Consider the following 1,153,433-nt stretch of genomic DNA (forward strand, 5'->3'; position numbering starts at 1 on the left):
GGTGATCAGGGTCCCATAACAGGTTCCCGCCAGTCTCGAGATCTGGTCTCGGAAGCACAGGTCAGCACCAAACCAAATCCCAAGGTTCTTAGCAACTCCACAGTTTCCAGGTGGGCAGGGCAGTCCAATGGGCCAGATGGAATCCCTGAATCCCACCGGGAATTGGCCATACAGGAGGATCTCCGACTTGTCCTCGTTACACTTGAGCTCCGCCTTGGCTAGCCAAGCAAATACTGAGGACAAGCAGGATTGGACTCTCAACGAGTCAAGGTTGTTCTTGTCCCAAGTGAAGAGAAGCTGGGTGTCATCGGCATAGGCCATTATTTTGGCACCCAGACTCTCTGCAAGATATACCAGGGGGGTCAGATATACATTGAAGAGCAGGGGGCTTAGAGTCGACCCTTGGGGGACCCCAGTGTCCACCCCGCTAATCGATGACTGGTAGGGAGGGAGCCAGATTTGTTGAGAGCGGTCCGTGAGGAAGGATTTAACCCACGTGAGAGCGGCACCAGTAATGCCAATATCCTCTAGTCTAGAGATTAGCTGGGCATGTGGGACCGTGTCGAACGCGGCAGAGAGGTCCAATAAAATTAGGGCCGCTCTGCCGCCTCCGTCCAAACAATCCCTAATGGCCTCGGTGACCTCCACCAGCGCGGTCTCAGTGCTGAAGGTGGAGCGAAAACCTGACTGGGCTGAGTGTAATGCCCCCGTAGACTCCACAAACCTCTCGAGCTGACGGAATGCCACTTTCTCACATACTTTGGCTATTGCTGGAAGCAGGGAGATGGGTCTGTAGTTAGATGCATCCAGGGGGTCTGCGGAGGTTTTTTTAAAAGTGGAAGAAGTTTGGCTTGCTTCCACTGAGATGGTACGTTACTTGTAGTAAGGGATTTGTTAACCAGATCAGTAACAATCGGTGCAATGACTTCCGCCACTCCGCTCAACACTCTGGCCGGACAGGGGTCCGCCGGAGAGCCTGATTTAAGTGCCTTTAGAATGGCCAGTACATCCTTCACCTCAACCTCTGCGAAAGCGCACATTACTTCTTTCGTTTTTGTGATGATGGTATGAGTGGGGGGGAGGTGGGAGGTAATCTGTTCATAAGTAGCTTGGGCAGGTGGGAGTTGGGCGGGGCTACTAGTCTTAAGGCTGGCCTGAATTTTCTTTATTTTGTCAGAAAAATGAGTGGACAATTTTTCACACCATTCCACCGAAGGGGGGGCTACTTGGATTTCTGCCACCGGTGAAGTGAAGCTCTTGACAATGGCAAATATTTCTTTGCTATTATTTTTCGCCTTAAGGATCTTATCTGCATAGTAGTTTCCCTTGGCTATTTTAATAGCAGCGTGATAGTCTTTTTGCCCAGCTCGTAGTTTTGATTTAGCCAAGGGGCAGTACTCCCTTCGCCACAATCTTTCCAACATTTTACAGTGTATTTTTTGATTTTTAAGCTGTTCAGTATACCATGGGGATGCCGGAATGGCTCGTGGGCGGATCTTAGCTTTGGTATGCGATATCTGACTTGCGGAGGAACGGATCCATGCCGAGAAATTCTCGACCGCTTCTTCGAGGTTTCCCGAATTCTCTGGCAGACTATGGGATAGAACGGTTGCCAGGGCAGGAATACTGATCCTAGGGGGCAAGGGGGTCTGTTGTTTATCTGCTGTGGCATGGGTCCTATCCATAGTCCAGGAAAAGTTTACCATGAAATGGTCCGACCATGTAACTGGGAGGGGAGTTTTGAAGATGACATCAAAATTGGAATATACCAAGTCGAGGCAGTGGCCTCCGCTGTGAGTGATATTCGGCTCTTGCATTTTTAACTGTGCTAAAGCACCTAGTTCCACAAGGTCACTGACCCCAGGGGCTGTGGGGACATCCATATGTATGTTCAGGTCCCCCAGGAGCAAGAACCTAGGGAATCTCAGTGCTCTCTGGACCACTAATTCCTCCAATGTTGGAATAAAGGAGCCCAAAGTGCCCGGTGGTCGGTAAACAAGGAGCCCGCCCAGGGTGAAATTAGGCGAGAGGGCAATTGAAAATTCCAATACTTCCCCGTCCTTGATGGCCCCAGTGCTTTCCTTGGTTAGAGACCATTTGTCTCTATATATAACTGCCAGACCTCCACCCCTACCAGAGCTGCGATCTGCCCTCGAGATTTTAAAGCCCCTGGGGACGGCTAGCTCAATAGTAGGGGCACAGTGAATGTGCAGCCAGGTCTCGGTCACAAACAAGAGGTCAAGCGAGTTGTCAAGTATCATCTCGCGGACCTCTTCTGTGTGTTTAACTAGGGACCGGGCGTTAATGAGAGCCGCTCGAATTAAGGTATCTCCCTCTTTTTCCCCCAGATTGGATGGGGAGGGGAGGACCGGTTTAAAATGAAACTGGCAGGACTTATGCTTATTGTCAGGGTGTTGGCGCTCCCATACCTTGCCTGCTTCGCAGGTGATGTTGTTAAGGGATATAAGGGCCTCCCTACTATACCTTATGTAAGGAGTCGCCTGCTGGGGCATAAACCGAGAGGTCTCTCTGGCCCTGCGCGCTGCCGGGGCGCGGACGGGCGCAGACGGGCTTACCTTAGGCGCACCTTCGGCGCGCCATCGTCGCGTCCGCTGCGCTCCCGGAGGCACATCTGCTTTTATGCCCAGCCTCCCCAAGAAGCGCTAGACCGCTAACTCCGGTCAGGCTTCGATGGAAACTCAGCCCAAGATGGCGCCTCGCCCTCCACACAAACAGCACTGTCAGCTGCGGTGGAACGGGGCGAGGGAGGCCTTAGGAAGGGTGCAAATATACAAAATATGCAGCGGAAAGTGGGCGCTATAAAATCAGTGCTCCAACAAAGTAAGTGACAATTTTAAATGCGAATTTTAAAATGCGGTATTCACAGACATCACAATCATGCCTGCGTGCATACAGAGGTCTGACACGTTTTAAAAATGACAATTGCGACAATTTAAAAATAACAATTGCGAGCTAGTGGGTCGAAGATCCGCTCGTTCTCACACTGAATCTCTCAAGTGAGCCTCAGGCACTGCCACTGACCTGAAAGCTCACAGAGAGCACAGCCTTGCGTGTCTTTTTATGCCCAGCCTCCCCAAGAAGCGCTAGACCGCTAACTCCGGTCAGGCTTCGATGGAAACTCAGCCCAAGATGGCGCCTCGCCCTCCACACAAACAGCACTGTCAGCTGCGGTGGAACGGGGCGAGGGAGGCCTTAGGAAGGGTGCAAATATACAAAATATGCAGCGGAAAGTGGGCGCTATAAAATCAGTGCTCCAACAGACGAAAGAGACAGTTGGAATACAGATTAGGCTGCTTTGATATGTGCAGTGGGCTCCTAATAGAACCTTTCAACCCCTGTACTTTTTTTTAAATTATAGAAACACGTTTTTTTTTTCCCCCTCACAAACCAAACACTGGCTGCAAGGCTTCAGAGTCTTGTAACGCCCATGACATCTGAAGAACATGCAACCTCAAAAAAACATTTCCTCTGAACTTTAGGGGTTGGCTCTGCTGTTAAATGCCCACCATAGGATTATTGAGGCATTACCTAGCCACTGTACCTGAAATTGCAATGGCAAAGCCAGTCCATTTTACAGTATCTAAAATCGCAATGGTAAAGCCTGACCATAGCACGTTTCCATTACAAGCGTAGGCCACCAGCTTCCAACGCGCTATGCCATTAAGGCTTATGATTACATTGTGTTGCAGACAAATCCTACAAGTAATTCCAAATACAGAAATGCCATGAATACATTTTCAATTATCTTTATTTCACAGCGGTACCTTCCTCCTAATTACAAAGGCATATTCTTCCTGCAGCAGATAAATAATTGTCTTAACCCATGTGCCAGGAATTCCCAATGTCTCTAACTTGCATGTCTTACTTAATAGAATAAGGAAAGGGAAGCTAACTGACCACACAAAAACTAGCGCACACAACTGTCGCACAATTCATATAAAATCAGGAAGAGCAATTTTAAATCGCAAAACTTGAGGAGAGTAGGTGAAGAGCTGCCAAAGATGTTCTCTCAGGAGGCCTAGTAGAGGCTGTTTTTTCAGGGGGTTCTTATCTAAGTATTGCAGTAGCAATCAAGGCAATATTGTTCTAGTTGGTTGCAGTAGAGGCACTTCTTTGGGACGTGCTCCTATGGACCTGGGGAACCAGCCTGTTCTCAGCAGTTCTTAAAAGGGTGTCTGTTACAGACTAGACTGTATCAGTACTAGGTTCAAAGAGTTCTCTTCTCATGATTCTCAGTAAATGAAGGCCTACTGAAAGTCCACAAAGGGGCAGCTCAATCAAGAGTCCCTACAAAGACCCTGACCTGACTGAAAACCCCAGTCTCTCCCCCACCCAGACAAGATTGTTCCCAGGTGTCCTTGCAGAGGCAACTCTTTCAGAAGTTTGACTCTGAGGTCACTTTCTCAGAAATCATTATCGCTGTCGTCAAGAATTTCAGATTTCTGAGTACGGCGGGTTGGTTTGGAAGGTGCAACTTCAATACTTCGGTTATCGTTCCTTCCTTCTTCGTCATCTTCCTCATCATCATCATCTCCTTCATCATCCATGTCTATTTCGCTGTCCATTGAATCATCCTAGTCAAGCAAGAAGTGAAAAAGAAATTAGTGGTTTCACAAACATGCATGTCCTTAAGCAAAAGTGTCAGTCTATGGCAATTGTTTTGCAACGCGCAAAAGTAAGACTTTCTGTGTGTTGACCTTGAACATAGTGTATTCTAAGAAAGGATGACAGGCGAATTTGATAGACAATGATTGCATATGCCAGCATGCACTGAGAATGGAAGACATAGATTTTACTTTGACATCCACTAGACAATGGATTATTCAGTTATCAGGAATCTAATAACCAACATGCACTGGAGAAGGGGCACAAATCGGTGCTAAAACGGAGATTACAATTACCAGCATGCACTGGGAAAGTAGAAAATGAATTGGGGGAACTGTGGGAACAATTACTTAAATGTACTAAAAGAATGGCTCTGAATCTTGGATAAAAGCTAAGTATGTACAGGAAGCGTTTATACTGGATCCTGGGCTGAAATATTAAGGAATAGGAAGTGAATATTAGCAAAATTTGTGTTTGCCTCAGCTCATTACTCCTATGAACGATCTGGGGTTATTAGTTAGTTGTGGCAGTCAATTTAATAGCATTCTATGATCACTTAAGTGTCTCTTTAACTAATTTTCCTAGTTTATACTGTAATCTCAAGTAGTTAATGGGTTGTGATAAAGAGACAAAGCAATAGTAATTAATTAACAATAAACGACCTAAGTGTCCAAAACCCCCTGATAATCATACAGTTGAAAATAAGGTATTTATGCAGATCCTGGGAGAGTACAGTCTTCATACTATACTATAGAAAATAATTATGCCTGCTTGTCTTCCCTTCAGTCACCTGAACAGGCCCTCTTTTCTTCGACAGAGAGAAGATAAAGCTACATGCCTTGCTGCAGAGAGGAAAAGGACCTTCAAAAAATGGCCTTGGGAGCAGTCATGCTTTTAAAGAGCCTCCTCTCAGGAAAAACACAGATCAGAGAAGAAACGACGTTGTCTGCTTCTCCAGCATAAAAAAGAGAGCAGATCCCTGAATGTTCCCCTTCAGCGCCAAGGTCGACATCGGAAAACATACAAGGCATGCAACGACGTCGAGGGACAGATCGCCATCGAAGTGGTCACAGCCTCCGCCGTCAAAACGTAAGTCGTTGTCGAGACATTTAACTCCGTGCTCGGAGTATGTCAGACATAAGCTGACGGCAAAGCCGGGCTCAACGTCGAAGAATCTCCCTCATCGTCAGGCACCAACATCGAGGCACCATTCAACGTCCAGATCTCTGCCACCGTCGCAGGAAGTAGGGTCGGCCTTGAGAGTGTCGATGTCAAGGACCCTGCAACAGTCACATAGGCGGTTGACGGGAAAAGAATGTCCAATACATCAGCATCCTACATGAAGGTGGCTTGTGCCTCAGCACTTCTGGGGAGGTATGACAGGTCTTTGTTTGACTTGTGGCGAGATTCACAGAGAAGCTGCCCAAGGAAGACCAGCAAGACTTTCATGACATTTTGCAGGAAGGTGATCTTGTTGCAAATCTGGTCATTAGTACAGCTGCAGATGCATCAGATTTGGCAGGACATGGTTATTCCCATGGTATTTGTGCAAGATGAATGGCCTGGTTACGGCTCACTGGCTTCAAACCGGAAGCACAATTAAGGATTATGAATCTTCCTTTTCACAGCATCTCCTTGTTTGGCAGTCATGCCGTTGAAGAGATGTCCAAGATGAATTCGGAGCTGGATACACTAAGGGCGGTCGGCCTTGAGAAGCTGAAGGACTTTAGACGCAAGTACAGACCATACGATCATCGGTTTTTCCAACAGAGGATTGGCTCAACAGAAACAATCCAGGTCGCATTATCATCAGAGTAGACCATGTCGAGGAAGGGGAGTTTCAAGAAAGACACCTTTCTCAACAAAGCAACCTGTTAAACAGTGAGACCGGGCTTCCCCCATCTCTGTTACTCACTTCAGTGGGGGGAAAGTATAATGTTTCACCTGGACGAGTGGATAAAAATCACAAAAGACAAGTGGGTACTCAATATTGCACAGAATGGTTACTTGCTAAGATTCAAATCTCCACCTCCATCAGTACCACCTCGGGGAAGGTACGCCCAACCGCACCACTTGTTACACGCGGAGGTGAACACCCTACTAAAGAAAGATGCTATAGAAGTAGTTCCTACTCCTCAGAAAGGATGGGGAATTTATTCCTGCTACTTTCTGGTATGCAAACGAGGCCCTATCCATGAGTACAGACCAATACTTGATCTGAGGCATTTGAACAAGTTCATCCGCAAAGAGAAATTTCGGATGTTGGCTCTGCACCAGATTTTTCCCCAGCTACACCAAGGGGACTGGATGTGCTCAATAGATCTGCAGAACGCTTATTTCCAAGTGTAGATTTCCAGAAAATGTCGGAAATTCCTGTGTTTTCAGATAGCACCTCAACATTTCCAGTTCAAAATCCTCCTGTTTGGTCTCATATCAGCCCCCTGCACGTTCTCGAAATGCATGGCAGTAGTAGATGCCTTTCTTTGCAAGCAAAAGATCTTTGTCTATCTGTATCCTGGACGACTGGTTGCTGAAAAGCTCGTCACCCACTCTGCTTCAGAATCACCTCTCATTCTGCATACAAGTGCTAAGCAATCTGGGCCTGCAAACCAACTACAAAAAGTCGATTTTCAATGTGACTCAAAAGATCCACTACCTAGGTGCTTCTCTGAATACCGTAAGTGCAAGCGTGCGTCCTTCTGAAGCGAGGTTATCCTCAATACACGACAAGTGCTGCACTCTCCTCGGTTCTCGCCATCCCATGGTCAGGCAAGTCTCTTCACTTCTGGGCTCAACTGCAAGATTTTGTGGTTCTTCCTCAGTCAGCAAAGGATTCAATCAAATGGTGGATAAAACGATTGCATCTGCTGAAGGGAGTTCCTTTCCATCAGGATCTTCCCAGTCAGACAATCTTCACAGATGCTTCCCTAAGGGGAATGGGGGGCTCACATGGGTCCTCTTCAAGTACAGGGACTTTGGTCAGAGACAGAGCAGGGTTACCACAACAACCTTTTAGAGCTGAGAGTGGTACATCTGGCACTCAAAGTAATTGCTCCCTTCCTTCCACACACAATTCAGATGGACAACACCACAACCATGTATTTTCTGAACAAACAGGGAGGAACCAGGTCGAGAACCCTCACACAGGAGGCGCAGACCATCTGCAAGTGGCTTCTCACAAGAAATATGACCATTTCGTCAATTCACCTCTCAGGTACTCTGAACGTCAAGGCAGACTCCCGAGGTCGGGACTTCATCGAAGCTCAAGACTGGGAGCTAAACAACGACGTCGCACAGGACATATTTTATCGATGGGGTGTTCCGGACAGACCTGTTTGCAGTCGCAACATACGCAAAATGATTTGTCTTCACATCCAGGTTTCAACAACCAGGTTCCAGAGGGAATGTGTTTTTGATAAAATGGTCGCAGGCATTACTTTAGGTTTTTCCTCCAATTCCACTGATTCCCCTGGTGATCAATAAGTTCTACCGGGCCAAGACCAGAATGATACTGATCGCACCAGAGTGGCCTTGCCAGTGGTGGTATCCGGATCTTCTTCAACTATCAGAGATCCCACAGAGGAGATTACCATGTCGACCGGACTTACTATCCAAGCACGGTGGGGAGGTGTTCCACCCCAACCTTTCATCTCTAAGATTAATTGCATGGCTCCTGAGGTCCTCCACTAAGGACATTTAGATCTGCCACAGACTGTATGAACATTGTTAAAAAAGAGAGAAGACCATCCACCAGAAAGTCGTTTGCTTACAAATGGAAGTGTTTTTACTTATGGTTCTTTAACAATGATCATGATCCCATCCGGGGTCAAGAGCAGGTGATTTTACCATACCTACTGTACTTGGCAGAGTCAAGCCTTCAGTTTTCTTCTATAAAGGTCCATTTAGCGGCTATTAAAGCATACAGAAAATCTCTTAGGCAGGTTTCCTTTTCTTCAGCTACCGGTGTTTAAAGGCTTCATTGAGGGGTTAAAAAAAGTCTATCCACCGATCAGATCCCTGTCCCCTGCATTATAACTTAACATTACTCTTGCTAGGTTGATGGGGGCCCCATTTGAACCTTTTCATAAAGCCTCTCCACAACACTTGTCATGGAAAGCTGTTTTTTTAGTGGCCATCACTTCTGCTCGCAGAGTGAGTGAGATACAAGCTCATCTCATCTTTCATGCAAACAGGGTGGTCCTTGGAACTCATCCGAGTTTTCTACCTAAAGTTGTCTCAGATTTTCATATCAATCAAACTATCACTATCCGTATCTTCTTTTCTAATCCTTCGAATCCTCAGGAAAAGGTCTTGCATTCACTAGACCTCAAGAAGTTTCTGAAATTCTACCTAGATATGACCAAGGCATTGAGAAAATCAGGCTGCCTGTTCGTTAACTATGGTTCCAAGAATACCGGTTGTTCAGCTTCCAAACAGTCCAACTCAAGATGGATAGTCTCATGAATCAATCTTACTAGTTGGCCAACAAACTTCTCCCTGGCAAACCAAAGGCTCATTCTACCAGTGGAAAGGCCTCTACCACAGCTCACCTTAAAATGTACCTATTTCAGAGATGTGTAAAGCTGTCACATGGCAATCAGTGCATACATTTACTTGCCATTATTGTTTAGACTCTGACACCCAGGCGGATGCTCAGTTCGGGTACGCCTCTTTAAGAAATGTGTTTGGATGATTTACCCTTATTGTATTTCTTTTTCATTGCTGTAACTATACAGATATTCGTCCACAGTATAGTGGGTATGGGCTTGCTATTCTATTCAGTGCTTATAACTATTGATGAGTATCCCCTGGAAGAGAAGGATAACTTACTAATCAGTAATCCTAGTTCTTTTCCAGGGGTATACTCTATGGGTCTTTTGGCCAAAAGAGCCTGAACTTCCTGGCATAATAAGGACAGGTAGTCCTCTGACAGTCATTCCACTGTTGGTAGCAGTTCGAAAAAGAGCGGCAGGGCGTGTCTCAGTTGGACAATCTGCAGGACCTTTTTGTCGATGTGATGTTTTGCCATTCCTGCAGGAAGTGGCTGATCCTGCCTCACACTGGTTGGCAGTGTGTTGCTAAGGGTGCACTAAATAGGTTTGGTGGCTGTGGCCAGAAGGGCAGAAGACTGAGAGGAATGCTGTCCCTCATAGTTAGGCCACTGCCTGCCAGACCCTCAGTCCCAACCTTGAAAGGGCTGGGAAGCCTGCTGTGTAGGCGGTGGCGGCTGATGCTGTTGATATGCTAGCCCCTGGCATATCACCAAACATGATGAAATGGTTGTAGAGACTGCCATTCTGGAGCTGAGAGGTGCTGTTAGACCTGGCATCATTTGGTGTGGTTTCCCTTGTCTTTTTGCTTCTGACCTCCTGTTTCTAACTCTGATGAACTTCGTTTTTGCTGGTTTTAGGTCCCTTGGCACTTTACCACTGCTGACCAGTGCTAAAGTGCATGCGCCTAGGGTCTAAAATGTAATGGCATCTGGTTTCTTCATGATTGGCATATTTGATTTACGGGTAAGTCCCTAGTACAGTGCACTACATATGCCCAGGGCCTGAAAATCAAATTCTGCTAGTGGTCCTGCAACACTGATTATGCGACCCACGAGTAGCCCTTCAAACATGCCGCAGGCCTACCACTGCAGAGCCTGTTTGTGCAGTTTTAAACTGCCATGTCCACCTGGCAAGTTCACCTACTTGCCAGGCCCAAACCTTCCCTTTTATTGCATGTAAGGCACCCCTAAAGCAAGTCCTAAGTAGCCCTGTGGGCAGAACACAGTGTATTTGAAAGGTAGGAGTGGTACATTTGAGTTTTACATGCCCTGGTAATGAAAAACGACAACAATTTGTTTTTCACTACAGCAAGGCCTATCTTTCCCATAGGTTAGCATTGGAGCTGCCTTGTAACATTTTACCAGTGTATCTGCCAATTGGGAGCAGATAAAATATTGGAGTTTGGTGTCTCTGGACACATCATCTAGGGCCCGATGTAGGTAAATCTAATTTACCACTTCTAAAATACTGAATCATACCGATTCGGTATTTAAGAAGTGGTAAATTAGAGGGGGGGGAATGTAGGTAATTCTGAATCGGTAAATACCGAATCTGTAAGATTCGGTATTTACCGATTCTGTAAATACCGAATCGGTATCCCCCATTGATTCCTATGGGCCTTGAAGCCCATAGGAATCAATGTGGAATACCGAATCGGTATTTACCGATTCGGTAATTATCTATTCTTGCAAGGGTGCAGGGGGTGTCACTTTGACAACCTCTAGCACCCCAATTACAGGCTTGTGTGCCATGTGGCACACATACATGCCCTAAGGGCATGTCTGTGTGTCACATGGCACAGGTGTGCATGCACAGATGTGCATGCACACCTGCATTCGGTATTTTACCACTCAACTGGATTGGGTGGTAAAATACCGACTCCTGAAGACCTGTGGCACTCTTCAGAGTGCCACCTACATCTCTATTTACCGATTCTGTACATTTACTGATTCGGTAAATGTACAGAATCGGTAAAATTACAGATTCTGTTCTTATGTAGCCCCCTACATAAGAAAACAGTAATACCGGTCGGAAACAGCCGAATTCGGCCGTTTCCGACCGGTATTAGGGCTCCTACATCGGGCCCCTAGTGAAGTGTTTTTCAAATTGCAGGTCTGAAAATGCCACTTTTAGAAAGCTGACATTTTCTTACTTTAATGATTCTGTGCCTCTGCCTGCCCGTAGAATACACCTCTGGGTTAGACGGCAGTTGGGCTTTGTGAATTTACTCTGGACAGTCACACACAAAATAAGCTGAGGTGTGTTCTGTATATCCTGATGGTCCATCACCATGCTGATGGGTCTTCCTGAGCTAGAGTGGTGGGGGGAGTTGACACTTGCACCTGAGTAGGGTTGTGCCTGTCCCAACCCAAAGAGCTGCATACCCCCCTGTAGTGTGTCTGGAGTCAGGGCCAGGTCCTGAGCACTACAAAGACCTTTCTTTGAAGTCCCCCCTACTTCAAAGGCTAACATGGATATAAGTACTGGACCTCTCACACAATATACTCAAAACACTTCTGGACTGCGGGCATTCTTCCAGGAAGAAGAGCTGTTGTACTGCCAGGAAGGACTTCCTCACCTCCCCCGTGCCTTGCACTATCTTTGTTTCTCAGAGTATCCAAAGTACTGTACTGGTGTCAGTGCGACTCCATAGCTGACCTGTGCTCCATCGCGGTCAGCCCTAACTTGTGGATTCGACTCCATCAAGCACATCAAGATTAAGGACACTTGAACGTCCCTGTACAAGCCGGTGGACCTCATTCAGGCATGGCACCGAAGAACCACACTAGTTTCTTTGGTCTTCATGGACAATCTGTGGATTTCAGGCCCGAGCGGATAACAAATTTGCCCTAATCCTGACCCTCTTGAATGGTTTGGGCTAGTTTACGTTTTAGGTCTCCTGGGACCGCAAGTAGTATCTCACTCACCATGAAGCAATGTGTGTAGGTATAATGGCCCAGAATGCAACCCGCTTTAACTGACCTGAGGCCAAGACTGCCCGAAAATAACATATGCTTGCCAAAAGTGTCCACTCAATTTAACTCCATGTCAGGTGGAGTGGCTGGGAAAGCATCAGGATTTACTTTAATGCTGCATGCCTGTAACACCAAGCTCTCCGTGTGCGGTTTGCTGGGTCAACAGATGTGGGTGACCTGGAGCAGGTCTATATATAGGAACGGGTGACTTAACAGTTTAAAGTGCCAGAGAATGGCTTAGCCCAAGTGTTCAAGAGTGTGCCAGTAAGGGCTTCATTAAAGGGTAAAAGAGGTTCAGTTGGAACCTGGCTGTGCTGTAAGACCTCTATGTGAATGTTCATTTTAAGATCTACAGTTGGGAGGTGACAGTCAAGGACCATAGCAGTCCTTAAAATGACTGTGGCAAATGAAGCACTCTCCTCTGTTGCTGGTCCGGGTGGTGTAGACCAACATAGTAACAGTTGAGGTGTTCAGTCCATTATTTTCCTATAATTCCATCTACAAGCTGTCTGCATCATAAGGAGAGGAAAGTTCTTCCGTCGCCTACATTGTCACCTCCATATGGCTGCCTCTGATCTGAGTTTCAACCAAAAAGCTGGAGCAATATATTTGCGTGACTACTAATAAGTGGGAATATATCTTAATCTGATGGGTTCCGTATAAGCAGTGGCATGTTCAAATATGGATGTGGCCTCGGTCTAGCTGAAGCTGGCTCCGAGTTGTACAGAACAATGGGTTGGCAGGCCTCCTACTCTAGCAATGGCATCAATGAATGAGAGGCTGGAACAGGTTTTAACTCGGAGCCCATTACAGGTACTGAACTTGAGGTGTATTCAAGAGGTCCAGATGGAACCGAGGACAAACCCACTGATGATCCCAACTGGAGGGGTCTGCGGATCCATGGGGCCCATAGGCACAGCTTAGGGACTGGAAGCGTGTCAAAGATGTGCAGCTTAGCCTCACAAAAGGCTTCCGCTTGCAGCAAGGGCGCCGATGTGCCCGGGGTGCATCAGAACCAAAGATGGAATTGGCTCCTCAGTGGAACTAGAGCGAGCAGAGAGGCAAAGTGACACCATCATGCTTTCTGCCCAGAGGGGTGGGAAGTGGCTGAGTTCTGCATGAACTTCCTGTGTTTCTTCTTTGACATACCTAGACTTTGACTGCACACAAGAATGATCGGCCTCGGGAATTACAGCAGGACCGGGAGCACGTTCACGCTCTGGATTTTGATTTGCAGAGGGATCCGTGCAGAGCTTTTCTGGTGCTTTGCCTTGAAGAGCCTTGAAGAGCTTTGCCTTACGATCTCGGACGACTTTCAGGTCCACCTGGAGACAGTTGTTTCAGGCTTTGAAATCTTGAAACAAACACAGGCACCAGACGCACACAACTCGTGGAGATTTGTCACAGACATCTGTTCGTGCCAGTCCATATAAGGCTTAATAACGTCAATGCGGAGTTGCATGGTCCTATCTGCTGGCACACAGGAGCAGTGCTTTGAATTTTCCGAATCTAGTCTGGTACCTGGGGATAGTCACAAGGTGAGGAATCTGAAGTTATAAGTATCCATCAGAAACAGTTTACACTCAGGTTGGGTAGCTACTTCAAAAAGATGGGCTTTGAGTAAAATGTTACACCAGGCAAGCGTGGTTGTTCTTATATGGACAGAATTTCCTTCCATCATTTTGGTTTAAAGCAGAACAAATGAGCAAAACATTTGGAGTAGCATACCTAGAAGATATTGGGAAGCAGAGCGAAGAGATTGGGCAGGAGTATAAACAAGCACTGGTGTTGCCAATAGGTCTCGCAGTAGGAAAGTTTGAGCTATTGGTCTTGTAAATGACAATTTTTTTTATTTATGTGTTGGTTTTGAAAATAGCTAAATTAATCGCTTTGTCATTTACAATGCCAATAGTTATAACTTTCGCAAATGTGACACCTATAGTATTTGTAATGCAACATGAAAAAGGCCTGACCTATATTTTGTATTCAGAGTAGTACAGGAGCGGATTTCAATGAATTACAACATGGGAACGCTGTTCCAGTAGATTCTACTAACTTCGCCCTCTGATTAACTTGTGTGCAAATGTACAATATGTAGATATATGAAACGCCTAGGAGTAAATGGAATTTACAGAATTATTCCAAGATGGCTCCTGGGAACCTGCCTATGACTGCCACAGCTTCCCATGCAAACTCCTGAGATGAGGAAATTACTCCAGGTGAAGGAGGCATCCTATGGAACTCTGTTTCTGAATTTTTAAAATAAATTTGACAAAATCATCAACACGTTAAGTTATTCAAACTGTTCGCAAAAGTGTACGATTTGTAGATTCAGATTTTTTTGTGAATCAGGCAGATACTGTACAGAAATAATATATTTCGTATGAGAACATCCTATTAGCCCCACTCTGAATGTGAGAACTGTCCATCGAAAGTGTGTATTTATGCATAAATTGCTGCCATCAAGTGTCACCGAGCTGCAATATTACAGAGTGTTGTGTATGCAGTGAACAGGTTTACTTCTAGTCTGTCCTGCTTTAGCGCACGTGAAAGGTGGTGTGAAGAAGCGATGGTAACCTTGGACGCACAAGCCGCAGCCACGGTATTACAAGGTAATTGCAAGTATTAAATGGTAATTACAAAGTAATTATATGGTACTCAAAGCGAGATGGTATCATGGCTGTTTTCTGGAAGGCGTTGCTAATGCAGCGTTTATACAGTCGGATTGTACTGATGCATTCATTGGACTTAGGTGGTAAAGTGGCGGGGTCTTCTCTTTTTATCACAGGCTTGCTAGTAGTACTGGTGCTTGAATCTGAACATTAATATGCGCCCTCTTCTCTGAAAATAACTATTTTTTGTTATCAACATGTAGGTTGTGGCACAAAACTTTCTTCCAACAGTAACTTTGGCTTACCCGTGAAAATCACTGAGTAAGTAAGTAGTTAGGAGTAAGTGAAGCCTACTCACAGAAACATCTTTGGGGTTGAGGCCCTTTATTTTGAAGAAATACCTTTCCAACAGCATCTGCGTATGCATTTCGCTCCGTTTCAAACACTGAGTATTTGAATGGTCTTTTGGTCTGCAGCGTCCCTGGGCGTTTATGCGTTGGAAAAGGGGTGAGCTTCTTCTTCACGCTTACTGCTTCATTTGGCTGATATGAGCGCGTGAAGAAGTGGCGTGCCTCCGTCACAGTTGAGGTGGAGCGCGCGAGGGCAGTGACGCATGAACCGCGCGCCGCAAGGAAGTGGACGCATTGTTTGTTGGTACCATGGATCAAATACCTCGTACATTGACTATTTAAGTGCTCTCAGAGGATGGGTCCATTCATATAGGACCAAAAGGGTGTGGAGGTGATATAAAGGTAAAATCATCTTTTCACCTGATTCCGTCAGTAGGTGGCAGTCTAATACAACAATCAAGCATTTGATGCACACAGCAAATGGGGGAGAGATAAAAGAGCGGCCGGGAAACTGAAAGTACGGCCGGCCAGCCATGATTAATTAGGGGAGGAGAAGCCGCAGAGCACACGCTGGGCGAAGCCCTTTGATGTGCTGTGCGGCCGTTAAAAAATGCAATTAGGAGGGGGGGAGGCTGATGCGCTTGCTTGTTTGGTCACGTGATTCACGTGAACTTAAAAAAAAACGCACCAAGAAGCCCTTGGTTTGACGAGGATTTTGAGCAGTTAAATTCTCGCTCCGCTCAATGCGCTTGCGCGCATTGATAGGTCGCGAGACCTAAAAAACGGCATTACCATTTAGCAAATTGGAGTAAGTAAGGGAAACATTTCAAAACAAGGCTCAAAAAGAGCAACCTAAATTGAAGACAGATGGGGAGCCAGAAAAGTTGAGCAAGATAGGGAGAGATATAAAAAGGATGATGAATTTAGATTAATTAAAAAAGGAATACTAGAATAATGAATCATCTGAAGAGAAGCAGTGACATAGTTTGTGAGACCGAAGCAACAAGATCAGGAAAGTGAGGCAATTTGCGATGCGAATTTTGACGGATATATCTTCGTAAAAAAAATGAAATGCAGTTAATTTTAGTGAATAATAAAGGCTCAAGGGGTTACAGATATTCGATAAAACACCCAGAAAATGAATGGTAAACATTTGTAAACAAAAATATTGACAAAAGTGGCAAATTAGCCTGCAGACTGACAGAGGTGGTGGGTCAGGCTTTTAGAAGAAGAAACTTCATGAAAACATATGCACCTACAACCATAGATCACCGAATCTTGTGGCCTAAGCAGTTTATCTCTTTTTGAAATTTACTGCTGTCAAAAAGCGGGACCATTAAGAACTAGCACATCTCCCTACATTCTATTATCCCACATTTATCCCACATATTGGTTGATGGGGCTCACCAGGAGCACATTATTGTTTTCCCATAAAGGCTTTTGAATAACTAACTAAGGGCCCGATTTAGGTAATCCCAGATTACCGATTCGGTATTTAAGAAAAGGCAATCGGGATGTAGGTAAAAAATTACGGAATCGGTGAGTTTCGGTAATTACCGAATCGGGCCTTGAGGCCCATAGGAATCAGTGGCAATTACTGAATCGGTAAATACCGATTCGGTAAAATTACCCAGTAGTCAAGGGTGGCAGGGTGTCACTTTGACACCCTGTTACACCCCTGATTCAGGCTTGTGTGCCATGTGACACACATACATGCCCTTAGGGCATGTATGTGTGCCACATGGCACAGGTGTACATGCACAGATTTGCATGTACACAGGTATTTGTTATTTACCACCAACTAATAGTTGGTGGTAAATAACGAATCCTTAAGGCCCTGTGGCACTGTTATCAGTGCCACGTACATCTCGAATTACCGATTCGGTAAATATACCAATTCGCTAATTTACAGAATCAGTAAATGTACAGACTCGGTAAATATACCGATTCGCTAATTTACAGAATCAGTAAATTTACAGACTCGGTAAAGTTAAGCCCAAATACCGGTCGGTAACAGCCGAAATCGACCGTTACCGACCGGTATTTGGCAACCTACATCTCGCCCTAAAAGAGGTAGAAATGCCAGTCCACAGTCCATTATCAAGCCAAAACCCAACGTATCTAAATGCTTCAGCACAAAGTGTAGCTAACGTCAGCTGAAAGTGATAAAATCATAAGGAAAACTATTGAGTGAAAAAGTACCTTCACAACAGCAGATGCAAGATGAAACCATGCAAAAAAAACTGAATGTGTGTTTTTCCACGACTGTTTGCTTATTCTTTGGCTATCTTATTATTAGCACGAATTTCTATTTAGATAGTTGAGCATTTCAGATGAAGTGAAACGACTTCCAGCCCAATCTATATTGGATTTTATATATGCAAGACGGGATATGCAGTCTGTTAATATGAAATCAATCCGCTTTATTCGAGCAAATGAAATATTTCCACGCCCTTAAATTTTCAGTCTGCAATTCCTCCTAAAAGCACCGGAGGTTGAAGTTAAATTAATTTAACTGTTGCCTTTGGAGACAGGAATCAAGGGCTAGGCTATCTTGCCCATGCGTGGCAAAGATCAGGGATCCAGTGCCTCTAAAGATGAGATGAAAATACCAACAACCAAAGAAACACAATGTCATTAGATATTAGAGAAGTATTCTAGCTAGGGAAGATGTTTTTCAGTTAGCTCGCCCAGATAAAAAAAGGGCAGGGAAGGATTTTGAGTTGTTTGTTAGGCCAGATTTCTGCCATTTCACTGTAGAGAATTGTTGGCAGCTACGCCAGCTTATTCTATTGTTTCAAGCTAAAGGGGTATTTTTACTGAACCCAGCTAAACTTAAAGTGATTTTTCAGGATCGCACCTGTTTTTTTTCTACAGAGGTCTCCGCAAAAGAGTTTTTAAAATCCTTGTAAGATTTTCTAGAGTAGTGGTATAGCTGGTGGGGACGGATAATATCACTTAGTTGGATGATAATAATGATAATGTATTGGTAATGTATTTGATCTGTTTTATCTTTGCCCGTTGGAAGGTTGGAGCAGAGTTTGTCTGCGGGAGAGGTATATCCCGCCCCTTATGTCAGGCTATTTTTTCCATTTTTTTCTCAGTTCTATGTTTATATATCCTACTCCCAGGCATGAGAGGGAAGAGCACTCGTCTTCTCTACTTGCCTGAGATGGGGTTTGCGGGCAACGGCATCAGGTGACTGGAAGCTTGTCATCTTAAGGACCTTGGGTCCCAAAGCCTTGTTGAAGGGGGGTTGGGGGAGTTAGAGGTCTTGGGTGGGAGGGGACTCAGGAGGGGAGGGGTAAAATCAATCAAATATTCCACAGTACCAGTCTCGGAAAAACTCTTGAAAATGGAAGATGTGGGGCAGTGTTCAAGACTGTAGTAAGGATTAGTCCATTTTTTGTCTCATTTTTGTCTAATGGCTAGCAGGGGGGGTTAAAATATGCTCCCTCAATGTTTGTGGCCTCAATAATTATAGTAAGAGAAAGAGGGTTGCTGCTGAACTACGCTTAATCCAACCTGATTTTCTATGTATTCAAGAGATGCCTATTCCGTGGGGGAGTCGGAAAATGTTGGCAGACTTAGGGTTTGTACTCGTAGTTGCTTCACAACAACGCTCAATGACACGGGGTGTTGCAATACTTGCTAAACCTGCCACTCAGACTACCGGTCATTATTTAGCCGATAAGCTGGGGCCGTGGGTAATTGCTGAAGTAGTCTTGGGGAGTACAAAATTTACACTATGTACCATTTATGGGTCTAACCTTGATGAATCGCTAGTTCTGGAAGAATAAACAATGAACTTGCATCATGGTCGGACCCTTTGGTATTGTGTGGAGACTTCAATAGTAATCTGGTTAAGAAAGAATTACAAGGTGGGACACAAGGATATGCGGGTCGGAAACCTAGAGTTTTTAAAGCATTATATAATATGTTAAAAGACCATGGATTATCAGATGTTTGGGATAGTCTTCATCCATCAGTGCCTGGGTACATGTTCTACTCTTTCCCTCACCAGAACCTGGTACATCTTTTATTTTTTTTTATCTTCTGCATTTCTTATGGGGGCACAGGTGCCTTTATTCCCTAGGATCACTTCTGATCATGCTCTAATAGCTGTAGAAATTCCTGCACTCTCTGTAGGTTATTCCCCAAGAACTTTTACATTTGAGAGGAAATTACTTTTTGATAACAGCTTTAAAGAGCATATGCGGAGATGGATTAAGGATTTCTTTAATCACAACAGACAATCAGTTCACGTAGCAGTTCTTTGGTATACTTTTAAAGCCTGTTTTAGAGGGAAAGTATTGAGTTTTGGTATACATTATCAAAAGACAGCTAAAATAGAATTACCGGAACTATACTCTAAATTAAGAGTGGCTGAGGAAAAACTGTCACAGGCAATTTCACAAGGCAAAGATATTGCAGATCTGATAATCATTGCAGTGAAATGTTGGGCAAATATCAATACTCTTTGGAATAAGGAAAATGCTAGGAGGTATTTGATTTATAAAAGGGAGTGCCATGAATATGGTGAGGCGGTTGGTCGTTGCTTAGCGCTACAGTTACGGATGAAGGAAGCTTCCCAGAGAATTGTTAGTCTTAGAGATAATGCAGGAGTAATTACTCATGACCCTCGAGGGATTCTTGCAATCTTGCATCAGTTTTACACAGATCTATACACCAAGCAGAAGTCACACAAACTAAATGCGTTTTCTATTGTAGGGGATTTAATGCAGGTGGATCGGGAGGAGGCGGAGGTTTTAGAAAGTTTAATTACAATGGAGGAGTTAGAGATGGTTATTAACAATTTGCCGACCGGAAAAGCTGCTGGCCCGGATAAGCTCCCAGGGGAGGTTTATAGGGTCTTTTTTCATGATATTAATACGGAGATGTTGGCTACTATTCGAGCTGCACAAAATGGGCATGCACCTAAGTCATGAGATGAGGCCACTATTGTGGCTTTTAAGAAGAAGGGGAAACCACCAGAAATGCTGGGATCTTACCAACCGTTTTTATTGGTCAATTGTGACGGGAAAGTTTACGCTAAAACATTGGCAAATCGGTTGGCAAAAGTTATTGCTCGGTTACTTTCCCTGCACCGGCATTGCTTCATCCTTGGTCGAGGGACCATGTGAATATGGTGAGGCTCCATGTGAACAAAGTTGTGACTTTATTAGATATTGCCCAGGCCGGAGGGGGAGATTTGGGGTTAAAATTGCTAGACACTGAGAAAGCGTTCGATTGCGTTGCCTGGGATTATCTGTGGAACATCATGGATCGGGCGGGATTTGGATATGGGTTTATTCAGGCTTTACAAGTCTTATATAAGGCACCGGTCGCTAGGATATATGCAATGGGTATAGTGTCAGAAACGGTTAAAATAATTAGAGGAACCCAGCAAGGGTGCCCCTGCTGCCCTCTGCTATTTGCTCTCTATATCAATCCTTTTGTTAAGATGTTGGGGAAAAGTCCCCTAATTAAACCGTTTATTGTCCATGAGATTTCGTATTCTGTCTTCGCTTATATGGATGATATTGCTATTACTATGGCAGATCCCGCCGCAGCTATTGTAGAGGTGGATCGTTTAGTGCAAGAATTTGGCCAGATATCAGGCTATAAGCTTAATATATCAAAAACGCAAAGATTATGTACAAACAACATTATACCTGATAATCTAAGAGCTGTTAACGAAGTGATATACTTAGGGATTAAAATTCGGGTATCTATGAAAGAGCTAGTGGAAGTCAATTGGGTGGATATAACGACTAGGATTAAAGAATCCTTAGAAAGATGAGGGCGACTTCATCTTACGCTGGTGGGCAGAGGTAACATCTTAAAAATGAATATACTTCCCAGGGTTTTATATTTTTTTAGATCTGTTCCATTAGAGTTGGTCCAGGCTGAACTTCAACAATTACAATCCCTCTGTGCTAAATTTCTTTGGGTTCCGGGTAAACCTAGATGTGCCACACGGTTTATGACTCTACCTAGGGAAAGGGGTGGCTGGTCGATTTTACATTTAATTACTATGTATGTTTCTTGTCTAAAATGCGGATATTACTGACTGGAGAAGAGGGTAGTAATATAGCAGAAGCTCCGTAAATTTTTCAAATGTTGCTTGGGGCGGAGGTTAATAACTGTTTGTTTAAAGAAGTTGATGGCAGCTCTTACAAGTGGACACATTTCAAAGTAATTGATGCCGTCTTTAAAGTGTGGAAAGCTATTCAGACAAAACTCTCCCTTGAGGGGATAACATATTACACACCAACAAATGCCTCAAAGATTCGTCCATCTATTTTTTGAGACTATGTAGCTAGAAGTTGGAGAAGTAAGGGTATTTTACAAATTGGTGATTTTTATGAGGCTGGGGGGCTCTTCCCTACGTTCTTGCATTCTGCAAGACAATATCATTTACCCAGGATGCAGTTTTTTAAGTTTCTTCAAATTCTGGATTTTTTGGGTAGGAAAAACTTAGCGCCTGCACCGCACTCATTAATTGAAGCCATTAGGCGACAGGAGAAAATAGGGGCTCTTTATAAAATTATTTTATTCTCGAGGACAGACGATTTGGAGAAACATAATGCTAAATGGGCTAATATTTTGAGAGAATACAAACTATCTTTAGAGAAAGCTATTATAATGTCAATGGACCCCTTCTATCAGCAAATTTAAAGACTCAATTTTTTTACACGGTTTTTAATTTATATTATACGCCCGCAAAGATGTTGAAATGGGGGGCAGGCAGGATGGTAAATGTTTTCGTTGTGGGAGTGATAATGCTGATAGTTTGCATTTTTTTTATTCTTGCGGCAAGTTGCTTTGTTACATTACTGGTATTGAAAAGTTTTTTCAGAGATTACTGGGATGCCAATTAAAATTACTGCTGCTATGATGTTAGTAGGAATTGGTCAGGATTTAGAGCCTGGAAAGCCCATGTTTAACCATTGTTACCTACTGTTTATGGCTATGGCAGTTGCTCGTCTCTGTATCACTGCCTCTTGGCTTCAGTCTAAGGCCCCCTGTTTTGAAAGGTGGCGATCCAGAATGTATAATGTATTTAATTTAGAATTTAGTTTGTACTCAGCAAAAGGCTCAAGGAAACAAAAGACTGGTATTTATATTTGGGGAGGGGGGTTTCTCTGAGCATATGAATGTTTGAAGTATGATGTAATATGCTGATACTGTGGAACAATAATAAAAATTAAAAAAAGATTTAGCAAGGTTGCATTGATGGATCTCCCTGTAAGATCCTTACATGGTCCCACACCGTGGAATAGAAGAACAATATAACCACGGTCCATCTGTAAAAATGCATTTTTGAAATTGTAATTCTTGAGATAATGTCATTTTTATCTGGGGAGGGTCTAATTTTTAAGGACCAGGACATGTATCTTAGTCGAAGATGCCAGATAATATAAATATGGCCGCTACTGGATAGCTAGTGAAAGTCTTTGAAACCTCAAAGAAAACCCAAGATTAAATGCTTTCAAGATCAATGATTCCCAGGTGAACAGAAGCTATATTTTAGAGACGAAGGAATGGTGGACATTCCCACAATGCCAACGTATTTGTCAACATTGCTACCCATGGGATATTTGAAATTACAAGTTGGAAGCAGTTGTGCCAAAAGTAGCTCCTCTGCGAGGACCTTTGCTTCTGATAACATGAATTATTAAGATCAATGATTTTGAACTACGTCCTAGAACCAAACAATCAGAATGAAAATCTTTTTCATCAATGGTTTCACAGCAAGTTGCAAAGGAAGATCTATCACCTGGAAATCCAACACACCCAGATAGTTCAACACACAACAAAACCAGATAGCTCAACACACAACAAACATTCGAATGTGGATTGTTCTAAAACAAAGGGTTTTCATTCTCTGGATAATAATATGTATCTAGAGGTTCTGCAGGATTATTTACTGTATTTTCTATTTCATAGGAAAGGCAATACTTTCGGGGCTACTGTAGATATTTTGCAAATAAAGATCGAGTGATATTTTCATAGAATGCTCACATAATATGTATCATGGAAGTTACATCTTTAGAATGTAGAATTTCAATTGCATCGAAAGCATCCATTGCATAACGTAGAGGTTATGCTCCTACCATGCATAAAGGAGACACTTCGGGGTACACATAATGTTAACCTAATTTGGGGAGAGTTGAAGTCAGTTCCTAATTACTTGATGATAATCTTATCAACCAGCAAACTGCATCACAGCAAGCCAAAAAAGCAACTTGGGAAAAGTTATTCTTATGAGAAGATAATTTGTGATGAGGAGAGGCTAGAAATGTTGATAGTCCAGTGAGTTAGTTACTCATCTTGTGTGAACTTAACCAGCAAGAACAAACTCATGTATGCTATTGTATTATCAACGTTCAGTACAAATCTTATCACGTAAATAATTACAGAGAAATACACTTTTCACTCTCTGGGATGCCTATTCTTCAAAATGTTGCCATTAGTTAAATAAGACAGAGCAGACAAATATGAAAGGAGAAATGGGATCTCCATTCTGCATATTAGAACTAGCATGTTCTTAGAAGAGGCGTGGAAACTTGGGCTCTAGGTAAAGCTTCACTAACGGAAGTACACAATCATGGATGCAATCTCAAATAAGGCATAAAATGGGGACATCAGATACATGTAATAATCAACCTGCATAGGTAGTTTGGGGACCCTGGATCTTATTTAAAAAAAAAATGGGTGAACAAGAGATAAAGAAGCGATAGACATTTGGAATAGCACATCATTTATCGAGACAACAGTAAACAAAAGTGATTCAAACAAGATGTTGAAACAGAGAGGGAAATTTTTGGGGACAAATGCTAAAAGACCCTAAACCAGAAGAGAGATTTGGTAATGCAGAACAGTTAATAGATTGTGTTTGCATATTTGTTCCTAACACCCAGTCATGGGGGAGAGAGTGTGATGTCCCCACATCGTGGCGAGTGCTGTTCAAGTGGGATTGAAATAAGAATCTTAGGATGCAATGGGCATGTAGACCTAACTCCGTACTTATCCCTTGTTGGCCTCTCAACGTTTGAATGCTTCTGTAAATATATTTTCATTCATTCTACTGGTAATGCCCACCAGGAAAACCTGTACTGGTACCTAACTCTCACTTTCTGAAATAGAGTTGCGCTACTTGGAAGCGCTGTTCGTTTAGCACCTTTGTAAAATTCTAAAGCCCCAGTTCAGAAATGAAAGATTAAAATTCAGAACATCTATATCCTCCTTAATACTGGTCCAGATAGTTTACTTTAGATCTCTAAAGCCGCATTTCATGGTCAGCAGACTGTCTGGTTAAGGTGGATGCAAACCATTTACAAATTATACCAAGTGGGTTTCCTGGTGGAACCAGATCACCGAGATTCAAAGATAACAGATTTCGGTAATCAAGAGCCAACCCTCCATGGCATTGCATGGATTTTATATACCATACAATCTGAAATGCTTAAGGACTGCACTTGGTGACATGCTGCCTGTCATGGGAATGGAGAATAATGATATATAATATTGCAAGTTTGGGATTTAACAAACTTCCAACACAAATGAGACTCTTGCTTACGAAAATTGAGCTAGCCTTTCGCAAAAGCTATTACTTCCAACAACTAGATTGCTCAAAGAGTAAAATGTAATTTCAAACAATATGATTATTTACTTTGTTCTGTTTGCGAGAATGTTCACAGAGTGGGAATTACTTTGCATAATCGCTACACATGGCCAAGGAATGGCAAAGATAACTCGACTGAGCACACACCAACCTGATTTCTGCTGCCGGAGAACTGGTCTTTACTTATATGTACACGAGTGGATCTTGCCTTCGCAGACAGCAATAGTGGAAACAAAAGTAAAGAAAATGGAATGTGCAAAGCCAGAAAACCACAATCATCATCCAAGCCAGGGATCACAATGCAAGCAGCAAAAGCGAAAGCAACCAGTTAAAAAAGTTAAGACAGTGTGATATCAGTTGGGATAAAGAGGTAGTTAGTCAGATTGACTTGGACGTGAAGCCTCGCCTGTCCGCTAGTTTCCCTGTAGCACAGAGTCACCCTGTTCATTCCTTCATCAGCTTTCACCCTCAGAATCATTCTCTTCCACATGTAATAAAGACATTCCACTTTCAAATGAATCAAGCTGGTGAGTTCCCTCATAAGTCCAGTCAAGGAACACCTCGCAAGATGTTCAACACATTAAACTTTCTGAAGACTTATGATTTCTCATTCATTCAATGAGTGGGTAGTAGCCATGTTCCCCCTCAGTATATCCCGCCTCTCACGTGTCAAGTCATGTAGTCTCTTCTTCCACATCCAATAATTAATTTGCTGCCCCCTTTACACTACTAAAGTAAGCACAGAATCTCTCCTTTAGTCCCATCAAAGGCATTCTGTCGCCAGGCACTGCCTCAGTGGACATGCGATTCTCTTTACTCCAAGACCAATGGGTTGATCGACTCTCCCGAGGCAGACTAGCATTCTCCCCTCACAATTTCATAGAAATCGTGGCAGGCCCTTCTCCCAAAACAGACAGCCATCCTTCTTTCCAGGGACTCATATTCTCCCTTTCTCTTTCTTTTAACGGACTGTCTCCTCCCCAAGAGTCTTTCTGTTACTCCAAGGCAACCAGTCTCCTTGAGGTCATATCATAACTTCGATAGCTTTGTTGCTTACTACTATTACGCTACCATATGTCTGCATGCCCTCTCTCCAATTAGAAGGAAGATTAGTGTTATTATAAATACACACTAAGATTAGTTCTTGTAACATGATTTGCTTTTAACAGATGTGTAGATTCCTTCATATTATGGCCAATGTTACCACCACTACCCTCCCCCTGCCCAAAGCCAATACTAACCTGTGAAGGCCAAGAATACAAATCATAAACACAAAAAATAACATTTTTTCAGAAAGATACACCTAATATCTGGGAAAAGGCAAGTAGAATAGATAGCTCCTCGTTCGTGAAAAGCCAAGGCAAGGTTTGGAGATACAAATGTAGACTCAGGAGGATTATTTCACACCTGCGAACCAGTCTGTAAAACACTTTACCTGCTCAACACAACAAAGCTGACAGAAAGGCTTTTTATGACCAAATATGTGCACGGCTCAAGTGTAGCTTTGGCTAGTCCTGCCTGATGATACAGAAAGCTCACTGTTGACCAGGACCCCTCACAAGAGGGAAAAGATTAGGGAAAAAGCCAGACAGGTGCATAGTACATAAAAACTACGTATGGGCTTTTGAGACGTGTTTTTGAAATGCTAAATTAAACAGCGTTGAATGCCTCCACTACCATTGTCCTATGTATGAACTTTGTTTAGCTTAACCTTCTCTTTCAGACAGATTATTGCTATCTCAATTAGGCTTCCTTTATGATTATTGAGGTTATTCTACCACTATTTCAGCCTGATTTAGCAAAATGTGCCTCTATAACTATAAGAAAAGGCATTTTACATTGTGGCTTTAACTCGTTATATTACTGAATAACAGAAAAAGAGACATAACATTGGTATTGCAGGTCAAGCTGTTGGCTTCAAAAGCTCTGATTTAGATTATAGCTCTTGGCTCCTGGGCTAGATGGCTGCGTGCAACACGGGGATTACAAGATCTGTTTTTCTGGTATTCGGTAACTCTCTGGGAAAAATGAAGTGTGACACGAAGCATGGCGATGTGTACAGCAGTGAAGACATTTTCGTTTTTATCATCGGAATGATTACATCACTAAAAGGATATGGACGGCAACAGCATAGTAATCTTCCTGGTTTAAAGGTAAGTACAAATGGTCAGGATGGTGATAAAAAGTTGAAGAATGGTGGATAACAAAACAGCATTTTCCTCAATGTTAAAACACCATCACACATAAGAAAAGGGGAAATTTGAGCCCTTGCAGGCATACAGGTAACATCTTGAATTCTTTAGTCCACCTAATAACCTACGATAATCAAAATTAGCTAACTGGTGAGGCAGTCAGTATACCTCAAAGGATGACCAAAGAAGTTGAGGTAAACCATACTTTGTTCATTATGATCAGTCCAGACAGAAGGCTACCCACCTAGCTTAATGGAGAACACACCTAACTGGGGAAAGGCTTAACCACTGGAAACTAAGTGCTAAAGTTGGACAATGTTCTTACAGAAGGATGCAGAATTCTTCCCTTTTACTGGAAAGGAGGCCTGTTACCTTAGGGAAGCAGGTGTATTCCCCTTTGTCCAAGAAGCAAGCCTGATGGGTTCAGGTTTTGGTTACTGGAATGAAAGTACTTGAACCAGAGAAGTTGGATGTAAGGAATGTGGGAACCACTTCGTCCAATCCAACATCAGACTGATCCTCAGGAATCTGGGTCCCCGGATCATCAAAGATATGAAGTGCTCAAGCAGGGGGATTTGTGGGCCGCAAAGGGATCAATAGCTGGATCGTAAAGGCCTGGAGGCCTGGAAGATGGGGTTGGGAAAGCCTAACAGAGGTTCGATTCTATGGGAGAGTGGGGGTACCTGATAAGGTTGTCAACATCTCCTTTGTGGACTCCTTGATTAAGTCCATTATAGTCCATAGAAAGGCCAAGCTGGAAAGGATCTTAAAAACCATGGCCAGATTGGGCACACCTGATCAAAAGTGAAGAATTATATTTTTAATGTGACTGACATCCTTTTAATACTATGAGCTCAACTGTTACTTTTAAGCTGAGTTGAGCATCATGTAGACAAAGGGTACACAGCGGTTTAATGATGCTCTGAGCATCTCGGGTGCTGACTGAGGCATCAGTAATGTGTTCATATTAGGTGTGTGTGTGGGAGTGGCTGAGTCTCTGGAAAGAACCAGATACTCCTTTGCCAGTTTCACCAAGGGAGACCCAATTTCAATGGGGACAATGGAGAAACGAATTCAACATTATTTGACAAACCGCTAGAGGGACTAACGTGAGGAGGACTGGAAAAGAAACTGTTGTGCGCTGTCTTGGGCTAGAGGGCATGGAGTGAATGAAAACCTATCAGAAGAAGAACAAGGAGCTCAGGAGTACAAGTTTGAACAGACGCAACCTCTCCATTAGGACAGAGGAGCGTCATACCACTCATTAAAATGCTGCAAATTTGAAAAATACAATGGTATTAACATTCATTTATCATTTTATTTTTCACTGCTCCCAGCAAGAGCGATTGTCAAGGTGGGGCCATTGCTGCTGATTGGTAGCAGCAGGGAGGAGTGGTGGGCACTTCAGTTTAAAGTGTGCATGCCACTTTGGCCCGCTGTCCTGCAACGGCCAACCTGACATGCACACTTCAAACCTCTGCAACCCAAGCAGACAGCTGGGTGGAGAGTAAGCACAGGCCCCCAGTGCCTGAGGGAAGGTCGAGCCAGCCTTCACCAACCAATACTGGCGCTTCTCTCATGCTGTTTAGCATTATCAGCAGCATGAAAGCAGTGTCTGAAGTGGTTAAGGTTGTTGGCTCTGAAAAAAACCATGTGCTCTCTAATGGACTGAAGAACACCAAGGAGGACAAGAGGAGGCGAGCCAATAGGTAAGTACATATTTCCTTTTTAATGTTATGACCCACTGACAGGCACTGTGAAAAACTCACACTGCCTTCAGCCTTAACTCCAGAGCTCTCAGTCGTGCTCCATTATAAACACTGTTTATAACAAGCCATGATTGAGAGCTTTGGCATTGACACTAAAGGCATTCTCATATCCCACAGTGCCTGTCAGTGGGTCAAAATGAGTGATTTCTGTTCTCCACCACTTACGCCTTCTTTCAGTGCCACTGGTTTGAAGTATGTATTATAAGATTAGATGTCTATCATAGCTTCAAAGTGAGAGTATGATTTTCTCTGCACAGTGTTTATAGTAGATGACTGTGATGTCTTGTGATCAGATGGAGTTGACGAGTGGTGCTGTGTATATGTTGAAAAGAGTGGGGATGAGGGATACCTGTGGGCACCGCATTTTAGCTTCTTGGTCTCTGATGTGAAGTGTGGCAGCCTGTCCCTTTGGGTTCTTCCCCTGAGTAAGGAACAGATCCATTTGAGAGCATATCTTTGTTTGCAAATCTTGTACTCTTCAGATGAGGTTGTTGTGGGAGACAATGTCGAAGACCCCACAGGAGTCGAGCAGGATGAGGGCCATTGTTGCTTCTCTGTCCAGGATGTTTCAAATGTCATCAGTGGCCTCGATGAGTGCTGTGGTTTTTCTGAATTCTGATTGTGTGTTGTCTAGAAGATGATGAATTTAGAAGTGGGTTGTGAGTTGCTTGTTAATGGTCTTGTCAATCACTTTGGCTGGATAGGGGAGAAAGGAGTTGGGCCGGAAGTTGTTGAGTTGATTCGGGTCAGTAGTGGGTTCTGAGGAGGGCGTTGATTTCTAAATGTTTCCATTCATCAGGGAAAGTGGCGGACGTGATGGAGGTTTGGATGATGTGGGTCAGGGTGGTGCTGCTTGAGTATGTTCCCAGGTTGTAGATGTGATGGGGCATGGGTCTGTTGGGGCCCCTGAGTAGATAGTCTACATGACTGCCGCTGCGTCGTTTCTGGTAAGGGTTGTCCATGCGGTCAGGTGCCCATCTTGGTTTGGTGGTGGATAGGTTAGCAGTGAGTTCTCTCGGGTTGGGTTAGTGTGCAAAACTGCTGGAGATGTTTATGGTTTTGCTGTGGAAGTAGGTGGATAGGTTGTCACAGAGTTGTTGGGAGGAAGCAATGTTGTTGACAGTAGCTGAGGGCGAGAGGAAATCCTTGAGGTTCGTGAAGATCTTGCAGACGCTGGAGCTTACTTTGATGCAGTCCACTAGTGCTTTTTTTCTTGCAGACTAATTTGCTGGTGATAGCATCTGAATGCAGTCTTGTAGGTAGTTCTGTCGGTGGTGTTGTGGCTGGCTCTCCATTTCCTTTCTAGCTGCTTACAGTATTGCTTGGTGTCTCCAAAGTCTTCTGAATACAGCTAGCCTGCTTATTTGATCTACTATGCTTGTTGGGTTTGATAAGTTCAAGGACATCCGCGTAGTTCTTAGTCCAATAGTTGATGTCCTTGTCAAAGATGTCTGTGTGGTTAAGCAGATCAGTACTGAGAGCGCTGAGCCAGTTTGCTTTTGTGATTTAGCCCCAGCTGTGGCTTGGAGTGCTGAACCTGGTAGTGGTGTTGACTTAAGGTGTGTTGATTTGGAAGTGGATGATGGAGTGGTCAGTCCATGTGAGCCGGGTGGTGGAGCCAGTGATGAGGTTGGTAGTGTTGGCTTGTGGTCTGGGTGGTCGGTAGGCTAGGGTTCCGTTCAGGGTGAATTTTTCTGAGATTTGCAGCTTGTCAGGTGTCCACATGAATGGGGTGGTATTCTCTGTGGATGTTCTGCATTTGATGGATTCCTTGTAGATGACTGTGAGCCCTCCACCTGACTTGAAAAGGCGATCCAGTTGAGCGATCTTGTAGCCCGCTGGGACTGCCATAGCAAAGTTAGGACCCAATGAAGGGGTGAACCAGGTCTCTGTGATGAAGAGGATATTAGTATGTCGCTGCTCAGAAGGTCCTATATTTCGGCTTTGTGCTTGCTGAGTGATCATGAGTTGAGAAGCATGCATGCAAGTGGGTGTTGACATGAGCGTTTGCTGGGGCGTGTTGTGCAGGGTGGGAGAGTAGGCATTGGTCATGTCTATGTGTGTTGGGAGGGGGTGAAGAGGACGTTGTTAGTATTTGCATGGGGGTGTAGGTGGGTGGCTGCTGGAGAACCGGCAGTGGGTATAGTTGAAAGCTCCTTCTGTAGTATGAGGTACAGCGTGGCAAAAGTTGGGGGAACAGTGTGCAGGCTCTAGCGACCTAAGGAGTGCTGCAGAGTATTGCTGGGCGGTGATCGAACCATGGTTCCTAGTGCTGGGCGCAGGCGGTCAAGGCTTGAACAGGCACAGACCGACTTGTCTTTGGCGTGCCTTCAATGGGCCAGCACACGTCTGCTGCATATCCGTGTTGCAGCTGTCCTTAAGAAGGCCCTGGGAGGGGGAGGAGTCCAGGGTGCCATGATGTCATTTCTTGTGCTGCTGGGTGATGGGAAATTAAGTCCTATTTCTTGGTTTTTTCTTTGAAAGGCAATTAATGTCACTTCCTGTTGGGGTGGGCGATGGGTGATCCAGTGACATCACTTTCTGTGCTAATGGGTGGTGGGAAATGAAGTCCTCTTGCTTGGCTCCTCCTTCTAAAAGTTGTTTTGGCAGGAAAAATAGTAATGTCCCTTCCTGACTAGTTGGATGATGGGAAATTCAGTGATGTAACTTCCTGTGAAGGTAGATGATAGGAGATCCAGTGGTGTCACTTACTTCCTGTGCTGAGGAGTGGTGGGAAATGAAGTCCTCTTGCTAGGCTTCTTCTTTTAAAGACAGATTTGGTGAGTAAACCAGTAATGTCACTTCCTGCCCAGATGGATGATGAAAAATTCAGTGATGTCCATTCCCGTGCAGGTGGATGAAGAGAGATCCAATGATGTTACTTCCTGTGCTGTTGAATGGTGGGAAATTAAATCTGTGTGGAGAATGACTTATTTGCTTCATGGGCACGAGTCACGACAAGAGCGTTGAGATACACATGGGGGCGTGGCTAGCCAGCCAGCATGGCAGAAGCGAGTTGCTAGCGCTCCGGCCGATATCCCCCGTTTATCCTGTGAATAATCCTGCTAAGGTGCCATCCGTGCCCAAATTGCACAGGACGGGTGCGGTAAAGCGGAGAGGCGTCTAAGAAGCCGGACAAATTGAGGATTGCTGGGCACTGGATCGGGGTTGTGGCTCGGGAGAGCAGCGAGGCCCAGGAGGGTAAGGCGCGCAGAGGGACACCACGCGTTGACGGCCGTCGCCGACATCAGAAGATACATCCTTGGCGCTGCCTGCTTTGGGCGATTGCTGAGGGAGGAGTGTGAACCCGGTATTACAGTGATTCCGCAGAGGAGTGAACCCCGAACTGGGTACCTGAGCGGAGAGCTGCCGTGACCCGCAGCGCACGGGAGAACCAGACTGATCGAGGTTAATTACGGGGCCCATGCAAGGTGCGGGCCTGCAGCGGTAGTGAGGCTTGTGTGGTGGCAGTCTGGGTGACTGCTCGAGTGGCTTGTCGCTCCGGAGGAAAGGAGCGGCGGGCACCGGAGGAGACGTGACCGCAAAGTGCGGGACTGTACAAGGTGGGAGCACAATGCGGGGGCAATATCGGAGGATCGTTTCCCACCGGGGAAGACAATTGATAGAGTACTGCAGAGCGCGAGACTGGGTGTGCCAGAGCAGTACCGCGGGCAGGGGCCCTCCCCAACGAGGAGGAAGTTTAGGTGAAGGTACGCCTGGTGTGGCACGGAGAAAGTGAAAGCCGGATGTGAGAGGACGAGACGCGACCACTACAGTGGCCTGAGAGCCAGAGACTTGGTGAGGCGGAGGGTGAGGGCACCATTTTAGGGGGCGCGCCATTTTGTGTGGAGGAAAGGCCCAGGTGGAGCGTCCCTGACACACGCAGCAGGCCCAGGAGCACGGGACGAGTCAGGGGGGTGCTCCCCAGAGATTGGCAGTGTGGCACTCACAAGACACTAAGGGATAAAAGGCCTGGAAGGTGCTATACTCACACGGAGCAACAGGGGAACTCAGGGTGACCGCCAGCAGATCGGAGTGTTGCTAGGAGCCGGCCTGTGGAGCTGGGAACAAGGCCCTTACGAAGCGCAGACTGGTGGTAATGGCACGGAGGGGGGGGGGGGTCAGAGCTGTAGCAGGTGATGCTTAAACATGACTGGTGATGGATTAAACCCAGATCAGTTGACTGGGGGTGAGTGTTTGATTTGCTCAAACGCTCCGTCCATCATCCCCTTTTGTTTCGCTTTGTTCGCCCTAAGTTGGCAGGGTATGCTCAGACGTGAGTCCCTTGCTCACTTGGCCACTGGAATCAAGATAGCCTGGCTGATGAGGATTATGAATCCGAAACCGGTCCCAGGATGCTTGTTTCCGGTCCAGGGAAGACATGGCTTGACAGTTCAGTCTGGACTGTTCCCATGAGGCACAGGGTCAGACTGATTTGCATATGGCCATGTCTGAACTGGGGTGGCTGAGTGAGCTAAAGAAAGGTGATGGATTAAACCCAGATCAGTTGACTGGGGGGCGAGTGTTTGATTTGCTCAAACGCTCCGTCCATCATCCCTTTTTGTTTCGCTTTAAACATGACTGTGTGGCACCCGCTAAGGGTGTCCCGGAGAGAAGTGGTGTCCAGTGACCCCATACCCACCTTGAAGATAGACGGACATATATCCTCTGTGGTTGGCGTGATCGCGTCACGCCTGTGCTGACTGCATCAGACAACAATTGTGCACACCACGAGCGGACACAATAATGCAGAAGCCAAAACTGTAAGGGCAGTAGTGCGGCACTATTGGGCCAGTAGGGGGGACTGATGGGATACCCACACTGAGCCCGGAGAGCAGACTACACGTAGTAGCCAGAGGGTTACTCACACAGCAGCTACAGTTGGTGCGGAATAGGCGATCTTCCCCACAGCTGCAAGGACAGGAGACACGCCCATTGAGTGCCGGGCCCCAGAATCAAGTCGTCACTTATAGGGAGGATTGCCGTTTCTATATATTTCTAGCCGAGTGACACAAGGGATTTTTGAATACAAGTGAGCCCAGAGCATCCTGGGGGCCGAGATCAGTGGCCTATTGTAGGGAGGAGCTTCTCCACACAGTGGACTGCCTGCGAATGCCAACGGCACAGCAGCTTGCGATGGGCCGACTGCGGGACACATCGCAAAAGGGACAGGCAGGGGCGGGAAGTCTGGAACCCCCGCAGGCGCGTCAAGGTGGAAATATGGAGCCACAAGCGGTGGCTCTCGCGGCCAAGATGGATTCAGAGCTTGCAGCAGTGGAAAAGATTGGCACCACTCTGGAACATACTAAGGAGTCACTGGAAACGGGAATCGATACGGTCACATCGGATTTCACTCTCTTCCACGCGGATCATCGTAAACTGGCAGAGAAGGTCGCGTGCACGGCCAATCAATCCAAGAGCGTCAGCCTGTCACCCAGAGCCACACTGCCGCACTACAAGACATGATCGACTGTGTTCATGCACTTGAAGACCGAATAGAAGATGCGGAAGGGCGCTCTTGCCGCAACAACATTCGCGTGGTGGGCCTTCCGGAGGGAGAGGAAGGCAGACACCCGGAGCAATACATCGAGCGCCGGGTGCGAGACCTGCTGCCTCAGGGAGCGTTATCACAGCAGTTAGTAGTGGAGAGAGCACATAGAGTGCCAGCAGAGAAGCCCAGACCGGGAGCAAGGCCCAGACCGTTCCTCTTCAAACTCCTCAATTACAGGGATCGGGACGTGGTGCTGCGCAAAACACGGAAGCTGGGTGATCTGAACGTGGGGAGTAGTCGAGTCATGTTCTTCCTGGACTACACTGCAACTGTGCAGCGGCGCAGAAGCAACTACATGGCAGTGAAGCGTCAACTTAGGGAGCTAGAGTTGCCTTTTTTCAAGGCTAAACCCGGCCCGATTGAGAGTGGTCTCGAAAGAAGGGACTCGCTTCTTCGACTCCCCAACTGAAGTGTGGGACTGGTTGGAGGAGTCGGGTCTGTGGACAGGAACGCGACCTTCGGGTTTGGACACTGGTGGCTTGCTGGAGCGGAGACCTCGACGCCGAAGGTGGCGCAGGATATCTCAGTCTGCGAGGCCGGGTCCAGTCGCGCCCAGTCCGAAGAAAATCAGGATGGAACGTCAGGAAGCCTTGGAGGCGGTAGCAACTCTTGGGACTGTGTACAGCAGCGACAGCATGGAGGCCTACATGAGAAGTGCTACAGGAACTAGTGGCTCATCCTCTTCGTCCACTGCAATCTCTGAGGACTTGAACCTACCAGTGGTGACCCCACAGACTGCTGATCAGATTATGTGATATTATGATGCTGTGCTGATCTTAGATGTGGTCGACGTACGCAAGTAGAGACTTCTGTTTTTTCTTATCTCTTCATGCATGTGGTTCAGATACGCTGTGCACTAGGGGTGACATCAGGATCCAGGGAGGTAAATGTGTGACTTCGAGGGTTGGCCTGACAAACACGAGTCAGGCTGTGCTGTGCTTTAGCGTTGCGTTAGCTTGTAGTTACACACAATCCGCCGTGGCCCGTACCAGACACACACGCTATTCTAGATTACTGCACATCTATGCACCTTCCATACTCATCGGAGGACATGGGGGGAGATAGTGCGGATGAGACATCGTCACTGCCCACACCCCACCAGGCACTACACTGGACTAGCTCACGCTCAACTGTTGTTACTGAGGTTTGGACGGATGCCCCATCAGGGACACACCCCAACTGTTATATTGTTTGCAGTTGTTATGTTGTTTTTGTTGCAGCACACCGATACGCTCCCCCCTGATCATGGCACCGGCACGCCGGTGCAACCCCCGCTCTCCAAGATGCGACTGACTAACCAGCTTAGCAATGACGCGTACTAACATCGCGACCTGGAATATAGGCGGTATGCTCAGACCCTAGAGACATTACTCTATCTTTTCCTACCTCCAACGACAATCAGTGAATATTGCCCTTTTGCAGGAAACACACCCAGACGAAGCTTGACAGGCTTTGTAGGCTTTGGAGAGGGCAAATATATGGCACCATCTTTTCAGCGCAGGCACGAGGTACACTGATCTGGGTACGGACGTGCACTCCTTTCATTTGCGAAGAGGTGATAGTGGATTGGGAGGGCAGGAATACCCTAGTGCTTGGGAAATTCAATGGTCTAACGATACTGCTGGGGTCGCTATATGCCCCTAACATAGATCAACCGTCATTTCTAACACAGCTGTCGCAGGTATTGACCCCCTATGCTGGACTCCCTTGGCTACTAGGCGAGGATTTTAATATGGTGCTCAATGTTCACTTGGACATGGGGGTGTGGCCAGCAGCATGCAGGACTAGACGTGTCTCCCGGGAGCTCCCGGCCGACGTCTACATATCCGACAAATTACAAATCACCACTAGGCAAAAATCACCCACGGACTGTCGGGGGACGCCTGGAGAGGGACGAGCGAGCCAAAGTCCGAAACCAAAGCCTCCAGAGTGAGTTCAGCCGAACTTTACACGGCGCCCGTGGTGGAGGAGTAACGGCCGGACAAGATGGCGGCTCGGTGAAAGGTCCGGGACCGAGCAACACATCCCTCTGGGCGCAGGAGATTACCGGTGAGGAGAGAGGCACAAACGGGCACTGACACCAGACGAGTCCGGAGTGCCATACAAGCCCTGGTGCCTACCGGACCGCCCGCCGGGCGCAGAGTCGAAGTACAGCGGAGGCGCGCGGGTGAAGCGACGGCTGCATGGGAGCGGACTGCAGAGGAGCCAGAGTCGGAGGCGCCCTGTGGGACAGCTTCTTCGCCTGGGCCTGAGAGGGACGCCGGGCCACGAGCTGAGTGGACCGGGAGCAGCGGGTCCCGCCGGGACTCGAGACGCCCTTACACAACATGGCGGCCGCAACCCCCGACTGACGACCGGAGGAGAGCCCAGAGGCGCCAGCGGCAAGAGACAGGGTTCCCCTGCCCACACCGGCTACAGCGACGGCCCAGATGAGGTAAACAGGGTGCGGCCAGAGCGGGGGAGACGCGGACGCCGAGAGCCCGGAGGCAGCCCACCTTCACCAACATGGCGGCCGCGACCTCAGCCACACGCGGTGAGTGAGCTGTGCGAGGCCAGGCAGCCCTACACAGCCGAGTGCACGGGAGCCGGCAGTGGGGTGAGAAAGACTTGCAACGTGGGGATACCACCCCCCCCCAACCCCACTCCGCACGCTCTCACCGCCAACCCACGGAGGTGAGCTCACAGGCAGCACCAGAGACAGCCACGCATCGGCGGCCACACGAACACGAGAGAGGCGCCCTCTGACCACGCCGGGGTCACACTATTGAGGCAGACCGCTGGCACTGGGAGGGGAGGCCCTGTGAGGGCGCAGGAGTAGCACAGCGCAAGGTTGGAGCGCCGGGGAACACAGCAATGGCAAAGGGCCTGGTGGTAGGCTGAGACTGCAACCTGCGCCAGAGCAGCCGGGGGCATCCATAGGAATATCTCTAGACGTGCCACTACATAGAGTGGGGCCGCCACAGCTACATTTGAGGGGCGACGTCGCACACCGCATAGAGCAGCTCCACGGCGTGGTGGGACAGGCAGCGCAGATGGTCACTAGGAGACACACAGCCGGAATAGCCACTACCAGATAGACGGGGAGGGAAAGGGTGCGCCAAACCGGCACACCATCCTGGACGGTCATACAGAGGTACTAACGGTGGGGCTGCTCCGTGACGGATTGGTTCAGGAGATCTGACATACGGTAGGCAGTGCCCGGCTACACTAGATCCCTGTTGGGCACACTACGAGGAGGCAGCCAAAACCAATCTACCTACATCCTTCATCGCTGGGCCCACCACTGAATCAGTGAAGATGGGGAAGAGGGACCCCCCACCAAAGCATCCCAAACAAGGCACTCTGGAACTCTTTGCGGCGCCAAGACCTTCCAAAGACAGCACAGGCCAGGCAGCGGAGGGGGCCACTGACACGGATAGGTTACTTGCAGCAATCCAGGTGTCGAGATCGGACATACAGGAATCCCGATCAGCGTTGGAGGGCAAAATTGGGGAAGTGGGCGCGGAGGTCACACTCCTGCGCCAAGATTTCAAGAACCTCTCCGCCAGAGTGACCGAGACTGAAACGCGCATTGGAGAGGCTGAGGACTCGATAACGACACTTCGAAGAGAAATGGCGGAGCTTCAGGCGTCACATAGACAGCTACTCTGGAAGGTGGATGACGCCGAAAACAGGGCAAGACGAAACAACCTCCGATTCGTAGGATTTAGAGAGGGAATCGAGGGGACCAATATGACGTAATTCCTGCACAAGTGGCTCACGGACACTTTCCCAGGAGCCCGTTTCTCCTCATGCTTTGTGATCGAAAGAGCGCACAGGGCGCTCCTTGCGAAACCTCCGGAGGGCGCAAGACCCAGGCCAGTAATCACGCGCTTCCTAAACTTCGCTGACAGAGACTTAATATTGCGGGAAGTGAGGAAGATGGGCGAAATCCGAGTGGAGAACACCAACATAATGATCTTTCCGGACTATAGTCAAGAGGTCCAGAAGCAGCGGCGCTCCTTTGACTCGGTGAAAGTCAAATTGAGATCATTGAACATTACGTATATGTTGCTCTTCCCGGCAAAACTCAAAGTCATCTACAAGGATAAGGCGCACTTCTTCAGCCATCCGGAGGATGCATGGCAATGGCTGGAAGAGAGACCGATCTTCAATGGTCGGGAAACGGCAGGGAGAGAGGAGCTGGTAAGGGCAGCACAGGAAAAGGCGCGGTGGGGTTCGCCAAAACAGCAGAGGAGGAGATCCAGGAGACTATACTCGAGATACACAGGAACCCCATACCGTTCACGCACATCAGCAGGATCCAGGAGAGGTAGATCTGAATCACCGGGGACGTCGAGAACGGCACACATGCCACAGGAGGGGTCACGAGACCAGGCTTGTTCGGAAGGAGAAGGGGAACACCTCAGGGACTCGGATGTGGAGGACGAGGTGTAAGACAGTGACCAGAGCTCCTTACACCCACTGGAAACAGAGATCCAGCAGTTGGAACAGGACGTATCCGACAAGAACTGCAGCACAGTACCGACAACACAAGACTCACACTCGTGAACCTGGAAGAAGTGGATGATTTGATTGTCGGCCGGGACACGGACATGACACGCAAGTGGCCACCACCCTTTTAGTTGTTGTTTCTTTTTCTTTCGTTAAACCTTTTTGTGTTTTCAGGTGAAGTTTACTTGTTAGTTTAATAGTTTTTTCACAGTCTTGACACGAGCTCAGGAGTGGTGCATACCCTTGGCGGGGGTACAAGCCCGACAGGGGGGATACACCACAGGTTAATATAGGCGGCTCTTGAGGGTCATAATTCTATAGAGGGGGGAGTGGGGGGGTGACAGACCGACTTCTACTGACAGCTTGAACCTTGATGGGGACGAGTCTGGAGGGGAAGAGAGGTGGGGCGGGGGGCGGGAGAGGGCACTGGGGAGTTTCAACAAGTTGGGGTAGTTGGGGGGGGAGTTGGACGTGGGAACGCACAATGAGACATAGTCAGAAGAATAAGAGTCAACGTTGTCACACACAGCCGCTATGGTCTCCTACTGACCTCCAGAAGAACTACACAGTATGGCAGGTACACTAACAACCACAGAAAGAATACACAAGGGGATCTCCATTTTGACTTGGAATGTTAATGGATTGGGGTCCAAAATAAAGAGGGGATTGGTGAATTCATACATAAAGAGGACCGCCCCGGACCTCATCCTTCTGCAGGAAACTCACCTTAGGGCGGGAAAATGTACATTCATAGCGAGGGGGAGATACAAAGTCTTGAATCACGCTGGCTACATGTCGGGCGCCAGGGGAGTCGCAATACTAATTAACAAAATGCACCCCTTTACCGTAACACGCACATGGAGCGATCCACAGGGTACATATGTGGGAGTACAGGGATCGTGGAACAGAATACGCATTACAGTTATCTCAGTATATGCCCCGCCAAAACTCCAACCACGCACGTTCAGAGAGGTAGCGTCCATCCTACTGGAAACGGCAGACATGATGCAAATAGTGGGGGGGGACTTCAATGACGTCATGTCGGAGGAATTGGATCGTTCGGGAGCAACGCGCAGAGGGGGGACACAAACAGCCCTTGCGAAATTCGTGGCAGACATGGGACTCACTGACGCGTGGCGATGGCGACACCCGACGCAGGAGACGTTCTCCTTTTACTCAGGGGCCCATAAAACATTCTCCAGGCTGGACTATATTTTTGTTGCAAGGCAGTACCTGTCGGAGGGAGATGAGTTCACGTACAAGGCAAGGGGAATATCAGATCACTCACCCCTATATGCGATATTAGGGAAGAACACGGAAAGTCGAGAGACGGAATGGCGCTTGGCGGCCTGGGATATTCAAACCCCTGAGATAGTACGGGGTCTGAGGGCAGACATAAAAGTATACGTAGCGGAGAACAAGGGTTCAGTGGACTCCAACATTATCTTCTGGGAGGCCATGAAGCCTGTGTTGAGAGATAGACTTAGAGGGAGACTGAGAGACGAGCGACGCAAACAGCACAGGGAGGCAACAGCGTTAGAACTTGAAATCCTGACCCTAGAAAGGCACTACCTTGTAAACCAAGAGGAAGGTATACTACGGCAGTTGCATGACAAACAAAGGGAGTATAGGGAATTGGTCTCTAATGAGGCAAAGACGCAAGCGCTAGCGACGTTACACCGCCTATATGATGTAGGCGACAAGTCAGGCAAGCTCCTGGCATGGCTTAGCAGGAAAGAACGAGCTGCAAGGTGGGTGGAAAGAATCAGGAAGGATGGGGGAGGCCTGGAAACTACCGACAGGGGCATAGCAGAAGCCTTCGCATTTCACTATGAGAACTTCTATAGAGGCAGAGACCTCGGGTCAGTAGACGAGGCCTTACAATATATGGAAAATGTGGACATCCCAGTATTAGATGAAGAACTCAGCACCCCACTAGAGGCGGGAAACACACTGGAGGAGATCTCCACAGCCATCAATAAATTAAAAACGGGGAAAACACCAGGGCCCAACGGGTTCCCGGCAGAATTCTTTAAAAAGACGGCCGACCTATTGACGCCTCACCTATTGGCTCTATATGTTGAAGCCTACGAGCTAGGGAGACTCCCACGAGAGCTAGCATTAGCAACCATAGTGCCGATATACAAACAGGGCAAGCCGGAGGAGGATTGTGCCTCGTACCGCCCCATCTCACTCCTGAATATGGAGGTGAAAGTACTGGCCACAATTCTAGCGGCGCGCCTACCGACAGTAGTTCCAGACCTTATACACACAGACCAATCCGGGTTTTTGCCGGACAGAGCGACAAAGCTCAACCTCCGACGGACACACAACTGGCTTCAAGAAATACAAGGTAGAACGGAGCCGCACTGGTTCCTGTCCTTGGACGCTGAAAAAGCGTTCGACGCGGTACATTGGCCTTTTCTCATGGCAGTGTTGCGGCGGTTTGGTTTTGGTCCACACTTTCAGAAATGGATAGGGCTGCTATACGCTGCACCGAAGGCGCGGATACGAGTGAATGGGTGCTTATCACGCGAATACCGTGTGGAGAGGGGCACCAGACAAGGATGCCCGCTGTCCCCTCTACTCTTCACTCTCACCATAGAAATACTGGCGGCCAAAATTCGACAGAACCCAGAGATCCATGGCTTCACGTGTACTGAGTCAGGGGATACTCAGGAAAAAGTTTCATTATATGCCGACGATGTACTGTTGTATATTACAAACCCCGAGGTCTCCGTAGGGACGTTGTTCAGAGAGTTAGAGGGCTTTGGGGCAATGGCAGGCCACACCATCAACTGGCATAAATCAGTATTGTATACGCCGAGGGGAGCAGTGCAGGGAGTAGCGTTGCCAGACCGTCTACTCACCACCTCGGAGGGGTTCCAGTACCTCGGGATCTATGTCACTCTGGACAAAAAGCTCTCGTTCCAGAGAAATGTGGAACGAATAATGAAAGAGGCAGTAGAAGACATGACGAGATGGAGACAGTTGCCGCTCACCCTACTGGGAAGGGTGGCGATGTATAAGATGATTACCCTGCCCAAATTCCTCTACACACTTCAAAATGAGTACTATCCGCTCCCGGCTAACACTATCACCAGAATCCACGCAGACCTACGATCCTTCCTATGGCTAGGCAAACAACCACGCATTGCGCTCCAAACACTCCAACAACATCAATATAGTGGAGGGATTTCATTACCGAACCTGGAGGCATACTATTGGGCGGAACACCTGACCCCCATTAATGACTGGTTACACGCCCCAGCAGACCACCCGACATATGCATTAGAAAGGCATAAATTGTCCGCGCACAACGTACTTCACTATCTGTATGGGGGGAAGGCAGGGAGAACGCTCTTGCCCGCTACTATGATTACGATTCGTGCATGGACACGAGCCACGAGATCCACGGGGTGGGAAGGGAGGCCAACACGTCAGTCACCACTATGGCACTGCAAATGGTTCACGGAACTCCAAAAACTGAAAGGCTTCCAAAGATGGGATGACATAGGGATTTCCACTATTGGGGATGTGATTAGGATAGGTGAGCTGAAGACATTCGCGATGCTACAGGCAGAGTTTGGATTACACCACACACAACGATACAAACACCTGCAGCTAGTACATGCCTGGAATGCGCAGCAGATATCACTACAGGACATACCGGAATATTCACCTCTAGAAGGGAGACTCCTACAGGAGCAGACGGTACACCAGGCAGTGTCTCTCACATATAAAACCCTCACAAACAATATGTTGGGAAATTTGGCGAAACTCAGAGTTGTGGCCGAGAAGTGGCCATTAAGTCACGGCTGAGGCTGATCCAACTAAATGTGCTACACAGGACATACTTCGATCGGAGGCGTCTCCTCAAGATGGGTAGGATAGCAGACGCCACGTGTCTTCGGTGCAATTCTGAACAGGGGGATTTTTACCACACTATATGGTCCTGTGAAAAGATTCAAACGTATTGGTCTCACATCTTCACGGAATTGGGGGAGGTGCTGGGAACGGAGCTAACACTAGACCCGAAACTGGCATTACTAGGAATGGTGACCGAAGTAGACCTGCCGCGACCACATATCATTTTCCTGGTGTTGGCATTGGTGGTAGCGAAAAGGGACATTGCGAAATATTGGGGGGTGGCGGAGAGGCCTGAGATAGAGGAATGGAGGAGAGGTCTGGACCTCTATATGGCAGCAGAACGAGTGACATACAAAGCTAGAGGCTGTCCCAAAAAATTCAGAAGGATATGGAGTAAATGGAGACAATACCATGGCCTAGAAGTGGGGCACATAGGAGGCGACACATAGAGGGGTAGACGGCGGGGGTGGGAGAAGGAGACCACCTGATAACGACGAGTGCCCGTACAAGGCAGAGACAGGGAATCATTCAGAGACTCCGCACATATGAGATGCTATATGGTGGCGTGGGAGGGGGGACAAGCATCAGTATATTATGCACGAATGAAACTGATGGATTAGTGACACATAGATTGATGGACATGTGAGTTGACTAACACCCCTTGAGGGGGACATGCTACCAGTTTTGTAGGAAGGTGTGGGGGGGGGAGTTGTGGGAGAAAACGACAAAAGCAGGATTGTGGGGTTCCATGTGGAGCTCGTAAAACTGGAAATGATTGCAAACTACTGGAAGAGAACTGTGTTGCCGCCCGGCCCCAGGGTTGTGGGCATAATGGCTGTGGATCAGTAACACGATGTAAGTTTGACGAGCTGGTGTGGGCTTGGCACACCGTATTCTTTTCATGCCTGCACAAAAATAAAGTTTATAAAAAAAAAAAAATGTTCACTTGGACATATCTTTCCCCCCCCCTCCGAGCGACAACGGCGGTGTCCAATGCGCAGGCGCTCGAGACTGACTCTCGAATTGGGCGTTACAAGATCTGTGGCACACCCTCCACCCGACTGACAGAATCTACTCCTATTACTCAGCAGTCCAAGACCTGCATGTTCGGTTGGATCAGGTGGTGGGTTCTCAGTCTTTGCTCCCGCTTGTTGCGCAATCAGAGTACTTGGGGTGGACACACTCCGACCATAACCCCCTATGGTTCCGGATTAGCTGGGAAGCGGATCGCCCGCCTGTGCTCACATGGCGCCTCCAGCCGTGCGCTCTGGAGGTCTTAGAGTATCGCTCCTCCCTGGGTACGGCTATTCTAACATATTTTGATATTAATGAAGGGACGGCAAGCAACGCACTAGTAGAATGGGACGCCCACAAGGTAGCTGTCTGGGGACATTGCCTGGGGGCCATGTGGAATATACGTAAGACTCTATCAACCTCCCTTACACGCTTAGAAGATGAACTATTACAATGTGAACGTGAAAGAGAAGGGGAGGGCAGACATTTGGGTCTGCTGGGGGACCTTCGCGCCCAACATGCAGAACTTCTGGAACATTTGCGATGCCATAACTACATGGAGCACGCGGCCCGAACCCACACCAGGGCTGAGCGGGCCACCTGCTGGCCTGGTTGCTACGGCTAGAGGGAAGTCACACCCTGATAGGAGCAATTTTCATTCCAGAGGGGACACTGGTGTACACACAGCTCGAGATATACCAAGTTCTAACTGACCACTATACGCAATTATACAGAGCCCGAGGAATTGGCCCCAGGCATATCTTGGAGGGATTCTTGGACTCCATCCAACTGCCCACAGTTTCAGAAGCAAACAAAACAGGTGATGGACAGAATGTGGATCAATGTCACACATTCACCCCAGTCCAAAGATCTGGGCCCAAATCCATCGTTTTTTTGCACTCCACACCACCCTGGGTTAGACAATGGTGATATGCAAATCAGCTCTGACCCTGTGCCCCATGGGAACAGTCCAGTCCAAACTACAAAAGCCATGTCCTTCCCAGAACGGAATCAATCATCCGAGGACCGGACCGGTTTCGAGGTAACACCTCTCATCAGCCCGGCTAGCTTGACTCCAGTGGTGTCGAGTGCCTGGGACCCACGTCTGAGCATCCCCAGCGCACTTATGGCGGTAATTGCAAACAAAACAGGTGATGGACAGAATGTGGATCAATGTCACACATTCACCCCAGTCCAAAGATCTGGGCCCAAATCCATCGTTTTTTTGCACTCCACACCACCCTGGGTTAGACAATGGCGATATGCAAATCAGCTCTGACCCTGTGCCCCATGGGAACAGTCCAGTCCGAACTACAAAAGCCATGTCCTTCCCAGAACGGAATCAAGCATCCGAGGACCGGACCGGTTTCGAGGTAACACCTCTCATCAGCCCGGCTAGCTTGACTCCAGTGGTGTGGAGTGCCTGGGACCCACGTCTGAGCATCCCCAGCGCACTTATGGCGGCAATTGCAAACAAAACAGGTGATGGACAGAATGTGGATCAATGTCACACATTCACCCCAGTCCAAAGATCTGGGCCCAAATCCATCGTTTTTTTGCACTCCACATCACCCTGGGTTAGACAATGGCGATATGCAAATCAGCTCTGACCCTGTGCCCCATGGGAACAGTCCAGTCCGAACTACAAAAGCCATGTCCTTCCCAGAACGGAATCAAGCATCCGAGGACCGGACCAGTTTCGAGATAACACCTCTCATCAGCCCGGCTAGCTTGACTCCAGTGGTGTGGAGTGCCTGGGACCCACGTCTGAGCATCCCCAGCGCACTTATGGCGGCAATTGCAAACAAAACAGGTGAGAAGAGCAAAAGGCGGCACTTAATGGGCCTCTATCCTAGGAGGAAATTGGGGAGGCGATCAACTCCATGGCTTCTGGGAAGACGCCGGGGCCGGATGGTCTGCCTGCTGAGTACTACAAAGCGTACCGTGAGTCCCTGACGCAATTACTCTACACGTTGTATAGCACGGCAATAGAGGAGGGCACATTACCCCTGTCGATGTGGGAAGCATTCCTGGTCTCCCGCCTGAAACCAGATAGGGACCCCACAGCTTTAGGATCATATAGACCCCTGGCGATACTTAACGTAGATTACAAAATCCTAGCAAACGTTTTGGCGGAACGACCGGCGCCGGTGGTCTCACATCTAGTTCACACTGACCAGAATGGGTTTGTCCCTGCGAGCTGCACGTCGCTGAACTTACGGAGATACTTCAGGGTGGCAGCTGAAGCCACACAAGAGTGGCCCCGGGCGGGATGTCTCATCCTCGAATGGAGAATGCATTTGACTGCTTAGCATGGGGCTACTTGTCGGGGGTGTTGCTGCGATACGGGTTGGACATGGGGTTCCTCCAAATGGTCGAACTACTATACAAAAACCTCACTGTCCATATACGGCTAGGCCCATATGTCTCTAATGCCATACCAGTGGGACGAGGCACCAGGCAGGGGTGCCCTTTGTCCCCTTTACTGATCACAGTTGCAATCGAGCCCCTAGCCTCTACTATGCATGAGACTTTGGGGGATGGCATACCGCTGGGGGACGCGGTTCACCAAGTTTCGCTTTACGCAAACCTGAAGGACATAGGGAGCATACCTGAACAGTTAGCCCAACTGCTTAAGACCTTCGCCACCATCTCGGGACTCGGAGTGAATGCGGGTAAATCCTGCCTTTATGCTTTTGGGGAGGGGAATGTCGACCTAGGGTACTCTCTTGGAGGTACACAAGTCCAGTGGAGGGAGGGTACCTTCCGTTACCTGGGAATACAGATCTACCGCCAACCAAGTGACCTGTTTGATGGGAACCCGGGGAGGGCAGTTACGGCACTTAAATCGCAGGTGAGCTTCTGGAACACGCTTCCGCTGTCGACCATGGGCAGGGTGGCGCTCGCCAAAATGGTCATGCTCCCTCGTCTCCTGTACTGCTTCGTTAACCTGCCCCTATTTATTCCGGCGGCCTTCTTCACCATGCTCACTAGGCTCTTAAGGGACTTTATCTGAGGCACCGCTAGGCATAGACTGGCACTAGCGAAGCTATATTTGCCAACGGATCAGAGGGGCCTGGCTGCACCTTGCTTTGAACACTATTGTCTTGCCGCCCAGCTGCAGTGGGTCGCTCGCTGGCTAGCAGACAGAGGTAGAGATGACACAGCTACAATACTGCCGCCATACTCGCTATAACAAATAACAAGACTTTTTCACCCTGCCGCTAGTGTCGTGCGGCAGATGCCGCTCCTCTTGGCGGTGGCATACAAATGTTACCGGAGGGCCCTATACCTCACTAAAAACATCGTCCCTTACGCACCTGCCATACCTCTGGAAGGATCTCCTAGTGGCCAAGGGGTGCTTACAGCTCCTGCACTTGCAGAATGGCGAGAGGCTGATGTTCACACACTCAGGATTTATACCGGGATGGTGCGCTCATACCATACGAGTCCCTGGTGGCAGAGGAGGGCTACCATCGGGAGGTTTTTAGAGCATCGCTCCCTGATAGCGAAGCTGGCTGCCAAATGGGGGGATATGTCTATGGAGCCCGGTCAACATCTAACCATACAGTGCCTACACGTTATGGGGAAAGGCAGGCACTTGGTCCGCTGGCTTGTAGCGTCGCTAAGGATGCAAGCGGCCTTAAACTTGGACCCGCTCCGCCGTAAATGGGAATTGGATCTTGGGCGACAATTGGCCGATAAGGAGTGGGAAAGGATGTTTAAAAGCCCTGTGTCTATTCTTAGAAACATGAGGTTCCGCCAAATCCAGCTACTGATCGTCCATAGGGCATACCTCACACCCGAACTGATCAACAGGTACTTTCATCGTAATGATACCCTGTGCCCTAGGTGTAGCGAGCAGGGGGTGGGATTTTTACATAGGCTATGGAGTTGCCCCAGGCTAGGTACATACTGGCGTGCAATCAATGGGCTGCTGCAGGGTTGCACAGGTCGCAACATACCCTTTGACTGGCCCGAGCACCTGCTACACCACTTTAGGAGGATTCCGAAGGACAAGCTAACGTCCAGGTTCCTAGATCTGGGACTAGTGGTTGCAGAACGCCTCCTCACAAAGAGGTGGAAGGCGCATGACCCACCACACTCGAGGGCGTGGAGCTCCTCACTTCAGGCATGGGGTAGGGCAGATGGGATTGTCATCCGAAGGGAGGAAACACTGGGGCTGCGGAAGGAGCCTATGCGGCTCATTGGGAGCGGATACTTGGTGCGCTTCAGCAAATAGAATGGGAGGGATGCGGGAGACACTCTGAGGGAACGGATAACGTTCACACAAACAGAGGCACGCCATCTATTAATGCACCACCATGATATTCCAGTAAACTTAAACCTTGTTCTAGCTCTTGTACGAGTGCAGTGACGTTAATGCGGTAACAGCCATGAAACACATAAGGGGCCCCTGGGGGGGTGGGATGTGGGGGAGGGGGGAGGGGGGAGGGGGGCGGGGGGCGGGAGTTAAATGTACATGCACTGGTTTATGCTGCTAATGTTATGGTTCTTTTGTTTCATACGTACGCCAACTGTTTAAATGTCCAAGGTGAATGGCCAGTACAGAACCGCACATACTGTCAGGAGGATAACAAACTGCTCCTATACTGTAAATTCAGAGACTGCATCACGACTTTTGGAACTAAGTTACATTTGCTCCTGCGTGAGCGTTCCTCTTGCAACTTACAGTACAGTCAGAATGAATGCGAAGCCTATGTTGTTACACATCCAAATATTGGCAAGCAGCTTATACACGATTGTAAGTTTACAGAAGAGATGTCTGGCATAACTATGTGAAAATTGTAACCAATAAAAACAGATTTAACCAAATAAATAAGAGCGTTGAGATACACATTGGAAGAAAGATTGCAAGATCAATATATGCCTCATTTCTGGGACTGCAAGTAGGAGATGGTCTTTGGTTGAAAGGGGAATCGGTTCCTCTAGGATTGCAAAGCAAGTGATGATCTTTGGTTGAAAAGGGGATCGGTTCCTATAGGAATATTTCGAGACAGCAAGAAGAGTTGAGCACACAATGGCTTGTGTGAAGTAACTCGAAGGTTAGAGCTTGAATAATGGTGATATTTTGTACAAAACATGGTGAACGGTGAATGAGAAACAAAAAATTGTTCACCCTCTGATCATTGGAAATGTCAGAAACAAGAGAAGCCGGATTATGCTGAGCAACAGCGACCTTCTTTATCAAGAACAGAACATCCCATTCAAGAGCTCCAGGAGGATCACATTTGTAACTGAGGATAAAATGAAGGAGACTTCTTTCTCTGGGATGAACGTACAAAAAAATCTGTTGTCTGTTGTCACCTATTATTCCTGAAGGGAAAGATATGCAACATCCTTGGCAGCAGGGAAAGCCAATAAAGGCTTGGTTTACTGCTTGCTTTACACAAATAAACTCCACCACTGCTGTGAATGAATAGTGAACATATCAAGTTTGGGATGTGTGCACCTTTGCATTGTATAGAATGAGCCTCCTCGTTCTTTCTCCCTTTATTGCATCTCTAGATGTTATGTAGTTACTCCAGTTAAAACCAACAAACAAGTCCTCAAGGGGATGGTTTGATGACCAGGATGAGGAGGGACACACCTAAGCTAACTGCCAAATGGGCCACAAGCTCTGGAGGAAACAGTGGAATCTGAAGTGCCCTGGTCAGAGGAGGGACCAATGGATCTGTGAGGCATTGGCAAACCTTGGCCCTTCATTTTACAGGTCTGCTTTAACAACCCACAGGCTCGATACGATGACTGTATTCAAAGTAAAGCCCTTCAAAGCTATTGATGTCCACAAATGCCTATAAAGGAGATTAAAAATAGATAGACTCTCGTGTGAGATTCCTTCAACAAAAAACTGCCAGTTGTTTTCCAAAAGGAAGAGATTACTTTGTGGAGTATCAGAGGCAGATGCAAAGAAGGGTCAAGGGATTCATAATGAAGTTACCAAGGAGGGAGACAGGGAATTTCTAGCTCAATGCAATAGTGTTCTTGGCAAATAATTAAAGTGTCCACTTACCTCGTCGTCACTCATGCTGCCATGCATTGTCCCCACAACGTGCACACCACTACGCCCTGAGGATTGAGAGCAAAAATGATTGTGTGACAAATATGTTCAACGACCTCTAAGCCAGTTTCATCTCTTGACAAATTTACATTCATAATAAATCTTATGAAAGAGAAGAAATTACTTACCTACAATTTCAATTATCCAGAGTTGGAATCTTTTATATATTCACAAGCTGGAATCATTCTACATCTAAAAACGTGCTTTTAAAATAGCAATGAATAGTCCATAGGGCCAACACCAGTGTTTTTAGCAGTACATCCACTTCATTTAAAACATCGGCAAACTTCGGCGAATTAGGTTGAGGTACTGAGCAAACCCTCTAATCTACCCACCAGAGACCACAGTAGTTCAGATTTTGTAGCAATAGTGAGAAAGATACACAGAATAGGGAGTGAATCTCTGATTAAGGAGAGGGGCATGTCATATGGGAATCTATGAAAGATACAAATGCAGTAGAACTGGAAGTACCTGTAAGTAACTTAAATCTTCTCAAGGACTGGATCTTTCATAGGAGCAGTATATTATATGTAAAGAAAAATGGAAGCAGACTCACCTTTAGCGAAACAGGTTGAGTATAACTGCTTGGTCAACTGAAGAGTTGGCTGCTGCATTAAAATCAAGGCAGCAGAACACCCTCACAGTGCCCTAGAGTGGATGATTAGCTTTAGTGCAGAAAGTGATGCAGGCTGACAGCCAATGGGCGAGGCCCTTTTTAAACTCTGATTCCCTAACTTACATCCAAAGAATGTACGAAGCGTTCTGCTAACATGGATAGATTTGGAAACCAGGGGTTGAAAACGATGTCTGTTTAATTGGAAGTTCGATAGAGCCTTGGACTTGAGCATAGGGTTGGTGCACAAAATGACAATATCTTGTGAAGCAAATATATGACTCCTTGATTATGAAACCCTGGTGTCTTCAAACTCTCCTTGCTGAAGTGAAAGTCAGCAGTAGAAACTATTTCCATAAGAGGTTCTTGAGATGTGCCTTAAAGTGAAGCTCGAAGGGTAACTCCAGCAGTTTACCGAGTGCTATCTCGATTGCACCAGTACAGGAGGGCATCTTACGTATAGGAAATACCAAAAAAGGCCCTTCATGAACTGTTTGGCGATTCTCTTTGAAAACAATGATTAAGTACCTTCAAGTTGTGATGAAGGACTTTGCTTTTGCACATGGAGAGGAGCTTGGGGTGGTTCCTGGACTGATTAGGTTGGAATCAGGAAAGGTGCCACAGGTCATTCGACCAGAATTGACATGGCCTTGTAGGGGCAAACAGTATCAATGAACAGTAATCTGCCTAGGCTGTCCTGATCACTCTGTGAATGAGGGAACAACAATAGAAAAGCTTAAGCAAAAATGTACAATTATGTCGGAAAAGGCAGTGCCTTTCGTCTACTTTTGCCAGTACCTGTTCGCATAATACAGCCATTTCTTGTTCTGTAGCTTGACAAATGGGTCTATAGTCAGTTGACCTCACTATAGGAAGACATGCTGCAGCTGATCTTGGTGGAGCTCCTACTCATGGCAATCTGATAGGTACGACTGATTGTGTATGGTCATTGTGGTCGGGTAGAAGCTGTTGTACGGAAAAGTCCACTTTTTTCACTGTAGCCCTGTCCCATAGCATCGGTGAAGACCTGAAAGAAAACAAGACCTTGTGCTTCCCGGCTTGGCAATATAGTATCCCAAGGTCATGTCTGTCTTGTTCAAGAATGGTGGTTCATCAGTTTCGGCAGGAACACTCGTAGACCAAGCCGGTTAGCTCATAGTTCACAGATGTTTATGTTGAGTGACCTCTCCTCATCAGACCAGACGCCTCTTATGAACAGCTCCTGCATGTGCACCCCCCAGCCTTCCATAGAACATCTGTTGTCACAATAATCATGTCTATAGCAGGATGAAAATGAAGACTTGCATTGAGGTTATCCAAGTAGATTCACCATACAAGAGCTTCTTGGACGCATATGAATACCACCTTGTATTCTGTCACTATTGGTGGTCTAGCTTTTGCTCAATCAGCATATGCCGAAGGCAGCAGAAAGGCACCTGTCTTACGCAGAATGACATTAGGCCCAATTTTTAGGTGCTGACCAGAACTTATTATTTGCAACAGATGCTAGTATCTGTTTTAGTACTTTCCAAGCCATCATCCACAAACTTCCAAACAAAGTGGACCCATTGAAAGGCACATCATGTATTTTTGTACTTATGCTTGCACCTCGGCACAGAAAGAATAGGTGGATTTGAGCAGGCCCGGAGTCCTGCGGCTCCTGTAAAGAATTAGAAACCAGTATTAGAGACATTCACGAGTGTACTAATTATGGCAGCCAGGGCATTGGGCCCTTCTTTCACAATGGCTTTAGCCTTCTTTCTTCTGAGATTAAGTCTATCAGAGGTGACTTATCGTGCCACATCAGGTTGTTGTATTGGTCTAAGATGGTAAGTGCATTTGTCGTATTTATGTATGTGGTTACCATGGAAATGGCTCTGTAGGCCTAGTTATCTATACTCCTACCATCCCAATCTGAGGGACAGAACTTGGAGTGATTGGATTTCTGATGCCCTCTGAGCCTCTGCTGAAATAACAGTGTATGGCTTTGGTGGCCGTTTAAATAAGTTGATGCTGTGTAGGGTTCCCTGTATTTGTTCTCAAAGCGTGGAACTACTACTTGTCCAGTGGGTAGTGACTGCATATGTTTCAGCCCTTTCTGTAAGATATGATGTACAATAGGGATGTGTTTCAACTTCTTTCTGGTTGTTCTTTCAATTCACAGAAATAAACACTTCTGCGGGACTGAAAACATAGGAGGACTGACCTATTTGCCGTGTTTTCTAACAAAACTTAAAAGCTGTGTCATCCGGTGTAGTGTATGGTTGGTGGGGTGTCTTGTCTCCTTATTGGAACAGGATGAAATCCTTCCATTCTTGGTCATATTTGTCATCACCATCATCCTCCTGCTCTTCTTCCACGAACCCCCGTTCATCCTCATCAGGATCTGCGTCCTGATCACTATCAGGGAGACTTCATCCCCCACACTGCTTGGTATTGGGGTACTGACTGAAGCACTGAAGGCTGTTTCGGTGGCAATGGCTGAGGTGATCTGCAGCACAGGAATCTGCAGCTGTTGTAAAGGCCGAACATGAGGCTGCAGGAGTCCTGTTAGAGCCCTAAGTGGAGATTGGCGGGTGTAATGATTATGCGGTTGAGGCACCAGCCTCTGAAAGGCTTCCATCATGTGATGTACTGTAGCTAATAAAGAAACCATCACTTGCATCACAGAGGGTTTTACTATAAGGATGTCTGGGTCATAGGAAGGTCCATATCCTCTTCTTTAGCCTTCAAATGGACATTCCTGGGATAATACTCGTAACCTTTCAGCTGAAACTCAGGGTGTCTTCCTTCCAACTTATAATTACCCTTCTCATACTCTAGAATGCAGTATACATCCAACTGTGCAGGGATATAATAAGCTGTATCTCTGGCCTGTTTTAATCACTTACATCACCCTCTAACTCAAAGTCAAGGATCTGCACTGGCAAGTGAGCAAAAACATTCAGTGGTGAACGAGAATAGGGTAGTGGTGTCACACAGATGGTAATATGGCAAACCCTCAGTCATCTACACCCTTGCTGGCATTGTATATGCAGCTATAGTTGCAGGGGATGTGGAGATGTGGCCATTGAAGTGGTCATCATCAACGCAGTTACTGACAAGGGTTATATGACTGAACAAGTTTTTGACAAGTTTTTGTGGGTCGTCATCAATGGGATCGTCTTTGATTCCAATATGATGGATTTAGGCAACTAAGCTGTTGTTGGCAGAAGGCTCATTGGTCACAGTTGCTCCTGCAGAGCTGATGGTAGAGTTGTGGTCAACGGTTTAGATGGAATAGTTGACAGGACATCAGCACAGCTGGATTTCCATGCAATTTTGGGCATAGGCTGATTATTTGTCTTTTTCAATGCTTTATCTGATGAATTCCTGGTTTTGTCCTTCATGAAGGCAGATGCAGCTGCTCCGGTTGCAAATTCCAGCTGAGGACCTCCTCATGATTCTTTTGCGCAGTCTTCAAGAAAGTGCCTGGAGAAGCACTTTTCACAGAATGATCCACAGATAAAGGGCAATCCCTTTAAGAAGGGGAGTTCTTCTTCCATGCAAGAAGATACCACACCAGCCCCTCTCTTTATCCTAGAGTACTTTTGAAGGAAAGATCCTGCAGATATCACTGCAAGAAGATCTGTCAGATGGATAAGGATAATAAATGCACTGATTGTGTGGATCATCCATATAAATCTTCCTTTGTTCGCAATTTCAGCAAGCCTTGAAGAAACAAAGACCTTTTCTCGTTCTCTATAACTGGGGAAGTTGGAGGTTCTCCAGTGGGTCAGAAGATCTAAGGATCAAAATCCTAGAATCAACTTCTTGTTGAATCTGAATTTAGAGCTGGAGGAAGCCCAAGGTGAAGGCACGATCTAGTACCTGTAAGGTTTGAGATAGGTAAGAGCACAGCTTTGTCCAGGCACTCACTCACACATGCCATACAGTACACATCTGAGCTATGGTGTCCTCTAGGGGTAGTAGAGAGCACATCACCTCCAATTCATTGGCTGAAGCATGGGTTGTTTCAAATGTGGTGGGTGTACTACTAAATAAACACCGTTGTTGGGCTCATGGCCATTATAACACAGTGTATTGCTAGTTGAAAAATACTGGGGATTGCAATCATGACACCAGGGGATTATTCAAGCATGTGAATCAATGAACGCTCCAAGACTGAAGAACATTAAGACTCTCTCATTGCAACAAATGAACAACATAGCCACATTCTTTATTTTGCAGGAAGAAAACGTTATGGAGTTTGTCCTCTAAAAATGAATGCATCTGACTGCATGACTCATAGATTCGTGCTCTAAGGATGCACATTATTCATGTTGGTATCAGTTTATTCTTGGTTACTAATTTTTACACAATCCGCAATCCTAGTAGGGAGTGAATGTTTCCTTCTTTTCAATCATGTTTCAGTTTTTTCATTATTGAAGCCTCCACGACTTAGTAGTATTTTTTAATAGATTTCATGAAGGCCATTTTTCACGAGGACTGCCAGCATAATGCTACTTTAAGGACTAGTGTCTCAGCAAACAAAAGCTAAGACACGCAAAATGAGTGCCCTCTCAGAGTGGAGTTGAATATTTTAAATTTAGCAATTCTTCATTTGAAATGGTTTGCAGAAGTCTCAATGCAGTTTGAGAGCGGAAAGAACTAGCGGCCACATGCATCAACCTATTTAGGAAGTGCAAACGGTGCGAATCGGTAAATTCGGCCGTTTGCGATTCCTAAATAGGTTTTTGGGATGCATCAAACATTTTTGGAAAAATCGCTATTTTTAGCGAATTCCAAAAATGCGATTGCTTTTAAGGAATCGCAAATTTGCGATTCCTTAAAAGCAATGCATGATTACTTTTAAAATTGCGAATTCGCAATTAGGGAGTGCAAATTACCACGAGGGTGAACCTTGTGGTAATTTGCGAAAATGTATTAAAATGCTCAAAATTGCATTTTAAAACACTGTCATGTTACAGACACACATGTCCTTAGGACATGTGTGTGAAACATGCACTTCAAAATACATTTCAGGGGTGCAAGGGGGGGTCCAAAGGACCCCCCCCTGCACTCATGGAATGCATTAACATTTTGCGAATCGCTAATTGAAATTCGCAAAATTTCAATGCCTTCCCATTGATTCCTATGGGCCTTTTGGCCCATAGGAATCAATGGGAATTGTGAAATCGCAAATTAGAATTCGCATAATATTTGCGATTCTGTAAAAATTCGATTTTTACCGAATCGCAAATATTATGCGATTTAAATCATGCATCCCATTTTGCGATTCCTTATTTGCGATTCCCTAAAAATCGCAAATAAGGAATCGCAAAACCGGACTTTGATGCATGTGGCCGATAGTTGCTAATTTGTAACTACAATTCTGCTATATTATGTCCCCCAACTACATGCATTAAATAAGTACATTCCCCATATCTAGAATCCTCACTGCACCGTAGCACAAAAATATTAAAAACAATGAATAAAGTAGATTATTCAGCTCTTTTGGTCCCTTTTGGTTCAGCTTATGAAGCAGAGAAGTTGTCTGCCTCATCAGTATTCTCTATATATAACGCTAATGTGTACTCATCAATGAAGAGGGTGACACTATTGATTTATACTAAAGAATGAAGGAAAAGGTGAATGTGTCAGATGACCCTGAGGGCGGTAAGTAAGATGCAAGAGTTTTCCTAATGGCCATTTGATGTCAGCGTTCGGTGTGGAATGTGGATGGACAAGAATTCTCAAAAATCAGTAGGGAGGGGTATAGGAGTAACAGAGTCCTTGCAAAAAAAGGTAATTCGAGAGTTCGGTGCTCAAGTGCAGCACCACAGTTGGATTTAGTTTTAATACAGCCTCTTTTAAGTTGCCACAACGGTTCACTTCCCTTTGGTACTGTCTCGTCTAACATATGACTTTTAAAAAAAACATACGCAGTTCAGAAAAAATAAGGGCAGTGAAATGTAAATCATGAAATCTTCATAACAAAAAATTGAAGAAATCAAATATATTAGCTACATTCTCCTCTACAATTATAAATGGATGGTCCTCTGTGCTCGTAGCTTGTTCTGTATAATCTGTTCTTCTATGTGATGAACTCTGCTACCCATTCATTGAGGTGACCCTGCTAGTAGATACTCAAAGGTCTACCTCATCTGATAAATGTACTTGATATTCTCGATTCAGTTGTTATCTGACCAATCCAGGATCTACACAGCCCATTCACTGATGTTGTACATGATGCTGAAGACCCACCATGAAACATTACATCCACAAATGGCTTTAGACACCAGTAGAAACTGCTTCAAATGTGGTAGGCCATTCGCTGGATGGAATGCTTCTGAAACCCCCAAGCAGCAACAGTTGAGAGGTTTTCTTACCTACAAACCAACCCCACACAATCCAGTGGCAAGAGATGCTCTCTGAAAGGAGCATGATTGGCTGGAGCCAAACTGCTTCCTGATTAAACAGCTACCCCCAGGGCAGGACCTAAAGTAATTCCAGACGATTTTTTCCAGGTATAAAACTAGAGAATATCTCAGGAATGAAGAAAGGGTTTTGGCTACTCATGCCTTACCACTGCTGACAATCCTTGCTACCATCCGCAGTGACCTAGGAGACCTTTCTTGCCGTAGGAGAGGAGTCTGTTTTATCAGCCAATGCTGCCACAACTCACTTATATCATGATACAAAGACAACCACTCGCATTCCTGAATAAATCTTCTGAATGAAGTATTTCTCTGTGCTGCTTTACCTCGATAAGATTACCACTAAGGCCATCTTGATGAACTCACCCAAGGATGTCTGACCTTTAAGACCCTCCCACACCCGGAGCAGGAAAGTGCAGCCACCTCAGCACTGTTTCTTGGGACGCTAGAACGTAGCCTGTAGAAAACGATCCCAATTCCCAAATGATCTGTTTCCAGCTCTGCAGGGAGAGCAGGGAATGTACGAAAAGACAAGTGGTTTTGCTTTGAAAGGAGGTTCCAAAGAGGGCAAATATTACCACAATTCAAGTTAGCCACACATCTGTTAACTCGTTGTTCAAAGCCACGTCAAAATTCATCATCTTAGATAGAAATCCCAACTTTTATGTTCATGCCCAACCTCAGATTATTTTTAATTTATAAATGCTTAACCGTAGATTAACTGCTTTTGACTGTGATTTGATGGTGGTTAAGAGTGTTACGCTAGACGTATAGTCCAGCCGAAAAAACACCCCTCGTCAGGCATTGACATTCATTTGATACATGCATATACATCATTTTGGACAGAGGTAGAATCCCAGCTTCACGCAGCAAACATATTAATGGAAATATGCAGCCAAAACCAAGCCATTGTTAAGGGGTGCTGTACTGTACACTGTATACTATCAGAAGCAGCAACTTCGTGCGCACTGCTTAACTTGTGCCAGTGGTTGCAGGTGTTGGGCACTGGTACTCGTTCTGAGGAAACAGAAAATTTTGTGTGATCAATGTGTCCCCCACTCGCACCCTATCCACGTACCCATGCTCCATGTATGTCCATGTTATCGTGCAATTCTTTTCCGTGCCTGTCATGATGATGCCCCTGCATTTCCGTCTAATATTAACATGTCAGTTATTAGGCCTTCCATGAATGAAACGTTAATTCTGCACTAAGGCCTGCATTGCCAATGCATTTACATGGTACACGTTTAAATAACGCGAAGCACACGTTTTTGTGGCCCAGCCGAGCCAGGCCCTGAATTCAGGCTCCGAGCCTCTTCTGTCTCCGAAAGCTGCAGTTTTGCATCCCTGACCTCTCCCTTACTCCCTGCCCAGCCGAGAGGTGCCCGGCCTGGCCTGCCTGCCAAGACGGTATTTTGCCTACAGTTATCTGCTCAGCCTCTGCAAAAACACATTCCAGTCTAGTGAAATAGGTAAATACTTTCCGCCTGCAGAGCATAGGGCCTAGCCTTCCTGTCTCCATGCAAGTGATCTACTGAGCCCGTTGCCATAGTAGGCCCATGCCCCCACGTAATGCACGAAGAAAAATATGCACACTCTAGCATTTAGTGATGAACGACTTCTGCTCGAGAGACCTTTACTTCAGACAATACATCCTCCAAACACAAGATATCAGATATGCCAAAGGTGCAGGTCGTTCTGACATCCCAGACTCCAGACTGGTTCTCTTCTAGTGCTAAAGGCAACCCCCCAGCTTCTAGTGCTAAAGGCAACCCCCCAGCTCTCCCCAGTTACACGTCAATTTCACGTCATGATCAGTTGCGCGCACATGTCGGGTAAAGGTTTCTGCTGACCCTGCAGACCTCCTCTATGCAACACACCCATCTATGACACTCCTATGACTCATCGAGTGAACACCCACGTGTATGCCTCTTTACACGCCTTCTTTTACGCCCATATGTTCTTATCTCTCTCTTTTCACTTGCTCCGCCTGGAGTGTTACGCCTACTGTATTCATTGCAATTATGTGATTTTACTATATATAATGTGTGATGTTAATAAAACGTTAGATATCCCTTCCTGAACCTTAGTGGTGATGGAACCCGATTCTCCCCTGGCTCGAGCCATTGAAATAAAGCCCTTTTGACTCAGATACCACGGACTCTGCCTCTCATTATATGAGCTATTCCTATTGTTATTAATGTATAGAAAAATGTCCAGGTAATTTTATTTACCACATTCTGGCGCCCGAATAGGTACTAGTCCCCTTCCCCACGCGCCGGCGATGTAAGCGCAGCCCCCTGACCCCTTCTATAGCCGTGACGGACCCAAACTGTGCACATCCGCGGGTTTTCCTGCTAACTCCCTCAGGCCCACGGAGGAGACGGAGACTGCGACCAGGCATCCACACGAGGCGGTGAGGATTGTAGACTGTCCCGACCAGAGCCCAAGCCGAGAGAGCAAGGTCCGAGGTATCCAGAGGCCCACCTGTTCCGAGGCGCATGCGCAGCGAGAAGCCGTAGCAGTCCAGTCCAGTATCGAGTTTCCGAGGCCTTCAGTTTTGCTTCCCGGTGAGTACCGTTGTTGGGAACGCATATAGACGGGTTCATTTATTTGAGCCCGGTCAAGACGGGTCTGGGTACACAGATCCGGTATAGACGTGTCCATTTAGGTGGATGCGGTATGACGTGTCTCTTTATGGGACAGGTATGACTGTACTGTTCTAGCAGTGCATCCAGTATAGTATTGTATTTTAGGATTGTTAAAATTGTGTTATTCTATGTACTAGTTAGTATCTGTTTCAAATGTTTTAATGTCGTGGTACGAATGATTGTTTGCAGTCTATTATTGTGCCTATTGTGTTTTTGTTCAAACTAGTTTAAACATGCCGCTGTTTTCGAAATTACGTCAGATAGGAACCAGGAAAGGGATACTCGAAGAGGCAGTTCCCGTCCCGCCTAGGGACACTCCCGGACATTTTATGTACCACAAACATGGCCCAGATGCCATACTGTACTTAGATTTATGGGTTGATTACACGAAAGATCTGGAAGAGAAATATAGATGGCCTGTCTCAGGGACATGGGATGCTGATTGCATCATGAGAGTAGAGGAAGCATTGTGGAAAAAGAAAGCCAGACAATCCCAGAAAGATGCCATAGAGTTATGGCGTAAGGAAGCGCATAGAAGAACAGAGAAAGAAATTAAGAAAGCAGAGAGAAGTAGAGAAGCATCAGAAAAAGCCAAAGAAAAATAACTACTAGAAGAAGGTGAACGGGTTAAAGCAGAACAATTAAACAGACAAAGAAATGCCCTTATTAAAGGCATGTATCCCCTCCTCGCCGAGGGCCTACCTAAAGTGACCCCGGAAGTACCCAGTAACTTGCCGCCACCACTGATTCCGACTAAACTCCGTAGTCATAAACAGACCGCAGCAGACATTTTTCTTTCCTCCTATTTAGATGACGCTGCTCCAGAATAAGTAAATGTAAATGCACCTCCTACTAATGCACCTCCTACTAATCCTCCTCCTAATCCTCCTGCCACCGACTCCACCAATCCTTTTCACACACCACCCGTAGTACAAGATCAACCCACATTACCAGCGACAACGCTGACAGCGACAGCGCTGCCAATAAAAGCCGATTCAAGCCCAGGCGACTCAAGTCTAGGAGCAGCGGGAGGGGGCCCCTCCACCCGCCACCACTAAAACGAACATCACTACGAGATTTAGCACTACAACACACGCCAAAAGCAGCGACATACGCAACCCTTAGACAGTACCTTACTGATTGTATATATGATCCAGTACCAGGTGAGGGTTCAATGCTCATTTACTCAGTACGTTTAAGACGTGTTGCAGACTATTTGATCATTTTACCAGGCATGAGGGAGCATCTAGACAGAATATACCACTTCATTAGAACGGGGGAGGGACCAGACAGTATACATGAAGCCATGGCACATAGAAAGGTGGAGACTCAACGCATGATCTTACAGTTTTTGGTTAATTGTTTGATCAGGGAACAGGACCAGCCAAATAAAGAAGTAACTAAAGGTATGATGGCGTGGAGTGACAACATAGCGGTCGGTAAACATGATAAACAGAGTTGTGTAGAAGCAATGTACAGGAAAATTCGTAAAGAAATTCTTGAAATACATAAGAGAGAACAGGCCAAAAAGGAAGCCGCCGAGAAAGAGGACGACGAAGTCTCAGAGGACGATGATGTAGAACCAGAGGACACAAGTAGAATACATTACGTAGGTAGGGCAAGACCGTTTGATAGACCCATACGCCTAGAATACAAGAAACGTTCTCTCTCTCCCATACCAGAACAATATTCCCTTGAACACATATTCCAAGCCACTGACCAAGCACTGAGAAAACGAGTAGGAAGTAGTGAACTTAGTACTATGCATGAACAGGAACTAGCCCGGTCAGCAGTTCAATGGGCTAGCAATTCTAACATATATAAAGATGACATAGTAGCGCAAACATTTTTGAGTCTTCCCCCAGAAGAACAGCGTTTAGATGGTATTTACATGATTCAACACCTCATCACACTATACGAGAGTCAGCATTCTGATCCAGGTCCCTTGTATAACTTATTGGACGATTTACTCCTAGCAAGATGGAGAGGCCTAGGCACCGAATTAATTAATAAAATTCTAGAGCAACGACATAAATACATGACTTTCCTAACTCCGCACTTTGTTCCTGTCCCTCACCGAGAAAGAAAGACTTTTTACATAGACAGACAGAATCCCCTACGAGAGGTTCATCCCGTTCGGACTACAGGGGGTGAGCTTGAACGAGTATACGTTTACACACCCTTAACGAAAATGGAATTATTGGAAATGAAAAAATTACTGCCCTGTCATGATAAAGACCCAGGGGGGTTCCACTGTGAATTAAAAGACATGCTCCGCATGGGGGAGTATACATACGCCGATATAATTAAAATGTTGAAAGTATTGTTGCCAGCAGGCATTTACGAAAAACTTAAAGAAAAAGAGTGGGAGGTGGGAGAGAAAAAGATTAACTGGGCAGAATTAGAAAACGAAGATAATACACGAACCCCTGGTACTGGTCTCGGGGATAAAGTTAAAGAATTACCCGAGCTATTGATACAGGTTTTGCCGAGATTATTGACTACCAAAAAGGAAGACTGGGATGCTATCTCAGCCTGCAAACAGAAACAAGACGAAGACACTAGTGATTTTTACTCTAGATTTGAGAAATGTTTTCTTATTAATAGTGGCCTGAAGACAAGTAGTGAATCATACCCACACCTTTTTGTGACCAAATTAGTAGAGAATTCCTTACCCCAGATTAAAAATAGAGTACTGAAGGTTGAGAGTACCTGGCAAGCAAATAGCCCTTCCCAAATGTTACAAATGTTACAGTACCACCAGAACCGAATTAGAGAAGAACACGAACATGAACAGAGTCGCATGAAAGACACGAAAATGAAAGTACTAGTTGCTCAATCAGTTCCAGCCGATGGTCAGAAAAGGGGTACGGCACCTCCCGGTCATTCAGCAGCTCCTGTTAAAGGGAACTGCAACTATTGCAAACAGCCAGGTCACTATATAAACGAATGTGCTGTCCTGAAACACAATATAGCTACAGGCAAGACGAAAGAAAGACCGCGTCCTCCTAGACAAGAACACATTCCTCAAAATACCCCGCAGAACACGCAACCTCCACAGAACGCACAACAGACAGTAGCTGTACCCCAACCCATTGCTGCCACACAACATGTCACGCAACAAATGTACCAGTATGCACAGTCAGACTACCCAGACTATCAACAGTACTCATGAAACAGCCTAGAGAGGGAGGTTGGCTTGCCCCTTATTGAGGTTCCTGTAGATCAAGAGGGTCCCTATGTACATAGTCGTGTATTGGGAAAAGACAGAAATTTTTTGATTGACACAGGGGCGAGCAGAACTACCATCAGTCATGACGAGGTTCCAGGGGCACCCCTCTCAGGCTCACAGAATATTTCCCTGGGATTTTCAGGAAAGCCTATAGTTAACGAAGTGTCAAAGCCAGTTCCCCTAGGAGTTGGTCCATTGTCCCGCACTACAGACTTGTTGCTTACGAAATCATGTCCAGAAAACTTGCTTGGTATAAAAACGTTGAAAGAACTAGGAGCAGTGATTTGTTGTTCTCCGGAAGGAGTGAGATTGTTTTTACGTGATTTTAAAGGACATTATGTATTAAGAGATTTTGACCCCAGACTTCAGAATGTACCTCAGCATTTATGGGCGCAAGGTCCGACTGATGTAGGTTACATGCACATTACACCATACCGTGTCACACTCAAGAAAGGAGTTGTACTGCCACGAATCCGACAATACAAATTACCACCTGATGCTGTAGTAGCCTTAATGAAAATTGTTGACGAGCTCATTGCACAAGGAGTGGTTGTAGAAACTGACTCCAATGTATGTAATTCTCCTATCATTCCGATTCTTAAACGAACTGACCCGAATGCACCACCGGTCTACAGACTAGTGATTGACCTCCAGGAATTGAACAAATGCATAATACCCCAGTACCCAGTGGTCCCAGACATTTCTTCACTATTGACTGCAATTGACTCCGAAGCAGCGTTCTTCACTGTGATAGATCTCAAGAATGCCTTCTTTAGTGTCCCAATCCATCCAGAGAGCCAATACCTTTTCGGATTCTGTTTAAATGGCCGAAGCTTCAAATTTGCGAGAGCTCCTCAAGGATTCACAGAAAGCCCTAGTATTTACAGTCAAGCATTGAAAAGACAACTAGACAGTATTCACATGCCTACTGACACTGCACTGCTCCAATACGTTGATGATCTTTTGATCACAGCACGAACAGAACGAGACTGCGAACGTGCATCACTGACAGTCTTATGCTTCCTGGCGGAAAAGGGGCACAAAGTGTCCCCTTCTAAGCTGCAATTCTGTGCCCAGCAAGTGGTATACCTTGGACACTTGCTGTCCAAGAGGGGTAGACAGTTAACACCTGACCGCATTCAGTTAATTGCACATCTTCCACAGCCCAAGACACAAAAGGAAGTACGGGCCTTCATTGGCCTCACTTCTTACTGCAGACAATGGATTCCTCAGTACGCATATCTAGCCAAACCACTCATACAGTTGACAACACAGGAGGCAGCGACTTCGACTGTCCTCCCTTGGACTCAGGAACATACACTTGCTTTTGATGAACTGAAGAAAGCTCTATGTCAAGCACCTGTTCTAGCGACACCACGTTACAGCAAACCTTTTACACTTTTTGTCACTGAACGTGATGACACAGCATTATCTGTTCTCACACAAGATCAGGCAGGAAAACACAAGCCTTGTGCTTACTTTTCTAGTACACTGGATCCAGTGGCCCAGGCTCTGCCTGCGTGCCTGAAATCAGTTGCAGCAACAGCTCTAGCAATCAGACAAAGCGATTCCATAGTGTTAGGACATCCCCTGACAGTACAAGTTCCACACTCAGTGGAAGTTCTCCTGAACCGGACACAGACACAGCACTTGACCATAGCAAGACTGACAGGATATGAATTGACACTGTTCCAGCCACACATAGAGATCAGACGTTGCAATACATTAAACCCTGCTACACTTTTACCTTCGAGCACAACAGACCCTGCACCACATGACTGTGTGGAAGTAATTAACACTGTAACGAAACCAAGACAAGACTTGACAGACATTGCATTGTCCGACCCAGACCTGACACTTTATGTGGATGGTTCATGCATGAGAACAAGCACAGGAGAGTTAGTGGCCGCATATGCCGTGACCACTGATACCGAAGTTATAGAAACACATCGAATTGACACCCTGTCTGCCCAAGCAGCAGAGCTCATTGCTCTGACCCAAGCCTGTATACGAGCCAAGAACCTAAAAGTAAACATATACACAGATTCACAGTACGCATTCGGAGTCGTTCACGACTTCGGTGTCCTCTGGCAAGAGAGAGGTTTTCTGACCTCCCATGGAGCCAAAATACAGCATGGTCCCCTCATTCAAGCTCTGTTAGATGCAATACACTTGCCTACGGCAATAGCAATCATGAAGTGCAAAGCACATACGAAAGTCACTGACACTATTTCCCAGGGTAACGACCTGGCAGATCGAACAGCTAAACTTACAGCTCAGACTCAAACAGACATTCCGACTGACACGACTAAGACTGATGTATCATCATTGACAAATTGTATGACAGTCAGGGATCCCTCACAAGATGTACTCGACATACAGACACATGCCACTCCAGACGAAATCAAGAAATGGACTGAACAAGGAGGGGTCCAGACAGATCAGGGATGGATGACGAAAGGCAAAGCCACATGGTTTCTCCCTGACTCCATGGTTCAAGTTATCATAAATACGGCACATAGTCCAGCACACTTAGGAGAAAAAGCCATGTTAGACAGTATACAGAACATCTGGCTCAACAAGCATTTACATGCAGCAGCGAAACAGAAAGTGCGTACCTGTATGATCTGTTGTCAGTTCAATCCAGGCAAAGGCATTCCCGTGGAACAAGGTGGATTTCATCCTCCTGACCACCCTTTCGAAGTACTCCAGATGGATTATATTCAGATGGACAGATGTCGAGGATTCAAGTATGTCCTCGTAGTTGTATTTGCCCTTTCTAGATGGACAGAAGCATACCCAGTCCCAAATTACACTGCTGTGACCACTGCCAAGCAGTTGGTCCGTGAATTTTTCCCACGATACGGCTTGCCCCGTGTTGTGTACTCAGATAATGGACAGCCATTCTCTTCTGAATTGATGAAACAAGTATCACTCCTGTTAGGGTACCAGTGGAAATTCCATTGCGTACGACACCCAGAGGCAGCTGGTCTCGTAGAGAGACACAATCAGACTCTAAAAACACGACTAGCGAAGGTCTGTGCAGAAAAGGCGTGGACTGGATGGTAGCCTTACCGGTTGCCCTCTTTTACATGCGTATGGTAGCTCATTCCAGAACCGGATTGTCCCCATACGAAGTGGTTTTTGGTAGACCGCCGAATATGTGGGGTACGCCTATGCCGCGCAACATAACTGATGTTGACAGTAATATGCTGACAGATTACCTGGCTTCCTTGATGTCTGCACTACTTTCTTGTCGTTCACAGGTCGCAGCTGCCTTCCCGGACAATACCCTGGTGAAAACGCATGAAATTGTTCCGGGTGATTTCGTCTGTATTCGCAATTTCGACCGTTCAAGCCCTCTGGAGCCCAGGTGGCGTGAGCCGAAGTTGGTATTTCTGACCACGAGGACCGCCGTCAAGGTCGAGGGCCAGAAGGGCTGGCTGCATGCCCACCACGTGAAAAGATTCCATGGACTTGGCCTGGTGAAGATTTCTGAGAACTGTTCCGACACTGACACTAAACTCCCTTTGCTAGAAAAGACTCCGCAACAGGAGTACAGGTCTAAATTACGGTCTAGTAAGTCAGACAGCGTTTAATTGTTTAAGTCCCCCTCGGGTGAAGCGGTTAGACAGGTTCCTGACATGTATAAGACTGTAGACCCAAATAGTGAGAGAGATAGACAGAAAGAAATGAAAGACAAATACTGCAAAAACCTACGTAGTCGATGCATAATAACCCTGATCATTATGTTTTTTCTAAGTATATCGATTATATGTATAAGCTTGACGCTACATGTTTTCTTTCCTCCTCTTGGTTCACATGTACATTCTTCTTTCAATGACACTTTAGAGCACACATTCAGTGACCTGCCACCTCACGAACTATCCTATCGACTAGCACTGCGCAACAACACTTTCATTCGTATGTTACACCATTCTCATCAGACCAGCAATGTCACGAATTGCTGGGTATGTGGCCGACTCCCACCTTATCAGAAATTGAAGGGAGCTCTGCCCCTCTTTCCCTATCCGTTTACACACAATGGTTCGTGAGGAGCATGGTTTGCTTTAATGTCATCACTAGACAGTAAATCCTCAGTTTCCCAGGGCGATTGGATATGGGGAGACCTGAATACAGTTATGAATAAAGCATGTTTCCCAGACGAAGACGGTCTTCCCCAAAGGAAAGGGACCGATCTAGAAAATGAAGTGTACGAATTAGGCAATTTTTCCCTCAACCTCATGATTCTGAACGTCCAGTCCAAGACCAATACAGGTTCACCGTTTATTACAGTTTTACCAGTGAAAGGTGAATTATGCGTCAGAAAAAATGGTTCAGTACACCTAGGACACAGTGATTGTAATACTGTGGTCGAATTCAGTGATAAAGGAAAGTCTACTTTCAAAGCTTCCCGCCATTCCTATTTTATTTGTGGTCAGACAGCTTATGTACGTCTTCCCTTGGATTGGGGTGGAACGTGTTATATCGCGTTCCTATTGCCACCTGTTTTCCTAGCCCCATCCGATTATCATCGGAATTCCCAGCTCGTACATGTAAGACATAAAAGGGAGATCGAGTCCCCAATTGTCGATCAGACTGAGACAACGTGGGAACAATATACGGATTTCAATAAAGGATTCTTTTTCTTTATAGGTCCCGTCCAAAACAGTAAATTAATACGCAAATTAACCAGAACGTTGGAAGCAGTAGTGAATGAGACTACTTCTGCCTTAGGTAACCTGACCGAGGAACAGTCTGCTATGAGACTTGTTGTTCTTCAGAACCGCCTTGTTCTTGACGTCATCCTGGCCGATAGGGGTGGAGCTTGTAGAGTGATCGGCTCCAGTTGTTGTGTGTTTATTCCTAATAACGCACCGTCAGTATATGCAGCAATAACAAGGCTCCATAAGATAGCTCACCAGATACACCAGAATCCAGGCACCTGGACTTGGTCCGGTTGGCTCTGGAGTGTGATATCAGCCTGGGGATGGAAAGTGTTATCCTTTCTAGGGATAGTACTGCTCATAGTATTCAGTTGCTGTCTCTGTCTGCAATGTGGCCCAGCGATTTGCGGCTTGTGTGCCACTGCTTGTATTCCCCGTCCACGTTCACGTTCCCGTGCTCGAATGAAAAAAGACGAGCAAATGATACTATATGAATAGGCTGTCCGGAATTCGGTTTAAACTGACTGTAACTGACAGTATACTACCGTAGGAAAATCAGCTGACCCGGTTGAAACCGAGTGTCACTGATTTTCCTAGTTGTTGCGCCACTTGGCCACTTGATGGCGCCAAAGCATTGGCCTGCCTGTGGTCGCCTGGCACAGAGGTGTCAGGGGGAAACACTGCTTCACTGCTTCTGCACCCAGGGAGCCGAGGTGTGAATGGCTCAAGGGCCAGAGCAACACCAGCAGGTGCGACTGCTGCCTTTGGGCGTAGGGGCTGCGCCCTTCCAAGTTTCTTGCCTTATTTATTATCACAAATGTCAATTTGGATGGCACATAAAGCTTTTATGTACCATCCGGATCCACATTTATGATATGAACAAATTGCAGTACACATCGTGTGACAAAGTTAACATTTTTTCCGGTTCCTTGCTGGCATGCTCCGATCATTACTTTATGAGGGTCAGGCAGTAACGTGACACTTTACACAGACGTGCGCTAGGGCGCATGTGCTAACCATCGCAGAGGCCGACGGGCTTACCTTACACCAACCCTAGGCTTCCACGATCAGGTGTCTTTGTTGTCCACCCCCATATGATGCACGTAAGCATTACTTTTTAAGGCAGCCCGAGCGTTTTCAACAACAGCCCGGAAACGCCACTGGCAGCTTGTCAATCATTGCTGTCTCTGACCCTTTCCTAAGTAATCACAGGGTGGGGAGGTCAAGTGTTATAAGCAAACATCACTGACCCCACCCTGTGATGAATTACAAAGGGTGGGATTACAGTGAACGCTTGGGGGACGCCTATGTGGAGGTGGTAGGCAGAGACACTTTAGAAAGCGATTCGACGAAGGCAAAGCAGGAGCAGGTCTCTCTAAATTGCAGAGATTCCACTTTGAAATTCGGATATTCCCTCCGAGGACGAGCAGCCTTACTAGAAGCAAACAACCGGCGTTTCACAGCAGGAATGCGAGAGGAAGTGTGGTGTAACGGCCAGAGCTTAATTCTTTGCAGCAGGAAATCAGGTTTGAATCTCGGCGCCCCCTCAACATACTGTGATTCCAGGCAAATGAGTTAATTTCGCCATGCCTAAAAACAAAAAAATGTGTGTGGCCTTGTACAATGTAACTGGTGGCACTCCAATTCCTTTAGGTCGAATCAGCACTTCATAAACATTATCGGACTCAAAACTCAGCACCTGTTGTATGACACATTTTCAGTGCAAAGTCAGCGTCAGCATCCAAGCGGAAAAGGACACAACACAATATTCTACAGCTATTTTGTTACCCTTTCACTTCTAGGTTAAACATTCAAAACAAATACCGAAAATGAAAAGTACATGCAATTTAAAAAAATAGCATCTGGAATTTCTGCTGTCAGTTAATGTGACCAGTGCACACGAATGAATAATCAGACAGTCTCAGAATGTAATCCTGTGTTGCCCAGATTGGGAATAAATAATGACATGCATATATATATAGTGCTACACCAGGCCCCCTGCTTGGCTCACGTGGGGGGGAAGGGAGAGGAGCTGTTGTGGTCTGCCGTCTGTCTTATGACGGCCGCACCTGAGTACTTCACAGGTCTTTAAATAGACCATTTACTTAACAAGATGTTATTAAAGGAGTGGGCGCCGGGGCACAGGCACTGGAGAAAGAGGTGGCACCCACGTTTCTTGTTTAAATGTGCTGTGTGTTTGCTATTATCTCAAAATTCAAGCTTCCATGACATATTCTGCCTATAAATAATGGTGGCGCGGGGTACTGATTTGTTCTTTCTGAGAAGTTGGGATCTGGCAGTGTTTGTCATATGGGCATATTTTTACGACCATGCTGCAAGCTCATTCCTTGGAGGAAGAAGAGACTGGCGGGTGAGCGATCTTGAAACCCCACCAGGGCTGATACTGCCAACTCAGGGTGAGTGAGCTTTGCTGCCCTACAATGGAAGTCGCTCACTCCATCAAGGAACGGACTATTGCAGAGAACAGCCTGATAATACTGCTGCAAGCGCGCAACACCCATTGGCCTCACCGGCCATCAGCCCCCCCCACCGAAAATCCCCCCCCCACCCCGTCGTGTGTGGCAGCCCGGGATGAGACAGATCCCGAGCACACACAGAGCCACACCCGAACGTTTCACAGGTCTTTTAAAGACCATTTGAATGTTAATTAGGCATTGTTATTGTTTCAGCCCTTCTAAGAGCCCCTGCAGCTCCACTCTGCCTATGGATTAAAGGTTCAGCCCCCCCCCCCCCAACATTTTTTCCGCTATCATTAAAAGGGCCTTATTTGTAAACTTTTCTTAAAATCAAAAGAGCAGAATCTATTTCCCTTGTTCTTTTTGTTAGATTTTGATATGAATATATTTGTTTAAGGAGGCACTCTATGTATGCAACACATTCCCCGCAGTTATGTAATCACAGCATTTTTTTCCTTAGTGCAATTAATTTCTCTTCTCCCATTGACAGGCTGACCTCGAGTCATAAAACCATTTGCTTGCGCGCTCTTGGCCGTGTTTGTGTGAACACTATAAATATTCACGTTCCTAGCTCAGTGGTTGAAACAATACCTGGGCTGTTCAGCTTGGTGACTATAAACAGCTATCTGACATCCTCCTGCACTGTACATTCCGGGCATACACATTTACACAACCCCCCTGAAAAAATACAGATGTCTCACAAGCCACACTCTAACCCTGTGTAAACAGTGACCTGTGGGCAGGGGGAGTGTGGCTTGTACCGTGGACAGAAAGCACAAGGCGAGGGGATCACAGCCTTAGGCAAGTTATAGAGGACTAGGCTGTAGCGTCTTTCCTTTAAAACTAATAGGGAGATACCTCGCGGGGTCAGAGTTCAGAGCTTTACTATTGATAACAAATCACAGGATCAACGGGTGCATTCTTGAGCACCTCAGCAGGTTGAGCACCGCTGGACTAGGCTGTAGCGTCTTTCCTTTAAAACTAATAGGGAGATACCTCGCGGGGTCAGAGTTCAGAGCTTTACTATTGATAACAAATCACAGGATCAACGGGTGCATTCTTGAGCACCTCAGCAGGTTGAGCACCGCTTCCAGAGAAACGTGGTGACAAAGAGGTATGTATTGCTGCAGGGCAAACCTAACTATTGCGTCGAGTAATGTTATTTATAAAGGGCAAGAAGACAATTCAGTGTGTTTTGTGCACACACATATAGTCCTTTTTGATTAATATTGTTTTAGGAGAATGCATGTGAAAAGGAGCTTCTTTGGAGAAAATTGGTTTTACCTTTGACCGTTTTTAGGGTTTATGGTCTTGGATAAGTGTTTTTTTCTTTGTGTAATGACTGTGCAGCTTTTCAGAGTCTGCGACGCAGCATTTCTGTGGGAATTACACTTCTATGCTGAACTGTAGAAAGTACTAAGCAACTCCCACCCTCTTTTGGAGGGAATCCCACTTCTTGGATTCATCTTCGCCATCCAAAACGAGCAAATTGCCGCCCATCAATTTCATTGACCTCACCTGACCTGGTAACCTTCGGCACATTACATAAATTAGTCCATCCTCCATGATTTCAGTATGCTCTTTCGAGTCTTAGGGCGAAGAGGAGTGCGGAGGTAGACGAAATCGATAGAGCGGTGAGGGTGTACAAATGCGCAGCAGGTGCCAAAGCTAATTCCACGAAAATTGTGAAAATCCATCCGCTTTCATTGTATTGCTGTAGAATTAACAACCTATGAGGAATTATACACAGTTCAAAATCCTACAAACATCTATATGTTCTCCATGCGTCTCTGCATTAACTGTAAACTAATATGGTAATACACTGCCTCTTCCTCCCCATCATACTGATGTCTTTTATTTTTGTTTTCGTTTTTAAAACATAAATAAAAGGCTTTATCATTTACAATCCCAATAGCTTAAACTCGCATAAATGCGAGACCTATTGCATTGCAAATGCTCGTTAAATCTGAGATGCACAATCAAAGGACAATGGAAAATATTTCATGACTTTATTAAGCTTATGTAGAGCAGTATATAATTTCTGAAGAAAAATTGAAAAAGCAATCATAAAAGCAAAGCGTCCCATAAACACCGGCAAAACACTGTTTCAGTTGTTGTTTGTGGCGCGAAAATGAGTAAACACTGAAAAGCACTGTTTTTTTGAGGTATGGAAATCACTGGAAAACACTGAAAAAACACCACCAGAATTTACCAAAAATAGAAACTGAAAACAGGAAAGCCTATATATGAACAAATAGATGGTCTCATGAAAATAGACATATCATAAAGGGCGCAGTAGGGGCCAAGGAGGGAATGAGGAAACAGAAAATTTTGTGTGATCAATGTGTCCCCCACTCGCACCCTATCCACGTACCCATGCTCCATGTATGTCCATGTTATCGTGTAATTCTTTTCCGTGCCTGTCATGATGATGCCCCTGCATTTCCGTCTAATATTAACATGTCAGTTATTAGGCCTTCCATGAATGAAACGTTAATTCTGCACTAAGGCCTGCATTGCCAATGCATTTACATGGTACACGTTTAAATAACGCGAAGCACACGTTTTTGTGGCCCAGCCGAGCCAGGCCCTGAATTCAGGCTCCGAGCCTCTTCTGTCTCCGAAAGCAGCAGTTTTGCATCCCTGACCTCTCCCTTACTCCCTGCCCAGCCGAGAGGTGCCCGGCCTGGCCTGCCTGCCAAGACGGTATTTTGCCTACAGTTATCTGCTCAGCCTCTGCAAAAACACATTCCAGTCTAGTGAAATAGGTAAATACTTTCCGCCTGCAGAGCATAGGGCCTAGCATTCCTGTCTCCATGCAAGTGATCTACTGAACCCGTTGCCATAGTAGGCCCATGCCCCCACGTAATGCACGAAGAAAAATATGCACACTCTAGCATTTAGTGATGAACGACTTCTGCTCGAGAGACCTTTACTTCAGACAATACATCCTCCAAACACAAGATATCAGATATGCCAAAGGTGCAGGTCGTTCTGACATCCCAGACTCCAGACTCCTCTTCTAGTGCTAAAGGCAACCCCCCCAGCTCTCCCCAGTTACACGTCAATTTCACGTCATGATCAGTTGCGCGCACATGTCGGGTAAAGGTTTCTGCTGACCCTGCAGACCTCCTCTATGCAACACACCCATCTATGACACTCCTATGACTCATCGAGTGAACACCCACGTGTACGCCTCTTTACACGCCTTCTTTTACGCCCATATGTTCTTATCTCTCTCTTTTCACTTGCTCCGCCTGGAGTGTTACGCCTACTGTATTCATTGCAATTATGTGATTTTACTATATATAATGTGTGATGTTAATAAAACGTTAGATATCCCTTCCTGAACCTTAGTGGTGATGGAACCCGATTCTCCCCTGGCTCGAGCCATTGAAATAAAGCCCTTTTGACTCAGATACCACGGACTCTGCCTCTCATTATATGAGCTATTCCTATTGTTATTAATGTATAGAAAAATGTCCAGGTAATTTTATTTACCACAGTTCTTGAGGAGAGGACTATCATTAGACTTTACATAGGGCAAAAGAGAGAAAATCAGAAAAGTGGGGGGAAGGCAGACTTACTTTCTATTATTAGACTTAAACATAGGGCAAGGGAGAGGAAGGCAGAAATGGGAGAGGTGGGAGAGGCAGAAAACAATGACGAAGGGAGAAAGCAGGAATTAAAATGAAAAAAAAACCTGCAAAAATGAGATAACAACACATTAAGTATGGTGTTGATACAAATAGGTTTTAGATGGAATGAAAACTAGGAAAACTTGGTTATCAGCAACAGTGGTATTCGGCAGCACCAACGGGCATCAAAGAAAAACCTTGTGCCCTGCACATAATCTTTTTATAAATGAAGCGCTTGCTATCTTTGTCCGCTCCTGGATCTTGTGGCACTATTCTCACAAAACATCTCCAAAACATAAAACAAACTTCAGAATGTCTAGCATGATAGTCGTGAGTATCTGCTAATGTGGAAGGTTGCAGATCATGGTCATAGAAAAGGATGATGCAGGATGGATACCCGTAATGCACATAGTGTGTCTTGTGTTTTGGCTAGAAAATGGAGTAGATTGAATCTGTACAAACGTGGGCAAAGGTTGTGGTGGCCAGGTTCAGTTAGGAGCAGCGGCACTGCGTGGGTTGCCAGCACATGGGGCAAGGCAAGTATCCGTCCACTTTTCATTAAAAAAAATTCCCCCCTAAAAATGACACTAAGAATTTTGCACCCTGGGCAACTGCCCCTGTGGCCCTGCCCACGCTACTGGTTAGGAGTGAAAGAAAAAGGAAGTAACTGTGACAACATACATTGGGGTGAATGAGAAATCCGAATTACAATGCGGTTAGGAAAATAATTATACCTGGGCAATGTGTTGAAGGCGAAAAGGGTACAAAACGCTAGAAAGATGAGTTCTAGAACATGGCCGAATATTAATAACCTCTACGATAAGTGGATATCGCTCTACCTTCAAGGATTAAAGTACTGGGCTTTTTTATACAGCAGTAAAAAGAACAGGCTCGGAATCCAATTGGACCACTGATGTAAATCTGCACTGCCCAAAGGGTTCGGATACTAGAATTGGGCAGTACTAAAGCAGACTGAGGGCCTCATTACGTGTTCAGTGGAGCAGCATCCCAGGAGGGATACCGCCATGACTGATTCTGAGTTTTAGCGGGTGGATACCACTGTTTAAGAGATGCTCCCAGATCAGAGTCAACCTGAGGAAAAAGTGACAGAATATATGCATCAGTGAACCTTAAGCTACAAAGAGAGAGTACAAAGCAAAAAGCACACGTCATCCCCGGAGCTAGAGGGTTTCTAATCATTGCTCATCTACACCTCAATTATTTTCAGATGGCCTCCACGGGTCGCAAACGAATGACTTTCCTGCAATTGTTTACAGAGCTGGTTCTGCATGAAGATCACACATTTATAGTTCAGACACAAATCTTCCGCTGCCTGGGATTGCCAAGTAGCCACTTGCCCCCACTGCCGCAATCTTCTCAAGAGCTGGATGGAAATCAATGGCAGGGATGCAGATGTGATATGCTCTGGACAGCAGGTCCACTTTATTCTGTCATTTCTCGGCACCGAATCGAATGGTCTTAAGTGCCCATACACCCACTTCAAGTTTGATTCTGAAGGAATCAATGAGGAACAGGCAGGGGTAGGGAGGAGAGCAAATCAATGTTCGCTGAGGCGACATGTTTAGATTCGGTGGACTAACTGGACAAGTGGGAAGAGAAGGAAATCTATTAAACTGCAATATACACCTGGCACAGTGAGAGAGAATGGGACCCAATGACAGAAATAGGCTAAACACAAATTCAACACCTTAGGAAGCAGTACATTTTACAACGTTTTTTAAAAAGTTCTCTTTGGAGTCAAGAATCAGCTCTCAACTGTGAGAACCAGTCTTCTTTGACACTTAAAAATGCCCCAGCCATTTATTCATGGTTTTCTATACCGTGGACTAGGCCCAGTCCTTAACGCAAGGCCAACCTGACAGTTAATGGCTACAAACAAAACTACACGAATACCATAAAACAAGAAGAGTAACATAATATCCTAACAACTACGCACGACACATAATATTGATGCAAAAGTCTGGTGGCGTGCTACAGACTATTTAAAGATATTATGTACCAATATGTGAATAAATCAATCATAGTTACAGAAAGAAAACTTCCTAGAGACTACGGAATTACTGTATGCTAAGGGAACCTCCATCCATTCATTCATCCGGTATTTGTAAAGCACGAACTATTCACCCCTTATGGGCTCAAGGCGCTGGGGGATGCTATTGCCCAGAGTCACATAGGCCGTGAGCCCCTAGTTCAGAAGTCAGCCGCTCTGGTCGCTGACAGCTGGCTCTGAAACAGCAAGCATTTTAATTCTTTCCTAAATGTACCACGTGTAGGAAGGGTGGAGTGCTAAAGCCCATGGGACGCGCCCAGAGAATATTACTTCAGTGGCGTAACAAAACTTAGAGGAGGTTTTCTGCAAGGTATGTTGTTGGGCCCATGTGACACCCCTTTTCTCGAAAAATGAGGGAGTGCAGGGACTACCTGCACTGTTTCCAAAGGCACTCCAGTGGGAGAATGAATTCCTGAATTATGGTTTCATCATGAGGTTTCACACATTACAAACAAGCGTAGTCAATCGTAATCCTTTTTATGAAAGTTCATTTAATCGATGGCTCACATATTATTTCATCATAGTGACTTGTTTGTGGAGTAATATGTCAATTGTGCTTTTTAATAACATCCATTGATCAATGCATCATCCCTATGCATTTCGGGCGGGGCCCTTCGTCAGGGGATAGCAAAAGATCTGCAAATAAACATACTAGTATCAGGAAGGGGAGCTCGCAACCACGAGGTGTACAATATGGTCAAGAAAATGAAATTAACCCAAACATGCATATTCCGACGCTGAAAGGAAACTGGAGGAGTTGAAGAAAGTATCTGGATAGTCAAGTGCGCGGTGAAAATGAAAAAAACTGAGTCAATGGTGAGAGGATTATCGCAAAAACACCCATTGAGTGCATACTGAACTCAGACTGAAGCTTAAGTGGACCGGCAAAACGGGAAAGTCTGCCGTGTGTGATATCCCATACTAGCGTGCATTGGAGAAGAAGCGATAACATGCTTAGTTAAATAAACGTGAAAGTAGCAGTCAGTAGAGCTCTAAAAGAAGGCTTACCAGATGTTAAATGCAGCAACGCACGACATGCGGGGCTGCCGAGGGTTAGTATGCGGTCAGGTAAACGCGGAAGTAAATACGCGGTTAAAGAAATAAAAATAGAAAACGGACTTCCGTGCATGTTAGTAACACAAGGGACGTGCCGATAATTTAGAGATAGACTAGGGGAACATTCAAATCATGATATTGGCCGTGGCCTAATATTATACTCCACCATCAGAGTCTACATACAGTACACAAACCGATAAATATGTTTGTCTGCGCATATCAACAAAAAACGTTAAGGATCAATGGTAGCGGCCATCTTGGAATGGTCAATCACGATATTCAATAATAGTAGGTACCATCACAAACCTAAGAAGCCATCAAGTTACGGACCAACGCTACCTGTGATTCCAAAAACGTAGTATATCTACTTAAATGTCCCTGCGGACTGCCTTATGTAGGCAAAACTGAACGAAAAATCAAAGTTCGCTTGACCGAACACAAAAGCACAATCAGAAACAGATCAACCAAAGCACCTTTGGCAGCTCACTTCATTACACATCAACATAACGTGAGTCAACTACGGTTCCTTGTATTGGAGGTTGTCCCACTGAGAACTGGCGTTGACAACAGAAAAATACTACTCCAGAGGGAAACCGTTTCGATCAAGAGACTTGATGCTTGCCAGCCTAAAGGCCTTAATGACAGACTTGAATATAGTTGTTTCCTATAATGAGTTGTTGTCCCAATGTATATATTTCCTTATCCCTCTTTCTGTACCTACATGTCAATACTCCGTACTCTTGTTCTAGATCCAGTGCCTAATCACCCCACGTCTTACAACCTTTTTGTTTACCTATCTAATCTGTTTTCTTTTATTCTTTACCCTCCCTTACTTGGTATTACCTCTTTTTCCCACGTTTCGGTCCCTACCTATTCACCATCTTTTCGGTAACCCTTTTCCCCACCTTTGGTTCCCATCTATTTACTTTTCCCCCAGTGTTCATTTTTAGTTCCCTTCACTATCACAAATTTCCGTTTTAGTTTCCTCACTATTCATGATATACATTCGATTTATTCTTAGGTTTGTGATGGTACCTACTATTATTGAATATCGTGATTGACCATTCCAAGATGGCCGCTACCATTGATCCTTAACGTTTTTTGTTGATATGCGCAGACAAACATATTTATCGGTTTGTGTACTGTATGTAGACTCTGATGGTGGAGTATAATATTAGGCCACGGCCAATATCATGATTTGAATGTTCCCCTAGTCTATCTCTAAATTATCGGCACGTCCCTTGTGTTACTAACATGCACGGAAGTCCGTTTTCTATTTTTATTTCTTTAACCGCGTATTTACTTCCGCGTTTACCTGACCGCATACTAACCCTCGGCAGCCCCGCATGTCGTGCGTTGCTGCATTTAACATCTGGTAAGCCTTCTTTTAGAGCTCTACTGACTGCTACTTTCACGTTTATTTAACTAAGCATGTTATCGCTTCTTCTCCAATGCACGCTAGTATGGGATATCACACACGGCAGACTGTCCCGTTTTGCCGGTCCACTTAAGCTTCAGTCTGAGTTCAGTATGCACTCAATGGGTGTTTTTGCGATAATCCTCTCACCATTGACTCGGTTTTTTTCATTTTCACCGCGCACTTGACTATCCAGATACTTTCTTCAACTCCTCCAGTTTCCTTTCAGCGTCGGAATATGCATGTTTGGGTTAATTTCATTTTCTTGACCATATTGTACACCTCGTGGTTGCGAGCTCCCCTTCCTGATACTAGTATGTTTATTTGCAGATCTTTTGCTATCCCCTGACGAAGGGCCCCGCCCGAAATGCATAGGGATGATGCATTGATCAATGGATGTTATTCAAAAGCACAATTGACATATTACTCCACAAACAAGTCACTATGATGAAATAATATGTGACCCATCGATTAAATGAACTTTCATAAAAAGGATTACGATTGACTACGCTTGTTTGTAATGTGTGAAACCTCATGATGAAACCATAATTCAGGAGTTCATTCTCCCACTGGAGTGCCTTTGGAAACAGTGCAGGTAGTCCCTGCACTCCCTCATTTTTCAGCACAAGTAACAGTCCCCACCGGCCGGAAGGGACTATTTCCTGGCACCCTAAAATACTAACAACCCTGTTTACATTATTCAAATTGGTGAACATTTTCTACCACGAGTGCCGCCATCTCTATATAGTTTTTGATTTTCAACGTACCTCTGGCCCTTTTTGGCGGGCACCGAACCTTAATCATGTCTTATGAAGAAATCGCCAGTACCACAGCCAATCGGGCTGATACATTTGGGTTTACCCAAGAAGAAACCAATCGCATTTATGCTTTGATTCAGGAAGTAGACCCCTCTTCCACGAGCACCTTCTCCAATCCAAGTATGTTGAGACAACTACTCTACACCTCTAAGAGAATTATCAACCAACGCCTACACGCTGGAACTTTAATCAGATACCATAAAGACAAACGTATCCCGAGAGGTTTACGCATCGCCTTGAAGCCAACTCTCTGTCGGAACAACCCGAAATTCACGGAACGATGGTACGCCATCCTCAACCGATGTTCATTGGACTTAATTTTACTCATAGTTGAAGAACTCTCAAAAGTCATCGATGATTTGGATAAAGAAATCACACAAATTTCCCGCAATTTTGAAAATAACATGCCCAAAGAAGATCTTGATAAAGCTCTTGCTGACATCAATATCCAACTCGACAAATATACTAAAGAGATAAATGACAGAAAAATCAGAAAATACAAACGTGACACCATGGACTATAAACTGAGGGAGGTTTACAGTTGGGCAGAGGTCTATGCCCAACGCAGACAACAAAAACCTTATAGTAACCCGTCTTCAGATGAAGGGAGTTCCACTGATGGCTCCTCTTCACAAAGAGGCAACACCAACCATGGAAGACCATTCAGGAGTACTGTACCACCTAAACCATCTGACAACGTTCCCCAAACTGCGTCTTCAACATCTGGTGTTCCTTTTTTAGAAACAGGCCAAACTGTCAACGTCGAACCAGGCGGAGCAGAAGCCGAAAAAGAAAAAACAACACCGATCGCCCAGGCAACCAGGAGCAAAAAACCCTTGTGATCAACATATCCAAAACGAATTTATCTCAATTACAACTGTCTACTCTTGAACGTGGAACTACTTTTGTTCCAACATACAACACCTCTGAATTGGAAACCGAGATAAGCTTATATAAGTTTATGCGGACCTTAAGACTTCGACACTTCTTCACCAACGTGTGTCCCCCCACAAGTACGCCTGTACAACATGTATGTAAAGACCTAAGAAGCAAAAGCACATTTGTGGCTCCAGTAAGTCACAAAATATTTGACTCTTTTGAAACAATCACTTTGAACTCCATCAGAGAAAGTTTAAAAAAACCCAACCCCAAGTACAACAACTTTAAACTCAAGGAATCGAGAGCACTAAATCAAATCGTCAACAATCCAGACATCACTTGCAGTAAAGCGGACAAGGGGGGTGCACTTGTTGTCATGGACAGCGATTTCTACAACACAAGTGCAAGTGACCATGTCAGCGACATGAACCTATACATGAAACTACCAAGTGATCCAACTGGAGTTTTTGCCAGCACACTCAAAGCCATTCTTGATAAAGCACTAACAATGGGAACGATTACGGACAAGGATCACAAATATCTTACACAATCCCATCCAAAATGTCCAAGCATACACATGCTTCCAAAAATTCATAAAAATTTGAACCGTCCACCGTTCCGTCCCATAGTTTCAACTAAAAACTCCATTCACGAGCCCACTGGTAAGTTCATTGATCTATACTTACAAGACATTGTCAAATCCATGTCAACCTACCTACGTGATACAACAGACTTCCTGAACCGCCTCAAAGAGGTCACCATTGAACCAGGCAACCTACACACTTTGGTAACCATTGATGTATGTGCTCTGTACACGTCGATTCCACATAACAGGGGCATTGAAGCCATTGAATCTTTCTTACTTAACCATCCGATCGATGACGATTTGAAAGTTCTGATACTTGAACTCATACAGTTCACCCTATACCACAGTTATTTTTCCTTCAACAATGAATACTATCTTCAACTCGTTGGAACATCAATGGGAAATTGTGCTGCTCCCAGCTATGCGAACTTGTTCATGCACCGTATGGAACTTGATCACATCCTGAACCACAACAAATGGACTAATAACATCTTGACCCTTGGGAGATACATTGATGACATTTTCCTTATTTGGATTGGTCAATCTGATGAAATTCCAGAATTTTTGAAATACATAAACACTCTGGATGATCACATAAAGTTCACACACACCATCAGTCCCCACAGCTTACCATTTCTGGATGTACAGGTGACACTACTGGACAACAAACTCACAACCAAACTATTCGTTAAAGCGACGGATAGAAACAATGCTTTACTGTTTACCAGCTGTCATCCCACCCCGCTCAAAACACATTTGCCATACTCTCAACTATTAAGGGCGAAAAGGATTTGTTCAGAATCAGAAGCCTATGAAAGATCGGAAGAAAAGATACTTCAAAGATACAGAGACAGGAAATATCCTGAGGTTACACTACAAGCAGCCAAAAATCGTGTAGCCCCTAAAACTCGATTGGATCTCCTAACCACACACACCAGACCCACTGGTGAGCAGAGACCAGTCTTTGTATCTAAATATTCGACAAGAAGCAAGGCAATCAAGAGCATCATCCTAAAGAGTTGGGATATGATACGTTTTGAACCACACTTTCAGGGCATTTTCAACAGCAGACCACTTTTTGCATACCAGAGAGCTAAAAACATCAAAAACATTCTTGAGACTAAACCCGTGGATCTTTCTGCACACTATTCAGGCACAATACCGTGCCTCAACTGTAGCCATTGCCACAACATCATTTCAGGTAACATCTTAAACCGTCCAGCATCAGGGAAAGCCATCAAGTTACGGACCAACGCTACCTGTGATTCCAAAAACGTAGTATATCTACTTAAATGTCCCTGCGGACTGCCTTATGTAGGCAAAACCGAACGAAAAATCAAAGTTCGCTTGACCGAACACAAAAGCACAATCAGAAACAGATCAACCAAAGCACCTTTGGCAGCTCACTTCATTACACATCAACATAACGTGAGTCAACTACGGTTCCTTGTATTGGAGGTTGTCCCACTGAGAACTGGCGTTGACAACAGAAAAATACTACTCCAGAGGGAAACCGTTTGGATCAAGAGACTTGATGCTTGCCAGCCTAAAGGCCTTAATGACAGACTTGAATATAGTTGTTTCCTATAATGAGTTGTTGTCCCAATGTATATATTTCCTTATCCCTCTTTCTGTACCTACATGTCAATACTCCGTACTCTTGTTCTAGATCCAGTGCCTAATCACCCCACGTCTTACAACCTTTTTGTTTACCTATCTAATCTGTTTTCTTTTATTCTTTACCCTCCCTTACTTGGTATTACCTCTTTTTCCCACGTTTCGGTCCCTACCTATTCACCATCTTTTCGGTAACCCTTTTCCCCACCTTTGGTTCCCATCTATTTACCTTTCCCCCAGTGTTCATTTTTAGTTCCCTTCACTATCACAAATTTCCGTTTCAGTTTCCTCACTATTCATGATATACATTCGATTTATTCTTAGGTTTGTGATGGTACCTACTATTATTGAATATCGTGATTGACCATTCCAAGATGGCCGCTACCATTGATCCTTAACGTTTTTTGTTGATATGCGCAGACAAACATATTTATCGGTTTGTGTACTGTATGTAGACTCTGATGGTGGAGTAAAATATTAGGCCACGGCCAATATCATGATTTGAATGTTCCCCTAGTCTATCTCTAAATTATCGGCACGTCCCTTGTGTTACTAACATGCACGGAAGTCCGTTTTCTATTTTTATTTCTTTAACCGCGTATTTACTTCCGCGTTTACCTGACCGCATACTAACCCTCGGCAGCCCCGCATGTCGTGCGTTGCTGCATTTAACATCTGGTAAGCCTTCTTTTAGAGCTATACTGACTGCTACTTTCACGTTTATTTAACTAAGCATGTTATAGCTTCTTCTCCAATGCACGCTAGTATGGGATATCACACACGGCAGACTGTCCCGTTTTGCCGGTCCACTTAAGCTTCAGTCTGAGTTCAGTATGCACTCAATGGGTGTTTTTGCGATAATCCTCTCACCATTGACTCGGTTTTTTTCATTTTCACCGCGCACTTGACTATCCAGATACTTTCTTCAACTCCTCCAGTTTCCTTTCAGCGTCGGAATATGCATGTTTGGGTTAATTTCATTTTCTTGACCATATTGTACACCTCGTGGTTGCGAGCTCCCCTTCCTGATACTAGTATGTTTATTTGCAGATCTTTTGCTATCCCCTGACGAAGGGCCCCGCCCGAAATGCATAGGGATGATGCATTGATCAATGGATGTTATTAAAAAGCACAATTGACATATTACTCCACAAACAAGTCACTATGGTGAAATAATATGTGACCCATCGATTAAATGAACTTTCATAAAAAGGATTACGATTGACTACGCTTGTTTGTAATGTGTGAAACCTCATGATGAAACCATAATTCAGGAGTTCATTCTCCCACTGGAGTGCCTTTGGAAACAGTGCAGGTAGTCCCTGCACTCCCTCATTTTTCAGCACAAGTAACAGTCCCCACCGGCCGGAAGGGACTATTTCCTGGCACCCTAAAATACTAACAACCCTGTTTACATTATTCACATTGGTGAACATTTTCTACCACGAGTGCCGCCATCTCTATATAGTTTTTGATTTTCAACACCCCTTTTCTCCCCACCTCAAAAAATCCAATATGCACACATATCATTTGTAGCTCATCTGAAAGGCAAACATGTTATCAAGCACTATAGAAAACACATACTCTTATTATTAGATTGATGTACAGCGCCTGAGAGAAGAGGCTGACCCTATGTCCCAAACTCTCAGAAAACTGAAGGCCAAAGGTGACCTGAAGCACAAAGTACGAGTTTGATTGCTTACACTGAATGTTATTCTGTTGACCAAAACAATTATCCATCATCGCATTTTTCTCCTACAATTCTAACTTGCTGCAATGCAGTAAAACAGGTCCCATAACATCAAATGTGTTATGGCTCGCCACTCAAATAAACCTGAAGATCAAGCAGCAGCCACTGTTCACCAAATGTTCATTTACATTTACATTTACATTTACAAGCAGCAGCCACTGTTCACCAAGGTGATTGTGCAGAGATCCACATTTGAACACATTGAATGATCCGGTGCAAATCGGTTCGACTCGCTGAGGTCAGTGTTTCTTATCTTCCACAATAGAATGCAAGACGTTCAATGTAGCAAGCACTTTAATCCACTGAGGTACTTTAGTAGGATTCTAAACGCGTGCACACAGAATCAAGGAACTAGTCAGAAAATAAAAATGCCCCCACTTTGAATTAAATCTCTGGTGGCAACAAGCAAACAAAGCACATGCGCCCTACCTTCCCTACAATAGCTCCCTTGTCTCTTCCATCCAAGTATCTATCCATTCATCGTTCCATCCACCCGTTCGCTCCATCATTACACCCTTCCATCCACTATTCACCAATGACCTTCTGTCATTCATTCATTCGTTCCCTATTCCATCAATACACTCTGTTATCCATCCTTTCTTCCTTCCATTCATCCATTCATCCACTCTGCCCTCCATCCTTCCATCCATCCACTCTGCCATCCTTGCATCCATGCACTCTGCCACCCACCCATTCTGCCGTCAATCAATCCTTCCATACTTCCACTCTGCCATCAATCCATTGTTCCACTCTGCCATCAATCCTTCCACCATTCCACTCTGCCATCCAGCCAACAATCCACTCTATCTGTCCACCCATACACTCTGTATTGCATCCATCTATCCACTCCGTCATCCATCCTTCCATGCACTCTGCCATCTTTCCTTCCATCCATTCACTCTGCCATCCATCCATCCACCCATTCTGCCATCAATCGATCCTCCCACCCTGCAACCCATCCATCCATCTATCTGCTCTGCCATCCATCCATCCACTCAGCCATCAATTGATCCTTCCACCCTGCCATCCATCCACTCTGCGTTTGATCTACCCTTCCAGCCATTCATCCATCCAACCTTCAATCCACCCATCCATCCAACCAACCAACAATCCACTCTGCTATTTATCTGTCCATCGATACTCTGCCTTGCATCCATTTATCCATGCTGTCATCCATACTTCCATGGTCTATGCCATCCACTCTGCCGTCCATCTACTCTGCCATGCATCCACCCACCCACTCTGCCAACCATCTATCCATCCATACACTCTCATATGCATCTATCCACTCTGCCATCCATCCACCCTGTCATCCCATACATCCACCCATTCATACATCAACCCATCATCCACCCATCGACTCTGCTGTCCATTCACTCATCCTTTCATCTAGTCATGCATACATCCTTTTACTTTGCCATCCTTTCCCCTGTCCAGGCACCCATCAATTCCTTTACTCTGCCATCCTTTCACCTGTCTATTCACTCCTTTACTCTACCATTATATTACCTGTCCATTCACTCACTCATCCATTCATCGCTTTATTCTGCTATCCGTTCACCTGGCCATCCACCTAACCATTCACTCACTCACACATCCATCCATCCATCCCTTTACTCTGCCATCCTTTTCACCAGTCTATTCACCTATCCATTCACTCATCTTTTCACCCACTCATCAATGCATCCTTCCTTTCACCCTTCCTTCGATTCAGTATTCCTTCTATCCTTTCCTGTTCCATTTAACCATCTTTTCTGCTCCTGCTTGCTCTTCTATTGACGCTGTATTCCTTTATATAGTTGATTAATGTCTGTCGAGCTGCAGGCAGAAGAGGCCCATGAAAACCCCCACCTCCACTGTAACTTCGAAAGCGGGGACTTTACCGCGCTCCTGCACATACTCACACACCTCACTCATTTGACTAGCCATGCCATTTCCCATAAAAGGTCTCCCGATATTTCCTCTTATGATAACGAAGCCTCTGGCTCAAAAACACTTGTATGATGACCTACAGGAAGACTATTTGCCAAGTTTTGGAATGAATCCTCAACACATCACAGATAACACGAAATAAAGAGTGAATGTTTCTAGTTGAAAAGCACAACTGTCCAGTATCAGCAGCCTGTAGGTGCCGGATGAGTCAGGACATTCCTTCCCTGAGCCTATCACCAGCACTAGTCTGTTACACTTGGATAGCTGCAGCAGGTGTATTAGCACTCCGATTCCGTCTGCTTTACCTACACAGGACCCTGTAATATGGTATTTACACACACATTTCCGTATCAGATGCAAGAACATATTTAGTTATTGCAGTTCTGGTTCCTGCTCAAATAGCCTTTAAAAGCACGTGCCTCGTGGCGTGGTCAATAGACTTCATGAAGGGGTATGCTATCAAATGAAAGACAGAGAAGCTTATCACTTTATGGCATACTGACATTTTTGCACTTCCAAAGGAAATCTTTAATGCCCACATGCATCATTATTGGTATTTGCGATTCCTAAATTGCGAAAATTAAGGAATCGCAATTTAGGAATCGCAAATACCTATGCATTAAAAATTCGCATATATTTCTGCGATTTCTTATTTTTCCTTATTTGCGATTTCAAATTTTGCGAATCGCAAATAAGGAATCCCTTTACATTGATTCCTATGGGCCTAGAGGCCCATAGGAAATAATGGGAAGGCATTCTCATTTTGCGATTCGCAATTAAGGAATCGCAAAATGAGAATGCAATTTCTAGGGTGTAGGGGGGGTCCAAAGGACCCCTCCTGCACCCCTGAAATGTAACATGCAGTACATTTTTCACACATACATGCCCAAGGGCATGTGTGAGTGTAAAATGAAAGTGTCAAAAATGCACTTTTGTGCATTTTTGAAACTTTTCTAAAATTACCATGAAGGTTGACTTCATGCTAATTTAACACTTCTAATCTGCAAATTCGCAAATTTTTCCCGATGATGCATTGCATTTAAGAAATCACAAAATTGCGATTTCTTAAATGCAATCGCAATTTAAGAAATCGCAAATAAATTGCGATTTCTTAAATTGCGAAAAAGCCAAAAAGGTTAATGCATCCCAAAACAAAGATTAGCACTCGCAAACGGCCGAACTTTGCGATTCGCACCGTTTGCGAATGCAAATCACTTTGATGCATGTGGGCGTAAGTGTACTCCTGTACATTTTTTGGGGAGAGGGGAATTTTAGCCAGAAATCACGAGTAAACCTGATAATGCTTAAGCATCACCAGTCAAGGAAGGTTTGGGACATTTTTAACGAACTGCAATGGAGAGTATTTGTAAGCACTATGGGTCACTCACACTGCTGATGACATGAGAGCGTTTATATCCATCTTTATAGCTGTAACTAGGGAAGGGGTTCAGTATATTGTGTTGCAAAGTAAGCCTTGCAAAGGTAGAGGTGATGCAGGTCCTACTTACTTAGCATTAGGTCTTTCAATCTCAAGTCTCTCTCACTTCTGTAGACGGAGCGACACATATGCCCAATCACACAAGGACTCACTAATGCTTGTACAGAGGTTTGCTCACACCTGCATACCTAGTCCACACTTCATACACAGTTGTTTCTCAGAAACAATCTCTTGCTATTCCAGATGCAAACTAATACATACAAACACCCGCACACCCACTCAAAGAAGAGCACGTGGCAGAGTAAGGTGGGCCAAGAGGAACAAGGGAACGGTGGAAGTAGGCAGATGAAGAGTAGAGACTGGTATGGTCTAAGAGGAGGTGGGGAGAAGAGTATATAAACTTCGCTCACAGACACTGCCACGTGCTACGTCTGTTCCTGATTCCCTCTGCGAGGAGGGATGTCCAACTTGAGACCATGTCAAGCCTCTGAAGACACTTACCCTCAGGTAATGAGGAGTCAGATCATCCAGTAGGATATTTTGGCAGGCCCCCGCCCCAGGCAACTAGGTTAGGGAGCTAACAGTAGGAGTACACTATACAAAGTACTTATATGCTAGCATATATACACTGAATTAGCACAATGGTGGAACCGTCTATCCTTTTCACTATTCTCGTGATTCTAATAATTCATTTTTTTCCATCTATTAATCATTGCAGCACACATTTTTTATACAAGAATCGCAATGCTTCAATAAATATTGAAAACGCCTAGTTATGTATGGTGCAGAGACAGAATATCGAATCAAAAACATTGATTTACACAAATATCGAGTTAAAAATATCGTGGGTCAGAAATATCGACAGACAAATTCTCGTGGTCAAGAATATCGAATTTAGGTAAGTAATATCGATGTTAAAAATATCGAAGTGTGAAATATTATTTGCAAAAATATAGTGTTAAAATAATGGTATGTATTTTGGTATATATATTTTATATGTATGTGATGTATTTTTTTGTATAAGATTTATTTGTATTTTTAATATATGTGCTACATTTTTAGCAGTTATTTTTTTTAACTTGATGTTTGCGTTTTTAGTTCCATAGCAGGTTGTGGGTTTATAGGGGAATAGGGTGGGAAGTAATTTATTATATTAAATGTATTGAACATTTTTTAATATTATTTGTTTAATTGAGATGTTATAGTGTTAAATGGGTAAAGTAATTTACTATTAATTCATTCATAATTGGTTGTTAATTAATTTAAATTACTTATGTTGGTAATTATGGTAACAGTGTAATTAATGTTAGGTGTGTATTGTGGTGTTTATAGGTGTAAAGGGTGGGAAGTAATGAATTATAAATTGGTTGCGAATTAATTTTAATTAATTAGTAATAAATTATGGTAATTGTGTAATTATTTTAGGTGTGTGTTGTGGTGTTTATAGGAGTAAAGGGTGCTATTTTGTGTTTAATTAATTATTATATAGTTGTTAATTAATGTTAATTATTTGATATTCATTTTGTGTAACTTTCTTTTTGTGGGTGTTGTTTTTAATTTTAAAGGGGTAAAAGGTGGGTATTAAATACAGTTTTAAATATTTAATTATTAGTTGTTAATAGTAATAGTTTTTCTTTTAAAAATAATATTTCATTGTGTTTTATTATTGAATAGTTTAATTTAGGTGTGTTTTGTAGATATTATAGTGTTATAGCATGTGTACTCAATGAATGTTTATTATTTTTTAATAATAAGATTTTTTAATTGATTATTAATAATGTTAATTATGGAATACATTTAATTAAAATTGTTGAAGTGTTTTGTTATTGGTGTGGTGTTATAGGGTAGGAAATAAAAGACATACATTTATGTTTTAAATAATTTTTTGTTTGTTAATATTTGTTACTTTTAAATAATTATTGTTTATAAATGTTTTATTAATCTATTTTATATATTTTTAGATTTTTGTTATATGTAATTAATATTATAAAATGTGTTCTTTTGATATGTTTAATATATTTAATTTTATATATTTAAAATATTGTTTATTTATTTTCATGATTTTTAAACTTTTGTAATTTATTTTGGTTTTTTTTCAATTGTTTAATTGTTATTAGGATTTTTGTTTCTCTGCTATCCAACACTTTCCTAATGTTGCAATTACTGGAGTGGGAATAGTCATTTTTACCTCTCAGCTATCCAGCACTTTCCCTACTGTGGCACTCACTGGAGTGGGAATAGCAAATGCTACCTCTCAGCTATCCAACACTTTCCCTACTGTTGCACTCACTGGAGTGGTAATAGTAATTTTTGCTCCTCCGCTATCTAACACTTTTCCCTCTGTTGCTTTCACTGGAGTGGGAATAGTAATTGTTACCCCTCCGCTATTCAACACTTTCCCTACTGTTGCACTCACTGGAGTTGGAATACTAAACGTAATTTTTCCGCTATCCAACACTATCCCTACTGTTGCACTTATTGTATTGGGAAATATACGTTTAATTTCTTTTTTAACAGTTTTAAATGCTACTCCGAGAAACATACCAAGTGATCAAATAATTAACTATCCTGCATGCGAACATGTACATTTACTGCAGAAAATGCTGGCTGCGTAAGTCAATTAAAGGTTCCAGTGCTTTGAAAGAGAGAACAAGAATCACAGGTGCTCCTCGTGAGGGTGAGTGAATAAACAGACAAGAGCAGTGAGAGGGAGAGAAGGGGAGAAAAGTGAGAGAGGTGGTGAGAAGGTGAGAGGTAGGAGAGTGTGAGACATACAACAAAGTTCAAGAGTGCCTGCCATTATGAAGACTTTGGGCCTCATTATGAGTCGGGTGGAGCGACATCTTTGCAGAGAATACCTCTCCAAAACCCAGCCCTCACTTTCCTGGACCCCAACTCAGATTTACCACTTGCCTAAACCAGGTGGTAAATCTGAGGGGATTTATTTCCAAGATCAGGTATAGCCATGTAGAAAGGAAGCATGGTTAATCTCTTTTCTGGGGCCAGGAAAATGTGATGGCTGGATTTAGGCCAGACAATGGATGCTAACATTGGTCATTTCAGGCTCGGTATCTCCGCTACCTATATCGGGACATATGATAGGGCCTTTTATCAGAAGATAAAGAATCCAGAATTGAGTGGAAGTTAGGGAGACCATGTGGAGGGGAAGAAAAGAGGATACTCACGTTGTAAGGCAGCCAAAAGCATACATTAGTGTAGCCACAGTAAAAGGAATGGTGCCAGGGCCCAGAGATGTGTGGGGCCCATTTCCCCTCCAATATATTTGTCTTTTATTCCCCAAAAGGAGCAGGACTGCCTATTTACATTTTTCATATAGGAAGGCCTCCCCAGTAAAATCTAGCATGCAATTATTCGAGGGTAAGATATTATACATCTTGCTTCTCTTAAGCCATGGGAGGATGGCGATGGTTACTTGTTTTCTTTAGGCCTCGGCAGAATCTCAATTACGCCAGCGTAATCTGAGTAATGTTCCTAATTCCACGTTTCTCTTTGACGTGGTATTAACGATAACACATTACTCCCACTAGCATAACTAAGAGTAATTTGGGGAAAAACACCCTACTGCGTGTAATAACCGACTTTTCCGACCCTTTTTAGAAGGAGGGTGATGGACAATGACTCCAGCCTATTACCCTTGTAGTACAGGGATTAGGACTATAAGTAGGACCTATCCATAAGGCACAGTAGTGCATTTTCGTACCCTTTTCCTTAGATCAGGGCTTATAAACTTAAGCTAGGGGATAGATATATAAGTATTAGTCATGATCCGTCCTTTTGTAAGAGTATTAGTATACCTTCTATGGAGTTATGCATATTTTGGGCCTTGCAGGCCTTAAACGGGACAGACTCCATCTTGCCCTCTGCCTGGTAGCTGGAGAGGCTTTTTAGGTCAAGTGTAATGTTTTAGTTTCAAGGTGTTGTTCGCTTGGAGAGAACCGGTTCAGGCTGGCCCTTATCGAAAGACTGTATTTTTCTCCACTCCGAAGACACAACTTCAGGCCGGCCGGCTGGGAACGTGTCCTTGGTACGGGGAGGTACAAGAATTTGGTGGGCGGCAGGCTACTGGCCGTAACTTTCCATGAAGGGACAGCTTCCATATTAGCGAAAGTGTTAGGCAATGAGTGAGTCAGTCCGTAGGCGGCAGCTAGCCGTTAGCATCTATGCCATTAATTATTTCTGCGGCAGACAATCGCCATTTTGAAGTCCGAGAAAGATTCCGAAACCGAGACTCTCTGAGAAAAAGACTGAAGGAGAAATAGTGCAGAGTGCACAAAGTCAGAGAGAGAGAGAGAGAGACGGTAGCTAATAACGAGCAAGGTTCCAGTGACTTGGAGGGAAGCAGAGGAGGTTGAGCCTAGCGGTGCAGACGTGTACTTGTGACGGCTGAGGTGGGACCCCGAGACGAGCCAAGACACAGAGAGAGACGAGACGAGAACCTAGATGACTGCCGAGCCCAGACTTCATATTAACCAGGTGATCTCTGCCCCTTCCCTTGTGAAGCGTGCACCTTAACCTTTACTTTTCTTTGCGGCATATATACGTATAGATATATATTGTGTAGTATTGTGTTTATTTTCTTTTATTGTAATAAATGCCCCCATTTTTGGTGAACCGACATGTGCCTTGTATTCCTGTTCAATCATAGTAATCTAGTTCTCCTAGTCAGACGTTGTTTGCATGAACGGATGTGAATCCCGGTCAGGTAAGGAGTGACTGAATAAGTAGGGAGATAGGGAACATTTGATGCCAAGAGCAGAAGGTACATATTGTAATTCGAACACTATACTAATTTCCATTGCCGTAGTTATACCCTGAATAGATAACTACAGATTTCATCCCTAAGGATTCATAGGAAAGTGATCGTCGTTGGTACACGGCGTTAATGAGAGCGCCTAAGATAGATGGTGTGTAGGTCTGCTGGATTGTAGACCGTGTGTAAATGAGAGCACCGGAGGGATACGGTGTGGAGGCCTGCCAGATTGTAGGCTGTGTGTAAGTGAGAGCACCCAAGATAGAGGGGTGTGTAGGTCTGCCGGATTGCAGACCGGGTACAAATGAGAGCACTGGGACTGCAGGCCCACGTGTGTAGACGCGCCGGATCGCGTGTCAAGTGAATAAAGTGCGAAATGGTACATTATCAGACCTGCCCCAGGGTAGACTAGTCTGGGCTTACGTGGCCGCGAGACTAATAGGTGTGAATAGGATATTGTAGAACCAATGCTTGTTTATTGCTACTTTCCCCATCCTTAGGTACGAGATGTCCATACATATACCCATATCCATTGTAAATACGTTCTAAGGAGGGAGTTGTTTACGTTCCGGCTGGGTTAGAGGGGCTCCTAGGAGCGGATTCCATCTGGTCCAAAAATCTGGTCGGTACACCGCGGGAGCACATTTACAGAGTGTGAGCACCTGCTTGTGCTGATGTTTATGATATGTAGCATTTAAAGCTATTTTCTTAGCGCAAAGTGAATCCTTGTGTCCATTTTGGATAAAAGCATTTATTATGCACTAATTAACTAGAGATACATGCCGGGAGTACGTTGGAAGAAAATCCTACCCAAGTGTACATTAAGCGAGCGCGCGTGTCTGCTCGCTATTCATGTAATGTTGCATTTAGTGCTATTTCTTAATGCAAAATGCATCCTGGAGTCCATTTTGGATGCAAGGGGGCATTTGTGCTTTAAGATAAAAGAACTAAATGCAGAGTTAGGCTTTATGCATAATATCGCAGAATTACTTGGTAAGTTTGTGTGATTATGCTACATTTTATGTTATGTTATGAGTTCTCTTCTTCCTGCCTGCTGTTATGAGATTTTGTTAAGCACACACTTCACCCGAAGGTCTCAAAGCGCTAGCCTATCCCGAGAAACAGTGGAAGAGAAAGAAAGAGAGTAGGTAGGAAGACGAGAACTCAGAACAGCCAGGTTTTGAGAGCCTTACAAAATGTTCTATGGTTGGTCGCCATACGTAGATGTAGAGGAAGTGAGTTCCATAGGGTGGGGGCAAGATGTGAAAAGGTTCTCCGGCCATTTTGGGCGGTGCTGATCTTGAATGGATGGGAAAAGAAGATGTTTGTTGGAGGATTGGAGAGTTCTGGCGGGGTTATACCTGATCAATTTATTTGCAAGATAATGTGGACCATGCCCACAGATGGTTTTGTGGACCAGACAATTAATCTTAAATGTCATGTGTTTTCTGATGGGAGGCCAGTGGAGAGCTCAGAGACTTGGTATCGAGGGAGATCGGGACGGTAGATTTAATAACAGTCTGGCAGCTGTGTTTTGAAGGACATGTAGTTTGGTGAGGAACTCTTCGTTGATGGATGCTATTAGGGCATTTTTATAGTCTAGCCGACTGATAATTAATCCTTGAACCAGCGGCATTTGGGATGACAATGGAACCCATTTGAAAATCTTACGAAGCCTGCGCATTAATCTGTAACAAATACTAGCCAAATGATGGACAAGATCAGTCATGGAGAGGTGATTATCTATCGGCACTCCTAGGTTACAAACTACCAGCTTGTGTGAAGGACATGTGCCGATATTGGGAGACCACCAGTCATTTGACCACAAAGCTTGTGCATTGTGGAAGAGGATGATTTCAGTCTTGCTGGCATTAAGTTGCAAATGATTGTTTTGCATCCAGATATGAATATCAGACATACACTTCTTCCTGAATCGAAGTTTGGTATCAGTTGGGTCTGGTCCTAACGTGATTAGTAGCTGCGTATCGTCGGCGTACAATACTGTGTCACAGTCATGTGATTTAATCAGACTGGCTACATACAGGTTGAAGAGTGTGGGGCTCAAGATAAAGCTTTGGGGGACACCCTTGTAATGGATTGGCTGCTGGAGACTAAAGTACCCACACTTTCGAGGTTCGGTCTGTCAGGTACTCCTGTGCCAGTTCAATATGGTGCCCCTGACACCCATCTCCCACAGACGATTCACAATAGTGCTGTGGGAGATGGTGTCGAGGGCGGCTGACAGATCGAGTAGAACCAAGATGGCTGATTGTCTAGCATGAAGGGAAAGTCTTATATGTTATCAACTACCTCGAGCAAAGCGGTTTTAAGCGCTGTGTGAGACCTGGAACCAGGATCGAGAAAGGTTCAGTAGATTGTTACTTTCCAGGAAGGTAGTGAGTTGTTTATTAACTAGTGACTCTAGGACCTTCCCAAAAAAAGGGAGAACGGAGATGGGCCAATAGTTGTTTTGCTCCTTGGGGTCCAGGGTAGGCTTCTTTAATATGTGCTTGACCATGGACGCTTTCCACCTTGTTGGAACAGTTGAGTGCCGTAAGGGTAGGTTAAAAAGCTTGCTGAGGCCTGAGAAGGGCTGGCTCAATTATGGACGAGACATGAGGGGAGACTGGGTACATGGAATTACACAAGTTACGCTTACCCCTAGTTCTCTTCACTTAAATCAACAAAGAATCATCTTAACTCAACAGTCGGGTAATGTCACTTGCCAAAGACAGCGAATTGCTCAATGGCTTACACTGCTTAAGGCAGAGCCCCCAACGTAAACCTAGAAGGAAGGGTTGATGTCAGATTTTCAGGATAACCACTGACTAGGCAGAAGATTCCAACAAAGTCATTGTATGTACATTTATGAGGCTATTTTGTAAGTCTGCCATGAATTTGGCCATCCCGGACCTACATTTGACAATACTAGGTTAAGGTGTGACTAGTTAAAGTGCATGAAAGATAGCACAATTACGACACGTCATGGCATAGAAGATACCAATATAACCTGGGCTGGTGACTTTCTGAATGAGCATGGGCTCTAGAGAGGGTCTTTTATGCAGTGCAGAGAGTAATTAAAACAATGCAATTTTATTACCATATCGATGTCAAAAACCATATCCATCAAGCAACAGAGTATTACTCAAACTGTCCACAACAGGCATTTCGAATTTGATCTCATGCCACTTTCATGTTCTCTGCTGCAGAATATATTTACGGATTAAATCTGACCGGTTTCTTACAGAGGACACTTTCACTAAGAGGTTCCTTTTAATTCTGGTAGGCCGAAACAGTAGTTAACTGGTCCATGGGAATTTGAGACCTGTAGAACACTACATATCTGTTTTGTTTCAACCTGCAGCAAAGGAAGAAGTGCAATTCCCCAAGTAAGCCCTAATTTCAAATGGCACCTATATGGGCCTAACTTGTAATGCCCTTTAACTTACACCCCCACCAGAGTTACCAATTGAGCAGTATTAGTAAATCAGTGGCAAAGTTGTCAGGCATATCAATACCAACTTCATAATGAGGCCCTAAGTGTTAAAGGACCTGCTTGACAAACAAGTTACTTACCCTCGTAACGCCTTATCTGGTAGAGACTCTATCTAGCCACAGATTCCATACCTCAGAATTATCCCCAGATGACAGACTAGATCCAGAAACTGTGTGTGAGCAGTACTCCTGCACACAAGTAGGAGGTGTTATTCTGCTCCACATGGCGTAATCCGTGCCAGAAGTGATGTTCATGGTGCCTAGTTCCTTTTCGGGACTTTCCACGCCAGAAGCGTGGAGCCATGAAGAACGCTGATTACTGGTGTGTGATACTAGGGCCCTTACAAGGGAACCAGCCCTTAACTCTTAATTGGTTTACAGAGAGGGGAGCATGTGTGGGACGTAACAAATCTGCGGATAGACAGTCTCTACCATAGAAGGCATTACCAAAGGTAAGTAACATATTCATCTGATAGAGACCTCTAGCCGCAGATTCCTTACCTTAGAATAGATACCCAAGCAATACCTACCCGGAGGTGGGACTGCGACACAGATTATACTAGAAAGTCCTGTAGGACTAAAAGTGCAAAATGCTCATCTTGATGGACCTCTCTGTCAAGGCAGTAGTGCTTTGTAAACTTATGCAGGGAAGCCTACATTGCTGCCTGATAGATATCCAGGATGGGTATTCATTGAGCTAACACAGTGGTCGCAATATTGACTCTGGTAGAGTGAGCTCGCAAACCTTCAGGAGGTTGCTCTATGGCCAATGCATAGCAGATTTTGATGCAGAGCACTATCCATCGTGAGATGGTCCATTTTTGCACCGCCTTTACTTTTTTTTTTGCTCTGACATACCCAATGACTTGATTGTCCACCCGGAACTCTTTAGTGCAGTCAAAGTAGAACGACAATGTTCTTTTTGGGTCCGGTCAATGGAGTATCTCTTATTCTTTAGAGGGGTGAGGCAGAGCGTAAAAAGTAGGGTATGTGATGGACTGACCTACATGAAAGGGAGTGACCACCTTCAGTAGAAAGGATGCCCTAGTCCGAAGAAACAGCTTGTCAGGGTAGATGGTAAGGTACGGAGGCTGAGATGACAAAGCCTGTAGCTCACTGACACTCCAGATAGATGTTATTGCCACTAGAAAGGCTGTTTATTGAGGAGATTGGTAGGGCAGTTGTGTATCGGCTCGAAAGGAGCACACATGGGAAAAGTTAGGTCTAAATTAAGGTCCCACTGAGGCATAATGAAAGGTGAAGGAGGGAACATGTGGTGGAAACCTTTCAAAAACCTATGTAACATAGGGGACTTGAACAGAGATGGCTGATCTGGCAAAAGGTAGCCTTTTAAGGTGCCCGAAGCAGTGCCCTGCTGAGTGCTGAGTAAGAACAAAGAGAAGAACCTGGGACAGGGGTAAAGCTAGGGGGTAAACTTGCTTATCTGTACACCATGCCATGAACTTCCTCAAACGGCAGACGATACCGTCTTGGTGGAGGGAAGTGTGGCTGCCAAGATAATATTGCAGACGTTGGGCGGAAGGTCCAAATCTGTCAACTTTTGTAGCTCAATTTCCACTCGTGAATCGCTGTCAAGCTCGGGTGCAGAACCCTGTCCTGTTGAGGCAACAGAATATCCTCCAGCAGGACCCGTGCTCATACGCAACAGCTCGGGATACCAGGTTCTCTGTGCCCAATCCACAGCCACAAGAATTACTTGAGCCCAGTCATTCTGAACTTCTTGAGAACACTCTGGGCAGGAGTGGGTTTGGCGGAAAGGCATACAGGAGACCTGAACTCCACTTGAGATAAAACGCATCTCCGAGTGAGAGACACCTCGGACATTCCATCGTGCAAAACTGCTGACACTGCGCGTTCTCGACGGAGGCAAACAGATTCAACCAAGGCTCTCCCCATTCTTGGAGAAGACCTTGAGCCACCTCCAGATGGAGACGCCATTTGTGATCCACTAGGCATCGACAGCTGAGTTTGTCTGCCCTGATGATCAGAGAGCCCACCAGGCATTAAACCACCTGGGATATGCCCCGATGTTCCAGCCATATTCAGAGGCCCAGAGCCTCTTGACAGTGTCCACGACCCCACCTAGCCCTGTTTGTTGCAGTACCACATAGTGGTGGTGTTGTCCGTGAACAACTTAAATATCCTCTTGCCAAATGAAGGAAGGAAGACTTTCAATGCAAGTTGGATCGCCCGGACCTCCAACAGGTTGATGTGGAGTTCAGCTTCTGCTGAAAACCAGAGTCCTCTAATCTTTACCATTCCCAGATGGCCGCACCAGCTCAGAAGTGATGTAGTTGTCACCACAGTTAGCTCTGGGTGTAGAAGGGAGAGGGTTTGTTACTGACCCAATCGGGGTTCGTTAGCCACCACTGAAGGTATTTTGCAGTTCAATCCGAGATCTGTACCATGTCAAAGAGATTCACCTGATGCTGTGCCCACTGAAACTTCAGGTCCCATTGCAGACTCTCATATGCCCTTGCTCACTTTGCCACTGGATTCAAGCTAGCCTGGCTAATGATGGCTGATTAGCCAGAAACCGGTCCCAGGATGCTTGTTTCCGGTCCAGGAAATACATGGCTTGGCAGTTCGGGCTGAACTGTTCCCTTGAGGCACAGGGTCAGCCTGATTTGCATATGGCCATGTCTGAACTGGGGTGGTGGAGTGAGCTAAAGAATGATGATGGATTAAACCCAGATCGGTTGACTGGGGGTGAGTGTTCGATTTGTTCAAGCGCTCCGTCCATCATCCCCTTTGGTATCGCTTTGTTCACCCTAAGTTGGCAGGGTAAACTTTATGAATACAATAAATAAATAAATAAATGAATGCCCAGATGTGGGTCCCTTGCTCACTTTGCCACTGGATTCAAGCTAGCCTGGCTGATGACGGCTGATTAGCCAGAAACCGGTCCCAGGATGCTTGTTTCCGGCTCAGGGAAGACATGGCTTGGCAGTTCGGGCTGGACTGTTCCCATGAGGCACAGGGTCAGACTGATTTGCATATGGCCATGTCTCAACTGGGGAGGTGGAGTGAGCTAAAGAATTATGATGGATAAAACCCAGATTGGTTGACTGGGGGTGAGTGTTTGATTCGCTCAAGCGCTCCGGTCATCATCCCCTTTGGTATCGCTTTGTTCACCCTAAGTTGGCAGGGTAAACTTTATAAATAAAATAAAAAATAAATGCCCTTGGTCACTTTGTCACTTGATTCAAGCTAGCCTGGCTGATTAGCCAGAAACCGGTCCCAGGATGCTTGTTTCCAGTCCAGGGAAGACATGGCTTGGCAGTTCGGGCTGGACTGTTCCCATGAGGCACAGGGTCAGACTGATTTGCATATGGCCATGTCTGAACTGGGGTGGTGGAGTGAGCTAAAGAATGATGATGGATTTAACCCAGATCGGTTGACTGGGGGTGAGTGTTTGACTTGCTCAAGCGCTCCGTCCATCATTCCCTTTAGTATCGCTTTGTTCGCCCTAAGTTGGCAGGGTTTGCCCAGACGAGGGTCCCTTGCTCACTTTGCCACTGGATTCAAGCTAGCCTGGCTGATGAGGGCTGATTAGCCAGAAACCGGTCCCAGGATGCTTGTTTCCGGTCCAGGGAAGACATGGCTTGGCAGTTTGGGGTGGACTGTTCCCATGAGGCACAGGGTCAGACTGATTTGCATACGGCCATGTCTGAACTGGGGTGGTGGAGTGAGCTAAAGAATGATGATGGATTAAACCCAGATCGGTTGACTGGGGGTGAGTGTTCGATTTGTTCAAGCGCTCCATCCATCATCCCCTTTGGTATCGCTTTGTTCACCCTAAGTTGGCAGGGTAAACTTTATAAATAAAATAAATAAATAAATGCCCTTGGTCACTTTGAGGAAATATAAATTTTGGTCGAATTGTGTTCCCTAGCGCGTACCCCACCGTCTCCATGTACGAGTTAAAGTGCATGTAACTTCCCTCCTGTGCCAGCTATGAAGACGCAAATACATTTGCGTCCAACGTTAACATGTCCTCTTTCAGACCCACCCTGAATGGGTTGGATAGTCCGTTCCTAAGTATGTTATGCCAACGTCTTTTTGTAGTGTACTCTACATGTTTTTTCAGCTCTGGCAAAGTAGGCCCAGAATTTCTGCCATCGAGCCTTTTTCTTCCTCCTGACTCTGAAAGCCTCAGCCCAGGCTGCCTCTGTACCCGTGAACTCTGACTTACTTCCAGCGCGGCCCACCGCGCTTAGCTCAGCCTGCTGCCTGCCAAGACTGACTTCAACCTTCGAGTTATCTGTTCCGCTCCTCGAAAATACATTCCTGCCTACTAGCTTCAGTAAACATCCCCCTCAGCTGCAGAGCCAAAGGACCTGCCTGTCTCCGTGCAAGTAATTCAAGTAATTCATAGCCTCTGTTACCATGCTCCCATGGAAGGCCCATGCCCCCACGCTTCTCATGCAGACACTCAGGCGCTTATACACGCACTCACAGTCAGTATAGAATAGCTTCTGCCCCAGAGACCTTTCCGCCCAGATAGCTCAGTTCCTAAACACCAGATATCAGATATGATAGAAGCACAAGTTGATCTGACATGCTAGACTTCTGTCTCTTTCCGTCAGTGCAAATGTCAAGCCCCTGCACCCTCCAGTTTCACGTCAATCACACGTCATGCAGCTGCGCGCGCATCCAAGCCTCTGATTTCTGCTGACATTGCAACTTTCTGCTTAGTGCCGCCCCTTTGTGACACCTATCTGTGACGTTTCTAGCACACACCTCCAGTTATGCCTAGTCCACGCCTTCTGATTACGCACTAGTAACACGTGGATGCTGTTATCTTGTCTACTCTCAGCTGTTACGCCTACTCTATTACTTCCTATGATGTAAATTAAGTATATAAGCTATGTATTGTCAATAAAACATTGCTCTATCCCTTCTTCCACCCCTGCGGTGGGAAGAACATGATATCCTGGTCTTGACCATTCCATTTTAAGGAATAAAACCCCTAAGAACTCTAACACCACGGACTCTGGTTCTTTCTTTCCGATTTGAGTTATTATTGATTAAGTACTTACCTGCATAGAAATTACGACGGTAAATTATATATTTACATCATTTTGGCGCCCGAACAGGGACCCCTCCCCCACCTCACGCGCCGGTTGGTGCGTTGTAAGCTCTGTCCCCTGCCATCAGCTAGAAGGAAACTACGCGTACCGGCAGGATTTCCTGTATCTCCCTCTGGCCCATGGAGGTGACGAAGATTACGATCAGTACCCAGACGAGGCGGTGAGGAGTGCGGAGGATCCCGACCAGAGCCTAGCCGAAAGAAGCAAGGTCCGAGGTGTCAAGAGGCCCACCAGTTTTCCGAGGTTTTCCGAAGTTTTTCCGAAGTTTTCCGAAGTGTCCAGTCGAGTCCAGTCGAGTTTTCCGAGGCCTTCTGTTTCCGTGCTTCCCGGTGAGTACCATTGCTGGGACGTATCTAGACGGGTTTGGGTACACAAGTCCGGTCTGCACTGTTTTTAGACAGTGTATCTGTACTGTTTAGCAGTACATCCGTTATTTCAAGTTTCTGCACCGCTTTAGCAGTGTATCTGTGCTGTTTAGCAGTACATCCAGTATAGGGGGTAGTCATATATGTTTCAAAAATGTCTTTTCATGTGATTAATGTCGTGGTATGAGTGTGATTGTTTCTAATGTGCATTAATGTGTTCTTGTATAACTAGCTGTATTCAGTATTAAGTAGTAAGGATTGAGCATTCAGTATTAAGTAAACAAGATGCCGTTTTTCAACAAGTTAAAACAGATAGGAACTAGAAAAGGGATACTAGAGGAAGAAATTCCTATCCCCCCTAGGGACACCCCAGGTAATTTTATGTACCATAAGCATGGCATAGATGCCATATTATATCTAGATTTATGGGCTGACTATACTAAACATCTAGACGAAAGACACAGATGGCCCGTTACCGGAACATGGGATGCCGAGTGCATCATGAAGGTAGAGGAAGCACTATGGAAAAAGAAAGCCAGACAATCTCAGAAAGACGCCATTGAGTTTTGGCGTAAGGAATCACATAAGCGTGCTGAAAGAGCACTACGTAGAGAAGACAGACTTAAAGAATCAGACAAGGCCCAAGAAAACAAGTTAGTTACCGAGGGGATCCGAGTAAAATCAGAGCAAGTAGACCGCGCACGAAATAACCTCGTAAACGGTATGTATCTCGCGGCTGAGGGTTCGCCTGAGGCCATTTCAGAAATACCGAAAAACCTGCCGTCACCATTGGTTCCAACTAAAGTAACTCATAGGACCACTAAAGACATATTCCTGAATTCCTATCTAGAGGATGTAGCACCCGCTTACACCAACCTGCCTGTTCGCGCCCTGCCTACCGACGGGGACGGGGGTGGTAACCCGCCCCAAGATCATATTCTGCCAGTATCACGACAGGTTTCCCCTGTTCCACCAGCTCCACCACTTCCCGTACCTAAAGTTGATCTACCGAAACCACGTCTACCTGATCCCACTAAAAGACAAATTCAAGTTCAGGTACAGACTCCACAAAGAGATAATGTTCAAGCTTCCGCCTCAGGGGGTGCGACCGGGGGTTTTCACACCCCGCCATCGACACGCAGGTTACAGCTAGGGGACTTGCGGAATCCTTTTTCGTTCAAGTCACCCCGCCTTGACATATTCAAAGAAAACCTTTCGGTTTGCAGATATGATCCAGTACCCGGCAAAGACGATATAATGATGATGGCATCACTACGGTTAAGATCTGCTACTGATTTCCTGCTGTGCTATGCAGGAATGAAGGAGCGCCTAGATAGTATATATGAGTTTGTTCAGACTGGGAAGGACCCCGACAGTATTAAGGATGCCATGGAGCATCAGAAAGTTGACGTTCAAGCACAGATACTACGTTTTTTTATAAATTGCCTAATAAGAGAACGAGATAGGCCTGGGACCGATCAGAGTGAATTAGATGCACTAAACAAGTGGGGTCAAAATATATCTGAAGGAAAACACGACAAGGGGACTTGCATAGCCAGTATGTACAAGAAAATTAGAAAAGCAGTGATAGAAATACACCAAAAAGAGAAAGAAAAGGCTTCCTCCGAGGGGGAAGAAGAACATGAAGAACCAGAAAAAACTGCAGACACTATAGCATATGTAGGTAAAGGAACTTACCTTAGGAAAGGCATCCGTCCAGAAAGCAAGAGAGTCCTTTTCTCTGCCTTAACAAACCCGAATTCTGCTGAACATCAGTTCCAGGAAACTGATAAAAAGCTTCGAGATCGAGTAGGGTACCATGTACTCAGTTCTATGGATGAACAAGAACTAGCCCGGTCAGCCATATCATGGACCGAAAATCCAGACATATATAATGATGACACCGTAGCGCAGACATTTCTGAACCTCTCCCCAGACGAGCAGAAATTAGCAGGTGTATACATGATCCAGCACCTCCTCACAAAGTACAGAAACCAGCATTCTGACCCAGGTCCCTTACCCGAAATATTAGAAGCACTACTCATGGATAGATGGAGAGGTTTAAGTACCAAATTAATTCAAATAATTCTAGAACAACGTCATAGATATGACACTTTCATAAGCTCCGAATATGTCCCCGCCCCGCCCCCAGAAAGGAAAATGTATCATATGGAACGTCGGCATGGCATTGAAAGTCAGAACCCCTTACGAGAAGTACATCCAGTTATGGGTGAAGATCGTACCTTGAAACGCGTGTATGTACACACGCCACTGACTAAGTTAGAACTGCTAGAAATGAAGAAACTAGTACCCTGCCATGATAAAGACCCTGCAGGTTTTCACAGAGAGCTTAAAGACATGTTACTGATGGGAGATTATACGTACGAAGATATCATGAAAATGTTAAAAGTATTACTGCCCACGGGCATCTACGAGAAATTAAAGGAAAAAGAATGGGAGGTGGGAGACAAAAAGATTGCATGGGCAGAAATAGAAGATGAAGAGAACAAACGGGTCCCAGGGGTAGGCCTTGGGGAGAAAACTAAAGCACTACCAGGTCTGATAGTACAGGTTCTGCCAAGATTATTGACAACTAGAAAAGAAGACTGGGATGCAATATCAGCATGTAAACAGAAACCCGACGAAGATACTAGTGACTTCTATTCAAGATTCGAGAAATGTTTTATTATTAATAGTGGTCTTAAACCAAGTAGCGAGTCGTACCCGCATCTTTTTGTATCCAAGTTAGTTGAGAATTCCCTGTTAGCAGTTAAGAATCGTGTATACAAGGTTGAGAGTACATGGCAAGCAAATACGCCGTCACAGATGTTACAAATGTTACAATACCATCAGAACAGAATTAGAGAAGAACAGGATCAGGAACAGAAACGTATGAAAGACACGAAAATGAAAATGTTAGTAGCCCAGTCGGTCCATACCGACGGAAATAGAAAGGGTACGACCCAGACAGGTCACGCCGCAGCTCCCGTAAAAGGGACATGCAACTATTGCAAGCAGCCAGGTCACTACGTACACGAATGCCCAGTTCTGAAACATAACATAGCGACAGGTAAAACTAAAGAAAGACCGCATCCGCCTAGACAAGACCATAACCAGCATCAGTCTTCACAGAATATGCAGCCCATGCAGAATACACAGCCTACGCATGCTTCCTCACCTACAGCACAGACAGTAGCGATATCACAGCCGCAGCCCATTGCCGCGTCTCAGCAAGTTTCACAACAGATGTACCAGTATGCCCAGTCCGCTTACCCCGATTATCCACGATATACATGAAACAGCCTAGAGAGGGAGGGTGGCTTGCCTCTTATTGAAATTCCTGTAGATCAAGAAGGTCCTTATGTACACAGTCAAGTATTGGGAAAAGACAGAAAGTTTTAATTGATACAGGGGCAGGTCGTACCACAATCAGTCATGAGGAAGTTCCAGGGGCACCCCTCTCAGGCTCACAGAATGTTTCCCTTGGTTTTTCAGGAAAGCCCATTGTAAATGAGGTATCAGAACCAGTCCCCCTGGCTGTGGGTCCATTATCACGTGTTACAGACTTGTTACTTACGAAATCATGTCCAGAAAATCTGTTAGGAATTAAAACATTGAAGGCTCTAGGAGCCATAATTTGCTGTTCTCCGGAGGGAGTTAGACTCTTTCTGCGGGATTTCAAGGGTCATTATATGTTGCGTGAGTTTGATGTCAGATTGAAAAACATACCAGACCACCTGTGGGCAAAAGGCCCAACTGATGTAGGTTGTATGCACATTACCCCATACCGTGTTACACTCAGACAAGGTGTAGTTCTACCTCGAATCAGACAATACAAATTACCGCCCGATGCTGTAGTGGCTTTACTGGAAATCATTGAAGAGCTCATTACCCAGGGAGTGGTCGTAGAGACCGACTCCAATATCTGTAATTCACCCATCATTCCGATTCTTAAACGTACTGATCCCAATGCACCGCCAGTATATCGGCTGGTGATTGATCTTAGAGAACTGAACAAATGCATTATTCCACAGTACCCTGTGGTTCCCGACATCTCATCCTTATTGACTGCTATTGATTCAGAAGCAACGTTCTTTACTGTAATTGACCTCAAGAACGCCTTCTTCAGCGTGCCTATTGATCCAGAGAGCCAATATCTCTTCGGATTCAGTTTAAATGGACGCAGTTTCAAATTTTCACGCGCACCTCAAGGATTCACAGAAAGCCCCAGCATCTATAGCCAAGCACTGAAAAGACAACTTGATTGTATCACAATGCCAGTTAACACCGCTTTACTGCAATACGTCGATGATCTGCTGATCACCGCACGAAGTGAGCCCGAATGTGAACAAGCATCACTGACAGTTTTACATTTTCTGGCAGACAAGGGACACAAGGTGTCTCCTTCGAAGCTACAATTCTGTGTTCAGCAAGTTGTGTACTTGGGTCACTTGCTGTCCAAAGTGGGGAGACAGCTCACTCCCGATCGCATTCAGTTAATTGCAAATATGCCACAACCCCAGACACAAAAGGAAGTGCGGGCCTCCATAGGCCTCACCTCGTACTGCAGACAATGGATTCCTCAGTATGCATTTCTAGCTAAACCACTCATTCAGTTAACAACGCAGGAGGCAGCGACTTCGACTGTCCTTCCCTGGACTCAGGAACATACACAAGCCTTTGAGGAATTAAAGAAAGCATTATGTCAAGCACCAGTTTTAGCGACACCATGTTACAGCAAACCGTTTACACTTTTTGTTACAGAACGTGATGGTACAGCATTGTCTGTCCTCACTCAAGACCAAGCAGGTTCACATAAGCCTTGTGCTTATTTTTCAAGTACGTTGGATTCAGTAGCCCAGGCACTCCCTGCGTGCTTAAAATCAGTAGCAGCAACAGCATTAGCAATCAGACAGAGAGATTCAATTGTATTAGGACATCCATTAACAGTTCAAGTTCCACATTCTGTAGAGGTTCTTTTAAACAGAACCCAGACTCAACACCTGACTATAGCACGACTGACAGGTTATGAATTAACGCTATTCCAGCCACACATAGAAATCAGACGCTGCAGCATTCTGAACCCCGCAACACTGTTACCTACAATTATGACAGATCCAGCCCCGCATGATTGTATAGAAATCATTAATGCAGTAACAAAGCCACGACGAGACTTAACAGATGTCCCACTGACAAATCCAGACCTGACACTTTATGTGGATGGTTCATGTATGCGAACAAGTACAGGAGAGTTAGTGGCCGCATATGCAGTGACCACTGAAACCGAAGTTAAAGAAACACATCGTATTGACACACTGTCTGCTCAAGCGGCGGAGCTCATTGCTCTCACCCGAGCCTGTATACTAGCCAAGAACAGAAATGTTAACATATACACTGATTCCCGTTATGCGTTCGGAGTCGTACACGACTTCGGAATGTTATGGCAAGAACGAGGTTTCTTGACCTCTCATGGTGTCAAGATACAACACGGTCCCCTCATTCAAGCACTGTTAGAAGCAATACATCTGCCCTCAGGCATATCAGTCATGAAGTGTAAAGCACATACTAAAGTTACAGATTCTGTTTCCCAGGGTAACGACCTGGCAGACCAGACAGCAAAACATACAGCATTGACTCACACTCAGACAACTGACATGACAAAGACAAAAGGACCGACAAATTGTATGACAGTCAGGGATCCCACACTAGATGTTATCGATATTCAGACACATGCTACCCCAGATGAAATAAAGAAATGGATTGAACTAGGAGGGATCCAGACAGATCAAGGTTGGATGACGAAGGGAAAATGTACATGGTTTCTCCCTGACTCTATGGTTCAAGTCATAATTAATACAGCACATAGTCCAGCACATCTAGGAGAAAAAGCGATGTTAGACAGTTTACAGAATCTCTGGAGCAATAAACACTTACGAGCAGCAGCAAAACAGAAAGTGCGTACTTGCATGATCTGTTGTCAGTTCAATCCAGGTAAAAGCGTCCCTGTAGAGCAAGGTGGATTTCATCCTCCCGATCATCCTTTTGAAGTCCTCCAGATGGATTATATCCAGATGGACCGTTGTCGAGGATTTAAATATGTCCTCGTAGTTGTTTGTGCACTCTCTCGTTGGACCGAAGCATACCCAGTCCCAGACTACACTGCTCCGACCACTGCCAAGCAGCTGGTTCGTGAATTCTTCCCACGGTACGGCATGCCTCGTGTCGTGTACTCAGATAACGGTCAGCCATTCTCATCTGAATTAATGAAGCAGGTTTCCTTGCTGCTAGGATATCAATGGAAATTCCATTGTGTCCGACATCCCGAAGCCGCAGGCCTTGTAGAAAGACATAATCAGACACTAAAGACACGCCTTGCTAAAATATGTCAAGAGAAAGGGGTCGACTGGATAGTCGCCCTGCCAGTGGCACTGTTCTATATGAGAATGGTCGCCCATTCGAGATCAGGACTATCCCCGTACGAGGTGGTCTTTGGTAGACCACCGAATATGTGGGGGACGCCCATTCCTAAGAAAATTACTGATGTTGATTGCAATATGTTGACAGATTACCTTGCCTCCTTGATGTCTGCACTCCAATCATGTCGTTCACAGGTTGCCGCAGCCTTCCCTGACAACACTGATGTAAAGCCGCATGATGTCAGTCCAGGCGACCTGATTCTCATAAGGAACTTTGACAGGAAAAGTCCGCTGGAGCCCCGCTGGAAATCGCCGAAGACCGTTCTACTTACTACAAGGACAGCGGTGAAAGTTGAGGGCCGAAAGGGGTGGATTCACATGAGCCATGTTAAATTATGCAATGAACTGAAATCCGACCCAGGCTCGTCCACCCCTTCCAAAGACTGTATCGAGCCCAGTGACTTTAAAGTTTCCAAACGAGAGAAAACTCCCCAAGAGGAGTATAAACTCAAGCTTCGATCTAGCAAGTCAGACAGTTTAATTGTTTAAGTCCTCCCCTAGGTGAATCGGTTAAATAGTTTCTGACATGTATCCCCTAGATCGAGATAGAGAGAGAGAGAGAGAATTCAAGAAACATACATACTGCAAATCACTGCGTAGTCACTGTATAGTGACATTATTAATCATGTTTTTTCTAAGTATTCTGATAATTGTTGCAAGTGTACTTCTCCCAATCTATTGCCCTATTTTCAAGCGTGAACAATCTGCTTACAACGTTTCTGCTGAACATTCTTTTAGCGAGTTACCTCCACATGAACTTTCTTACAGACTTGCGCTGCGCAACAACACATTCATTAGTATGTTACACCACTCCCATCAGACTAATAACGCTACAAACTGCTGGATATGTGGCCGACTCCCTCCCTACCAGAATTACAAGGGAGCTCTGCCCCTCTTTCCGTACCCGTTCACTCACAACGGCTCCTGTGGTGCATGGTTCAAAATAATTAATTCCTTAGATCCTGATATTGCTGTCCTCGACGGGAGCTGGGTTTGGGGAAACCTGAACTTAGTCCTGCTCAACGTCTGTTACCCTGATAAGGAGGGACTCCCCATTAGAATAGGAACTGACCTAGAAAATGAAGTATATGGACTAAGTAATTACACAATTAGCCTTATGATTCTTACTGTTGAATCCGAAGCTGCACCAGTCCTGCCCGCTATACCAGTATTACCAGTCACTGGTGAATTATGTGTCAGAAAGAAAGGTTCAGTACACTTAGGTCATAGTAAATGTACTACTGTGGTCGAATTCAGTGATCATGGTAAATCATCCTTTAAAGTTACCCGTCATTCTTATTTTGTTTGTGGTCATACCGCATACATACGTCTGCCTCCAGATTGGGATGGTACCTGTTATATTGCATTCCTTCTGCCACCTGTTTTTCTAGCCCCTCCTGATTACCACAGAAACACAAATCTAGTAAAGAATAGAATCCGAAGAGATCTCCCGCTTGTCGACTATACAGAAACGGCATGGGAACAATACACCGATTTTAATAAAGGATTCTTTTTCTTTTTAGGCCCCGTCCAAAACAGTAAATTAATACGTAGATTAACTAGAACCCTTGAAGCTGTAGTACATGAAACTGCCTCCGCCTTAGGTAACCTAACAGAGGAGCAATCTGCCATGCGGGTTGTTGTCCTTCAGAATCGTCTTGTTATTGACGTCATCTTGGCAGATAGAGGTGGAGCCTGTAAGGTCATCGGGTCAAGTTGCTGTGTTTTCATTCCACAAAACGCGCCATCCGTATATCAAGCTATTACACGTCTGCATAAAATTGCAAATCAGATACATCAGAATCCAGGCACCTGGACTTGGTCCGGTTGGTTCTGGACAACGTTAACTGCTTGGGGATGGAAGATCCTATCCTTCCTAGGCTTTGGCCTTGTCATAGTATTCAGCTGCTGCCTGTGCCTACAGTGTGGGCCGGCGATATGTGGACTATGTGCCACATCGTGCATTGAACATTCCAGTTTTCTCTCAAACAGACAACGGAAGAGAGACGAACAAATTATGTTACAAGAACAAACTGATCAATTTATGATGATCGATATATCATGAAGGGTCCGTAGGGAACAAGGAGGGAATGAGGAAATATAAATTTTGGTCGAATTGTGTTCCCTAGCGCGTACCCCACCGTCTCCATGTACGAGTTAAAGTGCATGTAACTTCCCTCCTGTGCCAGCTATGAAGACGCAAATACATTTGCGTCCAACGTTAACATGTCCTCTTTCAGACCCACCCTGAATGGGTTGGATAGTCCGTTCCTAAGTATGTTATGCCAACGTCTTTTTGTAGTGTACTCTACATGTTTTTTCAGCTCTGGCAAAGTAGGCCCAGAATTTCTGCCATCGAGCCTTTTTCTTCCTCCTGACTCTGAAAGCCTCAGCCCAGGCTGCCTCTGTACCCGTGAACTCTGACTTACTTCCAGCGCGGCCCACCGCGCTTAGCTCAGCCTGCTGCCTGCCAAGACTGACTTCAACCTTCGAGTTATCTGTTCCGCTCCTCGAAAATACATTCCTGCCTACTAGCTTCAGTAAACATCCCCCTCAGCTGCAGAGCCAAAGGACCTGCCTGTCTCCGTGCAAGTAATTCAAGTAATTCATAGCCTCTGTTACCATGCTCCCATGGAAGGCCCATGCCCCCACGCTTCTCATGCAGACACTCAGGCGCTTATACACGCACTCACAGTCAGTATAGAATAGCTTCTGCCCCAGAGACCTTTCCGCCCAGATAGCTCAGTTCCTAAACACCAGATATCAGATATGATAGAAGCACAAGTTGATCTGACATGCTAGACTTCTGTCTCTTTCCGTCAGTGCAAATGTCAAGCCCCTGCACCCTCCAGTTTCACGTCAATCACACGTCATGCAGCTGCGCGCGCATCCAAGCCTCTGATTTCTGCTGACATTGCAACTTTCTGCTTAGTGCCGCCCCTTTGTGACACCTATCTGTGACGTTTCTAGCACACACCTCCAGTTACGCCTAGTCCACGCCTTCTGATTACGCACTAGTAACACGTGGATGCTGTTATCTTGTCTACTCTCAGCTGTTACGCCTACTCTATTACTTCCTATGATGTAAATTAAGTATATAAGCTATGTATTGTCAATAAAACATTGCTCTATCCCTTCTTCCACCCCTGCGGTGGGAAGAACATGATATCCTGGTCTTGACCATTCCATTTTAAGGAATAAAACCCCTAAGAACTCTAACACCACGGACTCTGGTTCTTTCTTTCCGATTTGAGTTATTATTGATTAAGTACTTACCTGCATAGAAATTACGACGGTAAATTATATATTTACATCAACTTTGTCACTTGATTCAAGCTAGCCTGGCTGATTAGCCAGAAACCGGTCCCAGGATGCTTGTTTCCAGTCCAGGGAAGACATGGCTTGGCAGTTCGGGCTGGACTGTTCCCATGAGGCACAGGGTCAGACTGATTTGCATATGGCCATGTCTGAACTGGGGTGGTGGAGTGAGCTAAAGAATGATGATGGATTTAACCCAGATCGGTTGACTGGGGGTGAATGTTTGACTTGCTCAAGCGCTCCGTCCATCATTCCCTTTAGTATCGCTTTGTTCGCCCTAAGTTGGCAGGGTTTGCCCAGACGTGGGTCCCTTGCTCACTTTGCCACTGGATTCAAGCTAGCCTGGCTGATGAGGGCTGATTAGCCAGAAACCGGTCCCAGGATGCTTGTTTCCGGTCCAGGGAAGACATGGCTTGGCAGTTTGGGGTGGACTGTTCCCATGAGGCACAGGGTCAGACTGATTTGCATACGGCCATGTCTGAACTGGGGTGGTGGAGTGAGCTAAAGAATGATGATGGATTAAACCCAGATCGGTTGACTGGGGGTGAGTGTTTTATTTGCTCAAGCGCTCTGTCCATCATCCCCTTTGGTATTGCTTTGTTCACCCTAAGTTGGCGGGGTATGCCCAGACGTGGGTCCCTTGCTCACTTTGCCACTGGATTCAAGATAGCCTGGCTGATGACAGCTGATTAGCCAGAAACCGGTCCCAGGATGCTTGTTTCCGGTCCAGGGAAGACATGGCTTGGAAGTTCGGGCTGGACTGTTCCCATGAGGCACAGGGTCAGACGGATTTGCATATGACCATGTTTGAACTGGAGTGATGGAGTGAGCTAAAGAATGATGATGGAGTCAAACCAGATCAGTTGACTGGGGGTGAGTGTTTGATTTGCTCAAGCACTCCGTCCATCATCCCCTTTGGTATCGCTTTGTTCACCCTAAGTTGGAAGGGTATGCCCAGACGTGGGTCCCTTGCTCACTTTGCCACTGGATTCAAGCTAGCATGGCTGATGATGGCTGATTAGCCAGAAACCGGTCCCAGGATGCTTGTTTCCGGTCCAGGGAAGACATGGCTTGGCAGTTTAGGGAGGACTGTTCCCATGAGGCACAGGGTCAGACTGATTTGCATATGGCCATGTCTGAACTGGGTTGGTGGAGTGAGCTAAAGAATGATGATGGATTAAACCCAGATCGGTTGACCGGGGGTGAGTGTTTGATTTGCTCAAGCACTCCGTCCATCATACCCTTTGGTATCGCTTTGTTGGCCCTAAGTTGGCAGGGTATGCCCAGACATGGGTCCCTTGCTCACTTTGCCACTGGATTCAAGCTAGCATGGCTGATGATGGCTGATTAGCCAGAAACAGGTCCCGGGATGCTTGTTTCCGGTACAGGGAAGACATGGCTTGGCAGTTCGGGTTGGACTGTTCCCATGAGGCACAGGGTCAGACTGATTTGCATATGGCCATGTCTGAGCTGGGGTGGTGGGGAGTGAGCTAAAGAATGATGATGGATTAAACCCAGATCGGTTGACTGGGGGTGAGTGTTTGATTTTCTCAAGCGCTCCGTCCATCATCCCCTTTGGTATCGCTTTGTTCGCCCTATGTTGGTAGGGTATGCCCAGACGTGGGTCCCTTGCTCACTTTGCCACTGGATTCAAGCTAGCCTGGCTGATGACGACTGATTAGCCAGAAACCGGTCCCAGAATGCTTGTTTCCGGTCCAGGGAAGACATGGCTTGGCAGTTTGTGGTGGACTGTTCCCATGAGGCACAGGGTCAGACTGATTTGCATATGGCCATGTCTGAACTGGGGTGGTGGAGTGAGCTAAAGAATGATGATGGATTAAATCCAGATCGGTTGACTTGGGGTGAGTGTTTGATTTGCTTTAGCGCTCCGTCCACCATCCCCTTTGGTATCGGTTTGTTCGCCCTAAGTTGGCATGGTATGCCTAGACGTGGGTTGCTTGTTAACTTTGCCACTAGATTCAAGCTAGCCTGGCTGATGACGGCTGATTAGCCAGAAACCGGTCCCAGGATACTTGTTTCAGTTCCAGGGAAGACATGGCTTGGAAGTTCGAGCTGGACTGTTCCCATGAGGCACAGGGTCAGACTGATTTGCATATGGCCATGTTTGAACTGGGGTGGTGGAGTGAGCTAAAGAATGATGATGGATTCAACCCAGATTGGTTGACTGGGGATGAGTGTTTGATTTGCTCAAGCGCTCTGTCCATCATCCCCTTTGGTATCGCTTTGTTCGCCTTAAGTTGGCAGGGTATGCCCAGACGTGGGTCCCTTGCTCACTTTGCCACTGGATTAAAGTTAGCCTGGCTGATGACGGCTGATTAGCCAGAAACCGGTCCCAAGATGCTTGTTTCCGGACCAGGGAAGACATGGCTAAGCAGTTCGGGTTGGACTGTTCCCATGAGGCACAGGGTCAGACTGATTTGCATATGGCCATGTTTGAACTGGGGTGGAGGAGTGAGCTAAAGAATGATGATGGATTCAACCCAGATCGGTTGACTGGGGTTAGTGTTTGATATGCTTAAGCGCTCCGTCCACTATCCCCTTTGGTATCGTGTTGTTCGCCCTAAGTTGGCCTGGTATGCCCAGACGTGGGTCCCTTGCTCACTTTGCCATTGGATTCAAGCTAGCCTGGCTGATTACAGCTGATTAGCCAGAAACCAGTCCCAGGATGCTTGTTTCCGGTCCAGGGAAGACTTGGCTTGGCAATTCGGGCTGGACTGTTCCCATGAGGCACAGGGTCAGACTGATTTGCATATGGCCATGTCTGAACTGGGGTGATGGAGTGAGCTAAAGAATGATGATGGATTCAACCCAGATCAGTTGACTGGGGGTGAGCATTTGATTTTCTCAAGCGCTCCGTCCATCATTCCCTTTGGTATCGCCTCATATGCCAACGGGCAGGTGTCAGAAGAAGGATGCAAGAGACCATGCAGCCCAACAGCCTCAGAGCCAGTCTCATCAAAATCCAGGATAAAGGCTGAAACATCTGTATCCTACCCTGAATATCCTGGAATCGCTGCTCTGGAGGATAGGCCAGAAACTGCACTATACCCAGAACAACTCCAATGTAAGAGTGCGTCTTGAAGGGAGTCAGGTGTGACTGTGGCATGTTGATAGTGAACCCCAGCCAATGCAGAATGTTTGCCATAGTCTGGCGATGGGAAACTACTGCCTGGGGTGAGCCCGCCTTCAACAGTCAATTGCTCAGTTAGACCTCTGCAGATGAGCTGCAACCACTGCCATTACTTTTGTGAACACCCAAGGAGCACTTTAAGCCATACTCGTGCCGACACCCACCCGGTAAACTGTGCCATGGAAAAATATAAATAAATATGCCAAGTATTCGTAGCAACAGCAACCTGGTTCAGCCGTGGAATTTTTGAGGCCCTGGCGCAGGCGGCTAAGCTGTATGACAAGCGGAGGGTCTCAGCCCACTGACAGAGGCCAGTAAATGCTTTTATCAGGGCGTTAAATGCATAGAAAGCTCACAGCTCACAGGCTGATGCAGAAGACTCGCCTGAAAGGGATGACAAGAGGACACAGTTTCATTCTTCATACCATAAATGATTCACTTTTCGAGTGCTGGCATAAACACAGGCTTTGGAATGAAAGCAAGGGACTGACAGCTTCTGCTTTATACATTCCCACCATCTACTCAGATGTTGTTGCTTTGGCAATATGTAACTTGTGGTGTAATTGTAAGACAGCAATTGAAGCTTGCAGTTCAAATCATAGCGGACTTACCCAACCTTTCATTTTTCTGAGGTATTTATTTATTGACTATTGTATGGCTCTACGTGTTGCCCTTTGACTTTAGAGCATGGTCAGATAAAAGGCATACAGTCATTGTTGGTGAGGGAATAATAGCATCCATTCAGAAGAGAGGTATACCAAGTTCTATATTCTACTGCATTGCCCTCGTTCCTGAATAATCTTATTTGAAGGTTAGACAGAAATGTTTCATTTTGTATGTGTTCTCTGAACTTCATTAAATGCAATCAATTTCGTGATGGTAGCTGTTATCTACAGCATAACAAACGTGCAATTCTGTGGTAGCAAGTGCTTGGAAATAAACAAGTTTTAGTTATTTTATGATGTTTTCCAATATTTCATACCACCAGTGTTTTGAAATGGAAATATAGAAGTGCATGTACTCAATCTTTAGAGTACTTGTTTGCCCCTAAGAAGTCCTGGTAGGATTTGTGTTTTCTTTCACCCCTTCCCTTCTCCCCACTCATTTTTTTGTGTCTCCCCTGATATGTTCCTGTGAATGAACCTATTTGCAGAACATTCACAGCGCATTAAACTGCCTTTTCGACTCCTAATCAAAAAAATAAAAAATACGCTATGACGCTGCCAGCATTGGCCTTGTCATAGCACTTTTATTGCTTACTTTAAGTCCTGTTACACACCAACTCAACTGCTGTGCAACATGTGAAAAAACAATGAAAAAGAAAATAGATTTTGCGTAGGTGAAACCTATTGGCGTTGCCAATGCTTGTTCAGGAAGAGATTGAAAAGGCGCAGATATAAAATAGTACGAAGTCCTCCGCCCAACGTAGGCGCCAGAAAGTAGAGGGAATGGCAACCACAGCCTTTTCTGTAGCTCCCTTGGCCAAAAAAGTAATACCTCCTGACAGTAAAGAGAGGTGGACCTCCGTCAGCTTGTCACAAGTATGTGGCAAGGGTGGGGGGAGGGAGTAGCCCCTTTGGAAGAGCTACAAAACCCAATGGTCGGAGGTTATTGACCTCTAGTGGTGCAGGTGATGGCATACAATACCCCCCACTGGATGCCTGTGATGGTCGGAGGGCATACTAAACGGCTTGGGAGGCTGAAGTTGCTGGGAGCCATCACAAAGCATATCAATGAAATAAAAAAAAAAAATAAAAAAAAACCAAAGCATATCAATGAGAGAGACCTGGACATTCCCCGAAAAGCCAGTGGTTCTCAGCCAGGCTTGGCGCCAAAGAGCCTCTGATGATAAAATCGCTTTGCCCAGCGAGTCCGTCGCATCCAGCCCACATTGTATGGTGAACTTGGCTGCATCCCTCCCATCAGCAATTGCTTAAGAGAGTACAGTTCGGGCCTCCTTTGAGACTATAGGCACCACTTGTGCAACCGGATCCCAGATGGTATGGGAGTATCGGCCCAAGAGGGATGAGGTGTTCACCAACCTCAGTGACAGTCTGGCGAAACAGAACATCCTCTTCCTGAAGGTATCCAAGCATTCTGGATTCCCTGTCTGGTGGAGTGGAATGCACCTGGGTTAACTTTGGAGGTAGAGACCTGAACCATCATGCTCTATAGGGTAGGGTGCTGGGTGATGAAACTGTGGTCCCCTGGGGCAGGGCGATGGAGGCAGGTAATTGTCCTATGCATAGCAGCTCCTGTGCAGGTCTTGGACCAGACCCTGAGTCGGACATCCATTAAAGCTTCATTTAATGGGAGAAATGGTTCTGTGGGGGCTACTCCTGGTTGAAGCACCTCCGTCAAAATGCTTGTCTTGAATGCCACTGAGGGCAGTGTAAAGTTCAGGGCCTCAGCTTCTCTTTGCACTACTATTGCAAAAGAGGCACCATCCTCCATAGTCACGGTAGGGGGAGAGACCAGGCCAGTGTCTGGAGAGGTGTCCGGTCCACTGGCATCAACCAGATCCTCATACCAGTTGTCCTCTGTCTCTTAACTGGTATCCATAATGGGTCAACTGACCCCTTCCATTCATCCCCAAATCCAGGCCTTGCATATGAAAAAGGCACTGGCTCTGTCATGGGGAGTCTACCCCCCATCGGCGTCGAAGCCGGGAATTGAATGACGCCTATACGGCTCTGTGTTGGAGTCGGGAATCATGATGGGGATGGTGGGGCCAGCACTGGAGCAGGTGCCTGGGCAGGTTGAGGTGGCTCGGGTCTGTCATGGATCCAAGGGGTTTGACTGGCACCGGTGGCGAACCAGCCGGCAGAAGACCAATAAAGGGCCCCTCCCAAGCCCACGGGGCCTGAAGACCCTCCAACGGGGATCAGTCACTCAAATATGAGGTGCATGGACTCATAAAATGTACGTCGCTGAGTGGAGGTTGCTCCTGCTCCTAGAAACTCCGGGCGACGCGGAGACAGATCAGGCACAAGCTCCACCAGAGAGCTAGTCCTTACACATAAGGGTGAAACAGCTCATCTGCGAACACCGCAGTAATATCAGGTGTCGCAAGTCAACAACTAAAATGAGCGAACATTTCCTCCAACAGAATCATTCGCCTAATGACCATCGCTGGACTATCATCGAACAGATCACCACGGAAAGAAATACTGCCAGTGTTCTTTTTGAGAAAGAACAACGCTGGGTATACAGATTGGGAACTCATAACAACGGACTGAATGACCAAATACCCTGGTCTTCAGTGCTCAAACGATAATGAACCACCAAAAGAGTTCTGCTAACCCCTCCTTCTTTATGAACCAAAACTCCTAAACCCTACCGTTGAACAGTTTTGGCCTTTGATGTATTCTACGCAACCACTGCAGTAGTTTGCATAGTCTATAATTGAACTTCCCCATTTAAACAACTAAATATATTAGAGATATACCCCTCTGCCGAATTTAGTATCAGCCATCCTTATCCTCGGTCTTCCGTCCTTCTTAATACATGACAACAGATCAATGGCTTATTGTTCTAGCCTGGCCCACGCTGTATTCATGTGACAACACAGCCTCTTTCAACGCCTCATCCGCGTTAGCACATTGCGGATGCGGTAACAACTAAGCGAGGGCTTGTATTCCAAGCCTCGCTTTCAATCTCCCCGGTGATTGGAGGCCCACACGCGAACGTCACATCACGCTTGTTTCGCCTCACTCTCAACAATTGGCCGCTCCCACGGCCCAGCCACGCCCACTGCCCCGCCGGCAATCCTCATTACCGCTACTCCGCTTCCGGGACCCAATCCACGGGGTCCGGTCAAAGGAGTTGCTAGGTGCCGAGCGGGTGTTTGGCGTTGCGAAAGTAAGACCATATCTCTCAGACCAGCGTTCAGTTAAGTAACCTGTAACCTGTGTTTCTCCTTCTTCGTGCATCTAACCGCCATGTCCCTTTCCAGGGTGTGCCATTGTCGCTACCACCCCCCTCCCAAGGGAGTGGATCTTTTAAGTAACAAGTGAGAATTCCTTTACTTATTTTAATCTTTTGATTACAGTTAAACCATCATTACTTCACCACCATCCCCCGCATTCGGGCACATTGATTGCTGTACCACGAGTGATGTTCAATTAACTATCCTGTCAGTCGGCGATCTCTCTTTGCCTTAGTGCATGCCCCCGACTGCCTGTATTCCAAGACAGCGTTTCAGGCACTAATATAGAATTATATGGCACCACGGGCACGCATATTGACTAGCCCAAGCACAGTGCTCAGAGACCAGTTGTTGCAAAATACGTTCCAGACGTATTATATTAACTTCATGTTGTTGTTTTCTTTGTGTGTTTGTCATTTTCTTTTAGACCACAGGTTCCTCTAATCCGAAGGAACATTCACGGTTTGTTCTTTTGGCACTCATTTTTACACAGAATTTTAACTTTCACGTCCTCTGGTAAGGGTGGGCCTTAGCGTGCCCACACCACCGAGGTACATTGTTATACGGTCCTGATGAAAGCCCAGTAAAATTTACAAATAGATGGGCAGAAACATGTTGACCCCACTTTAAGTGGTAATACCCAACACATTAGTTGGTAAATTTCCCGACACATGTATTTTAATTAATGTCTGGCTGACCACAGAATAACATTTTTTTTGCTCGGTACAGCTTATTGACATTTTTTAATCCACATTTTTTTCACACTATAGTCACAAAAAACCAGCTTCGCAGTAATCTGGCGTTGTAGCACACCAGGGAAGCATTCGGCTTCTCCTGGTGGGCCCGATGATGAAGCATGTCACCACCCAGGGTTGTGAGTGAGGGCTTCTAAAGAAATCCCTAAATGACTTCCATTGCGAACTAATAGGTTGATTTCATCATTCTCTAAAACTGTGCTTAACAAGACTTTACTTTTACGACACTCTTTTGTTGTTTGACATACACCTACATGGGGGACTGAGAGTGTCTCTTCCCTCTCTCTCAAGTTGTTGAACCCCTTCCATTCATCCCCAAATCCAGGCCTCTCATATGAAAAGGGCACTGGCTCCGTCATGGGGAGTCTACCCCCCATCGGCGTCGAAGCCGGGAATTGAATGACGCCTATACGGCTCTGTGTTGGAGTCGGGAATCATGATGGGGATGGTGGGGCCAGCACTGGAGCAGGTGCCTGGGCAGGTTGAGGTGGCTCGGTTCTGTCATGGATCCAAGGGGTTTGACTGGCACCAGTGGCGAACCAGCCGGCAGAAGACCAATAAAGGGCCCCTCCCAAGCCCACGGGGCCTGAAGACCCTCCAACGGGGATCAGTCACCCAAATACGAGGTGCATGGACTCATAAAATGTACGTAGCTGAGTGGAGGTTGCTCTTGCTCCTAGAAACTCCGGGAGACGCGGAGACAGATCAGGCACAAGCTCCACCAGAGAGCTAGTCCTCACACAAAAGGGCACCCACCAAAATATAATTTAAGGTTCGGGTAAGGGGGGAGAACAAAAGTAATCAATAATGATACTTCTTGCTTAAACTATGTTCATCAATGGACTTAATCTCATGTGGAAAGACTCCAAACAAATTCATTTACAGATTTATTTGATTTTACATAGTTTATTTTGTAATAATTTTTCTTATTTACATTTTAGCATAGACTTTTTCATAAATATGGAGCTTAGAACTGATACATAGATTCACAAACAGTACTACAATTAATATGAAAATCACAACAATACAATATGGATCAATATGACATGGAGTCACCCCACTCACCAATCACTATATATAACTCACACAACACTCCCATGCACTCCATGTACACAAATCTTTAAAACACTCATTACAAAAATCTTGAACAAACAGCAAAGAGACCATTCTTCTTTAGCCTTCTATTGGTATGACATGAACTGGGTATGTTCCCGAAAATTGACCAACGCACGTTTCAGTGGAACATATATACTTTAGGCCACCTTTTTCAGGTGTTTTTTATTTCACCCAATCCGACAAGGGGGAATCGCCAATAAAATGGAAACATATGGGTCACAATCACATTTCCAATTGAGCATAGCTTCAGAAAAAAACTTTATATGGGAGCTCTAAACCACACCTCATCGAGTTGTGAGAAATAGAAAGGATAAGAAACATTGTGAGAAGACAGTTTTATCCTTTAGGCCAACCAAGGTGAGGAGAGTTAAAGAGATGGAAAGAATGGGATGAATGACTACTTCCACCTTCCCAGTTCACCTGTCCTGCACATTTTAGATACAAAACTTAGTGCCATTAGTGAAGAACCAAATCACCATCATACACCCCTAGGAGATTTACATCCAGAGTAAATAGATATTACACTCACAGTCACCTAGGTCATGTTTATAGACTATATCTGCATTAATGAGATTTCCAAATAATTCATATGTAACTGTTGTGGCCCGCTCTGGCCAAATAGTGCATCCTAATGGAGGAAATGATAAGGTCACATGAGAGATTTTTACTGGCTTCCCAAGAGACAACATTTGAGATGTGTCTGACTGGGATTACATGTACCTCACTAGCAGTCCATTATCTGGTGCTAGGATACATGTAGATGGCAGGGTACAAACAGCAATAACACCCTTGTTGGGGCTAATCCCACACACCACCTGAGGGGTACCTTAAGAAGAGGTAAAAAGACAGTGCATCAATAACACATGCTTCTTTCTACAATAACATGATCATACCGATGTCCCAAGATGACATGCCTGTAACCAAACTCTATTAAGTCATTGCGATTAAACTTTCAACACAGGCTCAGAAGTTTGAGAGTTGTACACCACCATCAACTTCTAATACTTATCTCTCCGAATGAGAGACATACTTTGAAATCAAGGTTTCGTCATGACTACTTGACTGCACTCGCCGCACATAGAGAGTCAAAGATCACACAGCCCCGGATCTATCAAAAACGGTCTCTCATCTAAATCCTGACTACTGAGTGGTCCTAACCATGCTAGTTTCACTCCTTAAGGCACTATTCCTGGTACGTTTGTAATAACATCAAGTATAAGACTGCTGCACTCTCCATAACTACATATCATGTAAAGCACATCACGAGTGACATTTTACATTCAAATCAAGGTCTCTATGGCCCTTCACTTTGTAGGCCTTGGTTATTTTGCAAAGCAACTCTTCATTCAGAAGTTGAGACAATACACTTTGAGATCTTTTTTTTTTTTTAAACAGATTTTATTAGATGGATTGCACATATAGTGCAGCGCCCCGAACTCCGGAGTCCACTGCCAATCATACACATGTTATCACTGAATTAGCAATCTTTACATCATTTTTAGCCGGCAATAGCATCAACTTTGAACAATGCTGGTCCCCCCACCCCTCCCAAACCATCCAACTCCCCCCCCCTGGATCCCACTCCCCCAGTCACACGACTCCGTCTCCTCTGTTCTACAAAGCAGTTCCAAGTCCAGAGTAAGCCTACACCTTTCATTAAAGCTCTTTATCCAGTTTCTAGAGTAGTCTCCTGGCCCACCGGAGGGTCTAGCCACAGGCCCCGATAGTCAGCCCATCTCTTCCATATCTTATAATGCTTAAGCGGACAGCCGCGGGCCTCGAAGATTGGCTGCTCCAGCCCCATACAAAAATCTAGTCCCTTCTTCCACACCGGAACAGAAGGAGCCCTGGGGTCTTTCCATGCCTTACCTACATCTCTCTTGGCAGTGGTCAGGCCTAGTAGCAATAGATGTCTCTTATATCTGTTCCCCCCTACCCCATCCATCACGTGCAACAGACCCAAGCGTGACGTGCGCGGGAGGTCCCACCCCAAGACCTCAGCCAAGCAATCCCATACTCCTTTCCAGAACCTAGCCAGTAAACCACAACTCCATACAGTGTGCATCAGCGACCCCACTTCCCTCTCGCATCTAAGACAATTTGGGGATGCAATGAGGCCTGCCCGCCACATTCTTTCCCTGGTATAATAAATCCTATGTAAGTATTTAAATTGGGTAAGCCGCACCGCATCGCTATGGCTGCCCCTCTAGGGGCCTCCAATGCCTCCCGCCAATCCTCTTCCTCTAACTCCCCAACATCCCTCTCCCATGCCTCTCGGAGCTTCTGTAGTGTTGTGGAGCACTGTGTTACTAGTGTTTGGTAAATGCGGGATATTTTCCTATCTCCTAGGTCCCCCATAAAGACCTTGGCCTCTAACGGACTAAATTCTGGGAGTGATTCCAAACCCTCTATGCTCGGGGTGATCGCATGGCGAAATTGCAAGTATCGGAAAAATTGGGACCGGGGTATGTCATATTCTGCTCGTAAGTCTTGGAAGGATTTAAGTGTTGTTCCCGACATCACATCCCCCAGGGTCGAAATTCCTATAGCATCCCAACCCCATAAGACCTGAAGCGACTCCAAGGCCGGGAAGCGTCCATTGTTCCACAGTGGGGTCTCCTCGGTCAGCGTACCCTACCATCCCATGCAATGCCCGCCTCCACATCTGGAAGACCAGTTGAGTAGCCGGCAGCAACCTCTTTCGCAGCTGTGCTGCGTACAATATCACATGTAGGGAATTAGAGCCCATCAGATGTCGTTTCAGTGCATATGCAGGGTCTCCCCTATCCCCATACCACCATTCATTCAGAACTAGGAGATGAGAGGCTTGATAGTAGGAGAGAATATCAGAGGTCGCCAAACCACCACAGTAAGGTGAGAGGAAACATGTCCGCAGTGCCACCCTCACCGCTCCTCCAGCCCAGAGAAACTGCCCCAGCGCTGAATCCACCGGGCGGAACCACTGGGTTGCTATTGGATAAGGATGATTTTGTAATTGATAAAGCAATCGAGGGAGGGCCACCATTTTAAATATGGCCGATCTGCCATACATAGTGAGGGGCATCAAGGACCAAGTCTTCATTTCGGTCCGAGACCTATCCCAGACTGGCACCAGGTTACGTTCCCATGAGATCGCGGGGACTTCCGAGAGAAATACTCCTAGGTATTTGAGACCCCAACTGCCACCTGTAGTGCAGATGCCCAATCTCCCACCCCGGTTTGCGCCCTGAGTACCCATAGGGCGGATTTACGAGGATTGAGATATAGACCCAAGGTTTCACCGAATATTTGCATTATCTTAAGTATACGTGGCCCCGATCTGTTAAGGTTGGTAAGAAAGAACAGGACATCATCCGCGTACAGAGCAATTCTATCCGACTGGCCCCTCCCCCATTCAAGACCTCTAAGCTGTGCATCTATTCGCACCCATGCCGCCAGCGGCTCCATAGCCAGGGCAAATCAATCAATCGATCAATCGAAGCATTTGTATAGCGCGCTACTCACCCGGAGGGGTTCAAGGCGCTTCGGGGGGGGGGGGGGGGGGGCGGGGGGGTCTGCTACTGCTCGAACAGCCAGGTCTTGAGTTGTTTCCTGAAGGAGAGGTGGTCTTGGGTCAGGCGGAGGTGGATGGGGAGGGAGTTCCACGTCTTGGCAGCCAGGTAGGAGAAGGATCTTCCTCCCGTAGTGGCTCTTCGGATGCGGGGAACGGCGGCGAGGGCGTGGCTGGTTGATCGTAGCTGGCGGGTGGGAGTGTAGAAGGTCAGGCGGTCGTTGAGGTATATGGGGCCTTGGTTGTGGAGAGCTTTGTGTGCGTGGGTGAGGAGTCGGAACGTGATTCTCTTGCTGACAAGGGAGCCAGTGCAAGTCTCTCAGGTGTCCGGAGATGTGGCTGTGTCGGGGGATGTCCAGGATGAGTCTTGCTGAGTCGTTCTGAATGCGCTGGAGCCTTTTCTGAAGTTTGGCCGTGGTTCCGGCGTAGAGGGCATTGCCGTAGTCCAGTCGGCTGGTGATGAGTGCTTGGATAACGGTCTTCCTGGTTTCTGTGGGAATCCATCTGAAGATCTTGCGGAGCATGCGCAGGGTGTTGAAGCATGATGAGGAGATGCGTTGACTTGTCTGGTCATCGAGAGGGAGGAGTCCAGGATGAAGCCCAGGTTACGTGCGTGGTCCGTTGGTTTGGGTGCGCTGCCCAGGGCGGGGGGCCACCAGGAGTCGTCCCAGGCGGAGGGTGATGATCCCAGGATGAGGACTTCCGTCTTATCTGAGTTCAGTTTTAGGCGGCTGTTCATCATCCACTCGGCAACGTCTTTCATCCCTTCGTGTAGGTTGGCTCTGGCGGTGGCGGGGTCGTTGGTGAGGACGAGAATCAGCTGGGTGTCGTCGGCGTAGGAGATGATGTTGAGGTTGTGTTGGCGTGCGATGACCGCGAGGGGGCTCATGTAGATGTTGAAGAGGGTGGGGCTGAGAGATGATCCTTGTGGTACGCCGCAGACGACTTCGGTGGCCTCTGATCTGAACGGGGGGAGGCGGACTCTCTGGGTTCTTCCGGCGAGATGATCCACTCCAGTGCCTTCTCTTAGATTCCGATGTTGCTGAGGCGCTGCACTAGGGTGCGGTGGCAGACAGTGTCAAACGCTGCGGAGAGGTCCAGGAGGATGAGGGCCGCCGTTTCCCCGTTGTCGAGCAGGGCTCGGATGTCGTCGGTGGCTGCGATGAGGGCGGTCTCTGTGCTGTGGTTGGCTCTGAAACTGGACTGCGAGTGGTCTTCGTCTCGAGGAAGGCGGCCAGCTGTCTGTTGACGGTCTTCTCGATGACTTTGGCAGGAAAAGAAAGGAGCGAGATGGGGCGGTAGTTTTTGAGTTCGGTGGGGTCCGCTGAAGGTTTCTTCAATAGGGCGCTGAGTTCGGCTTGCTTCCAGCTCTCTGGGAAGGTGGCAGTGTCGAAGGAGGCGTTGTTGATGTCCCGGAGATGGGGTGCGATGATGGAGTCGGCCTTGTTGAAGACCTGGTGAGGGCAGGGGTCGGTTGGTGATCCGGAGTGGATGGAGTTCATCATGCGGATGGTGTCTTCGGTGTTGATCGGGGGTCCAGGCGAGGAGGGTGGTGGTGGGGGGCGTTGGTGCGGTCGTAGGGAGCGTCGGCTGTGTGCTGAAGCTGTTGTGTATATCTGCGATCTTGCTGTGGAAGAACGAGGCGAGCGAGTTGCAGAGGTCTTGCGATGGGGTGATGTCATTGTTTCCGGCGCTGGCGTTCGAGAGCTCTTTGACGATGTTGAAGAGTTCCTTGGTGTTGTGGGCGTTGTTGTCTCGTCGTTCCTTAAATGCGGTTTTCTTGGTGGTGTGGATCAGCTGGTGGTGTTTTCGGGTGGCGTGCTTGAGGGTGGTCATGTTGTCTGTAGTCCGTTCTCTGCGCCAGGCTTTCTCGAGGGCACGGCAGTTCTTCTTGGAGCTCTTGAGTTCGTCAGTGAACCAGGATGCTTTCTTATTTCCGGGTCTGACGGGGGGGGGGGGGGGGGGGGGTCTTCCGTGGAGCAAGGTCGTCTGCGCAGTTGGTGATCCAACTTGTGAGGTTGTTGGCGGTTTGGTTGGGGTTCGCTGAGCTGGCGGGAGGGTTCTGGCTCAGGGATGTGGCGAGCTGGTCGGTGGTGATCTTGTTCCAGCATCTGCGAGGAGCCTGTTGCGGGTGGTGGTGGAGCGTGGTCCTTCTGAAGCTGAAGTGAACGCAGCTGTGGTCTGTCCAGTGGAGTCCGGTGGCGTGGCTGAAGGAGATGTCCTTGCTGGAGCAGAAGACGGGGTCAAGCGTGTGGCGGGCGTAGTGGGTGGGGGTGGTCACCAGTTGCTTTAGTTCGAGGTTGGCGAGGTTGTCCAGCAGGGTGGTGGTGTTGCTGTCGTTGTTGTTCTCTAGGTGGAAGTTGAGGTCCCCTAGGAGGATGTAGTCAGCGGAGGGGAGGGCGTGCGGGCTGATGAAGTCGGCGATGTCTTCGCTGAAGTGTGTGCGCGGTCCCGGGGGTCTGTAGATGAGGGTGCCTCTGAGGGTGGTCTTGGGGTCGGTGTGTATCTGGAAGTGCAGGTGTTCGGCGGCTGTGAGGGTGTCGTCGGAGTTGGTCATGATGCGGATGGTGTTCTTGTGGACGATGGCGATGGCTCCTCCTGTTTGGTTGACGCGGTCCCTCCGGGTGATCTTGTATCCGTCCGGGATGGCGATGTCGGGCGCTGAGGAGGCGTTCATCCAGGTTTCCGTGAGGAAGGCGACGTCTGGAGATGTGGAGTCGAGTGGCTTCCAGAGCTCCACGGCGTGTCTGTGGACGGAGCGGGTGTTGAGCAGAATAGATATGGTGAGAGGGGGCAGCCCTGCCTAGTGCCTTGCCCAATCGAAAATTTAGAGGAAATTGCGCCTGCCACCCTAACCGATGCCGTCAAGTCCGTTTACAGAAGTTTCAGATAGGACAAGAACCGAGGCCCCAGATTGAGCCGAGGCAGCAATGCAAACAGGTAGACCCAGCTCAGGGAGTCAAAGGCTCTGTCGATATCTGCTGGAGAAGTGCCGCCTGTACTCCAGTACCCTGATTTTCCACCACTGCTACGTGGGCCCTGCGAATATTGTGCCTGGTAGCCCTATAGGGCATAAATTCAGCCTGGTGCGGGTGAACGAGTTCCGCAATGTGGGGTAGAAGACGATTAGCCAGTGCCTTAGCTAGTATTTTAGCCTCGACATTTAGTAGAGATATAGGCCTGTATGATGCATGCAGTTCCAGGGGTCCGCCCGGCTTATGGAACACCACTACCTCAGCATGTCTCCCACGGACCCTTCACCTGCCAAGCCTGCAAATTCACCTGCTTCCGGACCTGCACCGCACCCGCCAAGCCGAGCACCAGCAGCAACCACTTCAAGTGCATCCTGCTCAACACCCGCTCCGTCCACAGACACGCCGTCGAACTCTGGAACCTGCTCGACACTACATCACCAGATGTCGCCTTCCTGACAGAAACCTGGATGAACGCCTCCTCAGCGCCCGACATCGCCATCGCAATTCGGACGGATACAAGATCACCCGGAGGGACCGCGTCAACCAGACTGGAGGAGGCATCGCCATCGTACACAAGAACACCATCCGCATCACGGCCATCTCCGACGACACCTTCACCGCCGCCGAACACCTCCACTTCCAGATACACACCGACCCCAAGACCACACTCAGAGACACCCTCATCTAGAGACCCCCGGGACCACGCACACAATTCAGCGAAGACATCACGGACTTCATCAGCCAGCACGCCCTCCCCTCCGCCGACTACAACCTCCTAGGGGACCTCAACTTCCACCTGGAGAACAACAGGGACAGCAACACCACCACCCTGCTGGACAACCTCGCCAACCTCGGTCTCAAGCAACTGGTGAACACCCCCACCCACTACACCGGCCACACGCTTGACCCAGTCTTCTCCTCCAGCAAGTACATCGCCTTCAGCCACTCCACTGGACTTCATTGGACTGACCACAGCTGCATCCACTTCAGCTTCAGAAGAACCACGACCCACCACCACCCGCAACAGGTCCCTCGCAGGAACTGGATCAAGATCACCACCGACCAACTCACCGCCTCCCTCAGCCAGAACCTTCCCGCCAGCACAACTGACCCCAATGAAGCGGCCAGCAACCTTACACAGTGGATCACCAACTGAGCAGACAACCTCACACCACTGAAGACCCCTCCCAGCAGACACAGCAGCAAGAAAGGGTCCTGGTTCACCGACGAACTTATGAACTCCAAGAAGAACTGCCGCACCCTCGAGAAAGCCTGGCGCATCGACCAGACCACAGACAACATGACTTCCCTCAAGCACGCCACCCGCAAACACCACCAGCTGATCCGCACCACCAAGAAGACAGCATTCAAAGAACGACTGGACAACAACGCCCACAACAGCAAGGAACTCTTCAGCATCGTCAAAGAGCTCTCCAACCCCAGCGCCGGAAACAACGACATCACTCCCTCGCAAGACCTCTGCGACTCACTCGCCTCGTTCTTCCATCGCAAGATCGCCGAAATACACAACAGCTTTGGCGCACCAACCACGCACCCAACCACCGAACCAACGCCCCCCACCACCACCCTCTGCGCCTGGACCCCGGTCAGCACCGAAGACACCACCCGCACGATGAACACCATCCACTCCGGATCCCCTATCGACCTCTGCCCCCACCACGTCTTCAACAAGGCCGACTCCGTCATCGCACTTCAACTCCGGGACATCATCAACGCCTCCTTCAACCCCGCCACCTTCCCGGAAAGCTGGAAGCACGCCAAGATCAGCGCCCTCCTGGAGAAACCAACAGCGGACCCCTCCGACCTCAAGAACTTCCGCCCCATCTCGCTCCTTCCTTTCCCTGCCAAAGTCATCGAGAAGACCGTCAACAGACAGCTTGCCGCCTTCCTTGAGACAAACGGATCCCTCGACCACACACAGTCCGGCTTCCGAGTCAACCACAGCACCGAGACCGCCCTCATCGCAGCCACTGACGACATCAGATCCCTGCTCGACAATGGGGAAACAGCGGCCCTCGTCCTCATGGACCTCTCCGCAGTGTTCGACACTGTCTGCCACAGCACCCTAGTACAGCGCCTCAGCAACACCGGAATCCAAGATAAGGCACTGGAGTGGATCATCTCGTTCCTCGCCGGAAGAACCCAGAGAGTCCGCCTCCCGCCGTTCACATCCGAGGCCACCGAAGTAATCTGCGGCGTACCACAGGGATCATCGCACAGCCCCACCCTCTTCAACATCTACATAAGCCCCCTCGCAGCCATCGCACGCCAACACAACCTCAACATCATATCCTACACCGACGACACCCAGCTGATCCTCTCCCTCACCAACGACCCAGCCACCGCCAGAACCAACCTACACGAAGGGATGAAAGACGTCGCCGAGTGGATGAAAAGCAGCCACCTGAAACTGAACTCAGGCAAGATGCAAGTCCTCATGCTAGGATCATCGCCCTCCGCCTGGGACTACTCCTGGTGGCCCCCCGCCCTGGGCACCACTCCGAGCCAACGGACCACACACGAAACCTGGGCTTCATCCTGGACTCCTCCCTCTCGATGACCAGACAAGTCAACGCCGTCTCATCATCGTGCTTCAACACCCTGCGCATGCTCCGCAAGATCTTCCGATGGATCCCCACCGAAACCAGAAAGACGGTCACCCAGGCTCTCGTCACCAGCCGACTGGACTATGGAAACACCCTCTACGCCGGAACCACAGCCAAACTTCAGGAAAGACTCCAGTGCATCCAGAATGCCTCCACTCGACTCATCCTGGACATCCCCCGACGCAGCCACATCTCCGGCCACCTGAGAGACCTGCACTGGCTCCCCGTCAGCAAGAGGATCACGTTCAGACTCCTCACCCACGCACACAAGGCTCTCCACGACTTGGGCCCCAAATACCTCAACAACTGGCTGACCTTCTACACGCCCACACGCCAGCTACGGTCGACCAGCCTTGCCCTCGCCACCGTTCCACGCATTCGCAGAGCCACCGCCGGGGGACGATCCTTCTCCTACCTGGCAGCCAAGACATGGAACTCCCTCCTCATCCACCTTCGGCTCACCCAGAACCATCTCTCCTTCAGGAAGCAACTCAAGACCTGGCTTTTCGAGCAGTAACGGACCCCTTCCCCCCAGCGCCTTGAGACCCTTACGGGTGAGTAGCGCGCTATACAAATGCCATGATTGATTGATTGATTGATTGATTGATTGTCTCCAGTCCTCAGGGAGGCAGCCTCGCTCCCTGGCTTCCTCCAATGCCGCCCTGTAATGTGTGCTGAGTTGGAGATGATATTTTTTGTAAAATTTGCTTGGGAACCCATTGGGTCCCGGAGCCTTTCTGGTGTTGAGGTCTCTCAGAGCTTTCCCCAGTTCTTCGGCCGTCAGAGGGAGCTCCAGGCGCTCGCGCACCTCGTCCGGTACCGCACGTGGCGGCAGGTCTGCCAGAAATTTGTCTACCATATCAGCCGGGAGGCATTCACTCGGGGCGTATTGGGTCGCGTAATATGTCGCAAAACGTTCTGCTAGTACCTTTGGGTCTGCAATCGGGTCTCCCGCAGCATCGAGGATCCCTGGTAGGGTCTGAGCTTGGAACGTGCCCTGGCAAAGTCGGTGCAGCATCGTCCCTGACTTATTCCCCCATTGACAGATTCTGCTGCGTGTCGCTAGCCACGCCTGGCACGCCTCATCTAGAAGCAGGGATGTGTAAGTTTGCTGTGCCAGTAGGAGTTGCCCCACCATTTGACTTACCCCGGCTATACTACTGCGACGCTCCAGAGCCTCAATATCTGCCGCGGCACGGATTAAGTCCGCTTTGCGCCGTCGCCGCGCACCACGTAATATCTACTCCCTGCAGCGTGGGCATCAGGGCTTCCCACACTGTCCCGGCACTGGTGCCCGAACCCACATTTTCTACCAAGAAATGTGCAATGGCTTTGCCCATATGTCTTTGGTAGTCTTCGTTTTGCATATGCCATGTAGAAAGACGCCACCGAAATGGCTGCCGCCTTCTACCGATCATTAACTCTATACTGATGGGAGAGTGGTCCGACAGTCCCCTCGGCAAGATAGCCGCCGACCCCACTCTGCCAATAATCACTTGCGGGACAAAGATATAATCCAACCTAGAGAAGGATTTGTGGACTGCAGACAGGTATGTGTATTTCCTCCCCAGTGCATGGAGGTACCGCTATGTGTCAACCCAATCTAAACTTCTGACCATGTCACCCAATTTGGTAGATGCTGTGGCTAACCGCCCACCACCAGGCCTACATCGGTCCACCAGTCTGTCCATGACATCGTTCCAATCTCCCTCAACTACCGCCGGTGTCTCAGGAATGTCAGCCCAAACGGCAAAGAGTTTCTCAACTAAAGACCACTGCAAGGGAGGTGGAGCATATATACTACCCAGTACCAGGGTCTCCTCCCCAATGCTACCCCTAATAAAGATGTACCTGCCCTGCGTGTCGACCCATTGAGTGGCATGAACATAGGAGAGTCTGCGGTCCACTAATATGGCCACCCCCCTGGAGCCTCTAGTAAATCCTGCATGGTAGACCTGCTGGTAGCCAAATCGCTGCAGACAGAGCGCTTTATTGCCTAATAAATGTGCTTCTTGTAACAATAGGATATCAGCGCGCTCCCTCGTAACACCGCTCCCCTCTTAATTTTGTCTAGCATACCTCTCACGTTCCAACTTAGAATTCGAAGGGACGCTCTGGGATTCACTGTTATAACCTCTGAGCTTGCCATCTGGTAATCATGAAGAGTATTGCCCAGGTGCCGGGCCATTGAGGTTTATGCAAGTATATCAAGGATGTGAGAAGTTGGCCTGATATGTAGTGCTCCCTATTCTAGTGATCACGGTGTATCATTCCAAACGACCCTTATTGATGATTGGTTGTAAGTCAACCGTTAGACCAGCTATCCTAGTAGCATGGACAAGAGCAGTCTTTAGGCTAAACTCTAGAGGGCGTGTTAAGCCAGCTGTTATACCATCACATATACCCCTTGAACACCAAGTGAAAGGACACCACACAAGTTGTTATGAGAATAAAAGGATATTTATTTAGAACACAACAGCCCTGGACTCTTTATGAGGACAGGGTGCTAAGCACAATACAAAGCTCTTTAGAAAATACGCAAAGTCGCACAATTTACACAAATGCCCGAGGGGCACAAAAAACCATATACTCTAAAAGTGAAATGCGAAATTACTAGCAGGTAAGTACAACGCTAATAGGCTTTGGGATCGCTAGGACTGGACTACTGAACCTTCAGATTACTAGCAGGAGGCCTAGGGAGATCGGGTGCAGAGTGTGCACTCTCAAGCAGGATGCGGGACAAAGTCTATGAATGCTAGATTTCGTAAAGTTAGTGTTATCGGACGAATCCGACTAGGTAGAGCTGAAACGAAAAAGGATCTGGACCTTTGGATAGCAAAGCTATGCTGGAGCACCGACATGCTGAGTTTACCTAGCCCAGGGGCTGCGGATGCATAGGTCTGGAAAGACGTCGGGAATCCTCGTTGCAGTCTATGGAGCCTGAAAGAAGAAATTGCTGGCAGGCGACCAGTGAAGAGATTCGGAGGGATCCAAGCCTGGATCGATGATGGAGGATACCTGTAAGCAGAGGGGACCAAGTCCTGAATCACTAGCCAGTGATCAGATGGGCACCAGGATGGCACCGGATGGAGTCACCTCGACCAGGTGAGTGGGCGACGCTGGGCTCTGCAGTCTCACGGACCAGGAGGCGTTGTCGGCGACCAGGATGGAGGTGCGAGCTGTCCCACGAAGGTATCTGCTGTCGACGTCACTGGACCCAGGACTGGGGCAACAAGTCTTGGCAAATGCAAGCCCACGCGGTGGACTTAAAATGGCGTCTGGAGTGGACCAGGAGGGTCCGGGGTGCTCCTCTGTTGGAGGGGAGCAAGGGCCAGTCTGGAGCAACCAGACCAGCGGTGTTGATGTCGTCGTTCGTCGTCGGGAAGGCCACAAGCCAGCGGGCTAGTAGCCAGACAACGCGGTGAGCAGCAAAGAGCAGAAGGGCCCCACGCAGATCTCGTGGAGGCTGGGAGGCTGAACTTCGGTGCTGGAGCTGCTCAGGGTTGGGGCTTCTCACACCCCAAAGCACTCACTCGAGGATCCCTCGGCGGTCGTGCTGGGCAAGCGTCGTGCAGTCCTGAAGATGGCCGGTCCCTCGAGGTCTCGTCACACCCACGGATCTCAGCTGAGCTGAAGATGTAGGTAGAGGTCAGAGGTGCCAGGGAAGCCGGTTCTCGTCGAGCTGGGCAGTCTTGATCCGGAGGAGAGACTTACAGCAGACCGCGATGCTTGGATGGTGCCTGCGGATGCAGGGTGACTACTCCTTAGTCACAAGGGAGAAATCTTGAGAAGAAGTCGAGAGTTCCTTTCGTAGAAAGTAGTTTCAGGATTCAAAGATGATCTAATTTGGAAGGGGGCCCGCTCCTATCTTTATACTAGGAAAAGGGGCTGGCACGCGACTAGGTCCTGCCCATGGGTGGGACCAGGAAGGGGGGTGGTTACACCCCTCTCCCATGCCGGACTTTCCCCAGCTCAGGGGCTGGTGTGCCCCTGGAACTGGTTCTAGCCGGCAGATGCATAGTGAGCACCGGGGTGCCACTTGCAGTCACCTTCCTCTAAAGCCCTGTCTACCCAGGATACACAAAACCCTGTCTAGGATGGTGCTAGCACTGCCCCTGACAGGAAACCCTTTGTCCAAGCCTCCCTCGCTGGAAGGACTCCCAGCAGCAGGAGGTCAGACTTGTGTCTGTGGTGGCAGCATCCATTTTGTGATGCTGAGGCTCGAGTTAACTTTAACCGGGGTTCACAGTTACATACATATCATGTCCCTCTAGAAGGGTGGAATGCTAACCCCGTCGCCAGAATTGGCGAGGGGTTAGTATTCCAATTCGTATGACACCTTACTCGACATGTTTTGATAAAGCGATACCAGAGTTGGCATATAACTGCGAGGATTATAATGCACTTAAGAGTATATGGTATGCGTTATCATGGAACAGCTATTAGGACTTGGTTCCGCAAGCTGCAAACGGACTCAGCTCATGCCAGAGCACCATCTCACACGATTCCAAGCACTCTGCCTTCAGGATTGTCAAGGCCTGCCATAGGAGTGACTGATAGGAATACGGGTGTCCATTTTAGGGTTAGATATAGGTATACTATATCTAAAGCAAAGGGTGGTTACACCATTTTGCCCCAGCTGTCGTGCAGCCAGTTGTGTCAGATTTAGATGGCCAGCCAGGGGTGGCATAATACATGCTGCAGCCCCAGGTAGGCCCTGGGTACACCTATGCCCTGAGTTACAGGGTCTGATAAGGTGGCCCAGTACCAATTGGTAAATGCACCTAAGGTACACGTGTCAATTTAGTGAGAGAACAGCAAGGCTGTGGGTCTGATTAGCAGGCCCACAGCCAGAGAAGTCGTAAACCAGTGAAGCAAAATGCAAAAATCTGGGGTGATCATAGGATTGCAGACCCTACTCTCCTACAAAGGAAACGTCCCAATAATCGTGTGACCCACCCCCAACTACCCCCCACTGTAGAACAAACTGCTGCCCCCCCCCAACTCCCGGATCCCACCCACATACCTCAAGAACACTGAAGTACCTGTCACGGTATAGGTAACCCTAGGCAAAAACATCGGGCCTGAGCCTGACTACACCAATGGATCCCCCCTAAACTACCCATAGACCGACTTCCCCCCGGAAAAGTCCCAAACAAGGGGAATGACCCGACCCTCGTATATCTCCGCTACTTCACAGATAACATCCTCCACATGTACTAAGAGTCTCTCTGGCCCCGGCTCCCAGTCAGGGCTACACCCTCCCTGTATCGTATTTGTAAAGAAAAGGAGTTTGGTCCTGGGATGCAGGGGAAGCTGGACCAGTGAAATATGAACAATAAAGAATTTGCTAACCCCCACGTAAATACTTATGTAAAATTTTTAGAAAAACACAAACAAAGAAATTATCTTCTGCTTGTGCAGGTATTTTATTTAAACCTGTTTCAATTTTTTACCAAGTTTCTTTTTATGTTTTCATGGAAGAGAAAGATACTTATAAACCACATTTATACATATATACAACTATTATACAACAAACATATATACAAATATAGACAGTTTTTAAACAATCTTCTTTTTCAAAAGCTGCATTTTCACAAATAGTAACTCTTTGTGAAATATATCTCGCTTATAATTACCACAAAATGAAACAAGAAAAGGCAACCAAATTATTATAAGAAAGATCAAATATCAATTTTGAGGAAAAGATCAAAGCAATTGGTAATGCGATTAACAATAAATTCCTGTTCACTTTCTTTAAGTGCCTGCCGACGCGTTTCGAATCTGAGGTTAAGTAGCAGATTCTCATCAGGGCTCTTTCATTGGGGGTAATCTGAATAGAGAATGCAAAAGAAGATCATTCAGTAGCTAGATCTGAATAAGAGTAACTTATCCTCCCCTTTGTAAAAGACTGATGTCACAAAGCCTGTTACCTTAAGCTGTGGGTAACGCGGTCCCGCGGGTCCAATATATGTAACGAAGCTAATGACTTCCTGGGTCCTTTTGCTGTGACTGTGGACCTAATATACGGAATGAGGGATATTTACTATTTACATCAATGACCAATCAGAGGACAGTCTGTTTCACAGACAGAAAAGCAACAAAGTCCATACCTATAATGGTGTAGGCAGCGTGTTTTTTTTTTTCTTTTTTTGAGTTTTTGATCACTTATAATTACCACAAAATGAAACAAGAAAAGGCAACCAAATTATTATAAGAAAGATCAAATATCAATTTTGAGGAAAAGATCAAAGCAATTGTAATGCGATTAACAATAAATTCCTGTTCACTTTCTTTAAGTGCCTGCCGACGCGTTTCGAATCTGAGGTTAAGTAGCAGATTCTCATCAGGGCTCTTTCATTGGGGGTAATCTGAATAGAGAATGCAAAAGAAGATCATTCAGTAGCTAGATCTGAATAAGAGTAACTTATCCTCCCCTTTGTAAAAGACTGATGTCACAAAGCCTGTTACCTTAAGCTGTGGGCAACACGGTCCCGCGGGTCCAATATATGTAACGAAGCTAATGACTTCCTGGGTCCTTTTGCTGTGACTGTGGACCTAATATACGGAATGAGGGATATTTACTATTTACATCAATGACCAATCAGAGGACAGTCTGTTTCACAGACAGAAAAGCAACAAAGTCCATACCTATAATGGTGTAGGCAGCGTGGGTTTTTTTTTCTTTTTTTGAGTTTTTGATGGTGTCCTCCGCACTCACACGGGGATTCCAAATTCCTGCAAGGTGCAAAGAATAGCGCTTGTGAAAGCCCATTCTTTTTTTTTTTTTTTGCCCAGGGAAAAATGGGAAAGGAGAGTGGGTGCAATAGTCTCGGGGTGCGAATCATGTCTTGAGCCCTTATCCAAATAAGTGGACTTCTTCCTTAAGCCATTTGTGACTAAAGTGAAAGCGTATTTGAGAGACACAACAGACTTTTTGACAAAAGTTGAAAGAACCCTGTTTGATCAAACCACCCAACTGATGGTGACCATGGACGTCACTTCACTTTATACGCAGATCCCACAGGATGAGGCGTTGGAAGTGATAGAACTCTATCTGGACTCTAGAGAAAGACCTCATAGAGTCCCCACGTCCTTTATCCTTAAACTAGCAGAAATCACATTGAAAAGGAACTACTTTCGTTTTAATGACAAATTTTTCATGCAAATTAAGGGCACCGCGATGGGGTGCCCTTATGCACCTGAGATGGCCGTACTGTTTATGGCCGAGTACGAGAAAAAATACGTGGAAGAAAACAATCCCTTTCAACATCACATAATTCAGTGGTACAGATATATCGACGACGTGTGGCTCCTGTGGCAGGGGAGCCACACCGAATTGATTGACTTTCACAACTGGCTCAATGCTAGACATAAGGACATTAAGTTCTCTGTAGATTCAAGCAATTTGAAAATGACATTTTTGGATGTCGAAATATCAAATACGGACGGCAGACTGAGTTCCTCCTTACATAAGAAAGCAACCGATAAAAATGCCATCCTCCACTATAGGAGTTCGCATCCAAGGAATCTAAGGGCGAATGTCCCATATGGACAACTTCTTCGCATTAGAAGAAATTGCTCAGAAATAAAACACTTCGACCAACATGGACAGATCTTCTGTGAGGAAATGTGCCAAAGGGGTTACCCCAGTAAGCTACTAAAACACTCATACAAAAGAGCACGCTATACCCCCAGAGAGTGTCTCTTTGAAACTAAAGCAAAACGGGACCTAGAGAATCTGGTGTGCGTCACTACCTTCTGCGCAGAAACACATAACATAAGACAAATGGTGCTCAAACATTGGCATCTTCTTGAAGAACTTGAAGTACCCTTTCCACGCCCGATTTTTGCGTACAAGAAAAATCAAAGTATTGGACAACAGATTGTCCGTGCAGACATAAGGCTAACCAAACCCAAAAGTGACTTATTATCACAATGGGGTTTAAAACCCATTGGAGGCCACCACAGATGTGGGAATTGTGTGGCATGTGATTCCACCATTGAGGGTAACACCTTCCAACACGCAAACCTTAGTTGGCCACACACTGGCTTCTCGAAGTGCAGGACTAAAAATGTTGTGTACGCCATTGTTTGTCCCTGTCCAAAAGTGTATATAGGGAAAACGACCCAACAAGTGAATGCACGCATGACACAACATCGATCACGTCTCAAAAATAAAGTTCAGACTGCACCCCTTGTACAACACTTCATTGAGAAAAATCATGCGGACAATGAATTCCAGTGGACTGTCTTGTACAGTATGAATCAAATGAAACCCGGCATTAATATAGAACAAGTGTTGCTTAGAAAGGAGGTTTATTTGATTTTAAAATTCAATAGCGCCCAAAAAGGCTTGAATTCGCTGTCTGAGATTTCGAGGCTGTAAGGCACTTGGAATCTCCACAACGACCCGTAAACTACAGGTACCATAATGCTTAGCGGCGGCTTAATATAGTGGAAGAGCCAATCCGTGGCCACGGTATTGTGGATGGTTCACAATGAGAGGAATCCATAGTGAGAGGAAGGTGAGTGTCAATGGGGGAGACCGCTTTGTTGTAAACCCATATTTCAGCTCCCACTAAAATCGTAATAACTCCTTGCAGGTGTACAGCGCGATTTGAAACGCTGTTTCCAACACCGTGGAGGACGCTGAATTACGGTCCCACGCGGTGGAATTGAAACAACAGAGGCGTGCGAGATCTGAGAAGATCAGAACACGTTCCCTGCAGTAAAAGAAAACAGCGCAGGTACGTTTGGCTTTGCTGCGAACATTATCGAGTAGAAAGTAAAAAACAAAACAAAAAAAAAAAAAACAAAGAATGGGCTTTCACAAGCGCTATTCTTTGCACCTTGCAGGAATTTGGAATCCCCGTGTGAGTGCGGAGGACACCATCAAAAACTCAAAAAAAGAAAAAAAAAAACACGCTGCCTACACCATTATAGGTATGGACTTTGTTGCTTTTCTGTCTGTGAAACAGACTGTCCTCTGATTGGTCATTGATGTAAATAGTAAATATCCCTCATTCCGTATATTAGGTCCACAGTCACAGCAAAAGGACCCAGGAAGTCATTAGCTTCGTTACATATATTGGACCCGCGGGACCGCGTTGCCCACAGCTTAAGGTAACAGGCTTTGTGACATCAGTCTTTTACAAAGGGGAGGATAAGTTACTCTTATTCAGATCTAGCTACTGAATGATCTTCTTTTGCATTCTCTATTCAGATTACCCCCAATGAAAGAGCCCTGATGAGAATCTGCTACTTAACCTCAGATTCGAAACGCGTCGGCAGGCACTTAAAGAAAGTGAACAGGAATTTATTGTTAATCGCATTACCAATTGCTTTGATCTTTTCCTCAAAATTGATATTTGATCTTTCTTATAATAATTTGGTTGCCTTTTCTTGTTTCATTTTGTGGTAATTTTAAGTGATCAAAAACTCAAAAAAAGAAAAAAAAATCACGCTGCCTACACCATTATAGGTCCACAGTCACAGCAAAAGGACCCAGGAAGTCATTTGCTTCGTTACATGTATTGGACCCGCGGGACCGCGTTGCCCACAGCTTAAGATTACCCCCAATGAAAGAGCCCTGATGAGAATCTGCTACTTAACCTCAGATTCGAAACGCGTCGGCAGGCACTTAAAGAAAGTGAACAGGAATTTATTGTTAATCGCATTACCAATTGCTTTGATCTTTTCCTCAAAATTGATATTTGATCTTTCTTATAATAATTTGGTTGCCTTTTCTTGTTTCATTTTGTGGTAATTATAAGTGAGATATATTTCACAAACAGTTACTATTTGTGAAAACGCAGCTTTTGAAAAAGAAGATTGTTTAAAAACTGTCTATATTTGTATATATGTTTGTTGTATAATAGTTGTATATATGTATAAATGTGGTTTATAAGTATCTTTCTCTTCCATGAAAACATAAAAAGAAACTTGGTAAAAAATTGAAACAGGTTTCAATAAAATACCTGCACAAGCAGAAGATAATTTCTTTGTTTGTGTTTTTCTAAAAATTTTACATAAGTATTTACGTGGGGGTTAGCAAATTCTTTATTGTTCATACTCCCTGTATCGTAGACATATCAGTTGCAATACAGTGTCAGGTATGCTCAAGTCCCCCTTACCAACAGGACTGGCGATCAAGGATCTACTACAGGTGGATCAGAGACACCCCTGGACCCCCCTTCGCCCCCCCCCCGACTCGGAGCGCCTTCTGGACGTGGAGCGCCAATTCCCTTTGTTCCGCACTCCTTCTCATCCTGAAATTTTACATGAAGTTGAGAAGGCCTGCGGGCCGGACTAAACAACCCATCATCTTCAGATTCCTCCTAAAATTGACTAGGAGGCAAAGGAGAGATGTATGATGGATCTTAGTAAAATCCACTTGATGACGGGATCGTCAACGAGAATCTAGAGGACAAGACTGGAGTGAATTGAAATGAAGATGACCTCTTTTGTTGCGGTGTTGACAAAATCCTCATCAACGGTGAAACAGACACTGTCGCTGTAGAAAAGAAAGTGGTCAATGACGGTGTAGTCATCGTCGATGCCGTCGACTGCAAAACTACTGCTGAAGAAGAAGTCGTCGTCGATGAAGTAGTTGTTGTCGACGATGGAAGTGCTGTTGACTATGGAAGTGCCGTCGATGTTGGAAGTGCTGTTGACGGTAGAGATGCCGACGGTGGTAGAGGTGTCATTGTTAGAGGCACAGTCGGCAGTGCAGGTGCCGACGACATAATGGCTGTCGTCGACAACGGTAAAGTCTTCGTCGAAGCTTACGTCGAGGATGCAAGTGCCAACGAGAAAGCGGAGGTACAAAATCCAACTGTCGTTTTGTCATCGACAAAGTCTTTTTCGACGACTAAGAGGTATTGACAGACTCTGACTGAGTCTTAGGCTGTTTAGAGGCAGTTTTTGAAGAAGATTTTTCCTCAGAAGGGAATGGAAGCTTCCTTTATTTGAGGTAGTATGCTCAGACTCATGATGGGTCTTTTTTTTATAAGCTTTCTTATATCCCTCAGGGGGTTCTGCAGATCTGTCTCTTTTTTCTTAGAAAGGTGGGTTGAAGCTTGGGAACCAACACTGCCTTCCTCATCAGATAGAACAAAGGTTTTTGATTTCAGCCTTTCCAGCCAGATAAGCTTTCCCTGTCCTTAAGAGTCTTAAAGAAGAAGGTTCTACATATTATGCAATCCTTTACCTTGTGAAGAGGGTACCGGCAATAAACACAATCCTTGTGGGGATCTTCAAAATGCAGACCCACAAGGCCTGAAGAGTCCTTAATTAGAAGATTTGGAGACCTTATACTCACAGAAATATAAATAAAAAGAAAAACTGAGCAGAGCTCAGGGAGACTCCCTGTCACAACGAAGGGCGGTAGAAAATCTGAGGGTCTTGCCTCTCTGGGGAGTGTTCTAGAGGGTGCTGGTGACTGATTGTATGTGTTTCAACTTTGGTTCTTTTTTACAAAAATACATGGATGGGCTACTTCAATGACTGTGAAAACCACAGCCTATGATGATATGAATTACTACTATTGTTATTATTATTATTTTACCGTGAGACTCCCACCTCGACTGCGGGGATGATTCAAGCATGTGAATCTGTGAAAGATCCAATTCTGGATAAAGGAGGTTGCAAAAGAAGCATGGGAGCCAACTGGGTATCATCGGCATATGAGATGATTTGACATTCAAAAGGCTCCACCACAGAGGCCAATGGGGACATGAAGAAATTAAAAAGGGTGGGTCTGAGAGAAGAGCCCTGAGACACCCCTTGCTTGACTGTTTTAACTTCAGATAAAAAGGAGCAAGCTAAACCGACTGGCCTCTGAAGTTCAAACAGGAATTACATGAGTCCCACACAATACCCCCCACACCAAAGAAAGACAGCTGGTGCAGGAGGATAGAGTGTGGAACGGTGTCAAAGGCGGCGGACAAATCAAGAAGGATCCGAATCTCATATTATCCTGCATCCAATGACCATTTATTATGGTCAGATATCTCCATAACAGCCGACTCCCTATTATGACAGGAACGAAAGCCGGATTGACTAGAATGAAGCAGCTTTCCTAGCTTGAGATACTACAGGAGCTTCGAGTTTCCCAATTTTTTTAGCATGTTAGTGAAGGCTGGGAGAAGCGATATTGGCCTGTAATTACAGAAGATGTTAGGATCTAAGGCCGGCTTTTCTAGCAGGGAGACCACTTTGGCCAGTTTGCAAGTGGCAGGGAGAACCACCAAAGCAAGAGACTGATTAAAAACGGAGTTGATCCGCGGGTTGATGACATCTACCACCACAGGTAGCATCGAAGGAGGGCAAACATTTAACAGGGAGTCCGATTTACATTTCAGGATGCTTCTCTCAATTTGCTATGGATACAGACCTAAACTGGGTCAGCCTGCAGCTATGGCTGTTTAGGGCCAGGACTCCAACAGGAGGAGAGTTCTCCTAGAGAGCGGGGAAAGAACTCTGAATATCAAAGATTTTGGTCTCGAACAAGGTAGCTAGACCAATACACAACACTTGAGATGGGGCAGTTGCCCTGTAACAGGGCTGCAGTGAGAGAAAGGTTTTCAGGATCTTAAAAATTACTTGAGGGGTGTGTTCAGCCGTGTTAATTTTGTCCGCAAAGAACATACTTTGAGTCTGTTCAAAAGAAGCATGGTAAGCTCTAAGTGGAGTGTTACAATTCTCTTTACTGTTAGGGGAATAACTCTTCCGCCAAGTGCGTTCAAGCTTTTTACAAGATTTGCATTCTGCGGCCAAGGAGTCAGAATACCTGGTTGCTGGGAGCCCCCTATTTCTTCTTCTGCCTTGTAGAATGGCCAGCTCATCCGCTGCCCCTACTAACCAACAGTTGACAGCCCCAACATCAGAATCAACTTCAATGGTCAGGCGGAGGTGGGTACTGTCGAGTAAATTCACCCATTCCGCACTAACCTTAGTTGCTTAGTTAACGTTGGGCTGAATAAAGGACATGATTTTGAAATATACTTTGCTTGGTCAGCGTGTACTTTCTTTTTCAGGTGAATTTTCAAGGTTTCATTAGCTAGAGAAAGGATTAATGTTGTCTGTATTAGTTTCGTGATAGTAAGATCTGAGAAGAGAAATCTTGGCAAGAAACATGAAGACCAAATGAGCAGAAGAAGCCTCCTATTCATTGTATATCAGGAACGGAGGGATATTCAAGGTTGCACTACTTGTCCAAGTTCTGTAGGATGGGAAACTCAGGGGATGTTGCAAATGCACACCACGAGAAATGAAATGATTGGTTCCTGGTAGGGTGGGAACAGATACGATTGTTTCAGAAGTTTGTTGTTTTAATTAATGTTCACTCTGTTAGGAGTTAGAGCAGATTTTCCTTAGACTTTGAGGGGCACAGACATCTCTGCTTCCGTTTATTTTTGAAAGTTTGAAGGTTTATGCTAAACATTTGTTTCAATTCTGGAAGACTCCTACTGGTGTCTTCACTATGCTGACACCTTCTCCCATTTTCAAATTTCCTTGAGAGTCCAATCTAGAAACCATCCTTATTCTAAACTTAGAACCTTGATTAGATGATTTTAGAACTTATTTGTGCTTAGGAGAGAGAATCAGAGATCTTTAAGGAACACACGTTTCTAATTCTTAGCTTGTGTATTGCTGTGGCTGTGATGAAATTATATCTTTTTATACTGAGATTGAACTGAATCAACTGTGATATTCCAGCTTGCCAGCTGTAATTCTGTATCTTTTTTAATAGTCTCCTGACATGCTTATATATATTGGATTGACTATTAATTGTAAATAAACATCCTTAACTTACATCAATGATTCGTGGTCTTAATTGTGTGGCCAAATAGACTACATGAAGATTGAATTGTTTTATTATTGCTAACTCCAGTGGCATCTTTGTCAACTTAAAAAACATCCATCAGACGAGAGATTGTAAATCGTGCACCTACGCTCTCTCAAGTGTGATACTAGCTTGACCAGTCTGAGAAAAGGGCCCTGTTGACTCACAAACTGATGGGTCTTCATTAATGTAGATGCAAAGTACATTGAATTTGAGAGTCCCCGCAGTTTCCTAATCAATCGCTTAATCTGCCGCTGCTGCAGTCAGGAAGAGGTTTCTCATGAGCCTGCTGAATGTGCCTTCAGGGGAGCTTGCAAATGTTCTTTCAAAGATTCCCACGATGAGTAAAGCTTGTAAACTAATCACTCGCGATGCACATTTAACAGCTGATGAAACTACGAGCAAAAAAGAGAAGTATTCATACGCTGTAGCGGTTCATAGGAAAAATACAGGACCCGACTAATACCCAACTTTAGATAGAACATTCCCCATGTTTTAGTCAATAATCATCGAAATTTTGCGTTTTTTATGCTAGTCATTTTTCAGTCAGTGGCATTCAATAGGAATACTTCCTAATCTGCATTCCCTCTCTGAGAAAAAGCGCAGAAGAAGGCTCTTAAAACAATACCTGAGAATGTCAAAATACTATTTTCACTTGATTTCTTTAGAAAACAAGCATTTGCAATGCAATAGGTCTCGCATTTGCAAAGGTTTGAGCTATTGGCATTGTAAATGACAAACCTTTTATCTATGTGTTGGTTTTGAAAACAGATAAATCAATGGCATTGTCATTTACACTGCCGATAGCTTAAACTCTCGCATTGTAAATGAGAATGCCTTTTTCAAGATGTTAGGGTTGTTACTATTACTTTTAAGTTGAGGCTGGCACAAATTTTCTTTTAGGCAGCAAACACCACTAACAGAACACATTAAACAGAACACTGAAAACATATCAAACTCAGATGCAATATACCATATAGCTAGGTATCACTGGCCAGGGCACCTCCTGCTCTCCCTTTCAGCTGCTCAACTTCATTTAACTTAAGCCCATGTTCTCGCACATACAGTACCACTTTTCCACAATTGAGAGCAGTTATAACTCAGCAGACACCATTAAGTAATGACACACCTCCTTCACGAAAGTTAGAGAGAAAGACAAGAAAAGAGTTCGCTGCGACAGTGACACCCAATGAGCCTGATCCTCCACCACAACACACACGGGCCGAGGGTATTTGTGAGTCCTGCTCCATAGCCCCTGGCAAGAGTGGTTTGCAGGCAGCGATAAGTTTGGAAAAAATAATATTTTCGGGCACACTCCTATATGGGAAAGCCGGAATGGGGGCGGGGGGAGACAGAGGAGAGGGTGGGGGGAAAACATTGGAGAGAGCAAGGACCTGGGCAGAGCAGGTGAACGGGGCACTGGGAGTAGGCACGAGAGGGCATAGAAAGGAAGGTGGTGGGGGGGGGGGGGGCTACAGGAAGCTGCTTTTAGCTTTTGCTGCCGGTGTTAGGGCAAATACAAATCGGTAAAACGGAAAGCTACTGTTAATTTTAAAGTCTAATGGTATGGGCTAGAATGGAATAAATCCCTTGAAACAATATAAAAAAGACAGGCAGCTTTAAAGACAATGTCCTTTTCAGACCCGCCCGGAAAACAAATTAACATTATGATTTATTTCGATTTTTTGAGTCTTTAGGTATTTTGTGGAATTATTTAGATCATTCAAAATTGCCCTTTTCGTAACCCAGAGTACTATGGCGCGTAATGCAACATAACTCGGCATATAAAATAACATAACACCATACAAACTAACATAACATCACGCATTGACCCTGTAACCATGACAGCTATGGTTGATTACCTAAACTATATACAATTGTCTGTTTTGCAGTTTTGTATAGCGCTAACTTGACCCGGAGGGTTTGGAGCGCTTTACATAAGCACCAGTTACATTACACAAGGACTCATTCATACACATTCTGAAAATCATTACGTTCACTTGGAAATGTTAAATATTATTTCGTCCCCAATCTTTTCTAAGCAGTCATACACTTGTGCGGCTGACGGAAGTTACTTACCGGACCCAGGACATGGTTGTCTTGTCACTTCTTAAGTCTCAGAGGTCGCATCTGCGGTTCTTGCTCTTTAACCGAGGGACTGACCGGCTTTAAGCCGCAGCTGGTATATTCCTCTAGTCTACCTCTACGGTTTCCATGGTTCGAGCAGTATCTAAAAGCCCGAAGAGCGAGGCGCCGTCGCGAACACCAACTGGGACCTCTTGAGCCGGGAAGCGCACACACCATTAAGTGATGTGAAGGCACAAAATCCATGAGTTATTCCCCCAAAACTCGTAATAGGCAACAATCATATCACGTGTAAATTAACGTAACCTGGTATATCATTATTTATGAGCTGTGATAAATAGCACCTTCACTCAGGCCCCTACTTGTATCCAAATGGGGAAATGTAAGAACATGGTAAAACTGAAGAAGAACCAAATGAGTGTGGAAACAAATGATTTTTCTGTATGTGCTAAGAGGAATATTGACAAAATTAAAAGGATTTGTTAACGAAATAGCACTTAAGAATGAGCTAGTATGAATGGTTTATAAAGACAGATTTCTATTTATATAAGTGGACAAAGAATTTTCCAAATTTGAAAAGCTGTATATCATTGAGCCCGTATAAACTTCTATATGGATTGTCAACCCATGCTGAAACCATAAAAGTGATGGGTTGTTTGTGCATAGACCTGAGTGAATTTAATAATAAAATACAGGTCTCTAGGTGCCTTCCTACAACAACAAAAAGTTATCATAGGTAAAATGTCCAACTCTGTTTAGCACTATTGAGTGGTTCCACTGCACTAAGAGTTCAGACCATTTAAGGGATTAATTACACCCTTTGGATGTTATCAGTTTAAAAGAATGCCTTTTGGTCTGGTCTCGGCTGCAGCTGTGTTCAAACACATTCTGCATAGGCCGTCCAGGAATATGACAGCGGTAAAATAATTCCAAAATAACATATTTGTGGTAGACAGTAAAAAAGAAGAACAAACCAAGGCACCTATAAAACAAATGAGAAACGTTTTAGGTGAACTCATCGATTTGGTTTTTAACTGTGGAGGATACAAAATGCAAAACTAAGATACGCAATGTGACACATATTTAGAACAGAAACCTGAGTGAAGATGACCAAATATCAATTGAGCGGATCAAAGAAGAGATTTATAACACTAAATAATTAAAGGGATTTACCTAAATTTGAAAACAGTAATCTCAACCTGATGCAAGTGACAAAGGCCAGGATGTTGTAGTGTCACAAAAAAAGGACGGAGAAAGCATATTTGCATGAATATGAATGCGAGTGAGATGGGGCGTGGCTTGGACGCCGATGGCGATGGTCGCCTGAGAGCTCGGCTCCGGGACTGAGCCCGCTTTTATCCTGCAGATCGAGGATTTTGGGGCACCCCGACCCCCACAAATCGAAGATCGGGTTGAGGCCGACCTGGTGAGGCACCCGGAGACACCCGAAAACTGGGTGTTCTGACGGAAAAGCGAAGTTGCGGAGGAAACGGAGCGGAGCCCAAGATGGCGCCCGGACCCTCTCGATAGCCTTGCCGAGACCCCTGGCCCGGAGAAGTCTTTCAGATCTGCATGAATCTTCTCCACGTCTCATCTTCCCGAGAAGCGACCATCCGGCTGACGGTTTGGGAATGTCTGGGCACAGTGATCATCCCTGGACTGATTGTTAGTCGCTTTTCTCGGCGCAGGCTGGTCACGAACGGCCGGAGGCCTTGAGCGGAACGACAATACCACTCGAAACGATCGGCTGCCTCCCGCCGCGCACCTGACTTCGCCGGATCCCTGGGAACTTTATGGGTGGCACGGCGACTTGGCACCATAGGGATTCCGGCCATACTGGTAACTATAATTCGAGGTCTTCCTCGACCCGACGGGCCTCCCCCTTGGTGGCCTCCGGGGTCTCAGCGGTGGTACGTCCCGAAAGATCGGAGAAGTGGTAGGACTTGGCGAGGACGATCGAAGGCCCTCTTCAATACGACCAGACAACAAGAGAACTACAGCCGACGCCTACACCTGGTAGAGAGCCTGCCGAGCTTTCTCCCGCGAGGCACATCCGCCATGGGAAAACCAAGGGGGCCTAAAGGAACCACCCCGGCCGCCTCGGACACGGAGGCACCGGACAAGGACGATCGAGTTGACCCGGAGTGCTCTGGGGGTCCCCACCTACCGCAGCAATTTGACCGGGTCCTGGAGGCGATCGCAAATACGCGATCTGCCCTACAGCAAGACATCGCCCAGGTTGCGACGAGTTTGGGCCTCCTCAGGGCAGACCACGGTAAGCTCTCGGACAGAGTCAAAGAGGTGGAGAGCACAGTGAAGGTCCTGGAGCCGGCACAGAAGACTCTGGCTGCAACGATGAAGGATGCCCTGTCCCGGATCGATGCCTTGGAGAGACGGGCAGAGGACGCTGAAGGGCGTAACAGGCGGAACAATATTCGTGTGGTGGGCCTACCGGAAAAGATCGAAGATGGCGACATGGTGGCCTATCTAGAAGCTTGGCTCCGGAAGGCGGTGGCCCCGGAAGGTCTGTCCTCCTTCTATACCCTGGAACGTGCACACAGAGTGCCGGCGAGGCCACCGCAGCAAGGTCGCTCCCCACGCCCGGTGGCGGCGCGCTTATTGCATTTTCGGGACAGGGACCTGCTCCTCAACGCTGCCAGGCACAATGGCCCTTATCAGGTGGAGAATAGCCAGGTGAACATTTTTCCGGACTATACTTATGAGACCCAACGAAAACGGACCTCTTTCCTGGCGGTCAAGCGTGAACTCCGGAGCGAGGGTATCCAATACTCGCTCCTCTTTCCTGCGAGGCTCCGCATTATCCTTGACGATAAGACCCAGTTCTTTGATACCCCGGAGGACGTCTGTACTTGGCTCGAACTATATAGGGCTGGCAAGGATGGTTTCAGCTCTTCCTCCCAGTCGACTACGGAACCCGGACAGCAACGACGTTCCAAGAGACTTCGGAGCCGCCGCGGCAAACCGGGCAAACCTTCGACTGTAGAGACTATGGCGGAGCGGCGGGGAGTGCTGGAAATGGTTTCTAATCTGTCTGGTTCACAAGGCGGCCCCATTGTTGAAGAATCGGAACCGGGCGGCGAGGGGGCTCATACGGACACGGAGGAATCAGAGACTGATAGTGTTCATTTGCCAGTGGTTACTCCGGACTCGGCTGAGGGCATACTGGATGGGCAGGGATGAACTCGGGTGAGCTGATTCCATTTGGACGGGGGTTTGCCGGGGGGATGTGGAGGATGCGGTTCATGCCATGACCCATTGGTGGGGTTGGGGGGCCCTGTTCTGGCTGACACTTTTGACTTGGGGCTCGACTTAGTCTCGGTAGACCGAGACTCGATGGCCCATTACTGGCGCCCGGCCCGCACCTAGCCCTTAAGGCTTCCCTGCGGTGGCGACCGCAGGATTAGTCGGGGAACGGGGGGTTTCCGGGGACACGGTTTGGATGGGAACTAGATGGTGCTATTTGGGTCCTATTCTGGGGTGGGTGGGGAGGGGTTTGTTTCAGACGGGTGTTGGGTTGTTGTTGGGGGGGATGGCCGCCATTAGTGTTGACTTGATTGTTGCTTGTTTTTTGATTGAGCGTTGTTGGGAGAGCCCGGGAATGACTATGTGGGACAATGGCTAAGATCGCAAATGTAAAATGCATCACTTGGAATGTACGGGGGCTCCACACTATGTCCAGACGTCACAAGGTTTACGCTTATCTAGTGCGTAGAGGGGTGCAAATAGCGCTGCTGCAGGAGACACATCTCACCAAGGCGGAAGGGGCCGCGCTGCAGCGTAGGTGGAGAGGGCAGGTCTACTGCACTTCATACTCAGCTTACGCGAGGGGGGCGCTAATATGGATAAGAGCTGGGGTTCCCCTGCAGGTTTCAAAATCGGTGGTGGATCCGGAGGGCCGCTATGTAGCTATCTCTGGTACATTGGGGGGTAGGGACCTGAATATTTGTTGTGTTTATGCACCTAATGTGGACCAGCTCGCCTTCCTCTCCGGGTTGTCGGGCTCCTTGGCTCATTTTCTCTCGGGAACCCTCTTGCTAGGTGGTGATTTTAACTCGGTGGTGGATGTGGACGCCGACCGCTCACATCCCCCCCTCCCAGACTCCCCGGTCCGGCGGGTGGCTAAAGGTAGGAAGGAATGGCAGACGCACTGGGGGCTGACGGATATCTGGCGAGCGCAACACCCCGACACTAGAGACTACTCATTTTTTTCTGGCCTGCACGAATTACATGTGCGGCTAGACGGATTTCTAGGGTCGGCGGAGTTGGTGTCCGCAGCGGTGCGCTCTGAATATTTGGCTAGGACCATCTCTGATCACAACCCCCTCCTAGCGGACTTCCGTTGGTTCCCCGGGACCCCTAGTGTACCTACTTGGAAACTGCGCCCAGAGATATTAGAGGATATAGTCTTCAGGGCGGACCTGGAGGACAAAATTTCTGATTATTCTGCGACCAATGGGGGCACTGCTGGATCGAGAGCGTCAGAGTGGGATGCGTTTAAGGTAGTGGTCAGGGGCTATTGTATCTCTAAGAAAGTGGGAATGCGACGTGTCATCCTTGAGGACTTGACCACGGCTGACCGGAAGCTCCGCGAGATGGAACTTCGCCGCCCCGGCCATCCGGAACTTCAAGAGCGTACTGCCACGGCGAGAGAGGCGGTGGCAGCGGAGGTCGAAAGACTGCGCTGTTTCGATTATAAGGCCTACACTACCAGGTCGCTCACGGAGGGGGATAAATCGGGCGCACTTTTGGCTTGGTTGGCCAATCCCAAGCGCCGGACCTCCCTGACGACGTCCATGCGCACCGCGGAGGGTCTTGAGGTGTACACCCAACCGGAGATATTGGGTTGCTACCAGCGCTACTATGAACGGCTGTACCGCAGCAACCCGACCTGAGACCCCACCCTGATTGATGATTATCTGCAACCCTTAGAGATTCCCGCGCTGGAGCCTGACGTGGCGAAGGCCCTGGGCACCGACATTGAACTGGGGGAAATCCGTAGTGCCATAAAGGGGATGGCGAGAAATAAGACCCCGGGCCTTGACGGGCTCCCGGTCGAATTTTACTCCACCTATGTAGACCTATTGGCGCCCCGACTGCTGATAGTCTACAGAGAGGCGAAGCACTTGGGACGACTCCCCAGCTCGATGTGTGAGGCCTTAGTAGTTCCCCTCCTCAAACCTGGCAGGAAGTCTGCTGACCCGGCGTCTTACCGACCGTTATCAATGTTAACGGTCGATTATAAGATCCTAAGCAGCATATTAGCATCGAGGCTGCTAGGGCACATGCGCTCCTTGGTGCACGAGGACCAGGCAGGATTCATACCGAAACGTAACACGACCATGAATATTCACAGGTTGTTTCGCTTGCTAGAGGAACCGCACACGGAGGCCCTGTGCCCGTTGGTCCTTTCGGTCGATCTGGAAAAGGCTTTTGATAGCCTAGAATGGGATTATCTGCGCAGAGTGCTGCTGAGCTTTGGTCTGGGGGAGGGCTTTATCAGGTGGACCACGGTGCTTTATGCCTCGGCGTCGGCCAGGGTGAGGGCAGGCCCGCTGATCTCCCAACAGTACCCAGTGAAACGAGGCACGAGGCAGGGATGCTCGTTATCCCCATTGCTCTTCGCGTTAGCGGTGGAGCCACTGGCGCTGTCACTCCGGTCCGGAGTTTCTTTCGGCGGATTGCGGACCTTATCTGGTCAGCACTATATCTCACTGTATGCTGATGACCTGCTGCTCTTCCTTGAGAATTCGGATACTGCTTTGGATGGGGCTGCTGAGGCTCTGACATCCTTTGGGGAGGTCTCGGGCCTTCGGGTGAATTGGGCCAAGACCTGCCTGTTCCCGGTTCGTAAAGGAGAACCCAGACCCGACACCAGCAGAGAGATTAGGTGGGAACCTAGCTGCCTCAAATACCTGGGGGTATACATATACCATGACCCCGCCGACCTTCTAGACGGTAATATAGCCCGCTGTACTCGCGCGTTGCGAGGTAACATGGATTTTTGGGCTACCCTGCCACTTTCAGTGGCGGGGCGGATTGCACTGTTGAAAATGGTAGCACTTCCCCGGTTGATATACTACTTTAGAGCGCTTCCGATTTGGATCCCGCCGGCCACCTTTCGGCTTCTGAGATCCATGGTGGTGGGGTTCCTCTGGGGATCGGGCCGCCGGAGAGTGGCTCTCAAGACTCTGATGAGACCTAAGTCGGAAGGGGGCCTTGCGGTGCCAGACTTTGAGAAATATTATTTGGCAGCCCAATTACAGACCTTCACCCAGGAGATAGCGAGAGAGTTTCGTGGCCCGGAGGATGGGAGGGGTAGGGGAATGCCCAGGCATGTTATTTCCTTCATCGCACTGCGCCAGCGTTTGGCCCTGCAGGACCTGACGCTCGAAGAAAAGACTATTCGGTTATGCTGGAATCGCGCCCACGCCCGGGGGGAGCTGCGGCTCCCATATGCACCGGAAATACCGCTGGGGATGTTAACAGCCTTACTGCACGGGGGAGACTGGTCGCGACTAGGACAGTGGGAAGATGCAGGATTGCAATTGGTGGGGGACCTTTATGAGGACGGGGTGTTACTGCCCTTCCAGGAGATCCTAGACCGTTTCGATGTTCCCCGAGGCGATTTCCTCCTGCACACGGCTCTGGTTAGAGCAATTCAGACGCACTGGAAAAGTGGTCTGGAGGAACCGCCTACGTCTCCGGTGTGCCAATACGTTATGATGTCCGCGGGGACTGTCAAGGCAGTCACATGCTTTTACAATAGATTGATTAACGAGGGTTTGCCCCCGCTCACCACGCTGCGGACCCGTTGGGAGGCTGACATAGGGAAGGAGATACCGGAGACGGCGTGGTCACAACTCATGCGTCGAGCCTGGAAGGGAGCACGCCATGCCCGGTTTCAACTGGTCCATTTTTATATACTCCACAGGGCCTATTTGACCCCGGCGAAAATTCAGCAATACTTCGCCACGGACACAGCGGATTGCCCCAGATGCCGAGCGTCTGAGGCGGACCTCATTCACATGCTGTGGTCCTGCCCGGCGCTGTCCTCATACTGGCTTTTGATCGAGGACACTCTTAATAGGGTTACTGGGAGAACCTTGACGGTCGACGCGGCGGTGGGGATTCTACAGTCGTTCCCGCACACCCCTAAAAATAAAATTTCGAGCAAATTTATTGATTTAGGGCTCGTTCTCGCTAAACGAGAGATAACCAGGAATTGGAAGGCAAGGGTTGGTCCAACAGGAGCTAAATGGCACAACGAACTTCTGAAGTGGGCCACAGGGGAGAGCACGCTGCGATACCAACTGGCAAGGCGGCAGCAAAACGAGAGGGCGCTAGAAACAGCATTGGAATGGGAGACAATAGTGCAGGCCCTTAGAGATTACTGCGCTTCCAGCGATTCCGAGGGTGATGATGCAGCACAACTTGAGTCCCGTTAGACGACCACGACACTAATCTCTATCCAGTCACCTAGGGTTTCTTCCCACAAGCTCATTCCACACGAACTACTACACACTGATGGCGGTTTGGGTGGGGGGAGGGAGCGGAACCAAGAGACTGTTGGGGGGGTTTCTGTTAGGTTGATCTAGAAAAGCAGATGAGTGCCGTTGGATTATCAGGATCAGCTTCGACGTTATCCCGGATCCCCACCTGTGTTCTTTGTAAGAAGACGCCGCCCGACCCTCGGGTTGTGGGCTGAATGGCTGTGTACTCAAGATGTTTTCTCATGGGGTCGGATGTTGCTACCTTATTCGCCTTGCAGATATGATGCTGATCTGACATGTAACTTTGGCTAATTCCTGCAATAAAAATATATTTAAAAAAAAAAAAAAAAATGAATGCGAGTGAGATGGGAAGAAAACAGTAGTGCGAAGGTTAGATATAATGCATGTAGGAATATGTTGCGGCTATCATACCAATTAAAGCATGTGCGGCCTTGTCCTACATGTAATGGGGTTAGTGTTTTGTGAGATGATGTCTTTTTGGACATGAAATGGTTTATTTTGAATGAGGGCGCTCGATTCTTACAGCAGGCACAATGCCATGACTGCACCACCTTTCTGTGAAGCAGCTGTTCTTCAGGAGCGTCTTGTCTTCGGGGGAGGCCTTCTTTGGGTCATAGTTTTAAAAGTGCAGCAAGCACGTGACCTACAGTGATGTTGCGCAAATGACAGAGATGCGGTGGGGCAAAAAGTATGCTTCAACTCAGGCAGACACACATTTAAAAGCAGAAAGAATCTGACCCAGAGCGTTGAGGGATGTCGCAGAGGAAATAGCACCACGTACAGTGAGCACCGACTATCACGATCGACAAAGACACGCCCCCCTGCAAGGAAACATCATTATTTTTGACTTATGAAACCCGACACATTAAGAAGGCATCAGACCGAAGAGAAAACCGCGATTTTGCCAAGAGACCTGGCTTAGATTTCGCTTCGCTCGCTGCACCTTCCGGTAATATGAAATATTGGCATTCGCCCCAGAGAACAGGACGTGCTGTGACAAACACAGGGAAACACCTGGCATGAGAGCAGGCTGCCGCAAAGTCAGAAGGGATCTCATGAGTGCCAGTGTCTGGCCCGCGTTGCATCCTCAAATTAAAGGTCCGCAATGAGAAAACAAGCAAACTCACCGCCACAGCCCGGCTTTAACAGGAAGCCAGGCAACCTTTGTTGGGGGTGGGGCGGGGCCGGACAAAAACAGGAAGCAGACGCTCCTGTACCCGCCGGAGGATTTCCGTGTTAGCTAGCGGGGCTCCCGTGCTCGTGGAGAGCCCCGCGGCCCCCGCCTGTTAACCGGAATGACCCGCTGGCTGCCGAGGGACACACAAGAAGAACCTGGTGAGTGGGGTGTGAGGGGGATGTGTGCGCGTGCGTGTGTGTGTGCGCACGTGTGTGTGTGTCTCTGGTGAGGTAAGCGGGGGAGCGTGTGTGTATGCAGTGTGTGTATGCAGTGTGTGTGTGTGTGCGCGCGTGTGTGTATGCGACGGCGGGGGTGGGTTCTCTGTATGTATGGGTGCGTGCATGGGCGCTTGTGTGTCTCTGTGTATGCGCATGCGTGTGTGGTGCCGTGCTCGCCCTCGAGGAGGAATCTGAGACAGCAAGGCTCGTGCCTGAACGCTGTCTCACATTCCTCCTAACACGCCAACAAAAGGTCAATCGCTACGCTTCGCTAGCTCGACCTTATCAATCGCTACGCTTCGCTAGCTCGACCTAAAGAGAAGAGGAAATATATTTTCTATTTTATTTTACAACCATAACTGATTGGATCGATTGTTAAACCAATCAACAATTAAAAAAAGATTCAATACTGAACTCTTAGACTTTGTTCTGTCTCCTTCCGGACTGGTTAGGATCTGCCTGCAGTACCCCCAAAACTGGGAAAGAAACCTGTCACTGACAATTACCACTGGAACTATGGTTTTTGTGAGCATCGATTAGAAGGCCCAGGCCCAGCACCCACTTCTGCATCATCAATCGTATTGTAAAGATGAGGTCTGCACACCTTTAGTTCTCAATATATATTATTTGTTTGTTCAGAAAACAACTCCAGCTAGTCATCCTCTCAGCTTCCCAGCTTCTCTCCCGATTCTACTCTGATGTCATTAGCCTCATCACATTCTATATTCCTTGAAAATTCCTCTATGTTATCACCACACATCTCCCCCCTTATATTATTCTGATCTTCTTGTTTAAATAACACTTACAATACAATTCACACTATATTATCACAACAGTAACAGGCAACACCTTATAATATATTTATGATAACACAATGTATACACATATGGGACATCTTCACATATATTTTCAATCCACATGTATACTTCCATTATTCTCTAACTTTACATACATCCCCCATACTCCATGTAGTTCCATCTTCTAATATTACTATATTCTGTTTGGGTTCTTTAACTTTGCACAGAGTAGAATACTTACTATGTTCATTATGGACACAACCCCCTTTTCTTACAAGAACCCAATCGCTACTGTGTACATAACATCTCTTCACACCTCTCATTTTGTTATAATGAAGTAGATTTTTCACTTGTGATTCTTTAGACTCTTTTCTTCACTTCTTCATGATCAACATTTACATTTACTCTTCCACTCAATCATATGGTGCATTCCTTCCTGCCAGGTTTCCTTCCTTTCAAGGATACAAAATGTAACACCCCCTTCACAGCATGAGGAGCTGTCCTATGTGCCCAAATCATTCTTCTTAACTCTTTTCTCCATGAAGATGATTGGCCGAAAGATAGCTGGATATTTTCCATTATCAAGTGATTCACCCTCTATACTAACCGATTGGTCTGCGGTCTGAAGAGAGCTACCCTCTCTAGGACTATTCCCATCCTGGAATCATAACTGGTTAATTCCCTAGAAACAACTTGCACCCATTATCCCTACACAATAGTTTTATGTACTCCCTCTTCCGTGAAAACATCGTCAAAAAAGTCAACGACCCCAGCCATGTTCACTTCTGTCCCCTGCAGTTCTCCTCATCGCCAATGTAAAGATGAGATCTGCGCTCCTTTAGTTCTCAATATCATTTATTTGGCCAACTCACACACACTTAGATGAATGAAGTAGTGAAAAACATCTGCAGGAAAGCATAATGCAGGGAGATATTAAAGCCTAAAAACAATAGGTTTCCATTTCCAACAGGAGGATTGTGTGTGAAGTGTATCACAAGTTAAATCAACTAAGATAAAACTTATGGTTGAAAGGTAAATAAAAAGTATTTTCTAACTTTTTCTTTTATTTAAAGTGGCCAGAAGGCAGAGCGTCCTTCATTTGTTTCCACCATTGCACGAGGATCCTCTTCCAAAGTCTCACAGTGATATTGCCCAACAGTGTCAAAGTAATGAACGACTGGTTGAATCAATTAGATGATGGATAGAAATCATTTTCGAAATACCAATTATGGTAGCTCCAAATAAAACTCTGTCCTCAACGAAGTAAACGTTCTGTACCTCAGTGACTCTGTTCACAAATTGTTGGAGTAGGAACTGTTGATAGTTCATACAGGTCGTCGTAAAAGGCATAGTCTTTTCTTTCCAACCGAGCGAACAAACAGATCACTTTACCTCTGTATGGAGAGGTAACACAAGTGAGTATCTTTTATGCTGAATTACCTAGGGATACTAATAGTTACCTTTACTACTTGGTGTCTCATCTTCTAGTCATCGATGACTGGCTTAATGGGGGAGGCGGACCCTGCTTATGTTATGTTAGAAGATTTATACAGCGCATGGCTGCCCCAGCGACGGGGTGTCCCATTGCTAAAAAAAACAGGAATCAAGCATTTCAGGATGATGAGCATATAGGTTAGTGCTTTGAAAGAGCGACTCCTGGCTCGTACTCCATTGACTCGGGGGATGCATGCTAACTGCAGGTTCGTTAAGCACAACGTGTGTTGCGGTGAGTATGGCACAACGAGGCCGGAGAGAATAGAAGGGGCTTGCATAGTGAGAATTTTATGAGCAAAGCTTAGGGTCTTAAAATATATTCTTTTATCGTTTGTCAGCCAATGCAAATTGGTTAGGTGTTTTGATACCAAGCAAAATGTAAGAAGACCAAGAAGGGATCGTGCGGTAGGGTTTTGTACCCTCTGTAAGCGTTGAATTCCGGCTTTATTTGCGTCTAAATAAAGAGAGTTGCAGTAATCCAGTCTCGATAAAATCGTCATTTGGATAATGATCTGGCGGGTTTGTGGATCAAAGAACCCTAAGAGGGGCTTGATTCCACGTTGAAGCCTAAAGCAGGCCCCTGCAACCACTTTTGTTTGGGTTTCAAAGGACGGAAGGCTATCCGCCCAGACACCCACTAGACTGTGGCTGATCCAAACATTATCTGTATTATGCCTACCTCTCTTCAGCTCGATTGCAACGGGGAGATCTTCATCATGGTCCCTGCTGCCCCCACTGTGGGGTGGACTCAGCAGACTTTCAACATATGGTGTGGTTCTGCTCTGAAATTAAAACCTACTGAACCGTGTTAATCCAGTTTTAACAGATGTCCTTGGATGAGAGGTTCCAATCTACCCATAGGATGATATTACTTGCTATTTTCAAGGGGTCTGGAGGCACAAGAGCTGAGCGGTCATTTCTTTGTACGACCGTCTGGTCGCCAAATGTGATATTGCTGCTCAATTTATGTCCCCTGGTCCTCCCACCCTGTTGTTGTGGCAGGGATGTTGGCTGGTGTGCTCAACAAGCACGGCCAGTATATAAAGCAAGAGGCTGCCCCCATAAGCATGGGCGGATATGGGGAATATGGTTGGGCCAACTGGGCTAAGATTGTAACGAATGGGAAGATGTAGTTGGTGATTTTTATAGCTATAATGTAGTACTTGAATGTTGTTGATTTGTCTAAATGCTGCCTCTTTTATTTTATCAACATATCAGTGTGTCATTTGTTCTACTTTATCACCCGCGGTGGTTTAAAATCAATCAAATCTGTTCAAAAAAAAAAATTAGACCCTTTTTTGGACACCAGATAGGCTCAAATTAATTAGTGAATTTCGGACCCACTGGTTTTTAGGGCGTCAGAATATGCATATCACTGCAAGATCTTTACAATAAAAAATTCAGAAAGTACTTGGTATCTGCCCACAGATATTTGAGACATAGTATGGAATACAAAAAATCCCCGTCTTTCATAGTGTGTCTATTATGCAAGGGACATTTCATTTGTGATGCTGTGCTTGACATACTGTGTTGCTGGTAATCCATGACAGTGGAGGACAGTCACTGGCTACAGTTGGTGCGGTTATCCGCTACCTCTGATGTACATTCCAGGCAAACAGTGGACAGGACATACCTACCATACAATGGTGCAACTGCCTTAGTGTTTTTCCCCAGTATATGGGGTGGAAGCCGTACTCTACACCTGACATAAAGTGACCATCACTGTTGTCTGGTGGTCATGGCAGGCATTAGAAGACAATCTGTGGCATAAGGTGTCCATCTCTGTCAATTATGGGGAACCCATACCGTTCTTGGCAGCACATGTGCAAGTGAGGCTAGATTTGGCTTTATAATAGGTGGATGGCCGTATGAAGCTATGCATAGTAACGGACCCGTATATGCTGGCCTGTTGCAAACCAGTGTACTTGATGAAAATAACAAGCTGATGCTTGCTGGAAACACTATATTATGGTGATTAATAGCTCAACATTAAAAAGCTGTTGCGTGGTATCAGTCAGTATGTTCCAGGAAAAATAACAAGATAATGTTAAAGCACATTTAATTCAAGTATTTACCAATAGATTGAAAGTTGGAATTTTTGGGAATAGAAGAGAATGGTCTATTTTCAGTAAAATAAGGCGATGTTTAGGGATGAAATAAGTGCATTTTCAAAACATATTTAAAGATGATATTATTACAGCTAGGGACAGCTACTGAAGTGTATGGATCATTTGCTTGATAGCAGAAGGCATTTGGAGTCATTTCAAGATCTAAATTGATAGCTTGTTTTGACATTATTAACACTATTTCAATTTCGTATTGTATTTTAAAATAGGTATGCAATCATATTATGTGACAATTATTAGGAAGCGATGGATAACAAAATCAAAGACAGTACAAAACAGAAGTGAAGAAAGGATCCTCATTCATTAAAAAAAATTACAAAGAGAAAAAAGCAATTGGTATGACCAGATTACGTAAACTGCCGGTAAAACTGTGCTGTAGTAGTTTAAAAAAAACATTTTCAAACCTTTTGTTGATATGGAGAAAGGAACCAGCCCAAATGCCGTTGTGGCAGACTTACTTATAAGACCATTTATTATTACCACATTTCACAAGTGTCCCTTTATAGCTGCTTGGAAAATCCATGGTTTTCCAAACTTTGTTTCATAAATTTTCTACAAGGTATGCCATTTGCACAATCGTTTAACATTTTCTTGATGGCAGGGGGAGTGCTCAAGATCACTACCCTCCCCCCAACCTCAGACACTCGGGACCTGCACCCTTTATCTTTTTTGGGGTTTAGTTGGACTTGCTCCTCCACTGGGTGCAATTTGAGACGTATAGCCCACCAGTTCATCTGTTTTTACTAGACTCATAATAAACTACAGCACACAGAGTTGGATGGAGATGGGAAAACTTGAGCTATCAAATTCACTAAGGGCTAGGAGTAGTAAAATGATTATATGAGCCTTGTTTAAAGCTAGAAACACATTTTTAGTGTTGTGATTTGATAACAATAATTCTGATCTAGATGAGGTTATGTTAAGAGTATTTGTATAATACATTCCCAACAACTGTATGGTCTCAACGTGGTTTTGGAAACTTGCGCTCTTTAAGCGAAATATGTACAGGTGATCCCACGCATATATCCGTTGCCTACTGCCAATTTTTTTGCTGAATTCTGGCAAGAGACGTACCAACAGCAAATTATACAGATGCTTCTTGGAATGCATATTAGAAATATGACCTTTTATGGATGTGCAAGCAAATAAAGAGATGATTCCTATCCTGCCGTGGTCGAGTGAACAAAAGACTCATACTCTATTGACTTAAATACGAATTATTATGCAACTGAGGAGTCACAGTATTTATTAAAATAACTAAGTTTTATAACAAACAAACTTGAAAGCAACAAACCACAGTGAATTAACCAAGGTGTGCCTGAAAAGAGGCAGCGGTGTACATACATTGTCAATACAGAAAAGGTATTTAATTAAGCATAAACTACAGGCCCAATTTGTTAAGATGTCTTTCTTTGAGTGGGTGGACTTACAATAGACTCAAAACAAGATTTGCAATATAAACCATCTGATATGGGTTAGCTAAAATTGATTGAAGGGTGTGATTTTAGGAGGTACCTTGCATCCTCATGTTTCTAGCAGTCCGTGGCTTCAATGGTTGTCGATCTTCTACATCGCTGTCAGACCCATCATCATCTTGGATCTCCATGTCAGAATCCTCATTGCTATCTGAATAAACACACAGAAGGAAAAAGATGTTTTTATGTTGTTTCCGCATCATTACTTTTGGACTTGGCCCTTTCTGTTTTCCGAAACTGGTTTTTTTCACATTTTGGACTCTGCGCATTTTACAGCTGCTAACTAGTGCTAAAGTGTTTGTGTTCTCTCTTTTAAACATGATATTTTTGGCTTACACCCAATAGGCACAGTACATTTACTTGTGGTACTACATGTATCCAGGGCCCAGTAACTTAAATCCTACTAATGGGCCTGCAGCACTAATTGTGCGACTCACTTAAGTAGCCTTTTAAACGTGTTTTAGGTCAGCCATTTTAGCCGGTGTGTGCAGTTTTAAACTGTCATTTCGACATGGCAAAATAAACCTTGTGCCCGGGTTAAACCTTCCTTTTTAAAACATTGAATGTGTACTTTTAAATTTTACATATCATGGTAGTGAAAAACTCAATTTGTTTTCAATAATGTGAGGCCTACCTCTCCCATACGATAACATTGGGTTACCTCATTACATTTGATACAGCCTCATAGCCTGAAACCGAGTTATAGGCCCAAGCAGCAGGCGAGGGCCTATAATGAGGGGGAGGGCCTTTTACAATTGGTATAGCCCGAGCAGGAGGGCTATATGGCTATTTGAACATTCCACCCATAATGGGTAGAATGTTCTAAATTAAAAAGAGAGAAACATAAAGAGAAACATTGGAATGTTGGAGCAGGAGGCTCATACAAGCCATTATAACCCGGAGCTACTCCATTGTCTTCAATGGAGCTCTCAACATTCCAGTGTTCTAATATAGCCTTAGAGCCCGGTAGCGGGCTCTACCGGCCCTTAAAGGCCCGGTCCAGCATTAAAGGTCCGAGCTGAAGGCACGGTCCTTTAACAAGGGAGCAGGCCTTTAATGGCCGGTAGAGCCAGCTAGGGAGGGCTCTAAGGCTGTTAGAACACTCCGCCACTAGAGGTCAGAATGCTCTACTTTGTAAAAGAAAGGCCTCACGGAGCCCAAGGGGGCTAAAATACCCTCGAGCTCCGTGAGGCCTTTGTTCACAGCAACAGCTGTGAATAAACATTGGAATGTTGATGCTCCAGGCTTCTACCGACCATTAGAAACCCAAGGCACTCCATTGTCTTCAATGGAGCGCTCAACAGTCTAATGTTCTAGTAAGTGATCATTTTCAATTGTGGGCAAGGGAGAATGTTGAGTTTGTTGTCTACAGAATTGTAATTTAAAACCCTCTTTAATGGTAAAATTGGATTTTAAGTCACAATTCTAGAAAGGCCACTTTTAGAAAATTGGCATTTTCTTGCCTCAGACATTTGCTGGAGCCAGGACAGGGAGGCAGTAAATTACAAACACCTCTGGGGGTGTAAACATCCAGAACGTTCTCCTACTTCGAAGCTGGCACCGAGTATATTGTTTCCTCAGACCCAACTCTTCACCTTTGGACCTGTGAAAGACTCAGGAAGGATTGCTATGCTGTCAGAAGGACTGCTGCTCTGCAGCCCTGCTGCTTGATTGAGAAGGATTGGACCTGCCTCTTAACCCCAGAACCACCATAATGATAACAATTGCTAGTTGGGGCATCCCCCGATCAGAAAAGGCTAAAACTACCATGAACCAGCATTGGGAGTCTGTCTGTGTGAGTCTTGCCCCTAAGTGGTGCAATCCCAGTCATGAACCCTTAGAAGTGGGCAGGAAGGTGCTCTGCCAGCCCAGCTGTGGTCTCTTGGGCAGAACCGATGCAGCGAGATGCATCTCCTCGCAGTCCTGCTTTGAAACTGCTGCTGTGCGACACATTCCCACAGAAGCAGGACTTTGCATCCTAGACCCTCGAAACTGCAGCTGAGCAGCGCATTCCCGATGCAGGACCATGCATTGAAAGCCGCGTCTATGACTCATCAGAAGCGCCGCTGTGCGACCCTCCCATCACAACCCATCGTCTCCAGGAACAGCAGCTTAGGGATGCATCCTAGATGCAGGATCTCATAACGCTCCATGAAGAGTATTTAAGGCACTTCGTTCAGGGGCCTAACTTTATCCCTGTATCCAGCCCACGCTCCTTGGCGGTCGGCCAGAACTTGTGACTTTGTCTCAGTCCGACACGACTAGATAACCACAGTTGGCGTTTTGTGCTGCTAAGCACTGTTTTTCACTGAAATCTTTAACATTGCATATCTTCGGTTCTACTAATTGGATTTTTGTCGTTTTGGTCACAAATAATTTATTAAATGTAACTCTATTTTTCTAAACTGGTGTGGGATTGTTCTTGAGCTGTGTTTTCACTTTATTAGTGTTTGAAGTGCTGCATAAATATGTTACACATTGCCTCTAACTTATGCCTGACTGCTTTGTGCCAAGCTACCAGAGGGTTAAGAACAGGTTAATTTGGGGTTTGCTTGTGTTTCGCCCGGACAATAATTGTGGTTGCTGCTTGAGTAGGGTTTTACTCCTGTCAACCAGTAACCCAATTTCCTACATTGTTGCTCAGCTGGGAGATTTGGACTTGTGTTTGTGCAGTACCATTCAGTGATTTTGGGTTACACTAAAAACCTTTATAAATAACTAGCAGCCCGCCCGCCCCAGCGTTGCCTGGGGCAGAAGGGGGCTGGGGGCAGCATTTCAGGCTTGCGTGCACTCCCGCCCCGGCCCCCGCCCACCACGACATTGTCTGTGTCCCGGACAATGTCGTGGCAGGCGGGGGCCGGGGCGGGAGTGCACGCAAGCCTGAAATGCTGCCCCCAGACCCTGAGCCTTACTGCAGTTGTTCCGGGCCAACCTCGCGCACCGGGTCCCTCCCGTCCCGTGTCCCAGAGCCTTACCTGAGCCGCCGCTCCTCCCTGAGCTCCTCACTTCACTGCCGCTGCTCCTCGTCATCACGTACGTTGCGGCCAGCGCCACGTCGTGGCCGTCAGCATCGCGGCTGGCGCTACTTTCAGGACACTACTTTTTTTTAAAGTTTTATTTTTAAATTTACGTTTTTTTTTTTCTATAGCCTATGTCCATCTGCACACCCTGAGGATTACAACAATGTATTGGGTGTGTGGATTGGTGCTGTGGTTCCCGAGTTTACCTTGCCAAAAGCTTTGTGTTCTCTCTTTATAATAGTAGTATAGATTGTATACCAATTCAAGGATTTTAAATTCTCCTTGATTGAGCCTGTCTGTTTTTCCCAAATTTACCCTCAATCTACTTTCCTGTCTGTGACCTTACCTGCAGTAATGGAATACGAACTCATCAAACTGGAGTGCTTCACTGTGGAGAAGCTCAAGGAGTTCTGTAAGTAAGAAACTAGGACTTCCAACCAAAAAGGGAACCACAACCTTGGAGCTTCAGAAAGCTCTGAGGGCCTGGGTGGAGGCTCGCCAGTACCTGACAGCAACAGATGACTAGGATGAGGAAGATGATATGGAGGGGCAAGGAGAGGACCTTGGTGCAGGTCCTAGATGCAGCACACAGGGGAGAGGGATGAGTTGTTTCCTGAATTGGAGATCCCTCCCAGAGCAGAAATTATTGTGTCCATGTACAGCCTGTCCACGGAGGTGCTGGCAGATCGGAAGACTGACATGGAGTTTAGGCTGCAAATGGCCATGCTTAAGTTGGAGGAGAAGAAACTGGAGATGGAGGTGGAGGAGAGATAAATGGCTCATGAGAGAAGCCTCAGAGTGCTGGACATAAGAGCTAGGCAAGCAGAGTCCAGAAACAATGGTGGCAGAATACCCGCAGTGTCTGAGGGGAACAAGAAGGTTCACATACCTAAAGATCTGGTGCCTAGCTATGTGGTAGGGTATTATACTGAACAGTGGTTTTCTGCCCATGAGGTGGCTCCTAAAATACACATGGTCCCAGAAGAGTTTTGGGGGGCATCACTCTGGAAACACATGCCTACAGTGGGAGGGATACCTTACTTACATTGGAGGTGGAGGACCAGAAAAGCACACCCCATGAAAAACAACTCACCCCAGAGAAGACCCGCATTAGGTTCATGTATAGCTAAAAGATGCAGAACCAGACTTGGGTGAAGTTTCTGGATTACGCCCCAAGGCACTGATTGATTGGGTGTGGGACAGCAAAGTTAATGATTTTACTGGGTTGTACAATCTTGTTTGGAGAGAGCACATGCTCAGTACATGTTTTGTGGAGCTGCACCAGCACCTGTTAGACAGCAAGTTCACTGACCCCCAGAGAACTTGCAAAGGAGGCAAACCTCTGGATCAATACCACGGAGTCCAAGAAGGTACCTGGGAGTAATCCCAAGAAGGGAGATTCAGATTCCACCCAGCAGAGCGAAGGGGCGGTCAAAAAAGAAACTGTCCAAAATAAGGTGGGGGGGGGGGGCAGAGTTCCCATATCCCTTCTATGAAATCTGGTGGGCAGTGGCTCAGGGCTGCTCATTTCCAACTCCACTTCTTTGACTACAAGGGGATTTTGTCTGTCCTAAGATACCTTCCTGACAATTCTACAGCAGTGGTCAGTGTGGCTTTAGGGTGAAGTAGTCCCCAGAGGCAGGTGATAGACCATGCCATGATCACCCTTAGCTGGAAGATAGATTCTGAGGGTGAACTGGTGATCCTGGAGGGTGGAGGTCATCACTTCCACTAGATGAAGATGAATGGGACCCCTGCCAGATCATGGTTGTGGAATGGCTGGTTTCTCCAGAGCAGTACACCGGTCAGGTTTGTAGGGTAACTTGGGTCCATGGGATAGGGATAGTGTCAGAAGAGTTGGGAGGGGCGGATGGCCTGACAGTTCAGTTTTCTGTGGGCATCACTCCCAAGCGGAGGGTATGGGAGCCCAGATGGAGGGCCAATGAGAGGGAGGATTCACCCGTCACCTGTTCAGCCTCAAGGTATGGACCCTGGGCTGAAAAGCCAGTCTCAGGCTACCAACCTGGGACTGGTGCCCCCCACTCTAAGAAACCGGAGAAGTCAGAGTACCCTCAGGAGCCCATAGAGAACTCCTTGCCTGCCCCCAGGTTGGAAGAGAGGCCTACCCATTGTCCTTGCTTGCAGCTTCCGCCTGGCAGAGTATGGCCAAGGGCCTGGCTCTTGACAATGATAGCTGCCAGTGGCATCTGTTCGTTGCTGTCTTTTTGGGCAGAGTTTTACTTGGGTTGGGGACAGACGTCTGATCCAAGGCGAAGAATGGGCCACATCACTTTGTTGGCCATGGTAATTATGACTGCCTACTGGGCTGCATCTGTGAGCATGGTATGTTTAGCAGCTAAACAGATGAGGTCCACAGATGAGGAGCAGGGTCCCCCAGGGGTTAGTCCAGTGGGCACAGAAGAGTGTAGACAGAGAAATCCAACTGAGTTACAAGAGGCGTACAACTGACAAGTGCCCCTGCATAACAGGGCCTTCGTCCAGGTTTGATATCTATGGCATTGATCTGTCTACCCTTACTTTTGGCTGGAAGGGGTCAGGGTGGAGTTGACTCTTTCTGCAGGGACATCCCCTAACCTTTTGCTTTTACCCACCTGCTTTCTGCATTCATTTTTTGTTGGCTTTTAGGACTCTGAGCATTTTACCATTGCTATCCAGTGCTAAAGTGCTTGTGCTCTCTCCTTTAAACATGGTAAAACTGGTTTACATCCAATTGGCACATTTAATTTACTTTTAGCAAGGGTCTATAATTTAAATGCTCCTAGTGGGCCTGTAGCACAGATTGTTCCACTCACTTAAACAGCCTTTTAAACATGTCTCAGGCCTCAAATGCAGCTTGTGTGTGAAGTTTTAAAACTGCCATTTCAACCTGGCAAAGAAAACCTTTTGCAAGGGAAAACTCTTTTTTTTAACACACATAGGTTACCCCAAGGGGAAGGGTGCAGTGTATTTAAAAAGTTGACGACATACCTTTAATTGTTACATGTCCTGTAAGTGGAAAACTCATACATTTGTTTTTTACCACTGTGAGGCCTACTTTCCCGTTATTACATTAAATACGGGAAAGCTTTCAATTGGAAACAAGTAGGAATGTTGAGTTTGGGGTCTATAGACCTGTACTTTAAAACCCTCATTACTGGTAAAGCCGGATTTTAAATCACAATTCTAAAACTGTTGCTGTTAGAAAGTTGGAATTTTATAATCCCAACCATTTGGTGTTTGCAGCCTGTGTCCTGGGTCATATGGCTAGATTTAGTGGGCAGCTGGTCTTTGTGTATTGCTCCCAAGCAGTGAGACAAAGGGTGAATAGGTGTTGGTAGGATAGGCCATCTCTGATTTGAAGAGGGGGCAAGCAGTAACCTACCACACTTGCACATCACAAAAGGCTCGCCTCAGCACGCTCACAAAGTGTTTCACAAAAGTCTCCAGGGCCCAGGGCAGGGAGACAGGAAATTCCAAAGACCCCTGGGGGTGGAAACCTTGAGAACCTCTTCTACTTCAAAGCTGGCAACAAGTTTAAATATAGGACCCTCAGACCCAACTCTTCAGTACACCTCTGGACATGTGGAATACTCAGAAGGACTTCTGTGCTGTCAGAAGGACTGCTGCTCTGCTGCTGGAGGTAGAAGGACTGGGCCCACATCTTGAACCCAGGACCATGAGAGTGACTATAAGGATTAGTTGGCTGGCCTTCTGATCAGAGCCTCATGGACAGAAAATGATACAACCACCTACACAATCTAACATCTAGACTCTGTCTGGTGTGAGTCTTACCCCCAAAGTTGTGCCATCCCAGTCTTGGACCCTTAGAAATGGGCCTGAAAATGCTCTGCCAGCCCAGCTGAAGTCTCTTGGAGAAAACAAACGCAGTGCGATGCATCTCCTCACAGCCCTGCATCAGAACCGCCACTGCGCAATGCATCCCTAACTTAGGACCTCACATCACAGCTCGTCTAAAGCGCCACTGCATGATGCATCCTCTGTGCAGACTTCACATTGCAAACCCTTGTCAACAGCATCCTAGGTGCTGCCGATGCAAGACCTCACATCGCAACCTGCAGCCTCTTGGGACCACCGCTGCACAATGCATCCTCAACATGGGATCTCTCAACGCTCCGCAACTAGGATTTAATGTACTTTGATCAACTGCCCTTACTTTGTCCTTGTTTCAGGCCCGAGCTCCATTTCGGTCAGTTTGAACGTGTGACTTTGTCCCAGTATGGCGCGACCAGATAACCACAGTTGACGCTTTGTGCTTCTAAGCACTGTTTGTCACTGAAATCTTTAAAACTGCATATCTCAGGTTCATTTTGGTCTCAATTAATTTATTATGTTTTGCTCTGTTTTTCTACACTGATGTGGAATTGTTCTTGATTTGTATTTTCACTGTATTACTGTTTGAAGCGCTGCATAAATACAGTTGCGGCCGGTGAGTTCACAGAGTGGCGGAGCGGGGGGAGGGGTGCTTTGGGGGTAATTGGGGGGGACACAATAATAAAAAATACCTGCTTGCTGTGTCGTGCTTCTCACTTCTCCAGGTACAGGGTCCCAGAGTGCACTCTGGTCAATCCTGATGCTGCTTTAGATTGGCCTGAGCACCAATGATTTGCGCACCCACACAGCCTGTGCCTGCTCTCTGCAACCCCGCCATGCAGCTGGTGTTGGAGAGAGCTTCACTGCGCATGTGGGTTTGGCTGGCCTGAGATGACCGGCCAAACCCACATACGCATTGAAGGCAGTGCCCAACACTTCCCCCCCAGCCTGTCACCACCTTGGCCCTGCCCCAAGCCTCAGCTCAGAGAGAAAATAAAACAAAAATGAATAAGAGTACATTATCGTTTCATTTTCCATTTTTTCGACTGCTGGCGGTAGGGCGACTGCTACATAAATTCCTTACTTATTGCCTCTAAGTGAATAAGCCTGAGTGCTTTTGTGCCAAGCTACCAGAGGATCAAGCACAGGGTAATTTGGGGTTTGCTTGTGTCTCACTCCGATGGGAATTGTGGTTTCTGCTTGAGTAGTGTTTCACGTCCCTCAGCTAGTAACTCAATTTTAGACATTATACAAGCATGGATAATTTGATCTTTTTTTCATATTAGCAGTTCTGGTGATCAGGAAAAATGTATACCGTCAGAAGACAAAGAAATGCTCCTCCTTGCTCTGATTTTCTTATATTTACCTCATAACATTATAACAGACTTTTCTTGTACTTTTATTGCACCCCAAGTAAAGCCACAGAGTTAATCCTTAATCCAGAAGATTTAACAAAACATCTCCCAAAGATGGGTATGGTAATTACCTTAATGTTAGGAACAGCTGCTCCTCTTTACAATTGCTCGGACGGACTACAAATGCTTCTAATGTAATGTTCTCAGACCTTGGATGTGGATTCCCATTGACTTGATTTTCTAACTAGTTATGTGAGATACATACAGTTTTATCACTTGCTGTTTGTTTGCTGACTATCATTACTGTTTTTTCATTGTTTCCCATTTTCTCATCATTCTCTAGGTTAGCACTTTTTTACCATTTCATCTCCATCATCAAGTTGTTTGTGTACTTACTATGTTACTTTTACCTTAAACTGTTTTAATAAATAATGTACCCACTAATGTAACCCCACGCTTAAGCTTTTACCCATAACCTAACAATGTTACGCTCTTAACTCTCAACTAAGTGTGGGCCGAAAATTCATTCCGCTCGTGAATTTGCGGTTTTTCTGCGATTTCGCGATCCGTGAATCTCGCGAGATCGCAGAAAAATCAGCGAATCCGCGAGCGGGACAAATTTTCCTTGAAGCACTTACAGGGTTACAGCAGCAGGTGCCCAAGTTGAAGCTAATTTCTTTGTAACCATTTACAATTCGGTTACAAAGAAATTAACTTCAACTTGGGCACCTGCTGTAACCCTGTAAGTGCTTCCTGAGCGGCGCCTCGTTGCCTACTTGCAACTATTCTCTGACCCTGCTCTGACCCTCGAAGCAGGGTCAGAGAATAGTTATAAGTAGGCAACAAGGCTCCTGTCCCAGACAATAAACCTCAGCAGGAAGCACTTACAGATACAAATAAAGCAGGTGCCCTAGTTGAAGCTCAGAGTCAGTAACGTTTTAATCAGCCCAAAACATTAGCACGGTCGAGGCTGGGCAAGTGTGCTTTAACCCCATATCTGCCGTCGAAAATGAGCTGTAATACTCGAGGGAGGTCTTTGCATCCATGAGTTTCTCGAGCGTGATCCCCGTTCCTGTTACCAGGAGGCTGCTTTCTACTCACCTGCTGCCCTGCTCGCTCTCTGACCCTTTATAAACAAGAGGCATATTTACACGCATAGAAGCCCCGCACCACACACTAGCGGTATCAAACGTCTTCCCACCCTTTCGCAACTATAATGGACAGCTAACTCAAGGGACCTTTGGCGCGGTGGCAAAGTTACAGGCACAGAGGGTAACTGAAGGCAAATCTTCTGGCCCTTTATGCAGCTGCAGTGTAGGAAAAGCAAAACCCAACAAGGTAGCACTTACTCATTAGACAGTAGAAAGTACTCCAGTTGAGTATAAGGCAAATTCCAAAAACATCTGCGATTTCGCGGGGAAATCCGCGAATTCGCTGATTTTTTTGCAATTTCGCGCGAATTTGCGGACCGCAGATCCGCTAAATTCGCTCATACTTACTCTCAACACAGTTAATTTGGACTTTGCTTGTGTTTCACTCTGACAAGAACTGTGGTTGCTGATTCAGCAGGCGTTTATCTACCTCAACCAGTTATCCAATTTCCCACCACTACCATAAAACAAAACAAAATGTGTTATATTAATCAACAGTGAGGCTTTATAAATTGTCATGCAGTCCCATCACCCAGAGTGGGAGATGAATCAGCTTTAGCTGCCGATTTTGAGAACAAACATAATGAGGGTAAATGGAATAAACTAATGACTGATTCCTGCCACAGTAACCATTATCTCCACAAATAAATTTGTAGCTCCACTCTTATTGTTTGGACACACTTCAGTCAACCCTCACGAGTAGTGAAAAGCATGCGTTTTTAAACAGTGGATAGTTACTTACTTTCTCCATTATTGAAATTAAGACGGATCAAAATACTACTTGCCCCACCCAGTTCATGGTGGGTGACCAATATTCCATATGTATAACAAACAAAACAAAACATTTATTAGCATGACTTTCTTAACTGTCATTCCTGATTTACAAATCATTCTTAATCTTGCGGTTAAGTACACTCTCCCCTTTAAAGTGGTTTTGCAAAGGGTGCAACAGCCCCTCGTGAGTTGGTGAATAGGGTAAAACTTTTCTCAAATGGGAAGTCCTAATATAGCCAATTAACTGCCCCCACACCAACACTTTTATAAATGACCCAGGAAAATGCTAATCACTCCAAGAGCTCACTAGAATTCAGTGAATCATACATTGTAAGGGAACAAACGCCGATCAGAGCATGGGTTATCGCCATAAAAGTACATTGTATCAACAGATTTTCACTTACAAAGGACATTGGTCATTCCAGCAACAGATCTGAAAATCATGCAATCTGAGAGTTCTTCATCCTCAGACAGGAAGCTTCTTTCTGTTACATAGGAACAGTTATGCCTGAGGTGAATCTACAATTTTTACATCATAATCTATAGATTGCACAGGAATTAAGGAGAGCAACAAGGCAGAATGTAGGTAAGAATCGATCTCTCTGTCTACATATACGGGCATGGAGACAAAAGCACTACTATGGACTACATGGATACTGACATCCCGAAGGTGATCTCATGTCCATCTTGCTGGAAATAATGAGCAGAAGCCACTAGATATAGTGTTTAGGGCACTCTCTCCAAGCAGCATGCTGTGTCTTCACTCTCCCACGGACAAACGCATGCGCACACATCTGCAAAAACTCTAATTCTCTCTCTAGCTCCGATTTGCCCTCTCTTTTAGGCCCAGGTGAATTTGCTTTTACATAGGTGAAATCTTGAAAAGTACATGACATACAAATTTCACAAGATATTTGGAAGTGAAATTTCTTTTAGTGATTTTAGTCCATGAGGGACTAGCTTGAGTAGAAATTCTATCATGCAAGCAGTGAAACCTCTGCTGGGACACATTTTCTCCTTGACGCAGTCATTTTCTCCTTGACGCAGTCTATTGATGGTTGAGTGGTGGTTATCCAAGAAGCAGTGGCAGGCGAACTTGTAATTTCTTTTGTGAAATGTCATGATAATACACAAAATTTCATTAAATGTACTTACGAGTATGTTGTGCCAAAAATTGAATGCGGGGCATATCTTGCTTTCAGAAATTACAGATGTGTAATTTCTGAAAGCAAGATATGCCTTCAATTCAATTTTTGGCACAACATACTCGTAAGTACATTTAATGAAATTTTGTGTATTATCATGACATTTCACAAAAGAAATTACAAGTTCGCCTGCCACTGCTTCTTGGATAACCACCTCTCAACCAGCAATACCTGTCAACTACGCAAAATATACAGGCGCATTACGCTTCCATAGGGCCAGACTATATGCAGTGATACCGCAATACTTGGGACTACCCGACTGTTTACAAGAACTGAATATTTAAAATGACTGGTAGCTACAGCTACAGCCACTGACTACAGGGAACATCTTCAGTACCCAGATTGCATGACATTTTAATAAAGGGAACTTATGAACTAGAAAGCAACTTTGAATGCTTCTGCTATTTGTGAATCAATGTTCAAATTCGTGGGCATAAAGGACTCTCTATTTATGTCACTTACTTCCAGTTTTCAACAGTCGTTTCTCCTCTTCTTTCAGCTTGTTCTGCATCAAACGCAGTGTATTTTCTGCTTCCTACAAAGAGGGCAAAGCAAACAGTTAATTCTGGCTTGAGGAATGTGCAAGCTTCGGTAGTTTAATGATGAAACTAGGATTCCACCGAAAAGGAGCTACAGAGCAGTGGAGAGAGCCCACGCAAACGTTAGTATTTTATTTTAAATCTTGCAATGAGTATTATGGCCCCATCCCCACATCTAGCAATGTGCAAGGCAGGTAGAGAAAACAAACACCATCTAAGACATTTGACTGAAGGCACCACAACTGAATCGCAAAATCTGGCACATCCATACAAGTTTCAGGAAATAGGCAAAGACTTAAATTCAAGAGTTAGGGTTTCCGCTCTGTATTGTTGTATTGTGAGCTAGACCCTCAAAGTCAAAGTCAGCTTTATTCGAGCTAGACACTCAAATTTGACTTTGCTGCAGTTTAACTACATTGTTGTTACTATGCTTCAACCTAAAAAAATTAGGTAACGTTTCATTATTCAAAACTTTTACCTATAAATCATCCCAAATATTCTCAGACACTTGATAATCAGCAAACTGAGAATACCATGGTATTTTTCCAGTCTTCTGACACATCAATTAGCTCTAACATTATACCCGTGAGTATCTACTTCTTTAACGGCAGCCCCCGCTTGACGCTTTCTCTAGCTTTGACCACCGCACTTTTAATAGTTTTAAGTGGTTGATGCAGTGAATATATGGAGGCTTTTGCTCACAAACCATCCACCATTGTCAGTACAGTGGCCTAGAACAAGAACTGATATAATTTCCAAAGCCTGACGTGGAAGGTGGAGGATATGGTGCATGGATCACAGTAGGCTTCAAAGCCACCTAGGAAATAACACAATTGGAGCATTTAGCAATTTTCATGTACTCTTTATTGTCTAACTATGTGATCTTTTGTAAAGGGATAGTTCCTATATCCGTGCTTTCGTACTTAAATTGATTTTACATACAATTGCATCACTTTGCTCTCTACATTAAATGCATCTTTGCTGCAGGTTAATTTTGCCTGTATGTTTAAAATAGGCCAGTCATACCAAGAAAAAGAAAAACAACACCCTGCTACCCAGATCTTGACAACTTTGACTCTATTTATTTCAATTTCCCAAAGAAGAGTCTTGAGGTGCCCAAAGCACTCCAATGACATCATTTTCTCACGTTCAGACCCCTCTCTTGGTAATCATGCTTCCAGGCTATCACATTACCAACACGCCTTTCTTTCAGATACGGGACAACGATATGAGGCGGCTGCACAGTAGGTCCACTCCCTTGTTCACAGAGGGCATCCATCGGTGGATGGTGGCACCCATGCAGTTTAACCTCATCTGGACACATTGGGGAACCTGGTGTTTGGCTCAATCAATCTAACCGCCTGTTCCCAGCCAACACTTCGCTTTATCTGAAGGTGTCAATGCTGGATGGTGTCCCCTTCCAGAAGGACATCTTAGTGTGATCTTTGTCCATACAGGTAGCAAACAAACTGATGCTCATGAATTGCATAGGCCAAAGCATTAGAACTTATCAGTTGGGAAAGCCTTGGGATGTTCAAAATGTATACTTATTCATTGCCAACACTTCAACTAACATTTTAGTGACGGGTATGTTAAAACCATGCTCAAGATTTTGAAAGACAATCTTATTCTTCATTCTAACATACTGTGATCCACGGAAGTCTGAATAACTGGCTCATAATTTGACATTTTCTTTTGTGGCTTGGGGAAGACAATCAATATAGAAGTAAGCTAGCTGAAGAATACTTTTGAAACTCCAGAGCCTAAAGATCTAATAATAACACACCGTGTCCTATGGATGTCTTGGACTTCCAGGGTCTTAGTTTGTTATTTTGTTCCCTTAAAAATACCAAAAGTTCTTCACTGGACCACTGATCACTGGAAATGAAATCAGGTCGAGGATGCCGCCATGGCCAGCCTGGAAAACAAGGCTGGTTTGCAGGCTACAAGGCTGCCTTCAAAGATGGATGGACTGCTCATCCATGCCAGCGGCAACATCACACAATTACCTGAACGGCTATTTGTAATGTGGTTTTTGTTATTGACAGCTGTCAATAACAAAAACCACACCATAATGTGCTGTGCCACGTCACGTGTATGATTGCAGATATGGTGGCTTTCTAGGTTAGGCATGTGGATGGTGTACATGGAAATGAAGCTTTTGACAGACCGGATGAATGTGTGACGGGTAAAAAAGTGATACATATGTGCATAAGGTCAGGCTGGTAGGTTTACCATATGCCAAGCAACACAGCACTAATGCACCGGACAGCACCTGAAGCGCCACACCAGCCTGGTGAGCCGTGCAAAGGGCTGCAATGTCGTTGGTAAGGAAGTGCTGGAGGAAATCGGAAGATAGGTGGCCGGAATAAGTGTTTCACACCTGCACTGCATTGGTGCTCGAACAATTTTCAGAGTCTGGGTGCAGCCATCAGTGTTACATCACTGAAGTTATAGGAAATGTAAATGTTAGACCTGACATCGTTGGCGTGGTTTTTCCCCCATCTTTTTGCCTCTGACTCATGTATTTTTGATGCTGTGCTGGATTTCGTTTTTGCTGGTTTAGATGCTTGGGACCCTCTGCCACTGCTGATCAGTGTCAGAGGGTAAGTGCTCCCTCTGTAAATTGTCATATTGATTGGGTATACCTGATTGGCATATTTGTGTCACCATGAAGTCCCTAGTAAAGTGCACTGTGTGTGCCAGGGCTGGTGATGACAGATGCTACTAGTGGGCCTGCAGCGCAGATTGCGCCACCCACATGAGTAGCCCTAAAATGATGTCTCAGGCCTGCCAGCGCAGGGCAGGGCCTGTGTGCAGTCAGTGGACTGCCATGTCCGCCTGGCCAGTGTCCCCACTGGCTGGGCCTAACCCTTCCCTGTCTGTGCACACCAGTCACCCCTATGGAAGGCTCAAGGTACCCCCCTGGGCAGGGTGCAGTTCATGGATAAGGTAGAGCATGTACTAGTGCAGGTAACATGCTCTGGTAGTGAGCAGCAGCCATTTTGGGTGCTCACTGCTGTAAGGCTATCTTGCTCCATAGAGCAACATGGGGGAGGCTGGTCCCATTGGATCCCAGCCTATCTTCCCATAGGAACACGATGGGACATAAGTGAAAGATATCCCTGAACTCAGAATTTAATAACACATCTTTTAGTAAAGGTTGTTTTTAAATTCTGTGTTTGAGAATGGCACTTTTAGAAAGTGGCTGTTCTCTTGTCTAAACCTTTCTGTGTGCCTGGGACTGTTTGTGGATTGACTGTCTGGGTTGAGGATGACAGGGTCTGCAGAGCCCCAGGGGGTTATCTGAGCCAGCCCCATGGATGAAAGGCAGCATCTGCTGCCAGGGAAGTGGGAGGAGATAGCACCTGATAGTGAAGGGCTGTGCCTGCCTAACCACAAAGCTGGCGCCACCTCCTGCTGGGCGACTGTCACCTCTGTCCCTGGGACAGGGAGGAAGAAGGAAACCAGAAACACCCCAGACCCCCAGAACTGGTTTGGATCGGGCTCAGGGCCCCCTTTGCACAAAGACTTCAAAAGACTTCAAAGGACTTCAAAGCCTTTTTGGGGTATAAGAGAAGGACCCCTGACTACAGAAAATCAGATTCTACAATCAAGAGGAACCTCTGCCAGAAGAAGGACTGCTGAAGGAGCTGATGGAAGGTTGCCTTGCTGTGTGCTTTAAGGGCTGACCTATCCTGCTATCCAACTGAAGGAGAGGAGAAGAAAGGGACTTTGCTGTGAGCTGTGACCCTGCCTGCTTGAAACTGCTAAGACTTTGCTGTGTGCTGTGTCTGTAACTTGAATCTCCAAGGGCCTGAGAAGAGCTGGCTCCCTGTCTGCAACCCAGGACTACAAAGGTTGCCCAAGTAAAGAAGCTGCTGTATTGCTCAAAATCTGCTGAGAGACCTGAAGCTACTGCGCCTCCTGAAGCTGCTGTGGGCTGTGAGGATCGTGAATAACCATCTGCCCATGAAGCGCGCTGGCTGCTCTCTGCACGGCCTGAGAGCGCCGCGCTGGGAGGCCCTGCTAGCACTCTGCGGTGACCGGTGTTCGGCGTGCTCGTCGGCACGCGTGGAGTGGAGGCGCGAAGCTATTGGTGGCCCCAGGGTTAAGTAACCCTATGCGCAAGTCCTGAAACAGCTATCCTGCCCTGTGACCCCGGGCGCTGTAAATCTCCGTGTCCAGAATCATCCCCGCAAAAATCGGCGTCTGGCCGGAGCCGCCGAGGGCGAGAACCGAAGGAGCAGAGCCCTGATTGGCCCGGAGTGCCGAGCCCCCTCACCAAACGCCGCGCTGGGATTGGCTCCCTAGCGGCAGCGTCATCGCCTGGTTTGAGCTATCATTGGCGGAAAGGAGGAAGGAGTCGCGTCGTCATAGGAGGGCTCGCCGGTGGAGCCGCGCTGTGAGTGGTCACCCCCTCGAGGAGTGCCTACGTCACGCAGGGGGCTCGCCGAGTGAGCCGCGCACCGATTGGACGAGCGGAGAAGCACCGCGTTTGAGCCCGTGAACAAGAGCCGACCTCGCCGAGGGAGTTTAACAGCGCCCCGCAACCCTGGCCAGCCGTCCCTCCAAGGTGAGCAGCACCGCCTCCCCCGCCGCTCGTTGGATTGTCGAGAGCGGGCGGGAGAGGAAAGGGGACCGGCCGGGGCGGGGGCGAGCGAGATCTGCTTGGCGCGGTGCGCCGTAGGCTCTCTAGAGTGCGAGGCTGTGCCGGGGAGAAGAGAGAGTCCCTGGACCCTGCGGGAAAGCGCATTGGCAGCGCTGAAGGCCACGTACAAAAAAGAACGTGGGCATTGTGATTATTGCTCGTTTTGAGAGCAACCCCAATAACGATTAGTGGCATTTTTTTTTTGATCACTGATTAGAGAGACTAGAGACTATATTCGTTTCTTTAGAAGAAGCTTCCTGATGCCAACAAGTGCAAACCTTAAGAATTAAGTGCAACCACTAAGATTATGTGCAACATTTACCTGAAGAAGTAATTAATGTATATTGATGATTCTTGCTGCTGAAACTAGATAAAGTTATATATATTTTTATAAAATATACTTCCCTGTGTGGTCTCAGTTTGTGGTGGATTGGGGATTATTGTTGTGTTGAGTGCAAATATTATACACATTGCCTTGGGGATAAGCCTGCCTGCTCGCGCCAAGCTACCTAGAGGAGAGCGGAGGTTATCTACTGTGTGTATTCCTTCACCCTGACTAGAAGCAAGGGTCCCTACTTGGTCTAAGGTACTTACCTCTGCCAACTAGAGACCCCCAGATCTAACATTGTTGGACAGCGGTGCGGATTCTGAACTAATAATTGCACTTGACCTGCAGTGATCTCTTGTACATCACTAGTCTAGTTTAGCAGCACAGGTTGAGCAAGATTTTTTTCTTTTTGGTGAAACCTTTTGTTGAAAAGGTTAGGAAGCATCATGTCTGTGAAAGCGGCAAGCGTGAGAGTAGAATTGGAATTCGAAATTCAGGAGTTGTACAACTACAGAAAGGATATCCTGAAACAATTCTGCAAACAGCTTGGATGCCCAGTGAAGGGCAGCGCAAACAAGGAAGAGCTACAGAAAGCTCTGAGGGCCTGGTGGGAGGCCAAACATGTCTCAGAAGAAGCTACTGAAGTGGAAGGTGCACCGGAGAATGTTTTTTTACTCAGTGATTTGCCAGCGCGGTCAGCATCTAAGGTTGGCAGCAACCACTTCCGTAGGGTTATTTCTCCAGAGGAGCTGGAGGATAATCAGAGAGCTAGGGCTCATGAGATTGAGCTTTTTAAACTCAAGGCCCAAGCAGAGGAGAGGAAACTACGCCTTGAAACTGAGAAGGCGGCGGAAGAGAGAAGACATGCTCTCGCTTTGGAGGAGAAGAAACTCCAATTAACTCATGAGAGGAACATGAGGGAGCTGGACATCAAAGAAAAACAAGGGAGGTCCAGCTCTAATGGTGGCAGCGCACAACCAGTACAGGCGGGTAAGGTATACATACCAAAGGATCTGGTGCAGAATTATCAGAGGGGTGAGGATATTTATGCGTGGTTTAGAGCGTATGAACTAGCCCTAAAGATGAATGAAGTGCCTGAGAAAAGTTGGGGGGCAGGTTTATGGAAGCACTTTGAGGCCTCTGGGAGGGATGTCTTGGCACCCTTAGAAGCAACAGGGACTTTAGCCTACCCCTCCATGAAGGAGGCTTTATGCCTCAGGTATGGGCTCACTGCAGAACAGTACCGCCAGAAGTTTAGGAACTTCAAGAAGCTTGATTCAAGTACTTGGGTGGAGTGTGTGAGTATGTACACGCGTGCACTGGAAGGTTGGATAAAGGGCAGCAAAGTTACTGATTATGTGGGGTTGTGTCACTTGATTAGTTGGGAGCACTTAAGTAGTTTATGTGTTCCAGAGCTGCGCCAGCATCTTTTAGACAGCAAGTTAACTGATCCCAGTGAGCTTGCTAAAGAGGCGGACCGCTGGACTAGCACCAGGGTCCACAAGGGGGTGGTAAGTACCCCAGCCAAGGGTGGACAGGGTCCCCAGCAGAAGAGTGGGGGGGACACGGGTAATCAAAAGGAGTCTTCTAAAGGGCACCAAAATAGTTCCCAGGAGAAAGTGTCTCAGCCCCCCAAGTCTAAGAAGTCCTGGCCCCGTAAAGGCAAACAGGACAACAGGCCCTCGCCTACTTGCTTTACATGTGGGGAGGTGGGGCACATTGCCCCCAAATGTCCAAAGAAACCTCCAGCACCCACTGGTGCTCCAACACCGGCATTAGCTAGTGTAGCTCTGGGAGGGGATTTGATTTCTAGTGGGGAGGAGGGGTTAGCAGTAATGACCCTTGTCTCCTTAGGAGACCAAGAGATGGCCCAGGAAACCTTGCTGCCCTTAAACACTAAGAAATATGGGCAGAAGATGACCATCAATGGAAAAGAGATCGAAGCTCTGAGAGACACAGGGGCCAGTGTGACATCTGTTAGGTGTCAATGGGTGTCTGAAGAGCAGATCATTCCCAAGGTACTCCGTCCTGTGGTGGCAGCTGACAGTTCAGTGCGCCTCTGCAAGTTGGCAAGTGTTCCATTTGAGTGGGGAGGAGTCTCCGGTACATTGGAAGTTGTTGTAAGTGATGCCTTGCCTGTAGATTGTCTATTAGGTAATGACATGGAGAGCTCTCCATGGAAAGATGTAGAGCACAGGACTCACTTGGAAATGTTGGGCTTGCCTGCGTGGATCTGTGTGACCACACGTGCAAAGGCAGCAGTAAGGGTGGATTAGCAGAACTGGAGCCTGGAACAATGGCCCAGGGACCTGTCAAGAGAGGAAGGGGCAGAGGGCGCGGGAAACCAGCCCCCACTGTTCCCATGGTCCAGGAGGAAGCAGAACCTGAGGGGGATGCCCTGGAACTTACAGGGGAACAGGTGGCCGAACTAGGGGAATTGCCTGAGCTGTCCCAGTGGCAGCAAGATGGTGGTCCCTCCAGGGAGGAATTCTGCCAAGCTCAAAAGGAGTGCCCTTCCCTCATTGGTGTGCGGCAGCAGGCTGCAGACCAGGCAGCAGGCCTGGGGTCCAAGGAACATTTGATCTACTGGGAGGATGACTTACTTTATAGTGAGCCTAAGTTCGCTGAGCCCGGTGCAGCCCGTGTGCTGGTGGTACCCGAGCGCTTCAGGAACTTCCTACTGGGTCTGGCTCATGGCGTGCCTCTCGCAGGACATCTGGGGCAAGACAAGACCTATTACAGGCTTGTCACCCACTTCTACTGGCCCCAGATGAAGAAGCACGTCGCTGCCTTTTGTAAGTCTTGCCAAACTTGTCAGGCCAGTGGCAAGAGCGGAGGGAAGTGCGTGGCACCCCTCCAACCCTTTCCTGTGGTGAGCACCCCTTTTGAGAGGGTGGGCATTGACATCGTGGGGCTCCTGGACCCCAAGACAGCCGTAGGCAACAGGTTTATCCTGGTCTTGGTGGACCATGCCACCCGATACCGTGAAGCAGTCCCTCTCAGGACAGTCACAGCCCCTGTGGTGGGCCGTGCCTTAATGGGGATCTTTTCCCTTGTGGGATTCCCCAGAGAGGTGGTTTCTGACAGGGGTACACACTTCATCTCTAGGTACATGAAGTCTCTGTGGGAGGTGTGTGGAGTGACATATAAGTTCACCACACCTTACCATCCTCAAGGAAATGGGTTGGTTGAAAGATTCAACCGCACCCTGAAGGGCATGATTATGGCCTAGAGGAGCCCATGAGGCGGAAGTGGGACGTCTTGTTACCATGCCTGTTATTTGCATACAGGGAGGTGCCTCAGAAATCCTTAGGGTTCAGCCCCTTTGAGTTACTGTATGGCCACCCTGTCAGAGGACCTCTCACTTTGGTGAAGGAGGGGTGGGGGAAATCCCGTGGGAAAACCCCTCAGGATGTGTTCAGCTATGTGCCGGCCATCCGCAATCAGACCAAGCGCTTCAGGAAGCTCGCTCAAGAGAACCTGGAGGCTAGCCAGGAGGAAATGAAGAGATGGTATGATCAGAACACCTCTCTTGTGGAGTTCCAACCTGGGCAGAAAGTGTGGGTGATGGAGCCAGTGGAGCCTTGTGCACACCGTGACAAGTGGTTTGGGCCATATGAGGTGGTGGAGCGCAAGAGCGAGGTTACCTACTTGGTTAACCTGAAGACTCCCAGGCAGCCCCTGAGAGTGTTGCATGTAAACCGCCTCAAACCCCACTTTGAGAGGTCAGCAGTGACTTTGCTCATGGCTACAGATACAGGAGGGGAGGAGGATAGTGATCCTCTCCCTGACCTCCTGGCAACCAAGGAGCAAGATGGGTCAGTTGATGGGGTGATACTCTCACCCACCCTGACCCCAGAGCAGCAACAGGACTGTCGCCAAGTCTTGGGTCAGTTCGCCCCCCTGTTTTCCCTGACCCCAGGTGTCACTGACTGGTGTGTCCACGATGTGGACACTGGTGACAACCTGCCTGTGAAAGAGAAGTTTTACAGAGTGGCTGACAAGGTCAGGGCTAGCATCAAAGAAGAGGTTTCTAAGATGTTAGCGCTAGGGGTCATTGAGCCTCCAGCAGCCCCTGGGCTAGCCCATTGGTCTTAGTGCCTAAGAAAGCTGCTACACCTGGTGGCCCCCAGGAACTCCGTTTCTGCGTGGACTACCGTGGGCTCAATGCGGTCACCAAGACTGACGCGCACCCCATCCCCAGAGCTGATGAGCTGTTGGATCGGTTGGGAGCTGCCCGGTACCTGAGCACCTTTGATTTGACTTCAGGTTACTGGCAGATTGCCTTAACTGAGGGGGCCAAGGAAAGATCAGCATTTTCAACACCAGAGGGGCACTTCCAGTTTCGTGTCATGCCCTTTGGGTTGAAAAATGCCCCTGCCACATTCCAGAGACTGGTCAACCAGGTATTAGCAGGGCTGGAGGAATTCAGCGCAGCATACCTGGATGACATTGCTGTGTTCAGCTCCACTTGGGAGGAACACTTGCAACACCTCTGCGCAGTGTTGAAGGCTCTGCAGAAGGCAGGCCTCACTATCAAGGCCAGTAAGTGCCAGATAGGGCAGGGATCTGTGGTGTACTTGGGACACCAGGTGGGGAGCGGCCAGGTGGTGCCCCTACAGGCAAAGATTGATACCATTCTGGCTTGGGAACCCCCCAAGACCCAGACTGAGGTGAGAGCCTTTTTAGGTCTCACCGGGTATTACAGACGGTTTGTCAAAGGTTATGGCACCATTGTAGCCCCTTTGACAGAGCTGACATATAGAAATCAGCCCAGGAAAGTGAATTGGACTGAGGCCTGTCAAACTGCTTTTGACACCCTCAAAACTGCCATGTGCACAGCACCGGTGCTTAAGGCACCTGACTTTTCAAGTGAGTTCATTGTGCAAACTGACGCTTCAGAGCAAGGCGTGGGAGCAGTACTCTCACAGATCAATGAGGAGGGTGAAGACCAACCGGTGGCTTTCATTAGTAGGAGGCTACTCCCCAGGGAACAGAGATGGAGTGCAATCGAAAGGGAAGCTTTCGCTGTGGTCTGGGCTCTGGAGAAGCTGAGGCCCTACCTGTTTGGGACTCACTTCCGTGTTCAGACCGAACACAGGCCCCTCAGATGGTTAATGCATATGAGGGGTGAGAATCCAAAACTGTTGAGGTGGTCCATTTCCCTACAGGGGATGGACTTCACGGTGGAGCACCGCCCTTTTACAGAACACGCCAATGCTGATGGTCTGTCCAGATTCTTCCGCCTTAGTGATGAGGACTCCCAAGAGGTTGGGTAGTTCTCCCCACTTTCAGCTGGAGGGGACACGTGTTAGACCTGACATCCTTGGCGTGGTTTTTCCCCCATCTTTTTGCCTCTGACTCATGTATTTTTGATGCTGTGCTGGATTTCGTTTTTGCTGGTTTAGATGCTTGGGACCCTCTGCCACTGCTGATCAGTGTCAGAGGGTAAGTGCTCCCTCTGTAAATTGTCATATTGATTGGGTATACCTGATTGGCATATTTGTGTCACCATGAAGTCCCTAGTAAAGTGCACTGTGTGTGCCAGGGCTGGTGATGACAGATGCTACTAGTGGGCCTGCAGCGCAGATTGCGCCACCCACATGAGTAGCCCTAAAATGATGTCTCAGGCCTGCCAGCGCAGGGCCTGTGTGCAGTCAGTGGACTGCCATGTCCGCCTGGCCAGTGTCCCCACTGGCTGGGCCTAACCCTTCCCTGTCTGTGCACACCAGTCACCCCTATGGAAGGCTCAAGGTACCCCCCTGGGCAGGGTGCAGTGCATGGATAAGGTAGAGCATGTACTAGAGCAGGTAACATGCTCTGGTAGTGAGCAGCAGCCATTTTGGGTGCTCACTGCTGTAAGGCTATCTTGCTCCATAGAGTAACATGGGGGAGGCTGGTCCCATTGGATCCCAGCCTATCTTCCCATAGGAACAAGATGGGACATAAGTGAAAGATATCCCTGAACTCAGAATGTAATAACACATCTTTTAGTAAAGGTTGTTTTTAAATTCTGTGTTTGAGAATGGCACTTTTAGAAAGGGGCTGTTCTCTTGTCTAAACCTTTCTGTGTGCCTGGGACTGTTTGTGGATTGACTGTCTGGGTTGAGGATGACAGGGTCTGCAGAGCCCCAGGGGGTTATCTGAGCCAGCCCCATGGATGAAAGGCAGCATCTGCTGCCAGGGAAGTGGGAGGAGATAGCACCTGATAGTGAAGGGCTGTGCCTGCCTAACCACAAAGCTGGCTCCACCTCCTGCTGGGCGACTGTCACCTCTGTCCCTGGGACAGGGAGGAAGAAGGAAACCAGAAACACCCCAGACCCCCAGAACTGGTTTGGACCGGGCTCAGGGCCCCCTTTGCACAAAGACTTCAAAAGACTTCAAAGGACTTCAAAGCCTTTTTGGGGTATAAGAGAAGGACCCCTGACTACAGAAAATCAGATTCTACAATCAAGAGGAACCTCTGCCAGAAGAAGGACTGCTGAAGGAGCTGATGGAAGATTGCCTTGCTGTGTGCTTTAAGGGCTGACCTATCCTGCTATCCAACTGAAGGAGAGGAGAAGAAAGGGACTTTGCTGTGAGCTGTGACCCTGCCTGCTTGAAACTGCTAAGACTTTGCTGTGTGCTGTGTCTGCAACTTGAATCTCCAAGGGCCTGAGAAGAGCTGGCTCCCTGTCTGCAACCCAGGACTACAAAGGTTGCCCAAGTAAAGAAGCTGCTGTATTGCTCAAAATCTGCTGAGAGACCTGAAGCTACTGCGCCTCCTGAAGCTGCTGTGGGCTGTGAGGATCGTGAATAACCATCTGCCCGTGAAGCGCGCTGGCTGCTCTCTGCGCGGCCTGAGAGCGCCGCGCTGGGAGGCCCTGCTAGCACTCTGCCGTGACCGGTGTTCGGCGTGCTCATCGGCACGCGTGGAGTGGAGGCGCGTAGCTATTGGTGGCCCCAGGGTTAAGTAACCCTATGCGCAAGTCCTGAAACAGCTATCCTTCCCTGTGACCCCGGGCGCTGTAAATCTCTGTGTCCAGAATCATCCCCGCAAAAATCGGCATCTGGCCGGGGCCGCCGAGGGCGAGAACCGAAGGAGCAGAGCCCTGATTGGCCCGGAGTGCCGAGCCCCCTCACCAAACGCCGCGCTGGGATTGGCTCCCTAGCGGCAGCGTCATCGCCTGGTTTGAGCTATCATTGGCGGAAAGGAGGAAGGAGTCGCGTCGTCATAGGAGGGCTCGCCGGTGGAGCCGCTCTGTGAGTGGTCACCCCCTCGAGGAGTGCCTACGTCATGCAGGGGGCTCGCCGAGTGAGCCGCGCACCGATTGGACGAGCGGAGAAGCACCGCGTTTGAGCCCGTGAACAAGAGCCGACCTTGCCGAGGGAGTTTAACAGCGCCCCGCACCCCTGGCCAGCTGTTCCTCCAAGGTGAGCAGCACCGCCTCCCCCGCCGCTCGTTGGATTGTCGAGAGCGGGCAGGAGAGGAAAGGGGACCGGCCGGGGCGGGGGTGAGCGAGATCTGCTTGGCACGGTGCGCCGTAGAGAAGAGAGAGTCCCTGGACCCTGCGGGAAAGCGCATTGGCAGCGCTGAAGGCCACGTACAAAAACGTACGTGGGCATTGTGATTATTGCTCGTTTTGAGAGCAACCCCAATAACGATTAGTGGCATTTTTTTTTTTGATCACTGATTAGAGAGACTAGAGACTATATTCGTTTCTTTAGAAGAAGCTTCCTGATGCCAACAAGTGCAAACCTTAAGAATTAAGTGCAACCACTAAGATTATGTGCAACATTTACCTGAAGAAGTAATTAATGTATATTGATGATTCTTGCTGCTGAAACTAGATAAAGTTATATATATTTTTATAAAATATACTTCCCTGTGTGGTCTCAGTTTGTGGTGGATTGGGGATTATTGTTGTGTTGAGTGCAAATATTATACACATTGCCTTGGGGATAAGCCTGCCTGCTCGCGCCAAGCTACCTAGAGGAGAGCGGAGGTTATCTACTGTGTGTATTCCTTCACCCTGACTAGAAGCAAGGGTCCCTACTTGGTCTAAGGTACTTACCTCTGCCAACTAGAGACCCCCGGATCTAACAGTAAACAAATCCACAGGTTTCACAAATAACAAGTATAGCAATGAGCCACACCAATTCAGCAACAGAGTGGTAAAGGTGTGGTATGTAGCCAGTGATTTGTTTTGCAGTACACTATTGCAAATATATTTCTAAAACATGGTGTGGTAGTTCACAGTCATTTACAGACAGCATGTAGTCCATTGAAATGGCCACAACATTTGTACTGATAATGCGGTTTTACTGACACAACTATATAGTTCACAGATGATATGTGTGGAAATCAGATTCGCAAATATTCATCATTTTCATATCACCAACTAATGTCTTATTTACTTATACATTTTGAAATATTTATAACGTTAGTTTACAGGTATTTAAAATGTGCTGTGTTAGAAAAAACTGACATACTAAAGCATTTCCTTTCACACTTCCTGTACTGCAGCAAGATTGTCACATAGTTCACTTTACAAAATCATTTGACTTTGCAGTGATCAAAAGAAAAATGAACAGTAATCACCATATTAAAAGATTATGCAGCAATTTGTCAAAAGACAACCTGACATTTGACCTTTGTCTATAAACACACAGCAAATGTAAGAAGATAAAAACAAAATTAAAAGGCATCTTTATTGTTCAGGGACATCTTACGGATTTGTTTGGGCCCTGAGACAAAAGTATTTTGGGGCCCTTGTTTGGAACAGATTTGAATTTATGATCCGATTTCAGCTCTATCATGCCCTGTTTGCTCAGGTCACTGACAGTGCACAGACACACTCACCCAAATTCTAAATGTGTTTAGATCTAATATTCAGGGATGGTGATGTGAATTTTCAATATTGTAACACAGCAGCAGTTCACTAATATTACTCTAAATAATCTCTGTGAAACCCTCCTATTTCTCATAATAGAGGTCCTGTTTTGATCTAAAAGAAACTTTTTTATGGATGTTGCATGAAACACAGACATAACATTTCTCTGTAATAGACTCTCACATATCACCCACATTAAAAGTAAATGAAAGGAAAACGGTGTTTAAAACAATCTGTTTAAGGTCATTAGGGAAAGACTGCAGAACACCGCTGGCTCTACCAGGTAGCCCCCTGAAAGGCTGGAAACCAGGGCCAGAGCCCACTTTGCCCCTGCCTCAAAACGTCTTGCCTCACTCCTCTTAGGAACTCCAGCATTGGTATACCCTTAAGTCCAGCGCATATGCTGCATCCAAAGTGAGGGTGCTTTCAATTCTGGGAGTATGGCCAGTTTTCCCCAGCTTCCTTAATCCATTACGTTTACCAAGCATCTAAAAGGTAACTATATCTTGTTGAATTTCGAACCATTTATACCTCGCAATTCTTTTGGTTCTGGTGACGTCATAAACTTTGAGGTCAAAGGCCAAGCGATTCGCATAAATCACCGGAGCCAAGATGGCAATATCGGACCATGGGCCATATGTATCATAGTTCCGTTTTGCGATTCCTAAATAGCGATTTTTAAGGAATCGCTATTTAGGAATCGCAAAATGGTATGTATGAAGAAAATCGCTTTTTTTTAGCGATTCCTTAATCTTCCTTATTTGCAAATTCGCATTTTGCAAAATCGCAAATAAGGAATAATTTCCAATGCATTCCTATGGGCCAGGAGGCCCATAGGAATGATTGCGAATAATTCTCAAATTGCGAATTCGAAATTTGAACATTTTTTCAAGGGTGCAGGGGTGTCTCAAAGACACCCTGCTGCACCCCTGAAATGTACATGAGTGTGCATATGGCACACATACATGCCCTATTGGCATGTGTGTGCATCACATGCCACCTTCAAAAATGCCAAATTGTGCATTTCTTTAAGAATTCGCAAGTTACCATCAACTACAAGTTGGTGGTAATTTGCGAATTCCTACCCATAATTTGCAGCCCAAAAATGCTACATACATAGCATTTAAGGAATCGCAAAATTGCGATTCCTTAAATGCTATGGCAAAATAAGGAATCGCAAATCTTTGCTATTCCTTATTTTGCGAATGTTTCATACATACCAAAACATGCAAAACGGCCTCTGTGATTCGGAAAGGATTAGTTACTTACCTGTAATCCTAGTTCTCTTCCAGGGGTATACTCATTAAAGTCATAAGCACTGAATTATCTCCGCCCATGAGCGGGGACCGGGAACACAAAAACAATATACATATATATGTGTAAATATAACCAAAAGTACAAAGTACTAAGTAATTATACACATATACATGTATAATAACATAATATGCAGCCTAACCTTAACACATAGGCTAATCAAACCAAAACCTTACACGTTCTGAAGCATGAAAATATGCTGTATATAAATGCAATAAACAGGCATGAGCCTAAAATGCATTTCATAGCCATGAAAAACCTTTTATTTTCATCAAAGAACCTGTAGTAAACAGTTATTAGCCTAAAAGGGCTGCATATGAAAAAATGTCTGTGTACAGAAAATCAGACTGGCACCCTGCCTTTAAGGCCCCAGAGAATCTGCACACTTTGCCTTTAAGGCCTCTAGGAAAACTCTGTTCCCATCATGCCCCACAGGTGACAGTTAGGTCAGTTCTTTTGTACGGTACAGTAAACTTAAGCAGGAATCTGCACTTAAACATATTGAAAACTTTAAACCTTAATGCTACTGCTCGCCCGGGGAGGCGGGAGGGTGCTTATGACTTTAATGAGTATACCCCTGGAAGAGAACTAGGATTACAGGTAAGTAACTAATCCTTCTCTTCCAGGGGATACTCATTAATAGTCATAAGCACTGAATAGAGTAGCAAGCTCATACCCACAGAAGCGGGCGAACAGATTAAAGCATAGTCATACTTTAAAATCACAGTGTTTAACTAGTATTAGCAAACAAATTTCTGAGTGATGCTTGTCCCACTTGTGCATCAGTCTGAGCATCAGAATCCAAACAGTAATGGCGTGTAAACGTATGAACTGAACGCCAAGTAGCTGCTTTACATATCTCTGACATAGCCACATTCCTAAGGAGAGCTGTGGTAGAAGCTTTTCCCCTCGTAGAATGAGCCCTAGGTCTACCTGGCAAAGACTTGTGGGCTAGCTGATAAGCCAGTAAGATGCATGACACTATCCACCTAGAAATGGATCTCTTGGATGCTGCCAACCCAGTATTTGTAGGACCATAATTCACAAACAGACGGTCCGTCTGTCTCAAAGACTTAGTCTTATCTAAGTAAAATTTCAAAACCCTTTTTAGATCTAATGAATGTAAAGTCCGTTCTGCCGGACTTGAAGGGTTCGGAAAGAAAGTAGGCAATGTTATGGATTGGTTAATATGAAAATCCGACACCACCTTAGGTAGGAAAGCAGGATGAGTCCTGAGCACCACTCTGTTTCCATGAAAAACTGTGTATGGTTCATTGCAACACAAAGCCTGGATTTCGCTCACTCTACGAGCAGAAGTGATGGCCACCAGGAACGCTACTTTCCACGTCAGGTGTTGCAAAGAAGCTTTATGTATCGGCTCAAATGGGGGACCCATTAATTTAGTCAATACCACATTAAGCTCCCAAGGTGGAGACGGAGACCTGACTGGAGGATAAACCTTTCTTAATCCCTCTAGAAAATCCTTCACCACAGGCATTCGAAAGAAAGATATCTGTGTTGGCGATTTTCTATAAGCAGTTATTGCAGCAAGATGGACTTTGATGGAATTAAACTGCAAACCAGATTCAGCAAGGTAAAGAAGATAAGGCAAGACCACCTGCTGTTGACCATGAATAGGGTCCAGACCCTTACTCTGACACCAAAGGTAAAAGCGTTTCCACTTAAATCCGTAGGATTGTCTCGTAGAAGGCCGCTTTGCTTCCTTAAGGATGTTCATACACTCCGGATTCAGCTGTAAGTGCCCGTACTGGATGACTTCAGGAGCCATGCTGCCAAGCGCAGGGAGGGCAGATTGGGATGAAACACTTGCCCCTTCTGCTTGGACAGAAGATCCGGGCGACACGGCAATCTCCTGTGCGGTGTTATTGACAACTGGAGGAGATCTGGGAACCACCACTGGCGTGGCCACTCTGGGCAAATCAGTATCATTCTGGAGTGAGTCTTGTACAGCCGATTGATCACTGCTGGTATCAACGGTGTCGGTGGGAAGGCGTACAGCAAATTTTGACACCAATCTATCAAAAGGGCATTCCCTTGAGACCCTTTCTGGTAGAACCTGGACGCGAAGACGGGGCATTTTGCGTTTGCCGCGTCTGCGAACAGATCTATGTCTGGTGTTCCCCAATCCTGGAAAATGCTGTGCGCGACGTCTTCGTTGAGAACCCAGTCGTGCGCTTCGACGAAGTCTCTGCTGAGGTCGTCCGCCTGTGTGTTGAGACTCCCCGGCAGGTGAATTGCCGTTATGGACAGGTCTCGCGCCAGTAACCAATGCCAGATGGTCTGGGCTTCTATGGAAAGAGTCCTGGATCTGGTACCCCCCTGCTTGTTTAAGTAATACATTGTAGTTGTATTGTCTGTTTGTACCAGGAGGGACCGAGTCTGTAGCGATGGCGCCAGGGACTTGAGAGCAAGATGGACCGCTCTGAGCTCGAGAAGATTGATGTGATATCCTTTCTCGAAGTCTGACCATTGCCCTTGTACCTGCAGAGGGCCCATATGCGCCCCCCAGCCTTGGAGAGAAGCATCTGTTATCAGAGTCTGCTTTGGTGGGTCCTGATGAAAAGGGACTCCCTTCATCACGTGTACCTTCTTCATCCACCACCGGATGGAATCTTTTGCAGACTGTTGGAGATAAATCCGGTCCTCCCAGCATCCCGTCCTCTGTTGCCATTGATCTTCCAGACACTGTTGTAGAGGACGCATCTGCAAACGTGCGTTTGGCACGATGAAAATGCACGACGCCATTGAGCCCAGGAGAGAGGACACTTGCCGAACTGTCGGACGTGCAGTTTGAAGGAGAAGCAGACACTTCGCTCTGATGGATGACCACCTCTCCTCCGAAGGACACACGTTTTCTACTTCTGTATCCAGCTGAGCACCCAGGTAGTGGATCTTCTGGGTGGGGTTCATTATCGACTTCTTGTAGTTGACTTGCAGACCCAACTTGTACATGAGCTGAAGACAAATCGAAAGATGTTCCTCTAGAAGCGATGGGGATGAACTCTTCAGAAGCCAGTCGTCTAAGTACGGATATATGAATATCCGACTCTTTCGAAGACAAGCCGCCACTACAGCCATACATTTTGAAAATGTTCTGGGGGCTGATCTCAGGCCAAAAGGGAGCACTGCGTACTGATAATGACGAGCCGCCACTTGAAACCTGAGAAATTTGCGATGTTTTCTGGATACCTGAATATGAAAATACGCGTCCTTTAGATCGATGGAGCACATCCAATCCCCTTGGTGTAATTGAGGGAAGATCTGGTGAAGAGCCAGCATTCGGAATCTCTCCTTCCGAATGAATTTGTTCAGTCGCCTCAAATCCAGAATGGGTCTGAACTCTGTGACTGGACCTTTTTTCTGCACAAGAAAGAATCGAGAATACAGGCCTTGACCTCTCTGCTGGAAAGGGACTGGTTCTATGGCCTTCTTCTTCAGGAGAACGTTCGCCTCCTGTTGCAAGTGCTTTATATTCCACTGTACCATCTTTAGAGGGCGCATGCCAGTGGGTGCCTTCTTGAACCTCAAAAGGTACCCGTTCTGAACGACATCCAGCACCCATCTGTCCTTCGTGATCTGTTTCCACTCGTCCAGATAACGCACAATACTTCCTCCAACCGGAGTGGGACACGGTTGTAGAGGAAGCATCCATTCATTGTTTCTGAGGCTGCTTGGCAGCTGATGACTGCTGCCTATTTCCATTGCCTCTGCCTCGTCCAGGCCGCCTCTGCTGGAATTGCGATCTTTGTTGATTCTGGCCTTGATTTTGCGAAGACCAATTCGTTTGTTGACTCCTTTGCTGAAAAGATCTCTTGTCATAGGGACGAAAAGTACCCCGACGTTTAAATTCTTTTTTCTTTTCAAGGCCTACGGCCTTAAGAGTGTCCAACTCCACCTTCATCTTAGACATCTCGTCATCTGCATGGGATCCAAACAGAGTTGATCCATTAAAAGGTAAATTGACCATTTTCCTCTGTGCCTCCGGCTTCAGCCCCGTAAGGCGAAGCCAGGCTGTACGTCTTGCGCAAACACCGTGTGCATAGCCATGAGCCGACAAGTCCGCAGCATCAGCCGCCGCGCTAATGCTCTGGTTAGCCACCAAACCACCTTCCTCCACTATTTCCAGGAAGTCTTTCTGATCCTCTTTAGGGAGTTTATCTGCAAAACGAGCCACTGAGTCCCAGAGCAGACGGTCATAGCGGCCCAATAGAGCCGACGCACTGGCCACTCGCATGACCGATCCTGAGGTATTGCACATCCTTCGCCCCAGGGAATCCATACTCTTACTGTCCTTTTCAGGTGGAGCAGAAGAGGTAGATGCTGCCGAATGCGCCTTTCTGACTGCCGCTACAATCAGGGAGTCTGGTGGTGGGTCAGACCGCAAAAATATTGGGTCTTCCTCTGGAGCCTTGTATTTTTTCGCAATCCTAGAAGGACCTGAGCCCACCGTGGCCGGAGTTAGAAAAGTCCTCATTGCTGGTTCAATCAATCCGGGCACTAACGGTAGGAGAGGCCTGCCAGTCGTCTTGTGATGTAAGGTTTCGAAGATGACTGAGGTTGCTACCTGGGGAACTGCCATTTTGATGCTGAATTTACTCGCTCCACGACATAACACATCATTAAATGTGCTTAGATCGTCTACTGGAGACACCCTGGAAGGAGGAGTAGAAGATATAGTCGGAGAATAGTCCCTATACGAAGATCTTGACGAGGACGAAGATGATGTAGAAGATGGAGTAGGAGTTCTACGTCTTCTTTGAGGAGTTGCCGATCGTTGCCTCCTACGCTCCCTTGAACGAGATTTCTCTCTCACTAAGGATCTTGAGCGTGATCTTCTATGCAGTTCCTTCCGAGGGACTGGAGTTCTCTCCCCCATTATCGGACGCATCTTCCAGTGCCTTAAACTTTCCAACCACCTCGGTGACAAGTTAATAGGCCGCTCTGTATGCTCAGGTGAAGCTTCAGGTGACACCTGCACAATATTCAGCTCTGCGGAAGACTTCGAAGCTCTCGACGCTGCACTGTGTTCAGAGACCAATGAACCAGACGGGGTCCGCTGTCTGGGCACCAACTGTCTGTCATCTGGCACCTGCCCTGAGGACGAGCCCGAATGAGCCACCACAGAAGAGTCCTGGTGCACTATCCCTTGCCCCACTGCAGATCTGTTGTCTTGCTGATCATGCGGGGAACCTTCCACTCCAGGTTCGGGACTTATTTCTGACCTCGACAAAGACCTAATTGAGGTCCGAGAGGCTGGTCTTGATAGTCTCGACTCCGACCTATGCACAGGTGGGGGAGACCTAGACACTCCATGCTTCGAGCCCGAAGCATGCTTCGACGTCGACTTACGTCGCGATGGAGACCTTGACCTTCTCTTTTTAGGTCTCGACGTCGAATCCCTCGACGTCATCTCTCTCGACGTCGATCTTTTCCTCGACGACGTATGTCTCCCTCTCGACGTCGACCGATGACTCTTCCTCGACGTCGACCCTTTATCCTTCGGCGTCGACCCTTTATCCTTCGACGCCGACCCTTTATCCTTCGACGGCCAACCTTTTTCCTTCGACGTCGATACACGATCCTTCGACGTCGGACATCTCCTGTCCCTCGACGTCGACCTCATACGATCCTTCGACGTCGAGCGTTGCACTCCCGACGTCGTCCTCACTGCAATCGACACCAATTGCCTCGACGTCGACAAGGATTTCGACGGCGACTGCCTCACCGGCGATGTCCTCGACGTCGATGGAGCTCTCTTCGACGTCGACGGTGATCTTCTCGACGTCGAGCACACCTTTTTTGACGGTGACGCTCCCTGGAGTCGATGCTTCTTAGTTCTACCTTCAGGAGACGCTGATCTTCGACGTTTGGGCTGAGAAGAAGGCCTGGCAGATGATAATAGGCCTTTAGAACTCTTCTCACCACGGTTTTCTCTCTCCAGAAGGCCCAGCAACCTCATGTTCTCTCTTTCCTTTAAAGTTCTATTTGAAAGATTGAGGCAGTGATAACATTCTTCCACCTTATGAGAAGCTGGAAGACACACCACACAAACAGAGTGTGGGTCAGTTTTCGACATCTTCTTCCCACAGGAAGGACATTTGTAAAATAAAGGTGGCATTCTGACAAAAAAACACCAACAGCTTAGTCAGGAAAAGGTAACAACCCACCACCAAAGATATATTTTGCCAAGAAAAGGCAAGAAAAACCAATTTCTGACAGAAAATACTTCAAAAGAGCAGAGCTCAAGTTCCAGGTTCCTCACAGAACAAGCCGGAAAAAAGAACTGACCTAACTGTCACCTGTGGGGCATGATGGGAACAGAGTTCTCCTAGAGGCCTTAAAGGCAAAGTGTGCAGATTCTCTGGGGCCTTAAAGGCAGGGTGCCAGTCTGATTTTCTGTACACAGACATTTTTTCATATGCAGCCCTTTTAGGCTAATAACTGTTTACTACAGGTTCTTTGATGAAAATAAAAGGTTTTTCATGGCTATGAAATGCATTTTAGGCTCATGCCGGTTTATTGCATTTATATACAGCATATTTTCATGCTTCAGAACGTGTAAGGTTTTGGTTTGATTAGCCTATGTGTTAAGGTTAGGCTGCATATTATGTTATTATACATGTATATGTGTATAATTACTTAGTACTTTGTACTTTTGGTTATATTTACACATATATATGTATATTGTTTTTGTGTTCCGGGTCCCCGCTCATGGGCGGAGATAATTCAGTGCTTATGACTATTAATGAGTATCCCCTGGAAGAGAAAGGCTTGATACATATGGCCCCATGTTACACATGCCACCAAATATGTCATTTTTCCAGTATGTTTATTATGGTACACTGGGCATAACACATTGTTTTTTCCAAGTAAGGAAATATATATTGACAAAGGGAGGTGAAATAACGGAAAATATTGTTTAATTGAATGTAGTTAAGGGAAAAATGATTATGCATTTACAAATGCAAAGTTTTAGCAACAATGCTTTTTTTGTTTTTGTTTATTAATCATATTCTATATAAAGAACCCAGGGTCTGATTATGAGTTTGGTGGTCCCAGTCTAGCAGTCCACCCACCATATTACGAATACGGCAGTGGGACCGCCGCAGGACTGCTGCGACCGCTGGGGATCTTGAATCCCGCAGCAGTGGTGTGGCGGACCAGAGGCCCTAATATGCTGGCGGTGCCGCTGCAGCACCGCCAAGCGTATTAGGAGTTTTCTCACTGCCACAGTTTTCATGGTGGTGAGGTCGCCATGAAAACTGTGGTGGTGAGGAAACAAAGGGGAGCTTACAGGGCCCCCTGTTATCTCAGAGCTATGGAGTGCATGCAGGGGGCATATGTTGTGCCCCCTTTGTGTAGTCACCCCCTTTCCTGCACGGCATGAACTTTACAGTCCATGCTGTGCAGGAACAGTTGTTGGCGCTCCCATTACGATGCCTTTTTAATTGGCACCGCCGTAGGAACACTAAAGGACCGCCCACCAGACCACAAGAGTACGCGTAATCTGGCGGCCGGCCAGCAGTCGAGTTTGGAGGTCTTGGAGCAGGGCGCTGGCATGGCGGGCCTCCCCATGACCGCCAAACACATAATCAGGCCCTAAGAGAGACTGAAGCAGCTGCGTGCAAGTTTCAGTTAACAATGGACACTGAGTACAATTAGAATGTTTATATTTTCCTTAGATATCATGAATGGAATACTAATGAAATAAAAGGCAATGGTGGAGCTCTGCGGAGGGCTTTGGGGATGTCATTATATTAATCAGGTTTCTCCAACGAGTAGCTCGTGAGCTACTTGTAGCTCTCCTGTGTGCAGCCTAATCTACAAAATCAGAAGCTTTACCTTAGTTGACCTATACGTGTATACCAAAATTTGAAAAGCATGTAGATGAGATGAAAATGTGTGTATTTACAAAAGTCATAAGCTGACATTTTGAGAGAAATGGTTGAATTTCCAAAATATATTTAAAGTTGATAATTGAGTGATAAAACTCAAAAGGTGTTGGGGAGACTCATTCCCAATAATATATTCTTGGTGCTAGGGTCATTGCAGCAATCACTCAAGTATTGTCCCTATAAAGGCATTCCACATTGGCCAACCATTTTTACACTACTGCTGGCAACAATGCTTGACGCACTGGAGTGCTCATTGCTCGTAATCTTTGCACAGGGTACCCACTTCTGTAATCTTGTCTGATGTGATCATTATTACATTGCTCATAATACTAGTAGCTCAGGGAGATTTTCATTTAACATAAATAGCTCTTGTTACTGAAAAGGTTGGAGAATCTGGATATAAATATACTGACATTCTTAGAAAATGAATTAACTGGAAGGAAAGAAATCAGATGGAGGCGAGGACTGGATGAAAACCCCGTTTCAGAGGAATCTTGTTAAATACATGAAATAATATCACATCCGTGCTAAATATGGGTTAATAAACTAATAAACCAACTAAAACCAGCACCCTTGCCTTAAGAGGCAGTTAAGAATCTCGGTGTTTGGTTTGACAATGGTCTCTCTTTTGATACCCAATCAAAGTCAGCAGCAAGGACCTGTTTTGGGATCCTGCGAGGACTAAAACCTTTACTTGGCTTCTTTGATTCTAAAATTTGTCAGACCATTGTGCAGGCTACAATCTTATCTAGATTGGACTACGGCAACTCTCTTTATTTAGGCACCAATAAGTCCAGCACTCGACGTTTGCAGAGAATACAGAACGCAGCAGTGCGTATTCTCTTGGCACTCCCTAAATCCTACTCTGTGTCTAAATTTCTACCCAAACTCCATTGGTTGCCAGTGGAGAAAAAAGTTTAGTTCAACACACTATGGGCCAGATGTAGGAAGGCTATTACCGGTCGGTAATGGCCGAAATTAACAAATTTCGGCCGTTACCGACCGGTAATAGGCTTTTCTGATGTAGGGGGCCGAAATTAAGGATTCGGTAATTTACCGAATTGGTAATTTACCGAATCAGTAAATTACCGATTTCTTAAATACCGACTCTGTAAATTACTGAATTCCTAATGTAGGGAGAACTTAAATGAGTGCTTATCCCATGTTAGGATTCGTTATTTACCACCAACTATATGTTTGTGGTAAATAACGAAAAAAAAAGAAGCTATTTTATGCAAATTGCTTCAGTGCCATGTTGCAGACATACATGTATGTCTGCAAAATGTGCATCCATACACAATTGAAGGGTGCAACAGGGTGTCAAAGTGACACCCTGCCACCCTTCAATGTTTTCCCCCTGTTACCGAATCGGTATTTACCGATTCGGAAATTGACATTCATTCCTATGGGGCCCAGGCCCATAGGAATGAATGGCAATTACCGAATCGGTAAATACCGATTCGGTAAATACCGAATCTTAAGTATTCTTTAATTTTACCGACTTTTCAACTACATAGCATTTACCGATTTGAAAATACCGAATCGGTAAAATTCTGTATTTTCGAATCAGTAAATTTCAATTACCTACATCTAGCCCTAAGGGCTGCAACATGGCACTGAAGCAATTTGCATAAAATTGCTTTTTTTCCCATTATTTACCACCAACTTGTAGTTGGTGGTAAATAACGAATCATAACATGGGATAAGCACTCATTTAAGTGCTCCCTACATCAGAAAGGCCTATTACCGGTCGGTAACAGCCGAAATTCGTTAATTTTGGCCGTTACCGACCAGTAATAGCCTTCCTACATCTGGCCCTAAGTGTGGTCCAGAGGATTCTAATTCAGCAAAGCACCTTCGGGGTTGGCTGACCTATTAGCTCTCTATGTTCCTAGACGTTCTTTACACTCAGCTGATCAAGGGCTAGCGTGTGGTTCCCCGATTTTTAAGAGCCAGAGCTGGTGGCCTCTCTTTTTGAGTGCTTGCGGCCAGACTATGGAATTCACTTCCTGCCTCAATCAGAGGGACTCAGAATCATCTTGCCTTTCGCAAAGCCATAAAGACCAGGCTTTTCCCAGCCTAAAGCCCTTTCAACCTGTCACAGTCTTGAGTATTTGGTTGCGCTGGGAAGCCCAGTTGCTGGGGCAGCCATGGCCATTACAAATCCGACAATAATAATAATAATAATATTTTTTGTTTACCAGAAGCAAACAAACATGCCAATAACGGTTGCTATGCCGATGTTGAAAGTGTAATATGCCATTAATTACCAATGTTGAGTGTGGGTAGGGGCCATGATTCACAGGAGTTGACGCCCCGAGTTCGCTCTGATACACCTCCCCTCCGCCCCACTCCCTTAACGGTTGGTGCTGATGTCCCTCCATTCCCTTAACAGATATTGGCTACAATTCTGTACTTCCGGGCAATTTTCAGCTAGGACCAGTGCTTTAAACTGGCCGGTACTGTGCACAGGCACTTTTTTATTTTGAGGGGGAGACTACCAGCACTTCTTGAGAGAAATGTAACACTTTTAATTGGAGAGTACTGGCACTTCTCGAGAGAAATGTAACACTTTTAATTAGAGAGTACCGGCCCTTCTCAGAAACAAGCAGGTACTCTAGTAGTATTTTTCAATTTAAAGCACAGGCTAGGACCATTGCTTCTATTAAACCGCGCAAAGCCACCACGACACGCATCATGAATACACTAAATAAAGGCAGAATTGAAACAATCGGTGATGCATATGTTATTATTTTATATACTTTCCGCACCACAAATGCTCTTCCCTTAACAGTAGAATACACTGACAGCCCCCCTGAGAGAGAAAGCCAACCTATCCCTCAGAGCTCAGCGAGTATGGTTCAAGCCTCAGCGCCAACGCTCTTCCCTATTTATAAAGGTCGCTTTTAAACTTGACTGAGAGAGGCAAATGAAATAAAGAATAAGGTGATCAGAAGGGCCAAGTTCTTATTGTCAGTCGCAGAGGGAGATACGGCCTGCCAGCTCTTTAGCCTGAGGTGATTTGAGGAGCCTTTCTTTCTTTCCTTGTTTTTGATGGTTCTTTAGCCGGAAGGCTTGGCTGTGATCCACTGCTGTCTGATCTCGCGAGATTCTTTCAAAGAATGAACTAAGACGCTGGGTTCCCGAGTTCTGCTGAGATTTCAAATGACTTGTTTTTTTTACGTATTGTATCTTTACCAAGGCCCTCACTGGAATGCCTGAAACCTCTTTGGAATCAAGACGTATTTTGTATGCCAGATAAAAAGGCTACCCACAGTTATGTTCAGAATGGCTAACACAACCCATTTAAGTGGACTCCAAACGGAGTCCACTTCTTTGTCAAATACATTGATCTGAAATAATCCATAAAGAATGACTTGTAACTCGTCTTTTACAACCTCTGCCACCCCAACCTCCTGCGCCCATTTATCAGCAATATAGAGTCTGTGGTAAACGAGAACTGATTTGTTCCTGGAATAGGGACGCCTCATACAGATTTGAGCCCAGAAATTCTGAACCTGCATGTAAGTGCCACATTAGGGGGTCAACATTCACAAGAATTAGTGGGGAGGACACTGGATGCAAATATTAATCCGGCCACCTGGTTTCTCCGCACATAAAGCCTGCTAATATGCAATCAGGGCCAAAGTAGCCAAATGCTGGAAAGCGCTACCAGATCATTTGTGTAGTCCAGCTTTTTAGACTTCCATTCATGTGAACGTTCTACCCAACCATAGGGTAATCTGATGAGCATCTTGATCCAAAGACTGTTTAGAAAGCCACTCGGGCCCCGATTATGAATTAATTTCATGGGGTTGAGGTATTTACCAGTTTAACAAGTTTTGATTCCAAAATATGGCATAATGTATCAAATTTACTACCACACAAAATTCTGCATGCAATTACCGAGCGCTTTTCCCTGGTAAATTTCGAAAGGATTGATGCTTATTGCACCAAGAATTACCAAATCAGATGAACTCTGCAGGTTTTGGAATTCTGATCACTGCACATACCGCAGGTTGCATAGGAATCGTAATATTGCCCCATTCTTAATTGGGGCCTTGATTTCAAAGGCAACATACTCGATTTTTTTTTAAATTGAAATTTCTTTTCATACTGCCTAGTTCACCAAAAGGAGCACTGGATTGAAAAGTAGTACTGGGAGATTAATGTATAAAATAATATCTAGATCATTTCATTCGAATTTCACTGAGCTGGACATTTCACTCAACTGGACATACCTTTGGCGAAGTCTTCTCTCTTCTCGTACTCATCTCCGTAACAAAAAGCATTCCCACTGTCCAGAGTGACCACCACCTCTTCTTCGATGCCTGCCTACGAACTATTACAACAACTCTGATCAACAAGACTACACGGAGACATTGGAATAAGCTCAGCTTCACTGCACTCGACTCCAACCAGCCAAATAAAAATGAGAAGTTCGCAATCCTGTGGCAGGCTTTCAGATGGCTGTGGCAGGCTGGTAACCCTATGACCATAGACCCCATTACGCAACAAAGAAATAAAAGAGCTAAAGGCAGGAATCAGTGCAATATACAGTCAAAAGAAGAAATAAGCAACCAAAATTTCGAAATATAATTCCAATGACAGACCAGGTTCTACAAATAATCGATCAAGAAGGGAAAAATACTCTACTATTCTCAGCGGATTTCAAAGACAAATTACCTTCATGGAACTACAAAGAATCTTTGCAGAATTATGCAAACGAGGCTTCACTGCCACACAACCCCCCCATCCCATGCTTTCAGTAATGCCATTGTCAAAATTCTCTAAACTCAGGAACCTATCCCCACTAAACTCAAGACCTCATACATCAGGCTGATCATCAATAAGAAGAACCTTGATCCAGCAGACCCAGGCAGCAACTGACCAAACTCCAATAGCACTTTCTGAGGAAAAATGATTGAGAAAACTACCTTTGCTCATTTCAACCAATCTCATGTAAGCAAAAACCTACCCTCCTCGCATTAAACGGATTTCCACTGTCTAACATTCTAATTCCACCCGGATCCCCAAATGAAAAGACCTAAAAACAACTGTGCACAGAAAAATAGTTAATGCCCTGCTACTGCTTGACCTTTCTGACGCCTTTGACAAAGTCCACTACCCCTCGATCACCTCTCCACTGCTCTTCAGCACCTACCACAGATGCATCCCCCCCGCCATGGACCTCATCAAGACCTTCAACTCAACTCTCTACTACTACATCAATGACAACTTTTATCCTGCAACTAGAAACCCCAAAACCTAGCCCTAGGCTATCTTTGTGCTGCCAACCTCTGGACACTAAGGCACCATCTGAAACTCAGCTTCTCCAAAACAGTTGACTTAACCTGCAGTCAATGGAACAACTACACACCTACATCAAACCGGCCACATGAACTCAGCTCAGCCATCCTCCGGTCTACGGGAAATAAGATACCTAGGTTGGATCTGGATAAGATCTCTTGGTTGGGAAGATACTTAGGTTGCATGTGGTAGAAGAACCAGATCTTCAGGTACGGAAATTAGTATCACTGACAGACGTAGCAGCATGCTGAAAAGAGATACATATATGCCCTCTCACTTTCCAAAACTCAGGCCTTGCCTGGTGTAATTATATCTTCTTATTTCAGCCAGAGCTTGCACAGCTCGGGCACTCAGCAAATTTTTTCCCTACTGTCTCAACTTCGAAACTCCATGACTTTCCTCTATTCATTAAAATTACATGTTTATCTAATCTTATTTTTTTTAAATCTCACATTGTTAAGTTTATGCAATCTTTATAGAACATGCTTGTACAGGACAGCATTTTTTCTAATACAGGCACATTTTTACTCCACCATCGAGTAGTTATCTTTTTCAGACCCGACGGTGTCAATCTTTTATTGACAGATCTCACTTCCTGTACATTCCTCCTCCTCAAGGCGACTCTACTCTGCAGTATGCCTGATAAGCAGTGTTTGCAACTCTTTCATTACTCTCAATTACTTGGCCTTTACTGGTTGGCCTTCTTTACCTATTAGATTTTAAATTGGGCTCTTTAACGTTGAGTCCCCAAGCAACCTACATAACGCAATAAACCTTCAGACCCCTGGTGGTTCTGTCGCTACTGGTAGCAGTACACAAATAGAGCTATTATGCATCCTTGTTTCTATAGAGATCCTCATTTACTTGTTTTCTATAACGGTAAAATGAAATGATAATTTTATTCCTATGTAGACATATTGTGTCCCCAACCATATTTTGTTAAATTAAAGAACGATGCAATTTATTCAATTTTGTACAGCCCCACAATGTTACTAGTTAAGTCTTTAGTTTACTGAAACATTTTTAATAAAGAAGCCGGAAGAGAAAAAGAAAAATTGGGCTTTGAGGAGAGTAAGTAAGAACCCAGGGGGTAGCAACAGGTGCCTACATATAGAAGAAGGCTCACGGCATTGAAGCAGGAAGCACAAGTAGGGGCCCGGGAAGGTGAAGCAGGACATCGGGGAGAGGAAGCAAGAGCCCAGGAAGCAGAGGAAGAACGCAGGGACTGGGGAGCAGGAAGTAAGACCATTGGGTGTAGAAGGAGGGTATTGTGGAGAGAAGGTACCAAGGACAGAGGGCACTTTGTCATTGTCAGGGAGCAATATCAAGATGCCTGGAAAGGGGAGCAGTAACTCAGGGATAGATAAATAATGCCTCTCATATGTAATAAGAAATCATGGAAAGGAAGTAGATCGTCATGGGATGGATGAAAATTGTCAGGTGAGAGAAAGCAGGGCTCTGAAAATAGGGAGCAGGATGTCATTGGGAGAATCTGAACATAGGAGACAGAAATGAATTAATGAGGGAAGAATAAGATGCTAGTGGAGACAGCAAGAAACCCTGGAAGAAGACTAGCTAAGTGCATCACAAACTTTTGGTCACTGGAGGGACTGGGACTTTGGACTTTGGAGTCCCTGGAAGAGCATGTGCTCTCAGTATGTTCGAGCTGTAAAACAATGCACAGAACAACGCTTAGAAAACAGTAATCTTGAGAGCTGATGGGCCTTGTGCGATTGTCAATCAGAGGTAGACTAAATTTAAAAAGCAAGCACAGCGTGCTGTTCCTATAGGACCTGAGATGTCTCTTTTATTCATGTTTCATTCAAATCCCTAGATCAACACATATTCCTGCGTGCTTCTCGGTATCCTGGGAATCTCCTCCTCTGTTACATTTCCTTATCATCAGACAGGGGATTGTGTGATTGTCATCTTGGACTACTTCAACACAGTTTATATGGGCTACCTCCCTTTCAGATCCAATAACCTCAGTGCATAAAGGCTCCAACGATTATCTCATCTGTGCCCTTGAACATCTTGACTTCATCTCCAGTTCCTGTTGGAATTTTACTGGCCTAAAGTTCACACCCATACCACCTTTGACACTCACCACGCTGTGTTGTCATCCTGGCCTTCGCTTCCACAAACACTTGCTCCCCTAGCCTCCAAGCCCATTGCTCTGCCAAAGCCCGCCTTTCTTCATACTTGTCCAGGCCGCTCTTTGTCTGTTCTTGGCCCCAAATCTGGAACTCGCTTCCAATATACATTCATCCAATCTCTAACATCCATTCCTTCCACAATACTACTAAAAGTTTGTGCTAACTTCTTCATTTTCATTAGGTGTTAGTGCCAAGAAGCCTCTGGTGTAAGTGTTCCATACACTTCTTTTCATTTACTGACATGTTGCAAATTGTATGTGTGCAGTTACAAAGAGGACAGGAGAAGTATAATTGTATATATTTAATTTAAATATTTGTTTAATCACATGGGCAACAAAGTGCTTCACATGAAACCAGGAAGTTCAGCACAATACAACCATTGGAGTCAAACACATAAAACAATTCATGGAGAATCGAAGTTGAAGGGCGCAGCTTCACAAACCAGGCAACTTGGCGTTTTACATGACATCTGGTAATTCTTCTATGCGACACTTAGGCTACATTCAGGATGGGAGGGAAGTTAGCTCTGAGTAGGTTGTTTTTCATGTCACATATATTCATGGTTGTATGCCACTTCAAGGATATGGAGCTGGGCAGCACTGCCACATGCAATAGTCAGTGCTGCACAGTTCTTCACCCTCTGAATGAGATGAGAGGAATGCAGTTGGGTCTCAGATCAGTGAAATTAACTATGGAGAATGTTTTGAAGCAGTACCAGCCTTTTACCATTGCCTGGTAAACATGGACTTTACACATATAAACAAAATGCATCCCAACATATTGCAATGCTATCAAAAATATTTTCCCTTTCAATCTTTCGGAAAGGGTGCAGCTCTCGCGGAAGAAGGAGAGGATGTGGTCGTACGGCTAGAGCTGCCGACTTTGGAGTTGGGGAACCAGGTTTGAGACTCGGCGTCGGCTCAACATCCTGTGATTCTGGGCAAATCGCTTAATCTCCCCGTGCCGACCATAAATGCATGCGTCTTTGTGTAACGTAACTGGTGCTCATGTAAAGCGCTCCGATACCTTCGGGTCAAGTTCGCGCTAAATAAATCTGCAAAAAAAGGCAGACGAACTGAAGCATACACGGTTTCCCTTTGCAGAGGCTTTAAGTGCCCAAATGAGCTCTCTAGGCGGCTGGCTGTTTCTTCTCCTTGAGCTACTTCTGGAATTTCCCTATGCGCTAAGCTTTCCAACTGACATTAGTGGACAGTTGCCAGCACTCAAATGTCCTGGAAGATTAGCGTCATCTGACTATTTGCAGCATAAGTCGCTCCAAGTCAGATGATGCATCACATCTTTGCTGATCTTTTACCGCACAGCAGGAAGGATACAAATAAAGAAGACAGCCAAGGGCATAACAGAGAGATTTCAGCTAATTTGGAAGCTGCCGGTAACACCATGGGTCGTGAGAAGGAAAGAGTGAGGTCTACGGCTTGCAGCTACCTCAAAAGAACAATAAACTCAGGTTCTGTGTTTGATGAGAGATATAATTTGAAAGGAGTCTCCAACCTTTTCTGTAGTAAGAGCTACTTAAATTCAATGAAAATAACCCCGAGCTGCTAATATTGATGATGTAATAGTTACCACCCCATCCAAGATTGTCAGCAGAGATCACATCAGTGCATTAGGCAAGGTTGTGAGCAGTAAAGTAAAAAAAGAAATGCCAATTTGGAATGCCTCTCCATGGGTAATACGTAACAGGTATAGCTGTAATCCAAGTACCACCCCCAGGTAATAGTAGAGAGTTCGATGTCTCTCCAAAATCACATGATTTTTCACTCAAATAACTGTAAATACATTTTGAACATTCAACCATTTTTCTCTGAACATCAGCTTATGAGTTCTGAAAATGTACACATTTTTGTCTCAAATATGCACTTTTTAATTTTGCTACACATACATCAATTCAACCTAGCAAATGTTTCTACATTGGTAGGCTGGGCTGACCACAGGAGAGCTACTTTACAAGTAGCTCGAGAGCTACTGGTAGCTCACGAGCTACTCGATAGAGACACCCGAATTAGACACTAAAGTGTGGATGAATGGTTTTAGCCATGCAGCACACCATTCCTAATACTTTGCCACATAACAATAGAATGTAAAAAAAAAATTAAAAAAAAAGCATCCACTTTTTTTAGCTACAGATCAGAGTTGGAGCTCTAACTAAAAAAAACTAGCAAAAAGCAATCTTTCTTTTTAAGCAGGTGGACCAAAAAACATATGGGGGCGGGTGTAGGAGGAAGCGACTAGGGGACGAGGGGTGGAAGCAGTGGATGTCAGAAGCAAAACAGGGACGAGGAGTAGAAGCAACAATGGGCCACAGGAGGGGGCAAGCTACACTGGGGGGCACAGGTTGGGGGGATTAAAGGGGCAACAAGAGCACTGTGAAGCATTGTGAAGCTGGCTGGGTGAAAGCACATGGGCAAAAAGGCAGTGGGAGGAGAAGAACATGGGGTCTCACCACTGTGACCTATTGGCTTTGTAATACCTTTTGGCCATGCTTTACAGCTTCCAGGCTTTTCTTAATGATGTGCATCATCAGAAAAAGAAAATAAAAAAAGGCGCAATGATGCAACCACAATAGGCGATGTCATCATTCCACTGCTGCATGTGTTAGAACATATGCACATGCCAGCCGAATGACGACAGAAGCCAAGATGAGGTTTGCCACTTGCATTAGTAAATTATAAAAATATTTGAGCACAAAGGAGCAAAGTTAAAAAAAAAATGTTTTAAAGAACCACAGGTGCTGGAGGGTAAGTGAGGAGCGTATTGGGGTAGAAGCTGGCAGTGCTGACAGGAAAGCTTGCAAAAGGGAGAGAACGACACAGAAGGACGGGGAGAAGGACACGTGGAGAGAAGAACATAGAGCATGGTGAAAGAAGAAAACAGTGTGGGAGTTGGGGATATATGAGAGAAAGAAGCGCAAAAAAGTGACTAACACAAAAAGCAGGGAGAAGCACACAAGAGCGAGAACTCTTATGAAAATACTTTAAGTCGCACAATTTACACAAATGCCCGAGGGGCACGAAAAACCATATACACTAAAAGTGAAATGCGAAATACTAGCAGGTAAGTAACAAGATCCAGAGGCTTCAGGATCGCTAGGACTACACTACTGAACCCTAAGATTAGGAGCAGGAGGCCTAGGGAGATCGGGTGCAGAGTGTGCACTCTCACGCGGGATGCGGGACAAAGTCTATGGATGCTAGTGTTTCTTAAGTTACAGTTATCGGACGAATCCGACTGGATAGACTAAAAACGACAAAGGATCTGGACACTTAGATAGTGAACCTACGTTGGAGCAGCGAAATGCTCAGGTTACCTAGCCCAGGGGCTGCGGCTGCATAGGGTTCAAAAGACGTCGGGAATCCTCGTTGTAGTCTATGGAGCCTGAAAGAAGAAGTTGCTGGCAGGCGACCAGTGAAGATGTTCGGAGTGATCAAAGCCTGGATCGGTGATGGAGATGACCTGAAAGCAGAGGGGACTCAGTTCTTAATCACTAGCCAGTGATTGTGTGGGCACCAGGATGGCACCGGATGAAGTCACCTCAACTAGGTGAGTGGGCGACGCTGGACTCTGCTTTCCCTCGGACCAGGAGGCGTTGTCGGCGACCAGGCTGGAGGTGCGAGCTGTCCCACGAAGGTGTCTGCTGTCGGCGATGCTGGGACCAGGATTGGAGCAATAAGCCTTGGCAAAGGCAAGCCCACGCAGTGGAGTCAAGATGGCGTCTGGAGTGGACCAGGAGGGTCCGGGGTGCTCCTCGTTTGGTGGGGAGCAAGGGCCAGTCTGGAGCAACCAGACCAGCGATGAAATCATCGTGGTACGTCGTCAGGAGGGCCACTAGCCAGCAGGCAAGTGGCCGGACAACGCGGTGAGGAGCAAAGAGCAGAAGGGCCCCACGCAGATCTTGTGGATGCTGGGGGGCTGGACTTCGGTGCTGGAGCTGCTCAGGGTTAGGGCTTCTCAAACCCCAAAGCACTCACTCGAGGATCCCTCGGCGGTTGTGCTTGTTAAGCGTCGTGCAGTTTTGAAGATGGCCGGTCCCTCAGGTCTCGTCACACCCACGAATCTCAGCTGGGCTGATGATGCAGGTAGAGGTCAGAGATGCCAGGGAATCCGGGTCTCGTCGAGCTGGGCAGTCTTGATCCGGAGGATGGACTTACAGCAAACCGCGATGCTTAGATGGTGCCTGCGGGTGCAGGGTGGCTACTCCTTAGCCACAAGGGAGAGTCTTCAGAAAAAGTCAAGAGTTCCTTTCGTGGCAAGTAGTCAAGATTCAGAATTATCTAATTTGGGAAGGGGGCCTGCTCCTACCTTTATTCTAAAAAAAGGGGCTGGCACGCGACTAGGTCCTGCCCATGGGTGGGACCAGGAGGGGGGTGGTTACACCCCTCTCCCTTGTCCGGACTTTCCCCAGCTCAGGGGCTGGTGTGCCCCTGGAACTGGTTCAAGCCGGCATATGCACATTGAGCACCGGGGTGCCACTTGCAGTCACCTTCCTCTCAGCCCTGCCTACCGGGGATACACAAAACCCTGTCTGGGATGGTGCTAGCACCGCCCCTGACAGGAAACCCTTTGTCCAAGCTCTCCTCGCTGGAAGGACTCCCAGCAGCAGGAGGTCAGACTTGTGTCTGTGGTGGCAGCATCCATTTTGTGATGCTGAGGCTCGAGTTAGCTTTAACCGGGGTTCACAGTTACATACATGTCGTGTCCCTCTAGAAGGGTGGAATGCTAACCCCGTCGCCAGAATTGGCGAGGGGTTAGTATTCCAATTCGTATGACACCTTACTCGACATGTTTTGATAAAGCGATACCAAAGTTGGCAAATAACCGCGAGGATTATAATGCACTTAAGAGTATATGGTACGCGTTATCATGGAACAGCTATTAGAACTTGGTTCCGCAAGCTGCAAACGGGCTCAGCTCATGCCAGAGCACCATCTCACATAATTCCAAGCACTCTGCCTTCAGGATTGATAAGGCCTGCCATAGGAGTGACTGATCGGAATACATGTGTCCATTTTAGGGTTAGATATAGGAATACTATATCTAAAGCAAAGGGTGATTACACCACCTTGCCCCAGCTGTCGTGCAGCCAGTTGTGTCAGATTTGGATGGCCAGCCAGGGGTGGCATAATACATGCTGCAGCCCCTGGTAGGCCCTGGGAACACCTATGCCCTGGGTACCTAAGGTACACTGTACAGGGACTGATAAGGTGACTCAGTATCCAATTAGATATGTACCTAAGGTACATGGAATCCATTTTACTGAGAGAGCAGTGGGCCTGGGGCCCTGAATAGCAGGGTCCCAGGCCAACTAAGTCGAAAAACCAGCAAAACACCAGGCAAAAAGTTGGGGGCAACCATAGTCAGATATCCACCTTCCTACAGGCACTGCTTAATAAGTCAATAGTTTAAGAATTTTGATTCTGTCTGGCCGGTCTGTTAAAGACATTAAATAGGTACAAATTTGCTTTGGTATTGGTAATGGCACCTAGACAAACGGTAAGTATAGCAGATGAATTTATATTGTTAATGATATTTCCTATTTTCAGAGGGATTTTAAACCAGATTACAGGCTTCCTTGAGCGCCTGCCTTACGGGGATGGAATGACATTTTTATAGTATGGTTTTATCCTAACTTTAATGGTGGAGTTATCAGCCATGTCTCCTGGAAGAGGCAGAGATCGAATTGTTGAATATATCCTAATCTGGTTCCTCAAGTTTGTGTTTTACACCTGCAACATCCCATGAGACTATGGCTAAGGATGTATGTCCTTCAGCCAATACTTTATGGGTGTTAAGGGGTCCTTCTAGATCTGTTTCTGCATCCTTAATTTCATTCTGTTCCTCACTTCCTAGGTTCCTTATTGAATATCCCTATGTGTCTTCCTCGTTCGAGATCATGTGCCCCCATGGTTACCTTCCTGGTATAGATGCTTATCTGTCCTCGGGGCTCCTTTCACATCTGCTATTCACTCAGCATGTGTCATCTTGCCAAGGGCTGCCCCCCAGGGTCGCGCAGTCAGAATGTCCGTCACCCCGCGATCGTCCCTTCTGGTATGATCCGAGGTGCCCTGCTCTACCTTCGGCCCCGCCCGTCCCGCCCCTCCCTTTCCTAATTGACAAGACGAATCACCCCCCCTCCATACAGACCGCAACCACTAAGATTGCACCGGCTGCTCGCCGCTCCGGGTTAATCTCCTAGCTTCCGGATGTACTTGCAGGAAGTACTTCAGGAACACCCACCCTGGTAAGTCCGGCAGGGACCAGGTAGGTCAATTGCCGTTCAGCTCTTCAACATGGTAAGTGACATTCCTCCCTGCCCCCTTCCCCTTTTATCCCCTCACTGGTGGCGCTCCGGTGGCAGTCCATGCCGCTTTGGTACTTCGGACTCCTGGCTACCGATCTATTGCCACTTATCCGCACGGCATATATCCTGTTTACCTTATTATCTTCTTATTTCTTTTGCCCCCATAGCATTGACGGTACGCTCTTGAGCGTACACCTTGTCCTGTCCGATTGGGGCTGTTGCTTCCCGTATTCACGGGTAAGTTCCCATCCTCGCTGATGAGTTTCACTCAGATGAGCTCCCTTTACCTCCCCCAACACACCCGGTGGGGGGGTGGGGCGCCCCCATGCATGTGTAAGGTTGCGCTGGATGGTTACTGCTACGCCACACTGTGTTCTTGGCGAGGGGTACTGTCAGTGAGGAAGTTCTCCTCACTTGTCCAGCCCTTAGGGTAATTCATGCAATCTGCAGTTCTTAGTATCACTAGTGAAATGGGTGGTCAACTAGATTGCGATCACTATTGATTAAATCACATGTGATGAGCAAAACCTCGACTTGCAGCTTACCTGTATCTGTATTCTTTGATCAATCAAACCATCAGTGACACTGGTCTGTACATGTCAGCTCATACAAGAATGCATGTGACTATCATGCATTATTACTCCATGAAGTCCTATTATCATTGTACTGGTAGTTCCCCTTTTTAACTGGATTGTTATATGATCATGAACGCCTGTTCTTAATGTCGTCTCTGTACTCTGTTGATCCCCTCTATCTAGTTCTACCCCCAGGAGATGTTCTACATGTCGATGTAAAGTATACATGGCATACTTTGAATGTCTGTTTTAAAAATTCACAGGGTATGCTGCACACATTTTATTGTTATTAAAACTTTGTTTCCTGTTCGGATCCCTTTAGTCATTTTTAATACACTTCACTGTTCACTCATGCAACATACATCAGCTAAAAAGAGAAGATCTCCGGTAAAGTGCCCCTTCGAGGGGCCTGTTGGGCATAACCCTCGCATGTGCCTATTCCGTGGAGACCCAAGCATACACACTTACCGGCACCCGCTTCCTGCTGTTGCCAATGGTGGGAAATAATGTCAGCCAACAATAACTGGTATTAGTGGTGGTCGTTGTTGGCCGCAGTTTATTAATAACCAAATACATATTAATAACACAAACTGGTTTTAAGCAATCTTCCATTTTGCGAACAGTAATCATCAATCATACATGTCATATTACAAATTATGACACCGTCTTGTGATAACAGGTGTCAGTCTTTTTGTGCCCTCCTTAGTTCGAAAATGGGACTTGTACACAATCCAGTTTGTTGCCAGTCTATTGGTGCTCCAGTGGTTGGTTGCCCACGCCTTCTGCGTGTTGCGGAGGGGAGCTTACCTGTCGGGAGTTAGGTCCCCAGCTCGCTACCATTTGCGCCCTGCCGTCTGGCCGGGTCTGGGCCGCGAGTGCCGTCTCCTCCTGTTACTCCCCTCCTTTATGCCGCCACGTCACCCTGCCGTGCGGCATTCAAAAGTGAGTGGCCATCCTCTTACACACCGCCCGCCGGTGTGTTTTCTTAGCCAACCAGTGTAGGATTTCCGCTAACGCCCCTTCCCTTATCCAGCACTGCAACTTTGCTGTTCCTTAGGTGTGGGTGGGTGGGCTTCAGTCGTTGTTGCTGTCGCGCCGTTCTCCCAGCTCCTCGAAGGCGTTGTGCTTCTGCTGGGAGGGCGGCGGCGCTTAAATCCTCTTGAGCCCTCCATGAAGGCCTCAGGTGAGTCCCCCTGATTGGGGGGTTCAAATAACGCCAGGTTGGCCATTGGGCGCCCTTTGGGGGCGCCCAGGTCAAAAGGTCACTTCCGGTCGGGTGGCTGGTGCGCACCCTGCTTCCGCTGGTTCCTGGGCGCATCAAGGCGCCCAGAACCAGTTTACCCCACTGGTGGCACCACGAGGATTATGGCGCCGGCCTTCAAGCCTCCCCCCCCCTACGGGGGGTGCGGCGGCCTCTGCAATAACCCTCGCATGTGCCTATTCCGTGGAGACCCAAGCATACACACTTACCGGCACCCGCTTCCTGCTGTTGCCAATGGTGGGAAATAATGTCAGCCAACAATAACTGGTATTAGTGGTGGTCGTTGTTGGCCGCAGTTTATTAATAACCAAAAACATATTAATAACACAAACTGGTTTTAAGCAATCTTCCATTTTGCGAACAGTAATCATCAATCATACATGTCATATTACAAATTATGACACCATCTTGTGATAACAGGTGTCAGTCTTTTTGTGCCCTCCTTAGTTCGAAAATGGGACTTGTACACAAACCAGTTTGTTGCCAGTCTATTGGTGCTCCAGTGGTTGGTTGCCCACGCCTTCTGCGTGTTGCGGAGGGGAGCTTACCTGTCGGGAGTTAGGTCCCCAGCTCGCTACCATTTGCGCCCTGCCGTCCGGCCGGGTCTGGGCTGCGAGTGGCGTCTCCTCCTGTTACTCCCCTCCTTTATGCCGCCACGTCACCCTGCCGTGCGGCATTCAAAAGTGAGTGGCCATCCTCTTACACACCGCCCGCCGGTGTGTTTTCTTAGCCAACCAGTGTAGGATTTCCGCCACACCGCAGGGAGGCTCACGTCTTACTGCGGCTCCCCCCCTGCACCTGGTTCGTGGCTCCCACCTTTTTCCACGTTATTATATATATATATATATTTTTTTTTTAATTGCAACCTGCGAGTGTCATTGCACCCCACAAGTTATCCCAGAACACCTTCATTCCCTTTTTGGAGAGGTGCACCTTGTCTTGCCCATAAAGTTCCGGGCGGCCCGGGTGGATGAGGCCGTGCCGGATTGATTCCAGGCCATTGGCGTAGCAAAACTTGTGCATCGCGATATTTAACTTCCTCCTTGCGTTATCGACGGCCTTGTTGGAATCAGCACCTCTCCAATGTTTCCTGCTGATCATTTCGGACCAGACTACCGTTGTGGGGCCCAGCCACGCTGCTGCTTTGATGAGATCCTTTTGGATGGCCTGCCCGACTGCTTTTCGCCCTAGCCGGGTCAGGTCGTTGCCCCCAAGGTGGATGATCAGGACGTCGGGCAGCCAGGCCGAATCTGCCATGAGGCCGTCCAGCGTCGGCAGTAGCTGCTCCCATCTCATACCTGGTTGCCCTATCCAGCGGATGTACGTTGATTTGGGCCTGCTTGTGCTGTGACCCAATTGCCGCCACCAAGACTCCATTCGGGACACGAATGAATGTCCCACCACCCAGACCAGCCGCGGGCGTCCCCCTGTCGAGAGAAAGCATTCTGTTAAGGTGGCCTTCTGCGCACCGGGTGTGGTTGAGTGACTACCTCCCCTTCTCCCCCCTTGGGTTTTTCTTCTCTTTTTTTTTTTTTTTTTTTATACGAGGTAAGGGCGTATGTATGACTTGTATGCCCCGGAGCGCCATCTGCCCACCGCCTGGATCCTGTCCTCTGGCATGCCATGCTGCGCTGCCGAGGTCGCTGCGCCGATCCTGAATGAGTGAGAGGCAAACGATGCCGCGCGATACCCGGCTTTACCAAGGCCTTGGCGCATTATGGCCGTGAACTGGAACTTACTCAGGTTCCTTCCATCCTTATGTATAAAGAGGGGGCCCTCGCCAGCCAGGCGAGCCCCCATGTACTTAAATAGCCAGCATACCGCGCAGAGCCCAGCCTCTGGGATGCAATGGAGACGTATCGTCGTCCCCCTCCTTGCCCTGTCTGTCTTGGACTGTCTCAGTGTTAATTCCACAGCCTTCACCATTGGTTTGATGTCTCTTGCCTGCAGGCATTGCTGCGCTGGGCCCGATTTGTTGGGAGCTACTAATTCGCTGATTCGGAATGCTCCGAAGAAGGCCGTGGTGAATGCCGCCCTAAATAATAGCAGCTCGTATTTATCTGATATTATGCCTGCGAGGGCTCCTAGGAGCTGCCCTAGCTTGCCGAAATCGATGGGACGCCTGTTGTCCTTCTTTTTTCCTTCAACCCTTCTCCAACCTTTTAAGGCTGTCTTTAGATAGGCCGAGGTAGTGGGGTCCTCGCCTGTGTAAAGCCTGGCAAAGTGGGCGATGGCGGACAAGTGCGCCTGGGCCCACGATCTCGTTTTCTTCGAGTTGAATGCCCATTGTACGAATTTTTCGACTGCTGTGCGAGTTTCTGCCCTGTCTTCCAGCGATTTTATGCCCCCAACTCTCATTACCGTGCTCGCGTAGGTCCTGTATCTTCTGTTCGCCTCTGCGGTAAGTGAGTGCTCTATTAGCCAGGACAAGTCTACTCCCCCAGGTCCCAAAGGCACAGTGGAAAGGGGGTCATCTCCCTGTCCGCCCCGGGTACCAGTTCTCTGAACCGCTTCATTTGGGACCGGGAAAGTGCATCTGCTGCCGTGTTCTCTGCCCCTGGCACGTGGCGTGCCTTCAGCTCCAGATTCCCCTCCAGCTGTAATTTAATTAACCGCCGCATTAGCCTCAACATGTCAGGGCATCTCGCTGCGCCTCTGTTAATGGCCTGCACTACTCCCATGTTATCTGACCAAAGCGTGAGTTTCAGGTTTTTTATATTTTCCTTCCAGATGGTCAGTGCCACAATTATCGGGAACAGCTCGAGAAACGTGATGTTCCTAGTGAGCCCCTGCGCATGCCACTTGTCCGGCCACTGGCTGGCGCACCACCTGTTTCCCAGGACCGCGCCGAACCCCAGGCTTCCGGCTGCGTCCGTGTAAAGAGCTATCTGTTCGGCCGTCACCCACCCCTCTCTCCAAATCCGCACCCCATTGAAATCCTGTAGGAACTCGTTCCACACCTGCAGGTCCTGTTTCACGCCTGCACTCAGCCGGATGCGGTGGTGTTTGTGGGTGACGCCGGCCGTTAGCCCTGTTAGGCGCCTAGAAAATACCCTGGCGGGAGGGATTACCCGAGCCGTGAAGTTAAGTCTACCTATTACTCCTTGGATATCCCTCAGGGTGGCTTTCTTCCGACCCTGTAGCTTCGACACTTCTTCGCGAAACTCCTTTACTTTGTTTGGAGGCAGCCTGGCCGTTCCTGCTATAGAATCCAATTCTGACACGTAGCCCACTGAGCAAGCTTCGGGGTCAATACCGTCGTTCACGGAGGAACCTTCCGGAAATGATAGGTGATGTATCAGCCTGAATTGCCCTTTTTCTTTCTTGGGGACCACGCCCAGCGGGGAGACGACTATGCCTCCGTGCAACTCCTTTGGGAGGGGGCCCTCGACTCTACCCAGGTTCAATTCTTTCTCTATCTTAGCGCTAACAACTTCGGGGTGTTGCCTTGCTGACTTCAAGTTGCTCGCCCCCGCTAAGGGGAGTGGGCCCTGGAATGGGATAACAAAGCCTTCCTCAAAGCCATCCACCAGTAACCTGGCATCTGCTCTGTTCGGATATTTGTTCGCCAATCTGCGCAGCTGTTGTGTAATAATGGGTGATCTGGCCAGCTGGCACTTACGAATGTCCACCAGATCCCCTCCTCTCCCTGCTTGGGGCTAACGCTTCTTGCTCTTCTCTTTCTTTTCCCCTTTTGACTCGCGCTTGGAACCTTTGCATGCAACGGTAGCGTGCCTGCCCCCGCAGCTAGCGAATGCGTGCTGGAACTTACAAGAAGATCCCCATGAGCAATCCCCCGCCTCGTATCTCCAACAGATCGCCTTAGTTGCGGTTGGGGAGTAAGATCTCCCGGTAGACCGCCTCTGATATGTACTATTCTTCCCCTTTTGGTACGAGCTCCGAAAGGGCTGGCCGCTTTTGCCCGCCCAGGCCCTAACCTCTTTGGCTGTAAGCATCTTGTGGATGAACCCCGAGACATCTTCCTCATTCCACTCCATTTCGGGGTGCCTCTGCATTTTTAATCTAAACCCTTTATCGTACTCTAACCAGGCATCCCCAGGGAACTGCCTCTGTGCTAGGTGGATGTTGGCCTCGTACAGCCACAAATCAGCAGCGCGATGGGGGAACCTTTCCACTATAATGCATGCCATGATTCTGAATGCATCTAACCAATTGTCGAAGGTGCGCTCCTTTCTGGCCCCGCGCCTTTCTCTCCTGTCCTCATCCTTCCTGTCGCACGTGGTTAGATCGAGCCCCTCTAGCTGTATTTCCAGTAGTGAAAATATGTCTATGAATTCCTTGCGCCATATCCTCTCTTTAACCGCAAGGGGGATGAGACATGCTAAGCCGGTGGCTTTCGTAGTCAGGGAAGCCGGGCCAGGGGATGGCCTGATGTAAGGATCGTTGACTAGCCCGCCCGGAGGTGGGCTTCCCGACACGGGGCCGTAACCCCACCCGGGTAGCGGGGAAATTTGTTCACCTTGGGCGGACAAGCCTACCTGCTCTTGCACTCTTGTCTGCCGGGCCCACCCCGGGTCGACCATATGCCAAGTCAGACCTGCTGCTTCTTCTGCGCGCTGCTCCCTAGGCCCTGCTAATACTTGCCCTGTGCCATTAAGTAACCCCGGCGCCAGCGATTTCAAGCATTCTTTTATGATATTGCTAATATGCTCACCCTTTTTCTTTTTGCCGGTCGTCTCACCCTGGTCGCCACCCTCCGGTCCCGACGGAAGAGGTTTCTGACGAACTTTCCTCGGAGGGTTCCTCTTGGATGTTCTTTTCATCGGCATGCTCTTGGGCTTCTTGGGTGCGGAAGGCCCTGGTTCTTCGTCTGCCTGGTCCACTGGTCTGTTCTCCTTCCCTTTACCCAAGTGAGGGTGGAGCCAGTCGTCACCGTGGATGGCCGATAATTCGCGGATCTTCTTCAGTACCTCTGCCATCTCGTCTGGCTGGCCTTCCGACATGTCGTGAGCCTCTGCGCACTTTGTGTGGCTTCTTGGTTTTTTCGCGTCTGCGTCAGGCCGTCGGCTGGGGCACAGTCGAATGCGTGTGCTCACCCCGGGCTTTGCGCTTGCTGCCGCTTTACCTGATGCGATATGGCGCCTTCGAGACCTTCGCGCTAATTCTTGCTTCGGGGGAGCTGGCACGGCGCGCCGTACTCCACGAGGTGTCCTCGGCGATGATGACCTGGATCTCCGACAGGGCCTCGCCTTCTTCAGCTTCGTCCTCCGCCGCGTCGACTCCTTCCCTTCAGTCGTTGTTGCTGTCGAGCCGTTCTCCCAGCTCCTCGAAGGCGTTGTGCTTCTGCTGGGAGGGCGGCGGCGCTTAAATCCTCTTGAGCCCTCCATGAAGGCCTCAGGTGAGTCCCCCTGACTGGGGGGGTTCAAATAACGCCAGGTTGGCCATTGGGCGCCCTTTGGGGGCGCCCAGGTCAAAAGGTCACTTCCGGTCGGGTGGCTGGTGCACACCCCGCTTCCGCTGGTTCCTGGGCGCATCAAGGCACCCAGAACCAGTTTACCCCACTGGTGGCACCACGAGGATTATGGCGCCGGCCTTCAAGCCTCCCCCCCCCTACGGGGGGGGTGTGGCGGCCTCTGCAATTGCAGCGCTTGCCCAACGAGGAGCTGCCCGAAGATGAAGCCTAACACCTCTAAGGGTGTAGGAGGGCCCTTAATCCTACAAGGAGCACTCTCCTCCACTTAGCATCTGCTAGCTAGACCAAGTTATCCACATACGAACAGTACACTCTGTATTCTCACAACTGCAGGGGGCCCACGTGCTGGACCTTACAAAAGCCCCAGTCCCTCTACTCTTGCTTTTGTGTTCAAAACACTGCTGTGAAAGAGTAAAGACAAACATGAGAACTCTTTCTCTAACATTACAACACTGGTAGCTACGTTTTCTCCTTCCCTATATGGCAATCAGCACTCTGATTTCTAACGGTAATGTGCTCCTACAAATCTTTTCTAAGAACATCTACATCATATTTTGACTCAATGCGCCGCACCATTGACGGCACACCTAATAAAAGCGCATGAACTAAAGGGAGCAAACCTCTGAAAAAGTGGTGCCACTGTCAGAACAATGGAGAGGCACCGCTAAACTAAAATGATCACAACATACAGTTGAAAGTGAGACAAGCAAAATGGAAAAATACCCAAGACACATTAGCATTTATACAAGGGGGGCGTACCATCTTTAAATTTGCCCAGGTTCAAACGGAAGTGTCTGATCTGTAACTGTGGTTTTAATTACGCTTTAGGTCTCAACCCCAGACTTTGCACATCAGAAGACTATGGATAAGTAACCCATGTCAATGGTTCGCGACGATCGATAAGTCAGCAACTCCTTGTGTGGTTGTCTAATCCCATTGGCTTCTTTTACACAGTATGGGATACTCCTTCTAAGTAGATCGTGATCTTTAAGTAGTTACTCAAAGAGGCACTCAAATGAAGAAGAGTTTATTCAGAAAAAATATTGATATAAATTGTGAAAGCGGATGAGAGGGTACTGCTATTGGATGTAGACAGGAAGCAAACTGAGGAGCATGGCATAGGAGACATGCAGGTAGAAAATTGTAGGTGCTTTACAGAGCCCCATAACATGACAATGACAATGAATGGAGAGAGGGAAGGCCTAAGACCTATGAAGAGCACTTCCCCTTATTGCCCCTTACATTTAAGATAAGAGTAGAAATTCACCAATTTTCATAACTAGAGTCAGAGAAAGAAAGTCGGTAATGCCAAATTAGAAACAATTGTGTCATTCTTTCACAACGCGGCTAGGTAGGTACATTTGTGAGTGCCGACAGGACTGGTTCCTAAAGCAACCTAAAGAGTCTGCTATGTGCAAATCTTCAAATAACAAGGGAACAAGGCAAAGACTGACCAGTATGTTGGGTCTATCGCAGTCTGTGATACCCATTATAAAGAACGCAGAAGAAAACAACCACCGGTAAGTGGATGACCCCCAACCATACACAATGGTATGTAACTAGAAAACTGATTACATCTGATCACAAACATATGCAAAACCCAGAATATTCACATCTATAAAAGAATCTGGCTGCTACAGCATTATTATTTCTGCCACAGCATTATTATTTTGTTGGGATGATTTTGAAAGTTTGGCAGGAAGTCTGTTTAAAAACAAGGAACTGCTCAGATACATTATAGGGAATTGTGATTAGTTCTTAACTTGACCACATTCTCAGACCAGCTTTCAGTTCAAGCCCCCTACATGGGTGCCAGTTCTGAAAAAAATATTTAGCAGCAGTGACCTCCTACCAAGTCTACCAGAGGTCAGAGGTCAGACGTTCCTCTCTCTCAGAGGGTTCTCCATGCATTCCAGCATGAAAGAGATAAGAAGTGCTAGGGCTGAGTTGATGTCAACATGCTCCGGGGGTGCTATTGCAGGAAACTTATCCTAAACCGAGACCTATGCCTGAACTCCATTCATAGCACCTTGACCATATAAGTGTACGTTTAGTTGTTTGCGGAAGAGGTCTTTCTCTACCGACAATCTTTGTAATGGGAGTTGATCTAAATTTCTTCCCATCTAACTTGTGAGTTAATACAACCATAAACTTAGTTAACACCTCGCTGGAATTAGGTATAGTACCGCAAGACTGGAAGTTGGCCATGGTCAGGGCCCTGTTGAAAAAACCAAATCTCGACCCTGACGATTTTTCCAACTACCGCCCCATTTCCCTTCTTCCTGGCATCAGTAAGCTTACCGAAAAATGGGTGAATAAACAGCTGGCATCTTATTTGGAGACCTATGATTTGCTACACCCTACTCAAACAGGATTCCGGAGAGGACAGGGAACCGAGACAGCTCTGTTGAGGGTGGTTGAGGTTTCCAGGAGGATTTTGGACGCAGGTGGCAGCGCGGCCATTATCCTCTTGGCCCTCAGCGCCGTCTTCGACACGGTTAACCACTGTGTCCTTCTATCTCGCCTTGAAAGGATTGGAGTCACGGGCAAGGCCCTTATGTGGCTCGAGTCTTTTCTCAGCGACAGAGTTTTTAAGGTTTTCTCAGAGACCAGCTGCTCCCTTCCAGTGCCATTACAGTGAGGGGTACCACAGGGTATCTCCCTTAGCCCCACACTGTTTAATGTGTACATGGCGCCTCTGGCAGAGGTAGTGGCCCCCTTTGGAATCCAGTTAGTAAGTTATGCTGATGACACTCAGCTAGTTGTCTCCTTAAATCAGGTGGAACCCCTTCCGACCAACATTTGCAGCTGGATGGATGCGTCCCATCTGAAGCCGGGAGTACAAAAGGGTACATGTACCAGCATTCCCTCTGTTTTCTTTTTTTCTGTCATTCTGACAGAGGAGATTGAAGCGCGAGGAGCTCGGAGCTCCCGCGCTGGACTTACTTGGACGTTGTCGTCTGGATACTTTCTGCCTCTACCCCCTGCCGGGCTTGGGGGGAGTGGCGTGGGGGCTGTTTCGCGCTGGTATGGCCGCGCGTGGATGGTGTTCCGCGTGGTCCAGCGCTTGCCCGATGGTCGCCCCTCCCGGTCTGCCTGGCTTTCTGGGGGGCGTGGCCTCCTGCTCGAAGCCGGCTTGGCTGTGGTGTGATGACGCCTTCCGGTTTCCTCGGCCTGACTTCCGTCCTCATGGAGGTCAGAAGCTCCTGTCCCGGGCTAATTGTTTGGTGCTTAAATGGCGGGGCAGTGGTGAGTACCGCGTAGCGGTTTTTGGCGATTCCTGCTTCTTGCTTCTTTCTGTTTGCTGTGCTGTGCTTCTTTGGCCGTTTTCTGATGATGGGCAAGTGTTCTAAGAAGCGACGCCATAGGGAGAGGTCGTCTTCCTCTTCCTCGAGTTCATCTCGTTCTCCTTCTCCTAGGGCAAAGTCCAGGCGCCCTGATGGGGGTGATGATTAAGGAGACCATTGCTGAGATGGGTGCTGGCGGTTCACGCAGCAGGGGGGCGGCTTCTGCTCCTGTTTCTTCGGACTCCTCTGGGGAAGAGTCTGTGGTGGCAGGGGACTCTGACCTCAAGGGGAAGTATTCTGACAAGGACGCTCTGCCGGAAATTTTGCGTCATGTCAGGAGAACATGGGCTTCGCTGATGTGGCTACCCCCAGTACTTCTGGTAGTTCTTTGCTGTGGCAGTTCCAGAGTTCTGATGAATGTGGTGGTGTGCACACCAGACTTTTCACAATAATCCTTAATCCTCATGAGCACTTTAAAGAGGGGACTTGAAAATACAGAAATATCTATTTTTATATTTAAAGATTGTGCCATTTTTTATATATGCAAAACCATCGACTTACGGACTGTGCGCACAAAGCTTACGGTGTAATCAAGATGCACTATGGGATTATGAGTTGGGCGGGCACATTTTGGTGAATTGCAGGTTGCTAATTGATTGCACGTGAGAGGGAGGAGCTGAAGTATTTGATAAAGTTAGCGGCGAAGGGGAATACACCCAGGAGCTCAAGAGGAACTTGGATTTTAAATTAGGAAGATACGTAAGCAGGTACGCAAGGCGCACAGAGAGAATCAGCAAGTTCTAGAAATGTAGAACACAGTTTCAGCTTAAATATGTAAACCGATAAAGCCACCGGCGTACATGAATGTGAAAAAACTGGTCCGTGTTGGAAACAGATGAAGTGGATTTATACCAGGGAGATCTACAACTGACCATGTGCAAAGAGTTATATCCCTCTTTGACTGCACGGGAACGACAGGAGACCCTATGGCGCTTATACTGCTCGACGCAGAGAAGGCGTTTGATAGGGTCTCCTGGAAGTTCCTGTGGGCCGCCATGCGAAACTGTGGCATAGGTAAGAAATATATTACAGTGATCCAACAGATATATGTTGATCCCAGTGCTAGGGTATTGATTAACGGGGAGTTAACCGACAATTTTAAAATTAACAGGGGGACACGACAGGGGTGCCCTTGTTCGCCCCTCCTTTTTGCCATCTACATAGAAGGGTTCATACACAGGCTCGAAAAAAACGTGTTAATTGCCCCTATAAGTGTGCGCGGTTTAGAAACAAAATGCTTAGCGTATGCTGACGATATTGCTATTGTCACAGGGGATCCTACAACTGCTATGAATCTCATTGAAAATGAAGCACAGAACTTCGGTAGAGCTTCGGGGTACAAGCTAAATTCCAGCAAGACACTGCTCGTGCTTAATACTAAGATTGTGATGAGAGACCCGAGAATAACTGATAAAGCAACATACTTGGGTGTTAGCATTAGTGCCAATGTTGAGAATATTGTAAATAACAATCTGGAGCCACTTATGCTACACACTAAGAGAGAATTGTCACGGTTAGATAACCTACATCTGTCTATCGGAGGTAGAACAAATTTAGTGAAGATGGGTTTTTTTCCTAAGTTTTTATATTTTTTTAGGGCAATTTGCTTGGAATTCTCACCACATGTATTTAAGAAAATAGATTCAATGTTCTCACAATTTTTATGGGGTTATAGTAAACCTCGGAGAGCACTAAAATGGATCACACTACCTAGAGAGCGTGGGGGGTGGGCGTTACCTAATTTCATGCTTTATTATTGGGCTACAGTTATGAATTACAGCACAAGATTGTTAAAATCTAACCCAGATGATCTGAGTATTCCTACACCACAAGAACTTATCCTAGGGAATGGGAGTACTGGCTGTCTCTGGCGGCACGTTAATGATGATCACCTTAAAAGGGTGAAATTCAAAACCATCAACAATGTGGTCAAAGTCTGGAGACAGGTCAAGAAATTACTTGGTCTTGGGCGATATTCACATTACACACCGGTTCTTCAGAATTCAGATCTTCCAGAAATATTTCATGACTCTTATATACAGAGCTGGTGTACACTAGGGATAGAGCAACTCGGATGTTTCTACTCTACTCAGGGATTGAAATCATTTGATGAATTAAAAAAAGACTACAACATCCCCAACAGGGATTTCTTTAAATATCTTCAAGTGAGAGACTTCCTGCTAAAAAAAGGGGGTGGTCGTATTAAATTTCAAATATGCCAAATCATAGAAAATATGCGCAAGAACACGCCCCCAAGAATTGGTGAGATTTATGAAAACTTTAATACCTTGCTCCCAGATGATGTGGACAAACATGGGGCGGAATGGCAAATTAAACTAGAAGTTCCACCTAGCATTCCACTTATGGCATATGACCTGTCACTTACTTACTTAATGTCCTTAAAATTACAGGCACAATTCTATAAAACATACTTTTCGCTGTATTATACACCGTATAAAATTGCTAAATGGGGGCCAGGTAAGGGCACTACTTGCCCGCGATGTGCATTTCCTGCTGCAGACATTGTGCATATGTTCGCCACATGTAATACTCTATCAAACGTTATAAATGAAATATCTGGGTTTCTTGCTGATATCACCGGGGCTGGGATTAACATAACAACTGAAGAGATTATACTGGGCATCACTAATAAAGATCGGCCTAGACAAGTTCAAGGGGTGATCTTCGTGGCAATGGCAATCTTTCGACTATGTGTCGCATCAGCCTGGCTCGATCCCACTCCACCATCCTTTTCCCAATGGAAGGCTAGATTACTTGCGACATGTAGCCTCGAGGTAGCCATTTATAAACAAAAGGGGCGTAATATTCGGCAGAGAGGCATGAAAATCTGGGCACCTTTGCTAGATTGGATACAGGCGCATTGAATATAGGATTCAAAAATGCCTTGGATAAATGCTAAAAAATTTCATCCACCAAATAACGTAACTGAACCTCATTGAGAATACCAATACCTGTCTCATTAAATCATCGCAAAATGAAATGTATGATCAATAGTGTATTGGGTTTTGATGTTAATATGTTTTTTTTTTTATTCTGTTCTCTGTTACCCCCTCTTTAGGAATTTGTATTTGTGTAATGTAAATCTCTGTGTAAATAATATTAGAAATACCTGTCCTCATGGGGGGTGGGGGGTGGGAACCAAGGGCTTTAAATAACATGTTGTAAAAATCTGAATAAAAAAGGTTTAAAAAAAAAAAAAATGAAACAGATGAAGTGGTAGCATTTTAAGGCGGAAAGTGTAGCTATGGCGTAATGAACAAGTGTATAACAACCAAGTAGGTTATGAGAGTGGGTGTATACCTATATATAAAAAAGAAGGATAAAATGACAGATAGCTTCGTTGCACAGTATCTCGATTCTGAAATGGCTGGGTAGTCATTTAGCTTCGGTAAAACACTAGGAGAGAAGTTCAAAGTGAACGTATTTTGATGTAATTAAACCATGCAATGAAATCATTCTGATCACCATGTCTGCACTAAACTGTATTTTGAGTTTAATGAGGTGTCTTGATTATTAATGCAAAGCTTGTGATGTTGTATTACAGCTACCCCTGACGAAGAGCAAGTAATTGCTCGAAAAGCATTGGGTTGTAAATAAAGGATGCTGCTGAGAACTACTTTTCGTGTATGAATCATATTTACAAGGAAGCTTGGATGGGCACCTGTGAATACTTAAAGTTTCAAAAAACACGCAATTTGATGGATATGTGGAACGGATGGAAATATTGAAAAGAATATGTTAAAGTTAAAACATGGACGAATCAGTATCAGAAAAAATGGATGAGTTTAAGGGGGATCTAGTATCCTTTAAATAAAATGCTGTGCACCAGGGTGTGGAACGTTAATGTTGCGTTCCCCACTAATAGTTCCAGAGTTCTGCCACGGTGGATGTCCCGGTGCACCCCTTTATTAAGGATGTTTTGAAGCGGGAGTGGGCTGATCCGGATCGTATTCTGGTTCCGCGTTTTATGGCCCGGCTTTACCCCCTGCAGATTATGGCTTCGGAGCTCCCGGATTCGATCCCCATTAACTCTTTTGTGGCAAGTTTGGTGGGTCGCACTTCATTGTCGGAGGACGCTGTGCTGAAGGATCCTGTGGAAAGAAGGCTGACGTTGCTCTCCGGAAAGTGTATTCTAGCTCCCATCTGGCCTTGAGGGCTGGTGTCTATGGTACTTACGTGTCGCAGTCCTTGCTGTGTGACATTAAGTCTCTCTATCAGTCTATGGATGATGCCACGGACTGTTCCACTCTTCTTGGACACATAGAGCGTCAGGTGGAGCTGCTTTCTGATGTCTCTTTTGACGTGGTGCTGGCAGCTGCCCTCTCCGGCGGTGCTTGTGGGGCGGCTCGTCGCAGTCTTGTGCTGAAGGACTGGAAGACGGACTCTGTGCAGAAGTCTTGTGCTCTGCGTATGCCCTTCCAGGGTTCTATGCTGTTTGGGGGGGGGAGTTGGAAGACAAATTGCACAAGCTATTTAAGGAAAAGAAGCACTCTTCTTCTTTTAAGGCTTCTTCTGCTGCCCCTGCTCCCCTTAAGCCTAGGCCTTTCTTCCGCCCTTCTTCTCGTAGGCAGTTTTGGGAGGGCCAGGGGAGGTTTTCTTCTGGTCAGGGTCGGGATCGTAAGGCTAGGTCCCCTCCTCCTGCTAAGCCTCGTTCCTGACTCTTTGGCTGTGGTTCCTGGGTTGTTGGTAGGAGGGCGGCTGCACTTCTTCCTGGATGCCTGGGTTACGTCCTGTTCCGAAGCTTGGGTGTTGAACGTCCTGCGCGAGGGTTATGTGGTGGAGTTCTCTGTTCCCCCTTCAGACGCCGGTGTCCGCCCGACTCCCTGGCCTGCTTGCTGGTCCAAAAGAGGTCATCTCTCTCAAGGGGTGGAGGTTCTTCTTCTGAAGGGGGCCATTCAGGAGGTCCCTCCGGCGGAGGTGGGGTCGGGCTTTTATTCCCTGATATTTCTTGTGCCCAAGGTTACGGGGGTTACCGCCTGGTTCTGGATTTGAGAGTTATGAACCAGTGGGTTCTAAAGATTCCCTTTTGCATGGAAACTCTGCAGCAGGTGATTCCTTTGGTGCTTGCGGGTCACTTCATGTGTACCCTGGATTTGCAGGATGCCTGCTACCACGTCCCGGTGCATCCTCGGTCCCGTCGCTTCCTGAGGTTTTGTGTTCAGGGGCTTCACTTCCAGTTTCGTGTGTTGCCCTTTGGTCTGCGGTCTGCCCCGAGGGTTTTTACGAAGGTGGTGGCTCCCTTGGTGGCTTGGCTTCATCTTCAGGGGGTGATGGTGTACCCCTACTTAGACGACTCGTTGATTCATGCTCCATCCTGGGTCCTGTTGTTGGAGGCGCAGGAGTTGGTTTGCTCCGCGTTGTGTCAGCACGGGTTCCTGATCAACATCCCGAAGTGTCAGTTGTCCCCGTCTCAGGACTTGGTGTTCATTGGGGCCCGGTTTCGTACGGACCTCAACCGTGTGTTCCTGCCTGTCCCTCGTGTCCTGACCCAGGTTTCCCTGGCTCGGCTGTTTCGGGCAGGGGGTTGTTTTCCGGTCCCCCTCTGGTTGAGGCTTATGGGTCTGATGGCGACGACTGTCTTTACGGTGGCTTGGGCTCGGTTCCGCCTGCGCCCCCTGTGGAGTTATCTTCTGTCCCATTGGGATCCTGTGTCTGGGAATTTGGAGTTCCTTCTGCCTGTGTCTCCCGTGGTCCTCCCAACTCTTGTTTGGTGGTCGACCGGGTTCCATCTGTCTCGGGGTCTCCCTCTGCAGCCTTCCCCTTCTCTGGTTTTGACTACAGATGCGAGCTCCCTGGGGTGGGGGGTGACCTTGGGGTCTCAGTCCCTTCAGGGTCGTTGGTCCGTCCTGGAGTATCGCCGCTCCTCCAACTGGATGGAACTGATGGCGGTTTGTCGGGCTGTGATGGGGTTTCGTGCCCCGCTCCTGGGTCGGAACGTTCTGGTGCGTTCCGACAATGTGGTGACTGTGGCGTATCTGAACCATCAAGGGGGGGTCCGTTCGGACTCTCTGAACGCTGTGGTTGTTCCCCTGTTCTGTTGGGCGGAGGGTCACCTTCTGTCTCTGACGGCGATTCACATTCGGGGAGTGGACAACTTTGTGGCGGATGCCCTGAGTCGTTGCTTTCCAGGGTCATTGGAGTTGTCTCTCACCCAGGTTGCGTTTCGGCTTGTGTGCGTGAGGTTTGGGCGTCCCTTTCTGGACCTCTTTGCCTCCCGGCAGAATGCACAGCTGTCTCGCTTCTGCTCCCGTTTCCAGCAGGAAGGCTGTTGGGGGGAGGATGCCCTGTCGGTTCCTTGGCCTCCGCGCCTGATTTATGCCTTTCCTCCCCTGGTGCTGATTCCTCGGATTCTGGCGCGCTTGTGTCTGGAGTCTCAGGATGTGGTTGTGGTCCTGCCCTTTTGGCCTCGGAGGTCTGGTTTCCAACGGTTTGTCTGTTGGCGATCCGGGGCCCTTGGTTTCTCCCCCTGTCCCCATCTCCCCTGCGTTCGTCCCCGTCCCTGTCTCTTCTCCGGTTGCGGCTGTCGGTGTGGAGGTTGAGAGGCAGGGGTGGCGGAGACGTGGCTTTCCTGAGCATTTAGCTGTAGCTCTTCAGGGTTCCCGTAGACCTTCTACCCTCCGTTCTTTTGATCGTCATTGGAGTAATTTCAGTCGTTGGTGTGCGGGGTTGGGCCTTTCCCCTTTGCTGTGTTCCTTGCAGACTGTGCTTCAATTTTTGTGGGAAGGTTTCAAAAGGGGTTGGGCTGTGTCCACTTTGCGTGCTCAGTGGGCGGCTGTGAGGGCTTTTCGTTCCCTGTGGGGGACCCTGTCGAATGATGGGCACTTGGTTTCTCATCTTCTCCGTGGGTTTTCCCTTTCTCGTCCTGTGTCCAGGCCTTCCTTTCCCTTGTGGGATTTGCCTTTGGTCCTTCGGGCTTTGCTGGATCCTCCTTTTGAGCCCTTGTCGGACGTGGACTTGAAGTTTGTTACCTTGAAGGTGGTGTTTCTGGTGGCCATCACCTCTGCTCGCCGCCTTGGTGAGTTGAGGGCCTTGATGGCGCGTGAACCTTTCTTGTCCTTTTCGGAGGGGGCGGTGGTTCTTCGCCTTGATTCTGCTTTCGTGCCTAAGGTCGCTTCTCAGTTTCCCCGGGCCCAGGAGTTGGTCTTGCTTGCTTTGGGCCCTGATTTTGATTCCCCGGGGGGTCCTTGTTGGTCCTTGCTGGATGTGTGCAGGGCTCGGCGTGTGTATCTGGCGCACACTTCTGCCTTTCATGTTTTGGATTCCCTTTTTGTCTCCTTTGGGGCTGCTTCCCGTGGCCGCAAGGCTTCCTCTGTCTCGATTAGTAGATGGCTGAAGCAGGTCATTTCTTTGGCCTACTCTATTTCTGGTTCCCCTCCTCCTGTGGGTGTCCAGGGTCGTTCTACTAGAGGGGTGGCGGCGTCTTGGGCTGAGGTCCGGGGTGTTCCTCTCTCTGAGATTTGTAGGGCGGCCACTTGGGCTTCTCCCAATACTTTCATCCAGCATTATCGCCTTCCCAATTTGCTGGGTGTGGAGGGCGGTTTTGCTTTGGGGGTGTTGGGTTGTGCTCGCCCTTGATTTCTGTGTTTTCAATAAATCTCTGGGTTTCTGTGCTGTCCTGGTGGTTTGTTGTGTTTTTTCTTGTGGATGAATGCCGGGTTGCTGCTTGGTAGGTCTCATTTGTAGACGAAGGTGTCGAGGACGGAGGGACCTGGGGGTAATGTCCTATTACATATGGTAATCTTCATTACTCCGGGTCCCGTAGTCCTCGACACCTTCGTGACTTCCCTCCCTCCCTCCCTTTGTGTGCCGGCCTTCATCTTGGGCTTGGTATTTCAGAGGGAATGCTGGGACATGTACCCTTTTGTACTCCCGGCGGGAGGGGAAGGTGGGGGTAAGTCCAGCATTCCTTCTTTCTTTTTTTTCTGTCGGAGATAGAATTATCTCATTTGTAGACGAAGGTGTCGAGGACTACGGGACCCGGAGTAATGAAGATTACCATACGTAATAAGACATTAAATCACATACTTAACCCTTTCGATGCTCATGACGAGCTCAGCTCGTCATGATGCACAGTTGAGCTGTGCTGATGACGAGCTGAGCTCGTCATGAATAAAGCCAAAGTGCAGTTTCCAGCACAGGAGGGGAAAACACCTAGCAGCCAAGGTGTTAAAAGGTGAGGCCTCACCTGATCAGAGGGTAGAGGGAAATCGAATACAGCGTGCTGATCCAAGCAAATTGAACATGCCTCTGACAACACAAGGTTTAAAATGGACTAGTTTAATTATGTCTATAGGACATATCTATTGCCTCAAAACATTCACTTAGAGAAGGCCCTAAGCAGTAGGTGATAGAGGTTAGGGTATTACACAACATGATCCAGCCCTCTGCTTCAAGAATTTTCGACAATGTATCTGAATGTATTGCATCCAAGCCAAGGGGGATTACAAGCCAAAAAACAGATGCATTGTTTGCTGGGAATAACCCCCCAATCCCAAGGTAGGAAAGATGCATTTCAAATATGTTGCTTTGGACACCATACTAGAGGAATGTTGTCATGCAATATACAACATGAAGCGTAAAACCCAGAAGACAGACAGATGGGTGAAGCATGTCATTTATTGGCATTTATGGATCAGACTAATCGTGCTTTATGAATCTTCACCAAACCACTAACCCAACAGGACACCAGTGTTTGTTTCTGCCAACCTCTTATTCAGTACTTAACTAGTTATGGTGTGAAAGTATGAGAATGAAATGTCATGTATTATGTAACTGCTTGTGAAGATGATATGTTTTAGTTAGGTGGATCTGTGAATTGTCCATGAGTCTGAGAATGTCAGGTTATGCGATTGTCCAACTGTGCTGTGACTCTGTGATTATCACGTTGCCTGAATGTGTGGTGTCTACATGAGAAGAAATGAAGTATGTTCCTGTAACTACAGTTCTCCAGCACTGGTATCTTTCATAGATTCTCTGGACTCTGGTTATCGGAATGTGTAACTGCTCAATAAGAATGAGATGTTCAGTTATTTGTATTGTGACTGCTATGTGAGAATGAGATATTAAAAGTGTGTGCTTCTGTAACTGCTAGATCGATGAGACATTGAGGTCCACTGTACTTTTGAAAGAGGTGCTTAGGTAATCTTTATGTGTGAACTCTTACCGACAGTGAAACATTCAGATTACGTGGTTTTGTAACAGTTCTGTGATAGTGAGATCATCACGTTGTGTTGATGTGCAGCTCATTTGCGAGAAAAAACTACTTAAGTTCTCTGTACGCCTGACTGTTCAGTCACAAAGTGGTATTATGGTGATGTGAATCGTTGTCCTGATTCAACAATTCTGGGATGAAATTACCACACTCATAAATGAAGTAAAGGGCAAAAAGGCTGGTACCAAACCCATTGCTTTGTCTGCTAGGGTACATGCATAAAATCAAGGGCACAAAACAAATTTGAGGTTCACTGAGTTAGCGCTAGTAATCGGCAGAAGAAACATAGCAGTCAACCAGAATAGAAGTAGGGCCACATACACCAAAACAAGGCTACAGGGTAAGAAAAATGTAGTCTAGCCTAATTGACAACACTCACAGCTCAGCAACAACAGCAGGGATGAGGCGCAGCTACCAACGACTGGGATGCCTGGCTATCACAACTAAGTGTGTATTGGCCTGATGGTGAGTCATCTATGTTTGAAGTTTAACCATGCTCTAGTTTCGAATTCTTTTTGTGACATCAACAAAGAACTCGCCTACAATACTTCAGTTGATGCTTAGATGTGGACACACTCGTTATCCAATGTACCACTGTTCAGCTACCAGAAAACTCAACAAAGAGAAATAATAAAAATAAAAAAGAAGTGTATGTGCATCAATGATCTGTTTGATGAGAATGAGACGCTGCGATCATGTCTATTTTTGTCTGCTGCTTGAGAGCGAAATGGTTAGATCCTGTCTGTGCGACTATTCAATGACAATGAAATGTTCCGCAATGTGCCTATGCTGCTGCTTGTGAAAAAATGTATGTTAAAATTACGCACCTATGTGACTGCCAGAGGGAGCAGGACATCTGACCTCGGCCAGGGACCTCCGCTGCTGTGCTATGCCTCTGCCCTTGGCAGGACTTAGTGCAGGTGAGGTTTGAGCCTCGGCTCCAGATTAGTTTGCGCCCGTTTTTCAGTTACTCCGTTGTCTTTTTTCTTTTTTGTATCACTCGTTGTGCCTCTCTTTATTGAACCACTTGTTGTGCCTCTCTTTCTGTACCACTTATTGTGCCTTTTTGTACTACTATTTTGCCATTGCTTTCTCGCTCCCTCAGCCCATTTTCCCACTTCCCCATCCAACGCTGCTGCCCCGGCGGCCCCTCCCCTGCCGATTTTTGCTCCCGCCTCCCAGCTGTGCCTCCCTCCCCACCTATATAATGGCGGCCGCGTGCAGTGGGCGCACCTCTGGTGCTCCGAAGGCACGCCAACGGCAAGCTCATCTGCGCCCATCCACGAACCGACTGCGACCAGCACCAGGAACCCTGGATCTCCGACCGTCCACCGCTAGAATTCAATCACCCTCCTTGCACTCAACCCGGGAAGGAGCAACAACTGCCAGATGTCCACACCGAGCACTACCCATGGACCGTTCTCCTGCCGCCGAACCTTCACCACCGTTTGTACCCCCACGGCCACCGCCCTCACACCAAACGCCAACACCCCTGAAGAACTGAAGGAAGTGCATCCTCCTCAACATGAGCTCCCTACACAGACTCACCGTAGAGATCTTGGACCTCCTCAACACCCTCTCACCAGACGTCGCCTTCTTCACAGGAACATGGACCAACACCTCCTCCGCCTTCGACATCACCAACGCCTTCCCTGAGGGATACAAGATCCAGAGGAAGGATCGCCCCAACCGCCCAGGAGGACGACTCGCCATCATACACAAGAGCTCCTTCCAATTCTAAACCTCTACTATGAATTACCCTTTCTCCTCCACTGAACACCTCCATTTGCAGATCCAGACCAGCCCTAGAACCACGCTTCAAGGCAACCTCGCCTACAGACCCCAGGACCTCGGGCCACTTTCGCCACTATCATGGCAGACCTCATGGCGCCCCACGCCATCGCCTCCAAGGACTACATACTCATCAGAGACCAGGGCCGGACTGAGAATCAAAACCGGCCCTGGCAAAGTGCTCGGCCGGCCCCCTGGTGGTCCGACCGAGCTCTTTGTCGTGCCGGATTTCGGCCGATTTTGTTACGGCCCTGTAACAAAAACGGCCCCTTGGACCCAAAATCAGCCCCACCCTTGCGGCACACCGGGGGATTGCCCGGTGCCCGCTACGGCTAGTCCGGGCCTGTCGGAGACCTGACCTTCCACCTCGACAACCCCAGCTACCCCAACTCCACCAACCTCCTGGACCACCTCGCCAACACAGGACTGCGACAGCTCGTCACCACGCCCAACCACAAGGCAGGACACACCCTCAACCCCATCTTCGCAGAAGGCAACAACATCCACACCACACAACCCCCATGGACGGACCACCACTGCATACACTTCCATGACGACAAACCCATACCGCCCAAACCTGCACCACGCCCTCCACGAAGGAACTGGAGCAAAATCACGGAGGAGCAGCTCAACTTCACCCTCAACTGCGACACCCCACCACCTCGACAGACGCCAACCTCGTAGCCAAAGAACTCTACAGATAGATCTCCAACTGCACAGAAAAGCTCGCTCCCCTGCGCAACTCCTACAGATAGCGCCCCAGAAAGGCCAACTGGTTCACCACCAACCTCCAAGAATCCAGACGCACCAGCAGACGTCTCGAGAAGAACTGGAGGAACAGGAAAACGTCAGAAGATTACACCGAACGGTGAGTTATGCGCTATACAAAAATAAATACATACATACATACACCTACAAAGACTCCATGACAGAATACCACGAACTCATCACATCCACCAAAATGGCCATCATCCAGAGCAAGATCCTTGCAACTTCAGCAACTCCAAGGAACTCTTCAGCGTCATCCCAGAATTCACCAAGCCCCCCAGCGAAACCACGGACATCACCCCCTCCCAGGACCTCTGCAACAAGCCTGGATCCTCCTTCAATCTAAAAATCAAGGGCCTCTACGATCATTTCAACTACCAGACACCTGACTCCTAAACAACTTCCCTCGCCAACAACGTCAGCCAGCCCCCCATCTCCTCCTAGACCCCAGTTACCACCGTAGACACTACCTCAACCATGAAAGGCATCCACCCAGGAGCCCCCACAGACGCCTGCCGCTGCACACCTTTCACCGAGCCGCCAACGCGCCAGAACTATGACACACCATCAACGCCACGTTCAAGACCGACATCTTCCCTGATGACTGGAAATGCGCAGAAGTCAGACCCCAGCTCAAGAAGCCCTCAGCCGATCCCATAATCTCAAGGACAACCGGCCCATCTCCCTTCTCTCTTTCGTGGCCAAAGTCACAGAGAAGACCGTTAATACCCAGCTAACAAAATTCATCGAAGAAAACTCCATCCTTGACCCCTCCCAATCCGGATTCCGCAGCAACCACAGCACCGAAACCGCCCTAATCACCGCCACAGACGACATCCGTACCCTCCTCGACCAAGGACACTGATCCTACTCGACCTCTCGGCAGCATTCAACACCGTCTCCCACCGTACTCACTGCCAGACTCCATTATGCCAGCATACAGGGAACTGCCCTCGACTGGATCTGCTCCTTCCTCACTGGCAGAACCCAACGAGTCAGACTGCCTCCCTTCCTCTCCGAACCCATGGAAATGAACTGCGGTGTACCCCAAGGATCGTCTCTCAGTCCCACGCTCTTCAACATCTACATGGCCCCCCTCGCCGCTATCGTCTGACAGCACGGACTCAGCTTCGTAAGATTCGCCGACGACACTCAGCTCATTCTCTACCTCACCAAGGACCCCATGACCACCAGACTCAGCTTCCAGGAAGGTATGAAGGACGTTGCATCCTGGATGAGCAGCAGCTGCCTGAAACTCAACTCGGAGAAGACAGTGGTCCTCGTCCTCGGACCCTTCCCCTCTGCATGGGACAACACCTAGTGGCACACCCACCTCGCCAGCCCTACAACCCCCACAGACTACGCTCAAAACCTCGGCATCGTTCTCGACTCGTCCCTCTTCATGACCTGACAGGTCAACGCCATCACTGACAGCTGTTTCAACACCCTCTGCATCCTCCGGAAGACCTTCAAATCGATCCCCCAGGAATCAAGAAAGACAGTCACCCACGTCCTCTTAACCAACATGCTGGACTACGGAAATGTCTTCTATGCCGGGATCAACAAGTCCCTGCTCCACAAACTCCAGACCATACAGAACACCGCCGCCAGACTGGTCCTCGGCATCCCTTGACACAAACACATCACCCAATACCTGAGGAACCTCCACTGGCTCCCCGTCGAGAAGAGAGTCACTTTCTAGATACTCACCCGCGCCTACAAATGCCTCCACAACACCGGACCCCAATACCTCAAAGAGAGAATCTTCTTCCACGTACCCACTAGAAACCTCAGATCCGCCGACCTCGCCCTAAGCCTGTGCATCCACAGAGCCAGAACAGGTGGAAGAGCCTTCTCCCACATCGCAGCCAAGACCTGGAACGAGCTCCCTATCAATATCAGACACACCCCCTCACTGAACCTTTTCAGGAAGGCACTCAAGACCTGGATCTTTGACTGAGCGGAGATGCCCCCCACCCTCCCCAGCGCCTTGAGACCCTCACGGGCGACTAGCATGCTTATATTATAATCCTTCTGCTTGATTGATTGATGACAGTGATGTGTTCAGCTAAGTGTGTAAGTGACTGATCAATGAGATTTAATTGGTCATGCAGGTTATGTGTATGTGTGACATGTGAAAGTGGGATTTCCCGAAATGTTCGTATGATCACAATGTGGAAGTGTATGCTACTGTTTTTGTCCGGCTGAACTGCTGGGTTTCCAGAGTAAGCTGTTCTCTGACAACCAAATCTGATTTGCTGTTACCAATTGTAACTAATCAGAAACCATCTTCATACATGCACTCACAAAGATGCATACCAGTAAGGATTGGAAATAGATCTCAGCTCTGCTTTAAGTCCCTGCTCTCCTCAGCTCTGAATCATCATGCATCCAACCTATACACTATCTTTCCAGTTCCTCCTAGCACATACTAAGGTGACACCGCTTTGGCTCCAGTTCTGGCTGCTGGCACTCTACTTTCTTGGCCCACTGGTCACAGACATAGTGTGACAGACAGTGGAGCCTACATGTTTAATCTCCTTGTGGATACATATGATCACATTACTGGCCCCACAGGCCAACACAGTTGGTGTTGTGTCTTATCATGAGGCTCTTTCTTTACTGTGGCTTGCGTCCAAGCTAAGGGTCTTGAGATGATCAGCGCTGTCTTGATTAATGTGCACAAACCCTCTAAATGATGTACTGGGATGAGATTAACTTTGGAGAGCGACCAAAAGGGTGTCTGCGAGCTACCAATAGTTGACGAGCTGCAGGTTGGAGTCCTGTGGGCGAAAGACTGCTCTGATCTCGTGATGAATATTTTACAGATGGAAAGCTTACACACCGATGATGATTGATTGCAATCCACAAAAGTGTTTGACTTTCTTCGAGATTGTGCTTCTACTCAGTGCGGACATATGTTTGCGTACATTTTGGACTACCATTTGTATTTGTACTTCAGTAACGTTTTGATTATCAATCTTAGTCGCAACATCTACCGCAATGCGGCTAAGCAAAAGATGTTTCCTACCCCTTTTGTCTCTCAACCCTCCCTTGGTTTTTCACAAGTTCAAATGCTTACTTCAAATGGTATTTTAAATTAGAATTACATTATAACAGTATGTCACTTTTTAGGGCAGCAGTGTGCATTTCAAAAATATCTTAAATAATGTGCCCAGCTCCAGTAATTGACTGTTTACCAGCCTCCTCCTACAGCCACCACCGTGGCTTCTGCTCGATGTTTGATGGAGTGTGCAGAGCCGAGGTACAGTTGGGTTCTGAAACAGGCCCAGTAATTGTATTCATGTTTTCCATTTCCATGATAATGAGATGCAAATGACAGAGGCCTCTTCAAAGTCCTGCATTCATTCATATAATGGAGATACTGTAACGGGTGGCAATATACAAAATTAGCTGCTCAGTTTAGCATCCGAGGGGAATACCCAGGAGCCTGTTCTGACTTCTGATAGTGCACTTCTGTTTCCTGCCCCAGGGTCTCAATCTATGGAATGATTATTAGTATGCCTCCATCTCCACCTATCTACAATGCAGACACCCTTGGCCTGGCTGAAGCCTATTGCTGGACTCCAGCTACACTAAAGGCCCATTTTGGTCTGTGTTCAGCCAAGCACCCAAACCGCTACCATTCAAGTCCTCCCCATGCAAAAACAATTAATCGGTTACCATGCCTTTAAGGAGTTGGTAACCTTTTCAAAGGTTTGTTACAGAAATTGCAGTTGGAAACTATTGATACATTGAGAATCGAATGTTTTATCTGATGCCCTAAACTCACCCTTACAAATTGTGATTTGTTATGCATTTCTAAACTCATTTCCGGTAATCATTTGTAGAGTTGCATAGTGGCTTTAGTACATTGTACATTTAGTAGTCATAATCCCCACGATTTGGAAAATAAAGGGCTTACAATTGCTACCTGGTTCGCACTTTTGGCCCTTCATCTCGTAATTCTCTGTACCTAGCACAAAATAAATCACATAACGGGTCAGCAGGTTAGGAAGTTAGAATGTGTACTGTAAGTGGGGGGAAACCAGCCATTGCCCTTCTAACATGAAATCACTCAGCAGCTGGACATGCATAAATTATAACACTCTGGCATGAGGTGAGAAGTGTAAGAACATTCAGGAACACTAGCATTTGTAATGCTGCAAATTGAACAGAAGAAGGTAAGCTACTTAAAGTAATTGGTGGAAGATGTAATTAGATTTGGTGCTGGCCAGGACCTTTTTGATTTTCTTTAAATTATATACATGCTTACTTAAGTGGGCTTTCAGCGAGCCCTTTTCATCCATTGTTCGGTTGCTGTGTCATTCCCATATTTTTTCAACCCATCACAGCATACAGCGTGGATAAATGGAACCGCTCACCAGCCAATTGGTAATTTCACTGCGAGTGACAGCATTCTGTCCTTTCATAAGGAGCACTTATTCTCACAAACTAGGTCCATTTAGGGACAAGGAATATTTTAATAGTGCATGCTTTTTTAGATCAAATAACATACATTTGTTTTAACATTTTTTTTCTATATTGGCCAGAGCGCTGCAGATCCTCCGAAAATAATACTTTACAAAACCAGGGGAGTAACATAGGCCCCCGCATCCCCCGCAGTGCCGGGGGCCATCAAGCTCAAGGGGGCCCCTCAGCACTGCACTACGGCCTGAGAGCTCCTAATAGAGTCCGGAGGGGGGCTTCCACGTACCTGGCAGGGGGCCCCCTCAATTATCGTCGCGCCACTGTACAAAACCATGGCAAAAAACACGCACTGCGAAGCCAAAAGACTGGTAGCCGATGCTAAACCTCTTGGGTTAGTCAGTGCTTGTTTTAAACCTTGTAACCACAGCACTAAAAGCGCTGACATTTGTTACTGCAATAAGAAAAGCCAAGCGCAATTGCTTTTGGCAGGATACATCACTGGGGTTCAGACTGCCCATAAGGTAGCTGTGTCACAGGCTCTCCACATATATTATTATCCTGCAAATCATCTTTATCAACTAAGAAAACACTACAACGAATTCAGAACTCTGCTACCAGACTACTCCTACATGTAAAGCCACAAGCCCACATCTCCCCTGCCTTGAGGGCCCTACAATGGTTACCGGTTGCCAGAAGATCCATCTAATTCAAGCTGCTTTGTATCACCTACAAAGCAATACATGAACAGGACCACTTTTTCTCAGGAATAAAATCACCAAATACATACAACAAAGGAACCTCCGCTAAAGATTGGCACCTCGCCTCAAAACTAAAGCGTACAAACAAAATATGGGTGGTACATCTTACTCTGTTCAAGCAGCCAAACTATGGAATTCATTACCCCATACATAAGAGTCATAGATAACTATTTTCCCTTCATAAGACTACTCAAGAGCTGTTTCTTCCCTATGTGACCACCACACTCAAACACAAAGAATTTGATTATATGTATGTATTTAGATGTGTGCATTTCTTTTGAACAAAAAGTATACTACTTATGGTTTAAAAATATCTAGATATTCTTTAGGTCTGCCTAACACATGTATATATTAATGATGGTCATATATATATATATATATATATATATATATATATATATATATATATATATATATATATATATATATATATATATATATATATATATATATATATATATATATATATATATATATATATATATATATATATATATATATATATATATATATATATATATATATATATATATATATATATATATATATATATATATATATATATATATATATATATATATATATATATATATATATATATATATATATATATATATATCAATACGCAAAGTGATCCAGAAGCCAAACGAGAGCGCTCCGCAGTGTGTGCTCCGCCCAGGGGTCGGATCCTGACCCAAGGACATTTTTGTATACAAAGGAGGCGGCACAACCAGGATACTTTTAAGCGTTCTTTATTAAGACTTCACCCCACCAACGCGTTTCAGCCACAACTGGCCTTGCTCACGTTCGGTTAGTCCCTCCACAGTGTTGCTTTTTATACTTTCCCATAGTAAGCCGATTATGAGGCATTATGGGAATTGTAGTTACATTTTTTAAAATTAAAATTAAAAATAAAACAAAAGAAAGACAGTGTGCTTTTCAATTACTACACTTATGTGACTGATAGTTCACTGTGGCTTTATCAGTAAAGCAATTATTGGGTATAGTACCCTTAGTCTTTAGTTGCAGTTCTTAATAATGTTCTTAGTCTCAAAGTACGGGGTATAGTACCCATTTTATTTTAAGAACATATCATTCCAGATTAATGTGCAGATCCTCTCCGAAATTCATGCCTTTCGGATGCTTCGTTCTGAGTATGATTATCATCCGCAACTCAATTTGACGTAATTTTCGAACTACATCTCCACCTCTTTCCAATTTGTCAAGCATTTTTGCCCCGTAGAATTGCATTTGTCTCCAGTCTCCATTTTGACATAAGCTCATGTGCTTTGCAGTGGCATATTGCATGTTTGAGTTTTTTACCGCCCGGATATGTTCCAAGATCCGTTTTCTTAGCATGCAAGTTGTACATCCCACGTACTTCATTCCGCATTTACATTCCACAATGTATACTACGTTTTTTGAAGAACAGGTGATTTGTTGATCAATTTTCATTATTTTGCCGTCTGGTTCTTCAATTACTTTCATGCTTTTGCCGATTTTGCATGCTTTGCAGGAGTTACATGGTTGAAAACCTTTTCGCTGATTTTGTAACCAGTTTGATTTCGGTTTTTCTTGAAAATAACTTCTGACCAGTAAGTCCTTTAGGGATGTGTTCTTTTTGTATGTTATTAACGGTGCTTCACCGAGGGTGGTTCCAATGTCAGGATCCCCTGACAGAAGGTGCCAGTATTTTTTTCATTATACGAGCAATGTTACCACTTTCTTTACTGAATGTCGTTATGAATCATACAAAAAGAACACATCCCTAAAGGACTTACTGGTCAGAAGTAAAAGTTAAAGCATGAAAGTAATTGAAGAACCAGACGGCAAAATAATGAAAATTGATCAACAAATCACCTGTTCTTCAAAAAACGTAGTATACATTGTGGAATGTAAATGCGGAATGAAGTACGTGGGATGTACAACTTGCATGCTAAGAAAACGGATCTTGGAACATATCCGGGCGGTAAAAATCTCAAACATGCAATATGCCACTGCAAAGCACATGAGCTTATGTCAAAATGGAGACTGGAGACAAATGCAATTCTACGGGGCAAAAATGCTTGACAAATTGGAAAGAGGTGGAGATGTAGTTCGAAAATTACGTCAAATTGAGTCGCGGATGATAATCAAACTCAGAACGAAGCATCCGAAAGGCATGAATTTCGGAGAGGATCTGCACATTCATCTGGAATGATATGTTCTTAAAATAAAATGGGTACTATACCCCGTACTTTGAGACTAAGAACATTATTAAGAACTGCAACTAAAGACTAAGGGTACTATACCCAATAATTGCTTTACTGATAAAGCCACAGTGAACTATCAGTCACATAAGTGTAGTAATTGAAAAGCACACAATGTCTTTCTTTTGTTTTATTTTTATTTTTAATTTAAAAAAATGTAACTACAATTCCCATAATGCCTCATAATCGGCTTACTATGGGAAAGTATAAAAAGCAACACTGTGGAGGGACTAACCGACCGTGAGCAAGGCCAGTTGTGGCTGAAACGCGTTGGTGGGGTGAAGTCTTAATAAAGAAGGCTTAAAAGTATCCTGGTTGTGCCGCCTCCTTTGTATACAAAAAAAAAATATATATATATATACACACATATATATACACACACATTATTTGATTAGATGCGTTATAACACATATACTCTTTCTATGTAGTTATGTATCTATACATTTTATTATTTTACTCCTACTGTTAAAAGAAAAAAAGAACCTTCACCTCTCTCCAATGCACTACTCTGTCTCACCATACACCACTATCAATATATCCTCTACCTGCACTCTCTGACTCATCCCAACCCTCATTCTACTATTATGATCTCCCTAAGATCCTTTCTTTACTCCTTCCTCCTCTATCCCTCCTTGACTCACCCCAAACCTCAGTCTACTACTGTGATCTCCTATATAATCCTTACTAGACTCTTCCCAAATCTTATCCCAACTTGACCCACCCCAAACCCCATTTTACCACTATGATCTCCAAAATAATACTTCCTAGACACTTCCCTCCTAGATCCCTTTTTAGACTCACCCCAAACCTCATTTTCCTACTTTGATCTCCATAATAACCCTTTCTAGACTCTCCCCTCCTTTGACTCAAACCATCAAATTATGATTAATTCGGATTAATCACATCCTTAACCCCTTCCATGCACATGACGGAACGGTTCCGTCATGAGCGTCGGTTGAGCTGTGCTCATGACGGAACCGTTCCGTCATGAGCCGAGCCGATAGGCTCAGTAGAACCTTCAGCACAGCGCGAAAATTCGCGCCGCGCTGAAGGGGTTAAAAATATCATCAAAAATAAAACAAAGGAAGTACAATATATAAAGTAAGCAACATCACCGGGTTCATAACAATTAAAACATCACAGCTTGTGTAAGCATAAAATAAGACACATACAATCATTATTATATAACAGAAATAGAGAACGAGCCATTCTCAAATTTAAAAGAACATCCACTAAATTATTATCATTATTAGCACCAATCCATTCACAGTTAACATGTGAAGGGTAGTCTGTACCACTTATCATGATTTGTATAAGGTACAACGTAACAACGTACAGTAGTCATACTCAGGACCACCACAAATTATAAGAAGCATTACAACAAAATCTAATCAGTTATAGGCCACCGAATTCGTAGCAGCTTCACTGTTGGTTCCATTCTCAGAGAAACAATTCCTAAAATCAAAGTTTAAAAAGGTGCAAATGGACCAATTCAGAGGCCATGATGTTCTAAGATTAGAGGCAGAAACAATACATTATTGGCACCAGACCATACACTATTGACATGAACTTTAATCTACAGCACAGTTTTCACTCTTATATATAACAGCTCAACTAGCAGAGGCATTCGCTATATAGCAACATGCATAGTCATTGTTAACACCACACTGTTAAAGATGGCAAATCCTTGGTCGAGCAGCACATCTTCATGTGCAAAGTGAGGCTGCAAAAATTAATCTTAGCACTGCAAAGCTACTAGATGGAGTAGGTGCTTTAAAACTAGGTAAGAACAAAATATGCATACAGTACAAATCGTCTAAACAACCACTCGGGCTTTACGTCTAATGGTCTACATCCAGCCCAGAAACTTCGCCATGGTACATGCATATAGAGCTCTAGGATCAGACTGACAAACTGGCCTGAACCAGGTCTGTCTTGGATGAGAATTTGCTGTACAAACAAACAAAACATGGGCTGCATTTTCTGTGTACCTTTTTCCACCAGGGCAAATCAGTGAGAACTCAGATTACAATGTCCATTTCACAGTAAACATTTTAAGTGGTAAAGAGCCTAACCTGAACTAAACATATCATTTCCTATCTAATGGATTAGTAATGCAGACCAGATATTTTTCATACATAGGACTTGACTTGAACCACACAAAGTTCATATTAAGAGACCCTGGGGAGCCGGTATCAAACTCTTTTTGAGCCACCCAATGGCAGTATAATTTCTTGATTTGTTTTATCGAAGGGATCAGCTCAGACATCGTAAACTCTCAATAATTCAGCAGGCCTAGCGAGGACAGTATTGTTCTGATGTTTTTACACCACTCGATTTTATGGAATCTATCTAGCCTAATTACACCATGAAGGGCTACTGCATAGTTAGCCAATTCGGGAGTAGGTCTAAGTCTCTGCCAAAACAAGTCTGGTCTGAGTCCTGCTTTGTCTGTAATTTGTTTCCTGCCTATGTCGGGTGGATAAGAAAGTGTGCCAGTGTTCAGATTTGGTCATGTTGGAAAGCTTACAAACTCCCCATAATTCTATGTCAGGACCGGAGGCTTCAGATTATGCTTTTCTCTCTTCGCTGTTTATTAACATCACATCGCACAGCAGCCAGAAAAGCATCAAAACTTGAAAAAAAATGTTGTATTCCCAACATAGGAACATCAGAAAACATTGTAATAACATCGTTTAATAACTACAAAGCCCATGAGATGAACATTTAGGCAGTCCTTCTTTAGTGTCCATAAACCCCAATATAAGGCGTCCAACCAACGAACTCCTCCTCTTTTTTCGCTGCTTCGCAGCCAGTTAAGTGCTATTATCCCTCTCTTGCACTTTTGTGTTTGTTGAGGTTTTTCTGTGTTTTCTTCTATTCTATTTGCATTGATTGTTGCTTTGGGGGGCCTGTGGGGTTTTTCTTCCCTTTCAGAGCCCCTTCCATCGCGGGGACGCCTTCGCCCCTTACGCGATGTCCCCGTGTATTCCGCGGTGTTGAGTCACCGCTAGAGGGCACCGTTGCGTCTCGCCTGCCCGCGCACAGTTTTCGTCTCATTGATTGGAGCTGCGCTGGGGAGTCGACATCGCAGGTGCCCTGCTGCCGCCTAATCCTGACGCCCTCTTGGGTTGTACTGTCCCGTGTTGAACGCCCCGGTGGGGTCTGTATAGTGGTTGTACCCACGTTGAAGCCTGCGGGCGATTTCAGCACCTTTTTCTGCAACAGCTTCCGCTGGGGTGTTCCCCGCTCGAGCGCGCTGGGAGGCGGTGCGGCCCTGTCTCTGGAGAGAGGGTCGGCGCGCTGTAAAGGCTGGTGCTGCCTTTTAATTGTCCGGTTCCACCGGCCTACAACTTTTGCCAACCTTCGGTCGGCCCACACGTGGCAGTCTGTGTACGCCATCGGAACGCTCAGTTTCACTTTCTTATCTACTGCGTAGCGCCATGGCTGAGGGGTACTACGTCGGGGAGGAGGAGGAGTCTCACTAATACCTCCAGGACGACGAGTTCTATGCGGCTGTGGACCAGTCGATTTACCGGTGTGTGCAGGAAATCGTTGGGCCTATGGAGGACAGACTTTCAGCCCGCATTGTCTTGAAATGTGCAAAGTTGGCACCGGCCCCAGGGGGTTCCCCCGCCAACGATCCTGGCCAGCCTCAGGCGGCCAAAAAGTCACGCGGGGACGCGGGTCCCAGTGGTTCGCAAGGTGTGGACAAGGACGCTTTTGAGCGCCTACGCGACGCTTTCCTGGCTAAAGCGTCTGGGTCGACCCCCGAGGCGCCTCCGCCTCAGACACCTTCTACACCGGCGAACGTTGTCCCGGCCTCCCCGGGGGGGCTTCCCCCGCGGATACGGACGACGACGACGAGGACTCCGTGCGGTCATGGCGACCGTCGTCCAATTCGACGGAGCTGCCCAAAGACACCTCGGGCATGCTGGACCCGGACGAGATCATGCACCCGCGGTCAGCCGCCTGGGCGCCTGGCGATAAGGTGGCGCAGTTCGTGGGGGGCCGCCTCCGCAAGCCCTTGGAGAAGGAGGCGCGCAGCTGTCTGAGGGGCGAATGCCCTCACCCGACTTTGGAGGGGAAGGTGGCCATGACGCCGGAACTTGATGGGAAAATGGCCACCTTCATGGCGAAGTTCGTCAAGGACCCCCGGAAGGGGATCGACCGTTCCTGGCGCTCCTGCCAGGACAAGCTCTTGGACACCATTGGCCCCCTCACCAAGATTCTCAATATGGCCGAAGAAGCCAAGGTGTCGGGCAGCGCCATTTGCCCGGAAGTATTGTCCAATTGGGCGCAGCGGGCGGTTGTCTTCTTGGGGAATGCCAACTGTGCCCTGTCAACCGAGCGGCGTCGGTCGCTCCTGATAAAATAGGATCCCAAGTTGGGCGATTTGGCTTCGTCGGAAGCTGGCGCTGTCGCCCAAGGTGGTCTCTTTGGTGAGCCGTTCATTAAAGAACTGGGGAAGTTCGTTTCCACCTTCACCTCCCTGGATAAGGCCCAGTCGACCATCAAGCGGGTCTTCCACCAGCGTTTTTTCCCGGGGGGCTGGTCGTGGTAGGGGCCTCACGACCGGCCGTGGTGGTCAGCAACAGCCCGGAAAGGGGCATGGCTCCGGCAGGGGAGGCTACAACTCCTCCGCGAATTATAACAACTTCTACCCCACCAGAGGTCAGCGTTTCAGAGGACGCGGAACCTTCCGGAATGACTCCGGCGGCAACAGTTCACACGGTGAGTGTTATTCCTGCAGATCAGGTGGTTATTGGGGGGAGGTTGGCGTGTTTTCCCCAAGCGTGGGAGGCTATTACAACGGACGCATGGGTCCTTCAAACCGTGCGGGGGTTCCGCATAGAGTTTTACGACCAGCCGTACCAGGCGGAGCCTCCCCGGGCCATAACGTTTTCTCAATCGGACGCGCTCTTGATCGACGAAGAAGTCTCGGCGCTGCTGCGCAAGGGGGCTATTTGTCGAACAACGCGCCACCCCCGGGGTTTCCTGAGCAATATTTTTCTTGTGGAAAAAGTGGACGCGGGCAGACGACCAGTCATCAACCTCAGGGAGTTCAATGGCTGGGTGGTGTACAACCACTTCAAGATGGAGGGCATCCATCTTTTGAGGGACGTTTTGCTCCCGAACGACTGGATGGTCCGTCTGGACCTCAAGGATGCGTATCTGGTGGTTCCGATTTACCCCCGCATCGTCGTTTCCTTCAGTTTTGCTGGAAAGACATGGTGTTCGAGTTCAAGGCCCTTCCGTTCGGTCTTTCCTTGGCCCCTTGGTGCTTTACAAAAATTCTGCACCCGGCCATCGAAACCCTGCGGAGTCAGGGGATTCGGCTTATCGTCTATCTGGACGACATCTTGCTGTTGGGCCAGGACCCGAGCAAGTTGGCCGCCCATCTGTCTCAGACAGTCTCCTTGTTACAAGGTCTGGGGTTTATTGTCAACAGGGAGAAGTCGGTTTTCACCCCCGCCCAGCAAATGGTGTTTCTGGGCTTTGTGGTGGACTCGGTGAAATCGACTCTCAGTTTGCAGTCCAGAAAGATGGCCAAAATAAAGCATCTGCTTCGGCAAACTATCTCAAAATCGCACACCTCCCTCCAGCAGGTGGCCAGAGTAGTAGGCCTTCTCTCATCGTCCATTCAGGCGATATTCCCGGGCCCTCTTCACTATCGGGCCCTTCAGCGACTGAAAGCGCACCATTTGCGCAGAGGGCTATCCTACGATCACTTGATTCCCCTATCGGTGGAGGTCAAGGAGGAAATGTATTGGTGGCTAGCCCACATGGAAGCGTGGAACGGCCGCGCGATTTTCGGGTCCGTTCCGGACTTGGTGATAGAGTCCGACGCCAGCAGGTCTGGCTGGGGCGCCCGCTGCGGGGATTTCTCCACAGGAGGCGCTTGGTCGTCAGACGAACAGCGACTTCACATCAACTGCTTGGAACTTCTAGCAGGTTCGTTCGCCGTCCGTTGCTGGACGAGGGACTCGTGAAGTCATGCGTCCTTCTGCGGATGGACAATGTCTCAGCGGTTCGGTATGTGAACCACTTAGGTGGTCCGCGGTCAAGAGCCCTTGCGGACCTGGCGAAAGACTTTTGGGATTATTGTCTCGCTCATCAAGTCTCGGTTCAGGCGGAATTCCTGCCGGGTCGGGCCAATCAGGTGGCGGATTGGCACTCGAGATATCTCCGAGACTCCAGCCTGTGGAAGCTGGATGTTCAAGTGTTCCGCTGGCTGGCGGCATGCTGGGGTCCGTTTTCCATAGACCTGTTTGCGTCCCGTCTGGACTTCCAGCTTCCGAGGTTCTTCAGCTGGAGACCGGATCCTTTGGCGGAAGCGACGGATGCGTTCCTCCAAGACTGGAGTCAGGAACGGCCGTATGCCTTCCCGCCTTTCTTCATGATAGTACGGGCCGCGGCCCAGACTCGCCGGCAGGTGACGGACGTGGTGATGGTGACGCCCGTGTGGAGGTCGCAAGTGTGGTTTCCAGTTCTTCTGAACTTTCCTGGGATTCTCCAATCCTACTCCCCCGGCTTCCTCGTCTTTTCCTCAATCCAGACGGGGTCCCTCACCATCTCCTCCAGGGTTCTCTCCGCCTCATGGCATGGAGGCTTTCAGGCGACGTTGGTCGCTCCCTGGCCTTTCGAACTCAGCTCAGCACTTTTTGTCCAAGGCCTGGGCGGGCAGCACTGCCAAGAGGTATAGATCAGCTTGGACCAGGTGGGTTCGTTGGTGTCTTCGACGGGGTTTGGATCCCATGGTCGCAGGCCTCGTTCCTATCCTGAATTTTCTTGCAGAACTCTCTACCGCCGGCTCGGCATACCGGACGATTAATACGATACGTTCCGCCATATCAGCGGCTCATGTGCAGATTGATGGAGCGGCGGTTGGGGAGCATCCCCTGGTATGTCGACTCCTTACAGGAGTGCGTCTGGCTTTACCGCCGGAGCCACGGTATTCCGTCCTGTGGGATGTTAACGTGGTGTTGAACCTTTTTCTTTCCTGGCAGCCTAACAAGTATCTTTCCTTAAAAGAACTGTCAGCTAAACTGGCGATGCTCTTGTGTTTAGTATCTTGTTGCAGAGTGTCTGATGTGCGTGCCCTGGATGTCACGGCGAGAGCGTTCTCCCCGGATGGGGTGACCTTTACCGTGGGTCGACGCACAAAATCGGCTACGAGGTCTATTTCCTATCCGGCATTTGCAGATGCCCCCAAGTTGTGTGTGGTACAGTATTTGAAAACCTATGAGGATGTTACAATGGAACTTCGCCCTCCGGGCGAACGGCAGTTGCTGATTGCGCTGCGCAAGCCGCACAAGGCTGTCTCTTCCCCCACTATAGCCCGGTGGGTGCGTTGGGTAATGCAGGAAGCTGGTATTGATACGAGGCAGTTCGGAGCTCACTCAGCAAGAGGGGCCATGGCCTCGAAATCTTTTGCCCTTGGGGCGCGATTAGAAGACCTCATGCGCGCGGCGTATTGGTCTTCGGATTCCACCTTCAAACGGTTCTATTTTAAGCCTGTGGTGGATATTGCTAGTTTGGTGGTGAACAAGCTTTAAACAAGCATAATCTGAAGCCTCCGGTCCTGACATAGAATCGAAATTTGCCTAGTGTAGTAACGGTAAGTTTCAATTCTATTAAGGACACGGAGGCGAGGATTATCCCACCCATACCTCCTGCGGAGATCCCGTCCGTACTGGAGTAAGTAATCCGTTTTCCGACTTGCAGTATGGTCACTGTTTTCTTGGGTTGCATGTCGATGACTTGAGACTCTGCTTTGTTGATTTGCCTTCAGGCTTAAGTGGTATGGTTTAGCTCACGCTGTTCTTTTTTCCGCCAGGGAATGATGGTGCGAAAAGAGATGCTTGAGACTTTGGCTGACTCGCCACGAAGAAAGAGGAGGAGTTCGTTGGTTGGACGCCTTATATTGGGGTTTATGGACACTAAAGAAGGACTGCCTAAATGTTCATCTCATGGGATTTGTAGTTATTAAACGATGTTATTACAATGTTTTCTGATATTCCTATGTTGGGAATACTAAAAAAAAATTCAAGTTTTGATGCTTTTCTGGCTGCTGTGCGATGTGATGTTAATAAACAGCGAAGAGAGAAAAGCATAATCCTCGCCTCCGTGTCCTTAATAGAATTGAAACTTACCGTTACTACACTAGGCAAATTTCGATTCCGCACAATACAATGCCACAGCCATAGCTTTGCAATCATAAATCTGCAAGGGGGGGGGGGCGCAATAGGTTTACTATATGAGGCATTATGCTTCTTCAAGATGAAGCCTGATAATTGTTTGTATTTAAGGTTTGCTTTGTCAATATGATGTTTCTATGAAATGCTAGATGACAATTTGATGACCAAATTCTCAAAAGTGTCCACTCTTTCAAGTCCCCACCCACCCAAGTACATTTTCCCTCTATATAATTTGTATTGGTTTATTGACATAAATGTTGTCTTGGTTGCAATAACCTCAAGACCTTTTACCGAGCAAAACTCCTCGAAGTATGATAATAACGTCTGCAGCCCTTTGGGTGTTTGAGACACAAGCTGGATATCATCGGCAAAAATAGAGCGGATATCTTCACATTGGCCAGGGACAGGGATCTGCGAGTACAGTCAAAAGAAAATGCACTGCTTCCAGAGGGTGAACAGGGTAGGGGAAAGTATGCATCCATGCGAGACTCCCTTCCTGATCAGAACTGGATTCATAAGCTGCCCCTGTTCCTCCCCAGGGAACACTGGGATTATTATCCTCATGAAGCTAAACAATGATTGATAGTATTAAGGAAGGCATTCTCATCTGTCGTAACACTTGCTGCAGCTTTTGCAGAGGGACTAAATACAATCGAAACTTCAGGTCGACAATGGCCACACATAAGTGACCCTTGCCGATGAGCACTGTTTTCCAGTACAATAAAAGAAAGCGAAATACCTGGTCCACCTTGCTATTTTTTTCCCTGAAGCCTGCTTGAAAGGGGAAGAGTATCTGCCCTTCTATCCATATGTGAATATTGTCTAAAACATCCGGCAAAAGACCTTCTGTATTGAGTCAATCAGACTAATCGGTCTATAGCTGGATGGTAAGCTACAGTCTCCTGTTAAGGTCTCGCGTGGCGTACTGCACACATGCGCAGTCGAGCTCGCAAGATTTTATGTTTCAGAGTGAACTTCACTAGCAAGGGTTAAGCCACGCCCCTCTTCTCCATTGGCTGGCCACCTAAACGGTGGCCAGCCATTGGGGAAGAGGTCCTAGTGATGTTCTTCTTTCTCTTAAGACCCATCCTTTTCAGATTGGGTTCCTTGACTTACTGCTGAAGTAAAAGGTTTCTTATCTTCTTTATGGGTCCAGATGGCCCCATAAAGAAGATAAGGAACCTTTTACCCCAGCAGGAAGTTGGGCGCCCAGTCTGAAAAGGAGGGGCATACAGACAAAAGGCTGTGTCATGGAGAGTGCTTGTTAGGATTTGCAATCGCAGCCTGCCTCTAAACCTCTTTTTAACTGGATCATAACGCTGAAGAGAACATGCACCATCGTGTCTTCGGGCCTGTTGACAAAGAAAATGCAGCAAATGAGAAAGGCTGCCACTGTCTACCTCTGTCACTCATAGATCGTCATCGCCTGTCACCAAAGTGGTCAACTCATCGGCGGGAGAGGCGGGTGGGGGGGTACAGCACTTGTTCATTTTACGGTGGCCCATGTAGTTAGGTGACCCGGTGTCCGCGGGAACGGGCCTGGAGCGGCAGGTTGTCAGTGCCTTACATTCCTCCTGACCCCTCACCCCAGTCGGTTTCTCCTGCTCTTCAACATCCTGCCTCCTTAATTCTCCCACATTATGCCTCCTGCTCCCAAATCTCCCGTTCTCTTTCCGAGGTGCGGCTCCTCGTGCCTGTACAGCGCCGCCCTAGAGTCTCCACCAGCCTTCAGTGAGCAGGCCTTGGCGGTGCCAGTGCGCACAATATGACTCTATGAATTGCAATAGCCTGGCATCCAGAATGGCACAGCTGGAAGGGGCTCCTAAGGGCCTTGTGGGATTGCAGTGTGTAGATCATGAGAGCTGCTGGCAGAGGGTAGGGGGCAGCTCAGTGGGCAGACGCCTGATGCAGGGTGGCGGGAGGATGGGTCACTGGGCAGATCGTCAGCTCTGGAGAGGCTCCTACGAACAGCAGCTACAGCTTGGCCATGACCTATCCCCGCACCCCACTTTATGATATCAAGGTGATCATTGGCTGCAGTCTGTGAGGTTCTAAGGAGAGAAAAAAGATGGAAAGTCTGTGTCAATGAAAGTCAAACATATGATGCCCCGAAGTGTCAGGGTGCAGGGGCACGGTGCCAGAGTGCGAGCGCGTGACAAGAGGGATGCCCCGTGAATCAAAGATGGGGTCAGCTTAATTTGAGCACGAGATTATAAGCCATATGCTCTTCCTATGTGTGCACCAACAGCATGCCGTGCTAAGGGGCGCTGGAGCTAAAGAGCTTTAAGACGCTACTCGTGCACATGGCTTGGGGGATGAGGGGCCTGAATCCAGCTCAGCTCTGGGTCTTCTTTCAGGAGATTTATTTTTGGAGTTTTTGTATAGCGCGAACTCGGCCCGAGTATACCGGAGTGCTTTTTCCGCCTACATTGAGGAGAATCATCTTCTGGCCTCCCACCAGGCGGGTTTTCGTCCTGGCCACTCCACGGAGGGAGTGGTCCTCGCGGTCCTGGATGAACTTAAGGGCAAGGCCGATAGCAACCTCCCCCAGGCCCTGGTCCTTTTGGACTTGTCCGCTGCGTTTGACACGGTCGATCATGCCATCCTTCTCGACCGTGTCAGCGCAGCGGGCATCCAAGGCACTGCCTTCTCCTGGATCGCGTCCTTCCTCCAAGGCAGATCACAGGCAGTCCACCTTTCTGATTTTTCTGCTCCCCCACTCCCGGTCACCTGTGGGGTCCCTCAAGGTTCTTCCCTTTCCCCTCTTCTCTTCAATATTTACATCCGCCCTCTCATCTCCTCTCTTCTCGAGCTGGGGGTCTCTGTGTATAATTACGCAGACGACCTCCAGCTCGTCTTCGATCTCTCTTCCCCAGCTGACTCTCTCCCTAAGTTTTGTTCTACCCTTCTTTTCATTTCTCAGTGGATGAGCTTCAATCATTTGAAGCTCAATCCCGACAAAACAGAGCTCGTCCTTACTGGCGGCTCGTCCAATCCCTGGTCCTCTGCTCACTGGCCCCTTTCTTTTGGTCCTCCCCCCTCCCCTGTCTCCTCAGTCCGGACTTTGGGCATCAAGATCAGCAATGATCTGTCCATCCACGCCCAAATCAGTTCCGTTGTGTCCTCTTGTTTTTCCTCCCTCCGCCTTATTCGCAAGATCTCCCGGTTCTTTTCTGCTGATGCCCTTAAAACCATTATCACGGCCCTTATTACATCCCGCCTGGATTATGGCAACGGCTTGTACGTAGGCATCCCTGCCTACGAAACTCGCCGTCTCCAGGCCATCCAAAACCAGGCGGCCCGCCTTATCCTTCGCCTTCCCAAATCCTCCCACATCACCCCGGCCCTCAAATCCCTCCACTGGCTCCCGGTTCTCTTCAGGTCCCGGTTTAAACTAGCCTGTCTGGCTTTCCGGGCGCACGCTCGTTCTGCCCCTCTTTTCATTAACTCTCTTATCTCCTCCCACGCTCCCAGTCGCTCTCTCCGCTCTTCTTCTCTTTCTCTCCTTCATGTCCCCCGCTTCCGCAAATCCCGAACCGGGGGCACTCGATTTTCTGTCTTGGCCCCCCAGATTTGGAACAATCTCCCTCTCTCCATCCGCTCTATCCCCATTTTTTCCCACTTTCGTAAAGCCCTCAAAACTTTTCTCTTTCTTCAGGCATTTCCCGGTTAACCTCTCATGGGACCCTCTGTAGATACTGTTGTGCTCCTCAGCGCCAGGAAGCCGCTTGGCCGCAGTGCGCTTTAGAAATTTCTTTTTCATTTCATTTCATTTCATTTGCTTTACGTGAGCATCAGATTACATTACACAGGGTCAGATACATTTTTTTGGGACTGTTCCCGCGTATGGATAATGCTGGCATGGGCTAGCGAGACACATGTCATACCTGGCACTACCGGACACATCACTGTCACCAGGGTCGGACTGGGAACCAAAACCGGCCCTGGAAAAGTGCTCAGCTCCCCCCCCCTCCCTGGGAGGTTTGGAGGTGTGACCGCGCTCTTTGCCAGGGCGGGTTTTCGGACGATTTTGTTACAGGGCCGTTTTTGTAGCTGTGCTGCAAAACGGCCCTGTAACAAAAACGGACCCCACAGGCCCAAAAACGGCCCACACCCATGCGGCCCCCCTGGGGATTGCCCGGTTCCCGCAACGGCCATTCCGGGCCTGACGGTCACAGGAGAGGCACAAATTAACCCAAGACACTTACTGGGCATATTGCGCTGCTGGAAGACGACACTGAACTGCGGCCACTGTCTGCATGTCACGACAGCTGTGGTCATTTCTAGAAACTATTCAGCTGCATGCCATGAGCACTGGGGAGGCACGGAGCTAACCCAGGGTATTGGGACCCCAATGGCCCAGGGTGGGCGCTAAGCAGTGCCAGACACTGTGCCAGACATTGCAGTGTATGACACGGGCAATGCTGAAACACCACAAAAAAGTCCTTGGGCGCTGTTGGAAAAAAAGCTTTGTCAAACATCAAACAACACAAAGCATTCACACATGGGCTAAACCCCATGTACACTAGCAGGCTCATTTCCATGTACCTACCCGACCCTGTGACAAGGTGGACCCGACAACAGGGGTGCGATGTGGGGGTGGGGCTGTTGTAGTTGGAGACAATCTCATGCCCATTGGGGCCGGCAGTCCGCGCCTTTCTTTCTTTTCTGTAGTTAATCATTAGTTTTGTTTATGTTTAATTGTCGGCACTCACTGCAGGGCCCATTTCAGCAGCTCCCTGATGTTTAGAGATAGGTGGATGATTGTCAAAGGCTCCGCATTTCACACGGCCTGTCCCTTTAAGAGGAGGCTGGGCGCCTCCCTCCTTGGTTTGCCAAAGGGATCTTTCTCGACTTCTGAAAGAGGCTGAGATAAGAGACCTGAGGAGATTATCAGCCTTTTTAGGGGGTCAATTGAGCGTGCCCCATCCAGAGGACTAGTCCGGACACACCCCCGGCAGCCATTACACCAGAGCGAGCTAGAGGGGTGCCCTGCACTCACCCGGAACCCCCCAACCTCTCCTCCGACTAAGTGACCGCCGGAAAGCCTCGCCCCGCCTCTGTGTGTGTGTGTGTGTGGCTCTATGTGTGTGTAGCTCTGTGTGTATGTGGCTCTGTGTGTGTGTGGCTCTGTGTGTGTGTGGCTCTGTGTGTGTGTGTGGCTCTGCGTGTTTGTGTGTGTGGCTGTGGCTCTGTATGTGTGTGTGTGTGGCTCTGTGTGTGTGTGTGTGTGTGTGGCTGTGTGTGTGTGGCTCTGTGTGTGTGTGTGGCTCTTTGTGTGTGTGGCGCTCTTGTGTGTGTGTGGCTCTGTGTGTGTGTGGCTCTGCGTGTTTGTGTGTGTGGCTGTGTGTGTGTGTGTGTGTGTGTGTGTGTGTGTGGCTCTGTGTGTGTGTGGCTCTGTGTGTGTGTGGCTCTGTGTGTGTGTGTGGCTCTGTATGTGTGTGTGTGGCTGTGTGTGGCTGTGTGTGTGTGTGTGTGGCTCTCTCTGTGTGTGGGTGCAAATGTAATAGGTCTCGCATTTGCGACAGATTAAGCTATTGGCATTGTAAATGACAATGCCATTTATTTATCTGTTTTCAAAACCAACACATAAATAAAAATGTTGTCATTTACAATTCCAATAGCTCTAACTTTTGCAAAGGCGAGACTGTTGCATTGTAAATGCTTGTTTATAGATGGGTCACACCTAAGAGCCTTTCCATGACTTTGGTATTGGCGCTTCCTCACCCACGCACACAAAGCACTCCACAACGCCGGACCAGCCTACCTGAACAGCAGAGTCAGCTTCTACACCCCCACCCGCCAGCTCCGCTCCGCCAGCTTCGCCACCGCCGCTGTCCCCTGCATCCAACCAAAGACTTCGGTGGCAGATCTTTCTCCTACCTCGCCGCCAAGACCTGGAACACCCTCCCGACCCACCTATGTCAGACCCAAGACCTATTCACCTTCAGAAGGCTCCTCAAGACCTGGCTCTTAGAGCAGTAGAAACTCCCCCCTCCCCTCAGCACCTTGAGACCCTCCCGGGTAAGTAGTGCGCTTTACAAGTACTTTGATTGAATGATTGATTGATTATAGCGTTGCTCAAGAGTATAATGTACTCAGCCGATTTTACTTCCCAAAAGGACAGAGATCACTGAGGCTATCATCTGGATTGGGGGGTTTTCTTCTGTGCAATAGCACCTATGGCAAGTTGTACGTCCTGGAGATCAAATGACTGCACAAGGTCTGTCTGATCTATATTAGTAAAGACCTGAACTTCTCTAGTACTATCTGTCAGGTCATCATCATGCAACATTTGAAAGTACTTGTTCCACACGAAGGGCGAAATATGATTTACTGGTTGAGATACTACATCAACTCTTCTCCATGTAATTAGAGAGCAGAATTTTGTCATATCTCTCTCATGAAAATAGATAAGAGACCCCACCACCTTTGTCTTCCTGATCCTGCTTGGCTTTTAACTGGGCATGTTTATAGGGTTTACACAAAATGCGAGCTTGGTTTATGCTCTTATTCTTAATGGCTAGTGTGAGTTTTTTAATTTACTGCACTCAGCGTTGCACCAGGATGTAGTTTTATGCATTATTTTTCTATTTATGCTGGGCACAAGGAACTGAGCTATTAGCTGTTTAAAGAAACTTGAATTGATATTTATAACTTCCAGCAGGTTATCCCTGGGAACCATGTCAGCTTCAAATCTGCTATTGTGCTCGACAGCTCATTTTCGATAGAGGATAAAACATACTCTCACGCTGCTAACTGGCTCCATTTAAGGTGACGTCTATATTTAGCTGACTGAACATCCTTGGTAACACAATGTGACTGGAGATCAGAAGTAAGTTTCTCCCAAAAAGAACTTATAGAAAGACATAGGGGGTCATGATCGCTTTCCGCTCTACTTTCCACAGCCATATCATCTACACAATGCCACAACCTTAGATCAACTAATATGTAGTCATCAGAGCTCTCGTGGTAACGTTTATTACAGGTGGCTGCCTCTCTACAGTTAGAACGAGGTCTACTATTTAGAGCCTTTAGTCCACGTTCTAATGTAAGGGCTTTAAGCTGAAGAGCAGCTTCTGTCCACTTTTTAACTGGGAGAAGATCAAGCTGAGGAACAGCCCTTCTTTCTTCCTTGTCTCCGGCAACCATTGCATCTTCCCTGTATAGAGGTTCAAATGTGGTGTTAAAATCACCAGCTGCAATAATATATGCAGAGCTATTTCTAGTTTCCAAACATTTTCCAACTTCAATATTGTATCCGACAGCCTGCCTCCTTGCATCCCCCTCGCATATACATTATACATTTCAATATTTGGATTCTTGTCTGTACCTAAAGGAAGCCCTAAGATATCGGGAGAATCTATCTCAATTTTGCAATTGAGTGAGAGCCTCACCCACACTCTTACTCCACAGGAAGGATGCTCACGCAGACTAGTAGTAGCTGGTATAAAAAAGTTTAGATACCCAACCCTAAATATGAGAGTGGTACACCACGTCTCCTGAAATAGGCAGATATCAAACCCATCAACAAAAGAGCTCCAGTTGGATAGGCTCACTTTGGAGATTCGGACTGCCATATATATGTCTATTCCCCCGACCAGCTACTAGCATATCTGATTTCAAAATTGTACCCATTGCTGGTCTTTTAGCTAATTCCCCAGCTTCACCTAGGGAACTCAATCTCGCTTTTGGCCTCTCACAATCAATCTCCTCCACCCTTCCCATATTAGTGCTTTTAAACTCTACAGATCCCCCAGCAGTCGTTTCACCAAACCTGACAATAGCAGGACCAAATTTTTGCGTTTCCCCATTTGATCTTTTTAAACTCTTTAGACACGATAAATTAGTATAGTAGAGGTAATGTAGTGATAAAGATAGTTGACTTTGTTTAGAAGACTTTTTTTACGGACAATGCTCACACACGTAGGCACCCCAGACAATGAGACCATCAGCAATAAACTCTGAGCAGAGAAATAATAGGAGGCAAAAAGAATTTCAACATAGACCATAAGAAGTCCTACTACAGACAATTCGTGAAATTGCAACCAGTTCATTCAAAGTTCATAGACGTCTAGGCTGGAGAGATAACCTAATGCCTCTAGGACGTATTAGTCTTAATGTAATATGAAGAAAAATAGGGCTTCAAAGCTTCTTTGCAATGAGCAATGGGGCCAGATAAGATTGTTAGGGCCACCTCTTTAATTCAATAAAATGCAGAAATAATGCTCGCCCCAATCCAAGCTAGCAATGGGGGCAAAAAGATTTCAAAGATGAATGATATGCTACTGTATAAAAAGGCTGGTCATACCAGAATGATAGGTGACACTCTGATGGAGAGCCATAAGGGGTGGCCCTCCCCTGGCTCTTTCTGGCACTGACGGGCCCTCCCTTTACCCGGGCTTTGCCCGGGCACTTCCAAAGCCGCAGGCATGGGAGTTGCACTATAACCACTAGCTGGTGTCTGCCCCCTAGGATCACGGCAGAAGTGCTAAGGAATCTGGGACTTGGTGTCCCTGAAGCAAAGCACATGTCCCACGCCGCGGGTATAGGGGTTGTGCTATAGCTCTAGCTGGTGTCCGCCCCCTAACATCACAGCAGGAGCATCCGTGGGCCAAGAAATCTTAGACCCGTAGTAAATCACACTGTGTCCTGGGCCACGGGTATGGGGTTGCGCTATAAGTGCTAGCTGGTGTTTGCCCCAAGGATCACAGCTGGACCATCCTGACACTAAGGAATCTGGGACCTGGAGTCCCTGGAGTAAAGCACACGTTGCCCGCGTCACGAGTGTGGGGGTCGCGCTATATGTGCTAGCTGTTGTCCGCCCCAAAGGATCACGGCAGACGCCCTTTGACGCTAAGGAATCTGGTACCCGGAGACCCTGGAGCAAAGCAAATGGTGTCATCCCAAACTTCATCTAACTAAAATAACACTGTCTAGACTCTTTCCCCCTATATCCCTTCTTTATCCTATTCAATCAAAATAACAGACTTAAATGTCCACCGCTCAGATTAGCAATTTATAGTTTCCTATACTAATCCACCACTAATCCTTTGGTTTTGGAGTATCGTACTACTTGCAGAGAAGTGCTTAAATGCCTCGCCACGGATAGTAAGCTCTATATAAATACCATTAAAATATTTTTTAAATTACAGTGTTATGTTCAGATGTCACATTTCACCTATACAGTAATAATATAATTGTTTATTTAATTACAGGCCTTTGGAATACTCTGATGCTAAATGTTTTGGAAAATTGCAGACATTTTCCCACATTTCCTGCCCATCAAAAGCAATGGCTGGATCTCTACAAATCAGCAATAGAGCTTTTTTTGCAAAGATATGTATACAGCAGCCACGTTGGCAAATGATCTGTAAGCATGTCTGCCAATTGAATGCTACTGCTGCCTGATGTTATAGAAAAGGTATTGATTTGAAAGACAACCTGACAGCCATTTAGCAGACATCAGAAGTAGTGATCAGTCTCGTTGTCAAAGGCTCAAGAATGGTCTCTGCAGCATCGCTATTTGGCTCTTGTGATAGATTGGTATATTTAATTTATTCTCATATTTCTATGCAAAGAACACCGAAGACAATGCAGCTAACAATACTTGTAAACTATGTATAATAAACTTGTAGAAACAAGAGGATATGGAATATTCTCTGAAACTGCTCGACTGGATTTAAATTGAGTTAAGAATCAAATTCAGCACACTCTGCACCTTAAGTATTGCCTGGTAGAAGGGTCCAGGGCCCATATCACAGATAGTCTGTGCTTGGACACACCTTTAACCAAGTACACCGGGCATAGACCGGATCAGTGTGCCACATCACAATGAATAGCTGTCCACAGGGCAGCTGCAAACTTGCACTAGGAGCAGTCTACTAGTGAAAGGCGGACAGGATGTTTCAAGCAGCTGGCCTGCTTTCACTGAGCATGCGCAACCGGCATACCTATCTAAGGGGGGACAAATATCACTCTGCTGGTTAGGGCAGTGAGTGACTGCAAACAACAGCAGGGGGATATTTGAGGGTGTTAATAGGACTGTCTTTCTTCCATTCCAAGGGGCATACTCACTTTGTGTCACTTCTTTGTGACACACAATCAATGTACCTTCTGACATAAAAGTTACTTACCTTCGGTAACGCTATATCTGGTGGAGACACAGTCTAGACGCATATTCCTGAACTTTGAATTCTCCCCAGGCGCCAGACTGGATCTAGAAATTTTTCAGCAGTACCTCTGCGTGTCAGGGGGATGTTGTCGTACGGCTCCGCAGTGACCTCGTCTCTGGATATGACGTCAGTGGAGCCATATAAGTCCCCTTTGGCGCGCTGACGTCAGTTTCTTCTGTGAAACCTTCCATGCTAGAATGTGGAGCCACTACTGAAACTGGTTGTGGAAACAGTATGCCAAAAAAGATCAAAAATCTTTGAAACGGTAATAAAGAAGAAACATCAAAGGATTTTAAAGAAAAAATAACAATAAAATCAACAAAACACATGGCTACATGAAACGCTGAACTCTGGTGAATAACCATCATATGAGGGAAGGGACCATACACTCTATTGACCATTCAGCAATGGGAATGAACTGCACCGCAATAGCCAAAAACAACCTACAACATCAACACCAGGCTGCTTGTTGAACCACTCCATTAAATGATATATTGACAGTACCGATGTCAAGGTTTGATGATACCAAGAAGACTTTCATATAGAGAACAAATAAATTAATACTGCTTACTGGTGTGTCATCCAGAGTGAAACAGAAAACATACCTCCACTCTATTAACCACACGCATTTGGAAATGGATGGTGTTGCAATATCTAAATAAAAACTAAGTGGCCAGGCCAAACGGTTTGTTTAGACACAACATAGATTGAGAGAGTATATATAAACCCAATATTGAAAGTGTATAACCTTTACCTCAAAGGTCATTCGCAGAGCATGGAGGATGGGTAGGGTGTTAAGGAATCTGTTGCTAGTTTGTGTCTCTACCAGATACAGCGTAAGTAACTTTTACATCTGATAGAGACATTTAGCCACAGATTTCTTAAATTTGAATTAAATACCATAGGTATAACCCACTGGAGGAGGGTCTGTGAACTAACCCTACAAAAGTTCTCAGAGAGAAGAAGCCGGTCATATTCATCCTATGCATAAATTGCATAACATCCTGCCACAAAGATTCATATATAGAGACATAAATATATATGCAAACATAAATGTGTCATCAGATACTCCGAATGATCCAGCAATTCACAGAATTTCACTGGCCAATAACTACTGTTAGAACAGAAGAACGTATAAAGCTTGCCTGCGTACGGTCTTCAGTGCCATATTACGACAGACGGAACAACTTGGAGCCCTGAAAAAGCTCAAACATCAAGGCAAGCGAGGAAAGAGAATTAACCGCATCCTTGATTAAAAGCTTTTTCTTTTCTCCCTTTTTTTTCGTTAAAAAAACAAATATGTGTAACACATATTATACAGTCATGTATAGTCTGTATACATAAGAACTAACTAGACCTGAAAAACCTGTTTGAAAAAGTGCTATTCAATAATATTAAATAAAGTGACGCACCTAAAAGTGCAGTTCCAAAATATCTTATAGAATAAAACCTTGTCCACAACAGACACATGTTACACCTGTGACACAAGACAATATATGATCTTTACTGTCATTAGAGGGTCAAGCCTCAAGCATCCATGTGAGCATCAAAATAAAGTACAAAAGAGTTTTACATTCATAATGACCTGGCTGTTTGATGGTCAATAGTGTGCCTCACCCATAGTACAACAACAAAAAGCTGGTGAATATTACATACCTGACTAGAGAGATAAAAATTGTTGTTGTCCTGAAGAAGGTGGTTCTTATTTATTCACCAAAACGAATCAACACCCTTTGTTGCTGTTAAATTTGAGGAACGACAAACTATTTTTTTTAAAAAGAGTGTTCAGATATTTCAAATAGTTGATTCCCTCAAATTAACTAGCATTTCAATGGCAAATGTGTATGTCTTATTTGTGATGTCTCTCCCGATATAAGATTTTATTAATATACGTGCAATGTCTTTTTATTAAATATTTAGATTAAGATGATTTTTATAATTGTATATTTGGTTTTATTATATGTTTCATTAAACCAGATTTTGTATAATTACCTCTTGGGTCCTTTTAAGACTGACAGTGAGAAGTATTTGGTTAAGAAGACAGTGGAGTGTGACTTGTCTGTTTGTTAATTTCTCCAAGAAATCCCTTTTTTGTTGATACATTGTTGTATAAGTAACCCTGTTTCTTGGACTAGGGGGGCTGCTCTCTGGTTTCTGGGAAGGAACGGGAGGAACCAGCAACAATGTCATGACTTTGCGAGGCTGAAGACATCTGTGACCTCGAACCCTTACGATGGAATTTCCAGGACTTGGAAGAGCGACGCCCACAGGAACAGCTCCTTGAACAGCCCTGCACAGGAACTTCAGTGCGGGAAGGAAATCGGACTCGCTTGGATTCCGAGGCAGAGAGCAGCACCGTCAGCAACTTCATTTGCCTTCCCACAAGGACTTAGGCTTCAGCCTTTTATATGCGTTGCATTCCTCAGAGTCGTGCTACACTCCTAAGCACCAAATACAGATGGAATGCGGATCCGTAGCCGATATATCTGTCGAGTACATGTCTCGCATGTCTTAAAACCCAAAGGCATGGGCACACTGTTCCCAGATGCAACAAGCATTAGAAATGCAATCGGGGGGAGGAGCCAAGATGGCGACCGGAGCGGACGTGTAGTCACCCGGCTCCACCGGCCCTTCCTGATCCCGATCCATCCTGATCGATCCCGGTGGCGGAACGTGTGTGACGATGCGCGGATTATTCCGGTCCTTTCCCGACATTTCAGCCTGCCCGGATGCCGGAGATAACCGTGATAGTGTCCCCCGCCCTGGACCCTCGCCTGCAATGCTGCTCGTCACTGGCTCTTGGAGGCTTGGTAATGGCCGTACCAGCGGCGTAGCGCCGAGGACTTAGACGCGGCACTATTTCACGAGACGCAGTCATCACCGCGCCAATGCCGATGTCCACCGCAAGCTGCGCCTGTGATGTGCTGACCAAGTATGAAAGCCCCGAGGGAGCGGATTCCCTGTTCTGAGCTGGAGGTGTGCGGCGTAGGGGACCCGGCGGCCCGGCTCAACGCTGGCTGACGGCTCTTTCATCCGGTGCCCAGCCTGATGCGAAGCGGTTCTATGGGTCGGGCGCTCGACTGCTTTCGACCCTGGTAGCATCGGTGTCCTGGAGCGGGGCTTGATTGTGCCACACCCTCCCCGGCTACTATACCGCACTACCGGAATCATGGCCTCGTTTGACCACCCCTGGCTTGGGGGAGTTCGCCCACCCCTGCCCGTGGACTGTTTCACCCTGCCTGAGTTGTGCACCGGCTTGCCAGCATCGGCTCTGGAAACTGCTACGAGGGAGTTGCAGCCTCCACCAACTTGTCGATCCATCCTGGCCGCCCTGCGTGAATTCCACTCGGAGATGCGTAATAGCCTCCAGTCACTGGGTGAGCGATTTGATAACATGAGGTCTGATGTGGGTCGCGAACGCAACGTCTGCCTCCAGCGAGGTGTGGATCTGCCTTTGCCGATTTATGGAGATACAATGTTTATCTGCGATTATGGGGACTCTGTGCTTTCTTCTGACTCTATTGACTCCGACGGCCGGCTGCCCTCCAGCCCCGCGTCTGCTACATTGTCTCCCCTTCCCTCGGAACCTGACTCCTTGTTGCCTGAAGCATCGCGCTTGTCAATGGATCCAGCTGCGCAACTTTTGGCCCCCGTGTTGGCTTTTATGTTGTGGCCTTCGCCTCTTCCCCTGCGGAACCTCTATCTTCCAGATGCCCTGTTGGAACTATGTATGGAGGACAAAGGACTTTTTCACGATTGTCGGCGGCCATTTTGTGCTCCTGGTTTGTTTTCTTCTTCCAAGCGGCCATACTGTCCTTTTGTGCACCGGGGGGTGGGCTCTCATGTGGTGGTATGCTTAGGGTTACATCCGCGATCGGGTCAGGGCTAGGCTGTTTCTTTTGCTGCTACTGATTTGCGGGCTGACGGGGATGGGATTGAAACTGTTTATGTATGTCATGGGCACGCATCGTACGATGACTTCTTCCATCTGCATTGATATTGTTAATTGATACTGTACTGGCGCTTTTGCGATGGAAGATATATATGGTGTGGGAGTTTGTGAATGGCCGGGGACTCCGGGTGACCTGTTATCGAGTGGGCTCCTCCCCCCCCACCTTCTTCTTTTTGGGAGTCTAGATTAGTTTATTCTTTTCTCACTCCCTATATTATAGGTGTTACTGTTATTCTTCTTTCCTTCATTCTCCTCCTTCCTTTCTTGTCTATATTTCGGGTTCTTTAAAGGGCGACAGGCACTCTGTTGGGGGGGGCAGGCCGTAGCCTCCACAATGGTGCAGGGTGGGGGGGGTAATTTGGTATTCCTTAGTTCTATGGGCCTTATTTTTCTGTTCTCTGCGCTTTCTTAATCTGGTTCGATTCTGGGTCCGGGTTGGGGTTGGCAGGGAGGGGGCGGCGCTGAATGGGGAGCGTAAATACTGGATGAAGACTTGCTGTTGTTTTGCACCGCCATTTTGTACTGATTGTTCACTTCTACTGTTGTTTTAGCTATAACGCCGCTTGCCCATGTCGTGAAGCCATAGTGTGGACTCGAATCTTCTTAGTTCTTACTCTTCACTGACTTACCTTATGATGGAAACGCATAAAAAACCTTAAAAAAATTAACCTTCAATTCTTCTCTTCCCCGGCGATATGACTTTTCCCAGTGTAACGCACGTTGATTGTTGACATTTTACCTGTTGCTGCTGGGGAATGTAATGCTTGCACCTGTGCTAACGAAGTATAGTGGCCGGCCTGACGGTTGTAGGCCCGTATTTGTTCTTTTATTCATGCACAATAAAGGTTTTCAAAAATTAAAAAAAAAAAAAAAAGAAATGCAATCGGGCTCGGATTTATTTGAGTTTGAGCTAATGGCATTGTAAATGGTGATGTATTTTTGCTAAGTGTTATGGAGTGTGTTAATGTGGTGGTGGTGGTAGTGGTAGTACTGGTGGTGGTGGTACTAGTAGTACTGGGGGTGGTGGTAGTACTGTTGTTGGTGGTAGTGGTAGTACTGGTGGGTGTAGTAGTGGTAGTACTGGTGGCTGTAGTAGTGGTAGTACTGGTGGTAGTAGTACTGGTAGTACTGATGGTGGTAGTACTGGTGATGGTGGTGGTTCTGGTAGTGGTAGTACTGGTGGTGGTGGTACTGGTAGTGGTAGTACTGGTGGTGGTGGTACTGGTAGTACTGGTGGTGGTAGTGGTAGTAGTGGTAGTACTGGAGGTGGTGGTACTGGTAATGGTAGTACTGGTGGTGGTAGTACTGGTGGTGGTAGTACTGGTAGTGGTGGTACTGGTGGTGGTGGTACTGGTAGCGGGAGTACTGGTGGTGGTGGTACTGGTAGCAGTAGCATTGGTGGTGGTGTTACTGCTGCCCGTAATACTGTTAGTGGTAGTACTGGTGGTGGTAGTGGTACTGGTGGTGGTAGTACTGGTGGTGGTAGTACTGGTGGTGGTAGTGGTACTGGTTGTGGTAGTACTGCTACTGGTAGTACTGGTGGTGGTGGTAGTACTGTTGGTGGTGGTACTGGTAGTACTGGTGGCTGTAGTACTGGTAGTACTAGTGGCTGTAGTACTTGTAGTACTGGTGGCGGTAGTACTGGTAGTACTGGTGGCGGTAGTACTGGTAGTACTGGTGGCGGTAGTACTGGTGGTACTGGTGGTGGTAGTACTGGTAGTACTGGCCACTCTGCACTCACCGCCACTCTGCACTCACCGCCACTCTGCACTCACCGCCACTCTGCACTCACCGCCACTCTGCACTCTGCACTCACCGCCACTCAGCACTCTGCACTCACCGCCACTCTGCACTCACCACCACTCTGCACTCCCCGCCACTCTGCACTCCCCGCCACTCTGCACTCACCGCCGCCCGCCACTCTGCACTCACCGCCGCCCGCCACTCTGCACTCACCGCCGCCCACCACTCTGCACTCACCGCCACTCTGCACTCACCGCCACTCTGCACTCACCGCCACTCTGCACTCACCGCCACTCTGCACTCACTACTTTACTCACTACTCTACTCCTGTGTCAGTTTTCTGATGTTAGTGTGAGCCTCCCTTCTATGTCAGTGTACCAGCCTTAGAGCCCCATGTGATGTGATTGTCTCCTTATAAACTGCTTATTACATACTAAGTAAGCTTAGAAGAAGTAACAATATGGATGACCACTGGGGGTTGGGGAGAAGGGGTAAAGGATAAAGATGGAGAGTCTGGTGATCTAAAAAATGGACCAGGGGTGATGAATATTTTAGGTAAGAAACTTGAAAAAAAGTTGAAAGTAAAGGGCAAATTTACTAAATGTTAGCGCAACTGATCCCAGCAATCAATGTTTCTGTGTGCGTGGTTCAATTGAGAGAGAAATATTGGCGAGCTATATTTACTAAAAAAGGCCTGTTCCTGCATTCTCCCACTGCACTGCTCCATGATGCACAAGCAGGCACCATTGTGCAAAGGTGTGTGTGTGTGTGTGTGTACGTGTGTGCGTGTGCGTGTGTGTGTGTGATGGTGTGAAAACTAGATCTGATGCATGTGATTCTCTACATTGCTGGCCGGCTGTTCATGCGCGCACAGAGCGGAAGGGAAAAAAAACACAGCAGTGCACACGCTCCCAGCACCATCTGCCTTCAATTACCGGCACCTCGGACAGCTGGTAATTGAGGATTTATGTATTCTTCTGCGCGTGTTTCTTAAAAAGTACTGTGACTGCCCTTGAAGCTACAGGAAACTTCTTTCAATTATCTCCGCCGTGAACGCGGCACTCTGACAGCTCCTGCAATGGTGAACGCGCTCCCACCATCTGCATTGCATTACACGGGCACTCTGACAGCTCCTAATTAAGATTAATAAGTCTTCTGTGCACGTAACCGCACACTTTATGCCATGAAACTGAAATAAATGACGGACGAAAAGTAAATATAGCCTCTCACGTCAAGGCTACTAAATAGACAGCACAGCGAAGACGAATCACTAGGCAGATGCCATAAAAAACGCGGCACGCACTAAGGAATGTGCCAGCCCGGAACCCTAATGAAACTTTTTTTTTTTTTTATACCATAAGAGCTCGAAGCTCCGCCTCCCCTGCTGACGCAGGGTTGACGTAGGCCGAGCCCTAAAAAGGGATCGCGGTAGGCCCAAAAACAGAAGGCCAAAGGAACTGATTCTCCAGATCCGCGGTGCAGCACGGAAAAGAAGAGACTGACATCTGCGTGCCGGAAGGGACTTATATGGCTCCACTGATGTCATATTAGGAGAGGAGGTTACTTCGGAGATGAACAACACTGTAACCTGGCGTGCAGAAGTACTGCTGAAATATTTCCACATCAAAGTTAAGGAATTTGCGCCTAGATGTCTTTATCAGATGGCCTCTTTACCTGCATCTATTTTATGGCACAGGCATAAACGCAAAATAATTCCTCATTTGCATAAGAATGTGACCCTATACAAATAAGGTACGCCCCCTTGAGACTGAGTCAGCACTACATGCTAACAGATGAAATTCATATTACAAAAGAGGCCCCACAAAGTCTGAAAACCCTTTTGTAACACCACAGTGCCTAAGTGCACAAAATGCAACAAACGCATTGCCAAATCCAGATGGACTACATTTATTTTCGTGTCTCCCGAAGCAATCACAAACCACCGCAATTTATGTTTCTACTCTGTCTATCAAGTTTATTACACATAATCCTATGTTATCTCATTTTGTATTCTCTTCCAAACCAAGTTAATTAATACTTATAAGAGGCACGAAATATTGTTCTTCATAGGTATTACTTGACAAGAGGGTAGTGGCGGCAAAGTCAAACATTTTGGCTTCCCTTTCAAACGTTTTTTTTTCAAGCCTCAGTAAGGTCAGGTCTAAGGTGGTCTGTAGCAGTACACGTTTTCTGTGACGCATAGGCACAGAATAGGCAGCAGCACAAGCATCACATAAACAGATCAGGTGCAAGTTACACTCACACCGAAAAGCCAAATGGGATTTTGGTTTGCTTTGCAGGGAATCTGTGACTCTTGTTGACAAGGTTTTAGCGGTGGACATGTGGGTAAGGGGACGCATGTGTCACACAGAATAAGAGATATGGAGTCAGAGCCCAGTAAGAGTGAATGGAGCTGGCAAAGGTTGTTGTTAGACCTGTGAGCCTTAGAGGGATCTTTCCCCAAACGTTTTGCCTTACTCCTCCATAATTTTCTGATCTTTTTGTTGACCTTAGGACTTTGTGTACTTTGCCACTGCTAGCCAGTTTTATAGTGCATGTACTCCTTAAAACATGCTAACACTGGATTGTCCCCAATTGGCATAATTAATGTAATTATAAGTCCCTAGTAAGTGGTACTACATGTACCCAGGGCCTGCAAAGTAAATGCTACTATTGGCCGCTTAGGTATCCATTTAAAACATGTCTATGGCTTGCCATTGAAGCCTGTGAATGCAGGGTTAAACTGCCATTTTGACCTGGCAAAATAAACCTTTGCCAGGCTCAAACCTGCCTTTTTAATACATGTAAGTCATCCCTATGTGAGGCTCCAAACAGGCCACAGGGAAAGATGTAATGTATTTAAAAAGTAAGACATGTAGTGTTAAGTTTTTTGTTTCCTGGTAGTGAAAACCTCTTACATACATTTTTTACTACTGCAAGGCCTGCTTCTCCCATAGGATACCACTGGAGTTATCTTATCATTTTTAATAAGTTGTAACTTTCAAATAGAAACATTTGAACAGTTCATGTTTTGTGTCTTTGGAATTGTAATGAAAAATCCTCTTTTATGGTAAAGTTGGATTTTCAATTAATATTTTTAATATTACACTTTAGACAGTTGTCATTTTCCTGCCTTAGCCATTTAGTACTTGCAGCCTGTCTCTGCGTCACATGACTTGTGTAGTTGGCAGCAGATTTTTGTATATTCCTCCTAGACAGCCAGTGAGCTTAGGTATGCCTGGATGGGCCTTCACTGGCAGAATTTGAGGGCGGAGTTAGGCACAGCCCCACTTACACCTGAATAGGTTTATCCCGCCTTCAGATAAAGGATTGCATACCCCTGCAGTTAGTCTGGAGCCAGGGCAGTGTGGGCAGAACACCTATGCACTTCAAATGGAAGCCTCTAGAAGGTTCTCCCACTTCATAAGAGGAACCAGGTATAAATACTGGACCTCCGACACCAACTCTTTAGTACACTTCTGGACCTGTGGAAGACTCTGCCAGGAAGGACAGCTGTGCTGCTGAAAGAACTGCTACTCTGCTGGATTGCTGGACTGCTGCCCTGAAGGACTTACCAGGATGAGAAGGACTGGACCTGCAAGTTGTGCCATGACCACCAGAGCGACTTGAAGAATCAGTCTCTTGTAACCAACACCTGGACTCTACAACTGTAAGTTCTACCCTACTAAGTGTGGCCACCCCAGTCCTGGACCCTTGGAAGTGGGTCTGAAGAAGCTATATCAGCCTACCAGTGGATCAAGCTGAACCAACACATCTCCCCTGCTGTGAGGATTATGACAGCACAAGGATTCCACATCGACCTGGCAGCCCACAGGCTCATCATAACTGCTGCCTGTGCAACGCATCCCCAACACCGGTTCTCGCATTGCAAGCCCCTCATCAACGGCAGCCTTGGCGACAATGCAGGACCTTGCATTGCAGCCGGGCAGCTTCCCTGGAACCAAATCTGCGCAGTACATCTCCGACCCAAGCCTTGCATTGCCCATGCTGTGTGACAGGGGAACTTGCGGAGTTCCGCAACTAGGATTTAAGATACTCTTGCTCAGTGGTCCTGCCTGGGTCCCTGTAGCCAGCCCGCGCTCCACCGCAGGCGGCCTGAACTTGTGACTTCATCCCAGTCCCATACACCTAGATAACCACTGTTGCCGCTTTGTGCCTTTTGGTGCTATTTTCAATCTTGAAAATTGCATATCTTCGGTTCTACTGATTGTTCAGTTCAGTAATTCTTTATTCGATGATTAGAAAAACATCATAAAAGTACAATATATTTACAGAGTTAAAATAGGATTAAATTACAGCTGAAAATCATCTGGAATTACCAATACAAACAGATAAAAGAGTAAAAGGAATACATACTTAAAAACCACGTAATTTTAGCTAACTCCTCTTGTATTTCTTAGCCTCATGGCAAGCCTCAAATAATTCATAATACAATAGAGTGTTCATGGGTCATTAGCTCTTTGCAGATAGAGTAAAGCCATTTTAGCGTGCCAAAATTTTTCTTTCTTTAAAATTTGTACCAAATATTTACACCGGGGATATTTAAAAAAGGGGCACACAAGTACAAAATGAAGGGTGTCTTGCGGAGACCTGTTGTTGCAGCCTCAAGCACCCTTCTGCGCAATTGTTGGTGAAAATCCAGCAGGATCCGCTAATAGGTGTGGTAGTAGGTTAAACCTAAGGCAGGTCATTAGAAATCTATCATGTGTATTATGTACCAGGTACAGGTATGGCTCCATGCCCTCATTTTGTATAAGACTGAGGGCAGCTACAGATTGGTTGTTTCCCCTACTTATCTGTGTTTCACATAGTGATCGGATAACAATTTTTAAATTTTTAATTTGTCCGAGGGTAAAATGAGCTTAGGGTTGATAAACAAATCCTTCCGGTCAATACTTTCCAGGGTGATCTTAACATAATTTAACCAGGGGATATGTAATCCTTTATCCCTCTGCAGGCAGTCTTCCAAAATTTGTCTACCTAAGACTGCCTCAGGATTTGACCAGGTGTTCAACCATGCCAATATGGGTCTTGACTTGATCTGGCCTCAATAAATGGACTCCCCAGTTCACTATGTACAATTGCGGCTGAGGTACATTGAGGGACTTTTAAGTTTCTTCCGCATGTATTAATTTTCCTCAACTTGCAATTGCTCCACATTCACATAACCCCAGACTTCCGACCCATACGTTACTCTTGCACAACCTATCGATCTGTAAAGGTTCAAAACCTGTTCAGGAGACCAACGACCCAGCCTACGTCCGTAATTTGCTATGACACCATTTGTGGATTAGTTTTGAGCAACGTTCCTCCACTAAGGATCTAAATTTGAGTGCCCCGTCAAACAATAACCCTGAATAGGAAAAAGGCTTCACCTTCTCTAATGTGTGGTTCCCTATCCTATATGAGAACCTTTTACACGGTTTGGTACCATCTAGCATCACAAAGGATTTACTCAAGGTTACCGACAGATCCAGAGTCCCCATTAACTTTACGAAACCATTGATTAAGCATTACAAGCCCCTCGGTGTGCGTGCTAGCAGGACCGCGTCATCCGCGTACAAAAGTACCGGAATATGACGCAATCCTACTTTTGACCAGTCCGAGTTTAAAGCCAGCAGCGCCTGCTCTAGGTTATTGATGTAGAGCGAAAACAGAAAGGGTGCTAGAATGCAACCCTGTCGCACTCCACTGGTGCAGGGAAATGAATCCGTGTTACACCCCTCCGTGTTATAACGTACCCTAGCTGTTGTGTCCTGGTGAAGTTCGCTCAAGATGTTGATCAGGCCTGAGTCAATTCCCATGTCCCTCATCAGGCCCCATAACTTGTTCCTATTTACATGATCAAAGGCTGCAGCCAGATCCATGAAGCCCAGATACATAGCCTCATTGCTGGCTTTGGTGTATTTAGCAATCAGCAAATACAAATTAAGACATTGATCGCGTGTGGACCTTCCTGTTCTGAAACCGTACTGGATATCTGTAATTAGATGGTGTTCCTCAGTCCAGTCCATAAGCCTTTGCAGAATTACCCGGCCCAAAACTTTTGCTGAGACATCGATCAGAGAAATTGGTCTATAACATTGCGGGTTGTCCCTATTACCGTTCTTAAAGATAGGGACAATAACCGCTGTAGACCAAGAGCGGGGCAAACCAAGCTGAACTGCAGTATTTAACACTCTTGTGAGGATGGGGACCCAGAGGTCTACTTTACTCAAGTATAAATCAGGTGGAGATCCATCAGGGCCCGGCACATTATTGCGTGTAAGGCCTTGGATTCCTGCTGTTTTTTCTGCAAGGGTGAACTCAATACCTGGTCCCTGTTGAGCGTCCACCCCCCAGTCCATTTTTGTATCCTGATTATGGTTATATAATCCCTTGAAGTGTGAGACCCATTGTTCTGGTAGAATACTCGACCCGATCTCAGGGGTATTGCTATCCTGGAAACAGGGATTCTACTGATTGGATTTTTGCCATTCTGGTCTTGTTTTATTTATTACAAATCACTCTGTTTCTATTCTGGTGAGGAATCCTTTTTGTGGTGTGTTTTCACATTGTTAGTGTTGAAGTGTTGCGCAAACACTTTACATATTGCCTCCGAGTTAAGCTTCAATACTCTGTGCCAAGCTACCTGAAGATAGAGCACAGGTTCATTTTGTGTTTGCTTTTGACTTCACCTTGACAAGGATTGTGGTTCCTGCTTTAGTAGGGTTTTACCCACCTCTGCTAGCAACCCAATTTCTTACAGGGGAAAGCACAGTCAAGGAGTTATAGAAGTGGGGCACGCAAGGAAGTGTGGAAAAATGAGGAAGGAGGTGCAGAGGAATGAAGGTGTAGGAGTACAGACATGTAGGTAGGAAGGTACAGAAGTACAGGACGTGGGTAGGCAGAAGATAAAGGAGGCAAGGAGGAATGTAATCCCTGTGGTGGGCAGATGGTTTGAACAGAAAAGTGAGGGAGGTCAGGAGGCTCCTGGAATGAGGAATGTAAAGGATACAACAGTGCAAGTGATGAGGGAGGAGCCCAGGATGAATATGGTAAGTGGAGTGCAGAAGCGCGCAAAGCTTTGTCAGTAATAGGGGTGGGTGTAGAGAGGCCATGGGCAGGGAAGCATTGATAAACAAATATGGTGTCATCCATTGGGCACAGGCATTTTGGGCAGGGATAGGGAAGCACATGGAATACAGGAGGCGCTGAGTGCCAAAAAGTCACAATGGGGACACACGAGGACATGGATGGTAGGAGCTTAGTAGTCACAAGAGGCAGAAGGGGCAGTGGAGCGCAGGAACAGATATATATGCGGATGGATAGGGAGAAATCAGGTAGGGTCTCATGGAGGGCTATGGAGACACAGGCGCTAGAGGGGAAGGAAGCAGTTAAGGAAGGGACAGTGTGTGCACTGGGAAGTCACAGCCGGATGCAAATGGCGGTGCACGGGGTGACACAAGGGTGTGCTAAAGCACCACTGCACAAAAAGTGTTAGTACATAAAGGGAAACCTACTAATTCTAGCCACTGTAGATGCTGCCTGACCCGCGGAGCACTGGGTGGAGGCCGGAGCGGGGGCTCAGAGCGGAGCGGAGTGGAGCCGTGCACCGAACAGCATCGGTAAGGACGGGAACTTCCTACTGCATGGACAGTGTTTACTGGTAGACTCCCTGTTCACCTCCTATTGCCGCCAGAGCTGAAGGCGCCAAACTTTTCCTTTTTCCGCCGGAGCCGCCTTGCATTTCCCTCGCGGCTGGTGCCGAGTGCTGCGGGACATCTCCTCTTGCGGCCAGAGCCGCCAAGTATTTCCCTCGCGGTCAGAGCCGCCAAAAACATTTATTTCACGGCCGGAGCTGCCAAGTATTTCCTCCGTGGCCGGAGCCGCCAAAAAACATTTTTTTTTCGCGGCCGGAGCCGCTAAAATATTTACAACGCGGCCGGTGCCACAAACGCCTATAACGCGGCCAGAGCCGCCAAGCATTTCCCTCACGGCCGGGGCCACCAAGACACTTCTTATGCGGCCGGGGCCACCAAGACACTTCCTTTGCGGCCGGAGCCGCCAAGACACTTCCTTTGCGGCCGGAGCCGCCAAACGTTTCCTTCGTGGCTGGAGCCGCTAAAACATTTACAACGCGGCTGGAGCCGTCTAACATTTCCCTCGCGGCTGGAGCCGCCAAACACTTTTCTCGCAGCTGGAGTCCACAAACATTCCACAAACGCGGCCAAAGCCTTCAATTGGAAGCAGTAGTAAGCAGCAGTAACAGCCGCTCACTGACCTGCTCCTGTGTGTCCAACAAAGGAACTGCTGCTTTCATCTCCTAAACCGCATTCCCTGAGGCTGAGGTCGGCTGGTGGGAGCGCGACTGCAATCGGCAGTCCTTCATCCCGCTCTCAGCGCGACCCGCCCAGGTAGCAGTGCGTTGTCTGAGGCCAGGAAAAAGCCTACCGGGGGACTGCGAGGCCCAGAAAACACCGCTCCTTGTAGCCGGCGCCTCTTCCCCCGGCGGCCACGCCCACTGTATCGAACGCTGCTTTAAAACCCTTTGCGACACCCGCTGCGCGGGTGCCGCTCACTGACCTGCTCCTGTGTGTCCAACAAAGGAACTGCTGCTTTCATCTCCTAAACCGCATTCCCTGAGGCTGAGGTCGGCTGGTGGGAGCGCGACTGCAATCGGCAGTCCTTCATCCCGCTCTCAGCGCGACCCGCCCAGGTAGCAGTGCGTTGTCTGAGGCCAGGAAAAAGCCTACCGGGGGACTGCGAGGCCCAGAAAACACCGCTCCTTGTAGCCGGCGCCTCTTCCCCCGGCGGCCACGCCCACTGTATCGAACGCTGCTTTAAAACCCTTTGCGACACCCGCTGCGCGGGTGCCGCTCACTGACCTGCTCCTGTGTGTCCAACAAAGGAACTGCTGCTTTCATCTCCTAAACCGCATTCCCTGAGGCTGAGGTCGGCTGGTGGGAGCGCGACTGCAATCGGCAGTCCTTCATCCCGCTCTCAGCGCGACCCGCCCAGGTAGCAGTGCGTTGTCTGAGGCCAGGAAAAAGCCTACCGGGGGACTGCGAGGCCCAGAAAACACCGCTCCTTGTAGCCGGCGCCTCTTCCCCCGGCGGCCACGCCCCCCTTCCTTCCTCCATATCCACGCAGCCTCTAACGCGCCGCGGGTCGCAGCCCGGGGCGAAGACCCGGGCAAAGACTGGGCCGTTCTAGGCCGTTAGAGGCTGGTAGAGACTGGACTGGGCCACCCCCCCTGATTTTTAAATATTTATTGGACTTTCCCTCTTAGCAATATCTTTACTAATCACCTTATCCCCACAACAAGAATAGCAATGGTCCTCACGCGAGGGAATAAAACTAAAACTAAAGTCCCTAGCGCAGCAGGTAAATTGCTTGGTCCCATGGATGATTTCCTGGCGAAGGCAAACACCCTTATAGACGAAAGCATAACACTCATTGAGGAAAGGGTCTCATTAGATCTAGCATTTGCAAAAAGATCCTCATTAGGCATCCTGGCGGAAGCCAGATCCCCAGCTGTAGGCGTCCCAAACGCAGAGCTGATTCCAACTAGAGAGAGACGCAGCCTACCAAATACAGTAGATCTGTCGGTATCCCAGCTAGCGGACTCTCAACTCAGCTTTGACCTCGAAAAAACTCCCGAATTACTTCCAACAACGCCTGTAGAAATTTCCTCGGCAGAAAAAAGACTAGAAAGGGGGAAGAGGGAAGGAGCAATCAGCAAGAAAAGGGCATCAAAAAACCCAACCACCCCAGTAAACCTGGCATTAACACCAACCATCCCACAAACCCAAGATGATAGGGCGACACATGTTGAGATCTTAGTGTCAGCTCATCAGGGGGAGAAGGAGTCATCTCCCCTGATAGTCTTGGACTCTTACTCCACAAAACAAACTCCGGTGGAGTCGATTGTGGTCGAGGCCCAGGAATTAACACTCTCTAGCATAGCTAGCGTAGTCAAAAATGCCCTACAACCCCTAGAACATCGGCTAGCAACCATAGAATTTCACATTTCCAAGCTTCTAAAAAACCACCAGTCATTTTTATCACCATGTCCTCAAAAATCATTACAAAACAATAACAAAAAACCAGTAAACACCAATGCATCAACCGTTAATCCACCCGTACCCAATCCACAACAAAAGACCCTCCGGATAACTACCCCAAATCCCCCGACCAATAAAAACACTTTAAACCCAACCAAAACAACAAAAACCGTAGTAGCCCAAAGCTCTACTAGCAACCTACAACAGACTACCGCTATGATTTCCCCAGCTGTGTCTGCTACAGCGGTACCTGCAACTACTGCCGCAATTCCGACGGCACCGAGCAGTACAGCTAATAAAACCTCAGGGAAAACCACGCAAAATGCAATTATAAAAACCTTACCCCCTCCACCCGTACTTTCAAAAACACCCGTGGGCAGGCCCAAGAGAAACACTGCGGGGAATCCTGGTCCTCCAAGACGCCCAGCAGATTTCCCTCCAGAGGCCTCACCCTACGTGGCAGTTATGGCTGGAGTGCCAGAACCAACAGACCCTACCCCAGAACCGGTTTGGTCCCTAAAAAAAATAAAGTTCAGCACTGGCTCCAGACTAACCGCCCAATTCCATCCTCTTGGAGCGGAAGAATCAGATCTGTAGCCAGGGTCCCATGGGTGGGTAACACCCGAAAAACCATTCCTGGGGACTGCATCACAATCACGTTCGATGATCCTCGAATAGCGGACTATGTGTGTGCCTGGGAAGACATCACCCCAAATGGAGGAATTAAGATCAAGTCCCTCCCCTTTTTTTATCCCTTCAGGCAATTAGACAGCTATACACAGGAACAAGAGCCCCCTTGGTCCGTCCCATTCCCCAGGCAGGATGATTTTCCAAACATCAGCTATAATGGCCCCCACAATCAATACGAGCCAGACTACTCCTGGCACCCAGTGAGACAACGCCGTCAGGGAGGAAGGTGGGATGAGAGAAGACCTTATCCTCATTGGCCCCCACATAGAGAGCAACCACGATGGGACCCATGGCAAAACATCCCACTAAGTAATAGATTCAGCGGCCTAGATATGGTCGACTGACCATCAACAGCAGCTTCTCCCATCGAGGTCCAACTAGCCCCCTCTCTGCAGCCCAACACCATTGCCTCACCTACCAGCAACAAAGACACGACAACCCCAGATGTAGAATTGGCCGATGACTCTTCATTCCTTATAGCTTCTTTTTGGAACATCGCGGGCCTCCGAAGTAAAATAGAGGATGGCTCTGCGCAGAAGTTTTTAGCCCCCTACCAAATAATTTGTCTCCAGGAGACATGGTCCGTAGAAGTACTTCATTTACAAGGTTACAAAACTTATAATGTTCCAGCCCTACCCAGTACAATGGGCAGACCAAAAGGTGGGTTAACAACGTATATCTCAAATTCCTTACCCCTCAAGAAAGTGGCCACACTTTCCCAGGATGATAATCATCAAATCTTATCACTTATCTTTCCAAACAAAGATATTATTATTCTGACCAACATATACAATAACCTATCGGAAGACAACTTTATAATTCTTCTCACCACCATAACTGATAAATTAAAACAAATACTCTATCAGAGCCCTGCAGATAAAGCAACCCAATTAATCTGGGGAGGCGACTTTAATCTTCATCCCTGCACAGCTCCTAACCTAACGTGTTGTGGGATTGTAGATGAACTTAATGCTCCACTACCACACCTCGCACACTCTAAACTAGGAAATTTAATTAACATCGCCCTATCAGATCTGGATCTCCAGATTGCCAATCATGGAAAAGCAGACCCAAATGATTTTATACCAACCTATGTGGGTAGAGGACACAAGACAACAGTAGACTTCATATTTCTTTCCCAAACCCTAATGTCAAAATGTAAAGACTTCGAAGTCATTGTCACTCCCTTTAGCGATCATGCAGCCCTAATACTAACAATGTTCATGCCTGCCAACTCTTCCCATAAATTAGAGATGGCGACTGCTCTCAGGCAGAACAAGATTGAGATCAGTAAACGAAATGGACTAACAATCAGATGGGCTAAAATTAACCCATCTGATATAATGAAAAAATTAATAACGCGGTCCTACCCAAACATAATGAAATGCCTGGACCTTACAACTAGCCACAAAGAAGTCTTGAGAAATTTTAACTTAATATTAGATGCTATAAAAGACCTGCTTACCACAAAACCTAAAATAAACCGCCCCACAAAACCAAAGTGGTTTAATCATAACTGCACAGTGGCTCTATCAAAGCTGAAATCCGCACTCAAAAATAACCCACGTGATGCGGCCCAGATCCAGTCGCTCAGGCGACAATACGTAGGGGAAAGAAAGCTGAGAACTGCCCAACTAAAGCAGAAGCTATGGGATGATCTTCACCATGGCGCAGTCTCACAAAATAGCGAGCTTTTCTGGCGCACGGTCAGAACCCCATATCTCACAGAAAGAGATACCCCAAAAATAGAAGTCGCTATCGATGAAAATACCTGGGTTTCTCACTTTGAGGAAATCTTTAAGAACACTTCTCCAACAGAATCCCCTCCTCCCAAGGTAAATTACCCTATTCTGGTCCCGTTTGATATTCCAGACCTTATAGACGCTCTGCAGAATAGCAAAACAGGCAAGGCACCAGGACCCGACGGGGTCCCGGTGGACCTTTTTAAAAGCAATCAAGACCTCTGGGCCCCCATCTTAACTAGAGTATGTACAGCAGCAGCAAGTGAGGGAATCCTAACATCTTGGACAAAATCAATAATGGTTCCCATCTTTAAAAAGGGGGACCGACAAGATGTAAAATGCTACCGGCCCATTTCACTGCTGGATTCGCTCGGGAAAGTAGTGGGGAGAGTCATTCTAGAGCGTCTCCAGCAGTGGACCGAGGACCGGGGCATAATTTCGGATATCCAATTTGGATTCCGAGAAGGATTTGGTACCCTAGAGCAGGTCCTCAATCTTACACTAATAATGGGGAAGTATACACAGGCCATCCCCACCAAGATATATATGGTCTTTGTCGACCTCTCCGCAGCTTTCGACTGCGTGTCGCATAGGAAGCTGTGGAGGGTCTTAGCCCAATTGGGAATAGATCCACCCCTTTTAGACTTTCTCAAAGAACTCTACACCGGGGCTACAGCCAGAGTACGCTTTGGTGTCAATGGTGAGTTGACGTCTCCGTTTAGCGTAGGGCGTGGGGTCAGGCAGGGATGTGTCCTGGCCCCCTTCCTCTTCTCACTCTACACCAATGGTTTGGAGAGGGAGATGTTGGGGGGGGCCCAGGACCTCCCACGCATAAACCGCCGCCTGATCCTAGCCCTGCTCTACGCGGACGACGCCGTCATCTTAGCACGAACACCCAAAGAGCTCCAAAAAGCAGTAAATAGATATACGTCCTTTATGGGCAATTTAGATCTAAAGGTGAACGTAAAAAAAACGTTCGTAATGACAGTTGGCAGACATCGAAAAAGAACCTATCCTATAGTCCTCAATAACCAAAAGCTTGAACCTACCCCACACTATCCTTACTTGGGGGTTGTAATAGATGATCAACTCTCTTGGAAGCAAGCAGTGAGCACAAGGGCACTTTTATTTAGGAGATCAATTGCAGCACTAAAAACTTTCTCTCGGAAACTAGGCAAGAGACCACCAACAGAGCTACTTAAGATCTATAATGCCAAATGCCAGGCTATAGCAACATATGGTGCAGGAGTCTGGGGGTATACAGATGTTAGTCCTATTCAAAGGGTGGAAAACACCTTCTTAAGATTCTTATTAGCTACCCCCAAAGGCACCTCAATCTATGCAATGCACCTAGAATTAGCCATACCCTACTTAGAGGACTTAATTAAAATTGAACCTCTGATGTTGTGGCGACGCATCTGGAAATCAAGCAAAAATGTTTTGACCCAAGCCATTATCACAGATGCAATGAATATGGACAACTCCGTAAAAATAAAGTGGCTCCTATATGTCAGGAACTTTCTTACTGATTTAGGCCTTGAGAGCTACTATTTAGACCCGACAACCATAACGGACATCCCAAAAAAAGATCTGAAACGCCAAGCATTATGCCATTTGGAAACGTTAAGACTCACATCCAACTCCACAAAAACGGCAGTGATCCATTCAAATATGATCCAAATAGCCTTTGTCATTCACCCGTACTTAGAACTTCAAATACCAACTTACGAGAGAATGCTTATTACAAGATTTAGGCTAAATATGTTCTTTAGAATGGTCACCTTCCCGTCACAAAATTGTTGGGACGCCTTACTCCCGCCTTGTCCTTGTGACGGTATATCAATGCAGTCGAATCTGCACGTAATCCTGCTCTGTAAATACCATCAAGCCCACAGAAAGATCTGGCTTTTACCGATACTGAAATCTTGGGGATTGAGACAGTGCAGACCTGCCCTTTTAAGACTGCAAATGTTGGAAACACCGAATGTCTGTTATTTTATTAGTAGTTTCTTAAAATGTATTGTGAAACACAGAAAGAATCTTTAAAAACCTTGCCACACCGACCATAAGCGGTATTTTTCACATTTCCTGATTAACTTTTCTCTTTTTAACTGCGATATGAATTTTATCGGAATCAAATGTAACATGCTTACTTTTACTGTGTTTTGACATCTTGTGTACTTTTATGGTTTTTCCATTGTGAATAAGCCGAATAAAGATTTATTATTATTATTACTAATTCTAGGCTTAATACAATTTGAACAGAATAAAACCCTCTAATAAGGAACTGGATGAACCTGTTGTGATGTTGACAACCTTGTGATCTGTGTTCACTTGGTCTGAGCTTCAACCAGGTCCTCTCTCAATAGCCCGGCTGACTTGGGCTGGAATTCTCACATGGGACACTCAGTTACCTATCCAAACATTAGGTTTGGTCAGACTGCCCTCATATCATACTACTGGGGTCTTCCAAAAATTGAGGATACTCTCTCACTAATGATCTCCATATGATGTAGCCCTTAACTCTTGAAATTAAAATAATGATCCAACCTGACTTTCTAGTGCAGTGCACTTGACTGAAGAGATTATATGAGTGATCACCGAGGGAACTTGGTACACGTTTGGTTTAAAAAATGTATGTAAAATGTTGCTCTGCTCTTCTTAATAAGTGAACATTTAGGGCACTACGATGAAGTCCCTGTTTCTTCAAGACATGTTCAACTATTTAAACTTTTAATAAGGCTTCAGCAACATTGAAACGCTGATCCAATTTGCAGCTTCCAATTAAATGCATTGGACTAAAGGAATAATCTAGGTCACCGCAGTAGGAAAAGAAAAATCAAAATACAATTATAACTGTGACGTCCAAAGGAGGGTTGTTCAGGAGGTAACTTTGTTTCCTAGTAATGGTGGTGGTTAAGATATAAAAGTTGCTTACCTGTAATCCTAGATCTCTTCCAGGGAAATCCTCACCAAACTAATACAAAGCTCCCCCCATTTGGAAGGAGACACCCAGTTGCACAGCTTGAAACATAGACAAGATTGTCTATAAACAGTTCATCAAAGTTGATTCCACCACATGTTAGGGTTCCAAGAGTATTTAATACTTCATCATAAGTTCAACATAATTCCAAAGTTCATAAACTTCATCCAACGCAAAAATCATCCAGTCATAAATCCTCCCCAATGCATTTCGGGCAGATGACAAGCCCTTCCTCAGGGGACAACTCTACAAAAAAGGAAAATACCATAATATCACTATGTATGTCAAAAATTGTACCTCTACAATCACCTAATTGTGTCATTAGCCACATGTAGTAAAATCAGCCTTAAAGGTGAACACAGGACTGTAAAATGAAGATCCTCACTCAAGTACCACATGAACAGTGCATGTTATTGTCGTGCTCATCGCTCAACCCTCATCCTAAACAACATAAATGAATTGTATGTGAACGTGATTCCTCTAAGTGCAAAAATGAAAAAAACAACGTGACGTGCATAACCGGCCACCAAACTGTGAATGAAACTCCAAAGTGCCCGTGAAATAATACTCTCGTGAGACCAATACTCACGGACGGCTTTAATCAGTGACTCCTGGATCGCGATATCTGAGAAAACGTAACACAATAATGAAAATGCGGTTCGGAATTGTATCAGGCACGTGTGCCGAGAAAGTAACGTGGTCCCCAGGGTGGAGTACTTACAAAGTGATGCAGCTGTTCAGGAGCGAAACCATATCTGTCTCGGGAACCCCCCCAGTGATCAAGCCAGGCGGCGATTAATACCGGCTTGTAGCGAATGCATGCGAAAGTGAAAACGGACTAAATGAAAAAAGGTTGCCGCCATGTTTAGTAAGGAAAGTGAAGCGAAACGGGTAAAGGGTTTAAATCTAACGCGGTCAATAGGAATGAAAGAAAAGATATGTACAGTGAAAGAGCCATCAGTGCAGAACTAGAGTACACGTGAGGTAATTGCAAATGCATAAAAATAACACAAAAAGACTATAGATAGATACAATGCTGAGTACATGCGTATATCATCAAAAGAGTCACAGATAACATAAAAATTCCATACGGTCATTAAGGCCGTGTGGCTGCATCGATGCCATATAGCGAATCCAGAAATTTTCTCTCTTAAGCAAGGTCTGCTTATTGTTGTGTGTGGGGGTGATTTGTTCAAGTACCAGGTATTTAAGTTGGGCTACAGAGTGTTTGTGTTCAATAAAATGTGAAGCAACAGTGGATTTCATGTTCCCAGTCCTTATGTTGCTTTTGTGTTCGAGTAGACGGGTTCTGATCTTTCTTTCAGTATGACCAACGTAGCACTTCCCACAAGGGCATTTTAGCATGTAGATTAGATTGGCCGAGTTACAGGTGGCGTTAACTCTCAGTTTGATGGGATGGCCCTTCATTGGATGGCTGATGACATTTCCTTGGATGCAGTTATTGCAATTGCTGCAATTATAACAAGGCCGGAGACCTTTGAACGTTGTGGGTTCACTTTGTTTATTGGCTTTCTTCAAGGTTTCTTTGAGGTTGTGTCCCCTTGTGTACGCAAACATCGGTGGCTGGCTGAAGATGCCTTGGAAGTCAGGTTCTAGACTCAGCAGAGACCAGTGTTTACAAATGATGTTTTTGAATTGGTTACTCAGAATGGTGTATTTAGAGACCACCACCATCCGGGTATTCTCTGGTTTGACTCTGGTTTGCAACAGTTCTTCACGCTTCATTCCTCCAATGCGGATGACTGCTGTATCCAAAATTTGTTGAGGGTAACCCCGTATCTTGAATCTGTCAACCATGTTGATGATTTCCTGCTGGCATCTCTCTTCAGAGGAAACTATCTGTTTCACTCGCATTAGTTGGGACAGTGGAAGATTGCGTTTCAATCCTGGTCTGTGAAAGCTCTGATGATGTAAAAGTGAATTCCGGTCGGTAGGTTTTCGGAAAATAGTTGTATTCCAATTCCCATTGTCACATTCTATCTTAACATCCAAAAAATGTATGCAGACTCTATCCATGTTCCAAGTAAATTGAACTTGTTCGTTGATCCCATTCCATGTGGTTAAAAAATCCTTCAACTCAATCTCTGTTCCCTTCCATAAGATGAAAATGTCATCTATAAATCTCAAAAAGAGTTTGCCATGTTTGAGCCAAGCACTATGGCTGAGAATATGTTTTTCCTCAAACGCTTTCATGAAAATGTTAGCGTATGACGGCGCTGCACAATTTCCCATGGCAGTTCCACACAACTGGTGGAACCATTGGTTGAAAACAGTAAAATAACTGTGGAAAAGTGTGAAGATCATTAATTCCATGATCAAAAGTTGCATGTCTGAATCCAGATCAGAGTTCGCCAGTTCATGTTCAATGGCAGCCATGCCCATGTCATGTGGTATTGATGTGTAGAGCGAACAGACGTCCACTGTACACAACAATAACTCTTCATTGCGTGATGTTTTGGTGACTTCTTCAAGTTTGATGAGGAAATCAGTCGTGTCTTTAATAAGTGATCTGGTGTTAAGCACAAAAGGCTGAAGGTATCTGTCCAGAAATTTGCCGACATGTTCATGGATAGACCCTTTGGTGGATACAATGGGCCTAAATGGTGGTCTAGTAGGATGCTTGTGAATCTTAGGCAACATGTATAAAGTTGGTGGTCTGGGATTCTCAGGTGTTAGATACCGTCGAGTTCGATCATTGATAGTTCCATTCACATGATCACATGTAGTACAGTCAAAAATTCATCTGTAGGGTCGGCCATCAGGGAGGCATAGGTGTTAGTGTCACTGGTGTGAGCTAATACTTGTTCTTCATAGAATTTGGCATCCATGATGACCAGGGCGCCACCTTTGTCTGCTGTCTGACACACTATGGTGGGATTGTTTGCATGTTGGAAGATGTGAATATGCAGCTCGAGAAACACACACGAGAAACCCAAGAACGGAAGTTACGTAAATATAAGAGAGATACCATTGATTACAAGCTCGGCGAGGTGTACACTTGGGCAGATTGTACGCCCGCCGACGCCCTAATCGTCCTTACAATCCTTACTCTGAGAACGAAACATCCTCCTCAGACGGCGAGAGCAGAACTTCCAAAACCACCAGAGCCACAACCGTTGCTACGCCCGCAGAACAACAACCCAGCACTTCTACCACTGCGGTTCATTTTTTAGAGGAGGGTCAAAATCAATCCACCGATCCAGGCGGGGCAAAACCTGCAGAGGTAGAAAAAGAACAACCAAAAGTCAAGAAGCCCTATCGTCGCAGGTGAGCACCTACGACAACCTTGTGATTAACATCTCATCAACTTCTATGTCTGACGAAGAATTACAAGTGTTGCAGAAAGGCCAAACATTTGTACCTACCACGTAAACCAACACGCTAGAACTTGAAGTGAGTACGTTCAAACTGGTTCGGAACATCAGACTGCGACATTATTTTCATAATATAGTGACACCACCAAGCACAGATGATGACATGTTACGAGGACTTCGTCCACGCAGTACCTTTCTGGCTCCTGTGAGTCACAAGATTATTGACATGTTCGAGAGTATGGTCAAAAGGGATCTAGTGAAAATGCCATTTCAAGCTAGGGCAAGACGTGAGAATCTTACCATCGCTGAAAAAAACACTTTACTGAAGATTGCAAACAATCCCACCATAGTGTGTCAGACAGCAGACAAAGGTGGCGCCCTGGTCATCATGGACGCCAAATTCTATGAAGAACAAGTATTAGCTCACACCAGTGACACTAACACCTATGCCTCCCTGATGGCCTACCCTACAGATGAATTTTTGACTGTACTACATGTGATCATCAAACAAGCATTTGAGAATGGAACTATCAATGATCGAATTCGACGGTATCTAACACCTGAGAATCCCAGACCACCAACTTTATACATGTTGCCTAAGATGCACAAGCATCCTACTAGACCACCATTTAGGCCCATTGTATCCACCACAGCGTCTATCCATGAACATGTCGGCATATTTCTGGACAGATACCTTCAGCCTTTTGTGCTTAACACCAGATCACTTATTAAAGACACAACTGATTTCCTCATCAAACTTGAAGAAGTCACCAAAACATCACGCAATGAAGAGTTATTGTTGTGTACAGTGGACGTCTGTTCACTCTACACATCAATACCACATGACATGGGCATGGCTGCCATTGAACATGAACTGGCGAACTCTGATCTGGATTCAGACATGCAACTTTTGATCATAGAATTAATGATCTTCACACTTTTCCACAGTTATTTTACTGTTTTCAACCAATGGTTCCACCAGTTGTGTGGAACTGCCATGGGAAATTGTGCAGCGCCGTCATACGCTAACATTTTCATGAAAGCGTTTGAGGAAAAACATATTCTCAGCCATAGTGCTTGGCTCAAACATGGCAAACTCTTTTTGAGATTTATAGATGACATTTTCATCTTATGGAAGGGAACAGAGATTGAGTTGACGGATTTTTTAACCACATGGAATGGGATCAACGAACGAGTTCAATTTACTTGGAACATGGATAGAGTCTGCATACATTTTTTGGATGTTAAGATAGAATGTGACAATGGGAATTGGAATACAACTATTTTCCGAAAACCTACCGACCGGAATTCACTTTTACATCATCAGAGCTTTCACAGACCAGGATTGAAACGCAATCTTCCACTGTCCCAACTAATGCGAGTGAAACAGATAGTTTCCTCTGAAGAGAGATGCCAGCAGGAAATCATCAACATGGTTGACAGATTCAAGATACGGGGTTACCCTCAACAAATTTTGGATACAGCAGTCATCCGCATTGGAGGAATGAAGCGTGAAGAACTGTTGCAAACCAGAGTCAAACCAGAGAATACCCGGATGGTGGTGGTCTCTAAATACACCATTCTGAGTAACCAATTCAAAAACATCATTTGTAAACACTGGTCTCTGCTGAGTCTAGAACCTGACTTCCAAGGCATCTTCAGCCAGCCACCGATGTTTGCGTACACAAGGGGACGCAACCTCAAAGAAATCTTGAAGAAAGCCAATAAACAAAGTGAACCCACAACGTTCAAAGGTCTCTGGCCTTGTTATAATTGCAGCAATTGCAATAACTGCATCCAAGGAAATGTCATCAGCCATCCAATGAAGGGCCATCCCATCAAACTGAGAGTTAACGCCACCTGTAACTCGGCCAATCTAATCTACATGCTAAAATGCCCTTGTGGGAAGTGCTACGTTGGTCATACTGAAAGAAAGATCAGAACCCGTCTACTCGAACACAAAAGCAACATAAGGACTGGGAACATGAAATCCACTGTTGCTTCACATTTTGTTGAACACAAACACTCTGTAGCCCAACTTAAATACCTGGTACTTGAACAAATCACCCCCACACACAACAATAAGCAGACCTTGCTTAAGAGAGAAAATTTCTGGATTCGCTATATGGCATTGATGCAGCCACACGGCCTTAATGACCGTATGGAATTTTTATGTTATCTGTGACTCTTTTGATGATATACGCATGTACTCAGCATTGTATCTATCTATAGTCTTTTTGTGTTATTTTTATGCATTTGCAATTACCTCACGTGTACTCTAGTTCTGCACTGATGGCTCTTTCACTGTACATATCTTTTCTTTCATTCCTATTGACCGCGTTAGATTTAAACCCTTTACCCGTTTTGCTTCACTTTCCTTACTAAACATGGCGGCAACCTTTTTTCATTTAGTCCGTTTTCACTTTCGCATGCATTCGCTACAAGCCGGTATTAATCGCCGCCTGGCTTGATCACTCGTGGGGTTCCCGAGACAGATATGGTTTTGCTCCTGAACAGCCGCATCACTTTGTAAGTACTCCGCCCTGGGGACCACGTTACTTTCTCGGCACACGTGCCTGATACAATTCCGAACCGCATTTTCATTATTGTGTTATGTTTTCTCAGATATCGCGACCCAGGAGTCACTGATTAAAGCCGTCCGTGAGTATTGGTCTCACGAGAGTATTATTTCACGGGCACTTTGGAGTTTCATTCACAGTTTGGTGGCCGGTTATGCACGTCACGTTGTTTTTTTCATTTTTGCACTTAGAGGAATCACGTTCACATACAATTCATTTATGTTGTTTTGGATGAGGGTTGAGCGATGAGCACGACAATAACATGCACTGTTCATGTGGTACTTGAGTGAGGATCTTCATTGTACAGTCCTGTGTTCACCTTTAAGGCTGATTTTACTACATGTGGCTAATGACACAATTAGGTGATTGTAGAGGTGCAATTTTTGACATACATAGTGATATTATGGTATTTTCCTTTTTTGTAGAGTTGTCCCCTGAGGAAGGGCTTGTTATCTGCCCGAAATGCATTGGGGAGGATTTATGACTGGATGATTTTTGCGTTGGATGAAGTTTATGAACATTGGAATTATGTTGAACTTATGATGAAGTATTAAATACTCTTGGAACCCTAACATGTGGTGGAATCAACTTTGATGAACTGTTTATAGACAATCTTGTCTATGTTTCAAGCTGTGCAACTGGGTGTCTCCTTCCAAATGGGGGGAGCTTTGTATTAGTTCATAGATTTACGCTGTGAGGTACAGACAGCGCATTACCCCGTTAGCACGCCACAAAATTATCATTTGGATTTAACTATTGAACTATCCCGCTGTGCAAGTCCCTCCCTTACTGCTTAAATCCTCACCAAAGCCATAAGCACTGAATAGTCCCGCCCATGTGCAGGGACCATGGAGCACTTCTCAATATGAGATATGCACCCAAATAGATAATTAAAAAAATGTCTATGGAAAATCTTATCACAAACCTTTATTAAAAGGAAAAGGAAAGGAAATATGGGACATTGTTAGCCAATAGGCTGCTATTCAAAACAAAACTAAAGAAAACTGGCACCGTGCCGTTAAGAGCCTCACAGTACCCCCTGTATTCAATCATGCCCCATAGGTGACAGTTTGGTCCGGTCATTTTACAGCGATCAGGACTCCTGGGTGAAGTATTTGTTGAGAGTTGTAACAATTTCTGTCCAGGGAGGTCTCTTGATGACCCAGCAATTCCTCTTTCTTGAAGACCATGGACTCTGATCTTCTCTCTATACTTAATAGTGCACCTGGATAACTTCTGACGGTGACCACAGGTCTCAGAACGATGGGACTCTGGGAGGCAGACAATACGTACTGAATGAGGGTAAGTCTGTGCCTTGTTCTTCTCACAGAAAGGGCACTTCACCAAAAGTGAAAGCATTATTGAGAGAAAAATTAAACCTTTTCTGTCAGAAAAAAGGTTCTCTGCACTCTTGGTATTGAGAAATGTCAAATTCTAAAGGATTTAGAAAGATTTGACTGACTTGAGTGCCAAAAAGGCATATTTCACTGCTCCAGGGTCCTAACAGTAGGAGTCGGAAAAATGAACTGACCTGTCACCTGTGGGGCATGATGGGATACAGGGGGTACTGTGAGGCTCCTAAAGGCATGGTGACAGTTTTCCTTGCATATGCTTTGAATAGCGGCCTATTGTCTAACAAGATCTCATATTCCCTTTCCATTTAATAAAAGGTTTGTAAAAAGATTTTCTATTGTCAATTTTTTTTTACATTAATGACATTACTTTTTATGATTGAGTTTTCATTTGAAAAAAACACCCAATGTAATCGGCCCATTTTAGCTGCTCGTTAGGATGCTGATGTGTGTGTATACTTACATACACATATATACATACAAACATACATACGTATATTTATGATTTTACATATATATGTACCATATTGAGAAGTATTCTGGGGTGCATGCACGTGGGCAGGACGATTCAATGCTTATGACTATTGATAAGGATATCCTGGAAAATAAGTATTTTTCCAATGAACACTTTGAACAAGATTCATGCATATTGAGGGTACAGAGCAGAGCGTTCAGGCTGGTATATATGAGGTACAGAATGGAGCTAGGCAGCCCATGGACATGAGGGTCATTTGGCATCTGTTTAAAAAGCCATGGAGTGTGTCCACAAAGGGTTTCTCTGTTTGCCTGGGAGAGAATCATGACAGCACCCACCAACAATGGAGAGGCACCGTACATCCTTTGAAAGACCCAAACAGTCTGAAGGGTGATCAACAATAGACAGGTCAACACTTCCCTAGGCTACAACCATCTAAGCCCACCCCGGCCCCGGTTAGCACCACTACATACTAGAGTGCCCTACCGACAGACTACCTCATGTTAAGAATCCTGATCACGTGCTGCACCTCTTGGTAAACACTTTTTGTGGCTTTCGGCCACTAATAGACCCAAAGCCCCAATTCAAGGGACCACCGTGTTACACATGTAGAAGTGTGTAGTCCCATGCAGAAAACAGAAAGCAAAGTTTGTTACCATCAGTACACTGTATAAGGGGTAACATCTTTACCGACCGATCCTACTTGCACATGTCAATCATCACAGGCACAAAAGCCAAAGAGCATGGCTGTCAATCACTTTCTTCAGTCACGAGGGTCATATTTATTGGGCCAATACTTGCCATTCCAACATGACCAGCTTGCTTCTTGGAAAGCAAGTCCACGCAAGAGATCAATACGCAATGAGAGCTGACATGAAGCACTATGCTAATCACACTTTTTGCCTACGAAGACAGAAAAGGATACCTTGAGGGATGACATATCTTTCTTCTGTTAAAAAGTGTTTATTTCCAGCACATTATACCAAAACGAGCAAATTCACCCCAAAAGCCAAATAGAGCAGAGTAGGAAAGTAGGGTCTGCTTTCATGTTTACCCACAATTTTTGCTGGTATTATTCTGTTTTATGACTAGTCTGATTGGGATCCTGCTAATCATGACCCCAGTCAATGTGCTTTGCCCCTAAATTCGACAGTGTTAAGTACTTTTGTACCTTCCCAATTAGCTACTGGTGTACTCATGTAAGTCCCTGGTATATGGTGCAGCGGTATCCAGGGCATAGGTATATCAGGGGTCTACCATGGGCTGCAGCATGTATTATGCCACCCATGAGAGACCACTCAAACTGTGACCTCAGACCTGCCATTGCAGCTTGTGTGAGTTGGTGCTAGCACCACTTACAACAGATATAAGTTTCTTTATATCTGAGGTCACTACACTTAAAACCTATAAGTCACCCCCAAGACAGGCATTTCGATCTTGAAGGCAGGGTGCTAAGTTATAAGTGTGAGGGTGCCTTGCATGAGCAGGACACCCCCTGCAAACCCCGGAATTGATTCTCCAGGCTTTGTAAGTGGGGTCAGCCATGTTGACACATATGGTGGCAATGCGTCATTAGGCGATGGCTAACTATATATTGGCTGTGCAGAACCTGGGCATGTTTGGTATCATACATGTTGGAATCATACCCAAAAAACGTTACCGGTGTTGGAGGTATAAGTCCATACACCGAGGGGCTTCTCCGGGTAGCCCCCAGTACTTCTGGTAACACCTTTCCAGGGTCTGCCAGCAAGCAGGTTAGTGCTGCTGCCAACCCCAGACATGATTTTGCCCTCCTGGTGCTGAGCTGAGCTCGAGCAGGGCAAGGTAGAACAATAGGTTTCCTATCACAGGGAGGTGTGGCCACAGGAATTAGTGTATTGGGCTGGGGGCACTTCCCAGCGCCACCAGACTGCTTTGAAGGACACATTTGGTGCCCTCCTTGCATACTCCAGTTTGAGCCAGTTCAGGGAGCCCTTGGCTCCCGTTCTGGTGAAAAACTGGACAAAGGACATGAGAGTATCCTCTCCTCTGTACAGCCCCTCCTCTGGGAGGGACACTTGAACAGTTCCAACCCTTTCCCTAAGGTACTTTAGGCTACTTAAGGGCTTACCTGTAGGTGGCTCTTCAGACTCATCGTAGGACAAGATTCAAACCTGAAACCACTTCAACTTTGACCATCTGGGCATCTGGACTTCGTTGGACTTCGCCTGGAACCGAGACTGCACCAAGGAAGACTCCTGCTGATCCTGGTCTCGCTGTTCTGCAAGTCTTCTTCGTCAACTGTGCCTGTGGTTCTTCCAGGTTCCTCTCCAGGGCTGTGGGCATTAAGGACACCCAAAGTAATCTCCCTTGGAGTGAAGAAGTTACATCCCTGCATCTGCAGGCATCGCAACTTAGCTGACCGGTCCCTCCTGAAGTCCCACGGACTGCGACAGGCTCAGCAAAACAGGTGATGGTTCTGCAACTCCTTTGAGGTCTGACCTGTCCTCTCAGCAAGTCTGAGGCCAGTATCCCTCATCGAAACCACTGGAACAGAACCCCTGTACACCGAGTCAACTTGCTGTTGCCAAGGCATGTCGGGCTACAAAATGCACCAGGGTCCAGCTTCTCTTCCTGCCAAGATCTTCATCCTCACCGCTATCCTCAACACCGTGGGCCTGCATCTTTGGTGAGCTGTTTGAGGTCCTCTGGCGACTCAAGTGCCTTCGGCCTGTGAGTCCCCTTGAGGGTCTTCTTTGGCTTCAGTGGGCTACTCTTTTTGCTCTGGCCTGCTCTGACTCTCATGCAATTGGTGAGTCCCTTGGGCCTAGCTGGTCTCAATGTTGCTCCTTTTTCTTTTATCATGTCTGTTGTTGCTGCCAAGACTTGTTGGTGCTTCCGCCAGACTCGGACCTCCTGGTTCTTGACTTCCGACGTGGGCCAGCTTGTGAACCGCTCAAGGTCTTCAACTGCATTGCCTGGTCCTTACAGCTGCAGCAACAAGGTCACCATCAACACTCCTGCATTTCCGTCATCTGTGGTCATTGCTCTTCTGTGCATCCTGGTCATCTCTGAGTAGCATAGACTCTGTCCCCTCTGCTAGCAGGTTCTTCTCTTCAAGCATCTTTCCTGGTGTCCTCCATTGTTGTCTACGACGGTTTCCGACATCACTTCGCAACTATGCACCAGGATTCCTGGTGTAGGTATCCTGGTTCCTGGGATATCCACAGGCGGGGCGACTCTCCAGCCTTCTGTCTTCCACAGGGTTTCTTCTGGGTCCACTGGGACGGGTCCTTCTTCTTGAAAACTGCAACCGCGACTTTCTCATTTACTTGCATCAATCACGCGGCTTCCTGGGTACTTACCTCAGGTGGGTCCTTGTGTCCCCAGCTTTTCTGGTCCAAATCCCGACTTCAGTCACAGTTCACATTCCACTTCTTTAGTATATGGTTTGTCTCCCCCTGGAGATCACTGTGTATTAGCACTTACTTACATGCCAATAATTGAAGTATTGTGTTGATATCTCCGGTAAGGAAATATACTGATTTGATAGTGAGTGTGTATAATAAATATACCTACACTGTGTGCTTCTTTTCGGTTAACCTCCACTATATGATTAGTTCTGGTAAAACAAGCTGCTTAACATTCCTTCTGGACTAAGCCTGAATGCTGCTCACCACAGCTACCACTTTGAGAGCTTTCTATGGTTGTCTAAGACCACTAAAATCACCATCAGGGTTGTCTGGATTAGTGCAAGGTGCTTCACTTAAATAAGTGTTCACCACATACTAAGCCAACCTCCTACAAGCAGTAACTGTGAAACTCACTTACCCCAACCGCACCCTCTCTAACCAGTTACTTGTAGTTTGCAAAGCTTGGCTATTCCTATATGCAAGTACAGTGCTACAAGAGCTACATCCGATACCATGAAGGCATATGTCTGCGACTGTCAAGGTGGCTGCACATGAGACTTATCCTCCAACGCCAGTAAAATCCTGCCCCAAGAGTCCACATGCTGTCCTTTAAAGTTTATCCTGCTCAAAGCCTTCAGCATGCCACTTCAGCACAAGAACATTTCACTACATCTTGCAGCCACTTCCAAACATAAGGAGCGTGTTTTGCTTTCCAACCCACTGTAATATTTCTATTAGCGATTATGAATGCCACATTAACAAAGTAATTTAACTGGCTCGTGGTTTTAGGCCTACGGATCTGACCCATCAATCACTGCAATGGTCCTAGTGGCACCACCAGACCCGTGACCTTGTTTAATATCTCTAATATCTCTCCTCAGAACTACTGAATGTGTCAACCCTCAGAAATCGTGTTAAAAGTGAGCTTGCGCCTGCACACACCAAGGGCATGTGTAGTCAGCTCCCTGATACATTTTAGCGATCCAAAACCCAATTTCTTACAGAATCAAATTAGCGAATGGGACCTCAATGGTGACACTGAAAAGGAAAATTAAGACAAAGCACCACTTTCATCGCTTTCAGACATGCAAGATAGGTTTTAGCAAACGATGCTGCCTTGATTTAAGAAACAAATGAATACATTTATAAAACAATTAAATAAATCATTTTACAGGCCACAATAAAATACCAAGAGGATTAAAGATCTGCTTAAGCAACAAATAGTTTGAGAGAAAGTTGTGCTGTCCCATCAGACATGTACTGAAGACTATCTTTTAAAATGCAACCATGGAAGGACCATAAATTGTTGGAACCTGAGGGACAAGGCCCTGAATACTCAATATACTAAAGTGTGAAAGCAGCCTCTTCCAGCACTCACGAAAGGCAGCAACTGTAGCAACCAACAAAGGCACTAAACTAAGAGACTTTGATTACAACCCTGATCCATTGTTCGAGAGATAGCGCTGTGCTATGGAACAGATCCCTTATCAAATGCTTTATGAATGTGCAAGGATATCTAACTTTTAGTACTATTTTATTAAGTGGGATTCAGACCACAGCCAGTCCGCAGGGTTTGCAATTAAAGCAGATTTTGGCAGTGATAGCACAATATGGTAGAATTAGTTTTATGAATAATTGGGGTTTTAGTGAATAGAGAACATCATTAAGGATAGTCTTAATGTCTAGTATCCTATCAGTAGGAAGTATCATAAACACTGAGCATAATTTGTGTATATATATATATATATATAAAACGAATGGTGGAGTAAGAGGAGTACATCGCGGCGCCCCCCCAAGCAGAGGTATTCTCTAATTGGTGTGTATCTGCGCGAGGGGAGAGAGGAGGCGGCATCAAGCTACCTGATAAGGGCTCTAATGAAGGTATTGGCCAGACCATTATACCCAGGACCCCTGAGGTGGAATGCAGAAAGCGCCAAGAAATTGACGGCATTAATTTGAGTCTGTGTCCCATACATCTGTATGCGGGACCTCGTGAACTGCAACATCCACAATGCAGTGCTCTTGGGCGTGCAGCGCAATTAAGACACTCACCTGTGGGAGGAGGAGTCGAGAGACTGCTGTTAAGGGAGTGGTCTCTGGAGCCCACGAATTTTCACTTGCCTGTGGGACCAGCACTGATGACGGCCATTCCGGACAGAAACGCGTCTGCCACAGCGTTTCACAGACTACAGGAGTGCGTGTACGTTTAGCCAAATAAATCCTTCATTTGAGCCTGGAGAATGTGTCCCGCTGATTTCTTCCTGAGGTCAGCATTGGTGGTTTATATATCATGTGATCAAGGCTCTGTGCCGAAACCTTATGGCGACAGCTGAATAAAATCTAACCAGCATCTGAAATTCTGGTCCGTGTCTGTGTCCACAGCGTGATCGTGGTGAGAGCGATTGCGGGAGGAGACGGTGGTTGTCCGATTATATATATACACACAAACACACCCAGGTAAACGATTTGCAGTGATTTATTTCATCAGTGTACCATAAGCCGCCATGACGCATTTAGGGCCCGATGAGCCCTTAATCACATGACGTTAGTCAAAAAAGCCCCAACATTTAAAGTGCAACAGTGTATACCACGTGACCACCATGCCAATGGACAAAAAAACAGATCATCAAACAACGCTTAAAATGCTGTATGAGACATTGTCAATCTATACAATTTAGGCAAATAAAAAAAGAATCAGGAAACAGTGCAAATAAATAGCATAGTGCAATTTTTAAGAATATGTGCAAATCACGCCAGGGTTGTGCAAATATCGCTACAAAAACATGTAATAGTACAAATTTCATGTAAATGTGCAAAATATGCCAAGGCTGTGCAAAACCTGCAATATCACTAGTCCCAATGTCTGCCTTGCACATAGTGTACGGTTGAAACTCAGAAACACATAATCCACATTCTAAGGAGATCATAATTATGCTACATGCTTAATGCATGCGACCTGGGGCATTTGCGAATTATTTTACAGAAAAAAAGCAGTAGTAATCTACTTATCCAGACTTATTGACTAGAAGCACAATTATATATTGAATAGCTGCTAACATTGCTCGCTCGTGCCTGATTACCCTGTAGTATAGTCACCTAATAGTGTCTAAAGCTACACAAGCATCCACTTTAGTGTTTGGGATATCATTGTATAACCCTCCTAGTGAGGTATCCCACCCGGGTAGCAATGAGAATGTGGAATGATTATATGATAAACCATGCCAGACAAGTTATTGGTTAGTCACTTTCCTGTTTCTATAGCCTGTAAAAAGTAATAAGCAATGACTGATCTCAAAATAGAATAGCAGCTGAAAATTTCTACCAAGTTTGATGTCCCTTGTTATAATGTATCCATCCACACAATGGGTTGGATATTGACATGCATTTAAAAACAATACAATACAGCCCATGTGGGCAACATATGGTGCCAATCACAGTAGTATGTCCAATCTGCCCTTTGAAGTGGTCACTAAAAATGTATATGATAATACCTGAACAACAAAGAAAAGGAAAATGTGTAGTGCAAGTGGGTCATAAAGACCATCCCATGTGTGACAAGTGTAAAATATGAAAATATCTAAAAAACATTCTCACGTACAGCCGACTCTGTAGGTACGAAGATCAGATCTTTAATGAAAAAAGCTGCTATAAAAAAAGAGAAAAATATGGATAGGTAAACTATTGACCCTGAGGTGTTAGAAGAAGAAATTCATAAACAGGTGTACATGTCCTCACTGGAGTTTAATCCATTTGGTGTTTTAGAATCAAACTCAAGGATGTATCTTGTTTCAAGTTTTCTAAGCTGCGCCTCGTGGTCTCCCCCGCGGCGCAGATGTGGAACCATGTCCACTACAAAGAAACTCAAAAATTCCAGACTACTCCCAAGGGCCAACTTAAAGTGCCTAGCAACAGGATAGGTCTCATCATTGTTGCGGATGGTACGCATGTGCTGGAGTATACGTTTGTGAACCTGCAATTTGGTACTACCAACGTAGTGCAGGCCACACATACACTAAAGCACATATACCGCAAACTCGAATTTGCATGTCAGTTTCTTAGTTATGGGAACTGGTACATCACTGAAAGGTGTGATGTATGACGTTTTATTTCTGCCCAGCTTGCAGGCTTTGCAGGTAGCACATTTGAAGAAACCTTAGTGGTTTGCAGCCATGAACTGTTGGTGCAAACCTCTGAGCTGCTCTTCACGAGCATGTCGCTCATAGAGCATGCCCTGCGAAAAGTAATTACAGGGGATTTAGGTACTGTGCCACCTATAACTGGATCACCCTGCGCAATCGACCAATTCTTGTGTATGATACTACGCAATTGTTTGTGTTGCCAACTGTATGTTGTTATTAACCTGGGTTGATAAGATGTTAAACTAGGTGTACCACTTCACTAGAGTGCGACTGTGGAGTGCAGGAATGATCGGCTCCCCCGAGTGTCTCCGGTGTGGGACAAATGAGGGCACACTTATACATACAGTCTGGGGCTGTCTTGCGCTGCATAGATTTTGGAGGGGGGTGTTCTCCTGTCTGTCGAAGGTGTTGGCATGGGAGCTTCTGCGCACGCCGCGATTGGCCTTGCTGCATGTGATGGAGGGTATCGGGGGCAATAGATATAAACGTAATTTGTTGATGTCAGGTCTCACGCTGGCAAAGAGGGAAATAGCCAGGGCCTGAAAGGCGCCCGAGCTCCGCCGCTGGCTGCATGGAGGTCTGGGATGGACTTCTGCATGGGGCTTGAGCTACCGATTTTCATTGCCAGGGGATGCCCCGTAAACATTTTAAGATTTGGAAAAGGTGGGCGGACTACCGGGGGCTGGAGCTTGACCAGCCGCTGGAGGAGGTCACTCTTGTGCCTGTCTGATTAGAGGATGGAGATGGGGATTTGCAGGGTGCTGGTTGGACTCAGTGTGCTGCTTTGGAAATGTAATCCTTTGGCTGTGGAGGCATATTCGCAATCGGGGGTGGTGGGGGGTTAGTTTTTGTTATAAAAGTCAACGGCACTATTGTTGATTCTTTGATGTGTGCAGTAGTCTCCGGGTTGCGGAGCTAAGCAGTATATTTGACCTGTGACAAATAAAATCTGTTTAAAAAAAAATAAAATAGGTGTACCAGGCAGTATGGCAAGATTCTGGCCTAGTGCTGACTTGCGAGGTATCAAGTTGGCTTTGTTGATATCTCTGTCTAACATATTTGCCAAGTAGCCCCTGGCTAGAAATCTTCCCTTGCTTTTCAGTTTGGCCTGTGTACATTCATTGTCTGTACTGCAGATGTGTCTGATGCGCAGCATCTCCCCATAACGGATGCTGCGGATCAAATGATCGGGATGGTGGCTGGTGGCGTGTAGAACTGTGCTTCCTGCTGTACTCTTGCAGTGTAATCTGGTCTCCAGTTTGTTATCCTCTATGTAAACTTCTACATCTAAGAAATTCACAGAAACCCTGCTCATGTGACCTGTGAATTTGAGATTATGATTATTCACATTAATCTCTTCAATAAAACTACTAGCTGCCAATTCAGAGCCCCTCCAGATAATAAACAGATCATCTACGTAGCAGTACCATGCTAAAATATGATAGATATAGAGATATATAGATATATATATATTATAATAGATAGATAGATAGATAGATAGATAGATAGATAGATAGATAGATAGATAGATAGATGAGCCCTGCTTCAAGTGCAGAATTTCCTTTCAATCATAAAAGGGGAATGGGAAGGTGTAGAAGAAGGGGATTAAAAGGGTCAGACAATTGATAAAGGTAGCTCTAGAAAAGACTGGCTCATTATGACTTGGGGAACAGGTTGCCAAAACATTGGGGGATGGAAGACTTTTAGTAGCCCATCTACCACAATCTAAATTACCTACAAAGTATTTTTACCTACAGTGCCCACGCATGACAGACCTCGACAGGAAAATTCAGCATTTGGAGATTTGCGCTAAATAGGGCAGAGCTTCTGATGTTGTGAACCTTGTGGTCACCGTGGCAGACAGGGTCTCGAATGGTGCAGCCGGCAGAGGCTCCACTGTTGGAAACCAATAGGTTTCCCCATCACTCAATAAGGTGAGGGGACCTCAAGTTGGCGGAATGGAAGATATACCAACTTATGGCACTTGTCCCATTCCGCCAATAGTTAAGGACCCATATACCTGGCCTCTGTAATTGTATATGAATGAACTTGCCCTCCTGCAGCAGCTGATACTCTGCATTCAATTTGGAGCGTTAGGAAAAGCAAGGTCCAAGCTCAGCCAAGCTATTCTGGCAGAACTTTCATTTCTATATCTGAACTGCTTGTCCTTTCTGTTCAATGATAAACTCGTCTTTATCGAGGGGTTATAGGCTTCAAAAACATTTAGTCAAAAGTACAACTGACTGAACTCACTGGAAACAAAGCTGAGCAACATCGATCACTGAGCTTCCTAGACAAGTAAGGTACCCTTAGCAAAGCCTCCACAGAGATGTGGGAAGCTGATGGTATTCAAATCGCACAGTGAGAGTCATTTACTAGACTTCTCGCCATAGGGCATAGAGAAAGTGCACCCGGCACAAACCATTCCTCATGCAGAGTACAAACACTCTTCCCATACCAAGGACAGTCTTTCGTCACTAGCGGCGGTAACTACTATCAGTGCTACACGCTAGGAACACCGAGCTTGCAGCTCGCCTCATAAGGAGTGACGTATTTCCGTAACACATTCGGAGGCAGGTCTCCTCAGCACTAGCCACACTTCCATTTCACGACCACATCCACAACACAGTTTCACCCTTCTGAGTACAGAATGCATTCTCGCGCTGAGAGGAGAAACAGCAAATTAAATTCACTTTAATTACCGATGACGTTTGAAGCATTGAGCAGCCGACAGGGGCATATGGATCCCCCGATAGTGTCTGGTGTAAAGGGCCTAAGAAACGAGTCAAGATAAAGGGTAGCAAGTAAACAGAAAAAACCAGGCAATGTAGACTGAATCCAGAATATCAGACATTTCATTAGCACAATCTCGCAAGTGTTTGCATTGACAGAGTGAGGCGCAGATCAGCTCACGCCACTCAAGATGGCAATGAGTGGCCCAGGGGTTACTGAAACGAGCCCACTTGATCAGCAAGGTTAAGAGCTACTGTTCTTTAGCTATTTCTTTTTTTTCAGTACCAGCTACAACAGTTTCTAACCTGTACTCCACTAAGAAACAGACAAGAAACCTTGAAAAACACTTTGCCACACAATACTATCTTTCTTTAAGGCACTAGCCACACAATGCTATTCTTCTTGAAAGCAATAGCACTCAAATTAGTAGGAAATCGATGGGGTCTTCAGTAAGAATGATTACGCAGTTTTGTGCATACCCATGCTGCGCTGCTCTTATTTACATGCCCACGCATTGCCAGGGACTAGTACAAATCACCCCTACCTGAAGATAAATGTTCAAAAACTTGAGCCAAGCTGATTAACAAGCACTGGCGTTGCCAATAGGTTTCGCATTGGAAAGTTGGAGTTATTGGTTTTGTAAATGACATTTTATATTTATATATCGTTATTGGCATTGTTAATAACAATATATAAATATACAATGTCCTTTACAAAGCCAATAGCTCCAACTTTCCAATGCGAAACCTATTGGCAACGCCAGTGCTTGTTTAATTTGTCAGACAGATACCTCGAAACCTGATATGCCATAAGCATTAGAACGGGATTTGATCTTTGTTTCTGCAAGCAAGTACGCCTAATCCATGACAATATTTTAGGGCGATACAATTTACTATTTGTAATATTGATTTACCGGTGCTTATGCACGCAAATACATCTAAACCAAGGCACTAGTTCCAGAAAAATATAGCTTTTACTATTTGTATGCTGTGACTGGTATTTACCTCCCACGTTGGGTGAAGTCGACAACACTCGCTCATTCTGTGCTTTCACAGGCGGTGCTATCTGCTTCTGCACCCCTTATATATAGTCAGAAGTCGAACTGAACGGAATGTATGAAGAACTATGTTTCCAGTCATTTTTAATGTTATGAAAAAAATACCCATACTTCTTGTCAAAAAAGAACTGTTCCGGCAGAGTCAATGGTGACCTTGTGTTACCTCAGGCTGAAAGGAAAGACGTGGGTCTCCTGCACTTTAAAGATTAGCTGCATTATATTGTATATGCAGTTACTCTCTGTGGAAGTCCAACAATGTAGCCTTTTTTAGTAATCTGACCTCTCCTCGACTCTCACGGACGCTGCACCCAGTGTGCTCAGGATCAAAGTCCCCATACTTTCTTATTGGCCTTGAATGCTGTATATACTGTATTTTAACATGCATAAAATATGAGGCGCTCTGACCAACTCGGAAGCCTTGTTCGCGGCGTATAGTTTCCTGAATAAATAAATGTTCAGCCGGATACGATATGCTTTGAAGGCCATTGCTCCGTGGATTCGGTCCACTGGAAGGGTCCCTGTTTAACCTGTAAATCACAGGCACTGAGCCAGAGCCAGCTCGGGTGGCTAATGCACCAGCAGGCGAGAATGGCGCATGGCCCGCAGATCACAGGTGTCAATGTTTGCGTTTTTGCTCACTGAAAGGATGCTGCGGCTGCTAAGATTTGTTTGGGTAACCAGCAGGTCACAGGTTTGAATGCTGACACAATGCAGACTAGCAGGGGCGTGAGAGCCATTTTCCCCCACCCCACCCCACACTTCATCACTGACCTCAAAAGAAGCAGCCAGGCGGGTTGCAAAAAAAGGGGGCAGGGAAGCACTTTACATCTGCTTTTCGCTTCCTGTGTCCCTAGCCCTCCTCCCCCTCCTGCATGGGGGCTCCTCTTGAGAATAGGTGGGTGGGGACAGACAAAGCGAGGAGGGGAGAAAGGAGGGGGCAGCAGGGGGAGTTAGTGGTAAAACTGGATAGGTGAATCGGCGGGGGCAGATGGGGGACAGATGTGGTCAAACTGGAAAAGTGCAGAGGGGTATCAGTGCGTTTCTTTGTGACCTCGGCTCCGTTTTATATTTTGGGGTCCCGTGTCTAAAGCTCCCTTGTACCATTGCCACTGCTTCTGCGTCCTGCCAAGGCTGAATCAAAGTTGCGGCATGAAGCTTCAGAATTGGCGATCAACCAAACAAGGGGGTGGGGTGGGGATTGGAGATTGAGAAAGGGAGTAGCGCCGATGTAGAGACAAGCGAAACAGGCAAAGCGATTCATTTCATACAAGAGAAGTGAACAGACAGAGTTACTCACCAGGGTCATGCACATAGAGCGACCTGAAAGCACTTGGGTAGATTCCGGCTAATGTGGTTAGAAACATTCGCCGGGGAAGCCGGGCATCAGTCATGGTAGGGGGGTAGGAGCAGAGGCTCAGAAACTTGAGCTCTTCGTCCACAGGACAGCCAACGCGCCACCTGGGAGTCTGCAGCATGGCACTGGGCAGACATGGTGTGTGGGTTACATCAGTCTATGGGCCGCGTGCACGCTTTAGGAGGTATTGCCATCGCCTCAGAGAAGAGAGAAGGACTCAAGCAAAAACACAGTGGAATGGAACTCCTTTTGTAATGAATGTTGCCAGTTACAACGTGGGAACAGTAATGCATTATGCGATGTGGCATTTAAGTTGAAAACGTCATGTTCCAAATAGAGAGTAGATGGAGTGCTGGGGGGAAGTGAAACGAGCAGTGAGGTGCGGGTGAGGTGAAGCAACAGAGGGCGTGGGTAGGTAGGAGAAGCAATGGGTGAAAGAGCAGTGTAGAGCGGGTGGGGGAGAAGGACGCTGACAACAGAGCAACATGTAAAGTAGATTGGGAGAGAGGGGCACATGAAACAAGAAAACGATGGGAATAGGGGAGAAGTGTGGCAGTCAGATGGCTGCGCGGAGGGAATCCGGATGGGGACGGGAGAGCCTGGTGGGGGGCGGGAAGGTATAGAATGACGAGAAAACTATGGGAATCGAAAAATAGAAGCTAAAACCGGGAAAGCAAGACTATTCCGCCATGCTCGGCTCAAAAAAGCAAATGGCCGGTTGGGGGCGGGAGAGCCTGGTGGGGGGGCGGGAATGCGTGCGAGGGGAGAAGTGTGATAGGCAGATGGGCCGGATGGGGGCGGGAGAGCCTGGTGGCAGATGGGCCGGATGGGGGCGGGAGAGCCTGGTGGGGGGGGCAGGAATGCGTGCGAGGGGAGAAGTGTGATAGGCAGATGCGCGGAGGGAAGCCGGATGGGGGCGGGAGAGCCTGGTGGGGGCAGGCGGATTAGGGAGATGCTCGTGCGTGTGTGGTCACGTGACCCGCTTTTGTGGTCACGTGACCTCACATGCACTGTAAAGAAACCGCAGTGGAAACCGCAGTGGTTTGACTATTCGATCGAGCCCATGAATTTTCGCCATTCCATTCGCAAGCGAATGGTAATAGGCGAAACCTAAAAAACCTGTAGCGTAGGTGTGATCAGCACATAAAATAACCCATGGAAGGAACTAGAGACGTATTATCCCTCCAGCTATCTAAATTGTCGCCAAAATTTAATGAAATACAAAGAATGCCCATTCCAGCTCTTTTCAGGTACGTTTTAGTCTATAGACAAAGAATAACTTTCAAGCTGCTCACGCACACCTACAAGGCCTTCCACAACATTGGACCCCAACACCTCAACAACCGCCTCTCCTTCCGTACCCCCAAGAGAAACCTCAGCCTAGATGACCTCGCCCTGGCCACCGTCCCACGGTTCTACAGGAACACAGCAGGTGGAAGGTCGTTCTCCTACCTCACAGCCAAGACCTGGAACGATATCCCCCTTCACCTCCGGCGAAACCCAACACTGCACCAATTCAGTTGGAGCAGTGTTGGGAGTTGCACCCCACCCACCCCCCAGCGCCTTGAGACCCTAACGGGTAAGTACAGCGCGTTACAAACCCCTGATTAATTGAGAATCACCCAATCTTAACTGCCAAAGTATGGAGCGTTCCCTATGTCATATGTGCAATGTTGTCTATGTTAGCGCGGTCTTGGCCTTGCTGAGAAGGCCAGATAATGTATGACAGTATGATTATTCCCTCCAATAAGTCGAAGAGCACAGGTATGAAGAGGTGTATAAGGGCCTGTCGAAAGGTGGTGTTAGCTTTAGCTTTATTGTATCCAAAGCAAAGTCTTGCAAACAGCCTCAATGAACATGAAAAGGATAAGGAAGCTGGTGGGTTACACCGAAAACAGAGAAGAATGCACTTGTGGCAAAAACAGATTGTAGGAAGGTAGGATCCTTCTGCATGGTTACCCCCACTTTTTGACTGGTGCTAAGCTGTATTTTGACTAGTCTGACTGAGATCCTGCTAGTCAGGACCCCATTCTATCTGCTTTCTTCCTAATTGTTGTGTTGAGTACTTAGGTACACTCCAGATTGAATACGGGGGTACCCTTATCAGTCCCTAGTATATGGTACTAAGGTACTCAGGGTATAGGTACCCCAGAGGGCTCCCATGGGCTGAAGAATACATTATGCCACCTATAGGAGACCATGCAAAATGTGGATCCACAGGCCTGCCATTTCAGCCTGTGTGAGTTGGTGCCTGCACCACTTACTTAAGATATAGGTTTACTATATCTAAGGGCCACTACACTTAAAACCTATAGGTCACCCCTATAGTAGGCCTTTGCAATCCTGAAGGCAAGGTGCTTGGTTCAAAGTGAAAGGGTCCCCCTGCATGTAAAGGACAACCCTGCAGCCTAAGAAATCCATTCTCCCAGGTTGTCAGTGAAGCTGCCATATACTATATAAAAAGGGCACCTCATAATTACGCAATGACCATCTCAAAAACCGCTGCAACAAATACGGGAGAGGTCTTTGTTGCCCTGAATGCAGAAGTACTGCAATGATGTCATAGTGGGGGGTGTGTATGAATTTCAAAAGCATGCACATAGGGTTGCTTCCGGGTGCTTATACAATGGTCCTGGGAGGCGCTTGCTGATGTTTATTCATTTAAATGTCTGGAGGCAGGCAGACCGATAGGAACAATGATACAAGTAAGGGCAGGCTGTAGGAAGAGACCAGTGGCTCCTCCAGTAAGCTTCGGTACCAGAACGTGTGTTTTTTTCACGTCTTTTACTGGCATTTCAAATGGAAGAGTTATGGTGCTGCTGCTCATAGTGCTCCAGCCTCTCTCTCTTTGTTTTTTGCAGCACTAGTCTACTGGCAGGGAGAAGACTGGGTGCACCAGACAGATGAACAGAAGACACACTGACACACTCGATTTACGCAGACTTGATTAGTGTTCCCATGACCGGAAACAGCTTTTGGCAAAGTTAACAGTTCCTCCTGAAAAAAATAGCAGTTTGAGGCACCTGCTGTACAGCAAGGAAGCAAGAGACAGGTAGGCGGGGGGGGGGGGGGGGGGGGGGGGGAGGGAGTTGGCTATCTTCCAAGGGTGCAGCAGGTGTAGTGGCACTGGAGCCCAGAAGCCTCAGAGGCCTACTGAATCGTGATTATTGCTACATTTTATAGTTGAAAGAACAATCAGGGAGTCTATTTCCTAACTTGCACTAGGACTGTGACCAGAGGTGCCGTTATCTCCTTGCACTCTTTCCCTCTATCAGTGCTGCTTTGAGATTAGCGGCTTTGCCAACAGACTTCCTAAAGGAGCCAGGACGAGCCAACCCTGGCAGCAGAGGACATCATAGACCCCACCATGATGCACTTATTGGAGTCCAGAGCCTGGTTTGCAGGTAAAGACACCTATGTTATGTTATTGGAATTTTTAGAGCGCGACTGTTACCCTAAGGTGTCTTGGCGCTGAGCACTGCCTAATAGTTTCCTAGTAGTAGGAAGAGACTATTCCAGAAAAAAACTGGTTTTCGACCCTTTCCTAAAGGTAAGGAGGTCGGTGGCATTCCTCAAGTGAAAGGGTAGATTATTCCAATTTTTTTGTGGCACATGTGATAAAGCTCCTGTCGACCCAGCTAGCTTTTTTAGTAGGGGGAACAATCATGTTGTGTCCTATGAAGATAGACACCAGGAGACAGGATGTATATTTAAGTCTACTTTATTCAGTTTTCAGTTCAGGTTACATCTGTCTTGACTCCAGCCAGCCTAGTGTGGTACCAGCCCCACCAGGAGCAGCCTGCCTAGCTGCTCAGCCCATCTCTAACTGCCACATTCATCCCACTCTAACAAATCACTTGTCTGGCTTCCATAGAGCATAGAGACCTTCCAGGAATGTACTAATTGAACCTATTATGCATATTGGAGGTGGAGGGGTATGCGGAGAAGGTAGAAAGAACAAAGCGCTAGGGAGCATGTGCCTCTCAAATGATCCTTCTGTGAGTGTCTGTGCAGTATGCACCACTAGTCCAATCGTTCCAAATCTATGAGTGAATACCTTACATGGTACCTAGGCATAGGCCCCATTCAACAGTTCCATACACTACTTGTCTGCCTGCCTTATTCCACAGCTATAGAGGGAGGGGGAAGCAGGCATCTGAGCAGAGGGAAGACGTGAGAAGCAGATGAGTATGCACATGGCTCCCATAAAACAATTGTAGTGTGTAAGGTGTCAGAAGAGTGTAGGAGTATCACCTGTTTCCATGGCTCTTGCATAGCAGAAGTGCATATCTATGGCCCCTAGAATGCAGGGCAAAGAAGTGTCAGAAGTGTGAGGTTGTTGAGCAGGTGTGTGGTAAATGTGTGTTTTCAGGGCTTAAGTGACTTATATATCACAGTATATCACATGTAGGATGTATACAAGGGATAAGAACCTACTGTAGCTGTTTGTGTGCTCCTTTTTATCATCATATAAGAGTATCTCTTGTGGGTGTCTCTGCCCTACCTGCTCTCAAGTGAACCCTATATGGGATTCTTTGCCTCCATCGCTGTATTTTCCACCCAACCTACTCCCTCTCCATCAACATACCCGACTTTTCACCCCAAACCTTTTTCAGTTTGGGCTCACTTGCTGTGCTTGCTTGAGAATATACGTGGGTATGACATTTTCACCACACCACTTTTAAAATGCACCACTTTTAAAATCCACCAGCCACCACTGTAATTTTTAGCAATGTATTCAGGTGTTAGGAAAATAATCTGCAGCATTTTGTTTACCTTTAATTGTTACCAGCATGCATTGGGCTTATGCATGCATAGAGGTGATTTAGTTAATGTATTCCAATTTTCTAATTCAACACCTATCTCGGAGTCTCTGAAAGGTTAGATTAAACAGCAGAGAAAAAATTGAACTGAGAACACATATCCACACAAATGAGGGCAGAGACAGTAATTCCACCAAGTCAAAGGTCTAATATAATCGCAAGCAAGGTCAGCGCTATCTATGAGTGAATACCTTTCTGACAATTATCAATTTTCATCCATGACTCAAACATAATCGGGGGAAAAGTAAAGGGTGACCCCATGCGCTGGAATGTGAAATATCAGCGCAGAGGAATCCACAACTGACAATTTTTATGAAACTACACACCACCACTCTAATGTGTGCTGGGCTGGGATCCACAATATGCTTAACAAGGTAAGATGCGACTATTGTACCAATGTCCCTGAAGCTAACTCCAGATACAGCTGGAAGGCAATGCTCAATCTTTTTGGACTCGCTTTATGTCCACCATTCCTCCAAAAGCCCATACCAGATTTGAGTTTAATTGGCATAAGCTATCCAGAGGAGCATCCTGGAACTGCAAGAGTGTTACCAGAAAAGACCCCAAACTTCCCAGTCTCATCATAAAGAGACACTTCTTTGATCTGATGCTAATCTAACCACAACAAACGTGTTCCATCCGTTCTAGGGTACCATATACTATTGTTTTTTTGTCACCTCTCACACCAGTTCCTCAACTTTACATGTGGGATAAAGTTCCCCTATCTGATGTTATAAGGATATAGCTAGTCTCTGAGGAGATCTGTGAACATATAGAGGAATGGGGAAGAAGGCAGAGTTATTTTATAGGGTGACAGAACTCCGAGGTGACTTGCAATATCCGTTTAATGTAAAGCAGAGAGCATTTTATTTATTTTGATACATGGTCACGCCATCAAACTTCCCACAAACCGCCTAAATCCTTGGTGTCTTGCACTTTCAAATGAAAGAGATGGTGTGGTTGCAGACTTGAAGAATAAAAGCATAAAATGTAGGGTGAAATTAAGCACACTAAAAAACAGTAATTTGCTGGATTTATGCACCAATTTAGAGTCAAATTACATTATAGGGTTGACTAAAGAATGTGGCAAAGAAAAGCAAATTGTGGGGAAAATTAAACGATCAAAGGCAAATCAGGCAACACAGTTGGTGGCATTATTTCCTTGTTAATTGGACATTATACCACACTTCGATATATAACGGAAACCAGCTGTTTACAAAAGAATACACATTCAGCAGATCCTATTCAAAATGTTAGTCCCCAACAATTAGCTATTTTGCGATGCATCTGAGGATTGAATACTGTTTTATTAAGTCTGTCATTTTTTACTCCTAAGGGTAAAAACAGAATGAGAAACAAGCACTGGCAACGCCAATAGGTCTCGCATATGAGAGCTATTGGCTCTGACAGGTAAGTATCACAGTTTACAATGCATGACTGCATGTAATTGATTGGCTTTGACAATTGTTTTATAGTCATGCTCTACAGCAGCGTGGATGCTCTCTAGTGTGGCTAAAACTAATTTAAGAAACTGCTATGATGCAACCAGGGCACACAATCTGTTTTATTTTTTTAATTCTTTAGCGCTAGATGAATCATCGTCTTTTTTATTATTAAGTTTAACCATGCCGTACAGCACACACCCTACTGAACCGCATGGCTACAAACCATTGCCAAAGTCGGTAACGCCCATGCTGTACAGCATGTATAAAGGCAATGGCAGAGCCAAAAGTCTCAAAGGGGAGGTCTATTGGCTTGGCAAATGCTTGTTAGGTCTCTGCACAACACACCAGTGATTCCAAGCAAATCAGTTAATCTTCACATGCGTAAAAAATATATTTTAAAAATTACATTTCAAAATAAATCCTATCACATAAGGAAAGCGATTAAGCCCACATCCAATTCTTGGTAAAATTATAGTTGGAAGCAGGTAACATCCGTTGTCACAATAAAAGCAGATCACATCTTTTGTTACAGTAAACAACGACTTCAAAGGAGAAAAGGGCTTCTTTGAAGCACCAGTAGCACAGTAAAACATAGCTACAAATGGCAAGGGGATAACAACAAGTTACTTGCCTTCGGTAAAGATATATATGTAAGAGACATATATAAGTTATGGATTCCTTATCTTAGAATTATTCCCAGGCATCAGGCTGGATCCGGAGATTTTTTCTTCAGCAGTAATCCTGCGCATTGGTAGGTGGAGTTGGTCAACTCTGCATTCGTCGTTGTTGTCGTGATCACCGGAATGACGTCGCAGTATCTACTTAGACACCGCCCCTGCACACTGACGTCAGTTCTTTACACAACATTCCATGCCAGAAGTGCAGAGCCAATCAATATACTGACCACTGATGCATACAACTAGGGCCCTGAAAGGGAGTCCCTTACTATAGAAGTCAGTTTGCAGAACGGGAAGAATGTGTGGGGTGGTAAGGAATTCATAACTTAAATATGTCTCTTACAGATATATTGTTACCAAAGGTAAGTAACTTGTTCATCTGAAAGAGACCAATAGTTATGGATTCCTTACCTTAGCATGGATACCCCAGCAATACCAACCCCGGAGGCGGGTCTGCAAACCAAGTTCACACCAGGAAGCCCTGAAGAACGGAGCGGCCAAAGAAGATGTCTCTCCGGACATGGCTGTCCAGGCAGTAATGTTTAGTGAACGTGTGCAATGAAGCCCACGTGGCTGCTTGGCAGATGTCATGAAGGGGGACTCCATGTCCCAAAGCTGCAGTGGCTGCCGTCGCCCTGGTGCGCAACCCCACTGGAGGTTCCTTTTTCGACAAGGAATAACAGATTTAAATGCAAAGAACAATCCATTGAGAGATGGTTTGGTTTTCCACGGCCTGACCTTTCTTGGCGCCCACATAACAACAAAGCGCTGATCATCCACCCGGAATTGTTTTGTACGATCCAAATAAAATTAGAGCACACGTTTTGGGCCCAGACGGTGGAGCCTCTGCTCTTCTTTAGAAGGTTGCGAGGGCGGGAAGAAGGTAGGCAAAGTGATGGCCTGCCCTTTGTGGAAAGAGGTAACCACTTTGGGAAGAAAAGAAGGTCGAGTTTGAAGGACAACCTTGTCCGGATGAACAGCAGGGAAAGGAGGCTTAGAAGAAAAGGCCTGAAGCTCACTCACCCTGCGAGTAGAGGTGATGGCAACCAGAAAAGCAGTCTTTAAGGTCAATGAGAGGACAATTAAGCAGCGGCTCGAAAGGAGAGCACATAAGGTACGTTAGAACAAGGTTCAAGTCCCACTGGGGCACTATGAAAGGAATAGGAGGAAACAGGTCAGTAATGCCCTTAAGGAAACGATTTACAATAGGAGACTTGAAAAGAGAAGGTTTATCAGGAAGGCGAAGAAAGGCCGAAAGAGAGCATTTGAGGGTGCCCAGAGCAGAGCCCTGCTGGGCCAAAGAAAGCAAGAATAGGAGAACCTCAGAAAGGGGGGCAGAAAGGGGATCCACATCCTTTTCTGCACACCATGCCACAAATGTATTCCATCTACAGGCATATACTATTTTAGTAGAGGGACACCTGGCTGGCAAGATAACATTACAGACTTCAGGAGGAAGGTCGAAGGCTGTCAACAGTCACCGCTCTATCTCCATGCAAGGAGGTGGAGGCTCTGACAAGTTCGGTTGGAGGACCGCCCCCTGCGGCTGCAACAGAAGATCCTCCCGAAGGGGCAGTCTGATCGGAGGATCGATGGCCATGTTCAAGAGCTCGGGATACCAGATTCTTCGTGCCCAGTCCGGAGCCACAAGAATCACTTGGGCCCGGTCGCGCTTGATCTTCTTCAGCACTCTGGGTAGAAGTAGTATAGGTGGAAAGGCGTATAGAAGACTGCAATTCCACTAGTGATGAAAAGCGTTGCACAGTGAGTGCCGACTTGGGAATTCCAACACGCAGAACTGCTGACATAGTGCATTCTCTTTGGTGGCGAATAGATCTAACCAAGGCTTTCCCCACTGCTGAAAGAGACCTTTCACCACCTCCGAGTGAAGGCGCCAATCGTGATCCATCAAGCAACGGCAGCTGAGTTTGTCTGAACTGGTGCTCAGGGAACCTGCCAGGTGTTGAACCACAAGGGACATGTCCTGATGTTCCAGCCAATTCCAGAGACAAAGGGCCTCCTGACAGAGGGTCCACTACCCCACTCCGCCCTGTTTGTTGCAATACCACATGGCAGAAGTGTTGTCTGTGAGCACCTGCACTACTCTTCCTTTGACAGAAAATTGGAATGCCTTCAGTGCTAAATGAATCACCCAGAGCTCCAGAAGGTTGATGTGGAGCCCGGCCTCCGCCGGAGACCAGAGGCCTCTGATTTCCGCCTCTCCCATGTGGCCGTCTCATCCCATGAGAGACGCATCTGTCACAACTGTGAAATACTGGTTCAGTGGCGTAACGAAACTTGAGGGGGCCCCCCTGCAAACTACATGGAAGGGCCCCCATCCCATTCTCCGTGCCAGTCTGGAGCTCTCAGGCCAGCGACCGCCATACTGCAGGGGATGCGGGGCTATTGTTACGCCACTGTCACCAATCCAGCCGTTGTAACTAGTAACACTGAATGGTGGAGTTAAAGGTAGGGCGTCGTCTGCCAGCAGGCTATCATAGGTGGCGGTCCATTCATTACAGGGTCCCTGCCATCAGTACGACGGGGAAGTTTGCCCAATTTTAGGTGGGTTTCCTGATGCAGACTCCTGTCATGATATACAACATCGGGCCCACTCAACGTTCAGTTTTGACAAAAGTGCATCCACTGCTCGTTCTTGTTTCCATTTTAAAACATTAGACAATGCGGCAATGCAGTATTTCAAAAGCAGATGTAACTACAAAGAGCACATTTTGATAATACATTTTTGCTAGTAGACAATAGCAATCTTAAGAGGCATTGCATAGCTTCATACACACTGTGACCCCAATTCCATCACATTCTCTCTCTCTTTCTCTCGCTCGCTCTCTCTCTCTCTCTCTCTCTCTCTCAGTGAGTCAGTCTCTCTCTCTCTGTCACTGTCATTCAGTCTCTCTCTGTCAGTCAATCTGTCAGTCAGTCAGTCTGTCAGTCTCTCTCTCTCTCTCTCTCTCTCTCTGTCAGTCTGTCAGTCAGTCAGTCGGTCTCTCTCTCTGTCAGTCTCTCTATCTCTCTCTTTCTGTCAGTCAGTCAGTCTCTCTCTCTCAATCAGTCAGTCTCTCTCAGTCAGTTTCTCAGCCAGTCAGTCTTTTGGTCAGTCAGTATTCAGTCTGTGAGTCAGTCAGTCTCTACTCTCTCTCCACTCGTATCTTTCTCTCTCCATTCTCTCTCTCAACTCTGCCCACTCTATCTCCACTGTCTCTCTCTCCACTCTCTCTCCACTCTCTCTCCACTTTCTCTCTCTCTACTCTCTCTCCTCTCTCTCTCTCTCGCTCTCTCTCTCTCTCTCTCTCTCTCCACTCTCTGTCCACTGTCTCCATCCACTGTCTCCCTTCACTCTCTCTATTCTCCCTTTCTCCTTTCTCTCTCTACTCTCTCTCCACTCTCTCTCTCCACTCCCTCTCTCCACTCTTTCTCCACTCCCTCTTCTTTCTCTCTCCACTCTCTCTCTCTCTCTCTCTACTCTCTCTCCACTCCCTCTCTCTCCAATCTCTCCACACTCTCTCCACTCTCGCCACTCTCTCTCTCTCTCCACTGTCTCTCTCCACTGTCTCTCTATCCTCTCTCTCCACTCTCTCTCGCTCACTCTCTCCACTGTCCCTCCACGCTCTCTCCACTCTCTCTCTCTCCACTGTCTATCTCCACTCTCTCTCCACTCCCTCTTCTTTCTCTCTCCACTCTCTCTCTCTCCATTCTCTCTCTCTCTCTCTCTCTACTCTCTCTCCACTCCCTCTCTCTCCAATCTCTCCACTCTCTCTCTCCACTCTCGCCACTCTCTCTCTCTCTCCACTGTCTCTCTCCACTCTCTCTCTCTACTCTCTCGCGCTCACTCTCTCCACTGTCCCTCCACGCTCTCTCCACTCTCTCTCTCTCTCCACTGTTTATCTCCACTCTCTCTCCACTCTATCTCTCTACTCTGTCTCCACTCTCTCTCTCTCCACTGTCTCTCCCCACTCTCTCTCTCTCCACTCTCTCTACTCTCTCCACTGTCCCTCTCCACTCCCTCTCAACTCTCTCTCCACTCTCTGTCCACTCTCTGTCCACTCTCTGTCCACTCTCTGTCCACTCTCTGTCCACTCTCTGTCCACTCTCTCTCTCTCTCTCTCTCTCCACTCTATCTCTCTCTCCACTCTCTCTGCACTGTCTTCCTCCACTCTCTCTCTCCACCCTCTCTCTCTCTCTCTACTCTCTCTCTCCACTGGCTCTCCTCACTCTCTCTCTCTCTCACTCCACTCTCTGTCCACTTTCTCCCACTCTCTCTCACAAAGTAGTGTGCGTTGCCATGGGAGTCCGCAGAAATGTTTCCAGGGGCATCACATTTTTAACTTCATCACCATCCCCCTTGCACCCTTCTTCCCTCTGCCTTGCACCCTTCTCGCCCTCCCCCTTGCACCCTTCTCCCCTTCCCCTTGCACCCTTCTCCCCTCCGCCTTGCACCCTTTTCTACCTTGCACCATTCTCTCCTCTGCCTAGCACCATTCTCCCCTCTACCTTGCACCATTCTACCCTCTGCCTTGCACCCTTCTCCCCTCTGCCTTGCACCCTTCTCCCCTCTGCCTTGCACTCTTCTCCCCTCTGCCTTGCACCCTTCTCCCCTCTGCCTTGCACCCTTCTCCCCTCTGCCTTGCACCCTTCTCCCCTCTGCCTTGCACCCTTCTCCCCTCTGCCTTGCACTCTTCTTTCCTCTGCCTTGCACCCTTCTCTCCTCTGCCTTGCACCCTTCTCTCCTCTGCCTTGCACTTGCACCCTTCTCTCCTCTGCCTTGCACCCTTCTCCTCTCTGCCTTGCACCCTTCTCTCCTCTGCCTTGCACCCTTCTCCCCTCTGCCTTGAACTCTTCTTTCCTCTGCCTTGCACCCTTCTCTCCTCTGCCTTGCACCCTTCTCTCCTCTGCTTGCACCCTTCTCCCCTCTGCCTTGCACCCTTCTCCCCTCTGCCTTGCACTCTTCTTTCCTCTGCCTTGCACCCTTCTCTCCTCTGCCTTGCACCCTTCTCTCCTCTGCCTTGCACTTGCACCCTTCTCTCCTCTGCCTTGCACCCTTCTCTCCTCTGCTGTGCACCCTTCTCTTCTCTGCCTTGCACCCTTCTCTCCTCTGCCTTGCACCCTTCTCCCCACTGCCTTCCACCCTTCTCCTCTCTACCTTGCACCCGTCTCCCCTCTGCCTTGCACCCGTCTCCCCTCTGCCTTGCACCCTTCTCCTCTCTGCCTTGCACCCTTCTCCTCTCTGCCTTGCACCCTTCTCCCCTCTGCCTTGCACCCTTCTCCCCTCTGCCTTGCACCCTTCTCTACCTTGCACCCTTCTCCCCTCTGCCTTGCACCCTTCTCCCCACTGCTTTGCACCCTTCTCCCCTCTGCCTTGCATCCTTCTCCCCTCTGCCTTGCACCCTTCTCCCCTCTGCCTTGCACCCTTCTCCCCTCTGCCTTGCACCCTTCTCCCCTCTGCCTTGCACCCTTCTCCCCTCTGCCTTGCACTCTTCTCTCCTCTGCCTTGCACCCAATTCTCTTCTGCCTTGCACCCTTCTCCTCTCTGCCTTGCAACCTTCTCTCCTCTGCCTTGCACCCTTCTCTCCTCTGCCTTGCAGGGGGGGGGGGGGGGTCCATTGCACCCTTCTCTCCTCTGCCTTGCACCCTTCTCCCCACTGCCTTGCACCCTTCTCCCCTCTGCCTTGCGCCCTTCTCCCCTCTGCCTTGCACCCTTCTCCCCTCTGCCTTGCACCCTTCTCCCCTCTGCCTTGCACCCTACTCCCCTCTGCCTTGCACTCTTCTCTCCTCTGCCTTGCACCCTTCTCTCCTCTGCCTTGCACCCTTCTCTCCTCTGCCTTGCACTTGCACCCTTCTCTCCTCTGCCCTGCACCCTTCTCCTCTCTGCCTTGCACCCTTCTCTCCTCTGCCTTGCACCCTTCTCTCCTCTGCCTTGCACCCTTCTCTCCTCTGCCTTGCACCCTTCTCTCCTCTGCCTTGCACTTGCACCCTTCTCCCCTCTGCCTTGCACCCTTCTCCCCTCTGCCTTGCACCCTTTTCTACCTTGCACCATTCTCCCGACATTTTTATTGCTGCCTGAAATCTGGTCGCACAGGGAACTCTGCATCAAATGCTTTTACATCCTAAGTTATTGCTAAACACAGCGCCCCACCTTCCAGGTTGGTGCCCAGGGCGGCCGCACTGGTCGCACTGATCTAAAACCAGTCCTGACCTTTAAAAGAGAGTTGAAATCTTTTCTGTTCCAACGTCACTTCCTCTGGGGACCCGTTCCAAAATTCCGGGTTCTTTCCACAATGTACTTATTCTACAGGTACTACTACATCTGTTGGGAGGAACACTCTGCATTTCTGTGTATAAATAGCTTTTCTTGCCAGTTATATATATACTTTTTTGTAAAAATCATACAATTAATTCGCATCGTAATGCCTTTGTATATCCAGCATACATTTGTCTATCTTATAAAAGCGCTCTGCCACTCGCTGCGTTAAGTCCACGGTATAAAATCGCAAATAAATTAATATATCTGACTGAGAATACAGTCAAAGTAGTTGCCTGCCAGTGGCGGTGGAATTGAATCAAGTTCCTGAGGGATGTGTGTGTGGGAGGGGGGGGGGGGGTCCATTGCACTGAAGAGCTGGAGATAAAGCCTGCATTACTCTCTGATTGGAGTGAGTACCTTAGGTGAATGTACAAGCAGGCACTCAGGAGTGAGGAATGTGCCTGTGACAGTCCAAGGGGCGGGTGAAGGGGACATGACCCCAGTGTGTTACAGGCAGAAATGACAGCGCCAAACCAAAAGGAGGTGTTTTAATACTGTTTGCATGACATCACCCTCCGCAGGGAGTGGAACTGACTCCTCCCTCTGGGGAGAGAGGGCCAGAGAAGAAAGTCACCCCCTCCTGGACGGGTACAACTACCATCTACATACCAAATAGAGAGCATATTGAATTATCTGCGGGTGCCTCACTGATATGTGATGATTCTGCAAGTCAGTGGTGCTCGTTTTACCTACTTCACTCGAAACTGTCACTTACAAGGGCTAGGCATGGAACTCTGCAGCAGGCACTTTAGCAGCTGAGCTATCTTTCTTTAATCTCCTAGCCGCTATTTTGAATACTGATTCATAATAGATCTGGGAGAGGGAGTGCTCTTGTCCGTTTCCTGTGTGTGCTTTGTCATTCCCAGTGCCTCCTGCTCTCCAGGACCCTACCTCAGCGCTCTAACTGAAGAGAAACAATTTAACTTGATACATTGTTTCTCTTCAGTCAGAGGGAGGGGACGAGAGCTCAGAGCGGGCTGCAGACAGCCTGCACCTGCTTTGGAGGGAGAGGGGCTTGCTTCAGCGCAAGCCTCTCTCACTGAAGAGCTGAGGGGGGCCCGTGGCCCCCTTAATTATCTGTAGAGAGTGTGGCCTCCCGCACTGCGGGGGCGTTTGTTACGCCCCTGATCAGGTTGGGGAAGGGAGAGGGATCTGCCGTTGACCCAATCCTGGTTCGTGAGCCACCACTGCAACTGATGTGCAGTCCCCACCGAGATCTGGACGACATCGGACAGATTCCCTGGATGCTGCGCCCACTGGAACTTCAGGTCCCACTGCATAGCCCGCATATGCCATCTGGGATGAACCACCAGTAGGAGGCAGGAGGCCATGAGACCCAGCAGCCTCAGGATCATCCGCACTGAAATCCGTGATAGAGGCTGGAACATCGGTATCATAGACAGAATATCCTGGACTTGCTATTAGGGAGGATAGGCCTGAAACCACGCTGTGTCCAGAACCGCTCCTGGGAAAAGGAGCTTCTGAGAAGAGTGAATGCGCGACTTTGGCACGTTGACTATGAATCCCACGAATGCAGGAGGTCCGATGTGGTCTGGAGGTAGCCGACGACAGCCTGGGGCGAGCTTGCCTTCAACAACCATCGTTGAGACAGGGGAAGACTGGAACCCCTGATCTGCGCAGATTAGCTGCGACCACCGCCATCACTTTTGTGAACACCCGAGGGGCGCTGGTAAGTCCAAAGGGGAGCACAGTAAACTGAAAATGCTCGTAGCCTAACGTGAATCATAGGTAATGCCTGTGGGCCAGCAGGAAGGGATGTGGAAATAAGCGTCCTACAAGTCCAACGCTACGATCCAGTCCCCATGGTCGAAGGCAGACAGGACGTGAGCTAATATCAACATTTTGAACTTCTTCTGGAGGAAGCGGTTGACATCCCTGAGGTCCAAGATAGGACGCAGGCCTTTGTCCTTCTTGGGCACCAGATAGTAGTGGGAGTAACAGAAATGACCTACTTCCGGCACAGGGATTCGCTTGATGGCTCCCTTGGACAAGAGAGACGCAAATTCCTGATGGAGAAGGGCCAAGTGATCCTCCAACATGCGATGGAATGCAGATGGCATGGAGGGAGGGGTAGTCTCGAAGGGGAGGGAGTAGCCCCTTCTTACTATCTGCAAAACTCACCTGTTCAACGTGATGCTATGCCAGTGGGGGAGGTGATGGCAGAGCCTGCAGCCCACTGGCAACTGGTGGCCCTAAAAAGTCGGACTAGGAAGGTTTGGAGGCTGCTGCAGCGGGGGCACTGGTGGACTGGCCTGCCCGCTGGACCCCAGACCCACGACAGTGGGTCCCACGTGCCCAGCCCCGCAAAGGCTGGACAGCCTGTGTGGCCTGTGGCTATGGGCAGGACGTGGTGGGGCACCCCTTCCGTAGCCACGAAATGGGCTAAAAGCAGAATGCGCGGGGCAAGCGGAGGGCTTCGTAAAAGCTACGAACTTAGGCAAGGGTCCCCCGGATCCTGGGAAGGGAGGGAAGCTTGGAGTCAACCCAACAGGCTCCGCAGGCGGAGCCGGATGCCTACCTACTGTGTCCTGCGTCGCTTCGGCTGACGGACTGGGACAAGGTGAAGAGCCACGGTGCTTCTTCACCTTCTGCTTGTGCTTCGACTTACTCAAAGATGAAGACTTCGAAGAGGAGTTATTGTGGTGACTCCACGACCAGTCCCATGACCTCCCTCTCAACCAGGCTCGCCGGGCATTGAGAAGCTTTTGCGACCGCTCCTGCAAAGACTTCGGGTTCATTGCACAGCAGTCCGAGTACGACTTCGGGTCCTGGTCGCTTTCCAGGCACCAGAGGCATGTGGTGCCTCCGTGGCCGACATCAACTTGTGACAGGAGTCACAAGGTTTGAAGCCGGTCCGTCGATGTGACATCTCTTGCGCCAGGAGTTAAACGACTCGAAAAAAGAAGTCAACGAAAGTAAAAAAAACTCTAGTCAAAAAAGACTAATGGTACTTCTGCCTCCAAATCTGCGCTGGCAGGTGCAGAAAAAGAAAGAACTGATGCCAGCGCGCATGGGCGGTGTCTAAGTAGATACTGTAACGTAATTCCGGCGATCACAAAGCCAACGACGAATGCGGACTCGATCGACGCCATCTACTGACACACAGGGGTACTGCTGATGAAAAATTCGCTGGATTCAGTCTGACACCTGGGGGTAATTCTAAGGTAAGGAATCCATAACCAATAGTCTCTCTCAGATAAGGATGACCGGAAAGAAGAAAAAAAGCATTGGCATAGCGAATAGGTCTCGCCTTTGGGACCTTATAAGTATTTAGCCATGTAGCATATTATCCTGGGTGCTACAATACATACTGTTCTTTAACATGGAAGCTTTGACAGCAATAGGCATATTAAAGCACTGCATTGAGAAGTGCTTTCATATGCGATAATGAAGAAAAACAGAGATTTAGTGAAATAAAAAATTTGCCTGCTAACACAATTTAAGCGAGGAAGGCACAATGCATCCACGTTTTCTGGTTTCACTTTGTACAAATCAGCTAATAAATTGGTATCAATGTGTCTTTCTTTACGCTACTGTGTGTTTTTATATTAGTGCACTTTTCACAGTACAGGGCAAATTCGACCGGAAGATTATTGGAGCACTTTACATGAGCACCAGTTTCATTACATAATGCCACATGCAAAACCAATGCAGACCTTGGTGTGACCTGTGCCATGAGAGCCCTGACTCTGGTCAGTGCTGTTGCTAATAGTGCTGGCTGTAGTGGAGCACGTTTTTTAACTGGTCATTTACCTCCACAGGCTTTCCTTGTTCTACCATTCACTCTTTACAGTGTTAGCAACAGCACTTAAGAAAATGCTTTTCTTTCCTTCGCTGCTGCCACTCACCATGACCAATCACGTGCCACTAACATCCTGTTACAGAGCTTCTGTTTTGACTGCCCCTGATTTCACAACACCAGCGTGCCTTATTCCAGCAACATTTCAATGCTTTGATAAAGAGATGATAACTGTTAAGCCACACAGACATACAGCAGCGTTTTAACAGCACAATAAATTACACGTTCAAGATTATGAAAAGGCAAATTGTTCATAGAAGCAATACTAAAGTAGACGTGCTATTTCTGGTGCGTCTATGGCTGCCAATCGGTGACAGGCATAAGGCAAAACAATACTGTATGCATTTTGCGAATTAAATGCAATCAAGTGATTTATAAAATCAGTGACACTGACCCTGAATTCTGAAACGAATCTGCTTGCATTTCATTTGTAAAATGTTTTCTATTGATTCGTTCAAACGGTGATTGCACTGAAATGCCAACAAGCAGTGCCTACCCTGGTGCCTTGTATTTTGTTGGAGCTCTTTGCTGAAGTAGTTAGAGCAGGTGTAAGGTCCGGTCTGTGAGTGATCGTCTGCTCAGGCCACCAGCAGCAGCCTCGTCACTGACCGTTATGAGGAAGAAAAGCTGAGATCCCTTGGGACACTCACCACTGATGGGGGCCTCCTCGACTCACAATTCCTGGTGTATGCAGCATTGACACGCCCCCTGCAGGTGCTGTGGAATGCAGGCCGCAAAGAGCTACTGACACACAAGGTACTGCAGGTCATTCTCACATTTGGAGAAGGTCGAAAATGAGTCTCTTTGATTTACAAATCAGCCTTACATATGACCAAAGCAGACCTAACACAACTCAGGCAGAGTGGGAAGTCAGGATAGGCCATGTAGTGCGGGACAGATATTGGATAGAATTCTGCAACATACACATACTGACTTCCAAAACACCAGATGCCAATACAATCTGTTTAATTACTTAGAAATGTCATACCTCACACCACGTAAGTTAAACAGAATCCGTGGGAGAGAAAATATGTCATGTCAAGATGTAACATATCCATTGGTGACTTTTTTGCATATGAATTGGACTTGCCCTCAGATAACGCAATTCTGGTAGGAAGTAAAAGATGAACTAGAATAAACCTTAAGCCGTACTGAGCTCCTGAAACTGGAAACATGCTTGTTAGGTCTATACCCTATTCCCCTAACGCTGAGAGTGGCAATAACATTCTTAATTCTAGCCTCAGTCCTCGCTAACAGTGCAATTGCAATGCACTGGAGATCACCCGGGGCCCGCCTCATTGCAGTTGGAAGGGAGTGGGTGAGCGCTGGGCGCTGGCAGAAGAGTCTGCTCTCAGAGACAAGGAAAACAGGGCTATACCCGCCTCAAAGAGGATAACTGGGCTGCTGCCCTGGCAACCTTTGTGAGAGAGGAAGAAACCAATCCAGCATCTCCATAATATATGGTTGAGATAGCTCAGGGGCCCTAGAGGCACTTAGGAAGACAGAGAGAGGGGGGTTGAAAGTGGTGACCATTTCATTGTTGAAGCTTGAATAATTTGTCCAGTAAATGTTAAGGAATATTGTTGGTAAAATGAACCACGTTGGTCTTATATTACATTGTCAAATCACAACACGCAACAAAACGGACGATCCCTGTAGATCACCAACTGACAGAAGGGTGTCAACCATGGGTAATCTACTCCGATCTTTGTCCCTGCTGCTTGATTCCAAATGCCCTGGCTGTATGTTGAACTGAATGCAATGTTCATGCTTAAGGTGTATCACTATTGTTGAAAGGTTTGAAAATCAATAAAAAGCATTTTTTTTAAAACGGGTACCTCAAACATTAAAATGTGGGTAGTGTTGCTTCATGTGAACAGAAATGTTCACATAACTTGTTTACCTCCAGGACACTGAGAGAGCTAATTCAGATATGTACATTGTTTAAAACCTCTTGCTTGTCTAAATTGAGTTATTTATAAGACAATGTTTGGTTTTGACGTGGAACTGTCCCCTAATGTCAACACTCGTAGGAAGTGTCTTACTAAAATAATATGAAGACATGCTGGTCACAATGTGCAGACCCGTGTCCTTAAAGGCAGATCAGGCTGGTGGTCTGGGGCTATTTCCCACTATGGTGTCTAATATAATAACCAGAAAGAAGAACTTGTTTTAAAAATATAGGAATTATATGAACCTCGATGAAGGATTTCTATGGAATAGGCAACTTTTAAGGATTTGGCTACAAAAAAGGGGGTGGGGTCGCACACTACTCACACACCAGCGTAAGTTGCCCCTAAGGACTCTGGTCATTGTAGTAGAGTGTTCGCGATGCATCATCTTTCGATCTTGCTATCTTCGCTGTCTTCGCCATCCCTGGACACGTGTTTCGGGTTTTCAACCCTCGTCAGCAGGGATAGGCAGTGTTCTGGGGTCGCCGATGGCCACTGCTTCTCCCGAGTGGCAATTTTATCTAGTGTTGCGCTCCCTAGACATAATAAACACAAGTCTCCTAGCACACGCAATGTTAAATTATGAGCCAGGACAATGCACACGCCGAGACTGTGGCTGAGGATTAGCCGACCCGTACACGGGCTGATAGCAGAAAGATTTTACCAGGCACCACAGGTCCGTACCCGGGCCCGGAAGATGCCAAAGCAAGACAAGAAAAGTAACCCGAATTGATAAATCTGCATACGTGAAGCAAACTTCTGCTTGAGATAAATATTATGGAACACAGCCCTGAGGAAGTCATAGGGTGACATACCCATTGATGAAACGTGTTGGCTGGCAGAAGAATTCAAATTCACTGAAAGTAAAGATTGAAGAACATAAGAATAATGGAATGACTCATAATTGTGTTTATATAACTTTGCGTGTGCTAGGAGTCCTATGTTTATGTTTTTCTTCTGTATTAGGGATGCAGGGATGACATTCTTTCTCTTTTAGCACCACACCAATATAACACGTTACAGCGATTTTGTGCACCTTGTCTCGAAGCGCCAAATTCCTTTAATGTCCCCCCAGTAGACAATCCCTAGTGATAATGTCACTGTCCACTGCAGACCATGATACAGCTGACCACTGAAAAGTGCTGCTGCTCTCAGATGAAATTCTTGCTGCTTCTCAATTAATGTGTTGAGCACCACACTGAGAGTGTTGTTGTTCCCCACCGAAAATACCACTGCTCTTTAAGGTAAAGGGGACTTGGACGAGCTGCTCCTCCATCACTTGTAGACTGATAGCCTAAAACATTTACCTGGCTACCTTTAAGCTAGGCATACTGAGCGAGGGCGTTGCTCCATCAATCCTTGATAGATTTCCTAGACAATTTACCCTGGCTGTATGTAATTAGAGCATTCCTTGGCAGTTCCTCCTTTATCACTCATAACCACCCAAGAAGTATAACCTACAACCTACCAAGTATCTTATACAATATCACATGCAAATCTATCTCTCATTTTACCTCATTCCCCTTCAGGCACACGCAAAGCCAGCAAAACAAAACACAGTGTATTTTAAGGTAGGCGATGTAGGTACATGCAAACATGACTCTACCCTTCTAACATCTATGCTTCCCACCATGCTTGAGTGAAGCTACAAGTTGGCTGCAACATGTTTGGCGCACACCTCTGATCATCCTACTGAAGCCACGAGTAAAATGTGTGCAGAAACGGCTTCCTACTCTGGCAAAACTTTTGGAACTTAGAGTCCAGAATTACTGGGTCCAAGATGTATTCCCCACTCCGACCGAAGACTTGTGAGGCCCAGTGATTGATGGAAGACACCAACCAATATGGTTAACTCAATCCCTGGTATACCCCCCTCTGACTACCAAGCATCTCGTAATGAAGACCTTGATGGCGGAGGAGTATGAAATGCACGGAAGTCCCTGACAGATTTGTAACCCCAACTGGCTACTCCATCTTGTTTCCCATATGAGACAACATGGTCAATCTAAAGCTGAATAAATAGGGAAAGCTTCGTTCACCATTAAAACCACTTTTCAAAAAGGATGTGTCATGGTGGCTATTCTTTTTACCGTGTTTTTAAACTTCTTGTTTCAACCCAGATAATAAAAAGGTTTCAAACCACAAAAAGTGCGACCTTTTCAGCATCTGTCTTTGTGGATGGAGATAAAAGTACTAGCTGGAAGAACTTCTAAGCAGCAGCATTCCTTGGTCCAGAATTCTAATTTTTGGGATGGACTGTGCGAAACACACAATTAGTTGAACCCTACATAACACAAATCTGCTTTTGAATGATTCAGTAGTCATGTGTGCAGTTTTCAGATATTCTTCGTCTTGGGAGAAAATGCTATCAACTGCCCTGATTAATTTCAGGACAATGTGTCGTTTGGAGGGTGGGAGCTTAATTAGGGCAATGGCTGTCATTAAAGTCTATCCCAGGTCGCTGACAGGGGCTTATTTAGGGGCCTAACAAATTTCGCAAGGCACATACAGAAACTGCAGCCTGAAAGGCTCAAGTCCTACGGATTGTCTTATGAATAACCTGCCCTAACCAGTAATCCATATCAAATCCAGTGCCAGAAGAAATAACTAAAGCTCACAAAATCATAGACTTATACTTGACAGGTCGTAAGGGCAGCGACAGGACTCAAAGTTACTTTAAAAAAAAAAAACTTCACAGGCAGCAGAAACATTCACTTAATACATGGAGTTTTTGTTGCTCTGACAGAAAACTGACCTTGATGTCAGGCAAACCAGCAAAGCCTTCGCTACTGTGAGCAATACTTGATCACCACCTCAAATTTCACAACAACATCTACTCTCCTTTGTTATGGATAAGCAATTAACTGTGAATTATACTCAAGATGGGTGTAGTGGAGGTACTCAGACGGATAGGGTATGTCGAGGTGACATCTCAGCAATTAAAATCAATTTAAATCGCGCAGCATTTTCTCCATTTTAGTTCTCGCTCTCGAGACCTATTGTCGCCGAGTTCGCTCTCAAGGGAGATACACTGGTGCACGAGCTTCCTGGGGTCTGTGGACATGCTTACGCTATTAACGGCTCGTGCAATCACAGCGTACTTAGGCCGGCCGAAGACACACACATGCGCGCGCACACATACACATACATACATACATACATACACACACACACACACACACGCACGCACGCACACACACGCGCACACACACACACACACACACATACAGAGACCCCCCCACTCCACTCAACGCATCGGCGGCGCCACTCCGGACTGCTGCAGCCTCCGCGGCTGCTCTCCCTCGGGCGTTGGAGCCGCGGGCTTCAGAACACGGAAGTCCCGCCCCACAACAGCATGACGTTCCCGAACTTCCGGTACATCTCATCGCAGCTTGTTCTTAGCCGGCTCACACGTGTAGTTTTGCTCTACTCGTTTTAAAAGCAACATTCTGGCTCAGCACGCAGATAAAAAAAAGCATTAAAATCCGGCCGTGTGAGCTTTAAGTCACACTAAAAATGGGGCAAGTACACGCTTTCTGAATACACCGCACTTCGTGTTGTGCCCGGGATGACGCAGGTGCCTTTGCTGGGGAGTTGGACGTGTGTCTGTCCCTGTTTAGGGCGTCTGTGCTCGCACTCCCGCCCTCTCTGAGCTCACAGCCTGCCGTTGCACAATCCCTGCCCACACACAACCTTGGCTGCCGCCTCTGTGTGTACAGGTGAGCTCTGGGAGTGAACCTGCCAAAAGATGAAATCATGAAACCCGGGCCTCCCAGTGCCCCGTCTGATGGCGGGCCCCCAGTGACGTCACTAACCTGCGAGAAGGGACAGTATAGGAGCAGCAGCCCGGAGCCAGCAGCACGCAGCCGGGCTCGGGAGACACAGCCAGCTGCAGGAGAGCAGGGGGAAAGCGGAAGGCTCACCTGCCAGGGCCGCCCGAATAACCACAGCCCAGGAGCACCGGCAGAGGTGAGAGCGCAGGTCCGGGCATGGGGGCCGCACGGACGGAGGAGCGGAAATACTGCCGAAAGGGGCGCAGGCACCAGCAGATTCCCGAGGCTCACGCTGCGGCCTCCGCTCTCAGTCGGGCCCGGTACTCCCCCGCCCCCTCCTCTCTGCTGTCAGGCAGGCTGACCACCGGTTCCCGGAGGCACAATGTACGGCTGAGTGCACCTCCCCTGTGCGGCGGTCTCCACGCTGGACGCCATGGAGAGGGGGAGGCGGCCACTGTCTACAATTATCAGCCATAGCAGATAATCCTCCCCCAATCCTGGGATATGTCGTGAGAAGGGAGGTTTGTCCAGGGCCAGGCACACAGCACAGGAATGATGTATCATTCTTGGTATATTTCCATTTGATGTGATCCTGGCCCAGAGTCTGCTTTGGATAACTGACTGCAGTGATACGTTTTGTGCATTTTCTTCATAAGCGCATGGGATTTGAAGGATCTCTGTACTCTTTGCTCATTCGCGGTGTATTAGGGTCCCTCTCTGTGCAGCTCCGGGTGTTTCAGTGCTGTAAGGTTTTGTATACAGTGACTCCGTATAATAAATACATAATAAAGGGAGCTCGTGAATGTTTACGCATTACGTTTCTGAGCTGTTGTATATATCCCACAGCTTTTATGCCAAGGTCTCTCGTATAATTTTCTCCCCTCGTGACATGGGAGTGCCGGTGGGCTCATGCCCAATTGCTCTCTTCGGAATATAAATTAACTTGCTTTTTCTGTGGCCTTTCATTGGATTGAGAGCGCATGTGTATTTTGCCTTGTTTAAACTTTGCAGTTGCTGTACGAATACAGAAGCCAGTATTGTCTTAAGTAGTTAACAAACTCCAACAACTTTGGATAACTTTGCAGGCCAATGTTTACTTTTGGCCACTGTTAGAATCAAGGCGGAGTTCCTCTGTGTACAGCGGCTTCACGGATTATTAGGAAACATTCTAATGCTCCGTGAGCCGGGAGGCTCCTGCACGCAGTTGTGGATTTGGGGGAATAGTTGGGAGAGACAGTGTGCTATCGGGGCTGTGATTGCTGGGGAAGGTGTTTTCAACGCCTCTCAAGTGTCAAGGAGCGCTGAGTACATTTGGTGAAGAGAAGGCACAGAGCTCCCCCTGGAGGTGCTGTAGTTATTACATAGAGGACTAGTAGCAGTTAGTAGCATTTGCCCCCTCAGTGTCCTCCACAAACGCAGACGCGTTCCTAAGCCTTACTAAGGAGCGAATGCTTAGTTGGCGCTGGGTGAAATGAGTCAACGCAGCAGGAAAGGGTGTGATCTTGTTCAATTTGTGTCCGATGTGGTGTTTTACTCAAGCCTTTTGCTTTCAAAGATGCTCGCGATTCATGGATGTGGGGCGCCGAGCAATTTACAGAGAAACGCTCTTTTTTTTCGCACGCTACACACCACCCTTGCTGTCTGGCGTTAATTGTGTTGCTTAGGATTTAGCGATGCATCAGAAAGGCCGACACGTCTGGGTAAGAGTCAGCCACACCCAGCTTTGTAAGACCAAGAGGAAAAGGTCTCACTTCACTGTTAGCTTTGCAGGCCCCAGGGGGTGGGGGCCCCTGGATCTCGCTGCCAGGACACAGCGAGGGAAGCCAGGCCCAAAGCCTTTGCTACAGAGTCTGCGAGTGGCGTGTGCCTTCTTTTCTTCTATTTGTGTGTGTGTGATTAGAGGTGGTGCGCCTTGTGCAGGGCAGATTGTCTCTTAGGGAGATCTCGCCACGAAGCTCTGCCCCCCCTTTCCCCTTCACACAGTGACATTTTATAAACAGATTGGCAGGTCTAAGATCTGTATGAATTGTGCCATTAGTAGGAGATGAGGCAAACAGTGCGCTTGTGTTTCCTAGAACTCGCAGGTATTCAGAGGGTAGGAGGCTTCTGAGTTTCTAAAAGCACTTTGCACTTCAGGAGGTATAGCCCACACAAGAACAGTCACCCCCCTTGAAACTCATCCTTCATGTGCTGAAACGCGACTCTCCAGTTCAGGCGTGTGTGCTCTCTAGGGCCCTAGCATGATTAATTGTTGGCAAACTGGCCTGACCCCTACATAGGTTAGTGACCTCTCTGTGGCAAAGACTACCAGATCCTGTACACCTGTACTGGCATACATTCAGTTCATAGTGGGCACTTCACACACACTCACTGCACCCTCTCACACACACTGTACACACTGCACCCTCACACACACTGTGCCCTCTCTCTCTCTCACACACACACACACACACACACACACACACACACACACACACTGCACACACTGCACCCTCTCACACACACACACACACACTGCACACACACTGCAACACTGCCCCACACACACTGCATATACTGCACCCTCACACACACTGCACCCTAACACCCACTGCACCCTCACACACCCTGCACCCTCACACACTATGCGCACCCTCACACTCTACGCACCCTCACACTCTGCGCACCCTCACACTCTGCGCACCCTCACACTCTGCGCACCCTCACACTCTGCGCACCCTGCGCACCCTCACACCCTGCGCACCCTCACACCCTGCACACCCTCACACCCTGCGCACCCTCACACTCTTCACACCCTGCACACCCTCACACTCTGCACACCCTCACACTCTGCACACCCTCACACTCACACACTCTGCAATGGAACATACACTCCAAATACCACTCAGTGCCACATAATTACACTCCACATACTTACACTGCAATCAATGCAACATACACTCCAAATACCACTCAGTGCCACATAATTACACGCCACATAATTACACTGCACTCAAAGCCACATACACACCAAATACCACTCAGTGCCACATAATTACACGCCACATAATTACACTGCACTCAATGCAACATACACTCCAAATCCCACTCAGTGCCACATAACTACACGCCACATAATTACACAGCACTCAATACAACAAACACTCCAAATACCACTCCGTGCCACATAATTATACGCCACATAATTACACTGCACTCAAAGCCACATACACTCCAAATATCACTCAGTGCCACATAATTACTCGCCACATAATTACTTTGCACTCAATGCAACATACACTCCAAATCCCACTCAGTGCCACATAATTACATGCCACATAATTACACAGCACTCAATGCAACATACACTCAGTGCCACATATTTATATGCTACATAATTACACTGCACTCAATGCAACATACACTCAAAATACCACTCAGTGCCACATAATTCTACTGAATACAACATACACTCCACTGAATACAACATACACTCCCCATATTACCACTCAGTGCCACATAATTACACTCTTCTCAATGCAACGTAAATACACTCCACATAATACCACTCAGTGCCATATAATTACACACCTCATACTTACACTCTACTCAATGCAACATAGATACACTTTATCTATCTTTCTATTTATCTATGGCCCTCACTCTGTCTATCTATCTCCATCACTCTATCTATCAATCGCCCTCCCTCTATCTATCTATTGCCCTCCCTCTATCTATCTATCTATCGCCCTCACTCTATCTATCTATCGCATCACCACAGCATCACTCAGCACCACCACAGAATCACTCAGGGGCACCACAACATCACTATGCGCTACCACAGCATCATTGTACACCACAGCATCATTCATCGCCACCACAGCATCATTCATCGCCACCACAACATCACTCCGCGCCACCACAGCATCAATCTGTTTAACCATTCATCAACAACTGGTTCAAATATGTTCTCTCAATGTTTCAAGCTTTACTACAAATGTCACAAAAAGATGTTAATATTTCACTTCTGTTCTTGGATTTTCGCCGCAATAAAATACAATGAACATAATCTTCACAAAAGTTATTTACAAAAGCTATTGCCATTATAAATTACAATAACTTTTATTTAAGTATTAATTATTTTAAAAAAGCCATTTTTATTTGTAATATCAATACATCTAAGTCACGTAAATACAACACATATTGCATTACAAATGCTATAGGTGTCACATTTGCGAAAGTTAAAACTATTGGCATTGTAAATGACAAAGCTATTAATTTCGCTATTTTCAAAACCAACACATAAATAAAAGATTTGTTATTTACAATACCAATAGCTCAAACTTTCCTAATGCGAGACCTATTGCATTGCAAATGCTTCTTTGTTTTTCTTTTCAACTTAATGACAAGTTCTTCAGAAAACTCTTATTTTCAAGCCGAGTCCTTCGGCATGCAAAGATCAATCTGGCTAAGTACTTAGTGGTTCACAGTTGAGGGATATTTATCCACGAGAACACATGCATGCTTTCAAATGAGGGCTTAAAAGCAATATATGAACATTATTTCAGCTGCACTGAACATCTAATGTTAACTGGAAAAACGTAAGTCAAGGTAATGTTTAGGGTTTTTTTTTAACAATACAATTTTATTATGAAATTACAAGATAAAAAGGAATTACATTTTATTAAGCGAAAGCAGATATCACTAGAGGAAATGATGTATAATCTATGAATGAGAATCAGTTTTACAATGAATCAGGAATACAGCAAAATCAGCACAAGTAAAACCTTACTACACTGATTAGAGTGAGGCAGATGAGGCAAGAAGCCTCTGAGCGCACTGTAGTAGGGCAGTCTACACTAACCTACTCAGATTTACAGAGAAACGCTATAAGGGAGATCTTATGGACTGAATCTGAGAAGAAAATGTCAGAAAGCTGTAGAGAGACTGAAGAGAGTTCAGGTTTTTTGCACTTAAGGCCAAAATAGCAAACCCTGCCTCAGGAACTGTGTGATGAGCATCGATTCTAGAATCAACCGAGTGTGGCCCTTGAAGGTCTGGTCAGAATAAGGGGCGGCTCCTCCGTTAGAGCTGAGGAGCGTTGCCCCACTTAGAAATCCACCCAATTAATAACCATTTTATTTTTCTTCCCCCGTCCCGAACCGAGCGTTAGGACGGGGGTTGGGCCACTGATGAGTGACAGCAGCATGTCACTCAGCGAGGAGGAGGAGGGTGGGCTGATTGGCAGGGCCGGCGCTAGGCATGGGCAGCCTGGGCAGCTGCCCAGGGCCTCGCACTCAGCCCACCAGCATGGGGCCACGCACTGGTGATGTGTCCTGTCAGTTCCCTGGCGATCCATTTCAAAGAAAGGTGTGACCTTTCCTTGAAATGTAGGTGTTGTAAATAAAACAGCGATAATGTTAAGCATTCGCTGAAGACATGCTATCATGTCTTCATTCTAGTTTTCCCGCTTGTACTTGAAATACGGCCAGACTCCATTTTGTTTTCTGGCGTTCATCTTGTATGCTACACATCGCCATGTGCTCACCACGAGGCAAGTCCTACCTCGCTGATTGTCACCCCTGAAGTTTGCCCAGCAACAGGCTATAAATAGTTCCAGCTTGCCTGGCGCATGCCCAGTACATGTAACATCTGTTTCTGCTTAGAGGGGATTGGAATGTGCATTCAGCGGGCTTCATGAACCGTTAACTCCACCCATGTATCGATCATGTTTAAGAAATGTCCATATATGGTTGTAAATCATGTTTTGAGCTGTAACCGCCCACTTATGAGCCCCTTCTTTGTGTATAAAAGGGGACCGCATGTCCGAGTTCTTTGTGCTACCTTGTACAATACTGTAGAGTGTTGTGTGGGCTGTAGTACCACCTTTAAAGGTTTATTAAACTATGTTTTTGTATTTCCAGTTTCCGTGCCAATTTCTTATGTAAGTCTGAGGACTCTGTGTACAGAAGGGCGAATCCTTTCGCACTCGCAGGCCTTGCGGAGGCCTGTACTCATCAGAGGGGCCCCCCTCCCTTGGCCTCTCAGGGATGGTATCTGGATACCTAAGGGAGGGAGACGCTCCCTTCAATTGAAAGGAGACCCATTCACAGACACTGTAGGAGGCCCATTGTCCATCATTTTGGCGCCTCCATAGTTTTAACTTTTAGCCCACAAGCAATTCTCACACCTATCGGACTGAAGGTGTGAGAAATGCTTGTGGGCTCAAAGTTAAAACTATGGGGGGCGACAAAATGCTGGACAATAGGCCTCCCACAGTGTCTGTGAATGGTCTCCTTGCAAGGGGCCACTTATCTACAGTAGAGGGGTGAGAGAGCGCAAACTGAACAAAATGCATGAGTGCATCATAAATACAAGTTAGTCGCACAATTATAACAGAAGTGCCTGTAAGCGTTGAAGATATATTCACCTATACTTAGACGTGTGTAGTTAACATAGAAAATTCATATAGAAGTGGTACTGACGCAGAAATGTGTGGAAAATGTATTCTTATTAGACGTGATTAATCATGATCCATGTTATGTAGCTGCTAATGGAGGAATGTCATGCTGCAAAGCATGGGAGGGAGCAGGCCTCATGGCCAGGGCAGAAGGGTTTGGAAAGGTACACTCATACATAAACATGGATTGCACTAATGTTATAGTAATTCTGTTTATTCGTTAGATTTATATTCCATAGAAGTGTTTCGCATAACAAAAGAACAAAGTGTTAAACATGTTATTTTAATTCACGAAAGGATTTGAAGAGAATAAAACCTCTGCGAGAAGGGTTGTAGGCCTGAAGAGAGAAAAAGGGTTTTTCTAATTTGCACGTGCTGATACATGTCGAGTTGTATTGAGACATAAGTTGCAAACTCCTGTTAAAAGTCTATGAGAATGGGATTCAAGCTGCGGATGTCTGTCTGCAGGTGCGAGGGGGTTTCGATTAAAAGTTTAATGAATAGAGCTCTGTTCGAGTAGACTGGTACAGACATGGAGGAGGATTCAGGAATGTTTAGGGGGTATCAGCGGGCCGGAGAAGAGCCTGAGAAGCAAGGTCAACGCTAAGCACGAGGCCCGGAGGAAGATCATCATGGAAAAAGCCAGAATCGACACCACGTGAGGGGCGTCTCATGAGGGGCGTTTCAACTGTAATTGGGGTTTTGTATTAGGGACCGCACCCCTGGGTGGAGTTAGAGCAGATGCCTGAGGACCCTTCAGAGAGCGGATGGGTAGGCAGAGAGGGGTCAAGACTGGAGATCATAGGTTTTCACCTAAAGACTAAGAGTGGGTGATCTTCTTAGGAAGACATTCACAGCTGACACCTTTGGTAGGTTGGGACCTTGTTAAGTAGGGATACCATCTAGTACAGGGTAGGGACAGCCTAACCTGATTCCTTCCTTCCTTTGTAAATGACGGATAGATCACAATTCGTGTCTATGCTTGCAGCCCTGCTGATATTGGAACTAGTCCTAGTAGTGTTCTTTGCTCGCCTAAGAGCTTTCAGAGAACATATGTTTGTATTAGTGCCTCTGTATCTTTTGAATCTCATTTTGAGATGCCTGTACTTGCAGTTATCAATGACTTTGTAATAAACCTTTAAAACTTAGAAGTAGTATGTGGTTTTTCAGAGTCGAGCCCATTATTGATCGAACTAACCTGGTATTGGATGCACTTTCTTTCCTCAATGACAGGCAATAAAGATTCAGTCGACCAGAACGGGGTTTAGATCTAGAGTGATAAGATAGAGATCAAAAATCCCGCCCTCCCAGTTGGTAGCAGAGGATGGTTGCCTTCTTGAGGAAGGTGATCTAGGTCAGGTTAGATTACCCCAAGGCCCCTAGACATCGATGATCGGAAGAACCGCCCGCCGAAGAGGGTGCTGACGGCGCGAGAAAGAAAAGCAGCAGTAACGGTCGAGAGTGAGTATAAAGGGTCATGCGTGTTAGATTGCGGTGATTTTATGTTGCATCTATGTTGTAATGTCATGCGGAGTTGAATGCCTGTAGAGTGACTGTGGAACAGGTTGTGAGCGCGCGCAACCGGTGCAAATCTTAAGTTCAGAAGAGAGCTTAAGTGGTTCGGGTGTATCGGACATCCAGAGTAATTGTCAACCAAGAGTGAAGGGGGTCATGATGTACCATTGATCGCCCGCAGGACCGAGATAGGGGGAACGTAAGAGTGAGTGCGTGAGTAACGGACGCTGGTCGGAAGTTACTGTGTGTATGCAACCTATCAGAGAGACGATTGCCCGAAAAGGCATTTCGTCAGTTGTGGTGACAATTACAGATAGACTGTGGACGTACAGTCAAGAAAAGTGATCGCTTGGTCGGAAGTAGTCATTTTTCGGTGTATGAATGGGACGCATGCGTGACCGGGAGACGAGCTGAGAAAGGAGGGGAACTGCTGCGAGAGGGGAGACGAGTGACGTCAGACAGTGCCGCGCTGGGATTGACCGGTACGGGTGAGACTGCGCCGTGAGACGAGTGACGTCAGAAAGTGCAGCGCTGGGATTGGCCGGTACGGGTGAGACCGTGCTGTGATAGGCCAGCTAGAAAAGCCGCGCTAGGATTGGTGGATTGTCACCAGGAAGTAAACAGAATAGCGAAGCAGGAAATTGTGCGTTTAATCATGAAATGTTTTAAATGGTTAAGAGCGGCGTTTAAGAGAGAGAGGCGGAGATCTTATGATGGGGAAGAAGCCCCGCCGGAGGGTACTCCGGCAAATTATATGGCGACAAATGTTGGGTTGCACACTATATTGTGGATTTCAAATTGGTGTAAGATTACAGAAGGGAATGAGGAACTGACGTTTCCAAAGTACGGGACGTTTAGATTAGAGGTATTACATCGATTAAAAGCAGTTATGACCTCAATGAGACCTCTGCCTAGACCGACCCAGTTTGAAGCCCTCAATGCATGGATTAGGGCGGCGCACGATAGAAACCAGAATAGGCGCCAAGAAAGGGTGAAAAGATCGGTAAGAGCAGTGCAGGATGCCAAATGGGATGCGGATGCTAAAAGATGGAGAGTGCATAACCTTGAAGTAAACAAATTGTACCCTGTGATAGAGGTGGCGGAAAACAGGAGCCCCTTAGAGGAAGATGATGAGAGCGAGACAGAGGACAGCCTGATAAATAGGTTGCTAACAGATAGGCCACCCCCGCACAACAGAGAGACAGAAAATGCCGAGACAAGCAGAGGAGGGGGGCTGAGATAGGGGAGTATAGACCGCTTCCCATCACAGATTGGGACTCCACTGCAAGTAAAGAATTGCCTCAACTTAGTCCGGTGCAGAAGGTAGTCGGAAGGTTTGTGGTACAAAAGGTGCCAGAAACGGAGCGTGCAACATCCTATGCACTACCAGACGCTCTGCAAGTACCTGTTACTATAGGTCCTATAGTATCGATTTATGACCCGGAAAGAGCCAGAGGGGAGGAACAGGTACGACTGGACAGGGAGAGAGCAGAAATGGTGAGGAGGAACGATACGATTAATTCCCCAAGACAGTTGCCAGGACCAAGAGATTGGAGTACCCCAATACATACAGCAGTAGATCCCACAGGAGATCAGGGGGGCCCGAGATGGCCGATGGATCTGAGGGGATCAGGGCCGAAATCCTTCCAGGAGTTAAGAGAGTACCTGAAGGAATGGGATGCGGCAGTGGAGGCTCACAAGAGCCTGATACCAGCGGAAGCTGGAAGGGAAAGCCAAGATAGCAGGATCCGGACTCACTGCGGGGCTGATGAAAGCAGTCCGGAGTGGGACGGGAGGAGTCAAGAAAATAGAGAAGATACTTGTCGTACCAGAACTGGAGGTAGATCAGTACTGGAGAACAGGAGTACAGGCCCTGAGTGTGGGGGGGTGTCCCGCCCCATTCACAGTGAAGGGGATAGGAGAACGCAGTACAGGGACAGCTTTAAGTGCACTCACTATGCATCTGGCAATAGTGGACAAAACGACAGTTGCGAGAGGTCTCGCCATGACCCCTGTGATCACGGACATGAGCGGAATCCGGGGGACATGGGGAGCCGAGAAGGAGCTTACCAAATACTGAGTGACACTAGGCAAAGAGGGAATAGCGACAGGGTGGAGAATAGCAGAGAGTCCTATCATGGGGCCAAGGAGAACAGGCAGGATGGACAAAGTGAAATTGGGGGAAACAGGGCAGTGTTTCACCACCCCCCAAGAGAAGATGGCCGAGCATGGGACTTAGAAAGATGGGAACAAGGGAGGACTCTCCTTAACGCCCCTGAGCCTAGGCGTAGGACTCGGAGCTGGGATGGGAGAGATACCAATGAACACCCTAAGAAAGACATACTGCGAGCCGAGATAAAAGCAAAGAGACTTGATTTCACCAGTTTTAGATCAGATCTGGATGACATGGTAGATGGCACTTTGCCTTTGGAGAGAATGGACATGTATGAGCAAGATGAGATACTGTTCATGGCAAAGGACGTCACTAGGAAAGCGAGAGCAGCACATGAGAAATTAGTCGAACTGGCTGGAAAATACATGGTAGACTTGTCAAGGACCAAAGCATTACAGGGTAACCACAGGCTACATTATTCAGATCAGGACCTAGATGAGAGAAGAACAATAGGATTAAAAACGCACATAAGGGAATTGATCACTGGAATAAGGACATGGAGAGCACTGGATAAATGGGAAGAAAGATGGTCCAAGAAAGGGACCGTCAGGAGAAGCATGCTTGGAATGTCCCCAGAGGGAGGGCTGCAGAAGATAGAGGCATACCCTTTGCGTGAGGTTGCAAACGGGAGCTATGTGCATGTGCCCTGGAGTAGGGGGGACTTGGCGGCCTTTACCAATTCCTTTCCTAAATTGAGGGAGAATCCAGTGGAATGGTACAAGCAGGTAGAGAGGTTCGTAAAAATCTCCAAAGTACTATGGATTGACCTGAACACCCTGTTTGACATTGTGGTGCCAGGAGATTTGTGGTCAGCATGTAAGGTTAGTGCTGAATGGCCCACAGCAGAACCCGAGAGGGATGCACGGAACAATGGACCGTCCGAGACAGTCATGACAAAATATGAGAGAGTGATGACTTGGCTGAAAGAAAAGGTGCCGATGCAGGACATAGATTGGGTCAAAATAGATCGAACTAGGCAGGAACCCAAGGAGACAGTTCATGAATATTATGAGAGATTGTTGAAGGCGTTTAAACAATATAGCGGGTTGGACGTAATGGATCCTAAAGACATAGGGCAGTTTGTGTCTAAATTCGTTTTGGGTTTAAGACCGGATATTTGTTTAATGATTCAGCAACAATTGATTTGTTGGCAGAATAAACCTTTAGACGAAATTCTGAGATATGCTAGGTACTGCAGTGATGAGATAGATTCGAAAGCCAAAAAGCTAAAAGAAAAACTGATGGTGGTCCAGATGCAGTCAGCTGGCAAGGGTGGACAACAGCAACAGGGAACAGGGACCGGGGGCAGGAGACAGAATAACCAGAACAAAGGTAATGAAGAGAACTCCAACTTCAAACCTAGGGTAGATATTGCGGCATTGAAAAAGACGACCCGGTGCCATCAATGTAACGAGGTGGGACATTGGAAACGCGAGTGTCCCTACAATGTTGAAATTGGAGAACTAGAGATAGAGGAGGAAGAGGTCCAAAACCCTCCAGGAAAAGGGGCAACAGCATACCAAGGAAAGGTGGTCAAAGGGGGGACCCCAGCTCCACGAGCCCAGTTCCCTCAACCACCCCGAATAGCGACAGGGGGAAATACCTATAGACAGATGCCTCTTTTCGTAGGAGGAGAGGAGTGTTACTACGTTGATCCCCTAACGGGACAGAGAGTGGAGAGAGAAGACTGTACCCTCGGGGCAGTATTAGAGGTGGACCAAAGGGGACCGTACGTTGAGGCCGAAGTGGCAGGGTGTCCCACGACTTTCTTAGTAGACACAGGGGCTACTCGATCCACGATAAGATCAGCCGTAGTTCCAGGTCTGCCCATGTCCGGAGAAACGATTCAAGTGGTGGGGGTCGCAAACAGGAGAATGACAAGCCCATTGACAGAACGAGTGCTAGTGAAAATAGGAAAATACAGCGATGAGCATCAGTTTGTGGTTTGTGATTCTAGTCCTGTATGTCTATTGGGAAGGGATTTATTGTGCAAGTTAAATTGTACAATATACTGCACGCCGCAGGGAGTGGAGGTACTGACTAATGATGATGACGCTGACTTTAAGGTCGCAAACTCAAGAACGTGCGTGGAGCTGTATCCCACTCTGACAGTGGATGAGCTCCTCGGGGATTTAAGGGAGACCGTGGCACCAGAAGTGTGGGATTTCACTGGGGAAGAGATTGGACTAGTCAAGGAAGTGGACCCAGTGAAAATCATAGTAAAACCGAATGCTGAGTTTCCGAGAACACCCCAATACAAATTGACAACAGAAACGATTGCAGGTATAAAACCCGTGATCGAGTCCATGATTAAGCAGGGAATACTGAAAGAAATCGTGGGTAGTCCATGTAACTCCCCGATTATGGGTTTGCAGAAACCAAGTGGGAAATTCAGAATAGTGCAGGACCTTCGAAAAATCAATAACATAGTTGTCTCATGTTGTCCAGTGGTACCGAATCCATCAGTGATATTGTTTCAGATACCGTTCCAAGCCGAATGGTTCACAGTGATAGATCTTTGTCAGGCTTTCTTTTCGATCCCTTTGGACGAGGATAGCCACTTTCTTTTCGCTTTTAAGCTGGAAGGTCGCGTATTAACATGGTGTCGTATCCCACAGGGGTATACACAGAGCCCATCGATCTTTAACCAGCTTTTGAAGAAAAATCTTGAAAGTCTACTGCTGCCCCAGAATTCGGTTCTGGTCCAGTACATAGACGACCTGCTTGTCGCGTCAGAAACTGAAGAAGCTTGCAAGGAGGACTCCATTGCATTGCTGAATCACCTAGCTGTAAACGGGCACAAGGTGTCTCCGAGCAAATTGCAGTACTGCCTGACAGAAGTGCAGTATTTGGGGCACAGAATCGAAAAAGGAAAACGGAAGGAGTCACCAGACAGAATAGAGGCGATCATGAAAATGAACGCACCTAAAACACAGAGAGAGGTCAGGATGTTCCTAGGGATGGTGGGTTATTGCCGACAGTGGATAGCGAACTTTTCACTGAAAGCAAAACCCTTGCAAAAACTGACGCACAAGGAGGTGAGTGATCCGGTACCATGGGACAAAGATTGTTTTATGGCGTTCCTACAGCTGAGAGAGGACCTGTGTCGGGCTCCTGCTCTGGGAATGCCAGATTACGAAAAACCATTCTTGCTTTACTGTTGTGAAAGAGAGGGTTGTGCTTTGTGAGTCCTGGTCCAAATCCATGGGAATGCCCGTAGACCAGTCGCCTACTTTTCGGCTACCTTAGACCCAGTAGCCGCAGCGTTGCCCGGATGTCTCAAATCCGTTGCCGCAACGGGTGTCAGCATTGAAAGGTGCGAGAATATCGTTATGGGGCACCAGTTAGAGGTGTATGTGCCCCATTCTGTTGAACTGTTGATGACCAGGACCAAAACACAGCATCTGACCAATAGCAAGCTCACGCGCTATGAGCAAGTCATTCTTGCTGCAGAGAACGTGACCCTCAAGAGATGCTCTGTTTTGAACCCTGCTACATTGATGCCACTCCCAAGTGACATTGACGATGATGAATGTACAGATCATGATTGCCTTGATGTGACTGAACTATGCACCAAACCGAGACCCGACATCGTGGATGAGCCACTGACTGTCCCTGATGAAGTTTTCTTTGTTGATGGCTCATGTGTAAGAGACGATGTTGGGCAGTTGAGAGCAGCCTATGCTGTTTGTACAATTACTGGAGTAGTGGAAGCCGCATGCCTGGAAGGAGTACACTCCGCTCAGGTAGCTGAAATTATTGCATTGACGCGTGCCTGCCTGGCAAGCAACCAAATTCGAGTCACCATATACACCGATAGCCAATACGGTTTCGGGGTAGTTCATGATTACGGGCAATTATGGTCTCAAAGGGGTTACATGACCTCTTCAGGTTCCCCCATTCGCAATGGAGAGTTTGTACGCTTATTGTTGGAAGCCTTGCAATGTCCGGCAGCTATTGCCGTTGTGAAATGTACCGCACACACAAGAAACCAAGACTTTGTGTCACAGGGCAATAGATACGCGGACGAAGTGGCACGATACTGTGCCGAGCAGGGATACTCTTTCACGGAGGTGGAAGTGGGTGGAATAAATGCAAGGACTGAATTAGCTATGATATTGGAAACCGTAGATACTTGGGACGAGTTAAAATGTGTACAAGAAAATGCACCAGATTTTGAAAAAAGAACATGGGAAACTGCAGGATGTGTGATAGGCGAGACAGACATTTGGGTATCAGCAGATGGAAGGGCAGTGTTGCCAAATGAGTTGGTGAGCCCAATGGCGAGGCAAATTCATGGTCCAGTACACCTAGGGAGAGACGCTATGCTGAGAGTATTCAGACAAACCTGGTACAACCCCAAGTTCAGAGTAGCAGCAGAAGCAGTGTGCCAGCGTTGTGTGACTTGTCAGCAGCTGAACATAGGGAAAATAACACCAGTTGCATTGAGTCACATAGGGAGGTCTGGAGGTCCATTCAATCGAATGCAAATTGATTTCATTGAAATGCCAAGGTGCAACCGCCTTCGATACGTGCTGGTGGTTGTTTGCATATTTTCCAGATGGGTCGAGGCATACCCTACACGCAGGTGTGACACCCTCACAGTAGCCAAGTTATTGCTTAGGGAGCTCATTCCGTGCTTCGAGGTACCGGCCTCTTTGGAATCAGATAGGGGAACGCATTTCAACATCGAGCTTGTGAAGATGATTTGTGCGGCCCTGAACATAGACCAGAAATTGCATTGTAGCTATCGACCAGAAGCTTCGGGAATTGTGGAGCAGATAAACGGCACCATAAAATCTCGAATTGCCAAAATGTGTTCATCAACGTCTCTGAGTTGTCCTGATGCCTTGCCACTAGTTCTTATGAGCATCCGTAGTACCCCAGACAGAAGAACGGGACTATCGCCACACGAGGTGTTAATGGGGAGGGCAATGAGATTGCCATCAGTACCGACTGCAGCCTTGTTGAATATCACAGATGATATGATCCTGGACTATTGTAAGGGTCTGTCTGACGCCATTCATTCTGTGTCCCTTCAGGTGCAGGCTGCCGAGGTCCCATCGTGCCAGGACTTGTGTCACAACCTGTGCCCTGGAGATTGGGAACTGGTCAAAAAGCACGTCAGAAGAAGCTGCCTAGATGTTCGTTGGCGTGGGCCCTACCAGATCATCCTAATATCGAACACTGCTGTGAAAGTGGGAGGTCTGCCCAACTGGATCCACGCGTCTCACACGCGGAGAGTTCCAGCACCTCTGGAAGAAACAGCTCCTCTCTCGGATGTAAGTCCAGCTGCGGACAGAGAAGCCACAGAGGGGGCCAGCCAAGCTGTAGAGGTGCAAGAAGAAGCTGGGAGTGTGTCTGACCAAGCTGAGGACGGTCAGTACAATAGTGAAACGGACGACGCCACAGAAGGAGGAAGTAGCTGGGAGTACGAATCAGACGCTGGCCAAGCTGACAGTGAGCCCGAGCGAAGCAGAAGGACAAGGAGCGGAGGGGCAAGGCGTAGAGAGGCTAGCTGGCCGCAGAGGAGAAGGTCAAGTCTGAGATCAACTCCAGAGAGGACCCTTGCTCCAATATCCGAAGACTCAGATCCGGACGAAGGTGTTCTGGGCGCTGAAGCAGCAGGTCCAAGAAGGTCAAGGAGAGTACGTGTGCCTAACAGAAGATACGCCACCCCTGAGTGGACGTATCTGGAGACAGATGTCTTGGGAACGAGTCACAGGGAGAATAAGGGCGGTGATAGTGACCAGCACTGATCCCATCATCAACGTAGAAGTACAGCTGTTGGTGCCTGGAGTCGAAACAGAAGGGACACTAACGTTCAAAATCCCCAACCCTCCCTACCTGAGCAAGCTAAAGCACATGTTTTTCACCGAATTGCAATTCCCCGACTTTGGAACAACGATAACAAGTCATGAAGAGCACATCCTTCGTTTGGAAATATTGAACTACGCTATCCAAGCCGCTGGTTCCAGCCTCATTGTAGATGCTTAAAGACTTTGTAAATAAGCAAGAGTAAGAAGATAACCTAGCACCTAGGAATGCAGAGAAAACTTAGGGGTTTCCTTTAAGTTGACGGAGAAGGGCTAGGGTTGTCTGAGATAAAGTTCGAAAAGACTTTTGCAAAAAGAGATTGCCAGCTTCCGATTGTGTGGTTCTAAAGACTGAAGTCGAGATAAGAGAGACTGTAAAGGAACTCAAGAGAAAGAACTTTGTGTTGAAAGAGAGAAAGGAACCGTACTGTCTGAAGAACATGGAGGCCGGTAATCCAAACCGCAGAGCCAAATGTATGATAGGCACACTTATAGTGGGAGTGATACTTCTTATAGCTTTAGTAGTTACTGTATCATATGTGATGGGACACGAGAGTGAGGCAGGGGTACCAGACACAAAATCTGTAGTGACACCAAAGCCCACCGCTGCTGGTAAGAAAGGTGAAACCGAACAGGAGAAAGCGTTATTAGCAGCAGAAGCCCGTAGGTTACACATGGATGAGTCCCAAGGCGACTATAGGTCAAATGCTTATGCCAAACTGTTATACGAATACGTGGATGCCATGGAGGTCAAAGACTGTTATGTGTGTATGCAACTGCCTGCGTCTGTAGATGAAGGCATTAGATATCATCACCTACCACTGACTTATGGCATTACATGTAGCTTATTGCTTAGCATATTTTATGGTAGAGATAGTTTTGAGTATTATTTTTCTAATTACGATGCAGTGTTACCAGAAGTCCCAAATTATAAGCAAATGAATAAGTGGGACTATTATAAGAGTGAAGACAGATTGGCAAAGTTCTTCATTCCTTGGGATACCTTAGATACTTCACATGCCCGCAGAAATAATCTGACTTGCAAAGTGTCAGAAGTCGAGAAAAAGTTTATAGGGCAAGTGGATGATCGTTATGGAAGGCAAAAGATTCTGAAGAAATCAGGACAGTGGAAGACAGATTGGACCGAAGAGGAGAAGGCACACAAAAAGAAGGGTAGTAGTGGTCCAATAGCTTTGGATCGAACACAGAGAGGGAAGTTATGCCTTCACAGAAGCAAAACGTACTACGAAAATGTATTCGTAGGGGAGGTCAGTTGCGAACATGCTTTTAGATTAGAATACTACACAAAGGACTTTTTGAAAGGAATGCAAGTCATTCCAAATGTATATTTTGTATGTGGAAGAAATGCCTACGTGAGACTACCCGATAACTGGTACGGATCATGCTATTTGGCCATTGTCTTCCCCAAAATATATCACGCTCAAGATTTGGAGATCATAGAGGGTAAGGTCTCAACCAGAGGGAGAAGAGACCTAGGGGATGCAGAATTAGTTGGAGACGTATTTGGAGCTGCATTTCCTATTTTAGGACAGATCCTCAACGATGTCAAAATTAGGAGACTGGCAACAGTCGTAGACAGATTGTCTGCCAGTACTGCTCCATCCATAATGCTGGTGGAAGGAGAGATGCAATCGATAAGGGCCATGGTGCTTCAGAACCGTCTTGCGTTAGACGTTCTGCTAGCAAAAGAGGGCGGAGTCTGTAAGGCTTTGAAGGTCCAGGAATGCTGCACTTACATTCCGGACAATTCAAAGCCTCTGGAGAAAGTTATCATGAACATAACTAACATTCACAAAGAGATCGAAGACCTGACTAAAGTAAATGTTTGGGAAAAGGTGGGTCATGGAATGGGTGAAGTTGGAGGTTGGTTCGCCAACATAGGGAAGAGCCTTGTATGGTACATACTGAAACCTATCCTCATAATAGTGATCTGCGTGATCATGTTGTGGGGATTGGTGAGGTCGTATCAATGGTACAGATCAAATAGGTTGGAGAGATCCAGGAGAGAACAGGAACGGAGATTAGCTGCCATGCAGGACAATCAGTACAAGAGTCTGAGGGCTCTCAAAATGCTGAAACGAGGGGGGATGGCAACTAGTTCAGTTTGAATTTTGGTGATGACCACAAGAGGTCATCAAAGGGGGGAACTGAGAGAGCGCAAACTGAACAAAATGCATGAGTGCATCATAAATACAAGTTAGTCGCACAATTATAACAGAAGTGCCTGTAAGTGTTGAAGATATATTCACCTATACTTAGACGTGTGTAGTTAACATAGAAAATTCATATAGAAGTGGTACTGACGCAGAAATGTGTGGAAAATGTATTCTTATTAGACGTGATTAATCATGATCTATGTTATGTAGCTGCTAATGGAGGAATGTCATGCTGCAAAGCATGGGAGGGAGCAGGCCTCATGGCCAGGGCAGAAGGGTTTGGAAAGGTACACTCATACATAAACATGGATTGCACTAATGTTATAGTAATTCTGTTTATTCGTTAGATTTATATTCCATAGAAGTGTTTCGCATAACAAAAGAACAAAGTGTTAAACATGTTATTTTAATTCACGAAAGGATTTGAAGAGAATAAAACCTCTGCGAGAAGGGTTGTAGGCCTGAAGAGAGAAAAAGGGTTTTTCTAATTTGCACGTGCTGATACATGTCGAGTTGTATTGAGACATAAGTTGCAAACTCCTGTTAAAAGTCTATGAGAATGGGATTCAAGCTGCGGATGTCTGTCTGCAGGTGCGAGGGGGTTTCCATTAAAAGTTTAATGAATAGAGCTCTGTTCGAGTAGACTGGTACAGACATGGAGGAGGATTCAGGAATGTTTAGGGGGTATCAGCGGGCCGGAGAAGAGCCTGAGAAGCAAGGTCAACGCTAAGCACGAGGCCCAGAGGAAGATCATCATGGAAAAAGCCAGAATCGACACCACGTGAGGGGCGTCTCGTGAGGGGCGTTTCAACTGTAATTGGGGTTTTGTATTAGGGACAGCACCCCTGCGTGGAGTTAGAGCAGATGCCTGAGGACCCTTCAGAGAGCGGATGGGTAGGCAGAGAGGGGTCAAGACTGGAGATCATAGGTTTTCACCTAAAGACTAAGAGTGGGTGATCTTCTTAGGAAGACATTCACAGCTGACACCTTTGGTAGGTTGGGACCTTGTTAAGTAGGGATACCATCTAGTACAGGGTAGGGACAGCCTAACCTGATTCCTTCCTTCCTTTGTAAATGACGGATAGATCACAATTCGTGTCTATGCTTGCAGCCCTGCTGATATTGGAACTAGTCCTAGTAGTGTTCTTTGCTCGCCTAAGAGCTTTCAGAGAACATATGTTTGTATTAGTGCCTCTGTATCTTTTGAATCTCATTTTGAGATGCCTGTACTTGCAGTTATCAATGACTTTGTAATAAACCTTTAAAACTTAGAAGTAGTATGTGGTTTTTCAGAGTCGAGCCCATTATTGATCGAACTAACCTGGTATTGGATGCACTTTCTTTCCTCAATGACAGGCAATAAAGATTCAGTCGACCAGAACGGGGTTTAGATCTAGAGTGATAAGATAGAGATCAAAAATCCCGCCCTCCCAGTGGCCTTGCACATTCCCTTTTAGCCCAGGGCCTCGCAAATCCTAGAACCGGCCCTGCTGACTGGACACTGTTTAAAGTGTGCATGTCTTTTGGGCCAGCGGTCTTCAGATGGCCAGCCACGGTGTACAGACAAAATATCGACTCCAAAATATCGACTGGACATAATATCGAGTTTTAAATATAGACTGGACAAAATATCGACTGGACATAATATCGACTACAAAAATATCGTTTTTCAGGTAAGTGAAGTAATATCGACTGTATAAAATATAGATAGCAAAAATATCGAATTTTTAATAATATATAATATTTTATAGTGTATTTTTATGTAATAATATGTGTGAATAGTGTGTATTAATGTTATAAAATATTTTATTAAATGAATTTTGTTTTTATAATAATTGCGTAATGTAATTCTGTAGCGGGTTGTGGGTTTATAGGGGAATAGGGTGGGAAGTAATTTAATAATAATTAATTAATTAATATATGTTTGTTAATTTTTTTAATTAATAATTAATTGATAATTAATTAATATTAATTAGTTAATTGATTAATATGATTTTGAACATATTTTGTATTAGTAATTAATTGTTAATTAATTAATTGTAATTAGTTAATTACATTAATTAGAGTAAATTTTTAATATATATAATTTTGTGTTATTTTTAAGTAATTAATTTGGAAAAAATAATAATAATTATTAAAATAATTACAGCTAATGTTCTAATATATTTACTTTATTGTTATTGTTAATTAATAATTAATTGGTAATTAAATAATATTGATACATTTTGGGTAAAGGAGAATTTTTAGGGTTCAGGGTCAGTTTTCAGTTTTAGGGTAAAGGGGTATTTTTGGGGTTCAGGGTCAGTTTTCAGTTTTTGGGTAAAGGGGCATTTTTAGGGTTCAGGGTCAGTTTTCAGTTTTAGGGTAAAGGGGTATTTTTAGGGTTCAGGGTCAGTTTTCAGTTCATGGGTAAAGGGGTATTTTTAGGGTTCAGGGTCAGTTTTCAGTTCATGGGTAAAGGGCTATTTTTAGGGTTCAGGGTCAGTTTTCAGTTCTTGGGTAAAGGGGTATTTTTAGGGTTCAGGGTCAGTTTTCAGTTTTTGGGTAAAGGGGCATTTTTAGGGTTCAGGGTCAGTTTTCAGTTTTTGGGTAAAGGGGTATTTTTAGGGTTCAGGGTCAGTTTTGGGTTTTTGGGTAAAGGGGTATTTTTAGGGTTCAGGGTCAACAAATAAGATTGTAAAAAATTATTTTTATTATTTTCATTTATTATTTAATTATTATAATTTAATTTAAGTAGTTTTAAGTATATTTTAGTAATTAAAATTTAATATTAATTTAATTTAACACTGTTTTTAATAAAGTCGATATTTTTTACATCTATATTATTGTTAACGATATTTTGTACTCGATATTTTTGTACTTACCTGTTTGTAGATACAAACTCGATATTTTGACTGTCGATATTTTGTCCACGATATTTTGGCAAGTCGATATTTTGTCCCTCGATATTATTTCAGTGATCCGGCCAGCCACACGTGCGCATTTTAAACCTCTCAACCCAATTGTCTTAAGATAGCTGGGTTAAGACAGAGCAGGGCTCGAGGGCGCTATGGCGCGCCGAGTGAGGCGGCTACCATCAATCCTGGCACTGAGCATGTGCTGCATGTGAGCAGCGCCAGGATTAGGCAAGGGAGTTCCAGCATCCGGTTGCAGTGATGGAGAGGTCCGGAGCGAGGACCTTGTGTCGAGTCCGGTAAGTTTTATTTATTGTTTAAAAATAATATTTCCCCCAAGTGCACGCTTCCGTCCCCTTCATTCCGATAGATCTCAGCTGCCACTGGTCAGAATAAAGAACGTGTTGTGGCAGCCGGAAGAGAGATTTGTGGATACGGTGAAATTGGAAATGGTGACTAAAACAATGGTGGCTTGACCATGCTAGGTTAAGTTACTCAAGCAGAGGTGAATGATGACTTGTCGATTAAATGAGGCTTAGCCAGTCTGGGTGATGGCAAAGCCCTGTGCTAAACAATTTTTTTGTTGGGTAGATTCAGGTCTTTAAGTGGGCCGGGTCTCAGTGGATCTGAGCACCGACAGTTTTTTAAAGGGGGCCTCGAAACGGGTCTCTATCGGGCTCTGTTTTGGGCCCTGGCACAGGTGGTCCGTTTTTTCCCGAACTGCAGTGACAGCAGGCACATCGATGTGCGCGGCTCACACTGCTCACTTCTCACTAGTGTGCACGTGCTTTCACTGCTCATTTCTCACAGTGGAGAAGTTACGGCATCACGTCATGCCATGTGAGAGTTGTAGGGGAAGGGAAATCCTTTAAACAGAGTCATTGTCTCTCTGGATTTCCCTTCTCTTTTTGAAACTCAGGAGCAGCAACATTGTCATGGTGTCACCAGGGCTCTAAGTGGAAGCTTTTTCAATATTATATACAAGCCATAGTTCCTGCTTATTTATCTTATGCAACTAAAAACTTTGACAAAGCCAATAGTCCTGACTTGTTGTAGGTATGACATTACTTGGTGTATTATAAATCTGAAAGCAATGACAGAAACAGAAAAATACAAGTTGGGCGGCACACTATGCTAAGTACAGATTTTTAGCTTACGTGTTTTTAAGCCACGGCCTCAATTACACTGGCCACGCCCCTTTGAGAGACCCCACAGTTCTTTCATTCCCACTTAAAGCCCTGTGTAGGTTTATATAGAGTGGCTCATCACCCGGGAGGGTATCCGGCGCTGTCCATGGGCACGGTGAGATTAAGTGATCTGCCCAGAATGAGAGGATGTTGAGCTGCATTCGATTCCGGATCTTCCGCTACAGAGTTGGCAGCTCTGGTCGCTGCGCCACATCCTCTCCCTCACACAGAAGCATACTGCTTTCTTTTAGAACACTGTGGATGGACAAGGAATAAAGCTGTCCTAGAAAAAAAGATAGCTACTGGAAGCCTGAAACGACACCATCTTGCCAGTGAGAGTTCCCATCTTGCAGGTGACATTCATCACACAGCTGGCAGCTTCTGTTTTGTGACATCAGAAGATCACTTTTTTAGCGCAATAAAAATACCTTGTGTTTGTTTATTGGTATCTGATATAAATGCTATACTGGATTCGTTTATGTTATAAAAGTCAGTTTGAAAAGCTTTGTAGATATTGTCAGATGAAAAATTCTACCACAAGACTGGACATGTGTGTGTGAAATGATGGGGACAACACAAAAAGAGGAGAAACATATCACTTCTGGCTGACTCCTGTCCAGACAAAAAGAAGAAAAAAAGAACAAGTATTGCACTTTTCAGTTGGTGGGATCTGAATGTGGAATTATTGAATGTTGCTAGGGATAAGCATCCTGAAATTCCCCTTATACTGCACTCTATAAATATATATATATATATATATATATATATATATATATATATATATATATATATATATATATATATATATATATATATATATATATATATATAAGCAAAGCTCTACTTATCCTCTCTTCAAGTTCATTACAAGATATCTCTATATAGCCGCAAAATCTATTTATATACTCACTGCATTGCACGTGAACACCATTGTTTAGGACTCACGGTTTTAATGACACGTATTAAACCACATCTTGCTAGTCGGTCTCAGCATAGTGTGGACATAAGCCCTGAAGGCACCTACCCTCCAAAGAAAGCCTAAGCCAATGAGAAAAGTTGGGTGAGAATGGGGGTAAAACAAAAGTCCAAAAATGTGTGTATGCTGACAGGCCACCACTTCCAGTCCCATGACTACCATTGGCATATCATAACTTTTGGTCCGTTTTATCATTCTGAAAAATACCTCAAATCTCTCTTGCTCTGTTCTGTGATAATCGTCAAGCTGCTGTTCTAGGTAGGACAAGTTACGGAATTTCTCCAGGTACGTGCTGTATTGTTTCTGCAGTTCTTCTTCAATTTTCTCATACTCGTCCATGAAAGCTGGCCTGCAAATTCAAGTAAGCAAAGTAGGTGGAAAGTTAGAGAATGCTGAACTTTTCGATGAAGAGAAATCCGGCAACAACAGACATATACAACTGTAAAAGGATTTATTTGACCTCGACAAAGCTGCTGGGAATACAAGTAGTAGAAGGGCAGCAGGCATGTGATCCTGTGTGGAGCTGGATTGGAGTTTTGTGGGGGCTATAATTGCTGGGAATGTAGGAAATTGAAGTGCTACACAGGACAGACTGAGTTTACAGTATAATAATGGTGATGGATGATTTCATAGCATGGGAACCTTTGAATAGGGCTGTCTGCACTACCAATTTTGGACCTGTGGACTGAGAGAACAAGTGACATATTTGACAGGAGTTATTGATTGTGTCTGGCGCAACAAGCCATACTCAAAGAGGTTGATGTGCTACAACTTTAAAGAGGTCGGCTAAGACAGTAAATAATAAAGCAAAGAAACCTATGCTTGAATACATCTGAAGTAAACAATGACAACATAACTAGGAGAAGACACAACCAAACAGAGAAGAAGGAGCGAAGCCACATAATCTCAGACGGCCTCGAATGAGGTGTGACTGACAAGACCACACAAAGCGAAACTAGGCAACAAATGACCGGCTCAGGCCAGGCACATCAACAATGTGAATCCACATAGTGCAAAATAAATATGCATTTACAAGCAGGTGACCGCCTTAGGTATTTCATACCTGATGTATTTAGATATGGATGATGATACACGACTTACTCTGCAGGGCAATATTGAGGGTCGATTTTAAACGTGTCTCGAATGTTTATGTTGCGAACAGAACAGTGGTATATCTGGCTAAAATGACAATTTGGTTAACAGATGTATAATGTGGAAAAACAGAAACTTATGTCTGAATGGTCAAATATAAGCTTAGTCTGTACAATCTAAACTTGAAATACAATACTGGAATGGCAAAGAATGCTGCAAAAAGAAGGTGCTAAAGAGTGAGTGGTATTAGGGATTCTAGACGTGTACTAGAATGGCGGGGTAAGAGACAGCGCAGACACAAGGAGATGATGGACGGAACGCTGAAACTTTTCAGACACTTTACCCCAAGTCACAGATTTGGTTTGAATCCATCATCGCTCCTTAGCTCACTTTGCCACCCCAGTTCAGACCCAGCCATATGCAAATCAGTCTTGACCCTGTTCCTCATGGGAACAGTGCAGCCCGAACTGCCAAGCCAGGTCTTCGCTGGACCGGAAACAAGCATCCTGGGGCTGGTTTTGGGGTACCACGCCTCATCAGCCAGGCTAGCATGAATCCAGTGGCAAAGTGAACAAGGGACCCACGTCTGGGCAGACCCTGCCAACTTAGGGCGAACAGAGCAAACACAATGAGATGATAGAAGGACCGCTGAAACTCTTCAGACACTCACACTCAGTCATAGTTCTGGGTTGAATTCATCATCGTTCTTTAGCTCACTTCGCCACTCAGTTCAGACCCAGCCACAAGCAAATCAGTCCTGACCCCGTTCTTCATGGGAACAGTCCAGCACGAACTGCCAAGCCAGGTCTTTGCTGGTTCGGAAAAATGCATCCTGAGACAAGTTTCGGTGTAACATCCCTCATCAGCCGGGCTAGCTTGAATTCTTTGACAAAGTGAGCAAGGGACCCACATCTGGGCCTACCCTGCCAACTTAGGGCAAACAAAGCAAACACAAGGAGATGATCGACAGAGCACTGAAACTTTTCAGACACTTTACCCCAGTCACAGATTTGGGTTGAATCCATCATCGTTCTTTAGCTCACTACGCCACCCCAATTCAGACCCAGAAATATGCAAATCAGTCTTGACCCTGTGCCTCATGGGAATAGTCCAGCCAGAACTGCCAAGCCATATCTTCCCTGGACCGGATACAAGAATGCTGGGACCGGTTTCGGGTTAACACCCCTCATCAGCCAGGCTAGCTTGACTCCAGTGGCAAAGTGAGCAAGGGACCCACGTCTGGGTATACCCTGCCAACTTAGGGCAAACAAAGCCAAGGCGCTCTATAGATGCAGAATTAAATAAAAGCAAACACAAGGAGATGATGGACGGAGGTCTGAAACTTTTCAGACACTCACCCCCAGTCAAAGATTTAGGTTGAATCCATCATTGTTCTTTAGCTCACTTCGCCACCCCAGTTCAGAGGCAGCAATATTCAAATCAGTCTTGACCCTGTTCCACAGGACATGCTACTTCCGCACAGGTGTTTTGGGGTTTAGAGAATTGGAATAGAAGGGCACGCTGGAAGGCTGGGCATTTATATAATGCTGTATAATTCTTTAATAAACATCCATACTGGTGCAGATACATTAGCATGATGTTCTCAAACAAATTTGTATTTTCCAGCCATTTCTTCTTAGTCTTATAAAACAGTCTGCTCGAAGCAATAACACAGGTAAATGGCTGAAGTGACAATCCATAACGCAACACTGTTCGAAAACCCGAGTGCTTCAGAATATGTCCACAGAGCTCCTTTTACTCACTATACAAAGGCAGCAAAATCCATGCAGCGAGTGGAGAAACATCAACCTTCACCCATTCCCTCTGTAAAAAGTAAAGGATGGGCAGGGTAGCGGGTTAGTAACTTTCAGCAGTGCTTCAATCCATCTAGTCGGTGTCTCTACCCTGGGCGCCAGTAATTTGCCTCTTTCTCAGCCTCTTTCTCTTACCCCACTGTTTCAACTCCCTTCATCATATTCTGTTGCTTCACTCTTTCTCCCACCCATATCGATCATCTGACTCTGCATCGTAAAATGGCCATGTTTGTGTAGATCTCAAAGAGAAACTATGTTTTGTATAAGGTTTTGTGGCACTGGATCAATTTCCCCCAAGGGGCTGCGTAGGTAACATTAAACTTTTGGTTGCATTTTGTCTCCTATTAAATTGCTCTTTCCACAAGGAGTAATAGTTTCAAGTTCTTCTTTCCTTTCTCTTCCTTCCAAACAACACTTATTGAGGGCTCCACATAACACTGCAGCTCCAAAATCACTGCCCTCTACCAACTTATATTTTTTCCTGTAAATATTCAATTTACATTTCCCTCAGCTCTGGCTCTCTCCTTCTCACTTTTGGTTTTAATTACATTTTGCTTGTCTAGGTTTCTTCCCAAATTCTCTCACTATTGTTACCCCTTCCAAAAACTGCTTTGTCAGCGGGTGTCTCAAAGAACAACAAAAATAATATGACAAGACTCTTAAAAGGGATAGCCATGGATTTCCAAAGACCAATGAGCAGATATGCATTAACAATAAATATTGTCAACTACTGAAGCCAAATCCCCCATTTACCAAGTTTTGGGGGATTAAGAAACTCTAACTCCTATGAAGACATGTCACACCGCAAACATTGCGCACTTGACTCTAGAGGAATTTGTACTCACCGTACACTCTGAAGAGTCTGCAGTCGCTTTTGATTTCTTTCCAGTTCCAGCTTTCTCTTTTCAATCTTGGCCTCTAAATTGGCCTCATCTGAGGCTACGTTATTCAGCATATCTTTCATCTTCTGCACCTGTTCCTGTAGGAAGAAAACCTGAGGTCTGAGTACAGCCTGACTGAATGAGCATTAAAAGTCCATCAAACATTACTCCTTATAAGATAACTTATTTCCTATCCCATAGAACTGTGCTTTATTCATGGAATTTTATTAATAACGTTTTGTTAGACCCATACATTAGGGTTTTGTAAATGAATATGAATTCCACAATCACACTGGGCAGGTACAATTGGAATAGGGAGGAGTGTGGAGGTAGCTGCGGGTGTACAATGTTCGCATGCTGAGAGTTCTTAATCCTAACACAATAGATTACTCTTAATCAGAAGACCACCACAGAACTTGTGCTATAAAGATTGTTCCAATATCTAGCCTGTACCCTGGGATATCAAATAATCCATATTATAAATGTCTACAACCTACATCCCTAGATGACCAACTTGAAGACAGTACACTTGCGGCTTGTTGGAACTTTTAATTGCTATCTTTTTTTGTGCATCTGCTTCATCATTATAATGATATCTCTCTTTTGACAGTGCAACATGAGCCAAGAATCACCTTAAGTCAGGGTATTCTTTGTCTTCAATTTAAAAGATTGGCGCTCCTGGTTTCTTTAAAGACTGTTCCAAATGATAGATTATCAAGGAAGTATATTCTCTTCCTATACCAACAGCGGTGCAAAGCTGTTGCTGAACTAACTTTCCCAGGCCTGTGGTGCACCATGCTCACTTAAAAGTAAAGCTAAACTTACGATTTAAAAATACAGAAAGTGGTTCGGATTGTTAGATTTGCTACTGAGCTTGCTGCTAGGTATCAGTGAAATTTGGAGGTGAGGTGCGGTGGTTTAGGAACTTTAATGCTTCCTATTGCTCCTCTGAATCTTCATTTAATCTTCTTGAAATTGTTGGAAGCGGAGTATATTTTAAATCTAGGTTCATGGCTTATGTATGCATGCTTTTTATGTTCTTAATTTCATAGGCATGATTGGGGTGGTAGAAGGGTTAGAATGAGTTTCTTCTGCCTCAATATATGCATCTTCGATAACTGGTAGACCTTGGTTGTAGAAGGATCTGGATGGGTGGAGGGTTTGGGGAGGATGGGTCAAGATAGCCTGGGAACAAAACGCGTGGCTTTACCTATAAAGGAGCAAAAAAGGGGGAGGAGAGTAGAGATTCACCTGGACCTTGAAAGGATTAATGCCTAGCAGAGTGTTTTTTAGTTGTCTATGAAGGTTGCGAGAAACTTGTTTTGAAAGGAAACAGCAGAGGTCTAGTCTTCAACTAAAGCTGAATCACTATTTAATAAGGCAATATGAGAATAGCAACATTAAATAATAATGGTCTTCAAAGCACTAATAAACTCCTGGATAGAGGCTCCATATGTTAAACCTTTGCAGAAAGATCATATCATTTTGGTATATACACATCTCATTCATAGGCACAGGAATGTTTTGTAAAATGTGGAACAAACTGGTTTTGGGTCACAACCTGGAACACTAAGATTACATTATTTTCTTTATTTAGTTTTCAACTTGGAGATGGAAGTTAGCCATGCAATGACCAACTGTGGTTGTCACTGGATTCTTCTGGGGTATACCTACTCTAGGGATAGCTTCATGCTGTTCAAGGGCTAAATCATGTCTAGATATCGATTTGGAATAGTCTTGCATCAAACCCACACACTCTCATGACCCAATTAAAGGGGAGAGTGCAATGTTGGTGTAATGTTAGTCCCCACTATTCAGACAGGCTACTGACTACAGTTGGCAAGAGCAAACACCAAGGACTAAACTTGAGAAGTTGATGAGGGCCTTTGTGTTAGTAGATGTTTGGCTCTAGGAAATCACGTTATAGCATCCACATTCCACTTACAATTATTATTGTGTGTCTCCTCCATTGTGAAACCAGCTAGCCACTCTGGCAAATATCACATCCATGTGTTGCACCATTTTAATTTCACATATATAAAGCTTTCTACCCATGACAGGGCAATGAAGCATGTTACGCAAGGCATCACACTGCTTTAGAACCAAAGGTTCATTGTTAGCCCAGTGTAATTGGCTATTGTTGGTTATAGGGATTAGTCTTGTGATTTCAAACAAACCATTCCATGCATTCATTCCAGTTTCTTTGAGGTAGATTAAAGCAATAGTAGTTAGGTGTGGTCATCATTATGGAAAGGGAGATATAGGCGTTCATGCAGATGTTTGGTGGGGTTAATAGATGAGTCAGAGGACAATAGGCAATGTTAAATTCCAGGGGTATACCTTTCCAAAAGAGAATTAGTAGTAATCTTTTAGAGCAGCTGTAGACAGTTTGCAGAAATACAATAACAGAGATTAGGAACAAACACATTTGCCTTCGAGAAATATGTGCTCAGAGAGAAATAGAATGCAGACGATGGAAAGGAAAGAGGATGTCATTTGAAAGGAAAAAGAGGTACCATCAGAAGTTTTTTAAGTAAAGATCATCTTTTCATGCTAAAGGTTGGGAATATTGGGGACCTATTTTCAAAAAGCATGCAATTTGAGAATGCAAGACTGTAAAAAGAAACATGATTTGCCTATGAAAATAGTACTATATAAGATACAGTCTGCCAACTGCTAGGTTACTACTTGACTACCGTTTGAACAAGGGGTGCTGATCAGCTCAGGGGTTGAAAGCATTCAGTAATAGCTGGACGCAAACACTGAAAGGAGATTCTTCAAATGCTGGAGTGGATATTTATTAATTATTGTTCCTCTTCTGGTTTGGATCACAGTATTAATTAGAAACAAAAATTGGTTCCATTACGGATGCCTCTAGTTTGACATGGCACAAGATGGAAAGTGATTACAGGTTACCCAGACCGTAGAAGTTTAGTGCCTGCATTCCTGAAGGTGGGGACCCAGACACTGAGGTGAGGAGGCTCCCTTTAAACTTTAAATTTGCTAATATAAATTCATTTGTAGCATTTAGGTAATAGACTGAAGCAAACTTGGCAAAGCAATAGTGAAGGGGGTGTTTGCATTTCATGGAATAAGAATAGAAAAAGAAAAACCTGGGATTTAAAAGAGGGGAATTCTACGGAGGGCCTGATTCCAAACAGCCTAAAAATAACGACTGAACATGTGTATTTGTTCTTCCTCACTCTATTTATGTCTTAATCTTAAACAAACTATTTCGTATTAAGCGTAACGTGATTACATTTGTTTTGCTGTTATCTAGAACTGATTGAATTTTATGTGACCAGGCCGATGTGAACCCAAAATACTTTTTTTCTTACTCAATCTTAGCCAGCCAATCCTGAATCCTTTAGTAAACAATAGCCAGATGTTTTTTATTCCAATAAATGTGGGTAGGACTAATCTTATAAATGTCTGGCAATCAATGAACGCTATAGAATAATGAGTTGTATGCTATGGTAAATATAATACGAAGGACAAAAGGCACTACTGAACTTCCATAATGGGCATTTTCATCTAATCCATTCAAAAGGCCCAATGACCATTCAAGTGAACGAAGCATTAACAGCAACTAAATCTAGAATCTTTACAAACACTAAAGAAAGGATTTGATATAATCAACAATCCATCAGAGCAAAGTCATAAGGTCAACAATGCTATGTAGGCCAAACGTTGACTAGATAAACCAGGTACAAAACAATATCGGCAGCATCATGACCACTTGAATGTCAAAACGTTGTTATGAAAAATTAGGACACACTGTTGCCAAAACAATATATGTTAACCATTTAGAAGAGAAGGAACTTCTGAACCACATTGTTAGGGCACGAAAAAAAGATGGATGAGAGGTTGCACAGTAATGCCTTGGGCAACTGCATGTAGTCACATCTGGTGCCGGAGTGGATTCTAGGTCAGAACTACAATAGTGCCTCGTAGTCACTGGGGAACTATTAGTATGTGAGAAGTGTTCAGAATACAATCTTGTGCCTGGAGAATAATCAGAGACAAGCACTCTGCATTAAGAAGGGCCCTTCAGAAGGAGCAGTCAACCAATCAAAGTACAGCACTTAGACAAGAGACCCAGAATACCTTGGGTTTTAAACAAGGAGCCAATCATGCTGGCCTAATCATACAGGAATACATGGGCTGCAGTTCAAGGAGGATTGCTCCTTATGGACCTGAGCCAATACTGGTTTAGATATGGTTTCTTCTATGGTGTTACAGAAAAGCTTAAAAAATATATTGAAGAATAATATGTAAAACAAGCATTTGCAATGCAAAAGGTCTCGTATTAGGAAAGTTTGAGCTATTGGTACTGTAAATGACACATTTTTTATTTATGTGTTGGTTTGGAAAATAGTGAAATTAATAGCTTTGTCATTTACAATGCCAATAGTTTTAACTTTAGCAAATGTGACACCCATAGCATTTGTAATGCAATATGTGTTGTATTTACACGACTTAGATGTATTGATATTACAAATAAAAATGTTTTTTTTTTAATACTTAAATAAAAGTTATTGTAATTTATAATGGCAATAGCTTTTGTAAATAACTTTTGTGAAGATTATGTTCGTTGTATTTTGTGACGAAAATCCAAGAACAGAAGTGAACTATTAACATATTTTTGTGACATTTGTAATAAAGCTTGAAACATTGAGAGAACATATTTGAACTAGTTGTTGTTGAGTGGTTGCACAGATTGATGCTGTGGTGGCTCTGAGTGATGTTATGGTGGTGATGAGTGATGCTGTGGAGTTCAGTGAGTCTGTGGTAGCGCATAGTGATGTTGTGGTGCCCCTGAGTGATGCAGTGGTGGTGCTCAGTGATGCTGTGGTGGTGCGAAAGATAGAGTGAGTGGCACTGAGTGGTATTATGTGGAGTGTATTTACGTTGCATTGAGAAGAGTGCAATTATGTGGCTTGTAATTATGTGGCACTGAGTGGTAATATGGAAAGAGTATGTTGTATTCAGTAGAGTGTAATTTTGTGGCGTGTAATTATGTGGCACTGAGTGGTATTTGGAGTGTATGTTGCATTGAGTGCAGTGTAATTATGTAGCATATAATTATGTGGCACTGAGTGGTATTGTTTGGAGTGTATGTTGCATTGAGTGCAGTGTAATTATGTAGCATATAATTATGTGGCACTGATTGGTATTGTGTAGAGTGTGTGTTGCATTCAGCAGAGTGTAATTATGTGGTGTGTAATTATCTTGCACTGAGTAGTATTTGGAGTGTCTGTTGAGTGCAGTGTAATTATGTTGCATATAATTATGTGGCACTGAGTGGTATTATGGGGAGGTTATGTTGTATTCGGTAGAGTGTAATTGTGTGGCATGTAATTATGTGGCACTGAGTGGTATTGTTTGGAGTGTATGTTGCATTGAGTGCAGTGAAATTATGTAGCATATAATTATATGGCACTGAGTGTTATTGTGTGGAGTGTGTGTTGCATTCAGTAGAGTGTAATTATGTGGTGTTTAATTATGTGGTACTGAGTGGTATTTGGAGTGTATGTTGCATTGAGTGCGGTGTAATTATGTTGTATATAACTATGTGGCACTGAGTGATATTTGGAGTGTATGTTGCATTGATTGCAGTGTGTGTACTTATGGGGTGTGTAATTATGTGGCACTGAGTGGGATTTGGAGTGTATGTTGCATTGAGCGCAGTGTAATTATGTGGCGTGTAACTATGTGGCACTGAGTGGTATTTGGAGTGTATGTTGCATTGAGTGCAGTGTAATTATGTGGTGTGTAATTATGTGGCACTGAGTGGTATTTGGAGTGTATGTTGCATTGAGTGCAGTGTAATTATGTGGCGAGTAATTATGTGGCACTGAGTGGTATTTGGAGTGATTGTTGCATTGAGTGCAGTGATGTGGTGTGTAATTATGTGGCATGGAGTGGTATTTGGAGTGTATGTGGCATTGAGTGCAGTGTAATTATGTGGTGTGTAATTATGTGGCACTGAGTGGTATATGGAGTGTATGTTGCATTGAGTGCTGTGAAATTATGTAGCATATAATTATGTGGCACTGAGTGTTATTGTGTGGAGTGTGTGTTGTATTCAGTAGAGTGTAATTATGTGGTGTTTAATTATGTGGCACTGAGTGGTATTTGGAGTGTATGTTGCATTGAGGGCAGTGTAATTATGTTGTATATAACTATGTGGCACTGAGTGATATTTGGAATGTATGTTGCATTGAGTGCTGTGTAATTATGTGGCGTGCAATTATGTGGAACTAAGTGGGATTTGGAGTGTATGTTGCACTGAGTGCAGTGTAATTATGTGGCGTGTAATTATGTGGCACTGAGTGATATTTGGAGTGTATGTTGCATTGAGTGTAGTGTAATTATGTGGCGTGTAATTATGTGGCACGGAGTGGTATTTGGAATGTATGTTGCATTGATTGCAGTGTGTGTAATTATGTGGAGTGTAATTATGTGGCACTGAGTGGTATTTGGAATGTATGTTGCATTGAGTGCAGTGTAATTATGTAGCGTGTAATTAAGTGGCACTGAGTGGTATTTGGAATGTATGTTGCATTGAACGCAGTGTAATTATGTGGCATGTAATTATGTGGCACTGAGTGGTATTTGGAATGTATGTTGCATTGATTGCAGTTTGTGTACTTATGTGGCGTGTAATTATGTGGCACTGAGTGGGATTTGGAGTGTATGTTGCATTGAGTGCAGTGTAATTATGTGACATGTAATTGTGGCACTGAGTGGTATTCGGAGTGTATGTTGCGTTGAGCGCAGTGTAATTATGTAGCATATGATTATGTGGCACTGAGTGGTATTGTGTGGAGTGTGTTGCATTCAGTAGAGTGTAATTATGTGGTGTGTAATTATGCGGTACTGAGTGTTATTTGGCGTGTATGTTGCATTGTGTGCAGTGTAATTATGTTGCATATAACTATGTGGCACTGAGTGGTATTTGGAGTGTAAGTTGCATTGAGTGCAGTGGTGTGTAATTATGTGGCATTGAGTGGTATTTGGAGTGTATGTGACATTGAGTGCAGTGTAATTATGTGGTGTGTAATTATGTGGCACTGAGTGGTATATGGAGTGTATGTTGCATTGAGTGCTGTGTAATTATTTGGCATTGAGTGGTATTTGGAGTGATTGTTGCATTGAGTGCAGTGATGTGGTGTGTAATTATGTGGCATTGAGTGGTATTTGGAGTATATGTGACATTGAGTGCAATGTAATTATGTGGTGTGTAATTATGTGGCACTGAGTGGTATATGGAGTGTATGTTGCATTGAGTGCTGTGTAATTATGTGGCACTGAGTGGGATTTGGAGTGTATGTTGCATTGAGCGCAGTGTAATTATGTGGCGTGTAATTATGTGGCACTGAGTGGGATTTGGAGTGTAGTAATTACGTGGCACTGAGTGGTATTTGGAGTGTATGGTGCATTGAGTGCAGTGTAATTATGTGGAGTGTAATTATGTGGCACTAAGTGGTATTTGGAGTTTATGTTGCATTGAGTGCAGTGTAATTATGTGGCACTGAGTGGTATTTGGAGTGTATGTTGCATTGAGTGCAGTGTAATTATGTGGTGTGTAATTATGTGGCACTGAGTGGTATTTTGAGTGTATATTGCGTTGAGCGCAGTGTGAATATGTAGCATATAATTATGTGGCACTGAGTGGTATTGTGTGGAGTGTGTGTTGCACTGAGTAGAGTGTAATTATGTGGCACTGAGTGGTATTTGGAGTGTATGTTGCATTGAGTGCAGTGTAATTATGTTGCATATAACTTATGTGGCACTGAGTGGTATTTGGAGTGTATGTTGCATTAGAGTGCTGTGTAATTATGTGGGCGTGCACATCTAAAACAACCATGTCTTTAGCAGTCTCTCGAAGCTGGTTGGCTGGTAGCCGGGTGCCGCTCGTGAAGGAGACCTTGCTGTTTGTCTCCGTGCTGCTGCCAGGAGCTCCGTAGGGCAAAGCATCTGTGTGCCAGGAGCCCCGCTGGGCGTTCGGATCAACGAGGGGAGTTGCCATCAAAGAGGTCGGGACTGCGAGGGCCAGCAGGCTGTGCGCGTTCCAGCCAGCACACCTGCCGCCTCTTCCCGTGTCTCCGCCCCCTGCTGGACTGTTCAAAACTCCTCGCGGCCCCCGCTCCGCGGGAGCCGCTCGTGAAGGAGACCTTGCTGTTTGTCTCCGTGCTGCTGCCAGGAGCCCCGTAGGGCAAAGCATCTGTGTGCCAGGAGCCCCGCTGGGCGTTCGGATCAACGAGGGGAGTTGCCATCAAAGAGGTCGGGACTGCGAGGGCCAGCAGGCTGTGCGCGTTCCAGCCAGCACACCTGCCGCCTCTTCCCGTGACTCCGCCCCCTCCATTCACAGTCGATTTATAAACCAAAGACCCGCGCGTTAGCGGGACGCGTGTGCGGGACATCACCCGGGACGAAGCCCGGACTAAGGGCGGACAGTCTTAGACAGTCCGAGACAGGCTGAGACTGGACTGGACACGCCACTCTGCCCTTACTGTCTTCGCTTTGTTTGGTTTGCAGTAAGACTATTCATACTTGTTTTACATCATGGATATACCGTCATTCAGTATAACATTGTTGTTATTTGGTTATCATTACTGGTTTAAGAAAAATGCCCAAAAAGAATTTAGCAGCGGGGGGTAATTCTATAGAAAACTATATGATACAAGTAGTCTCTAAGATTAATAATGAGAGACGCGAATCCTTAGGCCTTAGTCTGTCCCCTAATTTATCTCCCCTAAGTCCCTCACCTGACTCACCCTGGATTGATATACCTTCCCAGGTTGAGGGAAGTGTAGTTTTAGACTCTGATACTTTAGAAAATGGAATTTCAAACCTGAGTACTCATACAACACAGGGACAAGACATAGCTCGGGCTAATGACTCGGAATGTCAGGTAGTTGATACTGATCAAGATCAAGATCAAATTGTGCAGGAGAGTGAGCAGCCAAATAATGAAGTTGATCCCCCAGTTCAAGATCATGTGCCACGTGCCATCAGAAAATGTAGAAAAACCCAATTACATCGTGGTGGTGTTCATTTAGGGAAGAAGAGGGCTGCGTCACCCGTGAGAAGTAGGGATAAAAGCAGGGGGAAAGTAGAAGAACCCGAGAAGTATAATGTGGATGAGGAGTTATTATCAAGGTTAGCTGATTTAATTGACACTAAACTTAAAATCTTAATTAAACCAGTAGTGACCAAACTGGACAAGCTAACTGCAGATATAAAGAAATTAGGTGCTGATCAAAAAAAGTTAGCAGAAGCTGTGTCTAATATATCTGACACAGTTACCAGCCTAGTTCTACCCGTAAAAGAGGCTTTTTTTCCCTCATCTGAGGGAGGCTCTAGTTCAAACACTATACATGCAAATTTGCAGGAACAGCCCTCAATTACAGTGACACATCACTTGTTGCCAGGGGATACTTTACCCCCAACTCCGACTGTAATACCTGCACCTAGCATAGAAGAAGTCACCGTTCAGTTTCTGGAAGATGCGGCCCCATTAGTGTTGGTATTGGCTAATGTCCCACCACTAGCCCCGGACCAATTAGAATCCCGCCCGGCATTAACAAGTAAGGCCCTGCACTGGTTATCAGGTAATATGCAGTTGGCCCCGTGGGGGAAACAACAGCTAGCTGGTGACATTAAATCAGCCAGAAGGGTCCCATGGATAGGTCAAAACCCCAAAAAATTCAAGGGTGATTGCATTATTATAAATTTTGCCAATTCTGCAGTTTTACCAAACATCCTGCCAAATATTTTGCCGCCGCAGCGCAGAAGAGGTACCATCATTCCCCTCACCCTAGAATTTTTCGGCAAAAAACAGCGGAGCATGATCTATCCTAAGTCTACTCATAATTTTACCAGGCCTACTTGGCCAGCTACACCTCATGGCTGGGGTTTCGAAGTACCAACTAATAACTGGGGCTATAGTCAGGATAGAAGGGAACGTCCAATACGGCCACCCCCTCCAGATCAATATTACCCTACTCATTTTAATAATCACTTTAACATCCCCATCTCCAATAGGTACGGCATCTTCTCAGATGAGGGGGGACTGGATGGGGTGGAATGACTACCTGACACACCTTCTAATACAGACATAGGAGATACTCTTCAAGTGTTAGAACCGCAAGGCTGCAAGGATGGGGGTTCGGGTGGTATGAATCAAACTGATATACCAGGTTTACCCATTGATATAAACCCAGCCTCTCCTCTAGTTTGTACTTCGGCTAATCCTGGGATAGATCGGGTACGCTGCCGTACAGGCTTAACATCTATCATTCAAACTGCACGAGAAAATGTGGTTACAACACAACACGAACCAATTAAATATAAGGAGGGGCTATTATCCTGGAACATAGCTGGACTGCAGGATAAATTGATTAATATAGATTGGTTATCTTTTGTTAAAGATTACCCCGTTATATGCCTCCAAGAAACCTGGGTAGTGGGGAAAAATATACATATTGACGGTTATGAGAGTTTTATAATCTCGGCAGTTCCTTCACCTAGTGGTAGAGCTAAAGGGGGTCTGGCAATCTTTGTTAATCTGTCACTTATATGCCTTAAATTTGAACACCACTCTGGCAATAACAATATTCAGGTTGTCGAATTTAAGAGGGGTAGCACAAGTTTTGTTCTGATCAATTTCTATAATGCAGTGAGTCAGTCAGGTGAATGCAATATTGAGTCATTACGTGAATTCCTAAGGGCCAAAGATGATTCCCTTCCCCGCCTTAAGATAATAGCGGGTGATTTCAACACACATTTATGTGGGAACCCTAGCCTGAGTCCTGTTGGTCAATTGGGATGTAACAATCTGGAAGGAATTCACTTTGATCACTCGCGGAGGGGTTCTTATTTAAACGACCTAATGAATGAATACAACCTTTTCACTGCTATGTCAATAGTTGAGGAACAAACTGTTTTTCCAACCCCTACTTTTAAAGGTCACGCAACAGGGTCATATATAGACCATATCCTATTATCGGCAGAGTTTGTTAATAATGTTGGGGATTTTTCGATTATCTCAAGCATTTACAGTGACCATAATCCCATATGCATTATTATGGGGGTGAATTTACTCGAAAAACATAACCCTCGAGAGGATTGCGGTACTACTAAATGTATTAATGGTAAGCGACGCTTAAAGTGGTCAATGGTGGACTGTAAACAATTTTACTCCTCCATTAACAATGTATGCCAACATGATCTGATAATATGCACATCTACTGCTTCAGCACCTTCACAAATTTTGACGTCTTTTAATGAGATTGCTAAAAAGGTGGAGTCATTTTTAATGTTACCTGCCAAGAGGATAGCTAACACATCCAATAACCCGAAATGGTTTGATAGCATCTGTTCGAAGGCCAGTCGCAAGCTTAAGAAAGCTTTAAAAACAAAACCAAGAGATCCTTCAACCATCAGGGTGTTGCGGGCTGAGTACAAGAAGTCTCTTGCCATTCGCAAATGTGCTGTCAAGAAAAGTGTTTGGGAGTCCTTGCTAGACCCAGAGATATTAAAAAATAGCTCAAAGTTCTGGGAGATCATTAATAAGCCCTTATTTGATCACCCCAGTATCTCAAGTACGGGCACCAATATCTCAGAAGAAGTTTGGATTAACCACTTCAGTTCCATTTTTAAAGGTAATGGTTCCCAGGTACAATGCAGTCCAAAAGAAATCAGAGAAAATTCCTTGTTATTCACAATTGATGAGGTAATAAAGGGCATAGAAGGCCTATCTAACAACAAGGCCCCAGGACCTGACGGTCTCCCCCCTGATCTTTTTAAATCTTGTATAACACTCTGGGCACCGGTCCTTACAGCTGTACTCAATGCTGCTGTGGTATGTGGATGCCCAAAATCATGGGGGGCATCCACTATCGTGCCTATTTTTAAGAAAGGAGACCGTAGCAGTCCTGCCTGCTATCGACCAATATCTTTAATTAACTCCGTGGTAAAAGTTGTGGGAGGAGTAATATTGAATAGATTGGTCAGATGGTCAGAAGAAAATAATATAATATCTTCAATCCAGTATGGATTCAGGCCTGGACATTCTACGATTTCTTAATGTTTAAACTTATACCTCATTATTGGGAAGTATACTAAGGCTCGAAGAGGAACGATCCATATGGCGTTCATGGATCTTTCCTCGGCTTTCGATTGCGTGAGTCGGGGGAAGCTCTGGGACGCCATGCTAAGAATGGGTGTGGATCCAAACCTAGTCGATTTGTTAGATGATATGCACTCGGACACCAATGCAAATGTCAGATTCACCCAAGACCTAAATGTGACCAAAGACTTTGGGGTGCATCGTGGTGTCCGACAAGGCTGCATCCTGGCCCCATTCCTTTTTAATTTATATATTAATGATCTGGAAGAGCACCTTTTAAGCACCAATACGGATTATCCATATATTGGCCGTAGGGGGCTGCCAGTCCTTTTATATGCGGACGACGCAGTTCTCCTATCAAGAACAGCAAACGGACTCCAAATCTTACTAGACTCCTTCCATTCTTTTATGACCTCAAGAGAGTTAAGTATTAATAACTCCAAATCTTATATAATGAAGGTCGGACAGGGATATAAAAAAGTAAACTGCCTAAATGTAAATGGAGTACGTATTCCTACTACACATACATTTTCCTATCTCGGGGTCCTCTTTGACAGTCAATTAAATTGGGGACCCGTGATTGAAAAAAAGAAGGGAGAGGTCACTAGGGTAAACGCGGCAATAATGGACTTTTCTAGGAAAGTGGGTAATAGTCCAGTTGCCGCCTTACTCCAACTTTACCAAGCAAAAAGTGTATCCACAGCGTGCTACGGCAGTGAAATTTGGGGCTATGTTCCTCCGGATCCCCTACAGACGGTTGAAAATAATTTTTTGAAACAAGTTTTAAGGGTTCCTAGGGGTACGGCCAACTTCTCTGTGCACGAGGAACTGGGGGTTCCCTTCGTAAGTGACAAGATTGCTGTTAATCCCATGTTATGCTGGATGAACTGCTGGTTAAATGACAACATTCCACTCACCCAGCTTATTTTAAGAGAATCACTCACATGGGATAACAGGATGAAGGTTCCTTGGTTAAAGTATCTTTATAAGTGCTTTGCTGATTTAGGTCGCCCTGAACTCTTTTTATTCCCTGAATCGATCACTAAACAGGATGTTACAACGGTCAAGAAAGCTTTGATCGATTTTAGAATTCAAGATAGGGAATCATGTGAGCTAAAAAAAGAAAGTGTTCGTAATCATGTACTAGTAAAAAGCACCTTGCTCATGGAACCCTATTTATCCTGGCAACTGTCCAGTTATGACCGTTTTTTACTGATCAGGTTCAGGCTTAACTTGTTTCATTTTTTGCTGGCTGTACCAAGGGGAGCTCATCGTGGACAAGTGTTGCCGGCTTGCGGCTGCGACGATATGTCTCCGCAAGACCTGGCACACTTTCTCTTTTTTTGTCCCTTTTATGCTGTACCGAGGAACCTATATTTAAAACCCTGTCTGAAAAAACTAAATTTTATACAATACCGTCCTGCACTGCACTTTCTACAGCTATTAAGTTGTGATTACACCTTGTATATATGCAGTTTTTTAAAATTGGCAGTAAAATTTAGAAATAGTATGGAAGGATAAAAATAATATATGAATTGCTATTACCTCTTTTTTAAAATGGACCTCACAAAATACCTTGAATGCTTGTTGTATATTTGTCTTCTCCTTGCTGATATCACAACTGTATTTTATTCTTATTGTATAAATGTGTTCTTTTTAATTGTAGTGTAAATGCTTTTATGGTTGTCAATTCGCACAACCGAATAAAGTTTATTGACTTGACTTGACTTGGTTGGCTCACCGCAGGCCCTAATGTTCTGTACAATTAGTTTGGAAAAGTGGCAACAGCGTTGCCATATACGAGGCATGAGAACCAGAAAAGAACACAGATTGGCACATGTCACAGGGGTTTCACTCCCATATAAGCCTTTCGAAATCATACACACACACAACAGATATAGGAGTCAAAGTGGGTGGTGACCTTCTGGCCTAATGTCAAGAAGGATGGTGGTGGGGTCAAGCCGGCGAGGAGAGATATATATTATATATATGAGAGAGAGAATTGTCAAGCAGCTTACAAGACATTTTACCAGCAGACAGGTAAAGAAAACGACAAAACAAACTGGGAATTCAAGTAAACTTAGGTCGGGGGCTGGAAAGAATATGGCACAAATTACCGAGATATGCAGAAAAGAAACATCCGATTGGGATGCAGCACTTTCTAAAAGGGTAATTACTGTACAGTACAGCCTTTTCGGTCCCATTACAGGAGAACAGTCCGAGGACTCAAACAGGATACAACCAATAAGAGAACAATGCAGCCACTAACGTCGATTGCTCCTAAAAGGTGGACAGCATCTCCTAGCCATGAGCAGGTATTCCCGACTCGATATTCAAAGGCATGGCAGTAGGAGGAAGACGACGAAACAACTGCCTAACAATGCAAGTTTTATAAAGTAACGGTAGAAACAGACACGGTATTTGTACACAAGTAGGTCGACACCATTAATGAAGAATAGAGGTTACAAAACTCTAACAATAATGTTCACGCAATAAAAAGTTTCATTTTTCCGGTATCTCCTGGTATAATGTAAGGGTCACTGTGTAAACATCTTACTGCAGTCTCACAAAACCTCGATCTGCACCAACACAAAGCTGCACGTGGTACAAAGACAAGCACACCGCCCTTGAACAAATAATTATAACAGTGGAAGCACTGCAAAGAATCCGAAAAACATGGGCTCAGTTTATTGAAAGACCCATAGACGATAGGCCCTGGTACCTTGCCGATCTTATTATCCACAACTTCTTTTCAGACACTTTTTTTGGTTCGAGTAAGCCACACTATCACCTTTACGATTCTACCGCCCATGACCCAGAGGCCTCGGCTCATCGAAGACTTCCCCACTTTGGAACTCAGTAGTAACAAGGATTAAAGCAAGCTGTATAATTAAGACAGTCCCAGTAATCATAAAATAAAAGCACAAACGATTTACTTCTGTAAATAAAGTATAATAAAAAAGAAACCTTAGATGACATGTTTCCCAAACTGCAACACTTCTTTAATGACTCAGTGCATCTAAAACAAGCTGGAGGCGGCTCTGGCGCAGCACGTCGTCTTCTGGAGACGTGCGGGTTCACAGAGCATAATCGGCTCGTGCACAGGCCAGTAGCCGCTCGTTCACAGCTCTATCTCCCTTGCCAGTTAGCACAGTGACTATAGAACTCGCGCTGGCGGGAGCGCTTCGCGCTCCAACACCAGCTCGACCTAAAAAATGAAATGGCTAAGAATCAATCGCCATTTTTTGTTTTGTTAGTGGGCATTCTAAGGCGAAGTACTATTCACAGAGATGGAACCTCAATTCACTGTCCCCATGGAACCAAAGTTCCACCTCATCACTGAGGTCCTTTAAGGGCACGGCATACCTGGGGTTGCTAATTTCCCCATGCAGAGCTGACATAATCTATGATTTGGGATAGCAATGCTTCTTTTGTGGTAAAGACAAGACTGATTTACATAAGGAACATGTTTGCAATGTTACTAAAACAGTAAGTAATAGAATGTGCAGTGGTGAGAGCCTACATGGTTTAGGTTCTGCAACGAGGTTTACACTTCTCAACAACAACCAATGACTCTGGTGTTTTGAGTATCATTACTTAACTCGGACAAAAAATACAAAAAATACGCATAGTGCATGCCAACCAACCATCCTCTTTCTTTTCTTCTCCTGGGAAGGTGGTCATATCGTGGGAATAGTGACAAGAAATGTACACTGTATATGTGTTGACATTTGGAGGAGAGATGCATACAGAGGATAGAAAGTTTTTTATGCTTTTGAACTGTTTGGGTGGATGACTATATTACTGTACTAAGGGGGTTGAATGTCAATAGTATATTCACATGAGACTTGGACAAAGACTGTTAGGATCAACTGATGTTGAAAAAATGAGAGAGAGTTTATGGAGGAAGGCAAGAGATTCAAAACTCAAATAAGCTATCCCTCTCGCCCAGGGGATTGAGATGGGCACAAGATGTACCATGATAATGTATGAATAGAGATATGAGGAAGTAAATGTAGAGAATCAAGAAGAGATGAAAGAGAGTATATGAGAGATGGTAAAGTCAATGCTGATGTAAGTATCAGGTTCTTAAAGAGTAATTACACACATACGACAAGGTTTAAGGAAATTTATTACAGGTGTGGTAATTGCATGTGCATGGCCAATGATAAAGAATGTCCAGATTGGAAGAGTGATCTCAGAAAATGTGGTCGTAGGGGGGATTTGGATAAAGCATGTTGTAATGTCATGATATTTAAACCAGAAGTTAGCTGTATAAATGGAAAAGGTGAACGCAGAAGTATAACAAGAAACTGTAAATGTTCTTAAGGATTTTATATTTTCTGTGGGGGGGAGTCGGTATGTGTGGATAATGAGGAGAGGGTGGCTCCCCACCCAAATGTGAATTCGATATTGATGATGTTTGCACACAGGCATATGCGGTTTCTGGTCGTCCTTATACTATTTTGTCACCGGAGGTATATATAATTTTATTGATGGGTAGCTTAGATGATTTCAGTCCATCCGACATATGTTCTCGAAGTTATGGGTTTGTTCACATTCTCTTGTGGGGTTACAAATTAGGCAAAATCAAATTTAAGAATCGAGAGAGCGTTGGAAAAATGTATGTTGCCAAGTGGGGTAACATGCTGTTGGGCTGGAGACATCAAGCAAAATTAGGCATTGTGCAGTAGTCTGGGAACCAGGACCCCATGTTGCAAGTTTTGGGGGTTTATCAGTGGAATGTGTGGGGGATATGTACCCTAAAGCATTCAGAAACTGACTGGGCAAGTTAAAAGAGTTCAAAACATTGCATTTTAGTTTGTAAGGGTCTTGCACTAGCTGTGAAAAAGGGTCATAAGATTCCCATAACTACGATGGGGCAAAGAAAGGAAGAGAAGGATAAGCTGCTAGAGTTTGGGGAGTTGAGCCTTTCGAGACATCAGAACTGCCGAACCACATTGTAAAAACACAAAATAAGAATAACTTGATATGGATCTGTTTGGGTTTGAAGGATATTAATGCAGCTACATGGGTAGATAGGCAGTCCATGCCCAATATTGCGGTATGTTGATAACCTTGGAGAAATCATAATGGTTTAGTGGGATAGATGTGTCATCAGTATATCACCAAATTGAGTTGGAAAAGCAGCTTAGAAACATTACATCATTCAGTACACCATTGAAGGCATTTAAATGTACGTGAATTTTATTTGATTTGGCATATGTGTCTGCTGTGTTATAGTGTTTTGTTAACAATTTGCTTGGTAAAACAAATAGAACTGTGTGTTTCTAAGATGAAATTCGCATTAGCGCTAAAACATAGTGTTTTACATGATGAATTAATGCACCATATTTTTTGTAAGTTGAAAGAGTGTTGTCTCACTGCGAAAAAATTAAAGTGTAAGATCAAGGTAAATTATGTAGCTTACTTAGGGCACACAGTGTACTTAAGAAAGTGTGAGACTGAGGGTTGCTTTGGTGTCAGCAATGTTTAGTATGCCTGCCCTGCAGAAAAGAGAGCAGTCAAGGTCCTTTAAAGGCCTCTTCTTTGAGAAATAAGTGAAATACATGGGTGCTTATGAATAGGAATGAGTAGAAGTAGAGTGCAGAATGTCAAAAAACCTTTGACTTACTTAAAATTCTGATAAGTACTACACCCTCCTTGAGTACCTATGGCATTAAATGTAAGGCGATTCTTATTCAGTGACAATGGGAAGGGGTTGTTGTCTCAAAAGGTACTTTAAATGATGCTGAAAAAGGTACTATGTGGTGGAATGGGAAGCCTTGGCATGGTGGTGGGTGTCAAACAACGTCAGCCACTTTTTGGAGAGAGTTCCTTTTGTGTTATAAGCAAATCACCGACCGATGTTACAACTATTATCGACTAAGGGCTTTGTTGGTGCCACAATACCCATTACAAGATGGACCATGATGTTACAAGTGTACAATTTCCAGGGAGTGTGTGGAACAGTGACATAATGTAGTGGCAGATTATTTATAAATCCTTTGTGGAGATCACTTGTCAAGACGCTGTGGACCTTGTGGGAGCTGAGGTTGTGGGATACAAAAGCGTGGTTGAACATGCCGTGACGAAGCAGGAATGGATGGATGCTGAGAACAAAGATGACGAAATGGCTACAGTGAAGTTTTGTGAAGTTAGGTTGTCTTTAGAACTTACCCTGGGTAAAGGATTAGGGACACTGAAGGAAGTGCTATATTTGGAAACAGTGGGGCAGTGGAGGAGTGGCAGGTTGGGCCAGCCACTTGGTTTAAGGAGATGATTGACTGATACAGCACATGAAAGTCAGATGGGCAGAATTGTTACCAAGAGGGAAATATTCTGGTGGCCTGGGATGGATGAAACGGTGGAGGACTTGATGAAGCGTGTTTGATGGGTACAGTGAGCGATATAGGGCGTAAGTGGGAGCATGGTGCTTGAGGAGTTTGTGTTTTGTGGGGTCAAGGGAGGTAGATTTATGTTGTGACTTGTCATCCTTGCATAGTTTCTCTGAATGTTGTGTGTCAACAAGGGGTTTTAGAGCATTGCCTAGCATTGGGTCTTATGTTACTGGGAATTCTTATTTCAGTTTCTGTAGAGGTTACTAGAGCGTCAGTCGAGGTGCCAATCTTCCAATAAACGTCTGTGTCTGTACATGTACTGTTTAGCTATATTTACAAAAAATGCTAAGCAGAACAATTTCCAGTAGGTAGGGAGTGTTAGAGCAAGAATTTGTATCCATCACATTTTGTTGCCTCATTGAGAACTGGGATACAGAATACAAAGAACTGTGATGCTCAGATGGCTAGGGGCCAGATGTAGGTAGGACTCAGTTACCGATTCTTAATTACCGAATTTTACCGATTCGGTAATTAAGAATCGGTAAATAAGAAGGGGGGGTATGTAGGAACATCCAGATGTTCCTTTTACCGAATCGGTAAAAATCGGTATTTACCGATTCGGTAAATACCGACCGGTAATGCTCCATTCATTCCTATGGGCTTTGAAGCCCATAGGAATGAATGGGGCATTACCGGTCGGTATTTACCGAATCGGTAAATACCGATTTTGACAAGGGTGCAGGGGGTGTCACTTTGACACCCTCTAGCACCCCCAAAAAAGGTTCGGGGGCCATGTGGCAGGCATACCTGCCCTAAGGGCAGGTCTGCCTGTCATATGGCACAGGTGTGCATGCACACATGTGCATGCACACCGGAATCGGTATTTTACCATCAAATATATTTGATGGTAAAATACCGATTCGGTAAGGGTTTTGGGACTCAGAAGAGTCCCACCTACATATCAAATTTACCGAATCAGTAAAAATACCGATTCGGTATTTTACCGATTCGGTAACTTTACCGATTCGGTAAATTTACCGAATCGGTAAAATACAGGGCCCTACCCCCCACATGCATCAATCTAGGATTTTGCATTTCTTAAATAGCGAAAATTAAGGAATCGCTATTTAAGAAATGCAAAATGCTATGCATCAAGAAATCCTAAAAGTTTTTAGGATTTCTTAATTTTCGGAAATTGCGATTCCTTAATTGCGAAGTGCAATTAAGGAATGGCATTACATTGATTCCTATGGGCCTAGAGGCCCATAGGAATCAATGTAGTCAATTGGAAGGCAGTAGCAAATTGCGAGTGGCACTTAGAAAATTTCATGGGTGCAGGGGGGGGGTCCAAAGGACCCCCCCCTGCACCCCTGAAATGCAATTTAAAGTGCATGTTTCACACACACATGTCCTAAGGACATGTGTGTCTGTAACTGGACAGTTTAAAAAATGCATTTTCAAGCATTTTTAAACAATTTCGCAAATTACCACGAGGTTGAACCTCGTGGTAATTTGCACTTCCAATTTGAATAATCGCAATTTTTTTTTTAATGATGCATTGCTTTTAAGGAATTGCAAATTTGCAATTCCTTAAAAGCAATCGCATTTTTGGAATTCGGTAAAAATACCGAATTACTCAAAAATGCTTGATGCATCCCAAACACATATTTAGGAAGTGCAAACGGCCGAATTTACCGATTCGCACCGTTTGCACTTCCTAAATAGGTTGATGCATGTGCCCCCATATCTCAGATTGCATTTACCGGTCGGTAACGGCCGAATTCGGCCGTTACCGACCGGTAAATGCCTACCTACATCTGGCCCCTAGTCTCAATGAAAATTAAATGGACTTGTCTGCATCCAATCACTTGCTGAATGACCTGGACCCAAAGCAAAATTAGAGAAATGGCTCTTGCCAATCAAAAATCAATGAAACTTTGGGGGTTTACTTGATCATTTCATCACTATGAATGCATGAAAACACCAACATAGACCTGGAATCAAAAATGTGGTTATCCCTAAAGCCACTAAACTGTGCTCTGAAAGAGAAGGTCCATAGTCCCAAAACAGAACGGTTTCAAACAGTAAGACTCTAGAGCAGAACCTGAGACCAAGAGCTGAGGCAATCCAGGAAAGGGGCATGACATGAAAAAGCAGGAGAGGATGTAGAATTTAAAGGGGTCAGCATACATTGTTGCACTGGCTTTACAAACAGTAACACAGACTCCATCTTGCCAGCAAGTGTTGTTACCTGATGGAGGAGTAGATACACCTATCTAAATATAGTATTTACTAGAGGTGACTGTTATTACCTCCACATGTTTCAAAATAACATGGTGGATGGATGGGTCAATAGAAAAATATTTTGTTATGTTTATATTGTAGAGACAAACCTACAACCGCTTCATGCAGCAGAGTCTATGGGTACAACTCTTAAGTCTGCTATATTTCAGGTTTTTACAATTTAGTTTATTCCCCAAGATAGGGTGATGGGAAGTAAATGTAATCTTGCATGAGCTAAGCCAATTTGCAAGAGACAGTGGATTACATATCTCGAGAGCACCTTCTTAGGAGTACCTACTCTTTGCTGGGGTTGCCACGTACTCAACTGTACAACCTCTTATCAATTTTATGCTAATCTTGGAAATTGACATTAGTGAAGGACCATCACTACGCGAGAATACAATGATGTGCAGGTACGCTGTTTCCCCACTTTATTGCTACCTACCTTCTATGGAGATAAATACAAGATGGTTCTCTACTCACCTTTTAGGTGTCTGTGCTTCTGTGCCCTCATGCACCTCCTGGATGTCAGCCACATTCATCAGGACTAGGCCATTCATTATGTCCACTGTAAAGTCCAAGGACCAGAATACTCAGGTGCACCAAACTGATCTCCCCAGAGTCTAGTGAGCTTAAAATCTTCAAAGTATTTACTTAATTTAGTTTTCTGATTAGGTAAATAAACCCATGGCTAAGAAAAGTCACTGGCGGGAATTTCTTTATTCAGCTGTTATTTCCCCACTGGCTTGGAAAGGCGAACACAGTGCTAAAAGCTGAATGAGGAGATGCGCTGATGCTTCACCAACAGTACCAACCACAAGAAAGGACCTTATTAACCGCAAGCGCGCTAAGGGGTTTTCCCGCTGCGCGCTGAAATTTCAAAAAACCCGCGTTACGTGACAAAGCCAGCTCGTCATGCACACAGCGCAGGTAACGCCCATGACGAGCTGGCTTTGTCACCCGCATCGAAGGGGTTAAAAACAATGCAGTTAGCATAAACTATACTCACTTACTGGTCCAGATATGGGATGATCTGGGGGAAAACCTACTTATTTTTAGGCATGTAAGAATCCTAGAGAGTAACAAAATAGTCCTGAATTTAATGTGGCCCCGCCGGAACCACGCTTAGGCCACATGTAAGTCATGCACCTGTAAACCCTCCCAATTTTAACTGTATGCAGATTGCTACAGATCAACATGAATTATTAGCAGCTGGAGCCCAGAAAATTAACAGGTTCCATCAGTCTCAATAGGTATTACGCAGTGGAGTGGTTGAAATGGACTAATAAAAGTGCAGGTGCTTACTCTTATACAATATCTGTTTGCTACTGAGAAGGGCCGATGCGTTGCCATTGAAAGTACTGCACCCCTGCTGAGAAGTGCTGGAACTCTCCATTAAAAAGTAAAGACGTGCAGGTCCCATTGAAAGTACTGCACCCCTGCTGAGAAGTGCTGGAACTCTCCATTAAAAAGTAAAGACGTGCAGGTCCCATTGAAAGTACTGCACCCCTGCTGAGAAGTGCTGGAACTCTCCATTAAAAAGAAAAGTAAAGACGTGCAGGTGCCATTGAAAGTACTGCACACCTGCTGAGAAGTGCTGGAACTCTCCATTAAAAAGTAAAGAAGTGCAGGTGCCATTGAAAGTACTGCACACCTGCTGAGAAGTGCTGGAACTCTCCATTAAAAAGTAAAGAAGTGCAGGCACTCACTTGTAAGTCTCTGCCCACTTAAAGTACCAGAGGTAGGTCTGATGAAACATCTGTGTTGCATGCATCTAAGTCTCCCACAGTGATTGCTTGATTTGTGCTTACAAAAACACTGGTTATAAAATTAGCTCTACCCTTCCAAGAAAAGCTACCCTGAAGGGACAAGCAGTACTTGTCGTTCACCTATGTCCTGCGTTTGGGTGGTCTGTCCCATTGCCCCCGATCAGCTGGAGCGGGATGTCAAATGTCCTCTTTTTTACTGCTCACTGCTGGCTGCCTGACAGGCTGTCCACTCCTCACCATTTCGTCCTTCTATGTGTTCTGAAAGAGGTATCTGTGGCAGGGAGGGCGGAGCTACAGCACAGGAGGGGTCCTGCACAATGCAGCTTTAGCAACAAGGTTGTCTTTAGCCATGCCGTTAGGGAATGTTAAGACGTGCTGTTAAACAATCCTGAATATATGAATGAAAATTGTGATGAGGGCTTATGCTGACAATATGCCTTTGGTCTACCCTTATGCCTCATTCAGAGTGCACACAAAGTGTCAGATCAATGGACCGATGGGAAGAATGATTTGTTCAAGATCTAACAGTTTGTTAAGTTGAAAATAAAATATTGTAATGCAGTACTTTTTGTCCCAAAGGCCCTTAACTATTAACACCATATTACATCTTGAAGAATGGTCATTTAGAGTAGTAACTGTTTGCCCACCCTCCAGCAAGGAAATATCAGGTTTGAGTCAGATTAGCTGTCCCATCAAACTACTGTTTTTCAAAAAGATCATTCATAGTACACACATATAGAGGGGCTTTTGGTCAGTAGGCTTCGTGCATTAGTGTTACATTGCCAGTCACATTTTGCTTCTGCCCACCACAACATACAGCACGGGGGAATTGATCAGTCCGCGTTCAACGTTGTTTCCCTTCACTTTAAGTAACTGCACAAAGCCTGTGCAAACTGTCACACGCTTAAAAATATTTCCTTTTTATTCAGTAATAAAGGTGGTTCAAAGAAACCTTATTATTTTTGTTCTTATAATTACTTGACATACCAATTATTTATTTTGCATGCCTTTCAGGTACCATCTCTTTTTTGAAGAAGTTGTTATAAATTATTTAAAAGGCAGTGTAACATTGCAGCTGTGTGAGATTTGAATCCTTGCTTAGGTGGTAATAAATTATTAGCTTCCTCCTCTTTTTTGTAGTTAACATTTTTATACTAAGAATTATTGCAGGCACACTTAGAATATAGCATATGTTTTTCTTGTATTTTTTAAAGGCACACATTTGCAATGCTTGTGATAATTTTTTTTTTTTTTTTTAACTGAAAGAAATAACCATTACACCAGCCTACCAAGGCCAGACCTATCAGCTTTGTCAATGCTTGTTTTTCATATTTCTTTTTGCCACAAACTTACAAACAGTTTCCAACTAGTCCACAAGACCACAACTGGGGAGCAGTGATCCGGACAGTATTGAGACCCTGCCCTGATCTATATTATTATTTCCACCATATTCAGGTAATGTGATAAAGCCCGGGAAGGGTGTTAAATCTGGTCATGGTGTACATCCGCTCCAGTGATCTGCCCACCTTGTTCGGGGTCCTGTCGAGGTATTTTTATATCATTCACTTCGTGTGTTCTACTGATTCCTAATCACCCCACCCCCACCTATATTTTCACATTATGGGGAAAAGGCATAAGTAGATTGTGATACCTTTTCTGTAGGTCTTGGGGCAGTAAGTAGGTGGTTACTGGGCTGTTGATGTGGTTGATACTTTTGTTTACTATTGCTGGTTTAGTTCTTAAGACTATTTCGTTCCTTTTGGGGGATGTAATTATTTATTGTGTTTACTTGTTTCTCCACAGGTGACATTAGGAACGGCCAAGACCAACTCCAGGAGGAGGTAAACAAGTTGGAACTCAAATACAGTGATCAGACTCTATAAGTTCAATACCAATAGGCAAGTTATATTTTTTAAGAGGGTCTGTTTTAGAGGACGCGGTTCTGAAAGTTAACGACAAAAAGGAGTTCCACACTAATAATCCCGCCTGCCCCCAACGAACATCCTCCAATGTGTTTGCGTGCACACACACCAATCTCTGCACAAGCTGTCTACATGCTGCCTGCAAACAGATAATGTTAAGTAGTTTGGCAGTTTAATCTAAGGAAGTCAGGATAGCACGTCTTATTGACATCTGTAATGTAACTATCAGCTAGATTCATCATAGTGCCGTTTTGCGAGTCCTTAATAGCGATTATTAAGGAATCGCTATTAAGGACTTGCAAAACGGGATTCATGTAGGAATCGCTAAATAAATTGCGATTCCTACACATTCCTTATTTGCGATTAGCAAATTGCTAATCGCAAATAAGGAATAACTCCCCATTCATTTCTATGGGCCTAAAGGCCCATAGGAATGAATGGGGAGTTATTTCTTATTTGCGATTAGCAATTAGCGATTCGCAAATAAGGAAGCGATTTCAAGGGTGCCAGCTGTAACACCCTTGAAATGTAATCTACATTGGTGTTGCGCACACACATGTCCAAAGGACATGTGTGTGTGTAACATGCAACCTAGAAAAATGCATTTAAATGCATTTTTCTAAGTTTTCGCTATTTACCACGAGGTTTGACCTCACGGTAAATAGCGGCCCAAAATAGCGATTTCACAATTTTTAAATGCTTCTTGAATTGCATTTAAGGAATCTCTAATTGAGATTCCTAAAATGCAATTATTCGCAAATATGCGATTTCTAAAAATGAGATTTTTGCATTTGGGATGATGAATCCCAAATGCAAAAATAGCGCTCGCAAAGGGCCAGATTTTGCGAGCAGAATTCGGCTTCATGAATCTGGCCGTATGTGCTTTACGGGCTTCTTGACTACACAGGCAAGTTACAAGCGGCGAACCGAAGCTGTATCCCCTGGGATATGAACCACCGGGAGGGATTAAAGTGCATTTCAAACCCACGGCTAATGAAAAGCCAGTCGTGGGTAATGTCGGAATCTCAAGCAATTGGAATTCTGTCAGATGCCTGCGGGGGCTGAGGGAGTTTGTGACGTAAGAATTATAAGGCTTGATATGGCTGGCTGATTTGGGGCTGGAGACATCTTGTTCAATCTGAGATGTCTATGCAGTTCAATATTGCAATTATTATTACATATTTAAAAGATTATAACAGTCTCGCAAACTCACAGGACTTTGCGGGTTTCAGGGGTCGTATTAAGAGTCCCAGGCCACTCACACCTGGCAAATACTGTCTTTCACAAATGAGGCCACCCTTTTGTCCTGTGCTTAACCTCTTCGCTACTGGTGAGTGTATGCACCCCTCTTCTGGACGCTTGCCAAACGTCTGCACTGACCGTGTTCATATCTGCCTGGAATACTTGGCAAGATATATGTGTGTAACCTTTTGTCTTTCATAAGAGCGCACAGGTGTATGCAGCATCAAGGGTATGATTGATTAAATATTGCTAGCTGCTGGCATAGTCAGATACCTTTGAAAAGGTATATGCAACAGATACAGAATCTTATTGTCAATTAAAGAGTTGACAGTCAGAACTAATGACACAAGCTTAAACGTTTGATTGTGTGGAAACATAAAATATATAGAACATAAAAACAGGTTAAGATTTCTAAGCAATACATAAAACAGTCAAATTCAAAAAGAGCTTTATTCGGTATTCAATTTTGAATTCATAAAAGCATACATTTTAAAAGTGACTAACACAGTAATTCTCTATTAAATAAGAATAGCATTTCATCATAAAAAAATAATCTTATGTTCTAAATAAAACAAAGTCGATTTAAAATCATGATTATTTACATGGACTTTCTAAACTTGATCATTAATTAAAAAAAACTAGACAAAGCATGCTTAACACCGTCATTTTCAAGCTGTTGCAGCCTAACAAAAGCTGTTCTACATGTGCGATGCCCCCACGACCTCAGGATGGGTTTCAGGTAAGCCCCCCTGGGTACAGAATAAAAATTACAAAATAAAACACAATGGATGTTCGATTGAGCAGAAGTGTCATCGCATTGGCAAATGAGCTTTTCCCTAGACCAGTTGTTGCAGTCTGGGAAGGTTGTTAACCGAAAAAAGGTGCCAAACCTAAAGCGGGTCAGTAACATGTGTGTATAACAACTTGGTTGACTTAGGAGATACCTTTGAGTTCCTTCATTGGTGGTAATTGGCTGGTAGACCACAACTGAGGGTTTGATTTTTTCCAGTTCCCATCTCTTATTGGTCAGGTGGTAAAAGGCCATTTTTTCAGCGTCTTTCTGGAAACCATTTCCATGCTGGATGGTCTGGTGAAAAACTCGGGGTGGCCCAACTCGGTCAGCATGTTTTTTACATAGGCTAGCCATTTGATGTTACTGAGACCATCAAGAGTGAGACAGTCAGAGATTAGATCTCTGTTGAGTGATGTCTCCATGGTAACCCACACCTTGTGCCATAACAATAAGGGCGCGGTTTTTATCGCATCCACAATATACGGTAGACCTAATTTAATATATGAGATAAATGTGGCAGTTGATTTAGGGGCACCCAGCAAATATCGGAGGTACTGGTTCTCACTCTCTTGGATCGGTTGAGCATTTTCGATTCCCCAAAGTCCGGATCCGTATGTAGCGGTTCAAATACATTTGGCCTTATAAATAAGAGTCAGTTCTTTCACCGGTCTGCCCCCCAAATTAGCAGCGAAATTATTAAGGGTGCCTATTGCCCGGGAGAAGGCTAGATTTCTGGCCTCACTGCTGTGTGCCAGTAACCTCTCCTGTCGAAGTTTATTCCAAGGTAGGAGAACTGATCGGTGGTCGCAATCCTCCTCCCTTTGAGGAAAATTGGACAGGGTGCCCTCTTCATTCCAGACCCACAGGCCATCGTGTACGTTTTTGTAATGTTGACCTTTAGGCCCCTATTACTCATAAAATCAGTGAATTTCAGGACCGCCCTCTGTAGACCGATCCTTGTTCGGGACATAATAGCGGCATCATCGGGGTATAAAAATATTGGCGCTGGTGATCCCAATATGGTCGGATAATCGAACTTTGACTCCCCAAGATGCTTGCCAATAGAATTTATATATAGGGTGAAGAGAAGGGGTGCTAATATGCACCCCTGTCTCACACCCCTCCTGATGGGGAATCTGCCTGAACACTCTCCCATCCTGCCATAACGAACTCTGGCACCCGCACCTCTATATAAATCCCTAATGAATATTAGAATTTGGTCATCTATTCCCATTTCCGAAAGTGTGGACCACAATTTGTTATGGTCCACACAATCGAAAGCGGAACTCAGGTCCACAAAAGTAACAAATAGATGACCTCTTTTGGCCTGAGTATACTTGGAGATGATTAGAGCTATGTTTAGACCCTGCTCAACTGTCCCCTTTCCCGATCTAAAACCATACTGTGAATTTGAGATTATGTCGCCCTCTTCTGCCCATGTCTGAATCCTATTTAAAATTATACGGCCTGCCACCTTCATTAGCGCATCAAGAAGTGAGATGGGCCGGTAGCAGGTTGGGTCATTCCTATCTCCTTTTTTGAAGATTGGAACAACAGTGGCTTCTGTCCAGGTTGGTATGAACCCATGGTCAATAGTATTATTCAAAACATTAGTTAACAAGGGAGCCCACAGGTTGATCTCTGTTTTATAAACATCAATGGGGACTCCGTCGGGTCCGGGGGCTTTGCCCGAAGAGCTTTCTTTGATTGCTTTGAAAACCTCCTCGTAAGTAAAGATAATACCTATCGGAAAAACCCCAGAGGGATTATTTCTGTATTCTGGTGTCGCTTTTTCATTTTTGGGGCTTTCGGGGTCTGCTGGATTTGCTGTGTCATAGAGCTGTTTAAAACGATTAGCCCAGGTTTCCCCATTGATGGCCATATCTATCACATCTGTGTCTTTTTTCTGTGAGTAAGAGGCACGGACCGCTTTCCAGAACGCGCTGCTGTCCCTGCTCTTGGAGGCCGCAGTCTGAGCCGGCCAGGCCTCTTGCTTTAATAATTTTTTCCTTGTTTAAATTGCTAAATAATACAGTGATCTTGGTGTTTCGTGCAGGGCATTTTTAAATTTTTTTAAAAATCTTTGGTACAGCTTTGGTACAGCTTAGGTCGGTTTGCATCCGGTCGGTATTCTCTGGTCAGTAACCTTTTTAATTCCGCTTGAATTCTTAGAAAGGAACCCAGGATTTTCGATGGCTCCTCTACTTGTGACAAACAGATGTAGATATCTTCACCGGTTAATGTTACTAACTTTTTTAAAAGTCCCTCAGGTTCCACTTGATCTCATTTAATGGAATAACCATTTCTAGTAGCCAGGTTGATCGCTGGCTGGTATAAAACTCTATCCCTTAAGGTCTGTTGGGACCCATCAATTATTACTTTAAAAGAAATCAGATAGTGATCACTGAAAATAACATCAAGTATTTCCCATGTCATAACTAATTGTGAGTGGGTTGCAGTTAGAAAAGTAAAGTCTATCGTTCAGTTGCACCCCCTCCCATGGAAAGTTGGCTGAAACGGAATAGGAGGGGAGCAAAGCTCATTGATATAAGACAAATTAAAATGAAAAATCATGCTATTCAGCGTATTTCCCACACTGGAATGTATAAAATGGGTAGGGTTGTCGTCTTCATGCTCGCCTAGGCCACAAATGCCCGTCGAGCTGTTAGGACAGACGATACAATTAAAATCACCTACCCAGGACACAATCGTCTCCCCTACTAGCTGCTCTTTAAGAGTAGTGATAGTGTATATTAAATTGCTTATTACTTTTTCCAAAGTATTTGGGGGCACGTTATTGTAAAGATTAATTAAAATCATGTTCTTTGCTCTACCCCGACTAAGTGTTACAATCTGATAGAACTCAGTGGTCTGATACTTTAATACTCTAGTCCCCGCCATGGTGGAGACATAAATACAGAGACCCCCTTTATTTCTCCTCTGGGGACTTACAATTGCAGGAGTATGGAAGGTCTGAAACCCGGATGAATGAACTTCGTCAATTGTCCATGTTTCCTGGAGACACAGGATGTTATAATCAGTGACCATCTCTAACCACGGAAGGTGGAATATTTTATTTGTCAGGCCTGCTACATTCCAGGAGAGAATTTTGAGACAGGGTTTATTCGCATTCAGGGTGGTATTATCAATAATACCACTATCGGCCCCGTCCCTGTATAGGTGGACAGCTTTCCTGTGGCATTCGCTTTGTGGCCTGCCATCATTAGATGTGGGAATAGCTTCCTCCTGGCCATGGAGTATTCCTGCCACTTGATCCTTATCAGTAATAATACTCTTTGCACTATCTGGGAGTACATTATTCTGAGTACTACTTAGTTCTACCACCCGACCCCTATCCGTAAATGTGCTCTTTACACTATCTAAAAGTGCTTTATTTAAAATACTGCTTGGTCCAACCCGGGGTGAGGAAACAGTTGCCTCTTGTTCCCCCACATGGGGAGCCTTCTCCTGTCAGTCCAGTTCATCCAGACCAGCCAACATCTCAAATCGATTCCCTATCGGAATTGACCATTGTGGATTAAAAGGTGGATATTGTTGACTACCTGGATGATAAGGATGAAGGGTAGGGGGCCTATCAGTGCAAAAATGTGACGGGTATGGGGGTGCCCTTCGAGTGGGTGATCTAGGGTATTGCGCAAATGGGTTGCGTCCAAAATTCCTAGGTCTTTCCCAAATTTATCTAATTTTGGAAGGGGCCACTGATGTTCGGGGGTAAAAATAACTCGTGGGGAGAAATTCATTGGCCTCCTCTTTCCGAATACCAATCCATTATGTGGGCAACTGCTCTATGGTCTCTAAAATTAACAATTAGGACGTCTCCCTCAATATCTTTGGGTCTGTAACCAACCCAAGAAAGTCTCCTCACATGCACAATTTCTCCATTTATCTCCGGGGGGAGAGGTCTGTTGTTTTTTAACCAATAGATTGTTTTATTTTTTAATTCTCTATAACCTTCCCTCCTCCCTTCTGCCAACTCTGGAACCCCGGTAAGGATTATAACATATGGGGCTGCCTCAGGAGGTAGATCAATGTGCTGGCCAATTCAGTTTCTATAGCTATCCGGAGAACGTTCTTTCCTGGCAGTTGTAATTAAGTTATCCGGCCTGTTAGTAGTTCCTACTGTTCCCCCCTCCCCAATTAGCCCCGGAGTGCTGCCCTCGTTTATCACCTCTGGTGTGGTCTCCTGTGGTGGTGAAGGTGTCTCTTTTATTGTGTTTAAATGCGCAGTTTTCTTTCCGATAGTTGGATGTAATAAGTTATGGGCCATCAAATTCGTTATAGCCTTAGTGTTGGATGTTGATGCTTCCAATAATGTGTTCATTTGGTCACCCAACCTCCTGATTCTTTCTATTAGAGGTAGTAAGAGAGATTTCACTAATTGCTCTATACTCTCTAATAGCCCGTTGGTTAGAATTGGGGCGGGGTTGCAGTTTCATCCATGGCCTTTGGAGCTAAGGGAAATAGTCCTTTGATAGGGCTTGTGCGAGTTCTGCTTAGTTTCGCACGTCTCCCCCTGTGAGAATCCCCAACTCGCTTCCTTTTAGTTGCGACTACTTGCCCAGGATGCTTGTATGGCACACGATCTTTCTTGTTTTTTGAGTTGGAATTAGTCACCCTGGAGGGTAGGAGCTCTTCTGAAGTAGGGGCCGTAGGATCTAAGTTGACAATATCCGTAACTTCCCCCTTAGAGAGTTGCGATGTATCCAAATAGTCCTGTAATATTAAAGGGATTCCAGGATCAGTGTTAAAATTAACTTGTGTGAAAGATGGGGAGATTGCTGTTTGGAGGGAGCCCAGGGATGAACGTTTATTAGTACATATTTCCAAGGACATGCGATGTTCCGCAGCAGCTACCTCAAGATCTAACTTAGTTGCAGCCTTGGTCAAGAAATGATCTATCGTTCCCCTGATGGTCCCTCCTGCCAGTGAGTTTCTACTTTTACTTGGGCGGGTAGTCATCTCTATGTAATATTGTTAACACGACAAAGTATAATCGGGTCTAAGATATAGGTGCATTACAGCCTTGAGCATTATATTAATAATAATAAGTCCCGTGCCTGTAATCAGAGTCTCTTACTCTGTGTCCCGTCTGATAAAGCCAAGAGATGTGGCCCGGCCCGGCCCTGTCAGGCCCCGGATGGCCACAGATAGTCCAGCACTTGTCCCGGGCTTCTCCCGGGACGCTCCAGCGCAGCGGTTGATCTCAAAGGTTAAATAGCGTCCGGTCCGTGGGCGGAGCACAATCTAGTGTGCAGGTGTGGGGAGCCCCAAGGGCTGCTGGGAGAGGTAGTCCAGTAGGTCAGCACGGACGGGTGTCACTCGTCCAGCGCCCGGTGTCCCCAGCAGCGGCGGCAGTTACTCCCTGACTCAGCCCACAGTCTCTGATAGCAGGATGGCGAAGGTAAGCCCTTCAGCACACAGCAGCACCCGCGTAGCGGGTTTCAGCAAGGTCTTCTCAGGCGTCCGGTCCGTGGGCGGAGCACAATCTAGTATGCAGGTGTGGGGAGCCCCAAGGGCTGCTGGGACAGGTAGTCCAGTAGGTCAGCATGGGCGTCGCTCGTCCAGCGCCCGGTTTCCCCAGCAGCGGCGGCAGTTCCTCCCTGACTCAGCCCACAGTCTCTGATAGCAGGATGGCGAAAACGGTAAGCCCTTCAGCACGCAGAAGCACCTGCGTAGAGGGTTTCAGCAGGGTCTTATCAGGTGTCCGGTCCGTGGACTGAGCACAATCTAGTGTGCAGGTGTGGGGAGCCCCAAGGGCTGCTGGGACAGGTAGTCCAGTAGGTCAGCACGGGCGTCGCTCGTCCAGCGCCCGGTGTCCCCAGCAGCAGCGGCAGTTCCTCCCTGACTCAGCCCACAGTCTCTGATAGCAGGATGGCGAAAACGGTAAGCCCTTCAGCACGCAGCAGCATATATATTAGTCATACAAAATGCACATATATACACACATCTCTTTTTCAAAAAAACACATATGTACACATTTTTCTAATTCAAAGTGCCAAAAATACTTTACAACAATAGTAATTCTTTTTTCACCCTAAGAATAATACTAAATCAAAAGGAGTGCCCCCCTATTCAGTCAGGGGGTACACTAAGAGGATGTTGTGTACCAACACAATCGGTTGTAATAAGTTCTGAACCAAAATTCAAAGATTGTGCTCAACCAAACAATTCAATCAGGTAAAAAATATCAACAGAGTCCTCTTGTCGGAAATGGCATGTCGACGCGGACGCGTTTCGGCCTCCGGGAATCTTGGCCTCCTCAGGACAAGGGTGAATAGAGAACTACTATCCCAACAATTGCGTAGTCTCAAGTTCCGCCCAGGGAGTAGATCAATTCCTTTCTGGAAACGGTAAAAATCACAACATGTCAGTAGCAGCCCTTTCGCAGCGGACCACCGTCCCCTTTGATACTTCTTACGGTGTCCAACAACTCTTAGCAATCCGTTATGGAAACAAGTCAAATCGCCTTATTTACAGCATACTCCAAACCGGCACACGTCGACACAGTCAAAAAAGATACATTCTAAAATTACCAAATATGTTTTATTTCCCATTTATGGTCACTCAATATTTAGAAGCAAAGTCTATAAATTTGACCATTCATCAACTAATCACCACTCAGCATAAGTCAATGCTTCTTAACATTTATCAAACTTTACAAACCGACTTTGACAATTTACTAGGTTCCAAAGAAGACGAGGGCAAATACAAATTAATGCAATAACGCCTTCCTATGAATTCCTACTCAAGTCTAGAGCAATCAGTAGAGATTTTAGTCCACCTTGATCTCAACAGGAGGGAGAACAAAGCGCCATAAATTCTAACTTTGCTTGAAGCAAATCGTTGAGTTAGATACGAAGCAAGAGTTTCCATCTTAGCGTTTCTTAACGTATGTAGTGCACTTCTTGCCACCACAGGTTGAACATGACCCTTATGTACATTGTGCAACAGGTCACAGGCAGTCTTAATGATACAAAATATAGGTACCACTGCACAAACTATGTGACCCTGCAGTTGTCTTGCACATTGACTTCTATTTAATGTTCATTGGTCTCCCGCTTATCCATTTGTAATGACCCAAAACCCACAGTGGACAAGAATGGAGTGACCTCCCCATAGCTTCTGGACATGTTAGCGGCATTTGACAATGGTCACTACCCGGCCCTATCTTACGACAATATGTGAAAATGCTCTAAAATGGATGGTTTCTTACTTCAGACACAAAGCATAACAAACCTACCACCCTGCTCTTCAGCTTCTCGCACCCAACTTCATGGTTCATCATATTGCTTCTATTATTCAACATCTACCTATTCCCACTATCACATGTGATAGGATCATTCAATTATGACATTATGTGTCATCTTACAAATATGTAGATGACACATAACTGATTCCAAAAATGGATGGGCCAGAAAATATCTACAACTAAAAACTTTATGACTGTCTTTGCACAATAAATACATGTCTGATGAGTAACCACCTAAAGCGCAATGCCGCAAAAAGACAGATTATGATAAGGATACCACCATATGGCCCAAGGAACTCGAGGCCCCAGAAACAACATCAAGGGGAGTAAGAAACCTAGGGGTAATCGTGAATTCAGAATTATCCTGGATACCACATGGCAAAAGGGTAACAAAGAGCACATTCTAAACAATGAAAGCACTGTATCATGTTCCTACAACCGAAATACCAGTAAAAGCTGCAAGATATCCTCACACTTGTAATCTCCATGGTTGACTATGCAAACAGCCTATACCTTGGCACTCCTAATGTTATCACATGCATACTACAATGAATCCAAAATGCTGATGGAAGACTAAATCTCTGCCTTTATCCAAGAAAACACTTTACTCCAGTCCTGTAATCGCCCCACTTTAATGAGACGGGGAATCTTCAAGGCACTCAGCATTGTCCACAGGGCCTACCCAATGAAAAGGACCACCAAACCTATGAGTTTAATTCAAGTAACCCAACCAAAACAGGACATTCTGTTTCAGGCATGCACCCTTCATCATTATGCTACATTCCTATAGGAAATCTAGCGGAGGCACTGCTTTATCAGTACCAGCAGCCAAGCTCTGAAATTCACCACCAGCCAATCAGCTACACTTCAGAAGAGGGTTGGAAACATGGCTATTTCTAAGATAACTACATTATCACACAAGCTTGGAAGAGAACCCGAAATGATAACCGCACCTTGAAGTGCAATCTACAGTTTACAGTCCACAGATAAGGAACAGTCCAAACAGAACTACTGTCTATATCCAAGAAAGTTATGAAGGGCTATCGTGGGAATTATTTAATAATATCAATTCATTCATCATCGTTCTGGGCAATAATAATAATACCATTACACTCATAAGTTGAGAGCAGATTGGAGTTCTTACAGGCTGCTTAACTCCTCATACTGCTTATTCCTCCTACACTCACATAGGAAAGATGTGCTATGGATAGGGCTTTCCCATTGTAGTGTACCAACCATAAACCAGCCCTCACAAACCAGACAGGCACAGAATAACTGAAGAGATCTGCCACATACTGCAGGCCAAAGGGAAGACTCTAATCTAGTTCTCCACTGAAAGTTTCAACTCGCTATATACTGTGACCACTTACTGACATCTCACAAGTAACCAAGTCCAAGCCAGGAGATCACCCCACCATTTTTTTCCCTCAAATCATACCTGCTTAGTTTCATTAAGCATTAATAAAATATCTCATATTGGACAACACATTGCAGATAAGTACAATAGGATCATAGGAAATACCATAAAGGGAAACACAGAGCTGTTCAAAGCTGCCAGCTTACTGAAAACCATAAATAGTACTACTATCTCTCGCACCTCTTCAACACCACATTGCTAAGCGCTGTGTATCATCAAAATCACTACACCTAGATGGTCATCATAAACGAGGCGGAAACATTTCCCACATAGGATCGAAAACAAAGATAACACCCCTGTAATCACCAACCCTACAAGCCTTCAGTGCTGCCACATGGGTAATATCGCTATATAAAAGTTGCAGTGCTATACAACATCTCAATGTTTTCTGCTTTGGCAGATGAAACCAGGGTCGTGCTACCAACAGATATACACTTAACTAATAAATTGCCGTTTTACTATTATTTTTTTCTTAAAGCCTAAAGATGTATTCTTTATTTCACACACTGTGACTGTGCTTTTTAAGTTTCCCCTATACGATGTTTCATTTTTATGAGTTTTGTTATTAGTTTTAATGCAATGTACAAAATGTGTATTGAACTACTATTTAATCTACTTTATTTGAAAGTAACTATAACACCATGGGCACGTGTGTGCTCTTAATAACACAGAGTAATAACATAAACATAGAGGAATCTTTAGTTTGTTTTAACTGTTTCCTATCAGTTATACACTTTCCGTAGTTGTTTATATGAATACCCTCCAAATATCTTTAACTGATCACAGTCTTGCAATTTAATATGTTCTCTTGTACACTGCAACCAGTTTGATGCAGAATCTACAACAATGGTCTTAGATGATTCTAGTGTGATTTTCTCATAGTTAAGAACTATAACCAACAATGAATTTTTCTAAATAATTACAACTGAACATCAGCGCTTTGCCTGATCTTTCAAAGGTGGATCATGCTGGAGAGGTGGTTGACATTTGCTCACAGTCTTCAGTTGGTTAGTTCCAGGGCATGGCCCTTTTATAGACCTTTGATCGGTTCAATGAGAATGATCTGATATGATTTCTTTTGATCTTCCCCTCCAATGTTTGGCCAAGGGTTACCACCTTTCCCAGGGAAAATAAGGCCATTTGTTCACATTTTAAGATTCTGCAAATGTCCGCGCATGATACTTAAATAGAACTTTAAATAAAATAGTCTTTATTAATTTTTAACAAGGACTTTCAGTCTCTGCTTACTTGAATTATCAGCCAGAAATCATTAAGGCAGATCTAGAAGATACTGTACAGTGCTTTCCTCTTATATTTAATGTTTAAAGTATGTACTGATATGGGGGAAAAAATACCGGCTTTAGGTGCTATTCCCAATTTTTGTGCTGGCCAGGACATTAAAATACTAGGGAGAAAGCAGGCCTGGTGGACCCCCTCTGTGGTGTGGCTGTCAATATTTGCAGCTACATTCCTGTTCTTACCACTTTCTCTTCAGACTATGGGCCTGATTTAGACGGGTTACTACTGCAGTGTAGGATGACAGACCATTCTGAGAATACAACAGTCACTACTGCTCAACCTAGGGCGATGACTCATTCCCAATCAGCAGCAAACAAGCTAAACAACGTCTCTCCAACCTGTCAGGCTAACAGCCTCTTTCTGGACACCAAACCTGGCTTCCTTGCACATCTGTGTCTCGGAGCCTGTTGAAACATTTCAACCAGAGATCAAGAAAATCCACCCCGATAGGCCTCACTGCGAACTGTTTGTGTCTTTGGCCTGACCTGATGAGTAACAACGCGTCAGACCCGCGTGTGCCAGCAAAAAAACAAAACAAAAAAACGGCATCAATTGCCCCCTTGAAAACAAGCTTGCTTTAGATTCTGCAGGTGCCTCAACAGCGCGACGCTGCTGCGAATAATAATTGTACTGTGTGTCATCCCACCTGACAAACACCAAGCTTAATGAGGACCCTGGCGGTGTGCAGCCCGGATGTCGTTAGTTTCCCGCCTTCAGCAGACTGTCACGCGCTTGCGTGAAAGCGCCAGCCAAACATGGCCTAAAGCAGAGCGAAGAGATTACACGAATTAGACATGACGTTAACAGCACTACTAAAACACCTCGCACTTCAAGAATCTGTTAATTTAGGCGCACTGTCGAAGACAAATAAAACCAGTTCGCACTTCCTACTGCTTATCTTGATGAAGGGAAAAAAGTCGCCACTGGTACATTGTTGCAAGATGCGCATGCACATTTAATAAAGGTCTGGCTGAAAGCACAACTTTATTCAGTACGGCATGGAAATGTAGGGACAGGTATAAGAGCTGATGAAAAATATAGTTTTCTGTCCTCTAAAATGAGGTCTTTTGCATATGGCTTCTAGTTTACATGGCAGTGTTAATGATGACTTAAATGCATGCTTTTTGCTTATTTTTCTTTGTGCGTAGATTTTTAATATCGTTTGTAGTCTATTTTTCTTTATGTACAATAACGTTTAAACTACATGTAAGCAGACACTCATTTTGGGGCAGTTTTTTATGGAGTAAATTCGACCCAAGGGCATGGAAGCACTTTGCATGAGCACCTGTTACATTACACAAGGTCGGATTCATGTTCTTTGGCAGCCAAGACCCTAGAGGAATGAGCATGAATGCCTTCTGGATGGTCTTAATTAGCCAGGACATAGCAAATATTTATAGAGAGGATGGCCCAAGGTGAAATGTGCGTTGGTTCCAATGAAGTCTGAAAAGAGCGGATTGTCCACTCTATCCCATCAGGCAGGGACGGAGTTGGAGCGGAGGAGCTTCGCCCCACTTAAAATCCCCCGAAAAATAAAATGGTAATTTATTACAATTTTACTTTTCTTCCCCGTCCCGAAAACAGCGTCAGGACGTGGGCGGTGTAGCTGCTGGGTGATTGCAGCATGTTACTCATCAGGGAGGAGGGTGGCTGATATGGCACTGTTTAAAGTGCACATGTCTTTTTGGCCGGACATCCTGAGGCGGCCAGTCGCACATGCACAATTTAAACAGCTCTAACACATCTGTCCTAGGACAGCTTGTTTAGAGAAAGCCAAAGCCTTCAGAGGGCTGTGGAGCGCCAGAGTGAGGCCGCTCCCACCAATCAGGGTGCTGCTCTCATGTTGCATGAGAGCAGCACCCTTATTGGTCAAGGGAGTTGCTGCTTCCAGATCCGGTGGTGAGCAGAGGACCGGAGCGGAGGAGGTTGCGTTCAGGTAGATGCCAGCCGCTACTGCGGTCAGTTAAAGTCAATGGAATAGATTAAGCACGCCTGGGAGTCCAGGCTATGCATGGGTTCCTCCTCCTTCGTGGGATACAGAGGAGGGAAGAAATATAGAAGAACAGACTGGACCATATGAAAGAGCAAACTACTTTGGGAAAAAGAGATGGGTTGGTGTGAAAAACCAACTTATCTGGATACAAACCACAAACTGAAACATTCTGAAGTTCTCTGACCCTGCAAGCAAAAGTAATCACCACCATCAGAACTGTTTTTATAGTCAGAAGCTGAACGGGGCAACAGTGCATCAGCACAAATGGAGATGCTACTGAAAGTCAAGACAATGTTCACATCCCAATGGTGCACAATACACAGAGTGAGGGGGAACATCTAAAACAAGCCTTTCAGAAAACACACCACTAGCGGGGACTTAGTTTGGGAACGCTGATCAGGAAGGTACAGAAATACAGCTAGAGTTGCTAGGTCGCCTTTTTATCTGTTGCCACCAACAGCCTCTGTGTATATTTATATAACAAGAATGATGGCTGTGCTACAGTGTTCACACATCCAAATGCGGGCAGAGTAAGGGGATACATCATTCTGCAACAGCATGAAGATAGTCATTGTATACTAGGTGTATCATGGCCACATTGAATGATTGTTAAGCTTTCACATGGACAGCGACATCACGTTAAAAGTAAATCATGGCTGGAGAGTTCATGTGTTAATTACTGGAAGATCCATATACCCGCCAATTCTATGTCAGGACCGGAGGCTTCAGATTATGCTATATCTTCCTTCGCTTTATTAACATAAAGACTCCACAGCAGCTTAGGAAAATATATATAATAGTAACAAAAATGCTTTGAGACATAAAGCATTTGACGGAACGTTCAACAGATCAAACAACAACTCCCAAGAGTCTCTTTGCATAATGACAGTCCATAGTCCTTCCACTCTGTCCATCACCGCTATAAATCCGGTCTTCTCTTCCTCTTCCTCCTCTTTCTTCGCTGCTCCCGCAGCCAGATAAGTGCTTTTCATGTTTTTCCTTTCGATGTTTACTGATTGTATTGTGTGTACGATCGTTGGGGGACTCACTCCATGGTTTATTTCCCTAACAGAGTCCCCGGTCGCGGGAACGCTCTATCATTCCTACGCTATCTTTCTTTCCCACTTGTGTGCGGTGTGTATGTAAGCCGCCAGGGGGCGCCCTGACGTCTCGCCGACCCTTCGGCGCGCCTCCGCAGTTACAGGAGCCGCGCCGTAGAGTCTGCTTGCGCAGGAGCCAACCCTCGCGTACCCCTCTGACACCTGGTGCCCCGGGTCTGTACCTCCCTGCTCCTGACGCCCCTTTGGGGTCTGTATTGCGGTGCTGACCGCGTGAAACACCTTCGGGTGAACTTGTGCACCTCTTTAATTGGAGTGTGTGGCTAGCGCGCTTGAGGGGTGCGGAGACCCGGTCCCGGCGAGGAGGGTCTGCGCGCTGGGGGGTTGGTGCAGCCCCACCTGCCACGCCAGTTGGCCCAAAACGTGATCGCAGCCGGTTGGTCTGCCCATATCCGAGATCTATCTCGACTGCCGCCCTACAGGGTGCCCCGGATTTACCCCTGTGCTTCAGGATGGAAGGGGAGTACGAGGAAGAACCCTACTCCTACCTGCAGGACGACGAATTTTACCAGGCGGCGGACAATTCGATTTATCGCTGCGTGACGGAGGTGGTAGGGCCTATGGAGGACCGCCTCTCCGCCCGCATCGTGGAAGAATGCGCGAAGCTGGCATCGGCGCATGTGCCTCCGACCCCCGATCTCCCGGGGACGTCCGGCGAGTTGCCACCCGCCGCGAAGAGGCCCTGTAAGGAAGGACCGTCATCGGAGGCCCAAGGAGTGGACAGGGGCGCGTTTGAGCGTCTCCGGGACGCCTTCCTGGCGAAGGCAACGGCGGTGCCCCCTGCTCCCTTGGTGGATCCGGGTGCTTCGGGGGACGTGTCGACGACCCCGCTTCCCCTGTGTACGACTCTCCAGACACCGATGACGACGGGGAGTCGACCCGATCTTGGCTTCCGGCGTCCTCTGCCAAGGAGATGCCACGGGACGAGTCGGGCATGCTGGACCCGGACGAGATCGTCCACCCCTGCTCCGCGGCCTGGACACCGGGGGAGACGGTGGCCAAGTTTGTAGCGGGCTTTAAGTCGGTTTTGGTTCCCACTCAGAAGATCATCTTACTAGGTTTTGTGGTGGACTCGGTGCAGGCGGACTTGAGCCTGCCGGGTCGGAAAGTCGCGAAAATACGACACCTGCTTCGGCAAACGATCGCAAAGGATCGCACGTCCTTGCGCCATATCGCCAAGGTGGTAGGGCTTCTGTCGTCCTCCATCCAAGCGATTTTCCCAGGCCCCCTGCATTGCAGGGCGCTCCAGCGCTTGAAGGCGCAGCACCTACGTCGGGGGATGAGTTACGATCAGTGGGTTCCCCTCAGGGAAGAAGTGAAGGAGGAAATGTCCTGGTGGCTGTCTCACATGGAGGCATGGAATGGTCGGGCGATCTTCGGTTCAGCCCCGGACCTGATAATAGAGTCCGATGCCAGCAGGTCGGGCTGGGGCGCCCGGTGCGGGGATTTCTCCACCGGCGGCGCCTGGTCTTCAGAAGAACAACGATTGCATATCAATTGTTTGGAGCTCCTGGCGGGCTCCTTCGCAGTCCGTTGTTGGACCAAGGATTCGGTCAAGGCCTGTGTCCTTTTACGGAAGGACAATGTTTCGGCGGTTCGTTATGTGAACCATCTAGGGGGTCCTCGTTCCCGCGCTTTGGCGGATCTGGCGAAGGACTTCTGGGAATATTGCCTGTCACGTCACATTGCGGTGACGGAGGAATATCTACCGGGTCAGTCCAACCAAGTAGCGGATTGGCACTCCAGACACCTCAGGGACGCCAGCCAGTGGAAGCTGGACCCGGAGGTCTTCCGGTGGTTGCAAACTCTCTGGGGTCCCTTTTCAGTGGACCTGTTTGCGTCCCGTCTCGACCACCAGCTGCCGCGTTTTTTCAGCTGGAGGCCGGACCCTCTGGCGGAGGCCACGGACGCCTTTCTACAGGATTGGAGGCGGGAACAGCCGTTTGCGTTTCCCCCAATCTCCATGATAATGCGAGCGGCGGCCCAAATACGCCGCCAAGGAGCGGGGTTGGTGTTGGTTACACCGCTCTGGAGGTCTCAAGTGTGGTTTCCGGTTCTTCTGGAACTTTCTTGGGATTTTCCAATCCTACTCCCCCTGTTTCCTCTGCTCCTGACAAATCCGGATCGGGAACGGCATCCTCTCATCACGCAGAGCTCTCTCCGCCTCGTGGCATGGAGGCTCTCAGGAGACGCTGGTCGCTCCCAGGCCTTTCGGGGTCTGCTGAGCACTTGCTCTCCAAAGCATGGGCCGATAGTACGACGAAGCGCTACAGATCCGCTTGGCTTAAGTGGATGCGTTGGTGTCTACGAAGGGATTTGGATCCCTTGGTCGCAGGCCTCGTTCCCGTACTGAATTTCCTGGCTCACCTAGCCGACAAGGGCTTGGCCTATAGAACGATCAATGCTATTCGATCGGCGATTTCGGCAGGCCATGACAACATCGATGGCCACCCAGTAGGGGAGCATCCTTTTGTTTGCCGGCTTCTGCGGGCTATTAGTCTCGCGTTGCCTCCTGAACCCAGGTACTCCGTCCTTTGGGACGTCAATTTGGTTCTGAACTTGTTCTTGTCCTGGCCGGCCAATTCCTATCTGTCTCTTAAGGAACTGTCGGCGAAGTTGGCCATGTTGTTATGTTTGATCTCTTGCAGACGCGTCTCTGATGTGCGTGCGCTGGATGTTTCTGCACGCATTTTTTCCCCGGATGGGGCTACGTTTACCGTGGGCCGACGCACTAAAACGTCGTCGCGATCCATTTCCTATCCAGCTTTTCTTGACACTCCTAAGTTGTGTGTTGTGCAATGCCTCAAAGCATATGAAGATCTGACCTTGGATTTGCGCCCTCCGGGCGAGCGTCAGTTGTTGATTGCCCTGCGGAAGCCACACAAAGCTGTCTCCTCCCCCACTATTGCCCGGTGGGTGCGGTGGGTCATGCAAGAAGCGGGCATCAATACTTCTCTCTTTGGAGCACACTCTGCCAGGGGGGCCATGGCCTCTAAGGCGTTCTCAGTGGGTGCTCGTTTGGAGGACCTAATGCGAGCGGCGGATTGGTCCTCGGATTCCACCTTTAAGAGGTTTTTTTTTAAGCCGGTGGTGGATTTGGCCCAGTTGGTGGTAAGTAAGCTTTGAACTAGCATAATCTGAAGCCTCCGGTCCTGACATAGAATCGAAATTTGCCTAGCTTACGTAACGGTAAGTTTCAATTCTATTAAGGACACGGGGCGAGGATTATCCCACCCAGGCTACAGTGGTGTCTCTACCCGCCCGTATGGCAGTAAGTAAAGCGTTTTCCTTTACATTGTCTGTACTGTATTAGTCGCTGAAATGCTCCTCGCCTTATTGTTGCATTCCTGGGCCACCTCGCTGACGCTGTTTCTTTTTCGACAGGCAACGAGGGTGCTAAGCAGGATCAATGAGGTTCAGGCGTGATCTGCGCGAAGAAAGAGGAGGAAGAGGAAGAGAAGACCGGATTTATAGCGGTGATGGACAGAGTGGAAGGACTATGGACTGTCATTATGCAAAGAGACTCTTGGGAGTTGTTGTTTGATCTGTTGAACGTTCCGTCAAATGCTTTATGTCTCAAAGCATTTTTGTTACTATTATATATCTTTTCCTAAGCTGCTGTGGAGTCTTTATGTTAATAAAGCGAAGGAAGATATAGCATAATCCTCGCCTCCGTGTCCTTAATAGAATTGAAACTTACCGTTACGTAAGCTAGACAAATTTCGATTACTATGGTTTGCGGTCAGCTTGTCTCATTGTGAGTGCACCGGACTGAGTACATGTGATATATGCGCTGTAGGATTTTTATATTATTACAGATTTTGGCTTTATTGACTTTGAATACTGTGCCATGTGGGTGTACGGCTTAACACAGAATTACTTGAAAAAGTCTATGTGATGAAACACGTGTCGGCTGCCATTTCTTGTGATGTTGTGTCACATAAACAAGGATTTTGGAGGAAATTAAAGAAGAAAGCAACTTTTTCACCCTTACATTTGAATACATCAGTGGGCTTACAAATCGTTCATACTATATTTTGGTGTGTGCTTCAGTACTTCTCCTCTACCTGTGTATAGTTATACCGAGCAGGTTGATCAGGAAGGTACATAAATACAGCTAGAGGTGCTAGGTAGCCTTTTATCTGTCAGCCACCATCAGACCCTAGGTATAGTTATGATGAGAAACTTGATCAGGAAGGTACATAAATTCAGCTGGATTTGCCAGGTAGCCTTTTATCTGTAGTTACCACCACACCGTGTGTATAGTTTTTCTGAGGATGCTGATCATGAGGGTACATTAATACAGCTGGAGTTGCTAGGTAGCTTTTTAACTGTAGCAACGGCCAGACCTGCAATGCAAGGGACAATGCAAACCTCAAGTCGGACAGGCAAGATTTAAAAACAGGTCGCCAGGATTGACATATGCAACCTCATCAGCAAGGCAAAATGATTCTAGTTTGTACCACTCAATCTCCATGCATGCAGTCGTAGAGGCTAGGGATAGAGGTGGAGAACCGGATCATCCTGCTGCGAGAGCAGATCCAATCTGTGCGCAAGGGAGGAGACAGCCAAATGCTTAGTGCCAACAGATCGCCGTAACAAATCCTCCTTGCCCAGCCTGGAGTGATCAAAGTCAATTGTGCTCAATCTTCCTACACCATCTGCAACACTATGGATATTGATCAAAATCATTGGAAGCAGGTATAGCAGGTCCAGAGACCAAGTGAATCTGAAGACATCCCCTAGGAAACACTCCAGCTGCAAGTGTATGGCACAAACTGAGGACACCTCCTCTTCTGAGCCACGGTGGTGAAGAGATTCCGGAAAGGAAACCCCTATCTGGAGGGGATTACCTCTGTCACCTCAGGGTGTAGCTCCCACTCATGGTCCTCCAGTGAGAGGCGACTGAGAGCATCCGTCCTGACATTGAGCAAGCCTGCCAGGTGAGCTACGACTGAGACGATTCCTCATTGCTATGACCATTTCCATAGGCATATCTCCTATAAACATAGGTTCCACAACCCCACCCTGCACTGTCTGTTGCTAGAGTGGACCGGCAGTGGTTGCGTTGTTTGATAGAATTTGGAAGTTGAAATCTAAGACAGAAGTTAGAAAGGCATTTAGGTCAAGATGGACCATGCATAACACAGACACATTTATTTGCAGGCGCTCCTCTGACACAAGACAGATGCCCCGTGCTGTCCTGCCACCCAGTTGAAAACCCCAGCCCAGCTTAGAAGCATCCATGACCACGGTAGTGTGAGCTTGCAGGTGCAGAAAGGTCAACTTCTCAGAGGGTTGGAGGGTTTCATCCAACAGTGAAGATCTTGAAGCCCCGACCGAAAGACCTGCACATGCGCGAAGAGACTTCCTTGATGTTATAACCACTGCCTCCTCAGACGTCACTGGAGAGCACTCATCCGCAACCTAGTCTGTGGCCCTACCAGGAAACATGAATTCATGAGGTGTAGCAGGCGCAATACCTACAAGAACTAGATGCAAGCTTCAGTCAGATACATTAGAATCATTGCTGAATATCTGTGATCCTGTTAGGCCATCATAAGGGGGATGCTCTGGATGGGATCATAGGAAAGAAAGGCTGCAGCTGGATGATACAGCAGTTTGTTGTGATCACCTTCTAATTGGTGACAAAATGAGACCCATCCCCCTTATTGGAAGATGGTGGTGTGAGGTGGGGAGTCAAAAGGGTTTAGAGGGTGCAGTCTGCAAAGTACAGTGGAGACTGGATTATTTGCTGCTTCTGCCTTTTTAAAGATCCATCCCTGCCTTAAAAGGTATGATCCATCTGTTTAGGAGTTTAAACAGGCTGAGACGGTTGCACTTGCTGTGAATGCACAACCCCACGGTAGTCATAGATCTTTCAATATTGTTGGTGTAATTGTTGTGCATGTGACGCTAGGACCTCTCTCTGCTGTTCTTTAAATCATTCCACGGAAAAAATTGCGATAGTCTGTAAAAGGGCATGTCCAAATGGGTAATTTAAACATCCCCAGAAAATACAGTGGAAAGCATCCAAACGTGTGGTCACAGCATAACAGCAGCACCCATAGACCGGGCCATTGTGTTCACAAAGTCAAAGCCACTCTTCAGATTCTGTTTAGATGTGTCCAGTTCATGGCTCACGAAGTACTTCACATTTTTTGGCTGGCCGAAGACTATAGTTTTTGCCAGTACCCATAAATCATGGACATAGAGGCCCAAAAGTCAGACGGTGTTAGCCCTATGTGATGTCAAGCTGCTGAAAGCAAAAACTTTGAGAACCATAGCATCAAGTTTCTGGACTCTCTGTATGGGCGAGTGATAGGAAAGATGTCTGGAGTCTGTTAAGAGGACAACATCTAACTCATAAGAATCTTCGCCAATGGTTGGAAGGACAAAATGTGTGAGTCTCCTTAAAATGGCTTATGCCATTGGCAATCTGCCAATGGTCTGCTGGATTCATAAATGTTTTTTTTATTACAGTGCCTATGGAAACCTTGATAAATGGAAAAAACAGCTCTGCAGATGCTGTAGAGTGTTGCCTGGGGCCTCAACTATGCACCATTCAGAATCCTGTGCTGAGACTCACTTGATCCATCAACAAGCATGAAAAATACACAAATTGAGGAAGGTTCCTATTCTACTCACACCCCTTGGCTTCAGGGCTGAACTACACTATCTGCATTACATTTAGCTCTTAGAGATATTAGGTGTGGCCTTCTGCTGAGAGTCTACATCATCAAGGATAGGTACTAATACACATCTGTCCTTAACCCCTTAAGTGCTGCTGACGGCCAATGGTCGTCAGCAGCGCTACCTCCCCAGTGCTGCGCACGACCATTGAACGTCCATTCAGCACTAGTTCTAATGGACAGCGCAGCACTGGGGAGAAATGTTTACACGCAGCTAAGGTGTTAATATGGATTCATTTAATATCACAGACTACAAAAAGCTCAGAAATGACTGAAAGGTGGTGTGTGACACAATATGAAACTTCTAAATAAAGTCATATCATCACAATTGGAGTAAAACTGTTCCGTCATCTCTTCTCACAGAGGGAATACAATTGTATGGATATCTTTGTACAAAGTGGAACTCTGCTGCTCTACAATTGCCTTCACACACTGCAACAATAATTCATCTTCATGTAGGAAGTAACACTGTTTCAATTATGTAGAAATACCTACAAACAAAATGCCACTGCTCTAGTGGTATTGTCACAAAGAGCTAACCTACCTCAGTAGGTCACAAGTTTCTGTTACAAAATGTAGTTAGATAGTAAACATTCAGTTGGGGCTAGTTCATTTGTGATGAAGTAGCTAACAGCAGCCATACCAACAGGTAGCACTGAATGCTGGAGCTGCCAGGTAGGTAGAATGAAGTGCTCCATGTAACAAAACAAATGTGCCCCCAAACCCATGAAATTAGTTTAGCTAGGCTGCACAAAAGCTGCGGATACCCTGGTAAAGCACCATCACTCGAATTATATCTTAAAAGAGAAAGAAAATGGTGTGTGGTGTTTCACTAGCAGCCAACTGAAGGAATATCGTTCGGGGGGGATATAACTGAATCTCCTCAGTTCAAGTAAAGGTTTAGCAACTGTGTTGTTTATTCTCTGTACGTCTATAAATGCTGGTTTGGCTACACTATGATATATTGCGCTTCCAACATAAAGCCTTGAAAAGATGAAGGCATTCCATTGGAATGAAAAGTAAGATATATTCAAAAAGGCTAGCTGAAAGTGACAGGCCTTGAGAACTACAGAAATCTGTTGTCAGCTTACCTGTAGCCGATTGCAGATCAAGGCACTCTAGAATCGACGACAGAGGAACACAACAACTGCCCAGATACACAAGGTAAGAAAGATTCCTGTAGTACCTCGGAACTGGCGAGGTGCACCAGGAAAGGGACTTCTTAGGAGATGGAGTGTGTCTTACTTGTAGGTTGAGGAAAACTGTAGGGTATGTAGTAGAATGATATAGTTACCTGTGAAAGATCAGCCTGGGATGTAAATGGGCAAACACATACTGACATTTATTGTGGCAACAACCCTACCCTCAGCATCTGGTGTGTGCTGCATCTGGGCTCCAGTCGAAGGTTCTAACAAATAAATCATATGATAATGCGCGCAATACACGAAAATATCCAAAAGAAAAAGTGAACAAGATCATCCAGGATTCATAACGTTTCGAGTTGTTAAAGTGTTGCTCTAATATATATTGAGTACAAAACAATCCACAAAATAAATGGCATTGGCTTGTTAATATAACAACGTACAAATAGACCACACTGTTCCAAACAAAAATATCACTAAAGCAAATCTGAAGAACTGCCAGGAAATCATTCCTATTGCAGGAAAGAGGTAACTGAAGCAATCCATTCTGGGTAAATGCAGATAGGTTCAGTATGCGGGATTTGCCATATACTCCTGATCCCGCTAAAAACTGAAAGAGCTAAGGAATCACAAGAAAATAAGCTTAGAATCAAAGTAGGAAAATAGAAGACTAGTACGTACAGGAGGCTCCAGCACCAAAGTAATGAGCTTACCTTGTTGAACAGCTGTCTGAAATATGTTGAGAGCGCACTTAATCTCTTAAGCGCTGCTGACGGCCAACGGTCGTCACAAGCGCTACCTCCCCAGTGCTGCGCACGACCATTGGACGTCCATTCAGCACTAGTTCCAATGGACAGCGCAGCACTGGGGAGGGATATTTGCGAAGCAGCTAAGGTGTTAAGAAGTCCATCACTGGTGCAGCTGATGCATGAATAGAGCAGTCAGAGTGAGCAAAGAACGAGTAGTGCATGATATTAGTGGAGAGTGGAAAATCTCAATTTCAATCAGTAGGATACGGTTCATATAATTAGCATCGGCTGGCCAATGATCCTTAGAGGAAGCCCACATGACAGAGCCGCAATGTGTAGAACGCACTGAAGTGAGCAAAATGGTCAACTTGGAAAGACTGATTTTGAGATGATTACGAGTCATCCAATGTCTAAAGACTCTAAATATTGAGGCTAAATCTGTTTTTTGAGAGTCCAGCTAGGCTCTAGGCATAGGAGCAGCTGTATATCATTGGTGTACATGGAAGGAAATCCCACCCTGAAGGAGTTGAGCAGGAAGGTCAGGGGCCTCAACTGATAGATAACCAACAAGAGAGAGATGGTAGATTCCTGTGAGACTCCCCAGTGGGGCTCTCCAGTTTATAATCTTGGGTGAAGATTGAAATGGGCAGAACGCAATACATTATTAGTGTGACCCAATTAAGGCTACTAAATTCTAGCCTCAGCAAGGTGTTGGAGAATTGGATTTCAGTTCAGTCAAGAGGTCCAAAAAGATTACCCCGCTACCACAATCTACCTCCACCCTGAATTTTTCATACCTCGTGATAAACATCCCATCCACACTCATTCTAGACCTATGGCCAACTACCTAATCGCTGAATGGCTGCTCTTTCCAAAAGAAGAAAGCCTGAACGAAAATTGACAGAGCCTAAAGGATTGAAAATTTTGTTTTTAAGAAGTGGGTTAAAAATTGCCATCTTAAATTTGGTTTGCTATTAACCCAGTTGTTATCAATTGAGTAATCAGATGCCTCAAACGAAAATAGTGGGGTTACATTTATAAAAATAGAAGGAGTTTAATGGAGATCCATATTTCTTATTATAATGGTAAAATGTATTAAAGCAACATTTGGCTCAAAGGTGGAGAACAAATACTTCAATCAGAAGGGACAGAAAAACAGGCAGTTAGGTCTGCAGTCACTGGGCAATTTCGTTGTTGTTTGAACACTCTTACTTTTATAAGAAACAATTAGCAAAGTTGTCACCAAGGTCTTGAAATGCATTAACTGGTGATGCTGATGCTATAGGTTTTGTGTGAGGAGCATTAGGAACGGGTTCTTTTCTTGGCTATTACAATTTGAAAATAAGAATGTAGTTGTCCTTTAATAGTGGCTCAGTCTCTACACTCATGGGTGTATTGGCATGCCAAGGTCCTTGACTTAGTAGTTTTCTCTAAGAGATTATCACATACCACGTCTCAGAAGTTATTCGGGCATTTAGTTTAGTTTTTACCGAAATTACATGAAACATGCCAGACATTGACTAGGAAAAAATCCCAATAACAGGTGGGACTATCTGAGAAAGTCTGGTTGTGTCTGCCAGCGAGGATAGAGTAAGTTTTCTCTTTAGAAATCAAGCCCTAGTGTGTTAAATGTTAGTGGGAGATTGAGAGGCTGGTAGAGGAATTAGAATAAACATAGAATTAGTCAATTGTCCGCCCAAGTTATATCAATAGAAGGGAAATGAGAACCAGCATTTTATGTTGGAGGATGAATAAAATATACCCTTCCACATGGGTTGGGGTCTTGAGGGAAAGTGTGTTTTTCAAGCATGTTAAGATAAAAATATATAGCCTTGTCTTCAGGTCACAGAATAATCAAGCAGTCATATGCAAGAGCTTGTTGAAATGCTAAGACTAGAAGTAAACTGATGAAGGAGGATGGTATTAGAAGCCATGCATATGAAGAAAATCAGAAGACGAGGGATACAATATTCTAATTTGCCACAAGAATATTAGTCCACAATAGTTCAGTCCAATCAGACTTGCAGATAAAAGCTACCAGTCTCACCTCTTATTTCCCCCCTCTTGGCTTAAGTTCAGGAAGAACAAAGTCCAATAGATAGGATGGCTACACAAATGTTGATTAAGAATGTCATAAGTACACGTGTATTACATGGCTCTCCATCTCTGGAACATGGGGGTTATTGCATCCCTTCAGTGCCTACGCTGTGAAAGGGAGGAGGGGACATGTTTCCACACAGTAAGGAGCTGCACCGCAATACCGCCCTTCTGGCACAGAGCCTCGACCTGTCTAAAAGAGGTGCTGTCCTGGGATCTCCCACCCGACCCTAGACTGTTCTTGCTCCATAGCACAGATGGCAAAGGGGGGAATTGATACAAACAACCCTTACTCTTCCTTGCTCTCACAATCGCCAAGGGTGATATTGCCAAGTTATGAAAGGGAACTTCCCCACCGACAATAAGGAAATGGCGAAAGGAACTAGATACATGCATGGGTGCAGAGATAGCAGTCTTCCAGGTGCAGGGTTGCTCTCAAAAGCACAGGAAAATCTGGTCTAGATAGGCTACATACTGGGGCATAGACCTTCCTCCCCAAACCCCTTGACAAGCAGTTTTCATCGGATGTTATGGGCCATAATGTACTGTATATTGTTTACTCTATTTGGGCATACATTGGTATCTAAACATGCTCACCAATGTGGCTGGTGTGGGAACGTCTGCACAAAGTTTTGGTTTTCATAGTTGTTATATATGCAAACTGTACCCAATGATGTTTCCATGCTTGGTACTTTGTCATGATCCTGTCTCAAAATGGTTTATGTCGGGCAACTGCCCAAGTGGTACTATAAAAACTCAATAAAATATGTTTTAAAAAAAAGAATGTTATAGGTAATTTCATACTTGATTAGATTCCTAAAGGAGAATCTGTTGACTGCCAGGGTAGCAGGAACCACATAACAGATTTCCTAGCAATGGAATAGCTTGCATTGAGGTGCGTATTCACACTGTGGCCACCATTTATAGACCTTCTAAGATGGAGGATGTACCCACAACCATATAGGTTTAGGACCTTTAAGGCAAGTCAAGGAAAAAGGAGAAGAGGAGAAAGAAAAGGAAACTTTGTTTGCTATTTAGGGGTCTGAAAGAACAAGCACTGGCAAAGCAAAAAGGTCTTGACTTTTGACTTTGCCAATGCAGAACTAATGGATTTGCCAATGCTTTTAGCCAATGTTCTACCACATTGAAAAAGTAAAAAAGCATGATGATACATATGTGCACAAGTACCGTGAAGCATGCTTCATAACACAATATGGAGGCTCAGTGTGAGGAGCATAAGCATGCATTACCACACATGCCTGCACATACAGCATGATGCTGCTTCAAATTGTGGTTTGGTACAGAGGAATATGTTAGTAGGTAACTAGAATAGGGCGAGCAACAAGGAAGAATGAGCTTCGATGAAGCAATGGAGCAGCTTATTGGGTGTGGGTTACAATTTTTTTAATCTAGAATGACTGCTTGGGGTAAGAAAAGCAAATGATGATTTCGTGGTGGGGAGAAAAATGCAGATCATGGATGGTACCTTGAAGTTGGAAGCAGTATACGAGGGAGAGATCAAGAAAAGACATGCATTCCCATAGAGTGCTAAAATCGAAAGAAAGAAAATAGTTCTCTAAATCTGAGCACTGCAAGGGTATGAGCCATCCAATTAAAAGAATGATAAGGAAGCTATGCTTCACAGGAGAGACAATCACAAGAGAATGAAAGATAGAGAAACTGAAGCAAGCAAATGATAGTGACAAGAAAGGCAACCAATGGTAAGGTACGAGCTGACCCAAAGCTACAGAAAACATTGGTATTGTCCACAACACGTCTTTGATAACAGACAGCTTAAGAGCTGTCCACAGACAAGATCTAAAAATTAAACATTCACAAATAAGTAAGAAGAGGCATACACCACATGGCTCAGAAGAACAAGTTACTTACCACATTTTCTAGTAGCATGAGCCACATCAGAAGTGACATGTGCGTGTCTATATAGGTGCCACCCTGGCTCTCTGACATCAGTTTCTTCATCACCAAAAATCGCAGAGCCATGTCAGAATGGTTGTTTGACCTAGGTGCAGAATCTAACGAATGTTAGGTTGACGAGCCCGGTTTGCAGAACGGAGAGGACGGGAGACTTGTGAGCAATCTGCGGTTAGGTAGAGTATCTACCAAAAAAAAACGTTACCAAAGGTAGTGACATGGTCGTCTGGTAGAGAGTTATAACCATACATTGCTCACCTCAGATTAGATACCCAAGTAAAACTTTCTTGGAGGTGAGTTTGCGAACTGGCTCAAACCAGGAAATCATGAAGAACCAAGTGGGTAAAATGCATGTCTGAAAGGACCTGACTGTCCAAGCAGTAGTGCTTTGTGAACATTTATAGGGATACCGATGTAGCAGTTTGTCAGATATCAAGGACAGGGACCCCGCATGTTAACGCAGTAGTAGCAGCGATGGCCCTGGTGGAATGGTCCCACAAGCCTTCAGGAGACAGCTTCTTAGGTAGTACGCAGAAGATTTTAATGCGAAGTACAATTCATCGAGAGAGGGTTCTCCTTTTTTCGCTCCTGTGAATCCAATATAGAGTTGATCATCTACCTAGCAGTCTTTGGTGCGATCAATGTAAAAGGACAGAGCTCACTTTGGATCCAAACAGTGGAGCCTCTCCTCTTCCTTGGAAGGGTGTGGTGGAGCGATGAAGGACAGCAATATGATGTTTTGGCTGTCATGGAAAACGGTCACCACCTTCAGAAGGAAATAGACATGAGTCCGAAGAGCTAGTTTGTCTGGGTAGAAGCTGGTGTACGGAGGGTTAACTAAAAGAACTTGTAGCTCTCTGACTCTCCTGGCAGATGTAATGGCCACTAAGAAGACTCTCTTAAGATTTTGGAGTCTGGACACCTATGCAGGGGCTCGAATGGGGAACCCATAAGAAATGTAGGAACAAAACAAAAGTCCCATTGAGGCATGATGAAAGGGGTAGGAGGGAACAAGTGGTACAAGCCCTAAGCCTAGGAAAATGTGTCACAACAGGTGACTTAAACGATGAGGGCTGATCTGGCAGCTGCAAGAAAGATGATATGGGAGACAGATAATTTTTTCGGTGCCCAAGACAAGGCCTTGCTGATTTAAATACAGCACAAGCAATTACACCTCTGACAAGGGGGTAGAAACTGGGTCAGCATGATGGGAGAAGCACCAAGTTACACATTTCTCCCAACAACATGAATATACAGTGTTTTTTGAGGGATGCCTGGCTGCCAAAATGACATCACAAATCGCAGGATGAAGATCAAAGGCATTCAACTTTGCAGCTCAATGTTCATGCATGAAGGTGAAGTGTGCATAAGGTCGGGTACAGGATCCTACCCTGTTGCTGCACAGAAGGTCCTCCTGAAGACGCAGCCTGATCGGAAGACAGATGATCATGCTCAGGAGTCTGGGATACCAAACTCTCTTTGCCCAGTCCGGACCACTTCATGACTTGGGCCCGGTTGGTCCTGATGTTCTTGAGAACTCAGCCAGAAAAGATATTGACGGAAAGGCATACAGGTGTGTTAGGTTTCAGTTTAAGTGGAACGTGTCTCTAAGCGAGAGGCACTTTGGAAACTCCAACGCACAGTAGAGTAGATATTGAGTGTTCTCAGTGGTTGTGAATAGATCGAGCCAAGGTTCTCCTCATTCTCAGAAGAGACCTTGAGCCACCTTCGTTTGTAGACGCCATTTGTGATCTGCAAGGCATCAGTGGCTGAGTTCGAGGGGGCGTGGCTTGGGCGCCGATGGCGATGGTCGCCTGAGAGCTCGGCTCCGGGACTAAGCCCGAGATTATCCTGAAAATCGGAGGCTGCGGGGCACCCCAGACCCCGCATTCGGCTGAGCGAGGCGACGACACCCTGCCGGGGGCCTTGGTGGAGTTTGGACGAGGGTTGCTCCGAAGAAATGCCGAAGTTTGCGGAGTTGCGGAGTGCGACCCAACATGGCGCCCGGACTCCTTTGTCCCCTTGATCGAAACTACTGAGTTGAAGAGGTGTCGCGGGTGTCGACTGGCGCCCGGCTTCACCATCCTCGGTTGTTCTGGACATTGGACATTCACAGGATTGGACCTTTTGCATCGGGTTCCTACTTGGTTGGACGGCCGGACGGGTGCCCGCGCACTGGAGGGCACCGGGTGCGGGTGCCCTCTGATCCAGGCGGTGGACCACATCGCGACTCCGCAACTAGCTACGATTTTCTGGCCAGTCCAACTACATGGGAGGCGCGACACTCTGGCGCCACAGATCAACCGAGGGAGTTGGTGGCCCTCACCCCGGAGCTATAGTGGGTGAACGGGTCTGCCCGACCCGGCGACGGTTGTCTCCGCCCCCTCATCGGTGCCCTCGGACGCCGTGGCGGTGGCGTGAGCCGAAGCGGCGGAGTCTCCACAGGCTCTGGAGAAGGAGATCGCCCATACCCGACGTGAGAACGAACACCTGGGAAGGTCGTGATCGACACCTGTACACGGAGACGCCTACTCCGGGACCCTCACGGAGAGCCCCTGGCAGCATGGGGAAACCTAAAGGAGCCAAGGGATCCAACCAGACCACCTCGGACTCTGAAGCCCAGGACAAGGAAGAGCATGGGGACCCGAAAAGATCTGGTAGCGCACCACTGCAGCAACAGTTCGACCGTGTACTGGAGGCGATAGAGGCTACGCGGTCGGCCCTCCAACAGGACATTGCTCAGGTGGCGACGGGCCTGGGCCTCCTTAGGGCGGACCATGGCAAACTCTCAGACCGGGTCAAGGAGGTGGAGGGCACGGTGAAAACTTTGGAACCGGCGCAGAGAACCTTGGCTGCGACGATAAAGGACGCCTTATCCCGAATCGAGACCCTCGAACGGAGGGCGGAGGATGCGGAAGGCCGCAACAGGAGGAATAACATCCGAGTGGTGGGCCTGCCGGAAAAAATCGAGGATGGCGATATAGTGCGATACTTGGAGACCTGGCTCCGAGACACGGTGGTCCCGGAGGGTCTGTCCTCCTTCTACACTCTAGAACGGGCCCACAGAGTCCCAGCACGGCCCCTACAGCAGGGACGTACCCCGAGGCCGGTGGTGGCGCGGTTGCTACATTTTCGGGACAGGGACTTGATCCTCAATGCCGCCAGGCACAATGGCCCGTTCCACGTTGCGAACAGTCAGGTGAACATCTTCCCTGACTACACCTACGAGACGCAGCGCAAGCGGTTCTCCTTCCTAGCGGTTAAGCGCGAACTCAGGAGTGAGGGCATTCAATATTCACTCCTATATCCTGCAAAGCTCCGCGTCATTGTCGACGACGAAACCCAGTTCTTCGACACCAAGGAGGAGGTCTGTGACTGGCTCGAACTGTACCGGACAGGGAAAGATGGTTTTGGCTCCTCGACCCAACAGGCGGATGAGCCGGAACAACGGAGGCGATCCAAGAGGGTCAGGAATCGCCGCGGCCGCACCGGAGGGCCCTCGACTGCGGAGACATCATCGGAACGGAGGGGAGTGTTGGAAGTTCTGTCGGAACTGTCGGGAGCAAGAGACGAAGCCATCGAGGAGGAAGAAAACCCGGGTGCTCAGGGGGCACCATCGGACTCGGAGGATTCAGTGGCAGACAGTACCCATACACCGGTGATCACACCGAAATCGGTGGAGGACCTTCTGGATGGACAAGGGTAACGGGGTATGCTGCCTTGTTTTGGGTGGGGGCCCGGCAGGGGGGAGGCGGTTGCCGTCCTTTATTGCTGACAATGAAGGAGAGAGGGTTGGGGGGCCTCTGCTCTTGCCCCAGAAGGTTTTGACACTGGGGGGGGCTTGCTATAGTCCTGGTAGCCTGGGCGACGAGGGCCCGCTGCCTCCGCCCAGCCCGCACCTGGCCCATAAGGCCTTCCTACGGTGGCGACCGTAGGACTAGTGGGGGTTCTGGGGTTGATATACGTCGAGGTTTGGATGGGATCTAGATGGTGCAGTTTGGGTCCTGTTCTGGGGTGGTTGGGGGGGGCTTTGTTGGTTTTTGGGTGGTTTGGTTTTGGTTGGGGAAAATGGCCGCCATCAGCGCTGGGAGGATTGATGCTTCTTCTTTGTGGGGACCCGAACGGGGAGACTGTGCAAGAACACTTTGGGACAATGGCTGATGTTGCTAACTTGAAATGTGTTACTTGGAACGTAAGGGGGCTTCACACTATGTCCAGGCGTCACAAGGTCCATGCTTATTTAGTGCGTAGGGGAGTGCAAATGGCGCTGCTGCAGGAAACGCATCTGAACAAGGCGGAAGGGGCGGCGCTTCAGCGTAGATGGCGAGGGCAGGTCTTTTCCACGGCGTACTCTGCCTATGCCAGGGGGGCGCTAATATGGATCAGGGCAGGGGTCCCCTTCCAGGTCACGAGGACAGTGTTGGACCCAGAGGGGCGTTTCGTGGCCATCTCAGGCACTCTAGGAGGGAGGGACCTGAACATTTGCTGTGTGTACGCTCCTAATGTAGACCAGACTGCCTTCCTTTCCAGGTTATCGGGCTCGTTGGCCCACTTTTTCGCCGGGCCCCTCCTGTTGGGGGGAGACTTTAACTCCGTAGTGGATGTGGACTTGGACCGCTCGCATCCCCCGCTCCCCGATTCCCCGGTCCGTCGCACGGCTAAGGGTCGTCAAGATTGGCAGACCCGCTGGGGTTTGACGGACGTTTGGAGGGCGCATCACCCCGCGTCTAGGGATTATTCATACTTCTCGAGCCTCCATGAGCTGCATGTCAGGCTAGATGGCTTTCTTGGTTCGCCCGAACTAGTTTCGGCAGCGGTCCGTTCAGAGTACTTATCGAGGACCATCTCGGACCATAACCCCCTCCTGCTGGACATTCGCTGGTTTCCTGGGACGCCGGCGGTACCCACCTGGAAGATGCGCCCCGAGATCCTCGAGGACAGTGTCTTCAAGGCGGACCTAGGGGAGAGAATCTCGGATTATTTTGCGTCCAACGGCGGTTCCGCGAGTACTAGGGCGTTCGAATGGGACGCTTTTAAGGTAGTGGTGAGGGGCTACTGTATCTCTAAGAAGGTGGGCATGAGGCGTGTTATCCTGGCTGATTTAGACACAGCGGACCGGGCACTCCGCGAGCTTGAAGTTAGCCGCCCCGGACACCCGGAATTGCAAACACAAACGGTAGAGGCGAGGGAGAGGGTAGCGGTGGAGGTCGAGCGGCTCCGCTGTTTTGATTATAAGGCCTATACGGTCCGGTCTATTGCGGAGGGAGACAGGTCGAGTGCGTTGCTGGCGTGGTTGGCCAACCCTACGCGCCAGTCCCAGACGACGACAAATATGCGTAGGGCAGATGGGACCGAGGTATGCACCCAACCGGAGATTCTTAGTTGCTTCCGGCATTACTACGAAAGTTTATACCGCAGTCGCTCCGCACGTGACCCAGACCGGCTTGATAACTATCTTCGCCCACTGGAACTCCGCACAGTAGGACAGGAAGTAGCGGAAACCCTGGGCTCTGATATCAACTTGGGGGAGATCCGCGGGGCCATCAAACGGATGGCGAGGAACAAGACCCCGGGCCTAGATGGCCTTCCGGTGGAGTTCTATGCAGCTTACGCTGACCTCTTGGCCCCTCGGTTACTGGTGGTCTACGGGGAGGCGAAGAGGTTGGGTCGACTCCCTGGCTCGATGTGTGAAGCGTTGGTGGTTCCTCTCCTCAAACCGGGCCGAGACTCATCTGACCCGGGGTCCTACCGTCCCCTATCAATGCTGACGGTAGACTACAAAATATTGAGCAGCATCTTGGCCTCGAGGCTGCTGGGACATATGAGTTCCCTAGTACATGAGGACCAGGCCGGCTTCATCCCACGGCGGAATACGACTATGAACATCCGAAGGTTGTTCCGATTGCTTGGGGAACCACTTGTGGATGCCCCGTCCCCGGTAGTCTTGTCGGTGGACCTGGAGAAGGCTTTTGATAGCCTAGAGTGGGACTACCTATGCACGGTGTTACGGAGATTCGGCCTCGGGGAGGGATTTGTCAAATGGACTGCGGTCCTCTATGCTTCCGCTTCGGCCAGGGTTAGATCGGGCCCTTTGATTTCATCGCGATATCCGGTGGAACGTGGCACGCGGCAGGGGTGCTCCTTATCCCCGCTTCTTTTTGCACTAGCGGTGGAGCCACTGGCGATGCACCTTCGCTCGGGAGCCCACTATACGGGCTTATGGACGGCAGCGGGCCCGCATTATGTTTCACTATATGCGGACGACCTGTTGCTCTTCCTGGAGGATCCGGTCGACGCTTTGCGGGGAGCGGAATTGGCGCTAACGGAGTTCGGAGCGGTTTCAGGCCTCCGAGTGAATTGGTCTAAGACCTGTCTCTTTCCGATGCGCAGGGGTACCCCCGCCCCTGCGCTAAGTAGGGAGATCAGATGGGAGCCCGACTGCTTTAAATACCTTGGGGTATTTGTTTACCACGACCAACCCGACCTCCTAGATGGGAACATTGCCCGTTGTATTCGAGCACTTCGAGGTTGCATGGACTTTTGGGCCACGCTGCCGATCTCAGTGGCGGGACGTATCGCCCTGCTCAAAATGGTGGCGCTCCCCCGGCTATTGTATTACTTCCGAACTATGCCGATCTGGGTCCCACCGGCCACGTTTCGTCGCTTACGTTCTATGGTGGTCGGGTTCCTCTGGGGAACGGGCCGGCGGCGGGTGGCCCTCAATACCCTGATGAGGCCGAAGGACGAGGGGGGGCTTGCTGTGCCGGACTTCGAGAAGTACTATCTGGCGGCGCAACTCCAGACCTTCGCCCAGGAGATAGCCAGGGAATTCAGAGGCCCGGAAGACGGTAGAGGGACGGGTATGGCCAGGCACGTCCTCTCCTTTATCGCGCTGCGACAACGCTTGGTCCTACGGGACTTGTCGATGGAGGAGCGGACTATCCGACTATGTTGGAATCGGGCTCACGCCAGAGGCCGCCTACGGACGCCATATGCGCCTGAAATACCGTTGGGGATGCTGACGGCCCTCCCCCACGGAGGGGATTGGTCACGATTGGCAGACTGGGAGGATTCCGGTTTACAGCTCGTCGGGGATCTGTACGAGGACGGAGCGCTCCTGTCCTTTCAGGATCTCATTGACCGCTTTGGGATCCCCCGGGGCGACTTTCTGCTGCACTCGGCCATTGTGCGAGCGATCCAGGCGCACTGGCAGAACGGGCTGGAGGAACCCCAATTGTCTCAGGTGTGCCAGTACGTGATGATGTCGGCGGGCACGGTGAAGGCGGTCACTTGCCTCTACGGCAGGTTGATTACCGAGGGGTTGGTTCCTCTCACCACATTGAAGTCCCGCTGGGAAGAGGACATTGGTAGGGAGATCCCGGAGACGACCTGGGCCCAATTGGTGAGACGTGCCTGGAAGGGTACACGTAGCGCCCGTTTCCAACTGGTCCACTATTATGTTCTCCATAGAGCGTACCTGACCCCGGTAAAGATCAGGCGTTATTTTGCCACGGTTTCAGCGGAATGTCCTAGGTGCCCGGCTCAGGAGGCGGACCTCCTACACATGTTATGGGCCTGTCCGGGACTGACGTCCTACTGGCAGGAGGTAGCGACGACTCTGGAGGAGGTGACGGGGAGGCACTTATCATTCGATGTGGCGGTAGGGCTCTTGCACTGGTTCCCCCACACCCCCCGGAATAAAATCGCCAGTAAATTTATCGACCTGGGGCTCCTACTTGCTAAGCGAGAGGTGACCAGGAACTGGAAGGCACGAGCTGGTCCGGCAGGTAGCAGATGGCACAGTGAGCTTTTGAAATGGGCGGCGGGTGAGAGCGCGCTGAGATACCAGCTGGCTTGGAGGCAGGGTAATGAGAAGGCGCAGGAGGCCGCGTTGGAGTGGGAAACGCTGGTGCAGGCCCTCAGGGATTATTGTGCCCCCAGCGACTCCGAAAGTGAAGAAGCGACTCGCCCCGAGTCCCGATAAACGTCAGCATTGACAGTACTATTACCTTCCCCGTGGGTCAAGTAGTGGATCCTATGTTGATAAGCTCCCTGGCGCTGATGGTGGGGGATGGGGGGGGGAGGGGGGGTTTCACAGTTAAACGGGTATTTCGAGGGGTGGTTTATTTTGGGGGTTTTGGGTTTGTTTAGAAAAGCAGATGACGGACAGTGTGTTATCCGGACCAGCTCCAGCATTCTACTGACCCCTGTTGCATTTCGCCGCCCAACCCTAGGGTTATGGGCTAGTTGGCTGTGTACAGACTTTACGGAGGGGGGTCGGTGGGCTTTATTCTGTATATGTTGCTTATGATACAATGCTGGTCGCTACTGTATTGATTTACTGATTCCTGCAATAAAAATATATTTAAAAAAAAAAAAAAAATCAGTGGCTGAGTTCGTCTGCCCTGGCCTTCAGAGATCGCACAAGGTGCTGCATGGCCAGGAAGATATCCTGTCACTCCAGCCAGGTCCAGAGGCACAGGGCGCACAGTCTCCATGATCCCACTCCACCCTGTTTGATGCAATATCACATGGTGTTGGTGTTCTCTGTGAACAATGAATCAACCTTCCTTTGATGGAGAGGAGGAAGACTTTCAATGCAAAGAAAACAGCCCTCAGCTCCAGAAGACTGATGTGGAGCTGGGACTCCACATCAATCTTCTAATTAAGTCTTCTGATCTCCACATCTCCCAGGTGCCTGCCTCAACTCAAAAGCGATGCGTCTGTCACTACTGTCAGTTGCGGGTGGGGAAGAAAGAGGGATCTGTCGCAGGTTGCAGTACATTAGCCACCACTTCAGATCTTTTGCAGTTCCCTTTTAAATCTGCACCAGGTCGGAGAGATTCCCCTTAAGCTGTGCTCACCAGGACTTCAGGTCCTACTGCAGAGCCTGCATGTCCCATCGTGCACGTGTCACCAGCAAGACACAGGAGGCCTTCAAACCCAGCAGCTCCAGAATCTGTCTCACTGAGATACACCACAGATATTGAAACATCAGGCTCATAGCCTAAAGGTCCTTTGACTCACTGCTCTGGAGGGTAGGCGTAGAACTGCACTGTGTCCAGAATAGCTCAGATGAAAGGGAGTATGAGAAGGAGTCAGGTGTAACTTCGGCATGTTGATAGCGAAAACCCAGCGAATGCAGGAGGAATGCTGCAGTCTGAAGGTGGGTGCTAACTGCCTGGGATGAACCCACCTTCAGCAGCTAGTCATTGAGATAGGGGAAGACTGGGACTCCTGATTGCCGAAGGTGAGCTTTAACAACTGCCATCGCTTTTGTGACTACCCGAGGTGTAATGGTGAGGTTAAAGGATAGCACCGTGACTAGAAATGCTTGTGGTCTACTGTGAACTGCAGGTAACACCTGTGAGCTAGCAGGACAGGTGTGTAAAAATAAAAATCCTTCAAGTACAATATTACATCCAGTCTCCAGGATAGACAGACCCTGAGCCTAGATTAGCATCTCAAATTTATTTTATTTTCAGGAAGTGGTTGAGGGGGGCAGACCCAGTATGGGGTGAAGTCCTCCATCATTTTTGGCACTAGAAAGTAGAAGGGAAAAACAAACACACCATACTTCTGGTACTGGCACCTTCTTGATGGCTCATTTGGCCAACAGAGTCTGCACTTCCTGACAGAGCAAGAAGAAATGGTCCTCCATCAGCCGTTCTGGGGTTGGTGGGAAAAGCAAAGGGGTTTCCACGAATGGAAGAACATAACCCCTTTGCACAATTTGCAGTACCCACTTGCTGGAAGTGATTTATGTCCACTCTAGAGGTCGTGCCTGATCCTGCTGCCAACGGGATTGTCATGATGGGTGGAGGCTCCCTAAAGCGGCATGGAGGTTGCAGCAGCTGGACTATCAGGAGACTGGACAGCAAACTGAGATTGGCTCCATCACCCTCTGTGGAATCCACAACCCTGGCCATGACAAGGCTGGGAAGCTGCTGGGAAGGTGAGTAAGGCTAGGATTGAAGACACCCATTGGAGCCCCCACCGTGACCACGGAAGGAACAAAAGGACTGTTGCTGTGGTCGGGAAACCATAGAGAGGCCCTGAAATGTTACGGAGACTCAGCTTTACTGAAATCACTTAAGCGCCGAGTCAGCTTTGTCGCCAGGCACGGGATAACAAAGGGCATGTCGATCAAGGATGCTTGGACATCCCTCGAGAACCTAGTGAACCACAGTCAGGGGTGGTGGAAAAGTGCAACTGTAGAGAACATCCTGCCTAAGGACTTTGTGGTTACCAGAACACACCTGATGGTGAACTTAGCTGCATCCCGACCATACACTAATGCTTGATTCAAGATGGCTCAGGCCTCTTCAGGGAGCATGGACAGCAGCTATGCATCCAAGTCCCATAGAGTATGAGAATATTGGCCCAAAAGGCATGTGGGGCTCACCAAAATAAACAAAGAAATTGGCGTGGTACCCTCCAAGGTCTGCTATCTGAAATTCAGCTTATAAGCAGGTCGTTGTCAGGGACCCAGAGTTCCCTGTGTGCTGCTACCTGTGCTTAACCTAATCTCAAGGCAATTCCAAGAAATTGGACGAGGATGACTCAATCACGTAATGTGACATGCTTCATCATGGCAACAGACGGCTATTCGTAGGGGCACAGTAGGAGACGGGATGGGTCTCTACCTTGATGAAGTGTGACAAAAGGAGAGACCCACCCGGAACAGACCATGAAGCACCTAGCTAAGTAGCATTAGCTGGTCGCTTTTAACGATACGAGCTGAGAGGCAGGTCCTCTCTTCACTTATTACATCTAAGCACAGTCAACACTTACTAATTGCAGCGTAGCAAGACATAGCTACCGCCCTGACGAATGCCATATACCCACGAATTAATAGAGGCAGAAACATGTTGGCATGAATATTTAGTTACATACAGTGACACATACCGGCCATTATACCTAGGTATGCCTCCTGCATTTACTCCAGATAATCTTTTTAACTAACCTAGGATACCACCATATTAAAGGATACTTTATTAGTTTATGTTAATGTGTTTTAACTGACAAACTGGACCCCATCATTGTGCTGAAATAATAGAAATATCTAAGAACTCCCTCAGAAATGCCCCATTCTGAGGTTGAGTCCTCCCTGGTAGTAACATCTTACCAGGGTGGGACAAGGTGGCAAATGATGAAGCATGTCACATTACGTGAGTGAGCGATCCCCATTCAATTTCTTGGAATTGCCTTGAGATTAGGTTAAGCACAGTTAGCAGCACACAGGAAACTCTTTGGGTCCTTGAAAACGACCTGCATATCAGCTGAAAAGGCAGATAGCAGACCTTGGATGGTACCACGCCAATGTTTGTGTTTATTTAAGTAATTTAGGGCAGGTGTGAGCCTTATATCACCCTATTGTCTCTCCCTTTTATGTGATTTATTGTGGTACTCACCAAACAGCAGTCAAAGCTGGTGAAAGGGAAAATTCCCTTCCTAAAAGTGTCCAGCCTCTTGGATTCCCTATCAGCAGAATGATTTTAAGTAGCCAAAAGAAATAAACAGTGCCATAAAATCTAATAACACTAATGGGGAGATCATCAGCCAAGTTGACACTACTAAGGTTAGGAAGGGAATATTCTGGGAGGATTGGACATTGTTGTGCCTCTATTAGAGGAAGGAAAAGCCAGCCTACTACAATCCAAGACACCATGTCAATAAAGCTTGCAATGATGTAATTACTGTTTTGATGGCAGAAGAGTCAGTTCAGACAACTGTATTCTACATGCATCCTTCAGAGTGTTATCATAAGAGATGCATCAATGATAAATATTAGGGAAAATAAACGTTCCATAAAATTCCAAGCCTTGGAGCTTGTTCCGGTTTCCAGTGTATAAAAACATACTACCTATAGCTGAACAGTGTTTGTATTAGTTCCAAATGGGTCATCACCCTATCAGCGTGATTTGAGACTGTAGATCCACAAACAGTCCAAGGCACTGGTTCCTAACCTCTGGTCCGGGACCCCTGGATGTCCACGAAGCCTACTCGGAGGGACCGTGACTGCTTAGAAAATTAAATAATATTAACAGATTAATAAAGTGTATATAAATAAACAAGCAAAATTGACATTTTTAAAATGTTATGTAAATGTAAAGGAATTTGAAATTGGAGGCTACAAAATTAAGTTAGAATCTTCAGATTATTTTGTGGGAGCAGAGCAAGTGCATCAGACTGAATGTAGTTTGGACAATAAGTGAGTGAATTTAGAAAAGCTCCAACCTTCATTCAAAAAGTTAAAATGTTGATTTGTGTAAAAATTTATTTATTTATTTATTTCTGGCGATTTTTAGAGCGCGCAAATACCCTAGGGTGTCTCGGCGCTGTAATTGCAGAACTCTCCGGAGGAGGAGGGGGGATTAGGCAGGGAACAACCATGTCTTTAGTTGTTTTCTGAAGTTAAGAAGGGTCGGAGCGCTCTTGATGTTTAGAGGAAGTGCGTTCCACATTTTGGCCGTGGCCACAGCAAAGCGTTTGTCGCCCCAGTTGGCTCTTCTTGTACGGGGGACCATGAGTAGGTGCGCTGAGGATGACCGCAGAGTTCTAGTATGTTCAAGCGGTCGGAAGGCTTTTCTTAAGAATAAGGGTCCTTGGTCGTGAATGGCCTTATATGCAATGCATAAAGCCTTAAACTTGATGCGGCTCCTCACCGGTAGCCAATGTAATTGTCGGATGTAGGGGGAAACTGATGCAAATCTTGGGATAGATAGCAGTGTTCTGGCGGCAGCGTTCTGGACAGTTTGCAGTTTATTAAGAACCTTTTGTTGTGCATTGAGTAACAATGCATTGCAGTAATCAGTTTTGGAGAAAACTAATGTACTGACCAAGGTTTTACCTGCATGTGACGGAAGGTATGGGATTAGTGTTTTTATCCTTTTTAGTACGTGGAAGGAAGAAGAAACCACAGCATTGACATGTTGCTGGAATGTCAATTTGTTATCGAAGATAACGCCCAAGTTGCGTACCTTCGTCACAGGTTCTGGCGGTTGTCCCATCTGGTGAGGCCACCATTGAGGGGACCAGGTGGGTTGAAGCCTCCCGAATGTCATCACTTCTGTCTTATCAGAGTTGAGTTTAAGACAGTTGGATGACATCCAGGAGCTTATTGCCTTCATTCCCATTTGGAAATTGGCTGCTACTGAGATTCCGTCATTATGTATCGATAACACCAATTGGGTATCGTCAGCGTAGGTAGTGAGGGAGATTCCACAGGATTTTATGACCCTCGCCAGGTCCGACACATAGATATTAAATAGTGTCGGACTTAGCGAGGATCCCTGTGGTACTCCACATGGCAAGGAGAAGGTCTGGGATGTGAAATTGCCCAGTTTCACTGTTTGTGGACGGTTCGACAGAAATGAGGCCAGGAGGTTTTTTGCTTTGCATGTGATTCCTATGGCTTTGACACGGTCGATCAAGGTGGCGTGGTCGACCGTGTCGAAGGCCGCAGATAGGTCCAGGAGTACTAGAACTGCGGCTCCTCCATTATCCATCGTAGACCTAATCTCATCTGCTGCTTTCAACAGTGCCGTCTCTGTTCCGTGGCCCTGTCGGAACCCAAATTGGGTGTCATCCAGTAGATTATTGTGATGGATGTAATTTGTAAATTGTAATTGCTGTTTGGGAATTAAATAAAATATTTCTCAATCATAGAAAAAGCTTAAGCTGGGTATCCCAGCTTCCAGTAATGACTCAGGTGGGGTCCCCGGGTTCCAATAATGATTATGTGGGGGTCTTCATGTTCCAGTAATGACTGAGGGTCTGATTGTCGGCTTGATGGTGTGGGGGTGGGGCGGCATGCCACCGCCTGCTCACTTACTGCTAAAGTCCACTGCTGACTGCTAGCCAGATTACAAGTTGTAATTCGGGTGGGTGGTCCTGCGGCGGTAGGCCAACGGTGCTGCCTTTCAAACGATCATAGGAGAGCCTTAGAAAGGCAGACCGGTCGGACAGCCACAGTGTGTTTCGGCATGGATTGTAAAGTCCATACCGTGCTGGAACTGGGGTTGCAGAAAGACAAAGGATGACAGCATGTGTCCCCCTGCTTGCAACCTGTATGCCGAGGCACCAGGGAGCCCTGTAGGCCCCCCTAGGTGGGCCCCCTAAGTTTCCTCACCACCACCCTTTTCATGGAGGGCTCACCGCCATTAAAAGGAGGGCAGTGAGGAAACTCATAATGCTTAGCAGTGCCGCAGCAGCACCACCAAGCATATTGTGGCACCACTGCCAAGGATCATGGACCCCTGGCGGTTGCAGCAGTTCTCTGGAGGTACAACCACAGTACTTGTAATATGGCAGTCAGACCGCAGGCGCGGCAGTCCCTGACCGCCACCGTACCTCTAGTATGTGTTTGGCAGTCCCATGGACTATAAAACTTGCAATCGGGCACTTATTGGGGATCCACAGAAGTGAAAAGGTTGAGAACCACTGGTCTAAGGTACTGTTCTGATTATTTTAGGCCCAAAACAAAATTAAAAGTTATATTGTTGTTGGAGTTCTAAAGTGAGTTCTTAAGTGAAGCTGAAAAAAAGCGAGTACTTCCACCTGATAGCAGGTACTATTGATTTCTTTAACATCCTGCAGACAATAATGAAAGCCTACAGGAAACGTTTTCTTATATGTAAAGGCAGAGTCCTTGATATTTTCACAAATAGAGATCCTGAACTAGCAATATAATTTCTAAGGGATAGAGTGTGTGATAATATCCAGGTGCTGTATACAGCTTCCAGGCCCATCTATACATTCACATTCCACAAGGAGGTTAATGAACACACCACTTACCAGAACTTCCTTGATGGCAACTCTCATGACTCTCTCGGTTTCATTTATCTCCAGGGGCCTCGCTATGGCAGCAGTCCTCAGTTCCTACAAGGGAGACAAAGACACAGACATTCATGAATTTAGCAAAAATGGGTGTGGGATGTTTTTAAGAAATGGGTGCTTCACAAAGAAAACTCAATTCTGTTTATGAGAGTCCTTGGGCACCACCAGGGTAAATCGCCTCAGAGCATAGTAATTTCAAGGCACGTAGCGTGTCTATCATACCACCCTAGGTCCCTCACAACACTATATCAACAATTGAAGCTGCTGAGCTGTACTTGTATTTTCATGTAAAGCAACACATTTTCAATGAAGCAAAGAGATGTATAAAGATGCCATGTTTATGCCAATGAATGAAAGGTACACCAGTTTGCAAAATAAACGTGATGTTAGATCAATATTATACACTCAAAACATTCCACATGGGAACGCAGCGCGCAACGCCCATAAGGCTAAAAGGGCTTCAAGTCCCATTCTCCCCATTGCACCCCTGCCCCTCCCCCCGCCCCCCCGGTGTGTGTCTCAGCCCGAGCTGCTGCAGCTCGAGCTGCTGTGGGCTCGGCTGGAGAGTGTCTGGAGTCTTATCTCCGGCACACCCGAGTTTGTCACAGGTCTTTAAAGACCATTTGCATATTTACATACCTTTGTAAACTGGTTGCCGAGGCTTAGTTCCAATACCCCCTGAGCCTCCCCACTCTTGCCTATTCCTTACATTTGCATTTTACATTTACTGCTGTAGTGTGAGAATGCATTTCATGAAAAGAAATATAAAGTAGGGTTGCAAAAAGAAAAATGTCAGCCATGTATTGGTTAAAAAACCTGGAAAGACCTCGTCTTGACACTAAATAGCGTTATAAATAAAGTATGTATTCATTTGTAATGTGACTTGCTGCTTTTGTTCCCTTTAATTATCAGTCCTGGATAATCCAGGCAGCCCTAGAACACAATTAATGGTGCTTTCTTTTTATCTTTGCTGTTCGAAGTATGCACAGATAAGTGCTGAAAAAATACGTCTTTAGCTGGCAACCCTAATCATAAGACTGGAAGTTTGTTGCAGGATCAGCACATTATTTATTTCTTCCACCCTTGATCCCTGATTAATGTCATAATAGCAATAGTTGAACTAATATATGACACCCTATGCTGCTGTCAATAAAATGCTGAGTTACTTCACGTGTCGGGGAATGCCCCCTGTATTCAGACAACTCACTTCTCATTCTCGCCCTTCACTTTCACACTCACCCTGCACTCACAGCGATCACAATGCTCTCACACTGATCACCATGCACTCACACTATTCACACGCTCACACTACACTCACATTGATCACTATGCACTCAAAATGCACTCGTGCTGCTCACCCTGCAGTAACACGAGCACACTACTCACCCTGCACTCAGGTGACACTTCATTCACCTGCCCCCCTAACTGCTCGGTCTGCAATGCCACTCAAACAAGCCCATCACTAACCATGCATTAATTTGTCCCACTCTGCACTTACATCCGCTCCCAAATTCATATGGTCTCCTCACTCACCCTGCAGTCACTCCTCTTACCCTACTCTCACATTGTTGCATCGCTCACCGTGCACTCACATGAGCACATCTGCCACCCACGCAGCTCAGAGGGTTAATGTGCCTGCTACAAAGAACATGTACCATACAGATCAAGGAACTGAGTATGAGAAAATTATTAGTAGAGCTATAAAAAATTGAAATGTTTGTCAGAAAGGTGATATAGAGAGATGATGTGCATTGTTGTTGAGTGGTAGTGAGGGAATTCATGGAGAAGGAGGAAATGGGGGAGGGGGAGCCAAAAAGACTGTTGCACCATGTGCGACCAGTGCTAGGGCCAGCCCTGGCTGGGAATGTTAAAGTGATAAAGTCTGCATTTTAATTCAAACCCTGGAAACTGTACACCTGTTGCCAGTGCTTAACGTGTATGTGGAAGAGTGGCAGTGCCCAAGGTCTGCTTAGAGATCCGCAGTGGTGCAATTATATGTCAGCGCCCCGAATAACAAGCACTGGCGTTGCCAATAGGTCTCGCATTAGGAAAGTTTGAGCTATTGGTCTTGTAAATGACAATTTTTTTTATTTATGTGTTGGTTTTGAAAATAGCTAAATTAATAGCTTTGTCATTTACAATGCCAATAGTTTTAACTTTCGCAAACGTGACACCTATAGTATTTGTAATGCAACATGTTTGTATTTTCGTGACTTAGATGTATTGATATTACAAATTACAATGGCTTTTAATTGTTTTAAATAATTAATACTTAAATAAAAGTGATTTTAATTTATAATGGCAATAGCTTAAACTTTTGTAAATAACTTTTGTGAAGATTATGTTCAGTGTATTTTATTGTGACGAAAATCCAAGAACAGAAGTGAAATATTAACATCTTTTTGTGACATTTGTAATAAAGCTTAAACATTGAGAGAACATATTTAAACCAGTTGTTGTTGAATCGTTGCGCAGATTGATGTTGGGGTGGCGCTGAGGGGTGCTGTGGTGGTGCTGAGTGGTGCTGTGGTGATGCTGAGTGATACTGGGATGGTGCTGAGTGATGCAGAGGTGGTGCTGAGTGGTGCTGTGGTGCTGCTGAGTGGTGCTGTGGTGCTGCTGTGGTGGTGCTGTGGTGGTGCTGTGGTGGTGCTGAGTGGTGCTGTGGTGGTTCTGAGTGATAATGATTGATGAGTGATAATGTGGTGCTGAGTGGCGCTGCTGAGTGATGCTGTGGTGGCGCTGCTGAGTGATGCTGTGGTGGTGCTGCTGAGTGATGCTGTGGTGGTGCTGAGAGGTGCTGTGGTGGTGCTGCTGAGTGGTGCTGCTGAGTGGTGCTGTAGTGGTGCTGTAGTGGTGCTGAGTGGTGCTGTGGTGGTGCTGAGTGGTGCTGTGGTGGTGCTGTGGTGGTGCTGTGGTGGTGCTGAGTGATAATGTGGTGGTGCTGAGTGATAATGTGGTGGTGCTGAGGGGGTGAGATTGTGTGTGAGGGTGAGAGGGTGAGAGGGTGAGTGAGGGTGTGTGAGGGTGGGGGGTGTGAGGGTAAGGGTGAGGGAGGGTGAGGGTGTGTGAGAGTGGGGTGTGTGAGGGTGAGTGAGGGTGTGTGGGTGAGGGAGGGGGTGTGGGGGTGTGAGGGGGGGGGGTGAGGGTGAGAGAGGGTGAGTGAGGGAGTGAGGGGGTGTGAGGGTGAGGGTAAGGGTGAGGTGGTATGAAGGTCATAGAACAATCTCCCCTGCAGCATTGTACATATCAATTAATAATAGTGCCTGGCAATGGTCATCCTACACCCATGATGGAGAAGGAAATGGAGCATCCCGTATGTAGAAGAAAAGCGAGCGGAAACCAGAGAAAGAAAGTGACTGGCTCTCCTTGGAAAGAATGAACGCGGGAGATGAGGCGAATGCGTCTCAATGTTAGAAGACATAACACCACATCACTGGTTAGGCAGCTGATTCTAGTACAGAGTCTGCCATGAACAGGATTATACATTTCGATTTCGGGTACCTGAAGATGCACCAGAGCTGCTGATAACCAGCCATGCCCTACAGGGGGAGCCAGCGAGTGGGAGGGAGGGCCTGATCTTTTGGAATGTGTATGTGCTAAGATCGGAGTTGAAGGGATACGATAGCGATGAAGGCGGAAAAAAAAGGAGTTGGGAGGGTATAGAGAGAGAGTTAGCCGGTGCCAGGGTGTAGGCAGCTGTTCCTCTGCACAGGGCATCTGGATGCTCATCTTCATAACCACAATGGAGTGAGTCATCCAGTCCCACCACACCGAAGTAGTGTACAATATAATCATGATAAACTCTGTGTCACAAAATTAAGCACCCGGGCTCTCCTTGTAATGAGCTAATCATGATAAACTCTGTCACAAAATTAAGCACCCGGGCTCTCCTATAAGGAGCTGCATTCATGCTATAGCCAGTTACGTTAAACGTTACGTTAAAAGCATTTGTACCGCGCACGTTCACCGAACGGTTTCTTGGCGCTCCTGACAAAGTGGTGGCTAGGGCGGAGGAATTACTCAAATGCTGAATGAAACAATGGGTTTTTAACAGTCTGCGAAAACAGTCGCAGCTGGGGCATAAACGAAATGCTGTTGGGAGGGAGTTCCAAGTGGTGGGGGCCATGACAGAGAAACTCAAACCTCCATGCTTTTTCCTTCTGGTTTTGGGAACGACAAGAAAATTAAGAGATGCTGAGCGGAGATCTCTGTGGGGAACATAACGTGTCAGGCAGGAGGAGATAAAGGCAGGGGCAAGATCTGATAAGGCTTTGAAAATGGTACATCCAAGCTTGAAGGTGCAGCGTTTGGTGATAGGGAGCCAGTGGAGGCTACGCAGAAGGGGGGTAATGTTGATGTTTCGGCTGGTGAAAGATCAGGCGGACTGCCTGGTTCTGCACCAGTTGTAGCCTGTGGAGGTGGATTGCTGGAATCCCGACATACAGCGTGTTAGCATAGTCGAGTCTGGAGGTAATAAGAGCTAGGATGACCAAAGTCAGGGCATCTCTGGTGAGGAACCTGCTGATTTTTCGAATCCGCCTTAGATGAAAAAAACAGGATGAGGTGACTGCGTTGATTTGTGGTCTAATAGAAAGGTCATCAGAGATGACCACCCCCAGACTCTTCACAGTGCTAACAGGACTGGGTGGCGCCCCCAGGGAAGATGGCCAGAAAGTGGAATTCCACGGGTTGGTGGGACCCCCTACCAGTAAAAGCTCTGTTTTTGTGGGGTTCAATTTTAATTGACTGTGGAACATCCACTCTGCGATGTCAAGCATGGTAGACTGAAAATTAGAGCGGGAAGAGGGAAAGGAATCAATGGGAAAGATTAACTGAAGATCGTCCGAGTAATTGAAAATAGTGACCGGGGTATTACGGAGGGAAGCAAAAAGGGGCTGTAAGTGCAAATTAAACAGTAAGGGTGATAGCGCAGAGCCCTGAGGGACCCCGCAGGTAAGAGACGAATAGGGTGCGGAAAAGGTAGACAGGTGTACCACTTGAGTCCGGTGGTCCAGGAAGGATCTGAGCCAATCGAGGGCCACCCCTTGGTTGCCGGCATTATTGACACGGTCGATCACGATCGTGTGATCGACCGTGTCAAAAGCTGCCGACAGGTCTAAAAGGACAAGGGCCTGTGAGATGTTTTTATCAGCACCTTTCCTAAGGGCATCCATGACGGCCACTATGACCGCCTCGGTGGAGTGGAGGGGTCTAAAGCCCGCTTGTTGGGCATTCAGGAAGGAGGAGTTCTCGATAAAGGTGCTCAGGCAGCGGGTAACGTATGTCTCCAGGATCTTTCCCAGGTAGGGAAGGAGGGAAATTGGTCGGTAATTGCTTAAGGTAGTGGGATCTGCATTAGCCTTTTTAAGGATCAGGATGTTAGCTGCCTGTTTGAAAGAGCGGGGGACCTCCCCAGTGACTAAAGAGTTGTTGAGCAAGGCTAAAGGGGGGCCTGGGCATGGTGGATTGAATCTGAGGGGGGCAGCAATCGTTAGGGGAACCTGATCTGACTTTGTGGAGTAGGGAAGAGAAATCTTTTAGAGAGATTGGGGGGAATTCTATCAAGCGACTAGGGTTCATGGGAGGAAGAGGTGGGGGAAGGGGGGATGAAGGGGAAGGAATGTTATTTTTGATGATCGTAATTTTGTCTGTGAAGTAAGAATTAAGTGAGTCACACAAGGTTTGGGTCGGTTGGGGCTGAGGCGTAATCCTATCAGGTAGGGATAGCTCGTTGACAATGGAAAAGATATCTTTTGATTTGGTGTTGGAGTCCAGAATTTTTTGGGAGAAATAGGCAGTTTTTGCTGATAGGATGGATTTTTTGTAGTTGTTCAAGGATTCTCCATAGACAAGTCTAAGCTGGGGATCATAATTGCGCCTCCAACGGCGCTCTGCCTGCCGAAGAGCAAGTTTGTCAGCCTTAAGCTGGTCGGAAAACCACAGCTGAGCGTCATGAGGTCACTTGGCTTTAATGGTTTTGTAAGGGGCAACTTTGTCACAGGCGAGTAGCAGCCATTCTTCAAGATGGGCGGCCTGGTCAGCCACCGAAAACGCTGGTGTGGGAGCGGTGGAGGCCAATAAGGCATGAAACTCGGCCATATTAGCGTTCTTCCAATTACGAGCAGAAAGGTTGTTAATGGGAGGAGGGGGACGGGAGATATAAAGATGAATGGAGAAAGATATAAAGCAATCGTCGGACCAGGAACATGGAAATACGGAGGGGGGGGGGAGATATCAAGATTGGCTGTCCAAACTTGGTCTAAAATGTGACCCTTACAATGAGTTGGAGTATTGATGTGCTGATGGAAGTTTATGCCTGCTAAAAGGTCAGTGAACTCCGCAGAGAGATGGCTCTCGCGGGCGTCGGAAGGCCAGTAATTGAAATCGCCAATGATCATGATGTTAGCGTGGTTGATCGAGAGTTGGGAAATGAATTCGCCGAAGAGTTGAGAAAAGAGGGGCATGTAGTCGGGGGGCCTGTAAACAAGGACACAAACAAAGGCAGACTTGGGTGAAGAAAACTTAAGAGTGAGGCAATCAATTTTCGGAATAGGGGTCATGGTCAACTCTAAGAATTTGTGCTCTGAGCGAATAATGGCCGCCACCCCGCCACCGGTCTTCCCGGCGGGACGGTTGGCTTGCATGATATAATAACCAGCGGGGATTGCTGCAAGGATGTCAGGGCCGGAGTACTCGGTTAGCCATGTTTCGGTTAGGAGAAGGATATCAATGGCACTCTCATGTAATAATTAAAAAATTTCTAGCTGATGGCTCACTAAGGAGCGGGTATTAAGGTAATATACCATTAAAGGAGCAGGTTTCAGGGCCGAGGAGGGAGAAGGGGACAAGGGGGAGTCAAGGTAGGAAGGGGATTCCAGGACAGGGATATCAGAAGGGACAAAAATGCCACAATCCTGGGCGGCCCTAGCAGCACGACCAGAAATAGGCACTGGAGAATTAAAACTTAGGAGGTCGGAGAAAGAATAAGAGAAAAATTGGGCATTACGACTGAGCCCTGAGCTCGGTCGGCCGCGGACGGGCGCAGACGGGCTTGACTCATGCGCGACTTCGGCGCGAAGTCGGCGCTCCCGCTGCGCTCGTCCGCTGCGCTTCCGCCATACCCCCATTTTGTACAGTGGTTTATTATAATTTTCTGTAATGAAGGAAAACACAAAACTATTAGTATTTAATTAACTAATCAGGGGGCATGAAAGTGGCGCTGATTCTGAACAAATAAATGCAAGCTCAAAGTGAAAGCTGCACCTTTAATAAATAAATAAAGGGACACTGCCATGAACTGTGTTAGTGGCGTTCACCCCTGCTACTCCTTTACATTAGAATTGAAAGATGTTCAGTGGAGTTACATTTTAAGTCAAAGTGTTGCCGTGCAAACTCGGGAGCTAAGAGGGAATGGTGCGTGGTGGTTCAAGCTGCTTGCATAGTACTTACTCAAAACTAAAGTCTGCAAAATAAACCAGCAGGCAAAGAACAACAAGGGAGGAAGGGTGACGAGACGCATGGGGAGCAGCAGCCTTTGATGTGCCGTCCGACCATGCAGTGAATAATTAGGGGAGTAGAAATGCCGGCCTGAGGCCGAGCGCAAAGCAACAGATGGCTGTGGGGTATGACAAAAGGAGAGAAAGCCTGTGAGCTTATGAAGCTACAAGCACTACACGATTCATAGCACTGTCCATGACTCAACACCAACCCCATTAGCTCTATGGTCTCTACACCCCATCTTAATATTATGGCCAAATACCAGTTATGTTGCAGTGCCATTTTATAGCCTATTTCTAATCCATATCACTTCATAGGCATATTCCCAATCTGCTAGCACAAATCGTTCCCCTGTGGTTAAATACATATCCAAAGTCTGAAAAGCGCCCTAGAGCCGAGTCCTAAACTCGTTAATCACTGCGTCCATCTCCACAGTGAACATCGATAAACTAATGACAAATTCTGAACAAACAGCCTCCCCGTGAGAGAAACCTGTCGCTAGACTAACAGCAATCTATTCCCAAGGTACACCCCACGGACAAAACGACAAAGTCTCAGGCGTCAGCTACGGCGAGCTCACCTCCTCTGTTTAAATGTTCCCTCGTGTATCCTGGTCCAGAACGGAAGAGACCGTGTTGGGAGAAGTGTCCGTTTAAATACCCTGTCTAATTAGAAAAGTCAACACACCTGTGTACCCTTCAACTTTCCATGATAAAGAGTGAGCACATATTTATGTATTAGAGAGCGAGTTTTTAGCCATACTGCCAAAATTATATGCCTCCTAAATTGCATTTGGAGAAAATAAGCTGGTAGCACATACAAATTCTGTATTTGCAATACCCGAAAGTACTTAATAACAAATACTGGAATCATCCGTGAATCAGGCTTATACCCGGCGTGAACACCATAAGACTCTTGCTCTAAGGCAAGCTGCAAAAGCAATCGTGCTACACGCACGTGTAATCAAGAGCTAAGAAATCAACTATAAGGCTTTCGTATTGGTAAAGTGTCAACACATGTTTTAAACATACCTCTGGGGTGCTGGGCAATTTTCTCAAACGTCACCGCCAAAGTTTCTGCTTGGTATGTTCCATATAGAGAACATCAACTAATAGCATGTGCAGATTCTATATTTACAAAACCCAACAAAAATTGTTAAAAACCAGATACTGCAATCATTTGTAAGTCAAGCTATATGACCGGAACGAAAACCACAAGTCTCTACGTCACAGACTCGCTGCCAAAGCAATCGTGCTACACGTACGTGTAATCATAAACGATAAAATCAAGTGTAAGATATAAAGATTTCGTATTAACAGAATGTCAAACTTGTTTTTAAAAATATCTCTGGGGTGTTGCTAATATGAACCATTAGTTATTGTATATGGAACCTCTCCTTAATGCAGTAAATGAGCAATGAGGGTGATACTAGTAAAACAAGTTTAAACAAGGCAGCGCTGGGAGGGGGGCTGGGCACGAACTGAAGTGCTCTGGCAAGAAGCATCAGAGGTGCCACTGGGAGAGCTGCGCTTATAGCTTAGTGCTGGCACAAAAGGGATGCTGCAGGGCAGGAGTGAGGTGCACTGGCAGAGCTGCGCTTGGGTCTGCGCATTGGAGCAGTGGGGCCGACTGCAAGAAGCATCAGAGGTGACACTGGGCGACCTGTGCTTAGACCTCAGTGCTGGCATAGCAGGGACGCTGCAGGACAGGAGAGAGGTGCATTTAATGGGCCAAGACATTTCTGCTACTGAAATAGCAGGCGATGGTGCAGGGCAGTGCTGATGTAACCTGGAAGAGCTGTGCTTGGAAGTCCGTGCTAAAACAGCAGGGGCGCTGCAGATTGTGGTGCACGGGCAGAGATGGGTGTGGGTGTCAGCACTGGCACAGCTGGGCTAGTTCCGAGGTGAATTGACAGAGCTGCGTGCGGTTTGTGGACTTTGAAATGGTGAGACTGATAAGCATAATGTCAGACGAAAGGAAGAAAGATGTGGTCTTCAATATCACTAGTGGTAGCAACTTAAGTTATTAAAAACGTAGAGAACTCTGATGTGATGTGCTGCGAGCGGCTGGGAAACTGAAAGTCGGGTTGAAGCAACAGATATCTGAATTAAACAAAATGCGCGGCCGGCCTTCGGCTGGCCATGAATAATTAGGGGAGGAGAAGCCCTTTGGGAATTGAAAGTACGGCCGGCCTGCGGCCGGCCATGAATAATTAGGGGAGGAGAAGCCCTTTGATGTACTGGACTGGCCGTGAATGCACGTGCTTGTTTGCTCACGTGAACTTCAAGAAAACCGCAGCAGAAAGCCCTTGGTTTGACGATGATTTTGGCTACTTGAATTCTCGCTCCCTCAATACGCTTGCGCGCATTGTAGGTCACGAGACCTAAAAATGCTGGCAAGACTTCATTTCACCTCAGGCCTGTTGAATCCACTACCGGACACACTCTCCCCCTTTATTTCAGTCTTGCAGGTTCCAGCTTTCTACCTTTGTGATGGGGTTCCAGTCTTTCTCTTCCTCTGTCTTCAATTTCTGTGTTTCTTCGTCTCTTTCTATCACTAAATGTTCGATGACAAAATATAAGTGCCAGTCCTCAAAAATAAGTGCTGGTGCCCCCTGCCTTCAACCACCGGCTAAAATTAAGCAATGCCTGGTGCTCTGCTGTTTTGGATGATCTGGGAGGGGTGGGAAGCAATACTGAGTGGGACCAGGGATGTTGGAGGGAAGCAGCACACAAAATGGGCAAAAAACACATGTTGTCTTAAGTAGTGCTTCAGGGAAAACACAAACAAGATGAGGAAGGAAAGCCATTAAATAAGAAGTAAAAGCAAAAGTCAACAAATAAGAAGCAAGCAGATGAGATTGACAAGACAGCCAGCAACTGATAAGCAATAGACTGAACCAAAGGTCACTGTAAGTACTAATATTATACACAATAGATCTTCGATAACAAAGAGCAAAAAGCTGTCTGTCGGCAAGACCTAAAAAGGGTGTGAGGGCCAGAATTAGCATGCTTGCTAGCTCACATCCTTGTTCCAGAAGGAGAAGCAGCAGACCAACCACTGGTAATGCACCCATTACTGTCTTTTTTTAGGGGACACAGCACTCCTGTGTTTGCGGCTGAAAGAACTCCCAGCACCACCTGCCTGACAGTTACCCTCCACATCTCACAAGTACAAGTGCAAAGAGACAATAGGTATGTCAATACAAAGTGTATTCTATTTTGTGACAGAAGCACTCCTTTAAATTTATCTCAGGTCGGATGTGAGCAGTGCGTACTGTTAATTTTATGCACCAGCGTGGCTGCTGTTCAGTATGGCTAAAAGTTAGTGGAGTAGAGGAAAGTGGCGTAAAGTGGAGTGTCGTAGAGTACGGTAGAGTAGAGCACCATACGGTACAGTGCCGTATGGTAGAGTGCTGTATGATAGAGTGTCATAGACTGGCATAGAAAAGGGTGGTGAGGCATGGAGCGTAGAAGAGTGGTGTAGAATGGAGTGGCGTGGCGTGAAGTGTCGCAGAGTGGAGTTGCACAGATTGTCATGAAGTGGTGTACGTAGAGTACAGCGCCCTAGAGAGGAGTGCCCTACACTGGGAACGAGGTCCACATATCGCAAACCGTGGGTGCTATTTATGCATAATGTAGGAAATGGGCGTCTGCCACTTGGAACCATTCTCTTGCCTCGTAAAAGGTTAAAAAAAGTCCCATTCCAAACATGTCTCCAGCCGTCATGCATCCCCCCTCGAATCACTTTGTAATATCCAGAATTGCCTGGATTTGGTGAAAATCCTGAGGCCACTGCAAGGGGAGTATATTGGCGTATGGGACTCTTCGAATAACCAGAGTGACTGCTAGTTCCCATGCCTCCGCTACCTGTCGGATTGCATGTGGGCAATCCCCAGGGGTACGGGAACCCATCAAGAGGTATCTTGGGAGTTCCATCCGTTACCCTGATTCGCCAGTAGTTCCTTCTCCACATTTCAGCCTTGAGCGCACCACTGCGCCACATATCAAATTATAGCTGTCCAGAGCACAATAAATAGGAGGAGCATAATACAAAGATGATGTCCTTATAAAACACCAAGCCAAAAATGTGCCACACATTTCAGTTCACTGCAGCTGCCAAGTGGACCTTTGTTGCTTGTCACCTTGAGGCAGGTCTGTCTTTTTAGTCAACAACATATTGTGTGTGGAAAATGTAATCATATACTTAGAATGTCAATGCGATAACTAAACACCTCAGCTTGCAAAGTGCCTCACAAGGAGTCACTTCTGCCATCCGTGCTGATGAACGTGTCTCTGGGAATACACAAACAAAATTAATTTATAAAGTAGCACTGTTTATTTTTCGTAAACTGCACACAACTTTCCACGTCAATTCCACCATGATAGGTAAATGTCTGACATGTAAAACGACCCTTGTCATGAAGGACAGTCAGTGCACGTCTATTCATATCAAGCCTAACACGAAACTGCAAGGCCGCATAATTTACTTATACCACTTTTACCGCTAAGCAAATGAGAGTTTACAGAGACTGCAAGCTGCCTTTGTTATGTTTAAGCATCTACTTAGTCACAAACATGAGATGTTTTCTGCAGTGGCGGTGGGTGAGATTTTAAAGTGGTGGGAGCAAAGTGATTTGCATAGAACACCGTAGCGAGCGTGCGCAGCGTGCGAGCCCGAACCCCAAAAGGGTGGTTTGTGGGGGTTACCCCCCCAAGAAAATTTTGGGAAAAAAAGAAGAAAAATCTTGCATTTTCAAGCAAATTTGAGAAAGCAGGAAGGTTAATAAAGCAATTGTGAAAGTGTAGTTAAAACACTAATAGATGGCATGACATAGGTAGCTGCTTATTCAGTATAACCACAGAGCTTTATACATTCCGTTCTATTAAGATCAGGTGCTGAATTCAGACTATAAGACTTTCATGGACGGGCCAGTGGCATAGTGAGAACCAGGGCTACAATTTATGATATACCTTTAATGGCTACATTAAAAAAATATTCAAGGAGATGAAAAATAAGAAAGGGAAAGATAAAATCACTGCATCGAATGAACAGCTGCAGTGACTCAACACGATTATTGGCATAACCCAGAACACTGCAGTCAGCATTTTTTGTGACAGAACAATATAAAGCATTGAGTCGATAAAGGTACCAAATGACATATGTAGTGGAGTAAAATCCCTCCTGGAATTAAAAAACATTTCTGGAGAAGACACTTGCTGGACCCCAGAGAAACATGTTGAATGTTTACCCTCAAGCCAGAACACATCTTCGATCTTTTCCATGAAATGCCCAGGCCCCACGTCCACCCACCGGAGACTGACAGTCACGTTCAGCTTTAAAACAACAGTATTTCTTAGTTCCCCAACCTACTGGACAGACGTCTCATCAATCCCACCCATAGCCATGCCACTTTGCCCAGAAGCGAAAACACCATGGTAGCATTTCAGTTAATGGTATTTTATTGGCGTATCATATGCAGTAGTGTTCTTTAAGCAGCTGGCTTTCTCAAGACACAAAGCTGTAAGCCCATTTCACTTTGAAAACAGGCAAAAACTAGAAGGAAAAACAAACACCACCAACTACTAAAACATGTTTTAGTTGTTTCTATTTGAAAAAATCTCAACCGTGGGGGCTACCCCTCTTTCATGTATATCAGGGATGGTGCTGGTGCAAGGGTTTATGCTGCTCCAGACATTAACTGTTGCCATCGTCCATCCACCACTCACAAAATCACAGCTGCTTAATAAATAGGAATTATTTTGAGATATATCAGGTTTGACTAAATGGTCTCACTTGTCCAGACCCATCACAGAGGCTTCTATGCCATTCTCTCGTGTAAACCAAGGGGTGAGAATATTCAATGTGCACACCTAGATTCTGTCCTCCCTCCTTCTAAAGTGCCCTTGGAACGGGTTACTCTATTCATGCCCCTAACAGTAGGGGCAAGGGGGGCCCTGAAGGATTTCTGAACAATTACTGTAAAAACCGTTACGGTGAAGCAGCCAGGCCAGCAGGGAGTTTCTGTTTACATTTTACATATTTAATTAATCTTGCCTTCCCTAGGCATTTGCTTTCTCCAGTATGTGGTTTCTGCAGTTTGTCATTCAGCAGATTACTCCTCTATGCTTACTTACTATGAATGGCATCGCCTCTAGATGTCTGAGTTCAGGTTGCAGGCCTTTTTTTTAAATGTATTTATTTTTAAATGGGCCACGGCTTGCGGCCCCTGGAGTTGAGGCTGAAGGTATAACAAGCTTCTCAGTGTTCAGAACATGCGCTAATCCAACCCGTGGTCTCACAGAGGAAAAATTCAGATGTGCCAGCTGCAATTGTGGTTCTAAGCGAGTGTGTGTGAATGCGGTACACAGCTATAAAAATAGCGACATGAAAGTAAAAGAAAATACTGAGTTTACAGGTAAGTGGTTGCGTTGTGGGATAGTGAAGGCTATGCTACACCCCTGCATACACATTGCACCCCCTCGGGATCCATCATCCCACGAGTGCACGGCCCGAACAACAGCCCTGCATGCTGGCCACACTTTATTACACCTCTGCTTACACCCACGTGGCAATCGGCAGTGCATTTTTTCTGCTTCAATTCAAATACTGGTCGGTGTAACATGAAAGCAAATATAACTGATGTGAATGCTGCTATATATATAGTGACTGCTCCTAAATGCGTATTATAATTTGGATCTTATGTGACGGCCTTTTTCGTGCAACCTTTGTTTTTGTCCTTACGTAAACTAACTGCTTGTATGGAGTTGGAAACTGTTCTCTGTAAAGCGCTGTGATATCTACTGGGTCTTGTTCGCGCTATATAAAACGGCAGGAATTATTCCACACACCACGAGGCGAGTGAACCGGAATATAAAGTCGCACAGTCTTCCATTGTAACAATAATATCCATCATAGTAGTACTCACTAGAAGAAGTAAATAATGATGACGACGGGTCCAGAAAGAAAGGCAACAGGCAAGGCAAGCAAAGGCAAGCACAGGCTGCCGCTGATGCGCACACTGTCTCCACTCCACACACCACGAGGCGAGTGAACCGGATCCAACGACAGCAGCGCCGCGCGCCGCAAAATGGCCAATCACTGCATGACTACATTAAGCCAGAGACAGTGATTGGCCATTGTGCAGTGCGGCTGAGCCACCACCACGTGCGGCATCCAATATGGATTGCCCCTCCTCTGCTGCGCGGTGACCGGCCAATCCGCAGCGCGAGGATTGGCTTGGAGGGCACACTAACTGCTCGCCCTGTCGCCCTTTTAACGCCAGGGGCTGCCGCTGCCTGCACCCCCTGTCACTAGCTAATGTGGATTATGTGGGGGGACTTTAATGCGCATGCTTGGGCAAGTTGCTGCCCCAAGCAGTACATGCAAGTAGAATGAATATACATGGAGAGTCGACTGTCAATCACACCAGCCCCGCAGCCCGACCCCCTGCGTTTCAGTCGGGTGCTGCCCGGCGGCGCTTGGATAAATATCATGAAAATATTTTTAAAATATACAGTGAGTCTGGAACATTTCTTTTAATTATTTTACTTGGCAGCCGCGGGTCCAAGGGCTGGTGGGGCTATGCCCCTACGCCCCAATTGACGCATCGCGGCTGGTTTTCGGTAACTTACAGCCAGGCCTGGCACTGGCAGCCAGCAGCAGCAGGATGTGTCGAGGTCCGTTCTGGGCTCTGGCGACACCTGATTGGCATAGGTGCGCAGTGCGCCCTCAGATTATTCACCGCAATGAATCGCCCTGGCTGAATGTCACCACTGGTAGCAGTAAATGTGAATGTGAAGGAATTTATATAGCGCAAATCACCATCGGTTTCTAAGCGCTTGCTTAGGGAACCCGTCCTGGTATTCCCCTGTGAGATAACCCCAGCAGGGTATCCGCAAGGTGAAAGCCAGGCATCCCGCCGCGAGGGGCCGTTGTGGAGATTAAGCAAGCTATTGCCCAGAGTCGCAGAGTGTGAACCCATGAATCGAGTAGGCACCGGAGCGAGAATTGTCGAGTCCATGGACATTTTAGGACTCAAGACCCCGCCGAGCCGGGAATTGAACCCTGGTCCCGGGCTGACCTCTGCTTCCAGGTCTGCCTCCTCTAACCAGTGTGCCACACTTCTCCAGTGCCATGTAGCTGTTCAGCAGTCGGCGGGGCTTACAATTAAGGCCCGTGCCTCAGCCTGGCAGCAGAGCGCTCGTTGAACCCAATCATTGCTGTGGGGAAAAATGATAAAAAATACTCTTTTTTTTCATTTTTCTCCACAGCAATGACTGGGTTCAATGAGCGGTCTCCTGCCAGGCTGAGTGAGGCCTGTGTAGGTAACTGCATAGATAGGTGCGCTTCACAGTTTGCACTCGGATTATCCTTGGCAAATTAGTGAATCGCCCTAGGCCCTACCCTAAGCTACCAGGAAAAGAATGTATAAACTTAATTAAGGGCCCACGCCGCCCCCACCCAGCCGAGCGGCGGACTGCGGATTCTTGTTTTCAGCACTTTCTGACGGGATTTGAGCATTTCCTATTAATAACACACAACTCAAAAACATGTCCTATGCCTATCTACGAACAAAACAAACAAGACCCTTTGCTTCTCTGGCTCACTTTCGACCAATCAATCGACCATTGTGGCTCTCAGACAGTGACTGACTTTCTCAATTCTCTTACTTTAACTCTCTCTCTCGTCGAACCCGACCGATGATCTCATCAAACAATTCAGATGATGATCAATGATGTGATGATGATCCGAACTTCGAAGAAGTGCCATGAACATCACCACCAGCACCCACACAGGTCTCTCTGGCGCCGCGCAGTGATGTCTGCAGCCTGACGAACAAGTTACTTACCTTCGGTAACGATATATCTGTAAGAAACATTAGTTAGTGTTAGATTCCTTACCTTAGAATATCCCCAGGCGTCAGTCTGGATCCGGAAACTTTTGCGTAGCAGTACCCCTGCGCGTCGGTAGGCGTCGTCTGCAGGCGTCCCCTGCGGCTCCGCGTCCGTCGTCGGCGTCGTGCGCCGTGATGACGTCGCTGGAGTATATAGACGCCGCCTCCGCGCGCTGACGTCAGTTCTTTGCACACAGCATTTCCGCGCCAGGAGACGCAGAGCCATGAGAGAACCAACACTGGTGCCATGTAAAACTAGGGCCCTGAAAGGGATGTCCTTAACCCTAGGTATCAGTTCGCAGAACGGGGAGGATGGGTGGGATCGGTAAGGAATCTAACACTAACTAATGTTTCTTACAGATATATCGTTACCGAAGGTAAGTAACTTGTTCATCTGAAAGAAACACGTTAGTGTTAGATTCCTTACCTTAGAATACATACCCCAGCAATACCAACCCCGGTGGTGGGTCTGCGAACCAATACAAACTACACCAGAAAGTCCTGGAGGACAGAACGGCCAAAGAAGCCATCCCTCCGGACTTGACTGTCCAGGCAGTAGTGCCTCGCAAAGGTGTGCAGCGAGGCCCACGTAGCCGCTTGGCAAATGTCCTGCAAGGGGACTCCCCGGCCCAGGGCAGTGGTAGCCGCCGTGGCCCGAGTGGAATGGGCCCTCAGCCCAACAGGAGGCTCCTTCCGAGCCAAAGAGTAGCACGCTTTGATGCAGAGGACGACCCATCGAGAGATGGTTCGTTTACAGACCGCCCGTCCCTTCTTCGCACCCACGTAGCCAACAAACAGTTGGTCATCCACCCGGAACTGGCGTGTGCGATCCATGTAAAATGAAAGCGCACGTTTTGGGTCCAGACGATGGAGCCGCTCTTCATCCTTTGAAGGATGCGGAGGCGGGAAGAAGGAAGGGAGGGTGATGGACTGCCCGATGTGAAAGGCCGAAACAACCTTGGGCAGGAAAGAAGGTCTAGTCCTTAGAACCACCTTATCAGGATGAATGGACAGAAAAGGAGGTTGGACAGAAAGAGCCTGGAGCTCACTCACTCTCCTGGCAGAGGTGATGGCAACCAGGAAAGCCGTCTTTAAAGTCAGGAGACGGAGAGGACAAGAATGAAGGGGCTCAAAGGGAGCACACATTAGAAAGGTCAGAACCAGGTTCAAATCCCACTGAGGCATCACAAACGGAACAGGTGGAAACATGTGAGTGATGCCCTTCAAGAATCGAGTTACAATCGGGGATTTGAACAAAGAAGGCTGATCAGGAAGCCTCAAAAAGGCTGAAAGGGCAGAAAGGTAGCCCTTGATAGTGCCCAGAGCAGAGCCCTGCTGGGCAAGAGAAAGAAGAAACAGAAGAACCTCCGAAAGAGGGGCAGAAAGAGGATCCACAGCTTTTGCTGTGCACCATGCCACAAATCTGTTCCACCGACAGGCGTATACCGACTTAGTGGAGGGACGCCTGGCTGCCAGAATAACATCACAGACTTCAGGAGGCAAGTCAAATGGCCTCAACTGCCGCCGCTCAATCTCCAAGCATGGAGGTGGAGACCGGACAGGTTCGGGTGGAGGACCGTCCCCTGCTGCTGCGACAGAAGGTCCTCCTGAAGGGGCAGGCGGATCGGGGGACCGACTGACATGCTGAGTAGCTCGGGATACCAATATCTTCGAGCCCAGTCCGGAGCCACAAGGATAACTTGGGCCCGGTCGCGCCTGATCTTCTTCAGCACTCTGGGCAGAAGTGGTATAGGCGGAAAGGCGTATAACAGACCGCAACTCCACTCGCGCCGAAAGGCGTCGCCGTGCGAGTGCCGTCTTGGAAACTCCAACGCGCAGAACTGATGACATTGCGCGTTCTCTTCGGTGGCGAATAGATCTAACCAAGGCTCTCCCCATTGCAGAAAGATGCCTTGCGCCACGTCCGAGTTCAGACGCCATTCGTGATCCATCGAGCACCGACGGCTGAGTTCGTCCGCCCTGGCGTTCAGAGAACCTGCCAGGTGTTGAACCGTCAGAGTCACGCCCTGACGTTCCAGCCATTGCCAGAGGCGCAGAGCCTCCTGGCAAAGGGTCCACGACCCCACACCGCCCTGTTTGTTGCAGTACCACATGGCGGTGGTGTTGTCGGTGAACACCTGCACCACACTCCCGTTGACAAAGGGGAGGAATGCCTTCAGTGCCAGACGAATCGCCCGCAGCTCCAACAGGTTGATGTGGAGCCGGGACTCCGCCGGAGACCAGATGCCTCTGATCTCTGCCTCTCCCAAGTGGCCACCCCAGCCCTGGAGGGACGCGTCCGTCACGACAACGTGCTCCGGTTGGGGAAGGGAGAGGGACTTGCCCCTGACCCAATCGCGGTCCGTAAGCCACCACTGCAGTTGTCTCGCAGTGCCCTCCGAGATCAAGACGTGGTCGGACAAGTTGCCCTGATGCTGGGCCCACTGAAACTTCAGGTCCCACTGCAGAGCCCACATCCGCCACCGAGCGTGATGCACCAGAAGGATGCAGGAAGCCATCAGTCCCAGCAGCCGCAGCGTCAACCTGACCGAAACCCGGGATAGCGGCTGAAAGATGGGAATCAAAGCCTGAATATCCCGAACCCGCCGTTCCGGAGGATAAACCCGAAACTGCGCCGAGTCCAGAACCGCTCCGATGAAAAGGAGCTTTTGAGAGGGACACAGGTGTGATTTCGGCACATTGATGGAGAACCCCAGGTCGTGCAAGAGGTCTGCCGTCATCTGAAGGTGGTGGACGACTGTCTGGGGCGAGCCCGCCTTCAACAACCAGTCGTCTAGGTAGGGGAAGACTGAAACCCCCAACCTGCGCAGATGGGCTGCGACCACCGCCATCACCTTTGTGAACACCCGTGGGGCGCTGGTAAGGCCGAAGGGAAGCACGATAAACTGAAAATGCTCCTGGCCTACCGTGAACCGCAGGTAACGCCGGTGGGCCGGCAGGACGGGGATGTGAAAATAGGCGTCCTGCAAGTCCAACGCTACCATCCAGTCTTGTGGGTCTAGAGCAGCCAAGACCTGAGCTAACGTCAACATCTTGAACTTCTCCTTCCGGAGGAAGCCGTTGACGTTCCTTAGATCCAAGATAGGACGTAGGCCCCCCTTGTCCTTCTTGGGCACCAGAAAGTAGTGGGAATAACAACCACGCCCTACTTCTGGCCCAGGAACGCGCTCGATGGCCCCCTTGGCCAAGAGGGCCGTAACTTCCTCCTGCAGAAGTGTCAAGTGGTCCCCCGACACACGGTGGTTCTGCGGTGGCATGGCTGGAGGAGAGGTCTCGAAGGGGAGGGAGTAGCCCCTTCGGACGATTTGCAGCACCCACCTGTCCGAAGTGATCGTGCACCAGTGAGCGTGGTGATGGCGAACCCTGCCACCCACTGGCGTCACATGGGGCCGAAAGCACGGACTAGGAGGATTTTGGGGTAGATGCTGCGGGGGAAGGTGTGGTCTGACCTCGCCGTTGTCCCCGACCGCCGCCACGGCGGTTTCCACGTCCGCCACCGCGTTGAAAGGATTGTTGCGGCGCGTGGCTGGCAGCACGTGTGGGGGCGCCCCTTCCTTGGCCACGAAAGGGACGAAACGAACCCGTTTGCTGACGCTGGGTCGAGAGACCCAAGGACTTGGCCGTGACCCTGGAGTCCTTGAAGCGTTCCAGCGCGTGGTCCGCCTTGTCACCGAAGAGGTGACAGCCATCGAACGGCATGTCCATCAGTGTATTTTGGACGTCTGCCGAAAAATTGGCGGATCTCAGCCAGGCGTGGCGACGAATCGCCACTGTCGTTGACATAGCTCTGCCCAGCGAGTCGGTCGTATCAAGACCACACCGTATCGAATATTTCGCTGCATCTCGGCCCTCAGCCACAGCCTGACCGAGTTTTGCCCGCACCTCCATGGGGCATTCTGGCAGCAGTTCCGCGACCGTATCCCACACAGAGTGGGTGTAGCGGCCCAAGAGGCAGGCGGTGTTGCAAGACCGCAGGCCCAAACTAATGGACGAGAAGACCTTCTTGCCAAATTGGTCATACCTCTTGGATTCCCGGTCGGGCGGGGCCGACGGGAATGCGGACTGGGAGGTCGAGGCCTGGATCACCAGACTCTCAGGAGTGGGGTGGGTAGACAGGAACTTGGGGTCGTCCGGACAAGGACGGTGGCGCCTGGCCACGTTCCGATCAACAGGCGGACCTGAAGCGGGCCTGGACCAATGGCCCAACAGAACGTCTGACAAGGCTTCATTAAACGGCAGCAGTGGCTCCTGTGGGCATGACTGCGGTTTGAAGACCTCGGTGAGGATGTTAGGCCTCACGGCCGCGACGGGGAGCTCAAGGTGTAAGGCCTTGGCAGCCCTCATCAGCACCACAGAATATGCAGCTCCCTCCACCGATGCCACGGAAGGAGGAGAGATCAAACCAGGGTTAGGAGAGTCGTCCAGACCACTGGCATCCCCCAAGTCACCTGTCCAGTCCGGGTCATACTGGCACTCGCGTGACAGAGGGTCCTCGGACCCCTCCCAACCTTCACCGAACTCTTCATCTTCTCCGTATTCGGAGTCAACGATGTAGACCGGCTCCTCGGGGTTCATGGGCCCCATCGGCGCCGGGACCGGCGTCGAGCGCCGCCCGTCCGGCGCCGCGTCCGGCGTCGGGGAAGGTAAGGGGACGGCGCCGCCCGGAGCCGGCGCCGGAACCCCGGAGCCGGCCGGAGCCGGCACCGGAGAACCGGCGTCGCGCGGGGGCGGCGTCGGGGGTAACCCCGATGGCAACGGCGCCGGGGAGGCCGGAAGACCAGCCGGCGCCGATCCCGAAGGCCCCTGCGGTGCCGGGGTCGGAGCCGTCGACGGCGCCGGGGCCGGGGCCGGAGCACCCGACGGCGCCGAGGCAGGGACACCCGAACCGCCAGGACCCCCAGACGGCAGCACTGGGCCCGAAGGCACCGTAGGCCCCGTCGGAGAACCGAGCGCCCTCATGGCCATGAGGAACGCCTCGATCTCCTCAGGCGTTGCACCGTGCCCAGGGACCGGAGGGTATGAGGCAGGCCGCGCCGGCGACTCTCGCGGAGCCGCGGGGTTGGGGTCACCCGAGCCCCCGGCCGCATCGCGCGAGCGTCGGGGGGAGTCGGGGGTACAATGACGACGCCCCGACTTCTTATGCTTCCTACCTGACGAGCCTGACGAGTGGTGTCGACTTCCGGAACGCTCGGCGCGGCTCCGCGATCAGTCCCTCGAACGCTCTCTCGACCTCCGGCCGGACCGGGACCGCTCCCGGTCCCGACGTGGGGCCGACACCCGGAGCTCCAGTAGCTTGCGGGACCGCTCCCGCCTAGCCTTGTTGGTGAGGGCCCGGCAGTCGACGCAGGAGTCCACGTCGTGGTCGGGGCCCAGACACCGGAGACAAAGGCGGTGATGGTCTGTGACCGACATCGTGCGCTCACAGTCATCACAGTGCTTGAACCCAGGCATCCTATCAGGCACAAAGTGAGTAATTAACTTCGAAAAACTTGGTCAAAGACCGGAGTACTGCTCTTCAGATCTGCGTCCACTGGCGCGGAAAAAAGAAGAACTGACGTCAGCGCGCGGAGGCGGCGTCTATATACTCCAGCGACGTCATCACGGCGCACGACGCCGACGACGGACGCGGAGCCGCAGGGGACGCCTGCAGACGACGCCTACCGACGCGCAGGGGTACTGCTACGCAAAAGTTTCCGGATCCAGACTGACGCCTGGGGATATTCTAAGGTAAGGAATCTAACACTAACGTGTTTCTTTCAGATCGCTGCGTCACACGAGCGAGGGCGAGGCAGTGGGCACTTCACGAACAAAATGGACAATCACTGTCTGCTTGCATTCACATAAGCCACAATGATTGGCCATAACAGTTTTAACCACCCACGCGCGGACCTGCCACCCAATATTTTATATGCCTGCCCTCAGGCTCAAGTTGGCGCGGTGTTTCAGCCAATCCAGGCACTGCATTAGCAGCGCCTGGATTGGCCAGAGCAGGTGTGCTCTCTGCCCCCCCTCCCCCCGGGCTGCTGGTCGCGTCCCTGGCTCTGTGGCTCTCCTAAGGGGAGTAGTACGGCTGACAGTGCGCATGTTTGAGCGAGGAATAAAAAGGATTAGCCCTAACTCAAGCATGCGCACACTGCTGCTGCCAGCTGCCTGCCTGTCACTCAAACCCTCTGCTGGCGCGGCCCCACCCCCCTTCAGCTCTGATTGCCTTGTGCGTGTCTCAGTGCAATTTAGCGCTGTGAGCTGCTGAACTTTACAATTAGGAATTGGCCTGTAGCCGCGTGAATGGGGGCATGTGGCATTAGTGGGGCAACGCCCCAGCGCCCCCAATGGACGCACCGCCACTGCTTTTCGGGACATTACAGAAAGAGTTTTGGAGTGCATAGAGGCACAGAGGGAGCATTACCATTCTTGCTATGGCTACCCTTCTGATGGCCAAAAGGGGGAGTTTGTTCCAGAATCTGATCGACTCTGTAAAGATCAGTTTCTCTTCATTCATGTATAAATCTTCTTTATTGGCAACTCCGCTTCCAGATAAATCATTACAACGTTCACATAACCTGGATTCCCTTCAACTGTCCCTCCCAAGAATCCCCTGTAAATTCCTTATTCTATTGATGGTCCCTGTAGCATTCCAAACACAGAATGCTCCAACATAAAACATCTTCCTCCTTACAAAAAAAACCAAAAATAAATAATAAAAAAAACTATATACAATATAAGATATGAGAAAATAATTTTACTCTAACATGTAATCTCTAAATTTGTGAGGAGTATTAATAACTCTTCCAAATCTTCCCAATCTCTTTGAAACTCCACAAATTTGTTGTTCACACAAATCATCATTTCCTAGTTCATCCCCATGTCCACATCCTGGTCCACTCTCCTCTTCTATTCCTATTTCATCCTCCACCTCATCCTCCCACAACCATTCATCAAACATTGCCACAGCTCCAGCTCCACCAACATTCTCCTCCTGTGTTTTTTTTAATATTCCTACATTTCGCTATACGGCTCAAATGCCAAACCCGACCATCACTAAGTTTGGCCGAATTCCTCAGACACTCCACTACTCTACATGGTTTTGAAAATACACTTTCTCCTTTTGCTACTTTTCCCCACTTCTTAGTTTTTACCCAGTCACCCACAACAAGTCCATCCATTCTTGTGACATGCTTTTTATCAAAATGTCTTTTGTAAACTTGTTGTGCCTTGATAATGTTCTCTTTGACATTCCTTGGTGACCATTGAATGTATTTCGTACTCTCCATCCACCCAATATTATCTTTTGTAAAGGGCTCTCTACCTCTCATCATCACAAACAGACTCAAACCCGTGAGAGAAGGTGTGAGACGATAACCCCATAAAAAAATTTTAAGTTCTACCTCCCAGTTCTTATTCTCACACGCAATCTGAATTGTCCCCTTTATAACACGATTAAATCGCTCTACTGCACTCCCGCTGGATGGTAAACAGATGTCAAACCGTGTGTTATTCCATTTCTTTAAAAAAATTCCTAAACTTTCACAGCTGTAAAATGCGTTCCATTATCACTAATTACTCTTTTAGGCAAACCTTCTCTCAAAAATACTCAATTGAGAAAGATTACAACTGTTTCTGCATCAGCTTTCTCTACAACTTCCAAATCAACCCACTTACTAAAATCGTCTATTAAGACTATAATAAACCTACTTTCACCACTCTTGTTCCGTATCGGACCAACAAAATCAATAGCAATCAAATCCCAAACCATTTCTGGGCACTGCACAGGTGACAATTGTGGTCTCGTTGTCGTTAAACTTTTGTCGGAATCAGCACATTCTTCACACTCCCTCACAACTCTCTCCACTTCTATGTCTACCCCTGGCCACCAATATGAACCTTTAACTCTCTTCTTTGTCCTGACAATGCCAAAATGCCCTTCATGACATAGATCTACTATCCTTTTCCTCAAACTCTTTGGTGGTATCATTTTTCCTCCCCTTAACACAAATCCTGAATATACACTCAACTCACTTCTTGCCTCCCAAAAACTCCTCTCTTCTGCTACATCAGGTCTCTTTTCATCCCAACCATTTAATACTCTATCTTTGATTTTCTCCATCAATGCATCCTTTCCATAATGCAAAAGCCATTCCTTCATATCAATAGATTCAACAGTCTCTTCCTCCACAACAGCAATTTGATAATCATCCCACTCACTTTTAGGTGTCTCCTTAATCGGTAAAGGCATCCTACTTAAACAGTCTGCAACTTTATTTTGCACACCCAGAACATATTTGATCCTGTAGTTATAATCCTGTAATCTCATTGAGAATCTTGCTATTCTTGCCGAAGCTCTTATCATACCACTAGTAGTCATTAAATTCATCAAAGGCTTATGATCAATTTTCACATCAAACTCTTTCCCCCACAAATACGCTCTAAAATGTTCCATGCCCCAAACACAACCTAAAGTCTCTCTTTCTATCACTGAATAAAGTTCTTCAGCTGGTGTTAAACTCCTTGACGCAAATCCAATGATCACTTCCTTTCCACTTTCCTCATTCTGTGTCAACACTGCACCCAAACCTTTCCCGCTGGCATCCACTGTTAATACACTCCTCAAATTCGGATCGAACCCCTTAATAGGTGTGGCATTGCATACTTCCTTTTTCAAAATCTCAAAACGTTCCTTACATTTGTCACTCTAAACAAATTTACTTCTTTGCTTCAACAGTTGCCTCAAATCATAAGATTTCTCAGAAAAATGTCTTACAAATTTGGAGTAACACTCCGTCAAACCTAGAAATGAACGAAGTTCATCCTTATTTCCTGGCTCTGGTGCTTTCCTCACTGCCTCTAACAATTCTTCCTTTGGTGATATACCATCAACACCAATATTATGTCCTAAATAGTCTACCTTTTTTTTTAATCAAAGTTGTTTTATTAATAGTTTGTAGAACGAAAAAACTGGAAATATGCGACAATCCCGCACAACTTCCCACGCAGGGGGCTCATATGAAATCAGGCAAGAGAGATGGCGAGAGTCAAAGATAAGCACGGAAACCTGAATCGAGGTAGGCCAAAGCTGCCGGAAAGCAAATGAACTCTAGTCCCAGGAATGGAAGCGGAATCAGTACACTATTGGAGCCATTAACTGGAGTGGGTGTCGCCGCAGAGCCAATTAGCAATGGGACAGGCCTACCCTCTCATCGGGCTGTCCATCTCTCCGCTTTCTCACTGTAGCGGGTGTCACAAAAACTAGGAAATAAAAAAAAAAACCTACCCACCCCTAATCCCACCCCCCTCCCAAGTGGTGGTAGCCTAACAGTACTCACACATTCAACCAAGTGGATTCATTCATACTTGGAATAAGTGAAGGGCTTGTATCGTGGGCGGGCAGACCGCAGATGGCAAGCCCTTGGAGAGAAAGAGGACCAGGGGTCTCAGCGGAATGTGAAATTTTTTAAATCGCCCCGGAAAATATCAGCCATGCGCTCCATACTTAGCAACTTCCACATTCTCGCATGCCATACGGAAATCACTGGGGCTTCTTTTTTCTTCCAGGCCGCTGCCAGGGTTAATTTAGCCGCCCCCATGCACAGCCAGAGTATCTTTTTGTCAGCCTTAGTTTGGTGCTCAAGATCTGGGTCCCGAAGGCCCAACAGGACATATGCCAACGAGTCTGAGACCGGGTATCCCAGTATTCCCTTGATATGGGACAGAATCTCTTCCCAGTAGGGACGGATGACAGGGCAGTCCCACCAGATGTGGCGGAAGTCTCCCAGTAGGCCGCAGACCCTCCAGCATCTATCAGAAGAATTCAGGAATATCTTTCGTAACTTTGCCGGATATAAATACCAGTCCATCATCGTTTTAAGATGGGCCTCTCTAAGCTCTACCAAAGGATTGTGCTTCGCTATGTCATGCCACAGATGGGACCATTCCTCATCCGAGATGTTGTGACCCAGGTGCTCCTCCCAGAGGCCCATGTAACGCGGTCTAGGAGAAATAGTGGTAGAGAGAAGGAGTCCGTAAATGAAAGATATGACCCCCGCATGGTAGAGGTCTTAGAAAGGAAGGCTTCAAAGGGGGTAAGTGGCCTGGTGGCCGCATCTCTAACCGAGGGCGATAGAGCCCAGTGGAGCAACTGGGTGTGGCGGAATTGCTCCGACCGTTGGACCGCATAATCACGTATACAGTTGTCAAAAGTGAGTGGGGTGGAGCCATGAAATAAATGCATAAAAGCGTGGCAGCCCCCGGATCTCCAGGGGCCAAAGGGACCTTCTCGTGTAGCAGGAGGAAAGGCTGGATTAAAGTGAATAGGCGTAAATGGGGATGGGAATGTTGTCTAATGCTCATCCCCAGAGACCGAGTCCCAGACTTTCAGGGTGGTGGCAGTGGGCGTACTAATGTATGCGTTCCTGGGTCTATCTCCCTTGGGCTTCCACACCAGGTCCCAAATCGTTCTCCCCGCCACACTCCTGTCCGTATGTAGCCAATGTTTCTCGGACATAGGCTGGGACCACTCCACCAGGACTCGCAGTTGCGCCGCCTTGTAGTATAGGTGCAAATCGGGGAGACCTACCCCTCCTTCCCCAGTCGGGCGCCGGAGGGTGGCAAATGAGAATCGCGCACGACCACCCTGCCAGATGAAACGGAGCATCAGTGATTTAATGCGGCGGAAGAAGTCTCCTTCAAGAGCAATAGGTAATGCTTGGGAGAGATATAGAAGCTTAGGGAGCAGGGACATTTTGAGCGCGTGAATACGCCCCAACCAGGATATAAACATAGGCTTCCATCGGGCCAGCTCGCTCTGAATCCTCTCCAGGAGGGGGGAAAGTTTTCGGAATAGAGCTTCCCTATAGTGGGGGTCAAATGGACCCCCAAATACAATATGGAGGAAAAGGACCAAGGTAGAGGCGAAAGCGGCCGGAGGCGGTTCACCTCGGCTGACGGTTGCGTGAGGTTAAGAATGTAGGACTTACTGTCGTTGATCTTAAAACCTGCCACCCTCTCAAAGCGCGACAGGGCGTGTTGGACGTGGGGGAGAGAGTGAGCAGGGTCTGAAAGAGAAAGCAGGACATCGTCCGCGAAGAGGGAGATCTTATGTTGCTCACCCGTGAAGGGCAGTCCCCGAATGTCCGGATTCTCCCTCACGGCCAGCGCCAAAGGTTCTATGCTCAAGGCGAAAAATAGGGGAGAAAGAGGGCAACCTTGCCTAGTGCCCCGTGAGTGTGGAAAGAATGCTGACAAGTGACCATTAACCGTGACCCTAGACCGGGGGCTGCTGTAGTTTTCTTTCAACATGGACAGGAATTTAGCCGAGAAGCCAAATACCTCTAAGGTTTGGAATAGAAAGCACCAATCCACTCGGTCGAAGGCCTTTTCGGCATCAAGGCCCACCGGGACTGCCGGAATCTTGAACTTGTTGGCCTTCTCAATGAGGTGGATAATTCTTCTGGTGTTATCATGAGTTTGACGCCCTTTAAAGAAGCCGGATAGGTCTGGGTAGATGAGGGCTGACATCAGGTCCTGGAGTCTATTCGCGATAATGGAGGAATACAACTTGGCGTCTATGTTAAGCAGGGCTATAGGTCTGTACGATGCGCATCGGGTAGGGTCTTTCCTAGGTTTAGGGATGACCGATATCACTGCTTCCCCCATGGAGCCCAAAGTCACACCCTTCTCCCCCATGCTATTAAACAGTCGCACCAAGAAGTCACTCACCTCCGAGGCGAAGGTTTGATAAAAGAGGGCGGTGAAGCAGTCTGGTCCAGGCGCCTTATGGGGCTTCAGCGCTCTAATGGCCGCCATCACCTCCTCCCTGGTGAAGGGGGCCGTGAGCAGCTCGTTCCACTCTGCGGAAACTTGGGGGAGCGGGCGCGTCCCTAGGTAAGCCCTTTGTTCCTCGGGGTCAAGAGTGTCCGCCGAATACAGAGCAGCGTAGAAGTCACCGAAGAGGCCAGCTTTGGCTTCGCCCTGGTGTGTCAAGGTGCCCGTCGGGTCCCGAATACCCCCTATATATTCCCTCTCCCTCTTGTCTCGGAGTTGGCGGGCCAAGTGTTTCCCCACCTTATTCCCCTGGGAATAGGAGAGGCGCCTCAGTTTCAGTAAGGTGAATTCCGCTCTGTTATTATAATGAGCTCTGAGTTTGTCCCTAACTGCCGTCAGTGGTCGTAAAGTTTTTCTCGAGGGGTTTTGTTTATGTGCCAGCTCAAGCTCGGAGAGTTCCTTCTCCAGGTCCTCCCTCTCCGCCCGCCTTAGCTTATTAAGGGCAGAGTTGAGAGCTATGCAGCTGCCCCGTATGCTTGCCTTAAAGGCGTCCCATAAATTAAAAATTGAGGTGTCATCTTCGAGGTTGAATTCAAACAAGTCGCGTTTGGCCTTACGCAGTTCCTTGCAGGATGGTTCGTCTCGGGTCAGTGAGGATGGGAAATACCATTTGCGTTGGAAGTTCGTACCCAGCGCCAAACTTAGGTAAATCGCAAGTAAACTGTGATCTGGGACAGATAAGGGGAATATTTTGCCCTCACAGTGGTCCCCCCTCAGAGACTGACTTAAAAAGATATGATCTAGTCGAGAGTAAGAGTGATGGACATGGGAGAAGAAGGTATAATCCTTAGAATGGGGGTGAAGAACGCGCCACCCGTCTATAAGTCCTGGTGCGTTGTGTGTCCTCGGAAAAGAGACCTGCATCGGACCTCTGGTGATGAGAGCTATCGAGTTCCTTATCCCACACTAAGTTAAAATCCCCCATAACAACCAGGGCACCCTCAACAAAGTCCTCCACCTCTCGCAGCAGACCCTGAAGGAACCTGTTTTGACCCATATTGGGAGCATATAGGACCAAGAATGTGCACGCCCTGCCAAGGAGCCCATCCTTGACCATGAGCCATCGGCCTTCCTTATCACTACGCACTCCCATAGGTTGGAAGTGTAGGGTTGAGCGAAATAAAAGGGCCACTCCTCTCTGTTTCGTGGAGGCTGAGGATCTATAAATAAGGGGGAACTGCTTGTTTTTGAGACGGGTTTCGTCTTTCCGAGCCAGATGGGTTTCCTGAAGACCCACCACATCTAAATGGAGGTCTAACACATATTTCCACACCTTCTGGCGTATGGGGGGGAGTTCAGTCCCTTCACATTCCACGTTCCCAAGGTGACAGGCATCGGGTACTTTGCACCCCACCCCGCTCAATAAGCAGCATTAAACTGGCAGGGACCCCGCATCCCATATCGTCCCGCCAGTGCCTCTCCAACACCCCTCCGTAAGCATAAGCTAGATAAGAAAGAGCAGTCCCCAGGGGGCACCATGTCGCGCAACAGATAAACAGCACCCTTAACCCTCCCTCCAGAACCCCTAGTGCATCGTACCAAGTCCAGGCTCTTCACATTGAATCGTGCAGACATACTCCCCTGCTACCACCACTGCCCACCCACCCTCCCCTTCCCACCTTCCCCTTCCCCTCACAAGTCTTTAGAGAACCCAAGGCAATATAGGTAAGATGAAATTCAACACCGAAAAGGCCCTCAAAGAGGGCAATGGGATATGACCATAAGGGTCGGGGAGTGTGAGCCCTGGCATTGCCCTCCCAGGGTCCAGGGTTGGGGTGTCTCTCCAAAGAGCATAGATCACTCGTGGTACCTGAATAAGAAGTGTCCCTCCGGTCACCTTGAAGCTGCACCTCGGGGGTCTCATGCTGCTGACGAGGTGTGCGTACGTGCTGCCCCAGTCACCAATGCTACTGATGCAACCGCCGCTCCCTGCTCATGCAAGCTAACTGAAGGGTCCGGCCCCTCCAACGTCGCAGAGCGACCCACTCTCTGCCAGGCCGGGAGCGAGATCGACTCCTTGCCGGGGAGGCTCCCTCCCTGTGGGTTGTAGAAGTGTCATCCAGGCCCAGGAGATCCCGGGCAGCCGACAGCGATCTGATCTGGACCAGCCTGTTTTGCCATCGAAAGATGAGGCGAAAAGGGTGGCCCCGGGAGTAGGCCACATTTTGTTCTCGTAAGAACGTGGTCACTGGACGGAAGTCTCGCCGTTTCTGCAATGTTGAGGCCGCCAGGTCCTGAAACAGCTGAGGGTGGTGCCCTCGAAATTGCAGGGGGTTAATTCCTCTCGCTTTCCTGAGTATGCGTTCCTTTAGTTGGAAGTTGTGGATGCACACTAGAATGTCAGGGGGTGGCGACCTCGCCCCCGCGGCAAACCAACCCGGTGAACCCTGTCCATACGAATCTCCTTGAGATCTTCCTCCGCCAGGATCTGGAGAAAGAGGGCCTCCACAGAGCTTCGCAGGTCTCCCCCTTCTCCCTCCCAGGGCACCGCTGGGTCACCACCTGTTCTCTATTACGGTCCACATCTCTTCTCACGTCTCGCAAGTCTGATGCCAGCTGAGAGCGGAGTTCGGAGATGTCCTCCTTGATGGCTGAGAAGAGCTCGATCATGAAGGCTTTGGTAGCGGGTGCATCGCCGTCTCCCTGCTGGGGCGACTTGCTAGAGCCAGGGGGCGACGCCGGCTGCGAGCCTTTCCCGACTCCATCCTTCCCAGGCTTGTCCTTACGGTTTCTGGACGTCATGTTGGTGGCCCCGGGGCGCCGAAGTGGATAGGGGAAGCAAGCCCAAGCACCTCCCTGCAATGGAACTCACTGGGGTCACGGGGCAGGCCCCGGAGGGTGCTCCCCCTCGGCGTCTATTTATCCTCCTCGGTTCCATGTTCAAATATCGTTAACATAAATATCGTCTGATAAAAATATCGTCACTAAAACATCGTTTACATAAATATCGTCATCCTATACTTAAACTAGAATTCACACAAATATCGATATTTTTTTATCGACAACCCTAATATCGTTCACACTAATATTGACTACTTAAATATCGACTACTACATTATCGACTTTATTTTAAATAACATTACCTTTGACATATATATCGACTACACTAACATCGACGACCTATGTGCTCTAAAAATATACAAAAAATATCGTCGTTTTGTTTATAACTCGAAATGCACTATTCTTGATTTTACTCATTTTTTATACTATATTACACTCCGATGTCCTAAATATTATAAACATTTCTTTATTTTCAACATATAAACGATTTAAATATTACATAAAAATGTAACTTATAACACATTTTAATATATTCTTTTACAAACAAACAGTGAAACAACATAGTATTACGAAAATAACGGTTTTCCCATGCCAAATAACGTTCTCAACCAATGATTTTGAATTTTCACTAATTGAACCAATCAAAAAGTACCATTAATTAACTCACTAATATAAATACAATGACACACTTAACGTAATTTACCATTTTTGGCCCAACCTTGGAGAAAAACGGTTACCTTGCTGAGAGAAGAGAATACAAACCAACGACTACAACTACAATACATCACACTACACTTCAAGTAAGTTAAATACCATTTTATTTTCGAAATTACTATAATTAGATAAAGTTCCTATTTTTAAAACTTTTGATCTTTATAGTGAAAACTAAACATGTTAAACTTATCAACAACGACAATACAGTTAGATGTAAAAACATTTATAAACTACCTTATCCATATCTATTTAGATAGCTGAAAAAAATTATTTAAACTTGCTAAGTAAATGTACAATGTAAATAATATGTATCCAACTATTATCATCCAAATACTACAAGTAACACAATGATAATTTTTTCCACAGACTCTACAAAATTATTTACCTATCTACAACTACACTACCAACATCCTCTACTACATCAAGTAAGTATAGTCAGTATATCTATAACAATTCAGAAAGTAAAATGATACACCTATTACACTAAAGTATTTCTTTCTATTATTCTTTAACACTACTACAGAACGTAAAAGGAAGACAATTCTGAAAAATAAATAAGAATAAAAGGTTTACCAGTGAAGCCACATAGTAAGTATATGTTTACACTTTTGCCTAGTCTTATACACACCTCTAAAATGGTGTTCAATGTTCTAAAAAAGACATATATATATTTCCACAGATCTACCTTAGACATGGCAACTGGAGCTACTTTCATTACTTCGCAAAAAGGAAAACTAATGCTGAGCTACATGGGTTACACCTACACCCAAGAAAGAGTGAAAGCTAATAAGACCCATTGGAAATGTAGTAAATATTACTCAAATGCATGCTATGGTAGAGCAACAACTGTTGATAACAATGTGGTAAATGTACGTGAGCATAACCACCCACCAAATGTAACTGAAGTGGAAGTGAGAAAAGCACTAGAAACATTGAAAGATGCTAGTACAGGATCACAAGAAACAAGCACTAGCATTTTGAAAAATGTTTTAAGCAAAGTGCCTGAACATGTGACAGGACAGCTACCTTCTATTCCCAACTTAAAGAGATTAATTGCTAAAACTAAACGTGCTTCTGATCCAACTCCACCAACACCAGAAAGTTTTCAGGATATAAAAATATATCCAGAATATACCATTACACATAATGAGGATAAATTCTTAATGTATGACAACAACAGTCATGACAAAAGAATTTTACTTTTTGCTACTAATAGTAATTTGCAAAAGCTTAAATCATGTGAAACATGGATGATGGACGGGACTTTTAAAGTTTGTCCCAAACCTTTCTATCAACTTTACACCATTCATGGGGAATACCAAGATACAAATATACCTCTAATTTATACTCTGCTGCCAAACAAAACAAATACTACCTACGTAGAAATTTTAACAACAATCAAAGAATTAACAGATAATTACTATCCTCAAAGAATTGTTATTGACTTTGAAATGGCCATGATTCAAGCTATCCTTAAAATATATCCCCATACCTCCTTACAAGGTTGTTATTATCACTACAACCAAAGCATATGGAGGCACTTACAAAAATCAACTTTAAGCATTGAATATTGTACAAACAGTAACTTTGCTTATCAAATAAAAAAGTTGATAGCATTAGCATATGTACCAACAACAGAAGTAGCTAACTACTACAATTTATTAATTGACAGCCCTTTCTACCGCACCAATGAAAAAAAGCTAACTCCCTTCTTAGACTACTTTGAAGATACATGGGTTGGAAGATTACATCGTTCAGGCCACCGTAGACAACCTAAATTTCAAATTCCATGGTGGAATGTCTATGCTAGTACAATAGCCCAGAAAGCTAAAACTAATAACGCAGTTGAAGGATGGCATAATGCCTTCCAAGCGACTTTAGGAAGAAGTCAACCAACACTTCACAAACTGATCCAAAGCATTAAAAAAGAGCAGAGCTACCAAGAACTCAGAATAGAGCAATCACTGTCAAAAATTGGCCCTAAACTAAGTAAACAAACATTAAACATGTACGAATATCTCCAGCAAAAAACTAGAATGTACCCAAGTATAGAAGGTCTAGCATATTTAGATCTAATAGCTAAATCAATCCTTTAAATATAAATTACCAAAAAGTGAGCAAAGGACAATTAAAGATAATATATAGTTAAATATCGTAATATTATGTCATGTAAAATGATCAATAATATATTTTTACAAGACATAATAATATAACATTTAACTAAACAGTAGACTATACCACAATGCAACGCAAAAGTAAATATCACTTTTACTTACGGTTCTGCTGCTGTAGAATATGTTCCATGGTGATGATTTCCACAGGAATAATACCAAAAGCTATCCATATCCAATATCGAAAAATCCCAACAAAATGCAAAAAATACAACTGTTTGATAATACTCCCGTTGCAATCCTCTCGAATTGGAAACCATAAAAAAGTAGATAAATCTTCACGAGTAAAAAAAATAGAAACCCCGAAAATGCAGGACATTTTCAAAAATATGTACCTGCTTAAAAAAAAAAAACGTCACAGTCCATCTGCTCACCAAAACGAAGACCTGTAAATTATCGAAAAAATAACAAACCTCAAAACATTGGCAATACGCATAGCCTACACATAGCATATAACACATAAAAACAATCTGAATTCATCCATTAATACAACAGTAAACGTTACTTTTGTTCGAACTACCTCACAAAATACGCTCTCCATAACGACGCAAAATAACACGTAATTCGCACATAATATGTAAAGTACTACACATATCTACACGTACACACTACAACTATCACTAAACTTAAGTTAAATATCTTTAAAAGTAAAGTGAAACAAACTTACCTTCACCTACAAGAAACAGCTCCCAACCGCGAGCTTCCGTTTTCTAAAATGACCCAAACAACGATGTTGATAGAATAAAAAGTGAAGTTCCAAAAAGTAAAATGGCTGCATAATAAAAACTAAAATAGGACAAAATAGCCTTTAACAAAAAAATAAATTGTATTAAATAGCATAATATATGCAATATGTATTAAATATTTTTTTTTCTTGTTAAAAAAAATATGAATATTGTAAAATAGACATTAATATGTTTAAATGAGTTATGTATTAATTTTTTTTTATTAAAAAAATGTATTTCATTGTTAAATATTTTTCTCAGATATTACAAAATGTAAATTTATGTTATGTACATATCTTGATAAAAACAATTCCATCATAAATATGTAATATATTACATTTTAATAATAATTATTAAAATGTAATATAATAATTTAAGTATAATACAAACAGTATTTATGTAAAAAAATGCTATATAATTTGTGACCAAAAATTATGTAAAATGTTATTTAAAAAATTGTAATATCTTTGCAATATCAAACTAAACTCTCAATAAAAAATTTTTTTTAAAAATTTGTTTCTTATTTTTGACTTGTCATATTAATGTAAAAATGTTATAAAAATGTTTTTATTGTATATTTATGAAATGAATATTACTACATAACATATATGATTCTTATTAAAAATAATAAATAGATACTGCTGAATTAAAAATAATAATAATTCTGCTGGACAGTAAACCATAATAAATTACTATTCTAACTCCAATCCAACATAAGTCAGGGAAAGTGCTGTATAATAAACCATAATAATTTACTATTCTAACTCCAATCCAACATAAGTCAAGGAAAGTGCTGGATAATAAACCATAATAATTTACTATTCTAACTCCAATCCAACATAACTCTGTGAAAGTGCTGGATAATAAACCATAATAATTTACTATTCTAACTCCAATCCAACATAAGTCAGGGAAAGTGCTGGATAATAAACCATAATAAATTACTATTCTAACTCCAATCCAACATAAGTCAGGGAAAGTGCTGGATAATAAACCATAATAATTTACTATTCTAACTCCAATCCAACATAAGTCAGGGAAAGTGCTGGATAATAAACCATAATAAATTACTATTGTAACTCCAATCCAACATAAGTCAGGGAAAGTGCTGGATAATAAACCATAATAATTTACTATTCTAACTCCAATCAAACATAATTCAGGGAAAGTGCTGGAAAATAAACCATAATAATTTACTATTCTAACTCCAATCCAACATAATTCAGGGAAAGTGCTGGATAATAAACCATAATGATTTACTATTCTAACTCCAATCCAACATAAGTCAGGGAAAGTGCTGGATAATAAACAATAATAATGTACTATTCTAACTCCAATCCTACATAAGTCAGGGAAAGTGCTGGATAATAAACCATAATAATTTACTATTCAAACTCCAATCCAACATAAGTCAGGGAAAGTGCTGGATAATAAACAATAATAATTTACTATTCTAACTCCAATCCAACATAAGTCAGGGAAAGTGCTGGATAATAAACCATAATAATTTACTATTCTAACTCCAATCAAACATAAGTCAGGGAAAGTGCTGGAAAATAAACCATAATAATTTACTATTCTAACTCCAATCCAACATAATTCAGGGAAAGTGCTGGATAATAAACCATAATGATTTACTATTCTAACTCCAATCCAACATAAGTCAGGGAAAGTGCTGGAAAATAAACCATAATAATTTACTATTCTAACTCCAATCCAACATAATTCAGGGAAAGTGCTGGATAATAAACCATAATGATTTACTATTCTAACTCCAATCCAACATAAGTCAGGGAAAGTGCTGGATAATAAACAATAATAATGTACTATTCTAACTCCAATCCTACATAAGTCAGGGAAAGTGCTGGATAGTAAACCATAATAAATTACTATTCTAACTCCAATCCAACATAAGTCAGGGAAAGTGCTGGATTGTAAACCATAATAAATTACTATTCTAACTCCAATCCAACATAAGTCAGGGAAAGTGCTGTATAATAAACCATAATAATTTACTATTCTAACTCCAATCCAACATAAGTCAAGGAAAGTGCTGGATAATAAACCATAATAATTTACTATTCTAACTCCAATCCAACATAACTCTGTGAAAGTGCTGGATAATAAACCATAATAATTTACTATTCTAACTCCAATCCAACATAAGTCAGGGAAAGTGCTGGATAATAAACCATAATAAATTACTATTCTAACTCCAAACATAACTTAACTCAGGGAATGTGCTGGACTGTCAAATAAAAAAAATTACTATTCTAACTCCAATCACACTTATATCAGGGAATGTGCAGGATAGTAAACAATATACATATAACAATTAAAATTTCGTGACAATTTCAAATTTTGATTTGTAAATTTCGAATTCTGATAAAATTTCTAATTTTTTCTTATTTTTCGATTTTTTTTAAACATATTATCTAATTTACTACCCACCCTTATCCCCTATTATACCAATAACCCGCTACTAAAATATTAATATTAAATTTTTCACTATCATTAAAAAAATAATTTCGTTTAAATTTCTAAATTTTATTGTAAAATTTCTATTTCTGATTTATTTTCGATTTTTATTATAAATTTTTTTTTTTTTAAATAATTTTATAATTAATACCCACCCTTAGCCCCTAAAATACCAATGACCCACTACTAAAATTAATATATTAGTTATTAATTAATGATTACAAATAAAATTTCGTGAAATATTATATTTAGAAAATGTAAATTTCGATTTCTGATAAAATTCCTAATTTGTTTATTTTTTAAATATAATTTTAAATTACTACCCACCCTTATCCCCTATAATACCAATAACCCGCTACTAAAATTTTAACAAATCTTTTGTAAAAAAATTTTTTTTATAATTATTATTATTAAAGTATTTTTCTAAATTTTTAACAAAAATATTAATTATTGTTTTTTTTTTAAACACATTAGATTTTTTTGTCGATATTATATACAACGATTTTTTAGTCAACGATATTCTATTCATCGATATTTTTGTTTGACGATATTTATGTCATTCTAACAAAACGATATTTTTTACAACGATATTTACAACGACGATATTTTTTTCTTTCGATATTCTTACCACGATATTAATGCTAGTCGATATTTTCCCGTCGATATTCTATCTTAATACCATCCTCCTCGTTCCTGCAGCTGGATATCGTGGTGGTAGTCCTCCAGGTGAATCCGTTCCCGGGCCCCAAGAGAGTTAAATCTTGTCTGCCTTGAGAGTACGTATGGCACCAAAGTACAAAGCTGCCGCTGATCAGAGTGCGGCCATCGCAGCCAGTCGGGCCAGTCCAAGTGATCAGGTAGGGGCGGAGGCCCCAGATAGCGCGTTAGTAGGGAATCCGTAGGTCGGGGGTGCCAGGTGCAGCACTATCCTTTCTGACCAAGTATAACAAGGGGCAGGTGTAGGACCTTTGCACTGTCCAAGAATGAAAAGGGCAGGTCTAGGTCCTTTGCAGCGCCACCACGTCTCCTGAGCCTTGGTCATCCACTGTAGCCTCCGCCGTGGGGATGCGGGTAGATCACGAATCGCGGTATGCCCCGTAGCCCAGGATCCAAACGTTCCCGTCTGTGCGACGGTCCAGGTGTGGGGGTGGGAAGACGTGTGTCCGAATTTCCGGCGCAATCCTTGTTCTTTATGGCGCCAGGTCGTGCGAGTTGTGGCTGGTGGGTCCAAAACCAGGCCGGGTGCGCTTAAGATGGCGCTGAAGGATGAGCAGATCGATCCAGCTCCCAAGGTTGAACCCGGGGCCCCCACCTAGATCAAGGGGGTCCCCCGCAGCCCGCAGCTCCCGTTGGCAGGTCGCCCAGCCCTCGATGTGCTCCAGTCCCCCGGGGCCGTATCTATCCACAGGCCCCACCGGGAGATCTCCACCTCCAGGGTACCTCCGAGTTTCCCCGCGGCTGTCCGGGCGGGCCTCAGGTCATCACAGGGGCCACCTACTTGGAGTGCTTGGTGTCCCCAGAGCAGCCAATATGCAGGTCAGAGGGCCCAGGGAGGTCCTAGGAACTCGATCGGGCGCCAGGCCGCCCAGACCCCACAGCTCCGAATCAGAGCGCACACTCCGCTGCAGCCCCGATCTGCCCCTCCAGCGGTCGGTAGCAGCACCTCACAGGTCCCAATCGTCAATGCTGGACGGCTCAGGAGACGCCTCGGGGTGGCGAGGGGGTCGGAGACAGACCACCTCGCAGTCCAGAACATCCGTCTGAGCCCCCGCAGCAGAGCGCCCCCCGGCGCAGCTCACTTCCCGCCAAGGCCTTCCTAGGCCGGGAATCCCCGCCCTGTGTGGGCCGCCAGTCCCGGGCGCCGTCTCCCCGCCGGAGTCACCACAGAGGGCATGAGGGGACAGAGGATAGGCTCATAAGATCGGATGGGGCCCACGCTGGTGTATCGAGGTAGGGCGCACCTGGAGATGCCGCACCGGGTCAAGGCCGCTCCAGGCCGGGAGACCCCGCTCTTTCTCGGGATTGCAACCGGTCGGTCCCCACTAGGCCCGGGCGTCCGCCCCTCGCCTCCGCGACTCCCTGATTCGGAGAACGCCACCGGAGCTCCGGGCAAAGGCTGCAGGCTGCAGGCTCTGGGTCCCAGGCACTTCGCCGCCGATCGCAGGGGCCAGCGGTCTACAACCCCCTCGATCCGGGCAGTCGTGCCCCGTGGGTAACTCCGCTCTCCGAATCGGCCAAAGGTAGGCAGTGCGAGCTCCCTCTTCCAGACCGGCCACTCCGGCTATCTCCGTCTCTGCACACCTCAGCTGGGTGGACGAAAGCCCGGGATGCCCCAGGCCATCCCAGGCACCTAGAAAGCACGGTTGCTGGGGAAGAGAAGCCATCCGAAAGGCTATACAAGGCTAAGAGTAGAACGTGGCGCCGGAGGGACTCTCAGGCACGTCTCACTCCGTCGCCATCTTAGCCACGCCCCCATAGTCTACCTTTTTGTTTCGCAAACTTGCATTTATCATACTCTGCTGTTAGTCCTCTTTCTCAAATTCTCACTCGTAATCCTTTGGAATACAGCTGACGCAGAGGCTAACCCAAACGGCATCCTAACATACTGAAAACATCCAAACGGTGTAATAAATGATGTTATTCTCCTGCTTTCCTTATGTAGTTCAACCTGATGGTATGCTGATGACAAATCAACCGCTGAAAACCATCTCATACCTTTCGTTCTTGCCAACAATTCATTAATCTCTGGTAAGGGGTATTTAGCCACCTGAATTTCTCTGTTCACACCCCTCAAATCAACACACAACCTGATCTTTCCATTCGATTTCCTGGCCACAACAATCGGAGACATCCACACAGACGACTCAATCCTCTCAATTATACCTGATGTTTCTAATCTGTTCAACTCTTTCTCCAATTCACTCCTTACTGCAAACGGAACATTCCTCACTTTATAATTCACAGGAACTGCATTTTCTTTCAACTTTATCTCATGTTTGAATCCTTTGAGTACTCCCATTTTCCCTGAAAAGACGTCACCTTACTCCTCTTTAATTTCATTTTTCAAATCATCACTCTCACCTGTAACCATAACTTGCTCTCTCGTGTTCGGATTTAGTATTATATCTAAACTTGCCTGATCTTTCCATCCTAAAACACTCGGTCCATATTCAGCAACATACATTCTTCCCTTCGCTACTCTCCCTTTGAATTCAAATCTCACATCTCTACACCCCACCATAGGAATGATTTGCCCAGTGTAACTTCTTGGATTCATATCACATTCCATTACCTCAACTCCAAGTTTGTTCTCAAATTTTTCCTTCCACGTGTCTAAATTCACAATAGTATATGGTGATCCCGAATCGGCTACCAATATTACTTTTACCCCTGCAACATCAATCTCACATTTTGGTTTACTTCTTCCCTTACACTTAACATCCAAAATGAAGTCTCTTATCATAAATACATCATCATCTTCCTCTGAATCTTCTTCTTTATCTCTTCCGATCTTCTCTCTTCCTTCTTTCGTCACATATTTTATCCTTGTAGTTTTTTATCTCTTGTCACAAACTTTTGCATAATGTCCAATTAAACCGCATACCGTGCACTTCTGATCTCTCACCCTACAAGACTTACTATCAGCTAAATGTGTGTAGCTTCCACATCTGTAGCATGCCAAATTAGTTTGGCTTCCTCTCCTGTAGTCACTTCTAATTGGCTGGAAATTCCTCTTCTCCATCCTATTTTCATTACTCTTGTCTTTTTTCTCTGCGCCAACACTACTTGCCCTTATGGTCTTCCTTACAACGCATACTTCCTCTTTACTTTTTCCGTTCTCATCATCTAAAGCTTCCTTCGCACACCTGACAGATACTTCTGCTTTCCTTACTACAGCAAGTACTTTATTCAATGTTCCATCTCCCATAGTCCATAACCTTTCCTGCACTCTTTTGTTGTTAGTGAGCATGATGATCTGATCTCTTATCAGTTCTTCTTCAATTTGCCCAAATCTACACTTCTCCGCCATTTTCTTTAAAACACTTAAATAATCATCTATCTTCTCATTCTGCTCTTGTTTCCTCCTGAAAAACTTGTATCTGTCGATAGCTACACATACTGTTGGTGCGTAATATCTTTCCAAGTCATCCAATGCGTTTTCATATTCATTTGTTTCATCTTCTCTTCTTTCTTTCTTTTGCATTTGCTCATACTGTCTGATTCCTTCTGGTCCCAAAGAATGTAGCAAAATTCCTTTTTTTATTTCAGGTGTCTTATCATCATTCTTTATGGTAAACATGTAGTTCTTAAAATACACCTTCCATTCCTGCCATCTAATTTTCGGTTCCCCTGGTTCTGCTAGGAATGGTATTGGTGGTGTTAAGGTGAAAGTTTGTGCCGCACACATCTTCTTACTTAAATTACTCCTCAAATGCAAAAAATGTTTACACTTAAGTAAAATATATTTCTTTTCTCCTTTTTATTCTCTCTCCAAACATATATTTTAAAAAAATGTGTATTTAAAAAAAAAAATACAATTTAAATTGAAAATCTGTAAATTCAAAATATTTCCAATTAGTCTCTTCTTTATAGCAAAAAAACGACCTCCTTCTGTTCAACACACTTGCCGTGTTCTTTCTCCTTAACAGCGTTTTTTCCGATCACAAAACGCTTATTTAACCTTGTGTTCTATTAAAATCAATGTTAATCCTCCCAACCACTCAAAATGGCCGCCAAGCGTGATGGCGTCACACGCTACACTTCTCGCGGTATCTGCTTCTTGACGCAATGTCTTCTCAGCCTAATGTTGTGCTAGCTTGTGACAATTCCTCCTCCACTATGTCGGCACAGACGGCGCGCAAGACACATCTCCTCTTGCTCGTGAAGCATTCAAATCACGCTCCACACGCCGGCATGCTTGCGCAAGGTACCGATTTCTTTTCTCTTTATGTGCCGCTCTCAACTGGCTTGCCACTCGTTATTCGCTGTATGCGCTAGACGCTTAAAATTTCCCCGTCCTCCTCACCTCAGTACATTCCTCAATTTTGCCTTCCAACATATTATTTCCCCTTAACATTCATGAACTCCTCTTCCATTGTTCCTCAGTGGTTCCACGCAGAGCTGCCTATCCTCTGTCGCCAATTTGTAAAGATCAGTTCCTCTTCATTCACGTATAAATCTTCTTTATTCGCAACTCCACTTCCAGATAAATCATTACAACGTTCACATAACCTGGATTCCCTTCAACTGTCCCTCCCAAGAATCCCCTGTACATTCCTTATTCTATTGATGATCCCTGTAGCATTCCAAACACAGAATGCTCCAACATAACAGACTCTCTGAGATCAATGAAAACTGTTCCAACATTCAGAGCGTATTGCGCTACTGGCCGATGGGCTACCTGTATGCCCAGATAGCGAAAATGATAGCTCTCCCAGCTAAATCCAACCTCCGGAGGTCCGATGTCTCCCCTCTCGCAAGGGCTGCTAATGGGAAGATACTGTCTGCATATTTTGTTTATTTCTTTCCAATCACCCTCCCCATAAACCAGGTTGCTGGTTCCCTCCCACTATCTCACCCTTTGTTTATTTTGCCATCTCACCACTTGACAAAAACATGCAGCCATGGCTGGCTATATCATACTACTTTTTCAGATAGCCGTTGCCCATGTTACTTCTTTCCTCCCATTTTCCATGTTACTTTTTACCTCAGACCCTCCCTTCCGGTTTAATAAATGCTGCAACAATACAGGCCGAATCATATAACTTTTTACCAAAACTGTAAACCTGCTGCACAACCACACTGCTGTACAACATAGCTAAAACAATAGCTCTAACAGAGGCGCGACCTATTGGCTTTGCCAATGCTTAAGCTAACACCTGTGGTGGTGATAATGGCATTAAGGGTGCAGGCTGCAGGTCACCAAGTGCATGGAATTGCTACCCTGAGCTTCTCCACGAAACAGGAAACAGTAAGGCAATGTCTTTAGGTCATATATGTGCACATGGAAAGAGTTTGTGCCACGTTTTATGAAGTAGATGCTTTTTGGCCACTTGTCTACTTGTACTAAATAAAACTTGGATTGATTGTCAGCTTAATGGACCTCTTTATATTTAACAGTGGTGACAATGAAGGGGTGCTCAGACTTACACCAACACTAAACACATTTGGGGACAACTGTTTGTAAGCAAAACAAGAAAAGTCATACATGGAAATGTAATGTTTCAGGTGTGGAAGTGAAGGCCACACAGCAAATTCCAGAGAGTGGCCATCTTTACAATGTGACTATTGCAATGATGTCAAATTTGAACCCATGCCTTTATTTTTTTGGCAACTGACAAGAGAATGTAAGGTGTGTGATAGCTGGTGAAATGAATTCACGAGAAAAGGATCAGTTTCTGCCAATGTCGCTTGGAAAACCAATTTGAATTACACGAGTTGCTGGACACGACTCTAGGAGACAGTTGAGGTAGGATCGCGTGTGCACTAATTACATCCAACACACAAGCTAAAGAAATTACTGTTAAGTAAGAGACTCGAACTTCTGGATGTGAGTTATGGGGCCTACAAAATATTAGCTATTTATTTACTTATAAAGTTTTATATAGCGCGATCATGAGCCTAGAGGGTATCAGAGCGCTTTACAATACAGTGTTTTGAAGCATTAGGTGATTGGGGGAGAGGTGTGGCGCCGTGGCCAGGGCGACTGACGTTGGAATCTGGGGATCACGGTTTGATCCCCGGGGGCAGATTAGTTCAGCACCATGTGACTCTGGGCAATAGCTTGCTTAATCTTCCAGATGGCCCCCAGCGCCTAGAGACCCTTACGGGCTATTGTTCGCGCTTTACAAATGTGGATTATTATTATTATTATTGGGGTAACATACATACAATCAATATTCGACAGTCAACACAAGAGAGGTAGACAGTTATATATAGGATAACATATGTGGCAAATAGTCACGTATGAATTAAAGTCTTAGGATGTGAATTTGTTCATTAGAAGCATTTTTACTTCTTTTTTGAATTTATTAAGGCCTGGAATACATTATGGGCGAGTGTTGACTTTTGAACTAAAGAGATTAATATTTGCCTTGTATTTTGCTATTTTTAAAGATCATTATGGATGTGAAGCTGAACACAGGTTTAGTAAAGTACACCTCGAAAAATTAACTCTTGAAGGGATTTTTTCGGTATGCATTTGCAAACTCTTTCTAGTATACCCTTTTATGTCACAATTCAGAGCTACAGACATTGCAATTTCTTCTTAGGCACTTCAGAATGCTTTCCAGTGAATTCAAGTCTTGTTTACCTTCAAAAGCAATTAAGAATTGCTTCTGTATGCTTATCTACGGCAACAGAAGAAGGCTTACATTTAGGGCCTAAATACAAGGCGTATGCAGTTCCTTTTGAGATGAGAGGAAAGAGAACAGCAGACGGTCGGGTGGAAGCTAAGTAGGCAGATCGGGGGAATCTTATTGCTCAGAAGAATGTGCCCTCACACACCCAGATGGGCGTCATGCTTTATCATCGGGCAGCTCCTCGTTGGGCCGGCACTGCAATGATCCATCTACTTATGTATACTTCTAAGGAGCTTGTACGTTGGACCTAAAAGCGCTCCTAGTCCCTCTCATTGTTCTTACATTTATGTCCATCATGAGGGCTTGAACTAAATACGACCAGAGCGCGCAAGCACCGGCTCATTCTCCCATCAACGTTTGTTTGCATGTGTGGTACACATAGGACAAACAAGTTCTCTGAGCATGTCCTACTCTATGTCAATGCATACCCTCATCTGCGCATGCCAGTGGTGATGAGTATGGGCTGATAGCGGAAGTGCAGGAACCAAAAAGAAAAGATGATCTTTCTTCTCACAACCCCTGCTAATAAATATACTTGTGCTTACATACTAGGGCACTATCAATGAAAACTAGCATGTGTGGTATGCTGCATGAGCATCCTAGCAGCAACAAGTATTAGAAGAACATATATAGAATTGTGCCAAAATACGCAAGGAAAGGAGCAGGAACTACAAAGTTAAGGTCTTCGGCTAAGGTCTTGAAATTAACAGATCCCAGTCAGACACTTTATAAATAGACGTACATGCTTCTACATTAAGTAGCTCTGAGCTGGTTGAAGAACTGGTGGCACCCGTCTGACATTCTGAAGTAGAGGTATATCACCCAAGACATCATAAGCCAATACCTGTGTGGTAACCAGGTAATGACTGCTTAGTGGCTAACGAAACCAATGTTTTTAGGTTTCGCCTATTATTATTCGCTTGCGAATGTAATAGGCGAAAATTCAAGGGCTCGATCGACTCGTCAAACCACTGCGGTTTTTCCACAGTGCATGTGAGTCACGTGACCACAAAAGCGGGTCACGTGACCACACAAGCACGCGCATCTCCCTAATCCGCATTCCCGCCCCCCCCCCCAGGCTCTCCCGCCCCCATCCGGCTTCCCTCCGGCCATTTGCCAGCATACATTCTCCCATTCCCACTGATTGGCATGGTCCTGCTCTAGCACCCCAGCCAACAAGCACCCTGCTCTTCAGTGCCAACCAATTAAATAACTCAGCCTCTTCCCCTGCCAATGGTCTTCCTTGTCGTCTACGATCTCCAACCAACGAACATAATCATTTAATAAAGGCTCATTCTAAGCGTTTGTTTCAGCACTTGCACATTTTGCTTTCTTTTCTGCAAATCGCGAGCAACTACAGTTCCAAGCCTCGCTCTGGTCAACTACTTCCGATGTGTAACATGCTGCTTCCGGTAAAAACAAACTGTTAAATTCAATAGGGAGTACCTAGCGTCCCTCATATTTCCATCCAGTCTTCTCTGCCCACTCACCGTCGCTTCTCCTCGTCGAACGTAAGCTCCCTACGGGCTGCAATCTTCACCCTGCGTTTCCCCATGCTTAATTTGCGAAGAACAGGAAGCGGAAATGAAGACACTGGACCCGGTGGAGAATAGTGAACATATAGAAAGGGCAGGCTATGGAGAAAGAAAATGAAGTTCCAGCGTAACTTGAACAAGCACTGGCGTTGCCAATAGGTCTTGCATTTGGAAAGTTGGAGCTATTGGTTTTGTAAATGACATTTTATATTTATATATCGTTATTAGCATTGTCAATAACAATATATAAATATAAAATGTCATTTACAAAACCAATAGCTCCAACTTTCCAAATGCGAAACCTATTGGCAACGCCAGTGCTTGTTATTTATTTATTTATTTTCGGAGTTTTACATAGCGCTTACAAGACCCAGGGGTATCAGAGCGCTTTACAACAAGCATGAATAGAAAACATAAGCAATATAGTACAGTGAGTATCATCTGAGATATTGGGGGCCAAAAAGATCGAGGTCATTGGCCAGATGCATAGAGTTGACGGTTGATGAGAAATTCTTTTAGTTGTCTCTTGAAGATCGTGAAGGAGGGATTAGTCCTGATGTGAGTAGGGAGAGAGGTCCAGATTTTTGGGGCATTCCCAGAGAAAGAGCAGGAGAGGGCTTTTTGTTTATGTCTCTTTGGGGGGATTAAGAGGAGCGAGTTGGAGCTTCTTAGGTTTCTTGATTGTCCAGCTTTTGTGAGTTTGGCAGCGAGGTAGTCCGGTTTGCCTGTGTGCAAGGCTTTATTTTAGAGCTTGTAATGCACCGGTGATGTGGTCGTATTTCTTTGTAACTGAGACCATTCTTGCTGCTGCGTTTAGAGTGGCTCTCTTGGGGGCTGTGTGTGATTTTGCTGTCCGGGTTAGTGTGGCATTACCATAGTTAAGTCAGGACAGAACTAGATATTGGGTTGCAGTTTTTAGGTCATTAGGGGGCATGAAAGGTTTGATTTTGTTGAGGAGTTTTAGTGTGTAGAGGGTGCCTTTTGTTGTGGATTTGATGTAGATTTGATATGGGAGCTCATGTTGAGGCTTGGGTCTAGAGAGATCCCTAGTGATTTGACTGAGTTTGCTGGAGTGAGTTTGCAGTTTAGGGAGTCAGAGTTGTTTATCCAGTCTTGGATCTTAGGGGGTTGTTCGTGATTGGAGAAGAGAAGGATTTCGTTTTTTTCTTGGTTGAGTTTGAGGTGGTTGAGAGTTAGCCAATTTTCTACTTTAGAAAGAGTGGAGTTGAGGCGGAGGATGTCATTGAGGGTGGAGATCTCGTGGTACAGCTGGGTGTCGTCAGCATAGAGGTGGTAGGCGATGCTTGCTTGTTTTAGAATGGCAGTGAGCGGTTCCATGTAAATGTTGAAAAGTGTGGGGGAGAGGACTGAGCCTTGAGGGACACCTCGAGTTGAGGGGGAGGTGTCAGACATTGAGTTTTTGATTTTTATGAGTTGGGAGCGGTTATGTACAAATGAGGAGAACCATTTTAGGACATTGCCATCTGCTCCAACACGTTTTTGTAGGGCGTCTAAGAGTAGGTTGTGATCAACCGTGTCAAAAGAAGCTGATAGGTCGAGGAGGACAAGTAGGCAGCATCTGTTGGAGTCAAGGGAGTTGTGAATGTCGTCCGTAATGCTCAGTATAGCGGTTTCTGTGCTGCCTCCCTTCCTGAACCCGGATTGATGTAAGTCAAGTAGGTTGTTAGATTCCAGGTGTTGGTTCAGTTGGGAGAGAACACATTTCTCCAGGATTTCGATTAGGAAAGGAAGGTTGGTGATGGGCCTAAAGTTTTTGAGGTCATTTTGGTCAGCATACGTTTTTCTTTGAAGGGGGGGTGACTTGGCCTTGTTTGAGGCAGTCGGGCATCAGTCCGTTGATTAGTGAGCTGTTGATAATCTTTGTCCACAGTGGGGTTAGGGTAAGGTTGAGGTTCTTAGCTAAGGAGGCAGGTACAGGGTCTGCGTAATGGTTGGAGGGTTTGGAGTTTAAAATCACATTAGAAATGTCCTCTCCAGAGAGAGGATTGAAGTCTTTCCATAGCTTGGGAGGGGATAGGAGACTAGGGTGAGGGGTGACTTTGGGGGTCGACAGAGGAGCTGTTTCGGCTTCCGGGAGCATGTTGTGAGCTGAGGATGGGTGAGGTTTCATTTGGGGTGAGGATTTGCCGTATTGGGATTGAGGGTGGTGGTCTAGGGAGAGCTCAATATTGGAGATTTTGTCATTGATGAATTCGGCCAGGTTGTTACACTGAAGTTTGGAGGCAGGGGGGTTAGCTTCGGTGGGCTTGGAGGTCTGTTCCTGGATGATGTTAAAAAGTTCTTTGGGGCGGTTTTTGGCTTTGCCTAGTGCATTCCGGAAGAAGGAGGCTTTCTCCTTGATAATGTGTTTTTTGTAGTTACTGCGTTCTTTCCTGAGTTAGGAGAGGTTGATTGTGGATGGGTTCCCTCTCCAGAGTCTCTCAGCGGCTCTTACTTTTCTTCGTTCTGAGTTGAGGTCATTATTGAACCAGGCACGGGAGAGGATGTTTCTGACTCGTTTAGGTTTTAGGGGGGCTAGTTGGTCAAGGGCAGTTGTCATTGTCCTGTTGTACACTGTAGTGCGCTCAACCGTGTTGAGGTTGTCTGTACAGGTTGGGAGCAGAGATGTTATGGTTTCTTGAAGGACAGGGAGGGGGATGTCTTTGAAATTTCTGGTCCATTGGTGGGTGATTTGAGTTTTGATTGGTGGAGCTACTGTTTGATTGATGCTGAATATAATGATGCTGGTTTCTGACCAGTCGATTGGGAGAATGTTATTTATGGTTATAGTTTTGCTTTTGGCTATGATAGCATCTAAGGTAGAGCCCTTGTTGTGGGTTTGACCCTTGCAGTGTTGGATGAGCTCCTTTGTGAGAAGGAGTTCATTTAGGGACTGTATAACAGTGTCCTTTTCATTGTTCCAAGGGAGGTCGAAGTCTCCCAGGATGATGTTGTCGGAGTTTTCTAGGGAGCACTGAGTTACTAGGTCCGAGATTTGATCACTGAAAGCCGGAGAATTTCCTGTGGGGTGGTAGATGAGATGGCACTTTGTTACTTTGTTGTTTAGGCGTGTTATGTTGGTGTTGAGGTATTCGAAGGTTGAGAAGGAGTGTGTTTTGAGTTCAACTATATTGATGTTGTTCTTATGGTCTATTCTGTCTTTTTTAATGATGGAGAAGCCAGGGGGACTAGGAGGTCAAGGAGCGGGTATGATGTTTCATTGAGCCAGGTTTCGGTGAGGAACGCAATGTCAATGTTGTTACTCAGTATGGCATCAGCCAGCTCTATTACGTGCTTAGCTGCGGATCTGCAGTTTGGCATGCACCTTCGGTTCTGTTGTCCTAGGCACCGCTATTGGAGGAGGGAGGTCAAAGCTCTGCAGTGCCGGTCAATTTGAGTACAGGGTTGAAGTTTTAAAGGACTCAATAAATATATATGGCAGAGAACAAAAGCATCCATCTTGGACATGATACGTGTGGCTTCCTGCCCGACTGAACTTTTGCCTCTGGGAGCAAGACTTGGGCAACTCTGCCTAAGACACCCTGGGGCTGTGTTTTGATGTGCCAACCCTGGACAGGGTTCCCACTCAATACTTAGAGTTCCGAGTGCCAAACGTTTAAACACATTTTCTCAGGTCTGGTTATTTGGGACACTAGGGTTCTAGTTGTCTGCATTTTAACATGACACAGACCTGGGGTGAGACCAGTTAAGGTCCCTGCAAATCTCTGAGTTTTTGAAGGCGGAAGAAGATGTGGAAGTGGTGCCTGCAGCCACAAACATGTTCCCAGAGTTACTATACTTCAGGGGCCTCTTTCTTGAAATGGGCCTATACTTTTCCTTAGTGAGCAGCACAATGTTATCTTTCAAACATGTTACACAACACAGATTCTTCCAGGATCTTCTTGAAAGACTGCCTCTCAGTTATTCCGGTCCCTGCCTGCACCCTCCTAAACAATTCTTTAGCCTCCGGACAAGTTCCCCTTGCATTTAAGGAAGCTACAGTAATACCACTCTTAAAGAAACCCGGGGCAGACCCCACCTGCAAGGCAAACTATCGCCCAATTTCCCTTCTCCCCTTTTTAGCAAAGGTGTATGAGGTTCATGTTGCCAAATGCCTGTCAACTTCATGGAGGTATCAAACTGCCTTGAACCACATCAGGCGGGTTTTCGCCTGGCCCATTCATCGGAGGCGGTGGTAGTTTCAGTAATGGATACTCTCCGGGACTGTGCCGACAAACGTCTTCCGCAGGCCTTAGTGCTTCTGGACCTGTCGGCCGCGTTTGACACGGTCGATCACACCATCTTGATCGACCGTGTCACCCAGGCCGGCATCTGGGCACAGCAGCCTGTTGGCTGAAGTCCTTTCTAGAAGACTGTTCTCAGGCAATTCGTCTGGGTGGCTTAGTTAGCACCAAGCAGGTCATCACGTGCAGTGTACCTCAGGGCTCTTCCCTGTCACCCCACTTGTTCAATCTCTACATCTCCCCCCTAATCCAGGCCCTCAGAGACAAACAGGTGACGGTGCTCAACTATGCGGACGACCTGCAGCTACTCTTTACAATCGACAACTCGGAAACGTCCATTTCCATCTTTCAGTCAACAATGAGGTTCATCCAAGCTTGGATGAACCAAAATCATTTGAAGCTGAACCCAGGAAAAACCGAGTTGGTTCTGACAGGGGACAGTGTCAAACACTGGGGCTCACATTACTGGCAGACAGACATGGGTCAGGCACCAATCCCTTCCTTTTCGGCAAAAACGCTTGGTGTCACCTTGAATAGCGACCTCTCACTCAAAACACAAGTGGGTCAGGTGGTCTCCAAGTGTCTCTTCCAACTTAGGAAAATTCGGAAGGTCCGTTGCCTCTTGACCCTGGAAACCTTGACACAGGTGGTGATCGCTACTGTGATCTCCCATCTTGATTACGCAAACTCGATCTATCTAGGCCTCCCTCAGTATCTTCTGAAACGCCTTCAGATGGTGCAAAACCATGCTGCCAGACTGATTTTGATCCAGCCCAGATGGCAACCAGCCACCCCCCTTTTGAAGATACTTCACTGGCTCCCTGCACCTTCAAAGTTGGCTGTATGATCTTTAAAGCGCTTCATTGCAAAAGTCCTAAATTTATTACGAAACTTATCATGAAGCATTCCCCGTCCTGAAATCTACGCTCGGCTCACCAATGTCTCTTATGGAAAAGGGGACTGGTGGGTTTCGATCCAATGAAGGGACAATTGGCTTACAAACAGATGTAAGATAAAAGGGTTTTGTAGTTTGGTCACTATCTGCCCATCTTTTAAACGCAAACGCTCGGGCGGTTGCAGATTCGGAACTCTGGCACCCAGCCTGTGGAATGCCTTTCCTCTTGAGATCCGGCTATGCCAGGACCTCATGTCATTTAGGAAATCCTTAAAGACCTGGCTCTACCAACAAGCATACCACTAACTCTGCAGGCTTCAAACTCTGACTTCGTCCTCTGTCTTCAACAGCGCCAGGAAACCAATCGGTGTCAGTGCGCTTAATAAATCATTGTTAACATAACATAACATCTAGAATTTGTTTCCAGTCCTAGTGGAAGGCAGGAGCAAAAGTGCTTCAACTCTGGTAAAGCAGCTTACTGTGCTTGTGAAGACAGAGACTTGTCTCGAGGTTCAAAGAAATAGGCATATGGATAGGAGGATTCTCATTTATTCTAGCCTGGTGGTGGAGGTCAGAACCTATTAAAATACTTGCGTTCTTTAAAAGTTTACATTTTTATCAAATCAGTAGTCATTGCATTGTAGCCAGATGAACTAAGCCAAGCGTGCTGCAGTGGCCAATGGCCAGTACAATTATGGAAAAGGGGACTGGTGGGTTTCAATCCAATGAAGGGACAATTGGCTTACAAACGGATGTAAGATAAAAGGGTTTTGTAGTTTGGTCACTCTCTGCCCATCGAATGGCTAATCATTTGGGCAGTGACAAAGGGAACACGAACAGGCAGGATATCAATGGTACAGAGCATGAATATAACTTGCTGGGGAACTACAATGTTGTGCAGATCCACATATTGTCCCCAGTGGTCACCAGTAATTCCCTCAAAATCTGCTGTTTCTCTAAATTCAGCATACGTACCTTTAGATGATGCTTTTCATTAAGAGTTGGAAGATAGTTTTTCTCTGCTCTACTTCTATATTCCACATTTAATCACTCACTCACACCTGACTCTCCTTTTACAAAGGGACAAAGACAGCTAACGCATTTTCTGCCAATGCCATGTTTGTTTAGTCAGCCCGTGGGCAGCACGAGGGTGTTATTACTTCACCTCACACTAACCCTTGCTACATGTTGATGATGCACAACCTTGCCCAGAAAACAATGGGTTTGACAAAGGCTGACGCAAATATAAAGATTATACTTTTATATTACTATCTATATGTGCTAGCAGATAAATATGGAGCAGTTATGAGGGCATTCCTGACTAGGAGAGAATCCTCAAAGTCAAAGTGACATGGTGATGGCCAAAGGAGGAATCACGAGAAAAGGACACTGGATAGCAAAAAAGTGTCAACAAACATAGCCAAGACAGCTGAATGAGAGTGCCACCAAGTGAGATGTGAAACTCATCACCTCCTAAACAAAGAGCCAAAATCAGCACCCTAGGGAAGAAGCCCGAAGCACAGAATGGGACAGCTGTGGGCAACCCAGCAAAAATCATATAGATTCCTACAAATAACGAGTACACAAATAGTTCTCTGACAAAGTAATTTCTGTAGCATTCAAACATTAGAAGGTATGATACATTTTTTTTTATTCTGCACTTTGTGTGGACCTGGAAATGAAAGATACATAACTAGACTTCTGCTAGTTGAGCTGTCTTTGCAGTACTTTCAAAGCAGACAATAAAAAGCTTAGCAGGGTCTATAGACAAGATAATTTTGATGGGCGAATTATGATTCTGAAGATTTTCTTTCCAATGTACACTAATACTTACTAACCTCTCAAGGAAGTCGAGGTTACGCAAACACTCACCAATGTATGGAAAGAGCCTTTAATTTAATACTACAGCTATGTTTTATTCAGTTTATTCAAATAAATTTAAATAAATGAATATGAGATTTTTACAAATTCATATAGCTGCACTGGAAGCAAGCATGTTAATGTTGTTCTTGAGTTGCCATAGGAGACCCAGGTCACACAGCGTGCAATTAAATAATTGAGAATGCACACGTCCATAGCAATACAATCAATCACTATTCCTAACTCTTACCCACGCTATAATAGTGGAATAACTACAATTCTATATTGCCAAATGAAGTTATGTACCGCATAGAGATAGCTGTTTCAGAAGCTTCGATTTTGCAGCTACATACCATCTCAGGCAGGCCTTAAGAGATATTAGGAGGCAAGGATAGCTCAACAGGGGAAGGTGATACAGAGCCAGCAGGCATGCACAGCAGGGTGGAGAGTGTAAACTAGTATGAGGAATCAGAATTGACACAGGTTTGGACGAACACAAGGGAATCTTCTAGAGCTTGTGATAGAAAGGAGAGAAATGTTCAATCACAAAAGCAATACTTGATATTTCCAAAATAGAATTTGTCAATAATCTAGTCCCCCCAGGTGAAGGTGATACCCCGCATCACATTAGAGCAGGTGAGCCGAGGAAGACACCCTAACAAGTGGGTGCAGTGACTTGTCAGAAAGAGTTGGTAACTCAGCATCCTGGATTGCATGAGCACCTCTCAGTTGCAATGAAGTGTTGAACTGAAATGTAATGTCCCCCTCAAGTCCAGGATTCAACTCCATTATGAGATGTCAGGCAGGCACTCCTGAATGCTTCCTGCATAAGAGCACCAGACTGTCTCAATCAGCCTCAAATATTGTCCGATTTTTAGAACAGATGTGTCAAAATGTTGTTTGGTATACGGCATCCAAAATCCTTGTTCCAACCCTGTCACCTGTGGCCTTAGTCCTCAAGATAAGGGGCAGAAATATTCTGCAGGAGAGTGGTCTGACCCAGAAAAGGTGACACTGACAAGGAAAGATGGATACAAAAAATTAAACGAGTAACAAAATGAGAAAATAAGGGTGAGGCATAGAAAGAGAATGAAACAGAAATAGGAAAACAAGAGGGAAGGCAGAATATTAAAGAAGAGAGTGGAGGGAAAGCATAAAGTTCAAAACAGAAAGGATTAGAGGGACAAATATGGGTAGAAAATTGAAGGAGAAACAAAAAACTTGAGAAATGGAATGAAAGAAGTGGATACAACACCAACAAGAAAACTTGGAAAAGGAAAACAATAGTTTAAATATATATATATATATATATATATATATATATAAATTAAAAAAAGAGAATTGACAAGTAAAGAGTGAAGGAATGAAGACAATGTGTACAGACGTAAGACCAAGGGCCATATGTATAAAAATTTTCATTTGCGATTCTCAAATAGCGATTTTTTGCGAATCGCTATTTGAGAATCGCAAAACGCTATGCATGTAGGATTTGCAATAAATTTTGCGAATCCTACCTATTCCTTATTTGCGAATCACAAATTGTGATTTGCAATTAAGGCATACCTCCCCATTTATTATTAAGGGCCTAGAGGCCTATAGGAATGAATGGGAAGACATTCACAATTTGCGATTCCCAGTTAGAGAATCGCAAATTGCGAATTCAATTTTAAGGGTGTCAGGGTGTCAAAAGGACACCCTGTTGCACCCCTGAAATGAGCATGGGTGAAGATGTGGCGCACATACATGCCCTAAGGCAGTGCATTTTTCAAAGAAATTGCTAATTACCACCAACTTGAAGTTGGTGGTAATTTGCGATTCCTTAAGTCCAAATTGCACTTTTTCTGTGCTTCTTACATTGCATTTAAGGATTCGCAATTTGCGATTCCTTAAATGCAATCGCAAAATAGGGAATCGCAAAATTTGCAATTCCTTATTTTGCGAGCGGTGTTTGTTTCATACATTGGACACTGCTGATTTGCGATCGCAAACGGCGAAATTCTGCGAATATCGGCGTATGCGATCGCAAAATTGCCTTCATACGTATGACCCCAAATGACTAACAGCAGTTACACTGCGTGGATTTTCTTTCTGACTTCGAAGATCCCCTTGTTTTCATTTTAGGCTGTGTTTGAGGGGACCACCATCCCAATTGATCCCCATGCTGCAAATCCAGTGCTCTATATGGACGTCAATGTCACCTTATGGTAGCAGGAGACCAGAAACTGTTCTGCCCACTTTGTGGTCTTATGCAGCTAACAATTGTGCAACGCTTGATTGACATTGTGGTTGGAGGCTACATTTTGTGTGTTTTGAGGACAAAATTTGCACCTAGTGGTGATGCCTACTTGCCCCCCCAGGAGCTCAAAGAGTCCTATAGATGTGGATACATAGCACCAAGAAGCCCGCTCTACTCCTCACCAGAGAGGCTGAAAGCGAGCTTCTGAAGTACATCCAAGTGGGCTGAGAGATGACCATACTTCCTTCTAGTTACCCATATTTGCATGTTCAACTTTGTGGCTAGCTCTTTACAAATGCCCACAAACCTACATTTAGCATGGTGTGATAGAATAATGTGTGCATGGGGATGTTTTCCAGAACCACACTTAGGAATCCCCTAATCCAGTCTGCCTTGCTGTGCTGAGACTCTGTACCGGCCCAGCACCAGCATCCAGAAGGTTGATGGTACTCTGAGTGGTCCTTGTGTCAACCCTTTGAGCCGAAACCCAGACTTCTGATTAGGATGAGATCTAGGTCTGCCCTTCTTCAGTCCCATGATCTGTCCCACTCACGCCACTCAAATGTGGGCCGTTGATCTAGTGTAGCTAACATCTTTGGTCATGAGATATCCACTTTTAAAGGTACTGTTCAAAGAAAACCCTAAACATGGAGACAAGTCAGGTATCTTGGGCTTAAGACATTTATCCACAAGCACAGAGACACTGGATTTTATTACACTAAAATATTGTTGTCCTTCAGGGATTGGATTATTTTTGTAGTGCGTTTAGTGTGGTTTTTAAAGTGGTTGCAACTTAATACTGACTGCAAACTGAACAGCAAGAAGTATTGTGTCCAAACGGGCGCATGATTATTTGCATTCTGAAATAACTGTGAACAGAAAAGTGGCTGCGATCAGTTAATGAAGGCGAATAGTGTAAATTGCTTAACACAGGTGCTTGGTTTTGATATGGTATTTCCTTGTAGCATGGCGCTGCAATATTAATGTATTTGACTTACTACTTTTGTCATCCAAACATAAGCAATTAGGATGCTATTAAAGTGCTGCTCTTTTCCATGGAAAAATAACAACTCTAGCTAGACTTACTATCTTTATTGCAACTATGATTACTCTGTTATACTAGTCTCACTCTTCATGCCGTCTCCTTTAAGGTCAGCTTTGATTGCTTGACCAAACTACCTCCAAGAATTAAAAAAGCTTGGAAGGCTAAGTTGTCATCACAGAATAAGTACCTGCTGCCTCAGTTTGCAGGGAACAATCTCCTGCAATCTACTCCTCAACATTGTTGAACTGTCCTGCAGCTTTAGGGGTTGAGAAAAAGCTTACCACAAACAAACGAAAGAAAAACAAAATAGAGGGAGAAGAACTTTAAAAGGGGCAGTAAGAAGGATGAAATAGAGACAGAAGGAAAGAAAGACGAACAATAAAAGATGGGGGGTCAGAGAGAGAAACTAAAAATAATGAGTGTTAGGGGTGACAGTGGGGGGGGCATGATATGGAGGCCAAAACGAGGAGAGGGCTCAGGGGGATAAAGGGAGATGGGTGAGGAGTGAGGAAAGAAATTAAAACTCAGATTAGCTTAACGTAAAACTAGGAGCCAGCAATAAGCAGAAAGTGGGTGGAGATGAAGGTCAGGTAAAAGATAGGGAAGATCGAGCCTCGAAGATGGGTGTGAGGGGAACAGATAGAAGTGAAGGAAACTACAACAGGAGTAGGTTCAGAAACTGACAGGATGTGCTGGAGGCACTTGAGACATGACGAATATTGTAGAGGTGAGAAAATCAGAGCAGTCGAGGGTGGTGATAATGACACAGAAAAGATGAAAGAGTGACATATGGAGGTGATCGGCAAGCCATCAGATATCTGATAAAATGTGGGGATGAAAGCAGTAACAATTAGAAACTGAAAGCTGAGGAGAGAGGGAAATTAGCAGAGATATATATGATAAAACAAGATATTTAGCAGAAAGGAAAACAGGAAGGAATGCATGTGTGAGGCAAATAAGTTGAGCTTGGTTGCAAAATAGGAGAGTCAAGAGTGACTTTGGGAGAGACAGAGGAGAAAAAGCCAGAGGTTGAGATAAGAGTAAAACTGGCAAAAATAAACATAATTGAACATTATGCTAGTGTTAGAGAAATGATTGTACAACTATTTCAGAGGATGCGGTAAAAAGAAAGCAAAGAAGGATGGAAGTGAGATTAAACTAAATAACAGAAACAGATTTGCTGTAAATGGAGAGCTAGAAGTGAGAATGAAAGAAGTGAAGTTAAAATTAGAGAGGAAATCTGGAATATGACAGAGAGAGAGAAGCAGAGGCAAAGGTTCATTAGTGTTTCCACATTGTAATTCTATTCTATTCTGTGACTCTTGTAAAGCACACAGCTACCCAAAGTTTTGCAGCGCTAGAACAGTCATTATTGTCGCCAGCTCACCAGCAAGAACGAATTACTGTAAAGCCAGGTTTTCAAGGCCTTACAAAAGGAGAGCGAATTGGACAGCTGGCGTAGTTCGATGGGGAGAGTGTTCCAATTTTAGGGCCTGGTGGGAAAGTAAGCAGCCACGCCAACTAGATCTGCTGAACTTAGGAACCTGTAGCACATGAGCTGAGGAGGATCTAAGTAACCTTCCAGGAATATAAGGAATAGCTAGCGATTTTGTGGAGTGATATGTACAAAATGCAAAAGGCCTTAAATTGAACCGGCTGCTACACTGGAGCAACTGAATATCTTTCAAGGCCTTTTTTTCAGATTGATGTCCAGGATAGATTTATGTTGAGCCATGCATCAGCATTCTGTGTAATCTGTAATCTTTTAATAACATATCGAGGTGAACCGAGGTATAGGGCATTGCCATAATCAAGGCGGGAGAAAATGAGAGGCTGTCAATTAGACTTCTAGCTAAAAAAAGTGAGGTTTCACACCATTCTTAGCAATCTCAGAACACCAAAGCAATCAGCTGCAAGTTTTTGGGCTTGGTGTTCCATGGTAAGACTGGAATCTAGGCTCATTCCAAGACCCTTTATCACACCTTTAGGGCTAGGGAGTCTCTCCAGACAATCAGGCTGAGGAGATGGGACTTTCTTTCTGAAATTATTGCAAAATAACATAACCTAATTCTTGTCTTCATTGAGCTTCAGTTTGCAACTAGCCATCCATTTGGATACTTCCTGAGGGCAGGGGGCCAGACTGAGGTGACTGGAGCTGGGATGGGGGAAAATTGATATCACCAGCTGGGTGTCATTGGCATAAGAGACCAGTGCCAACCCAAAGGAGCATACAAATGCAGTCAGGGGCTACATATAAAGATATTTTTTTTACGTGGGCTCAGAAAAGACCCCTGAGGCACCCCACAGCTTAAAATAAGACTGTCTAAATACCAGGAATGATCTAGCACCTGGAATCTTGGAATGTTCTATTTTTCAAGAAAGCAGAAAGCCATTTCAACGCACAGCAGATGATACCCACTTTTGTTATCCAGTGGATGAGTGTGGCATGATCTACTGTGTCGAAGGCTAAGCTCAGGCCTAATAGGATAATGGCTGCCAAATCTCCTTGATCCAGCAAAGATCTAAGTTGCTCGACCACAGCCAGCAAAGCTGTTCTAAGCTATGCTGAGGTTTGAACCCAATTTGTGAAGGGTGGAGGATTTCGTTTTACTCAAAGAAGGAGCAAAGATGTTTGTTGACATGTTTTTCCAAGAACTTCGAAGGACCTGGTAACAGAGAGATTGGTCAATAGTAACTCAGGCCGCGAGCATCTAAACCAGACTTTTTTTAAAAGGGGTTTGACCACCACATGCTTCCATTGCAGGGGGATCTGGTAGTTGTAAGGGAGAGATTAAGCAGATCCACCAGAGTGGGAGCTATGCCATCAAACACTTGACGAAGTATATGGTTAGGGGGCAGGATCAAAGGGAGAACCTGACTTTACTTCCTTCAGGAGGTCTGGGAGAAGGCTCATGGTGAAGTCAGAAAAGGCTATAAGAGTCTCTTCTAACTGTGCAAGAAGAAGTTCACATCATGAGGGCTCCTCAATGAATGAATGAAGCATTTCTATAGCGCACGGCTACTCAGAGTGTCCCGGCGCTTTTAGGTATGCTGCAGGTAAATAGACACAGAGTCCATGCCCATACTCCCCATTAGAGTCTAAATAATAATGTTTTCAGCTCCTTTTTAATCTCACTTCTTCAGGGATCTGTCTAAAATAGTCCTGTAGGTTATTCCACGTATTTGCAGCTTTAACGAAGAAGGCCACTCCTCCATTATTTCTGAAATCAGTGCGTTGCAATGAGACCCGCTGAGCTAGATCACAACAGCCTCCCAGGGCAGTATGCCTTGACACAGTCTTCAATGATTGGACCATCAGAAAAAGAATAGTTTTCCAATATCTTATGTAAGGAGACAGCCAAGTTATAGGTTGTATGGAAGTTGTATGAAAGAAGACAGCCAAGTTGTAATAAGTCCCAACCCAATGGGCAGGTGTTCCGGCATTTCAGGAATGCCCAATGAACTGCAGTGAATTGCAGTATTACTTGCTGCTACATAGGTCTAAAGATAGCCCTGAGCATCAGCGGGTAAACAAAGTTGCTTCTTGCTGACAGCTAACCCCTACCGCAGGAAGAAAAAGTTACTTGACTTTGGAAATAACATTTTCAAGGAACTTTCTGCAGATTTCTCCCCTTAAGAATATTCATATGGGGACAAACTGAAGTATGGTGCATGGGCAATGGAAATCCCAATCTGGAGAGGCTCATATCCGTCACTTCAGGATGGAGTTCCCCTTTTTAGGTCTCGCCTAGACGAAAGCAAAAGCGAAGCTTTTGCTGTCTATGCGAGACAACTTATGTTGCCACTTTTCTGGGAATATTGTGGACATCAGACTGTTACGAGCTTTTTCTGCTGTAGTCAGGCTGTCACGAGCTTCTCCTTTGGAGATTTGACCTCGTGAGCGCGCCTTGACTGCATCTAATGGGCCTTGCGCTTCCTTTAGTCAGTTTCACTTTGACGCCTGTACTTTCAAAGTGAAATGAAACAATGTGTCTGGTAGTTGTTCCTGTGGAGTGCCTTCTGACCTCGTGAGGGCGCCTTGACTGCATCTAGCATCTAATGTGTGTGGCTTTTTTTTTCAACGTGGCCCGGGCGCTTGCTTCAGTCAGTTTCGCTTTTAAGGTGCAGGCGTCAATGGGTCTGGTACTTGTTTTATTTCCATTTAATGCTCTTTGGAACAACAATTTTATATTACTTGTGTGTATTACCACTGGCCAGAATTTCAAAGACTTATATTCACGCAGGTGAAATAATACTATTGTGATTAGGGCCGATTTTTGGAGTCTGACCGTTCAGAGTGCAGAGTGGAGCTTCAGAGTGGAGCTTCAGAGTGGAGCTTCAGAGTGGAGCTTCAGAGTGGAGTTTCAGAGTGGAGTTTCAGAGTGGAGCTTCAGAGTGCAGAGTGGAGCTTCAGAGTGGAGCTTCAGAGTGCAGAGTAGAGTGCAGAGTGGAGCTTCAGAGTGGAGCTTCAGAGTGGAGCTTCAGAGTGCAGAGTGGAGCTTCACAGTGGAGCTTCAGAGTGCAGAGTGGAGCTTCAGAGTGGAGCTTCAGAGTGCAGCTTCAGAGTGCAGCTTCAGAGTGGAGCTTCAGAGTGGAGCTTCAGAGTGGAGCTTCAGAGTGGAGCTTCAGAGTGCAGAGTGGAGCTTCAGAGTGCAGAGTGGAGCTTCAGAGTGGAGCTTCAGAGTGCAGAGTGGAGCTTCAGAGTGCAGAGTGGAGCTTCAGAGTGCAGCTTCAGAGTGCAGCTTCAGAGTGGAGCTTCAGAGTGGAGATTCAGAGTGGAGCTTCAGAGTGGAGCTTCAGAGTGGAGCTTCAGAGTGGAGCTTCAGAGTGCAGATTCAGAGTGCAGATTCAGAGTGCAGATTCAGAGTGCAGATTCAGAGTGGAGCTTCAGAGTGGAGCTTCAGAGTGCAGAGTGGAGCTTCAGAGTGGAGCTTCAGAGTGCAGAGTGGAGCTTCAGAGTGAAGCTTCAGAGTGCAGAGTGGAGCTTCAGAGTGCAGAGTGGAGCTTCAGAGTGGAGCTTCAGAGTGGAGCTTCAGAGTGGAGCTTCAGAGTGGAGCTTCAGAGTGGAGCTTCAGAGTGGAGCTTCAGAGTGCAGAGTAGAGCTTCAGAGTAGAGCTTCAGAGTGGAGCTTCAGAGTGGAGCTTCAGAGTGGAGCTTCAGAGTGCAGAGTGGAGCTTCAGAGTGGAGCTTCAGAGTGGAGCTTCAGAGTGGAGCTTCAGAGTGGAGCTTCAGAGTGGAGCTTCAGAGTGCAGAGTAGAGCTTCAGAGTGGAGCTTCAGAGTGGAGCTTCAGAGTGGAGCTTCAGAGTGCAGAGTAGAGCTTCAGAGTGGAGCTTCAGAGTGCAGAGTAGAGCTTCAGAGTGGAGCCTCAGAGTGGAGCTTCAGAGTGCAGAGTGGAGCTTCAGAGTGGAGCTTCAGAGTGGAGCTTCAGAGTGGAGCTTCAGAGTGGAGCTTCAGAGTGGAGCTTCAGAGTGCAGAGTGGAGCTTCAGAGTGGAGCTTCAGAGTGGAGCTTCAGAGTGGAGCTTCAGAGTGGAGCCTCAGAGTGGAGCTTCAGAATGGAGCTTCAGAGTGGAGCTTCAGAGTGGAGCTTCAGAGTGCAGAGTGGAGCTTCAGAGTGGAGCTTCAGAGTGCAGAGTGGAGCTTCAGAGTGGAGCTTCAGAGTGGAGCTTCAGAGTGGAGCTTCAGAGTGGAGCTTCAGAGTGCAGAGTAGAGCTTCAGAGTGGAGCTTCAGAGTGGAGCTTCAGAGTGGAGCTTCAGAGTGCAGAGTAGAGCTTCAGAGTGGAGCTTCAGAGTGCAGAGTAGAGCTTCAGAGTGGAGCTTCAGAGTGGAGCTTCAGAGTGCAGAGTAGAGCTTCAGAGTGGAGCTTCAGAGTGGAGCTTCAGAGTGGAGCTTCAGAGTGCAGAGTAGAGCTTCAGAGTGGAGCTTCAGAGTGCAGAGTAGAGCTTCAGAGTGGAGCTTCAGAGTGGAGCTTCAGAGTGCAGAGTAGAGTGCAGAGTGGAGCTTCAGAGTGGAGCTTCAGAGTGGAGCTTCAGAGTGGAGCTTCAGAGTGGAGCTTCAGAGTGGAGCTTCAGAGTGCAGAGTGGAGCTTCACAGTGGAGCTTCAGAGTGCAGCTTCAGAGTGCAGCTTCAGAGTGGAGCTTCAGAGTGGAGCTTCAGAGTGGAGCTTCAGAGTGGAGCTTCAGAGTGCAGAGTGGAGCTTCAGAGTGGAGCTTCAGAGTGCAGAGTGGAACTTCAGAGTGGAGCTTCAGAGTGCAGAGTGGAGCTTCAGAGTGCAGAGTGGAGCTTCAGAGTGCAGCTTCAGAGTGGAGCTTCAGAGTGGAGCTTCAGAGTGGAGCTTCAGAGTGGAGCTTCAGAGTGGAGCTTCAGAGTGCAGATTCAGAGTGCAGATTCAGAGTGCAGATTCAGAGTGCAGATTCAGCGTGCAGATTCAGAGTGGAGCTTCAGAGTGGAGATTCAGAGTGGAGCTTCAGAGTGCAGAGTGGAGCTTCAGAGTGGAGCTTCAGAGTGCAGAGTGGAGCTTCAGAGTGCAGAGTGGAGCTTCAGAGTGGAGCTTCAGAGTGGAGCTTCAGAGTGGAGCTTCAGAGTGGAGCTTCAGAGTGCAGAGTAGAGCTTCAGAGTAGAGCTTCAGAGTGGAGCTTCAGAGTGGAGCTTCAGAGTGGAGCTTCAGAGTGCAGAGTGGAGCTTCAGAGTGGAGCTTCAGAGTGGAGCTTCAGAGTGGAGCTTCAGAGTGGAGCTTCAGAGTGGAGCTTCAGAGTGGAGCTTCAGAGTGGAGCTTCAGAGTGCAGAGTGGAGCTTCAGAGTGGAGCTTCAGAGTGGAGCTTCAGAGTGGAGCTTCAGAGTGGAGCTTCAGAGTGGAGCTTCAGAGTGCAGAGTGGAGCTTCAGAGTGGAGCTTCAGAGTGGAGCTTCAGAGTGCAGAGTGGAGCTTCAGAGTGGAGCTTCAGAGTGGAGCTTCAGAGTGGAGCTTCAGAGTGGAGCTTCAGAGTGGAGCTTCAGAGTGCAGAGTGGAGCTTCAGAGTGGAGCTTCAGAGTGGAGCTTCAGAGTGGAGCTTCAGAGTGGAGCTTCAGAGTGGAGCTTCAGAGTGGAGCTTCAGAGTGCAGAGTGGAGCTTCAGAGTGGAGCTTCAGAGTGGAGCTTCAGAGTGGAGCTTCAGAGTGCAGAGTGGAGCTTCAGAGTGGAGCTTCAGAGTGGAGCTTCAGAGTGGAGCTTCAGAGTGGAGCTTCAGAGTGGAGCTTCAGAGTGCAGAGTAGAGCTTCAGAGTGGAGCTTCAGAGTGCAGAGTAGAGCTTCAGAGTGCAGAGTAGAGCTTCAGAGTGGAGCTTCAGAGTGGAGCTTCAGAGTGGAGCTTCAGAGTGCAGAGTGGAGCTTCAGAGTGCAGAGTGGAGCTTCAGAGTGGAGCTTCAGAGTGGAGCTTCAGAGTGGAGCTTCAGAGTGGAGCTTCAGAGTGGAGCTTCAGAGTGGAGCTTCAGAGTGCAGAGTAGAGCTTCAGAGTGGAGCTTCAGAGTGGAGCTTCAGAGTGGAGCTTCAGAGTGGAGCTTCAGAGTGGAGCTTCAGAGTGCAGAGTAGAGCTTCAGAGTGGAGCTTCAGAGTGGAGCTTCAGAGTGGAGCTTCAGAGTGGAGCTTCAGAGTGCAGAGTGGAGCTTCAGAGTGGAGCTTCAGAGTGGAGCTTCAGAGTGGAGCTTCAGAGTGGAGCTTCAGAGTGCAGAGTGGAGCTTCAGAGTGGAGCTTCAGAGTGGAGCTTCAGAGTGGAGCTTCAGAGTGGAGCTTCAGAGTGGAGCGTGGAGCTTCAGAGTGGAGCTTCAGAGTGGAGCTTCAGAGTGCAGAGTGGAGCTTCAGAGTGGAGCTTCAGAGTGGAGCTTCAGAGTGCAGAGTAGAGCTTCAGAGTGGAGCTTCAGAGTGGAGCTTCAGAGTGGAGCTTCAGAGTGGAGCTTCAGAGTGGAGCTTCAGAGTGGAGCTTCAGAGTGCAGAGTGGAGCTTCAGAGTGGAGCTTCAGAGTGGAGCTTCAGAGTAGAGCTTCAGAGTGGAGCTTCAGAGTGGAGCTTCAGAGTGGAGCTTCAGAGTGGAGCTTCAGAGTGCAGAGTGGAGCTTCAGAGTGGAGCTTCAGAGTGGAGCTTCAGAGTGCAGAGTGGAGCTTCAGAGTGGAGCTTCAGAGTGGAGCTTCAGAGTGGAGCTTCAGAGTGGAGCTTCAGAGTGCAGAGTGGAGCTTCAGAGTTCAGAGTGGAGCTTCAGAGTGGAGCTTCAGAGTGGAGCTTCAGAGTGCAGAGTGGAGCTTCAGAGTGGAGCTTCAGAGTGCAGAGTGGAGCTTCAGAGTGGAGCTTCAGAGTGGAGCTTCAGAGTGGAGCTTCAGAGTGGAGCTTCAGAGTGCAGAGTAGAGCTTCAGAGTGGAGCTTCAGAGTGGAGCTTCAGAGTGGAGCTTCAGAGTGGAGCTTCAGAGTGGAGCTTCAGAGTGGAGCTTCAGAGTGCAGAGTGGAGCTTCAGAGTGCAGAGTGGAGCTTCAGAGTGGAGCTTCAGAGTGGAGCTTCAGAGTGGAGCTTCAGAGTGGAGCTTCAGAGTGGAGCTTCAGAGTGCAGAGTAGAGCTTCAGAGTGGAGCTTCAGAGTGGAGCTTCAGAGTGGAGCTTCAGAGTGGAGCTTCAGAGTGCAGAGTGGAGCTTCAGAGTGGAGCTTCAGAGTGGAGCTTCAGAGTGCAGAGTGGAGCTTCAGAGTGGAGCTTCAGAGTGGAGCTTCAGAGTGGAGCTTCAGAGTGGAGCTTCAGAGTGCAGAGTGGAGCTTCAGAGTGGAGCTTCAGAGTGGAGCTTCAGAGTGGAGCTTCAGAGTGGAGCTTCAGAGTGGAGCTTCAGAGTGCAGAGTGGAGCTTCAGAGTGGAGCTTCAGAGTGGAGCTTCAGAGTGCAGAGTGGAGCTTCAGAGTGGAGCTTCAGAGTGCAGAGTGGAGCTTCAGAGTGGAGCTTCAGAGTGGAGCTTCAGAGTGCAGAGTGGAGCTTCAGAGTGGAGCTTCAGAGTGCAGAGTAGAGCTTCAGAGTGGAGCTTCAGAGTGGAGCTTCAGAGTGGAGCTTCAGAGTGGAGCTTCAGAGTGCAGAGTGGAGCTTCAGAGTGGAGCTTCAGAGTGCAGAGTGGAGCTTCAGAGTGGAGCTTCAGAGTGCAGAGTGGAGCTTCAGAGTGGAGCTTCAGAGTGGAGCTTCAGAGTGGAGCTTCAGAGTGGAGCTTCAGAGTGGAGCTTCAGAGTGGAGCTTCAGAGTGGAGCTTCAGAGTGGAGCTTCAGAGTGCAGAGTGGAGCTTCAGAGTGGAGCTTCAGAGTGGAGCTTCAGAGTGGAGCTTCAGAGTGGAGCTTCAGAGTGCAGAGTGGAGCTTCAGAGTGGAGCTTCAGAGTGGAGCTTCAGAGTGGAGCTTCAGAGTGGAGCTTCAGAGTGGAGCTTCAGAGTGCAGAGTGGAGCTTCAGAGTGGAGCTTCAGAGTGGAGCTTCAGAGTGGAGCTTCAGAGTGCAGAGTGGAGCTTCAGAGTGCAGAGTGGAGCTTCAGAGTGGAGCTTCAGAGTGGAGCTTCAGAGTGGAGCTTCAGAGTGGAGCTTCAGAGTGGAGCTTCAGAGTGCAGAGTGGAGCTTCAGAGTGGAGCTTCAGAGTGGAGCTTCAGAGTGGAGCTTCAGAGTGGAGCTTCAGAGTGGAGCTTCAGAGTGGAGCTTCAGAGTGCAGAGTAGAGCTTCAGAGTGGAGCTTCAGAGTGCAGAGTAGAGCTTCAGAGTGGAGCTTCAGAGTGGAGCTTCAGAGTGGAGCTTCAGAGTGGAGCTTCAGAGTGCAGAGTGGAGCTTCAGAGTGGAGCTTCAGAGTGGAGCTTCAGAGTGCAGAGTAGAGCTTCAGAGTGGAGCTTCAGAGTGGAGCTTCACAGTGGAGCTTCAGAGTGGAGCTTCAGAGTGGAGCTTCAGAGTGCAGAGTGGAGCTTCAGAGTGGAGCTTCAGAGTGGAGCTTCAGAGTGGAGCTTCAGAGTGGAGCTTCAGAGTGGAGCTTCAGAGTGCAGAGTGGAGCTTCAGAGTGGAGCTTCAGAGTGCAGAGTGGAGCTTCAGAGTGGAGCTTCAGAGTGCAGATTCAGAGTGCAGATTCAGAGTGCAGATTCAGAGTGCAGATTCAGAGTGCAGATTCAGAGTGCAGAGTGGAGCTTCAGAGTGGAGCTTCAGAGTGGAGCTTCAGAGTGGAGCTTCAGAGTGGAGCTTCAGAGTGGAGCTTCAGAGTGGAGCTTCAGAGTGCAGAGTGGAGCTTCAGAGTGGAGCTTCAGAGTGCAAATTCAGAGTGCAGATTCAGAGTGCAGATTCAGAGTGCAGATTCAGAGTGCAGATTCAGAGTGCAGATTCAGAGTGGAGCTTCAGAGTGCAGAGTGGAGCTTCAGAGTGCAGAGTGGAGCTTCAGAGTGCAGAGTGGAGCTTCAGAGTGCAGAGTGGAGCTTCAGAGTGGAGCTTCAGAGTGCAGAGTGGAGCTTCAGAGTGGAGCTTCAGAGTGCAGAGTGGAGCTTCAGAGTGGAGCTTCAGAGTGGAGCTTCAGAGTGGAGCTTCAGAGTGGAGCTTCAGAGTGGAGCTTCAGAGTGCAGCTTCAGAGTGGAGCTTCAGAGTGCAGCTTCAGAGTGCAGCTTCAGAGTGCAGATTCAGAGTGCAGATTCAGAGTGCAGATTCAGAGTGCAGATTCAGAGTGGAGCTTCAGAGTGGAGCTTCAGAGTGCAGAGTGGAGATTCAGAGTGCAGAGTGGAGATTCAGAGTGCAGAGTGGAGATTCAGAGTGCAGAGTGGAGATTCAGAGTGCAGATTCAGAGTGCAGAGTGGAGCTTCAGAGTTCAGATTCAGAGTGGAGCTTCAGAGTGCAGAGTGGAGCTTCAGAGTGCAGATTCAGAGTGGAGCTTCAGAGTTCAGATTCAGAGTGGAGCTTCAGAGTTCAGATTCAGAGTGGAGCTTCAGAGTGCAGAGTGGAGCTTCAGAGTGGAGCTTCAGAGTGGAGCTTCAGAGTGGAGCTTCAGAGTGGAGCTTCAGAGTGGAGCTTCAGAGTGGAGCTTCAGAGTGGAGCTTCAGAGTGGAGCTTCAGAGTGCAGAGTGGAGCTTCAGAGTGCAGAGTGGAGCTTCAGAGTGGAGCTTCAGAATGCAGAGTGGAGCTTCAGAGTGTCAAGAGCAATGCCAATAGCTCTAACTTTAACAAAGGCAAAACCATTGCATTGTAAATGCTTGTTATTTTACCGAATCACATGCTCATGCTGCTGCCTGGTTTGTCTACATGCACACAGGCAGAATCACTCGGTACAAAATGGCTCCTGTTCACTCGTCAGTACGGTCTTGCGCCGCCCCACCTTCCCCCTGCCAAATACATTCATTCCAAATACTGCTTATTTTCATATCAGACTGACTTCTCACATCTGGGATAGCAGGGGCACCTTCCACAGTGATTAGTGCTTCACAAAAAATAATTCTCGGCTAGCGCTCAGAAGCCTTGAAGCTTTGATTGAATGACACTGCAGTTTGATGCCCCGCTCGTTTTTTGATGCTATGCGTTCCAGACACTGATTTTATTAAGACTCACTTGGAGCTCTAAACTGTCACTTGATCTTTCTTTGGGTCATTTCGTTTGCCCGGAAGGACTAACATATCTGTGAAACCCTCTTCTTTTATAGTTTGAGCATCGTCTTCGTTTAGCAGGATAACATTATACATTTGAAAATACAAATATCCGGGAAGAGCAGAGAGCAAATCTCCGCGATGTTGGGCATTCTCCTATCATAAAGGAAGCGTGTTGGTGGGACCTGTGGCATCTAACGCATCATTTAACCCTATATGCGTGGGCACCTACCACAATAATGTATAGGATGAGTTTGTTCCGTTCCCGTTTTTAATTTGATGTAAAACTCAAATCACTGCACACTCTCTACTACACACTCTCTACTACACACTCTCTACTACAGTCACTACTCTCTACTACAGACTCCCTACTACAGTCACTACTCTCTACTACACATTCTGCTACACACTCTCTACTACAGTCACTACTCTCTGCTACGCACTCTACTCTCTACTACACTCTACTACACACTCTCTACTACACACTCTACTACACACTCTCTACTACAGTCACTACTCTCTGCTACGCACTCTACTACACACTCTCTACTACACACTCTACTACACACTCTCTACTACAGTCGCTACTCTCTACTACACACTGTACTACACACTCTACTACAGTCACTACTCTCTACTACACACTACTACACACTCTCTACTACAGTCACTACTCTCTACTACACACTCACTACACACTCACTACTACAGCCACTACTCTCTTCGACACACTCTATACTAGACACTCTCTACTACACACTATCTACTACAGTCACTACTCTCTACTACACACTGTACTACACACTCTACTACAGTCACTACTCTCTACTACACACTACTACACACTCTCTACTACAGTCACTACTCTCTACTACACACTCTACTACACACTCACTACACACTCACTACTACAGCCACTACTCTCTTCGACACACTCTATACTAGACACTCTCTACTACACACTATCTACTACAGTCACTACTTACTACACACTCTACTACACACTCTACTACACACTCTACATTACACACTCTACATTACACACTCTACATTACACACTCTACACTACACACTCTACACTACACACTCTGCTACACACACACTCTACTACACACACTCTACTACACACTCTACTACACACTCTACATTACACACTCTACATTACACACTCTACACTACACACTCTACACTACACACTCTACACTACACACTCTACACTACACACTCTACACTACACACTCTGCTACACACTCTGCTACACACTCAGCTACACACACACTCTACTACACACTCTACTACACACACTCTACTACACACTCTACTACACACTCTCTACTACACACTCTCTACTACACACTCTCTACACTACACACTCTACACTACACACTCTACACTACACACTCTACACTACACACTCTACACTACACACTCTACACTACACACTCTACTACACACTCTGCTACACACACGCTCTACTACACACTCTACTACACACCCTCTACTACTCTCTACTACTCTACTACACATTCTCTACTACTCTACTACACACTCACTACTTTCTACTACACTCTACTACAGACTCTCCACTCTCTACTCCACACTCTCTACTCCACACTCTCTACTTCAATCTCTCTACCTCAATCTCTCTAATTCAATCTCTCTACCTCAATCTCTCTACTTCAATCTCTCTACTTCAATCTCTCTACTTCACATTCTGTATTACACACTCTCTACTACACACTCACTACTCTCTACTACACACTCTACTACACTCCCTACTACACATTCTCTTACACACTCTACTACACACTACTACACACTCACCACTCTACTACACACTCACCACTCTACTACACACTCACTAGTCTCTACTGCTCACTCTCTACTACACACTCTCTACTACACACTCTCTACTACACACTCTCTACTACACACTCACTACTACACACTCACTACTCTCTACTACACACTCTACTACTCACTTACTACTCTCTACTCACTCTCTACTACTCACTACTACTCTCTCTACTACTCTCTCTACTACTCTCTCTACTACACTCTCTACTACTCACTCTCTACTACTCACTCTCTACTGCTCATGACAATGCCATTTATTTATCTGTTTCCAAAACCAACACATAAATAAAACATTTGTCATTTACAATGCCAAAAGCGCTAACTTTTGCAAAGGCGAGACCGTTGCATTGTAAATGCTTGTTGGTCTTCTAGTCAATGGTGGCTCAACCCATGTGCCCTCACATTGAGAGATCCAGTAAAGTGGGCTGTTGAGAATAAATCCATCTGCTGTGCCCACTGTCCGAAGTAAAATACCTCCCAACACAGGTCCCAAGGCCCCACACGGCTCTGCCTGTTGATATAAGGGATAGCAAGTGTGCAGTCTAACGGAGCCTGAATTTTACTCACTGATATGGAAATATACAAGCCTTCAAAACAAAGCAGACTCCAACATATTTATATGCATCATTGGTTTTTACGCTGACGAAAGGCCCTGCAGTAATCTCTCCTTGATGAGTGCCTCAGCCTAATGAGGAGGCAACAGAGGCCTGTGAGTGATGTGGACTGAAGAACAACCCGCAATGAGGTTGAAGTGGCACATTCACAAATACAGGCCCAGAAGAAAAGCTGAAAATAAACATGCAAGCTTAGAAACTCCCCTGATGCTAGAGCCACTGCCATCTTTGGGGTCTCACCCTCCTGCCGGAACACGGGACCAACATGATGCCTAAGGCCACCATGCCCAGGACTTGTAGAACTGGGATCATGGTCTGAATCAGAAAGAATGGAACCATATCCAAGCTGTATGCATGAATCTCACTATGGGTAAAAGCCTTCAAGCAGGTTTTGGCCAACACCTCGCTTAGGAGGCCAGTCTTTGTATGAAGACAAAGTGGGAGTTTTGGGCATTGATGCAAAAGAGCAAGTCATGCAGAAGGCAGATGGTGCACAGAAGATGTTCCTTAACAAGCACAGGGAAGGCTGCCTTCAACAGTCAGGCATGCAAGTAGGAAAATGCATGGACTTCAGACCTCATGGTTGAAGCCTCCACTATAGCCAACACTTTGGTGTACACTCGCATAGCAATTTTGACCAAATGGTTGTAGTGCAAACCTGGTAGTGCTGGGAATCCACCATGAATCACGGGTAATGCCTGTGAATGAGGAAGCTAGGCAAATGAAAAAAGTCATCCAGAAGATCAAGAAACACCAAACAATTTCCCACGATGAGGGCCAAAAGAACTTTGCTGAATGACAAAATTCAGAATGAATGAAGAGGGTCAATAATTTAGGTCCAGAAGGAGACAGAGATATCATCCTCCTGGAGTAGCAAGAAGTAAATGGAATGAAATCCGGAGCCCCTCTCTCCCATAGGCACCAGTTCTATGGTGTATTTTTACAAAGAACGTCAAGTTCTGCCTCCAAGATCAAGGCATGTACCAGAAAGAACTTCCTTGCAGAAGAAAGGGGGTCTGGTGGAGAGATCAGAAATCGGATGGTGCAACCTTTGAAGATGGGCTTGTAGAATCCAGCAATCGTTATGATCGTCTCTCAATTGATGGTTAAATGTGAGAGCGCCACTTCAGAAGCAGGTTGGGGAAGGGCGTGCAGGAGTCAATCCGGTTTTGAGGCAGCAGATCCTGCAGAACATAGGGGGGGGGCAACAGAGCCAGATTGTCTCGAAAATGGATGCCCTGTAATGCATCTCCATTCGCTGCGTAATCCGTTAATATCATCGTGGTAGGGTGAGTGTACACGGCCAGGCAGTTCGGGCTGGACTGTTCCCATGAGGCACATGGTCAGACTGATTTGCATATGGCCATATCTGAACTGGGGTGGCAGAGTGAGCTAAAGAATGATGATCGATTAAACCCAGATCAGTTGACTGGGTGTGAGTGCTTGCATTGTTTAACACTCCGTCCATAATCCCCTTTGGTTTTGCTTTGTTCGCCCTAAGTTGGCAGGGTATGCCCAGACGTGGGTCCCTTGCTCACTTTGCCACTGGATTCAAGCTAGCCTGGCTGATGACAGCTGATTAGCCAGAAACCGGTCCCAGGATGCTTGTTTCCAGTCCAGGGAAGACATTTATTTATTTATTTATTTGCGTGCTTATATAGCGCTATGAATAGACTCCCGAAGGAGTATCTCCGCGCTTTTGACACCTGGGATAAGAGACTTAGAAGAAGCCACATGGAGGATGATTTAAAATCGAGGCCTCATATGAGCTAGCAGATAATTGTTTAGCATGAGCTGAACAGAAAGGTTTTCAGGCATTTCCTGAACTGAAGGTGATTCCTGCACTGTTTTAGGGAAAACGGGAGGGAGTTCCATAAACTGGGGCCTACCACAGACAAAGCCCTACCTCCTTGCCTGGATTTGGTGATTCTGGGAATTTTTAGCAAAAGTTGTTCGCCTGACCTAAGGGTGCGAGTAGGAGCGTATGGAGCAAATTTTGTAGCTAAATACTCTGGTCCCAATTCATTAAGGCCTTTGTGAATAATACAGCAGGTTTTAAACTTTACTCGTTGCCGAATGGGCAACCAGTGTAGTTTATGCAATAAAGGTCTGGAGGGAGACCTTGGAGGTGCATTAAGCACCAACCTCGCTGCATAATGGCTTGGCAGTTCAGGCTGGACTGTACCCAAGAGGCACAGGGTCAGACTGATTTGCATATTGCCATGTCTGAACTGGGGTGGCGGAGTTAGCTGAAGAATGATGATGGAAAACCCAGATCAGTTGACTGGGGGTGAGTGCTTGCATTGTTCAACACCCTGTCCATCATCCCCTTTGGTTAGACCTTAACAAGATAACGCCGACATGTAGCTAGCTGACCGAGAAATTTGCCCAGGACGTATGGAGGCCTCAGGAACAGGAGAGCATGTGTGACACGGAAGCCGTGGACATTGCTGAGAACTTAATAAGTGATAACAAATATAAGTACTCTATCCGTTATAAAGTCTGATTCTGTACATGCATAAAATGTGAAAATCTCTTGGGAAAACACACCCTTAAGGAGAGACAGCATTTTTTTTTATTTTTATGATCGTATCACTGCCTTCCCCTTAACAAATGCGAAAGAGGACGAGGGCATACATCACAATTTCGACTATTACATTGATTTGGAAAGCAAATGAGATTGTGGCTGCCTGCAGAGGTTAAGTGAGGCACATGCGAGTTTCAGTAGAACTCGGCTGCAGGCAGACACAGCAGAAAATCACCTGCTTAGAAGTAGTACCCTCATGCTTTCAGACTTCTACTGGTGGCTGCCCTTTAAAACCGCAAAATAGATAGGGCCCGAAAGGCTAGGTTCTTGTCTGTTTTAGCTCGCCAGCTAAAATGGGCAACCAGAGGCTGACATTCAGACACAGGGCCGGCTCTAGCACTGGTGGCACCCGGTGCGACAATCACTTTTGGCGCCCCCTCGTCCAATTACCACCTCCTCGGATTCTTTCACTACTACCTGCAAAAGTGCCCTCATCTCTCCTATCATAAGATATTATATATTGCTAAACACAGCGCCTCACTGAGGTCACAGCATCCCCCTCCACAGGTCAGCGGCCAGTGCGGCTGCACCAGTCGCACTGTCCTGTTGGGACAGGCAAGGCTGGTTCTAGGATTTGAGAGGCCCTGGGCCAAAAGGGAATGTGCGAGGCCAGTCTAATTTAAATAAGTGACCCCTTGAAAGGAGGCTATTCAGAGATACTCTTGGAGGCCCATTGTCCAGCATTTTAGCGACCCCCAGTTTTAACTTTCAACCCAAAAGCAATTCTCACACCCTCAGCCCGATAGGTGTGAGATTTGCTTGAGGGCTAAAAGTTCAAACTGTGGGGGGCGGTAATATGCTGTACTATGGGCCTCCCACAGTGTCTCTGAATGGGTCTCCTTGCTATTGGGACAAGAGGAAGCGTCTCCCTCATCTAGGCCTCCTGACACCATCCCTGTGTGCCCATGGAGTGGGGGGGACCTCCCCTGGACCCTAATTGAGAGGAGACACCTTTCTTCCAAAATTGATTGCTAAGGAAACAACAGGACACCTAAGGGTATTTGTGCGCTCAATAAATTGCAAAAATAAATAGATAAATAAATAAATTGGTGCGGGCCCCATGCTGGTAGGCTGAGTGCGAGGCCCTGGGCGCTGCTCATGAAACTGCCCATGCCTAGCGCCGGCACTGCACAGGCACATGCATGGCGTGGCTTATATATATCCCCCTGTCAAATTAATGCAAAGTTCATCCAGTATAGGAAAGTGTTAAACACAAGCCACGCACGGTTTACCATTACCACAGCATGTTTACATGGACGCAAAGCTGCCGAAATAAGATGCGAGATGGGAATGAAAAAGTTGAAAAACCACAGCTCCTCCGCGCCTCGTTGTAAGGTGCGCGGGGGCGTCGCGCGATTGCAATTAACTTCAAATTTCACCAGGCGTGAAATCAATACCGATACGCCAGTAGGAACAGAAAACAACCCCAGTCAGAGGGGGCACAGCGTGAGCGTGCGCGCGCCTGGCGGCGTCAAGTAGCGCAGCTTCCGGGTTGCAGCTGCTTTGAGCGCCAGCCAGAGGTGACGGCTCTTAATTGCAGGTCCGGGAGATAAGGCCCTGTCCTACCATCTGCAGATGGCCTGAAAGCAAGCTCAAACTCCAATTAGCGGGAATTACAACAGATACCGCCAGAATCAGATAATATTCTGTTAGATGTTTTTATCACACATAACCAGGGGCGCCTACTTACTATATGCATTATTGTTCATTATTTCAACAGTACAAACAAGGAAGAAGTCGAATGAAAAAAACCCACTAACGTGTTAAATCAGATAATGAAACGACAGAACAGTTAAATGACAATAAGTATGACCCCAGTCTAATTCATGGCTTTGCCGAATAGATAATTAGCCCCGCGCACACATTACTAATTGATGATCGAGAATTCATACTTTATTATCAAACTGTAAAACATATTATCAGTTGTACAGGAACACTTTTAGAGCATGTTGCCTAACGTTCTTGCATTTCCCAGCTCCAGCGCAACGAAGTAATAACACAGATTTCTCTTTTGAGTTGCCATACATTGCTGCAAGAGGTGCAGATGACAAGGGTAAATAAAGGTGACGTCTGCAGTAAGCAGGGAACAGTTACAGAAAAAAAGATGAGTGAAGAGGAATACTTCAGTGGAATATTTCTTATGTAGATTCCTGTCTTGTCGGCTGATGGTAAGGTCCTAACGATGGGATAAAAATGGGACATCAGGCAAGAACCACTGCTGTTCTCGGTATGCGTTTCCAGTATTCTAAGAACGTAAGAAATTCTGGGCTGGGTGCACAAAAGATTGCACTGTTACTAACCTCAGGCTCTTCTCTTCCTTTGCAATGCGAAGTTTTGGCAAAAGGTTTCAATACGCCCGCTACAAGAATATTATTACGGTAATGGGATCGTGACGTTTGCGAAAACTATGGAAGAGTGGGATGGAGGGAGGGTAAAACTCTGAAAATTAAAGTGGGGTGACTAATTAAGCACAAACAGTGTGCAAGGACTAAAACTGCAGTGACGTCATGGCACGTGATGTCACAGGAAGAGATGTCACAGTCCAAAAACTCATTCTCTTTAAAGGGGATAGGCTATATTTCCCTTCTTTGGGTGCAGGCCTACTTCCTCTGAGTGTCCCAAAATTCATCAAGAAGATGCCTGCAGCCTTGCTGGTTGGTGGCGCTCAACCAATTGAAGACGTGCAGGGGCGGCTCTAGGCTCATGGTGGCCCTGGGCAGGGAGCGTAGTTAGGGGGCCCCAGAAGAGAGGGTCCGGGCGGGGCGGAGCGCGGAGGCCAGTGAAGAGGGCGTTAGGGTGTTTGGAAGTGGAACAGAGCCGGCCGACAAATCCTTGCCAGGGGCCGCCACGCAAATATGTATCCATCCTCAGAAGATTTTTATATTAAGGTTATATATTGGCGTGGTGGCCCCTGGGGTTTGGTGACCCTGTGCAGGTGCACAGCTTGCACATGCCTAAGGCCGCCCCTGAGACGAGTAACAACAAAGATGCAACGTGCATGCGTTCAAAACGTTTTAAAGTAAGCAAGTATATGCTTGTCTACAGGGTAGCTACTTAGGAAGTGGCTGGGTTCCTCCAAATAACATTGTCCCAGATGGTAATAACTATAAAAGGAAAACTATGACATACCTTCAAAACTAAAGAATTTAACTTCGAGCCCAGCAGCTCCTAACTTATTTTATCATGTTTCTCCTTGAAACAATAACTTAATTTATTTAAACCGACAGTCCTTTGCAAGCTTTGCTTCACTGACATCAGCAGCAGCAAAAAGATGGGTGGATATAACAGATTTGTTTTCATCGGTGTAAGTTAGTGAATTAGTGGAAAAAAAAATTTCTACGCCTGACAGCGATAAGCAGTATAAAGGGGGGGGGGGGCTCCCCTGGACCCTAATTGCGGAGACACCTTTCTTCCAAAATTGATTGCTAAGTAAACAACAGGACACTCAATTGGTGCGGGTCCCATGCTGGTAGGCTGAGTGCGAGGCCCTGGGCGCTGCCCATGCCTAGCGCCGGCACTGCACAGGCACATGCATTGCGTGCTTATATATATCTCCCTGTCAAATTAATGCAAAACATATCCAGTATAGGAAAGTGTTAAACACAAGCCACGCGCGGTTTACCATTACCACAGCATGTTTACATGGACGCAAAGCTGCCGAAATAAGATGCGAGATGGGAATGAAAAAGTTGAAAAACCACAGCTCCTCCGCGCCTCGTTGTAAGGTGCACGGGGGCGTCGCGCGATTGCAATTAACTTCAAATTTCACCAGGCGTGAAATCAATACCGATACGCCAGTAGGAACAGAAAACAACCCCAGTCAGAGGGGCACTGCGTGAGAGTGCGTGCGCCTGGCGGCGTCAAGCAGCACGGCTTCCGGGTTGCAGCTGCTTTGAGCGCCAGCCAGAGGTGACGGCTCTTAATTGCAGGTCTGGGAGATAAGACCCTGTCCTACCATCTGCAGATGGCCTGAAAGCAAGCTCAAACTCCAATTAGCGGGAATTACAACAGATACCGCCAGAATCAGATAATATTCTGTTAGATGTTTTTATCACACATGGGGGGCTTGGGGGAGGGCAGCCGACCCCTGGGAGGTCTCCTCCCCCGGGTGTTTGGGAGGTTTGGGTGGGGGTGCTTTTTCGAGCAGTTTCCATTTGGGCTTCTTTGGGGCTATTTTTGGTTGCTTTTGGAGCCCAGCCTATAAATGGGCGGGGCTCCTCCTCCCGGGCACCATTTTAGGCTTAGGTGACCTGGTGGCCGGTTGTTTTTGCAGCTAGTTTTTGTCAGTGTTATTTGTAGGTCTTTTTCAGTCTCGGATTTGTAGTGATTGTCTATTCAGGTTCGTGATGGCTGGTGAAGATTATCGAGTGCTTGAGGCGATTCGTCTGCTTAGCGAGGCGGGCCGCTTGGATTTGGTTATAGGCGAGCGAGAGCAGGCCGAGCCCCTACGTCCCCAGCGTGTGGCATCGGCAAGGGTGTCGGCGGCCGTGGTGGCATGTTATTCCCCTAAACGTCGGCGGCAAGAGGCGGTAAGTGAAAGGGGCCGCTCCAGAACTAGGAGAGCGGGTGCGAGGGCGCGCCGGGGGAGTGGTTCGGGGTCTTCTGAACCGGCGGGTGGTTTGGGGCTTTCTGTTGGTGGATCTGGGTTGGTGGGTGAGTTTCAGACGGTGCCGGTTGAGGTATCAGCGGTAACTGTACGTGACAGGGCTGCCTCAGCTCCTGTTTTGCGAGGTCGTCGTGCCTCTAGACAGCGTGGTTGCACGCGCCGCTCTGCCTCGGCCTCTGCGGTGGCGGTTACTGACGTCATTAGCGGGGGAGGGGCGGAGGCCATTTTGGAGCGCGAGGCAGTGGCGTCTCGACCGTTACAGGGCGGTCGGGTTAATACTGTGTCTGAGGTGTTCGCTCCTCAGAGTGGTCTCAGGCAGGCTGATTTTTCGGCGCCTGGGGAAGTTCAAAATGACATTGTGCTTAATACTTCGCACACGCAGCATGTATCCTTACCTGCTGGTCCTGCAATTTCTGATTTGTCTGGTTATGTTGGGAGTGGTGCCGCAGATATGGGTCACGTTAGCCCCTTATTGTTTTCCCCTGCTGTTTCTATTAGGGGTGAAGTAGTTTCTGTTTGCAGTGGTTCGTTGGGTGAGGGTGAGTGGGCGCAGATGTGGGGTTTTGAGGGTGTTGGGCGTGTGGAAGGGTCTTTTCCTGTGGGGGATCCTTTTGGGGGTTTGAGGGTGTTGGGCGTGTGGAAGGGTCTTTTCCTGTGGGGGATCCTTTTAGTGAGGGCCACTCTGTAGCCAGGTTTAGGTCTTTGGGCGGTTTAGATGTATTACCTTCTTGGGGGAGGGGCGTGGGGACGCCTCTTTTCGGCAGAGGAGTGGGAGCCTTGGAGTTATGCCTGCTGTGTCTGGTGAGTTACAGTTTCCAGGTTTACACGTGGGTAGGAGGGATAGGGTCTCGGGTGCCTTGGGGGGGTCGGGGGTTCAGGGTTCCCTGGTTCAGGGCCCTGCTTCGGAGTTTATTCAGGCTCTGTTAGATGGTAGTTCTGATGAAGAGGTATGTGCTCCTTCCCCTTCTCCCCCTAGGCTGAGCGCTGCTTTAAAAAGGAAAGGCCCGGTTGGTTCTGTTGTTTTTCAGGAGAGTGGTCAGGGTTTCGGTAGAGCGGTAGGTGATTTGTCTTCGGTTCCTGGTGTTTTATGTAGTAAGGGACCCGGCACATCAGTCCGGCCTTTTTCTTTGCAGGTTAGAGATCGGCCTGGAGCAGCTGACTTGGCAGGGCGGCAGGCAGCCCAGTCACGCCAAGGTGAAGTGCGGGTGGAGCCTTGCGCGGCACGTCCCATACCATCGAGGGATCCCGTCGTGGCCAACGCAAGCAGGTTCAGCGCGACCTCGATGGCCCCAACGAGGGAAGTCAACACAGGCGGTTTAAGCAGGTCAAGCGCGACCTTACTAGCCTCATCGAGGGATTCCAGCGCGGTTCATGAGAGCAGGTCATGCACGACTTCTCTTGTGCCACAAGTTCTTCGAGATTCTAATTTGTTTTTGCCGGTTGGACAAGAGGTTGTAAGTGGTAATAGTGGAGGAGGGTACCGGCGCGTACAGTCGGCCTCCCCGCCACGGTCACAGTTGAGGGCTGGTAAGGCCCGTGGTCGTTCTCAAACAGTTGCAAATGTTCAAAGTAATGTGGTTTTGCCTGCTCCTCCCCAGTTAGAGGAGTCGTTAATTTTGGATTATGATGAAGAAAGCCCTGAGGAGGGCGAAGTGCGGGAAGTTGTGTCTGGGGGGGGGCATTCTCATGTCTCTCATAGTGTGTTACAGGCACCGGTGGTGCGGAGTCGTGCGGAGTTGTCCAGACCACGAGTGCTCGGCACCTCGGTGAGGGCTCCTCGGAGGGCGGATGACGGTTCACGTACGGCATGGAGGATGGAGCCAAGTCAGCCTCCTTTATTGCGCCCAGGTGAGAATGTGGAACATTCTGTGCAACCTAAAATGGTGTCTGTTGGGATTGGGGTGGACTTGGTTTCTAGTGAAGCTGATGGTAAATTGTATAAGGGTCGCATGGTAAAGGACCAAAGTGTGGGTACAGCTGATGAGGACAAAGGAGTAAGTACAAAAGTGGATAGTGGTACTTCCACAGTTGGTTTGGACACGCCTAAAAACGTTTTGCATAGTAAAGAGTTGAAAATTAAAAAATTGCCCTATATGGGTGTTACTAAGCCCTTGGGGGCTCATTTAATGCTCAGCACTAAGGAACAGATATGGAATGGTGAGTATGTGGAACTGTTGAAATTATTGTACTGGGAGGTCCGGGCTAAAGAAGGCTCTAAGGAAGAGGAATACGAGTTGGCCAAGCGCCCTAAAGTTCCGCTGAATATTGAAAATTGGACGGCGGCCTTTTTAATCTATGCCAGCGTCTATTGTGAAAAGTTCCCTGAGCGCTGTGTTTCCTTGTTTAAATATATGGATGTTATTCGGAAAGCGCAGATAACCAGAAATGATTTTGCATGGGCGCAGTATGATGAAGAGTTCAGGGCGCGCATGGCTTGGGACCCAGAGGCAAAATGGGGGGAGTCGGACACGGATCTTTGGCAGCATACTATGGGTTCATCTGCTAGTGGTAAGACTATTTTTACTGCTAGTGGTTTTCCTTTAGTTTATCGCCCCTTTCAGGCGCGACCCACCCGGGGTGGGGTGGGGGCCAGTTCGCCAGCGCAGTCCAGTTCAGGCACATGTTGGGATTTCAATAAAGGGGCGTGCAATAGAGAGTATTGCAAGTTCCGGCATGAATGTTCCCAATGTGGCAGAAAAAATCACCCCTTGTCGAGATGCTGGGGTCCTAGGCCTTCCGGGGGTCACCAGGGGCCACAGCAGGGGTCAGGATCTTATGTTGCACCACAGCCATCTCCGGCTCCCAGGGGAGGGAAATCTTCAGCTGGCTCTGGGCCCAAAGGCTCGTACGCCGGTTAATGTTCTTCATTTGGCTACCGCATTGCAGGACTACGAGCCTGCGGAGCTGCGGTCGTTTTTATTATCAGGTTTTCAGCATGGTTTTTATCTGGGTTACGAGGGTCCTCGTTTGAGGCGTTGGTCTAAGAACTTGAAGTCGGCGAGTGAACATTCTGCTGTGGTGCAAGAGAAGTTAAATAAGGAAGTGTGTGAGGGCAGGATGGCAGGTCCTTTTGATGATTGGCCTTTGGAGAATCTGATTGTTTCCCCCATTGGAGTGGTCCCCAAAAAGGAGCCTGGGCAGTTTCGGCTCATCAACATTTGTCCTGGCCAGAGGGTGGGTCGGTGAATGATTTTATCGACAATGAAGCTGCCTCTGTGTCTTACTCTTCTGTTGACGTGGCTATGGCATTGGTGGTAACTGCAGGCCCTTCTGCTTTAATGGCAAAATGCGATATTAAATCAGCATTTAGACTGCTTCCAGTCCATCCTGAGGACTGGAGTCTTCTGGGTATCCATTTCCTTGGTAAATGGTACGTGGACAAGGCATTGCCAATGGGTTGCTCTATGTCATGTGCATTGTTTGAAACCTTCAGTACGTTTCTACAATGGTTCTTTACTCAACAAAGTGGACATACGTTGGTCACGCATTACTTGGATGACTTCTTTTTTGTGGGTGCGGCAGATTCTTTGGACTGCCAAACTGCTCTGACAACGTTTCAGACGCTGATGACTCATTTGGGTGTGCCACTGGCTCCTGAAAAGACCATGGGTCCTTGCGCGACCATGTCTTTTTTGGGAATTGAACTTGATTCACAGTCAATGCAGGCACGTCTACCACTGGACAAGAAACAGAAAATGTTGGAATTGGTGGGTGTGATGTTGTCTAAGGAAAAAGTTTTGGTGCGGGAGGTGCAAGTTTTGCTGGGTCACCTTAACTTTGCATGTAGGGTGGTCAGGGCGGGCAGGACTTTCTGTAGGAGGTTGGGGAGAGCTCTCTCTGGTCATTACTTGCCACATCACCGAGTGCGTTTGTCGGCAGGGGTCAAGGAAGATTTGCGTATGTGGGTCACTTTTTTACATTCTTTCAATGGTGTACCTTTATGTCGGGAGGTGGACTGGTTGTGGGATGTGCAGATTTTCTCTGACGCACCTGGCAGTGAGGGTTTCGGCTTGTACTGGCAGGGGAAGTGGTGTGCACAACAATGGCCGTAGAGTTGGAAGAATGGAGGCAGGAGCATTGCTTTTTTGGAATTGTTCCCAGTTGTGGTGGCTGTTACTTTGTGGGGCCGGGACTTGGCCCACAAAAAGGTGCTTTTTAGAATTGACAATATGGCTGTGGTGCAAGTGATCAATAAACAGTCTGCTAAGGACCTACAGATCCTCAAACTCCTCAGAGTCTTTGTGCTAGGTTGCCTTAAATTTGACATTTGCTTTCGGGCCCTACATGTTCCTGGAGTGGACAATGACATCGCGGATGCTTTGTCTCGTTCACAGTGGGAGAGATTCCGTGGGCTTGCTATGGAGGCAGACGAGGAGCCGACTTCCATGCCGGAGCATCTGTGGACGGTAGGCAACACAGGGTTGTTCAATTGGTTTTAGGTTCTCTGGCCCCTTCTACTAAGTTGGCTTATGAGTTGGCCTGGAATGAGTTTTTGGCCTCGGGAGCTTGTAGGAGGGAGATCCTTTGGCAGAGGTCTGAAGATGTGGTTCAGTTTATTTTGTGGTTAATGGATAAGGGTTTATCCAGAGTTACAATTGCTGGTAAATTAGCGGGTGTTTCTTTCATGGGAAAGTTGTTATGGGGCTATGCTCCGTCGGCTGGGGAGTTGGGTAGGAGAATGTTGGAAGGGTGGTCCCGGGAGCGGGGCTGTGTTCGTGCTCTTAGGTCCCCTTTGTCTTGGCAGAAGTTGTTCAATATCATTGCTGTGTTGCCTGTGGTGTGTACAGATCGGGTGGAAGCTTGTCTTTTTGCCACATTGATGGTGTGGATGTTTTTTGGTGCGTTTCGGGTGTCTGAGCTGTTGGGCAATAAAGTTTTGAGAGGTCTTTTGTGGGGGGAGGTTCAGTTGTCGGTTCGGGGAGTTCATATTTGGCTCTCTCATTCTAAGACGGATCAGAGGAGTTCAGGCAAGGGTATTTGGCTGGAGGCGGTTTCCCCTCCGGAGACGTGCCCTTTACGGTGGGCTCATTGCTGGAGGGAGCTGTCGGGTGGGGTTTTGGAGCATCAGGTTTTTCGACATTTGGATGGTTCCTTGATGACCAATTATCAATTGCGCATGGTATTGCGAAAAGCGTTGCGTCATCTTGGCCTCGATGAGACTTTATATGGTACACACTCTTTCAGGATTGGGGCGGCAACCGAGGCCTTTAACAGGGGTTGGTCGAGGGAAGACATTATGGGCTTGGGGCGCTGGACTTCAAACTGCTTTCAGCGCTATGTCAGAAGGGAATCTAGGGGAGCGCTTGCGTCTGCTTCTGTTTTGCCTCTCTGATACTGTTTTCTTTTTCAGGTTCCATGGCTGGTCCTTGCGCTGAGTTCTTAACTGTGTGGATCGTGGGCCATTCGTTCATAAAACGAGCGCAACTTCAAGCTCGCCTGAGTTATTTTGGCGCAATGTTGGGATTTAATGATCGTTTATTTAATATTGTTTGGAAGGGAAAGGGAGGATGTTGTGGAAAGACTTGATTCCAGCCCTTAATTCTTGGTTAATAGGGGGGGTTTGTCCAGATGTTTTAGTTATCCATCTAGGAGAGAATGATTTGGGTTTGGTGAAGGGTGTGGTTCTCCTTCGTGCGATGAAGAAGGATCTTTCTTTGTTACACCAGCATTGGTCAGGATGCCACGTTTTGTGGACCGAGTTGATTCCTAGGAGGGTCTGGAGGAATGCTGTGAAGCCAAAGGCCATTGATAAATCCCGTAGGAAACTTAATCTTGAAGTTTCTAGGTTTTGTAGGGATTTAGGTTTCGGGCGTATTGTGCATAGTGATATTCGGTACGATGCGGTGGAATTTTTTTAAGGCGATGGAGTCCATTTGTCCAGGTTGGGGATGGATTTATACCTCCTTGAGTTGCGAGAAGTCTTGTCTCGTTGTTTGACGATTCAGAATTGTTTGGGTGAATAGAATACTCTGTTGGTGTTTCTGCTTCTTGTCTACTTCTTCCTTCCCCCCCGTGTTTTCCCCCAGTTCTCTGGTTTATTGTTGGGGGGCAGAAAGGTGGGGGTCTTTCCCCTTCGGTCTTTCCCCCCACTGCTTTCTGGGTGGCGGATTATTTTGGATTGTCAGTTTTTGGGCCATGATTGGACCCGTTTAGTTTTGAAGTTGGATTTGTTGGGGGAATTTTGTACAGGTTGAGTTGGTGTTCGGAGATATGGGTTGGGGGATCTGGATCAGTTTGGTTTGTAATTGGGGTTTGGAGTTATGGTTTGGGAAATGTTGATGTTATAATGTTGTTGTGGGATTGTGGTATGGTTTATTATGTGATTGGGTATGTACGGGTGGGGGCGGGTTTGATGGAGGGTGAGGGGCGGGGGCGGGTTTTGGGGGTTTGAAAATATACAAACAAATTTGGTAAGGTTTTAGATTGTTAGGCTACGAGCCTGCGGAGCTGCGGTCGTTTTTATTATCAGGTTTTCAGCATGGTTTTTATCTGGGTTACGAGGGTCCTCGTTTGAGGCGTTGGTCTAAGAACTTGAAGTCGGCGAGTGAACATTCTGCTATGGTGCAAGAGAAGTTAAATAAGGAAGTGTGTGAGGGCAGGATAGCAGGTCCTTTTGATGATTGGCCTTTGGAGAATCTGATTGTTTCCCCCATTGGAGTGGTCCCCAAAAAGGAGCCTGGGCAGTTTCGGCTCATCCAACATTTGTCCTGGCCAGAGGGTGGGTCGGTGAATGATTTTATCGACAATGAAGCTGCCTCTGTGTCTTACTCTTCTGTTGACGTGGCTATGGCATTGGTGGTAACTGCAGGCCCTTCTGCTTTAATGGCAAAATGCGATATTAAATCAGCATTTAAACTGCTTCCAGTCCATCCTGAGGACTGGAGTCTTCTGGGTATCCATTTCCTTGGTAAATGGTACGTGGACAAGGCATTGCCAATGGGTTGCTCTATGTCATGTGCATTGTTTGAAACCTTCAGTACGTTTCTACAATGGTTCTTTACTCAACAAAGTGGACATACGTTGGTCACGCATTACTTGGATGACTTCTTTTTTGTGGGTGCGGCAGATTCTTTGGACTGCCAAACTGCTCTGACAACGTTTCAGACGCTGATGACTCATTTGGGTGTGCCACTGGCTCCTGAAAAGACCATGGGTCCTTGCGCGACCATGTCTTTTTTGGGAATTGAACTTGATTCACAGTCAATGCAGGCACGTCTACCACTGGACAAGAAACAGAAAATGTTGGAATTGGTGGGTGTGATGTTGTCTAAGGAAAAAGTTTTGGTGCGGGAGGTGCAAGTTTTGCTGGGTCACCTTAACTTTGCATGTAGGGTGGTCAGGGCGGGCAGGACTTTCTGTAGGAGGTTGGGGAGAGCTCTCTCTGGTCATTACTTGCCACATCACCGAGTGCGTTTGTCGGCAGGGGTCAAGGAAGATTTGCGTATGTGGGTCACTTTTTTACATTCTTTCAATGGTGTACCTTTATGTCGGGAGGTGGACTGGTTGTGGGATGTGCAGATTTTCTCTGACGCACCTGGCAGTGAGGGTTTCGGCTTGTACTGGCAGGGGAAGTGGTGTGCACAACAATGGCCGGAGAGTTGGAAGAATGGAGGCAGGAGCATTGCCTTTTTGGAATTGTTCCCAGTTGTGGTGGCTGTTACTTTGTGGGGCCGGGACTTGGCCCACAAAAAGGTGCTTTTTAGAATTGACAATATGGCTGTGGTGCAAGTGATCAATAAACAGTCTGCTAAGGACCTACAGATCCTCAAACTCCTCAGAGTCTTTGTGCTAGGTTGCCTTAAATTTGACATTTGCTTTCGGGCCCTACATGTTCCTGGAGTGGACAATGACAATGCGGATGCTTTGTCTCGTTCACAGTGGGAGAGATTCCGTGGGCTTGCTTTGGAGGCAGACGAGGAGCCGACTCCCATGCCGGAGCATCTGTGGACGGTAGGCAACACAGGGTTGTTCAATTGGTTTTAGGTTCACTGGCCCCTTCTACTAAGTTGGCTTATGAGTTGGCCTGGAATGAGTTTTTGGCCTCGGGAGCTTGTAGGAGGGAGATCCTTTGGCAGAGGTCTGAAGATGTGGTTCAGTTTATTTTGTGGTTAATGGATAAGGGTTTATCCAGAGTTACAATTGCTGGTAAATTAGCGGGTGTTTCTTTCATGGGAAAGTTGTTATTGGGCTATGCTCCGTCGGCTGGGGAGTTGGGTAGGAGAATGTTGGAAGGGTGGTCCCGGGAGCGGGGCTGTGTTTGTGCTCTTAGGTCCCCTTTGTCTTGGCAGAAGTTGTTCAATATCATTGCTGTGTTGCCTGTGGTGTGTACAGATCGGGTGGAAGCTTGTCTTTTTGCCACATTGATGGTGTGGATGTTTTTTGGTGCGTTTCGGGTGTCTGAGCTGTTGGGCAATAAAGTTTTGAGAGGTCTTTTGTGGGGGGAGGTTCAGTTGTCGGTTCGGGGAGTTCATATTTGGCTCTCTCATTCTAAGACGGGTCAGAGGAGTTCAGGCAAGGGTATTTGGCTGGAGGCGGTTTCCCCTCCGGAGACGTGCCCTTTACGGTGGGCTCATTGCTGGAGGGAGCTGTCGGGTGGGGTTTTGGAGCATCAGGTTTTTCGACATTTGGATGGTTCCTTGATGACCAATTATCAATTGCGCATGGTATTGCGAAAAGCGTTGCGTCATCTTGGCCTCGATGAGACTTTATATGGTACACACTCTTTCAGGATTGGGGCGGCAACCGAGGCCTTTAACAGGGGTTGGTCGAGGGAAGACATTATGGGCTTGGGGCGCTGGACTTCAAACTGCTTTCAGCGCTATGTCAGAAGGGAATCTAGGGGAGCGCTTGCGTCTGCTTCTGTTTTGCCTCTCTGATACTGTTTTCTTTTTCAGGTTCCGTGGCTGGTCCTTGCGCTGAGTTCTTAACTGTGTGGATCGTGGGCCATTCGTTCATAAAACGAGCGCAACTTCAAGCTCGCCTGAGTTATTTTGGCGCAATGTTGGGATTTAATGATCGTTTATTTAATATTGTTTGGAAGGGAAAGGGGGGTATGTTGTGGAAAGACTTGATTCCAGCCCTTAATTCTTGGTTAATAGGGGGGGTTTGTCCAGATGTTTTAGTTATCCATCTAGGAGACAATGATTTGGGTTTGGTGAAGGGTGTGGTTCTCCTTCGTGCGATGAAGAAGGATCTTTCTTTGTTACACCAGCATTGGTCAGGATGCCACGTTTTGTGGACCGAGTTGATTTCTATGAGGGTCTGGAGGAATGCTGTGAAGCCAAAGGCCATTGATAAATCCCGTAGGAAACTTAATCTTGAAGTTTCTAGGTTTTGTAGGGATTTAGGTTTCGGGCGTATTGTGCATAGTGATATTCGGTACGATGCGGTGGAATTTTTTTAAGGCGATGGAGTCCATTTGTCCAGGTTGGGGATGGGTTTATACCTCCTTGAGTTGCGAGAAGTCTTGTCTCGTTGTTTGACGATTCAGAATTGTTTGGGTGAATAGAATACTCTGTTGGTGTTTCTGCTTCTTGTCTACTTCTTCCTCCCCCCCCCCCATGTTTTCCCCCAGTTCTCTGGTTTATTGTTGGGGGGCAGAAAGGTGGGGGTCTTTCCCCTTCGGTCTTTCCCCCCACTGCTTTCTGGGTGGCGGATTATTTTGGATTGTCAGTTTTTGGGCCATGATTGGACCCGTTTAGTTTTGAAGTTGGATTTGTTGGGGGAATTTTGTACAGGTTGAGTTGGTGTTCGGAGATATGGGTTGGGGGATCTGGATCGGTTTGGTTTGTAATTGGGGTTTGGAGTTATGGTTTGGGAAATGTTGATGTTATAATGTTGTTGTGGGATTGTGGTATGGTTTATTATGTGATTGGGTATGTACGGGTGGGGGCGGGTTTGATGGAGGGTGAGGGGCGGGGGCGGGTTTTGGGGGTTTGAAAATATACAAACAAATTTGGTAAGGTTTTAGATTGTTAGGCTGTTGCCGAGGTTATGTTTTTGTAAATGTGCACCTGTTCCATTAAAGCGGCCTTTTTCACACTCTTTTGGTTTCTTGGTCTGCTCACTCTCCCCCACCCCTCCCTCCCAAGGGGGGCTTGGGGGAGGGCAGCCGACCCCTGGGAGGTCTCCTCCCCCGGGCTGTTTGGGAGGTTTGGGTGGGGGTGCTTTTTTGAGCAGTTTCCATTTGGGCTTCTTTTGGGCTATTTTTGGTTGCTTTTGGAGCCCAGCCTATAAATGGGCGGGGCTCCTCCTCCCGGGCACCATTTTAGGCTTAGGTGACCTGGTGGCCGGTTGTTTTTGCAGCTAGTTTTTGTCCCTCCCTCCCTCCCTTATTTCTGCTGGGTTCTTCTTTCTTCTTTCTTTTCTTTTGCATTTATTATTTATTTGGCAGCTGGTTGCAACAGGTGGACATAGGGGTTTTTTGCTGTGGTGTTCTCTTTGTCGCTTGGGACAGGTGCGGAGCGGATTATTTTGGATTGTCAGTTTTTGGGCCATGATTGGACCCGTTTAGTTTTGAAGTTGGATTTGTTGGGGGAATTTTGTACAGGTTGAGTTGGTGTTCGGAGATATGGGTTGGGGGATCTGGATCGGTTTGGTTTGTAATTGGGGTTTGGAGTTATGGTTTGGGAAATGTTGATGTTATAATGTTGTTGTGGGATTGTGGTATGGTTTATTATGTGATTGGGTATGTACGGGTGGGGGCGGGTTTGATGGAGGGTGAGGGGCGGGGGCGGGTTTTGGGGGTTTGAAAATATACAAACAAATTTGGTAAGGTTTTAGATTGTTAGGCTGTTGCTGAGGTTATGTTTTTGTAAATGTGCACCTGTTCCATTAAAGCGGCCTTTTTCACACTCTTTTGGTTTCTTGGTTTGCTCACTCTCCCCCACCCCTCCCTCCCAAAACCAGGGGCGCCTACTTACTATATGCATTATTGTTCATTATTTCAACAGTACAACAAGAAGGAAGAAGTCGATTGAAAAACAACCCCACTAATGTGTTAAATCAGATAATGAAACGATAGAACAGTTAAATGACAAAAAGTATGACCCCAGTCTAATTCATGGCTTTGCCGAATAGATAATTAGCCCCGCGCACACATCACTAATTGATGATAGAGAATTCATACTTTATTATCAAACTGTAAAACATATAATCAGTTGTACAGGAACACTTTTAGAGCATGTTACCTAACGTTCTTGCATTTCCCAGCTCCAGCGCAACGAAGTGATAACACAGATTTCTCTTTTGAGTTGCCATACATTGCTGCAAGAGGTGCGGATGACAAGGGTAAATAAAGGTGACGTCTGCAGTGAGCAGGGAACAGTTACAGAAAAAAAGATGAGTGAAGAGGAATACTTCAGTGGAATATTTCTTATGTAGATTCCCGTCTTGTAGGCTGATGGTAAGGTCCTAACGATGGGATAAAAATGGGACATCAGGCAAGAACCACTGCTGTTCTCGGTATGCGTTTCCAGTATTCTAAGAACGTAAGAAATTCTGGGCTGGGTGCACAAAAGATTGCACTGTTACGAACCTCAGGCTCTTCTCTTCCTTTGCAAAGCGAAGTTTTGGCAAAAGGTTTCAATACGCCCGCTACAAGAATATTATTACGGTAATGGGATCGTGGCGTTTGCGAAAACTGTGGAAGAGTGGGATGGAGGGAGGGTAAAACTCTGAAAATTGAGATGTCACAGTTTAAAAAATCATTCTCTTTAAAGGGGATAGGCTATATTTCCCTTCTTTGGGTGCAGGCCTACTTCCTCTGAGTGTCCCATGGTTCATCAAGAAGATGCCTGCAGCCTTGCTGGTTGGTGGCGCTCAACCAATTGAAGTCGTGCAAGGGCGGCTCTAGGCTCATGGTGGCCCGGGGCAGGGAGCGTAGGTAGGGGGCCCCAGAAGAGGGGGTCCGGGCGGGGCAGAGCGCGGAGGCCAGGAAGAGGGCGGGTCAGGGTGTTTGAAAGTGGAACAGAGCCGGAGGCCGCCAAATCCTTGCCAGGGGCCGCCACGCAAATATGTATCCATCCTCAGAAGATTTTTATATTAAGGTTATATATTGGCGTGGTGGCCCCTGGGGTTTGGTGACCCTGTGCAGGTGCACAGCTTGCACATGCCTAAGCCCGCCCCTGAGACGAGTAACAACAAAGATGCAACGTGCATGCGTTCAAAACGTTTTAAAGTAAGCAAGTATATGCTTGTCTTCAGGGTAGTTACTTAGGAAGTGGCTGGGTTACTCCAAATAACATTGTCCTAGATGGTAAAAAATATAAAAGGAAAACTATGAAATACCTTCAGCGAGAGAGAGAGAGAGAGAGAGAGATTCTGTCCTGAAATAGATTTGCGGGAACTGGTCTTTCCCACTGATCCCTTTCATGCTCCGACACTCTCATTTACACTCTTCTGAAGTGCGGAAATACAGGGTAAATAGGGGGGAAAATAAGTTCAGGCTTAGCATTTTTTCCTCATATTGAAACCATGCCTGCACCAGTGGAGAGAAGGCGTCCACAAAAAACACTTTTCAGGGTGGGTGGGGGGGGGGGGTGGGGGGGGTGGGAGGGGGAGCGCTGTCAAAATGTGGGTTTATAGTCTGCTTTTCGGCGCCCTGGTCTCCTTGCCTCCCATTTATACAAGGTTGATACACTGACTGAATGGCATTAAAATACCGCATGGTCGAGGTGATGGTTTTACCATTTTCAAATTTATTTTTCACTTCTGGGGTATGTGGTTTTGACCTCCTGCCATTGTGCACACCCTGGGCCATATATCATCCCAGGGTAAGCAGTGATGACTGGATACAGACTCTCAAATATGAGGGTCTTATACATATTCAACCATACACTGACGAATATGCCACGTTACCCCACATGCATTTTTTACGCATGCCATTACGACGCGGTCATTACAACAACCGTGTTGTAAGAATGCATGCCATTACTCCACAAGTCGGAACAACAACTTGCTCTAGTGGGGGAGTTGGAATAGTATACTTTACTATTCCAACTCCAGTCTGTGCAACAGCAGGGAAGACGTAAATGAAAGAGAATTACATGCCTATTAAAATACTAGGTCTCGTGAAGAAAAATTTAATTATGGAAAATAACACAATACTTGGTGGATAGGGAGTGCATGACAAAAATGCTTAATCTACGTTAAAAACTGTAAAATTCTCCCCAGTGGATTTCTGCAGGTTCTAACCTTTACTATCTTCACTCCACCTTGGCGCCCTTCCCTCAAAGGAGTGCTTCCTCTTAGGCACAAGCATTCCCCACTTTTTTCAAAGATTCCCATTGAGCTTTTGTTTGCACTTTTATATAGCACGAACTCCACAAGGTATTAAAGCGCTTTACATGAGCACCAGTTGCATTACAGTCTGACACATACATGTATCATTGTTTTTAAACAGAGGAGATAAAGTAATTTGCCCAGAATCACAGGATCTTTGGGCCTCCCGCCGGACTCGAACCTGTTTCCCCTGCTTCAAAATCGGCCGCTCTTGCCGTTAGGTCACATGCGCATATAAAAATAATATCCTCTGAAGCTTGTTAAATAAAGGTGCGTCACTGCATAATAAGCTTTGTCTTTATTAAGGAATACAAATTGTTGCGCGTATTGCCTGAGAAATAACTGCATTGTATCGGTCGGGAATGAGCGCGCAGAGACTTGTCATCTCTCTAGGAATATTGGAGGACTCACATCATTTACATGATTGAACCAGCAGGATATAATGTTGATAACAACACTTGCCATAACAGCAAGGCCCTGCTTGTTATAGTTTCATGACACTTATTCAGGCGTTGGCGGCGGGCTTCGGCCGTGCCACTTTTCTCTGAAATAACACTTTTATTAATGGCGCTACTTCCGGGGAGAGTACGTCACGGCGAGGAGAATTTGTCACCGACTCTCCGTGGTAGGCCTGGGGCTGAAAGTAATGCAGCTGGCAACTGAAATGCGGCTGAGCATCAACACTCCGCCACTTAATTCCACTTCAAGGTGACATTCAGCGTTTGTTTTTTGCAAGATTCCTCCTTTCATAGAAGTGCCTGGTGCTGGGGGTAGAGGTGAATTAGTGGGTACCGGTAGACGCTTTCGGTCAGCAGGGAGGAGGCCAGCGAATGCAAGCTCGGCACGCACACATTCAAGTCCGCGGATTTCTAAAAACATATTTAAAGACCTGGCTCTGTCTTTGCAATATCACGGTGTAAGTTTTTCCTCACAAAGCTGACGCAACGGATCGTAGCTGCGAAGGTATCAGACTGCTTATGTGCGACATTTTCAGAATTTCGGTATACTTATGAGTGACATTTTAACCACTATCAATGAGTGACTTTCTCGCGAGCAAAATCAAGCTGCTGTGACCAGGGCACAAGTCCTAAAAAAACAGAAGTGGGGGGAGTAACCTGGTTAGGCAGTATGCAAGTGATATTATGACGCATGCCATCACAGCGCATGATGTCACAAAGCTTGACATTGCACGTGACATCACAGAAAGTGGCCCCACTGGAAGTGACATCACAAGAGGTGACATCAAGACCTCACGCATATGTTTATCAGGTATATCATGAGTACATTTAAGCGCATTATGAGATTTAACAAATACAATTTGGCCTTTGGGTTGTTTTTTACTTTAGCATTTAGTTTCGGTTAATTAAGCCTATACCAATTTCCTATTTACATGAGGAAAAATGTCTTCTGTGGGAAATACGAGGTTCAACAGAACTTTCTAGTTTAGGTATGAACTTTTTCTTAAGTCTGAAATTCAGTTCTAAAGTGGATATTTTGTTCAAAGATAACAAGCATTAGCAAAACCAGTAAGCCTTGTGTTGGCCTCCAGCCTTTTGGCTTGGCCAATGCTAGTTTTATTTTCAGCTGATTCTTTTAAAACTTTATTGTTGGGGGATCTGCCGGACCCTCATCAATCTAAAAAAAAAAAAGCATTAGCAAAGTAAAAATATTTCAGGGTTTCAAAAAGCAGACTTTCCCGTAGTAGTCTATGGCATTGAGGGAAACTACTTTTTGTGCAGATGTGCTCCTTGTAAAAATGCAAAATGCCATCACTCACAGTGAAGTTAGCCAATGGCTGAAGCAGGCTAATCAGAGTCTGAACCAAAAAGTGTTGGGAGTACTGCGGTGCAGCTCCCAGGTAAAGGCATAATTCTGTCAAAGCCTAACTGAATTGGGGATGAGTGGGTCGCAATAGCTTCAGGATACGACCTCCGTCAGGGCCGAGATTAATTCGGCTCAGAGTTGGATAGGACTACAAGAAAGGAATCTTCCTCCAGCGCTGGTGGCATCGTTAGCGGCATCAATGTCAAAGGGACCGGTGTGGATTTTGGTGCTTATTGGAAGTCAGCTTTGGTGTCCGAGCAGAACCTGAGGTGGGATCACGAAGCACAGACGGTGCAGAGGTTGGACCCACTAGCGGTAAACCGACTGGAGGCCTTTCAGGATTCTTGGGGTCTTAACGCACTCTAAAGGGAGGCAACATGGCCTCTCAAAAAGGCTCGATCTATTGAGACATCTCAGATGGGCCAGAAATCCTGGGTGCCTTGGCATCTGTTGCGGGATTGGGACATTGGTGAGGGACTGGAAGTGACCGCAAAGCATCCTCGCGACTTCTCTGGTTAAGAGTGGTGGGACTGGGATGAATCCTGCTTGGCCTTCTTGTGCTTTTTCTTTGCCATTGACTTACCAGAAGCCTTGGAACACCACAAGGACCTGTCAACCAGAACTGCCTCAAGAGAAGGAACAGACCTGCTCTCTCGACTTCGAGCAGGAGCAGGACTTTCAAAACTTTTTCAGTGTTCTGTGAAGTACAGCTTTGGTTCACATTCCCAGGTTCAAAGGGGCACACTGCGCACAGGACTTGAAGTCATGCGCCGAACCCAAACATCAGAGGCAAACCTTGTGGTGATCAGTCAGAGAAACTTGCTTTCGATAGTTCCTACAAGGCTTCAGTCCCTTAGTTTTAGATGGGGACATTGTTCCCTTGCACAGTGGAACAAAGTACTTTGTGAGAAGAAACTCCTCAAATTACAAAAGAAAAGTTGGGAGCGCACTACAGATCTGCGTACAAAGGCACAGAAAGAAAAGCTGTAGACGCGCAGGAGTCGCCCTTATATGCAGCTCCATTGTGACAACTGGGATGGAAGAAGGTCAACGCGGAGTCGCACTGTACCACCTACTGGAGCACAGGAGCACTGCTGATTATATCTTCCAGATCCACTCCGGCACCTGTGGCTATTCGAATGGTGAGGAATCTGTGGGGAGCAGTATCCATCAGAATAACAATGTAATAAGCAAAGCTACAAGCACTAGAGTGCAACATGGTATTGTCTGAAAAATCATATGCTTTTTAGGTCCATGCTGCCGTAAGAATGCAGCATGGTCCTTTCTCTAACATGACGCTGATTCTCGTGAAGAGCAGGGCAAACAAATCTTTAGCAGGTAAATGAGGCGAAGGTGGCAATGGCACTTCCAGTGCAAATGCTGGCATCCTACTTCTGATGAACGCAAATGAACACTACTCTAAAATGAGTGTGCTTCTGGAACTTCACTTTCAAGAACAATGAGAGCCTACAAATGTTAGGGCCAGTAGACATGACACAACCCACCTCCTCCTGGTATTGGGCTCTGTAGAAGCAGCAACATGTCTGAAGCGACCTAAGAAATGAAAACCAGAGCGTTTAATGCCAGTCTGAATTAACACAAGATATCGTTTAGCCTTACTCCGCCTCGGGTTACGGGAGACAGTGTCACATCTCTAAAATTCTATCACCGACTTGTGAAGTGGACGGAGGCTTGCAAGGGACAGCATACCTTCATCCCAGTAATTTCCCTCGCACTGTGCTTGCAGTGCGACCCCTGTTTCATATTGCTGCAAACAGTGGCATGCATTGAAGCAACATTGGGACTGCATGCAGTGGCCTGTGAGACCTATCTGTGCAGGTCTGCACAAGCAGAGAGTATGTGACAGTTACACTCTGGAAATGGTTGTGCCAGTCCTCAGCAGGAGTTCATCATTTCATGCTAAAGGCCCACACAAAAAAAGTCGCCCAGGGTTGGTGCTGGAAATGGTTGTGCCAGTCCTCAGCAGGAGTTCATCCTTTCATGCTAAAGGCCCACACAAAAAAAGTCGCCCAGGGTTGGTGCTGGAAATGGTTGTGCCAGTCCTCAGCAGGAGTTCATCATTTCATGCTAAAGGCCCACACAAAAAAAGTCGCCCAGGGTTGGTGCTGGAAATGGTTGTGCCAGTCAGTCCTCAGCAGGAGTTCATCCTTTCATGCTAAAGGCCCACACAAAAAAAAGTCGCCCAGGGTTAGTGCTTTCTATTGTAAGTCACAAGGGGAAGGAAAGCCCAGAGGCGTAATATAGGCCCCCGGTAGGAAAGGGCCAAGCTCCAAAGCCCACTCAGCACAGTACTCCGACCTGAGAGCTCATGATTAAGACCAGGGAGGGGGTGGGGGGCTCAAGCTTCGTTACACCACTGGGAAAGCCCATTAGCAGCCCGTTTGCCCTTGCGATTTACAAAGGTTCGCAATATTTGCGTTGAAATTTGTATCTCCATTATGAATGGCAATGCAGTAACTTGCAATGGGTGTAGATACTTTGTATTCGGAATGGCAGCTCCACTGGCTTTGTGAATGCAAAGTCCTCTGTGCATCAGATCCCTAAAGTAAAGGAGGCATTCTTACTTAAAAAGAAGCCCCTTTTTGTCGCCTAAAGTAAAAATGCAGCAATAGCTCAACAGAGGTCAAGCATTTACTACTAATAAACAATCACACAGCCAGTGCTATTTGCTAGATGTGGAACTATAGAAGAAATTAAATAAGTAAATACATCCTATTTTTGCACATACCATGTGATGAACCCCAAAGGGTTCAGCATTGCTGCAGAAACACTCTTAGCTTCTACTCCCTGGACAGAGGGCCTACGCTCAAGCCTCCCACTGACACGCAGTAGGAAATCACCTTTATTTCACCCAGAAAGCTGTAACTGGAACATCAGGCCTGACGTGCAGTACGTCCCCAGGTGTGAGACCTACCAAACTGGATGGCATGCATCCGACAGAAGAGTGCTCGTCTTGTCGCCTCCCCTGACCGGGTTCATTTCCCGTCCGCTTGACGTCTCTATGAATAATTGAGGAGACAGCTTCGCAGATGTGACATCTACATGGGCTTCTGATCATTCGTAGTGGCGAGACCTCCATACAGAATCCGCGCGAGAGCCACCGGGGTTATCTCACTCCCACGCAGCGCCCAGTGACAATCAGACAGTATTCATGCAGAGAAATTCACTTAAAGCTGCAGTGCTGCCAAGAGTATTTTTCAACAGAAACAGAGCGGAGTTCTGCCTGGTAAATTGAGACAACTGTTTTGTTTATGTAAATTTCTGTATAAAATCCATATTGTATTGTATTGTAATTTCATTTATATAGCGCTTACTACCCCTGACGAGGAGTCAAAACGCTTTTTTGGCGAGTAGCATGCTACTCCAGGACCCATAGAGGATTCGTGTTGAATTAGTATAGGGAAACATGCAAGTACATTTTAAGTGTTGGATAGGTTAGTCAGTTATTTGGATTTGGAATGATAGCAGAAGGATAAAGGACGATAAAAGGTTTGTATTTATATAGCGCTTGTTACCCTTGATGGGGTGTTGAAACATGCTATACAGGAAGCCAATAAAGGTTTAGTGGTGAATTAATATGGTGAAATATGAAAGTAATTTCAGTGGTGGATATTAGTCAGTTATTTGGAGTGAAAAGGATAACGGAGGATTAAAAGGGGAAGAAAGGTTTGCATTCACATACCATTTGTTACTCCTGATGGATGTTGAAGCGCTTTTCTGGCGAGTAGCACGCCACTCCGGAACTCATAAAGGATTAGTGTTGAAAATTAGTATAGTAAAGTATGAAGTAACTTGAGTAGTGGATATGATATTCAGTTATTTGGGTAGAGAAGGGTAGGTGGCGGGATAGTGAAGGGAAAGAGGTTTGTATTTATATAGCGCTTGCTACCCCTGATCGGGTTTAGTATGGTGAAAGATGAAAGTAATTTTAGTGGTGGATATGTTAGTCAGTTATTTGGATTGAGAAGGGTTATTCAAATACATTGAAGGATCCGTAGACTTTTATTCAAAAGCTGACTTCAAGTTAGGACCAAACATGGCAATATGAATCCTTTATATTTGCCATTGCAATAGGCGCGATAAATCCTCCGGTAACAGGAATTGATGCACCCCTACAATTTACAATAAAAGCCTACTGCTTTCTGTGGAACATAGACACAAGCAGTGCTTAATTTGTGCTGGTGGCGGACATTGCCACTCATATTGAGTTCTTGCCTAAAGACAGCTTTCCGCTGTCTGTTGCCGATGACCTATTGTGTACAATACCAATAATTAGAGGCGGTCCATTACTTATCAGCGTTTGACCTTCTTCCAATGTCATTTGCTTCCATAATATTTGATGGCTTTCTTCTTGGGTCTGTCCCTCCGTAGAGCACAGCTTCTTTACCATCATTCGAGCTGAAAAGTTTGTATCCTTCCACATCTCTACATCCAAGAACTAATTTTTTTAAAGCTTGCAGCACTCCATGGGTGTGCATGTATTTGCTCTCTCTCTCTCCTATGTGGTGTTTCCCCTTCAGACCATAAGGGCCCTCCCACAGTCTCCATTAGTTCGTTCCTTAATTCTATGTCAGGACCGGAGGCTTCAGATTATGCTATATCTTCCTTCGCTTTATTAACATAAAGACTCCACAGCAGCTTAGGAAAAGATATAATAAGAACAAAAAATGCTTTAAACATAAAGCATTGACGTAATGTTCAACAAATCAAACAACAACTCCCAAGAGTCTCTTTGCATAACAATAGTCCATAGTCCTTTCACACTGTCCATCATCACTATATAACCGGACTTCTCATCATCTTCCTCCTCTTTCTTCGCTGCTCCCGTAGCCAGATAAGTGCTTTCCTACAATTTTTCCTTTTTCATTGTGATTGATTGTCTTGTGTACGATCGTTAGGGGGACTCGTTGCATGGTTTATTCCCTTACAGAGTCCCCGGTTGCGGGAACGTTCTTCGTTCCTACGCGACTTTATTCCCACTTGTGTGCGGTGTGTACATAGACCGCCAGGGGGCGGCCTGTCGTCTCGCCGACCCTTCGGCGCGCCTCCGCAGTGCCAGGAGCCGCGCCGTGGAGTCTGCTTGCGCAGGAACCAGCCCTCGCGTACCCCTCTGACACCTGGTGACCCGGGTATGTAATTTATCCACCTTTTGACGCCCGCTGGGGTCTGTATAGCGGCTCTGACCGCGTGAATCACCTTCGGGTGGCCTTGTGCACCTCTTTACCCAAGTGTGGCCTAGCGCGCTTGAGGGGTACGTAGGCCCGGTCCCGGCGAGGAGGGTCTGCGCGCTTGGGGGTTGGTGCAGCCCACCTGCCACGTCAGCTGGCCCAAAACGTGATCGCAGCCGCTTGGCCTGCCCACATTCGAGAACTTCTCGGTTGCCGCCCTCTTGGGTGCCCCACTTTTGCCCTTGGTTCCGAGATGGAAGGGGAATACGAGGAGGAACCCTGCCCCTATCTGCAGGATGACGAGTTTTATCAGGCGGTGGACAATTCCATATACCGCTGCGTGACGGAGGTGGTAGGCCCCATGGAAGACCGCCTTTCCGCCCGCATCGTGGAAGAGTGCGCGAAGCTGGCAGCGGCGCATGTGCCTCCGTCCCCTGAGCTCCCGGGGACGTCCGGCGGGCTGCCTCCCGCCCCGAAGAGGCCTTGTAAGGAGGGGCCGTCATCGGAGGCCCAAGGTGTGGACAGGGGCGCTTTCAAGCGTCTTCGCGACGCCTTCCTGGCTAAGGCGACGACGGTGCCCCCTGCACCCTTGGTGGACCCTAGTGCTTCGGGCGACGTGGCTACGGCGCCCGCCTCCCCAATCTACGACTCTCCGGACACGGATGACGACGGGGAATCGACCCGCTCTTGGCTTCCGGCACCTTCGGCTAAGGAGATGCCCCGGGACGAGTCGGGCATGCTGGACCCGGACGAGATTGTCCACCCCCGGTCTGCGGCCTGGACTCCGGGGGAGACGGTGGCGAAGTTCGTCGCGGGCAGGCTGCGCAAGCCCCTGGAAAAGGAGGCGAGGGGTTGCCTACGCGGGGAGTGCCCTCGGCCAACTTTGGAAGGGAAAGTGGCCATGACTCCGGAGTTGGACCCCAAGATGGCCACCTTCCTGGCGAAGTTTATGAAAGACCCCAGGAAAGGGATTGACCGGTCCTGGCGGGCCTGCCAGGACAAATTTTTGGATGCGGTCGGGCCCGCCACGAAGATCCTCGACATGGCGGAGGAGGCTCGGGCGAATGGCACCGCCATTTCACCGGAGGTGCTCTCGAATTGGGCCCAGAGGGTGATTGTGTTCTTGGGCAACGCCAACTGTGCCCTGTCCACTGAGAGGAGGCGTTCGCTCCTGATCAAGCTGGATCCGAAGTTGGGGGACCTGGCCTCGTCGGAGGCGGGTGCTGTGGCCCAGGGTGGCCTCTTCGGCGAACCCTTCATCAGGGAGCTGGGCAAGTTTGTGAATACGTTCACGTCGCTGGACAATGCCCAGTCTAGCATCAAGAGGGTGTTCCACCAGCGTTTCTCTGGAGGGGCCGGTCGCGGTAGGGGCCGCGCGATCGGCCGTGGTCAGCAGACCAGCAATAAGGGACAAGGCTCCGGAAGAGGTCAATACCAGACCTCGGCCAACTACACCAACTTCTACCCCACCAGGGGACAGCGCTTCGGTGGCAGAGGGTTCAAGAAGAACTCCGGTCAAGGAAATGCCCCCGGTAAGTGTGCTTTGCTTAGATCAAGTTCCGATTGGGGGGCGGCTGGCAAGCTTTTACGGGGAGTGGGAATTGCTCACTGCCGACGCTTGGGTTTTGCAAACTGTACGAGGTTTCCATATCGAGTTTTATGACCAGCCCACTCAGGCGAGGCCCCCGCGCCCGATGGTTTTTTCAGACTCAGACGCGCAATTGATAGACGGAGAGGTCTCGGACTTGCTGCGCAAGGGAGCCATCCGTCTATCAACGCGCCACCCACATGGGTTCCTCAGCAACGTCTTCTTAGTGGACAAGACGGATGGGGGCCTGTGATAAATCTCAAAGAGTTCAATGAGTGGTTGGTCTACCGTCACTTCAAGATGGAGGGTATCCACCTCCTTCGAGACGTGCTCCTCCCTCGAGATTGGATGGTGAGGCTGGATCTCAAGGACGCCTACCTGGTCGTCCCCATCCACCCCCCTCATCGTCGTTTCCTACAATTCCTGTGGGACGGCAAGGTGTTCGAATTCACCGCCCTGCCGTTCGGTCTCTCCTCGGCCCCGTGGTGCTTCACAAAGGTCCTCCACCCGGTAGTGGAGTTTCTCAGAAGTCAGGGGGTCCGTATGCTAGTATACTTGGACGATATCCTCCTCATGGGACAGTGCCCGGAGGTGCTGGCGGGCCAACTGCGTCAAGCTGTCGCCTTACTCCAGAGACTGGGGTTTGTCATCAATGGCTCCAAGTCGGTTTTGGTTCCCACTCAACAGATCACCTTTTTAGGTTTCGTGGTGGACTCGGTGCAGGCGGTCATGAGCCTGCCGGGTCGGAAGGTCGCGAAGATACGACACCTACTTCGGCAGACGATCGCAAGGGATCGTACGTCGCTGCGCCATATCGCCAAGGTGGTGGGCCTTCTCTCGTCCTCCATCCAGGCGATTTTCCCAGGCCCACTGCACTACAGGGCTCTTCAGGGCTTGAAGGCGCAACATCTGCGCCGTGGGATGAGTTACGATCAGTGGGTTCCCCTCACGGACGAGGTGAAGGAGGAGATGTCATGGTGGCTGTCTCACATGGAGGCATGGAATGGTCGAGCGATCTTCGGTTCGGCTCCGGACCTGATCATAGAGTCCGACGCCAGCAGGTCGGGCTGGGGCGCCCAGTGCGGGGATTTTTCCACCGGCGGCGCCTGGTCGTCAGAAGAACAACAATTGCATATCAATTGTTTGGAGCTCCTTGCGGGCTCCTTCGCAGTTCGCTGTTGGACCAAAGATTCGGTCAAAGCTTGTGTCCTGTTACGGATGGACAATATTTCGGCGGTTCGATATGTGAACCATCTAGGAGGTCCTCGTTCCCGCGCCTTGGCGGACTTGGCGAAGAACTTCTGGGATTATTGCCTGTCTCGTCACATTGCGGTGACGGCGGAGTATCTGCCAGGCCAGTGCAATCAGGTAGCGGATTGGCACTCTCGACATCTCAGGGACGCCAGCCAGTGGAAACTGGATCCGGAAGTCTTCCGGTGGCTACACTCCCTCTGGGGCCCCTTCTCGGTGGACCTCTTTGCGTCCCGTCTCGACCACCAGCTGCCGCGGTTTTACAGCTGGAGGCCGGACCCTCTAGCGGAGGCCACGGACGCGTTCTTGCAGGATTGGAGTCGGGAACAGCCGTTTGCGTTTCCCCCGTTCTCCATGATCATGCGAACGGCGGCTCAAATACGCCGCCAGGGTGCGGAACTGGTGTTGGTTACACCGCTGTGGAGGTCTCAAGTATAGTTTCCGGTTCTTCTGGAACTTTCTTGGGATTTTCCAATCCTACTCCCCCTGTTTCCTCTGCTCCTGACGAACCCGGATCAGGAACCTCACCCTCTCGTCATGCAGAACTCTCTCCGCCTCGTGGCGTGGAGGCTCTCAGGAGACGCTGGGCGCTCCCGGGCCTTTCGGGGTCGGCTGAGCACTGGCTCTCCAAAGCATGGGCCGATAGTACGACGAAGCGTTACAGATCCGCTTGGCTTAAGTGGATGCGTTGGTGTTTACGAAGGGATCTGGATCCCATGGTCGCAGGCCTCGTTCCCGTGCTGAATTTCCTAGCGCATTTGGCCGACAAGGGTCTAGCGTATAGGACGATCAATGCTATTCGCTCGGCGATTTCTGCTGGCCATGATAACATCGATGGCCATCCGGTAGGGGAACATCCTTTTGTGTGCCGGCTTCTGCGAGCTATTCGCCTCGCGCTGCCGCCAGAACCCAGGTACTCCGTCCTTTGGGACGTCAATTTGGTTCTGAATTTGTTCCTGTCGTGGCAGGCCAATTCCTATCTGTCTCTTAAAGAGCTGTTGGCGAAGTTAGCCATGTTGTTATGTTTGGTTTCTTGTAGACGCGTCTGACGTGCGCGCGCTGGATGTCTCTGCACGCATTTTTTCCCCGGATGGGGTTACTTTTACCGTGGGCCGACGTACTAAGGCGTCGTCGCGTTCCATTTCTTATCCAGCCTTTACTGACACTCCTAAGTTGTGTGTCGTGCAATGCCTCAAAGCATATGAGGACCTGACCTTGGATCTGCGCCCTCCGGGCGAGCGTCAGTTGTTGATTGCCCTGCGGAAGCCACACAAAGCTGTCTCCTCCCCCACTATTGCTCGGTGGGTGCGATGGGTCATGCAAGAAGCGGGCATCAATACTTCTCTCTTTGGAGCACACTCCGCCAGGGGGGCCATGGCCTCTAAGGCATTCTCGGTGGGTGCTCGTCTAGAGGACCTAATGCAAGCAGCAGATTGGTCCTCGGATTCCACCTTCAAGAGGTTCTATTTTAAGCCGGTGGTGGATTTGGCTCAGTTGGTGGTAAGTAAGCTTTAAACTAGCATAATCTGAAGCCTCCGGTCCTGACATAGAATCGAAATTTGCCTAGCTTACGTAACGGTAAGTTTCAATTCTATTAAGGACACGGAGGCGAGGATTATCCCACCCAGGTCACAGTGGTGTCTCTACCCACCCGTATGGCAGTAAGTAAAGCGTTTTCCTTTACATTGTCGGTACTGTGTTAATCACTGACTGCTCCTCGCCTTGTTGTCGCATTCCTGGGCCACCTCGCTGATGCTGTTCCTTTTTTGACAGGCAACGACGGTGCTAAACAGGACCAATGAGGCTCAAGCGTGATCTGCGCGAAGAAAGAGGAGGAAGATGATGAGAAGTCCGGTTATATAGTGATGATGGACAGTGTGAAAGGACTATGGACTATTGTTATGCAAAGAGACTCTTGGGAGTTGTTGTTTGATTTGTTGAACATTACGTCAATGCTTTATGTTTAAAGCATTTTTTGTTCTTATTATATCTTTTCCTAAGCTGCTGTGGAGTCTTTATGTTAATAAAGCGAAGGAAAATATAGCATAATCCTCGCCTCCGTGTCCTTAATAGAATTGAAACTTACCGTTACGTAAGCTAGGCAAATTTCGATTCACCAACCCCTGCCCTACCCTACCCATCCCATCTGTTTCTTTTACTTAAACATGCCCCCTCTATCATTGCTCACGCCGTCTCTGTAGACGGTCACTCATCAGCATTTACTTTTCTCCCTCTCTGTCCCTTCTACCATTGCTACACCCCATAACATTTTTCTAAACTTACCTTGCCCCTTTATTTGGAAGGACCAGTAAATGCAATTTCCTTTCTTAAATAAAAATGCTCCTTCATGATCTTTTTATATTTTTAAGATTCATTGCCCCCAGATGGGCGTCTGCCATCTTGGCATGGTAAATTAAACCCAAAACAAACTAGCCACTGCATCATGATGAATGTGTGAGAATGTGTGAATGAATGAATGTCTTTATTGTTTAAGTTAATTAAAACCATAACAATTTCATAATACAAATATAAGGTCACTATAAAACATTATTTAAGAGAATGATATTTTTTAAAAAACATGAACCCGCTTATGAATTCAATATTTTCTTATGACGCAGCAGCAGTGTCCTTCTCATGATGCCAATTTAAAATTTGTCTCATAAAACAGTAAGAATTTCATTATTTTACAAGCAAGCTGAGGGTCAGTCGTGCTGAGTCCTTTAATTATTGCACATCTACATGTTCGAATACCTCTGTCATTAAATGCCTTTTTCAATAATCGCATACGTAGCATTTTTAAATTAGGACAGACGCATATTAGATGGATGATGTCTTGCCGGGCTTCCCCACATAAACCACAAGATTTGATGCCACTATATTTCCACGATGGTTGTTCCGCTAGGCTTGGTAATACCCCAAATCTAGTTGCCATTAATTTGAGTTTCAAGTGCGGCGAGTATGTTGCGCCGAGGTATTCCGCCGGTCAAAGTGTTGTATATTATTGGAGAACCATCCATCCGTGCGATCTTTTTGCTAAGGTAGCTTTGTCTGCCAATAATGATTGCAGTTTTGACGACTTGTTTGCTAAGCCACGAAAGATTTGGAATGATGGGTTCTTTGTCCATAGCTCCTTCGTCTAAGTATCATCTAATGCCTTTTTTAAATATTTACCGTAACTTGAATTTGGATCTTCCTGGGCTTGCCACAGGGCATCATTTAGCAGATTAGATCGATTCTGCCATAGTTTATACCATGTTTTGATTGTTGCGTATTTTCTCCCGATATCTTGCTTGATGAGGCCAAATTCAAGTCGGGCCCGTGCTGGTGCTGCTGACTGGGGTAACCTGAAAGCTTTTTTGTATGCCTTTGTCTGTATTGGGTCTAAGATTTTAACATCTTTCCCATTTAGCACTATGCTTCCATACGTGATTGATGGTAGGAGTTTTGAAGCCATCACAGAGATTAGGGGCGTAAATGACGGGCCATGTAGCTTCTTCGCGATAGCGCAGAAGGCATAAATATTTCCGTTTCCTTTTTTTCCAAGATATTGAATCTGAGATTGAAAATATTTCAAGGCGGTTTTCTCCTAATTTAAATTGATACTGTTGTCGTGGGCAGTTCGTGAACAACATCGTTTTTGTTTTTGTCTCATTAATCTCTAGTGCGTTGGTGTTGGCAAACAGCATAAGTTCATTAAGTGCCTTTTGTAGGCCTACACGGGTTAGGCTGAACAAAACGATATTGTCTGCATAAGAGAGATGCGTTATGGGCAGTCTTCCCAGACATGGTGGGTGTGCATTTACTTGATCTAATTGAGGTGAGAGGTCGGCCATAAAAAGATTGAATAAATGGGGGGCTAATACACAGCCTTGTTTTAATCCAATCTCAGTTGGTATTTATTTTGATAATTTAGTACCATTCAGCAGTTTTACATGGACCCACGTGTTTGTGTAGAGTTCTATGATAGGGCGTAATATTGTTTGCGGAAGCCCCAGGTTGTGTAGTTTGGCCCATAGTAGTCTACGTTTCACTCGATCGAACGCCGATTTGAAGTCTATAAAACACGCATGTAGCGGTCTTCGCTGGCATTTGCATTTATCAACCATAATTGCAAGAGCTAGAATGTTTGTTGTGGTGCCACAACCTTTACGAAATCCTGTTTGATTCACAGGAATCAGGCCATTTGTATTAGACCATTCCACCAGGTCCTCCAGGATTAGTGCGGCAAAGTATTTCGCTTCCACGTCCATGAGTGCAATTAACCGGTAGTTTGCCGGATCTGCCCGTTCACCACCCTTGTGGATCAGATTAATGATTGAGCCCTTCCAGCTTGTGGGGAGGGTATTTGGTAAGGTGATTTCATTGTAAAGACCATGTAGCGATTTCGCCCAGTAGTCTGGATCCGTCCTAAAAATGGCCTGCGGGATGCCATTTGGACCTGGAGCGCCATAATTGCGAGCTTTTTTTATTATACTTGCAATGTCTTCAACTGAGTGGCTTTGATTTTCCTGGGTTATAGTTGTTCCATGATCTAATGATCCTGCAAGATTCTTCACTGTGATAAAGGCCTTGGTACTCAAAGTAATTGGCCTATTTCCCAGATGTTGTGTGGTCATCAAATATTTTAGTTAAATGGGATGCCCATGCGTTCTCTGATATAGATGCGTTGTTTATCACTTTTTTTGATCTTATCAATTTATTAACTTGTTCCCAGAAGAGCCTATTGTTTGCTTGTTTGGCACTGAAAAGTAATTTTGTCCAGAGGCTTTCCTGTTGTGCTTTTAGGTCCTTCCAAATTTGGATTTTATACTGCCTTTTGGCGGTCTTTATATCCTGCCAATTATGTTTGGGGGTTTTCTGTGTATTGTTTTTCCTCACCATCTTTCTTAATTCTTTTCTTAATAAGTAGGCTGTCCTAGACATATTTTTTTTAGGTGTGAGAATGTGTGATGATGTATGCGTCCTTACATGCCATCACAGTGGGGCTGCTATAACATCATGATGCACAGAAACGCGCACAGGGGTATTCATCATTGGCCTTATTGTTCTTTTTGCAAATGAGGAAAATCATTTGCAAAAAGCACTGACAAAGCCCAAAGGTTAGGGTGATGCCAAAGAGAGGCAATAGCATTTGCTTTGTCAATGCTTGTTGGGGACTAGGACTTACTTTTCATCATCAGACATACAGAAGTAAAAATGGGAGAACAAAAGAGGAAGAGAAAGCTAGGAAACCAAGTACAATGGGAGAAAGCATGATTAAATTACCAGCAAGAGTGAGAGAATGAGACACAAAGTGTAGGGTGGTGGAAGAAAGGAGAGGCATGAGGTGGAAAGAAGACTAGGCAGCCATGGTATTTGGCAAACCTGGCATTTGGCAGTGCTAACCTCGTAAGAAAAGCTTTTAGCACCCTCTTCTGTTATTATTTTTAATACTTTTCATGATTACTATTATTTACGAATTAAGTACTTGTCATAAGCAAAAACGACAATGCTTTTACACCTCAAAGTAACTTTCATTTTCATCAGTCCTCTGTGGAGAGTACTCAGCTGCAGGTATGATGGCAGGAAACACATGCCACACAAGCACACACCCAATAAGCCTTGCACTCATAATTTTTCTCCCAGCGCGTATCACCATGTTATGTTATGTTATAATTATTGGTAGATAAGGAAAACAATTGGTCCTAGGCACTCCCAACTATACTCAATACAATATTGGGCCTACCCCTGAGCTCATTTTCAATTTTTGTTAAATATTTTACTATTCTTGTCACAGTGCGACTTCATCTGTGGCTGGGATATGAGGGGCATAGATGTTGGGTGTAAGCCCACTGGGGGGATGTCGACGTTTCGACCCTAACACAAAAGGGTAAGCTAGAGCCTTAGAACGCCGACGGATGCGGCACGTCTCTGGCTTTGACATGATCCAACAATACAAGAATTGAACGTCTCCACGGCAGCATATGTTTAAAAGGTCTCACGCCGCTCCAACTCAGCGGTACTGTGGGGTGAATTATACCCGACCCTGATGAACTCACAGGATTTTGACGAAGCAAAATTGCAATATTTCGCAGCACGACCTTGAAGTAATCTCAGGATTGTTTCACACCACGACCTCGTTCTGGTCCCCACTTCCCTGTCCTGAGAAAGACCCGCAGCAGAGGAGTCTACTTACCCTTTTGTGTTCGGGTCGAAACGTCGACATTCCCCAGTGGGCCTACACCCAACATCTACTCCCCTCATATAGCGGCCACAGATGAAGTTGCACTGTGACACAAAGTGTAAAATATTTAACAAAAATTGAAAATGAGCACAGGGGTAGGCCCAAAATTGTAGGGGTACCGGCTCTGTTAGGAATTCATGCCGGATTCCAATTGCCGTAACATTTTTTTATTGTTTTTTATATGCCCCTTGATGATCTTCATTTTCTATTCTACACATGAGCACTTACTTTCACACCTCTCTTTCTCGCCTTGAAAATAACTGCACCAATATTACATGCTTCATATTATGCCTCTGTATAGGTCTTTCATTCTATGAATAATACTCAGTGTAAAAATAAATTGGTGCTTGCAATTTAACGAATCTTCGGTGGCCTCCTATCTATGACTCTTGCCCTGTTGAATGTGCCACTACATTATATAATTTTGCCTATATGAATTGTTTTCATAGTATACTCTCTTACAGATATTAATTGAGTATAGTTAGGAGAGTCTAGGACCAATTGTTTTCCTTATCGATCGATACCCAGGTCCTTTGACACTTTACTTGGTTACCCCATTTATTGTAATGATAATTATTTGTAGAGAGCACATACACAGATTGGTTTCTTGGCACTCGTCCCGTCTATGATAAATCTAAATCCTTTGCTCAAATTTGCTCAGATGTCTCTTTTTGGTCTTTTCTATTTGTCGCAGTTTCCCAATTTGCACTTTTGTTCAATTTTCTTTTATTACTTTAGTATTTAGTTCCAGTTCATTAAGCCTATACACATTTTCCCATTTCCATGAGGAAAATGCCTCAAGTGGGAGATTAAGCGTTCAACATAAGTTTCTAGCTAAGGTATGAACTTTTTCTCAAGCCTGACGTTCGATGGGGGATATTTTGTTCAAAGATAAAACGCATTAGCAAAGCCAGCAAGTCTTGTGTTGACCTTCAGCCTTTTGGCTTGTTTTATTTTGAGTTGGTTCTTGTAAAACTTTATTGTTGGGGGACTTGCCGGAACCTCAACAATCTAAAACAAATATATAGTTTTGGGTCCCAAAAAGCAGACTTTACAGTAGTAGTCTATGGCATTGACAGGCTACAACGGGAGCATTTGGATGCCAATGATATATTAAGAAGTTTATGGCAAAGGATTATGACCATGGGCATTATAGTGTTCTATTAAGACACTTGTACAAACATGAACACACTGTTTATATGAGAAAATGTATACTAAAGTGCGGAGTTCTCACTATATTATAATATTGGAATCTTTTTTTGTTGCTCCGGTTGCATGCATTTCTGATTTTTTGTATTTACATTGTGTATACCCAAAAGCATAATATGAAGAGTGGGAGTGATGAGAGTTGGGAATGCATGGTGGGAGTGAATTGTTATGTGATTAGGAATGACTGATGATGTATGAATGCTGACGGAGGGGGAACAGAATCTGTTTTTGTCTTTCTTGTTCTTTCTTTGTTGGCTCAATGTAAGTTTCGGATCATGTTGTATTTATTGAAATGATATTATTTATATTGATTACATTTTGCATAAAAAAACATAATTTTATGATTCTTACATATCAGTTTCTTTTTCTCATATAGGATGGTTTGGTCGATACGTGGCAACTATTTGTCCAAATGAAGAACAAGATATTCCACTTTTAGATATCCGCGGCAGGGGGATTTTTCGTCTTCTTTTCACTATATTACAGGGAACTACTTTGTGTGTGGATGTGCTCCTTGTGAAACAGCAGAATGCCATCACTCATCGTGAAGTTAGCCAATGGCTGAAGCAAGCTGACCCACTGCCCCATGCTGTATACTGTAGTGAGAAGAAAAACATGGCTTGAAAAGCAACAGACCAAATGGATGCAAAGAGAAAGCTCACAGCTTCTATAGATAAGTAAGATTATTATTAAAAAAATTATTTGAGTATAATAGAAAGGTCTTGGCTACCATCAGACATGAAAATAACAATTACTAGAAACAGTGTCCCCAGTGGAAAGCATGTGCACTATTCTGGGCGGAGGCAGAGAATAGGGTATTCCCTAGAGAGGCGAAGTGAGGGCTGAAGGAAACCTACTGCATCTCTTTGAGACAAGTTGGTAATGGAGCTGAAGCATTACAGAAACATGGATTGAAAGCCCCAGTGACTTCCCGCCTTCAACCCAACTGTGATCTTGCCAACTGGGTTGGCGACTCTCCACAAGACAGATACTCTTGTACACCCCAGCTGGCCGTGGCACTGCTGTCCCCTTCTCTATCTTGCAGTGGACATGACTAGTCCCCCCACCACATAACTTCTGATCTCTAGGTCTGATGCCCGGTATACCCCGAAATATCCTCTCACGGGCACGCAAAGATCCACATTGATACTGTACCTGTGAAAATAGTGTTTAGACGGAGAACCACTCTGAGACCTTCAAGGAATCCTAGCTCAATACTCTCCAGGACAGGTGGGAGGAAATGGGATAGTTTTGTTTGCTGTACGTCATTACTACATGTGATCCTATAGACCTGTTTGGTGCAATTTACAAAAGTGTTGCAATATAGGTTTATTCTACTTGTAGGAAACATCGGAATTGATCAAATATTATAGACGCCTGTCAAATAACTCCATTTCATGTCTGTTCACTTTGCTAACAATAAAAAAAACGCTTTTGATTTTTTTAAACAACACGAGTAAGTAAATCAGGAAATAAAGACAAGCATTAGAAATGCAATAGGTCTCGCAGCATTAGAGTTAGTGCTTTTAGAATTGTTTATGGGTTTTTTTGTAAATCTTTAGCATGAGGTTGAGGGTGAGTGAGGGTGAGGGGTTGAGGGTGAGGCTGAGGTGGTGAGGGTGAGTGAGGGTGAGTGAGGGGTTGAGGGTGAGGGGTTGAGGGTGAGTGAGGGTGAGGGGTTGAGGGTGGGTGAGGGGTTGAGGGTGAGTGAGGTGAGGGGTTGAGGGTGAGTGAGGGTGAGGGTGAGTGAGGGTGAGTGAGGGTGAGGGTGAGTGAGGGTGGGTGAGTGAGTGTGAGTGAGTGTGAGTGAGGGTGAGTGGGGGTGAGTGTGGGTGAGTGTGGGTGAGGGTGAGGGGTTGAGGGTGAGTGAGGGTGAGGGGTTGAGGGTGATTGAGGGTGAGTGAGGGTGAGGGGTTGAGGGTGAGTGAGGGTGAGTTAGGGTGAGGGGTTGAGGGTCGGTGAGGGTGAGTGAGGGTGAGGGGTTGAGGGTGGGTGAGGGTGAGTGAGGATGAGTGAGAGTGAGGGTGAGTGAGGGTGAGGGGTTGAGGGTGAGTGAGGGTGAGTTAGGGTGAGGGGTTGAGGGTGGGTGAGGGTGAGTGAGGATGAGTGAGAGTGAGGGTGAGTGAGGGTGAGGGTGAGTGAGGGTGAGGGTGAGTGAGGGTGAGGGTGAGTGAGGGTGAGTGAGGGTGAGGGTGAGGGTGAGGGTGAGTGAGGGTGAGTGAGGGTGAGGGTGAGTGAGGGTGAGTGGTTGAGGGTGAGTGAGGGTGAGTGAGGGTGAGGGTGAGGGTGAGTGAGGGTGAGGGTGAGTGAGAGTGAGGGTGAGGGTGAGGTGTTGAGGGTGAGTGAGGGTGAGCGTGAGGGTGAGTGAGGGTGAGGTGTTGAGGGTGAGTGAGGGTGAGTGAGGGTGAGGTGTTGAGGGTGAGTGAGAGTGAGGGTGAGTGAGAGCGAGGGTGAGTGAGAGTGAGGGTGTGTAATATCAATACATCTAAGTCACGTACATACAACACATATGGCATTACAAATGCTATAGGTGTCACATTTGCGAAAGCTAAAACTATTGGCATTGCAAATGACAAAGCTATTAATTTAGCTATTTTCAAAACCAATACATAAATACAACATTTTTCATTTACAATACCAATAGCTCAAACGTTCCTAATGCGAGACCTATTGCATTGCAAATGCTTGTTGTGATCCTTGTAATGTTAACACTGGACCAGTATTTTGGTGCAAGATTAAGTGAAACGTGTGAAATTTAAACATGAACTAAATCGCTGACTTGGATTACCTTAACGTCTTTTACATTCATTGTTCAAAAATCAATCAGTATTATGTGTCAGTAAAACTAAGGACATTAATATAGGAACTCGATTCAATGTCTGTTTTTAATTACTAATAGGTCTGAGACCCGGAGGAACCCAGCCCACTGACAGGGGAAGGTGATACTGGTATGGAAACATGGACGAGAGAAGGGGCACAAGATAAAACTGGGAAGGCGACAGTAACATGCACACTGGACCATGAAAAGTCTGTCACTGGGACAGGCCAGAGAGGGACACGTGTACTATGAGACACTGGACCGCACACAAACACCCCTGATACAAAACCTCAAAAATAGGGGAAACCCACGAGCAGCAGAGAAAAATCTGCAAAATAAATTACCAAACAGCACCAAGATGGCTTGCAAATGGCTAGCACTGTGCTACGATAAAAAAAACGTGCAACATTATAACTTTCTCTCCCAAACACACGAGCACTTGTAGTAAGTACAGCTGGAACATTGCTGGCTTGCACTAGAAATGGAACATGGCTCACTTGCAACAGAAGACCTACCTTACTCACTGGCAGTCTGGCACCAGAAAGGAGAAACTGATCGCTGGCACCAGAAATGTAACATTATTTACATACACCAGAAATTGTGTATGTGCTCACGTGCATCAGAAACTACACAATACAGTGCAGCCTTGATGATATATTCACCCGTGGGAAGCACGACTAGCTCAACTGCTCACACACAGCCACCAATAGGGGGACGTACAAAGATTACATATTTTACTCACCCACACTCGCCTCCCCAATTGTGTAGGTCTTGCCAGAACCCGTTTGACCGTAAGCGATCACGGTGGCATTGTAGCCCTGAAAGAAAGACTGCACCAGTGGTTGCACGCAGGTCGAGTACACGGCCTCCTGGTTTGGGGTCTCAGCCCCAAAGACTTGGTGGAAACGGAAAGTGCGGTCCCGTCCCAGAGTGAGCTCCTGCGGTCCCACCCGCAGACAAGGCTGGTGTCCACGGAGCACCTCTACGGGCAGCAGCGGCCGCACACGCACAGACACCCGCACTGGACTGTCATCTGCTGGAAGCTTCAGACCCATGGCGGCGTAGTCAATAACCAAGAGGAAGAACTTTTAACATCCCCAACTAGAAGAGAGATGCCGGCCCTAGTCCCAAACAACACAGTCGATGAACTACCAATCCAGCCCCGTAGACATGGAAGACAGACTAAACCAAGAGGACGACAAACAAGGCGAACACAGTAGAAGAGAGACTATTTATGGCTTTCGAAGCTAGACTAACTAAGGCTCAGGACAGCTGATGAACCACGCCATCGCTGCAAAATACAGTTGTATGTTTTGGTCATTTGAATTTTAAATAATTTAAATGTTTTCCTTTAAATCTGTTGACACGTTTTGCGCAATATAAAGATGCTATCACATCACAGGAATAACGGATGCCTATTTCTATCAACATTCAGAGAAGTTTGTATTCATTCCCTGTGCTTAAATTGGAAACAAGCCTTTCACCGTAACACGGCGGGCAGGGGAGGGGGCGGGCAGGGGAGGGGGCGGAGAGGGGAGAGGTGCGACACGGCAGGCAGGCAGGGGAGGAGAGTAGGAGGAGGAGGGGGAGGAGAGTAGGGGAGGCACGGCCTAGCGGCAGGCAGGCAGGGGAGGAGAGGAGGAGGGGGGAGGAGAGTAGGGGAGGCACGGCCTAGCGGCCGTGCAATCAAGTAGTGAGGGGGCGGAGCTGGGGGAGGCTGTGAGAGAGAGTAGGCAAGGCAGGCGGCTGGGGGCATGTGCACGCGCATTTAAGCTCAATGCGCATGCGCATTGAGCTTAAATTTCTCGTGCACTGCAAGGAATCGCCACGATTCCTTGCAGTGTGGATAAAGAGCCGATAAGTGCCAATACTCTCGCCTTGCTCGATGCGCATGCGCATCGACAGCGAGACCTAAAAAATAACTGTGGCTGTAGTTCTGAGTGTTGGGTGGCACAGGTGATTAACGTCAACTGGTTTCATCAGAAAAAAGAGATTTCCCTGACATGGTTCTGGAACTGGAAAAAAATCCAATAATGTGGTACTCAGTGTAGGGACAGAATAATATGCTTCAGAAGAGTTAGTCCTTGCTGGCTGCTCTGAAAGAGAACATAATCGCTACCATATTATGAGTAAGGTTGCCAAGAGAGAGCCAAGATCGGACTAGTGTGTAAGCAGCTGCTTTTTTAAATGTATTAATTAATTATTTTTGAGTTTTTTTAAAGAACGCCAGTTAGGGTGTCCTGGCTCTGGATGAGATAGTATATGTGAGCAACCTGTAATTACTGAATACATTCGTTTTTAGAAGTAGCCTGAAAGGAAGGGAGAAGAGAATTTCAAGTTATGGCAAGCCAAAAGAAGAAAAAGCGACCACTTGGGTGAATGGTGGCAAACTTACTCTGGGTATTTGTGAAGCACACGTTTAGCCACGGGTATCTTGGCGCTGAATAACGGATGTTTATTGTTACCCAACGCAATGGTATTCATTTATCGACCTCAGAAGTAAGAAAGGTAGAGTGGATTTGCCAGGATTTGAAACTGTGACCAGGAATTCGAACACAGGCCCCTACAGTGGACGCATTTGTCCAACAAGGCACTAGACCATGCTATGTACCTGTGAAAACAGCGTTGAGATGGAAAAGCACCCTGAGACCTTCAAGGAATTCAAGCTCAGGACACTCCAGGACAGGTGGGTGGGATTGGGAGAGTTTTGTTTGCTGTATATTATTACTACACAGATATATACTCTGTGAAAATAAGACAGTCTGTTTCAACGCGGTTGACAATAAAAACTCTGATTCACAAACTTTGGTGTGTAGCCAAGCGTGATAATGATGCATAAGAAATTTTGATTCTTCATCCCACATTCTGAATTATTAAAATTGAAAATCCAACAGTACCTAAGAATAGGGTTAAAGGTTGCAAGGGCTATATTACTATGAAAGGGGAAAGGTGTGGTCACTGAAATTACCATCAACACTCACTAGCCCATAGATCAGTTGGTGTTAACAAATATTTCAAGGACAATATTTACACCATTTACTTTTCTTCAACTGCTCCACAAGTCATTGGGATAACTGTTTAAATACGATGTAAGGGTTCACCCAAACAAAATAGCTAGTCTAGTGAGTATAGGTAAATGGTTTCTAAAACACTGTGCATGCCACTACACAAATCTACGTAGATTCTGATTCTGACGTACACAAGCAGATATTTCACCTAATAGAAAACCTGCACTACCAAATGTTGTGGATTTCCAAAACTCCTTAGCATATCTTTGAGCCTCTGAAAAGTCAGAAATCTACTCTACACGCGAGAGGAAAAGACCTGTAATTAAAAAGGGGAAACATCCTTTACAACGCAACTGTTACTCTGCACTACCATTACGACGCAACTTTTACAACGCAAGTCATTACAACGACTTGCGCTGGGGGGCGCTCCAGGATAGGGAATAGGTTCATTTACTATCCAACACCCTCTCTACTATCCACGGGGACTGGAGTTGGAATAGTAAATTAAACTATTCACTATCCAGTGCCCCCCCCCAACGCAAGTCGTTGTAACGACTTGCGTTGTAAAAGTTACATCGTAATGGCATGCGTTGTAACAGCATGCGTTGTAACGACGTACATCCATTAAAAAGATATTTACTGTCCTAGTATGAATGATAGTTGTTTATTTGTAGTTTTATCTTGTTAATATTTTGCATGTTTTAACTGTGTTTTATGATATGTGCTTTAATGGCTATCAGCCGCAATAAAATTAAATAAAGAAAGAGTAAAGAAAAAACCTGGAGAAGATTTCTGTCTTTTTGAAGCACAGCTTTCTTAACCAGACCCTCTGGTTTCTTGTGAGTCATTGAGCGGTGGATGAGTGACAAAGAGATTGTATGCAGCTCTAATCTCACGGGAAGAGTAGTGGATCGATCTGTTTGGATTTGTATGTTGAATTGCCGCTGTTACCATGTCGAATTTAATGCTCCAAGCAGTTTGTAAAATGTAGAATTTGATCACCCCGTTCACTAAATCATCTGGTGATTACCAATCGATCGATGACGTTAACAAAAGTGGTCTCTTTCAACAGAGGGTGCGAAATGCTAAAGTTATACGACAAGTCAACGAAACAGCGGCATGCATAGAAATATAGATAGGTCGCTCTCGATAATGGGATTGCTATGCATGGCTCTCGTAGAGGGCCATCAGCGCAAATGACTGGATTATAAATATAGTACTTCACTGCTTTGTCATAGCAACAGTGGGTAACAACATTTGTCAACTGCAAGGCTCTCAAAGAGCTGTCAGAGAAGCCCTGGGAAGCAGGGAGCTGAGCTTCTGGAGGAAAAAGAAGAGAAAGCACAGCTGGGGGTAGGTGCAGGAGGCCATGTGTACCTTTTTATTTTTGGGGGGACAGAAAGCAGAGGCCACGTTATATATTGCTTCCCATCACTCCTCTGCCCCTGAATAGCAGGGGCAACTGACTTTGGGGGCCACACATAAAATACAATTACAGATGGCTCAAAAGTGAATTATGGCATGTTTTTCATCTCAGGCTTCTGAGTGGCATCATACGCAACTAGTGATTTGCTCTCGTCTCTTTGAGGTTAGTTAGAAAACTCTGTAAAAAAAAATCCTGCAATTTACTGTTATCCATTTATAAATCTATATGTTAGGTATGGCTCTCATACTGAACCATTTGCATGAATAAATTAATTCTAAGTTCAAGAACCCACTGTTATGAAATAGCAACAATTGGTAACACAGCTTATTTACCACTATTGCTATGTCATTAATAAAATCCAAAGTATACAAAAAGTGATGTGTGAAATGCTTTAATTTATCTCAGCCACTGGTATTTACCCAGGCCACATCCCAATATATTGTTATTTTGCACACTATGCCACCTCAGTTTGTACCAGCTATGTGCAAATCAGTCTTGACACTACTCCAATGGGAACAATCCAGTCAGAACTGCCTAGCCAGGTCCTCCTTGAAACAGAAGACAAGTAACCCAGGACCGGTTTCGCCCTAATTAGGGCTCATCGGCAGGGTACAGTATAGTTCCATTGACCCAGTGTGCCTGGGACCCACCCATGACCTGACCCCCATCCAAACTGACAGGACCTGGCCAGGCAGTTCAAGCTGGACGGTTCCCATGAGGAACAGGGTCAAGACTAATTTGCATATGGCTTGTTCCAAACTGAGATGGCATGAGGGGCGAAAAATGATGGTTTGGGATGCGGCCTGAGGGATTGCCAGTGACTGAATGAATTCAAGCATTTCATCTATCACCTTTTAATTTTTACATAAATACATTCCAGGCTGCTCTGGCTAAGCTATGGGACAGCCTTTCAGAACAGGGTTGGAGAGCAGGGAGTACATCTTCAGGAAAGAAAGGAATGCACCGAGAGTGGTGGTTGGGAGATGGCCGGGTATTTCTTTTACATTTGGGACAGAGATATTACAAATTGCTTCTTATTAGCCCTCTGGCCCTCCCTACGTAGCAGCTACAATTAGTGGAAGATGATGTTGAGGGCCATACATCATATAAAATTACAGATGGGTAAAAAGTGAATTTCAGGGATGTTTTTCACATTGGGGTTCTGAGTGATATCATAAGGAACTCAAGCCTTGCTCTTGTCTACTTGAAGTCACTCAGAACTCCTTAGTGAAAAACATCACAGTAATTCACTGCTACCCATTTATAGTTCTATATGTGATGGCTGGCTTCAATTAGAAGCATTCAGAGTGAATGACTAAGTTTCAAAATCTGGGTTATTTACTGCTATGACGTAGCATCAGTAGATAACAAAAGTTGCTTCTCACTCTTGCTACATTGAAGGAATTCCAGATTGCTCTGACAGTGCTCTCTGAGAACCGGTCAGTCCTGAGCTATAGAGCAGACAGCTCAGCTTCGGGAATGTAGGGCTCGGGGAGAGAAAGCACATAGGGGGTTTGGGGTTGGTTGCAGAAAACCATTAACAATATGATGTAGTACATTCAGCAAGAGAGACCATGTTTATATGGCCCCAGCATTACTCCTCTGCTCCAGAGTATATGTTAAAAGCATTGGCAGATGAACGGGGGGCCATACAGAACATAACATTGTAGATGGGTAAAAAGTGAATAACAGGTGTTTTTCACCTTGGAGTTCTGAGAGGAATTATAAAAAACCTGAGCTTTGCTCTTGTTGCCTATTTAATGTCACTCACAACCAGTCTATGAAATACATCCCCGTTATTCACTGTCAACCATCTATATTTCTATGTATTTTCCACCATGGGGTTCCAAATGCCATTGAATCAACAAGGGAGAAGCTCAAATTGTCCATTATATCACTTGGAACCCTCAGGTGGAAATTTCTAGGTAATTGACAGCTACACAACTACAATTGTATGTTATCTATAATTATCCAATACTTTTCCTCTACGCTGATCCAAAGAAACATGCACAACAAGGTGTCGCTTCTGTCAGATCCCTTCTCTGTATGTTCTGCATTTAAAAATAAAATACACATGGGGGGCGTGGCTACGCAAGCGGAGATGGCGGTCGCAGCTTGCTAAAGCTCCCGCCGGCCCGCCATTAATCCGGCGATTTATCCTGGTCCCCAAGCCCACAAACCCACAACCAGACCGAGACTAATGTTACCGGAGGCGCCAGGGATCATCCGCTGTGATCAGTAGTGATCCGGCGCCCCTGGACGGAGCTGAGCGGCGAAGTGCGAGGTGCGGCCTGGTGGACAGCGGAGCAGCCGTGGCCTCGATTTTGGTGGAAGCTGTGGAGCACGCAGCTTGGCCCGGGGACGGCCGTGGTGTCCGCTTGCCCTGAGGCCGAGAAACTGCTGGCGATTCTTCTCCCGGGGCCAGGCTGGGCCGGGGAGAGGTGCAGGTGCAACAAGTGGACCGGAGCAGCGGAGGCGGCCTGGTGGCCCAGGCGCAGCCGGGACCTCGATTTTCGCGGCCCCCGTATCTGCCGAGGGCCGGCGGCCTGAGAAGGAGGCGGACGTCCTGGCGATCCTGACCGGGGGCGAGCAGCCTGAGACCGATCTGCAGGCCGTCTCTCAGCAACAGTGAGTAGTGGCCCTCCCCCGGGCCCCCCCCCCCGCAGACTAGAGGAGACACCGGAGCGGTGGTGCGGGACGCAGTGGGCCCCCACGACCTCTGAGGGAGCAACACCGGCCACAGAGGGCCCTGATCATCGGCGGCTGGGGGGGCGGCTCCTGGGGGTAGTGGCTACAGTCCGCCCTACTTTCTATCCAACACCGGGCCATACCAGAGGGGCTTTTCCGAGACTCCCCTCCCGAGGGCCGGCGACTCTAGTGGCCCTAATAACCCTGGACGATCATGACCAGAGGAGGTAGCGGCTCCGCTAAGCAAGTGACAATCGACAAATTTACGGGGCCCGGTGGGGGCCCTGGATCGTTGGGGGGTAGTCCATCTGGAGGAGGGCCGGACAATGCAGCCCTTATGGCGGCCATAACCCAGTCAAGAGACATGCTGGATGCCAAGATAGGGGCGGTTGGCGCAGATGTGACTCTGTTGCGCCAAGACCTAAGAAATGCAGTGGCGCGAATCACGGAAGCCGAGTCCAGGGTGTCGGTGGTAGAAGAGGACGTAAGTGCCCTTAAAAAGAGATTGGCGGCGATGGAAACTGCACAGCGGACCACAGCGCTCCGTGTGGAAGATGCAGAAGGGCGGGCACGGCGCAATAACCTCTGCTTCCTTGGATTTCCGGAGCGATGTGCAAAGGGCAACATGGAACAATTCCTCACACAGTGGCTGGAGTCATGGATGCCCCCAGGGTCACTATCTGCCTGCTTTGTTATCGAAAGAGTACATCGCGCCCTGACGCAAAAGCCGCCTGAGGGCGAGCAGCCTAGGGCGGTAATCGCTAGACTGTTGAATTATCACGACAGGGACGCTATACTGAGGGAAGCTAGAATTAAGGAAACCCTCCTGTATGAAAACCAAAAGATCATGATTTTCCCTGACTATACTAAACTCGTGCAGCAACAGCGCCATTCTTTCGTGGCCGCCAAGGCTAAGTTGAGAGGCCTTAAGCTACAATATTCCCTGTTGTACCCGGCGCGCCTGAGGGTGATCTTCCAATCACGGACACTGTTCTTTGATACACCGGAGGACCTTTTCAGGTGGACGGATGAAACAGTGCAGGTCAGACCGAATCCTCAACCAGGACTTCATCCGGGCACTCCTGAGAGTTCACTACGGGCGCAGAGAGACCAGGCGACGAAGAACAGGCGAAACAAACGCTCCAAATCACGCAAGCGCCCGGCCTCTGTTGATGGCACGCAGGACACTTGTAGAACCGAAGATTCGGATCAGTCTGGAACGGATCACCGAGGACCCCGGAGCCTTGGCTCCCTCTCCTGTTAGTAATGCTGTCAATCCTGGCAGGTGCGCCGAGTCGCCTGCGACCTTTGAATCGCTAACTGTGTTGCAGCCCTGAGACAGGACTGCTTCTGTCTCCTGATCGTAGATAGAGTTGTGGTGGGGGTGGGAGTGGGGGGCTTGGGGACTTCATGATAGGGGCTACCACTCTCCCAGTTGTGAGAGGGACACTGAGGGGAGGGGGGTGAGTTCACTGTTTTCCTTTTAGGGATGTTGGGATCCATTGGTATGGGTGGGCCCGGGCCCTCTGTTTTGGGCTCGGGACTACACATGCCGCGGCAGGTACTTCATAGTTCATTGAGGTATAGGGTGGGGGGAGGCGGGGGATGGGCAGTCGGAGGTGCGGGTGCTGAGTTGGGGATGGGAAATGTTGGGGACTGTGAGACAGAGGGATTGGTGGTTTTTCTTGGGGTAGATAGTAAAATGCATGTGTGTATCGCGATGATGGTTCATGTGGTGTGCGGTGGGTGGCGCTGGAATGAGGAGCTTCCATGGTGGACTCCAATTGACTATGGCTGAGTCGACTCATAGACTCCCTGCAGATTCTATGTGGGTGATTACATGGAATGTCAGGGGATTACTAGACAAGATTAAGCGTGGGGCAGTGTTACGCTGGGGGAAAAAAGAAGCTGCAGATGTCTTATTGCTTCAGGAAACTCACATGATGGGCACAAGGGCACTGGGTCTGCAGAGATTTGGTTATCAGCAGGTTTTCCATGCGGGGTTTTCTAGGGGATCCAGGGGAGTGGCCATATTGATACACCGCAGGGTGGCATACGTACACGAAAAGCACTGGGTGGATCCTCAGGGTCGCTACCTATTTGTTAAGGGCATGGTGGGCGCGGAACCCGTGGTGTTTGGGAGTGTGTACGCCCCCCCCCCCCTGCAGTGGGCCCTGGCTGAGAGGCTGTTTGCAGTGTGGGAAGACGTCTCCGGATCACTGGCAGTGATTGGGGGAGATTGGAATGACGTGATGGACGTATGTGTGGATCGCCGGAGGCGTCAGGAGGTGACCGAGACCACCCCCCCTTCCCTTCCACCCACTAGATTGCATGCAATGAGTGAGGGGCTGGGCTGGGTGGATGCTTGGCGACATATGCACCCTGCAACCCATGAGTATACCTATCTATCAGCGGTACATGGCTCATTCTCTCGGTTAGATTGTGTGTTTGTGCCTAGAGAATACTTGTGTAGGGTGAAGGGCGCTGGCATCTTGCAGAGGGGCCTGTCCGACCACTCCCCAGTTTCAGTTCGGGTAGACCTACTTCAGAAACGGCAGCCATTTAGATGGAGAATGTCCTCGTGGCATCTCCTGAAACCGGCATATACTAAACACTTGCGAGAAACCATAGATCACTATTGGCGGGAAAACCTGGTAGAAGGTGCTGACATAGGTGTGGTGTGGGAGGCTATGAAACCTACCATACGGGGGGTAGATATCGCGTGGTGCTCAGCGGCCCGCCGGCAGCGTCAAGAACAAACTACAGAGGCGGCTCCGCGAGTGGCGACCCTAGAACAGGATCACAGCGCAGGGGGTGACGAAGTTGGGCTACGGCTGCTTCTGCAGGCACAGCAATCGTACGCGTCCCTACTGCTAGATGATGCCAAACAGGCGTGGCTGGCCACGAGAAGTAGGGTGTACCAATGGGGGGACAAGTCATGCTCGATGCTCCATAGATTATGCCAACACAACTTCCAACCCCTCATACTACCGGGACTCACGAACGACAATGGGGAAGTCCTGACCGACCCGAACGAGTTGGCAGCGAGCTTCGCCACATACTTTGCAGCTCAGTACGCCCCATGTGACCAATTGCCTGAAGGCGACTTGGCCCGCTATCTCGCAGAGTTGCCGCCCATATCAGTGTCGGACGAGACCAAGAGGGCCCTGGATGTACCCCTCACAGCGGAGGAGCTGGGAGACGCTCTGGGGCAACTCAATGCTGGTAGGGCCCCTGGCCCGAATGGCTACCCGTGTGAATTCTTTAAAAAATTTCATGTACAACTGGGGCCACACTATCGCCGAGTGCTGGAGGCGGCACGTACCCGGGGTATACTGCCCTCAGACTGGCGCCATGCTGAAATAGTGGTCTTTCAGAAGCCTGGTAGGCCCCCAGATAGTCATGACTCGTATAGACCCATCTCCTTAATCAATATTGAGGCTAAGATATTGGCCAAGGCTCTGGCGAACCGCCTGGCTCAATATATCACGGACTTAGTCCATTCGGACCAAGCAGGCTTTATGCCCCACAGGGCGATGCGACATAATATCCGACGCGCACAGGCGGCGATCGATGCTGTTGGGGCCTCCGGGGACCAGGCGGCATTGTTGCTGGCCGATATCAACAAGGCCTTCGACTCGGTTAGCTGGTCGTACCTGTTTGCGTTACTGTCTTGGCTCAACCTGGGCCCAGTCTTCCTGTCATATGTCAAGCTCCTCTATACGGACATCACAGCCTCGGTGCGGGTCGCCGGGGCGGTGTCAGAGACATTCCACATTGGCCGAGGGACCAGGCAGGGTTGCCCTCTTTCCCCCTATTTATTTGCACTGGCCATGGAGCCCCTGGCTGCAAGAGTGCGCCGTGATGCGCTGATACGAGGCTTTGTGTGGAATGCCACCCTGTCGGATAAGATTGCGTTGTACGCGGACGATGTCCTCTTTTTCCTTATCGATTTGCAGCGCTCAGGCCCTCGTGTCTTAGAGGTCATGCACCTATTTGGGGAGGGTTCGGGCTTATACCTAAACTTACATAAATCCACCTTATGGGTGCTAGCGGGAGGCACGGTGACAGATCCCTGGGCTTCGGGACTACGAGTGGCCACGAATGGTCTGAAATACCTTGGGGTGTTTCTCTCGGACTCAGCCGACACTGCCTGGGAGCGTAACCTGCTGCCCGCCTGGGAGCGGGTCCAGACGGATGTTAAAACTTGGTCTCGAATGCCCCTGTCAATCTTTGGTCGATCGGCTATTTTCAAGATGGTTGCGCTCCCGCGCCTACTCTACCAACTACAGAATCATCCGTATCCTATCCCACCCCAGTGGTTTAAACAGGTTAACTCAGTGCTGGGTCGCATTCTTTGGGCGGGAGGTGCCGCCAGAGTGGCTCTGCGTACATGCTTTTTGTCCACCTTCTGTGGGGGCTTGGCCACCTCGGATCTGCAGTCGTATTACCAAGCCGCTCATCTCCTCATTCTAAACGAATGGTGGTACGGTGACGGTGGGGATCCAGCCTATGACCTGGAACGCACTTTGATGGGCGATAACTCGCTCCACACCATCCTATACTCACCCCGACTGCGTCGTTCGCTGCCGAGGGTTACTAAACTTGTCTTTGCTGTATGGCGACAGGCCTTGCGTCGAATGGGCTGGTGGGGTAGACTGACCGCTGAAACGCCACTATGGCATAACGGCATACTACCTGAACTGTCTAAATTATCAGGTTTCGATGGCTGGGACGCAATAGGTATCTCGCAGCTGGGCCAAGTGATGTCTGGGACGACCCTCAAGTCCTTTCAGACCCTTCGTACCGAATTCGATATGCCCCAATCTCAGTTTTTTCGATACCTACAATTCCGACATGCACTGACGCCCAGTATTACCAACCTTGACTCACTCCCTGAATTTAGCCCGATCGAAGCGAAGGTCTTCATGGGTGACCTTGGGGATAAAAAAGTATCACGCATTTACCAGACAATGGTCACCCACTGCTCCTCCACCCTTCTTCCATTGAAGACGACCTGGGAGGCGGATATCGGTCCATTAAATGAGGATGACTGGCGGGAGGCCTTAGAATCCCCGAGGGGAGCGGCTATCGCAATAAGGTTTCGACTCATACAGTTCAAAATTCTTCATAGGGCCTACTATACTCGAGAGCGTCTGTGGAAGGCGGGCCTGATCGGGTCCCCAGAGTGCCTGCAGTGTGGGGCTGAGGTGGGTACGTTACTCCACACAGTATGGTCGTGCTCTAGGCTGGTTGGCATTTGGAGGGGTGTTTGGGGATGCCTGTCTGAGGTGTTGGGCTGGACCCTCCCCCGTACCCACCGTCTGGGTCTATTGCACATCCTTGAAGGGGTAGGTGGTAATATCTATAAGAGACACCTGCTCCTCCTGGGGCTAGTGGTAGCCAAAAGAGACCTGGCCCGAGCATGGAAAAACGTGAGCCCCCCCCCCCCCCCCCCCCCCCCTGAGTGCATGGAAGGCTGGTATGGACTTCTGTATGGGCCTGGAGAGGCCAATATTTGAAGCACGGGGATGCCCCCGCAAACATTTTAAAATATGGAAGAGGTGGGCGGACTACAGAGGCTTGACACTGGACCCCCCGGCGGAACAAGAAGAAGACATTTAGCCCCATATGTTCTGGCGAAACCCAATATCCACACACACAATAGCCACGTCGAGAGCCTACATCAGCACAGTTAACACACGCATGCATGGGGTTAGGGTGGGTTCCAGGGAGGGTTCTGGGAGTTAGGTGGGTAGATGTCAGAACAGGATGAAGATGGGGTGAATGTTTCCTTGTATCCTTGATTGCACTGCTTCTTTGCTTAGACACTCAGTTCTATGTTGCGATTGTACCAGAATGTCTGGTGGTATCGTCCTGAATGTGGGATGCCACTCTATTTCATATGCTCATCTTTATCAATAAAATTGTTGTGAAAAAATAAATAAAATACACACAAAACATTCCCAAGTACACAAAAACCCCATTCCTATATTTTTTAAAAGTAACCTGGCTTCCTGGCACACCCCATACCTCATTCCATTATAATAAAACAGTACCCGACATCTTGCCACACAGCCTTTAACTACTGAACCAGCAAACACTACATTTCAATATTTAAAAAGATCACCACCATCTGGCATCCTGATATCCACTCTGCTGCCCGCTTTGCCTTTCCTCCCCTCACTCTTAACAGCACTGACTGCAACTCTATGAGAGATGTATTAGTGATGAATGGCATTTCAGTCTCCGCACGGGTTCAGAAAGACCAGCAGCTGACAGGGTTGGATAGTGGTTGGTGGATGAAATAGCCTCCTACAATCTCCCGTCTCCCTCTAGTCCATGGAATTGTGACAGAGGTGTGAGAAGATAGCTGAGAACACCATCCACCATTCTGCCTCTTCGCCCAAGTCTCCAAAGATCAAGAGAAGGAGCAGAAACACCAAAGAAGGGAGTGCTTGCCAGGGTTACATGCATCATACATACTCCAGTACGGTGTTTACCAAACTGGGGGTCGTGACCCGCTGGTGAGTCCAGAGCCAATTTCTGTCGGGTTGCGAAAGTCTAAGCAATAAATAAAGATCACTCTGTATTTATCTTGTCACATTTTCTGTGCTTCAAAGATAGAGGTCAAGTGTCTTGCTTTGTCTTCTGACAAAATGCTGCTTTTTAAAAATAGGGCATGGTGTTTACTAAGCGCAAACTATGATAATGTGTAATACGGCCCTATGTCTCTTCTAGTAATGACCTGTTCATGATCACATGATGAAAACATTGGGGCTCCGTCTACCTGCTTCTGCCTGGTCTAAAGATGGCCGTTACTATGAGTAACACATTTAGAGATGATGGTAAGCACTAATGTGCCACCTATGGACACAAGAGAACTATTGTTGGCCTGTTCCGGGCCCCACTATAAACCTTGATCTTTGTATGAGTAAGTCAGTTTCGCCTGATTCATGAAGTGCACTTCTTTGTTCAGTGGTGTGTATCCAGCATGTTTCGAAGTATTGAACGGAGGAGGTCTTCAAAAGTGGGCCTTCAGATGCCGGCTTTAAGGAGCTCCCAAATTCACCAGCAACCAATTACACAGCACACAATAGTTCCATTAGTTTGTAAATGGCTGTTGCCTCACAACAGTAATGGGAAGGATACTTTAATGTGCGTCCCCAATAGAAGACCAGGCTTAAACTTCTTTCCTGTACCGGTGGATCCTGGGCAGAATTTAATTAAAAGAAATTTGAAACTCTTGCCCTGGGTATTGCTCACAAACTTTCCCCTGTTATCAAACCAGATTGAACATGGCAAAAGCACAGTCAACCTTCGCCACTTCTCTGCTGGAATAAGGATGGGATTCCAGCCATTTCTATTGACTCCCTTTGCAGTTACAAGTTTTTCCTTTTTTCTTATTCTTTGTAACACACATGCACACTTGCTGTTTAATTTGTTTCTGATAGGTGACACAGGATTACTGGCATTTGAAGCTTCAGGATTAGGATCCTACTTTTTCTTGTTCAACCAAAAGTCCCTTAGTTGGCATTTTCAAGCTCAGAAAAAAGGACATCTACGAAGCAGCACCAAGACTACGCATGTCTCTACCCAAAAAAAGTTTCACCAATGATGTCACTCTACAGATGTATCCAAGTAAAGCAGTCACTCATGAACTGCAACTCCTTCGCCGTATGTAATATCGACCAGAGACTTTGGTACTGTCGACTTCAAAGCTATTGACTCCATATAATTCCTTATAGCTACAGAATAAAACAATTATGATTCATTGAGGAGAGCAGCATGCAGACACATACCCATGACCTCTGAGCAGAAATAGATTTTGCCTGTATCTCATGTTGATAATATGTAAGATTTTCCCAAAGCAATGGCCATGCCTGATGCGCTAGTTCACCTTATTCCGTTGAACAAGTTATTTACCTACGGTAACACATTATCTGGTAGAAACTCTATCTAGCTGCAGATTCCTTACCTTTGAATTTCCCAGGTGTCAGGCTGGATCCGGAAACTTTTGCTGAGCAATAACCCTTGCGCACGACGTCGGGTGGCTCCATTCGGCTCCGCGTGATGTCGGTAGCCTCGATTATGATGTCACGGTGCCTACATAGGCGCCAGTCAAGCGCGCGGACGTCAGTACTTTTCGTTTTTCAACGCCTGGAGCCACGAAGTAACTGACGTAAACGTGTGCAAAACTAGGCCCCTGAAAGGGGAGTAACCCTAGACCTACAACATCAGTCTGCAAAGCGGGGAGGCTCTGGGAGGGGCTGTAAGAGCTAGATAGAGTCTCTGCCAGATAATGTGTTACCGAAGGGATGTAACTTGTTCATCTGATAGAGACTTCTAGCTGCAGATTCCTTACCTTTGAATATGATACCGAAGCCATACAATCCCGGCAGTGGGTTGCAGACTCATGGGCTAGACTAAAAAATGTTGCAGGACTGAGCGGGCAAAGTGCCCATTACTGCTCACTTGACCATCAAGGCAATAATGTTTTGCGAACGTATGCAATGATGCCCATGTCGCTGCCTGACTGATGTCCTGACTGGGACACCGCATGCCTAGGCCGTAGTCGCAACCTTTCCCCTGGTGGAATGGCCCTTAATCCCTCAAGGGCTGATTCTTTTCAAGGCATAACAGATTTTAATGCAGAGAACAACCCAGCAAGAGATGGTTCTTTTCTGCACTGCCTTTCCCTTCTTTGCTCCCACATACCCCACAAAGAGTTGGTCATCCACCCAGAACTCTTTTGTGTGGTCAAGGTAGAATGACAACGCTCTTTTTGGGTCCAGTCGGTGGAGAAGCTCCTCTTACTTAGAGGGATGTGGGTGAGCAAAGAAGGTGGGCAAAGTAATGGACTGACCCAGATGGAATGGGGTCACAACCTTTGGTAAAAATTATGCCCTGGTGCAAAGCGCCACCTTGTCCGGAAAGGACATAAGATAAGGAGGTGAGCTAGATAACACCTGTAATTCGCTCACCCTCCGGGCTGATGTAATCACCACTAAGAAGGTTGTTTGGATGGTCAACAGACGGAGGGGATAATTGTGCAAAGGCTCGAAAGGAGCGCACATCAGATAACTGAAGGCCAAGTTAAGGTCCTATTGAGGCTTACCATGGTTGTGGGTGCAAATAAATGTACCAACCCTTTCGAAAATAGGAGAATTAAAGAGGAAAGGCTGGTCTGGCAGCCACAAAAAGACAGACAGAGAAGAAAAGTAACCCTTGGGAGTTCCCATAGCAGAGCCCTGATGGGCAAGGGTAAGAATGAACAAAATGACAGTAGAAAGAGGAGCAGAAAGGGGGCCAATAGACCTTTTTGTATAGTATAATACAAATTTCTGCCCACGGCAGGCGTATATTGACTTAGTGGAGGGCCGCCTGAATAACATTACAGACTTCGGGAGGAAGGTCAAAAGCCATCAACTGCCGATGCTCAATCTCCACGCATGGAGGCGCAGAGTTGACAGGTTCGGGTGGAGAACCTTCCCCAGCTGCTGCGACAGAAGATCCTCCTGAAGGTGCAGCCTGATCGGAGGATCGACACTCATGCCCAGAAGCTCTGGATAACATGACTCTCTTTGCCCAGTCCCGCACCACAAGGATGCCTTCGGCCCGGTCGCTCCTGATTTTCTTCAGAACCCTGGGCAGGAGTGGTATGGATGGAAAAGCGGACAACAGGCCTGAGCTCCACTCGCGACGAAATGCGTCGTCGAGCGATAGCTGCCTTGGAAACTCAACTCCTAATTTTTGGCCCCCTGCCCTTGGTTCCCCCCCCTGCCCAGTTAACTCTGTGAAGAGCCTTGGAGTCATCATCTCTAGTGACCTATCAATGCGGTCCCAAATTAACGCTGTCACTTCGGCCTGCTTCTATCACCTCCGCAGAATTGGGAAAATCCGAAGGTTCTTATCATCAGAGGCTCTCATCCTGGTCATCATGGCCCTGGTCACCTCACGTATTGATTATGCCAACTGTCTGTACGTGGGAATTCCCGCATACCACCTTCACCGGCTCCAGCTGGTGCAAAACCAGGCAGCCAGACTGGTTTTTCAACAGCCCAAATACCAACATGTCACGCCTATGTTGAAAAAACTACACTGGCTCCCGGTTGCGCACCGCTGCATTTTTAAAATGGGATGCACTGTTTTCAAATCTTTATCCGCTTCTGCCCCTGCCTTTATTTCTCTCAGTCTTCACCCTCACGTCCCCTCACGACACCTTAGGTCTTCCACCCACAATCTCTTAATCACTCCCAGGTTTAAACGTAAGAAACACGGTGGTGCCTGCTTTTCTTTTCTTGCCCCGTCCACCTGGAACTCCTTTCCCCTCTCAATTCGGCTCACTCCGGACTACATTACTTTCTGTAAACACTTGAAAACTTACCTGTTTCATCTTGCTCACGATTAGCCTCTTTTACTCCCTTGCGTCCTCTCTCCATTTGTCTCTGAGCGCCATGAAACCAATTGGTGACCGTGCGCGGTAACAAGTATTTTTAACATAACATAACAGTACTGCGGACATTGCGCTTTCTCTTCTGAGGCAAACAAATCTAACCAAGGTTCTCCCCACTGCTGAAGGAGACCTTGCGCCACCCTCCGACTAGAGATGCCATTCGTGAACCGCTAGGCATCGACGGCTGAGATCATCTGCCCTGGCGTTCAGAGAACCTGCCAGGTGTTGACCCACCAGAGGTATGCCCTGCTGTTCTAGGCATGTCCAGTGACGCAGGGCCTCTCGACAAAGGGTGCACGACCCCACCCCGCCTTGATTGTTGCAGTACCACTTGGCAGTGGAGTTGTCTTTGAACACTTGCACCAACTTCCCCTTGGCAGAGGGAAGAAATGCTTTCAATGCCACGCGAATCGCTTGGAGCTCCAACAAGTTGACGTGGAGCCTTGTCTCCGCCGAAGACCAGTGGCCCCTGATTTCCATCTCTCCTAAGGGGCCGCTCCATCCCAGAAGTGATGCATCTGTCACCATTGTGAAATCTGGTTGGGGAAGGGAGAGGACTGCCTTTGACCCAATCTCAGTTCGTTAACCACCACTGCAGATCCTTCGCAGTTCCTTCGAGATCTGAACCATGTCGGTGAGATTTTCCTGATGCCGTGCCCTTTGGAACTTCAAGTCCCACTACAAAGCCCGCATACGCCATCTCCCTTGTCTTACCAACAGGATGCAGGCGGCCATGAGTCCCAACAGCCTCAGAGTCAACCTCACCGAAATCCAGGACAGAGGCTGAAATATCGGAATCATAACCTGAATATCCTGGACTCGCTGCTCAGGAGTATAAGCCCAAAACTGCACTGTGTCCAGAACAGCTCCGATGAAAGGGAGCATCTGAGAAGGAGTCAGGTGTGACTTTGGCATGTTTATAAAGAACCCCAGCGAATGCAGGAGGTCCGCCATAGTCTAAAGGTGAGACATGCCTGCCTGGGGCGAAGACGCCTTCAACAGCCAATCGTCAAGGTAGGGGAAGACTGAAACCCCTAACCTGTGCAGATGAGCTGAAACCACTAGCATCATCTTGGTGAACACCTGAGGGGCACTGGTAAGGCCGAAGGGGAGCACGGTAAACTGAAAGTGCTAGTTGCCTACCTTGAACCGCAGGTGCCTCTGGCCTGGCAGGATGGGAATGTGAAAATACGCATCCTGCAGGTCCAACACCACCATCCAGTCTCCTTGGTCTAGGGCAGACAAAACCTGAGCCAATGTGAGCATCTTAGATTTCCTTTTTGAGGAAGAGATTGACTGTTCGAAGATCCAAAACGGACCGAAGCCCCTTGTTCTTCTTCGGAATCAGAAAGTAGTGGGAATAACAGCCACTGCCTACTTCTGAGGCTGGAACCCTTTCTCTAGCTCCTTTGGCCGAAACTTCCTCTTGGAGCAGCTTTACATGTTCCTCCGCCAGCCGTTCCTGACTCGGCTGAATAGTAGGAGAAAACGAAAGGAAAGGAAAGGAAGAGAATAGCCCCCCTGGACGATCTGCAAGACCCACTTGTCTGATGTTATAGATCTCCAGGGGGAGATGGAGACAAATTCTCCCCCACCCACTGGAGGAGTGTGGTCCTGCAGAATCAGCCTAGGAGTGCTTGGAGGCTGCGGCTGCCGGGGGCAGTGTGGTAGAAGACTTCTGGCCTTCATTCCGAGGACGGAATGCACTGAGTCCATGCACGACTTGGGCAGGCTGAGCGGGCGAAAGGAAGACTGGCCATGAGGAGTGGAGGAGAGGCCCAAGAATCTGGCCATAGCTCAAGAGTCTTCGAACCTGACCAGGGCCGAGTCTGCCTTTTCCCCAAAAAGGCAGGTTCCATCAAAAGGCATGTCCATCTAATTGACCTGGACATCCCCCGAAAAGCCAGTTGTGCAAATCCAGGCGTGGTGCCTCAAGGCCACTGTCATTGAAATAGATCTGCCCAGTGAATTGGTCATATCCAAACCAAACCATATGGCGAATTTTGCTGCATCTCTCCTGTCCTTGACAGCGTGTGAGAGCACAGCCTGGGCCTCCTCCGGGACTTGTGGCAGCACCTGCGCAAACGTCTCCCAAAGAGAGTGGGAGAAACGGCCCAATAATTATACAGTATTCACCAACTGCAATGCCAGACTGGAGGAAGAAAACCTCTTCTTTCCAAATGAGTCCAGTCTCTTGGATTCCCTATCTGGAGGGGCGGAAGAGAATACGCCCTGGGAAGTAGAGGCCTACAACACCAACCTTTTTCGGGTGGGATGTTGGCTGAGGAACTTTGGGTCGCCCTCTGCTGGGTGATGGTGGCGTGCAATCGTCCTGTTCACAGGAGCCCCTGTGCTAGGCTTGGACCCTGTTTCTAAAAGGGTCTCCGTCAGTGCTCATTAAGGGGCAAAAGGGGTTCAGAGGTGGAAGCCCCAGGTTGAAGCACTTCGGTCAAGGGATTAGTCCTGACCTGCCTTGAGGGCAGCTCCAGTCCAAGGACCTCAGCTGCCCTCTTAACCACCATGGCATAGGACGCCCCCTCCTCCGTAGCCACTATAGGCTGAGAAAGCATGCCAGTATCCAGACCACTGGCTTCCCCAAGTACCCCATTCCAGTCCATAGTCTCCTCAGACATCGTGCTCTAATGGGTCTCCAGACTCTTCCTATTCCTCTCCTGAGCCTAGCACGTTCACAAAGTGCTCAGGCGACAACATAGAACCCCTGGGTTCTGTTGACGTCGCAATCGGTGTCGCTCGACGCCGTTCCGGCTCTGTATCATCGGGGACTGAGGATGAGGCTTGCGCCACGACGGATGCCGGTGACTTCACAGGCACAGACTTCGAGTTTGACACCGGGGAAGGTCGCGTTGGCATGACCAGCGTTGAACCAGGTCCGGGATCAGATCCCTGAGGCCCCCACCGGCACCCATGGGCTCACCAACTGGGTTGTTACGCTCAATTACTTATTTATTTATTTAATTATTTCATTTTTGACATTTATAGAGCGCGACAAATACCCGCAGGCGGTGCATGGCCTCGTAAAAATCTTTAATTTGAGCGGGAGTCACTCCGGCTCCCGGAAAGGGAGGGAGGCACTAAATCGACTCTAGCTCCGGCTCAACAGAACCGTGCCTAGAGCATCAGTGTTCCTTACCTCTTTCGACGACGGATGCCAGTTAAGGTGAAGTTGAAGTTTGCTTGGACTTCTTCTTCTTGTGCCTCTTCCTCGAGTGTCCAGATGACCACGAATGGGAGGAAGAGTACATAGGGCTCTGTGAGCGATCCAGCGACCTCCTCTTCCCCGAACGGGATTGTTACCTCCTCAGAGTCTCGCTAGACAGTGTTGACTGCTGGGATGCAAACAACTTCATCGCCCGCTCCCTCAAGGTCTTCAGAGCCATCGCCTGGCAGTCTGAACACGACTTCGAATTGTGGTCGCGTTCAAGACACCACAGACATACGTGGTGGGGATTGGTAACTGACATCATGCGGGAACAAGTCCCACATGGTGTAAAACCTGTCTTCCTACAAGACATCCCTCGCACATGAAGTCGTCACTTCAAAAATATTGATAAAAGTCAAGAAAAAAGCCTGCCAAAAAGCGGCAGAGGGGTAGCTCTTACCGGATCGGTGCTTAACTGGCACGGAAAGAAAAGAACTGACGTCCGCACGCCTGGGTGGCGGCTATGTAGGCACTGTGAAGTCATAACCGATGCTATCGGTGCCAACGACGTCACGCCAAGCCAAATGAAGCCACCCGACGTCGCGTGCAAGGGGTATTGCTCAGCAAAAGATTCCGGGTCCAGCCTGACGCCTGGAAAATTCAAAAGTAAGGAATCTGTAGTAAGAAGTCTCTATCAGATTTCCACTGTTGCGGTCTTTTGGCAACCTGTTCCATTCTGGTAATATTTGATGATTCTTTTTACTCTTATTGTAGTCTTTAGGCTACCTGAAGTTACCAACCATCCGACAGACATGGTGAACCCAGTGTCACCCTCCATTGCTTGTTTTCTTGGACCTTCTAAAAACTGGATATTATTGAAAGGGAAATTTGTGATTCAGGTTCAGGTTCAGGTTCACCCTCAGTGAAAGTTAGAGGAATACATATGATATCTTGTGGTCATGGATGAGGTAATTAGATTCTGCTCGGGCATGAAAAATCAACAGGGGCTCAAAGCTGTGACAAGGTCAGACATAGATCCCTGCAGTGGATGTATTATTACACTGTGCCGCCAGCCCCCGGTTAATGCAAGAATGTAGACAAACTGTTCCTAAAATATATATGTACACGTACCTTAAGAAAACAAGGTCAAGTCGAGACATTTTGACTTTAAGCAGAAATGTGACTGGCTGCTCCCAAGCCGTAACAAACATTCAGAAGCAGGTTAAGGAGAGACAATCATACAGCCAGTGAAATTTATATAATATTTGTTTCAATTCAGGTCGGACAAGTATTGCCTAAGTAAAAGCAATGATTGCTAAAAGTACACACAAATGACAACATTGCATTTCAGGTATTATCCATGGAGTAACTATCTGTTAGAGGTTCCAGGCTTTGGGAGTTTCTACCAGCTCAAATGGAAAGAATAACCAGAAACGAATTTATTTGTTCTTTAGGGCAAGTAAAGAAGGCCATCCTAGTCGACCTTCTAGAAATCTTTCCAACTTTGCAAGCAGATGTATTGAGGCCTGCTGGTGCAGGTGAATTATTCAGGTAGAAGGATAGGTGTTTTAAAGGCAAGATAGTTTCCACCATTAATTTAATGCTGTTCTAGTAGGCACTCCTTGTTTAGGTTTATAGCAGAAGTGCACTCAGAAGTGCAGGCAGAGATAAATAATATGCTGTTTGGTCCTGAAGTGGAGGTTCCTCAAATAAGTTAAAAGCATAACTTTTCTAGCCTTGCAGACCTCCAGAAATATTTTAGCATTGTCAACGAAGAATAGCTGGAGGTTCATTTAATCAATAGTCACAGTAAAGAGGAACCTGCAGTTTCACTTAATTTGGAAGAAGGACACCAACAAAGGGCTCTTGATACTCAGGTAATGCAGAACAGAAGGCTACATCTTCCATCACTTAGAAGTCCACATGCCACTCTTTGCCAAGATACTCCACCATATTTTGGCTGCCAGAACATAATAATCCATATTAGTCAGTGACTTTAAACTCTGAAATTTTTCCGGTGGCAAGAAGCACTACAAGATCCAGCTCGAGGACCTTTTGACAAAACCTTAAATACCTAAATGGCTGCATTTGTTTTTTTGTAAAGTATATGTACAATGGTTGCTGTCAAATCCAACCAACAGGTTACTAAACTGTACGTAAAGTGGTCCAAAAAAAGTTAGGTTTTACTCCGGCTATCTGGCTTCCAGTCCTGCCAAGCGTCACGCAACAGTTGTGACGCTCACGCATTTCAGTGCGGTGATCCGCATCACCGCACTGAAATGGATTGTCACGCATTTTCGACCTGTGCTGCCAGGCGCGCCAGCGGCGCTCCTGTGCCCGGGCTCTCTCTGTGTTCTGAGAGGTGCTGCCAGCCGCCCGAGTGCCTAAACAGTTAACTGAGGCGCTGCAGCTCTGAGAGCGCGGCGCGCTACAATGTATCTTCTGCTAGCAGCTCCCTGGAAACATAATGCGCAAATCAGGGCGGCCGGCGCCAGCGCGGCTAGTCAGACTCTGTCCTAGTCTGCACTGGGGGCCGGGCTGCCCTCTGAGTCGGATACTCTATCCAGCTGTCAATCTCCGTCACGTGTGGCGCACAGGGGGCCGGGATTAATCTGGAAGTTCCGGTCGCGATAGTGCCGCGTGACATCACGTCCAGAGGAAGTAGGGTCAAGTGCTCGGCGAGGGATTCGACTCGAGACGCTCTCTGAGACGTGCCATAATTGATGATGGCCACGGCGCCCCCCGCTTACACTGCAGCCCTCAGCACCTTGACCACCTCAGACCCCGGCCGGCGACAGACAATCACAGCTCTGGCCACCAAGCTGCCAGGCCGAGGTCGGAGGACTTCGAGCGTGGCCGGGCTCGGGGGTGACGGGTGCTGCTGCATTCATTCTTCAGTTACAATTAAATTCCGAGCCGGCACAGGGAAAGTTCAGTGGACGGGTTATGGAGAGCTATGACTGACCGGCGTCACTTTCATTCTGTTAAAATAATCCAGCCTGCAACATGACGTGAACGAAAGGAGCCGTCCGAGGCGCTGGTGTGTGTCCGAGATAGTCGGTGTCAAAGGAAGCAGATAAGTTGACACCGCAGTGCAAGGAAAGTAGCAAAGCCATGCCCAGAATCGTGGCCAAGCCGACGCTTGCTACACACTGAGGCTGCAAAACCAAGTAAGTTAGTGACTGATTCATTTAACATTTACTTACCATACCGCCAGCACGCAGCTTTTCTAATCCTAATGCTTGTATTAACAAACCGCACGGCCTGTTGCGGAGACAGCCAAGAGCCCGGGGTTCAGTTTAGAACGACCTTGTGAGTGTGACCCGCAGCCCGGCCTGGGCAGCAGGCAGTGATGTACTCCCCATTTAGGCAAACACATCCTGCCAGGCAAAAAAACGTCATCACAATCTCCCGAGACACTGTGGGCAGCACATAGATTCCTAATGAATTGGCCTGAAATATCCCAGGACTAAGATAGCACTGGAGGCCCAGGCAGCCCTAATCAGTGCAGACCGCGCCAGCGTGCAGTGACCACACTGGTGCCTGTCAACTTTCAGCACGGCCGGCATCATTTAGTTTAAGTCAAGAGCCTGGTTTATATTAGTAGCTCTGGGACTGTCGCACTCACAGCCTACTAGTATAAGTAGATCTGGTGCTGCGGTGCTGGGCTGCAGGCAGTGTGCTCTAACTGGGGCGGACACCACTAGCAGTGCTGGTAATCACGTATTTTAGGGTTGACCAATCAGTAGTATAGCCAACGCTAATACAGTGTCCTGGTTGGGTGTAATGTGTGCCTTACACTCCTTATTTCTGGTGCTTTCCAGGAGTTTTAAGATCCTAGAGTTTCTCGTTGCTCAAATGGGTGTATTTTCTAATATTTATGTTTAGTCTGATCACTTGATTTTGGTCGCGACAAAGTGTCACTCATAGACTCTGAAATGTCACTCATAATTTCTGTAAAATTTTGAAAATGTCACACATAGCAATCTGAAACCTTGGCAGCTATGGGCTTCAGGAGATGAATAAAATGTCAGCAAAAGACTCCAGAAGAGGTATTTTATTTTAGAAAAAGGAATACAGGTGCCTACCTAGCCACTTTTGTTTCCATAAAAGTAACCTAAAAGACTAGGCCAAGCTTAGAATTTATAGCAGTGGACAAAGGGTTCCAAAGGGAACTTTTTTGAGGTGCTATGTTTTTAACAGAATTGGTTCATGCTCTCCAAACTGGGGCTTCCTGAGCTCCCTAAACCAATGGAATGCCTACTTGTATATGATCATTTTGACCTCACATATATTATGTGAGATCCTAGTTTCTGGACCAGCAGTTTCAGCTTCGGGGCAGCGCTTACCAAATGCTAGGGCAGGTTTCTCCAGTGAGTAGTTCATGATCTACTGGTAGCTATCCAGCTACCTGTTAGTAGCTCTCCTGTGTTCACCACAATTAATTAAATCAGAAACTTTTGCTAGGTTGAATGAATATATGTTTACCAAAATTGAAAAGTGTGCATTTGAAACAGAAATATGTGCATTTTCAAAATTCATAAACTGATGCTTGCAAAAAAAATGGTTGCATTTCCAAGATATATCTAAAACTACTAGTAATATTGAATATGGTGGCCACTAATATAATCTTGTCAAACGTAGTTACTACTGCATCTCTAATAATATTAGTAGCTTGGGGGGATTTCCATTGAACACAAGTAGCTCTTACTACAGAAAAGGTTGGAGACCCCAGTGCAGGGGGGATCCAGCATACTAGGGACTATGAGACAGTTTCTCCTTGCTTGTCCATGCCAGGAAAACTGGCCTTTAAAAAGGGAAAAATAAAGAAGTACCTTGCATTGATTATATTGCTGCCCAATTCTCATGGTTCATCCTTTAAAACTAATCAACGAGTCATTTAGTATATTTTAATGTCTCGCCTCGTGTAAATTACAATGGTACTTAATATAGAAGAGGTAAACCCTTCTGTGCTCCATGAAAGGAGATTCTCAAAAGCAGCATAAGCTGGTTCAGGTCAGTAACATTTCTCACAGTAAGAAAATTCAAGTTTCTTATAGGCCTCTTGTTACCTTTCCTAATTCCCAGTAGAATCAGCCCGGCTGTGGACTTTGAATAACTACATGCTTCTTTCCATCAAAACAGAGATGCTGTCAAATGTTCTTTATCATAGGTTATTTGCAAAAGTAAACTATAAGATGGAGTCTGATTTGAATTGTAAGATTACTGAATGTATTCATTTCACTAAGGAACACACTTTCATGTGCAGGCAGGCTTTATTAGTTTCAATTTCTGCTATATAACCATAATAAATGAAGGGCTAAGAAGTAAAAAGGACATACAATGCTTGAGGCATCATAAAAAGTCCGCTGAAAAGCCTAAGAGGTCTTGTGTAGCAAAATAATTAGTAGCGCAATTAATTCGCATTGTGTGCCTAGGCATTGCTACCAGCAGACACCAGCTACTGACACCCATTGCCAATGCAAATGTACCAAACAGCAATCACTTTCACTGAGAATCAAGTGGGCCCTGTCTGCTACAATCAAAGGCCATTGATGGGAATAGGGAAAGCAAGCCACTTGGACACAAGCACAGAGCACTAACATTTTACCTGGATAAGCATATAAAAGGTACGTTTTTTACAGATTTTATGGTGGAATGGCATATGATGCTTTTCTCAGGGATCAAGAAAGTGAATTCTATGTATGCTTCTTTTTATTTTGCGTCAGTGGTGAGAAAAGGCGTCCTCTTGGATTTAAGATGACTCAACCAGGTGCCTCCCGCAAGAGAGTGAATTCTATCCATGTTATAGTATTGAAGGTTCCCACCGACACTGACACAGCAGGTACCATAAGATCACCAGTGAGAAGGATAAGCAGTAAGATGTATCTCAGACATCTAGCAGAAAGTCATCACCGGCAAGCGCGTATCCTAGGTCCCTTCAGAGCAGGGGAGCTCCTACTAACCAGAAGACCTATGCATTATGATGTAGTGCTTAGGAGTAAGTGACATATTAGGGACATTTCAACCAATATATATTATAGTGAAGTTTCACCACTGAAGGTGGCAGGGACAAAGAGGAACGCTGGGCAGATTTGAGTTAAGTGTGTGTGTGCGTGGGGGGGGGGGGTAATCTTTCTTCAACAACAACAATCAAACAAGATCGAGTTGAAGAGAGTTTATTACAGACCAAAAGAAACACCACACCACCAACTTGTTCAGGTGTGAACACCGGCTCTGGGGAGAACTCATCACCCAACATTCACAAGCTGAGACTTAAAAGGAAATTACAACAAAGTAGTCCCATGGCTGCAATCAGCAGATCCCCATTATAGCACATCTCTCTCTGATAACACTAATAATGAAATTAGTACTTATAAGGCTAAAAGATTAAGAGCATAACTGAGAATGAACACAGGAAGGGGCGAACCAAGGAAAAACAATAATGATCGAAAGAAAACCTGCCAAAGTTAAATTAAAATTCGCATAATATCAGGAAAACTAAGGAATGACAAAAGGGTGAATCTCATGATATTTATTTTTCCTTGTTAGGCTTTGCAATATAGTGACCTGGACTGAAGGCTACCCCATACGTGCAGAGTTAATGAGGATATGTAATGGGTTACTTATTACACTGACAAATGAATATTATTAACATGTTCTATAATGCCCTCGTTTGGTTACTGAGAAAGAGTAGTAGAAATGCACAGATTTGTAAAATGTTCATGCTGCAGTATATTTTAATCTTATGGGATGAAATTGAAATGACCTCACTTGTGGCCATTTAAAGATGTGTTATATTAAAAGGTATAGTTGGGTGTTTAAAGCCACCAGGAAACCAATGCCTCTTATGCAGGTCAGATAAGAGGCATAGGGTCGGTCAGACAGTTGACACAGGCATAACCCAAACAGTCCCAATCTCCCTCTCCCACAGCATATCATTGAGGTGCTCAACAGAAAGATATTTATAATTATTAGCAAGACATAGGGGCCTATTGGAAACAGCGACCTCCCGACTGACCTTTAGTCGGTGGTCCCGACCGCCTAACTATGATGCGACTGCACACGGTGCAGTCGTATTCCCAGATTTTTCTATGGGAGCATGTGTTACAGCAGTAAACCAGCCGTAGTACAAGTTCCCATAGGGAAATGTGAGTTGTGTTAATCTAGCACCACCGTGGAAGGCACCTCAAGGTGTCTGCCACAAGGATTAACAGGGGTGCCCCCTTGTCCCCCAAACGGAGGACGCAAGAGAAAGGGGGGCCTGCTAGGGGCCACTAAACATGATTTCTGACAGTGTTTCCATGTCGGAAAGGCCGGCATTAAAACCTTGCCAAAAACCGAGCATCGTAATCCGAACGGCGTAAACCGCCATCCATTTGGATTATAGGCCGGTTCCAACTGGCCAACGGGCTCCTTAAGCCCATCGGAAGCCAGCCAGCATGACTGGCTAGTTTTAATTCTGACCACCTGTATCATAATCAGCTGGTCGGAGGAATTGACACCGACAATAAGTGTCAGAAAGCATCCGACCTGAAGTCAGAGGCTTTCAGACACTCATCCTAATCGGCCCCATAGAATTTTATTAAAGTAGCTTTCCTTATTAATTTACAATTTTTTATCCTAAAAATATCATCAAATATTTTACACAAGGTTTGCTCGCACTTATGGATTGTCTTCAATATACTTTTGTCTGCATTGTGATGCCTACCCAGAAATATTGGGAAAAATACAGCTGAAGGAGGTTGTGGTTAGCATTCCACTTCCATTCCGCTGTAGAAATCCCTGTAGTATTACTCCTACGGTCTCTTCTTTGGTACAATTCTTTCATGGTGCTGCGGGTACTGCAAAGTTACTAATGGTGTTATCTGGCAGGCTACCACCACTCCCAAAACCTTCAGGAGACTATGGCGCTGTCTTGGGCTTCTCTGCAACAAATCACTGTTATCAGGCATGTTGGGAAAATTGATTAAAGGGAAGGAAAGCAAGATTCCATGGTGTATTAGGCTGACAATTATATTTATTTATTTATTTGACACTTATTTATTTGGGTTCATTGTTAAGGTTTATCATTTAACCGTAAACTCAGAATGCAGGTGAAAGCGTAGGCTTGACACCATGGTCCCCATGACGACATGGTGCCAGATGGGAACCCTAGAAACTTATTTCTGTGAATGTGACAACCAACTGTGAGCAATTACGTTTCTGATTACAAGCTGCAGCAGGTGTATTCCTTAATGCAATCAGCTAACTCTCTGGACAGAAATAACTAATCACCAATGTTGTTGTGAAGCGATGATGTTTCTGCCGCGAGGGAGAAAGTAAAATTATATTTTTATATCTGGGCTAAATGCAGAGCTTTTTAGGTCATCAAAGATTATGCACAGCATGAATTATTGAAAGTGCTTATTGTTTGTGGCATTGTACAAATCCAATGGGGTAACCCTGTGTCCCTCAGAACCTGGGTATTTGTCAGAAAAGCTACCGTTTTATTGTTTGTGGCAAGCAGCTTTTGCCACCCAAATATTAGTGCTAGTTTGCTGTCTTACTACACATAGCTTTAGCTGTCTGCTGCGGAGAGCATAGTAACAGTCTTTGAACATATATACTTAGACAGGGCTTTGAGTCTGACCCTGGCTCATGACTGGATAGCTGGGCTGTCTATTTGAGCTCCCTGCTCCTGATTCGGAGGCTATCCTTGCTGTTCTTGTGTTTGTCCCACCCAAGGAGCATTTTGGTTGCACTGCGTTTTGACTAGATAGGTTGCATCCTTCTGCTGCTGACATCAGGGAACTATTTGTAGCTTGTTGAACTTTGTTGGCATTTAATGCTTTGGACTCAGGTGGACTGTACGGCATTTTCTACTTCCCTATCTTTTGTCTATCCACTCGCCGGTATGGCTTCACCAGTGCTGCTCAAGCACTGGCAAAGGCAATGGTGCCTGTTAGCCACCTTGAAAACAAAAATGTAGACACAACAGGACAACATCTTAGAATGCTACAATAATACAGTATTGAAAATACCATTTCAAGATATCCGCAGGGCGCCAATGCCTTTGCCAGTGTTTGCAAGGAAAACAATGACTTGTAAAGTCAATACTTATGAGTGGCGGATCACAGTTCAACAAGCATTAACAAAGCAAATTGAGCAAGCAATACCGATTAGCTTTGCCTACTGCAAATTACGTTTTGGTGTGTAATGACTGGTTCCCAAAAATAGTGGTAAAGTATTGCACCAGTGTTAACAAAAATATTGTCCCAAGTGTGCAAGTGATAAGGCACATCATATACCCTTCCACCTTCAATTCCGGCACTTCTGCAAGAGTGCTGCCTTTGCACTTCTATAGATACCTAGCACAATGCTTTTGCTTATGCACATTGAAGTTCTTCCTAGCACTATACTTCTGCAGCACTTTCACACATGTCTCTTCCTGCTCCCCTCTGCCGCTTCCTAAGTGCTCTGCTTCCGCTTTCCTTTCTTCTTCCCCAAACATGCCAGCATCCTCCCCAATCTTTCCCATTTTAGCTAACACCATGCGCTTTCCTAGTTTTAGGAAGGTCAGTTGTATCCAGAGGCATCAGTTATGTACAGAGTTGGGTTCTTCTCGTAGGGAGGCAGGGCTTACTTTGAAAGGAAACATGGGCCTGGGCCCAAAGTGTCCCTTAGGAGCCCGCTACGTAATTACTAAATGCCATGTTTGCTAAATACACCTCATACCTCTATTTTCCACCACCATCCATTCACTGTGCTTTCTTATCCATCTTCCTCTGCCTTTCTGTCTTTTCTGCCTTTCTCTCTCTTGCTCTGGGTCAAAGTTGGAAGATGAAAAACGAGTTGTTACCCAAAACGGAGTGCTGGTACCCGCCACCTGCAACCACTGGCACAAATTAAGCACTTTAGAGGCATGCTTACACTCTTCAAACTGCATTTCCTTGAACCTCCCTATACCTCGTATTTCAGAAGTATAGCAGCAACGATTTGTTCAGTGAAAATCTCCATTCGCACTTTTCTATTAATGATGCACTCGCTCCTTTTGTGATCATGAATGTCCCCCCTCACACTAACAGCAGTTCATGGCCACATAAAAGACTAGAAGGTTTTGCAGGACCAAATAGGCAAAGTGCCCGTCCCGACGAACCTGAGTGTCCAGGCATTGGTGTTTGGTGAACATGTGTATCGAGGTTCACGTTGGTGCCTGGCAGATGTACAGGACCGGAACTCTGGTGGAATGAGCACGCAAACTCTCAAGGGGTTACTTCTTGGCTAAGGCAGAGCAGATCTTAATGCAGAGTACAATCTATTGGTAAATGGTTCGTTTCTGCACTCCCTTCCCTTTTTGGCTCTGACATACCCCACGAAAAATTAAATGTCCACTTGGAATGGTTTAGTGCAGTCAGGGTAGAATGACAACGCTCTTTTTGGGTCCAGTCCATGGAGTCTCTCCTCTTCCTTAGAGGCAAAGTACTGTCCTAGCCTACGAGGAACGGGGTGGCTAACTGCGGCAAGAAGGATGCTGGAGTGCGAAAGACCAGTTTGTCTGGGAAAAAAGAGATGTACGGAGGCTGAGATGACAGCACTTGCAGTTCACTGACCCTCTGGGTATTATTAATTGCTACCAGAAAGGCTGTCTTGATGGTGAGGAGCCTAAGAGGGCAAGTATGAAGCAGCTCAAAGGGAATGCACATTAGAAAGGTAAGAACAAGGTTAAGGGCCCATTGAGGCATAACGAAGGGAGCTGGAGGAAATGTGCTGCAGACCTTTAAGAAATCTATTTACAATAGCGGACTCAAAGGGGGAGGGCTGATGTGGCAGCCGCATAAAGGTGGAAATAGCAGATAAATAACCCTTCAACATGCCCAATGCAGGGCGCTGCTGGACCAGGGTAAAGATAAACAAAAGAACTTAAGAAAGGGGTTTAGATAAAGGGTCAAACTGGTTTGCTGTACACCATGCCACAAACTTGATCAACCAGCAAGCGTATACTGTTTTTTGTCGTGGGACTCCAAGCTGCCAAGAGATTTTGGGAGAAAGGTTGAAAGCAGTCAACTGTTGTCGCTCAATATCAACACATGAAGACGGAGCATTGACAGGTTTGGTTAGAGAACCCTCCCTTGCTGCTGCGACAAGACATCCTCTTGAAGGGGAAGCCGGACCGATGGACATGCTAAACAGCTAGGGAAATGAAACTCCATGACCACAATGATGACATGGGATTGGTATCCTCATCTTCTTGAGAACTCTGGGCAGGAGTGGTATGGGCGGAAAGGCGTACAGGAGGCCAAAGCTCCACTCAATACAAAAAGCGTCTCTGAGTGACAGCTACCTTGGAAACACCAACGCGCAGAACTGCTGACATTGTGTGTTCTCGGCGGTGGCAAATCGTTATAGCTAAGACTCTCCTCACTGCTGAAAGAGACCTTGCATCACCTCCAGTTGGAGACACCATTCGTGATCGGCTAAGCATCTTTGGCTGTGTTAGTCCGCCAAGTGTTGAACCACCAAGGAAATACCCTGAAGTTCCAGCTTGGCACATAGGCGCAGGGCCGTTTGAAAGAGGGTTCACAACCAGTGCATAATTTGTAAAAAAAAGTGCAAGGCCCTCCTTGGGAAGCCACTGAAGCTTGCACTACCCATTGCCCCTGCCAGCCCTGCCAATGACCGTACCAATACAACAAGTAACCTTCACAAGTGTGACAATTCAGACTATTCTAGGCCCCCCAAGGATATGAAAATTGGCTTGGGCAGCAGGTATTCTTACTTCTAAATGTTTATCTAATTAATTTAATTAATAAACAATTGCGGTGCACTCATCTTTAATTTATGCAAAAGGTGCCACCTTGTGTCAGTCTGTCATAAGTACCGGGGTTGACAATCAAGTGCAGGTGCCGAGCAGTGGAAACCACAGGCTCAAATTAAGCACTGTACCAAAACCCCACCCGGCCCTGTTTTTTGCAGTACAACATTGTGATGGTGTTGTCGGTAAACACCTGCACTAGCCTTCCCTTGATGGAGAGTAGAAAGGCTTTCAATGCCAATCCTATTGCGCAGCGCTCCAACAAGTTGATTTGGAATCTAGATTCTGCTGGATACCAGAGTATTCTGATCTCCGCCTTTCCCAGATGGCCGCCCAATCCGAAGAGTGACGAATCTGTAACTACCATCAGATCTGGTTGGGGAATGGAAATGAGTCTGCCGTTGACCCAATCGCGGTCTGTCAGTCACCACTCCAGATCTTTTGCAACACCCTTCGAGATCTGGACCATGGCGGAGAGATTCCCATGGTGCTACGTCCACTGGATCTTCAGGTCCCACTGCAGAGCCCACATATGCCAATGGGCATGCATCACTAGTAGGATGCAGGAGGCCCAGTAGCCCCATAGTCAGTCGTACTGTAACTCAGATAGAGGCTGAACTATCGGTATTGTAGCCTGAATCGCGGTTAGGGAGGATAAACCCAAAACTGAACTGTGTTGAGAACAGCTGAAATAAAAGAGAGCATCTGAGAAGGGATCAGTTGTCACTACGGCATGTTTATCGTGAATTTCACAGAGTGTAGGTAGTCTGTTGTAGTTTGGAGCTGGGAGACGACCGCCCAAAGGGTGCTGGTAAGGCCAAAAGGGAGCATGGCAAACTGAAAGTGGTCGTGGACTAATGTGCACCGCAGGTAATGTCTGCAGGCAGGACGGGAATGTGGAAATATGCATTCTTCAAGTTCAACACTACCATCCAGTCTCCCAGGTCGAGGGCAGACAGAACTTGAGTGAGCGTGAGCATTTTGAATTTCTCTTTTTTTTGGAAGAAATTGGGGGGGTGCAGGTCTAGGATAGGCCGATGGTGTCCGGCCTTCTTGGGCACCAGAAAGTAGCAGGAATAACAACCAAAACCTACTTCTGATGCTGCCACCCTCTCTATGGCTCCCTTGGCCAAGAGAGACGACAATTCCTAGCTGAGTAATGTGATGTAGTCCTCTGTCAGATTGTCTCAAGTGGGTAGCATTCGTGGAGGGGTAGTCAAAATGGGGAGGGAGTAGCCCCTTTGGATAGTCTGGAGAACCTAGCGGTTGGATGTTATCGACCTCCAGGCGGTTAAATGTTATTGACCTCCAGTGGTGCAGATGATGGAGTATATTGCCTTCCAATGGATGCCTCTGATGGTCAGAGGGCAAACTAAAGAGGCTTGGAGGTTGCTGTTGCCAGGGGGGGTGGTGGACTGGCCAGTGTTAGACGGACCGGGAGGGTCGGCCGAGAATAAGGGGGAGAGGTCTCCGGGGAGAGCCGTCTCCAGCGATCGTACAGACAAGTAACTTCCCCCCCCCACAGACGGACACCACACAAGGTTAAAGTTCAACGAGACTTTATAGGCAATTCTCTTAAGTTACGATGAAATGATACAAGGAGGTCTGGACTCAGGGGTCCCCTCGATTCTAGTCTCTGGTTTGGGAAAAGGGTAGCGGGACAGTCTTGTTACCAAAAGGTGGAAATAGCTCTCAATCCTCGAGCTCGGCGTTCTAGATGATCGGGCCGCGGCGGAGCCAGGCAGGTCCCGAGATGGACGAAGGAAACGACGGTCCGCGGCGGAGCCAGCAGGTCCCGGTGAAGATGACGGTTACAAACGGTCCGCGGCCACGCCAGCAGGTCCCGACGACGATGAAGGATATGAAGGTTGCGAAGATTACGGCAGCGCCAACAGGCAGGACGATGGTGCACAAGACAGATCTACGGCAGCGCCAGTAGTCCGTCAAGGATGAGTTCCTCTTTGCGTCTCTCGACTCCAAGATACAACTGCCTTCCTGCTCTGGAGCTGCCCCAGTTATAGGGCTGTTGTGCTTTGATGTCCGGACCCTCGCACTTGGAGGTCGGGAGGTCCGGGATGAGGGAGTCCAGACACCCAGCAGGGGGGTGGAGCCAGTGCCCGGGGAGGCGATGGGCGAGCGGCACTTGGCGGGGGAGAGCCATCGACACCTCTTTCTCCTATTGACTTGCCAAGTAGCCCGCTCACCTCCTGGGTGGATGGTGGTGCCGGGATGTCTGAGGCCTGGCCAGGCCCAGGGTTGAGGTCGATCGGGGGCCAGGCGGCCTCGTGGTGGAGTGTCCAAGATGGCGCCCCAGGATGGGCGCGTGGGCCGGCAGTGGATCGGACCCACGAGGTCGACATGCTTGAGGGCAGGGGTCCCTGAGGGGACGGAGGACGTATAATGGTGGTGTGTGGTCCTTGCGGGCCCGGGCTCGGGCCTGGTTGGACTGGGGGAGAGCGGCCCTTCATGTGGCCTGTCCAACATGCGTCCCCCCCAGCTGAAGGCGGGGAGAGTTACCCATCCTCTTGGGGACTCTCCTCGTCGAGGCGGAAGAACCGGGACAGGCCATCCGCGTTGGCGTGATCTGGCCCAGGCCGGTGTTCAACTGTGAAGTCCATACTCTGTAGGGAGATGGACCAGCGTAGTAACTTTGGGTTTTCCCCCCGCATCTGCATCAGCCACTGCAGGGGTCGGTGGTCGGTCTGTACCCGAAAGTGTGTGCCAAAAAGGTAGGGCCGGAGCTTCTTGAGGGCCCATACCACAGCGAAGGCCTCCCTCTCTATGGTGCTCCAGCGTTGTTCCCGTGGTAGGAGACGCCGGCTGATGAAGGCCACCGGTTGATCAAGGCCTTCGGTGTTCACTTGAGACAGGACTGCCCCAATGCCATGGTCGGAGGCATCCGTCTGGACGACGAATTCCCGGCTGTAGTCGGGGGCCTGGAGCACAGGGGCGGAACACATGGCGGCTTTCAGTTGTTCAAATGCAGCTTGACACTCTGGGGTCCAGTTGACTTTCTTGGGCTGATTCTTTGACGTGAGTTCTGTGAGGGGCCCCACTATAGTACCATAGTCTTTCACGAACCTTCGGTAATAGCCCGTGAGGCCCAGGAAGGCTCGTACCTCGGTCTGGGTGATGGGGGGCTGCCAGGACTGGATGGCGGCAATTTTTAGCTGCAGAGGGGCCACCAGGCCGCTTCCTACCTGGTGTCCGAGGTAGGTTACAGACCCTTGTCCAATTTGACACTTGCTGGCCTTGATCGTGAGGCCAGCTCGCTGAAGGGCTTGCAGCACTGCTCGGAGGTGGTGGAGGTGCTCGGACCAATGGTGGCTGTATACAGCTATGTCGTCTAGGTAGGCGGCGCTGAAGCCTTCGAGCCCCGCCAGGACTTGGTTGACGAGCCGTTGGAATGTTGCTGGGGCATTCTTCATGCCGAAGGGCATGATGGTGAAATGGTAATGGCCATCGGGGGTGGAAAAGGCAGAACGTTCTTGCGCCCGGGGGGTGAGGCCGATTTGCCAGTAGCCTGCCGTCAGGTCGAAGATACTGAGGTAGCGGGCAGCTCCCATGCGGTCGATTAGTTCATCTGCCCGGGGGATGGGATGTGCGTCTGTTCTGGTGACCGCATTCAGGCCCCGGTAGTCGACGCAGAACCGGAGCTCTGGTGTGGTGCCGGGGGCAGCTGCTTTGGGGACCAGTACTACAGGGCTGGCCCAGGGACTGTCTGAGGGCTCGATGACCCCGAGCGTGAGCATCTTGGCGACTTCTTCCTGGATGCAGGCCCGTACCCGATCTGGCACGCGGTAGGCCCGGTGGCGGATAGGGGGGCTGTCCCCCGTGTCCACATCGTGCACACACCAGGAAGTGACACCTGGGGTGAGGGAGAACAGGCTGGCGAACTGTGACAGGAGGACTCGACACTCCTGGCGTTGGTCTCTGGTGAGGGCCTCCGAGAGTCGGACCCCATCCACGGAGCCGTCTTGCTCCCGAGTCCGTAGGAGGTCAGGGAGGGGCTCGGAGTCTTCTTCAGCCCCATTGTCTGTGGCCATCAGGAGGCTGAGTTCTGTACGCACAAAGTGGGGCTTCAGTCTGTTAGCGTGGAGGACTCGGAGGGGGTTCCGGGAAGATTCCATGTCGATGAGATAGGTGGCAGGACCCTTGCGCTCGACTACTTTGAAGGGCCCCGTCCATTTGTCTTGCAGGGCGCATGGCTCGGTGGGGGACATCACCCATACCTGTTGGCCAGGTTCAAATTCAATGGATGAGGCATTCCGGTCATACCACTTTTTCATGTCCTCTTGACTGGCCTCTAGGTTAGCTTTTGCCAGCTCTCTGAACCGCCGGGTCTGGTTGCGGAGGGTTAGGAGGTACCGGAAGACATCTGGAGGGTTCTTTAGTGGGGGCATCTCCCAGCCTTCTTTGACTAGGCTGAGCGGCCCCCGCACTGGGTGTCCATAGAGCAGTTCAAACGGGCTGAAGCCCAGGGATTTCTGGGGGACCTCCCGATAGGCGAAGAGGAGGCACGGCAGCAGCACATCCCACTGGCGACGGAGGGGCTCTTCCAACCCCCCGATCATCCCTTTTAGCGTGCGGTTGAACCGCTCAACGAGTCCGTTCCCTTGAGGGTGATAGGGGGTCGTGAATCGGTAGGTAACCCCGCACTGTTGCCAGAGGGATTTCATGTACTTAGAAATAAAGTTCGTGCCTCTGTCGCTGACGACTTCTCGGGGGAAGCCCACACGGGAGAAGATCCCCATCAGAGCCCGGCCGACTACCGGGGCTGTCACTGTCCGCAGGGGAACAGCCTCAGGGTAGCGGGTGGCGTGGTCCACTAGCACCAAGATGAATCGATGGCCTTGTTTTGTGCGCGGGTCTAGGGGCCCCACGATGTCTATCCCGACCCTCTCGAACGGGGTGGTGACCACGGGAAAAGGTTGCAGGGGGGCCTTTAGTTTGCGGCCGCTCTTTCCACTGGCTTGGCACGTGGGGCAAGATCGGCAATGCTGGTGTACATCGTTCCTCATTTTGGGCCAGAAGAAGTGGGTCACTAGGCGACTGTAGGTTTTATCTTGTCCCAGGTGTCCTGCCAGGGGGACATCGTGGGCCAGGTTTAGCAGAAAGTCTCTAAAACGGAGGGGCACCACTAGCACTCGGCTGGCCCCCAGCTCTGCGATTCTTTGCTCACTGTACAGTAGATCATTGTCCCAGTAGACCCAGTGGGTTCCAGAGGTATCCCCTGCGCTTTGGGCGAGCGCTTGCTGGCGGAGTCCCTCGAGGGAGGGACAGGTCTTCTGTTCTTGGCGAAATTGTTCTTGCGTGGGCCCCCCTTCTTGAGGCCACTGGTCGAGGTTAGCGAGGTCGGAAGGTTGAGCTGGTTCGGGGGGGACGTCACGGTCGGAGGTTTCGGCAGGGGCGACCGGAGGTGGTGGCGCCGGCCATTCGGGTTCTTCTGGGCGGTGGTTGGCACGGGCGGCCATGGACCGGGTGGTGACGCACGCCCAGTCGGGGACGCCTAACATCCCCAGGTGTTCTCTTCGTTCTACGGCGGCCCACGGAGAGCTTTCAAGGTCATTCCCCAGGAGGCAGTCCACGGGGGCATCGTCTCGGACCGTCACTTTCAACATGCCGGAGACCCCTCCCCATTCGAAGGGGACGCAGGCCATCCGACACAGACTTTCTGAATTGTCGGCTGAACGTACAGGGCAGAGAATGTTCGGTAGATATTGTTCTGGGGTCACCAGGTGACAGCGGACGGCTGTTACACTGGCCCCGGTGTCACGAAGGGCTTCGGCCCGGCGTCCATTGATGTTCACCCATTGGCTGTACTTCTGGGTGTTAGCGGGTAGGGGGACCCGCGGGACCATGTCTTTCCCCCCTAAGCATGCTAGAGCCATGGCGGCTGGCTCCCATTCCTGATGCTCTTGTTCATATTCCTCTTGTTCTTCTGTGATCTGTTCCTCCCCTAGAGCTACTTGGCGGGGCCTTGGACTCTGGTACTGGGGGCAGCTTGGGTCGTTCGCATAGTGGCCGACTTGTTGGCATCGATGGCACGTAACATTGGCTCGGTAACCCGGTCGCGCCGGGGTGCCGCCCCGGTTGGCCGGGGGGGTGGTACTGGTAGCGGGGGCGACCGGGGCGCTGTCTCTTCCACGTCCCTGGCCCCCTCCTCCTCCTCGGGGACGGTGCTGACCATTGTTGTTCCGGTTCTGTTCGTAGGACCCATTCCGGCCCACTCTGGTGATCTCCCACCGGTCAGCCTCGGCTGCGAGCTGCCGGGGATCCGTTAACTTGCTGTCGAGGAGGTGCTGGCGGAGTTCAATGAAGCAATTGTTCGACAGATGCTTCCATACCATAAGATTGAACAGTTGTTCGTAGGTTGTAACGTTGCTTCCTTTGATCCAGCCCTCGAAGGCTCGGCTAAAGTAGTTTACATAGTCCACCCAAGTTGTACCCGGGATGCGGGTGCAGTCTCGGAACCTCTGACGGTACATCTCGGGTGTGAGGCCATAGCGGGTGAGGAGTGCAGCTTTCATATGGTCATAGGAGGTCATCTGGTGGTCCGGGAGCTGTAGCAGGGCGTCGCGGCCCTCATTGAGGAACCTCCCCCATAGACCAGCTCCCCAATCGCTTCTATCGATCCGGTGTGCAGTCATAGCGATTTCATAGGCCTTAAACCATTGCTGGATGTCGTCCTCTCGGAAGTATTCTCGAACGACATCCTTGGGGATGTGTACCTTTTTCTCTGTTGCCCCTGGGGTGTGGGGTTGCTCGGGCACCCCTACTCCTTTGTTCTGCTTACGTAGGTTGATTTCAGCTAGGTTCCGCTCGTGTTCGTACGCCAGTTTCTTTTCCTCGAGCTCCCTTTGTCTCTGTTTCTCCTCTCTTTCTTCTCGGAGACGCAGGTGCTCTAAGTTGATTTTTTGTTCGGCCAACTTAAGTTCAACGTCCATTTTGAGTCGGGCCATTTCCAGCTCGTGTAGTCGGGTTTTTTCTCTTTCCTGGATCTCGTCTTGCGAGAGACCCGTTCTTCGCTCTTCAGGGGCCGTGGTGGTTTTTGCTGCGGTGCTTTGATCGGGGGTTCCGGCAGCCCCGGTTTCTGCCCAAGATTCTAGGGCATGCTTAAAATCGTCTTTGGTACTTAGTCCGGTGGTAGCGATGCCTAGTTCGATGCAGAATTGTTTTAGTTCACGATGGCTGTACTCATCCAATTTCTCCATCTGGAACTTCTCGGTTGATCCGCTTTCTTTAGTTGTCATTGTGATTTCGTCGTGGGGTGAGCTACTCTCTGTACGTTTATGCGGTGATTCGGATCGCGCCGCTGGCCACCAATGTTAGACGGACCGGGAGGGTCGGCCGAGAATAAGGGGGAGAGGTCTCCGGGGAGAGCCGTCTCCAGCGATCGTACAGACAAGTAACTTCCCCCCCCCACAGACGGACACCACACAAGGTTAAAGTTCAACGAGACTTTATAGGCAATTCTCTTAAGTTACGATGAAATGATACAAGGAGGTCTGGACTCAGGGGTCCCCTCGATTCTAGTCTCTGGTTTGGGAAAAGGGTAGCGGGACAGTCTTGTTACCAAAAGGTGGAAATAGCTCTCAATCCTCGAGCTCGGCGTTCTAGATGATCGGGCCGCGGCGGAGCCAGGCAGGTCCCGAGATGGACGAAGGAAACGACGGTCCGCGGCGGAGCCAGCAGGTCCCGGTGAAGATGACGGTTACAAACGGTCCGCGGCCACGCCAGCAGGTCCCGACGACGATGAAGGATATGAAGGTTGCGAAGATTACGGCAGCGCCAACAGGCAGGACGATGGTGCACAAGACAGAGCTACGGCAGCGCCAGTAGTCCGTCAAGGATGAGTTCCTCTTTGCGTCTCTCGACTCCAAGATACAACTGCCTTCCTGCTCTGGAGCTGCCCCAGTTATAGGGCTGTTGTGCTTTGATGTCCGGACCCTCGCACTTGGAGGTCGGGAGGTCCGGGATGAGGGAGTCCAGACACCCAGCAGGGGGGTGGAGCCAGTGCCCGGGGAGGCGATGGGCGAGCGGCACTTGGCGGGGGAGAGCCATCGACACCTCTTTCTCCTATTGACTTGCCAAGTAGCCCGCTCACCTCCTGGGTGGATGGTGGTGCCGGGATGTCTGAGGCCTGGCCAGGCCCAGGGTTGAGGTCGATCGGGGGCCAGGCGGCCTCGTGGTGGAGTGTCCAAGATGGCGCCCCAGGATGGGCGCGTGGGCCGGCAGTGGATCGGACCCACGAGGTCGACATGCTTGAGGGCAGGGGTCCCTGAGGGGACGGAGGACGTATAATGGTGGTGTGTGGTCCTTGCGGGCCCGGGCTCGGGCCTGGTTGGACTGGGGGAGAGCGGCCCTTCATGTGGCCTGTCCAACAGCCAGACCTTGGGCTACCTGATTCACGAGGTCTGTGGGCACCCTGTCCTCGACTACACATCGCTGGGAAGCCTGCGGGCATTAGTGGCTTGGTGGAAAGAGGCGCAGCTGGAAACCCCTTCCATGGCCACAAAAGGAGCAAAAGGTGGACTGGAATTGACGAGGGACCATGGAAAGGCCCAAGGACCTGGCCGTAGCCCTGCCGTTCTTGAAGCGCTCCAGTGCTGAGTCCGCCTTGTCTCAGAAAAGTTGGGAATCATCAAAGAACATTGACATCCCCCAAAAAGTCAGAAGTTCTCAACCAGGCACGGCGTCTAAGGGCTACCGACGATGAAATCACTCTGCATGGTAAGTCGGTCATATCCAACCCACAGCGTATGCCAAACTTAACTTTGTCTCTCCCATCAGCATTAGATTGAGAGAGTACGGCTGGGGCCTCCTCCGAGACCACAGGAAGGACATACACAACCAAGCCCCAGAGCGAATGGGAGTATCAGCCCAAAAGGCATGCAGTGTTCACTGACCGCAGTGCCAGGCTGGCAGAAAAAACATCTTCTATCCCAAGGTATCCAGCCTCTTGGATTCCATGTCTGGCAGAGTAGTAGGGAGTGTGCCAAGAATTGCTCTGGAAGTGGAGGCTTGGATCACCAAGCTCTCCGGGGTGGGGTGTTGGGTGAGGAAATTGGGGTCTCATGGGGCGGAGGAATGGCAGGGAAATGCGGAGACGGCTATGAAGCAGGCTCATCCACAGAGTCAGACTTCGAATGCTGACATTTCCTCATCTCGTGTAATGACTTCGACAGAAGGGGCGAAGTCAAAGACCACTTCACCTTCTTCTTCTTCTTATGCTTGTGGGGCTTACTCGAATGCCTGGATGACTTTGAATCTGAGCACTTGGAATGGCTCTGTGACTGATCCCGAGACCTTCCTCTCGACCGGGATAGAGTCTGTTGCGGTGTCACACATTGAGCATCAAGGAGCTTGAGGGACTGGTCCCTCAAGGCTTTGTGCTACATTGCGTGACAATCGATGAAGGTCTTGGCGTCATGGTCGGTTACAAGCACCAAAGGCAGATGAGGTTAGCACACGTCACTGACATATGCCAGCGACAGGCACCACAGGGCTTAAAACCCGCCCTCCTTGTGGACATCCCTGCCACACCCAGGAGACAATCTTTCAAAAATCTTCAACAAAAGGATCGAAGAAAGGTCAGTCAAAAAGTGACTGGGGATAGCTCTTTTCCGGATCTGCGCTGGCTGGCGTGGAAAGAAAAGAACTTGATGGCAGCACGCTGGGGTGAGCCCATATAGGCACTGCGCACTTCACTTCCGAGAAGGCCGCATGGAGCTGAACAACGCACCCTACTAGCACACAGAGGTACTGTTCACGGAAAACTGTACTGATCCACCCTGGCACCTAGGGATAATTCTATGGTAAGGAGGCAGTGGCAAGAAGTCTTTATCAGTTTGAAGTTGAAAAGCAATAATAAGTTGGTCTCATATAGCACATAATATATGAGACTATGAAAATGTAAAGCTCTCTAAATTCCAAGTGTTACTATTATCCAGTGTAAAAGTACCTAATTTATAGACCTAAAAATGATGAAAAGCTGATGATGATACTGCAACTATTCGAATTCCTGAGTTTCAGATCACATCAGTGTCAGCAACAACCGCTTCAACTTCATACTATAAACTAATACTACATGTTCCAAGTTGTCAAAATTTGCTTTCACTCTCTACTCTCCCGTGTCCCATCATTCTGGGTTCCTGTAACATACCACAACAGTACCCCTGACTATATATTGAATTTGGCAACAAACACTGCAGGAAACAAGCATTGGAAATGCAATAGGGCTCGCGTTAGGAAAGTTTGAGCTATTGGTGTTATAAATTAATTTTTTTCATTTATGTGTTTTTTTTTAATAGCTAAATTAATAGCTTGGTCACTTACAATGTCAATAGTTATAACTTTCGCAAATGTGACACCTAAAGCATTTGTAATGCAACATGTTTTGTATTTACGTGACTTAGATGTATTGATATTACAAATAACAATGGCTTTTAATTTTTTTAAATAATTAATACTTAAATAATTTATTTAATTTGTAATGGCAATAGCTTAAACTTTTGTAAATAACATTTGTGAAGATTATGTTCAGTGTTTTTTATTGTGACGAAAATCCAAGAACAGAAGTGAAATATTAACATCTTTTTGTGATTTGTAATAAAGCGTGAAAGCTTGAAAACAGCTTGAAACATTGAAAGAACATATTTGAACCAGTGATGCTGTGGTTGCGCTGAGTGATGCTGTGGTGGTGCTGAGTGATGCTGTGGTTGCACGGAGTGATGCTGTGGTTGCGCTGAGTGGTGTGTGCATCGATGGAGCTGTTTGGTGGGTGCATTGGTGGAGCTTAGTTGGAGCATCGGTGGAGCTGTGTGGTGGGTGCATCAGTGGAGCTGTGTGGTGGGTGCCTCGGCGGAGCTGTGTGGTGGGTGCATCGGTGGAGCTGTGTGGTGGGTGCATCGGTGGAGCTGTGTGGTGGGTGCCTCGGTGGAGCTGTGTGGTGGGTGCCTCGGTGGAGCTGGGTGGTGGGTGCATCAGTGGAGCTGGGTGGTGGGTGCCTCGGTGGCGCTGTGTGGTGGGTGCATCGGTGGAGCTGTGTGGTGGGTGCATCTGTGGAGCTGTGTGGTGGGTGCATCGGTGGAGCTGTGTGGTGGGTGCATCGGTGGAGCTGTGTGGTGGGTGCATCGGTGGAGCTGTGTAGGTGGAGCTGTGTGGTACGTGGCAGTTTTTATAAATCATTAGTAAAAGAGATCAATGAAATTCAACTAAAACCCATATATAGCAGAAGAGGAGAAAGCTCTAGTAACGGGATGCAGGATGAATGTATTCCTTTGAAGCTTGTGAAGCGGCCATCATTACTGCAAACAAACACATTACGTTGAATTGCATGCACAAGAAGTTAAAAATTAAAATGTAAACCTCAGACAATAAAAAAACGCTTACAATAATAAACTGCCCCGAAGCCATAATGACCATTTTCTAGCGTTTGACCATTACCACACGCGCTGCAATCAACCACCCATACGCAGTCCTGAACGGGCTCGGAGCTCGTGCATGAAACCAGACCAATGCTAGCCAGATGGCGGTGTGTTCCGTGCTCTCAACGTGCAATTTTTAAACATTTTAAAACATCAGATTAAAACCAAGCGCTGTGGGTAGCCTCACGGAAACGCTGCCCTGAACTGACTTGGGGCTCATGTATGAAATCAGAACAATGTTTGCCGACTTGCTAAGTGCGATGGCCGAGCTCTGGAAACATGGGCTAAATATAAATATTCCAGCTTAGGGCGTGCAGCGCCTTCCGTGTCTCCGTGTAAAGAACGAGGAGCTTTGAGTGCAGTTCCCAACTTCCCAAGTTCTGGAAGTACGGACTGGCCTGTAAATGGCTCCGCTTAAGAGCGCACTGTTTGCATTGAACATGGCGCTCTGAGTGCGCCGCTGTGGGAAGATGGGCAAGTCTGCAGGGAACAGGGTCAACTGCTGTGTATTGTTTACAAAGCAGAGTTCGTGCTGAGAGGATTGTCCTCAAAGGCTCACAGCCTTGTAGGATAGTTAAAACACAGCTTTTAAACAAACGCTGCGAGCTGTGATTTTCAGCAAAGGACGAGGCAGGGACACCGGTCTCTGCCAGCAGCTCTTCAGCCTTATAGCGAGGGCATGAGAGACTACCTGCACAGCCCTCTGTTCCTGTCCACGTGGCTCCGCTGTGTTGCTGGAGCCCGTGATTGATTGAAATGGAGGGGGGAGAGAGAGCGGTGGGGTGGAGGAGCAGGGTAAATACATACAAAAATTAAAGCAGAACCAGCGCGGCGCACATGAAAGAGAGCTGCGCTGATAAAAAATGCAGAAACGAGAGTCACGGCCGGCCGTGAAAAAGCCTTTGATGCAGCAGGGGGCGGAGTGGGAAGAGCTGCTGGCGGCACCAAGCTGACGATTTGATGCTGTGCACGCGCATTTTAACTCATTGCGCTTGCGCAATGAGTTAAAAAGCACATGCACTGCAAGGAATCGCCAGTGGAATCGCCAGTAGTTAAACTCTGTTTAGGCCCCTATAGAGCTTCGCCAGCTATGAGCAAGAGCGCATCAGCAGGCGAGCCCTAAAAAGTGAACCACAGCTAGAAATGGGTAGATTAGGAAGGTAACCAGCGGGGGATCTGCGCCTGCTATTGAGAATACATTCAACTAATTTATTTATCACTTACCCATTGAATTAAACAGGCCCCTGGTCTGCCTCCAATAATGCTGTTAATCATGATAAAAGCATTCTGTGTGCCCATCTTATTTGACAAATTCATGGAAGCCAAAGGTGCGATGGCATGGCTTCCAAAAGAAGCATGTGACACTCGAGAATTAACAGAACAATACTGTTAAGTAGTTGACAACTGAAATCAATTAGCCTATGCATCTCCCACACATCTAAATTCATGTTGTACGTTTTATAAGAATAAAAATATCGATTTTTGTATATTGGGGAAGACAGCACACCTATTGGCAATATAGGTTGAGGAGCTTTGGATTTGACCCTTTCCACTATCGTCTTTCTTCGACCAATCATTGGCTTTAGACGTTTTAAATAGTTTTTGGTTCACAGAATGGAGTATTCTTCCCTCACCTATGCTAATAGCTGCATCCTTCTGTCTTCACTGAAATGCTTGCACTAAAATGCATGAACGACTCATTTACATTAATAACCCTCACTGTCTGGTACTGCTGACCCCCTTAATGTGATAAACCCCATAATTCTCAGACCAACTGGCTTTGCAAATGCTTGTTAGATCTTGCTTGACAGCAGCTCTCGGCAAAACATATGGTTACCAACTCTTTAAAATATAGAGTGGTTTTTAGCGCCACTGACAGGAGTAGTCCTTTCTCACCCCATGCTGCTAGCTGTTTGGACTATCATTATGCAGTGCAATTGATGAGGGGCTATTTTGCAATGGATGGGGGACTATTTTAAATCTGAAAAATATACGTATTCACCACACCTACAATTCTTTAATTCTTTATCTCTTGCATGCATTTTCTACTGAAAGAAATCCTTCTCTGCGTTTTTTTTGCTGAAATAGGCTTTTTAAATACCATCATTAAACACAACACAATTAATTTCCAACAGCATTATACTAGGCATTGCCACCATTATCACCAGCATTACCATCGTAACGACAGTTGCGCATGACTGTGTATGCATACTTTACATACAATCAAGACCTACCAGTAGCACGAGGGGGCTGAGATAATAATTTTTTTTAAATTCCTGCCGGTCTTCTGCTCGCCGGTCTTCTCCTCCTCTGGGCGCAGGCTGAAGCTCCCAGCTTCCCCTGCAGCCAATTCCGACGCTGCTCTCACCATGAAAGCAGAGTAGGGATTGGACAGAGAGCACAAGTTGTGCGCTCCATCAGGAGCTGGGAGCCTGTGTCTGCTGATTTCTCAACCCAGCAACACTGGGTTACCATAGCGGAGGAGCCGCCGCTGAGACCTACTGGCATTGTCAACACCTGCTAGCAAAGCCCCCCTTTACAGCGAGGTGATCTCTATTAAACAGAAGGCCACAAGTCATAGGATAACTGCACGCCCTGCTAATCGACATGGTACAAACAGCAGTGCAGTGCATACTTATGCAGGTGGTGGATTACCGACTGGATTTTTCATCATTGGTCTGGGTCTCAGATAAGAGAGAGAAAGGGAGAAAAGAGAGGCAGAAGGTGTGTAAGAAAGATATGGGTACAGTGACAAAGAGAGGGAGAGCTAGGAAAGAGGTTCTTAACCTGTGATCCAGGGACCCCATGGAGTCTGCGACACCTGCTCAGAAGGTCCGCGCAGGCCCGGCTCCAGGAATTTTTATTTGGATGGGCCAAGGGTACATTTGTCACTTCTTATGGTAGCCTATACGACCTAGATTACATCATATCTTCTTGCAAACAGTCACCATGATACAACAGATCAATTCTGTGTGAATACAGAGCATGTGGAGAGTTATTTGAAAGTAAGAGCAATGTCTGGACCTAAGTGCAAACCCTCAAATTCCAGCAGGTCAGGCTTCAACACAAGATCTTCCAGGCCCGATTATCCACTTTTCTACCATCCCTCTCCTGTGCACCTTATCTCACAGCTGACCTTGGGCCCCAGCCCCATACCAGCCGCCATCCAGCTCCACTTTCATTATTCCAGTAAAAAACATGACTAAAACACCTTCAAACTTAAAACATTGAATATATCAGTAAATATAATTAGCACGCACTCAAAAATGTGTTCCACAGTTGCCCTAATGACATGACTGCCTAATTAAATAAACAAAAACAGAAAGGCCATGATAGGGCCAGCTTTAGCACTAGCGCGAAAGTCTTTTTTGGCACCCCACCAGTGACTTCTTTCTTCACATATACCATTACCACCACCCTCCAACATTGCCCTTCAACTCTCTGTAGCCCTTCTCTCATATGCATTTCATTTGTTTTATAGCGCTACTTATATCAGTGTAGGGTGTCACAGTACTTTACATCAAGCACACATTATACAGAGACAATGAATCATACAAGTATGCAAATCATTCTATAGGGAATGTCACATAAGCCAATGAGGTTTACAAGGTGTAGGAATAACGTCATCCATACTGGTGGGCAGTATATTTTAAGAGGCTTTGGGCTGGGGAAGCACAAACTCAGGATTTCAAGCATACCCCAGTGGTTGGGGGTTGGCTTTACTAATAAAAATGTATATTGACCCAAACTCTTTTTAGCAACATTAAAATAATAAAAAACTGGGGAAGTCTAACTATCTAGCATCACAAAAAAGGGAAGTTCTAACTATAGCATTCATGTTTATATGTAGCTCTTTGATGACAGATCATAGGTTTCTTCCCTATGTTAGGATTGTAACTTCTGAACTGCAAGTAACAAAATAATCTCTCTGACAAGGGTAGTAACCCACTGAGCTATCCACATAAAATACATCTTATCTGCATTGCAAAGCTACCAACAGGCAAAGGATTGCTCTCCAGTATGATCATTAACACGTTCCATGCTGATGACGGAACCGCTCCGTCATCAGCTGCGGTTGGGCTGTGCTGATGACGGAGCGGTTCCGTCATGGCCCGGCCGCCGCGCCTACGCGGCGCTGATTTCGCGCCTGCGTGGCGCGTTCTATTGAGCGGGGCGGGCCATGACGGAACCGCTCCGTCACGAGCACAGCTCAACCGCGGCTGGTGACGGAGCGGTTCTGTCACCAGCATGCGGCCGCCGCGCGGCCGCCCCGCCCTGTTAGCGCTGCGGCGGAATAGCCGCCGCAGCCAAAGGGTTAATGTTATTATTGCCTTGCATCCACGGCCATGATAATGAAAAAACTATGTAAACGAAGCAAACATAAAGTATGTGCCTTGCTGAGCCTGTGCAGATTTTAAAAATAAGAACAACTAGTAGCACATTCTCTTACCTACTCAGTTAGTCAAACTTTGTGTCACAGCCTGATCTGATAAGCTGCTGCAGGGGTCAGGAAAGGTGAATAAGGATAACCAAACTTATTTTCTCCAGCACAGGATGGAAGTTAATCGGTGCCAAATAAAGAATTTTTCCCCTTCGCATTGCCCCACTGTACCTGCACAACACAGCCCTCCTTCTAAAAGGAGATGCGTGAATGGGGGTGCCTGTGAGAAAGAGCCCAGGCACAATCATGCAGCTCCCAGAAAAGAAGAAAAACAACCTTCGGAGGAACGTTATTAAAGAAGCCATTTTGTATTGGCCTTCATGTCCTCACTGCGAGGGCCAAGGCTCATGTTTGGGTGGGCCTGGCCCACCCGCTAGAACCGGGCCTGGGTCCGCGACTATTTAGAAAAGTAAATAATATTAAAAGAGTAATAAAGTGTATATACATAAAGAAGCAACATTTGTAATTAAGAACTTAAAAACGTCAAGTAAATGTGAAAGAATTTGTAATTGGAGGGTCTCTGGATTCCAGTAATGATTAAGTGGGGACCACAAAAGTCAAAAGGTTAAGAGCCACCAAACTAGGGTGAAAAACAACCAGCAAGAGTGATAATAGGACACAGGAAGTGTAGGCTAGTAGTAAAAAGAGGCATTCAATGGAGTCAAGACTAGGCAGTCTTAGTACTCGACAACAGCAGCATTCAAACAGCACCGGCGGCTCCGAAAAACATGCGCACCCTACACTTTTTTCTATGTAAATTCAGCATTCTGTCAGTCAACGACACCGCGTTACAGTTCTAGGCTCTGCGCCTGAAATAAATTCCTTTGTGGGCACCCTTCTAATCCGTATAAATCAGTCTAAAAAAATATATGCCTTTCCTTCACGAACAATGCTCCCACATTCTTTTTAGCCTCCAACAAACGGCATACTTATGAGGATAATGAATACTTTGATACATTTGTCAGCTTCCCGGGGTTTATTATGCGTTAGAAATAAATTAGCATTAACAAATGCATGTGAACACGTAGTTATTTATCACATCGGTGAAGGAATAAGGTGAAAAACAAGAAGCCTGGCAGGTAAACAGGACACAGAGTGCAACCCCTCATATAAAAATATGTTTTGCGTCTGACTACAGATAACTTTAGCTGTCGTTGTGAGCACTCGTGTGATCAATACAGGGCGGTGGCAGTTCGCGGATGGTTACAGTGACAAAGTCGATCCTTACTTCACACCCAGCAAGTACGGATCGATCAGCAGCAGAAGTAGCTTCCCCGGTGCTGGCTGGTGCATCACACCAGGGGCTCGAAGTTCGGCTACCTGGTGTCTACAATAGGGTGACCAACTGGCATTGGTGCAAATTCAGGACGGTGAGTGTAAAAATTCAGGACGAAGGGTCAAAATTCAGGACACAATTCAGGACAGGAGGTCAAAATTCAGGACAAAATTTCAGGACAATTGGATAAGTTTTACAGACACATCAGAGGTCGCGCAATAGTATATAAGTAAGCCCAGCCATATCCAAACATATTCAACCATTTGCAAACCTATCCATCATGTATCCTTCCATCTATCCTTTCACTCATCCATCCCTTCATCCAACCTTTAACCGTCCATCCACCCTTTCACCCCAGCCATCTGTACACTCATACATCCACTCTTCTACCCATCCATCCATTCACTCATCCATCCCTCCATCCACCCTTTCACTCATCCATCCATTATCCATCCATCCACCCTTTCACCCTATCCATCTGTACACTCCTTCATCCACTCTTCTACCCATTATCCATTCACTCATCCATCCAGCCATTTACCCTTCAACCCATCCAGCCATCCTTTCACTTACATATCCATCCACTCAGTCACTCATCCTCCCTCCCATCCACCCTTTCAGTCATCCATCCATCCTCCCTTTCTCCATCGACCCTTTCACTTAGCCATCCTTCCTTCCATCCATCCACCCACCCATCCATCTACTCATCCACTCATGAATCCATCCATTGACCCTATCACTCATCCATCCTTTCTCTCATCCATGTATCCTTTCACTCCTTCACTCATCTATTTGTCCTTTAGTCCATCTACCATCCCTTTCACTCACTCATCCATCCTTACATCTACCCTTTCACTCATCCATCCATTCACCCTTGCACTTATCAATTCATCAATCCATCCATCTTTTCACTCATCCATCACCCAACCACTCACTCATCCACCTTTTTACTCATCCATCCTTTCACTCATCCATACACCCTTTTACCCATCCAGCTACCCTTCCACTCATACATCCAGCTATTTACCCTTTCTCCCTTCCATCCTTCCACCACTCGCTCATCAATCCACCCATCCTCTTTTATTATCCATCTATTCAATCTTTTATTCATCCATTCACCCTTTTACTAATTCACCCAGCCATCCCTTCACTTACTCACTTGCCCACCTTTTCATATTAATTTCGAGCTGAGCCTTTTTGAGCTGCAGGAGCCATTCCTGGACTGGGACAGAAGCCACCCAGGGCAGAGACAGGATCCACCACAGATGGATGGGGGGGGTTGGGGGGGGGCCGAGGGACAGGAGCCATCACTGGGGGAGGGTAGGCAGGAGGGGGACCAGGATCCACGTGGGTGGGCACAGGGGTGGGCATGCGGTATTCTAGTATCATCTTGGTCTCTTCCAGGGTGGGGTAGGGCTCCTCACCCCCTCCTGGACAAGACAATGAGAAGTCAGTCTCTCTTTCCCAAGTGTTACTTTTGTCATCCCCCCACTGTGATGTACAGCACTTAAAGGAGATGCTCCAAGAGAACTAATTTAACCGATTGTCCTCCATACTTTGTTAGTGTGGGTGCGATTGTGCCATTTCTTAATTTTATTATATTAAATACTTCATGTTTAAAGAATCGAGGTTTGTTTACAATTTAGTGACCGTAATTAAGCTCTGTGCTGTGAAGAGAACCACGTGCTGCCTCTGTGTAATCCAGACCGGTTGTAGGATGTTTGAGGCCCTGCTCAGAAAGGGAATGTCTCACACAAATTGCAGAGCCATGCCGTATTCAGGGCTGTTTGCATCTGAATAGATGCCCCCTGCTCCTGAAGCTGCAGCCCCCCCCCCCCCCCCTCCCCGTCACCTTCGAGCACCTCTTAACAGCTCATCAAGGGCTGGAGGTGTGAGGGGTGGGGGCTGCAGCTTCAAGAGCAGGGGCATCTATTCAGATGCAAACAGCCCTGAATGCGTCATGTCACGTCAAGAAGGGAGGTGAGTGGAAGCTTTAGGGAGGTGCGACCGGTGCCCGGTTAAAATTACGGACAAATGGCGTCCGTTAAAGAATCCTTCACGGACAACGGACAGACGGCTGAAATTACGGACTGTCCGTGAAATTTACGGACGGTTGGTCACCCTAGTCTACAAGCCCCCTCCCACTGACCTTCCCCGGGTAACTTTCTGGAGAGTTCTTCACAAAGTACCTGACAGATATGTTGACTTTGCCCATGCTTGTTTTACCAGAAGGCAATCTTCTCTGAAGTTATCCATTTGAGAACGCACGACGCAAGAGCACATGATAGTCACAAAGTCAGAACAAAGTTCCACGACGAAAACTCCGATCAGCAGAAAACGCATCTCTCATACCCAGCCTTGCACACCACAACAATTACACTTTCCTTTGGAAGGAAATGGAAGCCCATGAGCCAAGCCAAGCCAGTGTCCAGTCCTATCCACCAATGCCGCTGGAAAACCAACCCGCTTACTCTCTCCACCACACACGACTTTCTGACTGTAATTTGCCCAGGAGGCATAGGTTGCCATTCAGGGCCAGGAGACTGGTAAGAGCATGAGTTACTACGTTTGGGGTTAAGTAAAGTTAGAAAGACTTGTTTGTATCACTTTAGATACAAGAGCACTTCCATTGGGAAAATGTATCTGACTGTTCCTACCAATATGGAATTTGTCACTTTACTGCTTTGTTTGGCAAAGCTAGAATGGAGCACCAAAGCGCCTACGGCATCAGTGATCTGGTAGCGATATGTCCCGGATTCTATACTCTCCAACTTCCAAACATCCCAAATGCATCTTAAACAAGAGTCTCAATTCTCACCTCGCACTAGCCCTCGCTGAAGCAGGCAGCTTGACAACCAGGGTTGAGTGCATATGTTGAAGTGACATGAGACTAGTCAGGTGACCTGCTAGGGACAATTAACCAGTATCGCTGGGAGGCTCCCAACACTTCTGCCCCTAACTCGCTCTTCAACTGTGGCCCACTGACAAGTGTATCTATCTATCAGTCGGCTGCACACAAAGCTGTATTGTACGCTTTAACTAGTAACGTGGGTAACTTGAACATGTCTATTTGGAAGCTGCCTCTGCAGCTCCAAATGACATGCCTAACTTTTGGTTTATAGTTCTGTAATAAAACTGATAGTCTGGTCTACTTTAATAATCACAACCAGATGATATTTAAAACAGCTGTGGACAGTCTCTTGCTGGGATCTATGTGAACCCTGCAGTACTCAGGGTACACCACTGTAAACCCAGCTCAAGTGGGTATTAAACCGTGGTGATATCTTGGTGTAGTCTGAGGTTACAGACTTTACTAATGGAAAGGGGCGACCATTCGGTCCCCCCGAACGTATGGCCGAGTACCACGAGCCCCCCGGGAAGCCATTTTTGGGCGGGAGGCGAGCCTCGGCTGGTATGCCCGAAGCGGCGTAGCCGGGGCGCGCTGTTTCCCGCCCTCGAGTGGGCTGGCCTAGACACTGACGCGGCTGGCCACGCCCTAAGGGCAGGCAGGGGCGGGTTTACGCCCGCCCTGAAGACGGATAAAAGGAGCAACACGCCAAGAACGCATCCTCTTGTTCCTGTGCTCTGAAGCTGCACCCCCTCGCTGCACGTGAGCTCGAGACGGAACGAAGAGCCAATTTTGAACGTTTTAATCTTTCTTGTTTGTTTTACAGATATTCTGTTCGAGAATGCCTAAGAAAGTTGGAAAGCGAATGACTACCGACCAGATGCTGCGTATTCTTATGAAAGAGGTGACCGACTTAAAGAAGAGAATGGCGGAGAAAGATGGGGAAGAGGGACCGAAACGTCCGTTGGCTGGAGCAGCTCCGGGAGGAAAAGGCAAGAGGCCCAGAAGGGGAGCAGCTGGAGGGGACATCCCGGTTCCCTCTGCCCCACTCGAAGAGCCAACTCCGGTGCCGGCGGAGGGGAATCCGATTCCCGTGGTGGTCACCCCCGTGTCCGGGGAGGATATGCCGCCCGAGCTGGCAGCACAATTAGCAGCGTGGTTGGGTAAAAATAACGAGGGCGCCACGGCTGACGACGCACGGGTCTTGATGAGGCAACTGCGCGAAACAAGGGAGGCGGCTAAGGCAGCATCGCCAGTCATCACGCCGGCCGCGGCGGGAGGAAAGCCACCTGGGATAGGCTCAGCCGCAGATACAGCTTCCGGTTCAGGTAAGCGGCCATTGCCGATTGCGAGGGATGAGTCTGCCCCGTCAAGAAGGGAAAAGTTGGGTCAACATGTCCCTCTAGCTATTAAGGAGAAGATATGGGCAGATGAGTATGTAAACATCTTCTCGTTACTTACCGATCATTATGAGATGGAATATGTTAAGAGCCAAAAGGAGCTCATGCATCCGAGTGTTTGGCGCGCAAAGATGGCCGCCTTCAAGGTAAATGAGAACATTGGCAATTGGGGCAAGGCGTGGGGGATTTTTACATCCATCCTGGGCGAACGTAGGCCCGAGTTACTGTCTGAATTGCCGATTTATCAGTCGCGTATCATGGGGTATTCCGTGTCACATGGGGGCAATCAATGGTTCTGTTACGATAATATTTTCAGGAAAGCGAAAGAACATGATAAAAACTTAACTTGGGATTGTTACGATTCTGTGTCATGGTCAAAAATGGCGGATACTGGTATGTTGAATTTGCCATTAGTAGGGAGTAGTGTGGGGGAGTCCTCCCGCCAATATTCTGGGACCTCCTTTCGATCAGGCGCGAGTAACGAATACCAGTCCAGGCCAAACGGCACCACAGGTAAAAAAGGGAGTTGTTGGAACTTTAACAGGGGTAAATGTACGAGGCCCCGGGGGTCATGCAAATTCAGGCACGAATGTAGCGGGTGTGGGCAAGCGTCCCATCCTGAGTCCATGTGCAGAGCCAAAACGGGTGATAACGGGGGTAGAGGAGGCGCCAAACAGGTCTGAAATAGTCCGAGGGGCGCCTTTACCTACTCCGATTGATACCATGGCAATGATTCCTTGGCTCAGCGAATACCCGGACCACGCTCCCGCTGGGGTGTTGCGGAACGGGTTTTCATATGGTTTCCGCATCCCAGTGGGGGAGTTTCAGGGTTTAGCGAAATGTAAAAACCAAATATCAGTCTTGCAGCACACGACCGTGGTACAGGAGAAGATTGGGAAAGAGGTGGCTCGAGGTCGAGTCGCCGGTCCGTTTAATGTGCCACCGGTTGCTAACTTTGTTTGTTCCCCCTTAGGGGTGGTCCCCAAGAAGGACCCGGGTGAGTTTCGGCTGATACATAATTTATCAGCCCCACGTGGTCTTTCCGTAAACGATGCGATAGACCCGGCAGTGTGTTCAGTACGGTATGCATCTTTCGATGAGGCCGTAGCCATTTTGAATCGCCTAGGGCCCGGTGCACTGATGGCGAAATCTGATATCGAGTCAGCGTTCCGGTTGCTCCCGGTACATCCAGACGATCAGCGTCTTCTTGGTTTCATGTTTCAGGGACACTATTACATGGATAGATGTATGCCAATGGGTTGCTCTATATCTTGTTCCTATTTCGAGCAGTTCAGTTGTTTCCTGCAATGGGTCTTCACAAGGAAGACGGGGTTTCATCAGGTTATGCATTATCTCGATGACTTTTTGTTTCTAGGGGCAGCCGGGGATCCGGAATGTGGTCAGGCTTTGAATGAATTTTGTGTCTTAATGAACCATTTTGGTGTGCCATTGGCACCCGGTAAGACGGTGGGTCCTTCGACTTGCCTCGAGTTTCTGGGGATCGAGCTCGACTCGGAGGAGGGTTGTTTTCGTTTACCAAGAGAAAAAGTGCTTAGGTTCAGGGCATCCCTGGAGACGTGTATTAGTCAGTCTAAGGTTAAGTTGCAGCAATTACAACAATTGGTGGGACAGCTGAATTTTGCCCTGAGAGTAATACCGATGGCCCGCCCCTTTTCCCGCTCGATCGCTCAGGCCATGGTCGGCCTGAAGGAGGGTCACCATCGCACGAGGCTCTTGGCCGAGGTTCGCCAGGACATGCGCATTTGGTTGGCATTTCTGGCGGATTTCAATGGTCGAGTTGTCTGGAACAAACCGGCGGTGTCCTCCGAGGAGCTGGGGCTGTGGACAGATTCGGCAGGGAGCATTGGTTTTGGTGCCATCTTTGGCACACAATGGTCGGCTCAAAAATGGCCGTCATGGTGGCATGAGGATGGGTTGACGAGTAACATTGCTTTTCTTGAACTGTTCCCCATTCTGGTGGCCCTGAAAACTTGGCCTGAGGGGTTTAGAGATCACTCTGTGGTATTCTGGTCTGATAACATGACCGTGGTGGAGTGTATCAATAGCCAGGCGGCACGATGCAAATGGATCCTGAGGCTGCTGAAAGAAATTGTCTTGTTGTGTATGCAATTGAATGTCCTATTTAAGGCAAGACATGTGCCGGGGGTGATGAATCAAGCGGCTGATGCGCTTTCTCGTTTCCGTATACAGGCCTTCTGGGGTTTTCTGCCCACAGCGGACCCGGTGGCGGCACCCTTTCCCGAAGCTCTCTGGTCTCTCGGTGCCCCGAACTACGAAACCTCGTGGGAGAGAGTTTAGCACCCAGGACAAGGAAGGCATATGAAGGGGCGTTCCGTTCCTATTTGGCCTTTTTGGGGACTGCTGGAGGGGAGCTTTGGGGCCAGGAGGAGTGGGTAGTAAATTTCCTGCTGTCTTTACATCAGGCAGGCAAATCTGTGGCTACTGCCCAGAGGCATCGGGCAGCCATTTCCTTTGTGGCTAGGGCTTATGGGATCCAGGACCCGACAGCGTCTTTCGTGGTACAAAAAGCGCTACGTGGGTGGCAACGCCTTGAGGGTCGCAGAGTAGATGAAAGGCGCCCGATAGGTCTGGATAGGCTGGCCCTGTTATTATCTGTACTCCCCTCAACGTGTTCATCCCAGTATGAAACAGTGTTATTCCGAGCCGCTTTTTCGCTGGCATTCCATGGGGCTATGCGGGTAAGCGAACTAGTGGCGAGGAACAAGCGGGATGTGACGGGGGGACTGTGCCGAGAGCACGTTCAGGTCAGAGGGGAGACAATGTCCGTCTCGTTTATCAGGTCCAAGACCGACCAGGGTGCGATGGGGGACTGCATAATCATACAAAGGATTCCCGGGTCCTCCATGTGCCCTGTAAGTTGCGTAGAAGAATATTTGGCGCAAAGGGTGGCATCATGGGGGGGGGACATTGTTGCGACACGCTGACACCACCCCACTGACGAGGTTTCAGTTTCAGCGGGTGCTTGCGATGTCAATATCCGCTGCGGGCTTGAACCCTGGCGAGTTTGGGACCCATTCCTTTCGGATAGGGGCTGCTACAGAGGCTACAGCCAGGGGTCTGAATGTCGAACAAGTAAAACGTGTGGGGCGTTGGTCCTCGAACTGCTATAAAAGGTATGTGCGGTTGCACATGTTGTGAAGCTGTAATGATGTACTCACGCTTCTTGTTTTCTTTGGTTTTCAGTTGCGCAAGCCTACGAGGCGGGGCGGACTGTGCAGTCGACCCAACACCGGGTCAGCGGTCAGACATCACCGGCTGTGAAAAAGGAGGTGTGGGTCGTGGGCCACTCATACGTGAGGCGGGCCGCGGATGTATTCAAAGCAGGTGACATGATTCACGTGGCTGGGGAATACGGGTACAGTGTGTCCTTCTACGGAAAGGGCGGGCTCTGTATTGACCAGTTTCAATCATTTTTTGAGGGTTTGTTAGGGCGGATGAGGTCACCGCCGGCTATAGTCATAGTACATCTTGGGGGCAACGATTTGGTGTCCACTGGTAGACGACTACTTCTTGAGGCAATGCTTTCCACTGTAAGTTGGTTAGCGAGAAGAGTTCCAGGGTGCACCATCGCATGGTCCCATATGATACCGCGAAAAGTGTGGCGGGGGGCTCTTTCAGTTGCTGCTCTGAATCATTCAGTAAGGAAGATTAATAATAAAGTGAGTCGATTGTTCCGTTCAAGTACACTGCATTCTATTTCGCATGGTTGTATTAAGGGGTACAGTATGTATTTGGGTGATGGTGTTCATTTGTCCCGGGTGGGGAACGAATTACTCATAGGAGACCTGATAGCTTGGCTGGGGACTTTAAGACATGACCTTTAGGTAGGAGTGTGTGGGGGGTCCGGATAGCCGGTCAACTATCCGGCCTGTGGCGGTAAGGTCATGATCGGTGAGCACTAATTGGTAGATCCCTATGAGTGGGCGTCACCCATTACGGATGGGAGCGCTCGAGGGAGGTGGCCATTGGCCCCTCAACGGGTAGGCGGTCCCTTCTAAGGATGGGACGCCGAAAGGAAAGGAAAGGCGGTCAAGGCCCCTTCCTGGGTAGGAGGGGCTACAGCCCCCTCCTGGGGAATTTCCCGGGGCCAGGATATCTGCGACGGCAGATGTGGTAAGTTGTGTGGGGTTTGGGAGGGGGTCTACGCTACCTTCTAGATACCTCACACGAGTCCTCGAACGACCTTTAAGTGGCGTCGAGTTTATTGGGGCCCCCGTCAAGTCAAGGGAAATTGGTAGTTGCACTTGAGGTACACCTCTGTGCGGTCGTCCCTCACAAGTGAGGGGGATTTTCGGGTTAGGGATCTTGACACCGGTTACGACCTTGCCGTTGGCCCTTAAACGTTAGGATGTACAATTTCAAAATTTCAAGTTAATGTTTTGTAGGATGTTAGTTCGGCTAGGAGAACCTTTGTATTAGAGAATATGTTAAGGTTAGCCAAACATCGCAATGTGGTAATGAAATTGTACATAATATGAAACTGTTATTTTAATGTTTTATTTTTGTTTCATATTTTAATAAATACGGCCGGGAGGGTCACTCCCTCCCGTCTTCCAAAAGTTCAGAACGGTTTCCGGTTTCCCATCCTTGGGGAGTGTGTTGAGAGGGGGTGGCGGGTATCGCGGCCATATGGAAAGGGGCGACCATTCGGTCCCCCCGAACGTATGGCCGAGTACCACGAGCCCCCCGGGAAGCCATTTTTGGGCGGGAGGCGAGCCTCGGCTGGTATGCCCGAAGCGGCGTAGCCAGGGCGCGCTGTTTCCCGCCCTCGAGTGGGCTGGCCTAGACACTGACGCGGCTGGCCACGCCCTAAGGGCAGGCAGGGGCGGGTTTACGCCCGCCCTGAAGACGGATAAAAGGAGCAACACGCCAAGAACGCATCCTCTTGTTCCTGTGCTCTGAAGCTGCACCCCCTCGCTGCACGTGAGCTCGAGACGGAACAAAGAGCCAATTTTGAACCCACCCACCAGCCCCTGAGGACAGCCAGTTGTTTTGAATAAAGTTTTGATATGGTAATTCTATTTCTTGCAGGTTGTGGTGATTGTCGTGTGATTCTTCGTATGCAATAAAGAATGGTCAGCTACAATATGTTCTTCAAATAAAGTAATTCTGCACTAAGTATTGATCAGTAATCATACGTGAAATGGTTTATGGTTGTTTTTTAATTGAGTAATTTAGTTAAATTGTCGTATTTATTTTTTTGGTCGGGCGGTAAGGTCATGATCGGTGAGCACTAATTGGTAGATCCCTATGAGTGGGCGTCACCCATTACGGATGGGAGCGCTCGAGGGAGGTGGCCATTGGCCCCTCAACGGGTAGGCGGTCCCTTCTAAGGATGGGACGCCGAAAGGAAAGGAAAGGCGGTCAAGGCCCCTTCCTGGGTAGGAGGGGCTACAGCCCCCTCCTGGGGAATTTCCCGGGGCCAGGATATCTGCGACGGCAGATGTGGTAAGTTGTGTGGGGTTTGGGAGGGGGGGTCTACGCTACCTTCTAGATACCTCACACAAGTCCTCGAACGACCTTTAAGTGGCGTCGAGTTTATTGGGGCCCCCGTCAAGTCAAGGGAAATTGGTAGTTGCACTTGAGGTACACCTCTGTGCGGTCGTCCCTCACAAGTGAGGGGGATTTTCGGGTTAGGGATCTTGACACCGGTTACGACCTTGCCGTTGGCCCTTAAACGTTAGGATGTACAATTTCAAAATTTCAAGTTAATGTTTTGTAGGATGTTAGTTCGGCTAGGAGAACCTTTGTATTAGAGAATATGTTAAGGTTAGCCAAACATCGCAATGTGGTAATGAAATTGTACATAATATGAAACTGTTATTTTAATGTTTTATTTTTGTTTCATATTTTAATAAATACGGCCGGGAGGGTCACTCCCTCCCGTCTTCCAAAAGTTCAGAACGGTTTCCGGTTTCCCATCCTTGGGGAGTGTGTTGAGAGGGGGTGGCGGGTATCGCGGCCATATTAAAAGTCCTCGTATACTTTCTCAATTGGAAGGGGCACTGAAAACACTGATTCTTCAACTATCTTTGAAAGGTTTCACAGTATGAATGAATGAAGGTTTTACAGTACGTGGTTGCCCTAATGGCTGGTGGCGCTTTCCCAGGTCAAATGATAATTTATCTCCTTTGACCGACCTGATCCCACCGTCTGCTGCCATTCGCCTAAACTCGGTCTCTCCCATTGCAGCAACTATCTTAGGCATCCAAAGCCAGCTATCCCAAACACACTATCCAGCCACCCAGTAAGAAAACAATAATTAAGACAATTCCATCCACTAGGAGCCTCTTCCTTTCCTCTCCCTTTGTGCTGCTCTTTTCTCACTCCTCTCCCACTCTGCTCTCTGGGGCATCCATAGGGCAGCATAACTGTACAGTACATAATCATCATAAAAGACTAAAGTCATTAATGCATCTTGTCTAATAGAGAAGCATACCCTACGTTAATCCAGACAGAATACAGTTTTTATGTCGAGCCTGGGTAGCGCATGCGCTGCTCTGTGAGGCATGCTGTATTCAGGTAGGGACTTGAAGCTCCACCCACTCCCCCGCCCATTTTTTCACCGGCTTGTGTCACTGTCCACTGTAAACTGTGGCTGGTCATTGGTCAATAGGCTTAGTGGTACCACCTTGTCTCATTTTGTAACCTCCCATGGCGACATCCCGTTACGTGTGTTGTTACTCGGAAGGCTCCGAGCCCTATTTTCTCAAATAGCTTTGTCCAGCCTGCTGTTGTAGGCAGGACACGCTCTCTCCTAATTTTTATAGCATGAGCGTCAAACGCATTTGCAATGCGATAGGTCTCGCATTTGCAAGAGTTTAAGCTATTGCCATTGTAAATGACAATGGCATATATTTATCTGTTTTAAAACCAACACACAAGTAAAAGTCATTGTCATTTACAAGGTTAATAGCTCACACTCTCGTAAATGTGAGACTTTATTGCATTGCAAATGCTTGTTCAACTTGGATTACAGTCAAAATAATGTATTCAGTGAATAAGCCAAGTGGCAAACTAGGCATTGGCTATGCTGCACATTCCAAACTCAGATCAATGAACATAAATCCAGCATATCAAGTAGGGGGACACATTCAAGTGAGTGAGATGCACACGTTAAATGAGTTTTCAGGTCTGTAAGGCGGGAAATTGTAATCAATGTTTGGGAAATATGACAAAGGAACGGTATCCAGTGGGAAATCTGGTGGCTCAGACACTTAGGCCCTGAATGAGCTAAATGAGGTTCAATGTTTCAGTTGTTTTCTAATTAAAAAAATAAAATATACATTAATTCTAGGAATTATCACCATCAAACTGGATATTAAGTACAAGAGGTTTTGTTAATCGGGTGCATTTAGTGTTCAGACAGGAAGTTGTCTAATGAACAGTTAGTAGAAGTAGTTCGACTAAATTATTTTCGACAAGGTCAGTGGTCTTTTCGATGGAGAGTCGAGACACAATAGGTTGTTTGCAAATAGTGAACTACGTTAAGAATAAGTGAGAAGAGGGTACATTTAGTTTTTTGCATTTGTAGCCAATATTTACTTTTTTTGAAGTACATGTGAATAGTAATATTGAAAATACTGAAAAATACATTATTATTTAATTGCAGATACTTGTATATGCTTTTGATGTTATCCCCATGGAGAAACTATTCCGTTAATGGGAATGAGGTTGAGTCGTGATTGAGGCAAATGTGTATTTTTACGGATTTATATTCTTTGCTTGGATTGCAGGAGTTTTTAATCACCCTCCCAGCCAGTCAAATCCGGACATAAAGGAATCGAGGGGCAATACATTAAAATTATAAGCATCACAGAACAATCAAATGAATGAAGGAATGTAAAGTGCAAGAGAAGTAGAGTGGGGAAAAGAGGGGAGGCGGGTGAGAAGGGGAATTAAGAAAATGCAGGGAAAGTAGAGGACGCGAGATGGGTAAAAGGGAGTTAAGGAGTAAATGAGAAACATAACTGACATCAGTAAGGAAAGAAAATGTAACATCTCTAAATCAAGAGTGGATCAAGTGAGGGGAATGCGTAAAAGTGTCAGGAGAAAGATGAGATTGAGTAACAGCTAGTAATGGAAAGCGTGTATTTATATATTTAACATCCAGAGGCGGGGGAGTCGAGGAAGGGATGTCAGAATATAGTCTTAGATCCCCTCGGTAGCAGGCTCTACTGGTCATTAAAGGCCCGCTCCAGCATCAAAGGTCTGAGCCGAAGGCGAGGGCCTTTAACAAGGGAGCAGCCCTTTAACGGCCCGTAGAACCCGCTACTGAGGGATCTAAGGCTATTAGAACATTCCGTCTCTAGAGGGCATAATGTTCTAATTTGTAAAACAAATGCTTCACGGAGCCCAAGGGGGTTGCAATCTCCTCAGACTCAGTGAGGCCTTTGTTCATATCAATAGCCTTGAACAAACACTGGAATGCTGATGCTCCTGACTCCTACTAGCCATTAGAAACCCGGAGCACTCCGCTGTCTTCAATGGAGCTCCCAACATTCCAATGCTCTAATAACACTGAGAGCATGAAAGTGTATAGGGCGAGATGTGGCAAAGTTAGTGTAAGAGGACTAAAGGCTGTTATACGAATAAGGGACAAAAGAAAAGAGAAACTAACTAGATAAGTGAAAATTTTACAATGTGATAGTAGAGTCAGAAGGACACTGGAATAAGACCCCTAGTGTAAATACAGCTTCAGTAAATTACTGATAGCCCCCTCCCATCCCATGAACCTGACAGTTCATCGAATGCAACCTGACTGTGGTCATTGGGTGACAGCGGTCAGAGGAAAAAGTGCAACAGGCCGTCTGAAGCAATACACCAAGGAAACCCAAGCCAATCTCCCAAAGCCCTTTTAGACACAAATATCACAAAAACTCCTGCAGCTTTTCTGGGAAGCTCTTCCATTCCTACTGCTGATGGTGCTGTGTCACCGTTTCCTTAACAAGCTCTCCAGCAACGAGCGGTAGCCGCGTGGAGACTATGAAGCTTCTATTCCCCGTCTGTCAGACGAGCTTCTATGGGGGTAGAGCTAACAAGATGCACTGGTGAGCTCTGACTCAGATTAATTGTCAGGAAGCTACAGCATTTTGATCTTGCGTGACTTGCACAGGGGTCTCTCACCTCCACATGCCATTCAGGCAGAAATAGAAATAATTTGTTTGGAATAAACGGATCCACAGAGAAACCCTGTTTTTTTTGCAAGTAAACACAGGAAGTACATATGGAACAAGATCAAAAGACCACTTGCACCAATGAAGAAGAGACTCCATTTTGTAGGCTGAGGTGGGCGAATGGCTTAGAGAACATGTAGGCTGATTTCTAACTAGGCTCGGCCATAAAGTAGATATATTTACTTTACACTTTAAGGCAACCTGCGAACTGCTCAGGGACCATGAAATTATTATGAAAAAGTAAAGGACGGTCAGGACCTCATTATTCAGTCTCATTATTCAGTGACATTAACGTCATCACATGCTTTGATGAGACCAGTTTCTTTAATTAATGAGTTTTTTCACCACACAGAGCAGGATGATTCCAAATGTGTGATCCACGGTTTGAGAAGGCAAACAGGGGGAATGCTGGGATGTAGAAAGGTCAGATGGTCTGTCAGCCAAAATTTCAGGTCATCCAGTGACGTGTCCCGAATAGCGGCAGCATCTTCGCCAGCGCCCTGCCATATGCCTGTATGGGAATGCATGACCTACGGACAGGCGGGGGTGCATGCACATTTTAATTGATTGTGATATGGATGACTTGAGCACACTTACGTTGACATTCCATATTTTTGGCTAATGGTTTTGTAACAATATTCTGTCTCAGTGTATCAATCACAAACAGGTGACATTTTAGAATAGTTGTGTAAAGGTTCCTCCTGCAGAGATCTATATGAATAATACAATATTCGGAGTTCACCACAGGCACTATAGTCCAAATGGTTATTACTCATGGTAGATACCTAGATATAGCCTGCAGGTCAAAGCTATGACATATCATATAAAGTACTTATAATTGCTTGCTGGGAAGCATTGCATGTGATATCAGGTCTCAAGCTCTGTACTCTATGTTTGGGAATGTTATACAAAGATCCACTGGACACAAGAGAACATTTGTTATTTACTTTAAACATTTGATGCAGAAACGACATTGGTACATTCAAAACTAGGCACGTTTTAGACAAGCTGCCGTTTGGTGTCAATCTTCGGATCCATCCTGTGGGCTAAGTGGGTTATCAATCTAAATAGTATATTCCAATGTTGCAAACTTCAATGAGGAGGTCCAGTGGTGACATGTCATAACTAAAGCCAAAGCGAGATTGACGATCTCCGAGATGGCCCACATTTGATGCTAGCACATTTTGTATAGGACTGGGCCCAATTTAGCTGTTTGAGTGTGTTTTCTATGGCTGAGTTTTGACTGTTCAGCTGTCAAACACACCTATTTCTTATAGTATACATAGAGAAGGCTCAGGGATAGCACACCCTTAAGGACTTTGGCTTTCTTAAGCAGCCTCTTTCAGCCATTGGCTTAAGACTTTGTCAATTAAATCTTGGCTCAGCCAGTTGGAAATTGCTAATGCCTAACTGCACTTAATGCTATTGGCTGTTTGGGTGTACCAATCCTCCCCAACCTGAGTGCATGTTAAACCCAGACCTTGTGGTTTTCCCAATGTTTATGCAGAAAGGAAGCAAAACAAGTTAATAAGGATCCTTGGATTCAAGTGGGCTTTGCTAACCTTTATAGCAGTAGGTCTAGGTAATGTACACAGTAGGTAATCCATAATGTCTTTATTCATCTGAAGGAATATTTATACAATACCCTTTGAGTGCCACTTGTCGTGAGCATTGAGACTATCTCAGACAGTTAGGCACTTCTCCCTGATGTTTAATAGAGTGGTTGTAGTCGCCATGTACATATTATGTTATCATTAAGTCTGTCTGTGACCAGTTACACAATGAACTTAAGGGTCATGTTGAACACTGGTCCAGTAAAACAGCCATCGAGGCCTGTGGTGGCAAGAAATTTGCTACTTACATCAAGAAATTTTATGATCGATATTCTCACCAACTGTACTTAACTCAGCACTTTGCTTCAAACACAAGGGAGAATTCCATCCAACCACTTGTACTTTCCAGTTCTACAGATCGAGATCAGAGTGTGCTAAAATGTCTATTGTGAGGGATCATTGCAGACTATGTAGTAATTCACATCAAAGTTAAGGGGGAGTGATAAATTCTACTGCGCCGGTGGAGTTTTGTCCACTTTGTGTTATTCTTGTTACGTGGAGTCCATGCAAAACTATACCAACTGCCGGGTGATGGAGTTTTTCTTGTGCGTGGCTCGGCAACGGTAAGTTGCCGAGCAAGAATTGCTGTCCCCTAGTGTACCTGTCGGGCTCTAGGATGGCACCTGACGAGATTTTCTCAACAGGGGTGGAGCAAACATTCATGGTGAGAAAGCTGCCATTCGAGTAAAAAATCTACTTGAGTAGCAGCAAAGAAGCTGCGCCGTCTGCTGCACCGTGTGGTGCTGTTTTCACTGATTATGAATTGGGGAACAAGTTTCCGGCGCTAAAAATTAGCATGAGCAGCATGATGTGCCGATTCCACCCACTTGTGGACAGGGCCGGACTGGGAACCAAAACCACTCCTGACAAAGTGCTCGGCCGGCCCCCAACCCCACCCCTGGGGGTTGGGGGTGCGGCCGAGCTCCTTGTCAGGGCCGGTTTTCGGCTGATTTTGTTACAGGGCCGATTTTCTGCAAAAACGGCCCTGTAACAAACACGGTCCCCAGGGGCCCGAAACCGGCCCCCACCCGTGCAGCGCACCAGGGGATTCCGTGCGGCGCACCGGGGGATTGCCCGGTGCCCGCTATGGCCAGTCCGGCCCTGCTTGTGGAGCTCTACGGAATCTCGCAATTTTCATGCAACTCAGAGGAATTCCGCGGAGTAAAACTCTGTGAGTTTTGCCCACCCCTAATGAAGCCTGTTGGTAAAGTTTGATAGAAGAGCTTGTCAAGAAGCCTTCACTTTTGCTGAGTGGTGATAGTTCGATGAAGCCAGCCAGAATGGTCCAATTTCTTGATGTTACCCCTAAATATTGAGTGAATTAAATCACTATTCAAGTGTAATCAATCATTTTTTAATTAATCTTTTTTAATGTTTATTGATTGCGTAGGAATTTTAACCTGTTATTAGTTTCTATAGATTTCTACATAACCAGACTTTAAAGTCTATGTGTGGCATCATTTGCATGGTAGTAACTATTTTAACTGACAATACAATAGAAACAGCCTGGTTGGATCCCTATCCCCCAGTGTTTCAGCAATGGAATGCGTGCTAATTAGCAACTTTTCATTTGGAAAGGGCCATCTATTCCCGCAAAAATAAGAAGACAAGGGAAAAAATGATAAGCGTATGGTCTCCCCTATGTTATGTGGAAACTATCTAATGTTTTATTTCATTTTCTTTGTGGCTCTTTGTCTATGGGTATGGAATTTAAGAAGTTTGGTGCACATGGATGTATTTTTTTTAATCTCTTTATTTGAACTTGGCTTCCTGTAATTGGATGGACGAAATTAATTATGTAAAGGGAAAATGTCTGCTTGGGGAAAAGGGTGTTGGGGTGGGGGGGGGGGGGTATTGGTATTAAGTGCAACCATCATTTAAATATTTATAATTTTAAAAAAAGAAATAGACTGTTACACAACCCTTTCTTGAGACATCTGAAGATATCAACAGCAGTCAATATTTAATAATTTCACACCATTGACACACATGTGCACATTAGGAAGGTTAAAAGGCTATTACCAATAAATAAGTCCCTATGACGTGTATACAGCACAGTCAAGTCCCACGTAACCGTGGGAGGTGTTGCAACCATCAGCCCAAACATTAGAAAAGGTGTCATACACAGGGGTGCACAAACTCGCTAGAAGTGATGGGCTAAGCAGAAGGCCAAATGTTGGCCTCATTTGTGCCGACCAGTCACGGCAGTCTGTGTGGCACGAGACACGACACGGGCCCTGAAAAACTATTATGGTCTATTAAATAATTGCAATATTGTACTGCATGGACAGCTTAGATTGAACAAGATGTCTCCAGTCCCAAATCAGCCAGCCATATCAAGTCTTATAATTCTTACGTCACCAACTCCCTCAGCCCCCGCAGGCATCTGACAGAATTCCAATTGCTTCAGATTCCGACATTACCCACGACTGGCTTTTCATTTCCCGTGGGTTTGAAAGGCACTTTAATCCCTCCCGGTGGTTTGTCACTTCAAACCCCAGGGGATACAGCTTCGGGTTGCTGCTTGTAACTTCCATGTGTAGTAAAAAAACAAAACGCACAGCACACAGATTAATTTAGATGTAAATGACAAGTGTCATATTGTGACCTCCTTAAGTTATTGTGACCTCCCTAAATTAAACTGCCAACAACTGTACATAATCTCTTCGTAGGACACTTTACATGTAGACAGAATTTGCAGAGACATTTGCGTGCGTGTAGGAGACACTTTGTGCAGTGGCATAACAAAGGCCCACCAGCCCCGGCAGAGTGGGCCCCCATGACCCATGACCCCCCCCCCCCCCCCCCCCCAGCAAAGAACACTGGCCTTCGACCTCCTGTGTGAGTACGGAGGGGGCCCCCCTCAATGGACTTTTTTTTTGGGGGGGGGGCTCAACTTTCATTAGGCTACTGGTTTTTGTGCAGGGGAACACAGCGGAAGGGATCTCATTTTTGGGGTTTAATTCCGTAAATCTCTTCTCTAAATCACGCCCTTATAAAAGTTACAACTCGGCTGGTTATTGAGCTCATCGAGTCTGATTACTGCGTCACACCGTGTTTAAGTTCCAATCCCTTTACCACCTTCTGGAGCAAGCAATGACTGTTCGCTAATGGCACATATTCGAAAGATACGTTTTCAAAATAATTAACTCCATCACCTAAAACACAGTTGGACCAGTATTACAGATAGGGCGCACTTTCCATGTTTGCTCCACAGCCAGGGAATTAAGTGCTATGAAAACACTGGGAGGTCACTCAAAGGGGGGTGGCCTAAAAACATCTAAGCTAAAAAAATCTTTGCTTAGCATAGGGTGCCGCCTGACTGGTACATTTGCCGCTTCTGTCATTGCATCCATATAAATAATACAACATTCCACCTCCTAGACCAAGCCAGGACTATTGGCTGTGTCAATGGTTGTTAGTTGCATAAGCTAATAAGCAACAACTTTGGTTCCGTTGTATACAACACTGAAAATGCTTCAATTCTGAAATTATGAGATTGTGAAAGAACTATAAAAAGTCTCTTTGACTATACATCATAGACAGTGAAGGGTGGTACTGCTTCAGACGTAAGATTTGTTTTCCACCCTGAGGACGCAGGCAAAAATGGAGAGCCCGTTAGGGACCCGTTTCAGCACCTGCTTTTAAGAACGGACGGTGCTCAGCACCAGCAGGACCCGACCACTTAAATAAAGTCCTGGCCATAGCACACCTTAAAGCAGGTGCAAGTTCAAGTTCAAGTTCAGGAATTTGTATAGCGCACTACTCACCCAGAGGGTCTCAAGGCGCTTGGGGGAGGGGGTGCATTATTTATCGAATAGCCAGGTTTTAAGTTCCTTTCTGAAGGAAATGTGGTTCTGTGTAAGGCGGAGGTGAGTGGGGAGAGAATTCCAGGTCTTGGCCGCCAAGTAGGAGAAGGATCTTCCTCCCATGGTGGATCTATGGATGCGCGGAACGGCGGCGAGGGCTTGATTGGAGGATCTTAGTTGGCGGGTGGGTGTGTAGAAGGACAGTCGTGTGTTGAGGCATTCGGGTCCTAGTTTGTAGAGGGCCTTGTGTGCGTGGGTGAGGAGACGGAACGGTATTCTCTTGTTGACGGGAAGCCAGTGGAGGTCTTTCAGGTGACCGGTAATGTGATCTTGGCGAGGGATGTCCAATATGAGTCTGGCTGATGCGTTTTAGATGCGTTGGAGTTTTTTCTGTAATTTGGCTGTGATTCCGGCGTAGAGGGTGTTTCCTTAGTCCAGTCGGCTAGTGACCAGTGCGTGGGTGACAGTCTTTCTTGTCTCGGAGGGGATCTGTTAGACCTGACATCATTGGCTTGAGTCTCTCCTCCATTTTTTCTGTTTGCCTCCACTGTTTTTCGATGTTTTGCTGGTATATGCTTTGGGCGCTGTGCCACTGCTGATCAGTGCCACAGTGCAAGTGCTCCCTATGTTAAATTGATGTATCGATTGTATCCCTGTTTGGCTTATTTGGTTTACTATCAGTCCCTAGTCTAGTGCACCAGGAGTGCCAGGGCTTGTAAATCCAAATGCCGCTAGTAGGCTTGCAGCACGTGTTGTGCCACCCACAAGAGCGGCCTCATAAAAGAATGTCTACGGGTCGGTCATTGCGAGACCCACGTCCAGCCTAGTGCTGTCACGCGGGCTGCGCAAGTATACCTACTTGCAAGCCCCTCAAACCTTCCCTTGGCTTCATGTTAGTCACCCCTACGGTAGGCCCACGGGCAGGGTGCATTGTAAGTATAAGGTAGGACACGCCTGACCAAGTTGGCATGTCCTAATAGTGAATTATAGCCATCTTCGTTCTTCACTATTGCGAGGTAGCCTGGTCTCCATTAGTTAGAATGGGCCGCCGGGATTATTAATGCTATGATCCTAGCCGGCTCGGGGAGCATGGTGTAATGTCGAGTTTTGTATCCCTGAACTCGGGGTTTAATTACGCATCCGTTGGTGTGGATGGTTTTTGGACTCTGGGTTTGAAAATAGCACTTTTAGAAAGTGTCTATTTTCTTGTCTAACCATTTCTGGTTTCTGCTGGTCTTGCGTGTGTGTGACAGGAGCTGGGTGGCTCCACAGGTCTGGATGAGTCAGTGTGGGATGAGTGGGACATTTGCGTTGAGAGTAGGGGGAGAGTAGTTGCTGATAGCCTGCCCTGCCTGATACAATGCTGGCTCCACCTCCTGCCAAGCGGCTGATGGCTCTGTGCCTGCCATGGACGATCCTAGCCCCACCTCCTGCCAGGAGGCCGATAGCTCTGCTCCTGCCAGTGACAATGCTGGCTCCACCTCCTGCGGGGCGTCTGAGGACCCAGCCCTGCGCAATGAATAGGCCAGGTGCTTCTGCCTGGCTCCACCCACAACAGACCCAGGATGTTGGGAAATTCCCCAGCATGGACAAAGGGATCAAAGCCGAGAAGGGGTATAAGAGAAGGACCCCTGAACAAAGAAAGCGGATCACTTCTGACAAGGAACCCTGTAACCAAGGACAAGAGGCCTGCTGATCTAAGGACTTGCCTACCCCTTCTGCCAGTGTGCTGTTTGCTGGGGGGAATCCTGCAGTGCTTCTTTATTTTTGCCAAGGAACCAGGAGAGAGGAACTGTGTGTGTACTCTCACGCTTGCTAAGAAAATCTCCAAGGACTGGAAGAGTGCCAGTCTCCTGCTGAAGTCACAGGGCTAAAGGACTTCATCTGCTTAAAGTGCTATTTGCTGGAACCTGTGAATCCAGCACCTCTGAAAGAGCCAGCAATCTCGACGCCAACGGACGTCGCCGAATCCAGCTCGACACCGTGAGTGACAGCTCAAGTGTCCCGCTTCCTCGAAGCCGGCCGCCGGGCCCGGTCGACGCCAGCAGCAACGCCAGTGAGTAGTGAGTTCGGCTCCAGCTCCAAGGGACCTCGTGTCTGCACCGCTGCTGATCGCATCGACTTTGTGCCCTCTCGACGCCGTGAGCACTGCTCACTCTTTGCAACATCATCATCGGCATCAACGACTGCTGAGGCCTGGTCGACACCGAAGACGCGACGCCGGATTGCTCGACGCCGCTGATCATCGTGTGCTTCATTTTCCAAGGTACTGTGTTGTTGGGGGTCCGTGTGACTCCGGGCTCGACGTAGCGCTCCTCGTGGTCGACGCCGAACCTTTGGATTAACTTTGCCTCGACGTCGTGTAGCCCCCGTGTGGGTTACCTTGTTGCTAAGAACTGTGTTTCCAGGAGAAGAGTTGCTTGATACGAAAAGACTTTGTGCTAAAGAAGAAACTACCTTAGAACTATTTTTCCCTTCCAAGAGTATTTATTAAGATTGTGTATATTTTTGTCGTTATTTGGTCTTGTGCTAAGCCTTATATAAAAATACTTATTTTTATAATACTACTGTGTCGTGTCCATTTGTAGTGTATTCACTTTATTACTGTATGTGGTCATAAATGCTTAACGCACAGCCTCCGAGATAAGCCTATCTGCTCTGCCAAGCTACCAAGGGGGTGAGCAGGGGTTATCAAAGGGTGTGATCCCCTTGCCCTGACTAGAAAAGGTGCGTCCCTATTTGTCAGAAGTGCATACCTCTGCCAACTAGAGACAGCCGGTTCTAACAGGATCCAACTGAAGATTTTTTTGAGCATACGAAGTACGTTGAAGCAAGAGGAAGAGACGGCGTTGACTTGTCTGGTCATCGAGACACCGGGTGCAAACATGGAAAGTGCGACCTATCAGGAAGAATGCACTGCCCTCGGGAGCAGCTCTTTTAAAGCTGTTCCGTGTGTCTCTGTGCAGGTGGCAACCCACTTGCACTTTGAAAAGGGATTAGAGATCCCCCCTGCAGGCAGGTGCAGTGAGCGACTATAACCACCTGCAAGGGTATTTCTGAGGGCTCATAGGGACCGCCTTTCATCCCTTTAGTGGGCTGCATTAAGAAGGGACACTGAAAGTGCACAACCTTTTTGAGGTGCACTGAAAGTACGCCTTCTGAAGGTATGTCTGCCTCTTGCGCCCAGATCGGTTATATGGTGTAGGCGTAGAGGCAAAGGGATTCCCTCATTTGCAAGGGGCCACGACCCCATGCAAATGAGGGAAGCCCTCTAATGAGAGCGCTGGTGCTATATGCGCACCACTGGCGTATCGAAAAGTGAGGGGGCCTCCCTGCACGGTACTTAGGGGGGCCCCCTCCGGGCTCAATAAGGAGCTCCTCCGGCCAGAGTTCAGTGCCGAGGGGGCCCCTTGGAGCTAGGGGCCACCCCGCACCGCATGGACTGCGGGGGCATGTGTTACGCCCCTGATGCGCACCAGCACTATCTGTATTACAGAATGGGACGCACAAGCATTTGCAGCCCCCTCTGTATAACCAAAGTGCCTTGAGCGCAGAAAGCGGGCGCAAATGCCCGCTGCGCACCCAGGGCACTTGTGCAATACCGCCCCTGGTAGCCATCTACTGCACCTGGACCTAAAATAAAGGTTTCATAATCTATTGTTGCCCCTTTCCCATTATAGCACAATATGGAGTGGGCAGCACAGAGACAATGCAGGCAGCGAGTGCAATAAAAAAGAACTTTCCAGGACACCTAACAAGGGCAGACACCCCAAATCGACTCCAATCGTAGCTTCACCACTTTACCAAAATATAATGGAAATAAACACTGATCATAATCTAAGGAGGCCAAAATACAGTGACATATCCCTAGGAATAGGGTAGTTCCTTGGCCGTTCCATCATAATCACTGCCTCCCCAGTTGTGTTTTAATGGGCTAGTTGTAAACTGGGGAATCAGGAGACAAGTTATAAATCTTGGCCTCCCAAATTGGACAAAGTGTGTGCTACCGGAAGTAAAGTAAAAATGCATTACTCTGCTTCCATTTTTTTGCCCAAGAATGAGAATATATAGATGCAGTCTAATAACTGTTAGTAAGTTTGTGGCAAAAAAACAAGAAAAACAAGCACCGAGAAAGCCAACGGGTCTGTCCTTGGTAAGCTGGTGTAATGGTTTATTTATTTCATTGTTAGCATGTGCCAAATAAAGAAAACAAAAAAAGGAAACATGCCAACTCCTAAGTGTAGCAACCATATGCTTTAAATAAAATTTTTAAATTAAAATAAATTAGATCAGAATAAAATAGCATCTTACCAAGGATTCAAATCTCAGGCAGCTAATACTACTCCAATGTCACCTGTCACCAACTTAGAAACCGGTCCCAGGATGCTTGTTTTCCCGTCCAGGGACGACCTGGCCTGTCAGTTCGGGCTGGACTGGTTCCATAGGGAACAGGGTCAAGGCTGATTTGCATATGTCTAGGTCCAAACTGGAATGGCGTGGCAAGTAAAATAACAATGGATTAAGCCCATGATCTGTGACTGGGGTGCATGTTTGACAATTTCAACATTCCGCCCATCATCATTTTGTGTTGCATTTTCACCTTAACTAGGAAGGGTATGCCCAGATGTGGGTCCTGTGCTCGCTACTCCACCAGTTTCAAGCTCGCTTGGCTGATGAAGGGATGATGCCCCAAAACCAGTCCCAAGATGCTTGTTTTCCAGCCCACGGAGGACCTGCCTTGGCAGTTTGGGCTGGACTGTTTGTACGGGGATCACAGTCAAGGCTGATTTGAATTTCAGTCCAAACTGTAATGGCGTGGCGAGCAAAATAACGATGAATTAAACCCAGATCTGTGACTGGGGGTGAATGTTGGACAATGCTCAACATTCCGTCCATCATCTTTTTGTGTTGCAACAACTTTAAAACAGCAGAGACAACACATAAATCACAGCCTAACTGTGAACCCAAAATGTAAACAACATGAATAGCTGGCATTTAAAGTTAACAAATATAAAAATAAAATAATATTCTCTACAAAGAAGCTGGCCCTTCAAATTACTTGTCCATCTGTGAAGATTCCATATCATCAGAAAACCCAGTGAACCTCATCTAGGCATGCCAAAGAAGGACCACACTGGAACCAACCACTCTGTGAAAGCAATCCAAACCTAATTGGATAACATATTTGGCTTTGTTTCATCCATCATGTAAAACCTAGGTCAAAGAGTTCCTAGGATCCTCCAAGATTGTGGGTATGATCTGCCTGCCTATGTTCCAAAGTGCATGGGTATATTGACCCAACAAAAAAATGCATTTACAGACTGCAATGGCAAACTAGTGGATGAAAACATGAATTTGTCAAAGTCATCAATCCTCTTAGATTTCCAATTCAGAGCAGTAGTGGAGAATGAATTCGGATTCAATTAACTGGTTTATGCCTACATAATAAGACTCTCTAGAGTGGGCTGCTTAGTGAGGACCTTTGGGCCACCAGGCACCGGTCTAGAATATCTAGCCACCTGTGTGTTCACAAACAGGCAAGAACATGGTTTAGGAATGGAGTCAAACTTAATGAGAAACAGTTGTGCTTCTGTAATATCCTGGGAGTGGCATTGATTGAGCTTGTGCCAATGTTGGTTCAGGATTTGACATAGTCATCAGCACCAAGTCATCATTTGGCACGGCCAGCGCCACTGAACAGATCAAGATCAAAATCGACACAACTAACCTCAACGTTGAAGAGACTTGGATTGCCAGCAACACAGTTGCTGTCGATGTTGAAGAGGCCTACAATGATGTCAGCAAATTCCAAATCAATGTTGCAGAAAATCTCAAATTACATTATCTTCAAGTTGGTCTCGATTTCCTTCAATTCAATATGAATTCATTTCTCCTATACAAGAAGAAATCACTGTTTCTCAAAAGCATCACCTAAGAATGGCAAATGATCCGGACCTGGTCCAGAGGCCACATCGTCTAATGAAACCAATAATCCCATTTGTGAATCTAGTTGAAACCCTTCTAGACCCTCTGGATCTTTCTCCAGAGATCCAGAGTTTTCGGCAAATTTATAATGCAAGTGTCGCAGCCCTCCTAGGCAAGTACCATTGAGACTACATGAAATCTTTTGTCTCACATTTACCACACACAGATAACTGTACTTTAAGAAAATGCTACAGGGGGATTCCTGGTATCTACAGAGCTGATTATTGCAGCGGTAGATTCCTCTGAGCTTTTGGCAACTACTTTCTGTTTGGATTGCAAATTTACCATTTTCATGACCGGCACTCTTCCCACAACACCTGGAGGAAGAGACCTTTAGAATGAGAAAGAAGCAGAGACCTTAAAGATGGTGGGTAGGGAAGAACGCAAAAAATCTTCCAACAATACAGACCAAAATACAGGTGGTAAACCTATGACAGTGTTTAATCCTGAGCTACCCATACAAGCCATAGCAACATTCAGAGGCAGCCGCAAATATAAATTTAAAAAAAAGTACAAAATAAAATATAACACCCTCTCAAATATGTCATTCAAGAGGTAGAAATTGCTCAGGAAACAGACGATGATGGCCCAACACCCCCTCTATAGTTACCCCCTCCTGTAGGAAGAGCGTTGACATCATTCTTGGAAGAGTGGAAACGCAAAACTAAGAACAAATTGGTTCTAAACATTATTCAACAGGGTTACTCAAAACAGTTTGGGGCTATTTCGCTCTCTTCCACCAAAACCCTCATCAAAACATCATCTAACCTTACTAGAAGACGAACCACATCTCTTATTAAAAAAGCAGGCAATAGAAGTACTATCAAACAAAGAAAACACATTAGCTTACCCCAGATATTACATATGAAGTTACCAAAACCAATGATCCCACCTTTTGCTTTTGATTGAACCTGTACACAAAGCAGCCTTGCGACACCTGTCTTGGAAAAGTTACTTTTTATTTGCACTTACATCAGAGAGAAAGGTAATTGTGTTACGAGCTGTACCAGCACTAGAACTATCAACACTTTTCATGCCAATAGACAGTTTTCAGAATTTACAATTATTTTTTCCATAAACTGGTGTCCGATTTTCACATCAATCAGACTTTTACTTTTCCTGCTTTCTTTCCATATAAATCTACACCTGCAGTGTGGGCTCTACACTGTATACATGTTAGGAGGATGCTACATCTATAGTTAGATAAGGCTAAAGACATTAGAAAGGCTATACAATTATTTGTCAAATATGGTCACATTAGGCAAAGTCAGGCTACGTCTAAACAAGCTATTGCCAGGCGGACAGTAGCATGTATTATTATTATTATGCAATTTGTATCACGCAAACTTAACCCGAAGGTGTCAAGGCGCCTATCAAGAACAGATCAGAAAGTTAGCAGAGCACCACTACAGGTATGCACGTACAAAGAGATGAGTCTTTAAAGCAGCTCTAAAAGCTTGGAGAGTGGGGCGGGACCTTACTTCAAGAGGGAGAGCATTCCACCATTTTGGGGCCAGATTGGAAAAGGCTTGTATCTGTTTAAGTTCCCAACTTTCCGACAAGCCTCAACCTGGTAGACCCAAGGCTCACTCCATAAGAGGTAAAACTGCAATCATAGTCTTTGTTAGAAATATACTTATATCCGACATATGGAAAGAAGCAACTTTGAAATCGGTACATAATTTTACTAGACACATCATTTTACTAGACACTATTGTCTGGAAACAAATACCCAGGAAGAAGCTAAAGTTGGACTGGAAACAATCAGAAATCTATGTAAAGGAAGTTACTGTCTATATGCCTGATTTCTAAAGTGTGTTTAATTTTACTTCTACAAATCTAACAGCCATAAAGTATACTGATAGCTTGCTACTTTATTCAAGCATTTATGACTAGTAATGAGGATCCTTTGACGGCGAAGAAAAGGTTACTTACCTGTGGTACTCATTTTGTATCATAGGAATCTTCATGGAAGTCATAGACAACCCATCCACCTCCCCCCGCTGTTTTAAGTTTGGACAATAGAGATTAGTGATATGCTTGCATTAAAAAAAGTGCCAATTGTCAGTACAATGAATTGTGGGAACCTCCAAAGTTCTTAAAGGGACAGGGCTCTTTTTCTCTACACTCAATGTAAGCCTATCAGGCTGCATTTTTACCTTTACTTGCAAAATGTTTAAAGGGGTTTTACATGACAGATGGTGCAATATAGGCATTGTATGGCAACATTTTGGACATTCAGGAGAAAAATTACATCTCTGATACACTTCCCTTGTCTATTTTACATGAACCTATGGATAAAGACATTCTACAATCTAAAAGACCATGGACATTGGCTGTGCTGAAAGGTATCCCGGGGTCCACGCAGGAAGTGGGGAATTATTCAAGCATTTATGACTAACAATGAAGATGCTACAATGCAGAACCTGGACTTATACGAAGACTATGAGCAGGCAATGCAACAATTACAGTAACGTCACCGAGAACAAGACTGAGTCCGGGTAAGTGATTTGGGGCGGTAACAGGTCCTATTAAGGACAGTGGAATAAAAAAAGGTATTCCCAGATGTGGGCCCCTTGCCCACTGGATTCAAGCTAGCCTGGCTGATGAGGGGTGGACCCCGAAACCGTTCCCAGGATACTTGTCTCCAGTCCAGGGAAGACCTGGCTTGGCAGTTCAGACTGGAATGTTCCCATGAGGCACAGGGTCAAGACTGGTTTGCATATGGCTAGGTCTAAACTGGGGTGGCGACGTGAGCTAAAGAATGATGATAGATTCAACCCTGATCTGTGACTGGGGGTGAGTGTCTGAAAAGTTTCAGCAATCCGTCCATCATCGCCTTGTGTTAGATAGCTTCATACCATAAATAGAAAACACAGGTGCTTCCCAGGAGGCAGGTGGACCAACAACAGCTATAGAAACACTTTCTAGCCTTACGCATAACGCAGAAAGATGTGATTTTTTGTGGTGCAAACATGATGCTATCTTATTTCAATTTATGTAACCTGAAAACTTAGTTTAAATACACAAAAAGACTAAAAAATAACGAAGGATAAAGAATAGAAAGAAAAATAAACGGGCAAAAGAAAGTACTGGCACTGAAGTGTACTTTTTTTTTAGTCGGATGTGGGCATGTGATCAGGTAAAATGTCACTCACAATACAAGACAGTCAATGGCTGAAGTGGGCTGACTCACTGCCCGATGCAGAATGCTGTGGTGGGAGAAAGCAAAATGTGAATGATGCTGTCGTCAAGATATGGATTAAACTCATTAAAATATGTATTTTGTATTCGTTTTTCTTTTATAACATGAGGATCATTCACCACTAAAGCTGTCTCTAGGCCACACTAAAAAACAAGCATTTACAATGCAATGGTCTCGGCATTCTTAAAGTTAGAGCTATTGGCATTGTTCATGACATTATTTTTATTTATGTTTTTGTTTTTAAAACATAAATAAATGGCATTGTCATTTACAATGCCAATAGCAGGGCAGGAGAGCAAGCACAACCAACGAGGGGGCAGGAGAGCAAGCACAACCAACGAGTGGGCGGGGGCAGGAGAGCAAGCATAACCAACGAGGGGGCGGGGGCAGGAGAGCAAGCACAACCAACGAGGGGGCAGGAGAGCAAGCACAACCAACGAGGGGGCAGGTGCAGGAGAGCACGCACAACCAACGAGGGGGCAGGGGCGCAAGCACAGAGAGGGGGCAGGGGAGCAAGCACAGCGAAGGGGCAGGGGAGCAAGCACAGCGAGGGGGCAGGGGAGCAAGCACAGCGAGGGGGCAGGGGAGCAAGCACAGCGAGGGGGCAGGAGAGCAAGCACAACCACCGAGGGGGCAGGGGCAGGAGAGCAAACACAACCAACGAGGGGGCAGGGGCAGGAGAGCAAGCACAACCAACGAGTGGGCAGAGGCAGGAGAGCAAGCACAACCAACGAGTGGGCAGAGGCAGGACAGCAAGCACAACCAACGAGGGTGCAGGGGCAGGAGAGCAAGCACAACCAACGAGGGGGCTGAAGGGAGACAGGCTGCCCTCGTCTAAAGAGATGCCCAGTGGGTATGTGTTGAGACATTTGGCCCTCGTCTGAACAGATGTCCAAGGGATCTGTGGGTGAGACGTGCCAGCCTCATCTAAACTACCATCGGAGGGTACTGGAGACCCTCTGCCCTGATATACAGACGTGCAGAGTGGCGTGTGATGGAGATGGGGGGTGCTCGACTGAAGTGATGTCCAGTGCGTCTGTGGGTGATGCTCACCGGAAGTGCTGCCCAATGGGTCTGTGAGCAAGGCATGCTGTCCTTGTTCCCAAAGCTGTTTGTGGGTATGACAAGATGTTTTCATGTGAAAAGAAGCATAATTCGGTCTGTGCGAGTGGTGGTGCTGTCTACACATAAACACAGGGCAGGAGAGCAAGCACAACTAACGAGGAGGCAGGGGCAGGAGAGCAAGCACAACCAGCGAGGGGGCAGGGGCAGGAGAGCAAGCACAACCAACGAGGGGGCGAGGCAGGACAGTAAGCACAACCAACAAGGGGGTGGGGCAGGAGAGCAAGCACAACCAACGAGGGGGCGGGGGCAGGAGAGCAAGCACAACCAACGAGGGGGCGGGGGCAGGAGAGCAAGCACAACCATTGAGGGGGCGGGGGCAGGAGAGCAAGCACAACCAACGAGGGGGCAGGAGAGCAAGCACAACCAACGAGGGGGCAGGAGAGCAAGCACAACCAACGAGGGGGCAGGAGAGCAAGCACAACCAACGAGGGGGCAGGGGAGCAAGCACAACCAACGAGGGGGCAGGGGAGCAAGCAGAGCGAGGGGGCAGGGGAGCAAGCACAGCGAGGGGGCAGGGGAGCAAGCACAACGAGGGGGCAGGGGAGCAGGCACTGCAAGGGGGCAGGGGAGCAAGCATAGCGAGGAGGCAGGGGAGCAAGCACAGCGAGGGTGCAGGGGAGCAAGCACAAACAACGAGGGGGCAGGAGAGCAAGAGGAATGCAGGAGGAGATTGGGACTGCCTTGTGGTGCTCCGTGGACAGAGTACGCTTTGGGGGCCACAGAGCGGAGGACCTACCTTCTCCTACCCACAGAATGAGTTCAGTGAAGCACACCCCGGGGCCCCTCATGGCCAATAAAGCTTTTGGCAATGCAGGGCTGGCGGCCGGGTGTCGCAGAGGGCCCAGGAAAAGGGAAGGAGGAGGACGAGGACTTGCTGCCAGGAGCTGCAGGAGGGCCCAGCCGGACACGGAGGTGAGGAGAGGGCGGCTGTAGCGAAGCCTGTTAGTTAGCCAACCACCCACACCCCCTGCCCTCCCCTCCACGTTCTGCACCCTCCTGATGTAAGTAGGGCACACAGAGTAATTTGCTGAGTGTTCCCCAGAGGCAGCAACTGCTTTTGGGGCCCCGAGGACAACATCCCGCCCCATATTGGAGGGAGCACCTCGAGGACTGTGCTTCCGCACCCGCACAATTTGCTGCCTGGCGTAGGCCTTTGATTCTGGTGCATCTCCTCGACGGGGGACGCAGGGGCCTGCACTCCTAGCTTCTGACTGCTGTGGGGGGGCTATTGCTGCCCTCCCTCCGTGGGGTGAACTGGCCATTGCCCAGTATTGATTTTGAATGCCCTTGGACCCCGCCGCAAACAGACCATCTCTTGCCGGAAAGCAAGCACAACAACAAGGGGGGGTCCAGAAAACAAGCACAACGAGGAGGGGGTGGGGGACGGAAAGCAACCACAACGAGGGGGTGGCACGAGGGAACAGACGCACAACGAGGGGGGGGCAGAAAGCAAGCACAACGAGGGGGGGGCTGAAAGCACGAGGGAACAGACGCACAACGAGGGGGGGAAGCAAGCACAACGAGAAGGGGGCGGAAAGCAAGCACAACGATAGGGGGGCCGGAAAGCACGAGGGAACAGACGCACAATGAGGGGGGTAGCCGGAAAGCACGAGGGAACAGGCGCACAACGAGGGAACAGACGCCAGAAAAATAATCACAACGAGGGAACAGACGCACAACGAGGGAACAGACACCAAAAAACTTACCGGCTCGGGAGGGGGGGGGGGGGTGTCTCTGTCTGTTGCGAGGCCGGTCAGACAAAGCCATGACACCACCATCTTTCTCCGAGGCGAAGCAGAAATGCCTCAGAGAAAGCATAGTCATTTTCGGATTCGGGCGTGGTTTTCGTTCTCACCTCTTCCCATTGTCAGGAATGTAAAATTCCAGCCAATGGGAAGAGGAGAGAAAGAAAATAGAAAGAAGAGAAAAAAAACGCCCCAAATCCAAAAAAGACGGGGCTTAAAGGGAGAGATGCCCCTCTCCTCCAATGGCTGGCCTCCGTTTAGGAAGCCAGCCAATGGAGAAGAGGGGGGGGTTAAAGCCCCCACATTAAGAAACATTAAATCTCGGAGCGAGACTGCGCAAGTGCAGCCTACGGTCCGAGACCTAAAAAGCACGCCTTTGTTTAGGGAGATTTAATTTTTAGGTGGTGAATCCTAAATGTACTTCTGTTCCTAGCTGGTGTTTTACAAATACTACATAATGCAGGACAATTAAGCTGCTTGACTTCCGCATCACACCGTTAAAGTAACTAACAAAGAAACGTCGATGGGTGGCATGAGGCTGGATATACAGATTACCCCATACATTGTCAGATTTCTGAAATATTTCGTGCTGCTTTAAAAACATTCCGAATTTAGAGGAGAACGCCAGAAGATACATGGATTTCAGTCTGTATCCAGCTTGAAAGGCACAGTTTGCTACGCCTCTTCATGCAGAAGCACTCTAATCGGATACATTGTGAATTAAACATTAGCAGTCTGCAGAGAAAAGACAATGTTTGCCTCAAGCTGTCTTAGATAGCTGCTTCTGTTTAAAAGAGATACCGCATTCGCTCTATGAGGGACCATATCTTTCGTCACCCTTTTATAGAGTGGCCCCTGAGAGCATGGCATAGCTTGGCCTTTAGTTTTCAAAACTTTAAATTTGTATGATGGGGTCTCTGAGGGAGATCACATAGTTTTTTCGGTACATCGTGCAATTCCATGAGGCACTAGCTGCCACAATCTGACTCCTGCGTCATTTTATTCTTTGCCTGCCAAAGGATATTTGTTTACACCTTAAACTTTCGTTTTTTACTGGCGCGCTTCTGTGTACTGACTGTCGGGTTCGTCTTTTCAGACCTCAGTGCTCACTACAAATTATTGCAGGACAAGGTGCTCCACCTAAAAGACACTAAAGAGCCCCCAGGAACTGGTTCTTTCAACCCCCATCCTACACTTAATCCAATGAACTGACTAATAAATCTACCACTCAAATTACTTTCATATTTTCACTATACTAACTCACCACTAATCCTCTATGGGTCCCGGAGTAGTGTGCTACTCACCGATAAATCGCTTTGACTACTCGTCAGGGGTAGTAAGCGCTATATAAATGCAATTACAAAACAATACAATACACTTGTAGGACGTAAAGAATCCCTTACTACAGGGCAGAAAGGACTTCCTAATGTAGAGTCCGAACACAATGATACAGACATATAGTGCAAAGATGTATATTATGGAACTCTGTGTGGAGGAACTGAGAATGTACCTCTGAAAATGGAAATGCTCTCCATAAAAGTTCTAAAGGCGTTCAAATAAAGTACTTCTGCCAGGAGGATAAGTGGTTCCGAAAAGGGACATGAACAATTCTACACATATGAACAGAAGAACCACCCTTCTTCATAATCCAAGATGTCTACCTAAAGGACAATCTCTTTGGAAGGACTCTCCAGCTCTCCCCGAAAGACCTAATGGAGGAATCCTCCAAAAAGACTAATATTTTCGCACTGGACCTTAAATAGAGTTTCCAAAAAAATTGAAAAGGCTTCCCTTTACAGGACCTGAAGGAGTCCTCTAAAGACCTAAAGGTATTAACCCACACATGACGTAAAAGACCCTCGCTGTAAGAATTGAAGGATTCCCATCTGCAGGACCTAAATAATGACGCTACAGGACTAAAATAAAGCGAAACAAAAGGGGATGATGGACGGAGCGTTTGAGCAAATCAAACACTCACCCCCAGTCAACTGATCTGAGTTTAATCCATCACCATTCTTTAGCTCAATCAGCCACCCCAGTTCAGACATGGCCATATGCAAATCAGTCTGACCCTGTGCCTCATGGGAACAGTCCAGCCCGAACTGCCAAGCCATGTCTTCCCTGGACCGGAAACAAGTATCCTGGGACCGGTTTCGGATTCATAATCCTCATCAGCCAGGCTATCTTGAATCCAGTGGCCAAGTGAGCAAGGGACTCGCGTCTGAGCATACCCTGCCAACTTAGGGCGAACAAAGCGAAGAAAGCGAAAACGGAGTGTTTGATTTGCTCAAACGCTCCGTCCATCATCCCCGTTTGTTTCGCTTTGTTCGCCCTAAGTTGACAGGGTATGCTCAGACGTGGGTCGACGGAGAGCAGATGGTGGTCATACCCCTCTACGCCGACGTCAAAGCCATCAACTTCGACCGGGATCTGTGCCTCTTACGGGCCTTTTCTTAACTGGGGAGCCCCCAGAGGCAGCAGGACGGCAGATGACGATGATAGAGTCCCTCCATACCCAGAAGTCCCACCTGGCTCCTCATGTCTCCTCTGCTCCAGGCCTTGGAGACAAATCTTCTTCCTGTCACGCAGGGTACTCCTGGAGAAAGAGTGACAAATATAACAGGAGTCAGGGACATGGGTGGAAAGGAGACAGAGTATACATACTCTGTGGGGGTCAGATTTCGCCTTCTTACTACCACACTCAGGGCACTTGTCGAACAAAGGTGGCATTTTCGACAGAAAGAGGTGGTAAAACTGGTCAAAAACACAGCAATAGGAAGGGGAAGACCCCAAACGTCGAGTGAAACACTCAAAACACTGGAAAAGTGTCAGAAATTGAAGAGATACCCAAAAAAAGGAGAGCTCAATGCTCCAGGGTCTTACTAGCAGGAGCCGGAAAAAAGAACTGAAAGTAAAAGGACTTTTGCTGTGCATCCTGGGATACCGAGGGTCTCTGTAAAGTTCCTTAAAGGCACGGTATCCCTTTTCCAGACACATAATGGCAGCCTATGGGGGCTTGTCTGTCTAACCCTTCCTCTTTATCATTTCAAGGATTTTGGTGAAGGGAAGTTTCTCTTTGGGTGAAACTTGGCAATATGTGTAAAATGGGATTTTATTTGGCTATCCTTTTCACTTTAAGTTGAAGTACTGGCCAGTGTAGCCTTTTGTTATAGGGTGAATTATTTGTCTTTGATTTTCTCTTAAGTGTCTATGCAGGACTGCAAAGAAGACAGTTTAAGAGATTATTTTTGATTGCTCCGGGGTCCACGCACATGGGCGGGACTATTCACTGGGCTTCATCCTGGACTCCTCCCTCTTGATGACCAGACAAGTCAACGCCGTCTCGTCCTCGTGCTTCAACATCCTACGCATGCTCCGGAAGATCTTCCGATGGATCCCCACCGAAACCAGGAAGACGGTCACACAGGCACTCTTCACCAGCCGACTGGACTACGGAAACACCCTCTACACCGGAACCACAGCCAAACTACAGAGGAGACTCCAACACATCCAGAACGCCTCCGCACGACTCATCCTGGACATCCCCCGTCACAGCCACATCTCCGGACACCTGAGAGACCTGCACTGGCTCCCCGTCAACAAGAGAATCACGTTCCGACTCCTCACCCACGCACAGAAGGCCCTCCACGACCTGGGCACAAGGTACCTCAACAACCGCCTGACCTTCTACACTCCCACCCGCCAGCTTTGTTCGACCAGCCACGCCCTCGCCGCCGTTCCACGCATCCGAAGAGCCCCCATGGGAGGAAGATCCTTTTCCTACCTGGCAGCCAAGACATGGAACTTCCTCCCCATCCACCTCCGTCAGACCAAAGACCACCTCTCCTTCAGGAAGCAACTCAAGACCTGGCTGTTCGAGCAGTAGCAGACCCCCCCTCCCCCAAGCACCTTGACACCCTCTGGGTGAGTAGCGCGCTATATAATTTCTTGATTGATTGATTGATTCACTAGATTATGACTATACACAGAGATCCCCTACTACAGAACCCTTTATTGAAATCTACCTCATGTACAATTTTATGTAGCGTGTTCTTCCCCATCCAGTTCTTCAAGTGAACTGCACATATCATTTGCAGGTTGAGAGGTGGTAAAGAGGAGCCACACTGAAGATGTCTTAGTCCCACCAGCTAGATGCCCACATCACTCAATATGAAAAAATTACTGAATGTCTTGACACTTTCCTTCAAATCTCTCTTACCGTCCCCATGACTTTTCATATATTTAGGAAAAAACGGCGTCCGGTCACACTCAGGAGCCTCTTTTAGGAAGTTCTCCGTTTCGCCATGATTTTTTCTTTTAATATTCGACAACTTATATTCACCCAAACTGTTCTCTCCAATCTTCAGGAGGAGAGAGAGAAAATGATGTGCCGGTCAGAGCTCTGGTACACTGGGCAGCAACCACTGGAGAGCTTTTTTGGCTTTTTTGAGTCCGAAGAGCCTTAAATGACAGATGAGCTGGTGGGCTCTGACAGCACATGATTACCTGCCATTCACATCTGCGAAGAAAGAGATGGGATAGACAGTGGGCTAGACGGTGGTCCTCCATTCCCCATTCCACTATCTACTTCAAGTCTCAGGAGACAGTGGGAGGCAGCACATTAGCAACCGTCTTTCTACAGCTTCTTGCAGGCTTTAGAAGACCTATGCGAGGTGGAGAAGAACAGAGAAGCAGCCACTTCCTTGAGCAATATCATTACAGTGGAAAAGGAGTTCTCTTTTTCACTGCAGTGGTGCTACATTGATCAAATAAGAGATTTCGAATTGGTTATTCATGCTAGGGACTTCCTAATGCAAACCAAGCCTGTTCCTCACACATGCTTTTACCTTGGCTCTATACAGGTTATGCATTATATTGGTATTTTCCCCAGTGGGGTCTATGCATGTCTAATAAATGTTCTGCAAATACTGTGCAGAATGCAGGGAAGACACTTGGCAAATGAATTCCCACCTTGGGTGTACACGCAGGCAGATGAAAATGTCCGACTGCTTCAGGGAAAATCAGACAAGACATCGAATACAATTTCCCTTTTCTCATGAGACCACCCAAGAAGGGAAAAGTGAAGTACTTAAAAATAATTTAGCACTGGTGAATAGTTCACCTACTGGGAGCAATACAGAACAATGTACGCAGATCTGCTTCTGGCCTCCTCACATTAGGCTCTCGTTGATTCACAGGGAAATCTAAATAGCAATATTATTTGCAATTTAGTATTAATATTATTTTAGTATCTATTGTCATTCTCGTATTACGTATTAGAAATAAGCATAAATAGAAGTAATGTGTCTATTTAGTGTTATAATTTCGTCTTAATAGACTAGAAACACCTGAGTGGTTAGCAATACTAATTTTATGATTGTATTTTTTTTAGGAAGAATGTCTGTGGTCAACCGAGGAGACTAAATCGCATTGGTAAATGCGGATGGGTGGTTTTAAGTATTTTTCAATCATGTATCTTAGCCCAGCAGGGCACAAGGCGGTGTGTCGGCCAGAGGATTCCGATATACTTGTTCGACAGTCCTCAAGTGTAATCTGTACACAAGCGGGAACCGCTTTCACCTTGTTGTGTCAAAACCAATCAGGCGAATACATTTAAGAAAAAAAAAAAAAAGAATATGTGGTCGAATTATATTGGACAAACATTTCAATCCGAAATGTGATGGTGGTTAGCTCTAGATGTGCCTATGAATTATCGTACTGTAGAACCTTTCTCCTACTTAACTCTTCTTTCTCTGTACCGCCATCCCCTTAGCGTATTTCACTGGTGGTATAATTAATGAGCGGTTGACCAGACAAAGTCTACTTGGTCAATTCCGTCTGCTGTCAGCCTCCCTTTGCAAGTCTAGTTACAGGCAGCCCTGAATACAATATTACATAAATGGTGCTCTGGGTCAGCCGCCTTCTCATATTTGGATGGCATATTCCAAATCCTTGCTCCCTATAGTTTTCCTCCCTTTAGATGAGTTGTATGCCTCCACTGCTGGCATCCCAGTACTTGTTATACCATTTATTATTTAACACTTAATGGAGGCGAATACCCGCTCTTTTCTCACTCTTTCTCTCTACTCTCATGCTCCTCACACTTTTTCCTTCGCTCCACCCAGTCTCTCACAATACACCCTAAGTAAATTCTCTGTTTCTCCTACACTCACTTTTATTCATCGGTATTGCTAGCTCTTTTAATAACGAGGAATGCTGTGCTTGGCCTCTCTCTTTTTCTACTCTCCGGCCATTCTCCACTAATGCCTTTGCCAAGATGGGCGGCCAGCCATATTGCAGAGGCATTTCTATACTTTTAAGATGGATGCCATGAGGCTTTAAGACACAACGTGATGACATTCTGGACACATAGAAAATAACATTCAGCCACCTTAGAATATCATTTTTGTATACTTCCAGGATGGTCGTCATGTGTCTAGACACAGCATGACAGCCATCCTAGAACTATATTTTCTATACTTCCCGATTGGACGCTATGATGCGTCTAACCATCGCAAGGCAAACATTTTGGATCTATACAAAGCAACATTTTAAGATTACAGATCATTATTTGCTATACTTCCACCACATTGTATCGCCACACACTGGGTAGCCATCTTGGAAGTATACAACATAAGACTGCAACATGCCAGTCACTATTACTGGCTTTCCAAGTGTAGCTGTAATTTTACAAGAATAAGCAAAACTAACAGTGGCCTCCAACATGCAGTGGCAATGTGTGACTGACTGGCATTGGCAATGCTTGTTTAACTTTCAGACTTACACCATCTGCTTTCATTTCTACACCACATAGCATTTCCCTTGCTTACCTTCACTTCCTACACCAGCCCCCTTTCTCCTGTTCTGGTCCAATTGTTTGTACTCTTCATTCTCCCCTTACATGTCCATGCATGCGAAATATAGGACTAAACTATTCCAATTTTCAAATTTCAATCACTTTGTACCATTTAAGTCTTAATGTCTACAAAAGCTAACTAATAATGCTAAAACCAATTGCTAAACCTAACTACAAGCCTTTGCAATGCAATAGGTCTTACATTTGCGACAGTTTAAGCTATTGGCATTGTAAATGACAATTCCTTTTAGCAGTCAACACATAAATAATAGGCATTGTCATTTACAATGCCAATAGCTCCAACTCTTGTAAATGTGAGACCTCGACTGCCACCGGCAGCTTGGAACGGTACAGGCTGCTTGGAAAGTGAAGCAATGCGCGCTGAAAGTTGCAGGAAAGCATGTCATGCCTGCAGGAGGAGAAACGCATTAAAGACATACCCTGTAACAACTGAAGTAAAAGGGCAGTCCTCATGGGAGGTTACAAATGAAGACAAGGCGGTACTAGGGAATAACTAATAAACCTATTAACGAATCAGGTGCAAGCATTTAAATGGACAATGACACAAGACAATAAAAAACATAGGTAGAGAGTGGGCGGAACTTCAATGTCATACTCGAATACAGCATGCCTCGCAGAGCAGCGCATGCGCAGCCCAGGCTCAACCTCACAAGACACTACACGCAGCTCTACCTAGGAATGTCACATGCACATAAACTAATAAATTATTCTGCTGCAAATGATGGTTTCAAGGGAAAACGTGAACAAAGCAAACACAAGGAGATGATGGACGGAGCGCTGAAACTTTTCAGACACTCACCCCCAGTCACAGATCTGGGCTGAATCCATCCATCAACCAGAAACAGCTTCGGGCTAACAGCCCTCATCAACCAGGCAAGCTTAAATCCAGTACAAAGTGAGCAAGCTACCCACGTCTGGGAATACCCTGCAAACTGAGGGCGAACAAAGCAAAAACAAGGAGATCATGGACGGAGTGCTGAAACTTTTCAGACACTTGCCCTCAGTCACAGATCTGGGATGAATCCATCATTGTTCTTTAGCTCACATCGCCACCCCAGTTCAGACACAGCTATATGCAAATCAGTCTGAGCCTGTGCCTTATGGGAACAGTCCAGTCCGAACTGCCAAGCCATGTCTTCCCTGGACTGGAAACAAGCATCCTGAAGCTGCTACTGAGAACCTCACAAAAAAGTGTGAGCTACTATCGACTTTGGTCTTATGTTATGTTATGTTATGTTGGGTGAAATTTGTAGAGCGCACTGACACCATAAGCTTCCTGGCGCTGACGTATGTTGAGTTTTTCTCCACTCCTAACCTACTGAGGTTACTTTCCCAGTGACATTTAAACAGATTTTTGAAATATGTGTATCACATTACATCCTCCCATACTTTTCAGTCGCAAATCTAACCTTGCACATTGACACCGCAACATAAATATGTAGTGACAATTAAACCAAAATCACTGCTGCTGTGAAGAGTTATCCGCTTCACAACAAAGCTCCTTCTGAGCCTTGACATAAGGTACACATTAATGTAACAGAGTTTTATTTTCTAAAAGTGGTCTGTTGGCAACAAACGTGCTCCAGATCATTCCTGTAATTGATTTTGTGAGAATTTAGATTATCTGTCAAAATTATAGGAACATATGCAGCAGAGGTACCCAGCACAGTCTAAGGTGGGTTGGATCCATCCAGGATTTCTGGGATAACTAGAGGACTGTTTAACCTAAGCTTCATTCTGAATGGCGGTATGTACATTTATCACATATGGCTATCCAGAAAATCTGACATGGATTGGGTTCTCTTGGTACCGCATATGTTGAGTTGGCCAGTGCTGCAAGGCTCACATGGAAGGGGTTACCTGATCAATTTCTGGCATCTGGGGTTTTAGAAAACCTGGTGATGCCCCTGTAGGGGTGACATTCAGTCTTATGACTATATAAAGACAGAGTGGATGAACACAAACCTCAGTTGCCATTAAGGTCAAGGTGACAGAATAATTGTGATGATCCATTACCTAACACCGATTGGCATAGAGGGAGTGAGCAAGCTAAGGAGGGTTGGACAACACCAGATATAAACGGACACAGTACAAGATGCTGCACATAAATATTATACACGCCATCTTACACATTGTAAACTATGACTGTTTATGAGGCATTTTAAAGGCAAAACAAGATATACGTTTCCAGCTTTATGACTGTTATTAGCCAGTAGAGGAATTGCAATACATTGGCTGTGTCCCAAAGCCTTTGTCGTGATATGTGACATAATAAAATCACTGAAGGCCTGTGGCCACATCGGCCAAGATGGTTGACCTGTTTAAGATGTGCTGGTAAACCTCCTCCGCCATCTCTGAATGGGAAGCACTCCGGCTATCCTGCCGAACAGCTGTGTGTTCCTGCTGTGGCTGTGGTGCTGAGGGTTGCAGAAGAGCACATGCCACAGCTGCAGGAGTCGTTGGACTGCCTGGCGTCCATCCAGCATTGAGGGCGAGGCCTTGCCGAAGCGCCCTAAAGTTCCCAGACTGCTGTGGCTGAGTGGTTGCACCATACTACTGGGGCATGTGTGATGGTAAATCTGCCCAAAGTACACTGCACTTTGTACTATTCTGTAATGTTTATAGGGACTTAGGGAATTCAATTCTAGGCCCAATAGTTTATACACCTATAAAAACCTCTTTTTATTTTATTTGTAACCTAGAACATGTTTCAATCTGTAACGCGGTAATTGCCTTCACCCAACCAGCCATCAAGCGTAGGAAAGAGCTCTCATATCTGGAATCACTTGTCTATGAAATTTAATAGTGTACAAAATCTCTAGCCTCTCTAAACATATCAAGTATTTTTAAGGCTTCTGTAGTTTTATGTGCCTCATGAAAAATTAATTGGTTGCAATCGTGTTTATATATTACTGTTGAAATATGTACCTTTTTAAAATATTTTTATCAGGGGGAAATTAAATTACAGAAAAATGTGTTTCTATTAAATAACCTTTTCATTGTTATATAATTCTTAACATTTTGTTTTAACTATCTAGAATGCTTTTATGGATTTTTTTATATATCGAATAAAGTTTGTTTTGACTTTGACTTTACCGGGGCATGGAATGAAGATCCAGTGGCAGTGAGCAGCGCAGGAGTGGGAACTGGAGGGCAAGTATGAAGGGGCTGATAGCTACAAGGTGATCCCGTCTTCTGACCTTTTTCTACCAGATTGTGGGGATAAACTTTTGACCACGCACGGAGTGCAGGTAAGAGGCAGAGCAACAGGGCGGAGAGCCCCAGCCAAAGGCCCTGTGGGAGGAGGGGGGTAGTAAGGATCGGCGGTGGGCTATGGTCTCCCCAGCCTTGCTTTGGAGGTTGGACGTGGCTTGCTGGGTGACCTGGCTGATGGTGCTGACTGGTCCCACCCGGAAGTGCTGTGGGTGCTGGAACAGTTAAGGAATCACCCGGCTGCTTGTGTTACCCCCACCTATGGTCATTGTCTCGGGGGTTGGGCCGGCCTGGGGCGACAGCACTTTTTGGTCCTTGGCCCTCTGCACTGCAGCTTGCTGGGACCCCACCAATTCGGAGTTCCCTCCTGCTCACCAGAACTGTGACCCTGAGGACACCAGCAGCAGTACTGTGCAGCCTGACTGGGAACTACTCCTCCGCCCCACCCCCGGGGGCACAAAGCTACTGGAGATCCTTGAGCAAACACACACTGTGATCGAGCCTCTCTTTGACACCAGAGATAGAGGTGTGTGGGACTCCGGATACTTGTGCTACCTCTGCGGCCTCTCTGAGGTAAGCAATCTGGAGAGAAACACAAAGGAATCCTCCTCTTGCAGATAAGTCCACGGAGGCTAGAGTGGTCGCTGACCTGTGATGGACACAAGACCATGGAGTCGTGACCCACCCCACCACCAAGAGTTTGGTGCTTCTTGCCATCAGCATAGAAGCCTCATTAGCCTTTTGGCTCTCAACCTGATCTGCTTGGGGTGGACACTGGGAAAGTAAGGCCCCACCAAAACACGCCAAGGCAAAAATAGAGAAGTATACCACTGGGTTTCCAAAGGCCGCCAAACAACATGCCGAGTCCCCCAAACTTCACAACCACTGGCCGCCACAGAGGTTGCATAAATCCTGCAAGCTATTCAAAGCAAAAGAGAGGTGTTCAAAACAAAAACCAATGAGGTAGGGGTAGATGTTGCTAGGACCTTCTAATGTAGCCAGCAGAATCACCAAGGTGGATGGGAGACTTACACCCTGGAAGACAAGATAGTCATCCTTATGGTGAAGGTACTGATTGTTACTACTCGCATCCTGAAGACCACAGCGAAAGATGCAGAGAACCTCTCCAGCTTCAATAATCTTCAATTCGTGGGGTTCCCAGAAAGTACCGAAACTCCTCACTCAGGTACATTGATAGAGAACTGGGTCAGGTCCTGGATCCCAGAGGGTGTTCTTTCCCCATGGTTTTGTTTTGGCGGGAGTGCTCGGAGCCCTCTTTCAGTGATCCCCTCCATGTCATATCATAGCTTAAATTCTAAACTACTGGGACAAGACAATATCCTGCGAACAGCATGGACCCACAGGAAGCTAACCTTCTAGGCTGTTCACATTATGATCTTCCCCATTTCACTAGAGGGTGGTCACACTGCTCTTCAAGCACATCCCACTGGTGGTCATACAGATCATCCATGACCCACAAGGCGCTATATCAGGGTGGTAGGGACCCTAGAATTGAAACTATACAACATCCTTAGCATCTATGTACCCCCTTCAGTTTCAAAGACAGACCCTTGATGAGATTACAAACGTGGTTGCTGAATATTCACCCAGCATGACGATCGTAGGTGGTGACTTTAATACCACTCTTAACCCAGATAAGATGCGTCAGCCCTCCCCCACCCCCCCACTCCCCCCACCCCCCCACCAGGCAATGATGGGAGACACCTAAGGTGCTGGTTTCCTGGATGGACTCCCAGGGACTATGCGACGTTTGGCGGGCATGGCACTCGAGAGAGTGGACATAGATGCATACATCTGCATCAGCCAAAACTCCTTACCAAATAGACCTCCTACTCCTCCCTGCCACTGATATGAGGCACACCACAGCCGCAAACATTTCCCACCTCGAGGGATCTTCAACCTCTCACCAGTCGCTCTCCAAGTGGGGATGGACTCCTTTGCACCATAAACAACCACAGTGGTGTCTCAATGCCTCGGTCTGTGTAGAAGAACACTTCGTGGGCCACATGACTACAGAACTCTACTCCCGTGTTGAGATAAATGTTGGGTCGGTCATGGAAGCGGATACACTGTGGGCAGCACATAAAGCCGCAATCAAGGAATCGGCCAAAATCTCTCAAACAAGCTGAAATGGATGGATTTAGCCATATGACAAAGCTTAAATCCAGCATCTTGCAGCTGGGGACTGCGGCCGCTTCTGATGCATCAGTGTCCTTTCGCTGACAACTTAAGTTCAACATAGTATTGTTGATGCAACTTGGGTTTAAAGAGGCTCACCAATGTTGGAGGGAGTCCACCTGGCATATATATGAACATGGAGACAAAAGTAGTAAACACCTCTACTAGATAGCCACCAGAGACATCTGTCCCAAATTGATCCTTGCCATTACAGACCAACTGGAATGCCCATTACACACACCAGCCGAAATAGCGGGAGCCTTTGCGAACTAATACAAATGGCTATATGCCCACCAGCTGAGACCTGCTCAGTAAAAACCCAATCCCCTCTTCGAAGAAATACCCCTTCCGCACCTCACAAGGTCTCAGTGGAAAGAAGTAGATTACCCTTTCATGGAGCATGAAGTAGTAGCTGCAAAGCATGGACTGAAACCGGGGAAGGTCCCGGTGGGTTTCCTCTTAAGTATTACTGTAAATTCAGGGACTTTATTGTCCCTGCTCAAGCTCTATACTGAAGCAGCAAAAAAATGCTCCTTCCCATCCGACTTAGACTTAACCACTATAGTGGTACATCCCAACAGACTGCTGTGCCTCATATCGCCCCATTTCTATGATAAACACATACAAAAAAATATTTGCCAAGGTTTTGGAAAATAGGCTCCATTGAGTTCTCGATACCTTAATACATCCGGACCACTGTGGCTTAATGTCCAAACCAACCCAACTACAGTACCAGCACTAGCGCATGTTTACGAGATGGTTGGCTCCACAGCATGACTACTTGAGGAGTCTGAGAAAGCATTCAACACGGTTGACTGGGCCTATTCAAACCTGGTCTTTCAAAGGTATGAGCTTTGTCCCCAGATTCTCAAGGTACGTCAAACTTCTTACAAAGAGCCTTTGGCGCAAGCCCTCATATTTGAGATGCTAGCCCACACATTTCCAATTAGTCGCAGGGCCAGGCAGGGATGTCCTCTGTCTCCGCTGCACTTTGCTCTGGCCATAGAGTCCCTAGCCAGAATCATTTGTTGTGACGCCCGGGTTTGGGAATTGAATTGGAGCAAGGTGCTAGAGGATAGGATTGCACTCAATGGTGACGACGTTCTCCTCTTTCTTGAAGACCCCCAAACATATGGCCCTCGGGTCCTGGACAGCCTGAAGGTTTTTGAACAAACCTCTGGCCTTCCTGCAAACCGGGACAAGTTGCTTATAATCCCACTACGCGGAGATAATGCCACAGTAACCTTGAAATCACACATTCCTATCAGTTGCCTTAACTTTAAATATCTGGGGGTTCAAATAGCTACTGTGCCAGAACTTATAGCCTCAGTCTCACCCCTCTCCTAAACACGACTAAAGCTAGCTTTCACATTTGGAACAAACTCCCCTTAAACTTCATGAGACATATTGAGCTCATCAAAATGATGGTACTTCCATGTTTGCCACATTGTTTCGCTCATTTCTCTATAGGGGCTGACCCCTGCGCATAGCCTTCAACAAGTGCCGCCGGCCAGTCTATGACAGAGGGCAACGGCAGACAACAGACTATACTAATGGCCAACTTAGCTTCTTGTTATTATCGATTGGAAGAACGGAGGTTAGAGCAACCCGGGATACCAGTTAGAACAAGTGCAGCTTGGACTTGTCGAGTCCATCTTGGACTTGACAATGTAATGAGTATTCTGTACGGCTGACCCATCCCATCCCACACTATAGAGGTCACAAAGACTGTCTTTCTCACCTCGCAGGTGTCAAACAGATCCATGGGATGGGACAAAAAACGGACCCAACAAACTCCCCTTTGGACAGACTGCTATCTGAACCACACAGCACATCTGGAGGGAAATGGACATAATTGTGATCACGGCACTCAAGGACGCCTGGTGTGGATCAAACGATCAATCATTTCAAGAAATACAAACTAACTTCAAACTCTTGCACATTCAATTTAGTAAAAAATTACAGCTCTGACGTGCTCACGAGGCATCAAGCGGATCTTGGCAATCCACCTGAATTCAGTCTGCTATAGGCAAAGATTTTCATGGGCCACCATGGTGGCATTTCTCACATCTACTGCTCACTGGTTTGTAATGCCAAAGACAGCGAGTGGCGGGAAGCATGTATGGCCCCTGTGAGATTGCTATCACTGCACGCCTGCGGCTGATACAAATCCACTATCTGCAACTGACCTCTCTCATGTCACAGTGTCTCTGGCTCACAGGCATTCTCCCTGAACCCAAATGCACCCGCTGCTTACTCCGGAAGCCATTTTCTTTCATATGGTACGGCAATGTCCCTGTGTGGCATACTACTGGAGGCACATAGCCCAAACTGTCTCACGAGTTTTAGATAGACTTATCGAGCTGACACCCACGATAGCACGACTTGGACTCCTAGAGTATGTTGGAAGTCCCAGAGGAGATCTGACAATCGTGGGCATGGCAACAATGGCCACCAAGAGAGACATTACACAGAAGCAGAAATTCCAGAGACCCCCAATGTTATTACAAAGAGGGCCAGAATGGACTGGTGTGCAAAACAAGAGGAACTATTTACATCGCCAGAGGCTGTCTCCGCAAGTACCACAGGATATGTGTCGTTAGATGCGAATACAACGGCCTGTCGAACTTGCCTAGGGACACAACCCTCAAGACTTGGGTATGGGGAGGTGTGGTATGTATTCATGTTTTTCTTTCATTATGTTAATGTATGTATACATCAAAAAACAAAGTATGTTCATTAAAAAAACAAATAAAGAATACCTCTGATTGGTGTATTGCGGTGGAGTTTTAGCTACTGCGTATTGGAAAGGATGCAAAACTAATTCAGAACTTGGAAAGGTGGCCTGAAATGTAATGTGCATTGCTATACCCGCCAGATAGACTGCTACCTTGACAAGATTATGTACTGGGTGTGTAGTCTGGAGTGTGTGTACCAAAATTCTGCGCTGAGTACGGAAAAAGTCAGCAAGCCTGACTCTACCTGGGAGGGTTCCCGGTACCACTTTAACCTCCTTTTATGTACTCATCAATCCTTTCACACTTCTGTTCTGTCAATGTATCCATAGATCTGCCAATCTCTTCTCCTTTCCATCCAACCAACCATGCATCCATTCACTCTCTCATACATTCTTTCATATTTACCCACCTGTCCAATCTGGATACTTTCATCCGCCTACTCCTCAATCCTTTTACTCTTTCGTCATCTGTTTGCCCTTCCATCAATCCATTCTTTCATCTTTTTACTCCACCTATTCACCCTTTCACTCCATCTTTCTGGCGGCCTTCCATCCATTCATACATTCAAACTTAACCTTATGTTTCTTTCACCTTTTCATTCCTATTTTATTTCACTGTTCCTTCTTCCACCCTCCTGTTCTTTCTTTACTATTTCTACCCATCCTTTGTCTCCATCCGTCTCCTTTGTTTTTTTACATTTCTCTCGTGCACGTTTTTTTCCTGTTTAGCTCTCTCTTTGCTTTCTCTCACATGTTATCAATCCAACACATCTCTTTCCATATTTCATTTGCTCTGCAGATCAGCCAATAACCCACACCCCACTCCCGTGGCATTCTTGTATTTATTAGCATTTTGTCTGTGGACCGAAGAGACCTACACATGACTAAAGTTGTATTGGGGCCCAGTTCACAACCCCACCCGTCCCAGTAACATCCCCGAATAAACTGCTTGAGTGGGGGGTTCACTCCACCAGCTGATATCCTGTGACTCAGGGTAGTGGACCGTGAAAGTTGGCAGGTTTGATCCTATATTAAGTCTCGCTCACCTCAAGTCTCATTATTGTAATTATTCGGAGACAGAAGTGCGTGCTTTATGCGCGCGCACTGATGGGCGAGAGGAAAGAAAGCCCTGCATCTTAACACAACTCAAGCTTACAGCTCTTGCCGGTAAAATGGCGCTACCACTGGGAGCCATTGTGGTTTCCACCTACACTGTTCTTTCAGGAGGAAAGACAGAACTGACTGTTTTGATGCCATTGGTCTGAACAGACATCCCTGCAGTTCACATCCCACTGATTAGTAAGAACAAAACATAAGAAATACTGCTAAACTTTTTGTTCATTTTCAAAGAGCTTTAAGAGGTGCAAGCATTTAAAAAAACCTTTCAGCCGTGAAAGGTTGTTTTTAAAATTGATGAAACTATCGTTTTTATTATTCCACATTTGTCTGTGACGCTGCTCTGTTCATTTTTGTAATTGGAACCTCTGAATACTTCCTCTTGGGGAATAAAATAATTATAACACTGGAGGCTGCTAACATTGGCGCTTAATTCTGTTTTAATGTGGAGTGTGTTATGCTCCTTTTATTTTTAGGTCGAGCAGACCTAAAAAGCATGCGAAGCATGCTTTGTCTGCGAAGACATCTTTTGCTGGCGTGTCTGGGGGAATGTGAGACAGCGATCGCCCACGCGCCTCGCTGTCTCAGATTCCTCCTCGAGGGCGCGCACGTCGCCGTGCACATCCCCTGCCTGCCATTCACTCTCAATCACACACAGCCACACTCATGCATGCGCGCACACATACACCCACGCAGGCACAATGCATACACACACACGACCGCCCATGCACGCACGCACATACATACATGCAGAGACACCCCCCCCGCACACATAAACACACGAGAGCACTGAGGCCCCCCAGCCCTTTGGAACTTACCGGGCCAATCTCGGGGGACTCCACTCGCAGCACGCTCCTTTCCCGGGGCTCCCACTTGCTCAAGGGAGCCCCGCAACACTTCCGCAACCTCCTGCTGGCGGCCCCGGGGCTCTCCACCGCTCACAGGAGCCCCGGGCCGCAAGACGGATTTACGCCTCCTCTTCCGGTCCGAACACGGCCACGCCCCCATCACAAGGCAACCTTGCCTGACTTCCGGTGCGGCCACGGCGGGATTCACTGCTGGCTTTCAGTTTCCCACCCCCGCCCCCCTCGGCTCCACGGATCCAGATCGCCCTGGTTTTGTTTTGTTGCTGGCTTGTATACGCTTGTATACGACTTCCCATAAACAGACGCATAATTTTCTTTATGGCATTCCTTTCTCTTGCCCGCATTATCTTCACCCTGCCGCTCCCGTTTTTTTCAACACACACTTTTAGATGAGAAATGAAATGGAGGGGGCTCCACATTTGGTTTCGTGGGTGGGGAGTGAACGAGGGCACTCGGAGCAAAGGCCAGCTCTGCCACAGTCTGGAATATGCGTTTGCGCTGGTTATAAGTGAAAGCGTGCCTGTTGGGGGGGGAAGAGTGGGCGTGTACCCGCATGTTGCGGAACGGAGATCCTCTTTCGCGGATGTTTATATGAACCACACTTCTGTGCTTGCTCTGCACACCGCCCGCATTCTGCGCTGGTGTCTTATTACAGAAGGAAGAGGAGGGCCCGGCCCTGTCCTCGCCCAGGCAGAGAGTACACTCTGAGCTGCGAAGGGCACTGCAGCGGGCAGACCTCTGCACAATCATCAGGTGCTTCAGTCCCCACGACAAGGACCTACATTTAAGCAAACCCCTTCCGTGGGGTTAGAGAGTAGGTAAGCCCCCCAAGGCAGTCCAGGTAGGGGATGATATCGCCGTCCTTACCTACCCACCCGCTGCTCTACGTTCACCTTAAGCTTAGTTGTCCCTGAAGAGGAAAAACTACACCCTACGCAGAAACGCAGCCCCTGCCCGCAATGCCACCATCCATCCAGCAGCTACAACACATCCACCCTCCACCTCTCAGCTATAACACACCACCAACAACAACCCGTCCTCTAGTCCCCACCTACAGCAATACTTCCTCACTACACCCGTCCTACAATTCGAACCGCTACACCCCTTTCACAAATCCACCCTCTTGTAACGTACCGTTTGCTACCTCTTGTTTTTGGTCTCTGTATGAAGACCATAACTCAGTGCCTACAAGCCTTAAGTACTCACCGCACATTCCCGTACCTACACGTCAAATATATACAAAGCACGCCTCAATGGCAGCTGAAAGTGTCAAACGTAACCGTGTCAATGACCAAGGCTATGGTAGCTTCCAGCACTTGCTAGTGCCTCCTGTTGCCGGCTCGTCAACTTGCACCGAAGTAAGTGCTTGTCTCTGGTAATGACAGCACACCTTGGCATTATTCATAAGTACCCACAACACCCCTGATCAGTAGCAGTACTTCTGGGGTTCTTACCTCCGAGTCCTCTTTAAACCGCGGCAGGGGTGGAAACTCAAGCTACATATTCTCCATGTCCCCGAGCCTAGCTGGTGCGCAGGGTGGAAGAAAGGCGTCTGGGTTCGGCGGAGCGGTTATTTCGGTAATACAGGTGACGGTTCCTTGTGATCCAGTGCAAGAGCAGCTAGCAATTTTAATTCAGCCGCCATGCTGCTCCTATTCAACGGGGGTGGGCAAGTGCGGCCCCATGCTCCCGGCTCCAGGAACTTTTGCTTCCGGGCCAGCATTGCCAGAGACACAGGCGGGTGGATCTAGAGGGCAGTGCGCGGAAGCCGAGATGTGCGGCAGCGAAGCTCGCTTAATCTCCTCTCTAGGTGCTTTCCGGGTCTCCCTGTCCGAGGCTTGTTTGCATTGCAACTTCATTAGAACAAGGTATTGTGGCTGTTAGCAATGTGGCTATGGTAAACATCAATGATGCCTACAAGGTTGAAAGGAAGACTTTCTAATTTGTATTGTGACGATCCCAAGCCTGTCTCTTTGCAAACCCGCATCTATGCACGACCAAAGGCATTTGTTGCAATTGTGTGCACAGACTGAGGGACCTGCAACACGATAGAAAATGTGAACAAAACACGCAGTGAGGAAATAAGAATGTTAAAGTTATATGACCTGTGAGAAAGTCTGAAACCCCAAACTTAAACCATTACAACCATTTTGGTTGAGAGCTAACTGGTTTAAGTAGCAAGGAAACACACGTCGACACTAATGTCTACTCTGCGAGCATATTGTGCAGCTGTGGGCTTGCTGCTAATGATTATACTGATACAGCTTGGGAGTTCCCAGAACAGATCTGCTTGCTCAAACTACCGACAATGCAGACTTTGGACGTCATTTAGGGGTCGCCCTGGCTTGCACTTTGCTGCTACCCTTGTATTGCCTTAGTGTCTCCTGGCATAAGAGGTGGCAAATTCAGTGCCAGAAACACAGAGCTCCACTCGCTTGATTTTCTGTAAATTTTTTGTAACACTAATAGTGAATAAATAAAATATTTTATTCACTAATAGTGTAATAAAAATGGAATACAATAAGCTGGACTATGCCTTTCCATGGCCGCTGGGGTAAGTAAACAAGCATTTGCAATGCAATAGGTGACACATTTGCGAGAGTTTGAGCTATTGGCATTGTAAATGATAATGCCATTTATTTATGTGTTGGTTTTCAAAACAGAAAAAAAGGCATTATCATGAACAATGCCAATAGCTTAAACTTTTGCAAATGCGAGACCTATTGCATTGCAAATGCTTGTTACTTATTGCATCTGTCACAGGGATTGCCTGACCCGAGTGGCCATCTTGTTTGGGCCACACGCCTTTCACGGTCAGCGGTATAGTCGCTGCACGTCGTCCTGACACCAGCCTACTTAATAGCCACTAATCGTACGCGCAGCAGACGGGCGCAGTGGACGCGCCTAAGGCAAGCCCATCTGCGCCCGTCAGCACCAAGACAGCCACAAGGGCCAGTTATGCTGTTTGATCTGAGTCATCTGCTGTCCATAGAATACAATATTCAGGCATATTTTTGAGGACTCTTACAGCTCCTTCTTGTCCCACACCTGGCCTTTGCTTCTCTTCTAACCATGTGGTAGCGGTCTGTAGAAGTTGTAGTTTTGCGCTGACACTCGACACTCCATCTTGCTGTGTGATGAACAACTCTGCCAGTGCTCCTCGCGTTAGGGCTGCCCTCATTAACTCTAGAATCCTTAGGTTGGTAACCTAGTGGTTGATAACTCTCTGGACTTATTATTTATTACTGAAACTTGGTTGGACTCATCCTCTAATCCAGTGGTTGCTTTGGCTAGCCCGGGAGGATAAAAGCTATGCCGTGTCGACCGTCCAGCTGGCAGAGGAGGTGGCCTAGCTATTCTCTATAAGGACAAATGGGTTGTCAAAAGTGAGATCTCTAGTTCATGGGCTGAGTGCGAGGTCTTAGACTTTAGTATCTTTGTCTCTGCTCATTTTACATTAGGTGGGTCCCTTATTTACCGCCCCCCGTGTCAGCTACTGCTTTTCTTAAAGCCTGCAGGGATGCTGTTGTTTAGCGAGCTCTACACCGCTCATTTCTTGTTGTTGGGAGATGTGAATCTTCATCTTGACCAAGGCGGGGCAAGTGACTCCATCGACTTTCTCGATTCCATTCAACTGGCCCAACTTTCTCAATGGGTCAGCTACCCCACACACCAAGGGGACCACATTCTGGATTCCATTTGCGCACATTTTTCTATCCAGGTAGCTAAGCCTCTTCCCGTCTCCTGGTCTGACCACTTTCCTATTTACTTTTCTTGGGATGTCCTCCAGCCTGCTCTGCCGGTTCGATGTCATCGCCCTCCAACATTTAGCAAAATTGATCCTTTGCGGTTTAATAGTATTCTGGCTGCCTCTCGACCCCTTCTTCAGAAAGATCTTCTGGCATGTGTGTCAGGCTTCTCCTAGTGGATTTCGGACTCAGTAGCTACGTTGGCTCCTCCCCGCTGGCCTAAGTTTACCAGGGAGTCTCCCTCTAAACCCTGGTTCTTGCCAGAACTCAAAGTTCTGAAACATGAGTGTAAGATACTGGAGAGGGCATGGAGGGCTAGCGGCTACTGCGCTGAGGCTAAACATACACTCAGAATCAAACAAAGGCACTATTATACTGCTATAGCTCTAGCAAAAGGACATTATTTTTCATCACGTATTGATCAGGCTAACAAAAATGCCAAAGAAATGTTCTCGATTGTGCAGAGCTTTATGGCACCGAGCGCTCAAGCACGTTGCACTCCAGTTTCTGAGTCGTGGTGTAACATCCTTGCCAATTCTTCCATGAGTAGATCTGTGGCATTCAGACAGCCCTTTCCTCTTGTCTCAGTTCATCGTCGGTTCCTCTTTCCTTTCTGCCTGCTGCAGACCCCTTCCATTCTAGATCTGCCCTGCACTCTTAAAATCTTGAAAGGATTAAAATCTGGCTCGCCCACTGACCCCTGTGCGGCCAGACTCTTGGCTTCAGCTGCCGATATCTTCAATCCTGAAGTCAATGGGATCATTAATACCTCCCTGCAGGATGCATTGGTTCCGGCTTCTTGGAAGCAGGCAAAAATCCTCCCCCTCCTGAAGAAGCCTACCATAGACCCTTTGGTTCCTGGTAATTACTGCCCGATCTCTCTCCTACCCAGTTTGGCTAAGGCATTTGAGAAGGTGGTCAATAACCAACTTACGGAGTATGTCGAGGCCATGGGTTTGCTTCATCCTGCTCAGTCTGGCTTTCGAGCATCGTTCAGTACGGAGTCAGCGCTCTTGGAGGTGTCAGAGGTTATTCGGGATCGTTTGGATGCCGGCGGGAGGGTGGCCTTGGCTATGTTTGACCTCTCGGCGGCATTCAATACGGTGCCCCATTCCCTGCTTCTTGACCGTCTCTTGGAGATTGGCATTTCGGGATCAATATTGAGCTGGATTAGATCTTTCTTGATGGCAGAACGCAGCAGGTTTGGCTGCCTCCCGTTGCCCCTGCTCTTCAGCCTATGGCTACGGGTGTCCCGCAGGGGTCATCCTTAGTCCCCTTTTGTTTAACATCTATGTTACTCCGCTGGTGTACTTAGCGGAGTCACTAGGGGCTAAGGTGATGGCCTACGCGGATGACACCCAGCTTCTATTTACCTGGGGAAAGGATGACGACTCTGTCTCCTCTGCCCAACACTGTCTTTCTTCCATTTTTCATTGGCTGGCTCACTCACAGCTTAAATGTAACGAGGAGAAATCCGAGATACTCTTGTACGGTAAATTTCCGCGTAACTTCCGCAAGAAACTGTGGCCACCTGGCTCCCCTTTGCCTAGTACAAAAGCTGGCTGGGCAAAAAATGTGGGGATATGGTTTGAGGAGAACCTGACCTTTTCTGTCCAGGTAAAAAAGTTAGCGGGAACATGTTTTGGTATCTTGAAGACATTAAGGAAGTTTCGCCCTCTTCTCCCTAAAGCGGCTAGGGAAACTGTTGTTCACACTCTGATCCTATCCCGTCTGGACTATGCCAATGCATTGTACGCTAGCATCCGAGCCATCTTCTGAATAAACTTCAGATTGTTCAGAACTCGGCTGCCAGACTCCTGCTAAGTCTTTCCAGCAGGAGTAGTGTGCGAGTTCATCTGCGCTCTCTGCATTTGTTGCCAGTGGAGGTCCGAGTAAAATTTTAAATCCTGACGATGGAGGGAGGAGCTTAGCGCGCATCCAAGATGGTCGCGTGAGCTGTGAGCTCCCGAAGCCCTCTCCGCCTCCACCGTCTATCCTGGCGCAAATCCTGTTTCTGACGACGGGTTCTAGTAGCTGGGACTCTCCTGATCTGAAAGGCCTTTTTCAGAATTTGAATCGGATGCCGGACGCCCGAATTACTCCTTCCTGAAGCCTGGAGGCCTACACCGTGGCTCATCCTGGGACTTGGGCATCCGGAGCACCCCGAAAGTAGTTGAACAACAACGGCTTGTGGAAGGGGACGGCTACCCAGGGTCTACTTTCGGTTTTGTTTCCTCTGGCTACGAAGATTGGAGGTGGCTGCCTAGTGATCAAGCTGGCCTGTGAGCGCAGTTGCTTGACTGATCTTTACCGACGCCCTGCATTTCAGTCTCTCATGGTTTTTTCTGGTGGGGAGCCATTTACACCAGGTCCCAAAAGCCCCTGTGGGACGCGCAACCCACCATGGCGGGCAAGCCTGATAGTGACAAGCTGTCCCTCAAGAACGCGACTCGCGGTGGCGTAACTCAGACCACCATTATGGACAGATTTGCGCACAATAAGGGCTCGCCCAGCGGGACTGGCAAAACCCCGGAGGACCTTGGTGGTGGCCCCCCTGAGTCGGAGGAGCCAACTCTTTGAGACGTGATGGGCGCCATTGCCAGTATACAGTCATTGATGGGCCAACAATACGAAACCTTGGCAGCCAAGATCGACACGGTGGCGGTGGATGTGGGCCTGATTAGGGCGGACTTGGCCAAGACTAACGAGAGAGTCAAGTCCTTGGATGTCAAGACAGCCAGTCTCACCACTGAGATCCGGACTCTTCGGACCTCGAGTGACCAGTTTGCCCGCCGGCTTGAGGATTTCAAAAGTCGCGTTAGGCGCAATAATGTCCGCATAGTCGGAGTTCCGGAGTCCTCAGCCGATCAATCGATGGACTTACTCGTTGAAGATCTGATCCTCAACCACCTCGCCCCCAAGGGCCTGAGTAACCTTTTTGCGGTGGAGCGTGCCCACAGAGTCCCGGGCGGCAGACGCAAGCAGGGGGCTGCCCCGCGACCCATCATTGCGCGGATCTTTAAATACAGGGACAGGGATGCCATTTTGCAGGCTTCGAGGACTAGCGGCCCCACCAAGTTCGAGAATGCGCCCATCAACTTTTACCCTGATTTTACCCCTTCGGTGCAGAAGCAGAGATTTGGATTTTCTGGGGTGAAGCGGAGACTAAGAGACCTTGGCATGAAGTATGCTATGCTTTTCCCCGCCCGATTGCGCATCGAACATAACGAGCGGATGCTCTTCTTTGATATGCCAGAGGTGGTCAGTGACTGGTTGGACACATTATCTATGCCACGGGACACTGCGGAACAATCCAGAGGTGCTGAAGGCAGCCAATGGGACCAGGAGGAGTAGGGGCACCGGCGTGTGCTACCATCGTATTGTGCTACGGTGGATTGTTATCCTTTTTTGGGTCGATGACATTCTTAAAGACAAGCCCCGGGGAGGCGGGGAGTCTGGGACTTTTCCTCCTCCGGGGGTGTTTCCTTTTCTACTTGTAGTTTAGTTTTCTGGGGTAGGGCGACAGGCACACTGCAGAATGGGGTGGTTTTCTGGTTTTATCGCAGGGGTGCAGGGTGTGGGGTTGTTGTTCTGGTATCCTGGGGGAGGGGGGGGTTCTTTTTATTGTTTGCATTGTTCTTGAGGCTACATATTGTTGCATGGGTTATTCTGTGTTTCCTTCGTGGGGTTTGGGGGACCCGACTACTCACTTTCGGGATGGGGGGTAGGGGGTTGAGAGTCTTGAGTTGGAATGTCAATGGCTTGGGGGACAAAATAAAACGGGGAATTGTACTCCAATATGTGAAGCGCCATTCCCCCGACATTGTATTACTGCAAGAAACGCACCTGGAGGGGAACACATTCCATGCAATGAACCGGAGGGGCTACCGGTTGGTGGCACACTCGGGATTCACTTCGGGCTCTAGAGGGGCTGGTGTTATGATCCGTAGTTCCCTTCCCTTGGAGATTGATGAAACGATATTGGAAGACAGGGGAAGGTATGCGGCGATTGTTGGTAGGTGGGAGGGGAGAACGGTTGCCATCCTCTCGATATATGTCCCCCCGGGTTTACAGGCCACCACATTTGTCGACCTGGGGAAATTGGTATTGAGGCTTCCTGTGGGGGTTCTGGTGGTTGGAGGGGACTTCAACTCGGTGGTTGATGGCCGGGAAGATCGACATCCTCCCAGGGCTCTTACACCATCGCAGTCCTGCCTGAGTGTTTTCTTGGAAACGTTTAGTATGGTGGATTGTTGGCGGATGCTTCACCCAGGGCAGGCCCAATATACTTTCCACTCCGGGGCCCATGGGAGCTTAGCCAGACTTGACTATATTCTTGTGCCCGCAGCCCAGGCCACGACGGTGCGAGAGGCCCGACATTTGCCTAGAGGCATTTCGGATCACTCCCCACTATGGGTCCATATAGATCACCATTTAGATGCAGGGGGCCGGGTCGCCCCAATTAATCCCTGGCATCTCCGTGTTCCAGAGACCAGGGCAGGGGTGATTAAAGCTATAGACCACTACTTCGCTGACAATGTGGGATCTGTGTCTTCGTCTGTGTCCCTATGGGAAGCTTTTAAAACTGTGATACGGGGTCAGACACTGTCGCTAGTCGCCAGCTCTAAGAAGCGCCACAATGGAGAGGTTGAACAGCTGGAGTCTGATATAGTGGCTTTGGAGAGGGATCTTGAGTGTCGGGTCATGCGTGAAAAAGTGCATGTTTTGCAACTCAAGCAGTCTGATTATAAAGCCTTGGTCACGAATGCAGCGAAAGCTATGAGTCGAGAACAACAGGGCTGTTTGTATGATGTGGGCGACAAGGCGGGGAAGTTGATAGCTTGGTTGGACAAGAGGGAGAGATTGAATCGTGTGGTACCAGTGGTGGAGCTAGTGGATGGTGTACGTGTGACGGATCCGTTGGAGATTGTGGAGGAGTTCGCTTGCCACTTTCAAACGGTGTACACGCCGGTCTCGGATCGGCCGGAGGAAGACTCCCATCTTTTGCTTAGGGATATCGCTTTGCCTTGCCTGTCCGACTCTGACAGAGAGCTAATGGAGGCGGATTTCTCCACTGATGAAGTAGCGCTCGCTATTCGCTCCATCCGCTCTGGAAAAGCCACGGGCCCAAACGGCATACCCATTGAGCTGTACAAGTTGTCTCCGAACAAAATGGCGTCGTATCTTCGCTCGATGTTCTTGGAGTCCAGGGAGAGGGGTTCGCTTCCCTGTGACCAGCGCTTAGCGTCTATCGTGGTGATCCCTAAAGAGGGTAAACCCCGTGAACTCTGTACCTCCTATAGACCTATCTCACTTCTGAATGCGGAACCTAAAGTTTTGGCGAAAATATTGGCTAACCGTTTGATTAAAGTGATTGGAGATTTGGTGCACCCAGACCAGTCTGGCTTTGTTCCAGCCCGTAATACCGCGCTGAATTTACGCCTTCTTCATGGCGTGCTGGCGAGGGCGGAGACGCTACATGAGCCGGCCATTTTGGTTTCTTTAGATGCCACTATGGCATTTGACACAGTGGAATGGCCATATCTATGGGAGGCTCTGGTGAAGTTTGGCTTCGGACCGGTGTTCATCGGATGGGTCCGATTACTTTATGAGGAGCCCCTTGCCCAGGTGGTCGTTAACGGTCGAGTGTCGGCTCCCTTTGTTCTGGGGAGGGGTACGCGGCAAGGATGCCCTCTGTCTCCGCTGCTTTTTGCCTTGGCTCTAGAGCCCTTGGCCGCTTGGTTGCGATGGGAGCCATCCCTCAAGGGTATCAGGTGGACCCCCGGTTTTGAAGATCGCATTTCACTTTATGCGGATGACATTCTCCTTTACCTCACCTCCCCTCGGAAATCTCTGGGGGTATTGTTCAACATCCTTAATTCCTTTGGGAGGAACTCTGGACTGGTCATCAATTGGGGTAAGTCTTGTGTGTATTCGCTCACAGACGATACTCCACTCATACCGCGCAATTGTCCACCGGGTTCAAATATTTAGGTATCTATATTTCGCGTGATTCGGCTGTCAGGTATCAGCGCAACTTACTCCCCCCCGCTTATTCGCTTAAAAGCAGACGTGAAAGCCTGGAGCAGACTGTCCCTGTCCCTGGTGGGCAGAGCAGCCTTATTCAAAATGATGGCCCTTCCCAGATTTTTGTATGCGCTCCAGAACACACTGGTGCCTTCCAGCTACTGAGATCGAGTGCCTACAAAGGAAACGAGATCGAGTGCCTACAAAGGAAACTGCTGTGGGCCGGACGTCCCCGGATTGCCTTGGCTAAGCTTACGTTGCCTTGGTATGATGGCGGTATTGCGTTGCCGGATATACGACGATATTACTGGGCCTCACAACTGAGCTCGGTTAACCATGCGATGTTTGGTCCAGCTTCTAACCCGGCTTTTGCTATGGATAAATGGCTGCTGCCGGGCGGAGACTATAACAGGGCGCTTTATTCCAAACGGTCCGATGTGGCGTTGACTGGGCCTACCAGAGTTGCGGTGCCGGTCTGGTACAACGCTAATGCTGCTATGGGCTGGTCAGACACTCTCACTCGAGCAACTCCACTTTACGCAGCTGAGAGATTGGGCATTTTGTGGACTACCAAGGGTTTCAAAAAATGGGACCTTATTGGGATTAGTAAGGTGGGGGACCTTTGGCGGACAGTCAAGATAAAGTCTTTTGAAGTGTTGCAACTACAATTCAAACTCGGTCATCGAGAATATTTTCGGTACCTACAGGTCCTACACGCCCTTTCCTCTGTTTTTCCAGCAGGCACGCTTGTTCCAGAATCCTCACCCCTGGAGGACAGAGTACTCGATGACCACGTCCCGGACAGTACGATCTCTCTTATATATAAAAAGCTGATAAACGACCGAGCAGACCTTCTTTTACAGCTCCGTGCGGCCTGGACCGGCGATGGACTGGAACTTGATGATGAGGACTGGCAGGCGGCGATATCCTCCCCGAAGGAGGTGGCAATCTCGGCCCGTCTGAGATTGGTGCAGTTAAAAATCCTACACCGGGTGTACATGACGGGTCCTCGCTTGTTGCGTATGGGGTATGTCTCGGATGATTTGTGTAAGCGCGGATGTGGCATGGTGGGTACATTCCTTCATATTTTGTGGGAATGTCCGGCGGTAGTGTCCTTTTGGAATCGTGTGCATGGTGTTATGACTGAGGTGACGCGTGTTTCGCTTTTGCCTGAGGCCCGAAGGTGTCTATTGAATGTGTGGGAGCCAAATGATTATAATGTGGCACAGACTCAGTGGGCCACCTTGGGTAATATGATCGCTAAGCGTGACATTGCGCAATTGTGGGGATCGTCGAGGGCACCCAGTCTGTCGGCCTGGTCTAGAAACATGGACTGGTGCATGTTTCGTGAAAAAACAGTCTACATTGCTCCGGGCAGGCCCAAGAAATGGGGGAGGGTGTGGAATCAGTGGAACGAATATCGTGGTGAAATTTGTACCCCCCCTTTTGTGCCTCCGCCGGAGGTGTTACACTCCCCTTAGCGTGATGTTCCTTCTAGTTTGGATTTTTGTCTATGTATTGCTGGCCAGCTCTCCTTTCCCCTTTCCCCCTCCCATCTGCTCTTCCTATAGACTATGTAACAGTTGTGGATGTGGTGCTCCCTCCCCAGAAGGATCACTTATGTATCTGCCTTCCGTTTAGCCTCTGCAGTTATTTCTTTACTTTTTGGTTGGTTGTTTTTAAAAAACACAAAACAAAAACCATATTCCTCCTGTGATGTAATGTACGGCATGACATGATTGTTTAATTGCCGCCGGGCCCTAGGGTTGTAGGCTGAAGGGCTGTGTATTCATTCATCCTGATATGATTATTGGAAATGTTGCCAGCCGAACCGATGTGGCTGTATGATTGCTATCGTATCTCCATGTTTATCAATAAAGGTTTAAAAAAAAAAAAAATCCTGACGATGGCCCATAGTGCTCTTTACGGGCGGGGGCCTCCTTATTTTCTTTTTATGTTCCATATCGTCAACTGCGCTCGTCTTCACAACAGTTTGCGCAGACAGCTCACTTTAACCGTCAAAGGCTTGGCGGGAACTCTGCTGTTCGGAAAGCTGCTCTCGCCTGGAACGCTCTCCCGTTGGCCCTACGTAGCATTCAAGATTTAGGGCCCGATGTAGGTCGGTCGGTAACGGACGAAAATCGGTATTTTCGGCCGTTACCGATCGGTAAATAGGTGAATGGTGTGTGGGGGCATTATTTTACCGAATCGGTAAAATTACCGAATCGGTAATTTTACCGATTCGGTAAAATAAAAAAATCGGTAAATTTACCGATTCTGAGCCACCCATATGTAGGTGGGACTCTTCAGAGTCCCAGGAGCCTTAACGAATCCGTATTTTACCATCAAATCCAATTTGATGGTAAAATACCGATTCTGGTGTGCATGCACATGTGTGCATGCACACCTATGCCATGTGACAGGCAGACCTGCACTTAGGGCATGTATGCCTGCCACATGGCACCTGAGCCTGTTTTGGGGTGCCAGAAGGTGTCAAAGTGACACCCCTGCACCCTTGTGAAAATCGGTATTTACCGATTCGGTAAATACCGAATCGGTAATGCCCATTCATTCCTATGGGCTTCAAAGCCCATAGGAATGAATTGGCATTACCGATTCGGTATTTACCGAATCGGTAAATACCAAATTCATCCGATTCGGTATTCCAGCACATCTGGAATACCTACATGTCGACACCATAGATTTACCGATTTTCAATTACCGAATCGGTAAAATTCGGTAATTTAAAATCGGTAAATCTATTTCACCTACATCTGGCCCTTAGTCACTTTTAAGAAAAAGCTCAAAACCTCTCTCTTTTAAGGTGTTTGTCTACTTTCAACAGCTTCTCTGGCTCGCGCCGGGACACTCCCCGGAGTAGCTGTGCGTGTTACAAATTCAAATAATAATAATAATAAATAAAGATGGATGAATAAATGAATGAAAGCGTTTTTTAAAGAGCGAGTTGCTATCCCCTACAAGCGTCCTGACACTGGAAGGCTAGAAAGCTATTTTAGCCGAGTCAGAGAAGCTGAAAGCGACAGTTCTTAAGGTTTATATGCAAGGACAGATGGATATGCAGGGATTAAACTCTGATTTCTAGTGCTTTACAGTAAGGAAAACAAGCATTGGCAAAGCCAATAGGTCTCACCTATGGAAGAGCTTTTGGATTTGCCAATATGTTTTAGCTCTGTTGTACACCAGTGTGGCTGCTGTTCAGCATGGGTAAAAGTTAGGGGCTCAAAGGGTAGAGGAGTGGAGTGTCATAAAGTAGAGGGTCATGGAGTAGAGTGAAGTGTTATGGAGCAGCGTGGAGTGTTCTGGAGCGGTGTAGAGTTGTGGAGTGATGTAGAGTAGAGTAGCATGGAGTGGAGTGAAGCGGCGTGCCATGGAGTGGGGTAGTGTTGTAGAGTGGAAGGGCATAGGGTGGAGTAGACAGTCGTAAAGTGAAGTAGCATAAAGTAGGATGGAGCAGAGTGGAGTGGCATAGAGGTTGTTGAGTAAAGTGTTGTAGAGTGGCGTGGAGTGGAGTAGACTGTAGTAGAGTGAAATGGCACAGAGTGGAGTAGAGTGTTGTGGAGTGGAGTGCCATAGAGCGGCAGAGAGTGGAGTGGCACAGAGTGGAGTAGAGTTGTATTAGTGGAGTGGAGTAATGTGTCATAGAATAGAGTGGGGTAAAGTGGTATGGAGTGGCGTAGAGGGTGGTACGTAGAGCGTCACAGAGTGGAGTAATGTCATAGAAAGGCATAAAGTGAAGCAGAGTTTTGTGGACTGGAGTAGTGTCACAGAGTGGAGTAGAGTTTAATGGAGTAGAGTGTCAGATTGGAGTATTGCGGAGTGTCGTAGAGTAGCCTAGAGTTAAATCACGCAAAGTACAGTGGTGCAGAGTAAAGCCATGTAGAGTGTATTGGCATTGAGTGCAGTGAGGTAGAGAGGCATAGAGTAGAGTGGTGCAGAGTAGAGTTGAATGGCGCAGTGCAGATTGCAATGGCATACAGTGGAGTGGGAGTGAGTGGAGCAGAGTGGCATAGAGTGCAGTGGCATAGAGTAGATTGTTTTAGAGTAGAGTGAAGAGTGCAGGGTAGAGTGTAGAAGTGCAGGATAGAGTGCAAAGGTGTAGAGTAGAGTGGCACAGAGTACAGTGGAGTAAAGTGAAGTGGTGCAGAGTAGATTAGAGGGGCGCAGAGTAGAGTGGCGGAGAGTGCAGGGTTGCAAAGTAGAGTGTCGTAGAGTGCACTGGTGTAGAGTGCAGTAGAATATATTAAAGTGGTGCAGGGTAATGAGAGCAATGGTGTAGAGTACAGTGGTACAGGGTAAAATAGAGTGGTGTAGAGTGCAGTGGCGTAGAGTGCAGTGGCGTAGAATGCAGTGGCTTAGAGTGTTGTAGAGTATAGTGGCGTTCAGTGCAGGGGCACAGAGTGTATTGATTTTGAGTAAAGTGGTGTAGAGTGAATTGGCGTAGAGTGCAGTGGTATTGAGTGGGGCAGAGCGGAGTGGAGCAGGGTAGCTTGCAGTGGCATAGAGTAGAGTGACATACAGTGGAATAGCGATGCATAAAGTGCAGTGGCATAAATAAATAAATAAATACTTGGATTTGTAGAGCACGGCTAATGACCCAAGAGGGTATACAGACACTGTACATAGGCATGGCGAGATTAAGTGATTTGCCCAGAATCACAAGATGTTGAGCTGATGCAGAGACTCGAACCTGGATCCCCAGCTCCAAAGTCGGCATCTCTGGCCGTTACTTCACATCCTCTCCCAGAGTAGCTTGTTTCAGATAGGAGTGAAGTGGCATAAAGAGGAGTGTTGTAGAGTTCAGAGGTGCAGAGCAAATTATAGGGGATTGACATAGAGTGGAGCGATACAGAATGTAGCGGCGTAGAGTGCCGTACAGTGGCATAGAGAAGAATGCAGTGGCATAGAACGCAGTGGTGCAGAATAGAGTGGTGTAAAGTTCAGTGGCATAGAGAGGAGTGATGCAGAGTAGAGTGGTGAGGAGGGCACTGGCATAGAGTAGAGTGGTGCTGAGTAGAGTGCAGAGGCATAGGTTTGAGTGGCGTTGAATTCAGTAGCAGAAAGTGCAGTCTTGCAGAGTAGGCTGTCAGAAAGTGCAGTGGTTTATAGTTGAGTGACTTAGAGTGCATTGACGTATAGCAGAGTGGCATAGAGGACAGTGATGTAGAGTACAATGGTGTTGAGTTCAATGGTGTTGAGTGCAGTGGTGTAGAGTGCAGTGGTGTAGAGTATAGTGGCGTAGAGTACAGTGGTGCAGAGTAGATTGACATAGAATGCAGTGTGGCACAGAGTACCCTAGAGTGGCACAGAGTGAAGTGGTGCAGCACAGAGTGCAGTGGTGCAGAGTAGATTGTTTCAGAGTAGAGTGAACTGGCACAGAGTGGAGTGGTGTATGGTACAGTGGTGCATGGTCGAGTGGAGTAGTTCAGGGTAGAGTGCAGTGGCATACTTTGGAAAACAAGCAGGCCCCTGTGTAAAGGATAAAACCTTGACAAGGAAATAAACTCTTTTTAGAGTGCAGTGCCATACATTGCAGAAGTGCAGAGTAGATTATAGTGGTGATGAGTGGATTGGCACAGAGTGCACTGGCATAGAGTGGAGTGGTACCTAGTAGAGTGCATTGGTGTAGAATGTGGTGGCATAGCACAGAGTGCACTGGCATAGAGTGGAGTGGTACCTAGTAGAGTGCATTGGTGTAGAATGTGGTGGCATAAAGTGCAATGTTGGGCGCGCGCGGGACAACCCCTGATCAGTACCCAGGATACCAAGCACTGACACTGAGCTATAAGAAAGAGTGACGTAGGCGACAATAGGGACGCTGAGACCTAAGGCATACACAATAGTAGCAGCACCATCTACACACCGTATAATCAATTTGTGAGATGTGAAACCCCCCCTAATCCTACTCACCATCATTTTGTTATTCCCCTAAAGTTAACATGTTATTGCAGGCAGTGATGGTTGCATACTAACAAAGGTTTGCAGGAGCACCATTATACGGTTGTGACTGGTGTTGCACCCTGAATATTACAATTTGTTTTGTCTAAGTGTCGAACATGCAAATAGAAGGGCAACGGTCCAACATTTGTGATTGTAAAAGATGCAAACATGTAATTTCAGTTATCTGGCACTGCTATAATACATGGAAATATGTAAAACTAATAACAAGAAATGTAAACAAAAAAAGAGCAATGTTGGGTGGAGTGACGTAGAGTGGAGTGCTGCAGAGTAGACTGGAGTGGTGTAGAGTGGAGTGGTGTAGAGTGCAGTGGTGCATAGTAGAGTAGAGAGGGGTAGAGTGCATTGGCATAGAGTAGAGTGATGCAGAGTAGAGTAGAGAAGCTTAGACCGGAGTCGTGCAGAGTAGAATGCAGTGACGCAGTATGGAGTGGTGTTGAGTGGTGTAGAGTGGAGTGGTGCGAGTAGAATGGAGTGGGCCTAAGCGGAGTATGCATAGTGTGGTAGTGCACTGCCATTACAGACAGCACATCTTCAAATGAAATGACCATTGCATTTGCACAGACATACAGTTTTAGTGATAAAAGAATACAGCGAACAAACAATAATGGGTGGAAATGTCTTCACATAGGTAACAATTTGTTTTGATCGTATTAAAATATATGTTTCCACCAAAATTAAGAATTACCCAAAGAATGTGCTCCAATACCAGCACATCCCCAGTAGCCAGCATGATTGTCACATAAACCCTCTTACTTTGAAGTCAGAGAAAGAAAAGTAAACACCAAGTTCCCCGAAAGACAGAGCCTGGCATTTGACCTCTTTCTTTGAATGCACAGCAAATGTGATAAGATAAGAACCCGATTTATAGGCCTGTTTACAGAAATCGAGAACTGGTGGAAAAATACAGTAAATAGGGTTTGGATAACGGAAGGAACAAACTCAAGCTAGACAGCCTGAAAGAAATAGAGCCAGCAAATAGAAAGCAAGCAAATGTGAGTTACAAACCACAAAGCCAATGGAAAGCAACGGGCAGAATGCATTCCCAGGGAAGTTTTCTGAATGCCCCCAAGATGCTGTTAGCAATAGGCTTCAAACGAATAAAAGAACACCGATAGAGACGTGCTTTCTTGTGGTGAGGAGAGAAGGCATATTAGCTGCAGAGGTGCACAAAGTCTAAGAATGTAGAGTTGAAGCCTTTTTCTTAGATATATGTTGCCAGCAGAATGAAGGCCTGATGGCACTGACAAAGAGAGCTTTAAAGATAGATAGTTAGGCAACTGACAGTCAGTGGGGAGTTTTAATATGACTAGAGATAGGGGGTAGTCCCAAAATAAGCTGAGAGGCACTCTATAATTCTTTAAGTTGATGAGATAAATGGGTGCAAAGCCCATTTACTACTCTTTTCCATTAACTAGATTAAAAAAATCCTTGTTGCTACATAGGAAATGCGTCATATACCTCTTTATCTGATAATCAAGTTCTAAAAATATAAAATGGACTGGTTAGAGCCGACCTTTTTGTAGTGTTGGATGGTTTGTGAATCTTAAGCAGATTCTTCTCCCATTTATTACGAATAATTATTTAGGTTTCATTGCAGCAAGTGCATTTAGCTGCCTCTATTTTACAAAAGCTGTCACTGGATTCATTAGAGATGGTTGGCGTTAAGGGCGCTGCCACAGTTTGTCTTAGCAATGGAACAGGAACACCTTGAAAATGGTTCACTGTTTTCTTTTACTCAAGGACAGTTTCTGGATTCTTGAATTACACGCATGAAAATTAGTTAATAAAAGTTATTCAGGGCTCTCAAAATTTGTCATTCATTGTCACTCACCTTCCCCACATACCTGTTACATTCCAACAAAGAGCTTCTATCAGCTGCTTACCAACCCATTCTTGTCCTTTATGTACATACAAATCTCCACCCCCAACCTCTCACTCTCATGTTTCTCCAACCTCTTCCCAGTAATTTAAACTGGTGTTTTAGATTAAAGGATATTGTAACATTGGCCTTTCTTCTGTGCCATAAAGAGGTCTCACAGTGGCATGAGGGACACATTACAAATAACCAAATGAAAATAAATGGATAATATAGACAGGGCCGCCTGGCAGGGCTCGCGGGTGGTAGGGTTCGCGGGTGGCAGGATGGGGCTGCACATATTTAAAAAATAAAAAAAAAAATAAAAATATATATATATATATATATATATATATATATATATATATATATATAAACGTACCGTTGCGCCGGGTGCTGCGTCTCGGCCCCTGCATCCCCGCTCCTGCTCTTCTCCCTCTTGGACGGAAGTACAGCTAGGCCCCACCGACCAATAACAACGCTGCAATGCAGAGTTGTGACTGGTAGGCACCCAGGCTCCCCAAACCAATCACAACATTGCAATGCAGCGTTGTAATTGGTTTTGATCATCCTTGTGGGACTCTCAACCAGGGAATGGGAGCCTGGGTTTGTTTTCCATGCAGGCTGTAATGCAGCCTGCATGGAGAACAGGGAAAGTGTGCATGACTGGTTTGGGGGGGCCTGAGTGGGCCGAACAAACAGTCATTACGCACTTAGGAGTGGGCAAACCACTCCTCCCCTGCCCTGCTCCATGAGCAGAGCAGCCCTGCCCATCCACCAAGCAGCAGGAAGCATAAGAAAACAAGTTACTTACCTGTAACTTCAGTTATCCAGTATTGGTATCTTTCATAGATTCACATGCCTGAATCATCCCCTGTCGCCGAGGTGCGAGTCCCACGGTATATAAAAAAGCAGTACCAAAAGTAAATTACAGTAGTAGGCCCTATGAGAAGACCTGAGGCCTAGATTGTAGTAGCCTATCTACCTCATTATGCTAAAAAGACCAAAGTCTTTGCCCCAACCAATCAGCTCACAGAACCCTCTAGAACCCTCTCTGCTGAGCCAGTTCTACTCAGATTATCATAGCACAAGTGGGACAGAGTATCCCAAACTTAGAGAACTGACTTTCCGGGGGGGAGGGTGGGTGCATGTGAATCTATGAAAGATACCAATACTGGATAACTTAAGTTACAGGTAAGTAACTTGTTTTCTTATCCAGTATTGGGGTATCTTTCATAGATTCACATGCCTGAATCAGAATAGCAAGCAGTAAGCCAGGCAAAAGTCGGTTGCGGATGATGGGAGACTTATTGTGGTGCACCCCCATAAACTTATGTGTAACCACCAACAATTGCAAACTAAATGATCTACTAATAAAAGTATGTCTAAATTGAAAAGAGTAGCCATCTAGAACTCCACAGGAAAGGAATATTAGCATAACATAAACAAGCAATCTGTTAAATATGCTCTTCTTTTATATCAACAAAACTACTGAATAGTATACACACATTAGAAAAAGAACCAAACATTGTTACCTGAATATGTTCTTATGGAAACAGGTGACGTAAAACCGCTTGGCAAACTGCCGCATTCTTATGATTTGGTGATTGCAGGCAGTGCTGTCTTGTAAATGTGTGGACATTCTTCCATGTCGCAGCACTGCAAATGTTCTCTAGCGTCACTCCTGCAAACAAAGCTGTAGATGCTGCTACAGCTCTTGTAGAGTGAGACCTTACAGTCCTTTGTAGTGGTCGGTTAGCTTTAACATGGCAGAAATGGATCGCAGAGGCTATCCATCTTGAAATTGTGGCTTTAGTGACCGCTTTCCCCAGCGTAGTTTGGCCATAAGCCACGAATAGCTGATCTGACTTTCTGAAGCTCTTTGTTCTTTGAAGATAAAACTTTAAACATCGTTTGATGTTCAAAGAATGTAGTGTTCTTTCTGCCGGGGTTGTAGGATTTGGGAGAAAAAAAACGCAATTTCACTGGTTCATTCAGATGGAACTGAGAAGGCACTTTGGGTATGAAAGTTGGATTTGTTCGGAGAGTAACATACTCTTGAGAAAAATGTAAGAAAGGTTCTTTGATAGTGAGAGCCTGAATCTCTCCTATTCTTCTGGCAGAAGTTAGGGCTAAAAGCAGGTCGACCTTCCATGTCAAGAATTTGAGGTCGGCTTTATGGATCGGTTCGAACGGGTGTTTCATCAGCTGTGAGAGAACCGTGTTGAGTTCCCATTCCGGTGGTGAAGGTTTAATTGGAGGATAAGTCCAAAAAAGACCCCTCATGAATTGTTTTATCAGTGACGAAGAGCATAGTGATGGAGTGTCAGCCACTTTCCTGAACCTGGATAAAGCCGCTAAATGGACCTTTATGGGTGAAAATGAAAGACCAGAGTGAGGTAGAATGTTCTCCATTTGAGCTTCGATAGGGTGTAAAGCGTTTGAAGCACACCAGGAACAGAAACGCTTCAATTTGAGACAATAGGTTATCAACGTGCTCTGGGCTCGTGCTTTCTTCAAGATGTCCCGGTAGTCTTGAAAAATTTGTAGGTACCATGCGTGCAATTTCTGAGATTAAGGGTCTGGGTGAAGTATCTGAACCCATTGCGTGACAGTAGTGTTGCAGCCCGTAGAAGTTTGATCGGGGGCTCCTGTGACAGCAACATGAGCTCCTGAAACCAATATTGACAAGGCCATCTGGGAGCAATGAGAAGGAGACGGCAGCTCTCCAATTTCATCTAGCACAACACTTGCGGAATCAGCGGGATCGGAGGTAAGGCGTAAGCATAGATCCCTGACCATCGCATGGACAGGGCATTCCCTCTTGACCACTGTTGAGGGTATCTGCTGGCGTAATACCGGCATTTCTTGTTCTCGTGGGTCGCAAATAAATCCAACTTTGGTTTGCCCCAAGTCTGAAACACCTTGATCAATTGCGTGTTGTCCAGCTCCCATTCGTGGCAATCCGACAAGGATCTGCTCAGTTTGTCTGCCAGGGTATTGTGCAGACCTTTGACATGTTCCGCCTTGGGAGTTCTGTTGTGAAGCATTAGCCATTCCCATAACTCTTGAGCTTCTTTCGATAGTGTAGCTGACCTTGTCCCTCCCTGCTTGTTTATATAAAACATGCTGATGGTATTGTCCATTCGGACCAGGACTGAAGACCCTGCAATTCTGGGGAGGAACGCTTGTAGAGAGAGGAAGATGGCTCTCAACTCTAGACTGTTGATGTGGCATTTCTTGTGTTTCTGAGACCATTTGCCTTACACCTGCAAGTCTTGGAGATGGCCTCCCCCAGCCTTCCATGGACGCATCCGTTATCAGGACGAAGTCTTGAGGAGTTTGCAAGAATGTGAGTCCTTGTTTTTGAATGTGAAGCTGTGTCCACCATTGAAGAGCATCCACTATACGTGGGGTGACTTTGATAATGTCCTCGAAGGAGCCTGTCGCTTGCTGCCATTGAAGATGTAGCTCCTCCTGTAGAGGCCGCATTTTGAGACGTGCCAGCGGAATGAGGTTTATGGCTGAGGAACACATTCCCAGAAGAGAAGCAAAGAGGCGAACCGAAAGTGACTTTCTTTTGGATAGCTTTATGGCCAATGCCTGTAGACGTAGCGGTCTTTCTTGAGACAAGAATGCCTTGCATTGTCTCGTGTCCAGACAAGCTCCTAGGAAAAGTAGGATTCTTTTCGGAACCAATTGAGACTTCTTTTCGTTGACAGTGAGACCTAGAGATGCAAAGAGATTGCGGCACACTATTATGTCGCTCTGCACCCAGCATTTTGATGGACCTTTGACTTGCCAGTCGTCCAAGTACGGGAAAACCTGGATCCCTGATGAGCGTACTGCTGCCACTACTGGGGCTAGGCACTTTGTAAAAATCCTTGGCGCCGACATGAGGCCAAATGGGAGAACTTTGAACTGATAATGGGCGCAGCCACAGTGAAACGGAGATACTTTCAATGTTTTGAATGGATTGGGATGTGGAAGTGTGCGTCTTCCATGTCCAAGGACGCCATAAAATCTCCCTTGTTGAGGCAATTTAGAATTTCCGAAAGAGTGACCATGCGGAAACCCTGTTTCTTGAGATATTTGTTGAGTTTGCGCAGGTCTAGGACCGGTCGCCATTCCCCTGATTTCTTTTTATGAGGAAAAAACGGGAATAGAAGCCTGTCTGCCTCTGATGTATTGGACCTTTTTCCACAGCGTTCTTGAGGAGCATCGAATGAACTTCCTTGAACAATAAGTAAAGACGAGGGGGAGGGGGACCCCTGGGCGGAGTTATTGGCGGTTTGCAGACAAACTCCAGAGTGTGACCATGTTGTACTAAGTCCAGTACCCACTGATCGGATGTAATCCGCTGCAACTGTTCTTGAAAGGCAGATATCTTCGCGCCCACAGGGAGGGAAGGAAATAAGGTTGGCGCCCGGCTGATCTCACTGTTTTCTGTGAGTGTCTTGCCCTTGATTGTTTGTGCGCTTTCGTCCACCTTGGCGAGAGAAACTAGCTGTTCCGACTGTCAATAAGAAGACTGATAACTTTGACGGTACTGAGGCTGATATTGTCTGCCTTGTTGGTAGAAGTTTCCTCTAGAGCAGTATCCACGTCCTCTGGCACCTCTAAACGATCATATGCCATGTCCAGGATCTTCAAGTCGGACTTCGGGCCTAAAGGTGGTCCCCTTTAGCCAGCCCAGTCGTCTGAGAACTGCAGCTCCTGCCAGCTGTCTAAAGTTTGTGTTAGCAATATCCAAGGCGCAGTCGATGGTTTCTGCCGCTGCGCGTTCCCCCTCCATTAAAATCTTGCGTGCCTCCTGTCGTTTATCCTCTGGGATTAGGTGAATCAAACCAGCCAACTCTGACCACATTTGGCGATCATAGCGCCCTATAATCGCTAAAGAATTTGCAGCTCTGATCGAGGCAGCAGCCATGGTGGAAAATTTCTTACCAATAAGGTCCAAACTACGCCTCTCCTTAACTAAGTGCAAGGGTCTCGAGAGAAAATGGCGCAAGCATTATGACTCTCAGTCAAAGGAACTTTACCGTAAGGCCAGAAACCTCTATCATGGGGCCTGCTCTAGAGCTAAGGCTCTCTTTGTAACTAAGACCATCGACATGGCTGCTAACAAAGCTCGGACCCTCTTCAACACAGTGAAGAACTTAGCCGGAGCAAATTCCTCGGCGGTTGCACGCCCCCTCACCTCGAAAAAATGCCAAGACCTTGCCACATATTTTGTGGAAAAGATCGACACCATTATAGCAAATATAATTCCCTCGGTGGGGGTGGATAGGGAAGTTCTTCCCTTAGATAGCCCTCCAGGAAATCGGCTGGATGCCTGGCCATGTATTTCTGGGGACACCTTAAAATCTCTGGCCACCTCTATTAAATCAGGTTCTCCGTGTGATCCCCTTCCTATTAATATCATGTGCCAATTGGATGATGGTGCTCTAGGAACTATTGCCGAGACACTAAATGCCTCCATCCGTTTGGCAACTGTTCCGGCGTCCTGGAAGCACGCTATGGTCAGCCCTCTGCTGAAAAAGCCATCTGCTGATCCAGAGGTCCTTGCAAACTATCGGCCGATATCTTTGCTACCTGCCTTCTCGAAAATTTTGGAGAAGCATATCCATGGGGCGCTATCATCGCACGCGGAGAGTAACAACCTGCTCCATTTCTCCCAATCGGGCTTTAGGGCGGGTCATTCAACGGAATCCGCCCTCCTGGGAGTTACGGAGAAAATCAGGGCACTATTAGACGACGGGCAAACGGTGGCTCTCGTCCTGCTTGATCTGAGTGCGGCCTTCGACACCATCTCGCATAACAGACTGCTTGCCAGGCTGAGCGTGGATGGTGTCGGAGGGACCGCATTGGGCTGGATCAGATCCTATCTGAGCGACCGGACTTTCCAGATCTCGTCCTCACACGCACAGTCGGACATTTTTCGGTCACCGCATGGCGTGCCCCAGGGCTCAATTTTAAGCCCACTATTCTTTAACCTTTACCTCCGCCCCCTCGCTGATCTAGCAGAGCGAGTAGGTCTGGAACTCATGACCTACGCGGATGACTCACAGATTATCTTTTCCCTTACTAATTCAGAGTCTTCATCCCCTTCAGTCCTGAAACTTGGTCTCCAGGAGGTCTTCAGCTGGATGTCAGCTAACCAGCTGAAGCTAAATGGGGAGAAGACAGAGATTCTTCTCCTGGGGAAAAATCGTGAGTTATGGCAAGATAGACATTGGCCGCCATCTATGGGTGTTTTCCCCAGTCCGGCTACCCAGGTTAGAAATCTTGGGGTGTGTATCGATGATTCTCTGTCCATGAAGCAGCAGGCCAACAAAGTGGCTGGCACTTGTTTTACCATCATTAAATGGCTGCGGAAGATCATCTGGATGCTTCCTGTGGATACCCAGAAGACCGTAGTCAACGCGCTAATAACATCTAGGCTTGACTACGGTAACATTCTCTATCTGGGCTCCAATTTAGCCGTAGTCAGACGACTACAATTGGTCCAGAACTCCGCAGCCAGGCTGTTATGTAAGATCCCTAGGACAGCAAGGATTTCGAAGCACCTTAGAGACCTACACTGGTTGAAAGTTGAAAATCGGGTCCGGTTTAAGGCCTTGACCATTATGTTCAAGATCAGGGCAGGAACCGCACCACGGTACCTGCAGAATTTGGTCAGGCCCCATGTTCCTGTACGGAATCTTCGTTCCTTAAATGGAGCAACTTTCGTGGTTCCCAGATTCAAACTGGCCCGAATGGGAGGTAAATCTTTCTCCCACCTGGGACCAGCTCTTTGGAACTCTCTCCCTTTAGCTTTGCGCAAAGAGGGAAATTTTGCCAGTTTCAAGAAAAAAGTCAAAACCTGGCTGTTTAATAAATAATTGTGTTTACTAGTGGTTTGTTGATCTGTGACAGTATTTTGCCTTTCAGTATCTTTTTCTCGTAGCCATGGCGCCGGGAAACCCTTTGTGGGTATCTGCGCGCACTATAAGTGTAAAAAATAATAATAATAATAATAATAATAATTATCCGGTGGTGTAGTGATAGGGGTGGCTGGGTTTTTCGATCTTTGCTGTGCGGCCTGCGATATGACCGAATCCAGCCGCGGGTGTCCAATGAGGCATGCAGGAGTAGTGAGAGGAGTGCAATATTTTTTATCAATCCTTGGCAACACTGCTGGAACTGAAGCAGGGTTTTTCATCACCTTGACACCTTCTTTCCAGATATAATCTAGAATAGGAATAGCTCTTGACACCTTCCTAGTTTCTTCTTTGAAATCATGGAGGAAAGATTCTGTGTGCTCCACTGTCGCCGGCAACTGAAATCTAGTTGCAGCTCGCTGCTTGAAATTATGGAAACCACCAATGTCTTCAGGCGGTGAGTCTGAGGGCTGTGGAGTAGGTGGAGATGGCATGGGAATAACGTAATCCTCCCACGGATCCATAGGTGTATTATTTGGTAATTCTCCTTCCTCTACTTCTTCGTCCGAAGAAGTGTCCGGGGTCTGCGTAGGCAAGGCAGGATGTGGAGTTTCCCTGACCGGAGACCTGGGAAGTGGAACGTCAGGTTGAGAGACTGGGACAGAAGGTTGGGCTGGAGGCATAACCTGTTGAGGTGGAAAGCGTTGTTTATAATCTGCCAGTACAACCTGTAAATCTTGGATGAGGCTTGGTGGTAAATGACTGGCCTCCGAAACTTGAGACCTCCTCCGGTATTCTATCTGATGAGGGACCAATATGTCCTCCTGATAATAATGTCCGGAATAAGAATCCTCTGCCTCATCATCCTCCTGGCATTTAATATTTAACTCTGAAGGATGGTGAGTTATTCCAAAAGCTCCTTCATTGTCATCATCCTCAAAACTCTCCTCTTAGTCATCAGCATAAGTCTCTAGGAGATGAGAGGGCATAAGTGGCGAACTGTAAGATCCTTGCTGTCTCTGGTATGATACTAGTTGAAAGGTCTTTGAAGAAAGCGGGGTAGAAAAAGCCTGTTTTACAGCCAAAGGCTTAAATGAAGCAGTATCTATTTGTCTTGATGCCACCGGTGATAACAGTGTCACGGTCGTCGTCGATATATTCTTCGTCGGCGACGAAGGATTCGCCGTCGATGGACTCAACGTCGACAGGACTGCAGTCGACGGACTCGACGAGACTGTCGTCAATGGAATCGACGTCGACGGGACTGTCGCCGACGGACGACGGACTCGACATCGACGGGACCACCGTCGACTGACTCGACATCGACGGGACTATCGTGGATGGGCTCGACGTCGACGGGGCCGCTGTCGACGGCCTCGTCGTCGATGTCAACGACGGACTCAACGTTGATGGAACTTGCTTCTTCGTCGACGAGACGGTCGTCGACGGTACCGTAGATGACTTCGTCGACCGGGGCTTCTTCGTCGACGAGTGCTTCTTCGTCGTCAAGGCTGTCGTCAATGAATAGTGGGCGAGGGTTCTTTTAGCCACAATACAGATTCTTGTAGACAGGATATGAGAAGTGATGACTGTAGTGGAGATCATAGCCGTAGATGAAGAAGTAGAAGTAGAAATGGTAGTCACAGGTGAGGAGACAGAATAACTCTTACTCACCGTTTTCTTTGTAGATTCCTTGGTGGCTGAGGCTCCAGAGATATTAGATGGAGATCTCTGTGAAGAGCCTGAAGTGGAGTGGGAGGTTTTAATCTGTTTCCTCCCCTCACTTGAATTATCCTCTTGAGATCTCGCTCTCTTACTGGAGGTAGAGGCTCTGTCATCATCATCCGTCGCAGAGGATTTTAGCCACAAAAGTACTCTGGCCTCCCTATCCCTTAAAGGTTTAGAAGAGAAGGTGCGGCAGATCTTGCAATTTTTTGCCTCATGTTTAGGATAAAGGCAATAAATGCAGTGCTTTTGTTGGTCATCAACATGGACCCTCTTTTTCTCGCATGTTCTACAAGGTCTAAATAAGGCCTTCTTGTCAGACATCCTGAAGCTTAGATGAAGAAAACTGAGTCAAGACTCAGGGAGACTCCCTTCCACACGACGTGCGGTGAAAATCTGAGGAGAACTGGCTCTGCAGAGAGGGTTCTAGAGGGTGCTGTGAGCTGATTGGTTGTTGCAAAGACTTTGGTCTTTTTAGCATAATGAGGTAGATAGGCTACTACAATCTAGGCCTCAGGCCTTCTCATAGGGCCTACTACTGTAATTTACTTTTGCCACTGCATTTTTCAATACCGTGGGACTCCCACCTCGGCGACGGGGATGACTCAGGCCTGTGAATCTATGAAAGATACCCCAATACTGGATAAAATAATAATAACTTAAAGTTATCATCATTTTATGCTTCTTCTTTGCACTGCTTAAAAGCAGTGGGGCGACGCTCCTTCGCCATAGCGGAGAAGCCGCCACAGAATATAGATCCTATTGTTGTTCCTGGTGAGCAAATCCTACCAATTCATATTTCATTCCATTGTTTAGGCCTTGTGGATGCTGTGCCTTTATATTTTTACAACTTAAGTTGGCTTTTGCTTTCAAACAAAATAAAGCATTGGGAAAGCCAACAGGTCTGTCGTTGACTGCCAGTCTTTTGACTTTTACCGATTGGCTTTCATTTTGTTATTTTTTTTTACTTTATTTTTGAGGCATTGCCTGGCTCTTGCCAATAAAAAGTACAAATATTGGCTAAAACCGAAAATATTTTTGGCCTCAAAAAAACATTTTTTCCCATAGCAGTCCCTGGAAAAGTAGGGCAGTAATCTGTGTGAATGTGGTCATTGTTGAAGAGCAGAATACAGCCATTGACAGCGAATGGTTAAAGTGCACTGATCCATTTCCCCAAGCTTTATTCTGCAATGGGTGGAAGAAAAATGCAAATGCACCACAACAGACCAATAGATGGAGAGGGCTGGCTGAAAGCCCCACAAGTAAGTTGCATTTTACATAAATTTTTAGTAAAATCAAAAAGTCTTGACTAATGGCTGACCTAAAAAGGTTTAGGAAATTGAGGAAGAGAATGAAAAGTGTGATATGTAACCAGATATTGTGAATAAGGAGAGTAGGAAAGATGTGTGGAGACGCAGGCACTGGAAAGGAAGTAGGTGTTTTGATTTGGTATCTTGTATAATAGCTTAATTTGACAGCTGAGTAAAGAACAGAAGGAAGAAGGTGAGAGTTGTTGATTCCCTCTTTAGTCAGATATCTGCTGTCCGGTACAGCACAATACACGACATCAATTAGTCTAACCCAAAGAAAGCAAATATTTCGTCAGCTGTGATTTCATTAAAAAAATATTTCATTTAGTGTGCACGTTTTTGGGTGTGTTTTCAGTATTTACAGTTGATTTTTAAAGTAGCAGGCTTGCCACCAAGTCTTGGTATTACTGTAAACCCAACTATTTGTAAGGGGGTATTTACCCGTTTGCTTAGAAGAATTGTAAACATGTCTGTCCGGCATATCAAAGCCAGAATGGGAGTCGCCATACAGAAGATAAATTAGACAAAAATGTAAAAAACATATAACCTGAAAATTGGCTTCATTTTAAAAACGTATGGTACAATCATCGGAATAGAGGAGATTATGATCCATTTGGACTCATGCTAGTTTGGGAGGATCCAGTTATCTGGGGTCTATTCAGGAGGAGCTTTGTAAATACCCTGTGAAGTTTGGATGCATAGACGCAATTTGTAAACAATTATAAATATCACCACACATGTAAGATTGAAACAACACAAACAAAATTCAGCTAGTTAGTGTAGGTCATATAATGCTTTTGAAAACCTTTGACAATGTAATCAATCAATAGACTTTTTTCAATTATTATCAAATGTTTATAAAAGCAAACATAATAAAATAGAAACAAATAAAAAAAAGGTTTACAAACATCTTCCATAAATAGTTACATTGGATAAAGCAAAAATGTTTATTGATTTATGATGGCATATCATAGACTTTAAAAAGAACCCCACAGAATAATGGACAACTGGATAGATTAATGGACAACTGGATAGAGTAATGGTCAACTGGATTAGAAAAAATGTATAAAAAAACACCAAAGCTAGTTTACGCTTATTAAATCCGTATGCCTTAAAAACAGGTAATAAATATTGCAGTATGAAATGTTTTTAAAATGTACAAAAGAAAACTAAGTGCACCAGTGTCTGGACAGACATTTTGTCACAGGGCCAGACCAATATTGCTGCGGTGTAATATTGGCCCATGAGAAAACAGAGATGTTTTTTTTAAAGAGCCCGAGTGAAATCTAGTCAGAAACGGTATTTCTCATGGGTTGATGACTAGAGTCTGTTACAACTCTATTCAATTGTTGTTTGTATAATAGCATAATCATGTAAGTTAATTTTTTCAATTTTTTCCCCTTTTTGGTTGTGTTGGTAAAAAACATACCTATCTTTTTCATCTTGCAGTGTTCCCCTTTGGTGATTAGGAGAGGTGATGTCAACAACTCGGGTCTACTAAGAGCTTCAGAAGTTCTCTAAATTATCTGAGCCAGCAGATCATACAGCCCATATGACAAGCTAAACAATTAGAAATACGTTTTGAGATTAATAGTAATATGCTTGTTTGATTTATAATGCTCAGTGGGCGCACTCCTTGTTCCTCAATGTTCAATCCGTGTGAATGCAAATGTTTTATCACCATGTGCTGTCTAGGTATGTGCAATGTCTTGTACTGCACCACTGTGTAAAATTTTGCATACGTGCTGGTAGCGACCCCAAAAGCCAGCTCCCACACGCATTTCACTGTGACACGCAGGTTCTTCATACAATATTCGCTGAGTTCAAACAATAATCATCATTCAAAGTAGGCAATTAAGTTTCTTTTCATTCCTTTTGCCATGAGTTTGTCATTAAATGAATTTGCTTCATTCTTATTCATTCCAACAATTTACATATCTAGGCATGTTATCCAGAAAATACATTTTTCTTCATCACACGGTAAGGACTAGTTACTTACCTGTAATCCTAGTTCTCTTCCAGGGGTATCCTCATCAAAGTCATAAGCATTAGAATATTCCCGCCATGTGCGGGACCCCGGAAACACTATAATATATGTGCCCCACATATATATATACATATATATATATAAATAAACATATGTATATAAAAACATGCAATAGCAGCCAAATAACATCAGAGCTGAAATATGCTGTGAAGAATTTCCACCATACATGAACAATAAGCATTAGAAACATGAGAAACAACACCAAAGATTGTTTAGAAACTGTTTTAATGCTCAAAAAGCAGTAGAAATTCTCATAACTCACTGGAAGCATAGGAAGCTCCCAGGCTGCATTGCAAACACACAGTCTAAAAAGACTGAAAAGCTAACCTGTAGCTGCATAGCAATAAACTGACACCGTGCCATTAAGGAACCCCTGACCCCCTGTATCCCATCATGCCTCAGGGGTGACAGTTAGGTCAGTTGTTCTTTTCGGAGACTGAAAACAAACCCAGTAACAAATAGGTTAACAATATCTCCATATTAAAGAGTATCCTTTGCCCGGGGAGGCGAGAGGGTTGCTTATGACTTTGATGAGGATACCCCTGGAAGAGAACTAGGATTACAGGTAAGTAACTAATCCTTCTCTTCCAGGGGATCCTCATCAATAGTTATAAGCATTAGAATTGAATAGCGAGCCTCTCCTCTTCCCTGCGGGCAAAGGAATGCAGAAATTGCCAATTATTATTTCCTGCTGTCTGCCTGACTGCCGCTTCACTTGATTAGCACTTTAGTTATTTATCACTGCTGTTTTCACTTTGGTCGCGCGTCTGCCTGTAGCGCTCCGCTGTGCTCCCCCCTCCGCCTCCATTTTGATTGTTGTTGTCGTCCTCGTGTGCCCGCCCCGCCTCCCAGCTGAGACGCCCTCCCACTGACCAGATACAGCGCTCCTCTACCTGAGAGCGCCGTGACTCGCTCCTCTCTTCGAGCTGAGTGGTCGCTCCCAGTGCCTCCTGCTGCCAGTTGGTATCGTAGCGCTGCTTTGCCTCAGAAATTGCCAATTATTATTTCCTGCTGTCTGCCTGACTGCCGCTTCGCTTGATTAGCACTTTAGTTATTTATCACTGCTGTTTTCACTTTGGTCGCGCGTCTGCCTGTAGCGCTCCGCTGTGCTCCCCCCTCCGCCTCCATTTTGATTGTTGTTGTCGTCCTCGTGTGCCCGCCCCGCCTCCCAGCTGAGACGCCCTCGCCCCTCCCCCTCCACTATCCATATATGACAGTTGTTCCCGCGCGCAGCGTTCACGCGCAGCGACCGCGCCCAATTCGCACCGAAGGTGCGCCAAAGGTAAGCCCGTCTACGCCCGTCCGCGCCTGGACCGCGCCCAGCGCCAGACCCCTTGCGCTGCCCAGCCCTCCCGCATTACCTACGATGCCGCCACCCTCCTAGCCCTTAACCCCGGTCGCGCCCCCAACTGCGTCCAAGCCGCTCCTGGACACACCCATGGACCTTTCTCTTGCTACTTCTGCAAATTCATCGGCACCGACAACATCTCCGCTACGACCACACCACAGATTCCCGACCCCAACCACCTACAATGCATCTTGCTCAACACCCGATCGGTCCACAGGCATGCCATTGACCTATGGAATCTACTAGACACCACCTCTCCGGACGTCGCCTTCCTAACGGAAACATGGATGAACGCTTCCTCCGCCCCAGACATCACCATTGCCATCCCTGAAGACTATAAGATCATCCGCAAGGACCGTACCGGCCACACAGGAGGAGGAATCGCTATCGTCCATAAAAAATCTATCCACATCTCAACCAGCTCGGACGCCAATCTCGCCAACTCTGAACACCTTCACTTCCAGATCCACATCGACCCCAAGACCACACTCAGAGGCACCCTCCTCTACAGACCACCAGGACCCCGCGCAAAATTCAGTGAAGACATCACGGACTTCATCACTCCACACGCGCTCCCCTTCAAAGATTACATCCTTCTGGGAGACCTCAACTTTCACCTGGAAAAGAACAACGACCGCAACACCACCACCCTCTTGGACAACCTCGCCAACCTCGGACTTAAACAACTGGTCACTTCCCCCACCCACATAGCCGGTCATACTCTCGACCCTATCTTCACCTCCAGCAACCATGTCTCCTTCAGCCACACCACGGCTCTCCTTTGGACTGACCACAGCTGCGTCCACTTTACCTACAACAAGCCTAAACTCATCAACCACCCTCAACCAACTCTGCAAAGAAACTGGAACAAAATCACCATCGACCAGATCTCCTCATCGCTCCTTCTAAACACCCCAGCCCACTCTTCTAACCCAGACCAAGCCGCCGCCAACTTCACCCTATGGTTATCCAACAGCGCCGACATCCTAGCACCACTGAAAAAACGTCAAAGCAAACCTGGCAACAAGAAAGCCTCATGGTTCAACGATGATCTTAAGAAGTCCAAGAAACTCTGCCGCTCCCTTGAGAAGGCCTGGAAAAAAGACCCAACCACCAGCACCAAGGAAGCCTTCAAAAACGCCACCCGCATACACCACCAACTAATCTGAAAGGCCAAAAAAACAGCATTCAAGGATCGACTAGACAACAACGCCCACAACAGCAAGGAACTTTTCAACATCGTCAAGGAATTTACCAATCCCTCGGCCAACTCCAACGACATCACCCCCTCTCAAGCCCTCTGCGACTCCCTGGCCTTATTCTTCCACAACAAAATTGCAGACATCCACAACAGCTTCGACAACCAACCCGGAGACCAACCCACCCAACCATATGCTGAACATTCTCCCCACTTGAACACCCTTAACGACTGGAACCCAATCTCCACTGAGGACACCATCCGCCTGATGAACTCCATCCACTCAGGATCCCCCACAGACCCATGCCCTCACCACATCTTCAACAAAGCAGACTCCGTCATAGCACCGCACCTCCGAGACGTCATCAACTGCTCCTTCAACTCCGCCACCTTCCCGGAAAGCTGGAAACACGCTGAACTCACCGCCCTTCTGAAAAAAGCCACAGCGGACCCCACCGAACTCAAAAATTACCGCCCCATCTCGCTCCTTCCTTTCCCGGCCAAAGTCATCGAGAAAGCTGTCAACAACCAGCTCGCCGCCTTCCTCGAAGCCAACAAATCCCTCGACTCCTCACAGTCTGGCTTCCGAGCAAAACACAGCACTGAGACCGCCCTCATCGCAGCAACAGACGACATTCGAACTCTACTGGACAATGGAAACACAGTCGCCCTCATCCTCCTCGACCTCTCTGCAGCCTTCGACACAGTCTGCCACAGCACCCTTTTACAACGCCTCAAAAACATCGGAATACAAGGAAAAGCACTTGAATGGATCACCTCGTTCCTCGCCGGAAGAACCCAGAGAGTCCGCCTCCCACCTTTCAAGTCAGAGGCCACCGAAGTCATCTGTGGCGTACCACAAGGATCCTCACTCAGTCCCACCCTCTTCAACGTATACATGAGCCCCCTCGCGGCCATCGCCCGCCAACACAACCTCAACATCATCTCTTACGCGGATGACACTCAACTGATCCTTTCTCTCACCAATGACCCCAGCACCGCCAAAACTAACCTACACGAAGGAATGAAAGAAGTTGCCGAATGGATGAAACACAGCCGTCTGAAACTGAACTCAGATAAAACAGAAGTCCTCATCTTAGGTACATCCCCCTCTGCATGGGACGACTCTTGGTGGCCGGAAGCCCTTGGAAAAGCACCCATCCCGACAGACCATGCACGGAACCTAGGCGTTATGCTGGATTCTTCACTTTCAATGAACAGACAAGTCAGCGCCGTCTCCTCTTCCTGCTTCAACATTCTTCGCATGCTCAAAAAAACATTTCGCTGGATCCCCACCGAAACCAGAAAAACAGTCACCCATGCTCTGGTCACGAGCCGACTGGACTACGGAAACACCCTCTACGCAGGTACTACCGTTAAACTCCAGAAAAAACTCCAACGAATCCAAAACGCCTCAGCCAGGATCATATTAGACATCCCGCGTAACGAACACATCTCTGGTCACCTGAAAAACCTCCACTGGCTACCCGTCAATAAGAGGATCACTTTCCGACAAGGCACTCTACGAAATCGGACCAGAATGCCTCAACTCACGACTGTCCTTCTACACCCCCCCCGCCAACTACGATCCTCCAGCCAAGCCCTCGCCACTGTACCTCGCATCAACAAGACCACCATGGGAGGTCGATCCTTCTCATACCTGGCGGCTAAAACATGGAACTCACTTCCCACTTACCTTCGCCTTACCCAGAACCACCTAGCATTCAGAAAGCAACTTAAAACGTGGATATTTGACAAGTAATCCTCCTCCCCTTCCTAAGCGCCTTGAGACCCTCTGGGTATGTAGTGCGCTATATAAATGTTATGACTTGACTTGACATAAGACAGTAATTTCATCAACAAGTCTGAGTAGGCTATAGACTACCCAAACAGATTCCTCAAGGAGGCCTGCCCTACTTGAGTATCGGCCCTGGAATCAGATTCGAGACAGTAATGCCTCGTAAAGGTATGAACCGATTTCCAGGTTGCAGCCTTGCATATTTCTGACATTGGAATGTCATGCAAGAAAGCTACTGTAGCGGCTTTCCCTCTAGTGGAATGCGCTTTGGGTAACCCCAACAAAGGCTTGCCTGCAAGCTGATAGGCCAATTTAATGCAAGAGTCAATCCATCTGGAGATGGACCTCTTGGCCGCTGGAAAACCTGTCCGCATTGAACCATAGTTCACAAACAGTTGATCTGTTTTCCTAATCCCTTTAGTCATTTCCAAATAGAACTTGAGCACTCTCTTAAGATCTAAGGAGTGAAGTGACCGCTCGGCTGGGGTCGTAGGATTTGGAAAAAAAGTAGGGAGGGAAATGGACTGATTTATATGAAAATCAGAAATGTCTTTAGGCAAGAAAGATGGATGAGCCCTTAGGACTACTCTATTGTGATGGAAAACAGTATATGGCTCTTTCGCACAGAGCGCTTGTATTTCGCTTACTCTGCGCGCAGAGGTAATCGCCACCAAAAAGGGCGCCTTCCAAGAGAGATGTTGCAAGGAGGCCTTGTGGATGGGCTCGAAAGGAGGTGACATTAATCTGGATAGAACCAGGTTCAATTCCCATGGAGGAGAAGGGTTTCGCACAGGGGGATACACTTTTTTCACCCCTGGAGGAAGTCCTTAACCCCTGGAACCTGAAAGAAAGAAATCTGATCAGGAGATTTTCTGTATGCTACTATGTCTGACAAATGCACCCTAATAGAAGTGTACTTAAAACCAGCAGTTGCCAGGGAAAGGAGGTATGGCAAGATGACGTCCTCCTGCTCTTTAGTCGGAACTAAGTGATGATCCCTACACCATAAGTAAAACCTTTTCCACTTGAACGCATAGGACGCTCTCGTGGAAGGCCTCTTAGCCTCCTTTAAAATGTTAATGCATTCGGGAGGCAAGTTCAAATGTCCATATTGCAGGACCTCAGGAGCCATGATGTTAGGTTCAGTGATGGGAGGTTGGGATGCATTATCCTCCCGTTCATATTGCTCAACAGGTCCGGCCTGCAAGGGAGTTGTCTGTGTGGACACACAGACAGATGTAGAAGGTCCGGGTACCACCACTGCCGCGGCCAATCCGGAGCTATCAGGATCATTTCCATGTTCGACCTAAGGAGCTTGGAAACTACTCTCGGAATCAGAGCCAGGGGAGGAAACGCGTAAGCGAATGTCCCTGACCAATCCATCAGTAGAGCATTCCCCTGCGTTCCTGGCCGGTGGAACCTGGACGCGAAGGCGTGGCATTTGGTGTTTTCGTCGTCTGCAAACAAGTCTATGGTTGGACGACCCCAGCAACGAAAAAGCTCTTCTACCACTTCGTCGTTTAGCACCCAGTCTGGCTGATCTTTGAAGTGCCTGCTGAGTGCGTCTGCTTTTACGTTCAACTCGCCTGGAAGGTGCACTGCCACTACTGTGAGGCCTCGAGAGAGAAGCCAATGCCAGATTGTCTGAGCCTCTCGAGAGAGTGAGCGAGATCTTGTGCCTCCTTGTTTGTTCAGATAGAACATGGTGGTCGTATTGTCCGTCTGAACTAGGACTGAGTTGGACTCTATCGCTGGAAAGAAAGCTTTGAGAGCCAGGAATACCGCTCTGAGTTCCAGCATGTTGATGTGGTATGTCTGCTCCTGCGCAGACCACTGGCCTTGAATTTGAAGCTGACCCATGTGCGCTCCCCAGCCTTGCAGAGAGGCATCCTTCACTATAGACTGGGGGTGAAGAGGTTGGTGGAACGGTACCCCCACCTGTACATTCTTTCTCCAAGTCCACCATTTGATGGCATCTTTTGTCGCTTGGGAAAGAATGATACGATCTTCCCAACGTCCTGTCGCTTGGTCCCACTGGTCCTCTAGAGCCTGCTGTAGAGGGCGCATTCTCAGCCTGGCGTTTGGGATGAGAAAAATGCAGGACGCTATGGAACCAAGCAGGGAGGCTACTTGTCGGGCTGTTGGAAGCCGAGACTCTAGCAGAATCCCACATTTCTGACTCATGGAAAAAAGTCTCTCCTCCGAAGGAAACGCTTTTCCCAAGCTTGTGTCCAGAACGGAGCCTAGGTAGTGGATGGACTGTGTAGGCCGCTCGACTGACTTCTCCAGGTTCACATGGAGGCCGAGCCTGTGCAACTGGTGCAGGCACAGTTGCAGATCGTTACCTGTACCGGAGATGGGCCTTTTAGGAGCCAGTCGTCCAGGTATGGGTAGATGAAGAGACCCTTTTTGTGAAGAAAAGCCGCCACCACTGCCATGCATTTGGTGAAGACTCGTGGTGCGGACTTGAGGCCGAAGGGTAGCACCTTGTACTGGTAGTGTTTGTTCCCTACGACAAACCTCAAATACTTGCGATGTTGTTGAGCAATAGGGATGTGAAAGTACGCATCTTGCAGATCCACCGAACACATCCAATCTCCGGCTTGAAGATGTGGGCATATTTGGTGAAGCGCTAACATGCGGAACTTTTCTCTGATGATGACTTTGTTTAATAGTCGCAGATCGAGTATTGGTCTGAGCTTGTCCTCCTGATCTTTTTTGGGGACAAGAAAGTATCTGGAGTAAACTCCCTTTCCTCTTTGAGTGGGAGGAACTTCCTCTATCGCTCTTTTTTGCAGTAGGACTTTCACCTCTCTTCGGAGCAAGCTTAGTTGGTGAGGGCAAGAGCTCTTTGGAGGAATGCTCTTCGGAGGCGCACGGAAACGTAGCCTGTATCCATTGCGCAGTATAATCAGCACCCACTGATCCTTTGTGATGCTGACCCACTCTGCCAGGTGTTGTGAAGCACTTCCTCCCACTGGAGTGGGTAACGGCGCCAGAGGAAGCCACTGCTCAGGCCTTTCCTCCTCTTCTGGTGTTAGAGGATTGTTGGTGACCTCCTCTACCTCTGTTGGCTTTGCCTCGAAACTGGGATTTACCCTGGTTTTTACTTTGGGACCACTGAGGGGTTTGAACCCTCTGTTGTGCCCCTCTTCCCCTGTTGGTCTTGAAGCAGCGTTTGAATTCTTTTTTCTTTTCCAAACCCACCGCTTTCACTGTATCTAGTTCCATCTTCATTCGGGTCATTTCTTCGTCAGCATGTTCCCCGAAGAGAGCGAAACCCAAAAAGGGGAGATTAAGGATGCGATGCTGAGCATCCGGCTTCAGACCTGTAAGGCGCAACCAGGCCGACCTCCTGGTACAAACCCCATGTGAATAGGAATGTGCCGCAAGTACTGCACCATCAGCAGCCGTGCTTATCATCTGATTCGCCACCAGACATCCTTCTGCCACAGTCTCTTCAAAATCCTGCTGGTCTTCCTTTGGCAGTTTGGATTTGAACCTTTCCATGGAGTCCCATAAGGCTCTGTCGTATCGACCCAGAAGCGCAGCCGCACTTGAAACCTTAAGAGTGGATGCAGCTGAACTGCAAACCTTGCGACCCCAAGAGTCTTGAGATTTGCTGTCCTTGTCTGGTGGGACTGAAGAGGAACCGGCAACTGCGTGCGTCTTCCTCGCCGCTGCCACAATTACAGAGTCTGCTGGAGGGTCAGATTTTACAAAAACCGGGTCAGAAGAGGCCGGTTTGTATTTCTTCTGAATGCGGGCTGGCACCGCTCTGATAGCCGCTGGAGTTAGGTAAACCTCTTTGACAGGATCCATAATCCCCGGGACTAAAGGCAGCAGTGGACGGGAGATAGCTTTTTTGTGCAAAGTATCAAAAATGACTGTTGTTGTAACCTGAAGGACAGACATTTCAATGTTCAGTTTCAGTGATCCTCTTTGCAAGACATCCAGATACGTGCCAATGCCATCCACTGGGGAGGATCTGGACGTAGGACTGTCCGTCAACGTAGGGGAGTAGTCCCTCTTGGAAGACCTGGTAGAAGAGGTAGATGAAGTAGACGGAGTTCGTCTACGGTGAGCACTGTGCCTCCGCTCCCGCGATCTTTTTGAACGCTCCTCCCGTCTAGGAGAGCGAGATCTGACCCGATCTTCTGACCGAGGTCTTCTTCTGGGAGATCAGGATCTTCTGGGAGATCTGGTTGGCGTTCTCACAGGTGATTTGCGCCTGGGAGGACTACGCTTGTCCATCTCCTCTACAAGATTCTGAAGAGGAGACCTGTGTTGTGGGCTGGCATATTCTTGCATACGTTTGGTAGCCCCAGAATTTCGCCAATGTTCCAAAGACTTGTACCATCTAGGTGACAGTCTGACTTGCTCAGCCGAAGGATCTGGCCGACGCTCAGGAGATCTGCGCACAGGACTTCTGGACTTTGAAGATGTAGTTGAGGAGCCAGAGGACCGTGAAGTGGAATGACGGGAAGCTGACTCCGTTACCATGAACGCCTTCGGGGAGTCGGCGGGTTAAACAATCTCGACTTCGAATGTCTATGTGAGGATCTATGGTCTCTCGACGTCGAGCGGCGATGACCAGCCGTCGACGGAGTTCCCTGTCTCGACGTCGAGCGGCGATGACCAGCCGTCGACGGAGCTCTCTGCCTCGACGTCGAACGGCGATGCCCGGCCGTCGACGGAGCCCTCTCTCTCGACGTCGAACGACGATGTCCAGTCGTCGACGGAGGTTTCTCTCTCGACGACGAACAACGATGACCAGTCGTCGACGGAGCTCTCTGCCTAGACGTCGAACGGCGATGACCGGCCGTCGACGGAGTTCTCTGTCTCGACGTCGAACGGCGATGACCAGCCGTCGACGGAGTCTTCTGTTTCGACGTCAAGTGCCTGCGCGACGGCGGTGGAGGGGTATTGGACACCCTCGACGCCGAGCGTCGACGAGACACTGACGGAGACTGCGTCCTCGACGCCGATCGACGAGTTACTGTCGACGGAGGAGGGCTCTTGGTCCTCGACGCCGAACGCCGCTTCTTGGACGACGGCGGAGGGGTCACACTTCTCGATGCCGGTCGTCGCCTGGATGACGACGGTGGAGGAGTGACCTCCCTCGACGCCGATCGTCGCCTGGTTGACGACGGCGGAGGGTCCTTTGATCTCGACGCCGACCGTCGCCCGGTTGACGGCGGCAGAGTCACATCTCTCGACGCCGATCGTCGCCCGGTTGACGACGGCGGAGGGGATCTCGATGACGGAATTGGATCCTTCGACGTCGTCGACGTACCTGTTCTTCTTTTCGGCGGCGAGCCCGCCGTCGACTGCCTTTTTGATGCCAAACGATCCACCGGTGGTTCTATCCTCAGCGCCAAGCCTGACGCGGAGGCTGAAGGAATGGAAGACCTGTGTTTTGAAGATGTTTTAGTCTTCTTGGAACTCTTCTTCCCCGGAGACCTTCCTCTGGATGACCTATGAGCCAGGCCATAGATGCGAATTCTCTCCCTGTCTTTGAGAGTTCTTCCTGACAGGTGCTTGCAGTGAGGACAGGTGCCTGGATCAATTCTTCAGGCAGACACAGGATACAAACATCGTGGTTGTCTGATTTTGCCTTCTTGTTACCACAAGAAGGACACTTATCAAAAAGTGAAGGCATTTTCCACTGAAAATGCTCAGTAAACTGACTAAAAAAGGCAGTTCCTTACTTGACAAGATGAAAAATGTCAAAGTAAGTGAGCAATTTTCTGTCAGAAAAACAGAAATTAGTGGAGCTGTGTAACCAGGATCCTTCCTGAAGGAGCCGGAAAGAACAACTGACCTAACTGTCACCCCTGAGGCATGATGGGATACAGGGGGTCAGGGATGCCTTAAAGGCTCGGTGTCAGTTTATTGCTATGCAGCTACAGGTTAGCTTTTCGGTCTTTTTAGACTGTGTGTTTGCAATGCAGCCTTGGAGCTTCCTATGCTTCCATTGAGTTATGAGAATTTCTACTGCTTTTTGAGCATTAAAACAGTTTCTAAACAATCTTTGGTGTTGTTTCTCATGTTTCTAATGCTTATTGTTCATGTATGGTGGAAATTCTTCACAGCATATTTCAGCTCTGATGTTATTTGGCTGCTATTGCATGTTTTTATATATATATATTTATTTATATATATATATGTATATATATGTGGGGCACATATATGTGCGGGAATATTCTAATGCTTATGACTATTGATGAGGATCCCCTGGAAGAGAACTTATAACACTCAATGCATTCCGGGTCATGTGACCCTTGCTCATGGGGTCTCGGTAACAGAACAATATATAGTTGTGCACCGAAAGAATCCCAACAACGCAAAAATAAATCTGACAACTGTAAAACCTGTCAGCGTGACTCATACATGTAACTATACCTTGCTGCAGTGCATATATAAAATAAGAACCATGATAAAAGCCTTCGTAAGATCACTAATACAATCCATGTCAGCAGCTTTCATAAGAATTGTAGTTAGAATAGATTGAAATGCTCGTCTGGGATTTGAATTAAGTGTCATATAGATGTCGGTGTCATTCACATGTGTATTGACTTCATTTATATAATACAAGACATTGATAACTACTATAGCTTTTCCTTTGATTCTTCTTTTGTTTCAACTTATCAAAGTAACATCATGGAGACGGAGATAGCCTTGTTCAAATTTATACGAAACATACGGCTGAGATATTTCTTCAGTGTTAAAGAAATTCCAATCCAGACACAAGAATGATCCGAATACAAGGAGTTTAAACTAAAAAGCTAATTTATGGCTTCTGTGTCCCACAAAACATTGGCTTCTTTTGAAAGGCAGGTGAAAAATTATTTGAAATCAGTGAAATTTGAAGCCAAAGCTCCCAGAAATGTAACCAACAAAGAATGGAGTACCCTTAGATCACTGGCAGATAATTCAGAAAAAATCTTTCAATCAACTGATAAAGGGGGAGCTTTAGTAGTTATGAATGCCTCGTATTATTTAAATAAAGTCAATACACATGTGAATGACACCAACATCTATATGACACTTGATTCAGATCCCACCAAAGCATTTCAATCTATTCTTCATAAAATCCTCACGAAAGCTGCTGACATAAATTGGATTAGTGACTGTACAAAGGCTTTTGTCATGGATCTTATTTTAAATACACACTGGAGAGAGGTATAGTTACATGTACTATATATGCTGACTGGATTTACAGTTCTCAGATGAATTGTTCGTAGCTGTGATTCTTTCAGTGCATATACACAGCTATATATTGTTCTATTACAGAGTCCCCAGATGAAGGGTCACATGACCCAAAATGCATTGGGTATTATAAGTCAATGCTTGATGAAGAAAATATATTTTCTGTATATGATACAAATATCTAAATTGTTAGAGTGAATATGATGAAGCAAATTCATATAGAATGAAGAACTGAGGGAAAAATGAATAAAAAGAAAGTTAATTGACTACTTTGAATGATAATTATTGTTTGAATTCAGCAAATATTGTATGAAGAACCTGCGGGTCGTGGTAAAGTGCATCTGGGAGCTGGCAAGTGGGATCACTAACAGCACATATGTGAAAATGTTAAATGTGCTTGTTTTCTCATATTGATACCGACAAGAGCAGGGGTGAAAATTCTATATAATCGTCTACATTCGTTAGATCTCAATCCCTCATGGAGAAGTAGTGGGGGCTTCAGAGAGTTTGGACCAATAATCACCAACAGAATTATTTTTCTTCAAGCAGTAGCTTATTAGTATCACAGTAGCCCAGAATGCCAAACAAATAAGTCATTATCGGTAGACATTTACAGTCATATATTTTTAATAAGCGCAACATAGGTATCTTCCCGATAATGTGGCCCCTATGTATGGGAAGTGACTTACTTTCTCAATGAGCTTACCCTTGATGAAAATGTGCCTGATTTTACATGTTTGTGGGCCACAGAATAAGTAGCACGTTTTTGCAATATTCGCCTCAATATCTAGGTTATCAATGAATGTAACAAATTTCTAGATTTGACCACTGAGACCATTCAAGAGAGCAAAACAGCTTCATCTGCTTATAGTAAAACCAGGATGGAGTTGAACTGACATTTGGCATATCCTTCCCTGATGAAAGCAAGAAGGCACTCAGGCCTGTATTGTATAGAAGGATGAAAATGTGGGCCAAGACACAACCTTGACGGATCTCCGGACCAACTCGAAAAGCATTATGCAATCTAACTCAGTCCTGTACCTTACTGATGTTGTAACTACACAGTATGAAGCGCGTAAGAAGTCCACCAAGCACCGGGCCAAATGCAAAACAGAAAGAATATTCCATAACTTAGACCATTTAACCCGGTCGAAGGCACTCCTGAGATCCATAAAGGAGAGAAAAAGTGCCCGATCTTACCCACTGTATATATGTTTATAATGAAGGGTTTGTTTAGACACTGTCCCTGTGTGCTAAGCCCCTCCCAAAAGCCATATTGAACCACTGTTATAGACTTGGTCTTTATCACCCAGCCTCCTATCCTATGCTAGGTTATGCAGCCAACTGCAGCGACCATTGAATCTGACAAGGAAATTGGCATATGGCCGCGGGGATCTTGTTTTGCACACAGATTATAACAGCTGCATGCCAGGAGGTGGGTAATTAGGGGCTGACTCCTGAATTTAATACATTTGTAATTATTGGTGCAAAGAATAGAATGTTTTTCTCATAAAGGCCCATAGTGACTCTCTCTGGGCAAGGAGCCTTAAGTGGCTATAATGACTTTGTGGAGCTCAAATCTGTTACCTAGTGGGTAAGATGGACGGCCTTCAGCCAGTAGGTCTTCCCTTTCTGTACCAAGGCAATAAATAGTTTTAAAGTGCTCCACCCATGAGTTTGCATTATCATTTGGTCCTACCCTCAGATTGACATGCATCATGTTTATCCAAATTGACAACCTTCCTTGGATGGGGCCAGGTATTATCATTGATTATAACTTTCCATCATGGTTTATGAAATTGTATGTCCAGTCAGATAGACAAAAGGAAATAGTCATAGCAATTACAATCCCAATAAACTTGCTTTCAGCTTGCCACTGAGTGTAAAGGGCCCATTGGAGAAGGGAATATCTGATTAGGCCATAGCGGATAAGGGTCTAAGGTTTAGGAGGTGGGGTGCGAACATCCTGACTCTGCTTGCCACTAACATTAGAGCAAACCTGAAATATATGTTATCTAAAGACCAATCTAAAGTTTCTATTGTTCACACTTTTGTCACATAAAAGCAACCATCATGAGCATCAATCAATCTTTACTCGCTAATTACATTAAATCAAGTTGTTAAAGCCTTCGACAGTTAAAAAGTATTTCAGAAAGTTTCAAACATTGTTTACAGTGCTGTTAATTAGCATATCTTGGAGATACTGCAAACCGGTCTCTGTACTCGGCAGTCCAGAGCGAATATTACCATAAAGGGCATAAAATGGGCTATTTAAAAAGTAACTTGATTCAACCAAGCCACAGAGCTCTAAAAAGGTCGTAACTAACATACAGAAAATTCAAAACATCAAATTGTAATATTTAAATCATAATATATATATATATATATATATATATATATATATATATCACATTAAGATTTTTTTCTGGTGCAGCATAACCCAGCTTTGATTTTCTTTTTCTTATTTTCTGTAGTCCACAATTATAAAAACCTTCCACCCTTCGTCCCACCCAATGCCTCCGTAGTCGCCTTCCATCTTTTCCTCACTAAGGTTTCCCATTCGGTTACTCTTGACCTTGATTTGCTTATTACAACCGCTCTTGAAGCTCTTACACACATTAATAAAGAAAACTGCTTTGCCTCTAGCGCTACACAATTTCATAAAAATTAAAAAATCGGAGATAATAGTTTAACATAAAATGTTTTTGATGTTTGGATTCCAGTGTTATTTATTGGTATGACTGGCTACCAGGTTAAGGAGTACCCTGACAGCGAATCAGTAATAAGTCTGAAGAGCATGTGTGCAATATTAATTGGCCTGATTATTAGAAATTGATAGCCAACATAAGCAACCAGGTTATGGATTTGCCTAACTCAACCAGACAAGATGTACTAAATCACAAAACTCAAATAAATGGATCAATACAATCATCTAAGCCATCCTAATGGGGTTATGGTGTCAACTGACCTAATAAAGTGGGATATCAAAGTCACCAGGCCAAATACAATGTTGTTAAAAAGTCACCTGACCAAAGTCAGCATGGCTGAAAAGTAATCAACAAAAGGGATTATTTTGTCATCAGAACTGCCATACACTACCAATTTAAGTAAAGCAACTACAGAATAAATTGCCTTGAGTGCTGAGTGACTATATTATTTATAAAGCATTAAATCTACGCTATGAGGATTCTTGGCAATAAAATATTACAGCATGACAACCTCAGCCCAATGATCGCCCAACTAGAAACAAAAAATAACTAATTTTCAGCTCTTTCCTAAAGGAAATAAGGCTACTCTTTTACTGAAGGTCAATAGGGAGGGTGTTCCATAGCTTAGGTGTCAAGACAGAAAGGGATCTACCACCTGATCTAGATCTTCTCACCCCAGGAACACCTGAAAGCAGTAACTTTTGCGATCTCACTGATCTAGTAAATGATTTCTTCAGAGAAACCGCTGAAAAATGTAACTTTTTCCAACATCTATGCCTTTATAGCAGTAACATAATGCCTTAAACTGGATCCGTGTCTTACAGCAAGCCAATGAAGAGACTTACCCTAAGGTCGACTTCTTTTCCAAGCAGATCATAGAGGGAAGCACCTTTGGAGGTAATCTCAGAAGCGAGTTGCCGGGCAGCCTTCAACTCCGTGATCTGGAATGAAAGAAGGATAGTCAGCAGCCTGTGTGACCTTAGCTTGTAAAACTGAACATTCTGCATGTGAAAAAAGTGATGTGAAGGAGCCATGATTGATATGCGGCTCGTGGTGTAGCTGCCCATTCCAACCAGTGTTGCAGTGTCATCGATGTGCAAGTCATTATTTTTAGTTTGGCACTCTTCTCTGCCAGCTGTGGCATGTGCATATGTCCTTCTCCTATTCAAGTTTGAGGAGTTATTGATATTCTTTGTAATCATAACATTTTGTTATCATCATTTAGATGTGCAAACCACAATTCACGTAAAGCGTCCCACCAAGGTATGAATTTGGAGTTTTCTCAAAAGTGTGTTGTGGTATTTATCTGTACCACAGTCTTAAAAGTTTTTGGCAATAATATAAAATCCATTTCACTTTTCAGTTTCTAATCAAAGCATTTGAACGTTTGCAATTGTTTTCATATATTCTGAAAATGGTGATCAGTGGGACGAGGGATAAGGAAGGCCAAGGCTACGGAGTTTGGTTTGCTTTTTTAGGGCACCTACGTTTTTCACAACTGGAAGACGCTCACAAATGGCGACTCCAGGAAATTAACAAACTTATAAGCTCTGTTGAAGGCTGTTTCTCTATTGAACTTCTCATTTGGTGGGCCTACACTTTAATAAGATGCAGAGAATGCAGACAAAGCCAGGAATGTGTCAGTGCTGTTCATTCAATGCCTGTGCATCCCAAAGAACTGCCCCTGAGTCCATGGATACTCACAACAGGTGGTGCCAAGTTCTGTGAAATACAACCAACAAGTCTTACAAATAAGAGTATGCGGAACAATGTGGAGGGAAAAAACTGAATGGCATCTGATATGCATTCCAACGATATGACACTTAGCTATTGTGCTTACTTTTGAGCCAAGATCAAACTTGAATTTGCTGCTGTCTTCGTCTCCCGCCTCGGAGCTCTCCATGCCTTTTGTCCTCATGGCGCTGTACAAAACAGACGTGATCTTCAGCAACTCCTTGACAGCATAGCCATCTGCCTGGTATAGCTTCTTAGTATTCAGCTTGATGTGAGCCTTTGTGGCCTGTGTGGATCAAGAATAAAGCAATAACAATTTTATATGTGACCATCATAATGCAAAAGAGCTTGGACCATGTTATTTGCTAACTCTGCCTATGTACAAATGGCCTACGAAACTCACAGACCAGAAAACATTTTCTTAAGATGACCCACTGCGTCCCCACTTACCAAAAGGACACATTCAGTTTACATCTTTCGCAATTTACTTTTGATCCCAGAGAGAACGTGCAGGAAGAGTACATCTCTCTTTAACAATGCTCAAACCTGTGAGTGACTCAAATACTCTACGCGAGATATCTTTCTACCATTCATTAATTTCTTTCTACACTTTCACATACTACTGCATATCAATAGATGCCGGTACAACTGAATTTTCCACCTTGTACTTTCCCTAATGGACAAGAGTATTAAACAAGATCTGTCTCTACTCTTACTCTCTTCATCCTTCTCTCCACAAACTGAGTTGGATATCAGAGATCCATCGCTTCAATTTCTTTACTTTTTTCGTACTTTTGTGCCAAAATTAATGCATTTGCATAGAGACTTGCATTTTGCTTCCCATGTTCGCGAATCTCTCCACATCCTCCTATGCTTCTAATGGGAAATATAGATGGCACTCTATTACTCCTTTATTTTGTTTTGCCTAAGAGCTCAGATTTAGTTTAGAGGAGATCAAGCTCTGGGAGTATTTCAGAGAAATGTTCAATGAAATTGGTTATAAGACATTAGCTTGACAATGGAATGGTACTACTTTTTCTATGCCTTCTTAGTCGCAATAGGACAGGTAACTGAGTTGAACTCACGGCCATTCTTACTGATTAATGTTCACATGTCCCGCGAACCATGAGATGGAAGTTGCATTACATCTGCTACACTTTTCCTCTCCTCTCGGTACTTCATATGATATAGGCGAGAAGAGTTGTAACTCTTTCTTGTCGTTTGGTTTTCCTCGCTTACCATTAGCATCAAATAAGGTTAGAACGCCATTGTGTCGCCTCCCACATTCCCCAGTACAGATTACAACATCTACAGATATAGTGCTCTGTCCTTTCATTCTACCACTTTCATTGTACCCCTTGGCAATTGGGGATTACAGCAAATGGAAACACAGGTTCCCCCAATAAAATCCAAAAAGATTTTAAAAACATTCACTTTTTCCTTAGATGTAATTAATAGATTGATGCATATATAGTTTACCCAATTAGCTGAAAACAGAAATGGAAAAAGATTAACATTTATTGGTTATTGCTATCCTATTTTAAAACAACCTTAGTGTTTCAAGCTATACGCAAGCATGAAATAAAAAGTATACAATTGAAATCCAGTATTAAATTGTATGATCGGGTTTCTATTAAATGGAGGGGTCCACACTGCAAGTACAAGGTAAAGATCCCTTTATGTATTCTACAATACCTTCTGCTTCCCAGGAACCTGGCACAGAACTGAACATTTGACACATTTTGCTAAATTGTAGGAGTGAGGGAAACTGCACTTTAAAAACAAATTATGCAAAATTTTCACAAATATTAAGCAAAATGACCCATATTTCCTTAAATCTCCTTTGCTGGTACCCCAGGTGAAAATTGAAATTGAGGGTATGCCTCACACTCAAAAGTAATTAAAAATACCGGCAGGCGACTGGTTTGAGGAGAAAATCTCTTTTTGTGTCAATTTTACTGATCCTGCATGAAATAATCTGCTCGAACAGTGTCCCGGAAAGGAAGAGGAGTGACATGAAATCTCATATAAAAATAGTAGAAAATGTGTGATTTTCGGCCAGAGTTTTGTAAATTGTGGCCAGCAGCTTCAGAAAATGGGCTTGTAACAATTACATAACCACATTTAATAACCACACTGAAGAAGGCTCACCTGCCAGAGAAAAGTTTTGCTGAATGAAGAAAACTAGGTATTATCTCTGATACGTGCCTCTGGCATTGCAACAGTGGCAATGACTGCAAACAAAGCAGAGCCTATTGATACCAGGCTAACAGTAGAGGTAAAGGGGATTCAATCACCAACATGTAATCACACTTCCCTACAAGGACAGGCAATTCAGTGTCGGGTCATGTGTGTGCAAGAGCAACTATAGTGGAGTAAGAACTACACAAAGCCATCTGGCAAACTTTAGATGTCCATTTCAACACAAGTTGGCTCTTTCATGGTATTGGGTAATCTATGGAATGCCACCACTCTCGGCCTATTTCTACAGCTCTTCTGGGGCAAACAGTTATTTTGAGGTGTGCTGCACAGCAAAAATCAAGATTTCTGCCTGATACTAAAGTGTTAGACTTTCCTCCACAACTCAAGGCACTCAATTGCAGATAGATTTTTTTCTCCAAATGGTACAATGAACCTCAGCAGATACATTCACCAACTCCAAATAATGAAATGGTCAACACTGAGACGTGGTGTGATCTCCATTCTAAAGAGAAGCCATTTACCTCCATTTCAGAGGTATAGTACACTCCAGTGACTTCTTACTAAGCATGAAAGTGATGAAATGATCTAAGGTTGCAACCAGCGAGCAGCCATGCTGTAGTAGGATTCCCAGAATATTCTCGCGATAATGTGCACGCCATAGGTGCACTCTACCAGCCTGTGTTTAGCCATCCGTTTGGAAATAACTTTGAAGCACAGCCCTGAAGAGGTCTGAAAAGTAGCTGGTGATGATTCAAAAAACAGAGTGGGATTTGTTCTTTAACGTTAAACGCAATACTTGAAAAGGAAATAGAAAAGTGTGCGTACTCACTGTCCCAGTGCAGGACCTCAATATCGCCTGTTTGCAACTGAGAAGTGGTGGTACTCTCCCACTGAAAGTTATGGATCATTGCTGAGGATTGCTAGTGCTCTTCGTTTGAGTTTAAAAAAGTGCAGGTACAAAATATGTAAAACTACCTGCCTCCTTAAAATACTAGTTACACATTGCAAAGGGTGCTGTGCCATCAATGCAAATGTGTGACAGCAGTTTATAGAGGATGATAGAACAAAAAGAGGTAGACCCCTAGTGACTGTAAGATAGGGGGCAGCCAAGACTTTAGCATCCTCCCCAACTTACAGCAACCGTCTTTTGCACCTGATTGAAAATCGTGTGATTAGGGGCAAATCACTTAATCTTATTCTGCCTAAAACAGTACACATGTCAAACACTATGCATTTGTATGTATACATATTGTGACTGTTCATTTACAAATGTGCAAAACCTATAATATAGAGTGCTCATAGGTTTGTGCTATAAAAATACAATTACATTCATGCACAGAAATGAGGTTGGGTAATGAAGTAACAGCTTGCATACACTCTTTCATCAGTATGTACTACATAATAATAGTATTCTCTCTCACACACATGCCCATGTCTACTTTAACCTGCTCCACCACTCTCTCACACCCCATCGCTACTATCATCCCACAACTACTCTCACTAGCTCTGCACTCTCCTACTTCCACCACTCTGACCCCATCTTCAATCTCAATATTTATAAAATTCAAATAAAATTCAGAAGTTGGCATGTTCAACAATTACAAAGTATGAGACTTTATTAATGAATATCTTTCAGAATAAGGTACTTCAAGTGCTCTTTCTAGTTTATCCCTAAGCTCACATCAAAGCACTGACAAAGACAAAAAAGGCACTTCTTGTGACAGAAATTAATCTTCTTTCCCAAGTCCTCATTAACCTTAGTTTTTGACAAATTAATAGAATTCTTCGCAGCCCAATTAGAAGTATAAAAGTTATACATTAATAATTTCACATCCAAACCTTTTTGTTGAAACTAAATACAAAGTTACATAACCAGGCTCGCCTGTACAAAACAGATTTGTAGCTTCGAACTTTCCCAGGTGCATGAGTAAGTAGAGCTCAGTGGCATGGTGAACCTCCCGGTCCACCAGCTTGAGCGAGGGTGCAGGCTGCTACGAGGCCCCCAAGACATCGAGAAAATACATAAAGAAAAGCAACCGAATGGAGCTTGTCGTTGTGACAGATAACCACAGCTCGGTAATCTTGTTGTGCTGACCACTCTTTATGGGGTTTGCAGTACACTAACCTCTTGTTAGAACTATAGCCTCCCAGTGGGTCCTAAAGAACAAGTTACTTACCTACGGTAACGCTTTTTCTGGTGGATACAGTATCTGCTTGTGGATTCCTCACCTTTTGAATGTACCCCTGCGCCAGCATTCCACGGAAACGTTTTCTTAGCTCTCCCACGTCAACGAGGACATCACAATAGCATGGCTCTGCTCACGACTCTGTATGACATTACCGGAGCGATAAGAAGACCGCGTCGGCGTGCTGATGTCAGTTCCACCCATTTTTTCCGTGCCTTCGAGGCGAACCGGTGAACCGACAACATAACCCAAGTATACACAGTATACAATATATACACAAATATACACAGCATATGATTGAAAGAAGAAAGAAAACAGGAAAATCGAGACATTTCCTAGCTATAAGCCTCATAACAATGCGAATGACAATGAGATACAAGATTGCCATGCCAAAAAATCTTTTCGGAATACGTAGGTAGACAACAGGGAGGAGGGTGAGTCAGTGAGGAAACCACAGGCAGATACTGTATCCACCAGAAATAGCATTGCCGAAGGTAAGTAACTTGTTTTTCTGATGGATACATCTGTCTGTGTATACCTCACCTTTTGAATTGAATCCCCAAGCAGTCCCTCTCCCGGAGGAAGGTGTCCACCTTACACCAAAAAATCTAGCTGCACAGAACATGCAAAATGACCGTCCCTCCTCACCCGTGAATCCAAGCAATAATGCTTCGTGAAAGTATGGAGAGAGGCCCAAGTTGCAGCCTTACCGATGTCAACCACAGGAACACCTCTAGCAAAAGCTGAAGATGAAGACTTAGCTCTAGTAGAATGATCTCTAATACTTTCAGGCGGCTCCTTCTTGGCCAAGGCGTAGCAAATCTTGATGCACAAAATGATCCACCTGGAAAGCCTTTTTTTTCTGGACAGCTTTGCCCTTTATTCTTCCAACGTAACCAACGAAGAGCTGATAGTCCAGCCATAAGTCCTTGGTTTTGTCCAGGTAGAATCTGACCGCCCTTCTAGGGTCCAGACGGTGAAGTCTCTCCTCCTCCTCCTCGGAAGGGTGAGGGGGAGGATAGAGTGTAGGTAAAGTGATAGACTGCCCCAGATGAAAAGGTGTTACCACCCTAGGCAGGAAAGCAGCTCTGGTCCTACGATCCATCTTGTCTGCATAGATGATGGTAAAAGGAGTTTTAGAACTAAGAGCCTGAAGCTCACTTACCTTTCTGGCCGAGGTAATAGCAATCAGAACAACAGTTTGGAATGTAAGCAGCCTCAACGAACAACTATGAAGAGGCTCGGAAGGAGAACACATCAGGAAAGTGAGAACGATATTTAAGTCCCATTGAGGCATAATAAAGGAAGTGGAAGGAAACCTATTAGTGAGCCCTTAATGAACCTCATAAACATGGGAGACTTAAACAACAATGGTTGGTCTGGCAAACGAAGGAAAGCAGATTAAGCCGCCAAGTAACCCTTAACAATTGCCACAGCACAACCTTGCTGAGCCAAGGAAAGTGAAAAACTAAGGACATCAGACAAATGGGCCTTCAAGGGATCAATTCCACACCACTTAACAAAACTGGGCCATCTACAGGAATAAACAGATTTGGTGGAGTGTCTCCTGGCAGATAAAATAACTTCCACCACATCTGGTGGGAGAGAGAAAGAACTCTGGTTGCCCCGCTCAATCTCTAGGCATGAAGGTGCAGGCTCTGGAGGTGGGGGTGCAGAACCTTCCCCTGCGATTGTGAGTGGAGGTCTGCCCTGAGAGGGAGACAGAGCGGAGGGTGCAATGAGAGGTGAGGAAGGTCTGTGAACCACATCCTTCTTGGACAATTTGTGGATATCAATATGACTTAGGCCCGGTCTTGGCGAATCTTCCTCAGAACCCGAGGAATCAAGGGTATGGGAGGGAATGCATGAAGAAGCTGTGCGCCCCAATCCAACTGAAAGGCCCCCCCCCCAGTGCTCCCCGCAATGGATACTGGAGACTGCAGAATGTCGGGCAATGCATGTTCTCATGACTGGCAAACAGGTCCAACTGAGGAGACCCCCACATCCTGAAAATGTAGCGGACCACCTCTGGATGGAGACGCCACTCAGGAACGGCCGAGTATTGGACAACTAAGACTGTCCACAGGTACCATCAGCACTACGGTCAGATGATTTGCAATTACGCAAATCCGATGGTCCGGAGCCCAGGAACAGAGCCGCAGAGCCTCTCTGCAGAAATGATGCAACCCTACTCCTCCCTGTTTGCTGATATACCACATCGCGGTAGTGTTGTCCGTCAGGACCTGAACCGACTGACCGCAAAGGGAGGGAAGAAAGGCCTTCAGAGCCAAACATAATACACACAAATCTAGAAGACTGATGTGAAGCAATCCTTCCACTGGAGACCAAAGGCCCTTGATCTCCAGATCCCCCAGACAAGCTCCCCACTCCAGAGTGGAGAAATCCGTTATCACTGTGGCCACCGGAGAAGGAGGTTGAAACGGCTTACCTTGAGACAGGTTGCCAGAAACACTCCTTCATAACAGATCCGCAGCAGTGTCTCTGGAGATTCTGAACACCTCCCGGAGATCTCCGTTGTGTTGAAACCACTGTCTGTGGTGGCACCACTGGAGTGCTCTCATATGCCAGCATGCACGGTTGACCAACAGTATACAGGAACAGACCGAGCAGTTGCAAGACCTTCAGGACTGGAACAGCCGCTCCATTCTGAAAAAGTGGAATCATAGCGTGATTGTCTAGAATCCTATGAGGAGGTGAGAAGGCACGATTCACAGTAGTGTCAGCACTGCCCCTATGAACAGGTTTCGCTGAGAGGGCACCAGGTGAGATTTGGGTACATTTATCGAAAAACACAAGTCAAAGACAGTCGAGTTTATTTCCAGATGATGCTGCACCAACTATGGCTACTTTGCTTTGAGCAACCAGTGGTACAGATAGGGGAATACCGGAACCCCCAACCTTCTGAGATGAGCTGCAACCATCGCCATCACCTTTGTGAAGACCCTATATGCGAAAGTAAGGCCAAACGGAAGGACCGCAAACTGGAAGTGTTGAGATCCCACCGTAAAATGGAGATACTTCCGATGCGACTTCAGGTTGAGAATGTGAAAATACGCATCCTGTCTTCCTGCTGCAGTGCCATAGGAACCTGAGCTAGAGTCAGCATCTTGAACTTCTCTTGCTTCAGATAAAAGTTCAAGACCCTGAGGTCCAGGATCGGTCTCAATCACCCATCCTTCGTGGGGATCAGGAAATATCCGGAGCAACACTCTTGACCCCTTTCCTGCTACAGAACTACTTCTATTGCACCTTTCTGTAACAAGAACAGGACCTTCTGCTGCACAAGTAAAAGATGGTCCTTCTTTACACCAGCCCTGGCAAGGCGGGTAAGGAGGGGGAAACTTGTGGAAAGGAAGATCGTACCAATTCTCTACAAGATTCAAAACCCAAAGATCTGATGTAACAGATTTCCAATTTTGTAGAAAATGGGACATCTGGCTTCCTACGGGACCCACATGCTCCATGATTGGGGATATAGAGCTGCTTCATTACGGAATCAATGGGGGGGAACAGGAGAGCAGGTCTGTTGTCAGGAGGCCCCTCGCAGACAGCCTCTTCCCTTCCCTCTGAACAACTGGTACAGAGGGTTCTGCTGATGCTGCTGTTGCTGCAGCTGATGGCCTCGAAAAGAATCTGCCTTCCCAAACCCACGGAGTCTCCTTTAACCATAACCTCTAGGTTGGGACTGCAGGCTTAAGGATCTTGCAGTAGCCCTGCTATCCTTGAAACGTTGCAGAGCAGAATCCGCTTTTGCTCCAAAGCGCCTGGAACCATTGAAAAGAGGATCAAGCAGAGTGTCTTGCACATCTGGAGAAAACTCTTAACTTCTTAACCAGGTGTGCCTCCTGGTAGCCATGAAGAGCCCATTACCCTAGAAACTGAGTCCGCTGTATCCAGACATGACTGGATCACATGACGAGCTGCAGCCTGTGTATCAGACAACACCTCCAAAATGTGTCCTCAAACATCACCAGCAGCTTAGGAGCCACCTCTTTGGCTGTGTCCATCAAAGCGTGGATTAATCTTCCTGGCAAGCATGTGGTGTTTGTAGATTTTAAAGCCATGCTTGCCGAAGAGAACACTTTTTTGCTGACTGCTCCAGCTTTTTGGAAACCCAGTCCCCCAGGGTGGAGGGGATGGATCCTGCCGACTGTTTGGACGACATGAAGCCTGAACCACCAAGCTTTCCGGTGAAGGGTGAGACGTTACAAAGGCTGGATCCCCAGGAGCAGCCATACAGCATTTTGACACAGTTCTGGATACTTCTGGGGCAGACATAGGCTTCTGCCACACTTCCAAAATCTGATCCGTAAGAGCCTCATTGAATGGGAGTAAAGGCTCTACCACTGAAGGAAAGTGCAATACCTCAGTCAAAATGTTAGACCTTGTTATGTTTCATATAGGTACCCTAATATAGGCCGGGTAACATCATACCCTTTCACCTACATTACCTCCGCTACACTACACAGTAACAAGCCGTTTTAAGATTGATCCTTTACCTAGTTCTAGTCCTGGGCGCAGAAGGAGGGTTTCCCTGAACAATAGCGCTCTATGACTTCATCTTTAGACTGACACAGTATGAATGAATATTCATAAGGGTTCTTGGAAACCAGGCAGGGGCTACATCCACCTGCATAATATCTACGTACAAGGTTCATCACATACGTCATCCTCAAACCCAACAATGGCTAATACAAGAAACAAGGTACAAAGGAACCCTAGATACTTTTCTGTATAAATTCAGCACCCCTTGCTAGTATTAGTTAGAGGGAACCGAGACTTCCAGGCCGTCACAATGACCAGAGACGCTGGTGCCACTGCATGCAGACGCTTCAACTGACAGTGGTCTAAACATCCCTTGCGGGCTGTCCAACTCGAGACCAGGATGGGGTCCCACACTCTCTTGCTTCAGGTAATGGGGTTAGACTAAACCTAGAGGGATTCTTGGCTTCACACCTACTCACATACTACGTATACTTAGATTCATCTAGATAGGCATCGTAAGAGTATGCGCTTTTATTTATTATGCATTTTATATCCATGTGTGTGTTCATGATTATTGCAAAATGGTAGAACTGTACTATCCTTTTATATTCACTGTACTGCTGATCATATATCTCTGCTACTGTCTAACGGTTGTCGCAGCACATCAATTTTACACTAGAAGAACAACTGTGCAATAAATACTTATTGTAAACACGCCCGACTGTTTCTTCTGTGTAACTCTCTGAGAGAAACTATGTGTGCACGAGTGACTGAGCGAAAGGTAGTACATTGTTCTCACGAATCTGAGGGAACAGGGTTGTCATGGTCTAAGGTTGCCAGAAACTATTCTCTACCCGATAAGAGGAGATTATAGTGGCACTGTGAGCTAGCTAATGCAAACAGGCTAACATACGCGGTGGGGTGCTCAGAGTTAGTCTGCCACCAATCCTACAGTTTATATTTTCCAAATGCGCAGGCCCTGCATGGGTACTACACAACAACCTGACCTCTGCCATAGGTAATTGGAGATCCAAAATGTCAGTTGCTTTCCTTATAACAGTGTGGTATGGAGCCACGTCCTGAGAAGGCTTTGTCTTAGGACAAGAAAGCTCCCACTCTGCGGAAGCGTCTAAACCACTGGCTTCCTGAAGACCCTCGAAGTCATCAACAGAGTCAATGATTTACCCCACCTCAGCTTACTCCTGCCGTTCTAGGCACTCCTCTTCTTCCAGAAGCCTTTTAGCCTCCCTCCTGGAGCACATCTTCAGATTTGGCCTTGGCAGTGCTGTGCGCGGCACCAGTGACAATGGTGCCGGCATCGAAGGAGGCCCCTCATTAGAAGCTAGGCGTGCAGCACAAAGCCGGCATGGCGTCGGCCCAAACCCAGAAGGCAAAGGAGAAACATGCAGGATTGGCGTCGAGAATCTCAGCTCGGGAGATGCCATGATGGGGCCATCAGCATGAAGAGCACGAATGGTGCCTGGGCATAATGTTGGGGAATGCTCAAAGTATAAGAAAGCAGACCCAAGGGGCAAGCCGGCGCACCGGATGGGTTACCCGCTTTGGCAAACATGCCAAACATAGCAATTTAGAAAAAGCGACAGATCCGCATCTGGACCCGGAAAAGGTGGGTATGGTTCCGGAGCCGCCTGGTGTAGATCCAACTGAGGCCATGGGGCAGACATGGCATCGTCCTCGGGGACACCCGAGCAGGTGAAGCTGGAGGAGCAGGAGACACTTCCGTGGGCACCGGCAAATCTCTTGGCTCCAGAGAATGGACCAGAGTCACCTGGGTAGAAGGTGAGGAAGAGGGTGAGATGTCATCTTTCCCATGATGCCGGTGGACCGGAGAAGCAGACTTTAGATACTTCTGGCTTCTGGTTCATCTAAGGAACACAGCACGAAGTTTACATTGCTCTCAGCGTACTCACTGTAAAGGATTTCAGACCGTTCACAGCATTTTTGGCCCAGACCACTTGTTGGGAGAAACGCCGGTCTCTATTACAGGATCACTACACGGATTTCGTTGCTTTTACCAGGAGTTTTAAATTACACACCAGACCAGCTGGGTCGGACTTTCAACCGGCGAAGAGGGCATTGATTTATAACAGTAGAGCCTGACAGCCCAGAAGAAGTTGTGGGGTCTACCCCTATCGACGGAACACGTGTTGACCTGGCGATTCCGATAAAAGACCAAAGAAAAAACAGAAATGACCTTCTCTCTTTCTTTTTTTTTAAGGGTGAAAAAAATAAAAAACTTTATTTTTTCAGCAGAATAAACAATACTTTCCCCCCCCAACATTGGCATCAAGGTATAGAAAAAACATGTGTACACAGTTCACACCCCCAGCACGGCTTCAACAGTTGCAGATAAAACAGGAGATGCAAGAATCAGATCCACGGGATACAGTGCAAGTACAGAAAAACTGACATAAGGAACATGTGCGTAGTCATCAGGGTAGTACCCCAGCCCCTACTCACCCTCCCCATCCCCCGCCACCCCTTCCTCAGGTTCCGATTCCTCGGACGAGAACAATGCAGCACTAGTAGCATCAGAGTCGCTGGCAGTCGACCCCCCCGCACACATCACGCGCCATGCAAGCAAGTCCTCCTGTAGCCGCTCATCCCTACGCGTATGTTGCATGTGCGTTTCTTCAGCCATTGTCCATTCCCCCACATCCCGAAGCCATAATGTCATATCTGGCGCCCTTTGTCCCATCCAGGTTATAGCCACCCGCCGTCTAGCCAGCACTAAGAGCAGCTGCAGCATTTTATAGGACAGGTTCCTCTTCTTAGGTTTGGGGACTAGGGCTAACAAGCAATGGATCGGGGACAGGTCAAGACGCAGTCCCGTGACTCTCCGGATGTAGGCTACCACAACCCTCCAGAAGTCCCCGACTAGTGGGCACTCCCAAGCTAAATGGAGAAATCCGGCTCCTACTGAACCACACCGAGGACAGGCATCCGATTTATCCGGCGCAATACGGCGCAGAGCAACTGGGGTTACGTAAGTGCGGTGCATTAAATTAAAATGGATACCTTCTCTCTTTCTTGAACCATATTTGTCTATGTGTTACTTTATATATTTGATATAAGCATGTGCAGAGGATAAGCCTTACTTGGAATAGAATTAGGGTTGATTCATTAGAGGGTCTAGGGTGTTTTCCCTCGCCTTTAGCACCGCTGAAATTATGACCTGCCCCTTTTTTCATTACGCAAATTTCTTGTGCGCCAAGTGTATTAATGACACATCAATATTAATGACACATCAATATTACTTTGACCTCGGAGACTTGCCTTTCGAAGAACAATGCTGGGACCCATGACCTCGCTCGTCTTATGTTTTTTCGATGACCTCGAGGTGTGCGGGGTCGTCGACTTCGACTTGGATCTCTTGCGGCCTCTGTTATCCTTTCTCGCCTGGGCGATAAAAAACGTTGCCTCCTTTTCCTTAATAGCCTTCAGATTCATCCTTCGACAATTCAAACATCCTTCGACGTCGTGATCTGACGACAGGCACCACAGGCAATATTCATGGCGGTCCGTGATGGATATTGACCCCACATTCCCTACAAGGTTTGAACCCTGACTTCTATTGTGCAGCCATCACACTGCTACAGCCAGAGATCAAAACTGTAACAATGTGAAAACCTTCAGGAAATGGAGAGTCCAAAAAACCGTTCTGCTTTGACGGCGCGGAAAAAAGGGAACTGACGTTAGCACGCCGACGAGGTCTTCTTATGGCTCTGGTGACGTCATATGGAGTCGCAAGCAGAGCTGTGCTATTGTGACATCCTTGTTGACGTGGGAGAGGTAAGAAAAGGTTTCTGAGGAATGCTGGTGCAGGGGAAGATTCAAAAGGTGAGGAATCTACAGGCAGATGTATCCATCACAAAGGCTGCTTAATGTCCTGCGAGATAAAGTGACATGGATTTCGAGTTCCAATCAGACCCATTCCCAGAATCCATCACCGGTGCAAGCCTTCATTCTCTTTGGACAGAAGCTGAGTCTAACAGGAGAGCAAGCATACAGCTGTCGTTATCTCTGTGTCATCCAAGGAGATGTTTCTGCTGAAGTGTTTCACCTGTGTTTCCTGTCAGGTCAGAACATCTCTATTGTAAATAAAAAGTTCCTTGCCGTAATTTAAAAATAAAAACTTACACTAAGAACCGAAAATTAAATTCCATAACAGACTATTAAGACTGCATGAACCAAATCAAAAGTTTTTTTTAAAATATACCAGAATGTATTCTGCTGAAAAAAACTAATTTTGAAACCACATATCTTTATAATAAACTTTGCATTTATGAATGAAAAACACCAAGGGCCAGATGTAGGTAGGCTTTTACCGGGTGGTAACGGCCGAATTCGGCCGTTACCACCCGGTAAAAGCAATTTGACATGTAGGTCCCTGTAATTTACAGACTCGGTAAATTTACCGATAGGTAAATTTACCGAGTATGTAAAATACCGAGTCGGTAACATTATGGATACCGGTAAATTGGTATGTAGGTGGGACTCTTCTGAGTCCCACAAGCAGTACAAAATCGGTATTTTACCATCAAATAATACTTGATGGTAAAATACCGTCTCAGGTGTGCATGCACATGTGTGCATGCACACCTATGCCATATGACAGGCAGACCTGCCCTTAGGGCAGGTATGCCTGCCACATGGCACCCGAGCCTCTTTTGGGGGTGCCAGAGGGTGTCAAAGTGACACCCCCTGCTCCCTTGTGGCTATCGGTATTTACCGATGTGGTAAATACCGACCGGTAAATGCCCGTTCATTCCTATGGGCTTCAAAGCCCATAGGAATGCATGGGCATCAACTGGTCGGTATTTACCGCATCGGAAATTACCGACTGTTTCCGATTCGGTAATTGCACATCTGCAATTACCTACATTTTTTTTTTTTTTTTTAAACTCTTTATTCGTGACTGTTACAGGATGTCTTACATTTCTGTACATTTTCTTATCGTAACATACATCAGTCTTTTCCATTTTCAAACCCAGAAGCTTGTGGGATCAGTGCATTTCAGTTTCAAATTGCTTATCAGAGCATCCCCAGGATGGTTCCCATATGTACTCCGTACCCTCCAGGATTGTGTCCGTCGTAAGTAGCATACCCCAACTGTCCCCTCCTCCCCAACCGCCCGCCCACCCCCTGTCTCCTGGTCGTCCTCACTCGTACACTCCACATCCCGGGTCAAGGTGGCACTATGTGTGTCTGAAGTGGTAAAAGCCGTAGGTCTGGTCTAGCCGATGTGAGTCACATTGGTGCCCTGTAGGCCTCGTCCCCCTCCCGCCATCTTTGCGAGTTCATCCCACCGGGCCTCCCGAGCAGTCCAGGTCTATCTCCTCCAGGTCTACCATCATTAAGTCCCAATCCTGAGCTATAGGATATTTGCGCAGGCCCTTGCTCTCCTCGTCTCGCAGCGCCGCGGATTCTGCCTTGCCCCACTTCAGCAAGTCGCTGCGCCACGTTTCTATCTGCGGGGCCCTGGGTGACTTCCATCTCATGGTGAGCACCCTGATCGCCAGCACCAGTGCCAGGTCCGTAAACCTCAGCTGTGCCTTGCATGTCTTGGGCCGCTTTCTATTCCCCAACAGGCATGGTAACGCTCCCTCAGGGATTCGGAGTGTTGTTATGGAGTGTAGTGTATGTTTGATCGTTCCCCAGTAAGAGTGTAACTTCGGGCATGTCCACAGCATGTGGAGAATATGTGCCTCATCCTGGTAACATCTCGGGCAGCAATGTGCGGTGGCAGGGAACATCCGATGCAGCCTCTGGGGAGTAAGGTAAGCTCTGTGGAGAACCATGGCCTGTATGAACTGAAACTTAACATTCCTAGACACCCGTCTATGATGGCCTAAAATAATTTTCCACTCCCCGTCTGTAATGTCTTCCCCTGAGTCTGCAGTCCAGGACTCCCTAAGTGTAGCAATCGGTGAAGGTACATGTTCCCTGATGCCAGTGTATAGCCATTTCACTAGGTGTCTCCCCGCTCCCATGTAGTGTAAGAGATGTACTAATTCATGCTGTTCCGGTTTCGTCCTTTGCGGGGCCCAAGCCCGTCTGACATAGTGCGTCACCGAGGCGTGCAGTAGGTAGAAGCGTGAAGGTGCTCCCGTGGCCTGCACAAATGAGTCATGTTCCAGCAAGGTGTCATCGCCGAACAGGTCTCCCACCCTGTCCACTCCTGTCTCCGCCCAGGGTCGCAATCTGCGCCGTGTTAAGGTCCCCTGCGGTGTCGGGAGTCCCAGTAGTGGTATGTTGTCTGCATATGGGGGGGTCCCATTCGAGTACGACAGCGCTTTCTTCCAGCAGGTCAAGGCCACGTGCAGGAGGGGGTGGCAGTCCCCAGGAATTCTAGCATTGGGCAAGAGGAGGGAGTGCAGGTCTCCCCGCGCCAGTTTGTCCTCCGTGTAAGCGATCTCATGCAAGTCCCTGCCCCCCACCCATCGGGTCAGCCATTGGAGTTGGCTGGCGTAGTAGTAACTGCGCAGGTCCGGCACTCCCAGTCCGCCCTGCCTAGTATGTAGTTGCAGTTTTTTAAGGCTGATCCGCCTCCTCCCCGAGCCCCAGATAAGGGTGATCAATAATGTATCCAGTGAGGTAAATATCTGACGCGGCAGCAGAACCGGTAGGTTCACAAAATAATACAGAATGCGGGGAAGGAGGACCATCTTCGAGACCGCCACTCGTCCCATTACCGATAGGGGCAAGGATGTCCAGAATCCCACGCTACCTCGTATGCCAGTAATGGCCTTACGGATATTACCGTCAATCTGGGCCTCCGGGTCCCGGTAGACCTGTATTCCAAGATACTTGAACGTGGTCGGTGCCACTTGTATGTCGTAGGCCCCGAACTGTATGAGGGGAGGTCGTTGGCCATCTCGAAAGAAGAAGCCCAGGGATTTCCCTGGATTTATAGCCAGCCCAGATATGTCCTCAAATCGCCTGAAGATATCCGCCAGAGACGAGTGGTCTCCCCGCAGGTTTCGGAGGAACACCAGGATGTCGTCGGCATATATTGAAGTCATGTGGTCGGTGCCCCCCACCGGTATGCCGTCCTCCGCAGCTCTGTTGCGAAGCGCAATAGCCAGGGGCTCCAGCGTCAACACAAACAGTAGTGGCGACAATGGGCAGCCCTGACGGGTGCCCCTGTGGACTCCATAACTGTCCGAAGTGTGCCTTCCTGTGCGCGCCCTGGCCGTCGGACCCGTATATAATAAACGGATCCATTTGATCAGGGCTTCCGGGAAACCAAAGCGGTGTAAGACTTCGAACATGAAATTCCACGTCAAAGAGTCAAACGCCTGACGGAGGTCTAGGGCTATGCAGCCCGCGTGTGGCAGATTGTGGGGTGTAGTTGTCATGAGGGCGTGGAGTCGCCTCGAGTTTTGGGAGGTACTCCTCTCCGGGAGGAAGCCGCATTGATCGGTATGGATCAGGCCAGGGAGGTGATGTTGGATCCTCAAGGCAATAGCTTTACTGAGAATCTTATACTCCGTGGAGAGCATAGAGAGGGGCCTGTAGTTACCTACATCCTGAGGGTCCCTACCGGGTTTCGGGATCGAAATCACCACGGCCTGCATGGTGGTAGCCGGGAGATGGCCAGCCTCGTACGCAGTGAGGTATATTTTCTCCAGAACAGGGGCCAACACATCAGTATATGATTGATAAAATTCCCCTGGTAGGCCATCCATACCCGGGGTTTTACCCCGGTTAAGTGAGTGGATCGCTACCTTTATTTCCTGCTGTGTTATAGGCCCGGCTAGAGCCGCCTGGACTCCCGGGGCCAGCACTGGGAGCGTCAAGTCATCCAGGAATTCCGTCATTTCGTCCCTGTCCTCGACAGAGGGGGGAGCATAGAGGGTCTCCAGGTGTGTCTTAAACACAGTATTAATACCCATTTGAGTGTGTATCAGATCACCTGCCGCGTTCCGGATAGACGTTATTGTAGGGCTCTCAGGGGCATCCCGGACCAGCCGGGCGAGCAGAGCACCGGACCTATCTGCCTCTGACTGTTGCCGTTTCAAATAGGCTCCGTAGTCCATCACCCTCAGGGTCTCCAGTAGTTCAGCATGTTCGATATTACACTGCTGCAGATCCGGTCGGCGGTCAGGGTCCTGCCCCACCGCGTTTTCCAGGTCACTTAACCGCGTCTCTACCTCGCACAGTTTACTATGAATCTCCTGTCTGGCTCCCACCAGGCGGCCTATAGCAGCCCCCCGAATTACGGTTTTCATTGCGTCCCACACCACTAAGTTCGAGGACGCAGAGTCCCAGTTTGTATCGAAGTAGCCAGTTAAGGCCTCAGCTATATATGAGTGAAACGGGCCATCCGCAAGCAACGCAGGGTTAAGCCTCCAGGTAGGGACAGGCGAGGGTATTCTACCCCAGTGTAGGTCGAGTGTCAACGGCCGGTGGTCCGAGAACGTTTTAGCCAGATAATCTGCTGCGTCGCATCTGGCCGCGAGGGAGCTGGAGCATACAAATCTGTCCAGTCTGGTGTGCAGGTGGTGTACAGGGGAGTAGTATGAATATTCTTTATGTGTCGGGTGCAATGTGCGCCAGGTGTCAACCAATCCCCAGCCCCGAAGCCATGTTCCAAACAATTCAGATAGTTTATGTGTTCCCGCTGCCTGAAGGGGGGGGTGTGACCTATCAAGGGTCACGTCTAAGACCATGTTCCAGTCACCTCCCAGGATCCAGGGGACGTCCGCCCAGTCCGCCAGAGCCCGGCCCATCTTAGCTAAAAACTTATCTTGGTCGAAATTCGGGGCGTAGATGCTGCCCAGCACTACCACTTCCCCGTCTAGGGTACCTCTCACTAGTACGTAGCGTCCTTGGTCGTCAGTCCGCCTCTCCAGTTCCACAAAAGGAGTACCATGACGTACCCATATCGTGGCCCCTCTGGAGAATGCAGAGTACGTGGTAGAGAATACAGTGCCTCTCCATTTCTTCCGCAGCAGGAGTGCTTCGGAGTGTGTCAAGTGTGACTCCTGCAAGAACACTATATGTGCCTTTTGTCGCAGCAGGAAAGCATGCACCCTGTGTCTCTTCTGCACTGCCCCCAGCCCTCTCACATTCCAGGTGACCAGCCTATACCTACCCTGTACGTCAGCCATAACCCCGTGTAGGTGTCGCAATGAGTGTTCCCATATGTCCCAGTGAGTGACTCGCCCGTGTCAACCAGGAGACAGTACCCACCCTATCCCAAACCCCAACTGTGGAGGCGCAGCCTCTGAACTCCGCTGTGCCGAACAATAAACTGTATAACATAATAAAACAGATAACGTTGCATACGCTAGTGGGGGGTCGGTCAAGCTCTGGCCGTGTCCTTAGTGCCATGTCCGATCAAGCCGCCGGCTCAACGGCGCCGCTGGGAGAGTTCCATCAGCATTATTCGACAAGTGTAGCCACATCTCGTGGTAGGGGGGGGGGAAGAGGAAGGGGGCAGGGGGGGGGGGGGGGGGAAAATACAGGGGTGGCCCCATACTGGTGCAGCCAGTGAACAGCTGCCAAGCGCCACAGGATCATAGGAGATACAGGGTTCATATCTCGCAGTCTTCACACCCGAGGCTCCCACCCCACCCAAGGGTGGGGCACGTAGTGTCCGCCATCAGAGAAGGGCCACCCATATTGCCAGAGCAAACACAGTCCATCTCTCTCCCCCTCCCCCCACCGCCCCCCCCAATCTGCACATAAAAGGATATTGTGGTGTACTCAAGCTTTTTAGGTCCAGTCCACAGGAGATATTACTCTTGGGCATTGTCCATGAGATCGTCCGCGGTTCCAGGTGTCACCGTCGGGAACAGGACCATACTATTGTCCGAGTCCGAGTGGACTGTGCTATCTTCGGTATCCGTATGAATTGTCTCCCGGTCCTCCCTGAAGGTGCCCACCGCTGCCACTGCCTCCATCTGTCCCTGCTTTTGCTGATGGGCAGTCGGTTTACGCTGTCTTGGGTGAGTGCGTCGGGCGCCGTCCCCGTTGTCTTCCTGATTCTGGCCAACTTTGGACTCAGCATCCGTAGAATCCTGTGTTGGGTCCAGCCGTTCCTCAATGTCCATCACCTCCATCCACTCTTCCACATCTGTGGGACTTTCGAAAAAGTGAGTTTTCTTGTCATGGATCACCTTCAGGCGCGCAGGGAACAGTAAGGCATACCGTAACTTCGCCTTTTGGAGTTTCTGTTTCACCTCATAGTATGATGACCGTTGTTTTTGCACTTGAGTGGTGTAGTCTGGGTATAATGATATTCTTTTATTCTCCCACGGTATGACCGATTTTATTCTGGCCTGGTTCAACAGCATGTCTCTGTCCCGGTAATTCAGGATCCGGACAATGAGCGGTCTTGGCGGTTGGCCCGGTTTAGGTTGTCCTGTTGGGATCCTATGGGCTCTCTCGACACAAAAGAACGGTGAAAGGCCTTCAGGGGCGACGTTATCTTGGAACCATTGTTCCATGAACTCCGCCGGACGGGATCCCTCGCTTCGTTCCGGCAGGCCAATAACGCGGATGTTATTGCGTCGATTACGCCCTTCCGCATCCTCCACGCGGTCCATCAGGGTCTTGACTTGACGCTGAATCAGCTGGATAGAGTCCGTGTGCTCCGCCACCGCCGGGGCAATTTCAGCCAGCGACAGACCATGATCCTCCACTTTGTCCGCTAATTTCTCATGGTCCGCCTTAAGCAAGGAGAGATTAGTGGTGAGGGTACCCATCTGCGTCTCCATCACAGCTCTGGAGTCCCTGATCTCTTTAAGTATAAGGTCCAGCTTATCACCTTGCTGACTCTCTGAAAGGGTGGAAGCCAGCGTCAGTGGCGCAGAGCCCCCGGGGTTCACACCTGGAGCAGGGCCCACGCCTGGCCCCTCCTTGCCCTCCGCGTTCTTCAAGCCTTTGCGCCCCATGTTAAGCGCCCGGTGTCCAGACGGCGGTAGGGTCGCGTCCGCAGGCGATCTCCAGCCGTCCGAGGTTCGTCTGTTGCCCCCCTGCAGGTCGCCCCCAGCATCCACTACCTGGGGTAGCCGGCGAAGGCCGCCTTGGCCCTGTTAAGGGGGGGGGGGGGGGGGCTCAGCTAATAGGGGCGTCGGGGCCCACCGCAGCGCCGCTCACCCTGAGGCGCTATCTCCTTCTCTCTCCTGCCAGCTCACAGCAAGGGCCCAAGAACAGCAGCAGGATCTAGTGGGTGCCACCCCGTCCGGATCAGCCACACCGGTCCGGTGCCTCGTGATTGGGGCCCAGCCGGCAATGGAGTAGTTATGTCGCTCCGGGGGTAGGATCAGCTCCCCTCCAGGCGTCCCAGTCTCCAGCTCGCCCCAGGGGGAGGCCCAGACACCACCTCGCTGCAGCCGGGCTATCAGGGCGTCCCGGCCGGACCAGTTCCTCAGTCCAGGGGTCCCTGCCGAATGTAGTCCGCCCTCAGCTGGATGTGGGGCAGCAGCGCCACACCTGGCCCCTCCGCACCTCCCCGGACCTCTCACCTTCGGCCCTCGCGGGCAGGGGGTAGCTCAGCCGGCGGGAACACACGGGTCACAGCACTCCGGCGCCTCAGTCCGCCGCTCAAGGCCGTCCGCAGTCTCCGTCCTTTCCCCCGGCACCCGGGGTCGCAGGGTGTCGCCTGCCTTTCTCGGCTGTCGCGGGGTCGGGGTTCCCGATCCAGGGGTGCACTTCCGGTCACGGGGCCCCCGGCGCGCCGCCACCTTCCAGCCCTCGTCCTCCGGGCACCGCTGCTACTCGAGTCCCCCGGTCCGCAGCGTGACACCAGGCCTCACCCCCGACCACGGCGTAACTCCGAGGCACCAGCCGCCAGAGCCCCAGGATTTGCAGCGAGGCAGGCGGGGTGCAGGATCTGTAGGACACAGCTGCACTCAGACTGAATCGGCCCCTCGGCGTGGGCGACAGGATCGTTTCTCCCCCAGCGGCATCGGAGCACTAGCAAACTCCGTCCGCCATGTTGGCCAGCTAGCCACGCCCCCTCTGCAATTACCTACATCTCGGTATTTTTATTTTCCGACCTCTGAAATACCGAGTCGGTATGACTCGGTATTAAAGAGGTCGGAAAATAAAAATTACCTACATCTGGCCCCAAGTGTGGTATTTTTGACTGATAGTTTTATTTTGTCAAATGTTTGAATTTTTGTAGTGCTACTACTGGCACTCATCTGGGTAATGTTGACCAAAACTATTGATTTTCTTTGTCCAACTAATGTTATTTAAAATCAGTTTATTCTTGTTGTAGCAACTGCCCAGCAGCGAGAAAGGAAGCCACAGTGGGGAAAGAGAGAGAGAGAAAAAAAGGAAAGAAGGAAAGGAGTGAGAGGGAAGGACAGGTACCGTAGGGGAGGTGAAAGGGCTAATGGACAGGAGAGTTAGAAGGGCAAACGCGAGGGAGAGGTAAATGGAATAGAGAGAGGGTTGATATTGATGCCTACCAGAGTAGTCTGATGGTAAACTCCATTTCAGCATTCAAGATGGTGGAGAGGCCTGGGACTGGGTAAGATATTTTATATTTTAATTTTTAATTCATATTAGGATCATTTCAAGCGCGTTTCGCTGCAATGTCTTCAAAGAACACAGCACCTTTTATGTCATAGGTCAGGGACCATAATAGAGACAGAATTTAAAGTGCATATTATTGGAGAGATTAGTCCATCTTAGTGTGCCAATGTTCAGACCTCTGGCTCATTGCTAAGTGGTTTTAATTATTTTTTTAATTTATAGTTTATTTTGCTTTTAGCAGCCGGAAATCAAAGTACAGCGTACCTTTTACATCATAAGTCAGTAACCGTAGTAGTTTAAGACTTTAAGATGCAGTAGTAGAGTTATAATTTGAGTGTACAGTATTGGTGAGATTAGCCCACCACAGTATGCCAATTTTCATGCTTCTGTCTTATTGTTAAATGGCTCAAACTAATTTTTGAATTTATAGTTCCTTTTGCTTTTAGCACTGAGAAACTCAAACTACAAAGAACCTTTTACATCAAGTCACGAACCATAGTAGAGACATAATTTAAAATGTATAATATTGGTTAGATTAGTGCGCCCTCAGGTGCCAATTTTCATGCCTGTGTCTTACAGCTAAGTGGCTTTAATTGACTGTTTAAATTATAGATCGTTTTGCATTTCAGCAGCGAGGAAATCAAAGTACAGCATATCTTTTGCATTGTAAGTCAGGTACAGCAATAGACAGATACATAATTTAAAGTGCATAATGTTGGTGGGTACAGTGTGCCCCACTGAGCCAATTGTCATGCCCCTGGCTCATTTTTAAGTGTCTCAAACTAATTTTTGAATGCATAGTTAATTTTGCTTTTTAGCAGAAAGAACTTCAAAGTCATAAGTCAGGAACAGCAAAAGATAGAGACATAATTTAAAGTGCATAATATTGGGAAGATCAGTCTACCCTACTGTGCTAATTTCAGTGCTCTGGACTTGATACAACTTTTTGCTTTTTTAATACATTATTGTTTTAAAACTTTGAGGTGTGTGTTTGCAGGTCACAGCTGTAGACCTAAAAGGGTCTGCCTTTCCTTCAGCTTATCATCCATTTCAGGTCCTGAGCATCCTGATCTGAAGGATTAGCAAAAAGTCAGAAGTGATGCTTAGTTCACATTAAGGAGGGGTACCTCAACTTTGGATCATCAGTGATCGTTGGCCAATGAAATATGTCCAAGGAATGTTCCTTCCACTTGCATGTCTGTTTAAATAGCAGGCTTATTTCCCAATAAAAACCAGTACTTGAAAAGCTCTGCTAAGTACAGATGTACACAGAAGTTTAGAACTGTCGAGTGCTTCCCTTCTTCCTTTAAAATGGATTCACCTGTGAGGTAAGTCTAGAAATATGTGTTGTCTGCAATTTTTCATATTTTAATGCTTTCAATCAGTGTTTCCTTTTTGGTTATTTTGAATTAGTAGCCAAATAGTACATTTTAAATTTGTAGCCATTCTCCCTACCTGTTGCATAAAGGGAAGATTCCAATTGGGATTTACTCCATGATAGTTTTCACTTTTCGCTGAAAGGTTAGCAAAGAGTATAGTACAATTTGGGGGGGCATGTTTAGCTAGCCAACATGGGGGGACACTAGCTTCTAGGGCTCCTCTTCAAATCCCTCGATTAGCCTGGAAACACCATAATCCCATGCCATCATAATGCGCAAAAGAGGCGCAGGTCAGCAAATAAGTGGGGAAGCAAATTCTATTCAGCAAAGCCGTGAAGACATAGCTTGGCGGCGGGGTGGGCACCCGTGGCCTAATTGGGGCATGCGCGAGGCCTAATTGGTGCACGCCCTGCTAGCCGCTGTGGAACACGCGCACATGGGACGACTCACCAGAGGCGGTGACCGCAATCAATGAAAAGAAGACCAGCACGGTGGCGACAACTCCCATGTGGTGCGCGGAGTGAACTGGAAACCGGCATCGACATTGCATACTGCCCGAGGCCTTCGCGGGAGTCGCCAATTGCGCGTTGCCCGCACATTGCATAGAGGCCTGCGCATGCGAGGGCCAGGAGACTCGCGCCCCTCGCACAGGGGCCGAATCCATCCTGAGATAAGGGGCCGCGGCAGGTGGATAAGCTGCAGGGAGTGGCGCAGTGCGACAGCACAGAAGTGGACTCACGCCCCACCTGGGGTATTAATAAGACCTGTATAGTACCTGCAGCGGCGCAGCAAGTAGAGGCGACAGGGAGAAGAGGCCACTCTAGGAGAAGTAGGGGACAACCAGTGGGCGCACTTCTAGCCTCATCTGCAAGGAGTAGTTGTGTGAGAGGTGCAGAGGCACAGAGAGGAGCTAAGTGTGGTGCCATGCGGCTCAGCCGGCAGCTGAGACTCCCAGCTGAAGCATCACACAGACAACGTGATGAGGCCCGCCCTCAGCTAGAGCGCTACACAGGGGGACACAGCAGCAGGCAAGGCGCCACGCTGAGTAGTGCATAACCAACAGGAGACCACGAGTGAACACCTGACAGAAAGTAGCTGAGAAACCCCTGACGCTCCCAAGTTCTCTAAAGTGAGCCATATCTGGACTACTGTGGACCTGGAAGGCAGGCTAAAATCTGGGACACACCCTGAAGAGGACAGCTCGACTGGAAGTTGGTGAAGGCAAGATAAAGGCACAGAATAGCCCCTACAAGCCACACTCCTGCCCAGTACACAGCTCCATGGGTCGGATCGGCCCAGAACGCAGTTGGGGGACAAAGAGAGAGATGTGACGTCACGCAAGTCAGAGGTGCAAGCACAGGGCAAAGCATCAGGGCACCTTCTGGTCCTCCCGGTCCTAGAAGTCATGGCTTAAGGTGGGATTTGGAGTGCAGCGAGACAGACCCGGGGAGAGACATTAAGTCGCACCAAAAGCATTTTGCAGGCATCACACCTCCTGGCCAGTTCCACACAAGCTGTGCTTTTACTGTGCTCCACAATGCGCGACGACAGGTCTGGGCCACAAACCTGTGGTGGATGAGGCAGGCCCGGCACAGGGGAATAATGGCGCACTAGATAATTACTGCTGGTCTTGCCTGCCCTGCTCTCTTTGATTGGATGTGCTGTGTCACAGCGAGCCGGCTCGGATAGTATCGACCACTGGCCAGCTGCCAAGGTTAAATCTAGCGTCACAGTCGGCACAGGCACAGGACATCTTCATCGAATGCTCTCGGCACAAAAGCTAATCATGGGCCTCATGCATGCAAATATACAACAAGCCAACCCGCTCCAGCGTCCCAGAGACAATGAATGAGGACAGCGGGGGCACTGGAGAGGCACTGCACACAGCAATTTCTATCAAAAAAGATTTAGTACCGGTGGCAATAGAGAAGATAGGGGCCTTTTTAGGACAAACGAGGGCCTCTTTGGAGTCGAAAATAGATAAAGTTACCTCAGACTTCCCGCTGCTACTTGCTGACCATCACAAGCTGGTTGAAAGGGTCCACTCCCATGAACAGTCAATAACGGAAATAAAACCCATCACGCAAAGCCACACAGCGACACTACAGGAGCTGCTAGATCGCTGGCACACTTTGGAGCACAGAAAGGAGGATGCGGAAGGTCATTCACGCTGTAACAATGTCCGGGGGTAGTGGGCCTCCCGGAAGGAGAAGAAGGGCACAACCCGGAGGAATACGTTGAACCCTGGCTCTGGGAGTTGCTGCCAACCGGGGTACTGTCACCGCATTTCGTAGTCGAAAGGGCACACCGGGTGCCGGTCCATAAGCCTCCCCCTGGTGCCCGTCCATGGCCATTCCTATTCAAATTGCTCAATACAGAGTCAGAGATACAATACTACATGAAACCCGCAAGTTTGCCAACATCAGGGTCAGAGGTGCCCAAGTAATGGTGTCCCCAGACTATACAGCACAGGTGCAGAGGCGAAGGAGTACCTACACTGCAGTGAAGCAACAGCTCTCTGATCCGGACATCTGCTATTCCCTGCTCTTCCCGGCCAGACGGCAGGTAGTCGCGAAAGGTGCCACCCGCTTCTGTGACTCACCCTCTGAGGTCTGGGACTGGCTGGAGGAATCGGGCCTGCTGACAGGGCCTAAGCCATGCAAAGACAACATGCTGGTGCAGCCTAACAGGGGAAATCGCCATTGTGGTAAGCGAAGGATGCCTAATGAAACAACGCCATTTTGCACAGTTCCCGGCCCTAAGCAGAGGAAAATGAAGAGGCAAGACGCGATGAAGGTGGCCGCAATGATTGGAGCTGCAAAGCAGCACATGGACCGTGACCTGAGCCCTTCCAGGTCCACAACCACCAGTAGCTCAACGCCATCCAGACTTGATGATCTAGAAGGACCACATCCATCAGATGTCACGTCTCAGATGACATAATATGACTGTATAAGTGCAACTCTGTAGTGGAATGTTGAATGCACAAGTTCATGGCAACTCACTTGAGGTACTTGATAACACATGCATGGGATAGTAAACAGGGACATTGTAGGTGGCAACTCACATGGCAGTCACATAGTAACTGGAGCCTGCGCCACATAAGACTTTCATATACCTGCAATAGCAGGTTCGTCAGAATTACTAACAAAGCTGTCATACTATCAAGGGAACCCTAGCTTCGCGCACACACATACCACATGCACGCATAACTGACTGCACATTAGCATAGTTGTTGCCAAAGTTTGGGACCCCAGTTTGGACATATGTCGCTCTTGAGTTCGCCCTTTGCAGTTATGCACGTTATAGTTACAATCTGTGTTTTCTTTTCAGTATTGATATCTCAGAACACACTCACTAACCCCATGGCTTGGTGTATCTTGCTCACTCTTGCCCGAACCCAAAAATACACTGACCAGATATGGCACCAGTGGCGTAACGAAACATGAGGGGGGCCCCCTGCAAACTACATGGAGGGGGCCCCCCCTCCCATCCTCCATGCCTGTCTAGAGCTCTCAGGCCAGCGAACCGCCATACTGCAGGGGATGCGGGCGATTGTTACGCCACTGTCACCAATGCAGCCGTTAATAGTAACACTGGATGGTGGAGTTAAAGGTTGGGCTTAGTTTGCCAGCAGGCTGTCATAGGTGGTGGTCCATTCATTACAGGGTCCTTGCCATCAGTAGGCCGGGGAAGTTTGCCCAATTTTAGGTGGGTTTCCTGATGCAGACTCCTGTCATGATATACAACATCGGGCCCACTCATTGTTTAGTTTTGACAAAAGTGCATTCACTGCTCCTTCCCGTTTCCGTTTTAAAACATTGGACAAAGGGACAATGCAGTATTTCAAAAGCAGATATAACTACAAAGAGCACATTTTGATAATACATTTTTATTTTTATTAGACAATAGCAATCTTAAGAGGCATTGCATAGCTTCATACACACTTTGACCCCAATTCCATCACAGTCTCTCTCTCTGTCAGTCAGTATCTCTCTTTCAGTCAGTCAGTCTATCTCTCTCTGTCATTCAGTCTCTCTTAGTCAGTCACTCTCAGTCAGTCAGTCTCTCTCTCTCTCTCTGTCTCTCTCTGTCAGTCTGTCAGTCAGTCCCTCTCTGTCAGTCAGTCTCTCTCTCTGTCAGTCAGTCTATCACTCTCTGTCATTCAGTCTCTCTCAGTCAGTCAGTCAGTCTCTCGCTCTCTATCTGTCTGTCAGTCAGTCAGTCTCTCTGTCAGTCTCTCTCAGTCAGTCTCTCTCAGTCAGTCTCTCTTAGTCAGTCTCTCTCTCTGTCAGTCAGTCTCTCTCTCTCTCTGTCAGTCTCAGTCTCTCTCTCGGTCAGTCTCAGTCTCTCTCTCTGTCAGTCAGTCTCTCTCTCTCAGTCAGTCTCTCTCAATCAGTCTCTCTCAGTCTGTCAGTTTCTCTCTCTTAGGCTTAGTCAGTCTCTCTCTCTGTCAGTCAGTCTCTCTCTCTGTCAGTCAGTCTCTCTCTCTCTGTTAGTCAGTCTCTCTTTCTGTCAGTCTCTCGTCTCTTTCTCTCTCTGTCAGTCTTTGTCAGTCAGTCTCCCTCTCTGTCAGTCAATCTCTCTCTCAGTCAGCCAGTCTCTCTCTCTCCCAGTCAGTCTCTCTCTCTCCCAGTCAGTCAGTCTCTCTCAGTCAGTCATTCTCTCTTTACCCCAGTCAGTCAGTCTCTCTCTCGCTCTGTCAGTCAGTCTCTGTCAGTCAGACTCTCTCACTCAGTCAGTCTCTCTCTGTCAGTCTCTCTCTCAGTCAGTCTCTCTCTCAGTCAGTCTCTCTCTCAGTCATTCTCTCTCTCAGTCAGTCTCTCTCTGTCAGTCTCTCTGACAGTCAATCAGTCTATCTCTCTGTCAGTCAGTCTCTGCCTCTCTCTCTCAGTCTCTCTTTCTCAGTCAGTTTCTCTCTACCTTAGTCAGTCTCTGTCAGTCAGTCAGTCTCACTCTCAATCAGTCTCTCCCTCTCTGTCAGTCAGTCACTCTCTCTCTCAGTCAGTTTCTCAGTCAGTCAGTCTCTACTCTCTCTCCATTCTCTCTCTCAACTCTGTCCACTCTATCTCTACTGTCTCTCTCTCCACGGTCTCTCCTCTGTCTCTCTCTCCACGGTCTCTCCTCTGTCTCTCTCTCCACTTTCTCTCTCCACTCTCTCACTATCTCTCTCTCCACTGTCTCCCTCCACTGTCTCCCTCCACTGTCTCCTTCCACTGTCTCCCTCTACTCCCTCTCTGTCAACCCTCTCCCCATTCTCTCTCTCTACTTTCTCTCCACTCTCTCTCCACTCTCTCTCTCCACTCTCTCTCTCCACTCTCTCTCTCCACTCTCTCTCTCCACTCACTCTCTCCACTCACTCTCTCGCCACTCACTCTCTCTCCACCCACTCTCTCTCCACCCACTCTCTCTCCACCCACTCTCTCTCCACCCACTCTCTCTCTGCTGTCTCCCTCCACTGTCTCTCTCTCCACTGTCTCTCTCTCTCCACTGTCTCTCTCTACTCTCCACTCTCTCTCCACTCTCTGTCTCTCTCTCCACTCTCTCCACTCAGGGGCGTAACAAACGCCCCCACAGAGCGGGGGGGGGGGGGGCCTCACTCTCTACAGTTAATGAAGGGGGCCCCCAGGGGGCCTGGCCCCCTCAGCTCTTCTGAGGGCTGTGAGAGAGGCCTGCGCTGAAGCAAGCCTCTCTCCCTCTGTGTCTGAAGCAGGTGCAGCCTGCTCCGTTCCTCTCACCCCCTCCCTCTGACTAAAGAGAAACAAAGTATCAACATTGTTTCTCTTCAGTCAGAGCCGGAGGCAGGCCCCGGACAAGGACGGGCCCCAGAGACAGCAGTCCACTGCTCCTCTGAGGCAGCACAGAGCCCGGCCCCCCACTCTCTCCTCTCGATAAGCAAAGCCCACCCCACAAGAGAAGAGACAGGGACACCGAGGGGGTGGGGGCCCCACCCCACAAGAGAAGAGAAGAGACAAGGACAAGGATTGGGTGGGGTGGGGGCCCGGCCCACCCCACAAGAGAAGAGAAGAGACAGGGGCAAGATGGGGTGGGTGCCCCATCCCACAAGAGAAGAGACAGGGACAGGCCCCCACCGAGAAGAGACAGGGACAAGGATTGGGTGGGGGCCCCACCCCACAAGAGAAGAGAAGAGACAGGGACAAGGATGGGGTGGGGGCCCCATCCCACAAGAGAAGAGACAGGGACAGGCCCCACCCGAGAAGAGACAGGGACAAGGATTGGGTGGGGGCCCCATCCCACAAGAGAAGAGAAGAGACAGGGACAAGGATGGGGTGGGGGCCCCATCCCACAAGAGAAGAGACAGGGACAGGCCCCACCCGAGAAGAGACAGGGACAAGGATGGGCTGGGGGCCCCATCCCACAAGAGAAGAGAAGAGACAGGGACAAGGATGGGGTGGGGTGGGGGCCCCAGAGACAGCACTCTCCACTTCCCCTCTGAGGCAGCTCAGAGCCCGGCCCCAACGCTCTCCCCTCCATAAGCAAAGCCCACCCCACAAGAGAAGAGAAGAGACAGGGACAAGGATGGGGTGGGGGCCTCAGAGAGCAAGAGCAGGAGACAGCACAGAGCAGTGCTCGGGACTCTGACAAGGGTGGGAGTGGGGGCCCCCAGAGAGAGCATTCTCCAGGGCAAAGCTCACATGAGAAGGGACGAGGCAGCAAAATGGTGCCCTCAGGTAAGCCCTCTTGTTAGAACACACCATGGGCATCCGCAGGAGGGGAGGAGGGGGGCCGAGAAGGGTGCAAGGCAGAGGGGGAAAAGGGTGCAAGGCAGAGGGGGAGAGGGATGCAAGGTAGAGAAGGGTGCAAGGCGGAGGGGAGAAGGGTGTAAGGCAGAGGGGAGAAGGGTGCAAGGCAGAGGGGAGAAGGGTGCAAGGTAGAGGGGAGAAGGGTGCAAGGCAGAGAAGAGAAGTGTGCAAGGCAGAGAAGAGAAGGGTGCAAGGCAAATAGGAGAAGGGTGCAAGGAAGAGAGGAGAAGGGTGCAAGGTAGAGAAGGGTGCAAGGCGGAGGGGGAGAAGGGTGCAGGTTAGAGGGGAGAAGGGTGCAAGGCAGAGAAGAGAAGGGTGCAAGGCGGAGGGGAGAAGGGTGCAAGGCAGAGGGGAGAAGGGTGCAAGGCAGAGAGGAGAAGGGTGCAAGGAAGAGAGGAGAAGGGTGCAAGATAGAGAAGGGTGCAAGGCGGAGGGGGAGAAGGGTGCAAGGTGGAGGGGAGAAGGGTGCAAGGCAGAGGGGAGAAGGGTGCAAGGCAGAGAGGAGAAGGGTGCAAGGAAGAGAGGAGAAGGGTGCAAGGTAGAGAAGGGTGCAAGGCGGAGGGGGAGAAGAGTGCATGGCAGAGGGGAGAAGGGTGCAAGGCAGAGGGGAGAAGGGTGCAAGGAAGAGAGGAGAAGGGTGCAAGGTAGAGAAGGGTGCAAGGCGGAGGGGGAGACGGGTGCAAGGCAGAGGGGAGACGGGTGCAAGGCAGAGGGGAGAAGGGTGCAAGGCAAAGGGGAGAAGGGTGCAAGGCAAAGGGGAGAAGGGTGCAAGGCAAAGGGGAGAAGGGTGCAAGGCAAAGGGGAGAAGGGTGCAAGACAGAGGGGAGAAGGGTGCAAGGCAGAGAGGAGAAGGGTGCAAGGCGGAGGGGGAGAAGGGTGCAAGGCAGAGAGGAAAAGGATGCAAGGTAGAGAAGGGTGCAAGGCGGAGGGGGAGAAGGGTGCAAGGTGGAGGGGGAGAAGGGTGCAAGGCAGAGGGGAGAAGGGTGCAAGGCAGAGGGAGAATGGTGCAAGGTAGAAAAGGGTTCAAGGTGGAGGTGGACTAGGGTACAAGGGGAGGGGGAGAAGGATACAAGGGGGAGGGGGAAAAGGTGTAAGAGGGAGGGCAAGAAGGGTGCAAGGCAGAGGAGAGAAGGGTGCAAGGGGGATGGTGATGAAGTTAAAAATGTGCCCCCCCTGGAAACATTTCTGCGGACACCCATGGAACGCACACTACTTTGTGAGGGAGAGTGGAGAGAAACAGTGGAGAGAAACAGCGGAGAGATAGAGTGGCTAGATAGAGAGAGTGGAGAGAGACAGTGGAGAGAGAGTAGACAGTGGAGAGAGAGTGGAGATAGACAGTGGAGAGAAAGAGAGTGGAGAGAGAGTGGAGAGAGCATGGAGAGGCACTGGAGAGAGTGGAGAAAGAGAGAGTGGAGAGAGAGAGTGGAGAGAGAGAGTGGAGAGAGAGAGAGAGAGTGGAGAGAGAGAGAGAGAGTGGAGCGAGAGAGTGGAGAGAGAGAGAGTGGAGAGAAAGATAGAGTGGAGAGAAACATAAAGTGGAGAGAGAGAGAGTGGAGAGAGAGTGGAGAGAGAGAGAGTGGAGAGAGAGAGAGTGGAGAGAGAGAGAGTGGAGAGAGAGAGCGAGTGGAGAGAGCGAGTGGAGAGAGCGAGTGGAGAGAGCGAGTGGAGAGAGCGAGTGGAGAGAGCGAGTGGAGAGAGAGAGAGGAGAGAGAGAGTGGAGAGAGATAGAGTGGAGAGTGGAGAGAGAGAGAGAGAGTGGCGAGGGAGAGTGGAGAGAGAGAGTGTGGAGGGAGAGAGAGAGTGTGGAGAGAGAGAGAGTGTGGAGAGAGAGAGAGAGAGAGAGAGAGAGTGGAGAGAGTGGAGAGAGAGACAGAGAGTGGAGAGAGAGTGGAGAGAGAGTGGAGAGAGAGTGGAGAGTAGAGAGAGACAGTGGAGAGAGAGAGACAGTGGAGAGAGAGAGACAGTGGAGAGAGAGACAGTGGAGGGAGACAGCAGAGAGAGAGTGGGTGGAGAGAGAGTGGGTGGAGAGAGAGTGAGTGGAGAGAGAGTGAGTGGAGAGAGAGTGAGTGGAGAGAGAGTGAGTGGAGAGAGAGTGAGTGGAGAGAGAGAGTGGAGAGAGAGAGTGGAGAGAGAGAGTGGAGAGAGAGTGGAGAGAAAGTAGAGAGAGAGAAGGGGGAGAGGGTGGAGAGAGAGGGAGTAAAGGGAGACAGTGGAAGGAGACAGTGGAGGGAGACAGTGGAGAGAGAGATAGTGAGAGAGTGGAGAGAGAAAGTGGAGAGAGAGACAGAGGAGAGACCGTGGAGAGAGAGACAGTAGAGATAGAGTGGACAGAGTTGAGAGAGAGAATGGAGAGAGAGTAGAGACTGACTGACTGAGAAACTGACTGAGAGAGAGAGTGACTGACTGACAGAGAGGGAGAGACTGATTGAGAGTGAGACTGACTGACTGACAGAGACTGACTAAGGTAGAGAGAAACTGACTGAGAAAGAGAGACTGAGAGAGAGAGGCAGAGACTGACTGACAGAGAGATAGACTGATTGACTGTCAGAGAGACTGACAGAGAGAGACTGACTGAGAGAGAGAATGACTGAGAGAGAGACTGACTGAGAGAGAGACTGACTGAGAGAGAGACTGACTGAGAGAGAGACTGACTGAGAGAGAGACTGACAGAGAGAGACTGACTGAGAGAGAGACTGACTGAGAGAGAGACTGACAGAGAGAGACTGACTGAGTGAGAGAGTCTGACTGACAGAGACTGACTGACAGAGCGAGAGAGAGACTGACTGACTGGGGTAAAGAGAGAATGACTGACTGAGAGAGACTGACTGACTGGGAGAGAGAGAGACTGACTGGGAGAGAGAGAGACTGGCTGACTGAGAGAGAGATTGACTGACAGAGAGGGAGACTGACTGACAAAGACTGACAGAGAGAGAAAGAGACGAGAGACTGACAGAAAGAGAGACTGACTAACAGAGAGAGAGAGAGACTGACTGACAGAGAGAGAGACTGACTGACAGAGAGAGAGACTGACTAAGCCTAAGAGAGAGAAACTGACAGACTGAGAGAGACTGATTGAGAGAGACTGACTGAGAGAGAGAGACTGACTGACAGAGAGAGAGACTGAGACTGACAGAGAGAGAGAGAGACTGACAGAGAGAGAGACTGACTAAGAGAGACTGACTAAGAGAGACCGACTGAGAGAGACTGACTGAGAGAGACTGACTGAGAGAGACTGACAGAGAGAGACTGACAGAGAGAGACTGACTGACAGACAGAGAGCGAGAGACTGACTGACTGACTGAGAGAGACTGACTGAGAGAGACTGAATGACAGAGAGTGATAGACTGACTGACAGAGAGAGAGACTGACTGACAGAGAGGGACTGACTGACAGACTGACAGAGAGAGACAGAGAGAGAGAGAGAGAGAGACTGACTGAGAGTGACTGACTAAGAGAGACTGAATGACAGAGAGAGATAGACTGACTGACTGAAAGAGAGATTCTGACTGACAGAGAGAGAGAGACTGTGATGGAATTGGGGTCAAAGTGCGTATGAAGCTATGCAATGCCTCTTAAGATTGCTATTGTCTAATAAAAATAAAAATGTATTATCAAAATGTGCTCTTTGTAGTTATATCTGCTTTTGAAATACTGCATTGTCCCTTTGTCCAATGTTTTAAAACGGAAACGGGAAGGAGCAGTGAATGCACTTTTGTCAAAACTAAACGATGAGTGGGCCCGATGTTGTATATCATGACAGGAGTCTGCATCAGGAAACCCACCTAAAATTGGGCAAACTTCCCCGGCCTACTGATGGCAGGGACCCTGTAATGAATGGACCACCATCTATGACAGCCTGCTGGCAAACTAAGCCCAACCTTTAACTCCACCATCCAGTGTTACTATTAACGGCTGCATTGGTGACAGTGGCGTAACAATCGCCCGCATCCCCTGCAGTATGGCGGTTCGCTGGCCTGAGAGCTCTAGACAGGCATGGAGGATGGGAGGGGGGGCCCCCTCCATGTAGTTTGCAGGGGGGCCCCCTCATGTTTCGTTACGCCACTGTCTCCACTCTCTCTCTCTCTCTCTCTCTCTCTCCACACTCTCTCTCTCTCCACACTCTCTCTCTCCCTCCACACTCTCTCTCTCCACTCTCTCTCGCCACTCTCTCTCTCTCTCTCCACTCTCCACTCTATCTCTCTCCACTCTCTCTCTCCCCTCTCTCTCTCTCTCTCCACTCGCTCTCTCCACTCGCTCTCTCCACTCGCTCTCTCCACTCGCTCTCTCCACTCATGTTTCGTTACGCCACTGTCTCCACTCTCTCTCTCTCTCTCTCTCTCTCCACACTCTCTCTCTCTCCACACTCTCTCTCTCCCTCCACACTCTCTCTCGCCACTCTCTCTCGCCACTCTCTCTCTCTCTCTCCACTCTCCACTCTATCTCTCTCCACTCTCTCTCTCCCCTCTCTCTCTCTCTCCACTCGCTCTCTCCACTCGCTCTCTCCACTCGCTCTCTCCACTCGCTCTCTCCACTCGCTCTCTCCACTCTCTCTCTCTCCACTCTCTCTCTCTCCACTCTCTCTCTCTCCACTCTCTCTCCACTCTCTTTCTCTCCACTTTATGTTTCTCTCCACTCTATCTTTCTCTCCACTCTCTCTCTCTCCACTCTCTCGCTCCACTCTCTCTCTCTCTCTCCACTCTCTCTCTCTCTCTCTCCACTCTCTCTCTCCACTCTCTCTTTCTCCACTCTCTCCAGTGCCTCTCCATGCTCTCTCCACTCTCTTTCTCTCCACTGTCTATCTCCACTCTCTCTCCACTGTCTACTCTCTCTCCACTGTCTCTCTCCACTCTCTCTATCTAGCCACTCTATCTCTCCACTGTTTCTCTCCACTGTTTCTCTCCACTCTCCCTCACAAAGTAGTGTGCGTTCCATGGGTGTCCGCAGAAATGTTTCCAGGGGGGCACATTTTTAACTTCATCACCATCCCCCTTGCACCTTTCTCTCCTCTGCCTTGCACCCTTCTTGCCCTCCCTCTTGCACCTTTTCCCCCTCCCCCTTGTATCCTTCTCCCCCTCCCCTTGTACCCTAGTCCACCTCCACCTTGAACCCTTTTCTACCTTGCACCATTCTCCCTCTGCCTTGCACCCTTCTCCCCTCTGCCTTGCACCCTTCTCCCCCTCCACCTTGCACCCTTCTCCCCCTCCGCCTTGCACCCTTCTCTACCTTGCATCCTTTTCCTCTCTGCCTTGCACCCTTCTCCCCCCTCCGCCTTGCACCCTTCTCCTCTCTGCCTTTCACCCTTCTCCCCTCTGTCTTGCACCCTTCTCCCCTTTGCCTTGCACCCTTCTCCCCTTTGCCTTGCACCCTTCTCCCCTTTGCCTTGCACCCTTCTCCCCTCTGCCTTGCACCCGTCTCCCCTCTGCCTTGCACCCGTCTCCCCCTCCGCCTTGCACCCTTCTCTACCTTGCACCCTTCTCCTCTCTTCCTTTCACCCTTCTCCCCTCTGCCTTGCACCCTTCTCCCCTCTGCCATGCACTCTTCTCCCCCTCCACCTTGCACCCTTCTCTACCTTGCACCCTTCTCCTCTCTTCCTTGCACCCTTCTCCTCTCTGCCGTGCACCCTTCTCCCCTCTGCCTTGCACCCTTCTCCCCCTCCACCTTGCACCCTTCTCCCCCTCGCACCCTTCTCTATCTTGCACCCTTCTCCTCTCTTCCTTGCACCCTTCTCCTCTCTGCCTTGCACCCTTCTCCCCTCTGCCTTGCACCCTTCTCCCCTCCGCCTTGCACCCTTCTCTTCTCTGCCTTGCACCCTTCTCCCCTCTAACCTGCACCCTTCTCCCCCTCCGCCTTGCACCCTTCTCTACCTTGCACCCTTCTCCTCTCTTCCTTGCACCCTTCTCCTCTTTGCCTTGCACCCTTCTCTTCTCTGCCTTGCACACTTCTCTTCTCTGCCTTGCACCCTTCTCCCCTCCACCTTGCACCCTTCTCCCCTCTGCCTTGCACCCTTCTCCCCTCTGCCTTACACCCTTCTCCCCTCCGCCTTGCACCCTTCTCTACCTTGCATCCCTCTCCCCCTCTGCCTTGCACCCTTTTCCCCCTCTGCCTTGCACCCTTCTCGGCCCCCCTCCTCCCCTCCTGCGGATGCTCATGGTGTGTTCTAACAAGAGGGCTTACCTGAGGGCACCATTTTGCTGCCTCGTCCCTTCTCATGTGAGCTTTGCCCTGGAGAATGCTCTCTCTGGGGGCCCCCACTCCCACCCTTGTCAGAGTCCCGAGCACTGTTCTGTGCTGTCTCCTGCTCTTGCTCTCTGAGGCCCCCACCCCATCCTTGTCCCTGTCTCTTCTCTTCTCTTGTGGGGTGGGCTTTGCTTATGGAGGGGAGAGCGTTGGGGCCGGGCTCTGAGCTGCCTCAGAGGGGAAGTGGAGAGTGCTGTCTCTGGGGCCCCCACCCCACCCCATCCTTGTCCCTGTCTCTTCTCTTCTCTTGTGGGATGGGGCCCCCAGCCCATCCTTGTCCATGTCTCTTCTCGGGTGGGGCCTGTCCCTGTCTCTTCTCTTGTGGGATGGGGCCCCCACCCCATCCTTGTCCCTGTCTCTTCTCTTCTCTTGTGGGATGGGGCCCCCACCCAATCCTTGTCCCTGTCTCTTCTCGGGTGGGGCCTGTCCCTGTCTCTTCTCTTGTGGGATGGGGCCCCCACCCCATCCTTGTCCCTGTCTCTTCTCTTCTCTTGTGGGGTGGGGCCCCCACCCAATCCTTGTCCCTGTCTCTTCTCGGTGGGGGCCTGTCCCTGTCTCTTCTCTTGTGGGATGGGGCACCCACCCCATCTTGTCCCTGTCTCTTCTCTTCTCTTATGGGGTGGGCCGGGCCCCCACCCAATCCTTGTCCTTGTCTCTTCTCTTCTCTTGTGGGGTCACCCCCTCGGTGTCCCTGTCTCTTCTCTTGTGGGGTGGGCTTTGCTTATCGAGAGGAGAGAGTGGGGGGCCGGGCTCTGTGCTGCCTCAGAGGAGCAGTGGACTGCTGTCTCTGGGGCCCGTCCTTGTCCGGGGCCTGCCTCCGGCTCTGACTGAAGAGAAACAATGTTGATACTTTGTTTCTCTTTAGTCAGAGGGAGGGGGTGAGAGGAACGGAGCAGGCTGCACCTGCTTCAGACACAGAGGGAGAGAGGCTTGCTTCAGCGCAGGCCTCTCTCACAGCCCTCAGAAGAGCTGAGGGGGCCAGGCCCCCTGGGGGCCCCCTTCATTAACTGTAGAGAGTGAGGCACCCCCGCACTGCGGGGTCTGCGGGGGCGTTTGTTACGCCCCTGTATGGCACAAGCGAACATACTCACATGGAACATGCAGTGTATGCACACACCTGCGCGCCTGTACTCTATATATGCCTACTTGCAGCGCAGGACCACAAGCGTAGTCTTATTACAGGAGACACACATGACACTTGCAGAACTAGAGCGCTTACGCAGGAGGTGGAGAGGTTAAATCTATGGCACTGCTTACTTTGCCCATGTTCGCAGCGCCTCGATATGGATAAGAGCTGGGGTCCCATTTGTGAGGGAGGAAAAGGCAATAGATACTGAGGGCAGATATGCGTTTGTGAAGGGGCGGTTAAACGGTCAAACATTGCTGATAGGTTTTGTTTATGCACCTAACGTAGATCAACCCTCGTCTCTTGACAGCTTCACTGGGGTACTGGTCAGGTGGAGCGGAATGCCATGGCTCATAGGGGGAGACTTTAACTCGGTCCTTAACGTGGACATAGAAAGGTCTTTCCCGGCCCTCTCGAGAACTGTGGCGGTCTCCAACGCGCAGACCCTAGCAGACTGGCTTACTTACTGGGCGGTGTCAGACATTTGGCGAGCCCTTCACTCCAACGTGCGGGTTTACTCATACTACTCTGCGGTGCACGAGCTTCAGGTGCCACCTGATCGCAAAGTGGGCTCGCATGCCCTATTCCCTCTCTCTCGGAAGATAGAATATTTGGGTCGGACAAACTCTGATCATAACCCTCAGCTGCTGCAGCTTACCTGAGAGGCGACCCGCCCCCCGTCCCTATATGGAGACTCCAACCGAGGGCGCTGGAAGACCCAGAGTTTCGTTCATCCTTGGAGATGGTAATACTTGAATACTTCGAAACCAATGCAGGCACATTGCTGGAATGGGAAGCCTTCAAGGCAACTGTGATTGGACACTGCTTGGGGGTCACTTGGAAAATACGCAAACAACTATCCGACTCTCTTAAAACAATAGAGGCACAACTGCTGCGGCACAAAACAAGAGCGGCGAGGGGAGATGGGGCACACAGAGCCTAGAAACACTATGCGCAGAACACGAAGAGCGCTTAGAGCGGCTTCGATGTCATAATTACGCAGCAAACACAGTGCGCAAGCACGCTGCGGCAGATTGGCCAGGCCGGATTCTAGCTTGGCTTATACGACAAGAACATGCTCGTCAACCGATAGGTGCGTTGCGCACTGACACGGAGCAAATGATATACAGGCAACCCAAAATACACACAGCCATAGCACGCCATTATGCCTTGCTACACAAGTCCCAGGGACAATGCAGTGAGCAGCGCCTAAAAACGTTCCTGGATACCATTCAATTGCCTGAAGCGACACCAGAGCACAGGGAAATGCTGAACGAGACGATTTCGCTAGAGGAGATTAAGGAAATAATTACATATCTGTAGTCACCATAAAGCCTAGGCCTAGATCCTGATGTGACTGCTGTACCTGATCTCTGTATAACCTATCTGCTTTAGGAGAACACACTGAACTGCATCTTTCAGGAGGACAGACCATCTGCAGAGAAGGACAAGAGCCCAGCAAACCAGATACACTGTGGAAGCCATTGCTAGACTAAACAAGTTGATGGATACAAGGCCGCCCTCAAATAGCTGCTGAAGGGTCATCAACATCTGCAGCACCACATTGTGACTGGTGCACAAGGAAAGAATAGGCAACTGTTGCAGCTGTGAGGGTGATCCTGTTTCAGCCCTGATGGGCCGTGCATTGGGGAACCTGTGTGTGTACTCTAGATGCCTTCAGAGATTTCAACCTGTTGGCCTGAGGACTTAGAGAGGCGGAAAGATAACATTATTCTGAGTCTAGAACAGTTCGTCACATTTCTCTATGATAAGCAGGTCAGGAGGTACTTGCACTTGAACCATGTACTCTAATTCCAGCTTTGAACTTGCTGTTCCCATTTGCCAGTTTCGGAACCCTAACGCCTGCATGTGGCCCCATCGGTGGAATGTCATGACTGCATTAGTGATTCTCAATATATATAGGCCCTGGAACCATGTTATGGGAACAAAGTGTGTATTCTAGTGTACCGCCACTAGAACCAGGTCTTAACCCAATGGATTAGCCAGTGGCTACTTGGACTCCAGTAGATTGTGCCCATACAACAGACACCAGATACTGTCCCATTACGCCTAAAAGACACTGTTCGTTAGGCTTGGCTGGGCCTTTTTTGGGATATCTTCAGGAAGTAGGGAAAGTCCAGAGGTTTTTATCACACATGCTTCAAAACCTATTATTATTATTGCAGTATTAGTAACTGGAGCATAAACCATCTGGAACAGCAACTGTGCCAGAAAACTGATATATTTATCTTTAAAGTGTAATCTGGTAAACCATTGTGTTCTGAAATGTGCAATGATAGATTATGATTCACTTCTACTTTGTCTTTGATTGTACCGTAAGGTTAATTTCCCCGAGTTGTTCTAAATCGTTGGTTCAGACTTTTCATACACCCTTCACTGAACAACAGTGGCCATAGGAAATGGAGCTTAACAGATGGACGCTATAATACTGGTTAGGGTTGTACCTACGACGGGAAAGTGCAAGAGATTTCTGGCTTTCTATGCAGATCATGGTTTTATGGATAATTTGTATGCATTAAGGTATTTTTATCTCATGAAGAAAAGCATTACCTGGACAATCAGTTATTAAGTGATATTAAAGTGCCATAGTTTATTCTGAATGTCTAAACGTACAGCATCTCCTTGAGTAAACTCTGAATTGCTTAGACTAACTACTATGAGAGCCTCTGGTGCTAGATGGGGTGCTTGGTAATCCACATTAAGGCCCAACTGTAGTGTGTGATAACCCGCTCGCCCCCAACTGGACACCAATGGTGGACATTGCAACTATTATAAACACAAAATAAAGAAGAAGAGGCAATACAAAGGGCCCACATCTGCCTCTTAGTAAACATTCAAAACACAGAAATGGGGTGATGCCCTCTTACTGTGCATAGGGAATTGTCTCCAGAGCCCGATTGTGTATTCCTACCTAACTACATACCGCTAATATTCCTACAGAAAAACAGGCAATTCCAAGAATTGGATGAGGGGGGCTCACTCATGTAATGTGACATGCTTCATCATTTGCCACCCCGTCCCACCCTGGTGAGATGATACTACCAGGCATTGGCGTAACGAAACTGGAGGGGGCCCGCCCAGCAAAGTACATAGCGGGGGCCCCCCCACACATTGCTGCCAAGGTTCCAGATTGCTTATGTGTGACATTTCAATGGCTGACATGTGCGTACATGTGACTTTGCAGTACCTTATGTGTGACACGTTGAGTGACACTTTATCGCAGGTCAAAGTAGCTATGCCTGTGTAATAATGTTAATTTCAGAATGTCATGAGAAACCCTGAAAGAGTGGAGTGAAGTTGTATGTAGGTAGGAATGTGCTTCTTTCCTGCAAAAGGGAAATAGCCCGGTGAGTGTTACATGCTTTCCCAGGCTAAGTTATAAAAATATAAGAAAATAACCCAAATAGCAGGCTGGATACACTGGGATTTTACCAGGATACAACTGTCTGTAATAAGCTCTGGTGTCACCATGTGCTGAGTTCAGCCACACATAGCTGCTGTAAAAAAAGACACAGCAAGGCTGAGACTGTAACAGCTAGGGGATGGTACGACCAAGACATTACCGACACAAGGAGATGATGGACGGAGCACTTACAACTTTCAGACACTCACCCCCAGTCACAGATCTGGGTTGAATCCATCACCGTTCTTTAGCTCACTTCGCCACCCAAGTTCAAACCCAGCCATATGCAAATCAGTCTTGACCCTGTGCCTCATGGGAATAGTCCAGACCGAACTGCCAAGTCAGGACTTCCCTGGACCGGAATCAAGCATCCTGTGACCGGTTTCGGGGTAACACCCCTCATCAGCCAGGCTATCTTGAATCCAGTGGCAAAGTGAGCAAGGGACCCATGTCTGGGCATATAACCGTCCCACTCTGGGTGACAAATGCAAAAAGAACAATTGATGGACAGAATGCAGAAACAATGTCATACGTGGGTCCCATGCTCTCCATGCCACTGGAGTCAAGCTATCCAGGCTGAAGAGGGGTGAAACCCCGAAACTGGTCCTAGAATGCTTGTTTTCAGTCCAGGGAGGACGTGGCCTGGCAGTTCGGACTGGACTGTTCCAATTATGCGCAGGATCAAGACTGATTTGCATAAGGCTGGGTTCAAACTGGAATGGCATGGGGATCAAACAAACAAATGATTTAGGCCCAGATCTCTGTACTGGGGTGAATGTATGGCATCGTTTCTGCATTCTATCCATCATTTGTTTTTTTTGCACGACCAAGACATTAGACTTTAAGCCAGTGGTTCTTTTTTTGAAATCCACCCACTATCATCCCTCAATCACACACAAACTGGTTGTGTTAATAATGAAGACTTTTTTCAGGCAATGCTCTATAACTGCCTTTCCACTTTCTGCCTCCTTTCCCACCAGATACTGGAAGTCATCCACCAACATCCATATCTGGGCTCCCCGTCCCCTCCCTCCTCCAGCAAGTCTGTATCCTCATGTCCAGTGTGTCAGCCGTTCAGACCCGGTGATTTGGTGAGGAGTTGGTGTTTTTGTCGCATGAACAAAGTAAATAAAGGGGGCAAAGCTTTCAAGATGGCAGCTTGAGCTCTCGGCTCTGTGAAACCGTCACGATATTCGTCATTTACCCTGTGATTGCGGCGGCTGGCAGACCCACATTCCTGCTGTACGGGGGTCGGAAAACGCCCAGCTGAAGATAACGCTGTTCCTGAGGCCTCAACTCCTCCGCTACGATCGCTGGTGAGAGGCAAGGCACTGCGGCCTGTGCCTGGGGAGATGGGATCAGCGGGACACAAGCCAGCGCCGTTCGGAGCCTGCCGGTGGGAGGCTACCGGGGATAAAGAGGACCCTCCCCAAACTACCTTGGATGTGCAGAGACTGGTGACTGCCCTGCAATAACCACAGAGCTAGCGGGATATGCGACACAGCTGAATCGAGCGCCAGTATGCGCCCGCATTTAAGATTCCAGTGGAGGCAGTGTGCAGTGCAAAGGTTTACCCTGCGCTGGATTGGCACTAAAGGTGGGACTCGGAGGGGCCTGGTGCTGGGCACTGGCCATTTTGTGCCTGTCAGTCGGGCACTGGACTGCAGAATTCATACCCGCCTGGAGGAGACGCGTATGTACGAGCTGGCTGCGAGCTTAGAATTGCGCATCTGATTACCTAGGGAATATTGAGGCGCAGATCACGGACTGGCTTGCATGATCTGCCAGCTGCTGGGCACCTCACCTGTGGAATAACTGCGACGCTGCAGGCCTGGTGGAGCTCTGGTGGTCTGTCTGAAGAGCTGGTTCTGGCGGGATAGGAGGCCTGCGAGCTAGAACGTACCCTAAAAGTGTTGTGCTGCGATTAAGTTGAAGCAGAGTTGTGAGTCTCTGTAGGTTACAGAATAGGGGTGCTGCGGCGGAACTCCGGCGGCCCAGCTACCACTCTGCTGACTAGGTGCACTCAGGTGTGCGTATTGGTGCCTGAGACACAGCATACAGACTAGCGTAGAATGGGTAGAGTGGACAAAAATCAACCCAAGATCACGTTTGACCACAGAAAGTCAAAAGTACGGGACAATTCTGCCGAAGAGGGGGATTCTGCGACGGACCAGCAGTCTGAGGAACTAGAGGGTGACATCCGCTCCATGTTGGTTGTGATGGGAAAAACTTACAAGGCAGTCTGCCAGGGTTGAGCACTAAAATCGACGCACTCTCGTATCGCATGGATAGGATGTATGAGAGATTAGACAAGCATGAAGAGAGTCTGGATATGGAGGAGCTTAGGGTTACAGAGGTGGAGGAGGCCCAGACGTCGATGGACTCTGACCACAAACAAATGGGCAAGGTCCTTCAAATACTGCAAAACAAAGCTGATGATTTGGAGGCGCGGTCGTGCCGCAACAACATACGAATCACGAGGGTCCCTGAACCGATTGCACCGTTGCATTGTGTATCGGATTAAGTTGTAGGGGTTGCATCTGCTGCAGAGATAAGTTTGTTCTGGGCGGTGGAACGGAGTTGGTGCTGTGATTAGCTTCAACACATGCACTTACCTGGCTTGCAACATCTGCTCTCGTGTGAATCACACTGTTTGAGTTCAGTATGGGGAGGGGAGGGTTGGGAACCTGAGGTTTGCATAGTTGAATTTGCATATGTGACAATGTTAATTGTTGAGGGAGGGCAGGGGGGGCTTGTGGTTCAGGCACAGTTGGGTGCAGCCTGGCGTGTGTGGGGGGTGGGAAGGTAATGAGACTTGCACTGCTTATGTCACAAGATTTTCCACTATGTGTAGATGCACGATACACTTGCAATTCGAAGATATCGAGGGACGTTCTGCTGACACATGTAGATCTACTCTATGACAGTTACTGGTAGGTACCGCAGGGACACTGGCCTTGATACAGTAAGCAAGCTTACATGGAACGTGCGTAGCCTTAATGACCGCAGAAAAATACGCAAGGTCTTAAGTTATTTGTTAAGGCACTATATCGACATTGCACTATTGCAGGAAACACACCTTCCTCTGGATAGCCCTATGCCACAGTAAAAGGGGGCTCCATGGCAAAATTCATGCGGCGGGATTTACCACCCACGCACAGGGGTTTTAACGTGGGTGAATCCCTGGGTGGCTCTGACATTGGAACCATTAGAGATGGATGTGTCAGGTAGGTTTGTAATCACTAGGTGCAGAGGGAAGGGTTTGGCTTTCCTATTGGTTAATGTTTATGGCCCGAATTACGACGACCCGGACTTTTACAGAAAGATGGCTGATACTGTAGGACTTCATGCAGGTGGCCAGCAACTCTGGGGTGGAGAGTTTAATTTAGTTAGAGACCCAATACTGGTCAGATCGGGGGGCCCGGAAAGGCGCTCTTTGGCAGCAGCTAGAGCAATGTAACGCGCTCTAGTACGTTTTTAATTGTGCGATGTATGGCGCCACCGTTATTCAGATAAAGGGGCTTCACGCATTATTCTGCATATTATGATACACACACTAGAATTGATTATTGGTTTGCTGCTAGGCGACTGACTGCACACATTCGTGAATGTAAGATACTCAGACCATTCCCCGCTGCTGCTGGCTATTGACGCCCCAAAACCATGTATCCCTCCTTTTACTTGGAGATTTCTGCCTTATTCATTGTTAGATGCAGTTTTCAAGGAAGAATTGCCGAAGCTATCACATTTTTTTTTACACGAACGTGGGGTCGGTGGACAGCTTTTAAACTGTACGGGAAGCGTTTAAGGTCTTATAAGAGGGGTCGCCATGTCCAAGCACGCGAGTGTACTTAGGTCGATTCGCACACGTCTAGCTGACTTAGAGAAGAATCTTGTGTCCCTAGAATTGGCCCAACAGACCGGGAATTACGAGACTGTCACACAAGAGATCAAGCAAACACTGGAAGAGTCCAAGAATGGTATTTCCACAGCGCTCATGCTCACTGTGAATCTCAAAACTGGGTTCAAACTGTTGACCCATTTAGCAAACTTGATTGCTTCCACTCGGATACCTCTCCTGATAACCAGGATATAGTCAATGATGTATCTTTTCCACTACCTCATCTGCCTCATTTATGGGTTCTCATCACAGTAGATATACTCAGTTTCGAAGTTGTGTACTTCTAAACATGCCAAACTGGGGGCACAGGTGCTCCCCATGGAAGTTCAATGCGTTTGTAAGAAGAACACCACTTCGTATTCAAAAACATTCTAAGCAAGAACCATATGTGTGCAGTCAAGAATAAACTCGGCAGGTGTCACTTTGCTTGCCTGTCTAGGAGTCAGTACTATAGACACTCTATATCAGGCTTCTCCAATGAGTACCTTTTGCGTGGTTGAATTAATATATGTATGACAAAACTGTGCATTACAAGACGAACATGGGTGTCTTTTCCAACTCATAAGAAAAAAAATTGCAGAATTTCGGAATTATATACAAAGCTGATATTTAAGTGATAAATCACGTGGGTAGACTTATTACTAACAAACATTCGTACTTTTATGCCCATGTGGCTGGCATGCGTTACTGACGTAGAAGCATTCAAAGATGACAGAGCCTTTTTTACATTTCTTCTGGCAACCATTATTGCACTGAGGTGATGAAGGCAGGTAGTCGCAATTGCATAAGGTGGACACTAAAGAAATCTTGTCTTATGTGGTTACTATTACAACACTAATCATATTAGTAGCTCGCGATAAGTTTTGCTGAACATAAGTAGCTCTTCCTACGCAAAAGGTTGGAGACCCTGCTCTACCTGTTTTGAGGGACGTTGCAACTATCCCAACTGGAGCAGCATCCTTTCATTGCCCTGCGGCCACGGTAAACAGGCCTCAAAATTATTCTGAACAAGCTTTATTCAAATAAGAAAATCCTGTACAAAGCAAAATAATTGTAATTAACAAGCACAATGGCAGTGATGTGATTCGTTTTTTCCTTACAAGCTGCAGCATACAGCAATTAGCCCTTCCAGCAAAAAGAGCGGGTCTGCATAAAAAAAAGTATCAACAAATGTGTGCCACTTTATAAAGGCGACTGCAAAAGATGCTCGTAAATAACAAAGATGATAAAAAACATTTAATGTTCTCTAAATGGGTCACTCACGACTCTGATCTCTAATTAATCAACCCCAAAATGTCAGGATCAATTGAAAAATAAACTAAAGAAGTGAAAGCCTCTACACTGGAAACAGGCCAATGCGAAACAGACCCACAGGAAGAGGAAAAATGTAGTGTCTCCTGGGAAAGAACGAATTCTTGCACAATGTTGTGTCTGTGACGAATTTATCTTCAAGAGAAATAAGTAAATCGACAAAAATAGATTATCTTTTCAGTTTTAGAGGGACATGAGCATCAAATAGGACATGGAAAACGCAGAACAAAACCTCAAAAATTGTCTATCAGCCACCTTCACGTGGATGAGAAATAATCACCTGAAATGTAATTCAGGTAAAACAGAAATCCTGCCATTTGGACTTCACAATCTATTCTCTCCCAAGCAATGGTGGCCTGAGGACGCGGAAGCCCCCCAGAACACTATTAGGGTGGTACGGAATCTAGGGATCAAGTTTGATGATACCTTATCATTCAAACAACAGGCGCTGGCGGTGGCAGGCACCTGTTTCAACATCATAAAAGGCCTGAGGAAATTATTCGATCTTCTTCCCCTGGCAGCCAGACATACAGTGGTGGTGGCATTAATACCATCAAGACTGGACTATTGTAATAGCTTGTATGCAGGGTCGAGTAAAGCGGTCCTTCACAGGCTACAGATAGTCCAGCGCGCGGCCGCCTGCCTGGTGCTTAGATGGCCGAGGAAGTTTTCTGCCTCTGCCGCGCTAGATGCCCTTCATTGGCTTCCCATCCATAAACGCATTTTGTTTAAAGTCCTAACTATCACTTTTAGGGCCTTTCATTCGCAGGGCCCGAAATATCTCCAAAAAAGGCTTTACACGTTACTGTCCATCACGTAACCTCAGGTCCCCCACTGCCAACCTGCTTACTATTCCTAAATTTAGGCTTGCTACAAAGGGAGGGAAATCTCTGGCAGTGATTGGCTCTAGGGCTTGGAATAAACTCCCCTTTCATCTTCGTCAGATTTCATCAGAACAGTGTTTTAGGAAATCTCTTAAGACCTGGATATACACCCTCACAGATACAGTGTGCAAAGCACTGATATGAATGCTAAATGCTCTTTGGACAGTACAGTTGTGGATCACCCTTACATCAATCTCTGATCCAAAGCGTCAAGATGCTCCCTGGAGTGATAGCGCACTATAGAAATGCAGTATTACATTATATTACATTACATAGGTAAGGAACAATGGCAAACAACTCAGGATATAGAGCTCTTTACGTGAGCACCTGTTACATTACACAAGGTCACATTAAGTTTTTTAGACAGACAGTGGCGTAGCTAGCCCTTTGGGCTTCTGTGGCGGTCTCTGTGTTTGCCGCAAGCAGCATTGAAGAGCAGGGGGGCGCTGGTGAGAATCGGCCTTCGATTGCCGCCCCTCGGCGGCTGCCTTATAGGGAGCAAGGGGAGGGATTGCCGCCCAAAGGCAGTAAGTAGGCACAGGAAGAGGCCGCCGCCTCAAAACTTGTGCCGCTAGGGGCGGACCGCCCCCCCTGCTTCAGGGTTGGATAGGGATTAAAAATCGGTCCAGGCACGCTAAAAAAAGTGGCCCACATTTGCATATTGCCTCTCCGCAAAACACTGCTTAGGTGAAAACGTATTTAAAAAAGAAAAAAGGGGGGGGGGTTAAAAAAATGTAGGGATTAGTTTACACTGGTTAAACAAGTGAGGCTACTTTTGCTCAGTCCCTCTGCCTCCGCTCAATATGCATGTATTAATGGGCCGGGCCAGCGAGAGAAAGGGAGGACACCTATGCCCGTTGATAAAAGGGAGGTCATGGGCGCCCATCTACCTCCAGAAAGGCCACTCAGGCACCCACTGGGCCGCCGGTGGCATCGAATAACGCAGGAACTGCCCAAATCAACCCCCCCAGGCTGCTCAAAAATGCAGCCCACAGCTGGAATTCGGATACCGGCTCCTTGGGCATTGCCCTAGTGCTGCGTTACCAATCCAACGCTGCCCTGCTTCCCCTTGCTACCCTACGGTAGGCAGAGAGAGATTAGTTGCGCACAATCACAAGGTGTTGAGCCGTCGCCGGGATGTGAACCTGGTTCCTCAGTTCTTAAGTAGGTAGCTCTGGTCATAACGCCAGAACCACCGGCTATCATTATCCAGGTTGAAGCACAAGGGACTTTGGATTGAATTAGTTCTGTGAAATTACAGTACCCTGCAAGCTCCCTTCCCCGCTGCCCCCCTCCCCTGCCACTGTGCTTATAGCCATGGAAAACTTACCTATATTTTCTGGAGGAAAACGTTAATATTCTGTTATTTACTGCGGAAAAAGAAAAAGACATACATGGCAGTACCCCATTGAAAAGTACAAAACTTGCAACAGTCTGGTAATCCCGCACCGGATAGACAGAATACCCAGAGGTATCAATATCTACCAGTGCAGTATTACTACTAATAATACTGCAGTCCATGGAAGGAGGCCCTTAATAAAGAGAGGATGCCTCTCCATGCTCTGGGTTTTGTTACTTTCATTGGGGCATCATCAACAAAACATCCTTGGTCAATACAAACTCTTCTGTTACTTCAGACTGCTCTTGACTATTCTAACGCCTTCCTGAAACATAAATAGTAAACAACTGCATCGCCATCATCTTCAGTTTTTAGTGGGCGCGGCTTGCCACAGCCAAAGGGGCCCCAGACCAAAGTGCACAAAAACACCAACAAAAACCCATAATAACAATGCAATTGCATACTTGTCTGATATCAATACTTGCAAGGGTTTGTTTGTTACAAAAGTTTAAAAAACTAATAAAGTTATCCAAAAACAAAAAACATAACGACTAGTCAATCAATCACCAGTCTTTATTCGGTTTCATTGAGAAAACCATAAAAGATCACAAAAGAAATACAAATAAAAACAAGCTCAGAAAAAATACAGAGAAGTAAAATACTACAACAGCCCAAGAGTGGTAAAAAATGTTTTTCGCAGACGAACAGAACCCGATAAAAAGAGGGCAAGAGTCAAACAAGTAAACACATCTGGTAATAACATGAAATATAAACGTGCAGGTTGGACTTGTACAATATGCTTACCAGCAAACAATGAAGTAATAAAATACCTTTCTTAAACTTTTGTAAAAAGTGCAGAACATGATAAAGTGCATCCTGTCCTGAACTGAATAATTAGTCCAGCTGCATGGAATGAGGGTAGATCCATAAGAGCTACAACAGCTACAAAATGGTGTATTAAGTTTAGTCTGAAGCGTTCCAGAAGGAATCCATGGTAATCCACTGTTATGAGAGATAACAACCATAATCTAAAGCATTACACCTTATGTTCCCTATATAGACCTCATACAAAAACACTCTTCCATCATGCACAGCAAAACAGAGTAGCCTCTGATTCGACCATTCCAAAAGTGTTTTGGGCCTAGAAAGTGGTAGAAAAGCATTATAGTACGAGTTACTTACCTTCTGTAACAATGTATCTGGTAGAGACGATTCTAGCCACAGATTCCTTCACGTAGAATTATCCCCAGGCGTGAGACTGGACCCGGAAACTTTTTGCCACAGCATCCCTGCGTGCCGGGGGGTGGAATGACATCACGCGACTCCGCCCAGGCGTCATCCACGTACGTGACGTCCGCGAGGTCACATAAGTCTCACCCCGGCGCTCCTACGTCAGTTTTTTCCTTTTCCACGTGCAACACGTATCCTGTCTTGCTCCAGGCCTGTTCTGGGCCCTTTTATTCTTCATCATTGTCTCTTCTTTTGGTGGAACAGTGTGCGAATGCCTTCGGGCTTCAAGACTTGCACGTTGTGTGGGCGTTTATGTTGGACACAGACCCTCACCTCATCTTTATGTGGTGTTTAGGGGAGGATCACGGCACCACTAATTGTGAGGCGTGCTAACGGTTGAAGCCGAAATCGCGCCCAGGAAACTACTCTCGGCGCGTATCTCCAGGTCGACCTCCTCCCCTCGATCAGCCTCGGCAGACGGCTTCAGATACGACCATCTTCCTCCCCCTTCTCCGATGTCGCGAGAGTGTTGCTCCCCGGTGGGTAAGTGTTGCAGTTTGTCCCGTTGGGCTGGTGTTCAGCCTGCCGGGGCGTGGACTTTCTGTGGGTGATGCGGCCCCACGTGTCGTTCTCCTACCCACCGTTTCACGGTGATGGGGCGTCGAGAGTCCAGATGGAGACATATTTGCAGGCCTCGCCTCGCTGGCGTCTCCTCCTCCTTCCCCTCCTGGGGTGTCAGCGGATCCCTTGCCTTGCACGGGGCTCTCCGCGACGACGCTAGTGGCTCAGGCCCTGGCGCCGACAGGTTCCGATCCAGGCTTAGACTATGTAGTGTTGTTGGGGTGTGGCCCCACGGGGGTCCCTGTGGTGTCGCGGGAGGTCGCTGGGGCTCAGGATGCATCCGGAGCCCCTCTCGGTCCTTTGACAAGGTGTTCCTGTCTCAGGCCGAGGTGGCGCTCGCAGCTGCTGGACCGGGCAGCGCCACAGGGGATGGTTGACCCTCCTCCACCTGCTCGAGGTCGAGGCCGAGCGGGGATCCCTCGCCCTCGTCCGGGTCTTTCTCGTCCCTCCACGCAGGCGGCTGCCTTGTCGGAGGGCGAGTCGGAGGTTGAGTCAGCTGTGGTGGCGCCACATGATTTGCCGGGCCACCTCCGTTACATGCTGGGCCGAGGCTGCTGGAGGGCTTCGTGTCACTCCCCTGGTCCCTCTCGTTCCTCCATGCAGGCGGCTACCTCGGCGGAGGTCAAGTCAGCGCCGTTCTGACGCCGCCCCCTGACCACTTCGGATCCGGCCCGTTCTGGCCCCCGGTGCGGTGTGGCTTAAAGGAGCCCTGTCCGGCATTTCCTTCGGCGCCGGATGGCGTTGCCCTCCTGCCTCGGGCGGCGGACTCTACGGCTCCAGACAGGCGCTGCAGTGTGGATTCGTCTTCGGACGCTCCCTCTTCTCCAGAGGCTGGCTGCATATTGGTGTCTTCTCTTCCCCGGAGACTGGCCGCCGCGTAGTGTCTTTTTCACCGGCGTCGTTGAAGGGCGGCTCCCCGCCCTTTCTGAGGCAGAGTTGTTCGTCGGAAGAGCGGCATGTTCCCCACTCTTCGGTTTCTTCTGAATTCGAGGTCTGGCCTTTTCCCGTCCTGCTTGGCTTCGGGGACGGCCACCTTAGTTTGCAGCCGTCAACCATGGAGGAGCTGCTTTCCCCACTGCGGGGCCCTACAGAGGCTGGTGCTGCCTTCACTCATGCTGCGTCCACGGCTGTGGGCATTCTGCGCATGGGTGATCGGACTGCTTACTTTCCGGCGGACCATCTCTTGGAGGTTCTCCACCAGGGCTCTGGTGGGAGGGAGATCTTGCTTCCATTTGAGGGTTAGCTCCTTTCGTCCCATCTCAGCATCGTCTGCACTGACACCTTCCAGCGCCGCGTGACCCGGCGTGCCTTTCCCTCCACCCCTCTGCTGCCAGTCTGCTTTTGCGGACTGCTTTTCCCTCCCTGCCACCAGTGTTGACTCCGCCATCCCGGAAAGCCCGCTGGCTGGACTCTTGGGGGCGCAACATGTTCGCCTCGACCAGCGCTGCCCTACGGGCCTTTAACACCTTATGTGTATTGGCTAGGGCCTCCTCTTTTTTATGGGACTTGGATGAGTCTCTGGGATCCGCAGCTTCCCAAGAGACAGTCCAGGGGGACTTACGGCATCATGTTTTGGATGGCCGGGAGCTAGCAGCGTTTATTCTCCGCTCCGCTCTGGACATCTCGGAGGTGCTGGGCCGGGCCATGGCTTCCACAGTCACCCTCCGTCGCCATGCTTGACTTCGGGACGGCGTATTCCCTGAGAATATTCGGGAGCGGCTCATTGATCTTCCGTTTGAGAGCAGCCTGTTGTTCCATGCCCGGGCTGACTACGCATCCAAAGGTTCCTGGCAGGGCTCATTCCTCCTCCTCCGCCTTATCCTCCTCTTCCTCCTTCCCCTCATTAGTGACTGCTGAGTTGGGCTGGTTCTGGGCCTTCTTAGGCCTTGTGTTCTTGCTGTGGAGTGTATTTTCTGGTCATCGAGTCCTCCTTTGGGACTTTGGCAGTGTTGGCTGCTGGACGGCCCTTTGTTGACTGTGTGTGTGTGTTTTGCTGGAGTTGTTGCGCAGTCTAGGCCCTGAGATTAGGCCTTCTGCTTTGCTTGGGCTGCTTGTCAAGCCTTCTGCAGGGGTGTTTTTCCCCGTGGGCCCTTTTGTTTTTTCCTCTGCTGCAAAGTTCTTCCAAAGAGGGGTCCCATGTCTTGGGAGCTAAAGTACCCTATGTGGGCTCTGCTAGGGAGTTCTGGTCGCCTTCGGGTGCCGGTTCTCCATGGCGTTTCTGTACGTTGCTTTGCTTCTTGAGGTCCTGTGCGCGGCCCCTCGTAATGGTGTAACTGGGCATTTCCTCACCTTCCTGCCCCTGTCCTGAGGGCTGGGGTGATTCTGAGTGCTCCCTTGTCAGGCGTAGACTGCTAGGTCTTTTTTGGGGCCCCGGGCTGTTCTTCTTGCTTCTGGCGGCTTATGACTGTTGGCGCTAGTCTGGCTGGCATGTTGCCTTCCATCTGGAGGGGGTTCGCCTTCCTTTCCCTCATTTCCTTGGGCCCTTTGGGCTTCTTCTTCTTATTCCTCCTCTGCCTGTCTTGGCATTGGATGGAAGCTCTATTGCCTTGTAAGGGAATGGGGCGCTTCTGCCTCTCTAGCCTTGCCCTTGGTTCCTCTACTGTGAGGGAACGGGTCTCTTCAGTCTTCTTTCTTCCTCCTACACCCTCAGGGGTCGGTGGTGTTCTCCTTGTAGGGATTCCTCTTGCCTGGCGGGATGAGGTTGCTTATCTGGTCCGCAGATCTGGTCCCCTGCTGGACCTTCTGTTCTGTCCAGGCTGGTGGGGTCCTTTCGCAGACCCTCCATCCCCATGGGTATTGCTAGGGTATCTATTCTACGTGAAGGAATCTGCGCCTAGTAGTCTCTATCAAATGTACGAGTAACTTACCTTCGGTAACGATGTATCTGGTAGAGATGATTCTAGCCGCAGATTCCTTCAAGTCCCGCCCTCCCTCCCTGTTCTGCGAGGACCCTTGGGCTGGTCTTGGTACTCGTCTCCAGGTAGGGGGCTGTGTTTCCTGTGAGTGCCTTCTTTTGCTCTTGACGGGTGGCTACGTCTGGTTGCGGTTCAATCCTCCTCTTGGTTCTTTGGAGGATGGGGTTACGGTGCTCCTGTGCCCTGCTTCTCTGGCTACTCCAGGTTTGGGGAACCAGTCGGTGCCGGGGCCAGAGCCACCGGCGGCGCTGCAGAGGGCCCGCGCAAGGCAAGGGATCCGCCGACGCCCCAGGAGGGGAAGGAGGAGGAGACGCCAGCGAGACCTGCAAAGCCGCTGCATATGTCTCTATCTGGACTCTCCGCGCCCCATCACCAGGAAACAGTGGGTAGGAGAACGGCATGCGGGCTGCATCACCCGCGGAGAGTCCACGCCCCCGGCAGGCTGAACACCAGCCCCCGGGGACAAACTGCGACACTTACCCACTGGGGAGCGACACTCTCGCGACATCGGAGAAGGAGGAGGATGACGACCACGGCCGTATGTGAAGCCGTCTGCCGAAGCTGATCGAGGGGAAGAGGTCGACCTGGAGAGACGCGCCGAGAGTAGTTTCATCCGGCGTTCCTGCCGCGATTTCGGCTTCAAACGTTGGCATGCCTCACAATCAGTGGTGTTGTGAACCTCCCCTAAACACCACATACAGATGAGGTGAGGGTCCGTCACCGACATAAGACACCCACACAACGTGCAAGTCTTGAAGCCCGAAGGCATTCGCACACTGTTCCACCAAAAGAAGAGACAATGATGAAGAAAAAAGAGCCCAAAACAGGCACGCGGAAAAGGAAAAAATGGACGTAGCCGCGCCGGTTTGGGACTTATGTGACCTAGCTGACGACGATGTGGACGACGACTGAATGGAGTCGCGTGATGTCGTCCCGCCCCCCGGCGCGCAGGAATGCTGTGGCAAAATTTTCCGGATCGAGTCTCATGCCTGGGGATAATTCTACGTGAAAGAATCTGTGGCTAATAGACTCTATAAAATGTTTATCCAGTAAACGTGTTGGCAAAGCCAAAAGGCCTGGCCTTTGCAAGTTGGAGAGAATTCTTTTTTATTGTTTACTGTAAGTGAATGTCACAAAAATAAAAATATGCCTAAACCTGGTGGCCAGATGATCTTGCAATACCTATTTTAATTTAAAAAAATAATTTAAATAGAAAAGCACAGGTGCTTTCTAGTAAGCAGGTGTACTTAAAACAACAACAGAAACGCAATTTGTGTTTAATGCGCATGACATGAAAAGACGATTCTCATTGGCATAAATATATGTTACTATTGCCTCTGAAGTTCTGTAAATGTAAGACATAGTTTAAACACATAAGGACGATAAAAAGAAAAAAGGCACCACATAGAAGGGAAAAGGCATTGGGAAAGTATTGCACCATCAGTCCTTGCACTCAAGTGCACTTCTGCACTTTTGCCCACGTGATCTGGTAGATGCCACCATTCACAGTGCAAGAGGGCCAGTGCTTAAAGTGTGTGACCGAGTAATCATGGGAACTTGAAACAAATATGGGGAGCAACAGAACCTTCACTGTCTGCTTCGGGGTTCGATGCACTTAATGTTTATTCACAATTTTTATTAAACGTTTACCAGGGGAAGATGAAAATAATACACTAACGTTTATGGACTAAAAATGTGTTTCAAATCAGTACGCAGACTTGCCAATTTTGTGTGCTGTTCACCAGTTTTACTGACTTGATTTTTTATACAAATGCTCCATTTATTGGAAGAAAAAAAACTAAAACCACATTGCCCTTGCTTCACATAAAAATCCTTCCGTTCTTTCAATATTTAAGCACACACGTTAACGCATTTAGGTTTGAAAAGAGAGGATGCCGAGCCATGTCATGTAAACTACAAGTCCTGTTTTACCGCTGCATTCTGGTACTTGTGCGGTTCTAATTATAGCTGCAGTACTACAAGTACTGAAATAAAGTGGATGGGTGTGAACTGGTGAATTACTCACACCTGGCATGCCACAATGTGAGGTCTGTGTGTAAAGAGGTCTGTGTGCGCGAAGTATAGCTTTACCTCTCAATATTGGTAGCCACAAATCACGAATTAAAGAATATTGAGCGCTTTAACATTTTTAGGTTTCCAAAATATCCCCCCACTGCCCATGTACGAACAAGGTCATCAGTGACATCAAAACGATGCCGTGTCTAAGGCCTGTGGGCACGGACACTGAACGCTTTACTGGGCATGTGATGGTATAAGGCGTAATTCGTGGAATTATTGTTGCCAGAGGACTCTTATAGTGAAATACCACTACCTTGTCATCTTGTGCTGCTGGGGACGGTTACTCATACACTAACGCGAGCCCTCTGCTCAGAGTCACTGATTATGCCTCTGAGGGACATTCTTGCTACCGGGGGAGGAAATGTCTCTGCTTGCTGAGACGAATGTTGCCATAAAGCATCATTGCGTGCGTCATCCACGTGGCCTGATACTGTCACATACTAACGCACTACAACCATAGAAAGGTCATGCATGAGAAAATTTGACCCTAATAGGCCTGGCTTGCATTTTCAGTGGCCAAACATACCTGCTGGCCTTGCAAATCACTTACAGGATTTTTACAGCATATGCCCTCTCCAGCCCTCACTCTGTCTCTCCTCTTCCCTGAGATGGACCCACACCCCAGAAGGAACAATTGCCAGCTTACCAGCACATATACCACTGTTGACTGTAAAGTGAGAGTTTTTTAAGAAGTTTAATTCGTTAACCCCAATCACTTCCAGCTGGTTCCAGTGGGGTACAAGCAGCGACAACACGCCGGGCAGTGCTCCCTCTGTCTGGTCCGATTGGGGCCGCCACAGACTACAGACACGGGTCGACCCAGTGGCGTAGGAAGGGGGGGGGGTGTTGGGTGCGGGCAGCCCCAGGTCTCATCACTGAGGGGGGTGACAACATGGCAAAAATATGTTTTAAACACATATCTTTGCCATTTGGTCAAGCCGGGGGTGACAAGAAATGTTCCGCACCGGGTACCACCTAACCTTGCTACGCCACTGGGTCTACCACCAAAGAGACGTTCCCCCTGTCTATGTAAAGTATACAGGAAATATTGTTAATGTTTCTTCTTTTGCATATTATTCACAGGGCATGGTTCACACATTTCTCATCCCCCCCATGCATGTGAAGAGTAGAATTAGGTCTTCCTGGTCCTGATGAAATGTCATGACCCATTATGGACTGTAACAGGCATGAAACATGTCGACCTTGTATGGACTACTTTTGTAGCTAAGTAGATCATGAAATCTGTTTTATGTTCACATCACGCTTTTAACCTTGACAAAGGGACCAGAGTATTAAAACTTTATTTCCTGTCTGGATCCCTTTGGCCAATTTCAACACACTTTTCATTCACCCATTCTACTCACTTTTCACCACTCGTCCATGCCAACATACATCGGCAAAAAAGAAAAGAGGTCCTGAGGGCCCCGTTGGGCATTGCAGCGACGGCCAAACGAGGAGCTGCCCGATGATGAAGCATGACACCCCTGGTGGTGTGTGAGGGCCCTTGCTCCTAAAAGCAGTACTCCCCTCCCTCTACCAGATCAGACCTAGCCTCCCACTCCAAGAACAGCACACTCTATATTATTTCGTTTAATTCATTAACTACACAGATTTAGCCCTGAACAGCAGTTTTATAGAACAGCTTGATAACGTTTCTGAAATAGTTAGATGTCCCCTGTGCTCATGACGGGTTAGATTTGCGTTAGAATGCTTTGTTGTACCTGGAACAGTTAGAGTGAAGGTTGCACTTAGCTGAAGTTGTCTTTGTTGTAAAGCAAGTGCTCTAGATGTATGATCGATCACTCTCCCACATCTTTGGTTAATATTCTCTAGTCCTGGGAGGGTTCAGTGCAGATTATTAGGGCATGCAGGGGCAATACAGTAAGAATGTAGGATTAATCTTTAACCCCTCCGCCGCGACCGGAATTCTGCACCTGTGCAGCACATTCCGATCGCGGGCGTGGTCATGACGGCTGCCGGCCGTCATCAGCACATGCCCACCGTAACTGATGACGACCGGGAGCCGTCATCAGCACCGGTTAAGGACAGCGTACACTTATATGAACAGTGGCATAGGTTGAAGTCTTGGATCCCATAGGTTGAGTTGCTGTGTCAACGATTTATCATTCTTGCTTCTACAGCCGTGCCCTCATGATGGGTCATGACTGTGCACTTATATCTCCTGTGTACCACTGTTTGTTCTGTGGCATTTCCATGCACCTGAATTTTTGTCCTTTAATGTGTTGTTCAGTTCCAGGTTGGTGATGGATGAACACACGTGGACTCTAGTTCAAAGCATGTTGTAATCTCATGTGAAGCAGATGTTGTCCTATGCAAGTATTCATACCTTTATATGATAGTGTGTCCAACATAGGTCCACAAGGGCAGGATGCCTCTCAGATTTTCAGGTTTTCAATTTAAGATACAATCAGACAGGATGAATGCAAATCAGGGGTTTCCAACCTTTTCTGTTGTGAGAGCTACTTCTGATCAGTGAAAATCATCGCTATGAGCTTCTAAAGGCTAAGCAACTTGTGAACTCGTCCCAGAGACCCAATGCCCAGATTAATTACCTTTAAGCCTAATTTCCATGGAGTCAGATACCAGGGTTTGAACAAATGCATAGAGTTTCCTACCTAGAAACATTGTTAAGAATGACACTGGATCTGGGTTCTTACAGCGTTTCAAGACCTTTCAATTAACCCCTTCGATGCTGATGACGAGCTCAGCTCGTCATCAGCCACGGGGGGCGTGTGCGGATGACGAGCTGAGCTCGTCATGTAACGCGGCTTTTGCACAAAGGCCGCGTAGCGCAAAAATAACCGCCGAAGCGATGCGGTTAATAACTGTCACAGAAAGAAAATGCTACTTAACTGTACTGGAAAATGTACAGTTTAGACTTCTTTCATAGATTCCCTGCTGGAATCATTCTCGTCGTTGGCCTGAGAGTCTCTCAGTATCATCATAATAGCAGTCTTGAGCTAAACATAGGCCAAAGGCTAAAAACATTGCCTATTCATAACCTAGTCACATCATTTTAAAAAGAACCAAAAGCCAGCGAATCATAGACAGACTCAAGACCACACCCTGAGAGGTCACGATCCCTCAGATTTCAAAGCAATCATGCGAAGAGCTAATATTGCTAGATGAGCCTCTGTGTGGAGGAGGGTGAGTTCACATGAGAATTTATAAAAGATGTCCATGATGGAGAACCGCCCTTATAGATAAGTACCAATTTCTTCTCCAGTACTGAACCTTTCATAGATTCAAATGCTTGAATCAGAATAACAAGTGATAATTAATGTTAACAACATAAAAGAATACTTTGGATGGATGTAGAAGCTGCAACACTCCAGGTAGAGTGTGCTTTAACCCCTTCCTGCGCCACAGTGCTTGTGTGCGCAGGATCTGGCTCTTGGCTGTCCTCGCACATGGCATTTGAAATACCTCTGGTTGCCCACAACAGCCTCGGGAGCTGGGGAAGAGCTTCCCCAGCTCCCGAGGCTGTTCGTGTTGTTTCCCTGAAATGACGATCAATGGGCACGTCGCTGATGTAATTTCTGTGTACCCGAGCACATAGAAAGTCAGGAGAGGTATCGCTGGAAAGGGGAGAATCTCCCCTTTCCAACGGCAGCCCTCCCTAATGGATCCCTGCTTGGGGATAGCGCCAGGAGGGCGATCCCCAATCAGGGATCCACCCACTAGGCATCAGGGAGGGGGGAGCACCGCCTTGGGCAAGGGCCTTTGCTCCCTTCAAAATTAATTGGGGAAAATCAGTATTTCTGCCTTCCGGGGAGAGGGGGCGCATAGACCCAAATATGCCCCGTCTCCTGAGGGGGCAGAAAGCCCACTAAATGCCAGGGATTTTGTTTTCCATTGAATTTAGGGGTGGGGGCTGCCTAAGATGGGCATGCCAATGTCTCCCCCCGCAAAATTCCAGTCTTTCTGCCCCTCCGGGAGGCAGATGGGGGCAGTAGCCTCTCATCTCTCCCCACCCCCGGTGGAGCAGAAAGCCCACTAGATATTAGGGATTTTGTAAAAATAGTTTTTAGGGGTGGGGTGGGCTGCCCGAAATGGGCATGCCAATTCCCCCACCTACCCAAAAAATTCCACGGGCTTTCTGCCTCCCCTGGGATGCAGATGGGGCAACAGCCCCTGATCTCCCCCCCCCCCTTTCTCAAGGGGGCCATAAAGCCCACTAGGCACCAGGCATTTTCTTTTATATGTAGAGGTGGGGGCAGCCGAAAATGGACATGCCAATGCCCCCCCCCCCAAATAATTGCCACAGTCTTTCTTCCTCCCCTGGAAGGCAGATCTGGGCAATATCAGGGGATCAGGGGGAAGAAAGCCCACTAGGTACCAGGGATATGTTTATGAGCATGCCAGTGAGAATACAAATAGGCAAGGGTCGCTCCCTTTTATAAAGCACACATTTTGGCTGTTCAGTGATATATTTATTCTCATCTGCAGGGGGGCAGAAAGCCCACTAGGTACCAGGGATATGTTTATGGGCATGCCAGTGAGAAGCCATATAGGCAAGAGTCGCTACTTTTTTTAAAGTACACATTTTGGCTGTTTCAGTGATATTTTTATTCTCATCTGCACCCAAGCGGGGGCAGAAAACCACTAGAAACCAGGGACAGTTTGTGTGTGTGTGTGTAAACTGGAGTTTGGCTGACGGTCTACGTGTACTGACCTTTGGCTGGCATTTTGCTGGTGGTGTGTGTGGACCTGCACTTGGCTAATGGTGTGGGTGGACTTGCGCTTGATGACGGTGTGTGTAGATTAGCGCTTGCCTGGTGATGTGTGTGGAGTGGCGCTTGGCTGGTAGTTACGTGGACTGGTGCTTGGCTGGCTGCGTGCATGGATGTGCCTGGATGCAGGGCCGGACTTGCCGTAGTGGGCACCAGGCGTTTCCCCGGTGGGCCAAAGGGGTGTGGGATGGTTTTCTGGCCGTGGGGGGCAGTTTTGTCACTGGGGGCTGGTCATGCAGCAGTGCTGCAATATTGGGCCCCGGTAACAAAAGCGGGAGCGGTGCTTTTTAATACCATGCCCCGTCCTCTCCCAGGGCTGGTCGAGAAGCAATCTGCCAGGGCTGATTGCTGTTCCCAGTCCAGCCCTGCTTGACTGGCGGTGTGCAGGGATATTGCTTGGCTGACTGTGTGTATTGATGGCATTTGGCTGGTAGTTTACTTACATGGCGCTTGGCTGGGGGCGTGTATGGATGGTTCTTGGCTGGCGGTGGGCGTGGATGGCACTTGGCTGGTGCTGTGCGTGGATGGTAGTGTGCGTGTACTGACTCTTGGCTGGCGGTGTGGTTTGCATGGATCCTGCAGAGTTTTCTTACCCAGAATCCCCTGCAAACCTCAAACTTACTTACAAAGTCACATTTTCCTCACGTCTATGTGAGTAATTTGTAGGATCACCACGCAGCACACATTTTGTACTACCCAGCATTCCCCTTGGTCTCCCAAGAAAAATAATACCTCACTTGTGTGGGTGCCCAAAGTAGCCTAAAAACGTATAAGCAAACTGCCCTCTTAGACCCGCTTTGGGCCCTCATCAATCTCTACACATATTTTGCCCTTCCATGTCATAGGCACTTAGCCCATCCACACTAGTAAGTTATCATTTTTATCAGGAGACTAAGGAGAACGCTGAGCGGTATGAAATTTGTGCAGTGCAGTGATCCCACAACTTTCCACACAGATATTAGAGGAAATGTGACTTTTTAGCTGAATTTGAGGTTTGCATCAGATTCTTGGAAGGAAAATGATGGGGGATCAATGCAGGCCACACCTCCCTGGACTCCCACACATGTCTAGTTTTCAGAAATGTCTGGGTTTTTTAGGTTCCCCTAGATGTCTGCAAACCCGGAACCAAAAACACAGGTGCCCACCTATCTATCCAAAACAACCAGTTTTTTCAAGGGGGTCACCTGCGTTTTTTTTGGTCCTAGGCTCAGCGGCCATATAGGGAACCTACCAAACCCACACATTGCTGAAAACTAGACACCCTGGGATGTCCAGGGAGGTAGGGCTTGTGTGGACCCCCCAAACGCCTTCCTACCCAGAATCCCCTGCAAACCTCAAATTTTGCTGACATTTTTTTCCCTCAAATTTCTGTATGGGAAAGTTGTGGGATCACTGGGTTGACACAGATTTCCTACCACCCAGTGTTCCCCAAGGTCTCCCGATAATAACGGTACTTCACTCGTGTGGGTGAGCCAAGTACCCACGACAGGCATGGGCCCAAAACGTATTGTGTAGACATCACAATTACATATCACAAAACTAACTGGTTCTGCAAGGAGGGTGACAAGAGCTTTTGGCCCCGGGCTCGGCAGCCATCTATGGAAACGAACCAAACCCACACAGTTCTGAAAACTAGACACCCTGGGGAGTCCAGGGAGGTATGGGTTGCGTGGATCCCCCAATGTTTTCTTCCCAGAATCCCCTGCAAACCTCAAATATAGCTGAAAAAAATCACATTTTCACAAATTTCTGTGTGGGAAAGTTGTGTGATCAATAGGCTGACAAATTTCCTACCACCCAGCGTTCCCCCAGTCTCCCGATACAAATGTTACCTCACTCGTGTGGGAGTGCCAAAAACTATTGTGGAGCCCAGTGATTGTCTTCACCTAGTAAATGGTCTGCTGATATTGATATTTTGTGTTGAATCGCTCATTTCCAGACAATTTTAGCTTCTCCAGGCGGATTTTCTGATTGTGGACCTCTAATTATGTACAACATTGTGGTAGTGTTGTCTATCCATATTAACACTGAGAAAGCTCTCGTCCTTAGGAGGAATGAATGGAGATCTAAACGACCTGCATAAAGCTCAAGTTTTTTCTTCCTGACTCTATTTGCCATAGATAGAGGGGTCCTGCAGATGAGCATTCCACCCTTCCATGAATGCATCTCTGGTTAATATAAAGTTTGTAAGATGCACTAAAAAAACGGAGGCCCTTTGCTGTGTTGATCCTTTTTGTCCACCACGGTAAAGAGTCCTTAATTTTTGCTGTTATTTTAGTCTTATCTTAGAAGGATCCCTTTATTTGAGCAACTTGGCAATCTTCTGGAAGAGGCCTAAATCTGTAGCCGACAGAGTGGAATTAGAGGGATACAGGAGAAGACCATGCCCAGGAGGCGCTTGGATTGACACACTGTGACCCATGCCCTGGCCTGCATCCAAATTTATAAATCGTGCAATTTGTGTAGACTGTCCTTGGAAGAAAACACATTTCCTCTCCTGTGTCTAACATAGCTCCTAGAAACTGGATCTTAGTTGGGGAGTTATGGAAGATTTTTGCATATTGACTGTCAGGCCTAGACTGTAAAATAGATCGAGGCATACTCATGCTTGCTGGGCCTTTTATGAGCTGGTCGTCTAAATAGGAAAATACTGGATGCCTGTTTATCCATAAGCGTGCTGCCCCTGGAGCCATGCACTTTGTAAATATGCGAGGGGCTAATTTCAAGCCAAAGATAGTACTCTGAATTTATAATAGCAGCAGGACCACTTGAAATCAAAGATATTTTCGATGTTTGGGCTCGATAGTGATGAGAAAATCTGCATCTTGTAGGACTAGGCTAGCCATAAATTCTGATTCTGTTAGCAGCTGGAAGATATCTGGTAAGGAGAACATCCTAAATTTCTGTTTATTGAGAAACAAATTGAGTTGCCTCAAATCTAATATTGGTCCCCACTGTCCTGAATTCTTTATTATAAAGAAACAAGAAGAGAAAACTGAATGTTGGTCTGAATTTAGCTGAGATTTGGGAATAATCTCTATTGTGTGCTTTTTTATCATGGAGAGAATTTACTCTAGCAACTTGTGTAGATGTTGATGTTGCATTTTTGTTTTGGGCATTATCGAAGGGGTTTCGACAAAATGATGCATATGACTATTCTTTATAAGATCAAGTACACACCTCTCTTGTAATACCTTCCAAACATCTCACCTAAGAGGAGATGTTCCTGCCTACTTGATTTGAAAAATTTACGTTGGGCAGTGGAATGACCGATGCCTGGATCTCATCATTGTCTTCTTCAAGAGTCCTGAGATTTAGACTGGTTGCAGCTGTCCCTCCTTGGACTGGTTCTGCAGTAAGCCATTGCTGATTGCCTGTATTGAGCTTAATATTGCTGTTGATATGGTTTGTGCTGAACAAGATACTTCTGGTATCTGTATTGTTGATATCAGACTCGGCAGGCTGGTTCTCTTATCCCTCTATAAAGACGAAATGGTTGAGGTCTGACTCCCAGCAACCTTTCTGTCCCAGAATCAGTTTTTATACCTTGCAATACGTTGTGGACATGTTTCCCAAAAAAACATTCACGTCAAATGGCATGTCCAGTTTTTTACATTGAAACTCTGGTCTAAAAGACATACAGCATAACCATCTCCGTTGCTTAGGCTACATCCATAGAGGCATCACTAATTGCTGCTGATGTTCATTCTCCTTCTCAAAGGATGGCCAATGCCTCATTCTTCGTGTCCTCTTACAGATAATTTAATAGTGGAGCTAGGTCTGACCACATTTGTCTGTCTAAACGTCCTAGAATAGCCAGAAAAGTTGCAGCTCTAACAAAAGCAGCTGCCATCAATGAAATCTGTTTGCCAATATTATCCAAGCACCTACTTTCCCTCCTTGAAGACACTGTATAAAGGGTCAGGATTTCTGGATTTTCTTGGTGTGGCTTGCATAACGACAGAGTCCGCTTTCGGGTGTCCAATCAGGCAAGCTGAAGTAGTCTCTGGCTCTTGTTCTTTTTTTGTTGATGAGGAATCACTGCAGTGACAGCTGATGGATTCCATATATGCTCGATCATCACAGTGAATCTCACCGATTTCTTTCATGACTCCTTGAAATCATAAAGGAAACAGTCAACATTCTTAGTTGGTAAAGGCAGGTCAAAATGCATTGAGTCTTTTTCACTTATCGCATGAAAAGTTGCTATATAATCTGGTGACGAGTTTATAGGTGGTGGCAGCAGAGATGGGGCTATCTCGTCAACCCATTCGGGGCTTCTGAGAGATAACTGACCACCATCTTGATCATCTGTTGTCCTGACTGTATGCACCGGTGAAAAGGGCACATTGACTGTTTGATGTAGATGTGCTGGAGATGGAACCTAATCAGGTGGTTCCACATGTTGTGGTCCTTGGAGAGGCTTATTGGTGGTATTCTTTGAGGAGTCTGAAGAGGCGGATGATGTGAGGCACCCTGCGATTGTGCGTTCTCTGGAAAACGCCTGTGGTAATCAAACATCGTTAACCTGAGGTCTCTTGCAGAAGCTGGTGGAATTGGCATAATGTATGGATGATGAGATTATCAGTAATCATAATATGGGTCATACTTTTGATGATGCCACCAAAATGCTGGGTGTGCATCTTCTTCCTCGAAAGGCTTATAAGACCATTGATTATATATGTCAACCTGAGGTGTTGTAATAGGGTATTCTTCATCATCAACATAATCCTGCATTCAACCCTTAACCAGCGGGGATTATATGCAGGTAGAAATGGATCGTCTTTTTATTTAGATCCTTCTGTATCTAAAAGCCTTGAGTATCCCAATAGGAGAATTAGTCAATGGTATCCCTGACTCAAGGAATTATCGGCCAGATTCATCAAGCTTAATTGCGCTCGCAAAGGGCCAGATTCTGAGAATCTGGCCCTTTGCGAGTGCAATTTTTGCATTTGGGATTCATCATCCCAAATGCAAAATTCGCAATTAAGAATTTGCACATTTGCGAGGAATTGCATTTAAGGAATCTCTATTTGAGATTCCTTAAATGCAATTCATGTACCATTTTAAAATTGCGAAATCGCAATTTTGGGCCACTATTTACCGTGAGGTCAAACCTCGTGGTAAATAGCGAAAACTTAGAAAAATGCATTTAAATGCATTTTACTAAGTTGCATGTTACACACACACATGTCCTTTGGACATGTGTGTGTGCAACACCAATGTAGATTACATTTCAGGGGTGCTACAGGGGGTCCTTTGGACACCCCTGGCACCCATGAAATCGCATCCCCATTTGCGATTAGCAAATTGCTAATTGCAAATAAGGAATGACTCCTCATTCATTCCTATGGGCCCATAGGAATGAATGGGGAGTTATTCCTTATTTGCGATTAGCAATTTGCTAATCGCAAATAAGGAGGCTGTAGGAATCGCAATTTATTTAGCGATTTCTACATGAATCCCGATTTGCAGGTCCTTCATAGCGATTCCTTAATAATCGCTATTAAGGACTCACAAATCAGGACATTGATGAATCTACCTGTATGTTACCTGCATGGAAACCTCTTCCGCTAGTAATAATGGTCTAATCGATGGTGAAATCGCAGACGGTTCTTTGGGCAAAGGCAGTATATGTTCTGCAAGTGTCGTAGATGTGCTTTGCATTCACAGAAATCCTGTTAATGATGATGAAACATTTTATTTCACTTTACATTTCTCCCATTTTAAAAAATGGCTGTATTTTTCAGTTATAAATATGGAACCATTTCTACTCCACTGGGTGCAACATGCCTCCTTTTTGTAATGGAGGCACTTTTAAATGGGAGAAAATAAAAATGAAGATTTAACTTAATGATTAACTTAAATCTTCATTTTAATGCTGTCCCATTTAAAAGCATACACAAACTGCATCTTGTTCTAACGCGCCCAATATTAAATTAACCACGATTTTAATGGCACCTCAGAGTGAAGGTGAATAAGTGAATGTGGGTCAGGGAACGCTCTTGCTTAGTCCCTGCTCTCTGCAGCCCAATGGCAAGACTCTGTGCCAGGCACTGCCTACAGCCACAGCTCCAGGTATGTTACAAGACACTCCGGTGCTGGGCTGCTGCTACTGCCGCTGCAGGGGTAAGTTGGAGCCCGGGGCGTTAAGTTGCTGCAGCTCCCCTAGCGTGCTTCCATGCAGGGTAAGATATGTGGCGCTGGCGCAGCATCTCGTCATGACGGGATTTAGATGAGTCAGGGGCTGGAAAGCACCTGGCTGAATTAAGGTCGAGGCCTGATTTCAAAATAAAATACAGTGTCCTCTGTTTTTCAGCAAGACCTATGGATCATTTCACACAGGCTTAATTAACTTTAAAATGAAAACGAGAAGCTAATTAGAAAATAAACTTTAATGAAGCAATGCTTACTTAGAAATTAATTCAAGGCCGCAGGATAGTCTGGGGTGTCGTTGAGCTACCTGTGGCGGTGCCTCCACGAGGGGGGAGGAGCATCGCCTCTCCGCTGGATAGCAGGAAACATGAAAAATAAAATGGTAATGAAATATATTTATTACTATTTTACTTTTAATGTTGACAGCAGCCAAGTCTGAGGACAGGGCAGCAGCAGGGAGGAATAGTGTGCACTTCAGTTTAAAGAGCATGTATCTTTGGCAGGCTTTCTTACAACGGCCAGCCTGATATACACAGTTTAAACACTCCAACCCATGCTGTCTTAGACAGCTGGGTGGAGAGCAAGCACAGACCCCCAGTGCTTTAAGGAGCGCCGCACCAGTGCACTCCAGCCAATCCTGGTGTTTTTCTCATGCTGCCTGAGCAGCATGAGGGAACCGTCTGGATTGGTAGAGGGGAGTTGCTGGCTGGAGCTCTGGGGGACTGTGCTGTCGAGATGAAGAGGAGCAGCGAGCATGAGGCACTAGGAAACTATGGGCCAGATGTAGGTCGCCCTATACAGGTCCGTAACCACCGAAATTACTGAATTTCGGCCATTACCGACCGGTATTAGGCTTTTCAGATGTAGGGGCCTAATGTTAGGATTCAATAAATTACTGAGGGCCATATGTAGGTGGCCAAATACCGGTCGGTAACACCGAAAACGGGTCGATTTCGGCGTTACCGATCAGTATTTAGCCATGTGAGATGTACGTAATACCGAATTGAATCGATAATAACAAATCGGTAAACAAATACTGATTCCTTATTTACCGATCTGAGAATACCGAAACAATGAATACCGAATCGGAAATAACGAATCGGTAAAAACCCCTAAAACGCGATGTAGCAAACCTCGTTATTACCGAATATGACCAAAATCGGTAAAAACAAATCGGTATTTACCACTTTTCCAGAGCAGGTGGTAATCAGGTGCAGGGCATAAAAACAGGCCCAAAAAGCATCTGTGTGAACACAATGGCGGCCCTCTACGTCATAGCAAGGCGGCTACGCTTGAGAGCAGCAGGAGTGAGGATCTGGAGACGGGAAGAGCGGGTGTACAGACTACGCATCACATTGTTCCAATTGACTGAACCTGAAATCCATGAATGGTACAGACTGCACCCAGATACCATCCTTGACCTAATACGGGACCTTAAACACTATCTGGAGCATCAGAGACCAAGGGCTCACGCAATCCCAACCCATGTCCAGGTACTCTGTTGCCTGCACCTCCTTGCATCAGGAAGTTTCCAGGGTGTGATAGCCACAGTGGGTGGTGTGTCACAGAGCTGTCTATCCCGTTTCTTCAACACCTTCCTGGATGCCATGATGGACAGAATGGAACATTACATTACCTTCCCCAGTACACAGGCGGAGCTGCAGAGGACCAAGCTGGAGTACTACCAACTTGCGCAGTTCCCACACGTAATTGGCTGCATTGATGGGACACATATACCCATCTGCCCACCTGCAGCAAGTGAATACATCTACAGAAACCGCAAGTCCACCCACTCCATCAATGTGAAGGTGATATGTAATGCCAAGTACATTATAACTGACATCGTGGCCAAATTCCCCGGGAGTAGCCACGACTCGTACATCTTCCGGAATAGTGGCATCCATACACGTCTGCTTGCTGGTGAATTTGGAGACGGATACCTACTAGGTAAGTAAATGTGACACGCCCTGATGTACACCCTGGCTCAAGCTGTTGGTCACACAAATTCATGGCACTTACTTCTGTACATAGGTGACAGCGCATATGCCCTCCGGCCTTATCTACTCACACCATATCTCAACCCAAACACCCCAAGGGAGAGGAGATACAATGTGCCACATAGGAGCACACGAAACGTGGTGGAGCGCACATTTGGATTGCTCAAAAGCAGATTCCGTTGCCTCTACAAAACTGGAGGTGCACGTCTGTACAGCACCATCAAATGTTGCAAGATAATTGCTACATGTGCAATGCTACACAATCTGGGCACAAAAAAAGGAACAGCAGTGGAACTAACTGACTCAGAGGACGAGGACGAGGACAACCCTCAGCCAGAGCCCTGCGCAGCTGGTGTTGCAAATGAACATGATGGGAGACAGAGACGGGTAGAGATTACGTCAAACTATTTCTGAGTGAGTAACGAGACACAGCCAGTAACAGTTACATGTGAAGGTGTTTATTAAGCACACCTCCAGTATTGTGATCAATGTCCAATCGGACATGGGTTACATCACCCATCTCATGTATGGCAACAGGCATAGGTCTCTACTTCCTGCGTCCACACGCTGCACGTGCACGTTCAGTAGCTACACTGTCTGTTGTGTTGGACTGTTCCTGTGCAGCCCTGTGACGTTCACTGCGCCTCCTGCACTCGGTGGGTGAGGGCGTAATGGTACCACGGCTGGTAGCCTCCTCACTGTCCCCCCCCTTCCATTGTGGCCGCCTTAGCATTCTGCAGGAGCTCTAAAGCTGAGGTCATAGACACCATCCACCTGGCCACATCCCTGCTGCAATGCGCCATCTCCTCCTGCATGGCGATGGACCTGCGACACATCAGTGATGTAGTAGTGGCCAGCCGGTTCACGGGCTTGGTAAAGGCCTGTAGCCTCTGCCTCTCCCTGCGCCTGCCAAGACGGTCCTGCTCAAGCTGGCTGCAGAGGTTGTCCACAGAGGTTGATACTCTCTCCATTCCCGCACACAAGTTGTCTCCCATAGCACTGATGCCCTTTTCCATCCTGTGCATGTGCTTATTGATGTGTGCCACCTCCCTGTGCATTGATTTCATTTCCCTCCATTGCAGGCCCTGGACCTTCAACATGTTGCCTTCCAGTCCAGCAAAGACACTTTCACCCTGCTCAGATGCTTCTGGACTGTCCGGCCTTGCCCTGCGGCGTCGGGATGAACTGTGGGCGCCCTCGGATGGAGTACCAGCCCTCTCCCTGTTGGATCCCTCATGTATTGGACTGTGTTCGCCAACTGTGCCCTCCTCTGACGACTCCTCCATCTGCTGGAGGGTGGCCATGGCATGCCTCCTGCCTGACTGTGGTGGTGGTGGTGTTGGTGATCGTCGCAGTGGGGACTGGGTGAGAGGGGATTGCGGCCTTCCCTGGTGCTGTGGTGATGGCTGTGCTGGAGGAATGGGTGGCTGTGATGGCGCCGTGCTTGTGGTCCCTGAGGACATGCTGTCATCCTCATGTTGTCTCCCCTCTGGCCTGGGTGACTTAGCTCTGCTGCCCTCTGCTGCACTGCGAGATGACTCGCCTGTAATCACACAAATGTAGATGTACTCACTGCTCTGTCTGCAATGGAATTACATTAAACATCATGCCTACAGAGCACAGTGATTGTCCTGAGGTAGCCAATTACTTTACCATGCTATTGTGTTTGCTAGCCTGACTGTCCTATACATGAGTTACCTCTGACTACATCACCCATAATGCATTGCAGGTAATCAGTAAGACATGGAGTGGAGTGGGATCCCCAATGCCACTATGGGGATTGGGGTTGGGGAGGGGGTAGCACAGCATGCTGGGCATGCTTCTTACCTTGTTTTCTTGCTGCTCTGGCGGCGCTGTCTGCGTCTCCCACGCCACTCACACTCTCAGGCTGGATGGTGGACTCCACCATCAGTTCCAGTGGTGTTGGTGCTGGGGCTCGGTTCTTTCCTCCACCTGTTTTGGTAGCCTGCCTCTGTCTCTCTTTCCTATCCTTTGTTTAGCGGTCTTCCTGAGGTCGTACCACCTCTTCCTGATGTCCCCTATGGTGCGCTGGGTCACACCTATGGCATTGATTTTGTCCCTGGTGCCAATCCAAATTTGCCTCTTCTGTGACTCGGGTACTTGGTGGGACTGGGCTCCAAACAGCTTGTGATGGTCTTGGCTGACATCCTGGATCAGTACCTCCAGCTCCTTGTCACTGAACTTCAGTTTTCTTTTCCTGTCACCTCCCTCCTTCTCCCTGTCCTGGCTTGCCATTTCAATGCTTGTTTTCTTGTATTATTTTTCTTGCTTGTAGCTGTGAGGCTCCGTTGCTGCTGGCTCCTCAGCTCACCTGCCTGCCTGCCTCACAGTGAGCTCCAGGTCCTGTGCAGCTGCCTGGGTGTGGGCACTTCCTGTTTGGGAGGTAATTGGGTGATGCAGGATTGGCTGATTCAACAAATTGTGATTTTTTGAATTACCGATTCGGTATTTACCGAATCGGTAATGTATTCTGTAACTCCGCTTCGGTATTCCTCTTTCAGTATTTTTTTTTTACCGATTCGTTCACATTCGGTATTTATTACCGAATTTTAACGAATCGGTAAAATTTACCGATTTTTTATCTACATCGCGTTTACCGAATTCTTAATACCGATTCCGTAAAATTCGGTATTAAGGATTCGGAATTCTTGATTTACCTATATATGGCCCTCAATCGGTAATTTAAGGAATCGGTAAATTACCGAATTCTTAATGTAGGGAGCACTAAAATGAGTGCTTTTCCCATTTTAGGATTCGTTATTTACCACCAACTACAAGTTGGTGGTAAATATCGAAAACCCCAAAAGAAACAATTTTTTGCAAATTATTACAGTGCCATGTGGCAAACATACATGCCCTTAGGGCATGTGTGTGTGCCACATGTGCACCCATACTCTATTCAGGGGTGCAACATGGTGTCAAAGTGACACCCTGCCACCCTTCAATGTGTTCCCCCTTTTACCAAATCGGTATTTACCGATTCGGTAATTCACATTCACTCCTATGGGCCTCCAGGCCCATAGGAATGAATGGGAATTACCGAATCGGTAAATACAGATTCGGTAATTACCGAATCTTACCGATTCGGTAATACTTACCGAATAAATACCTACATCCCATTTACCGATTTTAAAATACCGGATCAGTAAAATTCGGTATTTTAGAATCAGTAAATCTTCCTTACCTACATCTGGCCCTATGTCTCTTTGTTTTTTAAAAATTGGTTTTTAACTCACTGACCGGAACTGTGAAAAAGTTGCAGCGCCGTAAGCCTCAACTCCACAGCTCTCAATCATCGTCCGTTATACATATTATTATTTAAAACGGACCATGATTGAGAGCTTTGGCTTTGCGCCTAAGGGCACTGCTGGTTTTTATAAGTGTCTGTCAGCGGGCTACATATTCGTCTGTCGCCCCACCTGTTTCCTTTGCCACTGGCCACCACTGTGAGCTGCTGGTAGTTCATGACTGACCGGCTGGCGACGACAGATGTAAGTAGACATCGTTTACTTGAATAATAATTATTCAGAAATGTGATATGGGTTTGGCTCTCTGAGACTTACGCTGCAAAACTTTGCAAAATATCATTGCAAGTGGTGCCTCTATTTATTCGCATGGTTGCTTTTCCCCACAATGCAGCTTACCATACACAGTGCCTCCCCCTAACATACTGCCCCTCCATATTACTACTGCCCACAGCAACTGTCCTTCCTGCGCTCTTCATCCATGCATTCACTCACCTTTTTATCCAACCATCCATGGATCACCCATTCATAAATAAACTCAACTATTCATCCATGCACAAATCCACCTGTTGATTGATTCTCGCATTCACCCAATAGTCCATCGAATTGACCGCACTCTCAAGCTTTCCAGCCAATGAATAGGCATTTTCACTTAAAAAACATAAAGCCAGACCTACTAGCTTTGGCTACAGTATGTAAATACATTAGTGTGATGCTGTCAGTTCACTAGTGAGGGTCATATGCGAGCTGTGGTGAGTGGGTGTAGGGGAACGGGATTAAAGTGAGTGCATGCGAGAGGGCCTTGTCTGAACTGCTGCGACAGGGTGCTTGGTGAGACAATGAGCGAGTGCATCAGTGCACTGCAGTGCGTGAGGGCCTCTTCTGAGCTGTGAGGAGAAATATGGTGAGAAAAAGTGTGTGCAAGAATGCATTGTAATAAGTTAAGAGCACGTGGCATGCAGAAACACCCTGTTTACACATACTAGTGGCAACATGGTTGTTTACTTTGCTTCTTAAACATGACCAATCGTCCCAAAGAACCATTACAGCACATGCACCTTATCTTATTCTAACAACCATTGGCAAATACAACTGGTCTGGTTTATAACACAAATTACAGGGTGGACGTGTTGACTTTGCCAATGCTTGTTTCTCTATGGTCTACTTTCAAGTACTGCTGCTATGGAACGTCATTATACGAGATTTATGCTTCAATACTATCCTCCAGTTTTGAAGATGAATCTATTTTCCTGCTCTTGAGGGTGAGTGGGGACAGAAACTGTCACGCGTTGGCTCTGCATGACTTCACATATATTTTCCGCCAACATGGCCCCGCTCGGCTTTAAAGATCATCTAATGCAAATCCTTGGCACTTGAACTTGGAAGACAAACAATATTTTTACAGTTCCAGGGACACAAAGCACTTCAATGACGCATTGCTTTCCTAGGAGGCTTCGTTAAAAATGCACATACCCCTAAAATGAGGGAAAAGTGCGTCATGCAACTTCTGTACATATGTTACACTTCAAGCTTTCATAAGGCCACGGTTACTCGTGAGAGCAAGCCAGCAAATTAGCAGAGAGGCACGCCAAGAGTATGGTTTGGTTCGCAGAGCCCAAGCAATATGGGAGGCATATAGGAATGAATGGGGAGGTATTCGATAATTGCGACTGGCAATTTGCGAGTCGCAATTAAGGAATATTAAGAAATCGCAATTTTTTTAGCGATTTCTTCATGCATAGCCTTTTCTATTCCTTATTAGCGAATCTTTATTTTTCGCTAATAAGGAATCGAAAATGGCATTGTTGATGCAAGTGGGCCTAAGTTCTTGAAAGCATATTTTTAATGGACAGGTAAAAAATGTTTGCAATGGGTACAGTTTGTCTCCCACTGCGCCTATCTTGATTACATTCTGTTAAAAAGAGTGCATTTTTCACCAATTAAATTTGTATTTTGTTTTTCGTTTATGGTTTGTGTGTTTATTTTATATCCTGTTAGCAGAAGGTGAAAAAACAAGACAGTTACAGAATATTTTTTTCTCTGCTTTAGCTACGTCTTTGACCCCGCCACAGTAGTCAGGTTTACAGTTCCCATACCTTTTTATCTAGGTAAACAGCCATGGACCCCATTGGAGCACGCCTAAAAAGTTTGGAGACCTCTGCATTAGATTATATCACCGCTTTGAGTGGCATTTATTACAAGTAATAGTCTCTAAACATGAACTTAGAAAAACATTCACACCCCAACGCACAGCTGATTATGTATGACATTTATGAACAGGCAAATCAAATTTCATGTACCCCTTACATGTGGCCTACATTGTTATTATGGACAGAACACCATTATAGTTTATTTAACCAGACATAAGATAGGTTTTTATTCAGCGCATATCCTGTTCTTGCGAAATTAAATGTGTTCTCAAATGTGATCATAAAGGAAAAAGAGGCGCAGTGATATAAAGTTACTGGCAAGGATCACACAACTTAATCAAGTGGGGGAGGACACATCGATCCCATTGTTCCTGGTTTCACACTGTGCATTTTGACCACTCGGTACCATGGTTCCCAGTTTCTCAATGTGCGATTCAGCCACTAAGTAGTTATCTCTCACTCTCCCTCTCACATTTTACAGCAAACTTTAATGTTTTGTGTTTGATTCTTAAGGGAGTTAATTCAATGCACTGCATTAAATAAATACAGGTATTACGTGTATGTTAAATTGACCCAATAAGCCTTTCCGAAACAAACAAAAAAATTTCTCCGGATATCCTGTCTGCCAAAATATAAATCCCATCACCTGACCATTGACTTTTCAAACAGACCAAGTTTAGGAGATGCTCAATACCTCAGTGAAGGCAATTACACCTATTAGCAAACGGATGGTCTGGGCGATCCTACTGAGTTAGAGGAAGGACATCACACTGGTGTGGCTGGTGTGGGGGCAGTAGTAGAGATGGCTAATCGGCCTGACCCTGTTAAGTCAAGTGACGTTGGTCATAGAGGAACTGTTTGAAATAATTATCATCTTAACGTCCCTCTCCAAGCACTTTCAGGGTCCTTCGAAAGGCGTTCGCTATCTGCCCACTGCAAAGGCCCGGCACTGAGCAGCACCTCTGCTGCAGGAGCTATGTAGAGGAGGAGGGTCTGGGATCATGCTGCAACAGCATGGGCAGTAGGAAGAAGCCACATAAAGGCTCAGCTCATTTCGGGCTTGTGAGGCCAAGGGGGCTTCGAGCCGGAACTAGGCAACTGACTTCAGCATGGCTCAAGCTTTTTTTGGCTCGCTCAACTCTATTTTTCATATATGTTTCATGACCCTGTTGAAAAAAGGGAAGAATGAGTGGGCTAACAAACAAATATCCCAGAAAATGGACTGAACTTTACAGTGGTAGCTAGCAGGGAACCGGGATGGCGGAGGTGCGAGGGGGGAACAAAACACTTACCTCCTCACGGCCGCCTCCGTCGTTGCTTCCTGACTAGTCCCGGAAGCACACAGGCTCCACTAAGCCATGGTAGGCACTCAGACAAGGAGCCTGTGCATGTACCCCACAAGGTTGTGTATTACAGCTTGGTGGGGAACATGCAAAGTGTGCATGACTGTATGGTCGGGTCAAGACGGCCAGCCAAACCGCCATGCCCACTTAAGAGTGTGCATGAACCACTCCTCCCAGTCTCTGACACCCGCCCCTCCCAGCCCTAACCCAGCTCCGTAGCGAAGAAAAATAAAATGATAATAACAAAGTTATAATTTTATTTTTATTTTTTCCTGCTCTGAGAACAGTGGGGTGATGCTCCTCCGCCTTAGCAGAGCAGTCCCTGCTTGTTTATCCCACTTGTTTGTTCAAATAAGCGCAATTAGACCAGGCAGTTGTTTTTTACATCAGCTCACCTAACAGTGCCAATTAATGTGCTCCATTAAAATCCTTTTCATCTTAGCCTCATAAGCCACAGCTTCTTCTCCACACTCTGCATGTTTGATGTACCAGATTTTCCCAAATATATGACATTCAAGTATTCAAGAGGCTTTCAGGACTGCTTTGCTTTGTGAGCAATGAACAGTCACATCCGGACTTCTGAGATGCATGTTTTTTGTTCTTTAAGAGTCTATAGATAAGCAGGTGCAGATTATGTTCTGCACAGAAAGGCAGCTGTAATCATGTTCAAAAATAGAGATGGCAAGGAGCTCTGGGAAGGTTTAGATCTGGACAAAAAATTCAAAAAGAAAATAAACGACATCAAACTATTTATGAGGCACGTTATTCATTCAAAGAACAAACGTTTCTGAAATTATGCTCTCAGTTTTCATTCTCCCACTAAAAACATTATCTTGGGAGAATGACTTACTGTCTGGAGTGAAAACACGGTCTCACACTTGCTCCAAACTCAAAGTTGGTTCGGAATTGCCCTTAGAACTAACTGAGATTGGAAAGTAAGTTAAATCATCTGCTGTAGGAAAGGCCAGGCGAATTATGCCAACCAAGACATATGTTGATATGCTAATTTCTAAAATACTAGAGTTTTAGAATTTAGACACTCATATGGCGTGAAGGGTCAGAGGTTGTTAGACCTGTCAGTCTTAAGGTGGTCTTCCCTTAGACGTTTTGTCTAACTCCTCCATTGTTGTGCTGATCTCATTTTTATTGGGCTTAGGACTTTACCACTGCTGACCATTGCTAAAGTGCATACATGGTAACATGGTAACATTGGCTTACACCCAATTGGCACGTTTAATTTACTTATAAGTCCCTATTAAAGTGGTACTGCATGCACCCCTAAAATTATTTTTCACTACTGCAAGGCATACCTCTCCCATAGGATAGCAACTTATTACATTTGATAAGTTGTAACTTTCAATTGGTAGCACCTAGGAAGGTAGAGTTTGGTGTCTAAAGTACTGTAATTTAAAACACTCTTTAATGGTAAATCTGGATTTTAATCACAATTCTGAACCACATATTGAAAGTTGTAATTTTCTAATCCCAACTATTTTGTTTCTGCAGCCTGTATCTTGGGCAACATGGCTAGATGTAGCTGGCATTAGGTCTTTGTGTATTGCTTCCATAAAGTGAGACAAAGGGAGACAAGGAGTTGGTAGGATAGACCATCTCTGACTTGATGATGGGGAGGAGCTGCAACCTACCATGCATGCCCACCACAAAGGCTATGCCCTGCACACTCACAAAGGGTTTGACACTAGTCTTTTGTGCCCCATGGCAGGCTGGGAGCAGGGCAGTGAGACTTTTGTGCCCCCAGACACAGGCTGGGAGCAGGAAAAGGAGGCAGGAAATTCCAAACACCTCTGGGGTGGAAACCTTCAGAGCCTTCTCTTGCTTCAAAGCTGGCACCAAATATAAATATTGAATCCTCAGAAACAACTCTTCAGTACACCTCTGAACCTGTGGAAGACTCAGAAAGACTGCTGTGCTGCTCTGCTGCAAGAAGGTCTACTACTCTGCTGCCCTGCTACTCTGCTACCTGCTGCTTGAGAGGAAAGGACTAGACCTGCATCTTCATCCCCGGACCATCAGTGTGACTCTAAGGACTATTTGACTGGTATCCTGATCAGAGCCTCAGGGACCGAAAAGGTTCCAACCACCTTGAGCGCAGGACCTGGACCCTACCTGCTGTGAGTCTTGCCTCACCAAGTGGTGCCACCCCAGTCCTGAACCCTTGGAGGCTGCCTGAAGATGCTCTGCCAGCCAGCCGTGGTCCAAGCAGACCCGACACTGCGCAACACATTGCCTCGCAGTTCTGCATCAGAATCGCCGCTGGGCGACGCCTTTTAGATGGTATGCACCTGTTACAACGCATTTTTTACAACGCACTACCACTACAACGCAGGCATTACAACGCATACCATTACAACGCATTGCGCTGGGGGGCGCTCTAGGATAAGAGGTAAGTTTAATTTACTATCCAACACCTTCCCTAGGGTCCACGGGGACTGGAGTTAGAATAGTAAATTATACTTACCACTATCCAGCACCCCAAAGCGCTATGCGTTGTAATGGTATGCGTTGTGAATACCGCGTTGTAATGGTATGCGGAGTAAAAGTATGCGTTGTAACGTCATACATCCATCTCGCAATGTTCGTCAGCCTGGATTTAGGTTTGTTTGTGCTGCAGGCCTAACTTTGTCCATGTATCCGGCCAGTGGCCCATCGTTGTCGGCCTGAAGTGGTGACTTTGTCACAGACCGACACGACCAGATAACCACAGTTGGCACTTAGTGCTTTTATGCACTATTTTCACTTAAACATTTAAAATTGCATATCTCCTGTTCTACGGATTGGATTTTCTTTGTTTTGTTCTCAAATAATTTGTAAAATGTTACTCTGTTTGTCTAATTTGCTGAGGGATGTTTCTTGTGTTAGGTTTTCACTTTATTACAGTTTGAAGGGCTGCATAAAAACTTCCACATTGCCTCCAATTTAAGCTGGACTGCTTTGCGCAAAGCTACCAGAGGGTTAAGCACAGGTTAATTTTCGTTTGCTTGTGACTTCACCCTAACAGAAATTGTGGCTGTTGCTTGAGTAGGGTTTCACCTCCCTCAACCAGTAACAAAACTTCCGTCAGTAGTTTTAAAGAAAAAGCAGACTTTTTTTAAATCAATAAATTTTTTCCATGCATATGCCTCTTTGCTGAATTACCAAGGGTTTTGCCTGCAAGAGAATGTCATTACCCAAATGATACGCACCATATTTGTTTCTTTGCCTGTCTGTGACCTGCCCTCAGTGCTTTTAGTAGAGCACCTCCATACTTGCTGACATTTCAAGACCAAAAGAGATGGGCCGTTTCAAATTCCTAAACAGCTCATTAGCTTAAGGATGACATCACTTACAATGACATCAGATTAAAGATTGACTTTGATGAAATTATGACATTAAAAACCTCACACTGCATGCTATGGGGCCTAGATTTGAACATTTTCACCTCCCTTTCATTTCTATATTCCTCCCACTTCTTTTTCTATACTTATTACTTTATCTGCTTTCCTTGGTCCTTTCTTTCCCCTCCCATAAGATCCACAATTTCCCTTGCTCATTCTCCCTATTCCTTCTAATCATTTCCAGTTTCTCTTTCTGCCCTCACCACAGTCCTGCCAAACCTCCTGTCAAATAGGATTTCATTTCCTTAATTTATCTTTTTAACTGTTTGTCTATCTTCTATTACATATCCTCTTTCTCCCACTCTCTACAAATCTGTGTCTCTCCCTCTTGTGGTTCTTCTTTCTCCTTCTTTGCCACCATCACTCATACCCTCTCTTGTTGTCTTCCCGATCTTTCCGTAATGTTCAGGTTCCGGCTCTGCTTCCTTCTTTTTCCCACAGGACGGCCAGCTGTGCCCTCTGCTCTCAGGTGGTCTCTTACCCTTTTCTTCTGTTTGGATTTCCATCTTGCTTCCACTTAGACACACTTAACTCCACCTTTCTTTTCCATAGCTCCATCCTCTTGCTCTCATGTTTTTTCCTCTCCTTCGGTCCAACATTAATTGTAAGAAACTGGATTTATAATTGGGTTTGATGACTGCCCACCTCAATGAATCGTCAAAGCCCTTGTCAGGGTTAACCTCTAAAGTCACTAAATTAAACTGAGCTCATCTCCCTCGTAGCTAAGGCATGGAGCAGACGGCTTAACTTAGGGCAATGTTTAAAGAATTTATGCAGAAACAAAAAAGTAATAAGGTAAAAATGCAGAACAAAAACAAAATTCCAAACAAAATTAGAAAATTGAGGAAATGGTAATGAACAAAAGGACACCAAAATGGCAAAAACCAATGTAAGAAACCGGAGACAGGATTTTAAAAAGTTTTAAGCGGAAATAGCAAGGGACTTACCAGAGGCTCCCTTAATGACCACAAAAGAAGTAGTCCCGTCTGATGGCAATCGTAGACTTAAATGGAACAGGGTGCTGTGCCAAGAAGATAGTCTACTTTGTATTAAAGGTTGGGTGGAATTGGAAGCAAGGGTATTTACCTCTAAATCCATGGATCCCTACAGTGACCAAAATGTCAGCCTTGTAGATTCTTATAACACCCTAATAAAGAAAATTGGTTCCTCCTTCATGATAAAAGATAGTGGGGGTTCAAAAAGGAAGAAGCCTGTAAAAGCTAGCACTCCATGGTATACAGCGCAGTGCAGGCAGAGGAGAAGGGCCATAGCAGATGCTATTAGAAGGAAGGATAAACTGCATTACGGTTGGCTAGAAGGGAATATAAGACTTGCATTATAAATGCTAAGAGGGACTGGGAAGAGGAATTCTGGCAGGAACTAAAGTTGGCTGCCACTGCTAAGAACCTTAGCCCATTCTGGAACCTGATAAATACTCTGGTTAGAAGTGGAGTAGAGCCCCTCGCCAACCACATAACCGAACAGCAATGGCATTCGCATTTTTCAAAATTATACTGTGATGAAGATGATGTAGCCTCATTTTGCAGGGGGCAAAATGACCCGGGTAGCGAGGGATCTATAGCTATTGAGCTCTTCACACCCCAGGAAGTTCTTGCTGCCATTAAGAATATAATTCCCTCAAAAGCAGCAGGCCGGGATGGGCTACCAGGTGACTTATATTTATACGATCCCAAGGTGTGGTCAGTTTTCATTGCTCCCCTCATGAATTTGATCCTTGGTGGCCACCCTGTGCCCGACTCGTGGAAAGGTGCAGAAGTGGTTACCATATTTAAAAAAGGTAACAGGGAGGACCCTGCCAACTACAGGCCGATTAGATTAATCGATGCCATGCAGAAAGTAGTTGGCAGGGTCAATGTAAATCGGATGGATAGATGGTTGGCGGAGGAGAATATACTTTCCCACTTCCAAGCAGGCTTTCGTAAAAATGTGGGCACTATGGATCAAGTATTTAGGTTTTGGGCAATCTACTGGAAGACAGTAACCGTTATGAAAGGGAATCTTTACCTGGCCTTTATAGACCTTAAAAGTGCCTTTGATCTAGTACCCCGAGCTAAACTCTGGAAGGTGCTTCAGGATATGGAGTTCCCACGCTATCTTCTGGAATTGATAGTCAAACTCCATGAGGATAGCTACGCCAGGATTAGATGGGGACCCAGGGCCAATTAACAGGGAGGGTGTCTGTGAACAGGGGGGTGCGCCAGGGCTGTGTGATGGCCCGACACTGTTCTCCCTCTTTGTCAATGGGGTGGTGGACTATTTGAGGGAGGACAGTGCTGATGCCCCGGTCCTGGCAGGGGAGAAAACACCAACACTCCTCTTCGCAGATGACACCCTCCTGTTGGCCAAAACCCCACCTGGTTTGCAAAAGTTATTGGACAGATTTAGTCTGTTCTGTCACAAACGTGGATTGACTATCAATACTAATAAAACAAAGTTGATGGTGTTACCCCCTACCAAGAAGGCAACGAAAATTAATATCTTCCTTAATGGGCCATCTCTTGAGGTTGTAGAGGAGTTTGACTACCTGGGAATAAGAATAAACAGCAAAATGAGGTGGGACTCCCACGTGGCCAAGATGCTTTTAAATCTCAAGAGAGTCTCAGGTGCTATTTTAAGGAGCCAGCGACTGTCAGCCAGCAGGCCTATTGCCCCGGCTCTTGTTGTGTATGAGGGAAGAGCGCTGCCCTCTGCAACATATGGTGCCGAACTTTGGGGTGGTGAAAATGTTCAAGATTGAGTCAGAGCGGAGAACAAATTTATGAGAGATTTAGTATCCCTCCCTACCTCAACGCCGCTGAAACCCCTTTTCTCGGACATGGGCAAACGCTCTATTTTAGATATAGTTCATCTTCGCCCCTTGTTGTTTTGGGTGCGCCTGAGGAGGCCCCCGAGCTAGCAAACTATGCTTTGGTGTTGGATGAACAAATCACCTTGAACAGTGCGAGTAAAATACAGTGGGTAAATAAACTAAGGCAACTGGTTACGAAGTTGGGTTTGACAGAATTCTGGACTACTCAGTCCCCTCCCCCAAAGCAAGCAGTCAAGAAAATTTACTGGGAATGGGTAGACGAAGAAGAACGGAAGAATCCAAATTGGGGCCCCCTAACCATGCAGTTCCTGGAACATAAGCCAACCAGGAAGCAGGAACCGTTTCTAGACCTCATCAGAATATCAAGAGATAGATCACTTTTCTTAAAGATGAGGTATGGGACTTTACCCCTTAATAAATTTACAGAATGCTGGAAAGGCTCAAGGGTCCTAAACGGCACATGTCCATGCTGCTCCTGTAAATCAGAATCTTTACCACACTTTCTGTTTGGTTGTAAAGCTTATAAAAGGGCAAGACTGAGGTGGTTGAAACCAGTCTGTATGGAGCTGGGGGTTAGAGATTTCCTGGTTGCCCTCCGTATCTTTACAACAGATACAACATCCTCCCTTATTGTCTGCGGAGTGGCAAAATATTTATCAAGTGCTTGGCTCACTCGAATTAGGTTTTTAAATGCTAATAAAGTGTAGCCTTTATATATATTGCTAGCAATTTATATATGCTTCTCATTATCACTGCACTTTAAATTCTGCCTTTAAATAGCTTTTTATTGTAAATATTGTTTTATTCTTCTACTATATGAAAATGTATATATTTAACCAAATTGTTTTTATATGAATGTATGTACTTTTATGATATGTCAATATATTATTACTACTACTAGAACTAGCATAAAAAAGCACAAAGCACAAATGGTTGCAGTAGATCGGAACCCGAGTGTCATTAGATGCTCACCCTGATGGAGCGTGGGTTGGATACACTAAACAGTTTTCCTGTCACCGAAATACTGTTTACATCCGCCTTTGGACACTTTAACCCCTTGTATGCTGATGACGGAACCGCGCCGTTATCAGCTGCGGTGGCGCTGTGCTGATGACGGAGCGGTTCCGTCATGGCATTCCCGACGCTCCTGCGCGGCGCAAATTCCGCGCCTGCGCTGAGCGTTCTATTGAGCGGGTGGGGCCATGATAGAACCGCTCCGTCATAAGCACAGCGCAACCGACGCTGGTGACGGAGCGGTTCTGTCACCAGCATGCGCCCGCCGCTCTTCCGCCCCGCCCCCTTAGCACTGCGGCGGAATAGCCGCCGCAGTGAAGGGGTTAAAAAAATGTTTTGCCTGCTCAGAAATGTTTTGCGTGCACAGCGCTTGTGCTGTGCTTGTTTATCTAATCTCCCCAGCACACCGCGTTTATATAGTCCTTTCCATCATGGCTGCAGGTATTTGAAGCACGTATACTGGCTCTGTTTTTTAACCTTCATTAAGAATTACACGAGGCATGGACGCATAATGGGGAGGCGCATATCCACGCAGATGCGGACCTGTCCGGGCTGTTTCGGCTTCCTGGCAATCACGATCGGGGATACCAATGGGGTTGGCCTGCTGACTTTCTCTATGATGCCTTGTTTTTCTAGGGCCTCCAGCTCCTCTTCGACCTTCTTCCTCAGATGGAATGCGATTCGCCTGTGCCTCAATGCCACCGGCTGCACAGATGGATCGATGTGCAGGGACACTTCTTTTCCTTTCAAACACCCAATTCCTTTGAACACTTCGCCAAACTCCTCCATGATGGTATCCAACTCCTCTTCCAATACTGCCATGGCAAACGATATCAGTTTCAATTCTTCGGCTGATTGCCTGCTCAACAGCATGCCACTGCCTTCTTTCGTGACGTAGATGGTGGTGCCTATCTTCATCTCTCCGTGCTTCACGTCGGTCTTGAAACATCCGATAAGTGGGATGGGCGTCTTTTGTCCATACGCGAATACTCTGATCTTCGCTTCTCGCAGCGGAGGCTTTGTGCATAGTTGGTTGTAGACGTTTGCGGCCATAAGATTGATGGACGCCCCTGTATCAATAGTCGCTTTTACCTCCTGTTGATGGATCATGATGCGACATTTCGGCAGGCTGCGCTTCTTCCTCTGTGGCTGGTTGATTGCGAATACATAGTGTACTGGGTACTCGTCGGTGTCCTCGTCCATGTCCTCGCTATCCGGCTCTTCTCGCACTGCTTGTGCAGCCTCCTTCTTGGCTCTGGTGGAGGTGGACCTGCATACTGCTGCGAAATGGTTCAGACACCCGCACGCGCTGCATTTCTTCCCTCTTGCTGGGCAATCTTGCATGCGGTGAGGCTGGCCTCCGCAGTACCCGCATTCCTTTTTCTTGGTGTCCGGTTGTCTCCTTCCTCCAGCTTGCCTCACTTTGGGCCTCACCACGTTCACCTTCTCTGCCATGTGGGCTTGTTCCGTTTTGATGGGGCGGTGCAGGGCTGCCTCCATGTATGATGCCCTTGCCAGCGACAGTTCTTTCGAACGGCCTAGTGTGAGGATGTCCGCCAGCGGTTTATCGTCTTCTTGGAGGATGGCGACTCGGAGTTTGGAGGAGTAGCACCCTTGGATGATCTGTCCTCAGATCTCCTCCTGCTCGTCACAGAATCCACAAGTGCTGGCTAGCTCCTACAGTCGGCCATGGAACGCATCTAGGGACTCTTCGGCCTCCTGCTTAGCTTGACGAAAGATGAATTTTTCGTAGTCTCTGTTTGGCATGGGCTCGAAGTGGGCATTTTGAGCGGTCAGTAGGGGGTGGTATGTCTTCGGAGTGGCTTCCACGATGGTCTTGTATATTCGGTGGATATCCTTGCCACCCAGAGGGAGTAATAGGGCTCTGCGCCTTTCTCTGGATATCCCTGCCTCCTCAAAATATATTTGGAGGCGATCGGTCCAATCCCTCCAGAGCGGGGCTAGGGACGACGGGGAACCATCAACAAAGAACGGCTCAATGGCTGGGATTGACGCCATTTTGGCATGTGCGCCGCTTGCTGTGTAGGCTGTGTACCGTCCCTTTACCTCCGTGGCAGTATAGTCGAGGGGCGACGCCCTTTGTACCTCCACTGGGCACTGTTCTTGTCCTGTTGTCCCCTGCGGGGCGGTCAGACCGAGATTACCAGCCCAGGCATGGGGTCTTGGCACTGCAGTCCGGCATGGGCTTTCCACCTGGCCCAGGAAGTCACTGGGGAGCGCTGTTCTGCCTTTTTCAGCCTGTGGGCCTGTGTGGGGTAATGGTGTCTGGGCCTCGAGCGGAAGAACATACCTCCGACCCCCAATACAGCAACAGCAGGCACAGTTGGGCCTTCCAGGCAGGCTCTGAACACGATGGATGCTCTGGCAGGCTTCCGAGGGTCAGGCACAGAAATGGACAGACATCCCTGTTAGGGGTTTCAAATCAACACCTTCGTCGCCAGTGTAGCGTTTGCTAATTGCGCCATGCAGATAATTAGCACGCTAGCGCTAAGGATCACAGGAGCCAGCAGATTGGTTTTACACGCGGCTCCGACTGGTTAGCCGAGGCCCCACCCCTTTATTTATAGCCGCGAACGTCTGACGTCACGCGCCAGCGTTCGCTCGTTCCGATCGCGTGGGTAGGCTGGAACACCACCTTCCGGGTCGGAACACTACAGACGGGAGAAAGGGGAAGTAATAACTAAATGGGCCACAGACCCTCCAGCAAAACGTTTTGTTTTGTTTGAAAGAGGGTTCTGTTCTCTTTGTACCTGTCCATCTGTTGCGGGTCGGTGCAGTCACTGCCGGGTCGTGTCAGCTGTCTGCACGTCTGCTGTAACTGTGTGTACAGAGGCTGCCCCTGCCTCCCCCAGAATGATGGCGAGGAGTGCCTACTACAGAAGAGACTCAAATTCACCCCCGCCCTCCCAGATGCCGAGGACAGTCTCAGTTTGAACTTTATGTTCACGCTGTGTTTTGTCTTGGTAGCCAGGCTCGCATGGGTCTCAAGCAGTTGTACTGTATTCAGCTTTTATTTTCGGAGCCCTCTGTGCAGCAAGGCAACCCCAGGCGATTGTCTACTGTGCCTCAATGCCACCAGCAAGAGGGCACACACCGCGTGCAGTATGGCCTCTCCGTCGTGCGCGCAAATCCAAATTTGCTTTTCGATTTTTGACACTGAGACATCAACGTATTGAGTGAGACAAGCTTTCATATTTTACACCTCGTATACTACACCAGTGCAGTTCGGAGCGGTCGCCTCTTGGGCCACGGAGACTGGAGCACACCCACTCGCATGAAAGTTGTCTTCATTTAGTAACTTCAATGCACGTATCGTTGCAGAGGTATTTTGACAAATATTTATTCGTATATCTTAACCATTCCGTATTCTCTGTTGTCAACTGTTTTGGCTGTTAAAATAAAAACGTTTGCAAGATGCGAGTCTCATTTGCATTCTCACAATATTATTTCTTTTCAGAAGTAATTATTTCCAAAATCAATCCAAGCTTCTTTCTATACAATATAGCAGTACCAACCTTGTGGGATATCCCACCAGAAAGTGGCCTCTAACATGGATGTCGATTCACTATAATGCCAGGGGTTGTGGGCATGACATCACATGTTTTGACGCAAATGACATCACAGGAAGTGATGTCATATGACTTTTGACAAGCTTTATTGTTGTTGCATTGCATCAAAGCTTGTTTTTGTGAACAAGCATGTTTGGTGACTGTATGGGATTTGTGCTGCTGTTCTTTTTTAAGAAGGTATCTATTATTTAGTAAAACTTTTAAATAAAAAGAGTTTTTTTGTTCTTTGGTGTGAGTTTGCCACTTGTTTAAACACCAAACATTTAGCTCAGTAAGCTCAGGTAGGTGGTAAGAGGTTTTTCAGACTGGTCTTTACTGTGCATATTCTATTGATCTAGCACCAAAAACATGTTATATTGTTTGCTGTATTTTCTTTTGGCCATTTGAATAAGAAACATGGTAATACTCTATAAATTGAAGTAGAAGTTATTTCCTAATAATGAGAATTTTGCCGTTCATCTTTCTGTGGATGTGAAATGCATTCATATTTATTTGCATAGTTTTAACACATGGTATTTTAGAGTCATAATTTTAAAAAGTGTTTGACGTATCCAAAGTAATTTTAACAGACTCCTATATTTTCGTTGTTATATAATATAAAGAATATCAACTGCGCATTCTGAAACCAGGCAAACGCTTTGTCTAATTTAGCTCAATCAATCAATCAATTTATTTTATTATGATTTGGAATTCCGAAGAATTCCACATAACATTACAATTAAACATAAATTTAAAAAAACAGTATTAAAAACCCAAGAGATTACACCCATTACACACAGTACATAATACATTTTTCATTAAACACCTAACTTTAGTTACGAATAAATACTGTAAAAAAACAATTTTCCAAAAATTACCTCCTCCCTGAAGGGACTAATCTCTGTTAATCATTAAATACATCACTCAGGGGGACTAAATTCTACTAATCATTATCTGGTAAGGAACACTATTGGCTGACTCCCTAATTTAATAAAACGATCTAATCTAATCTACAATTACATTTGAACGGCGCATGGTTAAGAGATTATGTATAATTCATCCAATATACGGTTACAATTAAAACATTTCTTGTGTCGAGGACAGATAACAGTGTTAACAACAGATGATTTTGTAAAGTGCTACTGAAGGTGCAAGTATATTAAAATAAAGTGCTAGTGCATAGATGCCCTAATCCTGGACAGAGCCCAGAATGATTATCTAGCGTCAATATAACCAAAATAACTCGGAAAATGCACAAGAAAGTTAAGTAGCAGACAGGATTGTTAAACACACTAATAAATAATTGTTACTTATCGTATGTTACAACGAATTAAAAATGTTTAAAGTGCTCAAAAAGTGCTAAAACAAGGGAAGTTATACAAGGTACTACATAATCCACAGATCACCCTACTTATTGACTTCTAATATACATTTAAAAATTCTTTAAAAAAGCAGAAAATCTTAAAACATATCTGTGCAGAAGAAAGTTGTGTGCCTGTTCTGCTGTTGAAATATTATAATGTAGAAAACCATGCCTTAGAAATTTGCGTCGTATTGAACTAAGTGCTGGGCACACAATCAAAACATGATTAAAATCTTGGATACCACCATTGCATAAATCACAAAGTCTTTCATTTTTGGGGATACCCTTCCAAGCTCCTGTTACTATCCTCAACTGCAACAAATTCATTCTGAGGAGTAGAATCACTCTTCGTACACCATGTTTCAAGTTCCAAAGAACATACGGCTGAGGATTTTTAATAATTGAGCTCTCCGCTATGCAGTCCAGTCTGCCATTCCCTCTGCATATTTTCAGATCTCTTTCTAGTGAGATCACATATATGTTTTTTTAATTAATTGCTTTAATGCTATTTTGTTTAAAACTGCTGCCCCTACTAAGTCTAAACCAAAAATGCTTAAAGCTTTTAAATAGTTTCTAAAAATTAAACTTTTACACAATAAATTATCAAAAATTTCCTTGTGCAATGCTAGCCTTAATAGATTTTCTTGACCATTTATCAAAGCGTTACACCACCTTAAAGACCCTGCCAATGACAAAATATACGTTGAAAGAAGGCCAAATTCGAGCCTAAGAGCCGCGATTAATGCAGCGTGACTCAAGTGACATTTTGACGCCAAATTTTACCTTCCACTTTCTAGAACTTAGCCCACTCACATTCGTCAATTGTTTCACAGGCGTAATTCAAGGTCGGCGGAATCTTTATTTTGTACACTGCAATAGTATGTGAAAAATGTCTTTTCCCGCATTGCTTATACAAGTGGTTAATTGCCGATGCTTGTGAAATAGCTTTACTTTTGCAGTGATCTAAATGTCTGTTAGCAGAGCACCTATTTGTAAAAAAAAAATCCTAAATAAGGATAAAATGTCACTATTTCCATATTTTCATCCCCCAAAAACCATTTCAGATTTGATCTAACCTTTACAGCCTTTCTGACAAAAATCATCACCTTACTCTTAGAAGTGTTTATTTAAAAAAAAATATTCATTAGTGTACCTGACCAGCTCTGTCAGACGTCTTTGCAACCCGATTGGAGTTAGGTCCATGATGATTGCGTCGTCAGCATACAGCAAACAACTTAATTTTAGATCACCCACTTGTGGAGGGTCCCCTTTACTCTCCCCTACCCGGCTTGGAAGGTCATTTACGTAGATTGAGAAGAGTAAAGGGGCCAAAAGACACCCCTGCTTCAACCCGTTGTGGGTGGTGATTTTCTTTGATAGGCCTTGGGTCCCCCCTAACAGAACTTGAGTCCATGTAGAAGAGTGTAGAGCGATTATTACTCTTAACAAATTCCCTGGGATCCCCATCCTTATCAATTTCCTCCACAGCGTCCCCCGATCTACCCTATCAAACGCTGTGGAGAAGTCAATGAAAGCTGTATACAGCGGAAGCCTCTGAGCCACAGGATATTTATCAATTAGGGTTTGCAGGACAGAGATGTTGTCTAGGGTGCCACTATTCTTCCGAAAAACCAGACTGTTCAAGGGGAATTACATTTTTTTATTTTTTTTATTTTTTGAAAACCTTTATTTGTGTAGATGGTTGCATACAAATACGGGCCTACAACCCAGAGGCCGGCCACGGAACAAACTGGAAATCACCAATATCAATAAAATACGGAATGGTTACGCAATACTACACAATGCAGCGAGTCTATGATGCTAACTGAGTGTAACCCCCCGGCACAGGATCACAGAAGGTTAATTTTATATTAAAGAATAAAGGATCGGCTGTATAATAAGCGTCCTGGTGCACATGGCGGGGAGCAGAGTCAACGACATTATAATGGGGGATCTATGGATCTGTCCGCAGAATAGTCCAAAGTGTTCAAGCCATAGATGCCCTTGCAATTATTCTTCGATAAGTATCCACCCGCAACCTCAAGTGCCCAAAGACAAACAAAACATCACTCTCATAAGTCAACTTATCAGTAAAACGGATAAAGTTGCAGTCACTATACAGCCCAACCCGAAGAGTAAAAGAAAAGAAAATAACTAGAAAAGGGAAACGGGGACTCCACGTTACTGTACCCGCCCCACGGCAATAGTGACGATCAACCATCCAGACAGCAAATATTCTTAGGGGCGGGGCGGCTAAATCAGGATAAGCAGAACTTAGAAGTATCATATTATACAGGAATAACCAATCCTCCCCCCCCCCAGGCACTCACCTCACGGGAATCAAGCACAGTCATGGAGACCCAAGAAAAGGACACAAAAGAGCCATAGAAACAATTAACTAGCTAATAGACCCCAATCCACCCGCCCCACCCTGCACCCCTGCAGAAGGCTATGGCCTACCCCTTCCAGCAGCGTGCCTGTCGCCCTAAAAATGAACCCGAAATATAGAATGAGATAATGTAGGGAAAGGAAAGAAAAAGATAAAAAAGGGAGAAAGGAGAGCTAGGGAAGAGGATACCCTGTAACAAGGCGCGCGGCCCCCGCCCCCCGCCCATACAAACAATTAGTAAAGCCCAAAACGAAAGTGGCAAGTTTTCAAGTAGCCATACATATTAAGGATTCGACAAATTATCTCAATTTAGGGCAGTCCAGAACTCCGTGCACCGAACAGCAGTCCTCCGGATTAAGAACCGGGCTCACCCCAGTCCTTTCTTAGCTATCGCCACGATGTATGTCCAAACAGCGGGCATAAAACAACGCGGAGAGAAAAGGCCGTGGAGCAGCCGCTGAACGGCCAATGGAAGCAACCCATGGGATCTCCTCCGCCGAAGGTAATGCAAAAGCTGTTTACGGCAGTCATGTACGCCAGTGTCGATGATAATCAGCAAATCTTCACGCATGCGGACCAAGACATCGCTACCCCCAGCAAAATGCGGGAAGCAAACAGCAACCATCTCGGGCCCATCTGCATCCCTGAGGGACGGCCCGGGAGCAATGGCGGCCACAACATTGTCTTGCACGCATGAAACCCGGGCCAAGGTCTCTTGCCAAATCTTCAGCGCTCGCAGTACGTCGCCAATCGTGGGTTCGCGCTCCTCAGTGCAGGCCCCAACACAGTACCGGGGTACAGCATCTACATCCCGGGGCATCCCACAGCATACGGCCTCAGCCGCCATTTTGCGAGTTCAGCGCCGTCTTTCCGGAACCAACTCCTGGGTCGCGCTCACAATCCGGGCCCCCGCGGGATCCCCCTCAAGCACCAGAACAGCAACCTCGGTGCAAAAATGAGGGCCACCAAAAGAGGGGGACTCGCCGGCGACACCGCACCGCTGGAGCCACTCTCCGCCACAGAGCGTTGGAGTTCAGAATGGCCGGGCTAGGCAACAAAGGGGGGAGCCACCAGCACGGCGTCCCCCACACACAACTTGCCGCACCTCACCTCTGGACCACCAGACGGTAGCCCCAGGCGCGTTCAGTTGCCTTCGGCTTTTTCGCACAACGGCCTCCTCCTGCCGGCCTCCATCCTCCACCTGAGGCCGCCACCGGCACCGTCTCGCCGGCTACTCGCTGAAGGCAAGGCCCCGGTCTCCGCTCCACGGAGGCCGCATCTCTTGGGAGGACGCCGCCACGGACCCACCGAGCGCCGGAGCCACCAGGACGGGTGGTAAGTAGCAGCAGACCTTCGTCTATAAAATGTAATCGTTTTTGGGCAGGATGGGCGGCAGGATAAATGAGTTTGGGCAGGGAGGCCGACAGAGCCGAGCTACCGTGCGGCCATCACGATGTCGAGCTTGGCTCCTCCGGGAATTAAATTATTACCGAATACCCACTCTTGCAGGTGGACAAGGATGCTTTTTGCAAAAAGTTTTCCCGTTGCATCCAAAAGGGGGATTTGCCTATAGCTTGCGGGAGAATTTTTAGGGCCTTTCTTATATAGAGGTACTATTATACTGCCCTTCCAGGAATTAGGAATATCCCCAAACTTATAACAATGGACGAACAGCGGATGTAACACCTTTGCCCAATCGCCACGGTCCTTTTTTATTATGGCTACAGGGACATCATTCGGCCCCATTGCCCCGGAGTATCTCGCCCCTTAATGTATCTCTCGAGATCGCTCATTATTGGTGCTTCTACCTTTTCTACCGAAAATGTGGACCTATTGAACCTATAGGATTGGGGCGTACAATAGGGATATATAAGTAGACCATTCAGATTCAGAGATCAACATGGGCTGGGATTTTACTCTACTGTCACAATATTTGGCAATCAATGTCCAGTACTTTCTAGTATCCCCAGAGAGTGCCACTTCCCGAAGGTTAACCCATTTTTCGTCTTCAGAGGCCCTGCGATCTGCAGCTATTTTCCTTTTCCGGACCTGTTTTAATCTGTATATCTCTTTTTGTCTTGACGGCCATGGGTCTATAAATTGGAATCTGATCAACCCATTTATCTTATTATTAAGAGATTTAATTTCATTAGGAAGTGTTACTTTGGGGGCGGCGTTATCACCTTTCATCTTTCTTCCCAACTTTCTGGCAGCAGTCATGACTCTTTCATATATCACGATCGGGTTCTCCCAGGTTAAACTGAACGCAATGTTCTTAAATACCCAATGAAAATTCGGAAGGTTCTTATGTGACCAACAAGTGCGACCATTACTTCGAGAATATGTTACTATCTCATTCCTCTGATTCCATAGTTCAGGTTTCTCGAAGTTTAAAGCTATCTTGACAGTCAATATGTTGTGGTCACTCAAATTTGTAGAAAGAACCTTAAACTGGGAGCATGCCCCGAACAGTTGAAATGACACTGCCATATAATCGAGAAGGGAATTGCCATGTGACCCGTGAAAGGTGAGAGCAGGTGAGTCCTCTGGGAATCTGCCATTTAATACTATAAGGTCAAGGTTTCTCAAATTTTGCAACAGTAAAAGGTCACGTTTATCAGATCTTAAATTGGAAGGGAATACTGCCTCTGGTATAAACCAATCCTCCTCCAGGTCCAAATTGGAAAAGGATGCGATTGAGCTATTATTAATCTTGGCATTAAAATCTCCTACCATCAGGATACACACTCTTTCATCATTGCTACATAACTTTTGCACAAAAGTGCAAATGGAGTCGACCAGTGGGGTGGACGCCTTCCCAGGAGGGATATATACATTTACAACATACAGAAATGTTGCGCATCCCAAGTTGTCTTGTTCTAATTTTAACTTTGCACAGATACAGCAATTTGATGGATGAATAAATATCTCAGGGACCCATACTAACTTGCAACTTAGCAGAATGGCTAATCCTCCACTTGCATGCCCCTCTATAGATTTTTTGCTGCACTACAATACACGTAGTAGTTATCTAACTGGAATTCTTCAATTGCCCACGTCTCTTGGAGGCAGATCATTTTGGGGTCTAGGTGTGCTAAGGAAATAAGCTTAAAATTTTCTTTTCCTAGCCCTGCCATATTCCAAGACACAATTGTTCCTAGTAGGCTACCTCCGCTCTATGGGGATAGTGTTAGTATATTTAGCCCCATTCAAGGTGCCTGCGATCCAGTTCCATTTTGACACCTCATCTCCACTATCAATGCCAAGAACCTCATGAACCTCGGGTGCTACTACCTTTATTTTTCTTACACCCGATCCCCTCCCAACTGTAATTTCCAAATCCTCAAATTTAGTGGTCATATTCTCACCTTCCTGGACATTTAATCCTATCCCTTGCCAAAAATGAGAAGTTTCGAGACGCTTCAACGGAGCAGCCTGGGATGTGGGGCACACAATAACATCTATTCCTCTTTTCCTAAAGCCATCCGCATTTGCTAACACGAGGGAAGACACCACCCCTGACGTAAAGATTGCTTTGGTGACCTGAGGTTTGTGCCTCCAATCTAAAAGGGCTAGGTCGATATCTTTAGAGGAAATTAACTTTAGATCCTCTATTTCTTATAGAATTCCAAGAAGGGCCCTTCTATTCAATGTCATTGGCTCAGCATCAAAAAGATGGATGAAAATTAAGGCATTATTCACATGTCCAGTGCCTAACTCTGGGGGCCTCAATACATTCGTATCATAAGGACTCCTCGTGGAATCAGTGGATTTACCCCCTTTATTGTTATTAACCGATGTAGTCATATTTCGAATAACTCCCCCACCATTACTTACATCAGGCTTCATGAAAATCAGGGCGGGACCCACTGTGCGGTCCCACTTAGTTCTATACTCGGGGCTGGTACAAAGATTTTTATATTATCCACCGTCGCTCCTGTGCTACTCTCCAGATTAGAATCCCTTCTTTTCCTGGCCTCACCCAACCCATTTTCATTCTGGGAGATAATCGACCGACTAGTCAGACTAATCGGCTGGGGGACATTATCTTGCTCCTCAGTTGTACTCGAATTCATCCTCTGTTTTGCCACTGTTGATGTGTTATTTTCATCATCAGGAGCGAAATTAGAATGATCCGATTGTACTACGCTTTGGAACCGCAGCTTTCTCTGCTTACGTTTTGGGAACCGGTGATTTTTCCCCTTCCATTTCCTCCTACAATGATTTTTAACACTTCCCTCACTTCCTAATAAATGTTCCCCCACCCCAGAGGCTTCTAAAATATTAATTATTTCAGCTGATTCATGAGGTTTGGGTTTTTTAGACTTGCTCATATTAAAGATTGGGTAAACACGCACTGTATCTATCACTGGAGAGACCTTTACATTTACACTTTTCCCCTCAGTGGGGACCTTTGTAGAGTCAGTAACAATAATTTGGGATGGGCTTGGAGTTAGATTTCTTCCAGACGGCAAACATCCAACGTTCACCAACTGATTATTCGGTTCCCTAACCCTGAGCCATTAGCAGCATCATGTATTCTGCCATTAATTTGACAAAGATTGTTATGTATAGCGCAGGAACACTTCACACATACTTGGCTATGTTGTTTAAGTTCTAAAACCCCTCCCAAAATGGGTGTTAAGACTTTGAGGATATGATCCGAGTTAGAGGCACTCTTCTGCAGCAGGGACAAAATTGCAGCTAATTTTTTTTCCAATTTAGTAAATGTATTTGTTAGCCCCCCTGAACCTGCAATCTCATTTTTAGAAAATGAAAATGCGGAATTCCCTACCCGGTTATCACAGGGCATAGATAAATCATGAAAATCTGATGTCAAAGAGAATTTAGTAGGTGTACTGCTATACATAATTGGCATGTGTAAGTGAACTCCTGCTTGAGGAGACAATATTTCCTTATTCGGATGGGGGTCTATAACCAAGCATTGAGCACCCGATTTTTCTAACTGCTTCAGTCGTTCAGCGTTCTTTTCCAGTTGAATGGCAATATCCGGAAGAGTGAGGACTTCTGTTTTTGCCTGCCCATTAGGTTCACTATGGATTTTCTGACGTTCACTTGTAGGAGAAAATTCACTCCATTTTATTGATGAGCAGTTTAGTAAATTCCTTTGAGATACACTTACATTGTCATGTACTTTTTCAAAAAGGGTTATTAAATCTGCTAGTGGAGAAAGAGGGATGACGTCCTCACTTTCACCACCCTTACTCTGCGTGGAAACTGCCACCTCATTCCTAGATAGAGCCAATTCCATTTCCAAACCCGAATTTTTCTCCATCCCTTCTTGATATGACACAACAGCTCGACTTGCAATAGAAGGGGGCGCTACATTGCCTACGTCCCCATTAGATTTCTGTATTATTATTACAGGAAAGAGTGCTTCTGGTCTTGATATATGGCTATCTACTCCATTCTCGGATATTATTTCGGAGTCCATTATCACCTCCATTGAGTTCTCCTCATTTCCCACTACTCCAAGTTCTTCGTTGTTTTGCCCTGTTCCGCTCTTAAACCTTCTTCACTTTTTAGAGAACATTGATGTTATTGATGGGTATGATTTTGAAAGAGGTAGGTGAGCACCAATTCTGCGTCTATGGATTGATTTTTGAGGTTTTGGGGGGCTCCATGAATTCTTATCACTCTTATCACTCTTGACACTATGGTTAATGGCTTCTAGAGGGTTTACAGATTTTACTTTAGACTGAGAACGCAATCGCCTGACAGACATTACCATGGCAAAAGAGGTTATCACCACTTAAACCTAGAGTTCCTCCAGCTAGAGGTGTGACAAGGCTAGCAGGAGAGAGCAATTCGTTCCAAGAGAAAGGTTAACTGAATGATAACTGAATTATGTGAAGTACCGCCTTAGGACAGATTTTACGTGGCGTTATATCCGCCACAGTGTATTCCTCAGATAGCCACCAGATACCTCCGCAGACCCCCACAGCTATTCACATGACATCTTACCCGAGGCCTGGGCGATTCAGCGGTAGCCCAATCAGAGCCGCACACCGACCCCGTCTGGCAACTGGGGCTATGGTGACTATTGTGACCGTGATAGACTTCTCGGGTCGGAGGAAGCACTTGGAGATTAAGAATAAAACCAGCGCACACCACCCTAAATATTGAACAAGACTTATATCCGGATTGTATCTGAGATTAATCAATAATTACTCCCAGTGTCCAAAACAAGCAAAGCAAAAGACGCCTAAGTCATCAAGGTCTACGTCCAAGGTCCAAGGCCCAAGGTCCACAGGTCCACGATCCACAATCCACAGTCCGACGATCAAAGGTAGATATAGAACTGATAAAACCGATAAGACAGCCATCACTGCAGACCCACTGTCACAGTCCACAGCAGACCTGGGGTGATCAAGGTAAGTCACCCGGCGCAGCACAATATGGCACAGAGCACATAGCACAGAGAATGCAGGCGAGGAACGAGCTCACAGCTAGAGGGAAAGAGCGACGGGCGATGGAAGCACACACAACTCGTATCTGCCCCACTCGCCCAGCTCACCTCGTTTTCTCACACTATCAGTCTCTCGCCTCCTACGCCTTCACACCACTGCTTACTCCAGTTTTACTGTGCTCACATAGCGTAAAGCGTATAGCGTAAAGCTCACAAGGGCTATCCAATAAAGTAATTGAGGGGTCCACCCGCTTCTCCGCTCCTCGCCTCCTGGTTTCCACCTCGTCTCCGCTTCGCCCCCCCCCCCTACCTGGCCGACCTGCAGGGCTTTATTGCCGACTTTCCGACTCCTGCGGTCCGCGGTCTGCAGGCTTGCCTCGGGTTTCACTTCTCCCGACGCCGTCCGCTGGTCAGGCTCCCGCTGCTGCAGGGGGGACGATTATCGAAATTGCAGGGGTTGCGGGGATTGCGGGTTGCGGGCGAAGATTTCTTTTCACAGTGAGCCCGCCACACACCACGCCGCTGCCGCTCACAAGCTCCTCCTACTGACTGGAACCGGAAACCGACTTCAAAGACTTCAACTACAGCAACTCCAGCTCAAGCTCTCGTCTTTCCTCCCTGTGTGCAGACTCCGCAGCCCGCTCTGTTGTTTGCTTCTCTGTCCCTTCCAGGCAGTTCGTGCGTTTCACGCCTCTCCTTTCTCCCGCCCGGAAATCCAATTTGCGTGTCAGGCCTCGCTCTCGCTGTAATAATTTAGCTCACTTTACCTCCATGTATTTTAGCTTAATAATTGCTAAAAAGGGTTTGATTTGTTCAAAGAAATGTATGCAGCATCCTATATTATCATTGTTCTATAATATAAAGAATACCGACTGCACATTCTTAAAACAGGTAAAGTGCAGTTATCTAGCAGGCAACACAGTCATGATTTCAATGGTGCAGCAGGTGCAGTGGCACTGGGACGCATAATAATAAATACCTTGAAATAAAATACAGTATTTGTTACAACAAACAAACTTCAACGTATTTCGCACAATAACTGAAAATGTCACAGTGTACTGTTTACATAAGAAAAATTGTAAACGATAAGTAACACAATGCCAATGACAATGCAAGTGCAAATATTTACTATATTATTTTTTCAGAGTTTATGTTCATGTTTAAGTTTTTTTGCAATAATAAAAAAATGTACAGTGCAAAATAAAAAAAAACTTTGTAAGAGAAAAACTTGCCCATCTCAATAAAACAATTACTTTCAATCGGTTTCTTTCATTTATATTGACAACTTCTCAAATGCTCTTTCGAAAACATTAAAGTTAATTTTCATGTTTTTACCTTAACAATGGACAATAACCAAACAACACTTTTTCATCTAGTTTTCGTACTCTTGTTTTTTGGATTTGCAAAACCAGTGCTTACGCTGTACTTGTATGGCTTTTCATCCACCGTTTACCTATTCTCCTCATAGCTGCACCACTTTCAAGCCTGCTTAACAGGTACATGTTTTTTTTTAACTTTGTCCTCCACCATTTATGTAATCTCCCCTATTTATAATACCACTAGTAAAAGCACAATATTATTACCTTTTTGTACATAAATGTAACTTATATTGTAGAACTACTCAGCAAGCTACAACTTACAACAAAAAACGTATTATTAATCACATAGGTGAACCCTAATGCATTTATCAATGCTTGTTAGTTACTTTTTGTTTGTTTATAGTGGAGTGGTAATTTGACCTATAGATGCAATTACACCACTGCATAAGACAATAGGAAGAGCACATATGGGTGAGCACTTACTTGAATACTGTATGCATAATGTATTGTTAACAACTTTGTAGGTATTAAACTATAAATATGATATACCTTTTATGTTTATGTAAGTGCTCAATCGTCCTTTTCGAATGTGTTGGCGCTAAGAGCGGATTTGAAGGGATGTGATATTGACAAAAGGGGCAGAGAGGGATGTGGGGGAGGGACAGAGTGAAAGTTGGCAGCAGCAGCGGTCTGTGCAGGTAAGTGCCGGGGGCAGGGCGGGGGAGGATGTCGACAGCCAACGGAAAAGGAATAATTTATTTATTTAATTTTTTCTACTCCGTCGTCTATCGACTCCCCCCGCCTCACCCCACTGCGCTTACATGCAAAGTTCACTTTTATTAAGTATCAAGGAGAGAGAGAGGATTAGAGAGCTAGTCCTTATCCCCTGAGGTAATGTATCTAATCAAAGAGAACTAGTCTAGCTAGACATGTTTGAGGGCTAAGAAATGTATGGATGATAATGTATGGTAAAGAAAAGTCTTATTTCTTTTTATAAAGCCCTCCCCAACCAACCTAGTTGGTGGCATGCTTCATCATCTAGCCCAACGGATGACACCGAAAGTGTCCCAGGTGTGCTTCAACGCCTGTAGGTAGCCAGCACGCCTGCCGGAATCTCGTAGGGCACTCTCAGCAAATCGTTAGTGAATGCCTTGAGAGGGAAGACCACTCTCACACCTAGTGCACCTTAGCGAGTGTAACAAATTTCTCTGATCTAACACGAAAGCTAGTATAGATCACACTTTTTCACATATTTGTATTTTTTCTTATAAAGCGCTAACAATCATCCTGAGTAGGATATCACGGCGCTGCAATAACTATGATGAGCGGTGGGTTGACCCGAGTCCTACAATTTTAGTCTGGTTTAGGGAAAAGGAAAGTTTTCAATTGTTTCCTAAATGACAAGTGGCAGTCCATAAGTCTGAGAGCCACGGGCAACTCATTCCATTTGGTTGCGGCTATGTGGGACAAGGCTCGCTCTCCCACCCTGGCTCTCTTCACTCGAGGAGTTCTTGCTCTTGCTGTGAATTGAGAGCGGAGATTTCTAGTTGGTGCATAAAACTTAATCCTGTTTCACTAAAGTCCTGAGGAAAGCCAGTTTATACGATAAGGCCTGGCTGAAACATGTAGACCACCCACTGGATGCAGGAGTACCCTAATACAACTCAACCTACATCCAGTGCCTTATTTTGACAACTAAATGTTAAATGTTAAATGTTGTATACTTGTAGAGCGCACAGCTGCCCCAGCAAAGGGGCGTCCCGGCGCTGTATACCGCTGGGGAACCCGTCCTGGCTTTTCCTGTGGGATGGTCCCTACTGGGAATCCCCAAGGTGGAGCCAGGCATCCCCGGCGTTGATGGGGCCGTTGTGGAGATTAGGCAAGCTAATGTCCAGAGTTGCCGAGTGGGACCCCAGGTTAGAGTAGGCACCGAGGCGAGAATTGTCGAGTCCCGCTGACCCTGGTCCACGACCCTGCCGTGTCGGGAATTGAACCCTGGTCCCGGGCCGACTTCTGCTCCCAGGTCTGCCGCCTCTAACCAATGAGCCACACCACTCCACTACCAGAGGCCCAAACATTAAAGAAAACCCCTTTGGGTAATGGGACCACTGGACAGTTTTTAAACTATCACTGTCACGTCACCATCCCTGCACACTCAGTAACATACCTGCCCTGCTGTAATCCAGGCGTTGAAGCACACCCGGGACACATTCGGTGTCATCGGGTGGGCCCGATGATGAAGCATGCCACCAACTAGGTCGGTGGGTGAGGGCTTTATAAAAAGAAATAAGACTTTTCTTTACCATACATCATCATTCATACATTTCTTATCCCTGAATCACGTCTAGCTAGCCTAGTTCTCTTTGATTAGATATAAAGTTCACCTTTACCCAGTGCGTGGCGTGCAAAGCAGAATAGCAGTGAAAGAGCGGAAGGTTCCAGCTTGTGCGACGGCAGGGTCGTTTGTAAGCTTTGAATGCTGTTTGCATTTTTTTTAAACCAGTAAATAAGGTGATGTTTAACACTGTGTTGTAAACTATTACTAAGAAGAAATAAAATTTTGATCTGCCAGATCTCCGCACCTTTGAATAGCCCTTTAAAACATGCCACAGCTATTTATTTTCCAACCCGTTGCACTACAGCCTAGGGCTGGTGGTACAGTATTGGGGTGAAATTCGCTCTTTAGCCATGTGTAACTTGTTTGTAAACCTCAATCAGAAATATGATGCACTAGTACAGAAACGTACAAATATTTTCTGTCATGGACGTTTGGAACCTCCCTGAGACGGAGGGAATAAAATGAGTCACCAAGCAATTTCAAAGCAGCTTGTCCAATGTTAAGAAGAGCTCACAAAAGCATGGCAAAGTACAGCATCACGTCATGAAGATTTTATTTTTAGAGCACTCTGAAAGAGAGAGAGGGAGGGGGGAAGGAAGATGTAAAGAACGAAGGAATGACTGAAGGAAGGCAGGAGGAAATGAAGGAGCGGATGAGGGACAGAAGACAAAAAGGAAGAAAGGAAGGACGAGAGAGAAAGAAGGAATTCGAGAACAAGGGGAAGGAGTGTGAGAGGAGGGAAAATGGAAAGGAATGAGGGAAGGATTGATGCAGTGAAGGAAGACATGAAGAAAAGAAGAAGCAGTGAAGGAGGCAGGGGAGCAGTGAAAGAAGGAAGCATAGAAAAAAGAGGACAAGAGGAATGAAGGAAGGAAAGTAAGGAAAAAATACTTTAAAAAAGAGTGGAAGGAATTCAGAAGATAAAATAACAAGGAAAAAAGCCTGGCAATGTATGAGGAAAGAAAGAAATTGAGAAAGAAGGAAAGGAAAGAGTGGGAAGAAAAAAGACTAGAAGAAACGAAGGGTGGAAGCTAGAAAGGAAAGAAGAGGCGAAGGAATGAAGAAAAGAAGTGAAAAAGAAAGGACACCAATTAGACTTATCACATGAAGCTCCCTCAGGAGAAGTGGATCCATGAACTGGGAAAGAATATACCCCAGTTCACTTCCTGCCCGCTGACAACATACAATAACCTCTGCAGTTGGATAGATGACTCATTGAACATCGTCCTCCCTAAAGTCCGGATCACCAAAAAGCACGCCTCCACCAGGTCGCCTTGGTACCCAGCTGAACTGCACACTTTGAAACAGAGCTGTAAAGACTTAGAAAGAAGATGGAGGAAAGACTTTGCAGCTAAAAGTAAGCTCACTTATAGGGAAGCTATACGCAACTACAGAGAGGAAATGAGGAAAGCTCAGGCAACCTATTACGAGGCAAAAATCCATCAAGCCGCCAACTCCCTTAGAGAGACCTTTGCCCTTATAAAAAGACTCTTTAAATGTCCAGTCCTCCCCGTCCCAGCGGACCCCCACGGAACTCGTTGCTAAAATCAGGCTGAGTTCTTTGATAAAAAAATTCAGAATATTGTAAAAACTCTTCCTCTGATGGACCCTTTAGCAACGCTTCCTACAGCAGACCTTCCCTCCACTACTCACCCCCTCTCTCCTTGGAGATGCTCCTATCACTCCTGCCTACAGTAAAGAGTGGTTCACCAAGAGACCCGGCGCCTATGAACATCTTAACCAAAGTTGCTTCTATTATTGGCCCCACAATCACCCATACTATCAATGCCTCCCTCGCCACAGGAGTAGTCCTCCCACTGTGGAAGGAAGCAATGGTCTAGATCCTTCTTAAAAAACCGCACCTCAATCCCGCAGATTTCGGCAACTACCGCCCTATCTCCCTCTTACCAGGGATCACAAAAATCACTGAGAAATATGTAAACCACACCCTCTCCGAGTTCCTGGATACCTCCAACCTGTTACACCCTTCCCAAACAGGTTTTCGGCCTGGGCGGAGCACGGAGACTGCTTTTCTGGCGGTTGTGGAGGAAAGCAGGAGACTTTTAGATGCAGGAGGCTCGGCGGCCATCATTCAATTAGACCTGAGCGCAGCCTTCGATACGGTGAATCACCAGGTTCTAATACACCGCGTTGGCAAGCTCGGAGTAGCCGGTACCGCCCTGAGTTGGCTGCGCTCCTTCTTGGAAGGTCGTACATTTCAGGTCTTTGAAGATGGCATGAGCTCCAAACCCTGGCCTCTCCAGTGCGGCGTTCCACAGGGTTCATCACTGAGCCCGACGCTCTTCAATGCGTATATGGTCCTTTGTCATCTATTGTGGCCCCTTTTGGGATCCATATGGTTACCTATGCCGATGACACCCAACTGGTCGTAGCATTAAACCAATCTAGACCATACTCCAAGACCTTGACAGCTTGTCTCACGGAAGTGGTAAATTGGATGGGGTCCTTCCACCTGAAATTAAATGGAGGAAAGACCGAGGTCATGACCTTGGGCAACTTTGATAACTCGGCACTCAGAACCATCTGGCCAGCATGTATGGGTTCAGTTCAAACTCCTAAGCCTGAAATAAAGAGCCAAGGCATCTCGCTAGACCATAACCTGGCTTTCCAAGTGCAAGCCAGCAAGACAGTGGCAACTTGCTTTGGCCTGATCAGAATGGCAAGGAAAGTGCTCCCCCTGCTCCCTCCCCAAGCCAAGAAAACCATGGTCCAGTCCATCCTGCTCTCCAGACTAGACTATGGTAATGCGCTCTATCTGGGAGCCCCTACCTCGTTATCAATAGACTGCAGGTCATCCAGAACTACGCAGCTAGATTGTTGACGGGAACTCCCAAACGGTTTCAAATCACTTTGCATTGCCCATAAATCCCTTCAGACGATGGGTCCGCCCCTGTTTACAGCCATAATTCAGCCATACAAACCCAGGAGAAAGCTTCGCTCGGATGACCTTCATCTCATTGCAACCCCTAGAATAAAACGATCTAGAAGTGACGGCAGACTTTTTTCCTTGAACGCAGGCAGACTTTGGAACACTCTTCCTCTCCATCTCCGAAACGAACCCGGTCACTGTTTCTTCAGGAATCAGCTTAAAACCTTCTTATTCCCGTAAAACAATCATCCTGCTCTGTTCACTAGCTCAGTAGTTTTTGCCTAGCGCTGGGAGGCCCCCGGGGAGCCACGCGCTCTACAAACGCCCTTATCATTTCATTTCATGAAGGTACAAAGATAACGAAAACGCTTACATAGACAGTCTAAGCATAAATAATGCCAATGGACACTTGTTTTTTCTTTTCCAGCTATAGGCTGCAAATTGCATCTCTTTTGAAAATTTCACCCACAGCCAAACCGGATCTTAGTATGCCTTTCAGCGTGTCTTTTAGAAACTGAGCCCAAATGTCTAACACCCGAAATTGAGAACATTATGTTGTAAAGATTGTGTACCAACATCAATAACAAAGATAAGGCCAATACACTCCCTTTGAGGCATTGTCAGCATCTATGCATACAATAAGTAATGGGTGATAGCATGTCCTGACTAAGCATGGATAGCCATCCTTGTAGACAAGCTGAAGTGTGCCCTAAATCTCTCCGGCCTAGTATAAATACATTAATAATCCAGCCATAGAGGAGATTTTGGACTCTCACCACCTAGAGCAATCATAATATATAATTAGTACATGGGTTACCGACCGCAAAGTTCCAAAGCTTTTACCTCCACTAATTTCCAGCCAACAATATTAAAGACATCACTGAAGACCAGACCACTCAGGGTCTAAATTGTGTTTCCCGAAGTACTGTTCCGATTAAAATATGTTTTTAAAAAAGGAGCAATAATTACCCCCGGAGCCTGGGCCCACGTTTGGGGCACACACACGATACAGGGAAAGCCCAGGAAACTTGCTCATAACTTGCTTTTAACTCCAAGTTAAAAGTCCTGTCAGGATTGGCCGTCAATGGTGGTCATATTAGCAAAATGTATAATCTCAGTGTTTAAAAATACAAATTTGCACATTATGGGGGTCAGCAGATTCCTGCAATTCATTTATTTGTCACCCAAATTCAAAGTGCTACATTATGTATAACCTAGATTCAAAAACAAGAAAATAAGCAGCATTTGCAAAGCAATAGATCTCGCATTCACGCAAGATTGAGCTATTAGCATTGTAAATGACAATGCCTTATTGCATTGGAATAAAGGGCCTTATCAACCGCTTGTTAGATTGTAAATATCAGAGGAAGAGACCGGCCTGCGACGTCTTCAAAGTTGTGATAAATAGTGCAGTGAAGAAGATGTGTAAGTGTTGTAAATTACACAGACACAAGGTGTGAAGTGAGAGTCACTTATGATCTGAGCTATAAACACTAACAAAGCGTTCCAACACCTTTCGCTCCATGATTACACTGTCACGGCTCAAGAGGAAGAGCGAGAGGGGCTATTTCCTGCCCTCTCCGAGATTTAAGTGTGCAGTGTGTCTTTACGTAATGTCATTGCTATCTTTGGCCTAATAAAAACACTCCAGCTGTAGTAGGGCCCCGGCTTCACCTCCTGCTGCAGGGCGGGCTGTGCTTTACGGCAGGCATGGAGGGAGGGATGGTATCGGCTGCAGCTCCGGCCTCGTACAGTGCCCCTGCTATTACTAGTGAGAGAGAGGCGCTGAGGTTTTGGTATTGGTGGTGGTAGTATTGGTGGTGCTGGTATTGGTGGTGGTGGTGGCATTGGTGGTATTGGTGGTGGTGGTGGTACTGGTATTGGTGGTGGTGGTACTGGTGGTGGTGGTACTGGTATTGGTGGTGGTACTGGTATTGGTGGTGTTGGTGGTACTGGTATTGGTGGTGGTACCGGTATTGGTGGTGGTGGTATTGGTTGTGTATTGGTGGTGGTATTGGTGGTGGTATTGGTGGTGGTGGTACTGGAAGTATTGGTGGTTTTGATCTTGGTGGTGGTATTGGTGATATTGGTGGTGGTGGTACTCGTATAGATGGCGGTGGTGGTATTGGTGGTGGTGGTGGTAGTAGTGGTATTGGTGGTGGTGGTTGTGGTATTGGTGGTGTTGATGGTGGTGGTGGCATTGGTGGTGGTAATAGCAGTATTGGTGGTGGTATTGGTATTGGCTGTGGTATTGGAGGCGGTGGCAGTATTGGTGGTGATGGTATCGGTGATAGTATTGGTGGTATTGGTCGTGGTGGTACTGGTATTGGTGGTGATACCGGTATTGATGGTGGTGGTGGTACTGGTGTTGGTGGTGGTACCGGTATTGGTGGTGGTATTGGTGGTGTATTGGCGGTGGTATTAGTCTTGGTGGTGGTGGTACTGGAAGTATTGGTGGTTTTGATCTTGGTGGTGGTATTGGTGATATTGGTGGTGGTGGTACTCGTACAGGTGGTGGTGGTATTGGTGGTGGTGGTAGTAGTGGTATTGGTGGTGGTAGTTGTGGTATTGGTGGTGTTGATGGTGGTGGTGGCATTGGTGGTGGTAATGGCAGTATTGGTGGTGGTATTGGTATTGGCTGTGGTATTGGTGGCGGTGGCAGTATTGGTGGTGATGGTGGTACTGGTGGTGGTATTTAGGATAGTATTGGTGGTAGTATTGATGGTGGTGGTTTTTGTGGTGGGTTTATTGGTGGTGGTGGTATTGGATTAGTGGTGGTGGTATTGTATTGGTGGTGGTGGTATTGGTAGTGGTATTGATATTAGTGGTGCTACTGGTGGTATTGGTGGTGGTATTGGTATTTGCTGTGGTATTGGTATCGGTGGTAATTGTATTGGAATGGTATGGTGGTGGTATTGGTGGTGGTAGTATTGGTTGGTGGTATTGATGGTGGTGGTATAGGTGTTGGTAGTGGTGGTATTGGTGGTGGTGGTATTGTTGATGCTATTGTTGGTGGTGGTGGTGATGGTATTGGTGGTGTTGGTATTGGTGGTGTGGTGTTAGTGGTGGTGGTGGTATTGGTGGTGGTGGTGGTATTGATATTGGTGGTGGTGGCATTATTGTGGTGGTATTGGTGGTGGTGGTACTGGAAGTATTGGTGATGTTGATCTTGGTGGTAGTATTGGTGTTGGTGATATTGGTGGTGGCGGTTCTGGTATTGGTGGTACTCGTATAGGTGGTGGTGGTAATGGTGGTATTGGTGGTGATGGTATTGGTGGTGATATTGGTGGGGCGGTGGTATTGGTGGTGGTGGTATTGAGGTGGTAGTGCTGGTGGTATTGGAGGGGGTGGTGGTATTGGTGGTGATTGTGGTATTGATGGATGTATTGATGGTGGTCATTTTTGTGGTGTGCTATTTGTGGTGGTGATATTGGTGGTGCTGGTATTGATGGTGGTGGTATTCTGGTGGTGGTGGTATTGGTGGCGGTGGTGGTATTGATGGTGGTGGGTGTGGTATTGGTGGTGGTGGTGGTACTGGTGGCGGTGTTATTGGTGGTGGTGGTAATGGCAGTATTGGTGGTGGTATTGGCTGTGGTATTGGTGGCGGTGACAGTATTGGTGGTGATGGTGGTATTGGTGGTAGTATTGGTGTTGGTGGTTTTTGTGGTGGCGGTGGTGGTATTAGTGGTGGTGGTATTGGTGGTGGTATTATTGGATTGGTGGTGGTGGTATTAGATTGGTGGTGGTGATATTGGTTGTGGTATTGAAATTAGTGGTGGTATTGGTATTGGCTGTGGTATTGGTACTGGTAGTAATGGTATTGGATTGGTGGTGGTATAGGCGGTGGTGGTATTGGTTGGTGGTATTGGTTGGTGGTATTGGTAGTGGTGGTATAGGTGTTGGTGGTATTGGTGGTGGTAGTGGTAGTGGTATTGGTGATGTTGGTATTGGTGGTGTAGTGTTGGTCTCGTGATGGTATTGGTGGTGTTGTCAGCTTCAGGCCATTAGCACACGATTATGTGCTATCTGGAATTCACATGACTTAAGTTGCTAATCATTTCTAAATCCATTTTACTATGGGGGGTTGAAACAGACACAAGATAATGCCAGGCTAAAGCTATTGAAAGCAGCCACCCGTGTTACGGGAGCGGACGTGCTGCTTAAAAAAACACAAGCAGTTTCAGCTAAAGCAGCACATGTCCAACCTGCAGTTAGAGGAACTCAATAAAGTAAATAATGCTTACAGGCTAAATAACAGGTCCCGTGTAACAACCACAGTTAAAGGGACAGTCGCCATGGGAGGGTACAAATGAAGACAAGGCTGTATACTAAGGAGGGACTAACAAGCCTATTAACGAATCCAAAGGCAGCATTTACGAAAGACAATGACAAAAGCCATTGAAAAATATGGGAGGAGAGTGGGCGCAGCTTCTGTCCCATAATCTACTATTGCAGTCTTGCAGAGCGAACAGCGCATGCGCGCTGCCGCTAGGTTCGACCTAAAATCCGTATGTAGCGAGCAGAAGTGCAAAATAATAGAGGCTAAACCACAAAACAATTATATTAAATGAGCTCTTTGTTTTCTACACCAACGCATTAATGGTGCAGGCAATTACCATCCTAAAGGCAGGTTATATACAGGTGGAAAATCCAAACAAGCAGCGAAAGAGGAGCAGATGACTAGGTTGTAGCAGGAGCTGAGAAGCTGATGGAGGCTGAAGCCACAGAGGTCACACTAAACACACCACACAAAAGGGACCGATATCAGAAGCAGACAAATGTGGGGTCTAGGCCCGGGCATAGAGTTGAGGCGCACAGGAGCGACGGGAAGGAGTGTTGCTTCCAGGAGATAACGAGCTCAAGCACCAACCAATGCAATTGGTTGGTTAGAGACCATCTCCAAATATTGTGACAGCGTTGTAGGAGAGTAGGGTCTGCAATCCTATGATCACCCAGATTTTTTGCTTTTGTTTCACTGGTTTACGACTTTCTCTGGCTGTGGGCCTGCCAATCAGACCCACAGCCTAGCTGTTCTCTCACTAAATTGACATGTGTACCTTAGGTGCATTATCCAATTGGTACTGGGCCACCTTATCAGACCCTGTAACTCAGGGCATAGGTGTACCCAGGGCCTACCAGGGGCTGAAGCATGTATTATGCCACCCCTGGATGGCCATCTAAATCTGACACAACTGGCTGCACGACAGCTGGGGCAAGGTGGTGTAATCACCCTTTGCTTTAGATATAGTATACCTATATCTAACCCTAAAATGGACACACCGATTCCTATCAGTCACTCCTATGGCAGGCCTTGACAATCCTGAAGGCAGAGTGCTTGGAATCGTGTGAAATGGTGCTCTGGCATGAGCTGAGCCCGTTTGTAGCTTGCGGAACCAAGTCCTTATAGCTGTTCCATGATAACGCATACCATATACTCTTAAGTGCATTATAATCCTCGCGGTTAAATGCTATCTCTGGTATTGCTTTATCAAAACATGTCGAGTAAGGTGTCATACGAATTGGAATACTAACCCCTCGCCAATTCTGGCGACGGGGTTAGCATTCCACCCTTCTAGAGTGACACGACATGTATGTAACTGTGAACCCCGGTTAAAGTTAACTGAAGCCTCAGCTCCACAAAATGGATGCTGCCACCACAGACACGAGTCTGACCTCCTGCTGCTGGGAGTCCTTCCAGCGAGGAGAGCTTGGACAAAGGGTTTCCTGTCAGGGGCGGTGCTAGCACCATCCCAGACAGGGTTTTGTGTATCCTGGGTAGACAGGGCTTTACAGGAAGGTGACTGCAAGTGGCACCCCGGTGCTCACTACGCATCTGCCGGCTAGAACCAGTTCCAGGGGCACACCAGCCCCTGGCCTGGGGAAAGTCCGGCATGGGAGAGGGGTGTAACCACCCCCCTTCCTGGTCCCACCCCTAGGGCAGGACCTAGTCACGCACCCACCCCTTTCTTTAGGATAAAGGCAGGAGCGGGGACCCTTCCAAATTAGATCATCTTTGAATCCTGAAACTACTTTCTACGAAAGGAACTCTCGACTTCTTCTCAAGATTTCTCCCTTGTGGCTAAGGAGTAGTCACCCTGCATCCGCAGGCACCATCTAAGAACTCTGCGGTTTGCTGCACGTCCTCCTCAGGAATCCGACCGACCAGCACGACGAGACCCGGCTTCCCTGGCACCTCTGACCTCTACCTACCTCTACAGCTAAGCTGAGAACCGTAGGTGCGACGAGACCTCCAGGGACCGGCCATCATCAGAACTGCACGACTTCTATCCAGCACGACCGCCGAGGGATCCTCTGGTGAGTGCTTTGGGGTCCGAGAAGCCCCGACCCTGAGCAGCTCCAGCACCGAAGTCCAGCCTCCCAGCATCTCCACGATCTGCGTGGGGCCCTTCTGCTTTTTGCTGCTCATCGCGTTGTTTGGCTACTAGCCCGCTGGCTTGTGGCCTTCTTAACGACGCCCGACGACATCACTGCTGCTGGTCTGGTTGCTCCAGACTGGCCCTTGCTCCCTTCCAAAAGAGGAGCACCCCGGACCCTCCTGGTCCACTCCAGACGCCATTTTGAGTCCACCGCGTGGGCTTGAATTTGCCAAGACTTGTTGTCCCAATCCTGGGTCCAGAGACGTCGACAGCTTCATCCATCGTGGGACAGCTCGCACCTCCCTCCTGGTCGCCGACAACGCCTCCTGGTCCGTGAGATCTGCAGAGCACAACGTCGCCCACTCACCTAGTCGAGGTGACTACCATCCGGGGCCCTCCTGGTGCCACCTGACTACTGGCTAGTAGTCACGAACTTGGTCCCCTCTGCTTTCAGGTGTCATCCATCTTCGATCCAGGCTTGGATCACTCGAACTCTCTTCACTGGTCGCCTGCCAGCAACTTCTTTCTTCAGGCTCCTGGTTCGTCTACGAGGATTCCCGACGTCTTTTGAGACCTATGCAGCTGCAGCCCCTGGGCTAGGTAAACTCGGCATTTCGGTGCCCCAGCATAGCCTCACTATCCAAGGGTCAGGATCCACTGTCGTTTTCGATCTACCTTATCGGGTTCGCCCGAGAACACTAACTTTGCCTTTACTAGCTCCCATAGACTTTGTCCCGCATCCCGCGTGAGAGTGCACACTCTGCACCAGAGTCCCCTAGGCCTCCTACTTGTAATCTGAAGGTTCAGTAACGTAGTCCTAGCGATTCCAAAGCCTATTAGTACAGTACTTACCTGCTAGTAATTTCGCATTCCACTTTCATAGTATATGGTTTTTCGTGCCCCTCGGGCATTTGTGTAAATTGTGCAACTTGAAGTATTTTTATAAGAGTTTTGTTGTGTGCTTAGTACCCTGTCCTCATAAAGAGTACAGGGCTGTTGTGATCTAAATAAATACACTGTTTATTTTCATAACACTTGTGTGGTGTCCTTTCACTTGGTGTTCAAGGGGTATATGTGATGGTATAACAGCTGGCTTAACACGCCCTCTAGAGTTTAGCCCGAAGACTGCTCGTATCCACGCTACTAGGATAGCTGGTCTATAAGGTTGACTTACAACCAATCATCAATAAGGGTTGTTGGACTGATGCATAGTGTTCACTAGAATAGTGAGCACTGCATATCAGGCCACCTTCTCACATTGGTGAGCAGCGGTTGGGATTTGAGCTTGCTGTTGTTTTACCACACATATCCTAAGAATATCTTGCGAAAGATCACATAAGTACTCCAGGTACATATAACTTAGCTTAGAATACTCTGAGTTCTACTGAACCAGCTGTTGTAGCTCCTCAAGGCTTAGCACACCTTGGCTACAACTCTTAGCAAGGGATCAGTAGGCAAACATATAGTGTAGGTAGGTGCATCACTTACACCACACTAGAAGCAGCATGTCAGACAAAGGAGGAAACTCTGAGTCTCCCCTTGTGTCAGTTGACCCTCCACAGGTCATGTCCAGATATGCAGCACTTAGCTTCCAGGAGATGAGACAAGTGTGTACCTCCAGGAAGCTAAAACAGGGGTCTAACCCCACAATCCCATTCCTGATTGGTCTCTTAGAGACTTATGATGCCAGGAGGGCTGGTAACCCAGACCCTTCTAATCCAGATGGGAACATGCCTCCCCTAGAGGGAACCACAGGTGACCCTGACCTTATCCATCTCTCTGCAGAAGGTGAAGAGGAGGATGAGGATCTAGAGCCATCTGAGGATGAGGCAGACAAAGGTCCAGAAGTAGTTAGCCAGCTAACTAGGGACAACTTAAGCAGGCATGAGAATGGTACTAGGAGACCCCTGGGGCCCCTCTCAGGCCAGCTTAACATTGGGAATGGACGAGTTAGGTCTCTATCCAGAGGCTCTAACAAATCCATTCGAACCAATGGCTCTCAGGGCTCTTCTCAAAGAGGGATGACATCCCCTCAGAGGAGAGTGTATGAAGCCAAAATAAGGGAAGTCAATCTGAGGATTGAAAGGGAAGAACTTGCCCTGGCCAAAGAGAGACTTGCCTTTGCTAGAGAGCAAAAGTTGAGTGGACAAGATTCCACTGGTGGCAGCATTCCCCCAAGGGAAAACAGGAGTTTAGACACTAGGCACCTGAGTAAGATAGTGCCCCCCTTTAAACAAGGGGATGGTATCCACAAATGGATTACTGCGTTGGAGAGGGCCTGCACTGTACAGTTTGTCCCCCAGAGTCAGTGGGCAGCTATCTTGTGGCTCTCCTTTGAAGGTAAAGGTAGAGATGAGCTCCTCACTACTAGAGCTGAGGATGCTAACAATTACCAAGTCCTGAAGAATACACTGATTGATGGGTTTGGCCTAACCACTGAGCAGTACAGGTTGCTGTTCAGGGATACCCAGAAAACTCAGTCTCAGGATTGGTCTGATTTTGTAGATTGTTCCACTAAGGCTTTGGAGGGCTGGTTGCTGGGCAGTAAGGTTACTGATTACACAGGATTGTATAATTTGATCATGAGAGAACAAATTTTAAACAATTGTCAGAACCAGTTGTTGCATCAGCATCTTGTTGACTCAGATCTGACCTCTCCCCAAAAATTGGGAAAGAAGGCAGACAGATGGGTCAGAACAAGAGTTAAGCAAAGCCAGGGCCAGAACCAGGGTGGTCAGAAGAAAGCAGACCAGAAGGGTAAAGATTCTAAGGGTGAACAAAATGACCAGAAGTCTTCGACAGGTCCCCAACAACTCAAAGGGGGGGGGGGGGTCAGGCTTCCCAGAAAAAGAAGAATCAAGAAGGCCAATCAAAAAGGTGGTGCAAATACTGTAAAAGTAAAACTCACTGGTTTAGTGAGTGCACCAAGAAAGGAGGTGGGCAGACTCCTGCCACTGCAGCCCCTAAGGCACCTGTGCCCCCTAGTACAGTCAGCAGTGGTAGTGCACCTCCCAAGGGTTTAGTTGGGTTAACCTTGGGTTCTGAGGGGTATGATAACTTAGTTGGCACACTCGCTCAGGCTGTCCTTGTCTGTACAGGGGCTATGGATATATCCCCTGATGTCAGTCCCAATACTTTGGGCAAATACAGGCAGACACCTTTAATCAATGGAAGAATGGCTCAGGCCTATAGGGACACTTGTGCCAGTGTCACAATGGTGACACCTAACTTTGTGGCCCCTGGACAAATCATGCCAGGTACAGATTTCCTGGTGACCAATGCAAGCAATGTCACTACCAGTCATAGTATGGCAATTGATGCTTTCTCCTGGGGAGGGGTAAATGGCCAGAAGAAGGTTGTTGTTAGTTCAGACCTCCCAGTGGATTGTTTGTTGGGCAATGATTTGGAGTCATCACAGTGGTCAGAAGTGGAGCAGAGGACTCACATGGAGATGTTAGGCTTGCCAGCACATGTGCTTGCTGTGACTAGGTCACAGGCCAGAAAATGCCCCACTGAACAGGTGCTGGATCCTGGAACAATGGACCAGACACCTTCCAAGAAGAAGAGCAGTAGGGTTAAGGCATTGCCTTCCCCCTTGCCCCAGGTTGAGGATCAAGTCTCAGAGGAGGCTGACCTACAGGAATTGAGGGAAACTGAGCCTAAAGAATTTGAACTTGATCAAGTTGAGTTTCTGGGCTCAGGGGGACCCTCAAGAGAAGACCTGGGGAAGGAACAATTAGACTGCCCTTCCCTTGAACCCCTCAGACAGCAGGCTGCTGCTGAGGCTGCTGGGAACGCCACAGGTACCCACAAGGTATACTGGGATGATGGACTCCTGTACACTGAGGCAAGAGACCATAAGCCTGGCATGACCAGGAGGCTGGTTGTCCCCTTGTCTCAGAGAGGTTTCCTTCTTACCATGGTCCATGAGATTCCCTTAGCAGGACACGTAGGCCAGACAAAGACTTGGGACAGGCTTGTCTCACACTTTCACTGGCCTCACATGAATGAGGATACCAAGGAGTTTTGTCGCTCCTGTGTCACTTGCCAAGCCAGTGGTAAGTCAGGTGGCACAACAAAGGCCCCCCTTATACCAATGTCTGTGGTGGGGGTGCCCTTTGAAAGAGTGGGGATTGACATTGTTGGTCCAATGGAACCCCAGACAGCATCATGGCACAAGTTTATACTGGTGGTAGTGGATCATGCCACCAGGTATCCTGAAGCTATTCCCCTTAGGACCACTACAGCACCTGTTGTGGCAAGAGCCCTAGTTGGAGTGTTCTCCAGAGTGGGCTTCCCTAAGGAGGTTGTCTCTGACAGAGGTACAAACTTCATGTCAAGCTACTTAACTGCTATGTGGAAGGAATGTGGTGTCAACTACAAGTTCACTACACCCTATCATCCACAATGCAATGGGCTTGTTGAAAGGTTCAACAGGACCCTAAAAGGGATGATTCATGGACTACCTGAAAAGCTCAGGCGTAGATGGGATGTCCTGATACCCTGCCTTCTGTTTGCTTACAGAGAGGTCCCACAAAAGGGGGTTGGCTACAGCCCTTTTGAACTTTTGTATGGGCATCCTGTTAGAGGCCCCCTGTGTTTGGTGAAGGAAGGATGGGAGAGACCTCTCAAAAAGCCTGCAACCAACATAGTGGACTATGTACTTGGTCTCCGCTCCAGGATGGCTGAGTATATGGAGAAGGCATCTGAAAACCTTAAGGCCAGCCAAGAACTCCAAAAAGCTTGGCATGACCAAAAGGCTGTCCTGACTGTGTATCAGCCTGGACAGAAGGTGTGGGTGTTGGAGCCAGTGGCCCCAGCAGCACTCAAAGACAAATGGTCTGGGCCCCACACAATTCTTGAGCAAAAGGGAGAGGTCACCTACCTGGTGGACCTTGGAACTCACAGGAGCCCCCACAGGGTGCTCCATGTTAACAGGCTCAAAGCATATGTCGACAGGAAGGACATGAGCTTGCTCATGGCCATAGATGAGGGACAGGAGGAAGAGAGTGACCCTCTCCCAGACCTGCTCACTCAGAATCCTGATGATGGGTCAGTAGATGGTGTTGTCTTTTGTGGCAGCCTCTCTGAACATCAACAGAAGGATTGTAAACAAGTTCTTCAATCCTTCAGGCATATGTTCTCTCTAACACCCAGTCAGACCAATTGGTGTACCCATGAGGTTGACACTGGTGACAGCTTGCCAGTCAAGAGTAAAATCTACAGGCAGCCTGATCATGTTAGAGACTGCATCAAAACTGAAGTGCAGAAAATGTTGGAGTTGGGAGTCATTGAACCCTCAGATAGCCCTTGGGCTAGTCCAGTAGTTCTAGTGCCAAAGCCTCACACCCAGGGTGGTAAGAAAGAGATGAGGTTTTGCGTAGACTACAGGGGTCTCAATGCAGTCACTAAGACTGATGCCCACCCAATACCAAGGGCAGATGAACTTATAGATAGATTGGCTTCTGCCAACTACTTAAGTACATTTGACCTGACAGCTGGGTATTGGCAAATCAGGTTAGCTGAGGATGCCAAGCCCAAGACAGCATTTTCAACCCCTGGTGGGCATTATCAATTTGTGGTAATGCCCTTTGGTCTGAAAAATGCACCTGCCACCTTCCAAAGGTTGGTGAATCATGTTCTCACTGGGCTGGATGACTTCTGTGCAGCATATCTTGATGATATTGCTGTCTTTAGCTCCACCTGGGAGGATCACCTGGTCCACCTGAGGAAAGTGTTAGAGGCACTGCAAGCAGCAGGTCTCACTATCAAGGCCACAAAGTGCCAGATAGGGCAGACACAGGTTGTATACTTGGGCCACCTTGTAGGTGGAGGCCAAGTTCAGCCACTGGAGAGCAAAATACAGTCAATCAGGGACTGGGCTCCTCCAACCACCCAGACTCAGGTTCGAGCTTTCTTGGGCCTGACTGGTTACTACAGAAAGTTTGTCAGGAATTATGGATCAATTGTGACTCCACTTAATGAACTGACAAGTAAGAAAATGCCAAAAAAGGTTCAGTGGACAGCAGGCTGTCAAAAAGCATTCGATGACCTAAAGCAGGCCATGTGCACAGCACCTATCCTCAAGAGTCCAGACTACTCCAAACCATTCATTGTCCAAACAGATGCTTCTGAGTTGGGTGTGGGAGCTGTTCTATCTCAACTGAATTTTGATGGTCAAGACCAGCCCATTGCTTTTATAAGCAGAAGGCTGACCCCCAGAGAGAAAAATTGGTCAGCTATTGAGAGGGAGGCCTTTGCTGTGGTTTGGGCCCTGAAGAAACTGAGGCCATACTTGTTTGGCACTCATTTCAAGATTCAGACCGACCATAAGCCCCTCTTGTGGCTAAATCAGATGAAGGGTGAAAACCCCAAACTGCTTAGGTGGTCCATTTCCCTATAGGGGATGGATTTTACAGTGGAGCATAGACCTGGCACTGATCATGGCAATGCAGATGGGCTCTCCAGGTATTTCCACTTAGAGCAAGAAGACTCACCTGGTCAAGGTTAGTTTATTGTCCCAAAGTTTGAGGGGGGGGGGGTCATGTAGGAGAGTAGGATCTGCAATCCTATGATCACCCAGATTTTTTGCTTTTGTTTCACTGGTTTACGACTTTCTCTGGCTGTGGGCCTGCCAATCAGACCCACAGCCTAGCTGTTCTCTCACTAAATTGACATGTGTACCTTAGGTGCATTATCCAATTGGTACTGGGCCACCTTATCAGACCCTGTAACTCAGGGCATAGGTGTACCCAGGGCCTACCAGGGGCTGAAGCATGTATTATGCCACCCCTGGATGGCCATCTAAATCTGACACAACTGGCTGCACGACAGCTGGGGCAAGGTGGTGTAATCACCCTTTGCTTTAGATACAGTATACCTATATCTAACCCTAAAATGGACACACCGATTCCTATCAGTCACTCCTATGGCAGGCCTTGACAATCCTGAAGGCAGAGTGCTTGGAATTGTGTGAAATGGTGCTCTGGCATGAGCTGAGCCCGTTTGCAGCTTGCGGAACCAAGTCCTAATAGCTGTTCCATGATAACGCATACCATATACTCTTAAGTGCATTATAATCCTCACGGTTAAATGCTATCTCTGGTATTGCTTTATCAAAACATGTCGTGTAAGGTGTCATACGAATTGGAATACTAACCCCTCGCCAATTCTGGCGACGGGGTTAGCATTCCACCCTTCTAGAGTGACACGACATGTATGTAACTGTGAACCCCGGTTAAAGTTAACTGAAGCCTCAGCTCCACAAAATGGATGCTGCCACCACAGACACGAGTCTGACCTCCTGCTGCTGGGAGTCCTTCCAGCGAGGAGAGCTTGGACAAAGGGTTTCCTGTCAGGGGCGGTGCTAGCACCATCCCAGACAGGGTTTTGTGTATCCTGGGTAGGCAGGGCTTTACAGGAAGGTGACTGCAAGTGGCACCCCGGTGCTCACTACGCATCTGCCGGCTAGAACCAGTTCCAGGGGCACACCAGCCCCTGGCCTGGGGAAAGTCCGGCATGGGAGAGGGGTGTAACCACCCCCCTTCCTGGTCCCACCCCTAGGGCAGGACCTAGTCACGTACCCACCCCTTTCTTTAGGATAAAGGCAGGAGCGGGGACCCTTCCAAATTAGATCATCTTTGAATCCTGAAACTACTTTCTACGAAAGGAACTCTCGACTTCTTCTTAAGTTTTCTCCCTTGTGGCTAAGGAGTAGTCGCCCTGCATCCGCAGGCACCATCTAAGAACTCTGCGGTTTGCTGCACGTCCTTCCTCAGGAATCCGACCGACCAGCACGACGAGACCCGGCTTCCCTGGCACCTCTGACCTCTACCTACCTCTACAGCTAAGCTGAGAACCGAAGGTGCGACGAGACCTCGAGGGACCGGCCATCATCAGAACTGCACGACTTCTATCCAGCACGACCGCCGAGGGATCCTCTGGTGAGTGCTTTGGGGTCCGAGAAGCCCCGACCCTGAGCAGCTCCAGCACCGAAGTCCAGCCTCCCAGCATCTCCACGATCTGCGTGGGGCCCTTCTGCTTTTTGCTGCTCACCGCGTTGTTTGGCTACTAGCCCGCTGGCTTGTGGCCTTCTTAACGACACCCGACGACATCACTGCTGCTGGTCTGGTTGCTCCAGACTGGCCCTTGCTCCCTTCCAAAAGAGGAGCACCCCGGACCCTCCTGGTCCACTCCAGACGCTATTTTGAGTCCACCGCGTGGACTTGAATTTGCCAAGACTTGTTGCCCCAATCCTGGGTCCAGCGACGTCGACAGCTTCATCCATCGTGGGACAGCTCGCACCTCCCTCCTGGTCGCCGACAACGCCTCCTGGTCCGTGAGATCTGCAGAGCACAGCGCCGCCCACTCACCTAGTCGAGGTGACTACCATCCGGTGCCCTCCTGGTGCCACCTGACTACTGGCTAGTAGTCACGAACTTGGTCCCCTCTGCTTTCAGGTGTCATCCATCTTCGATCCAGGCTTGGATCACTCGAACTCTCTTCACTGGTCGCCTGCCAGCAACTTCTTTCTTCAGGCTCCTGGTTCGTCTACGAGGATTCCCGACGTCTTTTGAGACCTATGCAGCTGCAGCCCCTGGGCTAGGTAAACTCGGCATTTCGGTGCCCCAGCATAGCCTCACTATCCAAGGGTCAGGATCCACTGTCGTTTTCGTTCTACCTTATCGGGTTCGCCCGAGAACACTAACTTTGCCTTTACTAGCTCCCATAGACTTTGTCCCGCATCCCGCGTGAGAGTGCACACTCTGCACCCGAGTCCCCTAGGCCTCCTACTTGTAATCTGAAGGTTCAGTAACATAGTCCTAGCGATTCCAAAGCCTATTAGTACAGTACTTACTTGCTAGTAATTTCGCATTCCACTTTCATAGTATATGGTTTTTCGTGCCCCTCGGGCATTTGTGTAAATTGTGCAACTTGAAGTATTTTTATAAGAGTTTTGTTGTGTGCTTAGTACCCTGTCCTCATAAAGAGTACAGGGCTGTTGTGATCTAAATAAATACACTGTTTATTTTCATAACACTTGTGTGGTGTCCTTTCACTTGGTGTTCAAGGGGTATATGTGATGGTATAACAGCTGGCTTAGCACGCCTTCTAGAGTTTAGCCCGAAGAATGCTCGTATCCAAGCTACTAGGATAGCTGGTCTATAAGGTTGACTTACAAACAATCATCAATAAGGGTTGTTGGACTGATACATAGTGTTCACTAGAATAGTGAGCACTGCATATCAGGCCACCTTCTCATAAGCGTCTCAACACTTACATGGCGTCACTAACGGGATTCCCAGGCAGCAGTGATATGATATGCCTAGGACTTGTGCAGTTTACAGTTTGGCTACAGCAGGCTCAAGCCTGCAGGGTAGCTTGTGGTTGGCTGCAAGTATATCCATATAGCGATGTGGTGTAACAAACAGAGCTGCCGTCTTTGGGCCTGGGCAACCGGATTAGAGTCTCGTGTCAGCTCTATAAAAAAATGCAGATTGTAACAATTAAATTTAAATGCATGACAAATATAATTATACAGGATCGGGTGAACAAACGTTCCAGAGCAAAAAAAAACAAGGGGAGGGGGAAGTGCATGGAACAGGCGCCCTCCGACCGCTCTGATGAACGAGAACAAAGAAATGCAAATACCGCTTGAAAGCCAAAGCAGGAGGGGAACGTGCACGGAACAGGCACCCTGCGACCGCATCTGATTAGAAGCGCCCTGGGACCGCATCTGATTAGCAGCGCCCTGGGACCACATCTGATTAGCAGGAAACAAAGAAAGGCAAATGCTGTGTGTTAGCATAAAAAAAGGAAAGTCAACAAAATAAAGAATGCTCACAAGGTGTGGTAAATAACATGAAAGTGTAACAGCACATGTAATAGGGCTAGTCCTCATGAGAGGATACAAAATTTCAAAAAAAGGGACTACTAAGTGTATTCACCAATGAAAAGCCAGCATTTTTAAAGGACAGCAGGAGGAACCAATGAAAAAGCTGGGCGTGCTTTTAAGCGAATCTCCTAGATACAGCATGTCTCAAAGAAACAGCACAAGCGCTGCATAGGCAAGACCTAAAAAGTGGCAAGCATGCAATTCACACATAGCATCCTGCACACTTTAAGCAAAGAAATCTCTGATAGGCAATGGGAATCTCTCCATGCAGTGGATGATACTCTGCTCAGAGTGTTTCAAGCGGGCAACAGAGGTCAAATCTTCCAACCACCCACCAGGGTGCCGGACCGAACTCCAAAGTCAAAATTACTCCATCACTTTTCCTGGGCACAAAATCGTAAATGTGTGTGAAATGTAAAGTACTGGTAATATGTTAAATGTAATGCCATTTGTGGTTCAAATACGCAAATCCTCCCATAGCTTCAAATAAAGTTGTAATCTATCCCAATAACCCCCAAAAACATAAAGCGCTTAACTGCTACCCCGCCAAGTACAGCTAGTATTAATAGATGCATTCACCTGCGCAACCTAAAATGGAACAAATGTGTTTGTTGCTTAATCTCTGGGTTAGTAGTCAACTGGACATATTAAAAAGGATAAATATACAGGTTGTAAAAGGGCAGAGAGCAGCACTATCAAAATAAACCGTAACGAATGCCAAAGCTCTGGCGGCAATCCTCCCACCAATTATAGCTACCTAGATTAATGATGACAAATGAAATAAGGGTAGCTTATGCACTGGGCCCGAAAGCCAATACTAGACGAATGAAGCAAGCGGAGTTATAGAACATACATTATTCACATGACAAGGAAAACCTTTGCATTTTGTGGAAAAACAGATATTAAGTTATGGGCTAGTTATAAGGTGACACAGTAGATGACAGAACACACCACAACAACATATTGCCACTAAGGGAACAGCAACGGTTCCTAAAGCATAAACAAGGGCAGTTAGGAGATGAGCCCTAGCTGCGGAGAGACAGAAAGCTTGTCGCACATTCGTAGAAATTTAGTAGCCAGAATTCAGACTAGTGCAGTATTTTGCAGATCTCAGAGGGAGCTTGATGAGGGAATGCCTGCTGAACTTTACTTCTAAAAAGTGATGACATCTGCGGATACAAAGTTTTATGAATAATCTTTAATTTTGCATTTTCATCGTTTTTTGAACAGGCAACCAAAGAAACCACTGTAAAGTGAAACATGGCTCACTTTTTAAGCCGGTCAGCCGAAAAGCTGCAGTGTTCTGGATCAAATGGATTCAATTCAAGGCTTCTTCCGGAGCGTTCCGTCAGGAGATATAGAGACACCCCCCAACCCTTATATCCCCCCATCACCACCACCGAATCCTCTGAAAAATATATAAAGCCAGCGCCAACAACAAACTAAGATTGGCGTGAGCTGCATCTAAAAAAATGTGACTACTTCAAATGATTCCTGACTAAGCCGCAGTTCAAAAAAATCAAAGTTAGGGACTGGAAGACTCAAAAAATATTTTCTCAACCATAGATAGGCCTGTAACATTGCTCTGAGTTCACAAGGCCCCATATCTGTGATTCCATAATCATTCCTCTCTGAGTTCATGGGGACTAATAGTGTCCATAGTGACTCCATAGTTTTCACCAAATTCCATCAAAAGTGATGAAAAGGAAAAATATCCCCAACAAAATCAATCTATAAGAACTGAGCAACCAACAAGCTGAATTAAGGTAAAGGACCAGGCCCTCCGACACACAAAGAATATGGTCGTAGCATTTACCCCACTATTGTTGGGGGGTGTAATTGGGCCATGTGGAAGTCACATTAACTCATCATCCCAATAAGAATTTAAAACAGACTATAGCTATGAAATGGCGACTATAAAAATCCTGGCTAACATTCATCGCAGTCCAGATGAATGGGAGATATGCCTTCTGATGCTATTAAATTTATTAACAAAATTCAAAACAGTTGGCCACGACAAACGTCTGAAACAGCTGGAATGCAGAAAGGGCTTAAAGACACACTTCTGAATTGATCCAGATTCCTAATGACTGCCCACAATTAGTTAAATCAGGGAACCATACTTCTGAGGAAGAAGAGGTATCAAGTGGTGCCCTGCAAGGCTCAGTTTTATCCACAATGTTTTTCAAGCTATACTTAGGATCTCTTGGTCTGCTACTTGAAAACTAGGACATTAAACCTCTCCAATACATGGATGATGCAACTCTGTTTAAAGATCTCATTGATAAAAGACATCTTCATTCTTCAACGGGGTTCGGAGAAATTACAGAAGTGGATGACAGTTAATTGTTTGAAATTAAATCCTCAAAAAAATGAACTGCTTCATAGCTCTTGCACAAATCCAACAAAAAAGGCGCAAAGCTATTCGCAGAACTCAAAAGATATGGTTTCTCACTGCCACTCTCATTGACTGAAATCGCTTAGTTTCCTGATTGGTTTCTCACTTTCATTGGTACCACATGACAACAAATTTACCCAATGTGCCACCGTCCATCTTCCTTTTAAAACGAATAAATCATCTACAATGCAAAGAGAATTTGAACACAGCAGCATGCACTCTAACCTGCCTCCATAGTGTGCAGATTTTGATTTTGTTGCAGCAGTGGTCACTTCAGGTTGGCGATTGGCATTATGCTTCCTGAGGAGGCCCTGCTGAGGCTACTGAGGCTGTGCTGGGGAGTGACGGGATGCCAGCCGCCGGCATAGGCAGCAGAGAGCCGGAACGGGCACCCGAGGCTGGAGCGAGAAGTGGTATTCGGCACTAGAGGCAGGCAGTAGGAGGCAAAGAGGCAGGCTCAGTGCACTAGACACCAGAGCGAAGAGATCAAGCACTCTAGGAATTTGGAAGTGGCCTGCGTAGCCGGTTGTGCTCCCCGTCTTGACCTTCTCACCCTTGTTCAATCCGCTTCCTGGACGCCCAGCCTTCCAGTCGCTCAGCTGCCAAGTAGTAAGCTGCCTATCCTGAGGCGACTCAGGTCAAGGTCCCTGCCTCCTCCCACTGGCGTTAAGTCCTCAGCGTGTACACACTCTCAAGCAGTTGAAGCAAGTTTGGGTAAGCTGAGTGTTTGGACTATTAGAAAAGGTGATGTGGTCTTTGCTGTTTCCACAAGTAAGAGGCTGTAAAGTGGGGGACGTTGCACTCACTTTTTACCTAGAACAAGGAGCCCAGCTCATCCTTGCCCATCTCAGCTATTCAACTTGCACTCAGCACTAATCAACATAAATCAGTGCAATTCCAAAAAGCAAGCCTTGAGGTGCGGGGGTCAAGAGGACAAGCAGACGCACCGTGAGATCTGGAAGAATAAGATCACCTTCCACTGGAGCTTTATTAACACCATGGCTGCTAAGGCTTTTCCCCCCCTGTGCTGATTTATTGAGTTTCACATTGTTCATGACGAGCTCAGCTCGGCATGAGTGTACGAGAGGTGTACCTCATGACGAGCTGAGCTCGTCATGAGCGTCGAAGGTGTTAAGGAAGCGAATGACACCCAATCAGAGCAAGCTCCAAGTCTGAATCTGGGTATACAGACAAAATATCGACTCCAAAATATCGACTGGACATAATATCGAGTTTTAAATATAGACTGGACAAAATATCGACTACAAAAATATCGTTTTTCAGGTAAGTGAAGTAATATCGACTGTATAAAATATAGATAGCAAAAATATCGAATTTTTAATAATATATAATATTTTATAGTGTATTTTTATGTAATAATATGTGTGAATAGTGTGTATTAATGTTATAAAATATTTTATTAAATGAATTTTGTTTTTATAATATTTGCGTAATGTAATTCTGTAGCGGGTTGTGGGTTTATAGGGGAATAGGGTGGGAAGTAATTTAATAATAATTAATTAATTAATATATGTTTGTTAATATTTTTAATTAATAATTAATTGATAATTAATTAATATTAATTAGTTAATTAATTAATATAATTTTGAACATATTTTGTATTAGTAATTAATTGGTAATTAATTAATTGTAATTAGTTAATTACATTAATTAGAGTAAATTTTTAATATATATAATTTTGTGTTATTTTTAAGTAATTAATTGGGAAAAAATAATATTAATTATTAAAATAATTACAGCTAATGTGCTAATATATTTACTTTATTGTTATTGTTAATTAATAATTAATTGGTAATTAAATAATATTGATAAATTTTGGGTAAAGGAGCATTTTTAGGGTTCAGGGTCAGTTTTCAGTTTTAGGGTAAAGGGGTATTTTTAGGGTTCAGGGTCAGTTTTCAGTTCATGGGTAAAGGGGTATTTTTAGGGTTCAGGGTCAGTTTTCAGTTCTTGGGTAAAGGGGTATTTTTAGGGTTCAGGGTCAGTTTTCAGTTTTTGGGTAAAGGGGCATTTTTAGGGTTCAGGGTCAGTTTTCAGTTTTTGGGTAAAGGGGTATTTTTAGGGTTCAGGGTCAGTTTTGGGTTTTTGGGTAAAGGGGTATTTTTAGGGTTCAGGGTCAACAAATAAGATTGTAAAAAATTATTTTTATTATTTTCATTTATTATTTAATTATTATAATTTAATTTAAGTATTTTTAAGTATATTTTAGTAATTAAAATTTAATATTAATTAAATTTAACACTGTTTTTAATAAAGTCGATATTTTTTACATCTATATTATTGTTAACGATATTTTGTACTCGATATTTTTGTACTTACCGGTTTGTAGATACAAACTCGATATTTTGACTGTCGATATTTTGTCAACGATATTTTGGCAAGTCGATATTTTGACCCTCGATATTATTTCAGTGATCCCTGAATCTGCTGCAATTCAGGTTACACAAAAGCAGTTCCAATACAATACTAGTAGCACACCTCCACCTATGATGCTCAACCTCTTTAATAATTAATAATAATCCATGCAGAGAGGGTGACGTGGCAGACTGAATGGGAGAGGTAGACATAGGAAATTTGGACATTCCAAATATTGTACGAACGGAGGGACATATGGTAAAGGTGTTGTACGTATTGTAACCTCTCTGGCACAGGTACATTCACAGCCAGGCTGAGCCTGCAACAACAACATTCTTAGTCAAGCACATGACCATAAGAGCCCTCCAAACCCCAACAAGATATTCCTGTGGTTCTATTAGCAAAGGATTGCACTGATTTTGACTCATGCAGCTTGACTAACTAGAAAAGCCTTAAGCATCTGCCCTCACACGCACAACTTCTGCAAGATATTGATTTCCAAGAGTAGATGGCCCTCAATGACCCAAAGGGGCTTTCAGCAAGCACGAAGAAATCTGTAAATATTACTAATGAGGTGCTTAACACCACAAAAGCAACGGATAGGGTTGATTTTGGTCCTACGGGTCATGGGTTGATCTCCCGCTCAAACCTACAGTCAACAGCAGGTGCAAACCGGCCAAATAATGCAGACATAAAAATAAATCACACAACGCTTTAGGCAACCCTCCTGTATACCATCCACCCAACTGCTGACGCAATGAATTTACACTCATCTAAATTAGACATTCAGGTCGCCCCTTGTAAACACCATTGTAATATTTATCACGGGAATTGATGGGGAGTTGGAAGCCTTAAACAGTTCGAAATCTATGGTACAGAGAGATCCCGATGCAGCCTTCACCACGCCATTGAAGGCAAATCCAAGAAAAGCTAGGCACACTACCTCACGTCTTCAGTAATCCGGTGATGGAGATGAGGTAAAGCAGCAGCAAGTCAACAGTGCTGACATCGAGAGCACCACATTTTGCAAGGGGAGTATCAGAACCCAGCCTGACACAGATTTTCAACAAAACAACAGACACTACTGCTGCGGAAACAAAACCCCACCCAAAGAGCATACCCACTTATGCAGAAATAACTGTTGACTCTAGGACAATTGTAGCCATATCTCACCCAAACCCCGTATATTTACACATTGAAAGAATGGAAACATGCTCAAGAAGAAAGCCTAAACATGTCCTCTTTGCAGAACCCCACATATGGAATCATGAGGTGGGTGATGCCTAAAGCGTAAGAGTGGGTCCAGCATCTGAGGAACCACTATAATATTACATCTGTGCTTGGCCCTCACATAAATGAAGACAATAACATTCAAGTGATCGATGAAGGGAAAAACTAGGTGCTGGAGTCACTAAATTCCATAGGGCCGGTGGAAGAAGGCAGTAACCAGGAGCACCATACACGCCATATAGAAATCATCATAAAGCACAGGAGACGGCACACAAGGCCCAAATGCCATTCCATCAGCTCTTTGTTTAGGTCTAATATCGAATTTTGGGGCAGAAATCTCGCAATCATATATAGCGTGGCAAGTTTACAACAGACAGTTACAGATTCCTGGTGTGGCGCCATACTCCATCCGATTTTTAAGGGAGGAAATACGAGCAACCTCTCCATCTATCAGTTGTTTCACTCCTCCACATAGAGTCAAAGTACTATGCCAGCCTGGCACCACAAGATCTGAAAGCATGGGCAGATAGCCAGAAGCTCATTTCCCAGAATCAAACAGGATTTTGAGCAAGGCAGCGTTCGCTATCCAACTTAGCTGCTGTCGCGTCTGTATGGAAAAAGCATATTAGACCAAAACCAAGTTATACACTTGTTTCGTCTATTTTAAGGCCACATTTTATAGAGTTTCCCATGACCTCCTCTGATAAAAACAGCTGGGATTCCACCAACACTATTAAAGTCCATACAACTTTTATACTCCACAACTTGGTCATGCATGAAGACTGAAGACCGCACAAAGCTCGCCCACAAAATTTACACAGAGGTCAAATTGAAAAAGCGGGGCATCTTGGCGCCAACGCTTTCTAGCATCTATGATGTGTGCCGGTCTTGAAATATTTATAAAATCAACTCCCATGCACCGCACCTCAGGGGCCGGACCTTCACACATATTTTTTGAACCAATGATTTGCTTTTAATGAGGATGACTCCCGTGGGGCTCCAACGTCTTCTGGCTGCACTTTATGCCTTCACAATAAAGACTAGTCTGGAGATAACTTTAATATAACCAAAATTATGAAGATAATTTAAAAAATAAGATGACATTACTTGTGGTATATTGACGGCAAGTGGAGTTACCTGTTCTAGAAAGTGTAAATATCTTGGGGTATTATTTGATGATAGAGGTTCATTGTCAATTCATTTAGAATCAATAAAATACAAAGCGGCTTCGCTGATTGCCGGCTTTACGTCCCTTTCAATATCCCTGCAAAGTCCGATAAATGGCCCACTGCAGACGGATATAGCTGCTAAATCCCTTCTGATCATTTCAATCAGATGTGAAATTAAACTAGGCAAGGCTGCAAGGCAGTTAGATCAATCCCTAGCCAAAATGTACAAGACGACGTACCGGCTTCCAAATCGCAAATCACAGCCCAGGTACGACTGAAGTACGGACTGATTTTTTTTGTTTGTTTTAGTTTTAAGACGTTTATTAGTGATTCATTGAGCAGTACACATAGCTAAGCCTACAACCCTTGGGGCCGGCTGCAACATTGCGATGTATTGTAAAAGAAATGAAAACAGAAGAAGGCATATTCCTCCTTCGTTCGTAACATCATGTGAAATGTCATTATAGCATCATTCGTATCACATATGCTCATAGTTCAATTGTGCAATTAAAGGACGTCTTGTTTTATCTTTTTATAAGTAAATAATGTAACTCTGTAAACTTAACAGTTCGTATCGGCGTGTCCCAACTTGGTGGCTGAGTCATCTAGTAACAGTCCGGCGTCCGCTGTACTGAGACTCATAAAGTTCGCGGACAGACCCTGTATGCATGTCATTGGAGTAGGAGTATGTAGTACTCGTGCTCCGTCTATCTTTGTCTCGGTTCATGCCACCTACTCAGAGCGTCAAATCCCCACCGACTATCAATGCAGCGGGTGATGTGTTATGCGGATAATTAGCATAGCCTGATCTCATGTTGAGGAGATGCCACGTACTTCAAGCCTCGTAACTGGCCGGGCATCTGAGTGTGTCTCCCGGGTGTGGCGCTCGTGGAAGAAAAAGCTATATGTGAGAGACAGGATACCAAAAACAGATAAACGGGGGAATTTATGTGGGAGGGAATGGGGTGGAAGAGTACACATGAGGGGGCTGCGTCGTGAGAGGGGACTAGGCAGTTATTGTATCATGTCATGGACTATTGTCGCTTCGTGTGGGTGGGTGCCCGGACCTGTGGCTTACGCGTCGGGCTTGTGTTACATTCATTATTTGATGCGACAGGGGGGGAGGCCATCCTCCTCCAGTCTGCAAGCACCACATCTCCGGCGCTCCGGGCGTGTGGGCATCGTGTGGGGACCTGTCAAGAATTCCTGTCATGCGAGGGGAGGAAAACGGTAACCAGCGAAAACGGACCACATCTCCCAGGATGCTTAGCGGTTGAGAGGTTATGTAAACAGGAGAGCTGTTACATAACTCAAGGAAAACACGCCCTTATGTAAACAGGAGAGCTGTTACATAACTCAAGGAAAACACGCCCCTATGTAAACAGGAGAGCTGTTACATAACTCAAGGAAAACACGCCCTATAAAGGGAGGAACCGGGAGGTACAACGCTGTCGGATATTGTGTTTACACCGACGTACCTGCTTCGTGAAGAGCAGTGTTCCGGAGTGGTGCTCCAGTAAGGCAAGAACGGAGGTAGGTCGAGTCGTTACTCCCTGGGCCGTGTCTTGCCCCATCGTCACCTGTGAAGGACCCGGAAGCTCTACCGGTCAACCATTGAGCTTCGCTTTTTGACTCGGCTGAGTCAAAGCGCAGTGGCGCTTTTGCTGGTTGGAGTCGAACTCCCAGCCCGACCAGAGATACAGGGACTGCCAGTTGTAACGCACACCAGGAGGTGTTTGCCGCGTTACAGACTCGGAAGTCCACAGGATCGATCGAGCGGCTGCTCTCGGTTCAGTCTTCTTGCTTTTGATTGGGGTATCGGTGACGCATCACCAGGAGGTGACTCCGCGTCCCGGTGCAGTCTGAGGAAGAGGTTGAGCGGCTGCTCCCTTCAGGTAGAGACCCCGGCTGGGTGTTTCCCTGACTCCTCGATTCTCCCCAACACTCTTCGTGCCCCTCACAGCCTACCGATTGGCATTGTCGGCCATTTCATTTCTGCCCTCTGTTGGCATACGCCGGGATCGGCGTATATGCAGAGGACGGTTAGGACCATCCGTGCTGTGGGCTGGTAACGTACTTAGCCTGGAGGATTCCAGTGACTATAACTTTTGTTTACTCTTTGTATTATTTTTGCCTTCATTAAAATAACGAATCCTTCACAAGTGGTTGCGTCCTCATTATCGTGTCTGTTAAACGATCCTGAGACGTTCAGGGCGTTACAGGACCGTATTGTCCGTGTCTCTGGTGTCTCCACACCTTCTCCACCTGTGTGTTCCCATATGGGGTGACCCCTAAGTGAGCCCTCTGGTCGTGCCCTCCTTCTGGAGGGAGCTCATGATGTCATCCCAGAGCTGTGCGATTGGGAATTTTCTGAAGCCCGCTATCTCCTCTCGGTGTAGTGACACGCTTTCCGCCCTAGCCCAGTTGGTGAAGGAAACATACCAGTATTTATGGATTGGTGGTTCTGTCCTTTCCAGTGTTTGGCGATTAGCCGCTTGGCAGTGATAAGGCCTAAATCCCAGAACGTGGCTTTTATTTTATTGAGTTTGTTTCTTTTGTACGATACCAGGATGCAAGCCTCCCATGTGTGCGGTAACCCTGAGCCAGCGCTGCTTGTCAGGAGCGATGTCACCTCTCCTCAGTATGAGGCGACTGAAGTACGGACTGATTAGGCAATCCTGAGGGATAAAATGCTCCCTCCTCAAGATGCAAAAAGTACAATGGTTCTGTCAGGTATAACCACAATATTTCTTATAGATACAATTCAATTTGTGGACAAGTCATTTTATGCACTTGTTGAATGTGGAAGCGTTTTCCAGGGAACACACAATAAACACAAAAGAACATTTCTGGGTATTAAGATATTTTATATAAATTAACTCATTTATATATACCCACATTTGGAGAATTTTGTTGTATATACGGCTGCCAACAAGGTGAAGCTTAAGGTAAATCGTGATAAAGTGACATTTTGTGCTTAGTGACGCAACAAGTGCATGATATGTACAAAGTAAAAATTATATATATACAAGTTTGAAAGAGGCCAGGGTAAACAGATACACAATGACCCTGCTGCACTATTCACTTTCAGTATTTTTGCAAGCGGGGCTTTGTACTGGACCAGGAGGTATTGTCGACGTTTCAACCCTATATGCGCGATAATTAATGGCCAAGGCGGGTCTTCATCAGGACTGGAGTGTGGAAAAGGAATGGTAGCCTAACAATAACCAGAGGGACTCCTGGTTCGGCTCAAATCAATGTTAAGGGAGGCCCATCAAGTTGATTTCGATGCCGATCTCAAGTCGAGGCAGTCGCGCTGATCGGAGTTTCAAGTCCGGTTAATTTAGATGTTCACGTCTGATGAGTTGGTGTCCCGGCAACCGCATAACGCAGACCGACGTTATGCGGTTGCCCGGCAGGAGTCAAAGTGTCAGCACGCTTGATTCCTGAACTTATATATATATATATATTTTTTTTTTTAGTCCGCAGTCATTTTTCATCCAAATCACAGCCCCTGAATCTAACACACATGAAGGGGTTCTTTCCCTGTCTACGCTGCAAAGCGTGTAAGTTTAGCAAAAAAGTTTCTGAATATCCAGGCAGAACGGGAATAGGTGGACCAAACAGAAAAATAAAATAACTCCTAAATTGCAATTCGGACTACACGATCTATTGCCTAGAATGCCAACTGCAAAATACGGTACATAGGTAGTACCATCAACTCTACTAAACTTAGGATTCTCAAACACATGCGAGCAATCGCAAACAAGGATACATCTTATCCGGTTGCTCGCCATTTTTGTTCTGAATATCACCAGAGTAATAGGGATCTCCTACGTTTTTACTGTATAGATCAAGTGACCCGTTTAGAACGAGGGGGAGAAGGAGAAAAGGCACTCCGAATCTTTGAGTCCAGGTATATTATTGACCTTAAAACAATGACACCATGGGGCCTAAACAACGATGAGGAGATGTGGGTCCACCTGTAAAATGACACATGGGATCATGTGTACTATGAGCCCGTCCAACCTGTAGAACATCTTTAGGAATAATCAATAACAATAACTATACTCTCCAAGCGCCAGTGAAACAAACATGAGACAATAAAGCTCAGGATATTTAAAAACAAATCTTTGCCCATACAGGGCGACACAACTCATATGATGAATTTGTTAATGACCTAATTCTGAATTAAAAATGGCAAAAGACTGTACATGGGGGATTCACCCTTTATAATTACAGAATGTACAATCAATGTCGTGTTAATTTTGTTCATGAACACATATGAATAATTTCTCTTTGGAATGTACTTGAATAATGAAATGTTTGTTGTTTCAAAGTTTTTAATAGTAAGCACTTAAGCACTTTATTATTCGCCATTTAAAACCAACGTATTAGATGGAGGTATAGACATTTTAAGATGGCCACCGCTTTCACCGTGTATACCATCTTCTATGTTGATGAACTAACCAATGACTGGTAGGGTTTAAAATGGCGATGGATTACGAACACAAACGGACACTGACGAAGCTTGCATACCGAAACGCGTCTGTCTGGGGTGAGGGGGGGCTTGCAATAATAAATTCACAAAATCGGATACCAGCGTGCTTGCCATCCTTTCAGCTGTAATTTGTTGATACGTGCTGTGATATATATATATATATATATATATATATATATATATATATATATATATATATAATATTTACTTTGTACATATCACTCACTTATTGTGTCACTAAGCACAAAATGTCAGTTTATCACAATTCACCTTAAGCTTCACCTTGTTGGCAGCCGTATATACAACAAAAGTCCTCAAATGTGGGTATATATAAATGAGATCATTTATATAAAATATCTTAATACCCAGACATTTTCTTTTGTGTTTATTGTGTGTTACTGGAAAACGCTTTCACATTCAACAAGTGCATAAAATGACTTGTCCACAAATTGAATTGTATCTATAAAAAAATATTGTGGTTATACCCGACAGAACCATTGTACTTTTTGCATTACTATACCCAGGTTCTGAGGGACACAGGGTCACCCCATTGTTTACCCTCCTCAAGATGTGCTATAAATTCAAGATGGCCGACGAAACCTCTCTAGCATCAGGAGTTTGGTAGGAAATAAATAATCAAGGCTTGAAATTAACATTCAGCAGGTTACTCTACAAAGCTTTACAATCAGTACAAGCATCTAACCTATAAGAGGCTGGGGCATCAATCATCCTATTTATAAAAAAAAACACCTCAATAACACAACGAAAGGCTGTCCCTGCAAGAAGATAAAGCCACATTGGCAACGAGGGCGCATGCGTGGCAGGTCATTAAAACTTATAGGGCTCTTCGTTTCCAGCCTTACTTTGACCAGGGGTCTCAGCTACGGTTTATACCACACCGACAAGGCATCCACCCGACGCTGGATAGGATGTCACTCTAGTTAATAAAATGGCAGATAGGGCCTCCTGCAGGCTGTGTGGCTCTGTTAAAGAGTCTATCATTCATATTCGCTGTATTTGCCCTGCAATGCTGCGAGAACGAGGAGAGGCACTACGAGGCATATTTAATGATCTCAAAATACAAACATGTAGAGAAGGATGTGGCCTAAAGGCTAGAGAGGTTGACCTTGCAGCTGGGGAATCAGGTTCGGGTCTCGACATGGACTCTCAACATCCTGAGATTCTGGGCAAATCTCTCCCATGTCTTAAAAAAATGAACGTGTCTGTCTGTAAGGCAACTGGTGCTCATGTAAAGCCTTCGATACCTTCGGGTCTAGTTCGCGCTTTATAAAACAAAAAAATAAATACATTTAAAAAAATTAGAGCACTTAACTTGAGCCATACTCGATTAAATGAGCGGATGTTCAAATATATGGGAACGTTCACGCAAAGGTAAAAAAGATCTCGAAGACCAGGTATGACAGCATAAAATAGAAGCAAAGCTTATGAACGTCGCACTAATTGAACTGATTCTCTTGATCCTAACCAGACGGGAATCTTACCCTAATGGCAAGAGACTGAAAGAGTCCATCGCAGGCTCCTCTAATTAGACTGTAAAAAACACACCATCTTGCCTAGTTTCAATTATATTCTAGCGAGAAACTTGCTTATAAATTAAGAGACTATTGAAGGCAGCGCATATGGACAAGCTCTAAAATTGCTTCGCACTGACACTTTGCGATCTACACATTGGGGGGGGGGGGGTTGTTACTGGGGGCCGGTTTTGCAGAGATGTTGCAATTTCGGCCCCCAGTAACAAAAGCAGCACTGCTGGGGGCGGTTTTGATCAGCAGCTTTTGTTACTGGGGGCCGATTTTGTTCATCGCCTCCCTCACTCAGAATATCAGCATTTTCTTTTTAAGAACAGAACAGAACGTCCTTCCTTACTTCTCCCACCCCCGGACTTCTAGTCTAGAAAGTCTTTTCCATCTATTCTTGATTTTCTAACCCTCCAGTTTTGCTGTTCTACTCATAGGCTATGACCTAATTTGTTCTATGTAAAGTGCTCTAATATGTTTGTTGCAGAAGCGCTACATAGACATATAAATAAATATATCTCCTACCACGACCCCTTTATCATTAGCTCCCAAACCCCCCCCTGCCTCAGGCTAAGAGTACATTGCCTCCAGCTCAGCCTCATTCTTACCTTCTCATATAAAAGAGTTACAGAGAACTTAATGTTCTTGGTCCCTCGCAAGAGTGGTACTTGGTGTCCGGAACAAATGAGATTTTCAGTAGTAGTACCATTCTCAGAGCTGCTGTTGGCCCCGCCCATTATAGGATATGATTGCGCCCCTTAAACAGCCCACCTTTGACCATCCTTGAAGGGCCTACAAGTTCTTAGCCACACAAAGCGTTCAATTTGGGGGCAGCTATATCTTCAAGTAACAGACACTGTCGTGCACTGAATAAGTAACGTGAGCTTAAAAAAAATTGTGCCCAAACGTAATACCCCATAATGAAAGACATTATTTAATCTATTGAGTAGTAGCTGAAGGAGGGCGAGAGCAACAAGTGGAGGTGAGAGTAGGTAACCCAGCGAGGTGCTTCTCTGTGGCTTTACTCCATCAGAGAGCCATGCAGTCATTCCCAGCACTGCTTTGCTGCCTGTACTCTTTACTACGTCAGGCGTAATGCTTGTTTTAGTATGATCTCCTGCATTTAATCCTTTGATACAGCCAATTTACAGCCAACTTGATATGGATTTGAAAGAATTAGGAAAGCATCTCCTCATCCAATCTATTGGCCAATACTTTAACAAACATCTTGACCTCTAAATTTAGAAGGGAAAGAGGTCTACAGGATGATCACCACTTAGGGTCCTCACCTGCTTAAGGACCAATGATATTGTCTCCTCTTCCATGAACAGATTTATACATCAACACTTAAGATGCAGTTTCTAGGCCTGCTCATCAGATCTCCTCAGTATAGTTTGATATGTCTGTAAACACGTCAGTGTCTCTACTTCGGCAAAAGGCTAATCCTCATCTCCTCTTTCAGTTTTAATATAAAAATGTAGGTTTGGTGAACACAATTTAATCACTAACAGTTTTCTCGTTTTGCTCCCTTCAGCCTTATGGAATTTTCTCCCTAGTTTCGCCATAATGTGGCTTACTCTATCCACTCTATAACTTTGATTTGACTTTGCAAGGCCACAAACCTGCAAACTCTCTGAGCCCGAGTAGCCTTGTGTTGCACCTCCAGCTCTGACAACTCCTTACTGAGATTGTTCAACAGGGTGTCTCTCACAGAGACACCTCTCTCGAATGAAAGTGCTTCTCACTACCACCTTCAGGAGTAGCTCACACCCTGCTCTTCTTTACCTCACCTATGTCATTATGCATGACATATCATTTAATCTATCAACAAACATTGTGTTAGTTACAACTGGGTCCAGCAACAAGGCATCATTCAGTATCCATCTACCCCGTCCCTAAGACTTCCCAGAATGGGCTAGTTCAGTATACTGGTAAGCAGTCTAAGGTTTGAGAGTGAAGGCCCGGTATACCTTTTCTAACGTCCTTAACAGTCTCTTATCGAATAGTAAATAGTCAATTTTGGCACATGCACAATGAACCATAGGACAATAAGAGCTGTTAGTGCCAAGAGGGTGTTTATGAAGCAAAACATTTATCAGTCCCATATATTCCAGCTACACCTTCCCTCTGTAGATGTCATCACGGTTTCTCCTAATTCTTCCTGTAACTTATCCTGATGCTGATACTTAAACAAGTCCCCCTATGACCAATGGCCTAGAGGCAAAGTGTCCTATTTTCTGCCTGCCACAAAAGAAACCTCCAGTCCCTGATTAGGAACTTAGATAAATGCCATAGATAGATCATTCAACCCCAGCGAGCCATTCACCAATACTCTTCCCCATCTCCATCCTCTTCCACTACAAAACAACATGGAAAACTCATGAAGTCCTAGTCCTAGTCCACCCTGTATACCACTCTCACAATGCACACTATTGTAGGGAAACATCCTCCTAAGTGTATAAAACAATTGGGCGAGTCAGCCACCAACCATCTGTTGTTATTCCTTGCGACCCTACCTGCCTCTCAGAATATAAGGACTCATATCTGTGAGTCCACAGTTATTCCTCTTTTAGAGCTCCAACAACCTAAACTACCCTTACACATCGAACCATGAAGTGGGTGTTGAAGCTGCTGTCATTCCCGCTGTTCCCCCTTACATTATGAAGATGATGCATCACTCGAATTTTGCTCACAATTACCTCTGCCAAATCTGGAAAATTCATGCTTCTGCACCATGTGCCAGTGCTGTTGGAAGTCAATCCAGCCCTGATTGGACTTCAGAGACTTTTAGGCTCCTATTCCATTTCCACATTCACGGTGGCTCCAGTGACTGAAAAGTACATAATTTCCATTCCCAACGTAAGATGAGGCAAAAGGACCTGTGCCAAAGTAACTGCTGACAAGTCTTCTTGGAAGATTTTGAGCTGCGGTCCACTATAGAGTATTCCTCCCCAAACCCATACTTATTCAATGTTCGCCTTGTCAAAGAATGGACTAACTAAAATATCTGGGAGAATTCCTCTTGGGAGTCATGGGTGCCACCCTGTGTAAGCTGATCGTATCTTCCTCTAATCTTTCCAGTATTTAATTCGCTAGAACAAGCATACACTGATCCATGTTCTCTCCTTTACACTACTGGCCACTCCATGAATCTCTTCAATCTATTTTCAGTGTCTTCAGTTTTCCCTTGTAGGATTATATTCTGTTTTCCTGATGCAACAAATGTGACTAAGACTGCTTGCAGTCTTCGATTTTTTCATTTATGTTACCCTCTGAATTAGACACCCTATAAGCAAGACTGGATTAACCTTTCTGGATGTGCCTAAGGTCTAGTTTAACATCACTCTGAACCGAGATTACTTCATCCTTTCAGCTCCCTAAGTTCTGAAGCTGGAAGAAGCCATTTGTGATCACAACCTCCCGTCTCACAGTGAAGCTCCATTGGTCGCGGGATGCCTATTCTGCATCACACTGGTGTTGTGAGTTTGCTCCATTTGCTGTGTTCTTCAAAGTGCGGTCTGGAAAAAATCCTTAATAGTGTAATCGTTCCAGTCTCTAACCCTGGTGGGGGTCAGGGGTAAGTGGGTAAAGTCCTTCAATCGCCCCAGATATACTTAGGCAGTAACACAACTCAGATAGGCATATAAACCTTCCAGTAAAGACCTGGCACTCCAAGTCACAAATGTGGTCTCACCACCTGAACACTCTCTTTGGTCAAACCTCAGTTACAAAGACTGTATGGAGCAAAATAGGCATTGATCAACTGCCAGACGACTCTGGGAGCGGACTCAACGCCCCTCATTCAATGTTATGTATGAGAGTTTCTGCTTTTCTCACTTTGCATTATGCAAGTCCAAGCTGCCATGGTAGCATTACCCTTTCGGTTTGCTCCTCTTCAGCATCGGTGAAGAGTGCCACCCTTACACCTAGTACTGGGGTCGATAACCAACCCCTTTCTCATCCTCACAGTGTATCCGCACTCTGCCTCACAGCCAGATTCAAACTGCTCAACTACGTGTCCGGGCTGTACAACTCCAGAAGCCACGCCAGTGCTCCCGGTTTACAAACTGCCTCCAGTCTCTATGACTCAAGGCAGGCCTTATCAACTTCCATGGCGACCATTCCACTCTCCCAGTTTCTTGTATAGTCTGCGAGCAGGTTTTTTAAGTGTTCAGAAATTTGGCGCTCAACTTCTCACGGTGAAGTATTAGAATGTCGTGGTTGCAAGGTAGGTGCTTCTTGGCCAGAGGAAAACCTTAACCTCTGTAAAGAGAAGAGGTACAAAACCTCCCTCTTATTCTGATTGGGCAGGGATCCAGAGCACACTATACGTATCCAAATGATATTCTTATCTTCAAGTATTCATACATTCGGGATAGATCAGACCAAACGTGAATTTTCAAAAGTTTTATTAGTCAACAGTGTTCACCTCTAGGGAATCACTGTACCTGTCACTCAAGCCTACACGTGTTTCATCACAGCATGTGGCTGTGACTCTTCAGGGCTATAAAAGATAAAATAAAAAACAAATAATAAAAAACAAAATGATATTTCAAACATACGGAAAGTATGTGTGATGAGAAGGGACACCGGTGATGTGGAAACCAACACAGGACGGGCGGGAGAAAACAAAAGTGACTTTTGCACTGCAATTGAAAAAAACGTTCTTTCATATATATTCTTAACTCTAAACCTGTGCAATAGAGTAGTGTTTCGTGACATACGGCGCATATGAGGTTAAATAATCCTCCAGTGAGTGAACCTTTGTTCATATCTTAAATAACCAAACAGGTGTGCTGTGAGGTGACTTGCCAATATTAACTCTCTCACTATAAAAGGTCTTGACTTAAAAAAACATAATTTTATCTTACATGATACTCAAAGTATAAATAACCTGGTCCATAAGAAGTTAGCAGTATACTGTATGATGGTTCATAGAAATATACCGAGTGGCAAAAGCAAATGATTCAGCGTTAATTCAAAATAATCAAAAGGGTTGTTAAGCACTTGATAAGCAGCAATCTCTACTTCTAATTTCATTGACGCTCTCAATACGTAAATTGTTTTTTCATGGAGATCAAGCATGATTAACCATTGATAAATAACCTGGTCCTTAAGAAGTTAGCAGTATACTGTATGATGGTTCATAGAAATATACCGAGTGGCAAAGCAAATGATTCAGCGTTAATTCAAAATAATCAAAAAGGTTGTTAAGCACTTGATAAGCAGCAATCTCTACTTCTAATTTCATTGACGCTCTCAATACGTAAATTATTTTTTCATGGAGATCAAGCATGATTAACCATTGATTGGTTAAGATTAATTAAGTCACAAAATTCTTCGTTATCACACACACCTTGTTTGAGTAATTACGCGGTAGCCCTTGAATAATAATAGGCACAGTAACTAAGTAATTATCGGTTCAAAGCCTCAACTTACGACAACATTCTCTACATTTCCCCTCACTTGTAAGTCAAAGGAGTACCGCTTTACTTAAGCATACGAAAAAATGAAAATAAGCCGTGTCACTCAATTTAGCCATTAAGGGTAACTACAATTCCAACTGGACCATTAAATTCCGTGCAAAATATAATATCAAATGGTGCTTAGGTAGGCAGCTGCGAAAGTAAACTAAGGTAAGAAATTGAGGTAATTACCTGATCTTAATGATCGAGGCGCGTGGTCTGTAAATAAGGAAAATAAGGGGATTGTTGGTGCATTGAACAGGAACGCGAACTGGCGTGAAAACAATTCATGATTCTATAGTTAAATAAACTCACCGGGTAACCGGTGATAATTCCAACCCGGTCCTTATCGGGTGGTTATTTTTTGTTAAAACGGTCACGGCACCAGTCGGTTTTTCCGGTTGCCGTCAGCAAAAATGTTGAATGTGGAGTTCACAGCGAATAACTCAATAACGGTATTCGGGCTGGAAGTTAAGAGAAATGGAAATATGGGTTGCAGGAGTGGGTTTCCTAAGATGTGAATGTGTTCACAGGGGGAAGTGATCTCCGCTGAGATCGTTTGGGTTCCTACCCGTGTTCAGCCCGTGGTTAAGCCTGCTGCAGCTTCGGTCTCCAAGTGCGGGAACAACAAGAGCAGTTGTTCCCGCCCCTTTTCAAAGCGCAGGTCGCGAAAAAAGCTAGAATGCTCAAGGTTGAGATTACTGGCAAGAAATGGAAGAGTTACTTCCACTAGGACCCGAACGTGGTCCTGAAGCCATTCACTGCGGAGGGCCAATCCAATAAAGATTTTTTTCAAATTAAGGTTAGCGGAGTGATAAGTTCACAAAAACCATCCAACTTCGGAGTATTAACGATTTTTGACGTAGAGAATTTGGGTTAAGTAAATCACATCGGTATAGGATGTGGAGGAGATTAGTAATATAGCATCAAGCTGGGACGCTCTGGGTTTATCACGGGTGAACACTTCAAGAAGGAAAGATGTCAAAGGGAATCCTAAACTAGATAATCAAAAAACAGTTATTGTTGTTAGAGTCCCCAGAATTGCAAAAATTATGTTAGGAGGCAAAGTGAAATTTTCAGTGAAAAGGTCATGTAAATATTTTAAATATTTCGCAGCTGACTATGGGTGTAGTAATTTGGTGAGTTCAAGTCATAAAAGGAAAAGTACCATTGTATGGGTCCAAAATGATACATTTAGATACTGATTCAATTGGTGTGGATAGAAATCGGCAGAAAATTGAAGACCAACTCCCTAAAAAAATGGGAGGAAAAGGATGTAAGATCCTCAAAATCTCAGATGTCAAATGAGGATGTGATTCCTTTTGGTAAGATAGATCGGCATAATCTGCACAGTCATTACCTTAACATTGATCTGAACATTTAACCCAACCTAGCAATTACACATATCTTTTCAAAGAAACTAATGAGTTAGGTTCATAGGTAACAGAATATCATTCCTCTTTGAAGATTCAGTTGAAAACTTACTACATACAATATAGATACTTTGAATATAATGTTTGATAAGGGATCAACCTAGTTGTCTGACCCCAAGAAGAAATGCAGCTCATCATCAGTGTTCTGGCCTGTTCTGGTCGTATCCAGACGCATGATCCATAGCGCCTCTTGTCTTCTAAGGCGTAGTTCCCTGTTTCCTCCTCTTACTGTAGCTTGTACAACATCAATGCCATAGAAGGTGAAGGATTTGATATTTCCTTGTGAGGGACATGAGGCCATATGTATAGCCATGGGATATCTCGGATCCTTGGTGGCATATGCTCTTGCGTGCTCTCTTATGCGTTCTCTGAGTGCCCTGATCGAGCTCCCCACATATCTACTTTTACAGGCACATTCAATAATGTACACTGTGAATTTCGTGTCGCAGTTGATGTTTGTTTTGATTGTATATAGTTTAGATCTGTGATCCAAAAAGGTGATTAACCTCTCATCCGTAAACCTGGACAGACATATGATTTCATTATTGAGCAAAGGTCTAAGTTTCAATCCTACGGATCAAGGGGATCCATGTAGGATGAAGATTGACTTGTTTAAATACATTAGAGGACTCAAACTAAAGAAGCACTTCTGGGGTACACCAACAGATAGTGCCACTGCCACTGACGATCTAGAAGAGGTTTCTACCAACCCTATCAGCATCCAAGAGGTCATGGCATCACACCTGCTACTATCGATCACGGATTTTGATGATCCTCCTAATTCCTTCAATGACTTATTAACCGATTTGGAACTAAAGTTAAACAGCACCATAGATAGTGGCCTAAAAAGCAAATCAAAATGGACACCCACTTTGCCCAGTGGCAACACTATTGACACCTTCTATAAACTAGTGTTGGAAGACATCAACAAGTATGAGACTAAAGTCTCTAATCACAGACATATGAAAAGAGACAATCTAACCAGAGAAGAAAGAATAGCATTAAAAACTCTGAGTGACAACCAGGACCTTGTCATCCGTGAAGCGGATAAAGGGGGAAATGTAGTGGTCATGAATAAAATAGACTACAACGCAGAAATTCTCTCTCAACTTTCTGACAATTCTTGTTATGAAGCAATATCCAGCAATCCCATGGGTCCCTTAACAATACGGATCAATAACCATCTAAGAGATTGGAAGGATGCAGGTCTGATAAACGATGCGGAATATCTGTACTTAAAAGTTACACGTCCATCTTATCCTTGGCTATATACTCTCCCCAAAATCCACAAACCTGCTTCATTTCCACCAGGAAGACCAATTGTGTCCGGGATTGGGGGTCCGAAAGAGAGACTCTCACAATACGTTGATAAGTTCTTGAATCCATTGGTGAAAAACATGCCATCCTACATACAGGATTCAAAACATATCTTGAGTATCCTAGCAGATATCACGTGGCAACCTGGATTGATAATGGCGACCCTTGATGTGGTATCTCTTTATACCTCCATTGAGCCAGACCTAGGATTAGCAGCCGTAACCAGAGCATTAAACACCAGACCGATCACACTGCTTGAACGGGTAACAATGATGGATATCATTTTAAATCAAAATTTCTTTGTATTTGACAAAAGATGGTATAGACAAACAAGGGGAGTAGCCATGGGCTCAAAGTTTTCCCCCTCTTTTGCTAACATTTACATGGGAGCTCTTGAGGCTGAGATGATCTGGAGCATCAGGGGCAGCAAATGGATTGACTATATACTGTACTGGGGTCGCTACATAGACGATTGCCTTCTAATATGGTCAGGAACTGAAACTACACTCATGGAATTCTGTGTATATCTGAATGACAATGAGATGAACATGCGATTCAACCACACATATCAGCACTTCCAATGTGTCTTTTCTAGACTTAGAACTATATATCAAAAATGGGACTCTGCATAGCAAACTATTCCGCAAAAAAACAGCATGCAATTCAATTCTTCATAGTAACAACTGTCATCCTATCCATCAGATAAACGGTATTCCTTATGGAGAATTCATGCGAGCGAGAAGGAACTGTAGCGAGGAACAAGAATTTGAAACCTGCATACAAGACATGCAGTCCAGGTTTTCCAAAAGAGGTTATAAACCCCAGATCATTTCTAAAGCAGATAAGAAGATTAAAAAAATAAGCAGAGAGTCAACCTTAACGCCCAAAAATCCTACAACTGATAAAAGTCAACAACCGGTGAGACTCATCACAGACTTTAACGAATTAAGTCCTGTGGTACGGAAGAGTTTTCATAAACACTGGGGGATCCTTAGTGCTGACAGAACTCTAACAAGTGCAATAGGAAGTCATCCTCAAATAACCTTTCGCAGAGGAAGGAATTTAAAGAACAGACTAAGCCCAACTGTGCCTAAAGACACAAGGACCTGTGATTGGCTGACCCAGAAATCAAAAGGTTTTTTTAAATGCGGAATGTGCTCAATGTGCAGATGGGCAAATCATGGAACCAAGACATTTTTGGATCACAGATCTAAACTATATACAATCAAAACAAACATCAACTGCGACACGAAATTCACAGTGTACATTATTGAATGTGCCTGTAAAAGTAGATATGTGGGGAGCTCGATCAGGGCACTCAGAGAACGCATAAGAGAGCACGCAAGAGCATATGCCACCAAGGATCCGAGATATCCCATGGCTATACATATGGCCTCATGTCCCTCACAAGGAAATATCAAATCCTTCACCTTCTATGGCATTGATGTTGTACAAGCTACAGTAAGAGGAGGAAACAGGGAACTACGCCTTAGAAGACAAGAGGCGCTATGGATCATGCGTCTGGATACGACCAGAACAGGCCAGAACACTGATGATGAGCTGCATTTCTTCTTGGGGTCAGACAACTAGGTTGATCACTTATCAAACATTATATTCAAAGTATCTATATTTTATGTAGTAAGTGTTCAACTGAATCTTCAAAGAGGAATGATATTCTGTTACCTATGAACCTAACTCATTAGTTTCTTTGAAAAGATATGTGTAATTGCTAGGTTGGGTTAAATGTTCAGATCAATGTTAAGGTAATGACTGTGCAGATTATGCCGATCTATCTTACCAAAAGGAATCACATCCTCATTTGACATCTGAGATTTTGAGGATCTTACATCCTTTTCCTCCCATTTTTTTAGGGAGTTGGTCTTCAATTTTCTGCCGATTTCTATCCACACCAATTGAATCAGTATCTAAATGTATCATTTTGGACCCATACAATGGTCCTTTTCCTTTTATGACTTGAACTCACCAAATTACTACACCCATAGTCAGCTGCGAAATATTTAAAAGATTTACATGACCTTTTCACTGAAAATTTCACTTTGCCTCCTAACATAATTTTTGCAATTCTGGGGACTCTAACAACAATAACTGTTTTTTGATTATCTAGTTTAGGATTCCCTTTGACATCTTTCCTTCTTGTAGTGTTCACCCGTGATAAACCCAGAGCGTCCCAGCTTGATGCTATATTACTAATCTCCTCCACATCCTATACCGATGTGATTTACTTAACCCAAATTCTCTACGTCAAAAATAGTTAATACTCCGAAGTTGGATGGTTTTTGTGAACTTATCACTCCGCTAACCTTAATTTGAAAAAAATCGTCATTGGATTGGCCCTCCGCAGTGAATGGCTTCAGGACCACGTTCGGGTCCTAGTGGAAGTAACTCTTCCATTTCTTGCCAGTAATCTCAACCTTGAGCATTCTAGCTTTTTTCGCGACCTGCGCTTTGAAAAGGGGCGGGAACAACTGCTTTTGTTGTTCCCGCACTTGGAGACCGAAGCTGCACCAGGCTTAACCACGGGCTGAACACGGGTAAGATCCCAAACGATCTCCGCGGAGATCACTTCCCCCTGTGAACACATTCACATCTTAGGAAACCCACTCCTGCAACCCATATTTCCATTTCTCTTAACTTCCAGCCCGAATACCGTTATTGAGTTATTCGCTGTGAACTCCACATTCAACATTTTTGCTGACGGCAACCGGAAAAACCGACTGGTGCCGTGACCGTTTTAACAAAAAATAACCACCCGATAAGGACTGGGTTGGAATTATCACCGGTTCCCCGGTGAGTTTATTTAACTATAGAATCATGAATTGTTTTCACGCCAGTTCGCGTTCCTATTCAATGCACCAACAATCCCCTTATTTTCCTTATTTACAGACCACGCGCCTCGATCATTAAGATCAGGCAATTACCTCAATTTCTTACCTTAGTTTACTTTCGCAGCTGCCTACCTAAGCACCATTTGATATTATATTTTGCACGGAATTTAATGGTCCAGTTGGAATTGTAGTTACCCTTAATGGCTAAATTGAGTGACACAGCTTATTTTCATTTTTTCGTATGCTTAAGTAAAGCGGTACTCCTTTGACTTACAAGTGAGGGGAAATGTAGAGAATGTTGTCGTAAGTTGAGGCTTTGAACCGATAATTACTTAGTTACTGTGCATATTATTATTCAAGGGCTACCTGCGTAATTACTCAAACAAGGTGTGTGTGATAACGAAGAATTTTGTGACTTAATTAATCTTAACCAATCAATGGTTAATCATGCTTGATCTCCATGAAAAAATAATTTACGTATTGAGAGCGTCAATGAAATTAGAAGTAGAGATTGCTGCTTATCAAGTGCTTAACAACCATTTTGATTATTTTGAATTAACGCTGAATCATTTGCTTTGCCACTCGGTATATTTCTATGAACCATCATACAGTATACTGCTAACTTCTTATGGACCAGGTTATTTATCAATGGTTAATCATGCTTGATCTCCATGAAAAAACAATTTACGTATTGAGAGCGTCAATGAAATTAGAAGTAGAGATTGCTGCTTATCAAGTGCTTAACAACCCTTTTGATTATTTTGAATTAACGCTGAATCATTTGCTTTTGCCACTCGGTATATTTCTATGAACCATCATACAGTATACTGCTAGCTTCTTATGGACCAGGTTATTTATACTTTGAGTATCATGTAAGATAGAGCCGAGCAGCGTAATGGCCGCTCTGTGAGCGAGCTCCGCCGGCTACGTTCTGAAATCCTGACTTAATCCTTGTTCGGGTCCCTGCGGACCCCCATCATACCTAGGGTTTGGTGACGGACACCCAGCAAAGCCTGCTGCCGAAGTTTGGGACGCGGCGCTCCCCGGATGGTGGAGCAAACGTGATCTGCAATATTGCCGACCTGCGCGCCGGCGGCGACCCGAGGCTGCGGAGCTGTGATCTGGAAGCTACGAGCTACTGTGGACCGCGGCTTTGAAGGCCATCGGAGATCCTGAGAGGGCGGACGCGGGACCCCGACGGCTGTGGCGCCGCTCCGTCAATACGCACCACTACGCCCCCACTGCCCGGAGAGAAGACCTGGACACGTCCGGTCTGAGGGGCGTGTGGGGTGGACAATACCCCTCCATGGGGGCAAGGCCTGCAACACTCCTACAGACGGCCGGCCATTTTCGTACATCTGGCGCATGCTGACCGGCACTGCTATACTTCGGCGGGGGAAGGAGCCTGACCCTGAGCGGCGACCAACTACATCTCATAAGGTGAGGCGAGGAAATTGCGAGTGTGGGGTGTGGGACGGCCGCGCTGCCTCACACGCGCGCTGACCCGCCAAAGTGGCGACTCCGACCTTCTGAGACGGGGCTAATCCGCTGGTGGGGATTACTGAACCTGTGAGCTATTGAAGCCCCTACCCTATATCTGGGCGATATACTGGGCCGGACTCGGCGCTGGACAGCCGAAGGGCTGGGATTGGCATTGCCGCCATTTTGAGACTGGTGCGTGCTCGGAGCTGTGTGCGGCTGAAGGCGCGAACCTAGTGGTACGGTATACTTGCGGCCTGGGAGGCTGGTTGACGAGTCTGCAATCTCTGTTTTATGCACACATCACTTCTGGCGCTTCATATGCTAAGACGAACACGGCCCAGTTGCTGGGGCTATCTGCACGAGTGTCTTGCTGCCCGTCAGCCGCCTCCATCATGGGGAAAAACGAGGCCAGACAGCCCAAAATCAGCTTTGATAATAAAAGACCGCCAAAACACTCGCAAGCTGAAACGGACGGCGGAGAATCTTCGTCGCATGGTGCACCGGCGGACATAGATTTTGGGGCACTAATAATGGAGATGAGGTCCAGCCTGAAGAGTATTGATAGCAAACTGGATGCCATGTCCGAGCAGCTGGAGTCAGTGAAGGCCAAGGTGGGCGCTCATGAGACCAGGCTGGATGTTTAGAGAATAGACAAACTGAATGCTGCGAATTCCAACAGCAGGCCAAAAAACACATAACGAACCTGGAGAAAGAGCTGGAAAACCTACGCGCCAAGTCGGACGATTTGGAAGCGCGTTCCCGAAGATCTAATGTTCGCATCACGGGCATTCCAGAGACGACGAACACTGGAAAGATGGAGGTGTTTGTGACCGATCTGCTACATGAGCTCTTTGACCCGGCTCTGTCACCAGTCTTTACGGTCGAGAGGGCGCATAGGTCACTTGGGAAAAAACCGCCGCTGGGCGCGCCACCGCGTCCTATACTCGCTAAGTTGCTCAATTACCAGGACAGAGACCTCATTCTACGGCTGGCTAGAGAAAAAGGCAAGATAACGCATAAAGGAAATAATATTTCCTTTTACCCGGATTTCACCCCCTTGGTACAAGCGGCCCGCAAGGAATTTCTGCCGGCTAAGAAAGTACTGATACAAGCTGGAGTGCAATATTCCTTGTTATATCCGGCGAAGCTGAAGGTGCTCCATGACAACGAGGCGCACTTCTTCACAGATGCAAAGTCCGCACTTAAGTTTGCCAAACACATCGCCGGCCCGGGGGCCAGAAGAAAATCGCCCAGGCTAGAAGATACTACTGATCAACTGAGCGATAATGACTAGATGGGCTGCCAGTATCGGCGAGGCGCCGCTGATTACCTGATCCCTCCAAGTCTTGAACTGGAGCTTGGGGGCCCCCACGCACCTACTGATGATACACTTATTCTGATCACGAGTGGGGTAAGACATTGCTGTTGTACGAGTGGCAAATTTGTGGCTATCCGAACCTGGACCATATGTGACAATGGCTGAGGTGGAACTAGTCGACCCTGGGGCGGGGGCGCCGTTGGGGCCCTGCAACTTTAGTTTTTTTTTCTGAATGTAGCCACCCCGCTAACACGGGGTGTAGGCTGGGTGCACCACGCCCCCATGGGGTGTATCCCACTGTTTCTGATGTTGGTTGTATACCACGCTATGCGTGGGTTTCTATGGGGTATGTCACCACCTGATTGGGGGGTTGGTGAGGGAGGCGGGGTGCGGGGGGAGTTGGAGAAGTTGTTGTTTGCAGTTTTAGACTGGTGCACTGAGAGATATCTTTTGCTTTTAATTCTGGGCACAGGGGCAATGCATGTGCTGTGGGCGAGGTCTGGCGCTCCGGGGGGTCGGGTGCTGTCGGGGAATCTGTTGCTTCTGCTGTACTTCCAAGATGGGGGGGGTTAAACTGTGGACCTGGAACATTAGAGGCCTCGGGGACTACAAGAAAGCCAGGTTGATGCATGGTATGCTGGCCAGACACAATGTGGACATTTGTTTTCTGCAAGAAACTCACATTAACACTATCCCTTCACCCAGACTGCGGAATTCCAGATGGTCTAATGTATATTCTGCCATATTTTCTAATTATGCGAGAGGGGTGGCTATACTTGTACGCAGAGGGTTGGACTGGCGGGAACATGCATGTGTGCAGGACACAGATGGGAGATATGTTATCTTACATGGTTCACTGCAGGGAAAACCGGTTGTGCTAGCTGCCATCTATGGTCCGAACGTGGACGACCCAGACTTCTTTAGGACTCTATGGGCACGAATTGAACTGCTTGATTGCCAATCGATTATTATTGGGGGGGACTTCAATGTTGTGCTGGATGATGCTATGGATCGGAGAGGTGCAGGTAGACCAACACATGCTAACGCGCGTCAAGCTGTATGTGATATAATGGGGAAGGGTCTACTTTCAGACGTGTGGAGAGTTCGACACCCCGGGGAAAAGGTGGGCACTTGCTTCTCATGCCATCAGTCTGCCTGGTCCCGGTTGGATTTCTGGCTGGTGTCGCCTGAGGTGGCGATGTGGGTGAAAGAAGTTGACATACAGGCCAGATCGCTGTCGGATCATGCCCCGTGTATGTTGGAGTTATGCATGCCTGATATGATTCATAGGGAATTCACGTGGCGTCTGCCCCCACATGCTCTCACGGACCCGGTGAAGGACTGGGTTCTGTAAGACCCAGCGGTGCCAGGGCACAACACCTGAAACCTTCGTGGGTAACCTGCTCCGGCGTACGAATCACAGAGACACGGGACACTTCCTTCGGCGTCAAAGATTCAAGGTTTATTTACTGCAGGGAACACAGAAGTCACAACAAGTACACCACGTGCAACTTGGGGAGACTGCTTCAAATTGGTTCTGTAGATCGCTCCTTTTATACAGTTTTTACCCATAGGACAACATGGTACACAAAAGTTTACAACTCAGTTCCCACCATCATCCCCCAGAGGGGTCGCTTTGGTCACTTAAAAACACATGAGGTCCGGAACATTAGTGCGGAAACCATTTGGCGGTTCCCGACTGTAAAAACCCATCTTCCCAACATTAGTGCATTCCAATCGGTAATAAAACAGATCGAAATAGGAACAAAGACAGGTGCAGTGGAAGACGGAGACAGTGGGGAGATCGGAAAGGGTGTAAAAAGGGAGGTATCGGGAAACACGAGATACAGGCATCAAAGGGACGTGCCTAATGAGATGCACGGCTGAGACAATAAGTCCGTGCGGCAAGATGAGCCTTGAGCGGCGCCATCTGCCTTACAGTAACATCCCCCTCGTCATAAAGACACTTACAAAGAACATGTGTCTTCCGCACATATCTTGGGAGTCCCAGGGTCGCGAAGCGGACAGAGTCCGTTTGCTGGCTACTTGAGGGCAAGAGACAAAATGGATGCCGTATCTAAGATGGAACCCGTGGGTACAGATGAAAAAACCCACATAACAAACGAACGGTTTAAGCTAGCACAGCGAAACTGCGCACACTTACTAAACTCGTCATTTGCGGTTCATAGATACCAGACTCGACCATATTCGTGCGAGTCAATAAAACACCACTGACAATTGTCACGGAACCTCAGACGCTCCTTTTGCCCTCATGTAGGCAAGCACTAGTTGGAATCATATTCAATATTCATCAGACCATCGAGATGTTGCTGTAGCATAGCTCTGTCCAATCGAGTCCCCTTGGTAACAGGTGGTTGTCTTATACACGTTGTAGCACAGAGGCCACATAAGGCAGGACCACACTGCACACAAAGGCAACACGTGAACAGGAACACTACAACGACTCCGATGATCATCAGAATTTTCCAACCCCAAGTCGACATCAGGCCCCAAAACCATCCAAGTAGCGTCCAATCCCCTACATCCACGTGTATGGATTCGGAGATCTTATGCAACCTCGAGATGGCTTGATAGACAGTAGGAGCATTATCTGGAATAAAAATGCAGCAGCTCGAATGGATCACCTTACATACCCCACCTCGATCCGCTAAGATGACATTTAAAACCATACGGTTTTGTAACGTCATAAGTCTCTCCGCCTGAAGTTCAGTGGTGATATTACCAAGGGCACTGGCAGTAATATTAGCTGTCGATTCTACCACTCGAGTCAACTGTCTCAGGTTCCTACTATTAGCCATAGGTCCCCAAAACGGGAGGAAACCCTTGAAAAAGTCTCCTGCCTCTTGACCGGCAGTATCCTCTTCGCTAATTACGCCTCTCACAATTCTAGTCTTGTGATAATCGGCATCTACAGTGAACGTCGGAGGCAACAGATTTGCAATGAAACATGAGCCCATGAAGTCAGCGGGCAACCATGCATATGCACGATCATAACAGATAAAGTATGTACCCTTGGCAGCCAGGAACACAGGGGACGAGAACATTGGCAGAATGTAATTTTCAGTGCAAGCACTTGCTCCAAGTCGGGCTTGCGATCTTCGACCACGACCCATGAGACAAAAATTACCAGTGTGGGGTACGACCCATATCGGAGGCGAGCTTTTAAGCTGCTTTTCGCTAGTGAACGCACTATATTCACCTCTACTTAGGACCCTATAGGCTTGTACCTCTTCTTCGGGAATAAGCGAAGGATCATAGATATCGCTATCTAAATCCTCTATTGCTATCGACAAAGGTTTTTGATACGAGGTAGGACCAGAGTAGGGGGAACGTGGTTCTCGAATGGGGTGGAAACCCAGTGCGCTTCGAAACATTGTTTGAAATGCTCGAGCTGACCCTTGGGAACTATACGGTAACACCAGATATGGAATTCCCTTATCCGTAGTATGTGGCATCAACCCACACACCCAACAATTAGTAGTGTTAACCACTAACTGATGCTGATGAAGGAGCTGAATAAAGGAATTATTGCGGAATTCTACACGTCTAGCCTGCTCGTGTTCCGGTAACATATGAAAGGAATGGGGAGAAACAGTAGAGGTAAGGTTAGGGTCAGAAGTAGGAGTAGGTGTAGCAGAAGGTAAGAAGTAAGACATCGTGTAATACACTCCACCCGCCAAAAGTGCAGAAGCAGTCAAAAACAAAGCAAACAGTTGGAATATGAAACATTTGGTACGACTGAGTTGTTGCAGCTTGAATCGATGAGCCTGAGCTCCCTCCAAATCATTCAGCTTCGAGAATGCCATTCCCTACGACCGTCCGCAACGTTTCTTGACGCACTTCGTTCTGTGTAGCAATAGTCAATCCCTAGGAGTTCCCAGGAACCGACGGCCTTTAACCTAACGTTAAGACCTACTATCCAGAAGGAAGTACGCGCGCGGCCCTACGGCCTTCAATGCACAATACGTATATATGCAAAAACAAAGTCTCTCAGCTGTAAAAGCAAAAAGTATATGGAATGAAGCTCAATATATATATATACACAAAAATATTTACAGTAATACGAAGGTTCGAAACTGATCACGGAAAACGGGATTATGCAGTTGTCAACACAACAAAGCAAAATATTTTATTTGTCCTTAGTGCGAGATCGCAAAAAGTATCGGGTTTTCCCAGGACGTGTCTGCTCGTCAAACAAAGGATCCGTTGAAGAGACAGTGTCCTGCTGATCAGTTGAGTGTTCTGGTCTTGAGTCTTTCGATGCTAATTGTTCGCCAGTGTCTTTCTGCTGCGCCGAGGATTCTCCAACAGGCTGTGCATCGCTAAAAGGTACAAACGCCGGCAATGTTTCTGTTTCCGTTGACGCAATGCCTCTCCTTACCCACGGGTCTGCCGGCAAAGGTATAGGGACTCGTTTGGTGTGGGTGGCATGCACCCAATTCTTACGTCCCTCGAGACGAACGGCAGTCCTCGTGGCCAGGAGCACTTGATAGGGTCCGGTGAACCTCGGGTCTAGGTTATTTTTGCGTGAAAAATTTCTTGTCACCACCCAGTCTCCGGGCTGGAGCTGGTGGCCTGGACCCTCCGTCTGCGTCGGCAATGCGTCGTAAACCTGTTGGTGAATTAACCTCAGTTTAGCAGTCAAGTCATGTAGATAATCGATCAACATTGGGTACTCAAGATCAGAAAACATTCCTGGCCTAGGAACCCCCCACACATTCGCAGGACGGCCGAACACTATTTCATAGGGACTAAGCCCTACTCGGGAGTGTACAGTCGCCCTAGTTGACAGTAATGCTAAAGGTAAAGCGTCAGGCCACGAAAGACCAGTCGTAGCCTGAATCTTCGCTAGCTTTAGTTTAAGGGTGCCGTTGTACCCTTCAACCAAACCAGCTGACTGGGGATGATTGGCGCTGTGGAATTTCTGATTAATTCCAAGGCCCTTACACACACTCTTCATTACACTACCCACAAACTCACTTCCGTTATCTGACCACACAACTCTAGGCATTCCATACCGAGGAAAATATTCCTTCAGTAGGATCTTTGCAGTAGACAAAGCAGTATTGTCTTTGAGAGGATAGGCCTCGATCCATCGAGAGAATGCGCAAACCACAACTAAAGCGTATTTCAGGTTGTTGCATCTCTCCATATGGATGAAGTCCAATTGAATCACCTCAAAGGGATACGAAGGGGGAGCAAAACTGCCAGGAGGAGTTGGGGTTCCTTTGCCAGGATTGTACATCATGCACACCATACAATTCTTCACCAAACGTTCAGCACATTTCGTGATACCATCATTCTTCCATACCGGAGACAATAATTTACAAATACCTTTCACGCTGATATGTGCTAACCCATGCGCCATTGTCACAACGGCCAGCACATACGCATCAGGCAACAACCATCTTTTCTGATCCGACAAATCAATCCAACAACCATTCGCATCCAACTTTCCCGTGCTTTCTTTCCACTTCGCCTTTTCAGTCTCGGTGGCCTCATTCTGAATTTCTTTCACACTTTCGATAGTGTCCTCACACATACTCGATTCTGTAGGCCACCTAACCGAACTCGTCACATACATTCGAGTGCTAAGGTTCCGGGCAGTCTCCTTAGCGATCTCGTCTGCAAACGCATTACCACGACCAACATCATCCGTCACCTTACGATGCGCACTACATTTAACAATCGCTACTTGCTTAGGCAACGTCAATGCATCCAAAAGATCATTCACAAGCTGGCCATGCTGAATCTTCGTACCATGCGACGTCAAGAAACCTCTCTCTCTCCACAATCGTCCAAAGCTGTGAGCAACTCCAAACGCGTACTGGCTGTCAGTAAACACATTCACACATTTCCCTTTCGCTAACACACATGCTCTAGTAAGAGCAATCAATTCTGCAGCTTGGGCAGAATTTTGATTCAACCTTGCAGTCTCAACAACTGTATTCAACGTTACAACAGCATAAGCGGTAGTCACATCGCCATTCGGCAACTTAAAACATGACCCATCCACATACAGTGTGCCATCCGGATCTTCCAATGGGGTGTTTTTAAGGTCCACTCGACCTTTTGTTTCCTCTTCAGTCCTCAAGTAGCAATCATGCTCTGCTACTTCATCTGACTCTGTGCTAATTGGTAACAAAGTTGCCGGGTTCAGAACATTACAGCGTTTTATCTGAATGTGGCTTGCCAACAACGTCAACTCGTACCCAGACAACCTCGCACTCGTCAAGTGCTGAGTTTTCGTACGATTCAAAAGAGTATCGACTGCATGCGGAACCATCACCGTAAGCATATTATCCATGACCAATCCTGCTGATTGTCGGATGGAGACCGCAGCTGCCGCAGTTGCTCTCAAACAACTCGGCAATGCTCTAGCTACTGGGTCCAAGGTCGAGGAAAAATATGCGCATGGACGCTGTTTACCACCAAAAGGTTGCGTTAAGACACTCAAAGCACAACCTTCTCTCTCGTGAACATATAATGTAAACGGCTTACTGTAGTCAGGGGTACCCAACACAGGAGCCGAACACAATGAATCACGCAGTTCAGAAAAACTTTTCTGACATTCTTCCGTCCATGGTAAAGGAGTTGTAACATCCTTGCACGTAAGAGCCACCAATGGTTTCGCTAGCAATGAAAAATTAGGAATCCATTGCCTGCAGTACGACGTGATACCTAGAAAGGCACGCACATCTCTTTGGGTTTTTGGCACAGCCATTCGTGCAATCGCTGCAATTCTCTCTGGGGTCAACCTCCTTCCCTCCTTTGACAATAAGTGACCTAGATAGGTTACTTCTTGACAACAATATTGGAGTTTAGTAGGTGACACCTTGTGATTCAACTCACAGAGATGTTGCAGCAACGACACCGTAGCAATTTTGCAAATGTCCTGAGTATCGGCAGCTACCAATAAGTCGTCGACGTATTGGATCAAAGCCGCACCGACCGGCAACCGAAACGCATCCAGTTGACCCTTCAAGGCTTGACTGTAAATCGATGGACTCTCACAGTAGCCCTGAGGAGCGCGTTTGAACCGGAAGCTACGTCCACCGAGAGAGAAACCGAAAAGGTCCCTGCTCTCTTCGGCAATCGGGATGCTGAAAAACGCATTTTTCAAGTCAATCACCGAAAACCAAGATGCAGAAGCTGGAATCAGAGTCAGTAGCGCCGTGATGTCAGGCACAACAGGGAATTGAGGAACCACAATTTTATTCACTTCCCGTAAATCGATAACAAAACGATAAACAGGCGGTTTGGAAGGATCCGTACGTTTAAGAATGGGCAGCACAGGGCTGTTGCACACGTTTCCCCGAGTCTCTTCAATAACATCTTTCTCGATCAAATCATAAATGATCGCTAACAGTGCTCGTTCACCATCAAGGGAGATACGATATTGGGGAATGCGTGGCAAACGCACATTCAATTTCAACTGAACAACATAGGGCGAGATATCAAGTAGGCCCACGTCATTCGGACCCGTTGCCCACAAAGACGCAGGAAGAGAACTCAATTCCGGTGGGAGCTTGTCGAGAGACAAGTACACGGGAGAGACAACCCTTTCTCCTAACGTAAGCTTTACACCCGCAGGAGAACAATACAAAGTTGCGTACAAACGTTTAAGCAAATCCAGGCCCAAAAGATTTTCGCCACAACCTGTGGTTAGAATCAATGGAGCTTCTAGCTCACGTGGCCCAATTTTAAGGGACAAAGGGCGCGAAACTGGATTGCTAACGGGGGCGCCAGAGAATCCTACGGAAACATTTGTTAAGCCAGACAAAGGTGCGCCAGGGAGTTTCGAATGCTGAATAGAACTTTTCGCTGCACCAGTGTCCAACAGAAAAGGCTCAACGACGCCCGATGTAGCAACTGCGGCGTAAGGCCCTCTCTGATCAACCGGAACTGATACCACTCCCTCTCCTTGTTTTCGGCTGTCCTAGTAATTACTGTCATCAGTCCCCTGATCGACGTAATAATCGTCTACATTGTACTGCGCAGATCGTCCTTGCGACGACCCACGTTGATCAAAACAATTATTATTATTAGATGAGTTATCTGAACGATCGTTCTGAGTACCACGACCTCTACCACGTGATGCCTGCTGCGAACCACCACGACCTCCTCTAGATGAGTTACCACCATTACGTTCATTCAACACAGGGCAATTGAATTTAATGTGACCCTCTTGTCTACAATAAGCACATTGATTGTACCCTAACGACGATCTTTGGGAGGAAGAATCATTACGCGGCTGCGAATGATTCGATTGCGACTGCGATCTATTCTGCTGGGGTGCATTCTGATTCGAACGCGGAGGATATGCTTGTTGAAGCAACACTTTAGTTTTTAGCTCTTTCGTCTTTTTATCAGCACGGTCGCTCTCTTCTTTCTCTCTATTCTCATAATGTTGTGCCGTAGCCAATATCTGAGCAGAGGTAGAAACGGCCCATGCACTTTCCGAATTCTTTAATTTATTGCTCAAATCGGGCAATAAGTTCGAAACAAATTTATCCACAAACAATCTCTGACCACCCTCGGTACCCATATCCTGTCCGCTATGGTCAATGAATGCTTCCTCAAACCTCGTAAAGAAGTCGGAAACACTCTCATCTTTCTTTTGCTTGCAAGCTGACAATTTGTCCCAATTTACCTTCATGGCTGGCATAAGAGTTTTCATTAATGTTATAATTCTCTGAGGAAGGGCAGTAATCATCTGCTCAGGTTTAGCCCCACCAGTTTGTAAACCATCCGCCGCCACAATGGCAGCCCAATTACCACCTAATTCAGTCGGATGGTTTACCTGCCTAATCTTAGCCCAAACAGGTTGCGGTACGACATTGCCGAACAACATATCGATATCAGCAAGATTCATTATCGTAGCGTCTACAAGCTGCGATAATTCTTTATAATATCCTGTAGGATTTTTGCGAGGGTCAGGCAAAGATTGCTTCACCTGTAGCACTTCCGAGCGTTTCCATGGGAGATGTATCCACACTCTCTGGAAATGTGGCAGAATCGGCGGTGCTCGGGTGGCATCACCTGGCATCCATACCGGTGGCACTTCGCGCATGGGAAACTGACCAGACTCGTCTGGTTGTCTTTCAATATCCTCGAGAAACAATGCATGAGGTATCGGAGCGGGGCGAAGAGATAGCAACCGTTCAATAGCACGTCGAACATTAGTATCCACTATCAGTCCGTTCGAGAACTGAAGCTGAAGATCAGACAAAGCGGCCAGCACCTCGTCAGGCGCATCAGCCGATATCTGATCGCGAAGGAACTTACACATTTCATCAAACACGTATCTTTGGGTTGGTATATTGAACTGACAGAACGTTTCGAGAACAACACGGGGTGGATTTCTAAGAGGGTTTACCATCCAACCCATCGCCATATTGTATAGCGCAACACGTTCTCTGTTTCCAGGAAGCTGACTACGTCTCTGAGGACCATCAGAACCAGCGGACCCATGAACAGGCCCGAGCGAATGAAAGAAGCTAGCCGCAAGAGGAGAATTTCGAGAACGAGTAGAAGGAGAAGCATACGATACAGGACTAACAAGAGAAGGAGTAGAAACAGTAGCAACGGCAGGAGTTAACAAAACAGGAGCAGCAGCGGGAGCAGGAGTATATGGAAGTGGAGGAGCAGTAGGGATAGAAACAGGCAAAGGAGCGGGAACAGTCGGAACAGCAGGTACAGGTTGAGGAACAGGCACAGGAAGAATAGGTGGAAGAATAGGTACGGCAGGAACCACAGGAGCTGCAGCTGCGGTACCCTGTACGTACGGAGGTGGCGACTTCATGAGATAGGACATTAAAGGATCCTCAACTGACTCTTCCTTCTTTTCCGACCCCATAGGCAAAGCGGGATAACATTTATCTACGGTCATACGCTGTAGTCTGTCAAACACTTCCTTATCCTTAACCTCCTTATCATGCTGAAATTGCTCTGCTTTCTTCACTATGGTAGCAACATTATCTCGATGATTACGTTTATTTTGTCTGATTTCTTTCTGTCGGGCTTCTTTGCGCCACAACCGAAAGGCATCAAACATGGCCGGCCTTGATTTTCGTTCGAACAATTTAATCTCTAAATTATCTAAGATCGGGGCCTCGAAGCTACCATGGGGTGGCCAACGAAGGTCGCCGTCCTTCTTCGTATATTTAATCCAATAATCATTAAAGGTAATCGGACCTAGTCCATGTTTACTATATAGTTCATAAGTGGGAGTTCCAACCGGAGGTATCGGACACGAGTCCTCCAGTCGGGAATCCGTACCACAAGGTCTGAAACAACTAAACAAAGTACTACGACCAGGCATCTTGCACACTAGCCGAGTTTCACAAACTTCAAGGGTTACGGGATTTACCAAGTCCCAGCAAAGAACAAAACCCTCGGTCTTTGGCGGCTGCAGTCGTCAAATAACACAACAACAAAACGCTGGCGAAGTGTCACCGACAAAAACACTCACACAGCGTTAACAACAAAAACACTCGCTAAAGTGTCAACAACCAAGAACTCTGGGAGCGACCCACAAATACTTAACTCAAAGATCAATGGCGTCTCCAGGAAGGCCCGTCTATCGTCTCGCTATACCAAGGTCTACGCCAGGCGCCAAAACAGGTCTACAGTCAGGGCAGCAGTCCGTCGCAGCCGTCAGGAGGCGGGAATCTTCGCGGGAAAAGTCTTCGGGCCACTTATTTCGACAACAGGATCGATGAAGCGGAGTGCACCTTCCCTCGGAGATTTCACACGAAGTTCCTCACGATCGTCGGGCTTGGACCGGTACCACTGATGCAGCCCCACGTAGGGCGCCAACTGAAGGACTGGGTTCTGTAAGACCCAGCGGTGCCAGGGCACAACACCTGAAACCTTCGTGGGTAACCTGCTCCGGCGTACGAATCACAGAGACACGGGACACTTCCTTCGGCGTCAAAGATTCAAGGTTTATTTACTGCAGGGAACACAGAAGTCACAACAAGTACACCACGTGCAACTTGGGGAGACTGCTTCAAATTGGTTCTGTAGATCGCTCCTTTTATACAGTTTTTACCCATAGGACAACATGGTACACAAAAGTTTACAACTCAGTTCCCACCATCATCCCCCAGAGGGGTCGCTTTGGTCACTTAAAAACACATGAGGTCCGGAACATTAGTGCGGAAACCATTTGGCGGTTCCCGACTGTAAAAACCCATCTTCCCAACATTAGTGCATTCCAATCGGTAATAAAACAGATCGAAATAGGAACAAAGACAGGTGCAGTGGAAGACGGAGACAGTGGGGAGATCGGAAAGGGTGTAAAAGGGGAGGTATCGGGAAACACGAGATACAGGCATCAAAGGGACGTGCCTAATGAGATGCACGGCTGAGACAATAAGTCCGTGCGGCAAGATGAGCCTTGAGCGGCGCCATCTGCCTTACAGTAACATCCCCCTCGTCATAAAGACACTTACAAAGAACATGTGTCTTCCGCACATATCTTGGGAGTCCCAGGGTCGCGAAGCGGACAGAGTCCGTTCGCTGGCTACTTGAGGGCAAGAGACAAAATGGATGCCGTATCTAAGATGGAACCCGTGGGTACAGATGAAAAAACCCACATAACAAACGAACGGTTTAAGCTAGCACAGCGAAACTGCGCACACTTACTAAACTCGTCATTTGCGGTTCATAGATACCAGACTCGACCATATTCGTGCGAGTCAATAAAACACCACTGACAATTGTCACGGAACCTCACCGGTATTTGTAGAGGAGATCAGGAAAGATATTATTACATACTTTGCAGAAAATGCTGGGTCCGTTTCATCAGAGGCCATAGAATGGGACGCCTTTAAGGCGGTGATCAGAGGCCAGTGCATAGCACGACAGGCGGGTGTGCTGAAAACCATACGCAGAACACTAGCCCAATTAGAAAGGGAGTTGCGAGAACTGGATGAGGCCTTTAGCCGAGATCAGTCCTTGGAGACTGCCGGTATGTTCAAAACCAAGCTGCTTGCATTTACTGAAGAGGCAGAACGCGAAGTTAGATTTCTAGGGAAACAAGCAGAGGCTCGTAGATACGGGGAAGGGGACAGGCCAAGCAGAACCCTAGCTAGATTAATAACTCCCCGTACACAATCACACTACATACATGCCATCCACGACGAGAGTGGATCCCTGGTTGTGGGACAAGATGCGGTACTGCGCGCCTTCACTGACTTTTACACATCCCTTTACACCTCCAGACAGCCTGTGGCTCCAGCCTCCTTGGAGAACTTTCTGGACTCCATCGCCCTAGTGTGGTTTAACGACAACCACAGGCAATATATGGATCTCCCGGTGACAGTACAGGATATTATTCAGGTCATCAAAAGCATGCCGGCCAACAAGGCTCCGGGCCCTGACGGTCTGACGAGGTCCTTTTACAAGGCATATGCAGACGAACTGGCGCCGAAACTGCATGCGGTGTTCGTAGAAGCCCTCGAATTGAACTCCCTCCCGGACTCCATGCATGAAGCCTTAATTATTACACTACTGAAACCTGACAAAAATGAACAGTTCCTGGACTCCTATAGGCCCCTCTCCCTGATTAATGTAGATGCTAAAATCTATGCCAAAATCATTGCGGATAAACTGCAACCAATGTTGCCGATCATCGCACTCCCTGACCAATCTGGATTTATTCCTGGGCGAGCCACATCGCACAACCTCAGAACAATCTTTTCTGTCCTGCACTACTTACACCCTTCTGTGCAGGCGGCAGTGGTGTTCCTTGACGCTACCAAGGCGTTCGACTCCTTGGAGTGGCCTTATCTCTTCCGGATTCTGGGGAGGATGGGATTCAGTCGTAATTTCATAACCCTGATCAAATTACTATACAACGCGCCCAGAGCTAGAGTGAGCGTAAATGGCCTAGTCTCCAAGCCATTTGAGATATCTAGAGGAACCAGACAGGGATGCCCGTTGTCTCCGCTCCTGTTTGCTATAGCTATGGAGCCGCTTGCGGTCAGGATACGGCAACACCACACCGCACGGGGGATCGGGTTCAGCTCCCGGAGTTTGCTGATTTCATTGTACGCAGATGATGTCACCTTGTACATCGTCAACCCCAAAGACAACATGAACCCGCTACTCCGTGAATTCGTGCGGTTTGAGGGACTCGCGGGGGTGTCCGTGGCTGGACTAAGTCGGTTGCGTTTCCCCTTACTGGGGAGACGAGCCAGCCATCACCGGAGTACCCCCTGCGTTGGGAGACTGACGCAGTTAAGTATCTGGGTATCTGGATCAGCCGAGACATTCAGGAGTTGTGGTCACTTAATTTTGGCAGAGCGGTGGACTGGCTGGAGAGGAAAATCGAGGTCTGGAACAAACTGCCCCTTTCCCTGGTGGCACGAATAGCGCTGGTGAAAATGGTGGTTCTGCCCAAATTCCTATACTTGTTCGTGAATGTTCCACTGCCCATGACGGCAAACTTCCATGCACGTGTCCGTTCTTTGCTATTGAATCTTGTCTGGGCGGGAAAACAAGCGAGGGTGTCCTGGAATCTGCTCACACTCCCACTGAGGCAAGGTGGCCTCGGGGCTCCTGACCTCAAGCTATACTCTCTATGCGCACAGGCGCAGTTTCTACATTTCTGGGCCTTCCCCACTCCTTACCAACCACATGTGGCGGTGGAGATCGCCGCTGTTGCCCCGTTACCGTTGCGTGTGGCGCTTTATGGCAAAGTCAAACGTCCTTCGAAGGATGTGGACACGGTGGAGATGATTCGCTGGTCTTGGCGCGAGTTACAAAACAGAGCGGGTCTCTCCCTGTTATATGCACCAGCTATCCCCCTGCGGGGCAATCCGCTGCTGCCTTGCTTGAGTACCAGAGGGGATACCCTCACGCTCCGCGGACGGGGACTGCATACATTTGCTGATATCTATCCCGAGGGCACCTTTGGGGAATTGCAAGCAGGTACGGAAGACCAACCTGAGTCTTTCGCGGACGCGCTGCTGTACCACTCCCTTAGAGAATCCTGTAAGGGGTTGGGGCCCTAATTCCCTGAAGAGCCGCCGACACTTGATGCCCTTCAGAACCTACTTTCCAGACCATCCCCCAAAAAACTGGTGTCAAGACTATATAACTGTATGCAGGAGCAGGCCCCGGTAACGGTATCCACGGCCAGGCAGGCTTGGGATGCTGACCTTACTGATCCGATGACAGATGACATGTGGGAATACTGCTGCAAACAACTCACGGCACTGTCCCCGAATTATCGTTTAAGGCTCATCCACTTTAAATTTCTACAGCGATATTATCGCACGCCGGTTCTGTTACACCGAATGGGCGTCCGTGAGGATGCTGCTTGCTGGAAGTGTGGAGGAGCAGATGCGTCCTTCATTCATGTGGCGTGGAGCTGTCCCAAACTAGGCGAATACTGGTCGGACGTCTTCGCAGCTATTAACCAAATTCTCCACAGAACTGATGCCCCATCACCGCTACTGGGTTTGTTGGGATACGTCAAGGACACAGAACCTTGCGATAGAAAATTGCATGCAATGCTCCTCCTCTATGCCAAACGTCAAATTTCACTACACTGGGGCCGGAGAGCTCTTCCATTGTACACAGACTGGATTAGAGATGTGACATATGGACACACGCAACTGACCACTTATTGGGAAACGATGCCAACAGCTTCCAGACCCAATGATATCTGGGAACCCTTCCTACAGTGGACTAGGGAGCGTGCAGGCTCGGACGCTTCCGATGGTTCACCTGATGTGGGTGTGTCGGATGATATGGGATGAGAACTCTGTGATGGGGGCGCGCGATAGTTGTCCTGGTGCGCGGTACTGGTGTAGTCTTCCTTGGGGATAGGACATGTCCCGATTCTATTGCCCTTCTTGTTCCCTACATGCGGCCCTCCGGGACCGCCCCATTCCATCCCTAAGGCCATGAGATCCTATAGATCGACCTGCCTCGGCCCCCCCCCATCCCCCCCCTCCCCCTCCCCCCCCCTTATCTTAGCGATTAGGACCTGACACATGCACTGTTACAGCCCATACCGCTAATAAATGCTTGTAGGCAGCTGCACAGCACACATGCGCATGGCCCTAGATGTGAGTAGATGATGCGTACTTGATGTTTCTCGACTGCACCGTTGTTTGTTGTTCATGTTGTCCTGTTGTCTGCTGGGACAAGTTGGGTGAAAACAGTGCTGGTAGGCGTATCCTTTCAATCTGCCGTGTCAACAGGCTGTGTCCTGCTGCTGGACTTGTGGCAGACCTGAAAACCTCAGTCTCATCTTTTCGAATACCGCACTGACAAAATGTAAGATCATTACCGTGCAAATGTTACACTGCTAATTCACATGACCTTCCTTTTTTGTACATTGTTATTGATGGCCCCGCAGCCCGTTGGGCAGGATCCACCCTATTGCTTCAATTGCTGTCATATGATGTGAACACCATAGCGGCCTGCCTCCGGGTTGTTGGCGTGACGCAGTGTACCTGTTATGCTTTCTCTATAAAATAAACATCTTACGCCAAAAAAAAAAAAGTATCATGTAAGATAAAATTATGTTTTTTTAAGTCAAGACCTTTTATAGTGAGACAGTTAATATTGGCAAGTCACCTCACAGCACACCTGTTTGGTTATTTAAGATATGAACAAAGGTTCACTCACTGGAGGATTATTTAACCTCATATGCGCCGTATGTCACGAAACACTACTCTATTGCACAGGTTTAGAGTTAAGAATATATATGAAAGAACGTTTTTTTCAATTGCAGTGCAAAAGTCACTTTTGTTTTCTCCCGCCCGTCCTGTGTTGGTTTCCACATCACTGGTGTCCCTTCTCATCACACATACTTTCCGTATGTTTGAAATATCATTTTGTTTTTTATTATTTGTTTTTTATTATATCTTTTATAGCCCTGAAGAGTCACAGCCACATGCTGTGATGAAACACGTGTAGGCTTGAGTGACAGGTACAGTGATTCCCTAGAGGTGAACACTGTTGACTAATAAAACTTTTGAAAATTTACGTTTGGTCTGATCTATCCCGAATGTATGAATACTTGAAGATAAGAATATCATTTGGATACGTATAGTGTGCTCTGGATCCCTGCCCACTCTCCCAGTTTCTGTCGGTCCACATGATCTCAAGGACACAGGAGCCCAGCACATTCTCCAAATCGTACAAGCTTCCACTATTGTCTGCTGCTCTAGGCCATTCTACTTGGCTACTATCCCTCATAGCACCCTCTCATGAACATCTGCCACTGGTAACCTCCATCTTGTGTTGCAGTGCCACCTCCAAATCCGCACAGCTCGGTATTGCAGCCTGTCCGGGCGATCTAGGGAACCACTCCAGGGCTGACCAGTTCCCTGCTGCCCTGCAACTCAAGGTCTGGAAAGACTGGCTCTGAAGTCTTGTCATTTGCCGATTTTGGCAGCCGAACGGAGCTGCAGGCTCTATGACCACCACCATTTAGTATGCACAAAAATCTGTTAAATGTAGACAGTGTGTCTTTATATCTGGTTCCAACTCAAAGTACGCTTGTAGAGCCCTATATTTGATTTCTGATTATTTGGAGGTGGCAAGCTACAAAATTAATCAAGAAAACGAGTAGTCCATATTGATAGGAGCCAACTATGATTCACTACCTTGGGTAATGTACCACTGCACTCAAATGCTCCAAAAAGAGATCTGGTACACCTGGCATCACCAACACTAGGACATTGTATGATCTAAACTATAGCCCTCTACGTAATACTCAAATAGCTCAAAAATTGAATACATTGCCGCTCATAGTAGTGTGAAAGATACATATGGTCAAAATTACTGTAATCACTCAATGAATGCTTTGAGTTCCGGCATTCCACAGCCATATAAGAAGGTTATTGCATACATTTAACTTAGATAGGCTCATATCGACCGGGAAAGAAAACTAATTATTGGTAAAAGGTTGTGCCCATAAAAATGGGCAGATGGGCTCTCTTTGACCTAGTATTACATTATATTATATTGCAGCTTCATTTTGACTTCTGAAACAGCTAAAGGGTCACGGGGTTTGAAACTATGGATATCATCATTTTACAAAAACTGAGGAAGCCAATGATTTTTAATGGTTCCTATTCAAATCTGGCCATCACAAATGTTTTTTAAATACATTACATTTTTTGAATCTGGCAAAAAAAGTATTGTTTCGTGGTCAAAGCTTTAGAATTGCATATTTGGTATAACCACAGTCCTCTTTGGAATAACCCCATTCTTCCACCTGAACTGACTGAATAGAGAGAGGGGGGTGGTTCCGGGGAAAATAATTGGACAGCAGCATCCTACAGATATTTTGTGAGATAGCAAAATGAAAACACACTCAGAGTCAGCAGCAGTTTGCTCACACTTTCCAAGGTTTTTAAAAATATCTGAAGCTGTTATTGTTATTTGTTATTTGTTATTAAGTAATCGAGATGCCTTCCACACTATTTGAGGAGTCGGGAGAGAGGGACTAAAAGATCTGACCCGACAAGAGAAATTATCCAACATCTATCTCAGCCTTGAGACCGAAAATGAGGAAATGTCCGAAAAGGTTTTGGCAAAATGTTGAGCTGTTTAGATAACCCTGGAAAGAGAAAAGTCTGTAAATTTAAATTGAACATACATAGTAGCCAACCCCATGGTTCAACTACACAGAGCCTTTACATTATACTACTAACTTCCATTGAAATTGCATAAGCGGGTCACAATTTTAGTATGTATTACTGGAGATGCTAATGGCAAATATATAAATTAAATAAAGGCTTCCTCATGAGTGTTGAATTAACATTGCTACCAAAGACCAGCCAAGAGAGCATGACGGTACTGAGCCCGGTAATATGATTAAATGAATGATTGCCAACCCACGAGTAATACTCAAAACAAAAATTCAATTCTCTTGTGGATCTCAACTTAAGTCCCTAGCCAACATGTGACTAATCAGGATAGAGAGAAAATTAGTAGATAACTAGTCGCTTGTATCAGAGCAAGATCAACTCTGCATCTTGCAATTTATTTGGAATCCATATGAGCAGAGTCCCATCAGGCAAGACTAATAATCACATCGGAGTTAAAGAAATCAGTTAAAATAATATGTGTAGACTGTGGTAGACGGAGAGTTAAAATGTACTGCTGTGACCCCAGAAGTTCCCTAGAAAAAAAGAAAGCAATTCTGCAACAAGATAATGGGTAGAAGCTACATGGGAAAGCAAGAAGTTCCACAAAGGTGTAGAAACAGCCACTCCCAAGTCATGTTTCAAGGGAAATTTACCATAGAAAACGTCAAAGAGAATATAAAGGAGGGCAAAACTGTCAACATAAATAAGATTAAGCTGAGAAAAGATGAAGACGTGAGAATATAGACAACCTCTGAAGAAGGTTCTGCTCTCAAAGAACAATTCTCAAATTAAAGGATAATGGGTTGGCAGAGAGAAACTCAAGGTAAACAAGACAAAAGAAACAGAACGTCCATTGCTCAAAAACATCGTTGAACTATTTAAACAATTTGTTGTTGTTGTATTTAAACAACAGAATTAGAAATACATTTCCCTAAAACTGGAATCAAAAAGCAAAGGTGGAGGTGTCTGGAACATGGCTCGATTCTGAATTCACGCAAAGAAAGTGTTACAAGCACTCAGAGTCCACATCTGTTCAAGAGATTCAAAAAAGTCCACTGCCATGCATACGATTTCTAAACACGGGAAGAGGAATATTTGCATACAGAAGATGAAAAAGATCCTTCAAAGTTCTGGTGGATGGTGAGGCATGGATCACAAGGATTGCACAGCAATATTGAGCCCCAAAACACCAGTGAAACTCAAATTCATTAGTATTAATAAATATATTTCAATAACTAACCGCACAGCAGGACAGTCGCATGTGTAACCCGCAACATGTGAGGCGGAAATTTGGGGCCAAAACCAACATCATGAAGCATTCAGTATTTCTGGTGGATATTCTATCTAACTGCAGATTCCTCACTTTTCGAATATTCCCGGGAGAATTTATATGAAATTGTTGAAAGTAATTGCTCCCATGACCTCCAGGGGGTGCCTTCGGACTGCAATGCCCTTGCACTGTCCCGGAAGTGTTGGATCCGAGCCACAGTTTCCATCATGCTCTCTTACACTCCCTCAGATGCCAGTGAACTGTGACAAAATGAAGATGACAGAGTGCAGAAAAGCTAATTGGGACCGTTATGGAACGTGCAGGGAGCAGGGAAGTGGAAGGAAGATGAGGAATCTGTAGCTCGATAGAGTCTCCTCCAGAAAGAGTGTTAACAAAGGTAAGTAACTTTTTCTTCTTATGCATACTTCTAACTGCAGATTCCTCACCGTTAGAATAGACACCCAAGCAATAACTTCCAAATGCTGACAGTCTGTGAATGGACTCAAACCAAAAAGCATGATTGAGTGTGCAAAATGACGGTTTCTGCAGACCTGGTCAGTTTGACAGATGTCCAAAATGGGAACTCTCCTTGCTAATGTCAACCTAGCAACCTTAACTGTTGTGGAATGGGTCCGCAGGCCCTCGGGAGGCTCATTCTTGGCCAGAGCTTAGCACATCTTTATGCATGGATGAGCCACTTCTACCGCATCCTATTCTGTACCGCCTTTCCTTTTTTGTCACAGGCAAGCCTCACAAAGAGCTGATCAACACAATACTCCTTTGTGCATTGTATGTAGAAGCTTAATGCTGTCTTGAGATCAAGCCCAGAGAGTTTATCCTCCTTTTTCAAGAGCTGCGGTAGATAGAGAAATGGTGGTAAGTTGATGGATTGAACAATATGAAAGCAAGATCACCAGTGAAGGCAGAAAAGTGTCTGGGTCCTCAGCAACAACGTCTCAGGAAAGCAAGTGGTGTAGCAAAGTTGCACAGACAATGCTTGCAGTTAATTGAAATTTTTAGAAGTTATAGCAATAAGAAAAACCATCTTGATGATTAGGAGAACAGTTTTGCATGGGCTTGAAAGGCATGTATAAGAGGAACGTTTGAACTAAACTAAGGTCCCATTGAGGCATGATGAAGGGTTTTGGGAGAAACATATGCATCAAGCGATTTAGAAAACACATCACTGGTGTTTTGAAGAGGGAAAGCTGATCTGGCAAAAGGCCACAGGGACGGACATGCAACCTTTACCTGGGCCATTGGAAAGTCTTGCTGGGCTAACAACAAAACAAAAAATCACACATCTGATAACTTGACCTGATACAGATCAAGTTGATGATTTTTACACCAGGCCACAAACTTCTCCATGTGCCCAGATAAATTGATTTGGTTGAGGGGCGTCTGGCTGCGAATATCATATCCACCACTTCAGACGGCAATCAAAACTGCTCAGCTGCCACTGTTCAATCTCCATGCATGTACATTGTGGAGATTTGGGCTCAGGACCCTACCCTGATGCTGAGATAGGAGGTCCTCCCACAGGGGTAGCTGGATAAGGAGGACAATTGTTAAAAGCTCAAGACTTCCGGGTACCACACTCTTCTGCTCCCATAGAAGGCTCTCATGATAATTTGTAGCTGGTCTATCCTGACATTCTTAAAAAATCGAAGCAGGAGAGGTAATGGTGGAGATGTGTATAGAAGGCCTGTTGTCCATTGAAGGTGGAATACATCTACTAATGACCTTCCAGGTGAAAACTCTAAACCGTAGTAGTCTTGACACTACATCCTCTTGGCAATGGAAAGAACCAGCCAGTGCACGCCACACCTATTTGAAGATGTTCTGTGCCTCCCCGAGATAAATGTGTGGCATCAGAGACCCCACAAGGTGGTTGGTCATCAGAAAAACCAAAACATTTTGCTTGTAGCGACTTTAAAGGAGTAACTTCAATACAGAATAGTCTATTTTTCTGCACCAAAGTTTAAAAGAACAATGAAGACATTTTCCTAGAAAACTATGAAAACAGGCCAACCTAAGATTTTACAGAGAGGTGACATTGGGCCAGATGTACTGTTTACTTGTCACAAAATATTGGTCTTAATTTACGAGCATTAAATAATTTTCCGAACTGACGTGTGTTCAAATAGGACGGGTCGGAAAATTAAAGAATCAGAGTGGGTCGGCAATCTACTATTTGCTGGCGTCAACAGATCATGTCTGTGGCCGCCTTTCAATAAAGCACTTTTTAAATTGTTTTTAATGACGCCCACTTTTCATATAAGGAATTGACTGAGTTTATAAGTTTTGTTGTTTGGGAATTGGAAATTTTTCCTTGGGCCAATATCTACTTTTCAAATTTTTTTGTTTTTTATATTCACAAATGGAGAAGGTGTCACAAGTAGATGATTTCTCTTTTACAAATGCATTACCACTTGAGATGCTGGTAAAATTTCAATGTTTCGCGGACAGCATTCAGTTGCAAAGCACTGATACATATGACACTGATTCGGTATTTGGGAGGAATGCCCACAAAACGTCCCTTCCAGACACCGAATCAGTATTCATTTGAAATCTCATTTCAGAAGTCTCTTTTCTAACTCCTAAAATTGTATTAGTACACATAAAAAAACATTTTAACAGCCACAAAAGTCAAATTGGAGCATTAGTGATCATGCGCGGCCAGCACAGGTAAGAGCGGTGGGGCGGGGGAGGAGCGAAGTCTCCAGATGACGGGCTAGGGAAAATAAATAAATAAATAAAACCATTTACCTTGTGGTCGCTGCATCGATGATGCGGCAAGCGCAAGGTAAGTGATTTTACTCCCCCCCCCATCCCACCCCCACCTCAATTATCTTTCCTGTGCCGGATGCGCCTGGTAGTGATTGTTAAAATGCATAGTATATCTTGCCCATTGTATTGACCGAGTGGCCAATTTCCATAAATTTGTAGATTATTCTGCTAAAATGCCATGAAGGAATGAATGATGTGGCCATGTCAAGGAGGCCCACAAGACATAAATTAAGACAAGAGTGTCAGATCAACTCCAAACCACCCTCACCTGGAGGAAGGGTGAAAGATGGGTTCAGCACCCATGAGGTTTGTCCATTAACATCAAAGGTTGCGCCTGGTAGTGATTGTTAAAATGCATAGTATATCTTGCCCACTATATTGACCAAGTGCCCAATTTCCATAAATTTGTAGATTATTCTGCTAAAATGCCATGAAGGAATGAATGATGTGGCCATGTCAAGGAGGCCCACAAGACATAAATTAAGACAAGAGAGTCAGATCAACTCCAAACCACCCTCACCTGGAGGAAGGGTGAAAGATGGGTTCAGCACCCATGAGGTTTGTCCATTAACATCAAAGGTTGCGCCTGGTAGTGATTGTTAAAATGCATAGTATATCTTGCCCACTGTATTGACCGAGTGCCCAATTTCCATAAATTTGTAGATTATTCTGCTAAAATGCCATGAAGGAATGAATGATGTGGCCATGTCAAGGAGGCCCACAAGACATAAATTAAGACAAGAGAGTCAGATCAACTCCAAACCACCCTCACCTGGAGGAAGGGTGAAAGATGGGTTCAGCACCCATGAGGTTTGTCCATTAACATCAAAGGTTATACAGCCTACAAACTAAAAAGCAGTACTAGAAAGTGTGAGAAGTTGGCCTGATATGCAGTGCTCACTATTCTTTTGATCACTATGTATCAGTCCAAACGACCCTTATTGATGATTGGTTGTAAGTCAACCTTATAGACCAGCTATCCTAGTAGCATGGACAAGAGCAGTCTTTAGGCTAAACTCTAGAGGGCGTGTTAAGCCAGCTGTTATACCATCACATATACCCCTTGAACACCAAGTGAAAGGACACCACACAAGTTGTTATGAAAATAAAGGATATTTATTTAGAACACAACAGCCCTGGACTCTTTATGAGGACAGGGCGCTAAGCACAATACAATGCTCTTAAAGAATTTCTGCAAGTCGCACAAGTTACGCAAATGCCCGAGGGGCACGGAAAACCATATACTACAAAAGTGGAATGCGAAATTACTAGCAGGTAAGTACTACTCTCAGGGACTTTAGGATCGCTAGGACTGGACTACTGAACCTTCAGATTACTAGCAGGAGGCCTAGGGAGATCGGGTGCAGAGTGTGCACTCTCACGCGGGATGCGGGACAAAGTCTATGGATGCTAGATTTTGTAAAGTTAGTGTTATCGAACGAATCCGACTAGGTAGAGCTGAAACGAAAAAGGATCTCGACCTTTGGATAGTTAAGCTATGCTGGAGCACCGAAATGCTGAGTTTACCTAGCCCAGGGGCTGCGGCTGCATAGGTCTGAAAAGACGTCGGGAATCCTCGTTGCAGTCTACCTAGTCGGATTCGTCCGATAACACTAACTTTATGAAATCTACCATCCATAGACTTTGTCCCGCATCCCGCGTGAGAGTGCACACTCTGCACCCGATCTCCCTAGGCCTCCTGCTAGTAATCTGAAGGTTCAGTAGTCCAGTCCTAGCGATCCTAAAGTCTCTGAGAGTAGTACTTACCTGCTAGTAATTTCGCATTCCACTTTTGTAGTATATGGTTGTCCGTGCCCCTCGGGCATTTGCGTAACTTGTGCGACTTGCAGAAATTCTTTAAGAGCTTTGTATTGTGCTTAGCGCCCTGTCCTCATAAAGAGTCCAGGGCTGTTGTGTTCTAAATAAATATCCTTTATTTTCATAACAACTTGTGTGGTGTCCTTTCACTTGGTGTTCAAGGGGTATATGTGATGGTATAACAGCTGGCTTAACACGCCCTCTAGAGTTTAGCCTAAAGACTGCTCTTGTCCATGCTACTAGGATAGCTGGTCTATAAGGTTGACTTACAACCAATCATCAATAAGGGTCGTTTGGACTGATACATAGTGATCACTAGAATAGTGAGCACTGCATATCAGGCCAACTTCTCACATTGGTGGCAGCGGTGGGATCTCTCACGCGTGATGCGGGACAAAGTCTATGGATACTAGTAAACGCAAAAGTTAGTGTTCTCAGGCGAACCCGACTGGGTAGGTCAAAAACGAAAGTGGATCTAGACACTTAGAGAGTTGGTTTACGCTGGAGCACCGTGGTACTCGGTTTACCTAGCCCAGGGGCTGCGGCTGCATAGGGTTCAAGTGTTGTCGGGTTTCTTTGTCGACGAACCAGGAGCCTGAAGTGGAATTTGCTGGCAGGCGACCAGTGAAGATGTTCCGGGCCGATCCAAGGACTGGATCAGCTGAAGAGGGTACCTGTAAGCAGAGGGGACCAAGTTCTGAATCACTAGCCAGTGATTAGATGGGCACCAGGATGGCACCGGATGAAGTCACCTCGACCAGGTGAGTGGGCGACGCTGGGCTCTGCAGTCTCTCGGACCAGGAGGCGTTGTCGGCGACCAGGATGGAGGTGCGAGCTGTCCCACGAAGGTATCTGCTGTCGGCGATGCTGGACCCAGGATTGGGGCAACAACTCTTGGCAAATGCAAGCCCCTGCGGTGGACTCAAAATGGCGTCTGGAGTGGACCAGGAGGGTCCGGGGTGCTCCTCTGTTGGAGGGGAGCAAGGGCCAGTCGGGAGCAACCAGACCAGCGATGGAAGTGTCGTAGTTCGTCGTCAAGAGGGCTACAAGCCAGCAGGCAAGTGGCCGGACAACGCGGTGAGCAGCAAAGAGCAGAAGGGCCCCACGCAGATCTCGTGGATGCTGGGGGGCTGGACTTCGGTGCTGGAGCTGCTCAGGGTTAGGGCTTCTCAAACCCCAAAGCACTCACTCGAGGATCCCTCGGCGGTCGTGCTGGATAAGCGTAGTGCAGTTCTGAAGATGGCCGGTCCCTCGAGGTCTCGTCACACCCACGAATCTCAGCTGGGCTGATGATGTAGGTAGATGTCAGAGGTGCCAGGGAAGCCGGGTCTCGTCGTGCTGGTCGGTCTGGTTCCGGAGGAAGGACGTGCAGCAAACCGCAGGTTACTTAGATGGTGCCCGCAGATGCAGGGTGACTACTCCTTAGTCACAAGGGAGAAATCTTGAGAAGAAGTCTTGAGTTCCTTTCGTAGAAAGTAGTTTCAGGATTCAAAGATGATCTAATTTGGAAGGGTCCCCGCTCCCACCTTTATACTAAAGAAAGGGGCTGGTATGGGACTAGGTCCTGCCCGTGGGTGGGACCAGGAAGGGGGGTGGTTACACCCCTCTCCCATGCCGGACTTTCCCCAGCTCAGGGGCTGGTGTGCTTCTGGAACCGGTTCAAACTGGCAGATGCACAGTGAGCACCGGGGTGCCACTTGCAGTCACCTTCCTATTCAGCCCTGCCTACCTAGGATACACAAAACCCTGTCTGGGATGGTGCTAGCACCGCCCCAGACAGGAAACCCTTTGTCCAAGCTCCCCTCGCTGGAAGGACTCCCAGCTGCAGGGGGTCAGACTTGTGTCTGTGGTGGCAGCATCCATTTTGTGATGCTGAGGCTCGAGTTAACTTTAACCGGGGTTCACAGTTACATACATGTCGTGTCCCTCTAGATGGGTGGAATGCTAACCCCGTCGCCAGAATTGGCGAGGGGTTAGTATTCCAATTCGTATGACACCTTACTCGACATGTTTTGATAAAGCGATACCAAAAATAGCAAATAACCGCGAGGATTATAATGCACTTAAGAGTATATGGTACGCGTTATCATAGAACAGCTATTAGGACTTCGTTCCGCAAGCTGCAGACGGGCTCAGCTCATGCCAGAGCACCATCTCACATGATTCCAAGCACTCTGCCTTCAGGATTGTTAAGGCCTGCCATAGGAGTGACTGATAGGAATACATGTGTCCATTTTAGGGTTAGATATAGGTATACTATATCTATAGCAAAGGGTGATTACACCACTTTGCCCCAGCTGTCGTGCAGCCAGTTGTGTCAGATTTAGATGGCCCGCCAGGGGTGGCATAATACATGCTGCAGCCCCTGGTAGGCCCTGGGTACACCTATGCCCTGAGCTACAGGGTCTGATAAGGTGGCCCAGTACCAGTTGGTTAATGCACCTAAGGTACATGGAATCCATTTTACAGAGAGAGCAGTAGGCCTGGGGCCCTGAATAGCAGGGTCCCAGGTCAACTAAGTCGAAAAACCAGGAAAAAAAACACCAGGCAAAAAGTTGGGGGTGACCATAGTCAGGTACCCACCTTCCTACAGAATGCAAATAAGAGACTCACACATGTTCATGGTTGGTCTGTTTTGGAGAAACACAAAGATAGTTTAGATGCCCCGTAAATATCAGTGGTTCCTTACTTTTTTACCCGCTATCTTTCCTTACTGCATTTTCTCGCCGGAGCAATAGATTCAGCATGCAGCCCTGAAGGTGCCTCCTGCTCTTCCAACCAGGCCCTTTGCGTCTCATCACACCAGTGTTTATCGCAAAAGCGCTCAAAAAGACACATCAAAGAGATCATTTGAGAAAACATGCTTTAGACTGGTTGAAGAAGTAGGGGACTTTTGTGTACGTAAGATGATCGTGATAAATTTGACTAACAAGCCAAGCATATCACGGACATACTGGCGACTTCATACAGATGAAAAGTGAATTGGCCACATCATCATTCCTGCCTGTGAGATGCTTTGATTGCATGCAAATATCTGCAGAAGCTGCATGTGAGAAGATTAAAAAAGGATGCAAGGAAAAACATGACAGAAGAGTAGGGACGTCACTGGAGTACCATCATTTTGGCTCCATCCTTTTAAACTTTTATAGGCCATATGTATATTTACACTTGGGCTGATGTACTCAGTGATGCAATAATATTAATGAGTTAAGGTGCACCAAAGGTATAGAAAGTGCATCTATTTTTTGTTTTGACATACGTGTGTGCATATTAAAGTTTTATGTCTTTTCAGAAACATCTGGACTGCTGATATTAATCTTTTATAGGTTTAGATTGTAAAGTGGTGTGCTAAAATGCATTTAATGCAGTGCATTCTGCAGGGATTAGTGAGAATGATTTATATTTGTGTTTAATGCTTATTTCTAAACTGTGACCAGTTGTCGTTTTTGCTTAAAATTACATGCATTAGTTATTGTGCCACATATAGGAGTACAGTATAAAATAGTTGGATCCATTATTAAAGAATTCATTTATTGGATTATATGTGCGCTGTAGAACCAATATGTCTTAAAGAGAAATGTTAAGTTAGCATGACTGTGGGCATTAAGCTTACAGTTGAGACAGTTAATACTAACATGAAAGTTGTTTTTCTGCATGATTCTCCTCTGCAGGTGCAGACCAAAGGCATTTGTCAGTTAGTGAAAAGCCCACTGTGTTTCAGAGATAGTGAGCCGAGGAAGCACTGGCAAGGTCGAATGATTTTAATGAAGAACAAACGGAGTGTTACCGGTTGGGAACCGCAGCCCGTGCAGGTAAGAGCAGTAGGGCTTCGGGGGAGTTTGGGAGTGGGGGATTCTGAGGGACATTGACAAGGGGAAATTAAATAAATAATTAATTTTCCCTCGTCATCTGTCGAAATTCCCTGCCAGCCCGCCCCACTGTTCTTACCTGCACTGGCCTCGACTGCATGTTGGTACTAACGAACAAGTTACTTACCTTGGCAGGGCTCGACAAATCCACTCGCCCGCTCGCATTTGCGAGGGAGAATGGATCAGGACGAGCTATTTTTAGGTCCTACTCGCCCTTTCTGGCGAGTAGGAAGTCAAACTAACTTTTGTCCCCGGTCTTTGAAAACAGAGCAAAAGTGACAAGATAACATGATTTAAAGGCACTTTTATTGCTCATAAAGGGAATGAGCAATAAAGATGCCTTTAAATCTTGTTATCTTGTCACTTTTGCTCTGTTTTCAGAGACGGAGGTCAAGTGGGTTGCAGTCAGGTCGAGGGGATTTTCCATGGTACTAGACCTGCAGGACTAGTACAATTTTTCGGATTTGTCGAGCCCTGCTTGGGTAGCGCTTTTTCTGGTAGATACAGTATCTGCCTGTGGATTCCTCACCTTGTGAATATCCCCCTTGCGCCAGCAACGTTCGGAAAATTCTTTGTAGCACGCCGGCGTGGTCGACGTCATAGGAGCACGGCATTGCGCGCGACTCCGTCTGACGCCACCGACTCCTCATAAGGCCCACGTCGGCGTGATGACGTCAGTTCCGCCCTTTTTTCCGTGCCTTCGAGGCACCTGGACGGACCAACAAATATATACATATATACAATGTACACAGTACACGCAATCCAAAAATGCTAAAAAGTGCAAAAGCATAAAATACCAGAAATACAAATTCATAAATACATTTGCACATAAACCCAGGTATAGCAGAGTGGACAAAGGGGAGGCGGGTGGGTCAGTGAGGAATCCACAGGCAGATACTGTATCTACCAGAAAAAGCGCTACCGAAGGTAAGTAACTTGTTCTTCTGATAGATACATCTGCCTTGTGGATTCCTCACCTTGTGAATAGAGTCCCACAGCAGTCCCCACTCCCGGAGGAGGGTGACCACTCTGCTACACCAGGAAATCTTGGAGAACAGAGCGCGCGAAGTGGCCGTCCCTCCTCACCTCAGCATCCAAGCAGTAGTGCTTCGCAAAAGTGTGGAGGGAGGCCCATATCGGCGCCCTGCAAATGTCCTCAACAGGAACACCTCTAGACAATGCAGAAGTTGCAGACTTCGCTCTAGTTGAATGAGCTCTAATACCCTCAGGAGGGTCCTTACCCGCCAGAGAGAAGCAAATCTTGATGCAGAGGATAATCCACCTGGAAAGTGTGCGCTTGTGCACCGCTCTGCCCTTCTTGCAGCCAGCAAAACCCACGAAGAGCTGATCGTCAATACGATAGTCTTTAGTCCTATCAAGATAGAAACTAACCGCTCTCTTCGGGTCCAAGCGATGAAGCCTCTCCTCCTCCTTGGAAGGGTGTGGGGGAGGATAAAAGGTAGGAAGGGTAATGGATTGTCCTAGATGGAAGGGAGTTACCACCTTAGGCAGAAAAGCAGCCCTGGTCCTGAGAACCATTCTTTCAGCATGAATGGACAAGAACGGGGGCTTGGAACTAAGAGCCTGAAGCTCACTTACCCTCCTTGCCGAGGTAATTGCAACCAAGAAGACCGTTTTAAAAGAAAGAAGCCTCATGGGACACTTGTGCAAGGGTTCAAACGGAGAACCCATCAGATAAGTTAACACAAGATTCAAGTCCCAATGAGGAACAATAAAGGGAGAAGGAGGGAACTTATTAGTGAGTCCCTTCAAAAATCTTAATACTACAGGAGACTTAAAAAGAGAGGGCTGATCCGGCAAACAGAGAAATGCTGATAAGGCCGAAAGATATCCTTTGACCGTGGCAACAGCAAACCCTTGCCGTGCCAGAGAAAGAGCAAACAACAAAATGTCAGACAAATGAGCCTCAAAGGGTCAACATCCCTCTCCCTGCACCAAGAGACAAACTTAGACCACCTATACGAATAGATGGACTTGGTGGAGTCGCGCCTGGCAGAAAGAATGACATCCACCACATCGTGAGGGAGAGAAAAGGAATTCAGGTTGCCCCGTTCAATCTACAGGCATGAAGGTGTAATGTCTGGAGGTGGGGGTGTAGAACCTGCCCCTCCATCTGAGAGAGGAGGTCTGCCCTGAGAGGGAGACGGAGCGGCGGGTGAGAGGAGAGGTGGAGAAGGTCCGAGTACCACACCTTTCTTGGCCAATCCGGGGCGACCAATATGACTTGGGCCCGGTCTTGGCGAATCTTCCTCAGAACCCGAGGAAGCAAGGGTATGGGAGGAAACGCGTAAAGGAGCTGACCTCCCCAGCTCAACTGAAACGCGCCCCCCAACGCTCCTTGCATCGGATACTGGAGACTGCAGAATGACGGGCAGTGAGCATTCTCGCAAGTGGCAAACAGGTCCACCCGAGGAATCCCCACATCTGAAAGATGTCGTGAACAACCTCTGGGTGAAGCCTCCACTCGTGGTCGGCAGAGAACTGCCGACTGAGAACGGCTGCACGAACGTTCAGAACTCCGGCCAGATGATTTACCATCAGACAAATCTGATGATCCTGAACCCAGGACCAGAGACGCAGAGCCTCTTTGAAGAGACACTGCGACCCTACTCCTCCCTGCTTGTTGATGTACCACATCGCGGTCGTGTTGTCCGTCAGGACTTGGATCGACTGACCGCGAAGGGAAGGGAGGAAGGCTTTGAGCGCCAAACGTATCGCCCGCAACTCTAGAAGGTTGATGTGAAGCAACCTTTCCACTGGAGACCAAAGACCCTTGACCTCCAGTTCCCCCAGATGAGCACCACACCCTAGAGTGGATGCATCCGTTATCACCGTGGCCACCGACGGTGGCAGCTGAAAAGGCTTTCCTTGTGACAGATTGCCTTCCACGCCCCACCAAGACAGATCCGCTGCAGTTTCTCTGGAGATCTTCACTGACTCCCTGAGATCTCCGTTGTGCTGATACCACTGCATGCGGAGGCACCACTGGAGTGCCCTCATGTGCCAGCGTGCATGGTTGACCAACAGAATGCAAGAAGCCATCAGACCGAGCAGGCGAAGGACCTTCAGGACTGGAACAACCGCTCCATTGTAGAACAAAGGAATAATTTCCTGAATGTCGCGAATCCTTTGAGGAGGAGGGAATGCACGACATACAGTAGTGTCCAGTACCGCACCTATGAACAGGTTGCGCTGGGAGGGCACCAGGTGAGATTTGGGCACGTTTATCGAAAAACCCAACCTGTACAACAGCTGCGATGTCTCTTGCAGGTGGATGAAGCACCTTCTCGGGCGACTCCGCATTGATCAGCCAGTCGTCCAGATAGGGGAACACAGGAATCCCCGACCTCCTGAGATGCGCAGCCACCACTGCCATCACCTTGGTGAAAACTCGAGGCGCAGTAGTAAGTCCAAACGGAAGGACCGCAAACTGGTAGTGTTGCGATCCCACCGTAAAACGGAGATACTTCCTGTGCGACTTCAGGATTGGGATGTGAAAATACGCATCCTGCAAGTCGATTGACACCATCCAGTCTTCTTCCAACAGCGCTTGAAGAACCTGCGCAAGTGTGAGCATTTTGAACTTCTCCTGTTTGAGGTAGAGATTCAAAATCCTGAGGTCCAAGATTGGACGTAACCTGCCATCCTTCTTGGGGATCAGGAAATACCGGGAGTAGCACCCCTGACCCCTCTCCTGCTCCGGGACCACCTCTATCGCCCCTTTTCTGAACAGAGCCAGAACTTCTTCCTGCAGGCGAAGCAGGTGGTCCTCCGAACAATAACCCTGGCAAGGAGGGTAATTGGGAGGGAACTCCTGGAAAGGAAGTGCATATCCATTTTCTACGAGATTGAGAACCCAAAGATCTGATGTAACCGATTCCCAATCCCGTAGAAAATGAGTAAGCCGACCCCCCCACCGGAGCCACATGATCCAGAATGGCGGATCTAGGGCTGCTTTGCTGTAGAGGGAGGGGGTTGATTATTAGAGAAAGTGGAGGAGGAGGAGGCCTGGCGTCCACGACCTCGGCCCCTTTGTTTTCCTCTGTAGGTCTTATACAGAGGGTTCTGTCGCTGCTGCTGCTGTTGCTGACCTTGGTTATAGGAACGAAATGTGGATCTGCCAAATCCCCTAAACTTCCTAGTTGCAGAACCCCTTGCCTGAAGGCCCAAAGACCTCGCCGTCGCCCGGCTGTCCTTGAATCTCTCCAGGGCCACGTCAGCTTTCTTACCAAAGAGGCCTGTCCCATCAAATGGCAAGTCCAACAAGGTAGAGTGAACATCAGTTGAAAAATCAGAAGATTTAAGCCATGCGGCCCTTCTGGTAGCAACAGTAGAGCCCATAATCCTGGCAACAGAGTCCACCGTGTCCATGCCACTCTGTATTACCATACGGGCTGCAGCCTGAGTATCGGAGACCACTTCATTAAAGTTCTTCCTATCATCCTCTGGAAGCTTAGATGAGAGTTGTTTCACAGAGTCCATCAATGCATGAACATATCTCCCCAACAGGCAAGTAGCATTAGTAGATTTTAAAGCCATGCTACCTGAGGAGAAAATCTTTTTAGCAGACTGGACCAATTTTTTAGAGTCCTTGTCTGCCGGCACCTGAGGGAATGAACCTGCAGCCCTGTTGGAACAAGCGGCCTGCACCACCAGACTCTCCGGAGAAGGATGTGAGGAAAGAAATTCAGGGTCACCAGGAGCCACCCTGTAACGCCTTGCCACCGACCTGGAAACCGCAGGAGCAGTCAAAGGCCTCTTCCAAACCTCCTTTATGGGCTCAGTCAATGCGTCAGTGAAAGGAAGAGTAGGCTCTATAATAGAAGAAGGCGAATGTAAAACCTCCGTGAGGATGTTGGGCTTGTACTCAACAGTGGGCAAAGTCAAGCCTAGCAAATCCGCAGCCTTCCTAATCACGACGTGATAGGGTGCAACGTCCTTGGATGGTGTATCCGAAACGGATGGCAAACCCCACTCAGGAGAAAGTTCCAGGTCACTAGCGCTTTGGAGGTCCTCAAAACAATCCCCCTGATCTTGTAGCTCTCCTTCCTCAACCTCGGAATCCATATACTCCTTCTCCTCCAAGAGGCGTTGAGCTCTGCGCCTCGACCGTTCCATGCGGACCGAAGTCGATGGATCCGGCAAAGACTCCGACGGAGCCGGAGCCGACGTCGAACGAGGAGCTTGAGGACAGGAAGCACCACGATCCGAATCACCACGAGGTCGATCCGGAGCCGGCGAAGCCGCATGCAAAGTCGACGACCTCTGCGGCGCCGTAACGAGCCAAGGAGCACAACGCGTCGGCATAAACGACATAAAGGGGGCCGGGGCATAAGCCTGAGGCACACCTAAATTAAAAGACAATGGACCCATGGGACCTACTGGTGCGCCAGTGGGGTACATTGCCCTCGCATAAACACCAAACATGGCATTTAAAAACTGCGAGGGATCCTGACCTGGACCAGGAAAGGGAGGGTACGAACCCAACGGCCGCTCCGAAGGAGGCTGATCCGGCAAAGGTGCACCCTGGCCCTCTTGATTTTCAGGCTCAACATCCGGAGGAACCTCTTCTTCATCATGCACCGAAGAATGGTGCGACTACAGATCCGGTTCCTGCTCCTGAACAGGAGAACCTACATGAGACTGTGCCGGAGAAGGAGACACGAAGTCCTTATGATGCTTACGAGACTTCTTCTTCGAATCCGAAGACTCCTTGCCAGAGTGATGTTTAGAGCGATGCTTACTCCTCTTATGCTTCTTCCTCGAGGAGCTCGAAGCATGGCCCGAAGCCGACTTGGATCCAGACCTCGACCTCTCTCTGGATCTCGACCTCGCTCTGGACCTCGACCTCGAAGCCGACCTCGACCTCGACTTCGACCGCGACATCTGCCTCGACTTCAAGCGCCTGGAAACCGACCTCGAAGACCTTCCAGCTTCTCTTTCTTTCACCTTCGCAAGAAGAAGCTTCGCCTCCCGCTCTCGCAAGGCATTGGGTTCATCTTGAAGCAGGAACGACAGTTCTTAACATCATAGTCCGACCCAAGACACCACAGACAGTCGGAATGCGGATCAGTGATGAATATCATTCGGGCACAGGAACCACACTGCTTGAACCCGGTCTTCCTCGACGACATCCTCGACGAAGAAGAAATTCTCAAAAGAGAAACAGTAACACCAAATAGCAACAACATACTCAAAGTATCGCAGAAGATCCCAGAAACCGTTAGCGTTGACGACGCGGAAAAAAGGGAACTGACGTCATCACGCCGACGTGGGCCTTATGAGGAGTCGGTGGCGTCAGACGGAGTCGCGCGCAATGCCGTGCTCCTATGACGTCGACCACGCCGGCGTGCTACAAAGAATTTTCCGAACGTTGCTGGCGCAAGGGGGATATTCACAAGGTGAGGAATCCACAAGGCAGATGTATCTATCAGAAAGACGAACAGAGGAGCCAAGGACGATTTAGAAGCGGAGATTATATTTTGGGAATAATGTTCAAGGCACCAAGTTTTTTTCTGAGAGCTGAAAAACATATTATGATGTGTATGAGGTCATGTTTTCGCAAATGTTCTATGAACATTTTAATTAGTGAACCTATCTTGGGATTAGTCAGATTCAATTTTAGACTTGGAGTGATACAAGCCTCTCTTGGCACCTCTGATTGCGTGACTTCATGCTATACATGGCTCTTTACCTATAGAACTTCTACTGAGGTTCTGATGCAGATACCTTTCTTGTTACCTTGATTCAACAGGGTTCCCCTATCCTTACGTAAGTATAGTGTTTAGTAGATGCTGCAAATCGTTTCCATGTATGGGGAGAAGAATCAAAACCATTCAACGAGTCATCAAATCCTTTTCCTTATTTTTTGTATAGCCACTACTGAGAGGACCAATATTGTAAGACGCTTTGGTCTCCCTTTTGTTGTTTTATACTTTTATGCTATGTTTTTTAGATCGATAAATATCAGTCCGGCTTTGAGTTTATAATAAACCTTTTAACTTTAAGTTCTTGACTCTGAATTTTATTGCGTGATCCGCATGACCACACTGTACTTTAAGATCTAAATTATTGTTAAACCCCTTTTCCTCTCAGGCTACTAAAAAGGTCTATTGACCAAAATCAAATTAGAAGGACCGGCTCAAAGTGTTCTCACCAACTCTTTTGTTGAGTTTCATTTAACAACTTAATCATTCTGAGAGAAGTAGTCTTACTTTACTTCCATGAGTCAAAAAAGAAAGTTCAGGACTTTAAACTCTGTGCCCTGATTACATACAGAAAAGTGACAACCCTCCAGGATAAGATATGGTTTAGCACTAACATTGCAAAAGTTTGAACCAAAAGACCTGGGTTTTCATACAGGCTTCGCCCTGTCCAAAACTGTGTGACCTAAGGCAAATTACTTTCTTGCTCTCTGCATCCATCGTGTCAGGGTCTCAAATGTGCAAATTCAAACTAAATTACATTAGAATCAGGCACTTCATTGAAGCCACCTCACTGGACAGAAAAGGGGAAAAATGCAGACAAAGATACTTAACACATTTATGTCTGGCCTAGAAACAGCTTTAGCGCTCTTCCAAGTCAGATGTAATTAAAAAATGAAAAATATATACACACATAGGGCGTCTTTCAATCAGCCCTCCTTAGCCACTGGTGTTTTTTTTACCTCCACCTGGAAATAGTATGCTTAATTGTCAGGGTTTGTGGACCAAGCACTGAAAGTTGTTTTTTTTAGGTTTCGCCTGATACAGTGCATGTGCTCTTGGCAAAACCTTTTGTAAAGAACAATAACCCCTTAAAATGTGCTTAGAGCCCACCCATTCCTCACCATTGGCTGGCTTCCACTTAACTCTTGTTTCTTTGCTTCATAATTGGCAGAGCATCCTGCTCCCTCACGGGGCTTCCACGTTTATCTCTGCCCTAGAGCATGGACTGAGTACAGATACCTGTCTGCGCCCAGTGTTCTTCCTGCAAGGACTTTTATTTCATTTTATAATTCACTCTATAAGAGTGCATGTGTCTGCAGCCTGTCTATTTCCTCCGCCCCTCCCTCGTGTTGCTTATTACCCCCACCCTCCACCAGCTGTCTGTTGTTGCTGCTCCCTCCTCCCAAGCACCTCTCTTGTTGGTACCCATTTCCCGCTCACCTTCCACTGTTGCTGCTTCCGGCCTTCTCCACTGCATCTTCTTCATGTTGCTTTCCCCCACTCTCCTCGTGCTGTCTGTTGTTGTTGCTCCCTCTTTCCTTGCCCACAATCACCTCATGCTGATTGTCCAGTGTGATTTTTTAGACATATTGCACAGCAGCATTGGCTGCTGAGGAACATGGCTTAAAGACAGAAAAGCACTATGACACGGTCTATGCTGGCCACTTCAAAGCACTTTTTTGTTTTCTTTTAGCCATGCTACACAGCAGCCGATCTGCTGTGCAGCATTCCTTAAACTAAAGCAAAAAGCACAATGATACAATCAAAGCTAGCTGTGTTATAGCACTTTTTCCCTTTACTTTAACCCATGCTGCTCTGAAACATGTCTAAAAAAAAACAGTGATAAAGCCAAAAGATCTTGCATAGGCAAACCCTACTGGCTTTTCCAATGATTGTTTACTTTTTCCCCATTTGAAAACATGAGTCCACTACCTACAGATGGGATAAAAAGTCACGCTTGTCAAGGTCCGAACTATTGTTTTTGACAGTTCTTATAATGTATGTTCTTTGTTCCTCTTACATTTTTTTTTGTTGCAGACTTTATATAGTGCGAACTCGACCCGAAGGCATTGGAGCACTCAACATGAGCACCGGTTACATTACAAATTGAGGCACGGGGAGAATAAGTGTTTTGCCCACAATCACAGGATGTGGACGCGACCCCGAGGCACGAACCCTGGTTTCCAGCACCAAAATCGACAAGTAAAATGGAGAAGTGGTTTGTCTTCTTTTTTGCCACTGTAAGGGACACTGGTAGTGACCGACAACAAGTCAATAAACACCATAATCGAGCAAGTCATCTAAAAACGAGGCATTTCATCACCAGCAGTTAAAAACATTTCACAGCAACCCAAACACATTAGCACCGTATAAATGACAGCAGCACCCACGTTAACACAAGACTTTGTACAGGATGTTTCATTATAATAGTGTTCCTAGTTCCCAAACTCCAAAACCGTTGCTAAAATTGCTCAGTGGGTTGAACATTCACTGGGCAGATGTGCAGTTCTCTGGTACACATCTCTGGATGTTAAAACAGACTCTCATCCTTCCAAGCTAGATAAAAGCAGAACCACCGAGAAGAGCAACAAGCATTGGGAAAGCCAACATTTTGTTTTAAATGTCCCAATGCATGCTGCATTAGCACATTAGCACAAGAGAGGGAGGTGGAAGCCAGCAGGAGCAGAGAGAGGGGGCTCCAGTTGTAAAGTAGCCCCTAGAGAGCAGATGGAAAGATAAACCTTAACAGCCAATAGTATAAGGTGAGAGATTAATACTCTACTCGGCTGAGATAAAACATGATTGACAGTCTCAAGTCAAAGGCTAAAAGAGGCTCCTGGAAGAAAGCGGTGAACCTAAAGCCCACGCAATGTACATTGTTAGCAAGAGGTCTATTTGACAGCAGCTCTGTCAAAACATAGATCTGAAATGCAGACTCAAGAAACAGTGCTTTGTGGATCTATTTTTATGCGTCAAAGACTCAGATGAGTTAAATCATCAAGTATACAAATTATGCTACAACGAGTAACATACTGAAGGGGTGGAAGATTTGTAGATCTAGGGTAATCTGAATGCAGTGATCCTCTATATGTGTACATCTGTGGTAAGGTGACTGAATGCAACAATCCATTATTAGCCATATGTATCTATTTACCGATTCTAAAATACCGAATTTTACCGATTCGATATTTCCGAATCAGTAAATAGTAGGTAGGTAATAATTCGGTAAATATTACCGATTCGGTAATATTCGGTATTACCGAATCAGTATTTACCGATTCGGTAATTCCCATTCATTCCTATGGGCCTGGAGGCCCATAGGAATGAATAGGAAGCCATTCACTATTACCGATTCGGTAAATACCGAATCGGTAATAGGGGGAAAATATTCAAGGGTGACAGGGTGTCACATTGACACCCTGTTGCACCCCTGAATCGTGCATGTGTGCACATGTTGCGCACATACATGCCCTAAGGGCATGTATGTGTGCCACATGGTATTGAGAAAAAAGCAAAAAATTGCTTTTTCAAATGTTTTCGGTATTTACCACCAACTTATAGTTTGCGGTAAGTAACGAATCCTTAAGGCTAAAAAGCACTCACTTGAGTGCTACCTACATAGGCTTTAGGAATCGGTATTTTACAGATTCCTTAAAATAACAAATCAGTAAAATACCGATTCCTTAAAATAACAAATCGGTAAATTACTGATTCCTTATTTGCAGCCTCCTACATCTCAAATCCCTCAATACCAGTTGGTAACGGTGAAATGTACCGAATTTCCCCGTTACCGACTGGTATTACCCCACCTACATATGGCCCTTAATGTGTAGATCTAGGGTAACTGAGTAAATGCAGCGATCCTCTATACGTATAGATATACAGTGATCTGAATGCAAGCGTCCTCCATAAGGGGGGATTTAGGGCAATCTGACTGAATGTAAAGATCATTGATAGACAATGAGAGTCATATAGATCATACAGGACTATTAATTGAGCTTAATGAACGAGTCAAGTATCCAGTAATGAGGGGCGGGCAGCAGAAGGAATCCATTACAGATGAGCATGTGAAAGCAGTATAATACATTGAGGTTATCTTTCTATTCAGCTCTCGAGTCATTAGCCACACGGATGGGTCTGAAACTGAGCATACAATGAAGCCTCACGCATATTTGAATGCACAATTAAGCATTTTATTGAAGAACAAAGAAACAATCTCTGGAAAGATATGGAGACAAAGCTCGGATAGCGGATTAGTCATTTTATATGGGGGTATAGAAATTTGTATAATGTGGGCTCGTGTTTGGAGCCTCAATGTTGGAGGAATCAATCATCAGAACTACAAGACCAGGCAGGAAAAGGCTTTCTCTACCTATCATTATTGTCCTTTTCAACCACTCATATTTGAATTCAACATTCTAGATCTAAACATCTAATAAGATCTAAACATTCCAGATCTAAGCATATGTACACATACAGAATGGAAATATTTAGCACATTAGATCAAAAAAAGCTACCAGTTCTAACCACACACCCTACATAGTGTACCATGTTGCTCATGAAGGTAAAAGCTATAGTGCCTCACGCAGGGGAAGAAAGCGCTATATAAATGTTGCATTGCAATACAAAAGAAAGAAAGAGGAAATCTACCACGAAGGCTGGTGCAGGGAGAGGTCATGATGCTGCCAGTATCTGTGGGACGGATGAGATGGCACCCACAGGTCATGTGTACTACCTGGAGAATATCGGAGGTAAGTTCAGGGTTATTTCCCTTTGCTAAGACTGTTTGGAGGGCAGGTGAGCCAGCAGGGGTGTTACATGATGCTGATACTACCTGGGTTAATGCAATCTAACATGGGAACAAGTCATTATGTGGATTTGGTCTGAAGAATATGCACTCCAGCACACCAGAATATGAGCCCATTTCTAAGGAAAGGGGCAAAGCTAATACAGCCTTTTTTGTGTAATTGGCTTAATGATATAAAGAGGGTACAAATCTCGCGGCTCAATAATTAAAAAAAAAAAGCAAAGTCTTAATAGTTTACTTTATTTACTGCTATAGAATGTAGTAGGCTAAATGATTTGACCATTAATCTAATTTCAGTTCTCTATCTAAGAGATAGTGAACTGGCACAACCACTGCTCTCGCTAAATGGACAAAGAAGTGTGTTCATTATGTCTAGCCTTCAGGAAGCTGAATCACAGGAAACAAAATGCTGGAAGTTTAGCGACTGGTCTGTACGATGAGTAGTGCTCCCTGTTTTATGATATTTATTTTTGGGCATTTTCATCTCTATTTATCTCTATTTTATATTCTTATTGGCATTTGCCCATATGAATTTTTTATTGGGAGAGAAAATAAAATTGCAACTAGTATTCTTCCACGTTCATCAAGCTATTAAATAAAAACTTAGGTGCCGATTGGTAATTACAGCACTAAGTTGCCATATACAACATAAGCAAAAGTGTTTGTCCATCCTCTTTCTAGGTCTCGCGTAGGCAGCGCATGCGCTGTCTCTCGAGACATGCTGTATCTACTGTATGGGATTTCAGCACACCCATCTGTTTTCATTTGTTCCTTCATGTGCCTTTTGAAATTCTTTTGTTTTCGTTGGTGAATAGTTTACATTTGTCTCTCCTTTTGCTGTTTTGGTCATGCATTGGAGACTGTCCCTGCTACACTTCACTATCGGCCATATTTTTGTTCCGGCGCACTACTTTTTCTTTTGCCTGGCCTTGTTTGGCTTTCCAAACGTGCTCAGCTGAGAGCTGCAAATCATATCCTTATCTTGTTTTCTATTGTCTTTGGTTTCACAAGTGCTTTTTCAGCCAGGGGCTATGTTGTTTTTCATCCTATAACATTTTTGATTTAATTAGCTCAAATGTCCAAACCTTAAATAATATACTTACTTAATGGAAGAGTAGTTTAAGAAGACAGCAGACAGTAGGATCAACCTATTTACATCGTGCTTTTGACAGCATGATTATTTGGATACAATTAAAGAGGTAAACATGCTGTTATTGCTACGCTTTACGAAAATGGAAGCAGCTTTACGTTGCGCGCTTTCAACTTTTGACGTTTCAATCATTGGTGAAAAATAACCAATATCAATGGATGCCTGCTCATGCTCTCCAAACGTGGCATAATGTGAGTTTACTTAACAATAAATCTTGCAAGTAGACAGTGCAACACCACCTAAGCATCAGCGTAGCATCACTTCAGCACCAGTCACTGTCACTCAGCACCACCACGCACTACCTGAGCATCACGCAGCAGCACCTGAACACCATCACAGCACCACTTCAGCATCACTCAGCCCCAGCACAGCACCACCTCAGCACCAGTGCACCAACTCAGCACCAGTGCATCACCACCTCACTCCCTCAGCATCTGCACCACCACCACCACCTCAGCATCAGTGCAGCATCAGCACAGCCTCACTCAACACCACCACAGCACCATCTCAGCATAAGAACAACGCCACCTCCGCATCAGTGTACCACTAACAGCGCAGCACCATCTAAGCAGCAATGCAGGACCTCAACACCAGCAACTAAGCACCAACGTAGCATTAGCGGAGCACTGCCTCATTACCAGTGAAGCATCACCACAGCACCCACTCTGTATCACTCAGCACCATCTGAGCAGCAGCACAGCATCATCGGAGCATCACCAAAGCATAACTCAGCACCACCTGAGCATCACTCAATACCATCTCAGTATCACTCAGCCCCACCTCCGATCAAGCACACTACTGCCTCAGCACCACCTCAGTATCAGTGCATCACCACCTCAGCATCAGCACAGCACCACTTCCTCGTCAGTGCACCAACACCAGTGCAGCAGCAAATAAGCACCACCTCAGCACCAGCGCAGCACCACCTCATCAGCACAGCACTAACTCATCTTCAGCACAGCACCACCAGTGAAGTCGGAACTTGCACCAACACACCACTTTCGTATCAGAGCAGCACCACCTCATCATCACTCAGCACAACCTCAGCATCAGCATATAACCAACTGAGTACCACCACAGAACCATCTCAGCACAGCAACATCTCACCATCAGCACAGCACCACCTCTGCATCAGTGCACCACCACCTCAGCAACTCAGCACCAAATGCAGCACCACAACATCAGCACAGTATCACCTCAGAACAGCACCAACTCAACACCACCTGAGTAGTAGTGCAGCACAATCACTTCGGCATGACTGAGCGCCACCACAGCATCATTCTGCACCACTTCAGCACCAGTTCAGCATTTCCTCAGCATCACTCAACACAACCACAGCACTACTTCAGCATTAGCACAGCACCCCATCTGCAGCAGTGCACTAGCACAGGACCATATCAGCACCAGTGGAGCACTACCTCAGCATCAATGTCGCACCACTTCAGCATAAGCACAGCACCAGTGCAACATCACCTCAGCACCAACTGAGCACCACCAAAGCCTCACGCAGCACAACGTACGTATCACTTAGCACCCTCAGCACCACCTCAGCATCAGCATACTTTCAGCATACTTTCAGCATCAGAACAGCACCCCCTCATCAGTGCACCACCACCATTAATGCAGCATCAACTGTGTATCAGCGAGCATCACCTCAGCACTAGCACAGGACAACCTCAGCACCACTTTTACATCAGCACAGCACAATGTCAGCATCAGCAAGCAGCATCTTGGCATCAGTGCACCACCACCAGCGCAGCCCTACCTCAGTACCAGTGCAGCCCCCACCTCAGCATCAATTCAGCATCAACGCAGCACCACTTCACTATCAGCACAGCACCAACTCAGCATCGCTCAGCACCACCTGAGCACCAGCTCAGTACCGTCTGAGCACCAGAGCAGTACCACCACCTCAACAGGACTCAGCACCACCTCAGCATGACTCATGCAGCACCTTAGCATGACTCAGCACCACCTCAGCATGACTCAGCACCACCTCAGCATGACCTGAGCATCAGTACAGCATCACTTCCTCATCAGTGCACCACCATCAGCGCAACCCCACCTCAGACCCAATGCAGCACCACTGCATCAGCACAGCACTACCTCAGCACAATACCAACTCAGCATCACATAGCACCACCTGAGCACCAGCGCAGCACCACCACCACAGCATGACTCAGTACCACCCCAGCATCACTCCGCACCATCCCACCATCACTCAGCACCACCTCAGCATCATCACAGCACCACATCAGCATTATCACAGCACCACCTCAGCACAGCATCACCTCCTCATCAGTGCACCACCACCAGCGCAACCCCGCCTCAGCCTCAACGCAGCACCACTTCAGCATCAGCACAGCACCACCTGAGCACAATACCAACTCAGCATCACTCAGCACTACCTCAGCACCAGCGCAACATGACCACCACAGCATGACTCAGCACCACCAGAGCATGACTCCGCGCCATCTCAGCATCATCACAGCACCACCTCAGTACTAGCACAGCACCACCTCATCAGTGCACCACTACCAGTGCAGCACCAACTCCGCTTAGCACCAGCAAAACACCACCTCAACATCAACACAACACCATCTCAGCATCGGAACAACACCACCTCCGCATCAGTGTACCACCACCAGCTCAGCCCCACCTCAGCAACAACTCAGCACTAACGCAGCACCACTTCACCATCAGCACAGCAACACTTCAGCATCAGTGCATTACCTCAGCACAGCACCAACTCAGCATATGTGTCTGTGCTGTTAAACGGCAAACCCAGCAGTCAAGATTGACAACACGGGGCAAGGCTTGACGCACATGAAGATGGCCGCCTGCTAGCCAGTCTCTGCGGCAGTTCGGGATGGCCGTCTCCTTTCCTCGAACAGATGACACTTTTTACATCATTTCAGCTGAAGCATTTTCCCAGCAGGAATCACGTCTATTTTGTTTTTTCCCTCATTTACATTTTTCGAGTTGTAACGCTCAGCGCTTTATAAGCAGCATACCAACTTAAGAACTTTTACATATATTGTCCCCTGGGAATATGTGAGGAGCATTTTATGGCTGGACACTGGAATTTTTCTTAGGTGGATTCCACTAATAAGAATAATCTGCTCAGTCCTGGAACTTTACCCTACTCGTATAAGTGTGATAGAAGTTACCAAAAGCAAACTTCTATGCAGCAATCTTTTCAAATAATGTATCTAACTGAATACCATGAAAGGCAAAGTCTATGTTTATGTCCCAACAAGGATGTTAATGCTGCCACGCTAAAATATCATTTTTCACTCAACTACAAGGACCTTCATCCCCATCTCTTGCGATTTCTGTGACAGCTCTAAGGGCGGTAGAATTTAAACTCTCTTTATCCGTTATACATTGTGCTGCATACTATTTCTAAGTGGTGTTGAAGGAACTTGAAATTCGTCACTTTAACTACCTTCTTACGCTGCCCTGTTAATGGGGAAAACAAGGTCCTTCAGAAATAACTCCACTTTTTCAACAGCACATTCTACAACTCCTGTTCTGTTAGAGTCTAATCCATTTTCTGTATTAAGAGGAGATATGGATGCAGTGGCGGCTGGTGACATTTGAAAGTGTTGGGCGTAAAATGATAATCATACTGCACCGTAGCGAGCGAGCGAGCCCGAACCCCCTAAGGAGGGTTCGGGGGGATTTCCCCTGTGAAATTTCTGAAAAAATAGTGGAAAAATGGTGCATTTTCAAGCAAATTTGAGAAAAGCAGCCGCATGAGATAGCCTCCCTACCTATCCTCCCCAATCCCCTCCACCGAGATAGAGGACAGATACGGCAAAGCCTTCTGAGACACCAACAGGCCAAGAAACTGTATAGTGTATGCCGCGCTTTATAAATGCCTTTCACATCACATCACATCACATCACACAAATACTCTATGATGCTAATAAATGAAGAGCCCCCTTTATTAGAACAATCGCGAGATGTTTATCATGGCAGACTTCTCACAAGAAATGAACGTAATAGCAATACATTCTCAGCCTTAAGTCCACAACTGAGAAAATCGGACATTTAATTTGCTTGTGCCAGCAACAAGAACCCATGTCAACCATACAGCAAAATCAATGAGAATTCAATCCACTGAACCCAATGAAGGAATGGGTCAGACTGTAAGTGACTACACTTTGGACTGCCAAAGAATGACCACAGAACAGCGAGAATCCTAAGCATAATGTTACAGAGGAATCTAAAACCCTGCTTTACTGTACGTACTAATGTACCGGCCTCCAGTGAATACTCCCATCATAGGAAATATACCAAAGATTAGAAACTATTGCATAAATAATGTACACTTAACATACCAGGAGTAATTGAATCAACACAATAAATGGAGGGCAGCCACTGGTAACAGCTAGAGATCTGATATTGGTGGGTTGGTTGTATATGGCATGGCACTCCACTCATGACTCACCTACTCATAGAGCATAAAATAATTGTTACAGAAGTTAGGATGCCCTTTTTTTGCCCTATTACACAGAGCGAACTCGACCAGCAGGTATCAGACTCAGAGAGCTTTACATGAGCACCAGTTGCATTACAGACGGACAGGTTCATATTTTTTTGTTAGGTAGGGGGAGATTAAGTGATTTGCCCAGAATCACAAAAATTGTTTGAGCCTGTTGACAGACTCGAAGATTGTTCGCCAGCTGCCACGTCGGCCGCTCTAACCCTTAAACCGCATGATTGCAAGTCGATGCAACTAATGTTGTAACCTGGTAGGACGGTCAAGTAGAGCTGTGAGCCTAGCTCTCTGGAACACTCGTTGAATGTGGGAATGAAATTGGAAGCAACCCAGGAGAAGCAGTGGGAGCTTTTCACGGGCAAGGCCATGGCAGATATTAAGCAAAGAACAGAACAAGAAGAAGGAAAAGTGAAGACCCCCCACCCCTCCAGGAGAAGCATGGAGAACATGTTCAGGTCAAAGAGCAACACCATAACTAGAAAACAGTAAGAGTTGTATACCCGATACTATGCACAGACTGCCACGATCTATAAGTGCCGTTGAAGCTACTGACAGGCACCTGAGGGGCAAGGGGTCAAGAACAATTGTGGATGGGAAGTGCTTCGGAATGGTAGATTTCCTCTAAATCCTGTCAGAGTAAGTCGCTACTGGAAACTACAACCTTGAAAGCTAAAACATTCTGTTCAATTATAGCCTACAATGCATCTGTGAAACAACCAAGTATTGCTGGCAGTGCAACTGCTTATCAACGCACCATAAGCACTCAGTTACTCACGTAGTGTTGTCAGAAGATTTTTCACAACCATCAAACCATGTGTGTCATTAAGAAAGGCGCTGGCGCGGGATCATCTGATTACAGACCCGCCCGCCCATAGTCTGCAGCCAGTTTCCAGTTTTTCCTATTCTTGCACGCTCTCAAGAACAGGCTCATCATCACCGAAAAAGACAGCGGTGCTCTCAGGAGGAGTTACTGCAGCGGTGCTGCTCTGTCTACCAGTTCGCAGCGCACCAGTGACCAGGCACAGCAGGCGAGCAGAGATGCGACGAGGCCAGGCCAGGGACAGTGACAGTCTAATAGTAAACAATATTTTCCCACTATATTAAAGAAGCATACAATTAGCATATCCAGCCAGTGCAATATAATTGGCGGTCCGTGTCCGTCCGTCCGTAGTAGGCACAACAAGTCACAGGCGCTCTCAGGAGGATTTAGTTACTACTGCTGTGCTGCTCTGACTACCAGTTCCGTTCGCAGCGCACAAGTGGCAGCAGGAGCAGACAAGAGATCAGACGAGGCCAGGGGCAGTCTGAGTCTAATAGGAATTAAATAAACAATATTTTCCCACTATTAAAGAAGCATAAAATTACCATACCCAGTGCAACGACGACGAGTCAGGAGTCACGCGCTCTCCTCTGATTGACTCAGATGGATGGTCCGGATCGACTGGACTTACTCAGTACTGGACTTCTACTTTCACTATCACTTTTGTTGTTGTTGTAACTTGTGGCATTTATACCCAGTCAGTGCAATATAATTGGCGGTCCGCGTCCGTCGTAGTAGGCACAACAAGTCACGGGCGCTCTCAGGAGTTACTACTAACGTGCTAAGTAAAGTTGCCAAGAGAGCAAGTGGCTCAGTGCAAACAGCTGATGGTTGAGGCACCTTCTTTGTGTAGTACACACAACATATAACACAGAGCAGAGATGAGACGACTCAGACGAGGCCAGGCCAAGGGCAGTCTGAGTCTAATAGTAAACAATATTTTCCCACTAGTTAGTTACTACTGCACCGCCATGCTGCTCTGACTACCAGTTCCGTTCGCAGCGACAGCAGGCGCAGTCGCAGACAAGAGATGAGGCCAGGCCAGGCCAGGGGCAGTATGAGTCTAATAGTAATTTAAACAATATTTTCCCACTATTAAAGAAGCATAACATTACCCAATACCCAGTGCAACGACGACGAGTCAGGAATCACGCGCTCTCCTCTGACTGACTCAGATGGATGGTCCGGATCGACTGGACTTACTCAGTACTGGAGTCTGGACTTCTACTTTCACTATCACTTTTGTTGTTGTTGTAACTTGTGGCACTGGTGCGCCACGCGCGGTGACGTCACTGCAGCTTAGAGAAATGGCCAATCACCTCGACATGGCTTGATATAGCCATATGTGATTGGCCATACTGAGCAGAGCAGCCAACACCCACGCACGGCACCATGATCCTGACCCTGCTGTCTACTCAGCCAATCCTAGCGCAGCCTTAACAGCGCCACTGCGCCAGGATTGGCTACGAGCAGGATAAAATCTCCCCATAATGAGACCGGGGCCCGGGTCCTGCCAGTGCCTCAGTGCTATAGGGGGAGGTCTAATAGGTGTACGCATGCGCAGGCCAGTCTAAATTATGAGTACTCCTGGCTGTCACATGCGCAGTCACCCCGAACCCGCTGCAGCTGCTTACGCTATTCTCAGTGCTCTCTGGCTGCCTGTGCGCTGTCACTCACTCTGCCGCAGCCCCGCCCCCAGCCACGGCCCACTTCCTTAAGCAATGCCCGATTCTGTCGGGCTCGTCCCGGGCCGTTAGCGCTGAGTCAGTGCGCTCGGATTTATTTTAAACAATCTGTTTAAAACTTTTGTTATGCATGTTGTTAGCACAGTGACAGTCGTCCATGGCTAGTGGGGCAACGCCCCAACGCCCCCAATGGACGCACCGTCACTATATGGATGTCTCCGAGCATGGCAGCCCGCCTTCATCCTCAAATGCAACAGCATGAAATATTCCGCTTCCAGCTGATAAACATGTGTCTAAATTGTCTGGTTCTTCATTACCCTCATCAAATAAAAAGGTTAAAAGAGACCCTCCTTCACCTACTAAATCTCCCACACCTATATCTATTAAAATGCTTCTAGAAGAAATAAGAGCTCTCAAACCATACGTGGAAGAAACAAACAAACACATTTAACGCCTCGATGATAAATGGTCTGCTACTGAAAGTTGCACAAATGGAAACAAAAGTAGAGTCACTAAAGACTATTACTCAACAACTTCCTCTACAACTGGAAATCTCTCATCTTAAAAAACAATTTGAGGACTTTGAAAACTGCAATAAAAGTAATAATCTATGTATTTATGGCTTAGCAGAAGGTTTAGAAGGTTCGAATCTACTTTTTTTTTAAACATTTCTACCGAAAACTCTTTGTCTACCGGAAACACCAATATTGAACATTCAACGTGCTCACAGAGTAGGTCGTAATCTATGTACTGCATTTTTTTCACAAAAAAACCCAAGGTATCATCCTCTACATCTTGGAATATACTTATTTATTTAAAGTCTTACAAGCAGTCAAATTAAAATGTCGTAGCTCATGTCAAAGTTCTTTTCTCAAGTCTATGCCAAAACCATGGCGGGTAAAAGAAAGACATTTTTAGACATGCGAGCAGCACTGCGAAATCTCAACGCCAGATTTGGTCTTTTTCATCCTTGTCGTTTTAAAGTGACATATAAAAATAAAACTATGATATCAGGATCCTATTTTACTACAATGCTTTTTGGATAACTGCAGGAAATAAGAAATGGAAGTTGCAAGACTGTCCACTACTTGATTATCCTTTACACATACTAAGCAAAATTTTGCTATTGTAATTCTTTTTTTTTGATAATCAACATTATTGATTTTTAAAACAAAAGCGAATAAATTCATTGGTAGCAGATCAAGCATTATGAATGAAGAAATGACATCCCATACTTTTGACAGAGGACATTAGCTCAACTGGATCAGATGTAACATTCCCAAATCAAGGAGACAAACAAGATTACTCGAACTCTCACATGGGTAGCAAATTAAACCATTCACCCCACACTTTACTGAATAGTTCGGGGCACTCCCTAGCCTCGAAGAGGGGCTCCTCCTGCGCTCCACACCAATCCACACCCCTCCACCATTTCTGCATGGTGGGTGCTTTAGCCTGAGACCAGAGCGCAGCTATATCCCTTTTTGCCACCGCCACAGCTGTCCCCAGGAAACGTTTATCTGCCCTGGACCAATCAAGGCCATCAAACACTCCAAACAGAAAGCGCTTCGGGTCATGGGGAACCTCCCATCCCAGGGCCTGTGTAAGCTCCCATTCCACCCCTCTCCAGAACGGCGCAAGGGCCGAGCACTGCCATACCATGTGATAGAAATCTGCTGGGGCAGACTCGCAGCGCGTGCAGGTTGGGGAGGGTCGCATCTGGGCCCGGAAAAGGCGTGCCGGAGTGAGGTACGGAATGGAGGTAGTACAGTAGGACAAGGCGTAACCTGGCGGATGTTGTCAGGGTTTTAGGAGCCATAAGGGCGTCCCGCCAATCCGCCTCCTCCAAGGGACCCACTCACCCCTCCCAGCGTGCCCGGAGCTGGTCTAGGGACGCAGGACAGTTGTTTATCAGTGACCGGTATATCCGGGAGACCCCCCGCCTCCCCAGTTTCCCCTTCATCACCTGGCCCTCCAAGGGACTGAATTCGGGGAGAGAAGTGGGGCTTGGAATGTGAGTGCGGAGGGCGTGTCTGAGTTGGAGGTATTAATAAAATTGGGAAGGAAGAAGAGTGTGACGTTGCTGTAGGTCAGCGAAGGATCGCATGTGGTCTCCCACCCACACGTCTCCAAGCAGTGAGATTCCCACTAGGTCCCAGCGGCGAAAATCGCGCAAGGACGAAACCTCCTGCAGCCATGTTCCAGTCCACAGCGGCATCTGTCTGGTAAGCCTCCGGCCCCATTGCACATGACGAAGGGCAGTGCGCCAGGCCATGAGCACCGTCCTGGTGATAGGGGTAGGTCTTGTGGCACCGGGGTACCATATAGAAAAGCCTGGATCTGCATGACTTCTATTACCCTGAGCTCCACCCAGTATGCTGGGTCGGAACAGCCACCCGCATACCAGTCGTGGATCACGATAGGTTTAGTGGCCAGATAGTAGAGGTGGAGATTGGTCACCCCCATGCCCCTGTCGAAGGGGGGGATACAACAGTGTGTCAGGGATAATCGGGATCGCCCCCTCCCCATAAAAACCGGGTGAGAGCCGTCTAGATCCCGGAACCAGCTACCAGGGAGGTGGATGCTGATATTTTGTAGAATGTAAAGAAAACGGGGAAGGACCATCATTTTAAAGAGTGCACTCCTGCCCAAGGGGTTAAGGGGAAGGATCTGCCATTTCTTGTTGTCTGCCTTCATCCTAGTGACCAGGAGTGTGAAATTCAGGGCCCATTCGAGCTCTGGCAGGAGGGTAACCCAAACCCCTAGGTACTTGACTGAGTGCCGCCGAAGGGGGATAGTCTCCTGCCAGTCAAAGCACGCCCTTGAAGGGTGGTTATCGTAATTCCTAACTACGTTTACTACTATGTTCTAAATAATCATTGTTTTTTTCTTTCTCTGTTCTTGTTAGATGATCTTTTCATATTTGGTTATCATCCCTAGTCCGTTTGGATGGTTTGCCCTCCCTCCCTCCTGACCTGCCCTGGAGTTTGATTTAGTTGTGTGTCTACCCAGTGTGGTTTACCACCATCGATTTATGTTTGTGTCTCTTGATATTTTACTCTGTTTATTTTTTATATGAATTCTATCTATTTCTCTTTCTCTTCTTTCTTTCCTCCATTTTTTCTCTCTCTTCTTTCTCTGTCATACTCTTTCGTACATTTCTATTGCTTTTTGCTTCTTTCACCTATTTTCCATTTTTTTCTGAGAGTGTGCTTTCATATTTTATTGCGTTTTCAATTTATCACTATGACTACATTTTGGACTTTTTTTTAAAACACACGTTATTTGTTTTTCTAATTTAATGCATACCTTTTAGTACATTACATATTACATAAGCGTTCCTTTGATGACAACAGAAAGATAACTAGGCATGATTGGAAGTGCCTTAAAATAACTCCTAGACTTTCCCACCCCCCACCCGCCTCTAGACTACATTTTGTACTTAATAGCCATAATCCCATGCAGCTGCTTCAGAAGTTCAAAAACTCAAACGACAAAGGGTAGTAAATGTCCCCTGGTTCTGGGAAGAGGAATAGACTTATTAGTTTTTGCCATAAAAAGCTCCATGTTTCCCTACCCTCCCAAGAATCAGATGACGAAGGAAGATGGGTGATTTCTCAGCTTCGGGTCAACAATATACCTCTCTCTGTTTAATATATATGCATCTACTAAAATTGAAAAAGCATTTTGGCCTGCTATTTTTGCTAAACGGACTTCTATTTCTACAGAGTATGTAATTTTTGGGGCTGACTGCAATTTGATTTTAGATCCCTTTATAGATCGAACCTCAACTACAACTCTTGTTCTATCTACCATGCACCAACAATACAGCACACTTATTGACCAAAGATCTCTTGTTGATTCCTGGAGATTATGAAACTCACTGCTAAGAAAGTATACTTTTTCTCTCCCAATCACCTTTCCCAATCCCGAATTGATTATCTATATTTGTCTCCAAACCATTATCATGCCACATTATACACACAGACATTGGCTCAATGCTGATATCATATCATGCCCCGGTAATATTGGATTTAGAATTACTTCCTAATAATACAGGTAATAGAAGATGGCGCTTTAATATGTCTTTGTTACTGGACCCAGTTTTTACTTCCAGCTTTTTGTCCTTTATTACTGAATTCTTCACCCTTAACTAATCCTCCATTATCTCTTTTCATGTTGTCTGAGACTCATTTAAAGCATCGGACAGGGACTTCATTATCTCCTACGTTTCCAAGAAGAATACATTTAACTCAGAAAGCGCTTAATATCTAGAAGTGCATTAACCATTTCTAAACTCTTCATAGTACCACTAATTCCAAGATTAAGCTCAATAATCTAATTGTACAAAAATATAAATACAACAAACTTTCTTCAGAAAATGCTGCCTCCTATCTTCCTAAAGGAAGCGCTAGATATTATGGAGGCCAAAATAAAACAGGCAAGATACTCTCTACTTACCTTAAAATCAAAAAAGATCAAACTAAAATTGGATGTATTCTAAAATCAAATGCCTTGCCTGTTTGCAAGGATACAGAAATTTTCGATGAATTTAAGACATTATACTACTGTTTACACCCCTTAATCCATTCCAGATGCCATACGACATTCCCTTTCTTCTATCCAGAAAGACTTTGATACCAACATAGATCTTCCCTCACTGGCAGTAGATATTTCCTTTAAATATATTCCTCAAGCAATGAAATTAATTAAAATAGGAAAAACTCCTCGGACGGACAGCTTTCCTATTGAATTCGATTTTCATTTTTCTGAACTTTTGCTTTCAAAACTTCATTCTTTATTTTCTCACTTCATCTCCTCCAAAGTATCCAGTGCCACCTTCCAAGAGGCACTTATCTGCTTCATCCCTAAAGATGGAAGAGATCCACACTTGTGTAAAAACTATAGGCCGACTTCCCTAGTCAATTGTGACAACATGATATTCGTTAACGTCCTTGCTCTTTGCCTATATCCTTTTTTTTATCACTTCTTATAGATAAAGAACAACCAGGTTTCATCAAAGGCAGACATATCTCTGATAATACTAGAGTTTTCTTTAACATACTAAGTAAATCCAACAAATATATTCATTCAATGGCAGCGATTTCCCTTGACGCGGAAAAAGCTTTTGTCCGCATGGCTTTGTCATTTATTTTACATACATACATTATCTTGGTTTGGTTTTGAGCCCAAATTTATCTCCTACATATGTTTGTTGTGCCCTGCTCCAACATCTTTTATTTTTGCAAATGGTCTCATCTCTCCTTCTTTTTCTTTAAAGAGAGGTGTAAGACAGGGATGCCCCTCACTCCACTTCTTTTTACCCTCGCTCTGTTACCTTTTCTTGCAAAAAATTAGACAAAACCCCCATATTCTTGGTTTTCAAAATGGGAATAATCATACTAATGTATGTGTCTATAGGGATGATATACTTTTATTCTTATCCAAGCCTGAATCTTCTCTCCTAGCTTTCCTTGTGGAAGTCAAATCTTTTTCTGCTCATTGTGGTTATAAATTAAACAATGATAAGTATGAAATCCTTCCTCATAATATGTTATGCTTTAAACAAGATTTTTCTCAATCCAAATATACATGGAACCCTCACAAAATTAAATATCTAGGACTTTGGTTTTCCATCCTCAATTAAACACACTATGGGCCAGATGTAGGTAAGTATATTTTACCGATTCATAAATACCGAATTTTACCGATTTGGTATTTATGAATCGTTAAAATAGAAGGGGGGAGATGTAGGGAAAATAGGTAATTGAATTACTGATTCTGTAAAAATCGGTAAATACCGAATCGGTAAGGCCCATTGATTCCTATGGGCATTGAAGCCCATAGGAATCAATGGGCATTACCGAATCGGTATTTACAGATTCGGTAAATACTGATTCCAGCAAGGGTGCAGGGGGTGTCACTTTGACACCCTCTAGCACCCCAAATACTGGCATGTGTGCCATGTGGCACACAGACATGCCCTAAGGGCATGTCTGTGTGTCACATTGTATAGGTGTGCATGCACACCTGGATTCGGTATTTTACCACCCAATTGGATTGGGTGGTAAAATACCGATTCGGTAAGGCCTGTGGGACTTAGAAGAGTCCCACCTACATCTGCAAATTACCGAATCGGTAAAAATACCGATTCAGTATTTTACCGATTCTGTAAATTTACCGATTCGGTAAATTTACCGAATCGGTAAAATAGGGCCCCTACATGCCAAATACTAAATACCGGTCGGTAACGGCCGAATTCGGCCGTTACCGACCGGTATTTCGGCTCCTACATCTGGCCCCCTATCTTTGAACCTAAATGTAGTTATCACCACTTTATCCGCTTTCAATGCTAGATGGTATCCTCTTTTTTAGGTCTCGGCTAGCGAGGCTGCACACATGAGCAGCTCGCTCGGCGAGATTTAATGTTTTTGAGTAGCTTCAGTAAAGGGCTTAAGCTCCGCCCCTCTTTTCTATTGTCTGTCGTCACCGTTTATGCTAAACGGTGGCCAGCCATTGGAAAAGAACTTTATATGTTACCTCCCTTTGGCTTTTTCAGACGGCCCACTTGGACAGGCTCACTTGCGTTCCTCCCGTCGCAAACGTTTTCTTATCTTTATGGGGCCATGTGTTTCAAAAATATGGCCCCATAAAGACAAGCTCTGGAGCGATCCAGCGACAGGGAAGGGATGTGGGGTTGGTTTAGGGGCGTAATGTACACTGTGCACATCTCCGAGGGAATCTCCCAACGTGATATTTTAGTGGTCACATCACACAGCTCTCTTCAGCTGCAACACTTTGTGGGTGGTGAAGGCAATGTCTGTCCCCCTCACATGTCTCTCTGCCCCACACACAGCTCTCAGCAGCCGTAGAGTCCTGATGCCAGGGTACTAGCCCTCTCACAACTCCATTTGCATGTTTGTGTATCAAGCAGTGCACGCTTGCTGCTGCCCGGTGTAGGAGATAAAACACTGCAGTTCTGAATCCCAAGAACTCCTGCCTGCACACCAGCTCTTCTGAACCCCAATCAGAGTGACCTGTCTATTCGCCCCACTCGACTGACTTACCTCAATCCAGGCTAGTCTAGGGCCCACAGCCTGGAAGGCTCCCCCACCTCAGGCCTGGCCTCCTCGTCCTTGCCACTTCCCATTAGTAACAATATATACTGCCTCTCTACCCTCTGGCAGCCCAGCCTCCTGTTACTCCCCCACCCTGCAGTCCCACACAGCTCTGTCTTTCCTCTACCCCCGCGGCCCCCGCTCACCTCCGCCCCGCAGTCCTGTCACGCCGTGCCCTCTGCTGCTGCGGGTCAAGGTGTGGGCTCTCGCTCCTTCTTCCCGGATCAGCAGTTTCTCTCCGCAGTCTTGTCGCTATGTGATACTCTCACACTGATTTGCGCGGCTCTGCTGCAAAGGATGCACCGCCTGGTCATGGAACCCGACTGTGACGTCACTCTCTCCTCTTATCACCAGAACCAGGGCCGGCAATTGGTGGGGTTGGGAGCAAAAAGTACAATAGCTCACGTTTGTAAATCGTAGTTTGAGAAGTAACTGTGCTCGCGTTTATACTTCTTGCGAACTGTTAATCGAGATTAACTACATTTCTGAGGGCACGTTGTTAGTGGGGACCCGACCTCCACATTTTGAACAGGTGCAGCACCGAGGCTGGGACTGCACAGCACCTAAGGTGTGCATCCAAAACCTCTTCTAAGAGGTTGGCACCTGTGTGCCCGTCTACAGCATGGTCACAGGCTGTGGTTGAGCGGATTTAAAAAAAGCAATGACCTACAAGTGAATGGCTGCTTCTCAACATGTGGAAAATCAAATAGCATAAACAGATGGTCTCCGAGTGACAGAGGCAGGACTTTCAGGATGCTGAGACAGAGAATGACCTAGGTGAGGGTGGTCTCAGAACTTGCACCTTCACATACATACTCACCACCTGTGCATTCATCTCAGTAAGTCAAGCCACCCCTCCAGGATCTTTCTCTAACCTATGTGTCACTTACTCCTTAACTATGCATGTTCTATGAGCGATGAAAGCTTGCATTTGTCTTCCCTGCTGGATCTGTAGTCGCCGCTAGATGTCCACAACTGCTGCTAAGAGCGATTTGCATTTGGTGCAAGAGGTTAGAGCGTTGATGGCAGGCAGAAGCCACATACCATTGCCTGTGGAATGAGCTCCTCACACACAAAGGATTGCACAAACTGTAGGCAGTGCTGGGGGTTGAGCTCATACCACACAGATCTGTCTCCTGCAGATCCCAGGTTAATAATCCTAGAGGGACAGACTTTACCTTGCATCCTTGTGAGTTCAACCACTGGGACAGATAATCACACCTACTACATAAATGTCAAGAGACAATTCTGTTTGTAGTGCAAGGATTATAAAAGGTAAATGTAATATTGTATTTCAAAATTCATCAGCCTCTGCTGGGTTCACGGCTCTGCCTTTCATCCACGTTTGAGCAGCTTTTGGCTTTCCCGCCCACCCTGCAGCTGATTTTGCTATATTGGCCCTTTCATCTCGCCATGATGTCCTCGTTCACTATTTGCTCGGTCCTTTCATCTCGCCATGATGTCCTCGTTCACTATGTGCCCGCTGTGTTGTTCTAGAGCTGGGCAGAGCACCAAGCTGTACCAACCTGAAAACGATAGTCACATACAGCTCGCTTTTTTCAAATAATCCTCTTCCTATCCTCAAGCCCTACCACCCCCAAATAAAAATCCCTAAAGTGTTAGCATTCCAGTCTCCGTTTTGGTTAACGAAGATGACTGCCCAATATTTCCAACCAAGCCCGTTCTTTGAAAATGGCCTTTGCAGCTTGTTTGCACTCAGTAGTGTGCAGTTCAGCAAGTAACGGAGCGCGGGGACCTCATAAGGGCCTAGACTCTATTACTCACTCTCTACTACTCTCTCACTACTACTCTCTCACTACTACTCTCTACTCTACTCACTACTACTCGCTCTCTACTACCCACTCTCTACCACTCACTCACTACTCTGCTACTCATTACTCTACTACTCACTCTCTACTAATCACTCTCTACAATTCTCTACTACTCACTCTCTAATGCTCTCTACTACTCAATCTCTACTACTCTCTACTCTACTCACTACTACAATCTACTACACACTCTTTACTACTCTCTACTGCTCTCTACTACTCACTCTCTACTACTCACTCTACTACTCGCTCTACTACTCACTCTCTACTACCCACTTTCTACTACTCGCTACTACTCTCTCTCTACTCTCTACTACTCACTTCCTACTACTCTGCTACTCTCTAATCACTCTCTACTACACACTCTCCTACTCTCTACTCACTCTCTCCTACTCACTCTCTCCTACTCACTACACTGTACTCTCTACCACTCTCTCTACTACTCTACCTCTACCTCTATACCTCTCTCCCTACCTCTCTCTCTACTACACTACCTCTCTACCTCTACCTCTCCACCTCTCTACCTCTCTCTATGCACACACACACACACACACACACACACATATATATATATATACTCTCACTCTTTGCGTTTACAGAGTAGTGCATTCTGGGCCATGTAGTTATATCAACCTTTTCTTTTCATTACATTTGTTATTTTAAATCATTTTCAAAGGGTAACTGTGGGGTAGCTTATCATGAAGTGATGCACTTTTACACGTATTTTCTTTAGTAGAATATTTATTACATGTTTCACGGAAGGACAAGAAGAATTTCCGTGAATGATACTTTTTACATCCTAGTGCATTTCAATGAATGATATCGGTTTTGTTCCTCGGGCTGAGTGCCCTTTAACCCACTTCTTACCCTTGTGCTATTAATTGTTCTTGGCCATTGTATCATTATATACATTTCGCTGCAATGTTTGCAAGAGTTTCTGCCCAACCCAAACAGTACACATCACATTGTTCTCAAAGTTTTTCATTATGTCATTTCTACAAATGGACATGCATCTCCTCATCTGCATTCAGTCCCAAAGGATGCTTTGTTTTAAACTTAATTATCAATTTAGACTCCAGTCTTCTTAATTTGAGTAGTCTATCTCCCCCTCGTTCTTGTTTTGGGATCGTTGCCAGGCCTAAATACCTTATATCTTGCCACGTTTTTCCTGCATGAGTTCTAATATGTTTCGCCATGGCATATGCATTGTCAATGTTTTGAATTGCCCGGATGTGTTCTAGTATCCTCTTTTTTAGTGGACACTTTGTACTGCCTATATATTCTTTTCCACAGTAACATTTCAACATGTAGACTACGAATGCTGTTTCACAAGTTATTTTGGTCTTGATGACAAAGTCTTTGCCTGAAGGATCTTTTAGAGTTGTTGTGTTCTGTCCAATTTTACATGCTTTGCATGTCATGCATTTTGTGAACCCATTGCTTCTTTTTTGAAGCCAATCTGCAGACTTTTTTGATGAGAAATGACTTCGCACCAGATGGTTCGAAAGATTCGGCGCTCTTCGATAAGAGATCAGCGGCCCTGTTCCAATTTTAGTTGCTATATCCGGGTCTTTCATTAGTACATGCCAATATTTTGATAGTATTTTCTGAACTTTGTAACTTTCTTTTGTATAGGTTGCAATCATTCGTGGTTGTTCTTCTTTTCCATGTTCAGTGTGCATGTGTATTTCTTTACTTTGTGATTTTGTTGTTCCGTCATCTTCAATTCTCTTATTCAGTGTTTCTATTCTTGATTTCAATCTTGCTTTTTGTTCCCCCTGAATGATGTCAGTGTATTTATATCCACGCTCTACAAAGCGATCTTTCGTGTCTCTGAATTTCTTTTCCATTTCTTCATTTGTCGAGCAGTTCCTTCTCATACGGAGAAATTATCCGTACGGTATGCTCTTTTCAGTTTCTGGGAGTGAAAACTTAATCCACGGAGGATGCTGTTTGTTGCAGTCTGTTTTCTATAAGTGGTTGTTTCTATTTTGTTGTTTTGTATAAAGACTTTAATGTCCAAAAACTCAATTTCTTTAGGACTGATGTTGTATGTAAATTTTAATCCTTCTCCATTGTATTCAGGATGTTGAAAAAGGTCTCAAATTCTGTTGATGTTCCTTTCCATAGCCCGAGGAACAAAAGCGATATCATTAAGTGAAATGCACTAGGATGTAAAAAGTATCATTCACGGAAATTCTTCTTGTCCTTCCGTGAAACACGTAATAAATATTCTACTAAAGAAAATACGTGTAAAAGTGCATCACTTCATGATAAGCTACCCCACAGTTACCCTTTGAAAATGATTTAAAATAACAAATGTAATGAAAAGAAAAGGTTGATATAACTACATGGCCCAGAATGCACTACTCTGTAAACGCAAAGAGTGAGAGTATAAAATGTGGAAATTGAAAAGGGACTAATGTAGAACACTGCCGTGATCAAGAACGTTTGTTCGAAACGCGTAGGAGTTTTGCGCTAGACCTGAAATAAACGAAAAGAATTTACTGCCAAGAAGTGTGCCGCGTGGTTTCTTGTTTCCGAATATATATACCAGCAGGCCGTTTTCTTGGCCACGCCCACCAAGGCGGGGAGAGTTGAACATTTAGGTTGCCGCCAAAAGTGCATCAGCATTTCTTTTGATCCCAAGTCCCTGAAGAAGTGTGCTTACATGAAACGCGTTGGGTGGGATTCGAACATCCAGTGAGCTGGTTCCTGGTCCCGTGTTGCTACCTGCAATAAAGAAATGTTGGCAATAACCTACCGGTTTGAGTGGTGTCCTCCACAGCAGGCGACTCTTTGTGTTGGATGTTAGCGGCTTTGCCTGAGCCGCGGAGGACTCCCCGATGCTGTTCCAGCATCCCAGCGAGTTCGTCTACCGGCGGATTTGCATATGGAAACTGGTGCCATTTTTTGCGGGGACAAGTTAGCAACGCGAACAACTTGGAACTGTGCCACTAATCCACTTGGATAAAAACTTTCAATTTATTTCTCAAAGCAATGTGATGCCGCTCACTAAAGGATAACGACGTGCACCACAACTACCAGCAGGCCGTTTTCTTGGCCACGCCCACCAAGGCGGGGAGAGTTGAACATTTAGGTTGCCGCCAAAAGTGCATCAGCATTTCTTTTGATCCCAAGCCCCTGAAGAAGTGTGCTTACATGAAACGCGTTGGGTGGGATTCGAACATCCAGTGAGCTGGTTCCTGGTCCCGTGTTGCTACCTGCAATAAAGAAATGTTGGCAATAACCTACCGGTTTGAGTGGTGTCCTCCACAGCAGGCGACTCTTTGTGTTGGATGTTAGCGGCTTTGCCTGAGCCGCGGAGGACTCCCCGATGCTGTTCCAGCATCCCAGCGAGTTCGTCTACCGGCGGATTTGCATATGGAAACTGGTGCCATTTTTTGCGGGGACAAGTTAGCAACGCGAACAACTTGGAACTGTGCCACTAATCCACTTGGATAAAAACTTTCAATTTATTTCTCAAAGCAATGTGATGCCGCTCACTAAAGGATAACGACGTGCACCACAACTACCAGCAGGCCGTTTTCTTGGCCACGCCCACCAAGGCGGGGAGAGTTGAACATTTAGGTTGCCGTCAAAAGTGCATCAGCATTTCTTTTGATCCCAAGCCCCTGAAGAAGTGTGCTTACATGAAACGCGTTGGGTGGGATTCGAACATCCAGTGAGCTGGTTCCTGGTCCCGTGTTGCTACCTGCAATAAAGAAATGTTGGCAATAACCTACCGGTTTGAGTGGTGTCCTCCACAGCAGGCGACTCTTTGTGTTGGATGTTAGCGGCTTTGCCTGAGCCGCGGAGGACTCCCCGATGCTGTTCCAGCATCCCAGCGAGTTCGTCTACCGGCGGATTTGCATATGGAAACTGATGCCATTTTTTGCGGGGACAAGTTAGCAACGCGAACAACTTGGAACTGTGCCACTAATCCACTTGGATAAAAACTTTCAATTTATTTCTCAAAGCAATGTGATGCCGCTCACTAAAGGATAACGACGTGCACCACAACTACCAGCAGGCCGTTTTCTTGGCCACGCCCACCAAGGCGGGGAGAGTTGAACATTTAGGTTGCCGCCAAAAGTGCATCAGCATTTCTTTTGATCCCAAGCCCCTGAAGAAGTGTGCTTACATGAAACGCGTTGGGTGGGATTCGAACATCCAGTGAGCTGGTTCCTGGTCCCGTGTTGCTACCTGCAATAAAGAAATGTTGGCAATAACCTACCGGTTTGAGTGGTGTCCTCCACAGCAGGCGACTCTTTGTGTTGGATGTTAGCGGCTTTGCCTGAGCCGCGGAGGACTCCCCGATGCTGTTCCAGCATCCCAGCGAGTTCGTCTACCGGCGGATTTGCATATGGAAACTGGTGCCATTTTTTGCGGGGACAAGTTAGCAACGCGAACAACTTGGAACTGTGCCACTAATCCACTTGGATAAAAACTTTCAATTTATTTCTCAAAGCAATGTGATGCCGCTCACTAAAGGATAACGACGTGCACCACAACTACCAGCAGGCCGTTTTCTTGGCCACGCCCACCAAGGCGGGGAGAGTTGAACATTTAGGTTGCCGTCAAAAGTGCATCAGCATTTCTTTTGATCCCAAGCCCCTGAAGAAGTGTGCTTACATGAAACGCGTTGGGTGGGATTCGAACATCCAGTGAGCTGGTTCCTGGTCCCGTGTTGCTACCTGCAATAAAGAAATGTTGGCAATAACCTACCGGTTTGAGTGGTGTCCTCCACAGCAGGCGACTCTTTGTGTTGGATGTTAGCGGCTTTGCCTGAGCCGCGGAGGACTCCCCGATGCTGTTCCAGCATCCCAGCGAGTTCGTCTACCGGCGGATTTGCATATGGAAACTGGTGCCATTTTTTGCGGGGACAAGTTAGCAACGCGAACAACTTGGAACTGTGCCACTAATCCACTTGGATAAAAACTTTCAATTTATTTCTCAAAGCAATGTGATGCCGCTCACTAAAGGATAACGACGTGCACCACAACTACCAGCAGGCCGTTTTCTTGGCCACGCCCACCAAGGCGGGGAGAGTTGAACATTTAAGTTGCCGCCAAAAGTGCATCAGCATTTCTTTTGATCCCAAGCCCCTGAAGAAGTGTGCTTACATGAAACGCGTTGGGTGGGATTCGAACATCCAGTGAGCTGGTTCCTGGTCCTGTGTTGCTACCTGCAATAAAGAAATGTTGGCAATAACCTACCGGTTTGAGTGGTGTCCTCCACAGCAGGCGACTCTTTGTGTTGGATGTTAGCGGCTTTGCCTGAGCCGCGGAGGACTCCCCGATGCTGTTCCAGCATCCCAGCGAGTTCGTCTACCGGCGGATTTGCATATGGAAACTGATGCCATTTTTTGCGGGGACAAGTTAGCAACGCGAACAACTTGGAACTGTGCCACTAATCCACTTGGATAAAAACTTTCAATTTATTTCTCAAAGCAATGTGATGCCGCTCACTAAAGGATAACGACGTGCACCACAACTACCAGCAGGCCGTTTTCTTGGCCACGCCCACCAAGGCGGGGAGAGTTGAACATTTAGGTTGCCGCCAAAAGTGCATCAGCATTTCTTTTGATCCCAAGCCCCTGAAGAAGTGTGCTTACATGAAACCCGTTGGGTGGGATTCGAACATCCAGTGAGCTGGTTCCTGGTCCCGTGTTGCTACCTGCAATAAAGAAATGTTGGCAATAACCTACCGGTTTGAGTGGTGTCCTCCACAGCAGGCGACTCTTTGTGTTGGATGTTAGCGGCTTTGCCTGAGCCGCGGAGGACTCCCCGATGCTGTTCCAGCATCCCAGCGAGTTCGTCTACCGGCGGATTTGCATATGGAAACTGGTGCCATTTTTTGCGGGGACAAGTTAGCAACGCGAACAACTTGGAACTGTGCCACTAATCCACTTGGATAAAAACTTTCAATTTATTTCTCAAAGCAATGTGATGCCGCTCACTAAAGGATAACGATGTGCACCACAACTACCAGCAGGCCGTTTTCTTGGCCACGCCCACCAAGGCGGGGAGAGTTGAACATTTAGGTTGCAGCCAAAAGTGCATCAGCATTTCTTTTGATCCCAAGCCCCTGAAGAAGTGTGCTTACATGAAACGCGTTGGGTGGGATTCGAACATCCAGTGAGCTGGTTCCTGGTCCCGTGTTGCTACCTGCAATAAAGAAATGTTGGCAATAACCTACCGGTTTGAGTGGTGTCCTCCACAGCAGGCGACTCTTTGTGTTGGATGTTAGCGGCTTTGCCTGAGCCGCGGAGGACTCCCCGATGCTGTTCCAGCATCCCAGCGAGTTCGTCTACCGGCGGATTTGCATATGGAAACTGGTGCCATTTTTTGCGGGGACAAGTTAGCAACGCGAACAACTTGGAACTGTGCCACTAATCCACTTGGATAAAAACTTTCAATGTATTTCTCAAAGCAATGTGATGCCGCTCACTAAAGGATAACGACGTGCACCACAACTACCAGCAGGCCGTTTTCTTGGCCACGCCCACCAAGGCGGGGAGAGTTGAACATTTAGGTTGCCGCCAAAAGTGCATCAGCATTTCTTTTGATCCCAAGCCCCTGAAGAAGTGTGCTTACATGAAACGCGTTGGGTGGGATTCGAACATCCAGTGAGCTGGTTCCTGGTCCCGTGTTGCTACCTGCAATAAAGAAATGTTGGCAATAACCTACCGGTTTGAGTGGTGTCCTCCACAGCAGGCGACTCTTTGTGTTGGATGTTAGCGGCTTTGCCTGAGCCGCGGAGGACTCCCCGATGCTGTTCCAGCATCCCAGCGAGTTCGTCTACCGGCGGATTTGCATATGGAAACTGGTGCCATTTTTTGCGGGGACAAGTTAGCAACGCGAACAACTTGGAACTGTGCCACTAATCCACTTGGATAAAAACTTTCAATTTATTTCTCAAAGCAATGTGATGCCGCTCACTAAAGGATAACGACGTGCACCACAACTACCAGCAGGCCGTTTTCTTGGCCACGCCCACCAAGGCGGGGAGAGTTGAACATTTAGGTTGCCGCCAAAAGTGCATCAGCATTTATTTTGATCCCAAGCCCCTGAAGAAGTGTACTTACATGAAACGCGTTGGGTGGGATTCGAACATCCAGTGAGCTGGTTCCTGGTCCCGTGTTGCTACCTGCAATAAAGAAATGTTGGCAATAACCTACCGGTTTGAGTGGTGTCCTCCACAGCAGGCGACTCTTTGTGTTGGATATATATATATATATATATATATATATATGCATATGCATTTATATAAAGGTATGTGTATATACATACATACATATATAAACATATATATATCTGAATATCTATATAAGTACAGATATAAATGCAAGCATACATAAACATATACATATATGCATACATATGCATGCTATGTACCGTAAAGTTTGAAAAACACTAATAAAAGCAAAGCTAAAAAGCCACCTAATTACAAACAGAATAGCTTTAACTTAAATGAGGGCGAGACCTATTTCATTTTCATTGCTTGTTTATCATAGTGCGGTAGACTTGACACTATTAACCCCTTCGCTGCTCATAACGAGCTCAGCTCGTCATGAGGCACGGTTGAGCTGTGCTTATGACGAGCTGAGCTCGTCATGAATAAAGGTAACTCTGTGAATCCAGCACCGGGCGGGAAAACCTCTAGCAGCCAAGGTGTTAAAATGATGCTTGCTCCCATCATTCTTTGTACCATCTCTGCTTTTCCCCTTCCTATTCCTTTTAAAATAAATGTATTCAATACTCTCTTCCTTTCTATGGAACAAGAAAAACATTGTCTGTCCCTCCTTAAGTTTAGAATGCACTAAATAACAAAGAGGTGTGAATTTCCATGATTTTCAATCTAATCATACTGCGTTTATGTTCAAATGAATTTCCAAAAGTTTATCTGAATTGGAAGTACCTCACCTTTGGAAAGATTTTGAATTATCCTTTTTATCTCCTGTGTCGTTCAAGGAATTCCCTTCATTTTCTCAAAAAACACTTTTTATCATCCCCTATTCATAAAAACACTAATGGATTATTGAAACCAATACTCGTCTCACATTTCTCAGACAGAGAACAATTTCTTCATTCCTCTACCTGGGTGGATATAATGTAGGACCTCGTTATGGTCACAAACTGGATACCTCTCACAGAGATGTTAGGCAGCAACTTGGCGAAGCCTGAGCATGCAGGGACCCGCGTTCAACGTCAGCTGAAGTGTTTCCTCTGCTACCCATAAAAATGCTTCTTTATAATAAAAAGCATTCTTGCGATGTATATCCAGATAAGTGTTGTTATGTTATAGGCCCGACTGGCCGTAGTGGGCACCAGGTGGTTCCCCAATGAGCCAGAAGGGTGCGGGCCAGTTTTGGACTCATGGGGGACTGTTTTGTTACAGGTGGCCGGTTTTGCGGCAGTGCAGCAATATCAGCCACCTGTAACAAAAGCAGCAGCAGGAGTGGTGCTTCCCAGTAGCACCCGCCCCTTGGGGGCCGGTCGAGCTGATTGCCAGGGCTGGGTTCAGTTCCCAGTCCGGCTGTGGTTATGGGTCTGCAGAAAGCCCTGTTGTCCCGTGGATGAAGATAGAATGGCATTTGCACAACGTGCGCAGAGGCCTTGTACTCCGTGTTCGAGCAGGGCCGGCTTTAGGCATGTGCAAGCTGTGCACCTGCACAGGGCCACCAAACCCCAGGGGCCACCACACCAATATATATCCTTAATATATTAATCCTCTGAGTCCGGACCGGACCCCCTCTTCCGGGGCCCCCTACCTACGCTCCCTGCCCAGGGCCACCATGAGCCTAGAGCCGCCCCTGGTTCGAGGTATCATGATAATGATGCACGAAGCCAGATGTGTAAGCAAAGCAGTTTCAGAGAAACTAATCCAACATTGTCAAGCACGCATTTATGTGCAAAAGGTCGCAGTAGAATGTTATTGTGCAGAAAGAGGATAATGCAAGACAAATGTGCAGTGAGGGTTATTACATGGGCCTAACCCGGGCATATAACACAATAAGCTGTGATATTAATTTGGATCTTCCTTTTGTTAATATTATACACTCAAGGTTGAATGAAACTATGTAATATTCGCTGCAACACTTTTTAATAAACTTTATTTTAATTTAAGACAAAGATTGACAATACAGAAAAAAACACCTCATTTGTGTTTTTCCGTCTTCAAAAATCAATACAAGCAGAAAAAAAAAGATTGTTGTCTGTACTTATGATTAAACATCTGTAAAAGGAGGAAACGGGGAGCTTTAATTATAAGACTGCCGGGAGAGCGGCTGTCGCTGACTTTAACAAGTGGTGCAGAGATGTTATTTTTTTTTTTACTTCAAATGTAAAATGTGTTGTCGCCTGATAATACATCATCCACGTGTCGTTCTGATTTTTTCTCGTGCGCGCTTCTGCCAGGGCTGTTCCTTCTACTTGTGGCAGTTACTGGAATGACTGGAGGCATTAAACAACACTTCCTCGCGCTCGCCCACCGCTAAAAATGGAAATCGACTGCTAGCGTGGGCTGTCTTCGACACCAACAGATAGGGGTGAAGACGGGACAGGCATTTCCAGCCCCATGCATTGAAATGACTGATTACCGAGTGTATGTTAAATTGACAGCCTCGGTCCCAGCGTGACGGGCTGATAGCTGCGGCTCTTCCTGATTGCTATCCATTTTGGAGCACTTCTTGCACGTGCTTGCATGTTCCGGTTTTATCTGTGATTGCCTCCCCCTCTGAGGATGTGCAGGAGCTAAGAACACACACACCTATCCTGATCACACTATCACTCTTGGCATACAAGTTATGTTGGGAGTGCTGATTTGCGATTTAAGTGCTACAGCTGATTGTCTGTTAAACGGGGTAACATGGAAAGCAATTCATGCACAAAGTCTTAAGATCTGTTCAAGTCGCAAAGCCTGCACTACACAATCTAAACATTTTTTAAAGCAACACCTGCCTCTCTCTCTCTCCCCCAACACTTGCAATCCTTTTTTTAAATGTATTTATTGGTGCGTTCACACTAAAAAAAAATCTTAATTATCTTTATTGATCAGTCCAAATTGCGTCCAAAATCTTGGACTGGTAAATGAAAAACTAAAGCAATCCATGGTATAAAGTGCACGTTCTGCATCCCCCCCCCCCAACCACCCAACCCCCCCCGCGGTGGAGGTAGATTGGGGTTGGGAAGCCCAATACACAGCAGGGATTGATGTCCCAAAAAGCAATGGGGTGAATTGGTCAGTCATGGCATCAAGCCCCACTCTAAGGCACAAGACTGTCTGGAGCCAGGGGTTAGGGGCGGGGACCAAATACAAGGATACACCAACCCACCACCAACTCTTTAAAAAATAAAATATAGAAAAAAAATATTTTCCTTACATTTTAGATGGCTTTTATCCCTCCTTGGATGGGCAGATTTGGGGGTAGAAAGACTGTCTAGACTAGAGCATGGGTACTCGCAAACATTTTTCAGGGGGCCAAAAAGCTTGGCCTGTTGTGTGCCTGAGGGACACATTGATGCCAGCAGGGTGGCAGGTGGGGGGTGGGAGTGTTAATGTAAGGTGAGCATAGGGGAAGCGAAGCATGTACATATAAAGGATGAATTGCACATTGTGAAATCAGAAAAACTGGCTTCTCCACTTGACCAAATTGTGTGATCCTAGGCAATTGTTTTATTTCACTTTGCCTCCTTCTTCTTCCTTATTACAAATAGGAGGACCTCAAATTATGGGACTTCTGGATGTGTGCTGTACACAACCTTCTCTTGTGTTTAATTTGATAAACTATAATGTTGTCCATGTAACAGCAACCCAGATCACTCAGAGATTAAACATAACAACTGTTTTGCTTTTCAGTTCATTATATGCATTGTTGCCAGGATGCGAGGAAAGCTTAAATGTTTCGAAATTCATTTTTGCAAACTATCAGTTTAAAACAAAAATACTTCTCAATGCACTGGTATAATCTTGTGTACTAAGGTAAAACGCTTCTGCATATTAATGAAATATATTGAATTTTGTAGAGACGTTATCATATTTTTACACGTTTATTGCAGGAGGTCTTTTAAAACGAAGGTGTTCCTTAAGTTAAGTGGTACAGGACACCTTAGTTGCTTCCTTATTTAACTTCAGTTTAGCTGTAAATAAATGCTTGCCCGTTTATCCGCTTTGCATAAAAATGACACATGCGCTGTTTGGATGGCCGCCGACCGTCACCCCCACACGCCCACCGTGACGTCGGACGGGCGGCGGCCGGCCGACGCATGGAAAAGGTTATTTAACAACTTTTTAAAGTTAGGGCTGACTCGAGTGAACATCAGCACAGTGCTGCTGTTGACCAGGGGGCCGCATCTAAAAGTCAGGAGTCTCGCATGCAGCCCCTGGGCCGTACTTTGAGTATAACTGGTCTAGAGAATGAGGGGAGGGGGATACTCGATGGCAGAATGAGCTAGGCCTGCACACCCCTTTTTTTTTTTTAAAAAAGGAAAGTAATCTCTGCTGCCTAGGTGCTGGAGGCACAAGGAATGGTTGTTTGGAGCAGGCTGTAGTGTATGTGGGCCGTTAGCTTTGTGATTGAAGGTGGTGGATGACAGATGCAGTGTGTATTGTTGTCCTTAGCTTGCTATACTAGTAATTGTCATTATCAGTTGTCAGAATTCTATACTGCCTTACGTTCACTTTTCAATTTTACAGAATGGAGATAAATGCCACCATGGTGTATGCTACTACAATGTACTAGATTTTGGGTAACTGGCATTACCTTTTTACCATCACAGAGCATTTGGCTACCTCACCTTCTGTAAAATAATTTGGTGAGTTAAAATCATGCAGCTGACATAAACGCCCTCATTCCAATTGGCCATGTAATCCTATTTCGGGTCCCACAGGTACTTTTTCCGTAACAGGACTGAAATGACCTGATGGTTCTCACTGAACAAATGATTCCAGATAGATAACTGGTGAAAATGTGTGTGGGAAAATCCTGAATTTTCAAGGTTTTGCAGGACGGAATGGAAGAAAATGTGGTAGTGGTAGTGACCCTGACGGGGAGCACTTTGAACTGGTAATGCTGACCATTTATTACAAACTTCAGATACCGATGATGTGCTGGGTGAACAGGAATATAAAAGCAGGTGTCTTTGAGGTCGAGAGCGGCCATGAAGTCGCCTTGTTATAATAACGGGATGACATCTTTAAGAGTACCCATTTCAAAGTGCTCTGAGAGAATGTACTCGTTTAGGGGTCTGTGATCCAATATTGGTTTCAGGGACTCGTCCTTTTTGGGAATAAGGAAGTATAGGGAATATATGCTTGTACCCGGTTGGTGGAGTGGCAAGAGATCTATAGCTCCTTTTTTGAGGAGTGCTTGTACTTCTACCCTGAGCAACTTTTGATGCTGTGGAGAAAGTCTGTGTTAGCGAGGTGGAACTCTCGGTGAGGTGTGGAAGTGAGCTCTAAACAATAACCATGTTGGATAATATCCAACACCCACTAGTATGAGGTGATGTTCCGCCATTCAGGAAAAAAACATTGTACAAGACCCCCAATAGATGTTGTGTGATCGGGGGAATGAGAGGCTGATGATCACCTGATGGATCAGTTTATGATTCCCCCTGGGATCCCTGCTAAAGAAACACAGGGAGAAAGGCTATCCAAAAGACACAAGGCCATCCTTAGAACTGGTTAAATAGCATTTGATCAAGACTGAAATTTGAAACTATGCCCTAAAGGGAGGAATGCTCAGTAAGGTATGGCAAAGCCATCTGATAGATCCACGGTCTACCCTAATCAATGACAATTTGCCAACATATTCATAGAAGTGGTTTTTCTTTCCCTCCTGGAGAACTAATGTGATGTGTGCCATACACGTGTCCAGTATACCATGAAGCTGCTTTATGTCAACCTAGCCATAGCGTGACCCAAGCGAGTTCTCAAGTAAGCTGTCTACAGCCGATTTTACAAGTGTTATGTGTCAATATAAAATCACCATTTTCAGGATAAGAATTAGCTTGTTAACAACAGAAGTGTCTGCTCAGCAGAGTCAGTCCCTAACTGTGGGCTCCCTGGTACATTCAGTCTTTGCTTGTGGGTTATAATCCGTAAATGTGGGCCAACTAGTGGTGGGTCAATACCAATAGTATTGAAGATTTTGGTTGGTTAGGCACAAGCTACTAGCTTGGGATGGAGCCATCGATCTGCCCAGCTGGCAGAGTATTGCAAAATGAGGAGGCTATGGTATGATTAGGTAGCCTGTGGTGGCCTGATATGTTGTACAACAGAGTAATTCTATCTATTTCTGAGTCCGATTGGGTAGTTAGAAACAGACTTGTGTAACGTTTGTTATGATAATCAATTGTAACAATTATTTGAATGAGTTATCTGGGTTTGCACGCTCTTGCTAAATTATTCTGTGGGGCGAGTTTTTATTCAAGCTGTGCGTGGAACCAGAATGCGATTTTTGCCTGAAATCACTGAAATCGATTTTATAAGCACAAGTCAGCGTTGGCCTGTGCACAACTACACTGTGTTCCTTCTTCCTCAACCTGAATCTCAAAAACTAAAATCAACAATATTTTAATCAATTTGATAGTTTTTCGTCATTCCATGTTTTCGAAGAGTTGAAATGCAAATAAAGTAGCAAATATGACTACCAACCCACAGAACTTTGAGAAACCCAGTAACACATAAAACAGCTGATAAAGGATTCACCGGGAAATGTACAGGGGTGCATTTGTGATTTCATTTGCATTTAAAATATCCAAATCAATTTAAATGATGAAAACATACCAACTCGATTTAAATTATTATAAGGAAGATAGAACGCATTATATCTGTGCACAGAGCTGAGCTACAGCAGGTCCAGGCCAACACTGACTTGTGCAAATAATCTAGTAGTCATTGGACAAATCCAGAAACAAGGTGAACCCTGGGATGTTTCGTAGTAATGGCATGAAAGATACCCAAATTCAAAAAAAGACATTTACGTCATGCAAATAATAAAAACATTCTACTGACAGGTTCAAATATGATTCAGCTGTGCCTTCCACTTAAAGCATCCGCTTTGGTCTTTTTACAAGTTCACGCAATTCATGCTTTGTTTCAGTTTCAGATTATAAAAACTATTTCTTAAGGCCCACATGCATCAAAGCAAAAACCGGTCGCAAACGGGCAGATTCTCAGAATCTGCTCCTTTGCGAGTCGTATTTTTGCATTTGGGATGCATCATCCCAAATGCAAAAATCGCAATTTAAGTAATGTCTAAATTGCGATTATTTAAATTGCAATTGCATTTAAGGAATCTCAAATTGAGATTCCTTAAATGCAATGCATTAAAGAAAAAAAAATAGCGATTTCGCTAATAGGGGGAGCAAATTACCATGAAGTTCAACTTCATGGTAATTTGCAAAAACTTTTTTTTTTAAACTATAAAGTGCATTTTTCAAAGTTCCATTTTACACACACACATGCCCTTGGGGCATGTATGTGTGCAAGATGTACTTGTATGCAGATTTCAAGGGTGCAACAGGGTATCCCTTTGACACCCTGGCACCCTTGAAATTCCATTCTCAATTTCAAATTCTCTAATTGAGAATCGCAAATTGAGAATGTCTTCCCATTCATTCCTATGGGCCTCTAGGCCCTTAGGAATGAATGGGGAGGTATTCCTTAATTGCGACTCGCAATTTGCGAGTCTCAATTAAGGAATGTTTAGAAATCGCTATTTTTTAAGCGATTTCTACATGCATAGCCTTTTGCTATTCCTTATTAGCGAATCCTTATTTTTCGCTAATAAGGAATCGCAAAAGGCATTGTTGATGCATGTGCCAGTTAGTTTCTATGATCACATCACAATTGTGTGATAGCGAAAATCACACTAGTTCAGTAAGTTCTGAAAGGAGCGCCCCGAGTTCACCCCTAGATGTACTAAGTTGCCGAAGAATCATTCATTCTCCAAGGAGGAAATATGATGTGCAGGGAATGGTTCAGTACCAAGGAAATTCCCTAGAGAGTGGTCATACAGGGACGGCAACCACCTCAATTTACGCTGCTCTCAAATCATGCTAGAATAGGTTTGCGGTCACAGGGGAACTGTATAATTACACACTCCTGTATGCAAATGGAGCCAGTAAACAATTAAGGGTATGTCTTTTATCTCCCACAAGAGAGATTAAGCTTTCTTTATGAGCCATGTAATGAAGGAATTAGATCTGTCCACAGAGAGGCTTACTGAATTTAAATTTGCTTCCAGTATGATGCATACATTTGCAAAAACCTCTACTGTTTGGAACACAGCAGATGGGAAGAATAAGAAGGTAGTGATGAAATGACATGAAAGTATTCTCTTAGTAATTAAAATACCCACAAGACTCCTTTTTTTATCAGAATGGGAACATACAGGAAATGCTTTGGACCCAGGACGCAATTCATCTGCTTTAAGCCAGGAGGTTCATCTTCTCAGTCGTGGCTTAAAAAATACAGCACCCTGCCTCCCTAAGCTCACCATCTCTAGTGGCTCTTGGGAAAGCCGAAAAAAGGACACAATAAGACTGGAGGTAAAGAAGACCAACAATTTTTCTTAAAACAACAAAATGGGCTTCTTCCATTACACATCTAGGAACTGGAGTGCAGCCCATGTATCAATGGACCGCCAAACTACAGTGCACTATTTTAGGAAATAGTTGAAGACATTGCTATTCAGAGAAAAGTACATCACAACAAAGTAGTAGTCCACTCCGAGAAGCAAGATATTCCTCTAATCGCTCGTTAACTGTATCTTTGTCACTAACCCTGTACAGTCCTGTGCTGCCTTTCGGCTAGATTTGTACAATACGAATGCTGCATACATGGCAAACAGTATGTCCCCCAATGTCAGGCTCAGGGACTTAGGGCCTGATTACGAATGCGGCGGTAGTAAGACTACTGTTCGTGCTGGTCCATCCGCTGCAATACGACTCTGAAAGTCGATGTGGCTGTGGACCACTGGCTGGTGGCGGAGCTGCACCACAATGTAACATGCTCAGCGGGATTTGCGCATTCCAACTGAGCATATTGCGAGTTCCTGCACCGCCAGCCATTTCATGGCGGGAGCCCCAGCGTGAAAAGGCTAGCGGTGCAGGAACATTGTGGGCCCTACAGAGCCCCATGCCGCCCCACCATGGGGACACTTTCAGGGGGAACAACATGTTCTCCCCTGTCTGTATTCCTCCAAAAGTTCCAGCCCAGCATGGACGTCACCATCCATGCCGTTACAGAACTTTTTTTGAAGTTTCCACTGCGGTGCTTGTTTTCCAGGCACTGCCATTGGAAAGGAAAAGGAACGTCTGCCTTACATGTGTTCAACTCGTAATAAGGCTGGCGGACCTTGAGCTACTTTGGCAGTGCGGTGTCGGCGGAGAGCCAGCACAATACCACCATACTCGTAATCAATCGACCCCTTAGAATACAAGAATATGTTAATATAAAAATGGAGAAAACAACCTGGAAATAAAATCAGCAAGTTCATCCTTGATAGCAAGCAAAGCCTCCTAAGTAGCCCTGAAACACATAATGAAACCTACCACCACAACTAATACACTACACAATTTTGCGCACTACGCAAGGAAATATGTCGGAGATTGTAGCAAGTATATTATTTGCAAGAAAGATTTAATATTAGCGTACTTTTGTATCTAGTGCTTTAAATGGAAATATAGAAGTGCTGGCTCTCACTATTTCCAGTACCTGTTTGCTCCTAAGAAGTGTCAGTACTCTCCCATTAAATGTATTGCAGCAGTGCTGTAAAGTGCAAGTACTCTCACTTAAAAATTAAAGAAGTGCAAATACTCAGTACTGAACAGTACCTGCCCATTTAAAGAACTGTTCATGCCTGAGACAAGGTTTTCATGAGGATAAATACCAAGTGCATGAAGATGAAAATGCCCTTATTTCACCACCTGTAGAATAGTAGTTCCAAAGAAAATTTGAAGTGAGTGACTTCCTATCGTTTTCAGAGCAAGTCTGGGGTCACTTTCTTCTATACCCCAAAGATCAATGTACCCTGAATTGTATTATTGGCGGATTTGTTCTCCTAATTCAAATTTAGTAGCAAAGGGCATCAACTTATAATTGTCCGTGTTCTAGAAATCCTTCTGATTTACCATCAGGTGGAGCTGGCAAGAGCCCTTGTGATCCAAAAGATTGACAATTGCAATGTTATCTACACTAGGCTGACTCCCAGACTGACTGCAGACACTAGACACTCAGACTGCCAGAATGTAATGAACACCGTGAAAATGTTACAACTTGAAACCACTGCAGCAAGCTCTCCACTGGATTTCAATGGAGGCCCAGCCTTTCTCTGTTTAGGCTTTGCCTGTCAAGTGCTCTGAGTGTTTTTTTCTTTTTTTCTGTTGGTAGTTTCAAAACAAGCATCTACAATGCAACGGTCTCGAGTTTGCAAAAGTTAGACCTATTGGCATTTTAAATGACAGCATTTTTATTTACGCGTTGGTTTTGAAAACAGATAAATAAATGGCATTGTCATTTACAATGGCAATAGCTTAATCTCTTGCAAATGCCACACACAAACACAGAGAGCCACACCCACACAGACCCACATACACAGAGCTCCACACACACAGAGCCCCACACAGACACACAGAGCCACACACACAGAGAGCCACACACAAAGAGAGCCACACACACAAACACACACAGAGCCACACACACACACAGCCACACACACACACACAGCCACACACACATACAGAGCCCCCCACACACACACACAGAGCCCCCCCACACACACAATGCCCCCCCACACACACAGAGCCCCCCCCCACACACAGAGCCCCCCCACACACACAGAGCCCCCCCACACACACAGAGCACCCCACACACAGAGCCCCCCACACACAGAGCCCCCCCACACATAGAGCCCCACACACACACACAGAGCCACACACAGAGAGCCACACACACAGTCTGGAATAGAAATGTTTGAAAGGACACAACGAGAATGGCATAACATTAGAGAAGATTGAAGTCAAAGGATGTAGGAGAACAAAGTGGAGAATAGGCATTAGCAGGGGTTGATGTTTTCAAGACAGGCAGGTCATAGGATTGTAATATATAAACAATGCAGGCAATAGTGTATGAATAGGGGAGGTGACACAAGCAGAAAGAAAAGAAATGAAAAAGAGAACTTTTAAACAGATACTCCAAGGACGAAATGCGGCACACGTGGAATTTGGCAACCTCAAGCAAACAGAGTAAGGAAGAGCATGCAGCACACGCCCACTTCAAACACAACCCAATTCAACACTTTGAATTTGGAAACCAGGAAAAATCAATTACTAGGGCGCTCAACACTTTCAGGCTAAGTACACACAACCCAATTCAAAGCAATAAATCAGACCCTCAGTTTAAATGAAAAAAAAAGTGTCTTGAATCAATCCCGACTTATTACTGATATCCCATCCCATGCAAAGTTGCAGCAAGAAACTAGGAGCTGGTGGAACAATTAATAGAGTATAAAAGTGCCAACCCACTTTAGGCTTGTTAATAAGTCAGCAAGGTATTGACAAGAGTGCAAGCAAATGCAAATCCAGAACAGGGCAGCAATGATGAAATAAAATTAATGTGAGCAAACATCTAGTATCAATGAAATCGGAACGTTCAAATATCAAAAACGTAATTAACCAAAGCATCGTCAGAACATTGTGTGTGTGTATCAAATGGATCTATGATGTTACAACGCGTTATTTTACAACGCAGACCGTTACATCGCAATTTTTACAACGCAGGATCCATTACAATGCATGCCATTACATAGCAGATACTATTCCAATGCATGCCATTACAACGTAAGTATAGGTAAGTATATCTTTTTAAAAATAATGTAATTTAGTTAATTTAATTATTTTAAAATAAATAATTTAATTAATTTTAAAAAGTAATTAATTTAATTTAATTTAATTATTGTAATTTAATTAATATTAAATTTGAAATTAATTTAATTTATTTAATATAATTTAACAAAGGTAATTTAATTAATTTATAAATTGTAAGTAATATAATTTAATTTATTATAATAAATTTAATTTAAATAAATTAAAAATAATAATTAATATAATTTAATTTAATAGATGTAATTTCATTAATTTATACATTGTAAATACTATAATTTAATTTTCTTAATTTAATTAATTTAAAAAATGTAATTAATTTTATTTAATTTAATTAATGTAATTTAATTATTTTTTTAATTGTAAATAATATAATTGATTTAATTTAATTAATTTAATTTAATTTATTTATTTAAAGTCGTGTTTTTAAAAAAAGTGAACACTAAAAATACCCCTGTACCCCAAAAACCAAACCCAGCCCTAAAACCTAAAAATACCCCTGTACCCCAAAAACCAAACCCAGCCCTAAAACCTAAAAATACCCCTGTACCCCAAAAACCAAACATAGCCCTAAAACCTAAAAATACCCCTGTACCCCAAAAACCAAACCCAGCCCTAAAACCTAAAAATACCCCTGTACCCCAAAAACCAAACCCAGCCCTAAAACCTAAAAATACCCCTGTACCCCAAAAACCAAACATAGCCCTAAAACCTAAAAATACCCCTGTACCCCAAAAACCAAACCCAGCCCTAAAACCTAAAAATACCCCTGTACCCCAAAAACCAAAATCAGCCCTAAAACCTAAAAATACCCCTGTACCCCAAAAACCAAACCCAGCCCTAAAACCTAAAAATACCCCTGTACCCCAAAAACCAAACCTAGCCCTAAAACCTAAAAATACCCCTGTACCCCAAAAACCAAACCCAGCCCTAAAACCTAAAAATACCCATGTACCCCAAAAACCAAACCTAGCCCTAAAACCTAAAAATACCCCTGTACCCCAAAAACCAAACCCAGCCCTAAAACCTAAAAATACCCCTGTACCCCAAAAACCAAACCCAGCCCTAAAACACAAAAAAACACCCAAAAACATATACCTCAGTACCCCAAAACATATACTCCTATACTCAAACTTATTTTTTTTAAATTACTTAAATTAATATATTTAATTTATTTTTTTAAATACATAAATTAATATATTTATTTAATTTTAATATTAATTAAATTAATTAAATAATGTAAAATAAAATATAAAATAAAATTATATACTTACCTATACTTACGTTGTAATGGCATGCGTTGTAATAGCATCTGCTATGTAATGACATGCGTTGTAAAGGCATGCATTGTAATGGATCCTGCGTTGTAAAAGTTGCGATGTTATGGTAGTGCGTTGTAAAAGTTGCGTTGTAACGGGTGTTTCCCGTATCAAATACTCATTTCATATCATTCGACACAAAAGCACTGCAATAACGAATGAAACATTTTCCTTTGGAAGTCTGTGAATTAGAATTAACATGCCACGGTGTCCATTCCAAGGCTGCACTGATTTGGCCGAGCAGTGAGCTGAAATGAAAACACATTATGTCGGATCAAATAGAGGTGTTATTGAAATACTGATTCGCGTTAATAAGCTGCGTTTTAAAATGAGCCAAGGAAAGGCTGCCACACTAAATGGTACTGGCTTAATTTATTACATTAATCTAATGCATTAAAATGTTAATACCCACGCATTTTGGAATATGGACTCTGAGTGGATAATACATATACCCATCCATGTATTGTTACTATGATTGCAGTTACAGCTTACAGGTGTGAGATCAGTATTCCTGCAGATATAGATTCGGGGAGCAGTAGACCTTGGGAGGGAGGAGGTGCTGTTGCCCAGGGGGAGAGGGTGGGTGAGATGTGTGGGGCAGCTAGGCTGATGGGGCTGGTGGTACTGGGGGCACAGCACACAGGAAGGAGGGAGCAGTGCGGATCACAGTGCCATCGGATGGGCGGGGGGGTCTTGTCGCCTTGCACAGCATGAGGGAGGGTTGTCAGTCCGCTGCCCTCGAGGTGATTGCTGGTTTGGCTCCAACCCGCACACATAGGGAGAAGATTCAGGGAGCAGCTGGTGTCCTTGTGTAGGGGTTCGAGGTCCAGTCTTCATGCCCTCTGCCTTTCATCCTTCTGGGGCCAGGGAGATTGGTCGCAGTTCCTTGTCGACCACCGTGCCTACGGGCGCTCGGGAGACCTGGGCGGGTGGTGAAGCACTGTCTGGGGAGGGATAAAGGGGTGTTATTGTGGTGAGAAGTGCGGGGAGGGCCAAGGGTTGTTTACGCGGGTCACCTTCCAAAGTAGCAGGGCATGGAACGACACAGGGGTGGAGGCAGTTCCTCTGAGTGGGTGTTGTGAGGTGAGGGGCGGTGTGGGTTGGGTCGGTGGAACAGCATGTAAGTACTGTTAAACAGGAAAAGTGTAGGTGAGATGTGTGCTGCAGCCTGAGCCCGCAGGTGGTTTGCGGCCGGGCTGTCAGTATTAACGGGCACGCAGTGATGTGGGTCGGAGTTTTGGGATAAAGAGTGGTATACAATTACAATAGGGTGTGGCTACACCCAATGTTTAGCCCAGGTACCACCTTGCGGGCCTAGCAGCAGTGCGCATGGAGGACTGCATTGCCCCCAGCTCGATGGTTTATATGGCAGCAGGAGTGGAGCAATGTGCGGGAGGGTAGGTTAATGATGTGGGAGGATAGGAGGGTTGAAGTGTTTTGTCTGGGGCTGGCTCAATGGTTGTTAGAAAATTGCAATTCGTGAGTGGCAGAAGTTAGTCAATGGGGCACGCTAGGCAACCTCAGGCTATAGTGGGGACCATAGAGGAAGCGATGTGGCCTATGCACAGAGCTTCCGACTTGGGAAACAAACCAGGTATTTGGCATGGGGTGACGCACCGAGTATCAGGAAGAAGGTTTCAATGCGGAGTCCAGTTAAAGGGTAGACAAAGGCACGCAAGGGGTGCGCGCGAGTGGCGGGGGCTGCTGCAGGAGCCTCCGCTTAGGAGTTGTATATTTAGTGATTGGACGCAAGAGCGAATTGTTTTGGGTAAGACAATAGCAGTACATGACAGGGTATGAGGGGGGAAGCGAGGGGGCTCTAGGCTCAGAGCTGTTGACTTTGGAGCAAGGGAATGACATTTTAAACTCGGTGGGGCTCAACATCCTGTGATCCTGGGCCGATAAGTAGTCTCCCAGAGTACTGACGAAGAGGAATTTGGCCTGGGGTGACGCAACGGGGGGTGGTGGGGGTCATAAAAACGCTTCAATTTCAGAGGCAGGTTAGAGGGAGACAAAGCACAGGAGTGGGAGTGGCGAGAATGGAGGGGTATGGGGGGCCTCGTTTTGGTGGCTTAAGGAAGGGCAGCAAAGGGTCTAATTACAAGGTTAGGCGGGGACCTAGGCTGCGCACGAGGAGGCTCTTGCAGATAAGAATGGAGTGGGTCGGTCGGGTTACAGTACATTGGGTGTTCCCTCACATGGGGGGTGGGGGGGCGTTGCGCGTCTACCCCCCACCACCCCCATGTCACGTGACCGGAGTCTGCTAGAGCAGGTAGGAGCCATTTAAACTCCAGCAGTTTCATTAGCTGGATGCCTGCTGGGTGAGTCACCGTTGAGGGGGCGGGGCCCTTAACCCTTTCGATGCTCATGACGAGCTCAGCTCGTCATGAGGCACAGTTGAGCTGTGCTTATGACGAGCTGAGCTCATCATGAAACCATAGTATTCAAGCAATTTCAGCACAGGAGGGGAAAAGTCACAGCAGCCAAGGTGTTAAGGAGGATGAGATCTGGGGGGAGGGGAGAGAGATGTACGTGGGAGAGAAAGAAGGCACATGAGGCAGAGAGACACCAATCACACGCACTCGATGAATCCTGATGAGTGGCGCTAGATTTCCAAGGCGCTTCTTGTGACAGAGCAGCTCTGCAGGGGCCCCTGGCCGGGGCTTTCCTGCCGCCTCGAGGCCCGGAACAGAGACTCACTCCCTCCAGCCTGCAGTGAATGAAAACCTCTCCCTCTGAGAAGGGTGAAAACTGCGCGTGTGTGCACGGCACCCCACGGCCTGCCATAAGAAAGGCGTTGATTTTAGAAACTCTTCCCCTTAGAAGAGGGTGTGTAGTGAAGTTGTCCTTGTAAACCACATTCATTCTAAGATCCCTTAAAAGCCCCGGCTGTCGAGATCACACGTGTCCAGGAGGTCTCCGGGTCACCAGTGAATCAGTGCACGTGCAGCAGCGCAGTCTGCGTAAACTCTGCGCACCATCTTCAATCAGCGTAAAGCAGCTCAGGGGGTGAATGTGCCTCCTGCAGAGCACTGTCCATAAACTGAACCCCCAGATTGCCAATCAGTGCACTCATGAGTTTATTAGAGGTCTTTGTAGCTCACACGGTGGGCCGGGCGCGTGGCTCAGTCGTGATAAAATGGCACCTTGTCTTATGCACCAGCTACAATAATCTGTAAGGCAAACGTCTAAACACCTGTAGGAATGAGCTCAACTTTATTATACACTTCATAACATGGTTTGCGCTTGCCATTTGTCTCTAAGCCCCGTCCTTTTCAGATTGGGGGGGCGTGTTTCTGACATTCTTTTTAGGCTGTAAACAACAGTCAAAAACACTCCCCCCAGTCTGAAAAGGACGGGCTTACAGACAAAATGGTTCTTCTTTCTATCTAAGCCCCGTCCTTTTCAGACTGGGGGGCGAGTTTTTGACTGAGAAAGTCACTAGGTAGAAAAAATGTAAAAAAACACGCCCTCCCAATCCAAAAAGAACGGGGCTTAGAGTAAAAGAATGTCGTCACTGGGACCTCTTCTCCAATGGCTGGCCACCGTTTAGGAGGCCAGCCAATGGAGAAGAGGGGCGGGTTAACCTCGCTACTCAAAGACATTAAATCTCGCAAGCTCCAGTTTGCATGTGCGCACCAGACGCCACGCGAGACCTAATGAGGAGAGCCTGAGCCTTGTCTATTTCCATTCATACGAAGATAGCTCCTCAAGGTGGCTCTGTACTGCTTCTCACCCAGAGGTAGAAGGAGCAATAACGTGCATAGACATTATTAAAGTAAAGCTCCCAGATAAACATGTTAGGTAGTATATTTTGCTCCAACACAGCATTTACTAGTCTCATGGGAAAAGTTTATTAAATCGTCATATTGAAAGCTGTAACACAGCTGAAGTAGGCCGCCTAGTGTTTCTCGGAGGAATAAAAAGAAATATGGCATTCCTACAATGTTCTTCTATTTAACAGAATTCTTAGAATTTGAAAAGCAGAGATCGAAACAGGAGGGATCGACTGGGGAGGAGGTTCCAACGCTTTTTTCATTTGACCAAACCAGCTCCTAAATGTTTTGTTAAAAACGACAATTCATGAAGGGTTAATGTCTACTTTGAATTGCCTCAAGCTGAAAGGGAATGAGCGGGGTCTCCAGTACTGTAAAGTGAGAGGACAGGCATCTGAAGAAACAAGCATTTGCAATGCAACAGGTCTCGCATTTACGCGAGTTTCAGCTATTGACAATGCAAATAACAAAGCCTTTTATTTTTGTTTTCGTTTTTTAAAACATAAATGAAAGGCATTGTCATTTACAATGCCAATAGCTTACACTCGCGTAAATGCGAGACCTATTGCATTGCAAATGTTAGTTATTTTATCTCCCGTTATTCCTAGGTTGCTAAAACGCATTCTCCTTGGGTTCGCGCTGGTACAACTAATCAGGGGCAGGTACATCTGGCGTTCTCACACAGCATGCGGTCACTTGTGTAAAAGCCTGGAAAAGTAAAAACAGCGCTGTTTCAGATGGCCCACAAATGTGCACAGTACACGCTGATGTTTCTGAGTAAGACTAAAACTTGGGGTGTCATGTCCAACTTCCAGCTCGAACCAGTCCTACAAGGCACCCTGAATAAGAATCCGCCCAGCAGCGGGTTGAAAAGCTTGTAAGAAAAACATATTCATCACAGCTTTTCAATGTTCATTGGAAGTAGCTCAAAAAGTCCCCAAATCCAGGTCTGGCTTTTAAAAGACATTGTATCACTCTTCTTCACTCTGCCCCTAAACCCTATCGCACTGCTCCCAGAAAGGGCAAGTTAAGTGCTCACAGCGCTATTCTGGCACAGTGAGGAGTACTGTTAATCTGATACTTCCACCACTAGACATTGTTGTTTTCTGTAAGAGGCACTAGAACGTGTTCTCAGTCCCGGTGAACTCTGGGTATTTCATGAACAGTGTGCATTTGGGAGTGCGAGATAACGAGGTGCCCGGCTGGAGCACTTCCTGTGAAGGGGAGAGGCCCAGAACAGTACCGGGTCGGGGTCACGGAACCTCCAATCCCAGCCTCAGGCAGAAGAGCAAGAGCCACACAGAGTGTACCGGCATGGTAAGGCTTTTATCGACCTTGGGTCAAAGAACGTCTGAGTAGGCCATACAGGGGTATGCAGTAGTAGTTAGTACCCGCCACACCCGAACAGGTATCAGCGGCAAGTTCTAACGCCACGCAGTCAGCCTGCCGGCTGGAAAGTAAAGGGTGCTACTTTACCCCATAAAATCTTGCATCCACAAGGGAATCTAGTCAGATGGGCATTCTATGTCATTTATAAACATGTACATCACATAATTAGGTTTCCACTTGCACATATCAAATGAGGTTACACGCAAAAGGTGCACACCAATCTATGCATTGCAGAAACATGACTAAAAAGCTCGTAAACATTGTTTTGTTTATAGTATATTAACGACTTTATAATTGGCGCATGGAATATAGACAGGTGCAAATTATATTTCCCAGTAATTTTCAAAATTTTAATCTAAAGATCTCTTGAATTTATTTTGCACACGAAATGGTTGAAGAGACAGTGCACATAATCACGTCTTCCTGAAATCTCGAGGTTTACACTTCACAGAACAACACACTACGAGGTTTACCCTTAAAGAAGTATACACAAAATAATGAGCTTTGCAAGCCCTACATATATTAAAAATGCTGAAGCGCACTATTAATTTTAGCGCGGACTGTAGGCACTACATTGACAGTTAACTAGGGTATATTTCACACGTAATATATTATGAAATATCGTTCGCAAAATGCTGAATTCCGGACATGAAATCGTGCAGTTGCGCCTGTACACGTTCTACGTAAAAAGAGGAGTATTACATGGAGATTATACAGTGTGACGTATGTACAAGGTACACCCATCTGTGTAGCTCCCGAACAAACACTCCTTTATTCTCCTGATGCCCTCTGCTTGCCTGTGAGAGGGTTGGGGGCCACAGAAGTTTGCCATGAGTGGGCCATCCACGAGCCTGACGAGGCTAGGTGAAGTATGGGGCGACCCAGCCCCCCAACTAGGGGCGGAAGCGGAACCCCTTCAGACCACAGTAACAATAACAAGCAATGATAAGAATAACAAATACAAGATAGCCAGCTGAGATCCAGTAATCAAAATCTCCTAGCTCCTTGTAAAATAAACAATGCCAGAATGGGAGGGTGCGCCTTTTCATATCTGGCCCCCTTCCATTGGGACAGGTTACCGGAAGCAATGCGTGGATGTACATCATTGGGTCACTTTGAGAAGAGTCTAAAAACCTGGCTTTTCTAGGGTCCCAGGCTGAGCGAGAGGTCTGTTTTTGTGCTGCTAGGCGCCGAGAGATCCCCCTGGGGATGATTTGTTGCGCCTTACAAATGTCAAATAAATAAATAAATACGTTCTTCAAGTCTAAAGAATAATTACAGTTAGCAGACGCTGCATACATTTTTCTTTCAGACAAAATTTTATTTTTTTCTTCCTCCTTTATAAGGAGCAGGTCAGTGTATGTTTGTTTTTATCTTAACAAAGGCTGGAATAACGTAATTGCAGGTGAATGGAATACATTGCAGAATGGTGCGAAAAGGAGGTTGTCAGTCGACACGCACCAGTGCTCATGGAAAGCTTGGCAAATCACTCAATCTCCCTCTGCCTAAAAATGAATGCGTCTGTCTGTAATGCAACCAGTGCTTATGCAAAGCGTTCTGATAATGCTATGTACAACTTCAAAAAGTAGAACCGAGCAAGGCATGTAATATATTATTACAAATGCGTTCATACGTGTGTTGTCCACTGTATTGCAACATTTTGTGATCTAAGGCGCCCAGGACAGCAATAAAGAAGCAGCTGTGTCTCCTGAGAAAGCCAGCACATCCTGAGTAAACAAACAGGGAACTGCCCTCACAGACGGTAACAATGGAGCCGAGACAGAGCATTGGCTCAAACGATGCCCACACGCACTGCCACAGTTATAAACTTAACTAAGTCACAAGGGGTAGGGCAGTGAATTAAAGTGGAGATTGAGAGGCAGGTCAAACTCCTGAGAGGTGGCATGTGATTTACACCCTTCCTCGGGTATGCAAACTCCCAAGGAGGAGACGGTTCTAAACCACATACCACATTAGGGATTAGCAGCGAGGGTTGCTGCGTGACTGCCCTTTTCACTTTTGCGGCTCCGCCCGCAACTGCAATCGGACATTACTTTGAGTACATACGTCTTGTCTGTATGGCGTTTGCTAAAAAATACAAGCTTGCAAATCACCTCTCCGCAAGCAATTAACACAAAACAAAACATGTGGACGAACTTCGTGGCAAGCCCTTAGAAAACTGCGAACACAGCAGAACATTTTGCTTTAACCACCAGGCACCTAACCAGATACAAGAAGAACACACACTGCCTCTCTTTCCTTCTTTCATTTAGTTGCTTCCCTGTGAAATGGATCCAAAAAAGAGAAGTGCGCGCCTCACGCTGAGGAGGAGAGGAGGAGGCAGCAGGGGGAGCGGAAGAGAGGAGGAGGCCTGCGCCGGATTCCCTTGCGGGAGCGAGCAGGAACCTTATGTCAAAGCTCGCTCCCACAAGAGAATCGCCAAACGTGCATGCGTTGCCATTGAAGGCAATGCAATGCATGCACGTTTTTGGCAGCCAAACTGAATCGATGGTTTACGTTTTTTTTCCTATGCAGCGCATCCGCGCTACGTAGGTGAGACCTAAAAAATCACTGAGGTGCTGTTACTTAATGCAAATGAAAGGCACGGCAGGAGGAGGGAAGGGCGAGGCTAAGCAATACAGGCACTCGCCGTTAATAAATAAAGGCTCAGGGAAGTAGCACAAAAACTGGATGCACGCATAAACAGAATGCAAATCTGGTATGCCGGAGCCCTTCTTGAAGATGCATGCTAAGCACTACGAGCCACGCAGACACAATGATCCCAACAGAAAGCCACTGCGATACAAAGAGATACAAGCTAACATCATCCGTAACATGATCCGTCACTACACGCCCCCTAGGCACAGACTAGCTCGTAAACATACACGCCCCCTATAGATAAGAAATTCAGTCAAGAAAGCCGGCAACAGACAATCGAGTACAGATGGGCCGGATGAAAAGGAGGCAGGGCGGAAACAAAAAAGCCTCAGTTTCATTCGGAGGCCACCGTTTTACATAAACGATGACGCCAGCCAATGAAAATGAGGGGCGGGGCTTCAAGTTCCCTTCTGAAATCTCCTCGATCACAATAGCCCTCGCAGAGCGAGCAACGCATGCGCGCTGAAACGTTAGGCGAGACCGAAAAACAAGCTTTCTCTGTAGGGTGCCTAGTATACCCTTATGAGATGTAAAGCTTATGTGTGATATTGGTTAACCCCTTCGATGCTCATGACGGAACCGTTCCGTCATGAGCCCATTAGCTCATTAGAACCTTCAGCACAGAGCGAGAATTCGCGCCGCGCTGAAGGTGTTAATAGATGTTTTTTAAACTGTCTAGCCTCTTCTATAGAGAGTGTAATAACGTTTTGGGTCTCACCAATCAAACATGCAAGGTTTCGTGGGGCAAACAAAAATGTCTATTGCGTTAACACACATTGCTTACCACTGGTTGGCTTTGTTGTCAATCTCATTTGTCTGCTTCTCATTAGAGAGATTGTTTTCCTCGTCTAGCGTTTGCCTCTCCTTTGAAGCATAGCCTCTTTCCATCCTTCTGATAGGCCGCCAGTTTTAGAGGAATACGTTTTTTCTTTTTTTGGTAAGCATTCCATGTGCATGTGTTTTCTAGCTTTCTCCCTCATGTACTTCTCCCCTGCCATATACCTGGCCCCGTTCCCGTCCCGTGTTACTCTCACTCTCATCTCCTTCTCGCCCCACTAAACTCCCCTGCCGCCCTGGGCTCACTCTCCTTTGTGTGCTTCTCCACCCACATAAGTGTTGCACCTGCCTTATGTGCTGCTTTTCCCTTCATCCACCCATACACTCTCTGTTGCTTCCCCCTACTGCTCTTCTGTTATTTTTATTTTAACTGTAAATGTTTAGGAGGGCCAGGCAGTAAATAGCTGCTAATATTTTCACCTTACAAAAAGCACTTCTGTGCTAGTGAAATTTAATTTTCTTTTTTATTTAATGATCCATCTTGGTTCTTTAAATAAAAAATAATTGTGCCTGCGTCATTTCGTAGGTGCATGCATGGATAGTGATGCCTATGCACAAACATAGTCACGCAGGAGTACTCACCCTGCAATAGGACTGCCATTATCAGGCCTTCTTTTTATTTTAGCCAATGCAGCATAACAACAGCAAAACATTTTTAGTCGATGCTGTTTCGAATTGCAAACTGCAGAGACAAATCCAATAGGTCCAAAAGGCAAGACCTACCCCCAGATTCATTAAGAACACATTTTGCGATTCCTTAATAGCAAAAAATACTGATTCGCTATTAAGGACTAGCAAAATGCTATTCATCAAAAAATCACTTAAAAAATAGCGATTTCTAATAATTCCTTAATTGCGACTCGCAAATTGCGAGTCGCAATTAAGGAATATCTCCCCATTCATTCCTATGGACCTAGCGGCCCATAGGAATGAATGGGAAGACCATCTCAATTTGCTAATCGTAATTAGCGATTCGCAAATTGAGATTGCGATTTCAAGGGTGCAGGGGTGTCCAAAGGACACCCTGTTGCACCCCTGAAATTGATGTGTGCACATATGTTGCGCACACACATGCCCTTAGGGCATGTGTGTGCGCAACATGAAACTTTGAAAAATGCACTTTAGTGCATTTTTCAAAGTGTTTGCTATTTACCACGTGGTTAGACTTCGCTGTAAATAGCGGCCCCAGATTACAAATTTGCAATTTAAATTTGGTTCATGAATTGCATTTAAGGAATCTCAAATTGAGATTCCTTAAATGCAATTAATCGCAATTTAGCGATTTCTAGAATTGCGATTTTTGCATTTGGGATGATGAATCCCAAATGCAAAAATAGCGCTTGCAAAGGGCCAGATTCTCAGAATCTGGCCCTTTGCGAGCCGATTTTAGTTTGATGAATCTGGCTGTCAGTGCTTTGCCAATGCTTGATGCTTGTGCGCTCTTGCAGTTCTTTTCCGACAAAAAACACTAAAGCCCATAACCACACATATTGGATTTTTGATTTTGCAAATTTTATCACATCTGGTTAATATTGGGTGCATTAAAAACTCCTTCCTCTGATATATCTGACAGGTCGAATCTGCTAATATTTAATTTGGGGGAAATGTCCGGTAAATAACAGGACCTGCAGATTTTAGTGCTCTAACCACCAAAATCTAAATGTTATGCCCTCTGTTATAGGAAACGTTTTACAATAGGTGCTATTTATCGACCCCAATAAATAACCAACTAGCAGGTTTCATTATTAATTATGTACAACAAAACATTGCACCCAACATCAGGCCGCCTGAATAGCTGGCAAAAGTGTGGGAAAAAAATCTTGACCATATTATCAAAATAGGGCTTAATTTGTACAAAAAAGTTAGTGCTAAGGCTCTTTTCAGGATGCCTCTGCACCTTGCACCACACATTGCCCCTGCCATGCTGCCAATGATAGTAACAACACAACTACTACCCATCACACTCCTATAAATGTGACAATTCGGATATAAGAATGGCTTAGGCGGCAGGTAATAGTCATTTACAATGTATATTGAATGAATAATTACCTGTTATGGTAATGTCTAAATTAGCTTGACAGCGCCACATTGTGGCAGACTGTCACAAGCACTGGTTTTGACAAATAAGTGCTGGTGCCGAGCACCAGAAACCACTGGTTCAAATTTGCCACTGGTGTGCAGTGTGCAGAGTACTAACTTGGGACATTTTTAGATGTGAATAAGTGGTCACTGCACAGAACAGGGAGGCGGGGACAATGACGAATCTGGTTTAGGCAGAGTATTCACCAGAAAGAGAATTACCAAAGGGATATCACTTGCTCTTCTAGTGGCTCACTGGTTAGAGGCGGCAGACCCGAGAGCAGAGGACGGCCCGGGACCAGGGTTCGATTCCCGGCGCGGGAGGTTTCTGGACCAGGGTCAGCGGACTCGATAATTCTCTCGCCTCGGTGCCCACTCTGATCAGCGATCACACTCGGCAACTCTGGGCATTAGCTTGCCTCATCTTCACTAACGGCCCCACCAGACCGCCGGGGATGCCTGGTCTCACCCTGGAGATACCCATTAAGGGACCATCTCTCAGGGAAGCCAGGAAGGGTTTCGCAGCGGTCGAAGCGCCTTGGGACCCTCCGGGTAAGTAGTGCGCTATATAAATACATTTACATTTACATACCTTAAAATAGATACTAAAGCAGTACCCCCACCAGCAGATTACCCGTGGAAAGGGGGTCCAACAAGAAAATGTCTTACAGAACCAAGCAGGCTAAATTACCTTTTTCACCAGACTTAGCTGTCAGAAAAGTAGTACTTTGTGAAAGTATGCATTGACACCAATATCGTGGCCTGGCAAATGAGGACAGGCACTCAGTGTACCAATGCAGTAGTAACAGCCTTAGCCCTGGTCGAATAGGCTCTCAAACCTCCTGGAAACTATTTCTTGGCCAGTGCCTAACATATCTTCATGCAGATGATTATATACATAGACAAGGTCCTACAGCCATACCTTGCTTTGCTGCAGAGAGCCCTACACAAACCTGATCATCCACTCGATAGTCCCTGGTATAATCAATGTAAAACTTTAAAGCCCTTTTGGGGTCCAGATGAAGGAACTTCTGCTCTTTACTCGAAGGGTGAGATGGACCAAAGAACGCTGGTAGAGTGACGAATTGCCCAAGATGGAAGGAAGTGACAACTTTCAGCTGGAATGCCCCCAAGTTCTTAGCAGCCAGCTTGTGCAGGAAGAAGATGGTAATGGATGGGTGCACTGAAAGTCCCTTAAATTCACTCACATGGCAAGCTGGCGGAATCGCAATGTGGATGAGTGTCTTTAAGGTCAGGAGACGCAGAGAGCAGTTATAGATTGGCTCAAAGGGCGTATACATAAGAACAGCCAAAACCAAGCTATGGTCCCACTTGTCATTACAACATGCTTGGGTAGGAACATGTGTGCCAAACCTTTAATACATCTAACCACAAATGGCGATTTGAAAAAGGATGGTTGGGCCAGCAGATGTAGAAAGGCTAAAAGGGCCAACAAATAATATTAAACAGTGCCCGCTGTAAGGTTATGCCGGGCCAAAGATAAAACAAACAAAAAGATGTCCAACAGCTTTGCTTGTAAGGTGCCAGTCTTGCTAACACCAGACAAGACACAAATTTGTCCCAGCGCCCGGCATAAATCGATTTCAGGGAAGAGCACCTGAAGGTAAGGATGAAACCCACCACCTCAGGTGGCATATCATATGCTGCTGCTAAATCTCAACACGTTTAGGTGTAGATTGCATATGGGTGGAGGGCCCTGCTGCTGTGACAGGAGGTCTTCACAAAAAGACAAGCTGATAAGAGTATAGAGGCAGATGCCCAGAAAATCCAGGTGACACACTCTCATGGGGCAAACTGGAGTCACCAGGATGCCTTGGGCCCGGTCACTCCTGTTCTTTTTCAGAACGCTGGGCAGGAGCAGCAGGTACGAAAAGGTGTACAGGAGTACCATGTTCCATTCCAACCGAATGTATCTCCTAACAATTATTCGTGCGTAAACTTCAATGCCCAAAACGTTTAACGCCTTGCATTCTTGAAAAAAGTGGGGGGAGAAATCTATCCAGGGTTCTCTCTACTGTTGAAAGATGCCCTGTGCCACCTCAGCATGTAAACACCACTCGTGATCGGCTAGAGACACTGCCTGCTCAGTTCATTCACCCTTGCATTCAGGAACCTTGATAGGTGATTAGCGATCAGGAAAGTGCCCTGGTGCTCCAACCACCACCAGAGTTGCAGAGTCTCTTGACACAGGACCCCACTATACCCGGATTGTTTCAGTATCACATGGCACTGGTACAGCGTACAAGCAATTTATGTGGAGCTGAACCGAGACCGGAGTCCCCTGATCCCCACCTTCAGGGATGACCTCCATACCCCATTAGGGACGCATCCAGCCACCGCTGTCAGCTCTAGGTGAGCAAGGGAGAGGGGCGTGCCACTAGACCACTTGCATTCGAGCAGCCATCACTGCAAATCTTGAGCTGTCTCCTCAAAGACATGGATGGCAACTGCCAGATTACCTTGACGCTGAGCACATTGGAACTTCAAGTTCCATTGCAGAGCGCACATCTGGCACCTGGCACAGCTGAGAAGGAGTATACAGGAGACTGAGAAGCCTCAGCACTGCTCCTACTGTGACTAAGGACTGAACCAAAAACACTGGAATCATAGCTCGGATGTCCTGGACTCATTGCGGCAGAGGGAAAGCCCTGAACTTCACAGTATCCAGGATTGCCCCCATGAATAGAAAGGTTTGTAATGGAGTCAGGTGGGACTTCGGCTAATTGATAGTGAACCCCAATAATTTCAAGATTTTTGACATTGTCTGGAGGTGGTCCACAACTGATGTTGCCTACCGACCATCAACAGCCAGTCATCAAGGTTTGGGAATACTGGTGTCCCTGACCTCCGAAGATGGACAGAGACTACTGCCATCACTTTCGTGTACACCAGTGGACCGCTGGTGAGGGTAAATGGGAGCATAGCAATCTGAAAATGCTCCTGTCCCACTCTGAACCCAAGACAATGTTTGTGGGTCTACAGGAGGGGCATAAGAAAGTACCTATCCTGGAGGTCCCAGAATACCATCCAATCACCGAGGTACAGAGCAGACGGGATCTGGGCTTGCGTGAGCAATTTGAATTTGTCTTTCCTCAGGAGAGCATTCAGAGGCCGATGGTCCAGATCAGGACTGAGGACGTGTCCTTCTTCAGGATGAAGAAATAGGGAGTAACAACTCCCTCCTCTTTCTGAGTTCAGACCCTTTTTAATAGCACCCTTGGAGCGGAAGAACCACATGTCCATAACAGAATGGATGGGTGTTCGTCTGAAATTTGCTCTGGTGTGAGAGGAATAGAGAATGGTGCAGAAAGAAAAGACAGGGCATAGCTATTTTGAATCTGTAGGACGTAATCGCCATCCTGGGAGGAATTGTTTAATCCTGCCTCCTATCGGTTGAGCATGCACCACTAAAGTCAAACCAAAGAGGCTTAGGGGCTGTTGCAACAGGAGAAGAGGAACTGGATGGCTGGTACTCCTACTGGCTTGAACACAGCCTGCCAGACCTATGTTCACATCCTCGAAAGGACTGAGTTGTACGCTGCATCACTGGTTGGGAAGACTGTCTCTGTCTATACCCCAACCCTCAAGGATAGCCTATAAACTTTCTGACTTGATGTTGGAACTGTTTGGCAGGTACCAAGATTTATACAGTAGCTCTGCTGTCCTTAAAACGCAGAGTCAGCCTACTCACCAAAATGGGGGAACCTATCAAAAGGCATATATGTGAGGGAGGCCTGGATATCACTGAAGAATCCTAAGGAACTTTTCCACACGTGGCCATGAAAGACAACATTAGCGCTTACTGTCCTATCCAGAGAGTCCGCAACTCAGGCCTGTGCCAAAGGCATACTTACTCACAATGTTCGTCGGGAAAAATAGGGACTAAGGTCTTCCAGAAATGCTGGCAAGAGCTTGCTGGCTATATCCCAAAGGGCATGTGTGTAGGGGGCCCAGCAAACCAACAGCATTTACAGAGTGTTGTGCTAAACTGGCTGAAGAACTCACACACTTGCCAAATGTACCAGAAAGGGTTTATCTTATTGATCAAGGCCTGTACAGTAAGACTCTCATGAGTGGGGTGCCTTGTCAGACAATTTGGGTCACCAGTTGCCGATCTGTCCACCTGCTTATTCACAGCTGGCTTCGACCAAGTGGTCAACAATTATCAGTTATGGTACTGTTAAAAGGAAGCAGGGCAAGGGAGCATATGGCACCTGGGATGGTCCCAACATTGTTAACCTGACTGGAGGTTCCGGCTGGTTCCATGGGACCCGAAGGCACGCCAGAGACAGTCGGAAGCACATTGAAAATTTCAGTCTTGGCTTCTTTGAAAGCCTTGATATTCTGCAGAGCAAACGACGGCCTAGGAAATTCTGAGCACGTTTGGACCAGCTGAAGAATCAGTTCTGTTGCCAGAGACCTTTGAAAGTGTGCCAATGACATTGTGACTCCCTTGCGCCTTCTGTTTGGAGGCACAGTGACGGGATGGAGTTGAGTTCCGCTTCGCTTTCGTATACTTGCGTTTGGTCTTCGCGGAGTACTTTGAGCACAACGTTGAGTGGTTGCAGGAATGATTTTGGGACCAGGATCGAGTAAGCGCCTATGAGCAGGACCCACATGATGGTCGTGACTTCTTCTAATGTTCGGTAACATACAGCTTGGACTCCTGGTCTCATTTCACTTTCGGGTGCATGATGACGGACTTATCGCGAGACTCAAGAGTCCAGTCCTGAGCCCAGACACTAAAGACACCTTGAGTGAGACCATGACCAACATCTTCTTCCTCCAGTTGCAAATGGCTTAAAACTTGATGCGGGGCATTGTTCCCTAGAACACTGGAGAAATAGTTGTAGAAGTCTTTGGAAAACTAACAAAGCTCGATGCAGAGCTCTGGGTCCTTGTTGTAAGGTGCAGAAAGAAAGGAACTGATGTCAACGCTCAAGGGTGGCATTTATATGCGGCTCCACTCAATCATTTCTGGGGCTGAGTGAAGTCAGCACAGGACGGCTTGGCATCACCTATCGGTGTGCAGGAGCACTGCTATGGAAAAGTTTTCCGCATTCAGTTTGACGCCTCAGGAGTACTACAAGGTGAGGAATCTGCAGCTATAAATATCCATCAGAACATGTGTTACCATTAACCAGTTTTAATGATACACAAGTTGTCTACCTCGGAAGGATGAAAGAATGAGTTGACCCTGCACTAGTACTAAATCTTGTCCAGAGTGTTTCACCAGATGTCAGTTTGGAGACAGAAGACAATTCTGCTATAAAAGGATTGGGTTAAGCAAGTCGTGCAACACTGGTGATACATTTACAGAAAAGTGTTACCACTGTGTAGCAACTTCAGTTTAATCCAAGAACAACTGTAAAACAAAGTGACAGAATACATACAACTGGAAATACCAGTCCCTCGAGACTCATATACTTGACAGCAGACACTTTTGATTCCTTAATCCAGCTATGGCTTTGCTACTTGGAACATAAAAAAGCTTCCAACTGTTGAAAACTACAAGTTGACTTTAATTTTATAGTATCCTATTGTATTTCCTGAGTTTACTGCTTATATTACACATTACTTATCTACGGGGTTCATACGAAGCACTTGTCAGCCTACACCAATTTAGACATTGGTACATTAAATATATTTACATTTTAGTACATAAATATTTAATACGGTGTATCCACATTGTATCTTCTTGTTTCTTCTATATTACAGCTGACTTTATTCCACCAAGTCTTATATTTTGTTAATTATATACAGAATTAACGCTTATAAAGATATAATATATAAGGGAATACTATTTTAAGAAAAAAAATACAAATGAGGCAATTAAAACGTATTGCTCCCCTTTCTATATTAATCCCTTTCAATTATCCCTACTTCACTGCCAACAAGGACAACCTTGTTCTCTACATTCAAGGGTCCTCTCAGATTATGCGTATAGGGAAGCGTCCATATTGTCCAGGTACATAGTTATGCACTTGTGTCAGTCTTTGCACAGGTCAATTACTGCCACCTATGTGCATACTGTACACACCGAGGATAAGCAGCAGGTGCTGGTTCCAGAAAGTGAGCTTGTAGACTCCCCATGAATGTATCATTGTTACCAATCTTTAGTTTCCTGACTGCCATAATAGTTAATACATTCTTCAAATAACTTGTACAAGAGCGTCTTGTCTCCTCTTAAATCATTTGCTCTTGTTAACATTCCAAAGGATAACCTTCAAAATAAAGTATTCAATTGGTCTAATTACTTCATCTCATGCTGGCCAAAAAATTTTTTTGAGGTCAAAGCACTTATAGCCTGTAGTTTGTGTACGTTCATACTCCTGACTTTATAATGGGATAAACTTGATCAATAGTCCCCAAATGCAAAACCCTGGAGTGGGTGAGCTACTCAAGCATGGCACTAAGAAGCTAGAAATATCTGCCTCATCCAGGCGATCACAACCACTTAAAACTTCAAGGCCATTTGGGGTACAGCCTAGACCCCTCAGGAAAGCAATCACTGCCCCAGGCAAGTTGAAAGAGACTAGAATGTCAACTATTTCAACATTAAGTTAAACAAAAAATGTATTCAGTTTACAATAACATGCAGTTGAATATTACAAAGCAATTAATCAGGAGATACAGAAAATGGAAAAAAAGTAAGAAAAAAAAGAGGTATACAATGCATAAAAACAAAAAATTACAGTCTAATTATGTATCGACTAATCATACTAGAGGGAATATGAGGGTATATTGGGTATAAACAAATCTTAAAAACTTGAAACGGAAGTCAGGGAGGTTGCAGAACTTTCTGGAGAGGAAGTAGGTGGCAAAAGTTGTGATAGTGGAGTAATCAAGAAATTGAGTAACAGGTGTCCAAAGGGCCTTTCATTTTAAAACAATAGATAACGCGTGCATATCCAATTGGTGATTAACGATATCAAACATTAACATGCCAAAAATTAGACTTGCCTCCAGAAGGCACCTACATGAAATAGGCCCATGACATAACTCTTTCCCTGTTCAATCATAACAGTGTGGGAATTGGCAAGAGCTTACAAATAAAGGGATCGATGGGGATACAAGAACCTGGTGGATCTGCAGAGGGAACCTGCACGTGAGGACATTGCACACCAAGCACCTTGAGGAAATAAAATCCACACGGCTCACCATAAACTGTGCCACAGCCTTAATGAAGAAAACTCGATCTTGCTCCATGTCCACGTCCGTTGGGATGTCGGTCTGTGGTTCGTACCTGAAGGCGTGGAGAAATTGACAGGTAAGGTAGGGATACACAATTTAATCCCGCTTTAGACCAAACCAAGAGTATAGGCTGGCTTTACCACAAACAATTATTCTCTCCTATTTGCCAAAAATGTTGGTTGCGTCATTTTGTAGCCTGCTTACTGATGAAAGCGCTCATTCGGCTTGAACCTTGGTATTTGCTTTTGATTACTGATAAATGGCTGCCTTTCCCCGCTGTCACCTCCTCGATTGTCTGTAAATGCACCATTCTCTACAAACACATTCTTACCCTTTCAAACAAAACACTTTACAAAAACGCCTTTAGTGCAGATGCTATGAAACCAAGGTAGGTGGGCGATAAAAAAAAAACGCTTCCCTGACCGCTTTGACAAGCGTGTTGCCAACAGTGTCAACTGATAATGATCTCGGAGGCTTTGATGATTTGTTCATCCTTCCTTTAATAATGCCTATTAGCTATGAAGGAAACTCAAACGGTAGCCATGGCAACACGTTCTTCTGAACTTTTGATACTGCGGCTTCTTCATCCAACCCTCATGGCCAAAGGCATTTGTGAAAGAGTCATCAAAGAACATGGATCTGCTGACATCACGCATCTAGACCAATGAGCATCAGCACTGGGAGGTGTGTGGGGGGGACTCAGCCAAGTGGTGCCACTCAGAAGAATTAGAGGTACCTATTCCCAAAGATTGTTCAATAAAGAGGGCATTTAGCTTATACCGGAGGTAAGACTCCTCCAATCCATGGTAAAGAATGACAGCGAGATCAAGGAACAGGTCTACACCAGGAAGAGTGTTTGCAGGGGGCTTGTATCCCATGGTCTTTGGAAAGCCAAGAGAATGAAAGGACAGTGAGTGCAGTACACAAAGAGTTACTAAATCAGGAAAAGTATTGATTGAAACTGAGCCCTTCCAACATGGATGTTGGTGCTCAATTTTAAGAGAAAAGATAGTGAGGAATTTGCTTTTCTATTTTTATGAGGTACAAGTATAACAAAACAATTGTTTTTAATAAAAACAAGCACTGTCAAAGTCAATAGCTAAAAGATGGCTGTGGTAGAAGAGGCCTAAAAAAAAGAGCAGGCAACGATTGTGACAGTTAAAAGCAGGAAAACAAAGCAGTGGACAGATTAGCCCATGCTGGTATCGGACTTTATTGTTTTATATCATTTATATAGTGCTTCAGATCCATTGTGGGTATCTGGGAATACATGCTGGAGTGCACTTCATTGTGGGTCAGTGTGTGTTTGGCAGAGTGTTGTATTTGTTGTAATCCTATGTGGGAGGCGTTCTGAAGTGTTTGTGTACAGAGATGCTCCTATGTCGGCATGGAGCGCAGCGCCTAGCAATGTGATATTCAAGTCAAAACCTTTAAAGTAGTAAAAAAAAGAGACTGCTGTGTTTTAGCTAAAATTAGGAGGAACTCTGAAGGTCAAAAGACAGACCCCTCAACTCACCTGACATCCTTGTGTCCTTTTTTTAATGTATTTTTTTAGACTGTCTCAGGTCCACATTGGAGAATCTTGCTGTTTAAGCAACTGCTCAAAATGGGCTCCTATAAGCTTGACTGCCTACATCCATGGACAGCTGTGCCCTATCTGATGTCAGGGACAGGTACATTTAGCGTGGGAGACCATTAAAAGACTGCTCACTCCCCCAAACCTATTCTCGCCAGACCCTTAACTCACCAAGTGGCCTAACCACTTTATTTAAGGTTGGGGCAGCTTTAGGGAGTTTCCATTTGTCAGCATAAGAGTTTCTGTTTAGGGTTGGCTTAGTACAAACCATCGGTAATTCAATGTTTTGAACATTCGCTCGAAATGTACTTGTCCCAATGTCCTCCAAAGTTGAAGAAGGAAATACCTATTGTTGGCTTTAAAAATGGGAAACAGCCTTTACAACAAGGTTTTTACCTCGTTAAGCCTTCACAACGCATTTCTTACAGCGAATATGCATTTAAAACGCATGCCAATACAAAGCATTTAAGGTTAGTTGGGGGTGGGGGTTCTCCCCCCACAAAAACAATGTGTGGTATTGGCATGCGTTTTTTAAATATAAAAACAATGTGTGGTATAGGCAAGCGTTTTAAATGCAATTTCGGGGTGGGAGTTCTCCCCCCACAAATACATTGTTTTTAAATATAAAAACAATATGTGGTATTGGCATGCGTTTTATATGTATTTTCGCAGTAAAAACATGTGTGGTAAAAAAATGTGTATAAAAGGCATGCGAAGTAATTGCACCGTCGTACAACGTACAACCCGTAAACATGAACCCGTAACCATGAACTGCAAGTAGGAGGGGTACCCTAGCAAGGCATGAAATGAGACGTGTGGCTGCGGCGCTTTGCTCCGTGGCACTCGCAGCTTTTGTTAGCAGCCCAGACTAATGCACAAGTTACTACTTGTGTAACGATATATCTGTAAGAGACATTAGTTAGTGATAGATTCCTTACCTTAGAATATCCCCAGGCGTCAGGCTGGATCCAGAAATGTTTGTGTAGCAATACCCCTGCGCGTCGGTAGGCGTCTGTTAGAACTGGCTATTTCTGGTTGGCTAAGGCTGACGCCAAAGCTAGGCAGAAACCACCATTCTAGTCAGGGCAAGGGAGTCACACGCCAAGATAACCCCTGCTCACCCCCTGGTAGCTAGGCACGAGCAGTAAGGCTAAACTCGGAGGCAATGTGTAAAGCATTTGCGCCAGCACACAACAGCAACAACATACTAGGCACACCACAAAAGGAACTCCACACAAGGTTATTATAAAATAACTTTTGTATTGTAAAAACACATCAGATAGTATCACACAAAATACATGGTGCCAACTGGCACGGGCAATATTCACAAGGGATTATTTACAGGAGACAGGGCCACGTGGGCCACTGTCAGAATCAGAAATAGCACTTCTAGAATAAAGAATAATAAAGAATAAAAATCATAGTAGCACAAATTAGCAACTATAGCACACAACCAGTAACCACTGGTAACAGGAACCAGGACCTCACTAGGACCACCTGTACTAAAAAGAACAACCACCTAAGTATCACAGAGCACCTAGGGGTATAAACAAGAACACATTACCCATAATGCATAAAACACATTCAGAGGAGTAATAAAGGAAAACACATGATGCCTAAAAACATTCAGAGGTCGGACAAGGGAAACACATGATTCATAAACCTACACATTCAGCGGTGTTCAGAACAAAGCACATAATGCAATAAAATACATTCAGAGGTGCAGCGCAAGAAGACACATGATGCCTAAAACATTCAGAGGTGCAGCGCAGGGAAAAGGAAGACACATGATGCCTAAAAACATTCAGAGGTGCCAGAACAATACAATAGCCCAAAAATCACATGATGCCTAAAAACATTCAGAGGTGCAGGAATAACACATGATGCATGAAAACACATTCAGAGGTGCAATAACCATACAATTGCGCAAAACTTACATAAGCCACCACCTGTGGCAGTCCCTAGGCCAACTGGCCTTGTTGGGGCTACGACGCCCTGTGTCCAAATGTCAGGGCGCGCTGCCAGGCAGCGCCAGTCAAAAGTAAAAACCTAAACGTGGCAGGTGCCCACTACTTGCTGGGCACCTGAGGACCTCACACAAGACTTAAACGGTGCAGCTGCCCACTAATTGCCGGGCAGCTGTGAACTTCAAACTGCGACAGGGTCCTCACTGACCCTTAGGTGCAAACTGCACCAACTGCTGGAGCCACACAGGCTCTGTCACCAACCACTGCGGCCAAACGTTGGAGCCACACAGGCTCTAAAAACCATGGCACCTCGAGCCTTGCTGGGCTCGTGAATCAAAATAGGGGGAAGAGCCTCTTGGGGCTGCAAAGAACAAAGCATGCCCCCAGAGCCTCTCTCAGGCTCTCAGTAAATAAAAATGCCCATGAGCCTTTCTCAGGCTCTAACTAACGATGTGCCCCCTAGAGCCTCCGTGGCTCTAAACACAATCTGGGCCCTGAGCCTCTCGTGGGCTCGCAACCAATGCCCCACTGGAGCTTACGCGGCTTTCCAGCGACGAGCGCGAGATAGCGCTCCGGGGGGGGGGGGGGGCGGACACCGACAATGTGTCCCGGCACCCCTCCCTTCTCCTCTCACGCCACACTCACCAGGACTGGCGGCGCTCTGTGGCGACTCTCTCTTGGCGGCCCGGGGCTCTCTCTACAGCTCACAGGAGCCCCGGGCAGCCATTAATCGGCACGCTTTCCTCCTCGCGGCAGGGCTCCCTCAGCTCACGGGAGCCCTGTCGACCCGCCGCCATCATTCTTCCTCCATCACCGGGCGCTGGCCAATCCCAGCGCGGCTAGTCGGTGCGCCTCCAGCGCTGCACCAACCACAGCGCGGCCTTCAGGGCGAGCCTCCCGCGGCCCACCAATTACTTCGCGGCCTCACAGGGCGAGTCGATCAGAGCGCGGCATCTCCGGCGGCCATGAAACACAGCTCGGGCCGCAGCGGTGAACAAAGGGGCATAACGAGGGGTGGGCACCCTCGCTATTAAAATAAAATAGAGAAGCGAGGTGGGCACTCGCAAAATGATCGCATCAGCAGGCAAAGTCACAGGGTAGGCACCTGCCAATCCTCACGCAAAATGCGTGACGGCGACACGCTCGCCCTTCAGCAAAAACGCTCTCAAGCGCTAGGAGACAAAATAAAGCGCTTCCATCGCGCTGGGGGCACTGGTAGCACCCACAGGCCCCTAGAAATGACCCCTATAGCAAGAAGGGTCCACAGAAGTTCTTCAGGGGATGCAGCAAGTCCTGGGGGGGATAGGAAGAAGGTCCAAAGGATCCCAGGGCAGAGCAAAGTCCTTCAGGAGTCCAGGGGCTGGACAGGGCCCAGGGATTCCCCTGGGCCCAAGCAGCAGCACGCCCCTGGCAAATTCAAGTAGGAAACAAGAACAAATTGGAAGGGGACACAGCCCCTTCTTATACAGAGAAAAGTATTTGAAGTCTTTGTGCAGGCAGTGTGAGAACCAGCTAGAACTGGTTTTAGGGAACTCTCTTCAGTGTCAGGGACAGAGGTGACAGTCGCCCAGCATGAGGTGGAGCCAGCATTGTGGTCAGGCAGGCACAGCCCTAGTCACTCCCAGGTGCCAACTCCTCCCACTTCCCTGGCAGCAGATGCAGCCTTTCATCCACGGGCTGACTCAGACAACCTCCTGGGGCTCCCCAGCCCCTGCCATCCTCAAACCAGACAGTCAATCCACAAGCAGGCCCAGGCACTCCTGGGCCAGGCTCACCAGCCAATCACACGCCAGACACAAATTACACAAATATGACAACCTCTAAAAGTGGCACTTCTACACTAGACACAGTCATGCCGCATATATCATTTTGCAGAATTAAATCTCACGAGTTCGTACATATCAAACTCGACCTTGCACTCCCCACACATCAGGAACTACCATGGGCATACATATTCCCCATTCATTCCTATGGGAGGGCAGGTCACTCACCACACATACACAGAGAGCTCAAGCACTTAAAACTGTACCACAGTGAAAAAGTGCGCAGAGGCCTAAAATCACCAACACCAGGTCACAGAAACAGGCTAGGAACAAGCAAAAAGTCTCGGGGTGAACCTGCCAAAAGGGCCGGGTCCAACAGCGTCATCCGCGGCTCCGCGTCCGTCGTCGGCGTCGTTAGCGCCGGAATGACGTCATCGGAGTACTTAGACGCCACCCATGCGCGCTGACGTCAGTTCTGATACACAGCTTTTCAGCGCCAGATACGCAGAGCCATGATAGAACCAACACTGGAGCCATGAAACTAGGGCCCTGAAAGGGGATGACCTTAACCCTAGATATCGGTTCGGAGAACGGGGAGGATGAGTGGGTTGGTAAGGAATCTATCACTAACTAATGTCTCTTACAGATATATCGTTACACAAGTAGTAACTTGTGCATCTAAAAGAGACATGTTAGTGATAGATTCCTTACCTTAGAATAGATACCCCAGCAATACCAACCTCGGTGGTGGGTCTGCGAACCAATAATCACACCAGAAAGTCCTGGAGGACGGAACGGCCGAAGAAGCCATCCCTCCAGACTTGGCTGTCCAGGCAGTAGTGTCGTGCAAACGTGTGCAGCGAGGCCCATGTAGCTGCCTGGCAAATGTCCTGCAAGGGCACTCCTCGGCCCAGGGCAGTTGTAGTCGCCGTGGCCCGAGTAGAATGAGCCCGCAATCCAACAGGGGGCTCCTTTTTGGCCAAGGAGTAACATGCCTGGATACAAAGAGATGATCCATCACGAGATGGTCCGCTTGTGCACCGCCTATCCCTTCTTAGCGCCCACGTAACCAACAAAGAGTTGGTCATCCACCCGGAACTGGCGTGTGCGATCCAGATAAAAAGAGCGCACGTTTTGGGTCCAGACGGTGGAGCCTCTCTTCCTCTTTCGAGGGATGATGAGGGGGAAAGAAGGTGGGCAAGGTAATGGACTGCCCGATGTGGAAGGCCGTGACAACCTTGGGAAGGAAAGAGGGTCTCGTCCGCAACACAACCTTGTCCGGATGGACAGAGAGGAAAGGAGGTGTAGAAGAAAGAGCCTGGAGCTCACTCACTCTCCTGGCAGAGGTGATGGCCACCAGGAAAGCAGTCTTCAAAGTAAGAAGACAGAGAGGACAGTTTTGGAGCGGCTCAAAGGGAGCACACATAAGATAAGTAAGTACAAGATTCCCACTGGGGCATCATGAAGGGTGGAACATGTGTGTGATGCCCTTCAAAAACCTATTTACAATGGGGGACTTGAACAAGGAAGGCTGATCAGGTAGCTGTAAGAAGGCAGAAAGGTACCCCTTGACAGTGCCCAGAGTAGAGCTCTGCTGGGCAAGAGAAAGAAGAAAGAGGAGAACCTCAGAAAGGGGTGCAGAGAGAGGGTCCACAGCCTTTGCTGTGCACCATGCCACAAATCTGTTCCACCTGCAGGCGTATACTGACTTTGTGGAGGGACGCCTGGCTGCCAGAATGACATCACAGGCTTCGGGAGGCAAGTCAAATGGCCTCAACTGCCGCCGTTCAATCTCCAAGCTTGTAGGTGGAGACTGGACAGGTTTGGGTACAGAACCGTCCCCTGCTGCTGCGACAGAAGGTCCTCCCGAAGAGGCAGACGAATCAGGGGATCGACTAACATGCTGAGTAGCTTGGGATACCAGTATCTTCGTGCCCAGTCCGGAGCCACAAGAATAACCTGGGCCCTGTTGCGCCTGATCTTCTTCAGCACTCTGGGCAGAAGTGGTATAGGCGGAAAGGCTTACAATAGACCGCAGCTCCACTTGCGACGAAAAGCGTCTCCGAGCGAGTGCCGCCTTGGAAATTCCAACACGCAGAACTGATGACATTGCGCGTTCTCTTCTGTGGCGAATAGATCTAACCAAGGCTCTCCCCACTGCTGAAAGAGGCCTTGCGCCACGTCCGAGTTCAGACGCCATTCGTGATCCATCATGCACCGACGGCTGAGTTCGTCCGCCCTGGCGTTCAGAGAACCTGCCAGGTGTTGAACCACCAGGGTCACGCCCTGACGTTCCAGCCACTGCCAGAGGCGGAGAGCCTCCTGGCATAGGGTCCATGACCCCACCCCGCCCTGTTTGTTGCAGTACCACATGGCAGTGGTGTTGTCCGTGAACACCTGCACTACACTCCCCCGGACAGAGGGGAGGAATGCCTTCAGTGCTAGACGAATCGCCTGCAGCTCCATAAGGTTGATATGGAGCCGGGACTCCGCCGGAGACCAGAGGCCTCTGATCTCCGCCTCTGCCATGTGGCCTCCCCAGCCCTGGAGGGGCGCGTCCGTCACAACCACGTGCTCCGGGTGGGGTAGGGAGAGGGATCTGCCACTGACCCAATCGCGGTCCGTGAGCCACCACTGCAACTGTCTTGCAGTGCCCTCCGAGATCAAGACATGATCGGACAAGTTGCCCTGATGCTGGGCCCACTGAAACTTTAGGTCCCACTGCAGAGCCTGCATCCGCCACCGGGCGTGATGCACCAGATGGATGCAGGAGGCCAACAGCCCCAGAAGCTGCAGCGTCAACCTGACAGAGACTCGGGATAAAGGCTGAAAGATTGGAATCAGAGCCTGAATATCCCGAACCCGCTGTTCGGGTGGATAAACCCGACACTGCGCCGAGTCTAGAACCGCTCCGATGAAGAGATGCTTCTGAGAGGGACAGAGGTGCGACTTCGGCACGTTGATGGAGAACCCCAGCAAGTGCAGGAGGTCGGTAGTAGTCTGGAGGTGGCCGACGACTGTCTGGGGCGAACCCACCTTCAACAACCAGTCGTCGAGGTAGGGGAAGACTGACACCCCTAAACTGCGCAGATGAGCTGCGACCACTGCCATCACCTTTGTGAACACCTGTGGGGCGCTGGTAAGGCCGAAGGGGAGCACTATAAACTGAAAGTGCTTGTGGCCTACCATGAACCGCAGGTAACGCCGGTGGGCCGGCAGGACGGGGATGTGAAAATAAGCGTCCTGCAAGTCCAACGCTACCAGCCAGTCTCCAGGGTCTAGGGCAGCTAAGACCTGAGCCAAAGTCAGCATCTTGAACTTCTCCTTCCGGAGGAAGCCGTTGACGTTCCGTAGGTCCAAGATAGGGCGTATGCCCCCTTTGCCCTTCTTGGGTTCCAGAAAGTAGTGGGAGTAACAACCACACCCTACTTCTGGCCAGCAACGCGCTCGATGGCCCCCTTGGCCAAGAGAGCCGTGACTTCCTCTTGCAGGAGTTGCAAGTGATCCCCCGACACGCAGTGAAATTGCGGTGGCATGGCTGGAGGGGTCGCCTCGAAGGGGAGGGAGTAGCCCCTTCGGACGATCTGCAGCACCCACCTGTCCGACGTGACAGTGCGCCAGTGGGAGAGGTGATGGCGAACCCTTCCTCCCACTGGCGTCACATGGGCCTGAAAACTCAGACTAGAAAGGTTTTGAGGCAGGTGCTGCGGAGGGAGGTGTGGACTGGCCTCGCCGTTGTCTCCGACTGCCGCCACGGCAGTTTCCACGGCCACCACCGCACTGTTGAACATTCTGCGGTGCGTGGCTGGCAGCACGTGTGGGGGCGCCCCTTCCGTGGCCACGAAAGGAGCTAAAGCCACCCGATTGCTGGCATGTGGCCGAGAGGCCCAAGGACTTTGCCGTAGCCCTGAAAACGCTCAAGCGCATGGTCTGCCTTGTCGCCAAAGAGGCGACGGCCATCGAACGGCATGTCCAGAATTGTGGCCTGGACATCGGCCGAAAAGTTGGCGGACCTCAACCAGGCGTGGCGTGGAACCGCCACTGTCGTTGCAATCGCCCTGCCCAGTGAGTCCGTGGTATCCAGCCCACACCGGATGGAATATCGCGCTGCATCTCGGCCCTCCACAAGGGTTTGGGCGAGTATAGCCCGGATCTCCTCCGGACATTGTGGCAGCACGTCCGCGACCGCGACCGGGTCCCACAGAGTGTGGGTGTAGCGGCCCAAGAGACAGGCTGTATTGACAGACCGCAGCCCCAAACTCAGGGACGAGAACACTTTCTTCCCGAATTGTTCATATCTCTTGGACTCCCGATCGGGCGGAGCCGTCGGGAATGCGGTCTGGGAAGTGGAGGCCTGGATAACCAGGCTCTCGGGGGTGGGATGGGTGGACAAAAAGCAAGGGTCGCCCGGGGCCAGGCATTAGCGTCTGGCCACGTTCCTATCCACAGGCGGACCTGTGGCGGGCTTGGACCAAGTGCCCACAAGAACGTCACACAAGGCCTCATTGAACGGCAGCAGGGGCTCACTGGAGCTTGTCTGCGGTTTGAGGACCTCAGTGAGGAGGTTAGTCCTCACGGCCGCGACGGGGAGCTCAAGGTGTAAGGCCTTGGCTGCCCTTGTTAACACTACACTGTAAGTAGACCCTCCTCCGTAGCCACGGTAGGAGGGGAGAAAAATCCAGTGTCTGGCGAAGTGTCAATACCACTGGCCTCCCCAAGCTCATATGTCCAGTCCTCTTGAGACTGGCACTCCAATGCCAGAGGGTCTTCAGACCCCTCCCAGTCACCCTTATCACCCGTCTCCTGTAAAACAGGGGCAACAGACGGGGCCTCCTCATGGAAATAAAAATCTTCAAAGGCCGTCGGAAGCGGCGCCTTTCCGGACCGAATGGAAGATTGGGGACGGCGTCCACAGCGGGCGCCGGGGGAGACCGGCGATGAACCGGATCCGGAAGCGGATCGGGTGAGGTCCTGCGGCGCCGGGACCGAAGTTGCCGGCGGCACCGGGGCCGAAGCACCCGACGGCGTTGGGGCCGAAGCACCCGACCCGCTAGGGCCTCCAGCCGGGACCGTTGGGCCTGGAGGCGCCATGGAACCCAGCTGAGGAGGGAGGGACCTCATGGCCATGAGGTACCGCTCGATCTCCTCCGGCAACGCGCCGTGCCCAGGGACCCGAAGGTGTTGGGCAGGCGGCGACGCTTGCGACTCCGTCGGAGCCACGTGGGTGGTGTCACCCGAACCCCCGGCCGCATCGTGCGAGCGTCGGGGTGGGTCGGAGGAACGATGACGTCTCTCTGACCTCTCATGCCTCTTACCTGAGGACTTGGATCCTGACGACCGATGTCCACTCCATGAGCTGCGATGACTCCGGCCCCGCGATCGGTCCCTCGACCTCCCGTGGGACCGGGACCTGGAACGGCGCGGGGCTGACTGCCGGAGCTCGAGCCGCTTGCGGGACCGCTCCTGCCTAGCTTTAGACGTCAGGGCCCGGCAGTCGGAGCAGGTGCGGTCGTCGTGGTCGAGGCCTAAACACTTCAGGCACCGGCGATGGGGGTCCGTAACCGACATCAGTCGGGCACACTCCGAGCAGGGTTTGAACCCGGGCATCCCTACCGGCACCGATAGAGTCGAAAACTCGAGTAAAGAAATTATCAAAAAGATCAAAAAGTTTAGTCAAAAAATTACTAGGGGTAGAGCTTCTCCGGATCTGCGCTAGCCGGTACCGAAAAAAGAAGAACTGACGTCAGGGTGCATGGGCGGCGTCTAAGTACTCCGACAACGTCATTCCGGCGCTAACGTCGCCGACGACGGACGCGGAACTGCGGACGACGCCTACCGACGCGCAGGGGTATTGCTACGCAAAATTTCCGGATCCAGTCTGACGCCTGGGGATATTCTAAGGTAAGGAATCTATCACTAACGTGTCTCTTTCAGATATTAAGTGCCATCATTTAGAACTGGAAGCATCAGCGAGTGTGGGGGAGCCATCCGAGACGTCACAACTTTGCAACCATTAACAGTCACACTTTGGGCCATATGTATCAACATACCCTTTTGCGATTCCTTAATAGCGATTTTTAAAGAATCGCTATTTAGAAATCGCAAAATGGTATGTATGAAGAAATTCGTTATTTTGTAAGCGATTCCTTAAAATTCCTTAATTGCAATTAGCAAATTGCTAATCGCAATTAAGGAATAATTTCCCATTCATTTCTATGGGCCAGGAGGCCCTATAGGAATGAATGGGAAATTATTCGCAATTTGCGATTTCGCAATTTGCGAATCGCAAATTGAGAATAATTTCAAGGGTGCAGGGGTGTCTCAAGAACATCCTTCTGCACCCCTGAAAATGACATGTGTGCGCATATGGCGCACATACATGCCCTAAGGGCATGTATGAGCGTCACATGGCACCATTGGATTTTCAAAAAAATGCTTTTTTAAAAGAATTCGCAACTTACCACCAACTAGAAGTTGGTGGTAATTTGCGATTCCTTAAGGGCATTTTGGATTTTTTGTTGCCTTGATAAATTGCATTTAAGGAATTGCAAAATTTGCGACTCCTTACATGCAATCGCAAAATAAGGATTGGCAAATTTTGCAATTCCTTATTTTGCACCCAAATTGTTTGATACATACCGTTTTGCGAAAATGGGTTCGCAAACGCCGAAATTCTGCACATTTCGGCGTTTGCGAACCCATTTGGCCTTGATACATATGGCCCTTTATCTCCCCGAAAGTGAATGTGTCTGTCTGTAAAGCAACTGGTGCTCATGTAAAGCGCTCCAATAGCTTCGTGTGCAAACTGTACTGCTCCTGCCCCAGGACGGAGAAGGCAACCAGGAGTAACAGAACTGCGGCCAGGCCAGGAGAACTGACAGTGTTGTCAAATAGGGCCAGGAGAAACAGTACTTGAAAACAACAGAGGTCCTGCACAGCATGCATGCTCAGTTAGGAAGGGATCGAAACACCGGTGGTGAGGAGGAAAAGGACAGCTTGAACCCAAACAAAACTTGATGAAGCCTCGAAAGTGAGCTAGTGGGAGCAGGCTCAGAGCCCCATGCTCTGTCAGATCGCAGGGCACAGGACTCTGTTCCAACAACACATCAGCCCAGGTGCCCTCTGACAGGTTGATAGAAGTCCAGATCCTAGGCCCTGAAAAAGTTGGGCCTGTGAAGCACATTGCCGGAGAAGCACCGAGCATCTAAAGAAGGCAGAAGGCAATCTGAGGGCCACTGCTTGTGAGTGCTTGGGGTGATAGGGCAAAAATGCCAGAGAAACCGTCACAAATCCAAGCCAGAGACTCTTTAAAGCAGGTACTAAGACTGGAAACACGCGTGGAAGGGCTGGTGAAAGAAAAGTGGCGTGGTCAGAGTTAATCAGTCACAGAATTGTGGAAAACGGTTACATAAAGTTAGAACCCCATTTTGTGGGGATTAGTCTGCAAAAGCCAAACTTATGTACGTGTATTCCTTGTGGCTGTAAACTGCACATTACTTGTAATCAGGGCCAATAAAGTGAAAGAAAAAGCTTACCTCGAGATACCCTACTATTTGTGAGAAAAATAGATTGTTTTGAACAATCCATTTTGTGGGGTGGCATTAAACCAGGGGTTGGCACTGTATATAATAAATACAGCATATTACTAGGGTTAGGCACAATGCCATGGATTCCCACACTTTGGAAATTATTACCACCATTATGCCCAGACCATCATTTCACCAGGGGGCACAAATTATGGCAATGATGCCAACAGTTTGTCACAAAGTACCACCAAAACAGCAAAGCCAGCATTTCACTAGGAGTGGGCCTCATGCCATGGAAGCCTAGATTTTGCCAAACATTTCCACCATTATGCCAAGGTCATCACTTAAACAAGTCTAAGTATCATGCAACAGATGCCCTCGTGTAATCAACAACTACCAAAATTGCTCCAGGGCCAAACGGGGGCCATCTATTATTCTCTGTTTCACGAAAAAGAAACACACTCAGACGTACAGAGACATGCACTAACAAATGCACAGACAACATCCACAATTTTTCAATTCTTACTTTCCAATGTCTTCTTGAGGGTGCATTCCAATCTCATCCCTGCAGGATGGGTGATTGGACCCTAAAAAGATCATGGCTGGAAGTGGAATACCTGGAACAATGTGGCCCTGATGCTGTTCACCTTAGACTGTTCTAAATGAAAAAAAAACTACTTACACTAACACTATTTCTGGTGAACACAAAATATTCTGGTAGATTCCTTACATTATGATGATCCTTCCAGGCATTAGACTAGTCTGGAAAACGTTTCCCCAGCAATAGAGCAATAGCTCCTCAGCGCTGCTAGGTGGCACTACATAGCTTCAGCCATGACTTCATCCACCGGACATGACAACATAGGAATACGCATGGTGCCAACCAGTGTGCTGGTCTCAGTTCCTGGTACTTCTCCTACTCTCCATCGGGGTGTGTGCAGAAGTACCAAGTAAACGCCAACAATAGTGACAATTACAGCATCGTTGTGTACCTGGGAATCTTAATATGAACAACATAACCTCATTAGTGGAAGGGAGGGAGGGCACTGAGGAATCTGCAGGAAGAATATGTACCCATGATAAATATTTTTCCTGCAGGTCAGTAACTTTTTCCTCTGATGGGTATTTCCTCCCAAAGATTCCACACCGTATGGGTGGGTCTCAAGGCAATACCTTCCTGGAAAGTGGGACTAAGTAGAGCTGATTGACACAGGAAGTTATGTAAGAAATCCCTGGCAAAGGACCATTGACTAAGTACCCGAGCTGTGAAGCAATAATGTTTAGCAAAAATATGAAAGGATGTCCTTGAAGCTGCCTAGCAGATGCCAGCCAGCCCCCACAGTGTTGCTGAAACGTGCCATGGAAGCAGCCAAGGCCCTAGTGGAGTAGGCCCAAATGGCCCCAGAGGGTCTTTCGTTGCCGAATTATAGCAGATCTTGATAAAGAGGATGACGCAATGAGGAATGGTGTGTTTGGTCACAGCCTAGCTTTTTAGCTACAGAAAAGCCCATAAAGACATAACCATTAATAGACAGAGACTCAGGAGTAAATCAGAAAGTCTCTCTTAAAATACAATAGTCAGTATCACCAAGGAAACCCACAGCATCTCTGGTAGCAAGGTAAAGTCTCATGGTTCACCCCTAAAACCAGGGGTTTTAATACAGATTTTCACACAAATAATGAGAGGATGCACATTCATCATGACCTGATCAAACAAGATAAAAAAGTCACAAATTCTAATGCACTATATCTCATCCTCTCGTTAGATGTGAGACCCTATCAGCTCCTGTTGCTGTCCAGAAATGCACAACACATTATGTTCCTTTTAGTGAACAATAAGTGTTGTCAACTAGACAGCGACAGGAAGCTACAGCCCGAAGGGTCGACCTTCAAAGAAAGGATTTATTCACAGCACACGAGCTCGAGGAATCTAGCCGGTTAGGTCACAGTGTTCTGCGCTCTACAGAGTCTGCAAAAACCATGAGGAGAAAATACATTAAGGGGGGCATTGGGAGGGCGAATAGGCACGAACAGTTGCTCAGAAGTTACTTCTATTTAACTAAAATAGTGTCCAAATAGGAACACGTGGCACAACTAAAGCACACTATTTAACAAACTTCTAAAATGATTTAGAAAAATACTTTCAAGTGCAATATTCTTCATTCATCAATTACGACTAGAATTTACCATTAAAATCAGCAGTATTCAAAAGGATTTGGCACACAAAAATGCATACCAAAATAACCTACAACACCTATAAGGTGACTTTGCTCTGGCACATCCCCCTCTTGAGAAATTGACTACTACTGGAAGTTTAGGAAAACACCCATACCTGGATAGTAACTGCTACAATTGAATGATTCTTGTAGAAATATCCTAGTTCTAGTACGCCTAAGGCATTTGCAAGCTTTCCAAATACATAACATATACACATAGTCAAACATTTACCCACGTCTATTTAGGGCCCATACGATACGACCAAGTGTTATTCTTTGAGTTATGTCCTTAAGATAGTCTGTAAGGCAGTTTAAGGCAGTGCTGTGGATTCCTATGTTCTATGTGCATGTTCTAGTTCTACCCAGGTCCGAATGTCGAATTCTAAAGGGGGGGGGTCATGGAATGGAGGTAACACCCAGAGCGAACTGCACATTATTCAATGGGACAAAGCGTGCTTAATTTGTGCCGGTGGTTTGCGGTTGAGTCGACTTTGACCCAGAACAAGTAAAAGAATGCTAGAAAAAGGGAAAAGAAGGAGGAAGGTGAAAACAATCACAAAGGGATGAAGAACTCAGCAACCCAAAATTCAGAACCCTCTTGGGAGGGCTTCTCAGAAAATAACTGGACCCTGTACTTATTCTTTTACAAATGAAGCAAAGCACAAAGGGCCCGCTGTAGGCAATTGTGAAATAACGAATTCTTAATACCGAATTTTACCGATTCGGTATTAAGAAATCAGTATTTCAGATGTAGGTAAGAATTCGGTAAAAAATATAGAATCCTTAATATTCATTATTACCGACTCGGTAATTGAGATTCAGTAATAAGGAATACCTACCCATTCATTCCTATGGGCTTGGAGGCCCATAGGAATGAATGTGAAGACACTCGGTATTACTGAATCGGTAATACCGGGAGGTATTTCAAAGGTGCTAGGGTCTGTTGCACCCCTGAAATGTGCATGTGTGCCCATGTGGCACACATACAAGCCCTAAGGGCATGGATGTGTGCCACATGGCAACCTCATGAGGTCGTTTGGGTTTACCCCCATTTCCTACGCAGACGATACTCAGTTTCTCTTCCCTTTTGATAAATTCACACCCCAGGTACAACTGGCTTTTTCCAATGGAATGAGGGCCATCTCGCACTGGATGCGGACCAACTTTCTACAGTGCAACATGGACAAAACAGAGGTCATTCTTATGGGAGAAGCCCCCCTCCTATGGACACCGGACTGGTGGCCTACAGACCTGGTAATCCCCCCTTTGCCTAAATTGTCGGTTAAAAATCTGTGGGTTCGCCTTGATCGTGATCTCAATATGAAAGATCACGTCAATCTAACTGCTGGCTCCTGCTTTCACGTTATTAGCATGCTACGCCGAGTCTTCCCTCTACTCCCTGATTCCACAAGAAAAACCATAGTTCAGACGATGGTTCTAAGTCGCCTGGACTATTGCAATGGCCTACTGTTGTCAGCTAATGAGGCCCCCCTCAACAGACTGCAGGTGGTGCAGAATACGGCAGCTCGGCTGGTTCTCAACGCTCCACCCCGAACCCCTTCTCTTCCTCTTCTTACGGAATTACATTGGCTCCCTATTCGCCAACGTATTCAGTTCAAGACATGCTGTATCATCCATAAGGCATTGGTCAATCTGGGTCCCCCATATCTCGCCGAGAAATTTGTGCCTTACACTCCCCTCAGATCTCTACGCACTAGTGCCGATCACTTTCTGGTGGTACCATAAATTAGAAAGGCCAGACAAGGTGCAAAAGCTCTCTCCTAGTGTGGTCCTCGTCTTTGGAATGAACTCCCGTTGCACCTGAGACAATGCGACGAACATCTGCAGTTCAGAAAAATGCTCAAGACATTCATATTCTGCTACGACTGATCTGTCTCCCTTTCTCCCTCTGAATATATAATCATCACCCCACAGTTCCGCAAGCGCAGAGATACCCCTTCGGGGGTCGATTCTAGCGCTATACAAACAAATACAAATGGCACTTCTAAAAAAGCAAGAAAGTACTTTTTTAAAGGAATTCAGTAATTACCACCAACTTGAAGTTGGTGGTAATTACCGATTTCTTAAGGCCCAAAATCACTCTTCAATGTGCTTTCTACATTGCATTTAAGGAATTGGTATTACTGATTCCTTACATGCAAGGGCAATAAGGAATCGTTATTCCTTATTACAGATTCTTTACCTACATCAGGAATGGCTAAATACCAGTCGGTAACAGTGAAATTTACTGAATTGCACAGTTACCGACCGGTATTTGGCCACCTACATCGGGCCCAAAATACCTAAATTGGATTTTCTTATGAAGTGTAACTTTAAATTGCTTGTTTGCCTGATAAACGCTGGCGGCTAGTGGGAAGCAAGCAGGAGATAGGGTGGAGCACTTCAACATTACAGATGTACAGACGCTCCAGCCACTGCGGCGCGCAACATCTGACTAAATCATGTCCTGGGCCATTATCTGGTATGCAAGAGAAGTGAGTCAAGCACCCACCTGGTATTGGCAGGGCCTTCCGCCACTCTACTTTCTATCCTCCACTTCTGAGAAAAGAAAATTGCTCCCACCTGGATGTTCAACCTCGTTCGTTTGTTTTAAGAGCATGAAATGGGACTTTTAACTCCAGTTTTTTGTAAACAAAAGGTGTCAATTAATGCAGTGAGCTCATGAGCTTCTAACAAAATGCATTCATGGAAAAAGAAAGCGCTCCTCTTTGCCAGCTCTGTTCATCTCATTTACATAGGAATATTTAAAGTTAGAGAGAAACTTGTACGTCTAACCTCATACCAATTTAGACTGCCACTGAACATATGGCGATAAGCCCTACGGAGGCTGAAAAAGGGTGAAAAGAGCATCAAGGGACATGCTTCATCAAGGTTAGAAAGTTGCATAGTAATTGAGTAGAAAGCTGGCTGTGGGTGTACTATACCAAAAAGAGGTATAATGTGCACAGAGTCCAGGGTGCCCTCAAAGGTATGGCAGAGGTTAAAATAGATAATACCTTACTCACAAGTTAGTGATAACTGCGCTGAGCAGTCAGGCTTATCAGAGGGTAGTGTTAAGCATGTATTGTACGCAGAAATGATGTCACACACTCAAAGACTGAATCCAGACCAATTGTTTGTATAAAAAGTTCTTACTGTGCTATTTTATCACTAGAACCACAAATCACAAAGTGCAGGTAAGTTATACAGTTTGTAAAACTGGTAATACTTTTCTAGAATGCAGTATAATTTTATAAATGCACTAAATTCTTTGCTGTTTTGGACTTTGCAATGATAAAGATATGCAATGCAATATAACAGTTCAATGTATTCCTATGAAGGAAAACAAGGTTAGTGACTTGCAGGTAGGTACTTCGTTTTGAAGTGTAGTCTCGGGCTGGTAGCACTTACACAGGGCAGGGGTCAGATAGGGGTCAGATAGGTAAAGAGAGTACCCCTCAAAGGCACAGGGGCGTCCGGGTGCGGAGGTCAAAGTAGAGGTCGCGGCCCAATGTAGTGCTGTTTTAGTCAGGATAATCTGAAGAGCACCGGACACAGGTACCTTCGGGTTCTGGGTCAGGACCCAGGGATCAAATAGTAGGCACAAAGGAGGCCAGAAGTAGGCACCAAAAGTGCACCTTCAGCAGCTCTTGGGCGGTAGGGTGCTGAGTACAAAGTAGGTGTCTGGCTCCCAATACAAACCAATGGGGGATGTCAGCTGTGAAGAAATGCTCCAGGCTTGGCACAGGAGGCTTGCGAAGGGATCCAGCAAATGGAAGGCAAAGTTGGAGTGTTGTTGGGTGCAGGGACACTGTCGATCGGGCACCCGAAGGCCACTGTGTTGGGTTTACTCTTCAGGTCCTGTTGCGGTCCGAAGGACCCTTCAAGATGAGGCTGCAGGTGTTGCAGTGAAGTTCAGTTGTCATTGTCCACTTCTCTGCACAACAGCTCTTCGGTCCGTCTTCTTCTTGCCTTGTCCAATCTAAGGAGCAAGGTTCAGGGGTGCCCCTAAATTGGGGTGTTGCAGGGGTATGCAGGTAGGACCAATGGCTACCTTCCCTGGGGTGTCTACACTCCCTCTTATGCCACCCTCCAGTAGGAGGGGGACATATGCCTCATCCTGATTGGGGGAGTCCACTCATCTTCAAAGAAGAGGGGACTGAGATGTGTGCTTAATTACGCCTTCCACACCTCAGGGGTGGGGTTGGCAAAGGGGAGCACAGCTTCCTTTCGGTCTAGGTTTTCCAGCCCATTCTTGCGCCCAAAGTGGGGGTCGGAACCAGTGGTAGCCAATTGCTGATGGGAGCAGAGGATGGGGCAGCTAACAAAGGCGCCACACCTTTGAAGCTTCCCCTTCATGGATCCTGACCATTCTGGGGTAGAAGGCATGACACCTCTGCCCAGCCTGTGTTTTATTTTAGGACCCAGAGAGCGGGGACTTTCTACTCAGGGGTCCAGAAACCTGTCTGGTGGTGGTAGATGGCTGTGAGCCAGTCAGGAACCACACAAGGCTTATTGTTATTCAGGGGGCGTCTCTAAGATGCCCTCTGAGTGCATTTTACATCAAATCCCACACTGACATCCGTATGGGTTGAATGTGCTGAGAAGTTTTGTACTAAACTTCCCAGTTTTCAGTGGAGCCATCATGGAGCTGTGGAGTTCGTAATGACAAACTGCCAGCTCCTATACTCAGAATGGCTTCAATGCTCTTAAAATGTCTGTGAATGGCACAGGCATTGTAAGGGGCGTAATGCTGAAGCAGCTATGTCCTCTGCGGTGGTATGGGGCACTCTGCCTGTAACGCCTGTTAGAAGGGTGACTTACCCATGCAACAGGCAGTGTTGGTGAGCATGGCACACATGTCGACTCTTCAGACTGCAATGGCAGTGTGTGGGTGTTTGGGTGAGGGGTCTCTGAGGGTGGCATAATACATGCTGTAGACCTTAGAGGCCTTCTCTGGTCACAAGACCCTTTGCACCAGGGGTACCTTTTACAATAGACTTACATGTGGCCCAGAGGTGTGCCAATTGTGGGAACAAAGGTACAGTTTTGGGAAAGAACACAGTCTCTAGAAGCCTGATTGGCAGGGACGCAGGGCACACTGGTAAAAAGTTAGGGGGCAACCATGCAAAAAGGGGCACTTTCCCACAAACAGCTTAACAATCCTCCCAAATACATGTATAGATAAAGAAGATCTCCCAATTTTTCTAGCTATCTACTTCTTATAGAAAGGCATTCCATAGCTTCCTATTGGTCTGTAAGTGCTTCTATGCAAATGCTAGTACTTCGGCCCTTATCTAATTTATGAACAGCTTGTTTTCTGTGCAATAAACTGCTAACACATTGAATTGCCGCAGTAGCCCAAAAGGTGTTTGACCTAAAATGACCAGCTCATCTGAATATGGACATTTTTTAACAGGGTATGCTTTAATTTGGAGGGGGTGCGGGGGGGGGGGGGGAGCATCCTCTCTCAACCACAGGTGCAAGCAAATCAGATGGGGAAAAAAGAAATAGTACAGGCTAGAACATAGCTCTGATTGAGAGCATAATTACATTCAGACCTTCCTCGACACCGCTCCACAAATACTCTGCAATGCCATAACCAACAAAGAGTGCATCTTCTTAGAAAAATTAGTAGACCAAACGAGAGAGGTTTCTCTTATGGGTCTTGCAGTGTACTGTGTCAAAGGCAGTACAGAGGTCGCCAAAGAAGGGGGAAAGGTGTGCACTCTCTGTGACTATCAAACTCTACAGCAGACACCAACGGGAAGTTCCCGAGTGGATCTTATTCAAAACACCACAAAACCCACCCTGTTCACTTGGGATTAAGGAACAGCCTTCAACCCTGTCCTCCAATCAGTATAAAAAGACACCTGTAAAAACTTTGCAGAAGTAACCCTAACGAACCTTAACTTACATAAAGTTGAGCTGTGAACTTGTGCCATTTTTTAATTCACTTTTAAGTTAATTCCCAACCATAAAATATGCATATTGATGGTTACAGCTAAATAGTGCAGTTTAAATTAATAGCCCCTAGTGCAGTAAACTCGTCCATTGTCTAGTACCTGTATAATCATTTTAAGTCCAATTAAAAGAAAAAATTGCTTGGGGAAAGTGGCCCTCCTTTCTATAAAAACTATTCTCAGACATCCTAAAAAAATTCTGAATTAAATAAATTATAAGAGCATTTTCAAACTAGCTATTTTTTCAAACCTGAAAAAAGTTACAATTTAAATAAGTCTTTAACTCTGAACTAGAATCTATAGAGACAGTGCTACCGTCCGTAAAACATGAAAGTGCTATAAACCACTGGACTGGTTGAACTCCATCTGCCGACAAGGTACGAATACACGTCTCCCTACAATACTGGTTTATCTCACCAATTGCTAACAAACCTCTAATCAAGGAAATTGGCAAAGTTCATAATCCAGGACCCTACATTTTATAATAACTGTTTATTTGTATTGCATACTAGAGAATCACAGGATACTTCTCAGCCATATGAATCCACTAAAACAAGAGGCAGGTCAACAGGTCATGTAATACAGGTCTCGGTAGTGGCAAGAAAAAAAGATGCACGTTTACCCCATGTGGAAAACACTGGATATATAAAAAAGAAAATCTGATCCTGCCCATACAAAAGAAGGAATACCTAACTCAACTAATAAGATAACTAAATTCATTTAGTATTATAAGACTGGAGGCTCGGGTCATAGCTGTATCATCTTCAGGTTGCAAATATAAGATTGGGACAGTTTTTCTATTATTTTGGAAAATAAATTAGATCTCCGGGTTCTTGGGCACTTACTTCAGTGTTTCATGGTGCACATATGCGAACCAACACACAGTGTTAAAAAATTGGGGCTATTTTCTATACCGTTTACAGGCTACAGACGGGAGGCCTGGAAATTATGCAGAAATAACAATTTTTGTAAATCACAAATACAAGGACGGTATGCTCTGTTATGTTAAAAATCCATGGACGTATCTATTTTACTAAGAGACAGCTACTGTAAAATGTGTAACAAGTGAAAAGGCGTCCAGGGAGCTCAGGGGTAAACAATCTATTATTTTCTGGATGCTACTGTGAGCCCACTGGGCTCATAAACAGGTATTTAATAGGGTCCAAGTGCAATATAAGTGATGGGCAAATAAAATCATTACAAAAAGTTTGAATAAAGACTTTAACAACATATTGACAGACATCTGGAGTATCTAACAGACACAGTCTTCTCTTGAATATGGAAAACACTCACCTTTTCACTAGCCACACAAGTACTTCAGAAACCAGTGGGAAGTTAGGAGTACGGAAATTCTCCATCGAGATGAGGCGGGGGTATCCCAGCGCTCTCATCATCTCAGTAAAGTCTGGAAGACAGACATGGGAAATGAAAAATTAAAGTTGCTAGATGCTTCTACTAAGCTTAAGCATATGAACAGTATTAATTGAGAAGTCAGATTTTATATTTCAGAAATTGTGCATTCAGATTGAACAGTAATCTGAATGACAGTCCTGGTGTGCAAGGCTTTTAATGAGAGCCATGTGCCAAGAGAAATCATTCTTATCTTTCTCCGACACTATAGCAAATTGAGTGTACTGAGGTAAAGATTTTAGTCATTTATGAAGCCCTGAAACCTGCTGTCTAAGGCGTTAGTATGAGGTGTGTGTGCAGTCTGAGAGATGAGCAAAAGATATCACAATTGGTTTTACAACCCTACTAGACATCTTCAAACAAAGGGACATTCAAGAACGCTTATTTGTTGGTGATTGCTGATCACGAATATGGAGTAGGGCTCTAGTTTCCATATTTTAACTGCATGGCCACATTTACTGTACACGTTTAGACCGGTATAGATTGTGAGATATCTCTGTTGCCTAAAGGAATTCATGGCAGCATGTTACCTCAGAGATATCTCCGCTGTACTGCATACATTTTTCCAATATCTCACTCTATGAGCACGAGTGGGAAATTAGAGAAATATAAAACACATTTTGTTTTTCTCTTTTCTAGGAATGGGATTTTCAGCAAAAAAAGACTTCCCTTCCTCAACACCTCATCTGAAAATGTGCAAGACTGTTGCCTTTTGTAACATTTACAGCTAGGTAACACACACTTAGGGTTAGATATGCAGGGAAGTGTGTGTAAAGCATAACATAATATATGAGGAGGCCAAACTTAGACCTCTGTGGGTGTACAAGCATTTGCATGGACCATTCCAATTACTCTCCTATGAACTTCGACTGGTGTTTGTTTGCAACTGTGGAATTATGGCACACCTGGACGACAACTTTACATATACAAATGATGCAGAATAAATAGTGAATGGCACCTAAATAGTGTGAACAAAGCAAACACAAAGAGATGATGGACGGAGTGCTGAAACTTTTCAGACACTCACCTCCAGTCACAAATCTGGGTTGAATCCATCATTGTTCTTAAGCTCACTTTGCCACCCCAGTTCAGACACAGCTATATGCAAATCAGTCTTGACCCTGTGCCTCATGGGAACAGTCCATCCCCGAACTGCCAAGCCATGTCTTCCCTTCACCGGAAACAAGCATCCTGCGATCGGTTTCTGGCTAACAGCCCTCATCAGCCACGCTAGCTTGAATCCAGTGGCAAAGTGAGCAAGGGACTTATGTCTGGGCATACCCTGCCAACTTAGGGCGAACAAAGTAAACACAAAGAGATGATGGACGGAGCCCTGAAACTTTCCAGACACTCACCCCCAGTCACAGATCTGGGTTGAATCCATCATCATTCTTTAGCTCACTTTGCCACCCCAGTTCGGACACAGATATTTGCAAATCAGTCTTGACCCTGTGCCTCATGGGGACAGTCCAGCCCCAACTGCCAAGTCGTGACTTCCCTGGACCGGAAACAAGCATCCTGGGACCGGTTTCAGCGCTCCGTCCATCATTTCCTTGTTGGAGTTAAAATTTCCATGGTGAGTGTGGAAAATTAGAAAAACTGATATTTTAACTAAAACCAGATGCAGATGCAGCCATTTATTCCCCACCCCTCAACATCTGAGAGGCATGGAAAAGAGCGATTTGGCTATCCAGGCCCCATTACGCGTAGTATAGCAGAAGACTACCAATGCTGGGGAGTTAAGTATAGGCACCATAAAAAATATATGATACTTGGAAGCTGCGACAGACCGAGATACAAGACCATAAATTAGTGCACACATTTAATTTATCTAGCGCTCACAGTGCTGGTGTCACTGATGCACACTTCACTAACTAGAGCCACACCCAATTAAACCTGAGTGGGAGTAGAGAAACTAGCCAAAAATCTTGGACACTGAGGAGGGGTGGTTTCACTAAAACCTACAGAAGTACACAACGAAAAAGGGCTGAACGGAAATACTGCCAACGAACAAAGAGCGACAAATACATTTGATGCTATATTGGAGCCTTTTTCCGGCAACCTATGAAGGTCTGGAAAGTAAAATGTAATCAATAACAATAAATCTAAATGTACTTTGGGTTGATCAGTGAACAAAGTGGAGTCTGCATTGTTGGGACATACCTAATGGTTCAAGAACTACAAAAGCAAAAACAATGACCTGCAAACCAAGATGGGGGTATTGGAGAACCGAACGGAAGACTCAGGGCCGCTACAGGAGGAATAACATTTGGATTGTAGGTATACCTCAACAAACTGAAAGGCAAAGCATGGAACTATACTCGATGGTGTGGTTTGCCAATCAGGTAGTACCAAAAGGTCTTTCAAAGTTTTTCAATAGTGCAGGAGTAGAGTACTAGCAGCCCCTTTGTAGCCCCAGCATTCCCTCCCCTGATCTTAAACCCATTGGCATCACCCAGACTGGTAGTGGCACGCCTATTAAATATACATGGGGCAAGACAAAATTGCCAATTCTTAGTGGGGGCAGCAGGGTTCACCTTTTTTCCTGAGTCTAAATTAATGGTACAGTAGCAAAGAAATGCATTTTAAATTATTCAGATTAAACTCAAAAGTAAAGACTTAAATATGTGTCGCTCTTTGCTGCAAAACTCTGAATAATAGATAATGGCATCATGCGTTACTTTTTTCACCCAGATGAACCTATCACATGAACTGAGAAAAAGTTGCAAAATGTGACAATGGAAGTCTGACAAGGGAAGCAAAAGAAAAATAAAGAAATAAGGCAACTACAAACTGACACAAAGCGAGTCCAAGGTTGAACAAATAGAGACAGTAATGGAACTAATACAATGGAGGGACTTCACAGCGAAAAGGCCTACAAAAAACATCTGAATTGGCAGAGACTTAGGCTGAAATAGGACCAGACTCTAGAAATGATGCCCTTGAGACGGAGGAAGACTTTAGGGTTACCCCTGTAAAATATCACTAACTGATCCGACCAGATAAGTTAAATGCTGATACAGGACTAAGAAAATGAGATGCAGCGGTAGGCGGGGGGATGGATGAACATGAACAATGCACTATAACAAGCTGCAAGCAGAAAGCATTTATATGCATGCCAGTTAGGGCAGGATTCATGTAATTGTAGGCCTTTACTTTCAGGGGTAAGGGCAGTGAAGGTGAACAGACATGCTTATCCTGGGTAGGAAAGCCCTCAGAATTGCTCTGAAGAGCTGTGCTAACTATGTATCTTTTTCCTCTGATTTCTGTCATTTTTCACCATTAGTAAGCTCTTAATGCTAGATCACACAGCTGTGGGGACTCAGATCAGTTAACTGACGTGAGACCCACTCAACTGTGTTCTAAAGTTGAGAGGTCAACTGAGAGCACACTTCCTTCAGAAAGTGACTACTACCCACTCTGACAAGGTTCTGGAAGACTGGAGGTAGTGTCCGAGTAAGATACTCATAATACAGGTCTTCTTACTTTTACTCTTCTGGAGAAATCCCTACTGCCCTGTCCCATGTAAAATGTCAACTCAGTGTCCTTAAAGTAAGTCCCTTAAATCCACATTATGCAGAATTTTGTACACGCCTGTGAATGATAGAGTGAGGCCTGTATCTGACCCAGTGTGAGAAAGGGAGAGAGTTGTTTTTTTCAAAATAGTGACTGTCTTTTCAGACCTGACACATTGACATTATGAACTGTGTTGCTAACCCCTAACAGTAATTTTTATGGGCAGTGTGCTAGGCCATCAGGTTCCTAGGTCTCACCTATGCAGCGCGCAAGCGCTGTTAGGAGAGACCTCTTGAAATCGCTCCGGACTTTTGTGGAAACTCGTTCATGTTCTGCACTGTTTCCAATTGGCCCTTGTGCATGTGCTGCGTTTGCCTTGCGGGAGCGAGCAGCAGCGCCATCTGTTAGCAGTTAGCTGTTAGCAAGCAGCGCCTGCCGCTGCTCGCTCCCGTAAGGTAAACATTGTAGATGCTTGCGGGCCGTGCCAGCCTTTCAGCGCTTGTTTTTTGTTTGTTGTAGTATGTTTGTATTGTCTCAAAAAGCCCCTATCCAACTGCAAGATGAAAATAAAAGCAGTGCCTAAAAACCTACAAGGATAAATGTGGTGCTTTGCCCTTTGTTCATTCATCCACAAAACTACACTCCAAAAATCTGAATTTAAGGTTTCTCATTCTTTGCCCAGGTCTGAAATTACTTAAATTGGCTCTGCTGAACAGGTTTGGAATCCAGGCACACAGGTAACAAACTCAGACAAGCGACCCCCAAATCTGTTTCCTATTAGACGAAGCAGACAGCCCAACGCAAGCAAAGTCTGATTTGCTCGTAATCTCCTTTGCAGTTAGTGTCCCTGAGCAGATGTACAACAAGCTCTTACTGTCGGCATTTAAATGGTCGTTTATTACAGCAGCCTTAAACATTTTCCATACCAAAAGCAGGAAGAAAAAAAATGCAGAGCGCATTTGCTCCAGGACCTCGATCATGAAGAGTTATGCCAGCCTGCGCTCCCCGTCTGGGTTTCGCTCCAGTACTCTGGCTGTGTTTGTTTATTTTGCTTATGTCTTTTTTGAAAGTGTGGCTGATGATGTTAGCTGCACAATGCCACAATGCCATAATTGGGCTATATTAAATTGAGGAATTGATATGTTTTTTCAAAACCGTGGCGAAAGACAGGGGGTATACAGTGGAGTTCTTTGGAATGCGGCGGAGTACTCGTGCCTGCATGGTAGGCTGGGATAAAGCACAGAAGAGCCTCCCCCCTCTCGCTCTCCACTCCCCAAACCCCTTTCCGAGCACTAACAGGGCGGAGGCAGCAAACGACTTGAGCAGCTGGCGGGTGCACTTCAGGTGCCAGCGAGAGAAGAAACAGCTATTTCTGAGGAATAGTGGCACAGCCAGGACCCTGCCACGCTGACCATGCCAAGGTGGAGACAAGCATTTGCAATGCAATAGGTCTCGAATTTACATAAGTTTGAGCTATCGGCATTGTAAATGACAATGCCTATTATTTATGTTTTAAAAGCCAAAACAGGAACAAAAGGCATTGTTATTTACAATGCCAATAGCTTAAACTTGCATAAATGCGCGACCTATTGCATTGCAAATGCTTGTTAAAGTAGTCACACTGCCTCTCCTGAAGATCTTCCTGATGCTTCCACTTTGATCTACAAACCTGAGGGATCTGACTTCTTGTCTGGGATGGCTGCACATTCTACCTGAATTAGCTTAAACCATCTCAGGAGAAGCTACAGTTGTTCATGACCTCTAACCATGCAGGGTCGGTGTCGTTGTGCGATTTGAGGCGTACCCTAGAATTCATAGGTTGCAGAAGTCAGCCATCACCATAACTAGTGGATCCCATTATAAGAATATTGTTTCAGGATGTAATCAACATCCAACATAGAGTGCCTGTTAGATTTGGGGGTCTCTAGTTGGCAGAGGTAGGTACCCTTCTTCAGCGATGCGACAACAGCAGCTGCGGCAGCGTCACGCTTCTTCTTCGTGAGTTGGGCTTCCAGCTCCTTGCTACACGCAGTACCTCAGAAGGCCCAGCACAACAGCAGGCACTTCAAATGAACTCATGGGAGCTGGTTGGTGAAGTCGGTTATCCCTGAGGCTTCAGCAGAAGGCAAGCTCAATTTCCAAGCCCTTGGAGATCCTTAACAAGTTGATGAAAGTAGCACAAAGTTCCTTCTCCTTTCTTTGGCAGTCAGGCAACCACTGCAGGCCAATCCCTCAAACAGCACTCATCTTAGTTATAGTCTCCTCCTTCAGTTTCTCTCTGGTTCCTCTCCTCAGCAAAGGTTCTTCTTGTTTCCCAAAAGTGATCTAAAGTCCTGGGGTCTGGGCCCCAATATTTATACTACTATTCTCTTTGTACTTTGAAGGCATTGAGTGTCTGTACCTAGTCCAAACCACTTCTGGTCAGTCATGGAGCACTTTGTTTACAGGACTCCATCTTTCCTTTGACAGTGTGGGCAAGGGACATTAGACGCACCACAGGAGGTGGAGCCAGCATTGTGGAAGGCAGGTACAGCCCTATTCAGGACCCTGGTGCTCCCCTCCCACCACTCTACATGCAGATTGGTCTGTTCAGCCCTGTGCTGACTCACACTGTCTCTTGGAATCCGCCAGCCCCTGTCACTCAAACTCCAGACAAGGAATACACAACATAGCAGAGGCAGGCTTGGACAGTTAGGCAAGAAAATACCTACTTTCTAAAAGTGGTATTTTCAAACACAGAATGTTAAAACCAACTTCACTAAAAGATGTATTTTATCATTCTGAGTTCAGGCATACTAAACTGACTTAGTTCCCCGAGTCAGTTAGGATTATAAGATGTTATAATCAAACTGCCCATTCTGGCCTATGGGGAACAGGTCGCCTTGCAATAGTGAAAAACGAAAATGGCTGTAATTCACTATCAGGACATACCACACACATCAGGGCATGTTCTACCTTTTACCTACAATGCACTCTGCCCTTGGGCCTACCGTAGAGGTGACTAATATACAGAAAAGGGAAGGTTTAGGGACTGGCAAGTGGGTGCAATTGCCCAGTCAACATGGCAGTATCTGACTGCACAGAGGCTCTGCAATGCCAGACCTGAGACACACTTTACAGGCTGCTTCTGTGGGTGGCACAACCAGTGTTGCAAGCCCACCAGCAGCCTTTGATTTACAAGCCCTGGGCACACTCAGTGCACTGTACTAGGGCCTGACAAGTAAACCAAACCAGCCAATCATGGAGTCACTAATCCATACATCAATTTACTATAGGGAGAGCATATGCACGTTAGCACTGATCAGCAGTGGTAAAGTGCCCTAAGTCATTACACCAACAAAAACAGGTCAGACAAAATACAGGAGGAAGGAAAAAGGTGAGGAATGACCCTGCAAAAAGGACCAAGTCCAACAGTGCCACAAAAGTGTAGCTGTGAGGAGCAAATTGCAGGAGCAACTTTCTGCTGGGAATAACGTTCCTTTCAAGATTAGGATAGGATAGGCTTGCGCCCAAGATTCATCAAGAAGTGCTACTGTGATTAGCCTATGCAAGGAAAGACTGCTGACTGAGGTTAATATACTCTACTGCACCTTCCTAGAAGAAAGGCCACTTGCCAGTGAGGATCAGAGCACAGCCAAACTGAGATTTTGCATCCTTATGGGTTCAACTGGGTAAAGACTTTTAAAAGGTGATGAAAGACGTTCATGGTTTAGTGGAAATAATATTCAGTCTCAAAGGTTCAACCAAACTTGTTCAACAGGACAGCAGTTATAAAGACATGAATAACAATCTGCAAGAACAAAATCATACAAGGGTAAATTTGAGGAATTGGAGAACACCTCACAACGCAACAATGTTCATAGTGGAGTGATCCCCAAAGGAGCAGGGGACTCCTAATCTTAATTATAAGTTCTGTTCTGAAGAACACTGGAGTTAAACGATTCAGAGCTGAATGAGCTAGACTGAATCAGATCAACAGGAAATCAAGCATCAGATATCATGAACACAGAATTCTATTTTCAACTTTTAAAAAAGGATCATGGAAGCAGCCAGCAATCAGCCATATGGTCAGCCCACTTTTAAGATACATCTGTTCTAACACTCCTGAAATGCAGGTTGTACCAATAAGTTACTAACTTTTTGATGTTCCGCAACTCAATCTACCGGTGGGGTCACCCATTCAGGATCATCTTTGAGTTTTAGAATCACAAATATCAGTTAAATCCTTGAAGATAGCTAACGAAATACTGAGAATATTGATGATTTACCTACAGATATCTAAAAGACCTCAGCTCTCAGGGGCAGATTTGAGGGACCCACTGGCTGAGAAAGGGGGGGGGGGGGTTGTAACCCTATACATGATTGACCTCTGGCTCCTAGAGCAGTGCAGGAAGCTATGAGATCAGGAGATCAGGACGAACAGGGAAACATTGGCATCATCTGCAATTAGCTCGTTTAAGACTTCTGTCTCTTATTAACTCCTCTTATACCCTCATTGTCTCTTGTTCTGTGGACAGCCACTGTAGGTACAGTGTAAACAAGAGGAGTGAGAAAGGGCATCCCTGTCTTATTAATTCATTATTCACCTCCCTAATAGAGGTGGGGGTGGGTTTTTCATTCTGAAGTAAGAAAGAAAAAAAGGAAACAGGTGCCCTCGGGGAAACAGCGTCTGACATTTGTTCTTGGTCTTTGAATGAACTGCAAATGTTACGAGATAAGATTAAGGGGGAGGAGAGCGAGCTGCGCAAGCCGGGCCCAGACAATGGGAGGGGAGGCAGCCACATTGTGGAAGCCCAGTGCTAGTGATTTAGTCATGTATAAGGGTTAATTTGTTATTATATGTTCATGCATTCTGCAGTCTTTATTTCCTGTGTTTGTTGTGCAAATCCTTATAGACGGATGTTAATTGTTAAATAGTTTGAGTTATATGGGATGCATTCACTCCCATCAGGAATAGGGACTTGCATATGGAGGAGCTAGCTTTTTACGTGGAATGCTTTCTCCCTAGACCGTATAGTGGCATTTGTAAGCAGTTGCTTGGTAGCAAGTGTGATCTTGTGCAGGTTGCTCACTACGGTAGCCTCGCTGTAGGTATCTGTATAAACACGTTTAGAGCAATGAAGGGAACAACGGAGTGCTGCAGCTCAAATAGCAGAAACCACAAAAATTCCACAGAGAGCACTCAGCCAGGCAGGAATGCAAGCGTGGTTATTGATCGACATAGGAGAAAAAGAAGGTTCAAGGCACTTGCCAACAAAGTGTTTAAGAAAAGAAGAAATACAATTATTCACAGTGGTGCAACTAACCTGGAGTATAACCCTTCCACCATACTACTATGTGGAAATAACATTCCAAAACAAACTAACAGAGAGGTGGGTCAGCACCCAACAAATAGTGGTAATGTGTTGAAATACAACTATTTCATGCATACGTTTCTATGAAAGACAAGACAATAATTTTCATGACAATTGACACTGAGTCACAACAAATGGATATGAAGAGAATTTCTTCTTTCAATAAATCTTTATTCATCTTTTTTCTCTTCTAAAAACCATATCAGTAGCCAATGTCTTTTGTCCGACAAGGACTTCTTCAGGGCTTCAATATGTATGTTAGCGTCACCAATCCATCTGCGTCTGACGAATTAAATGTTCATCAAAAAGTGTCAACTCCGCAATTGTCAAAATTTGGAGTATGTTTGCTCCTGCCAAACAACAGCATTGCGCCTGCTTCAATAGAGGTTATTGATCTGTAGAGGGAGGGAGCTCCTTGAAGAGACAGACTACCCGTGGGGTAGAAACAGAGTGTCTTGAGCTTGTGGGATATTTTCTATTTAAAAAAGCAATTACAACAGATTGGCGATTTCCAGGCCCTCATCTGGGATGAAAAGGGTCCGTGGCCGGTGTCAAAGCTTGCCCCGCCTTGGGCTCCGCTGGCGCGCATCGCAGGCAGAGTTCGGGTTGTGTATGCTGCATACCGTGCACACGCTGCACAAGACATTGCATAGAAGACTTTGTAAAGAGTGATGGGAAGTGAATAGCTTTCAATCCTGGTGAGGAAGGCTGCAGAAAGGCGATGTGATAATAAAGGTGTGCAGCACCCATGCTGGAAGAAGAAGTGTGGGGGCCATGCGCCTATTTATTAGCAACACAGTGCCCATGAAAGAAGAAGTGCAGTGTTGTGTGCCTTTCTATTATCAACACTTCATTAACACCTTGGCTGCTATGGGTTTTCCCGCTGGGTGCTGACATTTTATGATTTGCACTTTACATGACAAAGCCAGCTCGTCATAAGCACAGGGCAGGTAAAGCCCATGACGAGCTGGCTTTGTCATCAGCACTGAAGGGGTTAAACATGATGCACGGGGCCATGAAGCAGGCACCGCGCTGATAAAAGAAAGGCGTTTGGCCTGAAGTTGGCGCCGCATTGTAACAAATGGAGTTGGGGCAGCAACGGAGAACAAACAGAGGCCCGGTGAAACAAAGAGGACCAAATCCCCAGGGACAAACCTCCTTGTCATTGTTTTCCCTGTGCCACCCGGTTCGAGCCTTTTCTGCAGTTATCTGGTGCGAGGCGCCGCTCCCCTACAACAGGCAGAGCAGTAGTGTTTCCTGAGGCTGCTCCTCGGCGTGGCAAAGAGGAATGTAAACTAGGCAGCCATGCCCCTCTGCGCCTGTGAGAAAAGAAGACGGCGACCTAAAAAGTGCGGCGTCCCTGAAGCGGGCACCGTGCTGATAAAATAAAAGCCACACAGTGTCCAAAATCATATAAATAAAAAAAGTTTGAGCAATTCAAACACGCTACTCCAGCTTCTTTATCTTTATTGAATAAAGTAATTTAAAAAGGACTTGCAAACACATGCTCACGTTAAAACTATACCTTTAGGATGTCATAAGCAGTAAACAAATCAAATGAAACATGAAAGCAGTGCAGTGACAAGATTTACAGGTCTATTTTCAGTCACAATGGAAATCGAAAGGCATGGGGAGCAGCTGTGCGACCGCAGGCCAACAAATAAAGAGTGCTCTCAAAGTATCCAAAATAAACTGAAGAGAAAGAGCACATGTAATAGGGGAGTCCTCATGGGAGGGTACAAAAGTCCAAAAGGAGGGACTACTAAGTGTATTCACCAAACAAAAGCCGGCATTTACAAAGGACAGTAAGAGGCGCCAATGAAAAAGATCGGCAGTGCATGAAGTCCATATTGTAGACTCAGCATGTCTCGAAAAGACAGCATGCATTTGCTGTTGAGGCGAGACCTAAAAACAACTGGTTTTCTCAATAAACTTGACAAGATGCCACTCAATGATCACAGTAATTAGCTACCATGCTCACTGGATGTTACTTTGCTTTATAACTCAATTCCACATCAAGAAGGCATTGAAGCTGTTGAATGTTAACTTTCAAAAATGTGTGATGTAGGGCTAGCAAAAGAATACCAGACACATTTAATGGCACACATGAAAGAATGAGATTCAAATTAACAATAAGTGACGATTCAGAGAACTTTCTTGAAATGAGCGTAAATTTACATAAAGGCAAATGCGTAACTACACTATATATTATAGAGATCAACAGGAACAACGTCCTGATAAGTCAGAGTTTCTACCCTCATAGTCTTAAATACATCTTACATATTCACAACTGCTCATACTGAAACTGTAGGAAAGTGCCTACATTTATATGAGTACCCACCCACCGAATTTTGGCCTGATTCTTCAGGTTTTTTGATACTGTATAATGCACTGGGTCCTGCTGTCCAGGCCCAAATGCATGTACTATAATCCCTTAAAAGTGTATGTGCAATTGGCAAATCCCTTACTGGCATAATTAACATACTATAAGACCGTAGTATATGGTACTTCGGGTACCCAAGGCTAGTAGGTCAAGCATTACTAGTGGACTGCAGCCCTTGTTGAGCCACAACTGTTGTGACAAAGTGAAAAACGTGTCTCTAGGTCTGCCATTGCAGCCTAATTGGGCATATTCTAAACTGCTAACTCGACATGGCAAAATAACCCTTTTGCTAGGTTCAAACCTTCCTTTTTATTATCTGTAAATCATCCCTATGGTAGGCCTTTTTAACCCACAAGGCAGGGTGATGATATTAAAAAATAGACATGTCGAATTTACATGCCCCAATAGTAAAAACTTGCAATTTGTTGTTTACTGTAGCATGGGCAGTAGCCCAATCGGCTAACATGGAGTTTCACAAGCCAATGCGCTGAGTGATAACTTCCATGTTGGTACTTCAAGCTATCAGATTAATCATTGCATCAAACCAGACTTATTGCTAAAGTCGAATTTAAGGTACTTTTTAAGGCTAATGACTCTAGAAAGTCACCACGTTGTTGCCCAAAGCTCTGTTAGCCCTTCCCAATTGTCCACAGCTGTTGACCCGGAGACAACAGGCTGCCTCCACTAGGAAATGTGTATTGCTCCCAGGAAAGGAGAACAAAGGCTCCAAGGCAAGATGGTGGCTGGTCTTTCAGCCGAGTGAGCGCTCGTAGCCTGACCTTCTTGATCCCCCCGATGTGAGACGCCAGATCAGCATGGACTGCGGAAAAAACTACTAGCGAGTTGCTAACTGCTATGAGACACTAACTGCTACCGGGAATGCTGTGGGATTTCTGGCAAAATACTTCGTAGCGGGCCCAAGATTGCTGCGCTTCTGTGGCTGCGGAGACGTTTTCAGGTGGGTGTCTGCGGGACAAGGTAGGACTGTTGGCCGGTCCAGGATGGAACCGAAGAGTGCAAGGAGCGGAAAGACGGGCAGTACAGGAGGAAGCGTCACACTGAGCAAGCCTCCGGAAAACGCCTCAAACAAACAACAACGTGGAGTGGCTGAAGATTGCAACAGCAGCCCGGTCAGTAACACCGATAGTGGGAAAAGAGTGACTCCCGCAATCTTCATGGCAGCCAGGAAAGGCAAAATGCAGATTTTGGGACAGGACACACCCGAGGAAGCTGCCGCATCAAGAGACTCTGTCAAGGTGAGCGAGCAAGACGGTGGTATCACAGGATCTACTAAGACTAACACAATGGTAGTGAGAGAGGGGGACTCTGAGCTCTGTTCCAGTCCTACAGTGCAGAGACAAGTCTCACTACAGGATGCTAGGAGGGGGGAGGGCTCACCAGCCAAGGTGACTTCAGAAACACCTATAAACCTGGAAACAGAAGCTCTGTTGTCTTCTGGCAGCAGGGTGTGTGCAAACAAAATAGATAGCTCCAATGACGGTGTAGAAACTGAGGGTATAAATTTGATGGAGATAGATACAGAGCGGCCCTTTTTCTCGCTCTCAGACCACTCCAGCTCATCTGGTAACGAATCCCAACAGATGTCTGAAGATCCTTTTGGTTTAGCAAATGGGCGGTGGAGCGAAACTAGTAGTATATGTCAGGAGGAATAGTCCCCCGGAAATGATAACAGGGCATCTAGCTCTGGGACTGTATGCAAGAAAACTATACCACACGAACCACAGTGGATTAATACACAGGTCACTCTAGGTCAAACCTCAAAGGAGAAATTGGGCAATGGACCCAATAATGTGCCTTTACTGGGGCGGCAAGACCAACACTGTTCATTCGAGCGTCCAGAGGATATTTCATTGACAGTCATATACGAGACAATGATGGCACACAGAGAAGAAAGCCGGGCAGAAAGCCAGAAAACTCAAGGCACTTGCAGGAAATTGCAGACTTCGATTCAGATCGTGGCCAAATCCTGTTCAGAAATTGCGGAAAGGATATCCGAAGCTGAGAATCGAATCTCTACTCTTGAGGATGAGATGGCAGCACAAAAAATAGCCACTGGCGCGCTGACAACACACAGGAAGATTGAGGACATGGAAAATCGCCTACGGCGGAATAATTTAAGAATTTTTGGCGTACCTGAAGGGGTCGAAGGTTCAGACTCCCGGAAATTTGTTGTGAAACATTTACAGAGGCTTTCCTGGAACTGGCTCAGTGGGCATGGGACACTGAGATACAACGGGCTCACAGATTTCCCTTTCAAATGAAACAGAATCAAACCAATTTGAGGCCCAGAGCTATAATGATATGCTTGTCTATTTTTCTGTCCAAGCAGGTGTTGTATGATTTAGCCAGGCCAGATAGACAGAGAAAAGCGGCTGGTGAAGAGTGTTTTGTTTTTCCTGATTTTTGTCCTACTAATGTCGAAAAAAGGTGGCAACTACGGAAGTTAATCACGCTGTTCCAAGATAAGGGCGCACAAGCATTCCTCTTAAGCCCAGCTAAGTTGAAAATAATATATAAAGAGAAAACGAGATTTTTTTACATCCGAGCTGAAAGCAAAAGAGTATTTGCAAGAGGTTAAGCCTTAGGGTAGATAACACATAAGTAAGGGAAACCCTAGCTAAACGCCGGCTAGATAATGTTTGTAGTCTCTGCAGATCGTTGAAGATGTATGCTGATTCGCATGCTAGGGAATTCCTTGTCTTTTTGGGGTTTTTTCCCCCCTACACTGTTTAAACGTTTTCTTTTACTGTTTGCTTTATGGTGAAGACTGGGGTAATAGGCACTCGGGGGGACACGGGGGTACAGGAGTGGTAACAAGGCTCTCCATCACTGTAGACTGTTGGGTCTATCAGCCTCTGCGCTGGGGAGGGTAAGGGGGGTTGCCGTCAGTGGTAGAGGAGGCCGATGTGGGGAGGGAAGGTGGCGCTGCGGTGCAGGGAGGAGGGTGGCTACCAAGAGGGGCGGGGTTGGGAGGATAAAAAGTATAAAAAAAGCCAGTAGTAACTACAAGATTTACAAAGGAAAGAGAGATGATGTTAAGAGAGACAGGAAATTATGTCTGTTTGTTTAAACCAGGATAAAATGGCATTTTTAATTTTTGTATATTTAATGTGCGAGAACTCAACGAGAGGGGGAAATGGCAAAGAATGGCACGTGAAATAAGGAATATGTCACCCGATGTAGTCTGCATCCAAGAGACACATGTCCCTTGGAGAAAACACATTATATTGAAGGGGCTAGGTTATGAGCTACAGGTGTGTACTTCCCAAGGGACTACCACTAGTGGTGTTGGTACACTTGCGAAAAAAGGCCCTTTAAAAAAATCACAAAAAGGGCAGCAGATAAATATGGGTGATGGGTCATAATCGAATGTATCACAGCTAATAAGAAGTGTACAATCTGTTCTGTATACGGCTCGAATCATGATGAATCACAAATCATTGAATACTTAAATATAGAAATGGCCAACTAGGCAACCCCTCTAATACGTACGGAGGATTTTTTAATTTTTTTTTATTTCAAGTCTTTTTTATTGAAGATTGAAAAACTAAAAGCAAAGACAATACAGTAAATCTTCCAATACATAGATTAATACAGTAGTGGCAATAAATGACGTACGGAGGATTTTAATACCCAATTAGGAGAAGTGACTCATAGGTTGGGGGAAGATAAACACGTTGGCAAGAAACCTAAGGTACACAAAGCCTTACAGCAGCTTCTTGACAAACATGGCCTAGCCGATGTATGGCCCAGGTTAAAACATCCAGAACCATGGTACACACATTATTCCTGCCCTCATCAAAAGTTATCTAGGTTAGATAATTTTTTTGTAACGAAAACTTATCTAAAAGATGCAAATATACAGATTTCTCCCCAAATAACATCAGACCACAACCCAGTACTTTTGAAACTTGTAATGCAAGGCTTAATACGACCCACAAGTACACTCTCCTTTGACAGGAAGCTACTACTAAATGAAGAGTTTATTAGTCATGCACGAAAATGGGTAACACAATTTCTAGCCATAAATCGTAACTTCACTAAATATGGTATAGTCTGGATGCAATGGAAGCAGGACTTAGGGGAGAGATACTAAGCTTTGTACTACATACGCAGAAACAACTTAGAGAGCATCAAATGGTGTTATATGAGGAACTACGACATTCTGAGTGCAATTTGATAGAAGCAGTACAGGGAAAGCTAGATATTGCACAGGCACAAATAGAGGTGGCATGGTGCAAAGCTAAGATAAATGAGGAATGGGCCAAAGATATTGCAAAGAAATACCAGCTTTTTAAGAGCGAGGGTTATGAGTTTGGGGAGGCAACAGGGAGATGCCTGGCGAAAAAGATCAGCTCTAAAGAGGTAGAAAACTATATTGCGGCAATTCAGGATTCCGCAGGGTGCATAGTAGAAACATTGGAGGGGATTCTAAAGGTACTTCGTTTTTTTTACGAGGAACTGTACTCAGCAGACACTGACACTCAAAGAGGAGGGGAGGATTTATATAGAGATCCTCTTGGGAAAACTGTAAAGGAAGAAGATCAGAGAATGCTAGAGGAGCCTATTTCAATGCAAGAGCTGATAAGACGCTGTTGGTTCATTAGCTACTGGGAAAGCTGTTGGCACTGATAGACTTCCATTAGAACTATATAAACTTTTATTGCCAGAAATACAGTCGGACATGCTAGCTGTTTTTTGGGAGGCACAAGAGGGCGCTGCCCCTGCATTTTGGGATGAAGCCAGTATCATTATTTTTCTTGAAAAAGATAAACCTCCCACACTGCCAGGGTCGTTTAGACCGATCTTGCTTATAACATGCAATGGGAAAATCTATGCAAAAATATTAGCATCCCGGCTTTCTCGTGTGATTACACCCCTAGGTTCGGTCCATCAACACAGATTTATACAAGGTAGAGGCACGGTCAATCATATAAGAAGAGTTTCGACAATGCTAGATATCGCCACTTCACGTAAATTGCCATGTGGGGTGATACTATTGGACGCAGAAAAAGCGTTTGACCGTGTTTCCTGGGAATTTCTTTGGTCAACAATGAGGTGGTATGGGTTTGGTGCTGGGTTTATTCAGGCAATTAAAACAATGTACAGATCACCAAAAGCGCGAGTGTATGCGCTAGGGTTAGAATCAGACCCTGTATCTATATTAAGAGTTACCCGGCAGGGTTGCTCCTGCTCTCCCCTGCTATTTGCGCTATATATTAACCTGTTCTTGAATCTATTGGAACAAAGGCTAAACATATCATTACTAGGCCCTAGGCAAGAACGGGTTAAAATATTTGCATATGCAGATGACATAGCGATAGTCTCAATGGGAACGGCTATCACGCTGCTGGAGACCGAACAACTTGCATAAATTTTTGGGATGAGCTCCGGGTACAAACTAAACCTAGCAAAGACACAGGTTATATGCACCGATCAGGCACATTATAATGACCCAAGAGTTGTGGAGGAGGCACTATATATTTGTGAGTCGGCCTGTACGCATCCCTTGACACGATGGTCATGTCTAATTGGGAGCCTCTGCTCTGTAAGATCAAAAAAGATTTGGACAGGATGGAAGGTCTTCATTTATCAATGTTGGGAAGATGTAATGTTCTAAAAATGAACATCTTGCCAAAGGATCTTTATTTTTTAGGGCAGTCCCACTTGAAATTTCAAGAAAGCAGATTCAAAGACTACAGTCTATCAGTAGTTGTTTTTTATGGGCACAGGGCAAACCTCGTTGAGCATGGAAATTTATGACCCGCGTGAACGAGGAGTTTGGGCAGTTCCTGACTTCCAGTTGTATTACTGGGCTTGCCTATTGCAGTATTTTTATTTTTTTTATTTTGAAGGTTTTATATTGCGCGAGTTTTATTGGTTGGGGCAAATGAGGAATATACAGAGGATACTCCTGATATTTTTCAACTGTTACTAGGCTCTACGGCAGAGAGAACTTTCTTTAAAATCCTTGAAACCAGCTACTATAAAAAAAAAATGTTTTAAGGTGCTTCAGGCCGCCCATAAGGCCTGGCTTCAGATCAGGCAACATATGAAGATTGGTACGATTAATTACTATACTCCAACGGATGCAAAAAGTTTATTGCCAGCTATTTTTTCGGATGGTATTATGAGCAGATGGAAAAAGCAAAGGAATTCTAACTTTAGGGAACCTAGTTGACAGTAGTGGTACCAGGACATATACTTAATTATTGGCTAATTATGATCTTCCCAAAGAAGATTTTGTTTAAATACTGACAGATTAGGGACTATCTGAACAAAAGAGGAGATGCCTCACGCTTAGCACACAAAAATAATCTATTAGAAGTTGTGAAGGGTCAGGGAAAAATTGCTAATATATATCAAGCACTCACGGAAGTACAAAAGGATGATGTGGAGGCACAAAATGCTAAATGGAATGCTAGACTGTCTGTAGAGGGTAATATTTTGCAAGAATCTATTACATTAGCTGACAAACTTCTAATATCCTCCAATTTAAAAACACAGAAGTACAAAACTATGCTTAACTTATACTATACGCTGGCGAAAATTGCACGCGGGGGGGGGGGGGGGGGGTTCGGATAAATGAGGATAAATGCACCAGGTGCGGGAAGGATCAGGCAGATATAGTTCACATGTTTGCCACATGCCCTGATCTAAGATTATTGATTAATAGGATGCAGACTCTTTTAACGGAAGCCACGGGGGTACAGATTGAGATAACCCCAATAGTTATGTTGCTAGGGGTGCTAAAGGAGGATATGCATACACAGGGAATGTATACATTTAAATATTTAATAGCTATTGCTGTGGCAAGATTATGTATAGCTTCTCTGTCGCGACAGAAGTAACCCCCTACGTTTGAGATGTGGAGAGGATGACTATTCGCTATATGCAAACTAGAATCTAACCTACATGCTATTAAAGGGCTACAGAAGCATAAAATGGGCGCAAAAATTTGGGGGGGCTTTAATTGAATTTATGACACCCGCAATATAAGATCACAAGTAGACCCCGCGGGCTCAGAAGGTTCATAGTCTGCCTGGTGGTAAAAAAATCGCACGCCCCCTCGGTTAATGTAGTCATAGGCTAGTTACAAGCCGTTAGTTACTTTTCTTTAGCTGATCATTTTTGATACTTGCCTATCCGCATGTAGAACTTAATTAATGTGTAAGGGGCTGAAATTCCCATGTGGGGGCCTATATTTGTATTTTTTATTACAGACTATACAAATGTTATTTAACTTGTATATTCTTTTACTTGACTAATCTCTCGCTGGTGTTTTTCGGTCTTATGTTTGCTATATTTTGATGCTCTCTGTAAGTGTATACTGGCTTAATAAAAAATAGACACAAAAAAATAGGAAACGAGAACAAAGAAAATTGTTGGTGGGAGGAAATGTGAAATCCTCCAGCAGAATGACTACCAGGTGGTGATCGCAGATGGCCCAGCTTTAAAGAGAATACCGCCTCAGAGAAACAAATGGCGGTCACACCTTAGCCTGCCCACTCCTTTGTGTAGGCAGACAGGCTGGCATCTCCTCCAGAGGGGGAACCAATTGAAGAACCAGTTTCAGGATAAGTGGCTCATTCTTCTGGGTACACCTAGGGGTAAGACCTGAGCAGTCTTGCATTTAGGGAGAGAAGGGTACTCCGGATAGATTTTTTTACCAAACGCTCAGGCAGTGATGTAAAGTGGAAAGACTTGCCCCCTATTGGCTAGTGAGTCCTTCCCTCCCACAAGCATGAACATGGCATAACAGTGGAACACCTGGCACTCAGCCTTCAGATCACTACTGGACTGGAAAGGAGGCAGAAAAAGGACTGCCCTGCTGCTCCGTGTTGCCAGCAAAGAGAGGCTTCACCAAAGACTGGACTGCACCTGATGCACTCAAGGGACCTGTATAGAGGTTTGTACTCGCTGTGTCCACTCATGGAAAAGAGCCCCACTTATGCGAGACCAGAGGAAGGGACTCCAAGGATAAGATGGCTAACTTCCTGTTAAGCATCAGGATGAAAAAAGCTAACCAAGCCGGCACCGTTAAGAGCCCAGCTAGCCAGGAACCCTTACCCGCCGCTGGGTGCCAAAGTGCATTCTGGAAGACCGAGTCCTCACCTGCATGAGGTGCCCCAAAGTCGTGGGACCTGTGGCTAACGTCAAAGTGGACCATCGCCCACCTACTAGAAGGATTTATTTACCTGCAAGTAACCGCTGTGTCTGCTGTAACAAGGAGACCAGCTGACCGTTGGTGATTGACCTTCAATGGACTCTTCTGGTACATCGTAGGAGATCGAGTCCTGAAGCTGTTGACAACCCAGAAGTTCGTGGATCCAAGGTGGCCCTAAGAAGGCTCACTGTATCTCTTCAGTATCCTCAGCATCATATATCCGCAGCCTGACAACCACTTCTTTGCTGGACAGCGGTAAGTTAAAAATACAGAAAGAACCCTGGAACTGCTGGGCCCGGTAGGTAACGGTCTTCCTGGACTGGACTGTCCCTGTGACTTGCCGCTTGCAATGATGTATTGCAATTTAAAGATTGGACTATAGTGATTTACCTCTTGTTTGAAAAATCATATTTCCGGTCTCCGTAAACAGACTGCTGTTGTTTTAGTGTCTTCCAAAGATAAAAATATAGCCTGTTTTTATAAATTGGTGTTTGATTTTTAATGAGTTGTGTTTCGTAGGTATTTACTGACTTGATATTTGTTCTTTAGATTAGGCGTGAATGTCCTGTACAACAGTTACCCAAGACTGAGCCAAATGTTTTATAAAATAACCTAACTGCAGTAGAAAGCATTTGGTCCAGGTCTACAACATGACATCACACACACTTAGCACAGGGGGTAAGGTCAATGTAAGATATTTGGCTTTGTCTAAGAGGCCGATGCATAATGAACTAAAGAGAAAAGATCTTTCATTCAGCATGCAGCAACGAAGACAGAGAAGAACTCTTTTGTTACTCGCTTTCAGTTTCCAAAACATTGTAATTTAAACAGAGAGCAATACGAGGAGATAAACTCGAGAGTATAATGCATAGAGCGATGGCTGTGGATTGGTTAAAAAAGGGTATAGGATGCTTCATAAAAAGGTTTTATTTGTAGCCTTTGTATTTCATGGAATGATTGTCACAGGCCGCTTTGTACTGTCTAATAATATGCTGTTGAATTTAAGGGACACTTAATTAATTACTCTTAGCTCTTTGAGATAATTGCAGGATTCAATATCTATGAGACAAATAAGCACGTGGTTCCAAATTAATATTTCATTGTTGATAACATGAACGGGAGCGAACAAACTTATACACTTGATAGAAAAAGTTTGAACTGTACAGTAATATGTAAAACAATAATGACAGCCACTGAGTCAATTAATTTGGGCCATTACAACTGAGTCGCTGTCGAAGATCAAAGGAGAACGATATGTTGAACTATAGATTAGGATAAAGCATAGTGTTGCTCACTTTAGCTACTAGACAACATTTTGACTTTGCTTGAGCTACTGAACAAAAGCTTTAAATTTAGGGTACAGAAGTGACCACTCACAGGGATTGTTGGCTAAGGTTTTATTCCACAGGAGTAGTGTAGAATAGATGGTGAGCGTAATCTACGATGAAAGGGTGTAAACCGTGTTGTGCCTCGCGTCTTTCTACATTAGTTTTGTTGTGTTATTTCAGAAAGTTTTGTGTAGCGCTCGAATGCCTGGAAATGTCTTGGCGCTAGCAGAGCTGAAAGGGAAGAACAGAAAGGATAGTCAGACGGACGGAAAAAAGGAGGAATAAGTGGTGGAAAATATGCAGGTTTTCAGAGCTTTCTTAAGGGCCTAGAGGTTTGGCCGGGCCTTGATGGCAAGAGGGAGGTGATTCCAAAGCTTCCCTGAAGCTGGGGCCACAACGGCAAGCAGTGTAGAGGCCGAGAAGAGAACTTTGGCAGGCGTGTACCAGGTGAAGCAGTTTTGAAGGTTAAATGGGCCAGGATTATGAAGTGCTTTAAAGACTATACAAAGTACCTGAGCTTAATGGGTAGCCAATAGAGCTTCCCTAAAAATTTGGAGACCGATTGATATTTGGGAATATTGAGAAACCGTCGTGCCATTGCATTCTGCAGAGTTTGGAGTTTATTTTGAACATGTTGATGGGCATTAAGATAAAGACCATTACAATAGTCAATCTTAGAAAGAATAAGTGACGTAACTGAAGATTTCTGTAAAGTGACTGCAATGAAATGTAGTATTTTTTTCACAAGCCAGAGTGTGTAAAAGGCAGAAGATGTGAACGAGTTGGCCTGGTCATGATAAGATAGCTTGTCATCAATAGGGACACCAAGGTTTCTGGCTGTCTTCACAGGGGAAGGGGGGCACGTAGATCAGAGGAGCACCAGACGGGGAACCAGAAAGAAGGCGGAGAACCAAAAGTCAAGACGTCCATCTTGCTTGAGTTCAGTTTCAAAAAGTTAGAGGACATCCAGGAAGTGACAGCCTGCATACGGTCCTAAAAATTTGATGTAATTCCTGAATCATCAGAGTCAAATGCAACGATTTGCGTGTCATAGGCATATGAAGTCAGCGAGAAGCCAAAATATTTTATAAGTAATGCCAAAGGAGTGATGTAAATATTATACAATGTAGGGCTGCGCGAGGACCCCTGAGGGACCCCACACGGTTAGGAATAGGTGTTGAATATGTGACGTTACAACGCAATCAAAATGATCGCGGTACGTTACATCGTAGTTTTTACAACGCAAGTCGTTACAACGACTTGTGCTGGAGGGCGCTGGACTATGGATTAGTATGATTTACTATTCCAACACTAGTCTACGTACTGTAGGGAAGGTGTTGGAATAGTAAATCATACTATTTCTTAGGTTAGAGCACCATCCAGCGCAAGTCGTTGTAACGACTTGTGTTGTGATACCCGCGATGTAAAGGCATTGCGATGCAAAACCCACGTGGTAATGGATGTCTCCTATAGGTGTCAGACATAAAATCGCCTAAACAAACAGATTGTTCCGTCCACTGAGAAAGAAATGAATAAGCACCCAGGCGGGCCCGTCACTCCCAACCTGCTCAGTTGATGCATCAGCAGCCCATGGTCGACCGTGTTGAAGGCTGCTGAGAAGTCAAGCAGAATGAGGCAGCTCTGCTGCCCTGATCTAGTGAGAGTCGGATTTCTACTGTTGCTTTATTGAGCTTGGTCTCTTTCCTATGATCCGCCTGAAAGCCAAATTGAGTGTCATCGAGAAGGTGGAGAAGTGTGGCTCAATGATTAGAACGGCAGACCCTGATGCAGAAGTCTGGCCCGGGACCAGGGTTCAATTCCCGCCTCGGCGGGTCTTGGGCTCAATTTCCTCGGACCTGTTAATTCTCGCCTCGGTGCCTATTCTAATCATGGGTCCCACTATGCAACTCTGGGCAATAGTTTGCTTAATCTCCACAATGGCCCCAACCACGCTAGGATGCCTGGCTTCACCTTGGGGGTGCCCAGGAGTGGGCACTTCACAGAGAAAGGCCAGGAAGGGTTCCTCAGCGGTATTCGTACAAGCGCCGAGATGCCTCCGGGTAGTCGTGGGTTATACAAGTACCTCTACATTTACATTTACAAGGTTGTTAGCCTGCACGTAATTCATGAGTCATTTATTACAGACTTTCTCAATCAGCTTGGCGGGCAGAGGCAGACAGAAAATCAGTCGATAATTATTAGCATCTGCAGGATCTAAAGAACCTTTTTCCAAACTAATGGAAAAGAGTCCGAACAGCACATGAGATGAAAGAAATACGCCAGCATAGGGGCGATGGTCTCAGCTACCATAGAAAGAACCCTAGAGGGGCAGGGATCAGTGAGGGATATTGGTTTAGAAGTTTTGTTTAAAGTGATAATCTTGTCAGAGGAAGGTTAAGTAAATTTATCAAGAGAGCAGGATAGAGAAATAGATGGACAAGCATCAGGCTGCCCAAGAGAGACAGGCAATTTACCAGAGATATTAAGAAAAACATCTTCGTGTCAGCCACCAAATTGTAGACGGACAGACTGAAATTGTTAGAGGACGGGGTTGAAAGAGTAGTAAGCTTTTTGACAGTGAAAAGAGTTCTTTAGATGATTTTGCTGCTTCAATTTTGCTAGTAAAATAAGCAGATTTCTGTGTGAAAATCAAGGCTTTATATTCCACTATATATTTTTGTAAGCGGCACGTTCGGATTCAGAGTAGCCGGAATTCTATTTGTGTTCTTCTCTCCTGCAGCGTTGTTTCTGGGCTCTAAGCACGACGGAGAACCAAGGGGCAGAAGGATTCTGTCCTGTAGTTCGAACTTGTGTCAAAAGCTACTAAAGAATGAGCCACCAAATCAAGCCAGGAAGTGTCCTGCTTGACTACAGACTCGAGATCAGCCAAGAAAGCAGGAGAAGATTTAATAAGGGTCTGCAAGAACTTATCTGCCTGCAGATTATTCCAGACTCGAGATGATGCCCAAGAAGCAGAAACAGTGGGGCTGAGGGAAATGTAGCTGTCAAGAACCTTCAAAAAAATTGCCTTCTGGTCAGACCAAGATAGTGTAAGGGTCCATATCTTCGATATGGAGGGATTATTAGAAAAAATCCTGTCAAGAGTGTGACCATAGTAGTGTGTGACCACAGTCACCAGCAGGGACAAGCCTAACGCTGCCCTGGTGTGGAGCAAAGAAGAGGTATCTCTGTCAGTGGCTACCTTCAGAAGGAAATTGAAGTCTCCAAGAACAGTGAAATCGCTAGAGGGAATATTATCTTCAAGCAAGTTGCTGATACCCTGAGCATATATTGAACGAGGGCCAGGTGGCCGGTAAACTAGGAGGCCTTTAAAGATCTGATTGTAGGACAGCTCCACACAGATGGACACGGCTTCACATAGGGGTGAAAGTACAAGATAAGCACAGAGCATCAAATGCGATTTATAGATAACTGCTATTCCGCCTCCACTTTTTCCAGTGCGGTCATGTCTGATAACAGTATAGCCATCTGGCAGAGCCGAGAGGAAATCTGGACTGGAAGAACAATCAGCCCAGGTTTCAGTGACGAATACAAGTGACTGGTTATGTGAGTCTAAGAATAAGTTGAAGTCAGCACAATGTTTGAAGTGGATCTGACATTGACCAGTACATAGGGTAGGGTATTGTGGTCTTTGGCGGAAGGAGTAGCAGGAGGCAGCATGTGGGTAATTGAACTAGTAGGGGCTGATAGATGGTTGGAAGCCAACGAGTCGACATGCATTGCGGAGGCCCGAGAAATGAGTGGGCAATTGGTAGCACAAAAACCCAGGTCTAATTTACAGCTGTGTAAAGGCTTCCCAGATGGCCTGAAAGAAAGTAGTTCATCCAGTGAATAAGACGTTTTAGAGCGGCTTTCTGGAATAAAATGTGCAGGGGTGCTGGCGCTGCCCGCGATCCGGATGGGCGCAGACGGCATTGCCACTGGCACATAAAATCATTAAAAAGAAAGGAAGTAAACCCCTTCCAAGATGTCGTCCAACAAGCAGGAGACAGGCACCTCCCAAAATATGGCAGTAATCCGCCCACAATTAAAATAACCTGAGAAGTTGGACGCGAGTCCTTAGCAGCAATCAGCTGCACAGAGGAGCCAAATGTGTGCTGAAAAAGGCCACCATCTTTTGTACCGCTTTTGGCCGCCATAAGTGTGGCAGGGTATGCTCAGACGTGAGCCCCTTGCTCACTTTGCCACTGGATTCAAGCAAGCCGGGCTGAAGACGGCTGGAATGCCAGAAACCGGTCCTCGGAAGCTTGTTTCCGGTCCAGGGAAGACATGGCTTGGCAGTTCGGGTTGGACTGTTCCCATGAGGCACAGGGTCAGACGGATTTGCATATAGTCATGTCTGAACTGGGGTGGCAGAGTGGGCTAAAGAACGGTGATGGATTAAACCCAGATCTTTTGACTAGGTGTGAGTGTTTGATTGATTCAGATGCTCCGTCCATCACCACCCCCTTTTGCACCACCATCAGTGAGGGGCATGGCCAATGGTGTGGCTTGCTCGCGCCATACCGTGGCAAGCCCACAACTAAAACTGGTGCAAAACTGGGGTCATGCAACAACAGACTCTGAAAACATGCACCCTTGAAAACTGAGACTACTGGCAAATCAAAGGAAACTAAATAAAAGGTGAGTGGCAGACTATTGGCAGGTCGAATGGACTGGTTTGTCCTTATTATAGGGGTATAAACATAAAATAGAAAAGCTGTAAAAATATCCTAGCACCCGTCGGAAAGCAATCTGGTTATCAACAAGTGAATGCAATTTGTGATGGCGTCTGTGGGCTAGCCACTAGTTATTATGATGGATTTTATGTCAATGTTTGTGCTTAAATAAAACAAAATTGTTAGCAGGGCGCTAATGTAGTCTGAAGATGATAGGAACAGCGCTCAGGTAGATATGCCAATGTTAGCAGTGGGACAGCAAAAAAACTCACCACTGCCAATAAAGTGTCCTACAGATGCAAGAGAATAACCAGGATGGACTAGCAGAACAAGAACAATAGCAACTTAAGGCCCTTAACATCACAGACTGTGGTTTCAAAAATCCCCAGGAACATGCAAGAATGGTGCCCAATACATCAGAAACTGAGCACAATGAGTTCTCTGCTCAACAGAGATGAAGCACCACAGATCCCATTTCTCTTAATATTTAACATACAATACACGTAGGGATTTTTTTTATCTGAGACACTTCATCCCTCAGTAGAACACAGAGGTGAACAAGCTTGTGAGTCTCTAAATCTGAAACACTGCTTGGCAGGGACACGCAAATCTAAGACTAAAGAACCAGAGTCCTATTCATCAACGGCACGTTACCCTAGAGTCAGATACCCTACATATTGTTCAAAGTAAAAATTTCATATTACACACTACAGATAAATTAGTTATACATTTCCAGCCAATAGAGTGAATGAACTGTAATTCATTTCTAAGCAAACCGCCAAAGAGTTATCCACTATCCCCAGCAAATTATTGTGCATGCTGCACTGTAATGGTTAATCCAAATTCCAGGTGAAGTGCTTATTCTGGAGTAGATCGATTCAAATTACACATACCTTTCAGAGGTTTGCCTTCAATCTTGTTGAAAATGCAACGTGTAATTTTTTTTGTGCCGTATTATAGCATTTGGGCTTATGTGCATTACATACATGTAGTAAGTGCAGAAAGTCACTGTTACCCAATGATTAGTAATTGTAACCCTCTCCTTGTTCCACTGCCTTCACGATGGAGGAAGACATACCGTAGATTAGAACCTTTTCCAGTTCTTTCCTCCGTAGTTCCATTCAATTGCAACTGCTTTCTGCCCTTTGTCAGAATTTTAATTTTAGTTTTTATAGAGTTTATTTTTAATTTTTATTTTTTTAAATTAATATAATGATAATGTGTCAAGACCGCAATTTAAACCTATTGCGGATAAATTAAAGACAATAGCATCATCGTCATACATCAATGTATTTGTAAAATAAGAACTAAATTTGAGGGAAATTTTCCAATTTCTTTGAAAACTGATGGAAAATCTTGCAGATATGACGAAAAGAAGAAGGCCTTCTACGTTATTAACATCAAGGCCTCGAATCACCAATGAGACTAACACGTGTGGACACATGCACCAATAAACGTTGACCTCTTTGAGCAATACAAACACTAACAACAGGGATCCTCGGAACTAGTACCTTGGGTGCAGTGAATGATTAACACTTGAGGCATCAAAAAGCACTAACTGAGCAATATTAATTTTCCAGACACTACACCAGGTGTTTATTGTGAAACACCCACCTCTGACATTATACACTGCTCTCACAAACATATGGAAACACACAAGGGGAAGGATTTCCAGATTGCACCTTATCAACAAAGCATTTTCTGGTTGTGGGCTTTCATTTAGGAGATGAGTTCATTCTGGGAGTTGTGCTCCTTATTCGCTTTAATTACAACAGCTGTACTAGTGTAGTTAATAAAAATGAGAACCCAAGTTCTAGAAAAGAGATGTTGGGAGGACTAGCTAGCATATACAATGATATGAAGTCTAATGATGTCACAAAGTGATGCCACACATCTGTCACAGTCCTCACTTTAAAAGAAACAGAACTATTTTACAGTCAAAGCTGTGAAATAACATTAGCTGCAATTAATGCATGAATGTAAATACGTATACACAGTATCTGCATTCAACCACTAATCCTCTATGGGTCCCGGAGTAGCGTGCTACTCGACGAAAAAGTGCTTCGACGCCCCGTCAGGGGTAGTAAGCGCTATACAAATGCAAATACAATTACAATACTGAAACCATGCATAGATTTGTATTTACTTGCTGTCTGAACGTAACGCAGAAACGGATTTGGCTCTGTGCACACATGCATGTACAGATCAATCTATGTATTTATAAACATTTAATCATTTGCATATTGTAAAATAACTAACAAAGGTATAATCCGGCCTTGCAATAAAACACAACGCAAGGAATACAGAGATCACTAAAGAGGCAGAGCATTCTTAAAGCCGTCACTTACATTCTGAATATATCATGTTCATATCAGGGTTGGCATATGAAGTCAAACACGTTTTTTCCATACATTTTAAATAATGTGACATTGTGAAATAAGGTTTGTGAACAGGTTATGTTTAACTGGTGCACTGAACTGTTCTCCCTGCTCGGGGGGCGTGGCTAGCCAGGCAGCGAGATGGCCGCTCTGTGAGTGAGCTCCGCCGGCTGCATCATCTAATCCTGCATTAATCCTGCTCCATGAACTTGTGGGCCCCTGCTCTATGTGTGGGTCGGCAGCGGACACCCAGCGGATCCTGCCAACGTATTTTGGAGCACATAGGGCGCCGGGACGCGGAGCTGTCGCCGCTGGCAAATCGGCTGGACTGCGCGACCTCTGGGACCCACTGCTGCGGAACCGGACCCCGGGCGCCGCGGCCTACTACAGCCCGCGGCTCGTGAGGCCTCTGGGGGACCTGCGAGACGAGGCGCGTAAACCTGCCATCGGAAGAGCCGCTGTCCCGGAGCGCGCCGGTGAGTCCCCGCTGCCCTAGGAAAGCGATCTGGGGCACAGCTAACCCCGCGGGCGAGGGTGGCCTGACGATCCCCCCCTGGGCGGTGGACTTTGGCGGGGCTCCTGGGACGGGTCGGCCATTTCGCCGGAGCTGGCGCACGCAGAAAGACGCTGCTGGTGATCTGCTCGGAGGCCGTGGCCCGAGTCTACTTCTGCCGCTTGAAGAGAAGGGGATGCGGAGAAGATCTGTGGGGGGGGGGCGGAAGTCTACCAGTGCCCCCCGCGTGCACACCCTGCAGACAGGGCGGACATTCTAGCCCTGTGAACCGGGACTCAGCTACAACTCGCACCTAAGGCATTCCCTACAGCCCACGGCGATCCACTGACTGGATCGGTGCCCCTGCCCCTAGTCCAAGCAATTGAGTGGGCCGCACTCGGGGCTGCGCTGCCGCGCTGACGAGTTTGGTGGTCCCGCCATTTTGTGATCGAGGGGCATACTGTGCTGCACACTGCTGGCGGTGAGAGCCCTGCGGAGCTGGGCACGTGGGATCTAGGTGACCAGTCTGTCCTGTCTACATATACACCCCCAGACTCTGCTAATACTGATACGGCACCCTACCTGGCATTGCAAATAGAGCCCGCGCAGTCTCGCAGATTGGGCGACCCGCCGAGTGCCACACCGCTGACAGAGCAATGGGGAAGAATGACGCTAGGCAGCCCAAGCTCAGTTTTGAGCACAAACGCCAAACTAAACAGTCTGCGACTGAGACGGATGGGGGTGAGTCGTCGTCGCAAGGAGCTCCTGCGGACATTGACTTTGGGGCACTAATAATGGAAGTCAGATCAAGCCTGAAAAGCATTGACACCAAACTAGATGCCATGTCCTCGCAGTTGGAATCGGTGAAGACCAAAGTGGACGCTCATGAAACCAGACTGGATTGCTTAGAGAACAGACAAACTGTATGCTGCGAATTCCAACAACAGGCCAAGCAACATATAACGAACCTTGAGAGGGAACTGGAGACCCTGCGAGCTAAATCGGACGATTTGGAAGCGCGTTCCCGTAGGTCTAATATTCGCATTACGGGAATTCCAGAGACGGCGAACTGGCAAAATGGAAGTGTTTGTGGCGGACCTACTGCACAAACTCTTCGACCCGGCCCTCTCGTCAGTCTTCACGATCGAAAGAGCACATAGGTCACTTGGGAAAAAACCACCGGTGGGTGCACCGCCTCGTCCTATTCTTGCTAAACTGTTGAATTTCCAGGACAGGGACCTCATCCTGCGCCTAGCCAGAGAGAAGGGTAGGATCACTCACAAAGGAAACAACATCTCCTTTTATCCTGACTTTACCCCCCTGGTGCAAGCGGCCCGAAAGGAATTCATACCGGCCAAGAGAATGTTGATGCAGGCTGGTGTACAATACTCTCTGTTATATCCGGCGAAACTAAAGGTGGTCCATGACAACAGCACACACTTCTTCACGGATGCGCAGTCCGCGCTAAAGTTTGCAAAACACATCAGCGGTCCAGGGGCAAGACGTAAATCGCCCAGATTGGAGGATAACTCTGCACAACTCAGTGACAATGACTAAATGAGCTGCTGATGTACGAACTGTGCTGTAACCTGCTTGCTTACTTCACGCCTTGCATCGGTGCTCGGATGCCCCCAGCACCTTCTGTTGCTGTGCTTGATTTGGTTCAGAAAGGGGGTGGGATCCGGCGTGGACCTTGTTGCACATCTGCAGCTGCTTGTGCCCTGCAACCTCCATATGTTTTACTGGGGTGATGATGGTCGACCCTGGGGTGGGGGTACCCTCTGGGTTCAGGAGTTTTCCACTCGCGTGCAGCCACCCTGTTAACACAGGGGTGTAAGCCGGGAGCACCACGCCCCCATGGGGTGTCTCCCATTGTTTCTGATGTTAGTTTTCCACCACGCTATGCGTGTCTTTATATGGGATATGTCACAACCTGATTGGGGGGTTGGTGAGGGTGGGGGGAGGTGGGGGGTGTTCGGAGGTTTGTTGTTTCTGGTTCTGGAATGGTGCATCGTGAACTGTCATATATCTTCCTTTTTGCGCAAGGGGTCGTTGTGTGTATTTTGTGCGGGATTTAGGAGAACTGCAGGGGTAGGCGCGGCGGGGACCCTGATGCTTCTACAAAACTTCCGATATGGGGGGGGTTAAACTGTGGACCTGGAATATTCGGGGCCTCGTGGACTATAAGAAAGCTCAATTGATGCATAGTATGCTGGCCAGACATAATGTGGACATTTGTTTTCTACAAGAAACTCACATTAACACAACCCCGTCGCCCAGATTGAAGCATTCTAGATGGTCACATGTATACTCCGCCATTTATTCCAGCTATGCAAGGGGGGTGGCTATACTTGTACGCAGAGGGTTGGATTGGCGGGAACACGCTTGTGTGCTGGATAAAGATGGGCGGTATGTTATAGTACATGGTTCGTTGCAGGGGCGACCGGTGATACTGGCTGCCATTTATGGTCCGAACGTGGATGATCCAGACTTCTTTAGGAGCGTCTGGGCACAAATTGCATTGCTAGATTGCCACTTGATTGTTGTGGGGGGCGACTTTAATGTTGTGTTGGATGATGACATGGACCGGAGAGGTGTGAGTAGGCCCACGCATGCTAGAGCGCGTCAGGCTGTACTTCATGTGATGGGGGAGGGGTTACTGTCTGATGTGTGGAGAGTTCGGCATCCGGGGGAGAGAGTGGGGACTTGTTTCACATGCCATCAAGCTGCTTGGTCCCGCCTGGATTTCTGGCTGGTGTCGCCTGAGGTGGCGACGTGGGTGGCGGAGGTCGACATCCGAGCTAGATCACTCTCAGATCACGCCCCCTGCATGATGGAGCTGTGCGTTCCCAATGCCTCAAATAGAGCGTTCACATGGCGCCTGCCCCCTTACGCCCTAACAGATCTAGTGTTTACTGAGGAAATCCGGGCGGATATTGTTAAATATTTTGAAGAAAATGAGGGTTCAGCTTCCTCAGAGGCCATTGTATGGGACGCTTTTAAAGCGGTTATCCGGGGCCAATGTATAGCGAGGCAGGCGGGGGTACCGCGTACTATCCGTCAGACGCTAGCCCAGTTGGAACGTGAGCTGAAAGATCTCGACCTGGCCTTTTGCCAGGACCCAACTTTGGAGATTGCTGGCCGCTTAAAGGCCAAACTGCTTGCCTTTAATGAGGAGGCACAACGGGAGGTGAAGTTCCTGGGGAGACAGGCCGAGGCCCGCAGATACGGAGAGGGGGACAGGCCTAGTAGGACCCTAGCTAGGTTGATAGCCCCTCGTACACAGACACACTACATACACACTATTCACAACAGTGAGGGGTCCCTGGTCATAGGCCAAGAAGCAGTACTACACGCCTTCACTGACTTCTACACATCCCTCTACACTTCTAGACAACCCACTACCCCTGCTTCCCTGGACAGCTTCCTGGATTCTATTGCCCTAGTTTGGTTTAACGATCACCACAGACAGTACATGGACCTCCCCGTTACCGTTCAAGACATACCTCAGGTGATCAAAAGCATGCCAGCTAACAAAGCCCCTGGCCCTGACGGCCTGACAACGACCTTTTATAAGGCATATGCGGAGGAATTGGCGCCGAAACTACACTCTGTGTTTGTTGAGGCCCTTGAACTGAACTCCCTCCCAGACTCGATGCGTGAAGCCTTAATTATCACACTGTTGAAGCCTGACAAGGACGAACTGTTCCTGGACTCCTATCGACCCCTCTCCCTAATAAATGTGGATGCTAAAATCTATGCCAAGATCATCGCAGACAAACTACAGCCGATGTTACCAATCATCGCACTCCCTGACCAGTCCGGGTTTATTCCTGGCCGTGCCACGTCGCACAACCTCAGGACCATCTTCTCTATCCTACACTATCTACACCCCTCTGTTCAGGCTGCGGTGGTGTTCCTGGACACCACCAAAGCATTCGAATCCTTGGAGTGGCCTTACTTGTTCAGGATTCTGGGTAGGATGGGATTCAGCCGAAACTTTATAACTCTCATCAAACTACTGTATGATACGCCCAGGGCTAGGGTGAGTGTGAATGGCCTCGTCTCTAAACCCTTTGCCATCTCTAGAGGAACCAGACAGGGGTGCCCACTGTCTCCTCTCCTTTTTGCTATTGCAATGGAGCCGCTAGCGGCCGGGGTTCGGCAACACCATACGGCGAGGGGGATTGGATTCAGCTCTCGTAGTCTGCTGATCTTGTTGTATGCAGACGATGTTACTCTATACGTCATCAACCCCACAGATAACATGAACCCATTGCTCCGCGAATTCGTGCGATTTGAGGGCCTGGTGGGAGTGTCCATAAATTGGTCAAAATCTGTTGCATTTCCTCTAACTGACGTGACCAGTCGGCCGCCCTCGGACTATCCCTTGCGTTGGGAAACTGACGCTGTTAAATATCTGGGACAGTCGGGACATACAGGAGTTGTGGTCTCTTAACTTTGGCAGAGCAGTTGACTGGCTGGAAAGGAAGGTAGAAGTCTGGAACAAGCTTCCTCTCTCCCTGGTTGCGAAGATAGCACTGGCGAAAATGGTGATTCTCCCCAAATTTTTGTATCTGTTCGTCAATATTCCGCTGCCCATGACGGCGCACTTTCACGCGCGCGTCCGATCCCTCCTTCTGAATCTGGTGTGGGCCGGAGGACAGGCGAGAACTTCCTGGGCCCTACTCACGCTCCCATTACAGCAGGGTGGACTTGGGGCACCTGATTTGAAGTTATATTCGCTATGAGCGCAGGCGCAATTTTTGCATTTCTGGGTCTTCCCCACCCCTTACCAACCGCACGTGGCGGTGGAGCTGGCCGCCGTGGCCCCGTCGCCGCTACGCGTGGCGCTATATGGTAAAGTCTCGCGCCCTTCAAAAGATGTGGACACTGTAGAGATGATTCTCTGGTCCTGGCGCGAATTGCGAAATAGAGCGGGGCTTCCCATGCTTTATGCGCCAGCAATCCCCTTGCGGGGAAACCCGATGTTGCCTTGCTTGTGTGCCAGGGGAGACACCCTCACAATCCGTGGGAGACGTGTGAATACCTCCGCGGATATATATCCCAACTGGACTTTCGGGGAGCTAGGCGCTTGCGAAGACGGCCAATCTGAATCATTTGCTGATGCGCTTTTGTACCACTCTCTTAGGGAATCTTGTAAGAAGCTATGGCCCCAGTTCCCCGAGGAACCGCCGAAACTTGATGCCCTTCAAAATTTACTCTCGAGACCCTCCCCCAAAAAACTGGTGTCTAGACTATACAATTGCATGCAAGAGCAGGCCCCGATAACTGTACCTACAGCCAGGCAGGCTTGGACTGCTGATCTGGTCGACCCTTTGACTGATGAGGTGTGGGAATACTGCTGTAAGCAACTCACGGCGTTGTCTCCGAATTATCGGTTACGGTTAGTCCATTTTAAGTTCTTGCACCGGTACTACCGCACGCCGGTACTGCTGCACCGCATGAGCATCCGGACCGATGCATCGTGCTGGAAGTGTGGCGGGGCTGATGCGTCCTTCCTTCATGTGGCGTGGAGCTGCCCTAGACTAGACGAGTACTGGTCGGACATCTTCACTGCCATTAACCAAATCCTGCACAGAACTGATACACCTTCTCCACTCCTGGGCTTGTTGGGATATGTTAGAGACACGGAACCCTGTGATAGAAAACTGCATGCGTTGCTGCTCCTCTACGCCAAACGACAAGTGTCAATACACTGGGGCCGAAGGGCTTTGCCCTCGTTCACCGCGTGGGTCAAAGATGTGACGTATGGTCATGCACAACTCACCCATTATTGGGAGACGATGCCAACCGCTTCCAGGCCTAACGACATTTGGGAGCCCTTCCTACAATGGACTAGAGAGCGTGCGGGCTCGGACGCTTCCGGGGACTCACCTGACGTGGGAATTTCTGATGATATGGGGTAAAGTTTTGAAGCCATGTACGAGATATCGCTGGCCTGGTGGTTCCTGCCTGTGCAAATTTGCTTCGGGCTGAGGTACGTTCTACGACTGCCTTACTTTGAGAATTCCCAATGCTCGACTGCCTTGACATTACTTCCCCCTCTCGGGTCATACGACCCTCTGTTTTGCTCTGCTTCCCCTCCCCCCCTCCTCTCCCTGCGGGAGAGGCCTGGCGGTCATCCCGCCACTGCCCCTACCACTGGTTGACGTCCTTTTACAGTCACCCAGCACAGGAGCGCACGGCCCTATGTATGCGTGATGTGATGTGTGTTTGATATTACAGATCTGCACCAAAGTTCATTGTTCTTCTTTTTCTTTGTTTGTTGGGGTGGGATGGGAGAAAACAGTGCCCGTAGACATGTTTCTTCAAGCTGCCGTTTCACCAGGCTACGGTCTGTTGCTCTCTACAGGGTGACGGGGCAGCACTGTAAACTTGGGATCCGTTTGGTTGTCTACGGCGCTGAAAAAATGTGAGACCATTTACCATGCTATTGTTGCACTGATTGTGTACATGCCCTCAACTGTATCACATGTTTCTCCTGAAGGTCACATGACCTGATTTGTTGTGAGATTCTTCATGATTTAATGCTTTCTACGTGGCATTTGCCTACATAGCGGCCTGCCCCCGGGTTGTTGGCGAGACGCATTGTAACCTTTATTTTTGTATAATAAATGTCTTACAGCAAAAAAAAACCAAAAAAAAACTGTTCTCCCTGCTCTGTGACCCAGTCCTTTAAGTTTGACAAAAAGGTAGAGGACCTTTGCAACAGTGGCATGGCCAATGAAGCATAACTAGAAATCCTGTCGAAGAGGAATAATTAAAAGCATGGCTTAAAACATGTGTACTAAAACCCTGTGTTTCACACGGCATGCCACGTGACCAGTATTTCGGTGCCTCTTTGTGAGTTTTCAATTACTGCATCCAGACATGTCTAAAACCAAACAAAACATAAACCTAAAATAAGCCTAACGTTTTTGCTTTCCCAATACTTGTTAGTTGAATCAGATAATTGAATGCCATTTGTGTTGTGAATAATTAGTGCTGAAAATGTTTCAATTCTAAAAAAACAAGACTGTGACTAAACTTTACTAAGGTCTGTGGAAACTGTAGGATACTTTACAGTGTCTCATACACTCCTGTTCTCCACTCCACACCACCTTCTCCTACTGTTACTGACTCTGTTAGAAACATGGGCCTTTTTTCTCTCCTCGTTTTTCTGAAATCTCCACCTGTACGCCACACTTTCCCACAATTGCAACTGCCACATATGCAACCATGTGTCTGCAGAGAGGCCAAGAACTGGATGTGCATGTAGCCTGTATGCCGTTATGACCACTGACAGGCACTGTGAGAAACTCCTGCTGCCTTCAGCCTCAAGTTTAGAGCTCTCAAATGTGAGCCATCATAGACACCCACCTAAAGTTGGACGCAGCTCACTTCAAAGCCACAAGAGTCATATGTTGCACGGAGAAAAACATACTCTTAGGGAATGCAAGATGAAGTAAAACGTGTGGCATGTTGTAAGCAGGGATTGGAATGCCTTTAAGGGTTTTACAGCCATACTTGTGAAGCCGATCAGTGAATTTTCCAATCAAGTTAAAGACACAACCACAGAAACTGCTGGGGAACACAATATAAAAGTCGGCGATTTAATACACTGCCTGGTCCAACACCAACAGGTCCCAACCCACTTAAAGCCATTCGATTCAGAAAAACAGAGAACATTTCTTAACAAAAGTCTGGGATGTTAAAATCTAGAGTCTTCGATGCATAAATAAAGGTGGTTAGTTGCTTGCATTTAATGCTTTTATTTGCTGTTGGCAACTAGCTTCACAGAAAAAAGCACCACATACATCCCCACATTGTTATGGAATGAAATGCTCGACGTTGGGCACATTTCCTCCTAGATCAAGAGCTGCCAAGAAACACAAGGATAGCGAGGCATAAGACATCACCATTCTGAGTCCAGTGCAGTACATCACCAGCACATGAAGCTGGCAGAGATCAACCTTCACACCCACCACAGCGACACCCGCAGCCAGCTACCTCACTGAGCCGAAACCCAGCGACCAAATTAAAACATGTTGAGCGAACGCCGTGCTTACTTCGAAGGTCTCGAAATGACATTGTGCTACAGGATCGGCACTGAAGACAGCAAAGGTCCGGTACTGCGATGAGCCCAGCCACTGGAACACAGTGGATAGCAGAGACTCGGGCCTACCAAAGCCTACTTCCGTTACTCTAGCAACCGACGCCGCAGCTACGGCAGCACTGAAAGGACATTGTAGTTAGAATAGCAAACTCGAAATTCCCGAAATGGGAGGAGCGCAGGCATTTTGGCGTGTTTATCTTTGGGGATAGCTTAAGTGGTGTCTGTAAAGTGCACAGGGGTATCAAAGTCGTGTTTTTGTGTTCTCGTGCTCTTTTAATCTCCGACGCGTACCTCACCTACCGAACCATGGCTCGTACAATATTAAGAGCCAGGCAAAAATCACAGTTCTCCTCTTTTCTAACGGAATGATAGCGGTTAATGTGGTTTATTTTTTGCAGATTTTATGTTTATAGAGCGCGAACTCGACCCGAAGGTATTGAAAGCTTTACATGGGCACTAGTTACATCACAAGGAAGGACACAAGTTAGAGCAAACGGCACATGCCTTCTATTCCAGTTTTCCCTGTAGGTGTTTGTGGGTTTTCCACGTATGCAGTGATGCCATTTTTTTGGTGCAGATTAATATAGCCAGTGCTTTAAATGGGAAAAAATGAGTGCAGGTACTCATTAAAGTGAACTAGAGGTGTGGCAAGTGGGCGGGGCTAAGGCCAAGATAGGATGATACATAATAACTTCTATACCAGTTGCAGCGCATATATAAACACAACGGAAATGCATTATGTTAACAAAACAGGTTACATCATTACACAAAATAATAGCCAAACAGCATAACATGTAAAAATTTCCTTGTTTTGTAATATTTGTAACTTCTTAACCCCTCCCATGCTCGTGACAGAACCGTTCCGTCACGAGCCTCGGGTGGGCTGTGCTGGTGACGGAACGGTTCCGTCACGGCCCGCTCGCCGCGCCTGCGCGGCGCATTCTATTGAGCGGGCGGGGCCGTGACGGAACCGTTCTGTCACAAGCACAGCTCACCCGCGTGCTGTGACGGAGCGGTTCCGTCACGAGCACCGGACCGCTGCGCGGCCCCCCCACCCCTTTAGCACTGCGGCGGAATAGCCGCCGCAGTGAAGGGGTTAATGTCATACCTTTATTTGTTGTTGTTTGGCACAATGCTGCATATTATCAAACGTGCACACACACAAAGAAACAATCAGACATGTACACAAAAGCTGCTGAGCTAAAGACTACAGAAGCGCTTGGCTGTCAGAGACACCTTCTTCTCAGACAACCTAGTGCTCATCAACACTAGCTGCCAATTAGCTTACTTTTCATGAGTACTGATACTCTGCTAGGCAGTAGCGAAGTGCCGGTATTAACAGTGATAAAAATAAGAAGTGGCAGTGCTCAGTACCTGTGAGTACCGTCCCATTTAAAGCACCGCCTCTGCCCTTTTCCCTATGGCCAGGCTCTTCCTGTCTCTTGCTGGTTCAGTATCTTTACATCTACACCTCTTCTCCGTTCTCGATTCACCTCTCATTTCTACCCAGCCTCCAACCTTCTCTCCCTGGTTCTGCCCCTCTTACTGCCACCTCTAGCTTACTTTATCCACAAGTCTCTTACATTTTGCCACTGTTTTTTCCTCCACTTGCCTCATCTTATCTCCTCCATGATGTACCCATACCCTACATTTGCCACCTGGCTAGTAATTTGTTGCCCTATATTTCATTATTTGTGTTGATAGAGCACACTTACGGTTGAGGCCTGTAGTTTTAAATAAAGATTTGCACAAAAAAAAATTGCTAAATTAGGATTGATATTTTTCCCAGTAAATAAAAGCATCAATCATTTTTTCACTTCAAAAGTGCAAAACGATTTCCAAGCTGTTAAAGTTTGTGTGTGTGGGTGCGTGTGTGTGTGTATGTGTGTCTGTGTGCATGCGTGTGTGACTGTCCACGTGTGTGTGCGCACATGCTCCTTATAGCCCTGTGAATTCTACAAGGCAGCTTTTTAAACTAAATTTCAGGCTGCGTCCCGGCATTAAAAGAGGTGATTCAATTCTAATCGCATGTGTTTCATCCATAGCTAAAGCCATTACCTCAAGTAATACAGCAGATTTTTTACTTTACACAAATTTGTGTTAAAATACAATTCCTAAGGATCCATTTAAAAACTGAACAAATATCTGGTATTTTTATCTGAAAAAAGTTGCAATTCTAACTCCAGCTGTCACCTCACTTTTCTTTACATTCCTCCTTCCCCATTCTTTCTATGTTCATGTCGTTTTCCCCCAACCAGATCCAGTTCTTGGGGTGCTGTAGCATTTTCTGCTATTCATTGCTCTTTGGGCAGGGCTACCTTCACACCATGGATCCGTTGCTGTTATGTAAATGCAGCAATTAGTGTTGATGGGGCGCACAAGGGAAAGCAGCTCCTGTGCTGAAAAAAATAGACATAGGAAAACCGGCTGCCACTCGCTTTCTATGGCCAGTGCAATACCTTAAATGGACTGGATTACTGACCGGCAGCCCCAGGCCTGACCATTTCACGCACCTGACTGAAAGGGGGGACGCTGTGGCGTAACGAAACTTGAGGGGACCCCCCTGCAAACTACATGGAGGGAACCCCCCTCCCATCCTCCGTGCCAGTCTAGAGCACTCAGGCCAGCGACCCGCCATACTGCAGGGGATGCGGGCTATTGTTACGCCACTGTCACCAATACAGCCGTTATAATAACACTGGATGGTGGAGTTAAAGGTTGGGCGTAGTCTGCCAGCAGGCTATCATAGGTGGTGGTCCATTCATTACAGGGTCCCTGCCATCAGTACGCTGGGGAAGTTTGCCCAATTTTAGGTGGGTTTCCTGATGCAGACTCCTGTCATGAAATACAACATCGGGCCCACTCGTCGTTCAGTTTTGACAAAAGCGCATCCACTGCTCCTTCTCGTTTCCGTTTTAAAACATTAGACAATGCGACAATGCAGTATTTCAAAAGCAGATGTAACTACAAAGAGCACATTTTGATAATACATTTTTATTAGTAGACAATAGCAATCTTAAGAGGCATTGCATAGCTTCATACACACTTTGACCCCAATTCCATCACAGTCTCTCTCTCTCTCTCTCAGTCTGTCAGTCTCTCTCTCTCTCAGTCAATCAGTCTCTCTCTCTCTCAGTCAGTCAGTCTCTCTCTCTCTGTCATTCAGTCTCTCTCAGTCAGTCAGTCTGTCAGTCAGTCAGTCTGTCAGTCTCTCTCTCTCTCTGTCAGTCTGTCAGTCAGTCGGTCGGTCTCTCTCTCTCTCTGTCAGTCTCTCTATCTCTCTCAATCTGTCAGTCAGTCAGTCAGTCAGTCAGTCAGTCTAAGTCAGTCAGTCTCTCTCTCTGTCAGTTTCAAGCCAGTCAGTCTCTCCGTCAGTCAGTATTCAGTCTCTAAGTCAATCAGTCTCTACTCTCTCCCCACTCTATCTCTCTCTCTCTCAACTCTGTCCACTCTATCTCCACTGTCTCTCTCTCCACTCTCTTTCCACTGTCTCTCCCTCCACTGTCTCTCCCTCCACTGACTCTCCACTCTCTCACTCTCTCCACTCTCTCTCCACTGTCTCTCTCTCCACTGTCTCTCTCTCCACTGTCTCTCCCTCTCTCTACTCTCTCCACTATCTCTCCACTGTCTCCCTCCACTCTCCCTCCAGTCTCTCTCCCTTCTCTCTCTCTACTCTCTCTCCACTCTCTCCACTCTCTCTCTCTCTTCCCTCTCTACTCACTCTCTCTCTCTCCACTCTCTCTTCACTCTCTCTCTCTCTCTCTCGCTCTCTCCTCTCTCCCTCCACTCTCCCTCCACTCTCTCTCCACTCTCTCTCCACTCTCTCTCTCTCTTCACTCTCACTCTCTCTCCACGCTCTCTCTCTCCACTCTCTCTCTCCACTCTCCCTCCACTCTCTCTCCACTCTCACTCTCTCTCCACTCTCTCTCTCTCTCTCCACTCTCTCTTTCTCCACTCTCTCTCTCCACTTTCTCTTTCTCCACTCTCTCTCTCCACTCTTTCTCTCTCCACTCTCTCTCTCCACTGTCTCTCTCTCCACTGTCTCTCTATCTCCACTGTCTCTCCACTGTCTCTAACTCTCTCTCTACTCTCTCTCCACTCTCTCTCTCTCCACTGTCTCTCTCTTCACTGTCTCCACTCTCTCTACTCTCTCCACTCTCTCCACTCTCTCTACTCTCTCTCTCTCTACTCTCTCTCTCGCTCCACTCTCTCTACTCTCTCCCTCTCTACTCTCTCTCTCCCTCCACTCTCTCTCCACTCTCTCTCCACTCACTCTCCCATGTCTCCCTCTCCACTCTCTCTCCCCTGTCTCTCTCTCCACTGTCTCTCCCTCTCTCTACTCTTTCCACTCTCTCTCGCTCCACTCTCCCTCTCTCCACTCCCTCTCTCCACTCTCTCCACTCTCTCTCTCTCCATTCTCTCTCTCCACTGTCTCTCTCTCCACTGTCTCTCGCTCTATCTACTCTCTCCACTCCCTCTCTCTACATTCTCTCTCCACTCTTGCTCCACTTTCTCTCTCTACTCTCACTCTCGCTCCTCTCTCTCTCTCTCTCTCTCCCTCTCTCTCTCTCCACTCCCTTTCCACTCTCTCTCTCCACTCGCTCTCCACTGTCTCTCTCAACTCTCTCTCTCTCTCCACTCTCTCTCTTTCCACTCTCTCTTTCCACTCTCTCTTTCCTCTCTCTCTCCACTCTCTCTACTCTCTTTCTCTACTCTCTCTACTCTCTTTACTCTCTCTCCACTCTCCCTCCACTCTCTCTCCACTCTCTCTCTCTCTCCACTCTCGCTCTCCACTCTTGCTCTCCACTATCTCTCTCTCCACTGTCTCTCTCTACTCTCTCTCTTTACTCTCTCTCTCTCTAATCTCTCTCTCTAATCTCTCTCTCTACTCTCTATCTACCCTCTCTCTCTCTCTCCCTCCACTGTCTCTCCACTCTCTCTCACTCCACTATCTCTCTCACTCCACTCTCTCTCACAAAGTAGTGTGCGTTGCCATGGGCGTCCGCAGAAATGTTTCGGGGGGGGGCACATTCTTAACTTCATCACCATCCCCCTTGCACTATTCTCCCCTCTGCCTTGCACCCTTCTCACCCTCCCCTTGCACCCTTCTCTCCCTCCCCCTTGCACTCTTCCCCCCCTCCGCCTTGCACCCTTTTCTACCTTGCACCCTTCTATCCTCTGCCTTGCATCCTTCTACCATCTGCCTTGCACCCTTCTCCCCTCTGCCTTGCACCCTTCTCTCCTCTGCCTTGCACCCTTCTACCATCTGCCTTGCACCCTTCTACCATCTGCCTTGCACCCTTCTCCCCTCTGCCTTGTACCCTTCTCTCCTCTGCCTTGCACCCTTCTAACCTCTTCCTTCCACCCTACTCCACCTCCGCATTGCACCCTTTTCTACCTTGCACCATTCTCCCCTCTGCCTTGCCCCATTCTCCACTCCCCCTTGCACCCTTCTCCCCTTCTCCCCTCTGCCTTGCACCCTTCTCCCCTCTGCCTTGCACCCTTCTCCCCTCCGCCTTGCACCCTTCATTTACCAAAGAGAGTGAGCCCCCCCACCCCCCACCGCGGGGGCGTTTGTTACACCCCTGTCTGTGGCTCGTTAATGACCAGACTTATTTTTCAAGAAGGAAGAGTTGGAAAGCTATTACCGTTTGGAAGGGTAGAGAAGTTCAGAATTTTTGTAATTATGGAGGAATTGTTTTATCATTAGAAAGGTTGTGGCTATAAACATTTTCAGAGTTGAGTTTTAAAAAAAAAACATATTAATGGAGAAATAGTAAGCTATGGCCAAGCCTGAACACAAGAGACTTCATTTAAGGCACTGTGTGACACAAAGTATAAAGTGGAAAATAGTTTACATTTAACATGAGTACATTAACTTATAGCAGGCGATGTGTGAGATTTGTTTAATGTGTATCCTGTTTATTGAAGGGATGACACTTTAAGCCTTTCATTCATTCTATCTGTGCAGTAGGGTTTTAATATTGGCACATTCAGTACATTCCACATATGTTGAATATCTATCTTATTATATAAAAGTTTTTGTATTTGAGTAGCATATGTTTGGCTGATGAGAGCTGTAGTTAATGTATGGTCTTCTGACTCACTAAAACACTGGTAATAACTCACGTTGAATTCTATTCCGTCATTTTTAGCTCTATCTGTGCCATAACACACAAGGATTAGTCGTACAGAAATCAGCCTTGGCCCTGCCTGAACAGGGCATTTCAACCCAATCTGCCCGGCCATGTCCCCTCAAACTGGAAGAATAAGAAATCCCAGGTTATTTTTGGCCAGCTTGTCCGAATTGGCTGGAAGAGTTTTTGTAAAATACCTGCAGAGATTTACAATGGGACTTAAAACCCACAGACATCCTGGGAGTATTCACCCCAAATTCTTGGAAATGGCTTTTATCCACAGTCACTGGCTATGCCTTGCCCCCAGTGTCCCTGAAATCTTGATCTGTGGGGAATGCTCTCTCTGGGCCCCCACTCCCACCCTTGTCAGGGCCCTGAGCAGTGCTCGGTGCTGCCTCCTGGTCTCTGGGGCCCCCACCTCATCCTCTTTCGGCCTCGCTGCTCTGACTGAAGAGAAACAATGCATGTTGATACTTTGTTTCTCTTCAGTCAGAGGGAGGGGGTGAGGGGATCAGAGCAGGCTGCAGCCTGCACCTGCTTCAGACAAGAAAAGACAGAGAGAGCCTTGCTTCAGCGCAAGCCTCTCTCACAGCCTCTCAGCCCTCAGAAGAGCTAAGGGGGGCCGGGGCCCCCTTTATTTAATTAAGGGAGTGAGGCCCCCCGCACTGCGGGGGCGTTTGTTACGCCCCTTGGGGGACGAGGTGGGGGCTTGCAGCAGAATGGTTGTTGAACGCCTAAACAGTGCAGTCTGCCGAGACCCAGTCCTGTTAATCACAGCGTGATGCTAGCCCTCCCCAACCCCTGCAGTGTGGGTAAATTCTAATATGCGCTCCTGGAGGTTAGCAGCATCCCTGCAAAAGTCTACTTCAGAGGCTCAGTGTGGCTGTGAAATGCAGAGCGGCATTTGTCCTGCGTTGGAGGCGATAGCAAATCTTAGCCTGTCATGCCATCAATCAGGGTACCTGTACTGTCCCTGATTAAAGAAAAGTGCCGGTACTGATGGCTAGAAAATTTGGAAGTGCCGTATTCCGTACCATTGAGTACCGGCCCATTTAAAGCACTGTATATATCGCAAACTTGACCCGAAGATATTGGAGCGCTTTACATGAACAGTGGTTACGTTACACAAGGACACATTCAGGCACGGGGAGATTAAGTGATTTGCCCAGAATCACAGGATGTGGAGTCGACCAGAGTGTTGAATCTTGGTTTCCCAGCTCCAAAGTCGGCATTCTAGCCCTGAGAACACATCCTCTCCCCCAATTGGGTTAGAGTACTGGGCTAGAAATGTATGTTAGTCACATGCTCAGTCTTTGCAAGTAACATGCCCGGGTAATATCCCTGCGCTTGCCATGAGTTCGGATCTGCCCTTAAAGAAGGGTGACTGAAGCACTTAAAAGAGCAGCTGTATCATGCACATTTCCAAAGACACCTTCCATTTAACTCGCTCTCTCACTTAGCGGCTTATGCAGAAGCAGAATCTATGAAAAATCGAACTTTCTATACAGTGCTATAAATAGAGCATCATGTCGCTGTGACTCATTTTAAAAGCCCAACTTCGTTTGCACTTGAACCCTTGATTTGTCATGCATGAAAGTGTCACTTGTTTAAGTCGTTGGGCTATGCATCCAACAGTTTGGTAGACACTTTCACAGGTGGGAGAAGAGTGCTACCAGACCAAGCAAATGTAAATCGTTTCAGGATGTAACATTTTCAATCGCGTTTATCCAGTTTGCTTAAAGTACATGTTTAAGTAAAATTCCATACTGATGTTAAAAGAATTTGGAGTCTCCTTTCAAGCTACTTGTATATATTGAGAGGCAGGCATTTCATAGTAAATCCATCTATGTGCCATAACCCGTGCCTTCAATTGCACCAAATGTTACTGTGACACTTTTTGCAAGTCTTAAAACTGAGAGTAAAGTATAATATCTTAGAATGAGTGGGGGCCCGTAGCTCTCCTTAATTATGACTAAGCTGTGTGTGCGGCTAAGGAATGGTGTACTGCTAGGGGCGTAGCTACAGTGGCACCAGGACTCAAAGCCCTGAAGGGCCACCTGATAATTGCTCTATTGTACTACCCCAACAGTCAGATGGGCCATTTCCCTTGCTTTTGCTGGATTGTACTACCCCAACAGCAAGAGGGGCAATTTCCTTGCTTGCACCATGGCCCAAGGCCCATGGTCTCCTTGGTATGCTACTGGTTACTGCTCCATTGTCTGGGCCTCCCTGCAAGGTATTCCTAGTTTTTTTGCCTTGAGCTACATCCTTAGGACAGCACTTTCTGACATTCAAAATTACTACTTTTCCAACCATTCCTAAAAATACTTGAAGGATGTATAACTTTCCCCCAAATATGGCCCAGTTCAGTTTTTTTCTTTGAATTCTGGGACTTGTAATCCTATTTTATGTTGGACTACAAGTCCCAGAATTCAAAGAAAAAACTACCCTGCATGCATGGACCAGGGAAGCACGATGGGCCTGCTGTGAGGACTCACTAGAGACAAAAGAAGCAGTTAGCAAGGGCAGAGATTGTGCACACCACTACCTCTGTAAGATACTTTAGCCACAAATCTTCATTTACTATCTGCATGACAGTGCTCAAGCCCCTCCTTCCTCAGAGTAGCAATGTTGGGTTGCATTTTGGTTGGCTGTGGGCTAGTGACTGTTGGAAAAATATGGCTGCACGGTAAGCATGTGGTACGGCAGAAGTCGGGTTGAAACCAATGCAGCTGGCTGCTTTGTAAATTGACAATAAACATAACAGCCGCACTGCGCCCATTCCAGGAACCATACCATACTTATGTATCTGTATTACTACACACAGCCAACAGTCATTGTTTTTGTGGTGGTTGTTGGCCGCAGTTGTTTTACTCATTACATACGTCATATTTGTACAACCTCCCTTGACACCTTCTCAGAGTCGGGGTCAGAAATGATTATCATACATTATCACAATTGGGTATCCCTCAGTGTCATTTGGACATCATCAATCAGGGGTCATAAATCATTGGGTATCATAAATCATTCTGTTACAAATGTGTCATCATTTTGTTGTCATTGTCATAAATCATTCTGCATGTGCATCATTAATCATCAGCCAATCGGCTATCATTTGTTGTCATAAATGACTCTGCCTGATCATCATAAATCAGCCGCCCTAAATCATGGTCATAAATCATCGAGATGTCATAAATCATTCTGTCACAAATCTGTCATCATTTTGTTGTCATAAATCATTTTGCATGGGCATCATAAATCATTAGCAATAAATCATCGGCTGGCCATAACTCACTGGTTAGTCTTTTGCTCATTTGCATATCCTAGGGTCGTAAATCATCCTGCCAGCTCGTAGATTGTTCTTTGTTGTTTTCCACGCCCCTTTGCGTGTGGGGGGTAGCCTTTCCCCAAAGCCAGGCCACAACTCGCTGCCTTGCTAGTCTCTCCTGCACCCTGCCGTCTGGCGGGGGCTGGGCTGCGAGTGCCGTCTTCGTTTGCTAACCCGATTTTTGTCAGGTGCACTCACCCAGCCATGAGGCATCCCAGAGTGAGTGGCGCTCCTTCTACGCACCGCCCTGTCAGTGCGTTTCCATATCCAATCCAATACACCTTTTGTTTCTGCCCCTTTTGGTTGGACCGCCCCCTCTTTGCGCTCTCATCACTAGGGGGTAGCTTCTTCCCGTGTTTAGGCCCCAGCTCGCTACCTGGTTGGACTCTGTTGTGCCCTGTCGTCCGGCGGGGGCTGGGCTGCGAGTGCCGTCTCCGTTTGTTTGCTACCCCCTTTGTTAGACCACTTCACTTAGCCATGAAGCACGATTTGCCGAAGTAAATTAGGGAACTGTGAGTACATTCTCTCAGCCTTTTACTCGATTTCCAGAATGCACCAGTCTCCCTACAGACTCACCTCCCTGTCCCAATGCGCTCCAAGCAACGGTCACCTCGCTGGGCTCCATTGAACCCGGGTTGCGCATTTCAATGCATTGCCGCCAAATGCCACCGCAGATGCGATCGCATCAGAACCGGGCACTCAAACTTATATCCTTCAGGAGCCTGTAACTAGAAGCGGTGTGTGTCTACCAATTAAGCCAATTATTTCAATTTATTTCACTTCTGGTTCATCTCATGCACGTTTCTCCCTGTTTCCCCTGTTGGTCACACCAACCAGGATTTGGGGCTTGCAGTGCAACTTGACTGTTCGTCCCCTCTGCCGCCAATGCCTCTCCGGAAGACATGGCCCAGACAAACTCTGCTCGACCACACGGACCACAGCTTTGGTGCTGCGTACCTTCACCTTAAGCATTGGCACGCTTCAGACAGAATAATTGAGCACACAGTTAATATTAAAGGAAGGGAAGGGCAGATAAGAGAGAACTGACTAGCTGGCAACAAATATAAGCGAAAGTGTTTTAACAGCTTGAGTTGAGGAACTTTCTAAAAAGTTTCGAGAGCCTTCTGGATGTTATTAGTGAGGGCACAGCAATGGTAGTCGGTTAGCATTCTTCCATAACAGCAGCCTCTCAGCTCACCGCTCCCTGCTCACCTTAATGACCACACTCGCGCTAACCTCATCAACAGCCCCCCAGCACCCTGCAAACCTTGTATGCAGCTTTTGTCCTCTCATCTGCTGGTGGGGGCCACCCCGGTATCGCTTCTTGAGTTGCGGCGATATGTTGTTCGGCTGGCAGGTAGTACCGCTGCCACCTCTTGTCCGCTGTTTGGTCCCCTTGCTTCCACTGCTGCTCTGCTCTGCCTGGTTCGTCGCCGGAGTCAAGAGCCTCCTCCTCCGATGCCTGGGGAGTAGGGGGGGGGGTCATACCTCGAGCCTCCGGTCTCATTTCACAGTGTCCTCACAGTTCCGGCGGGTCGCGCCACCTCCTGGAAGTTTGGGCGCCTACTGGGATACCTTTGGGCGAGTTGCCCACGATCACAGGCTGTGGAACAGACGCCGAGACCCAGCTGGGGGAGCGCTGCTTGCCGCACATCAATCTGAGAGGCCGCATCCCATCCTACGGGGGCGGGAACCCGGGCGGCAACACAGTGGGGGATGGCTCGATCCCTGTAGGCTTGGGAGAGCAACACCGTGATGATCCTCACTCGAAATCCGTTGGCGCCGCTCCCCCAGCTCCCTGATGTAAAGGTGAGCTGCCCAGGGGGAGTGCGCCTTATATCCCCTCTCCACCTTTATCTCTTCCCTTTGTTCTTGGGAAGGGGGAGGAGGGGGCCTCGGGTGCTTTTCGCCGCACGGCCTTTCCCAGCGGGGAAAATCAGCGCTAACCGGATCCATTCCCTGTGGGCTCTGGCAGCCGTTATGGCGCCGGCCCTTGAGTCTCCCTTCGGGGGCGGCCTCTGCTCTTTAAAAGTGAAGGTTTTGTCTTGTCCAACCATCTCCCTACCTTTTAGGCAAAAGCACATCTCTACGGTTTTGGAGAGGTTAGTTATGCATGTTCTCTTCTAAAGCATTGAACAAACCAAGCCGCGACCATACTCACACAATGGATCACACACAGCGCTGACGAATTAGCACCCTTGAAAAACCACCAGAACAAACAAAGTAGCAAAAAGGCCCCCTGGTTCAACGATGACCTTAAAAAATCCAAAAAACTATGCCGTATCCTCGAGAAAACCTGGAGAAAAAACCCAACCACGGACAACCTGACCACCTTCAAAAACGCCACCCGCAAACACCACCAATTGATTCGATCCACCAAGAAATCAGCATTCAAGAATCGACTCGACAACAAACCCCATAACAGCAAGGAACTATTCAACATCGTTAAAGATTTCACCAACCCCACCGCAGCCTCAAACGACATCACTCCCTCCCAAGACCTCTGCAATTCGTTATCCTCCTTCTTCTACAACAAAATTGCCCACATACATAACAGCTTCAAAAACATTTCCAACAAACAATCCTCTCCACCCCCCTCCGAACCTAAACCGCCCTTTAACATCCTCAGCGCCTGGAACCCAATCACCACTGAAGACACCATCCGCCTAATGAACTCCATCCATTCTGGTTCGCCAACCGACCCCTGTCCCCACCACATCTTCAACAAAGCAGACTCCATCATCGCAACCCATCTCCGTGATGTCATCAATTGCTCCTTCAACTCCGCTACCTTCCCAGAAAGCTGGAAACACGCTGAAGTCAGCGCCCTCCTGAAGAAACCCACAGCAGACCCCTCTGAACTTAAAAACTACCGCCCCATCTCACTCCTCCCATTCCCTGCCAAAGTCATTGAGAAAGCCGTCAATAGTCAGCTCGCCGCCTTCCCCGAATCCAACAACTCCCTCGATCCCTCTCAGTCCGGCTTTCGAGCCAAACACAGCACCGAGACCGCCCTCATCGCAGCTACAGACGACATCCGAACACTACTAGACAACGGAGAAACAGTGGCCCTCATTCTACTCGACCTCTCAGCCGCCTTCGACACTGTCTGTCACAGCACCCTCATACAACGCCTCAAAAACATCGGCATACAAGGAAAAGCCTTGGACTGGATCATCTCGTTCCTAGCTGGGAGAACTCAGAGAGTCCGACTTCCCCCATTCAAATCAGAGGCCACCGAAGTCATCTGCAGCGTACCACAAGGATCATCACTCAGTCCCACCCTCTTCAACGTTTACACGGGCCCACTCGCATCCATCGCGCGTCAACACAACCTTAACATCATCTCCTACGCTGACGACACCCAGCTGATCCTTTACCTCACCAAAGACCCTAACACCGCCAAAACCAATCTTCATGAAGGCATGAAAGAAGTAGCCATTTGGATGAAAAATAGCCGCCTAAAACTTAACTCAGACAAAACGCAAGTGCTCATCCTGGGATCATCCCCCTCTGCCTGGGACGACTCATGGTGGCCCTCGGCTCTAGGCTCAGCACCCATACCCACAGACCACGCACGAAACCTTTGCTTCATCCTAGACTCCGCACTCTCAATGACCAGACAAGTCAACGCCGTCTCATCCTCCTGCTTCAACGTACTTCGTATGCTCAAAAAAATCTTCCGCTGGATCCCCTCCGAGACAAGAAAGACTGTCACCCACGCACTGGTCACGAGTCGACTAGATTACAGAAACACACTCTACGCCTGAATCACAGCCAAATTACAAAAAAAACTCCAACGAATCCAAAACGCATCAGCGAGACTCATTTTAGACATCCCTCGCCAAGATCACATTACCGGCCATCTGAAAGACCTCCACTGGCTTCCCGTCAACAAGAGAATAACGTTCCGTCTCCTCACCCACGCACAAAAAGCCCTCTACAAACTAGGTCCCGAATGCCTCAACACTCGACTATCCTTCTACACACCCACCCGCCAGTGGCGGCTGGTGACATTTGAAAGTGGCGGGGCGTAAAAAATCAGGTACACCTGTCATTTAGACCCAGCATACAAATTTGAAGGTATGCCTCACCGCAAACATGGATAGCGCACCCTATTTGTAATACGGCTGCAGGTTTGCTGCTATCTGCTACATTTCCACAAACTATACTTTTACAAAAGTGAAATAACACTTTACAACTAAGAACACAAGAGAATAAGAATTACGAATTAACAAACACTGGTGCAATACAGTCCATCCAACTGCCAAGCACTGTTAAAAACACAAGTCAAACACGACACCCCTTCAGGAATGCATGATCCCAGCACTAAACAGTTCGAAATAACACTAAAGAATCAACATGGTCCTTTGGACAACCACATATAAAACATTGTGCAATACAATATCACGTTACAATTGTCTCTCAAAATGTCCTACTTTGAAACAGCCTGAACTGTAAATTATGAGTTGGGCTTCTCAAAAGAACAGCTGCGGTTCACTGCGCAATAGAAAAGAAAATCCATCAAGGCTATATTTAGGAAATAAATATATGCTTTCAAACATTCTGGCTTAAAACGTCCCAAAAAGTTCATAAAGTCGTGTTCCCACAGCCACCGCACTTACTAAGACGGAGCTGTCCTCACACTGACCTTCACCGAAATTCCCATTACTACCGGCGGCACTGCTCACAGGAATAAATATTCACAAGGATACTCACGTGAATACATATTTTTAAAGTGTGGGTTTACATTGAGTTAAGAATGCACAATAAATTAAATAACGCATGATTTCACACCACTCGGAGGGAGTTCTGCATTGTGATAGTCTGGTCGGCACTGGAGAGCGTGGCCTGGCCTACCTCGAATGGCCGTGGAGGTGCCTCACTGTGTTGCGTGTAGTGACAGCATGAAGACACCAGTTTGGGTGATGGCGGTGGGATACTATTGCTCCTGCTACAATGAGCCTCGTTCACCTTCAAAAGCCAGCAGGAATGACTCGGCCCAGCCTAATTCAACCGGCCTTGGAGGTGCCTTACTATCCCGCAAGGAGTGACAGCAGCACTGCGGGGGCCCTGGGTGCAAATTTCCCAACAATGGCGGCACCAGCTTTGGTCGTGACGACCTGAGGGGAGGCGGGAGGGGTTTGGAAACACATTTACACAAATACATTAATACAAATATAAATAAGTTAAGTAAACTTAACTTACCGTCCAGCAGACTCCAGAGACTTCGTACCGATTGCCGCCATCCTCGCTTTCAAATCCTGCAGGCAGCACCAGCACGTCATCAGGAAGGCGGCGCAGTAGGCAGCCTCCCTCTCCACTGCCGCGTTTTTCATTGGTGCGGCCGGCTGCCCCCACCTACGTCATTTTCTCTCTGTATGCTGCAGCATACAGAGAGAACAGGGAGAGTTACTCGAGGGCAGGGGGGAGTGGCTTGGGGGAGTGGCTTGGGGGAGTGGCTTTCCCACTGTTGGTAATACTGTCTGTTTTGGCGGCACCAGGCTGCCCAAACAGTCAGTATTAACAACAATGGCCAAGCCACTCCCCCAAGCCACTCCCCCCTGCCCTCGAGTAACTCTAACCAGGAAGTTCTGCTTTCTCTTCGTGGGAGAAGGCAGAAACAATGGTAGTTATATAATATGATAACTACCATTGTTCTGCCTTCTCGCACGGCGAGAAAGCAGGGGGGGCGGCGCCCAAACGCCCACATGGGAGAACCGCCTCTGCCACCCGCCAACTGAGATCCTCCAATCAAGCCCTCGCTGCAGTTCCGCGTATCCAAAGATCCACCATGGGAGGTAGATCCTTCTCCTACTTGGCGGCCAAGACCTGGAACTCACTCCCCACTCACTTCCGCCTCACACAGAACCACATCTCCTTCAGAAAAGAACTCAAAACCTGGCTATTCGATATATAGTGAACCCCCTCCAAAAGCGCCTTGAGACCCTCTGGGTGAGTAGTGCGCTATATAAATTCTTGTACTTGAACCCCTGTACAAATCAGAGCCTGATATTCACCTCTCAAATTCCTTATGAAACTGAAGACCTAGCTGTACCACTAACCTCTTCGAAGGCAGACGTAGTGCCAGGCTACCTTCAGGGGTGATAACATACTCTAAAAATACCAGCAACATAACATTAAATTACATGTGTGCTAAAATACCCATTGCATGTTCACTTCCATTGGCATATTTCCCTACTGAGCTGACATGACTTTATTGCATTTCAAATTATTTACATTTATGCCTTGTCAGCATTATATCTTGGCTGCTCACAAGGCTGGAACAAGGCATGGGCAGTGAGGACAGCTGCCCAGGATCCTGGTCCAGCTCAACAACCCTATGACCTTAAACAAGAACTAGCACACTGCCTTGTACCCCTTCCCCCCACTCTCCCTATTGTGCCTACGAGGCACAAGATGTGCATAACACTGTGAGTGTGGCCGGATTTCGAAAGGGGGAGTGGAGAAGGGATAGGGCTGCAAGTTGGAGAACCACAGCCTTAAGGCCAGGCGGCGCAGGGTACGCCTGAAATTCCCGGGATTCACCTGCCTTGTCTAAACAGAGACACGGACTCTTCGTCTGGCGTAGAAGATGGTATTTATCAGCTGCAGCTAGTACAGTGGTCTTAGAAGTCGTCAATACAACGAGGTTCAAAAGAGACCGCCACTTAACTCCGTGGCGCACAGGTTTATATATGCTACAATACAATGAAAAATGCAATCACACAAGAGCATGAGCTATAGGCAAACGTTACAGACAATGTTTTAAGACCAAAGCAACTCAAATTCCCGGTTCTGTTTGTCACTCAACTCCTTAAGTAAATCACAAATGAATCCACACAATTCGATTTACAAGTAGAGAAAACACAGCTGCGTGTTGTAGAGGGACAGTCGTGAAACAGGAGAATGCATGAGACGTGTAGCGAAGGACAGTAGATAAGATAACTAAAAGGAAACAATGGTGTGAACCAACATGTAGTCCGGGCGGGGATTATTCAGCTCAGACAGGAATTAGTGTACTCGGCCAGACCCTGACACTCGTTAGTAAACATAGGCAAAGAAGCCACCTGACACGCAAAGGCAGAAACGACAAAAACATCGAATTCGCCGAGCTGCCCGAGTGAGGGCAACATAAAATGGCGGCGATCACCAAATGGAGGCTGAGTATGAACGAGTTCGTAATTTACAGAACCTCAGAGCCTCCTTTTGCCATTACTCAGGCAAAAACAAACCAACTCATGTTAATCTGAGTCGGAATCAACACTGATGTTCATAAGATCCTCAAGCTGTTGCTGCACCATCGTTCTAATATTCCCTGTCTTCTGAGTAGCGGATTGTGGAACACATATAATAGCCAACAGGCCACAGACTGCAGGACCACATTGAAAGCATAGGCAGCAGGAGAATATGATGACCAAAATCGCTCCAAGGAACGTTAAGATCTTCCATCCCCAAGTTGACAATATTCCCCAAAACCATCCCATAAAAGACCAATCTCCTTCGTCCTGATGAATCGACTGGGAGACCGTGTGCAATTTGGAAATGGCTTGGTATACTGCCGGGGCGTCATCTGGAATATAAATGCAGCAACTAGATCCGATCAATCTACAAACACCTCCTCGGTCTGCTAAGATCACGTCTAACGCAATCCGATTTTGTAATGTCATAAGACGATCAGCCTGAAGCTCTGCTGTAATATTACCTATCGCACCTGCCGTAACATTAATAGTGGTCTCAACCACTCGAACCAGTTGCCTGATGTGTCTACTATTGACCATCGGGCCCCAAAAGGTAAGGAATCCTTTAAGGAAATCTCCTCCCTCTAGTTCTTCCGTGTCTTTGGCATCAAATACACCTCTGCTATGTCTAACTCGTGATGGTCTGACGGAGCCGTATATGTAGGGGGAAGGAGGAAAGCTATATAACAAGTTCCAGAAAAGTTGGAAGGTAGCCAAGTATAAATTCGGTCATTACAAACAAAATATGTTCCTTGAGACGGAACTAACGGAGGGGAATCAAGGGACGAGAAAATATACATGTATAAACATTTCTGATGGACGTCAGCTTTCTTGCTGTTTACTTGGAGACAAAAATTACCTTGATGGGGCACAGTCCATACTGGAGAAGACTCACCCTTTTTAGTTTTGTCACCAAGAATAGAGACATAGTGGGTAACATTCCATCCATCATAAGCTTTCTTCTCATCTAATGGAATCTTACTTTTCTCTATAATCTTGGCCATTACCACTATACCTTTAATCAAGGAGCTGTGACTAAACTCTAGTCCATTCCCAGAAGTTCTCACAGGGCTTCTAAGTCTGTTGTGGTGTGCGGCTGAAAACATTGTCAAATAGGCCCAAGATGAACCTTCGTATGAGAAAGGAAGAACCAAATATGGCATTCCCTTTTGTGTATTGTGTGGCAGGAGTCCGCACACCCAACAATCAGTCATATTAATGGCCAACTGATGTTGGTGCAACAACTGAATAAACGTATTATTCATATACTCGGCTCTCCTTATCTGTTCATGAGGGGGTAGAGTATGCATTTTGTGTGAAAAGACAGAAAGACGAGAAGGCAAAGAATTTGTAGAATTAGCAACATTTCCTGATTGCAAAATATGTATAATCCAACCTGTGCAAGCTAATACAATACATAAAAACATAAGAACACACAAAGTTATGCCAAATCGACTACGCAATAATTTGCAATATTTCGATCTCTTTTCCTGCTTCCTATTTTCCCTACCTACGATTGTTGTACCATCCATCTTTATCTAAAAAAAAAGGTCGCTCACGGCACTCTTCCTTAATCACTCAGCTAGTTACTTCTGTATATCCTGAGGCACTAGCCACTTACTAAAGAACAAAATCAGGTTACAGTCTGAGTCTCCTACCGTGACCCTGCGACGGAGACAGATGGCACACCTAATACTAATATCACACCAAAAAAGAAGTAAAAAAGGACCTAAAAAAAGAATGTCTTTAAATAATAAAAAAGAAGTGTTCATGAAAAAATATTCAGTTCTTTTTGTTGGCTCTTGGTCTTAGGTTGTAACGTGTTTTTCTCGGCACGGTCTGATCCTTGAACAATGTTTCTGGATTGGTAGTGTCTATTCGATGATGCACAGGCACAGCGGCTTGAAGAATATCATCATCTGCTTTTTCAGACTGAGTCCCATAAATTTGAGCATCACTGAAAGGAACAAAACAAGGAACCGCTGCAGTGTCCGATTCCCTTACACCGCTGCGAATCCACTGGTCGAAGGGTAATGGTAGCGCCACTTTTTTACAGTGCACTCCATGCACCCAATTACATTTACCGACCACTTTCACCGCCGTGCGGGTAACGAGCAAAAATTGCATAGGCGTAGACCAGCGAGGCTCCAAATTCTTAGTCCGTTGAAAGTTCCTTGTACAGACCCAGTCACCAGGCAAGATGGTGTGACATGGGTCTGTAGAGGCCTCCGGCAAAGCACTTTCAACCTGTTGGCGAATAACACTTAATTTAGTAGTCAAATCATGCAAATAATCAATTAACAGAGGATATGGTATGTCTGAGTATCTTTTGGGGCGGGAAACGCCCCAAACATTAGCTGGGCGTCCAAATACCACTTCATATGGGCTAAGTCCCATACGAGAGTGCACAGTAGTTCTGGTTGACAAAAGAGCTAGGGGCAATGCATCAGGCCAAGCAAGACCTGTACTGGCTTGAATCTTGGCTAGTTTAAGCTAGAGTGTACCATTGTAACATTCAACCAAACCCGCTGACTGTGGATGGTTTGCCGCATGGAATTTCTGTTTAATACCAAGACCAGAACATACTTTCTGCATAATCTGGCCTACAAATTCACTTCCATTGTCACTCCAGACAATGCGCGGCAAATCAAATCTTTGAAAGAATTCCTTAATCAATACTTTAGCAGTTGACAAAGCAGTGTTATCTTTCAAGGGGTAGGCCTCTATCCAGCGGGAAAAGGCACATACCACCACCAGAACATACTTGAGATTGTTGCAGCGATCCATGTGAATGTAATCAATCTGCAACACTTCAAAAGGGTATGACGGGGGAGCAAAATGACCTGCCGGAGTTGCAGTACCCTTTCCTGGGTTATGCATTAGACAAACAATACAATGCTTAACCACATTTTCTGCACATTTCGGGATTCCTTCATTCTGCCATACCGGAGCCAAGAGCTTACATATGCCTTTTGCATTAATGTGAGCTGGACCATGAGCCATAGTCACAACCGGCAACACATAAGCATCCGGTAACAACCATCGCTGATGTTCCGACAACTCTGTCCAACAACCTATCGAATCTAACATTCCCGTACTTTCTTTCCACGTCCTCAATTCCTTCTCAGTAGCCTCTCCCTGAATCGTTTTCACACTTTCAATCGTGTCTTCACACATTCCAATTTCCCTCACCCAATTTGCAGGACCTGCCACATACATTCGACTAGTGGTGTTTCTAGCTGTAGCTTTCGCTACCTCATCTGCAAACGCATTTCCACAACCCACATCATCTGTAACTTTCTTGTGTGCACTACACTTTATGATCGCTATTTGTGTAGGTAAGGTAAGTGACACAAGAAGATCAGTTACTAACTGACCATGCTGAATCTTTGTCCCGTGGGAGGTAAAGAATCCTCTCTCCCTCCACAACTTTCCACAACTATGCGCGACACCGAACACGTACTGACTATCTGTGTACACATTCACTCTCTTTCCCTTTGACAGCACACATGCTCTAGTCAAAGCAATCAACTCAGCTGCTTGGGCTGAATTATGTCCAATACGTGCCGTCTGAACAATTGTGCATAAGGTGGTGACAGCATAGGCAGAAGTAGTTTCTCCATTCGGAAGCTTAAAACAAGAACCGACCACCCATAGGATCCCGTCCGGGTCCTTGAGCGGAGTGTCCTTTAAATCAATCCTACCCTTCGTTTCTTCTTCTGTTCGGAGAAAACAATCATGCTTTTCCTGATCGCCTTTCTCATCTGGGAGCGGCAACAATGTAGCTGGATTTAACGTGTTACATCTTTGGATATGTACATGGCTCGCTAGAAGTGTCAGCTCATAACCAGACAAACGAGCACTCATAAGATGCTGTGTCTTGGTTCTATTCAACAAAGTATTCACTGCATGTGGAACCATAACAATAAGTGTGTTATCCAACACTAATCCGGCAGACTGTCTAATAGAAATTGCGGCAGCTGCCGTAGCTCTGAGACAACTGGGCAAAGCTTTAGCTACTGGGTCTAATGTAGCGTAGAAATAGGCGCATGGCCTCTGCTTATCTCCGAATTGCTGTGTCAAAACTGACAACGCGCAACCTTCTCTCTCATGAACGTACAATGTAAAGGACTTGCTATAATCTGGGGTACCCAACACTGGAGCAGAACACAGGGCAGTACGTAAGTCAACAAAACTTTTCTGACATTCATCCGTCCAAGGGAGTGGATGGGGCGTATCTTTCAACGTTAGTGCCACCAATGGTTTCGCCAATAGTAAAAAATTGGGAATCCATTGTCTACAGTAGGAAGTGATACCCAAAAAGGCACGCACTTCTCTCTGTGTGGTAGGTACAGACATCTGTGAAATATCATGAATACGTTCTGGAGTCAAACGCCTTCCCTCCTTCGAAAAGAGATGACCTAAATAGGTCACTTCTTGTCGGACATATTGCAACTTGGAGGGAGATACTTTATGATTTAAAGCAGCCAAATGATGCAACAACGTAACAGTCACACTATTACACACATCTTCCGTATCAGCAGCCACCAGTAAATCATCCACATACTGAACAAGAGTAGCGCCTGAAGGCAAAGAAAAAGTATCAAGTTGACATTTAAGAGCTTTGCTATAGATGGATGGACTTTCACAATAGCCTTGAGGAGCTCTTTTAAATCTAAAACTTCGGCCACCCGGAGAGAAACCAAAGATATCCCTACTTTCTTCAGCAATAGGAATACTAAAGAAAACGTTCTTGAGGTCTATCACCGAAAACCAAGCTGACGAAGATGGGATCATTGTCAATAAAGCTGTAATATCCGGAACAACAGGGAACTGTGGTACCACTATTTTATTGACTTCCCTCAGGTCAATAACAAATCGATAGACAGGAGGCTGTGAAGGATCCGATCGGAAGAACAGGGCTGTTACAGACATTGCCTCTGGTCTCTTCGACCACACCTTTCTGAATAAAATCATCAACAATAGCCAATAGTGCTCTCTCTCCATCACTAGAAATACGATATTGGGGAATGCGTGGCATTCTAACATTCTCTTTAACTGTGACAACATATGGTGGGATCGCAAGACAACCCACGTCATTTGGGCCCATGGCCCAAAGACTTTCTGGGAGAGAAAGCAACTCGGGCGGAAACTGGTTTCGGGACAAATACATGGGGGACATCAATCTCTTTCCCAACGTAAGATGCACACCAGAAGGGGAACAATACAATGTTGCATGTAGCCTTTTCAACAGATCCAAACCCAGCAAATTCTCACCACAACCAGTTGTCAGAATAAGTGGAGTTTCCAAATCATAGGGACCAATCGAGACAGGCAAAGGGCAAGAAACCGGATTACGGACAGGAGTGCCACAAAATCCCACAGAGGTATTCATTTAGCCAGACAAAGGTGCCCCAGGGAGTTTAGAATGAAGGATAGAACTTCTCATCGCACCAGTATCCAAAAGAAACGGTTCTGAAACACCCATAGTATTGACAATGACATATGGCCCATTTTGATCTACTGGAATCAACACAACTCCCTTACTTTGTCCATGGCTGTCCTATTCGAGCCCTATCTTCAACATGATAATCATCATTATAATATTGCGTGGACGGAACTGTCTGTTGGTCAAAGTAATTCGAAGTAGATGAAGGGAAAGAACGCTGCTCCTGAGAGGACGCACCTCGTCCTCTACCTCTAGATCCTGTCTGAAAATTACCACGACCTTGGGGAGCGGACATCCCATTATTACACTGTAATAAAACCGGGCAACTATTTTTGAAATGTCCTTCTTCCCTACAATATGCACACTGATTAGGACTTAACGAAGGTCGCAGCGTAAAATACTCGGGCTTCTGCAATAATCTCTGAAACTGTGGAGGTTGCTGAAACTGGGGATTTTGCTGGTGCTGATTCGAGCGAGGCGGATACGCCTGCTGTGAAAGAAACTTTGTTTCCAAATCTTTGTTTTTCTTTTCTTGTTTCTCCTTGTTTCTCCTTCTCCTCCTTATCCCTTTTCTCATAATACTGTGAAGTAGCCAATATTTTAGCAGGAGAAGAGACAGCTCATGCACTTTCGGAACTCTTTAATTTGTTCGATAACTCGGGAAGCAAATTATATACCAACTTGTCCACAAACAATCGCTGACCACCCTCTACACTCAAATCCTGACCACTGTGGTCAATAAACGTTTCTTCAAAGTGAGTGAAGAAATCCGAGACGCTTTCATCTTTCTTCTGCTTGCATGCGGCCAGCTTATCCCTATTTACTCGCACCGCAGGCATCATTGTCTTCATCAATTCAATTATTCTACCTGGAAGAGCCGTAATTAAATCCTCGGGTTTCGCACCACCCACCTGATTCGCATCCGCAGCTCTGATAACAGCCCTATCACCGCCTAATTCAGCCACATGATTTTCCCTACGAATCCGTGCCCATATACCTTGCGGAACAACGTTTCCAAATAGCATATCAATGCCGGCCAAATTCATAATACAGGCGTCAACTGTTTGGGACAATTCTTTGTAATATCCAGCAGGATTTTTACGGAGATCTGGAAGAATTTGCTTAAGCGCCAATACTTCAGACCTTTTCCAGGGTTCGTGGACCCATATACGCTGGAAATGAGCAGGGACTTGAGGTGGACCAATCACCTCTTCTCTCCATACGGGAGGAACTTCACGCATTGGATAATTCTTACTACCTTGTTTATTAGCGGGACCAGCCTCAGAAAAGGACAGGGACAAAAACATTGTTCGAAAAGCAATGAGTCTATTCACTGCCTCTTCGACTCGATGTCCTACAATAAAACCTTTATCAAAATCAGCTTGTAATTTCAGTAGCTCTGAAGGAACAGTATCCAACTCCATATCTTTCCAACCTCTAATAAGGGTTTGACACATAACATTGAAGGCATATCTCTGCTTGGGCTCTCCCCATTGATAGAAGCAACTCATGATATCTTCGCTACTATATTCCAGTCCATACTCAATCCATTTACGAGCGAGAGAACCAAAAAATACTTTTTGGTCCGTAAGGGGAAGTTGACACCGAGATTGTTGTTTAGAAAAAGCTGGGGACAGATTTAAAGACCTAACAAAAGGAGAAAAGAAACTTGAAACAGCATCTGCTATCCTCCTCTGTGAAGTAGGAGAATCCCTCGCGAGGATAGGAAACACTTCAGATGTAGAAGGCAATAGGGACTGAAACGTAGCAGACTGAAGAGTAGGAGCGGGAGAAGGCGGGGGCTGAATTACAGACTGTGAGTATGGTGCAGAAGTAGGCAAAGGAGCACTAAGAGGCTGAGCCGGTTGCTGGACAATCGGCACTTGAGCAACCACTTGTTGAGCAATGGGAGGGAGTAACGGAGGTGCATTAGCATTCGGGACATAGGGCGGAGGTGAATTCAATAAACAAGACATTAGGGAGTCTTCTTCTAATTCCTTATATTTATCTGAAGAGGAAGTAGGCAACATCGGATAGCATCTATCTATCGCCATACGATGTTGTCTCTCTGATACCTCCTTCGTACCATCTACTTCGTTGTCTTTAAACTGTTGGGCAGCCTGTAAAATCGACATGTCTTGTGCGCTTGTTTCATTTCTTTCTGTTTGGCTTCTTTACGCCAAAGGCGAAAGGAGACAAACATAGCCGGCCGAGCTTTTCTTTTAATTGATTCCAAATTATCCAGTATAATGGGGTCAAAGCTACCATTCTGGGGCCATCTCAAAACTCCACTATTTTTTGTATATCGGACCCATGTCTTGTTAAAGGTAATGGGACCAATACCATGTTTCGAATAGAGCTCATAAGTGGGAGTTCCAACTGGAGGGATCAGGCATGATTCCTCTAACTGGGAATCCCTCGTACAACCTAAAAACAACAAAATCTCTTAAACTTACTCAGCCCAGGCATCGTCACTTCTCTAGACCGATCACAAACAACAAGGGGTATAGATCATCAAAACAGTACAATCGTACTTACCCCTTGGCTTCAGCTATTGCAATACCTGAATAAAAACCCCAAAATAAAACAAACAAAGGTCTGCGGGAGCGACCCACCAAATACTTAACTAAGGATCGTTCTACACCAGCGAAGGTCCGTCTATCGTCTCGCTTTACCAAACGTCATCAGAAGGGTCAAAGGCAGGGCGACAGTCAGGGCAGCAGTCGTCAGCAGCCGTCGGAGAGGAGTAGCCGCGCTGTCAAAGACCTTCCGTCCACTTCTGACATACAGGGGTCGATCACGTGGTGCGCTTCCTCCGGAATTTTCTTGCGGGGCTCCTCACGACCCTCGGGCTCAACCGCTACCGCTGAAGTGGCCCGACGTTGGGCGCCAGTTGGAGAACCGCAGCCTTAAGGCCCGGCAGCGCAGGGTATGCCTGTAATCCCCGGGATTCACCTGCCTTGTCTAAACAGAGACACGGACTCTTCGTCTGGCGTAGAAGATGGTATTTATTAGCTGCAGCTAGTACAGTGGTCTTAGAAGTCGTCAATACAACGAGGTTCAAAAGAGACTGCCACTTAACTCCGTGGCGCACAGGTTTATATATGCTACAATACAATGCAAAATGCAATCACACAAGAGCATGAGCTATAGGCAAACGTTACAGACAATGTTTTAAGACCAAAGTAACTCAAATTCCCGGTTCTGTTTGTCACTCAACCCCTTAAGTAAATCGCAAATGAATCCACACAATTCGATTTACAAGTAGAGAAAACACAGCCATCGTTCAGTGCTGCAAGGCCAAGCAAGGGGAGCCACCTCCCCTAGATCTCACACTCATAGTCCAGTACCGCAAGGCCCAGAGGAAGGTGCTCCTTCCCTTGGACCTTCAAGTCATGGTTAAGCACTGTGAGGCCTAGGGAAGGGGCGTCCCTAGATTAATTCTTTAAATTCAAAGAATAATTGCATTCACTTCATCATTATTATTCTTTATTCAGTCATCCAGTGACATAAAAGAAACAATAAAATCACACAAAATACAGAAAACAAAATTTAGAGTCCATTATAATATAAAATCATGAAACTAAAAGACTAGGACATGTCACACAGGAATAGTGGTTCATACAAAAGTTACAGAGTGATACGTATCGCTCGTTGTAAAGATTGCTGTCAAAAGACATAGCCTTAAGGTCGATAATGTTTATAAAAACTCCATGGCAGCCCTGTACTGTCAGAAATAATAGAACTATCTAGAGAAACTGTGTTATCTCAACCAGGGTACAATCACGAAATCCACAGAGAGTAATTCGTGGTGAAAAAATTGTATTTCCCATCAGATACCCATCCTGTACCGCCCTACATCATTTGGGATCCTTCACCGGAAGGAAGTGGTAAACATCCACTATGGATTAGGTAGATTGTAGCCTAATCTGGTCAAAGAAAACTCAAACGTAGTGGTAAGATTGAATGGCATCAGGGGGTAATCCGACTAGCAGTGCAAGAAAAAGTGATAAAGTAACAGTGCTATGTGCAAAATGGATGATTAAGATTGGGTTGTGGAAGTGGAAAAGAACAATTTTAATAGAATCCTATCCACACCCAAGGATAAAAACAGTGCAAAGTAGTGTTCAACAAATGACTACTGAGATGGATTGTAGGTCGACATGTTTCTGCAGTTGGTGTGGGGTCAAACGATCTCCTCCTGCTTCATCAGGACCTTAACATGATGCTACTGCTAATATGTGAAAAAAGTGAAGAAAATAAACGAAGTTCATATCACCTGGAAATAGCCCATGCAGATGATCCAGATGGTCACACAATAACAGTGGATGAACAAACAGAGAAAAGACACACAGTTAATGGCAATAGTCTATAGAATACACACTTTTTGTGATAAATTGCATTTGCCAGTGATTTTTTTGGTCAGTGGTTTCTTGTTAGTAAACAATCCTATATTGATAATCATATTCAAATCGAGGACAACGGATATCAATATATCCACTCACCCAATTTGTGGGGAATTTACTCTCCACCTCACCTGGCTACAGCTCAGGTAAAAATGGAGCACCGCTCTATGGGAAGAGAAGAAGAAAGAAAAGATAAAGGAAGAACTAGGAAGCTGTATTGGTCACAAAATATTTAGTAAAGGATTCATGTATCCGGTTTTTTATATAAAGCATGTGCTCACATGGTTGCAAGCATTTAGCCGATTTTAGATTTTATTAGAATATATACATTTAGCCTTATTTGTTTCAGCGATATCACATGGCATGATGCACTACACCCTGGGATGGTCGCAGACGCGAGCCAGCCAGTGGTTCATGCCGGACGTTTATGTTTACAATTGATTTCTTTCTTTATATGCGCCAGCTTTTTGCTAGAAAAAAAACTATACTCATGATAATCGGCACCGTGTGCACCTCAAAGCAATCGCATGGTTCTAGCGAGTACGCCGATTCGAAACGACCAATTAATCATGTGAGGCGTTTCTGATTTAATAACGCGCTCCACATCTAACTTGGAAACTAAGGTTCGGTTTCTGGGGGGGACGCCCAAGAAGCATTTAAAACCATTATTTAGTTATGAGCGAAAGAGCATTGGACGGAACACTGCTCAGAGCTTTGTATCGAAGAAGAATGTTTTAACGTGTTCCCCACGGCTCGCTTACCTGTCCGTCGGTACTCCGGACATCCGTCTAGGCTGTCTTAGTGGGAGGTACCGGACTGAATGAAGATATCCCGTGGATGTCACTGTAATCCTGTCTCAATATAATATGCTGTTATGATAACATCCTCACAGCCCTATCACTGACCTTCTGTTTATGAGAGAACATCAGTAAGGTCAGAATAATTCAGATTGAGGGATGAGATATGACTTGATTTCATTATGAATTCAGCGTCTGAATTATCACCTGGGTCAACTTACATCGACCAATAGATAATTCGTCTACACAATTATCATTCACCATATTTTCACAAACACTACTGCATACTGCTCCTCAACACCATTAATAGGTTTCAATTTTTGTAACCAACTTCCTACTATTGTGTGAGCAATGTCCTACACCGGTGACAGGGGGTTATTTCATTTGGCCCAACTTCCATAATATTGGCTTTTCAGATTTCAGTAAATTTAAGGCTGTGAATACAAAAAACGACTACCAGCCAGACCGAGCTTTTCCCGTACAATAAGGCTCGCTATACAGGTAACAGTTCTCGGTTACCATTGAGGCGTGAAATCAACTACACTTCTCCAGGCGCAATCGTAATGGCAACAGAGGTTTCCATTATGTACACGATGTAGTCTGCAAATGACACAACTAAGCTTTTTCACACAGATAACGGTTACTATTTACTAATTACACAAAGAATCTTCCGCAAACTGAACCTTATTAATTATGATGGCAAGTTTGCTCACTTACGCATTTGTTTATTTACAATGCGCGAGAAAATCCCTATACACTACATATCTCATTAGCCCCGAACTTCATAACGTCTCAACGTTACCATGTGACTTCATAGCACGCAAACACAGCGTTCTTATGGCCGCTTCCTGTCCCTCTAGGTACCTCCCACTAAGACAGCCTAGACGGATGTCCGGAGTACTGACGGACAGGTAAGCGAGCGGTGGGGAACGCGTTAAAACATTCTTCTTCGATACAACGCTCTGAGCAGTGTTCCGTCCAATGCTCTTTCGCTCATAACTAAATAGTGGTTTTAAATGCTTCTTGGGCGTCCCCCCAGAAACCGAACCTTAGTTTCCAAGTTAGATGTGGAGCTCGTTATTAAATCAGAAACGCCTCACATGATTAATTGGTCGTTTCGAATCGGCGTACTCGCTAGAACCATGCGATTGCTTTGAGGTGCACACGGTGCCGATTATCATGAGTATAGTCTCTTTTCTAGCAAAAAGCTGGCGCATATAAAAGAAAGAAATCAATTGTAAACATAAACGTCCGGCATGAACCACTGGCTGGCTCGCGTCTGCGACCATCCCAGGGTGTAGTGCATCATGCCATGTGATATCGCTGAAACAAATAAGGCTAAATGTATATATTCTAATAAAATCTAAAATCGGCTAAATGCTTGCAACCATGTGAGCACATGCTTTATATAAAAAACCGGATACATGAATCCTTTACTAAATATTTTGTGACCAATACAGCTTCCTAGTTCTTCCTTTATCTTTTCTTTCTTCTTCTCTTCCCATAGAGCGGTGCTCCATTTTTACCTGAGCTGTAGCCAGGTGAGGTGGAGAGTGAATTCCCCACAAATTGGGTGAGTGGATATATTGATATCCGTTGTCCTCGATTTGGATATGATTATCAATATAGGATTGTTTACTAACAAGAAACCACTGACCAAAAAAATCACTGGCAAATGCAATTTATCACAAAAAGTGTGTATTCTATAGACTATTGCCATTAACTGTGTGTCTTTTCTCTGTTTGTTCGTCCACTGTTATTGTGTGACCATCTGGATCATCTGCATGGGCTATTTCCAGGTGATATGAACTTCGTTTATTTTCTTCACTTTTTTCACATATTAGCAGTAGCATCATGTTAAGGTCCTGATGAAGCAGGAGGAGATCGTTTGACCCCACACCAACTGCAGAAACATGTCGACCTACAATCCATCTCAGTAGTCATTTGTTGAACACTACTTTGCACTGTTTTTATCCTTGGGTGTGGATAGGATTCTATTAAAATTGTTCTTTTCCACTTCCACAACCCAATCTTAATCATCCATTTTGCACATAGCACTGTTACTTTATCACTTTTTCTTGCACTGCTAGTCGGATTACCCCCTGATGCCATTCAATCTTACCACTACGTTTGAGTTTTCTTTGACCAGATTAGGCTACAATCTACCTAATCCATAGTGGATGTCTACCACTTCCTTCGGGTGAAGGATCCCAAATGATGTAGGGCGGTACAGGATGGGTATCTGATGGGAAATACAATTTTTTCACCACAAATTACTCTCTGTGGATTTCGTGATTGTACCCTGGTTGAGATAACACAGTTTCTCTAGATAGTTCTATTATTTCTGACCCGTTGCTATTTCATTGATTATCTAGTAATACGTTAGGGATGATAGCAATGCTCGGTCAATAAACATTCCCTTTTGACCCCATTTGTTTATATAAGCCCTGTACTGTCTAAAATTTGCCTACTTCGAGAAAGGTAAAATGACCACTCTTCTTAGCAAGGAATAATATTTATTAAAGAGGATAAAATGCAGTGTGCTTTGTGCAGACTGTCCGTGGCATGGACAAACCGGCAGGTTGGCAGCAAACATACCTTGCCTTGGGTATTCAACAAGAAAATGGACAGTGTTCAGGCATAGCCTGGTTAGCAAGAACCTATGGTGTAAGTTATTAACCAAAATCAAATAAGGCTCAGTGCTAAGGCAAGTGCGAATCTGAGCATGGGCAACAACTATGGACATTTCACAATTTTTTAACAATCTTTCCTCTGCACATTTAGCGAAGAATAGTTTAGTCAGTGATCTAGAGAAACGATCAGAAAAAGCACAGCAGTTCAAAAATAGCTTACTTAGGTCCAGCCAATTGCAAATCTTGGATATGGATGCAAACCAAGGACTTTATTGTGCACAAGGACTACCTGTCCCAGGATCATACTTGCCACCTGTGACTGCCTAGGAGATGGGGTCTACAATGGAATTGCACTATAGAGCACTGGGCTCATTTGCACTGCGCTGAATCCAAGGACTCTAATTTGCACAGGGACTATGTTTCCCAGGATTATTCTTTCTACCCGTTACTGCCTGGGAGGCGGGGCCCACATCAGACTTGCAATATAAAGCGATAGGCTCATTCCAGCTGAGCAGGAAGCACCCGGGCAAAGACCAGCCCAAGGGCAGGCCTGTCATTAGCCCATCAGCATCCAAATGAGGCGGGCCACCTCTCTAAGAATCGAGACCTGTGATCAGTACACAGTAAGTGCTATGGAAGACCACCTGTTCTTCTTTTTTGCCTCTGCGATTTTGCTGAACTAGAGCATGGGCTGTGCTGACACGTGAAGAGAAAGTCTACCTCTGCAAGGGAGAATCCATGGGTGGACACCATAGTATTTTTCCTCACAAACGCCATAGGGGGCACTTTAACAGAAGATTGGCTCTGTCGAAGAGCAGTTGTGTACTGCCTTGAAGCCTGCTTCTGGGAAAAGGCAGTTGGACAGATCCCAGAGATCCAACTGAGACAAGCGGTAACTCCAGGGCTCCTTTTGCGGCAGCCAGGCATTCATAATGTCGTTGCCCCTGGCTCAAAAGCAGCATCCTTAGCGCAGGAAAGGCCGCCCAGGATGCTCGTTTGAAAGCCGAAGGGGGTGTATCACCTATGATAGGTCCCTTGGTTTTGGCCTTGGACATAATCAGTAAGATCACTTGCTTGAATGATAAATTAGTAAACTCAATTTCTGCCATGTTGGGCAGGTTGGACTTCTTGGAGGCTCTTATGCTGGGTACCAGGATTGACGGGCACTATGTTATTAATCTGAGGGACCTTTCAGCTCCTTTTAGGCACTCTTCACAAATTCAGGTGACTCAACAGCGCCCAGCTCGGGAGAATCGCACAATAAGGCACATACCACTGTACTCTTTGTTATAGCAAAAAAGGCCACTTTATTAAGACAGGTATATAGCATAAACTTAATTGATACAAACAAAGTGAATAACTCAACCTCACTAATACATGAGAAACAAGCCTAATCATTCCCTCCGCCCTTAAAAAATCCCCAAAAGCTCAACAATGCTTCAATAAACCCTGTCGTCTTCCAGCTTTCCCCATTATTCTTTCCTTCCCTACCTTTCTCTTGCATACCCCAATCTCACGATCTTCCCCCATCAAGCATCCTCAAGTGATCTGGTCCTGTATTGTTCCAAGCCTCATCATTTACACTTCACCCCCCCCCCTGTGTTCTGTCCTCCCTCCCGAGGGATGGATAAGCCCACTCCAGACTGTCCAGCACCCCAAAAATCCACCATCTAGGAAAACCTAAGAGTTTTCCTACCCCAACCCCAGCTGACGAAAAAATTATGTGAAACTTTATTAGAGCACCATAACTTCTCTTTCCACATTTTTGCAAACAATTCCCTTATTTCGAGCAAATAGTATGCTTGCCCCATTTAGTTAAATGTACCCCATCATCACAAAACATATGAGCATTGTTTATTTTTATATTCCTATGAGACAAAACATTAATGCCTTTTTCAGAACAGAAAATTCTCATTTCTCTATTCAATTTATGTCTTGCTTTTTCAATTGCTGCATGGCACCTCGCTCCTTTCCATATTTTCCTTGGGATAAACTCAGTCCATATTAGGGACGAACTCCCCCACTTGTGTTTTATAACTGACAAATCCAACTGCATTTGCTTAGTTAGTGACAAATCTGACAATTGAACCAGATCATTTTCTCCTAAGTGGATAACTAACATATCCGGGCACCCTCTAGGGGAGCAAAGTTCAGCTAAAGTGTTCAAAAGGTTCACCCAACGCATTCCGCTTTTCCCTTTCCATACCACCTTGTGTCTGACACTTGGAAGTCCAAGAGATCAGCCATAACTTTGTTGTTTTGCATGCACAGCTGCCCATTTTATAAATGAATGGTCCACTAATCACATGCTCATTTTTCAGATAATGGACCATCAGGCTGACTTGCTTATCTGGCTAAAGTTTCTGGAGGAGTTTAATGGAGTTAATGGACTATGAACATGATCTGAATAAAAGGAGACAGGAGTTAGCGCAGGATTTGTAAATACAGGTCAAGCTTATTTTCGCACATATCTTTCACAACATCTTGATTTCCCCCTCCCAATCCTTCTTATGTCTGACCATGTCCAAACCAAATGTGCAGCTTCTGTAGCAGCCCAATACAAAAAAGAGTGTGTCCCATAACATTTAGGGTCCTTTGCCAACCTACCTAAAACTTTTCTCAATACAGCTAGTAGGGTTGAAATTGTGAATTTTTTGCCGTTAGCGTGCAGAACATTTCATTAGTGAGACTCCCAGAGGTAGACTGAAAATTCCTCCATTCTTCCACAGGGCAACAATCTTCAACTCCACTCTTGTTTAGGTATATTTTCCTTTACCCATCAGGTCTGTTTTAAACTTCCGTAGCCAAATGCTTACCCTATGCTGATCCTGGACTATCTCATCCGTTTGGATTCCTGGGAGTCCCCTCAACCCCAACAATTCTGAAGCTCTGAAAGCTCCAAAAATAGCCATAACATGCACAACCTAAACCTAAAACATTCAAAATTATCATACCAGCAGAAAGGGAGTTGTAGTAACAAATTTTGTAACAAGGTAAAACTCACAGGTTCTCTCAACGTTTTATTTGCTGCACTGCTCTTTACTCAAACCTTTTAAAACTTTTCAGACCAAAAAACCTTGAACAGTGTCATGTCCCCACCACAGTTTACAATAGAAGGACACCCCTGCTAATTTTCCTGAAATTGTGTTATGAGACAAACCTTTTTGAATTAAAAACAATACAAATCCCAAAATATTCTGGTTTTTGTCAACCGGTGTCCAATCCCTAGACTGGGTGTTATCATAATTTAAGAATTCACTCCAAGCTTGCTGATAACTTCATCTTGTAGATGGGGTTAAAGAATTTTCCACAAGTTGGACTATCCTCAATCCCTCCAGGCCTAAATGTTCTGTGGGATCGGAGTCTTGTAGTTGTCTGCGCCCGGTACCAAAAAGCAAACCCCCTGCAAATAAAATCGAGATAAAGCATCCGCTATATTATTGTTTGCTCTAGGAACATGCCTAGCTCTAAAAACAACATTTAATTGCAGACATTTCAACATGAAGGCTGTTAGTGGGCACAATACTCTCAGGTCCCTCACCTTTTGATTATATACCAATTGAACAACCAACACGGTGTCCACATGGAAAAGAACTGATCTATTTCTGAATTCTTCGCCCCAAACATACAGTGCAACCACTAGTGGGAAAAGCTCTAAAAAGGCTATGCTGCGCCCTTTTCTCAATCATCCCAAAAGAGACCAAAGCCTGTGGAGCCCAATACATCTGAAAAAATTTGGATCTGCCAAATCATGTCTTCAATAAAATCCAATGAAACTCCATTAAACTCCTCCAGAAACTTTAGCCAGATAAGCAGGTCAGCCCTGATGGCCATGGTAATCCTTATCCTGTGATGAGGAAGGAAAGCTCCAGACATGGACAAACCCAACCGTCTGCGAAAAGTTCTTCCAGCCCTGACCCCCCCTGCATGCAAAGTTTAAATAGCCTAGCAATTTCTGCACTTTCCTGAGTTCCAATTTCTTTTTAGTCATAACTGACAGCAAAAGATTTTATTACCTGCACTTTAGACACCAGAAGCCTAGCCATCATTTCTACAGTGTCTATTTCAATAGCCAGGAATGTTAACCTGTTGGAAGAACCCTCCGTCTTTTCAGGGGCCAATAGCACCCGAAGCTTATTCCCCATTTCTTGAAATTTCTGTATCGCTTTACCACACTGATCTGTGTTCCTTGCACCAATGAACATAAAGTCATCCAGATAGTGACACACCAGCTTATGTCCACTGAAATCAATGAATGCCCATTGCAGAAAAGTGCTAAATGATTCAAAGAGGGCGTACGAGATTGAGCACCCCATGGGAAGAACCTTATCTACATAAAAAGCACCTTAAAACTGCATACCAAGTAATTCAAAGTCTGAGGGGTGTATAGGTAAGAGGTTAAATGCTGACTAAATATCACTTTTGCAAGCTCTGCATCTTTACGAGCCATACAAACCAATTTCAGAGCATAATCCACTGATACATTAGAAACACTAGAATCAGCTTGTGAGATAAAGTCACTGACAGATTGGCCCTCCGGCCGGGGGAAATTGTGTATAAGTCTGTACTCACCGAGATGCTTTCTTTGGTTCCACTCCTAAAGGACAAACAATTAAATTCTCTGTGATACGGGACTCAAGCCAACCCCTCCTGTACCTCCCATTCCCGGGCACTCACCCTTCACAACAGCCCCTGAGATAACGTCCTGGGACACCAACCTGACGACCAGCTCCCCTCCCCTCTCTGTCTTCCAGGAGCCAATCAGGAACGGGCAATTCCCGGAACCACAACCACCTGACCCCGGAAGTCCCGCCTCGGAATCCCCACCGGAACAGGGTAAAAGCGGAAGCAAGGACAGAGACGCCGTCGGAGCAGCGATCTCGTGGCAGGAGGCTCGGACCAGCGTTGAAGCAGACCAGACGAAAGAAGAGGCAGAAGAGTGGAGCGAAGACTGGTGGAGTCCAGAGGAGGAAGCTGAAGAGCGGCCGCAACTCACCTGGGAGTTGCGGCGGAGCGTGTGAGTACTACCGAACCCACCTCTGTAGCACGTTAGGTGCTTTGTATATAGTGTTCGACCCTCTCTCCTTAGTAGCACAAAGCCTGGCCTGCACTGTAAAGATTTTGTATAGCACGTCCTCACTTGTACAGCACTTTGTACATAGCCGGAACCCTCACAACCCTTCACCTACACCCTGTCTCTCTTCTCCTTCCGAATCCGTCCCGCTACCCTTCCCTCACTGTCTTTTTCTACTCCCGTACACTCCCGGTGCTGGTTGTAGAACAGTGTCATAGCGAGACAGGTTAGACTAACCGCTCCTTGTCCTCTTTCTCTTCCTTCCGAGGACCACCCAGTACGTATCCATCCCGGCGGACCCATTCCATCACCGGAGGGAGAAGACAGGAAACCATCGCGGACGACTGTACATCTGTACTATCTTTTCCATCACCTGTACTAACTGTGTTCTCGACGCTATTAAAGACCCACCATTGCACACTACATACGGCCTCCTCGCCTGATTTTCCGGCCCGCCCTAAGCCCACGTTCACAGGTGGTGTCAGAAGTGGGATCAGGTGGAAGCATGGAGGCCGTCGTCAAACAAATGGCGGAGACCCAAGAACAGTGGGGTGCGTTAATAGAGAGGTTCCTTAAAACAGCAGAAGACGACCGCGGCCAGCTACATGACGTTCTCAAGGGTCAAGGTGCCGCACACGACCAGGCTATGGGGAAGCTAAGCGACGCCCTGGGTCAGCAGAGACCGGTTGCCTCCCTCCCATCGATTGTATTGCAGAAGTATGTACCGGGTGAGGATCCGGACTATTTTTTCACCAATTTTGAGAGACTCGCACAGGCAGCCTCATGGCCACCCGACCGTTGGGGTCAGTATCTGGGGCCGCTGTTGACCGGCGATCTCCAGGCCGCTTACCAGCAAGCCAATATTCAGGGGAACACACCCTACGCCGACATCAAAACTTGCATTCTGGAACGTTTGGGTATTGATGATGAGACATACAGGGTCAAACTGCGGCAAGCTAAGGAAGGTCCGCAGGAAAACCCCAGAGCTCTCTCCTTCCGCATTAAAGACTTGGCAAACAGATGGTTGAAGCCCGAGTCCTCTACAAAAGAAGATATCCTAGGAAAGATATACTTAGAACAATTCTTGGCTTCCCTACACCCCGCTACTCAGAGATGGGTACGACAACATGCCCGTCTCACCCTCGACACCGCTGTCGAGATAGCCGCTGCCTATAACCGGGCTCAAGAATTGCAAAGAGGACGAGAAGAACATCCCAACCGAACACACAACTCGGTGGAAATCGTCCACCCAGACCCCCGCTGCCACGCAGACCGGAACCCCCTCCCTTGATGCCGGCTCCCATATTGTACAGACCACCCCACCAAGGGCCACCCCAACAAGGACCCCAATGTTATAACTGTGGAGTCTATGGCCACATTGCCCGCATGTGTCCACAAAAAGAGGAACCTATGGAGGTGGGCCTCGTACGAAACTATGTGTGTGTCCATCCGGGAGCCAGTCCACCTCCCTTCCATATTCCAGAACACATCGATGGTCAACCTGTTCTCGCCCTAGCGGACACCGGATGCAGACAAAGTGTCCTACGACCTCAAGACATGAGCAAACCTGTTGGTCCACACGTGGGTATGGTCGATATTCAATGTGTGCATGGCGATACGAGGAGATAACCAACTGCACGCATCCGGGTACAACACCCCGCTGATCCTGGAACCGACCTCACAGTCGGACTAGTCCCAAACCTCCCAGAACAGGCGATCTTGGGGAGCGATTATTCCAGACTCCCCGGGCTCGTGCAAGAGACCACCGATTTGTTTTCCCGTTGGTGGAAAGAAGCACCTTTTTCTCAAGAGCAGCCGGTAAAGACTTCGGATCCTCGACCCAACGAAACACGTACCCAACGACGCCAGGAAAAGAAATGGTACTCCAGTGCTTACCCTGCTATACCGGCGGAACACCCCTGGCAGACAGATAGAGAATTCAGGGCCGCACAAAGGGAAGATCCTCTCCTGCGGGAAGCATGGGCCAAAGCCTTGGATAATGAAGACCCTTTACATGTAGGTCCCTACTTTTTTAAGAAAGCAGGACTGTTATACCGGAAAGGAGGGCCCCAGCAGAATACACAATTGTTAATCCCTGGTCCCTTTCGCGACAAGGTCCTGTTTCTTGCACACAGCCACCTCCTGGGGGGTCATTTCAGTGACGAGAAAACAAGTCAGGCTATCCTAGAGAAATTCTATTGGCCGGGTGTACACCAACAAGTGAAGACCTATTGCCGGGAATGTCCGGTTTGTCAGAAAAACAGCCGACACCATCCCCCCAGGGTTCCCCTACAACCGCTTCCCCTCATTGATGTTCCCTTTAGCCGGGTAGGGATGGACATCATAGGACTCCTGATACCCTCCCGAAGTGGTTGCCGTTATGCCTTGGTCCTAGTGGACTACGCCACCCGCTTCCCAGAAGCCGTTCCCTTGCGACAGCCCACCACTCAGAGTATAGCCAAAGCCCTCATCGCTATCTTCTCCAGGGTAGGGTTTCCCCGGGAGATCCTTACGAATCAGGGCACCCCTTTTGTTTCCCGCCTGATGCGACAAGTGTGTTCCCAACTCGGGATAAAACAGATCAGAACCGCAGCGTATCACCCCCAAACAGACGGGTTGGTAGAACGCTATAACGCCACCCTGAAACAGACACTAAAGAAATTATTGGCCCTAGAAGCCAGGCGTTGGGAGGAAATGTTGCCGTTGGCCTTGTTTGCCATTCGGTGCAAACCCCAAAGCAGTACTGGCTATTCGCCTTTCGAACTCCTGTATGGTCGGCCACCCCGTACCCTTCTGGACATGGCCCAAGAGGCCTGGGAAGCCGAACCAGACAGAACCCAACCCCTTCCTGAATATGTAGAGAACCTCAAAACCCATCTGGCAGTTATCCGAGACATTGTACGTCAAAACATGGAAGACGCCCAGAACCGTCAGAAGAGGCAATACAATAAAGGCACCAAAATCCGTACCTTTTCTGCCGGAGACCTGGTCGTCTTAATGATGCCGTCATCTGACCAAAAACTACTGGGTCAATGGCAAGGCCCCTACACCATCCTCAGGCAGGTACCCCTGTTACGTATGAGCTGGAGTTGGACCCCACACGGGGTACGACCCAAATATATCATGTCAATCTCCTTAAGAAATGGGAGGGACCTCGACCTGTTTTGGCAAGTGAACCCCACCATCTAGCGCTCTCATTTGAGCCCTGTTTTGATCCCGATCTAAATGAGAAACAAAAACGAGCTCTTCAAGAGGTCCTTCTGCCCTCGAGCCACGTTTTTTCCTCCTCTCCAGGTCATACCACGATCACTGAACATGCCATTCATACGGAACCAGGGAAAGTGGTTCGGTTAAGACCTTACCGAGTCCCCGAAGCCCGACGGGCTGTCATTCAGCAGGAAGTCGAACAAATGCTACGTATGGGAATCATTGAACCCTCCACAAGCGATTGGAATTCGCCGATTGTCCTAGTCCCAAAACCTGACGGATCGGTGAGATTCTGTATAGATTTCCGCGAGGTGAATTAGGTATCCTCCTTTGACACGTATCCCCTACCTCGCGTTGATGAAATGGTCGAGCGGATAGGGAAGGCCAAGTACATCTCCACGCTCGACCTTTGTAAAGGTTATTGGCAGATTCCCCTTAGAGAACAGGACAAGAAGAAAACAGCTTTCTCCACCCCGGCAGGGCTATACCAAGTCACTGTTTTGCCCTTCGGCTTACATGGTGCCCCGGCCACCTTCCAAAGAGCCATGAACCAGATATTGAGGCCCCACTCCCTATACGCAGGAGCATATCTTGATGATATCATCATCTTCAGTGACAGTTGGGAAGAACATCTGGAGCAGTTGGGGCAAGTAGTTACGTCATTGGGTGCCTATGGGTTTACCATCAACCCCGCCAAAACCACCTTAGCAGCCCAGACTGTCAAGTACTTAGGCTTTCTATTGGGAGAAGGAGTAATCAGACCCCAACAGAATAAAGTAGAAGCCATCCAAGCCATTCCTTTCCCCCGAACCCGAAAAGACCTTCAAGCCTTCCTGGGTCTCCTAGGTTATTACCGACGGTTCGTCCCTAACTTCTCCCAAAGAGCAGCTCCCCTTACTGACTTACTTAAAAAGACAGCCAATACCGAAGACGCCCTGCGTAACCCTACTCCTTCTCTTTTAAGTGCCTTCCAAGGACTGAAAGCATCCCTGACCTCTGAGCCTGTTTTAGTCAGTCCAGACTACTCTCAACCCTTTCTATTACAGACGGATGCGTCAGACCAAGGCCTAGGGGCCGTGCTCTCTCAGACAGACGACAAAGGAAATGAGAGACCGATACTGTTTTTGAGTAGGAAGTTGTTTCCCCGCGAAATGAACTATGCAGTTGTAGAGAAAGAGGCTCTTGCCATAAAATGGGCCGTCGAGAGCCTCCGGTACTATTTGGAGGGGCGCGAGTTCATCATCTACACCGACCACGCTCCCCTTGAGTGGATGGCCCGGAACAAAGGACACAAGGACCGGGTCCTCCGTTGGTTTTTGTCCCTCCAGCCATTCCGCTTTAAAACAGTTGACCGCAAAGGTTCTGAACAAGGAAATGCCGACTTCCTTTCCGGATATCCCCTCAATCCATCCCGTACAAGAAGGACAGCTAGGGGAAGGGGATGTGATACGGGACTCAAGCCAACCCCTCCCGTACCTCCCATTCCCGGGCACTCACCCTTCACAACAGCCCCTGAGATAACGTCCTGGGACACCAACCTGACGACCAGCTCCCCTCCCCTCTCTGTCTTCCAGGAGCCAATCAGGAACAGGCAATTCCCGGAACCACAACCACCTGACCCCGGAAGTCCCGCCTCGGAATCCCCACCGGAACAGGGTAAAAGCGGAAGCAAGGACAGAGATGCCGTCGGAGCAGCGATCTCGTGGCAGGAGGCTCGGACCAGAGTTGAAGCAGACCAGACGAAAGAAGAGGCAGAAGAGTGGAGCGAAGACTGGTGGAGTCCAGAGGAGGAAGCTGAAGAGCGGCCGCAACTCACCTGGGAGTTGCGGCGGAGCGTGTGAGTACTACCGAACCCACCTCTGTAGCACGTTAGGTGCTTTGTATATAGTGTTCGACCCTCTCTCCTTAGTAGCACAAAGCCTGGCCTGCACTGTAAAGATTTTGTATAGCACGTCCTCACTTGTACAGCACTTTGTACATAGCCGGAACCCTCACGACCCTTCACCTACACCCTGTCTCTCTTCTCCTTCCGAATCCGTCCCGCTACCCTTCCCTGTCTTTTTCTACTCCCGTACAATCCCGGTGCTGGTTGTAGAACAGTGTCATAGCGAGACAGGTTAGACTAACCGCTCCTTGTCCTCTTTCTCTTCCCTCCGAGGACCACCCAGTACGTATCCATCCCAGCGGACCCATTCCATCACCGGAGGGAGAAGACAGGAAACCATCGCGGACGACTGTACATCTGTACTATCTTTTCCATCACCTGTACTAACTGTGTTCTCTACGCTATTAAAGACCCACCATTGCACACTACATACGGCCTCCTCGCCTGATTTTCCGGCCCGCCCTAAGCCCACGTTCACATTCTCAAATTGTGGCTGTAAACAGGGCCTGCAATCCTGCCTGCCAATAGCTCTGCTTATAGTTTTTGTTCAACAATGTGCAGCAATTCCTTAGCTGATTTGAGGTTAGCAGCCCATCTCATCTGCCTAGGACCTTGGTTACTAATTTTATAACCATCTTGAAAACCTCACAGTAGTTTAGATGCTGCCTCGCTATCTGGATAAAAACTTAACCAAAATGTTAATGCCTCAAGTGTAATTGGGGTATGACCCCTGTGGTGGATATTGAAATGACTGGACTCTGCCCCACAGCATTCTAACTTGAACCCATGCACATCGCGCATATACCTGTAGACCAGATTATTACTGATTGCTAGGAGACACACACCACTGCTGCTAGAATTTGAATATATTGTTGCTGCTAAATTCATTTTTAAACGTGACTTAATACGTGTTGCTAAAATCATTTTTAAACCGTGATTGATACGTGTTTTTAAAATTGGTTCACTCACTGTGCTCATTGTCTGGTGTTTGCTACTTGCACTTGCTAATTGCACAACCCTCTCCCTGTCGCCGCGGGAAGTCCCGTTAGAGTGGAAGGAGTCAGGGTCTTCAGAGCCGCCCACGAGCACAGCCGCCATATTGGGACGGCTCGGGACGCGCTCTAGCCTCTGAAAATCTGAACGAGAGGCAGCTATTTAGGCGGAGCGAGGGCTGGGCGCATTTGATTATCATTTTGGACCCATGCACATCGCGCATATACCTGTAGACCAGATTATTACTGATTGCTAGGAGACACACACCACTGCTGCTAGAATTTTAATATATTGTTGCTGCTAAATTCATTTTTAAACGTGACTTAATACGTCTTGCTAAAATCATTTTTAAACCGTGATTGATACGTGTTTTTAAAATTGGTTCACTCACTGTGCTCATTGTCTGGTGTTTGCTACTTGCACTTGCTAATTGCACAACCCTCTCCCTGTCGCCGCGGGAAGTCCCGTTAGAGCGGAGGGAGTCAGGGTCTTCAGAGCCGCCCACGAGCACAGCCGCCATATTGGGACGGCTCGGGACGCGCTCTAGCCTCTGAAAATCTGATTGAGAGGCAGCTATTTAGCCCTCGCTCGTAAGGATGCGCAGCGGACGTGCGCAGCGGGCGCGCGCCGAAGACGCGCCTAAGACTAGCCTGTCTGCGCCCGTCCGCGCCTGGCCCGGGCCCAGGGCCACCCCCCTTGGCATTATTCCTCCACATGCCTCCGGCCTTCCTTTACGTTACTCATCTTCCCAACTGAGGGATTTGAATCCTGGTACCATCAGTTGGCGATGCAAGTGCAGGCCCCTCTCCACTAACATAAATTATATCCCTGAGATATGCCCTGGGTGCACTTACCAACTGCCCCGCCCCAGCCTTGCTCAGAACGTTGCCCTCGGCGTACTAGGTAAACCTCCCTGCCACAGATCGGAAGTGCCACATAAGTCTATATATCGGGCAGCACTTATTAATGTGTGTTCCCTCCCTTGCCATAGTTTACATATTAGGGAATGTATCCTCAGCCAGGACCTGGACATACTTTTTGTCATGGAAACCTGGGGGGACGACGCTTCAGGACCTGACTTTTGTCAGGCAATCCCGGAAGGATATAGTGTGGCCAGGCAGGATAGAACAACAGGAAGAGGTGGTGGTATAGCCATTATTCACAAGGATACATATCGTTCCAGACTTGACCTCATCCAGGGTTTAGATTGTGAATCTGCAACATTCGCTATCAATCTCAACCACAAGCAAGCCCTTAAAGGGATTCTCCTGTATAGACCCCCGGGTTCATGGAACAAATTTTTAGCCACTCTCCCCGATTTTAATGTTCATATCATAGGATCCCCAGACTACCTAATTCTGGGTGATTTTAATTTTCCCCTTGAAGATCAGGAGAATAACGATGCCGTGCAGCTTATTGCTGACTTGCAGACTCTGGGACTGCAGCAACTAGTGAAGGGCCCTACACATCAAGCCGGACATACGCTGGATGGCTTATTCACCATCAATCCCGATGTCATGATGGTGGATGTTTTGCCATTAGTATGGTCTGATCACAAAGCTATTATCTTTACCATAAAATCACGTGCCCCTAACCCTCCTCAATGTAAACGAAGTGGTAGGACAGGAATTCGGGCATGGAAAAGTGCAAATATCCCGCGGTTTATGGATATTCTGACCTCCTCCCCACCCACAGGTTCTGATAGCCCGGATGTATTATCAGCCCAGTTCCAAGAGTGGATCCAGAACGCGGCTAATCAGGTGGCCCCGGAGAAATTTATTTTCTCTAACAGAACTTCTCCTTCTGCAAAATGGTTCACTGAGGAGCTTAGGCTACATCGACAACATTGCAGGAACTTGGAGAGGCGGTGGCGCAAGCAGTATTGCCCCGTAGCTAAGCAATCCTACAAAGATGCGCTTGCAATCTATAAAAAGGCCATCGCTGTTCAAAAAAGTGTTTTCTTCTCTACTCAAATTGAGACCGCTCATAATTCAGCCAGGGAGCTATTTTCGGTGGTAAACACTCTGTCCAACCCCCCTTCAGGACCTGGAATCGAACCCTCACAAACATTATGTGACTCTTTGGCTATGTTCTTTTCTACTAAGGTTGCTGACATCTATTCATCTTTTACCGGAAACCCCAGAGGGGAGAACAGGGAGGCAAGCCATCAAGCTAACAGTGGACATGCCACCTTCCCCTCCTTTCATCCAGTCACTATTGACCAGGTTAGCAGGCTTATTGCCACCACCAAGGCAGGCTCCCCTCTCGACCCCTGTCCTCCGATGGTGATGAACGCCATAAATGAGGCAATTTCTTCTCCTCTCACAGACATATGCAATGCCATGTTTCAAACTGGCATATATCCAGACGGCTGGAAGAATGCGGTTATAAAACCCTTGCTTAAAAAACAATCTCTGGACCCTGCAGTCTCGGCCAATTATAGACCAATTGCGGGCCTTCCTTTTCCGGCAAAAATTTGTGAAGCTATAATGAACCAACAGCTTTCTGAGTTCGTCGACTCCCACAATCTTTTAGACGATACTCCGTTCGGATTTAGAAAGGGCCATGGGACCGAGACTGCACTAATAAAAGCATCTGATGAAATTAGATCCATCATGGACCAAGGAGGAGCGGCAGTCCTTATTCTTTTGGATTTGTCCGCGGCCTTCGACACGGTCGATCATGCCATCTTGATCGACCGTGTCACAGCCCTGGGGATTGTCGACTTGGCTGGAGATCTTATTTCATCTTTCCTGAACAGTCGCACGCAGACAGTGAAATTAGGTAATTTTTACTCTCCTGTCTCCGCAATCACCTGTGGGGTCCCCCAGGGCTCCTCGCTAAGTCCGACGCTGTTTAACATCTATGTAGCAGACTTAGCGAGGGTAATAAAAACCCATGGGTTGCGTCTGACATCTTATGCAGACGACACCCAACTAGTCCTGGCGGTGCATAAGGATGGTCCAGTGGTGGCAGCAAAAATCCAAGAAGCAATGCTGGTCGTTTGCTCCTGGATGTCAACAAATTGTCTGAAACTTAACTCGGATAAGACCGAGGTTATGACCTTTGGCAACCTATCCCCGGAATGGTCACCCATCTGGTGGCCAAGCCAGATGGGCCCCCCGCCTGTCCCAGTTGCCAAGGTCAGAAACCTGGGAGTTATTTTCGACAATAAGCTGGTCTTTAACCATCATGTAAACAAGGTAGTAGCATCTGCCTTTTATGTCCTGAAGAAAATCAGGAAACTCATGCCCTATCTTCCAGCATCAGCAGGGAAAACTCTCATTAATACCTTGGTATTCTCGAAGATGGACTACGGGAATGCCCTCTTTCTGAACACTCAAAAACAAGTCCTAATGAAACTCCAGTCCATACAGAATGCGGCAGCCAGAATTCTGCTCGCTATTCCCCGACGCCATCCGACAACTACAGCCATTCGGCAGCTTCACTGGCTAAAAGTTGAAAACCGTATTAAATTCAAGGCATTATGTATTGCCTATAAAGCCGTACACAATATAGGACCCAGGTTTCTGAGAGAGGCCTTTAAACTGCACACCCCAAAGAGACAGCTCAGATCTGCAAACATTTGCATGCTCTCAGTCCCTCGAACCAAAACAGTGACCTGGGGAGACAGGCGTTTCATGGTAGCAACACCCAAGCTATGGAACACCCTCCCTCTGATCATTAAAACCAACCCCAACCTGGTAGGTTTCCGTAAGCTCCTTAAAACCTGGTTATTTGACCAGTAAGCTGGTGGGCATCGGTCCTTATCTGAGTAATCATATGCGCCGAGACACCCACGGGTAATTGTCGCGCAATAAAAATCTCAAATAAATAAATTAAATAAAAATAAATAAACCCCAAATTTGGAACCTGCAAAACATTGTGTAATTGGATGTTTCCTGCCGCATTGTGAGCATTCATGTTTGTAATGGCAAAATTGGCTGGTACAAACACCTCTGTTGAAATTCCAACAAGCTCCTGTGGAGGGAGTTGACCACTTTCCATACCAACCCACCCCAGAGTGGGCGGGACGATTCTGAAAAGACTGATAGGTGCGAGTTAAACCACTTGCTGTATGAGTCGTGGCTAGGGGGTGTGTGGAGGACATCCACTGGAGCCATAATACAGAGTCAACATCCCCCCAAGGTTTATCATTAAACAAACTGACTCTGGCCCTAAACTCTTTGTCGTAACTTAGCCAAGCATAGCCATCAAAATGCTTTTGGACTTTACGAATAATGTCTGTATACTTGAAAAAAGCAACTGCCCTATCTTGATGCTTCTCGCAAGAAATGTTTGCATAAATTAAAAATGCAGATGTCCAATTCTCTATGGTTTGGGGGACTCTAGGCCTTCTAGCTAATTCCCACTCCTCCTCTTTAGAACCTTGATTCGCTTGAATATCCCTATTTAATACCTTAAATATATCTACAAATGATGTATGCTTCCAAATCCTATTCTTGTTTTTTTCTGATAAATGAGAGCCTAAAGGCATAGCAAATTCCATATAAGGTAATTTTTCATGAATACTCTTATCCTCTTGATCCTCTTCAGAACTGTCAATTACTTTGTCTTTTTTTAACATCATCATTATTTGATGTCTGCTTATTGCGCTTTAGCTTTGTCACATCCTTTTCTTTAGTTTTCCCCTGCTGATCATTTTGAGCATTTTCGTAACCCGTCATATCTGTCCCACAATCTTTTAAAAGTTTACCATCACCAATCCATCAGGCCGACGCGGTCATCGCACCCCACCGGCGGGACATCATCAACACCTCCTTCGACACCGCCACCTTCCCGGAGAGCTGGAAGCACGCCGAACTCAGCGCCCTACTAAAGAAACCTACAGCGGACCCCACCGAACTCAAGAATTACCGCCCCATCTCTCTCCTCCCGTTCCCAGTCAAAGTCATCGAGAAGACCGTCAACAAGCAGCTGGCCGCCTTCCTCGAGACGAATGGATCCCTCGACCCCTCACAGTCTGGCTTCCGAGCCAACCACAGCACCAAGACCGCCCTCATCGCTGCCACCGATGACATCCGAGCCCTGATGGACAACGGAGAAACAGCGGCCCTCATCCTCCTAGACCTCTCCGCGGCATTCGACACTGTCTGCCACCGCACCCTAGTGCAGCGCCTCAGCAACGTCGGAATCCAGGAGAAGGCACTGGAATGGATCATCTCCTTCCTCGACGGAAGAACACAGAGAGTCCGTCTACCACCGTACAAGTCAGAGGCCACCGAAGTCATCTGCTGCGTCCCTCAAGGATCCTCGCTGAGCCCCACCCTCTTCAACGTCTACATGAGCCCCCTCGCGGCCATCGCACGCCAACACAACCTCAACATCATCTCCTACGCTGACGACACCCAGCTGATCCTCTCCCTGACCAACTACCCCGCCGCCGCCAGAGCCAACCTTCATGAAGGGATGAAAGACGTAGCCGAGTGGATGACGACCAGCCGCCTGAAACTGAACTCAGACAAGACGGAAGTCCTCATCCTGGGTTCCTCGCCCTCCGCCTGGGATGACTCCTTGTGGCCCCCGCCCTGGGCAGCGCACCCAAACCGACAGACCACGCACGCAACCTGGGCTTCATCTTGGACTCCTCCCTCACCATGACCAGACAAGTCAACGCCATCTCCTCGTCATGCTTCAACATCCTGCGCATGCTACGGAAGATCTTCTGGTGGATCCCCACCGAGACCAGGAAGACGGTCACCCAGGCCCTCGTCACCAGCCGACTGGACTACAGCAACGCCCTCTACGCCGGAACCACCGCCAAGCTCCAGAAGAGACTCCAGCGGATCCAGAACGCCTCAGCCAGACTCATCCTCGACATCCCACGACACAGCCACATCTCCGGACATCTGAGAGACCTGCATTGGCTCCCCGTCAACAAAAGAATCACCTTCCGCCTCCTCACCCACGCACACAAAGCCCTACACTATCAAGGCCCGAGCTACCTCAACAACCGCATCAACTTCTACGCTCCCAAACGACATCTCCGATCAGCCAGCCACGCCCTCGCCGCCGTCCCCCGCATCCGAAGAACGACAACAGGAGGAAGGTCCTTCTCCTACCTGGCCGCCAAGACCTGGAACTCCCTCCCGACCGGCCTGCGCCTGACCCAAGACCACCTCTCCTTCAGGAAGAAGCTCAAGACCTGGCTATTCGAGCAGTAGCAGCACTCCCCCCCGCCCCCTAGCGCCTTGAGACCCTCCGGGTAAGTAGTGCGCTATATAAATGTCTGTGATTGATTGATTGAATCCCAATAGATCTGTGCTATTTTATTATCATTATCTGACTTTTCGCAAACCGACCACCACAATGCCTTACTTTTTGGCTATTGTGATGATCTTTTCTGAAATTCCTGTGATTCAATTGATTGTTGAGAAACCTTCTATCCATCCTGTGCGATTGCTCTGTTTGCCAATGTGGGTAAAAAATCCTAGGCCATCAGCTAAGTAAGTGAACAATCAGTCTAGAACCAGTAGTGAAAAGAATAATCGAATATGAACTATATAAAAATATATATTTTTAATTAGTATAAATAAAAATCATATAGATATTCACAAAAATCAAGCTATATGATAGGATAAAAGTATGATTCATAAGGAACCAACAACAGGTTTTATAAACAATAAGTACATAGCATAAATCATACAAGTTACAATAAAAACAATACATTCACATTAGTTAAGGACATAAAAAGTACTGAAGAATTATTCATTTAAACTCGACGCGTGTTTCGGCAGAAAAAACGCCTTCTTCAGGAGTCTTTGATGGTACTCTGAAATTATATTTACAAGAAAGACATATATCAAATCACTGTTTTTTTTTTAAAAAGACACATAATAGAACAGGTTCATATTATATAAATCAAATTCGAAAATCTTTGCTACCTATCTGGTTTAGACTCTAAATTTGGTCACTTATTGTCATATGATAGACAAATGTTAACATCAAGATTGTGCAGTACTTAACTGGCAAACAACTGCTCATTCTCTACATAAGGTGCACTATTTTATCTTTTTCTGGATGTTTAAACACAAATCTATATCAAAAAGGTAATAGTAATAGACTAATCCTAGTCTTAATATAACGTTCCATAGTATATAGCAATAAACTTACAAGGACAATACTGTGTTTATATGCAGTATTTTGAAAGTTGATGATATCTTCTTATATTCAAATAGTCAGAGCCACTTGATAAAGGCTAATTCCTGATCAAATGAAAAAATAAATACGGTTATGTAATATGGGAAATGGAACATGCTAGGTCACTTTGAACACATAGCGCCCCACAGATTATGAAACAGAATAGTCTATATAATCTCATTAGGTATGAAGTGGAACTGAAAAGAGATGGAAGTGATGCTAAAAAAGCTAGATAAAAAGAGATATTATAGAGAATACACATTATTTAATCAAGAATAACCCTATTATAAAGACGTATAGGGGTGTAGAGATGATATAAGATTACACCCGCCTATCTAATGGTGAAGGCCAACCATGTTTGAGAGAGTGTCTGTGACGTATAACGCCACATTCATAGTCCTGGCAGTAGATAAATAAAGCGCGTGGATTTCTGCATGTAAAGACCAACATTATGCAAATACGTGGTAACATACAGTGGGGAAAACATTTGAACATGGAAAGTCTTCCCATATAACTGGTTACTGCTATTCAGCTCTAGAAATATGAAAGATGATCTGGTAATAAATTTACCTGGAAAACTGTGTAACGTTCTTGTCAAATGTGAAGACACGTTAGTTTCATACACGGATGTCATGTAAAGCCACGAGGTAGGTATAGCAAAGAATAATTTTATGGTGCCACAGATATCAACGTGGACGATGGAACTGTAAAGGTGAGGGAAAGGAGGGGGGGGGGAAGGATAATACAGGGATAAGCGAGTAGCGTGTTTAGCAGTTAACGATAAAAAGTAAACGTAAACAATGAAGCATTTGAAAAGTTGTCTGAGTGATTAGTGAAATAGTGAATTAATCACGTTTTTTAACAAGAAAATACCTTAAATGCTCAGATGTGAGTTCTGAATTCATGTAGTATGGACCAGGGGGTCCTTGTTTTCTCGCACTTTTTTATTGCTCTGTTTGCTCCAGACTTCTGCAATTAACTAAAAACACGTGGTTTCCCCGTTATTCTCCTCTTAGCCTCTCCTTTTGCAATCATACACTTCTCATTCATACTACATTCCGATTCTCTCAACTCACCCTCCTCAAGCGCCTCACTGTCTTTCTTGTAATCCAAAATATCTTGATATTCAGGTTGACAATCGATCCCACTTATTCCTGGTCTTTCTCTGTCTCCCACACCCCCATCGTATACCTTCCATTTTGCTGTAGACATCTGTTCAAACTGTTCTTTTGGTGAAGGAAGATCTGCTAATGATCTACCTTTTTCTTGTGACCAACGTATAAGAGGCAGTTCACGCTCTGCTGGTGGCTGCTTGTCTCTGCACAAAAAATCTGGTTTCTCTTTAGAGGGCTTCTGAAACAGGCCGCACCTGCCCGGTTGCGCAGCAGTGCCCAGGGCCCTAACTGAAGTGTCCCCCATAATCTGACCCGAAGACAAATCCGGGTTCTATACCCATACCCACTGACCTGACTTGCCATCAAAATATGCTTCCTGCTGGCTGTGTTGTGGTTGGGAAACCCTTTCAAATTCTGTAAAAAATTAATCTTCTCTTCTCCCTCAGTCAATCTCTGTACTGATTTAATTTCCCTATCAAAGTTCCCAAAATGCTGGCCCAAATCAAATGCGACGCTTGGGTAGCAATTAGACATAATCATTCCATTAATAACAGGTATTTTGGCCCTGTATTCACCTCTTGCTTCAACTGGTTCTATACAATATGAGTGGTTCTTAGCAGACTTAAATTCACCATCAACTGCTGAATCAACATACATATTGTGAGAAAAACTTTCATCCACGTTCACAAATGGGGGCAATTGTGTGTAAGGAGGGTCATGCTTCCTTTCCTGTACAATAAAAATTTCTGGTGCCTCTCCCTTCTCAGTGGTGGTTGCTGATTAATTGGCTGGACTAAGTTTGGCACTCAGTTCGCTAAGGGCAGACAGCACAATGACAGGTGGCTCATTCTCTCCACAGCCGCCTCCTAGCGCGGCAAACATCCTTTACAACGCGACTTTTACAACGCAGTGCCTTTACAACGCGGTATTTACAACAACAACCATTACAACGCATTGCACTGGGGGGCGCTCTAGGATAGGGAATAAGTTTAATTTACTATCCAACACCTTCCCTAGTGTCCACGGGGACTGGAGTTGGAATAGTAAATTAAACTATTCACTATCCAGCACCCCAAAACACTATGCGTTGTAAAGGTTTTTCGTTGTAAATACCGCGTTGTAAAGACATGCATGGTAAAAGTATACGTTGTAACGTCATACATCCCCTAGCGCACTGTAAATGGCACTCCCTTTAACAATCGGGGCATCCCTCACAAACTGGCGAGCTTTGGAGGCTCTACAAACTACGCCCCTAGACCGCTTACCAGCTTCGCGTGTGGACAATGCACATCACCCCGCCCTTCTCACTCCGCCCCTGCGCCTCCCTGTCTCGGCTTCGACTCGCTTCACGCATGGGCACATAACTGCGGAACTCAGCTGCGAGTCCATGTTCTCATTTTTCTCTTGTGTAAAACTTGCTCTTGGTTTATACAGTTTTACTCCACAGTACCATATTTCAATTTATCATTGAGTCCCCCTCCCGCCACTTTCAAAATGACACGGTGTGTCTCCACACCCCCATTTCCCACAGCCCAGCGGGGGGTCACAACAACATGGGTCTGTGTTTCACTTGTTAGGAGTAGTTGTGTTCTGAGTGGAGAGTTAGAGAATAGTGTGAAGAATCATAAAACAATAAAAAACCCCATGCAACTGCTTGGTTGCTGAGATTATAATTGTACTCAGGGGTCTCCACGCCCTCTCCACATCTTGGGTCAGTCTTGCTTTGAGACCCCGCCAGGCCACTGCCACTTCGACAGCACTCCTGTGTTCTTGCACTGCACGCTCATCCTATAAAACCTATGAGCAACTTAAGGAGGAATACACCTTGAAGAAGTTCCAGGTTTTTAGGTATGTATAATTGAAACATATTCTGGAGAGCTATAAAAGAATCATGAACAACCAGGACTAGTCCCATTACAATGTAGGGTACAGAGGAAGCCCCATGGCTATAAATTGATTTTGCAAAAATGCAAAACATTAACACCCCAACCCCCACCCCCAATACAATGGCAAAGGTGAAATCTAAGTGAGAGGTAGACTTGGGTTCCCTTAGTGGGCCCAGACTGGGAGGAGGCTAATTGGGCCCCAGTGAGGTGGTAATAAAGGTTGGATTCCAGATGGTACAGCTAAAGCTTTCACACTGAACATGCTGTACTATAATGCAGCTCAAATTGTCTGGCTATGTGAATTCAGATGCATACCCGAGGGGGTGCTGTATTGTGGGGACTTTCTTTTCATACATGGTACGTGTGCCCTAAAGTGACTAAATTTTGGCAGTGAACAAGTGACTCTCAGCGATCTACGAAAAACAAATTAGGGTGACATGTCAGAATATTGTTGTTGGATATCTGCGAGATTATCCGCCATGAAATATAAAAATTGACTCTGCGCTCTACTCAGAGGCGCAAGTAGAGTGACATTTCGGGGGGGGGGTGTTAATAAACATTTCAGTGGGGGAACTAATTCTTCCAGCAATCAGCAGAGTGAAGATGCAGGGGCTCTAAGAAGGGGTGAAAACACAACAAAGCCTCTTTAATAAGTAAATGGTCTTTTAAAGACCTGTGAAGTACTCATATACGGCTATGTGTGTGCCCGGAGGCTGTCTCAGCCCGAGTTGACACACATGACAGGGGGCGGGTGGGGGCGGCTGAAGTCATTTTAGCCCAATGGGCGTTGAGCGCCAGGTTCTACTCATAAAGGGACTCCAGGCATTGCTGAGACAGCTGTGTGAAGTTTGTTTTGAAAAAGTGCTTAGAGGGATGATTGTTAACAGATTTCTCGGTGGCAAGAACTTAAATGATAGGCCCACGCCATTCCTGGCGTTCAATGTGTGTGGAACACAGCAGCAGGGGTGGCAATCCCACCTGCAGGCTTATTTAATATATGACACTATGATTTCATGTAATGTACGTAGCTCATCACTGAGTCCATAATGCCAGTATTTTCTCACATGTATGCGTAGCTGTTGCTACTCTGTTGGCCAAGCTACAATATATGACACTGACCATGGCAACAAGGATGTGTTCATATTTACTAAAATGCAAGAGAGAAGATTCAGTCCCACTACCATGGATGCAACCTCCTCACACATCCAACTGCTTGTTGCTCCACATCCTGAAACTCCAACAGTTCTCCAACAAAGACAATGTGATGTGAGGTTTCTGCAAAAATCTATTGATTCAGAAATTAAGAATGAACGAGGCACAGATGACGAAGAGTGAGTTCATGTCCTGTTGATCATTGGAATTGATCATTGGTGAAGAAGTGGATGTCATAACCAAAGTACAGGGTGCATATTAATGGAGAACTGGTTACCGCCCTGAGTGACAGCGATGCAACAGAAAGTGTCATGTTGGGGAAAACTTCAAACCTACTTTGCTTAACTACTCAGCTACCACCACATCAAATAAAGATCTGTCCTTGCGGCACCACTTGACCCCTCCATGTCGCAAGTGTATTCATCACATACCACACTAGTGAAGACCACACTGTCAAAGCACTATTCTTTGTCGCAAAAAAAAAACATAGGATGGTGCTGAGTTTTAATATTGCAAAGTACTCAGACAACGCTTTGCATGTAGCATCTGATCATGAAAGCTGTAGGAAGTATTGAGTGAATAAATGAATGTATTCCAAAGCATCAGTTTTCTAAATGGAAAGAGCATCATGTTACAGATTGATGATTCAGTACAACGCCTTGCACCATTACTTGTCCAATCCCGTTCCAAGTTCACTGTTATCAAAACAAATGCAAATGTATGCAATCAAGCATTGAGGTACTTGAGTTCCTCTTCTTAGCAGAAGCCATGGCCTGAGATCCAAGGAAGGTCCACAATGGCAACTCAGCAGCACCCTTCAGTCCATCTCTTAAGTCCTCAAGTATTTACACCTGGGCAAATGCTAATATAAAAAAGTAAAAAAATAAAAAGTATGTAGGCCTGGTTGCATAAAATAGACCCTTTATCAATAACCTTACAGACTTGACCAAGCCACTGAAAGATGCAGGGAAGGCTGGTGTTTAATGGGAATGAAAAGAGGAATCAGCAAACATCTTCCAGAAGACTAAATACACATTATGATCCGAAACAACTATGCAATACTACATCCAGGGAAAACCTCTCAGTGTGTTCGTTGACATAGGGTGCCCTAGAGCCATGACCCATTCATTCAAAATAACAAGACACTTCACTGCCACAAATCATAGGTACTCACACATCAGGAACTAAGGGCTGATTTATATATCCTCGCAACACAATGGTCAGCTCGCCTGATTTATATGCGGCATAGGTTTGACTATGCCGGTGACTATCCATTACTGCCGTAGCCAAACATCTCCAGCAGCCCAATGGAGGTAAGACCATCAGAGAATTGGCTATATGTTTCTCTGCCCACTCTAGGACAGGCGGTCCTAAATCAAATTTTTTACTGTCTGTCGCTGCCATGTGATGAAGCGAGTTTTTAAAATTAATTAATTATGTTTTCACTCGCTGAGTTAAACTTCCATAATTAAATAATAATATTAATGAGTTTTGCATGATTTGTATTAATTCAACCTAGAATAATGTGCATTCACATGAACTTGAGGGAATTAACATCATGTGCTCTTGTTGCATTTGCCAGTTCGTTCAAAAATAATAAATTAACTTTGTCTTTCCGTTTTGTCAACATTAATTGCGGCTGTTTAAATAATGGCATGTGCTTATTTTTAAATGTGCATTTATCTATGTCGTGTCTTTTATGTGGTAAAAGCTCGTGGAGTATCCTGAGGCTTGTGAAAAGTCTCTATGTATGTTGTTTACTCTGTGCTAAAAGCTAGGTAACATAAACTAATGGGTTAACATTAGTGAAGGGGGTAGGTAACAGAATGACTTTCATTACTCGAATTAATTAATGTTTTGTGTTTCCTTGCATACTAGTGCTATGAAAAAGAGGCCTGAGGCCTAGCTTTAAGATGGATGTTTTGGAGTCCTGTCATGATGAGCCGAGCACAGCAAAGAATAAAAAAAAGTTTGTCGTTCATAATCATCAGTAAACAAATACGAGGAACTGTGCAGGATGTGCTCCGTGTTTTATTATTTTCCAAGGACAGGATATGGCGGAAAAGCCAAAGCTAAGGAAGCAACGAACTGTTATTCAATAAATTGTTGCAAAGACCTCAGAAGCTAATGTCACTTGTAGACAACGAACAAAGACATTATAGAAGAGCACGATTTTGGAATGTAGAGGCAATGACTTCATGTGGACTGACGGCTGTCAGACAATTGAATCGCAGGATGACTCTTTAAAAGTATTCTTTTAGCTAGTTTTAGATAGAGAAAAGGTATAAAACTTGGCCCCTTGGGAGGAGCTGCTGGCTCGTTCCTGAATCCTGAGAGCGTGAGATGCTGTCGTACTTTTGACTCACGTAGGAGAGAATGAACTTATGCTTTTACTTTTAGGTTCCTATTAAGTTTAGACAGGGAAATAGGGTTTAGGGAATGAGATTTCTTTGATTTAATACTTTATATGCTGATTTGATTTGAACTGACAGTCAAATGTGCCTTTACTTAATAAATTATGCTTAATAAATGCTAATAAAAGATTTAATTTCTGAAAAGCTCTTTACTTGATAAAGTTAATAAAATAGATTTTGAAATGACAAGCTGGTCTTGGTTATTTTGAGTCTGGTTACCATTAGTTAATCCATTGCTTAGGTGACTTAATTAAATGTACATTTCAATAAAATGACAAAGATAAACTGCAGTTGTATATAAATGTAAATAGTTTTATGAATAGTTTCGATTAATTAGGTCACATGATTCAGTTGGCCAATTCATGTCTCAGTCATTTATGGGCCTTGTGAAGAGTTCATGATTTATGGTGAGTATCATGGTGTAGATTAGTGCTTTGAGACAGAATTTCTTTAGGCCCGCTGGATCACATGCAAACCCTGGTGTTAAGAGACAGAAAAAAAAATACCCCCCTTGCCATGGGAGAAGACTCCCATGGCGAGGGGCATCATCTTTTACATATTCAAAAAGATAATCTCGCTTTGTGATTTTCTTTTTTAAAATAAAAACCAACTCGTGTGGTGCAAGGCTCAATCATGTTGATGTGGACCTGCAAACTAGCAAAAGCATTGACAGGAACCGCCATCACCGCTGTGACGGCGGTTCCTGCCAATGCTTTAGAAATGACTGCCAGCTTTACAGTCATGTTAAAATCTGGGGGGAGAAGTGACATCTCTGCCAGGGCAATGGAGTAATTCTCACCGTCACCCTGGATGAGTAGCGGGCCACCGGCCGAGAAATAAATCAGCCCCTAAGTTGTAAAAGACATTTCACCTCTGCCTGAAATCCAACAAGTTCTGATTCTGCACAAACCACGTATCCCATTGTTTCAGAGGTTGTCTTTGATTCCACCAGCAATCACTGAAACATGAATTCTGCAACTATAGGAAGACTTACTCACATTGCTCAGAAGCATAGATCTGGCAAACTATTGCATGATCTTTTAGGAATTTCCTCAGCAGGTTTAAGATTTTAGAACAAGGATGCAACATATGTATGCTCCCTCATACTCCTCTCTTTTCTATAGAATATATTACAATCACCACGATTTTTCAATGACTGCAATTCAAAGAAATTTGATTTAGCATCCCTGCAACCCTGATACCATACATTCTGAAGTAATCACTCACTGATCCCTAATGTATTTTTTAAACAATGTCTTCCCATGATTCCCAGACATGGAGTGGCGAGTACAAGAAATAGGAGCCCGTTGCCTTTTGTAAAATCAAATGAGATAGTGAACAAGCCATTGCACTGAATAAGCTCTGAACTTGCCTGACTCCAGATGGGCTATAACTTCTTGTGCCAGGTGAATCTATCTTGGCAGATGAAGCGAAAGTGAAATTCAAGAAAATGTTATGTACTCCTGGCTTCCAAGGAGAAGGTATGGGCCACATTGTTCTACCATTTTAAGGTAGAAGCTTTGTATCATATCCCAGATCCTGGGAATCAGCCACTGAAAATTCACATCCTACTGGCTTCAAGGCTCTGCAGAGGTGGAACAATTTATGAGCTCTCTGAAAAAAATTGTGCTTATTGCTGAAGTGAAGAGATGTGAATTTGAATAATAGAATGGGCCATATACTGAATATTTAGTGAATACTGTAATAGCTTCATGTCTCGACCAACAACACCTAAGCGTCAGTGCTCATACGCACACATCCATTTAACTCAATCTCCGCTCCAGACCTAATAAAATCCTAAGGCACAATCAATACCAAAATGATCAGATGAGGAAAATGCGAGAATCCCAGATTTAAATTTTCCATTAGGGGATTACATACTTGTATGTGATCAAAACCATATGTGCTACAATGAAGAACCGGTCTGTAAAAGAATCTTGCTCAAAGGTGCCACCGCCCAAGATATCAGTGGGCAAATTTGTGCTAATACAGCAAGAAGAAAGATTTACTGACTGGTGATATTTTTGTAGCAAAAGTACTTGAACTGATGATGAGATAAGCAGGTTAGAGAGCAGTATCATTGGTTTGCCCATTATTGGTTCAAAGGGTCTCAATTTGGCTTTCTGGTATGGAGTAGCACTAATTGACCAAGGGCCCAATGATAAGGTGTCCGGTCATTTGAGTTGAGTCTCAGAACTTATTTTCGTTAGTTTGTTTTTGAGGTTCGCATTGCTGCATTCCACTTTGTCTAAAGATTGGGGATGGTATTCACAGTAACAATGTTGGGCTGTTTCCTAATCCTATCCCCCCCCCCCGCCCACACTGATCTACGTAGGAAATAAAGTCTGGGCCCCTGTCATTGGACAGCTGCAGGGGTACTCTGCAACAGGGAATAAAGTCTCACCATAACTTCTTGGTAACTGTAATGCAATCTGTTCAGGCGTGGGGATGAGCCTCCACTCACCTGGAAAACATACAAACAATTGCTAGCACATGTGCGTAAGGGCCGCATCTGGGCATTTCCATCTGTCGATAAATGAAGGGACCCCAAGGTGGAGGGTGGGCAGCAGGTCTGGTCTGAAAACCGTTGCCGACATTGTCAGATGTTTTGCCCAATCATGTCAGTAACTCGGCGTTTTGCAGGGGAAGAAAGGTCCTATCAAATGGGTAGCAACGTCCCTCCCAGCATGGGCAAAGTCATGATGGAGTCTGACAAGTTCAGAGATCAGAACGTTTTTTATTCTACCACTGCCACCCCTCCACTTGGTCCCTTTTGCAATTCAACTTCATCCAATTTTGTGTCTAGAGCTTGTTCCTGTAACAAGGCTATCTTTGAGGGTTGCCACAGGGAAAACATGAGACCGTACAAAATACTTAGCAGTCTCAGTGAAGCTTCACATGCTTTTTCCACACTGGTAGTACTCAGCGTGGATCAGTGGCCTTGTTGTGATCTTTTTTTCTTTCTTACATGGTTTATTCTCATTTCTATTTTGCATTTTTACTCATACTCACAAAAAGGGGTTCGCCAGCCTTGTGCTGCAGATCATTCCGTGAGGGAGGGTGGGTAACTGAAAGACGAGAAGGCTAGTTCATCTCATTGATTTCATGGAGGGTGGAAGGAAAGTGTCTTTCACTATTATCGGTTAACCCCTATGCACTCAACTTTTTTTCATTAGTGAAGAAGCCATTGAGGTTGGATTTACAAGACTCTTTTGCACTCAAATTCATCCTCACAGGATCTGTGCTTAGGGTCCTCACACTCTTGCCCATTGTCTCCTTTCATCACCTTTCTACCGCCCACTCACTCTATACTGTGGAAGACATTCACACTTCTTCTCCAGGAACTCCTCCCAGGGCCGGACTGGTCCTCGCGGGCATCAGGCGTTTCCCCGGGAGGCTGGAAGGGTGGAGGCCGATTTTGCTGCGGACTGGGCCGTTTTTTTGTTACTAGGGGCCGGTTTTTGCAGCGGTGCTGCTATATCGGCCCCCAGTGGCAAATGAAGCAGGGGGGCTGGTCCGTCAAAATCGTTAGGGCTTCTCTGGGTTACCAGTCCAGCCCTGACTTTGCCTACCTCCCCACGCAGTCTACGGGTCATCACCAACCCAGACGGCATATTTTGTTCTTCCAGACACAGCACATCAGGCAAACATTACTGTAAGCATGTTCAGCAAACGACTCCGGAACACTCCGGGCATCCATGGGAACAACTGCTAACGCTGATTTCTTCGTCCTCGCCCAGCAGCTCCAGTTTTGCTCCGGTCGCGGCTCTGCTATAGTCGCGACCGCCATTTAGATTCTCCAGACGGCGCTCGCCTGAGGAGCGCGTCTGCTACGCAAATTGCCTCCTGCAGTGGGCGCATTTTCGAAAATGAAATAAACCTGCAGGGAATGAAGGCGACCCATAATAATTTCTACAGGTGACTTTATTTTACTATTGGAATCGTCTTTTTCCTTTTTATTTGAATTATAGCTCTCTCCTCAGCTTTGGCGGCCATTTTAGGCTTTCTACTGCATCAGCCTGTGTACTGCCTCCAATTTCAACTTGCTTTTGCTCAGCCTTCGCACGCCTGTTTCCCAATTCTATCTGGCTCACCTTGGATTTCATTCTACCTTCTCCTACTATTTACTCTGCTGGTTTTTCCTGCCATTTGTAGTGCCCATCTGGTTTACACATTACTGGGGATTATCTTTACTTATTGCTTCCATGGCGGAGGGTCCTGGCAAAACCTCTAAACGCAACTTTGTCAAGAACTCGAAACTATTTACTGCGTTGGCTCAATTAGAAGCCTCTGCAGGTTCCTCTAGTTGCGAACAATCTCTCACCATGGATGCTCTTCCTCAACCAGGTGCGAAAACCACTCCTAAGAGATTGAAACATAACCCTCCGTCGCTCCCAAAGTCACCGTCAGCCATTTCCATGGAGCTTCTCCTTGAAGAAATACGAGCACTGCGTCCCTTTATGGAGGAGACAAATTCAAAGCTGCAAACTCTAACTGACAACTGGTCATTAATGGATACCAGGGCCTCCATGGTGGAAAAGTCTGTGTCATCTCTTCAGGAAGCCGCTACCAAGACGGTCCACATGGATACGCGACTTTCAACCCTCCAGAGCAGGTGGAGGACCTTGAAAATAGGAATAGACGCAACAACCTACGTCTTTACGGCCTAAAGGAAGGTTGCGAGGGGAATGATGCCATTGCCTTTTTTAAGTCCTTCTTACCCAAGCTCTTGCATCTTCCTGAAGGCACCTCTCTTAACATACAACGCGCACACAGGCTTGGTCGAGCTCCTTCCATTACTTCCTCTGAGATGAAACCTAGAGGTGTAATAATGTACTTTCTCGAATATACTGATCTGCTGAAGGTTCTTTTTGCGGCTAAAGCTATACCTCATCTTAAATGGTTGGATTCCACCTTGTTTTTTGCCCAGGATTACGCCAAAGCTACTGCTTTCCGTCGCAAAGCATTCCTTGATATGAGAGCAGAATTACGTTCCATTGGGGTCAGATATGGACTTTTTCACCCTTGTTTATTCAAAGTCACTCATAACAACAAGACCATGACTTTTGAAGATCCTCTTCGGCTCCGCAGTTTCCTGAATTCCTGTGGTCCAGCTGACATGGAATTCTCTGGGCCCTCCTCTTCATTTCCACCTTGACTCTGTTACTAATATTTCTTGATTATCCTGATATTCATGGTTCTCTGTTGCTTCCATGACTTTGTGTTCTTTTTTCCACAGGTTCCTTAGCTTTTGCATAATTTACCCGTTATTCGCCCATGCTGGCTTATTACTTGTTCTTCGAATATTTAATCGTACGTTTTTCCCATGCTATTCAGTCGTTTGCATGTTCCTAATCTCATTGTTTTTCTTTTTTCTCACAGATTATTTCCCTGTGTTCCGTCATATCTCTCCGGTGGGACGTCCCGTGGCCCCGTCTGCTTGTCCTCCGTTGGTTGGCCTTTCCTCCCTCCTCTCGTCTCCATTCCTCCCCTTCTGTTACCTGCCCTTTGAACATACCCACCCCCCATCATTTCTTGTAAGTACTGCCCTTCGTTTTCCTTTTCTATTGCTGACATGATCCCTATTGTTCCGCATGTTTTCGTCTTGATTGTTTCCTTGTTCTTGCTGGTTCTTATGAGGTCACTATTTCTTGGATTGCTCTTGACCTGCTCTTTATTCTTCCTACCAGTTTCTCCCATTGCCAGTCACCTGTTTCTCTCTTTTTTTGGCTTTTTTCTGCATTTTTCTTCTACTTCTTCTCTTCTCCCTTCTTCTTTAAATTGTTATATCCTAGCCCTCTTCTTTTTAACTCCCTGCTTTTCTTCTCTAATACCTTTCTCTACTACCTTTTTCCTATTTTTTATCTTCTTGGCATCTCCATTTTTCTGGTATTTTCTCATCCCTCACATTCTTTTTCTGTCTTCTCTTACCATTTTACTTCAGGCACCTATTCTATTTCCTTTGCATCCCTTTTCATGTTATTTCTTCACAATATCTTTCACTTACCTTATATCGATTTCTTTCTCCACTGCTTTCTCTCTCGCCCACTTTCATATTATTTTCCTACTACGATTTTTTTCTCTTCTCACAAAATTTTTCTTCCTCATGCCACTCCCTATTAGTGTTTTTCTGGCTATTTTCTTTTCTGTACTTTCTTATTTTTCTTTCTTTTCTAGTTTCTCCCTTTTCGAATTTTATGAGGCTTTCTTCTATTTCCTGTCTACATTCTCCCTTTTTGCTCGTTCTTGATGTCAGTGCACATTGTTTCTTGGAACGTTAAAGGTTTAAATTCGCCCATAATGAGGCAAAAGATACTTTCCCATTTAGCTAAATTCAATGTAGACATTGCCTTTTTACAAGAAACCCATTTATCTGACAGTGAGGCTGCTAAGCTCCAAAGAGGTTGGGTAGGAAAGGTTTTTTCAGCTCCTGGTGATGGCAAAAGAAATGGTGTTGTTTTGTTAATTCGGAAATCTTTTACTCACTCAGTGTTGCACTCTGACTCTGACCCTGATGGTAGATGGTTATTTGTCAAACTTTCCTCTAAAGGTGTCCCCTTTTCTCTGCTCAATGTCTATGCCCCTGCAGGTGGGAGTCCCGTTTTCTGGAGTGCGTTTGCCTCTCGTATTACTGATTGTATTGATGATAATTTCATTTTAGCAGGCGATTGTAACCTACCATTTGACCCCTTTTTGGATAGACATTCCAAATCTCTTTTTGTTCCTAATAAATCCCACAAGCTTTTTACACACGCCATCTCCCAACATAAATTAATTGATGCCTGGCGATTATGTCACCCAACCGATAAAGAATTTACGTTCTATTCCCCGGTCCATCATTCTCAATCCCGCATTGATTATATCTTTCTCTCCCGCCATCTCTCCCAATCCCTCACCCAAGCCGAGATTGGCCCCATTGTATTCTCTGATCACGCCCCAGTCCTCACCAACATTGACTTTTTACCCAAATCCATTGGTCCTAAAAGATGGCGATTTAACAACACCCTTCTTCTTGATCCTAAATTTAATGCCACCTTTACTGAGTTTACTACTGAATTTTTTGATATTAACGATACCCCCTCCTTACCCACTCACACTGTATGGGACGCTTACAAAGCTGCAGCCAGAGACTTTATCCTCAGACATGTTGCGGCAAAGTGTAAACTTGCTCGTCAGCGTACCAATGATCTTTTATCTCAGATCAAAACCCTAGAGCATTCCTTTTATACCTCCCATACCCAGGAAAGTTTGACAGCTCTTGTTAATGCGAAAATGAACTATAACAAACAGTCTACTGATGATGCTTCACTGTACCTCTTGAAATCCAGTTCGAAATTTTATGGTGGGAAAAATAAGGCGGGGAAAGTACTTGCTAATTATTTGAAAGTCAAACAAAACAAATCGAATATTGAGTCTGTTTTTGATGTTAATTCAATGTTGCAACATAAAGATGCTGATATCCTGGAGGTATTTTCTCGCTTCTATTCTACACTTTACTCTTCCGGCACTCAACCTTCTGATCACTCTATTTCCACTTTCTTTTCCAGCATACACCCTCCTCCCAACTTTCCTGTTGACCTCGCCTCCCTTGAAACTCCCCTTACTATTCGCGAACTACATACTGCACTTCACTCACTTAAGAAAGACAAGGCCCCCGGACCTGATGGCTTTACCGTCTAATTTTATCAACACTTCGCCACTCTTTTATTGCCCAAACTACTTCGTCTTCTTGATTCCTTCAAGACCAGTGGTGCTTCCTTGGGCACTTTTTCAGATGCTTATATCTGTGTTATCCCAAAGGAGGGCAAAGATCCCCAACATTGCAAGAATTACAGACCGATCTCACTTGTCAACATTGACTATAAAATATACGCTAAATCTTTAGCCATCAGATTGGATCCTTTCCTCCCAGATCTCCTTGGCCCTGAACAATCAGGATTTGTTAAAGGCCGCTCCATTTCCGATAATACCAGACTCCTCTTTAATGTTCTGTCTAAGTCGTCACGCTTTACTGGCTCCCTAGCCGCAATCGCCTTAAATGCCGAGAAGGCATTCGACAGGGTAGCATGGCCATTCCTCTTCTCCGCATTAAAATGGTTTGGGTTTGGCCCTAATTTTATTTCCCTCATCTCCTTTCTTTATGCAAATCCTAGAGCAGCGGTCTGTGCCAATGGTCTCATTTCCTCATTTTTTGGCCTTGGCAGAGGCGTTCGACAAGGTTGTCCTCTCTCCCCTTTTCTCTTTAATCTTGCCCTAGAACCTTTTTTATCTAAGTTACGCCAAAACCCAAACATTCATGGCTTCCCTCTTGCTCACTCGCAAATTAAATTAGCTGCCTACGCAGATGATATCTTACTTTTCATTTCGAATCCATCTGTATCCATCCCAGCTTTCCTTGCCGAAGTTCATACATACTCCCATCTTTCTGGATATAAACTGAACAGCGATAAATGCGAAATCCTACCTCTCACCAAATTCACCTTTAAACCTGATTTTGCTGCATCTAATTTCAAATGGAGTCCATCCCATATAAAATACCTCGGTTTGCACATTAATCCTTCTGTTTCAGATACTATCTCGTTATGCCTTACTAAATGCACTCAGAAGCTGGCTGACCTCACCTCTAGATGGCATCCCCTGTATCTTTCCTGGTGGGGCCGTCTCGACACCATTAAGATGATGCTGTCCCCAATCGTCCTCTATACCATTTCTAATATACCGGTTTCCATCCCTGCCAAATTTTTTGCTAAAATTAATTCCACCTTATCCTCATTTCTTTGGTCTGGAAAGAAGCAGCGCATGTCCTTATCTCGCCTACGCCTCCCCAAATCCGAAGGCGGAGTTAATTTCCCAAATTTTCCCGAGTATCATAAAGCTTTTCTCCTGAAACAAGCTGCCATTTGGCTTAAAGATCCTCTTGACCCTCTTCCTCTTTGGGCTGAACTTGAAAGCCTTTCTCTTTCTCCCTTTTCCTTTGCTGAGTATCTATCCTTTTCCCGCAAACCCCAATTTCTCTCCACTCCAATTCACAAATATACTGCGAAACTACTTTTAGCCTCTGCTCCTGCTCCTCCCTCCTCTATTACAGGACTTCTCGCCACCACAATCTGGTACAATAACAGCATTCTTATCAAATTGAAACCCTTTTATTGGAAAACTTGGAGGCAGAGAGGTTTAATCTGGGTCTCCCAACTTTTCATTGGTTCTGTCTTCACACCTTTTCCAGTTCTTAGTCGACTCTTCTCTCTCCCTTCCTCCTTTATCCACAAATACATCCTGCTCAAGAATGCAGTTATGTCTGCATATGACTCCCTTTCTCATTCTAACTCGCCCGCGATTTCTACTACTCCCTTTTCTTCTCTACACACCCAATTGCGCTCTAACTCATCAGCGTCCTCCATATATCATTCCTTTCACAACCCTCCATCACCTAGGCCTAAAACCACAGTTGAAGAGCAATGGGAATCTGATCTCGCTGTATCCTGGCCCTCATCCGTGTGGGATAGAATATGGACTAAGCTTCGCAAGTCCTCCAGGGCTGCCTCTCTCACACAAACACTATTTTTCCTTTATAATCGACTTCTTTATACGCCATCTCTCCTTCACAAACGATTCCCTTTGACTTCAGATCTCTGCTGGTCTTGCTCCGCCCCTAACGCCACACTTTTTCATATGCTTTTCATGTGTCCTCTCACACACGCATTCTGGACTAAAGTCTGGAATCAAATCAACTCTATCTTCCAGACCTCTATCCCCTTTTCTATCACTGACATTTTCCTTGGATCACTTTCCTCTTCCTGGATTGATGTTGAAGCAAATGTTCATATTATTGATTTGTTATTAGCCGTTGCGTTCCAGCAAATTACTGTTAACTGGAAAGACTCCAAGGGTATTACTTTTAAAGCCTGGTGGTTCAATGTATGCCATAATCACAGACTGGATACTGCCTTTGTTTATCCCATTACCCTAGCCCCGAAAAGACTTGCGTTATGGCTCCCCGTCACCCTCTACCTGGATGTTTGTGCCAAACGATCCTTTCATTTACCCCCAATTCAGCAAGAAGTTTCGAAACCCCCTTGAATAACCTTTTGTTCCTTCTTCCTCTTGAGTATTTAATTTTCTGCATATTTGTGCATTGTTTCCCATGTTATATAGCCTCAATGATTGTAATCTTTAAATTTTTAGCCTCATCTTCGTTTTATTTTCCTTTTTCTTTTTCCCCTCTTCCCTACTTTATCTCATGATACTTTTTATGATGTCCTAATTTCTTATCCATATTATTGATGCTGTATTCACTTTGTTTTTTGTAATACCAATATATGTTCATTTCAATAAACTTCTAATTGAACTCAAAAAAAGAATCTTTAAGTTGTGCTAACACTATCCGGCCCTATTCCATACATTAGGGGCTGTAGCATTGCCCACCCCACCATATTACCAGAAGAAATCTGTTCTACTTTTGACTCCTGTGTCCATAGTGTGGACTCTGGTCCAGCCTTTTATCCACTTTAGGCCAAGTGTAGGTTTTTTTTCTAGCCTGAAGCACCAGAATTGTTAAATTAAAGACACTCTGGTAGCCTACTCGTATTCTGAAAAATGTTTATAATCAAAAAGCAAAGTTAGCAATTGCTAACAAGCCAAAAGGGGCTTTATCCTAAACTTATGTAACATATAATGCTAACGCATCTAGAAATCACTTACTTTTATACATTTTCTTCACACAGGCAACGAAGTCACACATTTAAAAGCAGATAACAGGATTTAATTCAGATGCCCCTGATGCTTACGAGAAAACGGTCGAAAGGACATTTGATGAAAGATACACAGGTGCCATTACTCGTAAACTAATAATACTCGAACTTTCTTGTTTGCAAGTACCCATCTGTAAATGAGGCTTCAGCTCATGCAGAGAAGAACGCCTACACATCTTGGTATAACTTAGGAGAAGATTATAAAAGAAATTCAAAAGAACATAGCAGATATAAAAGGTCTAATAGGCGGGAAACTGGATATGTTTACGATCCCTCTGAAACTGTCAATTCTACAGATGTTCTCTTCTTTTAAAGGCTGGTTATTCACAGGCTTCCCTGCCTGCCTGTGTCACCTCCAGATGTTCAATCTTGGCAGGTGCAAAGGCAACACGTGCATTTCTTTGCCTGAACTTTTGTGCAAAGGCCTCCCTCAAGCTGTCATGGCATTAAGTGCTACATGCAAAGGATGCAGTGACAGACTCCTGGTTTCCAGGCAGGTTGCTGTGGAAACTGAAGAGGGGGCAGGAGGTCAGCCCCGAGATGAGTTGGGTGGAGCTACTGCTCTCCGGTAAGAAGGGCATGGGGCATTTAAGGTTGCCACTTGGCTGTGTTTTTTACCCGCATGACCAATAATTTAATGTTAAAGCTGGTACAAAATTCAGGAAAATCACCTAGTGCTGATATATTTTTTTCCTTATCAAGGACAGTGGCGCAAAATAACCACGCTGGGGTTATATAGGTGAATGAGCAATACAAGATGTTTAGATTTTGTTTTTATTTTGTCACAATTACTGTGCGTTCTGAGACAGAGGTTAAATGTCAGTCGAGTCATCTGACAAATTGCTGCTTATTGATTTAGCAGGGAGACTTTTTTCTTTCTTTTACTGCAAAGTGAGAGAATTTTGAAAAGTGGACTATGTGACAGTCTTGCCGTGTCAAAAAAAAAGGCTGTAGGATGTCCTTTAAAAAAAATAAACACACACAAGAATATTTAAGTGCCTATAATTTAACTGTACAAGTATTTCAACATATCTAAAAAATAAATATACCGTTAGGAAAGCACAAATGAAGTGTTTTTTGTCTAACTCTGATGGTTTGGTATTACGGAAATGGCACATTTTCAATGTGAGCCAATTTCCACACATTATACGCTATATAGATTTAGTAGTAAAACTGTCTGTACTAATTAAGTGGTCATCTCAGTAGAAAATGTTCTTCCTGTAAATAATAGTGCACTACAACACTATGCTTTAGTAAGAGATTTGTGACAGTATGCTTTAAATAAATCATTAGCTACATACTACATGCTTACTACCCTCCTTCTGAATGGGTGTAACATATTTGCAACACTTGTTCTTTGTGTGATGTTTGGATTTTTCATGATTCCTGTGTCCAGGGATGTAAAATTGATGGCATTACACCCAGTCAAAACACTGTTCCAGCACCACTGATCAATACATACTTTAAAGCCTAATTATAGTAAGGAAACATTTTTAAATGCATTCTAGAGCGGTGTTAATGATCTGTCATTGATAATTAAAGTGCCACGTGTGCTAGTTTCTAGCTCTCCTTGTGCTTTGAAATCAATGCTGACCATACATGGGGGAGAAAAGGCAAGAGCAGATGCCAGGGGTGAAGGGTCTCATTCTTCCCTCTTGGCCCTAGAAACGTACATCAGCCACCAACGGCATGTCGCTAAAGAGGGGGACTCTGGGGTTATTTCCCCAGGTAGCCACAATATGAGATCACTTGTAAATAAATCCTGCTTTAGTGAAACTGATACTAGGTCAAAAATCAGGGAGGAGAGGCCAAGAAAAAGACAGGTATCTCAAATAGAGAGAGGGAACAAGATGCAACCCCTAAGCCTCCCTCCAGCAGCTTGCCCGTACGTTATCATATTTGTCAGTGTACCGGAGCTAAGGGTCCCACAACAAGAGACAACAGCTCAACAAATGGCCAAGGCACTTTATTGGCTGACCAAACATGTCAGAGTGGGCACTCATATACAGGGGCACCTCATTATGGCAAGGAGAACCCCATTGGTGGGCCAAGCCTCAAAATAAATTGTGGGGGATTGTATTGTTGTTAATTTTAATAACCAGAGACTAATTGGGGACCTTTTAGGTCAACTCTCCATAGCACCCTTGGTAGGTTCCCTGATCTATGCTGTACCGCTAGGGTTTTTCTACAAACCACAAGACATTCCTAAGTTGCATAGACTGAGAGAAGTAAAGATGGATACCCCCGGGTTATCCCTGTAGCCTTGAGAGGGCCATATGGCCCCAGAGAGACCCATAGCCTAAACAGGTTTGCCCCCTTAGAGTGACTGACTCTCTGGGAAGAAAAAAAAGGCAGAGTATGAGGGGGCTCGTAGGCAACAAGGCGCAAGGGAGGAGGGTTTAAAGCATGTGAGGGTAAAGGAACTGAAACTGATAATTTGGAATATTGCAGGCTATGGGGCTAAGAAAGATAATACAGATTGGTTAAATGAGATTATAACATTTGATAATGTTTGCTTCCAGGAAACATGGGAGGCAAGTCCTATTTTCCTGGATGGTTATCGATCGTTCCAAACCCTGGCACTTCCCTCTTGAGCTGGTAAGGCAAAGGGGGTCTAGTAACGTTATTAGCAAATACCTTCAGGAGCAAGATTTTTAAATTTGTTAATGAATCCCCCTATTTCCACTTTTTGTATTGTGAGGGTCAAGGTGAGTGGGACCTTGTTATTATACATTTTTACTATAACTATTTTGGGAACTTGGTATGTACTGTGGACGAAGTTGAACGTAAGATTAATGACTTCAGTCAAAAACACCCCAAACCTCTGAAAACCGTCTGAATGAGAGATTTTAATATAAAGAGCAGTCAAATGGTTGAAAAAACGATCTGTGGAGTAACAGATTCGAACAGAGACTCCATAATACATTTTACCCACTCACCCTACGGGAATGTATAGAACAGGCTTTTGATAATATTGAACTTAGAGATTGATAATAGAATAAACATCGACACTGGCTTTTTGGATAATACATTTGAAAGAGCAGGGGCAGGGTCTACAATATATTATTGTAGGAAATTAGGATCTGCTTTCATGTTCACCCCCACATTTGTTATTATACCAAGATCTTAAAGGCAGGCTTATAATGACAATTTTTTTGGGGGAAATGTGGGGCATAGATTATCTTTTTAGGCCCGTCTTTTCTTATGTGTTTTTATTTAGATTTCGACGATCCAGGAAGGAATAAATGTAGATCGTTTTGGGATTCTCAACTATTATTATCTGAATTGATGAATTTTATCTGTATTTTAGTATTGAGCATGGTGCAAATACTTTTTAGTGTCAAAACAGCTGTGTGTATTTTTATGCGTTTTAATTATTGCGAATAAAGTTTTTGTGACTCACTGATAATTCATGTAAAGAAAGACAGAAAGGCTATGTTAAAATTAAATTCATATGATTTTATACAAAGTTGTACTGAAGTACCATATATGGGGTTTTGCAAAATCTTATCATGTGAACAATTGACTGATATTTTCTCTGAGAAAGGTGGCAGCCCAGCTGGGTGTATAGGATACTGGTGAATTGATCAAAGGGGTTAGCTGAACCTCATTCTTTGTAGGAGAGAGGGTCTGATGAAGGAGGGACACGATCTTGGAAGAAAAGAGAGAAGAGATGGGGTGAAATTGTGAATTAAAAGGTTGGCTGAGGGGAGAAAGTCAAGGAGAAGGAAACTGATTGGTTGGTGGGAGAAAAGCAGGGAGAGGTTCAAGCAATGGCAACGCCAATATGTTGGCATTTGGCTGTTGATCTTTTGACTTTGCCAATGTATATTTTGTTTGTGATTGGTCTTTCTATGAAGGCAACATTATATGAAAACAAGCATTCTCTAAAAGCCAAATACATATTTTATATGCAAAAGTACACATTGCACCAGTAGCTCCTAGCACTGAATGGGGACTTTGTATTGTGGGGATGTGCGTATTGTAAAAGAAGAGAATGCAAAACATGAATGACACTACAGCAGACCTATGGATGAAGATGGCTGACTAAAAGCCCATGAAAGTAAGTATGTATAGTAATTATATTTTTAGTACAAAGAAAAGATGTTAACCAATGCCAGACATAATAACAAGCATTGGAAATGCAATAGGTCTCGCATTAGGAAAGTTTGAGCAATTGGTATTGTAAAGGACACTTTTTTTATTTATGTGTTGGTTTTGAAAATAGCAAAAGTAATAGCTTTGTCAGTTACAATGTCAATAGTTTTAACTTTCGCAAATGTGACACCTATAGCATTTGTAATGCAATGTGTGTTTTTACGTGACTTAGATGTATTGATATTGCAAATAACAATGGCTTTTAATTTTGTAAATAATTAATACTTAAATAAAATGTATTGTAATTTATAATGGCAATAGCTTAAACGTTTGTAAATTAATTTTGTGAAGATTATGTTCAGTGTATTTTATTGTGACGAAAATCCAAGAACATTGCATTTGCACCAGGTGGTGGATGTGGTGGTGGTGGGTGTGGTGGATGTGGTGGTGGATGTGGTGATGGATGTGGTGGTGGTGGATGCGGTGGAGCATGTGGTGGATGTGGTGGTGGATGTCATGGTGGATGTGGGTGGGGGAAGGGAGAGGTTAAGGAAGACAACATTAGATTGGCATTGTGGCGACGAAAACATCTATGCCATGCCACACTTAGTGTCATGCGTGAGGACTCAACAATGTCTAGGGAAGAGTGTTAGACTGAGTGCTCAATTGGGCAAGTCTGTGATACGCGGATTGCAAGGCCAGTTTTAACATTGCTTTAGCTGAGGTCTCCCCTCTTAAATTAATATCAGGGCGTATTCTCCATAGCCTTGGGTCCCAAAATCATCTCTCTGCTCTTTAAAGAAGTCCTCTTAATTCATCGGTGTTTTTGTTAGACAAGGGCGGGAGTGCTATGTCCTTGGACCCCAGGATATTAGTCCTATTACCCAAGATGCTGAGTTCACTGCAAGTCCCCTCCACAATTTTTTTTCCAGTTAAAAATTGTAAAATGAGTTTGTAGTCCTGTAATCCCGGCAGACGGCCGCTGCGAATGTTTGGAAGCTCTTTGGCTGTGGCTGGCAGTTCATTATTAACAAGTAGTAAGTAATTCACTGTTTGTGTAACCTGTTTACTAATGGTTTTTCCATCTGCCTACATCTGGGAAAGTCCTCAGTGGAGGGGGCCGTTGTCCCGCGCAGAGAGCCAGCGCCTGTCAATTGAAAGTAAATGGCCCGGCCCTCTGGCAGGGCTAGAATCGGGCTCCCAGGCCTTTGATTTATTGTTGGGCCTGATTAAAACATACGACGCTCTGTGCTAGCTGCGCTCCACACATTCACACAGCCCGGGCTCCTAAAATGCTGCAGTGCATCGAACCGCCTCGCTAAAATGGCCACCTTGAAAGAGATACGAATTGCAGCCTGTAAAAGTTGCGAACTGAAAAGGAAAATCTTTAGCTGCCTTTTATCTTTTTCGGCAGTGTACTCTTAGCCACTTGGCAGGCGTTTCTGAAGCAGTTACAAATAAGAAGCTCTTGTTTAAGAAAAGCCAGAGAAATTCTGGGAGAGAGAGAGTGGGGAGGAGAGTAGGAGGAGGAGGGGGGAGGAGAGTAGGAGGAGGAGGGGGGAGGAGAGTAGGGGAGGCACGGCCTAGCGGCCGTGCAACCAAGAAGTGAGGGGGCAGAGCTGGGGGAGGCTGTGAGAGAGAGAGTGGGCAAGGCAGGCGGCTGGGGGCATGTGCACGCGCTTTTAAGCTCAATGCGCATGCGCATTGAGCTTAAATTTCACGGGCACTGCAAGGAATCGCCACGATTCCTTGCAAGTTGGTTAAAGAGTGTTTAAGCCCCCATAGTCTCGCAAGCTCGATGCGCATGCGCATCGACAGGCGAGACCCAAAAAGGGGGCTACGGTGGGTGGTGGGGAGTCAGGAGTAGGGTGAATGAAGGAAAGAAGTGATGTGAGGAAATGATGGAAAAGAAATCATTGGAGAAAATGGAGGCAGAGTGGCTGAGAGAAAGAAGCATAGGGAAAAATGATTTGAAGGATAAGATAACAGAACGGGTTGAGATGAGAAAATGCAATAATGGGTTGCGGAGGCAAGGGTGAAGACAGGCTGGGGCAATAAAGATGACTGCAGTAGGGATAGGTCTAAGAGTATGTAGGAGAAGGGCTGATGGAAAATGGTAAAATTATTTACTTGCTTCCAGAGTTTTATGTGTCATAGGTCGACACACATTAACCTATTTTCCATTCGCCAATGGTGCGAATCGCCTAATTGGACCGTTTTCAAATGCAAAATAGCCTTTCAAGATGTATGAAAGGCTTTGGTAGTGCATTTTAGGTAATTGCAATTTTTTGCGATTACCTAACATTGCGACTCCAACTAGGAAATCACAAATTGCGATTTCTTTAGCACATGTACCAAGCATTTTCTAAATGCAAAGTGAGCATTTAGGAAATGCTATTACCATCGACTCCAATTCAATGGTAACCATGTGCAATTTTTGAAAATGCACAAAAAATGCATTTCTCAACTCAAACTCAAACTCAACTGGATGGTAAAGGAATAGCCGATTCTGTTAAAAAACATCTTGGTATTCAGCACACTTGAATTTTTGAACATTTGTATCATTTGTTATATGCAGAGTTCCCCTGACAAAGGGATTTTCCGGAAATGCATTGGGAGCACGGCAGTAAAAACTTTAGGCTATTTTCATGATTGTACATGCAATTTGGCTCAATGTAAAGATTCAATTTGTACAATGTACATACAATAAGCAATTGTTGATGATCATTGTTTTATATATTTTCACATTTGTGATAATCTTTTGTGTTTTGAAAAAAATGAGACTCATTAGAAATCAGAAATGAAAAACAATTCTATATATCAAAAAAAGTGCAGTTCGACTGCACCTTTTTGGGCATGAGCGGTGCACCTTGAAGTATGTGACAAAGTTTGTACACGTCATTCAGTAGTAGGTCTAGCTATGCCACTGTTCAGAAGTAAGAATGGTTGAGTCTCACATGTGAGGGGCCTTATTTATGAAGGCCTTGCGCCACCGGTGCGTCACTTTTTCCCATTTTAAAAGTGACGCACCGGCGGCGCAAGGCCTTCATAAATAAGGCCCCAGGTTTCTAACACTCCGGAATCAGAAAGGGCTACTGCCAGAGGCGTAACATAGGCCCCCGCAGCCCCCGCGGTGCAGGGTGGCCCCGAAGTCTCGGGGTCCCCTCAGCACAATGCAGACTGGCTGTGCTCTGGGGCCAAATAAATATTAACTTGTTTCAAGGCAGAGGAGCATTTTAATATTGATAATGACCTGCCGCCATCAGAGTGTTAAAACCCTGCTTAACAAGCAGCCGCCAGTCACTGGGGCTTGGATGCTTTAGAATTCACTTTTATGGCCAAACAAACACTTGCAAGCTGTCCGAGGGTCAATTGTGACTTCGAAGATGCCAGGCCTGAATTCTTCTCAACTTCCAGCCGCCTCTAGCCCCCACAGTTTAAATGATTTTCCGCGGATTTCAGGAGAGGAGGTTTCCCACTTTTTAGGTCGAGTTTACTCGAACCTATTGCTGTCCATCCAAAAGCTGACTTTTTACGATGCGGATTTTCAAAAGTTCACGTGAAATCACGTGACCACTGTTAAAACCTAGACTGCAGTGTCAACATTATCGGCGCCATCTTGCCCCCTTTTCGAGCCCATTCGTGCGTGTAAGCGGCAGCTATTTTTAGTACCATGGCCTCTCTGCCCATCGCCGATAGCCAGCGCGTCTCTCTCCCTCTCTCCTGACCTCACAAGCATCCCCCGCACGCTGACAGCCCCCGCTCTCACATGCCTTGGGTCATAAACCCCTCTTCAGCACAGCTCTGCCTCGGAACCCCATCCTGTTCCCAGCGCGACACCTCCCTTCATTCCTTTCAAAATCCCGGGTCCTTTGATAAAACCCCCTTTCCTGTGTGCCCGTTTGTCTTACTCGTTCCCAGGCCGCCACCTGGCCCTGCGGATACTGTTTATTGCCCCCTATACAGTAGGAAGCTTCCCCCATCAAAGGATCCACGAGTTGATCAAAGCCCCCACCCTATGAGATCCGATCAACCACATACATTCCGTGAATCGGCGGAATGTCCAGCTGCGCGATAATCATCACCTGTTGTGACCGGGGTGGGGACTTCAACTGTAAATGTGTGTGGGAACGGGCCTGAAGCGGGGATTCCGAGGATGTCTTTCCGTACATCAAAGTATTAACAGAGATGTGTTTTACGCAATAAAGCAATAAACTTGTGTATAAGAGGCCAGGCCTCAGAGATGCGGTTAGAGCACCTCGAGAAGATACCCTGTTGTCTGATTTGATGTGTTCTGCTCCGTCGGAATAAAACTTCTGTTTCCTGCCTTCCAGTCTCCAGCGCCTGCCTCTTTGTTTGGTAACTTGAGTGGGTATAGAGGCGGTTAACGCCGGGCAACTCTGAAAAAGGTCATCGGCCCTACCTTTTTCCACACCACAAGCTCCTTCGTGCACGAGCTTGCATTTCCCCACAGGCTTCCCCCTGCCAGCAGCATTTGCCACATCAAAGGGTTCCGCTGCCCCGCCCCCCGCCGTCACTTATTCACGGCCGCAGGCCGTGACTTCAAAGGGTTCCGCTGCCCCGCCCCCTGCTTCACGGCCATCTGTTCCCCAGCACCTCCCCTCTCTCTCCCCTAATTATTCACTGCTGGCCGGCTGGCACATCTAGTTTTCCACGGCTTTCGACTTGAAAGGAAACCTCGCACACCAAGCCTCGCACAACAACATATGTCTTTATCTACTCCCGATATGCTCGTTCCCCCCCCCCCGCCCCCGGCTCTTTTATCTACTTGTTTGTATGGCATGCCAACTATGCTAGCCTGCCCTCTTCAAGGCTGCACCCTAGAAGATTACGTGACGCTCGAGCAATCTGCTGAGAAACGGCATCAATATTTTTTTTTGCTCTTTTGTCTACTTGTTTTAAACGTCTTCTCGTCTATGAAAAATTACAGAATGACCCTTATCTATGTATGTTGATGAATTCTAGCATTTGAATTATCGAGTATTAATCAGTTTACCTTATGTGGGGGCTCATGAGTTACTTCTGGTTTTTGTGGAAGTTTTGTCTCGTTGCCTTATCTGATTATCGTTGTCACAGACAAGTAACACAGAGAAGCATTCCAATGTGCAGCACAGTAGTATCGGAACAGAAACGTTCATTGTTACATAAGCCAGCTGCAGTACTGTAAGGTCCCGTTCTGAAACCAGAGCAGTCTCAGTAAAGACACAACACAATGTTCAGCAGGCCAGTAGCTGTACAGAAACAACCCCCTGGTATGTCGTACAAACGGTACTAAAATATCCCTTTCAGTACAGACACAACACGTTGTTACTTACAGCAGATCCGCAGCAGTACAGGAACATTCCATTCTAACTGAAAACCAGCCATAACGCGGCCACATTACATTGTTATATTATACTAACACACTAATCAAAATACCGAACCTTTCCATTGTTACATCAGACCAGTAAACGCACAGAAACACCCCATTCGGACAGCACACCAGTCACAGTAAATGCCTTCTTCCCGCTGCTGTTATTTTCTTTCCGATGCTTGTAGAATTGCATCGGCTTTGGTAAAACCGGTAGCGGTGGGTGGCCATTTCGTATTTCATTCTGTGCACTTCGAAAATGGCAAACTTGTTGTGTGTAGACTCAAAATGGGAGCCAACTTGTAAAGGTATAACAATAGGTATGCAAAATAAGTTTGTTATACCATTCCCGAAAGACAACCACTTTGTATCTAGATGCAACATGGCAGCCATCTTGACAAGTTACTTTGTATACTTATTTTTATACCATTCCAAGTTGTGAGTCTTATTGTGTTTACTGTATAGATGCAGTGTGGTGACCTTGTTGAAAGTATATCAAAAAGCATTTTTAAGATGGCCATACAGCACAACTGGCTTTATTAGTGTTTGCTTCACAATTCTACACGTGTTGGTAAAGCCAGTACCAAAAAAAAGCAAGTAATCTGAATGTATGGCCGATTGGCTTTGCCAATGCTTGTTCTCCTCATGTTGGTCCCTCAAAGGAGAACAGCTTCTGTAACATTCTTTAGATTGGGTTACCTTATCCTACCTGTGCTTACGTTTAAAAAATTGTATTTTAGGTCTCTCCTGAGACGGCGCATTTGCAGTTGCTTATGAGACATTTTGTTAGCATACATGGGTCTTAGCCCATTGCTCACTAATGGTTGACTGCATCATCACTCTCATTTCCAAAATCACTACATACACCACCACTACGTCCACCACCACCACCACGTCCACCACCCACCACCATGTCCACCACCACTACCACCACCACCACCACATCCACCACCACCACATCCACCACCACCATGTCCACGACCACCATGTCCACCACCACCACATCCACCACCACTACGTCCACCACCACCACGTCCACCACCACTACGTCCACCACCACCACATCCACCACCACATCCACCACCACCACGACCACCACCATGTCCACCACCCCCACATCCACCACCACGTCCAACACCACGTCCACCACCACGCCCACCACCACATCCACCACCTTCACCCAACACCACCACCACGACCACCACCACTACCACCACCACCACATCCACCACCACTACGTCCACATCTACCACCACCACATCCACCACCACTGCGTCCACCACCACCACGTCTACCACCACGTCCACCACCCATCACCATCACCACCATGTCCACCACCACATCCATCACTACCATGTCCACGACCACCACCAAGATGTCCACCACCACCACATCCACCACCACTACATCTATGCCCACTACATCCACCACCACCATGTCCACCACCACCACGTCCACCACCACCACTTCCACCACCACCACGTCCACCACCACCATGTCTACAACCACCACGTCCACCACCACCACATCCACCACCACTGCGTCCACCACCACTGTGTCCACCATGTCCATGTCCACCACCACACCCACCACCACCACATCCACCACCACCACAATCACCACCTCCACCACCACCACCTCCACCACCACCACCTCCAACACCACCACCACCACATCCACCACCACCACATCCGCCACCACTACATCCACCACCACCACGTCCACCACCACCATGTCCACCACCGCTACCACCACTTCCACCACCACCACACCCACCTCCACCACCATCACTTCCACAACCCACCACCACCACCATGTCTATCTATCTATCTATCTATCTATCTATCTATCTATCTATCTATCTATCTATCTATCTATCTATCTATCTATCTATCTATCTATCTATCTATCTATCTACCTGTCTGTCTATCTATCTATCTTATCTATCGCCCTCTCTATCTATCTATCGCCCTCACTCTATCTATCTATCTATCTATCTATCTATCTATCTATCTATCTATCTATCTATCTATCTATCTATCTATCTATCTATCTATCTATCTATCTATCTATCTATCTATCTATCTATCTATCGCCCTCACTCTATCTATCGCCCTCACTCTATCGATCTATTGCCCTCACTCTATCTATCTATTGCCCTCACTATATCTATCGCCCTCACTCTATCGCACCCACTCTATCTAATGCCATCACTCTATCTATCTATCTATCTATCTATCTATCTATCTATCTATCTATCTATCTATCTATCTATCTATCTATCAATCTATCTATCTATCTATCTATCTATCTATCTATCTATCTATCTATCTATCTATCTATCTATCTATCTATCTATCTATCTATCGCATCACCACAGCATCACTCAGGGACACCACAGCATCACTCGTCGCCACCACATCACTCAGCACCTCCAAAGCATCAATCTGTGCAACCGTTCAACAACAACTGGTTCAAATATGTCCTCTCAATGTTTCAAGCTTTACTACAAATGTCACAAAAAAGATGTTAATATTTCACTTCTGTTCTTGGATTTTCATAACAATTAAATACACTGAACATAATCTTCACAAAAGTTATTTTCAAAAGTTTAACCTATTGCCATTATAAATTACAATAGCTTTTATTTAAGTATTCATAATTAAAAAAATGTTAAAGCCATTGTTATTTGTAATATCAATACATCTAAGTCACGTAAATACAACACATATTGCATTACAAATGCTATAGGAGTCACATTTGCGAAAGTTAAAACTATTGGCATTGTAAAGGACAAATCTAGTAATTTCACTATTTTCAAAACCAACACAAATAAAAAATTGTCATTTACAATACCAATAGCTCAAACTTTCATAATGCGAGACCTATTGCATTGCAAATGCTTGTTTTTAAGCCAATATGCCCATCTTTGAAGGCATGCGCCTACTGATTTTGAGTCTAAGGGTGAGAAATTGTTCTTCAGCGTCGATGCTAAAAAACCAAGTAATCCTAATTTCAGGATCCATCCCCTCTCCCATTTATTTGACTTTGATCAAATTTCTTTTGATAAATATTCCCTTATCTGCTAACAGTGGGTGTCCTTCGAAACACATATAGTCTGTTTATACTTAAAAAAAATACACCTTTACTGTTACTAACAGAAAAATGCATTTGCTGCCCTTAAATATTAACACATCTCTTAAAACAGGGCAGGCACCGAGGCAGCTCTCCCAGAGCCTGGCTCGAGGTCTGTGGAGCTCTCTGAGCCGGAATCTCACCTTGGAATCAACCTTCATCAGTACCAGGACAGGTGTGGAAAAATCATGGATCTAGCACTTGTCTCTTGTTTTCCGCAAGTATATACTTTTCTTTCTCCCATGCTCTCTGCTTTCCTTTCCCGTATGCTCCATGTGCTTTCATTTTTCCGTGGTCTCTGTTTTCCATTCTGCTAAGCTCTAGACTCATAGGTGAGCACAGATCATGTGAGTGGGCCAGGACACAGGTCTGTCTCACAGTATGCGGTCTTGTTGGACCAGGAGGGGCACCCAAAGTGCTATCGTTACAGTGGTGGAAGGCTGCAGCCTTCGCCAAGTGTTAAGCAGCACAAGGGCGGTGGTGGCAGCATACTGTGTAGTGATCAGTAGTAGTAAGCAAGTCCTTTTTACCCTGCCACTGGAGTGAAGCCTACAGGATCTTTTTAGGTCTCGAAGAGAGACCTATTGCCACCCATCCACAAAGCTGACTTTTTACGATGAGGATTTTCAACAGATCACGTGAATCACGTGACCACAAGCTCCTCGTGCACGAGCTTGCATTCGATCATCAAAGGCAGCCCAGTCTCCCTCACACAAGCTTCTCCCAGCAGGCAGCCCACCCCCCTCCCTCTCCATATGGTCACTCGAGTTGCAGGCAGCCCACCCCCTCCTTCTCCAGCGCCTGCCTTCCGTGACTCGCATTCCATCATCAAAGGCAGAGAGCTTCAAAGGCATCAGATTCCCCACTCACTGCTTCACACTTCACGGCCGCCAGGCCGTGACTTGTTGTTTTTTTTTAAACTACGTTAGTGTCTGTCCTAACGTCCATTTTCTTGTAGCCACAGCCATCAAATTTACAGGCCTCATTTTCATTCGGTGCTTTTCTTTTACAATACAAACACATCATTGCACCCCTGCTGCTTGGCTTGTTTTTCATTGGAGTATTTGTGTTCGGACTTACTAAGCAACCGATAAAGTGTTTAACCCTCTGAAGTGCTACCAAACACTTCTGTCAATGAACTAAAAATGATGTCCAGTTCTAACCATAAATGCGCTCTTTAGGTTTGCAGCACAAGGGGTCTAAATCTGTCTGTGAATCGTACATTCAATGTCACTAATCAGGAGACGAACACCAAGCGCCGTGAAGCTTTGTCGAGGCTTGTAGGTGCCCCGGCCATCTAGACTTGGAATACATCAGCTTGTGCACATTTAAGCAAGCGGTTCCCATTTAGTTACACTGTGCATGTTCCTCAAGCCCCAAAAAAGCATTCAAGAGTGACGTAGACCATTGGAGCCCACGTCACCCATTCGGCAGGGGGCACGGGTGAGATTCACAGCTCCTGGCCTTCCTTTCCATAGAATCTCACAAGTTTGCTCTAATTGAGGATGTGTGGGGCGCGAGCTTGAGAGAAACTCGTGACAGGCAGCAGCGGCTCTTGCAGCGGGTCTCATCATTTCTTCCGGTCTGTGTGCTCCGATTGTGGAATTTTTTGGCATGCAGCTCCTACACCTCCTAGATTTCATTGTCTTGAGTAACATTTCCTACACATTGATGTACGCTTGCTTTCCTGAGTGAGGAATCCAGCGTCGTAAAGGAGACCCCTCACACAAAGCTGTCTTTAATTAGAAGAGTCAGCGGAGTGTAGCGATAACAGCCAGGCTTAGAAAGCATTGCTCAGCTGGGTTAAACAATTTTAAAATGCCCCTCACCTAGCTAAGCCCAAACGCACCCTTATAACACATACCAGCCAAATATCAATTCCCACGAGCGGGTGTCTGCGTACACCAGGTTCCTGGGACTTCATTTTAATGCACCTTGTCATCTATTGATTAATTAAGCCTTTCACTCTTTAAACGCTAGTGCTGCAGCTGACACATCGGGTGAACAGCAGCGGATGTGCTCAAACCCCCATCCTAAGCCTACACCTCTAGCACTAAGCCAGGCAGAGCGTGAACTCCATCTCCCCATGCTCCAGCAACCATCGTAGGGACAGAAAGGAGGAGTTCGAAACAACAGCTGCAGCCCTTCTCTGCCTCTGGAGACCGCTTCTCTGCTCTCTTGCCACAAAGCCCCCTTTCCTGGTTTCTGTCTGGCTAGGCTGGGGGTGTGCAGCTTCACCCAGCCCCCACTCGCTGCTCCCACAGCTATTCTCATGGAAGTTCCAACCAGCCCCGCTTTCAATCATGTCTTATGCAGCCTGCACCTCAGCTGTGGAATTCTGTTATTTGTTTTTTCTTTGCACTTAAAAGTGCTCCAATTCCCACGTTCATTGCTTATTTTTAAATATCTCTCCACAGCAATGCTTTCTGCCCACATGCCGTGCTGTCCTGGCTGAAGAACATCCGGCAGCAGGGTCACAAGATGAGCAGGACCGGGTCTGTTTACTCTTTATTTTTTTCAAAACAGTCCTTCATGGCCCGAGCTGATCCTAGCGCTCCTTTCATTCATTTTTGATGGGGCTTGCAGCTGGTCTCCACCTCAGCGTAATATCCTATGATTCAGGATAAAGCTCTTCATTCTCTCATTAAACTGCAACACAAAGAGGGTGATCTAAGAGGCTGAGGTTTAAAGGGAGAATGTGTTGTTGACTATATGTGAAAGTCAGTTTGACAAGTGCGCCTCGTTACGCCCCCACCCCCTCCCACATTCACATCTGATACCCACTTTTAAATTTCTTTTTAGCCTCAAGGTCTTATCCTTTTCCGGAACCGGGGCACGTTGGAACTCATGGATTTTTCTTTAATCTCACATCACTCCATTCCATATGAGGCTTTAGGATTATTTCAGACGCCCTACACCTCCCAACCACAGCCCAGACTGTTATATTCAATGCTGTGCCTTAGGCACTTATCCCCCATGCCGATGCAACCCCCTCTCCCCTCATCAAAGCGCCTCGTTAAGCCATTGACATGTTTTCAGTGAGTGCCTGCCCGATAAGGCTATTGAATGACCGGGCGAATTTGGAGTTACGGAGTGAGCGAACACCACAACACAGCCCCGTCCATTCCACAGTCGCGATGGAAAAATGCATGTTTTAGAAATAGGTTCATTGGGGACTTTGCATTACTACATACAGTGCATATGGGTGATTACTGCGCCTTGTTGTCTCTCAACCCCACAGCGATGCCGAGCCAGCCACTTCCCGCGCTCAGCAGATCATAAACAGGACCATCTGCTTTTCTTCAGAGCCATAACGCCCCGGCTCGCCCCCACCCCCCTCCCGCATTCACATCTGAGGCCCACTTTTAAGTTTCTTTTTAGCCTCAAGGTCTTATCCTTTTCCGGAACCGGGGCACGTTGGAACTCGTGGCTTTTTCTTCAATCTCAAATCACTCCATTCCATATGCGGCTTTAGGATTATTATGACGCCCTACACCTCCCAACCACAGCCCAGACTGTAATATTCAATGTTGTGCCTTAGGCACTTATCCCCCATGCCGATGCAACCCCCTCTCCCCTCATCAAAGCGCCTCGTTACACCCCACACACCCTCCCGCATTCACATCTGATGCCCACTTTTGCTGCTCAGCTTCAACCAGTGCTCAACATCGCACCCAGTTCAACACTCCTCACATGTATCGCCCTGCCCCACCGAAAGCTCTCTTTACCACCACTGCATGGCCCCAGCACCTCTGAAACTCTTTAATCCCATTTTCACCTTCTCACAATCCCTTCGAGCACTGTTATCTTATGATGTTTGCCCTGCCACCATTTACTTCGTACCCTCACACTCCCTCACCCTCACTCCTCCTCACCCCCACACACCCTCACACCTACTCACCCTCACACCCTCACACCCTCTCACCCTCTCACCCCCTCACACACCCTCACTCAACTGCACCCCCTCACTCACCCTCACCCCCTCACACACCCTCACACCCTCACACTCACTCACCCTCACCCCCTCACCCTCACACACCATCACTCACCCTCACACCCCCTCACCCTCACACCCCTCACCCAACCTCACTCACCCACACCCTCACACACCCTCACACCCTCTCACCTTCACACACCCTCACTCACCCTAACACACTCACCCACCCACCCTCACCCTCACGGCCTCACCCTCACACCTCCTCACCATCACACACCCTCACATCCTCACACCCTCACCCACCCTCACACCCTCACCCACCCCCACACACCCTCACTCACCTTCACACCCTCACACCCCTTCACCCTCACCCCTCATCCTCACACACACTCACTCACCCTCACACCCTCACCCTCACTCACCCTCACACCCTCACTCACGCTCACACACCATCACAAACCATCACACCCCCTCACACAACCTCTCACCCTCACACACCCTCTCACACCCTCACTCACCCTCACACCCTCACACCCTCACCCTCCCTCACACCCTCACACACCCTCACACCCACACACCCTCGCTCACCCTCACACACCATCACTCGCCATCACACCCTCACCCTCACACCCTCCTCCTTACACACCCTCACTCACCCTTACACTCTCACACCCCTCACCCTCACAACTCTAAACACCCTCACCCTCACTCACCCTCACACCCTCACCCTCACACACCCTCACACACCATCACACACCCTCACACACCATCACACCCCTCACCCTCACATCCCCTCACCCTCACACCCTCACCCCTCATCCTCACACACCCTCACTCACCCTCACACCATCACCCTCACACATCATCACACACCCTCACACCCTCTCACCCTCACACACCCTCACTTACCCTCACACACCCTCACTCACCCTCACACCCTCACCGTCCCTCACACCCTCACACACCCTCACCCTCACACACCCTCACTCACCCTCACATGGCCACACTCACCCTCACACACCCTCACTCACACTCACACCCTCACCCTCCCTCACACCCTCACACACCCTCACCCTCACACACCCTCACTCACCCTCACCCCCTCACCCTCCCACACCATCACTCACCATCACCCCCTCACCCTCACACCCCCTCACCCTCACACCATCACACCCCCTCACGCTCCAACTCCACCCTCCAACTCCACCCTCCAACTCCACCCTCCAACTCCAACTCCACCCTCCAATGCCACCCTCCAACGCCACCCTCCAACGCCACACTCCAACGCCACACTCCAACTCCAACCTCCAACTCCAACCTCCAACTCCACCCCTCATTGCCACTTCACCAATCAATGCCACAACACCACTTAATGCCACAGCAACACTCAATAACACAGCACACCACAACACAACAGCACCACTCAACACAACAGCACCATTCAATGCCACAGCACCACTCCACACCACAGCACCACTCAACACCACAGCACCACTCGAAGCCACAGCCCCACTCAACGCCACAGCACCACTCAACGCCACACCACCAATCAACGCCACACCACCACTCAACGCCACAGCTCCACTCAACGCCACAGCAACACTCAACACCACAGCACCACTCAACACCACCGCATCACTCAACGCCACCGCATCACTCAATGCCACTCAACGCCACAGGAACACTCAATGCCGCAGCACCACTCAACAAAACAGCAACACGTAATGCCACAGCATCACTCCGCAACACTGAAGGCCGCATCATCACTCAGCACCACTGAAGGCCACAGCATCACTCAGCACCACTAAAGGCCACAGCATCACCGAACACCACTAAAAGCCACAGCATCACTCAGCAACACAGAAGGCCACAGCATCACTCTTTGCAACCAATCAACAACAACTGGTTCTAAGATATTCTCTCAATGTTTTAAGCTTTATTAGAAATGTTACAAAATAATGGTAATATTTCACTTATGTTCTTGGATTTTCCTCACAGTTAAATACACTGAACATAATCTTCCCATAAGTTATTTACAAAACTTTAAGCTATTGCCACTATACATTACAATAACTTTTATTTGAGTATTAATTATTAATAAAAATAAAAGCCATTGCTATTTATAATTTTGATACTTCAAAGTCATGTAAATACAAAACATATTGCATTAGAATGCTATAGGTGTCACGTTTGAAAAAGTTAAAAATATTGGCATTGTAAATAACAAAGCTAATAATTTCGCTACTTTCAATACAGACACATAAATAAAATATTTGTCATTTGCAATACCAATACCTCAAACTTTCCTAATGCGAGACCTATTGCATTGCAAATGCTTGTTTTAAAAAGTTCAGCTGCTGTGTGCTTTATTCACCCTTGGCCTACTTCAGGTAGATGTGCAGTGCTGCACCGGAGCAGTGACTCTGCGCTAGATGTGTGTGCCTGGGAAGGGTACAGTACAGGGATTTTTATATGTTGCTGCCTGCTGTACTTATTATTGTTTAAACAGTGACTATGAAATATCTGCACCTTCATGCACAAACCAAGGGGGCATTGGTTGACTAAACTGGTTTGATTTTTGTATGCTGCTGCCTGCTGTACTTGTTATTGTTTAAAAAGTCATTGTGAAATATTTGCGCCTCCATTCACAAACCAAAGGGCCTTAGTCCGATTAAACTGGTTAGATTTGATTTTTGTATGCTGTTGTGCTGGGGGACATCCATTACAACGTGGGCATTGCATCGCAATGCCTTTACATCGAGGTCATTCCAACACAAGTCATTACAACGACTTGCGCTGGACGGCGCTCTAGCCTAAGGAATAGTATGATTTACTATTCCAACACCTTCCCTACTGTACGTAGACTGGATTTGGAATAGTAAAGAATACTATTCCTAAGTCCAGTGCCCTAAAGCACATGTCATTGTAATGACTTGTGTTGTAATGAACGGGATGTAAAATACCACGTTGTAACTGTATGCGATGTTACGTCATACGTTCTGTTGTGCTTGTTATTGTTTGCGCCTTCATATACAAACCAAAGGAGGAATTGTTTGACTGACCTGGCTTCATTTTTGCATACTGCTGGATTTGTTTTTATCACGCACTTTGAAAGTGTTTTCACCTTGATGCAAGAAGAAAGGGGGATTGCTTTAGAAAGCATGCTTGAGTTTTGTATATTGTTGGATTGCTGATTGTTTTATTATGCACTTTGAAAGTATTTGCACTTTTTCCTTTGTTTCACCAGCTACAGTTAGAATAGATTCTGTCATTAGGTACTTGCCAATATGGTTTGTTTTTAGCCTACATGATGCGTTATTGATGGTGTTGTTTGCACTTGTCTATAATATGTGCACCTGAAATTGTGTAATTAGCTTTGGTTACGATACAGAAATTATAAATACAGACACACATTTGCATCAATGTTCTGAAGCATCCAAGCAGTTTTCATCTTCAGCCTTGTGTGCCTGCCTGTTTATGCCCTACTTACTAATAAAGCCCTGATGGTAGATATTGAAATTGCATCCTCAGGGCATTTTAAGTACTATAGAGTGTTAAATATAATACAAAATCCTTGACAGACGCAAGTGTGTGGTATGCAGATAATTCACGTCAGTTTTTTTCTCTTGTAGCTGGCAGGATACTGGGTTATATCTTGTGTACTGCTCATGTATATTGTCAGTCGAGTCTGTTAAATTGCAGATGTGGGTTTGTCTTTCAGAGGTTCAAGTTATTTTCCATCAATGTCAATTCTAATTCAGACCCTAATTAGTTGTTCTTCAGCGATAGGCAGGTCCTCAAACAATAGGACCGCTCCGTGGCATTGCTCTGATTCCTTTCTCAGTTAAATAATCTGCTCTCGACAATAATGCTGAAAATGGTGTAGCTTATATGTTAAGAGTGTTTCTTACTTTCTTATTGGAACTTTGAGTACGCAAATATAGAGACATTTTATTAAATGTTGGAGGTTTCAATAAAAAATATACCAGATTTTTGTGCGGTGGGGCCAAGTGGTGCGCGATGAGGGGGCCCCCTCAGGTTTCATTAGGCCAGTTTACAGCTTGGTCAAGTAAAGGAGGGAGAAGGGCTGACGAGGAGGTTGAGGAAAGAGAGGTAGAGTGTTGATGGGAAGTGAGGGAGAGAGAAGGGGGAAGAAGAGAAGGTTAAAGGGAAGAGGATTGCTTGACATGAGACTGTGCTGGCAAGGGCTGAGCTGTTTATTGGGGGGAGAGAAGGGGCAGTGGAGAAGAGAATAAGACTGTGAGAAGAAGTACTTAAAATGGGAATGACTCAAATATATGGAGGATGCGGATATTATGCAGTGGAGGAACCTTATGGAGAAGGGCATAGTGGAGAAGGATGTGGGGGAGAAATGACAGAGGAAGGAGGTGAAGGAAATAGGAGGTATGAATGATGTATGATACTAGGCGAGGAAAGTAAAAGCAGCTGAATTGAGAAACAAAGAGTGAAAGTGCAAATGATAAGGAGAAGGAAAAGGGGATGTTCGTTCTGAATCAGGCAGGGTAAAAAAGCAAAGGAATGGTCTGAGCAAAGGTCTGTTTTTACAGGATTGACAGTTATTTTTTGTAAAGGAAATCACAACACGTTACTAGTTGTGATTGCAGCAGTAATGCATCACTTTTACACTTACATATACAGTCCACATTGGAGAATGTTAACGGGCCTAAAGGAACACAACACGCAGCCCTACAGTGAAGGGTGGTAATTAGGGCACATTAGGGGAGGTAGGAATAAGTCGACTTGATGAATGGATGCCGCCTGCGGCATTGTCTCTGGTGGTTTGAGTATCGGTGATGGGGGAGTCCGTTGGTGGGTCATCTGGGGTAGCTAAAGGTTGCAGATAGGAGATGAGAGGGGCCCATATATCTGGGGGTCTGCTAGCTGCCGGCATCAAAGCCCAAAATTCACCTAGCAGTGTCTGGCAATGGACCGCGTCATCCAATTTTTGACCGTGGGAGCCTGTCTGTGCACGCAGTGGATGCACATCCTGCGCTTAGCAAGCACGAGAAGCATCGCAGTGAGTTTGCGGTTGGCGTCTGATATATGCCGGACATAACCCAGGTGGCATACCAGAGGATCGGGAGTGATGCGTTCACACTTTCTGTTCAATTCAATAATGCTTTATTGTCGGTCACCGCTAATGGGGTTTCAAGTGTAACCAAAACTTTACTGCTCACGGTCTAATTTAAACTGTGCAAGGCCCATTTTTGCTGTGCTTTCTATGCTTCTCTGTTCTGCCCCTTACAATCTCCAGCCAGTACTTTCTGACCTACCACTTAGTCATTAATCTGTGTTAAGATTTGTTCTCACTGTTGACAGCTATTCTTTTAGGGTGTTGATCTTGATAACAGCCTGTTTTGGCCATAGTGTTGTTCAGACTACTGACCTGGACGTCATACACAGATGTTATACTCAGGGCCATGTTTTTAGGTCGAGCCTGGGCAGCACATGCGCTGCTCTGCGAGCCATGCTGTATTGGAGCATGTACTTGAAGCCCCGCCCACTCTTTGCCCATATTTGTCATTGGCTTGTGTCATTGCCCTTCCTAAATGCTGGCTTCTGAATTGTTTTTAGGCTTGTTAGTCCCTCCATAGTACCGCCTTGTCTTTATTTGTAATCTCACATGACTGGCCCTTTTACTTTAGTTGTTACACAGTACGTCTTTAGTTGGTGAGCACTATTTTGTTTAATGAGATTCTCCTGCTGAATAAGGGCAGGAGGGTCTCTCGGGAGTGGTTGTGACCACCAGCTTGTTTATTTTGCTCGTAGCAAACGGGTAGCTCTCCAGGAGCCATGGGAGACAGAAGGGGGCAAATCAGTGATGCCTTCAAGCATTTGGAATGTAATAGGTCTTGCATTTGCAAGACTTTAAGCTATTGGCATTGTAAATGACAATACCTGTTATTTATGTTTTAAAAACAAAACATAAATAAAAGGCATTGGCATTTAAAATGCCAATATCTCAAACTTGCGGAAATGCGAGACCTATTGCATTGCCGATGCTTGTTTTCAATCTTTCTATTGAGTTTAACACTAACAGGTGGAAAGCTGCCACCTTTCTGCGAACAGAGAAGAACATGAAGCATGACAACCAAGTACATTACAATCTTCTACCCGAGAAACCACTCTGGGCCCAACTGGACGAATATATATAATCATAAAACGGTCCCACCCACACATCAGCAAGTATTGTTGAGACTTAGTCTTGTCGGCTGCATGTGCCCGTCTGGGACTCCCTCCCGGGCCCACCCTTATGGAATGACTTCTTCTGCATGCTTAACAGTGCCACCACACTTTGTCAAACTTCTTGGGGCAGCTTCGTGTCTGGTATACCAGCTTCTCCAAACAAATGCACCCGTCTACATTGGATTCCTAGCTCCGGTGTGCAGCCTAAAACCAGAGTCTCCTCCCTATTCCCCCCCAATACTTCTGAATGTTAGGGAAACTCCAAATCTTATGAAGCAGTGGACCCTTCTGCCCACTTCCCCTCAGACACAGGTCTGTCTCTGCCCTCCTGATGCCGTGCAATCTCGTTGTTATAGTAGGCTCTGTGAAGGAGTTTCTACTGGATGAGCTGAAATCCAGCTCGTATAGCACCCTCTAGGGGGTATCTACAGGCCGCTCCCCAATCATCCTCAATCTGCCCACGCCACTCCTATTTTTCCAGGAGGTGCTTTAATGGTTGTAGGGTGTTATGTAGTAGTTCAGAGTGGAGTCAGGACACTGCATGACTGGTTAGGGGGCTTCCCTTAGGACACTGTATTCTAGAGGCGATTTGTCAGGGGATTCCTGCAACGTCTCTGCGTACAATCTCAGGGGGTACCTTAGCTGTTGATAACATAAGTATTGTCCTCCTGAAATTTTGCACTGTTTCTGTATTTCCCGGAACGGTATTATCTTGTGACCCCTCCAGAAGTGACCCATCTTGGATATTCCCAGTGTATCCCATTCACTGTGACCCTCCATCGCCTGTGTTCTCATCAGTGTATCTGAGTCCCGGAACTGGGTCTCCATCATCAGCTTACCCTTCTAACCTATGACTCTGCTGGCTTTATGCCAGATTTTAACTACCACCACCATGTGTGTCAGCCGCAGAGCCAACCCCCCTCACCCCATACAATCATAGGATGACCCCTCTGGTTCAAATGCTCGCCTTTTGGCTACTACAGAGGTTCCCACTGTGAGGAGAAGGCCCTCTGAGCCATTTTTTTGCTTCGTAACTACATTTGGATTACCCAGTTCATTACTTTATCTTATTTTTACTGGAACAGTCTTTTTAACGTTGATGACTATCTACTTTTAAATATTTATTACCATGTTTATCTTTTAAAAGCGTGATATTTTTATGTTAAGTAATTTTTTTTTATTACTGTACAATGTATTTTATAAGGAAGAATGTTGTGTACACTTTTGTGACTGATCATTATTTGGTCGAATAAAGATACTACTACTGCTTTGTCTTCTTTTTTTTACTGTAGATTGTGTAATGAGAATTGTTTAATTGTTCTTTGCATGCATTATTATAGCATTCCTGTGGACCGCTGTATTCATTTACAGAGCAGCAGGTAAAACGCCCCCCACTGTTTTGTATATAATTTGTAGTGTAGCCCAGCTTTGTTCCAGCTTTATACTGAATAACCCCCATTTTTTGTCTGTTATTTGTATTTATGTCAGCTCACGTTGACTGCCTCCTGATTTGAAAGAAGGACTGGAGGGGGTTAACTGATCAGTGTGTGCCAATATTCAAAGCTTTTCATGGAATCAGGACTGGCACCCATTATGCAAAAAAGGCCATAATTGTGATGCATCAAAAACAAAACCATACTTTTCTTAAAGCTATTTAAAAGCATAAAAACCCGTCCCCTACTATGCGTTAAAATTTGATTAGAGCTTTCTGTACCCTTTGTGAGCCGATTTCAAAGAAGTTATTTTTCCCATGCAGAGACAAAGATCTTCTGCACTCTAAATCTCAATAGTCACAAATGGAGGCGCATTAGGCAAACCACCTCTAACTGAGATGCTGGCTAAAGGCAGAACATAAAACAACCATCCATTAGTCTGTAAAATATATTCAATTACCGCATTTAATAAGGCCGCGCTGCTCACTTAGAAAACGTACTACAGTTTTGTTCATTTTAGAAGTTGATTGACACTTCCAAAGCTCGCTGAGCCCTATTTACACCAGTAAATTTACATGTGTAGATTTACTCAAGTTTAAATTTACTAGGAGCAAATTTACACCTAAGAGTAGTTTTACTACTGTTTGCTATTCAACATTTCTAGTGGTAAGATTGTCCTAGATGTAGACTTACATGTCTCCACCTCCTCAGTTCTGGAGATTGACCCAAATTATTTATAACAAGCCTGAAAGGCAATCAGGAAATCATGTGTCAACAGCAAGGTGAATGATCAGAAGTTCTCCCCGATAAGCACCAGTGGTAATCAAGTGATAATCAAGTAAATACAGAACTCGCAATAGAAATGCTAATTTCAATAGTCACACAATAAGCAATCTCCTAGGACGTTTGTCCAAATTATTTAGTTCGAACACCTGGAAAATACTCCTCAACCTAAACTACCACTCTTACTCTACAAAGGGGTAAAGTGAGGTATGGTAGGGTCCAGTTTGTCAATTCTTTTGCAATTCCAAAGCTATTTTAGCAATACAGAGTCCGTCATTCCTGGTCCCAATATTGTTGAGCCTTTTTGACCTCTGACCTTTAGAGGTCTCCTCAGTATTTGGACTTATATGACCCTCCTAAAGAATATTAAAATATCTTTCAGACTTATTGGAAGGGGGCGGGAGATGGGGATAAGCCTTATCTGGTCTATAGTTGAATACGCGTTTTATTTATTCACTTTTTCCGAGGAGATCCATTCGTTTTACTAAACAAAAGAAAAGGGACATTAGCCCAGTTATTGTGTGTGAAGGTTCATACTCCTTATAACTATCATCATGCATCTTTATTTAACATACTTTCATCCTAGTCAGTGGTATATCTACAGAAAAACAGGGGGGCAAGGTTTTATGTTGAGAATTGGGTCTCCACATAAGTGCTAAGCATGCAATAATGCATACGTGGGCCCCCACGCTTTGCTCACCTTTCGTCAAGGGTTAGCGAGATGACTCTTCAAAAAATTAGAGTGGTGCAGAACAGTTAATGTCGAACTATTGCCAAATGCTCCTGAGGTGCTATTGTAATAAAACGGTCCCGCTTACCCAAACCACCCACAGCTGTGCGAGCAACTCATGGGCCCTCCCACCATTCCTTCTTTCCCATCAATTATGTTCGCCTAGACCTTTTTGCGGTGTTAGAACGGCCACAGTTTATTCACATCATAGCACACACTTGTCATGATGGCATTGGTCATCCATATGCTCATTTCTGGCTTATCTTGGACCATAACATAAGACATTTTTATAACAGGTTAAACAGTGTACCTTCTATAGTTTATTGCATGTTAATAACCATAACTTGCCTGATCCTACCATGCATCATCATCCCAGTCAAGATGTCTCTTCAAGGTTGTTATAAATCACTCTCAAACTCTTGTGACAGCTCTACTGTCACTTATTTGGTACAGCGGGCCACGGCTTCAAGGCTTCAACTTGCTATCGAATATCTGGCGTTTGTGGCTCCATGACCATGCGTGGGCTGCAAGTGCCGTGTCCGCATAGAAATGACCCTTTCTTACCTTTTCTCTGCCCTCAAGCATCCCTGCTGTAAGGCATCCCAAGGATCTTGTTTGGGCAATTGCACTTGTCTCAGGAGTCCCAGCTGTAAGGCATCCCAAGGACCTTGTCTGTGCAATTGCCCTATTACGTCCTTATGTGAAGATTATTTCTTGTTAAACCTTGTGACTCCCCTCCATGCTGAAGGTGGTTTACCGATCACTGACACGTCCCTGCATGGCTAGTATAACCGGTATCTCGAGTAACCTTGCAACGTTCCAGAGGTCTCTATAATCTCTGGGGAAACAACCAGAGGGGAAGGCACATGAAACTTGAAGTAGGGGCCCATGCCCTTTTTCCCTTGTGGGGCACCCAGGGGGGCCCGACAATTGTTAGCTTCAATGGAGGGGGCCCTCGTCATTTTAATCTTGTAGTGCATCCAAGGCCCCCGAAAATTGGTCACTTCAAACCATGCTAACCTACCGGTGCCCGCGTCTTTCCTGGCTTAGCTACGGTCCACTCTCATTACTGCCGCCCAGTAAGATTTGTCCCAGCCCCTCACCCAACCGACCTCGCCTCCCCGGTCCCACGTGCTATCTAAAGGACCCTGCTATCTAAGTGTCCGCTGTAAAGATGAACCCCATCATCTGTGTAATCTCCGGGGAGATCCGATGCAGAATGGCTGTCCACAACCAGAGGGGGAAGGCCCATGACTCTTGGGGGTGAGTCCCCCACATCTATCTAAGTCTTGTGGCACACCCAGGGGGCCCTCAGACAATTGTTTGCTTCAAGGGCGGGGGGGGGGCATGCCCTTTTTTGGCTTTGTGGCAAACCCAGGGGGCCCCCTGAAGATTGGTCGCTTCAAACCATGCTACCCAACCGTCCCCCATGGTTTTCCAGGATGAGCTGCCACCCACTCTCATTACTACCCCTCAATAGTGGCTTGCCGCAGCCACTCACCCAACTGACTGCACCTCCCCGGTCCGCGTGCTATCTAAAGGTCCGCTGGATAAATCAACCCTAACATCTGTGTAATCCCCAGAGAGAGCCTGAGCAGAGTTGCTTCACGTGCTGCCCTCCTTCCCTTGTTTATCTGCATTTGCTGCAGCTTCCATGAACAAAGTGAGTTTCAATCGTACTAACGTTTTTATAGAGTGCATTAGCCCACGCATCACGCTATACTGCCACTTAAATAAGAAAGCCTTCACTTGCGGGGACTGGAACCTGATCTGTCATGCCTGAACTTGCCTTTTGTTTAAAACATTAAGCTATGCATCCCTCAGTTTGTTAGACCAATTCAAAGATGGGAGAAAGGTAACAGAGTTCTTGTAAATACTTATCCGGTCGTTAGCGGTTGCCAAGCCATTGTTTTAGATTTGGGTTGTTGAACATTCTAAATCATCACCTTGCAGCCGTGTGATGGATAGTAGCTGTGTGGGTTCTGTACTTGACTGCGCTGGTGGTGACAACTAGTGGTGCAAGCTGCTGAGGCTACCTGACAAGAGCCCCAGCCTTTTCTCCTCCAACCTGTGTAGCGTGTCAGTGCACCTTCCACCACACACCCATTACCCTGCGACAATCGATCATATGCGTTTACATCAGTGTATAAGTAATGTTACATAACACGGACATTTACAAGGTATAGGAGGCCCAAGCCATCCATTCTTATAGGCAGTATAGCTTCAGAAGACATTCAATTAGTCAATCAATCAATCAATCAATCAATCAGGGGTTTATATAGCGTTCTACTCACCCTTGAGGGTCTCAAGGCGGTGAGGGGGTGTGGGGGGGGGGGGGGGGGGGTTCCTCCGGATCAGTCGAAGAGCCAGGTTTTGAGGTCCTTCCTGAACGTGCGCAGAGTCACCGTTTCACATCGCATTAACTCAAAGTTGAATATAACACCTTGGTTCGGGGTTCGCCCTACGCTTAAGAATTGATTTCTACACGATTTAACTCTTTTTGCAGCATTAGGCTAACAAATGATCTTTTTGTGTGGTGTTTTCACTGTTTTACAGCCGGCAGTGCTGCACAAATACTTTACACATGATCCCCAAGTTAAGCCTAACTGCTCTGTGCCAAACTACCAAAGCTTTAACCATAGGTCAATTCCTTAAAGAGAACCTGAGGACTCATATGCCCCAAGCAAGACCCATGGTCCTCACCAACACATTACAGTTATTGTTTTGGTTGTTATCATTCTGGATGTGCAATGTTCATAGCACACAGCTGTTTTTCGCGCATCAATACAATAGGTCATAGCACAGCTATACGAGATCCATTTACAATTCTCGATAACAAGAACTGGGAAAAAGGAAGCTGAGACTAAAGTAGAAACAAACCAAGGCAGCTTAGAGATTTGAGCACCTCCTCTGCCTCTTTTCTACAGCTCATAGGCATAAGTTCCATCACAGCTAGCTCTGCGCAATCATCACTGTGGGCATTACAGTTTGTGAGAGGCACACTGTAAGCGGTCAGTAATATGAATTGGATGCAGGGGTTCATGTAGGGAGGCCAATGCACCGTAGAGATTTTTTTAGGGGGGCTGCTACCGCAGAAGCACCCCGCAAATGCGGTTAAAGATCTTACACCTATGCTACTACCCATATGGACCAAGATCATCAACAGTTCACTTCAACAAGGCTGCATCCTGGATGCCATAAAGGTAGGGCAGGTGTCTAAGATCTTTAAGAAACCCACAGCTGACCCCACGGACCTAAACAACTACCGCCCTATCTCCAATATTCCACCCTGGCCAAACTTCTGGAAAAATGTGTTCATCACCAACTGACAAAATATATAGATCACTTCAACCTCCTAAATAAACACCAATCCGGCTTCCGTGCAAATCGCAGCACGGAATCAGCCATGACACACATCATTGATGATGCACTTCAACTACTTGATCATAACGAAGCATGCCTCCTCATCCTTTTAGACCTCTCCTCAGCATTCGACACAGTCAAACAGGAACACTTGATAGATCTTTTGAAACACAGAATGGGTCTTTCAGGACCTGTGCTCGACTGGTTTACCTCTATTCTTCATAACCGGACTCAAAAATTCAAGGTCAACAATACATTGTCCAAACCAGTTCCCGTTACGCTAGGAGTCCCACAAGGTTCCTCGTTATCCCCTACACTCTTCAACCTCTTCATGGAACCACTCTCCGATCTGTTACAAACATCCAACGTGCAATTCCACATGTTTGCAGACAATACCCAACTCTACCTCAAGATCAACACCTTGGATGACATTAGTTTGCTCAACAATACTCTTAAGACCACCCAAACATGGCTGGCAGTGAATCACCTCAAACTGAATGCTTTAAAAACTGAATTCATCCTTATTGCCCCACCCGCCAAAGTCCCCACTATTCATAATTTGATAAAACACATCACAGCACTCGATGTTCAACCAACCATTGTGGATTCGGCGAAATCACTGGGTATAACTTTGGATTGTAACCTCAATATGCAGAAGCATATTAGTAATGCAACGAAGGGAGCAAACTTTCAGATCAATACACTAAGGAAGCTGAAGCCCTTCCTACCTAACAATGACTTCAAGTTAGCGGTTCAGGCTCTAGTTCTACCTCGGCTGGACTATGGAAGTGTCTCATTATGCTGTCTCTCCAAAGTCACTACAGCTACTCTAAGAGCCTCCACCAACGCTGCAGCGAGACTCATCACTGGCTCGAAAAAAGGGCCCACATCTCCCCGGATCTAAAATCTTTAAACTGGCTGCCATTTGAAGCCAGAATCTACCTGAAAATAGCTTGCATGATGCACAAGGCCGTACACCATAGTGCACCCAGCTATCTCACACAAAAACTCACAATATCTGGAGGGTCAAGGTCAACAAGTGCGGAAAAACTCCTTCTGAAACCACAAAAATTCAATAAGAAAAAAACGTATAATCGTTCCTTTTCAGGAATCGCACCCAGGATATGGAATGCCCTGCCACCAGAAATAAGACTGAACCCCTCCACCTCTTCCTTCAAACTGGAAGTAAAAGGCATCCTTATGGCAAAATTTACGTAAACATAGCCCTTCATGACTGTGGAGAACCCCTATTCCATTCTTCTTACCTACCAATCTAATCAATTTTTGACACTACCATGCGCATGTTTCGCCCGTGCTGTGCACCTGACTGCCTGGCTTTTTATACGTACAGTTGTGTTCCATTTATTTTGACGTTTTCATCATCAATGTGTTACCATCATCCTTCAAAACCGACCGGTCCGGTTATGCACCCTATCTGACTTGCCCTTCTATCTGTGATTGTCTTTGCTGCCATTCCTTATGTACCTGTTTATCCTTAATGTTTGATCTGTCCTTTTGTTTGTTTATTAAGCTTAAGATGTTATTCTTATGATCCTGCTTAATTTTACTGTTTGATATGCCTATACACATTTACGGGAAACAGACATTACAATGCAACTAAAACAACGCACTACCATAACAACAAAACTTTTACAACGCAGGATCCATTACAACGCATGCCATTACAACGCATGCCATTACAATGCAGCTGCTATTACAACACATGCCATTACAACATAAGTATGGGTAAGTTTTTAATTAAATTTTAACCCCTACACCATCCAATACTTACCCTACTATTACGCCCCCCTGGAGTTAGAATAGTAATTTTAACGCCTACACTATCCAACACTTACCCTACTATTACACCCCCCTGGAGTTAGAATAGTAATTTTAACCCCAACACTATCCAACACTTAACCTACTATTACATTCCCATTAATAAAAAAAAAAATACTTACCCATACTTACGTTATAATGGCATGCGTTGTAATAGCAGCTGCGTTGTAATGGCATTCATTGTGATGGCATTCGTTGTAATGGATCCTGCGTTGTAAAAGTTTCGTTGTAATGGTATGGGTTGTGAATGTATGCGTTGTAACGTCATACATCCCACATTTACTATAAAGCGCTCTGATACCCGCAAGGGTCTTGTTCACGCTCTATAAAACTTTCAAATAAATAAATGAAATAAATAAATGTAGGCAGTGCCAGACTGACTATAGCAGGCCCCATGCACTTCCCTGGTGGGCCGCCAGGGTGGGGGCCAGTTTTGGGCCCCTGGGGGGCCGTTTTTGTTACAGGGCTGTTTTTCCAGCAATATCGGTTCCTGTAACAAAATTGGCCAGAACAGGCCCTGGCAAACAGCTTGGCCACACCCCCAAGCCCCGGGAGGAGTTTGGGCGGGCAGCCGAGCACTTTCCCAGGGCTGGTTTTAGTTCCCAGTCTGGCCCTGAATGTAGGACCTCTCACCGCAGACACCCTGCCAGCAGCTCACCATTGATTAGGGTGACCAACCGTTCGTAAATTTCACGGACCGTCCGTAAATTGGACCTCACATCCGTTGTCCGTGAGGATCCCTTTTACGGACGCCTTTTGTCCGTAATTATGGCCTTGCAGGGAGTAAAACTGCTCCCCTGCGAGAAGCCTCTGCCCCCTGATGGGGCCGCCTTGCACTCATCCTCGAGCACAAGTGCAGCCCCACCTCGCCCATTGTCATTCTGTATGGGGCTGATGATTGCCACATACAGAATGGCAATGGGGCAGTATGGGCTGTTGTGGTGGTGTAAATATATGTAAGTGTTTGTAAATGTATGAATAATTTGATATATGTCTTTTTGGATGGACTATGAGTTTTCATGTTAGCATTTCTTTAAATGTATATAAACTAAAGAAAAATCAGTTTTCTAGAAAATGGTTTAATAAATAACTAGATCATATGGAGTGTTTCTCATTTTGATCATTGCTGCAAAGAAATGACATAAATTATGAAGAAAACCGGGTCCCCTTTTTAGGTCTTGTGGTGTTAACCGCGCAAAAGCGCGGTCTCGCCAGAGACCTATTGTGAGCGACGCAGCTTTCCAGGAGACAAGAGATGGCCACGCGCATCTTCCAAAAGCGGATCGGAGCGGGCCGCGCGCGCGAGAACGCGCACACTGTGGCCATCTCCTGTCTCCTGGGAAGCTCCAACACACACACAGCACACATCCCCCTGCTTTCACACACGCATGCGCACACACAGAGACACACACACGAGCACACATACATGCACGCACACATGCAGAGACACCCCCCGCCGCACACATACACACACGCGCGCACACACACACACGAGCGCACCGAGACCCCCCCCCCGCCGCTCCCCCCACAACGCCAGAGTCTTGAAGTAGGCTGTACCACGGCCTGCCACTATTTACACAGGACAATGACGTGCAACACTTTCTACATACTTCTGTTTTCTTGTGCAGGTGCACATATAAAATGAGCTGTGGAAAGATCCAGGTCATGCCTTCCGAGGTCCCCCACTTCCCCATCCTAACTAACACTACCGGGTCAGGTAAAGGGCCTTTCCATGATACAAATGCTTGGAGACTGCATTGTGCCGTGTCTTTGGTGGACCGAGTTGTCTTCGGGACACCTAGTGGGTGGTCTACACGGACAAATATAGAACCGGCTCTTGCATTCAGGTAAGTAATTTGTAACCCGGTGGGCGGTGCTTCGGGCCTCAAAGCAGACAGTCCCATTGACAATACAACTGCCACCTCGCTCCCTCCCGCACCCTACAAAGAAAGCTTGCCCACTCACCCTGCGAGGACACTGGTCTCAGCGCCTCCCGGGTCTCGGAAGAGGAGACAGAGGCCTCTGTGAACCGGCTCACCGATCATGCGCAATAACGGAAAGGGGAGAAGGCGGCGATAGAAGTAAAAGACGGACACGTCTGCCGCAGTCTGTCGTCTATTTCTGATGGTTCTGCCGCCATCTTTGGGCGGTAGCATATTCTAGCCTGCCCTTTACTAGATTGAAACAGTACAGCAAAACATCTAAGCCTATAATGAACATGATTGTTCTCTGCTCGAATTGCCGATTTTTCAATGTAGCAGCGGCATATAATCAAAAACAGAACAATTTTTCTCTTCGAAAATTCGTCTATTGATGTAATTTTTATTATGATTCTAAAACGTAAGAAGGAATTGTTGCCAGTATTATGTGATTTAGCGACAATTTCGTTCAGCCCTTTGCACTGCAAGATGGCCCCCCACCCAAAAAGTCCCAGAGTCCACGCATAATCGCTCTTGCTCTTCCACTCAAGTTTGCTGCTCTGTGTTAACGCTAAAGCGGAGCTATGCATACCTGCAGACCAGGTAGTTGGGTGTGGCTTGACGGTATCTAAGATTTTCTGGATTTCCATAGTTGCCGAGACTTAAGTTTGATTATATGTGAAATGTCATGGTGTGTGTATGAGTGAGTGTCATTTTAATGCTGGTACGGTCCAAAAATTATACTTTGTCTGGGCTCTGATGCTAGGGGCAGTCTAAAAACTGTACGTACCACACCTGAACGATGTGGATAAATAAATAAAACAAGCAATAGCAATGCCAATTGGTCTTACCTAATTGAGATCTATTAGCTTTGTCAATGTTCTCTAAGGCATGTTGCACAGCTGCTGTGTAACATGACTTAATGTCAAGAAAAAAGTGATGACGCATCCATTGTTGACCTTGTCATAGCGCGTTTTTTTAAGTCGTGTTGCACAACAGCCTGTGCTGCAGTGCATGTATTTGAAACAAGCATTTGCAATGCAATAGGTCTCACATTTATGCAAGTTTAAGTTATTGGCTTTGTAAATGACAATGCCTTTTATTTATGTTTTAAAAACCAAAACATGAATAATAGACATTGTAATTTACAATGCCATTAGCTCAAACTCGCATAAATGCGAGACCTATTGCATTGCACAGGGGGATAGTGGCTGGACTGGGTGTCTCAGTGGAGGCCGCCCCCTGGAAGCAGAGCCCGAGCACCAAGGATTGCAGGAGATAAGGGAAGCAAAGGTAGGGAAGGAGAAAGAGCGGGCCCACCAGTCATTTGGGCTGGGCCAGCTCAGCCATAAATCTAGGGTAGGAACGTGGTAAGGAGATAAGGGTTCTTTAAGGGTGCAGGAACGTCAGAGCGCCCGTGACGTACGACGCGGTCATCATCTAAAGGGAAAAAAGCACTTGCATGCTGGTATTTTTAGTCTCCCTATTTGGCCAAAGTACTTCAAGACCCACAAACACTTTGTTGAAGCAAACAAAGAATAATGGTAGAATAGTAATTTATCCTCTCCTATAATATTTAGGGAACTTATTTGCCTCTCTTTCGAGTTTCAAGGGAGGCTCAGAAATACAGGCACTTTCAGGAGGCGTCAGCCCCATGCGTGAGGTGCATCATCAGAGCTGTGTGAATAATAACAGCTGTGAGCCCCGTGCCTGAGGTGCATCATCAGAGCTGTGTGAATAATAACAGCTGTGAGACCCGTGCCTGAGGTGCATCATCAGAGCTGTGTGAATAATAACTGCGTCAGCCCCGTGCGTGAGGTGTATCATCAGAGCTGTGTGAATAATAACAGCTGTGAGCCTGTGCCTGAGGTGCATCATCAGAGCTGTGTGAATAATAACAGCTGTGAGCCCGTGCCTGAGGTGCATCATCAGAGCTGTGTGAATAATAACTGCATCAGCCCCGTGCGTGAGGTGCATCATCAGAGCTCTGTGAATAATAACAGCTGTGAGCCCGTGCCTAAGGTGCATCATCAGAGCTGTGTGAATAATAACTGCGTCAGCCCCGTGCGTGAGGTGCATCATCAGAGCTGTGTGAATAATAACAGCTGTGAGCCCGTGCGTGAGGTGCATCATCAGAGCTGTGTGAATAATACTAGCTGTGAGCCCGTGCCTAAGGTGCATCATCAAAGCTGTGTGAATAATAACTGCGTCAGACCCGTGTGTGAGGTGCATCATCAGAGCTGTGTGAATAATAACAGCTGTGAGCAACAGCATACTCTTGCACATACTCTCACTGCTCACCAATTCAAAGTTTGCTAAAAATCTTATGCAACACATTGTCATACACAATGCCAATAACTCAAACTCTAATGCTGCAAGACCTATTGCATTGTAAATGCTTGTTTGTGTTCTATTCAGTGTACAGCAGGGAATTCTGTAATATAGATAAGAGGTAAAACGCCCATGCTGCAACGTGAGAATACAGGTAATGTAAAGAAGCCTGTGAAACAAGTACAAATCAATATTATATTCAACAAAGCCATGGTTACTGTTTTTTTATTTTACGCTACTAACAGCCATTGACAAAGCCAATAGTCCTGACTTGTTGTTCGTGTAATGATACTTGCTGTATTATATATCTGGACGCAATAACAGAAACAGCATGATTCCAATCGGGCGGAACACTATGCTAAGCACAGATTTGTAGCATAGGTGTTTTAAGCCACGGCCTTAATTACATCGAACACCCTCTTTGAAGAGACCCCCCAGTTTTTTTTACCAAACTTAATGCCCTGGAAACACCACCATGTCACAGTCACCTCATGTCCTGGCACTTTGCATTGTGCATGACTCATGACTTCTAAGTTTTCAGGTTGCCTATGTGCAGGGGCATAGTAAACCCTCAACCACTGCACCCCTTGCTTTCAGAACTATAGCAAGGGTGAAGTTCTTGATGGGCGTCTTCTGTCTGCAACTCTGCAGACAAAGGCTCAGCTCATAATGTGAAAAGGTGAGTGAGTAAATAAGTGAAGAAATGGGTGAATGACTGGATGGATTAGAGAAAGGATGTATGAAAGGGTGAATGGATAGATAATGAAAAAGGATGTATGTATGAGCGAGTGAGTGGAAGGATGGATGAGAGAAAAGGTCAATAGATGGATGTATGGGTGGAAGGGTGGATGAGTGAGTGAAAGCATGGCTGGATGAGTGAAAGGGTAGAAAGGTGAGTGAATGGGTGCATGGATGAGTGAACGGATGGATGGATTGATGGATGAGTGAATGGGTGGATGGATTGATGAATTGATAAGTGAAATGGTGAATGGATGGATGGATGAGTGAAAGAGAGTATGTAAGGACTGATGAGTGAGTGAAAGGGGGTATTCTCAGATGTGAGACCCTTGCTCATTGCACCATCAGGATTCAAGCAAACCGGGCCGAAGACGGCTGTAATGCCAGAAACCGGTCCCCGGGAGCTTGTTTTCTTCCCAGTGTAAGAATTGGCTTTTGTAGTTTGGTTTGCCCTGTTCCCATCATGCACTGGGACAGGAACAGACTAATTTGCATACAGCCAGGTTCTGAAACTGGGATGGTGCAGTGAGCTAAAAAACGGTGTTGGATCTAGCCCTGATCTCTTGACTGGGTGAGAGCTTTCTGCTTAATTCAGAGACTCTGTCCCTCACCACCCCTTGTTGTAAATATTTTTGTCCACCCTAAGCGTGGAAGGGTATTCTCAGATGTGAGACCCTTGCTCATTGCACCATCAGGATTCAAGCAAACCGGGCCGAAGACGGCTGTAATGCCAGAAACCGGTCCCCGGGAGCTTGTTTTCTTCCCAGTGTAAGAATTGGCTTTTGTAGTTTGGTTTGCCCTGTTCCCATCATGCACTGGGACAGGAACAGACTAATTTGCATACAGCCAGGTTCTGAAACTGGGATGGTGCAGTGAGCTAAAAAACGGTGTTGGATCTAGCCCTGATCTCTTGACTGGGTGAGAGCTTTCTGCTTAATTCAGAGACTCTGTCCCTCACCACCCCTTGTTGTAAATATTTTTGTCCACCCTAAGCGTGGAAGGGTATTCTCAGATGTGAGACCCTTGCTCATTGCACCATCAGGATTCAAGCAAACCGGGCCGAAGACGGCTGTAATGCCAGAAACCCGGTCCCCGGGAGCTTGTTTTCTTCCCAGTGTAAGAATTGGCTTTTGTAGTTTGGTTTGCCCTGTTCCCATCATGCACTGGGACAGGAACAGACTAATTTGCATACAGCCAGGTTCTGAAACTGGGATGGTGCAGTGAGCTAAAAAACGGTGTTGGATCTAGCCCTGATCTCTTGACTGGGTGAGAGCTTTCTGCTTAATTCAGAGACTCTGTCCCTCACCACCCCTTGTTGTAAATATTTTTGTCCACCCTAAGCGTGGAAGGGTATTCTCAGATGTGAGACCCTTGCTCATTGCACCATCAGGATTCAAGCAAACCGGGCCGAAGACGGCTGTAATGCCAGAAACCGGTCCCCGGGAGCTTGTTTTCTTCCCAGTGTAAGAATTGGCTTTTGTAGTTTGGTTTGCCCTGTTCCCATCATGCACTGGGACAGGAACAGACTAATTTGCATACAGCCAGGTTCTGAAACTGGGATGGTGCAGTGAGCTAAAAAACGGTGTTGGATCTAGCCCTGATCTCTTGACTGGGTGAGAGCTTTCTGCTTAATTCAGAGACTCTGTCCCTCACCACCCCTTGTTGTAAATATTTTTGTCCACCCTAAGCGTGGAAGGGTATTCTCAGATGTGAGACCCTTGCTCATTGCACCATCAGGATTCAAGCAAACCGGGCCGAAGACGGCTGTAATGCCAGAAACCGGTCCCCGGGAGCTTGTTTTCTTCCCAGTGTAAGAATTGGCTTTTGTAGTTTGGTTTGCCCTGTTCCCATCATGCACTGGGACAGGAACAGACTAATTTGCATACAGCCAGGTTCTGAAACTGGGATGGTGCAGTGAGCTAAAAAACGGTGTTGGATCTAGCCCTGATCTCTTGACTGGGTGAGAGCTTTCTGCTTAATTCAGAGACTCTGTCCCTCACCACCCCTTGTTGTAAATATTTTTGTCCACCCTAAGCGTGGAAGGGTATTCTCAGATGTGAGACCCTTGCTCATTGCACCATCAGGATTCAAGCAAACCGGGCCGAAGACGGCTGTAATGCCAGAAACCGGTCCCCGGGAGCTTGTTTTCTTCCCAGTGTAAGAATTGGCTTTTGTAGTTTGGTTTGCCCTGTTCCCATCATGCACTGGGACAGGAACAGACTAATTTGCATACAGCCAGGTTCTGAAACTGGGATGGTGCAGTGAGCTAAAAAACGGTGTTGGATCTAGCCCTGATCTCTTGACTGGGTGAGAGCTTTCTGCTTAATTCAGAGACTCTGTCCCTCACCACCCCTTGTTGTAAATATTTTTGTCCACCCTAAGCGTGGAAGGGTATTCTCAGATGTGAGACCCTTGCTCATTGCACCATCAGGATTCAAGCAAACCGGGCCGAAGACGGCTGTAATGCCAGAAACCGGTCCCCGGGAGCTTGTTTTCTTCCCAGTGTAAGAATTGGCTTTTGTAGTTTGGTTTGCCCTGTTCCCATCATGCACTGGGACAGGAACAGACTAATTTGCATACAGCCAGGTTCTGAAACTGGGATGGTGCAGTGAGCTAAAAAACGGTGTTGGATCTAGCCCTGATCTCTTGACTGGGTGAGAGCTTTCTGCTTAATTCAGAGACTCTGTCCCTCACCACCCCTTGTTGTAAATATGAGGTGCATCATCAGAGCTGTGTGAATAATAACAGCTGTGAGCCCGTGCCTGAGGTGCATCATCAGAGCTGTGTGAATAATAACTGCATCAGCCCCGTGCGTGAGGTGCATCATCAGAGCTCTGTGAATAATAACAGCTGTGAGCCCGTGCCTAAGGTGCATCATCAGAGCTGTGTGAATAATAACTGCGTCAGCCCCGTGCGTGAGGTGCATCATCAGAGCTGTGTGAATAATAACAGCTGTGAGCCCGTGCGTGAGGTGCATCATCAGAGCTGTGTGAATAATACTAGCTGTGAGCCCGTGCCTAAGGTGCATCATCAAAGCTGTGTGAATAATAACTGCGTCAGACCCGTGTGTGAGGTGCATCATCAGAGCTGTGTGAATAATAACAGCTGTGAGCAACAGCATACTCTTGCACATACTCTCACTGCTCACCAATTCAAAGTTTGCTAAAAATCTTATGCAACACATTGTCATACACAATGCCAATAACTCAAACTCTAATGCTGCAAGACCTATTGCATTGTAAATGCTTGTTTGTGTTCTATTCAGTGTACAGCAGGGAATTCTGTAATATAGATAAGAGGTAAAACGCCCATGCTGCAACGTGAGAATACAGGTAATGTAAAGAAGCCTGTGAAACAAGTACAAATCAATATTATATTCAACAAAGCCATGTTTTTTTATTTTACGCTACTAACAGCCATTGACAAAGCCAATAGTCCTGACTTGTTGTTCGTGTAATGATACTTGCTGTATTATATATCTGGACGCAATGACAGAAACAGCATGATTCCAATCGGGCGGAACACTATGCTAAGCACAGATTTGTAGCATAGGTGTTTTAAGCCACGGCCTTAATTACATCGAACACCCTCTTTGAAGAGACCCCCCAGTTTTTTTTACCAAACTTAATGCCCTGGAAACACCACCATGTCACAGTCACCTCATGTCCTGGCACTTTGCATTGTGCATGACTCATGACTTCTAAGTTTTCAGGTTGCCTATGTGCAGGGGCATAGTAAACCCTCAACCACTGCACCCCTTGCTTTCAGAACTATAGCAAGGGTGAAGTTCTTGATGGGCGTCTTCTGTCTGCAACTCTGCAGACAAAGGCTCAGCTCATAATGTGAAAAGGTGAGTGAGTAAATAAGTGAAGAAATGGGTGAATGACTGGATGGATTAGAGAAAGGATGTATGAAAGGGTGAATGGATAGATAATGAAAAAGGATGTATGTATGAGCGAGTGAGTGGAAGGATGGATGAGAGAAAAGGTCAATAGATGGATGTATGGGTGGAAGGGTGGATGAGTGAGTGAAAGCATGGCTGGATGAGTGAAAGGGTAGAAAGGTGAGTGAATGGGTGGATGGATGAGTGAACGGATGGATGGATTGATGGATGAGTGAATGGGTGGATGGATTGATGAATTGATAAGTGAAATGGTGAATGGATGGATGGATGAGTGAAAGAGAGTATGTAAGGACTGATGAGTGAGTGAAAGGGGGCAGGCAGACAAAAGGAAGGATAGATGAGTGAAGAAGTGAAAGGGTGGATGGTTGAGAGAACGGATGGATGGATGAATGAAATGATGGATGAGTAATAGGGGCAATGGATGAATTCATGAATGGATAAGTAGATTGGTGGGTGGGTGGATGGATGGATGGATAAGTGAAAGGAGAATGGAGAGAGAAAGAGAGGATGAATGACTGAAAGGGTGAATGGGTGAAAGGACAAGTGACGATGGATGGATGAGTAAGTGAAAGAATGTCTAGATGGGTGAAAGGGTAACTGGATGGATGGATGAGTGAATAGATGGATGGGTGGAAGAGTGGATGGATGAGTGTACTGATGGATGGGGTGAAAGGGTAGATGGATGAATACTGGACAGATGAGTGAAAGAGTGGATGGAGGGATGGATGAGTGAAATGATGGATGGAAGGATACATGTTGGATAGGTTTGCAAATGGTTGAATATGTTTGGATTCAGATGGGCACACAGATGGAAGTACAGAATGAATGGTGAAAGATTTAATGATAGATGAAAGAATTACACCTTGTAGCACCCATTATCTTAAGTAACATTTCCTATACATTTACCTTCACATTTATATGAGTCATTGTCTCTATATAATGTGTGTGTGTGATGTATCGCACTGCGAAACCCTGCCCTACATATTTGGGATGAGTAACACTATAAAAGAAATTAAATACACATGAGAGACAGTCTATGTGAAGATGAGGGGCACCATTGGAGGGTGGTGGCAAGGTCGGACTGGCCGGATCGGGGATCGGGTGTTTCCCTTGGATGCTGGAAAGGGGGGTGGGGCAGTTTAGTTACTGGGGGCTGGCACTACAAAGTTCCTTGTATATTCAGTAGTTTTCAATCAACAATAAAAGGGGCCTGACTTATATTCAGGTGTGTTTCACCATTGCCTGGTGACTAATGTACCTGCTGGAGCGAGATGCGAGTTTTGAATCGTCTAAGGTAGCAAGCTGCAGGCATACTGAAAAAACGGGAAGTGCACGATTGTCTCAACCTAATATAAACTTACTTTGACTTGTACTTAAGTGGTTGTCTATTTACTTACTTATATACTATTGCGCGACCTCCTCTGATGTGTCTGTAAAACGTACCCTATTTCCCGAAGTTTTGTCCTGAATTTTGACCTCCTGTCCTGAATGTTTATCCTGAATTTTGACCCTTTGGTTTGAATTTGTACACTCACCGTCCTGAATTTGCACCTGTGCCAGTTCATGCTTCCAAAATTTGTGCTTTGATATCCATTAGTTCTAGGCTCTGGCCTACATCTGAAGCCCTCCACGCTGAAAGCAGCAAGTAACAAGCAAAGGTGAAGAGGCTGCAGTCTTGCACTAGATACAGGTGAGGTTTGGGGGAAAAGTACACCACATTACACTCCTTAAGTGCACAGCGCATGAAAGGTATGTAACATTGATGCACAACTCGTCTAGTTACTATTCTGTTAGTTATTAAAACCTTCATCTTCACGGGTACTGGAACTTAATTTGACATAGCTGCTAGTCATGCCAGTTTAAATCATTAAGCTACTGCATTCGACCGCACTGGCAGTAGCAATATGTGATGCACGCTGTGCTGGCCTCCTGGGGAGCGCCCTGGCACTTTTCTCCTTCAGGCGAGTGTAGAGTGTCCGTGCACCTTAAACCACCCACAACATTACACTGAGACAATAAATCATCTGTGTATAAATCAGTGTGTAGGTAATGTTACATAACACAGGCGACTCCAAGGTGCCGAAGCTACAAGCCAAAATACTGCCAGCCAGTAGAGTTTGAGTGCTTGGTCTGAAGAAGCACTAGCTCAGAATTAAAATGAGCATCATGGTTGGGGGTCTCTCTATAAGAGGAAGTGAATCCTACCATGTGAACCCTTTTTGCAACTTTAAGATAACAGAGTGGGGAGATCAAAAGCACTCTAGTCTAAACCAGGCGCAGACCGCCCATTGGCTCAAAGGGCTGCAGCCTCCCTTTCATGTGTGTAGGCCCGGGCTGAGACAACTTCCCGGGCACACACACAGACAGTTTTTGAGATGCTGTGGGATGGCTGGTCTGGTGTCCGTCTTTCTGCAGCCGCACCTGAGTACTTCGCAGGTCTTTAAGAGACCATTTACTTGTTAATGAGGCTTTGTTGTTTTTTCACCCCTTCTTAGAGCCCCTGCATCTCCACTCTGCCTATTGCTGGAAGAAATCCCCCCCCTCCCCCCCCGCCCTGAAATTAGGCTCTAGTTGCGCCTCTGGTCTAAATCATACCTGCAGTTGCAAGCAGCTCTTTGGCAACAGGTAAAAAGCTCACTGTTCTGAGATTTCAACCTATCCACTGCACAGGCGCGGCTGTGGCCCTGGGCAGAGAGCGTAGGTAGGGGGGTCCGGACAGGGTGGAGCGCGGAGGCCAGTGAAGAGGGGGGCTCAGGGTGTTTGGAAGTGTAATAGAGCCAGAGGCCACAAAATCCCTGCCAGGGGCCGCCACGCAAATATGTATCCATCCTCAGAGGATTAATATATTAAGGATATATATTGGCGTGGTGGCCCCTGGGGCTTGGTGGCCCTGTGCTGGTGCACAGATTGCACATGCCTAAAGCCGCCCCTGCACTGCAAGTTACACAAAGGATCCTCCTGACAAAGCAATAGCGTTTCATGGTAAGATCTGGACCTACGACAAACGTGAGGGGTTCTACGGATGCCACCTGGTTAGTTGTGTGGCCCCATATTGGAGATAATTGTGCGGCTACCCGGTGTGTACAACTGGGTCATGTGCGCTTGCGTGACCAATCGGCACGTATGAGACTTATTAGAAGTGTTTTTTTTGGCAGCTGTCTGTGACCTGCTTCACAAGATCTCGCCTGAACTCGAAATAAAGGAAATAAAGAAAAGAGTTTATACAAACTGCTCGGCAATTAAATGCAGCAACAAACTCCGTACTCCTGTAAATTTTGGAGATCCATTCAAAACACTAAAACCATCGATTTAGAGATTCGTTCAAAACACTAATATAGTTTCATTCATTCGTGATAGTGGTGTGTGCTTCAGGGAGATGTAGTCCCTGTGATCTATAATATGTGAAATTGTCAAATGTTATGTGTAGAGACTGAGACTGATTAGTATTAATCTCATGGGTAGTTCTGAAAGTGAAATTATATATCATGGGCTATGAGGCATACCTTCAAACCTTCAGAGATCCCAGAGATGTTATAAGACAGTTGATTGGAGGGCAGACACACCTCGTAGACACTGCATTTCAGACATTTCCTTTAGGCTATCTTGAATGTATTTGTATTTGAAGATGAACATAGCTTCCTCATTAAGAACTTCTCTTTCTGTATCTCCTCCTCGGTGGTCCTTTGAACAGCAAGGATCACCAACCATTTGAGCTTCTGTTCGCCATGCTGGTTGTCAATATAAGGCTTGGCCAATGGTGCAGTTATTACCTCGCATCTGATACAGGATTGATGTTGTTCAATCCATTTCTGAACCTCTTGAATTATTTGCCGGATGTAGAGTTTTTTGCAACAATGGATAATTCTGTATACCACATTTTTAGTCAGTCAGTCAGTCAAAAATACTTTTATTTGATTTTGTTAACAATCATAAAAGAGTGGATAAAGCACATTGATACAAAGATGTTAAAAAATGAGGGTTAAAAAGGTACAAAAGATTAAAACACAATGCTGTCATGTGCTGAATCATCATCAATAGATAGTACACAAAGTATACATTTATAGTCAATGCAATTTTGAGCAGTGCAAGGCGGTACTGTGAGCAAGGAGACGGGAAATAATATCAGTGCAAAAGAAGAAAAAGGTCCAAACAGTCTCGACAGAACCGCTCCAGTTCATTCTAATTGTATAATTCTTTGGCTGCCATTTTCCAGAGCGTGATGGCTTTACAAGATAGTTCGATGGAGCGGCCTCCAATGCATTGTATGACTGCGGCTCTGCATGTCCGTAGCTGTATTTTTCTCAACAGAGGACCCTTTTCCGAATTTCTAAAAGTGAGGGGCAGATGCATAGGAGATGTAAAAGACTCTCTTCTCCTTGTCCGCACAACCAGCATTTTTTGTTAACCATACATGTTTCCATTATGGGGTTAAATCCTTCGTGGGGAATGACCCCAGCCGTAACATTGTCAGATAATGCTTTTTATGTTGTGAAAAGTGTTCTAACAAATATGGTTGTGGTATAAGCGTCTGGTAAGATCGGATCACTGCCCAAGCGTGATTTTTCTTTGAGAATGCAGTTTTGTCCATTAACTGCTAAATTTGTTTGGTTGCACTGTTTACTGCATTTTTAAGGCCAGAATAAGAGTTGTTTGTATGCCATGCCTCTCCGAGGTGAAGGTCATTAAGTGATTCTTTTAGAACCGTGGCAATGGAATTGTTTAGCCTCGCTTGCTTTTCGATTTCTTCCCAGCAAGAGTGGGCTAGTGTGTTATCTTCTGCTTGCCTCATCCGCCAATAGTATTTGACAACCACCCCTTGTCTGACTGGTTTCTTGTTTTTAAGCCCGTATTCCAGTCGAATCTGGGCCTGAGAGATGTGCTGAGGGATTGAGAACAACCTCTTGAAAAACCTTGATTGGGCTTGGTTTAGGGCGGCTGCATCTTTTGTGTACATTATTTCCGAACCGTATGATATTGTTTGTTTTTTTAAAAATATTTTTATTGCGGCGAAGATAGTAAAAAGGCACAAAGTATACAGTCATCAACCCAGTTGATATGTAAAGAGCAGGAACAGATAGTCCCAAAGTAAATACACAGCCAAATACTGCCCACATCCCGGAGGCAGGGCGGCGTAGGAGTGAACATATATACGAGTAGGGAAAAATTGCATTTGTGCTCCAAATATCAATAAAACAGTATCAATGTCTACGCCAGTTTTCTTTTGTTGCATTACTACACTATATAACGGTATAACAGTAACGAAGTACCCCATAAATGGCATTTCCAGTGCTGATCCGAATACAGGAGGAGATGAATGCAAGGGCCAGCTAGGACGCGGTCATCGCAATGTAGGGTGGCCTAATGGGAATCACAGCTAAATACAGACATATCTATCAAGGAATATCGGCGTGGCACAGGGGACCTCTACACTGCCTCCCGACATCCCGCCTCAGACTCCCCCCTCCCATCGCCAGACTCCGAGGACGCGGAGGAAAACAACTCAGCGCTGGTGGCGTCCGAATCATTCTCCTCCATCCCCTCCATACACATAGTTCTCCAGGCGAGTAAGTCATCCTGGAGCTTCCCGTCCCTGCGAGTGCGCTGCATGTGTGTCTCCTCTGCCAAGGCCCATTCCTTGGCGTCTCGTAACCAATGAGAAATTTCAGGCGCCCTCTGGCCCATTCAGGTAATGGCCACCCGTCTCCTTGCCAGAACCAATAGAAGTTGCAACAATTTATAAGACAGACCTTTCTTTTTTGGCTTAGGCACTAACGCTAGCAGACAGTGAAGTGGGTCCAGCTGCAACCTAAGATGCGTGGCCCGGGCAATGTATACCACCACCCTGCGCCAAAAATCGTGGACCAAGGGACATTCCCACGCTAGGTGTAGGAACCCCGCCCTCTCCATCCCACATCTAGGGCAATTATGACGTCTGTCTGGCGATATACGATGGAGGGAGACGGGTGTCATGTAAGTGCGGTGGACAAAATTAAAGTGTATAAGTTTGAAACGCGCATTGCAGGATACCTTGCGAGTCAACAGTCCAATCCGCTTTCTCTGGGCAGGATCTAATTCTATCCCCAGGTCTGCCTCCCAAGCCACCCAGGCCGGCGCCAACGGGGGAATCGAGTCTCTGCGCATGGCAGAGTAAAGGAGGGAGATCAGGCGCCTACCCCTCCCACAGGATAAAATGATATCCAGGGTATTAGTGAGCTGGGGTGCCTCTGGGAATTGGGGCCATGTTGTCCTGGCCACATCCCTAAGACTTCCGTAGTGTAGGTATTGGCCCTCACCGAGGTCAAAAGAGTCCATGGCTCTCTCAAAGGACACAAAAGAGTCGTCCGGGTAGAGATCCGCGAGGGTCTCGCAACCGCCCAAGCGCCACTCTCGAAAGGACATATCTGTCTCCAGTTTGAGTATCAGGGCCAATATCCAAATTGGAAGCTCCCTGTGGAACGGCGCGTGTCGCAGAACCTTCTCGACGAACCGCTGCCAAATGTTAGCCGTGTGCCTTACTACATAGGGCAGAGTGTCATCAGCGCCCCGACCTTGCATTAAGGCCTCCTGCAGGCCCTTATCCGTAGCCCCGCCAGCCAATAATGCCAGCTCCCAGTTCTCGTCTTCAGCAAACCACCTGGCTGCCGGGAGAAGCTGTGCCACGTAGTAATACAGATCAAACCTCGGGGCCTCGAGGCCGCCTTCATCCCAACACCTCGTTACCGTATGCAACGCGACCCTACTGCGCCCACCCGCCCAAAGTAGGGAGGTGAGGAGTGAGTTCAGCGTGCGGAACACCTGGGGTGGCAATGGGCATAGAGTATTTTGCAGCACATAGAGGACTCTAGGGAGCATCACCATTTTGGCAACTGCCAGTCGCCCCATGAGAGAGAGAGGGAGTGTGTTCCAAAAGGTAATAGATTTACTGGGGGCTGCGAGAATTTTGTGGATATTGTTAGCCAGGAGAGTCTCGTCAGAGGCGGCCACCTGAATACCCAAGTACCGGAATGCCAGCCATTCACATCGGAGGCCCAAATAGTGGGAATCCGCATCCGGGTCAGGGACAGCATCAGTCAGTGGGAACACCAGAGATTTGTTGACATTCATACGCAGTCCAGAGGCTGCGCCAAAGCGGTCCAAGAGCCGCAACAAAGCGGGGAGGGCCTCCACCGGAGAAGTCAGATAGAAGAGCGCATCATCAGCGTATAGGGAGATGACATTGGTTGTGTCCCCCACTACTATGCCCCAGTCGTGCAACTCCTTGCGGGCAGAAACGGCCAGGGGCTCAATTGCAAGAGCAAATAAGAGGGGGGAGAGAGGGCAGCCCTGTTGGGTGCCTCTCCCCAACAACCATTCGTCTGAACGGGCCGATCCCAGGCGCACCCTGGCTCGGGGCACCCCGTAGAGCACCCGGATCCAGTCGCGAAATCCGGGTCCAAACCCCATTTTCAGAAGCACATGCATCAGATAACCCCAGTGCACCGTATCAAAGGCTTTAGCCAAGTCAACGGAGACCAACACGTGAGGGACCTCTCGTCCCCGGACCTCATGTAATATGTGATTTAGGCGACGCAAATTCATCGTCGTATTACGACCCGGGACAAATCCGCACTGGTCTGGATGGACGAGCTGGGTCACGTGCGGGGCAAGGCGATTGGCCAGCAGTTTGGTAAGAATTTTTGCGTCTGAGTTTATCAATGTGATAGGTCGATCAGCTGCGGGGTCTGTTTTGTCACCACCCGGCTTCAAAATCATACACACCTCACCCTGATTCATAGTGGGTGGAAGGGTGCCCGTACGCAAAGCCTCATTATAGACTTGTAAGAGGGGGGGCCAGGACATGTCCGAAAGCATGATAAAACTCAGCCAGGAATCCATCCCCGCCAGGGGTCTTGGCCCGGGGGAGGACGGCTATCGCCACGGTAATCTCACCCAACGTCAGCTTGACATCAAGTTCCTTTGCCGCCGCTTCCGGCAGCGTCTGTAGGCAGAGGTCTTCAAGATACAAGCGATAGACATCCTCCGATATGGACGAGTCAGCCTCATATACGATTCGTAGATGGCCCCGCAGGACTGCGAGGACATCAGCCTCTGAATGGACCATATCGCCGCTGGGGTTCCGTAGGGCTACTATTCGTTCGGGCGTGAACTCACGACGAAGTATCCAGGCCAACAAGCGTCCAGACTTATCTCCCTCACGATGTAGACGCTGCCTGTATTGGCCCAGTGTAAATTTATCAAGCAGCGTGAGTATGTCGTGGATCGATACCAGGGCAAGGCCCTCCGCCTGTTGATCCGATGCATCCGCATCGGACTGAGATTGAGCGCGGAGGAGCGCATCCTCCGCAGTTTGCAAGTCAGAGAGCAATTGTTTCCTGACCCCGTACGGCAGGCCCATACACGCTCCGCGCACGACTGCCTTCAGTGCCTCCCACTTGGTGGAGTAGGACAGGTCATTCCCCGCCCAGTTGAGTTCCAGGTAGTCAGAAAGCGACAAAGCCACATGGTCCCGGGCCACCTGATCCTGAAGCAGGTCAGTCGGCAGTCTCCACGTGCGCGGACGCTCCGTGCGATCAGGCCACTGCGCACGCACGTGACTGGAGTATGGTCCGACAGGTATCGGGCCTGGTGTGTAACCGTCAATGTAAGAACAGTATGATATTGTTGGTATGAATTTTGCTGCAATTACCTTCAGCAAATGACCTGTTGAGCAGCCTTTTAGTTTCTTATGTAAAGTTTTGAAGGCATGGAAAAGTTGCTTTGCTTTCATTTTCCCTTGATTCAGCTGTTGTTTAAAGCTGAGGTTTTGATCAAGTTGAAACCCTAGGTATTTATAAGGCTCCACCAGGGATATTGGTTTGTTACCTAGGTTCCAGATGAATTTGCATTTGACCCTTTTTTATGTTCTTTTGAGAGCACAGCACCTTAGTTTTCCTGGTGAGGACGGCTTCTCCGTGAGCTCCGCTACGGACTTACGCTGCGGATGCCGTGAGAGCTGTTTTCCCCGTTCTTGTGCGAGCTGAGACGGCTGCAGTTACGGCGGAACACCCAGCGACCGTTAGGATGTTGTTTCCGGCCGTTTTTCTGCAGCGGTGGTGTGTCTAGTTACCGACGGTGACTTCTCTCTTCTCCGTGACGCGGGCGGCCGCCATTTTGGCCGCTGAGCTCGCGTCTGGGTTTTCTTCAGCTTTTGCTCTGCTGCTGTTATGAGGGGTTCCTGACTTTGACATTGCACCACCGCGCTGCCCTACACTGCTTCTTTGCTATAACTTTCTTGTCTGAACGGCGCTGCATGTATTTCGCCGTTTTTTTTCCTCAAATGGTGTATGCCTCAAAGGAATGCTTGCCGCCATTTTGGAACCGCCTGATCTACTGGTTTTGAAGTATTCTCATGAGTGCCCCTTTATACAACAGTATCTTTGCTAATGTTGTTTTCGGAGGTATAGATGTTAAAGAGACAGGGGGTCAGCACACACCCCTGTTTCAGCCTGTTTTTTGTTTGAATCCTACTTGTTATGCTGCGCCTGTCTCCTTTTTTTATTTGGACCCATGTATCTGAATAAAGATTGATAATTGCCTCCAGAAGTTTTGTTGGTGCCCCCAAGCTTTGCATTTTGGCCCATAGCTTTGCCCTCTGTACTTTATCGAATGCTGCGTTAAGATCAATAAAGCAGGAGTAGAGGGAACGGTATTTTGCCATGGCTTGATTGACTAGGAGTGTGACCGCGGAGATGTTAGTGAGGGTGCCCATTCCAGCCCGGAATCCAGTTTGCGTATTTGGCATCAAATTTGTGTGACTCACCCAGTCTTCTAAATCTGCCAGCAGGTTCAAGGCGTAAATCTTGGCTTCAACGTCGATGAGTGCGATCAATCTGTAATTGGCTGGGTCTGAACGTGAGCCCAATTTATAAATGGGATTTAGGATGCTTCGTCTCCAGGATTCTGGAACCATGCCTGATGTTAGTACGTGTGTGAATAGCGGAGTAAGGATATCGGACCAGAATAAAGGGTCATGCCTTAATAGTGTGTTTGGCAATCCGTTGGGTCCTGGAGCTCCCTCAGGCCTTAGGTTTTTTATGATTTTATGGACCTGCTCTTGTGAAATCTGCGGGGGAAGATCTGGCAGTTCAATCTTGGACATCTCATGAGCTATTCCTGCAATTAAGTTTCTGAGATTTGTAGCTCCTGAGGGTGGGATGTCGTTATATGTTTGATCAATGTGTGCTTTCCAGGGTCCTCCATTACGTCCGAGTTGAAATGTCGGTTCTTGCTGTTTGATAGCTGGTTAATTATATCCCAAAAGAGCTTGGAGTCTCTTTGTTTACTGGCGTGGAGAAGTTTTGCCCAGAGATGTTCTCTGAAGTCTTTCTTAGCTACCTTGGAGTCTCTTTTTAGGTCTTTTCTTAATTTTGATATTCGTGAGAGAATATCCTGAGAGGATTCTGGGCCTCGAGTTCGCAATTGCCTTAGATGTTTATTCAGTTGATTTTTTTGTGTCCTTAGACTATTGGTGAACCACCCTGCCCCTGCTGGTCTACCTGCTTTGCGGCCGTTTCCTTGTTTTGAGAATTCTTTGTTTAGATCTTGAGCAAAAGGTTCCCAGGCCTTTATTTATGATGGTTCGACTTTTAGACTCTCCAAAAGGGCAGTGCATGTGGCCATGATGTCACCAATGTTTTCCTTTTTCCAAATTAAACGTCTCAGGTTGTAACATTCCGTTTGTTGGGACATCACTTTATCTGTTATTGAGTTAGCCGTGCTTAAGAGTAGAGTGAAGGTTTGAGGACGGTAGTCGCTTTCTGACCTATCTTTAATTTCGAAATTAGAGATATGTGGGAGAAAGTCTAGGTCTGGTAATGTATATTCAATGATTGAGCATGTTTTCTGCGTAACCCTAATATATGCTGAGAGGCTCTCTGTTGTTACTCGTCTGTTTAACACACCCAATAATAGTTCTACCAGCAGGGATGCAAATCTGTTACCGTGTGTATCACGTTGTTTGCTAGGTAGGATATGGCCTGTTGGGCTTTTTTTTCTGAAATTTTGTAAATTCATGTTGCAATCTCCTGATAGAATGATATTGGTGTGTGGGTGAGCAAGTTTAAGAGTGTCCAATGTTGCTACTAGGGTATCGATATTTGATCTCTTTTGTTTGGATGATGGATGGATGTAGATGTTCAGTATTAGTAAGCTGAAGAAGTTAGAGGCCGTTAGTTTGATACATAACATCTAGATTGAGAGGCCTCCTTTAGCTCTTCCGTATTTCGAGTCTTTCTTGGCCGGATTAAGGTATTCTTTGTATCCTACTATTGGTGAAAAATGTGTCTGCCATGTCTCTTGAAGGAGGAGTAGATCGTGCTGTTTGAAAAATTCCATGAAATCCGGATCTTCTAGTTTTGGGCTTAGGCCGTTTACGTTCCAGGAACAGATGTTACACCCGTTGTCTGCTGTTTTAGCTTTGGTTGAGTTTGTTCAAGCCATACGTTGGTGGGTTCCGGCTGGATTCAGTTTCCTTTGCCCGGTGTATTTGCCTGCTTCGGGGTGGGCGAAGGTTATGGTAATTTTCCTCCCGCTTGCTTTGTGCCCTTTGTCAGGCTTTGTTGTTCTGGGCCTTTCGTGCCTCTCAACAAGCTCTCTGGTGAATTTAGTTGTTGTAACGGAGTTGGGTAGCAGGAGGGAACTAGTTTTTTAAATTTTATACCCCATTTAGCAAATGAAACCTACTGCTGCCAGATTTTCTCAGTGATGGAATTGTCAGAGAAGGCTGCTGTGGTGATTTCTCGGCCAGATCGGTCGGAATTAGGTCTAAATTCTATACTTTCAAGATTGTCCGTCTCGATATAATGCAGAGAAGGAAGTGCTTTGAGCAGTTTTAATATTACGCTTCTATTGAGAATATTGTGAATTCCCCTCGATACGTAATGAGAGATGAAGTGCAGCTTATTGTTGTAGATGTTAATGATGTCGGAGGAGACCAGCTCGGTGTGTTGGCTCTTTTTGGTTTGTTTTTTCCCTGAGGGTTGTCACGGGGTGATCGGGCGGAAGTTCTGAGCATTGCATGCAATATTTTGAGGTGGTCTATAGTTATTCATTGCAGTCGTTGGAGCACCGCTTTCTGTATGGTTCCTGTATGTTATGTCGAGGGAACTCCCGTCCTTACTATCTCCCTCATTGGACAAGTTTACATCATTTAAGCTGGTTTTAACGGGTTCTGTCATGTTGCGTCTGGGAGTTTTTTTTAGGATTTGAGTGGCCTGAGATGTTGTGTGCCTTTTCTCTTCGTTTTCAACAGGCTTGAATATACTGTATATGTTTGCTGGCTGCGAATGTTCCATTATAGATTGGTTATGGATTTTTGAGATGGTGGCCTTATTGATAGATGGGGTTGTGTCGACCTCAAGGCTTGCTTTCTCAGTATTTGTAGTTGTTGCGTCGTCTTCACTTTGAGTCACATCTAGCTCCTTCTTGGTGCTGGTTACGTTCGGTACCTGTCTTGTTTTTTTCCCTTTCTAGCCTTTCTTAGGCGTTTTCTCTCCCGCTTTGATAGTGGACCTGTAGCATTTGTTTCTTTTGCAAGTTGCTTGTTGCACTGATCTAATAGTGGGCTGGTCGAGATGCCTGTGTTGCCCGAAGCTGTTTTTAGTTGTAATGTTTTTGTGCTTTCAGGTATTGGAACTATGTTAGGCCCCAATGCTTTTTCATTATGCTCTTTTAGGGGACTAGTGTGAACCTGATCCATTTCCTGTTGTGTTTCTTTGGGTTTCACAGTTGGTGAATTAATCTTTGCTGAGGTGTCCCTGACGACCCCCAGTAGTTCGGACATTAAGTTTGGAACTACAGCTAGTTGGCCTATTATTTGGGTGCAGTGGCAGTGACTCATTAGGTAACTTGTTTCTCGATCTTGCTGCACCCTCTTCATCATCTCATTTAGGTTTTGCAGCTTTTGTTCCACCCCCTGAACGTAAATAGCTAGAATGTTTAGAAGATCCACTTGGGCATCTAACTTTTCTGCATGGTAAGTCATGGCGGCTTTGCCGATGGTGTCCAAATTGTTTAACAGATGGAGACAGACTGCTGAGGGTGGTGGGCTGGCTGCCTGTTCCTGTAGTGGTGGATGCTCCGAAGACGTGTAGTCCAGAGGAACTGGAATTTCACATACTTTCTCCCTTTTTTGCGACTGCCGCACCGTGGGAGAAATTTCTAGATTTTTGAAACTAAGAAATGAGTCATCATGTTGCATAGAAAGCGATGATTTTCTACTACTTCGATGGACAGAATTCGATGAATAATGTGGGAAGGCGAATTGGTCTTGCTTGTTGGTATTTACTTTGACAAGGTCGTCTGTAAGTAGGGCCGGAGGCGGCATGTGTGTATTTCTGAAAGGGCTTATAATACCTGTGCTTATCTTATGTATGGTAATGGCTTCTTTGTTGCCGTAATTCCCATTGTGGCTGAGTAGCAATTGTTGTTGCCTCTTCGGTTGTAGTTCTGGGGTGGGCGGATGGTGGTGTATTTGTGCTTCGATGGCATTGACTTTGTGGGTATGACCATTTTCTAAACGGGGTTTAATTGTTAGAACTTTGGGGCCGTGGGCTTCGCTCTTTATTGTGTGATCAAGATCTAGTCCAGTTTCCCAACCCTTGATGCACCTTTCCTGAGATGTATTCATTACGGCTTCACTTAGGCCGTCATTGGTGTCATTGCTGAGATTGGTGTATTTAGAGAGTTTGAATTGTTTAGGGACATTGCGTTCCTGGTTATTTTTGACAGTTTTTGTGGCCACTTTTAAGAAGTCAGTGATCAATGCCCATTTGCTACTATTTGGGCATGAGTGGTGCCTAGTAAGTGCCAATGGTGTACCCTTCTTGCCGCCATCATGAGTGGCAGGCGGGGCGGATTCTGTGACTTTTTTGCTGATGGTTGAATTTGCGCTTGAGAATCCAGAGGTAGCTGCAATACCCCGTGATGCGGCTCCCAACACATGCTGCTTGTTACTTTTGGTTTGTCTCTGCTTGATAAGGGGCGCTCCTCCCTGCGAGGTTCCTGATGGGGTGCTGTTATCCTCCATGACCAATGCCATGGGGGCATCCGTTTGTATTTCCTTTTCTTTTTTTTTTTTTTTTTTTTTAGGATTGGATGATTTTTTTTCCCTTTTATCTCCTCCCCCTCGTTCTTCTGGACCTCATGATGGGTTTGTTGCCCACCCACCTTGCAACCTGGTCCTGCAGCAAAAGGTTTTGCTAAAGATGTGACCGCAAATCTTTGGACAAGGTCGCTTTTTTGGCAGATTCCGTTGCGAAATATGTTTTTTCTGTTTGTTTGTATTTTTGTTTATTTGGAGGCTTTGTCTGTCTGTGGGAGAGATGAATGGTGGATTATGCTGGATTTATAAGATTCTGACAGGCCACGGGGGCATTTTTGGCTGTTTTGGCGATTAGGGTGCTGGGCTGTCACCCCCTCGCTCCCCCTCGCTCCCACTCTCTCCTGCCCCCCCCAGTGACTTCTCACAGGCTCACAGTCTCACCATCTTCTCTGTATGACCCAGTCCCCGCTGAGTCTGCTCGCTCGGTACGGCTCAGTCTGCGGGCGTACTCTTTCTCTCAAGGGGCGGGTTCATTGCAGCAGACTCGACCCCACAGCAGGTGCTGTCAGGTGCAGCTGGCTTGCTTGCTTGCTGTTCGCTACCGGCTGCCACCGGTCGCTTGCAGCCTCGTGTGTGCTTCTCCCCTCTTGTGTTTGGCAGTGGCGCTCAGAGCCTCAGAGCGTCAGGGCGCAGAAATCAGGAGACCTCCATGCAGCCATACAGCCGTGCTGCTCGTTGTACCCTACGCTCCTGGGGAGATGAAGGATGAGTGATCTGGGGGCGGAATGGGCGAGAGAGCGGTCCTTATGCTGCTCAAGCTCAAGCTTACCTGCCCAAACTACGAGTTCCCGGCTGCCGGCACCCGGCTCTCAGCCCCCTGACTCCTGCTCTGTACGTGCGCGTGTCCGTGTGCGTGAGGCTCCTCCGCAAGTCAGTCTATGTCGAACTAGCTATCCTCAGGCACCAGCATTTTTAGTTTTGTACTTAGAGAAGACCTTATGTACTGTTTTGAGACCTTGATGTTAAGATACATGGCCCTCAACACTTTGAGTGCCTGAGAGGATAGTAATGTCCAGAAAATGTAGATGTTTCTTCTAACAAATTTTTAACTTAATGCCCAGTGTTCTTGCATTGAGCCATCTGAAAAAATCGAGAAGTTGTTCTTGTTCTCCTGTCCATATGCAGAATATATGGTCAATGTAAAGGAGCCATATGGGCATATTTTCACTGAAGGCGTTGTTGTTCACAAATTTTTCTTCAAATTCAACCATATATAAAATGGCTATGTTTGGTGCAAATGGACAACTCATGGCATTTCCTTCAATTTGGATGTAAAATTCACCATTAAAAAAAATCAATCCCTTGTCAAGGCCAATTTAGCAAGCTTAAGATTTAATTTGGTGGGTCCCTGGTGTGGTCACTCCCAGTAAATCAAATATAGTTGGTTAACTTCTAAGGCTTCCTCTTGGGGAATATTGGTGTGCAATGAAATGACATTCAATGTTACTTGGATCTGAGTGGTTGTGTCAAACAGTATGCCTTCTACATGAATAATTACATCAGTGGTGTCCTTTGTGTAGGATCTAGTAGTTTTAGGAAAAAGGTTTTAAGAACTACTTAACAGAGCGGTTCAAAGAAGGAATACATCTCAGAATGATTGATCTCCCCGGAGGTTTTTGTGGGTCTTTATGGATTTTGTGGATGAGATACAGTTCTGGGTTTCTCAAATTGTTGTTCATAAGATACTCCAATTCCTTAGATTTTTGCCATCGTTCTTGATGATCCTGTTCCAGAAAGGAAGTAATTATTTCAATCAGTGCTGGGCCTGGGTTGTTGTTCTGTTTCTGGTAGTAGTTGGTGTACCTGATGTATCCCTTCCGCTAGGTATTCATCTTTGTTCTGGACTGCTGTAGATCCTCCATTACCTGCCAGTTTGATCATCATATTTTAATTTTCGTCCAGTTGTGCCAAGGCTCATGTTAATGACTGAGACTAATTTAGCTTATAATATCTACATTTCTGTTCCAAATGTGACAGATTTGCCAGAACGAAGTCTTGAAGGCCATGATCTGTGGTTGCCTTTGAGAGTTGTGGGAACAAAAGCTCTCTTTTTGCATAATCCTGTTGGTTTTCCCTTCATGGTACAACGAATTTGAAAAAACACATGTAGTCCGATCTTGTGGAAGAATTCTATTGCCTTCATTTAGAGCTGAACAACATTTGTAGGGCCTGATGGCCACATGTCAGTGAAATCTCAAGCTACTAACTGATGTGTCAGAGTTGAATGATAGAAGATGTAGCTGTTGTGTGTGCTTCCAGGAGAGGTAACATAGAAATAAATGAAGCAGGCCCTGGCATTGCAGACAGCTTGCACATTGATGGAGGGCCAGTGGTGCCTGTTGCGGAAAAGGAATGCTATGAGTTAGCTGAAGTGCCACATGGGTGCAGTCAGTCACACGACTTCATGAGGGAAGTGGCCAAAGGCTTAAAACACTCTTTCCAAACTTTGCCTTTCCACCTGTGACTGTGACATGGCTATACACTAGGGCACTCTTCTCTTGATGCATTTCATGCCTGATACTAGCATCAGGAATGCTTGCTGGAAGCGGGCTATATGTGACTCAAGCTCTTGCTTCCAGTTTGCAACCATATCAAGTATCACATCTGATGAAAAGTGGCATCTGACAATAACTGCTTCCCTGAATATGACTAAGATGGTGATCCTTTGTAAATCCTTACTTGCCTCCTGCAATAATCTCAAAATGAAAGGCAATGCAACAAACAAATTCACCAACATAGTGAAGGCAGGCAACTTTTTTAGTATGTGAGTTAATTTCTAATGTGGTCAGCCTGAATGTGATCGGTTGGTGTTGAAATGTGTTTCAGCTGTAGTCAGGTGGTGAAGCTTAGAACAACCACTTCTTGCATTGCCAGGTGTTTTGGAGTGTTGTAAGCCTTGTAACAAAACTCAGCAGGATTGAACTATAAAAATGTGATGTAAAAATTAATTATAATAACATTACAAAGAATTTACTTAAACGTTTACAAAATTATTGGATCTTTTTTTTGACATGTAAAAAATGGGTTTATTTAACTTTGTCCATAAAGGTTTTTCAAGGCCTACAATGGAATGAAGATGCCGTCTTTACCGGTAAAAAAAAACCCTGCCCATTTCATATTCTGATAATACTGATCAGCATCTGTTATTTTACCCTCTTCAGTTGAACTGGTTTGCTTTACTTCTTCTCTTGGCTCATTCAGCAGGTGTACCACCTTCTATTCACTGCTTCTAAGGACTACTTAACTTTGGTGGCCTGCCTCGTCTTTTAAGCTCACTACCCGCTCCTTCACTGGCAGTCTTGCTTGTGCTGTCCTTTGGTGGCCATCCTTTGCAACCAGACGTCTTTTTTTCACATCTTCTTTCTCCACCTCTACTTCGCTTCTTTCACTACTGCTCTCCGGTTTGCCCCCTTCCATCAACACAGCTACATTTTCTTCACTCATTAGCAACTCAGTTTTGTACTCAGTGCTACTTTGATCTAGTCTTGCTTTAGGTGGCCCTCCTCTTTTTGCAGATGCAATTGATTTTTCTGCCTCCACTTCCCTGAAATTACCCTTGACCAGTTTTGCTTTGGGTGGCCTTCCTCTTCTTTGGGTTATGACCTCACGTGACACGTCCTGCTCTTCCTTGACCTCCTCAGTACTGCTCAATGACTGTTTGGACCTTTCGGCCCGCCTCTTCTTGCTCCTCCTCCTGCTCATCTAACTCTTGCTCTTCCTCCTCGTCCTGCTGCACTACCTCCTTTTCCTGATGTTCCTACTCCTCTTCCTTCCCTGCTCTTCCTCCTCCTCCCCCTGCTCTTCCCCCTTCTCCACCTGCTGTTCTTCTTTCTCCTCCCTCTGCTCTTCCTCCTCTTCAACACTTTTAACCAGTGTAACCTTTGGAGGTCTTCCCCTTCTTCGACTTGCAGTCAACTTTGATCTTTCCACCTTTCCTCCCTCAATACTGTCATTAGATTGTTTTGCTTTTGGTGGCCTTCCTCTTCTTGGACTTGCAGCAAATTCCAATTTTTCTACCTGTCCTTCCTCAGTGCTGTAATTTGATGGCTTTGTTTTTGGTGGCCTTCCTCTTCTTTTTATCTCAGTTGGCCCCTCTGCATCTTCTTCAGAACCACTTTCAACTGTTCTCATTTTTGGTGGCCGTCCTCTTCTTGGACTTGTAATCACTTCTGTTTTATCATCCTCCCCCTCTTTTCTGCTGGTCTCCAAAATTTTTACTTTTGGTGGCCTTCCTCTTCTTGGAGTAGAAATCTCTGCTGGTTCTGTCCACTCTTCTTCAGTGCTGCTCTTGACCAGCCTCACTTTTGATTTTTCTACCTGTCCTTCCTCAGTGTTGTAATTTGATGGCTTTGTTTTTGGTGGCCTCCCTCTTCTTTTTATCTCTGTTAGCTCCTCCACCTCTTCCTCTTTGCTACTATCATCTAATCACACCTTTGGTGGCCTTCCTCTTGGAATTGCAATCACTTTTGGTTTTTTATCATCATCCTCTGAGCTGGCATCTGTGCGTTTCACTTTTGGTGGTCTTCCTCTTTTTGGACTTAAAATCTCCTCTTGGTGTTTGCCGCCTTCCTCAGTGCTGCTCTCAACCAGCCTCACTTTTGATGACCTCCCTCTTCTTTTTGGACTTGCAATTACTTCTGGTTTTTCTTTATCATCCTCTGAGCTGGCATCTGTCCGTTTCACTTTTGGTGGTCTTCCTCTTCTTGGGCTTGAAATCCCTTTTGTTTCTTCAGATTTGGCTTCAGTACTGGTCTCAAACAATCTTGCTGTTGATGGCCTTCCTCTTCGATGCACCTGCTCTAATGGGCTCCATCCTCTTTGCTACTACTGGACGGCCTAATCTCCTTTGGCTGTCTGCCTCTCGATTGAGCCAGCTTTGGTGGTTTTCCTCTCGATCGAGCCAGCTTTGGTGGTCTTCCTCTCGGTCGTGCCAGCTTTGGTGGCCTTCCTCTTGGTCGAGCCACCTTTGTTGGCTCGCTCTCGTCCATCTCCTGGCTCTCTTTGCAGAAATTAGCAGCTCTTGCTTTTACAGGCCTTCCTCATTGACTTATTTGTATTTTAACAATCTCTTCCCCCTCCTCATTGTCACCAGTATCCTCAGTACTACTCATGTGTGTGCTTGTTTTTGGTGGCCTACCTCTTGGACGTGCAGGCTTTGTTTGTACTTCCTCCTCACTCTCTGTTTAACTCTTGGGTGGTGTTAGTTTTGGTGGCCTTCCTCTAGGTCTTGTCTGCTTTGTGGAGCCTTCCTCCTCTCCACGGCTGTCACTGTCCTCAGTGCCACTCATGGCCAGTCTTGCTTTTGGTGGTCTTCCTCTGGGTCGCATTGGCTTCACCGGCTCTTCCCCTCACTGCTACTCATAGCTATTTTTTCTTTTGGTGGCCGTCCTCTTGGACGTGCTGGTTTTGCAGGTTCCGTCTCCTCTGTACCACTTAGTATTAGTCTTGCCTTTGGCGGCCTTTCACTTAGGTTCAGACCTACATTGAGGGACTTTCTTTTTGTTGGCAGTCCTGGTGGCCTGGACTGCTTTCCATCCTCATTGCCACTATTAGACCGTCTGGCTTTAGGTGGTCTTCCTCAGTATGGACTACCAAGCTTTAGCCTTTCCTCTGCAGGGTCAACCACCATCTCATTTGTCTCGTCATTGCAATGGCTGGCTGTGTTAACCCGTGGCAGCAAAACTCCTTCACCAGTGGTCATTTTCTCTCCTGTTTTCTCACCACAAGAGCAGTCTTCTCCGTCTTTCACTTGTACTACATGTTTTGGTGCCTTCTTCGGCTCATATTCATTTTCTTGGTCACTTTGGTCCTTCTATTTGCATCTTGTATTCCCACAGCCTTCTCCTGGTCCTCTTCATTCTCGGTGTTTACTTTCTTAGAACTTCCTTCCAACTCAGATTCATTTTCACTACCTTTAGCACCTACATTTTGGGACGCAGTGCCTTTTCATTCTTTGTCTTATCTCTGGAACCATTACGTGTGGTCTCCACAGCTTTTCTTTTTGAAGACTGTTTGGAAATGGGCATCTTTGTCTTCACATGATCGATTCCCATACTCTCCATGTCAGAGTTCTTGCCGGCATCATGCTTCCTCGCCCTGCATTCCTCGCTAGAACAACTGGAACTGCGGCTGCACTTTTTTGCTTTTGGCTGGCAGTGCTCGACTTGGAGAACTCCTCATTGTCCACCTGCATTTTAAGAAGCTTCTGTCTGAAGACCTTTTAAAGGATATGTGAAGACTTCTTCCAGGTACCCCTGTTTGTGCTGTTGTACACCAGATAACGTCAGGTGGTATGTTGAAGTCTGTGCACGGGCCTGTTTGCACCGCCTTCTTCGCTAGAGCAGCTGGAACTGCAGCGCTTTCTTTTCCTTCTACCCGGCAGGCAGAGCTCGACTTGGAGAACTCCTCGTTGGCACCAGCTCCACTGATCTGGTCAACTGTTCCAAGAACCTAGAACTACAGGATCAGTAACATTCCTTGGCACTGCACGGCGTGCAATCAGTATGGTCTTCGATGCACCACCGATATGATCGGGGTGCAACGAATACTGATCGCAGCCCTACCACATCAAGAAGAATTGTATTGAGTTTTGTTCTCCCTGTCTGGAGGGCGACCTACAGGTAACGTGCAGGCGGCGTCATTGAAGCTGGCTCACGCCCCTCAGCCCACCCCTCAAAATGATTTGATCTTAAACAAAAAATAAAATGGTTACTTTAGTTTACTGCCATGTGTGGTGCTGGACTGCCTCCAAGGCTGAGAGAGTACATTGACTCCTGCTTTGGGTTTCTTTTTTTGCCTGCTGTAACTTAAGAAGTGCAGGTAGTAAATTGCCTCGTTCTTATTCTTTTGTGGGTGGGTTTCTGTCCATCCTCAAACCCCTCCTTACCCTTCCATTAACCACCTCCATAACCCTCCCTAACCCCCTCAAATTCAGTAGCAAGTATTTGCCATTTATCAACCACTCCCCTCCCACATTTACTTAAAAAATGTATGCATACATGTGTGTAGATCTCTGCAATTGGGCAGAGATCTCTGCAGAGAAATGATAGGTGTAGCAGAGACTTCCACACGTAGGTTTGTGAATAGCATTTTGTAAGACATGAGTAGTTCTATTGTATCAGTACTAAACTTGCTACAAAGTGCAGCTTCTGTTGTGTATTAAAAGAAATGCTAGAGTGCAGCTTGGACTTTGAGGGCCTGCATAGTGCTTACACCACACATGCCAAGATTTGGGAACAGAGAATAGTGGGATTTAGAAAATAAAATAAGGGAAAATTAATGTTTCCACTGACTTGTTTGCCACGTATGTAAAGCTTTGTCCAAGGATTCCCTTTCTGGAATGGTTGCATATTATTTCTAACACTTACCAGTAGCTCAAGCTTTTAAGTCAAGGTAAGTAAACCCACTGTGTCTACTTACACCACAAGTTCTTAAATTGTTCATGCTGTCACCTAAAAAATGACTGAGTGAGTCATATAAGACATGCCCCCATTTCTCATCCATTGGTTAAAAAGGTGCTGAATAACTAAAGTAAACTTAAGTGTACTTTGGATGGAAACTGAAGATCGAAGATGCCATATAACTTTGACAGATACAATTTTTCAGTGTAGAATAAATCATGTTTAAACTGATTTACAGAATTCAGAACACAAACTTACAAATTACAAACTTTGAAGTTAAAACGTTATATATACTAATGCTGGGAAAAGGAACTAAAAACATACAACCAGTATGACATAAAAAATCTGTTAAAGAAAATTTTTATTTCATGATAAATTGCATATTCCCATCAAAAGTGGTGTTATAGTGTGAGAAAGATAAAAAATATTCTTGTAGATCTGTGGTCTGAGCTGCTCCTTAGGAGACCTTAAGAAGAAGCCCTACATTCCTATATAAGATGGTTTTCTGGACAACTAACACAGTGTATCTTAGTTGGTATTACCTCCTGCATTTGGCAGTCCTGTTGACCATGGGCTTTTCTGCTGATTTCCTTTCTTAGTGACCCAATTGTCTCCTTCCCAATTGTGAAACGTCTTACAGAGGCACATACACAGTCTACTACAGAAATTTCAGTTAGCTGAACATATAAACAGGTCAGCCTCTGAACAATCTAACACTACATAAACCTGCAAGAATTTACAGAGCACCTTCCACTGGCTGGTTGCCAGAAATGTGTCCACTGTTATGATATTTGTATTACTTATTTCGATCCTGATGTTTGTGGTCAATTAATTGAAAGTTAAAACAGTATACTCCTTATTAATTTCATCTACCAGGAAGGTGAACGCATTTCTGGCAGCTCCCATAATCCCTCCCTGCCTTGTCATCTAAGGTATGGTTTGGTATTAAAAAATTAGTTTGCCCTGCACTCATTCTGGGTCATCACTATTCAAAATTCCACAACTTTTTATCAATCTCAAGTTCTGTGCTGATGCAGATTCTTATTTTATAGTGGTATCGTTGCATTGTCTATGTTATTTCTTTAATATCGCTACTAAAACTCTGGTAAAAAGTGGGTTATTGATTTGTCTATTTGGCCCTGCTCTGCTTGGTATTAGCTTGTGGTTGCATTGTCATTCCCCCTTAGTCTTCCTTACCTCTGCATAAAATTGCCTCAGGAGAGATCAGAGTTCAGGCAGTGATTTAATCCTCAATTCCGGCATGAATTCCCTTCTACCAGCCATTCTCTAAATGTTTCTGTTGCCCATTTCGTCTCTGTTCTGGTGTTGCACACAGACCGCTGCTCTTCAAATACATCCAGTTCATGTACAATAAGAATATGGTGGCATTTTACAGGCATCACTGTTTCTACTCAAGGTGCATTGTTTAGCCATTCCTCATTGCTAATGTGCCAAAATAAATTAAAAGCTATTTCCTAAAGTCTCTGGAAAGTTGAGACATATCTGTGAAGGTTTGCCACTATTCCTGCTCAGCTCGTCACCTTGCTGTGACTATTGAGCAAACTATGGGGCATATTTATAAGTATCACTTTTTATGATGCTCCGGTGGCAAAGCAGCATTCCCCATTTATACAAGGTGGCGCTATGCCCCTTAATGTGGCATAACGCCACCTCGTAAATATGTCCCTTTCCACTGCAGTCCTCTGCAGCAAAGGGTTGTGCAATGGTTGTTGCAGTGGGCATTCCATCGCAGCACCAATTGCTATTTGACGCTGCCCCAAATTTGCAAGGCTCGTGCAGGGCCAAAAACGAAGGCCAGGGAATACCTGGTCTTAGAATGGTGATACAAGGAGAAATTATTAATTTCTCCCCGTTTTTTGCTCTTTATAAGTGGCCTGCATTCTGCAGCTCACATATAAAGAGCAAATCACCATTTTGATATGTGCAGTAAGGTGCCCCTTCCAGCATATAAACAATCACCTTTGCAGCGCAGGCACCCATGCAACATGGCGGTAGGGTGCACACAACACAGGCGTGAGTGTGCGAGAGACGAACTGTAAAGGAGGGGAACTGCCGCATGCGGAGGAAGAGTGACGTCAGAGAAGTGCTGCGCTGCGATAGGTCGGTTGGTGTGAAGCTGCACTGGTATTGGTGGATTGTCATTAGGAAGTAGAGCAAAAACATTTGGGGAATAGAAGTTGATTTCACCATGAAATGTTTTAAAGTTTTACGAGATACGTGCAGAGATAGAAGGGTGGATACTCGAGGAGGAGAAGATGATCCACCCAAGGATGCCTCAGCCCATTACATGGCCACAAATGTGAGATTGCATACCACACTATGGCTCAAGAATTGGCATAAAATGACCGAACGAAAGGAAGAATTGTTATGGTACTTTCATGTTGGAAGTGTTGTATCAATTGAATACAGTGATGTACTCCTTACGACCTCTACCCAGACCAACACAGTTTGAGGTGCTACATGCATAGATTAGAGCAGCTCATGACAGGAAGAGAGATCGAAGTCAGGAAAGGGTGAAAAAGTCGATCAGGGCATTTCAAGATGTGCGATGGGATGCATTGGAAAAGAAATGGAGAGTGGAAACTATTGAACGGGATAGGCTGTTTCCGTTGTTGGTAAAGGTAGGAGAAACCCAAAAGAAGTGTGGTGCGGAGGAAGATAGTGATACTGATGACAGCCTGATAGATAGACTGTTATGAGAGCGACCACCTCCATACAATTCAGATTCAACAGAGGAAAAGGCAGGATCAACAGAGGGAAATGGAGGGTCACAGACTCAACCTAGTGCAAGAGTGGTTGGGAGAATCTTGACAGGAACAGAAGGGATGGGAACGCAGACTCCAGCAGGTATGGAAGCTAATGAAGTCACAGGTGTTACAAGGTTGCCCGATGCTCTTACAGTGCCGGTTACCATTGGCCCCATAGTGTCAGTATATGACCCAGATCAAGCGATAAATGGAAATTTGGCACAGTCAGTAGTAGGAGAGGGGACTGGCTTTGGAGGGAATAGCACAGTGAGTGGAATAGCTCACCTACCGAGACCCATAGAATCGAGTACACCATTGCTAGCAACTGCAGACTCCTATAGGGGACAGGTGGATGTGAGGAAGGCGAGACCAAGGTCTTTGGCCGATTCAAGATCCGACCTAAGGCTGTGGAAACCACCAGTGAGGAATCAGAGTGACAGGAGACTGGGATCGGGGAAATTCAGGAAACTGACCATCCCTTAGGGAAATAGCAGAAGGGAACTGATGTGGAGACGAGAGCAGTGAGAATGAAGAATCAGGTGGCGCATCCAGTCGAGGAACCCTGAAAGTTGCTATAAGAGCAAAAATGGTGGATGTGGTGAGTTTGAAAGCTGAAGTAGATGAGATAATTAGTGGGAATCTGCCTTTGGAAAGACTGGAACTTTACGAACCAGACGAGTTACTGTTTGTAACAAAGAATGTAACTCGTAAGGCAAGGTCAGCACATGAAAAACTGACAGAATTAGCAAAGAGGTATGAGGTACATCTGTCCAAAACAAAGATGTTACAGGGAGGTGACAGATTGCAGTACAGCAATCAGGAACTGGAAGAGAAGAGAGTCATTGGGTTGAAAACTCACATTCGAGAATTGATTATAGGGATACGCGCCTGGAGCATGCTCGATAAGTGGGAGGACAGGTGTTCCAAAAAGAAGGGCACCAAAAAGAGTGTAGGAGAGACCCCGCCTCCAGGAGGGGGTATAGTAGGAGTAGAGAATTATCCTTTGCGAGAGGTATCCAACGGAGGGTATGTACCTTGGAGTAGAGGTGATTTGGCAGCATTTATGAACGAATTTCCTCGGCTAAGGAGAAACCTGCCGAATGGTACAAGCAAGTTGATCATTTTGTTAAGATCTTCAAAGTGTTGTGGGTTGATTTGAATACATTGTTTGACATCATGGTACCAAGTGACTTGTGGGCAGCTTGTAAGGTTGCAGTTGATTGGCCAACTTCTGAACCGGACAGGGATCTTGTTACAAATGTTCCTTCACCTATTGTCATGAAAAAGTTTGAGCAGGTAATTACATGACTAAAGTCCAAGATATTGCCGCAGGATATTGATTGGGTTAAGATAGATGCAACCATTCAGGAACAGAAGGAATCTGTACATTAGTACTATGAGAGGCTCCTACAAGCCTTTAAACAGTACAGTGGGCTAGACACCTTATACCCCAAAGACATGGTGCAGTTTGTTTCCAAGTTCCTCTTGGGTTTGACACCAGAAATTAGCTTCATGATTCAGCAGCACCTGATCTGCTGGCAGAACAAGTCAGTGGACGAAATACTGCGGTATGCCAGGTACTGGAGCGATGAGGTGGACTCGAAACACAGGAAGCTTAAGGATAAGCTGATGCTAGTCCACATGCAAACTCTGATAGAGAACTTCAGACTCAGCCAAGTGGAGGGACACTAGGGAGAAGACAGGGAAACAATCAAGGAGGAACTCAGAATGCCCAGAGTGAAGGGAAGGGAAAACCTGTAGACCCCAAGACAGGGATGGATGTGGCCACATTGAAAAAAGACTACTGAATGTCACTTTGTCACAAAATCGGGCATTGGAAGCGCGAGTGTAGGTTGAATCCGGCTAACCAGGTGCAACCAGAGGAAAAGGCGGTGCAGGTACCTGAGGTCGTCAATACAGTGATGAGACCCAGGTCTATGCAAGGTACAAGTTCCGCAACCTCTAAGAATTCCGCATGGAATTGGAACGTACCAGCAGATGCCCCTTTTTGAAAATCATGAGGAGTACAGCTCAGACCCGTTGAAATGACGGTGCTTGAGGAGGGAGGAAAACTGCACTCTTGGGGCATTCTTAGAGGCAGACCAGAGGGGACCATTTGTAGAGGCGGATGTTGACGTCACCCCACCACCTTTTTGGTTGACACTGGTGCTACCCGTTCTACTGTGAGATCTGCAGTAGTTCCTAACCTACCCCTCTCAGTACAATCAATCCAAGTTGTAGGAGTGGCAAATAAGAAAATGACTAACACATTGACTGAGCCGATTCCTGTGAGAATAGGAACCTTCCGAGATCGGCACCAGTTTGTGGTGTGCGGCTCAAGTCCAGTTTGCCTGTTGAGATGAGATCTTTCGTGCAAGCTCAATTGTACCATCTATTGCACCCCCAAGGGAGTGAAATTGCAGACCAACGATGATGATGCCACCTTTAAGCTTGCAAATCTTCATTTGTACATTGAAATGTGCCATGTGTTAACAGTGGAGGAGCTTCCACTTGACTTGAGAGATTCTGTCTCATTAGATGTGTGGGATTTTACGGTAGAAGAGATCGGATTGATCAAAGGGGTTTAACCAGTTAAGATCAAGATTAGGCGGAACGCTGAGTTCCAAAAAACACCCCAGTACAATTTGTTACTAGAGACGATTGCAGGGATCAATCCTGTAATTGATTCCATGATCAAGCAGGGAATCCTGAAGGAGATAATGGGCAGTACATGCAATTCACCCAATATGGGATTACAGAAGCTGAGTGGGAAATTCAGACTTGTGCAGGACCTGCGAAAGGTCAACACAATTGTGGTTCCATGTTGTCCAGTGGTATTGAATCCATCAGTGATACTATTTCAGATTCCATGCAAAGCTGAGTGGTTTACGGTGATTGATCTGTGCCAAGCATTCTTTTCGATACCTCTTCATGGGGAGAGATAATTTTTGTCTGGAAGACCATACGTTAACATGGTGTTGTATCCCTCAGGGGTATACAGAAAGTCCATCGATCTTTAATCAGATCCTGAAAAAGAATCTTGAGAGTCTCGTTTTGCTGCAGAACCCTGTTGTCCTGCAATACAACGATGATCTCCTTAATGCGTCAGAAACTGAGGATACTTGCAAGATCGCCACAATTGCTCTACTGAATCATTTGCCAGAGAATGGACACAAGGTGTCCCAAATAGGTTGCAGTATTGTTTGAGTGAGGTACAGTAGTTGGGTCATTGACTAGAGAAAGGCAAGAGAAAGTTGTCACCAGATCGAATTGAGGCGATCATGAATATGGCTGTACCTACCACTCAGAGGGAAGTCAGAATGTTCCTGGGGATGGTTGGCTACTGTTGCCAATGGATTCCCAATTATTCCCTGAAGGCAAAGCCTTTGCAGAGGTTGACGCACAAGGATGTGAGTGATCCGGTACCATGGGACAATGATTGTCTGATGGCGTTCTTAGAGTTGAGAGAGGGCCTGTATCGTGCTCCGGCTCTGGGAATGCCTGACTACAACAATCCCTTTTCAATGTTCTGTTGTGAGCAAGAAGTTTGCGCATTATCAGTTCTGACTCAGAATCATGGAGGTGTGGTAGACCAGTTGCCTACTTTTCAGCTACCTTAGATCCGGTACCTTCAGCGTTGCCCGGATGTCTCAAGTCCGTTGCTGCAACAGGTGTCAGCATTGAGAAGTGTGAAAGTATTGTCATGGGTCGCCTTTTGATTGTGTACGTTCTGCATTCTGTTGAACTGTTGATGACAAGGACTAAAACACAGCACCTGACCACCAATAGACTCACACGCTATAAGCAAGTCATACTTTCCGTGGAGAATGTTACTCTGAGAAGGTGTTCTGTTTTAAATCCTGCTACACTGATGCCTTTACCAAATGCAGCTGATGAAGATTATGAAGGTCATGACTGTCTCAATGTGACTGAACTTTGCATCAAACCAAGACCTGACATTGTTGATGAACCTCTGACTGACCCTGATGAAATTTTCTTTGTTGATGGTTCATGCTTAAGAGACAATGTTGGCCAGTTGAGAGCAGCGTTTGCTGTATGGACCATTACGGGAGTGGTCGAAGTTGCTTGTTTAGAAGGAGTATACTCAGCACAGGTGGCTGAAATCATTGCCTTGACTCGCGCCTGCTTGGCAGCTAATCAGATCCGAATCACCATATACACCGACATCCAATATGGGTTCGGTGCGGTTCATGATTTCAGACAGCTATGGTCTCAGAGGGGTTACATGACATCATCTGGTTCTCCCATTCCAAATAAAGAATATGTGTGACAACTGTTGGAAGTTTTGAGTGTCCTAAGGAAATTGCTGTAGTAAAATATGCAGCTCATGGAAGGGGAACCAGCTTTGTTTCTCTCGGCAATAAGTATGCTGATGAAGTTGCAAGTTTTTGCGGTGAAGAAGGGTGTATATTTACTGGAGATTACACAGGAGACAACAAAGAGAGAACCAAGCTCAATATGATGTTAGCCATGGCAGACACTTGAGATGAACTCAAGCGCCTGCAGGAAAAGGTTTCAGAGCAGGAAAAGGATGTATGGATCAATGCAGGTTGTGAGAAGGAGGAGGTTGACATTTGGGTCTCAAATGGTGGTCGAGCAGTGTTACCAGATGACCTTTTGAGCCCGATGGCAAGACAGATTCATGGTGCTGTGCACCTTTGAAGGGATGCAATGGTGCGAGTGTTCAGACAAACTTGGTACAATCCACGGTTTTGGTCCGTTGCTAAAGCAGTGTGTCAGAGAGGTGTTACCTGTCAACAGATAAATACTGGAAAGAAAACAGTGGTTATGTTAAGTCATATAGGAATAGGATGCAGTTAGATATCATTAAGATGCCTAAGTGAAATGGGTTGAGATACATTTTAGTTGTGGTGTGTGTGTTTTCACGGTGGGTGGAAGCTTACCCAACACGGAGATGTGACACCCTCACTGTAGCAAAGTTACTGCTGTTGAGAGAGTTGATACCTAGGCTCTGTTTTCCAACCTCTTTGGAGTCGGATAGAGGAACACACTTCCACAGTGAGATCATGAAGTTGCTTTGCACCGCTTTAAGTGTTGATCAGAGACTTCATTGTAGCTATCGACCAGAGGCTTCTGGGATAGTGGAGCAGATTAATGGTACTTTGAAGTCACAGATGGCAAAAGTGTGTTCATCTACCTCCCTGAAGTGGCCTAATGCATTGCCTTTGGTGCTGATGAGTGTTCGCGGTGTCCCAGATAGGAGGACCGGTCTTTCCCCGCATGAAATCCTAATGGGGAGGGCAATGCGGTTTCCAGCGGTACCAGCCACAGCTTTGATAAACATCACTGATGACTTAATCCTTGATTACTGCAAAGGACTAGCTGATGTGGTCCATTCTGTGTCTCAGCAGGTGCAGGCTGCTGCTGTTCCCACGTCAAGGAATCTTTGCCACGACCTGTGCTCAGGGGATTGGGTGCTGGTCCGCAAGCACATGTGGAGAAGTGTGGCTCACTGGTTAGAGCAGGCAGACCCTGAAGCAAAGGTCAGACCCGTGACCAGGGTTCGATTCCCGACGCGGCAGGGTGTTGAGCTCAAATGTCCACGGACTCGATAATTCTCGCTTCGGTGCCTGACCTAATCATGGGTTCACACTCTGCAACTCTGGGCATTAAGCTTGCTTAATCTCCACAACGGCCCCCCGCGGCGGGATGCCTGGCTTTCACCTTGGGGATGCCCTGTAGGGGCTATCTCACAGGGAAAAACCAGGACGGGTTCCCAAGGCAAGCGCGGAGATACCCCTTTGGGGTTCGATTCTGGCGCTATATAAGAAATACAATAACAATACAATAACAATAACAAAGAGTTGCCTGGATGCTCGGTGGCGAGGCTCTTATCAGGTGATACTGGTAACGATCACGGCAGTGAAGTGTGGAGTATTGCCAAACAGGGTACATGCTTCCCACACCCGCAGAGTTTCAGCACCCTTGGAAGAAACAGCTCCTCTCACAAATGAAAATCCAGCTGTGGCGGCAGGGCCACAAGAGGGGACAAGTCAAGCTGCGAGGGTTGCTGGTGAAGCTGGTTACTCGCCAAGCTGAGGATGTTTACGCTACCCATAACCGGGCATTGACTCTGAGGAAGAAAGTCATTTTGGGAGTGGCCTAGAGTCAGACTCAGCAGAAGGAAGTGGTGCGCAGAGTGATCAAGAGTACAGCAGAAGGGCTAGAAGCACAGAAGAAGCATGGCCCTAGAGACAGAGAAGATTGAATCTGAGACTGGCTCCTGAGAGAGATCTTACTCCTGTGTCTGAGGTCTCTAAATCGAAAGAGAGCGAAGAAGAGCAGAATCAAAGCCTGAGGAGATCAAGGAGGTCAAGGGTGCCTTGCCAGAGGTATGCTGCCCCGGAGAGGACCTACGCACTAACTGATGCCGGGAGTAGTGAGTTTCAGGAGGCCGAGGTCCGTGAAAGTGGTCAGCAGGAATCCTCTACTGAAAATCGATGTCGTACTGCTAGTGCCAGGACTTGAAATCAAAGGGGTGTTGACAATCACGGTTCTGAAACCTCCAGTCTTGAGCAAGGTGCGGATCCTGATCTTGCACAGATTAGTTTTCCCAACGTTTGGATTTGAACCATCACCGCATGAATTAGTTGATGTTCGTCTTGAAAGTTTGCAACATGTTTTAGCTGCAATTGGATCTGAACTCATTGTAGATTGCGAATGGACTGTGCTTTGTAAATTTGTGTTTAAAGAAGATAACCTAGGCCTTTCCGTAGAAGAAGAATGAGGGTTCAGGAAGTCTTCTGTGGACTGTGTAAATAAGGAACTAGAGTACTAAAAAGGGGATTTCCAGCACATCGGAGTGCTGTTTGGACTGGTTAAAACAGCAACTTGTGGTGGAGAAAGAGACTCTAACTGTTCGTTTGCTGAAAATCAGCCCGACAACAAGAATGGAGGCTGGAAATCCGAACTGTATGTCCAAATGTATGATAGGTACACTCATAGTAGGAGTGAAAGTTTCAATAGTCTTAGTTATCACAGTGTCAGTGCTTTTCCACATGAGGTAGAAGCCGGTGAGGTGAAGGGAACACCTACATCTAGTACTTCAACCAAGAAAGAGGGCATCATAGGAGCTGAAAAGGCTATGCCAGATCAGAATAATCGTAGGTTGCATGTAGATTTGTCTAGAGGTGATTTTAAGCCTAATGCGTATGCCAAGCTGCTATACGAATATCTAGAGGCAATGGATGCCAAAGATTGTAATGTGTGTATGCAGTTGCCTGCCTCAGTGGATGAGGGTATCAAATATCACCATTTTCCACTGACTTATAGACTTACATGTAATATGTTGCTTAGTATATTTTATGGAAGAGGCCATTATGAGTACTTTTCGAATTATGATGCAGTGCTTTCACAAACTTTGACAGTTTAATCACCTTGGGGCCAGAAATCTGTGCTTTCAACGCCTTTCCCGTTGCCTGCTGCTGAAATCCGCCTTGGCTGCTGGTCCCCCCGCTGACGCATTCAGACAATCTCGCGGCCGCTGAGCGGGGGGACTACAGCCCCCAGGAGCCCTTGCTTTGCCCTGCAGCCCCGCCCACCTCCACCCGCTTTCACACCCGGAAGGCACTAAAAACATCAGCGCTCCAGCAGGGGAGCGGGAGCCTTCACAAACTTTGACAGTTTACTCACCTTGGGGCCAGAAATCTGCGCTTTCAACGCCTTTCCTGTTGCCTGCTGCTGAAATCCACCTTGGCTGCTGGTCCCCCCCGCCGCCGCATTTAGACAATCTCACGGCCGCTGAGCGGGGGGACTACAGCCCCCAGGAGCCCTTGCTTTGCCCTGCAGCCCCGCCCACCTCCGCCCGCTTTCGCACCCGGAAGGCGTTAAAAACATCAGCGCTCCAGCAGGGGAGCGGAAGCCTTCACAAACTTTGACAGTTTACTCACCTTGGGGCCAGAAATCTACGCTTTCAACGCCTTTCCCGTTGCCTGCTGCTGAAATCCGCCTTGGTTGCTGGTCCCCCCGCCGCCGCATTCAGACAATCTCGCGCCGCTGAGCGGGGGGACTACAGCCCCCAGGAGCCCTTGCTTTGCCCTGCAGCCCCGCCCACCTTCGCCTGCTTTCGCGCCCGGAAGGCGCTAAAAACATCAGCGTCCAGAAGGGGAGCGGGAGCCTTCACAAACTTTGACAGTTTACTCACCTTGGGGCCAGAAATCTGAACTTTCAACGCCTTTCCTGTTGCCTGCTGCTGAAATCCGCCTTGGCTGCTGGTCCCCCCTCCGCTGCATTCAGACAATCTTGCGGCCGCTGAGCGGGGGGGCTAAAGCCCCCAGGAGCCCTTGCTTTGCCCTGCAGCCCCGCCCACCTCCGCCCGCTTTCGCGCCAGGAAGGCGCTAAAAACATCAACGCTCCTCCCGTGTCGTGGGACCGTGGGCAGGACAAGCCCGGGAGAAGCCTGGGACAAGGCGGGACCGTCCTAGGCCGTCACACGCCGGAAAGGGCCGTGCTGGGCCACCCCCCTAACGTGCCAGGCAAGACTTGTATTAAGTAACTTGGACCCATTTAACTGCTCGCTACATTTTGTTGTGGAGCATAGGCACTGGGGGAGTTTCAACCAAGCAAATACTGATATTAATAACAAACATGGCACTGTTATGTGGCAAAGGGAGAAAATCCACACAGAATACATTAGGCGGTAGCGTAACTGGTACACTTGATAACTTTATTACTCGAGCGGCGGTGGTATTAGAGCGCGAAATAGCACTGACTGAGAAACGGCTATCTCTAGATCTTTTGTGCTCTAAACGATCCTCGTTGGGTAAAATTAAAAATGCCTTTACGCCAGAAAAATCTATCCCGATAAGAACTCGTGGGATCAGCTCGATGGCCCAAGCTTAGGACAGGGAGGTCATAATACTGTTTCCTCCTCTCTTATTTCTCTAGATAATACAGTATCATCTGACACAATCCTTCCAATTGTTATAACTTCAAAGAAGGGGATTGTTTTAGAGAACCCGAAAGCACTAGAGAATTGTAAGAATCAAGTAGGAAAAAGGAAGAGGGGTGGGGCCAGAAAAATAGGTAGCAAATCCAAAATTGCTAAAATATTTAATAAACCGGCAAAAACAGTCACCAGAAATGACACATCATCTGTCAATGCACCCTCGATTCAACCAAGAGAGCAGCTTAAAACGGTTTTAAATAATGCTCCAAAAGGCCCGTTATGCACCACACAAGATTCTAGTAATTCTGTAGGGCTTATAGTACAAGTGGAGCAGTTGTTAAAATCGCTTATGCTTCCCCTGATAGAAAGATTGAAGGTTTTAAACCAGAACCTGGGTAAAATCCAACGGGAAACTGCAGAGAACACCCTGTTATTGGAAAATCTCTCTGCTAGCCTTCAGAAGGGGGATATCAAGAACCAGCAGAATAACCAGAACTCAATTATGCTGTCACCATCATGTTTGGCCCCAACCATTGTAGAAGTAGGAAACTCCATTGGAACACAGGGGTTAAAGGAAGGGAGTATTAATATGCAGAGGGATACTGGTAAACTAGAGAACATAGATGATAACAACAAGATGGTAAGATCTGCCCCCCCCCCCGACCACAAAGGCTGAGGGCAAGGGTAAGTCAAGCGCCCATTTTAGAAATATGGCTAATCCACATGTCATTGACCTGCCGCCAGAATCAACACCTCTGGTGATAGTTCTGGCAAATGTACCACCTATCCCTGAAGGGAAGAATGAAGACTATAGCCAGTTAAAAAACAAAGTAACTCATTGGTTACACCACAACACCAGGGAAGGACTAAGAGTTGGACACAATATTATCATGGTGCGTCAGGTTTCTTGGTTGGGAAATTCTTGCAAAACAAAAAACGGTGACTGCATTTTGATAAACTTTAACTGCCCAACAATAGCAAAGAGGATTCTTAGGGATGCAGAGCATTTGGGAGGATATAATGGCCCAGGTAGAGAGATCTTGCCCCTTGGTTTTTTCTATAGGTCGCATATAGAGGATCATCATAACAACTGGAAAAGGGGGCAAAATGACAGGTTTCAAACTATTAGGGGACATCAGGGAAAGGGCAAACCATTGATGATCTTGCTAAAGGTACCAACATGGGGCGGGCATGGGGACCGTTCCCCTCTAGATGTAACCAATCGTTATGCAGCCCTTTCCGGGCTAAATGAGTGTGATGACTGACTGAGGATTGTCCTGTTGATCACTCTGCCAACAGCACAATCTTAGCTAATATTACCCATCTCCCAGCTGTTAGCCCAGGGTACAAGTTTGTATCTAAGGTGATCAATATTGATAAACATCCACCTTATGTGGATGAGGTGATTAACAACGAGAGTCAGGCTGGGGACCAGTCGGCAAATGGTGATGAGCCTTGCACTATTGTTGAAATGGTGTCCCCTCCCCCAAATTTAGCTCCAAATACAGGAACGGTATCCTCAACTGTGGTTGGTTTAAGCGCACTCAATTTATTCAATGCAGGCCTACTGCAAGAATTTACTGGGGATGGGGGGATGATAGTATCCTGGAATATCGCAGGGTTGAGTTCTAGATTACAATCTCCTGAATGGCTTACTTTTATAAATAGCTTCGATATTTGTCTCTTTCAAGAGACTTGGGCATGTGATCCCCAGTTTCTCCAGGGCTTCCTAAGTTATTTTGTACCAGCAACTAAGGGTCCCAAGGGTCGGCTAAAAGGGGGGTTAACCATTCGGATATGTCAAGAACTCTTTGATAGGGTCATAGATCTGCCTACTAAGAATAGGGATATTCAGCTGATAAGGCTATCATTGGGTTCCTTGGGTACCTTGGACATCTATAATCTTTATGTTAGAGGGTCGGGGGGGGGAATCTCAGGTTTTGGCTGCCTTGGATTCCCTGATTGAGCTACAGCCGAGCGAGAATAACATGATTGTCGCCGGCGACTTCAATATGACCTTTGAGCCACTTACAATATGTGATTGGCGCTCAGGAGAAGAGGAGGATTCCCAGTGGGGGATTCCTAAACTGGAGTTAAAACCGCTAGATAGATGGACAGATAATATAATCCAAATTAATGCGATATGCTGTGAAAGAGGGCTCAGAGCATTGAACAGTCGAACTATGAGTGACGGACAAGGTGAAAATACTTTTGATAATGGTCGCTCAAAAAGCAGGGTTGATTAGGTTACCTGTACTCTGGCAATTTGGCACCTTATGAAGGATATGAAGGTAGTGGCTAGGCATGAGAGCGACCATAACCCCTTATGCATAATACACCATTTGTGGGGGAGGGAACAAGGGGGGTCGATTAGGGTTGAGCAGGCTTTATTTGAGATCGTTCCAACTAATGATAAGAGACGGGTAAGGTGGGGACAAATTATGATGCATGATAGGGTGCTGGAAAGTATCAATGAAGAATTGGAAAAACCTTTTCCGCCATGGCCACCATTGTTGGGGTAGAGAATGATTGCAGCAAATTACCAACCTTCATGATAGTTTCTTTAAAAGCATAAGGAGTCACTTCATCAAGGTAGTAAAAAAGCCTGCGGGCAAAAAATTATGGCCAAAAAGAGTGGGGTGGTATAACAACGCTTGTAGATCTGCAAGAACATCCTTAGGAGTGGCCCTTAAAAGAAGAGATCCTAATGCTGTCAGAATAGCTAGACAGAATTACAAGAAAGCTGTATACATGGCAAAGAAACTATGGGATGAACAACATTGGCAGGACCTTAAAACAGCTAGCACAGCAAAAGACTCAAAACTATTTTGGAGTATTGTTAAGTGGGGGAAAGGAGGTCTCCCTAAACCACCAGTAAATTATGTAACCCAGAGAAGCTGGGTAGATCATTTTGGTCCCCAATATGCATGCTGCCCAGAGGATAGGTCCAGGGAACTCACAGACAATACCCTATGTTTAGAGCCACCTTTCAACATTAGAGATGTAACAGTGGCACTTAAAGCTGTCTCAAGGGGAAAAGCACCAGGGCCAGATGGGGTCCCAGCGGATGTTTTTCTCCAGGATAAAATGCACTGGGACCTGTATATTATGAAGTTGGCCAATGCTGTAGCATTAGGGGCTCCAGTACCAAAGCCATGGCAAGGCGCCATAATAATCCCTATATATAAGAAAGGCGACAAAACACAGGCTGGGAACTATAGGCCTATCAGCCCGATTGATACAATACAAAAGGTGATTAGAAAAATGATTTTAGGTAAAATATTAGATTGGGTAGAAGGAGAAAATATCTTGTCCCCTTTTCAGGCTGACTTTCGCAAATTAACCAGCACTACTGATCAGATCTTCCGCTTTGCTTTATTACACTGGAAGACTGTATTATTAGGCAAAGGTAGCATTTATTGACTTACGAGCGCTTTTGATTTGGTGCCACGATCTAAACTATGGAACGTGTTAAACAAGTTAGGCATGCCACCTGAAATCTTAACGCTAGTGATGAGGCTGAATGAGTCAAATTACGCAAAAATCCAATGGGGGAGGGGGCATGAGCAAGTTACATCTGAATTCCCTGTAGAGAGTGGGGTGCGCCAAGGCTGTACAATGGCCCCCATGCTCTTTTCATTATATATCAATGGGGTAGTTGAATGCATGTTGTCAGGATGTGTAGATGCCCCCACTTTGGCTGGAATGAAAACCCCTATTTTATTATTCGTGGATGACACTCTTATTCTATCGAAAACCCCTAGAGGCCTTCAGCGAGCCTTGAAGATTTTTGAGGATTTCTGTACTGACCAAGGGTTGGAAGTCAATGTAGCAAAAACAAAACTTATGACATTCAACCCACACCGCAGTTTTAAAGGGAATTTTTTTATGAATGGGCAAAAGGTGGAAATGGTGTCGGACTTTGTTTACTTGGGTATCCATGTGGCAAAGGGTATTAAGTGGTAGAAACACGTAGAAATGACGGCTATAAAACTCCGCCAAAATGCAGGAGTAATAATTTCAGAGCATAAGAAATCCCTGACTAAACCGATACAGCCAGCTCTCCAAGTATATGAGGCGAAAGCCCTAAGCTCGGCACTTTATGGTGCCGAAATATGGGGCTATGTAATTCTTGGCGTGTAAAGGCCTAAATAAATGTTCACTTTTTGCTATGAAAGGCCTATTTGTGACTTCCTATGTTAGCTGAATCGTGTAGGCCTGAAATGTGTTTTCCTGGACGAGCTCTCAGTTGTAGGCAGTCAGCAAATTTCATGTGCGTGCAAGGTTATTTTGTTCACTTGCTTTCCGTTGCAGGTGCAAGGACATCGTTCTCGTTAGTTAGACTAATGCTCTTTGTTTTAGGAGTTAGGTATGGAGGAGTCCTGAAACAGTGTATCTTGAAATGTCGAAAATTGGAGGCTTGCTGAAGAAGCCTGGGACCCAAAGACATATCAACCGTTGCTGGACTGAGTACAAGTTTCGGTGGAAAGTTACCTTCGAGAGGTCCCTGGCCAGAGAAGGTGTTTCAGGGGCGTGTTCTACTAAATGTTTATTTTGTATTAGGGACAGGGGCCCAAGGGAAGAGTTAGCAGAGAGCCGGTAGGAGGGTAGAAGAAGGGATCGATTCTTAGAAGGAAGACTTAGCTTCGGCTACTGACCCATGCAATGTGAGTGTACTTCTTCGGAAGTCTTTACGAGCTGACACCTTTTCTCGATCTTGCCTGAGAAAAGTGCTAAGTAGGGATGGTACCTTAGTGTAGGGACAGAGTTAACTGATTATTTTTCCCTTTTGTACCAACAAATGAAGACTGATCTAGACATTGGAGCTGTCGTTGCCTGTTTAGTCTTTTTCGAGTTGCTTATTATTTTTATGCTACACCGGATCAGACTGGTGCGTAGGATGAACTTTGTATTAGTGCCCATGTATTGTCTCGTCATGAGATGCTTGTATGGTCAGTTCTTTTTTTTAAAACAGATTTTATTGCGTCAAACAACGAATATTCTGCAGAGCTCTGTAACCCAGAGGGCTTCTGCCACATATATGATACAGTGAATGCGTTGACATTTATGATATGCAGAATATAAATCAACAGAAATAACAGCGAACAAGATTAACAACTCCCCACTCCTTCCCCCTGATGCACTGTTGGTATGCCCTCTCCGACAAGTTACATCTGCGTCCATCGTAGAAAAAATTATCCAGGCTATGCAGAACCACTCCTGAACTACATTTCAACATTCTATTTTAAAGGGTGAGTTGACACAAAGCGAGGTAGGTTCTAAAGAAAGACCTCTATATTCAGCCCACCGTTTCCATATCTTTGTGTGCTTTCGTGGACATCCCCTAGCCTTAAAAATAAGAAGTTCTAGACCCATATTAATGTCCAATCCGTTCTTCCATGCTGCTAGGGGGGTGGGTGGTGAGGTAGTTGCTTTCCAAGGTCGTGCAATGTCACGTTTAGCTAACGTAAAACCCAAAAGCATCAGGTAATGTTTGTATATATTGACTCTAATCCCTTCCATAATGTGCAGAAGCACCAGCTTGGATAAGTAGGGAAGGTCCCCTACCAGGACCTTCGACAAGTATGCCAACACACTTAGCCAAAATCGCACAATCACCTCACATTGCCAAACTGTATGAAATAAAGTACCATCGTCTCAGTAATAAAAATCCTAAATTGTAATTCGGAGTCAGCGGTCCTTTGTGAGTCTAAGTTGGTTTGTTTAAATTGTTGACAGAAAATGCATTGGTTTTCTCCCCTTTACTCTTCTTAGCAGATAAAAAGATCCAGTCGGCAGAAGATTCTAAGGAGAGGGAAGATAAGATAAAATGAGATAAGAATCCGGCGCAATCAAGTTGTATTCTTTATCTTCATACTTTATGGGACTTTTTTGAACTGGAGTTAGCCAAGACTTTTTTATTTTATTGAAATTATTAGTATAATATACTTATCGGAACTTTCAGGCAGCCCACTTCATCCATTAGTTTGGTATTATGCCATTCACCTTTTTCGTCTACCCACTATAGCATACAGCATGGGACAAAGGGGTCAGCCCACTTAAGTCATTGGCTAAGTTCAACATGAGTGATGGCATTCTGCCCTTTCACAAGGAGCATAGCCACGCACAAAGTAGTTCCTTTAAGTGCTAGGGATTACTATGGCAATGTGGGCTTTTTGAGACCAAAAATATATTTTTGATTTTAACCAATGTTTTTTGTTTTTTAAATTGACGAGAGCCCAGAAGCATCCCCCAACAAAAACATTTTGCAAAAAACATGACAAATTAAAACAAGCATTGAAAAAGCTGAAGGACTAACAGACAACACCAGATTTATTTTCTTTGCTAATGCTATTTTATTTAGTGTTAAGAACTCCATGGAAGTGCCTGTGTTTCCTTGCTCTCCCATACCTTTTTCCTATATACCCCCTCCACTCACTCTCTTTTTGCTTACCCGATGCTTCCTGCTCCTCATGCATTTCAGTGGTAATTGTTTCTTTTATTTCATTATTTATTTTTACTTAGGCTTGGCAGTTGCAAAGTGCTGTTGGGCTGCTCGCTTCCTTTTTCACGCTTCGCACACATGTCTTTTTGACTTCTATTTTACATTTTAACTTCCTGCTCTAGTATGGCTGCCCCACTGGCATAGCAAGGTAAGGTGGTACCAGGTGCGGAAAATTTCTTGTCACCCCCGGCTTGACAAAATGGCCAAAATATGTATTTAAAACACCTATTGTTTTATATGTAAATGAGAAGAGCGGCTCATGTATATCAGCACATGATTCATTACTTGCAAGTATATTTTGGCCTTTAGTTGATTGAGCACAATGGAAACGTCGAGTCTGTTTGCGATTGTTTTACAACGAAAAAAGCAAGACACTGAATACTAAGTTATGTTTAAAAGAGGTAACCCCTGCAGGGATAGCGTGACTGGGGCATGGAAACATTATCAACAAAAGCGAACAAATCCCCATCTTCCCTTTCACAATGCCTCCCGCACCATATATCAGAAAAAATTATGCATGGCTCAGTGGGACTCTGTCTGTTCTACTTTATTTATTCACTGTATGATTCACCCTGTTCAGTTTTAACTTTTAATTGTCATGATATATATCTCAATTTCAAAAGGTTTTTGGAACATAAATACATCAAACATAGATCACATGAATAACAGAAGTATCTCATTGTAAAAACACACTGACTCATCCTCTAACACCCATATCAAATTCTCACTCATTCTTACAAGCATTCATGCCTTGATACATATAGCTGAAAATAGTTTTTTTAGGAGGATATTACGGTTATCCCAGAGTGTCCCCTCAGAGATTGCTCATGAGGAGCTCGGTATTGCTTATATAGAGGATTTTTTAAGATTACAACCCTATATTATGGCTTTCTGTCTGGCTAAAAGGTGATCCAGGTTTTGACAGGAAAATTGTAAGGGATTGCCTGGGCATTGACCAATGCCTACAGATACAGTGTCGGATGTACATGTTGGAGAGGCTGGGCAAATCTCAATTGCATAGTGATCTGGGGATGACTTCTAACACAGATATTGGTTGGGTCAAGAGGGCCTTTGTGGCATATAGGCAGGGGGAAAGGGGCAAAGGCGCTCTGACAAAATTATGTGTATTCATCATGGGATGGTGTCTTCTTTGAGCAATATAGAACTGTACCTCATTCTAGATATGATGGTTCTGCATAGAAGGATCCTAACATATTTCTGGTTAAATATGTTTCAACTTTTAGAGGGTTTGCATAAACCCTCCGACCCCCGAGACTTATAGAACTTTACCTCATGCTCGATATGTCTAGTTTGCCTAGAAGTCTCCTAACATTTTTTCGGCTAAATATGTTTCCTCAACTTTAAGGGGGTTGCCCTAAACCCTCCAAGCCCACGCACGCCCTGTAAATGTGACCTTGGTGGTGCACAAGACTCTTTATATATTACCCTTATTTGTCCTAAGTCGGTGAGTTTACAACATAAGTATATTCGCCCCTTCTTTTGCCATTGAATTTTAAACAAGCTAAGCTGGCATTACTATATTTGCTGTTTTTAGAGAATTTTAATGTATGTTCTTATGTCACACGTTTTTTAGCAGGTGTGTATCAAGCTCATTTATGAATGTAAATGCTATACTGTGATATGTTTTTATTGTCTATCCCACTTTTATGATGCGCTTTCTCAAATCGAATAAAGTTAATTTGACTACATGCATTCATTGCTTGACATATCTAAAACTATGAAAAGACTTCATTTCTATATCACAAGGTTCTTTATATTGCACCTCTACCAAAGTATCCTGTTTGTATCACACTGTATAATTCTCTTCATTCATATATTTTCGAAATAAACATCAGTATTAACATAAATAACGTTATTTTCTTTTAGATCTCTTTGTTCATTATAACTACATCAAGCATGAATTCAGAGGTAATCTTATAGATTAGGTGGCTACATTAAACTGGTATTTCCATTTGGAGATCGTACAGTTTAATGATTCAGATTCTTTTTTGTTGCTTTTAGTGGATTATGCAATCCTTCATTAAATATTCATTCTAACTAGAGGCTATATGTAATTGTGTTACTTGAAGTGATCTCTCCCGTGTTCTTGTTTAATCAAGGAAGTGAATATAGGTGTTGTCTTTTATGTAGGGGTTTTTCTTGGAAGCCAATGAGGTTTGGATCCGTGCATATTTTCAAGAGATCCACATATGTTAAAATGCACATACTGATTCTAAGAAGAACTCCAAAAATGTCCCCATGAGTCCGGCAACCCTGGCCATTTGTTGGATGCTCCTGTTCTACGGCTTCCAAGAAAATCTTGAGCTAAAAGAATGTCTCTTTTTATAGTATTATTATGGCAAGTGTGCAATCAAAGGTAATTGATATTCTCCTTGTTCCCGTAGCAGATTATTATATTGTATATGGATCTAGCTGCAGTTACCTAGATTTCATGTTTGATTCTGTTGGCACTTTAATCAATCAGTACACCATATGAGCAAGTAAATTAATTACTGTTGCTTAGAAGAAGTTGATTTCATTACAAGACCAGAGGACACCATTATGAATGACCCTTTTATTGCTCCCACAACATGCAGCCCTTTAAATAACAATAAACACATCATAATTGGAAGTTTCAAAATAGTATATAACTCCGTGTCATATAAACATATTCCTCTTTAATGAGCTGCTCCTGACAAGATAATTATTATGGCTTTACCTTTCCATTTATTGTTTGATGTTTTTTTATCACCTTTTACTTACTTGGTAGGTTGGTGTTGTTTATATGGACCCTCCAACATATGGTTGGGTCTCTTTTCTTCATTTCCTGCTTAATCTGTTAATTATTTCCTTCCGAAATAACTCTTAAAGTTATTTTTTCCCCCAAGCCTAGACTTCTAAATTGCTAAAAAAAAAAGTGACTCTCACAGGAGCAATTTATTGCCTCCTGCCAGGCACTGAACATGACTCGGGGACTGCGAGTACACTTTATTTTCGCCGAGTTTAAAGGACGCTCAGGGGGGGCACTCTCAATCCGCTTCCAGGGACTGATGGAGCACACTTCTCTTGCTGACCACAGAGTCAGGGAGAGTGCGTTTTAGCTTCAAACTGTCGGGTTTCCGAAAGGAGTGACGATCATGTAGGCACTGTTGAGTCCTCAGTAGTAATGAAAAGAGGCCTTAGCATTTGGCAGCCATGCTTGTTTGGGCAATATTTGTGTCCCTAATGCATTCATCACAAGCAGAGCATTACTATGGCAATGTAAAGTTGAAACAGTTGCCGTTTGGACACAGCACATTGCAGAGAGAAGATTGTAGTAGTCTTCTTACTGCAAAGAAAGGGGATCTAAATTGGGAACTATGGCAAATGATCCAGCATAACAGCCCCTCCCTCTCCACCCTCAGTGAGTATATATTCAAACAGTACTTTGATAGAGAGCTCTGGTCTCCACTTAAAGAGGCAGTAGAGGCTGTTTTTGCCAAAAGGAAGAGAGATTCTCCCTCTGATGAGGGTTGTTCCTCTTTATCAGAGGGGGACTGTCCTAGAATTAGTAACAAGCATTTACAATGCAACGGTCTCGCCTTCGGAAAAGTTAGAGGTATTGGCATTGTAAATGACAAACTTTTTATTTATGTGTTGGTTTTTAAAACAGATAAATAAATGGCATTGTCATTTACACTCCCAATAGCTTAATCTTTCGCAAATACGAGACCTATTGCATTTACACCCACACCCACACACAGAGAGACACACACACACAGAGCCACACACACACACACACTCAGAGCCACACACAGACAGAGCCACACACACACACAGCCACACACACACACAGCCACGCACACACACACACACAGCCAGACACACACAGCCAGACACACACACACACACAGCCAGATACCCACACATAGCCAGACACACACACAGCCAGACACACGCACACAGCCATACACACGCACACAGCCATACACACACACATAGCCAGACACACACACACAAAGCCAGACACACACACACAAAGCCACACACACAAAGCCACACACACACACACACACACACACAAAGCCACACACACACACACAGCCACACACACACACAGAGCCACACACACACAGAGCCACACACACAGAGCCACACACACAGAGCCACACACACAGAGCCACACACAGAGCCACACAACACACACAGAGCCACACACACAGAGCCACACACAGAGCCACAACCACAGAGCCACACACACTCAGAGCCACACACAGAGCCACACACACACACAGCCGAACACACACAAAGCCAGACACACACAAAGCTAGACACACACACAAAGCCAGACACACACACACAAAGCCAGACATACAAAGCCACACACACACACAAAGCCACACACACACACACCAAGCCACACACACACATACAAAGCCACACACACACACACACAAAGCCACACACAAAGCCACACACACACACAGAGCCACAAACACAGAGCCACACACACAGAGCCACACACACACACACACACACAGAGCCACACACACACACACACAGAGGCACACACACACACAGAGCCACACACACACACAGAGCCACACACACACACACACACACACAGAGCCCCCCATGGCCTCTTCCCTACGGGAGCCAATTGGGTACCGAATGATAACTTGCAATAAAGTACATTTCCAATTGCTATAGCATATGATACCACAATCTGAAATAAAGAAATTGAATGAATGTAGTAGGCGCAAACAGCTACCTATAGAGCTCATGAGGTTGTGCAATTCTATTTTTTTCTCATGATTGGTCCCATCTGTGCATGCACTGAGGTGGAAACAACGCTTATAAGAGAAGAGAATGTTTTAGGGCAATAGAATGTACTAGATAACGAAAACTAGAACTCATACATTACTTTTTAAAAAACTTCTCACTGATTATTTAAATGAAAATAACCATAGGAGAGGTCTGCACTTGCTTCCAAATGTACCTGCCTCAGACTAACATATCTATGGCACTGAGTCTCAGAGATTTAGACCCAAACTCAGGGAACTAATGTTTCCAGGAGCACTCACATTTCTTGCAACATGCAAGAGAAAATCGACAAATTCCTGTATTGTTACCAAGTGACGCGGTGCTATGTTTTTTTTTACACTTTTTGGAAATCAGCGCAATCTAGTATTTTAGTAGAGGCGTGGGAAATCGTGCAAAATGGCATGAACACTTCACGAAATATTGCTATTGTAGTGAAATGAGGTTTGTGAGTATCGCGCATCATTTTGTTCACCTGGGTGAAATCGTTGCATAAATAAATAAATAAAATACTCGCAAAAAAACGACAGGAGACAGGGTAGAGCAGAAAACATCTCTCGGGGAGGTATTTTCTGTGCGAATCAGTGGTCCCCGCTAATATCTCACAACACTTTCTCACTCGAGGCGCAAGCGAGTACATAATAATTATGCAAAACTGAGAATTTTCGCATGTTGGCAATATTGTTAAAATATCGCAAAGGCCTGTAGTTCAGCCTAATTGATATGAAGGAGCAGTGCAAGACCCAGAATAAACGGAAGTGCCTTGTGGAACTCTACGGCTGGCACACGGAGTCGTCTGGTAACCGCAAACATCTGCCTTGGGATCACCTCGCTGGAGGGGCTTTAAACAGCACTTTAAGGTGTGACGTTCACTTTAAGGCACGGCACCTAGCAGAGGCATCTGCAATGACCTGCCGCAAGGAGGCGCTCTACTTTTGTTGCTGTCTGCCCTGGGGCGGACTGGAAGGTGGGGGGAAAACACTTCATCATTTTGTGCATTTTTGGCTACACAAGAACACAGCGAACAAGGCTTAGGAGGTTTAACATTAAAAAATCATGTCCCTTATGAATCCGCTTAAAAATCCACTAGGAATAGGAAATGTTTTCCTTACAACTTCCAAAGGTGAAACACTAAAACTCACATTTCATCGCTTAATCTCGAGCCCAGACCCTGTGTCATGTTGAGATCCAGTCAGACAGCCCCAACATCACATTCCAATTCGTACACAACCTTTCAAGTTTCCCGATTTCACGCAGTTCGTTTTTTTTTGCACTTTACTCCTTGTACACCTGTCCGTTGTTTTAAAAATTAGGACATCATTTACCAGAAAGCAGAGATCAAACTTGGCCTGCATCATCTACGTTCACGTGGTATTGCGAAACTTCAGAGCTCCACATACGTCTGATGTTATAAATTAAACTTCAAGTTCCAGAATACAGCCTTCTATAGCATAAGAAGCCAGGACGCCTGAAGTGGTCACACGTGCCGCATGTGGCCACGTGGCAACATGCTCCCAGTCACTGACGTACGGATCTCAGAGTGAGACAAACTTGAACGTTCCAGTGTCAGACAGGCCAATCTATTTAGCTAGCAAGGTTTACTCTTCTACAGCCAACTGTGTAATGGCAGGTGGATCATGGAGACATGGTAGAAAATATCTAGAAATTAAGACATGTAATCAACCCCCTCTTTGTGGGTGGGAGAGCGGAAAATGAAAGGGGTGCAGCAGTCCCAAATTACTTATTCGGTCAGCAAGCAACCGGGGCAAACCGAAAGAAGGCAAAGGAAAGCAAAGAAAGCAAAGCACACAAAGCATCAGACGCTTCCTGCGTGGATATCACTGCTGCAATCGATAGTTCACGAAGCAATCGGACTCTGTATTTGTCATCAAATCACCTGGCAGAGATGCCACCATCTCAGGGGCGGATCAATGCTATCAACAACCGCAAAGGAGACATCAAGGAGAGGGGATGCGGTGCTAATAAATCAGGCATGCATGTGGGGGGAGAATGAGAGGCGGCTGTCCCTGTTTGTATAAAGGAAATATCAGTTCTGCACTTATGCGCTCGGCACGTTTGGCCTGCAAACACGACCTCCAAATGATAGCACAATGTCCCTGCCATTGATGTAGGGGACTTTACCAACACAAGTGTAAACTGGCACTGACATAATACATAGTTTCACCTAAAAGAAAGATGCTACTTCAATCCAAGAATTCAATCCGGAGTTGCACCAAAGGGATTCAGTCTGCGACGTGGTCGATATATAACAGATCTCGGCTGCACGCGCCCAACCCACCGAGCATGCCCCCTTTGCAGTAAGTGATGGAGAGCGCCCTCTATGTGTACCATGGGCATGCGGTCCCGTCATAAAACGGGTAGTGAACAGGCATGCAACACCCATTGGGCTCACAGGGCTTCAGCCCCCCCCCCCCCCGTCGTCGTGTGTGTCAGCCCGGGCATCTTAATTGCAGCCTCACCCGAGTACTTAACAGGTCTTTAAAAGACCATTAATTGTAAATGAGGCTTTTGTTGTGTGTTCAGCCACTCTGTCTGTGGTTGGAAGAATTAGCCCCCCCTCCTCCCCCCCTCCCAAATTTGGCTCTAGTTGCCCGCCTGGTAGTGAAGCATTCTCCACGTTTACCTCAGAACAAGCTTCTTCTGAGTAAATATGCAGAAAACACACATTACTGTGACAATAACCACCACATGCAGCCGTTGGTTTGGGCGCACCCGCCTGCACACTGCCATGGCCCGTGCTCGCCTGTGGGGAAGTCCTCATCGAAGCAGGTCGGACGGACATTGTCCGCAGCTCTTCCCGTTAAGGGCTGCAGTGAGTGCTTCGAGGCTCGTCAAACGTGAACCTTCCGAACCCAAAGACGCATAGAGGGCCCCTCGACCCACAGCCCCTTCTGATGCAGCCACCAGACCGACATGGGTGATTTCACGTTCCTGGTACTTTGCCAAGTCACTCTAATACTTGTAGACTAGCTCTACTATTAGTGCCTAACGCAGAAACAGGTCTTTGTAAGTGTAAGACCGTGTACCTTTGCACAGTGAGATAAAGTGAATTGCCCAGGATCACACATTTAGTTTTGCAAGAAGTCCGAGATCATTGGCTAGGATTTTGATTCCTCTGCTACCAGAACCCAAACCCACCTCAGTGCCTAATTTAAACCTAACCCTCACAAACCCCGCTGTGTTCAGGCCCCTAAACTGCTGCAGAGCCCACACCACACCCGCCACATGCCTGCCAGCTACGAGGGGCCTGGGGAATGCGGTATCAGCCACAATGACAGCGTCTGGTAACCGAGAATTCCATTATTTTCAGTTTAACAATCACCTACGTTCTTATTATTTTTTATTAGTATGCCTACACTGATCATTCCATCTATTGAATTCGCATCACATGCGATATCTCAGTCGATAACGCGGAACACACCAGCGGGCCCAACTGTAAAGATAAAGTTTACTCACCAGGACCCATCGCGCCAGACAGCCGACGGTACCCAAGTACACAAATCAGCGCAAAACGAAACCAGCAAAAATACGAGCAGCGGCATGACGAAAAAAGGGGCGGGACTTAAAAAAAGACCAAGAAGTGCTCACGAATCACGTCGTGACGACACAAAGAGTGATTGATGACCATCTCTTCCAATGGCTAGCCTCCATTTATGGAGCTAGCCAATGGAAGAGAGAGGTGGGACAAAGGCCCATACTGTAGATCAAAAGATTTCGCCTGCGCGAGCACTGCTGTGCAGTGCTACGGCCAGGCGAAACCTAAACCTCACAAACCCCGCTGTGTTCAGGCCCCTAAACTGCTGCAGAGCCCACACCACACCCGCCACATGCCTGCCAGCTACGAGGGGCCTGGGGAATGCGGTCTCAGCCACAATGACCGCGTCTGGTAACCGAGGATTCCATTATTTTCAGTTTAACAATCACCCATGTTCTTATTGTTTGTTATTAGTATGCCTACACTGATCATTCCATCTATTGAATTCGCATCAAATGCGATATCTCAGTCGATAACGCAGAACACACCAGCGGGCGCAACTGTAAAGATAAAGTTTACTCACCAGGACCCATCGCGCCGGACAGCCGACGGTACCCAAGTACACAAATCAGCGCAAAACGAAACCAGCAAAAAAACGAGCAGCGGCATGACGAAAAAAGGGGCGGGACTAAAAAAAAGACCAAGAAACACCCACGAATCGCGTCGTGATGACACAAAGAGTGATTGACGACCATCTCTTCCAATGGCTAGCCTTCATTTATGGAGCTAGCCAATGGAAGAGAGAGGCGGGACAAAGCCCCATACTGTAGATCAAAAGATTTCGCCTGCGCGAGCACTGCTGCACAGTGCTACGGCCAGGCGACACCTAAAAAGGGAGGTAAGGTTCCAAAAAAATCAAAACACCTGATAAGGGACTCGAGACACGGTAACCTGAGCGCTACACTGACCGTGGTGTCCAGAGCGACACATCAAGTATGATCGACCATGTTGGTGCATTGGAGATGGGTTTCCATCACGGCACAAATAGAATGAGTGGCATTCATGGCACAAAAGATGGTAAATACTCCCACAGTACAGATACTGATAACAACATTTATGAGGATAATCTAGATCAGCTGGATGAAAATATTTGTAATCCACAAATGACCTTGGAGACTAAGGGGCTCATTATGATGGTGGACGGACTTCATGTTTCTATCAATTAAAATAAGGTACTACTTTACCCATGAGGCGATCATCGAAATTTTCATTGCAGTGATGATCTCCTGGATAGACTATGCAAATGCCCTTTACCTGAATCTCCCAGTCAGCCTAAACCGTAGACTGCAATTGGTGCAGAATCAGGCAGCCAGGCTGATCTGCCAATGGCCCAGACACTGTCACATCAGCCCCGTAATGGCAAGGCTATACTGGCACCCAGTAGCCGAAATATCAATTATTTAAGACAGGATGTATCATGAAATCACTGAGTGACAAAAGCCCAGCTTCATATCTGCAGAAATAATAAACTGATACACTCCCACCCGTAATCCAAGATCCACATCCATGAATCTTCTAATGGTTCCAAAGTTCAAAAAGAAAAGAACTGGAGGTGCTACAATCTCTGTATGTGCTCCTAACTTATGGAACTCCTTTCCTCAGGAAATCAGACCCTCATCAAACCATGCAAAGTTTAGGCATCTACTAAATACAATGCTCTTCAGACAAGCATATGGCTAATCCCTACCAGCACGCAGCATTTTGTGACATTCTAGAGCCAAGAAACCTATTGGTGTACATGCGCTGTACAAATCCCCAGTAACATAACCTAATATAACACGATATGGTTCAAATTTGCATTGGGGACTGTGCATCAGAAGCACTCTGGGTAGCGATTCTACTGGCTCACCATAGATGTTGCTGTGTTAGATATGTGATGTGTTAGTATTTCAGTTGGATGAGCTGCAGCCAGGAGGAGATAGCTATAATCCGAGGGGCCAATTGACATGTCTAGGTCGCCTACCCAGCTTTCCCACTTCTGCTTGAGGACCGCACATTTGTCTGGTGCGTTAATCAATAGAGTTTTATATATCTTTGAGATCCCACCTCTTCCCTGGGCTCCTATTAGGATCCAATTCTCAAGGGGATTATATTCAGGGAGCTCAAGCAAATTCGAGCAATGGCATGTCAGCGTCTAGCGCAATTGTAAACATTTGTGGAACTGAGTTTTGGAGAGCGTGAAGTGGGACTGTTAGGCCTGAAATATTTTCATAATAGATCCTTGCAATATATTTCCCAGATAGGTATTACAAATTGTGTATCTTTTTGAGGATCCCTCCAACCTCGCTGTGTATTTAAACATTGGCCCTTTCAGAAGAGGGTGCATTGCATGAATTTTTCATTCCAACCTGCCATGCACATTGCAGCACGCCAGGTCAGAAACACCACTCTAGTAGGTTCATGGAGATGCTGGTGAATAGGCCCTCCGTAAAGTATGTCCATGACGGACAGTTCATCACTAAATATCAAGCCCCCTCATCCACCGCTCATTCAATTGTTGGTCACCAGGAGTTGTGATGCCCAGTAATACAGTCGGATGTCTGCCATTCCCATATCCCATTATACATTGATTGACAGCATTTATTCAGGGCAGTCCGAAGGGATCACTTAGCCCATAGAAATGCTTACATCGCGGCCATGAAATAACTGAACCAAATGAGTGGAATCATTAGCGGAAAGTGTTGCAAAATGTACAAAAATCAGGGCTAAAATCATCATTTTGATTAAAGCCACAAAACTGAAAATGTTCAGTGGGATGGTACCCCAGTACCAGAAATCTTGTTTCATATTGGTCCGGGGTGGGAAAGCTTTAGGTTTAGATGAGGCCCAGCTCAGTCACGTGGACGTTGAGGTATTCAAAGATGAGTCTTTGGATTCGGATGGTCGTTTGGCAGGTGTATTGTCTGAGTCACCCTTCAAGGGAATCAATCAGGATTTAGACCAGTTGGTGCGGAAGCCTGGCACTTCTTTGTATAGGTCAAGGAAAACCACAGCCCTGTGATCTGGGGGTCAGTTAAGTATAACAGGACATCATCAGTATATAGCACCTTTCTAAGTTCTTCTCCCCCCTCCGCCCCAAAGCCAGCCCTGTATCTGCAAGTCACATCTGATCAGCCAGACAAAAGGCTCCATTGCCAAGGCAAACAGAAGAGGTGACAGAGGGCATCTCAGCCTGTGCCTCTGGGGATCGGGAATGGGTCACAGAGTGTCCCATTAAAGCACACCTTGGTGAATGGGGATGAGTACAGGAGACCTACGTATTGGCGAAAATGGCGACCAAAATCCATCTGTTGGTGGACTTTATCCAGGTTGGGCCAGTTCATGGAATCAAACGTCTTTTCAAAGTCTACAAGAAGAAGGGTGCACAGGTTTCCACATGTCTCCCAGAAGAGCTAACTCACCTACAGAGGTCTGATGCAGTGGAGTGTGCTGCGGCCAGGCATAAAGCTACATTTCATTGGTGTATTAGAGTGAGAAGTACTTTGGGGAGCCAATGGGCCAGGGCTTTATCATAAATCCTGAGTTCTGCATTAATCAGAGAAATGGGTCTGTATGAGGAGCATTTATCAAGCTGTTGTCTTGTTTAGTGAAGGAGTACATTTGTAGCAAGTTCAAGTGCGACCGGGAACATCCCCTTAGCCTTACACAGCTTCTGGGTATTGGTTCCATAGGTGGGGAGTGAGCGTTTCTCTGAACTTGCAATAGTATTCATTGGGACATCTGTCTGGCCTGGTTGTTATACCAGCTTTTAGCTCAGTCAGGGCCTCCTCCACCTCTTCAGTGTAAGGGATGTATCTAGGTCCCTTTTCTGGCCAGTGGAACTTGAGGGTAGGGGAATACCTGCCAGGATTTAGCTAGTTTGTTCATTTAGGGAGCTCGGTTGAATGGTATATAGGGTGTGATAGTAGTCAGCAAACATCTTTGTATTTTTTGTGGCCTTAAAATGCTTCACGCCCTTTTTTTGTTTTTAAACTTTATTTATTACGTTTTCCTTAAGACAATGTGACACAAAAAAAGTACATCTTTAACAGCTCACATTTCCCCCCTTATTATACAGTGCATAGCCTTGCATCCGGTGTCTCTGAAAATTATTGTCCCAAACATTTCTTCTTCGGGCATTATCTCCATTCTTAACGACTTCCCCTTTTCTTTTCCTCCCTTCCCTCTTTTTTTGGGGTCATTGACCCTGTGTGACACATGCAAATAAACACATAACAATAAAGACAGCGCATCCCCTGTTCACATATTTTACTCCTCTGTTCTTATATGCACCTGATGTCTTGCTAGGCTTTTATCCTGTTCCTTCTAGCAGGGCTCTATATCTCTGTCTCCCTTTATATTCACGGTGGGTGCATTAACAGGTACACCTTTAAGGGATCCCATATATCCTTAGGTCTAGAGCAGGGGTCTCCAAACCGGTCCTGGAGGGTCGGATCCTTGCCAGATTTTTAAAATTACTACATGTATCTCAATGGGGATATCCCAAAAATCTGGCATGGATCCGGCCCTCCAGGACCGGTTTGGAGACCCCTGGTCTAGAGGTAGGGGGAAGGAGTTATGCATATTTCAGAGTTTGTTCCTGCCATAATATTAGATCTTGCAACTAGAGTTTTAATTTAATATGCCCCATATACATGACACTCTTCTCTTAGCTAATAAGAGTCCCAGTGCTGGGTATTTCCTGTGGGGTGTCTCTATATCTGTAATGTAGCCTAGCAGAGCTTTAACAAGTGATACCAGAACTGGGGTGCCTATCAAGTCTACCAATGCCCTTAGAACCTGCTGCAAGTATACCTGTACAGTTTCACAGTCCCAGACCAGGAGTAAGAGATCTGCTTCTGTGTGGCCGCATCTATCACATGCACTGTCGTCACGCTATTCGAATCTGTGTAATTTGGCCGGTGTGTAGTATATACGGTGAAGGAATTTATGGTGTACAATACTCAGGCGGCTGGTGGCCGATATGTTACCGGTCTGTTCACAAAAATATCTCCACTGCTGATCTGTGAGGGGTTCTCCTGAATGTGTCTCCTATCGTCGGAGCATGTCATTAGGAATCGTCGTCCTGGAGATTTGTGAATGGTGATATGCAGTGGGGGCTGCTTTGTAATATGGAGTGCAACAGGGTGAGTGTGGACAGTTCCTGTGGTAAAGCTGGTGTGATATGTTGGACACTCTGGTGAAGTCTCACATATAGAAAAAGTTTCAGTGTCGTGGGTTTGCTTCTATGAAAGAAAAACCGCTCCCTGTCTTTGAACGTGCCATTTTTGGAAAGGTCTCCCCAAGTGTGTGCTTTGACCTTCTTTAGCATCTTGTGACGTCCTAGCTCCTGTGTTACCTTAAGGTCTGGATGTTGTGATAGGTGTGGTCTGGGAGAATATAGGATAGGAATCCCTGTTCTGCAGTCAATCTCCCCCCAGGCTGCTGTAGTGCATTCTACTGTGGTGGGATCTGGGTCTCTATTTTGGGTGTGCATGCAATGAACCCCATCGGGGGGATGGGGTCCATTTATCCCTGCTCTATAGCGAGGTGCGGCATGTGAAGGGGGGTGGAACCAATATATGGCGCAGTGTGCCTGTGCACACAGGTAGTATAGTTTCATGTCTGGGGCTTTGAAGCCACCCTGCTAGAAGAGTCGCATCAGGATTTCCCATTTAATCCCAGGGGCCTTCCCTCCCGACGCCAGTCTGATCAATTGTGTTTGGAGCGCTTTAAAGAAGTGTAGCCCCGGATTGTATGGTATGTTCATTTATAAGTAGAGAAATTTAGGGAGTATCACCATTTTCATTAACGAGATCCTCCCTGCCATCGAGAGGGGCATAACAATCCTTTTTGTTACCTTGTCCGTGAGAGATGTTAAGATTTTCCTGTAGTTAGCCCACTGCAGCTCTGATCTGTCTCTGGAGACCATTATCTTCAACTATTTAACCACCTCCTGGCATCAGACATTGGGGTAGTCCAGAGTGTACTCTCAGGTTGTACTCTCAGGTTGCTCCAGTTAGAGGGAATATCTGCGTTTTGCCCCATTTAATCTTGATCCCCGATATTCCACCAAACGTTGTAATTTCTCTCAAAATAGGGTTTAAACTTAACTGCAGGTCATCTACATAGAGTGTCCTATGGTCCGCGTATAGGAATATTTGAATTTGTCTGCTGGGGTATCGCATTACATATTCTCTATGGAGTTGGCGCAGCTTGGCGGGCAGTGGCTTCACTGCTAGTGCGAATAGCAGGGGCGAAAGTGGACATCCTTGTCTAGTTCCTTGCAACACCGTGATTAGCTCGGAGCATATTCCATTGATTAAAACCTTCGCCTGTGGCTGTTGGTACAATAGCTTTACCCACGACAGAAAGCTAGGTGCATTCCCATGCGATCTAGAATTTTCAAGAGTACCCCCACTCCACAGAGTCAAATGCCTTGGTGGCATCCAGAAAAACTGCCACTGCTTCCAGGTTTAGGTCCACATCCTATATAAGAGAGAAGAGGGTTCTCAGGTTATGGGATGTCGATCTCTCAGGAATAAACCCCGCCTGATCTGGGAGTACCAGTGCATTCATCAGCAGGGTCAGCCTATTAGCGAGCACCTTAGCTAGTATTTTAATATCACAATCATTCGTGGAGAGTGGTCTGTAAGATTCACATTTATTCATAGGCTTCCCCGGTTTCAGCAATGGCACTATAGTCACTTCCCTCATTGTGATGGAGAGGTTACCCTCATCCTTAGCCTCCCTCTGTACCAGTTTAAGTATCGAAGTCAGAGTATCTATGTATGTTTTATAAAAGTTGGTGGGTAGGTTGTCCGACCCAGGTGCTTTACCGGAGTGTAGCTGCAGCACCGCTGCTTTAATTTCGTCCTCCTCTTTTTCAGCAGAGAGAAACTCCCTCTGTGCATCCCCAAGCCATCCCAAAGCCACCTCTTCCAGATATGCTTCTATGCTGTTGGGGTATAAAGATCGCTGTAATATTTGGTGTCCCCTGCCTCTTGTATTTCCAGTACATAATTAGAGAAGCAGGGTTGTCTAATTTGCTCTGCTAGTGTTTTTTCTGGTCTCTCTCCCTCTCTGTATCTGCGAGCCCTAAAGTATTTTCTCCTGAACCTGGATTTTCTCTCTGCTGTCTCCCCTTATTCGGTGGATTTATCCCAAATGTTCTTTTTGGTATCTCCAGATGGGGAGATTCAGAAGTCTCTCTCTAACTGTTTGATGTCTGTTTCCAAGCGATCTAGTGAGTTCCGTATGTCTCTCAGCACACCTCCTCCCTTTGCCATGCATATTTCTCGTATGGTGACTGTGAGAAGGTGGCCTGATATGCAGTGCTCACTATTCTAGTGAACACTATGTATCAGTCCAGCAACCCTTATTGATGATTGGTTGTAAGTCAACCTTATAGACCAGCTATCCTAGTAGCGTGGATACGAGCAGTCTAAGGCTAAAGACTCGAGAGGGCGTGTTAAGCCAGCTGTTTACCACACATATACCCCTTGAATACCAAGTGAAAGGACACCACACAAGTGTTATGAAAATAAACAGTTATTTATTTAAAGATCACAACAGCCCTGTACTCTTTATGAGGACAGGGTACTAAGCACAAACCAAAACTCTTACAAAAATACTTAAGTTAGCACAGTATATACAAATGCCCGAGGGGCACGGAAAACCATATACTCTGAAAGTGGAATGCGAAATTACTAGCAGGTAAGTACAGTACTAATAGCTTTTGGAATCGCTAGGACTTGACTAGGGAATCGTTAGATTACTTCTAGGAGGCCTAGGGGACTCGGGTGCAGTGTGTGCACTCTCACGCGAGATGCGGGACAAAAGTCTATGGTAGCTAGGAATTAGAAAGTTAGTGTTCTCGGGCGAACCCGACCTGGTAGGGAGAAAACGAAAGTAGATTCTGACCCTTGGATAGTGAGGCTATGCTGGGGCACCGAAATGCCGAAGTTACCTAGCCCAGGGGCTGCAGCTGCATAGGTCTGAAAAGACGTCGGGAATCCTCGTAGACGGACCAGGAGCCGGAAGAAAAGATGCTGGCCGGTGACCAGTGAAGAAAGTTCAGTTGGATCCAAGCCTGGATCTCGAAGATAGATGACACCTGAAAGCAGAGGGGACCAAGTTCGAGACTACTAGCCAGTAGTCAGTGGGCACCAGGAGGGCACCGGATGGTAGCCACCTCGACTAGGTGAGTGGGTGACGCTTGACTCGAAGATCTCACGGACCAGGAGGCGTTGTCGGCGACCAGGATGGAGGATCGAGCTGTCCCACGAAGATGGAAGCTGTCGGCGTCGCTGGACCCAGGATTGGGCAACAAAGCCTTGGCAAATTCAAGCCCACGCGGTGGACCTAAAATGGCGTCTGGAGTGGACCAGGAGGGTCCGGGGTGCCTCTCTTGAACAAGGAAGCAAGGGCCAGCCTGGAGCAACCAGACCAGCAGTCGTGAAGTCGTTGGGCGTCGTTCAGAAGGCCACAAGCCAGCCGGCTAGTAGCCAAACAACGCGGTGCACAGCAAACAGCAGAAGGGCCCCACGCCGATCGTGGAGATGCAGGGGGGCTGATCTTGGGTGCTGGAGCTGCGCAGGGTCGGGGCTTCTCGGACCCCAAAGCACTCACCAGTGGAGGACACGGTGGGCTTGCAGTAAAGATGTCGTGCAGTCTTGGCGATCGTCGGTCCCTTGAGGTCTCGTCGCACTCACGGTTCTCAGCTTGGCTGTAGAGGTGAGTAGAGGTCAGAGGTGCCAGGGAAGCCGGGTCTCGTCGAGCTGGGTCGTCGGATTCGTGATGAAGGACTTGCAGCAGACCGCAGTGTTCTTTAGGATGGTGCCTGCGGATGCAGGGTGACTACTCCTTAGCCACAAGGGAGAATCTTGAAGAAGAAATCGTGAAGTCCTTTCGAAGAAAGTGGTATCTTGATTCCAAAGATGATCTAATTTGAACAGGGGGCCCGCTCCTATCTTTATACTAAAAAAGGGGGCTGACCCGGTGACTAGGTCCTGCCTATGGGTGGGACCAGGAGGGGGGTGGTTACACCCCTCTCCCCTGCCGGACTTCCCCAGGCCAGGGGCTGGTGTGCCCCTGGAACTGGTTCTGACTGGCCTATGCGTAGTGAGCACCGGGGTGCCACTCAGCAGTCACCTTCCTGAAAAGCCCTGCCTACCCAGGATACACAAAACCATGTCTGGGACGGTGCTAGCACCGCCCCGGACAGGAAACCCTTTGTCCAGGCCTCCCTCGCTGGAAGGACTCCCAGCAGCAGGAGGTCAGACTCGTGTCTGTGGTGGCAGCATCCATTTTGTGGAGCTGAGGCTTTAGTTAACTTTAACCGGGGTTCACAGTTACATACATGTCGTGTCCCTCTAGAAGGGTGGAATGCTAACCCCGTCGCCAGAATTGGCGAGGGGTTAGTATTCCAATTCGTATGACACCTTACTCGACATGTTTTGATAAAGCAATACCAAAGTTAGCATTTAACCGCGAGGATTATAATGCACTTAAGAGTATATGGTATGCGATATCATGGAACAGCTATTAGGACTTGGTTCCGCAAGCTGCAGACAGGCTCAGCTCATGCCAGAGCACCATCTCACATGATTCCAAGCACTCTGCCTTCAGGATTGTCAAGGCCTGCCATAGGAGTGACTGATAGGAATCTGTGTGTCCATTTTAGGGTTAGGTATAGGTATACTACACCTACAGCAAAGGGTGATTACACGACTTTGCCCCAGCTGTCATGCAGCCAGTTGTGTCAAATTTAGGAGGCCAGCCAGGGGTGGCATAATACATGCTGCAGCCCCTGGCAGCCCTGGGTACACCTATGCCCTGAGTTACAGGGTCTGATAAGGTGGCCCAGTACCAATTGGTAGATGCACCTAGGGTACATGAGGTAATTTAGAAAGAGAACAGCCAGGCTGTGGGTCTGATTGGCAGGCCCACAGCCAGAGAAAGTCGTAAACCAGTGAAACAAAAGCAAAAAATCTGGGTGATCATAGGATTGCAGACCCTACTCTCCTACAGTGACCTCAAAGGCCTCGCACACTATTTTCATGCGGGGGTCCGACTTAGTATTTCTTTGGAAGAAGTCTCTGATTTCTTATCCCACCTCCTCTCTGAATGGAGTATCTGCTAGGGACATTGGATGAAGGTGCCAAGCCGCTTTTGGCATGTAGCCGATGGGCAGGACTACTGTCATGCATACCGGGGAATGGTCCAAAAAGGTGCGTGCTAAATGTTGTGCTTGTGTTTTACCCAGGGGCCCATACCTTTGGAGACTAACCAATATTCCAGCTGGGCCCACAAAGAGTTTACTGCAGAGTAGTGTGTACCCTCCCCCAGATGTGGGTGCAAATGTTGCCAAGCGTCTATCAAATTATATTCTTGAACTATACTGTCGCTATGTAGCTGTTTAGTGGTGTGGTTGAAGTTTGGATCGGTTCCTATTGGGATCCAGTGCAGTGTTGAAGTCTCCTCCCCAGATTATATATGTGGACCCTATATCCAGCAACTTGCCTCATAGAATGTTAATAAAAGAGGGGTCATCCACATTTGGGCAGTAACAGCATACGAATGTAACAGAGCACGAGGTTAGTCTTCCCCAAATGATGCTGTACCATCCCTGTGTGGACTGCTGCGCCCCCGTTGCTATGTATGGTACGACTTTTTTTATAAGTATCGCTGTGCCACTAGCATATGTGGAATAGTTGGATTGTGTAGGAAAGTAGGATCTGCTATTCATGGTTACACCCACATTTTGCTAAATGTGATACTGTTTTTGACTAGTCTGACTGGGATCCTGCTAATAGGGACCTCAGTTTACCTGTTTTCTCCCTAAACTGTTATGTTATGTACTTAGGTACACTCCAGATTTGATACTGGGTACCCTTGTCAGTCCCTAGTATATGGTACCTATGTACCCAGTGCATAAGTGCCCCGGAGGCCTCCCATGGGCTGAAGCATGTATTATGCCACCCAGGAGAGGCCATGCATAATGGATCTACAGGTCTGCCATTGCAGCCCGAGTAAATTGATGCATGCATCACTTACTTAAGATGTAGGTTTAATATATCTAAGGGTCACTGCACTTAAAACCTATAAGTCACCCCTATTGGGCTTTAACAATCCCGAAGACAGGGTGCTTTGTTCTAAGTGAGAGGGGGCCACTGCATGAGCAGTACACGCCTGCAGCCTACGGAATCCATTCTCCCGGGTTGTCAGTAAGACAGCCATTTACAACATATAGAGTGGCATTATGCAACCGCGTGATTACCAACTCTAAAGAGGCTGAAACAAACCCTATTGTGTTTGGTGTCAAACATGTTGGAATCATACCTCCCACACCGGTAACCGGTGTGGGAGGTATGATTCCACCCCTTAGAAGCGGGCTTCGTTGGGTCCCTGGTGTTCCCGGTACCAGCTTTCTAGTCCCGGGCAGCACAAAATGGTTGCTGCCGACCAGAGACACATTTATGCCCTCCTGCTGCTGAGACAAGCTCGAGCAGGGGTAGGCAGAGCAATAGGCATCCTGTCACAGGGAATTGTGACCACCTCCCAGACAGGAGTATTAGGGCTGGGTGGGTGCGCTTACCAGCGACCGAAAGTCTGCATGAGGGGCACATTTGGTGTCCCTGTGCATAGTCCAGTTCAAACCAGTCCTGGGAGCCATTGGCTCCTGCTCTGGTGAGAAACTACACAAAGGACATTCCCCTGAATGCGTCCAATACTCTCCCGTGGGTACAAAAGAGCTTACCTGGCTGTAGGATCTTCGATTCAATGTGGAGAAGGTTCTGAACAAGAACCACTGAATTTCGACCGTCTGGACACTCTGGACTTCCCTGGACTTCGTTTGGGCCCGACTTCGTCTCCCTCCCAGTCTGAAGGGATGTATGACATTACAACGCATGCTTTTACCACACATGCTTTTACATCACAACTTTTACAACGCATGCCTTTACAGCGCATAGTGTTGAGGGGTGCTGGATAGTGAATAGTTTAATTTACTATTCCAACTCCAGTCCCCGTGGATAGTAGGGAAGGTGTTGCATAGTAAATTCAATCTATTCCCTATCCTAGAGCGCCCTCCAGTGCAATGTGTTGTAATGGTTTGCGTTGTAATAGTTGTGTCGTAAAGGCACTGCGTGGTAAAAGTTGCGTTGTAAAGGATGTTTCCCAGTCTGAAGTATTGTCTCTGCCTGTGTACCCTACAGGATCCGTGCAGGACCTGTGGAGCATCATGGACAACCAAAGATATCTCCCTTGGAGTGAAGGAGTCACCCCCCTGCATTCTCAAGCACTACAACACTGCTGTGAGGTCTGCTGACCCTGAGCTCCTACAGACGGCGAAGGCTACACAGCAACACAGGAGGTGGGTTTCTACGCCCCTTGAGGTCCGAGCTGTCCTCTCACGAAGTTTGAGGTCAGAATCCCTTGTGGGGGCTGCAATATCTGAACCCCTGTGCACTGCATACATTTCAAGTGCATATGCTTGTTGGCGTTTCCTGAACAAGTGCATTGGGCTCTGAGAACTCCAACCTCTGGCACCATTTCCTACCAAAAACTCCAGCATACTCACCCCACGTGCTCCATGGGCTGCTGTTTGGTGAAATCGCTTGCGGTCCCCTCGCGACTCCTGTGCCTCTGACCTTTGTGTCCACTTGAGGGTCAACTTTGCTTTTCTTGGGCTCTCCTGGTTGCTCCATGCCTGCCCTGACTCCCATGTGTTTGGTGAGCCTCCTGGACCTTGCTGGTTTGAACCGTACACTTCCTTGAACTTCTGCGTGGATTGCCTTGTTGGTGATCCCGCTGGACACCGACCCCTTAGCACTCAACATCCTTTGTGGGACCGCTTGTATCCAGCTCCTGGTTGTCCTCAACATCTCCAGGTCTTCGTAGCTGCAGAGTCAAGAACTCCATCAATGCACCTGAAGCACCCAACATTGGCAGGCATTCGTCTACCGAGCCCCTGGTCACTCCTGAGTGACCCAGACTGTTCCCTCTGCTTTCAGGTACTCTTCAACAAGAATCCACCTTTGGATTCTAACAGAAAATTTTTCTTCCTTCCAGCAGCGGCTCTTCTTCGAAGTCCTCCATTGGGTTTGACGGCGGTTTTTTATGCCACTTGAGACCTATGCACCCAGTCCGTAAATATAAAATTTCAACCGCAACTTTCCCATAGAATTGTACAGAGCACGGGGTCGTGTTCCCACACTGAACCTATCCCCCATGGGGTCCCTACTTACTCACCGTGGGTGGTTCCTTGGGGTCTCAATGAGTCTACGTCATCTAGACACTGTCTTGACTCAAATCATGGTTCTTATACCACTATTTTAGTATATAGTTTGGTCCCCCCCGGGGACATTGTGTATTAGTGATATTTACTGTCATTTCTGATGCCTAAGTGTGGTGTGCTTTGTGATTATCTATGTGTAGGAGATACTGTGTCATACTAGAGAGTGTTATATTAATAAATGCATATTTTTATAACTACTGTGTGGTTTCCTTTCATTTAACCAATACTATAAGGTTGCATTCTGGTAGAACAAGCTGCTTAACGTTCCTTCAAGACTATGCCTGAGGGCTGCTCTCCACAGCTACCACTGGGATAGCTTTATAAGGTTATCTTTGACCTCTTAAATCACCATAAGGGTTGTTTGGATTGGTGCAAGGCACCCACTTTAATTAGTGGACAGCATATACCAGGCCAACTTCTCACAGATAGGCATCTGTGTTCTGCCCAACAAGAGGCGAACCTTTCCGAAGTCTGTCTCTAGAAGCATAGCAATGTGGGTGTCATGCCTCTCTAAATAAGCCAGGATTTGTCTTTGTTTTCATGGGTTCCCTAGCCCTCTAATGCTCCATGTTAGGAGGTTAAAACTTTTTGGTCTCTGTAGATTTGTCAGGTGTAGTTTATTTGGTGATGTGTGTGTATCCCACGTGCTATGTCTGCATCTTTCCTCTGTATGTCCATCCAGTGTCTCATCCTATGCAAGGTCAAAGATGTACCTTTTCCTCCTCCCCCCACCCTCTCTGATGCCCCCAACAGGTCAGAAAACAATTACCCTTCTCCCCCACTTACCAGGGCCTCTGAATGGCAGAATAAGGTGTAGATGTCCCCTCCCTACCCCACCCGTAATGACTGCCCTAACTTTTCAAGGAATAGATGCCCACCCTCCCCAAATATCCTTCTTTCTAGTGTCCCCATGTTGAGATCTGTTGTAAAACCTCACAAAGATCGAAAAAAACAGATATGAAGAAGAAAAACAAGAGACATGGAATAGTCTGACCAGCTCAGTACGGCTCTCCTTCCGGGGTAGCTGTTATGCTCCTCTTGCTCCTCAGGGTTCGGATGATGCTATAAGGGTTCCACTTCCAGACGGTATACAACGATTACCACGCATTTTTTACAACGCGGTACCGTTACCACGCTACTTTTACCACGCAGGTCGTTACAACGAAATGCGCTGGGGGGCGCTCCAGGATAGTAAATACTTTAATTTACTATCCAACTCCTTTCCCTAGAGTCCACGGGGACTGGAGTTGGAATAGTAAATTAAATAATTTACTATCCAGCGCCCCTCCACGCAAGTCGTTGTAACGACTTGCGTGGTAAAAGTAGCGTGGTAACGGTACGCGCTGTAAAAGTACGCGTGGTACCGTCATACATCCCTTCCAGACAGATCTGAACTCAATATGATAATCACAGAGTTCAGGACCGATCAGGCAGGGAATAAAGGTTGGGGAAGGGTCAGCAGGGACAAAAGATCTGAAAGACACAAGCAGACAATATTAGCACTCTCACTCCCCCCCAGATGCTACTCTCATTTAGGTCTCACTAGGGAATTATATACCTTCAATGCAGATCCTTTGCCAAACACCAAACAAACATAACCATAGATCCACTTTTAGTTCAACGGATCTTATCCTGCACCTGGAGAATCCTGATTACTTCATCAGAAGACCTTGTTAAGCAAATTACCCTTCCCCTGTAGTCATTTGTGAATATACGTTTTGGTGGTGCAAATCTGGAAGTCACTAAGCAATGTACCATAGGCTTCCACGGTGTAACAACCGCCGCCGTGCACACCAAGTTGAAGCGCTCCTCCTCACCGGGGGATCAACACTCTTCCTTTGAAACAACCAACAGATGTCTTTTCCCCGACCGCACTCTGCTACGAGTGGGGAAACAAGGGCGTCCAATACCTCACCGGCAGTTGTCAACAGCAATATTCAATTAAGCACAGCAGTCATTATCCGCCCTCTATACTTCTAGAGACGGTGTATAGCAAGGTCGCGAAGTCCGTTAACTTCACGGAAACGCCCTTGAAAAGCAAACAGTCCGTCGATAAGTGTTTGAGAGACAGAGTATTACTCCTCTCTCCCTACCTGACGGCGAAAGAACCTGGGGGTCAGAAAGAGCGGATCCTCGCTCCGGTACATTCCCAGGGTTCCACCAGAAAACCAGCTGTGGCAGCTTCCTTCGACTTTCCGATGTCGTTCTCGGGAAAATGATACGAATTACGCACACGCTCGGGTGCGCGTTTCCGACCTTTAATGACTCCTACTTGACCTGAGCCTTCTGGGACTCGTAGTTCCGCTATTGCGCCCGTTCCTCACATCTTGGCAGGCGCCTTATCTGGATCGTGACAGTATACCTCCCTTCCTAGCGCCTTACTAGAACCAGGCTTATTTAGATGTTTCATGTAGAAGGAACAAATCTCACTCGGGGCGTGCACCGCGCTACAGGGTTCCCAGGAATCTTCCTTCTCCGAATAACCCTTCCAGGATATTAGGAACCACAACCGACCCCTCCGATACTGGGAGTCTCGAATCCTCCGCACCTCGTATTCCACTCCATCCGCCGTGATTACTGGGGGAGGGGCTCTTCTCCTTGCCGGTCCCGCCGGTTTCAACAAACTACAGTGGAACACAGGGTGTATCCGTAGGCTACCTGGTAGACGAAGCTTGTAAGCCACCGGGTTCACTCTCCTCACCACCTCGTACGGCCAATGAACCTACGATGAAAAACACTCCTAAGTTTGAAACGAATGTTCTTGGTGGACAACCACACTTTGTCCCCCACCTTGTAAACGGGTCCATCCACCCTCCGACGATCCGCCCATGTTTTGTATACCATCTTTGCCTTCCGGAGGTGAGCTGCCAGTTTCCGATGTAACGCTAACAGAGTTTTCATGCGGGCTTGGACCGTGGGTTGATTGCCCACTTCCGCCGGAACCTCCACTGGAAGGGTCTTTGCGACATACCCGAAATTGGCCATGAAGGGCGAGACCCTGTTATGGCTGGATTTTCTGTTTAGATGGGATCAGCCCCCAGGGGCCCCTATGACCCAGCCAAAACGTACTCACCTTCCCTCCTCAGATCGTATTCACAATGGATAGATTTACAGATATATATACAGGTCGCACCTAAGGATGGGGAATGATAATATACATATATAGGAATTTTCTACAATATCTTATTCACATCAGTTGGTCTCGCGGCCACCCCGACCCAGACCGGTCTACCCTAGGGCAGATATTGCGCACAATCCGGTGCGACTACACATGGGCCTGCAGAACCCAATGCTCCCGTTTCCAAACGACCAACAATCCTGTCGATCTACACGCTAGTTCGACCCCCTAGCGCCCTCACTTATTCAAGCCACAATCCTGTGGGTATCGGCACTGGTAGTCCTCCCCAGTGTTCTCACTAACGCCGTATATCAACGACGACCACATTCCTATGAACAGTTATCGGGACCAAGTCTCAGTTACCTACCCGGGGTAAAACTATAATAATAATAACTTTGAATATAGTTCCAAATCGTATAGTGTACTCCCTGCTCTTGACATCACAGGTCCACTCACTCCCTCTTTATTTGATCACCATTTACCTGATCGGGATTTCTCATCCGTTCACATAAACAACTCTCAACTAGGGATGCAGTTTACCAGGATTGAACATGAACACCAGGTACACAATAATTCTATAAGAATTAGGGTATTTATTAACAATAGACACCGATCACATTACTATGCAACAGACATTCTGCGAAGAAAAGGTAAAGATTAGAGTGCACATTCTATTAAAGTTTAGACAGAGGTCACCTTATTAGTGGGAAGTCTGGACTCGGCAGTCATCTAGGTTCCCTTCTCGTCTCTGTATCCTGGCTCGCCTTGCAGTCACACCCCAGCCGTCACAAGTACACGTCTGCACCGCTAGGCTCAACCTCGTCTGCTTCCCTTCAGGACACCGGAACCTTGCTGATTATTAGCTACCGTCTCTCTCTCTCTCTCTGTCAGTGCGCTCCGCGCTGCTTCTCGTTCAGTCTTTCTCAGAGAGTTTCGGTCTTAAATCTTTCTCAGACTTCAAAGATGGCGACTTGTCCACCATGAGATGAATAATGGCAGAGATGCTAACGGCTAGATGCCGCCTACGGACTAACTGACAAACTGACTAACACCTTCGCTAATATCAAAGCCCGTTCCTTCATGGAAATTCACGGCCAGTAACCTGCCGCCCACCAAATTCTTGTACCTCCCCGTACCAAGGACACTTTCCCAGCCGGCCGGCCTGAAGTTGTGTCTTCGGAGTGGAGAAAAATACATTCCTTCGATAAGGGTCAGCCTGAACCGGTTCTCTCCAAGCGAACAACAGCTTGAAACTAAAACATTACACTTCACCTAGAAAGCCTTCTCGAGCTACCGGGCAGAAAGCAAAATGGAGTCTGTCTCGTTTAAGGCCTACGGAGCCCACAATATGCATAGCTCCATAGATAATAGCCCAGCATGTTAGTAAATGAGCAAATCATAACTAATACTTATATATCTATCCCCTAACTTAAATTCATAAGCCTTACTTTAAGGAAAATGGTACGAAAATGCCCTAATATATGTAAGAAAGGGTCCCTGTCTATCGGCCTAATCCCTATGCTATGGGGGTGATAGGCTGGAGTCACTCTCCATCATTCTCCTTCTCCAAAGAGCTAGCAAAAGGCAGCCATTACATTACACCCCTTGACTCCAGTCTATTAACCACAAACTAAATGGAACTAACATCGGTAGAAGAATAATATGAAACAAAACTAACTGATCTACGACCCTTACTAAGTCTAAAGAATTGCAGCAGGGAAGGGATGCACTGAATCAAGCAACAAATAGCTATTAGGACACAAACAGCGACAATAATCCCCCCTAAAATCTGTCGTAAGGAATGCATGTCAGGGAGCCAATTAAAAAGCCAGTCAAAGAAGCCCTGATCTATATGTTGTCTAATTTCTGCAGTCAAGTCATGGAGTTTGTCAATATGGGATTGGATAGCTTTAGAATGGTCAGACAAATTAAAACAGCATAGACCCTCAAAATCAGAACATTCATGTCCATGTTTCAACAAGAGATAATCAATAGCGGCCCTATTCTGCAAAATAGCTCGACGTTCACCTTGGGCGTCTAATAGGAGATCAGATAAAACAGTAGACGTTTGGTTAATGGACTTAACCATCCAGCAGGCCATTTTGCCGATTGTTTTGGCATTATAAACAGCCAATGCAGGCACTCCAATAATAGAAAAAGCTAAACCAAGGTACTCTGATCTAGAATAGAGATGAACAGAGGAATCACAATCTTCATGCAATGACATTGAATCACGTACAATACGGGAATGTGAAGTAGGATGTGAGGAAAACATTAACAAACTCAATCTAGTGATGGCACATGGGCCACCAGAAATATTCGCAGGAATATAGGGCCAAGATGAATTCCCACAGGAAAAGAGCCATCCAGCTGGTAATAGCATTGAACGATAATGGCTAGTGGCTACTAATAATCGTTTACAGGTCATATTATTTTTAACTGAAAGACATGAATTCGGAAGTCTCTTTGAACATAACAAACGTTGATGAGCTGAAAAGGAAGTAGCGGCTTGGAGCTTAAGCTTCAAGCACTCAGTAATAGCTTTTGGGTCGCAAGTCATGATAAAGCATAGGTCTCCAGGGGTAATATTAAAAGTAGTAATACGGGAATGAATAGGGATATCAAGATCTGGAAGAGCAGTACATGAGGGACAGAATTCATGGGCCGCGAAGTCGCCCAGAATAACATTAGGTCGAGCATTAGATATATTGAAAATGTGACGTAGAGTTTCAGTGGATGCAGGGACAGCAACCAAACAGGTCGCTAAAATGTCAGTGACGGACTTCATGGGGGTAAGGCAGAAATGCGGAGAGTTCGTCACCCGCTTTGCGAGTGTAATCCAAAAGTTTGATGACTTTGCCCACGCAGATCGCGGGGCTCGAATTATCCCATCAACCGGCGTCGGTGGATCCTTCCCTCTCCCGGCGTAGCAAGCCAAAAGGAGTCCAGCGCCGACACATCCTGCAGCAGCAATCCAAAGAATGATCTGAAATAATACAAACACAGGCCTTAATCATTCTCGTAAGTAACATTTATCAGCTGGGACAGCTTCCCAGCCATCTTTCCCTGGCTTCATCACCAAAACGGTGTTGTCATGACCGGTCGCAATAATATCAGCCTGTTCAGGAGGATTTTTAGGCGATTGCACCCATATCTTAGCTCCAGGAAGATCAGACGATCCGAAGCCTTTTTGTCCTCGCACAGTTAGCAACGTTGGGGCAGAGCCTTTTTTGATCTCACCACTGAAGACAGGCATAATCAGTAACTGAGCAACACGGTCAGACTTTTTGATGAACAAATCCGTCTCACTGCTATTAAGCAGGAGAACCTTAATCTTTCCCTGATAGTCACTGTCAATTACTCCTCCGAGCACTTGTACACCTTTCAGGGCCAGGCCAGATCTAGGGGCAATTAATCCAAAGCTACCGGCAGGTATACAGACACCAATGCCAGTTTCAACAATGATTCGATCCTTTCCTGGGAATTTGGCATCATTTAAAGCATGCAGGTCGAGGCCTGCAGAACCAGGGGTAGCTCTACATGGAGCCAGAGCACCGGGGGTAATTTCCCAATACATAACAGTATTTGATATAGAATTCGGTTTCGCATCAACATGTGGAGGAAACAAACGCATTAAAGGAGATTCAGCATGCAACAAAGGACGATTATTTAAAATTAACAAAGCTTGAAGTAGGACATCTCTCCACTGGCTGTAACGGTCATCAGTCAACTTGCGCAACTGTTCTTTCAACAAGCCATTCATTCTCTCAATCAATCCTGAAGCTTGTGGGTAATATGGAATATGAAACACCCAATCGATATTATTTTCCGTACAGAATTCTTGTACCAATCTTCCACGAAAGTGGGATGCGTTATCTGATTGAATCTGGAATGGGACACCATAGTACAGAATAATTAGCTCCAGGGTTTTAATTGTATTCACTTGGGTAGCGTTTTTGCAAGGGAAAGCGACCAAAAGGCCACTATAAGTATCAACCACTGTGCAAATATATTGACAATTTCTGCTCATAGGGAGCGGACCAATGTAATCAATCTGCCAAATTTGGGCGGGCAATTTACCTCGATGTAAGTGACCTCGAACAATCTGAGGCACCTCTTTTTTCCTAGAATGCTGACAAATGGGACAATGTAGAATGACATCTTTTATTAAAGAAAAAGGAATATGAATCCCTCTATCGGCAGCCCACCTGCTAGTGGCTTTCTCTCCAAAATGTCCTGCTTTCTGATGGGCCCACTTCGCCAATCCCGCCAAATCAGAATCCTGCATGTCAACCACTGCCTCAGAAATTTTAGACTGCTCATCTGCAATATTATGGAAACATTTGTCAAGGGAGTCAATTGGAGTATGAGCATCCACGTGAAAGATTGTTACAGTACTCTGCGGGAGCAATTCCCAAATTTCTTGCCACAGCTCCTTGCCCCACAGTTCCTTCGAATGCAATTCCCAATTATGAGAATGCCAAGTTGGCAACCACACCGCTAGTCCATTTGCAGTGGACCAGGAATCAGTGAAAATATGACATGTACCAGGTAGTTCCTGTTTCAAAACTTGGTAAACTGCATAGAGTTCTGCATATTGACTACTCTTACCGTCTCCAGTTGTGCTCAATAATTTCTGTGTGGTCGGGTTATAAGAGACAGCTTTCCAATGTCTTTTGTCACCAATGAATTTTGCAGAACCGTCCGTAAACCACACATGTTTTCTATCCTCCGCGGACAGATCATCAAATGATTTACCCCACGTCACGGGAGACTCCTGCACTACAGGCACCGAACACTCACTTTCAATCTCATTGGAGGGCGCCTGCGCCACTCGCTCATGTAAAACCGCCACACCTTTCGGACCCACACGTGCCCTGTCCTGAATGTACCATTTCCATTTAATCACACTAGCCTCCTGAGCATGTCCAATTCGATGGGATTTAGGTGAACTCAAAACCCACTGCATAATGGGAATTTCGGGCCTTAAAATCACAGCATGGCCTAAGGTCAATTGCTCGGTATCCACCAGAGCCCAATAACAAGCAAGCAACTGTTTTTCAAAAGGTGAGTAACGCTCACCAGCCTCAGGTAACTTCTTAGTCCAAAAACCCAATGGCACTTTATGTCTGCCCTGCTTTTGCCACAAACTCCAATTGGCATACAGGCCTTCCACAGACACATTCAAATCCACATCACCTTCACTCACAGGCCACAAATCCAGAGCATACTGAATAGCTTCTTTAGCCGAATTAAAAGCAGTCTGTTGAGGTTCACCCCATTCAAACGCATTCTTCTTACGAGTGACTCGATACAGTGGAGCTAAAATTTGACTCAAATGGGGAATATGCTGACGCCAAAATCCAAACAAACCAATAAAACATTGAGCTTCTTTCCTGTTTCTGGGAACAGCAAAATCAAGTATTTTTCGTTTAACCTGTGGAATCACCTCTCTGTGACCCTCATGCCAATTGATTCCTAAAAATTTCACAGCTTGGGATGGAGTTTGTAATTTGTCAGGATTAATTTCCCACGCCTTTCGCTCGCAAACAGTCAATGATCTGATCTAAATGGGACTGCACCTGGTCTTGCGTTTCACCTTGAATCAAAATGTCGTCAATATAATGACAAACCTGAACTTGTGGATTCGTGGGCACTTCAGACAAATGTTCCGCCACCAGCCGGTGACAGATCGTAGGACTATGTACATAGCCTTGAGGAAAACTCCGGAACGTCATTTGACGTCCATTCCATGTGAAACTGAATTGTTCTTGACATTCGGGGGCAATCGGAATTGAAAAGAATGCATTAGCAATATCAATGGAAGCATACCACGTACCTGGATGCTTTTGAATTCTCTCAATCAGTGTGACGATGTCAGGCACTGCAACAGTCAATTTAGGCGTATTTTTATTCAATTCTCGATAATCAACAGTCATGCGCCAAGAATTATCACTTTTGCGCACGGGCCAAACGGGATTATTCCAAGCAGATGTGACCGGAGTAATGACTCCTGCGTCAACCAAATCCTGAATCGTAGCGGTAATTTCTTCATGACCACCTGGGATGCGATATTGCTTTTGAGAAATCACTTTCGTTGCTAAAGGTATTTTAATAGGTGGCATGCGTAAACGGCCAACCCGTACGGGTCTGGTCGAAATGTACTGTCGTGTACCAAATTGATAGTATCCATCATCCAAATGTAAAGTCATACCTTTCAAAATGTCAATTCCAATAATGTATTCCAAAAGTGGCACAACCAACACAGAGTATTCTCTACGAGGGATTCTACCAATTTTAATTTCGAGTGCAGTCTGAACCGCGGGTGTTTCTTTACCACCCAGACCAGTAATCGTAAAGGACTGTCCATGAAACTTTCTCGATTTACCATGAATTAAAGTGGCCTCCGCCCCAGTATCTACTAACGCTCGGGCCCTTTGGATATTACGATGTTTCCAAAAAATCTCAATATCTACATAGGGTCTGTAATCTCTGTGGGCCCACTTGCGTACCGGAGCTTGACCTATTTCCTAGTCATTTTTCCTGCGTTCTGTCAACCAAGACAAATCAGGGTAAATACTCTCGGTTTTCTTTGGTATTAGAATGTCTTGTTCATATCCGTCTCCAGTACGAAACGGATTAGTGTCAGGCTCAAAAAGATGTGAATTACGGTCAGAGAGTCTGTTATGATCCTCCCTCTTTCGTACGTCAGGGGAATAACTCCTTGCATCTCGTCGTCTGTTGGAAACACGATCATCACTTCCTCTTTCACGATCATCCTCTCTCCCCCTTCCATCATTACGACGAGGGGATCCATCACGTTCATAGCGCCGATCATCACGGCGATCAGAATTCACACGTCGTCTCTCATCACCACTGTCATCCGAACCACGATCATACTCATTCTTTCGCACACGACGGGCACCCTCCTTTCGATCCAGACCACGCTTACGAAACATGTCCCATAAGCGATTATTAGGTTCACCATCAATGTCTTCCTTTTTGACACCATCAGCAATGAGAGCAAGGAACATGTCACGTCTAGAGAACTTGTAGTCACCACCAGTACGACCCTCAGGCCGAGATTGTCTTTCAGGTTTAAACCATTCACCCAGCTCACCAAGCTGACGAACAGATTCAAGCACAACAGACAAAGGGTTGCCAGTTTGGTTAATCAATAATGTCATCATGACCTGCTTGTAAGCAACAGGAGAAGAACGTATAATGCGATTACGCACAGAAGATGTTAAAAGACCATCCAAAAGTTTATCAGCAGTACTAAGAAAGATAGCCGTTTTCATGACCTCCTCTTTTAAACGTTGCGACGCATCGCGCAGAGTGTACCACGGTTTCTCATCAGTAGGCCAATCAGATTCAGTTGGATATTTATGATTACAGCCGTCGGACGCAAGCTGGAGCAAAGAAATTTGACCAGCACCATTATAATTCCGAAAATGATCCTGAATCGTAGAATCAGAACTCAAAGAGCAAAATCGTAAGCAATCAACAGCATCGAGCATAATACCGGCAGCGGCAAGTTCATAAAGACGCACCATCCAGGTAAGCAAGGCCTCACCAGGCCGTTGTCGAAATCGTTGCAAAATGTCACTAACCTCCTGTTGAGTAAAGTCTTCAATACAATCAAGAGCAATACCACCCGGATTACCAGGGGCCTGTTGTAACTTTCGTCGAAAAATCGGGTGAGCAGAAACTGCAGGAAGAGCTTCCGAGGAAGCCCGCAGCTTAGATTTAGTAGCACAATCAGTGCAAGCCACGTCATCCGAACGGGAAGAACGAGCACGGTCGGTGTCGGGACCCATATCAGTACACGAAGCAGATTTACAATCACGTCCGGAGCGAGAAGACTCGCGCTTGTCACCCTCCTCTGCCGAGGAGTCAGAAGTATGAGAATCCCAGATATTACCGTCCCACTCATCGGGGTTCCAATCCATTCCAGCTTTCGCTACAACCATACGCACTTTGCGTGTAGATACACGACCACGACGATGTTTATACTTATATCGTGCAATACGGACCGCAGCTCTTTCAGCAATGGTCTGATATGTCTCAAGTTTGTCGGCAAGCAATTTATTTTGACAACGCAACAGAGTATGTGCATTTTGTAATTCAACACACTGTCCTTCCATATCTTTAAACCGCTTCTGTAGCTGAACAAACTTCTCATGCAATATTCTGTACGCATTAAGAACAATCCACCCTCTGCGTCCTAAAATAGGAAGCTCATCACCCTTCACTACTGGCGCTTTCTGCAAGCACGATACCACATCGGCAGGCTCCGCCTGCTCCAAGCATGAAGACCAATTTTCACTCAAACCAGTAGAATCAGCCCACTCACGGGCCAAGGCCTCGTAAGGGGTACATTCCCAGCCGGGAATCTGAATCGGTAATTTGAAAACCGACGATGATTTTTTCGCAAACATAATGACACACAAAAAATTATATACACAATTATAAACAAAATTTTATACGTACAAGCCGAGCGCAAACCAACAAGATTAAAACAACACAATGCACACAGGCTTCGTAAACAGTTCGTGACGCCAGATGTTATGGCTGGATTTTCTGTTTAGATGGGATCAGCCCCCAGGGGCCCCTATGACCCAGCCAAAACGTACTCACCTTCCCTCCTCAGATCGTATTCACAATGGATAGATTTACAGATATATATACAGGTCGCACCTAAGGATGGGGAATGATAATATACATATATAGGAATTTTCTACAATATCTTATTCACATCAGTTGGTCTCGCGGCCACCCCGACCCAGACCGGTCTACCCTAGGGCAGATATTGCGCACAATCCGGTGCGACTACACATGGGCCTGCAGAACCCAATGCTCCCGTTTCCAAACGACCAACAATCCTGTCGATCTACACGCTAGTTCGACCCCCTAGCGCCCTCACTTATTCAAGCCACAATCCTGTGGGTATCGGCACTGGTAGTCCTCCCCAGTGTTCTCACTAACGCCGTATATCAACGACGACCACATTCCTATGAACAGTTATCGGGACCAAGTCTCAGTTACCTACCCGGGGTAAAACTATAATAATAATAACTTTGAATATAGTTCCAAATCGTATAGTGTACTCCCTGCTCTTGACATCACAGGTCCACTCACTCCCTCTTTATTTGATCACCATTTACCTGATCGGGATTTCTCATCCGTTCACATAAACAACTCTCAACTAGGGATGCAGTTTACCAGGATTGAACATGAACACCAGGTACACAATAATTCTATAAGAATTAGGGTATTTATTAACAATAGACACCGATCACATTACTATGCAACAGACATTCTGCGAAGAAAAGGTAAAGATTAGAGTGCACATTCTATTAAAGTTTAGACAGAGGTCACCTTATTAGTGGGAAGTCTGGACTCGGCAGTCATCTAGGTTCCCTTCTCGTCTCTGTATCCTGGCTCGCCTTGCAGTCACACCCCAGCCGTCACAAGTACACGTCTGCACCGCTAGGCTCAACCTCGTCTGCTTCCCTTCAGGACACCGGAACCTTGCTGATTATTAGCTACCGTCTCTCTCTCTCTGTCAGTGCGCTCCGCGCTGCTTCTCGTTCAGTCTTTCTCAGAGAGTTTCGGTCTTAAATCTTTCTCAGACTTCAAAGATGGCGACTTGTCCACCATGAGATGAATAATGGCAGAGATGCTAACGGCTAGATGCCGCCTACGGACTAACTGACAAACTGACTAACACCTTCGCTAATATCAAAGCCCGTTCCTTCATGGAAATTCACGGCCAGTAACCTGCCGCCCACCAAATTCTTGTACCTCCCCGTACCAAGGACACTTTCCCAGCCGGCCGGCCTGAAGTTGTGTCTTCGGAGTGGAGAAAAATACATTCCTTCGATAAGGGTCAGCCTGAACCGGTTCTCTCCAAGCGAACAACAGCTTGAAACTAAAACATTACACTTCACCTAGAAAGCCTTCTCGAGCTACCGGGCAGAAAGCAAAATGGAGTCTGTCTCGTTTAAGGCCTACGGAGCCCACAATATGCATAGCTCCATAGATAATAGCCCAGCATGTTAGTAAATGAGCAAATCATAACTAATACTTATATATCTATCCCCTAACTTAAATTCATAAACCTTACTTTAAGGAAAATGGTACGAAAATGCCCTAATATATGTAAGAAAGGGTCCCTGTCTATCGGCCTAATCCCTATGCTATGGGGGTGATAGGCTGGAGTCACTCTCCATCATTCTCCTTCTCCAAAGAGCTAGCAAAAGGCAGCCATTACAGACCCCTATAGAGCAGTGTACCGCATTGTTGTACGACAGCTCGGCCAACCACAGCAGTGAGACCCATGACTCGTGTGCCTCCTCCGAATAGCATCTCAAGTACTTCTTTAGAGCCTGGTTAAGACGCTCTGTCTGTCCATCAGTCTGTGGATGGAACGATGTGGAAACAGCAGCCTCGATCTGTAACGCCTTACACCAAGTCCTCCAAAAACTAGCCACGAACTGAGGTCCCCGGTCCGACAAAATCACTACCGGCAGGCCATGGAGACGGACAACCTCACTCAAGATCAACTGCGCTGTCTGTCCAGCTGTGGGTAAGTTCCTACAAGGCACAAAGTGCCCCATCTTTGTCAAGCTGTCTACTACCACCAACACCGCTGATTTGCCCGCTTCGGAGGGCAACCCGGTGATGAAGTCCAGACTGATGGTGTGCCAAGGATAAGGAGGTATGGGCATCAACCTGAGTTTTCCTTTGGCCTTTGTGTGATCCGATTTACCTCTGGCACACGTCTCGCATTCCGATACCCATTTCTTGGCTATTGCCATCATGGATTCCCACCAGAAGTGTCTTTGCAGCAGTTCCGTAGTCTTTGATATTCCCGGATGCCCCGCTATTGGAGACTGGTGACACCATTGAAAAGCCTTCTTTTGCAACCCCTGGGTAGGCAGATACAACTTGTCCTTATAGAACGGTAGTCCTTCCCTTAGTAACCTTCCTTCTTCACCTTTTTTCCATCTTTCCCATTGTTCATGAGAACGATTCTGACGTATCTCATCGAGGAACTCCTCCTCTCTCGCGATGCAGATTACCTTTTCCTTAGGAATGATTGCCATAGGTGCATGTCTTTCTGGGTTGCCTGAGCTTTCCCGTTGTGACAAGGTGTCTGCCTTGCGATTGTCCACTCCTGTACGATATGTAATGTGGAAGTCATATTCCGCAAACAAAAGAGTCCACCTCATCTGGCTCTGGGTGAGATGTCTGGCTGATTGCATGTACTGCAGGTTCCGGTGATCTGAGTACACCGCAACTTGGTGACGGGCTCCCAGCAGGTAAGGTCTCCATTCTTGGAATGCCTTTTTGATGGAAAGGAGCTCCTTTTCTGCGATGGTGTAGTTGCTCTGCGGAGTCCAGCTTCTTCGACAGGTATGCCACCGGGTGGAGTCGACCAGTGTTCTTGTCCCTTTGAGAAAGAACAGCCCCGATGGCTGTATCCGAGGCGTCCGCCTCCACTATGAACGGAGCCTCTAGATTCGGGTGTCTAAGAATCGGAGCCGACGTGAAAGCTTTCTTCAATACTCCAAAAGCTATCTCTGCCTCCGAGTCCCAAAGGAACACTGTTCCTTTCCTCAGCAATCTTGTGATGGGACTTGCCTTTAACGAGAACCCACTGATGAACCTCCTGTAAAAGTTCGCAAACCCCAGGAAACTCTGTACCTCACGAATATTCTTAGGATTAGGCCAGTCTAACACCGCTTTTTCCTTGCGCCCAGTCATACATAACCCTGCAGGCCTTAGGTTTACTCCTAGGAACTCTACTTCAGTTACCCAAAACTCACACTGGCTTAACTTGCAAAAAAGAACCTGTTGTTGGAGCCTTTCCAATACCTCACACACATGAAGATAGTGGTCTTGTGTCCTGCTGGAATAAATCAGTATATCATCCAGATACACTATAACAGAGATGGCTATCAGCTCTGCTAGTACCTCGTTAAGGAAGTACTGGAATGCCGCCAGGGCATTGCACAGCACGAACGGCATTACCAGATACTCGTATAACCCATACCTAGTCTTAAAGGAGGTTTTTCACTCGTCTCCGTGTCTTACTCTCACCAAGTGGTATGCTCCTTTTAGGTCTAATCTGGTGTAGATCACCGCTTCGCGTACCTGATCTAACAACACATTAATGAGTGGCAGTGGGTATCTATTTCTGACCGTGTTCTTATTTAGCGATCTATAGTCACAGCAAGCCCTCAAATCCCCATATGCTTTTGATATAAAAAAACAAAGGGGATGCCGCCGGTGACCTGGAAGGTCGAATAAACCCCAGCTTGATATATTCATCTAGATACGCTCTGAGATGTCTTGTTTCGGGCTCGGACAAGGCATAAACACGGCAAGAAGGAAGCACACTATCGTCAATCAAGTCTATTCTACAGTCATACCTCCTATGTGGGGGAAGGACCTCAGCCTTTGTCTTGCTAAACACTTCCGCAAACTTATGGTATTCGTCGGGAAGTTGTACCTCTTGTTCTACTACTGTTGCCACACACCAGGATGCAGCCAACGCCGCTGCTATGGACTCTCCTCCTCTCAAACACTGTGTTATGCAAATCTCAGATGTGAAATTTACCACTCTATCTGCCCAGTTTACTTCAGGGTTATGTTTACAAAACCAAGGCATACCCAAGATTAATTCGTACTGTGGGGCGTCTATGATGTTAAGCACTATGTCTTCCTCATGATGTTTCCCTTCTCCAGGCAGTGTCAACCTCAAAATCTCAGTTTGTGAGGTTATCAGTCCAGATTTCAGCTGCTTTCCGTCTACCGCCACCACCTCTTCAGGTACCTCCCTGACTACGACCCCGACTGCTAGCAACTTGACTAAGCCGCTATCTATGAAATTGCCTGTTGCTCCTGAATCCAACATAGCCAGAACCTCGTGAACCTGAGAACCCACCACCATGTTTCCTTGTAATACTATATGGGCTTCTGTGGCTGAAGGGAGGTCAGAAGAAAGTGAGGGTATCTTCATCCCTGGTTTTTTGCTTACATGAGGGCTCTCTGATATTCCCCCTTCTGCTCCTAGACTAGACACTGCTGCTCTTTTTGGTCGAAACTGTGGGTTCTGTGTCTTAGGCTTGGAAGGGCAGTCACGCACATAGTGGCCCGTCTCCCCACAGTACATGCACAGCCCCTGTGAGCGCCTGTTCTCTCTTTCAGTGCGAGATAACGGAGCCCTTACCGCCCCTAGTTCCATAGGCTCGTTTCCCGCATCACTAGGTGTATTCTCCTTTTTAAATCCGCTATCAGTACCTCTATCGTGTATGCGACCATCCAGACGCAAAGTGAGGTTAACCAAATCCGCGCACGTGCGGGGTTGTGGATCGATTCTGGCTATCACGTCCTTTAGCTCACCGTTTAGCCCCTGATAAAACAATGACATGCGTTTTTCCTCGGGCCAGGCTGCTTCAGCTACCAATCTATTAAAGTTGGTGAGATACGTAACTAAATTCCCCCTCCCCTGTCGCAGTGATAACAGCTCCTTGTCTGCACTAAATGAGGTCGTCCTTCTATCAAACACACCCTCAAACGCCTTTCTAACGCACCAGTCTGATAGTACTGGGTCATTGTTGGGGACTAATGGGACAGCCCAATTAGCCGCATCCCCACTAAGGTATGAAATAGCAAAAGCCACCCGTGAATGGTTAGTGGGAAATGAAGACGGGCGACATGAAAAATGCATTAAGATTTGTGTAAGGAACACTTGCACTTTGTGTGGATCCCCCGTGTACCTCTCTGGAGTGGCTAAAGGTATGGGTGGTGCGACTGAGACCTATATAGGGGGAAACGCTGCTGAGCTAACATCAAAAGGATTACGGGCTGTTCTATCAAATCTTTCTCTTAGGACTAACAATCCCTCATCATTCGTTGCCATTATAGACACCACCCGACCAGGAGGAGCGATAAATTCTTGGGTGCGTAATTCTGTTATGCTCCTCTTGCTCCTCAGGGTTCGGATAGTGCTATAAGGGTTCCACTTCCAGACAGATCTGAACTCAATATGATAATCACTGAGTTCAGGACCGATCAGGCGGGGGATAAAGGTCGGGGAAGGGTCAGCAGGGACAAAGGATCTGAAAGACACAAGCAGACAATATTAGCACTCTCACTCCCCCCCAGATGCTACTCTCATTTAGGTCTCACTAGGGAATTATATACCTTCAATGCAGATCCTCTGCCAAACACCAAACGAACATAACCATAGGTCCAATATTAGTTCAACGGATCTTATCCTGCACCTGGAGAATCTGGATTACTTCATCAGAAGACCTCGTTAAGCAAATAACCCTTCCCCTGTAGTCATTTGTGAATATACGTTTTGGTGGTGCAAATCTGGAAGTCACTAAGCAATGTACCATAGGCTTCCACGGTGTAACAACCGCCGCCGTGCACACCAAGTTGTAGCGCTCCTCCTCACCGGGGGATCAACACGCTTCCTCTGAAACAACCAACAGATGTCTTTTCCCCGACCGCACTCTGCTACGAGTGGGGAAACAAGGGCGTCTAATACCTCACCGGCAGTTGTCAACAGCAATATTCAATTAAGCACAGCAGTCATTATCCGCCCTCTATACTTCTAGAGACGGTGTATAGCAAGGTCGCGAAGTCCGTTAACTTCACGGAAACGCCCTTGAAAAGCAAACAGTCCGTCGATAAGTGTTCGAGAGACAGAGTGTTACTCCTCTCTCCCTACCTGACGGCGAAAGAACCTGGGGGTCAGAAAGAGCGGATCCTCACTCCGGTACATCCCCAGGGTTCCACCGAAAACCAGCTGTGGCAGCTTCCTTCGACTTTCCGATGTCGTTCTCGGGAAAATGATACGAATTACGCACACGCTTGGGTGCGCGTTTCCGACCTTTAATGACTCCTCCTTGACCTGAGCCTTCTGGGACTCGTAGTTCCGCTATTGTGCCCGTTCCTCACATCTTGGCAGGAGCCTTATCTGGATCGTGACAGTAGCAGTCTCCAGGGGTAATCACAGCCATCCCCCCTCAATCTCACTGGAGAGGTGGGGCGAGTTATGCCACTTTTCTGTCCCATTACAACCCACTGAGAGATTTTTGAACTAGCTATGATAGAAGGGCCTAGTAGGTGTAATCAGTCTATGGTGCGTGTATACTATACATAAAATAGTCAATTTTGACAGCTCTGTATCTGGGGCAGACCATATCTAGGGATCTTTGCTCTCTATACGTGCTCCATCATGTCTCCTTATTTCCAGGTTTCACTCCAGCTTTCGGTCCGAATTTGAAATCTAGTCCTGTTGTAACATTGATGATTGGGAATGTTCCGGAGAGCATCCAGCATCTGTCTCTTTTACAGCTTTGTTGATTTGTTTTAAGAGGTCCTCTACCTGATGTGGGTTAGTGCAGAAGTGTTGCCTTCCCTGATGAGTGATCCGAAGGTGCGCGGGGTATAGCATAGCGTAGTCTATTTGAGTTTGTCTAAGATTTTTTTCGCAGGTGTTAGAAATGAGGGTCTCTAGTTGGCAGAGGTAGGTACCTTTGTCCAAATAGGGACCCTTGCTTCTAATCAGGGTAAGGGGGATGGACACTTTAGCAATTTAGATAACCCCTGCTCACACCTTGGGTAGCTTGGCACGAGCAGACAGACTTATCCCAAAGGCAATTTGTAAAGCATTTGTCCTCAAAATACACAATAATACAGTGATAACACCACAAATAGACACCACACCAATTTAGAAAAATAAAGTATCTTAATCTAAACTCAACAAGACCAAAACGATAGAAATCCAACATACAAGTATTAAGAATATGACTTTAAAAAGGTTTTAAGCAACTGGGTCCATAGAAAACTATAGATGCATGATTTCTCTCAAAGTACCTGTAGTTGCGACAAAATCCACAAGGCCAAACAGCCGCAGAGATGGGCAGCGTCGAGAACACAAAGAAATGCGTCCGTTTCTGAGATCATGGGCAGGCAATGCGACAGTTCCGCTGTGTGCAGGAGAAGTGATGCGTCGTGTCCGGCCTGTAGGGGGAAGTGATGCGTTGACTTCAAGACGATTCTGGTCTGCAGGTGATGCATCGGAAAAATCTGCTGCACAGGTGCGATGCGTGGAAATCTGGGATGCATTGGTGATCGAAGCATCGAGCAGCGCTGCGCAGTGTTCTTCATCCGTTATCCTTTGATGCGTCTGTTCTTGCAGCGACAATAGGCACTGCGTCGTTTGCGGCAGCGGTGCAGCAATGTGTCGCGATTCTTCTCGCATGCGGTGCTGCGTCAGGAAAAACTGCAGCAAGAAGAGCAATGCGTAGATTTTCTTGTAGTTGTGTTGCTTTTCCAGCTCCCAAAAGCAAGAACAACCTCCAGAGGCCCAACAC

At 46.4% G+C, this 1,153,433-nt stretch overlaps 1 protein-coding gene and 1 pseudogene across 2 annotated transcripts; both read right to left on the reverse strand.

The window, feature by feature from the left end:
* Positions 1–3,751: 3,751 nt before the first annotated feature.
* IFT38 (intraflagellar transport 38) lies at positions 3,752–967,209 on the reverse strand. Of its 2 annotated transcripts, XM_086941403.1 has the most exons (13): positions 967,072–967,209; positions 930,564–930,675; positions 908,227–908,311; positions 668,996–669,175; positions 668,001–668,096; positions 414,702–414,785; positions 347,669–347,802; positions 344,125–344,266; positions 171,173–171,245; positions 159,415–159,525; positions 49,672–49,727; positions 24,899–24,955; positions 3,752–4,595 (listed from the first exon to the last, which is right to left on the reverse strand). In XM_086941403.1, the coding sequence occupies exons 1-13, from the start codon at positions 967,091–967,093 to the stop codon at positions 4,425–4,427; spliced, it is 1,323 nt and encodes a 440-aa protein (XP_086797529.1). In that variant the 5' UTR covers positions 967,094–967,209; the 3' UTR covers positions 3,752–4,424. The 2 variants fall into 2 exon arrangements, with proteins under 2 accessions (XP_086797529.1, XP_086797530.1); XM_086941404.1 differs by lacking the exon at positions 24,899–24,955.
* Positions 967,210–1,089,904: 122,695 nt separating this feature from the next.
* LOC147688516 (uncharacterized) lies at positions 1,089,905–1,092,868 on the reverse strand (annotated as a pseudogene).
* Positions 1,092,869–1,153,433: the final 60,565 nt, after the last annotated feature.

The sequence above is a fragment of the Lissotriton vulgaris genome, chromosome 10 (assembly GCF_964263255.1).
Source record: "Lissotriton vulgaris chromosome 10, aLisVul1.2, whole genome shotgun sequence".
NCBI classification, from domain to species: domain Eukaryota; kingdom Metazoa; phylum Chordata; class Amphibia; order Caudata; family Salamandridae; genus Lissotriton; species Lissotriton vulgaris.

Excerpts from the sequence above, each read along its gene's own strand:
- IFT38 (XM_086941403.1), bottom strand. The coding sequence starts at position 967,093 with ATGTCATTTCGAGACCTTCGAA. Across the intron at positions 414,786-668,000 it reads GAAAAGAAGTCGACCTTAGG|GAACTGAGGACTGCTGCCAT; the intron begins GTAAGTCTCTTC and ends TCTCCCTTGTAG. Across the intron at positions 4,596-24,898 it reads TCTCCGGCAGCAGAAATCAG|GATGATTCAATGGACAGCGA; the intron begins GTTGGTGTGTGC and ends TTGCTTGACTAG.